Here is an 839,017-nt window from a genome sequence, read left to right on the forward strand (position 1 = left end):
CATAAAAATGCGATGGAGCTCTAAGTACTGATAAGATCAAGTGAGTTTGCCATACTTCTTGATAATGTCTTCCTCGGAGAACTTCTTGGTCTTCGTTCTAAGCATTTCTGCGATTTCTGCCTGGCTCATGCCCATTTGGTTTCCAATCGGTATCAAACAATTTGCCAGATGCATATAGTCCTTTCTAATTAGTGTGACAGTCATACCGATAAAATCAATGTTTTGAAAGATCAATGCGCGGCCTTCTGCATAGCGATCTTTAGCTTTGACGAATGCTCGAGGATGGTCCCGCCAGTGACGGCGTGGATTTAGATGATGAGAAGTGTGATAACCATCGTTGAAGCAGTGTCGATTAGACTAGGGAGCGCTGGTCAGCAAAGTGCGAAGCAGAAGTCGAGCTCGCGGTAAATTGCCTTGAAGTCGGCGTGATGCTTTCTGACGCATGCAGTGGGGAATCGTAAATGCTTACTGGTACGTCAATTAAGGTGATACTGGATCGAAAATCCGAGTCCGGCTCCTCCTCATCTACCAAAGCATGTTGTCCCCAGTTCCCGACCATCATACCAATGCGCATCTGTAATAGGGGAATCAAGAATACAAACATTGTGGCGCGGAGATTACACCGAGCCGCTAAGTAGATGAAAGCATAGGTTCCGAGCTCTGATATAGCGCATTTGATCGCGAGCGATCGTTTGCCCTTGCGGTGAAAGTACAGCGGCAGTTCAAACCAAATGAAGAACAAGAAGCGCCCAATATAGTACATGAGATGCAGCAAGTCATCACGTTGAAACCATATTGTTGAAGAAAGGTCGCCAGGACCGTTATTTTCGACATGGTGGTGTTTGACATGATGGTAATAGTAGGAATCCCAAGTGTGGCCCATAAGAGGCTCTAACAAATATGGCCACAACCTGTCCACAAAAGCTAGATTAGAGGCTAGAACGCCGTTGTTATGGATATGGTTATGTAACATTATTGTGAAAGCACCGCAGTAGTACGATGTCATTAACCAGTGGAATACACCGTGGGTCCAAGTAAAATGGAAGAACAGTCGGACAGCACTAGGCACCGACGTTGAGGTATAGAGCAAGATGTGTGTCAAGAAGACGACATCTGTGGGTGTGCGGACTACTCTTCTCGCCCAATCCACATATGGTTCAACGATATAACGCAGAACGGTAGGCAGGGTATCGCTTTGGTCCCAAGATGTAAAGACGGTAGGCTGAAAGCGTGCTGCCTTCGGATTGTTGACGTCATCTAATAGCTTGCTTGTAGACAAGTCGTCACGATCCCCGGATCGAGAGCTCAAGTTTTCCTTCTTGTCTATGTCGTACATGAGGTTCTTCCAGACAACGACATCTGAGTAAGTCAGAGACGGATCATGTGATCTTGGCATGCTGGTGAATGCTGATAAGGAATAAATGATCCTTGGGGAGGAAGAACGCTTCTATGCGGGGATGATTGATTCACTAGGAAGCTGTATAAGCAATCTACGTGTGTGATCAGAGGCGGATGCCAACTTGGGTTCGGGCTTACCGCGAATCAAATTGCACGTACGCTTTCAAGAGCGGAACAAGACCGTATATGGTAAAAGGAAATAAAGCGAATGCCAAGTAAAAATTTCTAAGACCAAACATAGCGACAACCCGTGGGTCCACAGGGATAACAGCAGATCACGCTTGCTCGTCAAAGCTTTCTAGTAATCGTTCGTTGTAGCTAGTAAGGAAGGGGGTGAAGGACCGCGTTGCCAACGCAGTGTGGGCAACGGTCTTCAAACCATTAATTTCTCAACGGTTTCCACTGTAATTTTGGCCTGTCACTTGTCAGGTTTGATTTCACAAGTCAGTAGATTTTTAGCTTGGAAACCGTTAGACTATAAATTTGGAGATCCAGCTAAGGCTAGAGCTAGGCCCAATTAAGCAGAGCGTCTTCCATTAATTGCACCTTCGACCCGCCAAGCAGGCTTGATTGCTTTATTATTTTATGCACCTTCGCTGGGCGTTATGCCTCCTTGTATGAAGCTCTTCAAACGTAAAAAATCACAGTTTGGCTAACAGTTTCACCCTTCACTTGGTTTCTACTTCACCAACCGTTGGTTTGCCTTCAGAATCGCGTCAAAGAGTCGCACTTCGCTTCAGACCCCTGTATCTGTCTTTGATACATCCACTCGGCGGTCTGCGGCCAAAAGACGTATCCTGGCATCTACAAGTCTGGAAGAATACGGAGCTAGACTGAGCTATTAGGTTCCGGGCATTAGTGGGTAGACCCGAAGATCCCGTCATAGACTCGTCTGCCAAGACAAATCCTGCACCCCTTTTTACCCTTTCCGCAGGGGAATTCCGAACCGGCTCAGCCACTGACTTCGTATCCTTTCCTAAATATATCAGTATCGGACAGGAAGCCTTTGCTGCGAATTTTGCCCTGAAGACTGTGGGTCCTGGTGACTCGCCTTTGCCTTCACGCCCCCCGATTTTTCTCACTGTCGACGCTGACCTCAAGGGTGCCGCGATCACTGCAAAAGCACGAGCCATAGCTTCCTACTGAGCCAACAGCAACCGAAATCATGGCTGTTCTTTACCCGCGCCAGAGCGGGCATTCATTCTCCACGATTCAAGAGCACTCGAAGTCTGGATGGTCATACTGCATGAGCAAAACGTATTGCAAGTATGGAACTCCTTTCCCAGCTTCAATGCATATATACTGAACTATTACAGATGGCCTGTGATTGCTGGCATAATCATAGCGGTCGTTTTCTTCTGCCTGAGTGTCTTCTGCTGCCTTCGCTGCTGCTGTGGTTGCTTCGGCGACCGACGGAGCAAGAAAAGCAAGCAAAGTTTCATGCCCGCCCCATATCAAGGATATCAGCCGGCTAATGCGCATGCTGCACCACCTCCATACGGTCAAGCACCAACACAATACGCACAATTCGACTCTCATGCTGGGGCTTACCGGGGGAACACTAAGACTACGGAAGATAGCCTCCCAGCCATGCCTTCCTGGGGCGACGCGCGGGAAACAAGAGTCGAGGATCACGAACATAAAAACGACATGGAGCTGGGAAATCTACAAAAACCCGCGACGGCGTCCATGGCCGACTTGTCCCAGTCTCAGCGCCCACAACACACGGCCGTCTCGGACCTGAGCCACGACACGCACACAGGGTACACAGGCCCCGACTTTGGCGCCGGTGCAGGCCGAGCGCAACCACCACCGCAACATCAGCAATACACAGGACCTGATTTCTCGGCGCCCTCACCAGGGGTCCCTCATACTCAGAACACGGGCTACTCGGCGTACGCACCCAGTGAGAGCACAAGGTATGAGCCTAGTCACATGAATGAGCCGCAAGAATTAGGGACAACGTATGATCACATCCCGATGAGCCCACACGGCGGAAACGGACCGCCAACTGCATTACAAGCCGGAAGAAAGGCTGGTGAGCCGTGGAGGGAGGTATGAGTCGGTTGGCCTAGAAGGGTTAGACGACGAGGTGCGTCGAAGAAACGTGTAAGATAGTAGAAAGTGGATTATGCCGTCATGTTCGGCATGCGAATAGCCTTTTGTACGTGAACCTGGGGAACCGTTGTGCGACCAAGGCACCGTCCTCTGGAGGATTTCAAATTGTTGGATAAAAAGTAATGAAACACTACGCTTTATATCACGCGGCATTTCACGGTGCTAAAAGTGAGAAAGCAAGTCAATTGCCCTCGAAAGAAATAGCGCTCAGAGCAGATGGTGGAGATTGAACACATTGAATACCTTAAACTCCAGCTCAGGGATCACACCGAATGCTATTCCGTAGACTGACTATTGGACTGTCAATTGTACTACAGAGAGTCATTATTGGACCTTTCCCTTTTCGACGATTGGCAGCGCTGGGTCACTGGGTGGGCTGATTGACCAATGAAACGCTTGGATCTCGGGCCAGGGCCGGGACCGAGCAACCCTATTTAGACGAATTCAGGTGCTGTATATACCTGCCAAGGATCACTCTGTTTTGCTGCCGCCGAGAACCTGCCAGCCAAGTATGAGTGACCCAACTCAAGGATTGCAGATCATCCTTGCGGCTGCCCAGCATGATATACAAGCACTCAGAGTCTTACTCCGCGATGGATCCGCCAATTTCCAGGATGCAGAGACGGGCTTTGCGCCCCTGCATGCGGCCATTGCAGCCTGTGAGGATAATGATTCTGTCCCGCGCGATACGAATGGAGCGAATGATATCCACATAAACGGTAACGCTCCCTCCAGCGAAGCGTTTCAGGGTGCGCGGCCGAAACAGCAGCTACTAAGACCGTCAGACTTTTATTGCAAAATGGTGCAATCTGGAATTTACTAGACAAGAATAATGAGACTCCAGGTTGCTTAGCATTGCGAGCTGGCTTTCAAGGACTGTATGAGGTCATGGTAGATGCTGGAGTCAGAGCAGAAATGCTGCTCAATCGAATGGACGAGTATGAGGCCCTTTCTGATAGCGATGACGAAGTTGGAGAAAGCGAGGCTCTTGGTGGCCAAACTCTTGGGCCAGATGAGCTAGAAAGCACACCTTCTGTCCAAGATAATTCCGTGCCTGAGGAGACTGATAGTCCAAATATTAATGATGTGACTTTGGAAACTAATGTTCGCAACGAAGATTATTTGCAAGCTTCCCTTCGTTTTCAGAATGGTCGCATTCTTGACGATTCGGGTAACGCTGTGATGATGGCGTGGGAGACTGACATTATGAAGAAAAGTGCAGATCTAATCTGTCCTGAGATAGGCCTTCGAGTGCTCAACATTGGTCACGGCCTCGGTATAACCGACGCTCTTTTCCAAGAGAAGTCACCATCTATTCACCACATCATCGAAGCCCATCCAGCAGTACTCGAACGCATGAGGAAAGACGGCTGGTATGATAAGTCTAATGTCACTGTACACGAAGGGCGCTGGCAGGACGTCATTCCGAAAATAGTTGAGCATGGTATGTTGTTTGACGCCGTCTATTTCGACACATTTGCCGAAGACTACAAGGCTTTTCGAGACTTTTTCAGCGACAACATGCTTGGACTGCTTGAAGACAAAGGGAAGTGGAGCTTCTTCCACGGACTGGGCGCTGACCGGCAAATCTGCTACGATGTTTATTCGAAAGTAGTCGAGATGGATCTGTTCGAAGCGGGATTTGACACCGACTGGGAGACATTGGGTGTTCCAGAATCGCAGGAGATTGAGTGGCAGGGAGTGAAAGGGAGGTACTGGGCATTAAAGGAGTACAAGTTACCCATTTGCTCATTTATCGCTTGAATCGAGCTGGGCTTGGCAACTGCCGATAGACTGGATCTTCCATGATTCACCAAAAGCGAGTATATCCACGCAAGTCCAGAGACAGACAATCTGAAAGATCTAGTAATGTGCGTTGGGAAGCAGCGGGCCAAAAAAGAGACGGTATGTGCACGACCGGAGCCTCTGCCTTGTCCCTTCTTCTTGACACTTACAGTTCTGTCTCCGGGGTCATTGATGCCCGTGCGGAGGTCGTCGGAATAATCGAGCGTCGGATCATCCAGTGCTCTGAAAATAGCATACCATTTTGCAACATGCGAGGGTTGGTTTGTTCAAGGTGGCCGTGCCGATTTCTACTAACTTCAGGAGCTTCAAGGGTCACCAATAGCGAGCATGACCCCGAAATCTGTCACACAAGCCAATCTCTATGGGTTGCAATGGCCTCTTATTCGATTTGACGCGATCGACTGACCGTTGGTCTTTCTGCGACTACTCCACATTCGGCAAGTGGGCACGCGACAGGAACGAGGGACTTGCACAAACACATTTGAGGTAAAAACGAGCCAGGTTTGTAGATAGGATGCACTGGAAAGTAGCTATCTAGATGTAAGGACTACCGTCGTTAAAGATTCCCCCTTGTTGTGATCAACATTTATGATGCATTTCAATCATCTCGAGTCTTTCTTCTGACGCTAACCGACAATCGGCTTTCGTGCATGGCGAAGCTTGTTCCACCAGCCAATCAAATGCCACGGGCGGTTTTTGACCTTGAAAAATCGCCTGCAGTCGTCTGCAGGTACCACGTCCACATCCCCCCTTACGTCGTCAATCAGATATGAGGTATTCCACTTCGCCTTTCCGATGATGGCCTAGTGTAATACTCCTCGACAATGGCTTCTCAAGATCGACCAGCCCGACCATCTACCTCGACACAACACCAGAGTACCTATGACGCCACAGCATCCGCACAGGGACGACCCACAGACACACTGATTGACTTACAAACAAACACCGAATCTGTCCTGTCTGTGCAAAGCAGTCAGCCCGGGGCAAAAAAGAGGAAAGGGCATCGCGCTGGCAAGAAAACAAGACGTAACCGAAGGCAATCTTTCCTACCTGCCACAGACGAGAATGAGGTAGCAAGGGCGGGCCAAGATCGTCCTGCAGAGCCACCGATGGAAGCTGCTAATAGACCGCCGCTCTACCGGCTAGCTCGTTCAGGGGGAAGAAATCTGAGTGAAACGAGCCTCGACAGCGAGGCGCTCCTCGATCACCGGTGGGTCTCACACACTGCTGTGAGTTTGATCCAGATGTTGGCAAATGCTGATACCTAGCCTTCATAGAGATCATCAACCAATGCGCCCTCGACGAGAGAGTCGGACCGGTCCCACTCCTTACTCACGAAGGTCCAATCATGATTCGATCCCACACTACAGACCTCCTCGCCGTGACTCTTATGAGCATCGTCGCCGTCGCCAGGTTACCAATCACGAAACAGAAAGCTCTGGTGACGACAGTGATGATGGCCCTGCGCCAACAGACCGAACACCATTGATGGGTGCAACGCATCCAAGCAATGGATCGCCAGCACAACCATCAAGTTATGGCGGTTTCGCACGACACAATAGAGGCCGCAGAGGCTCTGAGAACAGACATCATTCCGCAGCATCTTCTGTATCAAGCAAGCGAAAGGGGCTGAATAGTCGGCAGGCTTCATCGTCCATGTTGCATACAATCCACGACGTTAACAATCCGCCCTCAATGCCAAACAGTCCTAAGATCGGTCCAGATATTGGCTATGATGATGTAATTACAACAGATCCATACCATGCAAGACCTTCTGACGGCCGAAGAACGCTCGGTAACGATCAGGTTATCGATATTGATAACGATGCAGATGAACACAACTTTCCTCATTCTACTCCACCAACGCCGCCCCAGAATTTTGCGGATCAACGAAGGCATACTATAGCACTGCCGGCGGAAGAGGATGTATGCTTTCCGGTGGAAGGCATGTCCGCTCTTGGCGAAGAAGAATATTTGCATCAAGAAGAAGGTGCCAGAACGCCCCAACAGAGCCGAAGAAGGCGATATCGCCAGTGGCCAGACCTCTCAGTCTTTGAAGAGTGGAGTCGTGAAGAGAAAGAGCAGAGAAGCGAAGGTATAAGAACGAAGAAAATTAGTGAGCCAGTGCTCGTTGGTGGTAGATTGCGACCACAGCAGCGTGTCTGGCACAAAACCGAGGAAGATGCGCCCTATCGATTTACCTATTTTAACGAGGATTTCCCAAGTACAATCCACAGTCACACAGTATCCGAGTTGCTCCAGCCTGGTCAGGATTTCAAAGAGCTTTTCATACCCGACCCTCCTGAGTTGAGCGACGATGATTACTCTTCTGAAGAAGATTTTCGCAGCCAACAGGGAGCTTCTAGCGAGCGACCCTCAAGCCTGAACGGCCGCTCAAAAACTGGGACAAGACATTCTTCACTGATTGGGGACTTGAAACCTCAGTCTCCAGCACGTTCAGAAGAAGCACCTCCTGCCCAATCACGTGGACCTCCACCAATAGAGAAGCCAAAGCGGTACGGAGAGCGGCCTACCTTTTGGTTGGATGTACTTTCGCCTACAGATACCGAAATGCGAGTCATTTCAAAAGCCTTTGGAATCCACCCACTGACTGCAGAAGACATCATGATGCAAGAAGCCCGAGAGAAGGTCGAGCTTTTCCCAAAATATTATTTTGTGAATTACCGTACTTTTGAGCAGGACGTGAACAGTGACAATCATCTTGAGGCCGTCAATATGTATGTCGTCGTATTTCCTGAAGGCGTAATCAGCTTCCACTTCTCGATGACGCCTCATCCAGCCAACGTTCGCCGCAGAATCCGTCAATTGAAGGAATATCTTCAAGTGAGCTCGGATTGGATATCCTATGCCCTGGTTGATGATATCACCGACGTTTTCGTACCGCTCATTCAAAGCATCGAGGATGAAGTCGATGAAATTGATGACGCTATCCTGAAGCTACTTTATGACAAGAAGGATGATGTAGACAACGAGAAAGCTAAAGCACAGGAAGAGAGCGACAGAGAAGTTGGCAAAGGCGCGGGGTGACATGCTCCGCCGTGTTGGCGAAGCTCGCAAGAAGGTCATGATGCTGTACAGATTACTGGGTAATAAAGCCGATGTGATCAAAGGGTTTGCCAAGCGATGCAATGAGAGGTGGCAAATTGCTCCAAAAAGCGATATTGGCCTCTACTTGGGTGATATACAAGACCACATACTGACAATGACCGGCAATCTCAGCCATTACGAAACGTGAGCATGCTCGAGCATTGCTCCGAGTAAGAGCTGACTTTGGAATAGACTCCTTTCTCGAGCCCATTCAAATTTCTTGGCGCAGATGAACATACGTATGAATGAGCGACAAGAACAGACGGCTGATGTGCTAGGCAAGCTGACCGTGCTTGGAACGATTGTGCTGCCAATGAATATTGTCACGGGAATGTGGGGTATGAACGTTCTCGTACCTGGGCAGGATGTCGATAGTCTGACTTGGTTTTGGTCTAGTAAGTTGATACTTGCATCTCTAGGCGAAGATGTTACTGACGCACTGGACAGTCACCGCTGGCCTCTTTATTTTTGGGTTCTCATGTTTCTTCATCGCGAAGAAAGTATATGGGATAGTGTAAGCTGTAGCATAGAATTACTCAGAGTCCTGATCATCTATCCTAAAACCTATGGCGACGGTCTCGAAGAACGAGAAAAAACCAAAGATCATCACCGTCTAAAGCAGATAGACGAATTAATACAAGTCCGGATGTTTGCCTATTTGCCTGCGCACTAAGCTCAAAGTTGCAATATGTTAATATATGCCAAGCCCTTTCTTCGTCAATACTCGACATTCCCCTCCCACCTCAACCATTATATGTATCGGGTGACTAATTCCATTTCCTATCTTCTTATCGCAAGCTCCAAACAGGAGAATTCACCGAATTCTTAATATGCCCACTTCCTCCCCGCTAACCATAGCTACCAACTCGGTAACGCGCTTGCTCAAGGAGGAAGAATATTATCGCAAGGATCATGACGCGCAGCAGAGTCAGCTTGAAGAGCTTAAAAGGGGCCAGTCCAATGTAGATGTTGATGGGAATCAAGCTTTCATGTTGAAACAAAGGGTACGCTTTGCCTCTTTCATATATCATTTTAGGAATTGTCTCTGAACATCTCCGACGTTTTAAACATTCGGACTCCTTTTGTCAGACGCTAGTCTTAGTTCTGTCGGTAGTTGAAGCAACAGATCTAGGCTCACAGTACTAATAGAAGGGCAGGAAACCGCTTTCAAAGAGACGCAGAAGGTTCTGAAGAGGCAGCCAGAGAACATCAGAACTGCTAAGGAAAAGCTTGAACGAGCTCTAGTGAGTCTCGGCTCTAATTTTCTTATCTGTATCTGCTTGGAACTGTCATCGTAGCTCCTTGTCCCATCTTCATTGAGAGGTGTCTCAGAATTATTAAGTCGAGGCTTGGGCTGGGGCTAACATGAAATGACTAGGCAAACACGAACACATCGCATGCTAGTCAAGCTGAAGTGGAGAAGGCGAAGGAGGCTCTCTCCAAGGCCACTGCGGTACTTGTTAAGGGGGAGTACGACGATGAAGGCGATCAATGACTCGTCTCAAGTTCATGAACGAGGGGCTGCCCTTTGCGCAGATCGGCTATGAAGAATGAGCTATAAAGCTTCTCGATTTTTTCTTCAGGTATAATTGGTCTCTACTTGTTTGCGATCTGATGCTGGCAAATTAGAACGGTAGTTGTTCCTTGGTTGATAACTTCTCACCCTCTTCTGTAAGTTCACCTGATTTGAGAAGCAAGAATGAGTAATGTTTATTTCATTCAGCGATAGTCAAAATATTTTTTACGCTTCCCGAATTCGCTCTTTCCCCTCAATTCTGGCCTTCGTTGTCTAGTCCCCCTCAGTTTCGAAATGTTGGTTGTATTGAGACATATTCGTCCATTGCTCGATTGTCTCGGTGAATTCTCCAAGCTACTTTAGAGCTTGAATTTCGAATAGGTAGCATTTTTACAGAACAGAATCAAGTGAAGCTTTATAGCGGGGTTGCTGCTCTGATTTTCGGTGAAAAAGTGATAAGAAATATGACAGAACAGAAAGAGGACGATGGTTGGTTAGACAAGGGTATTAGTGATCTTGAACAAGCATGGAAGACGGAAAGTCAAAGTCAGACTTCCTACCCAAACAAAGCGAATTGGAGGACAGACATTCATCGAAGATCCGTCAGGGATGTGGGAGACCAAGGAGCAATTTGTAGAACAAGTTCCCAAGACCTACGGTGCATCGTGCATCTACCTTCTTCGACAACTACAACTGGAGGCGGTCATATTCCAAACCCTTGGCGATGAAATTTTCAGGTTTAAGCAGAGCTTGGTAGAAAACATTGAATGCTTGAAATCAGGCGAGATTCACCAAAGGCTGCGATCATCCAGACAAGATTATAAAAATGTCTTAAGGATCGTGAGGAACATGGTCCAATCCTATGCGCTATTTCTTGATGTAAGCTACTACTCGCCCAATGATTACTTTGACTCTCAAAATATGGATCGTATCAGCTGACTAGAGGCTGGGAATCATAGCGAGCCCTGCCCAAAGACTCAGCCCTGAGATTCGATCCCTCACTCTCGTGTCCTTACCGGAGCAGAGAATATGTGGATTCATCTGACGATAATGGATTGCAAGGCGAATCCGATGAACGATCGACCGGCCGCACACTATAGAAAGGTGTCGATTTTTGAAGGTCGTTACGGTAGACAGCCAGCTCTTGGTGGGATAGTATACTGGGCAGACAACTGTCGCTTTGGCGACGAGGTTTATTGTGGGAGATCTGAAAAGCGAAAGCCAATTGTTGGCTTAGGAGATCAGAGGTAACCGGGACGCCAGAAAGCCACTGTATTCGATGACTTGATTTTATGAAGTATCCATCCTTTCATGGTTCTCTCCGAGAGGTCCCTCTGCAGGTCCAGCCACCACTTCCTCAGGCTCGGCCGACAGCTCTCCATCTTCGCCCATTTCCTCGTCATCCTTTTCCTCCTCAGCCAATTTTACTTCCTCGTCATTCAAATTCTGTGGTTCTCTCATTGGCGAGCTGCCTCTTGCATCACCTTTCTCTACGGCAAGCCCAGCAGGATCGCCTGGATCGCCCGCCTTCTCCACCCCGAGCATAGGCGTCGCTCCGCCTGCGCTTTCAGGTGCAGGGGTACCGAAACTGCTGCCTTCCCTCTTGCGGTCTTCATCGCCTTCTTCTTGACCTTCCATGCCTTCTCTCCGTTCCACCTCTTCTTTCTCGTCTCTAATCAACCGCCGAAGCTGCTTACCCTCCTCAATGATCTTGCCGAATTGTTCTCTTCGCTCACCCCATGTTTGTGCATAGTCTTGGCTTTCTCTCTCTAGCTCAGCGATCTCCACATGCAGCTTTTCGATATTTTGTTGCTGTTCGTCTCTTGGCTTGAGCCTAGGGTTACTGATGATCTTTTCTGCAAGCTCGTCGTATTCCTGCCGTAAGGCTAGCTTTCTTTGTGCATCCTCAAGTTGGAGTCGGAGATCGGTGGTATTATCTCTGACTGATTGCGCCGTGTTCTCTATCTTCACCTTTTCAGAAGCATATCTCTCGCGCTCTTTGATGTTGCTTGTAATTAGGAATTGTATTCTCACAATGCTACTTTCGAAAGCGGCAAAGTCAAGCAGAACATCTTCACGCCACTGTCGTCGCTCTTCGAGTTGGCTTTGATTTTCTCTCTCAAGGGCAGCGGATTCATCCTCCGCTGGGAGGCTGTCAGGTGGGGGAGTTGGAGGTAAGGTCAGAGGACGGGAGATTAGAGCGTTCGGGCCTAGAAGGCGTTTCGTGATTCTTTTGAATGGCTTCTCTTCCACATTCAAGAGGCGTGACTTGTGTAAAGCGTCTATGAAGGTATGTAAGTGAGAGGAAAAGGCCAACTATGAATGCGTCTACCAACCTTCTTCCGTTTGATCAAGCAACGTATAAGAAGACATAGCTTGACGCGTAGCCCTCTTTTGAAGGACAGCTATCGGTTGGTAGCAGGTAACAATGCAGCTCTGAGCCCTCCGTCCTACATCACCACCGATCGACCGTAGAGACTAATCCGGGGGTAATCTGAAGAGCATCTATATTTAAGCTTTTGAGAATAATGCTTGACAGCTGCGGGAGGCGCATTTAGTTCCCGTCGATGACAGGAACCAAACTGAGGTACCACAAGGCGCCGGATTTTGGTAGATTCACCATATTTCTAAAGCATGAATTTAGCGAAACCCTGTTCACAACACCACCTTAGGTTTCGAATGACTCAGATGCACACACTACTTTCCATCTTCTAATCTCTAACACTCTTTGCCCTCGCAAATCTTCTACAAGTACAGATCAGGAACCACGATTGCGAGAGCTCCAGATGCCTGCACTATCCCTTCTACATTTGGCCCGAAATGCCTGTATCCGAAATATTCGTCTGATCTACGATGTCGGTGACGCTACCTATTCGACCGTGAGATCACTCCTCCGCCGTGTTGACAATCCAGAGCAACTTCATCAAATAGAATTGAACTCCCCTCAGATTTGCGGGCACGACGCCGAGATATGGAAGATGCTGATGGACCGAGACATTCCAAACTGGCAGATCAAGCAACAACAGCCTGACGATTCAGAAGGATGGTTTGAGCTGTACAGCAGACTGTACGATCAAAGCCGTAAAGATATTGAGAAAGAAGCGGAGGCGATGAAAACTACACTAGCCAACCTCAAGGCGAAACAGGCGCAGAATACTTCAAGAAAGGTTGAATTGATTGGTGTAAAACTCCCCAATGGTCTCAAACGCGAAGGGGATGTTATCAAAATGCCGCGTAGCTCGAAGGTCTTCGCGAAGGAACCGACGAAAAAGCCAAAATCGGCGCCCGCGGTAGCCAAGGGGTGGGAAGCTGGCGTATATGAGTCAGGAGAGGGTCTCCTCCCAGAGCCTCCAAAAAGGAGAAGACTACCTGCTGCCACTACTCAGTCGGCTCCCAAGAGTAAATTGACGCCATTCAAGAAAGAGGTCATGGCAAGGAAGCTGTTTCCCTCGAAAGAGAAATCTGGAAATTTCTCGACGGCTTACCCGAAGCCTAGTCACTCAAAGGTCCAAGCAGCCCCCAACTCGATGCTTCATGATTACCAACAGAAAGCTGCTGCACGGCCTGTTCCTCCATCAGCTTTGCCGACTGAGGTGGTGCAGCCAAAGAAACGCCGCAGGGACGATACGGGCCTACTCGACACGACTGACGAATTAGACATACGGGAGAAGCGACTCAAAGCCTTGCAAACGTCTTCAAATCATCTCCAGTATACCAAGGAAGATTCGCCGGCATCAAAAAGTTCCACGCCAGAAGGCAATCAATCCTCGGGGCCGTTGCCGAATATTGGACCAAGACCTCCCACACCTGTAGGACGTAAGTCACCCCCCAAATGCGGCCAAAGAAAAAGGCCGCGAATATCTTCATGCCCCCCAAAAAGAGGCCGCGGGTTTTGTGAGTGCAGAATATTATACGTTACAAGTGGGAACCCGCATAATGGGAAATGTATAGAGCGAGGTGTTTCGGATCAGCGAGCGAAGACTATTGACCCTCTAGTCTGAACTTACTGATATGGGAAGCGATGTCCATGATATGTATGCTAGAAGCCGCTGATTGTGAAGGGAGCACAGCCATAAACTTCAAAGTTAGTGAGGATCAACTGTGGAAGTACTGTTTGAATGAATGGCATCATAAACCCTTGTCTTATCACTTCGTAGATAGCTCCGTAGCTCTCTCATGTATTATTCATGCCATCGTTCTTGCTTGCGAACCTGTCCCTCCGTGAACGCCTCGAATGCAAAGCCCTCGCTAATGCTCATTTCGCCGCCCGGATATTGTCCCGTGAGTCGTGATAGGGATCTCGATGAAGTACTCAGCCCCTCACGATGAACCACCCCTCAGCGCCAGCACCAGATGGAGTGTGGCGCCCCCCTCAAGGTTGTACTCTGAAGCCGACTTGTCATCCGCCCTATACCACGGTCAACCCCCCATTCGAATATTGCGACCTAGAGTCCGCTGGACCCTTACATCTGTTTCCCTCCGAAAATCAACCGCTGCTGTACCGGTGGGATTCCCTCCTTTTCTTCCACACGTTCCTTGATCTTCTGGACCTGTAGATCAAACATAGTTTAGCTGCGGCCTTTGAGAGGGGAGGGTAGAGGCATCACAGCCACGAGGTTCGAATACGTACTTTGTAGTCTGGCTCGATGTCCAGCTCGATCTCTTTACCTGTGAGGGTACGGACTCTGCGTGGCCCTCAGCATGATTTCGGTGCAGGTCATGAATGGGTGGAAGCGTACTTGATATTCATGTTGGTAGTGATCTGGGCTGTGTTATGATTGGATTGCTAGCGATGAGCGTGCTCGAAATATGACTTGTCCCTACGGGATTTTCAAGATTTGTGTAAGAGGAAGTAGAAAATTGGGCGAAGATGTTTGACCGATGCAAGCTAAGGTAGAATAGGATTACAGGGCTGAAATGTCTTGGCGTGAACGATCTTTCGTCGCATCAGCTGACGAGTGACCTCAACCTCAGCACCAAAGAGTGTTCAAGGTGATAATGTAAGCTTCCCGTCCATTCACTGTGACTAGCATGAGTAAAGTATTTCTTTGGGGAGTGAAGTCGTCCTCGATGTTTCTAATAGAGAGTCAACCATTTTGCTGTCTACCTGATGAATAGACCGTAATTGAAGGAATAGGCCACATCAATGCAATTCATCTCATTAGTACTAGTAAGTTCGCAGAAGTGGCAACAGGTGGCCAAGTGGCGTATTTTCCTTTCCTTCATTTCAGGATGGACATGATTCACTTTGAAGAAGGTACGCAGCCAGTCAATGTCGGCTTTGGTAGGTGAACCGTGGGTCAAAGTGAAGTCTCAACACCTAGCAATCATTACTTGGGAGTCTGATGGCCTTTCTCCCGCTCTCTTTGTTGTGCTACTCCACTTCAGCCTTCACACTTCCCTCTAAGATGACATGCAGTTCAGAGATATTATGAGTGTTATGTCGCGTAGACTAGTGCAGGAAGGGAAGGAACTGCCATTGAGTGTTGTTCATCAAATGAAACTCACGGCTAGACTCCTGCCCCTCATTTCCCAAAATCAGGTGTTGCTGTTGTTGTTGTTGTCATGTGGTGATTTTTTATTGTGTTGACACTTCTCCCACCTCCTCACGCGAAGAAATTTTCTTCTTCCCTTTTTCCTTCCACCCTTTTCCATCTCAACTTTGAACACGCTTGTCACAGCACTTGAGTCTTATCCAAGTTTCTTCATCCTCAGTCTTTGAATTCCACTGGCTTCGATAGGCATCATTATAACATTTGGTTCTCCTCTTTGACCGCCATCTCTCACCATATTCCTGCTCATACTGAGACATTAACCGCTCTCTACTCAAGTCAGCTGCAGCACATCCTAGCAGACTGCTCAAAGATTCTCGAAGGCATCACTCTTAGATCTCCGAAAACATGGCGGAACTTCGCGTCCTTGGATACACAACCCTCATCGCAGGAGTCCAGCTTGTGCTCGAGTGGAAATTTGGTCCAGGAATCCCCGTACGCTTCTTTCGCAAATCCACATTTGAACGACCCGCGGTTACTTTCGAAATCCCAAATCCCATCGATGTGGCTTTGAAGGATGAAATCCACAGCTCCGTTGACGAACACGATAGCCTCATGTGCCTCATTTTCTTTGGTATCCTCGCTACCGTATTTTTGGTTGGCATCATGATCGTACGCCATTCCACATTTGACGATTGGCTTGACATAACAGTGGACCGCTACGAGGACGACAAGACGAAGCCACCAATGAGAAATGGATCTCGGAAATCCAGACAGGGTCTGGCCAGTTTGCAGCGACATATCTCTCGTCTGGAACAACAAGTGGCGGCGGACAAGGCGACCCAGCAGGCGAGCGACCACCTAATATTAAAGTTGATGAATGGACACCTGAAGGAGCTGCAGAGACTCAAAAGCGAGAAGACCCAATCGATCACTGACGCTGAAGATGCAAGGCTCGAACTCGAAACCAAGAGTCTTAACGATGCCAACTCCCTCAAAAGCGTGATCGAGGAGCTTGAGAACCAGGCTAAGCTTACAAGAGCGAATGTAGAAAGCCTTGAGAGTAAATCAAAGTCGTTTCAAGGGCTGCAGCAGCGTACTGAGAGTATCAAGAACGACAATCGCCGCCTCCAGACAGAGTTGGAAGGCCTCCAAAGTGAAGCACTAGCGTTTCAAGGGCTGCAGCAGCGCACTGACAGTATCGAGAACGACAATCGCCGCCTCCAGACAGAGTTGGAAAGCGTTCAGCAAGCCAAGGAAAACGTCGACAGAACGTCTCAAGGCCTGAAAGGCCAAGTTGATAGTCTCGAAGGCGAGAAGTCAGCCTTAGAAGAGGCCGTGCAAGGTCTGCAAGCCGCGAACGACCGGATTGTTCACCAAGGCGACGAGGATTTGAGTCAGAAGCAATTGCAGCTTGAAGAAAACGCGGCGGCAAAACTCAAAGCGGATCGAAAGACCATTCAAGAGTCCTATGACCAAATGACCAAAGAGGCACTTGACAAGGCCGATAAACAGATACGCGACACACGTACAAAGGCGGATCAAGAAGTTGAGGCGATGCAGCAGAAGGCGAATGTCGAATTAGGCCAGAAACTCAAGGAAGCAGACGAGAAGCACCAGGAGGAGGTGGAGACGCTCCAAGAGCAGGCGAGCCGTGATGTCGAAGAAACCCGAAGACAAGCTGTTGATGACAAGGAGCAGATGCTTCGTGATGTGCAAGCAGAAGAACGAGAGAGCAATCGTCTGGCTGCAGAAGCCACTGACCGCAAAGTGGCAAGTATGCGCTCACAATTTGAGCGCGAGGCTACAAATATTCGCCAAGAGGCAGCAGGACAAGCCGCCGACAACGAGCGCAAGGCTAGAGAAGCCGTAGCCAGGAAGGTCACGGACGTCAAGAAGGCGGCGAAGCAAATGGTCGAGGACGCTCAAATTGCAGCTAACGAGAGGGTTGAAGGGGTGGAGGAGGCTGCTTAGAGGAAGTTGGAGGAGGCAGAGAAGGCTATGAATGAGGGTGCTGGCGAGCTACGAGACGCTGCTGACAAGGCGATTGCGGAGGAGAGGGCCCAATGCGGTCGAGAACTCGAGGCAAAAGACCGGACCATGCAGACTCTGCAGGCTGCCAAAGCCTCTGCTGAAGCTACCGCACAGGAGACCATCAGTCAACTGCAAGACAGCCTGTCCCAGCTCGAGTCAAGTTTCAAGAACTGCGATTGGATGTTCTGCGCTGCCGAACTCTCGAAGTGCCACTATCTGATGACCTTGAATATGGACGGATCCATGCACTACGGATTCCCATCATGGGCTCAAATGCTGGAGGAAGCCAATACGGACGTCTCTGGCTACTATAGCCGCTTTAAGTCTGACCAAGCAAATCGAGAAACTGTTGAACAGGTCCGTCAGAATAACCTCGATCGTTTCCATATCGAGAGCTACTGTAACGAGTGGCTCGACAGTCGGGGCGTCAAACGACAGCCTGAGGATGATTCAGATGGGCTCAGATTCAACGAAGTGGGGCTTAAGTTGGCACCACTGGAGCCAGTGGCAGAGCACGACCCTATGAGAGGACACGGGCCCACGGGAGAAACCAGACCGATGGAGGAGCTAGACGAATTTGACAACAACCTCCTCGGACTTCTGCACAACGAGCTAGGGCTCACGGGTTAGAGCCAGCTTGAAATCGAAGAGAAGCCCGCCATCTCACCAAGTGCGGCAGCGACAAAAAGGCACGAATCATCTCCGACTTCACTTCTTCATACTATAGACGAGACGAGATTTCACTTCTTTCACGCATGCAGCATATCGAATTTTACCTTTTCAGCCAGTCGCACTGAATAATCTCGACGAAACCCTGCGTTGCAGACCCATCTTGGGGCTCCACTATAGACGAGTCAGATGGCCAGACGACGGCGAGAACCGCAGATCCTACCAGTACTACATCTCGAATGGCGAATATACCCGTGGAACAAAGCGCGCAGGCTGTCATGCTGCCGCCGCTTTGTATGAGCGGGTATATATCGACCAGAGAGGTGCTAGTGGTGGTGGGATTGGTGTGTTCGGCTCGGAGAACATAGCAGGGCGGAGGAGGTGGTCTTAGTGAAGCTGGGCGTTGTAGACCTGCAAAGGTCTCCACCTGGCATTAGCTAAGACTGCCGAATCTGCCCCGGGTGGGAAATGGACGATGCGGACGAGATACGGGGATGGCAGGAGTGTGGAGGACAGGGAAACCCGGCTTCTTTTCAAGTGTCTGTAGCTTTGCTAGGCAGAAACGTGCGAGTCTTCTGGTGAAGCTGAAAATACCAATCAAAATGCTTGTGAAGAGGAGTCAAAGAATCCAATGCGAATATGCAAATGCGTCTGTTCAAGCAATTCTTGCCAAATGAGATGCCTCGAATCAGTACTCTATGTCTTCGCCACATCTATTGTATTGACCGGAGCATGCTGCCATTGAACCCAAAAGCAAATCGAATCTTGATTTGTGGCTGGAAGAAGAATCGTGTAGCCAATGAGGTGTGTACTTACGGCTCTCCTTACCTGCTGTAAGGTCTAATCATCAATTCAAATGACTTCAAAGGGCATTGTAGAAACGACTTCACTGCTTGCTTTACAAGCCATTATGGGGGAAGGCGTAAGGAATAGTCGCTTTACTAGCTGTCAGCCCCTAGTCTCACCCCAAAATTGACAGCCACCGCTGCAAACAGCCCCACACAAAGCAGGCTTGGTCCCCACGGCTCATGATATCTTACTGCCCTCCGCTCTCTAATGCTCTTCACCCTCCAAAGATAAAGGACAACGCTGTAGAGCAGGCTGGCACAGGCAACGAGGGTAAAAGCTACGCTCGCTGCCGCAACGCTGCTACCACCTCCTGCTGCATCTCCAAAGTTCAGTAGTGTGGCGGCAATGGACCCCAAAATGATGCTAAATTCAAGCCATGACAAGAAGGTGCGCTCCGTGGCAAAGTACACTTTCGGCTCGACTCGGACAGGTACATGGATTTTTTCCCTGGCGGAGCTTTGAACCGACGAGCTTGCAGCGATGTAGCGAGAACAGATCCGAAACCCGTCGGCGCAGCTGCAGGCGGCAGTGGGGTGGGTTTCGGAGTAGGTGTAATGTAGTATAAAGCTGAGACGGTTTTCGATCCTGCAAGTGCGACGTGGCGTTTGAAGATCACCCAATAGTAATACAACGGCCGCGATTTCTTTGTGACCGAGAGATCGTCTGTGGAAGCGTCTTCATCTTCGCTGTCATAAAGAGGGTAATCGTCCGGATCTTGCAGTAGCGGCTGGGCCGCGATGCGTTCTTCAATATCAAGATCGTTTGCCGTAGGATCGGCCGATCGTGCCATGGCAAGCTCCTCCATAGCATCCCGGTCTTGGCGTAGACGTTCAAGATCCGCGTCACTATTTGCTGCGTCGTCTAGAGAGGTGGCCTTAGTACCCCGTGATTCGGGACCCTTGTTAGTGCCATCCTCGTCAGCGCCTTGATCATCAGCATCATCATCCGAATCGTCATCTATATCATCGCTCGTAGAATAGGTGGTAGATTGATTGGGTCTTTCAATGCCAAATCGGCGTGTAATGGGTTTTCTGATGTCGACGTCCATTTGTGGCATCCAGAATGGGATCAGGTGTATGCGAGTGGGGTTCAGAATCGCTGTCCCATGTATGAACTTGCTGAATTTGGGCACTGCTTCCACTAGGTGACTGCCTATTAATTCTCGGACCCATTCAGGCGGATCCTGTCCGGCCTGGGTTTGGAGCTTGACTTCCAGGACAGCATACGGAAACCGCTCGGCATCTTCGGCTGGCAATTGTGAGAAAGGAAAGTCAACGCCAATATCCATTCTCCGCCAATTCTTACCGGCCCGTTGCCGGCCGTCCAAATTGTCTTCTCGTACCATTGTCAATTCAGTATCCAACGAGATACGAACGCGCGCATCTCCCGGTAATTGAAAGGCTGTGCGATTGTAGAACGAGCGTGTGACTGGGACTAGCTGCCGGGAGATCACACGGTACTGGATTTCTCGTGCTAGCTGCTCCAGATCTGAGATCTCTTTCTCGCTTTTCTTTCCCTCCTTCCTCGCCTTTTCGAAAACAGTCTCTGCTCTCATTTTGCCACTCAAGAAAGCATTGACATTCTTGTCTTTCAAAGAGAAGCGTGCCTTCACCGATTTTTCGCCCGTCCAGTCCTCTCTGTGTGTCTTCCTCTCTACGAAGATAGTTTCCGTTTCCATCCCTCCGTACCACCGGAGTCGTATAGCTTCAGCACCTTCCGTCTTTTTCAACCTCCCGGTGTAGAGTTCCCAAGTATCGGTATTGTCATAATATATTGAAGATATGGCAGAATCCTTCGTCTCAAATTCCTTGCTTGCATTGAAAACGAGGACTGGCAAATGCTTCTAGAGGTCAACAACGTATCAACCTGACCGAGGGGGTTCCGAACCTTCAGAATGATCAATTTCAATTCAGTGATGTTATCTTGATGAACCCAATATTTCGTTGTCTGTCGAACAAAATTCTGTTGGCCCCCTCCAGCCGAACTATCACCCGTTATCGGACTGCCTCGGGTCCGCACAAGGTCATAGAGCCTTGACAACTTGACGACAAAGGCATCATAATTATCTTTGAAGAAGGGTTTGGCTTTCAGCCTGGCAGCAAATACTGGCTTGAGAATCCATTGGGTTTGCTTGTCATGCTTCTTAATGATCTTCTGGAACCCTGTGTAATTCAATTGGGTGAACTTGGCCAAATCATGTACATCGGCAATAATATCGCTCAAGTCCTCTTCTAACAGCAAGAAATCTTCCTCCTTGGGAATGTCTTCTACCTCCTCATCTCTCTCACTGGCGTCATTGAGTGGTCGTCGAGACCCTCCCTGGACCAATCTCGAAACGACTTCATTGACTTCCTTTTCACTAGCTTTGATTCTTCGCACAATCTCGCTTGCTTTAACGCGCTGGGAGGTGAAGACTTTGTCAAGCTCCCCTTCGAGCTGAGACACAAAGGCCTTCTCGTCCTCTTCGATCCATTCGCGGCGATGCGGGCGAGGATTCTCCGGGGTGGGATCTGTTTCGTATGCAGGTCTAAGGGCAGACTTGAGGTCATCGTAGGCGATGTAATAATATAGGTAGTCCTTGAGTAAAGAAGTCCGAAGTTGCTGGCCAAAGCTATTTGCACGGTCAATTCTGGTCGACTTCGTTGACAATGCGGGGACGGAGTTTACTGCATGGCTCCGCGGACCTATCATATCACGTTTGCATGGCAACGACGGAGAGAAGTCCGAAGATGGCCGCTACTTCTGCTTCACACGGTACAGACACTGCTTTTACTTTGTACGGGCCTGGATGAGAGCAGGAAGGCGCTGAGAGAGCTTGTGGGAGACGTCAATCGGCATCTGGGAAGCTTGGGGAGCTGTGGGGTCCGCATTGGCCAATCAGCCACGGCCCACGTGCCTGCCTTCCCCAGTCAGTCAGTCGGTGTTTTCAACTGCTCAAGCACCCAAAGGCATCCATTAAAAGCGCATTCTGTTCCTCTAGGCATCATACATTCATCAAGATCATCTATGTAGGTTTCGCGATACTAATATCTAGATTACTCACCGCCCATGCCGTTACGAATACAGCCAAAACGCCTCCAAATATGGTCGCTGGCTTTCGAAGTGCAGCCATCAACGTGTAGTCGTATGTGACGATCACGTCCTGATCGCGAGACTGATCAACAACATTGATCGCTGTGAGCTTGAGCGTAGTTCGTCCCAAAGTATCCATAAACGACTTGTGAGATGATGACTCAGACGATATCAATGGGATTGGGCATTCGTATTGAACGTTTCTACGAGAGCACTGTTAGCATGATGTCGCTGACGAGATAGGGGCACTATCTTACGTTGCACCTTCCGGAAGCACTACTTGGAATTCGACCTTGCCGTAAGAGACGCCTTCACTCATTTTTGGTCCTTCTAGGAATGGCACTCTGAGCACATAGGTGCTTCCTGTGTTCGTCTTTCGCACAAATCGATCGAGGTTGTTGTTCCAACCGACCCGAAAGCTGTAATTCCAACCCCCGAATAGAGGATAGCGCGGCTTGATCTCCAGGTTGGCTTCACGTGGAGTGCTCCGAAAGCGACTTGTGGAGACGTTACCGATATCATCCGTGAAATAGGCATCCGCACTACCGCCCAGGAGTGGGATTTTGAGCTCTTTCAACGCGCTATTTGGCATGGGATAATGCTGCGACACCGCCCATTGAACTCGCGAAAATTGAGCAGACAGAGGTGCACCCATATGAGTGAGCCAGTAACGTTCTTCTGCTGCGAGATTACCGCCCCAATGGCTAATTTCAATATCACGCTCAAGCAAAGTCGCATGAATTATCGGTTTGGTGAATTCATAGCGAACACTAGCTTCTTCTTCTGCCCCCGCAGGCTTGTCTTCAAATGGGCCGTAATTGAATGTTGTACCTTGTCGCTCGGGGTCTGACGTGAAGTCTGGGACGTCCGCGGAGGGAAACTTGATCTTCGTTTTCTGCTTGCTCGTGTGGTACGCCGAGGGCACAAAAAGCGAGAATTTGTGAAGAATATACTGTTTGTCCTGCTGGCCAATGGTAGCTGGTAATGGTGTGAAGTCGGAAATGACATTGTAGATGATTGAAAGGGTGAGCTGCGATGATGGAGTAAGAGGAGCAGGAAGGGTCACTCGGTAGAATTGGGTGGAGCTAATTCCCATGTCAGGAAATCATGCGCCCAATGCCTAAGATCTCTTGCAATCATTTACCTGTTAGGATCGTACTCCACAACCTCAGATTTGAAAGCCGGTTTCTCAGGATCTTTCTTGTCACGGACCTCCAAGCCTCCTATTTTCTGGATAGATTCGGCTCTGAATGGTAAGAAGTATGTGTCTTGAGGCTTGCTGTCCAAATTTTCTACTACGACATTGATGCTTTCCCTGGCATAGCCTTTCTCCAAATTGATGTTGCGCAACAGGTGCACATTCTTGAAGACTGGCGGAGGTTTGAAGGAATTGGGGAGAATTTGCCGGGACGTCAAGGTGGATTCATTGGTATCAGCTAATGAAAGTGTGCCCAATGAGCTCAGGTAGATGAAGAATACATTGAGCAGCTGCATTGTCTTCTGGTGTAAAGTTACGGGGGACAGAAGCTCATGCCAGGCTGTTCTGAAATCCGAATGCCAAGTATCATGACGTAGGGCCCAAAGAGGCTTAGATCTAGGGTCGCGCCGTTTTCGAGAAACGAGGCGCCGTAAAGGGGCTCTCAGCACTAGGCTGCGACTAGGATTTTGAAGAACATGAGTCCCTAGTCCCAACGTTGTCTCAGCTTTATTCTCACTTTGCCTTGACTATGGCTAGATTGCCGTTCGTCGCGTCATTGGCGAAGCAACGTTCAATTCTCAGCTGTGGATTACCCTCCATCAGATCTATCCACCAATTCGTTAAGGTCTCTGATGAGGTAACAAGCGCACTTAAGTCTGGACGGCCTGTAGTCGCGCTTGAAAGTGCTATCTATACTCATGGTACGCCACCTGAGCTCTTACTGATTATTTTGAGGTTGAGGTTGAGGTTTGATTGAGGTTTTCCATACCCCGACAACGCTGCCCTTGCTTGTCGCCTAGAATCCATCGTGCGAGGAAATGGTGGTGTACCCGCTACCATTGGCGTGCTGAATGGCACTGCTCGTGTTGGGCTTGGAGCTGATGAGCTTGACCGATTGACTGCGTCTGCTCGCTCTTCTGAGACTCGGAAGATATCCCGAAGAGACATCGGTTATATTTGCGGTCTGGTAAGTTAAGGTGTTTATTTTTTCTAGTTTCGATTTCATAAGACAATTTCTGATTCTATTATAACGAAGGGTTGTTATGGCAAGAGATTAAACGGCGGCACTACCATCTCGGGTACCATGATATTAGCACATCTAGTCGGTATCCAAGTTCTTGCTACTGGCGGTCTCGGCGGGGTTCATCGAGGTGCTGAGAGTAGTATGGATATCAGTGCAGACTTGACAGAGCTCGGACGTACCCCTTTGGCTGTCGTAAGCAGCGGATGTAAGAGTTTTCTAGACATCCCAAGAACTCTTGAGTATCTGGAGACTCAAGGAGCTAGTGTAATGACCTTTGCCGATGGACGTGAAGGGGCAGTAGATTTCCCAGCTTTTTGGTCTCGTGAGAGCGGCGTCAAAAGCCCTTTTACTATTAGGGATGAAGAAGAGGCTGCAGCAATCGCTTGTAGGTTCAGAAACCCTTCTTACATATGCTACGTCATCATATTGAGATTTCTACTGAACATACCCCAGTTGCTCAGAGAAATATTCCAATCGAAAGCGGCATCTTGTTTGCTAATCCAATTCCAAAGGAATCCTCTATTCCCAGAGATGAGATGGAATTAACTATCTCCCAGGCTTTAGCAGATGCTAAGGCAGCAGGATCATCAGGGAGTGAGAACACGCCTTTCGTACTCAACCGCATTCGGCAGATAACCGATGGACGTACTGTTGCTGCTAATCGCGCTTTAATCGAATCCAACGTAGCTTGTGGGACGAAGCTAGCAGTGGAAATCTCAAGGCTGGGGAGCGAGGAAAGAGGTCGTCGAACAGAGCCAAGTTCTGATCAGGACCTGCATAAGGAGGAGAGGTGAGAGAAAGACGATTTGGTCAATCAGAAATCGACTTGCTCATCGAAAATTAGCGAGTTGTCGCGCGGAAAAACTGTTAGAATTCCGAAGTCGAGTAGCCCAGCAGATCCACTACCAGTACTCTCCAGTCATTCCAAATCAGCCGAGCGCAAGGCCAGCTTGAGTGAAGTGGTAGTCGCAGGCAGTGTAGCCATCGATCTATCCTGCGACTACCTACCAAGGACCAGCCAAGATGAAATCTCTCGGCCGAATCTCCAGACTTCAAATCCTGCTTCTATCCAGCAGAGTGTGGGGGGCGTAGGGTCAAATGTGGCTAGTGCTTTGCAATATTTCGGCAAAGCCCCAAAGCTTTGTAGTATCGTTGGAAGCGATGCTGCTGGATCCATCGCCATTGATGAGCTCAGTCAACGCGGCCTACGTACGGACGGCTTGAGACTACTGAAGGAAGAGCGCACAGCACGTTATGTTGCGGTGAATGATTCCAGTAGGAGCCTCATGGTTGGGATGGCTGATATGAGAATTCTTGAGCAGCAAGAATCGCTCTATGCTGCAGGTCAACTTGAAATAGACTCACTCACACAGTGGATTGACTCTAAGCCTGATTGGCTCATTGTGGACAGCAATTGGGGTCCGACAACTATGCGTGCTTGGTTTCGGGCTGGTAGATTAAGACAAGCTCGGATTGCTGTCGAACCTGTTTCTGTCGCCAAAGCCAAAAGACTGTTTACGGAGCTTCCTCATCAAGCGCAAGCGTTAGATTTGCCTGTCTTTCCTAGCCATCTGATTGATATTGCAACGCCCAACGTTTTAGAGCTAGCTTCGCTCTTTGACGCTGCAAAGGAGACGGGACATTTCGACAGGGAAGACTGGTTCAATGTGATCAATTCGATTGATCTATCAAGTGCAGGCTCTCGGCAAAAATTTGAGAAGATGATGGGTGCGACTATAGTGGATCATGGTCTGCCACAACGAGCATTGCATCTTCTGCCCTTCATTCCTTGCATAATAACGACCCTTGGAAAAGATGGTGTACTGCTGACACAACTTCTTCCGCCTAACGATTCTCGACTGACTTCGGCTTCTGCCGCGCCATACATCTTATCCAGATCTATCGCTGGCAATTTAGTTGGTGGAGTGTACATGAGACTCTTCCCAGTACCTGAGCATATCTCTGCCAAGGCCATTGTGAGCGTCAATGGTGCCGGAGATACTTTCCTCGGCGTCCTCATAGCGGCATTGATACACTTACCTAGTCGCGGCGTAGAAGATGCCATTGATATCGCTCAGAAAGCCAGTGCCATGACCCTGAAAAGCAACAAAGCTGTCAGTCCAGAGCTCTCCGCTTTGGAACACTTGCTCTGAGACTTCCGGCTACGTCCTAAGGAAAAATTCTCAGTTGATCTATTAGCCCTACCAACCAACTACCTTTGAGCCCCTAACTTTTAACGAAACTCTTGCTGAGAATCTTCCTAGTGCCCGTGCCAGCTACCAGTTTCAGCCGCACATTTGGACTGCTGCCGGAGACGAGGCTCGCATCTTGCGGGCCGATGTGCACCAATACGCTTGCCTTTGCCACTATATGTGATCATGAAAAGCCTGACCAACCCAAGTACAGACAATAGATACTGGAGCAACTCCTTCATTCTCATCGATTGCTGCAATAGTTGGGAAAATCCAAGGCATCTTTGGCGTATGCCGGAAGGTTACATGCATTTCGTCAACCATACAATCGGTGACAAGGGTGTGAAGAATCAATATCATGTGCAAAACGAGTGGGTCACCAGGCAAGAGAAGTTTATGGTAGAAGCTTCAAAACTTTTGACAATCAACCCCCGTAAGGATAGGTATACAATTGACATATGGCTTTACAACCATAGTCAACATTGGGGCATCAATTACCTTCACTACAGACTCCACTACAGGTTAAGCGATAGTTGATCCTTAAGGGAAGAAAACTTCGGCGTTAAAGATTTATATCTCGTAGGATTCCCCATGCCATCTCGAGATCAGCTTCAATCGCAAATCCCTTTTCTCACTCTCCCTGAATCTTGCTAGATACGCAGTAACTTTGTCAAACACGTCTGGATCTGTGTCCGCGAAGCCAGGCATCGTATTCCGATACGATGAGGACTGAAAGGTGCAGTATCGGTGAGACGTATCATTACCGCCAGACATTTGAGTAGGCTACAGTAGGAGCTGGTCCCCCTGGTTGGTTAGGAAGCGACAAGAGTACACAATTTGGGCACAGGCTTTTGTGTGACATCAAAGAAGACTGCTGCCGCCTCACCGTACGCTTTTCGTTGCAAATATCAGTCAAGCTATCTGCCTACATCCTCCCTTTTCCAAGAGAGAGAGGGTTTTAGTTTATTTTTGTCTTCACTGAAGAGCGAAAGAGGAATCTTGAAAATGATAGCACAAATTTCACCTTTCAAGGATCTCAAAGGTGCTGCAAGCGCCTCCAACACACATTCAGAATATTGTGACATGAGAGATTGGCCTTCACGCAGTGGGACTTGAACCTTCGGACCACGAAAATATCACTGTTATTGATGGTATGATTCCAAAGTAAGGTCGCGAGGATTAGAGAAGAAGAATCTGATTGAGGTCTGAGTGTTGTCTTGAATGATCAAAGTACTCGTCATAATCAACCATACTTGGGGACGGCTATTGCATCCTAATAGCCATATATACAGAATTTTTGCTGCTATATGATGGGTCGTTTTATTCTAACCTAGTTAATCCGGTAACACTGCTATGTTCGTAAGACATCTAATGTCTGAGGTCTGCAAAAGGGTATCATGCACAATCGCCGCTTGAAACGCTCAAATTCAAGACAAATCAATCTTCCCTAATCCTCTAGCTTCTATTGCGTCCTGCACTTCGTTTTCCACATGCTTCAAAGCTACGCGCCAAGAAGAACTGTCTCTCCTAGTATCCTCGTCGATGACCCAACGAAGCCACCTAAGTAGATTGACGGCCTTTTCCATATCTCCTTCATCAATAATCACCCGTCTTAGATACTTGCTCAACGAAGCTACGTCCTCTTCGTACGGTGGTTCCTCCTTGAATTCTTCGTACCAAGCCATGACTGCATTTCTCAGATCCGCCAAACCCGTGAATTTCTTGGCTGTGAATGTTGGTTTGGGCGGTCGAGGTGGTAAGCTGAGTGTCCGCTGACCAGCCGGTAGGCCTTTTGGTAAGGGTGGTCTTTTCTTCCGCGCAGCAAGGTCAAGCCCAGCGTTCTTCTGCAATCGATCGCGGCGCGCTTGAGCCAGTACCTCGTGTCTCAATTCATCAGGCAGCTCAGCAAGGAAATCTGCAGAAATTTCATCAGGGACCACACCATGAGCGATACTCGCGGCGGCTGCTTTGAATTCGTTTAAAGGTTGGTTCGCTACGAAATTGGATTGGGTCAGCGTTGACGAAGACGCTGCTTGTGCTTTGAGTCCCCCACCACCCAAAGGTCGACCCCGTTTCTTGATCGGCGTGGTAAGCTTCTTGGGTAACTTGATTGCACGGTCTTTCCGAGGTGATTGGGGAAGAACGGATTGGTTACGTGTCTTCGAAGGGGACATAGCGTAATAAGCTAGCACCTCAGAGCGGACATCGGCCGGTAAAGCATCTAGTGTCTCCTTGTCAATCTGAGAGTGTGTCGGAACACTATCAGTCGCTAGAGCTGGCGTCGATGAGCACGGCCTTGGCATTCCAGAATCTTCGTGCTTTTGCCTGGTCATTTCTTGTTGAGGTTCTGGTGATGCATCTCCCTGTGTTTCTATCGTTCTCGCTTTACTGCTACTAGCTTTCTTGCTTTGCAATAGCTTTGATCGTATGTCGTCAGGGAGCTCTTTGAGAATCTCTGGGTCAATCCGAGATGGCAACACAAATTGTGTTCCTAGCGTATTCAATGGCAGACGAGGCTTTGAGCTTGAGGAAGAGACTTTAGGGAAGGCTGCAGCAGTATGTGGAGCAGCCGATCCTTTGGCTTTCTGGGGAGACTCAATTTCGTCGGCATTGAGGCTGTCGTCGGCGAAAGCAGGCTTTCGTGGGGTCAGCGTTTTGAATTGCAGCCGTTTTTGCGAGCTGTCAATGCCGCTGCCTGCGTTCGTGTGAATTGGCTCCAGCCTTTGCATTTGGATGCCGAGGCCTCGAAGCTCTCCAGGAGTGAAGCCATGACCTTTCAAGATAGAAAGCGCCTCACGGCCTATGACTGAATAGTCATTGGTCGGTACTCCTAATGCCAGGCTTTTGTTGAAAGTGTCGCACTTGCCATGCCCTAGATGCTTTGGAGGATCGAGAGGCGCATCTGCAGCACGCCGCATGATCTTCATTGTCAACTGGCGTCCCTTAACACCTTCATTCTGTAGCCTCTTCTGCAACTCTTCAGCCAAGCAATAGATAAATTCATCGACTTGTTCCTGTGTGACGAAACGTATGCCCCAGTTTACTTCGGCAGAAACAGACTTCCTGATCACCTGGTCGCCAACTTCAGCCCGATCGATGCCTCGGGAATAATCCCAAACCTTCTCTCCTGTTTTGGGGCCCAACACCGAGATCATACGTTCTTTGGACAATTGTCGGACGTCCTTAACGTATTTAACGCCAATTTCTTCTAGCCTACCTCCAATGCTGTAAGCAATGCCAGGAAGATCTTGCATTGTTAGATCCCCAAGAAAATCTAGAATATCTTCAGGCTTGATTTGGTATTGGCCTGCCGGCTTTGCTTTACGAAGTGCTACTTTAGCAAGGAGTATGTTCCCACCTATGCCAATTGAAACAGCGCATCCAGTCTTTTCTGTGATTTCGTCGCGTAGACCTTGGGCTATGCTATCTGCCGCAGCCTGCTCTCGCCAGATGCTCCCCTCGTGGATGCATCGGCCATCGTGCCCAGCAGCAGCGATGCACTGAACGCTCATATCAAGCAGGGCTTCGTCGACGCTGATGCTCTGGACCATGCCATCAGTGCTTATGATAGCTTCGTAAAATTTTCTGCTCGCGTCTTCATAAGCTTTGAAATCGTAGGGGAGCACTTTGAGCTCAGGACACATTTTTTGCGCATGCTTCATCCACATGCCATTTTTGATACCAAATTTGCGGGCAGGGTAATTACAGGATGCGATCTCAGCGCCAGAACCATTACCGTGGGCCACAACAACAGGTTCCCCTGTCAAGTGAGGGAATTTGCGAAGCGACACTGCGGCAAAAAAGCTATCAAAGTCTACATGGAGTATATAGCGGCGAGTGCCTGGTTTTCTCTGATCTTTGGCCTTTTGCGAGGCGGTCTTCTCCGATGCAAGTGCTTGTAGTTCTGATTTGAGAGTCGCTTTCCAAGTTGAGAGATGATGTAATCGAGATTCTTCATAATACTGCTTGAGGAAGCCAGGGTTGACCACTGTGGATTTCCACACTTTTGGATCAGCGAGTAGGAGAGCGTTATGCTCTTCTGCTGTCAAGTCCTCTAGCCTTTTAGATACTTTATCAACAGTGTGAACTCCAGAGGATTCTTGGTTTGCACCATCCTCGGGTTTTAAAGAGGTGGACCTCAAAACATCCGAGCTCGGTTCTGACAATAAACCAGTGGATTGTGGACTCTCGGGAAGGCTTTCGTCATTCCAAAAACTCGGACTCTTAGCTTTGACTTCATCTGCTGGATCCTTGGGTACTGTTGCCGGGCCTTGATCTTTCACATTGTCCTCAATCAAATCATGGGATACATCTAAAAATTCTGTCGAAGAGTATTTAATAGCTTGCAATGGCGCCGCATCTCTTATTTGGTCGTCAGAATCATTTTTGAGATACTTCTCATTTGCTTGTTCGCCAAAATCGGGTTCAAACCGTGAGTTTCTAGGGGACTCGGGCAGATTCGTGTTCAGTGCCTCGTTGACTTCTGCATTTATGTGTTCAGTTAGCGAAGAAGGATTGGAGTCATTTGATGTATTGCCATCTTCTGCAAGTCGCTCCGTCAGGGATGGTAGCGTTGTCTCAAGTGCGACCCCTTGATCATTTGAACTGACTTGATTCGCTATATCTTTGACCTGGCTTGTGTACCAACTGGTGTCTGTTTGATTTCTGTAACCTTCTACCTTCTTGTTCGCTTGGCTCACAACACTGCCGTGCTCGAATCCAAGGACTCGCTGCCCAACACCTTCATCAACCACCCTGTAGCCATTCCAAGATAGCAGCTTCCCAGCTTTCACGCTATCAACTACCCATGCTGGCTTGACTATGCGATACTTTGCAAACTCAACCTTCTTCTTGGGTGTGAGATTGCTTGCAATGATATGAGTGACCATAGTCTTGCCATCAAGGTATTGAATGAAACCGCCACCGTGACTGACAATGAGAGTATGCAAATCATTCAGAGAAGGCTGTGTGTAGCCATTCACATGAGCTACTACACCTTTGAAAATCGAGGGTTTATCGCGAGCTGACGATCGAAGCTCTGCATCGAGATTTTGAAGTTTGATCTTCTTTCTCCGGAAATAGTCGTTGAAGCCTCCGAATTTTGACGGCTCGTACTCTTCGCCTTGTTCGTCCTCAAATCTATGCTTTTCGATTCTTCGGCGAACCTCCGTAGACTTGGCTTCCAACCTTGAGCCCATTGTTGTGGCAAGCTATCCCATCTCTTAATCAAGTCATGCTATGTGTAAGAAAAGAGCGACGAGCCGCCTGGCCTCTAGAGATCGGCACATCACGACATAATTCTGAGCCGGACCATGCACCATGGTCCAATGATACTATACAACGCGTACAGTTGGTACTCTTGCTGCTACCAAAGAGCAGCAAAAGCCCTACGCTAAGCCTTAAAGAGATCATTCGCTCTAAGATAAGATAAGGGGATCACAATTCTGCAAAAGAAAAGTTTTCGTAGCTTCGAGCTTCTTCCGCACGCTGAATTGACACTCAGCCAATCTCTTCCACCGTCACAACTGCAAGTAAACTTCCTCGACAATGACGAACATGCTTCCTGTCGGCGTCTACGGACTCAAAGTCCCGGCAGGGGATGTATTGATTCCCGCAACAGCCAATCTTCCCGCAACAGTAAGAATCGACGCGAATGTCCTTTAGAGCCAACGCGAGACGTTATTGAACTCGAACTGACGGCTAACGATGGGAATAGTTCCGGATCACAATGGCGGCAATTGATCCAAGCGCAAAGCCGAAAACTATCAGAGGTGCCGGCAGTGACGCCTCTCATCGAACAACATTGAAGATGGCCTACGACATGTCCGCTCCACGAGACGATGAATCAGAAGCCTCCGATGACGAGGACGAATATATTCGAGCGTTACAAGACGGCGTCGAATCAGATGGTCTGAGTGATGAGGATGACGAAGACGAAGAAAGCTCGGACGATGAAGAGCAAAATGGAGGCCCGAGCGATCCTTCGAAATCAAAGAAAGCCCGCAAAGAGGCTGCAGCGCAAAGTCTCCTAAAGGCACTGAAGGAGCAGGACAGTGCCGATGAGAGCGATGGTGACATGGATGTGGATAATTTGCCCAAAGTTAACGGAGTGAATGGGAAATCTGAAGCTCATAAAGGTAAGGGCAAGGCCAAGGCCGAGATTAATGATATAATCGGAGGAGAAGATGAGGAAGACAGTGAAGACATCAACGAGTCTACAGATGGTATGCAAGAGGTTGTACTCTGCACGCTAGATACCCAGAAGGTAAGCTTATCCCATATCAATGCTTGCGGGTAGTCTTGATACTAAGTATCATTTTAGACCTATCAGCAACCAATCGACATCACGATTCCCGAAGGTCAGCCGACATACTTCTCAGTAACGGGTTCACACGCAGTCTACCTTACTGGAAACTATGTGGTTGATCCCGACGCGGGCAATTACCGTGACGGTGACAGCGATAGCGAGGGAGAATACGACCTTTCACCTGATGAGGACGAGCTGGAACTTGAAGGCGAAGATGAGAGCGACCAGTTGGACGACTTAGAAGATCCAAGAATTACTGAACTAGATTCGGAGGACGAAAATGAAGCACCTCAACTAGTCAAACAGGTTAACACCACCGACAAAACTGCTAAGAAAGGTAAAAATAAGCGACCAGTAGAGGAATCAGAAGAGGAGCCAAAGGCTGGGGCAAGCCTTGACGACATCATGGCGAAATCGCTCAAAGCCGAAGGGCCTAAGGTCAATGGTGAGCAAAAGCTCAGCAAGAAACAGCTCAAAAAGTTGAAAAACAATGCTGGCAAAGCGGTCGAAACCTTGACAGAAGGCAATGAGGCGAAGAACGACGATGAAACCGGCAAAGGGGACAAGAAAGTTCAATTTGCCGCGAATCTTGAACAAGCGCCAAATTCTTCACCTTCAACGGTCAAGCCCGATGTCAATGGCAATGCCAAGGCTCAAAAGAAGAAAGAAGGGGACAAGCAGAAAGCTAATTTGGGGGTGAAGATTGTCCAGGGGGTCAAAATTGACGACAGAAAACTTGGAGAGGGTTCTGCAGCAAAGAAAGGTGACAGACTTAGCATGCGTTATATTGGAAAATTGAGTGACGGCAAAGTATTCGATTGTGAGCAAGCTCTCAGCATATGCAAAACACTAGCTGATCGATTATCTCTAGCAAACACCAAGGGCTCTCCGTTCTCATTCAAGCTCGGCGCAAACCAGGTCATCAAAGGATGGGACATCGGTCTCATCGGGATGAGCATCAAGGGCGAACGCCGTCTTGTGATACCAGCCCAGCTTGCCTACGGAAGCAAAAGCCAAAAGGGAATTCCGGCCAATTCGGAGCTGACGTTTGACATCAAGCTCCTTTCTATTAATTGATCGGTCAGAAAATGACAGGGCATGAAGTCGGGTGCTTTTCCTTATGTGCTATATTTGTCCGGCGTATGATACCATTGCATCTTGAGCGACTTGGAGATATCCGACTTGTAGCATAGCAGGAATGACGGGTATTAAGGAAAAGTCGCGTACATTACTTGAAGGACATACCTTGCGTATTCATAGAAAAGGGTGCAGTAATTATATCCAGGTGAAGATTCCGAGTGATGATGAACTCAGATTGGTTTTCCTAAACGGAGACCTGCATAGGCATGAATAGCTGCGAGGTTGATATACCCATGCTTGGCTAGTATCAAAGAAATTGCAGACTCTGAAATTCATAGATCTGGCAATAAACACTTAATGACAAAGTCTCCAATGAAATCTCTCGCACCAGATGTCTTCTTGATAAGTGTTAAAACAACTTTGTCCGCAATCATATCTTTACAAGTGGTATCAACGGGGCTGACTAATCGAGAGCCACTTTACGCGAAAACGCGCTTCGACGCGTCCCCCAAGTTTGAATGAGACGGCCTCAAAATTCATCACTAACCACAGCCTGAACGTCGGAATTTCCGTTGCGACTCGTGAACATGTCGACCCCCAGGAATAGCAGATTGCAAAATGGCAACGGTGTTCCGTCTTCTTCACCTCTGTTCTTCCGTTCCTCGCCTGCGGGAGCTTCCGCAACAAATGGCAACGTCGGTGTCAGCTCGCCGTTGCAGCAGTCTACAGTAGGAGGAGCTACTCCAAGGCGAGCGCCCGCAGGAGGTAAGAGTCATCTCCAGCTTGTGAAATCTTCTAATGTTTTCCAACAGACTCGTCGCCGATCCACTATGCTTCCAGCTCGAGCCCTGGAAGGGCCCCCCAACAGAATGGGGACCGTCAACAAGATATCCCATCTAGCTCTAGCGGGCTCTTTGTGCGTTCGTCCCGCTCCGGAGCTCCAGGTGCATCCGCCGTAAACAATTCTCGACGTGGAGATATCCATTCGGAAGTCTTTGGCTCTACACCTAATCGACGGCGGCGCCTCTTTGTTGATGAACATGGCAATGCTGTGCAAGCCTCTGACCCTGCAACGTTCTCAAATCTTGACCCCAATACATCTGAAGCAGATGTCATTGGTGGATCATCCTCCCGCATCATCTGGGGAACCAATATTTCAATTCAAGATACTATGGGAACGTTCAAAGAATTCCTGCTTGGCTTCCAGAAGAAATACAGACTATGGGCTTCTGGCGCTACTGAGGAAGAGACTTCGGCACCAGAAATTGAGGGCGACCAAAGGGAATACGTCGAAATGCTACAGAACATGCGACAACTCGAATTGCAGAGTCTGAACTTGGACGTTCGTAATTTAAAAGCATATCCCTCAACAGTCAAGCTGTATCATCAGCTACAATCATACCCACATGAAGTGATACCTTTGATGGATCAGTGTGTGAAAGACCTTATTGTCGACCAGGCCGAGGACGAGATGAACCGGTTGAGAGCTGAACAAAGGACAAGTCGCCCTGATAGCTCGATGCCCGCAGCCCCAAGGTATAGTAGGTTCAGACTGACTGCAAGATCAAAGACTCACGTAAAGACAGCTCTGACGCCAACGCTCATACAGACCCAAGTATCCCTGATCTCGTCATGGAGGCGGAAACCAAGATCTACAAAGTCAAACCTTTTAATCTCGAGGAATCCGTAAACATGCGGAATCTCAATCCTAATGGTGAGCGGTCCGCCAAATGATACAGCATTGTACATGACTAAGCTTTCTCCAGATATGGATAAGATGGTAAGTATTAAGGGCTTGGTAATTAGAGCTACGCCTGTTATTCCTGATATGAAGACCGGTAAGTTAATATCTGAGTTTCGCCTTCTGTAGATACTGAACGTGACTTAGCTTTTTTCCGATGCCAGGTCTGTAATCATGCGGTCAACGTATCTTTAGACAGAGGTAAGATTGCAGAACCAACACGCTGCCCTCGACAAGCATGCCAGTCGCAGAACTCAATGCAAATTGTGCACAATCGTTGCGAGTTTGCAGACAAGCAGATAATCAAGCTACAAGAAACACCAGATAGCGTTCCAGACGGGCAGACACCTCACTCGGTATCTCTTTGTGCATATGAAGAGCTGGTTGATGTATGCAAAGCTGGCGACCGCATCGAAGTCACAGGAATCTTCCGTAGTAACCCGGTCCGTATCAATCCAAGGCAACGTACTATCAAGGCTCTCTTTAAGACCTATGTTGATGTTTTGCACATTCAAAAGGTGGATAAGAAAAGGCTAGGTATCGACGTTTCGACCGTTGAGCAAGAGATCTCAGAACAAGTTGCTGGAAGCGTGGAGGAAACCCGCAAGATCTCAGAGGAAGAGGAACAGAAGATCAGATCAACCGCAACACGCGGCGATGTTTATGAGCTACTCTCACGTTCGCTCGCACCCAGCGTGTATGAAATGGATGACGTGAAAAAAGGAATCCTTCTCCAGCTCTTCGGGGGAACGAACAAGTCCTTCGAAAAGGGCGGCAGTCCCAAATATCGTGGAGACATCAATGTGCTGCTCTGTGGCGATCCTTCAACGTCGAAATCTCAGCTCCTTCAGTACGTCCACAAAATTGCACCTCGTGGTGTATACACTAGTGGTAAAGGGTCTTCAGCAGTCGGTCTTACAGCGTATATCAGCCGCGATCCAGAAACTCGTCAAGTAGTACTTGAGTCTGGTGCGCTAGTGCTATCAGACGGTGGTGTATGCTGCATCGACGAGTTTGACAAGATGTCTGATTCAACAAGGTCTGTACTACACGAAGTCATGGAGCAGCAAACAGTTTCGGTAGCCAAAGCAGGCATCATTACGACCTTGAATGCTCGAACAAGCATACTGGCATCTGCAAATCCGATTGGCAGCAAATACAATCCGAACTTACCTGTTCCGCAGAACATAGACTTACCGCCAACCCTGCTTTCCCGCTTTGATCTTGTCTATCTCGTACTCGATCGCATAGATGAGCAGAACGACCGCCGCCTCGCAAGGCATCTGGTGGGTATGTACTTAGAAGATACCCCGGAGAATGCCAGTAATGAGGAGATTTTGGTAAGTTTCCATGTTGATCTGTCGGCTCACTTATGCTGAACAAATTTTTTCCAGCCTGTCGAGTTTCTCACTTCATACATATCGTACGCCCGTACGAAGTGCCAGCCGCGTCTTACCCAGGCGGCGTCCGAGGCTCTTGTGTCCGCGTACGTGCAAATGCGGAAACTAGGCGAAGATGTCCGTGCAGCCGAGCGTCGAATCACTGCCACTACACGCCAATTGGAATCAATGATTCGTCTTGCGGAAGCTCATGCCAAAATGCGACTTTCCGATGAAGTTACGGCCAATGATGTGCACGAAGCTGTGCGCTTGATCAAATCTGCGCTCAAACAAGCAGCGACAGACGCTCGCACTGGCCTGATTGACATGGGCCTACTCACTGAAGGTACAAGCGCTTCGGAGCGGAGACGAAAGACGGATCTCAAGAAAGCCATTACGGATTTGCTAGATGAGATGACAAGGTCGGGAGGCAGTGCGAGATACGCTGATGTCTATCGTCGCATCAGCGAGCAGGGCAGCGCAGCAGTCGAGGGTACTGAGTTTGCAGAGGCATTGAGGAGCCTGGAACAAGAAGGACAGGTGTTGACGGGAGGTGAAGGACCTCGCAAGAACATCCGCCGTGTCACAGGAGTTTCATAAAGCGATGTTGGCAGCGGAAAATTGCGGGCGTTTTGTGCTCGCGGGCGAGTTCGATATTATGAAGGGAAATAAGCTGTAAGATAATAGAACTAATGTGCATAGATGCCATCAACGAGAGTGCTGGCATGACAGTCAGAGCAAGTATTCGAGCACACCTCCAGCTACTCTGATATATTTCCGAGCGGTACTCGTCTACGCCATTTTCCCAAAAAGATTGCGCTCAAATCCTTGTCGTACTCCTTACTCTGAAAGCCAGCGGAGTACAGGCGCGATATTCGATTCAGCCCTGAGGCTAAGCCGAAATAGAGCAACGCGTAGCCAATCAAGATGACGCGTTGGGGGCTCTCCTTTCGCAGTGCAAGAGCTCGAGCTTGAATACTCGTGGAACTGTGGCCATCGGATCTGTGACCATGGCTACTCCTTTGAAACGCAAAGCCGCTGATGTAGCGACAAGTGCAACCAAGAAGCCAAAAGCCAATGCCTCCATTACGTCATTCTTCTCCTCGCCCTCTGCGCCTGCAAAACCGGCAGGGGCAGCAGCGATAACCTCACAGTCTTCGCCTCCTTCCTCTTCGCCTACGGCCCCTACTGATGACAAGACTCCAAGCTCGTCAGCTCCAAACACTATCACACCCTCTATCTTCAGTGCGTCGGGGGCAGCTGCTACTGAGCCAGCTGTAGCTGCACCTGCTCCAAAATTCGATAAGACGAAATGGGTGGAGAAGCTCACACAAGAGCAGAAAGATTTGCTGGCGCTGGAGATCGAATCTTTACATGAGAGCTGGCTTGCTCAATTGAAGGACGAGATCCTTAGTAAAGACTTCTTAGCGTTGAAAAGGTTCTTGAAAGCGGAGCATGAAGCCGGAAAGAAGATTTTTCCCCCTGCGCCAGATGTCTACTCCTGGTATCTTCACCACGCAATCTTGGGATGAAAGTCCGTTTAGCTGACGATGATGAAAGGTCGCGTCATACGCCTCTTAACACCGTCAAAGTCGTGATCCTTGGCCAAGATCCATATCACAACGACAATCAAGCTCACGGTCTCTGCTTCTCTGTTCGCCCGCCGACACGAGCCCCACCATCCTTGGCAAACATATATAAGCTCCTCAAGAAAGAGTACCCTGGTGATTTCAAACCCCCACCCAACAATGGCGGGCTCCTGACCCCCTGGGCTGATCGAGGCGTTTTGCTTCTGAATACGTGCCTGACCGTGCGTGCGCATGAAGCAAACAGTCATGCAAATCACGGGTGGGAGAAGTTCACACAGAAAGTGATTGACATTGTTGCGAAGCAGAGAACCAGAGGGGTTGTCTTTCTTGCTTGGGGCTCTCCAGCTCAGAAAAGGGTCACGAAAGTGGATAAGGTCAGGCACTGTATCTTGCACAGTGTACATCCAAGTCCATTGAGTGCTGCTAGAGGTTTTGTGAGTCCATACGCTTTTGCAGTGTTTTGCAATCCATTAACAAAGGTGATTAGTTTGATTGTGGGCACTTTCAGAAGACGAATGATTGGCTCAAGGGGAGGTATGGCGATGAGGGTGTCATTGACTGGGACTTAAATGTCACCCCCGAAAAAGCTGGAGTGTGATCTCCACAGCATCTCAAGTCGGACAAACCTGGCCAACTTCATTATGTGAATTCCCTTCTGATACAAATCTTTTGTCGACTGATAACAGACCTGGACATTTGCACCAAGAATGTGTCTTTGTCGTGTATTTCAAGATAGAATAGCCTTTTCCATGAGTTAATTGAGCGAGCGCGAATTCATTGTCAAGGTTAGCTTGATGTGATCCGTCGAATAGACAACCCAGCGCGATGCTTAAAATAGTCCGTACACGTTCGAAGATAAGAAAACGCAACGCAAAACGCAGAAACCTATCTGAAATATCGACCCGAATAAGATGGTTGTTGATTCCATGGTCTACAGCTGCAGCGCCCATGCCATCGCAGGCTACTCCTCTTGGTAGTCACGGTTTCTTCCTAATTTCCTTTCTTTACCAGTTCCTCAACCCCCTCCCTACCCTTTCTAACCGACTCGTCCGTCCACCTCTTCGCCCCCTCCACACTCTCTCTCCCTACTTTCATTGCCTCCTTTACCGCCCCTCTTATCCTCAAATGGTTCTCCTGTATGAATGGCACTCTTTCCTCGTACGTCCACATCCAGTCCCCTACATTTCTCATCGTGAGTGGCAGCACCACCCATGCAGCCCCTATACCCACCCCAAACGGCACCGTTGCCCTCAACAGTATGTTTCTATTTCTCGTGACAATTGATCCCGTCATAGCGGCGACCAAGACGTAAATAGCACCTGGAAGTATTCGTTCATTAGACTCTCGTGGCGGGGCCAGGGAAGCGATTGTTGAGGTGAAGGATTGTTCCTGTTTTAGGGCTGCGGACATGAAGGCATTGAAACGGTCTTCGGCCACGGCGACGTGCGCCAGGAGGAACAGGCGGGCTCGACGAATTTGGGAGGTCAGGCGGTCAGTGGGTGTTGGAGAGGTAGGTGCAGGGTTTTGGTGTTCTTGCCGGGGTGGGGGAGAAGGGTTGCGGATTTTGGAGAGGTCGTCATATATGGGTTTACGGTCACCCTAAGAAGAATTGTGAGCAACTGAGACAGTAAGCTTTAGCGATCTGGGAAATGTACTGTTTCCGATGGAGGTTCTTCGGCGTGGAGGGTGTGTCGCGGGAGGAGGAAGGCGGAGGCCGCTATGGCGGTGGTGGCAGCGGGGATTAGAGCGCGCTTTGTGACGTTAGTAGTCGCGTTCACTGATGAGGTGAGCTAGGAGACTGACTCGCCGGGCAAATATTCTGGCTGCCATGGCTCAATGGCTCCCTTGAAGCGAGGTCGAAGATCGGTCAAGTTTTTTGACGTTGTTCGCCGGTTTGCGTACCCTTGGTACCTTGCAGATGCGCTAGAATAGGGCTAGCATAGGGCTGATCAACTATTGCTATCTTTATCATTTTCTTCGTTTTCATCTCCCGAGGGTCCCGTACCTCTTCTCGAGGGCGAGATCTGCACCGTGACTGAATCAAATATAGCCACAAGAGCAGGCGTAAGCTGATCGTCTCATTGATACCCCAAGCAAGTGAAGAATTCCAGCTCTTGGATCTCTTGTTTGATATGGCCATACTTGATACATTACATCAGTACGCGCCTTCGCTGGCCAGCGTAGGTGTTTCCGAGTGCTGGTTGACCATTCCCACCGTATCCTTCATCGTCGGTGTCCTGTATTTGGAGAGCTGAACTGGCCAATCTTGAGCTACCATTGCAAGCTTATTCAGCCCTTCTGTTCTTTCGGTTGGCTGAAGCGTTGCGGAGCCTCAGTCTTCCTTTGCTTTGCATTATCGGCGTTTTGAAAGTTTTGCATTTTAGAGTTCTGCCAGCTGTAGATGAACTGCATATATCGATACCTTTTCCAATTGCCTGCCGAGACGTTCACCGAGACGGAATCACTCGTTTAAGAAGAGCGTGTTCGCGCAACGAGAAGAATCCCAAGGTTCACCCAACCGCCACAAACTTTGGTCTCCACTTCATTGTTTACTTCACGCCCTCGATTGCTACTACGGATATGCTTCATTGTTTATTTCGTGTCTCAGCGTACTCAATGATTGTCGTTGTAGACCATTGATCAGGCGTTTTCGTTGACGTTCCCAGCGTCTCCATTAATTCCGGTCCTCTTGTGAGCCGTTATGTCCCCACTCAGGCTTTCATATGTATACCTACTCTCACAAATTGTACTTGGGTTGCCTGTAATTGATGTAAGGAAGGAACTCTATGCCTTTGAACTAGGACAAGCTTAACGCCTTTTTAGCTCAATGGCCGAAGTGGTATACCACCAACAACACTAACCAGCCAGGTGATCGACAACGAGTACCCGCTTGATCGCGTGCTAGAAAGCAAAGCAGCGTCAGAAAATCCGCAGACGGCCAACACTGGAAGACATGTCGAAACCACACTTGATCTCACTAGCACCAAGGACACCTTTCAACATTTCGACCCAATTGAGGTCTTACCTAAAGTAGAGTCTGAACATCGTCAGAATCTGCACTCTGGACACCACGATAGGGTACCTCACGCGTCGAGCTCACAAGAACGACTCAGAGACCTAGCCGCCTCGGCAACACCTTCTCTAGAGTTGAGGAGACGGGGCACTCCAGAAGAGGAAGAAAGCAAAAACGGAGTGCCTGTGAAAGATATTGAGGCCGAAAAACAAAGGAAACGTCAGATAGAGAAGCAAGAGTACATTCAACGGGGGCTCGCTCACGTGCTTGAGACCTCGAAATGGCTTCAGGAGGTCAATTGAGCCAGATAGAACAAATATTATGACGGATAGAGTTGCAACGAGGTGGCCAGGGGGAGAAATAATCAAGTGATGCTAGTAGTGCTAAGCGACGCGAATGTCAAGCTTTCAATACTTCAATGACTGATGTCTCATTTCTGTATTCTTTTTTCTTTAAAATAAGAAATGTCTGTTTTACACAACAGGGACTGGCCGTATATTTCCAAACCTGGCATACATCTTATGTCCAACGCGGCAATCCACCTAGATGGCCCCGGCTGACGAACTCCATGCTCCTTTGCTTTTGCTTTGCTTGTCATTACACATATCCTCCGTCAAAATCAATAAACACCCAGTGGGTGCCTTAGTGTATGTCCTTCCTGTACGCCTCGCTTAAATGTTCCCTTGAGCACAACATTCCGAGCTTCTTCAAGCTATCATCTAGATCTCATCAGAATCTCCTCACCCACCCCCAAATTCAGCACCTTGGTCCCATCTTCCACCATAGCGCTCATAGCCTCTTGTTGCGAAAATTTTTGCGTCCTTACATTTTTCACTGAAATTCCCGTGTTGATCTTGTCTTCGTCGTGGGCGCTGACCCAGCATCTTGCCATTAAATTCCTGGCTATTTCCACCCCACCCGGCAAACCCGCCGCCACGTTGCCGCCCATCCACCAAGGATTATCAACTCGGTCAAAGGAGTGTAGGAGCAGCGTCAATGGAAGAGCGGCCTTCTGGATCAAGAACGAAGAGGCATAGGAGCGGATGAGGCTGTAGGAGACGCCATGAGGGCTGTAAATCACGGAGAGAGCCTTCTCCGTGGGAACTGAGCGGCGGGTTACCGAGTATAGAGAAGAGCTGGAAGAGAAGGAGCGTGAATGATTGGGAGCAGAGAAAGTGCTGTTCAGCTCTGAAGAGCCGACGGTGGAGCTAGTGTTGGAGGTGGAGCGATAGACTGGTGACTCTGGAGGAGTAATCGGAAGGGAGGTATATGGGTGTTGACATAGAGAAGCAGGATGCTGTGCAGGGGCAACTTTTGGAGTGAAGGGTCGTGAGGGCGTGTTTGTGGTGGAAGGAGGTCGATAGGTGATGCCAATGGCATTGTGGACTCCGGCAACATCCATTTTGGCTGGCATGAAGGATATCGTCGCTTCGCCAGAGGTGCCACCCGCCACGATGGGTGGAATGCAAAATCGGATGACTGAATCTGGATCTCTCTCCGAGTACGGGCGTAGACTATGTACCATGTCTGGATAGAAGAACCTCATGCCTCGAATCTTCTTAGCAGCAACCGGCTCTGCCAGGATAGTGGTGATTGGCGATTCCGGATCCAATTGGCGCAGAGTAGACTCGTGGCAGTGATCTGGCTTTGCTTGCGAGATGATGACCACATTGGGCTCCGGCAATTGTGAGAGGTGTTCGACGCATGAGGGGCTTGTATGTTGGGATAGCAGGAACCTTCGGTGCCACATGGAGCTGGGGCCAGAGAGCCATGGGTCGATAAGGATAGTGAAGGTCCCTGGTGTTTGGTAATATCCAGAAGCCGGAGGAGAAGGAGGCCTGGAACTGGTTGGTGAAAAAGTGAGAAGAAAGGTAGTGTCGCCGTTGAGATGCTTTACAGTTAAAGCCATGATGCGCTTGCAGAGGAGTAGCAGTCGAGATCAGCTAGCAGCGTCAAGACTCAAATGCGCTCCCGACAAAGCCATCAAGACAGGTTCTGTGGTCAAGCTGAGATAGAGAAAGAGAAAGGATGACCGGGGGAGGTAGTTGTGAGTTGTGCATGAGATGGTGCCAGGCCTGCAGTCTTTCGCAGGTCTTATTAGCCGCTCGATGAGCAAGAGACATGGGGAAGAAGGGGGACGGCCGGGGGGGGGCAGCAGCCGGAGGGCAAGAGCAGCCGGGGGCGTGACGACAACTGCAGGCTCTGCCTTCCCTGATTTGCTGCTTAGGGTCGATCTAGAGACGCGCCTAGGAGGGCCGTCTGTCAACCTTATGCAAATCAGGCACCTGAGCCACCAACCATCTCGACCCATTCCAAGCCATTTCAAGCCATTTCCAGCCGCATTTCACTCTCAGAGTCTCATATCCGCCGCTCTATATCAATAATCCACATCCATCGCCCACCGATACAGTAGCAGCCACATGGCAGCGCTAGAGCCACACAGCGAGCTCTTTCGGCCTTCCAAACGTCGCAAGTTCTATCGAAAAAGACTCGAGACCGTTGACGATAATGGAAAGGTCATCCAGTCTGCCACGGAAGAAGCATATCTCCCGTCACCTTCCCCTCCGGAAGACAGACGCCTACAAGACTTGCCTTCAGCCAACACCAGCCACGATGAGACCGTCTCCGTCGCCGAGGTTTTGCGCCTGCGTAAAGCGGCGCAGCGAAAGAAGGCCGGCGTCGAATTCACAAGCAGTACAGCTCTAAGTCGATACCCACCTCCGCCAAGTGATGCTATCATGATAAGGCCGGAAGACACAAGCCCAGCGAATCTTGATAGCATGGCTTCTCGCTTTGCTCCCCAGACAGGTCATGTCACTGAGGAGACCGACAAACATATGTACGATCTGCCGAACTCTTCGTCTTCCTTTCGTCGTATTTCGAGCTACTAACGTGATAAGGACGGCATATATAGACGCTGAATTAGCAAAACGAAGACAACAAAGCCAGCCGGCTACTGAATGTCCTCCCTTGTCCCCAAACGGCACACCCGTCTCACCCACACCAAACCCCCGCAATCCAGCCTCATCAGGCAAATTGCATGAAATTGACTTAGGACCCGACGCAAAAGCTCTGAACATCGCACGAACGCAGGCCGCTATATCAGGCTATCAACCTCCACCGCCACCGCCGAAGCCACCAAAACCTCGCATTGGCCGGAATGGGAAAACCTACATACCAAAACTTCGGCCACGTAATACACGGAATAGTGCCGACGTAGAGCGAGACCGAGTCGTAGAGGAATTGCTGCGCGAGAATAGGCTTGAAAGTGTCTACGACGAACCAGCAAGAGGCGACGGCCAGGCAGCCACTGCCACAGGGTCAGGTGACGGAGGTGAGAGCGATGGGGCTGCGGATGAACGTCTTGCTGAACAATTCCGACGGGAGTTCCTGGACGCAATGAGCCAAAGAAAAGAAAAAGCAAACAAAGTTCCAGCGCCGCCTGGCGCTGGTAAGCCAGGCGATGAGAAATCGAAAGGGCCCAAATTAGGTGGCAGCAGGAGTGAGAGAGCCAAGATGAGGGAGAGGGAGGAGGCTGCCATCAGAGCTGCGGCAGCGGCGAAAGGGAGAAGATGACGGTCGAGGTAGCTGAAGTACCTTTACTTATCAGGTTGGTGATTGGATAGTGGGGGCGAGCGACATCTGTAGGCTCGTGTCTCCTCGTGCGGTAGATTTACGACAACAGTCATTGGTCAGAGTGGACCAAAACTCTCCTTGACGTATGGATGTCCTTTAAGAAGAGCTATTTGCTGGCTGAAGCCTTGAACAGCACTATAACCCTTCACTTTGTAGGTAGATACTTAGAACTTATGGACGCTATATCGAACTTGAATAGATTTGGAGACCAGATGATGGGCGAGGCAGAGAGTCTACGGTCGAAAAGGGTGAGTTCTGCCTTAAATAAGCTTCTTAGGTTTCATATTTGGTGCGCCACTGTGGATTGGGAAAAGCATGAGCCACATTTGCGATTATTACTAGATAGCAGCTCGTCATTACTTTGTGGAAAAACATGTTGTTCATCTTGACTGAGAGATCTTTTCTACTACCGTTCCTGTCCAGCTAAATTCAGCGTCATCATCATGTCGCGCCACAAATTTGTCAAGGCTTTAAACTTGGATGACGAGCTCGACGAATATGATGGAGCGCTCGATGAAGATGTCCAGGATGAGTATTCTCCTGAAGATAAAGGTATTTGGTGAAGTCTCTGCCGCTGAGATGCCTTACTCACATGGTCCTGGTAGAACAATTACGTCGAGGTACTGTGCAAGTACGGCAAACTCTAGGATTGGAGTTTCCAGCCAGCGACCGCGAAATTGAAGATTCATTGTATTACTACTATTATGATGTATCGAAGACTGTGAACTATCTTCTGAGTGAGAACATGACTCCTTGTTTCTAGAGTCAAGTCTAACTTGAGAAGACCAGAAGACTGGCGCAGCTAACAGCAAGAAATCCAAGAGCAATAAAGAGAACAATAACCCAAATTCTACATCTGGTAAGCTCCCATTCTCGTTAGCTTCTCAAGTCTCTACTCTGCTTATGGATCGCACCTCTCGAGGTGAGCTTGTGTTCTTTTTGGAAAAAAAATCTCGGTGTTGAGTCTAATTGCTGTCACCCCACAGACCTTGGAATGGAGATTGCATCCAGCTATCCGGTTGTTCCAGTCTGTCGAGTACCATTTTCAGCCGCAGAATTCTTCCGTGATGCACCATGGCTTAACATACCTCTGGAAAGGCGAGGAGAGATTACTGTAGAGCCTTTGCTCCCTCCATGTCGCCTCCTAGGAGGATCATCGAAGGAGGGTAGCGCTCCTCCCAGATCCAAACTTGCAGCCCTTGCTGCGGCGCGCAAACGGGAAAATCGAAATCCTAAGTCGGATGGTCCAAAGCCAAGCTCTGTAATCATTCTGGAAAAGCTGAGCCGGTCGAAACGTTTGTCTGCTTCAGATGAGCTGGGGACTTCCGATCAGAGTGTAGACCCGGAAATCCAAGAGCTCGCACGGGAACCCAATATCAAACGATACCCTGTGCGATCAAGAAGAAAATCAACTACCCCACCCGCACAGGATGAATCGATCAAAGTCAAATCGGCCACAACAATCGATACTCAGGATCAATCAGTGAACGTTCCATCCAAGCTTGCGCCCAGTGCACCCCCCTCGATGTTTGGAACGGCTATGTTTGCCATTGATTCATCTTTCGAGCGATGGAACAAGGCGTCTGACGATCGTCCTAATCTTCATCTATGGCTGAGACTACCTACTAATCATGACGCATTTGCAGGCCCAAGCCCGGATGATGTTGTGCTTAAGGCTCAAAGTGCCTCCAAAGGTTCGAGATTAAGATAAGGGGGCCAATCCCAGAAGACTGACCCACGAGGATAGGGCCCAAGCAAAGCACCAAACAAATCAGTTATACCAAAGGTGCCACCAAAATTCCCGCGAAAGACGATCCTGGTGGTGTAACGACAGGCTTAAGCGACGTCAAAGTCGCAGAGGAAGTGCCTAAGATTAAACGAAAAAATATCGATGTAGTAGCCGAATACGCCAAATTGAAGCCCAAGAAAGCGGCAAACTTTGTTGTCATTGGTTTGTGCAGGCTGGTTTCTGACTTGTCTGTGTGCTAAGTTCTATAGGACACGTTGATGCTGGCAAAAGCACCCTGATGGGTCGGCTCCTTCATGATTTGAAGGCTGTTGATCAGAGGACTGTCGACAAATACAGAAGAGAAGCCGAAAAGATTGGAAAAGCATCATTCGCCCTCGCTTGGGTCATGGACCAAGGCAGTGAGGAGCGTGCGCGAGGAGTAACGATTGATATTGCCAATTTCAAATTTGAGACCGAGAAAACGAATTTCACCATCCTCGATGCGCCAGGTCACCGTGACTTTGTGCCAAATATGATTGCGGGAGCCAGCCAGGCAGACTTTGCTATCCTGGTCATCGACGCCAGCACGGGGAACTTTGAGTCAGGTCTTAGGGGGCAAACAAAGGAACACACCCTTCTTGTCCGGAGCATTGGCGTGCAGAGTGTCATTATTGCCGTCAACAAGCTAGACACTGTCGGCTGGTCAAGGGACCGCTTTAACGAGATTTCGCAACAGCTGACGGCTTTCCTGACTACCGCTGGTTTTCAATCAAGGAATCTTGCTTTTGTTCCGTGCTCAGGGTTGACAGGCGACAATATAATCAATAAAGCTAGCTGTGAAGCTGCATCCTGGTATGAAGGGAAGCCACTTATAGGGCTTCTAGAAGACTCGGAACCCAGTATTCGTGCCATTGAGAAACCATTTCGGCTTACTATTGATAATGTCTTCCGTGGAGGGGTACAAAATCCAGTCTCCGTATCCGGTCGCATCGACGCCGGTACGTTACAAATAGGCGATAGCCTACTGATCCATCCTGCATCGCAGACAGCGACCGTCAAACTCCTCGAAGTGGACAACGAGTCGGCGGAATGGGCAATAGCAGGACAGAATGCAAACATCCACCTAAGTGATATCGATGCCAACTACCTTAGACCAGGTGATCTGGTAAGCCTACCGTCAGCTCCTGTTCGGATCACCAAAGCCTTTACCGTGAAAATCCTTGCCTTTGAGCACATCATGCCAATGCCGTGCGAAATTCATAGAGGAAGGCTCTATGCGCCCGGAAGAGTCGTGAAACTTGAGGCCATATTGGACAAAGCCTCCGGTACGCCAGTCAAGGGCAAGAAGCCGAAGCTGGTTAAACCAGGCAGTGTAGCAAGAGTGAGCGTAGAGACGGACCAGGAGGTTCCTCTAGAGAGTGGTAACCGGGTCATTCTGAGAGCGGAAGGCGTAACTATTGGGGCAGGCTTAGTAGAATAGGCTGTTGACAACTGAGCGAGTGAGAGAAATACAATGATTTACGAGCTTTCACAACGGCCGGTAATTTCATTCGTGACTCTGCAACTTACTTCCATTTCGAAATCTGACACTCAGCTTGCGACTTCAACTCATTACGCTTGAGGTCAGTCTCATAAAATGTATGAGCAATGGCACCAAATTCTGCCCAACAGCCCCGAAATCGCCACTCGTATTCAAATTCAATTCACACCTGCCATTTCGCATGGTGTCACTCCTACATGAGCACAAACCGCGAAGCAAAATCCAACCATTCATACCCCATTTCCAAAATTAGCCGATCAACTTTATTTCCATTCCTCCTTCGCCCCTCCACTCCTGTTAGACCTCCTTACCCTCTCCGACCATGTATGTCACCATTGTGCCTCAACGCCTCGTTAAAGCACTTGCATGCAGGCGTTGCCGCTTCCCACGTCGCTGACAACATCCCGGCTCCCGGGATAACGTGGGAAGAAACATGAGAAGTCCGCTGCGGCGCGTGCTTTACTCTCAACTAGCGTCCCCTGCGGCGGGCTGGCGTCGGATAATCTGTAGCGTCGAGGTGTGATCATGTTCAATAATGGTCGAGGGTCTTTGAACAGTGGCTTTAGAAGCAAATGAGGATTGAAGATGAATGGCTTTAGAGATCACAAAATAATTTCCAGGTGTTTGAATGTACGAAAAGCCAGGGTGAGGTAAAAGGGAAGAACCGGCGATGCAATGAAATTGGGTTAAGGCAATGGAGGTCCCCGCCAAGGCGGGTCTGCGTAGGAATCGCATGTCAAAGAACAGGAGAGAAATTCAAAGTAATCGCTTCCGGGCAACGATAAACTCTGATGACAGTGCATTTCGACATGATAGGTTGGACTGGTTGGGGATAACTTGATTGTCAATTTACCATGCATCAAAGCTCTATCAAAGCCTCCTCCTTCGGTGCTTGCAATGGCTGATGTTGGGGAGCTGCCGGGAAATTATCCTGTGAATAATTTGTGTAACTATACCCTGGCACTGACGACGGAGGGGCACCCTGAGGCTGCTGGTAAAGGTCTTGTTGCGGGGCTGGCTGGTGCGTCTGCTGCTGGGGAATTTGAATAGGTTGGTTCGATTGTGTTTGGTAAGGTTGCTGCTGATGCTGTTGATATGACAAAGGCGGCGGCTCGTGGTAAGACTCTGGTGGAGAAACATCTGGGTTCGAAAGGGTTGCATTGTAAGAGATAGCTGGGTCTTGAGTAGGTGTTTGGGGAGGCGCTTGATTCGGGTAAGACTGATACGGCTGGACCGGTGGGTTGGGAGTGGAATAGTAGGTGGGATCCCCATTCTGGATTGGTATTGATGGATATCCTACCATGCTTGACGTTCGCTGAGGTATTTGGGAATGATAGTTCGGCTGCTGCTGTATGGAAGGGACGCCTTGGTTCGAGGTGGCACTCGACGGAGGGGGCTCCCGCTGCATGTGTGGCGATCGTGATTGGGAGGAGTATTGGGAAGGGTGGTGATGAGATGGGTTATTTTCTGCCGGAGGAGGTCCGTTCAGATTGTAATAGCTTTCGGCACCAGGCGGTCCACTTGGTGGCTCAGAAGGTATTTGGGGATAGATGTTGGACGATTGGGGAGCATGGAAATTCTGATAGCCGCCTATATTGTGCTGACCGTACGTGTGGGAGAGACGCTCTTCCAGCATGCGATCATAATAACGAACAACAGTAGCTAGCTTCCCGTGTAACTCGAGTAAGGTATCTATTGAAATTAGTTCAATCATCTTTGAATTTAATGCTACGGCTTACCGTGTTTACTCATCGTCTCTCCATACGATCTGGCAAGTTTAGGCCTCAGAGCGCCTATGCTGTCATAGAGCTCTTGAATTTGCGGCTCCCTGAGGATTGTTCCAGGTGGCTGATGTTGCAACCGATCAACAAGGGTCGAAAACAGACTGATATTTTCTGCCTCCGTAGGGGTAAGCTCATACTTGTTGTCAGGTCTGGCCACTTCGGAGGTCGTTGTCGCTGCTCTACTTGAGGCTTGCTCCTTCAGACTTTTAGCATGTCGTTTCTTTTGTTCTTCCATTTCCTTAATAGAAGCGGCTATAGCAGCTTTTAAGTCTGGATCATCTTCTTCCTCACGCTCAGGGGTTACTTTTCTTGTTTCATTAAGTGTGGACTTGGGCTTCTGTGCTCTTAGCTCGGATTGAGAAACGTAGCCAGCCCCTTGTTGGCCTTTGACTTCCTCAAGGCTCATCTGGAGAGCGCGTTTCAAGTCGTCGTCAAAACCCTCGTCGACTCTTGCATCTCGTGGTTGCATGGAACTACGTTGCCTGACTATGCTGGCATTTCCTTTGGCGAGCGATCTCTCAGGTAAAGGTCCGCTATTCGCCTTGTCGGTCAATCGAGCATAACAACCATCATCCACTCGTACCGGCTGCATTATACCCAAATGTGGTAGAGGTATCGATTTTGAGGAGCATTGAGCATCAAAGACACTGCCACAATTCCGACAGTGATGCTTTCGATTGGTAAAGCTGAACGGCGTTCGGCATCTCATGCACACGTCCGAATCGATCCATTCTGGCGGCTGCACGTCTGGTCAGATTTGCTCTGACCAAAAGATCTTGGGTTACTCACTGCACTGCTGTCAAGCATACTTCTGGAGACGTCGGTTTTCGGAGGAAACCTGAAACCTTCTCGTTGCAAAGTCCTGAAGGTTTCGCCTATGTAAGAGGCGTCAAGGCGGCCTTCTGTACCACTAGCCCAGGCCTGTATGAGTTCCAGTATCTTGTTTTTGACGTCCTCATTGGGTGCAGAAGAGCCATGCGCCTGCAGTAGAGATGTGAGATTGTCCATAAACTCTCTCGATGCAATCTCGATGAGGAAATGAGATCCACCATTTTTGACACATGTGTCTGTAAGCTATTACACATCTCAGCAAAGAACGCGCTTCATTGTATGAAAGACTCGTACCCCCAGCGTAGCTAATTGCACATTAGGATTCTTGTGGCCTATTCTCCGTTTCAAAGATCGCATTGCTTCTTTGGGTTGCACGCTTTTTGAGCGTATGATGTCTGATACTTCCAAGTTGAGAGCGATATCCTCCAAGCTCGAAGAGGTCGCTTTCTCAATTTGTTCGTCGAGCGCCGAATTGGATGCGAACCAGCCGGCCATGGTGCCAGTAAATGTTGCGTAGATGATATCTAGCCTGCTACCACCTCTTGAGGTCTGGTTGCTGCTGGTTGATGTTAGACACGCATGATAAGAAAATGACGAGACACTGAGCGCGGCATGGAATACGTGTTAACAGGCACTGTTCAGGCTACTGTCACCAGTAGACTCAATAAGGTACCTGCAGCAGAGCCTCAATCTTGTGGCACTCCGAGCGTTTGACTCACTCTTGGCGATGACGAATTACAGCGGCTTAGGATACCCTTCCTGGCTTTCGCGTTGTTTGCCCCCTTCTCGTGCGTGGGTTTGTGCAGATGCCTGAGAAACACTTAATGAGGACCTCTACACATAGTGGAAGGTCATAAGCTTAAGCACTTGCTCATGTAGGCAGAATACCTTCATTACTCTCGGATTTAGCAACCCGCACAAAGAGATTACCGAAAGCGCCAGGCATCGAGTAATGAAGTATGCGCCGACAAGCAGCTACATGTCTTTGTAGCAGCATGGAGGCTTGCAGGTCGGATTTCCATGTCTTCTGATGCCGTCAGGACTCCTTATATCTTTGAGAAGATGACGCGCAGCGAGATGCACGGCCCTCAACGTGTCTCACCAAACGATGGTGTACGTCCGTCAAATCGCCAGAATGCAAATCACCCGAATGGAAGCCCCACTCGACGTGGGAATTTCCATGGAGGACACGGTCATTTCATGCATATAAAAGATTTGCAAAGTCTTGCTCAAGAATCGCATCAGCGATATGAAGCACACCTGACAGTAAGGAGCCTTGCAATCCTCTCACACGTCTTGGTACACAATAGCTTACACTACCTATTCAAAAGGCCCGAAAGCTACTTGACGCTGCCGAGGGTGCACTCAAGAAAGTCGACACCGACGTCAGCTTCAAACGACCAGATAGAGCGTATGTCGAATGGCTGGTTGGCTCAGAAATAATACTACACATCATACCGAAGCATTTGGAAAGACATGCTGCTATTGACTCAGATAAAGATAGGGCAGGCTTCAGTCGACGATACTCGGATCTGAGAAAAGTAGGTCATATCCTTCCGCCCAGACTTACGATCATCACATCTCAGGCAATCTCCGAAAACAACGTATTGACACAAAGCTAATCTAAGTCCACTAGCGAGTCGACTCTCAATGTGATATGATCACGGAGATCTATAACAAGATTGTGGAGGACAATGTTCAGAGTGGTGTACAGCCTCAAGATACTATAAATTCAGGCAATGTGAACTCTCAAAGAAGGGGGATCAATGAAAGGCCGGATCAAAGTCCCAGACCGCTTTCGATGCCTGAGTCTCCAGTGGCAAACGGAAGTCGAAACGACGAGCTTTTCCTTCAGGAGTCAAGAAGGCTGATATCTGCTTCGACCAAGCGGTCTCCTTCACCCCGAAGTAAGCCAATAGTAAAACCGAAGCCTCAGAATCTCCGCATCCACACCAGTCAAGTAGCTGACGCCATGCGTCCGGGTTTCAGAAATGGCGACGACATTGCCGAGAGGTTTTCTCAGCTTCGTGTTCAGCGCCCAAGCGCTTTAGACACGGTGCCTCATGGCGGGTACAAAAGAGATTCGGTTGGTGCATCCTCGTCCTCTCCAGAATCGACACCGCCTACCTCTGACACGTCGGCTCGCTCTAATGCAACGATATCCTCTGATGGGGGTGTGCCTACATTCTCAATGAAGCCATTAGGACCTCGCTCAATGCCTACAGCTTCTATGACCCCGGCGATCCCACCCAAGATACCTCTGAGTCCCCTTCACAATGAACAATTCCAACCATTACCGCAGCCGCCAAAACCCGCCTACGACCCTTCCAAGACCGCTATGCTTTCTAATAATACGACAAAGCCTTCTCTGAACCGTAAAGCTAGCATTATCGGAATAGAGGAAAGAAATTCACGATCTCCTCAACGCCATTCGGGACATCAGACGTTAGCCAATGGCATCGTTTTACCTGCTAGGTCTAGTAGCATGCAACCGCCTCAAACAACAATCTCGGCAACGGAATTGTACAAGCAATTCCAGAAATCTAATGTTCTTGTAATAGACGTCAGGACTCGTGAAGTCTTTGACTCCGGTCATATTTTCGCAAAGAATATCATATGCGTCGAGCCTGTGGGTATGACACATGGCATGTCTGCCGAGGAATTGGAAGAAAGATTAGTCAACTCGCCAAGCGCAGAATTGACTTTGTTTGGCAAGAGACATGAGTTTGACCTGGTAGTTTACTATGACCAGCGGACTAGTACAGATGCATTTCTGGTAGGTCCTCCAAGTCGGACTGAGGCAACCCATCTCCGAACGCTTCACGACACTTTGTTCGAGTTCGATGATTACAAGCCCCTCAGAAAACGGCCCCTGGTGCTTTCAGGCGGCCTAGACGCTTGGGTTGACTTATTGGGATCCCATTCTTTAGAGACATCCCGGACAACTGCAATCACACAGTCGAAAAGCCTTCAAAGTTCGTCGAGGAAACCAGCCAGACCAATTGGACGGGTACCGCCAGCTAGTGCCAATTCAAGCCTTGAAGTGCGAAGACGTAGACTGAAGGAACAGAAAACTCTCAACGCAGACGAAGAGCGTCGATGGCTCGAAAAGGCGCAAAACGAGGAAGTTAATCCTGCAGACTATCAAGCGGATCAAAGCGACAGCGAGATAGATCAACAGGGCGAAGAACCTCCTTCCCCATTTGTACATTCGTACGAGGACTTTTTGAGAAGGTTCCCTGAGCCAGCTTCGGCGCACCCACACTCGTATCCACCGCCACCACCACCTATTATTCAAGCGCGTTCACAAGATTCCCTCGAGTCATTACCAAGCGTACCTTCACGCCCAGCTCCTGCTATACCACGTCCGAGCTACAGTGGTGTCTCGAACAGAGAATCAACTTTATACTCGCCCATATCTCGACAAACATCGGCTACTCAGCAGCCTTTGTATACGTCCAGATCCGTATCACACTATCGAAAACTACCTCGCACTGGTCTCGTCAATTTTGGTGTCACGTGTTACATGAACGCAACCATACAATGTCTTCTGGCCACAATCCCATTATCTCAGTTCTTTCTCTCGGATCGTTGGAGGGATCTCACAGTAAAGAACTGGAAAGGCTCAAATGGTATCCTGCCGAGTCATTTTGCAAATCTGATACGCAGTCTCTGGAAAGACGAAGATCGAGCAATTCGTCCCGGCTCTCTTCGCAATTTCTGTGGTCGGTTGAAGGACGATTGGGGTATTGATCGGCAACAAGACGCAAAGGAGTTTTTTGATTTCCTTGTAGACTGCCTGCACGAAGACTTGAACCAAAGATTTAATCGGACTCCACTGGATACTCTATCGGAACAACAAGAACGGATACGTGAAAGCTTGCCATTTCGCAAGGCGGCTAAGATGGAGTGGGAACGGTATGCCCATCGCGAGTATTCCTATATTGCAGACTTATTCGCCGGTCAACATGCCTCCAGGATACGCTGTACCACGTGTAACAGTACCTCGACGACTTTCGAGGCCTTTTACAGTATTTCCGTCGAAATACCACGAAGTAGCCTACGGCGCGGTTCATTATCACTCCACGATTGCCTGAAATCATACTGTCAAGAGGAGAAATTATCCGGCGATGAGGTTTGGAAGTGTCCTCATTGCAAGAAGGAAAGAGAGGCCACGAAGAAGATCACCATCACACGAGCTCCGCAGTTCCTCGTGGTGCATTTCAAGCGCTTTGAGATGCGGAAAGGAGACGCCAAGAAAGTCCACACGCCAATCGATTTCCCCTTGCACGGCCTGGATCTGGGGAACTACATGGCTCGTGACGACGCCTCCGTTCGAAATCAGCCAAATGAGTCTATGGACATAGCAATGACACCTCCATACATATACGACTGCTACGCCGTCATGCGACATATTGGTAATACCCTGAGCGGTGGCCACTACATTTCTATGGTACGAGATGCGGCAAGAAGCTGCTGGCGAAAGTTTGACGACGAGAAAGTCAGTGATTTTGATCCGAGTAAGCTGAAGGGAGATAGGATTTTGCAAAGTGCGGAAGCCTACCTGGTATTTTACGGACGGGCAGCAGCTCGATGATGGAGTTTCGGACCGCAACGACTTTGTTTACGCTCCTGTCTGCATGGTGGCTGATGGCGCCCCTGTGTCACTAAGTATTTCTATTCGATGTGTACAGTAGGTATAGAAAGCGAGCGAGCTATGTAAGGCGTTGCATTGCACTGGAGCTTGGGTAGTCTCGGGAAGGAGCATGGATTAGGCCACACAACGATACCATGCAGCGTTACGAGAAATAGAACCATCTTGCGAACAAAAGCATCTGAAGCATTTGGGCTTCTCAAAAGACGTTTATGCTCAAATAGCGGGTTTTGTCTTGACTTCGATTCGCTACCGCCTATTCCCACCAATCTCCCTTCCAGCCCTATAGCTTCCCACCTTCTCCCACTCCACCTTCTGCCTTGTGACTGGCAGCTGCCTCCTCAATCTCTTGAAACCCCCCTCGTTTAAGTCCGCAAACCCCCGGTTCAGATCCTCATGATACTCTCTCTCCACCTTTGCAATCTCCCTGACTACGTCGCCAGCTGCTCTGGCGGAACCACCAATTCGTAGCTCTGGCACCTTCTTCGTTGTTGTCAATCGTACATTTCCATCTTCATAGTAGTGCACGTCGACCTGTATCGTACCTGTGAGGGTTGCGTTGGATGGGGAGTAAGTGTAGACGCAGCGCAACCGACCATTCCAGAAGTTTTGTGGAGAGTATTTATTTGCAGCAAGAAGGAGGATTATAGAAGTGTCGGAGTCGACGGGAAGGACAGTGGCAGTGGAGGTGGGGTAGTATTCGGAGGCGTGGGTGGTGAAGGAATTATAGAGGGAGGATCTGAAATGTAGACCGTCAGCATGGGTACGAGAAAACATGAGTATGTAGAGGCGGAGATACATTAGGTTAAGATGTTGGGACTCAGAAGAGTAGGATTGGACGTCAGTCACTTTCTGTCAAACAAGTCAGGCCCAGCATGGTGCTCAGACGGAGGAAAAGTTAGCACCTGCGTTACGTGATCGAAGGCCCAAGAGGACCGCTTTTCAATATCGAAATATCGGCCATTGTCTAAATGATTGTGCTGACTGATGATGACCTGATATCACTCGATGTCAGTACGCATCCCACCAATGTACACCAGTCATAGAAAACGTTGTCGCACGTTCTGACTGCTTGAAGGTAGCTTGACGCTGGTCAATTGATCTTCGTTGTATTTCTGGAAGGCAGGCCGAGCCTTTTCGAGGATTGCAGGGTCGCTCGGGGTCAGAGCCTCGATATCTGTGCTGTAGAGGTCAATTGAAAGCCTTGATACATAAGCAATCCGACAGAAGGCGGACCATTGATTACATCTGCAAGCTGTCCCTCGACGTTAGCAAGAGGTGGGGGCATCTCTGGTTGGGTTGGTACCTCTCCGGGCGGGGCACCTTCGATGAAGGAGGAGATCGCAGCTATGGTGTCATCGGAGCTCATGTTCTCTGTCTAAGAAAATTCTCCACGGGTCAAGCTTGTGCGGGAGATTCGTACTTTGTGATAGGATTGGAGGAACGATGTCTGAAGCGGAGCTAGGTGAGTCCTCCGCCTCGCCCCCTTTTGCCCCAAGATCTCCAGAGAGTACGCGGGGAAGCCTTCTCTCGGGGGTCAAAGCTCGCCAAATCTGTTGTTACGGGGCTAATGAAGCAGCTCTTCAATATTATTTGGACTAACACGTCTTGTAACTCATTCCCTCAACCTGAACAGTATTTCAGTGTAGAGTATCCACAAAATGGTGCATGCTGGGTATCTACGTCGAGTCAAAATATTCCCAGTATATCAAAAATACACCACAACACCGTTCTAAAATAACCGTCCAGTACCAGTGCCTTATTCTAAAACCATGTTCATCAACCCGTCGTTGGTATCATTCATGCCCTGTATCCCAACCCTTTTCCCGGTGCTGGCATTACTCCCTGCGCTACCTGTCACGTTGAGGCGGTCATCCCTTTTTGGAGTGCCCCACCAGCCTGGAGACTGCGGGAGCACAGGGCTGTTCTGCACGCTCATGCTTGGGGACACCGCCCGGCGTTTGAAGCATATTGGATCCAGATCATCATCACGCATTCGTTTGTTGCCTTTCTTGGGAATCTCAAACGTGGTTGTATGGAAAGCTTGTGTACCCGAAGATATCGACTCATGAGAGACCGTCTTGTGAATGCCATTCTGGTGAATTTGCATCGACGAGGCGGTCTGGCTAGCCTCCATATTCACGTCATCGCTGATACCTGAGGAATTAGCTCTTGGGACGTGTGGAGGCGGAGGAGTTCGCATCCTCTCATCATAGTTGTTCCAATAAGAGGACTGTCGAGCTGCTTGAGCTGAGAAAGCACTGGAAGAGTTCCTCCGCCCTGAGTCCTCGCTACTCGTTGACAGATCTCCAGGCAGACCTTCGATATGGTCAGACGGGCCTGCAGTAACAGGTCCAAGGCTTGGAGAAGATGCACTAGTCGTGGGCTGGGAAGGGTGAATGTTGTTGGTATCGCTATCAGCGTCATTCTCACGGACTTGTCGTATGACTTCGGCTTCCCGTCGAAGGTCAACGTCGATGGGTGCTCCTTCCTCTTGTAAGGCCGCTTTTATGCGCGCGAAACCTTTGCTTTTAGGCTGCGAATCCATTAGCATGCTTTCACAACAAACACTTTCAGATACGTACTAGAAGATTGCCTCTCCGGCTTACCGCCCTCCGAACGACCTGTTTTCGCTCTTCTAGGCTAGGATTCACAATTGTAGGAATTGAACCCTCTTCGCCTCCATTGAAAAGCCCTTGACCTTCATCACCACTTTGTTCTGCGTCAGATAATCGCATTTCATTTGTACCAAGACTCAGAGATTGTCTCCTTGAATCAATTTCCTTCCTCGCAGGTTCATCCAACAAGTAGTTTCCGCCAACGCCCAGATTGGTCTCGATACTTCTCAAAAGCGGTGGAGAGGGTGGGATGGGTGACTGCATGTTGCTCTGTCCACTAGCACTGCTTGAGCTACCGCGGACCCTACTTCTGCGAGATTTAAGGCGGGCTCGCTGGTAGCTCAAAAGATGCTGTGGGGCTGGAGTGTATGCTCCGATACAGTCACCGCTAGCGCTCGGAGTTGCCACTCCAAAGGGATTCACCAAGCTCAGGCCATTGTTGGGGTTCATGTGAATGGTGTCATCGTCTTCACCAAGGTCCATCATCTCATCTGAAGAGCTACTTCCAGAGTCATTGTCCATGATCGCAGAACTTCCCAAAGAGCTAGACAGCCCTGCTCTGTCAGCGCTCTGGAAATTTGACCATAGCGAGCCAGGCATATTTCTCGGCGAGTCTGGAACACTGGCTGCCTCAGGCGGACTACAAAAGCCTTTTCGTCCTGGTATGTTCAACCCTCGTCGACCTCCGACCGATGGCGAGCATTCAGGTGACGGCTGCTCTGCGAGGGTGGAGTGATGTAAGTTCGTCGCTGCCCTCGAGAAATCCAATCCTCTTGAGCGACGGGGGAGGACAGATGTTGGGGAGGGATATGCGGAGGCGGAGTCTGGCTTTGGCGAAACAGGGACGCGCTTCGATAAGTTTGCTGTGCTGGTGCTGCTGAAGTCTCTTGGCGGCATCTGCAGACTCAGCGTACGTGAGCCGAAATCTGCTCTCTTAGGAGTGATCGGGTGCGTAGAAATATCACTGTCATCTTTGGAGCTTTTCCGATCGTCTAGCAATGCTGGGGATGGAGATAGCGTAGACTTGATACCCTGCGAAGACCATGGTCTCTGTCTGATAGGTGAAGTCGGGCGTGGTTCGTCGATGCTGGGCAGGAGCCGGTCGAAACTTTCACGATGGGCGCCTTCCTGTTGCTTTTCAAAGGTCATCTGGCTCAACAGCTGATCGGGCAGCAGCGACCCATGCCCGTCGGTCGCCATTGCGAGCGGGCACTGTTTAGTCTTTATGCTTCGGGATTATGCATGATCCTCAGAGCATGATATTAAAGTCCAGGCCGCTTCTAATAAAGAGGCGCATCTTCTGTTTCTGTCTCTGGTTCGCATAACTTGCATAAGCATGACGATGAGCATGTATCTCTGACCATTGCCGCCGCTGCGCTTAGCCACAGCTTCCGGGCGCGTTCAAGGCGCTCACAGGGGCTAGACGTGCCCCCGCCCCTCTCACGCCAAGAAGCGTGCGAGAACTACCTACTCTAGTTCTAGTGCTAGGGCACCGAGACATCTGGTCTGGCCCCACCCCTCGACTGTTGCTCTGTGCATCAACCTAAGTGATAGCGACAAGACCCTGAATGTGCCTTTGGTCCTGTGCAGTGTGCTTTGTGTTTTCTACTATTGCTTTTAACGCACATCAGAGGATTGAGTCGATGCCGAACTTTGAGCCTCATCTGTCACTCTCTCTATCCCCCGCAACTGATCACTTATCCTCTACCTGGTGACAAACATGCAAAATGACGATGGTACACAAAGCTTAACTGACGTACTGTCGCACACTAGTGAGGTTTTGGCCGGGTCGCAAAAGTGTGCTCTCATACCCAATCGTTCACACCTCAGGCATGCAGAAACTAGCTTGCACGGTGACTTACCTGGAGACGGTTTGGGTCTTACTCAGACGGTCAAACATCTCTTGAAAGATATCACCCCGGCCTTGAGCGCTGCTAGCTTGTCTCCAAATTACTATGGTTTCGTCACTGGTGGCACGACTCCGGCAGCTCATGCCGCCGACATCTTAGTATCTTTATATGATCAAAATCCACTCGTGCATCTGCCTGACCAGACCATTGCAACCACAGTTGAAAATCACGCGTTGAGCTTATTGATGCAACTGCTCCGTTTTGATCGCTCCCAATGGAGCGGTGTGTTTTCCACTGGGGCTACCGCCAGTAATGTGCTTGGTCTGGCGTTGGCCCGAGAATATACAGTCAATGAAGCAATCAAACGCCGCGGTGGCTCCGAGAATGTGGCAAGCATCGGCCTCTTGCAGGCGTGCGACGCAGCTGGAATTGAGTCGATCGATGTTTACTCGACAATGCCTCATTCGTCGTTGCTCAAAGCAGCAAGTATCGTTGGAATTGGACGATCCCACGTTCATGATGTCTCTCAAGGTGAAGAAGATCTTCACTTCGACATGGGTAAATTGGCAGACTGTTTGTCTCGCAAGGGCCAGAAGGCCGCCTCCATAATTGTCATATCTGCTGGTGAGGTAAATTCTGGTCTGTTCGCCACCAAGGATTTCGAGGACGTGCAGTCAATCCGAGATTTGTGTGACAAACACAACGCATGGCTGCATGTAGATGGAGGTAGAGTCCCGGTCCCCGAGAACTTTTCACCAAATCATACTAATCAAAGTGGCTAGCTTTTGGCATCTTCGCGAGGATACTCCCTAGGAATGCAGCCACCGAGTATGTCATACAAGGAGCCGAAGGCCTTGAGCTAGCAGACTCTATTGCGGGTGACGGACACAAAATGCTGAATGTCCCTTACGACTGTGGCTTCTTTCTCACTCGTCACGCAAGTCTTTCTCAAGAGGTGTTCCAAAACTCCAATGCTTCTTATCTGACAGCCGGCGGTCACGGCATCGTATCGCCTCTGAACATAAGTATTGAAAATTCCCGTAGATTTAGAGGCCTTCCAGTGTATACCAATCTAGTAGCGTACGGTCTCCATGGGTACAGGGACATGCTTTGGAGGCAGATGAGCCTTGCTCGAGAGATAGCAAAATACCTTTTCCATCATGATGCGTTTCAGCTCCTGCCTGACTGTCTGTACCGCTCTGACGACGACATCGAACGAAATGTATTCATGATAGTTCTTTTCAGAGCGAAGGACGAAGTATTAAACAAAGAACTTCCAACTCGGATTAATCAGACTTCGAGATTATACGTCTCGGGAACCAGATGGAACTCGGAAGATGCATGCCGGTTTGCAGTGGCTAATTGGCAAGTCAAACCAAAAGAGGATTCGGAACTGGTGCAGGATGTGCTCGATAACATTGTCAACGACTGGACTACCCTTCATTAATAAGATTACTCCGACAATCAAATCCCGTATGGAACATTTCAATGCAACATCACCGTCGTTTGCCAATACCAACTCCGTCCTTTGAACGATCTGCCAGGCTTACGACTTTCTCGATTCCTGCCTCTTCCTGCCTTTCTTCCTCTGTAGTGATTTCCTCACGGCAATCCCACCACTTCGTTTCTGCATCTTCAAATGCAATCTTTCGTAGTTCCTTGATAGACTGCTCAGATGCACGCCCTTGATCACGTTGGTGATCAATAAGTATCTGTTGCCACGTGCCGGAAGTACGGGAGAAAAATTCACGCAAGCTCTCAAATGGACGCGGATGCGGCCGTTCGTCCTGCGGTCTTTCATCCATTGCCTCATCTTCTGTCACATCCGACTCCATTTCGACAGGATACTGAGGCTTAGAAAACTCGCTTTCTGGCAGTGGAACACCTTCCGCTTCATCACCCCCCATATTTTCGTCTTCTGAACTGGACTCTTCATCACTCTCGCTCTCACTCATCTCCTCATCACCTTGCCAATTCTCGAGATCCCGCCTATAGATTTCATGTACTCCATCGAGCTTGCCAAGATCGATAGAATACATCTCATCAAAGGTGTATTCACGATCTCCTTGCTCAAAGGTCCCACCAAGGATATACAGCACATCCCCCTGAATAGCGAGATGCGCATTGAAGCGCCTGTGGGGCATGACATCAAGCACAGGTTTCGCCGGCCGCGCTTCTTCTTTGTCCTCCTCCAGAACCTCAACTTGCATGGTGTCCGCTTCTTCTATCGTGCCTTTCTGCTCTAAAGCCACCAAATTTCGGAACAATTCATTTTCATCTGCCCTGCCCCTACCTCTTCGGGGACGATCTTCGACCGTTTTTTTTTTGGCTGGCTTTGCCCGGGAGCGTCTTAGGGACAACTGAAAGAATCGATTTCGTTCTACATTCCACGTATACAGTTGATCGAAGAATTGACTTTCGATGCCTTCCTCGCTGTCTTCAATATCAAAAACACCTCCAAACATAATCCCGCGACCTTTGTGGAAAGCTTGTGTAGCGCCTGCACGGGGTGGACTTGGTGGGTTCGCTGGCTTTTTGCGCCTTTCCTTTGGGGACCTTGATATCAGCATGGGATATCGTTTGACGCCGAAAGAAATGTCTACACAAAAGATGCTTATATACACAATGAGAATAATGGAAAATACATTAATAATTGAGAGAAGCAGTACTCACCCAGCGGACTTGAGGCTGAGCGGAGATCTCGTCGTTTGCCGGCTGCTTGATTCGCAAGAACCAAGTGTCTTCATGAATCATCGGCTTCAACGAAGACTTATTTGCTTGGGATGCGCCCTTGCCTTGCCTGGTCTGAACGTTTGATTTGACCCGAGAGTAGCCTCCATAGATGACCGCGCCATTTTCGTGGGGATGGAATGAAAATGAGGACCGTGCATCAGGCTTCTGCGATGCTACGGAAAGCGTGGGAGTATACCACACAAATTTTTGACAGTCATAGATCCATAAATCTTGTAAATACTTCGTTTGTTGTGAAGTGTCTTGAAAGCCGCCAAAGAGGATGATGTAATTCTGAACGACAATGAGTTGACGAGTCATATGTGCGAAAAGAAACAACCTTGAAGTATGTCATGCGATGTCCACTCCTAGCTGGAGGACTCTTTCCTTTCGTTTCCAGTTTTATCCCTCCCTTAAGTTAGTCATTTGTAGTCGTAGAATGCCGTCACATTGTGCATACATTCTCTAGTTGATGGGTCGAGGTGCCAGAAGTCATTGTAATGATAAAATGTGCCTTGTTTTGCAGACGAAAATTCTCCTACCATTTTTGCATCAGGAAGAGAGCCAGAAACTCAGCCTTGAGAGAAGTTACCGCCAAACAAGTAGATACCACCAGCGTTGCCTCCTCGACACCATGCATAACCGCTACGTGGAAGCGGAGAGTTTGGACTTGTTACACACCTCCATTCATCCTTCTCAACATGATATACAAACAGATCATTGTTAAAAGAAGCAAGGTTACCATTATAATACTCGCCGCCGAAAAGAAAAAGTTCTTTTGAATTAGCAGGTGAACCTAAGAGAGACGCTGAAGACCGAGGAGATGGTGGATCACAGAGCGCTTCAGTGACTTTCAGATATTGCGCTTGCTAGCATTATGGAGTGTTACTATCAGACGCGCTCTTTCCATCAAGATGAATACCTTCTTCGCATAGTCCTCAAGGACCCTTTCAAGATCGACATCTTCTGCATCGCTATCATCAACGCCTTTAGCCTTGCCCTTTTTCTCTTTCTGGGCAGACTTTTTGCTTTGCTTGGCAGCAACGCGGGCTTTTTGCTCCGCAGACTTCGATTTCTTCTGATTCTTGCCCATTTCGAACGAGCACGAGATTTACCAAACTTGAAGGCCAAATCATTGGAGGGACTAAGAAGTTGTCTCCAATACAGACCCCCTGCTAGGGGCCTTTTTAGTGTTGTTGATGTGAGTCCCCGCAGGGGGTCTGCATCGGAAAGTCAAGGATCCCGGTATTTTTGATTCTGAGAGCCCCTTAGCGTTGAAGATTCTTTGAACTTCAACCTTTAAAAAAAATTATTACTTTCTTTCTACAACTGGACAGCTACAACTCGGGGTGAGATCTTTTAATTTTCTATATAAATTACTTAAGGAAAAAAGATTTCTCTAAAAATTCAGAAAATTCTAATTGCAAAGCAAAATTTTTTTTTTCAATACAAATTTTTTGAATCAACGATAACTCTTGAAGCTTTCAATCTTTTTTAAATCTTAAAAAACTCGGCGCGAGATCATAATATGTTATATCCCAAACATATATATATATATATTTATATGTGAAAGTGGTTGGGAACCAACTTCAAACGAAACCGATGGGACACGAAGCTGAAAATCTTAAAAACACGACTTTCCGGAGCAGGCGTGCTGAGAGAAAAGGCCGCGCAGCGATCTAAGCCTTTTCTGGCCCTAGCTTGCTAGGCTAGCACGCCTTAGGAGGCAACTAAGAAGGTCAGCTCTGGTGATCCCGGGCGCCTCATGTGACTGCGCTTTCAACCATATGGTTCGCCGTACCTTTCGACTACATTCAGGCGCGTCTTAGCGCGTGTGACTGCCTTCAATTGCCCCGACGAGGTAGGTCGAAAACAGAGGTAAATTCGTTATGATCGCTAGCTTCAAGGCAGACATTATGGGCTTCTATGTCGACGAATAACCTCCGCGCACATCTTGGCTGGCTGATTAAGAGTAGCCCCAAATTTCCAGATAGTCATCCTATTCCGGAGATTGCGCCTTCAAGCTCTGATCCTGTCTCATTCGTGGAGCCTTCAGATGCAATTCTTTCGACAAATCGACGTCAAAGCGAACAGCATCATCCAGGAATTTTGACGACTCGAAAGAACGATGGATCGGCAGCTACTTCGGAATTCCTACGGCCCTCTGTTCCCGCCAGTGTCTTGAGAACACAAGGGGCGACTACAATGGCTAGACTGCAAGCCAGCTCAAGCACAAAGAAAAGGACTCATTTGTTAAGCGAGAAAGTCCCACTATCACTACAGTCTACAGCTACAGCTACGGCTATTCAAAATCCACCTAATTCCTTTAGAGACCAATACGGGGCACCTTCTTATAAAAGCTCTGAAGGTATTCATGCCACTCCCCGCACCTCAGCGTGCACAGACTAAAGGCCCTAGGAAACCCGTCGAGTGAACTCTCATCGGCTCATCGCAACGAGACTGCTGCATCTCGGTCGCATGGTCGTTACCAGAGCGTTGGCGATCATACAGAGGCTGCATTCAATATCCGAACCGGGGATTGTACTTCGTCTCCCAGCACTCTCGAGGGGTTTGGAGATAAGAGAACCTTGTGGAGAGAAGATAGTGCGTACCGAAAGGAGCCTATGCAATTGAAGGGTCGAAAGAGAAAGAGCGACGAGCTTGAGCTAGACGAGTTGCAAGCAGACTTCCCATCCAGAATCTCGCAAAGTAGCTTTACAGCCATTGATAATTTTCCCGATGGTGAAACTCCGTCCAAGCAAAAGCAATCTCCCTCAAAGGTGGAGGCTCAACGTTCTGGCAAGAAAGCTAGCATGCATCGGGATCTAAGCAACTCAACTTCGCACGGGGGACTTGCCGACGATGAATTAAGCACGCCGAGTGGGACTATAAAAGGGCTAGGACCAATCCAGTCACGATCTCCTAGCTACTCTAAAATCTACTCTCCAACCAGATTCAAGCAGCGTGTATCACAAACTCAAGGCGGAAACAAACCACAAACCCCTCAAACTAACAAAGGCGCTGTTGCAGACTCCGAGGAAGATGAAGATGAGCAGATTTCTGGCGATGTTACACATCCACTTCTTATGGAGCACCGTTCTAGCGCATCTCCAAAGAAGGAGAAGGATTCACTTAGCTTCAAACTTGACGATAAGCCCATAAAGCATGAAGAAATGAGCTTCGCAACCCAGAAAACCTCGGAGCAGCTACCCACTATGCCGCAGCATTCCCAAATCGCAAGATCAAATAGCGATGCTTCTCCTTTTCAACGCGACTCTCCAACCAAACTCATAACTGGATCAAGGCGATCGCAACCACCAATGTCTTCACCAGCCTTTGCTTCAGTCGAGTCAAATACAGACAGAGCTGCTGTGACTTCATTTCTGAATTGTCCGCCGAGCCGGTATCAGCAATACCTCGATAGTCTCCATCGTAGCAGACGAGCTGCGGCCGAGCAAGTCTATGAAATGAATCTGGCCCGTAAACCACATGATCCTGCACTGCAGGATAAGCCCACTTTCTTCACTGTGAAGATAGACGCAATGGAGCGGTTATTAGCTCTTCGTGAAGAGCACCATCAAGTGTCAAAAGAAAGGGAGGAGGTCAAGTCGCGTATTGTTGGTATGATCGAGCGCGATTACCCCAGGCAGATGTACGAACACTACATAGTTGATCAAGAAAGCCGGCGGGACAGAATAATGGGCATCGAAGCGGAGATATCTCATTGCCTTATTCAGGCAGAAATTCCGTTATTGGAGAGAGAGGTCCCGGGCAGTGTTGTTTCGAGAAGCTCAATTACTCAATCGGATCGTGATCTGCCTAGGACTCTTATCCAGTCAACACCCGCTCCAAGGCATCAGATGCCGCCACCGACGTCCGGGAGCCGACAATTGCATAAAGGTGGAGGCATCGCCTCTCAATACGTACAGCAGACGCAAACCGTCCATGGCCTTCAGCCGCATTCTCCGTCCAAGCGCACCATTGATACAAACCAAGGATTCAACTCCTTGCAAACTTATGTAGCCTCTCCGCCAGCAAAGGATGTACATGCTTATTTTTCTCCATCAAAAGCTAAGACTCGGCGCCAGGATCTAGACGAAGAATCAAGAATTCACCAGCCACGGCTGGATTCGACCAACCGCTCCTTATTTCGCTCGCCCGGTCATCCCACTACAACTCACACTTTTGATGGGGAAACTGACCATAATGTATTTGCGAAGAATATGGCTAGCCCCTACGGGACTGATAATGATGAAGGATTTGGGTTAGAAGATGATGATTTTGGACACGAAGACGATGTCGACATGCTAGAGGTTGCCGAAAAAATAGAGAATCAACAGGGACAGCCTATAATTCGCAGTGCCACCACGCATCGGAACGTCTTTGCTGAAACCAGCGGAAACATTATGCGCACAGATCCAACCAAAGCCAACAGTGCATTTACCCCTATGCCACCAGAGTTGTCACTCATGCAACATCGATGGTCAAAAGATGTCAAAGCCGCCATGAAAGATAGATTTCATCTACGCGGCTTCAGACCCAATCAACTTCAAGCGATCAATGCCACTCTAGCAGGCAAGGATGCCTTTGTGCTTATGCCCACAGGAGGGGGAAATCGCTTTGCTACCAGCTACCGTCAATCATTACTTCAGGACGGACTCAGGGTGTCACTGTTGTGATATCTCCATTGCTCAGTCTAATGCAGGATCAGGTCGAGCACCTCCAAAGGCTCAAAATCCAGGCTCTTCTCTTGAACAGTGAGGTTTCTGGCGCGCATCGCAAGCTCATACTCGATAGTCTCAGAGAAAGCAACCCCCAGAAGTTTTGTCAACTACTATACGTTACTCCAGAAATGATCAACAAAAGTGACGTCCTCCTCAGGGCCTTACGCGATTTGCATTCACGTCGAAAGCTCGCGAGGATCGTCATTGATGAAGCACATTGCGTGAGCCAGTGGGGACACGATTTTCGTCCAGATTACAAAGCGCTAGGGGGCATACGCCGCCAGTTTGAGGGTATTCCGCTCATTGCATTGACTGCTACAGCCACGGAGAATGTAAAAATTGATGTCATGCACAACCTTGGCATTGATAATTGTGAGATTTTCACGCAGAGTTTTAATCGCCCAAACTTGTCTTATCAGGTGCGCACCAAAACAAAAGCCAAGGAGGTGCTCAAGGATATTGCATCGACAATCAATGAACTGTTCCAAGGACAATCAGGAATCATATATTGCTTATCGAGAAAGGCTTGTGAAGACTTGGCAGCCAAATTGAAGACCGAATTCAACATCAAAGCTCATCACTACCACGCTGGAATGGAGCCTGAAGAAAAGAAGCAAATCCAAAGGCAGTGGCAAAATGGTCAGTATCACGTCATTGTTGCCACAATTGCTTTTGGCATGGGAATCGACAAGCCTGATGTCCGCTACGTCATACATCACACTATACCGAAGAGTCTTGAGGGCTATTATCAAGAGACAGGTCGGGCCGGGCGTGATGGCAAGAAATCGAAGTGCATCCTTTATTACGGATACCAAGACACAGGTGCTCTTAAACGTTTTATCGATGCCGGAGAAGGTAGCTACGAACAAAAAGATCGACAGCACCAGATGCTTAGAAAAGTTGTTCAGTTCTGTGAGAATCGCGCTGACTGCAGGCGCGTGCAAGTTCTGAATTATTTCAATGAAGCTTTCAGAAGAGAGGATTGTGATGGTTCTTGTGATAACTGCACGTCAACTAGTACCTTTGAGACTCAGGACATGAGTCAATATGCATCAGCTGCCATCAAGCTGATTGAGGGTATACAAGAGGATAATGTGACACTTCTTCATTGCGTAGACGTTTTACGAGGAGCGAAGAACAAGAAGATCTCCGAGCTAGGCCACGATCGCTCTCCACATTACGGCTTTGGCTCCAGCCTTGATAGAGGGAACGTTGAACGCCTGTTTTATCGGCTACTTAGCGAGGACGCTATATGTGAACACAACAAACTTAATAGGTCTGGATTCGCCAATCAGTACGTTCGACTCGGCAAAAATGCCCGAGAATTCCGCACAGGGCGAAGGATGCTGAAAATTCAAGTGCGTTTGTCTCCAAAAGGCAAGACGGGCGCAGCCAAAACGACAAAGAAGAAACATGTCTCTGATGTAGCTGCCATCAGCCCTGCGTACCCAACGTCCACCAACATCTCGTCTCCAGCCGAAAGACGAGGAGCAAAGCATCATCGTACATCCCTACAGCTTGGGCAACAAGGTCATGGTTATATCAAGGACGACTTCATCGCGAGCAGTTCTGATTACATTTCGGATGAGGATGACTCAGACTCGGAAGGGTTTGCGCCGATCCGTGTTGCAGGTACTTCACGGAGATCCACAACTAGAAAGACAGGCCCTCCAATAATTCACGATGAACTTGCAAATCTCAACGAATTGCATCAGATGATCATAGAGGGATTCGTCCAGCAGGCTAAGGAAAAGTCTGATGAGATCTACATAGCTAGAAGTCTCCGCGATCACCCTTTCACAGACTCGAGTTTTCGACGAATGGCAATCGACTTCCCTCAAGACAAAGACGAGATGTCAAAGATTCCAGGAATAGACCCTACCAAAGTGGAGCGATTTGGGAAACATTTCCTACCTCTTGTGCGCAAGACGCACGTGCTCTACGAAGAGATGATGCAGCAACGAGAGGACCGTCCTCAAGACCCGAATCATGAGAACGTGATTGACATAAGCAGCGACGAAGATGGCGGGCATGGGGACCCTGACACAGACTTTCAAAATGTTGCACATCATGCCACTGATTCACCAGAAGGCGAGCGGAGTGCCTATTTTGAGGTAGGTGCGGACGTGGCGGCGTTCAATGCCAGGTTCTCTCAAATGCAAAAGCAGCAACCTCCGGCTCCACGCTCAAAACCTCCGACTGTCAGCGGCAACCGAGGTGGATTTTCGAAACAACAGCGTGGCAAATTTGGCGGTGGTCGGGGTGGGTACGTAAAAAGGAGCCGTAAAAGTTCAAAGGCTGAAGGTAAGGGGAAAGGCATTGCCAAAAGGACATCGAGCAGCAACAGAACCAGTGGGGAAAGCTTCAAGACAGCGCGTTCGAATGCAACATCTGGCATAGGAATGATGCCGATATGAATTTAACGAATGAGTGTGCTATAATCCGCGTTTTATTCGGGGCTTTGAAAACAGTCAAACGAAGACTGCGGCTTGCACTTGATATTGATAAAGTCAAAAAAAAGGTTGCTGCTAGCCGATACTTCCATTCCCGTCGGCGAATACCTTCGTCTTACACCCATACGGCTCAAGTAGGAGAGTCACCTTACTGCGGTCGTGTTGGTAAGCCTGCGCATCTCAGTTGCAGTATAGGAGCTGCAGGTCGCTCAGCTTCCCTCCGTTGGAATGCTCTGCAGGAAACGATCGCATCGGAGATGAGAGCAGTGACGTTGTTGTTCGTGAAGCACCGAATGTGAGGTCTCTATGACAAGCCGCCATAAGACTTGTTGAGAGAAAGGGCAAGTCGAGGAACGACCTGGCGAGATGGCAGATTGCATGATGCTTCCCTTGTTGCTTTGTCGTTCCAGATGACGAGAAGCGCCTGCTAGCGCGCAAGTCCTCCTTCGCTCTTTCGCTCTTTCCCTTCGTGTGGAGAGCCTATCTTTTCCACCTTCCGATCAAACGTGCACTTTGACTGCCAAACCCAACGATCATGTAGCATTGACGTGCCCAAGCCTTGAATCACCACCTTCGTGGTGATGCCGTTCACTTATATCCGAAATGACAGCAGCGCTGGCGGACCAGGTCCTGTTTCTACTTACTCCAATGGTGATATCATCCCACAGAGAGCCACGTATGCGTCTCCAGCTCTGGCTTCCAGGTCTCGATCAATCAATGGGACGGTGAGGAACAATACTGAGACCGGGGATTTTGGCCAACTTCCTCCTTTCCCAATGTCCAAGCCTCTTTCGAGCTTTAAAGGTGAGTTGGATGGCCGCTCTTCAATCACTGTTGAATCCAGCCAAGCCGACAACAAGCTGACACCTAGCGGAGAGAACGGTCAGAGTATTCATGCTTCCAGCCAAGACGCGAAAAGCTTGAGCAACCCCCATACGCAGCTTGTCAACTCGCGCATCAGACGTGAGCCACAGGAACCCCCTGAACATCATTCTATTGAGGACTTTCAGGCGTGGTCAGTTAGTCACAGCTCTCCGAAGAGTCACGCTTCAGGCCACCGTCATCCAAGCCAAATCACAAGCTATCAGACTCGACTTATCGACCCTACTGGCAGGCCTCGATCACCCTTTGCTTATCCTACAAGACTTAGGCGACCTGGCTATCGACCTTCATCACCCGCTCTGAGCGAAGTCTATCAGCATGGCTATGGCTCCAGATCCAGCTCTCGCCCCAATAGCCCCGCTTCCACACGTTCGATGCATCATGTCCCGCTGGCTTGGAAGCAACACCCTAATCACTCCGATCCAATGCTCAAGCACTACGCTTCTGTTCGCCCGACAAGGGACTTCGAGCAACACGGTCTTGCGCTGTCTTCAAGCCAAGCTTCTGGCTCTTATTCCAATCAAAATGGCCAAAGCCTTGTAGCCACAACGATATTGCAAAGCCAGCGGTCATTGTCGAATCTGCGACACCAGGCAGAGTCCCCACCAGCTTCTCCCGGCTTCTATGACTACAGCGAAGACTTTGAAGGGCCCAAACAGCCGGAGTCTATCAATCAAAGTGTTTCAAATTGGAAGAATACTTCTATTCTAAGCAATGGAGCACACACCCGTATTGAACCCCACCCCTCAGACTCGGTCAAATCGGTCGTTGACAACTCGTATCGTACTCCCGAGCAAGTCAAAGCAGGCTTTCAGGAATTTCTGGCTCCCCTAGAGAAACCGGGCGTACTTACAATGAGATTGAGTGCTCCAGAACGGAAGAACGGATCGACTGCGCACGAAAATGAACTGTACGCGAGGCTTGAATCACATGAATCTAGTGGTGTGACAACAAGTCTGATTGACGACAAGCAATCCTCTCTTTTAGGGACGAGGTCTTATCAGGACGTAGAAGTGTCAGCAAGGAATGATCAGACTGAGGATTTAGAACGAAGGGAATTTATTGCTGGGTCGGCAAAGGACCGCCCTTCTTCAGCTGCATCGAAGTGTACCAGTGAGCCGAACGGACATGCGAATGCCTCGAATGAAACACTCTCAGAGCGGTTCGGTACCCCTCTCACGAGCAAGCCCAAAGTGACGGCGTACGACACGCGCGTCGAAGGAGGGATAATATCAACGGATGAATCCTCCACATTGCCTCATGGCTATTCAGGCTCAGAGCATACTGAGATCATATCTCCAACGCCCGAACGTTCTATCAACTCGCCTAGCACTCTTCATCGTTTCAGCAGAATCCTGGGGCTTCAGGACAGTAATAATGCCAGCAAGGATGGAGACGGGTGGGAGATTTCGCCAATGGAGGGCCGAACCCGGGCTGAAGTGCAAAGGCACGTCAGTCATGCCGACAACACAAATATTCAACTGTCCACCTTAACTGACATCGACTGGGACGAGACAGATGAGCTCTCCCCAAGTCTGATGCGAACCTTTGGGCCTCGAGCTGAAGACTCACCGCAATCTAAGAATAATAGGACAAATACTAGAGAAAATCCTCAAAATAGGAATGACAATACTCACGACCGCATTCAGCCCATTCATTCCAACGAACCGGTCGATTCCAGTGAAGGAGAATTTCAGCCAGTGTCTGAGGCTGAAAGGGGCCAGAAAACTGCCTGTTTCGCTCCAGCGAAAGGGCGCCTGGAGCTTCCAGGCCTTACGACTGAACTTTCAGCGCCACACTCACATGTAAATACCTATTTGCCGTCAATGCTGCACCATCATGACCAAATCGCAGCCAGCAAGAGTTCTCTCTGCACACAACATTACACTGTCTCAATTGATCCAAGCCGAGCTGCGACAGAGCCTGCCCATGACATATTTGTGACGGGGCCCTTGTTTACTTCAATTACTCACCCCCGGCCCATAGTCGAAGCAAATAAAGTCGACGCTCCATTGGTAAATGCGGAAAAGAGGCCACAAGACAGAGAGTCACTAGCATCGTCGCACGGATCACGTCCTTGGAATCGAGATTCGACCTACCCATGGATGGACCAAACTTTGAATCTGGATATGACGCTACCAGACAAGTCAAAGAGGACGCCTTCTCCATCTGCGAGATTTCCTTTGTTCAAGCTACGAATTCAACGAGCATCCACCTCCACCAATGGAACAGGTCGGTTGACCAAACGCCGAGTCTCTTCAGATGATACCGCTTCAAGCAAGCGAACCTCTGGTCACTTTCTCCCTCAAAACTCAATCTGCAGACCAAAAGCGAAGTCAAAATTCTCGATAGGTCCGAGTCAAGAAAACAGCAGTCATGACATCAGCCATCAAGCGCTTCAAAGTCGCTTTGTTGAGTCTTTTGATTCTCCACCCCAAGTTCTGACTGAGATACCGCACCCTAACATCACCCTTCTTTCACCCTCATCAGGCCAGGAGGCCCAAAGTTTCTTCTCGGATGATAGCTCCCAAGCTGTGCAGAGAGGGAGTCTCAGAAAACGAATCTCACACTTCAGATCGCGACATTCGCAGACCAACTTAGCACACGCAGGTGGCAGAAGCCCAATCGCAAGAAGACAAAGCCAAGACACGGTAGGCGCAAATTCTCAAACCTCCCGCCTCAAGAATGTAGGTGCGATGGTATTTCGAAAAGCACGCTTTTGGTGGCACCGAAGCGGAAAGAAAGTGTTTGGTCTGAGTAGCAAGGCTCGTGATAGCCAGTGTGAAATAGGAGAAAGCAAGCAGACTTGAATAGGAGCACTCCGGACAAAGTTTACACGCCTGCTTTGCAACTCGTCAAGTAGTAATGTTTAAATGCTGCTGGCTCAGGCTAAGAAGAAGAACGAAACATGGCTAAAATCATCTCGCCTGCAGAGGAAAACTCCAATGAAAGGCCTGTAATGAACGACATAGCTAGTCTTGCTGCGAGGGACGAAGAGCGTTGCATTGCATAGATCTGTATGAAGTGGAACGAGGTCGCTACGAGCATCTTTTGCTGTCTGACTAATTTTGTAAAAGTAGAATATTAGCTTCACAAATACCCTCATAGAACAGAATATGACAAGGGTGCTGTTAGAGTATTGGATTAGCTGCAATAAAGATAAGTCTCAGTATTGGCCTAAATCCGGTGGAAGGGATACTTTCATTCGTCTGAAAGCTCTCGTACATATTCCCAGCTCAAGTCCACATCTTGGCACTTTGCGCTGATATGTAGCATTCCTCAGATTGCCATGTGAGTGAAAGATGGCTATTTGACTTGGATATCCCTAATATGAGTATCTTACCATTCGATGGATGAAACGACCAGCCTTCGTATCATACCAACGTGCTCCTGTTGCCTTGAAACACTCGAAGCGCAATTAGCAGCTTCAAGCGTTAAGTTGGATTGTTGAAGTCTAGTTTGGCCGCTTGCAATATCTGGTTTGGACCGCAGCAACAACAAGGCACGCCTGTTAGTGAGGATGTTAGATGATGTGATTTATACAATCCTGCATTATCACATCAAGAGTTACAGCCTCCCAAGATGGTCTTTCTTTGGGTGAAACCTTCTTGCGCCCTCTCGAGCTGGTCTTATCTGAGCTGTCTCCTTCAGCGGAAAGCACCTGTTCCATTCATTGTAGAATCCGTTCATTGGTAGCTGATCAATCTTCGTGCACGTAAACGACATAGACAATATGATGTTGACGATGGTCTTGGCTCGTGGATGTCTCTTCTGCAGCTAGGCAGGTTATTTGGCACTGTAGTCGTGATCCTAGTCTCTGAGGGACCCCACATGGGTTTAGAAAACCTGCGAAGATTGTCAGCGATGTCAAGTGGCAAAATACTCGGAAAAATGCTTACTGCGCCACCAATAATAAACACCCTTTCCTCCTCACGTCGCATATACTGAACAACTTTGTTTGCACTGTGCGTGAGCGCGTTACGACTCGCGCTCGGACCAGCAGCGCAGTAGAGTTCAAATGTAGGTGTAACCCAAGCTAGGGAAATCGAGCTTCGGCTGATACAGTGCTGGACTTTGAGGTGCGAGTTCTTTGCGTGGACGTTGGCGTGGAGGGTGTGGTAGAGAGACAGGAGCCTGCCGATATGTCAGTAGAGCGACCGAAAGAAGAATGAGGTTTTTGCGTCGGGGGCCTTTACTTGCGTCGAGCGAATAAGGTGGTGTATTCTGGCTCGTAGGAAGGCATGAAGTACTGGACATTGCTTCGTGATTTGTAGAGAAAATGACGGACTACCGTGCCGGGAACGATATCAGTCGAAGTTGGCCTGCCCGCTCGGACTGCTGATCTGATACTCTCCATACTGCCAGACTTTTCGAGGTCCTGGTGAAGTGTTAATATTGATGTTCTTGGACTAAGCTCTGTTCGAGCTCTTACCTGAACCACGAGATTTCGCATGTTCTGTAGATCATAGAAGCTCTCTTTGTTTGCACTGATCAGAAGCACAGCGATCGTATCTTTGATGTCGGAGACTTCCTCGACGTTCTTGATCTCTTCATTGTCTCCTTGTGAAGCGCTGACAAAGCTGACATACATGTATAAGTAGCCGTTCTTATTGAAGGCAGGAAGACATAAGGGAATCCAATTCTCCCCCCCTCCGGCCTTGATACCATCTGCCTCGAACAGCATGTTGAAAATGAGCTGCAGATCGCTTGGGTGTAGGGAATGCTTTCTCGGGCGAGCCACGCTGACCAGCCTACCTCCAGCAACGATAAGACCGTAGAGGAGTGATTCACATTTGTGGCGAAGAAGTGCGTCATTGATGGCCTGTCGTTGCAACTTCTTCAATGTGAGACACTCTAACGCAGATAGCAATGCCGGTGGTGATCCACGGGTGAAACTGTCTGCAAGCGAAGAAAGGAGAACCTCCGTGCCTTTCAAAGGCCGACGAAGATCAGTCGACGGACGATTTACGAAGAGGTGATTCAAGGTTGGCAAGGTTAAAGTTGAAAGGACTTGCATGTACAAAGCATCCAGCTGAGCGCGCAACTGAACATCATTCTCACCTAGCTTACTGATGGCTACAAGATATAGCGATCCCTGTGAAGAAATGACGAATCGCGACCCAGCAGCGGAAAACCCGGTCAACTTGTTTTGAGAATCTTCATAAAATGAAATGATAGTGTGAATAACACCGATAGATGTGGAAATCAATTGATCGTCGCCATGGCGGCTGTAGATCGGTTTGCCAGCGGATGAGAGAATTAGGAAGTGTTTTCGTTTTGATTTCCATTGCCTCAATCGCTCCTCTGAAGATTTTCAGCAACGTCAGTGATTTTCGTTCATGCCTTAAACTACCTTCATTCTCGCTGTCATCTTCACCATGTTGTATGTCATCGAATTCTTGATAGAAATCGACATCGATATCGCCTTCTCCGAGACCAGACGGATCCAGGGTATCCTTCTCTCCACCAAAAAGCTTCCACGCTGGTTGCTCTTGAGCAGTACCAAGAACATCCCCTAGCAAACTCTCATTGTCCCCACTTCTTCCTGATGTGGGCGCTAGACTTTTAATGCTCGCCGTGTCACCGCTTTCGCTGCCACCAAAACGTTTGAAGCCTTTAATGCTCCCAAAAGTCTGAGGGGGTTTCAAAGGAGGTTTAGGCTCTGCCGTGGCGGCGAAGGCATCGTGAGACCCATCGTGGTAGGCTTGAGTTTGAATGTCAGTGTGTGAGACAGCAGTAGTGGCGGTGGACTGAAGCTGAGTCGCCGGGTTATGCACGTTGCCCAGGTTGGTAGAGCTGGTCTTAACCGCTTGAAGAAGAGATAGATTCGTCGGCCGTGGGGGCAAGGGCGGTCTCGTATGGTCTTTGTGACGTGATTGCTGTGTACTTGTCAAAGCTGGAACGATCTGCTTTGCTCTCGCAGGCAGTACTCCTTCAGCTGAATCGCCAACGCCAATGGGCAAGATGTTCTCCGCATCCTCACGCTCCGAATGTTGCTCCAATCCTACATCTGGAATTGGAGAAGGTTCATGCTTCTGAGAAGACCAGTCGCTGGGCATATCAGACAACACGACGAACTGTTCACCCACTGAATGAATCTTGCTTCATGCTTAGGGAAGCTGGGTGGCGGAGGTTGCGGAGCTTCGGGGCACCAGCGGGGACGCGGGAGAAAGCTGTCCGGGTGAGCCGGCCCCGGAACGACCTTTGAAAGGTCACCCGCATCAAGGTGCCTTGTTCATAGAAATATGATAACCTGGCAGAATCCACAACCTCCGCCTCAATCACGGTGTTTGGCATTTTCTTTCATCGGCAATGTTCTGCGTTCCCAGCCAACTTCATGGAAAGACTAGCTTCAAGAAAGGCCTGTAACAGGCGTTCAAAATGGTCGGAGATGGACCGTTGTCTTCCCGTCCAGACTCTCCCGTAGTCACAGACGAAAGTCAAGCGCCTCCTCCAGCGAGAAGTTTGTCTACAACATCGTACTAACGTCGAGACAGAGTCTGGCAAGCGCGTCGACAAGAATTTCCGTCGCTACACGTCAGCAGTCGAGAGGGCACTATCGCTCTTCGACACCACGCTTCAGGAATGGGCTGACTATATTGCCTTCCTCGGACGCTTGCTGAAGGTCAGAGGTCTGCTCTAACTGCTTTCCGTTGCTGAATTGCCCACAGGCATTGCAAACAGTGCCACAAGGAACGCACGAGATTCCATTCAGTCCAATTGTATCCAAGAGGCTTTCCCAATGTCTCAATCCTACGCTACCGAGCGTGCATCAGAAGGCTCTGGAAGTCTATGCAGTTGCCTTCACAATCCTAGGCGTATGATTGCAACCAGTCTTCTAGGACGTAAGCTAAGATGTTCGAGGCAGAAAAACGGTCTTTCCCGCGAGCTTTCTCTCTATCTGCCTGGTTTATCGCCCTTGCTTTCCTTTGCTTCTTCACTTGTCAGACCTCATCTTCTATCTTTATTCGAGACGTACATAATACCGCTTGATGATGCAACCCTTCGACCTGCCCTCAGAGCAATCATCCTGGCATTGCTCCCAGGCCTAGAAGAAGATTCCAGTGACGATTTTGAAAGGACTCATCAGCTGCTCGATAGACTCAGAAATGTCTTCTCCAAGTCCAGCGTAGGAGATGGAGAGGTCATTGACACTCATGGCGACCGCTACTTTTGGCAAAGCCTTTTCCTCGTGTCCATCACAAGTGCTAACAGAAGGCCTGGCGTCCTTGCTTTCTTGATTCGTAACCTACCAAGACTCAACGCTATAAGCCACGGATACGGCAGCATGCCAGCATCGGAAAACGATGACCGTGGGAACCACACCACACAACTTGCGCCCCACATCGAGGCTGTTACTTCACCGGAGCCAGGCTTACTCATACGATGCTTCTGCGCAGGCCTTCAAGATGACCATCACTTAACACAAAGAGGCTTTCTCGACCTCCTGACTACTCACTTGCCGCTGAATGCGGAAGTGCTACATCAGAGGGTGAGTCCTCGCGACGTCGAGATACTGATTGGGGCGGCGGCCTCAGTCGTGATACGCAGAGAGATGAGCCTGAACAGAAGACTTTGGGTATGGTTACTTGGACAGTCTGCTTCGTCTGAAACAGATCAACAGGACGCTCCTGGAGCTCGTCGCTTGCCCACTGAGGCGCAAGCACGTCTGCCTTCGCCAGTCGTCTACTTTGAAAATTTTGGCCTTCGACCGCTAGTCAATTTCCTCCTACATGCAATGACAGACGCTTCGCAAACACCGACAGTCAAAGCAAGACCTTTGCGCATCTGTCTATCTCTAATGGACCGGTGGGAAATTGGGGGCCTTGTGGTTCCAATGATATTTCGGCCTGCCATGGAAGACGTCTATAGCTTTAAATTGACCGCTCCTTCACCCGAGGCTTTCTCAGAGGTTCTCCGTAGTGCTAATGTGTTTTTTGATGCTATCCAGAGCCGATTGATATGGCGAGAGATGATTGCCTTGCTTCTCGAAGCTCTAGACCAGCCTAGACACAGAGACGTCTTAGAGCAAAACGAAGAAGCTGAAAAGCTTCTGCAGCTATTCTGGTTTGTGATCACAACGTTCAACATACGTGAAGAAGAAATGTTAACGGACCATCTACCTAACGCTCTTGCTATCCTTATCGTCTCTTTGAGCCTTTCTACCATTCAGACTGCAACATCAGCACATCTCCGCGGTGAGCATAGGTATCAGCTAATCTTGAAGATCTGTACCTATCTCATCGATATTGTTCCTGACCATACCTTCATATCGCGAAAGTTGGGGCAAGAGCGACGTGAGCCAACACAGGCAGTGACTGATACCGATGAAGACATAATTCAAAGAATTCGTAGCTCCTATGGAAACCCGAACGAAGGCAAAAGCCACAGTGAGCGATCCTTCCAAGCAAAAGAAATGGGAGATATACTGGTCCTACGTCTGACCAACTTAATCTTGATGTTCCTCGATGAACCAAAGGTCTTGTCACAACTAAGTGCTGGATTGTCACTTTTGACGAAATTCATGTCCAAAACAATGACTGCTGAAAATATTGATACGGAATCAATGCTCTCAAATCTCGTCATGACAACCAACAGTCAGCTGGTACCCAGTGCAACGAATTCATTGGTATTTTCCCAAACATTAGGTCGGATTGCAGTGCTAGAATTCATCTGCTCAGCAATGGACAGCAGAATTTGGCAGTCCCATCCTCTTGTTCGAGAGATGCTTGTGAAGAATATCCGGTCATTATGGCCGTTTGTAAGCCCTTTGTACCCGAAACATAATGTTGAAGCGGTGAGAGGCCTTTGGAGACTGCATCGTATCTGTTTGAATTATCAATTGGCTGAAGCTGCCATCACGAGTCTACTTCATGAAGAGCCTGATGGTACTGTGGGTCGGAACGTCACCATGGAAGGTGCTCGCTGTTTCGCCATTATCTGGACGCATAGCGTGACCTCAAGTCGTCAAATACCTTCACAACGACCGGACCCTAAGAAACGGAGTTCTCTTTCAGAATCCCGTTTGGAAACATATATGCAGGAGCCCGAAGTGTTGGCGCGACCGTTGTTCATCCTGCTTGACAAGCTGAGGGAGCCTCATACAGAAGTTGCTAGATTTGTTCGCACTTGGTTGAAATCAATGCCAAACATATCACCGTAGGTCTACCGGCTTGCCTGATGACGCTCTGCTGAGTTTTGACATAGATTGTTAGATCTAATCATTGCACGCTTGAACAACTCCCTGTGTGTTCTAAGCCCAGAACTAGCATCTGCGGACAATTCAATGTTCCAAAATTACGCTCATCAGGCAAAAGTCACAACCTATTACGTACGACTCATCGCCAGTATTATAGACTTGGAATCACAGAACGTCCCATCAGCGCTCTCTACGCCCATCCCATTTATAGACGCTATGAGGCCCCATCTCCTATTACAAATGACTTCTCTGCTGAAGGAATCGCACACTGAAGGAAATGTTGACCAGCTTCCAGCAAAGGAATATATAGCCCAAGTCTGTGCAGCGACCTTGAGAAACTGTGTTTCCGAGCGGCAGGAAGGTAACGAAGATGTACTAATTCTTCAACAGGATTGCTCAATGTTACTACAACTTCTCCTTCCTTACGTTGCGGCAAATTCTGCAATCCTTGGGCATATTCAGAATGTACTTGTTGAAATTCTTTCCTGGGCTGTCGATCAATCTCAAGTGCAGCTACAGTACACATTGATTGAGAACCTTGTCTTGAGCTTACAGAGAAGACTTGAAGACCCGGAGGCCCTGATTGCCTCATCTAGAAGATCTCAGTCCAAGGAACGTCAACGAAGTACCCTACATCTTCAGATGCCCTCGAAGCCTCAAGAGACCACTATGTCGCTCTCAAATGACTCCCATTCCGACTCGCCGTTAATGGATTGCTTGATGCTTGGTCTCCGCTCGCGGAAAAGTCAAGCAACACTTGAGCAATGGCTCCGCCTGCTGGAAACATGTCTCGCAGTATACGGCTCTAACACCCTTCAAATCTTGCTGCCTTTGGTCGGCTGCATCACCTCTAGTATTGAGTCACTTTTCCAAGAGATGGCTGCTCATGTTCAACACTCAAAGTCGGAGCAGCCGTTGAACAGTGATCCGCTTCAATCGCTCAACTTACGGTTGAACGCCCTGGAGCTCGTGCTATCGAAAGGGCATGACCTGGCGTTGAAGGAGGAGATCAAGTCCCCTTCTTTCAAATCGCCCGAGCAAAATCAGGGTTTCTTTGGCACAATGGTTTCAGGTGTTCTGGGTGGCGAAGCTTATATGACAAGATCAGCTACTGCAAATAATTACCTGACTGTGCTACTTTGTTTTCGGGATGCTATAAAAGGGTCTTTCCGGATTTGGTCTTGGGAAGACGAAGAAAATAAATCCTCATCCAAAGACACCATATCTTCAGCGACATTCAATTACATGTCTGTAAGGTTACGTAATAGGACTAGGAGGGTGCTCGAACACCTTTTTTCAGCAGAAACTTTGGAATCTGTTGAGATGTTGATTGAAATCTGGAAGGAGAAGCCAACAAGAGGAGGTAAGGTCCTGGATCTCCTGCATACCCTAGAGGCATCCCGACCCAAACACACAATGCCTGCCATCTTCAACGCACTCTATAGCAGGACAAACTCTTCAGTCCTAGATCCTGCACGAAAGTCTACCCTAACATCCGATCTCTCGGACATTCAGCTTGCTACTTTCTTAGTTGTATATACTGAGTCAATGGACGATGACGCTCTGGATGAGGTATGGACGGATTGTATGACTTTTTCTAAAGACGTACTGGGCAATCCAATGCCGCAGCGGCAAATATTACCGCTTTTACTGGAATTCATTGCTGTATTGGGCGGGAAGATAAATAATACCAACTTCGGCGAGCAGCGGCGCATGGGCAAAGATATTGGGGTGCGTATCTATTCTCATGGCCATGATCTATCACTAACATGATTCTCCAGGACTTATTCGTACGAATGCTTGCTGCGATATTTACGACCAAGCCGCTTTCACTCTCCGTAGACGAGACTAACACGATTGCAGCCGGGTCTAAGAGACAAGGCGGTAGAGATAGCAATGAAAGTCGACATATCTCTTTCAGTAATGATACCGTCAATATTCTTGGCGCTGTACTACCAGGAATGACCAAATTATTAATCGATACGGATCGCATTGGTGCGGTGGCGTCAACGATATCGCTGCAAATTCTTATACCAGCCTTTCACTGGAAGACATTTCCGCAGAATATCACCTCTCGTATTCTCGGCATCATGCAAACCGTGTCTCGCATTCCAGAAGTCTCAAAGACATGGAGGAAAGATGTAGCTGAAGCTTTCAATGAGCCAAAATTTTTCTCTCCGTCGACGCTTCACCTCGTTGAATCAGGTTGGATGCCGATCTTGCGCCAGTGGACGCTACTAGATCGAGAGCGAATGACAGACTTACTCTCTCGTCTGACGCCGCCAACGTCAGCTGGAATTATGTTCGGCGTCGGTGCTTCATCGGCAAGATTGGAGGCCGACAGAAAAGCGCAGGTCAATCTGCGCCGAGTCACATTGTTGGTTCTTGCAGCTGATACCGATGCTTTCGTTCCAAATATGAAAATGATGGAAGACAAATTGACGGAATTACTCAACGCGACAGCAGCATCGTCGCCCTCCTCGGTGACTCGGGCAGAAATTTATATGGCTCTCAGAGCAATCATCCTGAGAATATCAACCGTGCATCTAGCTTCCTTCTGGCCGACGATCAATTCGGAACTCAAAGATGCACTCGGAGCAATAGGTCACATCATGAGTCGTGAAACTTACAATATCACCAGCATCTTGCAGGCTGCTAAATTGCTCGACACCCTTCTCATCCTGGCGCCGGACGACTTCCAATTACGCGAATGGCTCTATATCACTGATAGTATCGATGCTGTGTACCGCCCCGCCGACTGGAAACCTGTAGCTTTGGTCGACGAGCTGGCGGAAGTATTGGGCAATGAGGCGAGTGCAGTTCATAGTGCTAGAATCCATTTTGCGGGAGACAGACCGAAAGGCCTTCGTAAGCCTCTACTCAAATGGGAAGATTCGCAGTCCATCCCACGAGAAAAGCTTCTGGACCGGATTCTCAAGCCCTTTCTACGGCAGCTGAGCATCAATGCCTTCGAGGCTACATATGAGATGGAAGTTCCGGATAGGAAAGCATGTTGCGACGAATTGTTGAGGGACTTGTTTGATGATACCACGCTCGTATGATACTGTGTGATCCGCAACTATAAGCCAAGAAGCTGTGAACTGCAAGCTCCTTGATGCAGCCTTTACTCTTGGTCTTGCGACCCCCTTTGGACACTCTTCAGATCCTTGTAGGGTGCAATGTTCTCGAAGCTCAAGATACAAAATAATTCGGGTAGAAATAGCGAGAGCAGATTGTCACACACAGGCAATAACATTGAGCTATTATTACGGTCCTTGAAGCAAGAATTTGAAATATCTGGGCTGATCTGGCTAGCTAACACAATTCTATCAGGTGCGTGCTGCAACATGCACGACAACATAATCTAGCGTGGAACATGCCATGACAGCAGAATAACCCATGGCTGAGATACAACGAAGGCGCTGTTCGTCGACGACGGCTTGGGTTCATGGTAGCTAATGGATTTTTTGCGAAATCTTTGCAGATCTGTTCTCGAAGAAGTGCCGCTGACCCTTGAAGTCTGCATTTGCTGCTCTCCGTTCTTCACGGCTTCTTTTTGCGATCCATCGCATCCAATTTCTCTTCAAGCCCTGAAAGGTACGTATGTATTCTCTGCACAGCTGCTTGCAATGCCTAATGCCGTTCAGTCAGCTTCTGCTCCTCAGGAGTTGTCGTTGGGAGATCAAGCCGGCGCCATAAAAGTGGCGATCAATCATCCTATTCCTTGTCTAGAACGCTTTTTCGAGAAGCTCGTCTATCTTCTATACATGCATCATCTCTAGATATGCTCGCTTCCTGCATTATGTTGTTGTACATTCTTCAGCCATCCCTCATTATTGACTCTTCACATTACACGTTTAAATCGCCACACGTTCGTATAATGAAACGTCAGGATCACTGACATAAATGTCCTCCGTGAGTAGCTCGTTCGAGACCCGATATTCCTCCATCACGTAGTAGAAAGTGCCGGCGCCAGACAGAACGGATCCTAGCAGAAAGCCAAAGAGTCTGCAAGATTATCAGCAGATTCTTTCAGTACATCCTGAAATATACGCGGAGAGGAAAGGACTGACCCTCCCCTGAACGCGCCCACGGGTTTCCTGACAGGTGCAGGAGCTACGACTGCTTCCTGGAATCGCGATGCGCTTGATGTAAAGGTGCGCGAATTGATCGGTCGAAGGGCTAACGGCAGCCGGCGGATTGTGTGAGAAGCTGATACTGCGCGAGAGGCCATTTTTCAAGTAAAGGACCTTGAGGTGGAGACAATTTCGGGCGACACTGGAGATTCTTGCGCAGGACTGGTGGCGGACGCAATTTGGCAGACAAGCTCGGAAAGGAGAGATGTCACGTGACCGTGAATCGAGCTGCCTCGGACTTATCGGACGGTACGTTTTTCCCTTTGCATCATCGGTCTCGTCTGCCATCCGATTCGATCAACTCCCAGCGTCCTCGCCGTCTTGCAGTTCGATCAGTGCATGCCTGGCTCTGTCTCCGAGCCTGTAGAGGTAAACGATCAAGTAAAAGATCCTGATCAGGATGGAGTCGCGGGATACGTTTGGTGGCAAGGCAAAGACAAAGCAATGCGTCAGAGTGCAGATACAGGTGAAGCGGTGACAAGGGGATTCGAGATGGAGACAGACATTTCTGCCAGCCAGAAAATGCTCTCAGCAGTCTCTGGCAGTCTCCTCACATCCCTCCTAGGTAAGAAGGTGAAGATGAGATTTTGGCACCCTGAACTAACTCTCAACTATCAGTCACCCCCCTCGATGTTGTTCGCGTACGCCTTCAGTCCCAATTTCCTACTTCTAAACCCGATTTGACACCTTCCGCTCAACTCAACAAGTTACCCTCATTTTCAAAACTACCGCCAAATCTTGGGGTTACAGCTTGCTGCCGCGAAGTCTTCTGGGTGAACAATACCTCGTCATTCTGTCTCGCCAATGCGTCTCCCTCCGTGACATACACTGCAGTCAACCCCGCTATATCGACATCTTCTGCCGTTGCTGCTGACTGCGCCGTCGATGAGGCGCGGCAAAAGACATACTCTTCTACACTCGACGGCCTTAGGAAGATCGCCCGCAATGAGGGACTTACATCGCTTTGGCGCGGATTGTCACCCACGCTTGTAATGGCGATTCCTGCCAATGTCATCTATTTCACTGGCTATGACGCCCTTCGATTCAACAAATCGTCTCCAATTCGGAAGTACGTTTCTAATAATTACGCCCCATTTGTTGCTGGTTCAGTCGCTCGTGTTGCCGCTGCAGCTACCATTTCTCCGATAGAGATGTTTAGAACACGAATGCAAGCTGCCTCGGCGGGTAATGGAACAGGCGTTTTCATGGAAACTCTCTCAGGGCTTAAGAAACTAGTGCAGACCCAAGGGGTGACGAGTCTCTGGCGAGGCCTGACACTGACGATGTGGCGAGATGTACCCTTTAGTGGTGTCTATTGGTGGGGATATGAATTCGTACGCGAGGCCTTGATAGACTTAAGGGACCCGCATGAACGATTTCGGAATAGACCAAGGGATCATGCACACGCATCTACTTTTGTGGACAGTTTTGTTGCGGGGGCGACCTCTGGAGCAGTAGCTTCAGTTATCACCACACCTTTCGACGTTGGGAAGACGAGACAGCAGGTCCTCGAAACCTCTGAAACCCAAGCGCGATCTGCTTCTGGCGGAGCCGCGCTCAAAGGCTTGAGACCGGAAGAACGCTCCATGCCTCGGTTCTTGCTTCACATCTGGAATGAGGAAGGCATGCGCGGTCTCTTTAAAGGGTGGGCAGCCAGGACGCTGAAAGTCGCACCGGCATGTGCTATAATGATCTCCAGCTATGAGATTGGCAAGAAGATGGCAAGAAGCATGAACGAGCGAGGAGAAATGGACGAATCGGTCGGCTGATCAGGCATCTAATATGATATTCCGATTCAATGGTCTCACTAATAAAATCTTGCCCAAAATGGAGCATGAGCTTGAACTTATCAAAATTCTCTTGCTGTGGCATGCAGGACCACGACTAATCAAGCGGCACGCCGATGGCAAAGCTGACGGCTTCGACCACGGTTCTTCTGCTCGAGTAGCCTCGTTCATGCAGAAGGTCGTGGACGTCAAATCCGTTCACAAGTGACCGTTACCACAACAGGCATTGATGCAGCATGTGTATCATACGGTGCAAGGTCGGGATTTCAGGCACGGTTTCTGAATGATTCCACTTATAATCATCTGTACATACTCAATATCCTCCGAAGTAAACACTACTCAAACGGAAGGGGTAACTTCAATACTCTGTATATATTGATTTCTCGAATGAGGCAGTCACAAATAATGACTACTCTGAAATGCAAAATTGCCAAATATCTTAACAGCTTTTTGTTCTTGAAAGAAAGAGGCTGTTGGTCACCTTCTACTAAAAGCTTTCTAAGTCTAGCCCAGCGTTTTTCTCGGAATAGCTAATTTCAAGATTCGAGAAAAGAAGGGTTGGATATTTACAGGAGAAAACTGTGGGATTCCATTGTGACTGATATGAAATGCTTTGATGCTTTATGATCGCTCACAAGAGAACCGCTCGCTTACCTCGCTATCTATGCTTCCGAGAAGTATATAACATACAAATCATAAGATTACACGCGTAGCTCATGCATTCATCTGCCATCTTGTCCTTTTCCTAACCTACCATTAACGCCTTCGCTGCTTGCGCCTCGAGAAAACAACAATGAGGATAAAATATGTCCGATCCGTGTGGTCTATCAGATCAGTTTGACACGTCAAGGCAGATGATCCTGTTCAGTAGTGCTTGCTTCCCAACGAGCTGACTCGCCCATGCCCAGACATTCTCACTGCTGCGGTACTGTCTCGGCCACCACTCTCACAAGCAAATTGAGAGGGTGGATACGTAGGGATTGGAAGCATGCTCAGACGCTTTCTGCCAGCCATTGAGGTACTCGGCCTTGAATAGGTAGAAGGGCTCTCTTGATCGACCGAGCCATGACTAAAACTCTTCTTGGACGAGTGCGAACTCGAGGGAGGGGTCTTGTGCGTGGTTGGAGTCGCAGACACTGATGTATGGCGCGGTCCAGCATAGCTATGAGCCCCTGCTGAGTGCCGGGGCCGGTGAGAGAGAGAGGCAGGGCTAGCGGAGGAGAATGGTGAGGATTGACCTAACGGGCTAGGCAAAGGTATGCCTGATGGAGAGTGCGGCGAGTTGAAAGTCTTCGAGCCTTTCCGGTGAAGTGGTGGAGTCGCAAAGGGATAAGGCCGGGGTTTTGTCGAAAACTCGGCGTGGTCGACTCTTGAAGATGAATTCCAACGGGGCTTATTGTCTGTCCGTATGTTCGGCCGTACTGGTCGGTTGCCAGGTGTTGGAGTTACGGAGAATTTGGCAGGCGCCGGGGAAGCGGTACGAGAGACGTCGTTGGTGAAAGATCGAGAGACTGGGTTCTTACGCGGGAGGTTTGTAGCGGGCGCAGATCCAGGCGTGCTGAAATAACGTCGAGAGCCATTAGGACGAATGCCCTGACCCAGTGCCGTACTACTTCGACGGCTCGAATTATTTAGCGTTGGCGAAGCATCTGCCTTTAAGCAAACTGAAGGGCCCATTACTACAGAAGATGCTGGTGACGAGCCAGGGGTATCGGCGATGCTTTCTGTAGCAGATCGATCGATCGACACAATACTCGAAATGGAATCTCGAAGCTGTTGGTTCTTATTCATGTTGAGATCTTCTAAGGCCGAGTCCAAGTTTTTCATTTCCTTTTCGATCTCCTGCCACCTAGTCTTTGACTCTGTATGGACCCTTAGAATCTCTCCGTTGACTGTCTGACGATCTGTAACGCCCTTGTCAATGATGGTCAGGACTTTCTTAATCGCTGGCCCGTAGTGACTCTTCTTTGCCTCATAGGCTTCTACCTTCTTAGCCAGTAAAGGGGGTTGCCATGCTGCATTCCAACATCAACAGCATCTTGTAATTTGCCCATACTTCTTTCTACAGACTCGCAGAGTTTCTGCGCCTGTCGCCCAGCGTTCCTGAAGACCAGGACCCAACGGTCTTCACCAAGTTCCCGGCGCAGTCCTTGCGCATCATTCTCCAAGACTGACCATTTTCTCTCAAGACTTCTCTTCTGAGAATCGAGCTCTTGACAAGCACTTGGCAGGCACTTCTCGGCTCGGAGCCGAAAGCTTGACAGTGTCATTGGCAAGAAGTCTAGAGACGCTCTGAGAGGCTGCATTTTCGCGAAAAGTGATAGCAGTCTAGAATCATCTTGGGGAATCCCGGAACTGGGAGAGAGCGGTGAGCCTGTGTCATTCGCTGGCGAAAGGTCAACTCTTGTAGCAAGAGGCTTGCCGGCTTTCAAGGGTGTCTCTTCGACAATTGTATCCAACTCTTGCATGTCAACGCCACCACTCGTATCCAAACCTGTTTCGACTGCCCTATGCCGTGCCTCTTCCATCTCGAATACCAGCCTTGACAAGCTTTCCAACTCAAGGCCAATGTCGCCCAAGACATTGTTCCACAGCTCCTCCCATTCCATAGCCAACTCTACCTGAGATTTGATTTCCTTCAGTGATCTTTTCACACCCTCCCATTCCCGAAGTATATCTTCCATCTGATCCACTTGTTCTTTGAGCTGTTCAGGTGAAACCTTGGAAACATCCTCTCGTTCTTGTAGTTCCTCAATAGCGGTCACATACACCCTGATCAATCCTTCAAATCGGCTGATTGCTTCGTCTACGTCGCTCAAGCCTTCTCGACCGCCAGCTGCCGCCCATTCAACATCATCTTCAGCATCTAGACCATTCAAAACCTCTGACGCTTTCTGTAACCATCTCTTAATTTGCTCTGCAGCATTATTGAGCGTAGTTGCAGCAGCAACGGCGGTGGGGATTGCTGATATGCCGGGGCCGAGAGAGGAAGGATCAGGGAGAGCGAGAGAAGTAAGCTGCGAGAGTTGGCTTGACAGAGAAATGCGCGACAATGAGTAGACGGACCCGGCCCGTGAGGATTTCAGAGAGTGCAGGGAATTGATGTAAGATTCAGCATCCAGGGGAGATGGTAAGGCCTTGCCTTTCGAAGGAGACGTCATCGTATCGTCATCGTCGCTCTCAGAGCTGCTGGACAAGACAGGTGTGCCTCCACGTTCGTACCGAAATGCTTGAGGAGGAAAATACGACCCGCCAGCACCGTTTGTTCCTTGGGATGCTATCGAGGCTGGCATGTTGGCTGCTCATACGACCGGCCCAGATTTTAAGAATCAAGGGGCAAATTCTTTGATCGACATCGACTGGAGATTGTCTATATGACTATATGACAAACTCCAGTACTGTGGTAGCCAAAGGTTCTGCTTTGCTGGCCGTTGGTGCCCGATGTGTGACGAACGCGGTAAAAACTACTACGCGTCGAAACTTTGTGTCTGAGGGCGGAGGCTCATGAGGTTGCGCAGGGGTATAAAGCTCTCTGCTGCATGCACGGGAAATGTGCAAGGAGACAGAGAAGGCCGATCTGCAAAACGTAGAGAAGAGCTGGTGGAAATTGAGATGCACATTTAATGTTGCACAGAGGGGCGGGCAAGGATTCGCCGAGGCGTGCAAAGGCTAGCCAACAAATTTCCGTCCTCAGGAGTCAGGAGTTAGGGGATTTGAATTACATTTTCTGCATGAAGCACCTGCAAGAATACATTTATATTTGAAAAAGATATAGTTGTCGTCTTGTTGTTGCTGTTGCTATAAACGCTGCTATACGTCGAAATGCCATCAAAGCTGGGTATCAAATGCGCTGCAATCATGGGCGAGCAAAACCTCGCCAGCCATCTTGACACTCCTACCGTGCTTGAAAGTTACCATAACACATTCGTGCAATCGTCAAACATTAATTTTGCCGTCTCAAAAACTAATGGTTTGTGGAGAAGGCGTGTGGAAGCGATGGCCTGTTGTCAGGCTCCTGCCATTCTCGAGTCAGCTCTTCCCTCACCGCTTGACTCCATTGAAGGATTGCGATATCAAAATCGGAATAGGCCTCGATCTTGCCATTCACAACGCCGGAGACATTGACCCTTAGCTTTGTCTCCCACCGGAGTTCAGCTGCTTTGATCCAATACCGGAGATTTTCAGCACAGCGATACGGTTTAGCAAGATCTGTGTGAAATTGTTTGATTTCACCGAATTGCCTTTTCGATTTCTTGAGCAAGGTATTGTGAAGATGTACGAGGGAAAGTCCTGTCCGTAGAGCCTCAGTAAAAGCTGTAGGCTGAGGATTAGACGGGTCGATTTCTGTCCATTCTGGCAACTCATCCATTTCGACGAAGGAGCTAAGAAACGCTCGTTCCCTTTCGCGTGAACGTCCTCCCCAAGTGTTCTCTAGCCAGGTCCAGCCTGCACGCTGTTTCGCCTCTTGTGTTTCCAGATTCCGCTCCTGTTCAAGGAAGTCCTCAATCCCCATCACCCAATCGGAGATGACCTTTGCCTCATCGCTGCGCATCCCGCCGGCAAAATTACGGCTGGCCATTCTCTTTAGCACGTCCATAACACTCAGAAGCTCGTTTCGTATCTGTCTTTCTGACTTGATATTGTACAAACGCATAGGATTCTCGTGTGAAGTGTAATAAATCTTCGCTGCATGGATCGCCAACGTGACAAGATCAAGTATGTTCAAGCCTTGGATCTCATGCCAACCTGAGGATTCGCCGCTCAGAATCGGGGTTTGTAGATTGCTTTCGTGCTCTAAATCTACCACTTGCCCAATCTGCTCGCTCGCCTCTGCCAGGGCTTGCTGCAAGGCCTTCTTCGCGTCCGCAAGGGCTGAAACAAGGTCGTTGCGCAAGGATTCAGGGTCCGGTGGGGGCGGAATGTAGGGTGTACGGTGGCTGTATGTACTGACGGTTGGTGGAAGCATCACTGGCTCCTCAGTCTGTTCGATGCCTTTTGCAATCGGATCTGTCCAATCTCCCATGTCCGAACTGCCATCAGAATAAGTGCGTACTTGTGGAGTGACATCGCGCCAGGAAGCGCCTGAGCCAGGCTTGCCCCTCTCATCTTTGGCTAGCTGACCCCCCTTTCCATCTAAGAGCCCAGTTCTGGCAAAGTAATACTGCAGATGAGCGATGCTCCCGAGACTCAGCACACTTTCCCTGTTGCTAGCAGAAGGAGCAAATGTAACGCCCTGAGGTCGTACATAGCCTCTTTTCCGTAAAGCAGCAGATGCTGAGGAAGATCTCGAAGTGACGGACGGCTGTGAGATGGTGGAGGCAGATGAAGAGAAATCCGAGCATGAATTAGCGGAGAAAGACCGGCTCAGCGGCGGGCAAGCGAAAAGAGCAGGCGTAGGGGAGATTGATGGCGACGGAGAGGATTCACGAGTCAAGGGCGGAGTGCCCGAACTGCTTCCTTCGGTGATTGAAGCGGAGGATGTTGGTGGGCTCAGGGCGAGCCTGGGCGGATAACCTTTGCGACGAGCATCAGTATCCATGATGCATATGACTCCAGTGACTCCATCAAATGAAGAAGACCGGAGTGGTATTATTGACTATGGCAGTGTCTAGATGTGGAAATCGCAATCTTCCTGGTCCCATCCGCCTGCGCGCCTGTTTGATTTCACGCGTTCGGGCCGGGGGCAAAGGCAGTGCTTGGCATCGCGCGGTCACTTCCAAAGTTCCAATTATTCAGACAAATGACTGTGCTCGGTCATGGAACACCAGGTTGCTTGATAGAGATGATATTTCTGCTGAGCTACCGACGCTACTCACTCATCGGATTTGGAAATCCTTTTCATCTTCCTTCCAGCTAATTTCTTTTTTCTCAACCTTTACTACGTGACTTGCTCTAGGACCGCTATTGAGCTCTTTGAGATATCCTTGAAGGGCGTCTTGTGTTCCTTGCGCTTCCCCAATCACCTGAACAGCGCTTGTCAGAGTGCATTCGACCTGTGGTAGTGAGCTCGCACCTTCTCGTCTGGAGTGTTTTGCACCCAGCCGGTGACTAGGAGGTTCGTGGCCTTGCGCTGCGCAAACGAGCTGGGCAGGTTCAGCATATTGCGCACTCAATCGACGGATGACAAACCGAAAGTTGACACCTGAAGCAAGTGTTCACTAAGTTTGGAACACTTTGGCGTCAAGTGATTCAAGACGTACCCTGGACTGTGCCATGCACTTTGAACGACAGCTGGACGGAAATGATGAGTATTCCTGATCAAGTCATAGAAGACGCTCCCAATCTTACGCGTTGTTGAGACATGACAGCTGCAGAAGTATGTAACGAGAGCTTTTGATGTCTGAAATCGCTGTTTTTTTGTTAGTATAGCGGCTGGAAAAGCCTGTTATCTCCATGTCATTAAAGTCTTTAGGACTCCGATGACGTAAATCGTACGGGCTCGGCTGTTGCTGTCATTCCTAGAGCATCCGCGCTTGTTGAACGCACGTCTTGCCAGACGAACGTCTCCCTAAAGAGCAAAAGGTCAAGGTAGGTAGGCCTCAGGTGAAATTGATATAAACGCCAGAAGAAGTGTAAAGGCAGTTCCCAAACATTGATGCCTTGGAATCTAGAGCTAAATCTACATTTATCGTAATTCATAAATCTCATCTTCGTCTTCATCATCCTCTAGACCAAGATCTTCTTTGGGCAGGTCAAGAATCTGCTGATTTAGCTGATCACTGACTGCCTGCAAGTCTAGGCCCAGATCTGGGCCTCTCCCAGATGCAGCAGCACTGCTCAGACAAGGTCCGTGTTCATGACCAAAGTGGCTCGGCCAGAGTGGATAATTAGGCAGCTCCATATAGCCTGCACCCAGCCCGGAAGGGCAGACCTTGCTCTCGCTTTTGCTAGCTTTCTTGGCTACCTTTCCCATGCTCACATAGTAATTGCACAATGACTTCGCCATATTGTACTCGAATGAAAAGCAGTCACCGATTTCTTGGCAGGTCATACAACATTCAGTTTTCGAGTCTGATCTCAAAGATCGCTTTTCGAATCGCCGTTTGTCGACGAAGCTCCGGTAATTCTTGAAGCTGGAAGGTCGGCATACCGGTGGAAGAGAGCTAACGTCTTCAATTCTTGCATTTGATTCTGTTCTAGGTAGCGCTGGTATCTGTATGATCGCATTAGATTCCCAGGCTACTACCATTTAATGATTGGACAAGCGCACCGTCGGATCCGTCGGTCGCCCCAAAGATAACGAGAGCGTCGAAACTTTCCGGGAGAGCCTCTGTAGGCATCCAGATTCTCCGCAATCTGGCTTGACTTTGAGTGCGGCAATGTTCAGAGCGAGCAGCGCCACGATCATGGACCAAGGGGTAAGTCGATGCATGTTGAAGGTTTTGATGAGATCGGGCTTCTTTGATGCCAAGTCAGCACTGAGTTCCCTCCGTTACTCGACACGACCTCAAGACGAGGCAAGGAGGGAGAAATCGGTCGCTAGACCACGGACAAGTGCGCTCAATGTATTTATCAAATTTGGGAACGGGTGTAGTTCTCCTCTCATGAAAGAAACATGCAACTGCACAGGTGCAGGACTCTGACTGCAATTGACTGACCCACAGTCCTATTCACCTCAGAAGTTGAGCTATCTGTCTGAGTGTTCCGTTGTATTTTTAGATTGATCACTATCCAGTCCTGCTGATACTGCGAAAGGTAGAATGAAAGCACGAAAGAGAAAGGATGAGCAAGGTAGCGAGCAGGTCACACGGGGTTGTACGCTGAAGAATTGTGCTTGGGCAGATCTTCTTGCAAATGTGGCATTCAGCGGTGGCAGACATTCGAACAAAAGAAAAGGCCTGTTTCAACGAATCGGTCGTACATCAAACAGCCCACAACGATAGGCATAGAAGCGCACGGCTCGATGGTCCTACAGCATTGGGCAATGCGTAAGACATCATGACGCACAAGCCGTACAAGCCGTACAACTTCGAATCCGCTTCCTATGGATAGAGGCGCTTGATATTATTAGCAGAAAGAAAGAGGGGGCTCGGAGTGATTCGAGGTCGTTGTGTCTTAAAATTGCACCGAAGCGAACAACCGCGCCAAAATCCTTCGCCTCCGCCTCTTTGGTGTCTAGACTGTCTCATTTGGATTGCACTCCTGCCGACTCGCGACCCACGGTTGGGCGGTTTTGTTGCTGGAGAATAACAGTACTCTGTTCACATCCATAACGGCGAGACCGACCTGCATCCGAGGCAATTCGTCCTTCAAGATATCTTGTCTCACCTCTCAGCAAGAAGCATCCCCGCCCTGCACCATGTTCCCTCATGTACCCACAGCTGTCTCGCGAAACTCTCGCAAGCCATCGCCTTATCCTACCGCACCATTGTACCTCCTGAAGATTACCCAGCTGGTTTCCGCCTTTATCGTCGGCGCTGTGCTCTGCTTCTTCGTTGATCATCTTCGCGATGAAGGTTACAAGGTCCCTTGGACATTCTTACTCGTGAGGCTACTCTCAAGCTCTCCTCTATTCCGCCTTATGATAGGAGCGTCGATTGCTAACCCGTTTTGCTCACAAAGCTCCTCACAACCTCTCTCCTAGCCGTAACTCACTTCATCTTCACCCTCTACATCCACCTGACCCGCACGCTCAATCCAGCCTCTCACCTAATCTCCAATGCCATCCTGACAGTTTGCTGGCTCGTCAGCTTGGCCCTCTTGACCTGGAATCTATCCTGGACGTTGGGACACCGCTGCGGTCCCATCAATTGGGGCAACAATGCTGGCATCATGGTGTGCAGACTGTACAAAGCCCTGACGGCCTTCGCTGTCACTGGCTCTGCAGCGACGATTGGAGCTTTAGGGCTTGATTTAAAAATCAAACGGGAAGGGAAGGATAGGGGCGTGTATGATCAAATGCCTGGAGATGTGAAGGCGCCGGCGGTCCTGGTCAATGAGATGGGGACAGATGGCTTTGAGCCACAGCAAGCTCGGTACATTGGTGAAGGGCACGAGCGAAGAAGCCACGAAGGGGCTCAAGCCTATAAAGTCCAAAAGCCAATCGAGGCTAAGCAATTTGGGTACGAAGCTCCAAGCGAACAGACGAGTTATGGAGGAGGATATATCTAATGTCGACGATGTAATATAACCTTTATCACGTAATGATTGGGTAGCGCGACGCAAAAATGTGAAAATACTCGAGACGTAACATTGGGTATCTTCATGCAATACAAAAGAGCAGCCATCAGCACTTGATGACTCGGTATCCCCGTTAGGTGCAGTAAGAGCAGCTATAGGTAACGATCATTATTAAGCCTCATCTCCCACTGCGCCCCTCAAGAGCCTGAGAACTTTTTCTCACTGAGGGCACGCCTGACATAGCCTCTTGCACAAGGTCGGCAACGGGCACTTTGCCTACCCGTTGCAGCTTCGTAGCAATCTCCTTATTTTCGGGGGATCCCTCGAGTACGAATCTCAGGCACATGATGGCATGCTCTCTGATGTACGGGTTGTTACCATCATAACTACAGCAAGCGAGCACCATCTCTACACCTCCGTATTGTCGCACTTGCCTTTGTACAGTAGGCGACTTCCAGACCAGAGATGATAGCACAAGGATGACTAGCTTCTTGAGGTTACGCCATTCGAAATCGCTGGGATCTGCAGACTCGATAGACTCTTGCTCTGATAGATCTGATTGAGGAGGAAGGGAAGGATAGCCGTCATTTGAAGTAGCAGGTAGCGTGCCGCCGTTTACGTTCACATCAAATGGACGCTCAACTGCGACAGGTGTTTGCGTACTCGACGTCGATGTTGCTTGAGGTCCCGCGAGTCGTTGTGCTTCTTGCTGCAGCGCCGCAAATTGCGCTTCCGCGAGAGTTTGGGGCATCAAATTCGCATTGATAGGTGGCTTGGGAATGCTTACTTCAAGCTCTCGGAGCAGGGTAATCAGCTCCGATGTAATTTCCCAGTTCACAAGAAGATCCTTCCATTCCTCGCTCTCGGTCAGCACAGCAAAGAATTCGAGAAATTGGTAGACACCTTCGTAGACGCGTTCCATATCCCACAAATTTAGAGGGAAATCTTCTGGGAGCGCCGTACCTGCCTTGATCTGGCCTTGTAGGTAAATCAGAGCACATGTCTCTGGGATGATAGATGACCGGAAGATCGTGAAGATGTATCGAACGATGTAAATGTCTACGCGCCTCGAAGCGTTGGCATGAGGGTTAGAAAGAGCAATCTCCTTTCGATCTTTGCCTTTGGTCTTGACACTCTTCGCTTTTTCGAGCGTCTCGTCTTGCTTTCCTCGGAAAATTTGGGTCAAAAGCTTGATAACCATGGACTGCGCTGGCGAGACGATGTCCTTGACTTCTGAGAATGTTTGGTATGCGTAAGGCATGAGACCATTGTCGAGTATTGCCTCCATGATTTGCATCATCAACTTAAAGTAGATTTCGCCTTCCTGCAGATCCCACGCGGCAATGAAAATGAGTAGCTCCCTTAAAAGATTTCGACCAGCTTCTCCGGCCAAAAGTATATTGCACCTCATAGCTTGCATATCTCGACCATGTAATACACTACCCAAACCTGGACATATGCCAATTTGTATGATCATTGGCAAGGCTTCTATCTCGTGCGGCCCAAGAACCAGAGGAATATCTGTTAGAAGTCCACGTTGCTGGTCACCTGGTTCATGCTCTCTATAATCCTCTTCTTCTTCTTCTTCACTCAGAGCAATACTTTCGCCGTTGGTTTGGCCATTGCTAGTCTCTGGTAAGGTGGATGGAGGTTCTACATCTTCCGATTCTAATGGTTGATCGGCTAGTCGAGCCATGAGCTGGTCTTTCGCAGCCTGGAGGGTGACTGCTGCTGATTGAGGGGTTCTAAGTGCTCCAAACTCGTCACCTCGCTCGGTTTTGACGGCACCGAATAGCAATTCTTGCTCTGAATCTCCGTCGAGAGTACTGAAATTTTCGTCTGACGGGCTGCCGCTACCCAGACTTATATTTGCTCTCTTCACGTTCGGTTTAGCTCGACGTCCATCAGAGGATACCTCCTCCATTAGAGTACCGACATCTTTCTTTGGCTTCGAAGACGACAACCGCTTTGATTTTGGAGAACCATCCTTTGAAACATCTACCGCGTCCGGCGGCTTCCTACTCCTAAGGTCATCAACATATTCAGCTTTGTCGTCATGGACCAAGCTTTCAGGGCCTTCGGACTCATGCCTTTCCCGCCCCATGCCAGGTGGAAGTGTGTAGTGACTTGCGACCTTCGAATTGGCGAAGAGATCAAGCCATAAAAGTAACTTGCGCTGCTCATTTTTCATGATGAAATTATGTAGAAATTGTAGGCAAGTAATGAGAAGCTTCTTGTACGCGCCGATGACATTCGCCCATGGTTGTTCAGTCCGGCTGGGGGTCTCCCCATCGTAGCCTCTTGCTGTTACTCTAACACATAGGTCGATCAGCTTCAACACTTGCTGGTCCAAAAGACTTTCCCCGGCCAGATTCTGTGCTCTTTGTGTGGTCGCCAAACAATTTCTGGCAATCAGCAATAAATCATTCATACGTTCTAGATCTTTCATCAAGGTATCATAGTATAGTGTCATGAGCGCTGACGAAGTTGTGACGCCGCTGGCAGAGTTCGCGTCGGATGGAATAGATTGCACTTCCAAAGCCGGTATTCCTAGATAAAAGACTTGGTTGATGTCTATCCATTGCTGTGGACTTGCACCGATAGCTTGCCGAACGGCAGCACTCTCTAGTGTTCTGCGGAGCCACTTCTTACTACTCTTCAAGCAGGAGTCAAAGGTGCTATTTCGAAGGGATTTACGGCTTCGATAAAGCGACTGGGTCACTGCGCAGACAAATTCGACTCCAATTTCTTCAGTCAGACGGCCATCTTTTTCTGATTGAGTCATGGTAACCGTTTATGCACTTGTGTAAGCTGTAGCATTTCAATCCCCCACCGCTGGCGATTTCAGCAACTTATTTTACGGTAGCCTTTTCAGACTTCCCGAAAAAAACAAGGGACCCCCTTTTTCTCCTCGAAGGTTTACCCACGGTGTTGTATTCTCTATTTCTGGGAAGACTAGGCTCATCAATGGATTGCAGTCGATTAAGTACCTCTACAATAGCTGCTACAGAGTGTTCGATCTGTCAACCAAGACGAGCCGTCTACACCCATCCAAGTCTTCTTCCTACCCAGCCCGAACCACCCAGGATCATGGAAATGCCCGTAAAGACAATCAATGGCCCAAATCCCGATCCATAGCCAAGTGCTGCTTCCCCAGACCATGGCCGCCCGGCGACAAGAGCTTCACTTAAGGGCCCAGATATCACGCTGCCAACCCCCCTTCCCGCAGCCAATAGGCCAAAGACCACCCCAAGCTCTGCCTTTTCATCTTGTTTTCTGATTTCCTGCGTTATGCCTGACCAAGTAGAGGAGTAACCGCCTCCAAATAGACCATAGATCAGGCTAAAGATGCAGAGCAATGGCAGGGATCCAGAGAAACCCCAGAATAGAAATACGGATGCTGTTGCTCCTACGGTGGCTATGAGGATGACCGACGTAACGTGAAAGTGGTCAGTCAAGCTGCCAACTGGTGAGAAATTCGGAGTCAGCAATGATAATTGGGAACGACTGTTTCTGATCAACTTACTGATGATAGTGCCAAAGACGGAGGTGGTGTTGAATAGAGCGACTGTCAGTGCACCGTCGACGGATGACAAACCAATAGTACGGGCGTAGGTAGGCAGGTATATGTTAGGCATGAAGAACCCCATCCTGCACCGGGAGATTTAGTGTTCACGTGCGAAAGGGTAAGAACCTCAAAAGACGAACCCTTGCAAGATGTTCCCTATCTCTAGGACCCAGAAACTGGAGCTCTTGAGGAAAGCAAAGCTGACTCGTCGAGGGTATGTGGAACGGGAAACCGGAATTCTCGCCTTTACGAAGAATAGTAGAGGACCAGCCATGACGAGAAGTACCAGAGCCCACGCTCTCAACATCGTAGCAAAGCCATATTTACTCAATCCCCAATTCATTAAGAATGGTATCACGACCTACGACGATATTAGTGTATTTGTATTCATCTTAAGTCTTTAAGGACTTTATTTCACCCCCGAGACACCTGTCCCAGCCCTACCCAAAAATTGTGTGTCAGCATCGCGTACTACAGTGAATGTATGCTCACGTCAATATAGTGATCTCTGAGCACATAAATACTCCATCATGAGCGCTGGGATTTTTTTAAAACGCTTTAGAAGACGTACCACATCACTCCAAATGCGAAACCTTTGCGATGTACAAACCATTCATCCAGGTATAGGATAGTGGGGCTAATTATATTTGTGAGCGTAGTCATTGCTAAGGTGGCAGAACCAGTACAAGTATACAAGGCCACCAGCTGTTCCAAAAACGATACCTTGTGTGACAATAAGATGCCACACCTTAGTAGCGAAAGATGAGGCAACAAGGCCAACAATCATTAATCCAAGACCTACAAATTGCAGGTATCGGCGGTGTGCTGGGAAGCGTTGCAGGAAAGCCCCAACGAATGGAGCTCCTAAATACATGATGCCCTATCGGGGCACTTTCAGAGTGGATTCAGTAGGAATGTTGGATATTCGAATCACCATTGCTGATGTCCCAATAAGGGTAATACCGGAAGGCGCCTCAGAGAAGGGCTCATGGCTTGCATAATATTCCTGAAAAATACCAAAAGCGAATGGGAACCCTTGATCCGTGAGCAGCCTGCGTATCACATGATTCAGGGAATGCTTCTTTGGCTGCGTACCCCATATGAGAGCCTCAATCATGAAACTTCCGGCGAGAAAGAGCCAGGCCTTTCGCCCACCGTCAGGTCGCGGTAGGTTTGATTGATCAGGATGGCGCTCTTCTATCCTCGAAGCACGGCTATACAAGCTATTCTGCCTGCTTTCCTGGTAACCAGAGCTTTGAGCGTGTCTGTAGTCTGTCAGCACGACATCTTCTGAGGACGCCATGGCTATGACTATTAATTCGGTATTTCTGTTGAATGGAGAGAAATATATAGTGCGTCGATGAAAAGTGCTTCCGCCTCTTTCCGTTGGTTGCCGCGCTCTGCTGAGTCAAGAGAGCCTAGATGACAACTGTTTCCTTTACAAAAGACATCTCTCTCAGGTTATTTTGAGAGTATCGTATATATTCTTAAGCATATGGGAAGACTCTGTTGCCTTCAAGAAGGTTTGTTTCATGGTCCAGTCTAGGCATTTGGCACGGTGTCAACAAGATTCTTCCAAAATCCCAGATCGTAAAGATTTTCTAGTTCGGAGACATTCTGTACTCTTTCCCATCCCTTCGGAACGCCATCTGGCTTGACGCTGTTGGTAGGAAAGCATCTTCTGAAATTGAATGTTGTCCATGCTGGCCAACCCTCTTGTGACGACACTCCAATCGCCTTGCGATTAAGTTGTTCACGATCCTTCGCTTTTTTAAATACCAAACCATCTGAGATATCGTCCCTCCAGTCTGCCCATTTAGAGCTTTCATTCGTGGTCATTCCTGCCCAAATAAGATACACGTGATAAAGGAGCATTCCCCACGCCAAAGGACTGGTCAAAAGAGCTAATAATCCAATGGCTCCGATACGATAATCTTTGGCAATATTCCAGGACCAAGAATTGAATGCTTCCGTCCAGCTTAGTCCATCGCTCCAGTATCCAGGTGCACTTGCGAGGGGCAGGGTTTGAAGGTATGCACCTTGCAACCCGCCAATAAGTATGCGATATGCCAGGAAAGATCCATAGATAAGCATCGTTCCTAGACTCGCCAAAAGACCCAAGAAATAGACATAGTTGTTTCTGCCCAGGCAATTCATCACCCAAACGCAATGGTGATCGTGTTTGGCAACGCACGCATTGCAAATACGGCAATGTTTGCTTCGCGCGGGCTTCAAAAATAGACAAGATGAGCAGGTTTGATTTGGCTGAAACAAGGTGTGGTCATAAGGGTAACGCCTCATCTCGCGTCTGTGGTTCGAGACTGTTATCACCGAAGCTAAGGATTTTACTGACTTGTATGTGAATACGTATGGCAAAATTGTGGCAAAAGCTATCAACGGACGATGAAAGCTTTCCATCCTCTCAAATGCTACAGGTACAAAACAGACATGTGACGTGAACATGACAGCAAGGAAGAAAAACTACGCCAAATAAGCACGGAGACTGATAAAGGATGCCAAAGAAAACTTCTTACCAGTATCAGAGGATGATTCTCATTGTTCAGATAAAGACCGACCCGACTCAAAGTCGATCTTACGCTGCCTCCAGTGACACTAATATCCAAAGAGATGAACGCATTTGGCAGCGTGATGGTCTGGAATCGGTGAAAAAGGGCAATAGGTGTTTTGCTATGTCCAGAACATTAGCAGTCTCTCTTTATGACAGAAAGCAAAGTCACCGAAAGATTGGAAGACGGCCAAACAAAGCGACGGATACAGTAAAGGACAGAAGCAGCACGGCGGTCAGGATGCCGCTGAATGTGCCCATTGCTAGGCGCGAGAGGCGGACTTCAAAATATCAACATCCAGCTTGAATCAGTCCGCAACAGTTCCGGAAGAATAGAGATACTTGTCCATTCAGTTCGCATCGGCATTCGATAAAATGGATCAAACAAGTGAAAGGACGTATACTCCGCCCGCCAAGGCCGATTTGATTTGATGCGGAACCACGTGATTCTTATGCTTAGCGCGTCCTCGACTGTCTTCACGTTGGTCGAATCTCATTTCAACGGTGAGAAAAGAACCACATGGCTCAGGTCGTCTACACAGCTGCGAATGGAACGTCGGACCTACACGGATCTCTATTCGAAGGTATTAAATTTTGGCTTTCTCAGAAAGTACCGCAACGCAGCCGCTTCATCGAGGAAATTCAAGTTCGTCAAAACTTTCTCTTGCCGTTTTCTTTGCTGAATTCAGGAAGTCCAATGGAGGCTCGGTAGTGCCACTCGAGAAACAGGCAGATGTTAAAATCGTAGATCACGCGCGAAAGGAACAAATACCGGGAACGTAAGCCAGAAGCCTTCTTCGTTCTTACTACATCATTGCTTAATCTGCTCCAATAGCCATTCTTACACTTTCATTGAGACCTCGATACGCAAAGGTACCCTAGAAGACCTCGCTGACCATGCGGTCGGATCTCGTCCAGGGACAGTACGAAGCGTAGGCTCTGTGGTGCAGCCAGCTAAAGCTACACGTCGCAAGTTTACTGCTGCTGAGGATCTCATCTTGTGGGACTGGGTGAACACAAATCCTCAAAAGGGAGGGGGCACAGAAGGTAACGAGATCTACAAGCAACTCGAGAGAAAAGTAAGGCAAGGAGGTCTTGCTAGGCATGCCACGCTGAACATGGCTAGTACCCTCAGCACACCTTTCAGTCATGGAGAGACCGCTACATTAAAAAAATAAAGGGTCAACCAAGACCAAGCGCAATCCATCAAAATGGACCCCCCACCCCACCATCAGAGCCATACAATGTGAATGAACGTCGTCAAGATCGAGCAGAGGAGGCCGAGATTATCAAAGAGCAAGGAGGCCGATTTTCTGAAGAAGATGTACGCACCTTGAATGCAGTTGGCAATGATATCGAAAACATTCGCGCCGACCGAAAGAATGAGGCATGGGTCGCCTGGGTCCAAGAGATCGACGTAAGTCTCTGTCCTCTCTCTACCCATAGGACTTGACTTAGACTCTTGACAAAGCCGGAAAGCCGACACTCCGCCCGGGAGTGGCAAGACTTCTGGGAACGTCACGTACGACCTCGATTCCTCGCTAATTTTTCCAAGAAACGACCTCCATCAAAGGACCGAACCAGCAATGACACGAGACCCCCTGAGATCTTTTCTCCACGAGCCTCAGATCCTCACATTGATTTAGAAGTCACCAGTCCAGCCAGAGAAGAGACTATGATCGCTGAAAATCGTAAGAAGAAGCAACGAGCGCCAAATGTGGAGCCAGCATCGCGCCTTCCATCAAGCTTAAAACGACTATCGCCACCTAGTGACACTCGCGACACATCGGAACCGGCAGATGTCGTCAGTCTCAGTATCACTCATGACAAGTCTCCCAAAAATCCACAAGAGCTACCTTCTGTTTTATCCGCACATCTAGCCCGACCATCCAAACGTAAACGCACTGAGGCACCAAGCAGGCGTCGCGAAATACCTTCTACGCCAGATGGGAGTCCTTCACACAGACATACAGATCGTCATTCTCCTCTGTTTTTCGGGAGTGACGAAGATTTCGATATGATGAGCGGAGCTAAGCCCGAGACAGGTAATGTGTTGCTTCAAAGTGGCGCAAATGTAGGATACGAACATATCCTTAAGGGAGATATGTCGGACTCCTTTTCAGAGCGCAATCAGACCCGCCAAGATACCCAAGCATTCTCCAGAGAGCCGACGCCTTTCATCGACTTTGAAGTCCCTCCGCCTGATGAGGGTTGGGATAACGAGGAACCGCTCGAAGTGCGCATCAAGAATGAACACGAGATGGAAGAGGCGCAGGCCTACCGTTCTCAGACACCAGACACGCATGGACTTCTCAATGGCCTGACTCAGTTACCCGACTTTGCCGTTCCAGATCCTGACGGAGGATGGCATTCTTTAGCTGACACTCAGAGTCAAGATTTGCCGGGCACAGTGGACAAAGCAGAAAGTATAGCCTCCTCAGGTGAACTAAATGCACAGGTAGATGAGTGGATCGAATCTTTTGTTGCGAAAGGATTCACGATAGACGAAGTTGAAGCGGTCCTTAAAAGCACGAGCCTTGACAGCAGGCTTGCAGAGGACGTACTAGGTTATGTTCTGAAGGGCAAGAAGAAGGGCAATGGAGAGGATCCTTTCCAAGTTCCGGACGATTGGAGAGGCGTTTGGACGGACAAGGATGATGACGACCTTTATGCGACTGATGCGAGAATAATAGGAAAGCTGCATGAAAAGCATGGACAGGAGTCTTTGAAGGCGAGGTGGGAATTCCTCGACTACTCTAATGCTTCATGATCGCCCGGGGCAGCCTGGAGGCTCGAAAGTCATGCACGTTTCCAAACGTATTTTCCCTGACGTGATTATGATTTTCCGATCTTTTGGTCTTTGTGTCCAATAACAGTAATTTTCAGTACTGCAATCTTTGTCCCTTTTGTAAACCTTCCCTGCATGCAGCCTGCTCAGCACACTGTCTTGGTCATAAGATTAGACAATGTGTTCCAATTTCTCTTGACTAGCTGGAAGTCATCAAGTTCCTTGCTTCATTGCCCTCCGTGGACACAAGTAAAAATGTCTGCCTACATCAAAACCCCTCTCGCAAAGCATCTGCCTTCTCTTGCCGTCCAACAACACCCAATCTACCTTCCACCAGGCGCCTCCATGAACCCTCTCGCTCAGCCAAATGGAATCCCAGCAGTCGCAGCGATCCTTCGTCAGGAGCCGGCTTTTACTCAGCATCTTCGAGCACTCAGGTGCTTTTACGCTATGCTCCGCACACCGGTCACACTTGCTGCTCTGCTTTCCGTTGTCGCTTTTGTGGTGATTGCGGTCTTGACTATGGCAATGAAATTCAGACTGCTAGAGGATGAGAGTCAGAAGGATGATCCGATTGTTTTTGACGATGTCGAGAAGAGGGGGAACCATGCGAACGAAGGTCAGAAGGAAGGAGATCGAGCGGTATTGGGTCAATTGAAAGGAGTGGTGACAGGTTTGAGGATAATGGGTATGGGGGAGGATATCGTTGACGTTGAATTGGGCCATGAGAAGGCCTGGAGAGAGGCCTACAGGCAACATGGGAATGAATGGACATGATGAGTGTCTACCTCGGGAAAAGGTCTTTCTTGTTGAGGAAACGAACAAGGAGGCGAGAATATTGTGGCAAAATGGTTTTTGCCCTGCCATGAAATCAAAGCTAAATAGACTTACTTAGTCAATATATGATGATGATGGAAGCATTCAGGCCCTTTTTCGAGAAATCACTTAACGCAGTCCAATTTTGCAATACCAAACAAAGTTGCTTACGATGAAATTACAAAGAGTGCACATGTTTCGAAGTATTCTGTATTAGATGCATGACATGCATGTGTGCCTTTGAAGTCGAAAGACAAATCAGAATCATAAGCAATTCATGTAAACCTAAGCATAGCCTTTGTTGTCTGCAAAAGGATCATCGTCATCTTCTGCAAGCCCATCACTTTCGCTATCGGCCTGTTCCTCTCGGCTTCCTTTACTGCTCTGCACCTTACCAATAGGGGCTTTTCCAGCTTTGTTGTCAAGAATTAGGCCCGCAAAATCCCGATCAATATTCCGCTGTTCTGTTTCTGTCGACTTAGGAGGCGCACTTTCTTCGCCACCAGACCATTCGACGCCTTCACTATCACTGTCATTTTCGACGCTCTTGTCCAGAATTTCAAATGCCATCAGTGCTTCAATAAGAGCATCGTTTGCATTGATGAGGCTTCCAAGCCACTGATCACTTTCAATGTGTTGAATGTAGCGCAGGATTTGCCGACGAAGTTGTTTGCAGACCTCGAATTTTGCGACCGCTTCTTTGTCTTCACTAACACGCTTGTGCTCTCTATCAATGAGCTTCAATGCATTCATCAAGTTTGTGCTAGCAATGGACGATGACGCAATTGCCTGCAGGATTTGCGGCTTTTCCTTTTCAAGATCAAAACCCTTGCGTTTTGTCTTTTTCAGATACTTGTCAGATTTGGATTTTTTGGCTGAAGTAGAGGTCGGGAAAAAGCTACTGGACGGATTTACGCTGGAGGAAGAAGCAAATGTATTCCGGGTTGGTGAGCCTTTATTCTGCGTCCGATTATCGTCCTCATCTTCTGCATTGCTGAAAGGATCATCATTCGGACTCGGTTCAGTCTCTCTCAGAACTTTAGACTGCTGCTGGGTCATGGCTTTCTTTCGTTTGGGCAGCTGCTTTTGTAAAGCCACAATTCGCTCCATGCCTGGAGTCGAACTGTAAGTTACGGCCCACTGGCGGAAAAGTATCTGGCATTTCTGTTTGACCTCAGGGTCGGAGAGAGGAGTCTGTTGCACACACACGTAAACGTTCAAGTAGAGGCTCATCCGCAAATGCACGTTGAAACCTTGGTCCAGCGTTTTCGATCAAACTATCGAGAATGGTCAAGGCTCGCAATTGCTGGTGAACAGTCCCGTACTTCCTTCGGAGGAACCCTTAGTGAAACCTAAGGTAGATGCAGTGTCAACTGAATACTTACAATTTCTTTCGAACAGCTCGAGCGGCCTCAGTTGGGCCGACAGTCTGTATGCGGATAACCTCTATAAGATCCGGGATACCACTCATATCATCAGCTTCATACTGTTCGCTAGTCAGGCGAGTTATTTGCACGGTGATTGCAGTGTATGGTTTGCTCTTCAGGAGTGACGTTCACTTGTCAGCACGATCGGCGCCAATGAAGAAAAACAAGCCATTAATAAGAGCATGGCTGGTAAGACGCGCACACTGAACGAGGGCTAGAAGATCTTCCTTCGTGAGATCAGGTCATAAAACGTCCAAACAATAGACGCAGCAGAGTCTGAGCCGAATGTACGACAATTGCTTCAAGTCGAAGCAAACATTAGGCAATGAAATAGCGGTGCAAGGAACATACCGAAGCAGAAAACATGTTGCGTGATGAGTGGTCGTCGATTATTAAACCACCTTTCCAGATAGCGCTTTGGATTGCGTATGTTTCAAGCTTTGAAGATTCTAAGATGCAGGCGTATCAACAATGGTCATAGTCATCTCGATATGATTCCAAGATAAGCCTGAAGGACTAAGAGGACCCGTGAGGTAGGTTGAAAGGAACGGGCCGACAGAACCCCGCAAAATTGCATGCAGGCTTCTAGCGCCAGCCCCATTGCTTCCATCTACGAGTATAGTCTCCAGGTGATGAGGTAAAATGTGGACCGATCCGCACAAACTGTTCGCCGTGGAGAGATGATGAACGGCCCTTTAGACCCTGAGTGCGAGTCGTATCGTAAGTCAGGGTGCTGTGGCTGACGGCTTCTTAGACATCGACCAACAACGTCAACTATCTTCTCCGGATGGCATGTCATCACACCGGCTTCGCCAAAACCCGTTGAGGTCTACACCACGAAAGAACACCGAGCAAACGTCAAGGTAGGAAGTACGACTTCACCATCTCGTAAGCAGGCTCGAAAGACCCATAAGACTGTTTCAACGCGCGATGTTTCTCATGAGATGCCGAGGAGAAAACCACGAAGCAAAGTTCGGAATAGCAAAGTTGAGAATCGGAATAACCCCCTAACGGCAATGCTCTGGAACCTGAAGCAAGCTTTCTGAAACTCCCATCCGAAAGATCAGTCGTTAAGAACTCGTCATCTTTCAAGTCTGACTTTGATCACCCTGATCTTGCGCCTACAAGATCGGACAATCAAGGCATAAGCTTGGCTCCTATAGCTCGTTGCGGCTCAGATTTTGCTGTCCGTGATCTCGAGTCACCTCAGTCCGCTCAACATTCTAAGTATACCAATTTTACTACTGGGTCTTCACCTGGGGACCACGACGGAAAGAGTTTTGCTCAGCTTGATCGTCTTCATGGAGTGCTTCCCAGCTCGAGCACGAGTAGTCCAGTTGATCTTGCACTTGATGAAGACTTCGGGTTTGCGCTGAGTATCTTCGCTGGACAAGTCGAGAATGACGCAACTGATCCATGTGCACTGCCGCACTCTTTATCTGACGACTGGTTTGATGATGAGATGGTCGAGGTAGCCCTTGTAGATCCAACTGAAGAAGCTTCACGTGAGCGAGAGGACGCAGGGGTAGTCAAGCCAAAGAGTCTTCAAAGGAAGGCTGACCAGCATGGAGCATTGACTCCACATGTTGACAAAAATTTGATGCCTTTGACACCCATCTCGGCAAACAAGTCCATCAATCGGCGGTCGACAGCAGTCTCAGGAGGCCAAGAAAATGAATTCTCTGATCCAGAGCTAGACGCTTCTATGGCCGACCTTGTTCCTTTCCTGGCTCATCAAATCACAACGCCCGTGTCGACCCCTCAGCGAACCTCCTCGCCTAAGCTGGATTTGGCTGGAATGAAAATCGTTGCTCAGCAAAAAGGTCCTGAGAATCAACTGGTCAAGTCTCCAAATTCGGTTCCTGTCGCTGAAATATATGGAATCCAGTTCAATGCAGCAAACGAGCCTCTATCCTTTACTCGCCCTCCGTTCCCCAAACGTCTTTCTGATCGTTCATCAATCCCCGGCTTTTCAAATTGCACTGTCTTAAGAGTGTGCTTCCGTATTGGTGAAGCTCTCAATGCCGCGTCAGCCGCCTTTCGTTCAGGCATTGATGCCATTATCGAGCTTTACGCTCGTGTTGTCACATCGTCGAGAAAACAATTCAAACAAAACTTTTTATTTGCTGATATTTTCACTGATAAGCCTCCATATCTCAACGGAGCTTACACAATCTGGAAGGACGTCGAGCTGTGGGACAACGATGCCTCTAGTTTCCTCGGTCCAGACGGTGAAGGGAGACTTTGTCGGGTCCTCGGTCGAATAAAAAGAGAGAAAGGTACAGAATCTGTGCTGAGCGTGCTGAACATATGGCCGTGCTCGTGGGAAGATATCGGAGTTGCTAAAAAGATTGTGTGCTGTTGATGTCAACCAATTCACAAGCTTGTGGGTCTGAAAGCTTTGCCTATCAGGGCGGAATTTTATTCGATGTTTGGAGCAATTGCAGGATCAAGTGCTGAGACTGCTATGCAGATGAGTATGTAAGGTCAGAAGAATTTCTGGCTATTCAGCTTAAGCCTACAGCTGACTGGGCCTACCCAATGTTCAATTCACTATTTAAAATTACCAACCTGCCCTGAGAAGGTTGGTACAGTCCTTTGCTTGCTCGGCCCCATGCAAATGTAAACAGTAGAGTACAATCTGAAGAGAAACGCTGAACTAAGATGTCCACGTGATCATCTGCGAACAAACCCTTGTTGAGCTCAGATATGCTCCTTACTTTCCGGCCACTGTTTGACGCATTCGCCAGGCCGGGCGGATCCATTTCAGCCTCTCAGGTCATGGCTCCAGTCCTCAGAATCGTTGAACATATTTTGCGATCAACCTTACGCAGCTTCTTTATCCTCTCCAGCAGTCTCGGTGGTATCGGTAGAAAATACAAGATGCTTCTCATAGAATTGTAGCATCTGCGAGGCGATAGGGGTTAGCTTGTTAGCCGTAGCAAGTCAGTAAAATGGATTTGATCACGTACGCGCTGCGGGCAGGCTTTGTAAATGATTGGTAGCTTCGCTCTGCTCCTGTATAATCGACCATCGTCATTTTTTTCATTCCATATGAGGTAGCCCCAAAGTTCACCGTCGGCTGCCTCCCGAATCACTGTATCAACACTCTGGACTAGAGCGTCCCAGCTTCCTTCCTTGGCTGTCGGTGGTTTCCAATCGTCTTCACCAACTTCTGTGAAGCCAATTAGACCACCATGGTCGACGTCCTGCTCGAGAGCACCGTTAGACTTACGGCCGCCTTTACTTGTTCGAGGCTTCTTGGCGGAATTTCCTGTCGCCTTAGTTGAGGCATTCGATTGGCGCCCACGCTTTTTCGTCTGTTTTGGTGCATCAGGATCTGGTCTGCCACCTGCTGCATGCCAGTATTCTTTCAAGATTTCTTTTGCGCCCCTAGTCAAAGCTCAGCCACACACAGCTCGCAAATGGAACCAGAGCTCACTGGAGATTTTCTTCCGTTTCCCAGGTGCGATCAGCTTTTTTCGCATACCCTTTCCATTTGATCTGGTATCGCAATTGGCCCTAGGGGAATGTCAACAAGATCTGAGTGACTGCAGGCGCAACGGTACCGACGTCTTCAAAATCTGAACGGTGATCGTGAATTGCCTCCACAATGAACCTTTCAGCGCTGAAGTCAGCTCACATGCCAGAGTAGTCATCTGTTGGCTACGCGACAAGAGCTCACGTTTGTTCGTCTTCCTCTTCGTCATCCTCCTCTTGGTTCTCATCAGCCATATTGGTGTCAGAAGGGTCTGCCTTTGTATCTTTGACCTCGTCGCCAGCCGCAGACTCAGCATCGTTTTCGACGGGTATTGCGGCTTTGCACCGTCAAGTGAGCATTTGACCCTTGAGCGGACGCGAACCTTTGTAAAGTGAGCACTTACGAGGCATAATGAAATTGTATTTTGACGGGAAGCGCAGAAGACGCTGAAATCGAAAGTTCAAACTATGATAACGCGTAGGAGTGCGGTAATGTCGAGGCTTGTGTAAATAGGGAGATTGAACCTGGGCGTCTTTGCGATTCAATTGAGGGTTTGAGTTGGAGAGAGCTGGACAGGCTTGGCAGAGACAGTCGCGTAAGGTAAGGTAGGTAGGAAATGAACGCTAGTGCTGCCTTAGCGCGATGCCTGAGAGGCTTTACACGTCTGCCGAGTTTAATATGTGATATATTGAAAGTGAGCTGCAGGTGAAATCTCTACACAGAACTATTGACGAATCCAACGCCAAGACTCCTCTGCAAACGAACAGTAGGATTCAGGCTGCGACTATATATCCCACAAGATTTGTAAGGGTGTGGGAGCAGTGCATTTCTCAAGATGGCCATGCGTGAGTTTGAGAGAGGCTAGAAATATGTTCTACGCAACTGACTTGAAGAAGAATTGGACATGTCGAACGGTTCGTGTTCTGGTGGCCATCAAGCTTCGCTCTTAGCATAGAGGTTAACAAGAATTTAGCCCAAGTGATGAAAGATGATCAGGGCCGTCCCTTCATCGTGGTACGGGAGTATGTCCAGATGTTCTCGTGCAGGGCACAACTAGCATTTGCTGATATTGACGACCTCCCAGTCAGCAAAAGAAGAAAAGACAGCATGGAAATGAGGCCGTGAGATCTCACATCGTCGCTGCAAGGACGGTCGCAAATATTGTCAAGACGTCACTTGTATGCCATGCCAGGTCAGCAAGTTAGAATGGAGAGGCTGACGAGCTGTCAGGGACCACGAGGCTTGGATAAAATTCTCATCTCGCCTGATGGAGATATTACGGTCACGAATGATGGAGCCACAATACTGTCACAGGTAATCCATGCATTGACAACATGTTGAAGGCCTGTTTTGACAGTGACAACCGCAGATGGAGATAACGAACCATGTTGCTAAGCTATTAGTTGAGCTGTCAAAGTCGCAAGACGATGAGATAGGCGATGGGACTACGGGTGTGGTAGTGCTGGCCGGTGCTTTGCTGGAACAGGCCGCAGATTTAATGGACAAGGGTATACATCCAATACGGATAGCTGATGGATATGACCAAGCCTGTGAAGTAGCAGTGGCAGAATTGGACCGAATAAGTGACGAAGTCAAATTTTCAAGAGACGACCCTTCAAATCTTTTTGAAGTCGCTAAGACGAGCCTAGGGAGCAAAATGTCAGTGGACTGTTGCAAGCCCGATGTTGAACGAGCCGGACGCTGATATGCCTAGAGTATCGAAAGCACACGACCAATTTGCTCAGATTGCCGTTGATGCTGTCCTATCAGTCGCTGACCTCACGAGGAAAGACGTCGACTTTGAGCTTATCAAGGTCGATAGTAAAGTCGGAGGCTCCCTCGAAGACACATTCTTAGTTCAAGGTGTGGTGGTTGATAAGGACTTCTCGCACCCGCAAATGCCGGATGAGGTACGAGATGCAAAGCTTGCCATTCTGACATGCGCCTTCGAGCCCCCAAAGCCAAAAACAAAACACAAGCTTGATATCACTACAGTGGAAGAATTCAAAAAGCTGCAAAACTACGAAAAGGAGAAATTTACGGAAATGATCAAGCAGATCAAAGATACAGGGGCTAATTTAGTTATTTGTCAATGGGGCTTTGACGACGAAGCCAACCATCTATTACTTCAAAACAAGCTTCCCGCAGTGAGATGGGTAGGTGGGCCTGAGATCGAGCTTATCGCGATCGCAACGAACGGTAGAATAGTACCTAGATTCGAAGATCTGAAAGCTTCGAAATTAGGAACGGCAGGTGTTGTGAGAGAGATGACGTTCGGCACTACACGAGAGAAGATGCTAATCATTGAGGAATGCGCCAACACGCGAGCTGTGACTGTCTTCGTACGCGGCAGCAACAAGATGATTATCGATGAAGCAAAACGCTCCCTTCACGACGCTCTTTGCGTCGTGCGGAATTTAGTTCGTGATAATCGCGTCGTCTACGGCGGGGGGCGGCGGAGATTGCATGTTCCCTGGCAGTCGAAAACGCTGCCGTCAAGTCGCCTGGCCTCGAGCAATATGCCATGCGTTCGTTCGCTGATGCGCTCGACGCAGTGCCCATGGCGCTTGCAGAGAACTCAGGATTAAGTCCGATCGAGACATTAGCGGAAGTCAAGAGCAAGCAGGTCAAAGAAGGCAAGTCAAGGTTAGGTGTGGACTGTATGGGAACGGGGAGTAATGGTACGTTCATATCACTATGACTGAACGAAATTAGTGAATTGTGCTGATGTTCGAGATTACACAGACATGCGAGAAAACTTTGTGATCGATCCATTGATTGGCAAGAGGCAGCAATTGCTACTGGCGACCCAGCTTTGCCGGATGGTACTAAAGATAAACAATGTGATCATTGCTGGCAGTGATGAACAAGAGTTTTGATCCAATTGGGTGATGTATGAGATAGTGACTTGTATGACTTCATATAGACTCAAGAATTATATCCAGGCATACCTTTCGGCTTCACTGAGACGGTCAACTTTACGTCTTTAATTGAGAAACATGATTAGCCCGTTGATACCATTTCATCTTGACCCTACACGCGATAAAGGCGTTGGAAAAGCGTTGGCGCTTGACAAATGTAACTGTGGGACGTAAGCAGATATACTCTCGCGAGCATCGAACCATGCGGGCCTCCGCTAAGATCCGTCACGAATTTTGAGCAGTTCACGTAACAAGAATAGAGGATATCAAAGGGGATCAGTATCAGCGCGCTTCGGGGGATCGCATGGGGCTTTTTCATGTCCAACACCATACTTGCACTATCCACTCGCTAACGATTTCAAAGAAGTTCACAGGTAGGAAAGAGCGTACTAGAGCACAGCAAGTACCACTGCACTTCCTCCAGCAGACTGTCTGGAGAATGCTTGAACCACCGAAGTCAACGAATCCAATGATTGATGCTTATACCCTCGGACGCTGGTGCTGGATTTGACCCCAGCTGGTGGCAGAGCGATGCATATCGCACACTCCCAACCGCAAAACGACCCCGGCGCTGGACACAAATCGAGAAGGTAGCAAGTGGCGAAGGTCAACATATTTCACGTGGTTCTCTTGCCCTTCCGCAATTGCAGTTGCAATTGATCGTCCTGACAGCAAACACGAGCAAAGTCAGAAGTTGGCAAGACACCGTAGACGCTGGCCTACCCTGTTCGTCCTTGAACAATGACAATCACCAGACTCTTGTCTTCAAATGACTATGACAGAAAACGGCCTTTTAGACGCAGACGGAGCTCGCCAGCCGCCGTCAATCAAACACGTGCGCAAGGATAAGAGTACCAAGCTGGCAACCTGTCACGTTTCCACGTGCGACAACTCCAACTAAGGAGCTAGAGGAAGCAGCACGATTGACTTTGCCCCGGAGTGGTCAAGATTTGATGATGGGATAAGATTTCATCCCACCCTCCTTCGGCGCAAAACCCAAGCAGCTGTCCCAGGGGCAGATCAACTGACCATTTTGATTTCCGGCGCCCGACAAGGGCTTTGTTTCAATAATCATATCTACGTATCACTTGATTAAATGTGTGAACGTGGGAGGCCACTGTCACCGTTGAAAGACCTCTCTCAGAGCTTTAAACATATTTGTGGCGGACAAGAGCCCCTACCTAGTAACCCCCCCCCACGCTGCCTCGCGACGGGGATGCTTTTGGGTGGGGGTCCAGCTGCACATGCAGGTCACATCACATCTGGCATATCTTGGATTCTTGGGAGATCGAAGATTGGATGTGGCCGTTCAGGAGTCCCTGCATGCCGGAGCCCCTGACAGAGCGCATTCACCGTGTGACATTTGTGACAGCATATCTCCGTATTCCTACCGCCTTCAGGAGCCTCAAAGCTCAACTCTTTTCCAAAACAGTACAAGTGCATATTTCAATTAAAAGGATTTCATTTAAGCATGGCTTTGCGAATGTTGTTCAGCTGATACTACTCTGTGGCTCGACGCTGTTTCAAATTCTTGCGTCGCTAAAAAGATTCCCTACGAACTATTTGGAGAATTAGCAACCACAAGCAAAGACTTTTCTCGGTCATCGAAATTCAGGCAGAAGATCGTTCGTAGTCATTCTTTTAGATTGAGGGGACCATGCCGTTCCGTGTCACATATGTGTGGCTAGGCGTACTAAATATGATTGCCAGAGGACCGACCCGTACAGTGAACGGTCCCGGTAAAGGAGCAACCGGCAGACTGCTTGGGACTACATGGAAGGGGCGCGAGCCTGCTAATCCTAAGGCGATGCCCCAGTGCAGATCTAGAGTTATACTACTCGCCAGTGTCTTCCCGACCGGAAGACACTTCCCCTAGCCCGAGATCCTCTGCTTACTTGAGAGCTGGTGTGAGCTCACGTGGGCTTCTAGAAGGGCATAGTGCCAGATGATCTAAGCGAAGGATCGCTGACAGGCGGTGAGCCGACATGGAAGCCGCAGGTCGGTATCTGGGGAAGGAGATGTAGCGTAACAGAGTGTTGCCTCCTGGAAACAGTGCCAGCTGCGCCATGTGCACCTCCCATTTGCCATACATCATAGTAACAGCAGCAGCGAAGGGCGCGGGCCTCAGTTTACCCCAGGAATGATGGCTACTCCCCAGGGATGAAACATGCACCCGACAGAGCGGTAGAGCTTGAAATTAGGTGGTGAAAGCCACGAGGGTGACATACTTTATTGTGGGGCAAAGCTGAGCACCCATGCAGATCATTCTTGGGAAGACAGGGAGTGACTCTAGGACATGCGAGATTTTTATTCGCGTCGAGCTTGAGCTCTTTTGTCGAGAGAGCGATCGAGCCTCAGGCTGAGGAGTCAATCCCCCTTTATCACTTGATGGTCGCGTGCACCATAAATTGCCAGCAAAGCGGAATACAGCATGTGACTGACTGCGCCAAAGTTGTTTGCCTCCTCAATGTCCGGGCTGTGAAAAGACAAAGCACGGTGAAATATTAGGGTCATATTAATCCTGTCCAAGCCCAGTCCCCGTGTTTTGTTGGTCACATGGCGAGCCCCTGCGCTGGCAGTGATTCAAGCGCCTAAGGATAGATGCGACAATCCAGTCAGCAGGCTTTTCACCACAGCACAGATTTGACCAAGCTTCGGTGGTCGTATTTGTGACTCCGCAAGATAGTTCCGAAGGAGTAGTCGTGACTCGTGTGCCCAACCATACCCAGCGCCTCTCTTTCTCCACATCCGTGCGGTGTTAAGATTTGGCGTGTGAAACCGTCTGTGACTTCTCGCCCAGATGGCAGTCGCTCTCGGCAACCCGAATACCCATTTAACATAGTTCTCAGTGTCTCTCTGTAGTATCACTCTCTCCCATGAGGGCCATGACGGTTTCTCCGAATCTAACGATCTTCTAGGGGAGAATCCGGATGGCCCAGCAGCGTGGGGAGGAGAGTGGGGGTTAGGCATCGATTGTATCGGTTTTAGCCATATCAATTATTTTGTTCGTCGCCTTCCCCTTGAGGTAGCGCAGTGGGATGGGGCGACTCGAAGGAATATCCTGGATTGATTACCTGCGTTCGTAATTATTATTGAAGCGAAAGAGGAAGGGCTGGGCTGCTGCGGCAAACGCTCGAGAGATGAGATGGTCTCCAGTGGTCGGACCAAAGGTACTACTGCTACTCTGACGAAATGAATTCAGACCTGTCGCTCGATCTGCCGAGGAGGGATCCCTGTCATCCTTAAATCGGTCGGCTGAGGTTTCCGGAGGCCGTAGAGACTTCGAGCCAGAGAGAGTAAGGTGGCCAAGACCCCAGAGCGATGGTGGCAGACTGGTAGTAGTAGCACCTATCGCATTTCGGGACGAAGGGTCCTGTAGATAGACTTAGGGGAGTCGTTAGGCCATCCCAAGCCCTTCGCCTCGCCGAAGGTGTCCCTTCCTGCCTGTTCCCCGTGAAAGCTTATTTGGCTCGTCAAACTGGGCCCTTGCTGCCCTGCTTTTGCCTGATCCAATTGCCCGCGATTCGAAGGGCGTGTGTCATGGAATCCGGAAAGGCCTGAGAGATCAGAGAGCAACAACATCTTCGCGTAGAGGCTTTTAAATCCTCTACAAAATCCTGGGAAGTCCTGCCGTTTTTCACCGATTTTCGGAATCGCCTTCACACCTTTCGCTCGTAAATCTCCCAAAACATCATTCATCAGCAGCCAATTCTGGATCCTCCAGTCGCTGAACGCTTCCTCTACTCAACCGATCATTGCATGCGACCGACTTTGCGCCAATACACTTGCGAGATCATATCAGCACATTGCTTGGATACCAGCAGACCTGTAGGGCACCGCCTTGCATAGAAGTCGCCGGGCTTTGTCAACCGCTCGGTACCCTGCTCGTCCAATACATCGAGATCCGTTCTAAGAACGAAAGTTAGACAGGACTTTGAGTCTACGTACTACTACTGCAAGTCAGTTGTCAGCGTAGTAACCCGAATCTACTCTTCCCTGTCCTCGCGCCACGCTCCGGCTCCACACCGTCCATTTCAAGCAGAACAAAAGCACAATCGTCCCACAATCTTCACCTCATCATCCCGCGCAAACACTTCCTCCCCTCCACCTCATCCTGGTAATCATCATCATCATCATCCTCTTAACAGCACTTCTACTGCCGATACTCCGACATATCCCCACTACGCTCACACGGGTATTACTCAGTGTGGCCACTACGAACATGATTAATAACCGCACCACATTCGAATAGCACAAGTCTCGAGTCAAACTATTCCAGAAGGCACAACCTCACTTGTCGTTCTCCTCGATCAATTCCTGCCGACTAATCCCTCTACTTCAACTGAACAAAACGCTTCAACAACCACGGGGGTCTTGCTATCTTCTCACTCCGTCTAAGGACGCCCTGGCGGTCTCCATGATGCCGTCAAAACTAGAAGTACCGATCTGTTCGGTGAACACCACTAAGATAAGACATATGAGTACCAGCGCAGAGAATTTACACGGCATATGGAGTGGTGAATGTTCCATTTCCTTTGTCGTCGAAGAGTTCTGACCCTTTTTAGTCTTTTCCAAGTGCGCAGACTCGCTGGAAGACGGAAAGCGATTAGAGAACTTAAGCTGGCGGATATTGACACGGGAAACTCTCTGCTGTGGCTCACTGCCGCAGACTACGTCTCGGTGCACGACCTCAAGTCCCCCAAAGAAAGACCTACCTCGCCTCTCTGCCAGTGTCGATTCCCTTGCATCTATCGACTCTGATGCAAGTAGCATACAGGAGCATTTCCTACCAAAAGTAGATTCTACGCCCCTCAACATTCAACAAGTCTCCTCGCAACCTTGCACAACCTCATCAGCCAACCGGTGTAAGGGCAACCACATCACTCCCGTGCGCTTTGAAAGGATGCTGGAGTCGATACAGGAGAGTCAACAAAAACCAGAGCTTTCCGCAGAAGTTGTCAGTGCTGTCCGGTCGAGTCGGCCTCTCCCCAGTAATGCACCAGTCTCCGAGTCTCCACCCGCTCACGCTCCTCTCCGCTCTTCCGAATCTTCTTCATCAACCGTTCCTCTTAGCAGCCTAGAGAGTGACCGGAGTACCACGCAGACATTGGGCTCAGAGACTAGCGTTGAGATTTCAGAATCCCATGTGATTCGAGGTTTTGCTCCAAATCAAATTTCATCCTCTTACCGCTCCAAAACGAATCTTGCACCATCACCTGTCCCCGTGAAAACGACAGCTCACCCTCTGAAGACCACGCAGCCCAATTTCATGCTCGGTGGGTCTTCAGACGACGCTGAAAGCTCATTCGAAGATCGTATGCCATCACATTCGAAACAAAGCTCCCTCACGATTGGTCTCAAAAAGCCAATGGCGGCGAAGAAACAGCTTTCTTTCAAGGATGAACTAGCAAAAAGGACTTCCTACGAGGACGAGAAGGTCTTTGTTTCTGACGATGAGGATTCAAGTGCCATTGATTCTGACTCAGACTCTGAGGATGATGACGGAGAATGGGAAGATGACGGATCAGAAGACGCAGACACCACCATTGACGATAGACCTACGTTTCAGCGTGTCGACTCCAAACCCGATCTTGTTTCTCGCCGGTCTCTACTGACAACTCAACTAAACGAGGGAGACCGTCAAGCAGACTTTGCTGCACAAGCACAAGCACAGTCTCTTAACGCTTTGCGAAAAACCAAGACTCAGACGTGCTTGGACCCACGGGAAAATAGCGATATATTGCAAATGCCACAATCAAAACGAGCTAAACCAATTTCGATGACTTCGCAACATGCGCAGTCAACACCGATCGCCTTGTCTCCTAGGTCTACTCGTAGAAACATGCTTGCTACAGAGATGACCGAGTCCTTAAGAAAGGCTGTCTTGTTTGAACGCCAACAGAAGAAGGCTACTGCTAACGCTGTGCTGCAACGAAGACATACAACCCAAGACCTGACCCATATGAGAAACTATCCAGAGGGAGAAGAAGGTGGAATGGCCAATCACTCATGGAACGACGACTACTCGACAGGAGGGTTCAGCGATTACCACCAAACTGGTTGGTAGTCAAAAGTCTATGCCCATGCGTCCTCACTTACTCGACGGCGCACCTCGCCGGACGAAACTAAATCACACCACAAGTTCACTACAATGCTTTTTTTGATCATGCGCTTCAGCGACTTCTGCTTATTTTATTTACGGCCTAATCTCAACATAGCGGGGGGACGCTTTACGCAGCATCAGGTGCCCGGACGGTATTGCATGCCAAAAAATTTGCTCGATCATTTTACATCACGGCGAGATTCACACGATACCACTACAGCTATGTGCTCACGCACACGCATGAAAATGCTTTATTATTTCGGAGTTTAATATGCATTATGGACAGATACCAAAAGAGAGAGCTGTCTCTGCTACAATGGGATGGCACATGAAGGGGGCTGTACTATAACAGGAAATTCATTTCGAGAAAAGTTGTGACGTGGCTGGCGGCACCTGGCTGGAACATCATGCTGCGTCGGGCCGTGCACGATACTTGCCAAACGGCAAGGATGTCAAGACATGGAGCACAGGTGTGAAGGCCGGAGGGTAGAGAAGCACAGCATGGACGCAGCTGTGTGAGGCAGCCTCGATAATGCAAAGTCATAATATCACCAAAAATTCTATAAGATATCCCAAATGAGTGCAATTCCCCCGATGCATGTCTCGCATTTCGTTCATTCTGACCTTCGTCTGTTCGCATCGAGCAAGCTACGCATGATTAGGTGCGTGCATAGTGCAGCTGCATTATCAATACATAGCCGAATGTTAGGATCCACTCATTTCTCCGAAGGGCTCCGCCGTCGCGCGTGAAGAGAGAAAAGACCCACGATATGTTCTTGGCTCCTGTATTTCCCAAAAGTCCATATCAGTGATCATAAGCGTAAGCTTTCTGAATATCTTTTCCTCATGCCATTGTCGTCGTCTTTCGAATGTGGTCCCAGCTAGCGATTATGTGAGAGCCGAGAAGCTCTCTAGCCCAACGGTCCGTAGCAGACAGCTCATCCCACGTCAGGGGCCGGTACGTACCTTTCACACTAGAAATCCTTTCCCTCTTCACCGCCTTTCTTACGATATAAATCAGGCAACCAGTATTCGCATCCCTCACGATCAAGTCCCGCCTGCCCCCTGTCTCTCGTTATTATTATCACTCATTCCAGACAAGCAATTGGGTGGGGGGAGAAGGGAATCAACTTTGGCTCTAGCTGACGCAAGACATCGGCCATACCGCTCGTACGAATGGTAAGTGGCGATCCCCACGTTTTGGGCCGTGGGTGTGACGACCCACCCCAACCACTGGATTCAGATATCATCCCATGCAGTGACAGCAAATCAAGGCTGCTGGTGCAGCAAGCGCCGTCATTATTTTCGAGCCATCACACCCTCCAACTTCTTTGGTAGGTTGTTTTGCGGCAAGGGTTGACTTGCGTGCTGCAGCCTTGGATGGGAAGGTACGGGGTGACCTCCCCAAATTGCTACTGCTGCTGCTGCTCGTGATCGAGACTGTGGTGCAAGAGATCGAGCCTAATGCACGCCTGGGAAAGCCACCAGAATGATGGGAAAACTTTATTTCGATCCTTGGGGTGGGACTGGAGATGGCGTGGGATACCAAGTGTAATAAGAATAATACTACTGGGCGTTGCTAGAGTAACTCGACGGTACAGCTGGAGGTCGTGGCGCTGCGGGCTCCGGTGTCCGGGGGCGGCTGTTAGGGAGGCCCGGGCGGGCTGACTCAATGTTTGTTTCGACCAACATAAAATGGCTTTGAACATTACTGACTCGTTGCTCACTACTTACAATTATTCGTGGTACTTTCTTATTATTGCGATGAACGACGCGGCCTACCATGGACCGCGCGCCACCATCCCGCTGATGCTCGCAGATTCTCATCCTTGCCCACCGCTACCCTACAATCTTCGTCCCAGATGCTCGCGGGGCCTCATCTCGGAGAGTATATGCCTATGATCCGTCTGCTCCTCATCTCCTTTCCTTTTGTAAAACGGCACCACGTGTACGCTATGGAGATTTGCAGAGGCAAAGTCAACTAGATCTTAGTGGATATAGAAGACCACCACCCGCTGCCAGAGGGTAACGGACGGCACGACCGTATCCTAGCTTCATGGAAAATGCACTATTGGTGTTTGATTCGCCTGTCTATACATGCTATATTGCTAGTCTGCTCGCATCTTTTGACCTCGTTGGACTTATTGTATCTCACCTCTCACCTACTTTGTGGATGTCAGCCACGGGAGAAGTCGGGGAGATATGTTTTGTATCTGGAGCCGCTTGTTGTCCTCTGGACTTGACGCATTCTTTTACCTCTACGAGGACTATGCCTCGAGGGTAGGCTAATCATGTACATCGTCCCGTTGAGCATCATCCCGTTTTCACACGTCGTGTTCTTCAAAATCGCAGGGCCCTAAAGCGTGACCCAACCTCCTTCTGGAATGTTGGTGAGGCTGACATTGGGTCGGCATGTGAAAGCTCCTATGGTAAGCCTAAAGCTCTAGAGTCTTCGTGCTTTATCGAGTAGCTTCTTTAGTATCTATTTGCTATGAAAGATATTTCTTAAATTCCACAGCACCTCTAAAGCCCCTAGGGTGTTACAAACACTGTTCCTTTGCCCGTTGTTGATCACACTGTGGGAGGGAAATCAAAATGAAGCATTCGAAGTTCTTCACGACATAATTTTGTACATTGTATTTCTCATCGCAGCACTCAAATCAACCTTATCGAAATCAGAAACCAGTCTCGCAGCGGACAAAGTGTGAATTCGAACCAGCGTACAGGATGTTTCCTGACATTGGTGTTCAGACGCCCACGAAGAAACAAGTCATGACCTAGCCGGATAGTATTCCACACATATTGGTCGAGCTTCTTCAAGTGGCCTTCCAAAAAGCACGAAAATGTACTAGGGCTGATATCCGCTGCTGATGATACGCTTCAAGTGCTCAAGATCATGCATGTGGGCGGAATCGCAGATGCAGGTGATTTAAACTCGTTTGTGTTTCATTCATCCTGAGTACCATATCGTGAATGTGTTCATTAGAAACATGCGAGCATCGAGGATGCTAGTCTCATTCACGTTTCCTCGTCTCAGGGGGTCTCCAGTAGATCTCTTTGCACCTATTGCCACATTCTGCAACAAGCAATACTGATCAATGCTTGCGTGTCTGCAAAGATCTCTGCAGTAACTTAGATTTGACATTGCCCATCGTGGTCATTGGCACAGGTCCAGCGATATCAATCTCGTTTCTGTATAATCTCTGCAAGATTCTGGTTTCTAAAAGCCAAGAAAACACACCTTAGGCTGTTGCTCCTCCTCATTCAGGAGGATCAGAAGCTTTGTGGGCACCACATACACCGGAACGCCCAAAGTCGCCAGCGTTGACGTAGTCACTTTCCTTACATGTTTCCTTCTGACATCGCCAGTGATTAGCGATTAAAGAGACGTCTAGAACGTGAGAGCATGCTACGCAGAGAGCTGAACCAGCAGCATTTCCCATGGAACATATTGGAGAACAAACTTGTTCGGACTGTGTTTCTGACGGCTCAATCACTGATAGAGGCTGGTCCCGGGTTGAAGAAGCCGTAGCTATTGTCGATTGGTCATGAGGGTCCGATCCTCTGACTGCCGCTATCGGCTTGACAACATTTGTGTGCGAAGGATCACTGCTTTCAGCGCCATTTAACCCTTGCAATTCATCTCGTTCTTGCTTTACCGCTTCGTCATCTTCATCCTCGGTGCCACATACTCTAATCATATCGCGGCCTTCTTGATCTTGGATCCTCTGTCCTTTGTGATCTTTTAAGACGCTCTCAACATCACTGTTTTCCGAATCGTCTTCAGTGTCGCTTGATAGCTTTGACTGATCCTTCTTCAAGTCCTCTTTTGGCTTTGCATCGTCTAATGTGTCCTCCTCTTGTTGCCCAAACCGTGCTAGTGCAGCTGCCACACGTAATTCTCGCCCTCGTGAGCTGTTGGCCACTTTAGGCTTTGCCTTGACGCTCTGGCCCTTCTCTAGCTTCACTCTCGTCTCTTGATCTCCTCCCAGTGTTTGACCTGCGACGCCAAACTTCTTAGCGACCCTCCTTTGCTGCCGCTCCGCGAAGGGTTCGGGCTTCTTGTCCGTAGCCGCCGGTCCTCGCTTTCTCTTCCTCCTTCTCGAACTACGATAGGCTCCGCCGCACAAATTCTCGGGCAGCAAGTCCTCTTCAGCCCTTCGTCCTGTGTCATATCTGCCGCTGAGTAGAGTCTGTCCTCGTCCCCAGAGACCATCTCCTGTATAATTCTTTTGCCACAACCCTCTGAGCTCGGCTGCGTAGTCATTCCTTACTTTCCAGAATGCCCTTGAATGATTCATCTGCGCGCAGTGAGCGAGCTCATGCATCATTATCATTTGTACCGTCTTGAAGCTAAGCCACTGGCCTGTTCGGTATGATTTGAGAACGAGTTGTATGATTTCACCAGCATTAAAATTTCGGCCAATGAATTCAGTGTTGGCTTCATGTTCTTCGAGTGTCATAATAGACAGATGATTTGACTTCATGATGGGATGACATATTGCGGCGATTCGCTCGAGGAAGTCTCTCGCGAAATCTGCATCGGAACCAGCCAAAGGCTTGATGAAGACGATTTGAGACGAAGGCTGGAGGTGCCTCGAATTGAGTCGTTCAATGCCGATAGGCATTTTTTGCGACTTATCGGGTCGAATGCACGATTCTAGGTTCTATGGAAGTAATTGTAGGGAAGCGAAATCTGACTAAAACGCGCAAACACGTGACCTTCCTACTTGGGCAGGCCTGAACAATTAAATCGTATGTTCATGTCTATTTTCATATATCATAGCCGTAGCTTTTAACCCGGCTCCAGACATAGGCCCGGTCATTCTTCAACCCAAATTCAGCCCAATCATCCGTCAGCTTATTGTATGACCAATATCCAAGCCAAACGAGTTTATTATTCTTCGTCGCGCCAGCAGCCTTTCGAGAGCTTTTCATTTGCAACATCATCTTGTACGTATATTTGGGCTCAGGTCGGTCTACGTCTGCGCCCTCTGTCTCGATATGGACGGTGCCCTCCTCATGTAAGTTCGGATCAGAAGCATACGCATCTCCGCTCAGTTTCCAACGTCCAAGCAAAGCATTGTTCATGACCGCCGTCGGTAGACTATTTGCATGGCCTGAGTGAACATTCTCTTTAGTGAGATAATGAACAACATCCCCGGGCTCTGTTGTTGTGAGAAGCGAAATGCATGAGCCATCTTTGAAGAACCGCAGGTACCGGTAGTAGGTGACAATGAGGACTGGTGAATTCCAAGTCGCTTGTGATGCAGTCGCTCCACCTGGTCTAATGTAATTGACCGTACTGATATAGCAGCCATTGAATCGAATTCTGGGCCTTTTCTGAAACATTGATTTGTAGCTTGGATAGGTGGACGACAAGGGAAATTGTACTGATGGACGTTCAATTGTCAATCGCAGAAGCTGAGCATCCAGTTCTTCGAAAGAAGCAGGCAGCGACTGGCCGGTAATAGTGAGTGCCCAGGCGTAATGCATTGCCGCGAAGCCATACGCACGATCATGACACACCTCTCGCCAAATTTGATCCTCTGCAGCCACCAGAAACGCAAGGCGCCTACACACTTGAGCAAGCCGAGCAAAAGAAGCTGGGTCGGAATTCGCCGTATGAGTGAGGAGATTGACCCAGAGTTCTGAGGGTAAGAAAGATATCGGGCAAGGTGGAGCAGGAGAACCCTCAATCAGTGGCTCTTCGCCGTTGATGTAAGAGTACTGAAAGGATGCAATGAGATCAGACGTAGAAATCTTAGAAGAACCATCTAGGTAATGGTGAGCATTGTTGGGAACGGTGCTAGATGCATTAGATGGTTTCGCGGTGGTAGCTTTTGACGTAGACTGTGGGAAATGCTTGCTCTTGTAGAGACTGTCAACACCTGCGTCAAGTCGGTAGGCTTTATGATAGTGCTTCAGACTGTCACCCAAGCTGCCTTCTCCCTCTCTTTGTACGGCCTTCTCGTAATGCTCCAAAGCCGAGGAAGGCTGTCGGCTGTTGTTAGGTCGGGAACCGCCTTCTATATGTAGTCGCCTCTGATCATCTAAGTCTTCTAGATCGTGGTAGGAAGAATCTTTGTGGTCTTCAAAAGCACTCTTATGCTCCTCATTATACGATGGCAGGTGCGGCGACGGGGCTCGATCTGGACGATGATGTGCACTCGCGGCTTGGGGTCTGTGTGTGGATATTGTCTTCTTTCGGGATCTGACCTCCTCCTGCCATTGTTGGCGAAATTTTGTCAACTCCTCTGATGCATCATGCGCCATCATGTACCGGCTGAAAAAGATCTTGAAGTCTTGTATAAAACTTTCATAGCGTCATCAAAGCCTCGGGAGCATCTTCTTGTTTAGCGCGTATTCCTTCCAACCTCAATTCCCTGACTGGCTCCGACGACTTGGACTTCACTCGCAGCGTCTTTAATCGCTCACACGGAACAGCCAAAACATGGCTTCGATTCTACCAAGTCTTCACCGTGCAGCTCCTCGACTGACCAGACGATTGTTCGATTGTAATCACTCATGGACTGTTACTAAACATTGTTCAGCTCTACCTAAGCAAACCCCTCAATGGCAGCTACAAGCTCGCAGAGCCTTCAAAACGGTTCCAGCTCGGCCTGCTATTGCTATTAGCAATGTTTCCACAGTTTCCTCAAAGACGCCCTCCCAGTCATCATCGTTTGCAAGGTCCTTTAAGGCCTACCGAGTGAAATTTCTCAAGGCCTTCTTCCCTCGACTAACACGCAAACCTGTTGGCTACTGGCTCCTGTTTAGTGCTGCCAACGTTTTCGGTATAGTGGTGTTTGGTGGCCTGACTCGCCTCACGGAGTCAGGGTAAGTTCCAGCTCCTCTGCAGAGAGTCCACGGTTACTAATAACGAACAGACTCAGCATCACAGAATGGAAACCTGTCACTGGAGCACTTCCGCCATCCGGAGAAAGCGAGTGGGAAGCTGAGTTTCAAAAGTACCAATCCTCACCAGAATTCAAGCTTCTGAATCCAAACATGACGATGGACGAATTTAAAAAGATCTACTATATGGAGTGGACACACCGCCTATGGGGTCGCTTCGTTGGTGTGACTTTCGTAGTCCCTGCGGTTTTATTCATAGTCGCTGGCAAAGTCTCCAAACCAATGGCTGGTAGAATACTTGGGATTGCTGGACTCATCGGCCTCCAGGGCTTTCTAGGGTGGTGGATGGTGAGTTCAGGGCTGAAAGATCATCTCTTTGCACCTGGAAGTCATCCACGTGTAAGCCAATATCGATTGGTAGCGCATCTTGGAACAGCTTTCTTGTGCTATTCAGCTATGTTCTGGAATGGGCTACAGATTCTACGGGAACAAAAGCTTGCGAGTAATATCGAGGCTGCACGAGGTACTTTAGAGCGGCTGAAGAACCCCCGGCTGCGTGTCTTTCAGCGTTCAATCGCAATGCTAGCTGGCTTGGTCTTTATCACAGCTATGTCTGGTGGCTTTGTGGCCGGACTTGATGCTGGGCTAATTTACAACGATTTTCCATGGATGGGGCAGGGCTGGATTCCACCGTTGGATGAACTACTCTCAGATTTCTATTCACAAAAAGCTGACGGCCGTGATCTTTGGTGGCGTAATGCATTGGAAAACCCTTCTCTCGCCCAATTAGATCACAGGGTACTGGCGACAACGACATTCACCGCCGTGATTGCCCTATTTACCTACTCAAGATTCTCGCCTACTATTGTCAAGCTACTGCCAAACGCGAGCAAGCGGGCCGTACATGGTGTTCTTGGGTTTGCATGCTTGCAAGTCGCTCTCGGCATCAGTACCCTTTTATACTTAGTGCCGTTGCCGTTAGCATCAGCGCATCAAGCAGGGAGCTTAGCATTACTCTCTTATGTCCTGCTTCTAGGTAGTAGGACATGGCTTCCCAACAAAAGGTTCTTGCAATTGCTTCAAAAGCGAAAAATAAGCCCGGGATCGGTGGCAAATCAGCGAGGTGGTATCAATAGCCTTCACGCAAATAGGCATGTCACAGCGAAGAACTGAGTGAAACTAAAATCAATTCACTTCTGGAACTTGCCTTCGCTCCCGACTCTAGTAATTTGCGCACGATTATGAGGAGTTGCGAGTTCCATCACCATTTGGTGATGGCCCAAAGCGTGGCATGGTCGAAAAAATCCAATGACACTCTTCATCTTCCAACCTCTTTGCATTTCGCTCGCCTTTGGTCTTCCTTCCATCGCATCTAATTTGGCACAGAACATTGTCAGTGCGTTGACTGGTTGCGATCATGGGTCGCAAACCTGGAAAACGTGAGCTAGATTCAAATCGTGACGAAGAGAAGTCCACACAGCGCCCGGTGCATAGTTCATCTGGCTCTAGATCAGATGCCCACAATATCAACGGGCAAGGACGTAGCGGTATAGCGCCCCCGGTTCCTAGTCCTGGTAAGCATCTGACCTACCGTGCTATCTTATTATGACTGCTGATTGAACCTAGACCTTGCCTCTCATGATAGTGGCAAATTGTTTGATACGGAAGCTAGCCTTGATGTCGTTGGACGTGGTGTAAAACACCTGGTCCAAACAGTCCAAGCCCTTCGACAATTAGGAGTCGAAAATCTAGATCTTCCACTACCTAAGGTAGTCGTTGTCGGCAATCAAAGTACTGGCAAAAGTAGCTTGATTGAATCAATGTCAGAAATAAAGGTGATGAGGGAAAGTGGCACTTGCACACGTTGTCCACTAGAAATTAACCTCTCAGAGCAAAATTCGTGGAAGTGTACTGTGTCATTATCTAAGAAATATCTCTACTTGGGAGATCGCCATGGTAAAGGTTTTCCGAAGTCTCAAGGAGCAACCAAAGATCGGCCACTAGGCCCTTGGGTTGCTCAAGACCTGGAAAACATTCACTTTGCCACCATCAGGTCGAAAGATCACGTACACGGAGTATTATACCGGGCACAACTTGCAAATCTAAATCCTGGAAAGGATCATGCCGACTATATGCCTGAAAACGCTCTACCTCCTCACGCATTCCAGGTGAAATTCTCGCCCAATGTGATTCGCCTTAATATTGCAGGCCCAGGTCTCCCAAACCTATCTTTCTACGATCTCCCAGGCATAATCAACGTGTCAGATGTACCAGAAGAAAGCTATCTGGTCGATCTCGTAAGAAATCTGGTCAAAGAATATATCCAGTCTACGGAAAGTTTGGTACTTCTTGCCTTACCTATCACCGATGATCCTGCAAATTCCAGCGCAGCAAGACTTATTCGGGAATCAAAAGCAGAAGCAAGGACCATTGGATGCATTACGAAACCTGACCTTCTACAGCTACAAGAATCGTTTGAGCAGTGGTCTCAAATTTTAGAAGGCAGAAAATTCCGTTTGGGCTTTGGTTATTTCGTAATTAAGAACAATCCCGATACTAATATCAGCCATGCCCAGGCTAGACACGAGGAAGAAGACTTCTTCGATAAAAATGAGCCATGGGCAGGATCTCTTCAAGCCTATAGCAAACGTTTTGGCACACCAGCTTTATTGACAAATCTAGCCCAATTGTTGACCTTTCAGATCCAGAAAAGGTTAGTGAGATGCCTTCTTGCCAAACTTGAGTCGAGCTAATGCAAGGAAAGCTTGCCACGCTTTCGGATTCAAGTCAGAGAGAAGGTCGAAGATATTGAGAACAAATTACGAGAGCTACCACAGGCGATGGGCGGTAATGTCTCCGCCATAGTCATGGGTGAGCTCATGAAATTTGAAAAGCTTCTACATAATCATCTCGATGGCGGAAGTAAAAAGTTTCCATTTCCTCAGCAGTGGAACGAATATGCGATAGGTTTTAGGAAAGCCTTGGAAAGCACGCGGCCATTACTGAAGTTTTCCGAAGGACAGAGATCCATTGCTAAACAAGCACCAGAAACTCCCAATGGATCATCCCAACGTGAGTCCAAGGCAACGCCATCTTCAACAAACAGTACCAAGACGATCTCAATTTGCATCGATTCAGATGATGACGTTCCGCAAAATCCCAATACTCGAAAGCGAGTACACACGCCAGATGAATTTGCACCGACCAAATCACCGAGAATCGACCTAGCCGGCAGTGCGAATTTGGATTCAGTGGCTATCACTGGGAAATGCTTTACACTGGCTGAGGTTAGGTCTATAATCTCATATGCATACAGCGGCATTCCTGGCGAGATCCATCCCCACGCCACGGAAGACATGGTGCGGCAGAGTATTTCGCATTGGCAGCACCCTCTCGAAGCCTTTCTGTTCAACACAAGTCAACTCTGTCAAAATATGGTCTTCGGTAGGGTATCAGAAGCTTTCGGTCAACATCAAGACACAGACTATTACCGTTTGATCCTTAGTACTTTTGACAAATTTTTCAGACAAGCTTGCAAAGACCAGGAAGAATTAGCCATGAGAATGCTTAAGTGGGAATCTGCTAAGCCGATGACGTTAAATGAAGAAGCTATGCAAACCGCGTACGAAAAGGCGTCAAGCAACCTCTTCTCCTTTCGACTCCAACAGCGGGCCAAGCACCATGTTAGCGAACAAGAGGCTAAAACGGGGAAGCATACCTCAGGCTCAGCCTTCTGGGACAAAGTTGCGAAAGTTAACGAAAGTACGCTCGAACCGGAAAAATATAGCCGAGAAATTCAGGCCATGAGCGTACGTTTTCTCGGAACAAATTAGTTCTCACTGACAATTTACCTAGCGAGTTAAAGCCTATTATGAATGTGGTCTCAATTCATTTGCGGACCATATGTGCGCCAGTATATATGGGGAATTATTCGAAAAGTGCCGCTCGGAACTATGTGCGCTCTTGAAGGAGGAACTGGGTATCACTCATGTCGACGGTAAGTGATTGTACAGCAACTCAGTCTAAGTTAGTCAACTAATGTGACCGTCTACGTATAGCAAATGACAAGCTTGCGCCGCTTTTGGCTGCGAATCCCGAGGTGGAAAAATATCGGGCGCAGCTATTGAAAGAACAGCGCACATTAATGCAGGCTCAGCAACGCCTCGAAGAACTTGCTTGATACCTGGTTGGAACGCTAATTGGGCGGCGGACTGAACAGGGGGTCTGGGCGAAGCATCGTGAGGACTTCGTGTTGTGGAAAGGGCCTTTTTTAGTGAAATGTGTTTACGTTGTCATGGTATTGAGGGAGGAAACGGCCATCAAATACTCAGTGGACGTTGTCGTCCCTCAGCGCACGTGATCGAAACTGTCAAGCTAGTTTTAATTTACGCGAAAGCCTTCCGCGTTTCTTACAACCTACCAAGGGAACGATTCAAATACTCAGCACGTCATTGAATGACTTATTGAGGAAACTTTTCTAATAGCGTCATTGTGCACAAAGGAATCCTCCGCTCGTATGGCAGAAACTAATGCACCGAGTGATGCTCTTGCAAATCTGCAACTAGACGAGGTCACTGGTGAGAGAGTCAGGTAAGAAGTATCGCCGTGCGGGAAACCGCGCCGAGTAAACCACCTAATTATTTGGGTCAGCAAATCTGATCTTAAAAGGCGCCAGAAGCAACGGATAGCAGACGAGAAGAAAGCAGGAAAGGCAGCCAACGCCCCACTTGCATCACAAAAGAAGAAAGTGGTGGAAGAAATGGAGTTGACTCCGAATGTGAGCTCGAGGACCGCCCTTCTGTCGATACTGACATTAAATGATCATAGCAATACCACGAAATCAGAAGTCGTGAAATACGTCAGCGTCAACTTGACGGCTTTAACCCATATCCTCATAAATTTGAAGTCTTGACTGATTTAAGGGATTTTGTCAAGGACTATGCAGACCTTGGGACTGGGGAATCCAGACCAGAGATTGAGATCCGATTGGGAGGTCGCATATTCGTCAAGAGAGCCTCAGGATCTAAATTAGTATTCTACGATATTAAGGATGAGGGTGTCAAGATCCAAGTGCTTTGCCAACTACAGAAAATGGGAGACGATGCAGACGCCTTCGAAAAGATACATGAGCATATTCGCCGAGGAGATATCGTCGGTATCGTTGGATATCCAGGACGATCGACCCCTAAGACGCGACCAGAGGGGGAGCTATCCATATTTGCAACCAAGCTATTACTCCTCACTCCTTGTCTGCACCAAATCCCGTCAGAGCATTACGGATATAAAGATCCCGAGCAACGGTTTCGAAATCGATTTCTTGATTGGAGCATGAATGACTCAAGCAGAGACGTCGCCCATAAGCGAGATTTATTGATACGCTATATTCGTCAGTTTTTCTGGAATCTTGATTTTCACGAGGTGGAAACTCCTATCCTCAGCGCCCTGGCAGGCGGTGCAACTGCTAAACCTTTTACCACTTACCACAATGAGCTGAAACGTGATCTGTACATGCGTGTTGCGCCAGAGCTTTACCTCAAGAAGATGATCGGCGGCGGCTTCAACCGAGTCTTCGAAATAGGGAAACAATTCAGGAATGAAGGCATTGATCCTACTCATAATCCAGAATTTACGACCTGCGAGTTTTATTGGGCTTACAAAGACTACGAGGATATCATGGGCGTTACGGAAGATCTCGTTTCTGGTATAGCCAAAAGACTAACAGGCGGATATGTTACCAAATACAACACGTTAGATGGCAAAGAGTATGAGGTAAATTGGGAAAAACCGTGGAAACGCATCGACATCATACCAACGTTGGAGGAGAAGTGCGGAGAAAGATTCCCACCAGGCGATCAATTCCATACTCGAGAGAGCGGTCGGTTCCTTGAACGCATGCTAAAGAAGATGGGTGTCGATTGTGCACCACCGCTGACAAATCCACGCATGTTCGATGCATTAATAGGTGAATTTCTTGAGTCGGATTGTGTGCAGCCAACGTTCTTAATGAACCATCCGCAGGTCATGTCTCCATTGGCTAAAGCACATCGTAGCAGGCCAGGGCTTTGCGAGCGATTTGAGGCTTTCGTATGCACCAAAGAAATCGCTAATGCATATACGGAATTGAATGACCCGTTCGATCAACGTCTGCGCTTCGAAGAACAGGCTGCTCAGAAGGCTCAAGGAGATGATGAGGCACAGCTAATTGACGAGAATTTCTGCACTATGCTAGAATACGGTATGCCCCCAACGGGGGGTGGGGAATGGGCATCGATCGTCTTGTAATGTTCATGACCAATCACAACACCATCAAAGAAGTGATACTGTTCCCTTTCATGAAGGAAGAGACCAATCAAGGAAAGGAGAAGATCCCTGTCGCAGAGGAGCTCGGTGTCGCCGCGATGCCCGCTGAAGATGTACCGGTGAGTTGATTGAGGCAAAATCCGGTCCGTCAACGCTTATGCGCACGCCAAATGCGTTGGCAAATATCTGCATGGCAGATTTTTACGGAGAGAACAAAGTGTATGGCCATCCTCAACTCAATGTACTTATCCATTCAAGATTTTCTATGGTGTTGGTTGCTAAGAAAACAAAAGGAAGTGAATCATTAGGACTATGCATGATCAAATCAGGCTGATGGATAGAATTCCTTTCTTCACAGAGTCAGCACTGGCTATACGCTCCGTATGAAGTACGTACAAGCTATCGATGTGTTGTCACCCTTGAGTTGTGCGCTTTCGGCTGGAGATGCGTGGCGAATCAACTGGGTCTTTACATATATCGCCTCTCTCATTTGCAGCAGCTCTTTCTCAGACGCAATATCTTGCATCTTAGCTATGTTTGCGAATATATTCTGCCTCAGATCTTGGGAGGCATGAAAAGGCTTCTTGTTGTTCAATCGTCTCTTCATATCGTCCCTTCTCTTGTGGCACTCGAAACACGAACATTGTGATCCTCTACAGCTTATCTGTCATATCACTGTCTAAACGTCACTGCTATGCAAGGCAATTGCGACCATCTATGGAAGCCGCAAACGGTTCACACCGCCAAGTGTGATTCGTGCAATGCTCATAACGACTCTACAATCTGGCGGTGCAGTGCTTGCCTAGAGCATATCTGTGAGAGATGCTGTAAGAAGACTCATTTCGCCCCCCTCGCCCCTGGTAAACTCGGTACAAATTCTCCAGGATCTCATAACCCGTCTCGTCCACGACGTTCAAGCTTGAATTTAACGAGGCAGGCTTCAGCTGCTGAGCAAGATGATCAAACCCTGCTCAACAGGAATGAACGTCTTCAAGTGAATGCCTATAGGCCTCTGCCTAGTGAAGCAGAACTTGGTAGTGCAGCGAAGGCGTTACTCGCACTATCAGTGGATCCCACGGGTTCTCCGAAGAGCATGGTTGACCTTGGCTTTCAGTATCTTGATGCACGAACATACCCAGCAATGCCAAAAGAACACCAGCAGCAGTGTCCTTGCCTTTTGCCTTCCGCTGCATCAACACGGTCACATAATTCAGTCTCACCTCACAATGATGCACTACGTCCGCCTCCTTACGAAGCTGATTTACTTGGGCCACATCGCTTTGCAAGCCGTAATTATCTGCAACCCCCGTCGTTCATGAACAGGCCACACACTCCCATCTCCACATCGACGGAAACATGCTTAAGTCAAGGATCTAAAATGGGCATGCTGCATGTAGACCCTAGCGAGCTCATTCGGAAAGCTAATGCCGCATGTGCCATTCCCTGTTACTCATCTAGCTTCCAGCCAAATGGATATGATTGCCGTGGACAAAGTCAAATCCCAGAGCTACCCACTGATTTCAATGATCAACAAAATAACGGCTTCGGATAAAAATATGAAAAAGTCAAGGAGTAGGATCAGGTAAACGATATGATGAATACGGAGCATTGACGCTCTGATGAGGTATTTTGATGATTTCGATTTGGACGTGAACAGCCGACATGGCTGTTTAGAGGCGTGCATACATGATAGGGGTATTTGCAAATTAGAAAGGCTTGCAAACGTGTGATTTGTTCAGAAGCGAATGAAACAGGATATGTAAAGATGAGATTGTTGTACATGCTAGCAAGTGAAGGTATCACTTGGGGAGAATCGGACAATAGACGGGTCAGGTACGCAGAGTCGCCAACTACACGTCGGGATCATCTTAAGCCGATTTTGAATTATGATGGAAACATCTGCCCAATGCTATCGCTTGCTCGCTTGCTGACATACTTCATTTCATGCATACATGTCGTCGTACTCTCCATCTTCCTCTTCCACCTGTGGGGGTGGAGTCGGCGGCTTCTTCGCTTTCACTAAATTCTTTCGGTCTAATGGACAGGTGGCATGGAGCTTCAGCCACGGCGCTATGCATTCTAGATCGAACAAATGCTTGGAATTACACGGCAGGCGGACCACGAGTGGGTATTGATCTGAGCCGGATATCAGTAAAGCTCTCAGGAGAAATCGATGAGCACAACAGCTCAAGCTTACCTTCGACGAAAGGGTTACTGCAAATCGGACAGTCCATGTCCTTCTTCAGCCTTTTGTTTGGCACTCTCTCCAACTCTACGCACCCTCCTCATCAGCAGTATGCTCCTTCTCCCCTCAAACTTGGTCTCCTGATCGGCGGACTCACCATCGATGAAGTCTTGCCCCACACCCTCCACCTCCTTCGGTGGTCTCTCGCTCTCACTCAAGAGCATCTCTATCATGCCGTCCAGGACACCCTCTCCGCTGCCCGACTGCCGCATCTGGCCAAACCCCTCGGCTAACAGCCTGTAAGCGGCGCTGATGTCTGAGGGCATTGGTGTGGCGTGTGCATTTTGAGTGTTGGATGTGTCGGTATGGGAGCTGACGTGGGAGAAGAAGGTGGAGAAGTCTGGTCGGCGTGGAGGGTGTGCGCTGCGATCGTTTGATGGAATGGTGTTGGAAGTTGAGGGGGCCACGGAGTGCTCGACTGCAGTGGTCAATCTACAAGTGAGCCGAGAAGCAGGCGGTCACTTACTGTCATAGGAAGACATGCTGTGCCGAGATCGCTCAGATTGAGCTAGTTGAGAGCAAAATGGATGCCATCGCGAGTCAAGGTGCCTTGAGATTTTGATACTACAGCCTCGAAAGGCAACATCAGGCGCGTCATCTCTCTTAGCGGCCTTCTAAGCCGCTTCGAAGCGGATCACTGCTTAAAGTGCATAAGCTTCCGGGGACGCCCTTCGCCCTGACGTCCCCTAGAGCCAATTATAGCACCCCGGCTCCTTCTCGAGCGGAAACGGTTCCTACTGCTACTCTGAAAATGCCTCGTCATATGGCTGCCATGCAGAGTGGAAAAGGTGCTCGCAACTTCCACGTCTGCAGCATCTTGCTCCTGCATTTGATCAACTAGATTCAGAGACCGTATTCACAGAGTGGCTTTGCAACAGCCTCGTCTACTAATAATATCCTCCGTCTGCTGATCTCAAGTGTCTCCAATTCTGCCCTGTCTCTCCTCCCTCTATCCTGCGTTCCCTCACTTTCGCCATATAACCATCCTCCAATTCTTCAAGCGTTTGCTTTTGATTCAATATGTTCCAAAGTGAAGATATCCTCCCTAAACAACTCTACTATATCCACAAAAATTGTCCCTGCCACCGCTGGTTGCACCCTTCCAAACACCAACCAATCAGCTGGGACGATACTAAGGCACTGTATACTTCGAAGTCATCACTCTCAAACCAAACCAAACCGACCTCCTCTCTTGCTTCCACTTCAACCAGCTCACAGGCCCTCGAGAAACAATCTTCTCGGTCATAAGACAGCGCAGTAATGACCGGAGGGTACGGCTCCGCAGGTGGAATGGGCGGTTGGTCCGGCCCAGGAGCAAAGTCTTCCGTCAGGAATGCAGCAGAGGAGCAGCAGTACAAGGACCTCAAGCGCCGATTGGAAGCCGAGGAGCAGGAGAAGAAAGACTTGGAAAATGCACGTAGGGTTAGCGTGGGACAGAAACCGAGTACGTATTGCTGTTCGCGCGTTTCCTTTGAGCTTTCACTGATTGGATCCTAGTCAAAGAATCCGTGTGGGTAAAGGTGAAGAAGTTCTTGAAGCGGACAATGATGTAGCGTTGAGTGTTTGCAACCCCACACTTCTTTCGAACCTCATTTTCTCGCAAAGTCCCTATAGTTGTGAGAGTGGTTTGTTGAATTCAGTCATTTCCAGAGTCTCTTTGAACGGAGAAGCTCCTTAGGCAAACACACAGGACAAAGTACTAATTGGCTTCATATATATATTATTGTAAGTAAATGAAGGTGTTTTGGTATTTCCGTGACAGCGAGGCGATAATGATACAATTTGGCAAACGAATAGCGTTGCTCGATGTTAAGCAAGTAAAATTTCCGTGTTTCTTGAGTATATCAGGAAAGAATGCAGTAAAAGCGCGACTCACGATAGGTGGACCACCTATCACCATGATCAGGTGATTACTTAGTGTTTGGACTCCAATTCGAGGTCTAATCCGCTTGTTTTAACGGAACGGAGCAAAAAGAATGCCTCGGGCAAAATACACAAGTTGTCCTCTTTGCTACGCAACGATCACAACAGACAGTAAACCTGCAAATCGCTCAACAGTGCATACTACCCGTGGTCAATGATCGTGTCCTACAATGTTGTGGACGTCAACTTCAGAGCTGGTGCAGAAAGTAAAAAGCTCATGTGGACGTCCACCAATGTGTTATTGCGCTATGCCTATCCATGTGACTTTATGAGCGTTTTTGTGATCAGGCGACTGAAGCATACATCAGCGAATGCACTTAAGATCCAGGCTTTCCCGCGGCACCCCTCTTGTGGTAATGGTGGAGAGTTGGCCCAACTCGGTCTTGGGTCGCTAGAAGCGGAAGATGCTACGGCGGCCCACTTCTCCAATTTGGCCACATTAGAGCTCTCCTGAGCTTCCACATAATTTGAATCTTCACACTTTGCATTGTGCCACAGCCTAATTGCCAGTATCAAATAAGACGAGTAAAGAAGTCGATATGGCCACGCTGAACGTCCCTTCGAGAGCAAAGCCTAATGGAGTCAATTCTACTACAGCTTCAACAAAAGCAGTAATTCTCGTGAGCGCTACAAATCAAATATTTTTGGTTGAACCTAAAGCTGACCACATGGAAGGTAGGAGGACCATCGAGAGGAACTCGTTTCAGACCACTATCCCTCGATGTTCCAAAGGTCAGACAGCCATAACTCTTGTCTGAATGCGCAACTCAATTTCTCGCATAGCCTCTGTTCGATGTCGCTGGTCACCCTATACTATGGCACTGCCTTCAAGCCGTCGCCAAAGTTCCAGGCATTCGTGATGTTGTTCTAGTCGGCTATTATGAAGAGCAGATTTTCCGTGATTTTATCAAAGAGAGTGCCCGAGAACTGCCCAAGATTCGGCTACAGTACTTAAGAGAATATCAAGCGCTTGGCACAGCAGGAGGCCTTTACCATTTCAGAGACGCTATTCTTAAAGGCAATCCAGATCGGTTCTTCGTTTTGAACGCTGACGTTTGCTGCTCTTTTCCTTTGGAACAGATGCTGAAGATTTTCGATGATAAGACGGCCGAGGCGGTCATTCTTGGTACGAGAGTGAGCAACGAGGCAGCTACAAACTTCGGGTGCATTGTCTCAGACCCGGAGAGCAAGCGTGTGCTTCACTACGTCGAGAAGCCAGAGTCACACATCTCGAATCTCATCAATTGCGGTGTCTATCTTTTTGCAACCGAGACAATTTTCCCTTCTATCAAAACCGCCATTCAACGCCGCTCCGAGCGACCTCGTCTTGTCTCTTATCCTTCATCGGAGAACATCGAAGCATCATTCTTTTCCGAACGTCTTGAGGAAGGCGAGAAGAACGAGGTTTTGCGTTTGGAACAAGATATCTTGTCAGATCTCGCCGATAGCAATCAGTTTTACGTTCTCGAGACGAAAGATTTCTGGCGCCAGATCAAAACTGCTGGCTCTGCTGTACCTGCAAACGCCCTGTACCTGCAAAAGGCATTCCAGTCGCAATCAAAGGAGCTCGCGGCCCCCTCTGCTACGATCCTCCCACCGGTATATATCCACCCTTCAGCTGAAGTCGACCCAACGGCCAAGCTTGGTCCTAACGTTTCCATTGGGCCTCGAGCAGTCGTTGGTCCTGGCGTCCGTATCAAGGAATCGATAGTACTCGAAGACGCTGAGATCAAGCATGATGCGTGTGTACTGTATTCGATCATAGGATGGAATAGCCGTGTAGGTGCGTGGGCAAGAGTCGAGGGCACTCCTACCCCAGTGGGAAGCCATTCGACAACTGTCGTCAAAGGCGGGCTCAAGGTTCAAAGCATTACCATTCTCGGAAAGGACTGCGGAGTCGGAGATGAAGTACGAGTACAGAACTGTGTGTGCTTGCCCAACAAGGAGCTGAAACGGGTGAGTTTTCATGTCACATTCAATCGAGAAAGTTCAATGACTAATGCTTGCACAGGATGTTGCGAACGAGGTGATTATGTAGTTCACCATAGCCGAATGCCCCATCATCTCTGCTCTAATTCGAGATTTGATTTGAGCCTGAAGACTGGCGTTGAAAGTCTAAGATCGCAAAATAGAAGTGAGAAGCGAGTCACAGGAGATAGATTAGATGGAAGTACTTCAAAAGATATTAGGCAGAAGGCATGACGACTAATTCGATCCATAGTACCAGCATGACCCTCTCATACAATCTTCCACTGCAGGCTTAATGTAGATTCAGGCATGCAGCAGAGCATCGCTTTAGGCCTCGGCTCGTCGCTACCCTTGATTCTTATACAGCTCTAGCCTGAACCTTCTAGTTCTAGGCTTGGTGCCCCTGGATGAGCTTGTCAAAGCGTTACTCCCCGCTTCTTGCCTAACCTCTTCAGACAGCTACAGACTGGTACGATAGATATTCCCGCATGGCCGCATGGGCAATGGAGCAGTCCCCAATGGTGATCCAAGGCCACCCTCCATGTGACTTTCGGCCCCTCCCCGCCCCCTTGGCTTCCAGAAGCATCGATCAGGCTGAGAATTCTGCTTGTTTCCCTCGGGCTTTTTGGAGGACATTTGGACCTAATGTATCTTGCCATATCCGATGAACAATTCCCTCCTTGTTGAAACTGATCACCTGAACGGAGCAGTCGTAAAGCAACTTTGACATAATCCAGCCGCCATTCCCTCAAGTACCTTTACATCTTCTTGTGATGGCGTCGATTAGCTGCATGGATCACTTCACTAGTAAGTGTCTCAGCAGCAGGCTGGGTTACTACTGTTACAAGGCTGACCAATGGCCCTCCTCCAACTTTGGGCGCCGTGGTCTGGACTTCCCTTGGAAGTGACCTAGGCATGCAGTGCCGGATGGTACACTGCTAACTCGGAATACACCTTGCCGTTTCCTTCGTACCGTTTGCCAACTTGTCCCTTTATTAGTTTGATACACGCCCACAAGGCCACACAAGCTGCCTCCTGTATTTCATTAAGCTCTTCCATCAAGCTCTTCCATCGTACCTCGCAGTAGAATAGCTACCACTTTCCGTTCTTGAATCCTGCTATTCTCAGTTCTTGTTCCAACTAGTGTGCTCGCTGTGAGTCAAATCTACGGAGTCCTCAGTGACGATAGCTCAATTGGGCTCTTCCCAATCCATTTTGCGACGATGGACCCTTTCTCAGTCCTAGTCGCGGTAGGGACTACATTGAAAGTCGTGAAAGAAGTATGGCAGTACACACAGTGGATGCGGCGAGTCTATGAAACCTACAAGGCAGGTGATAGGGTTCTGCAGTCTATCGCGCTCGAATGTACTATCTATGGGGAGTCGATAAAGACGATTGGGCTGTGGCTCAAAAAGAATCAGAACACAAAGGGTCTTATCAGACAGATGCGCACAACCCACAACGCGATCACCCTTGTGCAGGTCTCTATGGCAAACATACTTCTAGACCTGAAGAAATTTCAAGACAGAGGAGAGAAGGCACCTTTCAAGGAGGGCAAGGTTTCAAAGCAAAATATCATAATGCTTCAGCAATTCCTGGCTAAAAAGGTGAAGTTGCAATGGTTTCAGGAGACTATGAACATACACTTAGTTGAATTGAGGGCTCATGCCGCCACACTTCATCTTACTTTGGGAGTCATTGAATTGTGAGTACTCCAATCACAAAGCCCTTTCCACTATCCATCTCTAATCTCAAGACCAGGACCGGGCGTCAGAATACTTCAGACCAGGGAAAGCTTCCGACAAGTTTAGAAGACAAGACTGAAAGACTAGAAAAGAGACTCAAGCTACGTCAATTCATTACCAAGGCTCTGGAAATCAGGCGCGCCGAAGTTTCAGAATTGGCCAAAAGGGATGATTGCGAGCATGCATCTGTTGATCCATCGCAAGACTCCTCATGGAAACCGCCACAAAAACTTACTTTCTATGATATTGTTCAACTAGCACGCCAACAAGCGTTGGCGGAAAAGACACGAAGGGCTAACGAGGACCTCATAGATTTCTCGGACGTGCCTCAGCCGTTGCAGAGTCAAGCGCCTTCGGCCAACAAGGAGTATGATCAAGACTTACTCGAGATTACAGAATCTATGACGCCCAAGGAGACCAGTCCATTGACGATACCCTTCAGCGAATTGGAGGCCGTGGAAGTAGGCAGGATTGCTAATACTGTAAACGCCCACCCTGCGACTACGGGATTGGATACATATACGTCTCAAGAGCAACCGCTTGTAGACTTAACAGGGCCTGTTGAGCTTCCATCTTTTCCACTTGATAGTCCTTCAAACGAGGCAGCCAGTGAATATCCGGCTTCAGCAGCATACTTGCAGGATACGCAGCAGCCAAGGGAGACGCTGAACATGCCAAAAGGTGATGTCGAGGCAGGATCAACGGCGCTGGAGCTTATCCCTTTAGATACTCTAGCGACTAGCACCACAGGGATGCGAGAGACCGAAGGTCTTCTGGTTTCCCTACCGCTAGTCGACCTGTTGAATGCTCCCGATCATCAATTCGACAAATCGACCAGTGATCATGTTGACGACGAGAGCGCAAGCTTGTCTGCCATTAGCACTGCAGCGCCTAGCATATTCAGTCATTCGTCATCGTTGACGAGCGCAACTGGCTCATCTTTGCCAAAAATTACAGAAGAAGATGTGCAGGCACGAAACTCCATAATACAGAAAGACTCGAAACCCCCCTTTCAAGGTCAGACATATCTGATTTACAGCAAGGAATAAAGGTATTGGATTCAACTTTAACCTCTATTTGTGAGAGCCCGGAGTGTGAAGTCGATGCCGGGCCACACGGTAGCTCACTTCTGACCACTACTAGAGCGCCGCATACGGACAAAGTACCAACATCAGAAGCTCAAAAAGCTCAATATGAGGATAATCTCTCTCTATGTCCTCCATTGCTAGCCCAGGTTCCCGAATTTGATGAGCCAGATGGACAAGGATGTCCCTGGATCGTTCAAGCAGCGCGCGACGGAAATTATAAGATGGTTCATAAATTGATCGTCAGCGGTGCAGATCTCAAATCATGCCACAGGTCTACAGGGCGGCACGCTCTCTCAGAAGCGTCCTTAGAGGGTCACGAGGCGGTTGTGGGCTTACTCATCGATGAAGGGTGTCCGCTGGAGCATCTAGATGCTGATGGAAATACCGCATTGCATCACGCCTGCCGGAGAGGACGGCTATCAATTGCAAAGAGCTTGTTAGGCAAAGGCGCCTTGATTGATGCCACAGGCCCACAAGGACAAACGGCTCTACATCTGGCTATGCAGGCTCCTCATCAAAATGTAGTAATGCTATTGACTCAACAGAAGGCAAATGTGAATGCTCGTGACGCCTCCTTTCAAACGCCCCTGCACATTGGCGCTGTTCAGGGTAACACAGCGATGTGCCAACATCTAATGAACGAAGGCGCTCAAATTGATAGTCGGGAGGCACAGTCCAAAACCCCATTGCAGCTTGCTTGTGCAGTTGGTCATTACGAGACGGTCCATACGATGCTCGCTCTGTCAAAGCTCAATTCAGCTAACATGACCTTTCTGACTGCTTTCTTCGCAGCCGTTGAAAATGGGCACGTGAGGATTGCCGAATCGTTCTTTTCGTATGATCTGAAATTGCCAGATTTGCGGAAAGATCTTCATAAACCTGCGACCTTAGCTGCGAAGAGCGGTTGTCTTGCCATGGTTGAGCTCATGATTCAGGAGGATTGCGTCCTTGGTTCTAAGGACGAAAATGGATGGAACGCTCTTCATTTTGCATCGCACTATGGGCACTATCAGGTTATTGAGCTGCTCATAGCGAAAAAAGTGTCTGCAAATGCTGTGACATCGAGAAAGGAGACTCCCTTACTGTTTGCAGTCAAAGGCGGCCACTTCGCTGTCGCCGAGAGGCTTCTCCGAAGCGCCGAAGATAGCCTTCAAGTGAGTGTGGAGGATGAACGAGGCCAATCTCCTGTCCATCATGCAGCCCGCACTGGCTCGGTTCAGATCCTCAATCTACTGATCTCGAATGGCGCCAAGCTTAGCTCGGAAAATTCATTTGGCTGGCAGCCGTTACATATTGCAGCTGCATATGGCCATCTGACGATAGTGGAAAGGCTCTTACAGCAAGGTGCTAAAGTTGAAGAGAAGTTAGGATCGACTTCATTCAAGAAGGATCAGACACACAAGATTGTCGAAGAAGGATACTGGGCAGAGGCAAGATGGCCGTACACAGGCAGCCGTCCATTGCATCTAGCATGTGAGTTCGGGCACGCTGAAGTTGCCACGCATATTATCAGCAAGGGCGCGAAGATGGAGGCGACATGTAGTGAAGGTTGGCAGCCTCTTCATCATGCGGCTTACTTTGGCTCGTCTACTTTGGTAGAACTGCTTCTGGGAGGCGGAGCCAATCCGCACGCATTAACTGATGAGGGCAAGACACCGGAGGGGCTCCAATTTTGTACCACTGGTGTATCAATACCTAATAAGGAGAAAGACCGCATAAGAACTCTGTTGAGGGAGGCCATGGACAGGGTCCGAAAGCAGAAGAATTTCAAAGTACCTTTGAAGAGAGGCAGCACTGTCGAGGACAAGAGCAACCTGATCAGAGCAGCTATGTTTTCTATGAACGTTGTATTGAGGCCACAATCGAATCGATCCATGAGCGCTACTCAGGTTGCAGATCCACCTAAAGTACGTTCAGAATTTGCGGAGAGCTTACACCGGCCCGAACTTCGACATCTTCCGCAGACTTCGCCGCTGCCTTTAGCGGGCTCAAAATTGGCAAAAACCTCGTCTGAGACGCCCCGGACTACTGATACCTTTGTGGCTCAAGATCAGAATACAGCTCTGGTGCTTCACAGCACCGATGACCTAATGTCGCCATCAAATATCAAATATGCAACAAGTTCCATGCCATCACCAGAGAATGAGTTTCAAGAGTCCACAAAAGTAGCACCCAAGCTAAAGCGTAGGACGACTTTCGGTCTAGCCAAGGTGAGGCCTGGCATGGATATTGGGAAGCTCGGACTAGGTAGCATGAAACCAGCGTTCGAAATTGGAAAGCAGACACTAGACTTTGGGAAACAGACTCGAGAGATTGGAAACAAGACAATCGAGATCAGCAAACAAGGGCTAGAGAAGAGTAAGCAGGGGTTAGAGGCTATTCCAGCACGCGAGATGGGAAAGCAAGGACTCGAAATGAGCAAGCTAGGTTATCAAAAAGCGAAGAAGTTTGCCCGGAAAGGGAGGATGGGGACAGGCAAGATGGGTTTGGGTAAGAATAAGGCTGTTGATGGTCAGGACTCCAGCGAGACCGTGGTAGAGGGCAATAGTAGTAACAACAAGGGTGCTGAGGAGATTGACGAGAAGAAGCTGGACAGTGATGATGATGACGAAGCTGACGGCCGTAGTGTATTCTCCCTAGGAGAGTTCGGCGAGTATGGCAACAAAGACTTTTGAAGGAAAAATATGAGGTCGAGGCTAACTAATTTATTCTTAATGCTTGGTCGGATGGTCGAGGAATGTCAACAGAGAAGTCTTGGAGTCTCAATCTTCGTTCAATCATCCCATGGCTTACTGTTGTTTTTTGCTAGCTGCAAAGGCTTTGATGTCTATATACCTACTGTGAACTGGCCAGATCGCCTACATCACTCTAATCAAAAGACCTCAGAAGTCACGTCTGAACGGATATTGATAGAATGACTGTTCTATTGTTGTTGCAGAGTAAAGCGGACGTTATTTCCTGAAGGGAAGGTTTCTTGTAGTGTGTAAAGTAAAGGAAATGCAAGCTATACGATTTCTGATCTTAATGGAAAAGCGAGCAGAGTTTGACAGCGAATTCTGAATGCCTCTTTGAACAAGATTCATTGACGTAATCTTGGGTCACAGAATTCGATATTCCTTAACTTCCAAGCCGCTGGCTTATTTCGTTGCTGGTGCTGCATCCAAATACCCGCCCTGAACCTCGATGAGCTAAGCCACTCTAGCATGGGACATAAGTCCTTATACCTCGAAGACGTATCTGATATTTCAACATACCTGTTCAGTCACAAGCACTTGACCTCTCCCTTCCCTCCTTTCGCTAAGCCCAGATTGAGCCTAGACCATTGAACCGCTAGTTCATAACATAGCGTTAGGAAGACCCCTCGAGGATTTGGAGAAGCTCTAGGCAAGAGTGTATTGGGGTTGATATCCTCCCACAACATTTGTGCTCATCCCCATGCTCGTTATAGTACGTATTGATTGACTGTTGCCTTGGGCACAATTTTTGCACCTCAAGCATAGAATTTCAGGCATCTCCCGTCGTCATGAGCACCTTTACATTCAAGCCCGCAGACTCGAGCGCCACACCTTATGCATTTAATCGTGCCCCAATATCCGCATATTTCACAAAAATGTCTCTGGGGCTTGGAGTGGTCTGGTAGAACAGCGCAAGCAGCACCGTGGGATAACGGAGGGGCGTTCACGAGTGCTTCCATCTCTTCAGCAGACGGGGCTTCGGGCACGTATGATTTCAGTAGTGGCTCATTGGCGAGAGGGTCTCTGGGAGGTGACGCTTGAGCTGATGCAGACATTTCTGCTTTGGCTGTGGTAGAGGTACGACGGGGGGCGGAAGCTGCAGAGGATAACGTGTTCTGTGCATGTTGGGAAATGGTTGCCTCTTCATCAGCCAGATGATTCGCGAAAGTCTTCTGGGATGTCAGGATACGTCGCACATTGGTTGTCATTTTCCTAGAAGATCCTTCAGACGACGTTAACAGGACGAGCGTTCTCCATCTGGCGACAGATTCGCACCTCGCGCTGTGACGTCCTTTGGTACGGGAATCTGGACGTCCTTATGGCCATCTTTGTCCAATTCGGCGAGATGCTTGAGGGCTGCACTCTGCTGTCTTGCAGTGGTATCACCACCTCCAAGCCCTGAGGCTCTGGCGGTGCGCTTCCTGCCTGAGACTGGTTGGGCGGCGAGCGGTGCCTGTCCGCGCGTGTCCGGAACCAAGGCATAGCCAGCTTTTGCAACACTGGTCGAGGCCGTCGGTAGCACGTCAATACGAGGCATGTCCAGCCGTCGACCAGGATTGAGGAGACGGGCTGGACAGGCACCGTCTACTTATTAAGTTGCTTGCATGCAACTACTGGCAGCTACAGTCGCCTATTCGAGTCGCATCTATCGCACGAGCTGAATAAGCAGGCGCTACTTCTAGGTGGTCTGTTGCGGTCTAGACTTCCCTTCGGATACTCTATGCACACGCATTAAAGTCCACATGCTCCCCTTCTCCAATGTGACTTCGATATCAAAGGGTGTGAGATCGTTGCAGTTGCATGCCAGAACACAGTCACAATTTGCCCGCCTTTCCATCTCTGACCCGCACGTGACAGGGCATTGTTTGTACTCCGTAAATTCCCGAAGGCTCTGCAACTCCGACGAAGCCAGCGGCTGAATCAGGCATTTGCATTGGCTGCTTGCGATACGATTGCTTACTACTCTTTCAACGTACCTAGAGCTCATCCGTTCATTGTCTTTATTTCCCGTTCCTGACACCTGACTCCGAAGATTCCTCGGGCATCGTAAATCTTGAGATCATATATCTCACGGGGCAAACAATAGCCCTTCTTCAGCAGACCGAGCAGCCACCTGCAAGAAACAATCGTGTTTCACACTCCCACATCATTCTTATTACTCTTCAACATGTCTGCGAGGATTGGAAGATCAGCTCTTTCCAATCCTACCGTTATCTCCAAAGCCACCTTCATACTCACCGCTAATGCATCAATATATTCGGCTTTCGTCCGACCGTCTGCTTGCTCGTGCCTGAAACAACGGAACTATGCTTCGAACAGGCGAACCTTCAGCTCTTCATCGCGAAGATCCCTCAAAGAATTCTTTCCTGCTCCTGACGGTGTCCACATCAAGAAAACGCTTCCAGCATGGCATCATCCAGTGTCCGTATGAGACTTCAGCGTTCAGTATGGCGAACTGACGACTTTTCAGGTATACAGAAGAGCAGATGAAACAAATCCAAGTTGCTCATCGCGAGACAAAGACTTGGAAGGACTGGATAGCGGTCGGTGCGGTGCGGCTGCTTCGGTTCGGCGCAGACACCGCAATGGGCTACAGTCACCCGACCGAAGAAGCCAAACAGAAAGGTAGCTGGCTTGGGCTCCAGAAACTCAAAAGCTGGGTCGGGCCATCGCCAATGACGGAGCGAAAGTGGCTGGTTCGCTGCCTTTTCCTTGAGAGCGTTGCCGGTGTACCAGGTATGGTGGCTGGAAGCGTGCGGCATCTGCATAGTCTGAGGAGGCTCAATCGAGATAATGGCTGGTATGCTGCTTTGGATGCAATTATGCAACTGAAAAGACGCTTTGGCTGATGGTTGCGCAGGATCGAGACCCTTCTTGAAGAGGCCTACAACGAACGGATGCACCTATTGACTTTTATGAAGATGGCTGAGCCTGGTTGGTTCATGAAGACCATGATCATTGGAGCTCAAGGCGTCTTCTACAACGGCTTTTTCTTGTCGTATCTTATCGCTCCCACAATCTGCCACCGCTTCGTCGGCTATCTTGAAGAAGAGGCAGTCTTGACCTATACGCGGATGATCAACGAGCTGGAAGCTGGCAAGCTGCCTAAGTGGGAGAGAATGCAGGCACCTGATATTGCCATCAGCTATTATAATATGCCAGAAGGAGCGAGGAATATCAAGGACATGCTCTATTATATTCGAGCAGATGAAGCCAAGCATCGCGAAGTGTAAGTTTTGTTGGAATGGCGATCATGTGAATGGCGCAACTGAACGATGAGTAGCAATCACACGTTGAGCAATCTCGAGCAAAAGAAAGACCCGAATCCATTCGTGAGCGATTATGGTGATAGCGCAACTCCTCACCCATCAAAAGGAATTGAATCGATCAAGCAGACTGGTTGGGAACGAGAAGATGTTGTCTAAAGGTTGGAAAGGGGGCCTGGTGGATGATTGAATTGTTTCCAAGCGACAGGTGTTGGGGGTTCTCTTCTCTTTAGAAAAACGTAGGGGACGCGGACGGAAGAATAGACAGACACTCAATGCAGTGAAATGACCATTCGCATGACATGAATAACACAAGTCCGCCCTCTCATCATTCCCCTTTCATGCTCCTCCTTTTCTTACCTGCAAGGAGTGTCGGGTGGTGGATGGAACAGAAGATGAACTGAACCCTCGGCTGGTCAACCCCACCATGTTTTGTGGACGGCTTGAAAGCTAATCGAGCTGCTCAACATCACTTTGTAAGCTCATCGGTGCTCTCAAATGTTCTCTCGAAGCCCACTCCTACCTACATAGTCTGTAATATATACTCAATTGTCGCATTCCAGCTGTTCTGCACATTCAATTAGCCTTTGCACCTCAATTCTCCCGTTCCTGACGTTCAAGCCACGGCTGCGGGGGACTTCGGAGCGTTGATGCAAGAAGGCGATGCCGCCAAAGTCTTCCTTTACCGGCTCATTCTCAGCAGTTGACGGTACCAACGAGATCGTTTGCCCGCTCAAAACGCTCGATGGATCCAACTGTCGCAAAAGATGCAGCGGCGTACGTTCCACCTCGACTCCTGATTATGCCAGCCGCTCATCATCAATGCACAGGACAAGAGATTCCGCTCTATGCAGGAGCACATACGGCGAGCCCATCCAGAGCATTACATCCCGAAGCTTCCTGCAACAGAGGAGAGCTTTCAGCAGATGATCAACACCCCCTTCAGAGCGACCTCAAGCCGCACCCTCAGCTGCTGTTCAACCCTTTGCGCCTACTTGTAAGTCAAATTACGGATGCAGGAGAGCCACAGCTGACCGTTTAGCTTATGGGCACGAGAGAGACAGCTATGCTTACGACCAGAGCTCGATCAATCCTCCGAGAGCATTTGACGACCCTTATCCTGCCGCCGCGACAGCTGCAGTAGCTTTGGCACAGCTCAGCCACAACAATCGACCAGATTCGGACTGGGATTCAGAGGTGGTGTGTACTTGTCACTGTGTACATATCCTGTGATAGCCGTATGAGGGCTGATAAAATCTAAACAGGATTATGCCTCCGAGACCGAAGTACGACGCAGGATGTATCCCTCTGTTGAGCTTCCACCCCTTCAAAATCAGATAGGCCCTCAGCGCCCACATCCATTTCATGAGCCGAGGCCAAGAGAGCTACTTCCTTCCATGATGGACCACTCGCCTCCGGAACGCTCGTCTACGTTGCCCCCTATGCAGCGACGAGAATCATTCCAACGGCGCGAGCGCGTCAACCGACCACGCAAATCCTCAATCACACAGAACAGTCGCAAACCCAAGCATGAGAAGGCGAAGTCAAAAGACTTCGGTAGGAGGCTGAGTATCGAAGGCAGGAAAGCTTTCTCAGCGGAGCCACCTACATTAGTCGCAGCAGCAGCAAAGAAGCAGAGATGGGACGAGCTCGTGGAAGCTGCGGCGTCGGCCACAGAAGCCGACTCGGATCGTGACATCACCCCCGTAAGCAAGATACCGGGGCGTATCATTCTGAAGACCTACACTGACAATGCCGGACAGATGCCCCAGTCTCCCTCCTCCGTGAAGCGGGCCTCTCTACCTCCACTACACCCTCCATTCACCAACAATCAGTCATTCGCCAACAACCAATCATACAAATCCTCTCCGCTCACACGCACACTGACGCCTCCCCAGAATCACTCGCTCTCAGGGCCGCCTCCATTTGCTACTATAGTCGAGACTGGCCTATCTCTCGATCAGAATCGGGGCATGCACAGCGCCCACACATCTTCCGCTTCCGGTCGTAATTTCCACATTCCCTCATCCGGTCTATCCTCCTCCGATACTACATCACCCATCTACTATGACTCCCAGCGAGTCACCTCCGACAGCCAATCCTCGAACAACGGGTCCACGCAGGTCCAGATATTTTGCGCGAATTGCAGGCGGCTGAGTGTATTGAAAGACAGCTATGCGTGTACCGAATGTATTAGCGGGTTCTGTACCGATTGCCTTTACTACCTGAGCAGTGATCCGAGGAGCGTAGAGCTTCAGCGCGGTGGAGCTGGTATGGTGAGAGGGAGACCTTGTCCCAGGTGTGGGATGATGGGTGGAAGATACAAGCCGTTCCAGCTGGATATTCGATGACCACGGGCCTTGGAGGGATCTCCATGCAATGAGTAAATTTTTGATGGCATTTGCGATGTGTATCACTTGCCGCATTTGGCCTTGGCGTGAGCGTTGATTTTGACAGCATAGACTAGCTTGTTTGGATATAAAAAAGTTGCTCAGCATTTGGGTTGGAAAACTTCTGAGGTGGTAGGAATTGACAGATGCATCATGCTGGTCATGTGAGGGTATGTGATGATACGATGAAGATGAGAGACGAATGTAGCATGGAGCCGAGAAAAGTAACGTCTAAATGGTATATATACGTTTTCAGTTAGGCATTGGGTATTAAGTTATGAGTCGATGCAAACGCTAAGTTGCTGCCGTTCACACTCGTTTGTCTTGCTGGTTCAGTAATTGAAGTCCTCGTAAATCGTCGTCTTATCTTTCAGCCATGCAAGCAGCAATTTTTTGAGAGCCGGACCGGTACAGAAGTACCAAGTATTTCCAAGCCCCTTCTCACCCCTGACATCTTCTTCCAAGATACGTCTCTCAATGACCTCCGCACCAGCCTTTTTGACTGCCTCTATTGCTGCGGGGGCTTTTCGGTGAGATTGGGCTTCATCGAGACCAGAGACGTAGACTTTTGTCGTTGAGGCCGACAAAGGATACTGTTTCATCATATCAACAACGAGCCCCAGATCCCTAACATTCACGCTCCAAAGTAGCCTCAAGCGGCTTAGGTCTAACGACCCAAGCTGTGCAAGGAGTGGCGTGATACCAATGCCACCAGCGACGAAAGGTACTACCTCATTAGGATTAGGCTGTTCAACAGAGAATGTCCCGCCAAAGCCTCTAAGGGGTAGCTCCACCCCGGCTTTTGTATTGACCTTGAAAAGATAGTTCGTAACGGTTCCAACGTTACGAACGGTGAGTTCGAGCTCATCATGTCTGAGATTACCATCCTTCCCATTGCCTGGAGGAGATGATACCGTGAAGGTGCGGAGGTAGTCATCATTCAGGCTTCTTGGATCTTCATCATTCATGTGAGCGTAGCCGCCGCTCACTTCGTCCTCGAATGCCAATGCGATGTATTGTCCTGCTTTCCAAGTACCTGCGGTTTCTGGATCGGTGATGCTGAAACGGAAGCGAGCAATAGTGTGGGTCAGCATCGTACGAGATAGGAGACGTGCGTAGGCAGCTGCATTGTCGCTTTTGGCCTGGGCATCAACTTGGTTGCGCTCTGAAGGAAGATAGCGTACTGGTGGATTGTATGGCGAGCGTTCTCCCAAGATGCCGCGGAAGGCTAGACCTTGCTTGACGTAACGAGCTGACTTGACAAGGAGCTGAACGGCAAGGTTGGAACGTGGGAGAGTAGCTGCGGCTGAGTCGCCGATGAGGATTTTGGTGGTGCAAGTGATGTATAGAATGTCGCCTGTGTCGAAATCGGGTATTGCAAAACCTGCTCGTGGATCCAAATAGAGATTACCGAGTGTTTGGTAGAAGCGATTGCCAGAGAACTCAGGGTAGACGAGAATGACTCCTTCTGCGTCGTTCTTTTCAACTCGCATGAAGCCAGGCGATCCGCCACGATGATTGGCGGACATTCCTTTTGAATGATACGAGGTGATGAAGAATAGGTCGGCCTTAGCCAGCAGATCTAGTGAGACTTGAGTCAGGGGTAAAGTGTCAGCTTCAAGGACTGGTTTCGGCATAGTAAGTACAATTTCCTTTTCATTGAGGTATTTTGGGCAATTGCCTAGGTAGCATCAGGTTATTGTCTCTCGATTCGGTATGGAGCATCATACCCAGACTACCCGTAATAGCCAAAGCCAGCTGTATCTCGGCTATTTCCTTTGCGGTCTTGTTTCCTGAGGCATCCGAGCCTCCTATGGCAGTTCCGATCATTTGGCCTTGAAGTTTGACGCGGTCTCGTGTCGCAAGATGAATCCCCAGCGCGGCGAAGTCTTTCCCTTGCACTTGATCACTTGCTGCCCCCTCGAATTTGTCCTTGCCAAACAGAGCATCAACAACTGGGTCGTATTTCACGTCTGCGAGAGCTTTGACGCCAACGATAGATTGCCCGAGCGATCTTGCAAAGCCTTGTTTACCAGCCAGCACGGTAGTCCATAATTGGCCTTGATCATCTAGAGCGCCAATTGCAAGTAGAGATGAGCCATGCAACAATCGTTGCGAATGAGGACTGAGGCCATGACTAGTCGGATTGTACTGAAACGGAACGTGCAGCTTCTTTTGCATCAGAGCTTCACCACCGTGCCATCCGCCATCCATGCTGGAAAAAGAGAAGGGATCCAAAGGTGAACTCTCAGATAACGCGCCGCTTTCTTTTATGAGAAGACAGAGGAAAAGCAGTAGGACAGTTTGCAGGACGGCATTTAATTCTTGTTGACTAACCATGTGAAGGTGTTGCACATTGGTCTAAATCGACATCCCACATTCGGAGGATGACAAAGACCGCTTAGGACACGCCACATGGTACCGAAGAGCGAGGTGATTGATCTAGCACTTCTCTGCCTGCTGACTGAAGCTTCGGATGGCCCATTCAATGACTAGAGCCTTACCAGTGTGCACAAATGTACCCTTTGACATATATCTCTGGAGGCCAATGTCGAGGGCATCACCAGGTGCCTACGATATGCCGTCATGCCAAGCCCTGGTTCAAGCCGACGCAAGCCGCCCGACTCCTCCTTATAGAGCAATCAACAATAAATAGCATCCGTCCCCTTGCAATTGTTTCTGTTGCAGCAGGATGTATCAGGTACGCCTGAGATGCCAGCGCGTATTGCTTTGAAAGCCACGAGCAAAGTCTCCTTGCATCCGTCTCTCAAGAAACTCTTGCCATGTTTCCACTCTACCGCTGCTTCCGCGGGGCGCCTGAACGTACCCATAGATTATTCAACGCATCCATTGCTTAACCACAGCAATTCATCTCTGCTTGCTAATCCTGCGTACCCTTCTTCTTCTCCATCGACTCGCCAGAATCTATATCAGGCTATTAATGGCGCTCTTCGACATACGCTCCAGACGGATGAACTCTCCCTCATTTTTGGTGAAGATGTCCATTTCGGTGGTGTCTTCCGATGCACGATGGGTTTGGCGACAGATTTTGGATCAGAAAGAGTTTTCAATACACCTTTGACCGAGCAGGGTATCGTCGGCTTTGCCATTGGTGCTGCCGCACAAGGGATGACGGCCATAGCGGAGATTCAATTCGCAGATTATGTCCATCCTGCATTCGACCAGCTAGTCAATGAAGCCGCCAAGTGGCGATATAGAGAGGGAAAACCGGTGGTAATGTAGGAGGTCTAGTCGTGAGAATGCCGTGCGGCGTTGTCGGACATGGCGCATTGTATGTCACGAACCAGGTACAAGCAACGAACCATGTTACTGATGAAGTATAGGTATCACTCTCAGTCCCCTGAAGCAGTCTTCACTCATATCCCTGGCCTTCGTATAGTAATGCCACGGTCACCAGCTCAGGCGAAGGGCTTACTATTGGCCTCAATTGGGTGTAAAGACCCGGTGATCTTCATGGAGCCCAAAGTCTTGTACCGTGCAGCTGTGGAGCAGGTACCAAATATTGCATATGAGCTTCCGCTCTCCAAGGCCGACATAGTGAAAGAGGGCAAGGATGTGACTATTATCTCTTACGGGCATCCAATGTACCTCTGTTCCTCTGCGATCGATGCTGCCGAGAAGGAGCTGGGCATCAGTGCTGAACTTCTGGACTTACGAACTGTGTATCCGTGGGATAGAGATGCTGTTTTGCAAAGTGTCAGAAAGACAGGGCGCGCTATCGTCGTGCATGAGTCCATGATCAACGCCGGTGTTGGAGCAGAAGTTGCAGCTACCATCCAGGAGGGCGCTTTCTTAAGCTTGGAAGCACCCGTGCAGCGAGTAGGAGGCTGGGCGACCCATATGGGTTTGACTTTTGAGAAGTTCAACGTACCAGACATAACACGTGAGCAAGCCTTGCATGATTGGTGATCACGCACGCTGAAACGCTTAGGTATCTATGATGCCATTAAGCGAGTGACTGAATATTAGCGACCAACTATGTCCTGGTGGGATTCTCCGCAGGGGAACATGATCTCCATCCAATACGAGGTAAAGCTGCTCACTCGAGCGCCTGACATGCGGGATCGATGCAAGAAGTGTCTTGCCATTGCAGACTGGAAGGGTCTCTCCAGAAAAAGAAGCGCCTCAACGGGTGCTCCTTACTGTGCGACCCCGTCGTCCAGCATCTCTGTTCAGTCGGGTGCAGCAAGTGATGACCCTACTTACATCTACACGAGGCTACTCAAGAAAGTGCCAGCAGTGAGTAGGTCACAATTGACATCCAAGATAGAGGACACATGGCAATGATAGAAAGGGATAGTCCCACAATGATTGAAAGAACAGCCTTCCACAAGCTATTGCACCCCTTCAACATCCATGATACCGTCGAATGCTGCGAACATGCCTCGCAACTTACATCTTAGCTTGGATGAAAGAGTGTATTATTATTAGGACTCTCTTATGAAAGTTCTAGAACAAAGGATCGGCAATTATGCAAGGGGCACAAGAGATTGCCAAGGCGCTAAGGAAGCGCCTTCCGTCCAAGCCGCCCTCCCCTTTTCCGCCGCTGACTACTGTGACCAGTCGGTTGGTTGAGATGGTGCCTACCCTCTGGTGCTCCTTTGTCCCTCATTCACCTGAAACGTTCTTCTTTCAAAGAAGGACACCACCTTCTCTTGCGCTTGCACCCTCACTTTTGCGTAGTCACTCTCTCAACTGCTTCGTTGCACATTGCTCCTCGCATTCAATCACCTACTTCATCCGATTGCACCAACATTCCTTCAACGCCGATTCGAGCATCATTCTTTATCGATCTTGCGGCTGGACACGCAATCAATCCATCAACCGGAGCCTTCATCCCACTCCAAGACCACAAGCAAGCGCCGTAAGGGAATTGTCCTTGATAATATTGACAAGATCATTCCGAAGCGACCGGGATCGTTCCAATGGCAACAATTGCAGGAGCGTCGGACGTCGGACTATGAGAATAATAATTACACACTCTTTGGCACAGCATTCAACAAGTCACTCATTCGCATCACTTGGGCACACGTAGATACTGTCGCTCAGAAGACTTGGCTGGCCAAGTCCAGTGTCGTTGTTCGAGCAACAAATAACAAGATAATCTCTCTCGACCGAGAGCCCGAGTATGGGTTGTTTTGGAGATCGAGAAAAGTTTGGCAGTGCTACAAATGAGCAGAGGTGGGATTTCATTGTATGTATTGCCCCTCTTGCTGCCAGGCTCACCGCTAATACCCCTACAGAATCTCTCGGATTTCAAATCTACCTCCTGCTGGTCCGGATTCTCGTACGGCGTGGTCTACTTCTTCCTCATCATAAGCTTTGGCGTATACATTGTCGATCTCTACACCGCCTCCAACCTTCTCTTCTTCAATAGATGGTCTAGCCAAGTCCAGCCTAAGATACCTTTTGAGATATCAAAATGGGTGTTCGCTGGATGCATCTTCCTATCCTGGATTCTCTTGATATACCGATGGTGGAGGGCTATACGGGCAATAAAGAGTGGACTCATCACGGCCAGCTACTTGGATCCACTTGCTGTTCGCATTGAGAGTATACGACCGGGGAAAGCACGAGGCTGGCGCCGATTCCTAGTTTTCACCGCCTTGACCAAAGGTCGCAAAGGCTCCGAGTATGTGGCGTTGTTCACGTACTATAACTTCGAGGCTTGGCTGCGGGTGGTATTCGCCGAAGGTCCTCGCCAAGTGATCAATGCTATCACCCTCTACTCCGTATTGAAAGCAGACCTCATTCCCGAAGGCAAACACGCCGCCACCAAAGGTCAATCACCAGTCGGCCAATTCTTCGATAACATCAGGATATTGGCAAATCAAAGCACCCAGCAAGCCACAATTCTCTTTGGTATGCTCTACGTGCTGATCATCTGGCTGTTTACAGCCGTCAGTCTTTTCATAGCCTTTGTGATGTACATCACCTTTCTATGGCATCATATTCCAAGCGCGGACGGTAGTCTGTCCAATTTTTGCCAGAGGAAAATTGAAAAACGCCTGAATCAGATAGTCAGAGCAAAAATGGACAAGGCAATCGCAAAGGAGCATTTGGATCGTGTTAAAAAGGTCGCTACCGGTGGAACCGGAGCAAGCGTTGGTTTGCCCACAGTGCCGCCAATGGACTATAAGCGTCAGCCAACAATCCCGAACCTTGAATCGGACACAGCAGGGCTACCGGCACCCCCGTCACGACAAACAACGTCGAATTTAGGCTCTCGGCCTGCTTCGCCGTTTGGAGCTCGTCCTGCGTCCCCGTTTGTGGACCGACCTGCATCTCCTCAACCGAGTACCCTAGGAAGTATATCGCAAAGAGCGCCTACAATACCGGATGTATCCCGCGGCAGCTCTCGACCAGGGTTTCCCTCAAGAAATGCGACCCAGTCCTCTTTCAATTCCCTTGCAAGCCATGGCTCTGATGCGCCACTCTTGGGCTCTGCAGCTGAGATGGGTCATGCACCGCCAAATCGTCACTCGCCGCCTGGTGGGCCACCAAGTATACGATCGAATCAATCATTCAATAACAACAGGGGTCCACTCCAACCGCGGAGAGGTCCCACACCTAGACTGAACACCGGGATGAGTGGACGCTCGGTGACCCCGAGTGCCCCTTCCTCCGCTGGGGCTTCTTTCATGTCTCGCGATCCATCAACAGCTTCCCCTGGCCCAAACCAGCGTCCGCCCGGTCACACGAATTTCAGTCGTAGACCAACTCAGGAATTTGAAATGCAGCCACCCACGCCATCTGACGGCAAACCTTCTTCTGGATACGTAGCTTTCAACCCCTTACAACGGCCCTCTCAATCCAATACTCCCAATCAACCTCACCGCCCGCCTCCAGCAGATTACTTCGGTGCTCAGCATGTTCCTCGCAGAGTGGGCACTGCACCCGTACAGCCACCAAGTGCGGGGTATGATGATTCAATTTACGACGCGTATGGCGCACAAAACTCACCACCCTTCAGACCAGCTACTGCAGGACCAGGACCGACTCCAGGTGGTGGAAACAATGGATGGCATGGCCCCGGCGGTCGAGGGGCCTACAACCCTCCTAGATTTTGAATGTGGGCTAGTCCCTCACAAAAGCTACGAATTTAGATATGCGTCATATTGCATAGGTAGATTGGATGATACCGTCAAAAAAGGGCACCGACGAAGTGATGATACTAGCATAGAAGGGCTGGAACAGGGTCTTCCAGATGTATATATATTGAAAATGAAAGCCCTTTACCAAGCCTACAAGGCCATGCAGCCAGGTCCCATTTGGTCACATGGAATTAGGAAGTGGAAGGTAATATCAGTGAGGCATTCTTCGGACTACGCTGACCTCCTCGAATTCCCACTTGGAGCTCGGTTGTGACGGCTCGGAAATAGGGAGAGGCACCAGGTATCGTCGAATGGCCGAATGCGGAAATAGACGTTTTGCGTCCGGTGAACCTTAAATCCTCTCAGAGCTGCCGAGGGTGCGTCATGAGCTAAACAGACACCTAGCAAAGTGATTAGCAAGCATGGGAGTCTCCTGCACTTGTACTTCCTCTTGTTCTCATGATTTATCGTATTGTGGCGCATCACCCGTACCGTTCGTGACTTTCGCCTTATTCAACCGAGTATTTCCAGACATAAAGGCGCGATTGCAATTTCAATTGTCTTTATAATTTTCCTATAAATTTCCTACGGTTTTGGAATGATGCAGCGCACTAAATTCACCTACTGATCCCTATGCTTGCTCATCTGTTGCTTGAAAAATATAAAGAAAGGTAGCCCATCTAGAGACTATAGAATGGCAGCTCCACCGGATACGCCCCCCTTATTGAAGGGCGACGAGAAGTCCTCGGATGCTGAGACCCCACGGCACGAGGCAGAAAGCAATCAGCTACCTCTGCAACCTGACAATCAAGGGCTTGATTTGAAACCGACCTCAACCCGAAGGTCTCGCCTGCCTGCGCCCATGCTGGAGCAAACAAAGTCTTATGCAGACGGACATGGTTTTTTTTGTCATGTACATAGTAAAGATCTAGAGGCACAGAGAAAGACCAACAAGGACGATAGTGCAAGTTCGAAAGATGGGGAGGCTACCGGAGACGAGAAGTCTAGCTTTGAGGTTCGGTGGGATGGTCCAATGGATCCTAATTATCCGAAAAATATGAGCAGGACCAGGAAGTGGGTTGTGGTGTATATTGTCAGTGCGGCCAGCACGTGTGTGTGAGTCGAGTTCTTTCTTCTTTTTGGTCAATTGCTTCTTTTTGCTTCGATTGGTTGAGTAAAGCAAGGAAGGGAGAGAGAAGAAGAGATTGAACGCTGAACAACTTTCCTTTTGTTGAAAGGCGCACTTGACTGTTGGTTTTGTTAGGGTTATGAAATCTCATTGGTGTTTAACTGGGACGACTTCGTGATCGAAACAGAGAATGGTGATTTGCTGATGAGCCCGGTAGGACATGCACATCTTCTATGTATACCTTGACCTATGCGCAAATAACAGAACAATTCCATGTGAGTACCGTAGTTGCAACTCTGGGTTTAAGTACTTTCGTCATGGGGTTGGGTGTGGGGCCTATGGTGAGCCAATAGTCTGTGCCATAGTCTGAAGAAGGGTTAATGCTGACGGTCATTGGAGGTCATCGCGCCACTCTCTGAAGTACGCTGCCCAACTTCATCTCCCTGCCGCCTGAAAGTCGCTGACATTCGGCGCATCAAGTTTTATGGCAGACGACCCATCTATGTCGTTTCTTTCGTATTTTTCCTCATTTGGCTCGTGCCCTGTGCTGTGGCCAAAAATATTGCAACAATGTTGGTTGCTCGTTTCTTCGATGGAATAGCTGGGTCAGCGTTCTTGAGTGTGGCGGGTAAGCGAACGAATTATTCTTCTTTCATGACCTTGCATGCTGAATTGCTCCGATAGGTGGTAGTGTGGGCGATGTAAGTAAACCCAACGTTGCTCCGAGCTTAGCCTAATTTCCTACCTAGATGTTCCCGCGTGACGAACTGCAAGCACCTATGATGATTTTCACAGCCTCTCCGTTCGTTGGCCCTCGTGAGTCTATCTCTGAGGTAGTCCTACTTCAGACGTAAGTGCTGATAGTGTCATTCGTCTAGCTGTTGGGCCCCTTGTAGCAGGCTTCATCAACCAATTCACGAGATGGTTCGTCAATTTGGCTCTTGGCTGACCCTCTTAACGGCTTCGCAGCCGGCTGACAATTTCAGGGAGTGGACTTTCTATGTCTTAATCATCTGGTCTGCAATCATGCTGGCTCTGATCGTCTCCTTCGTTCCTGAAACATATCCCCCTGTACTCCTTCGCGAGAAAGCAATCCAATTGCGAAAGGCCAGTGGAGATGAGAGATGGAAAGCACCAATTGAAGTGATGGAGAGGTCGATCACACAGACTGTGATCACCTCTTGCTATCGACCGTTCTTACTCTTGGTTTTCGAGCCAATGTGTTTGAATCTCTGTCTGTTTTCTGCCATATTACTGGGCGTTCTCTACCTGTTCTTCGGTGCATTCGAAGTGGTGTTCAAGGAGAACCACAATTTTGAGCTGTGGCAAATTGGATTGACGTTCACTGGATTGCTATTTGGGCAGCTGATTGCCATCGGCACAGATCCGCTTTGGCACAGGAATTACATAAGGCTAATGAAGAATCGAGAGAAGAACGGCGGAGAACCTGGAGGCTCAGAGCCCGAGTACCGACTGCCGCCTGCCATACTCGGAGGGGTTATCGTTCCGATTGGGCTATTCTGGTTCGCATGGACCACTTACAGTTCTGTGCATGTGAGTATACATCTCAACCCTCTCGCGAGCTTTACTGCTACATGATGTTTTCGAGTCATGCCAGATGCAATCTTGCGTTGCGGATGCAAATGCCTGGGATCTCCCGGCACTGCATTCCCATGATCCGATGCTGCAGAGTTTCGCGGTATGCTGACTTGAATGCCTTTTAGTGGATAGGTATGTCGATGGCCACCCCGTAGCTATGTAGCCACGACGACCCACAAGGTGAAACTAACATGCAGCGCAAGTGCCCATTGTTGGCAGCGCCGTGTTCGCCATTGGGTGAGTGCCGTTTGCTGAAGCCGCTGTAGTCGAGACTAAATGGGGCGGAAATAGAATGCTTTTGGTCTTCTCCGGGATTTTCACCTTCTTGGTGGACGCGTACCCGCTCTACGCAGCCAGCGCCCTGGCAGCGAACAGCTTTGCTCGTTCAAGTTTCGCGGCGGCTTTTCCCCTCTTCGGGGTTCAAAGTAGGCTTAGCACGTCTTACCTTGTGTCTTCCACGCCATGACTGATGCGTCGCTTGGTAGTGTACCACAAACTCGGTTTTCAGTGGGCAACGACATTACTAGCCTTCTTGACGGTCGGCATGGCCCCTTTCCCGTAAGTCTAGATGATGGTTTGATGCAAGCTATTTGGCAGCATGCTGAAGGCCAGCACAGATACCTGTTTTTTAAATTTGGACATCGGATACGAGGCACGAGCAAGTTTGCAGCAGGCTGAGGGGAGAGAGGGAGGATACGGCAGCCGGGTTGGGCATAGGCTTGCATTAGAGAGAAAGCCTCAGGCTGAGTCAAAGTCAATTGAACAACGCCCGTTTCAAAGATGATTTGGAATTTGGACTGAATGTCTTGAATGTTTAGGCGAAGTGGCGGGTGTCAGCACGCTGGGCATGTGCAGGCAAACAAAGGCAGGAAATGAGGAGGCATGCAAACGATGCAAACATGCCGAGTCAACCATGGTTGCAGTTTCGCAGCGGTGGTAGTCAGTAGTCAGTAGTCGGTAGTCATCAGCCCCACAGGCATTCGAGGGAGCCAACGTGGGATTCGGAGAATTAAGAGGACTAGAGGCAGACCCAGGCAGATACTGGATGACTGGACCCATCCATCTGCCATCTGCGCGTCATTATTTTAGGTTACCGTTGGTCACACGCTAGACGCTAGCCCACACTAGCGGTTTATTACTCCCCCTTGGACTTAGCTGCCGATCTACTTAGAGCCAAAGCAGCAACAAGCAACGAAGCAACAAGGTCTGCGCCTATGACCGCTGCATCATTGGAATTGTAGTGTGCGCGTGCCTGTACCGGTGTGCCACCCCTCCCCCTCCATCCTATCCAGTCTGAAGAAGCAGACCCAACATCAGCTATCGAAACAGAGGGAAAACCCGCTATCAAAGGATTCACTCCTCCTCCCCCCCCCCCCTCCGCACAGACACCGATATACCCAAATCATTACCATGCCATGTGTTTCGAGTGGAACGTGACATCACCAATCTCCACCAGATTTGGACAAAGAGCACACTCGCGAGTCGGGCGCACATCCATTCACTCTCTTGCATCGTAGCCAATAACACCGTCAGCGAGGCCATTTCCATGCTACTATCCGTCCCCACACCCCCTAAAACTGGACAGCAACCAATTGTTGCATTGCAGTCCGTGCCGCCTGCAGTCTGGAGCAGCAGTCATCGCTCCACTGCCAGGGCCTGAGTTGCTATCCGTTGTCGAACCGCTGTTGAGCGGATGCAGCAACGGCGCTCAGCAATCCAAAGAGAAACTACAGTTCATTCGTCTTCGTCCCCCCAGATCCTCCCTCAAGGGGGCTCGCATTGTTGTCAAAGCACACCAGAGTAATCGCATGCTTTCACCCTCGTCAACCGACCTCTGAAGGGCTGTGGCGTCCCTGCGAACGTTGCTGCATGTGGTCACGCTGAGATCCCTGCTCGAAGCCATTGGTCAGTGCCGACGCAGGGCCAGACCGTGAAGCCTCCCCGTATCGTCATTATCTGCGACCCAGGCTTCACTGGCCTGGTTTGCCGAAATTGCATATAAGATGGCATCAGATCATGAAGATGATCTTTCCTCGAGGCTCCAGTCGGATTCATCTGCCGACGAAACCGACTCTCAAGATTCCGACTCCATGGCCCGCCTCACCGATGCTGGTGGCGTGCGCCGTAAATCCAACAATGGATCAGGCAAGAAAGCCTCAGGAGAACCCCACCGAGAGAAGCGAAAGAAGGCGAAGCGTGCCTGTAGGCCATGCCAGGTGGCTCATCTCACCTGCGGTAAGCCCTGACCTAGGAACCCCCAACAGGCTCCAAACTCTACTACAGCTACTGACTACGACTTCTTGCAGGCGATGAGCGCCCATGTTCGAGATGTGTGAAGCGTGGTTGCTCTCATTTGTGCAAAGACGGCGTGCGAAAGAAAGCAAAGTACTTAGCAGACACACCAGCTGAAGCTCTAACACAGGATCTTGGCACACGAGGCCGTCCCCCAGTGAGCAATCCTCAAAACTTCATTGCCCGTTCTACCATGTCCGATCTGCCCGGAGGTATCTCAAGGCCCCCTTATGGTGGGCATCCATATGGTCTCTACCCCTCGACTGGCCAAAGCTCCCAACCCATCACTCCGCTGAGCGCATCGGCCCCATCTTATGGGAATCCTCCTGGAGTGATGGCCCCGAATTACAGTCTTGGTTCAGGCCCACAGTCTTTGCCCTTGCAAGGCTACAATGGAACTCTGCAGCAGAATCCCGCTGCTGGCTCCGAATCCCTTTCTGGAGAGTTTAATGGAGACATGTTTGCCCCTTTTGATTCCAATTACCTGGATAATCTAAACTTTGAGAATCGATTCGCAGCCGCGGAATTTGGAATGCTCGGTACCATGAGCTCAGGTATCGTGAATAGTCCACCAAGTGAGGGCACCGGGCATTTCCACTCTGGTCTTGGAACGTTCACCCCGAATACTGCTTTTAGTTCGTCCGCCCAAAGTCCGATAGATTCCCAGACACACTATGCCCAGACTCAGGGTGCCTCTCACTCCAAGGTCAAATATGAATCAGGAGTATCAAAGCCCATGTTGCAGAGCCAAGATACCCAGGATAAGGTCATCAAAATGGAGGCACCAGCAGCGCTCGCCATTGGTTCCTCTGCCTATCCAAGTCCAAGCTCCGGCTCCAGTCCGCAAGGTACGACAGGCGGGCGCGAGGATACTTCAATAGCTAAGGACACCTTTACTAACATTAACAAACAGCTTCAGTACCAGGCTCGCCAAGAGCCACCATCTCGCCAACAACAACCGCCCACCTCTGCAGCCTCAATCTCAACGACTACACCTACTCCAACCGATCAGACAAAGCCAATACGCCGCCACCGCAATCCCTCGGAAGTGTACAGCAACGTGACTCAACCTTACTCGTACACAGCCGGCTTTCACAGTCTGACAGCTCTTATCCAAAGCCGATTCTCCCCTCGCAAGACATCACATATTGCAAAGGCGCTTGCTGCAATCCGCCCTTCTTTCATTTCGTGCACGATGAGGCTCAACCGGGACGACCTGATCTTCATGGAGAAATGCCTCCAGCGTACTCTGTGGGGCCTTGAAGAAGTCATTAGCTCCACGGGTACCCCCACTATCATTTGTCGCCGTACCGGAGAGGTTGTCGCTGCAGGCAAAGAATTCAGTATCCTTACCGGGTGGAGCAAGGATGTACTGCTTGGTAAATCACCTAACTTGAATATCAATAAGGGCGGTGAGATTTCTGGTTTGCCTGGCACAGGCGCTTCATCACGAGGTGGGCAAGAGACGCCTCGCGCGACCGAGCAAAGATCGGACGTCTCTATCAACATCGTAAATCTTTTGGACGACGAGAGCGCTTGCGATTTCTTTGATGACTACGCCCACTTAGCTTTTGGAGATTCTCGAGGGGCCGTCACGACACCCTGTAAGCTGCTTAAATACAAGACAGCAGAAAATATAAATCTGGAAGGGCGGTTTGACGACTTTGGAACAACAAAAAATCGGGGAGAGCGACCTAACGTAGCTGGAGCTACAGGGGATACTGGGATGCCATCGAGGGGTAAAGACGACAGAACGGTCTCTTGCATGCTTTGCTGGACTGTCAAACGGGATGTCTTCGACATCCCTATGTTATTCGTGATGAACGTGAGGACTATTGTGCAATGACCAAATTGAGGATTCGCTGATTCAAAATTTAGGTCCTACCATGCATATAACGGATCACGGTCCCTTGGATCCATTGGCATACTCGTAGTGAGGCGCATCTTCAAGCTCTTGAGTTCCCTAAAGACGACAGCATCGCTTTTGTTGAATGTACCACACGTCAGTCTATGGCGTTTGCACTTCCTCAAATGCCCAACAACGTGTCTCGCTTGTTTCTTTTAGTAATGTTGCCGAGTTCATGACCATGACTCCTTTGATCTTTGTGACTTGTAATACCTTAGATCCAGTCCCCTTACACGCTCTAAATCAAACACTGTCGAACATGCTCTGCTAGAAGACTAGCACCCCAAAATATCTACTTCTTTTGACGAGAGCAGATCTACACCAAACATCTTCACTGTCCCGTTGCCATTGATGCCAGAAATCTAGCGACCAACACGTTTTCAGGATATTTCCTATCGATAGGATTTCGACCTACGAAGCCACATTCTACTCTTACCTTGAGCCATCTTCCCCCGCCCCCCCCTGTGGCTAAAGCTGAAAGCTCAAGATCAGGACCTCATCCCCTGGATTCATAAGGCTTTGCGTCACGGGCCTTCCAACCCCACTCAGGTTGCAATGTCTTGCTCATGCTCTGCGCCGGTGAATTCCAGCAGGTAGCGATCTTCTTTCTGACTACTATAGGCGCCTCTCTCAAGACTGTTTCGTGCTACTTCAATGTCGAACTGGATGTCTTCAATAAGACTTTGCTTGCTTACATAGTCGTACTCTGGTCGAATGAAGCCTAGAATTTCTAGATTCATTCTGGCGCCGTAGAAATTGTTCTTGAAATCGTGTAGAATATGTACCTCCTAGAGCTCTAGACTCAGCGGCCTCATCCTAGATCTGAAGAATGCTCGATGGCATGGCAACAGCAGGCCTGCACGGACCATGGGTGAAGTACGCACCACACTTCGGACTTTGTTCTTGTAGAACGGGTTCCATCCAATACTCATCACCATAGCAAAGACTGCGCCTTTCGCTTGTTGGACCCCATTGGTACCTACCTCACTAGAGGTCAAAGCATTGCCATCCTTGTCAACTGACACACCGCACCAGCCGTAGTAGACACCACTTTCGACGTCTGTATGGCCACCCACGGTCAGTCCGGCGATGGGGATATTAGCGGTCGGTATCCCTAATTCAGAGCTGCCGCGCCCAAAGCCCCTGACGATCGGCCCGGAGAGCCGGATGGGGAAGGGTGGAACGGGACCGGTGGCTGGACCAGCGAGCGGCGAACGCGGACGATCTGACGGTGGTCGCATTTCTGGATCAGTGGAGTGTTCAAAAGTCGACTTTTTCTCAAATAGAGTCTGGAGAAAAGAGAAAGGACGCTGTGGTGAGTCAAAATCTGGCTGGAGGCTTAAGCTAAGAGCGTTATGTCATAACCCGCCGAGGGTCGGTTAGTCTGAACGTGGCCATGCCAAATAGAATTTAAGCGCGAGGTTTTAGGGGCATGTGCCCTGAGAGCTCCCTATAGCCAGGTTATCCTAGGCCTCTACCCCCCTATCTTGCCCCTACAAATTTAGCGCGGCCACATTCAGACTAACCGACCCTCGCGCGGACAGGCTGGGAAGATAAGGTGCGGCGAGGCCCGAGTCCGACCGGTCTCCACTGTCAAAGCCGCCTAAAGGGCAACCTAAACGCCTCCGAACTTTTTGAAGAATAATGACCGAGGTTGCCTTGCTTGCCCGATTGTCTCCTGTTCATAATGCCCGAGCGTACTCCCAAGCGACTCGACGGCAATGAAAACTTCAAGAGCGCCGATACTTTTCAAGCCATTGACTCATCACCAAATGCCCGGAAACGCAAACGAGAGAGAATCGAGACTCAACATCGTCCACTTTCCTCCCCACCCCAAACGAATGCGCAACAGCGGGATGGCATACCCATACAGAAGCCCATCTCCAATTTGACCCCTTGGATCACTCCTCGAGCTCCTGAACAGTCTAACATCTATTCTGCAAGCGCAAAAATATCGTTTCAATCGAAAAACGGCGAAAGCAATGGCAACGCTCGCCAGCCGCCTTCCGCAAAATCTGACAACATTGCCAATGGCAAGCCTTGCGGCAACCTCAAAGCTCGTGCAGATGCTCTCCGGCCTCAACGAAGAGCCTTGCCTATATGGTCGCATGAGTTAGCAATACAGCGCGCTCTGCGCCAGAAAGACATACTTATCCTTGTGGGCGAAACTGGCAGCGGTAAGAGCACACAGGTACCTCAGATGCTCCTGCAGGAGAGATGGTTCCAGGCCAAAAGGACGAGTAAAGGTGACAAAGTGGGAGGCTGTATAGCGATAACGGAGCCCCGTCGTGTAGCGGCCACAAATCTTGCAAGACGGGTGGCGGAGGAAATGGGAACTACCGTTGGAGGGTCGAGGGGCAAGGTAGGATATGCTGTCCGCTTTGATAGCGCTACTGGACCGGAGACCATGATCAAATTCTTGACCGAGGGAATGTTGCTACAGGAGATGATGAGGGATCCGCATCTGAAACAGTATTCGGCTGTACTGGTTGATGAGGTGCACGAGAGGGGGACAAACGTGGATCTCGTGTTAGGGTTTTTGAAAAGAATGACTGTCGAAAAGGAGGGGTTGAGGGAAAGGGGAGGCATGGGACTCAAAGTATGCGTCATGAGCGCTACGGCGGAGGTGGAGAAATTGGCAGAGTTCTTTACGCCAGAAGAGAAAACGAATGTTCGTAACGGAAACCTCCTGGTAAACGGACCGCATTCTACAAATGGAGTCCACGTCACGGATGATGAGGCTTCCGAGTCTGAGTGGTCTGGTTTCTCTGATGTTGAGGATCCTACAGCGAGCAAGCAACCTCAACAGGTCAACGGGGTAGACAAAACCGAGCCCCAATCACAGCTATTCGAAAGTTCTACTGCACATCCCTCAAATGTCAAGATCTGCTACATCGAAGGGCGGCAGTACCCTATCAGCATTAACTACGCATCAGAAGCCGTCAACGACATCTCAGACGCCGCCCTCCGTACCATCTTCCAGATCCACCACTCCGAGCCAATGCCAGGCGACATCCTCGTCTTTCTCACAGGCCAAGAAGTCGTCGAATCCCTGGAAAATCTCATCAACTCTTACGCCCCTTCACTCTCCAAAGACGTCCCCAAAATAACCGTCTTACCGCTCTTCGCCGCCCTTCCCCCAGCAGCCCAACAGCTTGTCTTTCAGCCTGCCCCAAAAAATCACCGAAAAGTCGTCCTTTCAACCAACATCGCCGAAACCTCCGTGACCGTTTCGGGAGTCCGTTTCGTTATTGACTGCGGTAAAGCGAAGCTCAAATCTTTCCAGCAATCTATTGGTCTAGATTCTCTCCTCGTAAAACCCATCTCAAAATCGGCCGCCATCCAGCGCAAAGGCCGCGCTGGCCGTGAAGGTCCAGGGAAATGCTACCGTCTCTACACTGAAGACACATATTTATCCCTCGACCAGAACACCACCCCCGAGATCCTCCGCAGCGACCTCAGCCACGCCATCCTCACCATGAAAGCCCGCGGCGTGGAGGACATCACCACCTTCCCCCTCCTCTCCCCTCCTCCACGCAAAAGCCTCGAGAAAGCCCTCCTCCTCCTGCTTGAACTCGACGCTCTCTCCCCCTCCGGCTCCATCACCAGCATAGGGCACAAGATGGCGCGTCTCCCCCTCTCGGCACCCTTATCCCGCGCTCTCCTCGCCGCAGTAGATCCTGCATACGATTGCCTCGAGGAGACGATCGACATCATCGCCGCGCTGTCGGTGGAGAACCTCTTCCTCCAGCCTACCTCGGACGAAAAGCGCGAAGCCGCTGAGTCTGCGCGCGCGGAACTAGTGCGGAGGGAAGGCGATCATTTGACGCTGTTGGCGACGGTGCGGGCGTATGCGGGGGAGGAAAGCGATCGCAAGCGCTGGTGTGAAGGGCGGTGGATCAGTCATAGGGCTATGAAGAGTGTGATGGATGTGAGGAAGCAGTTGCGCGCTCTCCATCATTTTCCTAATGGGGATAGTGTTAGAGGGTTGATGGATAGCAAGGGTAGATGGGCCAATGAGGCAATGATCAGAGGCGGAGTGAGCGCAGAGAAAGCGGAGAGGATCCTCAAGGCTTTCTTGATGGGGTTCAAGATGAATACCGCCCGCTTGATGCCCGATGGGCGGTACAGGACCATGTCGCAGGGAAATTCGGATGTTGGGATCCATCCGAGCTCGACACTCTTTGGGAGACGGGTGGAGTGTATTATGTATAACGAGTTCGTGTTCACGAACAAAGCATATGCGAGAGGGGTCAGCGCCGTGCAGATGGATTGGGTCGGGGAGGTATTTAGTGCTCAGGGGCATGAAGAGGAGGAAAGAGGTGGTGATGGTGGTGGATGAGCGTATTATGCTCCTTGAATTTTATGATACCCTAAGACCGCAAAGCGATCTCTATAGCCATGGTAAGGCTATTGATGAATCTTACTTGCCCTTGTCCTTTTTATTAGCACATTCCACGCTCATAAAGCCTCTCTTAAGAAGCTAGATTGAAGCCATCCCTTGAGAGGCGATCAATCCTCGTCCCCCAACAACGGCTCGCTCTCTCCCCCGTCCTTTCGCTTCCTACGTCGCCTCTTCTTTTTGCTTCCCTTGCCATCTTGCCTTTGATTTTCCTTTTGATCAGGCTGTGCGCCATTTGCCACAGATGCGCCTCCGTTTCCTTCCGGGTCGTCGCTGCTACTTGTGAGCTCTAGTACTGTCTTCTTGATGCCACCTGTGTCTACAATGTTCTCTGTGATGCTTCCAGAGCGAGCAATACCTTTATTCGACTTCACAGACTTGCCCACAGAGTGCATGGATCCGAGCGTTGATTGTGACTGGGTCCTCGAATGATGCTTAGAGCGATTTCGTGACTTGCTTAGCTCTTCTTCGTTGTGAGTAGATAATCTGCCATTTCTCGAAACTGGAGGGCTCAGTGGCGATGAGGACGGTATGCTGCCGTAGCCAGCTTGGACAGTCAAGACGCCATCACTGGCGTCTTTGCCCGCGCTGCTTACTAGGCCTGCGCCAATACCGCTTTGAGCAGCAAACGAGCTTTTGCGAGTTTCAGTGTTGTCAATAGACTTGCGGTGGCTATCACTACCTAGACCTGTACCTGGTTTGACTTTGACCGTATTATACCTTGTGGTTCGTGGCCGGCTTGCAGGGTTGGAGGGGCCAAGATGCTTCAGATGCTCTCGTAGATCTGGTTTGTTGGGCTTTTTCTGAGTGGACTCTCGGTCGGAGGTGTTCATCATACTCGATGACCTACGTAAATTCATCTTCGCCTGCGAGACTGCTGAGTCTGGATGTGCACTATTCGGCTTGCTAACGGGACCGTCGGTCGTCGTGATCCTTCGCATTGTCGAGCGTGGATCTTTCGACTCATTGTCAGTCCCTGTCGTGTCCTCTTTCCCGTCCGCAATGCTATCTGTGGTTTGATCGATGAACTCGCCCTTTGGTACGCGTGATTTTGGCGCAGGTGCAAGCCGCCTAATTGCTTTGTGAACATCAATGAAGACATCAGACTCATCGATGATTTCTTCGCCAATCAACTCCTCAATGACATCCTCAAGTGTCACGACCCCCAAAGCACCGTGATCGTCCCCGGGAAATTCGGACACCAGCACCATGTGAGACTTGCCCTCTTGGAAGAAATTTACGATATCGAGACAGCTGGTTTCCGCCCTCGTTTCCGGCAGGGTTGCCAGTGCGAAGTCGCTTACTCGTTTACAGTCTTCTGGGTCATATGTAATGAACATCTTTACCAAGAGCATTCCAACGAAGTTCTCCTCATCGTTAGGAGCATGAATAGGAATTCGAGAATATCCAGCGCTTAGTATGAGTTCCATGGTCTTTTCGTCCAGTACAGTATCTGATGACATGGTGAAGACATCATCCATTGGGGTCATGATATTTCCGACAGGTTTCGCTTTCAGGTCTAGGACTGCACTTATGATAGTCACTTCATCTTCAACCAATTGTTCACCCGAATCTCCCAAGCTCTTATGTAGTGTGACTAGAGTTTTGAGCCCAGCCTTTCGATAGGTAGTCCCGTGGTCTTCTCCAAGAAGCCTGTCCAAGAGCTTCGCAGTTGGCCACGCGACGGGGGCCAAAATGTACATAAGAACGAGCACCAATGGCGACATCCAAGCTCCTATAGGTAGGCCGTAACGTACACAAACTGACTGAGGAATGACTTCTCCGAATATGACTGTGCAAGTGGTGAGCCTTTCTGCAAACGTCGCGCCATTAAGTCCTACGTACCAATCAGGACTGTACTGCCCAAAACGGCGGGCCATCCGCCTCCTAGTGAGCGGTCCAGCACAATGGGCAAGGTCTCATTCGTGATGACGTTTCCGAGTAGTAATGTGACGAGCACCCAGTGTTTCCCCCTCTTCAAGAGCTTGAGAACGCCGGCAGCATTCTTCTTCTCGGAGGCATTCCCTGAAGTTCTGATGACCTGCAAGTATATTTCATCCTGTTGCCCGATTAGCCAGCGAGCGCTCACATATTTGAGCGTTCCACATACTTGTCCCATCAAAGCAATGGTCAGGCCCGCAAAGACTCCGCCCAGTAGCACCAAAGCTATAGCTACTGCCAGGTATATCCATAACGCTGCACTTTCCGCTGGCAGAGGTTGCTCTTCTGTACTGTGAACATTGAAGGCGGAGAAATGAAGGGGCGAAGCGCGGAGGAGAGGGATTTGTGCAACCAGAAGCAGTATCAGCTTGACGCAGGAGGAATAGATAGGTGATGGAGTTCTCCACGCCGGAGCAGGAGCGTTATGTTGCATGGCGGAGGAGCTGCTCAAGCTCTCAGGGAGACAGCTATGTCATTCTTCCACCGATTGAGATTCTAGAACAAGCGATCAGGCTCAAGAACATGTGGTGGAGTACGCAATTGATGAGAAGAGGACGCTTAGTAACATGCAGTCAGCACTCAGCTGTATGTATTTCTGCGGGCGAAGATGTCCGCTAGGAGAGGGTACGAGGGTAGTTGTTAGCGGTTTAGCTGTAGGTTTTATTGCAGGACCCTAAATTCTTTAGCGTGTCCACGCCTGCCAAAGTCCATCACGAGTGGTGGTTGCATAACAAGCCGCACTAGAGACATTAATTAGTATCAAACAAAGGGGTAAAATATATATATGCCACTCCCCCACCTCTCTGTTGCTCTCCTATAATGTTTGTTCGATAATTTCAATGGGTTATGGCAAGCATGCTGTTAGAAATGCAATTACGAAGCTTGGAAACGGGGTTTCTCCCGCAAATCAACAATCTACTGTCCGTGACATATCCTCAATTGATAAATTGTGTTCTTTAGCCAAAACTCATAATCGACTAGCACTGTCTATGAATCCAGCTGGCGATTTGACAAGTTCGATGCCCATTCCCATTCAAACTCCAGTCCCGAAATAACCCACACAAGCCTTTGCACCACTCAAACTCTAGGCATATTTCACAGCATTCTCTCCCGGACCCGTCGCACTGACAGGGCTCACGGGGCTAGCCACAGTGCTGAGTCTATCCGTGGGAATGTCGGTGCGGATTGACGGCGACGTGGTGAGAGTCCGTTCGTATGCCGGTGGCTGATCGCGTTCATGCTCGAGAGGATCCCTATGGTATTGCAACTGAATATTTCTTGTCGCCGCTCTCTGAATCTGTTTTTGTCTCCGATAGCGGTGGCACATTATACACGCTCTGACGAAGAGTGTAAAGTGCATGATCAGTACCAACGCTAAAAAGACATTGGCACCAATCTCTTGTCGGCCGAGCGTATATATCAGCGGTTGACATGGCTGGCTCCAGAAGTTGTCCTCTTCGCAAAGGACGAACCCGTCAATGCCAGGAATGTACACTGGTTGCCACCACCAAAACCATCCATCCCCAACGGAGAAGATAATGGCGGGGACAGCAAGAGCCCAAACAAAAAGGTCTGCCGTGACTGTCCAACCGGGGTGAATAAGGTGTCCTTGGCGAACAAATATGGTGAATGCGAGGAGGAAGATGTTATAGAGAAAGGCGATCAAGAGCTATGATATATCTGTTAGCAAAGGGTTCGGATCCTTATGCGTCATGATATTCCTTGAGAGCGTGAGTGAACTTACAGGGCAGATGGGCAGTCCATCAGGCCAGTCATTGCCTCCGTACGTAGCTCTTGACCTGGCTACTGTCGCAGCAAATATTACAAAACTGATGAAGGCAAACAGGGTGGCGACTCCTCGAACGGCGAACTCGATGCCCCACCGCCGATCGCCTTCCCTCAGGTTTCGCCGAGTCTCGATTGGAATGAATGAGGGCGACATGATGCCAGAAGATAAACAAGAAGTAGCTATCTACAAAGAGGGAGATGAGCAGTCCAGGTGTCGTCAATCATGAGCTCAAGGTTGTTCTTCATGACGCAGATCCGTGAGGCTTTGCGAAAAGTTGGCCTAAAGCTTACGTAGCCTCGGCCCGGATAAAAATAAGCGGATGCCATACCTTAGGCCGGATTCTAGGCTTCAAGCCCATGCTGCTGGATTTCGCCGATGCTCCTGTCTTCTAGACTGAGTCATGACATGCAGTGGAACACTTCAAGGTTGATGTCTGAGTCGGTCGCAGCGTGTGGCTGAGGCCGTCCTTGTATTTTTGTATTTGCTTCACGAGCGAGGTGCGCCCCCCAAATGTCTTAGCCTCGTTAGGTGCTATGTAGGTAGCGGGCACTAAGCACAAGCTTTGCCCCTCATGCAGCTCGAACGCTGGGGGTGCAGTCAGTATCAAGTACCTTAGGTATTGCATATTGCGGATTGCCAAAGGGTTCTTCGTTACTCATTGGCATATCTTGACAGACGGGTCGAGCAATCTAGCTGAGCTGGCTTCCTCGAAGCATCTCAGAATCTCTCCGCTCGTCAAAAGTCGTCTCACTACTGTTATGGCGGCCCCAACAACACCCGAGCCAAGGTACAAGCTCATCTTCACCGTCCCTCACTCCTCGCTAGAAACCTGCAAGTCTGCCGTATTCGCCAAGGGTATGCATTGGATCTTCTTCTGTTTGCTCTGTGTGCGCGAGCTCTAAATGGCGCTTACGTAGCAGGTGCTGGCTCATATCCGGGGGGAACTATTCCCTGTGTTCCTTCGAAGTGCGTGGTCAAGCGCAATTCATGCCTAGCTCGGGCGCAAACCCAAATATTGGCAAATCCGGACAGCTCGAAAAGGTCGAGGAAACGCGGGTCGAAACTTTGTGTGTAGGAAGGCAGGTCATGATGAGTGCCGTTGAGGCCTTGAAAAAGTGGGTGTGTCCGGTCGTAATAGTGTTGGCTTGCTAACGCAAAACTGAAGGGCACATCCATATGAGGAGCCAGCATATGAAGTATATAGATTAGAAGATGTGTAAGACTATTCCGAGAAGTCCCCTTTCAATTCTCACCCTCGTGCATGGATTTTTCCCTTGCTTCATCAAGCGGAGAGCTTCCACAATCAGTCTGCATGATTCACATTGACTCGGACTCAGAACTTGCACAACAACAGAGGCGATGTCTGGAACAAATGAAAAACCAGCCATTTCCTTGTGAAGGTGATCGTGTCTTGTGCTTCAAAGCATATTGAGGCAGCTAGTCTACATGAATCGTGAATCGCAGTAGCCTTGGTCCACTTCGGCAAAGTTGCACTTAGCCACTGAGAAACTTCCAAATCTTTTGCCAGGAAGTATACGTCTCTCAAGGGAGATACGATAGGATCATTTAAGATTTCTATTCCCGGCTTTATCTCGATGGCACGACTTGACTTCTTGACATTGGGGAGCTATTGAGAGAAAGCTGTGAACTCTTTACGTTATAAGAAGCTTAAGGATCACGTCATTTCACCCGGCGATATTGCGGGAGCTGATTGTGCTTGGAGAGGTTTCCGAATTTCAGTGCATCGGTTCTGTCAGCTTTTACCTAACTCTATGAAAACTCGTCGAAAGATCTCTCTGCTGTTGAACAGATTGGTTACACGTAATCGCTCGTTGTCGAGATGGGCAGAGTCACTTGTCTGACCGCATGGAAGATGAGCAGCTGAGGCATTGAATTCCTGTTCAAGAAATCGAATAGCTGGTATCGATCCACCTTCACGGATGTATAAAGGTCGTTGATTCGCAGGCGGAGGGCCACGATGTCTGCACTCAAAAGATTTAATGTCTGGCTTCCCAGTGAGAGAAGAGGGTTTTGTAGAGCCAGACAAGATTGTTGAAGTCAATGGTGGTGATTTGGATCCTCTGTGCACCAATGCTCTGGATGGGTCAGACTTGCTCGTTTTTGATCTCAAAGGCGTCTTTGTGCGCTCTTGATCGCTCAAGAGGGGCTTCCAAACTTCCATTACCGCTTTCTCCAGGACCTTAAAGATGTGATTACTGGGATCACCGAGCCATGGTTCTGCCGCGTGCTCAATTTCAAGTGACATTTTGTTTGAGGTTTTTAGAGTAGTAAAGCTTTTGTCAAGATATTTACTAAGCGCATCGATCACGTCCTTAGTGGTTTGGTTAGGGACTAAACGTATAGAGATATCTGCCCGAGCCGTGTGTGGAATGATAGTGGAGCTTGCAGGGCCTGACTGTTGGACGCGGTGTACCGTGAGAGATGGCTCTCGCCATCTTGCTTTGAACATCTCCTTCATACTATCTGGATCGCCAAGGCCAGCATTACGCTGCAACAAGTTCTTAATAATGAATCGATATAGTTCATCTTCTTCCTTCCTGATTGGCGGGATGTCATCGTAGAATCCCGGGATGTTGACCTTTCCATCGTGATCAGTCAGACCCGCGAGCACTGCAACGAGGTCTTTCATCGCTTCATCTAGAATATAACTGCCATCCACACCACTATGCAGATTCTCTCGGTCGCTTCTGATGGTCAAGATTGCACGCACAACCCCCCGTAACCCATATGTTAGACAGGGAATGTCGTCAGTCAACCAGTAGCTATTCGCAAGCAGTATCCAATTGATTTTGCCAATGAGAGATTTGTGCTTTCTGATGGCTTTGGCAAAACCGAAGGAACCCGATTCCTCCTCACCTTCAATCAAGAACACGATGTCAATGTTTAGCGATTTAGCCCTGATGACGTCGGCTACAGCATATACGGCAGCCAGCACCGGGCCTTTGTTGTCAGAAGCACCACGTCCATAGAGATATCCGTCGGCTTTTCGCAGAGCAAACGGATCAGATGACCAGCCATGCGTATCGCTATCAGCAGACACCACATCATAATGCCCGTAGAATAGTATTGCTTTCCGCTTACCTACATTCGTCTGGTCATGGCTAAAGCGCGCGAAGACAATGGGGTTTCGTTGCTCTTCTGTACTGAGCAAGTCAGTCTCTGCGCCGAAGCGCTTAAAAACATCCCTTAAGAATCGTGCTCCGCGTCTGCATTCATTTGCGTAGGGGACACGTGAAGATATGGTCGGATAAGAGATCAGCTTCGCAAGGTCGTTGATAAGTTCCTCTACAATAGGTCAATCTCTCTTCACACGTCATAACAAGGTTGACTGACCGTTGTCTGCGATGTCTGCCTTCTTAGGGCGATCGAAGCAGTTACTGACGTCCCAAATAGCGATAATACCGTCGTTACCGCCAGACACGTATAGCTCTCGATTCCTCAAGGATGTGACCGCAGATGTGAGGATGAGTCGCTCATGCCCTTGCCACTCACTGACTTTTGTGTGATGCTGATTGAATATCTAGGAATAGGTCAGATCATCCTCGTCGAATAAATCCGGGAATATCCACCTTCACCCCACCCTTCGAGCTTCCAGAAAATATCAGGTCATGCCCTACAGAAAGCGTCAGAATATCATCAGAGCAGGCCTTGATATGTCTAAGTCGCTGGCAAGTCTCAAGGTCCCAAACGTCGATGTCACCCTCAAGCTTGCCGCTGTACAGGAAATTGCTACAAATTGCAAGAGCAAGAACGGACGCATCACCATTCTCTAAACATTCCAAAGGCTGTATGGTGCCGTCTTTTGAAGCATCTAGAGCCCAGAGTTTGATAGAGCCGTCTCCTCCGCCTGATATCAACACCTCGCCTTGGTAACGTGGCGTTTTCAGGTCTTGAGCGAGCAGCATACAGTAGACATAGCCAAAATGGGCGTAATGGACAATGTGATTTCGCTCTATCTCTAATTCCCTGCCACCGAGAGCACGAGGCTCCTCTGGCGATGAAGGCCTTGGTGTAGAGGTGCCACCAGGGCCTTTCGAATCAAAAAAGCGGTGATTACGGTACGAAGGGTGTGATTTTGGGTCTGGGGGAGGTCGGGAATCCCTTTCTGACAGGTCGTACCATTGGATGGCCGTATTTTGAGCGCCTAAGTAGACGGTTTGCAGATTGGAAGAATAGGCAACGCAGAACACATCGCCAACATCGTAGCTAGAGTAAATCGAATAGACGCGCTGAAGATTCGAAGCGTCCCATACGTTCAGGATGGCGTCGCCGGCGCTGGAGAAAAGCAATCGTCCATTGCCTGAGAGAGAAAGGCACAAAACACTTTGCTTGTGCGCACGTATTCTTGCAATGTGCTGGTAAGTGTCTAAAGACCAGACTATGATTTCTCCATCCTGCGTGCCGGCAAAGATCCTTGACTCTGCTACCACGAGGGTCAAAATGGAAGCCTGTGCTTTAAGTCGGTGAAGCAAGGGTGGCTCTGGCGAATTCATCTGCGCCCATTAATCGCTACACTATCCTACGTCTTTGAAGCCATCTTCGTTTCCTAGACTGATGGCACTGTTGCAAAGAGGCTTCTCGCCTTCAACCGTCGATTATTTTTGCTGTGAGGCTGTGCGTTCTCTCCCAAGGTCAGGTGAGCTAGAGCTTCTCAGCTGGCATTGGCCTTCAGTCCCTTCTGAATTCGCGCCGGTCACCGCCGAGAGCCCGCGCCAGCAAGCTAGCCCAGCTGCTAGACCTAATTGAGCACACCAGCCACGCGCCACAATCCCTTTTTTGATACCCAAACTTATTATTACCACCGGCCGGCCCAACGATGACGGCAAAGTCTGTGTGATTCGTGTGATGATTGCTAGACATTCGTCTTGCTGGCCTGTGCCCAATCTGAAGGCGACGGAACTAAAGATCGGGCGTCTAGGCCGAGACCACACACAATAAGTACCCCTTCCTGGCCTTTATTTCGCTGCTCAAAACCAACCTGCGTCTTTCCTGCATCATCTTGGCTTTACCGCAGACTGCATCCTCTACATCTGATTGTCTGCCCGATTGTCAAGATTTACTTCGTGCTGTTTGGGTTCTAGATCCTTCACTCTCCACGCCCCTCCTTCGAGATCCTCGTGACTGTTCCGGGGGATCGTAATTGAAGCTTGCTTTTCCCCACCTCCAAACAGGAGAATCCTTTTTCTTCACTCATTATTTCTCCGCATACCAAAGGCAGAGGGTGAAACAGGCTCTACACCCGCACGTTCAAGACGAGATATGGCCGCACAAATGGTTCAGCTTGTTACTGTGGTGGATAAATCAGGGAAGGCGGTAAATTCCGTGAGTGAGGACTTTGGTGATTCGTGAGGCGCTTGCTAACGACTCCCCAGAGTAAGCACATGGTCAATGTGTGGAAAGAAGCGAAAGCAGCCTACAAGGAACGAAAGGCAGAAGTAGTTGCTACACGATATGGCCTTCCCAGCCCAAAATCACCTCGCTCAATTCACACCTTGCAGCAAGAAGAGCACATGTCTCGAACCTCATCAAGCAAACACTCGAGATCCCACCATCGCTCGCGGCATCACTCTCATGAGGACCGTCGACGCTCTTCCCACACAGCAAAAACCGCGCCTTCCTCCCCAACCTCACATGCATCCTCACGGAGGCGGTCTCTCGAAGAACAACGACAGTCGGCACCCACAATGCCTAGCATCCAAAGGAGCTTCACCGATCATGGTGGCGGTCTACAGCTTGCACGTGCTCCTCCACGAATGCCCCCTCGATCATACACAACACCATCTTCGCCTACCATAGACATGGATCTAGCATACGGCGAGTTGCCGGGGCCCGTGCTTTCCACTAGGAACGCAGACGAACAAGAGATGCAGGGCCTTGTGAGCACTGTGAGACGACTGCTCGAGGAGGCCGACTGCTTGCATCATTCGGCGACTAAGACGATCGGAATGTTGCAGAAGAACCCAGATGCCATGGCTGCAGTAGCTCTTGCCTTGGCTGAGATCAGCAACATTGCCACAAAGATGGCACCAACGACTCTAGCAAATATAAGCCGCAGTGCTCCTTCGGTTTTCGGCTTGCTGGCTAGTCCACAGTTCCTCATCGCTGGAGGGGTAGCTGTTGGGCTCACCGTCGTAGCGTTCGGAGGTTACAAAATTATCAAGAAGCTGAAAGCGCAGCAAGCCATTGAAGCTCCCGGTGTGGATGAAATGATAGACATTGGTAAAGATATGGGGAGCATAGAGACTTGGAGAAGAGGCATTGCGGACGAGCAGGCAGCAAGTCTTGCCACTAGTGTGGATGGCGAATATATCACGGCCCAAGCCGCTGCGCTGGCAAAGCTAAGCCTCGAAGACCCAAAGAATTCGACTCCAGCATCTAATAAAGACAAAAAGACACACGGCAGCAGTAAGTCCCGAGGTGAGAGACCGTCGAGGTCAGCTTCCAGAGCGAACTCAAAGACCAGTCTATCAACAACAAAATCAAAAAGTACCAGCTTGACAACAGGTTCTAAAGATGCAAATGAGAAAAAGGCGAAGAAGCCTAGTCCGTTGAGGTTGATGTTTCACTGATGAATGTATGGAGATGATTAATGAGGTTCATGCGTGATGTCTAGCAATAGTATACCTTGGGTCTCATGGTTCGAGAATTTGAGCGTATGATTGTAATTCAATTGAACATCTTTAGCCCACTAAAGACGTCTTATCGCTATGCACCCTAGCCATTCTTTGGCCTTTCCAAAATTTGCGCCATTTCATGCAGGCGTTCCGAAACCTGAGTGGGGCATATTTATAACAAATTAAGCAATCATAGCGCCTTCTGAAGATGAACCCTGAGGTGGCGGAGGTGCAGGTAACTAGAAGTCAAGGAATGATTAGCTTTCGCGTGCAAGTTTTGTACGTAGAGACGCCTTGTCCCAGAAGAACTCACATCTAATTTTGACTGCCCTGCCATCATCCTCTGCATACCTATCCCTACGCCCTCTATCACAGCTAGTAGACAAGCACACCCTATAGCCTGATTTCTCATCGATTTCAAGCCTCCACGTACAGCCAGTGCCCCTCCGGTGAAGAATCCTGCTATTACTGCAAAATTGTCAGCCTCAATATACATCACAAATTTTCTTGTCTTCGTAGTAATTCTCCTTCTTCATCGTATAAAAAGAATCAAACTCCAATCATCCAGACAAAGCCAGCGGAAAAACGTACTAGCCTGAGTAATTTTCAAGTTAGCTCTATTTGCAGGAGAGGGGGTTTTGGAGAACGTACATTATAGGGATCCTCTTTCTTCCTGACTCCTTTGACCGCGCAGTCAAAACTACTGAACAACCCCCCCACACTCCAAAGTTGCCTCCTAGCACCGGCGCTCTTGCTTTGATCGCCGTTATCGACCCTATTCTTCGTTCGCCTATGGGAGAATTCCGGAAGCCTTTCACTCCATGCCAAACGGCACCGCCAATTCCGCCCATGCAAAAGGCGCCGCCAAAATCGGACAGAGTTACCCAGGGGCAGGGGTCGCGGGAGTGATCCATGGTGGCGGTATTGGAAGAGGGTAAGAGTGAAAGATGGTAATGACAGTGGGAAGGAGGTTCAGGAATAGAGAAAGCGGGGGAGGAAGTGTAGCTGTGCCAGCGTCAGACAGAAGGAAATAGTGACAATAATGATTCAAGAAAGCCGCGAAGGGGCGTGGTGTAACTGTGACCAGTTGATCTGGGATATGGAATTCTGGATGGCAATGCCCATGACGACGCTAAAGATTTTTGGAGTTCGGCCGAAGTTTCCCCAGGCGGTTAGCGTATTTGAATCTATATGTTTATAAAAATTGTGCTCTCCGCGTTTCTGTCTCTAGCTCGAACAGGCTCGAATAATGATCATTTTGCTTTTATAACTTCTGCTTCTTAGCTCTGCCACGACCTCCAAATCCCCATCTAATCTGGTTTGCGGCTTGGATTGAAACACCTAGCTCGTCTGCGAACTGCCAAACCAGCCCAGGGTTCTTCTGAAACATCCTTCCACAAATTGCCACATCGAGTCCTTCTTCCAGTAATTGATTTGCCTGCTTGCCATTTGTGATAGTGCCAACCGTACCCACTGCTAGCTTGTCCCCCAACTTTTCCTTGACCGCTTTTGCGAACGGGGCCTGATAGCCAGGCCCAGATTTGACTTTCTGCTTAGGATGCAAGCCTCCAGAACTGACATCAAGCAGATCTACACCTAATGGGACGAGGTCGCCAGCCAACCTGACTGTGTCTTCGAGCTTCCAGCTGTCAGTATCTGGCTCACCCTCCAGCCAGTCTGTCGCAGAGATACGAAGAAACAGGGGCATGTCCTCCGGTATGTTCGTGCGCGCAAGCTCGACCACTTCTCTAGTCAGGCGAGTCCGGTTCTCAAAACTACCCCCGTACTCGTCTGTCCGTTGATTGCTTGCCGGAGAGACGAATTCATGTAGCAGATATCCGTGAGCATTGTGGATTTCAATGACATCGAATCCACAAGCAACCGCGCGCTTGACTCCTGCGACCCAGGCTTTCTTGAAGTCTTCGATATCGGTCTTCGTCATTTCCTTTGGGTGAGGAAGTTGGTCATTGTAGGGAATAGCAGACGGACCCCACACGTTGTCAGGCCACCCGCCGACCTCCTTCGGCGCAGTCTCGCCAGCGCTGAGCCATGGTGCAACGGTGCTTGCTTTTCGGCCAGCATGTCCAAGCTGAATGCCAATATTCTGACCCTGGCTATGGGCAAACTCAACGATTCGCTTCAACGGCTCCATTTGCGAATCGAGCCAGAGCCCACTGTCTTCGGGCGTGATGCGGCCTTCTGGAGTGACAGAAGTAGCTTCGACCATGGACAGCCCTGGACCACGTGAAATGATGCCACCAAGATGCGCGAAATGCCACGCGGTGTGATGACCGTTCTCCGCTGAATATTGGCATAATGGGGAGAGCTAGCAATCAGAATTAGTCGGCAACAACACGAGTCTTGAGCCTGCTTTCTTCACCAAAATGCGGTTTTGCAACGTTACGCCCCTCAGTTTTAAGGGTTGAAATAACCTTGGTGGATGAGATCCATCTGGTTGTGGATCCGAAGCTGTTCCACTCGGTGGTAATTGGGCGGGCGTATAATAACTGATGCCCTCTGCAGCTCTGTTCTCAAGGGGCTCCCTTGAGGTATCTTGGTGTTGTGCCTCATGCACGTTGTGATGGGTTGCCATTCTTGCGGAGTGCACGAAGGTGAAGTTCAACGACAGTGATTGTGGGAGTAGGGAGATATCTAATCTAGCAATGCAGTACGCCTGAGCGTGGTCCTACCTTATATCCACAAGCGATGTCGTGATTGTCTTGATTGGTAATGAGCATTGCTTTTTTTCGGCTTGCTAAGCCTTTCGTCATCTTTACCTCAACACATGAAGACTGAAGACTTGATTTGAGCGGGAAGACTTGGATCGACCCAAACGAGCTGATAGGGTATTAGCAGCAGTCACTGCCGTAGGTCGGGAAATAAGAAACTCCAATGCCAAGCCTGTTCCTGCCTGAGCATTCCACTTGGCAGATGAGTAAGCGAGGGGCTAGTCGTTACAGAAGTCACGCCCAACAGTGGCACCTCTTGCGGAGAATTGCCGCTCATGCGCCCCGGAATCCCGTCCCAATGTCAGCAGGATCTCTCTGCCTGCTAAAGGGACGTGGAGGTTGTTTTAGGGGAATGTGATTCTCCTGGTGAATTTAAGCATCTCTCCATGCTCCTCATCTTTGCCACCTACCTTCAATGAAATTCCCAGGCATGTCGTCCGGCGTAGAGTCAGATGAGTTTCCCCCCTCGTCACATGCCCATGCCCACAGCTCCCTTACCGACGAGCAAGCATCGACACATGCCCGCACCCAGGACCGATTACCTCACTTGCAGTTTCCTACTTGGACTTTCCCCTCCTCGCGCTCTCCAAGCTTAGCTGATCCGCCCCGCTCCGCCACCGCGACTATCTTCTCACCACAACCCCGAAATCAGTCCTCAAATTCAGATCCAGAGCTGGTAGTGCCGAGTCATGCGCATGACCGTTCTCATTCTACCTCGCACGCCGGACTTTTCAATAACCCTAATCGATCCATCTTTTCCTCTGGCCCACCAACATCTTCAATATCATCCAACACTGCCCAGGCGTCCATGAGCTCCCCCCCTCCTCCTCAGCCTCCCCATCCGCTATCAGCTTTGAACAATGCATCCGGCATACCAAGCAAGCGGTCGGTCCATTATCAGAACAGTATACCGCCTTCACATCGGAAAAGTCGCATATCTAGGGCTGAGAAAGACATTGATGACCCTTCCGTCACACACGAACGAGCCCCTTCTGCCGATGGTAGAGGGATCAGTACGCCGACGGCACTAACTCGACTTTTTTCCGGACCGGAGGCGCCTCCAATTGTTTCTAGAAATGCATCTTACATTCGGACGCACAGTGGGACAGCGTACACACGAGCATCATCGAATACTGCACCACTACCCAATCATCTATACAACCAAGGGCTTCTCGGCGGAAAGCACTCTGACATTACCGTACACGCGTTTGGCACTTCCTACGCACTACATCGCCTTTTGCTCGACCGAGCACCGTTCTTCGCTTCTGCTTTATCAGAGCCATGGTTTGAAGCATCGTCGAAGGAGATGACCCTCCATCCAGAAGAAATTGACTCGAACATTACGCAACAAGCGTTTGAGCTGGCCCTCAAACGAATATACGGAAGCCATGCTACTTCCGAGGAAGATAAAGAAGCCATCGGGCTTTTTGCTACAGGCTGCTGGCTAGAGATGCCGGATCTCATTGACGCGAGCGTGGCCTCCATATTGCGCCAGATGTCGACCGCTAAATTAGGCTCACTGATCAAATTAGTCACAGGTAATTACTACGGCAAGCATGGTGACCGGATCCTGGGATCTGCCAAGGCCATGCTCTGCCGTGAGGGCTGGGAGATGCCTCTGAGATATTGGGACGATGTATCCGGGGAGATTGCGCGGGAAATTATTGGTGGTGACGGATTCTTCATTCCCGGAGAATGGGAACGATTTGTTATCGCAAAGAAAGTGCTCGACCGCAAACTTAAAATCCAGGCAATGGACGCAGGTCTTTTTGAGCCGAATGGTAGACCGCAAAGAGTACCTCCAGACGCGATGGCCTTCCATGCTATTCGATTCGACTCCGTGTATCGCAAGACGTCATTTAGTGGACGCGTCCCTGAGGCGTATGATCAATGGTTGACGCTCTACACAACTCCAGATATTGCCCCATTACTTATTCTATTGGATGAAGGCATCCATTATGTCCATCTTAGTTTTGAACAGCTGCAGAAAATCCGAGAGCAGCGCGATATACTAGGCCTGCCGCTCATGTCTGACAAAGTGATCAATGACGCTCTTTGGATGCAAATGGAGCTTCGACAAAAAGTGGTCAATGCTCCAGAGCTAGATCTCGAGATTGGTCTGAGCCGTGCGGCGGAGGAGTCTGTTGATGAAGTGATGGCCGATGAATCCAATACCAGGAATGGATCACACAACAAGGGCAAGCAGCGTGACACGAGTAACGATGGAGATGACGACGACGACGTCGACATGGAATCAGGCAGTTGGGACGGCAATGGTAAACCTCGCAAATTTTGGATACCCAACATAGATTCGACGTCTATCATGGGAGGGAGTCTGGATACTGCGCTTTACGCAACACCAAGCACAAACAGGCCTTACGTATCTCGGCTATCTGCATCTATCGATCCAGTTGACGTACAATGGGCATCTGATTTCACAGCTTCTGCGAATGAGCGACCTACTGTCGCTGACAGGAGCGAGCAAAACCCACAAATTACTTACACCCACTATCCACCGTTCAGATTTGCTGCTGAGTTTCCGAACCCTCGAAATCTCAAAGAGAAGAAACGCGTCTATTCTCGCACCGTCTGGTACGCTGGCTCACTCTGGAATGTCTACATTCAAAAGGTTGAGACAACCAAGAACACGCAATTGGGTGTATATCTCCATCGTGCCAAGGAAAAGGAGGCCCATGAAGACCACCATCGCGGAAGTGTAGACGAGCGCATCGGACAGGTTGAGATGTTGATGCGGCGGAATCGCCATCGCCGCAATTCAGAGGAAGATATTAGCAACTCGAGCGCAGACCCTGATGCTACGCTCGTTCCTCCAGAACAAACTTCACGGTCGACGACTCTAAGCAATCTTCTCCGTGGGCATCCGTCGGGAACTAGCAGCGAGCCCTCGTCTCTCACCAAATCTTCACAAACGCCGACTACGCCAGGGACACACACCTTCTCCCAGCATCCGTTGCAAGGCACGAATTCGGACAGCGACCTTGACGATCCCGCCTTCCATAACCGAGAGTCTGTAAAGACTCAGAACTCGGTACCGACCATCCCTGCTTATGTTGATGGAAGACCGACCATCAAGACTTATTTCAAGATTTACAGCCCCAGCAAAGGTGGAAGAATGCTGAGCGTCTACGAGAGCGCCCCTGACCTATTCAACTTTAGCCAGAGCTGGGGATGGAAGAGTAGCACTATGGTCCTGGACGATGGGCTATGTGGCTTCGACGGAGTGGGAGAAGGCGCTCCTGCTGCAACTGGTAGCAGGAGTAAGGAAGGGCGTTTGAGATTCATGGTCGTGATTGGTCAGTCTTTTCTACTCAGGTTGCCTGCACAAAGCTAATGTCACCGATCTAGGCAATGTCTGAATATAAGAGTTGAACGTGGCTGTGAAACCAGCAGAATTAGCTGTCGAAACTGTAATCAGTACGCCATCGCTTTTTCTCACTACTTGCATCAGGCTCCTCACAAGCATCATGACTTAATGTATGTTAGAGTAGAGAAACAGCCAGTGACAAAGTACAAGCATTGCCGATAGGGACAGAATGCTAGTCATGACTCTAGATAGTTGCTCACCGCATTTTGAGCCCAGTCAAAAATGACATAGAAGCTTGATCCTTCCCTTTCGTCTCTAGCTCACCAGCGATCCACTGTCCATCTAGACCTCGTTCTAACATTCTCGTCTAACATACCTGGCGAAGATAGAGCCCGTCACCGCGGATGGGAGGCCGCTTTCGATCATCCTTTCGTACAGCATATCTGCCTAGGTTCAAGGTGACCGAAAGCTGACAATCGTATCAATTTCAACTTCCCATTCCTCAGCCATGCTCATTTAGCATCAGATCTCCTAGTCCCCTCACATACGCCCTCTATCGCCCCTTCAAATCCTCCATAATCATTTCGTCCCTCTGTCTTTTCTGACCAGAGCACGCCACTACAACCTACGAAGCCACAAGCATTTGATATTATTGTCACAAGATCGGCCCTCGTGAGAGGTTTCCATTTTAGTGATGCTTTTCAGGACTTAGGTCGCGATGTCCATCACCGTCCCACCATCCTCATCCGCAAGCCCCTTCTGAGTTTCCGACTTCTTTTGAGCCGAACCTACATCCTTCATCTCGACTTCGCTCTCTTGCAGCTGTTGCGCAAGTGCTCTCTGTTTTGCATAGCCTGATTTCTTGTCCAGCTTCCTCGCCTTCTTTTTGGTTATCGGCGCAGGCGTCAGGGTTTTACTGATTCTTTGCCCATGTCTTTGCCTACTCTTCGCTTTTGCAGCAGCTTTATGCTGACGTTTGACCTTAGATGGCTTGTTAGGATTGGTGTGTGAGGGCATCGTAAAATAGTGGGTTGGAAGCAATGGAAGTGGTCGAGGGGTTTATGTGGGTGGAATTGGAACCTTTAGACGTTTGCCAAGAGATCAATCTTAATTTGCGACTCGCGACTATCTTTCCTATGCATGACCCTTCTGTACTTGAGGCAGGTTAATTTGGTACTTTGCTCGGCCATGTCTGTGTCCGTCAAATGCCTTCAGCAAAATTGCTAGACAATACCACGATATCACAAACAGAGAGCAAAATACCCCTAGAACCTCAACCACCAACAACAAAGACACAATCGGAAGATTCCAAAGATGCACTCCGTACAACTCCGCGGCAGCTTGCGTCGCCTCCCTCTTCACCCATTCTTCCAACAGTGCTTCCTAAAGTCACGGAGGAAGACTTAAGGAATGGTGCAAAGCTTGATTTCGTGTCACAATTTCGCCTGGAAGAAGCCATCAATGACCAAGCAGACGGCAATGACAGTGAACCAGATGTTGAAACCAACTTCAAAGCTCCATCCAACGAGAGGTTCAGTAACGGACACAAGCCGTTGTCCAGGAACGAGGCGGAGAATGACAACTCGGAGAAGGACGAGGTCTTGAAGCTTTCAGCCGAACAGATATATGAGCTTACCTCCTCACCGAAATCATTACCATTACAAGCGCCGCTTGAGCGAGCGCATCATCATGAGGAGCCAAGGGGCCATCCTCGCGAAACGAGAGCAAAGACGATAGGGTCTTGGACGAACGGGGGATACGAGGATGTGGGCTACCAAGAAGGAGACCCTATCCTTTCACAAGCCCAAACCACCAAATTCGAAGAATCAAGCACAGAGGTCCTCGACAATTCTACTTCGAGCCCGCCACAAGCTACTGGCAAATTGGGAAGACCTTTCTCAGGTGTACGCACGCTCTCAACGCCGCTCTTGCGAGGACGAGGTTCCAGCTCGAAGACCACGGAATCTACTAAGCCATTGGGTAGACAGAACAAAGGTGCCCCTCCAGCCCTGAAATTTGAGGGCTTGAGCACTACAGGCAAGTTCTCCTCTGTGGATGGAGCAGAACCTTCGCCTATGCCCCAGTCCATTCCCGTGCCTCCTCTGTCCTTACCTACCTACCTTCAGCTAGAGTTATCATCTGACCATCCATCTCCCCTCTACATCCATCGATCTGCCACCAGTGATTTTCCATACGAATCTTCCCGTGTCAAAATTGAACGTCTAAAGAATTTCATGCTGCTGCCACCTCAATTAGAGCAAGTGCTATGGTTTGGAGCGTTGGCATGCATGGATGCCTGGCTGTATTCTTTCACGATACTCCCTCTCAGATTCATCAAGGCACTCACCCTTCTCATTCACTCCGGATGCAGGAATATATTACACGAGGGTAGGGAAATCTTATCTTACATATACGTGGGCTCCGGCAGGATGTTAGCCAGACACCGTGCAGGGAGCCATGGCGTATCTCCTGCGGTGGCGCGGACTCCTGCAACGGCTGTCGATGAGCGTACACCAACAAGACCGACGGCAGAACGTCCCGAAAGGCGACTGCTCGGATCATCACAGCCGAAATCTCGGAAGTCTCATGTGAGGCATCATCGGACAAAATCCGTGCCGTCGACTTTACAGCCAGATCACAAGGCTGATATACTTAAAGGGCTTCTCATTCTGCTTAGCACAACTATCTTGATGTGTTTCGATGCTAGCAGGATGTATCATGGCATTCGAGGACAAGCAGCCATTAAACTTTATGTAATTTACAACGTACTCGAAGTTTGCGACCGCCTTTTCTCTGCCCTAGGCCAGGATGTACTCGAGAGTCTATTCTCGAGAGAGACACTTGAGCGAAAAGCTGATGGGCGAAGCAAGGTGCTTCGACCTTTTTGGCTATTCATTCTCGCACTCGTGTACAACCTTGTTCACTCGACCTCTCTTTTCTACCAAGTCATTACGTTGAATGTTGCAGTCAACTCCTATTCGAATGCCTTGCTCACATTGTTGATGTCGAATCAATTTGTTGAGATCAAATCAACGGTTTTCAAGAAGTTTGAGAAAGAGAATCTGTTCCAATTGACGTGTGCTGACGTAGTCGAGCGATTTCAACTTTGGCTGATGCTCATGATCATCGCTTCACGTAACATCGTCGAGACAGGAGGCTTGAGTCTAGCGTTCTCTGGCGGGAGCTCTACTGGCGACGCAAAGGCCACTTCGGGCTCTTCAATCCTGCCGAGCGCATTCACCCTACTGCCATCATGGAGTGGTCAGGTCCTAGCCCCCTTTTTCCTGGTCCTCGGCTCGGAAATGCTAGTTGATTGGATTAAGCACTCCTACATAGCCAAATTCAACAACACGAAGCCGGCGGTCTACGGCCGCTTTCTTGACGTTCTTGCAAAGGATTACTACTCAAATGCATTTACTGATCCAAACCTGACTCGACGGTTAGGCTTACCCGTCATACCGTTGGCATGTCTGTTCATTAGAGCGTCGGTACAGACTTATCATATGCTGCTTGCAACATACGCACCACCGCCGATCCCGTCAACAGCCACATCTCTCTCAATAGATTCGGCAACGACGTCGCCAGCCACAACTGCAGCCTTAGCTCACATTGACAATATTTTCAGACACGCGCTGTACCACTCTACTTCTTCCCATACCTCGCCCTGGCCATATTATCTGTTAGACTCTCTACTACCCTATCTGGTGCCTCTGACCACGTTGTTGCTTATGTTTATATTTCTACTATCCATTAAAGTGATGCTAGGCATGGCGCTACTTTCATTTGCCCGGTCAAGGTATCGATCCATGAAGGAGCGAGAAGGGGCAGGCACACATGCAGAAGGCAGAAGAGTGGGCGGATGGGGAGTCGTCGAGGTTGATGAAGACAAAAGGCGGTGGATTTACGCTGACGATCCAGAAGGGGCCACAAGGCTGCGAGAGCGAGAGGTACGGGACAGTGAGAGGATGAAGAGTGTTGAACATGATGATTTCGGGGGAGTTTCGAGATACAATATGGTTGCAAAGAGAATATGGTAGACACTTTCATAGCATAGCATAGCGTTATGGGTAGGGAACACGTTCTTTGGATCTTTCACTCGAGCAGTCTTGCGCCTGGGAGCTACGTATAATCTGCCTTGTGGTTTCCTAGCAGAAGAGACGGGATTGTTATTGCTCCGTGTTCTGATATTAAGGTACCTCGGCACAATTTTCGCGCTTCTCCCCTATATTATTTTAATGCTGGTCTAGCCCAGATTCTCCAGCAGGCTTCGACATTGGACATTACTTCATGACACAGTGAGCCTGGGGTTTCCTTTCGTCTCGACGTCCAAGGCATACAGGACTGATATCTTGAGGCCTGACTGGTCACAGTAAAACATCATGGACTTTGATTTTCCTTGGAGGTCTGTTACCCTCGCCCCTGTAGCAGGGTCTGCTGTTCTTGTGAGAGCAATTCCCACACTCAGTGTACATCAGTCATATATTCAGACATTCTTTGTCTTGTTTCTTGCTTCATTTTTGTCTTCTGCTCTCTACAAGGTGATATTGTATCCAATTTTCTTATCACCTTTCAGACACTTACCATCGCCGCCGGTGAGTATCAGACTTGAAACCCACCTCCGATCAAAATTACTCAGAGGACTTTAGGGTAATTCATTGATCAACGGCCAGTTCAAACGAATAGTAGCCGAGCCAACGGGTGTTCCCCAACAAGATTGGATTAACACAGTTCCCAATGATGGCTTTATTTACTATAGAAGCCTACTGAACATGGAAAGGCTCATGCCAACCACTCCACAAGTCCTCGCGGAGATCTTATCGTACAAGAGCTACGACTTTGCCAAACCTTCGACATTGAGAGCTGGCCTTGGGCGAATCCTAGGCGTTGGCCTTGTTCTTGCGGAAGGTGATGAGCATAGAATGCAACGCAAGAACCTAATGCCTGCTTTTGCGTTTCGTCATGTAAAAGACTGCTATCCCATTTTCTGGGATAAGTCTTGCAAATTAGTGGCCAGATTGATGACAGAAGAAGTGGGCTCGCAGACCAAAGAATCGCTGGAATCGGGACCAGTAAAGGTCGAGATTGCTAACTGGATTTCCCGCGCAACTCTGGACATAATAGGCACCGCCGGCTTTGGGAAGGATTTCAACGCACTGGACGATCCAGAAAACGAGTTAAATGCTACCTACCGGAAGGTGCTGCAACCGACCCGAGCAGGACAAATGCTTGCATTCATGGGCATGGTACTCCCGTCCTGGTTGATTCGTTCACTTCCTGTTGCCACAAATAACAATATCGCACAAGCTGCAGAATACATCAAGAAGGTTGCTCGTCAGCTTATTGGTGACAAAAAGGAGAAGATTCGCCTTGAAGGCAAACGTACAGAGACCGATATTCTCTCGGTAGCGCTCGAGTCAGGCGGTTTCACGGATGAAGAGCTTGTAAACCAGCTGATGACCTTTCTTGTGGCCGGTCATGAGACTACCGCCACCGCAATGACGTGGGGCCTCTATCTCCTCTGCCAGAATCCGAGCATTCAAACTAGGTTACGGGAGGAAATCCGAGCAACGATACCATCAATTGAGGCAGGGGAGAAAATGACACCTCAGACCCTGGAGTCCTGCAGTTATCTTCACGCATGCTGTAATGAGATCCTTCGTCTTTACGCCCCACTTCCTCTCACAGTGCGTGAAGCAGTACGAGACACCACAATAATGGGTCAACCTATTGCCAAAGGCACAAAGGTTTTCACTTGCGTTTGGGCCATTAATACTTCCACCAAACTTTGGGGGCCTGATGCTGCATCGTTCAATCCTGATAGGTGGATGGGCGCAGGAAGAGCAGGAAATGGCGGCGCAGACAGCAACTACTCGTACATGACGTTCTTACACGGTCCTAGAAGCTGTATTGGGCAAGCTTTTGCCAAAGCTGAGTTCGCGTGCCTTTTAGCTGCATTGGTTGGTAGATTCGAGTTCGAGCTTGTGGATAAGGAGATGGAGATTAGGATCAAGGGAGGTATCACCGCAAGACCACGAGATGGCTTGACTGTGAATATGAAACCGATTGATGGGTGGTGATCACATCTATGACCAAGTCTCGAAGATGCATATATATATATATTATATACCCCGAACTTAGGATCTAAAATTGCCTTTCCAGGACAGGAAAGGGAGCAAGTAGGCGCAGCAAGGGAGCACGGGGGAGCATAAAGGGAACACGGGGGAGCATCGAGGGAGTATGGGGGAGCACCGGGGGAGCACCAGGAGTATCAAGGCGTACTCAGGGCTTTTCTAGATGAATCATATTTGTAACCTTTTTAGGAAAGGCTTGAAATAGATTCTTTAGTATTTTACCTTTAAAAAATGCTGAATTAGCTTAGTTAATATTCTTAATATAATAAACAAGTTATAAAAATTATCTATATATATCTATAATATTTATACTTTATCTGAAAACGAGATTCTTATTATGCGGATTTATCGGAAATATGATTCATCTAGAAAAGCCCTGAGTAGCAAGGGAGCAAAAGTGGGCGCAGTGTAGGGGAGCCTAAATTGGCTACCTAGAACTCGGTTATAGCTACTCAAAATACCAAATTTAAATGAAAGTCTTCATTCTAGCCGGTCACAATACTATAAGTTAACTTCGCTTTGCCTTAGCCGTTATTAAGGAGAACCTGCGCCTGTTCCCGGTAACGTCCGCTATACGCAATAGCGAACCAGGCTTCTCCCTGAGCCACAACGGTCACTCTTATCCCACCGACGGCTATACGGTATGGTATTTATACCAGTCGATGTATCAGGAGCCCTCCTTCTGGCCGTACCAGCTAGATGCGTTTGTGCCCGGACGCTAGCTGGCCGCCGAAGAGGACCGTTAGAAGCATGCTATTCCTTTACTACCGAAAGGCATATGGCGGCCCTTCGAATGGGGCCTACACAGTTGCATCGGCCAGGAGCTGGCCCTACTTGAGCTGAAAGCTGTCATGGTTATGACTTTGCGGAGGTTCAGTATTGCAGCTTGCTACGATACGCCCGATAAGGACCAGTTTCCGGCTCAAGGGCGTAAACGATCACGTACGGTCGATGGAGAAAGGGCTTACCAAATGCTGAGGGGCACAACCCGTCCCGCCGACGGCTTTTCGTTCAAAGTGACGTTGGCGACGAGATGGCTGGGAATAGAGTCATGTATATGTTGTCCTTTCCAAGTAATCTTAGTCGAACTGCAATTTATAACTGAAAATTTCAATGGGAAATCACTCAAGTAAAAACTTTGTTCCTGTGTTTTCTTTGAAGCGAGTATAGAGGGAGCAGGAAGAAGCATCAAGAGAGCATCGAGGGGCAACAAGGGAGGGGAAGGGGCCGCGATGAGAGGAGGGAAGGTTCACCGCGAGAGATCATTGGGTGGAGGATTCTTTAGCCCTCAGCCTCATGCAACTCTTTTAGCCAAGATAAGTCAACCGACACGAAGTAAACTGGATTCATGGATTCCTCCTGACACCGTTCGCTCAGTACGGCGATCGAAATAATAATACTTGCTTCTTTGCACGATGCGCCTTATCGAGCGGAAAGGCGACGGCAGCTACTGCCTGATCCATGATATGTACAGCAACATTCCTCCGTATGCCATACTCTCTCATACTTGGATGAACGACGGCGAGGAGGTGAGCTTCAGAGATCTGTCACATGAGCCTGATACCGCTAGGAATAAGGATGGCTACAAGAAAATTCGGTTCTGCGGAGAACAGGCCGCAAAGGACGGGCTGCACTTTTTCTGGGTTGACACCTGTTGTATCGACAAATCAAGTAGTACCGAGCTCACAGAGGCCATTAACTCTATGTTTCAGTGGTATAACGAGGCGGCCAAATGCTACGTTTATTTATCGGATCTTCCATTTTCGGGATGGGAATTAACATTTCCTACATGTAAATGGTTCACGCGAGGCTGGACGCTCCAAGAGCTTATTGCACCGGCATCAGTTGAGTTCTTCTCTTCGGAGGGCCAACTGTTGGGTGACAAAAGATCCTTGGAGTCGGAAATTCATGCAATCACAATGATTGATGTCAGTGCCATTCAGGGAGAGCCTTTATCAAAGTTCAGCGTTGAGGAGCGAATGTCATGGGCTGCGGAGCGGAACACTAAGCGCAAAGAGGACAAGGCATATTGTCTACTGGGTATCTTTGGTGTTCATATGCCACTCATCTATGGTGAAGGAGACCATGCTTTTGATCGGCTTAATGAGGCGATAAGAAAGCGTTCCGAGGGACTTCACGATGGATTGGAAAAACCCTCTGTCGGCAGTCCTAAGGTTCAAATCCGTCTGCGCTCCAAGAGGATATGGCTACCATTGTTCACGGTGATAGTCATCCTGGGAACTGTCCTTGGAGGCCGATTTGGATCGAGACACAGAAGTAGAAGCCCTTCGGACTCATCGGCTACATCTCGGCGTAATATTGCCGCCCTTTCTTGGGCTTGGGGCCCTGTCAACAACACGCGCGTTTATTTCCAAGACAACACAGGACAAATAATTGAGGCTGCAAGTTCCGCTCTCGATACTGCATGGGATCTCCGTAAGATTGGCGTCAGTGCGAAGAATCATACTCCTCTCGCGGCAGCAGTTTCACGCCCGGATTTCCCTTTAGTAAGTAATGTCTTTTCAAATTCAAATGATCGTCCCCCTTACATCCCATCAGGAGATCAGTGTACTCTATCTCGACGACAATAACATTGTACACGACTTTGGCTACAGCTTTTCGACGAATGAATGGGGTTCGGGATCTCTGTCAAATGCAAGATATACCGCAATGCCGAATTCGAGCTTGACGGCAATATATAACCAATGCCGGTTGTGTGCTAATACCACGATCGTTGCTTTTCAAGCCGAGAACGGTTTTGTCCAGATCGGCAATCTTACATCTGAAGGCTGGAGTTTAACACAATTAGGTCTCTCCCTTGATGCAGAAGTCGGAACAGGACTTGCTTTACAACCATTCTACCACGAAAACACAGAAGATCAAATAAACCTCTACTATCAGAAGGCGAATCTCTCTCTGAGCTTGGCAAGCTGGAAACCAGCCCTTCTAAACAATGGAGGTGTGTTCCATTATCTCCACCAAATCATCTACTAATTCTTAAGAATCAGTTGACAGTTGGTCCTTGACCGAACAGCTTTACAGTACTATCCCTTCTGGCTCACCTATTGCGGCTGCCTCCTCTTACTCCAACGTTTCTACCGGCTTTGAATCCTGGATCGAAGTGTTGTGCCTTTCTAGCCAGGGAGTTCAAGCCAATACGTGGGTGGGAGTGCAGGATAATTGGTTGCAAACAATGTTACCCTTAGTGATGGGAAATTCGTCGGTTAACCCGAAGAGCTATGGAGACGTAGCCGTCACCGCCACTGGAAACGCATTTGGCGTCATTATGCAGGATGGGCAAGCAGATATGATTGAGAATTGGTTGGTTAACGATAACTTGTTGGACTGGAAATATATTGGGATGGTGAACATAAGTTATGCGTGGGGATGAGGGTGTCATGGCCTGGGCTACCCGCCAGCTCCCTTCTTTCTCCAATCCTTCTCCTGGAAAGCACGATGCTTACAAGATCTGAATTACTGACGGGCCTCTGGTCTGGAATGTCCACAAAAGCTCTCAAACAATAAATGCAGCGACCAGAATCGGCAGCAGAAGATCCGGGGCCACACCAGGGCTCCTACATATCCAGATGATAAATATCGACAGAAGGCAAGCGAGACGACCCCAGCAGGATCGTGCATTAACAGCAACAAAGATGCTAGCAACAATCAGCCTTTCCGACCGATTTTTCTTCATCACCTATCTATAGACCAGACTGATGTCCCGAGCGAGATGACTCCAGTGGTATTATGGACTAACACCGACATGGATACTAGTGGCGATCAAGACGTCTGTGGCGATCAAGGCGCTGATGGCGATCGAGATATTGATGACAATCAAAACGCCCGTGAAGACCAAGCTTCTCAGCCAATTTCTATCGATCGGTCGTCCGTAGACGAGGTTGATATACCCATACCGATCGATGACCAATATGAAGACGTTGATGGTGGAGCTCCTTCTGGATCCGAATATGAGGCAGAAGGGGACCAGACTTCCGGCCTAGCTCGGTCTCACGGGAAAACTGTCGTTGTGCTTAGGTGTGGAACTGTGAAGCTTATCGCACCATCGCGCCATATGCTCTTAAGCTTCCGGCTTAGTATCAGGATGGCACAGCAGATCTTAGGGTTAAGTAAGGAACTGACGATTCATTTCTCCCTCGAGGAGATCGACCTCCGTGTTGATGACCATGTGGTCTATAGGAAACCAATTGAACGGCTGCTAGCGTCAGTAAGAGGAGCGGAATGGCTGGTCCAGATTGTGCATGAACTAGAAGCCCTTCAAGGAAAGCCTGCCCCAGAGGATGACTCAGAATGGAAATCCCCAGGAGACCAGCTTACACTATTACCGTATCATAGCCGTCTTGGGACTGGCTGGAAGAATGGTGAACTTCAGAGGAGGCTTCGCCTTGGCAGCACCTTTCCATGCACGGAGATGAAGAATAAGAGTAAAATGGGCAGGACTTGCTTTCGAAACGTGCAAGTACTTATACCAGGAGGAGTTGACTTCAAAACTGTCTTTATCCAGTGCGACTTGGCCCCGAACGGTTCACTCCATCCCCACGCATGCGCCACCGAGTTTCGTGAGGACGATCCTGCGAAACGTCTTGGCATCAAGCTAAAGTTCAACTTCAAGGTAAGCAATGAAGAGAAGGAACTTTGGGTAACTCTCGGAGGCGAATGTAACACGAAGAAGCTGAACTCACTAGTTGACTTTTTGGAGGGCAAGGATGAGGACTGGACAGAACGGCAACCTCGGCGATTCCTTGACAGGAATAAATTCCGAGGGAGGATGAAAATATCTTATACATCTTAAGGCGTTTATACGACAGCCTCTCCTCGCCAGCGCTGGTTTGACCTAATATTATCTCTGTCGTCTCCAACACTCGGCAAATCTGCTCATTAGTCATCGAACGTTTAGAACTCGGGAACCCCTTTGCCCCCCCTATCCCCTTTCCCCATACAAACCCACGATGTACATCAGAGATACTACGTCGTAGAATAGCGTGGTGAGACAGATCTTGTGGATGAAACAGGATGAATAAAGTTTTCCCAATATCTATATCAATCCTAGACTTAGATTGCTTGAAGATGAGGTGTGAGGGCAAGATGGAGGGCGATAATCCATCTTCTACATTACATTCTTGAGGCCTCGGCAGCATGAATACTATCTATTTTGTCTCACTCCTTAACTCGAAGACTTTCGGTACTCCTATCGTTCAAGATACATATTGCGGCGGCGCGCAATTGCCCTTGCATTTAAGCTTCCTTAGTGATGATGTTGGATACGGGCACAGCCATAGTAAGTGATTATAGAAATTGACGCTATATCGCATTCGCACACTACATCACCACAATGCATACACTCGCACCGACTTGACCGACTTTGAACCTCCTCCGTGGCGGTTGTTATGTTGTGATGTCCAACATATATTTGAGCCGCGCTCTCCCGCATTCAGCAACAGGTGTCAGCAATAAAGGAACGGATATATTAGGTTGAATTTACCAGAGTCATTTGCAGATCCAATTGCCACGTCAGCAGCGCTGTCGAGATAGAATTGTGCATAAGTTACATATAATCTTAAACTGTGATGCTACCCATGATCTCACAATCGGCCTTAATCCATACCCTGAACCCAAAAAACAGCGCCAAATGCCACGGCGCAACCTCGGATGCCCTCGGGATGCCTAGATGGAAAGATCCGATGGAGTGTATAACCCTATTCATGAATATCAGAAAGAGTAATATAGAGTTTCTAATACACGTGTGTAAGAAGGTGCGGGTTTAGCTCAGTTGGGAGAGCGTCGTAAGTGCTCACATAATTCTGTCAAGTGAGAGAATCCGTTCCTAACAATGTCATAAAGAGACTGAAGTTATCCAAAGCTTATCTGAAGGTCGTGTGTTCGATCCACATAAGCCGCAAAATATTTTTATTTTTTTTTTGGGGTATTGTATCCATTTTATCCCCACACCCAAGAAGATTCCAGAACAATAGTAGGGGATACTGATGGCGCTTTGTAAGGATCCATAAGGGTCATCACCAAGGGCTGTAAAGAGAGCCCCCAGGTGTCACCTAAAGGGGGCGTGCACACCGGGGGCGGAGATTGCACGGAGGGGTAGCGCCCCGCTTTCATGGCTAAGGGCAAAGGGGAGGTTGGGCGGTGCTTGCTGAAGGGGAAACCCTCGATTATATACGCCCGTCCTAGTTGCTTGTAGCCACGTCACTGCGAATCACCCTTACAATCGAGGTAAGACGTGCTCGAGACTTTGAGGAACGCTTTGAGACAATGAGTGAGAGCTTCTAGAACCCCACCCAATGATTCCTAGCGATGGGCCCTCGTCAACAAGCATTTCATTGGTACAAGACGAAGCCAAGAGTCGACGATGCTGTAGAAGTCTAGGCAGCAGCCGACTAAGTTAGGCAACACTTGTTGAATAAACAACAAGAGCAGCAGCCAAATCAGGCTCTTGTCGAGCCAGAACTTTTGAACAGTGCTCCCCCGGTGCTCCCTCGATGCTCCCTTGTGCTCGCTCAGTGCTCCCTCCAAAGCGGCCTTGCTCCCTTTCCCATCTTAGAGGGGCAATTCGAGATCCTAAGTTTGGGGTGTATATAATATATATATATAATAGTGTCCAGTGGTGTTCACAACTAGGGATCGAGGGGGTGCCGTCTTCAGCGGCAGGTATCCCTTAAGATTCCTGTCCTCCTGGGCCTTTGAAGCGGCTCCTCCCCTAGAGCTCCCTGGGTATGAATATGTATTTTGCACATGCCACGCTTCACTCATGGACAAACCAATCACACGTCCATGTCTCATCATTCATGGCGGAGCTGGTAATATCACTCGTGAGAACTTTTCCCAAAAGTCATGGGCAGCATACAAGTCCAACTTAATTCGCATCTACCGATCTACCAATGAATTGCTTCAGAACGGTGCGACGGCGCTGGACGCCGCTACACATGCCGTGACTCTCTTTGAGGATTGTGAGCTTTTCAATTGTGGGAAGGGCGCTGTAAGTGATTGAGGATTAGATTTGAGAGATGATCACAAGAAAGGTGTTGACGGCGAATGTCAGGTGTTCACCACGGATGGGACAAATGAAATGGAGGCATCGGTGGGTTCAAACCATTTCTTCGAATATGGAAATATATTCTGTACTTGTTTCTGGTCCAATGTTTTGCTTTGTATTTTTCCCACATCTCAATAAGAATATTCAACGAATAAATGTCTCTCATCGATGTAGCGATGCAGCGATGCTCTTCCTTGCTCACCAATGGACTTTCGTGTAGGCGTGATAACTTCTGATAATGTGTGCTTCTAAGGTCATGGTGACTCGCGGGTATGATAAGCGTGCCGCTGCGGTAGTGCTCCTGAAGCACGTCAAGAACCCTATCAAGCTGGCTCGTGAGATGCTCGTGCGTGAGCAAACGGGCCGGGACGAGCAAAATCCATCACTCGGTGCCCATAATCATGTGTGCCTGGGTGGAGAAACAGCTGAGGATCTAGCCTCCAAATGGGGACTCGAATTGAGAGACAAAGACTACTTCTGGACCAAAAAGCGCTGGGACGAGCACCGGAGAGGTCTCGGTAAGAATACAGATTCACGATGCACTAGGAACGACACGTCTTCTATGCGCCGCATTGGATCTGAGGGATGGAACGGCAAGGAATACCTTTCGCAAGGTACTACGGGCTGTGTGGCACTTGACAAGTACGGCACCATGTGCGTTGCAACAAGTACAGGAGGCTTGACGAACAAGCTTCCCTTCCGGATAGGCGATACGCCCACCGTCGGCGCTGGATTTTGGGCAGAAGAATGGAATGAAGCGCCCCTCCCACTGAGTCCGAAGCCTTCTGCGACGACCATTCCTCCTTTCGTTTCGAGTCTGATGGACGGCATCACGAAGTCATTTGACGCATGCTTTGGGCATTTCCATGGCTACGAGCCCCTACCAGCGAATGAAGTACAGCCCTTAGACTGCAAATCAGCCATCACTTCAACACAGAGCGAGGGTCATTCTGTAGCAATATCAGGCACCGGAAACGGTGACTCCTTCCTCCGCCTCAGTGCAGCACGCACAGCTGGCGCTATCGTCCGCTTCTCATATCCAGCGCTTCCAGCACGAACTTTAAAAAGCGCAGTTAACCAAGTTGTAGGACCAGGTGGTGAGTTGCAGATGTCAGCGGGAGACAGGTGGGGTAAGACGGGCGAAGGTGAAGGGGGCATGATTGGTATTGAATTGAGAGATGGAAAAGGGGAAGTGTGCTGGGACTTCAACTGTGGGGGCATGTTCAGATGCTATGGAGATGGGAAGGGAGGTGTGAGGGTGGGCGTTTTTAGAGACGAAGAGGAGGTTCGATGGTAGGAGACTGGGTATGCCGCTTTTAGATGAAGATGAAGTGTCTCCTTGCACTCATTCCCGCTGCGAAGACGGTCAGGAAAGGATGATATGATAAAGTCATTTCTCGATTTTCAATGGTTTGATTATTTTTCCATTGCTTCAACGTGCCCTGCATCATGTCTTCTTGAAATTTACCTTAAGAGATATGGAGGAGACAGTCACCGTCGGTTTGCCTGTAATTGAAAGATACATCTATAAACCTGTCTTCCAGAGCCTGACAATACAATTGGTCTAGTGGCCTCCAAGGATCATTCAGATATTTATTGTCCCTGAATAGCACAACGACCTTACCACTTTGTTAGACAATTTAGGGAGATCTGTACGGATTCAAATTACAGAAAGTATGTTTCGAGAGTGTTTGCAAAGGCACATTCTCAAAAAGATGAACAAGCAATAAAACCCATGAGAAGAAGGCTCCTCTTTAGCATTCCCAAAAAGTCAATGGGCAAAAATGCTGACGGGATGTAGTTGATCAACTTGCCCATCAGTCCTAAGCGTGAACGATCAGGGGTAGTAGTTGAAAATTGAAATCTGAGGATTTCAAGTCCCTACCTGTGGTACCATTACATCACAACTATCACAGACGGATTTTCTTTAGTCAAACTCTCCATACTTCACATTCAGAAACAAACCTGGCAACAAGAAAGAACCAGCATCCTTGTCTCGCAGTGACCAATACATCATTCCCACCCCATAAATACGCCCCAATTCGCAAGAAGGGGCACATCCATTTATAGCGCCAGGTCCATCTACGCAGTCGTGTGTCGTCGCACTATCTGGCCCTTCAATGAAGTCTCTCCTGGTTTCACATGATGCTGCAACATATGATTTCCGTTGGAGCTGATTTCTTGCTCCTTACAAGTTTGGGTTTCTTGCTCCTTGTAAGGTTGCTTCTCTGATGGAATACCAAATCGTAACCACCCGTCGACCCTCCATTTGCGATACCAACCTGCACTCCTTCCTTTACGCCCTTAACCATTCGTATCTTGTCTCCGTCGTAGTCGTCGCCTTTATCGCATTTGGGACATGTTTTCGGTTCTGCGCGAGTAGACCGAAGGCCCCGGGAGTTACGCATCCGATTATCGTAGAATGACGGGCAATTGTTGAAGCCACGACCCTCTGCACAGGACTTTTCTATAGTCGTCCAGGAGTGATCGCATGTGGGTGAGGTGTGAAAGGCTGTCTTGCACATGTTGAAGCTCTTTTGATGGGTGATATGTGGATAGACTTGTCCTGCGATGATGTAGAGTAGTTGAAATGCCTGTAAGAGAAGACATGATGTCGTATATCACTGTGTGAGATATACTCGGGCAGATGTCGTACACGTCAAGTCATGTAGTTCAGTTTCAAGGGATGTTGCAGACTGCGGTGCTCTTCGCAGCGGGAGCCTTGTACTACAGCACTTTGAATGTGGGTAGTGAGACTTAACTGGCTATCATGTCTCTTCACTCTCCAGGTCATGATTCTGAATGGCTTGCATAAGTTCGTAGAGCTGACCTAGTTGCTGGTCTTCTCTCCCGTTAGTAAAGGTTTGTACCTGGAGTGTTCTACAGCTGTACCACTCATTTTGTCTATCTTGCTCTTGTCCAATCTCTCTCCCTTCCACGCATCCCCTTCTATCTTCTGAGCGTACATTTGCCATTCTGTCAGGAACCCAATCTAATACCAATCAATTGAGTCGAAGGCCGAGGCTGGGGACGAGTTGAGCGTACGATGTGCATAGGATTTTCAACATTCCTATGGGATCTGTATTCACTTTTAACGTACTCGTCACCCAAGACACGCATTTCTTTAGGGAGAAATTTTCGATGCGTGCGGAGCAATCTTCGGTACAGAGGGATTGGAGGCAACAATGCCAATGGTGCTGGTCGCAACCCTGAAGTAGAGCCTGCGGCAGTAGGAGTCGCGAAAAGACGAAGACTTGGTCTCATTGCGTTAAGACTAGGAAACGAGCTTCGTGCATCATATTGATCTGTCTTGGAGACCGTCAGGTTGCGGCAAGAAGAGCAGTGCCAAGAAATGCAAAAAATCTGATCAAGGGACCTTGACTTAGAACGACAAGCAGCTGCTCTGGTTCCACTTATGCTGCTTTTCGAGCTCTGAATAATACTGATGCTGCCTACTCCTTTAACATCTCATATAGATACAGATACAATTTATGAGCCCGCCGAGGATTCTTTCTTGCTGTTAGATACACTTTCCTCTCCTTCGGAAATCGAGTTCTTGACACAAAGGTTTGGAGACTTAGGCACCAGTCAGTCATGGTCACCACCGTTAGTACTTGAGGTTGGTACAGGATCTGGCGTCGTCATAGCTTTCCTCAATGCTCACGCAAGCACCATTTTGGGAACACCGCAAATCTTAACACTGGGAACGGATGTAAATCCATTAGCTTGTAGAGCTGCTAGAGAAACCGTTGAACGGGCTTCTTCATGTTCAGATCAAGCAACAAGAGACTCGGAGCCTGCACCCTGTGCTAGCTTTTTGTCCATAATCCGTGCGGACCTCGCGACTTCAATTCGGTCCGGTGTGGTTGATGTTCTCGTATTTAATCCACCATATGTGCCTTCCCAAGGGGTGCCTCAAATTCACACGTTGGACTCAGAGATTGATAATGGACTGAAACCTGACTTCTTACCTCTATCTTATGAGGGTGGAGTAGATGGCATGGAAGTCACACAGAGATTCTTAGATGAAATTCCACGAATCTTGAATGAAGTGAGAGGTGTGGCGTATGTGTTACTTTGTAAGCAAAACAAGCCTGATGAAATGATGAATTGTATAAGAAAATGGGGAGATTCGTGGACTGTGAAAGTAGTGAGTGTATCAGGAAAGAAAGGGGGATGGGAAAAACTTCGAATTGTCAGAATAAACCGTGGGTTAGTGTAATGTGAAGAAAGGCTTGACAGTCATTCCTCATCAGTTCGGAATTTCAAAACCGCACCTGCCTGTACACCTAAGAGACAGGCTAGATATATATCGGCGATCTATCGAGTCGGTACGGCTTCTGGAGATGGTGATAGGGCATCCTCGGATAGGGTCAATTATCGTATTCCCTGCTCCATCTCATTCGACTTCGCCATGATTGGTCTAGAAAACTTTTTGCCAACTCAGTGTGATACTCCACGCTCTCCCGCGAAAGCGATCAGAAGCCTCTCCCTCCACCTCTCCCCCGGCCCCTTCCTCCTCCTCCTCCTCCTCCCCTGCCCCTTCCTCGCATTGGCCCTCGGCCCCCCGACCTCTATCCTGCTCTTTCCGAGCTTTGTTCTTCGGTTTAGGCGCATCATCTATCAGTAGAGTATCTAGAGGTAGGCTGTCCGGAAGTATGTAATATCGGATGGTCGAGCCGCGGATGTTTATGGTATCCAAAGCTATAGGATCGCGGCCTTTCGGTGTCATCTTGACGGCGCGGAGGTTGGTATTCATTTGAGGAGAGACAGCCGTGATAGTTCCATGAAGAATCGTGCCTGAAGATATGTCAATGGGGTCTTTGGAGCCTAGGAAGTATCGTACCATTTTTCAATTCGATGGTGACGGTCTCATTCGCGCATTTCATCAGAAATCTACACAGGCCAGAGGTCAGCGTTGTCGCAACCTCGCAACCTTGGGATTGAGGTTCAGCCGAAGGAACCTCTGATTGAAAAGGTTTTGCTTACCTGACGAGCTTCATTTTGACGGCCACCAACTTTCTGCAGTATGAGGAACACCAAGGTGGATAAGGTCGTAGAACCTGTGAGCTAGGTAAGGCTGTATCCAAATGTCAGATTGCCTAGCTGTATTTTACTCGGCCCGCTAGCGTCGCTCTTCGTCACTTCCAACGTTCAGGCTCCTCCCAGTATGTTAACTCTAAGTACTTTAAACGCGGAAAGATACAGGATCGGCCAAAATCGACAGCACTCTCTTTGAACTGACTAGCAATGTCAAGGCGAGCTGCACCAAATCCTGCGCAGGAGCGCGCCGCACAGAATCAGCAGACAATCAAAACTTTATTGAAACTTGAAGGAAACAAAAGTTGTGCAGATTGCAAGAGAAACAAACACCCAAGATGGGCGAGCTGGAATTTAGGGGTCTTTGTCTGCATTCGATGCTCAGGAATTCATCGTGGGATGGGTACACATATCAGTCGAGTCAAATCAGTCGATCTAGATGCATGGACGGATGAGCAGCTGCAGAGTGTGTTGAAGTGGGGAAATGCAAGGGCTAACAAGTACTGGGAAGCCAAACTAGCCACTGGTCATGTGCCGTCGGAGGCAAAGATCGAAAACTTCATCAGGACAAAGTACGAGTCGAAGCGTTGGGTTATGGATGGGCCAATGCCAGATCCGGCATCCTTGGACGTCGATGGTGATGATGATGTGCCACTCAATGTTGTTCAAGAAAAAGCAAAACTAGATAGAGCTTCGTCTCAAAGGGCAGCCTCGACCTCTAGTCAGCCTGTTCAACCACCAGCGAAACCCACACCACAGATTGATCTATTTGGTGATGTCCCAGCTCCGCCTGCAAGACCTAGCACAACAGATACTCCTAGCGTTCGGCCTCCGCCACCTAAACAATCTGCTCCACCTAAACCGACAAAAGCTTCAGATTCACTTCTGGGACTTGACTTTTATGGAGGACCGACCACCACTTCTCCAGGTAGGCCGTCAAGCTCAACAGCCATTCCCACAAGCTCAAATGTGCCATCAAGACCGGACCTGAAGCAGTCTATACTGTCCCTGTATTCGTCTGCTCCTAAACCGCAACCAGCTGCACAGCATAGCAAACAGGGTTCCTTCGGAGGAATGAATTCACCCCCAGGCCAGCCGAAGTCAAGTCTTAGTGATTTAGACGACGCATTTGCCGGTCTTGGAGTATCGTCTGCAACCTCTCAACCATCCAAACCTGTGCAGCCAGCGAAATCGGATCCCTTCGCAGCTTTCGCGAATCCCACAAATCAAAGATCTAGCTTCACAGCTCCACAAGTTACGTCCCCATTAAGTGGAGGAGGTTTCTTTGATGCTGGTCCTAAACCGGCTCCGAAGCCTGCAGCAAGCTCAAAGCCAACCCCCAAACCTCAGGCTAGCTTAACACCGATGGAGTCCAACGACTTCGGCGATTTTAGCTTTGCGTCCAGCCCACCCGCAGCTCCGTCGAAGCCACCTCCACCAAGTGCTTCGGTCGATCTTTTTGACATGTCTGACCCTATCACACCTGCTGCACCTCCGAAAGCGTCACAACCCGCCCGCCCTGTTGAAAACTCGCCTTTCAATCTGTCGGCCTCAGCCACAACATTGAAACCTGCAGCCAAAGCCGCACCCGCCCCAACAACGCAAAGTAGCAGCTCAGCGAACTTTGGAGCTCTCTCGGACGCTGATGCGTGGGGTGCTAATGACGCATGGGCCACTCCAAGTGGACCATCGGTAGAGTCATCCAAGCCAAAGCCGACACATGCACCTATACCTGCACCAAAAGCGCCTGCCATTGCTATGACAAACAACTTTTCTGCATGGGGTGGAACAGAGCCCATCACGAATCAGTCTTCACAAGGTCCCGGCTTTGGAGCATCCTCGCAGGCTCCGTCCAAAGTCACTCCTGACGAAGACTTTGGTGGCTGGAGCACTTCAGCACCAGTCCGCCCTGCACCTTCAAATCCTCCCACACAGTCAAAGCCAGCAGGAGGTTTTGGTGGAGATGATCTTTACTCCAATGTTTGGGGCTAGTTAGGAACACATCACCGGTTGACTCTTAGCCTATGAGCGAGTTGTTTGTTTATTCGTGCAGATGTAGCTAGATCATGCTATCACGAAGACAGAAGGACCATGTCAGTCATGGACTGATACACGCAAGCAGTCTGTGGTGCTGTATTCACTGCTCAAGCAAATTTTGCCTCCGAGGTGCTCTTAGCTAGGTCTTTAGTGAGTCACCCTATCAATATCATCTGCGTTATTGCCATCCCGGTGGCACTTGCAAGCTTCGCCCTCTATCTCCACGGTGAACCATTTAGCTGCATGATGTCAAAATGTATTCCTTTTCCGGCCTTTTTCGCCTTTGTTGGACGCCGAATCACATGATTGAGATGTACGGACGTCTTGCTGGTCTTGCACCCGGCATGCAAATAGTCTGAGTTCTTCTTTACCGTATATGCATGTCGAAGCCTCCAGAGCTCCCCACAGCGTGAAGCTCCCGTGAGAGCAAACAAAATGAGCGCAAGCAGTTCACGAAGCTCGTGAGCCAAAAGCCAAGTGAAGAATCCACCAGAGCACCACAACCACAGCTACAATTATGCCAGCCAATTTGAAGATAGCAACCTTGTTTCCACTTTGTGCCATGCGGCCGAGGCGTTGGGCGGAGCCTTTGATGCTACCGGACATGGAGGAGAAAACTTCCGACTATGGGTCGCACGTGTAAGCCTTGCAATAGGTCTTGGATACTGGGCAACATACACTACTATCGATGACATCCTGACTTCGTGCATTGTCGTAGATGTTGATTGTCACGCCTCGTAGCGCGGAGACTTTGGAGGAGAGTTCGTCTAGGCGCGAGTTGTTCTGCCTGTGGCCTTGATTAGTATGTTCTAGAATCCCTTTGCTACGCCAGATATGGTTGAACGAACGATTCTCTGTCATATGCACTAGACATATTGCGCAAAAGTTGTGAAGGCAAGCTCACTGGCGATTGTGTCTGCTTCCTTTCGCGGCGTTGGACAGGGTTGTGTTCTAGCGTGACGCTTGCGGCTTGTATCATACAAGTATTTTATTGACGAGGCTTTGAAAGATTCCGTGCAGTTACTCTCTTTCCACTTTCATACATCCGCTGCTTCGGCCGGTTTATTCTGACATTTTAGTTGCGCAGGACTTGAATTTTCTACGAACAACTTCACAATACTCTCAGACCGACCATCTGAAAGCCAAAAGAACTACTCCTTGCTAAATCCGTCGGAGCCTTGAGTGACTCCTGTCTTATTCAAGCCTTGAGACCCACCCTGGGCTAGTGTCACGCGAATATTTCCATGTTCGCCCACGATCTGGTATCCACCGGCACCGCTTTGCTTCTCGATACATTCAAGTATTACCATCCTGGCTCGACGGCGGATGACTGACCAGAGAGACGAGTCTGATCTGCTCCCTACTGCTAGTGAAATTTGAGCTTCACAGTCTCCCACCTCCTTTATTATGGGTAATTTGAATCTAGGATTTGGAATAGTCCGGCTGAAGTGAGGGTAGATATATCGTTGAGTCTGAGAATCGTATTTGATATCGGATGAGATATCGTCTGGGAGCTCATCGATCGCTGCAACGCAATCATTTGCATTCAGTTCACCATAGATTGGATCGCATTCCCCAGCTTCCAATCCATCGTTGATCGATTGGAGGGAACTGTTGGACGTTAAGGGGAAGTATGTGATGGCAGATGCAATAGAGCAAAACGAAAGGAATAGGCTGAATCTAGGGTTCATTTGCAAGCATTGCTAAATCACTGTGACAGTGGAATTCTCCCAACGGTGCCTGAACGCATGGCATATATGGATATCTCTTAGCTTTTGATCTTAGACATGTTAAGGATGTGCGGCAAGGCGGATAGATGCATTTGTTGTATTTCTCCCGCCCATCGATCTGAGACAGCAGAGGATAGATACGGTCTGTGCGGGTTTTCCAGCAGGTTCTGCAAGAGGCGAGGATTAGAACAGATTCTTTCGCTAACGGCATGGTTGTGGGAGAAATATCTCTGCAAGAGGCACAAATAGGTATACTGTTCATTCGCTAACGGTGGATTTACATGATGACTATAAAGTACAGGTCCTCCTTCTCTTCGAAGGCCTCTCATGATCCGACCAAACATCCTCAACGTCCGTACCAAATTCTTTCCGCTTTTCCTCACTGACTTTGGCCAACTGGTCAATTTCCCGCCGGTATTGATCATCATCGACAAGGCTCGTACTGTCGCAGATATGGACAGTCCGGCATCCCCAATCATCGACCATTGGTTCATCGTCGGCCTCATCTGATTCGTCAACCGACTCTATCCATGCCAAAATGCGGAAACCGCTGGCATCACTCAATGGGATGAAGTCATCCACCGGGTCTATCTCCTCCTTTGCGGTGATATCGTAGATATCATCGTCCTCGTAACCCAGGAATACGTTGAAGTGCCCAACGGCTTTCCCTGCCAGAAGGTACGCTTGTTGAGCGTCAGCTAAGTCTCTTGTCAGCCTGCGGTCTAAGGTCAGCATACGAAGATCGAAATTTGTTTGCGTTTCGTCTGTCTCCCCGTTCGCGACGTCCTGCTCCCATTGATCAGATTCTTCTTGATGCTGCCATTCTTTGCTGTCGAAGGCGTTCTGGCAGTCAAAGTACGCCTCTTGCATATTTTCGAAATTCGCTTGGGCAGCATTCTGCACCTTCTCCTCATCGGTGAGTGCAGGTTCCTTTGTGTCTATGTCTGACATTCGGTCCGCAATTAGGCTGCCATCTCCGTTCTCGCTCCCTTCATCAGACCTTTCGCTCGAATCATTCACTGGTGGTAGGGACTTCTTGAGTATGTCTGCCTCATCAAGTGCGTCTCCAATTGCCCGGAGAACCTGTCTCTGTATGAATTTGATATTGCCTTCCACGTCGCTTTTTTCAAGTTTCAGATCCTCTTGCTTTTCTTTGAGGTCGCTTAGCATGTTCTGCAACATCTGAGACTCCTCTTTGGCCAATGCATCATCTCCTTCGTCGTCTTCATGGAATGGCTTTGCTTTTCTGACCATATTTTCCAATTTATGCACTTTCTCATCCATCTTGCGTAATTTTCCGTCGTACCTCTCCAGTTCCGAGGATTTCTGTGCGATTTTGCTACAATTTTCGACCAATCTCTCGGTGATGAGAAGACCGAACCGGGTACGAGCTTGGTCATCCATTGTCACCACAATCTTAGGATCTTCTCTAGGAATGCTAGGTGGTGCCATGTCGACCACATTGGGAAGCGCTTGCTCTTCTTGCTTGTGTAAGAGTGGTACATTGACGAGTGACTGTGATGCAGTAGGTGACAACTCCAGGTCGTTCATGGTTCCACAATCTACGGCCACGCGGTGTTGATGCATGAGGTCGATGTTATCGCCGTAGAGCGAAACGCCGTCTGACGCACCACTTTGCAAATGCTCCTGCGACGCAAAAATCGATAGTCTGCGTCGGATGTTGATTGCGGTTTCGAAACCCTTCCAGAAGAATTGTATGAGCGTATTCTCCATCTTGATGTGTTCAAAGATTTTCCTCAAGCCTTGATGCAATTGTGATACGAGTCCTGATATGCTAGTATCAAGCCTTTCAACACGTGCAAAAGTTCTGGCGACTTTGTATTATACTTGGAGCGGTCGTCTTCTTTGTACTGCCACGAAATTACTCCTATGCTTGATTACCGTCCCTTTGCTTGTGGACAAAGCTAGCACAACAAAGAAGATTGATAATCTGAAAGCAAAGCATCTCCTTATTAAGCCAAGAGCAACAAGTGCATTGTCCGTTGGCATTGAGTTGTCTCATCACTGTATCTCTTTAAGCTCAAAGAATCATTAATCTTGTCTACCAACAATGAATATTCATGGATCACCGCATATTGAAACAAAGCTATAAATCTAAGTCCCCGTACAGCTTCAGCATGACAGTTTCTCTTCTTAAATCAGAATTAAAGCGTTCCACATTGTCGACGTACCGATATAATGACAAAGGCTATGGCACCTCCTCCGGTCCCGACTAGGGCACCACCTCCCGCTCCAGTCAGATCTGGCGTGATCGACCTCACCTTGCCCTGGCGACAGCAGGCTGGCCCACGAAACCAACATCCTCAAGGTCGTTTTCCTGCGAAAATGTCTCGAGCAGCCACGAACGCGCCGTGTGGCCTCGATCTCAATAAGTTCTCGCCAATGAGTAAGAGTAAATGCTTCGTTGGTAAGATTTTCCGAGCGCCGGTCCATACAGAATTTCATGACAATGCTGGCCACAACAGACCGGCAGACGTTGAAAAGACAGTACAGACCAAGCATGGATTGGTAATGACCAAACTCCGGTAGGTGTATACTTACGCTACAGTATTCTTAGAAATTGTTTGCTAATTGTATATGATTGGTAGTTGGATGATTGTGGTCGTCAAACACGAGCAGCATTATACCGCGATACCGTTATACACCCATAATGGCACTGGTCTTAGCAACAAGTCCGAGCGAGCCAAACGCGAATATGTCTCCATCCGCGACGATCGTCTCCCAGACTTCGAGGGTCTCTCCAAGCATGGTGTCCTGACGGCCCAGATGAGGAACGAAGCAAAAGACTTAAGTCGTCTCTCTGTTGCGCACCTGACTGCCGGAGTATCAAGGACTTACGGCACATACGTTGAGCAAGTAGGTCAGCTCGATTCGGAATCCACTGGACAACTTATGAGCCTTCATAGGCAAATGATGATTGGCTGAAAGCGGATTACCAGTAAGTGTCCGGTCTTTTGGCAAAGCTGAATAGGAAACAGACCACGAGTTCCACAAGCTACAGTAACATACGCTTTTGATATTTCATACTCAGCCCTCGGGTCAGCATATTGAATACCTTGCTGGCAAGGGCGCTCATTACGACTTTTTTACAGGAAGCTTCAAGCGAGACGTCTAGATCTACTATCTACCAATTCTTACATTAGTGCATGAAATGAAGTATGACCACTAGATACTTCAGTCAATCAACCAAATGATTACAAAATATGTCATTGTCAGTTGCTAACAATGTCAAGCAACTGTCTATCGACCCTAACATCAAATCAAACCGTGATTTCTTATTTCACTTCTCTGCTCTTTCGTACTGTCTCAATCTCACCACTTGTTAAGTATTTACCGCTTGTTTCGTATTTATACACGGCCTATGTTTTATACGCTTTTCTCATTTGCCAATTCTCGCCTGTATTGGATATTTCCAGCAAGATTCACACTGTCTAAGAAACAAGCTATCCTTCTCGCTCTTCTCTTTGGCTATTACACTTGGCAAAGAAAGAGAAACTTCAAAATAGTGTGACATTTAATTTACAAGTTCCTAGTCTTTTTGACTATGAGCTACAGGTCCTCCGCCGCTTAAGAGGCCTCTCCGGCGTAGCCCACACGTCTTCAGCGGCAAATTCGAAGTCTCTCCGCTTGAGCTCTCCCATTCTTGCCCATTGATCGATCTTTCGCCGGAGCCTCGGTTCATCGTCAACAACGCTCAAGCTATCCGAAACTTGAACCGTTTTGCTTTCCCAGTCATCCACATAAATCATTTCTTCAGCCTCGACCACTTCAGGCTCGAAAATCGACTCGATCCAGGCTGAGATGCTATTGCTCTTGGCTGCACTGAGTGGTATGATGACCAGGTCTTTTTCTTCGACGTCGGCAATGTCCTCGCCATAACCGTAATCAGACTCCTGTTCAAGCTCAAAAAGAACACCAGCCTGTACAGCTTGCTCCTCCGCAATGAAGAAATTGGATTCGGCATCGATGAGACCTCGAGTTAAGTCCTGATTGGCGATGAGGACGTTTTGATCAAAAACCGTCTGCGACTCGGCCGGCTCTCCCGCTTCGACCGCTGCTTCGTACTCCACTCGATTTTGCTCGTGGCTGTCTTCCTTGAAATTGAAACTGTACTGGGCACAAATGTAAGCATCTTTGAAATGGATGTAACCCTCACGGGCTGCATCTCGAGCTGCGTCTTGGGCCCTTTGCTCCTCGCTGACTTGAGGCTGGGATGGTTCTTCGATGGCTTCTCTGCATGAATCATCGCCGCTTTCAGCTTCTTTCGCGTCCTCGTCGTCCGTGAGCTCGGAGGTAGCGTCGGTCTGTCGGCATCCTTGTTTTTTCAGTAGCTCTGCTTCGATCAGTGCGTTTTCGACCAATTCAATGATCCAGTTCTTCTCGAAATCCATGCTCCTTTGCAAAGATTCGATGCTTGTCTCGCAATCTCTGATCTTCTCGTCAAGGTCACCAAGTTGGCTTTCGTGGTTTACAGTTTCTTCGTTACGAGCTTCTTCATCTGCAATTCCCCCTGTTCTCTCAGCCTTTTGCCTCAGCCTATTCTTGGCTTTTTCGATCTTGCGAAAGTCTAGTTTTATCTTCTGGGCTTTCGTATCTCTTCCAGAAATATTATTGTATGATTCAATGATGTCTTCGTTGATGACCAACCCGTAACGATGATTACCTTGCTTATCTTGTGTAGCAACAACGACAGGATCGCTCCTCGCGAGAGTGGGCTCTGGGGGTGAAAGCATCAAGTCTCCGTTGAGACCATCGTCCCGTGACTCTTGGGCACTGTACTTATCTGCCTTTTCTGGTTTTCGATAGTCGTCAGTCATCATGGGTACGTTGACTGAAGTCAACTCTAAGTCAACCTGTGTCCCACAATCCATTGTCGAGCGTTCTTCGACCATGAGACCAATCCTGTTTTCGTCGACAGAATCGCAATTCTTCATCAAGACCAGATTTATTAGGGTACTAATAATGTTGATCGCCCTTTCAATGCTCCCTCTAAAGAATCCTTGTACTGTATCTTCCATACTTCTCTTCTTGGATGATTTCGTCGTTACGAATGTGATGTGCTGTGAAGTCGGTGCTGACTGCGACGTTCTTCGCTCCGTAAGACAGTGTAATAAGGGTTCTTTTTCTACTTTCAAGATCTGGAGTGTTGTTTGTTCTTTCTTTTGACAGCTCCAGAGATTACTTTGTTGACTTTGATAAACAATCAGAACGTAGCGTTTACGCACAAAGGCACTTGGCTGGCAGTTTTAGGATTGAGTGCTTTTGCTGACAATACCTTGAGCATCGACAGAGAAGGACGAAACAAATACATTGTTTCGCGAAATGCTTTCATTGTATTCTATTCGAGACTTAGTCAAATAGTATCACTCAGTATCGCAATTATCATTCGTGCTTCTAGCAAAGGAGGCTTCTTTGAGTACGTATGACACCACTCGAATAGATATCCACCCTTCCAGGATCAGAGCCCATTGATTTCAATCGAGTCCATCTACGACAAAAGCAGAGTTCATGTCTTATGCCCAGGTGGCATTGCCTCGTCCCGTCAGATCAGGTGTGATCAACATGGGGCCACCACCACCACCACCACGTTATGTTTCTCCCGCTGGCCAACCCAGCAATAGTCATGTAACACGCCAGGTCAGAACCGGGACACCAACGCAGCAAAATAACCATCTCCCCAAAGGGATAGGCAGTAGTCCTGCCCCTGCGAATTACTCTCGAGCAAATCAAAGGTCTGTTTACAGACAACAAAACAATCGCCAACCACAAGGATGCCATGGTCAAAGCCAATATGGGCAGTCTCAGCATGGTCAATACCAAAAGATACAAGGACTTAACGCACAGACCTGCGTTCCAATGAAAAAGAATGATTGCAGGGTAGGCAAGATCTTCGCAGCTGCAATGCATGAACAAGACGTCAATGATGTGGCGGGACGCACGATTGATCCCATGCACTCAACTCTCACGAATTGTGGCAGCGTACATTCGAAAGTTCGGTAAGTGGGTCTATCTTTTTGCATTGCCCTCACCCTAGCGATGTTATGCTGACTGTAGCTCCACAGAATGATGATTGTCGTTGCCATTTTCGAAGGCCACTATATGTCTGTGCCCCTATATACACACAAAGGGCAGGGTCTGGATAACAAAAGCGGCCAGGCTAGGAGGGAGTACATATCCATCCGCGATCTTCGTACCCAAGGAGATTTCCAGGAGCTAACGACCAACGGAGTCTTGAGAGCCGAAATGAAGGCATCATCGAGAGAATTGGATCGCTTGACAATAGTGCATCTGACAGCTCCAGTACGGCGATCATATGGTCTATTCGTCGAAGAAGTTGGGCATCTCGATACGAAATCCGCGAAGCTCTTGCGACAATTGTATAAGGATGCAAATTAGCTCACCAAGTGAGTGTCCATCAGGTCTAAGCTGCTAAAATTTGCTGCAGGCAGTACTAAATTCTCGGAGTTGGCGACATAAGAATCTTTGTCGCGACACCCTTGCCAAGTACGATCAACCACACTTGTTTAGAGATTCCTTTGTAAGTCCTGAACTTACAAATTTCTGACAATCTCCCGGAGTGATAACCAGATACCACACCTGGCATATTGAAATATCTATCAGTTCCAAATGTCCATACCCTTCTTGCGAGTAAATTAGACCAGAATATCACAGCGCAAGAAAGAGCGGGGAGAATAAGTGATAAAGAGTAAGGAGGGGAGCACAAGGCAAAGCCAATTAGGGAAATGAAAGAGGCATTACTTATTCCGCACACCGCATAAGTCGAACATCTTATCTAGCTCCACGTGATAGATGGCGATGCCAAAATAACCGAGCATCGATTCAGACGCTTCTTGCTGAAAAGAAGCACGAAACTGACACTGCAGGTATAACAGCTTCTTAAAGGAGTAAGAGGAATCAAGGATCAAGAGTAAAATTGACAAAACTTCTCCACTTTCACCTGAAAAATAGGCTGCTTTTGTAAGGCAGACTGGGAACAAATGTAGATGATCTTTTGCCTTCAAGAGGACTCAAAAGGCTGAGAGAAAACCAGCATTTACCACGGAAAGAAGCTGTCTGTTCAGTTGAGAGACCATCATTAGACGAATGATTGGCTTGGAGCGTTGGTGACAAGTCTCGCCTTGACGGTTGAAATGAGTCTCATAGTATTCTCTTTGCCTCCCCTTTTTGCTAAATAATGTTCTCACTGAAAAGGCACACTTCCCACGGTCATCTCATAAATCAGCATCAGTACCCTCGTGAGGTTCAAAGCTAAGTAACCTCTCAGACGGATCTGATTGATCTTCCGGCACATTGGTCGGTACGAGTGTTAAAGTCGAGGTCTTACGGAGCAGAGGCAGCTCATCAATTGGGCGCGCCTTGGTATTGTCTCGCACTCTAGATGGCCTCCTGTTGAATATTTTCGACTTCACATCCTTCAGGTTGTCTTTCAGGTTGGTCAACATTTTGAAAGGGTTAATAATGGACTTCTTGGAAAGATGTCGATGCTGTTTTGGCTGCTTCGGAAGCTGTGTTGGTTGGTTGGTACATCAGACCAGCAGATTTAGGTTCTCCTGCTTTTTATCATACTCAATGCAATGAAGGGACAAAATCATTGTGTTTGTTCCAGACGAACAATGGGCTCTGGTTTCATTGTTGCCCAAGATTACCATCATTCTCTCCCTCACAAGACCTCTGCTTGCCCTATTTACAAATATCTTTGGGTCTTGGTGAGCTTGCCTCATGCACGCACCGAGATGTTCAAAGAGATGATGTCTTACATTATATCGAAATCGAGTGAAGCTCTAAAGACTTTGCTTCTAGTCCCTGTATCCACGGAACGCCACGCTAGAGCTTTACCAAAGTAAATTTCTGTAAGCAAATCCAAGCGTGCATTCTGAGTCTCTAATCCAACTCGCGCACCTTCACCCTATCCTTTCCAAAAACGTCTTTCACAACTTCATTGATCTCGCGCCGCTTCCTTGCTTTGGCTCGATACGCTTGTAGCTCATCGTTGCCTGCCGCATTAGCGCCTGTGGAGGCTTCTCCATCAGGCTCTAAAAAATGTTGCCGTGACGAATCTCCATATTGTTGGTTTGACGTCCGACTTCGATACCTACTGTGTTGCAATGGGCTCAAGTGACTCTTACGCGCCGATGCAGGTGTCGATAATCGGGAGGTTCCGTGTCTGCTAGAATTGAGATTCTCGTCATTCAGCCCCTCTGGGATTGTAGGTGGAGGTAGGTGCAGTCCTTCCATTTGAGATGAGAGGACATCGATCTCATCATGTCTCTTGTTGATCATGTTTGTCATCTTGCGTATCGTATTCTCTACAGCTTCAACTGTGGGCTGCCTCAAAGGTTGCTTCCCATTCGCTCGAGTACCATTGGCTTGGCTTGCCACTTTTGTGCGTATCAAGACGAGTCCCTGTTCTGCGTCACTCACTTGTTTCTGTAGATGCGTGAATGCTCGTCGGATGTCTCTTAACTGTGTCTGCTGGTCCAGATTCAATGGGGCTTCTGATGCCGCCTCAACATTGGGCAAAGAGTCTCTGCGTTGCTTGATGGTACGTGCGACGTGTTTTGACTGACAACGCAAGTCAGAGATGTCTCCTTGTAATCCGCGGATGTTGCTGATTTTTTCAGGAACGTTCTGTAATCGGCTTTCTTCAAGTTGAGCTTCGAATTCGCCCTCCAGCTCATTAAGTCCTTCTACATCTACAATACACCAATCGTCAAGGGAGTCTAAATCGTCACGAGTGCAGTGGCTTTGCTTTGATGTCTGTTCATGGCCCATAGTGAACGATTTCAGCGCTCTCGCATTGAAACCGAGCGTGTGAATCATTGAGTTGATGTCGCGAAAGACCTTCTCAATCTGGCCGGCGAGGCCGGGCTTATCAATGTTTCCCACATAGTCCTGATGCGTGAGGAAATCGTCCAAATTTCTAGAAGGCGTTGGTTCCGTTTGTAATAGATACTCGTTGGCTTCAGCTTCATCGTCATCCAGATCCTGATGCTCTGCCTGGTATTTCTTTGCCTGAGCCATCTTAATCCGCTCTTGTTCTTTTTGGCGAGCTTCGTTGGTTGATTGGTGGGGTGCTTTTGGAGTCGCAGGCTGAGCCGACGACCGAAACCGGCTGTTTGGTCGCCTCATAGGGCCAGGAGCGCTTACAGACCTGGCATTGTCCGGTCGTAAGCTATCTGCGATGTTGGAGGGACGTATTGGACTAGGTGACCGTGGACCCTCTTGCGCTTTCGTCGAAGGAGGAAAAAGGGGTTGAGCATGCCTGCCCACTTCCCCAAATAAAGGAACTGATTCGGGCAGGGGCTGCCTCATCGCAGTGGAGAATAGGTTTTCTGTGTTCTCTGTAGAGCTTTTCTCATGTGCAAATCCAAAGGAGCCGGCCTCTGTAAGTTTTGAGCTCTCTTTCGAGCTTGAAGGGCTGAACTCCTGAGCAACATCAATACCACTGCCTTCATCATCAAGCGGCTCGTCCGTTTCTTCCTCTTCAGAATCGTGAACTTGCCCTTCTTCTCCGTCCTCCTCGTCATCAGTAGGCAGCGCCTTCGTGGCAGGTTCTACATTGTGAAGCTTGGACTTCGAAGGGATGAAATCCGGAGGTAAAGGCACGTCGTCTGAAGATTTCGAGGAATTGGAGGAATCTCCTGGCGCATAAGTAGTCTTGCTCGTAGACTCGGGGGGCAGTGGACTTTCAGCTGATCCCGAACGAGAACGAGCAGGGGTCTCAGGTCTCTTATTTTCTGAAGACTCACCATCTCCACTTAGGTCGCCAAAACCCTCTGGAGGTTGCGCCTCTTCCTCATTAAGCGGAGATATGTCATCTTCGTCCGATTGAGGCTCTTCCTTGATCTTTGGGGATGTATCGATGGTCGGCCGTGTACGATCAGGAGGTTGTGGAGTCTCTTCCCTTGAATTGCTCGCCTGAGCATCACGACTTGCCATAAAACCAGCAGGCTTACTATCCTGAACTGCAGCGGGGGTAATTTTACTTTGAGATTGGGTGCCGAAAAGCCCTCCAATTTTAGGTGGCTCGGTTTTCGGAAAATTGAACTTTGGCGCTGCAGGTACAGGTGCAGGTGCAGATGCAGATTTATGTTCCTCGCTTTGATCCTTCTGGCTTGTATTCAATACGACAGGGGCATCTTCACTCTCGTCCATATCTGCGTCCTTAGACTGAGCAGGTGCTGTATTTCCAAGCATGTTACCAAAGCCACTGCCAAATAGCGATTTTGTTGAGTCTCCAGCCGGCTCCGCCTCACCGCCCGTTTTATCGTCAGCTTTGAAAGTTGAACCAAGGGAAAATGTCCCTTCGCCGAAAGTGCTTTTTTGCTCTGGGTTTCCAAAGCCACTACGAATCCCGCCACCTGCATCAAATGCACTCGCTGAAGGTTGCTTCCCAAATAAACTGGGAGCGTCTCCTGAGGGCTGGGCAGTTCCAAACCCAGAAGAGCTTTTAGCAAATGATGCGAAGCCTCCAGCTGTGGAAGCCGATGAGTTTCCTCCAGTGATTACCCCAAAAGGCGATGCTTGTGAGCCCAGGTTTGAGCCCGTAGGTGCTCCAGGACCAGATGGTGCTCCCCAAGGAGAAGCACGATTGCCTAGGCCACCTGTCATGCCAAAACCAGAACCCTGAACTGTGGTGCTCGACGGCGTTCCGGGTCCAAACCCGGTTTGACCAAATGCTGGCGCAGAGGTTTGACTGCCTAGGGTTGTTGATGGCCCTCCCCATGGTGATGATTTCTGTCCCAATCCAGATGTTGCACCAAAGCCACCACTAGTTTGTTGAGCAGAGCCAAGCAAATTAGATTTGGGACTTGCTTGAGCGGCGAAGGAATTGGAAGGTGTTGAGGGTTTACCAAAAGCGCTTGCACCAAATGTGGGAGCTCCACTTGAAGCGGCCTGGCCAAAAGGAGTCGCTTGTCCTTGGGGTTGCAGCTGTTGAGGATTCGTCTTGCTGACCGCGACGAGGCCAGAATAAGTCGTGCCCTGCCGAATTGACTCTGTGTACACAAGCCACCAGGTAGCGAGAACTCCCTCATTATTCAAGACCATCACAGCTGGCAACGGGCCTGGCGACTCCTCATACTCTTCTTTGGGTAGAGGCCGTTTTACCCTTTCTGTGCTCGACAAGTCAAAAGCCAATCCGATTGGTGAAGAGTCCTTGAAATTTTCGGTCATTGGCAGCTGCGCTCTTCTTGAGTCATCCGCCATTGACGTAGTCGTAAAAACATTGATGACCTTCTCAACAGCCACATCACGGGTCAAAGGATTCGTTGTTCTTGTCACCAAACCAATGTCTGTGGAGGAGCTAGAAGCTACAATTATGGCATCGGTCAAGCTTGGATCAAAATTCCTCAGGCGAGATGTAAATTGACATGACGGAGTTCGGTCTAAGCCAAATGGAGGGCACATGTCGGGAAGCTTCTGATACATAATGGCTTTCTCCGGTTGTTTTAGTCGAGTGATGATGTGGTAGGTTGTCTCAGGAATCATGCCAATGTCTGACGAAGCCGGTGTATGCGCTGTTAAGAAAATGTCGTTTTCAAGCCAACTAATCATTGATACTGTTACAGGTGAGCACGAGGATGTTATAATTGTACTGTCCGCTTAGCTTACCGTATTGCTCGCTTGGTAGACTTGGAGGAGCAGGGAATTCTGCTTTAGCATCGCCTTCTGGTGTCAACTGAATACATGCACCATTGGCCAGGCCCGCTACTAGCTGCTTCCCTTTGTTACTCCAAGATACACAACTCACGGCATCTTTCAAGACCTGCCCTTGCGCTCTACTATGAAATTGTCTTGACTTTAGATTTGCCATCATAAGTTGTCCATTGGTATCAACGACGGCAAAGAATTCTGCCTTTTCCGCCGTCGGATTGGCTAGTAAGGCTCGTACAGACACTCCGTTTGTTGATAACCCAAAAGCAGGTTGTGTACTTCCCTGCATTAGCGATTGCACTTGGTAGACAGCTAATCCGCCTCCACTCTCTGCCGATAAAACCATGAATTCCTCATCTGCAGAAAATGCCACTTGCGATACCCTCATGCCCAGGTTAAGCGTGAGTTGAGGAGTGAAGGGTTTCGTATTACCTCCATCTGGACTGCTGTAGGCTTGTCTGACAGCCTCGGTGCTGGCAACGATGACAGAGCTTGGTCCTGCCGCTGCTAAAAGTCCTTTCGTAGAAGATATAGCTAATAGTGAAGCGTATGGAGGGGGGGAGCGTCTGAAGGCCACGGTGAAGGAAGAAGTCGTAACTTTGTCTCCCCGGTGATCGTCTGAAATCCGATACCCTAGGTAGATGTCATTAGTGAAAGGTATCTTGCAAGGCTTTCGGACTTTACTTCTGTCGATATTTCCTCGAGCTCAGGGCCATGTTGGATTGGCGCACTGCTGGTAGTCGGAGCAGAGGCGCCGAACGGCGACGGACTACCGAAGGAGAAGGCCATCTGACTGGAAATCAGGCTGGGAGCCGCACGTCTACGCCTGCACTAGAGATCTGTCCTGGAAGCACTCCGTATCTGAAATTCCACACCTAGAGACATTGATCAAAGCGAAGGGAGCCCGAAATTTTCCCAAGCCGATTTTGTCGTGAAAGTCGCCTTATCAGAGTTTGTTGACTGACAACACATTCAGGCGCCTAATCTCCCCTCAAGTTCCTTTTGCAGTGTTCAAATTAGATTATTATGTATTGGAGTTTCGAAGTGTTGGCGCGTCAAGAGGTCCTCTAGACAAAGGGCGGAATCGACCCGAAGCGCGTCAAGCTCCAAGAGAGCAGGCTGCTTCAACATCGTCAGCTTCAAGTTCATCGAATCAGTCACCGACCCACCTCTTATAGACATATGCGAAACATCTTCGTTGCTCAAGCTTACATTTCCGTGACCAGAACTGATTCATAGCCGTTTCTCATCTGGCTGATTGTCTCTTCACATCCCGAAACCTAACAATGCCGGGCTTCGATTTCTCAAATCACAACCGAAATATAGCATTACATGCCAAAGGAATACCGCTTCCAAAGGCTACAAGCACAGGTACAACAATTGTCGGATGCAAATATGATGGAGGCGTGGTTATTGCAGCGGATACGAGGGCTACCTCAGGCCCGATCGTAGCGGACAAGGTCTGGGATTCTAGGTGTTCCCCTCGTCGCTCTCATTGCTGATACTTCCCTAGAACTGCGAGAAATTACATTACATTGCTCCGCAAATATGGTGTGCAGGCGCCGGAACTGCAGCGGACACCGAGTTCACCACCGCCATTATCTCCTCAAACCTTGAGCTTCATTCTCTCTCTACTGGCCGGAAACCCAGAGTCGCCACTGTTATGACGATGCTCAAGCAGCACCTATTTCGATATCAAGGCCACATCGGAGCATACCTCGTGGTCGCTGGTGTTGACCCTACAGGAGCTCATCTGTTTACAGTCCATGCCCATGGTAGTACGGACAAGTTACCCTACGTTACTATGGGAAGTGGGTCCCTCGCGGCTATGGCAGTATTTGAGACGCAATGGAAACAGAGCATGACGAGAGAGGAGGCCGTGAAGTTGGCATCGAACGCAATTCAAGCCGGTATCTTTAATGACTTGGGATCAGGCTCTAATGTGGATGTTTGTGTGATCACAAAGGAGAAGACGACGATGATGAGAAACTATATCACTCCGAATCAAAGGGACAAGAAGGAAAAGAGCTACAAGTTCGCGCGAGGTACGACCGCTGTTTTAGCGGAGAGGATCATAACGAAAGAGGAGATCAGTAAATACGCTACAATACAGGAACTCTCGTCGGATGACGACGTCGTGGTGGTCGAGAAGATGGATGTGGATCAATAGAATTAAATAGGAATGAGCGAGCCCGGTATTTGCAAAACCTAACTTTGTATTAACAAATAGCTCTCATGCGAGCAGTGCTGCGATTCTTGATATTTTGGTTCAACAGGCGACGTCTCTCAAATGTGGGCTCGTCGATGAATTTAAGAGCTTCCGATGGCTCTCGTGCCTGACTCTGCGCTTTGTGATAAGACCGTGCCATTCGAATACTGTTCGATCGATCTCATCTGCGACGTCTATGCCTTCAACTCTACTGACAATAGCGAGCACCCACCTCAGTTTCACGATGCTCACACAATTGTTGCGAAAAAGCTGTGACATGATTCCTGCATGTAGCAAAGCTCTAGCCATTTGCGTGCTGGTTGTTCCAAGGCCTTCCCGCGTGAAGCGGACGTAGCAGATATAGACCATTCTGAAGGCGATTCGGTGCGTGCACGGGTCCATATAAGCCAGCGAAGTTGCAATCCGGTCGTAGAGGTCTGCACGGGCTCTTCGCCATTCATCTTCATTGCCATGAAAAGCTGCCAATTGGGATTTTGCATCCCGATGATTTAGATATGACCAAATAGAATGAGGATGTTGGAAGTCATCGAGCAGGAGATGATCAGCCAATGCAGGGCACGTCTCCAGTAGTGTGCGTGAATCGGATTTGAAGATCCGTCTGGCATAATATAGTGATGCGGGAAGGTGCTCCAGCACGCTTTGAATGATCGCTTGTACGGGCAGGTCAACTTGATGGGCTTTCGCATGCCTTACCAGAGTCACAATTCCGTCAGAGCGCTGCATTGCCTGCAACAAATTGAACAACTTTGATACTAAATCGTACTTGCAGATTTGGGTGAATCTCAGTTCCCTCAGTAGGATGCATTGCCAATGGTTGGTATGACCTTTGCCAAATCGATCACCAAAGTGTCTTAGGCGACGTCTGGGTAATCGCCACAAACAACGGGCTACGAAAGTTGAGAAAGACTCATTTTGAAAGTGCTGCACATAAGCCGCAATATCACTGGTAGCCTGAGTAGCCATCGAGCAAGTAATCCGGAAACTGTGACCTGGTACATCTATCTGCAAAAACAGATCATGTCTTACAAGGAAAGCCCACCACTTTTTCAGCATCTCAGACGGGTTTTCCATTTCATGATGGCAAGCAAGTTTCGCGATCAGCCTTTTGCTCATAACATTGATTGCTGCATGTTTCGCCGCAGGATGCAGAAAGCCTAGGATGCGCTGGAACTCGGTCTCATGCTCTTTTAGACACCGATTGTTCAACGTTGAGGTCTCCTTTAAGACAGGCTCAGTTGCTGGGCATCCCAATATGGTTGTAGGAAGAGCTTCAAACCATCTCAAGACGAAAGATCGGACCCTCAACCCTAATTCACCGGAAATGGGACCTTCTAGATGTCCGAGAAGCTTGCATCCCGAGGAGATCGACGAAAGCGTGACAGGCGCTTGATTGATGGATTCCAGCAGATGGGACACTATTTCGTTATCAAGCTCGGCAATAGAAAAGATACGACAGCTATCGATGCCTTCAATGATCGCTTCTGCTAGTCCAAGCCCGAAGGTTTGAAATACCCGCTCGTTGCGGAGGATGGACGAAAGTCGAATTAAGATCCGAACCTCGACATTGGAAAAGATTCCCAGAGAAAATTGCGTTCTTATCCAGGTAAACAGATGCTCGATTGACGCCTTGCTTTTATCATCCCGAACTTTCGGGAGCCACCATCTGAAGAGGAGGAAACTAAAAGTGTTCGCTGTTGGATCGTTCAACGTCCGATCTTCTAAGAAAGAGAGAAGCTCATTCAAGGGACGTTCAACCTCTACCAAGTGTTTAAAGATCTTGCCACTGCATTGTCGGAGGGTTGTACCAACAGGGCATTCTAGCCCGCGGATCGACTCGAGGTCCTTGCAACTTTTTACCAATTCGAGCAGTCGAACTTCTGCATCGGACTGCGCCTTGTCATATGATGTTTCAAGGTCATCTAGTTGCGATTGGGGAGTTTTGAATGAAGCTTTGACTATTCGCTCAAGCCACCGAAGTAGCGTCCACGAGTCTAAAGGAAGTCAACTGCATTGCCCATTTCAAACAGATATGTTTAGAGATGTATACCTTTTCGAAAGTTCAAACTTGAGTGCCCCTTATCCTGCCATGGGTTGCCAACCTTTTCGAGCAATCCCCACCGAGGAAGAAGCAACGGATTGAGGCTCCCTGGAAGATCAAAGGAGGCAGCATAATTGACACGCCTTCGTCCACATCTTTTCCTTGCCTCCAAAGGCCCCGGTGTGGAGCTAGCATTGCGCTTGCATTGCTTACACCTTATGAGTTGGCCAATTGCGCTGTGGAGAGGTGCTCCTCCGATCCAAATGTAGTCGTATGGAGTTGCTATTTGCCCGCCGAGACAGCGAGCTCTTGACTTCGATAGCATACAATAACGAATCAGCCCTCATCGCGCCCGTCTACTCGAGTTTCGCAACACATCCACCGCAATGATCATTACTGTAGAGCGCGAATTGCTGAAGGTAGGCTTGGAGTTTTTGACTCTAAGATAGATCCCTACCATTCTCGATTTAACAGTACAAAATTTACACAAGCGTGATGAGACATGCGCTGTAGTTCATGGCCAAGGGGTTTCTGGAGGGCCGAGGGAGGCGTTCCCACATCTGAGATGCACCAAAATGACGAGAGTTATTCTTACATCCTAACATCTAATATTGATGCCTTGCCGCTTCTCGCTTTCTCGGAGCTCAAACATGACCTGCGCTCCTGTGAATAATGCGCAGCAAGCTCCCGCTAGAAATACAAGACCTGATAACGACCAATCAGTATTATCGCTCGAGCAATCCATGACAAGGACGATATAGCTTACCAGAATATGATCCAACAATGCCCTGGACCAAACCTTGTAAACCATCAAGTCCTACAGCAAAACCAACGAGATTGGCGGACATCATCATTAGGATGTTTCCAACAGCACCAATGCCGCATATCACGCGATAAGCTTCCTTGCGTTTCTGCCATTTCGATTTCGGAAACAAAAATGCGGCCGATACCTCTGGTAGAATGAACAAGGTGATGAGCCAGCCCCATACTAGGAGTCGCAATTGAATGTCATGCCACATAGCGACGAAGCTGAAGGTGGTAAATATACTGAACATTGATCGGAGAGTCCCCCATATGCCGGGCCCGGCTCTGCTGCTGCTCCCTCCCATAGGAATGTAAATGTAACGAATAATCCAACGATTGAAGCTTCTATGCCATCCACGCCAGAAGGCTAGAGCAGAATAATTATCTGACATGCATCGGACCACATTTTCCGGTGGATCAACTCCATCTAACAAAGCCCACAATCGAAACATCCGCCACGGTAGCAATAGCTTGAGCCAAATGTGATGTAAGTTGAAAAATCCGAGCATGCTAAGTTGAAAGGGTGTATAAACTTCCCATGCAGGTTGCGCCTTGGAGATGGCGACGACGTAGATGAAATGAATCATGACCTCCATCGTCAAGAGCGCCAAAAGGAAACGAATGCCATATGTTACAATTCTTTGAGCTGAGATGCTTGAGACTATGTGTCTCTGTTGCGAAATGAAGTCGTTGAAGGTCAGGATAGGCCCAGCGAGATAAAGTGGAGCATAGAGCGTGTATGCGAAGTAGTTTTTGAATGAAAAATCCTGTGCTTTGGCTGGTAAATCGACGCGGTCTCGCTCTGAGAGGTTGGCAGGATCAAGTTGTTTCTTCTTGTGACAATCAGCATCTGACCTTAAAGCGTGAGGAAGGACATCGTTCACCTCAATTGGGCTAACAGGACCCGACGTATGGTTTGCCCAGTGATGGTCGAGATTGAAGCTTATGAGCCGCAACACCGTGAAATTAAAGTGGATGTCCCATCTCGGCAACAAACCCCCGTAGCTATCAAGCTGCGAGCCCCAGCTGATGGCGCTCTTCTCACCTTCAGAACTCGACGGTAGAAACGATTTGATGATTGTGGCGTAAGAATAGCCGTGTGCGAGCTCGTTCGCAAACAATATTGCAATATTAAACGCCCACGTAGCAAAGGGAACAAGATCTCGTCTCAGCCTGGTTGCCAACAAGTAGTTGATGGACAAAATCGCTAGAATCTTTGGAGCAGAAGCCCCATGCAAGGCGATCAGGAAGATGATGTTGAAGGCTACATCAAAAGTGGTTCGCCTGCTTAGTCTTACATCTGCCTCTAGATCTGCTCTGCGCAGGGATGAGCTGCTTCCACCGGGCATAATCTTGTATTGAGCCCCCGATGAGCCATTGGGCAACGGATATGCTTGATCAAAGGCCCATCGTAGGAGTGGCTGTACTACCATGAGGACAAACAAGTAGGGCACATTGCCTCTGAATCCTGCGTATTGTGCGTCCGAGTCGTCGACTTTCCGGCCTAAGATCCAACCCGAGGAAAGTAGATGTTCGAACTTGCTATAATTTGGGTTCCAAGCTACATATCAATGTTCAGTATGATTGAGTAGAGAGGGACTCGGAGAGGCAATTACATTGTGAGACATCGTAGGCCGTGTAGAACATCCATGGCACCAGAATCAAGAATACAGCGCCATGGTATAAGAACTCAGGCGTTTTCCACTTCGGTGCTGCCGCACCGTTGTGCTGGCTCCGCTCATCTCGATGCAGCTCCTTGCGGGAAGGTTTGGCAGGATCTACTCGAGTGGGCGGGGTCTTCGCCGAGGTTGTGAGCCTTGTGTCAAGAGCGTCGAGAGAGTAAAGCTGCCCAACAAATTGCAGCAGCGACATGTCATGCTGTTTACGTAGAACAGTAGAAATAACGAATTGAACATCGCGTGAGATTCACACTGTCCTTTCACTTTCCGCCGCACGCTTGCGACGGCCCGCTGCAGGGGACACCCGCCGTGGGTATTGAGACGCGGACCTCGAATATGCACCTTGATCTTTAATGGCACTCCAATCAGCATGGGTAGACAGACATACTCAATAAAGTAGGGCCGCACCACAGCTCCTTCGCTTCGGAGTACGCCATCAAGCCAACATGGCCACCGGTCAGAGCACCGCCAAAGCTCCAGATGCCAACGAATATGGAGGAGGTGGGCCGCTATAGTCTATCAACTTCGTGCAAAATGCGGTGCCCCTGACAAAAGATAGATGAGATCTCCGCACTCGTAATAGACCCTGGATACTCCACCGTACGCGCTGGATTTGCTGGCGAAGATACTCCTAAATCCGTCGTTCCCTCCTACTATGGCACCATACCTTCAGAGAACGAGCCCGAAAACCAAAGAAAGCTGTACGGAGACAATGCCATACATACGCCCTTTCCGCGGCTGGCAATCAGCAATGTCATGTCCAAAGATAGCTTGGTAGAGGATTGGGACACTGCCGCAAGCTTGTGGGAATATGCCATTACTTCTAAACTTACAAGCACGAAGCAAGGTAGGCTGGCAGTCAATGGACTCAATGATACAGACAATCAAGATCTCAACATGGAGATTGCGGAAGATGGGGAGAAGCCCGTAGGAGAAAATGCGCTGCTCATGACAGAACCAGGCTGGAATGTAGGAAAAGATCGAGAAAAGGGAATTGAAATCGCGATGGAGAATTGGGGTGTGCCTGCCTTCTGGCTTGCTCGAAGCGGTGTGTTGGCAGCGTATGTGGCCCGCAAATTCCTAGAATCGCTCCACAAACTTAACAAATTTGGCAAATCAGGTTCGCATCTGGCAAACCTTCCGCTCTCGTGGTCGACATTGGTGCCGCCAACATCTCCGTCTCCCCCGTCCACGACGGCATGATCCTCCGAAAAGGCGTCGTCCGCTCGCCTCTCGCCGGCAACTTCATATCAAACCAAGCGCGTCTCCTCTTCTCGACCTCTCAACCTCAAGTCCCTCTTACACCACACTACCTAATATCCTCCAAGACCGCTGTAGACGCGGGCGCCCAATCACAAGCTACCTACCGCACTTTCCCCTCAGGCACAGAGCCAGACGCATCATTCCGCGCCTTGCAAGAAGAACGCGTATTAAAAGAGTTTAAGGAGAGCGTGGTATCGGTATGGACGGGCCAGTCGAGATTATCAGGGCACGGACCAAACGGGGTGACGAACCTGGATGCCGCGAAATCGCATCAAGGGAAACCATTCGAGATGCCAGATGGCTGGAACCAGATGTTTGCTGCGCCAGACCGGTATCGTTGCGTTGAGGGAGTATTTGATGCGAAGATGGCACTCACGGATGCTGCGAATCCTCCGCCGCAGCAGAATCAAACTATCATTGAAGCGATAAAGCAGAGTTTGAACAACGTTGACACAGACGTTAAGCCGACGTTGCTGAATCATATCGTTGTCACAGGTGGGAGTAGCCTGATACATGGATTCAACGATAGGCTGGTGCAAGAAATTACTGCTGTGTTTCCGTCAACGAGGGTAAGGGTTTCTAGCCCTGGAAATTTAGCGGAAAGGAAGTTTGGAAGTTGGATTGGAGGGAGTATCTTGGCGAGCTTGGGCACTTTTCATCAGATGTGGATCAGTCGGAAGGAGTATGAGGAATTTGGAGCGGGGATTGTGGAGAAGAGGTGTAAATGATTGTAAGTCGTAGGTCTGCGAAAAGTCTGCTACTATGATGTTGAGTATTCAAAAGATGCCAGAAGGAGTGTTCATTGAATCCTCTATCTCATAAAGGGCGTATTGTCACCCGATAGATACACAAGTGAACTGAAAGACCATGTACTGGCCATTCCCCAACAGCTGGAACTGCAGGAAGTGCAGGCCGCTGTAGGATTCATTTTACATTATACAAGTTATGTCGCAAGAATGGTCATTTGGGAAGCATGCCTCCCAAATCCAACTCCAAACATGTGGCAGCCATATATTTGATTGACATCCCAGATTCAGTTCCGGACGAAGTTTCTCCGAGATATCCAGACGCCATCTTTGCCAACTCCCATGAAGCCGCCGTCTCTGTCTTTCTCTCTACTGTCTTCAGTCTTTCCGTTAGTAAGCCCTAAGTTATTAAGGCCTTCTGCAGTGGTATCCTTGCCCCAGTTGATTCTTTTCTTCGATGACCTTTCCTTTGGCTCTTTAGTGCTCTTTGCATGGCCACTAAACATCTTTTTCCAGCCAAGACCTTTCCGTTGGGTGCCCATTGATCCGTTCATTCTACCGCTAGCCAGATCATTAGTGCTAGCCGACCATGGACCCATGCGTGGTCCACTAGGACCAGGAGGAGGCGGACTACTAGTATTGCCACGGTTCGAAAAGTGCTGGGTGAAAAAATTGCTGGTGCTGGTATTTGCCGGTGGGCCAGTGTCGGCGCGAGCGGCAGAATGGGGTGGCGAGGGTGGTGGCGTGCTTTGGAGAAAATCAATGAGTGCAGAGGAAGAAGCTGGATTGAGATAGAAGGGCATTTGGGTTGGGTGAGAGACTTTAGGTTGCCCGCTTGAATCCGCTGACTGAACAGGCGGCGGGGGAGGTGGACCATCAGGAGGACGAGACCGGGCAGAGCTGGGTGATTGCACCCGAGGAATAGGTGATGGAGAGAATCGTGCCGGCGGAGAGTTAGCGTGCAACGGGCCAGTAGATATTGGTTGAGGAGTTGCGCCTTGTTCGGTTGTTGATGAGATCGTAGAAGGGCCAGGAGACGGGGCCATTGTCGTGGCAAAATTGGGGTCATTCAAACGGTGCGCAGGATGAATACCGAGCTCGGCTTCTGGTGGTACATTGTTGTTTCGAGGCATCAAATTAATCGCGGAAGCATTAAGAGTAGGTTGATCCGACGTTGGATGTATAGTTCCCGGTTCTGGTGATTGAGTCCCTGTTGGCATTATTGTAAAATGTGTGGGCGTGTACACAAGTGAACTCGATCGTTTGGGAGTTTTTAGAGTGTCCTTGTTACGTTCCGACAGACCAGGCTTGGAAGAAGCGAGGTCTACTTGACTGTAGTAATGTCGCAGAGGCAAATCTTGCGAACTCCTCGATCCAGGAGATGCTAGTCCGGCGCGCGCAGCAAAGCGAGCGTGCCTTTCTTCTTGTAATAGGGGGTGAACTGGATTGGAATCACCTTCAATATTGATAGGGATGTCCTCGGATGCCGTGATTGGAAACGTGGTGGTTACGGGCGGCTTTGGTGTCTCGTCACTCTGAATTGGTGGGTTCGGCTTCTTCTCCAGGTCAATAGCAGCGAAAGAACTCTGTAATGGCGACATCTTCGGCTGTGCAGGTATCAGCGAGAAGGCTCCGTATGAGCCCTGACTTGGCGCAGGTCTTCCATCTTGTACATGTTGAGGGCTCTCCTCCTGACCTAGCTGTTGATAATCGATTTCATCTGGCGTAGGGCTGTCTGTATATGTTGATACACTCAAAGGTGTTTGTATTCGGCGAGACGATAGCCTGCGAAGAAGGGGGAAGTGGTTTGATCCTTTGATTTAGGAGACTCCGAAGCTTTTTGTACGTATTTGTGTGATTGTTCGGATTTTTCAGCATGATCAAGTATGTTGTTGTTTTCCGCATTGCTTAAACTGCTTTTCTTCACAGAGGGTTTCCTACCGAGTATTGAGCGAGTTCGCTCTGTTATTGAAGTTCTGCGTGATGGGGAATGATCCGACAGTGAAGATTTGCTTGCATTTGTCATACTCGCCATAATCTGGGCAGGAGTCTGGAATTGGGGTAATGCCGTTTCCGCACTCTCTTCACTTATTGGTTCAGGGCTTCTGATGCCCCGATGTCTCGGCTCTGGGCTAATCACCGGTCTGTAAGGCTCCAGGCTTTGTTTTGCTCTTTCAGAATCAGGACTCCTGAGCCCAGTTGGTCGTGGCTCCGGGCTTCTCACAGATCTATATTGCTCAGGGCTCTTGGGCTTTTGAGGTTCCGGACTCCTCAATGTTCTGTGATGCTCTGACCGCTTGTTGCTTTGTATCTCGAACCCTTTTGCGTTTCTCACGTTCTCGGGCGCTTCATGAATCCGATCAACATTCAAGCCTGCAGGCTGGACAATACCTAACCCCATGTCAGACGCTCGCGATGGTTTATGCTGTTCTTTTGATGCTTGAATTCTTTCGTTATTTGGGCTCTTGGGGGATCTGCCGAGGTTTGGTGATCTTGGAGACAGCCCTGTAGCAGGGTGTCTCGGTGATAACGCTGACTGAACGGTTCTCGGAGACACTCCACTATCCCTGCGTGAGACTGACAGAGTGTTCTGACCTGATGATTGGTGAACTTGTGGCGAGGCCGTTGCTGATCGTGAGCCAGATGACCTGGGCTGTCTATGAGAAGATGGGGCTCGAGAAGAAGGATCGGGAAAGGTTGGCAAGGGCTTATTAGGAGATCGAGGTGGGGTCGGGGAGTTTTGCGGACTGTCCGCGCGGGTATCAACTGCATATCGGCCGGTCGCTGATCTAGATGGTAACTACGAGGTGTTAGAGCAACAGCGTCTTTTGATTCTGAAGCAGACAATACCAGGTTTTTCCGGCTTGCAGCACCAGCTCGTCTCTGCATCTCGGCGACAATGCCGCCTAGCTGTATGAGGGCCTTACGAAGATGACCGCCTTTTGACTGAAGCGTCAAGAATGCTCTTGTCCATCCTTCAGTGTTGCCGATCATGGCAAGGTATACCGAATCATGCTCCTCTGTTCTGTCTTCCCATACCTTATCAATTCTCGTCATATATTTTGCAAGCTCCCTTGTAGCATCCAGGCCCTTCTGAACATCTTTGAGGGCATCGTTCATGGCTGCGGATGTTCGATCAATGATATGCTCGATTTTCTCATTGCCCTCGACGATCGCAGTGCGGAAAGCCCGATCAACCAGCATTTGATCAAAGACTTCACCATGCTCGAGCGGTAGCTTGAGGTAACGAATGCGCTCGTTGATATCGCCCTGAGCAAGATCGAAATCTTCAGTGGTCCGTTCGAGAAAGCCGTCTATCTCGTCGACATGGGTCTGCAGAATCTTCAGCACCTCCTCGTCTGACTTGGCGAGGCCTTGCTGCAGAAGGTGCATGCCAAATGATATCTGCGCCACAAGCTTCCACAGGGGGTGAAATCGCTCTCCTGGCTTCTGCTTCCATCGTCCTGCCACGGTGCGCTCATAGTGCTCCTGCTCTAACAGCAACTTGCGTCGTGTTGCGGAGTCGGCCTTGGAAACGCGCTCCGGAAGCTCGTCCTGATCATCCCCATTCATTGTCTCGGACATGGACTCCTCAAAAGCGCCCTGCATGGTGGGGACGGGATGCACGGGCGGGGCATTGTCGAACTCGCTCTCGGAAGTGGTTTCGACGGTCTCCATGTCTTCCTCTGCCATGGCGAGAGGAACGCTGTAGGCACTCTCCCTCACTGTTGATAAAACCATCTTGGCTCAAGCTTCACCCCTTCCCTCTCTCCTTCGCTCGGTAATGTCCTGTTTCAGCCACGGCTGCAGGCGAGGGCGGAGACACCCTTCCTCGTAAAGCAGTCCAATTGTCTCTGGAGTCCGCAAAGCTCTTGTACTACTCTCTTTTGGAGGGGCCCGGAGCTTTTCATTCCCTATCGAAATTGCAGCGGCAAAAGTGGGACCAAGCGAACGGATGCGGAAGACATCGCGGATGGAGCTTTCTTTCTGCTATGCGACGAGGCGAGACAAGCTGTGCGCGGATCAGCAGTGAATACGCAATTGACGCCCGAAACGCCGTACAGTGGGGAATTGGGGATGAAGGATGCGAATAACGACGTCCAAGGTAGAGGTTTGTCCGACCGACGTTCACTTCACTAGACAAATGTAAAACACTTGAGGAGCTTCTTCTTGATACACTTTGGCCATTGGCAGGGGCCAACCTGTGCCGCACTTTAAGTCACATAAATCTCCCTTTTCTTCTAGATGTCAATCCGGCAGGCTAATCCGAAAGCTTAATGCGTGTTGCAGAAGCCTCATTAAACCCTTGAAATCTAAGAGATTTCGCGGTGGAGCTGTTTGGGGTGGAGGCCTTCTTCCACCGTCCATCCTCGAGGGCTCGTCCACCTGCCATCCACGCGCACGGTGCCACCCCGTGGCATTAGCGGCAAGTGCCTAATCTAGCTTAGCGTCTCTCATCGGCTTTAGAAACCTTATTTGCGGACCACGTAATCACTAATCATCACCCTTTTCCTTTTTGCCCTCATACCTCGTTCACGTTTTTTGCTTCATTCAGTGTGAAAGCGAGCCTATTTTTAGATTCTTGATATACTCGTATAGGAGATTGTAGTTGGGAAAGTAAGTTGAGGAATGTGCAGAGGCGACGTAAGCAAAGCGCGCAAGGCTCAACAAGAGGCTGATATCCAACACCTGCCTATCAAAAAATCGCTCAACTTGCCAATTCTGATTGAATGATAAACACTCCTGCATGATATGAGCAAATAGATCACCGAGATCAACAGCAGACATGGTTGCTGCGGAACTTCGACCGATTGGCATAGATCTGTTGTACCCTACACCGTCAACGCAACAACTCCAAGAGGCTTTCAAAGGAAGGTCATTACGAGATCTTCCTAGTCCCGCGGCAGTCATAGACAGGGCTATCCTCGAGGTGAACTGCTACCAAATGCTTGAAAATTGTCAGGCTCTCGATATTAGTCTCCGCCCCCATACCAAAACCCACAAGGTAATGCTTCTGCCCACCCCTTTTTATTCCCCTTCAATGAACAGAGTGCGAAAGATATTCAGTGTCATTCTCCTCATAGATTTTAGTCTTTTGTTTTCCATTCTAGGTCGAGGAAATGCTTGATAGCCTGTCCGGCATCGTACAATTCGTGAATGTTTGACATCGTACTACAACCTCTCATATGCGTTCGTACGTGATGGGGCTGATTTCGCCTCGCAAAGACGACTGAGATCTCGAAGCTTCAGGTTGGGGAGACTACAAAAGACGTCAAGTTTGTCGTGTCCACTATCGCCGAAATTGAGGGATTGCGTGAAACTTTGCTGAATAAAAAATTACAAGGCAAACAGATAAATGTGCGTATTGTTGACTGTGCCAATTTACCTCACCTGAGACCTCGTCTTGACAGATCCTTTATGGACTTCCGTTACCACCTTCTGCATGTACCCGTCTAGCTTCTTTGGCAAAGGAACTCGGCCCTCAGACCATTTCGGTGTTAATTGATCATGTAGATCAGTTGAATGAGTCTGAACGGTTCTTGCAATTGAGTGGACAGCCGCTCCAGGTCTTTTTGAAGATCGATACAGGATATCATCGTGCTGGCCTTGATAGCAACTCACAGGGCTTCAGCAACCTGTTAACTTACGTATCGAGCCTTCAAAAGAGTGGATCTGTCAATCTTGTTGGGCTCTATAGCCATGCAGGCCACAGCTATGGCAGCAACTCGAACAACGAAGCGCTCGAGTTCCTGCTTACAGAGCTTGAAGAACTCAAAAAAGCAGCCCACAAAGCGATCACAATACTGAATGAAGCATTTTTTCCAAAGCTGACACTTTCTGTTGGTGCTACACCTACGGCGTCATCTATCAAGGCCCTTCTTGAGGACGTTCCTTCTTCACGATCGGACTCGGTCTCCAAACTTCAGCGTCTAGTTTCGCGCATCAATCAAGATTTCACCTTAGAACTTCACGCTGGCGTGTATCCCATCTTGGACATGCAACAATTAGCTACGCAAGCCATGCCACTCACAACCTCAGACGTGGCTCTAACCATCCTCACAGAGGTAAACAGCCTCTACCCTCACCGCTCGCCGCCAGAAGCACTCATCGCAGCCGGCTCCCTCGCGCTGGGTAGAGAACCTTGCAAATCCTACCCAGGCTTCGGCATCGTGAGTGATTGGGGATTTCCTCCTTCCGTGACCACTCAAGGAAAGCGCAAAGAAATGCGTTCTGGCTGGCAAGTCGGCAGGATTAGCCAAGAACACGGAATCCTGACTCGAGACCCTGAAGCATTTGAGCTCGAAGACGGGTGGCCCCTGGACTTGGAGGTGGGGCAGAAGGTACGGATTTGGCCGAACCACGCGTGCATTGCTGGCGCGATGTTTGGATTTTACTTGGTCGTAGACAGTAGGTTGGAAGGGAGAGAGGACGAAGTTATTGATGTCTGGGTCAGATGGAGAGGATGGTAAAGCCAATTGATGCGAAGAATCGTCAGTAAGGATTAAGTGGTCCACCATCATCCGGGTGATCAATTGCTCATCGACACGTTTTGTATAATCTAAAACTGTCTATTGCAGCAATGGGTCCCTGAAGTGTTTCTGGTTGTTCGCCCTCTTGTTCACACCCCACTGATACTGCTTTTCCGCCCTCTGTGCCCTCCTGGCGTCTTTCTTCTCCACCGCTTGAATGTCTTGCTTCTTCGCATCAGAGACGCCGATTAGACCCTGACCTCCATTGGCACGCGAGATGAGCTGGCGGCCTCTGTTACCATTTTCACCATTTCTTGCATCATGCCCTCCATTTGTCATCGCAACGTCTTCTTGCTCTTCATCCACTGCGGCATCCAATAACTTCTGTTGCTCGTGTAGTTGACCAGGAGATGGACGGTCTCGTAGATTTTGTCGGAAGTATTTGGCAAGAGAGCGGTGACCAGCAACTTTACCGGACGGAAGGTGGAGTTCGTCGTCCAGGACTAATATTGGATGTGACGCTCCGGTCCCATTTCTCGCATGGTTCTCTTTCGGCTCTTGTTTATCGTCGACCTCTAACTTGTCGTCCGCGTCTTCAGATCCGACATCGCTTTCGTCTTCCCAGTCGCCTTCACCGCCCTTTCCATCGCTGTTTTGATCATTACCATCCATCTCAATGTCTTCATCATCAGAATAAGTGCTCGTAAAGTCGTAGAATTGTCCGATTTGAATCATGTCCTCCTCTTCCTCAAATGCAATTTTGCAATGACCTGCATCTCTCATGTGAGCTTGCATAGCTTCCGCAGAATGCCTGATCTTGTGACAATATAAGCATTCATGCGGCTCTGCATGAATCTGTGTCCAAAGCCAGCGCAAGAGACCCTCTAAATCCACAAGGTAATCTCGCTCTGGAACAAAAAGGCCGTGCACCTTGAACATGTGCAATACATTCTGTTGTATGTCCGCCGCTCTTAGGTTGCAGAAGAGGCACTCATCGAGGTGGATATCATTTGTGGTTGTGGCCATGTCCACTTTCGCTTCCTCGGTATCAACCCCGCTCTTTTCCGGGGAGAGTGGATGTTCGGTCCTGTCTTCTAAGGCCGAGTGACGAGGACGAGTAGGCCGCCGACTCACTGGGGAGGAAAGCCCGTCCGTAATCCTAGTATCTTTAAGCGAATCCACCACTTTTGAAAATTCTTCTTCCGCCTCAGGACCTATACGAGGACTTCGAGGAGCTACCGGTCTGGTGACTGCATCAGGAGTATTATTGATCGGCTCACCCAGAGAGAAAGTTGAAGTCGCAACTGATCCATCTTCTGTAGTAGAATCGTCCTTGCTGAGGGCTGTGACTCTTGAACGATGTCTTTGGCCTCTGAGATGATTCTGGTACGCATTCTCGCTATAGTAGATCTTCTGACAAGCAGAGCATGGCTTCTCAAAGGAGGCTTTGGCAGCAACTGCAGTCGATGATGCTTGTGCTGTGAGAACCTTTTCTTGAAAGATTTCTGCTGAGATTGGAGGTAGCGAAGCAACGCGGCGTTTGAGATTATACCGGCTACCAACATTAGTATCTCGAACATTGCGTCTAGATATGATGTATCTTACTGCCAATCTGTTCTCATGTGGCTTCTCTGGAGATCGCCATTCCGAAATGCAACCTGGCACGAGTTGCACGTAAACGGATGCGTATTCACTTTGTCTGTGGGTGCTGCTTGACTGGAAACATTAAGCATCGCACGAGGTGCCGCAATGGATGTCATAGTGAGTCACGTTACGAATAGTCGGCACTCGAAGGTGGTCTTGGAAGGAATAGGAGATTGGATTGTCAGTAGGTGTTAGAGAGAAGGTAGCACTGGGTATCGCAAGCTCTGAATCGTGACGAACGATGACGTAAGCGCTGGTACGGGGTCCCTTCAGTAAACAGTCGCCTCCGGAGTATCAGCGGTCATCATTACCACAAGCTTTTGTGCAATGTAGCACATTTATTCTCCTACTTCTATCTGGCTTATTATGGCGTAGCCGACGGTAGAAGTCATCCATCAAAGAGGAAGACCGCGAGATTTGTTCACAGTCTGTTGGTAGACATGAAGCCCCCAGCTAGCAATACTAGCAATGTCGCAGTGCCCAAAGATACGAACCATGTAGATACAGGGCAAGGAAAAACTTGGTCAGATCCAAGCTCAGTTAAACGTCATGGCTTTCAGACATCGTTCAATGCGTAAGCACAACTGGTTTTGTAGATTTCATAAGTTTCACTCATTTTACGGTCAAGATATTTCGATCAAGTCCTCAATGGCTGTAACAATGCTGCTTGCACAACTCCAACATGTGCAACTTTTAGAAAAAGGATATCAAGAGTCCCGTTTCGCCCCTACACGGTCTTAAGTGCCCGTGCAATTGCTGCCCATCTGCTATCTGTAGACAATCGTACAAGGAAGCTTTGCCCATATATCCAGAAATCTCAAAGTCGATCAGATTTGAGTCCAGCCTTTGCGAACGACCTTCAACCAGTGACCGATGAGGCTGTGGGAGATGGAGAAAAGCTGGCTGATGAGACCAAGGCTCGATCAAATGACCATTCTAGCCAACTACAAACACGCGAGGAGGGTCAATTGCTCCGAATCTCAGGCTCATGCGATAACCAATTAGGATCTCCAACAAGCAGTATCCCACAGAAAGGGATCGCTACACTACAAGTCTCATCTAAAGGCAAGGATCCGGGGTCTCTGGTTCAAAGCATGTTTGATGCCACGCCTTGGGACTTTGAGAGAGACAGCCATAAGAATGAAAAGGCTCCAGCAGTTGCTGATCAAGTATCTTTGAGCTCGTTGACCTACGGAAGACGCTCAAACTCAATGGACTACAAAAGACTCGGACGCACCGACTACTTCCTTTCTCATACGTGTGGGCCTGGCGAGAACGAGGTACATTCTCTTGATGTCGGCCACTTTCTGTGCGGTAAAATTCGCTCATGCGATGAGATTCTCAGACGTTTTGTTGTCGAATTTGGGCGAGCGAAGACTGCTTGTGTGAAATACAGCTCTATCAATTTTCTACTGATAGTCAAGTACCTTTCCAGATCTCGATGCGTTGTCTCTCATCCTCAGTCGGTTTTCTCATGTCTCTGGGTGAACGCAAAGTCGCTGTACGTAACAAATCCTACGTTTTCCTCAGCGCAGGCTGCAGCTCGAAGATTTCAACCCATTCCCAACAGCTCGATTTCACCGTTAGAGCAACGGGAAGAGCTTTCCGAGGTCGAAATTGCTCATATCGCCAAGGTGATCCTGGCAACACTTGTTGCTTCCGTTAGGATACCGTCGCTGGAAGCTTGGGTCGCTGTGCAGAAGTTGCGAAAGTCTGGTCACATTGCGCTCCCAGCACCGTCTGGTGATCCTCCAATACCTGCGGAAGTCATATCACTCACGCTTGAAATGCTTGATGCTTTTGATAATGATTTGGCACATGCGCTGATTGTGCGGCTGTGTACGGCAGTAGCTTGTCGATATCACGTCGAAAACCTTCACAGACAGATTGAATTGGGGGAGACAGGCAGAAAAGCCCCCGCACGCAAGCTCGCTAGACCTACTCGTGCGTAGTATTGTTGATTCTGAAGCTATCATAATGGAAAGGCCGGAAAGCTACGCTTGTAAAGTGTTCAACGAAGAAGACTACCCGAAGATTACCGAAGACTGGACAACGGCTACGTGTCTCGAACTTGTGATCGAGTGGCTTCGGGGTGTCATACTGCGAGAATGGAATGGGAAGGCAGAGATTCAAAAATGCTCCGCTGTTGGAGGCGTGCTAGAGCTTATGTCTTCTATCTGTGGGTTTCTCCTCATTGTCAGTCTTCAGTCATTTGACTTCTCTTCATCATCGACAGCCAGAGATTTTACCCCCTATCATTCTTGAATGCGGACATTACCTCCTTGATGTTGACAAAAGCTGGTCATTGGCTTCTCTTCCAGGCTCAAAGCTGACTTTTCATTGTAGACAATTACTATGGCGGACGCTGCGTCACTTGCGAGAGCTTTGAGACTCCATATGTGGCAGAGACATTAGATATACTTCTGATGCCTGGCACATGGATGGAATTCGGCGGCGACAATAACCTCATTCACCTTTTGAATTACCCTTTCCTGTTCCGCCCTTCTACCCTGGTCTCGTTCTTTAGAGCCATCAATCATGCAGCCATGGCGAAAGCATACCATGAAGCCAAAATCAACGCTAAACTTGTGGAGTCTTTGGGTTTCTCTTCTCGTGAGACTGGCCAGGGAAATTTGAAATCAGATGATCGCGTCCGTAGACTTACCGAGGAAAATTTATTTTTGACAATTCGACGCGACAACATCCTCACAGATGCTTTTGATCAGCTCTGGCGCAGGCAGCAACAGGAGCTAACGCGGCCTCTCAAAGTTATCCTAGGCGAAGATGAGGGCGAGGAGGGCGAAGATCATGGTGGCATACAGCAGGAGTTTCTACGACTGGCCACTGCAGAATTTATGGATCCCAAGTACGGCACTTTCACCACGGACTCAGTCACTGGGATGGCGTGGTTTCAACCCAGCTCTCTTGAGCCCTTGTACAAATTTGAACTCTTCGGATTGCTTACTTCCTTAGCAATCTACAACGGCTTAACTCTGCCCTTCAACCTTCCAATTGCTTTCTACATGAAACTTCTCAACCACCCACCAAGTCACCTGGAGGACATTGAAGATGGCTGGCCTGAGCTAGCCAAGGGCTTGAAGGCACTGAAAGACTGGTCCGATGGCGATGTCGAGGACACCTTCTGTCGCGCTTACCAATTCAGCGTCGACGTCTTCGGCACAGCCCAAAGCGTTGATATGATGCCTCCATCAAAATCTTCTCCGACCACATCCCGCTCCTCGTCGCCCGGCATCCCTATGGTTACAAACGCCAACCGGCACCAGTACATCCAGGACTACATCTACCACCTCACGACCACAAGTATAGAGCCGCAATACGAAGCCTTTGCCAAGGGTTTCAAAGCCATCATCAACCCTAAATCTTTAGATCTCTTCACAGTAACCGCACTACAGACACTCATTCAAGGCGTACCCAAAATTAATACGCACGACCTCGAAGCCGTAACAAAGTACGAAGGCGGATACTTCGCAGAGCACTACATCATCAAGCATTTCTGGTCCATTGTCCATGGTTGGGCTTCTGGCCAAGGCTCGGAAGGACCTTTCTCCCAGAATAAAGAAGAAGCGATGGAGATAGGACAGGCAAGGGTGCAACAGTTGCTGGAGTTCGTGACTGCGAGTGATCGATTGCCTGTAGGTGGAGAGGCGAGGGTGGCATTTGTGGTGCAGAAGAATGGGGTGGGCGATGAGAGACTGCCGACGAGCTTGACGTGTTTTGGGAGGCTGCTGCTCCCGGAGTATACGTCGAGGTGGAAGACGGAGAAGATGTTGGAACGGGCAGTGGAGAACGCGAGGGGATTTGGACAGCCGTAAGTATGTGGCTTTTGGATGGTACCTTCGAAAGGTGTCTTTTTATTCTTGTACATAATGTTACATAAGCTTCACTCCCTGGATGAGCGCCCACTTCAGGTAGGTCTTCTACTATGAAGCTAAGCTCGATTTCTTCGTCTTCTAGCCTCGTCCTTTCGAAGCAGCTCGGTCGGTTCTACCAGTCAGTTATCATTCATTATTTCTCATGGTATCATTTTAGTGCGTGGTTTTTGGCTGCGTGGCCTGTGAAGACTGATACCTTGTGAACTGCCCGTGGACGAGCATTCATTGCTAACTGTGCACCAGCCCAGCCCACATTCATGATGGTAAGTGGGCAAAATGGGTGTGTCCAGACGAGTCGCGATCTCAACGCTTAATTCTGTAAGCACCACCACCAAAATCTAGTCTCCCCTCCCTTACCTCCTCCTCGAGGAACGCCTTGAGCTCCTCATTTCCAAATGGGAACCCTCCAGGAAGCGCCATGTCCAGCATCGTAATGATTTGCTGCAGCGGCATCGCACCCCCATTCGTAAGCATGCCAACCACATACTGCGCATACACCCCCATCTTTTCCCTTGCCACCTCGTGTTCGCTCAGGACGGCAGGTGCTACAGCCGCAGTCACCGTCTCCGCCGCTATAGCTATGGCGGCAGAAGTGGTACCCTCTTGCGCGGCGGCTTCGTTGGCAAGCGTTTCAAGAACGGCGTAGCTACGCAGAGGATTGGGAGGCGTTGGAAGGGATTTGAGGACGAGTTTGCCGACCCAGAAGGTCAGCGCGTTTAAGACGAGGTTTTCCGGCATTGATAATTTCTCAATAAGGTCAGCAACGCTGCGGATGATTGGTGTGGAGGTATCATCGGCATCAGTCGGCTGAAAGGCGTAGATTACACTTGCTTGCCAGGTTTGGACTTCTTCTGTGACGGTGCGGTCTTCTAAATCGAGGGTCACAGTAACTTGGCCAAGAACATTCAGCCAGGTCAGTTTGCGCGACGTCTTGAACTTTTCGAAGCCTTTGGCGTATTCCTCCTGCAATTCTTCGATCTCAGGTGGAATGTTGAAAGAGTCAGAATGAAGCGATGGCCAGTACAGATGTGAAAGTACTCTTGTGTGGAGAGGCGAGAGCTGTGAAGGGGCTTGGTGGGAACGCAATCCGGTGAATCTTCCGGAGGAATCAAGAAGTGAGTGTTTCTGAATGGCAGCATCCAGGCGAATTGAATCTACAATGTCTCGGACCATAACCTCACAAGCTTGAAGCGCTGCTTCGCCGTATCTATTCTTCAAGAGTTGGAGCACCCGAAATTCGGACTCGAAACCTTGCTCACGTTTCAATAAATTCTCACCAAGAATGTTTTGAAATTCCTTGATAAAAATGTCCTTTGACTCAAAAAGACTGATGAGAGAGGCAATGACATCGGAATGCTTAGGCTTCTTGTATTCTGGTCCGGTATCAGTAGGGTCCGGCATCCATTCCATATCGTCAAAATCGAGGTCAGCATTCGCTTCATCCGGTCTTGCATGGCTGTCATGCTTGGACATTTCAAACGCAAGCTCAATCAAGGCCCCGTCCACGTTGGTACCCTGAGTGGAGTCTGTGAGTAAGCCACTCACCACAATGCGCACAGTATCGTCTCGTTCCCGCAGATATCTTCGAATGGGTCTGGCGATCCGATCGAGAAGGATGCCCCTAGGATCGAGCAAGGTGAAGACTCGTATAGTTGAAATGTAGACCCGTAGGATATCGCTGGTCGCCGAGCTTGGTTGCAATAATTTACTACTGATAGCATTGGAGAAAGTCGTTGTGAGGTATGCTCTGGAGTCCGAATCCTTGACGTAGACCTTGAGATCTTGAATAATACCTTGCATCTTGCTGTCCCATTCCAGGACCACATCATACAGCTCGTCGGCCCTCAGGGCTCCTAATCGTCTACTTGCCATGTCCTGCCATTTCTGGACATCGACGTGAACATCTTGCTCTTGTCTGGAGCGGTCGATTGAAGGAGCCTCGTGCATAGCCTCCAGAATCTGAACAATGAAGAGCGTGAAATCGCTTGCGACCCAATGCCGCAAACGCTGTTCACTATGAGATGGCGAATCCCATCGCCGCGAAAGGCTTGTCCTCACGTGGCTATCAAGAATTTCAATCATGACTTCACCAAGAACTCGTTGCGCTTGGTGCCCGCCAAGTCCTACTCCTTGCAATGCTTTGACCCAGGTGAGCGTTTTCTGCTTTTCCTTCAATGTCAAATCCTGGTCGTAGGATCTCTGTTGTGTATATCTAGGGGCATAGCGAGCCCTGTCAACAACGAGAACGACTGATGCTTGATGCAAAAGAAACTGCTTCAGACATGCTTCAACTTGTTCCTTTGGTAAACATTGCACAAAAAGGCCGTGTAGATCCTTCTCTAGCCTTTGCACGTGAAAAGCAGTCAGGAACTTCTCCATATATCTCTTGACAGGGTAAAGATAGATCGCTTGGCATAGATAAAGGCCTTTTCCCACGTCCAATAGTCCCTCCACCATAGTTTCCGTTTTACGACCCTTTATTTTCTCGTCTAACATTGAGCCAAGTAGCGGCCGCATGACACGGATGAAATGGCTAACGACCTGAACTTCGAAGAACCATCGCACCAGATCCTCATCTTTCCGTAATTTCTTACCCTTGTCTAGCAAATACTCCACGGCCCTTCTCGTCTCCGTGTCTGGAACGTTGGCCCACCATTTCTTTTTCAGCGATTCTTCACCCTCTGAAGTGCAGACGTCAATAGGTTCATCCGTAAGAGACAGAGACAAAGTGGCAACATGCCAAGCGCGATCCCATTTGATCTGTTCAGCCACACCGGGACCTGGGTGATCATGAGATGAGGAGGGACGCTGTGGAAGGACTTCCCCAAAAGTGCTGGAAGATGGCAGGAGCGGAGTGTTGGTCGGTGTTGGTATAGGGACTTCAGATGGCGGAGGAAAAACAGAAGCGAAGATATGGGCCGTGGCAGCAGCTGCCATAGCACAGTGAATGCTCGTTACATGGTGCTAGGCAACGCGAAAGCACGAGGGTGGAAGGCTTTCAGAGAAGCTTTCATCCGCAGTGATCAGAGTCACAGTGGGCAATGATGCTTCCAAAGCCCCAATAGCTGCACTTTGAAGAGGATTAGTCTCTCAATGGATGGATAACACATCGAACGGCGTGATGGACTCACGTGACTAGGTGTCATCTTGGCGTTCAAGATTTCGACGCGTGTCCCTGATCGAGTCTGTTATTTACATCTAACTATTCCCACTTCTAACCTGGCTATACGAGTCTCTTCTCCCTATCGAGTCTGAACATAAGCGACCTGGGCTGTGAAAGATCCATTTCGTATACGAATTGCGACAAGTTTATGATTGGCGTGCTCTCTAAAAAGTGAATTGCGGTCTCACCAGTCTAGTGTCAGATGGCTCGATTAGGCTACAGCCACGGGGTTCATTTGACACTCATCACTATCCATGGTGTCCTTATGATGTTCAATCTCTGCCACTCTAATCTGTTGCGTTGATTTGCCTCCCCTCAAACCCTTTCTACCAAAGGCTAGGGTGCTTCCTCGCCATGCCGTTCTTTCCCCTACGTCCTCTAGAGCCTTCAGTGCTCGAAGAGAGGTCTTTCAAATGTGTCACTAGCGCTGGTCTGTCCGCAGCTCTTGATGTGATGATTCTCGGTTCTATTGAACAAGGCAATCGCATTGTTTCTATTCTGTATGATCATAATGTTTTGACGTTTGAAAACGACGACCTTCAAAAGGTAGCCATGCATTTCGCGTGGGATACCTCACAGCAGTGGCCAACATTCATATTGAAGCGTGACCCCAATAAACCTGCTTTTGTCCGAAGCCGATCCCCACACTTTGGAAAAAGCGATGAATCTCTTCGGGAGATGGAAAAGTGGTCCCGTCAACAGTGGGCCGAAGATTTGAGGAAGAAGTATCCTAGTTTCGACGATCAGGACCTCCAGGATGCGTTCTCAAGGTACGATGAGCAAGCCAAGGGTGGCAAAAAGCTAGGCTCTGCCGGTATCATAATTGAGATGGCCTTTGTTCTCAGCCAAAACAGCAACGCCGAAGAGCTTCTGAAGGAAATCATCCCCTTAATATTCGGTTCTCGCAACCAGCGAGACTATACCACAAATCAAAGACAAAGCTTCGCTGGCAACAAAAAGGTGTGGCAATTGCTTAGTGCTGGCTTCGTAAAAGGCCACCTCAATATCTCGGACAATGTGATCTTGAATCACGTCGAGTCAACGCTCTATACACTGACGCAACGTTTCGAGAAGGGCCCCGAACGACCATTCAGAAACCAAAGTATCAGAGAACTCATAGACCTGCTCGACGTGACCTGGCTCCAAATCAAGCCGCATGAGCGTGAACAGTCGGCCCTTGTCAACTGCGATGACTCTCCAATTCCGAACAGTTTTACTCACCGAGGCTTGAGTGCCCAAAAAATTCGACAGATGGAGGAACGATTAGGCACAGAGCTACCAAGGGACTTTAAAGAATTCCTGGCCGTTACCAATGGCTTCTATACGGGTGACCCGCAGCTCGACATCGACATCTTCAAACCCGCAGACATCATGGCATGGCAAGAACCCGGCTGGCCAGAGACAGTAGAGCTTCTGCCTTACGACGAGCTACCCTCGAACATGATGAACCTTTTCAAGTGGCCGAAGCTGCCTCGAGGCTTACAGACCGGAAGTGGTACCGATGAAGGCTACCAATTGTTGATTGAACCGAACCTAGTGAAATCCGCTGTTGAAGAATTTGACACTCAGTATGCAGCGGCGGACGAGGGCACCAAAAGAGTGCTTGAAAGGGTCGTCGCTGACTTGTACGGAAGCATTGAGGAGCTGAGGCAGATGGAGTGGATGATGCTTGTCACTTTTCATTGGAACCCAGTGTCAATTGTCTTTGGGTAAGGAACCAGAAAGTCGTTTCGAATGGTGCGATGAGCTAATGTGAGGACTTACCAGATCGTTCAGAGCGTATTTGGAGTATTGCATACAAGAAGCTCGAACACGTTTCGCGAGACTGAGGGAGAATACGGTTGACCCGGGTAGCGAGTAGAGGATGTAATCAGGCAATGAACTTCACGAGCGGGCAGTAAGGGGCGCAATGATGGTGAGTGAAATTGTCTTGAGGCAGGATAACGTGTAGAAACGCGCCAAATATGGTTGGATAGGCTCTTGATGTCAATGCCTAACGCCTTGATTTCCAGAGCCCCTTCATTCCACATAGGAACATCAAACAAGGAAGATAGAAAGACCTTGTCACGCAGAGACGAAGACTTTTGACCTGATGAACAATTGTTGTATAGCAAACAATATTCGCCTCCACCACAGACCATTCAGGAAGCCAATCTTCTTGAGAGCAGAGATGAAGTCAAGATTGACGATAGTACGAATTTTCAAGCAATGTGCAGGCACAGTCATATATGCGCCTCCGCACGAGGGCTTCAAATGGTTCATTGCAATGAATCACCAGGTATTTATAGGTTTATTCCTTACCTTTCTTCGTCCCATCATCAACACACTCGCGTTTTGCTCAACGGGCTTTGCCATCTCTTCCTCCCCGTATATACTGCTTCCTATTCTCCTCAAGCCTTGATCTAGCTCCTCAGCCTCCTCCAGCCTTCCCATATTAATATAAATGGCACTCAGCTGCCCCATAGCTCGTTTAGTCTGCGGATGATGCTGTCCCAATACCTTTTTCATCTCCTCAATCAAGCCTCTTAGCTCACGCTCTGCAGGCTCTAACTCCCCTAAATGCCGTTTTGTACGCGCGAGTTCTAACCTTGATGAGAGACAATCTGGGTGCATTGCCGGTAGTTTGCGACCCTGAATCGCCATCAATTCGAGTAGGGTCGTGCGCCCCTGAGCCCACTTCCCTTGGCCATTGTAGGCGCGCACAAGGTTGTACTTCGTCATTAGCATACCGATATGCTCTGCGCCAAGGGTCAAGGTTACAATATCAAGGATGTCCGTTAGGAGATGTTCGGCTTCCTTCGAGCGCCCCTGTTCGGTGTAGATCTTTGCTAGGTCGTTGACTGCCCAGAGGGTGTAGGCATGATGAGATCCAAGGATGCGACTGCGCTCATGTAAGACACGATTCAGCAGGTCTTCTGCTTTGTCAAGCTGACGGAGGTGGTAACATGCGACGCCGAGTTCTGCAAAAGCGGACAAGGTATCAGGGTGGCTCTCGCCTAGCATACGGCGACGCTGAGCAAGGACAAACTCAAGTTTCTTCGCGGCTTCCTCTGGACTGCCTTGGTGTATGTGATTGCGGGCAAGATTGAAGACGGCAGTCAGCGTGTCGGGATGACCCTCACCTAATTCAGTGGTCATGGCAATCGTTGCTCTTTCACTCCAGCGCAGTGCCTCGCTCGTTTTCCCAGCAAGCCATAATGTCTTCGCCATATTGTCAATCACTTTGAGTGCACGGGGATCTTGGGTACCATAGGCTTGAGCGCCATTCTCGGCAATCTTACCGTAAAGTAGGATTGCTTCGGGGATGTTGAACAAGTTCCAGCATCCATCAGCAAGCTGAGCCATCACGTCCAGAGTATCCGCATGGGCAAGACCTAGTTGCTCTTCCCTTGCTTTCACAACCCGTCTTTGCAAGCCTTCAGCCTTATGCCATTCACCATTCTCCGCATAGACGTCACTGAACTTCATTGCCTTCGCCAGAGTTTGAGTATCTTGGTATTTCACGAACGTCGCTGCTCGGTGCTGTTGAGAGAGGCATGCGTCGATGTGGGGAATGAGTCCTCTCCTGTACTCCCGGCTAGACTTATTTGCAACGATAGCAAGAGACTCTGAAAGAACATTGACGGCAATGTCAGACCACAATTGCTGCTCTTCACTATCAAAGCGCTCTCTAGACCAAAGGTGGACCATCGGATGCATCGTGTAAGATTTCCCCCCTGCATCTAGGTAGACAAGCGAATGACTCTCCAGAAGACTCAAAGCGCGGCGAAACCTGAGTTCCTCCCCATTTGTCGCTCTGGGAAGAAAGGATGTCTGGTAGAATTGTTTTTCGGCTCTCAGTACCATAGCCCACGATTACCATTGCTGTCTGAACAAGAGACGCAATGATGTCCCGAAAATGGCTGAGTGCGCTCTGTGGGTGATGATTTACTCCTGACGAAGTACGTACTGATCTTTTCATGTTCACCCAAGCGTTGAAGAACAAGTCTCTAGGTATTCGTTCAAAGTGCAAGAAGGCCATTGTATAAAGTATTTCCAAAGCATCGGTAGCCACCTTAGTCCCGGTTTTCTGTATTCTCTGCACTGACACTTCCCAGGTTGTATAAATAGTGTGCTTGTATTGGTCAGTGCCCTGCACTAGATGATCTTTCAACATCTCCGCTTTGTGCATATCATACAATTCGAGATATTCCTCAAGAGTGCAGATATTTTGGCGGATTGATGCACCCGCTTGCGTGAGGGCGAGTGGCAGATAACCAAGTTTTCGCGCGATGTTCCGTGCAATTCCACATTGATTCACGGACACTGCACTGTTGAGACCTGCAGCACGTAGGAGTAGCTTTGCAGAATCCTCTGCGCCCATTTGTCGAAACTCGTGTGAGCCGACTGTAGCATGAGTTTTGCACGCTTTGAGTCGACTGGTCACGAGGATATGTCCTGTTGGGCCGTCAGGAAAGTATTTTGCATAATCCGTGTCAGGATCATCAGCATTGTCGAGGACCAAGAGCCACGGAAGGGAGAGTCCTGTCAGCCAATAGAGTCCGGCTTGGTGAGTGTCTCCAAGACCTCCGAGTTTGCCAATTTGGGAAAGATCCCGTTCTGCGTTTTCGATTCGGCTGGCATCTAGCCAGAAAATGGCCCAGAATCTGTGTTTGTTTAGTCTAAGACAGAAAAGTCAGGGTGGAACAGTTGACCGCACCTTTGCCGATGATCATGGACAAATTTAAGGCAGAATTGGGTCTTGCCAGATCCACCAAGCCCATACAGAACGAATATTCTTCGCTTCCTTCCGGATAGTGGACTCGGTGGACTAAGGAAGCTCTGCTGTAGCTCTCTCGTAACGGACTCCCAACCTGTATAAAACACACTAACATTGTGTGGTACGTAGTAGTATTTGTTCTCCATCTTCGAATGCCGTTGGTGCTTGGGGCTATTGATATAGGTATACGGCTTATTAGCTTCGTGCACGTCGAAGCCAACAAGCTCTGTTGCTTCAATCGACCGTTGGGTTTCCAAGAATTTTCTTGCGACCTGCCATCTCCGCTTCACAATAACATGACATTCAAGTCCATATCGTTTTAAAGCCGCCATGACTGTTGTAAAACCCGGACTAGTATCACTACTGAACTTGCACATCGTAAAGTGTGAAGCTTCAATGCCACAACGTTCCGTGCGGTCCCACACGGGAGCAGCAGACTCTTGTGATACGACATATGCCTTGATCTGATCAAGTAGACTTGGTTGACTCTCCCAGAAGAAATATATATGGTATTGTTTGACTATTGGCGCGAACTCGTCCGTGGTGTTCTGCAGGATCTCGTCAAATCTTGCAATACTGGCCGACAAATGAGATTGGCGAGTAGAGGAGGCTGGAAGTCTTCCTGCCATCCATTGCCAAGCTTGTGTGTTATATCCATAATGAGGCGTCCCGAAGAACAAGATAGCATAGGTAGATAGGTATATCGAATATAGATGTTCCACCTTCTGCGAGACCCGTGTCGCAGAGTATGCCAGCGCTTTCTTCACAATAATTCCTCCAAGGTCATGGCAGACGAAGATCAGTGGTCGTTCTGCTGTATTGTCAAGACTGCGAAATCCTTCCAAGTCTGCTACGAGGGAATGCGACGTCTGTAAGATATTGTTGGCTGGATCATCGCCGAGAAGTGTCGAAAGATTGGCGACATAGCTATAATTTAGAACTCGGCGCACAGGCACACCATCAGGTAGAATATCTTTCAGCCAGGATTTACGAGATGGTTCGACTTCCCAACACGCCTCGGAGACCTCATGTAGTCCATGGACTGCAACTACACTAAGTGAAGGTTAGAAAGTCGAGGCCGCTGGTAAAGGCATAGAAAGTTGACGTGTGCCATAGTGACATGGCAATTATGGACCAATATGACTTACTCTACGGCCTTGTGCAAATCATCGTCGGCGCTTGGGGATTCAAATAGGACTCGAAGCGGCATAAAGACACCAAAGGACGCAGGGACAGGGGATGAAGGTCTACCGTCCACATGGCACCAAAGTCATGAAGGTATACCATTCTCTCGACTGACAGAAAGGTGGGATGCGCTTCTAAACTCGATCCTGCAAACGCGCTAATGACATCTGCAGAGAAGTCCAAAAGGCGGTTAATCAACGGTTTTCTATGGTCCGGACTGCCAATCGGGTCGGTAGGTCTCGGGCTACTTCACGATTGCTTGAAAGGACTCGAGGCCGCTCGAAACCTCAATGAGCCCCGACCATTCTTTAGTGGTAGATGTAAGTCTGCTGGATGGTGTTTCAAGCTTTGAGGAACGATGGGGAGACCATGTAACCCATTATTGAACTCGAAAGAAGGGTGCTTGACGGAACGCGCCAAAGATCGATTTCGGGCGGATGTGCTTCCCCTTGAGGCTATGCTGGTAGTCACAGCGCTAAGGTGATTTGATTGGGGGCGAGCATCCCTGAATGGCTGCAATTCTCCCGGTGGTGATGGTGGCATGGTGCTATGCAGGGGTTGCGTGGTTTCCCCCTCAGTGCAGCCCTTCAGGTCGGGCACACTCCCGACAGCAAGCGAGCCTTTTGGCATTGACTCGTGAAGTGTATTCACTCTCTGAACCGTATGAAGCCTCCTTCACATATGGTGTCAAAAGGTCGCTAAGGATATGTTCTATCATGTCTGCAAAGATTACCTGGGTGGAAATCCCTGGTGGCATCTTATATTATATGTTTTCTTCACTTGGCTTCTGTGGCGAGGGTTGAGAAAATTCACAATCACTCGAGTTCGTTGCACCCCCTAACTTCTGACTTCTTGAATGCGACACAATAACAGTAACCGGTTTTCCGCCTTTAGAACCGTATCGGCTGATCTTTATTTCATATCAGAAAGAAAGCCTGTTCGCTCGAGAACATGGTTGTTTACCGGCGCCTCGTTTGAGAAATTGGTGGCCGCTTGGGATCGATCGTTTGCTTCAGATATTCCAGGCTGACGCAGATCATCGACTTATGGACCTTTTCGAATTTCATTTCCGGGATGTAGGGACTACACTGGAGCAGAAATTCCTTGGGACACCCGCCCTCGGTACGATTGAGCCACGAAATATCGAAGCCATGCTATCATCCCAATTTTCTGGTAAGTATTCTCTGGCGTAGAAAGACGGGAGTCATCGTGAGTTGCAGCTGAAATGTGGAGGCAACCAGACTTCGGATTTGGGCTTCGCAAGAAGATTATGCTGCCATTCCTGGGAGAGGGCGTCTTCACTCAAGACGGGCCAGCGTGGAAGCATTCAAGAGAGCTTCTTCGCCCACAATTCACTCGACAGCAGTACCAAAATCTAGACGTTTTCGAAGAGCATGTTCAACATCTGATGGCCCACTTCCCTCATGATGGAGTAAACATTGTTGATATTCAGCCACTCCTTTTTAGGTATACGCTGGACACGACAACGTCTTTCCTCTTTGGACAGTCTATCTATAGTCTGAAAGACGACAAGTCTGCCGATGGACTGAGGTTCGCTACAAATTTTGACACAGCTCAAGATCTTGTCGTGAAGAGGTTTAGACTGCTTGATTTATACTGGCTTGTGGGAGGCCGTAAGTTTTTCAAGGCTTGTGATGAGGTGCACGACTTTGTAGATGAAATCATACATGAGCGGCAGGCTGGAATTGATCTCGAACAAGCTCAAGAAGGGAGGGAGAATTACTTGTTCTTCGATGCTGTTGCTGAGGACGTGAAGAGGTCGGAAGACCTCCGAGGCCAACTACTCAACATACTGTTAGCGGGGCGAGATACGACGTCGTGCTTGATCTCGTGGACATTGTATGTCCCATGCCTAATGGACAAAACCCGACTGATGTGCCCAGTTATAATCTCGCTCGTCATCCTAAAGTCCTAGCTCAGGTCCGCGAGGAAATCAATTCGACTGTTGGTGAGAATATCAAGTTGAAGCGGGAAGATTTCGGAAAGATGACTTATTTGTCGAATGTTCTGAAAGAGAGTAAGTCAACCCCGATCAAGGGAGGATCTGGCGTCTTCCAGAAGGCTGATTGTTGTATCAATGCAGCGCTTCGACTTTACCCCCGGTGCCGGTAAATACACGAACAGCTTATGAGACCACAATGCTTCCCACAGGCGGTGGGCCTGACGGTAAGTCACCCGTGTTAGTGAAAAAGGGAGAGAACGTTGCATACTGCGTATATGCCATGCACAGAAGACAGGATCTTTATGGCGAAGACTCGCATGAATTCAGACCAGAACGCTGGACGAGAAAAGACCTACCTTTGCAGAACGATCGTATAAATGCTTCTTGGGGATATCTACCTTTCAACGGGGGACCACGAATATGTCTTGGCCGTGAGTAGACCCAAAATTGTTCAATCCAGGGGTTTGCTAATCATTCATGAAGAGGAATTCGGCCTGACAATCGCCTCCTTCACAATAGTACGTATCTTACAAACGTTCCCACACATCGAAGCTGGCGCATTCGAGCGTTCTCAGATCCGAAAATGGCTTGGCTGGTCATCGCATGACATCGACGGCAAGCAGCGAACAGCGACAGATCGGCAGAAAATGACACTGGTCATGTCGTGCGCAGACGGCTGCCCACTTCGTTTCAGTCGTACTTGAGTTGCTTTTTGCATCAGAAGACTCAATCCCAAGGCCAATGAGAGGTCGACTCACATGTTGCGCGAATTGCCCGAATAACCTCCAGGGCCAGAATTCAACGGTTTAAGACCTGTTAGCCTACCAACTCCAGAGCCTCCTGCTCTCTCAACACTTTGAGCATCTCATTTGCCCGAGATGCTCGTTTTTGTATAAGAGAGGGAGCTGCTCGGCTATACCTGAGCAGAGCTGACACAGTAGTACGGTACGCTGTTGAGGAAGAATCCTCAAATTTACACATTTCCGAGTGGTTGGCAGCGATACCACATCTCTCTACTCCATCCAGGATGGGAGCCGCCGACCCCTCGTAAACCACCTACAGAGGTCAGTTTGAGCGCCTCAGCTTAAACTTCACTGGCCTACATAGTCATGAGTGTGTGGTAGATTAGTCTTCTCTTGCTCCCAGAAGAAAAATATGTGAAAGCGTTTCATCAAAGGTGTAAATTGGTCAGTGATATTTTGAAGTGTTTCCGAACCTTCTCTGAGAGCCTCTAGGAGCTGGGGCGTGGTATCCCAGACCTTCTTGGGCATGGCAGCGCTGAGTAGACGTTGGCCGATGCTCGCCATTTTTGCGACATTGCTGCCATGATGTGGGGTGCCGAAGAACAGAATCCCATACGTGGAGACATAGATTGAGTATAGATGCTCTATACTTTTTGAAGTTCGACTGGCGGAATATGCTAATGCCTTCAGGGCGACTCAGCATTGAATTGCACGATGTGATTGCGAGAGGAGGACGTCTGTAATTACCCTTTTCACAATGATGCCTCCGAGTGAGTGACAGATGAATATAATAGGTCTCTCAGTAGCGTCTTCCATCTGATGCAGACATTAATATGAGATGGAAGCTGAGCGTTTTGACTTGATACCTCACGGTCTGCCTGTAATTGAGCCACCAGAGTATGGGCGTGGTGCAAAATACGGTCCGCTGAAGTATTTCCGAAAAGCGCTGTGACGTCCGCGTTATACCCCCATGTGAGGACTCTCGCCCGTGGAAGCTTCTCGGGCAACATTCTAGGGTCACTCAGCCAGCAGCATTTCTTTTCGTGCCTTTTGGTCGTCCACGTATTCAGAGCATTGCCATAAAGGCCATGCACTGCAACGATATCCACGACTGGATCGGAACCAGCATACAATTGGGTTAGGCCGTAATTATCCGTCATTGTGATAATTCTTACCTGCTGTCGAGAAAATATAGAAGGAAAAAGAGTAAATCAGAATGCAGGTACCGAGGAAATGGGGTTAAATCATCAATGTCGCGTGAAGGCACAGCCTCACCTGCACGCTGAATTGGTTCGTAGGTGCCAGTTGAAACCGTACTCCAAGCGCTGGCTTTATTGAGCCTCCAAATGCCATTACTGCCAATAGGCAAGTATGTAAGTGTATTGAGTGTATTGAGCCGGTTGCCCAACAATCTAACTACACCACAAGGCACAAAGTTGGATGCATTTGCCAGGAACATTGCTTTCATACCATGGACACGTGGATTACCCATGACATCCGCATCAAAATACGTATTTCAGCGATGAGGTTGGCCGTCCGACGGCGCACCCTTCGCATCCCGCAAAACGATCGGGCGATATTTATGAGCATGACTGCGTAGACATTGTCCCGACTTCTACGCCCCTTCCGTTCAAGCCCTTCCATTTACACCTTGCCAAGACTTGATGAGGCTCCGAGGAGAAAGCTCTCTGGAGGAGTGAAACAGATGCTCGGACCTTTTAAAGGCGGGACTTTGAATCATAAAAGACTCTCAACTACTTCGTCAACACGAACTGCTATATACCGTACTTTTACATCCAATACATCAGACGCATAGTGCTGCCGTCCCCAAATATCAAAGGAAAATTCATCAACGACCACCAATCTGTCCCTTGGGAATTGGCTTGATCCAACTCAGCGCCAAATTAATCCCAATCGTCATGACCCCAATGATCCAGAAAACCTTCGCATAATCCTTCCCATTAAATCTGAAGATGATCGCGAAAATGATGCCACCCAGGTTTCCTGATGCGCCCGTGCATCCAGATACGATGCCGTTAGCATGAGGATGCACGTGAGGCACAAGCGAGAAGTTGGCCCCGTTGCCCGCCTCAAGGAAGACAGCCATGGCGCCGACAAGACCGAACATCGTAGTCTTGGTGTGGGGATCCAATGCACCGATGGCAATTAGGAATGCGCCAGTCACGACACCGAGGACATGGATCCAGGCCTTCTTGCCCCAGACGCTGGTGTTTTTGTAGATGATGTCGCTGATCATTCCGCCGAGAGGTCTCGTGACAACGTTCAAGAGGCCGAACATCGCTGCCCATCGCCCAGAGCCAGTCTGGCCAAGCTTTTTGAAGTTCTTAACGTAGTAGGCGCCTAAGATAGAATTGATGGCCAGTTCGGCGCCGAAGGAGCAGAAGTAGCATCCGCCTTGGACGAGTGTCTGGGCAGAGAAGATGACAGGTAGGGTTTCTTTGAAGGTTGGCTTGCGGACGATCTCGCCACGGGCGATGTCGAGCATTTCTTGCTGGCCGATGTTCGCTTCGTGGTCGAAGGCGGTGCTGTTTTTGCCCGTAGCCTCGAAGCCAATCTTCTTCTCGTCGTTACTACCGGGTGATTCGCTCCCGCTCAAGTGTTGTTGCTTGTCAGTGAGGCCTTGGGGCACATCGACAACTTCGCCTGTGACACCGTGGCTGGTGAGATTCTGTTGCGCGGCGAGGTGGCGTTCGCTCCATTTCCCAGTTGGGGTATCAGGACAGCAGATCAGCATAGTGATAGCGACGGCCGTGATAACGATGAAGGGCACGACGAAAGCGACACGCCAGGCCTTGTGAGGCGTGAGGCCTTGGTCATGAACAAGAGAGTCGAAAATCGCTGGCATCAGGAAATAGGTTACACCACCGCCGGCGTTACCAAACCCGCCAGTCAAGGCATTTGCTGTGCCAACGACGTTCTTGTCGAAGAAGCCCGTCGACCAGACTTGACAGGGGACAAAGCTGCCACCAAGAATACCAATGAAGAAGCGAAGTGCAAGGAGACCTTTTACTGAGTTCACTGTGCCAGATAGAGCAGTGGGGATAGCGCCAATAAGCAAGCATCCTGCAAAGGTGTATCGAGGGCCAAAGCGATCACAAGACGGCCCTGCAACAAGACGGACGAGGAGACTACGTGACAGTTAGTCACGAAATCAGACTTTGAGCGATGGATCTCACGTGGCTGTAAGTGCAATGATGTTCGAATTAGAGATATCAGTCTGCGTTAACTTCAAGTCCTTCGCGATTGTGATCGAAAGCTTTCAAGAAGTTAGGCTATTTCAGACGAAAACAAGGCTGCATCGCATACCAATGGCGGAAACGCATACCTACGTGCAATTAGCCTCGTCTGATTACCTGCATACATATTCGTAGGAACTCACCAAGACCAGAAAGCAACGAAGAAGCCGAACCACGAGAAGAAGAATACTCGTCCATAAAGATTGATGGGGTTAAGTCCTGGGATTGAACGTGCTTTGTGATTGACTGGGTTGATCTCTGGCGCCTTCCAGAGGATAGCTGGGCTCAACATTTTGGCGGTTGACGTCAGCTGTCTGGTGTGGCTTTCTTCAAGTATCCTAAAAAGGCTGGAATATTGTCCTAATGTCGACCTTCCAATATATACGCACGTCGAACAGACTCGAGCGAGAACAAGGAAAAAGTTGTATAACAGGGTGGACGTGTCGACTGATATATCTGATACCTTGACGCCTCAATGTTTGGCGAGTAAGATTGAATGCCCTTTCTCCGAATCGATGAGCCAAAGTGGGATTCGTCCACTAGAAACGATCCTCGGATGTTGAGATGTCCGCGGATTAGGAAAGAATCGTGGGCGATCGCTACGGCTGAGTAACTCAAATTGGAGGTCTATACTACGGTGGGCAGCCTGTCCTTGGCCCGATAAGGATATTTCGAGATTCCTCGCCAGGTGTTGCGAGTTTCAAGGTGACCCGAAAGGGCTATACCTGTCTGACAGATTCAGTGTCGCCGTTGACAGCGCTTGTCCACGTCCTTGCGCGGAGATGAGATCTCAAAGGCCTCGATGCAGATTCGATGAAGCACGTACTTGTTCCAGGCCAGACCTAAGACATACATAAGTCAGAGCATGGAGATGTGGAGACAGCGGATGCGACAGCTAGCTGCAGGCAGAGAAATGTCGATGGGACCAATGATGACGGGCAGTAGCCTTATCAATGGGGGCGATTCCCGTCTGGCTTTCCCAAGCCAGGTCGCAGGATGGTGAACAGACAGCGAGGCCAGCGATGGCAATCTGCCGTCTAATTCGTCGAGCTCTTATCACCGCCCTCCTTTTCAGGTGTGAGCTTGCATGGGTTTCCTTATCAGTATCCAAGCCGGTCGATACCGTCTTGGCTTTCCTCAGATGCTCTTAAAGTCTGGTTGCCCTTCTCCGTGGAAGCGGTCACACGTCCTTCTGGCACTCGTCAACATAATCTACGGAAGAAGGTGTGATGTTGCTAGCTGCAGGTCCAGACTTTACCTCGTGCCATGACTTTATTAGTTCTCGGCTCCCGCTTAAGGGCCGACTTCCACTGACGCGCCCGCGGGTCGATCTCCACGACTGTCGAGACACAAGATTTAAATATTGACTGTGGCGCATGCCATTCTAATGCCATTCCAAATCCTGTGAACAGTCTGCTCCGACATTTCCATGGAGTCGCATGGCTTTCCCCATGTCGCTCAAATGCAAAACATGTGATACCCGTCCTCCAGGTCCAAGGTTAGAATCGCAAACCCCACGCCAAGCAGCTCGCTTATCTAACCAGTCACGTATGCCACCTGTCACTTGTCGGATGAAAGCAGGTATGTTCCGTACGTGGAAGAATTGAAGAGTCCGGACGGCGCTGCAGATGTCTATTTCAGGCAACATGAAGACTAGAAGAAGAATCGCTACGTTCAATCATAAGTGAGATCACAGATCTTCACGTGTCTATCCGCCCAAATCTATCAAAATACCACGCTTCGTTGCTTCGTCAATCTTGAAGAGCTATCCTCCTTTTTGCCCAGATGCCAGAACGAACTCTTCTTCTGGGGTCGAGGTTGCGCTTGAGCTTGAGGTGCATGACCCCCGCCAGAAAAAAGTGTGCTTGAGCTAGGTCCTCCAAAACCTGACGGCTGCAGGTACGGGCCCACGCTCTGCTGCTGTTGCGGTCGTATGTTATTTGCGAGATATGGCGCTGGTGCTGCACTGTGTGGTCTCTGAACTGGTGCGGGTGGATACGATGTGACCGCCTGCCCTTGATGCCGTGGCGGTTTAGTTGACGGAAGCTGCTGCGAGCTTGGTCGCCCTCCTTTGCCGTACACCTTCTTCAATCGCTCCGTTTCACGGTCGATCACCTTCTGCTTCTCGCGCCTCTGATGCTCCTCTTCCTGCACCATCCTCTGTACTCGTCTTGTTTCTGCTTCCTCGCGACGTCGCCTCTCACGCTCTTCATGCGCCACTTGCTTCTTGAGTCGTGCCTCCTCCATATCCAAATCCCATTGTGTACGTGGGTCAGTGGGTGGTAGACGAGGATCAGAAGACGAATGTCGAGGCGGCTGAGTAGGTGGAGGGTGTGAAGCATGGCGATGTTTACGGTGCGCTTTATTCGGGGCATTTGAGGGGATGAAAGGCGCAGCTGTGGCTGCAGAATCCGAGATATTGAACGCTTCACTTACGTTGGAGTTGAAGACTTCCCGAATGACGATCGCCCCGAGGAGTAACACAACTTCAAGGCCTTTAGGGTCTTCCGTCTCGACTCGCGAAAGATTTGGTTCGTAGAGAGTAATTTCTTTGAAATGTTTGAAAAGCGCCACAGTAATGTCGGGCTCCTTATGTTTCTTCTTGCTGCCATCTGGATTGGTCGACTTCCCTGAGAGGGTGCATATGTAGTCTTTTGACAGTTTGCCATCCTTCTTCCATTTGAAACCCAGCATTGGTGTGTTCTCCGAGGCTGTAGGGTCACTCTGAACACGATCGATGGCGGAAGACGACGGTTGGCGGAAACTCTGCACGGGCATCTCAAATCCCCAATAAGGAGCTGTGTTCCATGTGCCAGCGATCCATTTCATCTTGATCTGCTGATCTGGATTGTACAGCTGTAAGATAACCTCGGTAGGTAGTATAGGCTGGGGTGCCGGAGGAACTCCACTATTCAATCTCGTCTCTTCTTTATTCGGCTGAGTCCATTGGGGTACGAGTAATACCTCTCCAAAAAGGATGTCTGCATTGTAGCTGTCGTAGAGGGCGATTGCATAGCGATTCTTTGAGCCAGGTAGGGCAGGGTCCGGGTGACGTAGAGAATAGGCAGGGGCAGCGTCAGAACCGTGATGTGATAGATGCACGGAGGCGTGGTGTTTTATGCTGTCTGCAGAGGCGCGGAGATAGAATGCTTTGGACGGTCAGTTTTTAGTCAAGGAATCTCAATCACGGTCGCATACTGGGAAGATTTTCGTCGAGCATGGTTCTTCAACGGTGTGCAAGAGGTGGTCCTAAAGAGTTCGTAGGTGATAGAGTCCTGAAAAGCTCACATAGAATGAAAAGCCGACTTAAAGGAGAAGAAGAAGACATATGAAGTTTATAGAGGTTATTGTGAGCTTGACATATGGTGACGAGGCTTGGGGCTGTGACAGTTCGGTCTCATGTTGTGACTGGGTGACTTCGCACGCGAAGAAGGCGAAGATCCATGAGGGATCCATGATCCGCCTTGCATTAGCCTCTCGGGCCGTGGCTATTTTTAGTCCCTTACAGATGTTTAGCGCGCTTGGCACGCTCTCCTTTCCTTCAGTGTTCACCAACCACTGCAACCAGCAAGGCCACCGTATTACCCTACACCGCCTACAGACAGGCATCGATGTGAGAACTCTTCACATTTCGCGAACGCCAAACACTGATGCTATGTGTGTGCCTAAGCTTTGGAAACAAAATATGTGAGAGAATCTGCGCTGCGGTATGGCCGCATTCGACTTTCCACCTACTATCCTGGGGCATCCAAAAACGAACCACAAGATGTCATGCCATACCGTACCGTTAGATCTATGTTTTGTCTCCGCCCTAGAAACGGACAAAGGAACTCCATTGTTGCGATTTGGATTAATTTAGGGTTGCGACCGTGGAATGGACTGATAAAGACCCATACCAAAGTTCAATTCCTCGTTTTGCCGCCGTTGTTGTTCCTGCGATCGCTGACCAGGGACGGAGACATTTACCGGCACCTCGAGTCCTGGTGCAGTAGAGTTACTTCCAGTCCACTGCGGAGGCGACTGAGACTGATGAACTTGTTGTGGTGCTTCGTACTGCTGCTGATACATTTGCTGTTGTTGCTGAGGGGTAAAGCTAGTATTCCAGTGCAGTGAGCCTTGCTGGTTTTCGACAGGATTTGTGCTATGCTGGTCCCAAGGTATCGCAGATTGCTGCTGACGCGGTAGGAATTGCGCCGTAGGCTGCGACGTCTGCGTCCACGAACCGGTCCAATCTTGTACATTTAAGGCTGGGGAATGGAAGGCAGCGGCGTTCCCGCTGTAACCGATTCCAAACGGGTCTAATTGAATTGCCCCAGGGTTGGCTTGGTCGACGCCACTTGGACAAGGCATTGACTGAAGAAGATGGGACCAAGTCTCGTATGAGACGTCAAGCTCGCCCGAATATTGCTCCGGTGGGTAATAATTGTTTAGAACACCCTGAGAACTCATCAGTAGCTGCTTGACTCGACACTTCGCCAGGAAATAAGGTTATTACGTACCCAGTCAACATCGACCAATTGCTTCGCAGGTGCAGTAGGGGGTGACTTCGTCACAGATGTTTCGGGCGTGGAAGGGGCTTTATTACTGCCTGGTGATAAGGTTCCAGGGTTTGAAGGCGATTCTCTGAAGCTGCTACTAGCTTTTGAGGATGTCTGGTTTTTAGTCGACTTCCCCCGACCTGGCTTTCTCCCTAGGTTTTGTGCCCCTTTAGAAATGTCTTCGTCGACTAAGGTCGACTCTGTACTGGCACTGGAGTTCCTTGCATCCCGGTGGATTTCTTTATCAGACAATTTGAGTGCTTCGCGTAAATTCTTCTCTAAGTTTGCGGGCGCACGAAGGTGCCGTTTTCCAGTATAGACCTCCATCTTCCACCAGGCTTGCGTAATTATCCAGCGAGCCTTAGCTATTGGTGGCAACTGCGGGGGCTCAAAAACATAGTCAAGGCCTCGCCAAATTCGCGCCGACTCTTTTCGCCTTGGGTTCATAATGATTTCAGTTGACATTAGCATAGCGTAGTGATGCTGTTGCAGTGCACCTGCATACCACCGCCAGAGCGCATAGTCGGCAAAAGTCTCAACCTCGATTACTCTATCCATGGTCTTAATGCCGTTTTCTATCAGCACGGATAACAGACGATCTGTCAACCAGTCAGCTCATAGTGCTAAAGATATTGGCTCATCCTACCTGGCATCTGCAGTTTCGGGTGCATATGGTAAGGATGAAGCACCATAGCGTACGTTCGCAAGGTCTGAAGATCTAGCACGCGAAGACCGTACCTTTGTAGAGGATCGTTCGGTTTACTCGGTGTAAGCTTGAGTGACCACTCGAGCCGAAAAGACTCTATGCTGTTAATGATAGGCGTGATCGAGATCTCTCGTGCCATGAGCTTGCGTCGGTTGATCCAAATGCTCCGGATGAATTCGTTACACCTGTATCGAATAAGTGGCACTGTCATTTCGGTCCATTTGTTCTCAGCTGCCTCTTTGTGGCCTTCCTTGGCAAGTTCGGCATCATCGACATTACTTGGAAGTTTGGTCGTGTAATCCTCTGCTCGGATGATTGGGCGAGGACCATGTGCTTCTGTTACCCGAATGTCAAGAATGCATAAATTGTACCATATCAGGCGTCTGATATGAATTTCAATGGGATTGTATCCACGTTGTTCACCATCGACATGATATCCATTGCATTCAGCCACACGTATGGCCGTTGCTACTAGGGAGGAGTGGATCCTAGAGACCTCTCCGCGGCATAATACTATCTTCATTTCACTTAGCAAGATCATTTCGGAAGGAGCAAGGAGGGGAAATGTGCGTATCGTAGCGGAGACTTCAGCTGCTGCAGCCGTCGGGATGGTACTGTTCGATACAAGATGATGTAGTAACGTACCAAATAGGCTACAAAAGCCTGAACCGTCTCCACCTTGGCCGTCTGGAGAACCTGAGCTTGAGTCAATGCAATCTCTGTACCAGCCTTCAATTTTTGCATCCAAAGGTGTTGATCTTCTCCGAATTCCTTGTCAATAGTGCCGGGCGGCATCGCAACCATACCTGAAAACAAAATCGAAAATACTATTGCTTGCAAAGACTTCGTCGGCCGAGTTTTGTTACTCAGGTTCTTGGCAAATGTCTGCCAACGCGACTCAAACGATTGTCGGTGCAGTATCCTAGCGATAGGATGGACCCCTTTCCAGTATTGTTGTAGTATTCTTGTTGATATTGTGAATGGTGGCAGGAAGTCCATAAGTTCCTGGTCTTTACCGAGGGAGATTGTATCTAAGTCGGGAGCGAGGTATGAAGAGGTTGGCTTCATGAATGATCCTGTTGGCGTGGCGAGGCCAGTCTGGAACATTTCAGGTGGCGTTGGCCAAACAGCTTGTTCCTCTGCCCATTCACGCTGATGGCTTGCTGCTTGTAACAGCATTTTGAGCTATAATAATTCAGTAAACTTCTCTCGCAGACAGCAAGAGAACCAATCACCTCGTGTGCCATTCCTGGGCGGTACTGGCCACCTATGCGGTCCGTCATGTGTACTTTGCCAATCTGAAAGCCAAGGTCGGTCACTTCTGTCTCATCGGCATCATCATCATACGATGCCGATTCCGTGACAAGTGGTGAGACCTCAAGACCCTCATAGTCTGAACCATCATCACCATCTTTGGCATCCCCAAGGCATTGGCTATATAGCCGGCTGACTTTTTCTTTGATCTCTGGAGGCAAAGACGAGACCTTCCGACTTGTGCCATTAATAAGAGCATTGTTCGGCGGGTCTAAATATATACATGTGCGCCCGTCTCCACATCGAGAGCAGATGGGCTTGGTGCGATCACAACCCGCCTTTCGCTCTCGACAGTCAAAGCAAGCGGTGATAATGCGGTTACGCTTTTGCTTTGCCCGTTTTGAAGGAGCTTTATTCTCCATACTGACCACAATCTCCTATTCAAGTTTCAAAATTCAAAAACGGCAACAGGCAGTATCGTACTAGGTTTACAAAATCGGTAGCGTGAGTGCATGCAGAATGCCTCTTCGGCTTAATGGCAACGACTAGGAGCGAGGTTGTAGGATATCAGTGTCGTTTATAGTGCTATATGATCGAGAGGTTGGTCTTGGTCATAGCATCGAGGTCGCTTAGGGAAGACCAAGCTCAGTCGCGTTCAAGGTTACGTATAGTCGCCGCCATAGCCGTCGTTGATGTGACAGTCTTGTGGTTGAAATCGAACTTGCCTGCGCAATCTGCTCCAAAAGCCGGTAGACTCATCAGATTCAGCAGGGTTTCTACCCCACACTACATGATGTTCGTGTCTATGCACAATCTGTATGTCGACATTAATTGGAACGAGTATTGTTGCTCTCCACGGACCTCCCAAGCTAGTTGGCGGGCACCGTTGCAGCAGCGCGAGCACCCATTCAAATGCCGTTGCGGAAGCATCCAGATGGTGACTAGTTAGGGCCCGGGGTGTTGCTAGCCCAAGAAGCTTCTGCACTCACACGGCAGCCGAAGCTTTGGGTGCCGTTTAGTGCTTCCGGCTCAGGATCCGGGCATGTACCAGGTATTGACGGAACGTTGCAAGCTGGATCGACGGTGGGGCAGCGACATACGAAATACCGGCAGCATGCACAGCAGTAGTCTACCCCGACCTTCGGTTAGACTGGCCCCTTTCGACATTGTTCTCACGATGCAGGCTCAGGCTCAGGCTCAAACCAAAAACCAAGCATGGTGAATGACAGATGTCTGGCCCGAGTGTCCTATACCCGCCCCACTGCCGGACTATCATTGACGTCTGTCTTGAATCACATTGACGTGCATTGAGCTCCGGCATACAGATCAGTCCCAACAATTGCATGGAAGCATGGCACCCGCAACCGAAATCGCGACGTGGTCCCTCAAAGCCGGCACAGACATCGACGACCCCTCCTCCAACTCAGGCAAAGTGTGGGCTTCCACTCTCGACACAGTCTCCTCTCAACCAGGCTACCAGCGCGCCTACTATGGCCGCACCCTCGAAAACCCCAGTATTTTTCAATTTCTCGTCGATTGGGATTCATACGACCATCATCAAGACTTCGTCAAATCGTCCATCTACGGCCCCTTCGTGAAACACCTCATGACGATCGTCAACGGCGGATTCACTATGCGCCACGCCAATTTCGAGCCGCATCCGCCGAGCAAGGTGGTGGGAAAGACAAACGCGCCGGTGACAGAGGTATTGACGGCGTATGTGGAGGCGAAGGATGAGGGGTATGCGGCGAACGTGACGAAGTTTGGGCACAAATTGCAAGACGAACGAGTGCAAGGGTTCAAGGGATTCTCGAGCGGGTGGGTGATGGAGAATGTAGAGCATGAGAAGTTTGGGGAAGGAAAGAAAGGCCATGCGTATGTGGCCGTCTTCGGGTACGAGACCATGGAGGATCATGCGCGTGTTAGGGATAGTCAGTTCTTCAAGGACAACATTGGTCTTATCCGAGAGGGTGCCGCGGGACTTCAGATGCATCATGTTTGCTTCGACGAAAAGTAGCGAGGTGAATGAATGAATGAAAAGAGAGATATCAGCATTCTACGGGGTTGCTAGGCACCATAGCACGCAGTACTCATAGAAATACTATACGACTCATTGCGAGAACGAACGCCACGTCTCCAAAAAGCCAATGCCGTCTTTCCTTTTCTCTATGCACCAACGCGTACGCCAACCACTAATGCCGATCAACTTCAGCTACCCTTTGCCGTACCCTCACATGCAGGCGCCCATTCATCATGAACATGATACCTTTTACAGGCTGCCTGCCTGTCTCTCCAAGGTGGCCGTTCGCTCTTCGCCTTCTCCCTCTTCAGCTTCACAATCACCTCCCTCATGAACTTCTCGTCCCACTGATCTTGATGCTCTGCAATAAGCTTATCCGTCTTCTTCCACACGAATAGATCTCCTATCAGCTCTCTCAGTCCGCCACCACCATGTGTACCAACATGACCTCCACAACCTTCGGCCGCTTGATCGTTTTCGCTGCCTTCGCCAGTCTTCGAGCTATGCCATCTGACGATTGTAGAGGAGCCACTTGAAGAAAGGCAGCCACTCTCGTCGTCCCAGACAACACGGGTATCATCAGGTGTGGGACAGGAATTCGTCCGGTCCGCAACGGTGGCCAATTCATCTATGATTCTGTTTTTGAGAGCGGTTACTTGTAGTTGATCTGCCAAGGAATAGAGTCTGATGAGTTTGAAGTAGGCTGGATGCGGGCCTGTCAAGTCTTCGTGGTCTAAAGTGCGGGTGTACAGCCATTGGATGAAGTATTCAAAATCTTGCGGCAGGATTGTGGGAAGCGATAATTTATTGAAATCAGTCTTATTCTTACCAATGGAAATGCTAGATCTATTAGTGAGAGGTGTGGGCGAGTCACGGAAAGCGTAAGTTGGGTTGTATGCGGCTGCGAAGAAGGGTGACGCTGTGAGCAGGATCTCGAGGTGGATAGGAAAAGCGTGCCCTTCAGAGCCGGCCGTGATGGTAATTGGTGTGCGGAACAAATATCTAAGCATTTTGTTCAACAGACTGCACTAGCTCTCTGATCCTCAAACGACTTACCTTATTGGTGTTGCTGGAGTTGGGAAATTGACGGTTGGTGATATAGGAATTGAAGACGGTACTGCAACTATCTGCTTGGGAGCCGATACTTGTCTTTTATTGTTTAGTTTGGTAATAGTCATGCCAGACATAATTGAAGCTGATTTGTTTCTTGCGCTCGGTCGTCTTTCGACCCTAACGTTGTTCTTAACCGCCAACATGAGGAAAGAGCGACCGAGGAACCCTTGCGGAAGCTGCTATGTGGAGCATATTGCACAATCGAAAGTCTCGTGCAGAAACCATAATTATTAGAGCATTTGAATTGGTGCAAAGACTTGATGAGAAAGGCTGCATTGAATACCCTTTCAAGGCGTCAGGCCGCAAACGTGATACTGGGCATTGGCATGAAAAGTGCAAACGATCAAGAGTGAAAGGGATTGTAGCGCACAGGCTCAGACGAGAGCTTTACGACTTCTATGGTCACGTTTGCGGCCATTCAAGGGCGAGACCAACCGGACTGGGAAGACAAAGCACCCGATTGCGATTAGATGAAAAGAAGATGGCTTCAAAGCCACTGAGGGGGAAGTTGGCCGTCGTGAGAATGTAAGACGAGCTGCGTGCAGGCTCGTAGAAAATGAAAAGGGCTTTTGTAGCGCAAGCAGCGCTGGCTTACTAAATCGCATTCCTTAAGTCATTCGCCTACAACTCCCGTTGATGACTGATGAACGCTAGATGCGATGTTTCTCACTTTCTGTTTAATAAGTCAGCAAGGATTCAGCCTTATACTGTGAAAGGCAGCACGCACCTAGCCTCGAGTAGAGCATGTAGAGGGCCATAGAATTACACTCCGAAGTGCCGGTGATAGTAACGAGACGTTCATTACTATTGTCTTGAGGTTCATTGATCTTTATCACGCTGCCACTCAGCTGCCTGATTTCATTGATCTTTGCTCCTCCCTTTCCAATGATGGCTCCCACCATGTCGTTGGGAATGAAAATCTGCTGGGTTAGTGGCTGGCCAGGAACCACGCCTTGCATAGGTTGATTTGGGGGACCGGCGTGCGTATGAGTGGGTTGATGAGGGTTGACTTGCGGCTGGTGAGGTCCAGCTCCCTGGTAGCCTCCCGGCTGAGGGGAGCTGCCGAAATGCACAGGTGCTTGGCCTTGCTGCTGGGGTGGTTGGCCATGCAGATACGGCACACCGTATGGATTCGCTGGAGTTCGTTGGGCTTGGTTGTTGTGCCGACGATAGTTGTCCGGATGTCCGTATTGGCCTCCTGCAGGTTGTGGTACATACGGCACCACCTGCATGCCACCTGGTACCACCCCAGCCGGACCTCCACTTCTCGTAGCGTAAGCTGACGCTGCTGGACCTCCAAAGCGTTCAGTCAATTGCTCCACCAGCGTCTGCCCGACATAATACGTAGCAATGTGTACAGCATCAGCCACTCCAAGGACTACAAGTGATCTTTCCGTTGAAAGGGGAAGGCATGAATCTGAAGCGTTGAGGCGAGCACCAGACGCTTCTTGTATTTCGCGGATACGAACGCCTGACTTGCCGATGATGGACCCTATCAGGATATGGGGCACAAGGAGGCGCAGAGGGTAAGTTTTGGATTGTGAAGTGGATGGAGACTCTAACGGCTCATTGTTCAATGTGCGGATGATCAAGCCGAACGCCTTTAACTTATCAGTCGGTGAATTTGGAAAGGCAGCAGCCAACTTACTTTTGCAGCGCAGTCCACCGGACCACTAACGGTCAAGACTCTCTCAACGGCGCCACGAGAGTAGTCGCTAACGGTACACTTGGCGCCGGAGTGTCGGCGGACAAGGGAAACATTCTCGCCACCTTTTCCTATTACGGTAGCTGCTTCTGCACTGGAGATGACGGCGCGCATATGCAACCAGCCAGTCTCATCTTGGTGGCCATGTTGCATTGGTCCCTGAGAGGTTGCTCGATCGTACTGACCGCTTGTGGACTGAATGGGCTGAATATCTTGAAGGGTCGCGGCTGAAGGTGTCGCATTTCCAGTCTCGACCAAAGTAGTATCTCCTTGGCTCATTAGGCTGCCATTTTGTAGCGACGCGGCCTCATTTTCGCTCTTTACTGATTCGGCTGTGGGGAGACTATTCTCTCCTTGAGAAGTGTCTGGTGGAGCACTACTGTCTTCCCCGTCTGCTTCCTCCTGCTTGAGAGGTTTATCAAGCGCTGGGCGCTTGGCGTCGGGCTGGTCAGTGGGTCCTGAAGGGGAAGATTCGTCGTCCAAGGGGCGTTTTGTATTGGCAGCAGGGGTAGTCAGCGTGGGCGATGCAGACATGATTGTAAGGGTATTGAACAATAATGGTGATGCGGTCGAACTGCAGGAACTGTAATTGGTTCTTTGGCTGAAATTTTTAAATTGTTCTTATGTACACCAGGAGATTTGTAGGAGAGTGCGCTGGTGTAAAAGACGGTGAAAGTAGTGCTTTGAATGCTGGTGTAGATGCTGATGAAAATGGTGCTGGGGGTAGCGAAGGATTTTGTAGAACTTGGAATGAGGTCGTGAGGGGGGAGTGTAGAGGACGTGGTGAACGCTGTGCTGATTCGAGGATATAGGATGGTATCACGTAGCCTTTCAAAAAGGCTAGAGTGAAATGTGAAGTGAGGTGAGAGGTGCGGACGAGGTGAGCGATGCGAGTGAGGGGGGGTTAGAAGGCTCAAGACGTCGAGTGGTACGAAAGAAAACGCTGATTTACGGCCGGGGAAGAAGAGGAGCTGAGGGAACGCCTGGGACTTGCAAACCTGTTACCAGTGCCTCGTAGTCCTACTTAGAACCTCTCTGTCGTCGATTCGTGAACCTGGTTGGTGATGTTAGAAAGCGTAAGAGGGAGCAAATGAAGCAAATCTGTAATATGTGCAACTCACGGCACTAAGGGCATGGGGCTTGATCTAGGCTCGTTTCAGTCTAGCCCCATTGACACGTTCAATCATCCGTTGGAACGCGAAATGAACGGACATAAATTTCCGCCTGGAGGTCTCCTCTGTCACTCCTTTGGCCATGAGAAGGATTCCAAGGTGAATGGCTAGACTTCTGTAGGCCGTGGGACATTGTCAACCTTTGGGATGGCGTCCCAACTCACCATCAACAAGGTTCAGGAGTATGCTAGTCATCTGGCCAAGGAAGATGTGGAGAACAGGCTGGCTGGGGACGAGCTGGACGATTATGCCAGCCGCCTTAATCGATCACTCAATTCCCTTCAATATCAAGTAAAGCAACATGAATCCATTCTCGAAAAAGTAAATTGAGATCGCCTATATAAGTAGGTAATCATAACTAACGCCGCCGTTGGTCAGCTGCGTGAACAGATATCAGTCCCGTCAATAGAGGAATCTTCAGAGAATTTCAAAGCCCATCTCCAGCAGGTACAGAAGGCTACAGCATCTTATAAATCTCTGATAGCTAGTGAGCCGACTTTACCATCACCAGAATCTCCTCTTCCGGCGTTATTGGCTATTCGAAGAACATTGAATCTGATAGAGCAGACGAAGAGGACGATCAAGGACATGCAAGAGAAATTACTGAGCGCTCAAGCTGAACTTCGCAATGAGGACCAAACTTTTCGTGATGCCCAGTATCTGAGACAAGCACTTGAAGACCGCGTTGCGAAACTTCGCACCGAAGAAACAGCTCAAGGATCGCAAAGTGTAAATGAGATCGCGGCAGGGCTTGTACTTGAGCAACAACTGCGAAGGCGGCGGTATGCGAAGGAGCTTCGTAATCTAGTCCGAGCATTCAATATTTTTGTTGCTGAGGATCTCTCCGTCATGTTAGCAGCGGAAGATCTGGGAGGACCTGTCGTCGGTGATGCGCTTGATCTTAATGAGGAAGCGTTGAAGTCTGGATTTACGCAACAAGGAAAGCCAAAGAAAACTTCTGCAGACGATGATAAGGCTGAAATGAGAAGGCTAGAACGGAATGAGCAAATTTGGGGGACAGGATCACAATCAGAGGCCGAAGCAGCGGAGAGAGAATTCCGTGATTTGGTGGAAAACCTGCTGAATGCTGCAGCCCAAGCAGAAGCGTCAAGTCCTTATATCGTTTTGAAAAAAGAGAACGCTGCCGTGAGATATCTAGTACGCGTCAAAGTTGCGCAATTCCACCCAGAAGATGCTAAGAAGCTCCGACTTTTGGAATTTGGTGCAGACTAGACGACATCACGATTCTGATCACGAATGCACTCAAACTTTGGTATTGCCATGATGTCTATTAGAAGTTCGTTGCCGAGGTCCCAGCTACATCAATCAAGAACGTCATCGCGCAAATCGAACAGTCGTCTTATGAGCTCGTCAGTCTTATTTCCAAGGGCGTCGTGGTACAGAACGTTGGTGATGAACGTCTTGCAATTCTTGATTCTCGTCGCAGTAGCTCTCGCAAGATCATAGTCTACGTACATATCTTCGACATAAATCGCACTGTAGACGGGAACTTCATTCATGGCGAGTTGTTCTTCATCATACAAGTCGGGCCAGTCGTTTACGGCAGCAATGATATTTGCCACGTCAAGAAATGCTGAAAGCTCAGCGAAGTCTGAAAACATGCCGCGAAAGATCTATGTCCCGACGTCAGCTTGGGGGCTGTGAGTAAGGAAGATTTCCCGACCATTTCTCCGGTGAATAGAATTGGCTGGGGTCCTTCGGTGGAGGTGTTAAGAAAGTCCGGAAATGAGCTCATGACACGCTCTGCGCTCCAGTTCGTTGCTCCGCTACAGCACTCTCAGTCGTCTTGCTGCAATCTTGAAGCTGGCCCGCTTACCGTCTTGCATATATTGCTTCGTGCATCACTGCATATAGGGGAGCGTCATCGAATGGTTGCAAATGTTCAAGGGCCGAAAGGGTTTGGCGTGTGAGAAAACCAAACTGTGTGAGGTCGCTGGTCATCCTGGTAATCAACTCTGGAAAGTCAGTTCTCTTGACCCAAAAAGAGACAAGAAGGGACACCGATACCGTGGACGGTATCAAGATATCCTACAATATGCATCAGCAGAAAGATTTCTACTTCAATTCCGATGCCATACCATGAAAGCCGAAAAGACTTCCTAATTGACGCAGTCGTGAAACCGAGAGTCTCCCTCCGGTTGGGAGTCTAATCGGTTCTTTCTGTAAATGGCGGACAATATCCTTGACCCGCTTTATGTCCTCCGGATATTTACTGTAAAAAGCTTTGTTTCTCTCGATCACCTTCCCTGAGTATGTGAGCTCCTCAGTGCATACAGTTGCTAAATCCTTGTTAAAAGATTGCGGGACTCACTGAAGAGCTGATCGTACACTTTGTCAGGTCCTGAAACTAGCGGTGGTAACCCTCCTGTCAGGAAAACTGGATTGATGTTTGTAAGAAGCTTGCATTCATCTTGACTCAGACCTACCCTCTTGCAGTCCTTCCGGACTGGCAACTCTTAGCTGTGTGCGGGTACCTCAGTTAAGCCCTTATTTCCAACTCACAATTGAGAAAGGTAGTTGACGGAACAAAAGCCTCCAAAACTTTGACCTAGAAGTGTCCATTTACGTCTCTCAGTAGGATAGTCTTTCGTCAAGGCCTTTCGCACTGCCTCGCAATCCTTGACTATGCCAATTCGTCAGGCCCTAAAGACATCAGGGTGCATTGTAGTCGCAAACAAACCAATGTTATCCGCCCGAAAATGCTTGAGTAATGCAGCCTGACTATGTGCATTCCCTTCAACCGCGAGTGTTCGCGCAGTGATCGTGCTACTCATGCCAGTGCCTTTTGAAACATTAGACTTCGCCCTCATTCTAGAAGGCCGAAGCAGATATTTACCTCGCTGATCTAGCAGCAGTATCTTTCCAATTTTCAGTCGTGAAGAGAAAAGACGACTGGAGCATAGAGACCTTATAGCCCTTATCCAGCACTAAGTTCACCCAACTGGTGCTCGAAGGACTTCTACACGGAAAGCCTGGTCCGCCTAGAGCGTCTAAGCATGGATCGTCTTAGAAAAGTCATAGCTATCGATACCTTGCAAATATAAGACTGGTCGAAGTCTGTCTTAGATTTCGAAGAAATGGGGGAGGATGTTGAATTTACACCAAGGTAGATACACAGTCTCACGGGTACTATCTTTCAAGTCCTTGCTAGGATCCACTGGTTTCTGATATCTCTCTACGATGCGTCCAAAGATGCTCAATCTACTGCCGCTGGGTGAGTCGTACTTTTTAGGAACTTCAAAGAACGTCTCTGAGACATTGAGCTTTCCTGAACTTGATTAGTCTCCTCGCGGTTGATTGTGATCTTGAGATATTCTTCGACCTGGATACTGATGAGTTCTCGATCCCAATATCTTAGCAGGTGCTATATCTGCCATTTTGTCGTCCTTTTTTGCTCGATAATCATGGGTCGAGACTTCGTGCTAAAATCAAGTTATGGTGTGATGTTTGTAAGAAGGCCTACACACTCAGGGCTTTTCTAGACGAATCATATTTCCGATAAATCCGCACATCAAGAATCTTTTTTTCAGATAAAGTACAACTATTGAATATGTGTGGAGTGATCTTAAGTTTTCAGAACTTATTCATTATATTAAGAATATAAAATAAATTTCAAACTTATTCAGCATTTTTGAATGGTAAAAATACTGAAGAATCTATTTCAAGCCTTTCCTAAAAAGATTAGAAATATGGCCAAAACAGTCTGGAGTTTACGTAGTCGTGATGAAAGGTGCCCAATTGCGCTTTAAACAGGAAGTCCATGACGAGATTTCATTTGTGCTTGCCTTAGGCCCTGGTGGGCCTGTGGCTTTGAACCTTCACAACGTACCACCCAATTATGCATCCAATAAATCAGCGTGGGACTTGTGATTCAATAATCAGAGAGAGATATGGATGATGCGCCGTTGGCGCTTGAGGTACGCTTTGAAAGCTTTGGAAAGATAACTCTATTGACCGTTTGGGTATTTAGAGAGAATTTTGTCCCCCAATCGATTCGTCGTTGTTCTACGCTCTGTCGTCAGATTATGATTTGACAGATCAAGCATCGCTCGAGGAATTTCGAAATGTCCTTGATTCCGTAAAACAAAGCACAGGTGCTGATAACACAGCTGACTTCGACCCTTCTGGAACGAGCCATGTCGACGACGATCCACTATCGCAGAGTTCGTCTGAGAGAGCAGGATCTCGTCCTAACGATGCCACGTCTTCTTCCGCAGACACAGAAGATACCGAACTTAGTGGCGCCTTGTCGGCTTTCGGAGCTTTGCATCTGAACAATGAAAACGGGGTCGAGGGCCCTCCGTCAGAGCATCAACTCGGATGGACTGCATTGCCCTTCGAGGCGAAAGCAGACATATTGAAAGAGATGTTTCCGGTTGTCAAATCTGTTGATATAAGCTACATCCTAAAGCGGTCTGGAGATAGATATGATCGTACGGTGGAAGAATTACTCAATCGAGCTTTTCTAGAGGATGATACCAACGAACTGGGTGAGAAGTCAATTAAAAGAAGTATCGAAGGATTCTCGGAGCCTACTTTCTACAAGACGAGAAAAAGGAGAGGCAAGAAGGCAAGTCCCCATGATTGGGAGAGCTCGACTTTGGTTCCTCAGGACAATAGATCTAGCATCATCACTCCTGCTCCCTTGAGTCAATGGGATCGCGCTAGGGAGGATGTCCAATTCATTACTGCACGCACACATCTTCCTCAAACGGTCATTGCTTCAACCTACCATAAGCATGCAGTGTCGCTTGCTTCAACGATAGCTGCAATTTGCCGTTCCGAACGACACGAGAACCCCTACGTTAAGGAGGCTACACCTCCTCTGCTAGAGACGCAAGCTGCCGAGCTTACTGCTGATTTCCCTACCCTTGACCCCCACCAATCACATGCCCTTGTAAGACTTACGTACCCATCTACAGCATCTGCTCATGAACTCGCGCGTGCACTAGTGACAAAGCCGTACGCCGTGTCTGAAGCTATCATCACACCGCACTACCAAGCTCCTGACCTTTCTTCAGATTCGATGCTGGAATCGCTGTCTGCTGCCCGAAGGGCTATCCCTGTGGAAACGGCCGAAAGGCTCGATATAATTCGTCATCAAGCGTACCATCAAGCATCAGCCGCCCACCGGGTCTCAAAGTCCAAACCACTAATGGGTGGCGCGGCTGCGTACTACAGCTCCGTTGCACGGGACGCGTCTGATGCATTACGTCAGCGTGAAAGCGCTCAGGCTGAAGCAACGGTAGTAGGTCAATCGCGATCAGGAGAAGTCGATTTGCACGGTGTGCAGGTACGCGATGCACAGGCTATTGCAAGTCGCAAAGCCGAGCAATGGTGGGAAAGCTCGGGCAGGGAGTGGGCGCGAGAGGGTAAAGCCCGGAACGGTGGCCTTAGGATCATCACCGGCAGAGGACAGCATAGTCAAGGTGGCAAAGGAAGGCTTGGGCCAGCTGTTGGAGCGATGCTAGTGAGGGAGGGGTGGAAGGTCGAGGTTGGGGAGGGCGTCATCGATGTGGTAGGCAAAGTGAGAAGGTAAATTTGGACATTTCACAGGATATCTTTTGGGCTATGAGTGATATGTTGGGTAACGACGTCGAATACTCCTGGATAGAATAGGCCTACGTATAGTTGACACAATTCTCATAAAATCTCATTTTATACTACTCGGCAATCAGAATACATACTTATGCCTAGTTGCAACTGCATACCAGATCGCGTTCGAAAGCCACAAAGGATGCTTCTCATCCAAATCCTTACCTTAGTAGACCGCATATCCACCCTGCGTTCATCATTAGCCAGTATCAATGTCCATATTTGACACAGACTTACATCAGCATAAACGTGAGCCCCAGTAACAAATCTACTCGCATCACTAGAAAAGAAAACCGCCAATCCATTCAACTCATCTGGGGTTCCAATCCTCCCCATTGGCGTCGCCTGCTCCCAATGCGTCCTCTGCGCCTGCAGTAACGGATCTTCATTCAACTGCGTATCCATGTACCCAGGCGCAATGGTATTGACCCTGATCCCATGCGGCGCCCACTCGCCCGCGAGTGATTTTGCGAGCTGTGTTACGGCGGCTTTAGACGCATTGTAGGCGCATTGTTGCTGAGGATGCAGGACACGTGAGCCAGCTATACTGGAGAGGAAGATAATACTGCCACCATTGCCAGAGGCTATCATTTGCTGGCCACAGGCCTGGGAAACGATGAAGCTGCCAGTGAGATTGATGTCGAGGAGACGGCGGAATGCGGACGGAGGATAGGTCTCGGCTTTGATATTTGAGCTGGGAGGTTTGTGTGGTCAGAAATGCTGGGACAGCCATCTTGAATATGGCACGAGCTCACTCGACAATGCCTGCTGAATTGACCACGATATCTATAGAGCCGGAGTCTTTTGATATCTGGCTGACGGTTTCCTTGATGGCATCTGCGTCGGTAACATCGGCGGCGTAGAATCGTACTGGTATACCGGTGCTATCCTGTAGTTCTGCGGCAGATGCTTGTCCGAGTTCTTGCTTGAGATCTACGAGCGCGATCTCTTTCGTGCCGGCTTCAGCAAGTGCCTGAGCCATATTCCATCCAAGACCTCGAGCTCCTCTAGACAGCAGATTAAGTTAGGGAATGTAAAACCGTCAATCTTGCGCTCCTCAAATGGGAAAAGATCCAAGATTCTTCGGAGCACAAGTAGCTGCAATAAGGAAAGCCAGTCACAGTATATCAAAATCACTTAAAGACAGCACCAAAGGCATATTAGACTATCCGAACTTGCCGTTGACTCACCCAGTGATCAAAGCAACTTTTCCTTGAAGTAAAAAGGTCTTTATTGTGGGCGTCAAATGCTCGGCGAGGTTTGCGTTGAAAGGCTGCGAGCTTCGTAATCCTGACTTGTTCGCGTTGAGAGTGGTCTGTGAGAAGGTCCTCGTACGAGCGACAATCGACTTGGCCGTGAAAGACTTCATATTCACACGATTCCATGGCGAAGAACATTGAACAATACAATTGTTGAGGGGTTCTCTGCTCCTTGGGCCCCAAGTAGATAAGTTCTTGAACATGACTCGGATGTTATCAAAGAAGATTGAATAAGCAGGAAAACAATGTCTAGAAACGAACGACGAGATGGGAACCGGTACGGGCTTGTTCATCGCTTAAAAGTGAAGATTACGTGCTCGACTTTTGTTCGACGATGCCATAGTATTTGGCTACGAGGGGCCTCAAGGCAATCACCTACAGTTTTGTGGCATGTTCCTTTGCTGTTCATGTGCATCAGGACAGCGATGGTGGGCGGTACAATGGGTTCTGACATGCTAGCACAGGAAAGAGCTCATCATTCCCAATCTAGTAATATGATAACCCCTAAGAGACGCTCAATTTCAAGAAGAAATGTCGAATCTATTCTACGTTTACGGCGTGGGTATCAGTAATTACAGAGACTTAGCGTACGCGCGCCGTTGCCATATCTGATGCCCATGCATTGAAGCACTTGTTTATTTTCAATCGGAGCAGGCGTTACCAGACTATTGCCCAATGCGCAGGAGCGTGGGGGAAGAAGCGCCAAGCCCTCTTGATGCGACTAGGTAAGTTTAGAGTTCAAGTAGTGTCAGTGCCAAGAGATATCATTTTGTCGAAATGAGTAAATTGTTCCGCGTCCTCAAGGTATTCCGGCCTTGACGATCCTGACGATTGAGTGCTTCTGCTGACACCAGAGCACTTTCTTTAATCTTTCTTTTTGTTTTGTACCGTCTGGCTTGGCCATCAGTCGCTTCAGTATGTCTGAAACGAAGCAGCTCACCTTCTCTGAGGTCTCAGAACACAGCTCCAAAAAAGTATGTACAATCCGCAACTTTCGATCGCACAGAAGCTAATTGGCTTGTCTGGCTCATAGGACATCTACCTGATAGTCCATGATAAAGTCTATGATGCCACATCATTCGTCGACGAGCATCCGTATGTTGCAAGCCATTCATTCTCGGCGCCATAACCGTCGAGCGCCTTGCGATTCGCCACTTGCTGCCGAGCAAGTTTTTAGAACGCAGAACCTCGGCTGACAAACGGGAATTAGCGGTGGCGAAGAAGTTCTCTTAGATGTCGGCGGCCAAGAGGCTACGGAGGCGTTCGAAGACGTAGGGCATAGTGACGAGGCAAGGGAAATCCTTGAGGGGCTGAAGGTGGGCGATTTAAAGAGAGTGGTACGTTTGATATCTGCGCCATGACCTTTGCCTCCAATGCCCAGAATCTGTTGTTTCAATATATCAATGCCCATCTTTGGCATTTAACCTAGAAGCATGGCTAAGAGTATACTAGGCTGGTGACCCCGAACCCAAAGCGCATGCTCCTCCACCATCTACAGCCAGCACAGGTGCAACGTCAGACTCGACTGGTTTGGGCATCGGTCTTTATGCAATTGTGTTGGTCGGTGGCCTGGCAGCATTTGGGGCATACAAGTATCTCCAGGCCAATTCGCAAAGCAGCAAGTAGAAAGAGTGCTTATCAAGTTTTCAAGGAACTTTGATGTTTGCCTTGCGAGAGGTATTTCGCATCGATCTCATTCAAGAATATCAACAGCCGCCAGCGCTTATCCTTTACTGCAAATTGTATTAGAACACAAATTTGGGTCAGAGCCGTTGGTCGATCGCGTATCCATTAACTATTTCTTTAAACCCCCATTCGCCATCTGCTTATCTCTCATCTTTACCGTCAAAAAATCTTCGTATCATTGTTGTGCTTTATTCTCAGAAAAATGGCAGTCTGGCTACCGTCTCTTTCATTGCGTCAATGAGACTTGGCCAGGGGTCGCTCCAATGACAGCACGGCAATAAATCAGCAGATCTGCCGAGGTCTTTCCCCGCAAAAAGAACATCCCAATGCGCGTCAGCATGCACCTGTGATTCTGGCGTCATGCAATGGCGCACGATACATTAATCAAGACAGGCACAACTACTGTGGTACCGTAGCTTGACCATTTTCCGCCTCCACAATGGGTCTCGGCGTACGATTGGCACCCACTGCGGCAAGCCGAGCGCTCAATCTTCTAAGAACACTCCACGCTCATCCTCCAGCATGTCCATGCCACACGAATGTTAGCTGTGCTCACCCAGCGCCGTCCGCTCTCAGACATGCCAGAAGGACACTTGCCACGCCCGTGGACAGCCCGCAAACTCCTGATTATGCCTTCGAAATGGCGGCTTCTAGCATCCGCTTCGGACCCGGTTGCACCAAGGAGGTGGGCATGGACTTCAAGAACATGGGTTCGAACAGGGTTTGCGTGGTCACAGATCAGAATGTGGCAAAACTAGACGCAATGAAGCAAGTAGAACAAGCTTTGGGAAGCGAGGGTGTGGAATATACCGTGTATCAGAGGACAATGGTCGAGCCAAAGGATTACTCGTGAGGCCGGACCAACCTTTCGTGCTATGGATTCACTGACCCGCAGCAAGTATTCGTGAAGCAATCGACTTCTCTAAAGCATACGCTCCGGACGCCTTCCTCGCCGTAGGTGGAGGCAGCGTAATCGACACTGCCAAACTCATGAACCTGTACACCAATTACCCATCCGCCTCCTTTCTCGACTTCGTCAACGCACCTCTAGGCCTCGGCAAACCAATCGACAAGAAGCTCTCCCCTCTCATCGCCGTCCCGACCACCGCCGGCACCGGCTCCGAAACCACTGGCACCGCCATCTTCGACCTCGTCTCCAAGAAAGCAAAAACCGGCATCGCGCACCGAGCCCTCAAGCCCACCCTCGGTATCTGCGACCCCTACAACACGCGAACTATGCCGTCCGCTGTGCACGCCTCTTCAGGTCTTGACGTCCTCTGCCACGCGCTAGAATCATGGACCGCGATCCCCTACCAGCAGCGCGTACCGCGTCCTCCGAATCCCATAAATCGCCCCGCGTATCAGGGTGCGAATCCTATATCCGACATCTTCTCCCTTCAGGCTTTGAAGCAGACAATCAAGTACCTCCCGCGTGCAGCGAAGGATCCGGATGACTTCGAGGCGCAGTCGGAAATGCTCCTTGCTGCCACCTTGGCGGGCGTAGGTTTTGGAAATGCAGGCGTGCATTTGTGCCATGGGATGTCGTACCCGATTTCCTCGCAGAATCCGGCTAAGTATAAACACTATGGCTACCAGTCTTCTGATCCTATTATTCCGCATGGTGTTTCTGTCGCAGTGACCGCGCCTGCTGTCTTCAAGTTCACGGCGCCCTCGAATCCAGAGCGCCATCTTGTCGCAGCAGAGGCATTTGGAGTGGACACTACGAGTGTGAAGAGGGGAAGTGAGGGTGAGGTATTAGCGGAGGCGTTGGCGAGGTTTCTGAGCGAGTTGGGTGATCAGCCCAGGGGGCTAAAGGGACTCGGATTTCAGGGAAAGGATGTAGAAGAGCTTGTGGAGGGAACGATCCCGCAGAAACGGGTTTTGATGTTGGCGCCGGGGTTGAGTCTGGACGTGGAACGGGAGCGGGAGCAGTTGGGAGACTTGTTTGAGGATGCGATGGATTACTAGGGCATTACCGAACGGGGTGAAGTATATATGAGTGAGATCTGTATGGTAGTCTTTTGTACATAGAGTCTGAAGTGACAAAGGCGGGGCTGTAGTCTATACATATGTTCTTGGAATTACTTGCACCTGTCGCCCATGGCTGGCTATGTTCAAAACATCCTTCTTGGATGCATAGACGGCAGCCTTAACAATTCTTCGAACGGCATGTAGCAGCTAGGCCTCTGTTGAGATTCTTGTAGATGTGTGATACAGAGGTGTATCGAATTCTAAGTAGAAGAATGCATTCATGGAGATTAGATGACATATCAGCACTTGGGAATGGTCAGCTTCAAATTTCAGCAATGATTAAGATTTTTCTCTACACCAATATATATGTCGAGCAGATGTCTGATACTTTACTTTCTGGATAGCTTTGAACTGTTCCAAGCCCAACCTCTACCTACAATGACGCACGTAATGATACGTGTGTCATTAGCAATCCAATTTGGCAAACGGTGCAAGTTATGGAAGACACCATTATCAACGCACTAGTAGCCTCCAGTGCGATCCACAGCATCAAGAATGATATCTCGAGCATGCTCGACGCCATCCCTGCCGCCCACAATCTCTATTGCATTACCATCACTATTCTGCCTTGGCACCGTAATCTTACATCCTGTTTGCGCCCTAATATCATTGATCTTGCTTCCACCTTTGCCTATGACATATCGGTAAAGGCTTGGATCTGGAAGCACTAAGTAGCCAGTGACTTGCGACTCGCGCGCCGCCGCAGCTTCGAGTGCCCTGTCGAGTGCAGAAGAAGCGGCCGCAATATTCTCTGGTGTGCCTTTCAAATTCCACGGGATGGAGCCTTCTTCAGAGGAGACTGTTTCACCGTTTACTATATTGAACGAGTGGGTACTCATGGAATTGGGATCGTCAGTAATCAGTGGCATGGAGGATCCAGAGTTTTGAGCAACCGAAGTAGATGTGGGTTTTGCAGGTGGTCTTTGATTCCCATGGTCGACTGTGACGTGAAGATCATTTCGGAGATGTCGAAAGAATCGACCGTTATCTGCAATTGAATGATGGTGCTTTCTTGGTATCTGAATGGTCTCCCCGGGTTGATCTTCAGTCAAGCTCAAAATGTGAGCCTTCGCCTTCTCTATGTCAGCGGCCTGGCCGCTGATCTTAATATTCGATCGGGCAGCGGATTCTTCCGTGGTCTTAGGTATGTAAAGCTCAACTTTGAATTGAGATTCGAGACGCCTTCTGGTCTCCCCGCCAGGACCGATGAGCAAACGATGTTTCTGCGGTGGGATGACCACGTTCTCAACCATCTGCCCCTCCTTTTGCGTGGCGAAGTCTTGCATTGCTGCAATTATCTTGTCAACCAACGCTGAATCACCTTCTACCTGAACGGCATCCGTATCAGAGTCTTGCCTTGGAAACCTAACGGTTCTAGCCAAGTCGCGACGATCATCAGAGCCTCCAGCAGCCACAACAATATTGCGGATGTTTGAGCCTCCGCTGCCGATGAGAGCCCTATGATGTTTGCGATCGATGTTTATGGATCGAGACACTGTACTATCAAAGATTCTGGATTTTTGCTCTAAGATCTTCCTGGCCTCCTCAACTTGCTTTTTCGTGCCTTTGAGCTGAATTTCGACGCGTCCACCAGCGTCACCACTCTCTTTGCTTGGCACGTCCACCTGGGCGCCGGATGCCAATCGAAGAGCCTCCATTTCTTGTCCGCCTTGTCCAATGAGAGAAGGCAATTGTTTCTGAGCCACACGTACAGATGACGCGTGCGAATTGTCCATTGTCCATTGCAACAGGCTCAAAAGCTCGTCTCGTGCTGCATCAGCACCCTTACTGGGTCCTTTGACAATCACCTCATCGGGTCCTTGGTTAGGTCTTCGATTTCGTGAAGGGCTAATCTCGCTTGCACCATCTGCAAGTGATTTGGCGTCTTCAGAGGCGGAAACTGCTCGAGGAAATTGAACTCGGACGTTATGTCGATCTTGGAGCCGATTGACCTGGCTGCCTTTTGCCCCTATGATATCTCGATGATATCTAGACGGTATCTTAAGAACGTGACTGCGTTCGTCTTCCAATTGCTTAGCTTGCGATATTATTCGGGCTTTCAGTTGTTCAGCTTTCATTTTTGGGCCGATGATCTCAACTCTACCCTCCTTTGTTTGGATGTTGACGTCGAACTCTTCTCGGAGCTTGTTGACGTTTTCGCCTCTCCTGCCAATGAGATGGCTCATATGCTTCTGCGGGTAATCGAAGCTTGTGATATGGCCGCGCTCAAGATCGTCTTGTTTTTCGGCCTCAACAAATGCCAGTACTTTGGCAGCGAAATCATCAGCAGCAGGTCTTGGACCACGCAAAGTAGCATGATGATCGGTTGTTGAAGATAGAGGACTGTCCGGCACTGTCGCTGCGCCTTGATCAATTTTCCCGGAGACCCCAAAACTTACTTGAACAGGGACCCGATCCTGGGGTAAGCTTTCCTGTTCTCGTTGAACGAACTTGCGAATTTTTTCGTGATATCTACACATGTTAGCCAGTTTCCAAACCGAGATTTTTCGATCCTTACTTCAGAGGTGCTGCAACATTAGTTGCATGAATCTTCTGTTGATCACTGATCAAATCAAGAATGTGCTGTTGAGCTTGCTCCAAGTTTTGTTCAAACTCTGCCACTTCCTGTGGCAAAGGTACCGATCGTGGAAAGGCATCAGCTTCAACAAAAGATGCCTGTTGCCCTTCATAAACAAGAATTAGATGGTCCGAAGACGCAGAGGCTCTAGACGGTAGTATCTGTACTCCGTAGTCATCTTTTAGTTTTCTGGCAGTCTGTTGATGTACGTGTTGATGGAAGAACGGATCTAATTGGACGTGACGTATCCGAGCTGGTGGATGTGCTGATATCAATCCGAGAATGTCTTGTCTTGCTCGGATGCCATTCTTGCCATCCTTGACATAGACCTCCCACTCGGCGGATTCTCGATCATTATTTGGTAGCACAATTCGCGCGTTGTACCGTCGCTCTAATTGCTCAATGATCTTCCGCTGTTGAAGATATTGTGTAACAGCATGAGCATGGGCGTGTGCACCCATTGGAGCATTTGCGTGTTGACGAGCTACATCGACGCGAGACAATGACATAGCACTAGCTATCTCCATGATTTTATCCAAGCCAGAAACCAGCCTATTCTGTGGGCCAGTGATGGTAAGGATATCAGAGTCAGCAGTAACAGGGGGCAGGATGATGGCACATCCTGTCTCGTTCAGGAAGTCGTGATGGGAATCCTCATTCTCGAGAAGGATTTGACGCTGACCTCGGTCGAGCTGCAGTTGAGAAAGACATATCTGTCGTTGGAGCTCTTCCACTTGGCGTTCGATTTCAGATCGCGCTTGTAGGGCGGCAAGACGCTCGCCAGAGATTCTGATATGATGGGTTGAACATGGGGTAAATTGAGGTGGCATGCCAGTCGGCGAGACCTCTGGAGGTGGTCCATCTGTCCAGGTAATGTATTGAGGCACTTCAACTTGTACCTGTCTCCCATCTTCCAGCGCACGGATGCGACAGTTATGTGGTCCTGCGATAAAGGGGTAGTACTCTGCTGGAATATGTTTTAGGCGGAGATTCACGGTCGAAGTGCGCTCATTGATTATATTCTCAACCTCCCGCCGAGCCATTTCCGCAGCAACAGCATCGCCTTCAATGGTCACGTCTATGGTTTGACTGTCGTCATCTTCATAAACAACAGCATGGCGTTCTTCAGTCTTTGGGACTTGCACTTTGGCACCAGTGCTTTTCTCGAGCTTTTGGATCATAGCTCCCTGTCGCCCAATAACATGGGAGCGCACGCTCAGAGGTATCGGGATCTTCACCGTTTGTGTCGAGCCAACCTCCTTTGCCACATCCTTCAATGCTTGACGGGTTGCATCAACAGGCCCGGTCCCTTCGAAAACAACGCCTCCATTGAACCCAGGCTTGACCTCCACTTTGGCTTTGGATCTTCTGTTAATGTCTTGTACCACTCCTTGGTAGGACTTTTTCTTGAGCTTGTTAGGCGGTACAAGCTGATGGCGGGCGAATTGAATGCTTTCAGTATGCTTCCCGGGTATGTGTATTTGCTGGGGTACGCCATTGAAAGTTGGCTTTGTGGAAGCGTGCAAGGATGCAGGAGTACGAGCATCCGAAACCGGCGTCGATGCACGGGATGAATTCATACTTGGCGCATGGAGGCCCCCATTGACCCCATTTGGTCTGTTCTGGAGTGAAGACGGCTTTTTGGCGCCCCACGCAGTTGTGGGCTTGCCTGGAGTAGGAGCTTTGGGACCACTGCCAAGGGCCGGGAAGAGCTCTTCTGACTGAGTGTTCAAGCCGCTTGGAGCAGCGGATCTCGAGGAAACAGGTCGAGAGTTTTCGTCGGACTTTTGCTTGCCTGCTTCTTCATTTGAAAAGCCATTGGCGGCCACGTCAGGTGCAGGGACATGATCTTTTGGAGCATCAGTCGAAGGAGGGGGTGCTCTAAGTCGTCCTCATCCGGAACATCTTCGATTGTGGGGTGATGGGCAGCTTCAGCTTCGTGCTTCAGCCGCAGCTTTTCTGCAGCAGTCAAGCTGCTAGAGCCTGGATCAAGGTCCCCATTCATCTCCTTGTTCGTTGTTGAAATCAGAGACTAGGTGAAAGTCCCAATGGTGTTAAGCTATTTGCGTGTGTGGAAAGCTGGAGCTTACTGGTTTTAGCGTTTGGACTGTCGTCGTCTGACGTTGACTGAGGCTCCGTAAATAGAGCGTAGACGGGTCAGTGCGGATTCTCGAGTCGATTAATACAGCTCAAAGCTGGCAATGCCTGGACTCAACGCTGGGGGTAGCTTCTACGCCGAAATGTATTTAGACGTCACACTCAGCTAGGGCGCCTTGAGTACCTAAGAGATATTCAGTGGCCAAGAGAATGATGGTAGTTGAGAAGCATCGCCATCAACAGAGACATGAGGCCTTTCGTCGAACCTCAGCTGAGGCTTGGGTTCTTCGGGCAAGGTTGGAAAAGCGCACAGTGGACAGAAAGGAAGAATGGTTCGGAGTAAAAAGTTCTTCTCCGAGCAGCCACATTTTAGCACTAGGGTCTTAGGGGCAGGATTAAATCTAGTTCTAGTTCTAGCCTGAGTTCTGTTGATTCTAGTCGATGTAAGAACGAAATCTATTTTCAATTTTCATACATTGACGTTCTGTCCTTGTAGCCCACTCGTGGGTATGACCATGTTCAGCCAAGTCTACGCAGCTGAGTATGCAGGTTCACTGAGGGCGTTCCAGGCTGTTCGTGTGAGTTCATGCGAGTGCGATCTCAAGCCTCAACCTAGGAGTGGAACACTGCCCAACAGGAGGAGGTCAATGTCGCCGCTGCTTCTGAAGCGGATGCTTGGAAGTATCCAATTCCCTTCAGCAAATTCATTACTGACACCAAGCACTGGGGATGAATAGACTGATTTCCACCCGATATGTCCTGTCAAGCTTAGACCCGCAGCATGAGATGGAGCTAAAGGTTGATGAAGAGCCTTCAGCATCCGGTCCAACTACAGAATCGAGTAGTGGCAATAGACAGCTCGAGTCACACGGTAGATGCATATGTCTCGGTGTCGCAAGACGCACAATGCATGCTGCCCACTCTGCGCAGGGGTTTGCCATGTGTTTGTTTCATCTGGCTCGTGATCCGGTCGGGAGAAGGCAGGGTTTGCAAATCTGGGGTACATTCCTGACACTCTATGTAGAGCACAGATGTATGACTAGGGATATTGCCGACGGTGACTATACTTTGAGGGGGAAAGATCAGTGTACAAGCACGCGCAGAACCGGCTGGGTGGGAGATCTACGCTCTCTCCCAGGAGCCTCGCCGCCAGACTTATTTCTCACGTACGGAATACCCGCTAGCTGCCTATGATTAATTTGACCGTTGGCATCTGCATCATTTGTTTATTTCTCCTCGATTCGTTCCGTCCCAGCACTGCCAGCCAGCCAGCCAGCCAGCCAGTCGTGGATCTCCTATCGTAGGCAGAACCCCGACCATTGACGCGCTAGCCCAGAGCCAATCGCAGTATCTTTAAACGGTGGGCTAGCGCCCGCATTTTGTTCCAGAGCTAGGGCATCATGGACGACACAAGGAATGGCATGAAAGCGAAGCGTCTGACCAAAGAACCTCCCGCCAGCGTCCATTCACTGAGTCACCAGAACCACTCAGCTATGCACCGACAGCCGTCCCAGTCGCCGGCCAGTAGTCACACCAGCCACGATTGTCAGAGGACCCCCACCTCCTCAAGTTCCTCGCTCGAGCGCTCTGTCAAAGACCAGTCCCATTCTCACGCGCCACGGCCCCACCAATACACTCGGAGGTCGTTCGAGGAGACGGTGCCGGATGAATTGAATCCACACCCTGGAACGCTGTCGTCGTTGGACTCCACCAAAGCCTCAGGATATCAGAACTCATTGCGACGGCCGGGCCCGCCTCCCTTATCACACACCGCGCCTTATTCTAAGACAATGACCCCATCCTTGAGACAATCCGCCAGCTTTTCGAGTAATGATAGACCATTTGAAAGAGCGCGATCGGGCTCGGGAAGTGCTTATTCCCCCAACTCAAAGAGGTACTCGGACGATTCGAGCGGCGGCAAGAGTCCTGCACCATGGAAGAAGAAGAGTGGTATATCATCCTTCATTGGTAGTGTCTTAGGATCACCGCGCTCGAATAGTGTCAAGATCTCAGCCCCGGAGAACCCAGTTCATGTTACCCATGTCGGATTCGATAATCAGACCGGCCAATTCACCGTAAGTTTGCACGCTTCATCAATTGATCTGGAGCCTTTTGCGCTTCTGCCACCTGCGGGAACAAGTTTCCTTGATTTCGTTCGTTTTCTCCCGAAGACCAAGCTGCTAAGACCACATTTGAGCCTCTGAAATGCTGACTTCCAGCAGGGACTCCCTAAAGAATGGCAAAAAATGCTATCGGAGAGCGGCATCTCCAAAAGCGAGCAAGAGCAGAACCCTCAAACCATTGTCGATATCATGGGCTTCTACAAAGATACCGCGGGAGGAGGTACCGAAGATCAAATATGGCACAAGTTCGATCATGCTAGGGCAGATCCGAATGCGTCTGGATTGAGTCTTATAACGCCTACGACTTCCAATTCTCTCCAGACGCCTCACACGCATTTATCGACTATCACCAGTCCTCCCGCCAGTCCTCGATTCCCTACCAACACAGAAGGAAGCTTCGAAAACCCACGAGCTGCCCCTCCAATCCCAAGAAGTGTGCCCGCCACCCCCCAACCACGTTCACCAGCCAGGCAACACCAGCCAATCATCCTGGTCTGGTACCTGGACGGCCAGCTCCCAAACCCCCAGCGGTGCAAAATCTGACCCCAGCGCGACCGCCACCCCAAAAACCGACAGTTGCGAAACAAGTTGGACCTAGCTCCGCTGCACCCCCACAAGAGTTAGCAGTTCGCAGTCGTCCCCCTCCGAATGAGCTTGAAGAAGAAGATTCTGAACTAGGTCTACAGCGACAGCCTTCAAAGCCACAAGCCAACGGCCTCACCAGGCAAACATCTCGGCAAGCGCAAAATGCCCCGACAACCCCAAAACAAGGCCCCCCACCACAGCAAGAGCATACGTCTCCATCACGACAGGTTTCACAGAAGCAGCACGTGGAGCGTAATCCTAGCACGCGTCAGCCCCAACAGCAACCTCCTCAAACATCTCTTGAATCAGCTCAAAAAGCTTTCACCCCATCACAGGATCCTCAGGATGTACCCAACCCAACCCAACAAGCAAGAAATGGCCCGACACCCCGGCCGAGGCGAAATCGGAACGCGAGTAATATCGATATTGTTTCTCGTTTAACAGCTATCTGCGCACCCGGCGATCCTTTGCGAAAGTACAAGAATCTGAACAAGATCGGTCAAGGCGCATCGGGAGGAGTCTTTACGGCGTACGAGATCAATACGGGTAAGTGCGTGGCTATCAAGCAAATGAATCTGGAACAGCAGCCGAAGAAGGACCTTATCATCAATGAGATACTCGTGATGAAGGACAGTAAGCATAAGAATATCGTCAACTTCATGGACAGTTATCTTCGGACGGGAGAGCTCTGGGTCATCATGGAATACATGGAAGGAGGAAGTCTCACAGATGTCGTAACCTTTAATCTCATGACAGAGGGTCAGATAGCAGCAGTCTGTCGAGAGGTCAGTGGACAGACGAGGTCAAGTTCTGAGACGCCTAAGACTGATTGACGTGTAGACTCTTAATGGCCTGCAACACTTGCATTCTAAAGGTGTGATTCATCGAGACATCAAATCCGACAATATTCTGCTAGCCCAAGATGGTAATATCAAGCTGAGTATGAGACACATTCCACATTGACGAATGAGTAACTGATCTTCCGTGATAGCTGATTTTGGTTTCTGTGCTCAAATCAACGAGTCTCATAACAAGAGAACTACAATGGTTGGAACACCATACTGGATGGCGCCTGAAGTCGTGACGCGCAAAGAATATGGACGGAAAGTTGATATATGGAGTTTGGGGATCATGGCCATTGAAATGATTGAAGGAGAGCCTCCTTATCTGACCGAGTCTCCACTTCGAGCGCTCTACCTGATTGCCACCAACGGCACGCCCCAAATCAAGGACGAGCATAACCTCACACCAATGTTCAAGGACTTTTTGAACTTTGCGCTCAAGGTGGACCCTGAGAAGAGAGCTTCTGCCCATGATTTGTTGAGGGTGGGTTACTGAGGTACAGGCATGACGGACTCCCAGCTGACGATTTCATAGCATCAATTCATCCAAACGGCAGAGCCGTTGATCAACTTAGCGCCACTTGTTCGATCCGCTCGCCATAGTCGAGCCGCCGAGAGAAAGGATAAGGGTTCATAGAGCGGGGAAGACTTCGTGCTAGTAGAGCCAAGGGAAACTGAAGCGGCCTACGACCTGCCAAAAGTCGATAAGCTGCTGATGATATTTGCAGGATTTCATGACTACGAAGCAGCTATCAAACATTATCTTGGACGATCTACCTGACATCTCGCAGAATCAACGTAGCCTAGTTCTCGAATGGCCTTACAATTGCGTCTCAACCAAAACAATCGGAATGATATATTTACTCACAGTGCTCAAGTAGAACATTGAATGGGTTGAATTATGTGAAAGCAGCCACTTACAAGGAAGACACTTTATTTCTCTTTGACATGTCTCGGTCTATGCAATAGAGGAAGCCTGAGCAGCCTCTTGAGCTCACTAGAAAATCTTGAAGCAGTCTAGCGAACAATATCATGTCTCGATATCGATACACATTCTATGGAACTCTCTTTAATTAAATGGATTTTATCAAATGTCGAGGCTTTTCAGACAAAAAAGTGGTTGGCACGATATCAATGTGTTACAAAACTCATGGTGCGCCTTGCAAGCCTTAAAAGCAAGGCTGCATTGGGGGCTGTTTTCCATTTTCGTCACTTAGCACAGCCACACGCCACACTTAGCGCCCATGTGCGCCTCATGCACGACGAATCCTCACTCAGTATACACATCCTTCTGTAACTATCCTTCCCAATCTTTGCTCTGCCCTTCATTTTTGCACAGACGATTTGATCGCGAATATGTTCCGAGCTCAGCAAAACGCTTTTGATGATGCCGTTGGTGAGTAAACGCTTCGACATCTCCTCATCTAGGCAGCTACTAACTGCCAGGACAGCCAAGGCAACAGACGAGAATTTGACGTCCGAGAATTGGGAATTCATACTCGTAGGGAGGCCGCGAAGCACTAAGTTACGTGTTTGAAGGCTGAACATTTTAGGATGTCTGCGACAAAGTTGGGTCTGAGAGTACAGGGTAAAAGCCTACAGCTGGACTAGGAACTCTGACAACCCTTGCTAAGCACTTGTCTGTAGAGCGAAAGATGCGGTTGCTGCCATGATCAGACGTCTGGCACATAGGAATGCCAACGTACAGCTTTATACGCTCGAGGTAAAGCTGCATGCGTGACTTGGGTGAGTGGAGGCTGATTGAATCACGAAGCTTGCAAATGCCCTATCCCAGAATTGCGATCGGCGAATGCATCAAGAATTAGCGTCTCGAAGCTTTACGGATGCGTTACTCAGGCTAGCAAATGATCGAGTAAGTCGAGCAAGCCGAGCAGCGTGACATGAGCGAAGGCTCCATACTGACTGGCTCAGAATACACACCAACAAGTCAAAACTAAGATATTAGAGCGCATGGGCGAATGGTCTGAGATGTTTTCCAAGGACCCGGATCTTGGGATCATGGATCAGGCATACAACAGACTCAAAAGTCAAAGTGTGACCGATGACAATCTTTTCTGGTCTAGGCTGATGTATGCTAGATCCCAATCTACATCCGCCGTCGAAGCCTACAAAGCGCCAGATTACAGACGTAGATAGACAGAAAGAGGAAGAGGAACTACAGATGGCACTAGCTCTTTCAGTCAAAGAAAAGCCCGTACCCGCACAGAATCACGGCAAGAAAGCCAGTCCAGCGCCGCAATCGCAAGCCGGTCCTTCAAAGCAATCGGCGCCTCCCCAGCCAGCTCCACAAGGCACGACCGCAGCCACCGTATCTCGAGTCCGAGCTCTTTACGACTTTGTACCTTCTGAGCCCGGTGAATTGCAGTTCCGGAAAGGAGATACAATAGCAGTACTGGAGAGCGTCTACAAGGACTGGTGGAAAGGCTCTCTAAGAGGTCAAACCGGAATCTTTCCCCTCAACTACGTGGAGAAATTGGCAGACCCGACCCAAGATGAGCTGCAACGGGAAGCACAAATGGAAGCAGAAGTGTTCGGAGAGATCAAGAACGTAGAAAAGCTCCTCACACTGTTGAGTACGAGTAGCTCAGAGTTGAATGTGAGAGACAACGAGGAGATCACTGAGCTCTATCATTCAACGCTCGCTATTCGGCCAAAGCTCATCGAGCTCATTGGGAAGTATTCGCAGAAGAAAGGTAAGTTCAATGGTAAAGGATGGACCGCTCTGAACTGAGAACTTCCAGACGACTTCACTCAACTGAACGAGAAATTTATCAAGGCGCGGCGAGACTATGAGTCTCTTTTGGAAGCATCGATGTCACAACCGGCGCAACAACCCTACGGTCGCCAAAGTCAGCCGCAATATGGCTATCCAGGGGGTTATCCTCCCCAAGGTGCGCCGCCTCAATCAGGTCCAGGTCGATTCTATACTCCAGGTCCAGATGCGCATGATTCGCGCCCTCAGCAATCTCAACAGCCGCCGAAAACCGGGCCACAGCCCTTCGTCTATGGAAACCAGCAAGCCCCAAGTCAGCAACAACCGAACCAATATCACCCCTCAGATCCCCGGCAACGCATGGGTTCCGGCAGTTCCCAGCATCCACCAAACGATCCCTATGTACAACATCGTCCACAGTCAACTTACGAAAACCCACAAGAACTTTCCACGTCTCAATACGCCAGTCCAACTGACAACCGTCAGAACGCGTACCCGCCCCACATTCAACAGCAACAAGCGCAACAACCTTCAAACGATTATTCACCATCAATCTATTCCCCAGATGAGGCACCACATCAGCAACAACAGCCTCCACAAGTACAGCAGCAGTTCAACGCAGCGCAGCCGCCATATCCACCCAGCTCTGCACCTAACCAACCATCACAACGACCGCAGTACCCACCTTACGAACAGGGGCCACCATCTCAACGGCCACCGCAAGCTCCATCGCCTAATTCGGGAGGTCAGACTGCATACCCTGTATTAAATAGCGGACCACCGGCTGGGGTAGGCTATCAGCCATACCATGCTCCACCGTCTCTACAGCCAGGACATGCAGCAGCTGGGGGGGAGAGCCAAATGATTATTACAGGTAAATATGAGTATACGTAGGAGCGGCATCCCAGGCGCACATGATCTCTTTACTCGAAGGAAGGAAGCATGATTGCTTAAGGGTGTATGTACATTGATATCGATCGTAAATCTCAAACGCGATTGGACAAGTGAGTTGCATGCGATCAAAGTCGCTTTTATCATCTATCATTACACCAACATCTCATCTCTCATCCCTCATCGCCCCAGACGCTCACCACACCGTCACCTCATCACATAAAAACCCAAACCCACCCTCTCTACTGCGCCGCCTCCTTCTCCTCCGGCGCAAACCTCAAGCTCACCGAATTAACACAGTGCCGCTCATTCGTCGGCGTCGGATACCCCTCCCCTTTAAACACATGCCCCAAATGCCCCCCACAATTCGCACACACAATCTCCGTCCGTTCCATCCCAAAAGTACGATCGACGTTCCTCTTCACAGCGCCCGGAATACTATCGAAATACGCAGGCCATCCACACCCGCTCTTGAATTTGTGCGTGGCGCGGTAGAGGGGCGCGCCGCACGCGCGACAGGTATATGCCCCTTCTTTGGGCATGTGTTTGTCGTACTCGCCTGTGCCGGGGGCTTCCGTGCCTTTCTCTCTGATGACGCGGAATTGTTCGGGGTTAAGGACTGCTTGCCATTCGTCCTTGGATTTCTGGACGGGGAAGGGTTCGGTGTTGGACATTGTTTCTGAGCTGGAGGAGAAGAATGCGCCGAGGCCGAAGGGGAGCGTGGGCATAGACCGGAGGGGTAGGCTGTTAGGTATTTTGCTAGGGTTCAGATGGGCGAAGGGGCGTGGTGGAGTTGTGAGGAATGGGCGCGTTAGGTTTGTGAGTGTCAGACTGCGGAGGATTGTTGGGAGAGATGGAGGGCGCATGGAAGAGGGTTTATACGCTTTGTGTTATAGGAGGTGAGGACGTATGATTTGGAATTGATATTGATGGTCAGCGCAAACGACATTCCGAGATGACGCCATAGAGAAGTGGCGGTGCATTTCGGGCATTTAATAGTTCCGTGATTAGACGAACATTCTAGCGCTCTTGATGAGGCATCACCGGAATAGGGCTTTCTGTTCTGGAAAGATACTCTGTTTTGGAACATCTTGTATTCTTGCAGTTCCAAATACTCATTCAATCCAGATGTCAGGTCAACGCTAGCAACGAAGAAATATTGTTCGCTGCGTGTGGTAATGTACATGCTCCCTCGCCAGAGCGCCAGTCAAACGAATGATCGCTCTGCTGTATCCAGGTAGCAAACATTCTCTCTCCTGCGGCTTGCTCTTTCTCTACTGTCTTGATGTATTCGTATATGTCCAGTCTCAAATCCCAGGTCTTTGCGCCCCGCGCGTGCTCAATTCGAAAATCCCCTGAAGATTTCTCTCTGGAAGCATCGCACTTATCCTCTTGCGCACTTGTTGCCCGCAAAAACTGTTTCCTGGGGATAAAGCACGTGTGTAGCTTCATTGATACCCGGAATACCGAACGCTGCCGCTGTTGACGTCCGGCTACGGGACTGTTCAAAGACCTTTCAGTGAAAGGCGAATGTTGGTACAAATCGCTAAATTGGTGAGGCATGTCATTATTCACCACATATCGTCATCACTTCGATCAGGTTCATCAAACTGACTTTGCTGATAGGCATAGGGTGACGTCTGTTGATAGTCATGTTGCTGCCCGTGCTGTTGGCCATGCCGCTGGTTGCGCCTTTGGTGGTTACCATGATTGTTGTTATCAAACGATCGGGCTGAATGCTGGCTGGCTCTAGATTGCGGCCGATGTCCGTGATCTTGCTCAGGCTCGTCATATTCATAGTCCATATCCATGAAATTGTCCTGCTGTGAGTTCTTCGCCTGAGACGCGTGTGCTTGTTGCTCTGGTGCTCGTTGCTGCTCCTGATCTTCTTTGCGCTGCTGCTGCTGTTCTACTTTAGTATTGTTTCTTGCCAGATATTACAACATCATCATATACCTCTTGGTATTTTTGGTACTGCAAGAATTCCTCAGGCTGATCTTTCTTCTGCTGAGCAGCCTGTTGCCTTTGGACCACTGACTGCGGAATGTTGGCTTGAGGATGCATTTGCTGTACCTTGGCGAGATATGAGTACCTAGACTTGCGTAAGCTCAATCCCATATTCACAACATTTTCTTCATACATAAAGTTACTCAGCAAAACCTGCGAGTGCAGCGCTCGTCGAGGATTTGCGAGCTTGATATGAGCCATCCGGTAAATCGCCCTTTCTTCCAGGATTGAGAACCGAGTCCAATTATAGTCAATATCAGGTGTGAGAATCCTTGCTGGGGGTTCGGGGGACAGGTTCCTCGAATAATACTTCTTACCAGCGGAATCTCGGTCAGCTTTCTTCTTGCCTCCGCCCAGTAAGCTGGAGAAGAAGCCAGTTTCTTTCTCCTTTTTCGCATCACCACCCGAAGATTTGCGACTACTCTCCTTCTTTCGTTCCTCTTCAAGCTTCAGATCACCTCGATCGAGGACAAGGCTCTCTCTGCCTCTGTTGCTGTCCATGGTAGTTTGCAGAACATCCAGTCTTGTGTTGTCGTAGGATTTGTCGGATTGCTTGCCCAATCTTGACTTTGCCTTCTTAGTCTCGTCTTCCTTCTTCTTTTCTTTCTCTTTCTCCTCGTTCCCAAGTAGAGCGCCCCAGCTCCAACTGGACTTTCTTCCGCCCTCAGAGTCCTTCTCTTTCTTATCCTTGAGTTTCTTACCATCGGCTTTTTTATCCTCTGTCAACGTTGGTATGAATGATAAGCTATCTGTTCGCGTGTTATTCCCCGGTAACGGTGAAGGATGCTGCGTCATGTCATTCAAAGACTGGCCAGGTTTGATGCTTTGGTTGGTCCGCGATTGGGCGCTCCGATCATGAGGTCGATGGGTACTCGGTGGAGCAGAAGGCGGAGCAGACGGTGGCATAGACTGGGGAGGTACGTGAGATGATGATCGCTGTGGAGGCTGGTAGTTTTGTGCATCGGAAGGTGGGGGTGTTTCTACAATCGAGGGCACAGGACTCTGCTTGCCGAGTGGAACGCCAATTCGGCCATTTGATGCTATTTGGGAAACGAAATGCCGCGGCTGTGGACTTTGACGACTAGAGTGTTGGAGATCTGAGGGACGTTGATCATGGCTTTCTGAGCCTCGACGGGCAGGACGCTCTTCAGATGGCTGACCTGGGTGATCTCTTAAGGGCATTTGTGCGCGGCGATTCATCCTATTCGGCCTCGAGAAGTTCTCTGCGGCTGGCGTAGTGCCCGGTGCAGGTTCTGTCTGTACTCGTGACAAATTGAATGCTTCATCTGACGGGAGCTGAGGTGATGACGATGGGGATTGGTCCCCATCAATCTCTCCTCCTCCAGCTAATTGGGCTGCTCGCTTTGAGAACGGTGCTCTCTCTCCTCTTCGAAGACTACCCCCGCGTCGATAGGTCGTCCTTGTCGAGCGTTTTAGAGAATTGTTGCTCGGTGGTATCTGGGGTAGGATAGGCATGTCGTCTCCCGGTAAGACCTCCCCGCTAGCACTCTCGGACCCCGCCTCCAGACTCAGTCTTTGTATGATTGTCTCCGGCTCATTAACGAGCCTTTCGAGATCTTGCAAATTAGTGATTCCACCACTAAGAAGTTCGCCACTACTTTGCGACCTCCGCTTCTCAAGCCTCTCCGCGCCATCTTGATAGCCTTCTGCACCTCGGCCATTCGTGTTGTCAATCTGTTTTGACAACATTGATCTTCTCCTTCTCAAACTTGCACTCGATGTGTCACGCTCTACCCCGTCCGCAGCGAGCGCTCCTTGTTTTTCTTCCGACCTGCGTCTCAAGGATTTGACCTTTTTGTCTAAGAATGTCTTGAATTCCATTGGTGCCAGCTCAGGGTGTACACTTGCAGGAACCCAATAAAGCCTCGCAGTGTCGTCTGGATCTGTACTATCCGGCGGCGCAGAAGGTATTCCAAAGTTCGAATTGAAGGAGGGCAGGTCAGGGTCGCGGGAGGCGTTCACGTCCATGGACATACGCCGTAATGCGGATAGATTGTTCAGCTCCTGCGCTATTGCATTGGGGCTCGATTCATAGTCAATGTCGTTCAAGGGAAAATGGGAGCTGGCTGTCTCGGACGTCGAGGGCTGCCTTCGGAGAGAAGGCCGGGGAGACAGCTGCCCCGAGCTTCCCTCTACATCTCCTGCAGTAGCTTTGTTTGCCATGTTCATATTGTTCTGTCCATTAATGGCAGGATGTATTCTGTCACCTGACACCGTCCTTCCTAGAGCTTGCCGTTGGCTGGACGATCGTGGAGGAGGGGAGTTTGAATTGGAAGTCTGCCGCTGAGGCGAAAGCGGAGATGTATTTGCCGGGGCAGTCGAAGTAGATACAAAACTCAAGGGTCGAGCTTCTCTTTTGCTATAGTCATGATCGCCATACATATCACCAATGGCTTCGGTTACATGATGGTTGTCGTCACTGATGGAAATTTGAGGCACGTGGCCTCTCTTGGAGACTGGTTGATGGCGGCCATAGTACGGTCTGGAAGACGTCTGCAAGGGCGAATCGAAGCGTTAGCTTGACAAGCTCAATGTGGAAATCTGGTCATGTAAGGAGGTTTGGCAATTCTGAACATAGCTTTGACGTCTTTGTTGTGCGAGTCCGTTTCGCACAGAGTTGTACCGGCTTTTCCTGCGCCGCTCTCACATTCACAGGAGAATTTGGAAGCCGAGGGGCTCTTACCTGCATGATCCCAACGTCTGGTTGTGTAGCCAACGCTGGCGGAGAAGCCGCGGTGGTTTTAAGGCAGCATGGATGATAAGGCGAGGCGTCGGCATGTGAACACAAACGTCATGTCGTTCGCGCAGCACTCAGAGGCAATGAGTCGAGCTCCAATCCACAGTCAAGGCCGTTCTATGCAGGTCGATATGTATCATGCTTGACCTTGAAACCCCCCTCAAAGCCCTATGGTCGAAGGCGCCCGCTACTCTTAGCGTCCATAATTGGCGCTAAAGATGGTGAATGAAGATTTCCCCCCGGCCTGCGGTCTCACCCTCTCACCGTCTCAAATACATCATCCTGAAGTGAAGTGATTGGAACCTCTCATGCATGATACCGACATATTCATTCACCATGGAAAGACTCGGGCAAAAGGCTCTTGGGGGGTTGTTTCGATCGGGTGGGACAATGTTCTACGGGCACAAGGTACTGAGGTGAGCTTTGGTCACACGCCAAGGAAATCTCAAAGGTTGTGTATGTTCGTCCCATCGTCATATTCATATTCCTCGTTGATCGAGCACCTACGATGATTCAGACAGTAGTCTCGAATGTACGACCAACGGTGACACGCATTCAATCGCCTGGCGACTTGAGCGCAAAGTTCTGGATAAGCTATTGATTGCAGCGTGAGTCAAAGTACGAGTCCAACGGTTCAAGAGGGGCTTACCTCGATCCAATACCCATCTGGGTCTTTGCAAAAAGCGAGAAAATTGATATTACCGTCACTCAACCGCTTCTGCCAAATAACCCCCTTTTGCTCCAGCCGTTCGCACGCAGCACCTAGATTATCGACCATGATGCCAATGTGACCATAGCCTTTGGGATCTTCGTTACCGCTGTGGTAAGTGAAATCTTCGTCCTTCTCGGTTCCATAATTCCATGTCAGCTCTAGAATTCCTTCCTGGCCGGCTAATGGATTGGCTCCCGCTGGAGCTTTCTCTAATCCACTGATCCGGTCCTCATAAGCGAGGAAGTAAAGATTGAAGCTCGTCGCCGAGTTCTCGATTGTTCGGTGCAATTTCATGCCGAAGACCTCTTGATAGAACTTCAACGACGTTTCCGGATCCTTTACGCGGATCTTCATTTTGGTTTCTATGTCAGCATTGCTTGCCAACAAAGAGGTAGTGCGAATGGTCAAAGCTAGTAGTAATGACTGTATTGAAAGAGGATTACACTGTATATTTGGGGTTGGACAGCGGAAAGCGCAAGCTACGTACCATGGTGTGATTGAATCGGTAGGTGCTGGTGTCTGTTTGCTTCTCATTTTCGGTCTTTTCCACTGCATTGATCCCAATCAATTCCACCCAATACCCGTCTGGATCTAAAGCAAAGGCTGGCCAATGTCACAGGTCAGCCTATAAGTCCTGCTATTTTGACTTTGATAGTTGAGGGAATACGCAAGATGTCTTTCAAAGATCAAAGAGTTGGATTCTAGAGCCTGACAAAAAGACCGAAAAGAATCAATCTACCTATGCTTTTCATCCTGCCATCAGTCAACTTCTTCTGGAATTTGTACCCAGCGTCCTCGATTCTTTGGCATGCCTGGAGAGGCAATCAGCCAGATTTACTACGCCAATGACGACAACCAATTCATACCGCCTGCAGGTGATCACAAGAGATGCAGACATGGCCAAAGCCTTTACCGGGGTCCGAGTTGCCGTTGTTGATCTTGTAATCATCATCCTCCTTTGCTCCATAATAATACTGAAGCTCAAGGATGCCTTGGCGATCTGTTTGTTGCTTGCCATACGAGAGACTTTGGGGAGAGTCAAACCCCAAGAAATAGCAATCGAACCCTTGTTTAGCAGGGTCTTCAAGCTTTGCAAGCTGTTTCATGCCGAGAAACTCATAGTACTTGATCGAGCGCTCGGGATCTTTCACGCGCAGCGCAGTGTGGTTGAGAATGTACTTTTGCGGATCAGTCGCCATCTTTGCGGTTGCAAGCTATGATAGGTGTGTGATAAATTCGATATAGCAGGGATATATCAATACATCGCATCATTCAAATCCGGGCTTTCAAATTACCTCTATACCCAGTCCCTGCGTCATCATCATGACGGCCGAGGCGAGCGCGCTGTTCAAAGCTAGGGAGAGCTAAACTTAAAAAAAGCTTGGCCCCTTGTGGCAAGCTCACTGGTCAACTTCCTTGTCTCTCGAATCTGCCAGTATATTGCACGGATACTTCAGTGATTTGCCATTGTCCCGGCTTCTCGCCGCCTATTCATGTCGTCTCTTCCCATATGACCTAATACTACGAGCTCCGGCTGATGCTGCTTTTGTCCTGAAGCCTATAATATCTAGAATATATGACTACTCTTGACGACCGCTTCAAAACATCATGAAGCTCGTAGACGCCCGGGCAGTTCGAGACGTCCTAGTCGACAACATAGACGAGCACGTTTCGCAGTTCATGTAAGTCACTCCATTGCCCATCCTTTTTCTCCTTCCTTTTCGCTTTCCATTTGCCTCTATTTTCTCTAATCCTTTTCTGGGCCTTTCTACTATCCCTTTTCCAAAGCTTATTCAACCTGCAAAATCCAAGCGTATTCACCACACATGGCACCCTGCTCTCTCACCCCCCTTCAGTCTTGAAGCGCGACCTCATCAAGTTCGCACCCTTCGCGGGAACAGTATGGCGAAATCACAATGCGCAGATCGCCACCACAGGTACGACAAGTATAGAGAGTGGAGGTATGAGGGAGATGAGGACTCTCGGTCTTAGACTAGACTCTGATAGTAAGGCGCTTGTGGAGTTGACGGTAGAAATGGAGGGTTGGGTAGCTGTTGTTAGAAGTGTAGTGGGGAAACTGTTGGTCGCTGCGAGGCTAGAGAGCAGTAAATTTGAGGATGTTGCGGCACTCCTTGATAGCGATGTCGATGGGGATTTGAAAGGGACAGAATCTGGGGATGACGAATCTGTGCAGAGTGGTGAGGACCAATCTAGTGATGTTGCTGATGCGAGGTCACAAGACAGGTCGCTTGTGAATGGAGAGGAGGAAAGTGAGAAAGAGGAAACCGGCAGGAGACCCAGCAAGATGAGGATCTTGGAGTTAAAAGCCGAGGGAATGGCTGAGTTTTTAGCGGGAGAGTATCCAGCAAAGCTGTCATATGATTTTTATTAAGCAAAAATCGTGATACCACGATAACAACAGCTACGAGCATCTATGTTGAGGTTAAACTGGGGACGAGTCCATCTAGAATTCTTTGCGCATTGCAGACGACTATTCCCAGACTCCACGCTAAACAATAATCTCAATGCGAAGGAGACTACCTGTCCAGTCTCCTCCAGACACCAAGGGCAGCGGCAACAACAGTCGCCATGGCTCCGCCTGCGATCCACCAGCTCGTCCAGTCCCCATCATCACTATCACCGTCTTTTGCGGCAGGTAGTGCGCTAGCAGGCCAGAGCGCTGCTTCAGCTATGTTGACGAACAATTCGCCAATGCTGCTCCACATAACGCTAACATGCAAGGGCTTTCCCAAGCCCAAAGAGGTAGTGTAATCATCAGGCTGTACATCACCGCTCTGCATACAGCGATCCATATCAGCCTTCAAGGCTACATACAAGCTAGGCATATCCTCTAGATGAGGGTGTTGTGATCGCAGTGACGGAATATAGGAGAATGAATCTAGGTCGGAAGAATCATAGACGTAGACCACGAGGTCGGCGGTCGAGAGTTTGTTGGAATTCTCGAGGATGGCTGGTTCGAGCTCACCGAGCTCAGAAAGGATCAGCGTGCACTGCTTCCCACCTGGAAGCTCGACTGTATTGACGGCTGTACGTTGCTTGATACTTGGGTGGTAGGTCGGAGAGAATGGCCGGGATAGGAAGGCATCGAGAAGTGACGACTTGCCTGCCCCTGGAGAACCAACCAAGTAAGCAAACAGAACGCTTCGTTCCGTCTTTGGTGGTCGCTTCCGAGAGCGTACAGTCCGTTTTCGAGGTTTGGTGATCGTGAGAGCAGATTTGGTGTTCTGGTTTGGGGGATCAAACCCTAAGAACGCAAGATAGTTTAGGGTAGTCTTAGGTGAAAAGAACGTTGTCATGCTCCATTGTGCCAGCCATCCCTGGAGTGTGATATAATGAGCCTCATTCCGCACGGTTGAGGATGGAAATGAAGCACTGTCGTCAGACCATGAAGTGGGCAAGCCGGGTGTGGGAAAGAGAAGTGAGTCTAGTTCCGAAGGAGACAGTCCGCCGTCGTTGTCTTTGTCATGAAGCAGAAACAAATCAACAAAGAAGCGGTAACCAGCAGGAGACAGTTCAACAGAAGCATTTGGTGGTACATCAAATTTAGGTGAAAAGTAGCGAGGTTCGAGAGATAGGCTGTTGCTGTAGTGGAACGTGCGTAGGATAAGCCAGATGGTCTCGTGCCGGCCCTTCTGAGCAAATATCTTGTTCAATGCGACGAATGCCTCGCTAGTGATACCTTTCTGGCTCGCAGTGCTTTGCGTAGCATCAGAGACAGTATTCTTGATATTCTCAAGATCGGAAGGTGAAAGAGGCTTGCCGAAGCACTTGTTCTGGAATTGCTGGATTTCATCGTCGGAAAGGTAGCCATCCTGATCGTGATCGCAAAGATGGAAGATTCTCTTGAGAGCAGAGATACAAGCAGGTTTCAGACTTGATTCTTTCGCATCGTAAAGTGGGGCTATTGGATCCGTCACCGCCTTCTGGCAGAGGAAGAAGGCTTCATTGATGTTATGATGTTCCCTCGCGCTCGTACGTATGCATGAATCAATCTCTTTAAACTCTGACATGACTGGGAGCATTTCATCTTCAATCACCTGCTCTGTGCTGACGTTTGTGGACAGGTCGGACTTATTGGCACAGAGGACAACTGGGACATTGACGCCGAGAGATCGAAAGTGCGGAAGCCAGAACAAGGCAATCCGCTCATAGCTATAGTGATCTGCATATACCAGGAAAATGACACTTGATTTCCGGATTTCCTTATTGAGGTTGTTGCGCTCTTGCGGTAGAGCAGAGGTATCTATAATTGTGGTTGAGACATCTTCTGGTGTTGAGATGCTGGGAGGAACTGTGATAGGAGGGAGGGTTGGTTGTATCTTGTGTGCGACGAATGTATCTTTGACAAGGCTGGTGATCAGACTAGACTTGCCAGTGCCTTCGTCACCGCAGAGACAAATGCGCACTACCTTTGCGTCAGCTCCTGAGCTTGCCGACGTTGCACCGCAGAAAAGTGCCGCTGTCACTCACCGATAGACATGACCGTGATGCATATCTAGCCCACTGCCTTTGCAATGAAGAAAGGAACAGGAGTTTGCGCTAAAAGAATGAGATAGTACACGGGATCGTTAATTGATATGGCTGTACAAAAAGGGAAAGGGACCAACCGAAATTGATTTTAGGCTTCAAGCCACCCGTAGCTCGCCACGTGCGCGCCGGGATGTCAAAATCTTATCCCTGCCCGTCCTCAGTCAGAAGTCAGAAGTCAGAATTGACGTACTTTGCGGCGCCTGTTACGTCAGCAAACAAATAGGTGCCTGAAAATCAAGGCCGTTCACTACTACTCGATCGCCGACATGCTTCTTCTCTCACGCATTTATTGATCAACGAGCGAGAATTGTCGGCCACCATCTAATCTGCAGCCAAGTCATCTTGCATCGGAAGCGATCGAGCGGCCCGCAACCCGCATCCTGCACGTTGAGCACGAGGGGCAGCCCCATCAAACATGTTGTAGGCTTGGCTCACCATTCCCGTAGAGCAAGCCACGATGCTTAACCCTAACAGTGTTCTTCCACCGCCAACACGGTACCCAATTTCCTCGCCCGCGAGTACCACCAATGCCTCCTCGACGAATTCGAACAACACAAGCCACCAAAATATGGCGACGCCTAGCATTGAGATGACCAATTCGCTCTCCCATCCCGATGGCCCTGAGTATCAATTGTCTGTCGGCGAGGGTGAGGAAGGATAATTGACTTTTTGGACGTTGAAAGTTGCTAAGCCGTGGAAGGCGTCTACACGCTGCAGGATAGCCTGCACCTTGCTACTCCCCCACCTCATCCTCAAGAAGCGCCAGCCACAAGCTCAAATCCACTGGCCACAACACCAGGCCCACCGCGCGCTGGTGTCAAGATCTCAGTGTGTGTAATCAACCCCAGACGAACGCCGCCGCCTTTCTACAGGGCCGGCACGGCGGGAAGTACGGTGTCAACGCTGGGGACCTACAGCCTGAAAGAACATGAGAAAGAGTCAAGAAGCTCAAATGAAAGTAACAGTGATGGAAAGCCCCCACACAAGGCGACTAACAATCGTGCCTCCGTATACGTAGAGGAAGGGAACCAGCTCCTCACACCTGCCCTTGGCAAGGAGGGTCTAAAACGTAAGAAGCCAAAAACAAATCTCGTGAAGAGCAACTCGCAATTCATATCCAGAGTCATACCCCACGACCAATTACAAAAGCGACTACAGGAACACAGTCCGGAAGGCCTCTTTCTGTTCGCAAATATCGATCGCGCTTACCAATGGCTCGATTTATCTTCACCCACTCCAGCCCGCGCACAACCATTAATGAAAATCCTCTTCGCGAAAGCCAACATTCTTTGCCATGACATTAACCATTTCACTAAGACTACCAACCATATAGATGTAGTCATGGGAGCCAACACTGGCGATATTGTCTGGTTTGAGGCATACTCCCAGAAATACGTCCGGATCAACAAAGGCAACATAATTAGCAGCTCACCGATAACTGAAATTCGATGGTTACCAGGCTCCGAAAATCTTTTTCTTGCTTCTCACATGGACGGTACACTCATCGTTTACGATAAAGAACGCGAAGACGCAGCATTCACGCCAGAAACACCGAACGGTCTCTCCACTCCTGAAAATGGCGTGCTTCATACTTCCGCCAATGGCGATTTGAATTCCAATCCACCCCTTCACATCAACAAATCCATAACATCCAAAAATCAAAAGTCAAACCCAGTAGCCTCATGGCGGCTATTTCACTACCGCATTACAGCCTTCGCTTTCTCTCCCAACCCTTCCAGCTGCCCTTATCTCGCTGTCGTCTCGGAAGATGGCTCATTACGAATAATCAATTACCTCAAAGAAACACTAACGGATCTTTACCCTTCTTATTATGGCGCCTTTACCTGCGTCTGCTGGTCACCAGACGGCAAGTACGTCCTCACGGGTGGGCAAGACGATCTTGTAACGCTCTGGTCCCTGCACGAGCGCCGGATTGTCGCCAGATGTCAAGGCCACCGTAGCTGGGTTACAGCTGTAGCTTTCGATCCCTGGCGAAGTTGCGACGGGCGAAATTACCGGTTCGGCAGCGTGGGGGAGGATAGGCGGCTTTTATTGTGGGATTTCAATGTAGGCATGCTGAGGAGGCCAAAGGGGGGCAAGAGTGGTGCGCAACGGAATGCGGCCAATCGCGGGAGTGTATCGAGTTACCCTGCTCCTGGACGGGCTAGTCAGGCGACGAGTCGGCTTCGTAGTGATTCTTCGCTGCTAGTCGACGGGGAGGGCCTAGATGGGGAGGGAGGCTGTATTGAGCATGAAGTTGAGAGTCGGACTGTTACTGCTGAGCTGCCACCTGTGATGGTAAGTGAATATGATGAAGGCTGCTGAGAAGCTGGAAGGTACTAATGAATTATAGTCGAAAGTCGTAGACGAAGATCGCATGAGCTGGCTGGGCTTTGAAGAGGAGTTCATTATCACAGCTTGTGCAGATGGCCATATAAGAGCATGGACGCGGCCATCTGATGTTGTAAACTCAAGTCAGGTCGCGCTGTCATGAAGAAGATAACAATGCCCAGCATTCAAATTTAGCAGACATGTCTGTACTTGATAATCTTGCTTCTCTGAACAAATGGGAGGCAATGTCGATTTATGTCTTGGCCTCCTCCAACGACGCTGTGTGCTAGAGTCAGGAATACAGCCGGAGACCCGCCATCAGTCCACAGTCGTTTTTAAACACCGCACAGACTTTCTGGCCACACAACTCATCCTTCAGGGATAGCTGCCATTGACCGCCACCTGCCAATGACCGGATTGTTCCAGTGAGGATTTCGCCTGCAAGGTGCGTAATAACATTCTGTAGCGAACTTTGTGCTTGTACCAACCACCTGCGTAGCTTATCCGGTGAGACGAGGCTGAAGATTGGTCTGAGCGCTCACCTAAGCTCCTCCACTTTCTAGATATGAATAGCTGCCTGATACAAGCGCAAGAAAATGCAATACCTCAGGCTTAGTCCCGAACCTTCTGCCCTGTACGCGTTCTGAGAGAAGTCTTATTACGCGCACACGTTATAGGGTCTCAGGCATTCGGAGAATAAAGCAACCAAACAAGACGTAATTCCATGTCTTGTGTCCAGCACTCCTTTCTGCAAAACACTGAATTTGCGACCTCGTCTGCCGAGAGGAGATTTTGCAGCATCGGCCCCAGGCCTCTGTACGCGCATGTGTTTCAACAGGTGCATCTTCCATCAAGAAATTCCATTCAGACCTCAGCCTGCACGACAGTGCTTCATTCCTCGGTAGCTCTGGGCCCTTTCTTTCTCAGTACAAAAGGACATCATGGGTACCGACAATCACTTTCTTCGAATGCAAAGGCTGTCTGTGAACCAGAAGTACTTTTCCTTCCAATCGAGCCCGAAGATTCTCACTAGGCCAGCCTCACCTTGTCCACCACTTTCCTCCCCAACCCATTCTTCCACGATTGTTTCGCTATAGCCGGTCTCTCTTCCCTACCAGAGCTAGGCTTTCAGATCAAAGAAACACCATGTGGAATCAGACTTCAAGTAACACCATCACCTCCGCAAAGCCTGGGACCTACTAATAAAGGTGCCAGAATTTGGTAACGTAGTAGACAGTGTCAGTAGTCCGAACGACTGGTCGTCGCCGGACGTTGTCGATACGATACTCAACATCCTTGCAATCGCATAGGCAGCTGCCGCTCCGACGATAGGGCAATGATGCTTGAGATCGCTTCTTTGATCGGAATAGAACAGGAAGGAAGATATATGAGAATAAGGCTGGAGCCGCGTGGAGCCGCGGATGATCTCAAGAGGCGAGGGTAAGCATCACTCTTGAAGAATCGGTGTAGGTAGATATGTTAGGTGGCAGCGAAGGAAAACACAGGGTAAAGAAGTAATGATTTACACAGTGCCAGCTCTAATTCCTTCACAGCACAAGAAACAAATGGAAATGAAATCAATTCAGGGTCTCTTTCCCCATTAATGAAGGTGAAATGTCTGAAAAGGATGTGATAACGGGTACCCCTATGTTCAAGTTTCTTGGGATTTTCGGAACTTTTTTTTTCGCGTTTTCCGCGCCATCTCTTTTTTTTCAACTCATAATAACTTTATCAAAAAAGCTTCAAAACTTATAATTTAAATATCATCTGAAAGCGCCTTACTTTAGCTTCTATCAGGTTCTTTAATTGTCAATTTTGTATCATTATTGATAAAGTTATAGAGGGATCTATTATTAATGCTGGCGCGTGGAACGCGTCAAAAATTTGTATGTAAAAGACAAATCTACTGATAACTTTACAGTCAATGCTTCAAACCGGATGATTTTTGGATCATTGAAAAGCGCTTAAAACCAGCTTTTATTTGATGTCTTGTTGTTGATTCTTGGATAGAAAATGACTATGTTATTTCCTTCGCAGTCTTTTTGAACGAAGGGAATATGATCAGTCAAATATCTTAACTAAAAAAGCTTCAAATTGAACAAGTAAAGCTTCGTTTGAAAGCGCTTGTAGTCAGCTTTCTTTTGAGATCGCGTTTGGTAATTTTGAAGCTTTATTTATCAAGTTATAAGGTGATTTATCTTTGAGCTTTTAGTGGTTTGTGCCCTCCGGAAAAGTTCCGAAAATCCCAAGAAACTTGAACATAGGGGTAACCTAACGGATAGGACCCCTAAAAGCTATACCCATGACTTGCAATGTACAGCCTTCAAGCTTGCGGGCTTCTCGTTCAGCTCTACAATCTCCATGTCTTACCGCATAAATCTTGGTGTGGCTTCAGCCTAGGATGTAGTGACCACCATGATGAGGAGGCGAGGGGAGCGAAGGCGCGGGACTGTCCGAGCCTGAACTGCGACAGACACGAGGGAGTGGTCGAGAAAGGGTGACGGTCTGACTTACACCATAATAGCAAACCAGTAACCCTAGCATGCGACTAAGGAGACATTCGAAAGTAAGACTAGTTTAGCCGGCGTAAGGCTCGTAGGGCGGCCCCCGCCTTAAGACTTGCCCCCTCCCTAGTCCCTAATAAGCACACAGGCAGAGCTAGACCAGGATAAAGTGTACCCTGGCAGGCCCGGCATTGAAGGGTAGCCAACAGTGTTAGCCTTTGGAGCTTCTCTTGTGCATTAGTCGTAAACGTCAGTCAGTTGTGGCTGTATAAAGCTAGTTTCGACGCCCGCTTTGATCTGACTGGCCAGATTATCAAACTAAGGAGTGGTGGCACTACAGCGAAAAGTAGCTGATCGCTGCCGGGTCTCTTTGCGGATCTAATCATGCGGCCTCTGAGATGTCGAAGATGGACTTTCCGTTACTTACAAAAGGCAGAAACTTCCCCATGCTTGCACATGCCTGTAACACCCCTCACGATTTCCACTATCATCTCTTCAACCAAAGTCCAAATTACCTCATTTAAGCCTAAAACTTCTTGACACCGCATTACGATCTCCGAAATCACACCTTCGTTGCGTTCCGTTCTCATACTACCAAAAATTCAGAAATGCTTCCCACCAGCTCAGGTGCCTGCCCCATCTTCTCACATCACTGACGCAAGCTTATCATGACTAAGCCTGTCCGACCCACGCCATGTTCCCATGTCATGCACCAAGCCCGTCCACAACACAATGGTCGTCACACGACATGTTCAGTATCATTGTCGACCTGCTTGCAGTGTTTGTCGCCCTCGTAGCTTTGGTAGAGAGCGGCTTCTATCATAGGCGGCTGCTACGTCGCTAGAGTATACCAGAAAGATTAATGAATCATGACAGGACGGTACCTCTTTTCTTCTTACTTTTCTTCACTTTGAGATGAGAGAGGATTGAAGTGGTGTTGACTGCGAAGACGAAAGACTTTATCATGTACACATAAAGCTATCTTGCAGAAGAATGCAGGGCGTGAATGTGTATCTGATGATTGAAGTGGAAATGCAAAGAATGCCCCTGAACTTCAAGAACCATGACGAATAGCGGTCTTCACTCTCTTTCACTGGACACAGAGCCTGGATATAGGTATCGCCAACTGCAAGATGTTAATCACGAAAAGGACAAGTCTGTCGCAGATATGAAAATTGGGAATATCAGGAAGGCAGCAAAATCTGTATTGAAGGGTGAGAAATGCCTGAACTCTTTTCTGCTAGCTAGCTTAAAAGCTTGGTTGAGATGGTCGGTCGTGACTGCAAGTACTCAAAATTTTAATTTCAACAATTGGTAAAAAACTCCAGAACAAACACACGTCTTTTCCGCGTCCGTCTCCTAGACTTCTATGATGAGAGATAGTTCTAATAGAGGTCTGCAATGAACGAGATGACGTAGCAGGAAGATGAAATTCGAAGGAGTAACCCGATCTATAAACGCGATGAGAAGAGATGACATGCGCACTCTTGGGATTTTGGATTATCGACCGGAAAAGTGATTGAAAGTCGCAAGAATGACCCAAGCCTTGCGATTTCTGAAAATAAGCTTGGTTTGAGACGTGAATTTGCATGCGGACAGGGCGATTGCACTGAAGCGACTCTTGACACTAGCAACATTAAATATCTACGTCGTAAATCATGACTCGCTGGAAAGCAGTTTGAGATTTCGTAGACTTGTCAAAAATAGAACGATGAGCAAAGGGACTCACATTAGCCTTTACGCGAGTTCCCCATCAGGCTTTTGGCCTTGGTCTTGCGTGAAACGCTTCCTGGACAGTGAAATACCTTCAATATTGACCAGGTGCCCTTTCCACACCAGAATTCGGAACACTGCCAGGTGTGGTCGTCCCAGAGGTTTGCAGATTTGTCAACTTCCCGGGTCCTGCACTACCAGGCTGCACGCCAGCCCCAGGAGTGATCGGAGATGCCTGGTACCCAGTCTGCTGCTGATTTGTCTTCAGTGGCGGTGGCTGCTGCTGCGCGCTAACGTTCCGACTTTCCACAGGGCTGGAAAGCGTCGACGAGCTTGGCGTGTAACTACCAGAAGCTGATGCTTCGATCACAGAATACCATTTTTTGGCATCGGCGGCGCTGTGGGCTTTGAACGAGAGCTCATGAGCCATCGACATTGCTGAGCCGACTTTCCCTTTCGAAACATCCTTACCTTTGACACTGAACTTGTTGTCATTGAGGCCTCCAAGGGTGCAGTCTGGGAGATAAAGAGACAACTCGGGTGTAGGATCTTTGCGGAGATCATCGTCCGAGGCAAACTGGTGGAAGAATTTCGATGGTGACAATACGTAGTAGCCAGTATCATATCCTTTGAGAGCAACACGAGATTTACGTTCCAAAGTACCAGCAATAAGAGGTTGAGTTGACTGATGGTCTTGATTTGGAAATGAGATGCTCGATATATCACGTGGAGGTGCTAAATATGACATCAGTCGTCTCAATTCCACATACAGGATGTGACTCACCCGAGGGATCAATGAGGACATTGTTGTTACGGTTGATGAAGCCTTGCCACTCGAAGTCTGGGGGAATTCTCTGAGCTGTGGATATGATGTCCGAATACATGGCCTTCTGCCTCTCCAGATCTCCGCCGGCATATTGCAGGAAGGAGTTAAGTGCTTGCTGGAATGTCGCGATGATATGTGCTTCAAATGCACCGAAACTATCTTGTACCGCAATCAAGTCATGCCTGTTGTTGTTCTCATTCAACACTTGCTGGTGCAATCGGTGTCTGACACCACGCTTAAGAATGTAGGGATCGTTAGCCGCCTCTATCTTTCCGCCGGATGATGAGAAGGCGGCAGTATGTTGGCCCAGGAGCTCGATATGTTTCTGAGTGGTATTTCTGGTCTTGTCCACTTCTTTGCTTCCTTTTGCAGCTCCCTTGTTCAACTCTTTCGTCTTGTTCTTGATTTCAACATGAAGCCTCTCCAAGATTGGTAGCACAGAACCCTTTAGATTCTTCGCTGTCTCCAAATGTGCATTCGATATACCTTGGGTATTGCTTCGAATATTTTCGAACAATCCAGCTACTCCACCAAGCTTCTGGTCGAAATGATGCCCTTCCTTAAGTGGATCAGACACGCTTTTCAAGACTTTCTCTATCTCCTTCGCGTGGGCATGTTCGGCTTTCTCATGTGCTGTAATGTAGGCTTCTAAATAGCCGCAAGCGTGTTTGTACGCTCGGAGACGCTCAAGAAGCAGAGATGTGGTGTCACTGGGATCGGTCTCGGGGACGGCTTCATCGTCAGATACGGAGCCGCCAGTGGTTCGATAAGGGAGCGATTGTGTAGGACTGCGAGCAGTCGTCATGGTCTGATGATGGTAGCAGTGTCTTTTAAGACCGTCTGTCAAAAGTGCTGATTGCACAACGGGAAGAGTAATATAGGAGGGAGAAGGTTATGATCTAGGACGTTACAGGGAACTTAATGGGGGGCATGGGGTTGCTAATAATTGAGGATCTTGAAGCTCAGAAGAAGGTCGCCATGACGTCAATGAGCATTTGCAAGGCTTTTTGCCAAGGAGCACAGAAACCAATTAATAAATGTCCCCCTCGCCCCACAGCACGAGGGGCAGATAGAATTTGTTACCTGTAGACTGAACGTTATACTCTCATTGAAACTATTTACACTACTGACAGAAGTCACCATTGTATGAGTATGCTGCCATGAAGAATCGTGGTACCGCCCTCCCTCACCCCTTTTTGAAAAGAGAAATCAAGAAGGCTACCGCATCTAACCCTGCAACCAGTACAATTTGCCCGGAATTCAATCATGTTCGAGCGTTTCATGTCTTTGCAAGCGATACTCCATCAGCAATCGAGGCATGTGAAATGATTAAATGCTAATGCGGCTTGCTAAATTTCGATCATTCTCTGGGAGAGGTCTGCTGCCCGTCGTCATTGCCAGAAGTCGTTGATTGCGTTGCCGCATCATACGACGGAGGCCCCCGTTTAGAGGAGAGATTGGATGCAGATTGCGCAGCAGTCTCGTAACCTGGAACTTTGGACATATTTTCTATGTCGTAATGGCCATGCTGCTGCTTGGGCTCTTGCCCTTGTGTCGATGTATCAGGCTGGATCACGCCAGGCGTACCTTGCTCGTTCCTCGCACTGTCTTCTATTTGGCTGCTTGACGCAGCTGTATGGTCGATTTCTCCGCGGTCATGTGAGTCACCGAGCCTAGATGGAAGTACGTCCGAGCTTCCACTCCCTGCTTGCAAGGTTGTCATTGCGAGGTCCGGTCTCCTGGCAGGCGCGTTGGCTCCCTCTCGGGGCGCCAAGTAGCGTTCTGCGTCAATACCTTCATAGATCTCGTCCCAAGTATGGTTTTCGTATGGAGGGAGGAACGTGCCTCCCGTGCTTCTGGCTACAAGAGCGATTTCGGCCGAGGTAGCGGTCACTGCGTTGTCTTGGTTGAATGGTAAATCGGGAGATATGAAGATGAAAATGGGCATGCCAGCCTCAAGAGTAGAGACTGGGACGTGCGGATGCTCGAGATGGATCTTGATTTCTAGCTTATGTCTGACTCTAAGGTCGGGATGCTCATAGTCTTGGAGACAGGTTTGCAAACTTCGCGGCAAAGATAGTGGCACTGAGAAGGTATAGATCTCGCATTCGTAACCGTCCGATTCTGCCACCACGTCGTCTAGGGGGCGCGTTTCTTTGACGATTTTGACTCGATGTTCAGATCTACACTTGTTGATTTGAACAAGGGTAATTGCTACAGCTGGAATCTTCAATTCTGCCAGATTGGTCGTTAACAAAAAGTCGACTTTGACTGTTGAACCAAAAAGTACAGCCCTTGGAGAGATTTGGATCTCCGCTTCCAATTTTTCAGGCCAAGTCTTGCTTATGAACTAATAGTATTGTGTCAGTCTAAGGGCGCAAGAGGGATAACAGGGGCATACTGAAGGAACATGAAGCCTGTCATCCGTCTCGTTTGGTATTCTTATAACTCGAACGTATGTATTCGTCTCCTTTTTGGATTGTGTTGACTGCCTTTTGAGTGTAGCCTTCAAGTGATGTATGACCCAAGTTGAGCGCAAACCCTCAAGGCTCTCTGCCGTATTGCCAGGCACCTCCCAGCGGAAAGGAAGCTCATGATCGCCAGCCTGCAATTTTTCTTGGCCCTTCAAGGAAATGACGTTTCGAAAGAGAATTTCAGGAGAGCGATAATGAACATTAGCGGCGCGTGATGAGATCCAACTGTTTCTCTTTAGCCAAATTCATGGCCATGTGAATCTTTTGTAGCCTACCCTATTTTCCTCTGAATTGTATAACGGATGTAAATCTCCCGCATGGGAAGACTTTGTGACAGGGAAAGGAAGACTATGCCACTTAATGAGGCACTAGCGGCCTCATCTCGACGACCTCTCAGGACTACGAATCTTTGGTCGAGTCGAATCTCGAAGAGAGAAACGGCGTTAGCGATACCGACAGGGCCAATGTCGACACCGATCTTGTCGAAAAGGGTCGTAGCCATCTTAAAATTGTGTAGATTTAGACAAGCATAAAGTGAAAGCAATCCCAAAGCGGGCAAGCATGGTAAGGTTTTCAAGATTTATACGCAAACAACAGGAGAAACAAAGAGCAGACTCTGAATACAGAGGCAGGGGAGGCGCTCATTTGGGGCTAAAGTAGAAAGGAGTCTATAGCAACGCCAAAGATGGCAAGAGGGAACAAGATTGATGACTCTCGCGTCATCCGCTTGCTTTTCAACCTGGAAGGACCAACCTTCTGTAGACTTAGATTCGGCCGCCATTTTACATGAGCAGCGAGATTTCGAGTCTAACGTGATTGAGTGACTTCCATCAGCAGCGCTCTGAATTGTTGCGTCAAGAATACTGGCAGGTGTGATGGAGCCAGAAGGTGCATCGTATCACTTCCGGTTTAACCACGCTAATTTGTGCCTCGTATTCTATTGATCGGCTTGTTTTGATGTCACAATGAGCAGAAGGGGCCCATGAGGACTGATGACAGGATAGAGTAGCCGAGTTTTAATAGCTCGACGACATCATTCAACACCCAACTTCACTTCCGTCTTCACGCTTCCATCCCCACCGGCACTTGTCTGCTTCTCCTCACTGACGCTCTTGCTAACATCATCGACCTCCAAGCCCGCTTTATCTTCTCCTGACCTAGGCCGTACGACTTTGATGGAACATCCACTATCCTTGTTGTAGACACGCAGGCCCACTATGCAGCAAGCATTCCAAGGATCGTTCTCGATCTCAGGATCTTCGTCATTCGTAGCATCGGCCGTGCCAGCTGCACTTTGGTCCGTGGCAGGTACATCCTCATCGAGGTCGAGGACACTGTCGATGCTGCTCTCAAATGAAGCGTCACTATCGTAGAGGTAGTCGTCCTTGTCATCTGCTTCTGCCACATCCGGTTGGTCTTCCTTAGCTTGCTCTTGGGGCGCGTCAGTGTCGACAGTCTGGTTTGTTTTGGACTGCCCTTGCGCGGCTTCCGTGTCGTCATTCGAATCCCTGTCATTGACCTGAGATGTGCCTTCGGGTGGTGTTGTCTCTGGCGACTGTTGCTTTACGGCTTCTTTGTCTGCTTTACCACTCTCTTCTTTTCCCTCTTTTGGTCGCTCGACGACTACCATTTCATTGCCATTTTTATCATTCCCCTCAATCTCCTTCTCAGATTTCACTTTTCCTGGATCCTCTCCTGAATCTTTAAGCTTTGCTTTCCCCTCCTTCTCGAGGCGATAATCTTTCCGTTTCTGGTCTCGGCGCTTCTTCCTCGCCCTTTCTCTTTTCTCGGTTTCCCAATCTTTCCTTTGCTTAGCACTCACTTCCGCGCGCTGCTTGATCCTACGCGCCTCTTGTTTCTTGACGTCTAGCGCTGCACGGTTCTGTTTTTCTTCTTCGGTCTCCTTTATGTCTCCTTTAGCAAAAGCCAAGTCGTACGAGAGGCCAATCTGTATCAATTTGTTGGGTCGAATCTTGCAATTGTCCCTCACAATACTCGCTGGAGTCGTGAGTGCAGAATTGCGTTTTGCAGTGATCTTCATGAGTACTGAGTACGTTCCAGGTTCTAAAACCAGGTCGGTGCTCACAGAACGGCCCATGAAATAATTGCTGTAGCTGCGGACAATGTAGTCCTCTTCGCCGTCTTTGTCCAAGCGATAATGAAGCTTGAAGTCGTATTGACCTTCCAAGCCTCTCCAGTAGCGATTGTCAAGTTGCGACAAGACAATGACAATGGGGCTCGTCTTCGTCAAAGTGATCATGAATTTGGTATCATTATAGTCGGCAGACCACGGCACGTCAACAGAAGTCCATTGTTGTGCAATGGACCAACTTTGATCAAAGAGTCTCGTGCGTTCAAACACACTGTATTTCTCAATCAAGTCCGCAAAGGAGATCCAAAACATGCCATCATCACCAAATTTGTGATCAAGCAGCTCCAACCATTCAGAATTCCATTGCTCCGACCCGTCTGACCAGGCCCCGCGCCACTCGTCAGTACCCCATGGATTGCGAATCTTTAGTAATCTTTGACCTTTTATCTCCACAGCTTCCATTATTGAGTAAGCATGCTGTCGAACGATACCCAACCTGGCGCCATCTTTATCCCCGGAGTCGCTCCCAAGCCATTTATCAAACGTGCCAGTGAAGCAGCTGAAGAGGAATTCGTCGTTGACTTTGCTAATCTCATTATTCCAGAAGTATTCTTTGTCGAGAATGTCAGGCGTAAAAATCTCTGTGGTCACACCGCCGGTCAAATCTTCTACAGCTTCTCCTGCAAAGCCCCCCTCAATAGCGCTGTAGTCCCCGTGTGCCTTCGCGTAGGCTTTCTCCATCAAGGGGAGCCAAGTTTCATTCTCCTCTCTGCACTGCGCGAAAAAAAGGCTTTTTGAGCCCCGTTGAAATGATTTTCGATAGCTGTTCTCGGCTTCATGAGCTTGGAAACGATGAACATCCTCGAAGTATTGCTTCTCATTGGAATGGCTTTCCCACCAGTCCGGAGCGGTCAGATAGAGCTTGTCGTCGACCACTGTATGGCACCATTCGCCATCTCTGTGGAATACAAATCCGTAGACACCCACCACTTCATCTCGAGCAACACAGACTCTGTCAATTAAGGTTGTCTTGTTGCTTATGGCAGTCAGGGCTGACAAGAACCAGCAATCGCCTGTGTTGCCTTGTCTCACATCGCTCGCAGTAGCACCCTCGATGAAGAATTCCGGCTTTTCAAAGATGTCCTATCCACGTCAGCGCAATTCACTCACTCGCCATAAAGTGGGTCGAAGAATCGGAACACAGCCACACCAAACTCCAAAACCTTTGCTCATAGGGCAGCTATATGGAGGTTAAACCTAAAGCGAGCCTCGTAAGGCAATTATGGAAGAAATAGTAGCCCTTTTATCCCGCACCAGAGATATAGTGTGATGTGTTCCGATTTACCAACCCTCATGAGCTGCCCTTTTCAATTACTTACCGGGACGCGTTTGACCGCTTTAGGGTACCGTCTTTCTGCAATATAACCAAGCCCGTCGAGGCAATTCCGTGTGTAAGGCCATGCCTTTAGGTCGTACTCAATATCGAAGTGCTGATCTCTATACTTCTTGTTGACGCGCCGACATTCTCTAGCAATCCTCTCCACAGCGCGCTTGCATTCGTTTGCCGCGTCATCGTACGACTTGACAGCGCCCTTGCCCTGGACTGAGCCTTTTCGGGTCTTGGTTGCTTTTTTCTTGGCGAAAATGTCGGACGGGAGCACACTATGTACCGTACCAGGGTATTTTGTGCTGAATTTTGTCCAGAATTTGTCAATGGTGGCTTGTGGAGATTCTTTCACTATCGAAGTGGAGTTTGAGGTGTCTTGGAAGGGGGCTTCAGCATTCTCATATTTTCGATAGCCAGTCTGTCTACCACTGCCACTGCCACTTTCGCTGCCGCTCATTCTGGAGCAAGACCAAAAAGCAGACTCAAAACCAACAATCTTAAATACTAATACAGAATAAAGCGAAAAGAAGCATTAGGGCTATGGGCCCGTTCTGCAGACTCGCAAACGCAGTGCAGGAGGAAGGATGGGTCTCCTGAGGAAAGAGGGAGGGCAGCATTTTAAATGTTGGTACTTACAACCAGTCACTTCGGTAGCACACGAAGCAGCTCCGCACCTGCACTGGTGCCTGTAGCGCCGGCACTGCCCTGTCTCAGGGGGTTGGTGCCGCTTGTAGACTGCACAAGACTGCTTAGTTCAGCCTTAGGAGTCATGTTTCTTGGGGGCCATATGCAGGTCATCCGTCAAGGTGGTCAGACCAAAGTTGCTGAAGCGCGACTTCAGGCTCCAAGGGTTGTGGTACGACATGGATTTTGGCTGAGCTGGCTCCCGCGAGATTATTACATATCAACGGAGCCATCGATGTTGGCTGACCTCGACCTTCAACGCCTCTGGTGCTGTGCACGAGAGACGATCATATCGTCCGAGGTGGCAACCATTTTTGGGTAAGGCTGGCTAGCGCGGGAAGAGGCGGGGCGCCTTAAAAGCCCACATACAGATCTAATTGCTCGGGAGCGAATCGTCTGGTGATCTGATTATGGATCACAACCTCTCGAAATTGTAGGTATTACTGAAATGGAAGAGCAACAAGCAAGCTTCTGAGTCAGACCGGTGCTCGGACTTTTCCCACATTCTTTCCTTTGACCCACCAAACTACTATCCAGGCAAGCTCGCAGCACTAGCCAACGCCAGCATCCAAAGATACATCATCACAAACACACGTAACCATGCATCCTGTATATGCCCAATTGTTTAGGAATGTCGCTCATTGTTTTCCTGCTGTTTGCAAACACACCAAGCTCTAGTTCACCAACGCCGTTATAGATAGCAATTCAGATAAAGCCGGCCTTCGTCATCTCAGTGGTAGCCATTGACCTTCTGCCTCCCCGAATATGCAGCGCTACCAAGCTCAAAATATGGGTGCATGCACGCTTGTTTGGCCGAGATCCTTCCCGCCGGATCATAGACCAGCATGGCGTCAAGCAGATCGAGGCCATTATCATCTAGACCTGCCACGAGCGCTTTTGTCATATCACGGGTCCATTTTGGAAAACTTGTTTTATAGTCCGGAAAAGATGTGACACCAGGCCAAGCGTTTTCATCAGGAGTTCCCAAGATCCTACAGAACATTAGCCTAGGAAGAGGCAGCAATAGCCGACGATGACACACCTGAAGATTTTAAAAATCTCATCAATTTCAGAATCCCCGGGAAACAGAGGCTTCCTGGTGCACATCTCTGCAAAGATGCAACCGATTGACCACATATCAACACCCGTAGAGTATTGTCGACCACCCAGCAGGATCTCTGGCGATCTATACCATAATGTGACAACCTGTGACAATGGTCAGTGAGGAATGAGATTCATATCGCGAGCGTCTAACTTCATGGGTATACGTTCGCAGAGGAACTCCAAACGCCCTTGCCAACCCGAAGTCGGCAAGTTTGAGATTGCCATCTCGATCAATGAGCAGGTTCTGCGGCTTGAGATCCCTGTGCAAGATTCTATGACTATGACAGTACCGCACACCCTCAACAAGCTGGCTCATGAACTTTTTAACCATGGCTTCACCTAAGCCTAAGCGGCCCATATCCATACTTGTCCCTTGTAAGGGCTTGCCTCTTCCTCCATCGCTGACTGGGAGCGCTTCCATATACTTCTTCAAATCGAGATCTAGGAATTCGAATACGAGATAGAGTTTGTGGCCATCGGCGTGAACGATGTTGAACAGTTTGACGATATTTGGGTCGTTCATCTCTTTCAGAAGAGAAATCTCTCGTATGGCAGTGCTTGGGACTCCTTCATCTTCAGCCTCAAGTCGGATCTTCTTTAAAGCAACAATGCGAGAAGGGTGTGTCAGGTCGCGGGCTTTGTATACCACTCCATAGGTTCCTAGATTAGATATTAGCGCGACATGTGATCCTTGGGCTTGGTCTGCCTGACCCTCGCCAATTTTCTCCAGCTTCTGGTAGTTCTCCATATTGTTGCTTTAGTTGAGTTGCTAGATCAATGCTCTTGACCTTCAATGGCAGACCAGCGCTGCATCAAACCCCAAGTAAGTCACGGTAGATAATTGAAGGGTGTTGGGGTTCCGCGTTCAGAGTTTTGAAAGTCTCATGGCGAGCAATGGCTATCAATTGTTAGTAGTTACGCCTGCAATTTTGCTGTGTTGAGTATCATCAATCCCATTGCGACAACGATGAAAAGGCTTGGTCGTTGGACTGTAAACACAGATTCCAGTGAACACGCTAGAAGAGATGACCCAGGGACCGGACGGTTTTAGAAATACGTAGGTTTTAGAGTCTGCAGGACTGAGAGTACGCGACTCTTTAGGTATGAACACTAGCAAAGATTTCTAGCTTAAGACTCATACTTTTAGGGGCAGAATACAGCGCACGCTATATCCTGGCTGCATATATTTGAAACCGTCCGGTCCCTGGTTTTGTCCGGTCCCTGGGTCATCTCTTCTAATGGCGTCAGCGCCACGGCGCCTAAGAATTAGGGACTCGCCGCCCCCACCGCGCAGGTTCCACTTTTCAAAACACGCAATTTGTATTCTTTGTGCATTATGGCGACAATTAACATGCTCGATAGCCGAGAGCTCCCACCCGAGAGGGTCAAGAAGCTCTTCAAACAATATCGAAAGAGTCATCACTGGAGTGAGACGGGCGCTTCTGCTAATCTCATTGATACGCACAGTCTTCCGACTTCCGGAATCAATGCAACCGTGAGTCTTGAGAGTGTAATCTCAAGCGAAATCATTGCTGCTGCGTGTAAGGATCTCATTGCACCTCTACATTCGAATGGTGGTAAACCCGTCAATTGTGAGGGTGCTCGCGTTTTTGCTGTAGAGGGGCTACCAGGTAAGTCTGATATGATCACTAACGTCCTCTTTCTGACGTCCTAGGCTTGCGTATCGTACCGAATATGGTTCCCAAGCAAGCACAAGCATGTTTGCTCTCAAATTTGTTACATGACTGTCTTGCAAGCCCACGCCATAAAACCAATGTCCATTTGACCCATAGTCTACCGTATCATTCTGATCATCATTCACAGAAGAAGGAATATCCAAACCACGTGCGTTACTGCTCGTTCTTCAGTCTCTCGCAGGGTGCATCAGAGCTTTTCTATCCTTTTGACCAAGACAATCATAGAGCCTTCAATACTTCACAGTTTTTGAATTCTAAATTACGATGGATGACCCTTGGAGGTCAGTATGATTGGACAGAGAAGCGATACCCACCGGAGGATCCACCTCCTTTTCCAAAGGAAATTGATCTTTTCATCAAGACTCTATTCCCAAATGTGCGGCCAGAAGCTGCCATAATGAACATATACAATCCGGGTGACTCTCTTAGCATGCATCGAGATGTAAGTGAACAGTGTGACAACGCGTTGGTAAGCATTAGTCTTGGCTGTGACGCCCTCTTTATAGCAGCTTTACAACCAGACTCGGAATCAGAACCAAAGCACAAGGTCTTCCGCCTGCATTCTGGAGATGCCATATATCTAGATGGGCCGTCACGATTTGCATGGCATGGAGTCCCTAAAGTCATCCCAAAGACCTGTCCGGACTGGCTCCATGATTGGCCAGCCGAAAGCACTCTTAGGACGGACGACTACTCTGGTTGGCGTGGCTGGATGGCTGGTAAAAGGATCAATCTCAGTGTGCGGCAAATGCATGTCGAAGTACCATCAAACGAGAAGAAAGCTTGACTAGCTTGCTCATCACTGGACTGAATTTCAGGGCTTTTACGAGTTGTACTCGATGGCCGCCTTGTTCCTACGCTTTGAGGACATCTTCACCTACCAAAGGTTGATCGATCGGAACATGGCCACGCCAAGTCCAGTATCAAGGCCACTGTTAGAGAGGCAGACCCTAGAAAAATACCCTACAAGCCGGATTTTTAAGGTCGTAGCTGCCCCCCTTTCACCCCTATGAATTTCGTGTAGCCATGTTTGCTTCACTTCTTTCTTGACGAGGCAGCTGGAAAGCGTTAGCTTGCGGCTAACTGGCGAATCGGCGCTAAGATATGTAACCCCTCGTCTCCTTCGGCTGAAGAATCTTTCATCAATACATTCCTTTTCTGCGAAGGAGAGTGCAGAGAAAAAACGGCTCAAGCTGCTTCTCTCCATAACGAAGGACATCGGGTAGAATGACTGCTCGCGAAACTCCTTGGCAAGATATTGCCGAGGCTAAACGTAAGGCTATCAGTGACTCAATACCAAAAGAATGGCGACTAGCCAGTGTCCCCTCGATAGAAGAACAACGAGATGTAACCGAGTCATCTGTAAAAACACATCTGTCTCGGCGCGAGATCCAGATTACTGAGACGGATGCTTCAGGCATTGTCCAGAAGACAACGAACGGTGAATGGAAGGTTGTGGAAGTAACGAAAGCATTCTGCCATCGTGCAGCTCTTGCTCAGCAGCTTGTGAGTCCCATCTAGCCAGCGGGGAACGTCTTTTTGGCTCCAACTAAGAGCGCAAGGTGAATTGCTTGCATGAGATGTTCTTTGATGCGGCTGTATCAGACGCTACGCGATTAGATGAATACTATGCCAGTAATAAAAAACCAATCGGGCCGCTGCATGGATTGCCAATCAGTTTAAAGGATCAATTTCACGTCAAAGGTGTTGAGACCTCCATGGCTTACGTAGGGTGGATTGGCACCTTTGAGGGAAAAAAGGGCACGGGACAAGAAAAGCTCTTCGAAAGTGAGTTGGTCAAAGAGCTCCGGGCTCTAGGTGCAGTGCTCTACTGCAAAACAAGCGTACCCCAATCCCTCATGTTTGGCGAGACTGTCAACAATATCATTGGCACCACTACCAATCCTAAGAACCGAGAATTATCAAGCGGAGGCAGCTCGGGTGGCGAGGGCGCACTCATGGGCTTATACGGCTCCCCGTTAGGTTTTGGTACAGATATTGGCGGCAGCATCAGGATTCCAGCAAGCTTCAACGGCCTGTATGGTATCAGGCCTTCGTTTGGTCGCTTGCCGTATGATGGCATGGCCAACAGCATAGATGGACAAACGAGTGTACTTTCAGTCAATGGCCCGATATCCCACTCCCCTGTATCACTGAAATTAGCCTTCAAGGCATTGTTGAGCCAACAGCCCTGGTTGCGAGACCCACTCTGCTTGGAGCTGCCTTGGCGTGATGAACAAGCGGCGAAAGTTTCCGAACAATTCGCTTTTGGCGTCTTGAAGTTCGATGGCACAGTGACACCACATCCACCTGTGCGTAGGGCGATAGACACGGTAGTCAAGGCTCTCGAACAGCAAGGACACCAAATCTTTGAATGGCGCCCCCCAGCCCACTCACGAGGTACTTCTCTCTGCGTAAGTCTTTGAACTGTGCGGAAAGAGCAGGCCACTCACAAGCAGACAGGGCAAAGCATACGTCTATGATGGAGGTCATGATATCCACAAGAATCTTAGGCTTTCTGGCGAGCCAGCTCTGCCTCAGATTGTAGGGTCTTACGGCAAGGATGAACCCAACAAGCAAGCCGACGCTACTGCAATCGCAGCGAACAACGTCGCAAAACGCTCATTCCAAAAGGAGTACCTTGACTACTGGAACAGCACATCCACACAAAGTGGGACAGGTCAGCCTGCGGATGCCTTCATTATGCCAATCGCGCCATTTGCGGCGGCAAGACATGGCCGATATAGATACTACGGATACACAACAATCATCAATACGTTGGACTACACCGCATGTGCAATACCAGTCACAAATATCGACAAGAATATCGATCGTATCGACGAGAACTTTCAGCCACTGAGCGATCTTGACAAGCAAGTTCATGAAGACTATGATCCCGAGATTTACGATGGCGCTCATGTGGGCGTCCAGCTTGTTGGCCGAAGATTCCAAGAAGAGAAGGTGCTGGCTTTAACGGAATTGATTGGCAATGCTTTGAAGACGTCCGAAGATGGTGAGCAAGCGAAGCTCTAGTCAAGACTGACGTGAATGAACGTAAGACAATGGGTTGGAACGAAACCTAGCGTATGAGACGAAGCGTGACTGAAGTGGCGCATGGTTGTGGCTTCATACGTCCACATACACAATTAAAGGCTATGGCATGATTTACGAAAGCACAATCAAATCATATGAATTTCACTTGAAGCTTTAATGAAAGTGCGGTATAAACAGCCATCTAACACGAGAGATTCCTGCTGAGTTCTGACAAATGCAGATGAGCATCTGTAAATGATAGGGTCAACAGTCCGTAGTTGATTCCTCATTTTTGAATTTCGAATGCGACGCGCAACAAAGCGGCTGCGCCATTATTTTGCTTTGACAGAAATTTCCGCGTAAAAAGCACGCAGCATCCCCACTACACTTTTAATTCTATTCAAAGAACCACATTCAAGATACGGGAACAAGATTTTACGAACCATCTACTACCTTCTGCTTCTCAGAATGCCTCACGCTACGGCAACATTCAATGGCAAAGTGATCGCCGAAACCGATTCGTACGAATTTGTTGAGGGAAATGTTTACGTAGGCTTGGGTCCGATATGTTCGATTGTAGTATCGCTCACCACGTGAAGTTCCCACCAGAGACAGTGGACAAATCTGTACTGAGCGATTCCTCGCTTACGACGATTTGTGTAAGTACCTTCCCCAGTCCCGAACACCCTTGAGATCATGTGTCTAAGCACAGAGTGCCCTTTTATGAACCAGATTGCTGTCGAGGGGGCCATGCTGATTTCTGATTCACTGTAGCCGTGGAAAGGAAGCGGGAGTTACTACAACATCAACGTCGACGGTAAGCTGAGGCGCTGCCCACTCCCTATGAGCCTGTCTGATGCCTTTCTCCAGGGACCGAAGCTAAGGATGCTGCATGGTACTATCCCCATCCCGCCACGGACCGGGCCAAAGGCTTGAAAGACTACGTTGCTTTCTGTGGGTGAAGACTATCGGAGTAGCTGCTGAGAAAGCTGACGCCTAGCAGACAAGACCAAAGTCGACATCAAACGTACCTGAGGCGCCTGAAATTGAGCGCCGAGGATGGTCGTTCCCAATGTCGATGGAAGGGAAGGTGACCATCGAGCATGCAAGGACTGTCGGAGCGATCTCCCGTTCAAAAGATGTTCGAACTAGACAGAGTATTGGCTTCTCTTCGCATATCACCCATACTCTCTCCCACTTCACTTGCTCTGTCTTCGTCATTTCGATCACTCGATCAGTACGGAAGCTTCTGCCCTGCCCGTATTTTCTCATCCCAGTCGTAGTCGTAGTCAATTACTATCGGCTTCTCCTGCGGCAAAAGCCTCCAGACCCAATGACCAATCGCACTTGATATAAGTCCTAACGTGTATGCCCAAGGCAAGGTAATTTGCCATGTATCCTTCAACTTTGTACCCTTGGCACCATCCATCAAGGGCACAAGGACACCAAGAATGGCGAGCCCCGCCAGTACACGATCTCGGTATTGGTCTCGCGCGTGCAAGCGGTAGAACACCAAGCTGGTCGAGGCGAACACGAGGATGGAGATGCAGAAGACGATTGCTGAGGGATGTATGATGCTTTGTGTGTACCAAGGGACTTCGTAGATATTGGTGTTGGGGTCCTTGAAGAATCGTTCATGCAACAGGTAATTGAGCTCGCCCAGAAGGTTCATGCTATTAGATCCATGTGGATCGAAGATTGCGATGATTGTAGTGCTGCATATCAGCGCCACGGCCAGCGCGGCATCCGTCATTGCGGTAGGCAGAGGTTTACAGGCCATAGTTTTCCTCGACGAAGTCCAGACGACGTATGGTAGATTCTACCAAGTAGTGGATTACTCAGCGCAGTTTTAAATAAGTCATATTATTAACCTTTTTGGGAAACGGCTGATATAGAATAAGTATTTCCACTATGAAAATATACCTAATTAATTTTAAAATATATCTGATTTATGTTCTTAATATATCAAATAGATTTTAAGAATTTGAATTTATTGTATTCGATCGTTATAACTTAGTTTTAAAAAAAGGGTCCAAACCTGCGGATTTATCGGAAATATGCGTTATCTTAAAGTGCCCTGAGTACCAGCCCTCAAACTCTTGCATAAGCCTAAAGGCCCCCAAAACCCTAAGCATCTCTCTGCTTGCGTCCAGCTCCTTTCCTTCATCTGAGGTTCACGGCGTCCGAAGACAGTCAAATATGAACAGACCTGTTGATATGGGTATTATCTCTGATAGGATCAAGCGGAGGCCGTGTCGTTGAAATGCTGTATTGAAGGCAGCTTTTCCCATGGACGTTCATTCAAGAACAGACCACTGAATCTGCTACCTACCAAGGATGTCACAGTGTTTGTGATTATTAGATTGGCTTTCATAATGAAGTAATAGCTAGATTTCCTGCGTACGGAGCTACTCATGTTTGCTCATGTCTTTCTGGGATTATCTCTTTATTGTGTCATTCGACAGCTTCACCGTGGTGATTCCAGGGAAGTCACTTTCTGGATTACAATGACAAAAAGGGTTTGGAATTAACTCGCTGCTGAATACGACAAATTGAGTTGTTCACAAAAACGTCGCATCAAATGCCCAGCATAAGTATAGGACGGCATACAAGGCAATCTCCATGACGAGTCATCACTCTAGAATAGCCCCCAAGCTCTTCACGTGTGTCCTCAAGTTGTCCCAATGATTGTAGGATAGATCCACTTCTGTTGATCTACCTATATTGTTTCATCTAACTTTATGATTGGCAAAGTCATCGTGTTTTGTTAGGATAACGAAGGAGTCGATGTTGTTAGATCTGAACAGTGCAGATATTAGAATGGCGAGACTTATCAGGTAACTATTTCTTCAGGTACAATATAACCCTACAGACTAATCAAAAATAGCACGAAACAAGCATCATTCATAGGTCCGGTCACTTGTGGATAGCTTCATTGTGTAAGATGCAGGCCGAGTGGGAAGTTCAATCATTGTTGTTGAAATTTGAATCAAGGGAAAATTTAAATCGAAGAAATCACAAGATCTTCCAGAAAAGTTGGTCAAAAGCAATGTCGATCAAATATCTGACTTGATACTTTGAATCCTTAGACAAAGTCCACTGACCACAAGTCGTTGAAAGAAGAATCATGAAGTAGCTGGAGCTTTAGGAAGAAGTCGACCGACTTGAGAGAATGTAAGAGCAGTATGGAAGTCTCAGTCGTAAGTCAGGAAGACCATGTGAGTCGATTGGCGAGCCTAGAACCTCTTCCACCCGAATGGCGTGGCGCAGCTTTTGTTTGATGATTCTACAACGACGCAGACTGCTTTGCCATTGGCACGCTGGTCGCGATGAAGCAAATCTGCAATGCAGTAGAGTCGGAGCTCCGCAATTGCGTGAGCACAACGAACGATTTCATTGACAACCGCAAGTCATGAAAACTCCTTTGCATGTTCAAAGGGATTTCTGCTACATTAGCATTATTGATTGAAATATCTCGAAGATATTTACCAAGTTGCTACGCTGCTTGAAGCACACCAGGACGTGAGAATCTGCGTTGCCTACTAGGACCAAGACTACTTGGGCGAAGTTGGATCTATGGTAAAACTCACGGTCTCGCAATTTGCGTTTCAGACATGCTTCAAAGTCGTTAGACATGGGAACTGTTGTGTGGCAGTGGTTGCAACATAGCTAGAGAATTGTAAGGTAGGCTGGGTTGAGGCTGGATGACACAGTATTGGCACAGAAGGTAGCCTTACGGGACCTCATCATCCTTTAAGGCATACAGGAATTGTCATACGAATGGCGTTGGCCTTTGTAATTATAGCAAAGCGCAGCGATGGGCAGGACCCCCAAGCCCCCTTTTTCTGTTACGTGTGCGAGAATAAGACCCTAGGCCCAAAGTAGTTAGCGGACTTTCACACAGGAGCCCAAGCACCAGCAATTCACAACCGCCAACAAGTCAAATCGCGGCCTTGCAAGCGCCAGCTCCTCAAAGCGCGAAGCAATCTGTTGATGAGACCTGGCGAAATACACCTACTTCGCACATGGTATGCTAGCTCTTGGGTTTCCTGACCAGATGACATCCACGCAATGGCCGATAGCTCTCAAAGTGCGGTGACACCAGGGTCGAGCAACGGCAAGTCACCCGCCATCAAGGATAGGGACTGCCCATTCTGTGGCCAACGATTCACATCTTCCTCTCTGGGTCGCCATCTGGACCTCTATATCAAAGAGCGCAATCCAAAACCTCCTGATGGCAAACATGATCTCGACGCGATCAGGAGCATAAGAGGGAACATCACTCGCCGACAGCCGCGCCATCCGGCTCGGCGGAATGGCTCTACACCTTTGAGCTCAAGAGACATACAATCACATCCATCGAACTCGCCAAGTCTGCAAAATCATCACTTAGGGTTGAATGACACAGACGGCGACGCCTATCAAACTTACATCAACAGAGCGAATTGGCAGTCGACCGGTGTAATCAATGATTTACCACCAACTCAACGTAGTGGCCCCCATTCTTACTCGACGAGACACTCTGGTCACGCAAAGGAGGAGATGCTCCGGAAGCAGGATTATCTGGAATCGCGTGATCAAGCCCAGGCAACTGAGCTTGCCTTGCAAGAGTTGCTGGAAAGTTTAAAGGCGGCAAGGTGGGTGCCTTTTTTAGCACCCTACTGAATGTAGGCCCTTTGAGCTGACAATTCATCACTTAGACGTCGCGCGCATCCTTCAACGCCCTTCGACTTCAACTTCTTTGAGCTCAATTTACCACAAATGTACCTTCGTTGTTTGGCACCCCCGCAAAGCTTCTTGACTGCACCGTCGCAAAGGCCACACGATCTGACGTGGACTACCACAGCACCTGAGGCAGATCAATATGAACAGATGAGGGCTTGGCTGTCCTCAAAGCTGACCGATTGGCAGCGAATTCGTTCACATACAGATTTCGGCAGCTCGTTTACCCAGGATATCGCAATTGGGAATGCGCAACATATGACTGAAGTCGAACGGGTCAAGCAAGCGGAGCCGTCATATTACAAACATCTAGAGACATCCTTCAACGAGTGGTCAAAGCTATCAGATGTCGAGAGGCGAGATGCATGGCAGTATGAGTGTGCTCGAGCATTTGCTAGGGAGCAAGAGAGACACCAAGCGAGTATCAGGAAGCTTGATTTGCAGGAACAGGAGATACAATTACTCAAAGCTCGACTCGATCGTTCCTCTCAAGAAGACGGGGAGTCGCAGAGGTGCCTTTATCCTCTAACAATTACACGATTGTCGAAGGAGACTGTCAATTATCTCCCTGCATCATTAGATCTGGAATTCAGAGATCATATAGCTAGGTGGCGAGAAAAGCTTCGAATCGCGAGGAGCATACAGCAGCCGCTGCCCCCTGTAGAGAGCAGTACTCCTACGATCTCTAAATTTGACACTAACGGTCATTACGCAACGCCTTTCGCGGAGCGACGTGATGGATGGCAGAACAGAAACGGATCGATGGCAGGCAACGATGTCGACGGTTCGGAACTTGCTGATGCTCCCGGCGAAGTTGACACTGATACGATTGATGGTTCGCATCTGCATGGTTCGCAAGACCTACACACGCTTGGCCTGCAAGGACGCAGCCAAGAATCTTCAAATGGTGCGACTGATGATACTGACGGTCATGGACATGGGCTAGGAAATTGATTGCTTTGCAGCGGACTGTTGCTAAGGAGGTGGATTCATGCAATTCAAGCGGGAGTTCTGCTAAGGATCGACGCAGTGTGCTAGAGTTCTGGGTCGGGTCTTATTGTTTCGATACCCCAAAAGTTCTCTATAGAATTGCTCTATTGAAGAGCTCGCTCTTTATGTCGGCGTCTTGGTTCTTCATGCCACGCTAAATTTTGGCATATGCTAGAGAATAAATACAGATGGATATATGATCTTTAAATGATATTCTCATATCTCATAACGTCGTTGCGAATGTCCAAACCATCCCCAGCCTTCTATTCTTAGCCATCTCTTGCTCCGATCAAGTGTATCACCTGATCCTTTCCGCGGAGGGTTCCCGGTGTGATCGCAGATCTAAGCACCTATCAAGCTTTGAAAATCATCTCATCTCATCGACATGCGCTCAATCATCGTCGTCCACCACTGTCCGTTTCCTGAATATGCTGACCCGATTCTGTACAGCGTATATGGCGTATCCGACGAGGGCGAGGACGAGAAAGAGGACGATAATGATGACAGCAATCACGATGTTACGCTTCATGACTTAGGCTGCCGTGGGAGAGGCCTGGCTTCACTGCCCAAGCGAGTGGAAGACAAGAGCTCTGTCACCTTCAGACGAATTGAAGGAGGAGGCTGAAGGTAGAGATTGAGAGAGAGCACGAATTGAGCGTCTTGGAGATCAGCCGTATGGAGAGAGGGTCGTTCTGAAAATCCCTTTCGTTGCGACGCGGGTGAGGTTGATATCGTCGCTGGGGTAGGATTGTTTGCAGGGGTGAAGTGAACAAGCAAGCTATCAAACGATGGCTGCTTTCTAGGGTTGCAATCGCGAAGTTCGTATGTGTATATATTTATATGGAAGGCGTAAAAGGTTTGGCTGGCCTGAAGGAGAAGGCAACGTACAGCGCACCATCTTTGTAGCGGTCCTGAGATTGGACAATTCGTCCCAGCCTTTACCAGCCTGCACGGAAAGTGAGGATGGCCGGTCAACCAGCCACACTAAGCTAATCGGGTATAGTTAATTTAGCAAAGAAGAGGACTGGCACTTTCCAAAATTTCCAGTAAAAAAAAGTTTATAAACAAAAATAGAGAACTTGTAATCAAAGTCAAGGTGGCCGAGTGGTTATGGCGTGTGGTTTGTGTTTTCCGTTGAGATTGTCGAGTCTCCTTATTAACCAGTCCCCCAGACTCAAGCGAAAAGCTTCTTCTTGGAAGCCTTACCAAGTTGATTTCTCATATCGAAAGATGCAAGGGTTCGAATCCCTTCCTTGACAGAATACCGAAGGTTCATCCACCTTGCGTGGGTAAAACCGAAGGTTCATCCACCTATTTTTGGTTTTCAAAGGTTCATCCACCTTGCACGGGTGAAACCGAAGGTTCATCTACTTTTTTTTGCATAAATGCTTTTTACTTATGCACAAGCTATTCTTTTATGCGATACAGCCTACCTTTACAGTAGTATATAGCTAAGTTTGAAAGTACCGAACAGAAGGGCTGTTCACCTTGGTTATTGCGTCTGAAGGTCCATCCAGTCTGTATTGCAGGAGGCTTCGTTCCAGGGAGTCTTGGAGAGATTAGCGCCCCTGAAGCTTTCTTTGATGTCGCAATATTCCGCGCATACTTTTCGCAATTCTCGTCAAATAAAAAACAAAGGGTTCCAAATTCTTTGCGTCAATATGTTGATTGTAGCCTCGTCATGTTGTGACCACTTCAAATTGTCCATGCCGGCTAAACATCCTCGCAGACTGTCAAATACTTCTAGCTCTGTAGAGCTTCACTAACATACAAACACCAACACATTATTGAACAGATTCATTGGCGTTTCTACAAGATTTCGCCTTCGTCTTCCTCTGCCCCAACATCTCGCGCTCTAGACCTTTCCGACATCTCTAACACATCGGACAAAATTCTTTCACCCTCCTGGCGCCCCTCTGGTCTCACCTTGTATCCATCACCCCCAGTCAATAAAAATTCGGTCTCTGCTTTAAAACGGCGAGCTATCAGGCGCTGCTCGATGGACATCGGATTTTTCCTTGGTGTAAGGCATGGCAAACGACCGTTATCTTTCAGTAATCGAAGGACTTCGTTGAGCATTGCGTATGGGCCATCTCGAGGTGTCATGTCGTGTTTGCTAAGTCTCAAGATGAATAAGTTATGTGAATCTGTTGACGCCACCTTACCTGAGGAAGTCGAAACGGAATTCTGGAACCAAATTTTGCGCCTGGCCCCAGACCTCTTTCACCGTCACGAAGTGGATGAACTTGGTCATAATTCCCTGATCCGCTTTGAGATCGAGCTCGTTGTTTCGCACACGCTCCATAAACCTCTCTACGACGCTACCTACCCTCAAAACATCCTCTATCGCCTTGAGATTGTATTGTCCCTGATCGAGAAGTGATTCATCGAAAGCTCCTTGATCGATTTCCATGGGAGACAGATCGGCCGTCTCGCACGCTAGAACCGGTTGAAAACGACTGAGAACGTTTTTGTCTCGTCAGTTTGTGATAGTATTGAAGGCCTGTAGACCTAAGGAAAGAGCTTCGTGTTCGTGGTCTGTCCTTCCCGAACAGATTGTGACTGGGTTGCGGAAGTCGACTATTTATGCCAGAATATGTTGAAGATTTCTCTGAGGATCAGGCAAAATTCCTTAACAGCAATCGCAGACGAACGGGACACTGCATTGCGCATGATTTCCAATTCTTTCTTTGGATTTGCATCCACTGTTTGAGGAAACAGCACTACAAAAATGGCAATCGACTCTACAACAAAGTTGCTACATCCTTTCGGCTAGAGGAACAAAGTCACTATGCATCTTTGATGATCCGAAAGTAGAGAAGATTCGTTTGGACCAATGCAAAGATGGGACTCCCAAGTCTGGCTTTCTTTGTTGAGCAAACCACAGTCCACGGCCAAGTTATTCAATCATTTGCATTGTTCCATGAAAGATAATAGTACAAGACCAACAGGAGTATGAGAGATCTGGTGCCCTACCCCTGCTGGGCACCGCGACGTGTATATTGAAGTCTTAACAGAGTGCCGACCGACACTTAGGCAGACTCGATAAGCGATAAGGACAAATGACACGAGCGTATGCAGGCAATGTAGCCTGGCTCCGCGAGTATCAAAAGTTGCAAAATCATTGAGGCCTGATAGCACCCTATTGTCTTGCCCAGGATGTAAGCTTGAGATAGAGCCGCGGGCTTCCTTGTTGCCATGCCTTACCCTTCTATCCGGCGTGCTCTTGAAAGTCTTCATTCGGACGATCTACATTGCCGTATTTGACCGAAAGTGCTCTCTGCATGTTTTTGACGCGTTCACGCTGCAGGGCGAAGGTCAGTACTGGGCTCAAGCTTCCACCTAGGATCTTACCTGTTTCTGCACCTCTGATGACTGTTCCAGTCTCCCTTCGGAGTCTAAACTTTCGGTGCTGCGATTGAGTCCCGTCTGGTGTCCCGATGGCCTCTCGCCGCCACCGTGCAGCGCTTGTGGGCCAGACCCTTGACTGTGGATGTGCATATCAGGGAAAGGAGCCTGCGTAGGAAGCAAGCCTTGCAGGGCACTGACAGCGTCTTGTAATGACGTGAGCTGTCTTATCGTGTTGTTTGCGAACGCTTGAGAATTGTTCTGGATAGAAAACAATCGAGTCGCTTGATCATTTCCCATCCGGCGTAGGTCCTGCAAGTCCCCGCTCACAGACTTCTTATTGCCAGTATAACGTACGGCAAGCTCTCTTAGGTTGCCTCTCAACTTGACTATGTCAGCTTGCTGGGTTAAGAGAACCTGATTAGCCTTCCTTGTTTCACTCGCTTGAGATGCTAGTTGAGATTGAAGGTCTTGAAGCTGGAAATTCGTCGGGACCAAACCTTCGGACATCCCTACCGTCGTAGGACTGTCGGCCACAATTGAGGCTTTCTCCCGCATCTCCGAGAGTGTCCAATTGACCATCTCGCCATTGGAAGGCTCTGATTCTCGAGCGGTTTCGAGCTGTTGGACTCGAGTATCCAGTTCCTCGAAATCGATTCTCGAAGCTCCCTCATGCCTTAAGGTGAACAAATCGGCCTTGGTAAGAGGCTCCGGAATGACTTCGAGCTTTTGGAATCGACGAATCATATACTCAAAATTCTCGTCTGCGAATTTTCGACAATTTTCGAATTCCTGTGGAAGGTGCCTGAACTTGGAGATGTGATCCTCCAGCTGCTTCACATACTTCGACTTCCCAATACTAGCGTTCTCACACTTCGAGTCGAGGGTGGCGGCTTGCATTTTGACTTCTGCTAACTGCGTAGTTAATCGGCTCAAAGATTGCTTGGTTTCTTCCTGGAATTCCCGATATTCACGCATGTCCGTCCTCTTCTCAGCTTTGACTCCCTCGTCTGCAAGCTTTAATCGACGGTCGGGTTCTACATCAAAAGACTTCCCATCTCTTTCCGCCTGGTACGTGAAATACCCCTCACTACTTTCAACCTCGGATTTCAACTTGCTCAGCTCCTGTGAAGTGGTAGTCTGTTCTTGCCCCAGACTATGGAGTCTCAACTTTATCTCTGTCAGGTCTGCTGTCCCGTTCTTTTCCACCTTAGACTTGATCTCACTCAGGTCCTTCACTGTGGCAGTTTGCTTTTCAGCCAGATCATGCACTTCCAACTTTAGCGCTGTCAAGTCTGCGCTCAGCTCTGGTACCGGAACTGCTCCCATACGATGTCCGGGGTCTTGATAGGTCTTTTCAGAGGGTGTGAGCCCGCCGCCGATCGATTCTGTTTTTAGGATTATGCCCCGCTCTACAAGATCTTGTTTTCTTCTGGCTTGTTTGACCACGACTCGGAGTTTGTCGAGGGGGGTTTGCGGGTCCGACTTTGTTCTTTGTATTGAAGTGGACTTGGGTTGCGATTCCGAGACTTGAGGGGCTGTATGAGATGGCTTGATACCTTTGGTCTGAGAGCCTGCCTGACGTGACTCTGAGGACTTTTTGTTGGCTTCTTGCACGCTTCGCTCCCCAGCTTCCAGGGGACCTGATGACGAAGGCGCCGGGTCCGGGGTATGATTTCCGATTGAAGCGCCAGCTTCAGGACGGATCTGAGCTTCGGGCTTTTTCGCCATGACGGCAGGGTCTTGCTCGCGATGGCCGTTGAACTTGCACGTTACAAAACCTGGTGTCGGGAACTTATTGCACGGTGTTCCGTCTGATTTGAGTGCGGTACATCTGCCTGTTGAGGGGGGGGCATCAGTAAGCTTGAGTCCTTGAGCTTCATGAGTGTCGCCAACGGCGAAAGAAACATCTAATCTTCAGCCTTTGAAACATTCTTCTAAATCTCTGATTTTCTCTCCAAGACCGAACTCCTTACTAGTCACTCGCACGCGTCTCTTTCATGTTCAGCTGAATGGAACTTCAACGAAGCTTACCTTCACGCTGAGCCTGATGATCAGGATCGCGGCATGCACCACGCCCTTTGACCCTCTCTTGACATCGGGCACCGTCCTTTAGCTCTACAAGGCACCGACGGCCACCTCCTGCCCCTGATGACTGGTCAGCAGAGAAAAGGCGTCTCGTGGTTCGCTCACCTTCTTCAAAATCGCCACCTGGGTTTTTCAGATCTGGGTAGGAGACTTTACCGCTTTTGCGATCGTCAGCTATGGGCGTTCCTAGCATGATGCCGGTGATGAGGGCGCAGAGCCGTCGATGACGCAATCAGGTAATGGGTCAGTCACAGTGGAAAACGATGAAGATCAACTGAACTTGAAGCCTTTATTTACGGTGTCAAGGTGTGTGCCCGGAGCGATCTAGGATCCGTCAAGCCAAGGCATAGAATGTGACGAGAGAGAATGTCACAGGCTTGGCTACGTGCGGAAGATAGGTAGACGTGTTTGTTGAGTCATGCGGAATTTCTCTCAGCTCAGTTGAGGGTGTGAAGGAATGCGATGCCCTGTCACATCGGCCCTGAGTTCTCACCGTCTTTTGGATGCTGCTTTCCCCCCAAGCGATCGTTCATGGCCAGACACTGGGAGAATTGGAGGGGGCAGGTGGAGATTTGTTGTTTGCTTCACGGGAAGTCGCCTCTTCTACCAGGATCCGGGAGATTATTCGGTTGATGTCTCATACTGCATCTAATAGAAGGCAGCCCGGCCGTACGAATCTGGGAGAAGCAGCCAAATGTGGAGAAAGTCTGACCAAGTCTCCCTATGCTGCACACTTTGGGGAAGAAAGTTCGTCTTGCGGTGGGGATCAGGAAATTCTGCATCAATCTCCAGAAGCGTCCACACGAGCAAGCGGCGGTCTCTACGCCCGCAGCCGTGTTTACCGGTCATGGGTGGCTTGCGTATTTGGATGCCTAAGAAGACTTTCTTTGCTCCTGGCGTCAGCATCGAAAGACTGGACGCCCGGCTGACATCTTCACTTTCGTTCACACATGGTCCGTTAGACCCTCATTCCGGTATGTCGGCGGCGCAGCTCCCACAGCTCACGGTGACTCATCAGATGCCTGACCGTTCACGATCACTGGCTGACTTCATCGATGGCGATGACGATCTCCCCGAGGACTGGAATACTGATAGAAGAGGCGTGTTAGACACACTAGACGTGCCAGACCTAGAGAAGCGACTCAAAGAAATCTATAACGTCAACTTTCCGAGTGCCAGAGTTCAACGAAGCTATTCCGCCCCTCCCCTAGGCTCCAACGAGCTTGCATTCGCGAGCGAGCTGCCGAATGATCGTCTTTCCTTCCCTGGTCTTTTACCCTCCGACAACGAGACTGGTGGGAGCAATGACAGTAAAACGGCTGGCAGCGATAGCTCCCAAAGGCACATACCTCGCAAAATGTCAGCATGGCTCGGTCAGATCACTCCGCGGCGGATCTACAACCAATTAACAGGACCACAAGCACCTCCGCCTAGACAAGGGATTATGTCACGCGCTGCTGGAACACAGGTTGCTCGCCCTCTTGGAGAATTCCTGCGCGAGGGGTCTGTGGAGATTGTAGACTTCGTGGGAACAGTCGGAAAAATATCATCTGTGATCTTAGCTTGTGCCTGGTTCCTCATAAGGCATCCATTACAGCTGTTTGTCGCCGTCTGGGCTGTCACTCAAGGCACCGCATTATTGTACACTTTCCTGTATTACACAGTCATGGATAATTTCTGCGTGCTTAAGCTTCCGCTGGTCAGAAACTACGTATGTAAAAATTGGGACTTGGAACAAGAGAATTATTCCACCACATCAGTCGCGCCACAGGAGCTCTCTAATCCGTTCGAGACTATCCTCACCAGCAAGGAATCTACAATGACCTATGAAATGCCTCTCTTCTTGCGGCGCTGGGGATCGACGATGGCGGTATACCGTGCGAGTCTGCCGGAGTCACAACTCCCTCAGAGTTATGTTGACGCATTCAACGCATCGTTCACGCAGTATATCGAGATAAACGAAAAGACTGTCAAGCAGACGCAGGGTTTCGCTGACTCTATTCTGTATATCATACCCGAGCATGTTCGCGCGACCAAGGAGCTTGTGCCCCAACTCGACGGCACAGGGATCACTTCAACGGCAGTTTCCACCCACCAAAACGGCCCTCTCGCTCGATTCATGGCTCTCGCACGTTCAACCTATTTGGTCTACCTTCCCGGAGGGCTCGAGCCTTTTCAACAAATTTACTCCCCCAGGATGCCATTACCCTCATGAAAGATCATGTCGAGAAGGTGTCGAAGGCAATTATCAAGCTCTCCGACATGATCACATCCCTACAGACCTCGCTTGGAGCACTCGGAGTAATCTCCGAGCGAATCGAAACTTTGGGCTCTGAAGTTGCTCAATCCGACAAAAGACTGAACCAGCAGCTTCGCGGAAAACCATGGAAGTGGATTGGCTACCAGCTCAGCGGGGATGTCCTGAGCGGCTGGGAGATCGATGAACGTGGACGCTGGATGGAACCGAAGCGGAAGATTTTTAGAGACAGCATGAGGTGGTTAAGAGACGCGCAGTCAGAGCTCGATACAGCCTTGATTGCTTGCAATAACCTCAAGACCCGCTTGACCGAAGAATCGGCTCGCTCTCGTCGTGGCGGGTCTGTTCCGGAATGGTTGAAGAAGCAGGCTCTGATCTTGACGGAGGGAGTCGACGACCTCGAGACCAAGCTGAAAAATTTCCACACAGAGCAAATGAGATTCACAGACGAGCTGTTCAAAGCAAGCACGATAAGATAAGGAGTGTTTCCCACAGCCACCTGACGTGAGTGGACGATTCTGTGGTTCATCTAAGACTTCTCGTCTACTTCTACCAACATGCTGAGGTTCCTCCGGGACTCCCGTCCAGCAAGGACTTTGCCCATTTCACACGGTTTGAGCATGAACTTACAAGGCTACTCCGTGGGTTCTGTGTGGAGCTGTTCTGTCTTGTGTTTGTTCCTTGTAACGCAGTGGAGTTGGAAATCACAATGTCACCTTGAACGATGTCAGACTTAATTGCACAGGAACTAATACATATCTCTTCATAATTATTATGTCGAGTAACACATCTAGTGCTCTCCGACACTTTATCCCAAGCATAGATAAATCTCTTCACTTGATTCACACTAACTTGTCCGAAGTGTTTCATCTTACTTACTCCAATCATCGTCTATTCTTCGCATAGACACTATAGCGACCATGGTGTTCTCGGTTTCGAGCTTGCCGAGGCTTTTATCCTACGTGTTGATCCATCGATGTGTTCGCAGAGAGTGCACCAAATTCAGATTTCATTCTGCTCTTCAGCTCTGAGTCTTGACCGTGATGACCGGCCTGCGGCGGGCTGATTCGCTTTCTTAGAATATCGACGATCTTGCATGCCCCCAGTCCTTGATACCATTATTGGAAAAGTGACCGTGATCAACCCTTGTGGCTGGACAAGGTGCAGCATATGTCGTGATTTGCTCCTTTCAGGCCTTTTCAGCCTTTCAGGTCAGTCTCATCTGTTTCCTCGCTGCTCAGATGGCGTGGGCCATCTCTCCAAAAAGGTCTGGACCAGCTCTCCTGCGCTTCCCCGAACGTGTCTCAGGTATGATAAAGAAGGCCACCAGGCTAAGCCGCCAGAACTACATCTTCCTACCAGACGACGGAGCAATCAGTACCCACCCACACCTCTGTCATAGCATTTCTTAGGACGTACAGCATTGTCTGGATCCCTCAAGCCTAATGAACAAAGCAAAATGTCTTGCCAGCGGCCCCTGATGATTGCAATCGAGACCTGGGGTTTCGTCGGAGAACGTTCCAGCCCGTTCTCCCCATCAGCATAAATTCGATGGATCCCCGCTCCTCAGCGGTAGTCCATTATTCCCTGACGCATCTTCCTCGTCTTTCAAGCACAAGCTTCCGCTCACGCACTTCCTTCGAACTCGAAACATAAGCCCTGACCCATTCTTCATACATTTCCAATAAAGATCTGCCCTCGATTTCCGGCCATGTCAATGTCAAACATGTCTTCCCATCCTATCACCGCTCAGAACGTATATCTCCTCCCAACCCCTTCCAACACCCCCTCGCACCATCGTGTTCCCCCGCCGCACCTACGGTGCCGCGCCTTAACGCAAGATTCGAGGACCAAAAAGCACACCGGTGAACAGTGCAAGCGGTGGAAGGTCTTTGACAGTGATACACCCCAAGCTCAAAAGACCCAAGAGGAACTACTAGCCGACGAACTCTGCAAACAACATGCGAAGACGAAAGAGAGATTCATGGTGAGAAGGACATGCCTCTTCGCAGTCATTTGCCATCATTAATTCATAGTCAGGATGCCGTCACCCGACAATTGCAGCGGGAGCGAGTCTCCGCCGCTGAGAAACCAGCCCAACCTCATCACGCAGCTGGCAGTGCCTCGCAACCCTCTCGGACGAGAGTCCCCAATCTGGCAACATCTGCGGCAACGTCTTTCTTCCAGCCGGCCCCTAAGCTTGGACTGACGGCTCAGACTTCCCTTCTCGCTGCAGCTACGACTGCAACCAAGGCGGAGAAAGATGCAGACATGGAGGTAAGCATCTTTCAGTGTAAATCGATGGCGAAGTCTTGACACTCTATAGAGCCTTCGAAAAGAGATAGACAAGCTGTCCCAGATGGTGCGCGGACCTTCCGCTCAAGCTGGAACGGCTTCTGCAGGGCCGTCGAGAAAGGGGAAAGAGCGTAGTTCTTCTGCTTCAATGGGCGAGTTTGGCAGGCAAAGCTCCTGGGGCGGCGTCGCAACAAGGGGCGATTTGGGATTTGTCAAAGGTGAAACCACCGACGACGACGACGTTGACGACGACGTTGACGACGACGTTGACGGCGACGAGGATGGCGATGAGGATCTCATCGCAAATATCTAAGTATGCAGCAGGACGACAAGATGGTATATTCATAGATTGACTACTACTCAATGCAAGAGTTTTAGTGGTGTTATTCTGCGGGAAGAGTGCCCTCCTGAGGTCCCTGGAAGTCATGCGTATTATTCATCATAGTCATATAAGCCTGAGACTGCTTAGTCTACTTCTGGAAGTTTCAGCCCTACCAGAAAATCATTTCTGAATCATTCACAGACACCTGGCTTTGATGATCCAACCTCTATCTCGTCATACTGCAAATGGATTAGCCGATGTGTCCAGGTATGACGAAAATTATCTTGAATGGCCTCTCGGAGCAGACTGCTTGACTGATCCTGCGGAGAGATGCAGCTCACCGGTGGAGGTCGTCCAACATCCGTGGAGCGGTGTCCTCCACGTCTCGACGCGTCATCTTCCATGAACCGCCTTAGCAACACAAGCTATTGGAAGAGTTGGTGTTATTGGAAGAGCTGCTTCGGCCAACGGCAGACAGCTCGTCCAGGCGCACCTTGACACCGCCTGTCATGCCCAGGTGGAGCCAAACGAGCCCGTTCTGGTTTCATTGAAGTGTCGACCTCCTGCAGCGAGCCGTGGAGTCATACTTTGAACATCTGCATGGCGACGGGCAAGCTGCAGGATAAAGCACAGGGTTTTCACCGTCGCTGATTCTCGCTCCATGGCGGTCAGAGCAACCCAGGATTTTTGTTGTTTCTCTGTTCCCCCTGTGGGATTGAAGTGCATCAAACGCCGGATCGAGAGAAAGAAGAACATCCTGTGCCCACATTGTATCCAATACTCCCGCTTCATTCTACGCTCCTCTGTCCCGGTCATGGCTTTCCCTGCCAAGTCTGAGGTCGGACAAAGCATGGGCTTAAAGACCGATGGCGGGGACGATATTCTCAGAAACACCCGCGACATGGAAACACACGTACGTTTTGCAAGTCATCGCTGAGGGGAAGCTTACACTCGTATAGACAGGAGCTCGCCTGTGTAAATACCTCGCTCAGTTCAAAGCCCTTGCGGCAAACGCCATTGACAACCTTCATGCTGCTGTTCAAACCATCAAAGCATATGAGAACCAGTTCTCACCTCCGCAAACCCCCTCTTTAAAGCCTCCACATGAACCGGTCCGCCATCGACAGCATATCGCCGATCAGTTGATGCACCTCGAGTGGTATCTTTCAGACACAATCAAAGAGTTCCGAGATGAATTTGACGATGAAGTGGGGGCACAAGAGGAAGATAGCGATGGGAACGGCAGTAACGATAAGGATAGGGACGCTAGCGACAGCGACCATCAGGCGAGCGATGAGGACGACGGCAATGCTGAGGACAGCGAAGAGCAGGCTGGCAACTCCGAGGACAGCAATAAGCAGAACAGCAATAGGGATGATACAAAGAACAGCGTTCGTGATAATGCACAACCTGCATTGAAGCACGCTGCAATTCCTTTGAAAGATGTCTATGGAGACGGCGAGCGTACATATTCGATCCCGATCTCCGGTAAGAGGGAGGTATCAACGATGCTAAGGACAGACCAGGTCAATGACTGCCAGGCACCCTAGCCCAGATGCAGCGGTACATGACCCCGCAATTCAGAGGGTCCTGGTTTGGAGAAGCCTTAGAGGGTCATGTCAAAAGACTTCGTGGCGAGAAGTGTACTCTTTCGGACGGCAAAGGCTTACTTGCGTATCCTCGCCCTTATCATATGATTAGGCTTAACCTCCTTAGTGTTCGTTTCTGCAAAGAAGGAGCAGTCTGACTTGCACTCTCACCCCCGATAAAGCCATTCTCGTTCGTGGCACAAGATTACCTTTTGCCTTTCTCCAATCAGAACCCCCCGCCGCGGGACCTCCTTGTTGCTATAAGCAGATTGGAAGAATCCAGCACAATTCACTCTGTCCGCCGTTTCTTTCTACCACCTTCTTTTTCGCTCTTTGCGCGTCGATTGCGCTTGCAACGAGTTATCGGACCGTGGATATTATCATCTGAGTCCGACGCTGCAAGGGTGTGGTTATCTGAATCCGGCGCTACAAAGTCGTGCGCTAAAGATGAGTCCGTAGTGCTGACCGATCTATCAAGCAGCGGCTCTGTTAGAGAGTGCTCAAGTCCAAGCATTGTTAAATACCGGTCAAGCGTCCTAAGGCTACTTACCTGTAGCTGAAGAAGCTTCCAGAGTCACATGCCGCCTCCTCCGAGGTGGCGTTGGCGGAGGTGTTTGTGTCCGTCACTGTCATCTTGGTTGACTGCTTAAACCGGACGATACCCGATTTCGACGCTACGGGTTGACTTTGTGTTTTCAGTGGAGGCAGGTCTCTAATCGCGGGAGCGAGTCCACCACCAGACCCCATCTTCGCCGCTGGTGTAACTCGGGTCTGTATCGAGGATTCTCTAAAACAGACACCGGAGTCAGCATCCCGTCGCGTGCGTCACGACAGCACCTAAGACCCTACGATGAGTTACTGCTGTCTTCTGCATCCATCGGAAGGTCCTCCAGTTTTGATCTCCTCTTCTTATCTTTTAAGTTCCTATACTCCACACATAAGTCTGGTGAATCTAGGTCTTTGTAGACTTGTACCGTCTCTTTCGTTCCTTCTTCCTTATCTGCTTCAGGTCACCTAGAATGTTTTGTTGGGTTCTAGGACCATATTAGCGGCAAGGCCTGATCGGTCGCATGTTACCTATCCTACCTTTCACCCGCAGCAGTAGGCCCCTCTTTATCACCATATTTTTCTCCGTCTTCCTCATAGCGAATCGACAAGAAAGCTCCGCCCAAGCTTTGATCTGCTCTCAACATATATTTGCTCCCCTGAGCGACTCTGAGAAAGCTGTCTTTCATGTTGAACTGTGAGTTATTATGAGATTCTGGCCGTGTATCCCCGCGTTCGGTCTTACCGATTGTATGCAACGGTGACTCTATAGGTCGAATTCACAAGGCCCGCGCAACTCTTTCAAGGCTTGAATGGAGGTTACTCCAGCACATTGGTCATCACGGAATACTTGAAGGATAAAAGCTACCCCCGGCTGTGGACGGTTATATAGGCGAAGCATTGTGTTTAGACCCTTCTCACGTCCAGCTTGCGGACGAACACACCGTGTCACATTCGGCATCGATGCTCAACATCTATCAGAGTATGATTGTGTGAGGGTAGAGTGACTCCTCTCACCTTCTGTTCCCTCCCGACAGATCTAATGGCCAACGTCCGGCGATCCTCAAGATACGGCGCTCTTCAAAGGGAAGATATGCCAAGAATCTCTGGATGGTGATATCGCGATGCCAGCCGATCAAAGGCTGAATGCTTCTAGTAGGTGCTTTCGGCAAGCGATCTAGGCTTCGGAAGCAAAGATCGGTGTGTATTCAAAACACGCCACACGCAATCCCCAGCCGCATCTCAGGTGTTGGGCTTCCAGTGGTAAGCTCGTCACATCCGTGTTCTTTGTTTGCGTGTCAAACAAACTGACTCACCTTAGGTCTTTGAGACATCGGTGCAGGCAACCAACGTTTCTCAAAGCGCAAATATCCTCTTTCTTGCCTCAAGCAATCATTCCAAGGCAATCTTCGTTCGTCGAATGCAAAGACCCTGCAAAATGCTCCATCGTAATTTGATTCCTGGAAAGCGACCGCTATCAGTCCGTCCGTCGCACGTCAATGCCGCAGGATCCTACCTGATTGACTTTGGAGCAGAAGAAGACGACATCATGAGCGAGGAAAGCATCCGGATGCGGTTTTTTGGTTATAGGCTGAGGGTAATGAGATCTTCATTGATGGAGGCGCGCATCACACAATTTGCGACTCAGCATGCTCACGTCGTTCCTGGCTGTGAATACGCTCGCAATGATCTAGCACTGTACTTGGGACCCCTCCCGTTCCCACCCATCGCCAATGACCGCCTACTCCATCTCATCAAGAACAATCGACGTGCCAAGGTCCTCATCCTGATGGATACAAAAAGCGTTGAGGCGTACTTGGCAAGTAGAGACGGGCATGTGTACTATGAGTTCCACATGACAGCTGAACAAACCTCTTCTTGTCAAATTCTACTCATCGGCTCCTCACAGGATCCGGATTTCATCGCTTTCATTCCCAAACACCTCATATGGCCCAGGCGAGCGAGAAAAGACTGTGTCTTTCAAAGCCTTCGAATTGATGTGAAGGACAGATTTGAACCGGTTCCGGCGTTCCCACCAGAAATGGAACCGTTCCTTATTCCTATGACAAGCCTACAAGTAGCTATAGCCAACATGGAGGCACACATAGAGGACCCGGGCAAGAAATGGTGAGCTTATGACCCCCGAAAAACTTTTGTATAATAATGCTCATTCACCAAGGATGCTGCCTCACTCCGGGGTCGAACTAAAGTGGCCCAAACCACCTCCGAGACACTCTGTTAAAGAAATCCAACCTGAAGCGGAAGCACATCGGAAAGCGATGGACGATATGGTTCTGCCCATACACGAAGCCTTCACGAAGGCGGGCACGGTGCTCAAGGCGGCACTACCTGGTTTGTATCCAATCGCGGGTGACCTCAAGTTGATCGACGATCGTGCCGGCAGAGCGGAAGCGATCCTTGTCGAGCTGAAAGATTCCCACTGCGACATGGAGGATGATTCACATCAGTCTCATGTTAGTCTCAGGCATAAGTCATGGGCTCTCTTCAACCCCAACTCTCTGATATTCACGTTTCGAGCGCCTTGGCACTGCATCATCACCCAAATCTCGGGCTCCGACGGGAAATCACTATGCATCCCTCGCAAGAGAATTCCACCCTGGTGGTGGAACAATCACACGAGCAAGTGGCTCTCATGGGACATTGATAGGTCACTGTTCAACCAATTGACAATCGACATCAACCGGCCAGACGACCTGGTGCAAACAATGGAATCACTGTATTCCTCGAATGAATTTGAATGGCGTGACATACCCATGGCCCCGCTTCCCCTGCCTGATTACAAGGTATCCGATCCTCAGCAAAAGTCTTACAAAGGGCACGTCGAGACAGATGTGTGGGAGTCGTTGATGCGCGAGCTCTTGATGGAGATGTGTCGCAACGCGTAAGTCATGAGGCTAATTGTCCAGTGCTACATGCTCATTGATATCCAGACGATTTGGGCTTGTGATCGATCTAGGGAGGAGGAATTCCATGTGCAGGTACTATTTCACACATTGGACGTGGTCACCCTCTGATATTTCACATTACGATGAGAGCAGAGAATCTCCTCGAGAAGCCCGTCACTTTTGTGGCCAGACGCCTGCACTACGCTTGAAGTTCCTTCGCCTGCGATGGAACGCTAACGCTCAGCCGACCAATGTTGGTAGAGGTAAGATGTTTGGGTCTATGCATGAATTTCCGTCAATGGTGGTATGCGACGACCTCTCATGGTGCGACTCCCACCCGGAGCATGGCCGATTCATCGTCCCTTCCTCGGAATTCCATCAGAAGAACCCCCAGGATGAGCCGATCAGGCTAGGGGCTGAAGGGTCTGGATCCTTCAACCAATACTACGCGGATGCCAGTGAAGTGGTCGGGAAATTACGCCAGAGGCTTGACGATTCACAGAACTCCAAACAAGCTACGGAATACTGCTGCTCTCTAGGAGAGGCGAGGAGTCATGGGCTTGACGGACTCCTCGCTGCACCTCCCCCTCCAGGGCGCGAGATGCTTGAATCTACAAATTGGCTCTCACCCGCAACTCCCGCGCTTACCTGTCTCTGTGGATCCAATTTTCATTTCAATCCTCATCGATATTCCGAGTCTACTCTACCCTGCAAAATACAGAAAATGGAGTCCTGGTAGCAGTAAAGGATCATGATTCAAGATGACGTGGCAGTTTCTCTGGAATCCTGTCCGGTGTACTTTGAAGGGTTGCCTTGATGTCCTCTAATTCAGTCCTCAGTGAGTCTTTCCAATGACGTCCTTCATTACTTGCAGCTTCATTTCGTTGTCTGCATCTCTCCTGGCTTGCTCATACTTTTTCTTTTGCTTACACCTGTCCGCTTTTTACCCACATTTCCCCCCTTTTCGCTTCTACCTTTCACCTTAGCGCCCCTGTCTTTCCCCTTTATGCCTGCATTTCTCCCTTGCCCGTCTTCTTGAGCATTGGAGATTGCCTCACTTATATCGGCAAAGAACGCAAGTCCTTCGTGATGTCCCTCGTGAAACATGCGCTTCAAGTAGAGGACAGCTTCAGCGGCGCATGGCTTTTGTAGGTTCGTTATCTGGATACTTCCCTCTGCCTCCGCAATCTCTGCAAATCTGTCGTTCCACCCAACATAAACCCTCGGCGTTACAACAAGCATGGCGTAACGACCAGATATTGCCAGCTTTTGATACCCGACCTTAACGTGAGCCTGTGTTGATGTCAGATTGACCTTGAACCAAAGTAGGTAGACACCTACCATTTCAACAGCATTGTATTCCAATGCTATAGGCATTACGATGTTATCACGTCGAAGTCGACTGCCAGTGCCAAGCGCATTCAGATAGTTAAGGCGATCTGTTCGAACATTAGAATCCACTCTTCTTCGATCTGGAGACCAGTCACCCCATACCGATTGGCGGTGTGCAAAGCCATTGTTCAGTCTCTGCCGTACTCCAATTTTCGTGTCGATAAATCAAATCTGGGAGACCTGGTTTAGGATGAGGTCTAGGAATCCAGAACACCTATACCGCCGTCAGCTTGGTCTGCCTCGTACGATTTCCTCCAAAATCATAGACCTTGCCAGCTTTCATTTGGCTGCACACTTCGGTCAACGCCATGGAGACACACTGAGCAGAAGTGAGACCAATTTTTTTATGGTGCCCATAGTCGACGGTCAAATTCGGGCGAAGAAGGAGACGGCCCTCGTCGTCCTCGCCCAGGAAAATGCGTTCGTCGTTTGGGTGAGTATCGATGGATGGTATGTATACGCCCATGATCCTGGCTTGCATGCCCAGAGAACAAGACTGAATAGCTATGGAGTATGGTGAGACGAGGGACGAGAAAGAGGCTTTGCTCATGCCCTTCAGCTGGTGTACATCGATCAACGGGTGTAACACGTATTATTCAGTGTTGTATCCAGTTGTGTCACATTCAAGTCAAGGTGTGAGCCCTTCAGAAAGCAGGCTGCATAATTCAAGGGGAGCAGCGGGCTTCTGTGGGTCAAGAAGGTTTCACGGCGCAAGTCACTATCATGCGTATGCAATCTACTGCGATTTTGAGATGTTGACACAAGCCGCCGTCCAGGGTGTGACACTGGGATGCACATCCTCAAGCAAGTCCACAAGGCGTCAGGTTCTGGATATCCTTCCGGTCCCGGACCTGAGCGCCTTATCTATTGATTTGATGTTGGTCTTGAACAGATCGTGCATATGGCACGACGGAACACAACCACGGAATAGCGTTCAGCTGTTATCACGGTGTGAACTTGGGTGACTGGCTTCTCGCGTTGATCAGATACGGCCTAGAGGAGTCCTCTGTCTCGGGTCAGGACAAAGAGCTCGGCAATCCCAACTCTGTTGGGGGCATTTGAACAGCATGCAGATTCTGCCTTCTTTCATCATCCCGTTGCCTTCCCTCGACGGGCGATGTAGAGCATGAGCTCGAAGTTACTGCCTAACCACATGGAGGTACGTGAGGGAACATGCACACAATTTTGCGAGGACGTTGCCTAACCCAGTCCTAGTTTCCGCAAAGCTTGCAGCCAACAGCCCAAGCTTGCCTTACCGACGTCCCGCTGCTGTTTCTCGTACCGACCTCCAAAGATGCTGCAAAAATGGTCACTCTGCCCGCGAATCGAAGCTTGCTGAGTCGGCCTCCAGACCAGACGGGATGCCATGGCTTATACTCGATACGTTTGACGCTTGCTGATATGATGGCCCGCCGGGTTGTGGCTTGTGGGTCGTCACGTTGTGCCCTCATCCGTTGCCCCAAGATGAAGGGAGTCTGTCACCTGCACCTCAATTTCCGCCTTGAGATGCAGACGAGCATACTCTTACTCACGGACACCTCTTCCGAAGGCACTTTTGTGAAAAGTGCTGATAGCTCCCGCATCCGTCGTCTCAAGCGCGCAACATGGCCACTTTTGCAGTCCAGTCAAGTCTCCCTTGGCAGAAAGCATTCTTTGAAGTTTAACCTAGTAGTGCCGGATTTCACGAGAACGGTTTTCTTCCCTGTTCTTCACGAGAAATACCTCAGGTCTGTTGGATCGTCGCCCGCAAACCTGAACGGACACGCCCTTGTAGTAGCCCGAAAACCCTCCATTGTCGATGACAGATACATCAAACTACACGCGGTCGGGAAAGGGCGGTTTGAGACGGTGAATACTTGTTTAAGACTTGCAGATGGTGTGCTGCTTGCGTTGAAAACAATGGCACGTCATGCGGGGTCGGTCGTTCTCAGCGATCCACACAATGCTCTCGTTACGGCAAGAGAGACGATGATCTTGAGCCGGATCAAGCACGTAAGTCATGATGGTCTCAATGGGCTTCAAATCGATGACACTGACGTCTGATCAAGCCGAACGTGGTGAACCTAGTGGATCATTTCGAGACGCAGGCTGCAAGCTATATCTGTACGGATTTCGTGCCGGCCGGAAGTCTGACGACCCTCCTTTCTGATCCAGCGCCGAGCGCAAACCGCTTGCACATCGCCCGGACGTTCCTAAGGCAGACGTTGCGGGTAGTCAGTCATCTTCATCAGCGCAACATTTGTCATGGCCGAATTGCAGCTGAAAGCGTTCTGATCCAGTCAAAACAGCCTTTCAATTTCAAAATGTGCAACTTTGGTCAAGCAAGACAGCTTGAAGCACCAGAACCTGCTGGTTCGGGCACATTTTTTGGCGATCAGGGCAGCGAGACGTCATCTCGTGAGCGGGATATTCATGGCGTGGCGATGCTTGCCATGCGTCTGCTTGGCGTAATGCCAAACGACGATAACGACGATCTCGAGATGGCGAGGCAGCTAGCGCTGACTCCACAGATCCAGTCCCAGCCGTATGGGCGATTGTTGCAGGCCATGACCCAAAGTCACATCAAGTCAACGACGCATGCGCGGGATTGCTTGAAGGATTCCTGGCTGCTGGATGTCTCGAGCACGAAACGCCGCCTCTCCGCGGTAGAAGCGGTTGAAGTTCGCCCGGCAAAGCGTGCGAAAACCCAAGCAGCAGATACCATCTCTGCAAACGACAGCGTCCATGGTGGCTCTATAGCCCCCAGAGTCATTCGGCCAAGTCATTTCACCCGTGAGGAACTCGGTCTCTCCTCGCAGTTTCAAAGGCTCACAATTCACCCCGCCGAGCGCGCCATGATCCGCACAGGAAGAACTGTCCCTAGAGCCGAGGAGGCTTGCTCACATTTGCTCCTCGGATCTTGCCCCGGTGGTGCATAATAACCCTACACTGGTCACAATCACGTCTATGCATAAAGTCCTCAGTATCCAGTCCTGACTGAGCGGAGGTGTCGTTCAAGAACGACAGGTCTTCAGAGCTACCCAAATGATTCAACATTTCAATCCCCCCTATACTCAATATTGCCACCGATATATAGAGAATGGAAGGTTTAAAATCGAAGCGCTTACGATTTAATAAAGGACAAATATGTAGACGGCGCTCTCACGGGGCCAAGCATTTCAAAGTGTTTTGCACGCAGTTAAGTCCGGGCGAAGGTCGGGGTTTAGAAGGGCTCACCCCCAGTTCGGATCTACCCCCAGTTCGGATTTCTTAGCGTATTGCTCAGCTTCGCAGCGCAGTTTTGGGGGAAATCCGAACTGGGGTAAGTGGGGAATTACTACCCACCACGTTGGAGGAAAGGGTTGCTTGGAAGACGCTACGTATATGGCAAGTGCTGGGGTGTGCTGAACGTGAACTGCGGACAGAGTTCCACGGTGTTCAGCATCTTTCCGTTGTTACGAGGAGTAATTGATAAGATCCCCTTCCAAAAGCCCGAATAGGGGATCTACGTAACTCTGGTACAAGGACTCCACCGCCTCTTCTGGGTAGCAGGCCGTGTGGTTCATGACTTTAGGGTTGAATAAGCACAATAAAGGGAACAACCATCGTCATCATCATCATCCTCATCATCTCTTCGAAATGCGGCTGGGTGATGTCCACGTGAGAATACAACAGCCAGCGGGACTCACTCGTTGGCTGTGGCCGTTCCTGCATCTCCGGCGCTTCCTTGTGTCGAGACACGAGCTGACAGTCGTGTATTACTTAGCTGGCTCCAGGATGTTTGAGGACGCACGTTCCACCATACTTCCAGCGCCTCTTTTTCCTCCGTCGACAAGTTGGCTCGCCCATGTAACAAGAGGCTGACGCGGTACATCTCGGATTCCGCAAAGACTTCCTTCTCATCGCGGTAAAGGGGATGATCGTCGAACCCTAGTCGCCTCAGCTCTTGTTCGACGCCGGCAAGACGTCTATGGTCCACTCGTTTGAGAATCTCTATCTTAGGGGAGTTGCCTTTCATTGGTTGGCCGTGTTCACGGAGCTCAGGTATCACAAGCTTGATGAGGTCAAAATCCCGTGGATCCAAGAGGAGCTTCACGAAAGCATCTAAAGACTTTGCTGTCGGCCGAGAGACATCGCTTGAATCGAGAGCGTTCCAATAGAGTCTGCTTAGATTCTGCAACCTAGCAGCTCTATGACAAGAAGGTTCTTCGTCCAGCAATGTAGCAAAGCTATGCGCAAAGTCCATGATCAGAGGTGGATGTCGTCTGTAATTAAAAGTGAGCTTGTGACCAGATCTTGAATAGAGTCAACACCTGAATCAAGGCAGCAGCTCTCGTGAACGGGAATGGTGTCACGACACGTCACTCTGCAGGTGGTGTGTTCAGCCAAGCAAGCGGGTACCCGCGGTCACTTCTCTATTTGCTCCTCAACGTGTTGCTCGGCCTGTTGAACGAAGAAGTCTGCAAGCTTAGTGCTCTCAGTCGTTGCAGCTCGGATCCGAGCGTCAGTCAATCATGGACACATCTTCAGGCGATGGCGATGGTCCACAGCATCGAGGGACCGCTGTTACCGCAACCAGCAACGCCCACGCACAGGTTGCCGGCAGTGAAATTTTAGAGAAGACAACACTCCGAAGTTTGATTTCCATAGACCAACTCTACCGTGAGAACGGCCCGCTCTCACAACTCAACCATGAACTCTATGACAAAGTACCAAACAGCAATCTGAGACACCTTCAGAAGAATGAGATCCTGACTTTGATGCTCAACGAAGTAGCTGTCCTCAAGGGACGTGGCTTTTTCCAACATCTTCGTAATCGGGAAAGCTGGCTCAAAAAACCACCTGTGACCATCTGCCCAGAAAGCCGAGCTTCGACCGCACCAGGGTAAGCTAAGCCCTTTGTTCTCTTCAACCCGAAGGTACGCAGACCGTGCTCACCGAAGAGAATGAGTAGTGCCGATTTTCCCAGCATTGTCTACATGGATATAGAGTGGACATCAGAAGCTCAGAGCAGATTCCATGGTCGATCAGTCCGTTCTAAATACCTGGATTCGGACGCCTTGATAAACACCCCAAATGATTCAACGCCGATGTACGCATTGCAATGTGTTGAACATGCTACTTTTCCCATCTATGTTCCGTCGACACCAAACATCGTCGTGATCCTTACGCCAGAAGATTACTATCTCGCAACTTCTTCTGACCTGGAGAAGTCATTCGGCGCTTGGCCACGCCAGAAACGCAAACCGAGAGGACCAGATCCTGAGAAGAGGCTGGCTTCGATCTCGAAACTCTGGACGGGAACGGAGGAGCAACAAGCTGCTATTAAGGCTGAGAGGGCGATGGTCGAAGTCACAATCACTGAAGATATCTACAAGACTGTTGTTGAATGGTGTGCAACAGGAGTCATTCACCCGACATTCGATGCGTATCACATGTTGAAGTCCGTTCCTAGGCCTACTCAACCTTCAGCAGGTATTGCGCTTGGCGTGCCCTTTCAAACAAATGCTCCATTGATTGGAACTGGCGTTGAAAAATCTGACCCACCAAGTAGAAGGGGTGGCAAAAAACGAAGTGCTTCAGCGGCGGAGTAATGGCGCATGCCAAGTGAGTTTGGCGAGCATTTGACCCATCAGCTGTCAGTAATAGAGACTTTGGTAGTACCGAGCAGCCTAAGTGCGCGCTGATGAGGCTTGGCCTCTATTCCTGCGGATCCTAGCATCCAAATTCAGTGGTCAGGGAGGAGCGGTAAGGATGAGATTAGCCACGGCAGCGTCTGCTTCTGCCCGCTCCGACCAATGCACTCTGCCGAGAGAGCTGTCGAAAACGATCGACTGCAAGGTACAGATTTTGATCTCACTCAAATCACTGGAAATCTGCGAATACGGTTGGTCGATATGCCTTCGAAGAATGATTTGGACAGACTTATTATCCAAAACCATGGTAGTCTCTACGAAGGGGACGTTTTCTCCCTCCTTCGGAGCTCTTCGCATGTTATTCGCTCCTTTGAATTTGCTTTGGCTGACGGAGCGCTGAGTTGCGCTGATACTTTTCACCCAGATACCAGCTTTGCCGATAGGTTTTGGCGGACCGATCAAGCTTGCCTCGCAGGGCAGAAGCTTGTCCTGATCCTTTTCGACATCAAGGCCAGGACCTCACAGATGGCAGGGTTTCAACAGTATCTCACGAGGTCACGACAACAAAAGTACGTTGCATTTTACATTGGCGTGTGTACGGCGGATACACGTTTTGTCGAACTGGTGCCCAATCTTCAACAGAGCAGTGAGATCGCCGATGACATCCGTTCTGACCCCAATCTTTTCGGCAAGGCTACTGGGGAGGATGACTGGTCCACTGAAGGCGATTCTGATGACGCCTCGGACTCTGACATCGCGCGATCAGGCCCGCCCCTGTCCGTGAACACGTCGAGGCGCTCAAAGCTGCGTCCTTCAGCTTACTGGCTTGATCCGAGCAATTCGCCCTACCGGATGCCGGTCTCGCTCCTACACGAAGCGGTCAACCGCGTCCTCCACACTTGCCTTACAGGAGATGAATATGTCAATCCGTGGACAATGGTCGCTTTCCCTCACTGGAAGCCTGCAACAGTGGACAAAACGGATATGTTGAAGCCTATCGAGTCAAGTGACCACTTCTCGGCATACGAAGCAGTCATGGAGATTTACAGGGCAATTGAGAGCAGCTCATCAGAATTGCCTCTCAAGGTAGACTTCATGGGGTTACAGCCCCGTGTCGCCGACTTCAAGATTGTTGTTAAGCAGTCCTCCAATGCTCCAGCTTCGTCTTCGCCAGAGATTTACCTCGATGGATATTCACGTCAATACTTTGTCCAGCACAAGCTTGACGCACGTGATCGTCCACTCAATGCGCCATTGGAGAGGGTCGCAATCGCACGAGGGATTGAAGAAGAGTGCCGATGGTACTTCGCAAATTTTGACCGGTCAGTCTCTTCTGCTAGACTTACATCCTACCATGCTGATTGCAAGTGGTCAGCTTCGATTTTCTCTTCTACCAGTTCAACCTCACGGCACGTCCTGATCCGCGTCCTCATCGGGTGTGCTACTTCCTTCCGGAATGTGTCATCCCTGATGACTTCTATACCACCCTGGAGAAAGAAGTCTCTTTCGACATACCAAAATTTCAGGCCTACCGTATAGTGATGGATAACGAAGGGCATTGGGCGTCTCGAATTCTGCAAGTGATCCTGCAAAACCAGGAGCCGCGACAAGTGTCACCTCGGCCGACACGTATCATCGAAGCGACAGCGTCCAGTAACCTGGAACATTGTGAAGAGCTTCAGCCAATACTGCAAACAAGGAACACATTATCCTCCGGACGTGGACGGTATGCCAGCGTGATGACACAGCAGCACAATCAGTTTTTCTGGGAGATTTTGATGCAATGTGCCATGGAGTGAGTTTTCCTACGCGTGACGTGTAAGCTTTGTTAACCTGACCCAGACGGAGAGGCCTTATATTTGCTCTCAGTTCCGATCACCCCATGGGAGATTTTGGGTTCTGCGACTACACTTGGACAGATATCGAATGTCTAAAATTGCGCAAGTCTAGTACGACGCCCCGAACGATTCATGAGCTACCAGCCGAGACTTGCACTGTGCCACTCTACTACTTTGTGAACTCCGTCGAATGCGATTTCCGGGGCCCAGTTGTTACAGCGCCGCAGTTTCGTCGCCTGAATTCGTGTGCCAACAGTCGTTTTGTATTGTGGAACCTTTATGGTCTGGATGGCCAGAACCAATCCAGCCCTTTGAGCATAATCCCATCGGACGATTTACACCCAACCCTCGAACAGAGGGATCGCTTCTCAGAGAATCTAAAGGTGAAGAAGAAGGAGAAGCATGTGAAGCGATCCCCACAAGTTTCACACCTCCTAAACAGCGGACTTTTGGCAGCCGATTACAATATCGGGAAGAGGGGGCCTCTAATCTATAGTGAGTCTGCTTGGCATAAACTCTGGCAATTCTTTATCGACGCTGCATCGACGCAGGAAGAATTCAAGCATCCTGCGGGGTACAGGAGGGACATAGGACGCTATAGATGTTCGCTTCAAGACATTCATACAAGACTAATTCAAGAGCACAAGTAGGAATCAAGTTCTTAATGCTCAACTTATATACCTCTATTGAACATCTAAATCGTTTTTTTATAACATATATTACGTTAAAAAAGAGTAACCTAAATTAAGCATTAGCTCTAAACTAGTTTCATAATATCCCGCCTTTTATTGTCTCACATTTTGACTCAAGTTACAAGGTGGATGAACCTTTAGTACTCGTGACACTTTCCTTTTTGGCACTTATCACTCATACCAGTATCAATTGATTGGTGGAAGTTCGAAATCATGATGAAGTATCCTTCAATGGGCCAGATTGACTTAAAGGCCGTTCTCCAGAATACCGGAGCAGGATTGAAAGTGCGCATGTAGTCTCGGGCGCGGTTGCCGCCTTCGACGGCTAACCGGCCCCCGTGTAAGACTCCCCAGCCTCCCCACCACCTTAAAATCTGCATACGCTGTCTTGCTGTCTAGTGCTGCCAAGACCTGCCACCTGCTGAACCTCCTTTGCGAATTGGAACCCCCGGGGCGTGTTTGCTTCGTATTTAAGTACCAGTCCCTCATTTACAAGTGATGTGCCTAAGGTTATGATGTGTTGTACGGACGTGTAACGTGTGAACGAAGATATATGACTGGCTCAGGGGTCGCGTCACGGAAAGGACCCCTCTTGGCCAAGTCTCACATGCAAGAGTGAATTATGACCCCATTTCGACCTTCTTACCAACTATGACTTTCGAAATATGAGCCTTCCCATACCCACATCATTCTCTCATATACCCCCCTCCGTTCAATGAATACCTGCGATTGTATACTGCGTTACGCGCATCTATAAAATGTCTGCCCCATGCGCCTGCCCCGGTGGGTATGGCTCGACGGCGAAGGATGGATCATTGCATATCCTTGATCTTCCCTTGGATATGCTGAAGGCGATCCTCAGAGAGGTGAGTGACTCCCAACGGTTAGATCTACCTGGCTTCGCTAAACGATGCTACACAGATGAGAGACACTGATCTTACTTCACTTGCGCTTGTCAACTCGACCATGCACAGCCTCGTGACACCAGTACTGTATAGACGTTTTGACATCATATGGCCGGACGATGATGCCCCTTCCGATCCCAAATTGGGCGTTGATGCGCTGACATTCGGACTCTCAACGCTTGCAATGAGGGATGACTTGTACCACAAGGCTAAGTCTGACACGCCGCCTGAGTCTGTCAGATGTGGTGCATGCGGTCATGTCAATCATGCAAGCGCAGAAATCCTGACACCATTTGTCAAATCGCGTAGAGGGAACTCGTACTCTCATTTCGTGAAAACGTTCTCGTTGAGCAATGGGCCTGAGGAAATGATCAGGGACTACGTTATCACTAATGAACGTGGGAAGTTGCTGGGTACCCTGGTTGCAATTTGCATAGCTCGCATGCCGAATCTTGAGGAGTTCATCTGGGACCTGCCAAGTGGGATTGTAAGAGATATCTGGATCTCATTGTCATCATTAGGTGACGAACAGCCTTCGATGCTCGGCAAGATTCATGTACGCTTCCATAACAACAGCAAAGCGTACAAGGAGGCTGGTCTTGTTCGATCAAGCAGCTCGACAGCTGCACCTCCAGCTACATCAGGTCCACACCCGTCGTCAGGCTCGGCTTCACAGACTAGCGCAAAAGATAAGTACCTTGTATACTCCAACAATTACGTGGAGTCTCCAAATTTCTCAATCCTTCCGCCTCTGCGGTCAATCAGTGCTATCGCAATCGACGAGCTCACCAATCTCCACGAACTAGGTGTTTTGATCGCAAAGTCTGTTGACAAGCTCCGAGAACTTGCTGTAGGGATGGCACTCAGCCTATGTACATCAGGGATGCCTGATGCTCAGATAAATGATCTTCTGGCTAATAAGGGCGAAGTTGGCACACTGGATGTTTTGTTTCGTGCTCTCCTCCGAATTGGCCTAGACGACGGAGTAGCTCGCATTTCTGGGGAAAATCAGCGCGATACCGAAACAGCCGAGTTAATGCAAGAGCCAACGAGCTTTGAGGATGTCGTTGGCATCGAAGCTCCTATGAACTCTCCAATACAGCAGGCTCAAACGACTGAGAATGCTCTTTCTGACACCATCGACATGGAAAGTATCGACCCGGTACTAGCACCATCGAAGCCTCCCATCCCTGAGGAGGAGAAAACCTCTCTTCATAGTGGAAAGGAACTCTATGCACAGGAGAAAGACTCAGACATTACGACTGCTTTGCCAAAAACGACTGAGGACCTACAAAAACAAGGACTGAGGATTCCGACGCGATTGATCCAAAAATTGAAGCTAGAGGTCCTGGCGCTCGAGTGGCATTGCATTCAACCGAGAATACTCACGGACGCGATCGACTGGACCATGCTCACAAGCCTGACACTTCTCAAATGCATAGACACACCGAGTCTATGGCGCCATCTCGCCTCCGAATACGCCCCCCTTCAGTCACCTAAGTCCTTCATAGACTCACTTCCTGCCAACTCATTCGACAAGAAAAGTCGCGACTTCCCACGACTCAGACGAATGCCATCCTCGCCACGCGTAGTCGAACAATCCAAGCCCACCTACCGCCTCAGACTCAAACGTATCCACACTGATTCTGTCTCCACCGAGCTAATCATCTTCCTCCAGAAAACCCTCGTCCCCCACAGCCTAGAATGGCTCTTACTCCGCAACGACTCTGCCGTTGTATCCACAGTCACCATGAATCAAATCTACAACGGGGTATTGAAACGACACCGGCGCTCCCTCACAAAAGTTCTTCTGAACAGCTACGACGGTCTCACGCGAAGCTCGCACAAGAAATGGATGCTCCAACGCGACCATCTAGCGCACATGTTTGCCGTGCCCCCCACCAACAACAACAACAAGTCGAAATTCCCCCGCATCCGTGAACTCTCCTTCTCCCTTGACTACAAAGACTGGCACTTCTTCCTGCAACAGCTACTCAACATACCGACTCTTCGCTCCCTGCACCTTCCGCACATCATTAGCCATGTCTGGGGCGCCGCGTTCAGCGCGAGAGAAGTCGCGAAGTGCGTGGTCGATATTGTGAATTTGAGGAAGGAGTGCGAACTAGCGTATTTGGCGATCTATGACAAGTGCTTTGAGGTTGTAGAAGCGCCTGTGAAAGCGCGAAGCTGGAGGAAGAAGGGCCAGGGCGGTGGTGATGTAAATGGGGGAGGGGCTCAGGAAAGCAGTAGTGAGGATTATACGCCTGGGCCGAGTGACGAGGATAATGATGAAGCTGACGACGATGATGATGACGGTAGTGAAGACGGTGGAATTGATCCTGAGGAGGAAGCTCTGGATCGGGCAGTAGGTGTCTATGATAAGGATTCCTCCGATGAAGAGGAGGAAGCGTTGATGGCGTCGGGAAACAGGCCGCCGCAGGTGAAGTTAAGATTGAGGGAGATACTGTTCTTTGATAAGATCGAGATTTTTAATGCGAGGAAGGGGGGCTTATGAGACTTTGATTTGCTGATGTGGAATGTGCGACGAGGATAATTTGCGAAAAATGGCACCGTCGGCGGCTTGGGAGTGCTCGAGACATGGAATATGAATTACGTGAACTGTTAGATGAAATTACAGTAAGGGGCGATACTCATGAGATATCACATTTACTGTTATGTGTTGCTACCAATGCCGCTCAGCTCTCTTTCCTCAAGGAGCATTTGCTTTACTTCACAAGCTTATTCAGTTGCAGCGACGATCTTGCCAACGAACCCATCCAAAGCTGCGACAGCGCCACCACCACCACTATTTACATCGCTCGATCCATCTCTCGATGGCGCATTAAGCATACTGATACCACCAGCAGGTGTCACGAGAACCTTGGTGCCTAACTCGACCCATTCTCGACTGTTTGTGAAGCGAAAGGTTATCTCGATCTCTTCCAGCATGGGCATCGCATTCCCCTCACCGGAGCTTGCAAAATCATTCTTCAGGTCGTAATTCTCGTCGAACGCGAATATGTCTGGATTTGCGCTCGCAGTGCTCGCTCGTTCGGGTATCCTAACCTCAACTATCTTGGCCGGCGTGCGAATGCTGGCGGTGACGAGGGTCACCGTACTGCCAGGGTTAACGTAGATACTTGGGTCCGCGAACACGGCTGTGATGCAAGAGTATGCCGGAGGAGTTTGCGCGAGTGTCAAAGGCTTGCATAGCACCATGCCTCGTCGGATGCACGGTTCACCATTGAGATACAGCGGGTTTGCTGTCGAGATCGCCACAGTGCCAACTTGTCCGGCTTTTAGCCCTCGGGCAGGAAGACGGAGGTATCGAAGGCTTGCAACTTGTACCGTCTGCCAGAGGTGGCTAGTGCCTCTACGACTTGCTACTTGTTGTTCGCCACCGTTCTCAACGTCTACCACGGCTAGACTTTGAGTGCTGGGATAGGCTGTGAAATTTTGTGGTAGGGATTTGCTTAGTCCAGGATATGACTTTGTTCGGTAAGCCAAAGGTAAGTCCGAAACAACAAGCGTCGATTCCGATGAGAACGGGCCTAAAAGTAGGTTGTCGCCTGTTTGAAGGACACCATGGCGCAGATAGCCGCTGAGAATGAAGCACGGGCGAGAGCTTGAGCTGATGGCTGCATAATCCTGGAACGTTTCGTGCACTGCGAAGATTTCATCGACATGAAAGACTGTAGTAGACCCTTTCCCGTCGTGCTGTTCCTCTGAAGCAGAGCTAAGGGGATCAGGAGACTCTGGGTTGAAGACAGGCAGCTGCCGTAAGAGGGAATGGACTTGACCTATGCCGATCCCAGTCACAGCACTTGTGAGTACGATGGGCACGAGTGAAGATGATTGATCAGGCAGAATTGACCCCATCACGCTTTGCACTGCCTCGTGGTCCGCTCTCAGGATGCTTCGTGACTCCACGATCCCTGAATATGAACTAGTAACAGGGATGACTGTAGGCTTCCGTCCTGATGCCTTGATTGTTGACAAGACTTTCGCAACGGTTTGTCTAAGCCCGATCTTAGATGCAAGATCTAGCTTTGTAATCACCACAACAAGCGGCAGATCAAGCTTGAGACAGAGGTCGAGGTGAGCTTTCGACAGGTCGATCCCTTGACCTGCAGGTCCGAGCACATCCCCGGACGTCGCAGTTGCACCGATCCTTCCAGAGCTATCCTCGTCGTCATCCGCAGCAACACAGCAAAGTGTCCAATGCGGCGCCCAAGATATAAGCCCCCTAGCTGTTGTCCTCCGAAACTTGGGGTGTCCTGCAGAGTCAGTGATGAATACTAGCCGATCCAGATTACTCGAATGGTGAATATCCGTCCACGAAGAGACATTGTCAGATGCATAGTTGACCACGTTGTTTGCCGTGCCGCTCGCTTGAAGGATCTGTTGATAACCAATCAACTCTTGCGCAAGCGAACTAGTTACACCAGAAACAATTTCGTGGCGATGCCTTAGGAGGCTGAGCCTACTTTTCCCACGGCCGTTGTCGAATGTCGAGGTCGAAAGGGTGCCCAACAAAGACGATTTTCCAGAGGTAGTGCTTCCAATTAAGGAAACGCGCAACTGCTCGGGCTCAAGCGAGGAGTTTGTAAGCGCAAACCTATGGGTCTCGGTTGGGGGTGTTGTTCCACTATTCCTGGTGCAATTTGGATCCTCTCGAGATTCCACTGATCTCAAAAATGGCGCTACGAGTACTTCTGCGACCCAAAGCTTTCCTTGGTGTATTTTGGTGGTGCCATTTACTAGCTCTGAGGTCTCTTCTGCCCACTGGCATTCGCCAACTACCACCATTCGCAGAAGACGGAGATTGCACCCGAGGCTGAAAGCCATGGCTCGTAAGACGAGTAAGCTTTCCTCCAGCTCGTCTATTGCTAGTCCAACAAGGGTCCCGTCATCGCTAACGCCTATCTCGTAAAGGGCGCCCACGCTTTCTTCCAAGCCAGCGAGGAGTTCTCTAGGACCTTGTAGAGCTGAAAGCTCAATGTCGGCTTCTGGAAGAACAGGCAGTACGAGGTCAGACTTGCTTGAAGTATGATGCGGTGAAGACTGCTGCAGCCTCCACAAGAGCTGAGTCGTAAGATGCTGGAGTCTGTTTTGCCGCGACTGAGTACTGGGAGCAAGAGCTTGAGAGGACGTCCCAGATGGAATCCTCGTGCTATTTGAAGGCGTTTGCGAACGAGATTTGGATAGGTGCGAGCCTGGAACCTTTTGCACGGTCGACGTCGACGAGAAATTCCGCCGTGGGCGCAGCAATAGATGTAACTTGTATTCTGTAGGACCTTCTTGAGGTTCTGCCTCGAGTTTTGAATTTCCATAATCTGCCAATGCCTCGGGCTGTGGAACATCGCTTCCTGCCAGCCTCTTGAAGGTTGTCGTTTCCAGAGGTATCGATATGTTCTTCGAAGACGAAACGGCCCATGGTGAAGCTACTTGAGCCGGTCCCGTTCCATAAGTGAAAATGGAGGCCATCTTTGGCAATTGATCTTTCAATATTTTGCCTTTATTTCTGAATCTATCTCAATGACTTTGCTTTGATGTCCACATCTCCTTTACGCAATCGTTCTCCGCCGCCGCACTCCTTCTAAATGCCGTGTTCGTAAAGATCTGGTATTTGTGTGAGAGTGATGAACGCGGAACAGCTGAGCCAAAGGTCGAAGCATCTTCGCGAGACTCGTGTAGCCTTGGTCGATGCAGCAGGGTCAAAAAACGCAGCAGATATGCTACTTAGCTGATGAAATAGTCAGACACCATTTTGAATTGCAACTTATGTTTATTCTAATTCAGTGCTGCTGTTCGTGATCCAGGATTGTATTTTTTGTCAACTTGTATTCGTTGGAACAACGTTGAGCTTTGTAGACCCGGGATAATCTTGACGGTTGGAGTCAGGACGTTTGGATCGGAGATGCGCGAGTAACTCGTAGCCTGAGGAAGATCAACGCGCATTTGGCATCACGTTACTGTAGTCTTGAGTCCTACCGGTACAAGAATTAGCCAATGAAAGGTCACTGCTTCAAGCGCGCGTCTTTCGCGTCTAAGGCTTATTAAAGCATCATCGATGAAATGTTGTGCTGTAAACCTTAGACCGCAGACCGAGCAAGCACCGCCTCTACTTGACGTGAATCAGGGCAGGTTACCCTCAGCAAGCGAGGAGGATCTCCGACATGTTTCATGAGACTTGCGATGGAAGTCCAACGCAGGCAAGATGCACCTGAAACAGTGGCGAAGCTGGCCAACGATCGACCACCAGATGAGGTGAGATTGGGGCTTGGGCTGCGCAATACTTGCCAAAATAACTCAGTGGAGCCCTGACTGCAGCTAGGGATAAGGGGTGCTAACATTACTGCTAGTCTATTGAAAGCCGGGTATTGTGATTTGTGAGTGGGCTCATCTATGGACGCCAAGCGATCTCAATTACAGTATGTCCAATTCCGGACGCTCTATGCTCGCTTTTCCCATGCTTTCCGAAATGCCCGATGTGTCGCTGGCGTAGACCAAAATCTCATGTCAAAAGAATGTCAGATGCTGAAAATGATGTCGCTGCCGTCGCTATGCTATCGTAATGCCCACGTATCCCTCCATGCAAGAAACTGTTACACTGGTCTCTAAGCGTCGCGTCTATTACTTTTGCATTTATCGTGTGCCATGTGGCCGTCACGAGCGGTCTTTCGAGTGAACTCAGCACCACATCTGGGGCAGAGTGATTTGGTGGAGCTACCGGACTTTTCTCGTTGATGCCGAAGTAGATTGCTGAAAGTTGAGAAGGTTCGACCGTTGCACCCGTGGTCCCAGCATTGAGGTTTCTTTGGCTGCTCAATAATGACTGGATCTTGATTGGGTGGGCTACGGCCCCCGCGAGGATGGTCATAACCAGGCCCTCCTGGATGGGAGCCCACCGTCGGAGGATACAAAGTTTCACTGTGTCAATAATCAGCTAGCGTTTTGTTTGCAGGTGAGGGTAGACTGACGGATAAGATGCCGCTGTGTAATTGGGATAGTAAGTGCTGCTTCAAGGTTGTCAACAATTGTACAAAATCTATGAGTCAGCGTGTCATTTACCTGGTCGTTGGGTAAGTACTGCCACTCATAGTCGCGGTACTGGATTGATATGGCGAGCGACCTGCAAAAGTGTTAATCGACCCGCTCAAATCGTGTACCTGGCTCGACCCTGAGTCTTCTGGTACACTCGGCAGCATCACCCTACGCATTCTGGCCTTGTGATCCCTTCGGCCATGAGCAATGCGACGGCGACGCTGCCGAGCAACCTCCCTCCCAGCTTCATCGAATTCCTCCTCAAAGGTCGAGCTGGGCAGTATGCTGCTAGGGAGCATATGGCTAGGGGGGCCAGACATACTGCGAGAGGGAGGGAGCTCAGAGCCGGGATGGGGGTAGCCTGCTCTGTTGAGCGAGAGACTGAGCATTGAAGAGAAGTTTCACTTACTTGAGTAGGATGTTGCTGGTACCCCTTGATACGGCTGATAATAGCTGGTACTAAGGCCTATGAGTACGGATTGAAAGTTCGAAAGTGAGATCCTCACCTCATATTGTAACTTTGGGGATCAAAAGCGTCGTCACCGGGTAGGTTGAGCTGGTCGAAGGTGGTGTCAAAGTGATAATCTTGCAAAGCAGGTTGGGCAGATGGAGTTTGCACGTAGTCAGGTGCGTGTCGGTTTGTTGGCGGTTGCAACTGTGAGTGGGATTCGTCGTAAGGAAGCAAGACGGGATCTGCTCCTCCTATATGAAAGTCCTCTAGACTTGCTTGAGTTGTCGAGAGGGTTTGCTCGGCACGTGTCTGACGATCAGCCGATGTCCTATGTCCGTGTGAGTGTCCACGATGAGGACGTCTCGATGACATGGTGCGTAAAAACGAAAAACAGTACGATGCATGAACAGGAAGATTCTTACTAGTCTGTTCAATATAACCAATCTTCGAGGTCCGAATGGTTAGTGTATATATGTAATTCAGAAGCTTTCAGGAAAATGACGCCGCTGTCGATGGGATTTCCGCAGACTTTAGACTCATAGAGATGCTCCTCCTTCCGTACTGGGCACGAGTGCCTATATAATTGAAGGAAGAGACAAGCCCAGTGGCTCATTTAGAGAACTCGAGCCAGCCCTACTTGGACCTGAAGTTCGTAGGATCCAAATCCCTGCCCGAAGGATGCGCTAGTGGGTGCTACTCAAAAACCAACACGGAAACGCAACCGGTGCACTACTCACACCGGCTGCTGCCTCTAGCCAATGCTTTCAAGCGTGTGTTTCTTTGCCGCTCTCCTGCGGCTGAGCTTGGATAGTGACTCAATAGGAAGACGATGGCTGAATATCTGGAATAGACCAGTTGCTCTCATGGAGCTCGCTTTAAAGACGGCACCTGTCATACGCTTTCCCCGAGCACGCGAACAGATCTTGAAACATGTGAATTGCAATAAGACGCGAATGTAATTGCGGGGCGTGTAAGACGTGCCGACTTGTCCGCTCGACGAGCGCAGTAGAGTAAGGTTTTATTGCGTCGGTCAGCCATCAGAGCGACGACGTGTCTGTGTCAGTTCGGCGGCGTGATGCAAGTCATTGTGCGTCTCTTGGAGATCCATCTACCGCAGCTTGGTGTACGCAGCTGGGGATGTTTCACGAAGCAAGGCTGTTCCACTAGGGGCAAGCGAAAGCCTGGGCGTGCCATGATTGGCCTCCGAACACTGGTAGCTTTCATAACTCTGGACGCTGACCAGGCACTTCGCCCTGCAGTCCTCGTCGGTACGGGCAAGGAGGAACGGAGATAGCACGGTGTTCGTCTAAGGGCCCGATCGACTATCGTACAGGTGAAGGCAGAAGGACAGGCTAAGAATCCTTCCACGCGGGGCTAGGCTGAAGCGTTAGAGCGTTAGAGCGACTAAAAGCAGGCGGTAGGAGAATTATGGCCAGTGAGACGGCCTGACGCATGCGAGTAAGAAGGGTTGGAGCGTTCGACGGTTTGCTCGAAGCTCTGCGATTGCAAGGTGTATAACGGACGTAAGAGCGATTGGCTGATTTAAGCTTCGGAGACGCTTTTCAGGTTCCTCGCCAGGGCTGCAGGACATCGAGGCGCCCTTCTAATCGCTTTGGAGAAGAGTGATCGACAAGCTTCGAGTCGGAGGGTGCTAGTGTCAGCGCCGAGATGTGTCGATCTGTCACGACTCGCGCGGGCGTCAAGAGCAATAATGTAGCGAGGTGGCCTATAGACTGAGTGGGGTGGGGGGAAATGACTGAGATGGGTTTGCATTGCGAGAGTCAAGTGAGATGCTAGGAGTTACCTCAGGAGTGTGGGGCGGAGCTTGCGATAAAAATGGCATGGCGCGTTTTCAATCAGCAAAATACAACATTACCACGAAGGCTTAGTGTTTCATCGCTGGTCCCTACCAAGCAGATCGAGCGGACAAGCGAACACATGGCAGGGCATTACCACGACCCTCCACAGCACCGGCGTGGACAGCCATGTGGTTGGTATAGGGACGAATCGAGACTGGGTTGAAACAGCAGGAGGGGAGGATCTGGTGCTCTAGTAAGAGTAAGAGGGTGAGACTGTAAGAACGATATTGATCCTCGAGCTAGAGTACTCGATGTGCTAAAGGTGCTAAAGGTGCTAACGGCTTTGCTTGGCCTGCTGTCGATGTCCGATGTGGGCAAGGGCATGACTATCAAGCGGGTGAGCATCTGGCCGTCGAAGGCAGTAAGATTGCGACTTAACAGCCCTATAAGCAGCGTATGCAGCTACGGTCTCTCGCTACGATAGAGGCTGCATTAGTTGTGATTAGTCCCTGTGATCTGCCCCGCTCCGGGCGCTTAACGCAACTCTACTTCCATTCCCTCGACTGCTCTTAACGTGTTCTAGAGGGAGGGGACTCATGGGGAACGACAGCGACAGCGGGTACCCCTGCAATCCCTCCATCTTTGTTGAGCCAACTCCGCGTGCTCGCATCGAGCAACATCGGCGTGACTGCGGATCCCTGCACCCCTCGTGCGTAAGATAAGATTGTATGCCACTGGAAATGCAAATAACCAAGCATACGTGAGCTCCTCAGTCTTCGTTCCGCACCTCTCATCGAGGAGGCTGGCTACCCGACCCGAGCACCCTTGCCCGGAGCTGCGTACGTCCGTAAGGGGATTGAACAACATCAGACAACGGACATTGGACACCAGGGGAGAGCTTCAGAATAATTGCTATTGATGCTCAGCTTTATTATTATGCATCCAGTGCTGCAAACACAGAGATGAAAGTAAAAACCGGGGCTGGAAGGGTGCTGCGTGATTGCAGTGAGGGTTTGGCCAATCCTCTCGGGGACAGCCACGCCACGAATCCTCCCTGCATCCTTCCTGAATCCTTCGCGCAACAGGGCAGGCTGGAGCTGACTATTTTTGAAACGGCTGAGAGTTCAAGAGCATTTCAAATCGCTAACAGAGCCTCGCGGTGCCATGGCTGTGGCGGAATCCATCGCTTCATTGCTCGAGCCGCTCCTGACAGAGGTGGTGCCAAGCATCATCACCCTTTAAATCATCATCTCATCGTAGATTTGATCGTCACAATTGCGCGAGACGGACACTTTTTGTCATGAACCATGTTTCGTCTAGATCGCTCTGACCCGAGACCCGCTCGAAAGGTGTATAGCTTGCCATGCGTCGGACAAAGGGCCACCGCATAATGCGGCAACCAGAACCAATGTCAGCTTGCGTAGATGGTGGGTAGCATCGAGTATCAGCAGCGGCCTCGACAGCGATCAGAGAGCTGTGCCGTTCACCGTTATATCCTGGTTGATAAGTGAGTGTCTGCCTGGACCAGGTGATCCTCCCATCTAAATTCGGACGTATTTCGACAAATCAGGGGGATTTAGAGCCCGAGTCATTAGCTTCACGTATGCTTCCAATAAGATTGCGCTCAATCATTTTTCGTCTCGTTTCTTCCTCCTCGCTGTTGATGTCTTTGAACACATGATCCATAGCCTCCAGGCTTCTTCCAGATGTCTCCGGAACAAATAGGAAAGTCCAGACCAAAGATAGTAAGCAGAAGACAGCGAAGAAAGTAAACTGTTTCACATTAGCAAGGCTTGGACATGGACAAGGTCTGACCACATACTGCACCGTATCCCGTATTTTGAACAAGAGGCGGTGTAATTAGCCCGATGATAAAATTATTCAGCCAATTTGAGCAAGTTGACAAAGCCACCCCTTTCGCGCGAAGGCTGGATGGGAAGATCTCAGCGGGCATGGCCCACGGGACAGGGCCCCAGGATGCTCCAAAACTTAGCATGTAGAATAGCAAGAGAGCTACTGATGCCCAGCCCTCAGGTCGATGACTTGGCCAATCCTTGGAAAATTTACCCACCAGAACTGCGATGATCAAATGCGAGACTGCCATAAAGAAGCTGCCCCACAGGAGGAGGGGTCGTCTCCCGAACCGGTCCATAGTCCAAAGACTCGAGGTCACCCCAACAAGCTGAGTAATGTTTAGCACTCCGGACATGATGAGCTGCATGGAGTAGTTCAGTCCCATCGTTCCGAAAAGACTTGGACTAACAAAAATTGACAAAGTCAGCTTCAATATCGATGGAGAGCAACCAAAAAATACTGATCAAATCACCTATAGTATATCAATGCATTGATCCCTGAACAATTTTATGAGTTAGCTGTATCTTCGAAGACAAAAGGTCTCGAATGTGCACCAACCAACAAATTGTTGAAAGAACATCAACATTACACCAACATGTGTTCTTCGCCAACAACCTCTTCTGAAGCAATCGACCCAAGAAGCAAATTCGAGCTTTACACGGCTTGCAAGACTGCCGTCCTGCAGCTTCGGGTGGCGAATAGCGCTGGTTTCCTGATGAAATGTCACCTCTGAACGTATATCATACCACTCGTGCATGACCCTTGAATCTGTCGCCGGCAGCGTACGTAGTCTAGCAAGAGCAGACAATGCTTTATCATTTCGGCCTTTCGACACCAGCCAGCGAGGTGAGAAGGGCAGAAAGTTGATGCAGACACCCAAGAACAACCCAGGAATAATTTGAAGGAGAAATGGCAGTCGCCACGCCCACTCCGTCGAGATGTAACGTGTACCATAAGTGATCCAGAAGCTAACAACGATCCCAGATACGATGGAAAGCTCTTCAAGGACCAGCAGCGCTCCACGAATTTCAGGCGGCGATATCTCCGAGATATACAATGGTGCCACCATACTCAGCATTCCTATGCCAATCCCCCCAATAAATCGGCCCACGATCAACATCGCATAATCAACAGCAGCGGTCTGGAGGACAGAGCCTACAGTAAATATGCATACAGCAACAGTAATGGAATATTTTCGGGAGATCTTGTCCGCAATCCATCCTTGATTCAGGGCGCCAAGCAACGCACCCAGCTCAATCATGGCGGTAAGGAACCCTTTCCAGAATCCTCCAGCTCCACCATTGACGCGTGGGAATCGACTCAGAAATTGATCCTCCGTCAGCACAACAGACACTACGCCTTGATCATATCCGAAAAGCAAGCCCCCCATCGCCGCCAGACCTGCACATAGTGCGACGTAGGGATTGACGGTTATTCCACGAAGACCGGCAGGGCCATACGCGTCGCGCTGCTCGGAGACTGCTTCAGCATGGTGAATGAAAATACCCTCGGTGTCATTCTCGTGAGCATATGAATCTTGACTGGGCTGTTTTAATATATTCGAGGCGCTTGTTTCATCAGTGGATGCCATCATGGAATACAATTGCTTGATCCGCCGCGCTCCAAGATCAGGCAAACAGGATCCAAGACTGTAAGATGCAATCCAGGTTCATTGTCGGTTTATATATTTGAATAAGCATGACGAGAATGCGGAAAATTTGGAGTAAGTCACGAGGTCCGTGGCTAGCGAATTCTCCAACGACTGGGGACCATTTCCCCACTTGCCCTTTTCGTCCCATGCGTCATTGGCGGCACAACCGACCGCAATGTGAATGCGGAGTTGTTGCACGGCGAAGACAGCTATGACTATTGTAGAGCCTTGAGTATAGCATGTGTGTGCAATTCGGATGAGACCAGCCACAAAATCAATATCGACCCACGAGGCTGGTCAGATGGAAAAGGACACTATGGCTAAGATTGGCTTAGTGCCAGATACGCCTACAAATGACGTCTAGCCAACCGTCAGGAACAGGTCGACGCATCTGCTGAGACAGTAAACAACGCCAGGCTTCCACGTCGTGGTCTGTCCACGTGTTCCGAGCACCAGCAGCTCTATCTTGCTTGTTACTCAACTTTTCATCCTCTCTTCCACGTCTACAACACAAACACCGACTAGCAAACAGCTATCTCAACCCATCCCGACCCAACCTCCGTAAAGCGCACAAACCCTTCTACCTCCAGCACACTTGCTCAAGGATATCCCTTTTCCAACCAATATAATCTACCTTCCTCAACGATTCACATCCTACAACCAGAACATCAAAATACCGAAGAATGGATTTCCTCACCAACCTCTTCACCAGCATCTTCACCCCAGGCCCCACACCCTCCCTTGTCCGAGCAACCAATATAGCCTTCTTCTCACTGCAGATCGTACTCTCCCTTCTCCTTGCCGCCACCTACAGTATCCACTTCGTCATCCTCTCTTTCCTCTGCGCCGGACTCTGGTGGGGCGTGAACTGGTTCGTGCGTGAGCTCGAAGAGGCGAATGCGAAGGAGCGAGAGAAAGAAAAGGAGAGAAGCGCGAAGGAAGGGGCGAAAGGAGGAAGTAGTGGTGGGGGCGGGGGAAGTGAGGGGGACGATGAGGAAGATGATGGGGGCAGTGGGACCGAGACAGAGGATATGAAGGCCGGAGCAGGGGAGGAGGAGACGGCAGGGCCAGTCGTAGGGGGAGGGAATTTTGCGGGGGTCGAAGGGGGAGATGTGAAGAAAATGTTGAAGCCAGAGGCTGCGGAGTTGAGGAGACGAAAGCAGAGTTTTGGGGAGGGAAGCTCGCAGGGCGAGTTGAGTACGGATAGTGAATGGGATAAAGTGGAGGAGGCGGGGGAAATCAAACGCTGAGGAGCTGGTATGGGTAACGGAGAGGATATGGGCCAATGACGATGGAAATGATGATGTATGGACATTACATTGTATTGACTCATGAGCGGATATCAAGGGAGGATTCAACGCTTCCTCAACATCTCACCAAGCCAATGACCAGCCCTGATCACGTCTTGTTTGTCCCAGAGTCCTAAGTCTTCCTTTTCTTCAACCGTTGTCTCTGGCTCGATTGCTTGGTCGTTGAGTTGTGGGAACGAATTCTTTGCCCGAATGTTACTACTTCGCATGTAGTTCGCTAGCTCCTGCGCTTGATGTTTGAGGACCCAGTCCTTGCCCGTTGTAAGCCTAATCGATGGCAAGGCAAGAGATGAGCCTTGGGGCGGATGAGCTCTTCTGTATGTCCTCTTTCTCTCGATGACATGGGTTGCTTCTGCCTGTGATTCGGCAGCTGCTGAATTCTTCGACGCCAATGGCGGAGGGGCGCGAGAATGCATCTGTTGCTGATGAGGCAGATCGAAGCACGGCGTGCGGAAGAAGAGCAAGGGACTTGCGAACGGGTCGAAAAAGTGTTCCAGTCTTTGAAAGATGTCGCTTCTGCAGGCCATTAACGAGTCAAGTGTCGCCATTCTCCGCTCGAGCGGATCGGTCGCCTTAGGCCGCCCAGTCTTCGCCAGCTTGGCGGCCTGATTGTCGTCGATCTTCAGGGTGCCATCCACGGGCAGAACATCCGTCCAATCTAATACAGGGTTCTCTACCATCGCAGCCCGAATGTGAGATCTGGCGGTGTTGCATTCTGTGAGTGCCAGCATGGTAGCTAGGCTTCCACCAATGAACCCGCCACATACTCCAACCGAACGAAGGGGTGGGGTCCCTAATGAGCTGCCTTCTTTCTGCAAATGAAGTGCTATCCAATCGAAGAGAGCAAGGGTCTCGCAAGAACCGTCAGCTAGTCGATCTGTTGAGTAGGGGGAAGCGAACCCACTACGTGTATCGGCGTCGGATATGGCTGGTCTTGCGAGACATGGTATGCTGGCTGAACGACGGTAGCATTCGCGCTCATGCATAGTCCATGAAGGCGATCGTGGCGCTGTGGGATCAGCAGTCCGTGGCCTAAGTCTAGTATGATCGGACCATCTTTCTCAAGCTTTGGAGGATAGGCGACCCTGTCAGCATAGGATTAGCAAAGCTCCTGAATGATTGAAGAGTATATTCAAATTACTTGGCATCGATCGGGCTACCCAGGCCCTTCTTCACCTTCACGTCAATGACATTGCTAGGGCATGTAACCACGGGTTGAACAGAATATCGTCGTCGCCAGGCGGGGCAACTAGATCGAGGAAGGTGTAAATGTGCATGACGGGAGTGATATATATTCGTTAATGCCGTCCGCCATGGTCTTGGCATCTAATGACATAAGGTAGGTAGGACATTAGACAGGAACGAAAGGATTCATGTGAAGCAATTTAAGGAACCTCTCGGCTAAACTCATGTCTTGGCCGTGGGCCGACCCGCAGATTGCGCAAGATTAGGTGGGGCGAGGGGGCCAATCGTGGAGGATTCTTGAAGCTCGTGATATGTCAGGAAAACGTTTGCGGCGCTCGCCTCTTGCCATCCATTCCTTGACCAACTTTCTTGATCCTTCAGCTTGCTCTTTTAGTGTATCATTAAGCCTAATAATCCTACGAGATACCCGCGACCTCAATACAGTAAGGAAGAATGCCCAATCCCACAAGGCTCAGAGTCTGAATATTCGTAGTGGCTCCCATAGTAACCGTCGTTCGCCATGCACAAGGGTTTGTGTTGCGCACAACTGCCTATAGTCTTATGCCTAGCTGATCAGATTAGCATTCACAATCTAAGCGTAGCAAACCATTCTATACCTGACCCAGACCTAACGCCATTTGGCGAAGAACAATGTCGGCAACTTGCTCAGTCCTTTCCTGATCATGACAGCATTGATCTCATAGTCTGCTCGCCACTCCGCCGAACAATATATACGGCCCTTCTCGGCTTCAAACAAGATATAGATCGTTGTGGGAAGGTCATTGCGCTACCGGAAGCTCAGGAGACTGCTAATGTACCATGTGATACGGGCAGCGATCTTTCAGCATTAAGAAAAGAGATGGCTGATAAGCCGGTGGACTTAAGTCTGGTGATGGAAGGCTGGAATTCGAAAACTGATCGTTGGTCACCGACAGCTACCGCAATAGAGAAGAGAGCAAGGGAGGCTAGGCAGTGGCTCAAGGCACGACCTGAGAAGCAGATCGTTTTAGTGACGCATGGTGGCTTTGTACATTTCTTCACTGAGGACTGGACGGGTTATAAGCTGTCTATGGGTGAGGCAATATGTACTTGCGATGGGTTTCGCTAAATTCCATCAGGCACTGGTTGGGCCAATGTCGAACATCGCTCCTACCAGTTCATTGATGATGAGAGTGACAATGCTTCTGTGACAGAGACGCCTCTTTCCAAGAAGCGAAGTCGTAGCCATGAGACTCCACTGACCGAGACGGAGCAGATAAAGCTTAAACAGAGCGCCGAAGCAAGTCTGAGGGCTGGCGAGTCACATCTTGTGCAAGCGAAGGTATGAGGATCAGCAGACCAAATCGCAGTGGGGCCTCCACCATGTTGGATATGAGGAGGGCGGACATGATTGGATCAATAAGTTCCAGTCCCAGCCCGAACGTAAGTGGTGCTGGTAGCGGCGTCCTCTCCTGGTTCGATGTTTTGGTATAGAGGGGAGTGGAATAGACATGGAATCATGAGCTATAGACCAAGAGAGAAAAGGCTGGCTTCGACGAGCCTGTAATTCGAATCATGCTTATCTCTATCACAATGCGTCGCGTGATCGAAAGCTTTGACCATGGGGTTGCGCTTGACGTAGTTGGCGTCCCCGCGCTGCCAGTAAATCTGGGGAAAGGCTATGATCGTCTCAAGGGCTTTCGAAACAGCCAATGCCAAGCATATGTCTTATCAGAGCTTACTAGCTTAGGATGACTGCCTTTGACAGAAGCATGCCCTTTTCCTAAGCGTGACATGCACTGTTGAACGTCACGGCCGACCGATCCAAAGAAACATGTGCATATAATTATTGGCCAAAGTCGTCTATTTTCTCGAGTTAGAAGATTCCGAATCGCAGCTCATCTTCTCAAGAAAGGCTGATCAATACCGGCTTTCCACATTCGAACGCTCACATATACCAAAGTGAAAGTCATATCTATCACAATGGCTGAACTCGAACAACATACCACGCCTAAGACCGAGGTGATTGTTGAGCGTTACGTCAGTAATGGCAGAGGCGGTGCAGGAAACATGCGTAAGCGAAGCTGATATCAGATGACCTACTATTTGTTCATTTATTCGTGCTTTCAGGAAAACCGTCTCAAGTGAAAGTAATCAAAGAATCCACCGATGAGCAGGGCCAGAGGCGCCGCTCCAGCAGTATATGGACCGCTAGCTCAGGCGGCAGTCGACGTTCATCAATTGCAGATGCCTTCAGCAACGTGTTTCGGAAAAGCTCTTCGGCAGGTGTTGATGAGACCATCCGAGAATAGTTTAGGACGAACTCGGTGTGAGAGGCTGTCCTGACAAGGACCTCTTAGTTGACGTGGTTACCGTCGCTAATATCAGTCCTTTGGTAGGACAACGGGTTGGAATTGTACATAGATTGCAGTCTGTATGGCTGAAGAGTCGATGTTCGGGATGGAGCAATTTTGTATTCGTGTATAGTAGAGTGAAGGGGCCGTAAAAGAATCTTGTGGTTAATTGAAACGCAGACCAAGTCTCCAACTCTGTGGAATTCCAAAGCAACGAGTCTGTCGTGCAATTTTGTTCATTCAGGAAAGATACTTGGGGAAAGATACGAATACGCAGCAAACAATGGCAGATTATCAGCGAGGGTGACCAAGATCACCCCTTTCTTCTTAGCCAGCAAAGCGAGTCTTTCGCACAGAGCTGTTCATGCCTCAATCATAGTTGACTTCTAGCAACACAGTCATATGAAGACCATGACACAAGATCATTGCTAAGCTCCGCCGCGATGACAATGTTGAAAGTGGTGAAGCAGAAAGTAGGAAGTTGCACTTGATGGACACGGGAGGGCTCGGGCTGCGTCATTGCCTCTTCTTGGCGGAGAAGCTGACGGTCCACGCGAGCATCATGGCTGAGTAAACCTACTCCTACAGATATCTTTTAAAGAGCCTCTCGAATAATAGATCCCTTTGCCTCAATCATACACTCGGATACCCTACCTTTACATCATGCCCTTCGGCATCAACAACCCGTTTCCCACCTCTCTCCACAGCGAGTGCAAGAAGGCTGGCAAGGTAGAATGGATCATCCTTCAGCATTGCCAATCGCTCATCTTCTTTCCAGATTCTCGCCTCCTTCGTTGACCCAAGACAAGCGTTTGGCCCAGACAAGATCATACCGCCACAGATATTAGCCAATGCCAAGGTATCGCAACCCTTTCGTTCAGGCGCATTGCCAAACAGCTCACGCGCGTGCAACAGGGTCTCGCAATTATCACAGTCCTCAAAGCCGGCTTCCTTGGCTCAGGTCGTTTTGGTTCCGGCCTCGTCGTTGCGCGCTTGTCCGATGGCTCATGGTCGGCTCCATCGGCGATAATGACTGGCGGCGCCGGTTTCGGCGGACAGATCGGCTTCGAATTGACTGACTTTGTGTTCATCCTGAACGATATGGCCGCAGTGCGAACATTCTCCCAGAAAGGCTCTCTCACTCTAGGCGGTAACGTGTCGATAGCGGCAGGGCCGGTGGGACGAAACGCGGAAGCTGCAGGTGCAGCAAGTCTAAAGGGTGTCGCGGCCGTCTTTTCTTACAGCAAGACAAAAGGGCTTTTCGCCGGGGTGAGCTTGGAAGGAAGTGGTATCTTCGAGCGCCGAGACGCAAACGAGAAGCTATACAACAGCAGAATCACAGCCCGCCAACTCCTTGAAGGCGGTGTTCGTCCTCCACCCGCAGCTGATCCATTGATGCGGGTCCTTAATTCAAGAGTCTTCGCAGGCGTAGCTTCCTCGAGTAATGAGATATACAATGATGTTCCGATATATGATTCGTCTCACGACGATGTTGTGTGGGAAGGACGAAAGGGTAACGGCTACAATGAGGGCATTCGAACAGATCGTACCGGCTCGTCTACTGGGGGCGGTGCAGGTGACTACGAATATCACGATGCACCGCGCCGTGCGAACACATGGGCAGACGATGTCTATGATAGACAGCCTGCAGCACTAGACTCGAGATCGAGAACGAATACAGTCAGCAGCTTCAATAGCTCTCCGAAGCCCAATAGACCGACAGCGCCAAAACCGAATTTCAAACCGAAGCCAGCAGCAGGGTCGATAGGAAAAGATCAAGCCGTTGCATTGTATACCTTTGACGCTGACCAACCTGGCGATCTCGGTTTCAAAAAGGGGGAAATCATCACTATTACCAAAAGGACTGAGAATGCAAGCGATTGGTGGACAGGCAAAGTTGGGGAGCGATCTGGCGTATTCCCTAGGTAAGTCCGAACGGAAACCTTTTGAAATGATACATAAGCTGACCTGATTTAGCAACTATGTTGAAGCTGTCTAGCTTCAAGGCCGCATTGATGAGCCCAACAGCATCTGTCTTAAGCATGGCTGATCTGATATTCGATTCTGAGTATTTCAAGAAGCGTGGGAGTCTGGGTTTTAGGGTTGCATTTGCTGAATATATCTCCAAGCGTTCATGGACAGTGTTACGTTGAGGACAGTCCCCATTGGATGACCTGATTTTCACTGTGAAGCGCTGTACCATTCAATAGAATTTTGCCGGTTTGATTTTGCTCGTTCCTAAGTAAATACTTCTATTCTGCTCTCCCTTCTTGACATTGCCTATGGTTTGACTGCTGCCAAGGACTGCGGCATACACGGCTGCCTCCTGGGATTGGGTTTGACTCATTTGATGTAGCACTTAGCCCAAGATGGGTAAAACAAGGCATGCCGCTATGTACGCTCGGTTTGAAGGGATTACGGCGTGGCGCTGGTGCCAATTCAACGGGTGTCGTTGAGCTATGTCATTTAGATATGGAGTATTATGCATAAGCTATCTACAAAGCCATGCAGGCGTAACATCTCTGATTCTATTTGCCTCCTTTGTCGTTTCTATTATCCGAGCCACATGGATAGATCCTCCGGAACTGGTAGAGTTGGTGGTATCATCCTACCCGTCATCCAGCCACCCCACGCTATGCTTGAAACCTCAAATGAACTGGCGTCGTCATTCTGGTCGTACCGTCCCTTGCTGGAAATTATGACAAGTGGAAGGCCCCCTGACCTTCCGTTATGGCAGTAAGCAGCCTCTTCCGAAGAACGTCGAGGTTGGTGTAGTCCGGTAATTTCACATAATTTGCACACGTCATCACGGATAACAAGAAGTCATCGGATGTGTACGGTGCTTCACTGGGCTTGCACACCACAGTGAACATGGGATTCAAGCTCTTAAACCCTAAACATAAGTCAGACTCAACTCCAGCTATATTTATGGACAAGACCTACCTCCAATAGGAAGCTTTGGGCTTCCAGTGACAAATTGTAGGAAATCTCGCCGTTGTTGAGGTGAGAGTTCGCTCATCACCTGAAGTAGGTTGCGGACACTCTTGCTGTCCATATTGTATCCATGATCTGCCTTAATAGAGTCACAGAGGGCTATCGCACTAGCGTTAGCAAGACAAAAGGTCGTGATAGGAAGCGGCACTCACTTTCGATGCTCCAATCTTCCTCAATCCTGCCAAACAACATTACAAGCTCTGATGGTGTGAAAGCCTTCAATGCCGAATAGGAAAAGACCTCAGAGAAGCCGGACCGGAACTGCTCGATCTGACGCTGTACACCGATACCAAGCGTCATGTCAACCACTTTTTCTATGTACATAGCAACATTGTCAATAGTGACAGGTGTGCTAGAGCCGTTTTCAACAAGATCTATGTTGGGATACCCTGGTAAAGTGAAATCAAGGCTAAGATCTTCTATAGAAGCATCATTGATGGTGACTCTGTGACTCTCTCGGTTTTTTTGAGTTGCCGTCAATCGAGGGTTGCTGTCGATCTGCTTCTTGGTATTGACATATTGCTTCAAGAGCCAAAGCGAATTCGCAAGGTGGCTGTCGACGTGCTTTACTGCACCCAGCGACAATGGTACTGTGTCTGATTGACCTCCTACGCGGAACAGTATTGGATTAAGTGAGACGTCAATAATTCTTGAGTCGAGCATTGATCGCGCAACAAACTTGCCCAGCATCTTAAAGTAGTAAAGCATCTTCTTACCACTTTCACTCTGAGCAGTTGAATCCGTCATAGGAGCTGGAAACATGCCGTTGTTCGAGAATGCATACTCTTCTTGCTCGTTGACGTCACTCGTCCTCCACAGCTTAGTCTTCTTCTTCGAGAATTCCTTAGAGACAGTAGAATAAAATTCGAGGGTCGGCCCAAGGCCAGTTCCAACCTCGTCAAAATACTCAATTTCCAAGATGCTTGAAGAGCCACCGTACATTTCCATGACCTTGCAAGCGGATTCAAGGATGCGAGATCGTTGGATGCGAACCTTTTGCCGTTGTAATTTTCCCATGAAGGGCCTGTCATCGCGGTGTCGGTCGCGTCGAGATTCTTCAGTCGACTGATTTTGCCATCTAGCCATGGATCGTGAGTATCCGAACGAAGTTGATTGTAAGAATAAATGTCTCGTCTCAAAAGGGAATAGGAACGGGTATAGACAAGCTAGATCTTCGCTCCAGCTTGGAAGACAGCTACTTGCAACGATCAGTGGCTCCTCAAGTTGGCGATTCAATTTAGCAGTAAGCTTCGTGTTGACAAATTGTGAAAGTGCTTCCGCTTTGATTAGTCCTTCCTCAACGTTTTCATCTAGAACATCTTCTAGGTTGGCATTCATTTCATGAAAAATGTTCAAGAGTCGTAAAATCTTAGAGGTCTGCGGGTGTTCATGAAGCGATAACGGCAGCGATGAATTCGCGTCTCCTTTGACTAGAGTTGAAGATGACCGTGACAAAGAAGCTTCCGCGGGTGGAGGACCCTGTACTTTCTTGAACTTGACCGTGTGGACGGCAGACCAGATGTTGCGAGAAGAAGTAGAGTTTGGTTGCAGGTCATCGTAATGGACAGCCCTATATATGGTCATGTCATGAGGCACAGGCCTTCCATCTATGCTAAATTCAATATGCCAATCTTGTGGTGTTGATTGAATTGCGGCTGCATATGACATGGCTCTACGTGCCGCCGAGAGACTGATATTGGGGCTAAGATCGCGAGCAAATGATACTGGGGTCCGGTGGGGTGGTGCAGGATGCGGCGTTGATGGGTTGTGGGATGGCGTGGCTACTCTGGTGCCATCGTCCTTCCTAGCGGTCACCTTTCCCGTAGACGCAACTTCCATGTTGATTGCTGTGGGTTCCGGGCCCTGTTCAGCGTCCATGCTCTCTTCAAGATCATCGACTATTGCATCCAGAGCACTACTATTTTCTGGGTCCTCCTCGTCCTCCGTGAGCTGATGCTCATCAGCGCACTCAAGAGGCGTTTGAACTCGCTCAGGTGGAGGCAATGGGTTTTCAAAGGTTTCCGGGGCACTGACTGGTTTTTTCCGAGATGAACGCCGTGCGGGGTTGGTCTTGCTAGTTTCTGACGCTGGTTCGGAAGCGTGATCTCCTTTCTTCGACTTTGCGCTCTTGCGAGTACTCCGATTTACAGATGGACCGTCGGCAGGCGAAGATTGCGCTGACGGGTCGCTGGGCTCTTCTAAGCGATTGGTGAACCTCGGGTGAGGCGCAGGATAACCTGCAGCAGCAGCAACAGCTGCAAGGGCGTTCGAGACGCCTTCTCGGTGCCGTGAGCTTCTCGGACGCTCGGCAAGACTGATACGAGGTCGAAGGTAGTCATCCAAAGATTTGAAAGTCGCAATTGCATGTACTGATATTGTGAGGCTGCTGTAAGACCGGGAAACTTCCGCTTCGTCGTCACCTGCAAGCCTCAATCTCAATTGCTTTGATAGCATAGAGTACGGGCTACTGCGATTGTTGTCAAAAGCGTTCTGATGTATTGTGATCACTTCGAAATGTTCTGCCCGGCTTAAGAGATCTTGGAGTTTATGGATGAAGACAGAGAATGGTGAGGCGGTCGATGGCGCTTTGGACGAACGGGACGGTGCAACCATGAAGGTCTGCACAAAATCGTACCTCGCTCTGATTCGAATTTGATCTGTGATCTACAGTGAGTTGTGAGTCGTTGATAGACTTGAAAGATGGTACTTACCTTCAGGGTTACCGAAGATATCTAGCAGCGTGTCCACGACATCAGATTGGAGAAGCTCTGCACTCGTCACAGTACTGAGTGCGTCCCCTTGAAAGCTCTCAGAAAGCTGCTTAAAAAGTTTAGGACCATCTCCGTGACCATCAACCAGATAATGACGTGAGATCGATTTCGCAAGAGATTGGAGCTGCTTAAGAATCTTGGCTGCTCTCTCTTTCATGGTCTTGGCTTTCGAAGACTCATGGACCTCAAGAAACTTTCGAGCAGACAAAACATTAAGATCATATTCGGAAGCCGACGGAGCAAAGTAATCCTGCTCTGACGAGGAATCGGAGGGCGAGGGTGAAACGTCATCTGGAATTTCCCTCGCCTCGTCTTCATCATCATCCTGGTCATCATCTTCATCCACCTCGATTGGCAGATCAGTATCGCGGTTGTTACGCAGCTCATCAGTCTCTGTGCCACCATTATCACGGCTAACCGTCTCTGTCTCAGCGAGAGGTTCTTTCTTGACCTCCTTCGTGTCACGTCCATTGATGGCGTTGGGCATTTTGAGCTCTGGCATAGCAATTTCTTCACTAGCAAGCTTCGATATCTCTGCCATGACACCCTCACGATAGAATTGGTACCCATAGACCATGAGCAAACGGTTCAGAAGTACGTCCGCCGCCTTTAGCGCAGCACCAACTAAAGAGGGATGGTCTTTCTGAGAAAGTATTGATGCCAAAAAAGATGCGTAAGGCACGATACGCAGAGCCTCTTCCAAAATGCTGACATCCAGGTTCGAAAGCATTTTAAGGTGGGCAACCAAGACTTTCTGGCGTACTCCAAGGTTAACGGTGCTTGAGAATGCGTCTGTGAGTGTGGGAAACATTATAATGGCAAAGCGTTTGAGTTCTTCCTTACAGCGATCTAGCTGCTTCAACCGGTCCTGGTTCTCTTTGTTCTTTACAGTAGAGCCTGAATATGGTATGATATCATCATCAAGGAGGAAAGCATCTGGTAGTGTATCACTGAATGACAGACTCTCCAGCTGAACGGGTGGAAGAAGTTCACAGATGACATTCAAAGTCTCTGTGATCTGTTCTCGTGGGCGGTGAATCAATGCTTGCATGATGAAGACGCTGTCAATTTCTGAAGCCGCGTTGTCAAGACTATTAGGTGGTGAGACTCCGGTCAGGATTTGATACAAGGTTTCGACGATGCCCATCTTCAAAAGTTCAGCGGAGCGGTTAGGACTAGCGCGAGCTGTGATCGACAGCACACGGAGAAATTGCGTATGAATGTTGGGACCTATTAAATTCGTCGTTCCTGGCTGAAGAAGACGCCGGACAGCCTTCAGGAGATCCACGCTGACAAGACTTTCGAGCTTTTCATTCTCATACTTGAAACTCTCGACAATCCTTGATACGCATATTGAGCCTTGCTCAACCACTTTCTGATCGCTATTGGAGAGGACATTAAGCAGAGTTGGCATAACATCACTGATGACCGAGAACGTGTCTTGAGGGATATTTTTGCAACAGTTGGCGGCAGTGGTAACAGCTGTTCGCTGTGTACTTGTTGCAAAAAAATCGAGGAAATTCAGACAAGCACTGAGTCCACCTTCACGGACAATCGAAGAAGGAAATTCTATCGAGATCTTCTCCAGCGTACTCAGAGCTTGTTCTGCCAGATCGATGAAATCGATCTCGAGAAGCTTAGCGCATAAGATTGGCACAGCACCACTGTATACTACGACAGCCGTCGAGGCTGGTAGTGCTTCCATCATGTTGGCTATGCACCGACAAGCTAGAAGCATCATCTCGGGATTCTCTTCTCCAAAATCACTTGGTTGCATCAGTGAAATGAGTTCCTTCGCGAATTGATCTGGCGAGAAGTGACCAGATAGACTGTCTTCGTTAGAAATCAAGAGCAGCTCGGAAAGCTCTTGTAATGCGATGAGTTGCACCGAAGGATCACTTTTCTGCCTCAGATTTTCAAGTATATTTCGTAGTTTCTGCGATACACCTGAAACGTAGCCACTCAATTGCCGCAAGGTTTCGGACATGCTCACATGGGGCCGTCCAGGACCTAGAAGACTTGACCGAAATGGGTCCGGTAGACCGTCGTCATCCTCCTCTTCATGAGGCTGGTGATGTGCAGACATATCTTCCTCACTCGTAGACTCGGCTTTGACGGGTTCAGGCGGGGCTTTCGACGGTTGCTTAGGCGTTTCGAGATTTTCCTTCAACGTTGTATCTTCCATTTTTCTTGTAGATGTCTTCTTTGAACGTTTGCCGGATGAGCTGCTAGGCTGACCAGCATTCTCGGAATCTACTTGAATGTGAGCTCTTGTCATCGTAGCATCGCGTGAGGGCAGACCATTGATGGTCTTCTTGCTCCGACTGGGCTTTCGTTTCGACGTTTCCGGCACGTTTGGTGGAGACTTCTCATTTTGAATATCACCAGGAGAGGATGACCTATATCTTTGTGAGATAATGTATTCATGAATTCTCGTGAAAAGCGTCTTACCCGGGTTTGGCCATCGAAGTTGGATTTTTCACCCCCGGGCACGAGACTTCGGCGCACCCTGAGCTGGTGCTATCCCGCTTGATACTCTTTGCTTCTTTGCTGAACGGCTTGGGGGTGAGAAGAGGTTTCCAGTGAAGGAGACTGGCTGTCGAGAGCTTCGTCAAGATCAGGAGGTGCTTTTCGCTTCCGAGACTTTTGCTGGGATGTTTGTGGAAGATTTTCGACGTGATGGCTTGTATCTGGAGACGACGGATCTACTGCAAGCCTAGTTGCAGAGCGAGTCACCCTGGGAGACATGAGAATCTGATCACGCAATAGCTGTGAATAGCGATGTTTTGTGGAGGTTGAGTCCCATGCGCCGCTTTGGAACAGGTGCTTTGCTTGACGGAGGTGCCGCTGGACGACGAGCTCAGACTTGCACAGACAAGGGGATGAAATCAATGAAGAGAATGGAGAGGCAAACCTCGAGAGTTCAGGATGGGATGGAGTGTTGCGAAGTTGCGTGTCGGCCTTTGAGGAAGGAGCCAAGGCCATGCGTTGTACCCTCCATTAAGCGTCGACTGACCGATTCAAGCGCCCCAGAGTGTCATTTTCCCGCGTTGTGGCGAACAAAGTCTGTCATTTAAGGGTGTAGGGATATTCGTGAAAATGATGGAATTAAGTCATGCCATAGATTGCGTGAAACAGATAGAACTACTGATTGTAGGTGGTTGAAGGATGCCGCAACCGCAAGCCTTCTGGACCAGCGTTGCCAAGCAAAGCCTCTGACGAGGGCGGTAGACGGCAAATCTTTTTTCCTTAGCGTGATGTGTAGATAATACGGAGTTGTTATTAGAACCACTAAAGGGTACATCGTCAATTGCAGGCAAACTTTCCATCTACATTTGCTATCTTTCGGGCTTATCGCCGTCAAACCATCGCTATTCACTAAGAACATCACATTCCAGTCTCAGGCTGCAGCATTGTTACTCCTTCCGTTGGTCCACTAAAGTGGCTTTTTGCTAGTGAATCCATAGAAGCCTACAGGCAGAAGCGCGGCTGACTCACCTCAGTCGTCGTGTCTGCGCAGCTCTACTGACACCTCTCTTCGCTTCCTTTGAATCTCTGTACAGGGTTGGTCTTTCTCTTTCTGGCAAAATCTGTAATACCAACCAGGCTTGGTCCCGGCGTGGTAATCGTGTCCCTTGTATCCACATCTTCCGTGGTGTTGCGCAAGCAACGGGAGCGACAACACAGTAGTCTGCGTTGTCCGCTTGTTGGCTTGGGTTCTGTAGAGTCCTCGATCATGACTGCTGTGGAGATCTCCAGGCCAAACGGCGATTCCTCCGAACATGCGGCAGATTTATTGAATCCTAGTGAAGTATGTGACACCATGTCTTCGAATCTCGAGACGTACAACTTTCCCCATCTCAAGTTGAAGCCAGCTCTATTCGACTCTACCAAAACCCCTTTGGTCCTAGTTGCCTGTGGTTCATTTAGCCCACCAACATTTCTCCATTTAAGAATGTTCGAGATTGCCGCCGACTACGTTCGTGACAATACCAACTTCGAAGTCATAGGAGGCTATATGTCTCCAGTCAATTCCAATTACAAAAAAGATGGCCTCGAGAATGCGGATGCCAGAATAAAAATGTGTAACCTTGCCACCAGGGGTTCGGACTGGGTGTCTGTGGATAACTGGGAAGCGCTTGCTCCTTCATATGTGCCAACTGCACGGGTACTAGATCACTTTGACGATGAGATGAAAAGGCTCGGCGGGGTGAAGATCGAAGATGGCCAAACAAAGCCCGTACGTGTCGCTCTCCTAGCCGGAGCAGACTTGATCTCGACTTTTGCCACGCCCGGAGTATGGTCTAAGGAAGATCTCGAACACATTCTAGGTGAATGTCACTCAATTCTACCCAGTAGCTTAAAACTGATTTTCATTGAAGGGAGATATGGCTGCTTCATTCTTGAACGTATGGGCGTAAACATAGATGAAAGCCTTGAGAATCTGGACAGATGGATATCAAATATTTGGTTCATCAACCAACCTATAACCAACGACGTAAACAGATTCATGTATTAGGCTCTCAAAGACTAGGCTGACCGCTGTTAGGTTTCGAGCACCAAAATACGTCTTTTCCTGAGAAACAACATGAGCATTCGATGTAAGGCCTAATGTTTTCAGATGTGGCTCGGGTATGGGCCTTTGGCTGATCTAGCACTAGACCTAATACCCACCTCGGTCATCAATTTTATCTACGAGAATGAATTATACAACGTCAAATATCCAGGCCACGAACGGAGTCCGTCTGGCTCCAAAAGACCTTCAACACAGGCTCAACCCAATGGCAAAATCCCTGGGTGAGGTGCCAACTGGATAAAATGCAGGCTACTGCTGGACTGGACATTGAGATGAGGTACGATAGTGTTGTTTTAGATTCTTGTATAAGTTCTTCCTCGCGACTTCTCTTTCTTTATGAGGAGGGATCGGGTCGGTTCTACGTTGTCGTCATGCATTAACCATCCTAGACTCTTTTCTGTTTCGGATCGTCCAACAACACGCCAACATGACTATATCCACCTTTGAAAAGGAAAACGCTCGCGACCATTTTTATAGCCGCATTTTCTAAGGTACGCTGCGCCCTCCAGCCGTCTCGTCTCCACACGAAGCTCCGTCCAAGCATCTAGGCGGATAAACACTGCCAAAGTGAGACTAGCAAAAAGTCTGCGCTATTTGCGTCATTGCTACACAAGCTTAACAAGACATCCGTGAGCCGTGTGTCAATCTGCAAGGTAAAATTTGATACACGTGCGCAGCCCCTCTGCTATAGCTATATCAACTCCCTCTCGTTCCCTCTCCTGCCCATCGCCTCTCATCCTACGGTCTGAAAACATCCAACATTCTCAAAATGCTGCCCACCATTTCCTTATCTATCTTCATAATCACCATCCCCATAGTCTCCCTGACACTCTCCACGCCCCTGCTCCAAAGCGAGCCCTACGAGTCAAAACGCCTCACCTGCTACGACAAAGCGCCGTCACTTCATCCCAACCCACTTACACCCAAGGACTGCGATGCTGCAATATCTAAATTCTCTGTCTCAACCCTCGTCGATTACATCCGCTTAATCAGTCATCCTGTCGTCCAGCCAAACGAGGTGCAAAGCCCCTATACCACATTTGCCGGAGATTGTCTTTTCACGCTCTCATTGATGCCGGGGGTACCAGAGGTGCAGAAGCTACCAAAGACGATTGTGGAGTTTGGCGCTTTCGCTACTATTGGGGATTGCATTGGGAAGGAAGACAAGGATGGGGGCCAATTTCTTGTAGAAGTTGGGGGCGCTGGAGACGTTGGGAAGGCTTTTGTGAGTTTGACACATGTGAGTGCGTCTGAGGGGCAAGGGAACCAGACAGTGGTATCAAGTGAAAGTGTGGCTAGTTTCTAGCGAGGAGTTCCATATTCGCAGAAGTCTTTGTTGATCTGAATGCAGTCGCACTGTGTGATATGAGGCTCGTTAAACAGATTTTGTTTTTGGTGCTTGCATTCTCTGTACTATTTTTGAGTTCCCAAGGAAAATGGGCATTAGGCCGAACAGTGCCCCAGAGTGAATGCTCGTATAGAATCCACTGATATTGTTGTTGAAACGCTTCAATGCAGGCTGAAATCTCTCGTTCAGACCATGTGATGACTTTTCTTCATCAAACATAGTCTAGACCGACTAAGGAGTTGGGTCACAACCATTTACAAATCACATAGCGCGCAGACTCGGGCCATCCAAGCTATAACTCAAGATGTGATCGCCTCCCGAGACAAGCCTTCATTACAAATGCGTGAGGCTAATAAGAGACAGCCGTTCTCATAGCTAGCCCTTGGATTCGAAAGGTCCAAACGCAAAGGCATGATTGAGAAGCTAGCACATTAGTAACAGCTCGGTGTTGAAAGACCCCACAGTCCAAACAAGCCTCAACAGCCCGTCGATTTATCACAGATAAAGTGATGATGGAGCTAGATGTATGCAATTTTGCTGTCTTCTAACGACAGAAGGGGGAGTCACTTCACTTTGACGCTCTTTTCCTATGGTAGCGAGCATCACCTGTCAATGCACGCGTTCGACGCTGAAACTTCCTTAATACTAATTTTGGCATGGCGACATAATTTGCAGCGCTAGGGATTTCTCTTCAGTCATCGAGCTCCAATCAGAGAGACAGATAAAGAGTGAAACGAGCTTCTAACATTACAGAGAGCAGTCGCCACTGACATAGAGAATTTTCAAATGCCGTGAAAGTCGACAGAAATCAAAAATGGGAATAAAGACATGTACATTTACGCTACGAAAAGGCCGTTGCTTCATTCAAAGCAGAAACACAGACTGGGAAAAGTGCTGAGTGAAGGACATATCAAGCTGCCTGCGCTCCAGCCAAACATCATGATTCCCCAGAAATCCTTGGTATGGTAATCAAGAGATACCAGCTAGCGGGTAGCCACGGGAACTGTAGTGACTCGCACTCCTTTTTCAGCTTCACCTAAGTCACTTCTGCCCACCATCTCGTACCCTTGAGAGCCAGCTCCATATACATTGTAGCCAGGCATGGGTGGAGGTAAAGCCTTCTTCTTGGTCTTTTTAGAACGGCATCCTTGTACACTGACAATGATCAAAGTAATACACCAGATAAGCCTACAAGCACCACGGTATTAAGGGTCAGCGAGAGCTCAATATATCTCACCAAGAATCAGATTAACAAAGAATTGACATACCAAGAGGCTGCCGCACAAGCAGTGATAACCTTCGTCAGCACACAAACTTCGACGGCTTTCTTAAGCACGCCCGAGCGTGAAATGATGTCTGCGGCATAACATATCAACTCGATCTCAACCGCAAACAGAGCCAGAGCAATAGCTGCAACGAGCCAGAATACAACCGTGAAGACCTCGAAGAGTAGGACTGTTCCTCGTGGGGCGAACTTTGCCTCTTTGACCTTCGAGAAGATCATCAGGTAGAGCAGTATGAGTACCGTCCAAGAGCCTGCAAACATTCCAATGTATATCCTTTTCGGGGTGGCGAGGATGTGATCATTAATTAGTTGTGGTAGGGGAGGTTTGAGATCAGTAAAGTTTTGCTCGACCTGAGTGGCTACTTCGCGAGCTTGAGAAAATTTGTAGACGACTGTGAGTGCTGCCTGTTAGTTCTGATAGGTCTAAACAACACGAAGTAGAAGAGGAAGCGAAGGGTTTTCATACTATCGCCTGTGCCAGCTAGAACGACAAGGCTAAAGAACAGCGCGCAGGTGCGGAGAATGGGGAGGATGGGACAATGGCAGCCCATTGCGAAGACTTCAAGGGGTGAAATTAACGGCTACAATTGACAGGTGATGGAAAAGATCGAGCCTTCTTCTCTGTAATACTTTTCTTTTTCAAGCGTGAATGATTGAAGAATCCGAAGCATTGATGAAATGCACCAAGACAGAAGAAAGGGCTAGCTTTTGTATAATTTCGAAGGATAGATTTCTCTATCCTCATTGGCACGAGTAGTAGACTGGCATTGTGACAGCAAAGCAAGTATTATTACGCGCCCAAATCTATTCTCTCTCCTTCGCCTGCATACTAGGGTGACTGAAACCTCAGATATCAACTAAAGGCTGCAGATAAGGGAGTCTCTATTACTGTGTAGCTCAAAAGAATCACGGCCGATTGGACAAAATTGCAAACAAAACGGCATGTTGTCAGTATCACAAAAGCAGGGAAGGCGGCGCAGCTTTGATAGCCTTGTGGTGTATTTGCTACACCAGAGTCTGGATCGTCTTAGCTTGTTTGAAGCTTGAACGGCTGCGTTAGGCTGAGCAAGAGGTTACTTTGCAATTGGGTCACGCGTGAGGCTAAATGATCCGACTCCATGCCGCAGCCGCCGATTTCGAGACGCGAGGCTGAAGGATTTCCTTTTTGCAGGGAAGTGTGCCAGATTTCGTAGGGTAACATTCTTCAGATTCACGGTCACTGTTTCAATTGACTTTGACCTTCAAACACCTTGTCCAGAAGAGGGTTTCCATATCTGTAGATTCTGTTACAAGAGTCAAATTGCTGGAGAGAGTCGTTTCGTCGCGACCGCGTCCTTGACACAGTTTCCGTGGCAACAAAATCCGTTTGATTATACTACATTGGATGAGACGATCACTCTTTTAGTCAGTTCCTCACAATTCAGACGTCTAGATAGATCTAACCACGGTATCACTTCTTTTAGAAAAGTAAGAAAAGTAATGATTGCAGGCTGTTTTGCAAGACTGCGAAACTAAAATGGCTACCGCAGAGCCCGCTATGGAAGTATTCAAGCCAATTGATCAGCCAACCCTGTCAGCAGGGGGAGCAATGTGGTAGGAGAATACTATCCTCTGGATCGACTAGCGAATTCATGTGGCCCGCGATTTGCAATGCATTTATTATGGGGGCGTTAGAACCCTGAGCTGGGCATGATCCTCGGCGAAAGAAGGTCTGGCATCGCTATCAGTCGCTTACAGAAGCTATCGTCTGATCTTAATGCTATGCCATAGCGAGAAACAAGAATAAGGATCGTTGACCAAAGAAGAAAAGCTTCTGTCCGGAACCCACCCTTAAAATTCGCAGTGCCAAGCCTTTCCGAGGACTGGCTCGTGGACCTGCTAAACACATATGATAACCGTGCTCGTACTACACACACACTTCACAATGGACGAATTCGCTCAAACACGAGCTCCGGATGATTTGTTTTTCGACGACGATTATACTCCTCTTCCAGCTCCCACCCCACAGATCTACGAAACCGAGCAAACCCCACCCTTGGAACTACAAAACAACCGTTCAGCCTCTCCAAGCAAAGAATCAGAGGTTCAACCTCCCGACCAGCCACCTGCCCCAGTTTTAACCAACTCCCCAACCCCAACATCCCCACCCACCGCACGATCCACCAATGTCATCGCCCAATCACCAACAGCGCCCCGTATCGCCCCAGTCCGTGGCGACCGCCATCTAACCGGCGGCCTCGTCAAGCCCAAACTCACAGAAGAAGAACTATCTAGCAAGCTCGCGGCCGCCAAACTCAACAGCGCCAAGCGCGCAGAAGCCCATCGTTTAGCCGAGGCAGACGAAGCGGACTTTCATGCTCGAGAAGCCAAGGTGCAGGTTCGACGGCAAGAAGAGGGGAAGGCCAGACGGGTGATGGATATGGAGAGGGAGCGGAATAGGATCAGGAAGTTAGGAGCTCAGGGGGAAGAGAATGGGATGAAGGGAAGGAGGAGGTGAAACCCGAGCCTGCAAGAGGATTTAGGAGAGGGTACAATGGGAGCGTGGGGATCAGAGGAGACAGAGGTGGGAGAAGAGGCAGAGGAGGGAGGGAGAATGATTTGTTCCAGGACAAGCCTGAGGAAGAAGGGTACGGGCAGAGGAACGGATATGGGGCCAGGGGCAGAGGGAGGGGAAGGGGAAGAGGTGGTGGCTTCCAGCCGAAGATTCAGGAACGAGAGCAGCGCGCTCCGGATCCTGTGAACGACTTTCCTGCTTTGCCGTCTACTTCTAAACCGAAGGACAGCAAGAATGTGCCGCCGGACAAGATGGCCAAGAGCGACATACAGAGTTGGGCGGACCAAGTGACTGAGGCGCAAGAGAAATAATACCCACGATATCATTGTAGTAATATAATCAATCCTCTCATTGGACATGAGATCGCTCCCGAGCGCCTCGCTAAAGCTCAAGAATTCCTGAACAGAAATCATCACCATCTTCCCCTACCTCTGAAACCACCACCACCACCACCACCACCACCACCACCTCTACCATAACCTCCCCTGAAGCCACCTCTACCTCCATACCCCCCACCCTGTCTATCACCCCAGCCCTCATCCCTTCCCCCTCCCCTCATATCCTGCGACTCATCCCTCACAGGTGGCGGTCGCCCCTTCATATCCTTCTGCAACACATCATACGTCTTCCTCATCTGCGCATAGCCCAAATGCATCTTCCCATAAAAGTGATCCGCCAACCTCCTATCATTATCTAGCCTACTCAGATACGCGCCGCAGACATCACAGACCTGCAATTTCTGATGGCCGGAGGGACCGCTGGTGTCACTCAAAGATTTCAATTCGCGCTCCTTCTCCTCTTTTGCGGCTTTCGCGACGCGGATCTTATGGTGCTCAGTTACGGCGAGGGAGATGGAGGAGGATTCGCCGAGGGTGGCGACTTCGAGAAGGCCGGTATTGATGGATTGGGTGAGGTCAGAGATTTGTTTGAGCTAGCAGAGTTGGTCGTTAGCTCACCAAAGCGCTCGAGAGAAAATTTGCTTTTGTACGTGCCAGCTCATTCGTCTGCCGAATCTCATCGGGCGTCTTTTCCAGTCGCCTTTGTGCGGCATCTATCCTCCTGTTGCATTCGTCGATGTATTTCTGCATATCTCTCATGTAATCGTATTCGAAGCCCAGCTTTGCTCGCTCTGATGGCTCTTTCTCCTCATACTCGGACTTCAGCTGTTCGCTGTGCACTTTCGGGCAGGGACCGATGTCTTGCTTGGTGTTTGTGAAGAGATCGTGTGGACAGGTGCCGGCGAGGTAGGAACGACAGACTTTTGAGTCCGACAGAGAAAGTTGAGCATGTTGGGCTGAGGCTCCAGAGCCCATAAGCTGCTCTGCATAAAAAGGATGTTAGCACTCGCGTCGTGATCAGGGTAGAGAGGGTTTTCGAGGACTGACCGAGTAGCCGTCTCTGTTCTGCCGCCATGTTTGGCAACTATGGATTGGTTTGTTTGGAAGACGAACCGACCAGTCATCTGTTATCGCAACAAAAGTATCGCAATTTGGGCATGCTTCCGAATTGGCACTAGACTTAGGGTTCAAGGCACACACTACAAGACTCCAACCCCTGACTTGCAGAGTTATTGCGCACACTATCAGTCACAATAGGGGCTGGTGGGGGATATATTTTTCCTAGCACCCAATGAATGCGATTTTCAGATGTCTTGGTCTATTAAACTAGACATTGCTTACTTTGATTAATATGAACGAATGTATATACTTATGAACAGAATCTTTTCATGTACATTGAGAAATACTGCTTTTATGATTAGGTGGTGCACCTGCTCAGTAGACTACCAAACTGAGGACTGGGCTTTGAACATCGAGTGCCAGCTTGCCATCATAGTAGATCACTTGGCTCCAAACCGTCGAAGGGATTCCCAATCATCTGTGCGTCTGAATGATAGGGGAACTTATTGATGTATACCTCGCCAATGAAGGTCTGGGTATCAGGTGCTGTTTGCGATAGATCGAGTGCGCATGTTGGCTGCTTAGCGCCGAACGTTAGAGCGTCGGTGACAGAGCCGTTGATAACGTTAATGCGCGTCTGATGGATGGTTCCACGCGATGGGTCGCTGAGGAGATAGTTTTGAGGGGCCACAATGAAGGATGAATGAGCGGACTGTAGAGTGTCAGCAATTAGTGATACAGTACTAGTCAGGTCGGCTCTATGCAATGGCTTACAGTGAAGACTGTGTTAGGTATGTCGGAAGTATCGGGTATGTGGTGCATGCCCAGGTTGAAGTACCTGCCAATCGAGTAAAATTAGTCTTGATTCTACAACTTGCTTCAGAGCCTCAAGTAGAAGAACACTACTTACACAACAATATCCTCTTGATCTAGTGAATCCCCATCAAAGAACTTGGCGAAGTCGACCAAAGGTACAGTCGGATCTCGACCATTGTACGGATGCGCACTCTGAGGCTCATTATCTTTGCGCTGAACAGCGTAGAGGTGATGGTCAGCCCAATTGACCGAGGGGCCTAGAGTGGTCGAGTTCTGAATGACTAGATAATTGTTGTTTCCAGTGCCTAGAAAGATTAGCTAAGCTGACAGGCACGCAATGCTTTATTTACCTCGCATGATCTTGTAGCCGCGGTATTCACCATACTGGTTGGGCTGGTCCTTATTGACAATAGAGTAGAATACGGCGTTATTAGCGTCCCAATTCAACTTTCCATCGTTTTCCGACGTGATGAATGACCTATCAAGTTTCATCGTGTTCCTAGCTTTGCCGTTGGACCAAGGATATCTGAGGTTGGTGTTAGTGCAAAATCGGACGGGTTCAGCATCGGAGGACTTACGTCTCAGTAGCAGGTACTAATGCAGTTCTCATGAGACTGTTTTTGGTCCCAGCAACATCCAAGTCTAATTTGTAGTTCAGAACATGCTCATGCATGGATCCTGCCAAATGATCGTGGATGTGAAAGCCGTCCGAGGCTGGGAAGTTCGTCGTATAAAAAGAAGATTGAATATACCCGGATGCACGAACGGTGATGTGAATTGAGCCGTCGAGATAGAACTCATAATCAAACAAATAATCGTAATTACCAACAGTGGCAGCATGGCGTATGATGAAAGCAATGTTTTTGGTGACAGACACATAGGTTGGCGTGGTGTGACGTTGAACAGGATATGCAGTATCGAATTCGAACATGCATATGCTATTGGGATGAGTGTGAGAAGTCTCTCCCGAGTGATATGACGTGTTGAGAAAGGAGGCGTATGCTGGACAGTCGAAACCACTGACTAGTTGGAATGAAGATTGGCCGAAGCCATACTGACTGTCAAGATACGCGTTGTACGCCTGGAAGGGGTCGGATGCGGAGGCATAGTGTGCCAAAGCTTCTTGGAGTCCGAGTTCATAGATAATTCTCTCACCTTTATATCGGACATCGTGCAGTTGCACACCCAAGTCTTTGTTTGATGAAAGATAGAAGCTGAAGTCCACTTTCACGCTTATTAGACTCATCGTCATTCACATTGTCACGGGAGGATGCAACTTACTCCACTCTACGTACTTTTCCTGTACATCCACAGAAAAACGTGGGCCATCGGGCTGCACAGGCACTGGAGGACTGAGCTCATCATGGGGAAAAGGATCGTTGTTGTAATCTGTACATGCCCAATCGCCATCCACATTTGGGCCTACATTCACGAAGCCTGTGGAGTTGATTGCCGAACGGAAGGCCAATTCAGATTCATAAAAGATTCCGTTATAGTACCAAGCCACAACAGACCATCCAGCAGGGTCACGGCCGGTAATGTCTGCTTTGAACTGCAGTCCAGTTGGTAGCAGTTCTTCGTCGATACATGCGCCAGTATGCAGCGGGTAGAATTGGTTCCACTGAAAAATCTTGTCGTCCTCGTGAATCAGAGGGGTATTGCCAGAGACCGTCAGAGTATCATCTGGCGCTCCTGTAGCTGTCTGTTTGATGTGATTAGCGCAGTCAAGGCACAGGAGAATATACTCACCCCGTTGATGAGTAGCTTTGTGATATCAGCAACTCCGCCAGTGACTCCATAGACGAAGGGTAGCAAGGCCTCAAAGTCCAGATCGTAGAGACGTTGGTAGCCCCGGCCTTTGTTGTATATGTAGTTCAGCTCGGTCAAGCTAGTTGACCCATTGGTGACGGGTAAAGGCCCAACTTGGTACTCCTGGATGTAGCTGAGACATACCCGGATTAGCTTGGTGATTGTGAGCTGTGCGTCTCGGTAGATGACTTACGGCTCAGGGGTTGCGCCAAATCGGATGACAGCGCGAACGTATTGTTTTGGTGCCGCAGAGCCTGAATCCAGGTAGGACAGAGCATCCGATTTGTTTGGTTGCAACAGCTCCACTTGCTGTATCTTGTTGTCCCAACTATTCCAGTTTTAGAGTCATACTCGCTGATGTAGCTTGTTAGGAGCATTACCTTGTCGCGGTCGCAGCTGCTGTCAAGTTGAGGCTTGGTTGAGCATGGAGGAAGGTTATCACCGATGCCGCATCATCATCGCTTAAGCTTGCAAAGATGTTTGAACTTGGCGCTTTCACGGTCAATTGGCCACTGGCTCCACATCCAGTCGCACTGGATGCTTGACGCTGAGCAAGAGATGCTCTCCTTCGGTTTCGATATGTCTTGCTGCCCCCGGGTAGGCCAGTAGGGAAATGTCCATGCTTGACGACTTTGTTACTGCTTCCGCCTGGAGCTCGACGACTTAGCCTTGCAAAGGACAGGTCAAACGCGGCCAGGAGGACGAGCAAGTAAGTGAACAACATGACTCCTTGGACTTGGACGCGTTGGAGAATGAAGCTCCGAGTCGGAGGGACGCGCCATGCTCTTATGCATTGTGCAGTCCAGTCAAATCAAAGTTGCAGCTACCTGCATTGCAGCTACCTGGGTCGCAGTCCCCACCATCATCTCATAGCACAACAGGGGTAAGATTGCTCGTCAGGTCTAGCCATGCGTGCGTAGCATGGGATCAGCGGGGAAATAGACGACATTTGGTGCACCGTCCAGCTGGATCGCTGTGCTGTCTCTCGCTAGCGCCGTTGTCGCCGTTGTGTGGATTCGAAACTAATGATGAGGTGGGACGAGAAGGGCATAGACGGATCCCATTCCGGTCTAAAATACGTAAAGCTGCATATCATCATTGGAGCATCTTGGAAGATGCGTTCCGATCTCGCATACTTTGGGCCTGAATTCAAGCTCGAAGCGGTTAGCCTCAATGCGCTCCCCGCAGATGGCATTCATGGAATCCGATTTAGCTGCAGCCCCGGACCGGTAACGGTTGCGCTCTGGCCTGACAACTGGAGAGGGAACTTCTGCTTGTGTTTGTAGACATCCCGTTTATTCGCCCGCTTCTCAGCCACGGCGTGTAAATTGGCGATTCATTAGACTTTTTGCGCAACTTCCCTGACCAAGCTTTCGAGCTTGGCGATGCGTGGCCGAATTGTGTGGATGTAATCCTGGACCTATGCAGGCGACGTGCATAAGAGCAGCTTCTTTGATATTGCGCCACCTCACTTCCTGAACCGGCTCTCGCGAAAGTGAGATCTTCTGCTGGTCGCGGTCCAATTTGCCAGGTCCAAAGGCAGAATCTAGATTGCCGGAGCCTGCAGGTGCCGCCACAAGCCTCCACATTGGTCTTTGATGACTCGATGTGTGTGTATGAAGCCTCCAATGAGGATTATGGAAGGCCATGGAAAAGCCTCTAGCCAGGCGCGCTTGCCGTGTGTGGCTTTCAATCGGGGAGAGTTTTCCTGCCACATCAGGTCACAACAGGAAACGCTCATCGGGTTCAGTCAGAATATTCGTTGTGGTTGCAATAATCAAGCTTGCAATTGTGGAGTACAGACTTTCCCGGTGAGCGCTCCAATGGGTGCTGCTCTACAGCCAATGCTCGGATAATATCTCCCCGAACGTTGCAATGTCAGCTTGCTTTACCCCCACATAGTCTCAGGAGCGTGCTGCTGCACGTCGAGATTACACCTCAATGCGAGATTATTGTCTTGCCTTGCAATGATGGATTTGCTTGAGGATTTGTTTCGCCAGGCAGGGAGAGAGGGAGAGTAGCCTGTTCATTTAAGGTGCTGTCCGAAGCGTTAGCCAGGCCCGTGGTCAAGCCTGCCCCGCATTTTAGATCGTATCTAAGTGAAGTGACACAAACATTGACAGCTTTTCCCGCCTTTACCGGCTACCCCAGACCGAAGCCTAATCCACTCTAGCCTTTACGCCGCCTTACCCATCGCCCGTTCTCGCCCCTTTTCCCGTCCTCGAATACGGCCGAGGGGGGCCCCCAAAGATGCTAACAATTTGGGAATTCCGTGTCGTTTGTGGAAATCCTTCATGAATCAGTCTTTGCAGCAGACCATTGGTGAGATCGTCTTCGGGTGTGGCGGGCCATGGAATCCTCATAGATAAATCCCGAAAACATTTCGTCCATAGCAACCGACTGACCGCCAAAACTTCATTCTACGCGCTAAAGCAAGCCCATGTATACAGCGGTGGGTATGCGGGCTGACAAGAATGACCCTTCTTTCTGCTCCGTGGATCGCTTGTATGAGACTAGGAAACCTATTTCCCAACGCCAAAACTTTTCCAGTCTTAGGGCCGCCGATAGTGACGTTGCGTTGGCTCTGGGGTGGAACAGCAGTTGGCAAATCTCCTTGTTCCTCCCACACTTCAAGGTTGGGTCAATTGATCATTTAAGCGAACTCGATGCGTCATTTGACGAGTGGCTTGAAGCTTGCACGCCAAATGTGGCAGAGAAATATTCAGCCGACAAATGATCTATCGAGGTCACACGAATCTTCACTGTATCACCTCCGAGAAGCAAAACCATGCTCTCGGTGCACTGAAGGATTGTACGTCGGCCCGAGGCGCGCTGCGAATACGGGAGATTTGGGCTTCATGCACAAACCCTCAGTAATGTCCATGTGGGCATCTGCATGAGCTTAGGCTTGTCTACTCATCAGAGGCTGGACAGGTGAATCTAGCCCTTTCTGCGCGTAAGGCGAGATATTCCTTGGTGCTCGAGCGTTCAGGGGCGCCAAGCTCCGTTGGCTCGCTTCAACAATGGAAGAGCCTCGTAAACTTTCATTATTGTCATGGATATGAAGGTAGCAATGCTTAATTTTTGACAAGCAACGCTACCTGCAATGATCCGCCCCTGCAATTATCATGGCAATATTTACTAGGGCAAGGAAAGCCCTTCACCATTTTCCAGTGCCATGAGACCACGGACGCCTCACGCTTTACCCTCTGGCCTTTGGGGTTCAATTGACCTGGATGTACCTATGAAGTTCTCCTTAGCTTGGCGAAGAGACTCCAATATACCGCCTACGATAAGACTGCCCTCGGAAAATTGAAAAGGGTGCCAGATAAACACATTTGGAGTTATATGGCATCCACGGCCAGATCAAACGGCAAATGTGGTTTTCCATCTCGCCACGATGACCATTCTGCAGAGTTTTATCGCTTTTTGAATTCCATTCACCGTTGTACTAACAGGCTCAGGCTGGGGGTGCCGGTATGCTTATGACGCGTTTCCTTAATCATGGAGCCATTCCCACTCGACGCAGGGTACGCTATTAGCGAGTATGTGGCCGTCAAGTGCAATGCAATCATGTTGGAGGCGACACCAATTCTGTAGTGCCTTGTTATCTGCCAATTGCGGCTGAGCTCCATGCTACTCCAAGATATCTGCTTCTGTTGAAGAAACCCTTTCCAGGAGGTAACGACGGCCCACAATGCGGCCTCTTCCCTGCACAATGCTCTTATAAAGTTCCATGTCTTATTTTTTTCCTCATGCAAATTCCGGTTTCTGAAGTGATCTTGCCCGTTGCGCTTTATCACGAATTAGATTCTTTTGGGCTGCGGCAACTCAGATTGCCGGCATTTGCGGGCTTTCCTCAAGCCTTTACTCGGCTTGATACTCATCGCCTTTGGCCTGTTCTCTAACGGCAGCGTCATTCTCCCAGCTTAAACGATAAGGCTTCCGAACCCCTCAGTGATTCCCCAGCATCCCATGTCCCGATATCTGTGTACTAGGTACTCCTCGGCTTTCCCGAAAAGTATTCATGCTACATCCCGCTATTACTGGCGGGAAATGGTTGACTATTGTCCGCTGAAAACGACAGCGCCTACTACTCAAGCTGTCTTTAAATGAATGGTTAAACACGGCTAAGTCCTGGTGACGGCTTCACCGGCTTCAACCGGTCATTTAAAAACAGCTTGAGTATTGCGGACCGAGAAGATCATAAAAGTCACGATCCTTGAGGATCATCATGCCTGCCCTCGGATCGATAATGTTGCACGTCGTTAGGTGCAATACCAGCCACGGAGACAGGCTTACACAGCTTAATTCTTCAAAGGGGCCTCATGTCAATTGTTGGCATCTCTCGATTCACCAATGTTCAGAGTCATTCCTTCTGCTCTATAGATGACAGAAGTCTTAGATCTCCAACATTTGAATGCACTAGGCAACGGTCACAAAACAAGCTGGTGATAACCCGGAGACGCGTGGATACAGGAGCCGTCTTCAAGCACTTGAAGACCTCCTAATCTTCATAAAAGTGAACGAAGACGTCCATTCCACACATCTGCTTACGGAATGGCGTTCAAAGCCATTCAAGAAGGTCTTCTTCAGAGTGAACTACTCATTTCGAGTTCGAAAGTACAGCTAAGCGCCAGTTCACCGGTTACGGCATTTGACCCATGTATTCCAGCCTTGGGAGAAATCGCTCAGGCTCTTTGGTAGAACAATCAAAAAGCGAGAACTTCTGGGAAAGAGGTGCCGAGTGCTTGGTAGGGTTGAGGCCTACCGTTGCAACCTAGTTCTAGCTGTTGGTAACTATCAGCCCCTGAAACTTTGCATCTGTGCGTTCATTCGCTCACAGCCTTACGAAAGATCTTGAAGGAATCGCACCTGACTCGTCGAGCTCCCCAAATGTTGCCATGAACGAGACCTCTGGAGCGTAGCTCTATATTCCTGTCTTCAGGCTTGCATATGCTATATCTGCACCAAATGCTACTTGTTCGCCCCGCGCATGTCGATCTTCTTCGCTGCCAAGCTTCATTTCGGTTCCACAAGCACAGCAAGATCCTACCAACCTGTCAAATTTGGATCTGATACGTCCGGTCCTGCACGCCAAGTCAATGCGGCCGCTATGTTCACCATTAACTGGGATCCTGTTGCAAGTATAAGCGGCACACTCTCAACGAACAGTAGACTATCGACATTCTCAGACAATCGATTGGTTCAGTGACAAGGCGAATCAAGTGTACGTAAGGCTGCGAAATGAAAGGTGACCTGCCCAGACGCTTCTGGCCCCCCTAGATGAATGATATTGAGAGATATCTCTCCTGCTGATACATCGTCTTCCTCATACCTCTTCAAAACCTGTCTTTGAAGTGCGTGCACTGTCCTGTCCTATCCTTCTTTCTGCCAAACATCAAGGCAAAACCTCCAAGTGTCTCTTGCTTTCATTCATCGTAAGAATAATATCTATCACTCGTTGTCTCAGCCAAGATGCGTCTTCTCATTGTCTCCGCACTCGCCAGCGTGACTTTAGCGGGTAGTAAACACCTCCTCGAGGCACGGCAACAAATCTACTCCCTTGAGAATTCCGGTTCAACCGACAGTTGCCCAGTCGCAAACCAATGTGGCACCTCCATCTGTCTGTTTCAGGGACAGATCTGCTGTCCTGGTGGTAGTGAGTCATCCTCAACCCCCTAAGAACGCATGACTTGAATTGCAAAGCATGTAAGTTGAAGATGATGAGCTGACCTTGACTTTTGCAGCTTATGTTTGTTATTCCGGCGACAAGTGCCTTGGAATCGGTAACAAATGTTGCCACGGCGTAAGCTCAAGCTTTCCTCAATCCCAACAATCTCCGCTTGGAAAGCCTATTGCTTTCCTCCTCTCCAACTTAGCACGACATGCTGACTTCCCGAAAGGCCGAAGATTATGCCACCTGCGCCAAACGCTACAACATACAGCTCCCAACCAACTATTCTCCCCCGGGCTCGTCTAGCTCTGCGCCTGCTGCTGCTCCAGCCAGCTCTCAAGCGCCAGCCAGCTCCGCTGCATCTCCAGCTCCGTCATCTTCAACACCGCCGCCCTCGACCTCGATCCCCATAGCTACGCCGTCCTATCTTATTGGTAATGCGACCATTTCTGCTCCTACTGCCACTGGCGTGACACCAACCGTGGCGCCGTTTACGGGAGGCTCTGAACGTCTATACGTTGTTGGGAAATGGGTGTTTGGACTTGTGGGAGCTGTTGGCTTGATTGTGTAAATAGGAGCTGTGAAAAAGAGGATATTATGCTCTTGAGCGGTAATAATGAAGGTCGGCTACATGTATATTCGGATCGCTATTTTGGGTAAGGTGTCAATCGTTGGTAGATGACTTGTATTAGGCTCTAGGAGAGGGCACTATGTAAGATAAAGTCTTTCATTCAAGGAAATGCTCATGTCGTCTACGTGAGCTTATCCCACGTCTCCGACAAATGGTTTGAGCTGGTGCATAGACTATGCTCTATACTCGCAGAGATGACTTTATATCTCAAACCTCTAGTGAATTTCCTCTACTTGGGAAGAAGCTTTGAAACATGCTTCTCCAAGAGAGGTTCGCAATGAGCAAAACTCATGCTATTAGAGACATCTAAATGAAGTTGATATGTCAAGTGATGTAATTCACAATGCCGTGATGCTAAAAAGAGATCGAAGATCAAAAGAGAACATATATGAGAAAAGATAGCTTCCCTGAGAAGGTCATTTCAGCAACTTCAAATCATAGGTGGAGTCAATCAAGAGTCTATTGAATTGTTCAGGATAGCACACTGTACGCGCGGAGAGGACATAATCGTTCTCATTCGAGAAAAGGGTTCCCCGGTGGCGGGAGAGGGGGCGGCCGCGTGACCGCACAAAGTAACTTTGATCATGACTGCGCAACATCAATCCCGCTTTCTTCGAATTTCGGCGGGCTTTTGACCAGCCAAGTATGGCCGGCGATTGTCTGCTAACAACCTCTGTAATCGACATGACGGTATGATCCTACGGTTCTTATTTTGCCTGTTCCTGTCGTTATCATGTCCTTGCATAGCGGATACAGACTACGAGGAGCGTCTTGATATAACTCCCCTCAGGACCTCACTCCTCCATGCGTCGTTCCAATTCTGGAGCAATGCTTCATTAGCGTCGTACGAGCAGCAAAATTTCAGATATATACCGCGTTCCCTCGGACAAATCTTGCAGCATTCAAAGATACATGAGCTGCACCTGAGGTTTAGCTCCGGTAGATGGGACGACGACAGCTGGGGCACAAGGCCTCACGATGGTCAGAAAGAAGGGGGAACAGGCGTTGAGCTTTGGGCATGGGTAGAAGCAAGCTCAGAGGCAGAGTAAAGATCACTTGACATTCACTCGAGATCGCGACTGATTTGGAGCAGGTCATTCGCAAGATGGACAACCTTGAATAATGCCCTTTCAGGCTTATTCTGTGCCTCATTGAACTTCATCGACTCTACGCGTACAACGCGACCGCGCATGACCTTCGAGCCTGCTGGGTATCACGTCGATAAGCACCCAGAGAATCTCTATCTCTTACACGGCTCGCTTCCTCGCGAAGTTGTCTGTACGGAAAATCTGACCCCTTTTTTGAAATTGTTGCCCTGTAAAGGTAATGCCGGAATCGCCAGCCTCCTGGATGGCCACAAGCTCTTTGACGCTTCGTGGCAAAGTATGGCCATTGATTTTCGATCGTTATGCCTTGTGCCAGACACAGATTGCACGGTTGAGATGGAACAGACTGTGGACATGGTCCTAGACACTGAGCGGTCGAAACGTCCAAAGGACAACCCGATTCCACGACCCGTCCCGAATGAGGGTCTTTTGTGTAACGCGTCCAAAATCTATGTACAAGATGATGCATGTTTTCCGTCAGACGTCAAGCGTGGACAATCGTGGACAGTCGCTGAGATATTCGGGCGCCCAATCCAAGGCGCCTGTTTGGCGGACGATGCGGCTGGCTTTCCGCGAGAATCTGTCTGTCTTCATGTTCCCGATGAGCGCGAAGTTATGGCACCTCCCAGCGCCAGGCTAGTCAACAAAACTAGTGAGAGATGCTGGGCAGTCGACCCATCAGAGCCATTTGAGATGGTTCTTTCTCATCTTGGCCCACAGACGTTCAATCCACACCATCCACCACCGCTCTATGCATCTCGTCAAATTGTTGGTCATGGCCAGGAGCGCGGAGGCATCCAGACACTACTCACGAATCCCAGCACAGGGTCTGCCATCGAATTTGTCTACTTCGAAAGCTTACCATGGTTCATGAAGCCGTATTTGCACACACTAGAAGCACGAGTCTCTACATCATCACAACCTGATGCCACAATTATCAAAGAGACTGTATATAGGCCTGCACTTGACCGTGAGCGAGGGACTCAACTCGAGTTGGTCATTTCAGTCCCCGCCAACTCGACTGTCGTCTTGACCTACGACTTTGACAAAGCCATTCTCCGCTATACGGAGTATCCTCCTGATGCAAATAGGGGCTTTGATGTAGCTCCCGCCATCATTCGCCTCCTTCCTTCGTCCGACTACAACATAGCGCCATCCTATGTCCGAACAACAAGTCTTCTCTTACCACTGCCAACACCAGACTTCAGTATGCCCTACAATGTCATTATCCTGACGAGTACTGTAATGGCATTGGCTTTCGGGAGTATTTTCAATCTGCTCGTGCGGCGTTTCGTCGGCGCGGATGAGATCGAGGGCTATGATACGGACTCATGGAAGGCCAAGCTGAAAGGGAGGATGGCTCTCTTACATAACAGATTTAACGGGAATGGAAGCGAGAAGAAGAAGCAATGAATGTACGTAACACCAAAATTTGATCTGTGAAGGAAGGCATACTGTGCAAAGTCTCTCGCTTGGCCTATGTCGAGATGTATTAATTACTCCTCGCCCAAGCCACAATCAGGCGCAATATTGAGGTCCGATGTCGAAATTGCCTTGCTTGACCGTCGTGGCCGCCGACAATTGCAAATTTGGCTTTAAGTAAAGGTTTTTTTACCCTGAAATATGTACGGTGGCTGTCGAAACAAGCTCAGACTAAAGCATCTCTTACACTGACCCTCAATTGGACTACGTCTCTATAACTAGCATGTGTTGGAGAAGAAGCATAGAATGACCACAGCCGACTAATCAGCCCAAATGTGTCATAGCATTTGACGAGGGCAAATGAGCAGACGAATGCCGAGCGCACAATTTAGGTAAGCAATCGGACACCTTTGCAAAGCTGAGGACCGTCATCGTTCTCCTCACCGACGCTGACGCGTCACACTGCATCACATCTTGACCCTGAAGCCTCGGAAAGTCGGCAGACTCGCAGAGAATACAAAAGCTCAAATCTTAGCCAAACATTCCGACCAGCTGCTTGTAGATCAATAGACATCGAGATGATGGTGGAGAAGCTATGCCAATCCTTACTGAATGGTATGTGGGATGACAATGATTTCAATTTTGCAAAGAGCGGGGTTGAGCAACTACTGAATGTTGATATCCGGTATGCGAGTTTGTTGCGACATCGTTAGCGTGCGACATGATTGAAGCATATCCAACGAGACACCCTTCCAAGATGATATCCATCTAGAACCACTGACTTCCACGCTGTCAAAGTAAGGCCCGAGAATGTGGACGAATGAAGAAATGCTTATTACGGAAAAAGGGTTGCTTGCGGTTGTCGGAAGCGCTTTCAAGCGCCAAAGAACGTGGGCAACCAGGCTATTCGGATGGCGATTTAGTCATACAAACTCTGTGTTCTTCCGATAGATTCGAGACATCGCACGCGAGAGAATGAACACGTTGAACAGCCACTAGTGTGCAACTCAAAGCGCTTGCGAAAGGCCATCATGGACCGTATGGGATTCACAAGCACCTGATCGCCAGCGCATAGGGCTTAATAGATTATGCAGGTCTAAAGAGGTCGTGCTTTGCTCCAACTAGTCAGTATACAGAATTATTCGAATGATCTAATCAAAAGGAAAGTCTATGCGACAACTAGAAACCGTCATTGGGACAGACATCTGCTATTCAGACGAAGTAGAATGCACCTCCAGTTCCCCGCCAACTTCTTCCAATCCCTGTTCTCAAGATCTTTCTGCCACCCTTTGAGCGGTCACGGGACCACCAAATGACAAGTCTACTATCGTTGCCAAAAGACATTTCAGTCATGACGTGTGAAACAACGATCAAGAAATTTGCCGACGACAAGAGTATGTCGCGCAGCACTGGACGAGCAGAGACAGAATGTAGTTGTGGCGCAACCTGTCTGGATGAGAAACTGAAACTGCTCGAGACGTCGGTCGACTGTGGTCATTTCAGACACTGCAGGTTTTTGATACTCCGTCCCACCCCCCAAATGAAAGTTGGTCATTATTGGACTAGAGATGAAGAGAAAAGGGATTGTGGACAGAATACAACATCAAGCGAAACAGCTAGCCCAATTGCACAGCCATTTAGACGGCACCGAAAGGGACTGTACGGCAGTAGGTCTTAGTTCCTGAAAGAAAGTCCACTCTCAATGCACGCGGGAATCCAAGTCAACGGCGTTACGTGAACCACATTACCTGCTGGCACTGGGAGGACAGTGAAAGAAATCTCTGTTAGGGGAAAGACAGCGTGGGGAGGCTCTCTGGGCCTGGGAGCAGATATGTACAATGACAGTAGTATGACGCCTGCGTCATTTTCTTGCTCTCCAGGCTGTGCCCCCAAGCTAGTCTACTGGCTTGGACTGGCATGGACTGGCAGCGGCGCACCTCTGGTCGCGTCGAAGTGAGCAGGTCAGTTTCAGGGCCAATGGGCGTCGCGCATGTAGTGCGACCAAGTGCGACTCAGGCGACTTTCGGAATCTAGGAGCCAAGACCAACGTTTTACACCGGCTGCTGCCTCTCTCTATCAAGCTTGGTAGGGCCATTGTGGTTCCCTCTTCCCTTGCAGCCGCAGATCATTCATTATTGCGAGTCTTTCCTCGCGCAGATCTAGATGCAGCTTCGGAGAATAAAGCATCGAAAACTGTGTAGGGCGACAGCTTTCCGCTGTATGATGCCTTGGATGTCCATCACTCGTCGGATGTCTAATATGGGCCCGCTGCCAGCTCCATTTCTCTATGAGTGAGTTGAAGAGTGCCAAGGCGAGATCGCGACCGAGAACTGAGCTGGAGAGATGAGCCAACCAGAGCTGCTTATTGCTTGCTGATGGGTGTTGTATGAGACCGGGGACCCTGAGAAAGGTTCTGTCTAGTACGTTGTTTGTGGCTGGTGCTTCTCCGTCTTCACATGGCATAAAAGAAGTTGCCAGAGGTGCAGTTCCCTGCTGTCTACCCAACGTCTTGAGGCGTGATACTCAATATTATTATTCACCTAATCATACTTTGGATCGCCCCGGCCAAAAGGCAGAGGCCGCGTGCGGTGCATATTCAGCCACCGCTCCTCTTACGCACATACGAGAGTACCCAGACCGGCGGTCAACTCCTGCCCTCCCACGGCTCCGGCGGCCTGGCTTCTATATCAAATTGCGTACCTCATCATCACCTACGGCACTATCAGCACCTTCCTTTCTCTTCCACGGCGCCCGTGACAACCTACGACAAATGCGATAATCACGAGAGCATAAGAATAGGGCCGCCGCCCTCGCTTGCTGCTCCGCCTTTTCCCCTCCCACCCCACCAGAGTCTTGAGGGATCCCACAATCCTTCGAGCTCGCAACATCATATAGAAAATGCTCATCAACGGAGAGAAATATGCTTGCGAGGCTTGCGTGCGGGGTCATCGGGTCAGCAGCTGCCAACATTCTGGTATGAAACCCCAAATCCCTAAGCCGCTTGTCTGCTATGGAAGAACTCTGGACTGACATGTTGCTCGTATCAGATCGCCCTTTGCAACACATCAACAAGAAAGGCAGGCCGGTGAGCCAGTGCCCGCACTGTAGAGGATTGAGAAAGAGCCGAGCGACCCATGCTGCTTGCGAATGCGGCTCCAAACCACACAAAAAAGAAGATCATGCAGAGGAACGAAGCGAGTCCGACCAATCTGACACCGCTGAACAGCCCTCCTGCTGCTGCAGCCACGGCATGAAATGCACCTGTGCACTGAAGAAAGAGCCTCTAGATCCGGTGCCTGAATTCGACGACCCTAGAGTCGCTCCCATGAGGACCCTCAGCAACAAAAAACCAAGACTAGCCAAAGCTGGATCGGAGACTTCACTGACCATTTTTACAAATGGCCATCACAAGCCCACTCACAGACACAATGACTCTGCGCACAAGCTTGGCATGCCTTACAAGGTGCCCATACCTCACAGTGTACCAGGAGGAGCAAGTGCGAGGCGATCCACTGATAGCCTGCCTTTGTATAAAGGAAGAGACTTTTCTTCGCGCGTGGACATCCCAGCAATCGCTCCGAATCTGAGGTCGTCAAGGTCAGAGCATGGATCTCCACTGCCGCGGAGCACAGATCAATTAGCCCCACTTGACTTCAACTTCTCTCTCATGGGCAATGCACCACAATACAGCGATGCCTTTCAGTCATCCTTCTACACACCTTCGGAGGACTTCTCGAGCTACCCATCAGGTCTTAATGTTTCCCCGCCAGCCGATTGGTCGGCTATAGATCTACCACTCGACGAATTTTCCGCCTCCTATCAGCAATCTCAACCTCAGCAAGGCCCGTACGGATTCGAGCCGCCTAATGCTGCAACCAATTCTTCTGGACAGGTTTCTGAAGTTAGCGACTACCTATCATCGGCGCCTTCTAGACCAGCGCTATCTAACGCTAACTCCGATGAAAGTCAAATACCACGGCTGTCACCACCGGGCTACCTTAGCACAGCTCAAAGGCCGCAATCAAGACCCACTCTCTCCACAGCCAGTTCTGACTCCAGTAACATCAGTCAGCTGTCCCAACCAAATTACTTAGCCTCCCCACAACCAACGCCATCAAGGCCGGATCTCACCACCGCCTATTCCAACGATAGCAACGTTAATCGGCTGGCATCCCCACCTTATCTCGGTGCTAGGCAGCAAGTATCGCCCCGGCTAGATATGGGTACAGCATGTTCGGACGACAGCAGCATCAAAAGCCTGCCACCTCCATCTTACGTTGCTGCGCATCAAGCAATGTCCCCCAACCCGGATCTGACTACTACGAGGACTGATGACCATAAGGTAGACTTGTCACCTACATCATATCCGAGTGCTTCTCATTCGTTCCCAACAAAGTCGGAAATCGCTATGACTAAGTCGAATGAAGGACTGAAGAAAGAGCCCTCACTCTCACCCCACACTAGCGCTCCTCAGAATCTTCCCTCTCTTGCCATTGACAGCTCATTCAGATACCCGGTGGAGCTGCCCAGGCCAGCTTCTAAGCAAGCAGACTCCTCACCGGAATTATCTTTTCGACCTACAACAGCATCGCCAACAGAGGTACAGGAAGCTAGTCCGGGAAGACAACTTGGCTCGGAAGCATTCGAAAGGCACGGTCTTTCAGTACACCAAGCTCAAAGGATGGCGCATCCAGATGCCAATATCCAAAATTTCCATGGTCAAGAGGCACTAAGTACATCCTCGGGGGAGCATTCGATTTGGGCCACCACTGCCAGCCCGAGCGAGACATCATTCGTGTCACAGCAAGAAGTCGAAGGCAACTCGTGGCAGCCTTGACGCACGATACAGATCATCAACCGCTACGAATAATGATAATGATGGAATCAACCGAAGAGAAATGTTGTATGAAGAGAAATGTCTATTGGCGTTGCATCTTGTATAAATGTCTCGCATGTATAGATCAGCGATTTTGATAGATTCTTGACGGTAGGGATATATTGTACAATAACTTGTATTCGTTGTACTATACTAAATAGAATAAGGGGTATCTCAATCGACAAATGCACAAAGTACCTTGTCTTTTTCCTGTCGTTGGCAATAACGAATGAATAGTGCTCTGCGATCCTGACATCTCATCAATTGAAGCAAGGGTGTTTCCAGTATCCACCTTCTGCCCACTGCAATTCCCACTCCCTTCATTTCCAGGTTGACTCGGTCGTCGAGTCCATTACTGCGTCCTCCACTTTCATTACCCACCCACCCGACCACCCAGCTACTTCGTCTTCCTACCGGTAATGCTGCTTTTCTGATTCTGCTGATACTTCTGCCATCCCAACACCCCCACAACAATGACGCCAATAATCACAATGTTGCCCACCACGAACCCCACAAGGCCGCTCATCAAATCAAAGATACTGCTGATCAGGTTTTGAGCCACGTTGAAAATGGTGGAGAAGATGTCTTGGATGAGCGAAAAGAAGGTCTGGAAGACCGAGAGGATCGTGTTGAAGAGAGCTCGAAAGATGTCGGCGATGGAGGAGATGAGGGAGGAGATACTGTCAGTGAGACCCATGGTGGCTGAAGTATGAGCTGATATAGACCGAAGGTAGATGAGAGGAGCTGCGAGAAGGTATCCCTACGTGCTTGAAGGTGTTGGAGAAGATGACACGGTATGGGGGATAAAACGTAAAGAAGGCGCGACTTGAACTGTTGATTTTTCTGAAAACGGCAGGAAAGCAAGGAAATTCCACAAGAGCGGGCGGGAGGTATGACGTTGCGGGGAGCTGCTGGCAGCTTGGACCCTCCAAGACCCTGTCGCGATTCCTGCTAGTCTGTTTCCGGCTTTAGCGTCTTATCATTCCATCCTTGCGCGTTTTTTCCACGCATGGATTGGACAGCCTCAACGAGCAGACCAATACGTATCTGATAATTTGTAGCGGAGCTCTGCATTCAGACTTATGCAATGGCGCCCTCAAATAGAATGAGGCCTCCAGTCGCAACACAGCGTCGGTCGCATGCTCCAGCGACGCTCCCACCATATGAACACCCAACGCATGCTCTTAATAAAGAGTCTCAGCGCGAGCTTCATAATCTACCCAACAATCACAAGCTCCAGCCTCTAAAAGAGAGATTAAAAAAGGCAAACGAGCTTTTGACAGAAGCAGCAGGGGAAATCAACGACCGGCTGCACGCTAAGGTAGAGCAACATGAAAAAGCACAGAAGAAACGCGAACAGCAAAGCTCGCAAGCGAGTGGCGATTTCAGTGACGAGGCTCTGGAGAACATGCGAGAAAACACGGTCAAAATGACGAAAATTCTAGAGGAGAACGTTCGTGCAGTGATTGATTCAAAAGCGGGGGTCGAACACATTGAGCGCGTTTTGCAAGAGTTAGACACTAATGCAACTGCCAACCGTGGCATGCTTGCTCCGACTCAAAGCACCCTTGGTGCAAGCCAATTTCGAGGGCCCAAACGGAGACGCATAAATGACGAAGAAGAAGATGAAGATGACGCCGCAGCGACCCCTATTGCGATCGTGAGCGCTGTCGAGACATTGAAGCATAAGATCGCGGAGCACGGAGGATATTACGAGGATAAATCCATGTCAGACCGCTACGCTTCTCATAACGACTACATAGGCTTTAAGCAAGTCGTGCATGATTCTCAGTACCCGGGTGATACTGCTCCACCGTTGCCACATGCTTCAACTTGGTTTGGTTCGCAGGGCCCTGGAACGCAGATGTCCAGTGGACCCGCTGGAATCCAGGCGAATGATCCGAATGAGGACTTTATGGTCGAGTCTGAACGAGTCACGATGAAATGTCCGATTACCTTAACGATAATGAAGGATCCCGTAAAAAGCAAGAAATGCGTTCATAATTTTGAGAGAGACGCAATTTTAGAGATGATCCAAATGATTGGGCGAGAACCAAGAGAAAGGGGTGCACCTCGAAAAGTGGCGAGGTGCCCTGTCTGTGAAGTGGTGAGTTAGATTGAGCAAGCAATCCCATTAATCAATGCTAACGTGCACAATATAGCCCCTCACTGCTGATGATCTCGAGCCGAATCAGGTTTTGCTTCGCAAGATCAAGCGAATACAAGCGGCTGAACAACGGCGTCATGAGGAGTCAGATGATGAAAATGACGTTCGAAGGCCACCAACACAACAACCAGAGGTCACAAGTTCACCAGCTCATCCCACAAAGCAAGCCGTCAAACGAGAAAGGATGAGCCAAGCGACGAGGCGAGATGCAAGTATGGTGCCAAGTACTCAGATCAATCAGATTGAATAAGAGAGGTTTCGAGGAAATTTTAATCACTTATCTTAGATGGCTTTTCCTATCAAGAGACATGATGAGCTGATGTATAAGGGAACGATGAGATTGGGACAGCGAAAGGATCAACGAGATGGCCGACTTTGCGGCCACGATAGCATTTGCAACACCTTACCCAGTCCCAGCACCAATGCTTTACAAAATTCATAACTCGCGAAGTATTCGTCCAGTCGATGGCTCATTTAGTGATCAAATTCAGCCAGTCAGCAATGAGCAGCGTGATCATCCTAGTTCACAAATCAGCAAGCTCCACCAAAACGTCCAGGGCATACTCACGCGTGAGGAGCAATCCTAACATAATACGTCCCAAACCCCCGGTAAAACCTCAACAACCCCTCCTCCTTCGCCACCGTCCCAAAACAATGACCCATCCCCTTATACGGCAACGACCCATCCGGCGCCCTCGTCTGCTTCTGCAACCTCGTCTTTACGAAATCAAATGGCAACGAAAAGAAACTCGCAAAGAACCCCGCCAGCGCACTGGCCGCCAACGTTTGCGTCCTCAACCCCCAATCCGTCCTCGTCTTCAACTGACTCTTCGCCTCACTAAAAAACGCCAGCTGTCCGAAATTCAGCGCCATGGCTCTCACGACCGTGGGGCTCGCTCCTTTCCATAATGCGTACACGCCTTCACTCCTACTTATCCTCCGCAGGGCATCGATCACACTCGTGTAGTTCGCCCGCGCCTCCTTCGCTTTCAGCCCATCGCTTTGCATCCGGATGAGTGCCAAATCCGCCGGGTTGCCTATCAACGCCGCCAGACCGCCCGCGCTTAAACCTGCCGTCGCTCGTCCCGCAAACCCGATCTTCTCCCCCTTCTGCTCCGCGCGCGTTGTCAGGGCACCCATAAACGTGTCGAAAAATCCCAGCCTGGCGGTCGTGTATACGGCTTGCCGCAACAAACCCGCGCTCAGACCGGTGTATAAATCCATGAACTTCCCGGCGGCGATGATCTCGCGAGTCACGCTAATTGGTGTTGCCCGTGGCCCGGCGGATTTGCCCCCTTCTCCGGCGAGTTGTAGCCGCACCTTTACCATGTCGATGGGCTGGATACATGTGGTTGCTGCCATGCCGGCAAGACCACCATTGAGGAAGGGGAGAGCGACGCGAGTGTAGGGATGGTGGAGGAAGGAGGAGACGGCGGGAGAGGTCTCGGACGCGGGCTGGGTGAGGGCTGTGGTTGCTGTTTTGGCTGTTTCGGCGGCTTTGGATGTTGAAGATGAGGAGGAGGTCATGGTTGTGGTGGGCGGGGACCCGTAGGTTGTTTTCCGGGATGTTGGGATTGGGGCTTGAGTGAGAGGACGCAGAGGATGCGGCGGATGAGTATTTAGCGGCACTTTGGAGCGAGGCAGCAAGCTGGCTAGCTGCTCCGCGCTGTCATTCCAGATAATGAGGATGAGGTGGTTGGTGGTTGAGGGTTCGGCAAGCTGACCCAGCTGTGTGGTGAGAGTTTTTATATGCCCGAAAGTCAATTGAGGCTCTGATATCAAGGCTTGAGAGCTTGTATAGACTGTCAGTTTTGCGTGAGGATTGAAGCTGTCCCTCCCAGCAGGAACAGTGTAAGCCAAGCGAGGCAGCCTTCTGGTTGCCTCGCCTGACCCATAATTGCCCGGTCTTGCGCTTGTGGGACGTTGTTGGTTCCTGGCTGCTGCGGGGTGAGAGCGGGGTTCTCGTAGGGCTGAGGAGGCTCCTATCAACGACGAGACGAAAACCAAGCATAGAATCATTTTGATGGAAGCTAGGTAATGCTTGTGATTGAACGTTTGGTCAAGTGTGATCTTTGGGCAGAATACATGTGTTCGAGCGAATCGAAGCTCAATTTTGCCAAACTTTCCTGGCTTTCATTCGGCAATATCGTCTTTCCAATTGGAGAATCTATGAAACGACAATCTACCAACCTCGACCCTCTGCTTCTGTAGTCGACCTATTGAGAGATCATTCTCCATTGCATCGTTTCACTGTCTCTTTTGGAGCGATCTTGATTGCTCACAGAATACGATGCTACGACCGATATGTGGTCTCAGTAATCTATCGTCAGTTCAGAACCGTCTCCATACACTTCTAGCCTATGAAGATGCTGGCATTTTTCACAAAACTGGACCGAAATAATCGTGCGTCCTATTTTGGTCTAAGCGAGGATTCAGATCCTCACGGAAAGGAGTGCTTTAGATTATGCCTGCGATTATTGACTTGAGACAGGATGCGAATGATCCGGGCACAGGCATCTTTAGGCACGACGTCCGCTCGCTGAATGCTATTAGTTCGTGTGGCGTGTCCATGACCAAAAGTTTGACCCGTGAGCCCACATGGCTTCTATTATCATTGCCATGGCATCATGCGTGAGGAACTTGATATTTTTCAATCTTCTGCAGAGAGGACTCTCATTGTACTGGATCTTTGTCTGCTGTTCGTTTGAGGACCTATTTTCGAGTCTAAATCTTTGCAAGTCCACACCGATCTTGAGGATGGAATCACAGAGTCTGCTACCAAGGATCATGGATTGCCCCTCACTGCTCGAAGGTAAAATTGTAAAGACTTTCGGAGGGCTTCGAATGGATGTTATTTGGATGACCTGATCGGAGACCCTTGAGATTTGCAACATTTCAATCTGTCGATATTGCAGCCTTTGTATCTCGCTTTTTCTGCCTTCGCTTCAGCTTCTTCTCCCGATTCTTGTTCATCCTTTTCAATTTTTCTGCTTCCTCTTCCTCTATCTTTTGCCTCTGCTCGGCCATCTTGCGTTTGCTGATCTCGGCAATCCTGGTTCGTGCTGCTATGCGACTCTTCTTGCCCTTTCTTGTCCTCTTCGTGCGATCTCCAGCTGGATCACCTCCGTTAGTACTTCGTAATGCTGGTCGAATTGAGGATGTCACATGTGACACACGCCATGGGAGCTCAGAGCCTTTCTGGGCGGCTTAGCAATCGATAAACGTGATCAATATTCAAGAGAACGTACCCACTTGATGGCAAGACCTGCGAGTATGCCTTCTCCTGAGATTGTAGCATCTCTGTATTGGGACTCTTGATCTTCGCTGGCCTGCTGAATAAAGTAGTACGATTTGGGTCTCCGTGCGACAACGAAACCTCCGTCACCGCGCACCGGCGTCGGTGATCTCAACGCAATTTTTCGCGGACTGTCATGTCTACTTGCGTCTGCCGCCCCATACTTCGTATCTTTCGAGAATAGACGAAACTCAAAAGTATCGCTCTCCTCGTGCGTGTCATCTTTTGGCTCCAACGTTGGGGCCTCGCTATGCTGCAGAGGGCCGTAGTGCTCGACTAGTTCGTCAAGATAGAGCGCCTCCCTTTGGGTCGTAGAATCGCCTGATGATGGCGCTGACTCAAGATCTGCCCGACAGACACTGGTCAAGGTTAATAATCAAAGCTAACAAAGCTGGCTCTTCGCCTTCACCTCTGACCTCGATACCACTCCATCAGGACCGCCACGCACCAAGCCTCAGGAACAAGACTGCAGTTGCTGACATTTCGGAAAACAAGAACTTGAAGGACACAAGATAAATCAAATTCTTAAGGCATTGCTGCTGGTGTGTTGCTCAAGACACAATGAGCTAGGTGCGCACATGAACGGCTTGAGATAATGCCAAGCTCTCAGTCAGCTGGCTGAGGACGGAATCCCATTCGACGCCATCCGAGTCGGCCATCCTCTGTCGGATTTGAAGGCAAGCACTGATTCGAACTACACATCAGCATCTGAGATCGCGGAACAGACCTTCTGGCTCTACAACAACAATGGCAGCAAAGTGTCATCGAGATGCTACTCCGTTGATCTAATCTACGTTTCGAGGCAGCCTCAACCTGTTCCGCGCATAACGTCGGCATTCATGAGCGACGTCAGATCACTGTAGCGTGTGAAGGAACTCGGGAAGGCAGTATATCGTGATTGGTCAGGCCATGAAGAAATAAAGAAAGGCCGAAATAAAGCGCTGGGCGCCACCAAAAAGAGGATCTACACCTATATTTGACCGGTGCTGCCCACAACCACTCGTGACCCCTGGTGGCGGCTCATGACATCGATCCATCTCGTGACTGTCGGGCACTCAGCTACAACCAGATGTGCCCTTGTCGCAAAAGGCAATTGCGATTATTGCATAGTGGTCACAAAAAGACCAGACCCATTATTATTCCCCAGGAGATAGTTATCCAAGCACCGCAACAAAGACTCTCCGCGGCCCTTTCTACAAAGCTTATATAGACATGCTCAAGGGCTCTAGGCTTCCTCAGATGCCCCAGATCCGCCCCTAGGGGAAGGTTTAAGGGCGTCTTATCGCTGGAAATGCGGGGATAGCGTGCCCGCTTAGTCGCCTCGGTCGTGCCCTAGCGCAAAGATATTCGGGGCAAATACTGCAACCGCACAACGGCAAAAGCTACATACACCTTACTTGGCTACTTCCGCTCACCCCTCTCTGTTCTCTTTTTGCCCCTCGCACCCCTACGATGCTACTCCACCCCCTTCCCTGTGTCAATTTGCTTTGACACTCTGCGGACTGGCAAATGAGCGAGTGGGTCGGCAGTCATGCATGTCCACGAGAGTGCACATGATGTCGTCTCGGAAGCCAATGAGGCCGCGTCATTACGCCCTTACATAACATTCCACATCCGTGTCAGTCAAATCAGACGACATGCACATTCAACGCTAGAAATCAGGTGCAGCTGGCCGAGCTCATTCTGGAGCTTTGCCCCAGCAATACGAAAAGGTATTTGAAGCTCGTCCCTCCCCCTCCTCTGTTCAACGGTTTGCGTCGGTGTCCATCTGTCCCACCCTTTCCCATCTTTCCCTCCACGGACTACCTTTCTCCCTCTGCTTTAGGTTTTCACATCTACTTCTGCTGTTCACTGAAGCTTCTTCTCCTCGAGCTTTTACACTACACACTATTAACAGCTGACAACAAATACCGCCAATATGCCTGGGGGAGGACTGGTAGCCACGGCCGATGCAGGGCGCATCGAGGCCCCCGTCACCTTCAAGGCCTACATGATGTGTGCCTTCGCCGCCTTTGGTGGTATCTTCTTTGGGTTTGACTCCGGTTACATCAACGGTGTCTTGGGAATGGAATACTTCATTCATCTCTACGAAGGCCTCGACAAGAATGCTCCACAGTTTCAAAAGGACGCGAAACCTGGCCCGGATGGCTTTACACTTCCGTCATGGAAGAAGTCGCTCATCGTCTCTATTCTATCCGCTGGAACCTTCTTCGGAGCTATCATCGCCGGTGACCTTGCAGATTTCACTGGGCGTCGTACGACCATCATCATGGGCTGCATCGTCTTCATTATCGGGGTCATTCTTCAAACAGCTTCCACGGGGTTGGGCCTTATGGTTGCCGGCCGCCTCATTGCAGGATTTGGTGTTGGTTTTGTCTCCGCCATCATCATCCTCTATATGTCTGAGATCTCCCCCAAGAAAGTCCGAGGGGCGATTGTCTCTGGGTACCAGTTCTGTATTACCTTGGGTCTCTTACTTGCCTCCTGTGTCGATTACGGTACACAGAATCGTAACGACACAGGTTCATACCGCATTCCGATTGCCATCCAAATGCTCTGGGCTATCATCCTTGGTACTGGTCTTTTTCTGCTTCCTGAATCACCCCGGTATTTCGTGAAACGCGGCAAACTTGATCGTGCAGCTCAAGTACTCAGTCGTCTCCGCGGCCAGCCTCGTGACTCAGAGCTCATTCAGACTGAACTTGCTGAGATTGTAGCAAACCATGAATATGAGCTTTCAGTCGTGCCGCAAGGAAGTTATTTCGCCAGTTGGGCAAATTGCTTCAAGGGCTCTCTTTTCGACCAGAAGAGCAACCTTCGCCGAACAATCCTGGGTACTTCGCTACAAATGATGCAGCAATGGACAGGTATCAACTTCATCTTCTACTTTGGTACCACGTTCTTTCAAGATCTGGGCACGATCAGCAACCCTTTTCTTATCGGTCTTATTACCACTCTTGTGAACGTCTGCTCTACGCCGATCTCGTTCTGGACCATTGAGCGCTTTGGTCGCCGTCCATTACTCATCTATGGGGCATTGGGAATGTGGGTTTGCGAATTTATTGTCGCAATTGCAGGGACCGTTGACGGAAGCAACCACAACACTGTCCGTGCCGAAATCGCTTTCATCTGCATCTACATCTTCTTCTTTGCGTCTACATGGGGTCCCGGTGCCTGGGTTGTCATTGGCGAGATCTTCCCTTTGCCCATTCGCTCCCGTGGCGTTGGACTGTCAACAGCATCCAATTGGCTATGGAATTGCGTAAGTCAATTGCCCTTTCTTCCGTATCGCCGTCGAAGACCATGCTGACTAGCTGCCAGATCATCGCCGTTATCACTCCTTATATGGTCGGCACCGACCAAGGCAACCTCGGCCCCAAAGTCTTCTTCGTTTGGGGCGCCCTCTGCGTTGGCTGCTGGATCTATGCCTATTTCCTCATTCCTGAGACCAAGGGTCTCTCCCTCGAGCAAGTCGACCGTATGTTGGAAGAGACGTCACCACGGAACTCGGCTAAGTGGGTGCCACACACTACCTTTGCTTCGGAAATGGGCCTTACAGACAAAGGCACATTGGCCCCTGAAATCGTGGAGGATGTTGAGAGGAAGGGATCAGTGGTATGAGAGAACAACGCTATGGAAAGAGCTATGTGTTTTGTGGAACATGCGACAAAGATACGAGGAATGAATATGTGAAGTGATATTGGCCTGTGCTTGACTGTATCAATGTATATGTAATGTTCAGTCAGAATCATGATACCCTCAATATCTCTGTCCGTGTTCAATGCGTCAAAGACTTTGCCTGGCTTGCCTCGCTGTCATTGCCACGACCTCTCATTCTACAGCGAGTGAACTCCATGTATTCGTAGCGGTAATGGCAACGGCTCCTTCCGCCTCTTCCACAGAAGCCCCACTCGCCCCACAAAGTCAAGCTTCTAGAACGCTGACTCGTAAGCCTCGCAATTCCAACAACCATGTTAGTCCCGGAATCCAACGCTTTGTCAACACTACTGAAAGCCTATTTGACCTCTTCAAGGTTCTGAATGCAGCAAAATCTCCGGAACTAGAGAGACTATCTGGTGATTTCATACGACAAGGATGCAACGTTGATGTCATGGTCATATGGCAGACGCAAGGGACAAGATGGATGTAATGTAGACGCGATCCGAATAAATGTGGAAAGTCGAGGCGATTGTCGTTACAATGTACGAGGGATGGACGAGCAGATAGGATGATCATCCCTTGCAGATATATTCATCAGGGCGTCATCTGTTCGAAGGAGTGATTGGAGATTTGTCGTAGCAGACCCAAGTCGCTGCAGCTGACTACCTTCCAGCATAAGCAGCCTGCCTTACCTTATGCTCTCATCCTTGGCTCTTCAATTTCTTTCGTCAACACGCAATGACTCACTATTGAGGGCAAAGAAATTTGACTCCATTGACTTGAAAGCGTGGCATGAGCGCCGGAATGGCGGGCCCACCAGGCCGAGTACTTAAGGCGGCCACTGTATGAGCGGAAACGGAGCGTAACCCTTTGCGCCTATCTTATATTCAAGCGTGTAGGATGAAGCTGGCGCGGAAGTTTAGGAATGCGGAATTCCGAGTTGAATCCGAGAAGAGTCCTAACTTGCGCAACGCCCAGGAACGACAGGGACGAGTGGAACGAATGGAACCCAAAATGCCGAGAAAGGTGAGATTCTTGGCGCGGATGCAATCTCTCCGGGCTCCGTATGGTGGTGCGTGCATAAATCTTCACCGTTTATGCACGAGTCATTCCCTGCAGTTGCGCTCGCAACCAGATTGTTTCCTTACTTTTTTGCTTGCGTACGGATTCTTTATAAAACCTTTGTTCTTTTGGTTTCTCGCACACGGGGGGTACATCATTGACCCTATCTCTGTGGGCTTTCAATGGATACGGCGGGGCCGCCAGGCCAATTTGGAGCAACTGCTCAGGCTGGAGCTGTGGTGCATGACGTTTTTGGGAAAGCAGGCGAATTGTTGCCCAATAAAAGCGAAGATGGTATCAAAGCTCATGATGAGAGTGGGCAGGAGAAGCTCGGCTTCAAATCTAATCCAGGCGCCCCCACTCCACCACAGGATACCGACACTTCCTCCTCGTCCGACCTCGACAAAGCCATCTCGGATCCCAAGGTCCAACAGCTCGCTCGGCAAGTCACAGCGCACTCTGTAAAGACCAAAGATGGGCAGAACTACCCCAACCCATTCACGGAGGGTGAAGACCTTGATCCACAGCTTGACCCGTCGAACCCGCAGTTTCGACCTGAATCATGGGTCAGGACTCTTATCGGAATACAATCAAGAGACCCCGAGCTCTACCCACAGCGAGTCGCCGGCATTTCGTACCAAAACCTCAACGTGCATGGTTTTGGAAGCTTGGCAGATTACCAGAAGACGTTTGGAAATTACCCCCTCAGTATCACCTCGCTATGGGGCAAGCTGACGGGGAGAGGTCAGAGGAAGATCCAGATACTGCGGGACTTTGACGGTCTGGTGCGAAGCGGCGAAATGCTCGTGGTCCTCGGACGACCAGGCTCCGGCTGCACGACACTTCTGAAAACCATCTCTGGGAGAACGCATGGCTTCTTCATTGATGAAGCGTCGGAGATAAATTACCAAGGAATACCGAAAGAGACAATGCACAAAGATTTTCGCGGAGAATGCATGTACCAAGCAGAAATCGATGTCCATTTTCCGCAATTGACTGTCGGCCAAACGCTGAAATTTGCAGCCGAGGCAAAGGCTCCACGAAATAGGCTGCCAGGTGTGACCAGAGACATGTATGCTGAACATATGACGAAAGTCATCATGGCTGTCTTTGGCATCTCTCATACCTTCAATACAAAGGTTGGAAATGAGTATATTCGAGGAGTCAGCGGAGGTGAAAGGAAACGAGTCAGTATAGCGGAGGCCGCGCTCGGCGCTAGCCCACTGCAATGCTGGGACAATAGTACCAGAGGTTTGGACAGTGCTACAGCTTTGGAATTTGTCAAAACGCTTCGTATATCAACATCATTGTCGAGGGCTACAGCTGCTGTAGCCATCTATCAAGCGTCACAGGGTATTTACGATATCTTTGACAAGGTAGTGGTGCTGTATGAAGGGCGGCAGATATACTTCGGTCCTACCGAATCTGCAAAATTGTTCTTCGTCGATATGGGCTTCTACTGCACCGATCGTGCAACTACCGGGGATTTCCTCACCTCACTCACCAATCCTGCGGAACGTGTCGTCAGAGAAGGCTTCGAACACCTTGTACCTCGGACGCCTGATGAATTTGCGCAGAGATGGCAGCAATCACCGGACAGAGCTCAGCTTCTTGAAGACATAGCGCAATTCAACAAGGAATTTCCTGTGGGTGGGCAGGAGCTTGCTCAATTCCAAAAGTCAAGGAAAGCGACAATGGCGAAAGGCCAACGAGCGAAGTCCCCTTATACGCTCTCTATCCCAATGCAGGTCAAGCTTTGTCTATATCGAGGCTTCCAACGCCTGCAAGGTGATGCGTCAATCACATTGACCAGTGTCATTGGAAACAGTGTTATGGCTATCATCATTGGCAGCGTCTTCTACAACCTGCCACATGATACTGGCAGCTTTTACTACCGCGGCGCTCTCCTGTTCTTTGCAGTCTTACTCAATGCTTTTGCTAGTTTTCTTGAGGTGAGTGACCCATCTCCATTAAAGTAGCGCTATAAACAGGTCTCGAGAGTCGGTGAGTCTGAAGGTGGCGCCCTAAAACTTGAAAGGCGGCAAATGGGGCAGCCTGGGGTGACTAGAAAACAGCCTTATAGGGCCTGCTTCGGGGGACTTAAGACCAAAAGCAGCCCCTAAAAGATTGCCCTTAGAATTGTTGCGGCGCCACCTTCAGACTAACCAACCCTCGTCTGGTAATCTGAGCATCTTGCTGACCTCGTCTAGATTCTCACGCTGTACGCGCAGCGGCCAATTGTCGAAAAGCAGGCACAGTATGCATTCTATCACCCCTTCTCGGAAGCAATAGCTTCAATGCTATGCGACCTTCCAAGCAAATTTTTCATGTCTATCTCCTTCAATGTAACGCTATATTTCTTGTCCCATCTACGACGAACACCGGGGGCCTTCTTCACATTCTACCTGTTCTCCCTTGTCACTACGTTGACCATGTCTATGTTGTTCCGCTTCATTGGAGCTTGTTCAAAGACCTTAGCACAAGCTATGGCGCCGGCTGCAGTATCAATATTGGCTCTCATTATTTACACTGGGTTTGCTATTCCTGTAAGAGGTATGTACTACTCTCTCTCGAGCACCCTAGGTAACTCATTGACGTTATTGATAGATATGCATCCCTGGTTCCGATGGATCGGCTATATAGATCCCGTGGCGTACGCCTTCGAAAGTCTTATGATCAACGAGTTTCAAGGCGAAAAATACAAATGCGTTGGTTTCGTTCCGGCTTACCCAGGTTTACAGCCTGACCAGCATGTATGCAATACAATTGGATCTATACCAGGTCAAGATTATGTAGATGGCACTCGTTATATCAACGAGGCATTCAGCTACTACGACAAACACAAGTGGCGTAATCTTGGCGTCCTCATCGCAATGATGATAGGTCTTTGTGCTGCTTACCTCATTGCGGCCGAGCTAGTCGCAGCCCAGAGGTCGAAAGGTGAAGTCCTCGTCTTCCCACGTGGCAAGATACCAGGCTTCGCAAAGAAAAAGAGCAGCAGTGACGAAGAAGAAAAGGTGGACGATCGTCCTACGGCAGATGGGGCTGTGATCGAGAAGACGGTCACGGCTGGGGACGTACCTCCGAGCATTCAAAAGCAGACAGCTATTTTTCATTGGCAAGCAGTAAATTACGATATTAAGATCAAAGGCGAAGGCAGACGTATCCTTAACGATGTTGATGGATGGGTCAAACCGGGAACTTTGACTGCCTTAATGGGAGCTACGGGTGCCGGCAAGACCAGCTTGTTAGACACACTTGCTAGTCGTGTCACGATGGGCGTTGTGACTGGTCAGATGTTGGTCAACGGCCGTCAAAGAGACAGCGGCTTTCAACGCAAGACTGGCTATGTTCAACAGCAAGATCTACATTTAGCGACTTCAACTGTTAGAGAAGCCCTCAACTTCAGCGCGTTACTTAGACAGCCAAAGACTACACCAAAGAAAGAAAAGCTCGAATATGTCGAAGAAGTCATCAAAGTCTTGGAGATGGAGAGCTACGCAGATGCGGTTGTGGGTGTTCTTGGAGAAGGCTTGAACGTTGAGCAAAGGAAGCGGCTCACCATTGGAGTGGAGCTTGCTGCAAGACCTGCTTTGCTGCTCTTCTTAGATGAACCAACCTCCGGTCTAGACAGTCAGACGGCTTGGTCAATCGTTGCACTGCTCAGAAAGCTTGCCAACAATGGTCAGGCTATTCTGTGTACTATCCATCAACCCTCGGCCGTACTCTTCCAAGAATTCGACCGCCTACTCTTTCTTGTATATGGTGGTAAAACTGTCTACTTCGGAGATATTGGCCACAACTCCAGGACGCTGACATCCTACTTCGAACACAATGGGGCAAGAACATGTGGCGTGGAAGAGAATCCTGCCGAGTGGATGCTGGACATAGTTGGTGCCGCGCCCGGCTCCCAGAATACCACCGACTGGGGGCAAGTTTGGCGAGAGTCTCCAGAGAAGCAACAGGTCCGGGCAACTCTGGCTAATATGAAAAGAGACCTCTCGAAGCTGCCAGCTGAAGACGACCCCGCTTCGCTTCGGGAATTCGCTGAATCTTTTACCACTCAACTTTTGGCCGTCCAGAATCGGGTCTTCCAGCAATATTGGAGAACTCCTTACTATCTTTACTCAAAATTGCTGCTATGTCTCGCCACCGCTATATTCATTGGTTTCTCGTTCTGGGACTCAGCCGTATCGATACAAGGCCTTCAGAACCAGCTTTTCAGCATTTTCATGCTGATGACCATGTTTGGGAATTTGGTCCAGCAAATTTTGCCACACTTTGTAACTCAGAGAGCCCTTTACGAAAGCCGCGAACGACCGTCCAAGACATACGGTTGGAAGGTCTTCATGCTCTCTCAAATCTTCGTCGAGATTCCTTGGAACACTCTTATGTCCGTTTTGATCTTTGTGTGCTTCTACTACCCAATCGGAATGTATCGCAACGCACAACCAACCCATGCCCTCAACCAGCGCTCCACTCTCTTTTGGCTCTTTATCTGGCAGTTTCTCCTCTTCACTTCTACCTTCACCGACATGATCATTGCTGGCATCGAACTCGCCGAAACAGCCGGCAACATCGGACAACTCCTCTTTTCCCTCACCCTGATCTTCTGTGGTGTCCTCGCTGGTCCTGTTCAACTCCCAGGCTTCTGGATCTTTATGTACCGCGTCTCGCCCTTCACTTACTTGATTGACGGCATGCTCTCTACTGGACTTGCAAATACGCAGGTGAAGTGCTCCTCCATCGAGTACATCAATTTCAATCCCACTGCTGGCAAGACGTGTTCAGAATATATGGCCGATTACATCTCCGCTGCAGGCGGCTATCTCACTAACCCCAACGCTACGACCCAGTGCAATTTTTGTACTGCAAGCGACACAAACACGTACCTTAGTGCACTCTCCTCTTCCTATTCGAATAGATGGAGAAACTTTGGCATAATGTGGGCCTTTATCATCTTCAACACCGCTGCGGCGCTCTTTCTCTACTGGCTCGCTCGCGTACCTCGAAAACAAAAGGTTTCCGAAGAAGCATTGCCAGATCCAGAAACCCTCAGCCGCTCGCAAACGAAGTCAGATGGGTTGATGAGCAAGGTGCAGAGCAAAGTCAGCTACACGAGCTTGACAAAGGAACAGAGTAAGAGTACTCTGGGAAGGAGGGGCACGGCAGCAACAGAAGACGAAAAGAGCATTCCGCCAGTACCGCCTGTTGCATCGGAGAAATTGGGAAAAGGCAGCTACGAAGAGAGAAAAGGATCATCGGAAGGTCTAAGCCCGAGCAGTAGCGGAGGCGAGAAGGATCTTGAGAAGGCTGCTGTCATGGACGTAGCGCAGGAGAAGAAGTCACCGACAATTGCGGAGAAGGAAAGGGACATAAGATTAGAGCCCACCAATAATATGAGCAATACAGCAAGAGATTTCGAAAAGGTAGACTCTGTGGATGCGAAAGACATGGCCGAAGGTCAAGTGACACCCAAAGCGACACCAAGAGTGGCACCAATCACTATCCCGAGTGCTCATGGAGATGAAGGGTCAAGCGTGGCCGACTCGCAAGTGAGCCCTATCAGCGCGGTGACTGCTAGCGAGGGGAGGAGAGATGGCAGTGAGAGCGAGAGCGGCGGGGAGAAGGTCTGGAATACGGATTTGGTTAATCGGTCGCATATTCCGGGAGAGCTGAAGGAGTGAAGGTATTTTGCATATTTGGCCTGAAGAAACGTTCATTATAGACGTTTAGGCTCGAGGGTGTAAATGTGTTTACATTCCCACCATCAGTCCGTGCCTTTGAGTGTGGGTTTGTCAGCATTGACGAAAGGAGTGAACAGGATGTCTTAGAACAGTCTCATCATTCACAACCTGGGCCCTCCGATCTTTCGCAGCCTATGAATTTTCAATCATAAATATATACAATTTTAATATGAACAAACAACTATACGGCATCTAGTTCTATTGGTTTGCTTTTGTCGTCCTTCGGCTTTGTATATCCAAATGCATCAAGGCTGGAAGACTTATTTGCTTTATCCATGCAGACCGTCCAAAATTCGTCACTGCGTAGAACCGAGGGGCTCAATACACCTCCAGCACATACCTCAGCTGCTCCTTCAGTCTATCGATCTCCTTCCTCGGATCGATTTTCTTGCCAACGTCTCTCGCGTCTTTCGCAATCGCTTCCTGCAACACATTCGTCACATCGGGTACTGGCCACGTCGGACCACCTGTCGCAAAATCATCAGCCGAATCCTCAAAAAGGGTACAGCATGACTAGACGAGAGCAGATTTGGAAACTTACATAGATAAAAAGCCCCCTCCTTCTTAATGTAAGCATCAATGATCTCCCTCTGCGTCTCCCTCATCCGGTCCTGAATATATATCTTCTGCGGCTGATCCCGCGAGAACGCCCGTCCCAACAACGTAATGATCCCAGCATCCTGATACGCCTCCCACTCCTCCCCATAACAATACTCCTCTCTCTGGTGTCTACTCCCCATATACAACAGCACCTCCCCAACCTCCTTGCCCTGTTCCCGTTCCCACGCTCTATGCTGCACGAAGGCTCGAAAGGGCGCAAGTCCTGTGCCCAAGCCTGCCATGATAATGGGCGTCGTGCTCTTCGGGGGTAATTTCATGACGGAAGGTTTTACAGAGACGGTGACGGGGGCGCCGATGGGGAGTTTGGCGAGGTGGCGGGTGGCTTGGCCGAAGCGGTCGCGACCTTTGCTGTCCACCCAGTCGACCACGACGATCATGAGTGCGACGGAGTGAGGGGTTACTTTCTGGCACGAGGCGATGGAGTATTCACGGCGTTTCATTGGGGAGACAATGCGAACAATGTCGTGGAAGGAGGGGTGGGCGGAGGGGAATTCGAGGAGGATGTCGGCGTAGGTCATGGTGTCGACTTCGGCTCTTCGTTTGAATTCTCCGGCACCCTCAGGACCGCCAAGGGTGAGGAGTTGTTTTGCTTCCTGGGGGTCGGTGGCGAATTCGGCGAGGGCTTCATAGAAGCGTTTTGGGGGCCGGCCGAAAATGTCGATGTTTTGGATTAGGGATTGGTAGACTGTGCGATTTTCGAGGACGGAGGGGTTCTCTCGAGAGGGCACTTCGACAATCTCGGAGGGATTGAGGTTGTAAAAGGTGATGAAGTCTGCGACTTCGGTGCGGTCGTTTTCAGCGTGGATGCCGAGGGCTTCGCCAATGTCGTACGTGAGACCAGAGGTGCCAAGGTCAAATTCTATGTGGAAGATGTTGCGGTTGTAAGTAAGGGGTGTGAGTCGTCGGTTCTCTTTGACGTTGACGGTGTATGTTTTGGTTGAAAGGTCGGGACGTAGACTGGGGCGGGTGTGATAAGCTTCCTTGAAAGCGAGGCCCAAAGCTGGTATTTTCCAATCTTTGAGGTAGGATCGAGGTTCCTTTTCAATTTTATCGAATGCCGTGAAGCTGTTGGGCAGGATATCCGATAATGGCGTCGGAGAAGATTCATCGACATCGACTTCAGCCCAAGACTTAGGTATCTCGATTGATCGCAGTGCTTTGTCGAGTTCATCTGCTAATATCTCGAGTAGCTCGATTGATCCGTTGACCGCTGCAAGTTTTTGCAAAGCAGTCTTCTCTAAGGTCGGCAGCGCGACACGCATAAAGCAGGCCTGCACAAGGTAGGTCTCGAGTGCAGAGTCATCCGCAATTGACTCAATCGCGTTCGGGTCGAGTATAAAGAGTTGAACCTGTTTGGCACAGAGTGATCTTCGCAATGATACGGGCAGCTTCGCCTCCAAGTCATCGTCCTTGACGTCTGGGAGCTTTAAAATTAACTTTGCGCCGATGTTGAGGGCTTTCGAGATATCAACCTGATTCAATAAGGATAGCTCGCCAACAAATGCTACGTCGGCTGTATTGATAGCGTATGGGGCCTCTATCGCCTTCTTCGACCTCCTTACATCCGATCTGAAGACCCCACCCTGGATCAGGTTGTCATACTTGGTGCTCATAGTGACATTGTTCTGCGAGTCCACTGCAAGTGCCTGGCCAATAGCGGCAGGCGCACTTGCAGCGTTAGACGTATCGAAATCCCAGAAGGTAAATTGCTGCACGTTTTTGGTGTCCAGCAGCTCGAGAGAGCCAGGCGAATTGGCGTCAGTGAGAGGCTTTCTGGAAAGCTGCTGTAGAGCAGCTGCAATGGAGCCAGGTGTCCAGAGCTTGTCTCTTGGGTACTTTAGGTCAATCACGGCAGGTGCTTGTGCCGGTCTGTCAGAAAATGATACAGCGCCCATCACATCATTGTACAGATCAGAATGGACAGCAGTGTCTTCCACTGTGAGCTGATCGTGTACTTGACCAAGTACTCCTATGGTCCTTGGAATCTCTGGAAATGCAGCCCAGAATTCATCTTCCATAAACGGTCGGTAAATCCTCACGCTCACGACTCCGAACTTTGCGCCATCACTCTCCAGCGATTCTGCGACTTGAGAGGCTAAAGATGATTCAACTGTCCCAAAGACAACAAGGACTGCATCTGGAGAGCTATGCCCTCTGTACTCAAAGGGAGCATATTGAGTGCCTAACTCTTCATTCAAGGCCTTCAAGACACGCATGAATTTAGTTTCAAGGCTAGTATTTTTCCTGGTAGGTGCAGAGGTTGCCTGTTGGACTGCTCTAACGGTCCTGTCCAATCCTACTTGATCAAGCGCGTCGACAACTCTGGTAGTCTCCCGCGCCACGCTCACCCCGTCATATATGTGGATCATCGGTACATATTGGGCAAACATCGTCGCAAGTAGGGACATGTGCTGTGTTTCATATGTAGAGAAACTCGAGATTAACCCAAGCCCAAGCGTCTCAACTAGCGACAATGCAGAGGTGTAATCTGTGACCAACCGTGACGAGGCGCCTGCATAGTCGATGGCAGCAACATGAGCGACAAATGGACTGGAGAGCGTGTAGAGCAATGATAATTCGTCCAAAGCGCTTTGGAGGTACTGAAGTGTGGAGGTCGTCGCAATGACTGACTGGGGCCTGTGCCGTTTCTCGAGGTCGAAATCTTTAGAAAAGACATAGCCTAGGGCTACTGATGCCGCACCCTGCCTAGTTTGTAAAGTGTGGACTCGAGGAGTATCTCCATATGCATTCTTTGCCCCTTCCCGATACCAGCTTGTTGCCGACAAATCCAGGTCGAATGTTTCCGGTGAATACGTCCATAGTCGATCAGACAGCGTATAGGCTACCTGCTGCACAAGCGTTTGCGCTGTTACGTATGTAGGACCGCCAATACAGGGCAAAGGAGTGTACTGGCCGAAGGGTAGGCTGGTTGAGTGCAGCTTGAAATCTTTCAGTGGCTTCTCCGGTCCCGCTCGAATGGGCTCTGGTTCTGCAGGGCCATTGGATTCTGCTGCTTGGAAACGCATATTTGTCGAGTGAATAGAGTACAAGAGGTCACTACACCTCGATTCAGACCACAGCACACACACGACCCTGCTGGGTCCTTATTCATTAAGAGGCAAAATTTGCAAGAAAGTGGTACTATTCTGTTTTAGCTGCATGTTGGCTTAGCAAATCAATATTGCGTGCTCGATAAGATAAGGAAAGTCTAGATCTGAGTTCCGACGTCATTGAACTTAATCTTTACAGGGATCTCGCATGAGAAAATGCACGCGTACACCACTCGATCCTATAGATCAGATCTCAAATCATCACTTCTGCTGCTTATTATTCAGCAGACTGATCTTTCAATATGACCCACTCTCTCTCCTCCGTCGCTCTCGCAGGCTCTACTGGCCTCGTCGGCTCTCAAGTCCTCAGCACCCTGCTGTCCTTGCCTTCTGCCCCCACGGTACACGCCCTCACGCGCCGCGAACTCCCTCACAGCTTCACATCCTCCTCCCTCCAGCCAATTCTTGAAAAAGAAAGCGCATCATGGCCTCAAAGACTATCTTCGCTATCTCCTCCTCCAACCGCTTATATCACAGCCCTTGGAACCACTCGCGCGGCCGCGGGCTCTGTCGCCGCTCAGCGAAGTATTGATCTTGACCTAAATCTTTCTCTTGCGAAAGCGGCCAAAGAATCAGGTGTGAATACTTTTGTGCTCCTATCTTCTGCGGGAACGAGCAGTAAAAGCTACCTCGCCTACAGCAAGATGAAGGGAGAGCTAGAGGATGCAGTCAAAGAGCTAGGGTTCGCACATTGTGTTATTGTACGACCAGGATTGCTTGTGGGGCAAAGAGAGGATACGAGGGTAGCGGAAGCGGTGCTGAGGTCGTTGGCAAATGGGATGGGAAAGCTCACAGGGGGATGGGGCAAGGATTTCTGGGCGCAGGATGCCGATGTAATCGCGAGGGCGATTGTTAGGGCGGCTGAGAAGTGCGTGGACGGGCAACAGGCGGAAGGTGTTTGGGTAGTCGAGCAAAAGGATGTCGTGAGGTTGGGACGGACGGAGTGGGACGAAGGAGGGAAGTGACATGAGCGCCGTGGTGCTGATCGCTGATCAAGTCAATTAAGGGCGAACAAGCAGTCCCCAATCATTTGGGATATTAATAACATGTATCATTCGTCATGTAAATATCGTGGACCTAGATTTCGAGCGTAATTACTCGCCGTCAAGTTCCTCCCGCGGCTCGCTAGCAATCCAGATGCGCTTTAGCAGTGCCGAAATATCGCCGCCTTCAGGGTTGCGCTCTTCGCTTGACTTTCTGAAGCTTTTCGGTCGACTTCCTTGGTTACTCTTGCCAACGTCGAACTTGATTCGACCACGTTGCGCGCCTTCAAGACTTGAGGCTCCTACTGGAGAAGGACCTACTTTGGCGGTCTCCGCAGAGCTGCCCGTGTTGGAGGATTCTTTGCCTTTTGTAGCCCGTCCTCTTTTCTCTTTACCCTTCTCAAGCTGCCATCGCCTATGCGTTCTTTCTGGTATATGAACGGTAACAACATCACCGTAATACCTCCTTGCATTCTGAACGTCTTTTTGAGCGGCCATATATTGTCGCTTTAGCCTTTTTTCCATATCTCCCGGATCCATGGAAATCGTTGCGCCAGCAGTTCCTAGCAGACTACCCTGATTGGCCAATAGGGGATGTGATGACACAGGAGGGTCTCGCGAGACGGCTTCACGATCCAAATTCAATTTGAGCTGGGTGTAGGACTTTCCAGCAGTTGGATTTGCACCGCGAGCGGATTCGAATGGGGAGGGGACGTAAAATGGTTTCTTCTCGTTCTTGACTTGAGCCTTGGCCCCTATCTTCGCTGGCTTCTCAGGTGAGACGCTCTCGCCATTTAGACGAGGGTGGGTCAGATTTGCAGCTGATCTGACGCGCCGAGCATCCGCCTTTCCTGCTATATGTGTAGAACTTCGTGGTGAATCAGATTGTTGCGAGCGCTCTAGGGTCGCCAGATTTTGCTGCAGCTGGGATACCGAGCTTGGCGTCCCACTTCCTGAGTTGGAATTCGTGCCCGGAAGGAATCTTGATATGCCGTCGGCGGGCATTGATGGCTCGTTGAGAGTAGAGCCTTGGCTATTGCTAACATTTGAAGACCCGATATGCTGAGGCGTTATATTAGCTGATATGTTCGATGCTTGTGCGGAGATATTATGTGACGTATTGCGATTGAGCAGTCTGTTTGTGACAGCTTGGGCATCAGGTGGGTGAGAGAATGAATGGCTTTCCACTCCGGGCGGCTGTCTAGTCGCTTCACTGTGATGAGCAAGTCCATTGAGGGGTGGTGACTCAGGCGGAGAAGCAGGCAATTGCGGCGACCGCCGTTCTGGAGGCTCATCAGGCGTGGGGAGTTCTTTAGGTGCTGGACTCATGGGTGTCTTTGGCCTTGAGTGCGTTCGAGTGGTTGCCGGTGACTGCGAGCTACTATCCTCCGTCCACTCGTCATCCTGCCCATCATCACCCACTTCAAATTGAGCAGAGCCTCGGATTGATGCATCGTTCGTGCCTCTTTTCAAGAGGTCTTGTTTGATTTGCGCCTTCTCTGACTTCGGCTGGTTACCAGCCTTAGTGGTCAACCCGTTGCGCGCGAGGTTCGGATGCGATATGTTCTTTTTGACGTTTCCTCGTGAGCCAGGTCTATTCAGACTAATTGATGAGCTATTTCGCTTATTCGACAGCTGAGTCGGACTCGCAGGTGGTGAATGCGACGCTGAGCGATTATGATTCTTGGTTTGTGGCGCGTCCTGAGTGACATTTTCAAGGCCTAATTTAGATAGCTTGTTGAGACCTTTGCCGTAAGAAGGCACTCTGCCGTGGCCGTGTCGCGCATGACCGACCGCATGTGTCTTGTGTAACCTGGTGGATGATCCCTTGTGTGTGTTGGTGAGGTTCCCTGATCCGGGTGATCCCTTGGAAAGCGATTGCGACGAGGAGGGTCGTTCATTCAATTGCGGGCGCCTCGCAGGCGATCTAGCTGTATCTTGTGTAGGCATGTTGGGGTTTCGATGTCAGAGGGAATAGCTTCGGATCGTCTTATGCCTTGATGCGGTGAACGCCGGGGTACGACTAAAGAGGCAGGATCCAGGGCTATTGCTGCGATCAAGTACAAACACTCCGTGCCAGGTATATTGGAGTCATTTCATAAGTATCGCGCCTTAGCCTTTGGAGAGCTGAAGATGTGTCGTAGCCTCTTTGCCCCTGGCTGAGATCGCTGTGCAATCCCACCGCGCTTTCACCAAAGGAGCGGAAATTGGCCAATCGGCTAGTTCCCATTACCCAAACTCTAAATCTGGCTAGCGTTAGGTCCGCTTTCTCGCGGCAAACCTTTTATGAGTCGAAAACCCTCCACAATTGAATCATTCCGGATCTAAACACCAATATCGAGAAGGATTCAAGGCTTTTATCTGTCATAATGAGTCCAGTCACTCTCCATCTCCGCTCTGAAACCAAGCCGTTGGAGCACAGAAGTGCTTTGACTCCTACCGTCACTCGAAAACTGCTCGAAGCAGGATTTAGTGTGAATGTCGAGAGAAGTCCAGAGCGTATCTTTGCCGACAGCGAATTTGAGAGTGTAGGCGCGACGCTTATTGACGAAGGCTCATGGCCTTCCGCCCCTGCTGATCACATGATCATTGGGCTCAAAGAGCTCGAAGACAAGGAACCTTTCCCACTGCGCCACACTCATATCCAGTTCGCTCATTGTTAGTCGTCACTTTGAATGATTGTTACGAGGTAAATGCGCTTATGACAATATCTCTGGTAGGCTATAAAGGTCAAGGTGGTTGGCAAGATGTTCTTGGTCGTTTTCCGCGCGGCGGAGGCCAACTGTCAGTATAATGCAAACGGTCTTTCTTCTTTTTGAAGCGCTGACTTTGATAATGCTGAAAGCTACGATCTTGAGTTCTTGGAAGAGGTGTATCAGGAACGAAGAGCATGTCTTGTTTGCATTGAATGATCTGGCCGTTTCTGACCCCCCAATCTAGGTCAGGGTTGCAGCCTTTGGTTTTCATGCGGGCTATGCAGTAGGTGACATCGAGATCTAAATGTAAATGGTAAGACTGAATTCTGTTGAGGGATCTGCCCTAGCATTGATGGACTGGGCGTGGCAACTGAATGAAAAAAGACCCCTGGAAGGCAAGACTCATTATGCTTACAAGCAAGACCTTGACCAAGAAGTCAAAAGTGAAGTGCAGAAGGGCTTGCAGAAGACAGGAGGTAGGTACCCACAAGTCTTGATCATAGGTGCCTTAGGACGGTGTGGAAAGGGCGCCTTGGAATGCTGCCGAGTGGTTGGCATCCCAGAAGACAACTTATTGAAGTGGGATTTGCAAGAGACGATGGCTAAATCAGGTACGTCCTTCTGCCAGAATAAGCGTTAGGCGTAAAGGACAACACTGTTTTAAGCTTAAGACTCGACGCAGAGACATCGCTCACAGAAACATATCGCAGGGCCATATGAGGAAATACGCAAAGCTGATATCTTCATTGTGAGTGCTTTGCTTCGCTTCTTACGATCAAAGTCCTGGCCACGATGGGTTTAAAAAGATGGTTTTCCTTCTCGGATTCAAATGCTGATGGAGCGGCCCATCTAGAATTGCATCTACCTCGACAAGGCATCAGCTCCCAAGTTTGTAACCGTAGACTCGCTCAAGAGCGGCAAAAGGAATCTCAGCGTTGTCTGTGACGTCTCGTGTGACACAACTAACCCAAACAACCCTATTCCCTTTGCCAACGAGCCTACTTATTTCAACAAGCCTACAATCTCACTTCCTGGCTTCTCAAATCCGCCACTCAGTTATGTAGGTTATATCGTTAGAGCCCCCGGTTGGAAAGTACTAACCTCTGCTTCGTTAGATCACAATTGATCACCTGCCAAGTCTTTTACCGAGAGAAGCTTCAGAAGCATTCAGTGAAGCACTATTACCGTCTTTGCTCAAGCTACCCGAGAGAGATACGGCACCGGTATGGGTAGATGCGAGAAAGTTGTTCGACGAAAAAGCCAACGAGCTGCCGGAATCGTTGCGGCGAAGAGAGACATCGGCAGTGAATGGCGACGCCAAAACCTAACAGATCGTTCTCGACGAATCTTAAAAGCGTTTTTCTTTTTTGGGATCAGTCGCAATTTGGCGTCAAAGGAGTTCAGAACACTTGTCCAGCGTCGCGCCAGCCACTTTTCCTAGTAGGCTCTTTGCAGGCCTTTCTAATTTCATAATGAGCCTCTTCCGTTGCCAATGACAAAATCCAGGTCAGCCAACACTCCTGACGAAGCTTTCCATCTGGACGGGCGTTTGAATGTTTTGACGTTGAATGCCACCGATGATATCATCGATACTTGCACATGACAGGATTTGCACCAGAACAAGTTCCACAGCTTTCATATGAGCCATGTGCGAAAAAAGGCGTGACAGCAAGTTCTTACGAATGAGAATGCGATTTCCAGACCTCCTCGATAATAAGTCCAGTCTCACTTTGGATGCTTGACAGTCCTTTTCTTCTTCGAACTTGATGGCTTTGAAGCCTCCTCTTCCTCATTTCCCAATGACTCTTCAAGCGGTTGCTTCATTCGCTCGCTGAAAATGACAGTAGCAGCTTGCTCAATTTCTAGAGCTGTCACGATTGTTTCACCGTCCTTCAGCTTCGTCCTCAGGTCACTAACTTTTCCAAGCAACGACTTGTATTCCTTCATCGTATATCCAATTTTACGGTCCCAGCCCTTGACGCCAGCGTCTTCGAAGTGGATCCAACGAAACATCTCATCGCTGAAAAATGGGATGTTCTCATGATCGAAGCACGAGAGCAAGAGCGACGCAGTTGCAGGTCCAACACCTTTTAATTTTGCTATACTTTCCAAGGGCTTGATTGGGTCAGAAGGGTTCGCGGTGTAGGCTGAGAAGGCGTCTTTAGTGATGGCGCGAATGACCTCGTCACTATTGGAAGCAAGTAGCTTTGGAAGGCTTGGACGGAATTTGCCATGCTTTCTAGGAGAGGACGGGTTGCGGTCAGTTTGCCATTTACCAACGTCTCAATTGGAGCCAAAACGGTGTTCAATGATGTAAAAGACTAGGAACAATACATACAGCTTCCAATTGAGCAATTTCGTCGCCTCTTCCTTCTCCAAGAAAGCGCCCCCAGAACTTTGGCGCTGATGGAGAATTCCAGGAAGCTCTTTGACGCGAAAATTGTCTAGCTCCTGTAGGTTTGAGGGGACAATTCGCTCATAGTTATTGACTTTTGCTATCAATTGATCATAAGTCACGCGTTCAGGCAAGATCGGCAACTTCATGCTACTGAGACAGAGCTTGCGGTACGTTGAATCGTGCAAGTTAACATCTTGATAAGACTAGAAGAACTAATTGCCCCGCCCGAGTATTGATTGGTCTGAACATAGGACAGGCATGCGTCCTTAAAGAAGCCCCTAAAGCTACGGCACTAGAATTTGCGCGGCGCCATGACTGACGCAATACTGCTCTAGCGGGCGGAACGGACAAACACGCATTAAATATCTGGACTCGCTTACGAAATTCTTCCTTCAGCGGTTTTGGGATAAATGTTCAATGCGTCGTTATGCTGATTGAGGGGGCAATGATAGCCCGGATATGGTGCAGGCACCATGTTTAAAATTAGTTTACAAATAGATTTCCACTTTCATCGTTTTGCTTCTTGTTATTGTACAGGTCTTGATAAACAATGGACAGGCACAAGAGCGACGTTATCAGTATTGCAGCACAGGTCAAAGGTTTTTACAACCGAGGAGAAAGTTTTCGTATAAATCATGGATCGACTAATAGTACTCGCCAATCAGTACTTAGCCGCAGTAAGACTGTGGACATCAGCCATTTGAGATATATCCTGGAGGTCAACCAAAAGTCACAAACTGTCATAGTCGAGCCAAACGTGCCCATGGATCGTTTGGTAGACACGACATTGAAATATGGTCTCATCCCTCCTGTTGTCATGGAATTCCCCGGAATCACTGTTGGTGGTGGCTACGCCGGTACATCCGGTGAGAGTAGCTCGTTCAAACATGGCTTCTTTGATCACACAGTCAATTACGTGGAGATTGTGCTCGCAAATGGTGAAATAGTCATGGCATCCAACACCGAGAGACCAGATTTATTTCACGGCGCAGCCGGAGCCTGTGGAACTTTAGGGGTCACCACTTTACTTGAGCTCCAACTCATAGAAGCAAAACCGTACGTTGAGACGACTTATTTTCCAGTAGCGAGTATGGCGGCGGCCGTAGAAAAGTTTCAAGAAGTAATTGGAGCCAACGGATCGTACGACTACACTGATGGGATCATGTATTCAAAAAATCAAGGCGTCATTGTCACGGGTCGCCTCTCGAATGACAAGGGAGATGGCTACGTTCGGACCTTTACCAATGCGGCAGATCCTTGGTTCTACATGCATGCCAAAGCCATCTGCAAGAGCGAGAAGCCCAACACAGAGTACATACCCTTGGCAGATTATTGCTTTCGATACGATCGCGGAGGCTTCTGGGTTGGACGCTCGGCATTTCATTACTTCTATACGCCATTCAACAGGCTCACGAGATGGTATCTCGACAAATTCGTCCGCACTAGAATGATGTACACGGCATTGCATGCGAGCGGTCACTCCAAGCAATATGTCGTGCAGGATCTGGCGCTACCTCTTTCTAACGCGTCAGAGTTTGTAGATTTCGCCGATACTGAATTCGGAATCTATCCACTCTGGCTCTGTCCGTTGCAGCAAAGCCCAAAATCCATTTTCCATCCGCATACATCTGAGATTAATACACCAATGCTCAATGTGGGTCTTTGGGGTTACGGACCTCGGAACTATGATGACTTTGTAAAAGTCAACCGCAGGCTTGAGAACAAGCTCGTAGGATTGGACGGCATGAAATGGCTATACGCCCACACATACTACTCAGAAGCGGAATTTTGGAATATTTACGATCGTGCTTCCTACGATTCTCTTCGTGAGAAATATAATGCTAGGTCTTTACCAAGCATCTATGATAAAGTGAAAGTAGATGTTGAAGCCGAGCATGAGGCATTGAAGTCTTCGTGGCCTCTGTGGCTCCTCTCCTTCTGGCCAATCAGTGGACTCTGGGGCTTGTGTATGGCAATAGCAAGCCAACAGTATCTTTTGGCGGACAAAAGCAGGTGGACTTCAATCGAAGAAAAACCCGAAAAGAGTCAAAGTTATTCCCGGTGAGGTAGACCTTGACAACGGCGACACATTTCTACAACTTCTCATCTCTTCGGGAGAGACTGTAGAGCCACTTTGTTTATCGAGATTCCCACGTTCCGTTACTGTATGCCATTGCTTGCGCCTATTCCTAGTTTTTGGAAAATATGTGCGGCCTACGAAGAGACATACGTCCATCAATAGAGGACATTTATTTCATATCCTAAGTATATACACCATTACTTTGTTGTCAATATTTGAATTCTGTTGAGGTATCAGTCTGCAGCCTGTGCTAATACTCAACCAGACGCATCGGCGACTGGATCCGGGACTACATTTATCGCCTCAATTTACTCGGGAAAAGGTTTTAATTCTCCTTAGGTAACATGTTTGTACACAAATGCATTGTCTTTTGAATCGTGTCTACCACGCGGGAGACTAGATGATTGACATATTTTGATCGGGTTTGGCTAAGGATAAGTATCGTTTTTGCTAGACAAACCCGTTGTCCAGATACTTCGTGATATCCTTTGAGATATGTAGCGTTGCGAAAGTTTGTACGTCGCAGCTCTTAATTTCGCCTAATCTACTATTATTGCCACAAAATCTGACACTTCAGAGTCAGGTGTTACAACGTCTTTTGGTAGTGATGACACATATGAAGGTCACTCCACGCGTAGAATGATGGAGCTCTACAGTATAGCACTTTTCACTCATCTGAATTAGATGGATCGGCAAGAAAACCACGAGGATGCAATTCACATCCGTCCTGAGCATCATGAACAAGCAGCCTATCTAATCTACTTTGCACATGTTTGGGGCGACCTTACAACCTTAGCTGAGCGATATGAATCTTATTTCCGTTTCTCTGAAGTTCAGAGCAAGCTGACCATGAATGTAAAAGCATGGATTGAGGCTGTAGCCAAGGATGACTCTTTCGTTCCGCGTATCAAGCAGATATTTCCCAGATATGCCTGGTTCGGATTACCAATACCTCCTTTCAATCCAGTTGGGGTCGTTGGCGTTGAGTTGGACAAAAGATACTGGCCGGCAGAGCCCCGTGCATTCATCGTGCATTTTACAAACCGCTACGTACCAATCGAAGAGATCAAGCGACGCTTCCACGATCATTGGCAAGGACCACATGACCGACCGTCCTCACTGATAGAAGAGGAATCCAACGAGATCGAAACCGACGAACAGCAAATAACGTCGTTGTCAGAACTTGCTCGATCACTTCGCAGGAATTGGTATACCGATCCTGCGGAAGAAGACTGGGTCAAGATGAGGGAAGTAGCAAGGTTTCGAAGGGCAACGGCAGGCTTCAAAGTCGATAAGCCATGGTATCCAGGTCTCCCTGATCTGGAAATCATTGAGGTCAACACTGGACCAACGTACGTCTACATTATAGAGTCGAGTCCATGCAGGCGAAAGCAACGTTTGCTTTTGCCTGGAATCCGAAAGCTAACATTTCGACTCAGGCAATCGCAGCCTCGTATGAAGACACAAGCTACGAAGAAGCAATGCGGAACATCTTCCAAGCACGCACCCGTTCATGTTTCTCAACGAATGGGGTCTCTCCCGACACCAGCAGGCAGAGCTCGGTTCCTTGCACCTGCACCTCCACAATTGACGTCCGTCCGAACGAGCCTACCCCAAGTCCGACCTCATGGACACTCTAACAATCCTGCTCACCGTCCCGCAAGTCCCTTCAGCAATTCAGGACTTGCAAAACCACAGTCCCTACTTCCACCGAGGCCTAGAAGTTCTCTCCCTGACATGAGAGTCATGTCAGTAATGCCTTCTACTAACATACAATCAAGAGATCAATACTATGTTTTGAGTGCCGAGCTTAACAACCAGCTCAATGCACCACATATCTCCTATACCAACGATCTGCACTATTATCATCGGGTTCATCAGCCGTTGCCACAGCCAGATCGACCTCGCTCCTCGCCACACATTCAGCTGCAAAGCACACCGTGGTATCCTCCACCAAACCTGCCACCTCCTGTGGCTTCCCTACCGGCGTTCCAATCAAAGCTCAGACAATCAGAAGTACCACCGCACTCACCAGTGCATCTCAATCCTTCACAGCTGAAAACACCAGCCCCTTCATCCTCAGCCAGCATTTACCAGGCCATTTCTCCACCCTCTGAACAATCACCACCACCTCCCCAAGTGCCATCATCGCCATCATCTATTCCACCACATTTACCCGTTCAAGCTCCTCAGCTCCCCCAACCCGCAACACCGACCCCCACCCCCACCTCACCCTCACCACAACTCTCAACGCCTCGGCCCTACAAACCAGCCATAAACCCCAGCCCCGGTACCTTGGCGGCAGCAAAATCCCTCCTCTTCCTCTCCCACCCCTCTCAGCCCCCCTACCCAGTCAAACCCCGAAAACCCCGAATCCCCCGAACGTCCCGAATGTCTACGACTCCTTCGCCACAATCTCCGAACCCTCCCCTCAAGGCCTCCAACTCCCTCAACCCCCTCCCCCCGCCAATGTCTACGACTCATTCGCCACAATCTCCGAGCACTCAGTCTGGGACGAGGATAGCGATCCAGAAGGCGACGAAGAGCTCAATGAGAATGTAAAAGGGAGAGGAAAGGGGCAGGAGGAAGGCAGACGTAGCGCCAGTCCGCAGAAGTCTTCATCTTTTTCGAATGTGCGTGAGTTCAGGGATCGGCGATGACAAAAAGGGGAGGTGGGGTGGGGATGAGATTGAAAGGCGATGTAGGGGTGCTTAACAGGTATATTAGTCAGTGCATGCTTTGCGTGCGAAAGATATGCATGAAAAATGCGTTGAATAGGACAGGAACGGGGAGGATGGATGGTTAGTGGTAATGGGTGGTGGTATTGTACATTAGTCAGTGCTTGCTTCTCCTGCGAAGGAAATGATATCCCGAGACCCCCACCAGCCCCCTCGCTACTGCTCAGTCCTCAAGTCGCTTCCTCTCTAGTCATGCTGCCTCCATCCATCGAGCAAGCGTTTCGCTAATTAGTGTCAAGCGTACAAGATACAGTTCCCCCTTCAGCTTCAGGTCAGCGACGTTCCGTTATCCATCCATCTATATTTGATGCCAACCTATCACTCTTCATCCTAGACGGACCCTTCCCTCAATCAATTCTAGAGCAAACCTGCTCAATGAAAAACTGAGTTTAGGCGCCTCCACCACCTCCGCCTCCTCCACCACCACCACTACCGCCCCCATCACCACCATGTCCTCCCCCGTGTCCCGCACCACCATGTCCATGCCCATCATGAAACCCTCCACCACTATACCCCCCCGCATCCAGGGGTCCGCTAATCGTTGCACTCATGCCCTCTGTCCCGCTTGCGCCAGTACCACCAGTACCAACTCCGCCCGCAGCTCCTGCAGACGGTGCTGTGGTCGTCCCGCTTGGTGCAGAAGGAGCCGTCGCAGTCGCCGGGACTGCAGCAGGTGCTGTTTTCGGGTCTAGGGAGGCAGGTGGGGCGCTGGTTTTAGGTTGTTCGATCGGGGCGGAAGTGGTGGGTGGTGACATCTTGGAGGGGAAGTCTTGCGCTGTGGCTGCTGCAGCTGGGGGGGGGGAGCTGTGCCGGGTCCTGGGCCACCGGCCGGGGGTGGGGGAGGTCCTCTTGAAGGGTGGTTAGTATAGTTGAAAGGGGAAAGGGGGGATAGTGTTTGCTTGTGCAAGAAAGGGATGCGGGAAATTGCTTGAGGACACTGGAAGAGGATAACGGCATTTTATGAAGTTTGTTTGGTATGACAGGGTCTCTTACCAGTCTGGGGAGGTGCATTGGTCACTCCGGCGGCGGCAGCGGGGGTAGCTGCAGCTGCTGATGTTGTGGCAGTAGGGGTAGACGAGGTAGGTGTGGTGGAAGCTTCGGGGTGTTGCTGCTGTTGTTTTTTCTGCTTGCGCCGGGCCCAGAGACCTTTGAGACCTTTCTTGACCTGGGCGACCGCGTCGGGGGCTGTGATGAGCAGTCAGCTTGTGAGAGCTCGGACCAGAGGTCGAGGACGACGTACGGACGCCTGGCATTTTTGCTAGCGGATGCTTGGGAAAGAGCTTGATGTACGGAAAGGGAGAGCTGGTAATGTTGTTCAAAGCATGGTGGAGGATGGAGAGCTCCGGCAGAGCTCTTTATAGTGTCACGACGGCATCAAAAGAGGAAGTCGCGATTGACGAGGTGGTGAAGGTGGACATGACATTCTGGATGTGATTGGTGGTTCTGGAGCTTGCAGCAATTTAAGTTTGATGGAGGTGGCTGAGCTCTTGAGCACTAAGAAGCTTGAGAAAATAACAACAATTCAAATGATCGACGCTCAAGTCATCAAGCCATCAACTACTATCTACTACTACACCACTCACCACTCACACGCTGGAACCCCACAGCTACGCTCCACACTACGCATCCACGCAACAGGCCCAACCAGCAAGAGAAGCCAGAGAAGTCAGAGAAGTCGACTCTAGCTGTCTGCTACTCCTGCATGCCGCATCTATTTATATCTCCTCGTCCTAGTGTCAATCGTCCATGTCACTTGGCCACTTGACCGCTTTCTCTCTGGCCTGCCTCTAGCTGGTGTAGTTTCAGAGCCATGCAGTCTGGCTATGTTTCAAATGCATGCCATCATTGGCCACGACGCCTCCATCAATTCCATCAGTTCCATCAATCCACAGACCCGTGAATCACATCATGTCGCCACCCGTCCGCACCGACCTGTTTTAGACGCAGACGCTTTGAAGGCAGTGTATCCGAGAGGGTGGCCTTAGTGCAACTTGCACCATGCTCCCTCTGTTCGATTGTTGTTGTTATCCACCGTCGTAAGGCCGGACTCATGGGCTGTGCCCCTCTGCTCTGCATCAACAATCCACTTGCCAGCATCTCCCATCTGCAGTCAGCACGATGACAACTCGTTCCACGGCATCTCTGGCTCCGTTTCCAGCTGGTGCTTCCACGCAAGTACTCGTGAAGGAAAAAGGGAATGGCGGTATCATCGTGGATCGGCTTTGCGTCTTTCACGGCAATCTATGCTGCGCCTGGAATGCAATGGGTCCGCCTCTGCAGCGGTGTACATCGTGCTTGACACCATTCGTTAGCATCGTCTGTTCAATAGGTCATGTTCTAAACATGGTCTGTCAAGTGTCCCCCTGGGTGAAGCGGAGAATAGTTCGCCTATGTCCACCCACTACCGCTTGCCCGCGCTGTGTTGATTGAAAGTTACTCTCTCTCTCTCTCTCCTACACTTGTTATGGCATTGAAGTCCGCATGACGCCTTTGCCTGCTGAAAGATTTCACGGATGAAAGCCTCATTGGCGATGACTGAGCATTCCCGAAACATGCGGGCAATCTGATTATGCCCATTCCTATCCTGGGAGATAGTGTTTTACGGCTGCAGTGGCGCCTATCCGCTGATCACGCTGTGCCGGTAAATATAGCATAGACGAGTGCGGTTTGTTGACCTTACTTGTTCAACTTGCAGCTGTGCCATACGGCGTAGAATGACCAAGACTGGACAATGTCGACGTCGAAATGCTGAGAAACTTGCATCATCTGATTTTCGTGGTCTGTCTCCTCGCCCTTGACTGCTGTACGGCTTTTTCAGTGTTCGAGCGAGTTCCAGGAGACGCATTGTGCGTATTAAGTCCTTTCCTGCTGGTGACTAACACTGACTTGAAGTATTGCAGAGACAATCAAAGGGCATTCCCGGTCCTAGGTACAGACCTGCGACTCGTTTACGACTCGCCAAGTCCATACCGCCCTGTCCAAGGCTTCCCAAGCCCCTTCCATGTCTTTCTGTGTTTACGAAGCTTCCACGCTCAACTTCTTGCCCACGCACCTCAGACAGATTCATTTCCAGAGCGTGAACAGTTCGACGCGCAAGGGGCCCATCTTGATCTTTACGATAGATACGCATTGATCAAACAACCCAGTACATTGACCTACCGAACTGGTGCAAGTGTGATAGCTGCAGCCACTGAAGGTTACTCAAAACTGAGATTGAACAATCCTCAGAGATTCAGAGTCGTCTCAGTTGATGATGGGGAAATTGACATAGTCGCTTTCGGCAACATACTTCAGGGATTCAATGAGACAGAATTCTTGGCCTCGGTGGAAGATCCTACAACTCTGACCAGTACTTCTCGGCGGAAATAGCCAATCTGCTTTCATACTTTCGAGATTGAAATGCACCGAAAAGCGCTTTCATTCCTCTTAGCTTCTCCACTGGGCACGATCTGGAACGAAGAGTCACTCTCCCTACATGAATCTGAGGCAATCGCCTACATACATGGACGCGCTAGTGCAAAGAGAAGAACCAGAAAGCTTCGCCTGCCCCAAATTCAAAACGTATCAGCGAAACACCCGCTCACCATATCTGTCTCTAGATAGTGCTGCGCCCTCGTCACAGGCCCACGGTTCAGTAGCGCCCTTCAGATCTTACCACTGCCACTGTTGATAATCAATCCTTTGAGAGCTGAAGTCCAAACCAAATGAACAGGCTTTACGACCATCGCCCTGCCCTTTGGAACCGGTGACAAAAGGCCAAAATGAATCCAAATCAGCGTTTGCCCGCTGCAAGCCCACAACGAGCACACAAATCCGTACACATAACACCTTTTTATTCAGCCTCAATAGGATTCTCGAAGATGATGATCTTGCAAAGCCTCACAATCGTTACTTTGCATTTGCAATAGGCCGTTGTAACAGAGGAGGAAGGTAGCTATCACCCCGCTCAACAGCAGGGCAATCTGATCTTGGTTGTTTCCTTCAGATGATGATCTTTTCGAGCCTCGAGATCCTTGTCGATGATCTCGCAAGGTCTTACAGTTCTTGTCACGCGATAGCGACTACCCCATTCTACAGCATAGCAAATGTTAAACATGGCTATTTTCCCTCACAGATAGTCTCGCAAGCCTTGACATCCCTCACCCCTTTACAACATCCCCTATACAAACCTCACATCCACCATCTCGCTCCTCCCATCATGCCATCAAAACTTCTTTCTTACAGAATCAAGCCTTCCCATGCCATACCCACCACCCCAAGGTCCGCACCACCCACCCACCCATTCATCACTTCATCGCAAAATCTTCCCCTTTACTCCCCATCCCCCTTACCACCTGTCTCATCCATCATCCATCATCCCCAATCCCAATCAAGCGATTTCACAAGTCTCTCGTTGGGATGAGCAGGGTCCAGTAAGGGTCCAAGACCAGACCCTGATGATCCGTTCACTTGTGTGGGGTTAGGCCGCCATAACCGGCTGATGTGTCGGATGAGGACCTTTGTACAATTTCAGTGAGAGATATGGGTGGAGAGTGCGATGAGGGATGGGGTTGCTGTGCGACGCGATGCTGGAAACTGTGCCTATCCCCTAAGGTCTCTACACACGATCCGGTCTCATGCGACGTAGCGACACATCAACTGAAGTAACGATAGTTTTCAGTCATTTGCTTTGCTTTGTTTCAATAATATGATTCGATTCAATTCAAGTGTATCCATAATGCCATAATGCCCTTTCCCTCCCCTCCCCACCTCAACTCTTCAAACAGCTAATGATTATCCACAATGACACAAAAATCCTGACTCGTCGTATGCTTGCTACCTCTAGCTCTTCAGCCAGCTTTGGGGAGATTTCTTCCGTTGACGCCGATGGTCGAAACAGTTCGTCTTCGTACACTGATGATCATGACGATGAGCGATCGCAAATCTTCGAGGTCCTTGCTATTCCAACCTCTTTCTTCCCCTCCTTCTCATAGATGTAGTACACGCAAGTAGCCGAGCTAGTAAGCTCATAGCAATTCCCAGCTACCTGTCACTCGCTCCTCAGTCTTACTCCTCACCTAAAGCTACCCTCCATCTGGTTCAGCGCCCTCCAATAACCTGACGAGCGCCCTCTTTCCCCAGCACCCCCTTCTCCATCGGCTTCGGACTCCTATCCCTTCCCTTCTTCCCCCTCAAAAATCCCAGCATCCCACTGCTCTTCCCTCCCTTCCCAGAATTCCCACTCGCACTATCCCCCACATCCTCATTATTCTTGTTCGCGAGCTGCGACCAGCTCCCCGTCTCGTCGAGTACGACTTGTACTCCGCCGGACTTGCTCGCCGAGCGAGATCCGCCTCCTCTGCCGCCCCGGCCACCGCTTGTGGGATAGGTGGACGATGACGGGTCAGAAGTCGGCGCCGTGACGGCTTGGCCGACGGTGTTGGGCATGGGGGGTGGCGAGCCGATTTGATGTTCGTGCGCAGGATAGAACTCGGAGTGTGCGGATGGGGGGTTCTGATGGACGCCGGAGGTTGTGGTGAGAGGTGGGGAATTGGTGTTCGAGTCGTTGGATTGGGGCCTGTTGAGGGGCACAGGAGAGATGGCGTCGGCGGATTCGCTCGTGGTGCGTTTGTCGAGTATGTCGAGTGCGGAGTTGCCGGTTAGGGATGCGTCGGTGAAGCCTTTGTAGTCTCTGTGGACAATTGTTAGTTGCATTGTCGAAGGAAACTTAGAGAGGGAGAAGGCGCACTTCACTGTAGTGTAGTCGAATGGTTCGAATAGCGTTTCGATCATACGGTGGAGTTCCTCGATACGAATTTCTTTCTCGGAAGCATCTTCTTTCAATTGGACCCTTGGTTTCTGTCTTCTGGCTCGGGCTTCTAAAGGTGCCTCTTCTAGTAGCAGCTCTTCTAGGTCATATGTAGCATCGAAATTGGTCTTCTCACTAGATGGTACGAATACGGGAGGTATCTGCTTATTTTGAAGCTGGTCAAAATCTAGTCGTCGGAAGAAGGCATGGTCGGTGTATGTATCGAAACCAGTGGCGCCTATCCGTTTTCGCTTGTCTTTCTCAAGCAGTGATGTAATGGCGTGGAGGCAGGGCATAGAAACCGGAGGCTGAGTGACAGGGTAATTCGGAGAGGCCCTGATGATTTCCTTCTCAAGCTTCTCATGGCCGTGTGAAGTGAAGGGACGCTGTTGAATGTTAGCAATTGGATGAAGGTGAAATGGTGAATTTGCCCTGCCTTGTTGTAGATACATTCGTAGAAGGTGACGCCTAAGGACCACCAGTCTACCTCCGTCAAATACCCCCCACCTCCGTAGACTTCAGGAGCCAAGTAGGCTAGGGTCCCAGACTTGCTATGCAGAGGTTTATCGGGCTTGTATTCAGATGCAACATTCTGTTCTCGTTAGTCATTGCTTCTCTTTCCATGTTGCGAAAAGGCTTACAAAATCTGCTAGGTGGACGTGACCATCCCCATCTAACAGGACATTATCTGGCTTTAGATCCCTATGCACAACCCCTTGCGAATGTATGTATCGTAATGCGCAGCCCAGCTCCGCCATCCAGAAGCGCACCGCGTCTTCCGTAAAGGTCTTTCGTGAGATATGAAATCGTAAATCGCCGCCATTCATTAAGTCCACAACAATGTACCTGTCATTCAATCACGCGTCAGATTATCGACTTATACCAAGATTCAGAACTAGAGGGGGTCGGAGGATTGAGCGTACAGGTACTCGATATCTTGAAAGCTGTAACGTAGATTACAGAGAAAGGCATGATTGAGGTGCTCGAGCATTCTTCGTTCTCGAATGATATTCCGGACACTTTCTGATCGGACGACTACCCCAACCATCAGCAAGCTCGATAGGTATATTCGCCACCAAGGATCACTTTGGCGTACCTTCATCTTTGCGTATGTACTTTAGGGCAAAGGTCAAGCCAGTATCTTTCCTCTCGACGATGCGCACCTTGCCGAAGGCGCCCTTTCCCACCACTCGTAGTAGTCGGAAATGATTGAGGTTGACTGTTGCAGGATATCATCATCAGTTTTCATGGCAGCTGCAAGGGGTTTGGGGAAGCAGAATAGCCAGGTTGTTGGCGGAGGCGGTGAGTCATGCGGGTTGTAGGGCTTGCAGGAGAGCGGAGCGGAAGCAGAGGAGGATGTTGGACGTACCTTCGTCGGTGAAGACCACGGGCTTGCCATTGCTGTTGCCCATTGGAGGCTTCAAGAGGCGGCAGCGGTGGTCGCGAGCCTCATGGATTAAAGGGGAGGAGGTGGGGTGACTCTGATGTTTGCTCGCAGTGATCGACCGTCATCCAAGATAGTGCACGGGTGCTAACGCTGCTCCCGTATACATCATTACATGGGACGCACAGGCATCGATTGGTATGGGAGAAGGGAGGTAGTAGTGAAATAGAGATGTCGCAGAGATAGAGATAGAGTGAGGAAACGGATCAGAGTCAATCTTGCCTGGGCCGTTGGTGGTAGTGAAGACCGGTGAAAGCTAATTGAGGAGGGACGGGCTACAATCATAATAATAATAGCAGGATAATGAAAATAACACACCGCCATCGCTCGTAGCTAAAGACCGTTGCGCTTGTCCCGAACGTCATTGGCGTGGAAGTCAACGAGTGACCCAGACAGCAGTGAGCATCAAAGATGGAATAAGGTCAATTAAAAATTGAATCGTCATTCTACGCACCATCACCCAAGGCAATCTGCAATGGAACGCACGAGGCAAAGGATAATTCTACGCCATGCTACATCGGTATCCCTGCTTGACGTCTTTGACCTGGTGCTGACCTGAAGAGCCCGATCATTGGACAAGGTGGTGATGGTCTTGGCGGCAAGCCGAAGGGAGACTGGCAAGAAGGCTGAAAAAGAGTGGGAAGAAGGGGTAAGAAGGTACAAGAAGGGATACATAGAACTAGGGGGGACGGTCGCCAAAATGTATTAGCTGAGGCCACTGGCCAGAGACGAGCCGTGCGAGCCATGCAGGTCATGCCGCTCCCTACATTTAATAATATGTACGACCCAGCGCATGGCAACAACAGGCCAAGTTCTGATTCAGAATTGATTAGCCGTCATTCAATCATTTGGGCGATCCCCTATCTTCCTTGTTGCCATGTGGCTTTTGCACGTGTACCGGACAGCGCTAAATCCTTAGTGGGGGAACCCTGAAAGATTCTATTTACTAAGGTATACATTCATACAATACCTAGTCCCTTCATGCAGCTATCGTTACATCTTCATATTTATAAGGAGAACACCTTGCCATTCAGGGTTCTCTTCTGCTGCAACAATGCATATTCTCATGGAGTGTTTCAGTACTTCATTACTCGTAGATCGTCGCGTCAACCGGTTAGGCCCCTCTACCGCTTACTTATGTACATGAGGGACCCTTCTCCAACACCCGAGCCATATTCCGTTGCAACCTCATCGGGATGCGAGAGACTGTTCTCCCTTCGCACTGTCCCAATCCTCTGTGCCATGTCGGGAGAACGCCGTCCGTCGCTAAACGCCATGCTAGTGCGACATTCCTTCTTACAAAAGTGGGTCTCAAAAAGAGGGAAAATGAAGAAGCAGAAAGGTGAGAATGTGAGAGGTAGAAGATCGGACCCAGTCCGAGGGTGTAAGTTCATGACGCTAATCCGCTTCTCATCATATCGTCGATAAAGTATACGGCTCATGTGGGTATCGTTCGCAATGGCTGTCGTGTGTTCAAGTCGTGCCTTCACCTTCTAAACATTGCTGGACCTCTCCAGACGTCCCAGCATTACTCGGTTGAGATTTGGCACCTACCGCTTCGTCCTGCAGGCCGCCCAGCCTCTCTCGCTCGAGATCTGATGCACTCTCTTCAGGCTGGACAGGGGCAGACCCCGCTGTCTTCGAGCTCACAACCGGCGCATTTGGTGATGGCGCTGTATTGGCAGCGAACACATCTCGTTGCTTGCCGCAGAACCAGCCACCTTTCTCCCACTGGCCGGCTTGGTATAGGCAACTGTGTCGCTTTTGGCTGTCTACAATGCCGTCGAGCAAGTCGCTGAGGCGCTTGAAATCGATCGGCTTCAATATCCACCCATCGAAACCGGCATCCATGTACGTCTGTCGTTCCTTCTCTACCAACGAAGCCGAGACGGTGAATATTGGGGTTCGGCCATTCATAGCAGCACGTGCAGAGAGGAGGCTGTAAGGTTGTGTTTTCTCGAATGAGCGAATCATCTTTGTAGATGTCATACCGTCTACAATTGGCATCTAGTAGAATGTCAGCTTGTCTTCTAAAATGCTGGGTTTTTGTCCATATTGACCTGCATGTCCATCAGAACAATATCGAAGAATGCTCGCTGTTCGCCAAAAGAGCTAGAACATTCTTCTCCATTGATGGTAAGATGCACGGTATGACCCAACTTTTCTAGCCTTTTCTTGATGATCTTGCTGTTGATGGGATCATCTTCGGCAACAAGTATCTGCAATTTCGAGGCATCTAATATTTTTGCCCCTTGTTCTTGCTGGTCTGGCAAATCAAACAGTAAACGGGAAGCGGCACGCTTGTTGCGACTTTGTGGCGGGTGCTCTGAAGTTGGTGCTCCAGTGCTGCTTTCCCCAGGCATTCGAATGGGCTTGATGGGTGTTTTGGAGTCTGCAACAGGGAGCGTACCTGGAGCTTCCGGCGGCGCTTGCGCTTGTTTGATTGTGAGACTCGCACCTGGTCGCCGGTGGCGTGAAGGAGACCCCGAATTTTGACTCATTGTGGGATGAGCATTGTCAAGTTCATTGCCTGAGCTTGGTGCCATGGCGGGTTCTTGAATGGCTTCGATAAGTCGATCGACGTCACTCTTTACGCTCGATACACTTGTTGTGCTGTGGGTGCTTCGTACGCTGTCTACGCTATTTCGGTGGACCATCTCAGTAGGTCTCTCGTGAGTTGACTTTTGGGCGCTTTTGTTCACAAGCATGACCTCACCAATTTCAACTGGTGGTGTCGTTGGCTGATCGGCAGGCGGCCCTATTCCTTGATCTTGAGTATCTTTTAAGGCCCTACTCTTCTCCTCCTCAACTGGTAAGTCGAAGCCGAGTTGGATGGTAAAGCGCGACCCGACACCCTCTTCTGACTTGAGCCTCAATTGCCCGTTCATATTTCGTACAATCCTGGCCACTACGGCCAATCCTAGCCCCAGAGTCCGCTTAGGAGCCTCCTTATTCTCGAGCGTCTTAGTACTTGGGGCTAATTTCTCTTGCAATCCCTCATCGTCTTCCGTTTGAACTTGCTCAAGTTCTCGAAATAGGGAGTCGAGTCTTGAGGTCGACATACCGCACCCGGTATCCTGAACTACGACATCCACCTCCACGCGGTTATCCGCCTTGTTAACGAGCCACATTTCGACCCTAATGGATCCTTTCGTTGTATATTGTACCGCATTAGCAATGACATTCGATAATGCTTGCCTGACTCGCCTTTGGTCTCCCACGACATGTCGCGGCACATGAGCATTCTCAAAGACCTCATAATCTATTCCTTTGCGCTTGGCGTCACCAGTGAAGGACTCAGCCGCTTCTCTTACCGTAGCAGGGAAATCAAATATCTCGTCCTTGATAAGCTCGTTTCCCTCTTCCGTCTGCGTGAGGTCTAGAAGGTCATTGATGACATATATTAGAGATTTGGAAGCGGAATACGACCGAGATAGATTTTCGCGAGTGTCCTGATCAAGGGCACCCTCCATTGCAATCTCCAGGTAATTTATGATTGCATTTAAAGGCGTCCGGACTTCGTGTGCGGAATTAGCCAGTAGAAGGCGTGTAAGGTTACTGTTCTGTAAAGCGGCCTCCTTTTGCCTCCAGACCTCGATAAATTTTCCATACACTAGACATAGGACGGCCGCAGTCTCAATTTCTTCCTCTCTCCAATCTTTGCATTTACCAACGACTGTTTCAGACCATGTCCTGAAGCTTTTACGAGGTTCAAGATAGCCTTCTGTGCCTTCTTTCACAAATTTTTCGTACGGGTTGCCTGCCCACTTCACCTCTCGAAGTTGACCCTTCCGAAAAAAGACTATAAAGTCATTGCCACCAGCGGAAAGGGGCACAAGCAGTATGCCTGCAATGAAGGAGAAGCCTGGCGGGTATCTAAGGTCGGGAAAGTCGAACCTAATGTCGGTTGAGCTGGTAACGGAATTAACCTTTCTCAGCCGTAGATACTCAAGCATTGCCAAAGCTTCCTGTGTATGTTCAAGCTTTCCAAGTATCTTGGTTTCATCACGGATGGACAACAGGCCGCAATCAGCATCGAAGAGGTTGAGGAGGTCATCAGAAGAAGCAATAATGTAACCAGAAGGGTTGCTCTGAGTTGGCATAGTGTTGATGAGCTTGCGAGCTTGTAATCTAGAGGCGTACGAAAGGCGTTCGATGTTTTGAGATGCAGAATCACCGACTAGTCGGCACATCTTGCGTATGGGAAAACTTACACGAGTTCCCTTCGAGCCATAAGAGTGGCATGAAATCAAGCCCCAGAGTTCGCCGAAGGCGTTGATCGAAACAGACATCGAACTACGTACCGCCATGTTGGCTAAGTACTTGATATGAATGGGTGACATAGCCCTAAGATAAGAATACGTGAGATCCAGAGGGGTCTCAAGGTCCTCGATCGTTCGACACACTAGGCGAGCGGTCTGTTGATCTCTGTCATAGAGCAAGCGGACTTTGTTGATTTTATATAAATCTCGAGCTTGCTTTGGAATGTCGGATGCCGGAAAGTTGAGACCTTTGTAAAGATCTTTGGTTGCTCTTTGATCAACGAGTTCAGTGACAACTCTGCCATTCCAAGAAGAATCAAACTGGTAGACCATGACCCGATGAAATCCCGTCAATTCTTTTATGACACCCACCAAAACTTTCAAGAAAACCTCGAGTGATGGCGCAGTGGAGAGCTGTTCTTGAACTTGAGACATGATATTGAAAACTTCCATCGCTGCAGCTTCCCCTTACGTTTACGGGCACTGCGTAGGACTCTTAATGGTCTGCTCGCGTTTATTGTACTTTCGGCTAATTCAGCAGGCGATGGATTGCTGCTGAGAGTATCCTCTGGCGGGGTTGGTGTCTCTTGACCTACTGGCGTAAGGGGATATAATGGATCGTCTTCTAGCTCAAACTCGCATATAATCAGATCCTTATTCACCCCATTTAAGTGTATAGCACACCAAAGCTTGTGGTTCTTTCTCGATGGAGCACGTATAGCAAGGGTAAATACTTCCGGGCCATTTGTCGCAGGATCCATATCTTCCTCTCTTATAAAATCAATGTGATCTAGTAGATTATCGGCTTGCTCCTCCGACAGGATGTCGCAGAAATTTTCCAATTCGAACAGTTGCTTTGGAGTGAAGCCAATGATACGTTTAGAGTTCTCACTGACAATTCTCACTATTAGCTTGCCATCATCTTCTTCTTGTAGGGCAATCAACAGTCCAAATCCCTGTATTGCTCCTGGTATATGGATTGGTTCATCTTCGCATCTCTGCATCGTTTCACCACCTCGGCCAGTGATTACAGCATGCCCTTCTTCTGTCACAACATGCTGAAACCGTGCAGTTATAAGCCCGCCAACTTCATCACCAGTACTTTTAAGAGAGCCAGCTGTACTCTCTTTGTCTCTACTAGCTGCCAGATTGTTGTAAGGATCATTTGCTTCCTCGGCAGTAGGTGTAAGCATGTGTCTGAGCCCATCCGGCAGAGACTCTGAGGCTTCCCTATTCGAGGATCGCCTGCTCTGAGTCGTATTGCTAAGGTCGGGCCGTGATTTAACGTCGCGCCTCGGTAACGAGGATGATCTAATTGACACCGCATCTGGCGTTGAGCTCATAGATGCAGTGCGGCTTTTGGAAAAAGCTCTTGGCATAAAATGTTGGTCGGGCCCTGCACTTGAAGGTGCACTCATTCCTGGGTACTCTTCTCTTGCCGTTGGATCATATTTGGCGGTAGGAGTTGAGTTGGGGTCCACCGAGACCACAGATCTGACTGGGAAAACTCGATCTTCGGTTTGTGGGCTCAATGGTCCTAAGGTAGGATCTGGTTCTTGTGAAGCTGAAGAGTCATTGTTTTGCAAATCATCAACAGTAGATGCACATGAAGGTCGTTGAGATGCAGATCCCCGTAATTGCTGACTAGCAGAAGAGGATTCAAATCGAATGCGTTCATGTGGCGAACGAGATGCACCGGGCGATCGGCTTCTTGAGGAAGGACTCGACATCCTCTCGGCTGGCTTCGACCACACTTTGACAACTTCAGTCGCTGGCTAGGCTTCGCAAGGATTCTGATGCCCCAAGATTCAAGGAAGAAGGGAGATGTTGGTTACCCCGAGGACCAGAGCTCACTGTCTGGGAGTCTATGCTCAGGCTCACATCCTCGTTTACATATGCACAGAAGTGCGGCGACAGCAAACTGTCGCCCGTAGCGACAAGTCACTGTCTTTGCAGCTCGAGAAAAGTAGCTTGCTATCCGTATGTTGATATCATTACCCGCGAAACTTGAAGTTTCGCACAGAATTATGAATCTGTGGCGGTGCATTCTTGTGCCTTGTATTAGGGCGCACAAAGCTGCATTAAAATTAGCTTTGAAACTAGGGCGGTTGCCATCAACATTGGTAGCTTCCCTCTGCGGGTTCCCCCAATAACATCACAAACAAACGGCACAATTGACCGGTATCACGCTCATTTGAGGGCCATTGTAGCTGTGCTGAGGCTTTGCGAGTCGGTCTTATCATCATGATATCCTTACTGCGCTCTATTCGTCTTTGACTTGCGTCGTCACGGTCGCGTTTGGCGCCGCAAACAGACTGCCCCGCCCTCGACGCACTCGGCGTGCAAGACCTATATGATTACTTATGGCAACATTAGCTATTTCTCCAGCTCCGCACAAGTTTGAGATCATGACTGCTCGGCGAATTCCACTTGGCGAGGTCCCAAATGCTGCAAATTCACCGGCAAGACAGGTCATTTCGTTCAAGCGCCCACGAGACCATATAGAGGCTCAGGAGAAGTTTGCCCAGGACCTTCAGCCAAAAGCAAAGAGACAAGCCTTGGATCTCACACAGGCGAAGCTCCGAGGGTCTCCAACAAAAGCTGTTTACATGAGAGAGGACAGTCACTCAGCCAAGCAACCTGTAATTAAGCAGCATACAGCATTCGAGAAGCGATTGCTCGCGGCTAAGGATGCTGGGACAAGCGAAAGAATACAAAGAACGTCAAAGCCTCCACAAGAAAGCCTGGAGGGTGTTAGAAGATGGCAGCATCATTACAAGAAAGCCTTTCCACAATTTGTGTTCTACTTCGAAAGCGTGCCGGAAGATGTTCGCTTAAAGTATTCTAAGACTGTTCGCAATCTTGGTTCTGTATGTTGCCTGGTACTGTAGGATTGCCTACCTTGCTGACCTGAGTGCAGAGGGAGGAGAAGTTCTTCTCTAAAGAGGTCACCCACGTTATAACCACTCGATCTCTGCCTACTTCGCTAGACGGAAAGATTAATTCTGAAATCTTACAGCCACAAAATTCTTCTAACCCACTAGAACCTCGAACCATCAACCCCTCTGTACTCGATAGACTCAATCATTTTCAGAACAGTGCCAAACAGACAAAAAGTAAATTCAACTTTGAAGCTGGACCCAGAAGTGTCAACTCTGGCAATCTGGGGGACACAGAGCAGAAGCGGCCTCTCGCAAGCCATGTAGACGTCCTTTCGAGAGCACAGAACTTGAAGATGAAGATATGGCATCTAGAAAAACTTCAACGGATCATGAACACAATATATGAGGTGCCCGATGAGGTTCAGCAATATACCGCGCAACAAGTACAGCGCAAGAGCAACAATACTATGGCGAGAGTAGATGGAGACGCTGATCTAAACCGTATGCTTCGTCAGGAGCGACTGCACGGACCATCAGATCATGACACTACATCCAGAATACACGAGATTGTTCCGTTCAAGGGCCCTTATCTCTACGTACGTGATATCGATGAGAGGACTAGACCCATCTTGGTAAAAGAATGGCCCAAACCTACAAGCCGACACGACAGTGGTGAATGGCCCCAGTTCCGGGCTGTCAGCTATGGAAAATGTCCATTCGTTGAAGAAGTAGGTAAAGAAGAGATCGATATGGCCAGACAAGAGCGCCGTGCGCAACGACAAAGATCTAAATCGCATTCTCGGCAGCAATCTCGCGCTCCAACACCGCAGCTCATTTACGAGGACGAAGACGATGAAGAGGACGACCGGTTGACTGTGCAAGGAGACGATTCATGTGGTCCACCTCTTCGGGAGATACGAAACTCAGCTTCAGTTACGTCTAGTCGACTAGAGAGGCAAGTAGTGCCTCCGCTAGCGCCGCCGCCTCCGAGGTTGCCTCCTCAAATCAAGAGTCCTTTCAAAGAGCAGCAAAGCAAGGAACGAAATCCTTGTTCTCAGATGTCTGCTGCGGAACCCGCTGCATCAGGCCTTCAGCCTTCTAACATCACATCGGCAATACGATCACAGGTAATGTCTTCCACCGCCGCAGCTCCTTTTGTGAAGACTGGAACCAACAAAGAGGTCCATGGTCTGAAACGGAAGGTACTTGAAAAGAACGCCGGGCCAGCCCTTAGTACAATTCACCAAAGGCAGCCTGGTATTGACTATTGTGCTACTGGTCGCGCTGAAGTTCAAATATCGCGGGCTCGTCTGAATCGAGTGAAACCCTCTGAACCACTTGCGGAGATCTTCGAGGAAACCACTCCGCCAGAGGAAGAAGATGTTTGGCTGGCTCAAGATGTACAGCTTAAGGCCAAGAAATCCGTGGAGCCCGCCGAAAAGCCCAAGAAGGATATGAAACCCGGCTACTGTGAAAATTGTAAAGAGAAGTATAATGACTTTGACGAGGTAACGCTGAAACTCGCTTTGTCTATGTGAACTCTACTAACTCTAAATACAGCATATCGCTGATCGAAAGCACCGCAAATTCGCTCTGACTTCCGACAACTTCAAGGACCTCGACCGCTTCCTCGCCAAACTTGTTCGCCCGCTCAAAGCCGTTGAGATAGATGGCTTTTGATTATGATGCATCATCGTCGCTCGTGTTTCGAGGAACCACTCTTCATATCTTACGTCTGCATCTTTTAGGAAAGCATGCCTCGTTAGTTTTGTCCCTCTCGCGTGCGCATTGATTGGCGAATATACCCTTCTGCGTCACTCCTTCACGGCATAGCTCAGCATTAGCATCAGCATCAGCATCAGCATCCGCATAGCGAGCATGTGTACATATGTCAGCATGTATGAAGTGGGGATCTTGGAATGGTAGACATGCTAAGATGGAAGGTAAATTTAGGCGAAGTAATGAATTGTACTCCTGAACGCTTTCAATCTCCAATTCAAAACCTTTCAGCTTGACAGTGCCAAAGACGCCGTGCTATATGAATGCGCTATGTCCAACGATGATTATTTACCAAGCCCAGGAATATTAACATGTCAATAGTTCTCGCTCAAGCCGTCGAAACTAGGGACACCGCTTGAGCAATTGAATTTTCGATCCGAAGTCTTCTTCGGCAGTATTCCTGCTGCCATGCCTACAACATCACAAGTTAGCACACAATTTCTTGTTGAGCACCTAAAAGATAGGTGAATCAAAGAGAAACTCACTAGCCCTATAATCCCACTGCGTCGCCCCTTCTGTCCTCCAAGTCCAATAAAACCACCCCCACCCCTTCTCAAAACTACTCATCTGCCCCTCCGCATTCATCAACAACCAATCCTTATACCCATCCTCATAATCCTCCGGCTTCGCGTTTGCTTTCGCACAACTACAGCCCTGACCCCCGGGACAACTCGGCTTTAGCACCGCCGCGCTCTTCTCCGTCCCCTGCAACGTTCCCTCCCATCTCGTCCCCGCGCCCACATTGTTCAGATACGGTGCACAGTCCGTATCAGCCTGACTCCACTCGCCGCAGAGTGTGGGGCCGAATCCTGTGGAAGTGTCGAGAGAGGTGCTCATCTGACCCGTCCAGCCTTTACAGGCATAGTTGATTTTGTCGACGTGGGAGAGACTGATCTGGTGGGCGTCGAAGATGACGTATTCGTGAGCGTCGAGAACGAGGCCCTGGATACCTTGCAGCTGGCCTTGCCATTTGTCGAGACCGAGGAAGCCGTCGCCAAAGGCTATGAGGGCATCGGTCATCCCTGATTTCCGCACTATCGCGGCGGCTTTGGTGGTCCAGTCATTCACGGTGGAGGGGGAGAGTTCGGTCATCTTGGGCTCGTTCGCGAGCCCGTAGATAGTGATAATGTTTTTGTAGCGCGGCTGCGCGAAGAAGGTGGAGAGTTGGGTATGGATGTCAAGGGAGCGCTGAGCGTTCAGGGACCCATCGGTACCGTTCAGCCATCCGATGCTACCTTGTTTGCCGCTGTGGTTCCAGCCGTTTTGACTCCCGGGAAGGCCGTGGAAATCCAGATTCACGCGGAGGCCGCATTGACGTGCATATTCGATGCCGCGGAGGAGGTAACGCCACGAGATTTTGGGCACGTAGGGGTCGCCTGGATAGGTGGTTATTGCCCAGTAAGAGTAGGGAATACGGACGTGGTCGAAGCCTGCTGTCTGGATGTCTTTGAAATCTTGTTGTGTGATGAACTTGGCGTAATGCTTTTCTAGTGTCTGGGCTGCGCTCTGAGGTCCGAGTTGTTTTGTCAGAGTCCATTCGTCCAAGACAGCTTGGTTTGATTTGTATGAGTTGAAGAGGCTAGGTGTAATGAATGGCTCGATTGCGAGCCAGCCTCCAACGTTGATGCCTCTGATTGGCATCTTTCCATAATCCCATTTCTTGTCTAAAGATGGTACATTATCATTCGCCTGGGTCGAATCGTCCCATTCAGAGTTTAACCCCATGACGTGTAGGTCTCCAACGGTCTCCTTCGTGTATGTGACGTTGAAATCTGAAGTATCATACCAGATAAAAGGGTCGAGAATCGTATTTTTAGCTTCGACTGGTATGTCATTTTCGTTGACATTCTTGAGATTGTCGTTACTTGGGTCTCCGCTATCGTTGCTTGAACCTGTAGCATTACCTCCAGAGCTGCTCTTTTTGCTGACAACAATCCCGACAGGTATGAATATGACCAACAGAAGTACAATAACGGCTACAACTATCCAGAACTTTTTGCCAAATCGTTTCTTTCCTTGTCTCTCGTCTGCACTGACATAGCCTCCTCTCGGTCTCCTGTGGACTCCTCCCTCTTCAGCGAGCGGACCGCTGATCCGTCTCCGGTCTTCATGTCCGTGAGATTTTTTTCGTCGCTTCGCTTTCTCTTTCTCAACTCGCCCAGTGGCAATTTTTTGTTTTGTGGTGCGCCTTTCTGAGTGTGCCTTGTCTATCTTGGGTATGTTCTTCACCTTGTTACCATCGTGTTTCTCATTCAAGTTGTTCAATTGAGCTAGTGCATCCGCCGAGAGTAGAGCCGATCCACTGTTCGTTGACTCGTAGCTTTCATGCTTCTCCGACACCACCTCTCGTCTCGATCTTCCATCGTGACTTCTCCGCCTTCTGCGTCGTTCTGGGCTTCCAGACCTCTGTTGTGAAGTTCTTTCCTTCTTTGGCGTTCTTTCAGGACTTTGGGTTCTTCCCTTAGGAGTACGCGAATGAGATTTCTCCGGTGTGCCCCTCTCCTTCCTGTACTCCCTCTCGGTGGTCTGCCGTGTTCGCGTTCTTGGTGGGCGCGCAGGATCGTGGTTTCGACGGTTGGAAGGCGAAGGCATGTGACAGTATCGCTAGGTTAATCGTCTCTCAAGGCGAGCCGAGCATTGAACATGTCTTTGTCATACTTTGGGTCTATACATGACGTTTCTATATCCAATATCGCCCTTATTGATGCGCTAGCATTACGATTGGCTGGATTGTTTGTTTAATTGGGTTGCGGAGCAACGTCAAGCACTACGGTGTCCAAGTGTACTTCTTCTGCACAAACAAGGGGAGGGAATCCTCAAATGACGTCTCTCAAGGGTCTGAGGTCACGACAACGGTTTATGCGCAAGATCAATTGTAAGCGTATTGTGTGATCTAACGGCTAGACGTGTCTTTTTGTTGCAGTTCAGGTGTGTCCTTGAACCGTTGCCTCAATCTACGCAGCGTAGGGCCTCCACAAATCTGCCAGTAATATCACATTACCAAACATGTCCTTCTTAAGCCCACGGGCACAAGCATCACGAAGCTACCGCTTTCATTTCCGCTCAAAGCTGCCAGCCTCAAGTCTATCTAGACATTTCGCTCTTCTACCTGTCCAAACCCGTCCCTTTTCCCGTTCTCACCCTTTCACCTATCCTCGTAAAGACTCTCAAGACAAAGATAGCATAAATACCGAATCCTCAGAATACAGCAAATCCGGCACCGATGACGCAGCCTCCGGACGCAACACAGGAGCAGGTGATACAGCATTCGACCCGGACGTCACCGATCCGCAAGCTGAGTATCGGAATGAGGGTGGCAACGTAAGCGACAGTGACGCGAGACAGGTGCTTTGACATTTTATTATCAACTGAATGCTTGAAGGAGGGAAGCCTTTTGGGAAGCCATGCTGACTGTGACTTCGCGTATTAGGATTCGCAGAACCCGCTCAATGTGAGCCCCGCAAACCCAGATGTCAGTGCGCCGAGAGATGAGCAAGAAGGCGGGGCGGAGGCGTCTAGTGGGAGCTTGGGGAGCGGGGAGAGAGCAAGAAGTAGTGGAGGTGGCAGCCCCTCGAAAGGGAAATCCGTTTCCTGATCGCGAAGATGGCAGGCGTTCAGAGGTGAGAATAGCAGCCTTCAAATTGAGCACATGATTCTTCGGATTGCATTGCGTGCGTGCCATGTTGAGGATAGCACTATCTCGAAGCAATGTCTGATTTTGACCTATTCTTAATACCTGAGCTTACCATGTGACAATGAGAACGACAATGATACCTCGAGTGTGGAGCACCCGGGAGGCGTAAGAAACAATGTAAAGGATCATGATAGTGTGCACAATTCCTTAAGCCTTGAAATGCCCATAAACAGTGAAGATACAACAATGTAGAATTGCTCCTCCGCAAAAATTATCCCAATCATGCATCACGAATGCAACCCCCAAGAACCAAAGGCAGTATCTTCATCTCCTGACTCTGACGACAAACCAGACAGAGTCTCCGAAATCCTTCCTGTGACCAATTACAAATCCCAGATACTTAGTCCCGTGCATTGTTCACCATATAGTGCGCCTTTTGTCATGAAGCCGTATTCCCCCACTCCTTATGTTCTAAACGACTGTTCCTTGCTGCTGCGCCTGCTGTTGCTGCTCCTGCAACTTTTGCATCAACATTCCTTGAAGCATAGGGAAATTGGTGCGGCTGGCAGGAACACTCTCCAGCAGTTGCCTCACGATCCCCAGCTCGAATAGACCGGCATTCGGTGCCTCTTGGAGCAGTTCGGCGATGGCAGGCGCAGCCACAAGCTCACCAAGGGCCATCCGAGCTGCTTCCATGCCCCGAGGATCATAGGATGGAGACTGTTGTGGTGGTACATAGGCGCCTTGACCCTGGGACGGACTGCCTGCCACAGTCGAGTATGGAGGTGGAGGTGGTTGGTATGGTAAGTTGACTGGAGGGGTGTGTTGAACCCCTGGGTGTCCGCCAATCGGCCCAGGTGGATGCCCTGTGGCGGTGACGGGGCTTTGAAGGGTGGTGACTTCCGGAGCACGGGGCGTTTGCTGTGCTGCTGATGGCGAGTTGTTCATCCTGATGACGAAACTGAGAAGTAGCATGCGCTCAGAGGATGGGAACTCGATTTTGCAGTCATCCAACAACTCGAGGAACTCGGGTTTCTTTTCTGTGCCGGCCTCCAAAGGAACAACATAAGTGTCCTTTACATTCGACACTGGATTTTTGGAGATTACTCCGTACCTCTGGCGCTCGGTGAAATATTTGAAAAGCTTTTCGAATTGAGCTTGATCTTCTGCGGCGTCATTGGAGGTCACAGAGACTACCGTCAATTCGGCGGAATTACTGAATCGCAAGCCGCACAAGTATTCGTCCGCTTTCGCAGTGTGTATACGACCTTCGATGGTCATGGTAGGTGGTAACAATTGAGACCACGGGATTGAACTACTGAGGTTCGCCCCAGCCGCGTGATTGCCTCTTCCTGAGAATGTTGCAATGTTAGGCATCCCCATTCTGCCTAGCCATATTGGTGCGTTGGGATCTGTGCTGTAGTCCACCGGCGAGTAAGGTTCTTCATCCTCTGGCTCCTCATCTTTTAGAAGACGATCAATTTCAGCATCAGGTTGCTGCTTCGTCGGCGGCGCCACAGACTCGGATGGTTTGGAAGAGCGTCGTGCACGTTGTTCAGGATCTGGACCTTTGACGCCTGACCAAACGTCTTGAATGTTAAATGTTGCCGATGATTTTAGATCGGCAGCAGCTGGTTGAGGTTGTTCCTGGGTGTCGATTTTCAAGGGCGGTTTGGCTTCAACTTCTGGCTCACCAACGTGCTCAGGAAGTTCCACTGGCTCTGGGCTCACAGCAGTTGGCGGCTCTGGACTTGGGTTTTTCACATTTGTATCTATATCAGAAGGGCGCTTCCTGATGGGCGCACTGAAGGCTGTGTCTGATGCATCAGCCATATGGGTATCATTATCGACTAGTTCCTCGCCCTTATGGGTCCTTCGAATCCTTGGGCCTTCTTCTTGAATAAGCATATGTTGCTTTTCAGCTTCCTTCACCATCTCCGCTTTCTTCTCCTGCAACTCTTTACTAGCCATATCTTCCCGCGACAATTTCGACAGATCATTGGGTGAGAGCTCTCCTCGGAGGATTTGATCCCGTAATGTCGGGTTTGCCTTGACGTTGTGATTCAATGCCCGGAATTTGTCGGCATAAGCGTCGCTAGGCTTGATAGCAGTCCCAAAAAGATTTAGGAACATAGCATATTCAACACTTAGCGCTAGTTTGAGCGCGTATTCGCGCTCACTTTGGCCTTTGGCAAGACTGAAAGTTTTGTCTTTCTGAGCCTGTTTCACTGACCCATCGAAAAGCTTTTGCAGAGCGTTTGCAACGCGCTGTCGCTCGGCGCTTTTCAATTCGTCTATTCTTTCGACAAGGTTTGCTTGATATTCGCCTGCTATAGACTCACGCTTTGATTCCGCTCGATTACTTGACTTTCGTCGCTCCGGCGCAGGAGCAACGGGTTTAGTCTCTTTTGGAGGACTTGAAGCTTTGCGTATCTTGTTGGCAGGCTCCTGTATCTGTTTAGCATTCCTGTAAGATGATGGGTTTGGGATGACTTACCGATTGACTTGGACTCCGAGAGTTCAAAGTTGCCTCATTCGGAAGCTTTCGTTTATTATTCGTTAGGTGCGGTGACGGAGGATCAGCATCCTGGATAGGAGCTGGTACGTCGGCTTCAGTCATAATACTGTCTTCGTGATCTACTGCGCCATTGGTCTTGAGCTCTTCCTTTTTGGCCATGCTTGGCCGGCCTGGCCGCTTCCCCTTTTACCCTTCTTCCGGGCCAGCCGCTCCTCTTCTTCTATCTCTCGTGCTCTTGCACGCTCTTCCCATGGCTTCTCGCCTCGTTCGATTTTTGCTAGAAGAGACTTGTGATCTTGAGGTCGGCATTGCTCGCAATAGTATTGGTCTGGAAGCTCGTCATCCTTGCTAGAGACTTCCATGCACTCATTGTGCTGCCATGCTTCGCAATTTTCACAGCATATCATTGTACGCTCGTCGTCTTCGTCTTCAGTGGTAGCGCCGCATACACATCGTATAATGGCGTCCTCTTCTTCTTCCTCTGGTTCTGGCTCATGCTTCTTCTTGCCCCTGCCACCAGATTTTTTCGGGACAGAAGGCTTTGCTTCATCAAATCCGCGATGCTGGCCTTTCGTAGCTCGGCCCGAGCGTCGTGTGGAATCTATGAACTTGGTCAGCATTATCGAAGAGATGCTCATGAAACTGAAGGCATTCATGGCATCAGGGTGTTTGGCATACTCACCTGCCATGCTATAGATACTTTAGAGAGTCTACAACAAAAGAGGAAGAGGCAAGATTAAGTAGATCATATATTATGATCTACTCGAAGGTCGTAGATGATTCTAAGTAAAACTCAAGGCCAGATGGTCCACGCCCCTCACAGAAATGCGCAAACGGCAAACGTCCCAAAAGCCTTATCAAGTCTGTGCAACCCCGGAGCTCAAGCTCTCTATCATTGCTGGGCTAAATTGAGCAATCGTCCCTCTTTGGGTTGTATTTCCAAGATGGCGCAGGAAATGTCTTGATGATCGGGTAGGCGCTGGGAGTGCGTCGCAGTGAATCTGAGTAAAATCTGGTCCTGGATTGATCACGTATACATGAGTTGGTCGCCTAGCTGTGGTTGAAAGGGAAACATCTGGTGCAAGTGGGCGCGATTGAGCAATGGTCTTGCGCAGTGGAAAGAGTTCAGAAGCGGTGGTCTGTCACTAGCGCCAATTTAATTTGGCTGGAGGGCTTGGCTATGATAGTACCAATATCATTCTGGATTCATCTGCAAACATCTAGAAACAGTTTTTTGAAGGACAAATCCAATGTGATAAGTCTTCGAAATAGACAATCACACGTTACTCTCTGCGAAAATCTCTTAATAGAGCCTGAAATTGCACATCTGTCGAGCTTGTAACTGCTTTGCCAAGACCAGGTTATGCAGACCTACCTGTATTCTTTGCTTCCCCTCAGCGGTCACCTCTCTACTGTAAATTCTGCGCTTTTTTGAGGTCTCAGCTATTAAATGTACCATAGAGATGACAGACGTGAGGTCCTTACTCCGTAGTGAGCGTGCGTCGCGCCGGATAGACCATCCCAATGCTTCCTACTCGGCGACCGGCACTCTTGAGTGCAACGTCTGTCATATTCCTATTAAGTCTGATAGCGATGTGTGGAACAAGCACCTGAAGTCTACTCAGCATGTCATGCGAGCTGAAAGGCTACGCGTCAGCCAAAACTTCCCTCCTCAAAGGCCTGACTCTACAAATCAAGCACATATCACGAGCCTTACCACAACGAAGAAACGGAAAGCAATCGACGAGGACGACGAGGACACTCGAAAACGAACAAGACCAGTAGTTCGCCTTTCAAGAGGCTTATTTGCCGACCAAGTCGAAGCGAAAAGTCAAAACACACATCCAACCACAAATGAACAGTCACTGCCTGCAAAGCCTCTGCCCCAAAACCCTCCAACCACAGAAATACCTCCCGCCCAACTACAGGATCCAGTAGATGAAGCAGAATGGGCCGCCTTCGAACGCGAGGTCGCGACCCCGCCACCATCAATGCTCGCTCCTAACGCACCCTCCGCCTTGACGACAGACGCAACAATCACCGCAGCACCTATATCAGCCGCCGAATTGGCTGCACAGCAGAAAGAGGAGGAGAGGACGACGGGTAAAGAGAGACGAGAGGCGGAGATCGAGGCAGAGAAAGAAGATGCAGCGAGGGCATTGGAGGACGAGTTTGATGAGATGGAGGGGTTAGAGGAGAGGGTCAGAAGGTTGAGGGAGAAGAGGGAGGAATTGAGGCGGAGGAGGGGTAGTGAGATTAAGAAGGAGAAGAAGGAAGAGATGTCGGAAAGGGTTGGTATTGGTGGAGAAGAAGCCGAGGAGGAAAGCAGTGAGGAGGACTTTGATGGATGGGGGTTTGGGAGGTGATGGTTCTCTTGGACGTTGTGTTTCACTTGAAAGCGTTTTAAGCGAGTTGGCGTCCCAAGGACTGACATCTGCCTTCAGGTATATCATTGAGATGGTCAAATTCTATGATATGACTTTCACTTCTCAAGCTCTTGGGCCTGCTTATGGCCTAACAAACCTTGCTTGCCGACTCTCATGGCTCGCTCGAGCTGTTGCTCCTCCTCCCTTAAAATACCCCGTCCATAATGCAAAGCCCCCACCTGCTTTCTTTTCTCTTCTTGTGCGCGCTTTTGGCGCTCTGCCAGTGCGAGCTCTCTTCGCTCACGATTCGATTTCTCCTTTGCTGCTGCTACAACTTGTTCAGGTGAAGCTTCAGCTGAATCGGGTACTGGTGGTAAAGAGGAAATATGAGCCTTCATCAAAGGATCTCGGACTGACGCTCGAAGTGAGACAAATCGAATATCGGTCAGCAGCGCTGTGGGGAGATTTTCGATTCTTGTCGACATGTTGAGAACATGTATTGGTTGCGACTTGAGCAGTTGCACGAAGTCAGACTTCAGATTATTTTCTGGCAGCTTCAGACCTTTCGAAAACAAGACTTAGCAACAACATCAAAATCGTCCATGGACGGCCTTACGATTGACATATTCACGATACCACTTTTCCCGATCCTTGTCTGACAGCTTGCTATTTCTCATGACGGGCTCTTTCTGATACTTCCTCCGAAATTCTGGCCAATATAGCTTTGGGGTGGCACGTGCCTCCAGAAAGGCGAAGTACGGGATTTTGGGGTCTTTAGTTTCTTCTTTTTCACGTTGCTCTTTGATCAGTTGCATTCGATGCTTACTCCATTTACCCCAAACTTCTTTCCGAGATCGCATGCTCGGTAGAACAGTGTAGCGATCATCCTCAATGATTTGGCCAGCTTCGATGAGCGCATCCCAGGTAGTGAAAGGGTTGATCCGATGATCATCGAGCATATCTGTGAAGAGGGCGTTTGAGTCTTCTTCAGTCAATGGAAGCCCTTCAGCACCCTCCTCCAAACCACTACCATCGTGGTCCCCGTACTCGCCAGGCTCGAGACCATACTCATTCCCCATCGCGGCTAATTGGTAAGCTATATCATCCTCGTCGAACTCGAGAGCTCTTTCCGGCTCTTCGTGGTCGTGATTCAAGTTTTGCTTCGCAGTTTCCTGTTCGTCATCTGTGACTTCTACTTCCTCATACTCTTCATCAGAAGCCAATTCGTTTTCGGCATTATCTTTACCCGCTGGTCCGGACTGCAGGACCATAGCTGAAGCCCCGGGTACAGAGGTGGAGTCGCTTTCTGGAACAGCGAATTCGGCAGGGTCATCTTCAGTTGAGGCTTCATGTTCAATTTTCTGTCGCTTTTCTCGTTCTTGACGGTCATGCTCAACGACACCCTTCAGCACATCCGGAGGAAACTTCCAAAAGCTCTCATTCTCGATAGTGTTGTGTACGAAACGGCGCCCGATCTTTGTCTTCACGAGCAACCATGGTTCACAACCAGGTATGATATGGCTGGTTTTGGGTCTGTCTCGGCCTTGCGATCGCTGCCCGTGGTTTTGCATATTATTACTATGTCCAGACCTCTGGAAGTGATTACTTTTGGCCTGGCCATCGCTATTGCTATTGCTTTGCTGCCAAGCTGTTTTGTCGCTTCCGGTGAAAGCATCTATTTCAGGCTGGGCATTTGTAGCGGTTTTAGCATCCGAGATCACTTGCGCCTGAGGGCGGACATAAGTCGACTCCCTAGTAGAAGGATTGAAGTAGAATGCGTGGCCTAATCGCAACCGATCAGTACGACAACTGATTCGAAGGGTGAGCTGAAATTCGCATCAGGTTGTGGGTGAGAGCTCACCTGTTGGAGCTTTATGCTCCGTCCAGCCATCAGGCAAAGGCAGAGCTTGTTGCGCAAAGGCTGGCTTATATGTAGACTTAAGCATAATTGACAAGTTGAAAAATCATTGATGGTTGCTTCATGAGGTGCTGAGGCTTGAGACTGTGCTAGGTCAAAAGAAGCCAATGTCTTGGCATACGCGTGAAACAATTTGCCTGGAGCTCTTGCAATGAATCGCTGCATATTTCGAGGCGTACAAAGTTTTATTCAGCTATCTAAGCCTGAAGATGTCAAGCCGCTATGATTCAAGGGTAAACAAGACACCTTGAAAATTCATCATGAAGTAGCCGCTGAATGTGCATCTAGACAACAATCTTCTCGCCGGAAGGACGACTTTATCAAGTAGAATATGCCCTCGAAGCTATCAACAATGCCGGGACAGCCATCGGGATACTTGCGACGGATGGCATAGTGTTGGCAGCCGAGCGGAAAGTCACAAGCAAGCTCTTAGAGCAAGATACTTCAGCTGAAAAGCTGTACATACTGAATGAGTACGATATTTCACCGGACTACTGTGGTCGCTGCTAAATGCCCGTTAAGTAATATGATCTGTGCCGTCGCTGGCATGACCTCTGATGCGAACATCCTCATCAATTACGCCCGGCAAGCGGCGCAACGATATCTCCTGACATACAACGAAGACATACCGTGTGAGCAGCTCGTCAGAAGGCTGTGTGACCTCAAACAAGGCTACACGCAGCATGGAGGTCTCCGGCCATTCGGTGTATCCTTCGTCTACGCCGGCTGGGACCCCCTGCATCAATTTCAACTGTATCAAAGCAACCCAAGTGGGAATTACGGTGGTTGGAAGGCCACAAGCGTGGGAGCCAACAATGCAAGTGCCCAGACGCTTTTAAAGCAAGATTACAAGGATGAGTGCAACTTGAAAGAGGCTTGCGAGCTCGCAGTCAAAGTACTCAGCAAGACAATGGACTCAACAAAATTGAGCAGTGAGAAAAGTAGGTCACAACGCAGACGGAGAAGCTCTCCATCCAACGCTAATTGCATATAGTTGAATTTGCGACAGTTGGGAAGACAAAATCAGGCAAGGTGTATCACCATTTATGGGCGGCAGACGAGATTGATGCTTTGCTGAAAGAGCACGGAATTGGAAAGCAGGAGGAAGCAGACGACGGATAATCGGCCGGTGGTAGAATGAATGTTTGTACCATAAGGTATTCATGCTGAGCTAGCTAGCTCTTGCGTTCCACGAATATCAAGCAAGGCGTTTCATGAACTTAGAGGCACGCTAGCGGGTGTTTCAGGCTAAATATCGTTAGCTCCGGTCCTTAGTTTCTCCAGGATGTTCTGACGTCTGTCAATCCGCGTCGACCTCACTCCATCAATTGCGGCCCCTCGTTCGATATATCTACACACCAGGACGTGTACAAGTCAGCGCGTGTGCATGCGTAGGACTGCCCGGTAGTGCTGCAAGGCGACAACGCTGTACATGTGCCTCTGTTCAGCCTTGTCGAGCTCAGACCTCACGGGCCTCCGGATGGTCACATTCCAGGGCGGCTAATCCTGTCTCAGCTGCAAGGAAGTGTATAAGCTCCGGCAAATGAGGACATATCAATTCTTCTAGGAATAGTGGCTGCAATAATGACAGTCTGTACTCAGCTATGGAGGTACTAACCCAGTTCAGCCGTCATAACAATCGTTCATTAATTCCCTGACTATCATTGGCTCGACGACCACTCGGACCGGTAACTCAGCTGGATCTTCTATCTAGTCTGTCTGAGCTTCGCCCTGCGTTCATTGGTCAAATCCAAGAGCTCATGCTCGAGCTGATGAATCATATCCTCCGATTTCTCAATTGAAGCTCTGAATTTTCCGCCTTCTTTCCTCCAGCGGTTAATGCGCCCCTCTTCTGCGGCACGACGGCGTTGCTTGGTGTCAATCTTGTCGCAGATGCGGCACTTCTGGCCGAGGTTTGAAGTTGTCATGACAAGCTTTATGCCACAGGTTTCACCCATCCGGTACTCCTGCGTGCAGTGTTGCCTGAAGTGGCCCCACTTGTAGTCGCCGCACGCGAATCGGTATTGGTCGTAAAAGCACATCTTGTCTTATGGTTCTGTTTTACAATCAGCTTGCTGACTCTTGCGATTTGCGGAAGGTGACTCCAGCGAACCTTAGGTTTAGGCTTGTCAAACACGGGAGCGGATATATGCTTTGTTGTTTGTTTCTCTGTGAGGTTATCATGTTAAAATCTTCCTAAAAGAAAGATGGAGACCAACGGACTTCCTTGCGACTCAGATCTTTGACACTGATATCGTTTCTGAGGACCTATGCTGCGTGCGTTGTTTGGTTGAGAGAGTTTCGATTAACAGTTATTCTGAGGATGGAGTAACTTGTGTCTTCAAGGGGTTTCAAGCGCCCTATTTATGTCTCGAGATATTGGTGATTGATCTTGCTCTTTGATCGCTTGGAATGAATTGCTACCACCATGAAAACGACAAGTACCAATCGGAAGACCGGCCGGTTCTTCATTTGATATTGACGGAGTTGAAATCCACTCTCATCACCAATCATTGCCGATCGAATGTTGATCAAGTCCTCGTATCTGCAAGTCAAATCAGGTGCACGGTTGATACAGCGCTCTAGCGTGTTGTCAACATTGTCAAAGGGCACATGACTGAGAGATTTTGACCCACCGAAGGTTCATCATGGCTCGAAGTACGACGACGAACTGAGCTAGGAAATGGCGGATCATACGGTGTCCAGTGAGGGAGCTTTCACTTATCGCGATCCAGGGCTTCGCCACCACTCAATTGACGTTTCCTGCATCTCGATGACCCCTAGATCACATAGACCTCACCTACATGGAGCTATCTCTTGGACTACACGTCACTTGAGGAATTTTTTCTGCCGACACTGACAAATGGGACATTCTGTTGACACATCCTCAATAATTGACTGGAGGATACGCTTCGTTGCTGGTTCCGGATCGACCACGCCGACAACGGTGTGTGATCAAGTGATCGAAAGTGGAGCCCGATATGAAATGCCCACGGTCTAGCTGGCGTTGTCTACCGAATATGGTCGATTTCCCGCGAATCCTCCAAGCCAACGATTCTTACGCTCTCCAATCGGGACCAGACAACCATGGTATACTCGCCGATTATCCAGTCAAATTCAACTTGGTGGGGTGATCTCTCTCCGGACTTTCATTCCGTGTCCCTTGCAAGCCATTACTGAGCGGTAGGATATCGCCGATCATCATCAAGACAGTTGTGGCAAGGATACTACCGTGTCAGCTCGGCCGCTTCCACGCAGCTCTTGCAGAACCAATTCAATACGCGGATCATCGTCACCAGATTTGCTTCATGGATCACTTCCATGTCATGCTACCATGTAAACAATAGCCTGATCAGGCACGCCTCTGTCGAACGATTGGTCTTGGAGGCGTCCTCAATCACGTCGCGGGTGGCCGGCTCCAGAGCTCGTACTCATTGATGGTAAGCTTAGCCGGCAGCCGGACTCGAAAGGCTTGCCATTCTACCCTACCAACATTTTCCCACGGCATTGAAGAAAGGTATTCTTATTGTGCATTTCGTCCGAGAGGTAGCCAATGAGATCCCTCTCTGTTCCGAGCAACAACGGACGAAGCGAGAAGGCAAGCCGTTGCCTGATCTTAGGGCCTCAGCCTACCTCCAGCGTGTATGGCTTTGTTGACATCAAACCTCGCACGCCTTCACGTCCACAAAACGCGAAATTTAGGTTCCGTCTCCCGCCAACGTTCCTCCATGAATGGCGCTTCTAGATGATCAGCATGCAAGCAGAACCGGCAGAATTCGTCCTCCTTCCGAAACGTCAATATGGTAGGTTTCCGCGTACTCGAATACTACAGAAAAACCATCAGGTGGGATGGCAGGTCAGAGAAAGTCAGCTCATATCTTCACACGACGTCAAAATACCCTCATGCACACTACTGGACGGCGCGCCAATTCCCGGCCACAACCAGCAGGTCGGGTCGCCGTCTTCCACGTGTTTCAAAAGTCCTGCGGGAGATGAGTGTCGGCACTGGACAAATGAAAGCGCTGGAGTGGGGTCTGCCATCACAGGATCTATGCGCTGTCGAGACTATGACCCAGCCAGATGCAGCGATAGGTCAGCTTCGTTCATGCATGGTGCGCTTGTCTACAACCAATGACAAGCAAGTGCTGGCTACTAGCTGCATGGTTCCTGCAAGCTATGCCAAGCTCGAAGGTGCAGCGGACTAGGCTTGCACAATTTGTCACGGAGAGTATCATCGTGTAATCTTGGCTGATGCGGTAGTTGATATTATTCGGGCACAGCGTGGCTGCTGAAAATCATATCGAAGACGTCAAATTCATGGCTATGAAACCTTGATCGAATCTGCTCCTGTGTTTTATCCAACAGTTACATGCACGATAACGACTAGTGCAAAACCCCTGTGTTGATGTTACAAAACGTGAACGTTGAATATCAAGTACAGCATGACAGACACAAGCATACAAGAAGCTGAAGTCACGGTCCGATAAGGCAACGCGGTACGAGAATATGCGGCCATAGGTAGCTTATGATTACGCTCGAAACTGTTGAGTATATCTGGTATTGTAGAAACACTCGCAGCTATCGGGAATCGTGTCGGCCTCATTTCATTTCACTGGCCTTCATACCCTTGTACATGACATCATGCTACACATTACAAGTTTCTCGATACTTGCTCTTACTTCTCATGGCAAACAATGAGACGATCCCTTCCAAGCTCTCCCTTGATCAATGCCAAACTCCTTATAATATTCAGACGTACCGCTGAACAGAGATTGGTCCAGCACGAGACTTTAGAGAGTTCGACGACGGAAAGCATTTTAAGATCCTAGAATAGTGCTCGCTGTGAGTGAGGTAGATTGACCGAACGGAGGAGTTTAAAGACATGCTTGAGAAGCACTATGATTCAAGTCTGGTGCTGTATTCCTCGGATGCTCAAGGCCGTAATGTCTCATGAGATACTCATTGCTGATGAAGCTCGACTGCCCTTGGCTTTCCAAGCCAATCGTTTCGTCACATCCTTTCTTCCAAGCGTTCGTATGCTTGTGACGCACAGAATCTATCAAATTGTCTTCTTTGAAGGGGCCGAGCTCCTGAGCATATGTTGACAAGCCGTGATGGTCATGATATTACGTCACGTGGATTTTGCTTGCACTTGGTAATTCTGTGTGGTTACCCCAATACTGCTCCAAGTGCTTCGCTGTCAATCTTATCAAGTGTGACGGAAAGAGGTGTCTTCCCCTTCCTCCGAATCGTCTTGAACTCTAATTCTTCTTGTGAGGATGGTTCTGCGTCGCTGGCTACTCCGACCTTGCTTCGATTTGCTTCACCACTCGTATGGGGCCCAACAGATTTGTCACTTCTGATCTCGTAGTGTCGTTTCTTGATAAAGGCAATTACTTTAGCGTCTGATAAATGGGCCGGATTGACGCCGTAGTCCATGACAATTTCTCTCGCTTGTTCCAGTGTCACTCCCCTATCGTTCTCCTGCGGAGCTACGTTGAACACATCGATGACTTGGCTATGATCCCCTCGTCAGCAGCTAAGACACGCGCTAGGACAATGCTCTTGTAGACCTACTCAGACATTCTATGACAAATGCCCTCCATCTCCTCACGTTCTCTTCTCAAAGCTTCCGCATCTGGTTGCTGCTGGATCACCCTCTGATTGTGTGTGCCATTGGTACCGTATTGGGATCGGTAAGGATCATCGTAGAGTAAACGAGATGTCTCAGAGCTCTGAAATGGCGTGAGCTCAATTGGTATGTCAAGGGGGAATTCCACATACCTGGCTCCCTCGGAACCGCACGCCGAGGCACTCGAGGCAATTCAGGCAATGGTTCATAGAGATATGTGACAAAGAGCGCAGTGCCTCCCGGCCCCGTCACTCCTCAGAACGGGGTATGAAGGTTTGGGAAAGTTGAAAGGTGAAGTCCGTCGTAGGGCTGAAAATCTTGGCGTTTTCCGAGAGGCTTCCAGTTTTGGGGATTCTCCTTCATCTCGAAACCCCTTGGACAGCATTTACAAAGAAACCCAGCAGGATTGATTGCATGATCCTCGTTTATGTAGTGCTAGGTAAGAAGGTAGTATCTTCAGTGCAATCCTTGCGTATGTCCTGCTTTTGAGAGCTCTTGAAATAGCTTCTTTCTTGCCCAGACGCGTGTCTCGCATGACTCTTGGAATGTATCTAGCAGATCTAGACGGGCTTTCCTAGCCCCCTGACTAGGAGAAGCTCTCGTAACTTACTGCAAGGGTTTCAAGCTCATTTCGTCCTTAAGAATTCGATGTCCAAAATGTTCAGCCTATCTTGTTCGTTATCTCGCCTCGCGTTATTGCCTCTGCAGTACTTTGGGAATTGCTCTTCGCCAGTCGTTTGTCCCTTTGATCAATCGTTCCGGAGACATTGACGATGCGTCTGCCCTCTTGGGATAGCACGATCGCGTTATCACTTCTTATAAGTTGTGCGGCTAGTTGGAGCATCCCTTTTCCAAATTTCTTCCATCATAATGATGAAACAGAAAGATTGGAGGCAGTTGAGAAAAGACAAGCAGAGGCTGAAGTTGGCCTCATTTTCAACCAGAAAGATCTGATATGTGTCCGCGACTGGTTATATAACTCCTTCCACAATTACCTGGATGATGCAGAGGAGCTATGCCGTAAAGTCATAAGCATACCTGTCGATACGGCGACCAGATACATACCTGCGAGAACGTTAGTCTTGATACTCATTATCCAGACCCAGACCCGAAGCTGATACCCAATAGCACGACTGTCTTTACTACCACCGTCTTCGAAACAGTTCCAGGCTCAACTGTGACAGAATATGGCAGTACTATAACTACCACAGTGACAACAGTCCCTCAGGCGCGTGTGAGAGTCAAACGACAATCGGCTTCCTTGAACCCTGTAGCTTCGTTAGCAGTCCAGTGCGAGCTCTCGCCCAATAATCAGACTGTCTTCTCCACAGTCAGCAGTGCTTGTTCGTGCGCTCGCTATACTGATAGCACTACTATAGACGTCACGTTGACGGAGGTGAAAAGCTTGACACCACTTACAACCACAATGACTAACAAGTAATAATAGACAAGGACGTTGACAGCAGATGATTATGTGCCATCAACTGTTCCCGTCACCATCACTACTACTGGTGTGAAAACAATTACAGCAATCCTTAATCCTGGCACCCCAACATTACCACCCGACACGAGGAATGGAGGTGGCCCTCAATCTATCACGACAACGACTACAACAGTTGCGGTGACTCTAATTCCTTCAGTCTCTCCTTCCGCAAGCACCAAATCGGGTTTTTTCAATAGTACATTGCCCATTGGTACTGGTGGTACTGGGACAGGCTTTGGAAGTGGTACATCCCTAACCGTGCCTGGGACAGGAACATCTGTTACTGGCACCGGAGTAAGCACAACTCCATCAGGAACCAACCCATTGACTACACCTACTGGTAGTGCGAGTGGTGGTGGGAGCTTTTCCGGCAGTCCTGGTATTCCCACAAACCCTCGAGGTGGCCCAGGAGTCTCCCCTTCTGGATCTGCCCCTTATTCTGGCAATTCGAGCATACTTCCAGGGACGAGCACCGCGGGCACCGCATCCTCCGGGAGTGGCACGAGCATTCCTTCTATTTCGACGAACTCTACGCTTAGTACTAGGACAGGCACTACTCCTATAAGTACTGGAACTAGCAGCTCACTTACCAGCAATAGTAGTAGTAGCCTCGGCAGCTTCACTGGTAGACCTGGCAATCCTACAAACCCACCGCGCGGTGGAGAAGGTGTTTCACCATCGGGGACTCCACCATACTCAGCAAACTCAACTTCTGCATCAGGAACAGGGACAGGAACAGGAACTGGTGTCTCACCGTCGGTGACCCCGCCATACTCAGCGAATTCAACATCTGCAACAGGAACAGGTACGACTACTACTTTGGCCAGCACAAGCACTCCTCCCTTTTCAGCAAACTCGACGACTACTTCATCAGGCCCAACAGCCTCGCCGTCTCGTCCCGTCGCTGATTGTCCATTCAACAATGGCACAACATACTTCGCGCAGTGCCAAGAATATTTGATTCAATGCTACATAAGCTACGGTGGTCCCACCTTCCAGGGTTTGATCGAAGACTCTCTTTATGAGTGCATCTCCGACTGCGCTAAGGTAAATGTTGGGTTCTCTGAGGATCGCTGCTATGGCATTACCTACCGACCTTTCAACGAGAATCAAAATTGTTTCTTCAGAAGATTGGAAGGCGTTCAATCACCTTACGAAGATGACGTCGCTGTTAGCGCAGTTTTGATAAATAACGATACTTGCAGCAGCAACAGATCATCAAGCGTTCCCCCGCTTCCACAGGGATAGCTACTCTCTCTGTCAACAATACTAATCCTTCTTTGCCCGCTCCGCCCCCTCTGACATTCAACCCTGGTACGAGGGTTCAACCGTCTGATGTGCCCACGGCATATTATAGCATCTCCCCTCCTTGTGTTACCACCACCTTCACAGTCACCGTAAGTCTTACTGTTGGTGTCAGTCATCAGACATGCACAGATAAGCTGACCTCTTGCAATTAGGATCGAGCTGGCGCTACATCAGTGATTACAACCACTGTCACAGTTGCAGCTGCCACTGCCTGAGCCACCAATGATGACAAATCACATACTCTCGGTACAGCGACATAGTCATGTGCTGTGTAGGTATGACCACAGTAAGAATTTACGCGTAATGGGAAATATCATGTAGGAATGTTGTACGGAAATTTCGTTATCTCTTGTGCTCCTTCTTTGGCCACGCGCCTCGTATCACTAGATTTTGTAGAAGTATCGTTAGAAGTATTCTTTGGCCAATACAGTGTTGGGAATTCAGTTCTTACTCACTGTTGTTTCAAGTACGGAGCAGGTTGGCTTCCGGGCTTCGTGGCGTCTCTACCTCAGAAATGCACGTGCTTTTCAGATCATCCAGCTTGTATCATGTGAGGTATCAAGTTCTCTTCGAACCATCTCCCTCGAGCTGTGTTTCTGTGCTCTCAGTGCAGAAGGCCATTTGTTGTCAAAGGCTGACCAAACAAATGTACGTAGAGGGCAAAGAACAGACGTTTCGGAAAGGGCTCTGAAACGGTGTAAAGGTCATCGCATTGAAAGATATGTTGAAACACCGACGCCTACCTGTGACAAGCCAAAGCTTGAAGAAATGCAGCTGGTTGAAAACACATAGGTAGTACCGAACTTGCAAAAGTGAAACCCTCAATCTTGCTAATGGTGGTCAGGTCGTGCGCATAAAAGCATTCCCTCTCTCTCATTGAACTTCGATCATCACAGACGTCAAAGATTCTAGAGATTGACACCTAAATTCTCACAATCCTTGAGGACCCAACTTCTAACCCAAACCCACCTCGCATTTCTCCCTCTTGTCATAAGCTTAAGCGGATTACTAACAAGATGCCGGAAAGCGTAATTCACCAAGAAGCTGTGGAAGAAGCTGCTGCGCAAGAAGTGCACAGCAGAAGTGACGAGATAATCGAAGCAGTAGTCAAAAATGGTGGAAATTTTCATGAAAAGCCAGGCCGTGCCAGAAACCCGACAGTCGAAAGTAGCTCGAATCGTCTCGAGGACATCGTCGAAGCCGCCAAGATTTCAAATCACGAAGCCGCTTCGACGGAACAATTCCCTCAAGAGATACTGGGAAACGACATTGAAAAATCAGAAAGGATTGACCACGGTGTATGGACAGGCCTAGAACAAAATTGCGGTATCACAGGACAAGTAGCAGAGGGCCGCACGACTCAGTACCACGACCTTACATTAGACACTGCAAACAACCCAGACCCACATCAGCCTCTCCACATAGTAATACGGAACAACAAAGGCTGTACACGGGCTGAAAATCCAGAAGCCTTCGCCGAAAGCGATGAAAGATTCAAAAAGGACCTGAGAAAAAAGGTAGAAGAGGGAGTGTACACATGGTCTTATGCAGACGCTATCATAAGACATATGAAGGAGACCAATTTCAATATGATCTTTTGCTTCACAGCCTTTGATGGAATCAAAGCGACTTACGTATTTTCTGCCGGATCCATTTGATGGCTTCTTCGATCTGAGGACTGGAGAAACCTGGACGTGTGCAAGGGTGGTCTATGACGCAAAGAAGGTGGTTGCGTGTTGGCCTTGGATTTAAGATGGGGCAGTGGGATGAGAGGGTTTGGGAGACGCTACCTGACATCCCATGAATCTGAACTCTCCCTGGATTTGGTCAATCCTTGCTCAAATTCTGGTTTTGTCTGATTTGTTTCTCTGGCTATTGCTGATGGCTTGCGGAACATAATGTGAGTCTGTAGATGCGGAAGTAAAGTTAACGCTCAAAATGACCCAACATCTTATCGAAGTGCTCGCTCTCAAGATCTCGGTTTTCACAATGTTCACGAGTGCGTAAACGAGAAGATGATCATATTACGCGTCTCGAATAGAAGCCAGTCAGGACTTGTGGAAATGTGGCCACATGCATAGGGCGAGAAATACCTGGTGATACCTTCCGGTACTAGGTTCGGAATGACGGACTCTCGGGCGGTAGCATGCACCGGAATTAAGGTATCGACAGCCCGGGGTTTAGCAGGTGGGAGGCTGCTGCCCTTCAACATTCGAAAAATTGCGACTGTCAGCTTTGACATTCTTTGGTTTTGCACTTATGATAGTCAAATTAATGGATGAGCACTCTAGCACCCGCGGGCCTTCGGTTCCAATCTTGAATGTCTTGAATGTCTTGAATGGAAGGTGTCAAAAGGTCCTATGGTCGGCACAACAACACTGGAAGGAGACTTACATGCCTGCTATCTCCAAAGGCACCTCATACGCATCGCTACCCTGCTTATATTGGACAACCGCACTGCCCAAGCCTCCAAGCCCAGGCCTAGCACCGACAACTCATTGAAGGATCGTCGGCTATGGCGCGCCGATGCCGATCCAGCTGCGGCTTGCACTAGCACAAGGACCAGAGCGCTCTAGCGATGTTGCCTATCTTCAGGCGTTTCCAGCCTTGTGGATCGATCAGTGTTCATTACAAGCTATGGGATTGTGAACACCGAATCCTGCTTTCATGATTGTCTAAAATAATCGGCAGGCGAATCCTCTCGCCACGATCCGCCAAAAGGCTCTAATGATGCAGCATGACGTGAATGACCATGGCTTGACAGAGTTACATAGGCCAGCCGGTGGCGAGAAGCAAGTAGCGGAGTAAGCTTGCCCAATTCTCAACTCCAAGTCTATATATGATGTGAAACTCGGCAAAGGGCAGAATATTCAGCTAAAGGCCGCTTCTCAGTATCGTTTTCGTCCATGGGCTGAATGGCCATCCTCAGCATACGTGGTCTTGCAAAGCAGTAGATATTGATGCAGCCGTCGACAAAATGTCTGATATCGACGGCCAAAGTAGTCGCGATAGTATTGACCCCGCGCATCGACAGCGAAACTCTCTTGGCCTTGGGTTCGGCAAGCCGCCGCCGCCGCAAAAAGTGTTCTGGCCGAGAGACTTACTACCAAAAGCTGTCCCTAAGGCAAGGATCCTGACATGGGGCTACGATGTGTCTCTCAAGCACTTGTTGTCCGCAGGCACTGAAGGGTCCATCTTTCACCATGCCGGTCAACTGTTATCAGATCTTGCTCTTCTGAGAAATACCCGTTCAGAGAAGACCATTCCTATCATCTTCATTGCTCATAGCCTTGGAGGGATCGTAGTAAAGGATGCATTGAGTCGATCCAAAAATGACACAACTTGGAATGGTGAGATATTACCCAGTACCCAGGCCATTATGTTCTTCGGTACGCCACACCATGGTTCTAGAACTGCGTCAATGGGTACGGTTGCATTTCAAGTGGCGAGATTGTTTTATGCGGATCCTAATATGAAGATTCTTCGTGCCTTGGAGGAGAATTCGGATGTTTTAGACCGCATCTCAAGCAGTTTTGAGCACGTGCTAGCATCTAGGCCGATAAAGATCCACTCATTCCGAGAAGGTCTGAAGACAAGAGGTCTCATGATCGTTGATGAGGCTTCTGCCTCCATCGGCTACTTAAACGAAACGAAAGCTGTCATTCAGGCTGATCATAGGGACATGGCGAGGTTCCACTCCTCTCAGGAGCAAGCTTTTCAAAAAGTCATCTCAATCCTGAATCGGTGGATAGAGGAGCCTGCTCAAATCAGAAGGAAGCCTGTCCCTGCACAACCCGTTGAAGAAAGCCCGTTGGACTTCATGAGCCAGCTGGCCCGTGATACGCCTCTCAAGAACGACTTCGACGAATGCATACGTTCATTAAACTTCGTAGACGCCCGACGGCGTTATTTAGACGTCAAGCCTGCCTACAAGAACACGTACAACTGGCTGTTTGATCAAGATATTGGCTTTAAGTCGTGGCTCACGGGCGAAGATGGCCGGCCAATACACTGGATATTCGGCAAGCCGGGGTCTGGCAAGTCGACATTGATGAAATTTGCAATGACACAGACCCGTACCAAAGATCTGCTACTTGAATATGACAGTAATGCTTGGATCATCACCGGGTACTTCTTTTACGATCGCGGGACAGCTGACCAAAAATCTGTCAGAGGGTTCCTCCAAGAGATCTTGTACCAAATGTTGAAGAAGCGGCCAGAACTTTTCCTCATCATTCGCCAAATCTTTTTGGATGCAGAGACATCCAACGGCTTCAGGAGCAACTCTGCATGGGATCAAGCGCGTATTCAGGAGGCACTATCATTGATTAGCCGGCAGTCGGAGTCTCCTTTAAACATATGTCTCTTTGTGGATGCCCTTAATGAGCATAATGGAGACCATATGGACTTGCTGTCATGTTTGATGAGTCTTGGGGAAGAAGAACACAACACTAACTTCCGTCTTCGACTATGCGTGGCTGGACGTCCAGAGAATGTCTTCATGGACGCCTTCCGTGGATACTCTAGCTTTGCCATTCACGATTACACCACGTCTGACATTCACCACTACGCCGAGGATAGGATTCGTGAATCTAATACAACCCAACTGACTGTGCGGAGCAAGCAGAGACTCAATGAAATAGTTGCAGAAATTGCCAAAAAGGCCGATGGGGTTTTTCTATGGGTTCGCTTGGTTGTGGATGAGCTTGTGGAGGGTCTTCGAGACGGTCTGACTCTTAAAGAATTGAATGACCTGCTTTCTGAGATTCCTGAGCAGCTGGAAGACCTCTATACAAGAGCAATTCGCCGCATACAGGTCGATAAATCGGCAGCTTCAAGAGGAAAAGGCTATGAGACTTATGTCTTGTATCAAATTGCTATACATGCCACAACTCCGTTCGAATCATACACACTTCTAGCAGCTGCAATCTATCTTTCAACTGGAGACGACCCTCATCGTGAATTGAGCGAGGCTACTTGGGACCAACTCAATCGTCGCATCAATAGCAGGACCGCTGGATTACTGGCGCCTGGACGCTTCAAAGTTGAATTTATACACCAAACAACCAAAGAGTTTCTCTGCAGTAAAAAGGGCGAGACATTGATGGAGGAGCATCTGGGTGGTAGACGACCTGAGAAAGGCCCTAGTCTAATTCTAAAGTATTTCAAGAGTTATGTTGGATCTGGACGCCGCGAGTCGACCCTGCCACCTTCTCGGGCTATGAAACATATCATAAACTACGCCTGGTCTGTTGAGGAGAATGAAGGTATTGCCAGTGACGACTTTTTGGGATCAGCTTCGTCAACACTGCCGGAAGTAGAAAGATCTAGAGTCCTACAAGGCTTAGTGGATGAATGTAGCCTTGACTTACCGGATGGTTTGATGTATAAGTACGGCCAAAATCAGAAGAAACAGCTGCTCTTGTTCTACGCTGTATGTGAACTACCATTATCTGTAGCACGCTGCCTCTCTAGAGACAGCGATGTACTTGCAGATGACGAATTCAAGAGCGATATTGAGAAATTTTTTTGGATAAAAAGCGACGTCGTCGGTGACAATGCAGATGTTCCAGTCTTTTATGAGCGTTACTCGAGGACATATCAGACCTTGAGAGCTGCTGGCCTCCTGGCGCAGTTTTCAGGAGTAGATTTACCCGGGACTTATACTGCGACAACCCGGCGAAAATTCTATAAAGGCTATTTTAAAGATTGGAACTCGACAAGAACAAGTTAAATGACAGATAAGGGCATAATCTCTATTTCTGTCTGAAGTCTAAAGAAATGAATGAATCTTGTAATTGCAGCTTCGAATGTTGTGCGACGTTGACCGGTGGTCATTGCGAGAATTTAGATAGAAGACCACCTCGAAAAATGGACAGCAAGCTTTTTTTGGTCTAGCAGAATGTTTCAACCACGGAAGACAGTGTTCGAACGACTCACAGAACTCCAATTGCAAGATCAATTCGGAGGATCTATTCACCATCGTTATCAATGCAGCATACTGATCGGGAAAAGCGCCCAGTTTCCCTCCTCCACTCCGCGCTGGATGATTCTGGACGCTCATCAAAAGGGGAAGGTCAGGAGAGGGCAAGAATGGGAGAGACTAAGGCGAGGAAAAGGCAAGCTCAAATGGGGGTAAGTTTAAAAGAAGATGAGCTTAGGAAAAGGCAGGCCTAGACAAGGTATCCCTAGAAAAGACAAGCCTAGAAAAGGCAAGCTTTGAAGAAGGCGGACTTCAGAGAAGGCAGACTTTAGAGAAGGCAGACTTCAAAGATGGCAGACTTCAGAGAAGACAACAATAAGAGGCGGCAAGCTTAAAAGAAGGCAAGGCTAAAAATAGCAAGCTCAATAGAAGGCAAGCTCAAGTTTAAATATCGAATTGCCCTATACTGATTCCAGCCATGTGCAGTCCAAAGCGACACAGCACCAAAAGGCTGATCATTTTGATCGTGAATGCTGCCCCTCTTATTGAAAAATATTCGACGAGGCCGAGGGAAGGCTCCTGTCGACAAAGTCAACTGGTGGAGCCTTTTAGTTGAAGCCAACCACGCAGGTGTCGCAACTACGCTCGTTGGCTGGCAGAGTGATGAGCCACTTCATTGGATAGGGCATCCCAAGATTGTCGCAATATAGCCCACTGTTTCATTCACTCTCTTGGATATTTCCTTCACATGAACAAGTTCATTTTCTAGAAAGAGTCGCGTAGAGGGTATGCTCTCTCATGAGAAGGCTCACAGCAGCGCCAACAACGCTGATACCTAGCGTTGTCAAGAAGACGCCTCTCACACTGTCCATGTAGGCCTGCTGAACGTCCCCTTTCCAACCTTCAGGTAGATGTTTAATAACCTCCAAATTGTCCTTGAGCCTTCTGATTACGTCCGCGGCCCCTTGTCTGTCCCCAATCGCAGTCTGCAGATTACGGCTGACAAGGTTTTGAAAGACAGCAGACGCGATTGTAATACCGATAGCGCTGCCTGTACTTCGAAATGCGTACGAAGCGGAAGTGACAACAGCCTGGTGCTCATGTGCAACAGCAGATATGAACGCGATGAGTGTGACTGTGAGCATTCCTGCGTACCCAATACCCGTCATCCCTAGCGCTACTATAGTCACCCATAATGGTGTATCCAAATTGAAGCTTGCGACGAGGACATTTGCAACGATGAAAATAAGCATTATTGCCGCTGTTAAGTAATAGTATCGGCCTGTCCAGCGCATTATCAAGCCCGTACTTATCGATCCGACAGCTGCACCCAGAGATTGTGGCACCAGGCGTATACCGGCTTGAGTTGTTGAAAGACCTTTAATCTGAAAGTAGATCGGTGCAAAGTAGAGAACTGAGAAAATTGACATAGTCAAGAACCAGTTCGTGAAGCAAGCCGCGAGCACTGTCCGATTGGCAACTACCTTAATTGGTATGATAGGTTCCAAGGCGTGTGTATTCTCGACATAGATAAACGCAAAGAGTGATACTGCCGATAATGGTAGGGTTGTATATATGAGTGGGTGGTTCCACGGAACAATAGTTCCACCAGAGTTGAGGCCAATCAATAACAACACCAACGTAGTAATCAGGCCAAACGCACCAAGAAAGTCAATCCGCTTCCACGCAGACCTCTCAGATTGCTTCACAGGGATGTTTACAAAGCAAGTGACCAGAATGCAAGAAAGCACAGTAAAGGGGACAAGGATGAGGAAGGCCTTCCTCCATCCCCACACGTCGTTGATCCAGCCACCTAAGACGGCACCTAGGCCAGCTCCTAATCCGAAGCAAACATTACCGACACCTTGCCAAACGCCTCGCCTTCGCAGCGGTACGAGATCAGAGCCCACAAACGTCGAGATGGCAGTGAGACCGCCACCTCCACATCCAGCAACGACTCTCCCGAAAATCATAACCCACTCTCTCTGCGCCAGCCCACAGATCAAATTGCCTGCTGCAAACGTAACGTTTGAGAAGATCAAGCCCCACTTTCTGGACACAATGTCCGTCAGTCGGCCAGAGAGCGGTTGCAAGGCTGCATTTGCGATAAAGTAGGATGATGCAAGCCAAGATACCAATGACAGCGAATCAAACGATGCGGATATGGGTGCTGTCAGAGTAGCGATGATGGTGGAGTCCATTGCTGCGAGGAAGGAACCGAGCCATGTGCCGCAGAGGACTAAGACGAGTTCTGATGTCGTGGGCTCTTTGATCAGAGGTTCAGCCTCGTCGCTGTTTGAGTGGTCTGCGTTGCTATGTGCTTCTTCGTCATTCCGGGGTTTACGATCGCCCAGGAGTGGATCTCTTTCCGTGGAATTCTGGACCCGGTTGGTGATGTTATCTGCCATGCCTCAAATGTCGGGAAATTTTCATATAAGAAAAGCAAAGAAGGCAACAGCTAGAGCACGCTCATCAATTATGCTGGTCTTAAGGCTGTCCACAAGGGTAGCGAACGTCAGCCCTCCGCATTGAGCGGGGAAGATCCGGCACCCCTAAGATATTCCAGTTGAGAGGTTGCTCAGCCATGGAAGTCAAGATGGAGACGACAATATATATAAACGAGTTAGATTTTCGAATGTGCAGGTGGGGTATTGTCATCTTCCGCAATCGGCTGTTGAATTTCGCTCAGATTTTGAGTTTCGGTCTCAAAATGGCTAGCGCAGCCGAACATATCCATATCCAGAACTCGAAGGAATTCGAGAATATCGAAGTCATATAATACATTGCACGACAAGAATGCTCACAATGTAGGCGATACACGAATGGAGCACCGCTCTCAAGTCTGCGACCAAGTTCCAGCTACGTATTCTCCTCCATACCATACCTGTGCATGCCACTGCGTCACCGTCTCCGCCCACCGTTCTCCACGCAAGAACTGTCATACTACCTACATACAAAGACCTCTCAACTTCAATCTTCCCACCGGATTAGCGCCTGGAAATCAATGTTTGATTTCCGTCCTCATCCTAGCACGACGCCTTGTTGAAGCCGAGTGCCAATTCATGGCAGCCTTTGCTCATCTCGATTTGAATCTCATGGATCTTCAAATGTGTCCGCTCGCGTCGCAGCTTCTACCAGGCCTGTTCTGTCGGCGCAGTCTGTAAGGAGACAAGACATATGTCCAGCTTTCAACCAGGGCTCCTGCTGGCTCTGCCTGTCTCCCTGAGCGGCATCCTTTCCGACTCATCACTCCAACCCCTCTCTGTGCTGACACTGGCTTCCTCATCTCTGAGTTTAGGCTTCCCGAAAGCCAACTCTGCCCGGCTTGGATGTGGCGTATCGCATTTCGATGACTTGAGCGATGGGTAGTATCTTGTGTACGAGAAGTAGGCAACTAGGATGCCTAGCAATGAGCCCACAGAAACATCGTAAACATCATGACGATAGTCTTCCAAGCGAGAGATAGCGATCAACGCTGCACCAACAAGAGGTGCTAATGCAACAAGCACTCGGGCGAGATCAGTATGTGGGCGGAATACGTGCATCTGGCCTGCAAGAAACCTTTCCAGTACGTTAGTGAACGAATTGACTGGTAGAATTCCAAGAACCTTACATTGCTAGAAACCCGAGACCGCTGAATGCTAGGCTACTATGGCCACTCGGGAAGCTTCTCCAGCCATCATGCAGCACGTGGTGATCAGTCTCCGTGCATACGGAGATTGTGACCAGCTGATTCTTCGGCGTATCCTCTTTTGGTTTGCATCGCGCAATGAGATCTGGTCGCGGTCGCCCGACGGAATTCTTGACAACGTCTGTAAGGAATGACGTGAGGACCACGCTGATAGCCAAGCCAAGAATGGTGACATGTGCCTTGTGAAGCGGTGGGCGAGAGATAGCAGCCCATAGGGCTACAACGACGAGTGGCAAGAGGACTGAGTAGGCAAGATTGTAGACTAAGGCAATCGTTTAGCTATGTTCCTTCGAAAGACACGGCACTGTGTCCTACTCACAGACGGATACCCGCTCAACTTTCGCATGTGGATATTGAATTGAGAGGTTGTCAAGAGAAAACATGCGATGAAACGGTTCGATCATAGCAACAATCTGCCTCCCATAGTCAGTAATTATTTTGGTTCACAGGGAATTAGATGGCGCACAAGGAAGTAGGCAATTAGGAGAAGACAGAAGCCCAGGTAGTCTGCAGCGTACGATCGCTAGTCCCCGTTAGCTGAGAACCAGAAAAAAGTACTGGCATAGGACATACCTGTAGAAAGCGAGACACAGACCCAAGAAGGCCACCATTGTCACTTGGTGACGATTTTCGAATCGAACTTGAGCGGCGGTGTGTCATTGTCTGTGATTGCGATAGATCATCTTCTGGATCTCCTCTCCTGGATTCACTAGAAGGGATCAGAGAGGCAATGTGGCCTCCAAAACTCATCCGGGCGGTGAAACCAATGTTCGTAAAGCACTGAGGCACGTCATTCCAACGCGGTGGGTCACCCGCGCGTCAACCTGCGCCAAAGCGTACCTACAGCCATTCATTTTTTTCATCAGCGAACATCCTCAAGCATTCATCAATGGCAAAATGGCAGAGGACGGCCAGCAAGTCGGTGTCAGCTCCGCCTTCCCTGCTCCTCCCCCATTCTATAAGTCGTTCACAGCCGAGAACATCTCTCAATTGCAGGATCACCTCGAGTCTACGGGCGCTGCTCCATTGACAGCTTTCGATCCTACCGATCCTGAGAAGAATATAATACCAGACAATTCCTCAGTCCCCTCAGAGCTGCAAAACCTGATCCCTCCATCAATACCAGCCAATGGCGCATATCGGTCTTTTGGAACCGTGCACTCGACCAAGCCTCCCCCTCCATCCGAACTTCCAGCTCCGCCAAGTCAAGCCCAACTACTCAAGACCATTCATCAAATCCTGCTCAAGTTCCTGCATATAACTCACATTCTCTCGATTGACCCTTCGATGAAATTCTACGGCGCGGCGTGGGATCAATTGGAGACACTATTCAGGGAATTGCATGAGGGAATCAACGCGTGGAGGCCACATCAGGCACGAGAAACATTGATACGAATGATGGAAGATCAGATCAAAAAATTGGACGCGGAGAACCAGATGGTCAGGGATGCAGTTAACGAGGCGAACGCCGTGGTCGAAGGTATTGGGCATGCAAGTAAGGATGCAAGATCGCTCAAAGGAGGCGAAGTTGAGAGACAGCAAAAGGCGAACCAAGAGAGTGAGAAGAGGAAGAGAAAAGACAAAGTGCTCTGGGAGACCATAGAAAGGGAGGTTGGCAAGATTTGAGAGGGAAGGAACATCTGTATTGACCTATCGAATCTACTAAAGAGCCCGATGAAGGCTAAGAACCGACTACTCGAAAATGAGCTAAGCTACTACGACGCCATACCAAAGTCAGGGCGCTGTAAGGCGAGGAGCGAGGAGGGCCTGGACGTCTTAGTGCGTAGAGACTTGAGGTGCAACATAGCCACAGATCTTACTCCAGTTCATACCGCCGTTGGACGTGGTCGTGCAGATGGCTGGCTCTCTAGAAGCGTTGAGAGTGGGCTGAGCGTATATATTATCAATTGCGTAAGTCGTATAAATTGTGAAATTCTGACGCTCAAAAGCTGATCGAATAGTCGCGCTTTTATTGCACCCTGTATAGAAGTCATACGTCGTTGTATGACTTTCGGAGAGCTCGTGGCTGGGCAGGCCTTCAATCTGTTCACATTGTTTCTGACCTCATCATCCGCTACAATGAAAGGGCAATGGCATTCGTCTAGCGACATCAATGCAATAATCACTCAGAGTATTTTGTTCCTACTAAGTAAGACCCGCCTTTGCACTGAAAAGTTATCACTCGAATCATTCATACCCGTCAATCCTCCCATTGTCGGGTAGAAGTCAGGGTAAGAATCTAAATCTCGCCATTGGCGAGTTGGTAGCCCGGTCAAGCTGGCAATCCGAACAGTATTTCGCTTTCCAAGCGGTCCTAACGAGGCCTTATTAAGCTTGCAGCAGTCATTGTTAATGCTCTTTCTCAGAGTTTTTAATTGTAAGAATTTCTTATAGAAATTGAACGTGCCTTCATTCACATTTTATCCTAAAAGAGAGCCTAATTCTTACCCCCCGCGATTGAATTAAAATTCAGCAAAGGTTTACGCAACGTTTTTCCGCCTTCTCTATTATTCTGCCTAAACGGTAGCAACCCTTTGCAACTTACTTTTCTTAATCTGGGGGTTTGAAGAGCCTATCCCAGCGTTGTACTCCGTCAATGCAATTTCATATGGATTATTATTCTGCCGCTCCACAATATCTCCTTTTCGCAATTGGGTCACTTTCGCCCAAAGAACCTTGCCAAGACCGCCAACTCCAAGAATAAATGGGATCAATTGACCCAAACTGGAGAGTGAGTTCAACCCAGTGACGTTATTCCAGACGAGTGTCATTTCAACCTGAACAATTAGGACTGCGATGAAAAGTAATTGGACCGCGGCTTCAAGTATCCAGATTGTTGCTGCCTTCGTGTTTGTTTGGTGTGCATGCTGCAAGTCTGAAGCGATCCTTAGATATCGCCAGTCGGGAATGCTGTCTAGCTTACTACATTGGTTCTCGATCTCGCTGTCAAGCTTATACATGTTGTTCACCGTTCTTGGCCAGCGCAGAGCTGTATTCTGGCCTAGCCTGTGAGAGTGTGTTGCTATGACGCACCGCCTGTAATAAGTCTTCCTGTCGAAATTGGCTAAGAAATATCGTCGTAGGCATTGGAGATACGGGGTTGTATCCGTACAGTCCGCTTGTCGTGGTACCTTCTGGATTTTAAACTTGCTGAAAAGGCCGCTAGTTTGAACTTTTGATGAAGACGTATAGATTGAGAATACTGAGCTGAGGTAGTCACTTGCTTTCTCCACTTCTGCTAAGTCTCCTTTCAGTCTGAGTTCGGTGTCTTCTGCTATATCGATTCTGCTCTCGAACTTTCTGTCTTTTCTCAAAGCTCGAGTGGCCTCGATGAATCTCGACTTCGCTTTCCTTGTCTTGGCATTGAAGAGAAGTACTCTGAGATCTTGGGATATCCATATGGGAGCAGTCCAGAGTGCTGCGAAGAGACTCTGAGCTTTCATCACAATTCTTGCCCAGCCATACAGGTTGACTCGCCAGCCATACCAGACGTAAGTCCCAACGCCATTTTTTGCTGAACCGTTGCAAGGTGTGGCCTTCATGATGTCGATGGCTTTCCACCAGAAGAAGGCGTTGAACACTGCGCCGAAAATCATGATCACGATCCGAATGATCAGTCTCTCAGAGCTCATTTGGGCATATTTCTTCCCGCTCCTCCCCGCTTCAATGATTCCAACCAACGCCACTCCAAGACCAACTTGCAGCAACAAGAAAGCCTCAATGACCTCCGTGTGCGCCGCATTAACAAAGTACGTAAATCCAGCGCAGATCAATGCTAGTAAAAACAGGTTATTGACAGCTCGTAGACCAGCTACAGGCCCATGGTCAAAATAGTTGGCAAACCAAACTGCGAGAACCTGTGTATAGTAGCCCACGCGGATGCCAACCCCGAAGACATCAGCAGATCCCTGGAAAGTGCAGGGCATGGCCCGTCAGCACAGGACTATGAAGTTTATATCATGACCTTAGCGTCAATAGCCCAGTGGCTATATGGTGTGCAATATATCAAGACACACGACCGCGTACCAAGAGTCTTGAGCACTAGTCGCAGGAAGACGACATAAAGACAAAGTTTAAGTAAAGATGTCAAGCAAAGACGAACAGCATGGTTATTATTGAACCCCATAAGACCAAAGGATCAGGGCTTCAGGCAACGAGTAAAGAGGTACTAGGCGGACCTGTAGCCGCCATGAGACGTTTGAGCTAATGCAAGACCGGAACGTCTGTCCATCCTTCATTCCCATAGCCTTACCCTCAATAAGAAACGTCACCCTCTACTGCAATCGTTAAGTCTCCACTCGAAGTCTTGAAACCATAGCGGAAGAATGGCATAGCAAAATGCCTACAGGCCCGATAACAGACCGCTCGCCTGGGCTGGCGCTTGGAGAGCAATGAGCCTCTATTTCGATGGCGTCTGATAGCAGCCATTGAAGCCTCTGGGAAGCTTGCGGACAGCATGCGATGCCAAGTTGATGTCCAATCTGTCACTCAAAAGCTTCAAAATGAAGTCAACTTTTCTCTTGGACATATCGATTAGCGCTCACATCCCTGCCCCCTCGGCTGGCTAACTTTAGCTCAACTGTTAGAACAAGGGCGAAGAACCGGATCCTGCTCCCGAAAGCCTGTTTTTCAAACCTCGCCGTCGTCTGGGCGTGCCGCTTACCCCCTCATCTCCTTTTGCTTCCTGCGCTCCTTTGGTGTTGTCTCTGTATAATTGTCGATATTCTGTCCGTTGTTGTATATATCTGTATCTGTAAGTAGAACTCCGCCTAGTCCCTGGCTCGTTCAAGAGAATCTAGTCAAGTCATTCCGTTCTCAAGCTCAATTGGCATCGTATTGAACATTGTCCGCGCAGATTTGCTCGTCGCTTGCCTTACGATTCTCCATATATATACTCAAGATCTTACCTGAAGACTTCATAAATCTCTGCGATGGCTCCCGGCAGCTTATCCCTACCCACGAACGCGACCCAGCCGTCCATCGCAAGCACAGACAGCACACCTTCGGTGCTCAAGCCCAAGAAGCCACAGACTGGCTGCTGCTCTACAGACGAGTGCACATGCTGCCTCATACCTTGCTCTGTGATGTAAACATGGCATTGGGGTGATGAGCTTGACCTATATATATATACATACGAACATGAGGTTACTTGGAAATATACATACTGTTCGGGTGCTGTTCAGAAATGGAAATTTGGGAGAAAATCTGTATTTAGCGATGATTTGAGCTGACGTGTGATGTGGTGGAAGTTGAAAGAGCAGTTGAGAAGCGAATTCAGTATGATCTTGTCCCATCAATCATCTCGTCTGTGAAAAATTTCATCTACAAATGCTCCGTGTGCATGTACGTTGACAAGCCTTTGTTCTTTGCCAGCGCCCTGATCAATATTGTCCCAGCCGTCCCAAGCCAGCAAAGCCTCATCCTTCACCATACCTTGGCGACGGTCGAAGCATGCTACCCCATTCAAGTTCGCAATTCTACCCTTCCTTGCTTTCAACCGAAATGCTTGGCAAGAGGTAAAAAGTTGCGTCAGTTGCTTTCAGAATGTCATAAAACGGCATTTGGGTGGAAATTTGTATTGGAGGGTGGTAAAGCTGTGCACGAAGCCTTGTACCAAAAGCATGACGTGATTGCAATTCGTATAATATGTGTTCTTACGACTTTGATTGAAAGAACGACTATCACATCGCGAATTGGTAACTCAAGCCCCCAAACATTTTGAAAAAGATCGCTCAAACGAAGGGGTTTCATAGCCAAACCACCTGAACAAGAACACCGGGGTATAAAGGGATATCACCGCAGATAACAACAACCAGTAAGGACCAACTCCCTCGAAATTCAAAATGTCGATCATTACTCCATCATTTCCTCTCACCAACAATCTTCTCTAGCTCCGCCGCAATCACCGCCCGCATCTCTTCCTGCTTCTTCCAATCCTCCTCCTTCCGCTCGCTCTCGGCATCAATATCCTTCTTCAGTGCTTCCAAATCAGCCTTGTCAGTGCCATACTGCCGTTTTAGCGTCATCATATACTTCTTTAAGTCTGCATGCAGCTGTGTATTATCTGGCGGCGGCGGCTGGCTCTGTCGTTGCTCAGCCAGTTGCTTCCTTAGCTCATCAATCTCGGTTTGAGCAGTAGCATGCCCCTTCTTCGCAGTGTCATGGTCTTTGCGCAGCTGATCCACTGTCCCGTCGTGCGTCGTTGCAGACTGATTGGCTTCGACATGCTTCTGCTCCAGGTCGCTGACTTTGTCTCGAAGAAGGGAGATTTCGAATCTGGCTTTGTCGCGCTCTTTCCGGAGATCGGCCAGAGCGCTCTGGTGGGAGTCTGTCTTCGTACTGGTCGCGACCGCGTGCTTTTCTTGGACGTCTTTCAACTTGGTTTCGAACCAAGTCCGCTCAGTCTCGGCTTTATCAAGCTGTTCGGTCATGTCTAGGACTTTCATATCGTGTTCCTTTACCAGCTTGTGTCTCTGACCGGCGTACTCATTCTCGGCAGCTCCGAGCCGTTTGCTAAAGGAGCTAATTTCTTGCTTTGCGGCATCAAGCTCCTGAGATAGAGTCTTCGAGTTCTGCTGAAGTTTCGCTTTCTCCTTGGCGGCGTTCATGTGCTGCTCCTGCACTTGTTTCAGCTCCTGCTGATGCTGGGAAATAATTTCAGCGGAAGTATTACCCTGATTTTCCTGCAGATCTCTCAATTGGTCCTTGAGCAAATCAAGTTCCTTCACCGTGGCATCTTGCTTTGCTTTATGCTCTTCCTGTTCTCGTTGTTTGCCATCAAGAGCGCGGCGCAGCACCTGTGCGTTCTTCACCAAATCTTGCTTCTCCATGTCAGCAAGCTTCTGGTTGGACTCGCCTTTCGCCTTCTGCGCCAAGGCCTCATCTCGAGCCTTGCGTAAGCTATCACGTTCTTGCTCGAATTCCGAGGAAAGATTCTTTAGAGCCATTTGCTGCTCGCCTTCTGAGCGTTCCAGCTGTTCCTTCAGCGGCGAAAGTTGAGCAAGTGCGACCTCATGCTCATTTCGAAGGTGTGTTAGCTCATGTTCATGCTTGCTGATCGTGTCCTGCAGCCTTTGCTGATGTGTTGCAATGGTCTTGTCGCTAGCCTCACCTTGCTGCGCTGCCAGATCTTTCGTGGCTTTCTGTAGTCGCTCTGTTTCCGCGTTGGATGACTCGTGTTCTCGACGGAGCCCCTCCAGCACTGTGCTATGCTCTAAAGTAATCTCTTTGATCGTTCGCTCGTGCTTCGCAGTGTGCTCGTCAATTTGACGATCATGGCTTCCGGTCAAATTCTTCATATCATTCTCATGGCCATTCTTGGCCTCCTCGAAAGCAGCGCGCAGCATTTCTAATTGATCCGTAAGGGCGTTCTTGTCATCGCGCAAATTCGCGGCTTCCTTCTCAAGTTTTGAGGACACAGCCTCGAGTTCTTGCTTGTGCTTTTCGGCAAGTTCCTTAGAAGCGGAGCTCCGTTCTGTCTCCACCGTTTCTACGTCCGCCCGCAAAGAGTCCAACTCCTGTTTGTGCTTTTCGAGAAGCTTAGCATCAATGGATTTCTTGTCCATCTCTGCTTTTTCGACAGCTGCTTTCAACGCGTGGAGTTGCTCATTATACTCCTTAGCTGCTTCAACATCAGCAGAGTTCCGATCAGTTTCAGCCTTCTTTGAAGCTTCCATTAAGAACTTCGCTTCCTGAACTTTGGCTTCAAGCTGACCATGAATACTATTGATTTCATTCTTGTGGCTCGCCGTTATGTCTGAAAAAGTTTGTTCATGAGTCGCTTTCATGTTAGCTATTTCTTGCTTCAGTTTCGAGAGCACTTCGTTGTCCTGATGCTCAAATTTCTCCTTCAGAGCTGTCATTTCATCTGCGTGTTGTCTGGCCAAGCTCTGTTGTTCATCCTCACGTCTAATCAGAGCAGTTTTCAATTCCTGATGTTGAATTGAAGTTTTCTCGCTCTCGTCCTTGTGCTGAGAATATGTTCTCTCAAGCTCGTCTTTGTGGCGAAGTTGTTTGTCCAATATCTCCTGCTGTAACTTGGAGACGTGCTCGTGCAATTCCCGTTGTTCACTTTGAACATTCTCTAATTGTTGCTTGTGCTGGGCACTGGCCTTTTTCAATTGATTCGCATGCATTAAGTCTGCCTCTTCAAGCTCGCGCTGATGCGATTTTTTCGATTCCTTCATTTCATCTTCGTGACGTTCAGCAGCTTTTGTTGTTGACTCATCATCTTTGCTAGACAATTGTTCTATTTCATTTTTGTGTTTAGCCACAAGGTCTTCTCGCTCTGTGTCGCGCGCTGCTCTTTCTTCAGCTAGCTTGTGTTCGTGGTCCGCAGATCTTGTCTCCATCTCCATGTCGTACTTCGAGACGGTCTCGTTTAGGTGCTGCTTGTGCTTCGTTTCGACCTCCGATATTTCTTCAACATGTCTCCTCCGTATCTCCTTTGCCCGATCTTCATTCCTTGCAATCATATCCCGAAGCTCTTGCTGATGTCTTGAGGCAGAATCTGAGAATGTTCGTTCGCGCTTCTGAGTGGCTTCAGCGATCTCATGCTCTTTTGCTTCCTTTTCAGCCTCGAATTTCCTCTCAAGAGCAGCAGCCGATTGTTGAAGATTTTGTATCTCTAGGTCTTTCTCTTCTTTGGCAGCTTTAGCATCGCTAAGTTCTGATATCTGGGTCTGCTGCGTCTCTTCGAGAGTCCGTCTCAAGTCCTTTATAATTTCATCTTTCGATTCAAAAAGCTCTTTTTCGTTCTCGGCGTTGCTCATTTGGATCCGTTCGAGCTCCTCGATCTTTTGTTGCAGCTTTCGGATCTCTTCGTCCTTCAACGGCGCTACTTCAATCGGAGTAGCGCCTTCAACGTCTTTCGGCGCTTCATCCTGCAAAGGTGATTTGACGCCATCTTCTATAGATTTCTCGTCATCGAGTGGAGCCTCGGCTTCGTCAATGCCCTTTTTTCCCGAAGTAATAGTATCTTCTTTTTTGTCATTTCCAGCGGCTTTCGACTTCGTAGTCCCACCGTCTCTCAGCCTTGGCTCTGGTTTTGTAGGTCCTGACTTTGACCCGGTCCGCGAATGTGTTGCAAGTCGTGGTGCTGCTCCGATGGTGGACGTCCTCCTCGCACTTGACGATGTCGCTGCAGTAGCAGATATCGGTGGACGTCTGCTAGGAGCAGTACTTGAGGCAGCTGCTGCTTTCGCGCGTTCGCGAGCTGAAGTAGCTGGAGGGCTTCGAGTGGAAGTAGAAGGCTTGGACCCGGATGGAGGGCTCCGTATTGACGAGGATGGCTTTGACGAAGTTGGGGGGCTACGTGTCAATGTTGAAGGCTTCTTTGGCGGTGGTACAGTCGTCTTGGTAGCTAGTCTTGACGATGTTGCCGTACGTGACTTCTCAGGAGACTTGGGTCCATCTGCAGAACGAGGCTTGGATGCGGGCGTCGTCGCCCGCTCGACTGGGTCCTCCGGCGGTGGCATAACGATGTCGCAGGAAGCTCACAGGACTGTAGACTCAGTATGGCAGCAATATTCCACGAACCTGACAAGTCATGAAGCTCTGGAGCATGCTCCGATTCAGGGAACCTTGAAGCTTCACTTTCGGAGAATATTCCGCCTTGACATGCTGACTCATCAATTAAAATGAGACGATTGACCAGTCATGACAAAGTGCTCTAGCTAGAGACAATCAACATAAGGTGCAAAAACTATGAGTATAGAACTACTCGAGACAGCAAATCATTTCTTGTGTCATTAATCTATCATAAGACAGAGATTGAGATCATATCAAAAGCACTATTTTCCCACCAGCTCGATCTGCCTCCATAGTCCTATGAGCCTCAACGATCTGCTCAAGCCCAAAGGTCTTGCCAATCTTAATGGCAAGCTCACCATTCTTGACCTGCTTGATCATCTCCGTCAGCGGCGTATTGATGAAGTCTTTCTGACCACCGTCGTAGGATGACAAGTACTTTTCAGTGCCCAGAGCAGCCATAGGCATGAACTCCTTGAGAGACCAGGAATTGCCAACAATCCCAGTCATGCAACAAATGCCACCAGTATTGAGACAAGAGAGTGAGTCCAGAAGGGAGGTTGTGCCGATGAGCTCAAGTACTTTATCTGCACCCTCAGGCCAGATCTTCAGGAGACCATCCTTGACCGTGCCATTGTCGATTACCACATGGTCACAGCCGCTGCTCTTTAGTAACTGTTCACGCGCTGCGGATCTCGTTGTTCCCATGACCGTCGCTCCATGTTTCTTTGCAATAGCAGCGGCGGCTAGACCTACACTTGTTGTCCCTCCTCGAACTAGCAATTTGTCCCCTTTCTTCAATTTCAGAGTCCGCGTCAAGCTTCCATATGCCGTCTGCAGCATTTCCGGCAACGCACCCAGGACATCCCATCCGAGTCCCTCGGTGTTGTCGATAGCGACGACATTCTCAACGGGCACACACGTATACTCCGCATAGCCGCCGTCGAATACCCTACCAAGTCCTCCCATGGCCGTTGCTACAACTTGCCCTTTGGAGAACTTTCCATCGGGGCAGGCCTCCACTAGCCCTGTTGCTTCGATTCCCATGATGCGAGGGAACGGGACTGCAGGCCCCGAGTCTCCGCGTCTAGTGAAGAGCTCGGAGCGATTCAGCCCGCAAGCCTTGACTTTGATTAGCACCTGTCCGGGGCTCGGAGTCGGAATTGGCCGATCCTCGAGCTTGAGCACCTCAGGAGGTCCAGGCGTGTGAATGACGGCTGCACGCATAGTTGACATGTTTATGGTAGTCGATCTACACCGGGAGACGTAAGGCCTGTGTCGATGAAGCGATGCTCCTGAAACCTTGTTCGGGGCAGTATTGATGCAAATGCAACGATCTTTCAAAGTGTGCGTCGAGCGGAAGTTGATCATACAAATGCGAAATGCAATAAGTCACCGGGAGAGGTCCTTCTATAAGGTAGTAACAGAAGGTAGCCTTGTCTATGCCAAGACGAACTTTGTTGACAAGCCTCGACACTGTCTGTAACTTGGTTTCTCGGTCAAATCTTTCAGGGGCGAAAGGAAGCCTTTATGTTGACCAGCTCTATGAATGGGAAAGCCCCGCCGTACGAGGCTGCTTAGCCAAGCATTACCAAGCTGCCCTTGAATTGGACGCCTGACGCCGATAATGCCGAGAAGTGGAGAGACCTAAACCATTGCGGGTTACAGCCAACTTTGGCTGCTGTAGTACCAATGATTTGAGAGGCGCTTCAATTGATTGAGCGCTGAAAGTATTTGGGCTGAAGTCCTAGTTGCAGATCGGCGACCTAAAAGCTGGCGGCCTCATTATACTCTTTCTCGTATGTGGATGGTGTACTTTATATTGCAGCGCTAGCGTCAGATTCTCTCCCAAAGATGTCCCTTCTTATGTTGGCGCAAATGAGGGAGAGAGGCTCGTGAAAATTACTGATTCAATCCCGATATATCAAACAGTCGGAGGACCGCAAAGACCCACCATCTTTACTATTCTATACTGGTCACAAACCTCGGAACTCCTCCAAAATCCTCTTCTAGTGCTTGTATCAGTGCAGACCTGAAGTGGATAGCTCGGGTTTTGATATGTTCCACAAGCTTGTTCTGCAGGAGAGGCGTATTTAGGATTTCTAGATAGCGCTCGTTTGCTTCCGTCTATGTCAGCATCATTAGGATTTCGTCGGAAAGAAAGCGCTGCTTACCAGGCAGGTCGCGCGTCTGCTCATTGTTCAGTAACTGGTCGATGAGTTCGTCGTCCTCTTCGTCCGTCCACCGGGAGTCGCGGTTCTGGACTACCGGCTCTCGCGTTTGCGTCTGCGGTGGATTGCCGGGAAATAACGTACGTTTTAGGCCAGCCTGACGTTGAACCACCTTCTCTTCCTTTCTCAGACCCTGCTGGAGCTCCAGAAGTTGGTTATGGACCGCATCTTCACGCCTTCGTCTCGTAGCGTCCGGAACTTCCGAATTTTGTGGATCAGGTATTTGTGTCGCATACAGCTCCGCATTCTGCCTCCTTCGCTCTGAGATTTGTTCTTTCTTTAGAGCGGTTCTGAAAACACTGTTGAGTTTTTTCAGGTAAGGAAAGAATCTCTGTTTCACATTTCGAATGATAGGTCCTCCCCCAGAAGGTTTGACATTCCAACTAATTGCTTTTCCGCAAAAGTCAATAATGAATTGTTGGATGCGCACAATTTCTTCCAGCCCTTGGAGGTCATAAGCTTCCCTTTGGGCAGGTTCTAGCACCCGACGTCTCATGGTCCGCTTAAGTAATATTAAGCAATCAGGGACAACCTTGACATAGATATCACGAACTATATCGGCTATCTTGCCCTCTGGCAATTCGTTACTAGAAGCCCATTCCTCAAGTTTCCCCAATCTCTCGTTGAATTGGCGCTCAACGTCTGCTCTGTCCCCTGTCTCGGACCCGTCTCGATACAGATTCCGCAACCTTCTTATTTGATTGAGTAGAGATCTTCCACTTTTGGTCCACGTTGTGTCATCGGCCTGCCGCTCCACTTGGTCCCTTATAGAGCCAACAATATCATCTAGCCACAGCCTTCCTTGACCTAGGAACATCTTGCTATTTTCCTTTTCTCGTCGCTTGGCTTGACTCTGAGCGAACGAAGTCGTTGCTCCGGCCTGCTCTTCAGTGACTTGTGTCTCTTCAACTTCGATATCCCCATCATCTTCCGCTTCCTTCTCAGCTTGAATACCATCATTCACTTCGACAATCTGACGGGGATCTTTGGTGATATTTGTGTCATCCTGATTTGGTTGTTGCGGTGTACTCTGCGCCTCGTTCGCTGAATGATATTGTTCAGCATCAGATCCTTGCTCTTCATCCATTTCTCCTTCTCTACTTCTCCGAAGCCTTTTTTCACCCTTCAATTGCTCGCTTGTGCGTGGAGACTTTTTCTTGCTGCCTTTTGGTCGACCTTGGCGAGGAGACTTGGTGCTCCTTGTCACGGAAGTGTTTGGCTGTACATTTGGCTTAGGCTGCTGGAAGCTTGTAGGTACCTCATCATCTAGATCGTCGCCGAATGGGCCTTTCGCGAATGCTTGCTTCGCTCTAGGGCCAAGTTTTCTTTGCTTGCGACTGATATTATTTTTGGCCGCCCGTGAAGCTGCCATTACGCCCTCCTGATCAGATTCAGGGATCTCATCGTACGTTGTGGCTTCTTTCGATTTGCTGAGCTGCTTTTGTGTGTTGGCCTGACCAATATCCTTTGACCGACCCAGCGAATCATCCTTAGGGGTCTGCGGCTGCCCGTATAATTCGAGTTCTTGGGACTGCTGCCTTTCTCTGTTTTCTGGTCGCGGCCTCTTTGAGGGCGCAGAGTCAATGGCTGAGCTCCCCATTTTGCGTTTCGCAGGTTTTGGGCTCAGAGCGATCCTGTTCAACATAGCCACGGTGGGCCCTACCTCTTCTGCCATCTTGTTCAAGCTCGATGAAGAGGCAAGAGCTTTGCGGCTAACGCTGCCTAGGGAACCCAGCCCTAAACCTAACCCTCAACCTTAAGAGGGCAATTGTCAATATCTTGAACTTCCATGGAGCGTTCACTATTTTTGCATTTCAGAAATCTCATATTTCCTTTCTTGACATTTTGTCACACCATTCTTGACCAGGCTGTCTGCAATGCACTCACTTAAGTTGGACCAAAGCTAGGTTATCTCTCCTGCAGCCAGGTTGATTCAGGCTCCACTCCTCGGCGGCAAGGGCTTGCCACCTAAAATCCTCCTACATCAGCAGCACACTCCAGCGTCTTCAACACCTCTCAAAGTAAGAAATACATACACATCATCACCAAATGAGCACTGCATTTCGATAGAGTCGAAACACCAGCTCGGGCCCTTGCGCCCCCACCGCACACGACCATGCTCCCTCGAGTGACCCTCAGCTTGTCACACCTACTGCTCCTCGCCCTCCCAACCCTCGTTCCTACAGCTCTCGCAACCTCTTTTACGCTCTCATCCCCTTCTATATCCGCAAACCTCACCACCAAGCACGAAGGAGGCCGATGCGCCCTCCGCAGCCAATGCGGCAAGAAATCCTTGTTCGGCAGCGAACTGCCTTGTCCTGACAACGAGCACTCTGGCCCTCTCTCCTCCCCCGTTCGCGAGAAACTCGTCAAAATCTGTGGGCCAAGCTGGTCAGCGGGTGATGTCTGCTGCGATGAAGCGCAGATTGACGTCTTGACGACAAATTTGAAGCGGGCAGAGAGTCTTGTGGGAACGTGTCCGGCGTGCAAAACGAATTTCTTTGATTTGTTCTGCACATTTACGTGTTCCGGGGATCAGAGCTTATTCGTTAACGTGACGGGGACGGAGAGGCTGGGGAGCGGGAAGGATGTTGTCACGCAGGTTGATAATTTGTGGGAGGAGAAATATAAGAAAGGGTTCTACGATAGTTGTAAGGATGTCAAGTTTGGGGCTACGGGGGGAAAGGCGATGGATTTTATTGGGGGTGGAGCCAAGGAATATCCTGCTTTTTTGGCCTTTTTGGGGGATGAGAAGTTCTTGGGGAGTCCATTCCAGATTGATTTTCCGAATGTGACGGATGGTAGAGAGAAAGGGAGGTGGGAGGGGATGGAGCCTGTGGGAAAAGAGGCAATTAAATGCAATAGTAGCGATGAAGCGCTCAGGTGCGCGTGCGTGGATTGTCCTGCTACCTGCCCCGAGTTAGAGCCGGTGAGGGAGACGAAGTATTGTCATGTGGGCGCCCTGCCGTGTCTGTCGTTCGCAGTGATACTGGTGTATTGTGTTCTGCTGGCGCTGTTGGTGACGGCAATCACGGGGCATGTGGCGTATGAGAAGCATGCGAAGAGGAAGAGTGAGGGGCTGCAGCTGCTCCAGGATGCGGCATTGAGTGATGATGAGGATGAGGGGGATATTGTCTACAATGCTGGTATGATGGATCGGCCAACGAAGCAGTATAAGCTGAATGCGATCTTTGATACGATGTTCAATGAGATCGGCAGGAAATGTGCGACGTACCCACTGATCACCATCGGCGTCAGCGTGCTGGTCGTTGCGGTGCTTAGTATTGGATGGATCAGCTTTGAGGTCGAAACCAACCCGGTGCGGTTGTGGGTGAGTCCAGACTCGGCTGCTGCTAAGGAAAAGCAGTTCTTCGACGATAACTTTGGGCCGTTCTATCGAGCTGAGCAGGCTTTCTTAGTCAACGATACGCAAGCTGGAGGATCTGGGCCCGTCCTGAGCTATGATACATTGGCTTGGTGGTTCGATGTGGAGAGTCGTGTTCAAAGGATGCTGTCGCCTGAGCGGCACGCCACGCTGAGTGATGTGTGCTTCAATCCAACTGGTGAAGCCTGCGTCATTCAGTCCCTGACAGGATATTTTGGTAGTGATTTGGCGAATGTTGAGCCTGAAGGGTGGAAGAAGCAATTATCACACTGCACTGAGTCACCTGGAAGCCAAGACTGTCTACCTCCCTTCCAGCAGCCATTGAGTAAGGACATCGTACTTGGTGGTATTCAAAACGGCGATGTTCTCTCCGCTGAGAGCCTCATCGCAACGTGGGTTGTTAATAATTTCGAAGAAGGCTCAAACAAGGAACAACGTGCTATCGACTGGGAAATTGGCTTCAAGGATATCATGCAGAATGCTCAAAGAGAGGCATCCGAGCGAGGGTTACGGCTGTCCTTTACTACAGAGATGAGTCTGGAGAGTGAGCTGAACAAGTCAACAAATACGGATGCAAAGATAGTTGTGATCAGCTACATCATCATGTTCCTCTACGCTTCACTTGCTCTAGGATCAACCACACTGTCGTTCAAGTCGATCATGCAGAACCCTGCAAGCGCTATGGTACAATCAAAGTTCACATTGGGCATAATTGGCATCATCATCGTACTGATGTCTGTGTCAGCTTCTGTTGGCCTTTTCTCGGCTTGCAAATACAAAGTCACCTTGATCATCGCAGAAGTCATCCCATTCCTGGTCCTGGCAGTCGGCGTGGACAACATATTCCTCATCGTGAATGAATTCGAGAGAGTCAACGTCAGCCACCCAGATGATGACATCGAGACAAGAATGGCTAAAGCTCTGGGCCGAATGGGTCCTAGTATCTTGCTATCTGCAACGACGGAAACGATCGCATTCGCCTTGGGGGCATCTGTGGGCATGCCTGCAGTCAAGAATTTTGCTGTCTATGCCGCAGGAGCTGTTCTGATCAATGCTATATTGCAAGTCACCATGTTCGTAGCAGTCCTCTCTCTTGATCAACGAAGGGTAGAGGACGGACGGGCCGATTGCTTTCCATTTATACAAGTCAAAAGTGCGAAAGCAGGCTTCAGTCAGACAGCGGGCTCCTATGGATATGATGAAGAAGGACCTCTCCAGCGCTTCATCCATAAGATCTATGCACCAGCTATTCTTGGTAAGAAGGTAAAATATGCTATCTTAGTTGGCTTTTTAGGCCTGTTCACCGCAGGCCTCTCCTTGATCCCAGAGGTCGCTCTCGGTCTGGACCAACGCATAGCCTTCCCTCGAGACTCGTACTTGATCGATTACTTCAACGACCTAGACGCCTACTTCAACACCGGCCCGCCAGTCTATTTTGTCGAGCGCAATCTCCCTGTTACAGTACGGCAGCACCAGACAGCAATCTGCGCCCGCTACACAGCCTGTGATTCTTATTCCCTTAGCAATGTCCTAGAACAAGAGTCAAAGCGCTCCAACGTCTCCTACATAACTGGTTCCACCGCCAGCTGGATAGACGACTTCTTCACCTGGCTCAATCCCGCCAACGAAGCCTGTTGCGTCGAAAATGGCCGCCCATGCTTCGCCGATCATGATCCACCCTGGAGTATCGATCTGAAAGGCATGCCTCAGGGTGACGAATTCGTACACTACCTTACTAAATGGCTGGCATCGCCAACGAATGAAGAGTGCCCCTTCGGCGGCGAAGCGCCGTACAGTAACGCGGTCGTCATTAAACCGAACATGTCCTCCTTCAATGCAGTCTCAGCCTCTCACTTCCGCACCTCCCACACCCCCTCTCCTCCCAGTCCGACTACATAAGCTCCTATACCTCCGCCCGCCGCATCGCTTCCCAGATCTCTCTCAACGAATCTATGGACGTCTTCCCTTACAGCAAACACTACATCTTCTTCGACCAATATACGACCATAATCTCCCTCACAGGAACCCTCCTCGGGTCAGGCCTCGCCATAATTCTCGTCCTCGCTACCATCATTCTAGGCTCCCTCACCACCGCTATCGTCCTCACCCTCACCGTCGGCATGATCCTCGTCGACATCCTCGCTTTCATGTCCCTCGCCTCCGTCTCTTTAAACGCTATCTCTCTCGTCAACCTCGTCATTTCCCTCGGTATCGCAGTGGAGTTCTGCGCGCATATCGCACGTGCATTTACGTTTCCGAGCACAACGATCATGGAAAAAGCACCGAGCGGGCTGCGAGGGAAGGAGTTGCGGGCTTGGGCGGCACTGACGAATGTGGGAGGCGGAGTGTTCAGTGGGATTACGGTGACGAAGTTTCTTGGGGTGATGGTGTTGGCATTTACGAGGAGTAAGATCTTTGAGGTTTATTATTTTAGGATTTGGGTCGCGCTGGTGAGTTGGCTCCCTTTCCGGCCCCCTTTTCCCCTAGCTTGAGGTTGTCTTCCTTGGATATGATGCTGATTGTGGGTGCACCAAAGGTTGTTCTAGCGGCTCTACATGCGCTGGTATGGTTGCCGGCAGCGTTGAGCTTCGTAGGTGGAGGTGGGTATCTGGATCCAGAGAGCGATGGGAGCTTGGAGGAAGATCTGGCGAGTCGGAGGTATAGGGCGTTGTTGCCGGATGAGGATTATGATTCCGAGGACTATTGAGGAGGGTGCAGTCTTTGACCTGGGAGTTGTACTGCATAGCGTTGGGTAAGGTAGATACCAATTTCATATCTTTCGCTATAGCGATGGAACGATTCGCGGGGAAGTTGCGTGCTTTTACATTGTTTACCGTCTTCCCTGCTTTGCATTTGTGGGAGTAGTCAGTGGTGGGGGATTTGCTGCCGATTGTCATGGAGTTGTCATGATGATGTGGTGGACTGGCGTATTGTTGTCTGGCATGAGGAAGTCATCCTCAACCTGACGAGCATGACGATTTGGATTCACCACATCGGACCATAGCGGTTGGATGTGAAACCTGAGCATGAGAAATGGGGAGAATGCCATAACGAAAGTGTCTTTCAAAGGGAAACGCCAGAATACGCAAGGCAGGCTACGCCGCAGACTGCTGCAGGCTATGGATTGATCAGCCTCCTGGTGCGTCTAGCTTTTGTGATTGCTGCAGGGTGCAAAATGGTTGGATATCCTCCTCAAGCTAGGGAGATCGAGGGGATGTTGTGCGTGGTTTCTGGAGGTGGTTCTAGCATCACGCTAGAACGGCGCTAGTAACCAGGCTGCGTGAGGCTCTCAGTAGAATTGGACGCCATGCACGCCAAGGCATGGCATTCTCTTGACCATGCAAGACTTTGCAAATCTCACGAAGCTCATAGGTAGGGGCGAGAGTCCGAGCATGGTCAGTCATTGGCCCAAAGGGCTTACAAGGTTATCAGGCCTCCTTGGCTTTACTTCAAACATCGGCTGTCGCTATGAATCAACCCACGTTCCTTGCAACAAGGATGCTGAAGAACCTCTATATATTCCTAGCAAAGAGTGAAGCAAGGAAGTGTAGAACTTGCGGTACGTGGCACCTGATGTGTTACAGAATGAGTCCAGACATTGGAACGGTGGACGGTCTCGGTGCTGCATTTGAATCGGTTGAGCGGCATACGGCACGAGTTTTACGACGAGGCTGAGACATGCAAAGCCGATAAGATATTCTTCGGAAACTTTTCTATATTTGATATTTGACGTGAAGGTTGGTCTCGCAAGGTGCTATAATTTGCGTTTCCCCTTATTCGCCCCGGCCTTCGACGGTGAGAGTATCTACGCTAGAAGCAGCTAGCTTTCGTCCCCGGCAAACCAGTTGGCTCTCCGCCTCTGCCGCTGGCCTGAGCGTTTCGACCCGCCGCCACAGCGTCATCTTCCCCAGATTTGGCGGCGAGGTGGGAAAGTGCTCGTCTGCCTCGCTGGATCTTTCGAGGCTGCAAACGGAGGCTGACCGAGGATGTTTGAACGTGCGTGACGAGAATGCTAATGCGATGATGTCCTCAGATCGATTGGTACCCTGCAAGGAACAGACGATAAAGCCACCAGAATCACGAGCCTCGCAGACCCCAAAGACCTCAAAGCGCGGCCCAGAAAGCGTTCATCAGGGGACTTCATCGAACAGAAGGACCGATACCAATGTTGTACATGTCATCTATATCATCTGACATTCTTCAATTGTACGGAAATAATAAAGGACCATATGGGCTGGAAAAACCCGCAAACGATTTGACTCCTGACAGTGCAAGATGGACCAATGGGCAGACAGCGCCCAAGCTGGGGTCTCAGCATTGTGGTGCGGAGTCACGGGCCTAACGCGTGGCAATCCGTTTGTCCCATACAATTCCCCGCATTCTCGCCGCTTTCTAGAACGTCAGCTCCAATGTCACAGTCAGCGCTTAGCCTCGGTTGATTATGACAAAAAGCGAGAAGAAGATGGCCACAATGGGGGATCATAGCGGGTCCATATCCATAGCGAATATGCGTAGATACAGAGGATGGCACTTCAGCCTGCCGATGGTGTTCTGGGGGCAGCCAATCTGATGCACGTTGCACAAATCAGCCAAGTCTGTCTGTCTCTGGCTCGCGTTAAATGGATCCTACGGCAAAGCGCAAATCTCTCGCTTTCCCACCGATACATCGAAGGGAATGGCAGCTTGCATACTTGGCATGTTGATCTCCGCATGCAGCGGACGGATAAGCGCTTCTCATACGCCGAGCCCTTCAGGCCGAGCACCAAACATGCATTTCCACCGCTAGAAATGCACGCAATGTTTAGATTGCGAGATATGCTGTTGGTTGTCGTAGTGACCCGATCCCTCAACCCCAACCAAACACTGCTCCCCTAACGGCGACAACTTGGGAGAGAAGGTTTTGTAGGCTTCCTAGGGCACAGCGGGCGGACAGCCTGGCCAACAAATCCGTAAGCAGTTTGATTGCATAGGATTCTGGGTGATGACGATCTCGTCTTGAAAGAGGTGCCTTGGCGAAACGGTACATCGTGACCCTGCACCTTCTCTGCCTGCAACCGTACAATCAAATCTTACCCACCAGCCCGCATATGGACTGGGCGCATGGCGTGGACCGACTGACCTGCACTTGCAGGGGGCAACAGCGCGAGGGTTGATTCTAATGGGAACTAAGGATGGGAGGCTTTCTGCCTCCGCATAGGCTGTCTCACAACTGTACCGTGCTAGTGCTCACGTACCTTGTCGATGCGTTCCCTAATAGAGCTCCTCTACCGACGGCCGTCACGCTGTGGTGGTGGTGCTGCGAATGAAATATTTATTTGCTTCGCCCCCCCCTCCCTTCTCCACAAATTCCTCTACCCCACCCCTTCATTTAAAAGCTCCCTTCCCACCTCTGTTATACATGGTGGAAGGCCCCATACTTGTGCCCCCCATAGTCTTTTAATTGACAGGTGATCCGACCCCGCTGCTGGGAAATTGAGCCGCGCCGGCGACTTTTTCACTATGACCGACGCCAAGATTCAAAACGAGAAGGCTGAGCTCGCTCAAGTCGAAGCGTATGCCTACGTATTCACAAGCTCTTGGGCAATGTAGCTGACGTATCTACAGCGATGGCTACGAAGATGCAGAGAGGAGGGGCTCACGCCAGCAGTCCGTCAGTCTGAATCGTAATGTCACCGCCAGGTATGCAAAAGTGTCTTTCAATCCATGGCTTGGAAAAGTCTGACGCGCAATTACAGAATTCAAAATCCTCTGGCAGGTATCCCTCGAGAAACTCTATTCTACAATGTGGAGCAATTCGCCCAAGAGGCAAACATGACGGATATGATTCCGCTACTTAAGAAAGGCGCCCTGGTCGCTCAAGACCCTCCCTCATTCGAGACCATCGATGACTTGGACGAAGTCGAACGCGATGCTCTTCGTAATGAGGTCCTCCACAAGTGGCGTCAGCCTGGTGCCCTATACTTCACAGTCATCCTCTGCTCCATTGGCGCCGCTGTACAAGGATGGGACCAGACTGGCTCGAATGGTGCCAACCTGTCATGGCCTCTCGATTTCGGGGTCCCCGATGCCAAACCGAAAACTAATCTGAAACCGGGCGTCAATTATGACACGATGGACTATGATAAGAATTCGTGGATTGTGGGTGTGGTTAACTCCGGACCATATATTGGCTCTGCATTCATGTAAGCAGAACCTCGCTTCGAGATGAGACAGCACCTACTGACCAATTGCAGCGGATGCTGGTGCTCCGACCCCCTTAACAATTATATTGGTCGTCGCGGCACCATCTTCTTCTCTGCTGTCTTCTGTTTCTTGACCGTGATCGGCTCAGCCGTCTCGCAAAACTGGCCTCAGCTATTCATCACCCGCCTCTTGTTAGGGATCGGTATGGGCGCCAAAGCCAGCACTGTCCCGATATACGCTGCCGAAAATTGCCCTGCTGCAATTCGTGGAGGCCTAGTCATGTCATGGCAAATGTGGACTGCTTTCGGTATCTTCCTGGGTTTCTGCGCCAATCTGGCTGTCTACGACGTAGTTCCCATTGGATGGCGTCTACAGCTCGGGTCCGCCTGTCTTCCAGCCCTCCCTCTGCTTATTGGCGTGTATTTCTGCCCAGAATCGCCAAGATGGTATATCAAAAAGGGACGATACTCAAACGCTTTTCGATCACTTTGCCGACTGCGAAACACGCCTCTACAAGCTGCTCGTGATCTTTACTACATCCACGCTCAAATTCAAGAGGAGGCAGATATCATTGGTCGAAGCAACTATTTCACACGCTTTTTCGAACTTTTCACAATACCACGTGTACGCCGGGCGACATTGGCCTCTTTTGTCGTCATGTTGGCTCAGCAAATGTGCGGTATCAACATCATTGCCTTCTATTCCTCTACTGTCTTCCGCGAAGCTGGTGCTGGTAACTTGGAAGCTCTCCTCGCCTCTTTCGGTTTCGGTCTTGTAAATTTCGTTTTTGCATGGCCAGCTGTTTGGTGAGTGCTGATTTCCCCCTCTTGAAAATCCTAGGAGCCTTAGCAGCTTGGTGATAACCTTATCCGCGACACATTCCATATCAAATGCCGCTCTTTCGTTCGAAGCCATGCTAATTCGGACGCAATAGGACAATTGACACCTGGGGACGCCGAAACCTGCTCTTATTTACATTCCCGCAGATGGCGTGGACATTATTAGCAGCAGGCTTATGCTTCATCATTCCCGAACAGAGCAACGCACATCTTGGGTTGATCGCCTTCTTCATCTTCCTCTTCGCCGCCTTTTACTCGCCCGGTGAGGGTCCAGTACCCTTTACCTACTCCGCCGAAGTCTTCCCCCTCTCTCACCGGGAAGTCGGCATGTCCTGGGCTGTCGCAACCTGCCTATTCTGGGCAGCTGTCCTCTCCATCTCCTTCCCGCGAATCCTACGCGCCTTCCACCCCGTGGGTGCTTTCGTCTTTTACTCGGCGCTTAATGTCACGGCGTTCGTGATGATTCTGTTCCTCGTCCCGGAGACGAAGCAACGGACCTTGGAAGAATTGGATTACGTATTTGCGGTGCCCACGAGAAAGCACGCTGGATACCATCTCACAAAATCGGTTCCCTTCTTCATCAAGCGCTACGTGTTCTTCAACAAGAGCGCGAAGTTGGAACCTCTCTACACTTTCGACGGTGCGGTTGCGGAGGATCAACATATTGCTGTGAGGAAGGCGTCTGTCGCAGGCTAGGTTTTCTTAAGAGTGGAATTACATGGCTTCCTGCCTCGTCGTAAGGCCTTTGCAGGGGGTGGAAAGATACCAAATGATGAGTAGACGTCACGGGATGGAAGGAAAACGAGACATCGCATACAGAGATACCTATTTTGCAGGAAATGGCTTTTTTGAACGGCTATTGTAGCAGAATAGCACCTCTAGATATACCAAATATTGAAACATAAACTTCCAGCCTCATGTTTCTATGCTGCCATCATTACTAGAACCTATGAGATGCCTCAAGCACCAAACAAACACCAAACATTCGATTTCACCTTCGTTTTTACCCCAGCAAGGATGCTACCATTACTGTGCGCCAGCTGATGCCAGTGGAAACTCAAACTCAAAACATGTCAGCCCTACGTAGGCTTTTGACTACTGTCGCGCCAACGGCGTGACTTCATCCTTTCTCATCAGCATCAGCCTGAGCAATACCTATTCGGGAAATACGATGCTAATGCGGCTTACTCTATTTCTTCACCGCCCTCACCGACATGAGAGCCCGCCATGAGTAGGCTTAATCTCGCAGGACGATTGGACCGCTTGAGCCTCAGCTCGTCAGACGCTCAGGTTAAGGCCCCAGATCTACAGCAGGCTTGATCATAGGAAAATGGGCTGAATCTTCAGCTCGCAACCGCATTCCCTTTGTGGAGAAATTGGAAGATTGAGGTAGTAGTCAGGATATTAGTGTCACTTCTCAAAGTGGATCTTCAAACATTGTGGGTCGTGATGCGGGATCTGGCGTACTTCAGCTGGTTGTTTGTGGGGGGGTTGTTCTTTTGAGTGGCGAGGCAGGGTGGTTATATTGTGTCCTGGTCTGGGCTTGGACGTCAAGTATTCTTCCCGCTGCTGGGGGGTAGTGTCAGCTGTCAGGCGTTCGGGACGGAGAAGGTTCGGTAAGCCATAATCCACCACCATCTCAGGACGGGATTCTTGACCACGTCTGCTGAGTGCGGTATCTCAACGTAATAGGCGGGTATGCCAAGGTCTGGGGGTAACGTTGAGGGTAGGTTGATTGCCCGTTGTTTGTTTTTCTAAATCGTTGGGAGGGGGGGGAAGGTGAAATGCTGCGTGTGGGATCTGTTGCCTGTAGGTCATGAGCTGTGGAAGGGAGGTAGGGGCCTTGCTGCTTGTGTATGATCTTTCCCTTGCTGATGCGAAAAGATTGGCAGAAATTTGAGCGAGAGGACGCTGTTGCAGATGGTGAGGGACGTGAGTTGTTCTTGGGTGATAATAGTCTTGGTTTTGCTTTAATTGTTGTGCTGCTTGCGGTCACTCTTTCTTCTATTTCATGAGCCAAATTGCTTATGAGGTGTTGACTTGATCGTCACAGCTAAATGCTTTAAGTGACATTGATCTTGTCCCCTCCCTTGAATCATGTATCTCTTCCTCTTTCATCTCTCCTGGCTTCGTTGATATAGGAATCATATGGACTTCGTTGGTCATTCGGCGTGGCCTTCAAGTGCATGGTCTCCTAAGTAAAAGTATGTTCTGTTCTCTTTTGTTGAGTACTGTGGTCGTGGTGCTTTGCTTACTATTCGGGAGAGCACTTCGTCAGACGATCTGTACACAGTTGATTGTTGACTCGTTTATTTCCATGAAAATCTCCTGATGTTCTTGTTACGTTCTTTGTTCGCCTCCCACAGCCTCTCCACAGGTTAAGCACTGAGGGCTTGAGAGCTAAATTTTGCTAGCACATGTACATCGATCTCAGGTGCTCATAAAGTCTTGGCTATGTGCAGGCAATTGAAGGCCGCTCGTGCCATATTACTCTTGACGGCTCATCTTCCATGCTCTTGTGTAGCTCATTGAGTCAAAGACTTCTTCCACTCTTGCTGCATCTTGAGTGACAGGATCCAATCAACACTTGCATTCGGCACCGTCATAGGCTCAAGCAACTTTCAAAGTCGACACGGCGTCTTTGATCTTTGTCTTGAGAATCTGTCGTTGCCGACGGCCTTGGAGTTGGATTCCAACAGCTGGAGCGGACGAAGTATCGGCACTCCTTGAACGAGAAATGCGTAGGCATGACACAGCAAGAAAAGATCAACTTCAGACATCGCAGATTCACTATGTCTTGCCATAAGCTCTCCGACCTAGTTTGACACTCCTCCTGCCATGAAGCCCAACTACGGCCAGAATCCAGGGTCCTGGACCTTGATCCAGGCTAACCTAATGCAGCCCCTAAGACGCTCTGTTGGGAGGAAGCCTGGCCAATGGGAGCATGACCAGTCCGCAAAACCCTGCCCTCGCTGCCCTTGCTGCGGAACAGGCCAGGGAGCTCTCGTCTGGAGATCAAGGCCAGTACCTGCATATTGAAGAATGAGTCGACGCCTTGTGGTCTATCCACCATCAATTTCAAGTCTCTGGGCACCATCGACTCCATATGTTATGCTAGTGGTTCCATTTCAAAGTATAGGGATCAGGGATTGTTCATCTTCTGATCCGTATCTGTTTCTAAACTTAAAATTCTGTTGGGATGGTGTGGGGACTAGTAGGTGCGGTTTGCCAGGGCGTGGCATAAATTTGTGTCGTCTGCACTTCGCTCTTCTTCCCTTCCTCAATATTTCAAGCTCTTGTTTGCTCTGTAACATCACTACTTCCTCAATCAGGCTCTGATCTATCTTGACCTTCTCAGATTTATGTCTTTCGCCTTTCCTTGGATGAAATGTCGAGCTGTATTTGTTCGTCTGCTCAGTTTCATCGACGCAAGTGTGGTACGACATCTCATGTGGTTCTACCAAGTAGAAGATCCTGGGATTGTGAGGGAGGCGCTGGGGATTGCAGAAATCGCCGTATCTGCGGAGTGGATGGATCTTGACAACGTGGCTTCTCTTATTGTGTGGCTCTCGTAAATATGATTATCTCTCTTCAATTCCATGGCTGACTAGCTTTTTAGCACAGGAATCTTGTGGCTATACGTATATCTACTTTTTGTGCACGTGGCACATCAAGAAGGTCGACTCAATTGTCGGTAAATCTTGATCTTCTGTTAGCAAAGCCTTCTTATATTGACGACGGGACAGGTCTTACGTCCGTTCGCTTACGTGCGCGACCGTCCTATCACTTAGACCATTGTATGCTTCAATATACTCTGGGGCACCACCGGCTCGAATGAAATTCTCTAAAATAGTCCCGCTCCTTTTTGCTTTATCTCTTCAGATCACCGTCCAATTCGCCTCGCCCGTTTTAAAGCATGTCGAAAATTCTAGGGCTTCGCGACCGCCGTCCCCGTGTAACGCTGTGACGCAAGGCCTTGAAGCTCTCCCTCGAGCCAGCAGCTTTGTTGTTGCTGTAGGAGGCGAAGCAGGTAGGGAAGGAGGAGGCGCTTAGTAGCTTTGTCGACAGTGAACACGTGGTGTCGTAACGCAGGTTTTGAACGTGAGAAAGTTCAAGCACTTCATTCATTACACGAAGAGGGTACTACATCGAGTTTAGGTCATAGATTATATTGTCTTATATTCCCGACCCCTTGCATACTATCTAAGCATGACGTTGCACTTCCAAACAACAAAACATCTTTGTCTATTGTATTTACCAAGGCTGGCAACAAATCTACCAGCGACATTTGGTCTCAATCTATGTATGGTATGCCTTCAAAGAAGGAGAATGATGGAAACGACTTCCCTGGCCTCGTCAGTACTGTGCAATTCATCATGGCGGAAGCTAACAGATCTCGACATTCTCCAGTATTCATTCTTCATATAGCTCTGGAAAATCTGTCCAAGAGAGATGAAATACAAGGTGTGCATAGGCATTCTATTGTGCCCATTCAGACGCCAAACGAAAGCGTTCAAAGCAGTCCGTCGTCAAGGACAAACAGACTTCCAAGCATCTTGGCTAACATCGGAGAACGACACTATCAGGTGCTGGAATGTCTCGACTTTCTCCACCCCTGTATGAACAGGTGTTGGGACTGGAGCTCCGGAAGATTCATAAGTAAGGGAACAGACTCAAGCATTTTCTTTTCCGCTACATCTGGGCATGACATTCCCATATGTGGATTTTATAGAGCATCATCTACAGAGCTTCGGGGAGACTGGGTAATTGTGTTTCCAGGTGAGCCAGCATTCCGCTGTTGAGATAATGGCGACTTGTCGGAAAACTCCCCGACTGTCGCGATGATTGCGATCATGATGGAATTTGAGAATACTGCAGAAGACTTGTATAGGTAGATTATTTGTACGGAGACATGACCGACTATGACCTCCTTGAAAGGGACAGCCAGGACTAATGCCATCCTACTTTTCGATTAAGGAAATACTGACAATTGTGACTGTCGGCAAAACCTCGACTGTGCAAAAGAGGAGCGACTAATAGGAAAGCCTTTGATGACACTACGAGGAATAGGTCCCAGTTGGGTCCCATCCAACGAAATCCCTGCATTCACGAAAATTGTAAGCGTGGCAACGAGCGATGGCTTGAACTCCAGGAAGGGAACGTCATCTTGAGATGCTAATTGATAGGAAAATAAACATTCTGTAGTTTTCATCTCTCCCAATTGGGACAATGACCAGGTGAAAAAGAATGCTTCTCTGTTAAACGTGACGTATGATATTGAGTTGAGTCATAAACTATCGAGAAGTCCTAACTTGTGAAATCCCATCATTCTTCCCCACACAGCTTTCGCAGAATCTCCGCACCGGTGTACTGTGACGTCCCAACTTCCGCGATCAACTTGCGAACTATCCTCTCGTCATGGTCTCGTAACAACAAAACCCTTTCTTCTGTACTCAGACTACGTACACCGACCTCGAGATTGTTGAAAGGAGCCGTGATTTCTGCCCTTTCGAAATCGACGAACATCACTCGGTTCAATTCCTCGCTCCAAAGGATGTTCCGTCGATAGACAGTATCAAGAGACACATTGTACTGCTTGAGATCATTATTTCGAAATTGCCCTACGTCTTCAGCGTACTCTGCTTCGTTCTCTATGCTCACGCCCTTTCCGACATATGACAGCAAAGTAATACAACGAAATGATGATTCATCATAAGTATGGGGCCTTTCATCCGGCGTACTGATGAGCCCAAGCGTAACGGGAATTCGCACCCCTTGCAGAAACCGAAGGCGTCTGTAGATTCTGAATTCTTGAGCCATCAACGGTGTCTCCTCTGCGTTCGCTTTTGCTATCAATACATAATTGAAGAGAGGCAGAGTGATGCGGAACATTGTGTTCTTAGCACAGGCTGTGAGTTTACCGGGCTTCTCGCCTAGCTTCAAGGGTGTCCAAATCTTGTCAGGATGTGCTCGAAGCACGGCCTGGAGTATACTCCTGAAGGTGTGTCTGCATAAGGGATGATTCTCGTTCCTTAAGTCCCAACGATGACTTTTAACATTAGGAAAGTCTGGGTCCAACTTTGTCCCGCTTTTGAGACCTAGTAGGCATTTTTGGGTGCACCAGGCCGGTGAATGGTTTTCGTCTTCGGCATCAATGTCGCATAAGGATGAAACTCGCCCTTATGCGTGTCGTCGTCAGCAGTGATCGTTTTCTCTTTACTTGCTCTCTATCTTTAACATTTCCCTCTCTATCGTATGTGGGGTCAAGAAGTTTTAATTCTTGTGGCCAGTTGACAGACGCAATTGGGAATTTAGACTCACAAGATGAAGAATTTTCCGAGCCATTTCCCTCAAGCTGATCAGTGTAGTCATTTATGACTTCTTCTTCGAGTTGTTCTGAGTGCTGTGGGTCTTCTGACTTTGGGTCTTTGCCCTCACTCGAGCAGAGCTTGCTAATCAGCAGCTGGATTAGACGACATTGGGGACAGGGTCCGGGTTTGTTGTTAATACTTATGGATGCAATATCAAGAATAGTCTTTGACTCAACGGAAAGGCTCATGTTTAGACCCAGGCAGTGATGTGAAAAAACCAAAAAAAAAACGAGTTTTGTCGTAGGAGGGTGCTCGGCAACACTTCTGCTCTTTCCTGCCTCTGCTCCTTCCGAAATCTCAACGGCGCAACTGCTTGCTAAGTCAAATTGCTCATAAACGGCAAGCACTGATCTGATGCAATGCTCGCCTCACTAATCATCGGATCATTGATATCCAGTGTAGCAGTGCCTACTGCTTGGTTTTACCGTAGAGGCCACCCTTCCTTCTCCGCTCTTCTAATGCAGCTTTGTACGGCGGATTGATAGGTGGCTGAACAGGATCAAGGCTGACGTGATCTTTAGGGAGAGAGTAGGTAGCATCAGCGTCCCAGGCAGAAAGATCTCCACAGGCGACGAATGGAGCGATCCATCTGTGGTCTTCCGTTTCATCTTCGCTGACTTCGAAATCCACCTCACCCACTGCACCTTTTTCTTCCTTTGAGCTGCTTGCGGCTTTTTGCGGCTTCTTCAAATTGTTGAATGGCAAATTGTTCTGACCGCCGATGCCTAGAGGTAGCAATTCCTCTACATTAAAACCTTTGGGCATATTGAATCCTTCACAAATGACGAAAGCTTCTAGACTGCTCGCCCGGGAACTCCTTGGCTTAGCACAAGTCACCTTTTCAAAGAAGCAACGCATCTGGGCATAGATGAAATCCACATCTTTGCCCCTGAAGATCTTCGAGATGAATTTGCCACCGGGCTTCAATATCCGAAGAGCAAGATTTAGAGCAGAAAATAGCAGCTGAGCCTGGATAAAGATGTCAAGATCATGCATGCCCGTGACATCAGGAGCGCCATCACTAATGACGAGATCAACTAGAGGCTTTGTCTCAGTCTCTCCCTCCTTGATAGTGTCTGATTTCAAGGCCTCAAGAATCCGCGGAATCGTATCCTGATGTGTTATATCAGCAATCAAAGTTTGAACTCCTTCCAAGGACGCAATTGGCTGCAAGTCAACTGCTACAATCTTGACGTTATTCCGCGGCCTTCGATCCCCCATGTCTACTTCCTCGTTGGGATCCAGCCCGTCGTCCAAGCCCTCTAAGCCGTGGTACACCGCCTTCCTCTCACGCTTCATTCTTGCTGTCCATGCCCTGCGCCCAAGACATTCACCTCGGACAAGTACTCGAGACAGGACTTGGCTCCAGCTGCCGGGAGCTGCGCAGAGGTCAACCACACGCGTCACATCCGATCCGAAGAGGTCAAAGTGCTCATCCAGATGCAAAAGTTTGAATGCAGATCGGGCACGCCATGATTGCTCCTTTGCGAGACGATAGTATGCGTCGCGCTTGTCTTTGGAAGACTTTCCCATGATTTTTATGTTCGCGCACAATTGAACCAGTAGTCCCACAGTCAGCAGAAAGGTTCGAGCGGTCGCCCCCAAATTCACCGAGACCTGATTTTCGGCCTAAAAGGGTTTAGCCCAAAGCAGCCTCTATAATGCGCGACTGATATGAGAAATATGCAGGTTTTGCCCTCCCCCCACCCACCACCCCCGGCCCCCACCAATGCTTTCAAATGGACCAAATGATTAGAGAAAAAATTGTTAGCCGTTTCCCTTAAACGGAGGTATATCTGTGGCGCTCAATTTTGTAAATTAGAAGTCGTTTTCGGTATCTCAAGTCTTCAAATCAAGGAAGATTTCTGCGAGCGATTCATGATTGTGCAGAATGTCGATAGATCAACCACATGTTGAGGATCCCAAGGGCAAAAAGAGGAAGAGACAGCCTGCTAGTAGTCGCGACAATGCATCCGTAACAAAGTCATTTGAAAGTCTGAAATGGCGTGAAGTACCTTTCCCAGAGACCTTCGAGGATGCAGAAGGCTTTTTCGGATTGGAGGAAGTATCTGACGTCGATATAACGAAGGACGAGCAATTGGGGCAGATCAAGTACCAATTAGTTTCCAAAGCAACAAAACAGCCCAACATCAAAGCAATATCTGACTCAATTGAGTCTCGTGCAAGGCGACGGTCTCCGTCAGTCAAGACGAAGGATGACGAGGAGGAATGGTCTGGTTTTGCCGATTCCAAATCCACGGAATCTGAACCATCTAAGGTGATTCGAAAGCGGAAGGGGGATTTGTCTTTGCAAAGCTTAAAGGAGTCGAAGCAAAGCCGCTTCGAGCTCCTTAGCGAACTTACCGAAAATGATACGGATGTGGCAGATTGGGAACCATTGGGCCTTTCTGAATACACAAAGTCATCAGTTGCACGCATGCGGTTTTCTAAACCAACGCCGATCCAGAAAGCTGTCATACCGGAGATCATTAAGGGCTTCGACGTGATCGGCAAAGCTCCCACGGGATCTGGGAAAACTCTGGCCTTTGGCATCCCAATGTTTGAGCATCTGATGCGGCACAAGATATTTCAGAATGACCGTCTGCAAAAAGACGACGCTCATGAGTATTATTCAACGAGTCTCATTGTTTCACCTACCCGGGAGTTGGCTCATCAGCTCTCTGATCACTTGAATGATCTTTGCTCAGACAAAGATGTGTCGATTGTCACCATTACCGGCGGCTTGTCAGCCCATAAGCAGAAAAGACTTCTAAGGCGCTCAGACATAATCATTGGCACACCTGGGAGACTATGGGAACTTATGAGTGAAGGAAATGAATTACGGCAGAAGCTTTCGAAAATTAAATTCTTGGTCCTTGACGAAGCTGATAGATTACTCAGCGAAGGCAACTTCAAAGAACTCGAGGAGATCATCCATGCATTGGATGTCAAAATTAGTAGCAACGAAAGCCTTGAGATCAAGAAGTCGCGGCAAACCCTTGTATTTTCTGCAACGCTCCAGAAGGATTTGCAACGGAAACTCACAAGCAAAAGCAAGAATACCGGGAGCGAGCTGATGGGAAAGCAAGATTCAATGGAATACTTGCTCAAAAAGCTCAATTTTAAGGATGCCAAACCCAAGTTCATCGATGTAAGCCCCAAATCTGCGATGGCCGAGAATCTCACCGAGTCAATCCTTGAGTGTGCAGCACTGGAAAAGGATCTCTATCTATACTCACTTCTCCTGCACCATCCAAAGACTCGTACGCTCGTCTTCGTCAATTCTATCTCCGCTGTGCGTCGCCTAGTACCTCTTCTTCAAAACCTAAATGTACAGGCTCAAGCACTTCATTCACAGATGCCACAAAAGGCTCGCTTGAGGTCGATTGAACGTTTCTCTTCGCCCTCATCTCCGTCTTCTATACTCATCGCTACAGATGTCGCTGCACGGGGTTTGGACATTCCTTCGGTTCAGCTAATCGTACATTACCACGTTCCCCGTGCAGCTGATGCCTACGTTCACCGATCAGGCCGAACAGCACGTGCCGAAAAAAGCGGATCTAGTATCTTACTTTGCGCGCCTGAAGAGGTGCAAGGCGTTCGGCGACTGATTGCGAAGATACATGTCCAAAGCCATCAAAAGAAACATTCCATCAATACACAGGAACTGGACGGACGAATACTTGATAGACTCAAGCATCGCGTTTCCCTCAGCAAGAAAGTGACGGATGCGTCGTTAGCGAAAGAAAAGCACGGTCAGGAGGACAATTGGCTGAAGAATGCCGCTGAAGAATTAGGCGTTGAGTATGATAGTGAGGAATTTGGCGACATGAAGGGGACGAGGAAAGGGAGAGGACAAGGGAGAAGGCAGAAAGAAAAGCAGGCAAGGGAGCTCAGTAAAGATGAGCTTGCAAGTCTGAAGGCGCAGCTTAGGGAGGAGCTTAAACATCGCGTGAATGTTGGTGTCAGTGAGAGATACCTCACTGCTGGTGGTGGGGCTATCGATGTGGATAGCTTGTTGAAAGGAGAAGTATCAAGCCCATTTTTGGGCAAGACAGTGGACTCCTGACCTAATGAGGCAACTGGGAAGCATGATTGAATAAAATTTCACAGTATCGAGAGCTTGAGCTTGATTCAAAGATCTTCCTGTAAAAGTCGAACAGAATCAAGCAAATCCGCTAACGTTACTGAGACTGATTGCACCAGTTCCCACTCTTATCTTCGCTAATGATCCTTCTTCTCATCCATCTCCAACCCCTCCCTCCCATCTTCAAAACCACTGACATCATACTCCCCAGGATACTCATCAATCAGCCTCCCCAACTCCTTGATCTGCCCCCTCGCCTCCTCCGTAACCTCCTCATAAACATCCGTAAAAAGTTCCCTAAGCCTCGGTTTCTTCAGCATCTCCGCCTCCGCAAAAGCCTTTAACACATCCTTCCTTATCCGACTCCTCGTCTCCCTCTCTTGCTCCTCATCCCACATCCCCTGCCGTTCCATCCACTTCCTCAACCTCGTAATCGGATTATCCCTACGCTTCCAATCCTCCACTTCCACCCGCGCGCGATACGCGAACGAGTCATCGCTGGTGCTGTGGTGGCTGACGCGATAGCTCATCGCTTCAATGAGCACGGGTTTTCCGCCGTCTTCGAGAGCCATCTGCCGGGCTTTCTTGGTGACTTCGCGCACGGCGAAGATGTCGTTGCCGTCGACGCGGATGGTGTCAATGCCGTAGCCGACGCCCCGGCTGGCGATACCGTCGCCGCGGTATTGCTCTAGTGTTGTGGTGGAGATTGCGAAGCCGTTGTTGCGGCAGAGGAAGATGATGGGGCAGGAGCGCGTGGCCGCGATGTTGAGAGCCGCGTGGAAGTCGCCTTCAGAGGCGGCGCCTTCGCCGAAGTAGGCAGCTACGATACGGCCTTCATTGGCGTTGGTCCTTCGGGATGACATGTTGGAGAGCTTTAGGGCGTAAGCGGCTCCGGTCGCCTGGGGGAGCTGGGTGGCTAGCGGGGAGGATATGGTGTGCTACACTTGTCAGCTTCGGTCAATGCAGTATTCAGGAATGTTTGCCGCTGCTCGATGTAACGTACTATGTTCAATTTGCTGCTGCCATAATGGACAGGCATATTCCTTCCTTTACCGACATCCTTGCAATTTGCAAAGAGTTGGTTCATGAAATCCGAGAGCGTAAAACCTCTTTGCTGAAATACACCTGCTTCTCGATATTGGGCGAATATCACGTCTTCTGGGGTAAGCGCAGAGGCTGAGCCCACCGCGATACCCTCCTCGCCAGCTGAGACCTGCAAATCCTCATCAACGTCTGCTATGGGCAGATACTTTGAAGGTGAGATCTGACCATGTAGAAACTGAGACGGCCCTGCCGCTGTGCATCATACATGATGAGATCCATTATACTGACTATACTGGCCAAGTCGACGCCTCAGCTATTGCGGTTCCTGCTCTCGATGTTTTTTTCACGCCATACCTGTCAACATATCCTTGTACCACTTTAGGACTTCCTCTTTCCTAACATCTGGCGGCGTCCGCATTCCATCGACAACTGCACCGTCGCTATCCATCACGCGATAGGTAGGCATTGCCGGCCGATCTGAGGGTCGTTCGAAGCGGAGGTTGCTTGTGAACTTGGAGCTGACTGCGCCAGGGAAGTGAAGACTGGTATATCAGCGCACATCAGAGTTGACTTGGGGCTATAGATATTCACTGGTCTGCGCCATGCGGCTGAGAGAGCGAAGAGCTCCATCTTACTCTGCTCCATGACAACCGTACTGGCTGTATAATCAGTCGCGGGATGCGTCTAGTACAATGAAGAAGCATTTGGCGAGCGTTTGAGCATTATTTTGATACAAAACGACTTCTCCGAGATGCACACAAGGTAGAAACGATGCAACCTCCCAATAAACGCATCTTGTACCCTCACCCAAGTCTCTACTGCCTTAAATGGAATGAGGAGTAGAATGCGATTTTCGGCTAGCAGCGGCATTGGAATGCGGCCCCTTGCACGGGAGCTAGAAGAGATGACCCAGGGACCGGACAAAACCAGGGACCGGACGGTTCTAGAAATACGTAGGTATCAGGGTCTGCAGGACTGAGAGTACGCGACTCCTTAGGCATGAACACTAGCAAAGATTTTTAGCTTAAGACTCATACTTCTAGGGGCAGAATATAGCGCACGCTATATCCTGGCTGCATATATTTGAAACCGTCCGGTCCCTGGTTTTGTCCGGGAGTACAGGTGACCAAGTCACCTAAAACCAAAACTAAGCCTAATTCATCTTAGAAATACTTTTTATTCACTAATTATAAAAATAGCAAAAGGCGCCTCTAATGTTTTAAAACTTGTAATAATTTTAAATCGTTTAATAAACGTTTTAAAATATTTTATTAAATTTATATAATAATATTGATATTATATAAATTTTTTTAATATTTTAAAATTTTTTTTTATATTTTTAATTTTTAATTATTATATTAATAATAATAATAATACTTTAATAATATAATGGCTGTAGGCCTAGCTTAGCGTAGGTATTCGCTTAGAGCGGGCACTAAGCCTAATTAGGCTTAGCATATATATTTATCTATACTTTTGTCTAATTTTTAAATAAACTTCTACTTATAGTTAGAATTCTATTAATCTTTTAAACTACTATTCTAAAACCCTAATATAATTCTAACTATTACTTATATAAAGGACCTAATACTTTTACTTATAATAATAATAATAGAGATGCTATTTAAACGCAATAGAAATATATAAAAAACTATATTGCAATATTTTTTAAATATTATATAACTTAATAAAGCTATTAGTATCTATATACTTAAAATACTTAGGTATAATAACTTATAAACTAGATAAAAAGGAAAATATATAAAAAACTATTAAAAAAACTATAAATATTATATACCCTATAATCTGTAATTTTAGCAACGCCCTACTTTTAAGTAGCTACTTTCTTTATACTCTACTTAATACTAGTAAAACTTTTAGGCAATTCTTTAAGGATAATTCTAATATAAAAAGTAAATATAACTTTAACTATATTATTGTAAAAAACAAAGCTTTATAAAAGCTAATTATAGCTATATACTAATTTGAAATATAAAAAGTAAATATTATAGAAAATAAAGAAGATTATAATAAAACCTAAGGAATTACTAATTAAGTTAAAAGTATATTAATAATATTATTAAAATATAAAATTATAAAGAAAACTTGCTTTACTCTTAACCTAGAATAAGGCGACGCTATCTATTTAAGCAAAATAAGTAAAGATATTATAACCTATATATATAATATAGTAAAGTTAGTAAAAAATATTAAAGACAAGCCTATTATATAATATAATGTTATTACTAATATAATTTCTATAATATATAATTTTAAATATAAAAACCAACTATTAATATTTAATAAGTTAAATATAAAGTTAGCTTTAATATAAAAAAAGGAAAAGAGCTAGAAGCTAGAAGCTTTAGTATCCTAAGTAAATAAAATACTTTATAATAATAAAAAAGTTATAATTATAGTTAATACTTAAAAGGAAGAAGTTAATTAATAGCTAAAAATAGCGTTTTAAAACTTTACTAAGGTCTAAGCTGCTTGTAAGCTATATTATAATAATATAAATAATATATTATATTAAGTTAAAGCTTTAGGAAAGGAAGTACAATGCTTTTAAGCTAATGTAAAGAAAGTTATATTTATATTTAATAAAAACTATAATTTAAAGCTTAATAAGGAAGGCAACCTTATACCCTAATAAATAACTTATAAAATAAATATATATCTATATACTAAAAATATATCTACTTTAAGTAATAATAAATATTATTCTAACTTAAGTAAGTTTAAAGGAATAAACAATTATAAATAATATAAAGCCTAGCAATTATAATACCTTTCTAAACTTTCCTATAATATAGTACTATACCCTTTTAAATACTATAAGATTAACTTTATTTATAATTACTATAAAGAACTAGCATTTAGTATTATTAAGTCTTATATATTTACTAGTATAGTAAGCTTTTATTTTACTATTAATAAAGTATAGTAAAACTTAAATAATATATTTAGAGAAACTAATAAAGTAATTAAGGCTAACGCCCTACTATATAACTCTAAATTTTTTATAGGTTTAAATAGAAATAAAGATAAGACTTTTAATAAATTTTGTATTTGCTTTATTATTACTATTATCCCCCTAGAGTTTAATAACCTCCTTAAGGTCTAAAACTTAAAATAGACTATTATAAAAAAGCTTTACTATAAGCTAATAGATAGTATAATAATTAATAACTATTATAAATATATAGAATAGTATAGGTACTATAATATTGAAATATATTAAGCTAACAACAATTTAGATAATAAGTCTAGTAGAAAAAGCTTATTTTACCCTATATCTAAAAATATTAATACTTTGAAGTTTAGTATAACTTTAAATATAAATATATATTACTCTTAACTTATAATTTAATAACTAAATAAAGAAAAGCGCTACTAGAAGTATAGAAAAGTAGGATATACTATTAGAAATAAAAATATATTATATAAGAAAGATAAATAGCTTACTAATAAAGAGGTAGCTATATAACTAAAATTAGTTAAAATTATTAAACTTAATATAAATTATAAAAAATTATTAAACTAAATACTTCTAAGAAAAAATATTTTTAAAAGCTAAAGTAAATATAAGGGAGAATTAAGGAGTTAGAATAATAAGTAGAGTTATAGAATAAGTTAGCTATTATTAGACTTTCTTTTAGCTATATTAATTTTAATTAATCTTTATAGTATAGTTAATAGTTTGACTTTAAGGGGAACTTTTTATAAAAATAGGTAGTACTCTAATTAAATACCTAACTAATACTAAAGTATTTGCTCTAGGTTTTATAAACTTTATATTAGTTAAAAAATATAAGTTAAATGTTATGTTTTTAGCAAAGCTTTATAGGCTTAAGTTAGTTAATAATAAGCTAGTACTAAATATTACTTATATAGCCTATATAATATTTTAATTAAAAAATTACTTAGATAAAGTATAGTATATAATAATAACTTTAAAGAGCTTTAATATAATCTTAAATATATTATAGCTAGAGCTATATAACCTAGATATTAAATTCTCTATTTAATATCTAATATTTAATTCTAATTATTATATATTATATTATTTAAAATACTATAAACTAGTAATAATACTAAGTATAAAATATATTTAAAATATAATAAGTATTACCTAATATAATATTATTAAAATTTTAGCTAACACTTTTATTAAAATATTTATAAACTTTAAGAATAAAGTTATAGCTATATAGCTTAAGTACTTTAAATAATTAGATATTAATAAGAAAATATATACTATATTTACTACTAATATAGCAGCTATTACTGCTAAAAACTATAAAAAGTTTTTTAATAAAATTAAAAAAATCCTTTTAATTAAAGAAGAATTATAAAATAGGATTCTAGTTAAATATTATAACTAATTAGAAGTTTAGAATTTAAAAAAAGTTAATAAGTTATTTCTATAGTAATTAATAGATTATTATATTAACTTAAAAGAAAAAGTAGCATCTCCCTCTAAAAAAATATATAATATATCTTATAAGTAAGCACTAGTTATAAAGAAATATATAGATAATATATTAAAAAAGGGCTATATCTGCCTAAGTACTTCTCTATATACTATATTAGTATTAATTATAAAAAAAACCTAATAGTAGCTTATATATATATATTAACTATTAAGTATTAAATGTCTTAATAATAAAAAATCGGAACGCTCTACTATTAATTAGGGAGACTTTTATAAAACTATATTAAGTAAAAGTCTTTATAAAGTTTAATATTATTATTATATTTAATAAGATTTAAGTTAAAGAAAGCTATAAAGAAAAGACTACTTTCCTTATAAGATATAGTCTTTATAAATATAATATTATACTATTTAGCTTATATAATACTCTAGGTATATTCTAAGCTCTAATTAATAATATTCTTCGAAAATACTTTAATAGGTTTTATATAATATACTTAGACAATATCTTAATCTATAGTAATAATAGATAAGAATATATTAAGTATATTAAAACAATTTTTATAAAGCTATATACTGCTTATTTATTTTTAGATATAGATAAATATAAATTTTATATAATAGAAGTTAAGTATTTAAGCTTAATTATTATAACTAAAAGACTATATATAAATTCTAAAAAATAGAAATAATCCTAAGATAGAAAACTCTAAGATATATAAAAGATATATAAGCGTTTTTAGGTTTTATAAATTTCTACTATTGCTTTATATTTAGCTACTCTAAGGTTGGAACGCCTTTAATAGTCTTAATAAAGTTATTATAATAGAAAGATTTCAAGTATTTATAGTCTTTAGATAAGTTAGAATAAAAAACTTTTAAAGACTTAAAACGTACTTTTATTATAGTACCTATCCTTATATACTTTGACCTTAATAAAGAGTTATAGCTTAAAATAAATACTTCCAACTATATAGTAGTAGTAGTTTTATTATAAAAAAATAATATTAAAGTCTTATAACTAGTTATATTCTTATTAAAAAAGATAACTCTATAAAAGTATAACTATAAAATTTATAATAAAAAACTTTTAGCTATTATAAAAGTATTTAAAAAGTAGTATCCGGAGTTAGCTAGTATACTAATTAAGGATTTTATTAATATAATTATTAATTATAAAAATTTAGAATACTTTATAATAATAAAGTAACTAAATTATAGATAGGTATAATAGGCTAAGTTTTTTTCCAAATTCAACTTTTAAATTACTTATAAATTAAGTAAGCAAAGTATAAAGCCTAATAGCCTAATATATTACCTTAGTAATATATTAATAAATAATATTAATAAAAGGTATTAGTATTAAAACTAAATTATTATTAAATATAAATAAGTAGACCCTAGGCTAAAAGTCAACTTAGTATACCTTTTATTAAATAAATTAAAAAAAATAATTATAGATCTAGCTATACTAATATACTATTTAAGCGAAAAAGAATTAAAAAAAGATAAAAAGTTATTAAAAGATTTGCAACCTAATAAGTCTAAACTAATTATAGGTAATAAAGAATTAGAAAAAGAATTATTGCTTAAAGCTAAGGGTAAAGCGCCTAGTAAAGAGTTTTAAAAAGAATTACTAGGTAAAGAACCTATTTTATTTAAAGAGGAATTAATATATAAGATTTATAATATATATATATTAAATAAAGTAGTTTAAGTAATTATATATATAAAATAAACTAACGCTTATTAAATACCTTTAAATCTAAAAAAGACTAAGTTATTAAAACTTAAATTAAAATTTTATAAAATTAAAGACTATTTACTATATATTAATAGTCGACTTTTCTTAATAAATAATAAAAAGCACTTTTGTATTTACGTTATAAAATAAGCTTATAACTTACTAATAAGAAGTTATTTTAGCAGAGTATTAATATATAATTATATAAATAAAAAATACTATTAGCCTAGAATAATAAATACTATTGCAAGGTTTATAAGAAGCTATTATATATATAATAGGTTTAAAAGTTATTATAAAGGAAAACAAAGCCTATTTAAGCTATTGCCTATACTTGAACGCTATTAAATAAATATATTTATTAATTTTATTATTTTACTCCTAATATATATGTAACGGTCGTTTGCCTATACAAGGGCTATACAACAACTAGCTTAGGTCGTATACAAGCTAGGTTAGCTTAGCAGGTAGTAATAAGCTACAGACGCAAGAGAAGGTAAGCTCTGAACAGCGAGCCTGAACACTACAATAGTAATGCGATTTATACGTAGAGCTCCGTTAGGGTATTCAGTAATGAATGTATTAACAACTAAGGAGCAAACTATCTATTGCGAAAAGAGTATCATTATATATCCAAAGGTGCTCGCACTGTACGGGCTGCTTGCAGTTGGCAGAACTGCGAGCACTGCGTTCGCTGCGAGCGCTGCAAGCGATGCGTAGTTAGTTGCCTAACCGAGCCAGTAACGAGTATTCGTGCGCTGTAAGTCCTACGGGGCGTAATACTACCCCCCTATAGCACTCTCTAACCTTATAACCTAGGCCGCTCCCACCTTTCCGTATCGCAAGATGCCTTCCTCTTCTTACTAACGTCGTTTTCGCTTATATCAAGTAATACAACGCAAAGGCCAGATCATGCCTTTCCCTTGCTCATCTTGTTCCTGTAATGACTCGAAGACCTGTAAAGTGTTGGAGGGGCAGGATTCTTGTAGTAAATGTATTCGCGCTAGTCGTCCCGGGAAGTGCGATGTTTTTATCTCAGAGTTTGTCTGTAAGTAAGAGCCTTGTTCTGGAAACTTCCCGTACTAACTAAACCCTTCTAGGGAAAAAACTTCAAAATAAAAAGAAGGAAATTCGTTCTCAGATTGACCTTGCTTCCAAGGAGTATAATTTTGAGTATGAAGAAGCCGCCTGCCGTCATCATAAAATGCTTGCTCTTTTGTCTAAGCAGAAACGGCTTTCCGAAATATACTGTTCTTTCGACAAAAGAGAAAATGATTATGTCAAGCAAGAGGTTAACGTTATAAAGAAGCTCGAAGAGCTAGATCGTTCTGATGTTATGACAACTGATACCTCTGTTGTCGGTAATTCGTCCAGTATTCAATTCCTAGTAATGTCTTCTGAGGAGATCGATCGAGTAATCGCTGATTTCGATTTCAACGACCCTTTCCTCCTGTCCGAGGCTGCATAAATCGGGGCCTAATACCTTCCAGAGGGCCTATCTAAAGGTTCTGGTCAGGATAATCGCCGACCGCGTCGGGTTGATTATTCATTTCTTCGGTGTCTGATTGTGAGTATTCCCAGTTGATAAAACCTCCCGCAACGTCGAAGTGGTTTTTCTCAAGTGCTTGCCTCTTACTCTCTGTTTCCTTGAACTGTTCGAAGTTGCTTTGGGCCAACTTACCCAGTTTTGCTTCTACTTGTTCCTGGAGTTCGCTAACGTCTTTCTTCTTTAGTGTTTTTTCGTTGGAAGAGGATTCTTCCTCCTCTACCATTTCGTCCTAGGACGAGGAGCTAGGCGTCGAGTCCCATAAATTATCCTCTTTATCTATTAGGTACGGCGATAGTCGCTGTTAGGCACTTTCTGCTGAGTTAGGGATTGATTCTTCGTCCGTATTATTGACTAAGTCTTCTTCAGAGTATATCGAATAATCGCCTTCCTTCGAACGCAGTATATAGTATTTCCAGACTTCCTTCGTTCTAGAAATATCCCTTCTATAGGATTTTGCTATTAATTCCTGTATTGTTTCGAATTGTTTCCATATCGTAGTTGCTGTTATGTCTATGTTTTTCTTAAATGCTATATCGACCTCTAGGATGTCGTTCCATGTATAATTAGCGTCTTCTAGTCCTTGCTAGTTCGTTATTATAAGGTTTTTATATGCTAAGAGATATATTGTCTAGTCTTCCAACAATATATTTCTTTCGAGTTTTGCTTTCTCTATTTCGAGCAAAGCTCCTATATCCCAGTTCCATTTTTCGCCTAGAACAATGTAACTTTGGTTACTGTCGATAATTTGGAATAATGTTGTTCCTATCAATCTATATTTACTTTCGACGTCGACATTTTGTACTAAATTATCCTTGCAGATGCTTTTTATAGCTTCGAGGTATCCTCTGATTCCGTCGAACATTCTTTTTAACATTTTATTTCCTTGTTCCCTGTTGATCAAGGCTATTGTCCATTTTTCTCCAATTTTCATTTCTATAGCTGCTGTTACGGGCTTCTTAGTGAAGAACAGTAAACACTGAATTCTTAGTCGTTTAATCGTTCTTTTTCTTGGTTTGGGTGTCCTTGGGTACTATCCTAACCCATTCTTTCCTGATTAATGTACTCTGCAGCTATCCTCCGTGCAAGCTGTCTATAAAAGTTTATAGTAATTGTTCCCTGTAGCTGGCATGATTTCCTTAGTCACTTCGATCTATTGTTCCGTTACCTCAGCGGCCTCCTTTGGGCAATTTCGTCTAATGTATCCGGCTTTGCTACAAGTGTAACAAGTCTTGATTCTCGATCCTTTCTCTGAAACATCTATTTCCATTAGATCTCCTATAGACTGTCGTCCTTTCGTTACGGGCCTTTTTCGCTGTACTTGTCTATCGAAGTACCTTTCTTATTGTCTGTTATTAATCCGAACCGCGACTTCAATTATTAATTCCAATGAATCTAGTCTATCTGCTGTTACTATAGCGTCCTTGACCCTATTGTACAAACCTTGATAGAAATGGGCTGCCAAAGCCGAGTCGTCCTATTCTATTTTATAAGCTAACGTTCTGAATGCTACCGCGTAAACTAATGCTGATGTTCTTTGCCTTAGGTTTTGCAGCTTCCTCTTAGTTGCTTTATCTTCGTCTACTTCCCTGAAAGCCGTTTTAATATATATTATAAAGTTACCTAGGTTGTAGAATATTTGTCTTGTTTCGCTTTCTTAGTTATTGTCCACGTTTATAAGGTAGTCCTTTAGACAGGGCATTACCTAGTCAAGGGCTGTACCCGCAAAGTATAATATAGCAAATATTACCTTAGCGGTTTCGTTAGGAAACTTAGATACATGCATCCTTACGTAAAGTTGCACTGTAACTATCTATCGTTTCAAGGTACCTTAGTCCCCTTTGAAGTGTTCTGGGGTAGCGTACTTAATAGAGTCCCCTAGTCCCAAATTCAATGCTAAGGACGGCGTAGGGGTCCTAGGCGTCGAGACGGATCCTATATTGTTTATAAGTTATTAAAGTGTAACGGTTGTTTGCCTATGCAAAAGCCGTGCAACGACTAGCTTAGGTCGTATATAAGCTAGGTTAGCTTAGCAGGTAGTAACGAGCTACAGACGTAAGAGAAAGTAAGCTCTGAACAGCGAGCCTGAATACTGCGATAGTAATACGATTTATACGTAGAGCTCTATTAGGGTATTCAGTAATAAATATATTAATAACTAAAGAGCAAACTATCTATCGCGAAAGGAGTATTATTATATATCCAAAGGTACTTGCACTATGCGGGCTGCTCGCAGTTAGCAGAACTGCAAGCACTGCGTTCGCTGCAAGCGCTGCAAGCAATACGTAGTTGGTTGCCTAACTGAGCCAGTAACGAGTGTTTGTGCGCTGTAAGTCCTGCGGGGCGTAACAATATATTTATTATAGATATTCTTTTAAATATATTATAATAGTTATAAACTAGCTATCTAAGAAATATAAGTTTATTTTTTTAATTTAATTAAAGGCAAAGCTATTATATAAGCGTTTATTAAATAGGTTTAGTATAAGGAAGGTTATTTATTAAGCGTCTTATCTAATAAAGAAATATAATTTATATTATATTTCTAGAAGTATTTATATAAGAGGATTAATATATAACTAAAGTTATTATTAGTATTTTATTTTAAAATAAATAAGTAAACTAAAAATATAAATATAGATTTAAAGTAATACTTAAAAGCTTATATTAGTTATAACTAGGATAACTAAATAGACTTTCTAGCTATTACTAAGTTTAAAGCTAACTTAGATATTAATTATTTAATAAAACTATTACTATTCTTAGCTATTAAAGGTTACTTACTTTATTTAAGCTTAAAAGCCCTAAAAAAAATATTTAATAATATATTATACTTATAAAGAAATAAGGTTAAAGCAGCAGACTAGCTAGTATATAAGCTAGATAAAATATATAAATACTTATAAAAAGAGCTAAAATAGGCTTAAGCAATATAAGAAAAATATACTAATTATTACTACTAACTATACCTAAAGTTTAAAGTTAATAATAAAATAATACTAAATACCTAGAATATTAAAACAATAAAGCTATTGCTATTATTAGACTATAAGAACTTAAGTTTATTTAAAATTATCTAAGTTATTAATAATATAATATATAAACTAGAGCTTTTATAATTAATAGAAAACGTCTTTTTAGTGTTCTATTTATAATTACTTTACTTAGATTATTATAATCCTATACTTAGTTAAGTTATATTACTTTTATTATTAGTTTTTATAGGCAAAGGGTTTAAAGATAATAAAGCGCTAGAAGTAGTTAACTTCTATATTAATTAGTATATAAATAACCTTATTACTAAAAGAAGAAACTATTTATAATACTATATTCGCTACTATAAATATTTAAAGTAGAATATAAACCTAGAGTAGTAGGTATAAATAAATACTATTAACTATTTATAGCTTATAGCCGACTTTTATTATAAATATCTAGAAAAAGCTAAACTATATAAGTTATTTAAAGCTTTAAATAATTAAAGCCCTATACTTACTAGGTTATTAGCTAACTATAATAGCTATAGGTTCTAATTTATAAACTATACTATTAAATTTACCCGCTTAAGGAAGTATTTTATATACTATAGTTAATATACTAGATTATAGGCAATAATAATAGTTTAATAAAGCTTACTTTTAAAAGGGGGTTATATAATAGCTATAGGCCTAGCTTAGTATAAGTATTTGCTTAGAGTAGGCGCTAAGCTTAATTAGGCTTAGCGTATATACTTATCTATATTTTTATCTAATTCTTAGATAAACTTCTACTTATAGTTAGAATTTTATTAATTTTCTAAACTACTATTTTAAGACCCTAATAAATAATAATAATAATAATAATAATAATAATAATAATAATAATAATAATAATAATAATAATAATAATAATAATAATAATAATAATAATATAAAAAAAAAATTTAATAATAAAAAATATTTAAAAAATTAATTTTAATATATAATTTAACTTTATTTATTAAATAATTTAAATATATATAATATTTTATTATTATTTTATCTTTTAATTATAAAATTAATAAAATTATTAAATGAAGATTAAAAATTAAAATAATATTAAATATTTCTATATTTAAAATATTTTATTAATATTTTCTTAAAAATATTTTAAAAGTATTATATAATTATTTATAATATTAAAAATTATATTTTAATTTAATAACTTATATTTTATAATAAAAATAGAAATAATTAAGTTAATTAAAATTAAACTTTTAATTTTTTAAAAGTTTAAACTATTTTTTAAAAAATAAATATATTAATTTTAAAAATTATATTTTATCTTTTTTAATAAAAATTAAAAAAATAAATTTAAAATTTATATTTTAAAGTTATATATAAACTATATATTTATTTATATATATATTATTTTTAATTAATAAAATATTAATTTTTAAATTTCTTAAAAATATTTTTAAAAATATTTTTAAAAGATTTTAAAAAGGTTTTTAAGAAGTAATTTATATAATACTTAGATTAATTTAAAAAAAAATTAAAAACGTTTTTAAAAGGTTTCATTAGCTTTGGTTTTAAATAATAGTGGAAAAATATTAAGGTTATTTAGGTGACCTGGTCACCTGTACTCCCGTTTTGTCCGGTCCCTGGGTCATCTCTTCTACCGGGCGGGATTACGGCCGCTAACAGCTCCATGCCTCTAGCCTATTCTGTATATCAATCAACATTTTGGTTCAAAAGAAATTCTGCTCGCATTACTGTTCAAAGCAATGAATTCTTCTCCCCTTCGTCAGGGGCTCTTCTTCTCATTTCGAAAAACTACATCTAATAAACAACCCTACCGCTGCCTCTCTTGCACTCTCCGCCTCGCCCAATCCCACTCCCCTACTCAACCTTCCCCTTCCCCATCTCAAGATGCCACCCCACAATCAGCCAACACACACTTCGGTTTCCGCACGCTCCCCTCCTCCGAAAAGCCCTCCGCTGTAAACTCCGTCTTCACCTCCGTCGCCACATCCTACGACACCATGAACGACCTCATGTCCCTCGGCATCCACCGCCTCTGGAAAGACTACTTCGTGCGATCGCTAAACCACGGCTCAACCCCCAACACCAACCCCGACCCCAATACCCAACACCGACCCCAAAACATCCTCGACGTCGCAGGCGGGACGGGTGATATAGCGCTCCGCCTCCTCTCGCACATGGAGAAAATAAACGCAGATACCTCCTCCACCGTCACGATCACGGATATAAACCCCGCTATGCTAGATGAAGGGCGGAAACGGCTTGCTTCCTCCCCTTACGCCTCTTCCACCACCTCGGCCTCCTCCCCAGCCTCGAGCTCAGTCTCGGATTCTTCTCCGCGAGTGAAGTTCCTGGAAGCAGATGCCCAATACCTCCCCACCATCCCTTCGAACTCGCTGGATCTCTACACCGTTGCCTTCGGTATCCGGAATTTCACCAACATTCCGCTTGCGCTACAAACAGCTCATCGTGTCCTCAAGCCCGGGGGCGTGTTCGCGTGTCTGGAATTCACGCCGAGGCTGCAGAATCCGGTATTGAACGGGTTGTACAAGCGGTGGAGTTTCGGGGGGATACCGTTGATAGGGCAGCTGGTGGCAGGGGATAGAGACAGTTATCAGTATTTGGTGGAGAGTATTGAGCGATTTCCGGAGCAGAGGGTATTTGAGGGGATGATTAGGGAAGCGGGATTCTTGACGCCGGGAGGGGTGGGTGAAGGGGAGGGAGTGGAGGGAGATGAAAAGGGGTGGATTGATTTGACGGGTGGGGTTGCGGCTATTCATAGGGGTGTGAAGCCGGTGATGTGAGCAAGGATTGTATATGTTTCCAGCGAAGCTATGGCAATAAACAGCTAGATATACCCATTTAACAGTAAGGCGATGGTCCAAGATACCAAGATAAAATAGCAAATATGTTGCGATACGTTGAACATGTCCTCCTATCAGCAATTTCCAAGCTATTGTCGTGTGCGACGAACCTCAAATTGCATTGAGGGAGTCTCAAATGCTAGACCCTAGTGCTGTCCTTCGCCAAGTGCGCTCGACATCCTTGAGCAGACTGAGGAAATTGTCATCCTCGAGACACTCACAGATCATATTGTCCATGATTCTCAGCCGTTCTTCATCCGGCTGAGCCGCATAATGGGCAAGTCGCTCTCTGTCTCGCTCTTGATCTGTCATCGTAGGTTGCAGGGCCGGTAGATCATGATGTTTCCGAATCCAGTGCTCAAGACGATCCAGACACTCGTCAGACTGGATGTGGGACAGCATTGGATTTTTAGGTACCGCAGGTTGAGAGTTGCCGGTGTTGCTAGGCTGGACGTTACCCGTAGTCTCGGCCGATGGGGGTTCAATGGGCAACGTCTGAGTCTGTATAGACCGTTGAGCGAATGGCGGCAAGGGTCCAACATTCATTGAAGCCCCAGCCTGTCCCACTGTTACAGAGTCAGGCGCCTTGTCTAGGTCTGCCTGAACTGCCTGTGAATTTTTGTTTACCGGAGCTTCAGAAGATTTGATGGCGGTATCTGCTGAGGTTTTTGCGATTATTTGAGTGAGAGGCGCCGGTGTTGGAGTCTTAGGATCTTGATTGGTGGTTCCAGCAACACGTCGTCTTTTCGGAGGGTTCTTGAGAGGTGTAGGAGCGAGGATATCAGAGCGATCAAGGCTTGATGAGTGATCCTCCGCATGAGTTGAGGGGTCTGTCGCCCTTGTGTTTGGGTATTTGCGTTGGAAGGCTAACCCTGTCTCAACGGTGCGTAAGGGGTCACTTGAAAGTGGCGGAACAATTACGCTTGCCTTGTTAGGTTTTGGAGTTGGCTTAGGGGCAATTGAAGTATCTGGTTTCGAAACTGCACCTTCCAGGACAGATTGCGCAGCCTTAGATTTTCTCGGTCTGCTCTGCCGTGGCTTGGTGGCCGTTTTGGTACGGTTCGACTGGGAAGAAGCTTGTTGAGGTGCAGTCCGTTCCCCAAGTGGCTTCTCAATCCCTTGTGCAGACGATGGCTTCGATTTTGGCTCTGGAAAAGGTAATGTGCGGGGTGGTGGCATGATGTCCTTCATGGTATAGCTATCATGAGTCAGTCTTTCATCATGCGGTTCTGGAGCGCTGAAAGGTCGTCCTTGAGATGGATTGGCATGAGTGGATTGGTACGCAGTATGCTCAAAGGGCAATACTTGGGCGCCTGCTTGAGAAACGCTCGTGCCTTGTTGAATTGAGCGCCCAGTATCCTGAAAAGGCATAAGCGCTGGATGCCAGCTATTGACCTGACTCGTATCACGATTTGGATACGAGTCCATCGAAGCTTGGTGGTACCCAAAGGAGGCCATTCCCTGGGAGCTTCCCTGACTTCCATATTGTGACAAGCTCGGCTCGTTGGCAAAAGTTTGAATTGGCTGGGCCGACGAGGGTGCCCATGATGGATCTAAGTAAGGTGGTTGGCGAGCGGGCTGTAGAGTACGTTGAGCGTTCTGTGAATATCCGGATTGAAATACGTGAGGAGGGAACGATGAAGCTTGGGCTCCGCCGTACCGATTTGTGGAGCTCTCGATGCTAGGCGTAGAGTATAAAGTAGAGTTGTGGTTCAGCACAGGCAAAGATTGCGTCGAGGTTGGTCGGGCCTCATTATCTTTGATAATGATCGGTATAGCGAAGGACTGTAGAGTTTCAATGCAGAAATTAAAGCCGCTGACTGTATGAAAAATGAATTGCAGCTTCCTGATCTGTACAATTTCAATAAATAGGTTGCCACTTAAGGGAGGCTCGAAATACCTTCCGATCCAAGGTTTGATAGCGCATTGCAACAGCATTAAGTGAAGCTCTGGCAACAGCAACCATATGTCGATCCATCTCAGTCAAAATCCGGCCTTGAGCGCGAATATTGTCCGATCGCACTTGTCTACTCAACATTTCAAATTCAAATTTCTCCTGTGGCACGTCAGCACCCGCTAAATGACTTGACTTCAGCAGAGCAGAAGCGGCTACTCACAAGAAGGTCCCCTCTGTGATCGACCTTGAGCAAATGCAGTTCCGCCATTTGTTCATTGACGTCCATTCGTCGAAAGGTATCAAACACTGTGAAAAGGTCACCGTGTCCAGAGTCATCATGATTTCCTGCAACGTGAATCCAGCGCATTGGCGAAGAGTGAGTGGCGACTGTGCAGTGAGAGAATTTCGCTAAAGGCAAAGTGATTGGGCCATTGCGAAAGCTCGAAGAATTCGACGCAAAAGAAGGTATCATGATGGTCGACCGAGAACGGGATGCAGCAGGGCAAACATGCAAGAAAGGACAGCTCTCACGTCAGCAGGGGAGTTCAAGAAGCTAAAGGAGCTTGAGACATGGAAATGTGACGACAGAAATTGAATGATAAGTGACCTCCGAAAGTAGAAGTAGTGCCAAGCCGAGGTCTTTCATTTCATCCATTTAGGCCAGATCACAATCCAATCAACAGATTAGCTTGCTTCTCATATTGAGCACGTACTGTGGGTATATTTTTGAGCCTACTCTCTTATCTTTTCCCTCCCTATGCGCCTAATCATACATTGATCATCGCTGTCAATCCTGGGTTTCCCAAGCGCCTTGCCGAAAAATCACTTCGAAGCTTCCTTGACATACCTCTGCTAGAATATCATGCGATCTGAAAACATGGACCAAGCAGTCGAAGTTTAACGAAACCTCATGACCCCATGCCTCTCTCAACCCAGGCCATGACGTCCGATGCATACCCTGACAGAGGTCGGTTATGCGAAATAACATACATCAATCTCTCGGTGATGGGGCCGAACATGCCTTCAAGTGACTGTCGCCTGAGAGCATCGTGATCGACATTTTCAATGAGTAGCATCGCCTTGGGTATGTTACGCGCCAAATTCCGTAAAATCAGAATACTGGTAAGCGGTAGGCCAGCAGCATTTCCGACTTCATCGATTGCTGTGTTCTGGTAAGCTAGCTGTTTGAAAGCTGCCTCTCTCCCGTGTGCTGGGTCAACATTCGGCCGCACATCCCCCTCGAGCATCTTGACAGGGATGATTTGTGCTGAAGGAATCCGATTGTGTTTCTGCCTGTACGCAGATCTCGTGGTCACGTCAGGTAGATGAGTCTTCAGATGCTGACCAAGCTGGTAAGCTGTAGGCGCGATACCTCGCCGCTCAAAGTGATGGCAGTCGGCCCAATCGCAGTCGTGACGGGTATCACTATCCTCCGCAAAGGTCCAGGTACCGTCGTCCTTTTTGTTGATACCCAGATGGACTCGGGCAATATGCTCAAGCATATGCTTTGGCTTCAGCTGAAACTCACTGCATGGCTTCGAGCCTGGGCTCCTCCACAAGCAGCGAGAGTAGACTCGACCTTTAGAGTCAATTGGCGCGTGTCGTGGCCGGATTCCTTTGATAATAAATTTCTGTATTGGGCCAGTGAGAACTTGCGCATTCGCAGATTGAAATACGTTGCTGACGTTCTTGATAAAGTCTGCTGCTTGTAACAGCGCGTTCTGGGTAGCGTGTTCAAGGAAGCGCGTCTGATACGCCTGCCACAAAGCGATCTGGGTAATGTTTGCTTGAGCATCCTCCTCAAATACTGCTTTCAGCCAAAGCTTGGATCGTTCTGGTTCCTCGTGGCGTAGAAATTGATCCATGAGTTCTCGAGGAGGTGTGGGAATATCTTCTGCCGGTTCAATGGCGACAGCTTTGCTGACTATCGACTTATGAACGGTTGAAGTAGCCCGAATCTGTAGAAGACGCGCTAGCTGAGATGTGAGAGTGGTAAGGGGGAGATCGTTGCAATTATTGAACATGAACAGCACGTTCTTTGGCTGGGCAGTGAACTGGTAAATGAAATCTAAGCACGCCCCGGTGAATTCCTCATCCTCAAGAACGACCCATTCAAGGAGCTTCTGGATGACAGGGACAGGTACCCGAGAAAGCCTGTTGGCGTCTTCAAGGTTCATGGAAATGCGGCAAAGAGCTCTCAATGCTAAGATAATGGCACCGCGGTCCGAGCCTTCATCGACAACAGAGAGGAGCGATCGATATAAAGGATCTTCTTCACTCATACGCCAATATCGCACGACCTGCTCAGCAACTTCCAACACGTAGTATTTCATCTCGATAGTTGAAGGTGAGGGTGGAAGGTTGAGCGCAATTGAGAGGAAGTCTCTTAGCTGCACCATTTCAGAAAGATAGTGAGCGTTATCCTCGAGCATGCCTAGGTTACGAAGTGTGAGACCAGCTTCGAGAAGCTTATTGATCTTGTGCGCCACTTCGCCTGACTGCAATTCATCAGGTGCGTCGATACGCCGTAGCCTTTGTATTCTCTGGAGTATGTCTGGTGTGCCATCGATACCATCCAGAACCTCAACATCGTCATCATCTTGCGTGTATGAGATTCGCCATTCAACGTCATAGAACAGGGAACTGATCGTGAGAAGCCGTTCCAAAAGACCCTCTGCAAGACCAGGGAATGAATCAAAGCGGTACTTGTCACCTCTTTCGTGCGATATCTTGACCATATGATGTAGCGCATAGTCTTGCTCTTCTGGCACCGGGCAGCGTAGGCTGTTTAGTATTCGCACGTAAATATTTGGACCCTCAAAACCTGCACCTGGCTTCATGATCGGGGTTGTTTGGCTAAGCCCAAAGGTCGCCAATTTTGCATCTCGGATTCTTTTGATCTGCGCTTGAAATAAAGGGTAGTTGTTGGCTGGAGTCATGACGGGACGTAGAGTCAACGGCATCTGTGGTCGCGGCTCGTAATTTGCAATGGAGAAGGCTGAGCTAGCGGGATTGGAGGTCGCGGAGTATTGATATGTATTCTGGGCGGGAAAGAGATTACTTGGTTGGGGAGATTGTTGGTTGACAGAGGTTGACCGGTTCTGCCTCGAGGAAGTAACGTCTGGTTGGAAAAGCACCCTCTGAGGTGGCTGTTGACGGAGACCTAGGGCAAAGGTGAGCAGATACCAAATCGGTGTCTTGTTGGCATACCTCTACTTGACCGCCCTCCCCCGCTTCCAGGATCGTCAATATCCATCTTTTCTTCTCTTGGGGTATCCTGTTCCTCATTCTCCGAGTCGCTCCCTCCGTTCATCATGCCTGATTTCTGAGGTGGCTGGAAACTCTCCACCGTGCGGTGCAGTAGATCCCCTCCTTTGGCGGTAGTGTTTTCAAGGATTTCTTTTGGAGGCGGCTCTTGACCATGCAAATATTTAATTTCGTACGCGCTGGTTCAATTTAGCAATGCCATCTCAATCACGGGATTCACTCACGCAAGGTTCTTGTAATAGGTCGTTTTCAGCGCAAAAGCGTAGGCGGCAGCATTTGCAGAACCGAAGCCAAAGTCATGAGCAAGCTTCCTCCATGCGAGCTTCTCCGCGCTGACCGCATCGTATCCACCCTTGCCCGTGATAATTTGGTACAATTTGTATAGGTCGATGGTTTTTCCGGCTACCCTTGTATTAAAGTCGATACTGAGCCTAAATAGAGTTTTAGCCTTTTTCCTGACTAGGTGAATGCTCATCTTCCTGTCACACCCTCTCTGTTGCCCGAACTCGCCCAAGGTGCTTTCAAATTCAACCCGCCCTCCATCCTCTTGCGATAGATCTGGAGCCATGCTGGCCTTTGCTGTTTTCGAATACTCGTACTCAGCTGGATTCTCAAGCTGGAAGTCATGCAGGCGATCAAAAGTCCGAAGCTGCTATACCAGACTCATCGTGAGCGCAGCATCATATCGAAAGACAGTATGAGAATCAAACAATTTCGATACGCGACACTCAAAGAATTCAACCAACGCAGTCGACGGGCGGCGAGCGGACCCTTTCCGCCACACCCGTCTGCCACAATTCATCAGCTCGACTTGCCTCGAGGAGATTCACACCATAAGCATCTTACATCTAAGGAAGGCACTCGAACCCCTTTACGGACTTCACCGATCAAAAACAATTCATCATGCAGGGATACAGTAAGACCATGCCATCCGGTCCCCAAGTATCAAAACAATCATTAATTTCTTCCAGACATGGGACGGTACGTCCCTCCAGAGCTCGAAGGAGTCGTCTCCTTCAACGCCGCCTCCAACAAACGCGTCGGCATTCGCCCCGACGGCACCCAGACAGTTCGTTTCGAGCTCCCCTACAGTATCTGGTGCACCACCTGTCCAAAACCCACCATAATCGGGCAAGGCGTCCGCTTCAATGCCGAGAAGAAGAAAGTCGGCAACTATTTCTCAACACCAATCTTCTCCTTCCGCTTCAAACACATTCAATGCGGGGGCCCGATCGAGATACGAACTGATCCGAAGAACACGGCGTATGTAGTTACGGAAGGGGCAAAGAAGAGGGATACGGGCGAGGATAGGCTAAGGGAAGGGGAGGTGATCATTGCGGATGGGAAGACGGAGGAAGAGAAGAAGAGATTGGAAGGAGATGCATTTGCCAGGCTGGAGGAAGGCAATCAGGATAAGGCGGTCGCAAAGACGGAGAAGGCGAGGATTGAGCAGCTGTATAGGAATAACGAGAGGGACTGGGATGATCCAGGGGAGGCGAACAGGAGACTACGAAAGGCATTCAGGGTAGGAAGGAAGGTAAGGCAAGGAAGGGCGGAAGCCACGGAGGCACTACAAGAGCGGATGGGAATCGGGATCGACTTGCTAGAAGAGACGGAAGAGGACAAGAGAAGGGCAGGGCACGTAGAATTTGGTGATGTCGAAGGGAAAGTTGCGCTGGCGAGAGCAGCCACGAGACCTATGTTCAGTACTAATAAGCAGGGCAAATCCGGCTCGAAGAAAGCAAAATCGATGAAGGGAGCTAAAGCTGTAAAAGCTCGAAAGGAAGATCTTCGCAAAGAACTTGCGGATAATACACGAGCGGTCCTTGACCCATTTCTAGGCGACCACCTGAAAGGAGGCAGACCCGATCCGCCGCCATTATTACGAAAGCGAAAACAAGAAGAAACCTTCCCGGCAAATGAGGCATCAGCTCTCGAGACCGCTGCAGAAGAGCCTAACGTACAATCTGAGCCAAGAGACAAGCCCACGACCGCTTTGCCGCTTGTCGACTATGACTCAGACTGAAAACATTTGGTGGGAGTGATCCTTTGAAACGTAAGCGCTGTCACTCTCCATGATGCTCCTGCCGTATGATCGATCTCTGGGAATGTGACGAGCTAATCGTGACAATTTGTCTTTCCTACAAAGCCCACTGCGTTTCACCATGCGTCTACTCGTATAGATGCATGTATCATCATCAATGCTCCGCACAACGTGGCTCAACCTGGCAACTGTATTCAACGTGCTGTACCAGCTGCCTTGAAATCGACATAGTATATTACGTTCACAGCTGGCCAGTGGTCACGTGAAGCAGGAGGCTCTCTCACTTGTTGGTACGTTTTGAATATTCTAGTAAGCAAGCGCAAGCGGGTTTCTCTAAGGCACTAGATGGTTTTATCATTTTAATTCAATAGAAATCATAATCTTCGAAGTACAAAGCTTGAGCTTGATGTGCTGACCGTGTGCCTGGTTTGTTATATACCATCGCCCCTTCATTACAGAGGATGTTCTTCAGCTCATGTAATGTCTTGCAATTGGTAAACAGGGGCGTATAAAAATTTCTGTTCTCCCAATGCCAAACTTCTTTCGTTAGTCTCTTCTGCTTGCTCATGAATGACCGATAGAATCCATAATATCACGCAAATAATGCATGTTTCCATAAAAATGTTCTTCACCCTCGTTCAATAAAGTTCTCGTTGAACAATGTCTCCTGTAAATTAGATTTTCTCGTTGTAAAATTCGGGCTCTTTGGGCGTTTCCATCGTTCTTCCTGCTGTTCGAAAGATTGGGGGTTGTTGCAATGCTGGTTTTATCAGGAACAAGAGTTTATACAATGTGGATCACTCTCAGGTCTATGCGATGTGTACTGTACCATTGGCATTTGGTTCCATAAGTACATTGTTGCCCTTTTCGACAATGATGACCCAACCAGCAGCTGCGTTTCAGACATTTTGATCCTCTAGAGCATGGTGCTTGGCGTAGCAAACATCTCAGAGCGATTAATTCTTCGCCTTCCAGAAGGGCACCATGAAGGTAGTGGCATGAATCATACGGACAATTACCAAGAATATGGAACCTTGCGCAAAAGCGCCGTGACTCTGGCGATTTCTTGATATTTTCGTAGGCTCGTGGTGAACAATAAGGTAGGGTTTCATCAACACGCTTGCCGTCGACATTGAGGAGTATTGACAAGGCTCGATCATCCTTCCATTCCCCGGCTACGGCGTCCGGTTCGTTCTCAACCGACGATGAAGCTCTTACATACTCCCTCCAACCATCAACTGAAGCTTCACTACTGCTGGGAGCATTCTGATCGTATCTACCAGACGAGAAGGATGGGGAAGTGGATTGACCAAGCCGGTGGTGTGGTTCAATTTGTTCGAGATCTGCGTCGGAAGCCCTCTCATTATCGCTACTATCCTCATATATGAAGAGCGAGCGTAATTCGATCACCTGAAAAGGCCTCGTTTGATGTGGCGAAAGGACTGTTGAAGATCCCGCGCTTATTAGGGTAATCGAAGGCATTATTGGGTCCCTCGCACAAGAAGCTATTAGGCCGGCAAAGCTTTGGTCATGTACACATCCTAGAAGAGCTGATTTACAGTGGCGATTACGTGCGTGTAGCGTGAAGATATCTATCAAAGAAGTCAGCATTTGTTGACCAACATGAAGTTTCGAGCTTACCAATAATCTTCTTCCTTGGGACTTGTCCACCAGTATCTATGATATCAAAGCCTGGGTAGGGCTCATTGAAACCGTAGACGAAGTCGCGCACTGTCTCTATTGCTGTTTTTGTACTCCTGCACACCTGTTGGAGGTTGACGTAAATGCGAACTATCAAAGTCCAGTCCTTTCCTTCATTTGATGATTGGCAGAGGTATTCCATGAGCTCGCCTTTAAGTTTTTCAGCAGTGTGTAAGCCTCCTCGTCTCCCAACAAGTATTCTTGGTAGGAAATTGTATCCGGATCCGTCAATTAAGACGAAGGCAAACGGATTTCGGGATATCTGTTGCTGGACTTCCCACAAGCGTCGCTCCGCTACTTGAGCTCGCTCTTGATAACTGCCTTGTGTGGGAGTTGGGCTTATATTATCTGTAGCCGAAAGCTTTCCATCTGCTCTTGCATTGTCTGTGTTGAGACGGGTGTTCTCCAGGCGTAGCTCACGATTATTTTTTTGGAGCTTGCTGTTCTGTAGCTCTAATCGCTCCATCCCATCCAGTATGCTCTGTTTGTTGATTAGCTAATTGGTCTCCATACTGATAGTCTCAGCTTACAAAGAACTCGTTGTCTCTGTCAGTGTCATACTGATGGAAACGCTCGAGCGTTTGTGTCAGAGCTGAATTTAGAGCAGAAGCCTTGGGGTGTTCACTTGTACCCTCGATCGTAGGCTTCATCTCAGGCTGAGATTTGGGTGGCTGAGTGGAGGCTCTCTGTGTGTTCTTTGTGGTCACTTCAAGTTCTGATGCAAGCCCAGCATTTCTTTCGGAACCGCCGTTGGTCAAAGCGACTGTTGAAATGTTGGAAGCCGCTGCGGACTTGGGGGCCATTTGCGTGGCATCAATGGTTGAGGCAAACACTTTTGGCTTATTTCGGTCTCCAAATCGAGCAATGTACGTCGGCTCAGAGGCACTGGTTGTTGGTGTCAAGGCGTCAGAGGAAGAAAGCCCCGTATTGGTACTGAACTCAGGAAGATTGTCATTTAGATTTTGAATTGAGTCAATACTCATAAGATTAGGGAGGACGTCACAATTGGAGCCCTTGGGAACTTGGTGTTCGTCTTGAGCCGGACGGATGCGTATTTGAGTCACAGGCGAGGTAATTGACGTTGATTCGGCCTTGAGCTTCGCCTCAATCACAAGAGGATGACCAAATACTCTCTCTTCCAGGGACATCGTGGATGGACGGGATACTGTAGTTTCAGCAGCAAGTCTAGTAGTGGTGCGAGAGGGAGATCTCTCCTTTGCTGGAGGCCCTAGATCATTGCCTGCAAAGGCCGTCATGAGGTCGTCCATAATTCCAGTGTGGCTTCATGTGTTGAACTGAATCGACGCAATGGCAGTAGCATGACAAGACAGAGCAGTCTGTGGAAGACCGAGGCCAATGACACTGACAAGTTGTAGCTGCAACAATCCTCACTTGCTGTTACTACAGGAATTGGTGGGGTCGGTAGTTACCATGTCAACACAGATTGGAAAGAGCGGTCAGTGGCAAATTTGAGACAATTAGGAGGGTGCCAAGACTACAGCATCGCCGCTTCACAAGTTGATGATGAGATCCCCGCCAATGTTGCGCCAGACCTCACACGCTGTCCAACGAATAGTCGACAATGGAGAGAGAATTAGCATTTGCAGTAAGAAGCAAAGCTGAAACCTTTCCTGCAGATTAGACTTCGCTTTTGTTTCGTTCATCCTTCTCCATTACCAAGCCGCAACGACGAATGGACAGCTTCGAATGCTTTCCTCGCAGATGCGATATGTATTGGCAGCATACCTGTGACCGTATCGGTGAGGCCTCTCATTCTCGCCAGAGTCGCCAATTTGTGATACATCTCGAGCACCCCTAACAATAGAGTTTCATCGTCTGGCTTCATCAGAGAGACTGCTAGAAGCATGACGCCTTCTACATCACTGACACCCGCTCGCTTTATAATGTACCCAGAGCTTAGTGGTAGACAGTACGATGTTGGGAGGCAATGGTCAGCGCTGCCTGCTCCAACAATACATCTCCATGCCTCATCTCTGGCGTCAACAAGCCTTGTGTCTGGATCATTATCAAAGGCTGTTTGGCCGCTCGGCGTGGCAGCGGTGGTAACATCTGGCGAATTTGCAGCAGCATTGGGTGTAGATACTGGAGTGAGAGGTTGATCCATGGTGTTAGATTCCTCTGGTGCGGCCATGGGAACAGAACATTGAAGATCGGGCTCGGCATCGACAGTCATGAAATAAAATCGGTATTTTGACCTGCCGAGATTTGAAATGACAGCTTCCCATACTAAATAGATATCAGTTGGTATTCTGGGCACCAAGAAGAAAACGAACTTACATTCCAGCTCATCGACATAGAAATGCTTCTCTTTCGCAATGAATATTTGCCATGGGCGGTTTCGGGGATCCAGCATCTCCAGTGTTGTTTCAAGTATCTCATCAACTGTGTCAATAAATGCTTGCCATACGTCACTAAACTCTTCCCCGAGCCAGTGTGCGGCTGTCCATTGCAAGTTGCCGGTATTGTCAGACCATGAAACAGTGAGCCAAGGTTCAGCGGGCTTCCAGGCATAAGCTATGTGCAAGCAATCATCCTCGTATAGCTTAGCAACGCTGCTATCAGATGAAAGCTGAAGATCAATCTGTGCTGGCATCTCCTGTGATAATGCGAATGCAGATGCTGGCATGTACGGAGGCTTGGAGTATGGAGCATCCTTCGGCGGGCCGCATCGGTCGTAGACCTCGAAAGCCAGTCTTCTATATTCACCGAGCGGTGGTGTCACAACAAATCTAGTATCAAATATAAAGCCCAGCGGAACGAATTGTATCACCAAGTCCGGTGGATCCTGAGTACTCTTTGCAGCCAGTACCGATCGATAGCCTTCCAATAGCTCCATTGCACCAGCGCACAGGTCGGTTGGTGCAGCAAAGTCGGATTTTTGATTGAGTATATAGACTATCAGCGTATCATTTCTCGCGAATGTTTCAGCTAGCTTCGCCCCAAAAGTGCTGTAATCCTGCGGTGGGAGGGCTGTGTCTTGGCCATGTTCAGCTCCAACAAGTCTATGTCTACCCAAATTGCAACCTTGGTATGCATCTCTCATCATCCGCATGAACCTTGTAATAGGACGATCAAGGTATGTCTGTTGATCAGACGAGAAGCAGAATGCTACGACGTCCTTCTGGCCGTGTAGAGGCTCAAGACTCAGTTCTTCCCAGAAAGGTAGTGCGGACGGCAACATGTCCATCTTCATACCCATACGCCTGATGGTCATGTCTGGATATGGAAGTGGCTGAAGCTGAAGATCTTGTCTAGCGGCAGGGCGAAGGTCAGCCTTTGATTTCTTGATGCCGATGAAGTCTCGTAGATCAAGACATCGACTGGTAGGAAACCAGAACTCGACAATCCTGGTTACAGCACTATACCGAGCACCCAGTTGAGCAGCACCTACTGGCGGAGGTTTTTGAAATAACGAATTGTCCGACACACTCTTTGAACGAGAAGTTGTTAGAGCCTGGTCAGTCATAATTTGCGCATGTTGGATGAATGCTTGACTTGCCGCAGTAATTGGCGTTGGATGCGTTTCCTGTACGAAAGGGTCTTTTAGTGAAGAGTGCAAATTGAGAACATGGCGGAAGAGGTCTGGTGTTGGAAATTTAGAATTCCGTTTCAATCGATAGCCTTTCTGAGTCGGCTCCGGAGAGGGTGTCGTATTTTGAAGCTTGGATGACTTTTCTAAAATGCTCGAATCGTACATGTCATCGTCACTGTCGCTTTCAAAATCACTCGACGATGATGTCGTGACCTCATCTGCGTTCATCAGCCTACCAATTTAAGCCTAATATGACTACTCACGCTCGGCATACCTTGGTCATAGGTGTCCTCAGTGTCGGAAGCGCTACCGTCTTGGAGACCAATCTTTGGAATATCGGAATGCATTTGGTGTTTACTATCTCTTTGTTTTGAGCTCCGTTCATGAATTGCTGCAAAATCGAAACGCCCTCCTACGGAATATTTTTGGTCAAGTTTCTCTTCGTGAGGTGGTTCAGCGTGCTGAAAATCCTCTTGCCATATGGATTGCGGTTTTTGTGGGACGTTAGGCTTCGTCTCGGCGCTGGCCGTCTGCTGATTTTCACAAGACGACAGACTCGTCTCCCGCCTCTTGGTAGCGAGACCTGTGATGGAAGAGACTGAACTTGAAGGATCATTTACCAAGAAGTGATGCCGATCATAGTCCCAATCTTGAGTGTCTGTTTCAGCCTCATGCAGGATTTCCACGTCCTGTATGGCAATATTTTCCGATTCTTTGGGGGTCCCCTGATCACCTTGTGTTATTTCGAAAACCTCTTGCTTGACATCTTCTCGGAAGTCGGCCAAGGTCGCACTTGTATTCTCCTCACCTGGCTCGTTGAAAAACTCAAGATCCTCCTCAGTCAGACCCATGTCGTGATCTCCAAACATTTCATGGTCATCCGCACCATGATACCCATAGTGAGGATCTCTAAATGCCTGATGCCCATCTTGAACAGTAGGCTCCGTAATCTCGTCTTGAGCAGGAGTGTTGTTGGCTTGAGATTGTATTCCATCTGGTGGAGTAGGATAGAACCCGCTGGCGTCCTGCAAATTCGCTCTTGGATCAAGCGGAGAGAGAGCGTTTACTACGTCGCGATCTATTGCTTCTTTGTTAGCATTCATCCTTTGAGCCGCAACCTCCGCCCTCTTCCTGTCTACCAAAACCTTTTCGCGTTCATGGCGGGCATTGTACCAGGACTCTGCCCGTGCGATTGGGTCCATGATTTGATTGTCGCTTGGCTTATTCGAGCACTTGAGATCCAGGCAGAAGCAACAATCAGCTGGCCAGAAGATTTCAACCTTGTCATAATCATTCTCGGTCTTGAGGTCGGAATTAGATTGACGTCTAGCCAGAGTATCTTGTAGCTCAATTGTGAGCCAACTCGTGTCTTGCGTTTGCAACAAACCAAAAGTATCCAGATATTTACGCAATGATTTCGTACGCTTTAAATATTTGGGCGATCTGCGTTGATATCTGTCCTTAGCCTCAATTGAGCGAACAAGGCCCCAAAGACCCAAAGGGGTCATGAGCACTGGCAAATTGATAAACAGACTATGATTGTCTAATTTCAGGAGCTCTGATATCTTATGAAGCTTAGGGACCCGCGCGGCGACTACACGCAACAGAAGGCTCCCTAGAGCAGTCCATTCTGACTTCACAGTCAAAACCTCTGTCGTGTTAGGGGGATGGAGCGCGCTGAAGCCAAGAGATTGTTCATTGAGACAGGTGTTGTTATTGAAGAGTAGCCAGCCGGGCTGTTGAGCCAACGTGAAGGCAATAGATCGCCTTGTAGCTTCAATAAATCTGATGTATATTGCGGAAAGTGCTGGGGTTTCAGCATCATCATCAGCTTTAGCGATTGGTTCATCTGACTGAACGGTACCATTATGATCAAAAGAATCGTCATTTATTGAATAAGGGTCAAACGCCGGACTGTGAAGGGATGAAGCCTCGGAATCAACTAGAGGATTCAAATTACCCAACTCAGACGCCTTAATACAACCATGAGATGCCACTGAAAACACGTCAGATTGAGGTCGAAATTTGTCGAGGACCTGGATTAGCTTACATGTCAATCCAAGATTATGCGCCAATTTCAAAATCTTTTCATCCTCATTGGACGAGAATGCAAATACCCAAAGACCGCAATGTTCGACATCGATGATCGAATGCCAGCGAAAGATACGGAATTGGCATTCCGCCTGCAACAAGATCAATTGCTCGTCGCTCTCGTCCCAGTCACTCTCATTGCTTGCGAGGTTGAAGAGTTTCCACACCACTTCGAAAATACCCGACTAGCACGGATTTAGGCCTCAGTGTGGGGATATGCTCCAGAGAACTCACTATCTCATGACAATTGGTGCTCAAGTCGTTGGGAAAATCCATCCCCATAAACGCGCATTAGCACGTCCCGGTACCAGAATGTGAGCTGCGGTACGAGTTCTTGCGGTGTTTGGGCCACATTGGAGTCGCATTCTGGCGCATTGGTGAGGCAGGAGCGTCACTGCGCTATTCATCGATTTGATGGAGCTATACAGAGCCAAGACCGTAACGAAGAGAAGTGAGTCGAGGTTCTGATAAGACGGAATGGCCGGGGAATTGAAGTGGCAGATCGAGACGATCAGATTGAGCGACGGGACTCGGCGCCACAACCGCAGACTTCCGTGCGCTAAAGATGTCAGTCATGAAAATGAAAATGCGTTCACACACTTGTGCATTGCTCTCATACTGGCCGTTCTTGCCATGAAAATTAGCAACCATTCTGCCATCCCAGTGTATACCATTTCAGGCTCATCTACCGCTCGACCACTCCCAGAATGGCTCGCTCGCAAACGAAAGCGAAGCCTCAAGAACGATCCAGAATATGCGAATCGCGTCGAACTGTTGCAGGATTTCGAATTCGAGGAGGCAAGTCACTGTATACGCGTTAGCGATGACGGTCAATGGGTGATGAGTACTGGTTCGTTCGATGTACTAGTCCAGCAAGTATTACCATGCGCTAATGTATTGAAGGCACATACAAGCCTCAAATTCATACCCATCATCTGCCTCATCTTTCATTGTCTTTTGCCCGCCACACTTCGTCTCTTAACACAACATTCACTATCTTATCATCAGACTATACCAAGTCATTACATTTACAAGCCGATAGATTGCTAGAGTTTCATACGCCCCTCGGTTGCCATTACAATACTAGGCTACCTCGGTATGGTCGAGATCTCATCTATAACAGACTGTCTGCAGAGGCTCTCATACCCGCTGTCGGTGTGAATGAGAATGGACTCGGGGAGGTCTTCAGGCTTAGCCTGGAAGCTGGTAGATTCATGAGGGCGTACGAAGTTGATGTTAGTGGTGACGATACGAGAGTAGGAGGGCATGGCGCGTTACAAGGAGGAGTCAACGTTGGTAGTGTCAATACCGGGGCAATAGCCGAAGGGAGCCACAGTCTCTTGGCCTTCGGTACATCTTTAGGAACAGTAGAGTTTTGGGATCCGCGATCAAGAGGTCGTGTGGGAGTCTTGCAAAGCCCCAAGTATGTGGATGCCATTGATGGCAGACAAGAAGTCACTGCCCTCGAATTCGATAAATCAGGTCTAGGATTGGCAACGGGATCTTCTACAGGGTTGATACATCTTTATGACTTACGATCTCCGCACCCTGTCCTAAAGAAGGATCAAGGCTATGGCTACCCAGTCCAGAACATTATATATCTTTCGTCATCGCACTCCACTAGATCACAGGTCGCAGAACCCAAGATTCTCTCAGCTGATAAGAGGATCATCAAAATCTGGGATGCCCAGGATGGATCTCCATGGACTTCTGTTGAGCCTGCCGTCGATATGCATCATGTGGCTTGGTGCAGGGACTCAGGAATGTTGCTAACAGCAAACGAGGGGCGACAGCAGCATGCATTCTTCATTCCACAGCTTGGACCAGCTCCTAAATGGTGCTCTTTCCTTGACAATCTTGTGGAGGAAATGGCCGAAGATCCCAATGATGCCAACGCTTTTCAAAGTCAAAAGGCGGGCGAGGTATATGACAACTACAAGTTTCTTACCGTGCAGCAATTAGAGTCTTTAAATCTGTCTCATCTAGTTGGCACTACTAGTCTCTTACGGCCATATATGCATGGTTATTTCGTCGCGCAGAGACTCTATGAGGAGGCAAAATTGATCGCTGATCCATTCGTGTGGGAGGAACAACGAAGCAAGCGAGTGAAGGAGAAGATCGATGCCGAACGAGAGAGCAGAATACGTGGGAACAAGAAGATTGCCGCTAAAGTCAACAAGCGGCTAGCAGAAAAATTGATGGACCGAGAAGAGAGGAGGGAGCGGAATTTGGCCAAGAAAGTGCTTCTGAATGGCGGGGATGAACCACAACCGGGCAGTGAAAATGTAGAGACAAAAGAGGACAAGCCAGCGAAACCAGACAATCTCCTCGCTGATCCTCGCTTCGCCAAGCTGTTCCAGGACGAGGCTTTTGCGATTGATGAGCGGTCGAGGGAGTTCCAAATGCTGAATCCGAGCACAAAACCCCTTTCGCCAGAGCGTACTACCCAAGATGAGCGCAAACTGACAGCTGTGGAAGAGGAAGCCATTGATGACTTACGCGAATCAGATTCTGAAGAAGGAAGTTCAGAGTCAGAAGCTCCAAAATCAAAGAGTAAACCCAAGGAGCGCATATCGTCCGCTTCGTATAGGAAGTCTGGTCATCTCCCTCAACAGACGACGATGCAAGTTAGCTCGTCGAAGCAATCTGCAAGATCCCTTCAGGACCTTTCGTTCGGGTCACGAGCTGCGCAGGCCAAAGAAAGTAGATCCGATACACATAGTGCTGCTATCGTTGGCGAGAAGGAAATCACGTTCGCACCCGAGAGAAAGAAAAAGAAGCAAGTCGTGCAGTACGAGAAGCCGAACCAGAAAAGAAATCCAGACAGAAGGAGTGCGAGTGGGAACGTGTTCAGGAACATGTAATGAATCATGCCATTACGCTAGATAGAGAGATACCCCAAATGAAAAGCTGCGTATTCCTTTAGACTCATGTTATCCTCGGGGTATTTCGTACGTGTTTACTATTTAGGCATGGTCAGCTCGAATAGTAGCCTTAGGCATCCCTCTCTTCTTAGCACCTCTTATCATTCTCCATACTTCATCGAGCTATCACAATATGGCTGACTCCCCAGTCCCATCGCCATCTCAGTCGCCACCAATCCCAGACTCGCCAACCGCCTCACAGCAGCTGCAGCTCCCGCTCTCCGCCTCGCTAGTTTTGACAAACCTCCCCCAAGACGCTCACGCGGCCCTCGCACAAGCTAGTGAGAACCCGCTTGGTGTGCCTACTAAAGGTAATTGGCTTCTTTTCTCCCTCATCACTATGTCCAGCATGTGAGGATTAAATTCATTTTCATTTTTTTTGTGGGAAAACCGTTGCAAAAAGCGCTGTCTACCCAATTCCGGGGAAACAAAGATCACATTCTAACCCTACGTAGTTACAATACGTTTCACACCCATAGGCTCAGCCCCACAGCTCCGGCAGAAAGTCTTCAAGGTCTCGTCGTCAAATAGATTCGAGACCGTTGTGGCCTTTCTCACCAAAAAGCTTGCCGCCACCACGGCCGCCGCTGTTAGTCAAGGGGAGAAAGAAGGGGGTGGGGGAGGTAGTAGGGAGGTGCCGCATGTGTTTTGTTATGTCAACTCGGTCTTTGCGCCGGCGTTGGACGAAGGAGTTGGGGGGTTGTGGAAGGTGAGTCTAATTTGTTTGGCTGTGAATTTGGATCAAGGGTTTGAGGGGCAGAAGCGAGTGAGGGATTCCTTCGCTGACCAGCATTGTTGAAATAGTGCTTCAAGACTGACGATCAACTAATCATTGCGTATTCGACCGCTCCCGCTTTTGGATGATGCGTTGCTGCAAGTAAACAATGCGCAGATCGAGACGGTAAACCAACGGCATCAAGAAATCGACATTACAGGTAGTCAATGGTGACGAGTCCATTGTGTAAGTATCTGACCTATCCTAGCTCACGAAATCCTCATCATACGATACATTTCAGGCATAACCTCATTCCGAAATAGTATTTAAAGCGCTAGAACACCACCAAATGCCTTACAATATCCGCCAATGGGTATTCTACGACAGCGAATCGTCAACAGATTTAGACCGACTCGATTTGAATTGCTTGCTGAAATTGGGATAGCTCATCAGCAGGCATCGGATAGGTATGCTGCGGTTCTGGATACGACCGATTTTTCACTTCCTCTATTGGATATGTAAGATGGTATTATGACGGGAATGGACAACATGCACATACCTTTATATGCTTGCATAGCCTTCATGCTCTCACCCCAAACATCCCCATACTTCTTGACAAATTTCGGCAAGAATCTTCCGGGCGGAAAGTTACCCGACATATCTACCTGCACAAGCACTTGACCAGAGCACCCATTGCCAGCGCCAATCCCGATCGTTGGGATCTGCAGCTTCTTGGTCACTAGACTAGCGACCTCTGCCGGTACAGCTTCGAGGACGACTGCAAAGGCGCCGGCTTCTTGAACAGCAATAGCATCTTCGAGGACCTTCAGGGCGCCAAGCGTAGTCTTACCCTGCACCCTGAAGCCACCGAGCGAGTTCTGGCGTTGGGGAGTGAGTCCGACATGGCCAAGGACAGGAATGCCAGCACTGGCGATACGTTGGATAGCAGCCGCCATTTCGGTACCGCCTTCGAGTTTGACACCTTGTACCCGACCTTCTTTGATGACGCGTATGGCAGACTCAAGCGCCTGCGACGGTGATACTTCGTACGAACCCATTGGGAGATCACCGATCTACGTTGAAGTCAGCATCCAATTTGGGTGTATAAGTCAGATTTGTGACACACTGTGAACGCCGACTTGGTGGCTCGTGATACGCTCCGGCAATGCAATATCATCTCATCCAACAAAACCTCACTTGTATCTTCCATGCCCAAAGCCACCATGGCCAGACTATCTCCGACAAGCACCATGTCCATGCCTGCGTGATCGGCGACATGACCACTGGGGAAGTCATGGGCTGTGATCATGGTGATTGGTTCATTCTTCTTATACAAGGAGCGGAGTGACTCGAGAGTGATTTTTTTCCGTTGAATGGTGGGTGGAGAGCCTAATGGCGAGTGCGAGCTATGTCTCTGCTGAATTTGGGATATTGCGACCGGGTGGCACGCGACAATTGGCACTTTTCCAGGTGTGGACATTCGTGATAATGCTACTCGGGAAGGTATGCGGTATGCCATGGTTTGGTCTCGACTGTCGGCGGATGAAACTATGATGGATAGATGGCCTGAGTCGATGACTCTCGATGGATGAAGAGGACAGACTCATGGCGGCGTTGTGGCGGTGAGAAATGCGCTTCTTCTCCTTTGGTCAGCAATGTGAGGGTATCTACATTGTAGAATTGGGTCCGTTGAGCAGGAGTAAGGGTAGTTTGCCGGTACCCCGAGTGTTTATTGCGCAGTCTTTCCTGTGCTTTGGGATCGGCGATGCCATGACACTTTGGATCATCTTTGATATCGTGAGGGTTGGGAAGGCCTGGGAAAGGTCGTCACGTCGTCGCACATGTCTGGATAGACGTTGAAAATGACGCAGGATGGCCATTCCCAAATTAGAAACCGCCTCGGCTTTGGGCTTAAGCCCGCTGCAGTGGGGGCATGACTTCTAGGCCACCTCATTTCCTACCCCTCTGACACCATCAGCGCTTTCACTGTCCCGTGAACAAGTGGACATTTGCCATCCCTACCTCCTGGCTACCTACTGCTTGTCGAAGTCAGACAAACACTGCTCAAAGCAAAACGACACGCGTCTGACTCCTCGAAACAAAGCCGATTTCGCCCGCTTGTGTCACAATCAGTGTGAACCCTTGGGATATCGAACATTCGATAGCTTGAACTACACACTTGTATCATCATAGATTTGAACAAACTCCAGACTTGGTGACAAAAGATTTGCCTCTACTCTGTTAGAGGCAAGATGAGCAGTCCAAAGAGGCGGATCGAGACGGATGTACGTACTCTGGCTCAAAAGAGTATTGCACCAGAAAGACTGAAGGCTGACGTGGTCTTATTTCGTAATTCACAGGTCATGAAGATGTTGATGAGCGACTATGAAGTGACTTTAGTCAATGACAATATGCAAGAATTCTATGTACGATTCAAGGGCCCAACAGAAACCCCTTTCGAAGGAGGCAACTGGAAGATACATGTCGAACTACCCGATCAATACCCATTTAAGAGCCCAAGTATAGGCTTCGTCAACCGCATCTTCCACCCGAATATCGATGAGATGTGAGTCGAATCAAGATGGTCAAGAGCTTGGCTAATTGAAGGAGATCTGGGTCAGTCTGCTTAGACGTCATCAATCAGACTTGGTCGCCAATGTTTGATATGATCAACATTTTTGAAGTGTTCCTCCCACAACTACTGCGATACCCCAACCCCACGGACCCTCTGAATGGCGAAGCTGCGGCGCTGCTGATGCGAGATCCTAAGACCTACGAACTCAAGGTCAAAGGTTTGTCAAACCACCATTTCAAAGCCCGGCTTTGCTGACTCAGAGGTAGATTACGTCGCGAAGCATGCAACAAAAGAAGCAGCAGATGAAGTGGGCGAAGATGATGGGGATGACGACGAGATGAGCTCGGTGGGTAGCTTCGATGATGAAGAGGATGATCCGGTAGGTCAGATGGATATATGAGACCAGGGTTGTCGGCCGTCATATTGACTTGCACAAATTGATTGTCATGCATTGTTTGCCGCGGATGAGGCATTTAAGCGGAGTATGGAGATGATTAATGTATTGAACGGACCATGAGATAGCATGCAATTGGATGATGCATGCACTTGAAAGTGCTATTGGCTTGACACCTCTACTCGCTTCTGAGATCATACGTATTCTCCCTGCTGTGGCATGGGGTGGAAAGGTTGATTGCGAGCGATTGCCTCAAGTAGATGACTGATATTAGGTTTGATATCAGGTCGAACCATCAAAACGTAATAGTCTTTACTGTAAGTTCTCCAACGATGATCCGTGGTCGCAGACACCTAAAGACTCATTGTATGACGGACATACTAGGGTCTTAAGTCCGATCGGCGGGTAGCTGAGAAGGTTGCTCCGGCAGGCGGCAATGTTTACTGAGCTACCGCACCATAATATTTCGGCAATTTTGATGGTACGTACCTGCGTCATCAGGCGTCGTCGCTGACGGACTCTCATCTGTTCAATACTTTCTCCGTAGGCATGCTTCAATAAGTCAGATCGAGTTCGCAGTGCTAATTAAGAGATGGATCACAGTGGGGAAAGATCCTTTGGTGGCCGTATCCTTGCGCCTCAACGAAACACGCTTTCTGATCCTCATGGACCAAAGCGGATAGTCGACCTCACAGAGACACCAAACTTTCCCAAGCGCGGAGACCATTCATTTCACTCTTCTCTTGGATCTGAGAGCGATCATCTTTCGAGACTTGGCAATTCGAGCTCCCTGTTCTCTATTCCTAGCCCTGAGGCTCCAGGCTGCGCTCACATAAGGAGTCCAAACCCCACGAGCTTCCCAATCGATGCAGAAAGAGGAAGATTAAGTAGACATTCTGTTCGACAGGCCAATGATTCAAGAGGCACCCTAGCAAATCCCGTCACTATACATTCTTCGCCACCAACGACCATGGTAGTGGAAAGGGAGCCCCCAAAGGCTTCACCAGAAAAAGCTGCGCCGACAGCCACATTCAGAAAGCCTTTTGAGCCAGAATTTGGAAAGCCGAGTCCTCTACAAAGTCGCTCGAATCCGAATCCCAATATCTTCAATGTCCCCAGACCAAACAAGCCGCGACCGGAACATCACTTGGATAAGCAACCCAAATCTATCCCATTCGTGCCTCCCAATGGTACAGCACTAAATCTGAGTCGTCCTTTGCCAACGAAAGAAAATCACGCTGTTGGCATAGCACGTCCGTCAAATCCTCCAATTTATCCTTCATACGCTCAGCCGCCACCGCGACCAATATTTCATGCCCCGAACTCTGTGCATCCATACTATGTCCCTCAGCCGCATTATGTGCCGGAGCAGCATCTAGCTAATTTTTCGAATCCACGTCCTGGTCAATTCAATGATCCGTTGTTGTGGAAGGATAACTTCGAAGATGATGGTCCTCTGGCCTACATCAGCTCGGAAAAGGCAAATGATGACATCAAAGCGCTTTTGGAAGGAAACATCGAGGATGAAGAGGAGAAGCCAAGAAGTAGGAGGAGCCGAAAAAGGAGGCTGTCGATGGTGCCATTGACCATATAGCTGACAAGCTCGACAAATTGAAGGTGGAACCGGAGAAGGACAGTAAGCAACAGCCAGAGGAAGATGAAAACGACGAAGAAGAAGAAGTCGATGATGGCTCGGTTGAAGGTCTCGAAGTGAAATTGCTGCCTCACCAGGTCCATGGCACGGATTGGATGCGCGCGAGAGAGGTGGGTGGCAAGAAGACCACAAGAGGCGTCAGACCAAAAGGTGGAATCCTTGCCGATGATATGGGACTTGGCAAAACAATACAGTCACTTGCTTTGATCCTAACCAACAGTCGGCCACCAGTAACGTCTGCAATGTCGGCAACAGACAAGAAAGCGCTGCCTGCTGTAGTGGGCAAGGGTACTTTGGTGGTAGCCCCACTTGCATTGATCAAGCAGTGGGAGAGTGAAATTAAAGATAAAGTCTCAGAAAGCCACAAGCTTCGTGTGCTGGTTCATCATGGGCCTCAACGCACCAAAAGATTTGAAGATCTGAAAAAGTACGATATTGTCATAACCACTTACCAAATTCTGGTTTCTGAACACGGGAGCTCTTCGGAAAGAGAAGATGGGCCTAAATATGGCTGCTTTGGCTTGCATTGGTACAGAGTAATTCTTGATGAAGCTCATACTATCAAGAATAGAAATGCAAAGGCAACGCAGGCAGCTTGTGCTCTCCGTTCGGAGTATCGGTGGTGCTTGACTGGTACACCGATGCAAAACAATCTAGATGAGTTGCAAAGTCTTGTCAAATTTCTAAGAATCAAACCTTTCAACGAGCTTTCCGTATGGCGAGATCAAATTACTCGGCCAATGAGCCAAGGTAAAGGCGCACTTGCCATCCGACGTTTGCAATCTTTTCTCAAAGCCTTCATGAAGCGCCGCACGAAAGACGTCCTGAAGAAAGAAGGCGCCTTGAATCCGGGGGAAAGGTGGACCCAAATGGGAAAAGTAATGGTTTCAAGATCACCAAACGTGATGTGCAGAGTCTCGTCGTAGATTTCACCCCTGAAGAAAGGACTTTCTACGAACAGCTTGAGAAACTGACGGACAAGAGTCTCGACCGCATGATGAACGATCATAAACTGAACTATGCCAGCGCCTTGGTCTTGCTGCTAAGGCTTCGGCAGGCCTGTAACCACTCTGACCTCGTTGGTGGGAGTATGGCAAAAGATAAGGATGCCTTGACGACTGGCAAAGTCACGGGCAGCCAGATCTCTACCAAACTAAAGAAGGAAGATGATCTAGATGACATGGCTGATCTTTTCGGGGGCTTGAGTGTGCAGACAAAGCAATGCGACGTTTGTATGATCGATCTCAGCGAAGAAGAGATATCTAGCAGCATGAAGCGATGCGCTGGGTGTGAGGATCTTGTAAAGCATGGTGCTGTGAATAACAAGAAATCGAAGGACCGAAAGAGCCACAATCGTACGGGACATGGCGACTCCAAAAAGGTGACGAAGCCTAGAAATAGGAACAAAAAAATCGTTGCGGACAGTTCTGACGACGAAGGAGAAGGTGAATGGATCGTTTCCAAGGATCGGTCTAGCCTTGACCTTGGAAAGGCTGGGGGTTCTGACGATGAGAATGCTGAGGGAGGTGGTGAATGGTTAGACTCCTCCAATTGCGATACGGAAGGGGACTCGGACATCAAAACATCAGGCTCGCAACAGCAACCCATCAACGTCGACTCCTCAATCGCAGGATCAGACACAGCTTCATATACAGAATCGAGCTCACCGTCAAATACGAACTCTACCGCGGAATCTGACGGATCCGAGGGTGAGGAGAACGAAAGTGACGAAGCTGAATCATTCGCCGTCGAATCACCCATGGCCTCAGCTAAGATTAGCCACCTTATCCCCATCCTCAACCGCGAGGCGCCATCCCACAAAATCATCGTCTTCTCGGTCTTCACCTCCATGCTCGACCTAATCGAGCCGCACTTACAAACCTCGAAACTCAAATACACCCGCTACGACGGCAGCATGCGCAACGACCTCCGCGAAGCCTCTCTCGAACGTCTCCGCAACGAAAAGTCCTGCCGCATCCTCCTCTGCTCCCTCAAATGCGGCTCCCTCGGCCTCAATCTAACAGCAGCCAGCCGCGTGATCATCCTCGAACCCTTCTGGAACCCGTTCGTCGAAGAGCAAGCCATCGACCGCGTCCATCGGCTCAATCAGACGAAAGACGTGGTCGTCTACAAATTAACGGTCAAGGCAACGGTAGAGGAGAGGATCTTGGAATTGCAGGAGAAGAAACGGGCGCTTGCTAATGCTGCCATTGAGGGTAAGGATAAGGCGGGTAAGTTGAGTATGGAGGATATGTTGAAATTGTTTAAGAGGGACGCCGAGCACGATCCTGGTCATGCCGGTGATGTCGAGTTGGGGAGTAAGCCGAGTGTATTGCATAAGAAGGAGCATGAAAGTAGCCAGAGGAGGGCTTCACCGCCTGTAGCTGAGAGACCGAAGGGTAGGCTGAAAGAGGATCCTGTCTATGGTAGGCGGTGGTAATTAACGTCCTTTTCTGTAATTTCAGCGACGAGTTTGCGATGAGTAGCGAGCGAATCTGGACGTACCGTGAATGTATAAAGGGAGATAGAGATTCGGATTTGACCTGTTTGTTCACCAAATAAAAGCTCATCACTACTAGGTGGGTATCTTCATGGAAGTTCAATGTCTTCATCATTATGCTCAGCCGTGATTAACCCCCCTCTCCAGATACTCACGGCGGTTTAGCCCAAGGCGCTCTAGTCGTCGGCGGCGGCATATCAGCAGCACCACTGTCCCTGCCTTTCTCCCCATTCGGATCTCTCAGCTTCCTCTCCCCCGCAGGATACATAGTTGGCATATCCCCCATCCTCGCCAAATTCACCGTCCCTGCGCCCCCGGCCCACGGCGCTCTCGTCCCCTCCCCTGCTCGCGGAGCAGGCATGTCTTTCACACCCGTCCCAACCCCCTTTCCCCACGGCGCTTTCGTCCCCCCTTGCACCCCGACCCCAACAGCAGCGTCGCGCCCCCCGGCACCACTCGACGGCTGGCTCGCCAAATGCACACTCCCCGCCTCCACCGCCCCCGGCGCCTCCGGATCCCTCTCCCAGCTAAACAAGCTCCCGAACGGGAAATGCTGCACGACCGGAAACTTGCCCAGAACTTCCTTGTCATACATCTTCAGCATTCCCTTGTTGATCTTCCCCCACCCGCCTCTCACACCGGAGATGTCGTATAGCATGGGTGAGTGTTCCCAGAACGGGCCCTTTTTCACTTCGTGGATGAAGGCGATGGCGGAGAAGTACATGTTTGTTTCTTTGTACTTTTCGACGAGGGCGGGTTTGGTGATGGAGGAGGGGTCGGGGGCGGATGGTAGGGAGCCTTCTGTGGGTGTTGGGGCTGGGATTGGCGTGGTCTGGTCTGTGGGGGAGATAGAGGGGATGGGGGGGCCAAGTTGCGCGGAGCCGAAGATGTAGGGGAGGAAGGAGTGGTCGTCTAGGCCCCATACGCCATGGGAGCCGGCGGGTTCGAGGGTGTAGGTTGTGATGAGGCGGCGGATTAGTTGGAGGTATGGTTGGATTACTCGGAGGACTATGGCACGGCTTTGGTCTGCGATTGTTGAGGGTGAGAGTTGGGTGGGGGATGATTGGGTGGAGGGGAAGAAGCCTCCGAGTTTCCAGATGCAGGCCAGGAAGGCCAGGAAGCTTAGTTCGTGTCCGGAGCCGTAATCGAGGCGCTGTGCGTTGCCGAAGCTGGAGAGAAAGTAGGCTTTCAGTTCGTCGTGGGCGGCGGACGGGATGTTGGGGAGGTGCAGGGTGAAGAGTGATGATGTACGGTCTGTGATTATTTGATGCCATCTGCGAAAAGCGACATTTCCGAAGCGACGGGGACCAGGCTCTAGTGGTGCTTCTTCGATCGTTTTATCAAGGAAGAGAACCAAATTATTGAGACTTGTGACGATTTCTGAGGATTCTATCTGCCCAGAGCCAGTTTGCCAGGCTTGTATCTTGGATGGCGCTTCTGAGCTCTCTTGTGTACGAGATGGAAACAAAGCTCTGTTGAGCTGCAGTACGAAGGTCATAATATCACGGTATGCTTTTGACTGAAGAAAATATGCAACATCTTGCCCTTCATTAATCTTTTTGCTCGGCGGGACAAAGGCAATTGTAGAAACATCGGTCAGTATGGAAAGAGACGGTGTGGTAATTTCTTGCGATGAGGGAGACATTCTACAGTCTTGCTCTTATTCTTGTTTAGATGGGCTGATGCATTTGTCCAGCTCAAACGATTCCCAAAGGACTCTGCATCAAGCTTATTGATTAATGGTTCTTCGCCTGTAGAGTAGACGTCAGCGCAGGCATACCCGGAGGTGAGCCAGTGGGCCCCGGGACTAGCGTTGGAATACGTTGCTGTGGCTTGTACGACGACTATACGCTTTGTATAGGAAATGGGTCGAGCACAAGATACGGCGGTTGGTGATGGGTATCGCAATTGGCAACTACACGCACTATCTTTTATGTCGAGCTATCTAAAATACAATGGGAATCAAGAGAATTTCCTTGAATGACGCTCCCTGACACAAACCGCTCGAGAAGCACGCAACTCTTCACAATCCTAACTTCACGTCCTGCTTCCCCGGTAAATCTACTTCTGTAATCTAGAAAATGCCCTGGTGAAAAAATGTTAAGACAGTGACCCTAGAAGCTGAGAAAGATCTCAACTGCGCCGGTACTAGATTGTAGTTGACGCCGTTATAGTGGAAATAGTCTCATGGCTTCTCGCCAGAAGTAGCCGGAGCAGTGGTTGCGGCCGCTGGAGCCTTGTTCTCTTGTTGTGCAGGAGCACTGGCTGAAGATTCTTCCCCTGCTTTGCTCCCTCCACGACCTCCACGACCACCTCGTCCACCACGCTCGTTCCCACGCCCACGCCCACGTCCTTGATATCCTCCCCGTCCCCGGCCTTCGCTGTCACTGGCTCCGCTTTGATATCCAGGTCGTGGTCCTGTGTTGGACATTTGACGATTGCTTGCTTGCCATGTGCCCGCACCCTGATTGCCTGCGTTGTCCCGACTTTTATTGTTGGGGCGCTCTTCAAACCACCTAGCCCTGATGGAACTCTTGGTGCCATGCTTCATACTACCCTTCTGGCGCTTCAATGCTTGCTCAGCATCTTCATGTGTAGCGAAGTGGATCACATGGTTTTGTTTGCTTCCTATCGTTTCCATTCGGACAATCTTGGCTTTGTCTTCGTCGGCAAAGTTGTCCTTTGCTGCTTGTTCGCCCTCGACAGTCGGTAGGAATAGGCGGGTATTCGGTTTTTTGTCGGCAGCTTGCGACGCGCCGTTATCGGCTGGAGGAGCGCCTTTGTCTGTAGCACCATTGCGACCCTCTGCTTGGGCCGGCGCTTTACTCTGTTGTGTTTGAGCTGGCTTGGGCGAGCTCGCCGCTGCGCTAGGCGTGGTCGGCTGAGGAGTCGCAGGCTTGACAGCATTTTGTTGCGGTACGTTGTTAACAGGCGCTGGCGCAGGTCGTGATTGGTTCTGAGGTGCTCTGTTCTGCTGCTGTACTTGAGGTGGTGGTTGAGGGGCAGTCGGACGAGACTGTGGAGGTTGCTGTGCTCGTGACTGCTGCCCGGGTTGGCCCCCTTGGTTGAAGTGTTGGGGCTGCGAAGGGGCTGTAGGGACACGGTTGTTTGGTTGGGGGGCCGTGCTTTGAATAGGAGCGTTCGTAGCTTGTGGGGGTATCTGGACACCAGGTACTGCTTTAGGTGCAGTGCTTCGATGCGCAAAGTTGAACCCTTGAGCTCTCATTTCTGTACCAATCCTGCCATCTTGAATTTCAAGCACCAGATAACCGAATGCAGCATCAGCAAGGTTGAAATTCCACATGTTCTTAAATGCGCTCTCGTCAACAGCGCCTACACCACCAGGCCCTGGAGCTGGACCTCCACCAAATGGATTCCCACCATTGGCGACACTGGGCATCTTGTGCACAATCTCCAGCGCATTATTGAGCAAAGTTTGCTGAGCGTCGTTTTGTGAAACCGCAGGTTCGACTTCCGTCCTCACGGTGTCCCAGACATCATTGAAAGATGCCTTTGAGGCTGCGAGTTTACCACGATAGTGGTCTAGCGTCGGGTTGACGCTGAACTCATTATAAGAGCTGCCATAACGGAAGTGAAGGCCGGCCGATATCGAGAAATCTGCTTTCAGAGTAACCGATAGCTGATTCAGTAGACCTTCTCGCGCGGGTGAGGCGTGGGTGACGAAGACGCGAGTTTCTGTAGGATCATAGACACGGTTTGCTGTGTCGACCAGCTCACCCATTTGAAGCAACGTTGTCCACATGGTACCCTGGCCTCCTGCTATTGTCGTCCGTCCCTCGCCATTATCGAAGAGCTTATGCATAACCACTGCACCTCCTAGACCCAGAAGTCTTAGCTTGACACCTCCCAGTTCCAGCAATCTTGAATTTGCTTCATCGATGATGTGTAGATTGTCGACCTTATATTCGCCCGAGCGAAATTTTTCAAGGACCCGTACGTCTTCACAAGCTCCCCATACTGTGTAGACTGGCACATTAAGCTTCAATTGTTTGTTGATGAACAGTCCTAATTCTGAGAGCTGAAGTTCGTGAGGGGAGAATCGGTTCTTGACATCAAATTGTGTGGGCTGGGAAGTCTGTATGATGCGCTTTTGGTTTTCGGACAAAAGAGGAGAGTATTGGGCTACATGTTTTAGGGTTCTATTGCATTGGTCAGCAGGGACCCTTCACCGTAGGAACAGCATTTATACTTGTCCGCGATTCTCTTCAAAGATTCCTCGTCGTAGAAACCGAAATCACCGGTGTGTATAATGAAGTCCGCATTGGCTTGCGCAGCTAACTCATTCAAGGACTTTAAATTTCCTAACATAGAACGCTCGTCAGGATATCCCCAATGAAACAGGTAGATGACGCAGGCTTACCTCGAACATCTGCTACGCATAATACACGTTTGCCCCCGCTCTGATAGACCTGATTGCTGTTGGGCAAATATGTCGAGGGAGTGGCGCCGGGAGCGATGTTCGAAGAATTCGTAGCACCATTGGGCATATGGCTTTGGTTGTAGGGGTAAGGACGAGGCTTCATCGTCGGTAAGTATGAATTCTGATAAGAGACTCGAAATGCCTCTGGTGGAGGGGAAAAGAAATGGGGGTGGGAGTGTGCACGTACAGAAGCCATGGGAATAATCTTGAGCAGGTGTAATTAAAAGGTCTATCCGGCGCGTTTCTGTCACACTGACGCCACAACAATCTAACACGATAGAGTCTGGAGTGGAAGAGGAGGTGTAGAATGTAAGAATGGAAGAGAGAGAAGTGGTGTATTGTCAAGTGTCGAAGTCGTCGAAAAAGCAAGAACGAGCGAGAGAGCCTCCTAAAAATTTAGAGTTTCCCGCTCTACGGCTCTTGGCATTTGGATTGACACGCGTCCTACACGAAAGGCTGATGGTCATCTGTCGGCGTGCTTGGAGGCAAGAAGGAGAGCCATCTGTTTTATCACATGTTTTGTTATATAAGTAAGAGCCGTGGTGACATGACTCTATTGATGAAAGCAGCCTCTAAAATTTTGAGATAAAAATAAGTCTATGAGCACCATTGTACAAAATCCAAAACCACGACCGCAATGTGTGCTCTATTCCCCCGCAATGCGTCTACAATGCGTCGAAACACTGTACATTACATCCAGTATCAATGTTCTCAATGCTTGCAAGACGTGGATCGCCACTCCAGACACCGAATACCTCCTAGTTGGGTATCTCTCGAAATTTATGCCCGCCCGATGACGCCTTGCTCAAATGCAATGAAATGTGATTAAAACAATGACTACCAGCTTCTGATCGCTATTGGCAGATCAGACTGCAAAAGCCACCGTGTGGTGTGAAAAGTCTCAAACGTCGTATCGATATCCTGTGCTATCATTCATGAGTGTCTTCGGTACACCGCTGGTATCAAAAAACGGTATGGAATTCCCACGTCCTATGATGGGACCAAAACTAGGAGGTTATTTTGCATGAATTTTGCGGATTTGAGGAGTCGAGCCTATGTGGTGTATCTGATGTAGGTGGTCATGGAGGAGGAGAGGTGAGAAAATGGTTTGCATAAGCCGTACTTGGACTATGTGGCGAGGGCGATCTCGGGTCTGTATACTGTCTTTCGGGGTCATCGTCAAAATATTCATCAAGATGGCCAAGCAGCATCTTGTAGACATTGCCATCCGATGCAGTAGTGTCAATAATATCTCTACCGTGGGGGTGGAAAACGTCAGTTCATGGGGGCTGAAAGGCTAAAGAATCACGCTTTCGCAGACATTTAATCGTACTTACAAGTTTGAACCGAGCCCTGAATCGAGCATTTGGAGCCGACCTTGCTCTCTTTCATCGTCCCCAAAGCGTACAAACTGTATTCCTATCTGCGAGTTCGTAAATTCGTGTTTTTCGAGCTTAGAAATTAGGGCTCGAATGCTTGCGGTGAGGTCGCACTTTGGTCGCCACACACCATCCGTTAATATGATGAAGCTGAGTTTCCGAGGGCCCTGCTTTGGACGAGACGGATCCCAAAAAGCTTTGAAGCGATGCTTTTCCGGTAGCTTCCTCTGATAATCTAAGATAATGTCACTAAAGCGACTCTTGAAATCTGGCACTCCGCTAAATGCCTTCTGGTCGAATACAGCCAGAACCTCCGCATTTGTTCTCGGCCTTGACTTCTCCAGCGATGTTGAATAGTAGACTTCGATGCGATTTGGATCGAACCAAGCAGCGATGTAGGACAGCAACTCCAGTACCCTTCTGACCTTATCCCTATATTGCGCCATTGACTCGCAATTGTCAATTAAGAAAACCTGCCGTTCTCGTCAGTGGAGCCGTCATGCTGTGCAGAGGTTACATACATGGTCTCTTCCTCTCAGGATTCCCAAGAGGACCTCGTTCAAAGAATCTGTGTTCTGAGAATTCTCACGTCTTAGCTTCCAGTCAAGGCCTTGCTCTAGCGTCAATTGAGCGAAGGGGTCATGGCTATGGAATTTAGAGATTTTGTGGTCCAACTCAGGCGTTGCCCGACTCAATACTGATTGGATACTAGAACGTGCATGCCCGCCTGCTCCACCAAGGGGTATCTGGCCGTTGCTCATAAAAGGTCCGTATGGCGTCGCTCTCTGACTGCTTGTGTCCAACATTCCATCGATCCTGCCTCGATCCCGAGAAGTAATCTCATCTTGAGGCCTGCTCAGCAGTCCGGAAGCTGATGAAATGTCAAGTGTTGGTACATTATCTCTGTGAGGTCTTGTTAGGGTCCTGACCTTGTCGTCTGGCTGATGTACATGGTTTGGTTGCTCAAAATGCACGTCCCGGGAACTTATTTTACGCTGCGATGAGCTCCCTTCATTGGCTCCAATCATACGTTCAACGGCTCCTATACCCTGTGAGGGATGTCGAGAGTGTGCTTCCGTAAGCTTCTGGTCTTCGTGTATGGATCCTGATGGCGAAGGCGAAGCCGACCAATTAGGACTTGATAATCGTTCTTCGTGTTCGCCTCTATACGAGTCTGTCCGACTAGTCTTCTTCAGCTTCTCCATCGCTATTTTTGCTTTGGCGATTATTTTGGTTGATCGAAAGAGTACTTGTTTTGAGTTGAGTCGCCCTTGTGGCTCTTGGAGCATATTATCTACCAACATGTTTAGGACTGACTTTGTCACAAAATCTCTTGGGCGCAGGTCAGCTATCGCGTCTTTATGGCGTTTGCCGACTACTTTGAGGACCTCTCTCTCCCGGTAGAAGCAATCGCTGTCTGGAATTCCATATTGAATACTGATCTCTTCCTGACGTTTCTGACGATACTCGGCTACCATATCTGAACCATTAGCAACCCAAGTCGCCACAACACTATAGATACAGCCAAGCGACCAAAGATCAATGGTTTGTTCCACTGCGCTGGGCCGCACTGTCATGTTGAGTGTAGCACATTCGGGAGCCCCTTGGAACGATGTGTAAGCGAACGAACATTAATCACGCCCGATGGCGTTCTGATCTTACCATAAGTGTGGGTCCCGGATCTTGCTGGATCTGTCCGGCCATATATCTCTGGAGAGTGCTTGCGGAAATGGCTCACTCCCAGATCTGCTATTTTAAACACAAATCGATACCTCGATCCATGACCGGAGCTGAAGAGTAGAATGTTCGACGGCTTGAGATCCTGATGCCAGCTGTCGAACCAGTCAGCAAGGTCGAGGTAGAGTGCTCGATGGAGCTAGGTCGTACCCAAGCATGATATAAGGAAGGTCAGCAGTCGCAGACTGCGTATTATGTATGGCATCAAGTCCGTACGCAACATCAAGTAAGCTATCCCAAAAGACCAGAATGTCCTCAGCGGTGGATGGTGGAGTCGTTGTAATAAGATCTTCAAGCGTCCCCTTATCTGCATATTCAAGAATCACATTGTAGGTGCCTAAATGCTCCCAGTGACCATAGAAATGCACGATATTCCTCGGAGGCCTATTTCCTATCCTTAACCTCTTGAAAGCTTGGCACTCGTTCTTGTAATAGCTCTTTGCAGCTTTGGTTCTGTATGTCTTGATCACAAATATGTTGGATCTCTCGTGCTGTACGGTAGCATCATAGGTTAGCCCTAAAGTTGTGCGTAAAGGAGAGGCATGAGTGTACTTCTGTGGCACTACTACGCTGTCCACCAAGCTTATTATATTCGTCCTCTACCTCGATTTTTTGTACAATAGCACTGCCGCCCTCCCACATCTTTCCATGCTTTTTGAATGGCAACACACGCTTGTCATTGAATTCTCTGCCATCACCGAGCTGTTCTAGGTATTGGGGACAAAAAAGCCATTGTTGTTCTTGGAAAGCCTTGAACAGTGTGTCATCCGTCGATTTCGGCCAGTAGGGAGGCTTTATAAGAAAAGGCAGGTTTTGATCGCAAAGACCTTCATGGCGCAGGAAGTGGTCGATGTGTCGAGCTCCTCTAGTGCAGAGCAGGATGCTAAAGATTCGCAGATGTTTGCACGTGCTTGCGTCAACACGCGGTAGATCCCCCTCGTCTCTGTCGTAGTAAACGCCTCTGAGAAGATCGCGTGTACGATGGCGCTGGCTGAGGTATTCTTTCAGCCTCTTGAAAGATATGTAGGAGCAGTTGACGTCATCTAGGATATCTCGATGGCCAGAATAACGATTCTCTGGATCTTGTACCCAATCGAGGAAATCTTGGATAGCCTCGTCGTCATCGTGTTGGTCGCCCTCCATAGCTTTTGTGAGTGAGCTGCATGGTTGTGAATGCAAACCAGTGGCAGGCCATCGTTGAGAGTTTACATGTAAAATGGACACGGAGAGTAGCTGCGTGAAGAGGGGCGCAGGCTCGCTCGAGTACAGCCGTTGAGTCTGCCCCACGGCTTCGGTGAGCTTAGTAATATCAACAATCGAGAGTTGCAATAGGACGAAAAGATGCTGATCGCAGCCACTAATGCACAAATTTGCGCCTGCTTCATACCCTTTCTCGTCTAGCGTTTTGCCTTACAATTTGTTCCGAATGGGAGCGGGCTTAGATTTCTCGCTACACGTCTAGTCACACGTGCATTTTCACCGGTGCTCCGCATTGTCCAATATCGCTAGAGTCAAGCGGTGGCGGGGACCTCTGCATCTTCCTAATGCTTACACTGGAGACTGCTGTCTTCTAAGACTGCTTCTTATTGGTCTGACACCCCGAAATGTCCGGCGTATGTTATTCACCTTCTTGCTAGTGCCTGTTTTCCAGGATTGAATCCACTGTCTCCAACCATTCGACTGCGATAGAGCTCGCTCGTTGCGAATCGCCCACTGATAAAATGCATAAGAGAGTGCGAGGGTTACCACGACAAGAGGTAGAGTTATGGCCAGAAAAGTGGTTAAAGCCTGGAGCTGAAAAATACGTTTTGAGTTGTGCTCCTTTGTTTGCTCGAATCGTATAATATCCGTGCTCATAAGAGTCTGATACAAGGTCAGTGAAAGATCATATTACGAGCATCCAAATTCATTTAATGAAATAACTCACAGATATAAATGTCCCGGGCAAGAAGAATAGGGTGATCAAAGTAATGATTCTCATAGAGATCGTTTCTAATTTTGTCTTTTTGGCAATTTCGTTCATATCAAGGGTCATAGCACTCATGTCATTGGTCATTTTCTCCATGTTTTGCGCCGATCGCTTTGCCTGCCACGTCATGAGTTGGCCTTGAAAAGCCAACTTTTGATTTGCTTCCATATTTTGGACGTCGAAGATACCATGAGTCTGTAGTCGTTAGTCAACACTCTACCTATCTTCTTTTAAAATACTTACTAAGCTTTTTCTTGAAGCCAAGAGCCGCATCAATGTTTCCGTTCTCAAGGCTTGAGTCTGCAAATCAGTCTTTGTTATATGGAGTTTCTGGCAAAATCGCTTCATTGCTGTGTGGCAAGAATCAACAAGTTCTTCAGGAAAATTCTGGTCCTCGTTAGAAGGTTCGTAGAAATTCGAAATCGCTTCAACAATGCCAATGTTGAGCTTAAGTATTAGTGACACATCGTTAATACTTTCTTCGATATGCTGAATTTCTTGCAGATCATCAAAAGTGATAAACTTTTCCGCTTCTCGTGGCTGGACATGATCATTTTTATCTGGCAGAGCCTTGTCAGGAGGCCAAAAGACATTCCGCGAGCCTTCCTCTAGCTTCCAATTATTTGGCAGAGGTCGATCACAGGAATCATAAGGATCTTGACCTAGCTTTACCGAAGAAGGTGAAGCCGGGTACGACCGTTTGCCAGGCTCTAGAGGAACAGTGGTTCGATCAGTTGTTTGGGTGTTTCTTCTCGAGAACATTTGGAACGACTCTTCGTCTAGAGTAGGGCTCGACGGAGTATCCACATGCTTGGACAGTGTCTGACGTGTGTTTCTTTGGCACTTGTCCTCCAGGAAGTTGATGTACCATCGCCAGTTTGCTGAAGCCCATTCACAGATTATCAGAAGAGTTGCTAAGCTTGACCGGAGACTGCTCTCTACAGTGTGGACACTCTTTATCTCCGGAAGACCTCGCAGACCTGTTGCGGACGATATCCTCCTTTTGAGAATTGGATCGGCTTCTATCAGAATCCATAGCATCCGGCCGTTTACAATGTCAAAAGAATGATGCAAAGCACATTGTCGATGTGCCCAAGGCCAGTCCTCCTGGTATTTAGATTTTTCGACTGATTTGAGACCGAAGCACATCTGAAGACACTGGCCAGATCTGCCGAGACTTGGTGCAAGGTCAATTGTCTTTGATCCATTCGCATGATGAACGTGGAAAGCAGTAAAAAAGAAGTCTTGAGCATATTCCCGCCGTCCGAACGAATGAACGAAGTTTAGAAACACTGGGTTAATTTGATGATAAGAGAGCGCAAGGGTAAGCATCAATCGCGTGATCTTCAATCTCTCTCGTGAATGTGTAGCCCGGATGAACCTATACCCCCATCTTAAGTTCTGATTTTCGAAAGAAAAAGGTACGATCTTACATGAACCGACACCTCGGGTCCTGAACGGGACGCTCGCGCGTGAGGCCCAATTGTTCGCGCATTTCAAATGCGTCGGTCACCGTTTCTGGCCAAAAGGCTATCCATGTAAGGGAACAAGAACTTCAGACGACTTTGAATGGGGGGTTCGTACCATTACCTGCCTCAGCAAATTCGAGGAAATCTACGGATGCCTTTTTTTCTGGGTGAAACAGACGTGGTGCTTGTGAATTCAGACGATCATAGAATTCATCTAGAATGAATTCGTACGTGTCAGAACGAATGAGATTCTTCGGGTAGTCCAGAGCGTCATTGCAGGACTGTATCACGGGGCCAAAACTCAAAATTGGATCCATGGATTCAGACAGCGTCGCGCGCAAGTCGAGGGTCAAGGAATTCAATGGTCTTCAACTCATACATCGATTTCAAAAGTCCCCATTGAAGGCGAACTTCTCACTTCATATAGAAGTCAGAGGTAAGCCTTATCGGGCACTGGGAGTGGGGCAGGTGCGCTAGCTCTGCGCCTTCTTTCGTCATTGAGATGCATCGAATTATTTCAATCGCCAAGACAATTGACATTGACACTAGCTACATAGCCTTCAAGATAGCCTTCGGGCAGCTTCAGCATGTACCGAGCTATTCGTCATCACTATCCAGGCGCTCGTTCATTAAGGAATCACGCTCAGCCTATTGGATCGTCAGGCACTCCACTTCAAAGCATGGCAAGGCCTAGGGATGGAAGGTGGCTCACCTTCGTCAGACTTCTGGGTACAAAGAAGACGAAATTATCATTTTTGTGCTTCAAATGGTCAGCAGGGCACTGCCTGCCATTGGGTAGCCTGACACTTACTTCAACATTGAAGCTTAAATTTCCAAACCGCCTTCTTAGATAATTCTTCACGATCTCTCTGGTGAGGTGATATCGAGGTACTGAATCTTCTACTCGCGGCATTGTATGAGCAGTAATCGGAGAGGCTGTCCAAAGCCTTGGCCGCAGTCGTTACGGAAATTGGGCAAAGACAAAGGGCTATGTGAAGACAATGGTTCTATGAACAGTAATTGCAAAGGGTTCAGTCCTTGGTCGGGATTGCCATGGCGAAAAGCAGCGCCTTCTTAAGGACTGAGGGGATGACAGCCTCGTCCAGTTATCTTGAAGATTTTGAGCCGCATTGTAGATGAGGGGCTCGGAAGCGACCACCCACGCGGGGGCACAACATCGTCTAGCCAGCAGATCGTCGATCAAACATGATTCGTCCAATAGCTCGCAATGTCGATCATCTCGTTCTTCACTTGCTGCAGGTTCGGCGACGTGCATAATCTGAACATCAGACAGAGGATCGGCTAAAATCTTGGCTGACCATGCGCATTGATGACAGCATGATGCTGCATCAATTACCATTTGTACTCAAGAGGATCAAAGGTAGGAAGAAGTGACGTTGGGCTTCACCCAGCGTTCATTAAATGTCTGAAGGTTGCGGAAGCGGGAACGGTCGAGCATCAAAAGTTTAAGGGATCGATTGACCCCTCTTACCCCTCGAGCCCCATACAAATCATACTCGACACTCTGACTGTCAGGAGAGACTATCGCTTCCGAAACGCGCATACCTACAAGAAGTATCGGGGGTAATACACCAATAGAGGCGTATGAAATGAGGAATCTCCTTCCGCAGCGGTAGATGCATTGCAGACTCATCATTCTGCTCAAACAGGGGGCACATCGTGCTGAGGCTGAGAATACTGGATATTGGTGGTAGAGAAGTACAGTACACAGCTTCATGATGCAAGCGTCCAGTTTCGCCATGGATTGCGGAACATCGTATTCTCACTGACCGATCAGCTCTGCCACAACCAAGCGCCCAGACAGAAGTCCTTACATAAAGAATTATATCTCAAGAACATGAACAGCCCTTCCAAGGCATCCCCGATTGAATCCGAAGAACCATCAAGGCGACGGTCCATATTCCAATGAATTACTCAGCCTATCACCCCACCGCCTCAAACATTACTCATTGCATGATCACCAGTCATAGCCAGGCCTAGCCTTCTCCGAGATCATAAACCCTTCGCAAGATACATACAAAAATGTCCCCATAAGGCTAACACAAATCGCCCTATTATCTGGACTGCGCCCTCGATCCAGAAGGCTCAGCACCGCCCTGCATCCACGATCAATTAGAGTTAATCCTTAGATGAATCATCCGACCGTCAATTGGAGATGATCATGCGAGTCATCATCTGTAAGGCGATATGCAATGACTGGCACGGACTCCGAACATTGACTCAGCACACTTTCGCACCATTCACTCTTAACGCAATACGTTCACTCTTGATGCAATACTCAGAAGTATTTCGTGCCCCTTTTTCGTTCACAAAAGGTGCGGACTCCGCCTTGGACTCTACGGAAAGTGTGAGATGTGACAATATTTGTCTAGAGCATGAGGGGATCAACGCGAGAGGAAAACACAGCTAGAAGGTAGCAAGAAAACTACTTGTTTTAGGTGAGTCAGCTGAAGAGCATACTCTTGAAGCAGTAATCAGAGCTAATCTGAAATGAAATAAAACTTCACAAGCTTTGTCTCTATCTAGATACCTGATATGTCTTCGCTTATCTTCCAGCTTTGTGACTTTGTGGGTCATTTGCGTGCTTTCCTACTCGCCGTGTGACTTTGGACGGGTGCCATTCCAAATGTTTGTTGATCTCTATCCTCAACCTCAAATTAGACATTAAAGGTCTACAAGTTTTTTGAGTGGTGTTGCCACTGTTGCTGCCATCTTTTGACTCACACCAATGGCAGGCAGCCCAGATGAACAATGTCATAAGGTAAGTGGTAGACTATCTATAGTTGGGTCCTCCTTCTGCAGCATTCATGAATTGAAAGATCTCTGTGCTCATGAGTGTCTATAACCACTATAATTTAGCCTAAAAAAGCAACATGCGGGGACGAGTGTCTAGAAAAGCTGTAGAAGAATTCTTTCTTCTGAAATGATATTGGTAGTATTTTGTCAGCTGGGACAGGACATTCAGATTCATTGTGATGACTAGGCTCGCGTCATTGGCTTTCTCGCAGGCATAATGACGCTCTTGCAGATCTTCAAGTAGAGTTCTTTTTGGCCATACTCGTCGCAATGTGGACCTTCCTTATTTGGTGGGTTGAAGGTACATTTTTTTCTCTTTTACCAGCTTTCTCTGCTGGCGCGCCGCTCTAGTCATTATCGCGACGGGTTGCAATAATTTCAGCCGTTTCGCTGACAGTGCTTAAGCCTTGCGCGGTTTGGGTACGTACAAAAGCGCGAGACTTTTGACAGCATCGACTTCACAGACCTGTCAGTCTGACTTCTTGGTAATAAGCCAAACGCGTGGCCGCCCTTTTTCGGACTCGTTGACAGCAGATCTACCTCATTCGAAATTGCTCTTCTGTATATCTCCTGAAAAATGTCGTCAAGAATGTTGATGTACCAGCGCTAGTCTTCTGCAGACCAGTCTCCAAGGATCAGGTGCATATGAAGAGAAGCCGCAAATGCGCTGGCCATAGTCCCAAGCTTCTTAGACAGGGCAGCCCTTGCTTGCTTGTTATTCTAGTGGTTCTTTCTTGAATTCTTAGGTTTCCTCTGATCATCGCCCAATTTGAGCGAGTCTTCTCTGCATCGAAGGTATGGTGCACCACACAATGCCTTATTGACTATGAGCATTGACTCTGAGAGAGTGACCATTCTACCACCTTGAGGTTGTAGCAAAGCTGATATCCTCGCCCAGACCAGCCCAATTGGTCTATGCAAAGTCATGGAGAAGAGCCTTGTCCTAAAGTGAACTTCTCTATTATGACTTTCATATCCTAAAAATTCTCGTGAGCTTCGAGTCTCGCTGCCTGAGCAAGTCCAGAAGTCTAGTCTTATGAGACAAAGCCCAGCTGAATGACATTGCTTACCTTTTGAACCCTGGCCATAGACTAGACATGCTACATCCTCTCTTTTCTCAATCCGACAGAGCCTGTGATCGCGTTCTCTCAACTTTGCAAGCTGAGCTTCGCGAAGATAGCCTGGGACATATTCCACGCCAGCGATTAATGGGAGACTCTTGGCTGATGTACAACCGGCTTACACTTAGCAGCCATTGACGGACGCATGATATGGACTTAGCTCGAATCTCAACAAGGACAGAAGAGGATAAAGAGAGGGCAGAATTGTTCATCATACTGTAAGAATTTCGTGAAGCAGAGTTGGCCCCCATACACGATGAACCCTTTTCCAGTCCGGGGTTCACTTAACCTACTACTCAGGACTTTTCTAGATGAATCATATTTCTGACCTTTTTAGGAAAGGCTTGAAATAGATTCTTCAGTATTTCAACCCTCAAGTAATGCTCATTTACTCTGGAAATTTATCCATCCTATATTCATAATATAACGAATAAGTTATAAAAATCTAAGATTATTCTAATGTATAATATGAAAACAAAAATTCTTGATATGCGGATTTATCGGAAATATGATTCATCTAGAAAAGTCCTGAGTACTGGGCAAGTTTGGCCCGCACCCCCTGAAAGATTGCGCCCCGGGCCATCAGGCGCAGCTCTTAACTCGTATTCTTTACACATCCCTCGACAATCAATCAAATGGAGATTGAGAGCAGACTCTTATAGTGTGGGTTTTAATATAATAGATTGATTGTCTAGCAAGCTGTCTAAGAACATGATTGTGGAAGAAGAGCCATGCCAAGCCGGGTAGGGCTGAGCTAGGCCCGATTAGGTGATCAGACTGATCTGAGCTCCTGGAGGCCATGCTAACAGAAATGAAGGAATATAACGTCACCCTCGTGACTCCGCTTAGCATTTCTACCTTGTACCTAGAATGTTTATGAGCGTGGATCTTCCAAGTCCAGGTTTCTTCGTGCTCATTCTGCTCATGGATTCAAAGACTTACTTCGGTCAGTCTCTTGGGCAGAAGGAATTTATGACATCGCCTTTGTTCTGCCTGACGAGAGTGATCAGCAATTAGAATGTGGTAATTGAAATATACACCCGAATCTGTGGCTCATAATTCGCGCAATCCGTGAATTTGTGTCGCAAAAACTGTGCGAGCCAATCTCTATTTTGAGTCTCCGATTTCTTCTATGTTCCATCCGAGAGGGTTTGGTGCCGAAGGAGGCATCGGAAGAACTTCGTTGCAGAGACGAATCTTGAAAAAAGCCCGTCGGAAATCATAAACACCTTCAACACTGATCAGGTCGACGTGCTACCGCTTGAGAGTCATGATGTAAGCACTCAGCCTTGAGACGCAAAGATACGTATGGCCATGAGAGCATACAAGGCCACTTCCACAAGGGCCAGTGGGGTTTTATGTGCAGGGAGCAGAGCCGCACGGCAGGAACATTGGTAGGTCTCAACAACCACCGGCGCAAGATGACTTGGTCTTTCTTTCCGTGATCTGCACGCTCACAATAGACCAGTCGAAAAGGTTATAATGGCTGGTTCCAATGGGATGCGCAATTGATTGCGATTCGGTCGTCAGCCAATGAGGGGGGACTCTACGTACTTGTGACTCAGCCACCTATGGGAGTCTGGGGGCGCACAGGCTTGCTGCGGGGCAGACATGCCTGGTCGGTGTCCGCTGCCTCATCCTCAGATAATCTCATTGTTCACAATCACTCCTTAAATCAGTGACTGTCCAGTTCCTCCCCACAACACAGTAATACATTCACGGCCTGCCATGAACGTGCCGCAGGGGGACCACCTTGAACCAATCCAAGCCTTCCTACGCTGGGAGCTTTCTCCAGAGACCATCCGCCATGGAACCACTGGCCAAAAGAATGATGAGACTCGACCATATATTACAGTCACCGCCTTAGAGGCATACTTTGCAACTCCTGACAGCATCAAGAGTGTTTTAGCTGCGTTGTTCACGGAAGGCAACCCACCTAATGCATACGATGTATGGTCCCGTTACCGACGTGTCCTGGCAATCCTTTTGTCAAGCTCGAATGGACGTATGATCGGACAATTCGTCGGCCACCCAAGACTTCAAGATCGTGGCCTACCGTTCGAGTCGGAGCCCCCCAATTTCCCCAAAACGAGCAAAGGCAATACTATTTGGTCATCCTTCTACAGGCAACAATGGAAATTTTGTCCCTACGACCTCCACTTCAACATGACAGATACATTGGTCGACGATTATATTCTTCCTTTCCAGGTTGAGGAGGCTCTCGGTCGGGGAGGCAGCGCACGTATATGGAGAATAACGGTCGACGAACAGTGTAACAAGCTACGGAAAGCAGAGCTTCACCAAAATGCAAGTGCAACACATAAAGACAACTCGCCTGGAAACATTACTAACCTTCGCTCAGGCTGACAATCCTCAGCAAGCACCTACTTTTGCTTTGAAGACATACCGAGGACGTGAGGCTGGAGAGTACTACACTGCAGAGCAAAGAGCCTTCGAAAGTGTCAACAGAGGGAAACAGCCGCCACAAAATATCATTGGCTATCATGGGTCATTCAGACGCAAAAACACATACAACCTAATACTCGAATATGCCAATAAAGGAAACCTTGAAGACTTCATGCGTCAAAACCCACCGCCATCTACGGGTCAAGAGATCATTCTGCTTTGGGAACGACTTTTTGAATTATATCTAGGGTTGGTGGTGATTCATCATCCCGAACCAGGTCTGGACCAAGTCCATGGGTACGTTGGATTTCTGTGCCTTTCATTTTTCTTGAGAGACTCATTAGAATAGATACCATCAGGATATTAATCCAAAGAATATCCTAGTCAAAAGTCAAGGAGGTTCGACTATCTACGACTGCAAATTTGTTCTTGCCGACCTTGGGCTCAGCCATTTCAAAGCAGTGGACCCTGCTGAGCCTGATGCTACAGATTGGGACAATTTCGGAACACATGCATACGGTACGCCCTCGCCTGAGGGGACTCCGATGTATTCGTACGCTTACAGTATGGTTTAGGGGCGCCAGAAACCTTTCGACTTCGTGGGCTCAAGTTATCGAACCTCAACGTCAAAAGGCAGGTCGACATTTGGTCTATGGCTTGCGTTTTCAGCGAAATAACAACGTGGATAGGAAGTGGCTGGACGATGGTCGAAGAGTACCGATCTCGAAGACAACGGGAAATCAAACGGAAGTGGAATGATCTCGAAGATGGTGACATGTTCCACGACGGAGAAAAGCTATTGAACGCTGTTCGCGACAGCCACTCAAACTTTATACAATTCCGCCGGGAGAGTGATTTCATAACGCAGAGAGTCCTCCACGAAGTAATTGTTGATTGCTTCGATAAAACTCCTGCGCACCGCTCGGAAGCACAAGCTTTGTGGGGGAGGGCACAGCGCATTCTGGAGGAAGCCAGACTTAATTTAAAGAACTGGCATGGCTCGCACGCGCAAGATCCTCCAAGCATTACACGCTTGCAAGTATTGAAGAAGCTACCTGAACTTGAGTCTCCGCCTTTCCGCGAACTACCGCCAACACACGAAGTCCTCGACCATGAAGCTCCGCAGACGGCGCCTCCCGAAGATCTTAGTAAAAACACCGGGCAGCGAGCTCCTCAGGATAGGCACAGGACCCCGCCCAACCCTCCCAGAATGTCTCTTGCGACCGTCATTGAGTGGCGAAAAAAACGTAAGTTAAACATCAAGGACGCGGAGTTACCGGATGCATACCTTCTTGAGGACTTGAGAAACCGAGATCACGTAAGTTTCTTGATTTTCATAATGTCTTGTGTATTGACTGGATCAGGCTTTTCTCATCGACAACTCTGCCTCCATGTTTGAACACAAAAGAGAAGCAAAAAAGCTGCTTACCGCGATCTCGTACTTGGTGAAGAACTATGACCCTGATGGTGTAGACCTCATGTTCACACAAACCTCAGGAGGTTTAAGGTCAGAAAAAGGTACTACAAAGCTCTTTGAGATGCTCGAGGATACGCAATTCATGGGTATTACTGATATGCAATTAAAACTGGGTAATATTCTGAATGCATACAAAAGCAAGATCACCGGTCAACAGAATTCTATGCTAGCGAGGAGAAAAATCCTTGGATCGCAAAAGGTGGCTCGACCTTTGAGCTTGTACATCTTTACGGATGGTGTCTGGCTGCCAGGCTCTGACGCCGAAGAACCAGTCAGATCTATGGTGGCGACGTTGAAGGAGCATGGACTAATGCAGAAACAAGTCGGCATTCAATTCATTAGATTCGGACACCACGTCGAAGCAATACGCATGCTCAATCACTTAGATAGCGATCTTGATCTTGGGATGTAAGTTATTCCTCCAATGTTCTACATGGATTTAGGGTATAGCGATTTGCAGTTGACATTGTACCAGCCATTTGGTCGACACCGAACCCTCCGATGGCAACATCTGGAAGATGCTGCTTGGCTCGATCGACATCTGGTTCGGCTACGATCAGCTCCCGGTTGATAAAAGCAGAGAAGTTTTCTTACAGCAGACTGAGCTGACCAACACCACTGTGCCAAATGAACCATACCTTACTCAATTTCATCAGCATTCCCCAGAACCGGACATTCCAACCCACGTCCGTAATTACATCAAGGTAGGCCAAGGACAGCAGGCGCTATGGCGAGCGGAGGGGGTAGTGGATGCAAGGACGAAGACGCTGGGCGAAGAGCATCCCGACACCCTCCGCTCGACTACACTATCGTATCCTAAAACAAATCTTGGCTATCCCTTGCAACCTCCAATGACCTTGTCGGACGCTTTAGAGTCTCGCGACATCCGTGCTGTTCAACACTTATTAATGATAGACTTCGAAACTGCAGCAACTTCAGAATTTACTTGGCTACACGAGCTCAACGAAGCAGGATACACTGTGCGCGAGATTGCAGAGCTACTCTTGGAGGACATTAACGACTCTCCATGGATTCATTTCACTCCCCAAGAGCATACGAAATTCCCTGTTCGGATCAAATTTCATCTTCCTAATTGCGCACACCAGATAAGCCTCAATACAAAGCAGCCATCAATTCTGCAGTCGGAAAAATCGCTCTCGTTTTCTCCTCCCCTTCATAGTGATGTACGTAGACTAGTGGAAGAGCTTTGTGGCGTTGGAGGCGTGGCGCCCTCTTCGAAAGACGTGCGTACTTGGCATGGTAACGTAACCTTTGAGGAGCAGTCCTCTGTTTCAGTAATCACATATGCTGCTGATTCAGCTGTCACTCAGCAGTCACGCACGGATTTATTGGGCACGATATCGACCGTACTCACCAATTTTCTGAATGCAGCAGCTGCTGTTCAACACGCTGGTCTATGTTGCGACTCCTTCACATTTCTTTTGCGCAAGCAAAGTGATCTGGAATTACATCGCGTTGATTTCCACCACGCGCTAACGATGTCATCCAATGTCAACGTTGTAATACAAAACGATAGCACAGGCGTTGCGGTGCAAGAATGTGTAGAGCAGGCAGAATACATCCTAAGAGCACTCGGAACGCCGATTCCTAATTTGATACCTAATGCTGACCTTCATTATTGCGCTTTAGCTGCCCAATTTTTATGCTCCGCCTTTTTGTCCTACATCCAGGCCCATATTGGATCAATCGATCCATTTTTTCTAGACGAACCTCAGCGGAAGATGATTCTCCTTGGAAGTCAGCGTGTACCTGGAGCTTTCGCCATTAAGGCTGAGCTTGTTGAGCTTACATGTCTTGCAGAGATGATCCAGCAGCCGGTTCTTGCATTTTCTTTGGTACCGACAAATTGGGAAAGGGGCCTAGAGAGTGCAACTTCTCGACATGATGTCCTGACCAACATAGCGAATTGTTTGGATACATGGGGTCCAGGATACTGCATCTATGATAACGCACATCCTAGCAATATATACGCTGTCGCTCTAGGTAGTGGATTCGTCTCTTTGGTTGATAGCAAAACCTCACGCTTCCACTGGGCGAAAGGGCAACTATCGGAAAGTGCAGCGTCGGCCGCTTTCGATATAAAAACAATGATGAGGATAGGTATAGGTCTCAGTATCAATAAGAATTGCTGCATAGATGAAGCTGTGTACAGAAAAAGCTCATTTTCTGCCTTGGAGCCACTAGGCACTCATGGACATTTTTGGGAGATTCAAGAAAGAGAAGCTGGTTTGCATGGTGGGCAGTACCTTATTGGCACCTACAGTCAAACTTGGGGAAAGATCCCCGGGACCACACTCAAGCAACAAACCCTTCGACAGGCTAATTTTCGCTTGATTCCCTTCCTCGAGCAAAGCTGGGGGCTGCAAGTCAGCTTTTGCACAAGCGTCGCTCGCCGAGTGTCTCTCCGGGAGCTCGTCACCGACCTTCTCCCTTATTTTGTCAATCCACTCGAGCAGGAAAGTTGGCAAGAGCTTGTGAATCGCCATGACATCTTTCACGCCTTTATACACGGAAACCTTGTCAACTGGCTCCGCAACCTTTCGGACGTACTTCAACTCTACGTGCTCACCCTTGTCCGCACTATCCTCGAGCAGCTCCAGCACACTGGCCTTGATCGTGATAGAACCACATTAGTAATCGCCTGGCCGCAGGAAGGCGATATCGGAAGGGGTCTCAAAATCCCTTGCAAAGCCGAGACCCATTGGGCACAGGTTATAGCTGATGCGGAAGACTGTGCGACGTTTGCATACGTAACCTCGAGGTGTCTTGAAACGAATCACATCAAGTGTCAAGGGAATCTGCGGGCGTGGCGGAATACAAGTAAGATGCTGGTCACAGAGATGAGCCCGAGTGGACTTGAGGGACAACCTCTTGCTGCCACCAACGCTACCATCACTACTACTTCCGCTCTTCCAGTAGAAACAACAACGGCTGGGCCGACGACTCAGTGGAAGCTAGAAGACCAAAAAGTATATTACATCAAGAAACTCGACTCACTACTGCGAGTCAAAGTCGAAAGACCGAATTCGGCAAGTAGCGACGTGACGCACTTGGTGGTGTCGGTAAGTGGTATTCCGCAAGGACTATGGAAGCGGTGGCTATTGAGAGAGGAGGAGAGAAGGAGTCGTCGTATCAGAGAGAGACAGGCAATAGGGGATTACGCGGAGATTGTTGTTGTTAGGACGGGTCTAATCGAGGCGCAACGGCGATGAAGCAAAAAGAGGAAATGCGTCGAGGGAAGAAGTACAGCTAAAGCAGAAGTCAGTGACGTGCAGAGAGAATATGTTCGGCAGCGCCGACGTCGTCATACAATATATAAAAATTCAAGGTGGAGGACAATATCTTACAGCAGGCGTCATACAAGGACAATCAAAAGCTGTGCAGATGTTATTGGGGTATGGAACCGATGTCAATTCTCATGGTGAAGAATCTGTCAACGCACTGCACGCGGCGTCATTGAGAGCTCAGGATCAAATAGTGCAGAATCAAATTTCTTCTCTCAATCCCCCCAAAACGCTGGTCTTGCGAACCACAGGCTTTTTAAATGGAACGAAAATTGTTACCACGTGATCTCGGTGGACAGGACTGTGGTGTATCTTCGATTGCTTCAAAGTCGATGCTATGCATATGTGACGATTTCAAGTATCGTAGATAGAGGGAGGGGAGGGGAGGAAGGGGAAGTCATTTGCAACGCCTCTTAAAGCTAATATTGCATGATTTTCTTAGGTGAATTCTGTGGCATCAGGAGACGGAAGTGGTACGGTGAGTCGGTAGACGCAAGGTTCGGCTGGAATGTGTAATCGGATCTGTCATGAACGGATAAGTGGACGTGCATGCAATCCTCTAGGGATTTACTTGAAACCCCTGCGTGTAGAGTCGTCATCGCTGCGTGTAATATACTCCCTCAACTTTTGTGGAAATGAGGTTTAAAATAAATCGAACCAACATTTGAGCGAGTAAATTGTATATATCCAGACATATAAGCCTGGCACAGTTCTACATATGACATCTATTAGGCTTTCAACGTTGAAACAAGAAAGCACCAAAGGTATCTATAAGCTTTTGAAGTAGAATGGAATCCAAGCAGGGCTACCCCGGAGGAGAGCTGCGGTGTTGGGTACTGTACGTCCCAATATAGATATCGTGGGCGACTGTCATCATGCCCAGCAATATCCAAAACGCCGGCCCAGGGTATCTAAGATCGTTGTCAAAGTCATGACCGCCGTCGCGTCGTCGGATTGAGATATATTAGGAAGTGGGTATATGGGCTGAGAATATCTATTAAGAAGGTTTTGTTTTGAGTCATGTTCGTTGGTTTGGGGGACCAAATCGTCACCATGGTGGGGGAGGGTGATGGGTAAAGGCTGAGGGCGGCGGGGGTGAATTGTTGATGTGAGCGACAACGGCGTTCTCCTCGACTCCGACCTTGTCGTTGTCGAACCAGTCGTTGATAGCACCAAGTAGCATCTTCCAGACATTGCCGGTCGCCGGCGTGGTGTCAATAATGTCGCTACAAATAGTCAGCAAGATCTCTAGTATGAATGAGATCGTCTCAAGATGCATCAAGGCGCATGCAGCAAAGCATGGTGAGGCAGTAGGTGATGCACATTGGGAGGTCAACATACAGTTTCAAATTCAATCCTTGGTCCAAATGTCGAAGTCGCGCGGTACCTATTGGATCATTTCCAAATTGGATAAATTGGATCCCGATTTGTTTGTCCCTCAGCTTGTGCTGTTCAAGATGATCTACCATGTCTTGAATTTCAAGTACTAGGTCGGTATCGGGCTGCCAAACGCCGTCGGTGAGGACGTAAAGACTCAGTTTTCGCGGACCCCTGGAAGGTGTAGCATTCCAATGTGTGACCTTGTCAAGCAACTGTCGCTGCCCAAACTTGGTCTTGTAATGCCCCAGTATTGACGCCAAGCGATGCCTTATCTCAGGATTCTCTCGTACGCTCGGGTGATCATCAAGTGCATCAAGTATTTGTTTCTTGTTCTTCACCTTGAATCTTTTCGGTGTGATGGCGCTGAAATATAGATCCACCCCATCTGGATCCTTGTGCTCGACCATGTAAAAGAGCAGTTCAACGACTTCTCGGACTTGTGCGCTGTGTTCAGCCATTGACTTCCCAATATCGATGAAGAATGCCTGGGATCTCACGTCAGCGTAGGTACACAGGCTCTTGTCATTCAACAACACGCACGTGATCGCGATTATCCAACACTTTCAAACTTTCTAATAACTTTTCATTTGGAAACTTGACATTTTGGCCCCGCTCTCGACTTCTCTTGATATGTAGACCGTCTTTAACAAGCATTTCTGGATATGGCTTGCGTTCACTCGGTTGACCATTCTGAAGAGCCATAGTATCGGAAGTGTGTGTTTGCATTGACTTTTCGTGTGGTTGTGTGTGTATGTGGCTTTGATTGTGGATGCCGATCTGGGGTGCATAGTCCGAGGGGTCGTCCTGAACGTATTGATGGATGGATTCGCCAGTTGAGAAGACATCATCGTGCTCGGTACCAGGACTCTCTCCCGACGAGATTGTTGGATTAGACGACTCTTGGTTTCCAAAGACAGTAGCATGGGGATTCATGCGATGCTTATTGTTGTGGTCATTCAATGATGAAAAGTGAATAAGCGACGCTGCCTGATTTGTGGCCTGGGGGTGAGAGTCAGCGCGTCTCTGCTGACGAAACGGTAATGGTTGGTCTGGTGACCCGAAATTTGGTGGTGTGTGAAATGAATGAGTGCTTGAAAAGCCCGAGGAGACGTCCGACGGCGACGAATAGCTGCTTTTATACGGGTGTTGAACTTCGTTGGAGTGCAGCTTCATGGGCGATTGATTAATACCAGATGGTCTTGAGCCAGTCGGGTTAGATTTGCTGCGAGAGCTTGCACCAGATTCTGACAGCTGGTGGCTCCGATGGCTCGTTGAAGGTGTCTCAGGTCTTCCATGGAACTGGTTCGACTGCGTACGGCTGGCCTCGATTTGCCGCTTCGATTCATCAACAATTCTTCTGGACTTTCTATAAAGCAACATTGATGCAGGTCTGTCAAGATCCGATATAAACAACATCTCCTCAACTAATTTTACTATCTCCTCAATAGTGTTGTCATTGACCATGCGATTTTCGATTATGTCGTCGTGCATCTGCCTCACTGCGTATAGGACTTCGTCGTGGGAGTGGAAAATGTCTTCTTTGACGCCCGTCTTGAGCAGAACCTCCTCTGAGCGTTTTCTGCGGTAGTCCAACAATGCATGCCATCCATGACATACCCAAGTTGCTGTTTCACTTAACACGCAGCCCCATGACCAGATGTCAACGCTTTGTCGGACAGTGAGGCGGCACATCCGAAGCTTGTCGTTCTCTCTGTGTGTTTCCGGAGCTCCTGTGCGATGATCAGTTTCAGTAAGCTGTTTCTCTGGTAGGACGAACCGTATGCTGTTGTTCCATAAGTGTCTTTGTCTGTGGCATTCCATGGAGACGAAGCATCATCAGTGAAATGAGCAAGTCCAAGATCAGCGAGTTTGAAATCGCAATCATAATCTGATCCGCCTTTCCGACTCTTGACGAGTATATTGCTTGGATTAACGTCTTGATGCCACCTAGATACTACATTAAACCCAGTAAATTCTTCATGTTTCCTTTGCGACTCACCCCAGGGGTATTCTGACGCCTGTTTCCTTATCTATTTCCTCTCGGTATCCATGGACGACGGAAATTCCATGGCCCACATCGAGGAAGTTGTGCCAGAACATAATTCTATCTTTCATTCTCGATGGACGCCTAGTCTTCTGCATATACTCATCAAGATTTCCACGGTCCGCGTATTCGAGAAAGATATTGAAGACCCCTTCACGTGCGAACCCGCCGTAGAATGCAATAATGTTTACATAGGGCTTGTTGCCATGCCGCAGGCGACGGAAGGCATTGCATTCGTTGTCGTAATACTTGGAGGCATCCCTTGTTCGATATGTCTTTAGGACGTAGGTATTGTAGGGGCCATTTTCCGAGACCTTTGATATAGTGAGCCTTTTGTTCAAAGCAAAGCATCATCACTCGACTCACAATGTCCTGACCAGCGCCTGTCACTAAAGTGTCGAGCTCCTTGTCTACGGAGATCTTGTACGTGATTGAGCTCCCACTCTCTTCCAGCTGCTGCTTAGAAGATATTGGGAGGATGAGGGAGGTTGGGAGCCGTTCGTCCATATCGAAGTAGAAAGCGACAGGGCAGAAGCCCCATTGGGCGCGGGAGAAAAGGCCTCATAGGTCGCATGAGCTTGAGTATGAATATGGAAAGCCGTGTGGCTTATCGTGGAAGGGTAGGTTGTAATCTTTAAGGGTATCGTGTCTAACGAAATGCCTGATCATGTGCCCGAAGCCAATACACAGTAGGATTGCAAAAGGTCGCAAGTATAGTCTCCAAATGTTCTCCGCTGAGGGCCGAGGGCCGTTTGATTCTTTGATGACTGCTTTTAGCAACGACTCGACTTTCTGCGCCGTAAGCCAATCTTCGAGTGTCTTTCGCGTTACGTATTTGCTGTCATCGCTGTCCTTCTCCACATCATTGTCGGAGCCAACGCATCCTTGCCGCCATAGAGGCGAGCTCCTGTTTTTAAAATTCTCTAAAAACTCCTGGATGACTGGCTCGTCGTCGGCTTGTGAGTCAATCATCCTCGAGGCTGAAGCGACTCAAATGTGCTGATCGACCAGGCGCACATCCACAGGGGTTGAGGACAGAGCAGCCCCTCTCCCTGCATCAGAACAGACACGGGCTTGATGGGAGAAACATTTTGGAGCGAGTAATAAAGAAACGATTTTTTGAGGACAATGCCATTGTACTCCAGCTGCGCCCTTGCAACCCCGCAGCGATCTGCGTCATTAGCTAGCCTTATAGGCATCATCCAGTGCTTCTTTGCTTAACATTGGTCGCATGTGGGACGCTAAAGCCCACCGAGATGACCAGCGATAGCAGGTGAACTTCGCCACAGTCTCGACCTTCTGAGGCTAGTGCTCTGGGGCAGCTTTCCATTCTCCATGGTCTTGTATAGGGAGGCGGTGCATATTTAAAGGCACCTTTGTCGCAAAATCGATCTGGGTCGCACGGTCTTCGAGGTCCAGCGCAATGCAATGCGACGGACCACTTGGTGGGACTCAGTGGCACTCAATGGGCTTTTCGTGACTCACCTAACCATAAAAATCGGTCTGCGAAAAAAGAAGGCAAACAGGCGTACTGGACAGACCGAGCACCATCCATTTGCATTGCTTCAATCCGTTCGCCAGTGGGGTATCTCTGCAGGTTACCGAGCGTAGCACGCGATAGCCAACGATCGTCAATGCCCACCCTCCACCAATTCCGAGTCGTTGCGGCTCAACTTATTCGACCTCTGCAACCAATAAGAGCTTTGAAGAAACCCTCCCCCCTCGCAGCGCGTGTACAGCCTCCTCATCTTAAAACGGCTCGTCTCTGTGGATCCGTATCCTTCATCTAGTTCCTTTGACACCTGACTAACCTTACACGTTTTACGCGCGAGATTATCCAGTCAGCCTAGCGATACGAATCTTGCGCCCAACTTTTCAGCCACGATGTCAGCCTTGGGAGGGGATTGGGTGTATGACCAGATTCCTCACTACCGACTGAATGTGGGAATCATCGATAATTACTTGGCTACCATTTGGCCAGGCTATGAGTTTTACATTGAAGTACGTCCTTTGGCTGACTTCCTGGCGTACAGTACTATTCTGACCTGGGGGTCCGTAGCTGGTGGGCAAAGCGTACCAATTCTGGGTACCGAGAAAGCTCTCACGGGTAAGAATGAACACCCCTGACGCCCCTGACCCACCAGGGCAACGTAACTTGCCGTACCTCCTTGTTTCCCGTGCCGTTGAAGCCTAACCTATACCAAAATAGGGTGAAAAGGATCGACTGCTGGACCTGCGTTATCCTGATCATTGATGATGAAGCAAGCAATACAAGTTGAAGACGAAGGCCTCCAATGGCTTCGATACAAGTTTTGTTGAGCAAAAAGCTTGGTGACGGTCATGCGTGTAATGTCAGAGGGTTTTATACAGGACGAAATCTGCCTTGTCGAGCATCATGCGGGGCGCGTGGCGCTGAGACTCATTTTCTCAGCCTTGGCAATGCGAGGGATGATCACAAAGCGGGGGCTATGACCTGACGAGAATATCGATCAATTTACGATGCCTTATCTTTCTTCGTACTTCGCATATGAGTTGATGAATGAATGAGTTTACCACCCATCCTTTCTGCAAATTTGACGTTGCCGCCAAGGTTTGACCCGGCCCACTGAACCTTCGGTGAGAGAAATGAATGACGTGCTGGCACTTTGCGGCAATGCCTCGACATATCCTCTCAATTTAGATCTTTGTGATCACTCCAAATACTCACTAGAGACGTACAGCTCACGACTGCAAGAGAATGAGGAGCGCTTGTTCTGTGCTGAAGGAAAGGCCGCTCTTGATCTATGGGATTTTCCACGCGGCGCGAGGGGTGAGTAATAGAGAGCAGAAGGAGTTCAGCAATAGTCTTTGCGTCGGATTTGACATCGTACCAGGTTTCGAGCCTACTACCGTGGGGAGCCTTCGGGAATTGAAGTCATACTTAGGCATTGATCCCATTCTCAACAGATGGGATCCGCATAGCAGATTTTTGTTCGTATAATCTACGAGTTTGTACAATGATATTGACCAATAGCTGACATTGACCAGATTCATACAAGCTGCGGGACACTCGCGAGAATGTCTCAAAACAACTCGAAACATGTTACTGCTAGCGTTGACTTATTTGCAAGTTATGCCAGAATTTCTGGAATTGGTCTTCTTATTTGGGAAACAAACAACAGCAGAGGATCTTTATTTTAGCGACTTCCGCCACAGTAGTCGCGTGACGGCTCTCGACCGTGGAATGCAAGTACCTGAGCGCCTTTGGTCTGGCTACGACCTACAGATGTGCTATAGTCTTAAGTCCGTCGAATCTTCTAGCTCGCAGCCAGATTGGCCGTGGTCAATACGAAATTGCATTTTATTCCACTCCTTCGATTTGGAACAGATTAGGTCAACATGGATCGTGATCAAGGGCAATCAGGATGTAAAGCAAAGAATACAAGCAGCTACTAGAGATTGCCCAAAACGATTCGCGGCTTTTGAGACCATCGACCGTGCATTCGCCCAAACACTTTCAATACACCTTTTGCTCTGCGAGTGGTCCGCCGAAAATTGGCGGTGGTACATCAAATTCCTGGAGAAAAAGCTCGAAGCGCTTACGGAGGCCACAATGTTTATTAATGCAGATGTACCCATCAGCCCCATGAGGGGTACTGAAGTCCTGATGAAGCTTCCACGAACAGATACGCAAAAAAGCCAAATTACTCAAAGAAGTCGAATGCTGTCCTTTCCTCGAAGTCTACATTCACGAGCTCCAACCAACGACAACATCCAGTTAGATTCCATCAAAGAAAACACCTCAAACCGTATGTACACGAACAGTGCCGGTATCCAGCAACCTAGACCTCCTGGGCGAAGGTCAACAGCTCCCCAAGATCCAAAGACCACAACGAGGAGTTTCGACGTCTGGGGCCAGCAAAGATTTTTTTTCAGGGATCTTCAAGACACACAGAAGCTTGAGGAGAGCGCCAACGAAGTCGTTCTCGTTCTTAATCTTAACGTCAATGTAATGTCACAGTTGAAGAAGTATTACGAATCAGTCTTCGAATCTCATGAAATGCTTGACCAGTTGAGGACGAAATGCAAAGAAGATGTTTCAAAATTTGACCGTGAGCTAGAGCGAATTGTGAACTCTTTATATCTCCAGATATTACGAGTTGAAGCCTTGCAACGTCTTCTCAAAGATCGGAAGACTCTGGTAAGCCCTAATGAAATAGACAAGATGCACCCAACCTCAGCTAACAAAGTGAAGCTGTACGGACTCCTAGAGTTCGAGAACACTCGAGCCAACGAATTTCTGGCATGGCAATCTCGAGACTCAAATAAGAATATGGAACTCATGACAAAGGACATGGGCATTCTTGCCCGAAAAACGAAAACCGAAACCGTTTCGATGAAAATCATCACTCTCGTCACGCTATTCTTTCTACCTGGGACTTTCATCTCAGTATGTCGTTTTCTTTTACATTATTTAGTAAGCTACTGGCCCAAAATATTTCCCCTGAAGAGGCGACAAGGTTTCGTCCTCCTAGCAGACAGATATCCCTGATTTAGCTGATCACGCGAGTGCACATCAGAAACACACTGACGTTTTTGAACATAGACTTTAATGAGCACAGATATAGTACGCTGGCAGGCTGGGAAGCGGGACTTCCAGAAAGGAGCTTTGCGATTGTACTTGTACATTAGCTTGCCTTTTACGTTTGCCGTTTTCGCGACTTGGCTTGGGTTTCAATTACTGGAGAAAAGAAGAGAAAAGAAGAAAGACCAATTAATTCGTAATCAAATATCAGCGGCTTAGAAACACGGATGAGGTTTTACGAAGTCCTTTGATTTCATACCTCATCTAGGGGTCTTTCTTAGTTCGGAAAGCGGATCAATTCTCTACAATCCTTTGAAGGAACGGTTTTGGGCTACAGAACTAAAAGAATGACACCTCGGCTTTTCATATGTTTACATTGCACAAGAGAATAAATAGCGTCACCGCACACTAATAATCCAAACAATTACACGAAGAATACATCTCTCAAGGGATCAGAGCACTCATCTCATTGACCAAGGTCATGATTCTCAATTTTAAGACTCCAGGTCCTCCTGACACATGAAAGATCGATCGTATAACCCGAGGCCGACGGCATACACGTCTACGAACGTTCACTTACACATCACTTCCCCTCCTCCCCTTTTCCCCTTCCCCCTCCCAACAGAACTCCTTCTCACGAACGTTATTCATCGGCAACGGCCTCGCTCGAACCTGCTTCCTTAAAAATTCACGACTCTCCCGTAAACGCTCAAGACCCTCGGGCGTCATGGCATAATCCTTTTCAGCGTCCTCCTGGCCTTGGCCTTGCGCAGACTCATCTGTTCTTCTGACCCTATCTTTATTGGGGTCGTACGATAAGGTCTCGGCTACCTTTTCCTGTGATTGTCATGGTTCACCTTGAGATTTGGGAGACTCGACTTTGGGATTTCTAGCGTAGTGTCTGGCAGAGAGATCTTTCGAAGCCTATTCGCGGTTTTGGGGGGTCATTTCGTTCATTTTTTTTGGTGGGCATCTGAGGTGCTGTAGGATTGGGAGATACTGAGGTTGCAGTATTCGAAGGATAGTCGAGGAAAAGAGATGACTTCGGTTTTTTTTAAAATGGAATGGACGATGGGATTAGTCATGGGAGTGTCGATTACGATGACAATGAGAGCGAATATGACAAGAGTGAATTTCAAATAATTAGTGCCTTTTCACACTTGAGCAATATTCGGCGCGCAACCTCGAAATCGCCCCTTGGTCTTGCAGAAAGTGGAAAATAGCTGAAGCATTCGCTCAAGATAACACTGACTTCAATAGAACACCAGAACGCACGGAGCACGTGGTTTAGATTGTCAGAGTATAACCTCTACCTTCTACCACTCTCTTTCACGATCTTCTCCAACTCTTGATCTATAATATCGTAGTCACAAAATGAACTTTGTCAGGTGGGTTCAAACGAACGAAATGCAGAAATACCGCTACCCCAAAAACATCTGATGTCATAAAGAAGCCCCTATCTTTCAGCATCGTGGTCCATCATCTCGCCTTCATCTTCGTCATCATCAAGACCAACAAGGTCAATAGATCTACAAAGCACTTGTAAACGATTCAACTCCATCCTCTGCTCCCTCCTCTGCTCCCTCCTCTGCTCCTCCACCTGCTCCTGAAATTGCTCCAAGCGGTAGTGTAGCTCGTCAACCTCGTCCATCAAAGAATTACAATTGACTTGTACTTGATGCTGCAATTCTTGAAGCGTCACTGCTTCTTCACCTTCTCGTTCTTGTGCTGTGCCCTGCGCCCTGTCTGCGCTCTCCGACTTCCCTGCGTCTTCCACGATCTGAGCTCGACCCTCTGGGCTCGTATGTCTTGTCACCATTTCTGCTGCCTTGGAAGAAAATGCTGGTAGACTCGTTGTCGTCGAGGCAGATACAGAGCCTACTTGGTTTGAGTTACTGGCTTGAGACTCCTCCGCGTGTTTATCCTGCTTAGGTACTGGGGTCGATGGGGAAATTGTGTCAGGTCGCTTTTCGAAATCCCGCTCGGTGAGATAAGAGCCTTCGTCGAAGGCACTGGCGAGCGGGATATTGGAGACTCTTGACTTGGATTGGGAGTTCTTGGGTGCCATTTGGAATTCTACTGCAATAACTTTGTGCTAGTCTTTTGACATATGCACTGTCCGAGATGTCGAGGGTCATCTTTTATGTCCAAAGTTCAAGGCCATTCAGAAGGCAAGATGGCCTTTAATGGCCTATTGGAGCTGATTTGGAAGGCAGGTTGCCCCGAAACCACGTGGGTCTGAAGTATCTCAAGGCAGTATGGTCGGTGTACAGTAGAGCCGCACGTCGCATCTTGAGCTCGAACCAGATGCAGTAGTTACCGAAGCGTTTGTCACGCCTTAATTCTGGCTGCCTTATGCTCGACATCCCATCGAGCAGCATTTAGCCTACACGTTGATTCCAAGCCAAAGGTAGCCTTTCAGATTACATCGCCTCTTTTGCCGTTATGGTAAGTGTGACTCCGTCTTCGTTAGTCAAGAGTGAGCAACGAGTCTAGTCATCCATTTTAGAGGACTCCATGAACGAAACGACTCTCAAGAAAGTCCGCTCTTGCACTCTGAAAGATGACGAATGATTATTCCTGTTCCGCATGCTGCCCGCGAGCCCTTTCCATCGAATTCCTCAAGAAAATGAAACCTTCACTCTAGAATCATTCTTCAGCCATCACGGCAGCAGACAAGCAAACGCAAACAAAACCTCAATGATCTGGCGAGAGCCTTCCTTTTCCTGATACTTCTGCAACTTGCCATTTCTTTGATCTCTCTTCCATATATCTTGACAACTAACATCGTCGAAATACCTTACTCACACATTCTTGAAAGACTAAACGCCAATCTGCGAGTATTCGGTCACCAGTGATGAAGAACGCAGTATCAAATAAGTACAGAAGAGAAAACTCTAAAATAGCACAGAGTCTCTGTGGGCTGCAGGCGACAAGGCCATGCTTTTATCATACACGAAAAAGCTACTCAAAGCTAATGCCACGAAAAGATAAGAAGTCAAAGTGGAAATGCATAGGCTAATGATCTGCTTCAGCACTTGAAGCTCATTAAGCATGCATACCCCCTTTCCGGCCCACCTCACGACTTCTCTTCAAAAATTCATTCTCTCGCCTCAAACCCCGACCAATCTCCTGTTTTTCTTAATCAAAGCATTCAACCTTTTCTCAATCCCCTCCGTCTCACGCTTACTAGCCACGAATCTCGCCTCCGCCTCCTCCACACTCATGACCACCCCGGTCCCCAACCCCGACCCCAACCCCACCCCAGCATTCACAGCCGCAATCTTGTCCCTCAACTCTCTCGCCGGCTCATAATACCCCCCACCCCCCATCCCACCGACATTTCCGACACCCCCTTCACCAACATCCTCAGCGCTCGCAAACCGATTCACGAGCTCCCTCTCTACGCCCCCTTCCCCGTCCCCAGCATCTCCATCATCGTCTCCATCGCCCTCCTCACGTTGTGGCGGGCCAGGGTTGAAAGTACTGACCCGCCTCACGGGCACTAATCCTTCGACCTCCGCCTTCCAACCTGGTACGCCGATTCGATTCACTAACTCCACCATTCTCTTCGCCTGGGTGACGTTCAAGCCCCCGATGGGCCGGCGGTCGGGGAGGACGACTGTGCATCTGTTGCCCCCACTTCCGACTCCCCCAGCCCCAATCCTTGCCCCAGCTCCAGTCCCAGTAGATCTCTCATTCCCGCCTCTCTCACTACTCGAGTTGAAGGTGCTGGAAGGAGGCTCGACCAGTACAGCACATCCATTATCAAGACTCTTAGCCTGCGCTTCCGAAAGAACTGGTGAAGCGGTGGTGACGAGGTCAGCGGAGTGCTCGAATCGAGTAGTCGCACCTGGCACGGGCTTGAAGAGGATGTCTGCTACGGACGGGTCGAGGACGCCGGTGGAGGTGAGGTGGGAGAAGAGGGCTGCGGGGGTCATGGTTGCTGCTTTCCGTGATGGCTCATCTAATGGTTGAGAGTTGATCTTGGTCGACGTCGATGGTGGCTCTTCGGCTTTCTTAAATTCCGCAGCTTGCGAGATTTGGGAAGCTTGCGATTTCGATGCTTTGTCTTTCTGGCTGGCGGAGGATGTAGCGTCTGCCTTTTGTTCCTTTGAAACTGGCTCGGTTGACCTTTCGGGTGAGGGAGCCCGTGAGGGGGCTGGGGTTGAGTCGGCTGTGGGTGTCTGTTTTGCTTTTTTGGCCTTTTTCTTTCTGCCGACGATGGGCTCTTGGACGACCTCGGGCTCCTCTAATTTTAAAGGCTGTTGCTCTGGTTTCGGAGCAATAGTATCTGGTTGCTTCGCTCGGGCTTGTCTTTCCTTCTTCTGTTGAGCTTTTGAGATTTGTCTGACTGGGGCAGACCCGACTCGGGAAGGTGGTGGTGAATTTGCGCGAGACACAGATGTCGATGTCAATGAGGCATTGTCCGATGGAGTAGCTGGCGGTTGCGCCGAAATGGCACTGGACCTCGAGGACTCCGCGTTGCTGGGAGAATTTTGGCCTACTTTCATTGTCGTTCCAACTCGAAGAGTCTTGGGCCCTTTAGTGGGAGGTATCGGCGACGCATTAGTTTGCTGTGAGGCCACCGTTGTTGGAGTTGTTGGTTGAGCTGGACTCGAAGTAGTTGTCCCTGTCAATTTGGGAGAATTCGATACGTCAGCAGTCGGTCCAGCATCCTTTCTTGCGGCCTCTTGAGCGGCTCCAACGTCAATGTTGCTAGGTTTCTGTCGTTTAAGATTTGAATCCTCTTCGGCCGCTGCTTTGGTCGCATGGGATGCGGTAGTCTTTTCACTCACTGCTCTCGAACTCAGTGCAGGTACACTTTGAGGCTCTTCTTGTGCCTCCGTCAGAGATCTAGTCGTCGCTTTGGCAGCGACAGCGTCATCTTCAAATTTCTTATCTGGCAAAGAAGCGCCTTTAGTGACTGGCTGGGGTACCTTCTTTGGTACTGCAGGCTTCACACCAGATGCTACAGTCTTGGCGATCAAGCCCTTCTTTGGTGTTGCCACTGGAGCCGTTGCCACCTCTGGAGCTTTCTGCGGAGTAGGTAGAGATGGGAAATCTTGGGTCGATGCAACTCCGGGAGCGGCCGGGGTAGGTGCCTGCAAGATCTTTTGTGGAAGTTTAGCCGGCTGTAATTGTATGGGACCGTCATCGATAGCATTTCGGACGAGATTGTCGACTTTGGCGGCGGCACCAGGGAAACGAGGTGCCTGGGGAGGTTCTAAAGCAGACGAAGAGTCAGCACAGTAATGGTTTAGTAAAGACAGCAGCACATGAATTCTGATGTGCTAGTCAAAGTATGAAAAGACGTCGGCGAAGCTTTGAAGATCGAAAAGCCTTGGTGGATATAGTAATGTTCCATTTGAGGAAGCTTATTGGTCAAGGAAGTAGAAATTGTTTACAATTATCGATCTCGCCATGGCATACGCGAAGTAGTCTATATACTAGGTAAATGTAAGAAGATGTACTGATATTGACCCGCCAGAACATGTCCAGCAGGCTTGGGGTGATTACATACAGGAGAAGAAGCCATGACGAGTACAAAGATGACGTAAGGAGCAAAAGGCTTTTCTCAGCCTCAAGGTGATGACATGAATAGAGGATTGGTCTTCGTGAAGGCGTTGTATAAGTGTGTGTAGATGTATTGCAGATAACCGTCCCCTGCCATATCGTAAGGCTTTCAAAACGCCGTATTGACCCTTTATTTGTGATTCCGGTTCTCCGTGCTTGCTGAAATCCTCTCAATGCAGACCAAGCTCTTTTCGTAAACAAAACATCAAGAATGATAGTTGTAACATCATCACAGTCATTACCATCGATGGGTATACCCTCCATACATGACGCCGTTGTTATTGAAACCAGATTGATTGTGGGTATTGAAATGCACCTGCCCTGCTCCATTTGGGCGCATACCCGCCTGCAAAATGCTCGGATCTGAAAGATCAACTATCCCACCTCCTCCAGAGGAGGAAGTGTTAGCGTGTCTATGATGTTTCTTTCCCTTCTTTTTCTGCTTCTGGAGACTTGAATCCTGAAAGCTCTGATGTCCCCCAACCTGGGATCCATAAAGCGAATTCAAGAAATTTGAGGCAGGGGCATCAGAATTCATGTGCTGCTGTGCATAAGGAAATTTGAACTCACGCTTTCCAAACTCGGGCCCTTGCCCACTATTACCACGATCTCGCGCTCGTAAGAATTGTTGCATCGACTCATCGCCAATATTTTTGTTCCCGGTGTTGCTACTGAATGCGGCGCTACCACCCATAGCGCTCGCGAAACCATGTCCCTGGCCGAACATTCCTCCTCCACTGATAGGAGGTGTTCCGCTCGATTTGAGACCAGGAGGTGGACCTTGAACTCCACTGTAGAAGTTCGGTGTACTAGATTGCTGTTGAAACGGTTGGCCTTGATACTGTTTGCCATGACCTGCGGAGAGTACTCCAGCCTGCTGAGCTGAGAGCTGAGGATTTGCTGCGGGCTTTACGGCGCCCGGAGCAAGGCTTGATTCATTTAAGAAGGTATAACGGGAGGTTTGCCGAGCGTGTCCTTGACCCGAACCAAAGGCGTTGGGGGCTTGCAGCTGGTTTTGGAACGGGTTCGAGGTTTGGTGTTGATGCATAGAGCTGTTTTGCCCGTAGCTCTGTTGAAAAGAAGCCTGGCTCACCGGAGTTTGCCGTGAGCTACCGACTCTCTGCAACTGAGAAATTTGTTCTCTTTGCTGTGGTGTAAGGGTGCGTGGTAGATTTCCAACATTGCCAACCTGACCGGTAGACCCGCCGAACGGATAGACAGAAGACGATCCAAGGGGAGACTGTATTGTATTGCGATTTGAGCCCCCAAACCGGACACTCGCGTCAGGAGTCTCCTCTTGAGTATCGGGCTCTCCACCAAGTTGAAGGCTTCCACTACCCAGATTTTCGTCGTCTTCCGCGGTTGATATTGCTCCCATCACGTTGCGTTCTTCTTCTTGCTTCATTCGCTCTTGCTCCAATTCCTTCTTCATTCGATATCTCTTGATACAAACGTCGAAAGAAAATAGTGGTGGTATAGCCTTGATGAGTTCTAGCTCTTCTTGAGAGTACTGCGACTCGTCGAAAGCCAACTCCAAATCCTTGTGTTGACGAAGTCTGTTCAACAGCCACACCTCTAAGCCTGGTGAAGGAGGGGTTGGAGGCCTCCCACACGGCAATGCTTCTTCGACCGGAGTAGCCTGCTGCTGTTCAGGTTGCGGCGGTACCGCCTCGGATTCAGGCTCGGGCTCTTGCTCTGAGGCTTGAGCGGAGTGTTGAATGACGGGATTTGATGCAGAAACACTAGGGCTTGGAGTGGAGAAGCTAGGTGGCTTACTAGCCCTTGAAGTTTCCTGATGCGCGTTCTTTGCAGCCCAATTGGCAGTGGAGGGTAACGCAGGCCCGTCGTTGTTAATTTTTGCTTGTAAATCTTCTCGAACGGCTTGAGCTGGGCCAGACTGAAGGGTAGCTGAAATGCTAGGTATGTGCTGCTGCGAAGGCTGTGACTGGGAGGAAACTTGGTTTGGTCGAGATGGCGACGCTGTGGTCGTTCTCTGGGTAGACATAGCATTCATCGAAGCAGTGGCATTCATCGAGGACAAGTCTTGACGACTGAAGCTATCGGAATCCTGTCCTTCCTCGTGCAGGAACGTGCAATTTCGATTGCTGCAGGTTTCGCCTCTTAAATATGCCGAACAATACTTCGTGGTGCCATATTGTGCCCTAGAATTCGATCAGTTTCGGATCAATAGAAATTGATGCAAAACCCACCTTAGAGCTCGGTCAAGATTCTTTGAGCCATCTACAGCAGCTATGCACTTGGCAGCATCCTCTCTCCGCTCGAAAGTCACATAGATGCCTATTGATTTGTCGTGCTCGGCTCCAATGCGGGGCTTGCTAACAACAATCTTGTGGATTCTACCATATTGCCCAAAATACTGCTCGCCCCTGAGTGTTCTCAAGAATTCATCTTCGCTGCTCTGCTGCGTGAGACCAATGACGTATACGAGATTTTTCTGCACAACTCGTATGCCTGCAAGGTGTTTTCGATTGTTCGATTCGACCTGTTTCTGTTCGCTTTCCTTTTTCCGTGCAAGCGCTTTCTTTCTAGCCTGCAGCTGGATATCTGCTTTCTGCTCTTCTTGGCTGACCACTTTCCATTCGATGCTTTGGTCGTCATACGGTCTGCGACACGCTGGGCACAAGCCATTCATATTATTCTTGATATTGTTGTAGCAGAATTGGCAGACCTAATAGAAAACAATGAGCATTGTCTCACACGATTATTGTTCTGTCAATTGGAATTTAGGTGATGATTGCATTCATACCTGGTAGCCACATGGACATGGCTTGAAGTTCTTGTCCGAAAGGTCGAACTCTTCGACGCAGAGGGGGCTTCGATGGTCAGTCCATCGATAACAAAGCGTGTATCATTCGTAATGGAGCGCCAGACTCACCATGATTCGTCGGCATCGTCTGTGAATGCATCTTGTTGAACTCGCGACATTGTAAGGGAGGGGAAGAGTAGGTGATCCTCGAGGGCGGGGGTGAGGTCACGTTCTGCAGCTGAGATGCTAGCATGAAAGGAAAATGCAGAATTAGTTAAACGCGATACGAGCGAAGATCAAACGCCCCGATGAATATGAGTGAAGTGTATTGCGAGTGTTGTGTAGAAGGAATGAGGACGGCTTGACGGGCAGGAGGTCGCCTTCAGATTGAAAATGACGGGTCTAGAGACGAATTGGGTATAGCGTCTTCCCTTAATCTCTCATTGGCTGGAGGGCTGGTTCGAGACCATGAAGTCATTTCGAGCACGATCTCTCTCACTCCTCAAGATACGGCATGGCATTGCGAACAGGAGCAGGAGCAGCTGGGCGCGCTGTTAGATGCAGCTTCGGTGCATCGAGCCGTGTGAGCGCAACCAGACAATTGAGCTGTACTGCAAGACGAAGGAAAGATGTTGTTTCCCAGGAAGACGCTCCTAACATGCGACATGCCCCACGACCGCGTGAGTTCTTCAATGATATATCGTGCTCCCAGTGACTCGCTTGGACTAATACTGCGCGTAGCTGGTGGGAAGCTCTATGCTCCCGTCGTCAATCCAACCGATAAATACCAAGAGAAGGCCGCCAACCTCCACACCTACGGCCAATATCTACTGTCATGCATGCCAAAATATATTCAACAATTTTCCATTTGGAAAGATGAACTCACAATCTACATCCCTCCCGCTGGCGTGATTCCTGTCATCTCATTTCTCAAATACCATACCGCTGCGGAATACACAATGGTCGCAGATATAACAGCGGTTGATTTCCCTACTAAAGACAACCGGTTTGAGATCGTATACCATCTCCTTAGTGTCCGGCACAATTCAAGAATAAGAGTGAAAACATATGCGGATGAGGCGACGCCGGTACCAAGTATTACGAGTCTATACGATGGAGCAAATTGGTATGAGCGCGAAGTGTATGACCTGTTCGGTGTTTTTTTCGAAGGACATCCAGATTTGAGAAGGATCATGACCGACTATGGATTTGACGGTCATCCTCTAAGGAAGGACTTTCCATTGACAGGCTATACTGAAATACGATATGACGAAGAGAAGAAGAGAATAGTAGTGGAGCCTTTAGAGCTCACGCAGGCATTCAGAAACTTCGAGGGTGGAACTGCCGGTAAGTCACAGCTGTTGTGTCGCTCATAATCTGGCTGATGTTGTCTGTAGCTTGGGAACAGGTTGGTCCCGGAAAGGATAGAAAGCCTGACGAATTTCAATTACCTACGCCAAAACCGGAGGAAAAGAAAGAAGAGGCGAAGAAATAGATCAACTTTTGAATGTCGTCGTAACTATGTACATAGCAATCATACCAGAAAAGCTTCTACGACGCTTAATGATCCTTTTTGCCTTCTTCTTGCTGCCCGAATATCGTCTCATCGCGTGTCCAGATCAAGACCACGAGCAGGCCCATAGGTCCTGCTATGGCGAGGGCCGCAACACCCAGAGCCAACGATGTCCAGCCGATTCTCAATCTCGATAAGGTGACGCCCCACAGCACCACTGCAACACTACCAATGATGTAATCATACTGCAGGAGCTGGAAAAAGCCGCTTCCAATTGAGTCTACCTTCACTGCTGGAGTGATAGCTTTCGGTATGAACACTCTTCGAAAATTCCAGACCCCCTGATATTTGGCTGAAAACAAGTCTGGAAAGACTTCCGAAATGCCTACGGACTGAAAGGTCGACAAGAGGCTATAAGCTGCGTGGGCAAGCAGAGCTCCGTACATAAACCGCATTGCGCGCACTGAACCACGTACAATTTTTCCGTTCCGCGAATTCTTCTCATCACGCTTCAGCAACAATGAGGGTACTTGCTGTGCAATGCCAACCCAGAGAGGGAAGAATTGCCATACTGCGATCAAGATCTGCTTCGTGTCAAAACTGATGACGGTCGGGGCAGCTAAAGCCATAAGAAACGAAGGCGCTACTAAGCCAATCGCGAGGGAGGTGTAGATTGTCAGGATGTCCGATGCATCCAGCATGAAGTCTTCCGGATTTGTCGATGTGACAGTAGGTGATGTGAAAAGGTGGAGAAGCAACATGATTGGGACAACGCAGGCCATGGCGAACATCTGCATCAGCATGCCCCACACCGCGGTGCTGCAGTCCCGTCAATGATCTGGACCTTCCAAAAGCAGGAGACTTGTCAGCAGGGCAAGTCGAAACAACATACTACGAAATCAATCGTCCCCTGTTGGCTTTCCGCAAGCCTTCCACCATGATCACTCCCCAAGCCGGGAAGATTTGCGCGCCAAAGTAAAATGCGAACAAGCTCGCATCAGGCCTGGAACCATCGACTTGTTCCCAGAAAATAACGGTGAGAATGCCTAATTGGTCGTCAATGTAGGGGATACCCGTGTAGACTGTACGGACGGGCTCGGAAGTGCCTGGCAGGAGACGTGGGCCAACATCGCGGATCTGGACCATGCGGTCGACAGTACCATTGTGAGCGATGAGATAGTGCGTTAGGTAGTAGCCCAGAACAGATAGGAGTGGTAGAATGACTTTTGATGCTGTGAGGAGGGAGACGGGTGGAGAAGTGGAAGGCATTCTGAGAAAGCAGGGAAAGAATACGAGAGGAAGAATGCGAGCAAAAGCAGACTAGGAAGCGATAGCGGGGACGATGTGAAGTCTCTGTGAGCAATTGGGCATATCAACAAAGAAGATCTAGGGGTTCCAAGGACATGAGCGACGTTGAAGGTGGAAGGTGGATGTTTCGACCTTGTTTCGTTTCATGCGCTGCCAGATTGGGATCATTTTTAGGTTCGTGACAATGCCGCTATGGCCGAGAGAGGAAAAGCGCCATGTCTGCCCGGTTTTCGGTCCTGAAGATCCCGCGGCCTGCGTTGTACTCTCGTACTCCTCCCCCAAAATACTCTTCGCAATAACTCAATAATCCATTTGGATGTCGGTCAAGATGCTCTTCCACGAGCGAGTGGGATCGGATGTCACACTCTGGCTGACTGGAATCGTCCGACTGTATTACCATCATGTGCCCCACCCCTCTAGTACCATATGATGTCAGTGTAATGGTGCTGGTATGCAGACTTTGTACGCAGCTTTCTGCAAAGTCCGGCGGCCAAGGCCAGATAAAGCTTATCGAGCACCGAGCTGGCCCAGATCTCCCAGATCGCGGACGGTGGCACAAATCTGACATTGATGTGCTGTATGATGAGTGGCTATAAATGGATTACTTCAGCCGTACCTGTCTCTTTGGGGCGGAGAACGACTGCTGGCACTGCCCTCGTGGCCTAAGCATTGCGGGCCGGCATTGATTTGGCCACCCTGCCTTATCACTGTTATCACCACCGACATCTGCTTCCACAAGTTCCACGACCGAATCCGTCACCAGTATGCAAATGTCGAGCATCATGCAAATGTCGAGCATCATGCAAATGTCGAGCATCATGCAAATGTCGACCATCATGCATTGTTCAGGGTTGTACAGGCTATGCCCTACGGTGGGTCGATTTGCTGCTAAGAGCCTATCTGGCTGTACAGTTCGTGGCCCAGAATTGTGGAGCCGATATCAGCAATTGGCTGTAGATCATCCGATACGAGATATCACTTGCAGTGTACAGGCTGCAGGCTGCAGCCAGAGAGCAGACATCTCCATTGGGATGAAGGCGCAATCGGATGATTGTACTCCGTCGATCCCTATTGCACAACCAGGTGAGAATCTTGCTGCCTTTAAATCTTCCTACCCCTGTGCTATCCGTCTATCACTTTTGCCAAATCCCATTCTCTGCTTTCATGTAAAGCGATAATCATCTTTCCAACACATACTGTCACTCCCTTGGGTCAGTTTCCTTTTCTTCGCCATGAAGAGCTTCGCTACCCTCTTCGCTCTGGTCCTCTCCATCCTTCAGATCTGCTGCACCGTGACTGCTGGTACCGGAACATCGTATCCGACTGGCACTGGCACAGCCGTGAGCTCGTATCCTACAGCCACTGGGCTTCTTCGCAGATACAATGAGCCTCTTAATCCTCTACTCAAACGTCATTATCCAATAGCCCCCAGAGCAATAAGCTATCCTACAGCAACTGGTACCGTTACAAGCTCATATCCTACTGCGACAGGGCTCTCAAAAAGATTCAATGGGCCTCTTGATCCCCTCATCAAGCGTCACTATCCATTAGAACCCAGAGGAACAAGCTACCCGACAGGTACTGGGACTGCGTATCCTACAGCCACCGGGATATACAAGAGAGGCCTCAACGCTCTCCTCAAACGTACCGGGACTGTCTATCCTACAGGAACCGGGACCGCGGTCAGCTCCTATCCCACCGGTACTGGGATCTATCGCAGAAACAACAGACCACTTCTCAAAGGAAGAAGCTTTCCGACCGGCACCGGCACCGGCACCGGCACTGCTTCATACCCGACAGCAACCGGAGTCTATCGCAGATACAACATGCCTATGCTCAGAGCCCGTCAGTAGAGTCTGGAAAACATATAATCCTTTTGGATCCTCGTCTTCTTCATACACGATTAGACCTGGGGTGGATCGGCGATGGAGACAGAAAATGAAGGATCACAAAACATAATCTTGCAAGGAGAGGCACACACAACACCTACACGAGGCACGAGTGATTCACGGCAGACGTTTATTGACGGCATTTCTTCCTGACTCCTAAGTCAGATGACCAATTCCATTCGATAGAACAATTAGAATTCTATATTGTGGCCTCTTGCCCATGCCGCTCCTTAGGTTAACGATCCAAGTATCTGTATGCAGATATTTACCTAGCATGAATATTACAAGCCCAACTGTAACTTACCCCCACAAGCCCCAACCCTGTCAGAAATACCCCTGATCTAGCAAGGTACCCACGTGTGCCAAGACATCCAAAATATACCCGAGACCCTCCCCCCCAATCCGCCCCCCGGACTTCTGCGAAGAGTCCCCCCGCCCCCTAAGTTGCCAAGCCCTCCGAGCCAATCTTGTCAGCCCTCTTTGAGACTAGCTTAGCGTCTCCTTCCGCAAGTATGTCTGATGCCATCTCTACTTACTAAAGTCCTTCCTTCTTCAAAGAGGACGTATGGCGGGGGACAAGGGGAGCTGCATAGATGGAATGGGGAGAATGATACCTTGAGATGAAGACTAGCTGACAGTATGGGCGGTCCGGGTGCAGCGTGAGTACTCTCCATGAAACTATATCTACAAGGGATAGGATAGGGGGGGGGGGGTGGGGTGATATCATTTTCCGGCGGAAATGTGTTGAGCAGACTATGTCACAGAGAAGCTCGATGAATGAGAGAGTGCTGCTCCATCGGGAATATTGCACGGTTGAATATGCGAGTCATATAACGATGGTCAAGTAACAGGTAATGACTGCATTGTAGGAGGCAAAAGCTATCTAACTATTCGCTCCTCTTACAGGTCCTCCTGATTCGACTCGGTGTCACGTATCTATGTTGGAGTATCACGTTTGCCACTATCACAACAGGTGTCATTTAGACCACGAGACTAACATATGAATGACTTCCACTCAAGCCAAGTTCTCCTGATGCGGCAATAGCCCCGTCGTCGCTTTTCGTTCTTCCAGCGCAGCCTAGTCCGAACGTATGTCAAGGACGGGAGCAAGCAACGTTTGGAACAGCTAGGAGTCGACGACACGACTGCGGTCAGCTTCGAATTGCTCGGCTCAGGAGGAGTTGCAAATATGCTTACCCAAGCTTCGAGATCGTTCTCGTTTCCTCTTAGCTCTCGGTACTTGGCATCCAATTATTCTGGAATTCAAGTTAGCAGCGGGTTGCTGAGAGTCCAACAGTTTTGCTACTCACGTGCGGTGACGTATAGGATTCCCTTGAGGTCGTCATCCTCCTTCAAGCCGTCCAGGAAGCTTTTCGAATTCTGGTCGCTGCCAATCTGACTGAGTTGGAATACCACGGCTTCGTAAGAAGTCAGCATCTAAATTGACGACTGGAGCATGTGGGTAGTGCGGTAATTTTACCCCTTGGAGGAAGGCCTTTTCTCAACAAGTGTTCTTTGCATTCGAGAATCTCATGCTTCAGCGTGTCCATTTTCTCTGAAGATCCTTCTGCGCCTTCTGGGACACCGTCGGTAATGATCGAGATGACAATAGGTCTTTCCATGTCGGCTTTGTACACTAGCGGGTCAAGAATCCGCTTTCGCAGATTCGTCCCAACTTCAGTCTTTCCTTTGGCTTTGATATGGGACATGATGTCTTCAACTTGTCCTAATCGAAGGTTGTCGGAACCAGACGACTCCTTATTTATGAATCGCAGGTGAACGCCGAAGCCATCTGGTACCACCTGGGTACAGATCGAGGCAATTCTCCGAACCAGGCGCTGCTGGTTGACCAGGCGGTTCTCTTTCTGGTTCTCATCCTTAGAGCTCATTGAGCCGCTGTCATCTGCCCCTTCGTTAGCTTTACACTCCTAAGGGATTCCCATAGAGTTTTGGGATTGATACCGCAATATATGACAGGCTGATAGAGTGCAAATTTCACCAAATTCTCAGCGTTGGTCGACTGGCCGAGGACAGAATTGTCGTCGTTCTGCAGGTCGACAGCCTTAGAGGCGAGTGTCTCAAGTATAGGGCTGTCACCTGCTGGGAAGAATTTGTCAAGCTTATGTCTGTCGACGAAATCGTTTATGCCCTTTTTGAAGTCTTCCTTAGTCTTAGGCTCTAGGACTTCCTACAGTAGCGGTAAGAATTGATAGCTTGGCAGAGATCGAGATGGATAATATCAAACATGCAACGAAAGACGACTTTTTCTCATCGACTTACCGCCGCAATCTTCTTTGCCATCGGGCTATCTTTGTTGCCGCTAATTTTGAACTTTGTGAAGATTTTGTTGGCTATCCCAGTGAGAGCGGCGCTGTTGGCCCAAGCTAGGATGAATTGAATAAGCGAAACGACGACAACGACAACTGCTGCACGAAGTTTGGTCCTATCCTCGTTGGACTTCATGGCGTCGTCGATTGTGGGATCGCCTATTCCGGCGGCCAGCTTGGTGGCCGCATCCGTCGTGCCATTAGCATCGACCAGAAGCTGAATCACCTCGGGGTCCTTGAGCTGCTTCAGTTCGTTCACAAGAGGAGTTGAGCCACCTTGAAGATTCGCATGAGAGTACTTGGCGTCTGCCTTGTGCTTCAGCAAGACATCAACGATCTCAGCCCTGCTATCACCCCGTCCCCGAGCTGTCACGGTCCACAAGGGTGTGCGATGCTGAGTTGAAAGTGCGTCGACGTTGGCATTATTGTCTAGTAGGAGCCTCACGGCGCCAGATTGTCCATTGCGCGCCGCTATGGCAAGTGCAGTGAAGCCAATGGTTCCATTGCCATTCTCTGTGCTAGGAGCATCGATCTTGCATGTCCTCAAGTGGACGTCCAACGTTGCCTGCGTTAGGACACCAGCCGCGGCATCGCCGTGCAGAGTCATCTTTGAAGATACTCTCAGGATTTCACAGCAAGGCCTTGAAAATGAAGTATCAACTCGTTCTGCGAGGACGCCTGTCAAGGCTCTGGGACGAACAGACTTGACTCATCACATTGGTGAGGTGGAGGGAGGGGGGCCGTCTGCATCTACCGACGGACCCCACCACACTGTCAGTGCACACGAAGCAAGCTCGGTGAGCTTACATCCACATCCGTCCAACCTACCCCTCAATACTGTTCGCTCAGCTTCGGTCACACCTTGGCTACCCTCCATCTATAAAAGTCTCGGTTGCAGATCATCTCTGGTTGGGCCATGGGGGTCTCCTGATTTGAAATAACGTCATGTTAGCGCCTGACAGGCGGCCCTGACCGTTCCGGTCGGCTCCCGAGCTGTCAATCAACGGAGATAAGTGACAGGGTCTCTGCGCTGCTGTCAAGTTTAACCGCGTCAGATCAGGCTGAGGTTGACTCATAGCCTGATTGGTTTAGTGAAGCATCCACTCAGAGTGACTTGTCGCTCTGACTCCCCACTTACGCGCGGCATCCTTGAATTTCTGAGTCCCTTTCTGATGATCTTGTTCGAGATTCAGCAGGCCAGCCGACATCGCTTAGTAGAAATTGAGCTCAAATGTCGGAGAGAGCTAGTATTAACACTTCTCCAGACGCTGTACAGGCTTGATACCCTTCCAGACTCGAACTCTCAATCCGGCCCTGAAACCATGAGTGTCCAAGACCTTGCCCGCTCTCTCACCGCGGCCGGGTGGGCTAGACTTCCGGATCAGGAGGAAGAAAAATTCTATCTGGTCCATGTGAGGGATGGTAATATGATCGAGAAGCTATGGGTAGGCGACAACGCCAAGAATGAGGTTGTGATTGCTTCAGATGCTAGAGATAGCACCACGGCCTCCTACCTAATCTACGCTGGACAAGATCTTGTAAGTCCATCCTCTTTCTCGCGGCGAACTTCTTGTATTTGGGCTGACAGCATGTGAGGCCGAAAATCAGCGTCTCGTTGTCTTCATTGACCAGACGAACATGGTCCAGTGCTATGCCTACAATGAGGACATTGAAGAGTGGGAGCAAACCGGACTCGGCAGGAAGTGGAACATCGTCACCAGCCCACATAGCAAGCTGAGTGCTAGTTTCGGTCCCAATGGCACAATCGTAGTTTCCTATCAGGACCCAGCTGGCCGCCTGGCAGGCGTCATGAGCGCAGCCGAGGACAAGTGGGAGGCATTCAGTCCTCCTGAGGCCGACCCTCTTGCGGGAACCCCCCTATGCCTTGAAAATATCGACGACAAGATGCACCTCTTCTATGTTGGAAAGAATAGCAACCTTCGCTACCTACTTTTTGATCCTGCAATTGGCAAATGGCAAGGTGAGGTCGCCCTAATCACAATGGCTGCAATGTACTTTTGTTACTGGCAGCTCTTGCTAACTCAGGGGCAACCCTTGGCCTGTGCTAGACAACGTGCTCCAAACTGCCAAATTTGACACTCCTATCGACAATTTTAGCGTTGTCAAGAACCCTGAGAAGGACTCTTTCCAGAGCTATTTCCTTACGGGTGGTTCCATGTGGAACGTTGACGGGGACAAAGGAAAGACACACCTTGGTAAAGTAGAGAGCAACGGCAAATTGATCCCCTCGGATAAGGCGCAGGCTGGCTGGAGGGTTTGGTGGTCTGGAGCTCGTTACGTAGAAGTCACCGGCAGCAGGCTCCGCATTTGGTATTGAGCTAGAAGCGGAAGACATGGGCATTCCATACTTTGAAAATAAAGTATACTTCGCGTCATGCGGTCGGCCTAGATAGGGAAACAATGCCGGTATATACGCAACGTTATTAGTGTTTCTTATCACGATAGTATCGAACTACTGAGCGTTAGGAAGAAGGAGTTGACTGAGGTGCAGGCTCCCTCTGCCAATACTGTGCCCACTTCATTTCGCGCAATTCTATAGAACTGAGCAGGTATCTTGTCCTAATCCAGACTAAGTAGCCCAACGTTGGAAGACATTGCACTGCTACCGTCCCCCAACCAAGATGGCCCGTGCGTTTATAGTGACTAAGATGTTGATTTGATCTGTGCCATGCTTTCTACCCTCCCAACTTCTGTCTCTACATTTCATTACTCTCAAAGTTTTAAGATATATCAGGCTAGGATCTTTATATAAGAGCTTCACGTATTAACTCGAACCCTTAGCATGTTTAATCCGGAGATCCCTGACGTCCCTTCACATTTATTCCACCAATCTCATCAGAACAGAGAAACCCTCAAGACGGACCGCTACAGGATAGACCTGACAACATCTGCAGGAAGATGGGAAAATTGGGTAGTCAAGCTAGAGTTCAATAAGCTGGGAGGTGAGCAGGTTACCATTCCACCAGTTCGCACAAAATTGACCTGAGCGATCGGCGTAACCCCATTACAGAAGGCAAGCATGGCAACGGCTTCTACATCAACATCCCCAACAGCAAACACGACGTTATCCTCACCGCAGGCCACAATCTCGTCGACGCGCCAAACCATTTCTGCACCCAAATCCGCATAATCACACCCCTCGCCGAGATCCCCGTATCGAATAACAATCTGCGCGTTTGCGAGCGGTACAAAGTCGAGCCTAACGAGAACAACGCCATCTACGATTACGGCGTCATCCTCCTCGACCGAGACCGTAAGGCTCCACGGCGAGGATTTGGATTTAATCTCATGCTTGGGCTTGCGGCGTCAAGGGAGGGCAGAAAGGAGGGCGATGTGCTACAAAATCGGGCGCTATCTGTCAGTGGATACAAACCGCAGGACTCGCCGCAGAACTCAAAGCCTACGAACCTGCCGCGGCGTGCGGAAGGAAGCTGCGTCAAGGCGAATTCGTACCAGCTGATGTACTCGGCGAAGACTGAGGAGGGGATGAGCGGGGGGCCGGTATGGCTTGGGTTTCGGGGCGTCGAGACCGTGGTGGCGGTTCAGTAAGTCATCCAGTCTTTTCCCACTTTCCTGTTCTCCTCCTTCATAGAACCCTTTTCCTCGACCTTCTTCCAATCGTTCGTACTCTGTTAGGCTCATCAAGAACTCCATCTTGACACTTTAAATCTTAACAGCAATTACGGCGCCGAAGACAGTGGCGAAGGGAACCGCGGCTCCCGCTTGAATCTCGACCTTCTAACCACCATCTTCGGTTTTGATGACCTCAAGCTCGGGTGGACCAACGTCTCACTCCAGTACCTTGGCTCACCCGCTTACTCCATGCACCTGCACCTATATTCCCCCTCGTCAACAGCACCCGGCAAGATCGCTCCGGAGGGCCGCGTCCGAGTAGGTAAGCCAGGGAGATTGGAAACCTGGTTCGACGTCCTCCCCGTGTCAGCGCCGCCCGACGAAAAAGACTCAGAGGGTTGTTACGCCTTCCGCCTTCACGACGTAGAGCCTGCGCGCTGGTTGGGATGGGATGCGAATGGGAGGAAGGTGACGCTTGTGAGTCGGTTTGATGCGAGGTGCGAGGTTAAGCTTCTACATGTGGTTATTCAGCCGGGGAAACCGTTTGCTATTCGAGCGCAGCTGAAGGCGAATGAGTGGGTGGAGGTAAGGATGGGCATGGCGCTCCTGGACGAGAATGATTTGGAGGCACTGGAGGCGGATCCGGAGAGCTATGAGGATACGTCGGAGATTTTGTTTGAACCTATATCTAAGGAAAAGGTAGGATTGTGGTTTTTCCGTCTTCTTTAATATGGGATATATTCTGACAATGCTTGGCAGCTTTTTTTGCTGAAATCGAAGACCTGATCTCAACATTTTGAACGTTTTGTATGAAACTCCGCGCTGTTCACGGCAGATGATAGGTAACATTTGATCGTGGAATGTCGAAATATAACAGATTCTTCGAAATTCAGAAAGTATCGGTGCTACTTTTGGAGTATACTTCTGTTCCACGTAGGCTAACATGAAAGTATTGGTGACCACAATTAATGAGTGTGTATCGTAGCTTATCGTGCCCCACTCAGGGTTAAAGTATGTGATACGACATGCATAGGGTACAGAAACTAAGCAACGAAACAGCTTCTAATATATACAGTCGCCAATTGTGAGCCAACAAATCCGGCACACGACTGCGGAGGGTAACGTCTATCCCTTTGTTGCGAGAACCCCTCTGCAACGAGAGTGACTCAGCGCTGAACCAACTTCTTTCTCTTGGCGTGCGTAGAAGTTACCATGTCCTAACAAGATATGGCGAGATCACTCATACTACGCTTCATCCTAGTGCACGCAGACGACGCTCGAGCGAAGCGAAGGATCAGGACTAACCTTATATTACCCCATCCGAAGAGAAAGCCGTTTTTAAGTCTCTGCTACATATGTCTGACCTTGGACAGCCTGTGCGAATTAAGTATATTTCACTAGCGTACGGTGTTACGCGCGAATGATCCATGACGGACAGACCACTCAAGCTTCCAGGCAAGAAGTGGGCTCAGCGCACCCGTAGTAGCTAGTTCAGAGTTGAGGGTACCCGTGGCGCGGATGATATGAAATTGTTCAAATATAAGGCCACAAAATCGTCAAACATCCCTTCCATCATATTATAGATAGATTAGCTACAATAGATAGTCAGCAACACATGACTGCTACCGTGACGTTTCTCGCCACGTTAGTGCCCTTCTCCGGTCAGTCGTGTGTCCATGTGCCACTACCAGTAACACTAATGGCAATGCCAATAGACAGCCCAGCAACTGTTCAGCAGGAAATTGTTAGATCCTAATCATTGACATGTAGGAAGAATTGGGCACTTACCTCCTACAAACTACAAGAGATCCGTTAGTATAAGTCAAATAGCACAAAGTCAGGATAAACTCACGTTAGCGTAATCGGCGCCATTTTTGTATGTGGTCACCACCATCAGGCCCACCGGTTCTGAAACTCCATTCAGCAGAACGTCTACGTCGCCGCTAAGATTGGGATTCCCAGCAGGAGCGTTGTTATAATGAAGCCGGCCGGCCTCGTAAAAGCTGACTGTATAGCGAATACGTAAGACCTACGCCCCGACTACTACCGCGCAGAGAATCGATATACGTACAGCTTCCACCAACACCCCAGGTGTGGCCGTTCATGATGTACTTGGTTTTGCCAATATCAGCAGTGATTTCGATGGAGACGTAGAAGATTATGGTCCAGGTGCTCATGTGGGCATAGTTTTTGTATGCGTAGGCCTCTAAAGAAAAGAATTAGTACCATCAGAAGCAAAATGACTTGGAAATAAAAGTGCGTACTATTGATGTGGGGACGACCACTGATAAAATACTCGACGTCTTCAGGCACTTTCAGGCCGTGCGTGTGGGATTCAACCTGGTTGACCTGAAGCTCAGGTGTCTCAAGCTTGCGGACGTGTTCTTCAAAGCTCTTGGAGCCGCCTAGACGTTCAACTCCGCGCAACAGGTCAGTCATGGTCACCTTACGACCGCCCTCAAGTTCTTTAGGACCGTTGAGCAATTCGGACAAGTCAACGGTCAGTCTACAATAACGTCAGAATCACCGCAAGCGCGATTTGCCGCACACCTACTGATCGTCTTCGGGAATGTAGTCCGTAAGCTGTTTCTTTAGTGCATCGCCGTAGCTAGCTGAGTCCTTCTCGTAGCCTTCGGAACCGCCTAGACTCTCAAGGAGGCGGACGACTGGGATATATCTGTACAAAATGAGGATGAACAATACACAAGGCTGTAAGGTCTCACCGGGCGAGAGTGTGCTGAGGGAGGGACATATTGGTAGACAATACAGTTCGCACTGTGAAACGACGCTACTCGAGGGTAGATGAAATTCCTGTTGTACTTTTGACGAATTGTCAGGATCGAGCTCACCTTGGTCAGGGAAGTACTTATATTTACTTCAAGCAAATGGATGATGCGATCGTCACACCTCTTTGACCAATCGGTATAATTGAACAAATGGCCTCATGCAATTGACTAAACGCCTGTCTTAGTGATCAATTAGGCATGATTAATCAGTAAGGCTCCCTGTGGTGGATAAGCATTCTCTTTGATTTCGAGATAATGCCGCTTTTATATGCCCCTTTCAGTAGATTGTACTTCGCAAGGGTTTTCAGTTTGAAAAATCTGAAAAATGTTGAAATAATCCGTAGTCTGTCGACATTCGATAATAGTTTCGACTTCAACATCAAGGCTAGCCCTCAATTTGTCCTTTCAGCCTCTTATTGATGAGATTAGCTTTCAAGCATATACTGTGTGTTGACAGCAGACCCTTCTTAGAGACTGAATTAGTAAGGCTACCCAGATCTTTCCCTGCTCTACTAAAAGCAGCATAAGATTGCTGGAGAAGATGGCTTAATGAGCAGTTGGCTTGGTGGTAGACGAGGCTGACCAATTGGGCATTATATCGGGCATTTGGCCAATTACACCAACTGCTCAAAGAAGTGTGACAGCAATCTCGCCATCTCATGCAAAGATCATATGATGATGGGCATCGAGTCTGACACGTCCACGTCAGCCGCAGTAACTTATATCTTGTTTCTCCACCTCAACGCTTCACCGCTCACCAATTCCAAAACCACCCACTTTTCAGGCTCAGCCTTTCCGTTCTGGCTGCAATTTAAAGGCATTCTACGAACCGGCAGACTCTCACAGCACAGGTGGGTACGCATAGTGTTCAGAACTTTGTGTACTTACCTCACAGATGGCTTCGACCCAAACCGAACTCCTTGCTGTCGTCCGGAAGACGCTCCGGCGTGGAGATGATGATCTGACCGACACTGAACTCGAGTCTTTCATCACATTTATTCAATGCGACAAGAACGGCAATGCTATCTTAGACAGCCTTGTTGAGGCGGAGAAGCTTTTCGCCAACAAAGAGCCCGGGGATTTGGACCGCGAATTCAAGAACAAAACGCCTGCTGTGGCATGGATCTCTTCGCTCTGGACGTATGGTCGTTTCGAACTAATAGCCAGTGAAATCCGCAAACACTTTACGTCTAATGTGCGGATCCATCCACAAGATGTCCCTACAGAAGAAGCGAGGTACTTCCTTCCAGCTAGAGTATTCATAGTGAAGGGCTATCCCTCATTAACTCTGTGTACACAGTGGAACTCTATATTACAACAACCTCCAGGACTTGGAAGGGCGATGCGATGTGGTTGCGAGTGGATCAGTATGTACCTCTTCATCCTTATGATTGCACGTATCTTGACTAAATGGACCTCAAGAACGGGAAACTGGTTGCTCGCTTCTATCGCCCAGGGAGTAAGACTCGACAGCTCCTCATCGCCGTTTTCGTTGGTGAAGTTGACGAGACTGTTCTTGGAGTGAAAGTGCTTGAGGCCGAAGGTGAAGGAACTTGGGAAAATACGAGGGACAAAACCCATATTTCCGGTCCAAACTAAACATGCTTGACAATTTGAAGATTACCACCACACCTGGATAGAATACTAGCGTCTCCGCGCAGCCGGATTGCCCCAGTCCATTTCCATAGCTCTACTCAATCAATTACATTACTATATATTGCAATGTCCACCAATCGCTAGCTACTACAACACAATTTCAACTTGGATGAGCAAGCAACATTCGCCCCCAGAGCTCCAGAGCAGTTGAGGACCATTGTGCAACTAACCTCTCCCTGTAGACTAGGAAACGAATTCGATGCCGGCTACCTACCGAGATAAACATCAAGACTAGCGTAACCCAGACAAGACCTTTACCTACGAATAATATTTGTGCAGAGATCGGAATCTAAACTCCCTAGGCATTTTTACAACTACCGGAAGAAAGCCGACGACGGGATCGGGTCATCATTGTTGGACGAGCTATGAGCCTAGATCGTTACCACCACGTATACATTTCGAGCAATTTCGACGCTAAGACACATTCGCTTACTAGGTAAACAATAGCCAGATGGTTCTTCACGCTGCTGCCAATCTGGAGCCGAATTAACATATATTCCAAGCATCCATGCAATCCACACGGCCACAAATAAGAACAAATCGCGGATGATGAGATGGGACGTGCAGAGTCATTTCGTATTAGCTAGAATTGTAGTCTCGATTCCGCTGGGGTTAACCAGACGGCGTGAGAACCCCTACATGAGTTTGCATGCAACAGCGCACATAGGGTTGATCATAACTTCCTAGCATCAGAGGGAGATTCTGAGGTTAGACAAAGCGGTTTTCCTGAAAATTTGGAGCGGAAAAAGCTCAACTTCGGCGCTGTAAGAAGGGAAGTCTATTATGCCACGAAAGGAGGCAGTGTGCATCAATGAGCAAAATCCCACAGAGCTGTCAATGTCAATCAGCAGTATGTATCGATGGTACGGCAACGCAGAAGCTCGCTTTGTGTACTTGAATGATTTCCCTGGCGACAAAGTTCGCATCCGAACTCAGAGCAAATGGCTCACTCGCGGCTGGACAATTCAGGAATTGGTGATAGAGACTGAAAATTCCAAGAAAACACGGAAAGCTTGTGGGCCGAATTGTCAGAGATGACAAAGATCAGCTGAGACTACTGGACATGAAAAGACCTTGTCAAGAATACAAAATCCCAGAAACGAAGAGGCTGAGCGAGCCTATATTGAGCCTCAATCATTTGCTACCGATCTGTGGCAGGGGTGAGAGAAAGACGCAGATTATTCCCTGAACGCTCATGCCATCTCGTGCTCGATGTTATTCGTCCTATCAATCCAGACTGCCTTGACATATTCTCCATCATACCCTCTATCATTTCCAGATCTCAACAACACTATCAAACAATACCACCCAACACCACACTAAAACCGCTTCGACATAAACGCAGCAACAAAAGTGAAAACTCTATTAACCGCATTATCAAACGTCGGCCTCACCCCCCTCAAGCGTCGGCATACTCGCACAATTCCCCAAATCCGGAGAATCAGAAACACGACTAAACCCCTCAATCTGGCCGAAATCACCCATCTTCCTCTTCTTGCTCAGCCCCGTCATCGCCGCCTCATCCGTCCTCAAAGTATTAGGTTGGTTATCATGACACTGATCGACCCACGACTGCCACGCATCTGCGGCCCATTTCTGGAACTGGGCCTGCATGCCCGGTTGGCGGCCGAAGAAGTCTTGGAGGGCTTTCCCCACCCTTTTGGCGGTCTCTTTGTACGCTTTTTCGATTTTTTCGAGGTATTCGCATAAAGCGTCGATGTGGGCGGCGTCGAATTTGGAATAGTCGAATTTTTTGCCGCTGACGATGGTGCCTTTGGCGCGGTTGAGGTTCATGTCGACGCCGAAGAGGTTGACGGGGTTGTTGAGGATGTTTTTGAGTTGTTCTTTGAGGGCGTCGCATTCGAGGCAGTCTTTGAGCATGTCTTCTGGGTTTCTGGAGACTAAGTTCTTGTTGTTTCTGATCCAGTCTTGGATTGCGGAGTCTGCGAAGAAAAGTTTGATTTGCTGCAGCTCGAGGAGGTGGTCTACTTCGGCATCTCTTCCTACTTCGTCGTTTGATTCTTGGAGAATGATAAGGCCTCCCTGAAGGGCAACGAAGATCCATTGAGAAATGCATTTGGCGTAGGCCATGCGGTATCCAACAGCCTCGAGAGGACGTTTGTTGCTGCCACGAGGCTCCAGGTCACGTTTGCCGGCGGCCAGCTCGTCTACTTCGGGTAAGTCGTTGATGAGAACAGCAGTTTCATCTCCAGACTGCGCGGCGCGAACGGATCGAAGAGCTGCAAAAAGATCTGCGCTCATTTGAGGTGTGGTGTCGCTGAACTCTGGGTTTGCCGGGCATTGACCAGGCGGTGGAGTTGGACAAACTTCACCAGGGCAAACCTCCTACACTTAATAAGTCTTTGAATTTTTTCTGGGCAATTGGATGCGTCTATACCTCGCCGTTCCAGCTAATGAACTGAACATCACGGTTCGCAAGCCGTGCGTCTTCGAAGGGAGCAGCCAAGCTACGGCTTTCCGCAAGAAGGAAGATGAATAGTATGTGCATTGTTGAGATGGTATCTCCAGCGCAGTCCTTTGATCAATTTACTGCTGAAGAAATCTAGCGGGCCTAATGGTGCATAATCACGACTTCAATCGACTACAAAGGAATGATACAAAATTTGAGGGCGTGCAATCTTTCTGAATGACTGCATGACATTGTCGAGGATTTTTCTGGCTCTTTATATCTGCAGTCAATCGCTGTTCGGGACCAAGAATCCTGACGTTCTTGAAGTAGACTAGAGCACCAGTGGGCGAAACTCGACATGACGTACGAAGCTACCGATATCATCAGCACCATCCTCCTTCTCCTGATCTGGTGTTTTGCTACCTATGTTTGACACGAGTTGGCTGTGGCGTAGCGTGTTTCCATATGAAACGCATTTGAGCTGTACGTTCGTGTCGATGCTCTACCGATCCCGTTCTCCGGCTGACATCCTTGAGTGAGGCGCAGCCGTCTTCGCCAACATTAACTTGACATTCGTTTGAAGACTGTGACGGTAGTTGTGAAGCCCATAGCTTGTTGTCAAGTACCATGTCTCCAGCCAGCCGGTGATTCTTCGAAGAAGAGAGCGTTGGTCCACTTGAAACTCATACCAGCCCTTCTAAACTCATCCTCAAGATCTCTCACACCCGTACTCGCCTCATTCCGTTTCATTTGCCTTTCTAGTATATGAAACCAAAATATGATAACTTTCAATTGCGACCCAGGGCTCAGTGACTTGTCCGTGATGAGCTGACGGAGCTTTCGCTGCCGCAGCGCGAATTGCTGCGACGAGAATTGAGGCACTCGCATCCACTGCGGAGACTGAAGCTGCAATGTCTCTAATTGGGTAGGAAGGACTTCGAAAAGCCGGCAATGAAGAAGAAAGGGGTCTTCAGGTATGACCAAAGTTCTCAGAGAGACGAAGGAGCTGAAAGTCCACTGGCGCATGTATACAAGTTTGCTACTAAAATTGTTACTTTGTCTTAGTGGCTGTATGAGGGCAAGATACCGCAGGGTATGGCGATTGGGATCCAAAACGCTTGATTCGATGAATTCCTGTTCCAGACGCAGAGAATCTAGATTGACTGATTCTTCAATGGTACGCCGCGTCATGGGTACACTACCCACGAAAGCGATGCTCTTAAGTTTTGGTAGTGCGCCACTCTGGCGCAGTTGCTGCTCAAGATTCTCCCAGCCAGAACAGCGTCCAATGGCGCTTAAATGCAGATTCCGAATATTGGGAAATGAAAGAACAGCTCGATCACCGGGTGGGCATTCATCATCTCGATCCCTCATCAGACGGATGGCCACAGAGCGAATGTTCATGTCTGGTGGGACGCAGAGCCTTAAGTTTGCCAAATCGAAGCTCACCGCGTTCATTTGCGGAAAACAGGAGAAGAAGGCGGCCATGTCAAACTTGTCCGCCACCCCTCGAGCTTTGTCGATGGATATGTTGACTTTGCTTGCAATGATAGCCTGTTTCGGTGTCAAGGCGCCCGCAAAGTCTTCATCATACGTCAAAGATCTGGCTTTGTCGCCGGTATCCATCATCTCATCATAGCTTTTCGGCGAGAAGACAGAGAACGCAGCAAGCCTATCAAGGTCCAAATGTACTACTGTCCATAGCCGACGCTGAACTAAGCGGTTGAAGCGTCGACAAACCAATGCCAGCTTTTTCAATTCCGAGCCGGACCTTATGTTCACAAGGATTGCGTCCAATATCTCGTCAGGTATGCTGACGAAAGCTCCTGCTAGTCCTAGCATAGCTGAAATAGGTCGCTTTCGTATTGAGCGGTGATCCGTCCTGAAATACAATATTTCATGTATATTCGTTGACTCATCTAGCGTTGAATAGCCCACTCAGCATGTCAATCGGAGCCTAGTGAGATAATCTAAAGAAGGGAAAACATTTCAAAGGGCAGCCTTAAGACAAGGCAGCAATCAAGCTGCACGCCAATGACGTCATCCAAGGCGCTCATTGTTAGAAGACGGACCCTGCATGAGGCTGACAATAGGGCTGCGTCGCGGCACGGGTACGAGGCTTGGGCCTTACCTTCGCATCCCCACTAGGCAGCTTAAAGGCTTTGACGTATCAGACCAGGCATCTCGAGGTGCATAGGGAAGCTTCTTGTTGCTTGGACATTAGGAGAGAGGGTATGAGCTACTGTGTTTCGGCGTTGTCATACTAATGATTTGGTAGGAGAGGAGAAGGTGATTATTGCGCCGAATGCTGGACTGGGTATAGGAGGCAAGAGAGGGTGGAAAGTCAAGACCGCCTAGACGATTAGAGTCAGTATGGCAATAAGGATATTAGCTCATGTGGTTTCCAGGGTTTTTTTGTTCTTTTTCATACTACCTTCCATCATCTGTTGTCTACACGCCAGAGCCCGAAGAACTCCTGCCGAGATCAAATGTTCTATAAGCCTTAGCCTAGGATTTCCTGTCGAATCTTGTGAATTACTGTAGGATGCTTTGACCCGATTCTCGGAGGAAATCTTCTCTCATAAGTGTGTAGAAGAACAGGATAGACTCCACTAGGTTGCTTATTGGCAGCCACAGTCCCTTTATGACTATTCTCATAACAGAATTGAGCTTCTGTTCCGGCTCTTCTTATTCTTCCCGTTCTTCGTGCTCCCGTTGAACTAGAATTTAGCTCAATCTCGAAGTCTTCTCTTGTACAGGGCCACTCGGACGTCTTCTTCACTAGTGACACTTATCGATTTGTTCTCCTCAAGGCAAGCTGATGCGAGCTCAGACTCACTCAACGGAGCTTTCGAGCCTGAGACGTTCTTGTCTGCATTGCACCTCTGGCTCGTCTCGTAGCTGCTTGGATCTATAATCAAAAAGGTCTTTGATTGGCTCGAGCTTCTAAATCAGCAGAAATTCCTCAATCATACGTGGCCAATCTGGCTCGTCCATAAAGGCGCCATCCATCATTCCATCGACATAGCACTCCCCAATTAGGCGATAAGCCCCTCGACCATCAGGTCTGATCACGAAAGGCGTTCGCCCTCCCATGAAGAGACAGATGATATCTCCTTCCTTCACTGCTATTGGAAACATCCCTATGCGTCCCCCAGTTGTGGTGCAGAAGACGCGTCCTCCAGTCCACGAACTCATCGCAAACTCAAAGAGGCTGCCTTGCGTTGCCATGGTCTCTGTCTGCGTCCGGGTATATTTCGATGCAGCTGATGCGTTGGCGTAGACACGTGTGGTATATGCAGCCTTACTGAACTCATGATATACTTCGTAGCTTGCTCGATAATCGCTGCCAGGTATCTCGCCTGTGGGAGTCATGTTGCAGATTAATGTGCGCCAAAATACATCTGAAGTCCCTTGACCTTCATTATAAAAATGACCCATCTCATTGAACATGCGTTCGCATTTTTCGAGCCAGAGAAGACCTTCATGATTATTCTGCCAGTACTGATCGAGATCTATGTTATGGTCTCCACCCAGAACAAGGCTTCCTCCATAAGGGAAACACTGACCCTACACTGCAACATGATCCCAGGGAATACCAGATATAACTAGCTCGTGGGCTTTATCGCCCACCCGGCAGCTTGTCTTTGAACTACGTGTAGATCTGAAGTGAGGATCGCAAAGTGCGAAAGAATTTGCATAAAGAGACACATTTGTCCAATTAGGGACCCATGACGGCGAATCAGGCTGATCAAGACACAAACCGTGGTCTACGAAGCTTAAGATATTGAGAGACTTTTCCTCTATTAAATATGCGACGGCCACAATTCGGAACAGAGTATCAGCAGGGGTCGCGTAGTCAGGTGGCTCGATACTGTATTTCGCAAGAGAATCCACAATGCCGAACAAGGAGTACACCTTATCTCTTGGATCTGTTGCCTGTAGTTTCCGTGTCAAAATAAGCAAGTTCATCATTTCCCACTCCTCATTGTTCTTTATCGCGGTCTCGATGTGTCCGATTACCTGTGTCATCATGAAAGCTTGACAAGCGGCAAATTGAATGAGCATTGACCGCAAATGAGACGATGTAAGGTCACCTATCAGCTTGCTAAACTCTGGCCAAGGAAGCGAAGATCCCCCACAGAGAATCGTAGCTCTTTTAGCCATAATCATTTCTTGTACAACCCAAACTCTCTCGAACCACTCCCTACTTAGTAGCGCAGCAAGAGCAGCCCATGCTGCGCTGCCAAACACAGGCAGCTCGGTGGGATCTCCCTTTGACCTCCACACATCTGTCAATAAGTTGGCCTTGCTATTGTGGCGCTGGAAATAGTTCCTCAGACGCGATACTGTTTCGAAAGCGAGTACATCCGTCGCCGTTTCTTCCCCAAGCCATATAATGACTTCTTGCGCCTTAGCATATATTTCACTCATATACGATACCTGGCGCCCCTTTTCTTGGACATCGACTTGGTTAATACATATTGCATCCACCCAAAGTACGCAGCACTCCGATTGCAAACGAAGCCGTCTCAACGCTGCAAGAAGGTTCTCTGTAACAACGAACCTGCGCTCACATAAACTGATCGCGGGGCTCTCCTCCTGAGTATCAATGATCGTCGGCGTCTTCCACGTATATGATAAAGCTTCAAAATAAAGTTCTGTATCCAGAGACGCATGGAAAATGTCGCAAGTGATTGTATTGTCAGGTGGAGCCTCTGATGCTGGGTGAAGCTTGAGTAGGCGTATGTGACGATGATGAGACAAAGGCTGATAAGTGTAACTCTGCGCCATTTCTGTCGAAAGGCCTGGGGGCAATATGGGTCTCTAGAGCTCGTCTCAGATCATATCACTATTTCATGCGATCAAGTTTCGCCTGCGCATGCAATCCCTACAGGAATTCTCCCCACCAATGCTCTCATCTCCTTTAATGGAATTTCTGTCAGCTCCTAAGACGCTGCCACATAGGTTGAGCTGTATTTTCGTCTTATGTGTATCGTCTTTCTGGCTTCACATGGTATGACCAGCAATATGAATAAACTTGACATGATACCATCTTATCTTAATTTGAAAGACCTTGGTATCTTTTGAGGACGGAGCTTCTAAATGTTATCAAAATCATAATAGCACGAAAGGTAGTGGGTCGAGGGGGTCGAGGGTTGGTGTGTTTGAACATTGCCGCGCTAAATTATAGGCGCTAATTAGGGGTAGGGCAGCCTTATGCAGCCCGCCTGTAGGCAGCTTTTCCGGGCAGCCACCCCCTAAAACGCCCCCTAAAATTTGGATTTGGCGCGGCAATGTTCAAACACACCAACCCTCGGGTGGGCATTTCCAAAACGCCAAGCTTTTGCCAAAAAAAAAGGGTGCCGGAAACTCTGTGCTGCCAAGACATTAATATTATATCCGCACAATCCACTTAAGGCCGACATGTTTTCGTGCATGCTCAAACATCATAGAAGAACAGCTCGTGCCCAGCTCTGACGTCGCTCGCCATGCCTAAAAGAAAACGTGATGGCTTTCAGTCGCAGGAAAGACATAACGCTCGACGCAAATCCCTGCCAGAACGGCAGCGATACGTACGAGACATCCTCGACAATGGAAAGACCTCGTTATTTCGAGCCCTCAAAGTTGCACGGGGCTTTGAGCGGCAGAAGCTGGGCCGGCGACAGAAAACTGCCAGCCAGGAGAAGAAGGACGCAGAGGTGACGCGTATAGTAGAAGAAGTTTCTGTGCTGAAGGTTATGGACTTCGCTTTCCTCCGCGGCAAACGACTTACATTGGGCAGAGTCTAGATCTAGAAAAAGTTGCTGAAATGCATTTATATAAGACGTGTCTCAAGACTAAATCCATCGGAAGCTCAGAAAGTCTACCTTCATACGTGGGGGAAATGGTCAAGACAGCTAAGCAGGCTCAGTCTACGGCGATGGCAAATGTCCAAGCACGCCTGTTCAACTCGATGCCTGTAAAGACGGCAATGCTAGACGTCATGCAGAGTGTGAGGCATGCTTTGGGTGCAATTGAGACAGATGAAGGCCCTAGGGTAGCAGAAAAGGATCATGACTCGGTCAACGGAGGAACTAGGGAACGTGGCACAAATGAAGGACGGAGAACAGAAATGGACCTTGAAGGTGCGGATGATATGATCATAGAGAATAATGTCATCTCAAAAATCCGCTCGCAGTCCGATGGTAGCGAAAGCTTGGACGACACGCTGCGAGCGTACGATCAACGTCTTGCCGATTCGGATGACGAAATAATACGCTCAACAGATGAGGAAAAAAGTGTGAGTGCAGAGTGGCTCGGCTTCGAAGATGATGTCTCGTTAGACAGCAAGTTGAGAAGTGACACTGTGGGACTTGGACAAGGTTCTATTAGCTTGAAACGGAAGAAAAGCGCAGCTGTACCTCCAGCAAAGCCCTCCACTACAATATTCCTACCGACGCTCTCGATGGGTGGCTACTGGTCGGGCAGTGAATCTGCGTCTGATCTCGATGGGACTGCCAATATTCCCAAAGTGCGTAAAAACAAGCGCGGTCAGCGGGAGCGACGCGCGATCAACGAGAAGAAGTATGGGCAGGGTGCAAATCATTTGAAGAAGGCGGCGGCGCAGAGTCGCGACACTGGCTGGGACGCTCGTAAAGGTGCGACAGCAAGTGATGATCGAAAGATAAGCAAAGATCGTTTCGGACGTGACCTCAGGAAAGGTGCGAAGACCAACGGGTTTCGGAAGGCTCGCACCAATCCTCAACGCAGCGGAGCAAACGAAGAGCCCCTGAAGGCTCGAGCAAAGACGAACAGTGATAAAAGCATACATCCTTCATGGGAAGCGGCAAAGAAGGCGAAAGAAGAGAAGAAGACGTTGCCTTTTCAGGGCAAGAAGATAACCTTCGATTGATATACGAAATCAGATCTCGTAACGATGTTGTGATGATGGAACCAACATCACCGCCGGGGACCTACCTAAAAGTCAATCGCCGCGTCAGCTCCACTCCAACCTTCTAAGGCGCCATCATTACGCAAATGAAGAATGAAGAGCAGCCACCAGCCAATCCTTCACACCATGTGCCAAGCTGTTTGATCTCTACCTTATATCCTCTAGATGGATCTGGCCAATATACGTCAGCCACACTCAATCCCGGGTCTTATCGAGCGGGCTACAAATGCGGCGATTGGCTCATTTTGAATGAAGCTTTTGCGGCAAGTGACCTAAGGCCATGAGCAGATCTTTAAATGACGACATTCCAAAGTTGTTGCTACACGAGCTGATATTCTTGGAGGATACAAGTAGGCTTTCATTTCAGTATTAGCTTCCAGGAAAGGTTTATATCTTCCATCACTAACAATTTGTCTTGTGGTGGCGATTGTGATGCTCACCTACGGAATATAGCAGACAGAGTTTAGGGGCCAAACCCAGCGATGCACCAAGCTTTAGCGCCACGTGCCCGCCCCGAAAAGCCGCTATCACCTGCCTACCTAAGCTGCTCGAAGGTTGCATCCCCGCCACCGCCCACCTCACACCTTTAAGGCGGGGTTCGCCCCCCGTTATAGCTCTTGGTCTGCGTTTTTGCGACAAGATAAAGCACTGTCGCCCGCATAAACTCTGCAATATCGAGGCGTTTCCTTACTTTCGAGATGGGTTTCTTCTCAAGTCCGACAAAAATCGTCGATGATTCGCCAGAACGAAACGAGTCTGTCGTTCATGGCAGCCCTCTTGAGAACCACGAGAAGAGCCGCTGGGAACGAAGCTGGCCTACAATCGCTTGCGGCGCCGGACTGTTTTCTGATGGCTATCTGAATGGGTAATAGATAATACCTTTCGCATTGAAGCCCGATTGACTGACCTGATCGCAGTGTCATTGGCCAAGTCAATACCATCCTCAAATCCCTCTACAAGGACCAATACAGCCATTCCTCTGCTCAATCAAATGTCAATGCAATCGCCTTTGCTGGTACCGTTGTTGGTCAACTGTTCTTCGGGTACACAAGCGATCACTACTCGCGGAAATGGAGTCTTATGGCTTCGACGGTCGTATTGTTCATCTTCGCAGCTCTCAGCGCAGGAGCGTACGGAGGGGGGTCGATCAACGGCATGCTACAGGCGCTGACTGCGTGGCGCTTCTTGTTGGGTATTGGCATTGGGTCAGTACACCAGGACTTGGGCAATCTTGAAAGCGCACGCTGAATAGGAGCCACAGAGGCGAATACCCGGCAGGCAGTGTCGCCTGTGCTGAGAGCACAGGCGAGCTCAAAGAGGGCCATCGAAATCGCTGGTTTATCATGTTTACAAACGTGCAGATCGACATTGGGTTCGTTATGTCGTCTTTTGTGCCGATGATCGTCGTCCTCGCTACAACCGAGAATCATTTACGAGCTGCGTGGCGCATATGCCTCGGGCTGGGTGTCATCCCACCTTTGAGCCTGCTTTATCTACGACTCAAGCTCAATGAACCAGAAGAGTTTAATCGCGAGTCTATGAAGAATACGCGCACCCCCTGGCTGCTAGTCTTGAAGTATGCCCCACGAATCTCCTCTCGATTTGGCGATGACCTTCGATTTTGCGGACTACAATACTGACGGCCTATAGGTTCTATTGGTTCCGTCTGGCCGTTGTGTCTCTAATCTGGTTCATCTACGACTTCTCTGCCTACAGTTTCAGCATCTACTCCTCTGCCTGGATCGACGTGATTCTCGGCGATGACACAACGATCTGGAAATCTTTCGGCTGGAACACCATCGTCTACGTCTTTTACTTGCCTGGTGCTATTGCAGGCGCTTTCATCAGCGACTGGATGGGGCCTAAAATGGCTCTCGGCACTTTTGTCGCTGCGCAAGGAATTGTAGGCTTCATTATGGCCGGCTGCTACGCCGAGCTTAAAACTTCCGCTCACATCGCCGGTTTCGTCGTCGTCTACGGCGTCTTCTTGTCCCTTGGCGAAGCTGGACCTGGCGACAATATCGGTCTTGTAGCGTCAAAGACATCAGCGACGGCGATTCGAGGACAATACTATGCTATTGCTGCTGCGAGTGGCAAGATTGGCGCTTTCGTGGGCACCTACCTCTTCCCCATCATTCAATCCAATGCGCCTGGCGGTGAAGATAGTGTGAGAGGAGGTCAAGATCCGTTCTTTGTCTCAAGCAGCCTGTGCATCTTTAGTGCTTTCCTAGCTTTCTTCCTCTTGCCAAATATTGGCCAAGATACGATCACATCAGAGGATTTGAAATTCAGAGCCTATTTGGAACAACATGGTTGGGATACGAGTCAGATGGGGAGTAAAGAATATCAGGGCCGCAGCTCGAGTTCAGTCGATCAGACGATGGGGCAGAAGGCCGTTGAGGCTGAAGAAACGGTATGAAGGGCTTGGTACATAGCTTGGATTTAATATAATTGCATCGCTATATAACCTGTACAAACTATTAGGACGAGCTTGGAAATTCTCAAATAAGCTATTGTGACCTTGACTGCATAATCTCACGCAAATTAGCAGGGTAGACCTGAAAGCAACGGCCTATCTGAATAATGCTTACAATGCCCCACAAAAAAGGAGCTGGCCCAATCAGGCTTAGCCTCTCAGCAATTCTACTCAATCCCCTGTTCCCTCGACCATCTTTCCCCCACGACTCCATGACCAACATGCTCTAACCCTCCTTTGCCGCCGTATCACCAGCACCCAACTCTCTCGTCTCCATTGTACCCCCAATCATCCTCTCCACCCTCTCGACCTACCCTGCCCACCTCACCTCACCCAATCCCGCCCATTCTCCTCCACCAAAATGTCCCTCCCCACCATCCCCCCTGGCCCCGTCCCCCTCGCAATAATAGGCGGCACAGGCCTCTCCTCACTGCCCTCCCCGCCCTTCACACCTGTCGCTAAAATCCCGCTTTCTGCCCTCGAGACACCATGGGGCATACCCTCTTCCCCCATCACGATCTTGAAATATTCTTCCCCTACCACTACCTCCGATCAGTCCTTGGAAGGGAAGGGGGAGGGTGAGGGGGCGCTGCTAGTCGCATTTCTGGCAAGGCATGGCGAACATCACAATCTCACGCCCACGGAGATTCCACAGAGGGCGAACGTGGCGGCGCTCAAGAAATTGGGGGTTAAGGCCGCGATTGGATGGAGTGCTGTGGGCAGTTTGAGGGAGGAAGTCAGGCCGAGGGATTTTTTGGTGTTAGGGGGAGTAGTGGATTGGACTAAGGGCGTGAGTTGATGGTTTCTTTTCTGTTGGGTTTTTCGTGTTTTGGGGGAGAAGGGGAGGGAGAGGGAAGAAGTCGTTCCGGGTAAAATGGCCATTTTGGCAAGCCCGATGATTGGGACAACAGGTGATGATGGGTGAAGGACGACGAAACGGAGGATTTGAGGTGAAAGAGAATGAGCAGCAGGCGAAGAGCATTACAGGGAAAGCAGTGGCGGTTACGAGGACGAGATCAAGCGCAGCTCTTTACTCAGGAGAGACGGATGCTGATTAACAATATAGTTCAGGCCCTCGACATTCTTTGAGAATGGCATTGTTGGACACGTCTCTATGGCTGATCCATTCGACAAACCGCTAAGTAAGATCATAACTAAGGCTATTAGTGCGCCAAGGGTGCTTGAGGGCAATGAGGGCGATGCTATTAGAGTGCACGGGGACGCTACAACTATTTGTATAGGTGCGGTCGCGCCTCTATCCGACAAGGTCCTGGCATACCTGGATATTGAGACTGACTTTGCGAGCTGCAGAAGGACCTCAATTCTCTACTCGCGCCGAATCCATCCTCTACAGAAATCTCCCAACCCACCCTCCAATCTCATGTATTGGTATGACCTCGGTCCCAGAGTGCAAGCTATACCGAGAAGCCGAGATCGCATACGCGCTGGTATGCATGTCGACAGACTACGACTCATGGCATGAGACGAATGAAGGCGTCAGCGTTGAGATGGTCATGGGACATATGGCTGCTAATTCGCAGAATGCGAAGAGAGCTATTGCTGCGATAGTGGAAGAGTTGGGGAAAGGAGAGGTCGATATTTTTGAAGAGGACAGATTGAAGAGGCAAAGTAGAGGAGGCATCATGGGCCTGGAACGCCAGAAAGAAGGGAAGGGAGCAGAGGCTGTAGAGCGGCTGACGTGGTTGTTTGGTGATGAATGGGTCAGAGGGAAGTGAATGGAGGCACTGAAATGCTTTCACACCGCAACACACTTCGATCCGAAGGCGCTTCGTATTCACGGTGATATTTCATGCACGAAGTACCGCTGAGGCTCCTTATGATGGGTACTGACCGCCACTTTTGTTCTTGAGGTGTATTATCCCCACAAAGTATGTGCCCCACTATTCCCAGCCTTCTCAAATCGCACTGAACTTCTCTTCTCACAGCAGGTGAACTTTTGCCCGATACTACCCATTTAGCAAATTGAATGCTACCGTAAGATACTCCAATGCGCTGCGCGTCGGCAACACGGCTGACCTTATTCACAAGACACTTGCCACGACAACATTAGTCACACATCGCGCTTGTTTGCCTCTTCAACACTCTCAACAAAGGAAGCTGCCGCCACGTGTTGGATAAGCTTATCTTGACCGTCTTACAACTGCATCTCCTCTCCACGACTGCTCCTCCAAACCCATCAACCTTTTCATGATTCATCATCTCCGGCTTGCTTTCATCAAAATGAAGCTACGTAGTGGAGACGATTATGGACAGACTGTTGCTCAACGAAAACAAGCCAAGTATGTGGTTCCCATAGCCGGTAACGAAGTTGATGGTGAGCAGCTCGCTGATGACTGGTGCAGGGAGGTGCATAACGCTACCACGCTCCTGCTACGTCTCCCACCGGAAATACGGGTCCTTATTTACAAGGCTTTCTTTGGTCGAAGGATGCTGCATATCGATAGGGAGCACAAGAAGGGTCACAGTGACCTAGCTTGTGTACATAATCAAACCGGCCCTGTTCGACAACTTTTTTGCTTCTCTCACTTCAGGCATCCAAGGGAGACGTACGCAGAATTCACGAAAGCAGAGAATAACCGCCACCACAATGAACACACTGTTACTCGAGTAGCTCATGCGCACGATAAATGCCATGAGAATCTCCGGCTTCCCAAATCGAAGCGAGTTAGTGATGAAAAGCTTAGCTGTGCTCTGCTCCAAACCTGCAGGCAAATTTATCTCGAAGCACGACTCATTCCCTACAATGCACACGTCTTCTCTTTCCGCTCCTGTCATGTTCTGAATACACTTCTCGACCCTGAAATAGACGCCAAAGCCGGCTTAAAGCCATTCTACCTGGAACAAATCCGCGCAATCCATCTTGACATTCCAATTCACCATCCCTACGACGCCACCCGTTGGGTGACCTCTCTCAACCTTTTACCGACAAAACTCCCCAAATTGAGAGACCTCTACATCGATATTCACGAAATCTACTGCGCCTGCTGGATAGGAAGCGATGAAGGTGTCGAGGGCGCGTACATGAAAGAAATCACGGCATTCACCGCCGCTGCAGCAGAGCTGCGTAAATGTCCGCTCCTCCAAAACGTCTACGTCGTCATTGACGACGTGGACTTCATGAAACCGGCCCTTGGTTTCAACTGGTTTGACTACGATGATGACGAAAATGACGATGCGAGAGATTTTCGATCAACTTTGCAACAGAAAAGGGAGGCGGCAGAATTCTTACGGCGAAAGATATTGGGACTGGAACAGTGTACAGTGGATGAAACCGAAAGCACAGCTAGAAAGGCCATCGGGACTTTCAGAGTGGTTGGGGCGGCATGACCGTCGTGTGGCAGGATACGATCAATCATGGGATGCCAAGTGCGGTGGCTTGCATTTCTTTGCTTTGAAGAACCAATGTGGACGTATGTATCATAGTTGCACGGCCTCTGCTCATGTATTTTAATTAGCATTAATATTCCATAGATTGCTCAGCTACCAAACAGGATTGCGTATGAGATTCATCTCGGCGTTGGTGCATCACTCTGGACCCTGCAATGCAACCTCCCTCCACGCTTTACTACTCGAAGACAGCATCTCCATGTCATCTCATTGCAGCCTAAATAATGATTTTCACAGTGCTGAACACGTGAGTGCGCGTGGTTAAGGCGTCCCACCTCAGATCGCGTCCCAGGCAGCAGGTCGCGCTACAGTTCTCGACTGCATGTTTACAGATGCTCAATCCTTGAAAGTATCATGAAATCACGCATTAGCGATACAGTGTGGCCTGCCATTGACGATCAATTGGCGAGATGCTCCATATTTGACTCACATAGATAGGCATCAATTGGACTTCGGCCTCCTGATTGTTCAAGTCGTCGCAAATCACCAACCATGATTTTGAACATAAAAGACCATTGGTCTCGCCTCTCCAGACATGATTACTTACGATTCTTTGAGATTCATAGTTCGCATTTGATAAAGTCGGCTTTTCTCTCACGTCTGGACTACTCTAATACGTCATGGCTACATCTTCTGCTGTCCTCTCGAAGACGTTGCAGTCACTAACCACCACCAAAGTCAAAGAGCTTCGCAAGCAGAAGGAAGCTTTCGAAGACAAGAAATCCGAAGTCATCAGACAAGTTGATAGCTCGCCACAGCAACGTACGAAGGTCAAGCTGCTCCTCAAGGCATTGGTCGAAGGCGATGCAGGCAATCTCTTGAAATTTCAAGTCGGCGATGATCCTTCATTTGAACGAGTGCGACGCTTTCTCGACCAGTCTGAATACGATTCCCTTGTGGACAATCAACTGCTAGGCGAGTATGAGGCTGATCTTCGCCAGAAGCTGGGCCAGCAGACAACGAAATTTGAATTCGCGGATCTCTACTCGAGACTTCTCACCGAATGGCTGACCGCCGGTGCTGGTTCATCTGGTCCTGCAAATGACATGACACCTGATGATAGCTCATCCATGGATGGCTCCTTTGCCATGGTAGAGAAGGACAGACTTCAGCAACTTCGCGATAAGTTTGCCGAAGTCGTCTTCACGCCTCTGACCACTGATGATTCCAAAATCACTGAGTACCTCGAAGACGTCTTTGGCGATGACGATACTGTCAAGCCTCTTGCGGCTTTGAGGGCACGCGTTCAGGAGTTCGGCAGAACGCTCGCTAACAGACCGAATCCATTCGATCAATATTCGCTTAAGTGGGCGATCAAGGGCCTTCTGAAGGAGGAACTTCTGAGTGAAGAGAAGCGAATGATTCTAGAAGAGTTTCACAACAATCCGACCGTGCTGACTGAGATATCTGATGTTCTGAATATGAGGTTCAGGAACCTAGCCCACTGGTCGTGGGATGCTGACGACGGCATGGTCATCCAGGCACGGCCGCAGCTGAATGGTAAGTGGAGAGTGATGATGGATGAAGACATTCTCCAGGCGCTACTATTGCACTACGTTGCTGTCGCCTGGTGTGTCGAAATCAAGGATGCGTTTAGAGACTTTGTTCGCAGCCCAAATGTGTGGAAGCATATCACTCCACCAATGTCGCGCGAGGATCAGCAACGTATGCATTATTTCACCAACAGGAAGCCCCCGAGTTATGCAGGACTTGCAGCGCAAAGGCAGAATAATTACGATAGTACTTTCTTCTTGACGCATCTGCCAAATTCTGTGGAAGAAGGTTGCCGGGGATATGAGGAGGACAATCCCTACGAAGAGGGAATCGGTATTTCGCCCGTCGAACTGAAGCAGATGCTTCTGCGTCAACTAGCCACGGAAGCAATCATTCAACAAGCTCTACATGGCGAAGCGGCATTGATTCAGACGGATTTGAAGTGGTATGCCACTAGTCTCGGACACAGTACAATTTTCGCTGTCTGGAAGTTCTTTGGGCTTTCAGACTTTTGGATGGACTTCTTTCGCAAATTCTTGGAACCACCAATCCAGATGTCAGAGGATCCTGAGAACCCAGAGCCCGTACGTGTTCGCAAGAGAGGAGTGCAGATGTCCACTGCTTTCGAGCAACTGTTCGGCGAGATTGTTCTATTTCCACTGGACATCGCCGTCAACAGAAAAGCTGACGGCTTGCTGCTGTACCGCATCCATGATGACATCTGGCTATGCGGACAGCCTGTCAGCATCGGGAAAGCATGGGAAGTGATGAACGACTTCTGCACTCTCATGGGTCTGGAATTCAACATGAGCAAGACTGGAGCAGCATACCTGCACAACGACACATCACCGAAGCAAATCAACCTCCCCAAAGGCGACATCCGCGTAGGCTTCCTCCGTCTCGAGCCCGAGATCAAGCAATGGGTCATCGACAAGCACCAAGTAAGCATGCACGCCGCCCAACTAAAAAAACAGCTCGACAACTGCACCAGCATCTTCTCCTGGGTGCAAACCTGGAACAGTTGCATCGGCCGCTTCTTCAACCGCACCTTCGGCGCGCCCGCAAACTGCTTCGGCCGCCCCCACGTCAACAGCATCCTCCAAACCCACAAAGACATCCACCACTCCATCTTCGGCGACCGCAAAGTCACTGACCACCTGCGCGATCTCGTGGCCGCTAAGTTCGGCGTCACAGACTTACCTGACGCGTTCTTCTTCTTCCCCGAAGAGTTGGGCGGGTTGGGTCTGCGCAACCCCTTCATCGATCTGCTCGTCAGTCGCGAGCAACTTTATGAGAATCCCTGGGATCGCATGGAGATGTGTTTCGCGGAGCAGCACGTCGAGTATGAGCGCGCTGCCGCCCTTTTTGCAGCGCTTACGCCCCATGAGAGGAAGACGCGCGCTCGTCACACCTATGGCGGCGAACCCATATCCCAGTTCTGCACGTTTGAGGAATACGTGAAGAATCAGGAGCAAGTTTCCACTCCGCTGGTCACGGCCTACACGAGTCTTATGGAGGTGCCGAGTAAGAGCGACATTTGCGCTTCGGACGAGGTGCGCGCGGAATTGAGCTCGTTGGTGGCCAAGTTTCCGAATTTGAAGTGGTGGGATTTGGATTCGGAGCGGAAATGGATTCTGCAGCTGTATTCCGAGAGTGTCTTGAGGACTTTTGGGGGGTTGGAGATGGTGGATAAGGCGTTGTTGCCGTTGGGGGTCATGACGCTTTTGAGGGGGAAGAAGGTTAGTTGGCAGGCTGTGTTGTGAGAGATAGATAGGGGTGGAGGTTGATATTTTGTTTAGATTAAATGGAGATGCTTCTTGCTACCTCACCATCGATGACAGAAAGGCGGGCCTGGCGCAGAGAGTGGTGTTTCTTGTCCGAATTGTCGCATTTCTTTCGCCAATCGGCCTGGTTGGTCTGTTGTCTTGTGTTCCTCACAAACTCTACATCGACCGCTCAATCTTGAGACGACTACTACCTCACAATGATTCCGATGAAGCTGACATAGGCCATCTTGCTCTTTATCCTAGTGATCATGCAAACTCGTTTGTGGTTCAATTGAGATCGTTAATTCTATGCTTGATTTTGGCGTGAATGAAGAAGTCATAGGGGCCAATACTCGCCATATCGAACCTCTTGGCACATCAGATTCGGCATTGCACGTGTCTATTCATTCAATTCTCTGAACTGTTGAGACCGTGTATGCGTATGCATTTTGTGTTTAAGGTATTTGGGGAATCGGCAGCCGCTAGCTCAGTTAGGCCTAAAGTCATCTATTTCGGGAATAGTTGATCGGCGTCGTAATTTCTTTGCTCCGTTAAGATATAATTTGCAGACTCTTTGCTTTTGACTTTCAACTCTTCACAATATATATAATAACTATCTAGCTCTTATATAAAGTAATTTACTTTAACTATTCCTAGAGGAGATCTAAAAAAACATTTATTAGATCTAACTACTTAATAACTATAATAGTAATTATTATTAGTATAGCTGCATTTTAACTAGCTTATTATAAGTATTTAAATAGTACCTATTTTAGGGCCTAGCCTATTATAGTTGCTTTTTACTAGCTTAATAAATAGAAATTATTATAGGATAGCTAGCTAACTATTATAAAAATAATAACTATAATAATAATAATAGCTAATAGCAATAAACCTATAAAGCTTAAACTAGCTTAATAGATTATTAATATTATATAAAAATATCTAAAAAATAAAGCTTTAAAAAGCTTATAAATATACTAAAAAACTATAGAAAAGATTATTACTTTTACTAGTTAAATAGCTAATACCTATAATATATTTAATATACTTAGCAATATCGAATCTTTATTATAGTTTTTAATTATTAAAGCTTTTTTTTAGTAAAAAGCATAGTATATTAAAATTATTAAATATATTAATAAACTATAAGCTATAAAAATATAAGCTATAACTGCTATTATAGCTATTATACTGCTTATTCTTTTTTTACTTATATATATAACTATTATAGCTAAATTCCCTTCTAATATAAATATAACGGCTATAGCTTCCTTTAAAGAATGCTATTAAAAGTAAGAAATTATAATTAATATAAAAAACTCTATAGACTAATTAGTATATTTTGCTTATAAAAAGCCTAGTTATATATATAGATAAAAGTATATTAAGCGCTTAGAAAAAAAAACTAGTATTAATATTTATATAGAAGAATACTTATTAAAAGATAAGCTAAAGTATATATTTAGCTTAGCTATAATCTAAATATTAATATTAATTAATTTTAAGCTAGTTAAGCTACTTTTTAGTAGTAATATATACTTAATAATATATATTACTAAAAATAGTAAAATTATAAAAAAGAATATAAAGTAGCTAAAAACCTTTATATCTAAAGGTAAAGCTATAGTTGCAATCTTTATATATAATATAATTATTAATAGAATCTATATTAAAAGTATAAATATAATTAACTTTATAATTATAATTAAAAAGCTATAGTACTAGAATATAGCTATTTTAGGAAAATAATAAATTTAAAGAATTTATTAGCTTTAGAAGCTTTAAAAGCTATAGATATATATACCTTTAATATTCGAATTTACGTCCCCTATAAACTATAATATAGTAATTAATACTTATAATATATTTTAAGACAATTAAAGCTATAGGATATATTAATATATTAGCTAATATATAATAAACTAATATTATAAATACTATAAATATAATATAAAGCTACTTTATATAGGAATTTAATTAAATATAATATATACTTAGGAGATTATTTTTTAAAAGATTATTTTTACTTAAAAGATACTTCTAAGTTTAAATATATATAGTATAGAAGACTATATAAGTTTTAGTCTAATAATTATAAATAATAAAAAAAAAAGATAAAATATATTAAATAAAAAGTTACTATTATAGAAAAGTTTTAATTAAAGCTTATATTAGCTAAGTTAATTAGTTTAGGGCTTTTATCTACTTCTATATTTACTTTTAATAAATTAACTTTAAAAAAAGCTATAAAAAAAAGTAACTATAGCTTTTAAATTAAAAACTAATAATTAGCTAAATATAGTAAAGAAAAATAAAGTAAAAAAACTACTAACTAAATAGAAACTAATTAGTAGGCTTACTATTAACTTTACTTATAAAAAACTTAAAACTAATAAAGAAAATAAAATTAATAATAAAAAAAAAAGCTTAAACTTATCTTCTAATAGCTTAGAACTATAGCAATTAAGCTATACTCTAAAAAAGCCTTAGCTTTTTACTAGAAAGCAGATCTATAAAAACTTAGCTATATAAAAATAAGTTATATTTAATATTTATTAATATTATAATATAATATAAAGAAAAATAAAACTAAAGTTATAGCTAAAATACTTAGGAATAAATAAGTATTAGCCTACTATATTATTTATATATTAGAGCTTTAAAGTAATTTATTTTAAATAATTACTTATTATTTATAAAAATAAAAATACTATCTTTTCTAGCCTATAAATAAAGTTCTAAATAAAATAAGCTAAAAGCTAGCCTAAGTCTATATATATATAAGTAAAAATATTAACCTTAACTTTATATAAATTATTAACTATTTTAATATATTTTAGATATTAATTTTAAAATTTTTAAATAAAAAAAGGAGGATTATATTACTATTTATAATATTTATTTAGCCCTATTATATATAGCTAAAAAAGTAATAACTAATAATAATACTTTAATACTAATTAAAAAAAAACTATCTCTTTATAATAATTGCTAATAGCTTATTATAAAAAACTTTAACGCCTAGCACTTAAACTAGTTTAAAAAGCTAACTATAATTAAAAGACAAGTTTAATACCTTTAGGAAATTATAATAGTATATAACCTTTAGCTAGTTATATTGCCTAGAATAGTAATAAAACTTTTAAATAATTTTAATTTAAAAAAATCTATAATTAATTTAGCTTAAGGTATTTAAGATATAGTATAATATATTCTATATTGCAAGTCCTTAGAATAGCTTGCTTTTAGCTCTAATTATAATCTAATTAGGATAGTTTTTAAATATAAAACTTTATTAATAATAGTCCCTAACTACTAGAATTTTAAAGAGATAAATATAGAAAAATTCTTAAACTACTTAATAAATACTATTTAGAACTAAAAAACTTTTAGAATATAAGCTAATCTAGATACTATTGCTAAATATTTAATTAAGTTTATTACTTAAGCTTTAGAAGCTTTTATTTTAAAGATTAAATAATTTATAAAGATAAAACTAAGCTAGAATAAAGAATATATAAAAGCTATTAATAACTAAAAGAAAGCTAAGTATAAATATATAATTATATATAATTCTAAAGACTAAGTAGTAAAAAAGATAGCTAATAGCTAAAGAAAGAAAATTATTTAAAAAGCTTAAGCTAATAATTATAGATAGAAAGTCTTTAAAGCTATTAATATAAATCAACTATTTACTTTAAATAAATAACTAAAAATATAAGGAGCTTTTTGCTTTACTTTTCTTCTATAGATTAGGAGCTAAGATAGAACTTTATAAACAAATAATATAAAGAAAACTAAAGCTTTCTAAGCCTTTTTCTTTCTAAAACTACTACTAATAAATCTTTCTAATATATACTATAGCTTAGAATACTTTCTATAACTGCTTTCTTTTCTAGATATTATAAAATAAAAAGTTATTAAAGCTATTAAAAAGTCTAAAGCTAATAATGCCTTTAGGCTAAATATAATTATTAACTAAGTTTTAAAAATAGCTTTCCTAGTAATTAGTAGCTTTTTTATTAATATATTTAATATAAGTTTTAAGCTATAATATTAGCTAGCAATACTAAAAAAAGCTATAGTAATAGTAATTTAAAAACCTATAAAGAAAAACTACTTAGATTTAAAATCTTATAAGCTAATTTCTTTATTAAAAATATTAAGTAAAATAATAGAATATATCTTAGCTAAAAGAATCTTAGCTATAATAGAAATTAATTATTTATTCCTAGTTATTTATTATAAAGGAAAGAAAGCTATTTTCTATAAATATATTATTTATTTATTTATAAAATAAATATATATAGCTTAGAAAAGTAAAGACAAATTAATAGTAAGTTTAATACTTTTAAATATATTTAAAGTATTTAATAATATTAATTATAAATAATTTCTTTAAAATATTTATAAGTTTAAATTTAATTTTAACTTAGTAAGCTAATTATAAAGCTTTTTAATAAGTTAATCTAGCTAAATTAAAATTATAGAAAAGCTTATACCTTTTTTTAATATAGAGACTAGAATTTTTTAAAAATTATTATTATTATTAATCTTTTAGCTATTCTATAATTATAAGATTCTTAGGGTAGCTAAAAGTAAAAGCTTATTAATAAGATATATTAATAATATTTACGTTTTTATAGTTAGAAAGAATATTAAAAAAACTTATTAAAAACTAGCTAATATTTATACTAAACTCAAAATATAGGTAGATAAATATAAAGCTATTTTTATATTTTAAAAGTATAACTTAATTTATATTTTTTTAGCAACTAAAATAAGTAAAGGAAAAGGAATAAAAAAGGCTAATAAAGCTAGAACTCTAAAGAGGAGTATATATTTAGGAGGTCTACTTTTCTAAAAGTATTTGCTACTTAAATATTTAGTTTAACTTAATATTAAATAAATAATCTTACTTAGAAATCGCTTTAAAGAAGGCTAAAGCTTATAAGGAAACTTTAAAAAGTCTAGCTTAAACTACTTAAGGAATTACTTTACTAGAAATAATAAAGCTATTCTAAGCTACTGTTTTTCTAAAGCTACTTTATAGCTATTTAATATAGGTATTACTCTAATATAGGTAGGGCTATAAGGGCTATTATTAAAAAATTATTTAAAGACTTAGAGCTTTTTAAGGGAAGCTATTATAGCAGCTATAAAAGCTTTCTAATATACTGCTAGTACTATACTAAATATAGAAATAAGTATTAAACTTATAAATTTATAATTAATAAAAATAATCTATTATACTATAGATAGAATCCGCTATTTACTAGTTTATTAAAAGATTTTCTAAATATATAAAAAAGCTAATACTAAAAGCTAAAGGAATTAGAATAGTCCCCTATATAAGATTAAAAATATTTTTAATAACTAAACTAAAAACGAAAACATACTAATTAAAAGAAATATTCCTTTTATAGTCTATTTTTAATAGGTCTTATTAATAATAAATATAGCTAAAAACAATAATTTAGGGATTATAGCCTATAATAAGATTCTAAAAAAAGCAAAAAAAAAGCTAGAAAAGTAAGCTATTTACTACTTTAATAGCAATAATATTAACAAAAAAATTAGGGCAGTAACAGCCCTAATTAATCTAATATACTATTAAAAGCTTATTATCTATAATTCTTATTTAGGCTTAAACTTTATTAATATTATTTTTATAGCTAAAATAGTTAGGATTACTTAATTGCTAGTTTTTATACTATTGAATACTTTTAGGCAATAAATAATACTATTTATTAGTAATTAAAAAACTTTTTAAATACTTTAAAATCCTAAGAATAAATCTAGCTAGTATTATATATAAGATATAATAAAATTCTTTAATTAGCTTAAAAATATAGGAGCTATAATTAAGCTTTATTAGATATTAAGCTATAAAAAAATTTATAGAAATAAGCTAGTTAATAACCTAGCTAAGAAAACTATAAGCTAAATAAGCAATAATAAGCTATTTAAAATTACTGCTCCTTAATACCTATTGATTTATAAGCTTAAATTAGCTGCAAATTAGAAGATAAAAGATATAGTTTTAAAGATATAGAAAAATAATTAGAAGTATTTACTAATAAGCTATAATCTTTATAAGCTAGTAAAGAAACTTTTTAAAAAAAACGTTCTTAAGTATATAAATAAGTTATAAATTATTATATTAATTATAATTAGAACTAGGATAAAGGCTATTAAGCTTTATAGCTATTTATATTTAAAGAAACTAGCTAACTTAGCTATATATAACTATAAGTAAAACTAAAAAATAGTTAAGTATTTAATATTTAATTATTTATTATATATTAATTTAAAAAAGGAATACTAAAGCTAGAATACTTTAGCTATAAATATTAATAACTAGCTAAAAGATATTTAAAAAGTTATAATAATTATATAGTTTTTATTTTAAACTAAAACCTTTAAGCACCTAAGAAAGGTAGAGCTATAAACAAAAGCTAACCTTATATTATAGAAAGTTTTAAAGCTAAAAATAACTTTCTAAACTGGTATAAATATAGTTAGCAGCAAAAAATAAGTACCTACAGCTTATAATAATATATATTATAAGAAAAAAAAAAGTATAAAGGCTTGTTTTGTATTAGTTTTTAGGGGGTAATAATTATTAAGGCTATTAATAGTTTTAGTAATCTAGGTCTACAGTATTTAGTTAGATTTTTAATTTTTAATATCTATTCTTTTAATTTTGATTTTAATCGTTTAAAGAGTTAGTAAGTATCTATTTTATTGATGTAAAGTAGCTCGTCTGCGTAGATAGCACCCGGCATAGCCTATAAGGCTGAAACGGCGTAGGATTTAAAAAAAAAAAAAAAAAAAGACTTTCGACTCTTCGACGATTTACAACCCACGGGTATCTGACCCTGCCATGTGGCCTCCCTTGCAATGATGTTGAGGGTCCTGCCTGTCGTAACCGAGACGAGGACCCCTTGAGCTATGACATTCTCTTCATACCCAGAAACCCTAAATCAACATGCTCTCGATTTCAGTCAATCCATGGTAGTCGGCCGTATCAGACCTTTCCTTCTACCCCACGACTTGTTCAACTATGCTCTACTAATCGTATACTTAATTTTTGCGAAAAGCTTACCACGATGGTCAAAACCCGCCCTCTTCGCCCTCATCATCGCCGTTTCGGTTTCTGCAATGCAGCACGCTCGCTCATTGGGACTCGCGCGAGGCGTGCTCATTGGTATTGCTAGTGCCTGGTGTGTGCTTGTTTCTTTCAATTTTATGTTCGTGCACACTCCGGGGAAGGAATTCAAAAGACTTGTTATTTGTGAAGGTGGTGGAGCGGTGGAATGGCAAGGAATGCCTGATCCGCTTCTCGACAGGCTCTTCTGGACGCTGGACCTTTTGGGAAGTCTGAGGGGCTTACATTGGGCTTTCGACGGGAACGATGGGAAGGCTAAGCAACTGGGGGTCGTTAAGTATGATCCCTCGCTGAGGAGAAACTTGTGCAAAATGTTCCTCGTGTGGTTAGCTGTGGATGTATTGAAGGAGATCGTTGTTCAGGATCCGTATTTCTGGGGTGATATCGACTCGGCCCCTCCGGGATATTTGGAGCATCTTCTGCCATTTGAGGCCTTGGTGCGTTTGTACAGGTCAGCGATTGCTTTCGCTGTCATCTATGTTGCTATTACATTGATCTCAACGAGTGGAGAGCTTCTATTCCTCAATATCCTTGGGCCAAGAGTGGCGGGGACTTGGGGACATGCCTGGGCGTGGCAACCGCAGTATGGCGCGCTGAGCTCAATCTTCGAACGTGGCCTGCTGGGTTTTTGGGGAACCTGGTGGCATCAGATGTTTCGTTTCCAATTGGTCTCGCCGGCAAACGGTGTGCTACGTTTGCTTTCGCTCCAGAGGCCAAGGTTTTCAGTTATGGTACTTCGATTGGTGGTACCCTTTTTGATTAGTGGCGCCGTCCACGCAAGCGGAAGCCACACTCTATGGGGAGACACGAGACCAATTTGTTCCTTTCTATTCTTCGCTTTGCAGCCCCTTGGTATCGCCATTGAAATTTTACTAGACTGGATTGTGAGCCGTTGTAGGGTAGCTGTGAAACCACATTACCGGGTGCGAGGGTTTCTAAGGGCCCTCTTTTCAGCTATTTGGTTGATGGGGAGCTTCCCATTGCTCGCTGACGAGTTTGCACGCGGTGGTTTATGGCTTTCAGAGCCGTTTCCGATCAGCTTCCTCCATATTTTGGGGTTTCAAAGCCGATCAAAGTCTTTCTGGCTTTGGTCTGATTGTGGATTTCATTGGCATGTTGGAGAGTCTTTGAGATCTGGACTTGCAATGTGATACTTGAGCTCCTTGGAGAAGGCGACTTGACCCTACTACAACATTGGCGCCCGCTTCAATGGACTACTGCTAGGCCTGAATTGGATCTTTAGTTGCCAGACTGACAGTCTAGTAGTCAGTTCACCACTCACTATCAAGGAAACCAGTTTATACGCTCAAATTGCTAGCGGCCCACCAAATTGGTGTCATCACGGCAGTACTATTACGAAGTAGTTTGGGAGACCTCATACTTTGAGTAATTGCTAGTTGCAAGAGCGATTTATGGTGCATTGACTACCGAGGTGACAGAAATAGCTGTATGAGCCCCTATTCCTGCTACTCTACCACAGACTCAACAGAGTCAGCATTGTCTTTGACAGATCCACGGGCTACTTGATAAGCTTCCCACCGCTCTCTCTCTTCTTCAGCAAGTTTTTGGTGTCTCCGACTCACCAACATCTCTCCGTCTCCACGGACTCTAGCTGCTTCTTCCCGCCTGCCGCAGCTGTCCAACCAATGCTCAAAATGTAACATATAACGAATCACAACAGTGTCTTCCCATCCAAATTCACCAGCGGCAATGTAAATTGCGCGACGGAAGTTCTCCTCGGCCAGGATTTCCCGTGACCAACTGGCTTGAGCAGTAGCTAAAGTAAAGTATCCCTCCGCAAGGTACCACGGGTGTGTTTTCCGCCTAGTCTCTTCTATTGATATGACTTTTTGAGCAACCTCGAATGCTTCCTTGAACTCGCCAGTAAGAATGTGAAACCTTGCGAGTTTCAGACAAATATTGAGTGTTCGCAAATCTGTAGCTCCAAAAATATTTCCGACATCACTGAGAAGTGAAGCAAGTCGTTTCGTCGCCCCCGCCCTATCATTCTTAAGGCAATAGAATAGTCGCTGATATTCAAAGTGCAGAGTTTCCCAGCTCCAGCGGCCTGCACGTTGAATGAAGCAGTCAATCTCGACTTCTTGAGCCACGCGAAGAGTCTGGGTTATTTCGGACTTGTTCAATTGCGTCAAACTAAGAAAGATTCTTCGGAAAGGATGGCTCGGATCCAGCTTTATTTTGCACATGGCTGCCAGTTGCTTCAGAAGTAAAAGAATAAAGGTGGAGTAGTGTTCAGAGCGCCAGATGTCCACGAATAAGCAGAATAAGTTACCCGCGCCAGAGCAATATCCAAGTATCGACGTGCACTACCAAGATCATTGCGATCCAGAAATTGAAGGGCTCGATTACAGTCCCCGTGGAAGTCATAGCTAATCTTCCAGGATCCCTTAGTGCTCCCGCATTCACCACTGTCTGTCAAATACCAAGTGCCTGCGTCGAACGAGCCGTGAATATAATCTTTTAGCAACCTCCCAATACGCTCAGCAAGCTGTATTAAGACTGGAGCAACGATTGGAGTATCTACTGGCGTCTGGCAAACCAGTCCCGGCGGCGTGGGGTCTTGGAGCCTCAGTATCTTATCGTCAGAAAGAGCCCGCATGGATCTTCGAAATCGCGCAATTTTTTCTCGAGATACGTGCGAGCCACGAAGAGTGAATACTGGTGTCTTGCCTGCACGCTCCAACTGCGCTTGTATGCGAATGATAGCTCTCATTTCGTGGCTTTTAATGTTCTTGTCGAGGTTCCATTTGCGCCGTCGGTCTTTGAGCATCTTCGTGCTGCAAGATCGTGAATATCGTCGATTTGGAGGAGAAGTAGAGGAACGACCCACCTTACTTTCAAGCCGTGATCGTGCTTCATCGTCTTTCGAACCTCTTCCAGAGTGTTTTTGGCATAGAGTTCGGCGATTGTCGGTTTCAAACGTTCCCAGTCCTTCTCGGTGGGCTCTGCACACCATTCACCTTGCTTTGCTGATGCGGACGAAGGGTCTTCCACGTGGTTCCCATTCGAGCACCGGAGCGCATGATCGAAACTTAGCTCAGGGTCGTTGAGATTGGGCTGTGGGAGGAGACCTTGGTCTATCGCCATCTGCTCATGTCGTTCGCCCATGACTGGATCAAAGTTTTCCATTTGCTCTAGACTAACTTCTGTAGTCCTGCTTTACGCTGCTGACGTACCTTGCACGAACTCGAGGAGCGTCTTTCTACACTGGTTTACAGGCAAAAACGCGTTATAACAATATACAGAGTACGCAGTGGAACTGTCGTAGAGTTGAGTACAGGAATTTGATGATCGAATGACTTTCAGCCCTCAAGGGGCATCCGAGCCAGCTTTAACACCATACCTTCTGACGCACATCTCAGCCTTACCAGTGCTCATCAAACAGCGCCCTCAGCCACGGCTGAGATCTCTGCACCCGATAGGCTGAGGCCGAGCTACAGAAGGTACCTCGCACATTGGGACGGGGGTGTCTGCTGTGAGGTCTACGCCACTTTTCCTCGGTCTGGGGCGCCCTTTCTCATCAGCCAATCGATCAGGATGACGAATCAATAGGCTTGTCATAGTATACATTAGTGCCTGAACAGAAGTCCCCTCGCATGAGGCCTATCCCCGATGAAACCTAGACTTCTTGGCATGCATATGGCCGTGATGGGTCGATGGGAAGGTACTCAGTCTCCTATTCCCGCCCTTGTCAATGACAAGACCTGATTCGAGCTTAGTCTTGGTTCAATTGTGGGTGTGCTTGTCGGCTCGTCCTACCGAGTCTCGAAAGCGAGATTACCTAGGCTAGCCTTGATGAAAATCATCGGGCGGTATGACCTTGTGCCTGACAAAAAGTCCCAGACATGGGAAGAAGCATAAGGCCGCTGTGCTTGAAGGGTTGCAACGAAATCTAGAACATAGCACTATTCCGAAAGTAGTATGTTGATTTCGACATCAATCGCACGGGTTGACGCCTCACCATTTGAACAGAAAGTCTCGTGCATATGAAATCCTGTTTACTTTTTCTACTTCTCTTGCGAAAGGTACCGTACATTGACTCAGCAGCAAACTTGCCCGTCAGTCTTGGTAGGCATCTCACCGCCGTGCGTGGGGCGACATGCTGGCCACCACTCGTCCATCCGTTACGCGAATCCCAAAGACCAGATGGACACTTGCCGACCAATATGACATGGTTGGAGACTGAAGTCGCCAAGGCTACGTAGAATCACAAGAGGTTCCAATCTCAGGCCCGAACAAAAAGTACCCGTGGCGTCTTGGTGGGCTCAGCAGGGACTTCAATTTTCACACTCGACAAAGGGTCCCTCACATTCAACCACAGAATTTAAAGGCTGGCTCTCTAATTCGATCAATTGGAGGATCCCCATGTCTCAGCCGCGATCTCATGATGATGGCTCATGCCAAAAGTCTACTTGAGCAGAATCCGTGTGCTGTACAAGCGAATGGAAAATTTCAAAAGGTATCGGGCATACTTGTCTCATTGGACTAACCTGTGGTACGATGGTGCGATCAGTATCCACATCTGACGATTACTGGATGTGAAACCACATGAGTGTCTCCCGCGGTAATAAAAAGTCCCCCAGCATAAGGATCTCTGCTTGACCACCCTGATCCTACTTCGTGGCTTAACGTCTGTTGAAGATGGCTATAAAGCCCACGTTCTTCTCCCACAAAGAGATCATACCACCTCGCAACATCGTCATCAGTCTCAAAATCCAAAATCAATCACAGCAAGATGAGTGCTCTTAGAGACCGTACTCACTCACGTAACGGAAGCACCAAAGAGTCCCAGGCCGGCAATGCGTCCCTCACGTCGACCTATCAGGCATGGACTATGAGTGATTATGACTCCTACCACCAAGAGTCCATTACTTGTCACAAGACCGACCTTATAACTTTAGAGAAGCCTTTCGACAACGACCCCAATATGGGTCCACCATACCCACAAGAAATCCCCTCCTTTGCAGAACTGCTGGATATCGAGACACACATCAATCCTGCAGAACATGGCCAACATCAAGGCCAGACTCACAACAAGGGTCGCAAGCAGAAGCCAGACTGCAGTAACCACGAGGCCAGAGACACGCCAAAGCGTCAAACGAAAGCTAGGAAGCAGAAGGGCAATGATCAAAACCAGCCTGAATCAGCCAATACAACCGCTCATTATATCGCTGATACTGGATGTCATCAAACCGGAACTTCTCAGCAACGCAATAAGAGTGCCATCACTCACATCTCGGCTGATTGGTATATTGATGGCTCCAATGAGTTGCAGGTTGGGCGAGACAAGACTATGATAGAAGAGTCATTCAACACCAGTGAAAATACTGCTGATTTCACGCTGTACTAGACGGAAAGCAACACGTTCAATAAAACATGTCTGCTTCTTTCCTAATACCTAAACGTTTCCACGTCTTTTGCCTGCTATGCTACTGCCCCAAACCCTGAATAAGAGATCGAGAGATCGCCACCCATCAAAGCCTACACACTGCCCCCTCAAAACTAAGACCGCTTTGCCATCACCATCCCTACAAATTTCCCTTCCTCCAGGCTCTTTCCCTGCCCCCCCCCCCCCCCCTTCCCCCCCCCTCGGACCTCCATCAATGCCTACCGTATGCCACTTGAGGCAAAATTTGATCGAGTACATCAACGCATTGTCTTAAATTTTGAAAGCTGTCTCCTAGAGATAGCCCTTCAGAAGCCCGTGCTCGACGATCAAGCTGAGTATTGGATCATATATGTCCCAGTCTCAGTCAATAACACATGGGTGCAAGCGAAGAGGAGGCTGATTTTGTGACCGAATGAGGCGTAGACTTACCTCAATCCCGACAGTCCTTCAACTTCGGAAATACTCTTCTCTATCCTAGAAGTACCGGAGAAGCGTGCTCAAATGCGGCTGGTTTCAAGAACGTTTCCAAACGGGACTCAGTGATACCCCTGAGTACGATCCTATTTTTAGATCTTGGATCGAATACTTCTGGTCACAACGCTGACTTCATACAGCTTCGGCACGGATCGCAACCGCATCAACAGTCAAGTAACCGATGAGGCTCTAGCCTCGCGTATCGAAACAGGTCCATTCCCCCATTGAAGGTTCGGGTCGGGTATTACTGTTGGAGTCTTACCCCGAAACAACCAGTCAAACATACCATTGTTGCGAATGAAACGTACCTATTGTGCCTCAACATTGCACTAGGTCTGTCCAGAGTATCAAGCATTACCTGGACTTACCTTCATAAAGCAATATCAAGTGTTCAAAATCGATCACTTGGGTGTGCAGTTTATTTTGGGGTGAACGTGCCGCTGTTATTCAGGGCAAGCGATGCATTAGTCGACCGCAGGTTGGCAATGACGGAGAGAGCGGACGTGTTCACTATCTCCTCAAGCTGTTTCAATGACTTACGGAATCACCATCTCCGCTTTCGTTTGAGGAGAGTAGACCTGTCCAGGTTTCGGCATTTGGTAGGGATTAGTTTTACACTCCGACGCCTCCTCAGACCTCCCGGGGCTGGGTCGAGGTTGGGGGTAATGTATACCATTAGCAGCAATCTCAATAGATCAGAGGGCATTTCCATATCATAGGTAGATGTTCATTTGGGAGCTCGAATGGACAAGTAATTGGTAAAAATACTTGAAAAGCACGGTAGTGCGGATATCTTTGTTTTCATGCTCTGTCCAAATTGGCTTTTTGATGTACAATCTCGCCGTTGTCAATGTACAGTGTTTCATCACATCAGCTCATTAATCAGCTGCTACTTCGCAATCTCGCGTGAGCAAGTCGTGCATCTCGTTATCTCCGGGCCTACCACTGGTCAATATCATGTGCATTACCTTTGATAAGAATCTAACTTACCAGCTTTTATCACCTCCGCAGTGGCCTTGTCCTCATATTTCTTGAAATTCTCAACAAACAGCAATCCCAACTTTGTAACCTCATCTTTGAACTCCGTATGACCATGCCAAGACCTCGCTGGGTTCAGCAATTCGTCAGGTACGCCTCTGCATTTCTTTGGGACGGGCAAGTTGAATGTTTCGTAGGTCTCAAAGTCGGCTTTTGCGAGTTCACCGGAGTGGATTGAGTCTAGGATTGCACGTGTATATTTGAGGCTGCAGGATCATTAGTATCAAGGCCATGGGTGGATGACATTGGAATTCTTACGGGCACCGTTTGCCACCCGTGGTAGCACCAGCACCGACCCATCCAGTATTCAAGAGCCAGGCATTGGCATTGTGATGCGCGATCTTTTCTGCTAGCATCTCTGCATACCGCATGGGATGTAGCGCCAAGAAGGGTTGGGCAAAGCAAGACGAGAAGGTGGCTTGTGGCTCCGTCACACCATCCTCTGTGCCAGCCATCTTTGACGTATAACCTGAGATGAAGTGGAACATGACTTGTTCTCTAGTCAGTTTCGATATCGGTGGTAGTACGCCTCGAGCATCACAAGTAAGGAGGATGATGTTTGTGGGGTGTCTATCTGTCAAGCACGGGATCTTGGTATTCTCAATGTATTCTATCGGATATGCACAACGAGTGTTTTCCGTCAATGTCGAGTCGTCGTAGTCCACGGCTCTTGTAACAGGGTCAAACACGACGTTCTCTAGAATGGAACCAAAGCGGATAGCATGGAAGATATCGGGCTCCTTCTCTTCCGAGAGATTGATGCATTTGGCGTAGCAACCGCCCTCAATATTGAAGACGCCTGTATCGCTCCAGCAATGTTCGTCATCGCCAATCAGCGCACGGTTGTGGTCTGCTGAGAGGGTCGTCTTGCCTGTGCCAGAGAGCCCGAAGAATACTGTCACATCACCATCCTTGCCCTGGTTTGCCGAGGAATGCAGAGTCAACACATTATGCTTGACCGGCATTTCGTAGAATAGGACAGTGAAGATGCCCTTTTTCATTTCTCCAGCATATTCAGTACCTAGAATGACCATCTCCTTTTCTTGGAAATTGATGGCAACGGATGTAGAAGAGCTCATTCCACTGGTATAACGATTGGCGGGGAACGAGCCCGCATTGTAAACTACATAATCTGGATGGAAATGCTCAAGTTCCTTCCTCGATGGTCGAATGAGCATGTTTCGCATGAACAAGGCATGATAGGCTCTGGCGCAGATGATCCGTACACTGATTCGATACCGCTCATCCCAGCCAGCAAAGCCATCGATGACGTAGATACGATTCCGCGTATTCAGATAGTCGACCGCTCGTTCTCGATTGATTTTCCAGACCTGCGATGAAAAAATGTTAGCAATGTGGCTGCAGGCACGTGAGGTTCAGATAAGGGATAAGGCAAGTGGGGCGGACTGCGGACCGAGGGGGTGACTGCCGAGGCAAACAACCGTCGCCCCGCGACCTCATCCCTTATCACAGAGCGTTGCGCCCGAAAGCCTGCACATGATTCAGATCGTGAAGAAAGGGCGTCGTACCTGAGGTGACATTGGCTTGTTGACCGGCCCCCACCATACATCCTTCTCCGAGCTTTCTTCTTTGACGATTCGCTTGTCAAGAGGCGAGCGGCCTGTTTTAGATCCTGAATACGCAGTCAATGCTCCTGAGGCCGTGATTGCAGAACCAGTCTCGTAGACGAGTGCATCTTCGTATAGAGATGCTACTGAGGGATTGGCGATCTGGCTTTGATCAGAAAAGTCATCAAGGGCAGTTCAAGGCTACTCGTACGATGGCAACGCGATCGTAATCAATATGGGCCTTTTCATGGAGTTCCTCTTCTATTTCCGTATGCTCTCGCTCTTGCTGCGGTCTGTCAATTGAGTATCAGCAGAGATCATCCAGTTCGTCAACATGGGCTCTGACTCACTCAACACCAGTCGGATGCAAGTTGGTGCGATTGACGCTGGCTGGGTTGATCATCCTGAGCGAAGTTGAGTGAAAGTTGTTGCCGAGTTGTTTCTGTTGCTGCTGGTGTGCAAAGTCGGAGGAGAGTGGAGATGGGGAAGTGATTCCATTGACGAGTTCTCGAGAAGGCATACTGCTTGCTTTTGAATTGTTTCGTGGTCTCTACGTTAGCGTCCCTGCCTGCAGAGTCGGGTCATATCGGAGGCGCCGAGTGGACGAATGGAAGAGGTTGAAATGATGGACGAGGGCAGTGCGATCCAATGAAGGATCAGGCCAAGCTTTGATTCGCAAGGTGGGGCAGAAACAGACTCACGTGGCCAGACCCAAGTATCGATGAACTAGGCAGAAGGGTGAGGCTGTACACAACCAAGGTAGCGTAGGCAAAATGATGTTGAACTGTGGATATTCTTTAGCTTAAGTCTTTGTTCTGCATAACTGACGTATGCAGCTTGTGCCAGCCGGAGAGTCCAGACCAACGCTAGGACCCCGCCTTTCGCTTGTACGGGTTAGGTAACCTTCAGCTCCTCTATTGGCTTCCAGTGATTGCGGTGCCTGTGGAGTAACTAGAAGAGGGATAGAGATGTACGGAGGAAAAGGACTGGTTCAGCTTGGTCCTCGTCCCTGTGTTCAATAATCACGCCTGGCTGTTCACCATGTGATCAATGTCGCCAATCACATCCTTGAAAAGCACCGGCAAGAGGACACTTGCGTCTCCCTCAAAGAACCAGTCTCCATGCCACAGACCTTCTGACGTGTCCTTGTCCATGTTGATGACAGCTACCCGTGCACCCTTCTCCCTCGCTTCGTCTATGTATCCCGCCGCTGGGTAGACAGCCGCGCTCGTACCGATGACGATCATCAAGTCTATTTTGGAGCTGAATTCGATGTAGTCGTCGATCTCTCGAATGACCTTGCGAGGAAGCATTTCAGTGAACCAGACCACCCCTGGTCGGAGAAGGCCCGTGCCGCATTTTGGGCATTGTGGTAAATCTTGGGTAGGAATATCCGCTATCTTTACCGTCTCGTCAGAGATATCGAGCTCTTTCTGGTTCAAGGCGTCTGTCAATGAGTCTGTCGCGGCCGCCCCGGACGTGGCTGTGGCGGCGGGTGTGGGCTCGGGGCCAGCTTTGGGGATTGCAAGAGCAGGAACGATAGGGTCGATGAAATTGTCCGTTTCTTTGTAATCGCAACTCGTACATTTGACGTCGAAGAGTGATCCGTGGACATACTTGATCTGTTCCGCCTTATGTCCAGCGCGTGGGCTCAGTCCTAGTATTGTATAAGCGCACAATTGAGATGTTTGGCAAAATTCAGCCTACCGTCAACGTTTTGGGTCAACGTGAGGAATTCGTTCTTGTGCCTCGCCAGCTCAGCAAGAGCATAATGTGCAGCATTGGGTTTTGCTTCCAACGCCATATGCCTCCTGTAGCTGTAAAAGTGCCATACAAGGCTAGGGTTCAAGGAGAATGCGTCAGGCGTAGCAAGGCGTGTCGCATCGTGCTTTCGCCATAAACCACCTGCTCCTCGAAACGTAGGCAGACCTGAGGCTGCCGAGAGTCCAGCGCCACATAATGCAAGGATACGGGTCGAAGCCTTGAGGTGTTTAGAGAAGGACTCGAGGTCGGCTTGATTGATTGTAGGCGCAGTACTAGCCATCCTTGCGAGGAAATGGACTTTGAACTGCTGAATTCGTAGACTCCTTGAGATGCTTATTGCAGAGATGCTCATGCCCTAAAAGCAACATCGTAATTGTATTGCTCTACCAGGCAGCAAAGTGTCACTGCCTGCACCAGCCTGTGATGTCACAGGGAGGACCGCGCCTGGCCGAGGATTTCCTCTGCTGGCGTCGCTCCGGCGATCAATCTCTTAACAAGCATGCAGCGATGTGCCAACACATTCACAAGATGTATGGCATATCGTCAGTCAGCTGTGCGCCTTTGTAGGTCGAGTCAATCAAGGCGTCAGTTTTTTTTCCAGCGCCGTACATACAGTTCCGTTCCCGCTGCAGAGCTTCAATTTGGACAGCCCGTACACGAGACGCACCCACATTTGCTGAAGCCAGGAGAATGTAGGTCTATCTATCCATTGGTGCGGATCAGGAATCTTCGATTGAAACGATCACAGTGACGCCTGGCATTACCGCTCTCGAATATGCTCAGCGCAGGTCAAAATTAGCAAGTGAACTCCCAAATGGAGCAATTGCAATCCTTGAAGCTACAGACGTCAAGTGGAAAAGTCATGATGTCTTCTACGACTTTCATCAGAACTCGAACTTCTTCTACCTGACGGGTGCGCGCAGAGATAAGGGAAAATGAACATAGGCTGAAGATGAACAGGCTTCAATGAGCCCGATGCATTGGCAGTGATTGGTAGGCCTTTGAATATCCAAGATCAGGACACGATTGATCGTTGTTAGGGAAAGACGCAACAGGCAAAGACCACACATTCTATCTCTATGTGCGGGAAAAGGATGCAAAAGCGGAGCAATGGGAAGGTGTTCGCTCCGGGACGCAGGCAGCCGTCGACATATTCAACGCCGATGAGGTACTTCCACAAAATGGTCAATTGCTTTCGAAAATACCTAACTTCTTTAGACTGGTGATATCACTAGTCTCTCAACACACTTGAAATCCATACTCAGCTCAGCCTCAAAAGTCTACACCGATATCCCTACAACAAAAAAGCCCGACTCCTCCTTCCTCTCCCGCTTCATCTCCCCTTCCACAGCCTCAACACCCTTCGCTTCTCTCCTCGGCACCACCAAAACCTCACCTCTGAACCCTCTCCTCAACAATCTCCGCGCCATCAAGTCCCCCGCCGAATTATCTCTCCTCCGTACCGTTGGCCAACGCTCCGGCCGCGCCCTCACCTCCGCCATCGCCCAGTCCTGGCCCTCGGAATCATCCCTCCACAACCACCTCTCCTACCAATTCCGCGCCAGCGGCTGCGACAAGGACGCCTACATCCCCGTCGTAGCCGGCGGCAGAAACGCAAGCATAATCCACTATACCTCGAACAACGCCCTCCTCAAGTGCGATGACATGGTGCTCGTAGATGCGGGGGGACAATATGGGGGCTATGTAGCCGATATCACGCGAACGTGGCCTGTGTCTGGAAAGTTCACCACGGCGCAGAAAGATCTATACAATGCCGTTCTCGCCGTGCAGAGACATTGCGTGTCCCTCTGCCGCGCCAACGCCGGAACATCTCTGGACGATCTGCACAAGATCGCTGAGTCCCTCCTCCAGCAAAATCTGTCTGATATAGGCTTCGAGCGCGATTATACGGGCAAGATTAGGAATTTCATTCGATTATTCCCGCACCATGTGGGACATTATGTGGGGTTGGACGTGCATGATACGCCTGGGCTGAGTAGGAAGAAGAGGCTGGAGGAGGGTATGTGCGTTACTGTGGAGCCGGGGGTGTATGTGCCTGATGAGGAGGAGTTTCCGCCGCAGTTTAGGGGGATGGGGGTCAGGGTTGAGGATTCGGTGGGAGTTGGGGAGGAGGGGCCTGTGGTTTTTAGTACCGAGGCTGTGAAGGAGGTTGAGGATATTGAGGCGCTTAGGAGATGAGGATGGGTTGGTGAAGGGAGATGAAGAATCGATTTGGCTAGCCAAGAGAGGGGGAAAATGGGACAGAAAGAGGGTGACGAGGCGAGGTCAGAAAGTAGGCAGGTCGCACATACTATTCAATGCTAGACTCTAAAAATCCCATATCAAGAATGGTGTATTTCGCTAATGCACTGTTCTATGCATGCAACCTTCAGCACATATCTTCCCGGCTTCAATCCTGGACTTGTGGAATTGCGAAAGGGGTTTGGTGATTCTTCCACAGCATTCCGACAGTCGTTCAACGGTAGATTGGGAGAATGCTGCATGAGGGATAGCGGCCTGCAACACGATATGTAAGGCCAGGCGAGGGGGGTAAAAAGTTCTCAATCTTGCGAAAGCGGGTCAGTGCATGAGTGATGTGTCTTGGACTGGCCAGTTGTTCGAATGGTGGACTTTGAAAATGATGGATTTGGAAAGGCGGCTTTTGGGTATGCATGCAAGGGGTCTGGGGAGGAACGTGGAGCAGGATTATGGATGTGCGATGCCGGGCGGAGAGCAGCATAGATTTGCAGAAATACAGGGTCACAGGGTGTGGTGCCGAGGGGGGAGATGCATTGCAAGTGATGATGCGTCGATGATAGACCTGCAGAAAGATGCATGAGGTATAGCGGGACTTTCCAATGGGAGCAATGAGCATATATATGCATTCGTGGGTATCATCGCTAATCTATCGCCGTTGAGCAAATCCTAGGGCATGCGCCAACATTGCCATGACGGCCCCCGTCCTGGAAAGCCATGAAATGCATAGAAGCCCATGAGCCTGCCAAAATCGTCATGTGTGCTGTTGTAAAGCCAGTAAGATGCATGAGCTGTGAGATGCAAGAGCTGATCATTAATATGATGCCAAAGATGTTGGTGTGTAGCAAATACTGCAAAATAAGTGTTCGTAATGTCGTGTTGCCAAAATTGTTTGCTGGGTTCCCAGAGTCTAGAGTACGCCTCTACTGTGATGTTCTCAATGTTGAGGAATGCTGAGGTTTGCGTGTGAAAGTAAGAGAGAGATGATTGAGGAAGCTTGGGGGTCATTTGAAGCCGAATCGTGATCTTGCCCCAACATAACGTGAGTCAAAGAATACTTCGGATGAACGCCTCCGTACGTATATGTAGTAGCCCGCTACACAGGCCCCGAGTAGGAGACCGAAGGCAAAGGTCACTTTTGCAAATACGTCGTCGAAGTCAGCTAGCTTTGACATTGCTTGAAGTCGATGATCACCTGAGGAAATCATGATGGCAAGGTATGTAGTAAGAAGGGCAACCCCTAGAGCATGTCAGACAAGCAGTTGAATGTTATGTGTTTCATCTCACCAAGTAATATTAAGAGATAGAAAGTCAGTCTCGAATTGTACTGCCATCCGATGGCCACTGCTGTTACGATAATCGACAAGAGCACGACACAACCGAAGAAGTAGGTCCAATTGAGAATGGTACTGAAGACCTTCGCGAAAGCAGCCATAGACTGGATCTTGGATGAGGTCTCCGAGACAGTTGCTTGCAGGTGCATCGCACTTGAGGCGACGTCCGTAAGAAAGCCCTGGGCCACTTGCATGTCGACCTCCATCTGCTGTGAGAGCTTCTCTTGAGTCTCACCTTGACGCTGCTGTGCAACCCCAATTGCCTCAGCCTTCGACTCAAGTCTTGAGAAGGAGTGACCCAGGTTGTCCATCCGCTGCTCGAAATTGTTCTGTCGCTCGTATATCCGGCTGATGAGCTCATTCGATGCATCTAGTCGGACTCCCATATCGTTAAGCGAACGGATCAAAGAAGCCAGGTCTCCCTGCTGCATGCCCTTCAGGGAAGCTTGCAATTCTGTCGCAACTCTTCGGCTAGTTTCCCACTGCTTTGTCTGCACGTGGGCAAGCTCGGAGCTTCCTTCGACAACTTTCTGGAAGACTTTGCCAACATTGTGCTCAAGATTAGTAGTTGATGAGCTAGCGCTTTTGATATTCTGTTGCGTATTGGCAAGAATACTACAGCGTAGAGTTCTGGAACTTACCTTGGTCAAGGCGGCTAAATGTGACTCCAGAGTACCTGAGTATGATCGTACTTTACGGAGCGAGCTGTCGAGGGCAGAACTGAAGCTAGTGGTCATCGTTGCGATCAAAGTCTGAGTTTGAGCCGTAGATTCTTTTATTTCACGCAACAATTGGTTGTTGAAGGCCTCCCTTGCACTGTCGAAATCGCTTTGAAGCTTTTGTAAGCCTTGTTGAACAACCTGCGCTGCTTCTTGCAGAGCTTGATTAGCATTCGATTGCGTCTTTACCATTTCTTGGTGAAGCTTGATCGTATCGTCTGATGACTATTAGTGACAGCATTGATCAGGCTTGCTGCTTACCCTTTTCAATGTCAATGCGTGTTGCTCGACAAAGCGTCACTGCATTCTGTTTGCTGTTACTATAGCTAGTCCATGACTGCGGCCTTGACTCTAAAGCCTTCAAACATTCGCTGATCTTGGACTTGCGTATCCATTTGAGGTGCTCGGTCGACTTCATGCCTGGCGTCACTGCTAGCCCTTTGCATGACTGGGGTACTGATGAGCCCGCATCAGAGAGCTCACAGATTGCGAGCTGGGTGGCATAGACTGATTTCAGATCTTCTAGATCGTTTTCGGCGTCTTGATTCGAGGCCTCGATTGCTTGACATGAATAGAGCAATGTGGAAGTTGCGTACCGAATGCATGTTGGCGATGATTGCATGGAAGCAAGTACATGGATGGCCTCTTTGTATACCTCATTGCTGTCAATAGAGTCTGGCCGCAGAAGAGCCTGTAAATCGGAGGTATTTATTGATTCAGGATTCGGGGCTGCACAGATCAGCCCTTGCTTAATCACTTGGTGACAATAGCTTATTCCATGACCAGACTTAGCTTACCTCTCGATCTCGATAGTATTCCGAAAGCAGCAGTGTCAGAAAGTGTATTAAGGATCACGTAGACATATACAAGCCAACATATTCCTAATGACGGAGGAGCCATGCTAAGTTTCCTTAGTGGGCTTAATGGTTGTAGAATGAAAGAGTGCGACAAAGCAGGAAGATTCGAATGAGTAAAGACAACAAGCTAATGAACAGAATGGAATAGCGAATGACGAAACAACACTTTTCACTTGTCAATGGTCTGTATTTACTTTCCGTTCTCGCTCAGAATCCTTCGTCACGCACATCGACGCATGGACCAGCCAGCTGTTGTACTCAAGACAAAGGAACACCTTCAAAAGCTTCACTGTTAGCTCGCGTGATCGGCAATAGCTTCATACACCACCAAAAGGCGACTTGGTGTTTGTCAAAGGCGCATCGACGTCGTGCAATTTGAGGTTCGGCAAAGATCGCGAGCCCGCCACCAAATCACATGCGCCAAGCCTCGAGACAGCTTAGTCATCACGTTTTGGACTTCGACTTCTCAATCTTGATCAAGCGATTTCAGTGGAGAAACAGCATTCACCATGATACTACGATCACGAAGCGCATTGCGCAGCTTCGAGCAGGCTCAAGCAGCTACTTCACTGCTACCAGACTTCCTCGTACCTGCCTTAGCGACTCCAAAGGGTCACCGCCCCTTTTCAAGCACTTGTCCATTCAGCTCTCGAGTCGGTGGTGAGCCGTTGTCACTGCCAGAAGAAGTGAATCTTCGGATCATACAGCCACCAGCTACTACGAAGATCCTGACTAGACGTGCTGCGCCGATGACGATGGTGGAAATAGAAGGCCCATTAGGTAAAAGGCCTCCTGCTACGCTACAAGAAAATACACGATTGACAGTCATCAGGCAAAGCGTCCCATCCATTGAAACCCTATATGACCTTGAACATTGACGAGGCAAAACGAAGAGCTTTATTGAAGATCGCGGATCGTACTGAGCGAAAGCAGAGGGAGATGTGGGGTTTGTGGACCCAGCCTGTTCGTTGGTCACTCCAGTTGATTGGTCTAGGCACAACACGATCATATATCCAAAACTACATCTTGGGCGTCTCAGAAGGTCATGCTGCTGTCTTGCGCCTTGTGGGCGTTGGCTACCGTGCGACGATGGAATCGGTTGAATCCTCAGCCGTCACGATCAAGCCTGAATACCCGGGTCAACAATTCGTCTCGCTGAAGGTCGGCTTCAACCATCCTATTGAGCTGCCAGTACCTTTAGGAATGAAAGCTACTGTGCCACAGCCTACAAGGATATTGCTTGAGGGGTGCGATAAAGAAGTGGTCAATGAGTTTGCGGCTAAGATTAGGAGGTGGAGAGTGCCGGAACCGTATAAGGGCAAAGGCATATTTGTTAATGGGGAGACCATAAAGCTGAAGGCTAAGAAGATCAAATAGATATGGGCTAGGTTCACCGAGACTCTAGGAACCTCATGTCCATACCGACTTTGCTGATATATATGCTGATGATGCTGGTCCGAGATCAGCGCTCTAACAACAGTGCAGAGTACGCTGAACCATCGCCATGGTCCGAATGCCCTCCAGTTCTTGCCTATGCCTTATTCAATCGCAGTCAGAGTACTCCCTCTCTTGCTCCCTCACCTCTGAAATTGAACAGCAGAAATGATTCAAGATCCACCTAACCAGCCATTCCCATTCCCGCCGCGACTGTCCCACGCGCAATTTATGAGTCCTCTGGCTCGTCGGTCAAATCTATCATAACGATTGGGTCGATATGCGCAGCTTTGCTTAAAGTGGCTGCCAAATCCTGCACCCGTGTGCCTTTGAACGCAACACCATGACAGAGCTCTCCACTGCGAATGATGAGATTCTCCGAAAAGCGACAAAGTCTCCTTAGCCGCTCATCAAGTACTTTGACTGAAAATTTGAAGTCTGGTAGGAATGACATCATCCTGATGCTTTCCACAAATACTGATTGAAAACCAAACGAAATTGTCTTCAGTTTTTTACAGTCGTTGAGAAGGTGCATTACAGAATACAGATGGTGCTCCCCTCGACTGCTCGAGTTGAGGATAACCACGAGATGCTCCACTACAGTTTTGACGGGAAAGGCACCGTAGAAACCATCGATAGCGCATCTTCCGCGCAGAAAATCACCTAATTCACCTGCTTGGACTTTGAAAGAAAACCTCTTGAAGAATATTGATCGGAATTCAAACGCAATGTCTGCAGTGGATGCCTTTTTAGCGAGTAGAGCATGTTGGCCGGTGGTTCGTAAAGGTACGCCTGCGTGTTTCGCGGGCCCAACAATGATTGACGATGGTGGTTTTCCGGAGCTTGGAAGGATCAATTCGTAGATCATCACACGTATCTCTAGAGGAAGATCTGTGAAATTTGCCGGGGGCATCAAGAAGACGGGGATATCACGTCTTCAAGCCTACTGCAAAATTGTCAATCACGAAACAATGTGAGACGTAGAATAGGCGCGCTGACCATAGACTCAGAATCTCTCTAGCCACCTTGATGGAATTGAAAAGCTGTTTCGAATCAATTGGAGTCTATGTTTGATATTTGAATTTGCGTATTGTATGGTAGGATCATGCTAGCGGTGGATGATAGAGTCTAAATATGATCATGGGGGAATGATGATAAGTAGGAAATAAGCGTATCATTCACTTTGAATCAACCACACCATTCACTTCAGGCTCTCTCCATATAAGACTATTCAATTGACATTTCGAGCTTACAAGAGGAATAGGGATTAGCAATGTATGATTGGTGAACGATTGATCACCCCACAATATTCGAACCTGCTTTCTGACAATCCAATCCAATCGCTGCGGATCTTGCTTCGAAGCCACATAAGCCGACTCATGATGAGGATGGCCATCCAGTCAACAAGCTGATCGAGCCGAAGCAAGCACCCATATCGGTTCACATTCTAGCGCTTACAACAGCTCTGACCTCTCTGAGCTTGAAAATCCTTCGTTGGGTATCGGAACTCGAGTCTTCTCGGTCGGAAATAAACCGAGTGACGACTTGGAGCGGCTCTAAAAAATGAGTCCTGGGACTCAAGTATTGGAACATCATACCTTTCCACCTTCCCACTTACGGAGCCATTTTCAAAGTACCGAATGTGTGTCATAAGGTAGTCCGTGATTCCCCGCCTCAATTTGGAGATGTTCAACAAATGTCTGACGTCAAAAGCATCGAAAATAGACGGAATGTTTCAAAAAACATCGGTGTCTATTCTTAAGGCTCTTCGGATTATTTGAATTAGAATAATTCGCTAGTGTATTACAGCAGAGGGTGGAACAATGACTATATAGGACGAACATTTTCAAAATCATCATTACAAAGAAAGATCAGATACTCTTCCCCACTGGCTTCAAATCAAGACAAGCTCATGCAAGCGTCAGACTTCCTTGCGAGTAATGTCGCTCCTGCCCTTTTCTCAATTGCAAAAATTATGTTCTGAAAACTGGGAGCGTAGTTTCAAGGAAAGGGAGGTTCGCAATCCTATTGAGATCAAATTTGTAAGGCAAAACCTTGTGACTTCAGGCGAAAAGCTGGGAACCCTAGACCCTGTCGAGGCTGCCGAGAATTCCAAGTTTTATCAACAGTCCACTCCGGACGTTGTTGTCTGTATTGTTGTGACCAAGGGTGTATGGAGTTTGTGTGGAGGACGGTAGTTTGTCGAAGGATTGGCCAAACACTGGACAAAGGTACTGACCTAAATCAACTATAGGAGGATTGACAAATAGCAAGTCTTTTAGATTATAAGAATGATTCGCTGCTCCTAAGCTTTTCGATTCTAATAAGTATCCATATAAATAAAAATATATATTAAGCACCCCTAAAGATTGGAGGCTGGACCGCTTGGAAGCTCCCCGGAGATTGGCCACGTAAAGCCGTTGTCTTGGCATGCGTCAGACATCAGAGCCGCATCCATTTTGACAACACCCAATGATGTGATTCTCCTAATACGCGTCACGCAACCAAAGCATGCTCCAACTTGGGTCTCTGTAGTCTCACGAATGTAGCTTTCACGGATATCGAGATAGGCGTTGGAAGTCTATGTTCCAGGCATGATGACTTCCGTGTTCGCTCTAAGCCTCGAGGGCCGCTCTCCAGGAACCCGTACACGATCATACACCTGCGATTCTGACCTATCAGTCATACTTTCTGGGTGAGTAGGCAGTCGACATGGAAAGCGACTGGCAAGCTGTAAGTCTCCGCGCTTTCCAAATCGGCTACCTGCAGCTGTTCCGCATTCTCGTGATACTTCAGTAGAAGTCTCCCCCATCAAGTCCGGAATCGAGATAAAGTCCACATCTATGGCGATTCAGTCGAATTCTTTATTCGGATGGTGCAATGGTGTCACAAGACGGATGAGTCATTCAGCTGATTGCTAGAGCATTTCTTGCACAGGTTTCATAGCTTTAACTTGATTTGAGGGGACTAACTATCTGCTACCAGTTGCAAAGCCTCCAGCTACCATCATCTGACGTCAATGGCTTTGGGCCTTCGCCGAATATTGGCACCATTGCATTCGACTCCGAAGAGGAGCTTCTCTGGGTTGGGGATTGTCATGGCAGAATCACCTCGTTCGCAGGCCTACAACTGGAACGATACACATCTATTGGAGCCCACGCAGAAGATGAGGGTCCTGTGCTGCAATTTCTCTTCAACGAGAGGGGTGTTGTATCTCTCGCCTCCCGAAGTGTTCACTTCATGATACGTCGAGGTCTTACGCAATGGAACGTGGAGCATGAATTGATGACTCAACTAAGCTGCATGGTCTTCGTTGATAAAGGTGCTTCACTGCTGGTTGCTGGAGGTCAACGAGTCATGCTGAAAATTGACACTTCAAAGGGTGAATTCATTGAGGATATTGTAACAAGTGCAGAGTACACTATGATGAAGTCTGGCCGCTACATATGCGCAGCAACTACCACAGGCTCCGTGGACTTTCTCGACCCAAAGAGTCTTGAAGTGATCAAATCTTGGTCAGCACATACGGCAAGTACAAGTGACATAGCTTTATCAGGCAACTCGCTTGTGACGTGTGGTCGTGCTCATAGGCCGCATGGCCCCGCGATGCTTGAAAGCCTGGCTAAAGTGTACGATCTGAAGTCGATGCAACAAATAGCTCCGATACCCTTTCCGACTGGCGCAGCTTACGTTCAGATCCATCCGAAAATGTCGACTACAAGCGTACTTGGAGCGCCAAACGGTCAGCTTCAAGTCATAGACCTTAACAACCACAACATGTCAAACATAGTCATGCTTGGATGTTCCATCACTCACTTCATCATGTCCCCATCAGGCAACATCTGGGCTTTGGCCGACGAGAACAACGTGTTACATCTATGGGGCTCTCCTAGTAAACCTTTCAGTTTCAATGATATTGTCCAGCTTCCCGAGTATGCTGATGAACCAGAGCCTGTTCAGCAGTTGAGCTTGGATGATGACATGTAAGTTCCTACGGTAGCAGTAAGGCATTAAGGGCTTGCTGACATCTCCTAGACCGCTAAACACCATTGGGATGCCGTTCTACCGAGACAGATTAGCATCGGCATGGGGAGGCGAGCAGCCATGGGAAGTCGGCTGTCTGCCTCAGACTATTGATCCTGAGATCGAGAAGTATATGCGTGCCGCAACCTTCGGCCAAATTGCACCTAATCACAAGACCGGTTGGCGGAACCAGGCCCACAAGCAAAGACTGAGCGATGCGATGGCCCCAGCTTTCCTAGGGCCAAAGCTCCTGAGTGAGAAGGCAAAAGAGATTGAAAATAGCCATGGTGATGAGGCAGCATTGACTCAAGCAGCAGAAACACTCGCTGATCTATCATTCTCGGGTGCAACGCGAACCGACGTCCCCTGGTATTACATGAATGTCAAGATAAAGTACGGCAGATATGGAGTAGCAGACTTTGACTTCAGAGCATACAACAGTACCGTATTCTCAGGGCTCGAAACAGATATCTCCAATTTCTATCTCAATCCGCTTCTTCAACTATTTAAATATGTTCCTATTGTTCGAAACCAAGCCTTACACCATGTTTCAGGGCGTTGTTTAGATGAGAATTGTCTATTCTGCGAACTGGGCTTTCTGTTTGACATGCTTGAGAAGGCGACTGGTGAAGTCTGTCAAGCCACGAATTTCCTCAAAGCCTTCAGCAATAGTCCTTCCGCTGCGAGCAAGGCAATCTTAGATGAGCACCAACCACAACCAAATCTGGCGCAGCGGCTATCTCATGCGAACAGCTTTTTACTCAATAAGTTTTCGCAGGACTCTCGAAAATGGGATCATCCAGACTTTGCGCTAGATAGGATGCTGACCATAAATGCGCAAGCTACCATGACTTGCTTGAACTGTAGGAATGAGACATACGCACGCGTTCCGTCTATGATGCTCGATTTGGCATACCCAGAAACGCTCTTGGCCAACAGGGGTCGCCTACTGCACCCTCGTTTCTCAGATGTGATCAGAATGAGCTTCGCAGCCTCAGACCACAAAAGAGGGTTCTGCAAAAGCTGTCGACGTCATCCAGAGCAGAGCCATCGACGCACTGTCATAGGATTGCCCACTGTATTAGTCATGGACTCCTGCCTAGAACGGCACGCAAAGGGTAGACAGCTTTGGACAAACCCTGGTTGGCTTCCAGACGAAATTGGTGTAATCATTGGACCTGGCGGAGATGTGATCTGCCACGAAGGAGAAAGCCTGAAACAATTGCGAAATCATTCTCATGTCATACTGTACGAGCTAGTAGGCTTTACTGCCGACATCAACAGCACACAGGGACAGAAATCGCATCTCGTGTCTTTCATTGACGTGGCTATATCTGAGTCTCATCCTGTAGATGGGGCTGACAGCCCTGATTGGCATCTTTTCAATGACTTTCTTGTGAAGAGCGTCGAGAAACAAGAAGCGCTAGACTTTGCGCCACCCTGGAAGACGCCTATTGTATTGGCCTACCAAATGAAAGTCTATCGCCACGGCATAGACAACTCATGGACGACCAACCCCGATATCAGCTGCCTTTACAACCAAGGCTCTCTCGCCCACGAATCAGTCATCGGCTTCGCCCTCCAACCTAACATCGAAATCCCCCAACCCGGCTTCCACCTCGGCATCGACGCCGAGTTCGTCTCCCTCGAACGTGAACAAATCCTCATCAACATAGACGGCAGTACCGAAATCATCCGACCCGTCAGACAAGGCACAGGCCGCATTTCCGCCCTGCGCGGCAGTGGCCCCAAAGAAGGCGTCCCCTTCATAGACGACTACATCAAAATCAACGAACCCATCGTCGACCACCTAACGCAGTATTCCGGCCTCTCAGCCGGCGATCTCGACCCACACCACTCCACGCACGCTCTCCAAACCCTCAAAGTTGCTTACAAAAAGCTCTGGCTCCTCCTCAACCTAGGCTGCACTTTCGTCGGCCACGGCCTCGCCTCAGACTTCCGCACCATAAACATCCACATTCCGAAATCCCAGATCGTGGACACGGTCTCCCTCTTCCGGCCCCCGAACGAGAAACGCCGCCTCAGCCTGCGTTTCCTAGCTTGGTACTTCCTCAACGAAGAGATCCAGACCGGCAATCACGATTCCATCGTCGACGCGCACACCGCCCTGCGCTTGTGGCGCAAATACCAGGAGTTCGAAGAACAAGGGGTTCTGGATCAGAAACTCATGGAGATTTATCGCGATGGGCCTAATACGGCGTTTAAACCTCCGGCGGAGTTTGAGGCTTCAGGGGGAAGTTGGGGAGTCGTGGTGGTGCGGGTGGGAGGAGGAGGGCAAGGGAACAGACGGGGGAGAGTAGCTTGTTGGGAGGGAGGATGACGCCGGAGACGAGGCCCGCGAGTGCGGTCAGTAGTGCGGTGGGGACGCCCCAGCCGCAGGGGGTGAGGAGGAAGGAGGAAGGGTATTTTGGGAGTCCGTTGAAGTAGGATGCATGGATGGGTTTGAAAATGGAGGGGGGAAAGGGCTTTGAGGTTATGAATGGTTATGAATCTCTTTACTTTCTTTCCGAGCGTGGTTAGTGTAGTGGACGGTCCTTGTAAACAGACGGGGAGCGACCATCTGCTATCAAAAGTGAGATATGAGATCATTCTGCCGCGTAGTCCCTGTTGTTGTTGTTGTTGCGTATGATTTAAATGATTTTTGTCTATTGGATTTATATGTCAAAGCTACCTTACTTCCAAAACGGACCCTGCAGGTTGATGGCTGGCTCACAAGCCATGAGGATGATGTGCGACAATCCTCACAACTTCCCCTGCTTATGCATTCCTTCCATTTCCCCCAGGATAATCATTTAGGCGGTGTCAGTGATAAGTTTCGTGATCTTGCCAATCGCAATCGTTTGACCCTACCAACAGATTAGCTCTCCATCCAACTCCACTCATATCGCACACGAAAGAAAGCAAGCTCACCTGATCTCTCAACGTAAACCGTCCCATCTGCGCATAATCCTCATACCGCTCCACACAGATCTTCCCCGCCCCAGACGTCACCTCCAACCTCGCGATAATATTCATCCCCTGCTTCCCGAACGGCGGCGGCTTCTTACTCTTCCTCCCTGTGCCCTTCTCCAGCTTATGCAGCAATGCCGCAAACGTCACCTCCTCGATCGCAGAATGCACATGCAACACGCAATTGAAGCCAGCGCTAAGAATACTCTTGAGCTCCAGCAGGGCGATCTGGGCCTCGAAAGCGTTGACGCAGTGGACAGGGCGTTTGGGTGCGCAGAGCACGAAGCCGGGGAGGATATCTTCTTCTTCGACGCCGCGGACGCGGAGGCGAACTTGATCGCCGCAGGTCGCGGCGGGGATTTCGTCTTCGGTTTCGCCGTACAGCGCTGAGATGGAGATTTCTTCGCGGTTGGGCATCATGAGGTATTTGCTGTCTTTTTTGAGCTGGCCGGCTTCGATCTTGCCTTCGATCATGGTGCCTAGGTCGCGATACTTGCCGTTGATCGGCATCATGAATGGAGCTTGCACTTTTCGCTCTAGCGACTTGAGATTGTCGAGGTACTCGAGGAGGGAGGGGCCGTCCCACCATGGAGCAGTCTTTTTGGGGATGCGGTCTTTGATGCCAATGGTGGATTGGGCAGAGATGGGCATGAAGGTGAGGTCGCCTTTGGAAAAACCGACTTGTCGGTTCAGGAAAGTAGTTAGCTTCTCGGTACACTCTTTGTATCGATCTTGGCTCCATTCGACCGTGGGATCGTCCATCTTGTTGACAACGATCAGGAGTTTGTTGACGCCCTGGGTTTTTGCCAGAATAGCATGCTCTCGTGTTTGCCCACCTCTTTCAAACCCTGTTTCGTACTCGCCCTTTCTCGCTGAGATCACTAGAATTCCCACGTCCGCTTGAGAAGCCCCCAACAACATGTTTGGGACGTAATTCTTGTGCCCAGGTGCATCCAAAATTGAGTATCGTCGCTTATCCGTCTCAAAAAACCCTTTACCAACTTCTATCGTCTTTCCTTTCGATCTCTCCTCTTTATTCAAGTCCATTACCCACGAGAGGTACCACGACTCTTTTCCAGCATCTTTTGCGTCTCGCTTATATTTGTCCATCGTTCGCTCGTCCACCATTCCAGTAGCTTGCAGTATGCTCCCGCCCAAAGTACTCTTGCCAGCATCAACATGGCCAATGAAGATGACATTTACGTGCTCCTTGCCATATACTTCCTCCAGCATCTCCTCATCAACAGCAGCAGCTTGCTCCTTGGCAACAGCGTCCGCTTCTCTCCTGGCGTCTTTAGATTCTTTACTATCTTTTACTTCTTTTGCTTCTGCAGCTGACGGGCTTGATCGGCCTGAAGAAGGTGAAGGAGAAGTCTTGCCATCGCTTGTAGTCCCTTGTTTTTGGGTCTTATCCAGGGCTTTAGCTGCGGTTGTCTTCGCTCCCTCTTCAGCAGTCGCATCTGGTTTTGATGCAGGCACCGCAGGAGTCGGTACACCTATGGACAACACTTTAGTTTTCGGTGCGGTTGTTGCTTCCTCTTTGCCGATTGAGAGGCTTTTGACTGGTGGTGGGCCGGACTGGGCAGATTGCGAGGGTGGGGCAGCAGCAGCAGCTGATGCATTGTCGTTGGTTGGCCTTTTTGCTATTATTGGCGTTCTTTGTGGTACACTTTGCTGGGGTAATTGCCCTTGCTGGGAGTAGCTTTGGTTGTACTGACCAAGGCTCTGTTGGCCATATTGTTTGTATTGCCCGCCATATAGCTGTGATTGCTGATCGTATGCTTGATTGTATTGCTGTGAAGGATTGTACCCGCCATATTGTTGGTATGGCTGGCCTGGCTGGAAGGAAGAGGCGCCAGGTTGAAACGTGTGAGCATTTGCAGAGAAGCCGGGTGGTCCTCTGGGTTGCCCATTTATGTTGAGGTTTTGTTGGGCTTGATGCGCAAGACCTTCATCCTGAGCGGAGGGGTCGTCCTCCCAAGAGTCGAGTCCCGACATAATAGCAAACCAGGCGCGTGGGCGCTGCAGGAACGATGCGTCTGCCGCCGCAAAAGATCGAAGTGGGGTGCGGCTGAGGATTCACCACCCTGCAATGAATCTACAGACAACAACAAGCGGCGAATGAGGTGGCTTTTATATTTGCCAGAGACCTTTGAGAGAACGAGACACACCGGTTGTAAGGTCGAAAATGAATCATGTGAAATATAGATCTACACAACGAAGTCGAACGTCAATTTGCCCTTGGCGAACGCTCTAGACTTCTTATCGATAAGAGGTCACGTGCATTCGTTTTTAGTCATACGGATGGCTACACACGACCGCGTCTCCTTTCAGAAATATACACTCCTTTCATCAAAGACTCCAATATCATAGTGGTATGTAGACAGGCCGTCGGCTCACATCTGTATTATCATGGATATCTTTCTGGGGAAAGTCACCCAGCAGGCGATGAATTACGCTATTCGATCTGGAATTACTATCACTGCTAGCTACGCAATTAGTCAGACGTCGCGACTTCTAAAGGTCAAGCGTTCCGAAATACGTGCTGTAGCTCGTGACTTGCTGAAACCCCCGGTAGACTGCCGTAGGAACTGAGAGAGATGAACTGTTGGAATTGCAGGAGCGCCTCGAAAGCAAGATCAAGGTAGGTACATAGGGCTCTTTCAAGACTTTCCGTTTCTGCCTCCAGATGGTCTGGCTGGATTGCAATTCGTATTTCGTTTGCGTTGGGGCGATTAACAAGCTATTATCCATGTACAACGTTAGCCTGACTTGGGCTCAGATAATATCCCCAGCTATCGATATGATCGAACTCATGTAGGCTTATTCACGGCCAATTCAGGCTATTCTCTCTAATAATCAGCACAGCTCAGCTCGTGGCAACACCTCCCTTGAGTCTGCTGTGAGCTTGACCAAAACTATTCGTTTAGAGATACAATCTTTGGGTCAAAGACTTGCAACTGCTGCCGGCATTGAGGAGCAACATCATAAGCGAGGATCTAAGCTAGACGACCGAGCTCGGCATGAAAGAGAGTTGAAGCAGATAGCCCAGGCCATTAAAAAGCTACTGACTCGGATCGAAGACGCTGTCCCGTTGATCAATCTAGCAATTACCGCCTCCGGGGCAAATCTGTCGTCCAGCCTGCCGTCAACGATCTCACCATCAAGACTTTTACAAGCTAGCACCTTCGTAACAGCTGGTGATTCTCAATATGGCTCGTCTCGTTCAAAATCTGTCCAAGTTGGACCTACTTTCACATTGTCAGTGTATATGCTCTTCCAAGGGCATTTCAGGCCACAAACAGAAGAGGATGTCAGGCAGACCACGTGGAAGGAAGTTATTCATAAAGCTGATGTGCGGTTAATGCGCGTTCCTATCGATGCACTGCATCAGTTGCCCAGCTCAGGTGATGTACAGCCAGACTTGGACGGCGAAGTGACACTAGACGAGTATGCTTATCAGATCGTGATTGTAGAAGATCTTGAAGATGATAGAGTTCATACATTCGAGGAAGATGATGTGCAGCCTGAGCCTTATGCAGACATACCACTTGCCGGACTACGAGAAGTTATGCCAATACATGAGATTTCACGAATATTCTATGCGGACACGGGCAAAATACTGAACATTGGTTCAGAAGGAGAGACCAACAGCCCAATTCTGCTACTTAAACGTGATATCAATGCAATCCCACCAAGACGTAGGACTGATGAGTACGATGACTATGGCCAAATGGATGGTGATCTGGATACTGTGCCGACTAGACAAGGCCGTAGAGACGCGAGAAATGAGGATTTCAGCCACCAGGCCCTGGTAGTTCCAGAAAACCCGATTGCTTCAATGAGTCCAGGAGCTGACAAAAGAGCCACCCTGCCCCGCAATAAATGGCAATTACCACAGGATCTTGACCCCGAGTGGGTCGCTTTTGAAGTCTACACAGAAGCAGATGACTCGGATACAGAGATAGAGGCCGAGTCCGAGCCCCTACACCGCTCTTCACAAAAACACCTGCCTGCCAACCCTTCTGTCACGTCAAGGCTTTCGCAGCTGAGCATGAATAGCCCCAGCAGCCAAACGACATCAGCTCTGTCTACACCCAAATCCCAGACACAAAATCACCAGCCGAGATTACCTCCCATTAGGACATCACTGTCACTACTGGAAATGCTCCTTCGCCTTCTGTCGTTGCAGCAATTCCAGCAATCGCCTCATCTGTCAATACCCGACGAACTTCTGACATTCTTTCTGTCCGAAGCTGCATCTACAGGTGCTGCATCAAATGACGTGCAAGAACGAAGGCGTCTTCGGGAGGAGGCTCGAAGGCATGTTGGCTTTGACCCATACGATGAAAGTCCTGTGAAACGACGAGGAGAGGAGTACCAGTACCGTGGTGGCGAACAGAATAACTGGGATGACGAAGGCCAGAGCTTCTCAGAAAGTGGAACCTCAAGGCCATCGAGATATGATGACGAGGGTTATGGAACATCCGAATGGCGAGAGGTTACCGACAGGCGTCAGGGCTCGGTGTCTAGGAGTATGACGCCGCAGACACCGTCATTGTTGAAAAGTCGCTCGTATGGTGGAACCCCACAGACCCCATCACAATATTCTAGAGAGCGACCGCAGCCGGTGAAACGATACAGTGAACGGTTGCGAAACGTATCTAGCAAGATCTCGAGCCCACTGAGCAGGTCTGACGCTGGTAATACTGATGAAGGCTTAGGCACGAGTCCAAATACTCCGGCAGTCCCACCACGGTAAGAATGTTATGAGGTCCCATGTGCTTTGATATGTTGAGCGAGGCGTTCTTGGGCTTGAAGAAGCACGGAGAATGGCAAGATACCCAATCTAGATTTTAGATAGCTTTCTGCTTGCAGCGACAAAAAGTCTACCATCACGTCCCATCACCAACCCCCAGCCCGATCTTCCTACCCACCTTCTCCGCAAGCTCCATAAAAGCCCTCCCCCTCGGACTGTCTAACTCACTCACAACCGTCGGCGCCCCTCTATCAGCATCTTCACAAATCCTCGCATCAAGCGGCACATCCCCAATAACCTCGACCCCCAACCTCGCACACGCCTCCTCCACCTTCCCCCTCCGTCCAAAAACATGCGTCTCCTTCCCACACCCCTCGCACACAAACGTACTCATATTCTGCACCATCCCCAGCACTTTCACCCCCACCTTCCCAAACATCTCCACCCCCTTCACCGCATCCTTCAACGCCACGTCCTGCGGCGTACTCACCACCACCGCCCCCGCAAGCTCCACTTGCTGCGTAATCGTCAACTGCGTATCCCCCGTCCCCGGCGGCAGATCTAGCACCAGCACATCCAACCCGCTCCACTCCACTTCATGCAATAACTGCTGCAGAGCCTTCATGACCATCAAGCCCCTCCATACCACCGGCCCGTCCCCCATTAGATACCCCATCGACATGGACTTCACGCCATAGTTCGATAGCGGCACCAACCTCTTTCCGTCTGCCGTCAATCTTGGCTCGCCGGAGAGGTTTAGCAGGGTCGGGATTGAGGGGCCGAAGATGTCGGTGTCGAGGATCCCGGAGCGGTGCCCCTGGCGCGCGAATGCGAGGGCTAGGTTCGTCGCGATCGTGGATTTGCCTACGCCGCCTTTGGCAGAGGAGACGGCTATTACGTTTTTCACGGAGGGGATGGGACGGCGGGTGGGTAGGCCGCGTTGGGCGCGGGGGATGGAGGGGGGTGGGTTGCGGGAGGCGCGTGGGAGACCCTGGTGGGGTGGTTAGTGGGGAAGATGGAGGGAGTGGGGGAGCTGGGTACCAGTGGATTCTCATGCTGGAGCGCGCGGAATGTGGAGAGCAGCCGCTTGCTCATGCTCTGGGTAGGCACTTGACATGACTGAGGCTATACAGAGGTAATTTGATATTTCTGATGACGTAATGGGCACGTATGGTAAATTACGACTAGCGTAAGAACCCAGCTTTTTCTTACCGCTATCCTCGCTTCGCCTCTTCAGCTGAGCCTTCAGCTTTTGTAATGTGATTGACGACCCATCATTCATTGCAGGTCTTCTTTGTAGTTTATATACTTAGCATAGCAGTCTGCTCAAGTGGGCTTCCATAGTCGTGATGCGTTCGATTCACGCTAAGACTGTCATCGTATCCATCTACCTGCGTCGACTGGTATCTTCGCTCAGAAAGACTCAAATCTTTGGAGATGGGTTTTGTGCAATCCTTGAAGCGTCCATATATATTTTACAATCACATGCATTGACTATCGTACATTGTAGGGTTAAGAGATCTGCAATGATTCCACTGCATCATGTAGACTGAACTCGCCGGTCGCTATGACAATGCCTAACCACATTATCTTGAAATTGACCACACGAAATTCACGATTTTTGATCGCCAGTGAATATTCTTCTTCTATGATCGCACTGATTGTCTTGAGAATTGTGAGCTGAGTCAGAGCTCTTTTATCGGCGTCTTCGAATTTCAGCGTGCTCTGCAACAAAAGGTCAAGATTCCTCCCGTCGTCATCCCATACAAAGCTTTGGAAGCGGGCCTGCTCCAAGGTCAGGGTGTATTGCGCGGCAGCAATGAGGCCCGTCATGAGTCGCCATTCCTCGATACGAAAAGGTGGCTTTTGAACGGCGAATCTCCACTTTCGTGCATCTTCTGAGAGGGTTATATTTCCAGGATAGCTTCGCTTTGCCGTTTCCATCTGGATTGCTGATGTGTCTGACGCTTCAGTGTCATTGACGACAAAGGTGGGGCTAGTGGGCGTCGTGGCAGCACTCCTGATCTCAAGCGTACCCACTGGGACTGAATCGTCATGATACAAGATTGCCTTACATTCCGCAAAAAGATTCTGTTCCCCCATCTGGTACACTATCAAATAAAGGAAAGTGGATATTTCGGCTACGGTGAGAGGGAACGAGTAAGAGGAGGATGCCACAATCTGGATTTTATGTCTCAAAGGAAAGCTCCAGATCAGAGGTTGCGTGACCTGCTTTCCTTGTATAAATTCCATTGCCGCGGCAAATTCGAGGAAGACCGATTTTCTTCTCAACAGGCTTCGCCTAGCGTGATCAAACTCAACAGTGATCGAGTAGCCACCATCAGCGGAGATGTTGCCACCAGAGCTTGCGTTTGTTAAGAATGGCGGGGGTCTACCACATTGTCACTTTAGAGACCGCCACTACTATGGCTGAAGTCAACGTACATATCATCGTCAACGTTGGGGATATCTACTTTGCGAACACCGGCATCCGAGCGATTTGACATGGCAGCAGTCGCCAGAAGCTGCCAAAGCCCTAAAACTATCACGGTACGTGAAATTTTGATCATCACAGCATCTTGAACTTTGTCCCGTTCTTCGGATCGGAGAATGTGTACACTTATAAACATATGGTGTGGCTAATAAGGGTGGAGGGAAACTTAAACCATGTCTTGCGCATAGCGATCATACTGCTGCTTGTGTCGGATATGCCTTCGTACATAATGTCTTTCCGAAGAAATCCTGTGTCTAACGAGAAGAGAAGCAGCGGAATGACTTGGCTCTTCCTGATTTGAAAGAGCCAGCCGACACGCATAGACGGCAAGTCTTCGGCACGAAAGTCTCACAGTCTTTTTCACGTCTGACTCGTCGGAAATGCGAGACTTTTGATATCTCGACCTGATATTGGGTACGAAGACATCGTAATGTCGATCCGAGGCACCCTTATCTCATTGTCATAGATTTTTATGCACATTTGAGCCTTCTCTGCTCAATTCACTTCATTTTACAGACTCTTGTTGATACGCCCGCTTTTTGATGGAGCTGTGAGAATAAGGTGCTTCACAGACACTTCATGTAGCATACTGAGTATCTAAAATAGACGACCATATTGTGTACGGCCTGACGCGACTAGATTATCTTGAACGAAGTAGATCTTTTAGGAGGGAATTCCCTGAGTCTGTACATTAATGAGAGAAAGTCAATTGGGGGCCTCCGTGGAATTTTACAAAAGACCGAGATTCTGAGTGAGATTAATAAGTCGGAAGTCTTCCGCCGCTTACCACGATGTTACATGTCGTGAGAACGATGCAGGTGACGCAGGTGTGGTGTGGTCCCTCGGGCGCCAGTCGAATTGTACGGAGCCAATATATTACGGCGAGCTGAAAAATTTAGCGCGGTATTTAATACTGCTGCCTCGACGGGAGCTGAGCTTCCTGCTTTCCATAAGCTACTGGTCAGCCACAGCCTCGTTGACAATGTAGTCTTACATATATAGTTTCTATGATGCTTGTTCCATTCTCTTGCAATTCTGTCCCATTACAAGATGCGACATGGCGGAACCTTTGAGCACGCTTGCCAGCCTGATTGCCATTGCCCAGATCAGTGGCAAGATCGTTTCATTATGCTATGAATATCGCTCTACCACGAAAAAAGCTACTGAGCAGCAGGTTCACCTCACAAATGAAGTCAAGAACTTACGAGATGCGCTTGAAAGCCTGGTAAGCCTGGCTGAAGTGGACGGTCATGGGCAGACAAGCTTGCCGGCTGTTGATGCACTGAGTCGAAAGAATGGCACTTTGGATCAATGTAAAGTCGAATTGGACGGCCTTGAAGCAAAATTGGCGCCTTCTAGTGGATGGAGAGCAATTAGCAAGGCCTTGAAATGGCCTCTCAGCGAGCCAGAAGTCGTCAAGAGCCTCACGCAACTCAACAGATTCAAGACTACAATGCTGCTGGCGCTAGCTGCAGATCAGACGTACGTAGAACATCTTTTGTAGCTTAGATCTGACATATACACAGTTCTGCAACGATGAAACTTCGAAGCTTGAACCAAGATATCAAAGCTGATACAACGCGATTGACTCAACAGATGGAAACTTTGGAGTCCACATACCAACATGAGGACTTCATGACCTGGCTTGCGCCTCCAGATTCTTCCCATATTTATGAACATGCAAGGCAGAAAGTGCAAGAAGGGACCGGTGAGTGGTTATTGAAGAGCCACCAATTCTGTGAATGGAAATTGAACGCAGGCTCATGTCTTTGGATCCATGGGATTGGTAAGTAGAGACGCGGTCTGGTGCCATATCGTTAACTCATGTTTTAGCTGGGTCAGGCAAAAGCGTCTTGAGGTAGGTCGACTGATCTCCCCTACGGAAGCCGCTGATTGCATCTCAGCTCACACATCATTGAGCATCTCTATGCCTCATGCGACCGGCCAGACAGAGTGTTTACAGTCTACTTTCACTTTGACATAGGCAATCAACTACAGAGATCCGCAGAAAGCTTTCTTAAAGCCATTATTGCTCAACTAGCATCCAGGTCTTTCCGAGCTCGAAAGATCCTCTCTGAATTCCACTTGGATAATTCTCACGGTCGATATCTCCGACTTGAGAGGAAAAGTCAGGGGCCGACATTGAGTGATCTGATCAAGATATTGACAGTCGTTCTTGATCACGTTGAACGACTTTTCGTTGTGCTCGATGCTCTAGATGAAGGCGAAAACATTGATCAGCTTCTCGAAACCATCCTAAAATTTCGCAAAATCAAACGTGAGAGCGTCAATCTCATCCTAACAAGTCGCGAGGACAGGTCTATTGCCGATGCGATGCTAGCTATGGATGCTGTTAACATCGACCTATATTGTCCAATGGTAGATTCAGATATCTCAATCTACATTGAGCAGACTTTAGAGCACGATCGGCGGTTAAAGCGATGGAATCAAAACCTAAAAGCGGATATACAGCATGCATTAGACTGTGGAGCCCATGGAATGTAAGTTATCATTGTGATTTATTCGCAAGCTCCGAGTTTGACGACTGAAGTTTGCTAGGTTTCGTTGGGTTGACTGCCAGCTTGAAGTACTACGTAAATGTATGAAGCCTCAGGCCGTACAGAAGACCTTGCGTTCTCTACCCAAAACACTGAGTGAGACCTATGATAATATCCTGGCGAATCTACCCGAAGAATATGTAGAGGACACCAAAAAGCTCCTACAATTCCTGGCATTCTCCAAGCGTCCGCTCCGGCTTACGGAGCTGGCGGAGACTTTGGCCGTGGATCTTGCTGGCGAGCCCATGTACGATCCTGGTAACCGCTTGCTGGACGTTCGAGACACGCTGGAGATCTGCTCAGGATTTGTTACCGTTGTGAATAAAGCGGCCGCAATTGAACATCAAGAAGTCAGGCTGTCACACGCCACCGTCAAAGAATATCTTACCAGCAAACCCGTAAACGAGGTACACTCTATGATAGTGTTTACTCAGGATGAAGCCGACCGTCTAATACATTCCACCTGCTTAGCATACTTAGGGAGCTTCAGTACCCCCAAGCCTTTCCCGATGACGGCGAGAAAATAGATAGGTATCCCCTCGCACATTATGCCGCGCAATGTTGGTTCCAGCATTCTCAAATTTCACAATCTGAGGGAAGTTCTCTACAGCTCCTCATGCAGCTCTTTGACTCAAAGGCGAATAGTTGCTTCTCAAATTGGCAGCAGCTCCACAACATAGATCAGCCTTGGAAGCACTCGTATAGTCGATATGGATATGGAGAAAGTAAAGTTTCTGCGCTTTATTGTGCGTCAGTACTCGGTATGGAAAACATGGTGCTCCATTTGCTGTCTCAGGGTCATGACCCGAATGAAAAGTGCGGCGTTTTGGGGGGTGCACTACAAGCCGCAGTATACAAAGGCCATCTTCGCGTAGTGCGTACATTGATTGAACATGGTAGCGACCCAAACAGTTCGGGTGGGAAGTTTCGTTGTCCTTTGATAACTGCTTGTGTCCAAGGCAACTGCGATATGGTGTCACTTCTAGTTGGCAGTGGAGCAAGGATCTCAAACGCCACGTGGTCGCAAGGCAATGCTCTGAACTGCACCGCAGACTACGGGCATGAATCTGTGATTCGTCTTTTGCTCGATTTAGGGGCAGACGTCAATGCCTGTGTCGGTAAAAGCAGGGCCACCGCACTATCTACGGCAGCATATCAAGGTCATGAGGCAATTTGCAGACTGCTCGTGGCGCGGGGCGCAAACGTTGACAAGAGAGGTGGCCAGAACGCCCTCAGAGTGGCAGTTGAAAGTGGATACCCTAACATTGTGCGATTCTTGTTGGGGAAAAAATCGAAGCTCAGTGAGGAGGTGCTTGAGTCCGTCAAGCTCCACGATTGGTTCAAAGCTATGGAGAGCGCAAGTAACGATTCCGAAAGCCTCAGCGCAAATATTGACAAATTGTTTCGGTCAGCGGTGCTTCAGGGATCTTTTGATGTTGTTGAACAGTCCCTTCGTTCGGGCGTGAATGTCAACAGTTACAACAGAATTGACTACTCGCCATTGGCATTAGCTGCTGACAAAGGCCATGAGTCAATCATAAAGTTACTGTTGCAGAATGGAGCAGACATCAATGCGGAAGGTGAGTGCTGGGGAACTGCTCTCCACATTGCTGCGCGCAGGGGACACACATCTATCGTTCGATTGCTTTTGACACAAGATCCGCCTGCAAAAGTCAATGCTCAGGGGATTGTCCGCGGCAATATTATAAATTGCAAAGGTACTGTCCTTCAGAATGGTATTAGATCTGCGAAGCCTGAAATCGTGGAGTCTTTGATACAGGCAGGCGCGGATATAAATGCTCATATCGAGGGGGTAGGCACTCCAACTATAATAGCATCATCGCTAGGAGATCTCGATATGGTGCGACTATTACTCAAAAACGGCGCCGACATCAAGCCCGATGATCCAGAGCTTGGGACGGCTCTGCATGCCGCTGTTGCTTCGGGCAATCCTGCAGTGGTGCAAGAATTGCTCAAAAATGGGATCGATCCCAACGCGCTGGCCGGTGACTCGGTGACCGCCCTTGAAACAGCTGCAAGTGATGGCCACTCTGAAATCGTTAGTCTCTTACTTCAACATGGAGCAGAAATAGAAGTGCACCGCAAAGCACGTCATGAAGGAGGCAAAGAAAGCAAAGGTGCATTGGGCGCTGCCGCTTTCAATGGTTGGGAGAGTGTTTTTATTCAAATTCTGGATGCTGGTGCATTGGTTGACCATACCAACGTTTATATCCCGTTGACCGCTCTTCAATACGCTGCACAAGCTCAGCAGACGAAAATCATATCGGCGGCAATCGCTCGCAATATTGACATAGATGCAAAAGACTATTTGCTTCTTACTACATCTGGCTTAAGTAAGAATGAAAACCAAATGGCGAACCTAGAATATCTTTTAAGTCTGGGTGCAGATCCAAACTATATCGATCCGAATACCTTGGATTTTCCCTTGATGGTGGCAGCGAGGACCAGGCAGACCATTGTTATAGACTTTCTCCTGTCCCACGGTGCTGATGTGAATCTCTCCAATCGCGATGGCTGGACGGCTCTCATCGACGCAACTAAAAATCATCAAAACACTTCCACGCGCTGCCTGATTGAGGAGCATCACGCTGATTTAAAGAAGACACTGATCAATGGAAGCACGGCTTTTCACCTTGCTGCGCAAAGCAATTTCTACGAGGGCATTACCTTACTCCTGGAACATGGCGAGGACATTAACCAAACAAATGACGACGGGAATACTGCACTCCACATTGCCATCGATCATGATGGGCTTGCTGCAGTCAAGGTACTACTGGAGCACAATGCAGCCGTGAACATCCCCGAGAAACACTCCGGTATGACGGCCGTAGACCTGGCTGAATTCAATAATGCACCTGATAGTAAGAAGCAAGGGTATCTAGCGGCCCCAATCGCAGAGATGTTACGCGAGCATGTTGCCGGGCCAGATGAACGGGAGATGCAGGTGGTTGACGTAGATCGATCCTGTCTATGACCATGTCGACTCCTAAACTCGTTGCATCAGAGAGGGCGTACATATTCTCCAATGGTAGTAAGACAGCCAGACATCCAAGCCTGCTATATGGATGGTACGTTCGCCGACAGAGCCACCGCCCACATCTAGGACTCGCGTCGACGAATCTCACCAATCGTTTGGAGAACAACGAGCCGCAAAGTTCAGCAAAGTCCGGCGTGCAATCTATCACCCTCTCAAACGAGATCTGCCTCCTTACGCTCCGCCTCGCCACCACCAGCACCACCAGCACTATCACAGCTACCCCTCCTCCATCACCTTTTTCATCCTCACCTCGTCCGACTACATCTTCTCATTCCCCTTAGCCCGCTCCCTTTCCCGCTCCCTTTCCCTCCCCCTTCCCTTCCCCTATCCCCTCCTCTACGGAGTTGCGGATCTTCAGAGCACCCCCCACCCCCCACCACCCATCATCATACTCTCTAGCGCCAAGTTCCCACATCCTGACTCGTTGCTCCGGAGTCTTTTCTTTCGTTATGGTTACTTCGCGGTTGTGGTGGCGGTGGCGGGTTAAATGCTGTGAGGGCTTCGTCGATGATTGGGGAGGGGGGGCGGAGGATGTGTTGGTGAGAATGGGAGATGGTGGGATTGGATGGGATGGAGTGGTTAGTGCGTTGATGACACTTAAAAGGGCTTCGCGGGGGTTTGATTGGGGGGAGGGAAGAGGGGGAGAGGAAAGGGGGGGTCTATTGTTATATGTACTCTGATGGATTGGGAAATCGGAAAGTGGGAGAACTTAGGACAATTGAGATAGAGCAGGTATATTTGGAGTTCCGCGGGTGCGAAGTGAGAAAGAAACATCAGAGGCCAAAAAATCAAAGCCAACTCCCAGACTTCACCGCGTATATACAATATTATTATGATTCTGTACAGTTTTCTCGTCAATCATCAATCTAGCCCTCACCAAAGTAAGGATAAGGTCCAAAATCCGGCGTTCCCCCAAGACTGCCGAAGATATCACCAACGTAATTCGTCGCCTTAACACCGCCCTTGAACGTCTTCTCCCATCCTTTAACAATGCCTTCCACAACCGGAACACCCGCAATGGCCAAATTGGCCACACTAGGCCCAAACCCACCACTATTCCCATAAAAGAAATTTTGATAAGTGCTCACGCCCGGCGGCGGGCGATCGAAGTTGGCAGCCGTGCGCATAGCGATGATGCGGTCGAAACAGACGAGGCCGGCCTTGGCGGCTCGAAGGAGGGAGGACATGATGGCGGTGTCTTCTTGGGCAGTGGCGCAGTAGAGGGCGCTGCCGTTCGTGATGACGGAGGCGTATTTGCCGAATTGGGTGCCGAGGATGTTGCCGTTGTAGAAAACGTCGGAGGTGGCGCCGTCGCAGGGGATGACGGAGGGGGGCTTGTTGCCGGGGGATTTGTATTGTTGGCGGAACTTCTTGGCGGTGTCGGTGTCGTTTAGGGCGCCGGTTTTGGCGAAGGTGATGGCCTGAGTTGATGTTAGTGTGTATGGCCTATGGGAAAAGGGAGAGGGAACGGGGATGGGAAAGGGGGAATGCTGACCTTTGATCTTAGTGCATCATTGACTTCGAATACTTCGGTGCCGTAGATGAAGGATGGGTATTCGAGAGGTTCCTTGGCGCCATAGGGAATGTAACCTGTGGAGAAATTGTTGCCGATCTCGCGGATGTCGAATTCGTATTGCAGGGCGACTTGGATTTCGAAGCGCGCGAAGGTCACGGAGCCGGTGGACCCGACATTCGGGTCGATTCCGGCAATGCCGGCAATGAGGAAGTAGGTTTTCTTAAGATCGAAAAGACCGCTATATACGAGGGCTGCGGAGGTTCCTGCTGCGTTAATCTCTACAAGGTGTCGTCAGAATGAGTCTAAATAGTGTTGAGGAAAAGCAAACCTCCTTCACCCGTAGTCACCTGACAGATCTCTCCATTCGCTGTGCAATGTGCATCGGGGAATCTTGGTGAGATGCCGGGGACGGTGATATTCTGAGCAAGCAGATTGAATTCTTTGGCCGCGTAGAATGAGCCAGCTTCGGGTGAAAACTGGAAGGGGTGCGTTGTGAGTTTTAATTTTGCTGCGATTGCAAAGGAAGACATTTACCGCGTTGAGGATGAACACCTTCGGGGCGATCTTGTTGTTTCGAGCCTCAACAGGATCCGAAGACTGATCACGCCTCTGCAATATTGCGGAAGACGTGACACAGCTTGTCAAGGCCTGGAGAGCGAGGATTGCGTGTGTGAAGCTACGTAAAGGCGCCATGGTGTATGTGTAATTTGAACGTGAAGGGAAAATACAATTGAAACAATGACCAATTCACTTCGATGCAGGGGACACAGCTCTTCATATACCAGCTTTTGGTACCTGCGCGAAATCTCCACTAATGGAAAAGCTGAGCAGGAACCAAGCTCTGAAGCTGTGACGGTCCATAGAAGCTTGATGTTCTGCATACAGGGTCATACATGGCGCCTCGAGGGTGCCTGCAGCTCCACCGCCATCTGGTAAAAGATTTGCATCTTAGCATAAAAGTGAAGCCACATTCTTCTAATGCAGAGTTCTTTGAGAGTCAGGTCCTGTTGCAGTGGTGGCTCGCTCCGGTCAGCTAGCCCTAACTGCTAGGTCGGACACTAAAGAGGCTTTAGTGTTTCCCGAGCATCGCCGAATCTATTAAGGCCAAAAAGCGGCCGCACGCTATGACGCAGTGGCCGTTGCAATGGCTTTTGCATTCTGTACATGAATGGGCAACAGGTAAGAGAGCGTCAAGCTTTGGTAAGTGATGTAGAGCAATACGGAGACTCGTGTACCCGCGTTCGTACGCTGCAGAGAGTGAAAGCACTCCTCACCACGCGGAAGCTACAGGCCAGGCCTTATGAACACTAGATCTAGAATCAGATCTAGACGCACGGCCAGATCCCGTCTTGCCAGAAATCTCAAGTATTAATTCCCCGATTCATCTTTTGAAATCAGGTTGATTGCATCCGCGCGAACGCTCTAACCTTATTTGTAGAAGCCGATCGACGAATGCGGTAATATCTCTCGGCTAAGCCGAATCGTGGCTGATTCTCTGTACTACCATTCGTGCACGTGTCTGTGTCCGACGGCGATCGCAGCTGAATTCTAGACAGCAATCCGGAAGACGGGAATTTCCAGTCATTTTTCATGCTCATGAAGCTCTCGCTCTGACGTCAATGCAGCTTTCTCGCTCGTTGGCTACCCCATATTGCGAACTTAAATCTCGCTGCGGGTTGACCATGTCAGCTGCGGAACCATCCTACGGTCAGCCAATACAAACTGCGGACTAATACCTTTCTGCTTCTGACTCTGAAATCTGGAAACGGCTGTCTCTTCCACTCCGTAACCAGTGACCAACAACCTTTGTCTCAATTCAATGCATCGCGGTTACCAGAGCATAAGTAAGGCTCCCAGCTTTGGAATCCATATTATGATGCGCGTTCCATATTGTACTAGTTGGACTGCCTGCTTCTGTCGATGCTGCTAGCATTTCTTAAGCCCAGACTAGAAGACTTGTTGAGAACTTCTGCAAAAGTTGCTCTAGGTCAACCTCTGAGAGGAAGAGGGAAAAGATTTTACGGAGTCTGAGCATTGACCTCAGAGTCCGGGGGGTTCCACTTGCGCTGAAGTGCTCTGGGTAGAGCGACAGCATTCATCTCCCAAAACAGTTCAAACATCGCAATGAAGGTGATACAATTTCCCCTAAGCTTGACGAGTACTTCAGGTCAAAGCATTTAGTAGAGCAATATTTTGTCCCAGTGATAGCCTTTCGTTTTGGGAATTTCGCCATTCATCATACCATAGAAATATGCTTGGCCCACCACTGTGTACTGAGGAAGCTTCTGAGCTGCTGCTCCTTCGCCCTCAGTTGGTAATTCACCGGTCGCGGCGGCTTTTCGTGGACGTAAAATTATTGGTACCTTGACGCCTTTGATCAATGCCAAAACATCTTCTGGCTCTGTGGGTTGAGGTACTAGTCCCACAAATCCTGTTCTGGTTACACTTGCGCGTAGCTGAAAGCAAAAGCGACGTGCTGCTCGATCGAAGAGCGCTGCCTTCTCGGCTTCAGCCTCCATGCACATTCTCGTCAAGACAAATAACTGGTCCCTGGTTGTGGTGAGGTTAGCCTCCGCTCGAGTGGCTATGATACCTTGTTGGACCTTCCCGATGCGGTTTTCTCTCTCGTCCATGGTGCTTACGTAGCAGAATTTTAGATTCTCCCACCAACAGTGGAAGTTCTCGTAGTACTCATCTGGAGCTTTGCGTTGTGTGCCAAGCTCACGATCACAAACCATTGTCCTCCAGAGGACCTCGAGATGTTCATCCGGCGAATAACGAGGAGATTGCTCAATCCAGGTAGAAACATCAGTGACATATCGGAACAAGATAGGATACTGCGCCCATTCGGCTTCAGCGTCCTTGCCTGTCTGCAATGGTGATAAATCTGACTCTCCAGAATCCGACTGCGTGGTGTCTATCTTTTCGCTTGGCACGGATCTGGGCTTTTGGTCCGGGGAGGATTCGTGATTACGCAACAGTGGCAATTGCGATTCAGATCTTTCGTGTCCGTTTTCTGTTCTTCCATGCAACATTGGCGGTGGTTCATTATATCTTCTGACGTCTCCAAGAACACCAATCGTATCAACGACGCAAGCTTCAACAAACAGAGCCTCAGAATTATCTGCTAGCGAGATGCAAACATCTGTGCCGGATGCGTCAAAGTGTTCTCCAAAGTCAATAGTGCTTGCTTCGGACGCGATTTGATCATGTGGGCCATCTTCTACTGACCAGTCAGGTACCCAGGAAGGAAGCTCTAGTCTCTCATATTCAGTAGCGGAAGCATTACATATGACTTTCGGTCCATGTCCTGCCATTATTAAAGCTTGTGCCACACGCTTGTACGTCATTGTACAAGTCTCGGAGTAGTCCGGTTGAATGGACAAAGCCTCCTGATCAGCGCATAGATTGAGTAGAGCAAATACTTTGTCTTGAGGATTTGTGGATTTAGCCTTCTTCGACCTCTCTAGTATGTCAATTAAAGGCCAGCGTCCTTTTTTCAACTTTTCATTTTCATCAGCCAATCCACACAAGCCGAGCTCTAGCATAAGAAAAACCAGTCGAAAATTGCAAGTTGCAGGGTCTATGTTCGGATCGCAATTTGCACGCCAACGACTATGAAATGGCAAACGCCGTGCAAACCCAATTCCAAGGGTCGAGAAAAGGGCTGTACCGTTGATTTGCCATAGCCCACAGATGACATCTAGTTGTTTTGCCGCAAGCGCTTCTTGCATAATCCAGGCCCGCCCAAACCAGGATCGGCTGAGAAACTTTTCAAGCTTACTCCAGAATGCATCATTAGAAGGAGGCAGCCCAAGAGAAGTGTATTCGTCTTCAGTCCATGGCATAATGTCCCTGTTTTCGTCGACAGGGAGTTTGCTCTTTTGCTCAAAATGAACGTCTTGGATGACTTGCAACGCTTGTGGGATATCTTCGCTGCCGTCTGCCTCATGACCCAGGTAAGCGACGACAGTGGTCGCGTTGGAGAATATCTGATACATTAAGCCGACCTGCTGTCTACGTTCCTCAAAATCATCTTGATTAATGCATAAGAAATCGACCCAAATGAGTCGGTCCTTGTCTTTTAATTGCAAGCATCTCAAGGCCATGTCTAAGTTCTCACTGATGGTGATCAGGTAGAAAGTATCGAGCCAAAGTAGCTTCCGTGTATGAATTTTTTCCCACACATATGATAAGCAATCGTAAGAGACATCTTCATCAATGTCGTGCTCTGAGATTGTTGCATGCAAGTATCTTGACTTAGGAATACCAAGAACTTCAGACGTAGGGTGCTTGTACGATTTAGGAAAAAGCTTCAAAAGCCGAAATCTGGTCTTCTCTAGCTTCATGTAGGGATAGCTAGCTGTGACATGGAGTACACTACCCTCACGTATACAATATGGCTTTGTACCAGGTGGTCCTTGGCAATGATGTTTAATCTGCTTATGTTGTGCTTCTGAAGAAGCCGCCATGACCAGGAAATGGCTCGATGTAGCTACATCTGACGTGAACCTTTTTTCAGAATCTCTGTTAATAGTGGAAGAAGATGAATGATGGCCTGATCCTCATTTTATTTCTCTACTGGCAACACAAGGCTGAAAGGCTGACGCTTCCGTCGGCTGTGCAAACCCCGTTTCGCGGGGTAAAGCCCTCATGATTAGCGTTCATATATATACTTCATCTCCTAGAAGCTCTCTCTGTGAAGACGTTTTGCATGAGGCGAAGCTTCATAATAATGCATTTTGTTGAACCTTCGGTCAACAAACAGCCAGCAGCCAGCAAGAGTGGAGTTCTATCCAGCGGGCTAAATCATTCTTTGAGCCAGAATTATATTATACGCAGATGTGATTCAAGATGCGGCGCATCAGAGATCCTTCTACCGCCAGACTCAAGGAGCAGTCTTAGTTTTGACACATGACACTGTTTGGCCTACTGGACTGGGGGCACTTTCGAGCTAGGCAAAACATGAAATCGCAAGCTCCTCCAATTCAAAGACACAATCACATTCCCACTGTCCAATTTCAACTATAAAATTCACTCACCTTAGGCCCACCAAATCTGGACTACCGGTAGCAAAAGTTATCGTCATGGGCTCCGACCCCCAATACTCCCTTTACCCCAACCTCTCCCTAGCCCAAGACATCTTCGTCCTCACCAACCGCTCCGCCTCCGCTCCCTCTAAGAAAACGTCCCTCCAAAACCTCCAAAATGCCATCACCGAACACAAAATGGCCCCCTTATACCGCTACCTCGCGCATCCAGCCGAAGGCGTTCTCAACGCCTCCGGCGAATCAACGTCCTCGGGACGAAAACCTCCACCGCCCAAAAACGCAGCTACAATTCTCCTAAAACGGAGACGGGGGAGCGGCACGTTCGATTACCCTTGGGACGAGGCATTCTACGAAAAGCTGAAGAAGGAAAACGAAGAGGAGCTGGAGGCTATTCAGAAGGAGGAGGAAGAGGCGGTCGAGAAGGCCGGGGACTCTGAGGTTCTGGCTGCGAAGGGGAAGAGAGCGGAGTTCTTCGCGCGCGTGGGGGACAAAGAGAAAGCTATCGCTGCCTACGAGAAACAGTTCGAAGAGACGGGCCCCTTGGGCACGAAAATCGATCTCGTACTTGCGATGGTGAGGCTGCATATGTTCTTCAACGACCGGCTGGGCGTGAAAAAGAATGTGGACCGCGCGAAAACACTGGTTGAAAGTGGAGGTGACTGGGACCGCAGGAATCGATTGAAGGCTTACCAGGGACTGTATCTACTGGATATAAGGAGCTACAATCTTGCGGCCCCATTGCTGCTGGATAGTCTGAGCACGTTCACGAGTTATGAGCTCTGCTCTTACTCGAGTCTTGTCGTCTACTCAGTGCTCACAGGAAGTATTAGTCTGAAGAGGTTGGATTTCAAGAGCAAGGTTGTGGATGCGCCGGAGATCAGGGCTATTCTTGGGGATGGGGAGGAGAAGTTAAGTGCATTATCTGGAGCCGCGAGTTCGGGGCCTGGGGCAGGGGATGAGGAGATGGAGGATGTGGTACAGAAGTCAGCGACGCCGGGAACAGGGGCGGCGGTCAACTTGACGACGCTGGGGAGTTCTACAGCGCCTCAGGAGGCGGAGAAGCAGGTGGATTTCACGCCCTTGGCTGGGCTGGTGAGGAGCTTGTATGTGGGAAATTATCAGGTTTTCTTCCAGGCGCTGGCGGCGGTGGAGGAGAACTTTGTGAGTCAGGATCGGTATCTTTATGAGCATCGGAATTGGTTTGTGAGGGAGATGAGGTTAAGGGCGTATCAGCAATTGTTGCAGAGCTACAGGGTTGTGGGGCTGCAAAGTATGGCCAGGGAGTTTGGCGTCTCGGTTGACTTCCTTGATCGGTACGTTTTTCAATTCTTACATCCATGTACGCTCTTCTTCCCGCGACTGACTTCACCTTATTCAGTGACCTGGCCAAATTCATCGCCGCAGACCGCATCCCATGCACGATTGATCGGGTCAATGGTATTATTGAAACCAATAGACCGGATGACAAGAACAAGCAATATGCAGATGTGGTCAAACATGGAGATGCACTTATCACGAAGCTACAGAAATATGGGCAAGCTGTCAGACTCAGGGGGAGTGAGAGGGGTTGAGACTTGGTAGGAGGAGCATGGGCGGGTGTGGTCGTCATAGAGCAGCGAGCATAGAGCAACAGAATCCTAAATTCTTTCATAATAATGACACCGGTCAACATTCTTCCGGTTCCTGCATCTGACAACAGTTTTACAGGTGGAAATAGCGTTCGCGGTGTGACAGGTGGGGGTGGAGAGGGGCGGGGCCTACCGAATTCCTTACGGATTTCAACAGTCACACGATTCCATCTGCTCACCTACAGACCGGCGACATTCACCCACGTCAACCATTGCGATGCTCCGCCAATTGCAACCCGTAACACATCCGATATCGTGACCTCTCCCTAAACAGGGTACCTACGGGAAGAATTCTCCTGCCCGCCCACCCAATTGCCTTAGGCCGATCCCGCTAGGGCAATACGGCAGCCTCGACCGCAATGGCCTCGCCAGTCTCTGCGTCATATATCAACAGCGCCTCCCTCCTATCTACACGCCTTCACAACTCCTGCCTTGCTCTCTCACAGACCATCCACCGTCACCAGTCCTCTACAACCACCAACCACCGACTTTCCCGCCCCCTTCAACCCAGAAAACACCCACAATCACCCTCCTCCCGCACAATGTCCACCACCCACCCCCGCAAAGCCCTCAACATCAACAACATCAACCAAAACATCCGCAGCGCCCAATACGCCGTACGAGGCGAACTAGCCGTCCGCTCAGAAACCTACCGTGCCCAGCTACGAAAAAGGGAAGCGCCACCCACCCCTCCCTCCTCAGATCACGGCACGCCCACATCCACCTCCACCCCGTCCAGCGACCACAAGCCCCAAGAAGCTTCCCTCCCCTTCGACACCGTCATCTCCGCCAACATCGGCAACCCGCAACAACTAGACCAAAAACCCTTGACTTTCATCCGCCAAGTCTGCTCGCTCGTCGAGAATCCCGCTTTGCTCGACAATCCCGACATTCTACAGCTCTACTTTCGCTATCCGACCGATGTGATCGCGCGCGCGCGGCATCTCCTCTCTGAATGCAAGTCCGTGGGCGCGTACTCAGCGTCTCAAGGTGTGCCCGCCATCCGCAAGAGCGTCGCTGCATTCATCGAGCGCAGAGACGGGTATCCTGCGAACGAGGGAGATGTCTTTTTGTGCGCTGGCGCCAGCTCGGGCGTTAATACTATGATGAATGTGATGTGTAAGGATGGGAAGAGTGGCGTGTTGGTGCCGATACCGCAGTATCCGCTCTACACGGCTACGCTGTCTGTGCTGGGGGCGAAGTGTGTGCCGTATTTTCTGGACGAGGGGACGGGGTGGGGGACAGATTTACAAGGGATAAAAGAGAGTTATGAGAATGCGATTAAAGAGGGCACGGAGGTCAGGGCGTTGGTGGTGATTAATCCGGGGAATCCGACGGGTGCATGTCTCGGGGAGAAAGATGTAAGAGGGGTCATCGAGTTTGCGGCGGAGAAAGGGGTGGTTGTTGTGGCGGACGAGGTCTATCAGACCAATGTCTTCGTGGGCGAGTTCACGAGTTTCAAGAAGATGCTGAGGCAGATGCAGGCGGAGGAGGGCGGGAAGGAGAAGTACGGAGATGTGGAGCTCGTCAGTTTGAACAGTGTGAGTAAGGGCATGATTGGCGAGTGTGGCCATCGCGGCGGGTATTTTGAGCTCACCGGCTTCGACCCCGAGGTCGTGGCGCAGATCTACAAGTTCGTCAGTATTGGGCTTTGTGCGCCTGTTGTGGGCCAGTGTGTGCTGGATTGCGTGGTCAATCCGCCGAAAGAGGGGGAGCCTAGCTATCAAACGTATTTTGAGGAGTATGAGGGGATCAAGCGCGGGTTGAAGGAACGGGCGACGGCGTTGTATGAGGTGTTTAAGAAAATGGAGGGGGTAGAGTTGAAGGAGCCGCAGGTATGTTCTTCTTCTCCTGTGCTTTGACTGGCGTGCTGATGGATGAGTAGGGCTCTATGTATCTCTTTCCCACCATCCAGCTCCCCGCCGCGGCTGTCTCCGCTGCACAGAAAGAAGGGAGGAAGCCGGATGAGTTCTACTGCTCGCGCCTCCTTGATGCTACGGGAATTTGTCTTGTGCCTGGCTCTGGGTTCGGGCAGAAGGAGGGGACGCTGCATATTAGGACTACATTCCTGGCGCCGGGCACGGATTGGACGGGCAGGATTGAGAAGTTTCATCGAGGCTTTATGGAGGAATTCAAAGGCTAGTCGGGAGTAGACTTTATCAGAAGCTAGGATGTGGGAGACAGCAGAGGAGTATCATGGTTCATTTGATGGAGATTGAAGGTAAAAGAATTGGTCTTGTATATGGAAGTGGGATCGTCACTCTGTTTAGATTGTACATAGCAAGGATAGATCTCCTCTCGGTGGCTTACGGAGCGAGTCAGAGTCTGCTCTGTCTTTGAATGAAAAAGAACCCCAATACAGACGGCCGTCGGTATCGTTTGTGGTTCCAAAACGTGTCGTGAAAAGCCAATGATGTATTTTTTGTGGAGACCTGTAATGCCAGAACATATTGCTTAGCAAGTGACCCAATTTCGTAGTTTGATGCAAACCATGACCCAATTTTATATTCTGACGAATTCTTTCTACAACCGCGATGCGATAGCCAAGTGCGACCTCGTGTGTATACCTAAGAAGGTTCAACAGTCGTTAGCCCCTATCGCAAGTCCAGGTTCTCGCCTGCCTCATTAATGTGATGTTGATCTCTCCCGCCACGATCCGACCATTCAATACTCATCCTCTCCAGCACCAGTCTCATATTTATGCTTGCTCCGAGTCGGATCCTTCCTCATCTCTTTCCCAGAGCCGGTGAAGCCAACTATTTCGAATCATTAGCACTTATTTCTCAATCGGCAGAAGAAGAGCTGACGTACCTCTAGCATTCACTCCTTCCCCAGTCCTGAACATACTATCCTTCTTACCCGTACCTTTCCCTGCCTTTCCTTTCATCGCAAACTCCTGCCACTTACTCTTACCTGCCTCCAACTCCTTGTTCGCCTTCACCTTCCTCGGGATCTTTGCCGGCCTTGTCGGTCCATCAGACACCTTGCTAGGCTCTTTCTTTGCCTGCGACGCTAGATTGGGATCAATCGACGCAGCAGCTGATATGACTCCCGAAGAAGGATTTGAAGGCGCTGGCGCAGGCGTTGGTTCAGCTTTTCGCTTTTGTGGGTTGCTGCTCGCTAGAGGCTTGATTTCATGTGCTGAGAGAGTCTCAGTGGTGGAGTAACTTTTGAAGGTGACGATGTAAACAGGCTTTGCGGACGAGCCAGTGATAGATGTGATGCGTGCTGGATAGAAGGACTTGTCGCCTGATCTCCATTTCGCAAGCACATTGTCGTTAACGGATAGCGTCTGTGGTGCTTCTTCTACGGTGGGAGATTGTGGAGTTGCCGGCGGTCGATATCCTGCTTGGTATGCGGGGTGCTTCTCCTTTGACCATTTTTCGGTGGATCCTGGTTGTTGGAATGACGATTTGGAAACTGGAGGTGCTGCTGAAGCAGGCTTTAGCTCTGCGATCGCGCTTTCGGTAAGGGTTATGACTTCTTCAAGCTCTTGTTTGAGATTCTGGAGTTCGCTGTTTTCGGGTTCCACGAGGAGACCTGATTGGACTGTTTCGAGCTAGACGGAGGTGGAGACGGGTGAGCATGGTGAAATCATGAGGTGGGGGAGAACATACTTGTAGCTTGTATTCCTTTGCCTCTGCCTCTAGCGAGGCTACCTCATTGCTCATTTTTGTGGTTCAAAGTTCGAAGGGGCTAGTGATAAAGACGTGCTTAAGGAAGCAGGGATATATCCCAACATAGACTCCAAGCTGCTGATACTGGGGCTGATTATGCTTGAGTTGGTACCACCTATTTTTATGCTCGCAGTCATCGAGGCACATGGTTGGGGGTGGAAGTTGCCGCCAACGGCCGTCAGTAAGCGGCGGGGAAATGTTCATCCGAGCTCCTGCTGATATCATGGGGTATCAGGGGTATATCAAGCCCCAGACGTCTTGGTACCATTGAGCTGCCGGCGACATTTCTAGCGTCTCAGACGTCAGTAACTTCATGCTTGACAATGACTCTACTTCCATCTCCCTATCGCTGCTGTGACCATTGTGAGATCGCTCGAATCCGCCCAAATGACTTCATTCGAATATTATGTAACTAGCCTGGCACTCTAGGCAATTATAGACTCTAGTACCCCCAAGCTTACAAATGCAACGCTCACCCACCACGACGCAACAATCCCTTGGTGTTCTAAACCATATCAGCGAAAGACCAAGGGCTAGATTCTCCCATCAGCTCCGTTGCAGAGGACACGCGGCATCATTGTGAATCAGAATACCTTATGACAGGAAGTACCAACGAGAGAGCAGACGTCATCGTTCCGATATCGTTTCTGTTGTCTTGCGATATCTATCTCCTTCCTCGTCCTTCTAAATCCATATCTCCCCTGGGCGCCGCTACCCTAGCCCGGTCGAGTCTGGGGCCATACGTCGCAGGTGCACACCGACAGTCCAGGTACGGGATCTTTCTCAATTGGCGTCACTCGTACCTCCACCCTGCGCTAAGCCCCACCTCCATCATCTGTCGCCAAAAACTCATCGGTTGAACCTTGTCAACATCCCTTCTTCACCCATCTTCCATCCCTTCAGTGATCTTGAGCCTCTGATTACCATTGTTCTGTTATCAGATCTTCTGTCATTGTACCCGGCACTTTCGTGCTAGTACCCGTGAGGTACAAGGCATTGACACTGGCCTAGGATCCTAGGCTTATTCAGGTTCCACGAGGGACTGTCGTGACCCGTGGAACAACAGTCGTCATCGGTCGAATCAATCAATTTACATCTCCATTCACCCACAGCTGACCATACTATGAACCATACCTCTACCTCCAACAGTCCTGACCTTTCCCTCTCTGCCGATCAGGCCACCCTTCTCCGTACTGCACTTTCCTCAAATCCACGTGGCTCACCCAAGAGTGCTCAAATCAATCAAACAAGTCTCAATAACCAGACGTACAATCAAAAGGGTGGCAGCACGATGGCCAACGGCTCTGCCCTATATCCTTCCCCACCCGAGGACAATGGTACATCTTACCAGGCATCTGGACTTACGGACAGCCCTCTATTCGATGATCTTGACGATGGGAACTTTGAGTGGGATGGTAACGCCGACCAGCTCTTCGGCGACTTACAAGACAATGACTTCAATGATGATGGGGAACTTCACGATAAGCGAAAAGCCTCCATAGACTCAGAGGACGAGGAACAAGGTTCCAATAAGAAGCAAGAGGGTGATTCAAAGACACCCAAGAAGCCCGGTCGAAAGCCGCTTACGGCTGAACCAACAACGGTAAGCTGATCTTGCAAGTCAATCACAATGCGCTGCTGATTGTTCCGCTCTAGAAGCGCAAAGCGCAAAACCGAGCCGCGCAACGAGCATTCCGCGAACGCAAAGAGCGTCATCTAAAAGATCTCGAGACAAAGGTTGAAGATCTAGAAAAAGCTTCTGAAGCTACAAATCACGAAAATGGACGATTACGTGGCCAGGTGGATAAGCTTAATGTGGAGCTGACAGAATACCGCAAAAGGCTGTCACTCAACAGTACAGGCGTTAGCCAGTCTCCACCAGCGCCACCGAAACGTAACTCCAGTCAGAATAATGACTTCACGTTTGCATTTCCCAAGTTTGGAGATTTACCTGGAGCCAGTTTCCTCAACAATGGCTCTCTGGCCAGGACAAGTTCCGCTTCACAGACACAAATGCCAGCCACTGCCGCTAGTGTGCGTAAAGCATCGTCAACATCAGCCAATAGCTACTCACCTTCAAGCATAAATGGAGCTTATCCTACTACGAACTATACCTCGCCACAAAATAGTATCCCATCTCCACCGAACAATACCGTTCCGACTCCAACGACGAGTTTCACCAACTTCACTGAAAACAGCCTTGACGATCTCACAGGCCTGTTTAGTCCTTCAGTACTAGGAACAGCAAGCAGCACGAGCTCGACAGACTATTTATCGTTCAACGGTGGTGGTGCTAATAACGGCATCGCTGCTAGACCAGGTACTTTTGGGAGCAATCACGCAGTCAATCAGCCTCCAAAACTGCCACGCCAGCCATCTGCCTCTGCCACCAACTCTCCAGCTTCATCAATGTCGCATGTTGGGTTTGATTCTTCTGTCGGGACAACACCAGAAGCAACTGTGGACTCCCCAGACAATAAGGATTACAGCAATGTTGACAAAACAGCTGGCAATTTGAATACCATTAGTGAGGAAAATTCTTTACAAAATTTAGGTAAGAAGAAGCTTTGCAATTCGCTAGCTACTGCCTGTGGCAATTCTCCCAACCCAATCCCACCGATGATGTCTGGTTCTAACGCGGCTTCAGCGCCTTTGACTGGGCAGCAGTCATATGCTTCCGAAATCAACGGGATTGATTGGTTTGCTCAGCAGAACGGTGGACAGTTTGATCCAGTCCTGTACGGTGACTACCGTGATCCTCAGGACAACATACTCAATAGTATTGGAGATGACTTCTTCAATGATGCATTCCCGGCGCAGGACTTTGCTTCACCATACAACACGGGGGATGCGCTGGCATCAGAACCCAAAAGAGATCTCATGAAGGAAATTGAGGTCAAGCAGAGTGGCACTGAAGATGAGGTTGCGCCAAGGGAACAGAACAAAGAGTACGTGGGCTACGATACTCTTTGGTCAGTATCCAAGTTGCAGAATCGTAAAACCTTTGCTAAAGCCTACTCAGGGATCGCGTCAAGCTTTCTGAGAAGTTTACATCCGGTGAAGCGGAGATGGATCATCTGTGCACTGAACTCAAATCGAAGGCTAAGTGCTCCGGCAAGGGTGCTGTGATCGAAAAGAAGGATGTTGACAGCATTCTGGGTCCGGCCAAGAAGCAGAATGACATGTTCGGTGGTTTTGCATGAGATCTCAAGGCTGAAGAAGGATGAAGACTTGATGCCCAGCGATTGGGCTTCGGGGTTGTCGAAGCTTTCGAAGCTATATGAGGCTGTTGCGGCATGCTAAAACTTGCAGGTGGAAAAGGCGCAGAATCAGAGGGTATTATGGGACAATTATGATACCACAGGAAACGGACCTCCGTCTGGTCGTGGGATTGAAAATGATGCATGAGTAAAGATATCATGAAAGCTGGAGACGTTCCTTAGCTGTGGATAGCGCTTTTGTAGCTCGTTTGTAATAAGAGTGCGTTTGCGGCGCATGCCATCATTGACAGTCCCTAGACACCGCAGTGGCTATCAGTTCTGCTTTTCTTTGCGTGTAATCCTATGCTTCATCTGATGCAGAGAGTGTATGCGAATCCCCATACAGTTCTTTACACATTCGTGACTATGACGTCGCCCCACACAGGGCCCACTCGCGCGTGTCCCACCAGAAAAAATTGCCTCGCTAAATTTCCTAACAATCACAACAAATCCACCTCCTCGAGGCCACGCACTACCCATATTCCCACAAGCAATACACAAACCCTCTCATCATGACATCTATCGACCCCCAAAAATTCCTCTCCATCTTCTCCGAGATCCTCGCCCCGGACACCTCCCGCGTAAAATCCGCAACCGCCCTCCTCAAATCAGACTTCTATCCCAACCCCGCCTCCCTCACCACCCTCCTCGAGCTCCTCCTCACTTCCTCCCAGCCTTCCCCCCTCCGTCAGCTCGCTGCCTCCCAGTCCCGCGCCCTCATCTCGAAACACTGGCGTGGTCTCCCCGCCAACGAAAAGGCCTCGTATCGAGAACGGCTACTGGCTGCTGCCGTGGGAGAGGAGGATCGTAAGATCAGAAATGGCATTGCGAGGACGGTGACGAGTGTTGCGAAATTGGATCTTGAGGATGGGGAGTGGGCTGCTTTTGGGGAGGAATGTATGAGGGCTGCCATGGCGGGGGAGGCGGCGCAGAGGGAGGTCGGCACTTATTTGTTGTTCACGGGGCTGGAGGCGCTGGGGGAGGAGCTGGCGGGTGGGGACCGGAAGGGCCAGTTGTTGAGGGTCTTTGGCCGCACGATTGCGGATCAGGAGAGTACGGAGGTTAGGATGAATACCCTGCTGGGGCTGAGTAGGCTGGCGATGCTGTTGGATAGTGAGGAGAAGGGGGATAGGAAGGCGTTGGAGGCGATGCAGGAGGCTGTGCCGCAGATGGTGGGCGTATTGAAGGGCGTTATTGATGAAGGGGATGAGGCCAGGGTTACGCAGGGGTTTGAGGTCTTTCAGACGCTGCTGGGGTGTGACTCTCAAGTGCTGAATAGGCATTTTGGGGACTTGGTGCAGTTTATGTGTGGGATTGCGGGCGGGAAGGAGGTGGAGGAGGATACGAGGACGCAGGCTATTAGCTTTCTGATGCAGTGTATGCGGTATAGAAAGCTGAAGATGCAGAGCCTGAAGGTTGGGGAGCAAATTACGCTTATGTGCTTGGAGATTGCGACGGAGATTCCAAGGGAGGCGGTCGAGTTGGATGAGGAGGACGTGACGACACCGAGGAGCGCGCTGGCGTTGTTGGATGAGATGGCGGAGTGTCTGCCGCCCAGTCAGGTTGTGGTGCCGTTGTTGCATGCGCTGGGGCCGTATGTGAACAGTCCGGATCCGGACAGGAGGCAAGGGGGGATTATGGCATTGGGTATGGTGGTGGAGGGCGCACCGGATTTTATCGCTACGCAACTGCATCAAATATTTCCGCTCGTGTTGAGGTTGCTTGAAGATGAGGATATCAAAGTGAGAAGGGCAGCGCTCGATGGGGTGATGAGAATTGCGGAGGAGTTGCCAGAGGAACTGGGCAAGGAGCATGAGAAGCTCATGCCGAGCTTAGTCAAGCATATGGAGGTTGCGATGAAGAGCTTGAAGGGGATGGATGACAAGATCAATCTTGGAATCATCAGTGCGACCTGCAACAGTGTCGAAACTGTGGTCGACGGCCTTGACAAGAAGGATATGAAACAGTACCTCCCCCAACTCATGCCACGGCTTAGCAGGCTATTCACTCATCCGGATCTGAGGATAAAGAGCGGGGCCATTGGGGCGGTCGGATCGATAGCCGTAACTGCTAAGGAGGACTTTCTGCCATACTTCGAAGATACCATGGACTCCATGCAGGAATATGTTGAGATGAAATCTAGTCCCGAGGAGCTCGACCTACGCGCTAGGACAATCGACGCAATGGGCAGCATTGCGCGAGCAGTAGGCTCAAAAGCCTTCCAGCGATATGTGCGACCATTAATGCAGGCGACAGATGAGGGTCTGCACCTCGAGCATCCAAAGCTCAAAGAGACGAGCTTCATGTTCTGGGCGACGATGGCGAAAGTTTACGAGGAGGATTTCAAGCCTTTCATGCCGGGGGTCGTCAAAGCGCTCTTTGAATGCTTGGAGACCGAGGAGTCAGACCTTGAGGTCGATTTCGGGGATGATGCCAAAGATCTAGCGGGCAAAGAGGTCACGATTGGTGGTAAAAAGATCAAGGTTGCTGCGCTTGCTGAAGACGACTTCGTCTCAGCGGATGAGATTGAGGATCTAGATGACTTGATTGCAGACACGAGTGACGATGACTGGGATGACGACGACATTGATGTTGTATCTGCCGTTGCGCAAGAGAAAGAGATAGCGGTCGAAGTAATGGGTGATATCCTGACGCATGCTACAAAAGACTACCTACCTTACTTGGAGAAGACAGTTGAGACGATACTACCACTGACTGAACACTCATACGAAGGAGTGCAGAAAGCCTCCCTTTCGACCTTATTCAGGGCATATGCGGCCGTTTGGGACCTTCAACCTGAAGAAATCCGAAAATGGACAGCTGGCATACCAGTTGAGCAGGAGCCATCTGCACAGGTCAAGAAGCTAGGAGAGATCGTCATGACTGCCATGCTAGTCCTGTGGAAGGATGAGGTCGATAGGTATGTGGCTCTCTCGTCTTTAATTTTCATCAGGCTTCACGAAGTTCGTGCAATCCTTGTTTGAATGATGATACGCATATCGCGATACCCAGCTCACTCAGATGCATTAATTTGCAGTTGCTGAGAAAGCGAATCTGCTTCTGACTTTCCAATTTGTTCTTCTGTTCTTACCACGCATTTGCTGTCAGCATCATATACTGACTTCTTGCAGAGCCACAATCACAGATATCAATCGCAACCTAGCACAAACCCTCAAAGCCTCTGGACCTTCTCTAATTTCGGAGCCAAAAGTCCTTAAGGAAGTGACCGAAATCCTCATTGCCATTCTCACCAAAGAGCACCCTTGCCAGAAAGACTTCATGGGTACCGAAGCCGAAGATTTCGGCATGTTAGACGAAAACTCCGAGTATGACTGGCTCACCATTGACACCGCCATGGACGCCGTCGCAGGCGTGGCTCAAGCTCTCGGCACAAGTTTCAGCCAACTGTGGAAGATGTTCGAGAAGCCAGTCCTGAAGTACGCGTCCAGCTCAGAGCCCATCGAGCGTGCAACCGCTGTTGGCGTCATCTCTGAATGCACGCGAGCGATGAGCGATGATGTCTCCCCGTATACAGAGAAGCTATTACCGCTACTAATGAAACGGTTGACAGATGAGGATCCAGATACGAAATCGAACGCTGCTTTTGCAGTGGGCGTGCTGGTGGAAGCTAGTAGTGAGGAAGGACGGATACTGAAGCAATTTCCTACAATATTCTCGAAGCTGGAGCCCCTCTTGCAAATGGACGAGGCTAGGTGCAAAGACAATGCTGCGGGATGCGTCAGTCGAATGATCATGAAGCATCCGGGCCAAGTGCCCATTCCTCAGGTCGTGCAGGCGCTGTTGGAGATTCTCCCTTTGAGGGAGGATTACGATGAGAATGAGCCAGTTTACGATATGATTGTCGGCCTGTGTAAGTGCAATTCTGGCTTCACAATGAATGTTTGGGCTGCTAACACTGTTCACTCCGCAGACTCAAAAGGCGAACGAACAATCGTGGGCCTCACGCCACAGCTGCTACCAATTTTAGCAGAGGTCCTCGCGCCAGAACCAGAGAACCAGCTGAAAGACGAGACGAGAGAGAAGATCGTCCAGCTCGTCAAGTTTGTGGCAGGCAAGCACCCTGGTGAGGTGAGGAAGTATGAGGGGCTGGCAGCACTTGTTTAATTGGCCGTAAATGACCTGGACGACGGAACAAAGGGTGAATTTGAAGGATCATGAGGTCTATGCGGTGTTTGTACGATGATTATACGTCCTTTTCATTGTCTATAGATTTCTTTGTATCACACTTTAGACCTGGAAAGTGGGCTGGGGAGGGGAGGGGAGGGTAGGTAGGTAGGACAAATTGATACCCATGGGACCTTCATCGTAAGTGGCTTCAACCGCACATTGGGAATTGCATGAGCCATCTTCGGCAGTCCAGTAGAGAATCACGTTGTATCTTGGTATTGCGCCCGTCGGCGGCGAATGACTTGGCCGTGTCTGTATTTCATGAAATAGGCTTCTTTGCTTCAGAAGGCAGAAGGATGGGAGCAGTATGCAACGCAAAATTTCAGTATCTCAGATTCCTAAGCATCATTGCTTCCAGGAATGTCTTAAGCTCTTATATATCACGATAATTAAGTAACTAAGAACGCTCAATGGTTACTACCTCAACCATTGATCCTCCGAGAACGCCGCTTACTGAGCTATCTTCCAAGAAAGAGCCATACAGAAGAATGGCTCCCACCAAGAAAAGTCATTGACGAGATTAGCCTGAATAGTACCTCAATTGTTTATCGGAGTCATTTTCTCGTTTGTAAATCGTTCCAAACATTTCTGGTCTGCTCGGGAGCCCCTCACAAGAGTACTTGTATTCTTCGGGAACTGTGCGGCGGAAGTAGACGCGAGTTCACGTCTCTACTATTTTGTGAAACAAGTCCAATCTTGGAGGCCAGAGAAGTTCGGTTGGATGAGAATGATCTATAGTGCTAGCGATGTCCCACTTTGTCCTGCGATTATTCAATTTTTGGAAGACCGTGGAAGTAAGGCGATGGAACCCTGAATAATTAAAGGGCTGACTATACATGAGTCATAGACTGAGCCCCAGCCCTGCTGTCTGCAATCATTGCTGTCTAGAACAGATGGGTATATCACGACTCACATTACAGAACTCAAAAGCAACGGAGAACTTACTAAAGCACTTCGGCTTTCATTGCTCGCCGCCGCTCGAAAGCCTCCACAACATCTTTCCTAGCACTAGTGATCTGTTCCTCCCGAACTAGCAATCTCCCTTCATTCCTTTTAGCGGCCAGTACGTGTTTCAATGTTTTGAAATTGATAGTACGATTAATGCTCTTGGAAATACCGTCACCAGTATATCCTAGGATACCCATCGTACCTATCGCCAGATCAGTGTGAACCTTAATAAATCATACTGAGGGGCTCGCTGGATAGGGACTCACCACTGACAGGCTCAACAATAAAGCCAGAAAACCCCTTTCCGAACCCCTTGGCGAAACCAAGCGCGCCTTCATTTCGTGCGCCGATGTAAGGTTTATAGAAGAGACCGCCTAGGCCGTCGTAGAAACCGTAGGCTAATATCTAGGGCTCACCGTTCAGCTGGGATTCTATTCGTGGGTACTTGACGATCAATAAATACGAACCTTGCCAGCAACCGCCACACCGCTCTGCCAGCCCGTGATCTCTCCATGGTCTTTCACGCTTTGTCCCCACAGTTTTGGCGCGTTGCGAAATCCTTCGGCGAGGGCGAGAGGGATGTCGACGACACCACCTTTGAAAGCGCCGACGGCGAGGTGATCTATGTTTCTTGCCGACGCGAGGGCTGCCTGACCGTGTAGTTTTAATTGGCTTTTATCTGCGGATCCAGGCTTGTTGTTGTCGAGGTACACTTTTACTGGGTCGGCGACGATGCCGACGAAGGAGCTTGTGAGGTCCGTGGCTACTCGCATTCCGGAGGAGCCGGCGCTCGTGAAGGGGTCCCAGCGTTTGTTTGTTATAAGGATTGGGGTTGGTCCGTAGCTGTGGCATTGTTAGTGAAATTCCTGAATGTAGGGTGGGGCAAGTGTACTGCTTCAGATGCTTTCGCTTGAACTTCACGTCTTTGGATAGGCAGAGGTTCTCGACTGCTAAATTCGAAATCCTGATTGGGCGTTTGCAATTCGTGTAGATCCAATTTGCGGACTGCCCTGGCACAAGTTCACAGCCCAGACGATCACGCGGTAGCTGGCGAAGGAAAGACGCGACGGCTTGTCTGACTCCGCTTTCGTCACGCATTTTATAAGCAATCTCGCTGGCTACATTGACGGTCTCCTCAGACTCGCAGAACGTTATGGCCTCCGCAAGGTTATGGCTGTTTAGCGCTTTATGTGGGATTGGTTGCGGGCCAGCTTTTGCATTTGCAATCATCTGCCCCCAGAATGGTTGGTCTCCAAAGAAAGGTACGATGACCGTCGGCCGAGCATTGAGGAGTCCGCAAGCAGTTGTTCCGGCACCTCCGTGATGGACTACCGCGGACACCTTTTGAAACAGCCACTCGTGAGGGCAGTCGTCAAGGTAGAAGATATCTTTTCTGGCCGAAGAGTCGCCAATGTTGCTCCAGCCACGGGATATGATGGCACGAACTCCGCTCATTTCCACAGCTTCCAGAATGATACTGGTGAGACTCGCAGGATCATCGATGACGATACTGCCAAACCCTATGTATATAGGAGGCGGTCCAGAAGAGAGGAAGGCCGCAAGCTCTGGTGGAGGTGTATACGCGGGTGTCTCGCGAAAGAAGAAACCACAAACATCTACTACGCGTCAGCCTTGAAATTCATTACCATCGATAAGACCATGACCTACCAATATGACTGGGCCAGTCTTTCGGTCTTGGCACCAAAGCAGTCGACCAGCAATATGTATGAGAAATCCTCAAAGTGGAGGCCAAGAACGGCCCTTCGGATGTGGGCACAGGTTCCAAGTCTATGGATTTTCGAAATTTGTTAACGACACCACCAATGCTACAAGGACATCAGCACGGCCCCTATCAGCATCATCGCCTACGCACCCCTGCCAAGTCATCCATTCGACCATAGCGTCGGAAAGATAATTAGCCAATCGCGGCTCTTGACCCGCACTCTTGATGTTTGCCAGCGGATGGGGAAATGCTCGTGTGCTCGTCCAAGGCATTGTGAACATGAGGTGCACAGGAATGCTCAACGCTTGTGCACAATGGATGTGTGCGAAGCTGACAGGATTCGCAATGATAGCCTGCGCGACAAATGGGCGATAAGTCTTCGGATCAGGCTCGACACAGGATTTCCAACACCCATCAAGCATTTCTGCCATCATGGCTCGCTTGCGTTGGATCTCACCTTCGCGCAAGGTCTTCATGCCGGGTATCAATCCTGGATTCTTGACCATGTACTAGTCGATTGTCAGCATTCCTTCAAATTGCCCGTGATAATCTGTGCGTACAGCCATCAATTGGGTCGGGTCTCCTCCTATGGGAAAAAATTCGAGTTTTGCTTGATGTACAAATTGCTCAAAGACGCCGTGGGTAGCTAGCCGAACTCTGTGGCCATGCTTTCGAAGCTCACAGCCTAAGGCGACAAAGGGCTGTACATCTCCACGACTGCCGACGACTTGAATCACAATGTTGAGTGGAAGGTCCCATTGAATTACGGCAGGGTCGGATCCAGTATCTTCGACGACAGATATGGGGTCTTCTTCGACGGGTGCGGGTATGAGTCGCCCAAAGGCTTCGGCGAACTTCGAGCTAAGGTCGACGTTGACGCGTCCATCTGCCAAGTCAAGATCAGCAGTCGGATCCTTGGCTTACAAAGACAGCTGGAAGAAGGTCGATCGTACCGTTCACATCTGGCGTCTCCCCCATGACGGAGGACCATGTTTCTGAATATGGCGGCGGTGGTGGCTCAGCATCCACGATTGCATCAAGCCCAGACAGTTCTGGGACAATCGCAGGATCTGACTGGGAGCCAACCGCTTTCCTTTTCTGCATGGCTCTAAGGCTCTTCTTGCTCTTCTAGTTCACGAAAAGCCAGGTTGAAGGCCTGATCCTGTGCTGGGTAGGCAGCAGTGATATGCCCAGTAATCGCTTCTCGAATGGCGACTGCACTCTAGGAATAATGTGAAACAGCTGTTGAAGGTTCCGCAGTAGCCAAACGCAACATTTCGTTCATAGGGAAGGCAAGTCTGATAAGTCATGTCGATTATCATATATGCGAATGAACTTGAGGAGCTGAACATGCAAAAGACGAGAGCCCGTGTAACTTCACGACCTAGCCAATCAAGAACTTGGCTTTGGAGTCGGCCAGCGGCAGGAACTGGTAGACTAACGGGCAAATTGGCATAGATCTAGACCTATGCGAGCTTAGTGCTTAGGTTTCTAGAATTGATAGGGTTAGGCCATTACTTCTCTGTTCACCTTCCTGCATGGCGTTCGCAATTGACGTTGCCGTGTCAGTCAATATCTACTGATGCTGTGCATCGCTAGCTTGTGAGTGGATCAACTTCGAAAGTAGAAATTCATGGAAAAACGCTGCACATGCCTAGCGTGAACGATGTCATTCGAAGCTGATGAAAGGAAATATCTAAGCGGGTTCGGATAGCACGGTCTGCAAACGCTGTGCAAATGATTAATTTTGAAGAAAGTCGTCATCGAGTATTGACATACCTGAATCCAGTGATTTGCGCGCTCTGTAGTGTCGAATGCTTGCTCGGCGATCTCTCTTTTCTCGGTCTGCTGGTGACGAATGTTCTGTAACGCAGCGATTAGCCATTCCTAGTTTCTGCGTGTCAATTTAAGTGCTTGAGATAGTGCTGTACCTGTTCCAAGGTTCCCTTCACCATGTATCGAGTTGTGGTGACTGTTTTTGTCTGTCCGATGCGGTAGACTCGATCAAGAGCCTGGTCTTCTAGCCTTTGGGACAAAAGAGTTAGTCGACAAATGTATATCTCATATCAAAAATCGAGGTACTTCATCGGAGTCTCCAAGGCCGCATATCTACTACCCCCAAAGATTGCAATGACATAATCATCAGGCATCTGCTATGCGGGAAAGACTCACATGGGGTTCCATTGCGGTTCCATGAGGAAAACATTGTTTGCGGAAGTCAGATTGAGACTGAGATGCACAGTCAGCAAAAGTCTGCCTAGGTCAAGGTGGGGTAGTATCAACCCATTGGCGCCGCATCGAAGTGATATGAGCAGTGCACGCGTATCTTGGTCGGTTCGTAAAGATTCGAGGGCTTTGAAGCGTTGCTTTGCTGGCACAGTGCCATCTATTCGAACATAGGAAATTGCGATCTCGTCAAAGGCTTGGCCAACAAGGTCCAATGTCGATGTCCAGAAAGAGAATATGACGCTGCAATTCCTGTCAGCTTTGCATGAGCTTACTTGTATTGCCAGACCTTTTGTCGTTGGCGGGCAGCTCAAGCATGTCTTCTTTCAAGGCTCGCACTTTGACGGGAAGAGAGTCTTCGGTTGAGTTTGCAAAGTGTTCCGAATGTCCATCTATTTGTACTAAAGATGACTGACAGCCGGGTTGATGCTGACAAGATAGTATTCCTGAGTTTTCTTTATCTCTCGTTGCTTGGTGACAGTCAGCGCACAGTATCAATCCACATGAGAACATCTTTGGTTCTTGCTTGTCCGAATCCATCGTACAACTTGCGCTGCAGTCAAGATCTGCAGACAAGTCATCTTTACATGACGAGCATATTGCTTCTCCAGTCGACATAAAATTGTCGAAGAGTTCTTGCAACATTTCTTTTTCCGACTTCGAGCCTCCAGAAATGAAACTTCCCGTGCGACAGTGAGTCCCTAGATTACAGACTTGACGGAGCGTGTTTATTCTAGTAAGAGCATTAATGTACCTTTTAGGATTTGGTGAGACGCTTTCTTCCCTCAAACAGCTAACGACTCGAGCTTTCGCTTGGTCGTATACGATAGCCTCTTCTTCGTTAAAACCAACTTCATGAATTCTGTCCGTGCGTTCAGGTAGATCGACTGCTTTTCTTGAGCGACGAAGACAGATTGATCCGAGCAAGTGTCTAATATCTGAGTGTGGTTGACTTGATTTTAGCATTCTGGCGAGCGATTTGGCGTCTTGATCCGGAAGGATTTTGAGGAAACAAAGCTGGCTTGCAAGATCCTCCCATCGATTTTGGATCGGAGTCCCTGTCATTATCCAACGAGAACCTGCTTTCAAAGAGTAAACCGACTTAGCACGTAAGGTCGTGCCCACCCGTATTTCATGGCCTGGCATAAGATCAGTGAGCTGCATCAGATATCTCGGTGATTTATGCTTTCACCTTCATCCAACACAATACGATGCCACTGTGTCTTGAATAGAGGGCTCGGTCTGCTCGTACCTCCTGCCCATTCCGCAGCTACGACATTGTAGGTCGTGAGTACGATGTTCAGCTGTGGGAACCTGTCTGCTTTACTATATCGATTCGGGCCATGATACACAATCCAGCTGAGTGTATTCGGCTCAATATGTCTAGAAAGCTCAGATGACCATTCTTCTATAAGTGCGGATGGTACAACAACAAGCGTCACCTTGCGAGCCGATGCCGCATGCGCCTCTTTACACCAATCTGCAGCCATTAAGGAGATCATACTGAGGCTTTTGCCAAGGCCCATCGGATCAGCGAGGATTCCACCTACTGGCTCTGCGGTATAGCTATGAGCCGATTGTCCTTGCTCTGGTTTCTCGTAGCTATATTCCGCTTGAGTATTTGTGCTTTCTTTCGGTGGGCCCAGGGGTAGCCACTCACTTTGTGGCATCATTGAATGTACCTAGGAATGAAGGCTGGGATTTGATACTACCATGATTGTTGACTCCGCCTTTCTCGAGCCTCTGCATAAAATGAAGAGCTTGTTTTTGATGGCTTCGTGGCGTCAGTAACTATGAACGTTGCATTAGAATGACTTCCAGACTCGCCTATACATATTCGTTCGAATGGGTCTCGGAACTGTTGCCTCACTAAGGAGTTCGCATGATTCTAGGAGGGAAGACGGATCTCTACCAGCTTCAAGTGTCGTGATGTGGCCACTGCGGTCACTATGGCATATTTCGAGTGTTTTGGGGGCGTTTGGATCCTTCCCGCAGAGGCTCTGTGGATTTCGGTACCGTACATTTCTATCGCAGCCAACTGGAGCTTGGAGCCACTCAGAAAGTCGTAAGAGACAATCCCCAAGTTCGTCAAAAATCGATATTGAACCGTAGAGTATCACTGAGAGGCAAATCTCACTGCTGCACCCGAGCTCTCTCTTCCGTTTACGCCGTTGTCTTTCAAGAACTTGAGGCGCACTGGTAGTCAAGTAGGCCTGCAAATCAACCGACCATTTCATTTTGATCAATTCAAAAAGTTGTGAGTATCGGGCACTGACTTTGCCAATCACAGTCTTCTGACGTTCTACGCTATTTGTGGACTCGGTCAAGTCAGGGCAATGAGTCAGTGACACCGGAAAGCGGCGTAATGAGATTGTCGTTGTCGTAAGCTGTACGTGAGTCACGGGGATGTTCTCCAGCTGCAAAGTCTTCGTCATTCACATGCATAAGGTTCAAGACGCAGGTGCTTACCATGCCGAAGCAGATCTCGGAATTCGCGCTTGGAGATCGAGGACCATGGTCATCATTGATCAGTATGGGGTCATACTGCTCTCCCATAGCGACAGTCGCCTTTAGGGACGATTACGACGATGAGGAGAAACTGCGAGACACAAGTGGTATAGATCAGAAGCTCTTTCCCAACCGTCCATTTGCTTGAATCTTTTTCATGCCGTTCACGAGCGCGAAATGAGATGCGTAAAGCCAAAGAACGAGCTTACACAGCCAATATCTGCCAGGAGTGCTGGTATCTTCATCGATCTTCATCGATTATTAGAAAGTGCAGATAATATCTGAGGTTCCGCGACTCCCTATATAAGCCTCTACTGATAGGGTAAGAATCTTCACTGCGTAACGCTCTGAGCCGGGATGATGTTTCTGTCCTCGACGCCTTTTTCATCAGACGCGAATATCGGCCCGGGAGCTCCCCAAAGCTCTCTCTACCTTATCGATTGGGGACCCGGGCATTGGCGCCTATTTCCCGCCCAGAAGCATAAGCCTCTACCTTACTAATTGGAAAATTGGGTTCTGAACAGGTTTATTTCAACTTTCAATCGCGTTCCCAGGCCGAAAGTCTTGGTACATTGTTTCATAAGAGTCTCTTCGTGGCACGCGGATCGCTTCCGATAACTTGTGGAGATCTCCGCTTGTGGGTTGATAATGAAGTCTTGAGTCCGAAGCAAGGAGACCAATAATTGCCCATACAAGTCGAGTCATGATTTGGCGTTACTTTGATTATTGAATTGAATGTTGACTTACAAGATCTACAGGTCAGAAAGACTTTTCATGGGGCTGGATTCGCGAACATGTCGTGCGATAGGCTACGCACAGCCTCTGTAGGGCCCAAGCCCTAGTGGAGGCTGAGTGCATGAGTGGCTTAGGATGTAGGCGATGCGTATCGCTTCATCTTGGGGAAGTACATGTCATACATGAGTAAACAGAGGTTTTCTGATTTCAAACCGATTTTTGACTACCGAGGAGACTATCACACCAGAGCGTTTGGTTTGATCACTGATGAAGAGATTGAGTGTTCGAGTAAAGTTGAGACCTCATGGCTCAACAGATGCACCTTCCGGCATCTTTTGAGCTCGCATTCAGAAGGTTGAAGGATCAGATCGATGAAGATGATGCACGCACCTTTCACTCAACGACGATGAAAGATGTCTGGGATGCGGCCAAGCACATTGAGCGTCAGCTCGAACAACGAAGGTCTTTGAGAGGATTCAACCGGATTCGGCCCTTCCTTACTGGGATTGAGCAGTACTCAAATGTAGTAGCAGTTCTTTGCAACCAGACACCATATCTTCCCTTTCTGTGGGCGCCGATAAAATTGTTTCTGCAGGTAGCACTTGGGTATATATCAGCGCTCGAAAGTCTGATTGACGCTTATGCCATGATTGGAGATGCTATGCCTCGCTTTGATAGATTGTCTGCAGCGTTGAGAGATGAGCCCGCATTCCAGCACGTGATTGGGCTTTTCTACGCCGACATTCTGGAATTCCATCGACGAGCATACAAGTTCTTCCGTAGACGTGCTTGGACCATGGTCTTCGGTTCGCTTTGGAAGACGTTCAATTTCAGATTTTTGGGAATCCTTGAAAATCTTCGAAAACATCGAAATCTCATTGATTCCGAAGCCAATGCGATCAACATTGCTGAAAGCAGAGCTTTCAGGACTTCGCAACTTGATATAATATCATCTTGGCGCGCTCAGCGCGCAGATGAGATTGACAAAGAGGAGAGGAATCGATTAAATACGCACATACGAGAAACGATGGCTTGGCTTGGGGCCACAGAGATACCTGAAGACGTGTTAACAAGAATTGGTAAAGGTACATGCGAGGCTCATTGGGCTCTCCATGACCCAAAGATTTTACAGTGGATCGGATCGAGCAGAGGTTGCCCTTTTCTCTGGATCAATGGAAAACCAGGACTTGGTAAGCAGCACACATACCTAGGACTTCCACTAGAGAGTCGCACCAGCTTTTTAAAGTGTCCTCAACCTTCAGAAATCTCTACATGACCATGATTGACATATTTATAGGCAAAAGCGTATTATGTGCCAAAGTCATTGAGAACATTCAGGCTAAGGCAGGTATGACGGTCGCTTTCTACTTCTGCCACCACAACCCACCTCCCAATGCAATTACGGAAGTCTTGGGAAGCATCAGTACTCAACTATTGGCCGCAAACACCAACCTGGCACCCTTTGTGTTGGAGACATTTGCAAGCAATGGCTTAAAGCCATCAAGGAAAGCACTGAAAGAGATTATTAGCACATTGTTAGATTCTCTTGAGTCAGTTCGTCTTATTGTTGATGGCGTTGATGAATGGCCTCAAGACGAGGCAGCGGAAGTCATTGACGAATTATTGAGTTTGAAAACTACCACTCGATTCAAAATACTCATCGCAAGTAGGAGACTCTCTATGATATCAGCCAAGCTGGGCGTCAAAGAGGCGATGCGCTTAGAAGACCACGCCGATGATGTGAACGCGTCGATCTCGGCGTTCGTTGGCTCGAGCCTGGGTCAACTACGTGAGAGATTTAATGGTAGTCTTGTTGATGAGCTACAGCGGCAAATCCTGGACAAAGCCAATCTCATGTTTCTTTGGGTGAAATTGATCTTGTTTACCGTTGAAAGCCTGCACTTCGATCAGGATCTACAGGATATAGTGGAGCATTTCCCTGAAGGATTAGAGGCAATGTAAATCTCGAGTCACACTTGGTACCCCTTAGCAGAGTTGATAATACTCCAGATATGAAAGAATAATCACACGAATTTGTGGCATCGGCAGAAACCCTCAGCAAAAAGTTGCGACTCGCATCCTTCAGTGGCTTCTAGTTGCTCGCCGTCCGTTGAGAAGGGCGGAATTAGAAAGTGGGATCGCGCTTGACGAGCACAGACCATCCTTGTCATCATCTTCCAAAGCTCGTGGCGATGTTCTGAGCTTGTGTCAGCCTCTGATTGAGGTCGAAGACGACCGTTCTGGCCTTGTGAGCTTCGTTCATTTTACAGTTCTAGAGTATGTCTCTCTAGTCTCCCAAACAAGACAACCCGTTCGCTGACTGGCATACTAGATACTTAAGAGCCTTTCCCTCACAATCTCCCTTGCAGCCGATTCACGCTGAGATATCCATATCTGTTTCATGTGTCTTGTCGTTGATTTCGAGCTTTGAGCTTGTGGATCCTCGATTACCGGACAAAGACATACGAGCAAACGTCCTCAACGGATTTCATGAGCTTCACCTCTATGCTAATGACTATTTCCTTGTGCATCTGATGGGAATAGCTCATGGTCTATGTCAAAACAGTGCTCATGCACAAGGGCATTCTACTCTCGCGCGTTTTACTGACGACCTCTGTCGCATACACCTGCAGATGCAAAGGGCGTGCACAGACTGCTCAGAAGTAAATGATTACGAAGGGTTGGCTTTGAACCACAGCTCATTAGTCTCACTTAATCTATCCGCGACCTCAATCTACCTTCTCCAGGCTTTGGCAAATTATCGCGAGGCTGTCTCAAAGAATCATTCATCCGCCAATGTCGCTGACGTGGAGGATCCTACGCTATTTTCCAGAATGCGAGAGCATTATCAACGCTATGTAGAGGATCTGATGAGTACACATGGTCTATCGGATTCAGCACTACAAAAATTTCAAGTGCGCCATCGCACGGGCTCCTTCCTTTGTAGATATCAAGGCTGCCAACGTTCGAAACAGGGGTTTGATTCTGTACAGCTTCGGCAGCAGCACGAAGAAAGCCACAATCCACGGTTTCGGTGCACAGAATCAGAGTGCGGCTTGAGTGGATGGGTCTTCAAGACACGAGCGCAGCTCAAGGCGCATTCTAAACGATACCATACGCATGAAGACTTACTGGCACTGACTTCAATTATCCAACCAGAGATCGAGGATACTATCAGATTAGGATGGAACTTGGCAGGCTTAGCTATAGAGGATATCGACCCAAGTCATAAACAGATAGGAATGAGCGACGGCCTCACGTGGAAAGCTGTGCATAATCCTACGGTTCCTCGATCACTAGCAATCTCGCTTGAATCAAGTCCAATATTTTCGAAACCTGGTGAAGAAGTGACCTCAATATGTTTTAATCCAGTTGGCACCCTGCTTGCCGTTGCGACCACTGACAGACTTGCTGTTCTCAATACCATGAATGGATCGCTAAAGCATTTTGTCCAATATAAGCATAAGGATTCAAGCTTGACAGACTGTGTGAGGGCTGTGTGTTTCGTGTCGTACTCTGATAGACTACCGACTGGGGGAGACAGTAGTTCAATTGAGGTAACAAGTGCTTCTTAACTCGTTTGAAGAGATACTGAGATTATTATAGCAGTGGGATTCAAATGGAGTACCCTTTTGGAATTGTCCGACCAATTCAAAGGACACAAGAGGCGCGTACAGGCTCTGCAATGGTATGCTGCTGATGATATAGTGGCTAGCGCAAGCAATGACTGGACAGTTCGCATCTGGACTAAGAGCATGAGATATGTGAAGCATATACTGGTCGCAGATGGACCATTAGTCTCTGTTGCTTTCGCTCCCGACGGTCAACATGTCATTGCTGGGGGAAGTGAATGCGGCATCTACGTGTGGGGTGTTGAAAATGGGATATTGTCCGCAAAAATTGCAACTGCTGAAGACATCAAGATTTCAGGGCTTTGGCGTATCCCACAACGTGTCATCAATAAAGTATCATTCAGCATCACAGGGAAAGAGATTCTTGCCGCGTGTTCGGACGGGACGGTCGAGGTTTGGAATTGTTCCCCCAAAGGAAGTAATTTCTCTGAAAAAAGTAAGCTGACTTTCAGAGGACACAAGGTATGTCATTGAGAATCTACACTTTCACCCGAAAAATCATAACACCATTCAAAAATAAACAGGATTCAGTTACTTCTGTCGTTCCATTACACGAAGAGCTAGTACTAAGTGGTTCAATTGACGGCACAACCCAGCTTTGGAAAGCACGGACCGGCAAAGTTATTACGCTCGTACAATGTGAGACAGAGAGAGGTAAGCTATAGTCTTCGCTCACCCTGGGCACGCTCAGCCGTGGCTCTAAAAAATGACACCACTCATGTGACTGACCTGCTGCACTCAAACAGTTACCGATGTTGCGGCTAGTAGCGACGGTGGACACTTTGCTTCTGGGCACGAAGATGGCAGTGTCCACATTTGGAGGTAGGGCTATCCATATGATCGAAAGCTCTTGATGCTACTCATTCGATGGAACTCTACCAAATACTGACTATTGATAATTCGTTAGATTGGAACCCTATAAACCCTCAGCATTCTTAAACCAATCTGCTTTCCAATATGACCTAGCCCCACTCGACCCGATGGGAATAGAAACCTTCCCACCAACCCCATCCATATCGCCCATCTTGGCACCAATGAAGAAGAGAAGACTTGATAAACATCAAGCTTATTCGCAAGGACCAAAGTGATCAGAACGAGATTAGCTCACGGTGGGATTATGACACCGAAAAGCAATGCAACAGCAAAAAGAGAATTAGAGCATCGTTCTTCACCTAGCTGTGCGCTACTATGAAGTGTTCATGTTCTGTGCATATACAATATACAATCAACTTCATTCCCAGCCGGCACACAGATTGGAGTTTTGGTACTTGTACAGATAGCCAAAAGGTTCAACCATTATAGTGCATAAAATTTGCGGCGAATTTCTTATTGACGTAATCATTCTACCATAAATCACAAACTATATCGAGAGTTTTGGTAGTGTTTTGCTTCGAATGTTATATAATGCCAAGGAAAGTGGGACAAGGCACATCATTTCTACCTTCTACCGCCATCAATATGCTGCTTCACATAGGTTCTCGGCTGCAAGTAATCATCTCCATTGCTATCACGCCGGCTTTGTAGCTGGGAAATCGAAAATGAAAAAAATTGACCGGTCAGGTCAAAGGGAATCGAGCTCTTCCTCCACGTTTTTGTACAGGGTATAAGAAGTAAGTCGAAGTTGGTCTATCGACTATCATCCGCTGGTAGCTTGCGCAAATGTTTCAACTCTGCTTTGAAAAGCAGCGGTAAGCCTTTTCAAAAGTGTGCCAATTGTAGACCTTTCTACGTGTAGTGTTGATGAGGTACGTGAAACCTTTGATCATTATGTTGCTGTGGGTCGAAGTCTTGACATTCGGCTTCCTAGAATTATCGACAACAAAAGGCATTTGATAGCAGCATGTCTTCGCGTACTAGATTTTTACTCCTGATTGTCCTTGATCGACTCAATAAGCGATTGATCGTCGCCTAATTCGCCTTTATATCCCGCCCATTTAGCAGAGCTCAAAATCTGATGAGGTAAGAAAGTCGAGGCAGCATGCCTCCTTCTGTCTTTGTATTCATCAGCTTTCTTTCAGCAGAGTACAATCATTTCCGACCGGCCCTGTTGCATTGCTTCGCCCTTCATGATTCCATGAACATAGCATTCTCCAAGAACTTGATAGCGCGTGGTTTTACCAAGACAGTCAGTAGCACATTCATCCATGGCTCGAACAACAAAGGGGACATCCGATCCATGAAATAAAACAATCTCGTCTCCCGCCCGAGCAGAGCCTGGTATCCAACCAAAATGTCCAGAGTCTGTAACACAGAAGCTTTTCATACCAACAAGACCATCGATCAAGCGCTCTACTTCTGATATTGCCTCTGCTTCCTCTTTTTAGAGATATCGATACCATTCTGTCCAGTCGTCGAGAAGCAGGAGGGATTGAGTGTTCTGTACAAATGATTGCACCCGAGCTATGAAAGCCGGAGTCGGCTCTATTCCTTCCATTGTTCTATTGCAGATCAGAGTACGTAAAAAATTGTCATAGGCTCCCGACGAGATCTCCGACAGTCCATCTGTGTTTCCCAACGCTAAGACATAATATTGATTTATTCGTTGGGCCTTTTGTAGTATGAGAGGCCCGGCAAAATCTATGTTTCCATCTTCGGCGGTGAGTGTGGGTGGGGTGAGGTTCTGAAAGAGACTGAAACGATTGACTTTGTCAACGAAATTTCCTTTCAACACCAGGTTGTTGTCGGCGGAGGAGGCCCAAATTTCTGGTTTAGTGTTTCTCGTTGCACGGTAGTAATGTTTGTTCCGTGTGTATGAGCCTCCTTCCCCTTTGAAGCTCCAATTGGGGACCCAACTTGGAGTCTGAATGGGATGGTTTTGCGGCACGGTACACACGCTTGATAAGATCCTCAGGCTGCCAACCGAAAAGAGAAAATATAGACTTATATTTTGATAGATCTGTGTAACACTCATCGAATTGTCGACCTGCAGTCCTGGAACAGACCCATCGTGGATAAGCCCCAAGATACCGAATAATTTGTCCTTTGGGTTTGTAGCATTGAATGGTCGTGTGAGAATTAGTGCTCCGAGTAATTCATGCTCGCTTTCAGTCAAGATATGCCTTTTAATGTGGTTCATGCAGACCAGTGATTCTGGGCCTTGAATTGGCCCTTCAAATTGAAGAAGCCCTCCCAGGTGATAATGTAAGAGAGTGTCTGCGGCCAAGTAAAACTCATCAAGCAAAAACGTTTGATCACCGACAATGAACAGACCCTTCGAAGCATTTGCGGCCTCCTGAATCACCCACACTCGTTCAAACCAAGGCCGACGAAGGATTCCGGCAAAGGCATTCCACAAGGGGCGCTCAATCATCGTGAAATAATCACGGGCCTCTTGAAGTGTAGGAGGCGTCTCTTGATCGCGCATCCTGTAGGTGGTCATATGATCTATCAAAGCTCTTGCTCGCTCAGTATCCTCATGATCATTTGGACCTAGCCAAATTAACACCATCTGAGCTTGGGAATATATACTTCCCATAAGTTTGACTTGCTGATCGCGTTCGCCAAGATTCTGCTGGTCAATGCAGACAGCATCCGCCCAAACCAGCTGGGAATTCCCAGGAAGCCTTATGGTCTCAAGAAACATGTAGAGATTTACTGTAATGCAGATTTCTCTTCCATCACAATAAATTATTCGCTTGTCCTTGGCGTCTCCCCAAACATAAGAAAGGGCCTCGTAGTAAGGGCAATCGGATAGGGGGTCTCGATAAGGGAACATTGGATCGGATCAGAATGCCGCCCGGACGACAATTTCAGAAGACGGATATTTTTGGGCTATTTGGTCAAATCGTCAATTTCTCCCCAGGATGCGGTAGAAAATACGTACATCGCCTACTGGTTCATACACATACGGTGCCATGATTCTGTCAAACCTGTCTCATTGCAAGGATTCGGTGGCAGATTAACATAAAATCGAGTATAATCAGTGGACAGACATGAGATCCCTGGGAAAATCGAAAGACTGATTGTTTTCGTACGCTTAGCTGAAGACAAAAGTGGTGGATCCTGAGGGTGCCTTTTGAATGTCTCCTATAGTCAAGCTTTTTTCCGATCTCCTACTCACATAGGTGAGATGACTCTCAGAGTCCTACATATGATGAACTATGCGAAGTAGCTTTCAGGCGTAGCTGATGTTTTCGAGTTGCCAAAATATCGTAGCCTCGTGAAATATCGGAGCGGAAAAACTATTTTACCGAGAGCTTGATGTTGGAGGGTATTCTACCCATCTTCACCCCAGGACGAGCGCAACCACCATGCCCACACCCGCCCTAGCAACCACAAAGCGCAAATTCCACAAACTCCTTGACTCTATCTCCTCCGCCGCGTCCTCCCCGCTCCCCTCCTCCACCACTACCACCACAAACACAACAAACAACTCCACCACCACCCTACCCTCCCAACCCTCCAAACGCGCCCGTCTCGACTTCACCCGTCCTCGCTCCTCTTACATCCCTCCAAGCCAGCGCACCATCATATCGCGCTCGTCGCCGACGCGTCCATCCTCTGTTATTGTTCTACCACCAACTGCGCCTCGGGTCAACGGAGTCGGTGAAAAGTTCGAAAGGGAAGGAAAGGAGGGGAAGGAGGGGAGGGGAAAACCAAACTTCGCGCCCTGGGATCGCGAGCAGTTCCTGCAGCGATTGAAAACGTTCAGGTTCGTGGACAAATGGGCGGCGAAACCTGAGGGGGTTGGGGAGGTGGAGTGGGCGAAGCGGGGGTGGAGTTGTGTGGGGAGGGAGAGGGTGAGGTGTTTAGGGGGTTGTGAGGGGGAGGTTGTTGTTAGTCTTGAGGGGGCGGTGAGGGGTGGGCGAGAAGAGGGGGATGTAGGTGAGGGGAAGGGGGAGGATGGGGAGGATGAAGGAAGGGAGGGGGAGGAAGATGAGGAGACGTGGAGAGAAGACGCGCAGAAAGTGCTTGTTGAGAAATATGCGGAGATGATGGCTACAGCGCACGAAGGAAGTTGTCTCTGGAGGCGACGCGGGTGCGATGATACGATCCACAGGTTACCGGTCATCAACCCCACCATTGCGCTCGAGGGGCTGCGGACGAGGTATCAGTCGCTGATCAAGATGGCGGCCGAGTTGCCAGAGATGATGTCTACGCCGGACAGCCTTGATCTGGCTAAGCTGGGGGAGTGGTGCAGACCAGCCGTACTCCCATCATCCAATACTAACGCTACGGCGGTGGACGGTGCAGCTGCAGAAGCGGAGCAAGTCAATACATCAGCGCTCACGCTCGCTTTGTGTGGATGGCAGGCAGAGGAAGACGGCCACATCTCCGGCCTGGCGACATGTACGGCTTGTTTCCGCCGGCTTGGACTGTGGCTGTTCAAAGGTCCCGCTGACGGCGGGGGCGGGGAGGGTGATGTGGGGAGAGAAGCAAGCATGGCACGCCTTGATGTGGTTGATGAGCACAGAGATTACTGTCCTTGGGTCAATGCTATCTCGCAGAATGGAGGAGGGAGGAGGACATCGTTGGATTCGTTGGCCGGGTGGGAGATACTTGTCAGAGCGGTGAGGAATTCGGCGAAGAGGTGGAGGGAGGAGGCGAGTGAGCGAGAAAGTGAACGAGGGGAGGCTAGAGCAGGGGTGAATGGGGTGGGTAGGGAGGAGAGTGGGGATGTTGATGGCGCGAGCGTGATGAGTCAGGGTGTGAGTGTCGAGGAGGAGAAGAAGAGGGATGAGGAGAGATGGGCTAGGTTGAAGAGGCTGAAGCAGGTCTTTAACGTGAAGGGTATGAAGAAGCGGGGCGCGGAGCAGAGCGTCGTGAGAAGTGCTGGATAGGAATCTTGATTTGACTTGGAGTTGATCTAAGCGTGGAGCTTGTTGGGTTTGGATTGGATATGGTATGCATTTTGAGCGAAGCCATGTTGTTGAAATTGTCCATGTCTCTGAAACAGCTCTCTTTATGATATAATTCTTAATGCACATTCGTGGTGCCAATTTCCTATATGATGCTAGTACCAACTTCGTCATCACCGTATAGACATTATGTATTCAAAAGAGGCCAGATGTCATCCGTATACCCTCTGTTTAACCACGTGCAGATCCTTCGGCACGCTTTCATACTTTTCTGAGGCCAACCTCCGCTTTTACTCCTTACTCAAAAGTTCCCTCGTAACCGCTGTATCCAAGTTAGACAGCGATGCCCACGGGGCAATCTCCAATACGCCTCTGGCTCTCGCTTCTCACAACCTCACTTCGCACCCAGATCCCATCTGGCCTCCTGACCTGCTCATGCACGATGTCGTGCAGCGGAATGGCCTCAACTTTTGTATCAACACCCATCCTCGGACACCCTGTCCTATTTTCAATCTCGTCGCCCATGCTCCTCCTACCGTCGAATAGTCCGTTGACACCAACGCCAATCAAGGCATCTTGCATCCCCAACTTAGTCCCTGAGTGTACAGAATCTTCCTCCGGGATCTCGAATTTTCTGGAAAGACGTCTCCACCCTGGAACAGCTGGGCTTTCTGGTTCTGAAAGATAGGTGTTTGTGTGCCTGTTCGAGCGAGCGCGGACCGCTTTGGGGTTGAATATAGGTCGTAACACTGGGAGGCAGGCGCAGAGGACGGAGAGTGAGGACTCGATCACCGACCAGTAGATCGCTGAGGTGTTGTAGTCTGAGCCTCGTCAGCATTGTGCACGTCCTGTCATATGGAGTCTGTTGACTAAACCAAATGCTGGGGTCGCAGGTCACTTACAAACATAGTCATACGGATGCAGCTGAAGTGCATGTCCGACACTGAAAAAGATGGCCAAGCGAGTCCAGGATATTGCAATGATCCTAGCTTTGCCATCAGCAATTCGTTGACAACAAGCAAAGGACATGGCGCGTACGTAGCTCCAAGTAAGAACATTCCTGCTACAGCAATTTTCTGTTTGTTAGGCAATTGAAGGTGCCAAAGGATTGGAAGAGGGAGTATCCAAACGAAACAATCTGTGATAGCATCCGTGACTGTGTAGGCGTAGTAAAGCGAGATGCTATCCACACAGTAAGGTTTGTATTCCCACTCGAAGCGTGTCCAAAAGATTGATATTGGTATGCACTGGAGGAGTAGTGCGAAAAAGAATGCGACCGTCCAAGATGCAAGAAGAGCTGTGAAGCCGTAAACCGTGAAACGAAACCATTGCCTTGCGCTGAATATGCGTCCAAAAAGGACCACGACACTAAGCTTTGAGAGGCCCACGGCGGTGACTGAGCAGATTTGGATGGCCACCCTGCACTATTGAAGCGTGTCAGTCAGAAACTTCCGTCCATGATTCTCTTCGCACCTTTTCGTAGATGATCAGTCCATGATCGTGATGGAAATTGCCGTTAGCATCTTTGACTTGACGATGATGCCTGTCAAGCTCGCTCACACACGCGCCAACTGTGCTTATTAGTGAATGTTGCAAGCCAGACGATAAATGAAAGTACTAATCAGGAGGCATATCGCGCTTGCAAAGGCAGAAAGCTTCGAGCTGTCAGTCAATCGTATAGCTCGATCTCTGTTCTGTCGACTTACAGCTGCAGGTATGACCAGGAAATCATCCGGTGCGCAGCGGGCGCGGATTAAGTGACGAGCATAGAAGCGCAGTGAAGCCCCTACGATCGGGATTGTAGCAAATACTGCACCAAGCGCAATGACCAATGCCTTTGTCGTGCCCTCAATCATTTTGTCGATGACCTTTGGATGAGATGATTGAACGAGAAAAGAAGACACCAGAGCATTTTTTGAGGGATGGGGGGGCTGGTATCCCATCAGGTGTTAAGATGAGGGATGGAGCTCTAGCCCGGCAACACCTCCCTCATTAGAGGTAGCCGTGGGTGCGATCGGATGGGAACACGATGATAAGGAATCCAATCACTTTCCGACATTTGGGTGAAGGGTGGTGTAATTCCCCGCTTTTGCCTCTTTCATTAGGAATTTTCACGTAAGCCAAGAGAGTGAATCAACACGTTCGCGTGATAGGTTGGCTTGGCACGGTTCTTGGTGTAATTACACTTCCCGGGAAATATCAAGATAGCCACAACAGGTCGCTGCGAGCGCTCTTGTGTCTGACGTCTTCTTCCAAAACTGCAGCAAGGAATATGCTGACACGAAGGGTCGTGTCCGAAGCAGAAGCCCGACATCTGCGGTAGGAGCCATAGGTCTTTGCAAGAGACGAGATTGCAAAAAAGTGTGAAATACAACATTCTGATTGACTTCTGAATGTCATCTTACACACAGGCCAAGAAGCAACTTATGGATGCCATATTCCTCGAATTCGTATGTAACACGATTTGACTGTAAAGTAGCAGCGCCTCATTTCAAGAATGACAAGGATTGTGAAGATCTTGTAGCAATGGTCCGCGCATCGCTGCCAGGAAAGGCTAGCTAATGGGTGTGGTCACACTTGAAAGAGTGAATTTTATCGGCTGCACTTAACTTGCATCTTCAGCTGCTATCTCGCCATCGCCGCAAGCGGCAGCAAGCAGTGTCGAATGATCATTTTTCTGGGGATGCCATTGTTCTCCAAGTTCCGTAGATTTCAGACGCATAGACCTACTAATAAATGGCCCGGCAAAGTTCAAAGATTCAAGATACGAAATTTACCTCTACTGATGCCTCGTCACATGGAGGGACAGATTTCCCTATCATGCCATAGAATGTAGCCCAATCTTAGTGCTTCAATTGACCTCGCAGGAGATTAGAAAGTGAAGTAAAACTCAGCTCAAAAACGGTCTTGCCACTTCTATTTGCCGGATTTATTGCCATGAAATTCGAGCTTGTCGTGAGATTGTCAAGCTTCTAGGTGTGGAATCGTCGACGACTGGGGATTTCAGGCCATAGAGACAAACACAACTAGGCAAAGTCAGAATTGTGACTCCTGCCCGGAAAGTAATGGCGCCGTGAAGCAATGGTGTGATAGAGGCAAGTGGTCATTAGACCCAGCCCTAAAGGATGACAAGTTAAGGTTGCCGTTGTAGGCGCTTCGTCCCTGGGCGGAAGATCCCGGGCCCTTTGAATATCACGTGGCCTTGGTAGGTCGTTCTTACATGTCCGTCCTACTCTTCCCAACATCATGAACGACTTGCAGCGAGATCGAACAGTCCACAATCAAAACATCTATTAAGTATATCGCTGTACCCTTACCTCTCCATCAATCGCCTCAAGTAACAACAACAATGTCCTCTCCCCGCCCCCCGAAACGTCCTCGTTCCCCGTCTCCTACCACATCTCAACCACCCCTCAAACGTCCACTCAGAGACATCAAGAACGAAACTCCTGTATCCCACCCTCGCAAGCGCCCCGGAGCTTCCTCTCGTGTTCCTCAGTCCCAAGCAAACCAGATCCAGGCCCGCCAAGCAGCGCGAGAAGCCGAAGCCAATTCCTTCGCCAAAACCGCCCGAGGCAATGAAGAGGTCGTTCGTCAGCATTACAATGCTGTTCCACAGAGAGGCAGAGAATGGAGAAAGACAGAGAGCACGATCAAAGGATTGCGGAGCTTCAACAATTGGGTAAAGAGCACGATCATACACAAATTCGCGCCTCGTGAAGAAGACGATGATGGCCGTGATCATGGGAGAGAAGCTCCCTTGAATGTTCTTGATGTGGGGTGTGGAAAAGGTGGGGACCTGGGGAAATGGGCTCAGTCGCCTCAGCCGGTTGGATGTTATGTTGGCGTCGATCCAGCGGAGGTTTCAATCGAGCAGGCAAGAGAACGGTATGCACAGATGCGAGGTGGAGGTGGAGGGAGAGGTGGGAGAGGAGGCAGAGGGGGCTATCACGGTGGGGACAGGAAGAGAACGTTTGATGCTTTCTTCATCGTTGATGACGCTTTTACAAATTCTCTGGGCGATCTACCTATCATCCAGCAAATTGGGTTTGGGCCAGGCTCGCGATGGGGACCTTCAGGCGGATTCGACGTGGTGAGCATGATGTTCTGCATGCATTACGCGTTTGAGAATGAGGCGAAGGCGAGGGGTATGCTCGCAAACGTGGCTAGTTCGCTGAAGAAGGGAGGAAGATTTGTTGGGGTCATACCGAACAGTGATGAGTTGAAGAAGGGGGTCGTGGATTGGTACAAGAAGCAGAGCGATAAAAAACAGTCTGGCGAAACACAGGAGAGAAACGAGAAGAAAGAGCCTGCAGTGAACGGCCATCACACTACCAAAGAACCACCAGACGATCCTACAGTGGCCTCACAAGCACTCAACAACATCACAGAGCCCGCCCCCGACATGCCCCCACCGGACTCCTTAGCCCCAAACGGCACCGATCCTTCGAGCTCTCAACCTCTCCCTTCCACCGAAGATCCCCCTCCCCAACCCACTTCCACAAAAGAGGTACCACCCGAGCAACCATCAACAGACGACTCCAACCTCACTCCCTCTCCAACGCCCGAATGGTCCAACCCCCTCTACCGCGTCCACTTCTCCAATTTTCCGCCTTCCGACGGGCTCTTCCGGGGCACCTACGGGTGGAAATACAGCTTCTTCCTCGCAGAGGCGGTTGACACGGTGCCAGAATACGTCGTGCCCTGGGAAGCCTTCCGCCACATCGCCGAAGACTACAACCTCGAACTACAATGGAGGAGGGGCTTCCATCAGATCTGGGAGGATGAGAGCCACAGTCGGGTCTTTGGGCCGCTGAGCGAACGGATGGGGGTGAGGGGCAAAGATGGGGGGAGTTGTTGCTGAGCGAGGAGGAGTGGGAGGCTGTGGGGTTTTATCAGGGGTTTTGCTTTTATAAGGTCTGAGGGGTTGGAGGAGGGAGGGTGGTGGTGGGCAGGTCGGCGGCTGCGAAATCCGTTCAGTGAGATAGGACAAGTATGCCTCTATCCAAGCGAGCCGCATACTTGCAACAATGTTATATCTATTCCACATTGTTGTCCTTCCTACTTGCAAGTGTCAATCCTCCATCAAAGCCTCGTTCCATCCATCCATCCATCAATTCTACGCCCCTCCCGCATCCTTCAGCACCAACATTCCCCTCCCTAACCCTCCCATCCATCAACTTCCAACCCAAGTTTCACAAAACAACACCCACAGCCCTCTAACGCTGCTAAAACACACACGAGCAGACGTGTTGCGTTTTAAAAGAAAGATTGATTCTTTATCGCTTAGTTTGCGATAGGCAAGGGGAGGGAAGGGGGAGAGAGGAGAGAGCGGGTGCTACGCCATGGAGGAGAGGATCGCAGCGTTTTAGATCACTTATCTTCGATTAGTGAAATACGATTCGTGATGATTTCGTAATCGTTGTGAGTACGGGAGAAGAGAAGATGGAGGGAGGGAGTAAGTTGGGGCTGGGCTTTAAAGAGCGTTTCGCGCGACTGCAGGTATTCCATTGTTTGAACCATCATCATGAGCTGTTGGGGTCTGCGATGTTGGCCTTCTGTGGAAAAAATGAAGATTCTGGAGCAGAGGTGTATGAATCCGATGATATATCATGTCTCGCGAATACGGAGACTATTTTGATGAGAACATTTCTTGCCCTTTAGAGCCACGCTTTGTAGCTCATGTGACAGCCATGCTGTATTCTAGATCTTAGAGGGTGACGACCAGCTTACTGGCAGAGACACCCTTCTTCAAAACATCCAGCGCCTCTTGCACGAACTCGAGGCCATGACCAACAACCCTCGGTTCCGGCGCCGCCACGAATTTCCCTTGCGCCAGCGCCTCGGGCAGGAAATCCTCAAAGACGACTTTACTCACCTCCGTGTCCCTGATATTCGTAGACTGGACGAATTCCACCTTCACACCCTCTGGCAAAATCTCAGGCTTGGGCAGAGAAGCCGTTGCCAGGAATTTATTGCCTTTAGATCTCTCGAGAATGGTCAGACAGGGTTCGGTGCCGCCGGGAGCGGCGTTGAGAGCGCCAGCGATCATCTTGTCCTTGAGAGTGGCAACGATGTCGTCGACGACGCTAGAGCTGTGATAGTCGAAGACCTGACTTGCGCCAAGCCTTTCGACCAGGTCGAAGTTGGATGGGGAAGCGGTGACAAAGACCTCATAGCCTGCCGCGACGGCTAATTGAATGGCGTTGCAGCCTACACTACTCGCGCCACCCCAGATAAGCAAAGCCTGACCCGTTGGTTCGGCATGGGCAGATGGATATTGCAGTGCCAACCTATCCTTCTGGAAAAGGCCAGAAGCGGCCGTCGTCAACCCCAGGGGAAAGATAGCTGCTTCTTCAAACTTCATAGACTCTGGGATAGGGGAGGTCATGTGTTCCGCGACTATCGAATACGCCTGAAAAGCGCCCTCTGAGGCTCTGTTCGTGACGGTGCCGAGGCAAATGGCGAGCACGCGGTCACCGACTTTGAAGCGCGTGACTGCACTGCCGACTTCGGTCACGGTGCCTGCGACGTCCTCACCGAAGATGAAGGGGTAGCTGATGTAGGCGAATGCGTCCAGCCCGGCCGTCTGGAGGACGTGGTCGGCGGGGTTGACGGCGATTGCGTGATTGGCGATCACGAGTTCGGAGGCATGGGGGGAGGTGTAGGGAGCTGGTTGGATGACAAGAGGTGTGGCGAGGGCGTTCTGCCAGGCTGCTCTGTTTTGGGGCATGCCTGATTGGTTTTCTTAAAGGTAAGATCGTGGTGGCGAGAAAGCGAGGAGGAAGATGAGGCTGAAAGGGCAGTGAAGGAGGGGGAAGATAGTTCAAGGAGTAGCTGTTTAGTAGAACGTCGCGTATAGGGATTATATAAGGCTTGTTATTACTTGCATATACGACTTACATCTGCACATCAAACCTGGCGGTGAAGCCTGCTGAGATAATAGTCTTTATGTCCGACGTTCGGGGTTAAGCATAGTGCATCTACCTGCTGAATAGAGAAATCTTGACGAATACGATCGGTGACGAGACGAGGCCTCTGGTGATTCAAGGCGTCGTTAGATTTATCACCGAGAAATATACCCTTTAGTGTTGTGGTAGCCGCCTGCCACGTGCAGTGACTGCGGAGCGCGGCTGCTGGCGAGCGATTGTACCCTGTTGCTGCCTTGATGTTCCAGCATCGCGGGACTGTTTAAGAGGGCGGAAGGTATCCCCTCGTAGTGTCAACGTATTCCATTATCATCGATGCAACAACCCGTTGTGACAATTCTGAAAGGGGTCTGTGCTACCCTTCAGCCTGCTGTCACTTGCAAGCTGGGAGTAAGCGTGGCATGATGTCAGCAATCGGTCGGATTGGCCAAGGTAGAGCCTTGCAATGCAAACAGTCACAGGTCACGATACACCCTCATAAGAAGATCGTACAGGGAGGCCACGGTGGCCATGGCTAGAATGACTCTTCGAAGAGGCAGAGTTGCACGAGATAGACTGTCGGTCGTCCATCCTAAAGAGCGAGTCCAAATGCACTAAGCTCACCTGGCTCTAGCGTACTTACTGACGCTAGCTTATCTCCGTCCGAGGCTTGGCATCGTCGGCGACGACGGTGCACAAGCTTGAAGGTCTACAGTCCTTTCGCTACGTCACGGCAAATCAAATCAGCAATTGTTCCTTCCCGCGAAAGAAGCGAATACTACCAACGATATATGCTTGAGCATCTGCTCTCTCACGGTCAATTACCGAACGACCAATAGAGACCCATGTCGGCAAAGCCACTTCGCTGCTGCGCCTAGCAGTTAGCCTGACGCGATGGATGTCTACCCCACCCTCAATGGCTCACTGCCTCCACATAATCAGTCACGATTCCCTCATCAGGATAAGCCTCATGCAGGACGAACTTCGCGACTGTGGAACCATCCTGAGGCAGAGTCATAATCGCGGCGTTTTCATTTCCCCCCGTCGCGTGCTTTGGGGGGGCTGCAGGTCAGTACCAGAGCCCACGGTAAGCAGTTCGAACTCCTGGCCGCAGCACTCGCGTAAAATGACCCCCATCCCTTGTGTCTACCGGGATGTTTTCAGTCTTACTGCTGGGTTTGAGTGCAAAGCCACACTAGAAGAGGAGCCGTTTATGTCACCTGGCAACTAGCCACAAAGTGCGGCACCGCCAGGCAGCAATTGACGAGTGAAAGGCCTTCTCGGATGGGTTTAGTAGCAGGACGGGTATGCAGCCCCAGTCGGCAATGGTGTGCATCGTGGACACTAAAAGGTCAAGCCGTCTCAATTGATGCCTATGAGTCGACGCTAGGCAGCTCTCGATCAACAGGCATCAGGCTTGCAAGTGAACAATCCTCAACTGCGCATTCTACTTAACTCCATCATTCCTCAATTGCTTCCTTCTCTCCTTAACATTCAAGAATCTGTTACAACTGCGACTGGTCTCTGACTGCCTCAATCCTTTACACTTGGCGCTTCAGGTGACTTCGCCATCAAACATTCTTGAAACATTCCCTCAACGATCAAGCCTCACCACCCAAACCAACAACACTGAGACATACCCAAAATACCAACCCCATTGCTGGCGCGAGATCAAACACTACATCAGATAAAAGCAAATACAGCCTCGAACACTTTTCCATATAAATCCTCATCATCTTCCACAGTGTCTCCATACAAGACTACCAAATATTATACAATCCCAACATCCCCGCCGGCAACATACGAGTACATACCAGCATCGCCCAAGTACTCCGTTGCCGAGATCAAACCTGCATTGAAATCCCCCAGCTCTCCCACAATGCCTGGCAGACGAACCAGTTCAAGGCAAGTGGGCTTCGCGCCGGTGGAGGCGACTTACTCCCGCCTTCCACGCGACGATGAAGCCTACGTGATGAAAGCCTTTGCCAAACATTCCGCCCATTGCACCCAATGCTCTGACCCATACAAAACCCATCTCAAAGGCGGCAGCCTATGCGCCAAAGGGACTCGTCGCGCCCAGGACGTCGCCGACTATGTGATCAACAAAGCTGGCCTCGCCTTCTCTGTGGTCGACCTCGAGCAGAAACATAAGCGAATCCAGGTCGAGATCCCAGCCGACTGCAGCGCCGTGCGAGACTTACTGAAAGCTATGGAGCGTGGTCTGCGCCTCCAGTCTTCGAAGCCAATCGAGAGCTACGATAAGCATTATTACGTCCCATCACGGCGGCAGCACAAGGAGAACGACTTAGAGCACGAGCTCGAATCATCACACTCATCTAGCCCGCGGCGACATCACGACGATGACTATGAGCCAATTGCGCCGAAATCCAAGGGAAAGGCCCCAGCTCGTTCTCAAAGCACACGACACCACCAGCGCCCACAGTCGACTCACATCCCCAGCAACCACCACCGGCAGCCGAATTACTACACCATTGCGCCGCAGGGTGTGGCTCCTGTGCCTGCCTATTCTTATGCGCAGCCTAGTTATGGCTATTGGTACTGAATGAATGACACAATCTCTTTAATGCAATATGAAGCAATGATCAATGACTCAAAACGCACGTGAGGCAGCAGCACGAGAGGACTCGGCGCCTATCCACGACAAAGTAATTGTCATGCCACGCACAAGACGATGAGGAATGAGCACGGCCCTGAAACACGGACGAAGCTTTCGATCTTGGCGTGACATAGGGGGGGAGAGGGAGGGATAGGGATGCTTTTCGGCCCTTTCATACAACACTTCTTGCTGTTATGCCGTTTCAGATTTCTGTTTTGGACTGGACGAGCAGGTCGCGGAAGATGGGTGGTGGATGGTTGGCTAATGGATTGGACTTGGCCCTCGTTGGGGGGAGGAAGAAGGGTATCTATTTATGAATCCTGAAGAAGTGTGAAGGGGAAGACGATGAAGCTGAAGAAATGGATAGAGTGGGGTCGGAGATGGTATTCGCTTGCTTTGTTTGCACATGCACGCTCATCCATAGCTTTCCCCACCATATCGAAAAATGAAACTCTTTTCACACAACCCTTTCCCCAATCCGTGTTTGTGCTTCTTGCAGCTTTCCTCTCCCTTGCTTCAAGTCCCCCTCCTGCCACGCACACGCACACCCACGCACGCACACACACAAAACATACAACTTAACCAACCTCTCGCCCACCCCTTTTCCCTTTCCCCTTCTCCCTCGTCCAAACGAAACTGTAGGAATCCTCCCTATTATTCCACGCCAGAATACAGCCTGAAGATCTCTCCCCTCCCCTCCCGTAACCGCCGGGCCTCAACCGGGCCGCATGAACAATCCACGCACTCCCTCCCAACCAACGATCAGGATCTAGTGGAGACGCGAAGGATGCGAAACCGTGTCGTAGAATATCGTAGACACGTGTCTGTCCGTGCAATCCCGCTGATGGAAAGGAGGCTTTGGGAAGGGGATGGGTAAGGCTGAGTGCGCGGGCAGAATCCTCAAGTTCGTTGGGCACCGGCTCAGATGGAGGGGTGGGGGGCTATGCTTTACCTCCGAGCAACCCCATAATGCTGCAGGTACCTACTTCGATGGTAGATGGGCGGGATTTGATGGGAAGGGGATAGTGGCTACTCGGTAATTTGCTTGGCTGAGAAGCCCTGGGGGGTGGGTGCGGTATGTGACACCCAATTCAACGTAAGAAGGGGGGAAAATATGGATAGGGGATAGTGCGGTAAGATGTAGGCAGATGCGAGGATGCCCGTGTTTGGACCCTGGTTCGATGGGAGAAAGGGGAATTGATGGAAATGGATTAGTGCGCGCAGCAGCGAGGGGTGAGGGGGAGGGGGAGGGGGAAGGGGGAAGGAAAGAAAACGATTGGTTCTGTGCGATCTGACACTTGCTTCGACGGAAAGAAAGGGTAATTGATGAGATAGGACTAGAGGGGATTAGATGCCGTGGCAGATATGGACAGTGTTTGGATGGGAGAGGGAGGGAATTGATGGATGGGGTTAGCGTAGATTTGGGAGGAAATGATGTGATTCAAGAGATTGTGCTGGCTATGAAGGAAAGTACTTTCCACGTTAAGCATGGTTGCGATGTCAAAAATTTTCCAGCGCCTGACGGTGTTCTCCAAAATCGTCGTCCATCGTATAGAATCCGCTATAGCATTGCTACCGGCTCATGATGTAGGCCCGCTGCAAGAGGGACAGCACTGACTCCGAGATTGCCCAAAGATTGGCTCGCCCAGGTCGTGGCATTAGATTCGTGGGGGCTTCCATATCTTGCGGTACCGTGTTTCCCAGCTTTGTATGACAAGAATCCTCCGATTTGGAATTTGAGAACGTTTTTTGAGTCTGCTGAATCTGTCGACAACGGAGTAATTCATCGACTGATTCCTGAGACTAATTAAGTTTCAAGAGCTCCTCCGTTGCAACATTAGTAAACACCGAACCAGTTTCCTTGAGCTCTGGCGGGCTGATGCAATATTGTGTCATCATTCATGACCTTCGTGGGCCTCAACACGTGAGAGTGGTTCCAACGAAGAATCTTTGCTTTTCTCGAGAGATGTGGTTTCCGGATCTTTGCACCACCGCGCAAAGTTCTTATATTCGTCGAGGACATGGCGATAAAACTCAATGATCGGATCTATCAATGTCTTCTTCAAGACTCCGGATTGATTGGCCTTAGACTCTTCATGTGAATGTTCCGACTGGTTAGGGCGCAACTCTTGGGATGTGGAGTACGTGGTTTGATTCTTTCCTTCAAATTCCTCTGCGTCTGTTGAGGGCGAGTCCACGGTTGATTGAGTGCCACTCCCCAGTTTGGAATAAGTACTCTCCTTTTCAAGCTGTTGGATGACCAGATCACGCTTTGATAGTAGAGCTACCAACATTGCCTGTCCAACGATCACCCAAGGTGCCCACTGCCCAACAGCACTCATGGAGTCAGCATCCGGTATGGTTGTCCATCGAGCCACTTCGAATGTGATAATGTGTGCTACCAAAAGTAGAGGGCATACTATCACCGTCAAGACCGCGAGGAGATAGGTTCCTCCGGCCAGTATTACAGCATCCCATTCAAGAATCATCAAGAGCCATTTGTTTGGAGAAAGATTGACATTTGAAGAAGACTTTCGGGCGAGAGTGAGATATATGTAGTCTCTGATCTCGCGTGGGGATCGACGATTAGATAGCGCAGCGATGATGCCTTGAAAAACGACAATTGGAAGTACGATAAGGGAGCTTTGATGCATCCAAACTTCTATCCTGACCGGTGTCCGCATCTTTGGTCTTGTATTCTTGTTGGGAATTTGGCTCTCATCCATCCAAAGATGACATTGTGAATTCGATAGAAGCTGCAAGTCCTTTTCTTCACGAAATATCGATGGAGCGTGGATTTGATCGCAAGGGTTACTGCATCCATACTCATTGATGAAAGCATCATCTATCGCGCTATATTTGCCATCTTTCTGCGCACTTGGGCTCTTGGAGCATGTCACCTGGCTCATGTTAGGCCTGAACACGTCTGTTTCCTTTGTTTCCTTATTTTGTCCCCAGACAGTATGATGCCACACGCAAAAATATCCAATGAGTACAAGGAAAGACCAGTAAATAACTATTGTGTGTCCGGCGGTATCATTATCAGATTCGTCATCTTTACTGGTTTGATCCTTTGAACTTTTGAACCTTTCACCAAGCTTTCTAAGCGTGTCGCTCCACGTGATCAGTGGAACCGCAATGAGACAAGCAGAACCCAGGATTGTTAGTAGCGCGGAGGTATCATTTTCGAAAAACGGCGCCGGACCTCTCCATACCAAGAGACACGCATGTACAGCTGCAGCTCCTGAGTAAGTGAGTGCAGTAGCCAAAGAGCCTGCGACAAGCCAGGGATGATGTCTCGAGAAGAATGAGAAGACCAAAGTACAGTAGTAAAGTAAGCGATTCAAAAATGAGTAGTTGCCCTTGTTTGTTTAGCCCTCATTATCACACCAGGTCAATTAGCACCTACGCTTGTTGGATAGACACAGATGGCATCATAAGTGCCATTGCTCAAGGATATGAGCGAAGGATTCGTTGTTTCGTAATCGTCTTCATCGTCCTGAGCGAGTACTTTAATCACTATAATACTGAACATACATGTCAATATGCAGATTGTTGGTAAATATGGTGTCATTTTTGAGATTTCTGAGTAAATTTTTTGTGTGGGTAGAGGCAATTACTCATGAACACTTGTGATTGCAATGAAGCACGAAAAGAATTGAGACGTCTTATCGGTGTTCATATCGCCATGTTTCACAGCCTCGCCACTCAATGTACGTTGCCGGCAATCGTCCATGTCAATTATCGTCGACAGCCACATGATAACTCACCAGCCTGTCAACATGCGAGTACGCTGATACTCGGAGATTTATGCATGCTGTGCATGAACCTGCACAGCACTAGAGATGTCTGGCATGCGCAGGAAGTTGGAAGCCCAAATAGCTAACGTCTTAAGCCAGGTTCCAAGGATATGTCAATGCACAAGCCTTCCATCACTCCTCGCCGCCTCTTGTTATTTGCCCCGCACTAGCCAAGTGTCTTTACGGCTGTGCCTAGAAGTTTGCCTTGCTGCAATATCGATATGCTGAGCCAGCGACTATCTTTAGAAGGATGAGCCACGGTACGAGTTAGGCTTGCAGCATCATTAGGCTTTAAGAAAAGCGACCGGCATCGTATTTCGTTAGAAACACGTAGTAGGCTTTTGAGAATGCAAATCAATCGACTTGACTTAGCAGTAGCTACCCGACCCTGCACCAGCAGCAGCAATGTGCACGAGAAATTGACTGATTCGAATGATTCCTGCACACCAATGCGAGAGATAGCTTTATTGACACCATCGAATGCTGCAGAATAGACTTCACTGAAACTTTAGAGCAAACGAGTCAAAGTAATGGACCATTTCAAGCTTTGCGGACGAGGCATCGAGCGATTTGAAGTGGTCTTCGTCAGCTGCAGCTTAGCCACCTTGTCCAGGATAGAAGCTGAGATTCAAAGAAAACAAGGTGCATTGATAGCTCTCCTTGACAGCAGACCTTGATGCTCGTTCTTGCCGTTCGATACCCTCTCGACGGCGATGGATATAGGAGATGGAGTGGTGTTTAGGGACGAGAGCGGTGAAAACTCCCCTAGACCATCTCCGGCAGCGGGCCGCCCAAGCCAAGAGATGATTGAGTTTCCGCCGCAACACTCGAGGAATTGCGAGTCTTTAGTCTTGCTGATGCAGTTCACAGACAAATACAGCTTCATACTCAACATCTCCACCTCCATCAGACCCGACAACGTCTCCAGCTACTAGTTCTCCTCGTATTTACACACCAAGAAACGATCCAATATCGATCGCTGCACTTACCAGCTGCACATGCAAAGCTAGCCCCACTTTTCTACAACGCATATACCCCGCTGGCCCATCATGGATGTAGCCTACGATCACGTTCAAGAGAAGAATTTCCCAGAAGATGCTAAGAAGAGTGATAAAGGCGAGAAGACCACAGATCCCGACCATCCTGATGAGGCCACCGTGCCCAAGCCAACATTGAATTCCGAGTTCCAAGAAGCCTACAAATCCATATCAAGCACGCCCTGGGGAGCAAAGCTCGGTGGCTTCTTCAGCGATGTCAGGAAGCAGAGCTCTACATTCTACGAAGAAGCACGACAAGAAGCCACCGCCGTCTCAGGAGAAGCAGTGAAAGGCTTCCAAGACCTCCGCTCCACACTAGCCGTCCGGGCACGTAGCCTCAGTGGGGCCGACAACACCCTCAACGCTACTAAGAGTGCCCCCAAAGAAGGAGAGCAAGATCAAGGAACTGCCGAGAGCACAGGCGCAGAAGACGGCGATACCCCAAAAGACACAACCGAAGAAGGCCTTAATTGGCAACGTTTCCGCTCTGAAGCAGCCAAACGGCTCAAAGACCTTGAAAAAGCCGAAGAAGCAGCCGACGCCGCCATCTTTCGCTTTGGCAAAAACCTCGGCTCCTTCCTCAAAGACGCCGTCACTATCTCTGCCCCCTCAGACGAAGACTCTGGCAAATCCAAAGTTCTCTTCGAGAGTAAAGGTGCGGATGGGAAGAGAGTCATTCACTCCACGCGCCTCGAGGCACAGTTACACGCGATTCATTCCTCAGCAGAGAAGTTCCTCGCAGATCCAGAGGAGGTGAATGATGGGGAGTGGGCGAAGTGGAAAGAGGAATTTAGCGTAGAAAAGAAAACCAATGAGATTGCGAGGGACTTGGAGAGGTATCAGGAGCTGAAGGTCACGCACTCGAAGATTGTGCCGGAAAAGGTCGAGTACGCGGACTTTTGGCGGCGGTATTACTTTCTGAGGATGTTGTTGGAGAGGGAGGAGCTGCGGAGGAGGGAGGTGTTAAAAGGTACTCCAACCCACTCGACCTTGCCCATCACCCATCTACATTATTCCCATCGCTAACACCCCTACAGGCGCCACCCTCCCCACCTCCGAAGAACCCTCCTGGGACGACGACTCCGACTCCGACTCTTCACCTACCCCCCAACAACCTTCACAGCTCCCGTCTACCCCTCCCACTACGTCTACAGACCCCAACGCCTCCTCAGAGACCCCACAACAACCCGCTCGCAACGCCTCTCCCGCCTCCCTAAAGACAATCCATCCGGCACCAGACTCAGATTCCCATCTAAAGCCTTCAGAGCCAAGACGGTCACAGGATGAGAAATCCCAGGCGGACTCAGACGCGAGCTATGATCTTGTCAGCGGGGCTACCAGTCGCACGCCCGGGAGTCCGCGGGAGAAGAGGGAGGATGAGGAAGAGGATTGGGAGTGAGTGTGAGGTCGATCGACGCTTGTACTGTAAATGGCGAGGATAGAAACGACAAAGGTGTTTAGGAAAGGCGTTGATGGGAACGGAATGTTTGCGAGTACGGGTTATGTGTGCATTAGATATAGTGATACTACCCAGACCAGAGAGATTGAATGGATGGAGAAGGCACTATTCACACATGTCTAGCCGCCTTTACTACTCATACTTTGCTACTTCCCCAGTAAAGACGCAAAGAAACGTCATCTACCCCTTACCTGGCACCAACTACCATTTCATCCCATCCCAATCAATCCCACAACCCCACTCTAGTCCTCTCTAGCCGTCTCGAACCTCTCGAGACCAGGCCTTTCCACTGCTTCGGCTGTTTTATGTAATACACCACTCGCGTCCTCGACCGTCATCCTCCTCCCCCCCACCGCCTCCGCGATGGGAGTCGTCTCGCCTGAGCCCTCCCCATCCCCATCTCCCACCTCTCCCGCACCTTCCTGCTCTACAGCTGGTCGTGAAGGTGGAGACGGAGCAGGAGCGGGGGCGGGGCCTTGGTGTAAGACGCCGCTGGAGTCTTCGAGAGTCATACGTCTGGGTGGTGCTTGCTCATTCATAACTGGAGAAGAGGTGGGGGGTGAGGAGGAAATGTGAGATGGGGCAGGCTGAGAGGGTGCTTGCTGTGGTGGGGATGGGGGTGCAGCGCCATGATGCAGCACGCCGGTTGCGTCTTCGAGGGTCATTCTCCTATCCTCTGCGGCAGCGGCAGCGGGAGAGTTGTCGATATCTACGCCCTTTGCTTGACTTGGGTCGTTCTCTACTGGTGTGGACGTTGCGGCTGGGGGAGGAGCCGGTGGTGGTGCAGGACCTTTGTGCAACACACCTCCTGCGTCCTCCATGGTCATCCTTCGGTCTTCTACACCAGCGCCAAGAGGCATGTTTTCGCCTAATTGTTTTCCCTTTTCATCGCCTTTTGGCGTTCCGACAGGTGCTTGGCTCATCAGCGTCAGAGTGCTTGCGTTGCGCCCGTCGTCAAGGAGCTGGGTGCCTAGCTTGAAGGGAAAGGCTTTACCTCCTGCTGAAGGACGGGGTTGGTCTGCGGCATTGACTACGGGCTCTGTGGAAGTCGTGGTGATGGTTGGGACATCATTGGTCTCTTGCTGTTTCTGGCGTAATTCCTTAAGCCCCATTTTCTCATCAACGTCATCTTGGGCTGTGTAAGTGACTGTCCTCCTGCGTGACTTAGAACGCGAAGTTGATGGCCTAGTAGGGTTCGTATTACTTGTCTTGTCTTCGGACACTGCTGCCTTCTCCACCTCTTTGTCAGCTTTCTCTTCCCGCTCGATTGTGTTCTCGTCGTGTGAGCTGCCCCAGCGTGACCATAGGCTCATGCCCCAACTTCGTTTGTTCTTCTGCTCCGCCACTTGCATTTTCAGACCCCTGCGACCTGCCAATGCTGAAGGCGGGGGTACATCGTCCTCGTCAAAAGTTTGAAAGCCCTCTGCCATCTCCTTGGCGCGTTGCTTCTGTACCTTTCGTTTCTCGCGAGCGTACTTCCCGTCCCACTTGGCTTTCGCCTTGAGCCATTTGCGTACTGGACCTGACTTGATCACGCAGATGTCATTGGCGGGTACGTTCAGAGCAGGAAGTGAAGATGCTGGGTCTAGCGGGAAAATATTGCCGTGTCTATCTACTCGTTGACGGATCATATGATTCTTGAAGGGTGGGAGTTGGTCGCCTGCCTTGCCGACTTGATCACTTGCTAATGTGCCACCTTGGGCTACCCCATTTTTCATAGTCGTTTTGGTTTGGGATGGCTTTTTTAGGCTGTCTTCGCCGTCAGTATCTGAGCCTGATGAGATGATTGACATGTCATCATCGTCTTGAATGTCGATCTCGGTCTTTTGTGCTTTCGCGAGAGACCATGCGCCAAATTGAGCGATCGACCGATACATGAATTTAGCAGGTCGCGTGAAGCTCAGAGTTGGGCCAACGTGGCATAAGTCATCCCATACTTGAAGCTGTACGTCAGTGGGTCGGTACTTCTCCAAAATTTCTTTAGCGTTAGGTACATCTTCAAGAAATGCGTCACCAGGTGGATATTTTACTGGATTAGCAGCTTTATGAGCAAGGTAGATCTGCTCATCGCGCAGGATCTCACCTCCACCAACCATTATCAATAGTGGTGGAAGGCCACCCAGAGATGTCTCAATGACAGGCGAAACCAGCGGGTACGACAATAGCTGATTAGTAGTATACATTTGTATTTGGTCTTTGATAGTGACTAGCTTGTCGTCAAGTATTAAGGATAGATCGTGACCTTGGCCTGGTCGATTTTGGCCAGGCTGGTCAGAAGCAGCACCTGTACTGGCATTTTGGTTCCCAATCGATTTCGAATCAATGCGACCAACGGAAAAGCCTTTAACCGCTTCATCTTCGGCAATCTTCCTCTCCTGCTGAGTTGACTTTCGTGGAAGACCTTCATCGACCTTTTCTCTGACGGCATTCATCGCTATCTGTTGTATATCGTCTGTATTAGGAGGTGGCCAAGATGCCGACGGCTTTTGCATGAAGCCATGAGCTGGTATGTAATCTAGTGAGGCGTCGCCAGCAACGCTCGGAAACGAATGGGTCAAGTCGACCCAAGGCGAAATTAGAATCGCACCTGCGGGCAAAGGGAGCCCCTGGTCACGTAGTATTACCAGTATACTGCGGGAGTCAGAAATCTCTCCGCCATTCAATGGAGGCAAACCTACCTGACAATCATGCCTGCCCCGGCAGAGTCGCCAGCCAAGATTACTTCAGTAGGTGACTGTATTGTCAAAATATATAAATAAGCCGCCAAGCAGTCAAAGAGACCACAGGGAAACGGGAATTGCGGTGCCAATCTGTAACGAGCTAATGTTTATCAACAATGAACAGTGTCAATCTGGAGATGGTGCTCACTAGAACATGTCAGTGATGCCTCTGAAAGCTCTGAGGGAGATATTCCCACCGTGCGAATACACGAGCCTCCAACTTGCGTGCGTGTCGCTGTAATTGATATCTGTGCTCGTCCACGCTGCCAAAAAAATATGCGCCACCGTGCACATAAAGCATGACCCTATTTCCTTTTGTGCCGGAATGTTTTCTTTTCGCGTGGTCTCTACGCATCTCTATCCACTCTGCCTCAAGCCTGCCTGTTCTCCATTGCCACCAATTCTCTCCACCGATCTTATCAATGCCATGGTTACCGAGGTGTGAACGCAGGGTATCTGCGGCTTTGGTGACGACATCCTCCGATATTACGACACGATCCACCTTCACCCACCGAGGAGATGGCACCCACTGAGATGTGAAACCCTGTAGCTCTTCAACGGTATGGTGGGAGGCATAGGATAGAAACTGGCGTATGAGCTGTAGACCTTCGTGGTAGGAGATGTGGGCTGTGGGCTTTTGATGTAACGATTTCCTTTTGAGGTACTTTGATCGTCAGCGGATTCTTTGCCACAGCTATACCGACTCACATGTGAGAAGTATGTGTCAATTACTGTAGGGGTGACAGCGGCGCTGACTGAAATCGTGCTGAGTACCATCGCTACTTTGAAGTTGCACAAGATTAAGGATAGAAATACAAGGTATCAAATCAATGGGTTAAATGGGCAGTAGAGTACAAGACTGAGCTGATCAAAACAGCGGCGATTTGAGATCATAGCCCAATTGTTGGGGGTTCATCAGGCTTCGTCGCCTAATGAAGACGTGTTGTCGAAATTCATACTGGCACAAGAAAGTGCGATAGATATAATTCCAAATATATGAGAGCCGGGGGAATGGTCAATGAGCAATGGTGAGAATGAATTTCCGTCGTCATTTTGAGGTCATTCGGCTGCTTCCGCACTTGCGGCGCCAAGCAGTGGAGAAATGGAATTGTTGCAACTTACGGAGTATCGCAAAGCCACTTTCGCTTCACCATTATTTCGATGTCAACAAGTAATGCTGGGCAAGGGCCACAAGGGATTCTAAATAGTGGAGGTGTGGCTCTGCCCCCCTCAGCCGGTATCATTGCAGTGCTTCTAAACTCTCGACGGGGGCTGACTTTCTTCAGAGAGGATACAGGCAAAGTTTGACCTCGCTATTTCCCTCGTGCTATATGCGTGGACGTCTCTGAGTATTGCTGTACAAAACTCATGGGGTGGTCCTGACTCTGCAGAGAAACGTGATTGGCTGGCTGGTCAGGTCTCGGAGCTCATGGCGGAGACGCCTGATGCTGACGTCGAGTACTTGGAGGAATTCCTCGCTAGGGCGGTCAATGATAATTTTGACGTTCATTTCGACGATGGATCAACAACGGAAGTAGCATCAAGAATTAGAGGTTTGAGGAAGATGACGTTAGAAGGGGACTTCAAATTGGTGGACGACATGTATGCCAAATGGCAAGAAAAGCAGGCAACAGGTGGAGAAAAGAAAATATTGGCGAAGCAAGTGGAGGGCAATGAAGACGAAGACACAGATTGGGACAGTGAAGACATGGAAGATGAAGATGACGCGAACATGGAGGATGCGCCACAACTCGTCAAAACCCCTAAGGAAAGAATCATGCCGAAGGTCGACGAGGAAGGCTTCACAGAAATTATAGGGAAGAAGAGAAGGTGATAGGCTATACTGCGTAATGGAAGTTACAGCACAAGACGTACGGTGCTACTGGAAGCCTGCTTCGGGACACCGGGCAGTAGCAAATTGCAAACACGAACAAGTCACAGCCAGCACGCTACCTGCTGCGCGTAATACGCGTGACAGGCTCCCTCATGTACGCATTGGAGGAGTAGACGAATTTGGAAATGTCATTCTAAGCTTTTGAAAGAGGAGAGCTGGCTATTGAGGACCATTGAAAATCGATGGAAAAGAAGAGCACATGTTAAACCTTGTCGCATTCAGACATTTGAGTATGACAATGATATCTTGTACAATCACATCGACTGGCTTGAAGCTATTATCAGAGTACATGTCAACGTACACCCATTGATATTCGTTATCAAATACTCTTGCATTACGGCCGCCTCAAGCAAATCTTCATGGTGACAGGTTCTTCCGACCCGTTCACTAGGATAAATGAAGCTCCCTCTCCGTAGAATCCGAATATAGCACGAGGATTGCTATCTGTAATCGCGAACATCATGAATGACTCCAAATCGAAGTATTTGACGTAGAGATACTTCCCTACGACCTTCAACGATGGCATCGGATCTCTGCAGCAGGCCTAGCCGAGATTTGACGCTAGCCTCGAAAGGCTGCTCACTACCTTCCAACCCCATGCCCCTTCCACCTCCTTCATCCATCAGTGCAGCCACCCATCTATCGCGCATTGACGTGCACCTTCCTATTCGAGCTTCCTATTACGAATATGGCACAAGAAAACAAATATCCGTCGCCTGAGCCAGCATCTTCAAGTCACCCTTACCCAAACAACCAGCATTCACTTGCTCAGGATGGGGAGCAGCAAACGCAACCCGCACCTACAGCAATGATGTCAGAATCGCGCGGCGATGAGACCCATGTTCCACCGGGCTTTTACGCAGTCGCACAGTATACAGTACCGCAAGCACCGAGTACTCCACAGGCGCTCGCCCAGCAGACTCTAGATGCGAATGGCACCTCGACCGACAAGAAGAATAAAAAGGTATCTAGAGCATGCGACGAATGCAGGAGAAAGAAAGTAAGGAAACTCGAAAAGAAAGTTGTTGCCATAACTCACATTATAGGTCCGCTGTGATGCCGAGTCAGACCAGCCAGGTACACAGTGCAGTAACTGCAAGCGTACGAACATGACGTGCCAATTCAGCCGTCAGCCACAGAAGAGAGGTCCAAGCAAAGGGTAATAAAGTGTCCAACATTCTTCAATACCCATGCTGACCTGCTACAAGCTATATCAAGGAACTAGCAGAACGCGTGAATAGACTCGAAACTGGCACGCCAGGCCAACCTGATACACCATATGGTGCTGTCAATCATGGATTTCCAAATCCGGAGCCACAGGCATACTCTCCACATCTAGACTTTTCAACGCCTGTTCAGCGCAAACGAACGCATTCGATGGCCGAAGGGACATCACGATACTCCGAAGGCCCTGAACAGTTACATACATATGCGAGAGGGTATGGCCCGCCCCCCTCCGGTGATGTCTGCGCCGGTCCATGATCTGCCGCAACCCTCTGGTCCTGGTCCTTCGACATCGACTGGGTCCTACGTAGACCCAGCAATCTTAGGCGGGTATGTTTTGCTATATCTGTGATTTAAGTCTTCAATGCTAATACCAGGTAGCTATTTCACACACATTCACAGCAGTCTACCAATACTTCCCGAAAATGGTGCTGAGCTGACGTCAACATTGAATGCCACTTCGCCAGAGTTGCGCTCAGCATTTGCAGCGGCTTTGACGACTGCTGTGAGAGGAACATCAACCCTAGTGGGTGATCTTGAAATCAAAGGCGCTGCAGACCTCTATCTCGCACTACCAGAAAAAGGCCACGGCTCTTCCACAGCTTCTTATAGCCTCATTCGCCTTCAGACGCTGATCTTCCTTGCCATCGCTGAAGAATATGCTGGCCCTGGTCCTAGTCGCACCGGTAAATGGCTTGGCGCAGCTGTAACTCTCGCCAAATCTTTACCAATTCGCAGACGAAAACAGCAAGAGATGACTAGTAGATCCGAGCTCGGCAATCTTCTCCGAAGATCCTGGTTCAGTCTAGTCGTCCTCGACCGTTGGCATGCCGCCGCGATCTGCGGGTCACCCAACATTCCTGATGCCGATGTGCAACTTGAGCAGTCTGACCATACTCTTCTCGGAAGCTCTTCGTACCATGTTCTCCGTCAGTACTCCTTCCAGATTAGCATTGTCATTACTAATGTTGGCCGCAGGCATATCTTTAGCCCTCGGTCACCTATCTGACGCCTTCCTCGACGCGCCTTATTCCCCGACGCCAAAGAATGTCCCCCTTTGGCTCAAACCAGTAATGCGTGGTGAAGTCGCCCGCCTCGATGAATCCATCAGCCCGCTTTTCGAATCTTTACCACTCATCCATCTAGCTCACCTCCATCTGCGTATGCTTAGCGATAAGGCTGTCGAGTCGATGTCTGCTTCGGGCGAGCAAGCATCCATTGAAGCCGCTATTGCCGCCATAACCCTTCTTAGTGGCAAAGCACTGTCCCAAGTCTCGCCTTCGCCTCTTGAGCATCACATCCTGGCTTTAGCAACTGCTGTATTGGCGCATGCGCTGCCGTCACATGGCAAGCCCGTTAAAGACACGCTAGCGGATTTGCGGTCGTGGTGCGAGAATGGCCAGGCACATGTGGCGCCTGGTTGGAGAGAGATGATCGTAGGTGCCATCAACCATGTACTGGCGAAAGGTGGGTTGCCGGCTAGAGAACAAGGGGCAGGAGGAAGAGATGGTCTCCTAGGCCTAGCGGATGCGGCGGTGCCAGGTAATGGGAGCGGAACAAAGGGAGAGTGGTCGGTGGTCATGGAGGGAGGGTACTCAAGCCTGTTTGAGTAGGGGTGTGGTGGCGCGAGTGCCCTTCCCTTGAGCTGATTGACGAGTATTTTCGGGTATGTGTACAATATATTTTGTATTTTCTTTCGCTATGTGTAACGCACTCTTTCTCTTCAAAGAGATGAAGGGGGAGTTCAGAGACGACAAGGGTAGGCATTCTTAATGTGTTACATAAATGCGAAACGTCACAATTCGTACGCACGCGTTTTCCTTCTGACTGAAAAGTACCTGCACCATGAACTCGTTCGGCCCTTTTTTCTCATAGGATTTTTTCATTGCTGTCACGAATAACTCCACTTTATATTCGCAAGAGGCATATATACGAATGCGCTAGTCGTATTGACGACACTGAGCCTATACGGTTAGGTAACTACACGCCGGCTCCAATTCAGCATAATCCCACTTCCTCTTCCTGCTTCCGTGCAGCCCGCTCTCCTTCCCCTCCTTTTATTTCCCCTCTTGTCATCTCTTCGCTTCCTCCCGCCTTTCCCCTTTTCCCAGGCTCTGTTTGTCCCAGTTCTCCTCCCTCCTCATCCTCCGCCTATGCGCCACCAATATACACTCGTTCCGCTCCGCCCACCATATCGGATGCCAGATCGGATACACGACTTTTGGCTTGGGAGGAGGGTAAAGGATGTCGAGGAGGATGCCTAGTAAAAGGAGGAAGGCGATTATGAGGGCGAAGATGTAGGGGGGTATGTCGGTGGGAGTTGAGGGGGAGGGGCGGGGGAGGGTGGTGTTGGTCGGGGAGGTGGGGGAGGTGGGGGAGGGGGAGGTGTTGGGAAAGGAGACGTTGGGGTGCAGGTGTGGGTGGTGTTTGCAGTTCGCGAAGGCGCCTTCGGGGGGGTAGGGGATTGTGGGACCGCGGGTTAGGGGGAGGAGGATCGCAGTTAGCAAGGTCCAGATTGGGGAGTTTTCTCGGGCCATTGCTGGTGGGGATGTGGAGAGTGGAGAGGGTTGTGGTTGGTGAGGCAGATGGGAGAAGTTGGGAGAGGGGGAAGTTGGGGGTGATGAGAGTGGTAGGGGTCCAGTAGGTAGCGGTGAGGGTTGGTGTGACTTGTGGATGCTGTGAAAGAGGTTGCTACTGGCGATCAGCCGTGGAAGAGGGCGATGAGCCAGGCGATTAGAATGATGAGGAGACCGCAGACGAGGTCGTTCATGGGTTTTGGTGTGGGCGAATGTGGTTGTGAAATGTGGGACTTTTGAGGGAGAAGGGTGTGAAAATCTTTTAGTATTTTTCAAAGAGACAAATCCTGGATTGTGGAGGCTTGTGTGTGCCATACTCCACATGCGTTTGGTGCGTAGTTAAGCGAAGGATGGAGAAGAAAGATTGAGTTCTTGTGTTGCTGGTGGCACTTTTGAAAAGCTTGAGACATCTTTTTGGTGTCGTGGCTTCGCTTACGGGATGTTTTGGTTGAAAAGCAAGACGTAAGAGTCACCGTACATTCTTGAATGATTTCCTTGACAATGGAATGAGATCTTGAGGGAAAATGCAATATCGTACTGTATCAGAGCAGGGTATCAAGGCAGGCAATACTCATCCATGCAACATCAACGAACAAAAGACTTGAAAATGACTGTATTACCCGCCGCAACGAGATATAAAGAAGTATATGAATTCCCCCATGCCCACCGAATCTATAAGCCATTCCTCCGTCACTCCATGGCCCTCCTCAGCTCAGACCAGCCCAGACCATGCTCATTTGTCGATACCGGCCTCGTGCTCATTCGGATCTTTGATTGGTATTCCATTCTTGCAGTTGCATGCTGCATCACAGATATACTTTTCGCCAAAAAAGCCTTTGACATTTTTGCAAATGCCCATCCGAGTATCTGTCCCCCACTGGCAATAGAGTTTGTTGTTGTTCTTGTATGTCATACAACAATTGAGGCATTCTACCCTGTCCCACACGTACCGCTTGTCCAAGGTGTTGTCGGTGTCCTGAGCCAGATAAAGAGCCTCCGAGGTGTTGCGAGGGGCCGAGAATAGGTTCCAAGCAGGCATTGCTGCCGTGAGGACAAGGAGCTGGAGGAAAAGGAGGCTGTTGCTGAGGAGCTGCATGTTGAGAAGAGGCGGGCGTGTAGGATGTAGTTGTTGTGAGTAGAGGTTGATAGTGAATGATAAGGCTATATATAAGCGTTAGAAGTGAACGATATACTTTAAAGTGGTTGCTAATTATATACCTATACTTAGAGGAGACTATTGAGGATACTGAAGAAGGAAGAGAGGACCGGAGAATTCATTGTATTTATAGACAACAGGTAGTATACTTTCTTACCTAAGCTCGCAAGTGGATCTCTAGTTTTCTTTGTGCTATTGAAAGGTGGAGCTTTGAGAAAAGCTAATATATAAGTCTGACTTTCGAAGGCGTAAAAAGACGCTGCAAATGTCTCAAAACAACGAGTAATAAAGCCATCTAACCAGTTGTATATACGCCATAGCCTGAAATCGGATGCCACAACGGAGTCTCGGAGATTTAGGGGCTTTAAACAAAGCTTCTCACGCACTTAGAGGTACATTCAGTGCTGCAAATCATAATAAACAAGACTCAAAAGGATATCACAACGAGTTGTTGCCGGCCAAGTCGACGCCACAGCTCGCTTCTGGTGCCACCATAAAAATTAAGAGGCTTGAGGGGTTCCTAATGGGTTCCGCTATTCATTTGAGGGTTGATGTAAAGATTGCCAATTTGGGACAGGCCCCACAGAATCCGAAAAGATCTAAAGGATATCCCGAGTCCCACCATCCTCTCTTTTTGGCTTTCAATTTGACGATCTAAAGCATCACCATTGCAATAGTGCCCAAATTTGCGTCAAAGCATTGCCGATTTCTTGGAAAAGTGCCTACAAAGGCCTGGAAAAAGGCATAATCAAGTCAAATTTTCCCGGACTTACCTCGGAACTGTGCAATATAAATATGAACACACGAAAGTTACAGATGCTCTTGTCTGTTTTCCGTTGTGCTTGTGAGGGTCTGAATGCTTGACATCGAGGGTTCGACGAGATGCACTATCTAGTGATTCGTCTGATATGTGATTGGTCCAAACGATTCGAGGATCTAACCTGATTGGGAACCGAGGTTCTGCGGTTGAGTCCCGCGCGTCAGTCCCCTCTCATCCGATAACAGTATGAAGGGGCTTGATGCACATCTTTAACAGACAATCTGATTCATTTGGGACTGTGCGCCATCAATCATGGTCACCGACGCTCTAATCTATCACCCAACAATCTCTCACTACCTCCGCTATGTCGCGACAACAAGTCCGTCCCTCTTTTCCCCCTCTCTTCGCTTTTCCAATTTCCGACTACGAATTCACAGCTAACATATCACCTCAACAGTCGGTCGCGACAAATTCCTCCGCACTCTGCAATATTTCTCCCGCTTCTACGCCTGGTACCTCCTACGCACCAACAAGCCTCAGCGATTGATCGCGCCCTTCGAAGCCATGAAGAAGCAATTCGGTATCACAAGGAAAGCAATGCGGTTGGGGAAGAATATCGAGCACTTCAAATTGGCTGCAACGGCTATGGATACAAAGGGCATGGATCCTGTGCTGAGGTATTGTGCCGTGGGGAGGCAGCTAGGGTATGCGGCTTATTTGAGCTTGGATGCTCTGACATATGTGCGTGACATGCTAGATGGGTTTGGAGCTCTTCGGTGAGGGCTTCAGGTGCTGATTGAGATCATAGTTGGACGCTACGGGCATCAGGCCAATGGAAAGCGCAAAGAGATTGCAAAGAGAGGCGTACAAGGCATGGTTCGCGGGCCTGATGTTCAATACCATCGCCGGATTCTATACGCTATGGCGGTTGAAAGAACGGGAGAGCAAGATTGACAAGAATGAAGGAGAGGGCGTGGTGGAGGGAAAGAAGATTGTCAAGTGCGCTTACTTGGGCCTTTTGGTCTGAGAGTTCTCGAATGCTGACGCTTTACAGGGAGCGCAACGTCACCAACTTGCAGCTCATCTCGGATCTATGTGATCTGACCATACCGAGTGCTGCTGTGGGCTATGTCAACTTCGATGATGGCTTCGTGGGTCTCGCAGGGACGGTGAGTAGTTTGATCGGGGTGTGGTCGGCTTGGAAGAAGACTGCTTGATCGGATTGGGGAATCTTGCACCATTTCCTGAAATTTAATGGGTAATGCATTAATGCGTTACGATTGCGGCGAACTATGGGAGTCTTTGGGTTCTTGTTGCACGTGGTGGTCATCTGAGACCTTTCGATGTCTGAGCAGCACTAGCGCGAGTTATTACTTGTCGTTTTGATGCATTTTGAGAAGCTACGTGCTCTGCTGGGATGGTTGTGTGTGCCGTATGCAGTCTTCTGGATGGGTTATGAGGCTGTCACCACATCGCGCTTACCACAAACGGCCTTGCCCTAATCATCATTGAAGACGGTAAGGCTATTTCAAAACCAACCTCCTTCCATCTCTCGTGAGCCTGCATTATCCATTCTTCATCAGCATATTTCCTCTTTCCCGCAATGTCAACCTCATTTTACTTCTGGACCGAACGTTGACTGGTCGCGTGCTCGCCTGTGATCATCGCGAGGGCACGACAACCACCCAGCGCCATTGTTACCTGCGGTGGATTCAAGTGTTGCATCTATGACTTCTAATATGGAGAGCAGTAAGACCAATCGTAAATCGCCAGTTCATGATGAAAGCGTCGATCCAAGTCCAGTCAAGGATGCTGATTTTGTATTGTCTGATGGTGACGGAGATGTCCTTGTGGACAGCATTACGAGTCCAAACGTTGCAGGTAATGTTGAATGCCCACCAAGCAACACCTTGTAGCTTCCTATTCTGACCATTGATAGGACTTGTATCTCCGGCAATGGAGCGGGACAAGACAAAAGTCTCGGTACCTGCACTTACGAGAGCAGGATCGACACCACCAAAGGAGTCGAACACAATTCAGCGCCCGCCTAAGACATCAAATTTTATCAAACGCCCAGAGACAAGTCATAGTGATATAGCTAGTGGTTTCACCTTCGCGCAAGCTGGGAAGCCTCAAATGAACTTCTCTTTCGCGCCAAAGCAACAAGTCAATCCTGAACGAACTCGAGATGCCACTACACCATTAGCACAACAACAACCAGATATTCGTAAAGCCGTATCGCCTGCAGAGAACCAGACTAGTCATCAACAAGGTTAGTGTAGAACGTTGTGCTCAGTCTGTCCTGATCTTTGATAGGTCAAACGTACATTCCATTCCCAACTCTATTTGACGGGTCCAAACTAGATCTCAATGTATCAAATCGATCGTCTCCTGTCGTGGAAGAAGGAGTCCGACCAATGCAATCACAAAATAACACATCCACCCCACCGGCTCCTTCACCTCAGCATCCACAACTTGAAACCGGCGACACTACAACTTCTGCTGACACTACGCTGGTCGAGCTTGACAATGACCGCTTTGCTCAGAGTCAGCGGTCAGCCCAAAATCACCCTGCCGGAACTCCCAGTCGCCATGCCTCAAGGCAGCCATCACGTGGCCCTGCCATCGTGGCTAAGCGCCCGAAGAGCCAGAAGACTGCCGAAAGGGTTATGGCTGACTACCTTGAGAAGCAAAGACAAATGCAAGCCCAGAACGAGATGAGCTTCCAGCAAAGTCTTCAAGACGCATTCGATGCACTAAATCAGAAAGAGCAAGAAGTCATGGTGCTCGATGGTCATCTGACAACAATCTCTAAAGCTTATCAAGAGCTTCAAGCAAAGATGACCAAGAAAGAGTCTGAGCTGAATGAGGTCGAGCAGACGAAAAAGCAATGGAGAAAGAAGCTTAAGAATCTGACCGATTTTGTTCAAGGCTTATGCAACGATCACAATGCTCTTCGTAATAAAGAGCAAGAAATGGCAAAACAGCGCCATGATCTCAATTCAGAAGAGCGATCCATTCGAGGTTCTCTGATTGAAATCCAAGACAAACAGACGATCAATGCAGAGAAGTCTCAAAGTCTTGTGTCAGGATATCGTACGGAAATCAAGTCTCTTCATGACACAATCGGCAGCCTACAGCATCGAATTCAAGATAGAATGTCTCAGCCTCCAATTCAGCACGCTGACTTCTCCAAACTCGAGTCAGCCCTTGCTCAGATCACCACTGACAACCAAGACTGGAGGCAGGGATACTTCGATAGCAACAATCAGGTAACATTAAGTGACTTAAACACAACACATATCATTGACGTGAGATAGTTGAGCGAGAAGATAGATTCCCTAATTGACAAACCAGATGCGGTGCCTGTTCCTGTACAGTACGTCGCCGACCCTGAGCTCAAACCAATACTCGACGAATGCTTAGCAGTAGTACGGCAGATGCTTGATCGCGACCATGTACAGCCAAGTGACGTCAAAAATCTTGAGCTGGCGATGCAGACATACAACATGAGGTAAGTAGTCGAGGTCCATTGAAGTCATTTATATGCAATACCGAGCTTTCTATTCTGCTGATCATAACATACTGACTCCATTTATAGCGTAAAAGACTCCGTACAGCTGTTCGAGAAGAAGTCCGAAGAGAATACTACTTGTGCTCAAAAGCTAGCTCTCTCTGTCCAGAATCAGCTCGAGGAGCTTTCTCGAAGTTCCCCTAATGCCAAGCTACTACAAGACCAAATAATCGAACATCGCGAGACCAAAGCTTGCATTAACGAACAGCTGAATGGAACAAGGCTTCAGCTGACTGAGGCTCGATGTGAACTTTCTCACCTTCGTGCACATGAGCAAGGCCAGATGCAAAAAATCCATTCACTTCAGACTGAGGTTGTCAAAGCACGAGAGCAACAACGGACGCCACCTGTCATCATGCTTCGCTTACATGATCTTGAGTTGGAGAAGAGAGACCTTTCAAATTCGAAGATTGAAATGGAGAAGCAGACGCAGGTGCTCTCCAAAGAATGTCATCAGAAAGAGGCCGAGCTTAACAAAGTCTTGAGCCAACTCGCAAGCATTCAAGTTCAGCTTGAGGAGTCGCAAGCTGCACAAAATATGCTTCAGGCTGAGCGATCTGACCTACAAAGCCAGTTGACAGCCCAGAAATCCGTGGATGAGCTGAGGATGACGAACTTCAACGACGCCCTGCTTGCCCGCCAGCAACAAGAATTTGACGACGAGAAGCAGATCCTTGAAAGTGAGCTTCAGAAGGCTGGGAGCATGATCCAAGAATTGCAGCAACAGCGGGCAGCACTCCCGGCTCGAGTGGATGGCTTGGAGGAGAAGGTTATGGAGCAGGTGCAGAGACTTGAAAAGGAAAAGCAGGATGAGGTAAGCATCCAATTTTCGAATGATTACAAAGCTTATCGACCTTCAAAGATGTGCAAAACGAGCGAGCTACAACAGAAGGTCATGGCTTTACAAGTCGACCTGGATGAGAAAGAAAAGCAGCGGCAGTTGGCTGATGCATCATTCCGCCGTATGAGTGCCAACGTGGAGGATGTGAATTTGAGACACTCCGAGCTCCAAGCAAAAGTCAATCGAACTAGCCAGGAACTAGAATTCAAGAGTCGCAAGCTCGATGGCCTCAAAAGGCGGCTTGCTGAGGAGAAAGGTCCGGTAGAGAACTCGCCAGCGAAGTCCCAGTACTTCAATGGTTTACCATCGAGAGTGCTTGAAGACTCTCAACCGCGCGAGTTGGGTGACCTCATCGAGGCCCATGAATCGTTTAGCGATCCTCCTTTGCTCTCAGATGAGGATTTCTCGATGCTGTTCCCCAAAGATCAGGTATTCAATGATTTCACAGTGGAGCGAACAGACACATCGACTTCGAGCACAAGGGTGATATCTCGAGAAAGTGACACGCCACAACCTAGATCTAGAACTCGCGGCCGTATCATTGCGGAGGATTCACAAGAATCTCAACCACAGCGCAAGGAAGTGGCAGCAAACCAATCTAGACACCTAGCACCAAGCTCTCCTGCTAGGCTCAATGCAGGATCTCAGATCCCACGTGCTGCTTCTTCTCAACGATCTGGAGCTACGAGTCAGACCAAACGTTCCGCATCCATCGCGGAGTTCGGCGCTGGCAACATAGTTCCACCCAAGAAGCAGCGACAAGATTCTCAGCTTTCCGACTTGGGACCTATGATCGACTCGCAATCCCCAGATCATCTGCTTGGGGGCCGCGGCCGTAAGGTCTCGACTTCTCGCAAGTCACAGTCTCAGCCTAAGGCTCGGAAAGGTAGGTCTAAGAATAAGAGTGGAGTCCAGAACAGAGGCTGATGTTGCGTGTAGAACAACAGATGAGTGTTCGCTTCAAGCAAGAGCGATCGAAAGGACGTTGTTGATTGCTGGCTGTATCATACAGGATTGGCGTTGAAATATGATGTACTGAAGGATTCTTGCTTTTACAAAGCTGCTGCGATGCTGCAGACTGACAATTTGGGGAATTGCACATGTACACGCGAATAGACTTCTAGTTGCTTTTTGCTTGTCAGATATACAACAAAGGATGGATTGGCAGCGCAAGGTAGGAGATAGCTTGTTGTACTAGATATATGAAGGTTCTTTTGAGGGTATTGAGGTAGCTTTGCTAAAGAAAGCTGATGTTGGTAGATAGCGTTTCAAGTAGTTGCCATTCTTCTTTAGACAACCTCCAATCAGATGACACCTCGTTATTGCCAATCCAGTTATTGCGTGCATCCACTGTACCCTTTACGTCTTCAATCCCTGCACCCGTCAATCTCATCAAGCGCAGCTCATCGCTGCTTCTACTATTCCCTCCTTAAGTCTGCGCTTGGCTCCGCTTGCAGCTGTATACTCTTCTCCTCCGCGTCGTTCGTCTGCCTGAGGTCTTCCGTCCGGCAGTTGAGAGATATTTTGCGCTTTGGAAGAGCATATAGTAGGAATGTCCGCTGATGCCGCATTGAAGTTGCAGCGCTTGCGCGTCGCGACTAAAGTGATCGCGCTTCCCTCTTGTGTCTGGTTTCGTGGGAAAGATGCCGGGAGTGTGGTGGGAGCGTGGTGGGGTTTGGCTGGGGTTTGGCTGTGAGAGCGTTGGAGTGGTTGGAGTGATTGGCTGCGAGGGTATTGCTGGTCTGAGGAGGTTGTGGGAGGAGAGGAGAGAGGAGTAGGAGGGGGGTTGAGGTTGTTGTGAGGTTGTGGTCGGGAGAGTTGGTGCTGGTATGTTTGTTGATAGGGTGAGGTCGGGTGGATATAGAGAAGGCCGGATGCGGTGGTAGTAGGAGCGAGAAGGGCCTTGTAGGTCGTGAGAGAGGTGGACGTTGGATGATGGTCGCTGGTAGATGGTCGATCGTGCACCTCTTGATTGGGGAGGATATGGCGTGGAGGAGGAGGAGGAGGAGGAGGAGGGAGGAGGGAAGTTGGCGTTCATTTCCCACCCTTCCGCTTCTTCTCGAGGAACAGGACTTGTTTGCGGACTACCACCCTCACCCTGTTAGTATCGATTGCACCACGTACGCCGGTCCGTCTGCTGCGAAGCCGAATACACCTCCCGATGCTTTTCAGAAATAGTTGTAACAACTCTTGCGTCTCTGATAGCGAAGACTCTCCACCCCATTTCTTAGGCTTGCAGGATTTCACGTGGAGGTAGGGGAGGTGGGACGTTCAACGTACCGACTGGATCATATTTCATCATACTCAAAGGTCGGCTCGTACGCGGGCGCCGCATCGTGCGGTAGAAGCCTGTCAAGGCCATTGAGAGGAGGCGGACGGATATGGTGCGTGATTTGGCTTTCCGTGGATGTTAGCTTGGGTGCGAGAGGAGCAAGACTGGGAGAAAACGTACGCTTCTTTGCCATTGTGAAGAGACCGAGAAGGGTTGGGCGGCAAAGATGTTGAATTGTTTCGAAAAGAATGAGAAAGTGGCTGACCTTGGACCTGGAGGTCGAGAGCTCGGGAGAGCTGTTATTCCGCTCCGGCTTGGCATGCCTCTCCTTGAAAATTCATTGAGGTTTCTTTATAATTTACCTCCCCTCTTCCATAAGGGAAGACTTCGTTCGTTAGTTGAACGTATGGATAGATTTGTTAGCAAGTGCAGCTTGATGAGTCCGAGTCTGCCAAGGCTCCTTAGTTGCGAGGTAGTGGTGAGCTTCTAATATCGCCTTGAGACCTCGCCGAACTCGACGTTTGAACCTTTCCCATCAAGAAATGCAAAATCACTCTTGAAGCCAGTCTCATGAGCTTTGGACTCTGGCCGTAAATTTTTGTTGCTATGCTCACGGCATGGTCACGCAAAAAACCATCGCTTTGTGACCTAACACGATCAAGCCGACGGAATTTCCTGTCAAAGAAATCAGTTGTTCAATTGCTCTGTCTTAAGCTCACTTTCCACGATCAATTTTTTCCTCCCTACAAGTTAAGAATCGCAAGTGTTTGACTATGTAAGCGCTCCCGCCATCGACGTGGCTGGCTTTGGATCAAGAGCGACTCCCATTTTCGCCATTCAAGTCTAACTCAAATCGAGCATCATTACTGTTCTCGATAATCATAGGGGTTGCAACTTTCCGTCGTATCTTCAGCAAAATTCATACATTTCATGATACGATGTCATGGGAGGTGGCAGGCATTCTTGAAGGCAGCAACATAAGGCCTCTCACTGATATGTCATAGCGGCCTCGCCACTTGATAGATTCAGTTGTATCTCATTCACATCAAGTTCCGGGCTGGCCTCTGATACAGTCATGTGATGATTTCATCATCTATAAGAGTTGCGAGAAAACGTATCTGGCGATTCTACGAGGGAAATCCGGCCAATAAGGTCGAGTTTGAGACTGGAGCGCAGGCAATAATTGCTGGTAATGTGAATAGTACAGAGATTGCACAAGCAACTTTGGTGCCTTTTAAGAAGGGAATTGTGCAAAAGATTATTCTAATGACGACGGTGGGGAGGTACGCAACTCCTCTTAACGTTAATGAAATTGAAATTGTTAAAGGTCAGGTACTTGAAATCGACTTGGCTGGAACGGTTTGAGACATCCTTACCACCATAGCCCGCACTAAGCGATAGCTGGAACATTTCCCAACAGCCAACATCTTCATTTTAAGCAAATTAAATACCTTCAGAACCCTGGAAGGTTTTCTCCCGCAACAGTGTTTCTTTTATCTTTGCTCGACTGTGGAGAATGGCGTTCGCACGCGCGAACGGATATGGTCTTCTTGGCAGCTTCAAGGCAATATAATACCTGAAGGCGTTGTAAAATTAGCGGAAATCTAAAGACGTTGCGACTCAGCTCCTGCAACTTGCTGGAACCCAAATCCAGACTCAAACATGGTGGTAGCATTCACCAAACGCCCAACTACAGCAACATCAAGGTCCTACTACAGCTCCATCAACACGGTAATCCTTCATCACCGCCAACATGATCTTTGCCTACGTCAGTGCCATGTTGATAGCCCAGTGTACCTTGATCCTCGTATCATCAACGCCAATAGCACAGAATGATCCCATTCTTGACCTTCACCTGGACATGTCCGATTCCGAAATTCTGGACTTATCTTCCAGCGCCACAGACAGCTTCGATTGCGCCACAAATATCACCACATACCCATATGTCACCACTAGCACGCACAAAGACTACCCCGACTACCCCGTCCCAATAAGCTACTCCCGTATGACGCTCAAATTTCCCTCGCCCCCATCCCACTCCGTCATCAATAAATCCGAAGTCACCTACCTTATCATCATCCTCCTCACCGAGCTTCGCAAGTTCACAACAAAAAGAAAAGAATCACCAATCCCAGTGCGAGGCTTTTATATACCTGGGAAGTGCCATTCCATCCGGGTTGATCCTGCGGATGGCAAGCTGGTTCCGAATTTTACGTACAATCAGTTGGAGACGGCGGCATTTGGGTATCAGGGGTGGCTGGATTAGAGGAGGGAGGAATCCCTTACCAGAGCGGAGGTGCAGATTTGGGAGGAGGATTTGGAGACTTTGATGCCGGAAATGACGTTTTATGGGACCATTGTGTCGAGTTATTTCCTGGTGCGGGGGAAGGGTGTGTAGGTTGGGCGGGTTAGACAATGGATCTAGGAGAGAATACTCAAACTTTGGAGGGCTGTGGTTTTGAGAATGATCTGTACTCATTTGGGACTGAGACGAGCAAATACTGCCATCGTATGACCCTGACCAGAAGGTCTACAGGATTCCAGGCAGTATGGTTCTCCTACGCTTAGAATGATCTCTCAGCGAGATTCGAATCAGGCATATCGTAATGTAGTGTAACGCTACCATGGCTTCGCCTCAGCCATTGGATTGACCTACGAATGAACCAGAACATCATCACTGCTACCCATTAAATCAGAATTGAGTAATGCCAAGACTCGGCAGCCGTGCCTGCAGAAAATGTGACCCAATGACGTACATTCAAATCCTCTTCATTTACACCATCAAAGAGACCAACTGCCCAAGCCCCTTCCCCAACATACCCATAGCTTCACGTTCCCCCAAAAAGTCTGTCTCACTTCACTTCTAATCCTGGCATCTATCACCATCACCACCCCCATACTATCTTCATTTCTCCCCCGCCTCAGACTTCTCACCCACCACCTCCGTCCCTTCTCCTCTCCCATCCCCACCCCCACCCCCACCCCCATTCTCCCTTATCCCCCTCTTCCATCTTCCCTCCCTCAATCCAGTATGACTCCCCACCCCCACCCGCCACCCCAATACTCCCGCGAACTCAACATTGCCCTCCTGGCCGTAACCCGCGCCGCGCTCCTCACCCACCGCGTCTTCCCCTCCACCCAGAAATCCACGCAGGCGAAATCCGACGCTTCGCCCGTCACCATCGGCGATTATGGCGCCCAGGCGCTCATTATCGCTGCGCTACGACATAATTTTCCCGAGGATGAGATCGTGGCTGAGGAGGAGGCGGAGGGTTTGAGGGGAAACGATGGGGCGGGGCTGAGGGGGCAGGTTTGGGAGTTGGTGAGGAGTACGAAGCTGAGTGATGGGGATGGGGAAGGGGGAGGGGGAGGGGGAGGAGGGGAAAGGGAGCTCGGCGGCGCAGTGGCAGGGCAGGAGGAAATGATGGATTTAATTGATGCGGGGGGCAGTCAGGGCGGAGGAAAGGGGAGGGTGTGGGCGATTGATCCGATCGATGGAACGAAGGGCTTTTTGAGGGGCGGGCAGTATGCGGTTTGTCTTGCGCTGATGGTGGATGGGGATATCAAGGTGGGGGTTTTGGGGTGTCCGAATCTGGTGGTTGATGATTCGGCGCCGTTGAGTGCGGATGTCGGGGGTGGGCAAGGTGGAGGGGGAGGGGAACGCGGGGTGCTGTTTTCTGCGGTTAAAGGGCAAGGGGCCGAGAGTCGGCCTTTGTTTCCCCAAAAAGTGGTGTGGGGAAGGATGGGCTTGCGGAGGGTAAAGTTATCAGGATGAAGGATCTGAAGGATATCAAAGACGCCACGTTCTGCGAGAGTGTGGAAAGTGGCCATTCGAATCACGGTGATCAGAAGACGATTGCGGATGCCTTGGGCATTACGAGGGAGAGTGTCAGGATGGATAGTCAGGCTAAGTATGGCAGTATTGCACGCGGCGCGGGGGATTTGTACCTCAGGCTGCCTGTGAATAAGGATTATCAGGAGAAGATCTGGGATCATGCGGCGGGGGATTTGATTGTCAGGGAGGCTGGCGGCGTGGTCAGTGATGTGGATGGGAGGCCGTTGGACTTTTCGCTGGGGAGGACGTTGAGGGGGAATAAGGGGGTTGTGGCGGCGCCGAGGGAGGTTCATGGAAGGGTATTGAAGGCTGTCAGGGAGGTGTTAGGGGGAAAATGATGTGTGGATGTTGGTATCTTGAGGGTCCGACAGTGTTGAAAGTTCGACGACTGCTATTCATCTTCCTAAGAACGTGATGAGATGGCAATTGCGCAAAGAGGCAATCACTGAAATGATTGAAGCTGGAGATTGAAAGTGTGGTCAACTTGGCAACCTATGCAGCAAGTAAGAACCTAGAGCAGGTCATTCCCTGACCCAATTGACTCGCTGGAATGATGGGAAAGAATCATCAATTTGATGTGCTATGACTGGGTTTGGACAGCCACGTCCAGCGTGCGTATTCAGCACAACAACATACGCCCACGGCAACGACGACGACGACGACAACAACAATCAGGCAAGAAATGACATGCACACTGACGTATCCACATTCAAATATAATTGTCAGATGAGATGCACGAACTCTGGTCTTGGCTCTCAAAGGTTGCATGGAAGATCTCGGTGACCGACGTAACCCTGCTTTCATCATTGCCCTGCACCACCACATGCACACCTTACCTTCTCTTTCTCATTTTTACATACAAGCCTCACAGATTTGGTGAGCAACAGTATGCCGCTCGATTGCCCTGCTTGCGCAGTGCATCTATTGTCACTCTTTCCCCACCACCTCTTTCACTTTCACGTTCTACTTTCTAAACCCCTCCATACGGCTACGTGCTTCCAACATCATCTATCTCCTATCCCAATCGTTATGAGAACACACGCTCAGTGACCCTCAGACACAACCGTTTCGGCTCTTACGCAAGATATAGCCTCTGATCCGTCCATGTCCAATCGCCTTTCTCACAGACGAGCTGTAGTTTAAATGTGAAGAGGAGTTTCGACAGTATCGTCCAAGCTTCAACTTTGAATTACCCCAATTGTTCCCCGCACATATCAGAAAATTTTCCCCAGTGACAAGATGGAGAGAGAAAGTGTGATGGCTGGAAACGGCGGTAGGGGAAGAAGGTAGGTTCAAGAAGGGGCAACTGATTTATGGACTGCGTCCGAGCCGAGAACGGGTGAAATCCATCCCTATCATCGCGCTTGAAGATGGCGCTGGAACAAAGGTCGGAGTCGGGCTCTGACCGGAAGTTGTCGCAGTTGACGAAGTGATGGGTTGGTTGCATTGGTACTGTCTTAGTTGTCTTTTTACCGCAAAGATGAGATTGTTAGTGCGATGATGATTGTGGGAGGAGTCTTCATGGGCTGACTCGCCCGTTATGTCGAGGGTCGTCCCCGAAAGGTTCAGCCATGTCGACGGCGCCGTCTGGGGATTTTGCGAAGATCTGTCAGAATGCGGTTGAGAGCTGGCTGGAGTGCGAGTTTTTTGATGGAGGACTGCTCGCGTAGAAAAGGGGGGTGTGGGGCAGGAGAGAAAGCTGTCGAGAATTGTGCATCGAAATCGGGTATGCATCTCGCCTTCGGTTGTGAAGAGTGTTGCTGCGCCAAATGGTGGTGGGTTTTGACTGAAAGGATTTTTGGGTAGTTGAGGCTTTCTCTCATAGATGTCCCTTCACCCGCTCGTCGTGTTCACGATCAGCTCATCTGGGGTAATTCGTACGATCGAGCCATGTTTGGCGTGGAGCGCTGACTGGTATTCGGGCTGTTTCCCTCTGACTTGCGAACGCACGAGTGGTATACAGGAGATTGCGGACAACATGGGACCTGGGAAATTTAATATTGGATGGAACTACAGACTGTAGATTGCTGTTGCGATGTAGTACTGATTTTTGCCCTTCAGTTGATGCTTAATGTTGCATGCATCATGGGTGAGAACTTATTCACCAGGACAAATTCGACTGTTGCAAATCGCAATAGATGGAAAAAGACGATATACGCGTCACTCACGAAAGCCGGAATACTCGTCAGGATGGCCCTTCTTCGGTCTCTTTATCGTTTGTTCTTGGTTGAATGATCTGTATACACTGGCCTCCAGCTACCAGGCAGGGTTTGCCAGATTGACCTCAAAATAGTAACAAATTATCATGTCTCTATTGGAACTTAAGCAGCAACCGAGTAAGGGTAGGGCAAGCTGAAGTAGTAGCGAAGGATCGATTCAGCTCTAGGTATTGAGGCGTAGGCTTAGAGCACAGGCAACCAAATGCTACCGGCAGCTATTCATGACGAGTGGGCTCCCTCGCAACTCGCTCACAGGTGGGTCCTCCTGCTCATCTAATATGTTTAAGGATCTTTTCAGAAGGATGAAAGCCCTCGTCTCAAGGATGGCAAGAGGCCTGCATATCTAGCGCTGACACCATGCAGTCATCCTCAATCATCTTGGCATCCACGACATTCTCGGGAACCGACATCATGGCCTTCCCCCTACAGCAACGGCACTAGTGGATCAGCCATACACTTGCTGTATGACTGCCAAATGATACGTTCACGGAATTTTTAGTATCCGTCGAACCCTGCAATGGCTTCAATGTGGTCCACTCGTCGGTTTCCCATAGTACCGACCATGACGTTCTCGCCAGGCCCCCCCGTCTTCTCCATGCCAGAATATCAAGTTCCTTCGCACTTTCTCGCTTTCTTCACTAACGTTTCACTAGAAATTAATGCCTTCTTATTTTGATATCTCCACGCCAAGGCGTAGGCCACGAGTAGCCTCAATCGTTCATTTTTCACCAGAGGCAGACTGCCAATATTGGCACGAAATTCCTTGACTTATCAGATTATCTCGTACAGGCTACCATGGCGTCGCCCGCTAGTACCCCACGGCCACCCACCGACAGTCCTCCGTATACGCCCAAAATAGCAGTCTTGGGAGGTTACCCCACCGTCGAAGAAGATGTCCCAATCAGCGCGGTCTTCATGCTCCTCTTCCTCCTCGCCGCCGTCGGGCACATGACGATCTTCATACGGAACAAGAAGCGAGGCCACAAATTCCTGATCTCAGGAGCCATGTTTGGCTTCTGCATGGCCCGAAATCTCGCCTGCATTCTACGGATCGTGTGGGCCGCAGAACCAAGTAATGTCTCCGTTGTCATTGCCGCGCAGCTGTTCGCTTCCCTCGGAGACATCTTCGGCTATGTGATCAACCTCATCTTCACACAGAGAATCCTGAGAGCTGCCATCCCGTATTTCGGATGGCGCAGAGTACCTAGTTTTGCATTCATTTTCGTTTATGGACTCTTGTTCCTCAGCGCTTCTCTGCTCGTTGGCTTCACCGTAGGAGCGTATTATACACTGGACAAGGAATTCCTCAAAGCCTCACGCGATATTTCGATTTATGGCAGTACGGTTTTTGCCACGACGTCCGTTCTCCCGTTGTTTATTCTCCCAGCCATATTAGCTGTGCGCACACGAGCCCATGAAGAGAATTTCGGTCATGGCAGTCTTCTCTCAAAGGTGGTCATTGTGCTCTTCGGCACGATGACCATGGCGTGTGGGCAATGGTATCGCACGGGCACCACCTACGCGAATCCGCACCCCAGAGCGCATCCTGCGCTTTATCAGGCTAAGGGGGCGTTCTATGTCTTCTATTTCACAATGGATGTCGTCGTGATATGGAGTTATCTTTTACTCCGCATGGACAGAAGGTTTTGGGTGCCTAATGGAAGCAGTGGGCCGGGCGACTATTCGAAAGGATGGGAGGATGATCGTGTTCGTTTGAGTTTGGTGGGTAGGGATGGCGAGGATGCGATATATAAGATCAGGCCTATGGAATCTCATACTAGCTTGACGCTCACGGGTGATTCGGTGGATGAGCTGCAGCTGCCGCCGATGCTGCATCAGAAAATCTCGTTCGAGTCTTTGCATATCGACTTTGCGACGTGGAGCACGGAGGAGAAACGCCGCTCGAGGAGATGGGAAGCGCAAGAGAAGCGCCTGTCTAGGAGGTCGGTACGGGATTGAGGATGTTCTCGCGGGTGTTGCAACTCTGACGAAGAAGACTGGCGGGAAAGGTCAACTTATGCTTGAATCGTTCACATCAATCGAGTCCTGTCATTTAGCGGGAATCTCTAATTGCCATACGCCTTACGAAATAATGTTTCAACTCCCACCATTATAAGATCATTATTCGCGAGCTTTTGCAATCAAGGTCTCACCTTCCCACTTTCGGCCCCCTTTCTTTCTTGTGGAAGTACCATCTCATCACGCACTCGTGCCTCCTCTCAATCGCATATGAAATCAGCGAAATACTTGGAGATAGATAGACAGAGAGCCTGCCAGCGCCCATATGCTGATTCTCCCCATCAACTGCTTTCCGCCGCAACTCTCATGCCCCAAAATCGAAGCACTCGCACTCCCGGAAACAGCACATTGCGGATCGTGGCGGTACGCTTGCGTACCATTGCTCTGCTCCATTCGGTCCGCAGATATTGCGTTTGTATTCTCCTTATTTTCTGCTAGTGAGGTTTTTTGTAGAGACGGCAACGAGGACGAGTAGTAGGAAGGAGGGAGAGGGGGAAAGGCGTTTATAGCACTGCTGAGTAGTGTTGGTGTGGTGCCTTGATAGGCTGTACTTTCGACGGAGAGGGTTTGCGAAAGGGACAAGGGGTAGGCGTATTGGTAGGTTGTGGAGCCGACCACGAGGGTTCTGGATGCTTGTGATGGTAGAATGTTGGGATAGGAGATGGGTTGGTTGGGTAATAGGCTGGGTTGATTGTTGATTGTGGCTTCGTTGCTTCGTACTCGGTCAAGTACGTCGTTCGATTCTTGTGCTTTTGGATCTTGAGGTCTGATAGCTGGACTTTGTTGCCGAGTGATATCCACGTTTTGTTCGTTTGTATGGTCAGTGGGAATGGATGAGTCCCGAAACCGTGGTTTGTCGTGTTTTGCTGCATCTTTTCCGCCGTTTTGGGCATTTACCGTGTTTTCTGGAGGTGTTGGAAAGACGCCAATGGGCGTGTATACGAGCCCATCTGTCACTAATGGGGCGCCATTTTGTGGTGACTCACCGCTTTCACTGTCATCAGTAGGTTCATTTTCCTTGGGGTTTTCAGGGTTTCCTTCTGTAAGGCCTCTTGACGCAGCATCTTGCGGGGGCCGACTTTCGTTGTTCGTATAGGCGGCAGGATACGTTGGATTTACTTTTGGAGAGGGACTGGACCCTGGGCTGCGGTCAGAACCCGTCTGTCATTTGGCTCTTCGCCGTGGCCTTTGGAAATGGTCCCTGGTCCTTGCAATGGCGAGCCAGCCTCGTTTCGAACACTACTATTTTTGTCATGGGATGGGTCTGTGTTTGACCCTTTGCTGTTCTGAGTAATCTTCTCGTCGTTTGGTGGGCTTAGCGAATCTTTGGGATGTCTCAGGACTCGACCAGCATCTTGAGACTCCTCAAGAGATGCTGGATTTAGGACTAAGGGAGTCGATTCGTATGAGCTCGGATCGACTACATTGGGATCATCAGATACATAGGGATCACCAGATGTGGGAGCCAGAGCGTTCGCCTGGAGGAGTCTCTTCGGAGGATCCGAGATAATGAGAAAAGTACAATTTGCAAGAGAAGGATCAAGCAACCTTTTCAACCGATCCTCGTAGCCGACAACACCTGGCTTATAAACGTTGACATAAACTTTAGAAATATCAATTCCACCATACACATTTCTGACCGCCTGTGAAAGTGGGTGGCCTCCCACTGTAGCTGGCGGACAGGGAACATCGTTAAATCTGTAGGGTAGTGTCTCTGACAAAATGTAGACAGTTGATAGCTCATCTTTGTCATAAGCAACAGTCAATGATGTGTATTTGGGACCTGTTTTGCCACATTTGTCTCTTGCTTGTACCACGTCGAAAGCTAAGTAGATAGATGACAAGTCAAGGGAAATTGTGAGGCTCATCGACCCCTCTTGCTTTTTCGACTCACTAGTTGATGACACATGAATGGCGAAATTATCTACTTCACGATTTAGTAAGGTCGGGCCAGATGTTGTGGCTGGATACGCGGCGTTGCTTGCAGTCCGATAACTTGATGTGATGGTCGGGTCACTGGCTTTTGGAGCAGCTCTAGTAATAACAGAGGCAGTAGGGAAGCCTATGCCATCCTCATGAAAAGTGGTAGGGGCTGTATCTAGATAATTGCTACACCATTTGTCCGAGGGACCGTCTTCGAAGAACAATGCATGTACGCTCGTTGGCTGAATGGTGCAGGCTTCACAACAGCTTTCGTAATTGAAGTGATACATCGGTGTCATGGTGTGGTTTATCACTCTGGACATAGAGAGCTCTATACGTCTTGAGTGGGAGATGCTGCTAATTAAACTAGCTGGGCAATCCGGATCTACGTCTTCTTCAACCAGCTCTTCCGAGAGCACTCCAGTCCCATGAGGTGTCGAGATTGAGTCAAAGCCTCCTTTCGTTCGATTATGCCACAAGAAGCCGGTGACGGTTGTAGAAGGAACGACCTTGGAAAAGGCCATAGCGTGTACAAGAAGTGCCTGTACAAGAATACAAAGTTGTGGAAGTCGCTGATGGCTATCTGTACAAACAAGACGATTGTGAAGGACCATGGTGACTGAGTTTACAGAACGAAGTATAGGGTAACAAAGACCAAAATGTTTGCAGATGATGGGCGACAAATTTCTCCTGACTGAAGTTCAATGCTTTCTATTTATAGAGACTTGCATATGAAAATCCGTGCAGAGAAGGCGCAGCTTCTATCGCAGCCGTCCTTCATACGCGACGCAAAGGTAGCTTTGTGAAGGAGTACTTGGCAAATCACACATAGAAGTAGCGAAGCCCAAGAATGAGGGGATAACAACAAGTTCCCAAGCTGTTCCGGTCATATTAGTCTAGGCACCAGCTGATGCCGGCACTGAGCGAATTCTTCGCCACTGGGTGTTATTGCATAAGAAGTTTCAACTTAGTTGTATAGAATCATATTGACGATTGGGTTGGAGGCCTGGGCATATAGTGAACATGATTATCGTTATTTATGCATGCCTCGTTCTAGTGTATGGCCACGATAGATGTTTTCAAATCTAGATGCTTGGATGTCTCAAACACATTTACCCCTACGTGCAGGTTCCTTGGGAATTAGCGTATTGAGGACAAATTAGCATCATTGGCGTAAGAAGAGCGGGTTGATACGGGAGAGCGCGGCAGAGAGGGCGTTGGAGGATGTTAGGTAGGAGGGGAGAGGGCGGGGGCAGCAGAATATACCGGCGTTGGGATTGAGAGGTTCAATTGCGGGGTGGGGGGTAGTGGGTGCCGGTTGCAAGCGTGGAGATGGGAGGGCGAGGGGAAGGGGTAAGATGGTGGTAGTGGTGAGAAGGTGGAAATGGGTTGAGAGTAACATTGCGGTTCGGGTTGGTGCAATGAACGTGAGATGAAGCAGGGAGTAGCTGTCAGTGTTGATGATAAGGTCGGTGAGGTGCTTGTATGTGTCGGAGGATCGAAACAATAGACAAGCAGACAGATTATTCAGATGATGTAAATCAATCCTAGATTGCTAGATCAGGACTGGAGTTGTAGTAGTATGAGCCAGTCAAGTATCACGTTACTCGGTGCCTGTCTATCGAGAACTGTGGAATGTCTTAGATCAGCCACATAGGAAATCTTGATTCTTTCATAGCAATCGCGAACTGAAGCGACACAGCTCGACTGCCACAAGCGTCCGAAATTCGGATTTTCGTAATTTGTGATGCCTGTGACTTGCTCACGACACTTCAGCTCCCTGCAAGATCTCTTCTTCTCCCTCGTACTCAATCACATCATACGGATTATGCAGCAACAAAACACAATCCGCAATGACATGGAGATCATCCTTCTCAACATGAAAGCTCCACTCTTGCATCCCGTATTTCTCAATCTAACTCCCAGTCAGTAGCCTCCCTCTGATACCCTCGAGCGATGACAAGAAGAACAATAAAGAAAAAAACACGCATCTTGGTCAACTCTTTCCTTACCCCCAAGATCCACCTTTCGCCCTCGCCCATCAAATCCAGACCTCAAAATGAATGAGACAAAAGAAGGGTGGGGTCAGACTCACAGCATCCCCCAGCTCCCCAATCACAGCCAAAACCTCCTCAAAGCTCCACCCAATCATCATCCCGCCATGCTGACCACACCTCAGAAAGACCTATTCTTTTCTTCAGCCTCCATTTCCTTCTTCCCAATTTTCCCCCTATCCCGCACTCCAATAGCCTCCTTCACCGCTGGGTATGCACTCACATCAGTAAACTTCCTAAACACCTGAAAGCCATCTGGGTTCCTCAGAGGGTGCGCGCGCAGGTAGGTGATCTCTTGCCTCATTAATTGCACGGCTTGTTGCGACACTTCGAGGGAAGTGGAGGGGGCACCGGGGGTCGTGAAGATGAGCGTGCCGTAGGTGTATGGTGGACGGGAGGGGAGGGGCGAGATGGGGATGGGAAGGGTGAGCGGGGCGGGGGGCCAGGCTGGGGGATGAGGTGGTGGATTGGTGAGAGGGAGAGTCAAGGGTGTGAGGGGTGTTGTGGTGGGGAGGGCGCTGGGAAGGGGGTTTGAGAAGGTGGAGGGAAGGAAGGGGAAGGTGATGATGAAGGCGTGGGGTTTCATTGTGTGAACGGGGAGGTATTGTGGGGACGAGGAGGTAGGTGGCGAAATGAGAGAAGGATGTCTTGCCAGTAGATGAAAGTTTATGCCTGCATATGAGAAAGTGGATCTGTTTTGGGGGACTGAACCTGAGTGGTCGCCCGACCGGTCCACCAGACTGTGAGACTCTGTGCTATTTTTGACCAAAATATTCGAGGTGGGCTTCATACAGATGGTAGTCTGTCCGAAGTACCATTGTGAGAGAATCAGAGGTGTTGTGACGATGTGATCAGATCGAAACATCTTTTTAGAGATAAGGGCTTTAGTTGTCGTCTCTCAAGCCCTCTTCAGTCTTCCCTTAAGCAACTTATGTGTTCCTCAAAGCTGCCTTTGGGCCGTCACCTCGCGACCCAAACGCGGATAATGTAAGACAATCCGGAGACCTTGATTGCGGAAACAAGACAATTTCGCGCTTCATTGGCCCGTAAAGCGCTGCTGGACCTTAGGCGCTTCAGTGACTCCGGAGAATATGGTGATCCAGATCTGTACATGTGATGAGTAAGCCTCTCTTCTGTTGACCCATCGTGTGGACTTTCTTTTAGCCATTCACATTCTAGGTCGTCGGTGAAGATTCTCCACATCCGCTAACCTCTTCCAATGATATCACATAGGGTATCCACTCACCGGAATATCCACAGGTTGAATGCGATAGAGTCAGAATCGCCGAGCACGGCGACGACTTTTCCCATAATGAAACTCACAATCATCTTACTCCTACACATCATCGCCTTCAGCGCCCAACTTACCCTCCCATCTCCATCAACAACCAATCTCACAGACCGCCGAGTTACCTGCATCAAGAAAGCCACCGCACTCATTCCTATTCCTCCCGTACCCTCCTCTTGCGAAAACCTCGCCTACCGCATTGGCCTCCTGCATGGCGCCAAAATCCAGCAAGTCTTCGCTTCAGCCACTAAAGCTCCTGTACATCCACTCCCCTTCCCGGTACCCTACTGCTGGACAAATATCCTCTGCCAAATCACCCTCGATTTCCACGCGCCACAAAATGCCGACATCTCGAGCTTAGCAGAAATCGCTATCCAGACCCATTTGGTCACCGTGGCTTGTTTCGACGATGCGCTGGAGGGCCTCAATTCAGCGGGGTTGGCGGAAGTGGGGCGGTTTGGAGTATTGCTCGCGACTGTCAGTACTCCAAAAGAGGTACCGGGGACGGAGTGTATATATTTAAGTGAGCATGCGGAAGAGGGGAAAGGAGGTGGTGGGAATGGCAATGAAACGTTGATAGTCAATTGATCAAAAAGTTGTAGATATGGAAAATTATGCAGAAGTTGGACGAAGGGATGGATCTTATGCATACTGATGATTCCACTCTAATTGCCGACTCTTATTGGTCAGTCTCACTGGAAGATAGACCCTTCGAAGGCTGTCGTTTCCAACGGAGAGCGTGGGAATAGAGTAGCTAGAGATTAAAGACTACCACTCCATTTCATAAAGGCCAAGAAGTCACATGGCTTTTCCGCTGGAATAGCTCTATTTAATGTATATATCTGCAGAATATGGTGAGCTCATGATGGCCCTAAATCCATGCTCATGATGGTACTCTACGAATATAGTAGGAAGTAGACAGCAACATCTTGTGCCTCGAATGATGTACATTAATTCGGAGATAAGAGGACAAAAGGGGTCCAATCGCCGGCTTGGCTGACAGTGCCAAGAGCGGGGTCTTGGCATTGTATATTGGGCTTTCTGTTTTCACTGTCAACTTCATCCGTGTTCCATACGATGATCATCCTTTAGGTCGGTACATCTGGTGCTCTCTTGATACCATGGCACACAGTATCACAAATGACTACCCCAAGAACAACATGTCTTGCATCTTCCGAGACAAGAACTAGTCCAGAAATCCCATGGCTAATGACTGGGGGTCTCAAACCCTGTACGAAATCTTCCCAAGGCCACTCATTTAACAGCGATATGAACATGCTTGAACCACATCCCACGCTCCATACAGATCTTCGAGGCTGTTTCTCTAATCTCAAAGGTATTTCTCTCCCCACATTATTGCCGCATAGTCTCGGCTATGGGGAAGACTCCCACGCTGACTTGTCTCAAGTCAAAACCTGCGTGTCTGGCCATCCAGTCATTCCTCGAAAACCCATGTATTCTACATTGGCAGATCGACATTTCGAGTACCCCATATTGAAACGCTACATCCGATTTAGCTGCAGGACACTTGTCGAGCCGAACCCACATGGGCATCTCCAGCTTCTGCATGACGTCTCATGTCATTCCTGAAAACTTTCCTATCTCGAAAAAATGGGATTCACACGCTGAAAATGAGAGAGATCTCTTATCCCGCATTCGCGTGAAGGAACCGGAGTAGTACCTGCTCAACGCGACATGATTCCCGAGACTGTGACCTTGCAGATGATACCGCGCGGACGGGCTGCAAGATTTATCACGCTCTTCAGAGACGCCAATTATGTCAACGATTGCTCAGAGTGCTCACATCTCATCTCATGATACCGGTCATGCTTGGGAGACACGGGCACCAGTTGAAGAAGCTCAGACTGAGTTAGCATGCCGTGTCTTTTCAGGATTAGCACGTGCTTTCGTGCTCAACCAGGTACCAAATATTAGCGCATTCAGAGACATCTGATAAGCGCATAGCTTCCGACTCTTAACCCTACTTTTGGGTCTTCAGAACATGCGCACTCCACTCAGCCTCTTCGACAGGCGCTTGTGCGTGCATCAATCTGGAATGCCAGCCAATGAAATGCCCATAATTGGGCAAGTGACTCAGCTTCTACACATTTCCACCAACGCACACCCGAGCTTTGGCGAAAGACAAGCTCCTAATTCTGAAGTGGGTAGAGTGAGCTGGGTCCACCTCAGGTCCGGTTCTTTCTGCTTGCTGTTATTTACCTCCTCTCGTGTCAGCTCGACAATTTGGTGAATGTCACAGAGACTGAGGTTATACTCGCACAGCAGCATGGCATCGCGATTTCTCTCTCTTATCTCAATACTCTGCTCGCTGTCTTCCTACAGCTTCGCAAAGCCACTGCAGCAAGCCGAGCAAACCGAAGACCTGGCGATTACGAACACAACTGGACAGTCGCTAAATGATGCGTTTTGTGGTCCTGCACCAGAAGATGACCCCGATGTGATATCTCTAAATTCCACCGAAATTATTGTTGAGGTAAGCCAGCCGCTCGAATTCAAGCTGACTCAATATCCAAGACCAATGAGAGCTTACATGACCTGTCATCTAGACGGCAGGGTGGTATTCACCACGCCGCAAGGCAGCCTGTTTGGATGTCTTTCTTCTTCTCCATGTCGGACACGCAGGCCATTGTCAAGGAACACTCGACAAGGACAGCAACGTTCCGTTAGTCTGCGACATTGACTACGGGATACCCTTCAGCGGTGAATTGGACATTTATATCATCAACAAGTCTCAGCTCTACGTCCATCTTAATGGTAAAGCCTTCTTCAAAAGCTACAATACCTGGTGCTATATCGTGGATTTGCCGCACAACACGGAAGCTGCATCCGCGAAGAGGCAGATCGTCGATCAAGGGAATTCCACTGCTGAGGCAGAAGATCCCGGAAATTTTGCGTGCCACCAAAATCCACCACCGGGTTGGAAACCGCCGACGATTCCATCCACAGCTTTACCAGTGGGAACCTCTTGAGGGTTAGACCAAGATATTTGAACCAACCGTCAATAGAGTATTCTGTTCGTTCTCATTGTTGCATAGCCGTTGGCGAATGGGCATGGCGCTTGGGGTAGAAACAGAAGATCAACGATTGGCTGCAGACTCATATCTTCATCCTTTGATATACTTTCGCATTCCTGTGGATAGGCCTTGATAGAGGGTTTGATCTAGCATTCTTCTGCTCCCTGCTACTTTTCTCTCGATCCCACTTCAACCAACGTTCATCAAGCGTCTCTGAACCATAAGACTCAAATTCACAGCTTTCACGAACAAGTTTCTGCCACGCGATATCATGTCCCTGCTTTTCAACGAAGAAAATTGATCCCGAAAGCTTGCGACGCCTCAAAATGACCAGCCAAGGTGGAATAGGTGTTTCTGATACATCCAAGCCTGGGCTCTTTACTTTGCGAATTGAATACATCACGAACAGCAAGCCCGTCTACGACGAGCACAAGACACTTCCAGCAGCATCTTACAATGTACTCCTTCCTCCCAATATAATCACATGATTCCACCACTTTGAACACCAACCCCCCCAATTCTCCCCTTCCCCCAATAAAACCAAAGATCAAACCATCTCTCACCCGTGTCTTAAACTTACCAACCCCCTTTGAAGCACCTTCTCGTTCACAAGTCTCACGCACACCAAAACCCTCCACAAACAGAAACATCCAAGAAACAGTGCCCCCCCCGGCCAACCCTCCGCACACGCGTCAATGCTTCCATGTTTCCTAATCAGCCCATCTCAACCCAATCACGACATCCTCATTAATGCAGATGATATGTGACGCATATACCTACATGACTTGAGATATCCAACACTCTCGAAACATTTTCCTCCTCTCCTAGACTCATCACCCACCAGGGAACGTAGAATGCTGTTACCCCACCCCCGCCCTGGCATAGCATGAATTCTGCAAGTAAGCCCATCCAACCTACTCATCGTACCCTGGCATTCTTCACCTTTCCGCTTATCTGTTTATATTGTATTGCACTTATTGTTGTAACATCCTGACCTAGCCCGGCCCAGCCTAGCATATAGTGTAATCAGTACCACGTCTGGTTCCATTTTTGCTGCGACGCGGTAGGGAGGTACCTGATGTCGGGGGGTGAGGGTCGGGGGTTGAGGGTTGGGGAATGGGGAGAATGACTTATATGACAGAGAAATAGCTGAGATTGCAATGGGATTCGAGTGTTACTTTGAATAAGGGGTACGTTGTGTGGAGTTGGTTGTATTTATATGTTAGTAATTATGGGTGGTGCCAGCAGCTCCTTTGCCCGACGTTGCTATGAACAATCTTAATCTCTGAGATCCTATCTATCAATATTGTCCGTGTCCACAGTGCTAAATACAGCACTGTCCCCCATCGACTCTCAAATCCTGTTAACACCAACTCGTTAGCCCTTAATCCTCTAATTACCCCACTCGACCCATCTGCACCCAATCAAGAGAACTCAAAAGAAAATTCTAACTCACCAATCCAGTCACATACCCCCCGCGCCACTACAAAGCAGCACCAACGGCCCCGCCAACTCCTCCGGACTCCCCATCCTCCCCATCGGACACCGTTCCCTCCACACCGCCCTCGCCTCCTCCAACCCTTCCCCCTCATTTAACACGGTATCCATATACCCCGGACTCAGACTATTGACCCTGATGCCATGCACGGCCCACTCGGCCGCTAGACTGCGCTTCAAGCTCACCAGCGCCGCCTTACTCGCATTATACGCGGCCTGCGGCTGCGGGAAATTCGTCTTCTGCGCGCTGATGGAGGCGATGAAGACGATCGAGCCGCCGGTCTTCTGGGCGATCATGGTTTTTGCGGCGGCTTGTGCGCAGAGGAAAGAGCCCGTCGTGTTGATGTCGAGAGTACGCCGCCATTCCGAAGCTGACATTTGTGTTGCGTGCGTGCAGCCGACTACGCCCGCGAAGGTGCATAGGATGTCGATGCTGCCGAGCTCGGAGGCTACGCTTTGCGTGCTGGTGTTGACGGCGTTTTCGTCCGTTACGTCGACGGTGCGCCTTATGATTCTAGCTTCGGGGAAGTCTTGCGAAAGTGAGGATATCTGGGAGATGGCGGTGTCGGAGAAGGAAAGGTCTAGGAGGGCGAGGCCTGTGAGGCCGTGCTCGAGGAGGGCGCGGGCAGAGGTGAGGGCTAGGGTGCCGCCGCCGCCGGTGACTGTGGGAAGATGGAGATGTGAGCGGGTTGGTCGTGAGCGGGGGAGGTGGGGACTAGGATCCAGTACGAACATTTGGCCGCTTCACGTACAGATTGCGTTGCCTTCCACAGAGAACCTGTTGAGTGCCCTGCCTTCCGCGTTGAGGTAGTGGGGCATTGGAGGGGGAGGACCGGTCATGGAGGCGCTGGTGCCGGTGGAGAAGGTCATGTGTGGGATGGCGCGAGAGGTGAGGGAGCTGCGGGCGTCGGGGATGCTGTTGGCTTCGGCCATGGCGAAGGTCATGGATAGATGAAGGTTGAGCTGTGTTCTCAATTGACCGCACGCCGTGAAGGGATGTAGTTGGAGACTGGTGGAGTTCTTGTGCTCATGCTAGTAGTGCTAGGGCTCTGACCAGCGCTAGTGGAGGCCTTAGGAGACCTGGAACTCTAGGGGCTATTAGGGAGGGTTTACTACCGAGAAGCTACGCATACAAGCTGTAGAACACCTGCTGGTGCGAAAAGAAGGCCAAACACATCCGGTCCTCCAGAAGGATATCATATCAATGGCATCTGCCAGATTCTCTTCGATCTCTCTATCGGTCATTCTGCGGTTGACGAATATGGCGAGCAGGGCAACGAGAACGAAGGCACGGTAACAAGCCAATCGGGAGACCTCTCTTCTATGCTTGGACAGGATAGATCAGGATACGATGAGAAGATAATGTTCCAATGATTTTCACTTGTACCCACACGCTCCGTAATGATCCTATCTTATTCCCCGAGATGATCATGCACTAGCGGCAATATCTTTACTCGACTGCCTTTGTTTCAAAGATCGGATGGTAATTTTGAAAAAAATTGCCTTACAGATTCCGCCGCTTACACTTCTCACTTCAAGCTCATCTTCCTGAGCAACAGGGAGCAGGACAGATGTATTTCTTGCAAGGTAATTGCTAGACTCGATGACGTACTCTATCCTCTACTTGAGGTTAGACTCTGCGGATGTTTGCTTGTTGTCTTTGTAATCCGGATGTCGCGCAGAAGTGAGACATAAATGGAAGCTGTGGTCTGCTTTCCGAGAAGCTCATCCTCTGACGTGTCAAGCCTGTGTCAACTTGCCACAAATGACGGGAATCCTGGAGAAGAGCCAGATCGTGCCAATTGTTACGGAAATTTTACCATCGGACATTGACCGCGAGGCAGCAAAACTTGGTGACAAGTCCCAAAGGCTCACTGCCGTCCAGCCATCTGCGAGGTTCGAGGCGGACACAGTGAGCACAGCTTTGCATGTCCTAGATGCTGAGCGAGACGCCGTTGCAAACCTGAGCCACATCTATCGTTTCGAAGAGTCTGCGCGCAAAGGCCTCGCTGACGCGATCAATGCCGTTGCCAAGTTACCTGGCGACGGTGGAAGATTGATAGTGACAGGAGTCGGGAAGAGAGGGAAAATTGCCGAAAAATGCGTTGCCACCATGAACAGCTTGGGCGTTCGAAGCAGCTTTTTGCATCCAGTCGAGGCAATGCATGGAGATCTTGGAATGATTGGGCCGCAGGACATAGTCTTGATCATCACCTATTCCGGGCGGACCCCTGAGCTTGTATCAATGTTGCCTCATATTCCTCAACACCTTCTGCGCATCGTCATATCCGGCTATCTTGACTCGAAAGACTGCCCTCTCCGTCAAGCTCCCAGTGCTGGCGAATGTATTTTCTTGCCCGCGCCGATACCGGTCTCTGAGACCCAGTCCTTCGGCATCGCAGCTCCAACTATTTCGACCACGGTGGCCCTTGTTTTGACAGATGCACTGGCACTGGCAACTTCCAGGATCTTACATATGGACCCACAAGCGGCGTTCCGCAAGAATCATCCCGGCGGTGCGATCGGTAAAGGGAGCTGATGTACGTAGAAATTGTCTCCAGATCAGAGGGCGTAGTATCATTTAATGAAGCCATATTTCCCCATCGTATGCAAGGCGAGGACCTCCAAGCGTCCTTTCCTTCCACTCTGAGGTCCAACCAATACTGCCGTGGACTGGTCTCAGCAGTATCCGCCACTGCGGCAGCGTGGGGCAGCACGGCGGGATGCTCACGAGGTGTGAGGTGATATGGCGAGAAAGAAGGTGAGACCCGATAAGCGGAGCAGGGCGATAAGGAACGGCCACTAATGCAAATGCGGCTAAGCGGCGCGTTGATCTACAGATTTCCCCAGACCTCTAGACCTAGACCTCCCCCAAAGAATGCTCCATCAGCTGCATCCACAGGTCACAAGCAGCTGCAAGTCCGCTGCATATATCATCCCTGCCATTCCTTTGCTGCACGGTACCGCCTTCAAGAGCCCCTCAGACCTGCATCGACAGCGATATCGTTTGCCCAGATTCTCCCGTCCTGAAAGCCTAGCTTAAGCTTCCGTACCTTGACTCTAGGGCTCAATTGATGACTCTTATGCACAACTGTGGAACTCACACCGCGATCGGTCTTCGCACAATGGAGGTCTGAGCAGCCAGGTTTCCCAACATCGTCGAATCAAAATTTAAGCAGTTGCTCATCGCAGCTTGCAGCCTGACCTGCCTAGCGCTAGCTTGGTGTCGATTCCCCCAACACCACCAAGGCATCAGCGTGACCCCGCACCACCCACCTCAAGGCGTGACCGAGAACCGTCCTGTGTCTACATCCGTCAACATGGAGCCCTGTCACTAGACAATCTGAAAGAGTCATAAAGGCGGTCACCGGCTTCGACGTTGCCAATTGAATTCTTGGGGGAAGGGGGATGAACCCCGAAGTAGCTACGACAATGTGACCGCTTGATCATCTATAGACCTTTTCGAGCCCTACACATCATCACTATTCTTCTTTAGCTGTCAACATGCATCAACATCCTCGTCGAGCTCCCACTACCTCCTCACCCGCAAATTCGCCTTCGACTAATCCCACACGGACAAACAATCCCAGAGAACGCGATAAGCCTTCACCAAGAGTGGGATCATATAGAGATGTCTTTATCGAGCAACCCTATGGCCCACGAGAGAGCGACGACAGCTTGCTCCAAGCGCCGGAGCTTTCTGATGCTGAGAAGGCTGAGATTAACAAGGGCAAGCTGAATCAAATTGTCCAAGTTCGTACTCCAGACGATCGAAGAGATCATTGCTGACATACATGTAGATGTTTTTCGCCAGGGTAGCGTTGGTAGTACTCCATGCGCGAGTTGCGCTAGCTCCTGCCTTCAACAGAGACAATCAACTTCGCAATCCAACCAACTGGGTAAGCCATAATCTATGATTTCTTTGAGCGCTTGGCTCCTGCTGTCGGCATGGGCTGACGAATTATCGTAGTTTGCTCTTCAACTTCCCGAGACAGACTCTTTACGTGACTATGTCCGTACCTGGAGAACATGTGACGCAGTGGACGCGCGCCCTCCACCGATGATCATCGAAACCTTTCTAAATGTGCAAGATTCTACAAGCAGTCAAAGCCTAGTCTTCATAGATGATAATGGAAAGAGATGGGATGTGGAAGAAGCTCTTGAGGCGTCGTCAAGCTCTGCTGGAGGCCTTGATGAAGCCGCCAGACCAGAGGTTATACTCGAGCGTTGGGTTATACAAATAGGAGGGCCAGCACCGGGAAAATCACCTGAGGAATATCCCCTGGCAAGACTCTACAAGAGCTGTGTTCTCATGTTCAGGTCGCTCTTCACACTTACAAAGGTCATTCCAGCGTGGAGGATCAGCAAAAAACTACTAGCATCACGAACATCTACAAACACGCCCAAACTGAGGTTTCGCATTTCTCAGGATCTAAGCTTGGGCCAGCGATCTCAACGAGACACTCTGACAATCCCTCTGTGCCCCAATCAAAGAGACTTGATCGACCAGTTTGCCTTTGATCCCATCCATACGCCCGCAGGCCCTCTCTCCGTTCATGTCACATATCGTACGTCCTGCGACTTCGCCTTTGCAGATTCGGAAGCTCTTCTGAGTTCCCGATTCATGGGGATGGACGAACCTTTTCAGACTCGCCCCGTAGCTCGCAGGCAAGAGTCAGCACCAACACGTAGACAGTATATGGGTTCCGAAGACACATACGATCGGCGAAAACAGAATCGACCGTCATTAGCAGATCAAGGACAAGCCTACGGGAGTATGTCAACATTTCATCAGACGGGCCCCCGGCTGGTACGAGCCCACTTTCAGCGCTCCGAGCCGCGCGTATTGCTGGGAGTGAGTCCCCCGAAGACTCTGCCCTTAGAAAAGAGAGACCCAGCACCCGATCGAGTCAAGGTTCAAGATCGTCCCTTCGATCAGATGCTGCACCTAGAGCTGATAGACGACCATCAGTCTCTTTCACGCCATTCAAGACACCGTCCCTATCTGCCTCGCCATCGCAAGCTGAGCCTGTTTTAGGGTCCTTGCCTCGAGGGTCATCAGTAGGAAAATCTTCCCCGTTGGCTGTTTTGGCCGAAGCACGTCATCCCTCTGGCCCGATTCCACAGCGAGGCTCACCAAAGGCAACTGAGCACTCGAGGACGCCCTCGCAAAATTCACCTAAACCCCCTGCTCCTCAAAGGTTCAGCAGCAGCTTTGGCCATCGGAAAGCCAAGCTCTCTACTGGAGGGAGTAAGACTGAGGACGATGCAAGCAGTGGGAAAGCAAGTGCCTCATCTTCTGCAGCAGCCCAGCCAGGCTCTGGCGTTTTGGCCGAGGGAGGTAATAGCTCTGGATCGCTCCAGACAGATGACGACAACATCTCAGATTTCTTGAAGATGCTAGATCAGAAGAAAGATCTCCGAAGTTTTCGACCAAATCAGCAGCACGCGCCATCCGAAGCTTCCTCTCGCAGAACTGTCGCGGCTCTTTCGAAATTCCAGCGCATGCGGGACGCGAACGCAGCTCTGTCGGAGTCAATGTCCTCATCTCTCATGCTACACCGATCATCCAGCTCTTCAAGCCGCCAGCTCGCCAGCGTACCTCCCATGATCGCTGGTACGTCTATATCAACTTCGTCTTCGCCTGGCAAACCGATTTCACCCCATACACCACATACTCCAGCGATCCCATCTCGGCTCAGTGCGCAATACCCTACCTCTTCTACCTCAGAACAAACCCACGAAATGACTGCTCCGGAGCAGGAAGAACCCCAAGAACCAGAAGAGCCAGCACCCCGAGGAGCAATTAATATCCCTTCATCTCCCCGTATCCGCCAGCCAAGTTACAGGCGTTCGAGCTCAGCAAGGCAAGGGCATAGAAATTTGCCTCTGGATGACGAAGACGAGATCTTTCCATTTGCCATGCGAAGCGCGAGCCTTGGCTTCGACGATCGACCTCCGCCAAGCCGCAGCGCTCTCGTCGGGCTACAGTGTGATGTCAATAAAGACGAATGTGCCGTAGGCAATCCAAGTGTGGACAACCGGCCAACTTTTGGTCCTCCTCTCAGTCTTCCGGAGCATGAGAGTCCGTCAATGGAGCGTCAGCGCTCTTCTGACGGCCAAGAAAGCAGTGGTCCCTATTCGCGACGAGGCTACCCGTATAGGCCGCAAGTAGGCCGCGGCAGGGGAGACATTGGGCCCCAGGAGTCGTCTTCAAGCCTAATGGAACGAGGGAGTCACAGTGGGAGCTCCGACCAGCGAGGAGGACGATACAGCTTCTCTCGACCGACAAGCGCAGTCGAGGACGAAGAGACACTTCCTTTTGCATTTGAGTCCGGAGAGCAATCTCGCCGGAGCCGAGAAAACTTACGGGGCGGCTTGCACAGCGGCGGAGACTCAGCAGGCTCGAGCAGGAGAGGGAGCCGCAGGGGTGGGAACTAAAGTGTGTCTAACCCCCCCAAAAGTATAGTTACATGTCATGTTTGCTGCCGGTTCAGTGCAGCTCGCATAGCGCTCGGCGCAGGGAGATTTTTCTATCTTCATTTACACGAATCGGACAATGTTTTGGTATATATATTTGCTTGGCTCGTGACGCATCTAAGGCAAAAAGGGAAGAGGGAAATAGATTGGATTGGGAGGGAACGGCGTTGGTTGGGGGTTGAGGGAAAGGAATGTTCGCGCCGTGGAGGAGGTGTCTGATCATATAGATTGTATTAAGGACAACGATGTCCAGACGAATCAAATAACCGTCTTCCCCTGAATTGTGCGAGTCTAAAAGCAGGCTGAGGTACTCTCTGAACGCGTGAATAGACGTCTTCTGCCCAGGCCTTTTCAGAGACCGGAGCCACAAATCGATGCGGACTCTCCTGCATTCAGACCGTAAGCACCTGGTATATTCATGACGTTTGATTGGTTGACCCCTGTATGCACGATACGGCGACGCCATAGCTTGCCGATCCCTACTGCGAGTCATCGCGAACTCCCAAGACCCCTCCTCCTACAGTCCCAAGTACCTGCACAGTCGACTCATCGTTCTTCTTATTCTCTCCTCCCCATCCTTTTCTTATTCTTTGTGATATAGCCATCTTCCTCTCCTCCTGACAACATTCTTACCCACCCCAGAACAGAAAGCGCGACCCACTCGATCAGAGTCCCAAGAGCCGCATTCCTCCGACGTGGCCTGGAAACACCTACCTGTCGACACCTATATTCGCGACCAAGCGCACCTTGCAGAAGCCTACGTACTAGGCAGCAAGCTTCTCGTCCTCTTCTGTTCCTCACCTTCCGTCCTCCTCCCAGTGCCTTTAAATAAGCCGTGATCCTCGGAGATTACAGCGAGGCGCGTCCTTTGGAGCAGCCGGGGCAAAACCAAGTGCTCCGTCACGTATCTTATGAGCTATCTTCTGTGGAAGCACTTTCTCGAAAATGATGTCGATCGATTCAAACATACACTGGCGAGAGCCACCTTCAACGCCAATACCCAGAGTAAAGGAAAGAGCGGACACTCTGGTCTCTCCACCAGCCCAGGCGCCACTCTATCTACCTCACCCACGGTGACCAAGAGTAGGAAGCCAAGTGGGCCACAATCAAAGGGTGCCCAGAGCTTGAAGCCTCCACAGCATGGAGAATCAATTACACTGAGCAGGGCAGACATCAATTGGAAAGATACCTATGGATGTACACTCCTACACTATATTGCGTCATCCTCTGTCGCCGGTGCTTCTCAATTTGCAGTAGCCCTGCTCCAACTCCCGTTGTTGGATCTCTACATCCAAGACGAGGAGAGCGGATGGACAGCCCTCCATCGTGCTCTTTATCACGGCAACGCTACAATCGCAGCCGCACTGCTGAGCCGAGATATTCAAGATGCCATGCAGCACACATCTGTCGGCTTTGCTCATACAAGTGGAGGGCTCATCAAGATCAAAGACCATGAAGGTCATAGCCCATTTGACGTGTATGGCACAACCATAGGAAACCGCAATATACACACTTTCAATCATGCACAGACAATAGGAGCAGGCTATTCTGATGACGAAGAGAATGATATGGCCCAAGGCGTCAGCGGAGATCCTGAAGACTCCCAAGTTCCGCGATTGCAACCACAGACGCAAGTCAATGGTGATGAAATGTTTGCCTTCGGAAGCAACAAAAATTTGACCCTTGGCCTCGGCGACGAGGACGATCGTCAATTTCCAGAGCGAGTCTACCTGAACCGACCAGATCGGCTAATGTACTCCTTCTATGAAGGTTTCAAGTCTTCATCAATGAATAGACCAAGAAGCACTTCCGACGAGAAGCGGTCCAGACCTTTCGGAATCTTCGAACTCCCAGCGGCTGTTCGCTATCGGCCATTGACCGTTCAAGACGTTCAATTATCCAAGCTGTCCTCAACAATCCTGACAAATGATCCACAGGCGAATCTGTACATGTGCGGCTTTGGGTCTGGGGGTCGGCTCGGTACAGGTGACGAATCGACACGTTTCAGCTATGTCAATATTCAAGGAGGAGGACTTGGAGCAAAGAGGGTTATACACATCGCTCTCGGCCAGAACCATACTATTGCCATCACTAATGAAGGCGAAACATACACATGGGGAAATAATGCTTTTGGTCAACTGGGATACGCGCCTAATGCCAACGCAGCTGGTGCGAAAGACGAAGATCCCGTCCAACTTCTTCCACGCCAGGTCTTTGGACCACTGAAGCGTGAAGTAGTAATCGGTGCGGCTGCCTCACGAATTCATAGCGCCGTGATCACATCTACATCTCTCTACACGTTTGGCAAGAACGAAGGGCAAATGGGCTTGGTTGATTCTGATGCACGCTCTCTCATCTCACAAAATACCCCTCGGAAGGTCGGTGCTTCTCTCTTTACATCGTCAATCAAGTCAGTCTCAGCCATAGACAAAGCAACTATCTGCCTGTTGGAAAGCCATGAAGTTCTAGTCTTTGCCAACTATGGCTATACGAAAATTGTTTTTCCAGTCGAAAACACAAAGTTTTTGCAAGACTTAGGACGTGGTAACGATAGGTTCACGGAGACTAGACCGGTCCTCAGAGGCAATCAAGTTTGCAAAATTACCTCAGGAGGTGACACTATATGTGCTATGACAGCCTTGGGCGACGTATTCACAATGCAAGTCAGCCAAAACACTGATACGTCGACAGCGTCTTCTTCGACTACCAATCCGTCAAAAATCAGGGGGCTCTGTCGCCGCCCCAGCAAGTCTGGGCTCTTCGGAAATCCCATATGGCTGTCAGAGACGTCGATGTTGGTCAAGATGGGTCTATCATCATTTGCACGGAAGCTGGATCGGTATGGAGACGCGTCAAACGAGCTACGATCAAAGACGCAACTATATCCAAAGCATCTGACTACAAAGCCAAGGACTACAAATTCTCTCGTGTACCAGGATTAACACGTATTGCCGCTGTGCGAAGCAATACCTTCGGCGCTTACGCTGCTATGCGTCGAGACTGTGACGTTCTGCAAACGCAAATCGATGTAGACGCCGTTTCTTTGTGGAAGGATCTATATCCTCTATTACCATTTCATGGATTTGGAGCTGAGGACTCTGATACAGAGGATCCAAGACCTCGATTCTGGGTCTCGAGTCAGCCTGATGATGTTGCAACAATTCGTCAAGCCGTCTTACGGACCCGGACGCTGGAGACCGATATCGCCGAGTTCCTGGTAGATCGGACAACACGAGACCACGATTTCGACTTACAAGTCGGCAGTACTATTTGCGACGCTCGCATCCCTGTCCACACTTTCATGTTCGCAGGTCGAAGCCACATCTTGAACAAAGCTCTGACTGTCTTCCAAAAAGAGTACTTCTACTCCGTTCAAGATGTTTTCAACATTGAGTACGATAGTGAGGGAAAGCCAATCATCCTCTTCCAGGGCATTGATTTCATCACATTGATCAACCTTGTACTGTACGTGTACACCGACTCGGTAGTCAGCGTATGGCAATTTCGGCGCCCGCCAGACATGGCCCTCCGCTACCGGCAGGTTCGCGTAGAGCTGATGAAAGTTGCGTCCGCCTTGGAAATGCGCAGATTGGAGCATGCTGTAAGGTTGATGACCGAACCACCAAAGACACTGCGTGAAGACTTCGACCATGCTATCACCTTCCCAGCCTTTTTCGAAAATGGTGACATAAAGGTCGAGCTTGACGGAGCTACACAAATGGTACACGGAGCCCTTGTCTGTCGACGCTGCCCGTTCTTCGAAGGTTTATTCCAAGGCCGTGCAGCCGGCCGCTGGCTCTCCTCGCGGCGTGATGACGACCAAGATGCGCCAGAACCAATTCAGGTCGATCTAACGCATGTCAGCCCTGACGTCTTCAAGTATGTCTTGAGACACATTTATGCAGACACAGATGAGACAATGTTCGAAGATGTTATAACAGCGGATCTCGACGCTTATTTAGATCTGATTATTGAAGTCATGTCAGTTGCAAATGAATTGATGCTAGATCGGCTTACACAGAGCTGTCAAAAGCTGCTCGGCAAACATGGTACGTTGTAGAAAGTTGAAGACTGCTGGTCTCCAAGCTAATCGACTGGATAGTCAATACGAGGAACATTTGTTCTCTTCTGAACGCTGTGGCTCCATGCTCAGTGACTGGATTCAAAGATGCTGCGCTCGAATACATCTGCTTGAATCTTGAAGGCATGCTCGAGAATCAGTAAGTCCTTCGGTAACCTTGACGAAAAGCTCTACTAATGTGTTCGTAGTCTTCTCGAAGAACTCGAAGCCGACATCATGTTAGAACTTGACGAGACTGTCCAGCAGAATCAACTCAACTGCATGCCTTTCGCCAAAAGCGGAAAAGCAGAGGCTGACATAGTAGAACAATACCCTAGACTTCTCGAACGTTTTGAGCGTAGCAAGCAGGTGAAAATCGACCGAGTACGCCTGCAAGCCAAATTGAGAGATGAAAATAAAGGCACTGGCACTCTCAAAGGGCGTAAAGACCTACCTGAAGATTTTGAGCAGAATGCCCCTTCGCGCAAGTCCCCGAAAATTATGCCCAAGGAAGTCTCGAAGAGCCCAAAATTTGCACCTCAACCGTCTACACATGACTTGATGTTTGACATGGATGGTCTTGATGACCAGCAAGAGAAGCGATCATCATCAGCAGGACCCAGATCTGATTCGTATCTACATCGTCCAAGCCAGCTTAACAATACAGAGTTCGACGCATTACCTACCTCCCTTGAATCAGACCTAGCGGCTTCCACAAGCCCATACTCCCATAATGACTTGATAAGATCACCAGGTATTGATCTTGATCATTTTCAAGATCATTCAATTGCTCTAGACAACAGCCGACCTTGGGCAGCACCAGGCTTCTCGGCATCAAAGCTCAACATGAAAGAAATCATGGCTCAAGCCTCAAGTCTTGGAACGTCTTCTATTTCCACTGCACTTGCTACGCGGGAGAAACAGCCGCAGTCCCCTCAAACGCCTAGAAAGTCAAGCGTGCCGCAGAAGGTGTCCCAAAAAGAACGTAAAAGACAACAGCAAGAGCAACTTGCACAAGCGTCGTCACCGCCAGTTCAGGTAGCGACTCCGGCCCCTAAGGCCAAGCCTGACTCGCAAGCAAAGCCAATTTCACCGTGGCAGAGAGCATCCTCAGGCTCAAGAATATCTTTGAAAGACATCCTTGGCGAGGAAACGAAGTCGCCATCACCTAAAGACAAGGTCCCACACCCTAGCTCTCCATCCATGACACTCCGTCAGACCGTGGCTGGCAAACCACCTTCTCGCCACCCTTTTAGCGACTCTTCCCAGACTCCTGCAGCGCCTGCACAACGAAGTGTCTCTTCACCCACCAGCACCGCACCCGTTCAAGCTCACCAAAGCCCGCTATCACCACCTCGCTCGCTTTCAACGTATACACCGCCCGTTCCCACACAGCCTCAGATCCATTCTATCCGCCATTCGACTCCGGCCTCAGCGGCAGAACCTTCCCTTCAACTTTCCATGTCTGACATTCTTTCCCAGCAACAGACGGAGAAGGATGTCATCAGGGACGCAGTGGCAAAGCGGTCACTGCAGGAAATTCAGGAGGAGCAGGCGTTCCAAGAGTGGTGGGATGCTGAGAGTAGGAAGGTGCAGCTTGAGGAACAGGGTAGTAAGAACGGTGCAGGCAAGGCGGGTGGAAGGGGAAGGGTTAGGAGGGCTAGAGGGAGAGGAGGTGCGGGTGCTGCTAAAGGGGGGGCGTGGTGACGTCCAATGGAGGAGTGGGTCAGAGAGCAGAAAGAAAGGGCGAAAAGGGCGAAGCAAGCAGGAGGGGCGGAGAGATAGAAAGGAAGGAGAAAGCTGTGCGGGGCGAGGGTGAAAGGGTGCGGAGGTGAAGACTGTCACGTAGGGGTGGTGATGGCAGTGTATATATGACTATATGTTGGATGATTAATGGGGAAGTGTATATACAAACATGTGTAGGCATACTACGTTAGCAGGGACGACCGCTATGGTCTGTAATCAATCAGCTCTTAATACTACTAGAAGCAGCCTATATAGTATATATATCGCCTGTTTCTGCACTTAACATCTTCAGTAGAGTATGATGATCATTGGCGACCAATGTCCAGGGAGCACTTGTCCCTAGAGGCCCCTTGGAGAGGACGATAGGTAGCCCCGAATATGAATTCCAGGGGAGACTTATAGGGAGCATACCCCGGGCATTTACACTCTTGGCACCTCTCATTGGAATGGTCGAGACCCTTGAGGGGCAAGGGGAGGGGCGTGCGCCATTTGCTTAGTCATCGGCGTTACTGCCCCGCCATCAAGCCATCTTGGCCATCAACACACAAACTCGTTTAAATCCCGGATCCCCGCCATCCAGTTCACTCAATTACTCCGAGTAACTTCCGGCCATTCCTTTCAACCTTCCACAACAAACACTACTCTCTCTCTTCTGTATTTTATCGCCACACACGATATTCTTATTCCAGACCCTAAGAGTTGTACGAGAAGATGGGCGTGAAAGACGTGCTCAAGAGACCTGTGGGCGTTATCGTGGGGGAAGATATCATCACTGTCAGTATACTCCCCTCTCTCACTCTTTCCTCTTGGGGTATTGGGGATGCATTGCATGCAGCTAGCTAACACTGCTGTACCTCAGCTCTTCAAATATGCCCAAGAACACAGCTTCGCCATCCCCGCCATCAACGTCGCCTCCTCCTCCGCCGTCGTCGCCGCCCTCGAAGCCGCCCAGAAGAAATCCTCGCCGGTGATCCTCCAGCTCTCGCAAGGTGGCGCCGCGTACTTCACCGGCAAAGGCGTGTCGAATGCAAAGCAGGCGTCCTCCATAGCTGGTGCGGTTGCCGCTGCGCACTATATCAGGGGGATTGCGCCCAGTTATGATATTCCGGTCGTGCTGCATACGGATCATTGCTCGCGGCCGCTTCTGGAGTGGTTGGATGGTATGTTGGATGCGGATGAGAAATATTTTAAGGAGCAGGGCGAGCCGCTGTTTAGTAGCCATATGATTGATTTGTCGGCTGAGGAGGTCGAGGTACGTCGCGCTCGCTTTTCTTTGTCTTTTATACCTATTGTGTCTTGGAGCTGCGGTGCAATGGTATTACAGAAATAAGGCATACAGCCCCCTGCCTCCCTCCTCATCCACCACTCAACCCATCTACATACGCTCCATCACCTAACTAACATCCCCACCCCTCAGTTCAACCTCCAAACCACAGCAAAATACCTCAAGCGCGCCGCGCCGATGAAACAATGGCTGGAGATGGAAATCGGCATCACCGGCGGGGAAGAAGACGGCGTCAACAACGAAAGCGTCGACAACTCCGCCCTCTACACGCAACCCGAGACCGTGCTCGAGATCTACAACCTCCTGTCGCCCATCTCCCCCTACTTCTCCATCGCGGCTGGCTTCGGCAACGTCCACGGCGTCTACAAACCGGGAAACGTCGTCCTGCACCCCGAACTGCTCGCGCACCACCAGAAAGCCGTCGCGGACAGCATCGGCGGCAAGGATAAGAAACCGCTTGCTTTGGTTTTCCATGGCGGCAGTGGCAGCACGAAAGAGGAGTATACCCAGGCGATCAGCTATGGCGTTGTGAAGGTTAATGTGGACACGGATATGCAGTATGCGTTCCTCACCGGCGTGAGGGATTTCGTGAGGGGGAAGAAGGATTATTTGAATGGCCCCGTCGGCAATCCCGAGGGCGAGGATAAGCCGAATAAGAAGTTTTTTGATCCCAGGGTTTGGTTGCGCGCGGGTGAGGTTACTATGGCTAAGAGGGTCGAGGAGGCTATTGCTGATTTTGGTTGTGCGGGGACTTTGTGAGTGAGGGGGATAAGGGGGGGGGAAGGGTGTGGAGGGTTGGAAATGGAGGATTGTTTGTTTTGCCCGGCTGGTTGGCTGGTTGGTTGATGCATGAGGGATGGGGATGGGGATGTATATGAATGAGCCAGTTCTCTCTCTCCCCCCAATTTTTGTACTCCCGCAGGAATAGGATAGGGTAGGTAGGATAGCTAGAGCGATCTGCTCTCCCCCTTCCTTACTTCAGCTCACCGGATATACTTATGGAGAATCTTTCAATTCTTCTAACCGCGTCTTTTCCACTGGCACTGATCTAGCTTCATACTTCTTGAATTTTCGATTTATCCTTCTTCTTCTTCTTGCTTCGATGTAGATGAACACGACTGATGGAATGGAAAGGATTTTGTCCTTCAGAATGTGTGGGTATAATGATGTGAGTAGATGCATGGGGGAAAGTTAGGGGGGCAAATAAAGACAATATCTGTCTGTCATTTATCCTACTACTCTACCCTACGTGTCTTGTCCACCTTCCTCGGGAAAGCTAGAGACCTCACAATCGCAGACATGCAACTCGCCATCCCGTTTCCTTCCTTTCGCTATGCCCCCCTTTACCCCGGCCTACTTGCTTAACTCCCTCGTGGAAAATGCATGTATCTCGTTTATACCGACGGTTGGGTGTGTATGTGTAGATGGCGGTGTAGGGGTTATGGTAGGGCGTGGGTAGGGGTGGGTTAGGGGTGCGGTGGTGGGGTGTCATACGTACTCCGCCGTCACACTATCGTATCTCACCCCTTTGTATACGAGCGCGTACTTGGTGTGGGCGGAATAGTACGTCATTTCGATTTCGTAGTAGACGACGTAGTACATCTGCCACCGACCATATCAGCGCCACTCCTCAAACCGAAAGATGAAAGGGGGAGTGGGGAAGAAAGGGGGAGGGTAGAAATCAACACACCTTCCCATCCTTGCCCGCCCTCTGCATCAGTTCCCCCACAGGAATACAGCTCAAATCCGCCCTCAGGCGTGCCAACTGTCTCACGTCCGCCCCGTCCTTATACACCGGCGCCCCCTTGCCCTCCAAATCCTCAAACATCATGATGTCCTGCGCGACCGTCTGTCGCGGCCCCTCACTCACTTTCCACACCTTATGATACTTGCGCGTGAAGCTCTGGTCCTCCGTGACTTCACTGCCCTTGGTGATAAACCAGCTCATATCGAACACCTTGAGCTCGCCATCGTAGTCGTCCCACCACGCCGTGGTCCGCGAGTGCCCGCGCCCAGACGGGTCGTATTTACTCATGATTTCCGTCCCGTAGTGCTTGCGTGCTACGCGTGCGGCGACTTTCACGCGCTCTGTCGACGGGGAGAGTGCCGCGAGGCCTTTCATTAGGGCACCGCGCACGACGGCGGTCCAGCCGTTCGGGGGTTGCATTACTTCGATTGAGGGCCCGAGGGTGGAGCGGAGGGTTTCGCGTAGGTAGGGCGATTGGCCGAAGCCGCCGACTAGGAGGACGGCTTTTACTGAGAGGGAAGCGGCTTTTGTGGCGGCGATTTGGCCATTCACGAGGGCGAGCACTTCGGAGACGACGGGGTCGAAGATGGTGTTTTTGACGACGGTGCCCGGGAGTTTGAATTTCCCGCGCCGGACAGAGTTGGCGGGGTCGTCGGCTAGGCCGGGGACTGTGGAGTTTTAGTGGAGGAAGGGAGAGGGAGGACGAGGGTTATGGAAGGGGAAGGAAAGGAGGGACAGGGAGGAGGTACCTGGTATAATGAACTCTTCGTTGACGTCGCCGCGGAAGGCTTTCTTTGTGACTAGGTCAAAACGTTTCATTGCGTCTTCGACGACCTCTTCATCCCATTCCTCGTTCAGGGATAGCTTGTCGACGAGATATTTTTGAAAGATACGGTTGAGGAAGGTGCTGCCGCAGAGTCTACCAGAGCCAGTGGCTGCTTCCTGGACCTTCAAGATGGGCTTCAAAGCTGTGACTGTGTAGGAGATGAGATCTACTGTTCCACCCCCAGCGTCACAAAGAACAAAAGTGTCGCCCTCTTTGATGCTGTGAGGGTCCATGGCGTGGAGGGCATAGATAGCTGCAGCCTCTGGCTCGGAAATGATCTGCAGGTCCTTGCCCATACCAGCTTCGAAGGCACAAAAGCGAGTCTTGGCTTGGGCGTTGTCGGACCAGACAGCTGGGACGGTGATGATGTACTCCAGTGGCGTAGACTTGATGATAGAAGCAGGCAGCTTGTGTTGTAGCAACTTCTCCGTGTGGGTACGAAGAGCAGAGAGATAGTCTGTGCAAAGTTTCTCTGCTGAGGCGTCATAGTCTGGGGGAAGGGCATGTTGATCCGGATATTGCTGAGCGAGATCACTGACCCCACGTGACTGAGATGGATCGAGGTCGAGTTTGAACCATTGATGGCGTGGACCGAAGTCATCGACTTGGAAGCCCCACTTGCAGGAGTTGCCATCGTAGCGGAGTTCACTGACTTCGTCAGTGGGAAAGCCATTGGCATTTGCGGGGACTTACGTTGGCACTTTATCGCTGCTTACACCTTCCAAGCCACCGCTTGATGGGTCTGGCCATTGTTGGATGATTGTTTGGACATCCGACTGTATTTCATCAATTGTTGTCAGGCTGCATTGGATAGCTGAAGAGACTTACTCGACGCGTCTGTGCCCATGCGACGCCGCTGAATGTAGTACCGAAATCTACAGCGATGAGGATCTTGCGGTCGGATGCAACATCATCACCCAGCTGGAGGCCTGATAGATCTGTTGCTACCTCTTCCATGATAGCTTACAGTGGGAAGGGAAGTTGTTTAGACGGCTGTACAGAGAGAAGGAACGGAATTGAAAGATTCTCTTGAGCGTGAAGAGATGATGAAAGAGGAAGAATGGGGAATATCAGGCATGCAAGTGTTGGTATGACTGCAGCCTTGTGGTGATATGGCCAGGTCTAGCCTAGATCGACCATGGTATTGGATGCAATGCGGTGTCAAGCTCCCCAGGCAACGACCACCGCAGATAACCGACTATAGGCACAGGACAAGCGGTGACACGTTGCTTTCACGTCTATCAGCAAACCTCTCGGTGTTCAGTGTGGCTGTTCAAGTAGACTTCCGACTGTTGGTTGTTCGTGTACTCTATAATATTAGTATGTAGCTTGTCATAAGGCAGAAGTATCCCATTTACAGTTCAAGTAGTGAGGGGCAATTGTCCTGCCCCGCTATGCCCTAAGAGTCACTGACGCTTTGGGCGCAAGAGCGCGTCTTAAGCGTGCTCTAGGGGCGGGTCCAAGCGGCCTTATTGGCGGGTGAACTGCAGCTCCAGTGCCAAGCCCCCAGGCAGACCGCCAGCCAGATTGCGCGTTCCGACCTTTCCTTTTCCACAGGCATTGTTGCCTTTCAATTGGCAGCACGAGAACACCAGACAGCAGGCTGAGGCTGTGTGCAGCTAAGTCTGCCATAGTGCGGGGGTCACCTACTTCTGCATCGAAAGCTGGAAGTCCAAGCGTTGTGCCTTCGTCCTTCATGGAGAGATCGAGTCTGGAGGACGGCGTGGGATATGCGAAATTCAAGATGGACGAAGCACGCGAAATGAAAGAAGTGCAAATGAGGCCATTGAGGAGAAGCTCGCAGGTACTCACGAAACCAGCCCCAATTCATGCCGAAAATTTGTCAAAATCTCTACCAACGAGGAGAAGGTCTCTGGATGGGTCGCCAAACAACAGGCAATCGAGTAGTCGCGACGTAGAAGTGTCAAGGCAACGGATAGATGCAATGACTGTAGAGGAGAGAATAGACGACTATCATGATCTCAAAGAGAAATACAGCGAGCTGAAGCGGGAGTACAAGCTCGCAAACCGCGATGTCCGAGAGCAATCACTCGAGCTTCGAGACATCAAGCGCCAGAATGCTTCGCTCATGGAGGCATACAGTGCCATCCAGAAGGAGCTCCAGGCTGTTTCCTCCGGCAAAGGCAAGCTCACCAACACAGAACGTTCCAAGTACATGGAGCACTTCCAGATGCTGGAGGAGCAAGCCGCCTACTTCCAGCAAGAATATCGGAAACGCGATGCCCACCTATCCTACCTGACCAAACAAACCAGAGATGCCAACGGCGAGAAAGAAGCCGCCGAAGAAGAATCTCGCAAGCTGCAACGCAAGATCCGCGATCTCAGCGCCAGCTTGACAGAATGCCGAGATGATCTGCTCCGCCTACAGCCGCCACCACAAGCCAGCGACAGCGAGGTAGCAGAAATGTACTCGAATCTCGTAGGCCAGATCTCCGGCTGGGTAGATGAGAAGACCGAAGATCCGGAGAAACTGGAAGCTTGGTTCGACAACCTCAAGACTCCCAGCGAGATACCGCAAGATTTCCGGAATGATCTTCCTCAGCGACTGTACAAGATCGCAAAGCAGCATCCCGAGTGTCTGCCATCACTGATGCAACATCTCATCCACTCCAAGATCCTAGTGGAGATCCTCAGCCCCAAAGTCTTCGTCTACGGTCTCGATGAGAACAACACCCTTCTCTTACAAGGTATTGAGGAAGGCATGTCAGAGCTGGAACCGAAACGAGGTGAGAATCTCACTCCATCTCCCCTCAGTCCACTATCCTCTACATCCCATTCCCGCGCCCCTATTTCCTCCGCTCCTCGTCCAACCGAAATATCATCTCACTACTTCCCTCCCCTCCCCTCCCCTCCCTCGCCCACATAGATCCCACTGACCCCAAAACAGACGCCCTTACACTCCGACGCCACCGCTCCGAAACCCTCCGTGGCCTAATAAAAATGTCCGCCTTCGCCACAGAACAAACCCACCAATCCCACCTCCTCGCTACCACCCTCTCCACCGCGCTCTCTACAATCCTCTCCCCCACCCACCCCATCGACCCCTCCGACCTCCACGCCCGCCTCCTCGCCCCCACCGTCAAACTCTCAAACACCCTCCGCACCTCAACAACAGACTACAACCTCTTCTCCCACGCCTTCGCCCGCTCCCCCAACGCCGCCTACTCCGTCCACCGCAACGAAATCCAGCACTACGGCATGGTCGACAACGCGACTTCCAAACCCATAAAAATGGACAGTAATTTGAGCGTGAGAGAGGATGGGAGGATTGGTGAGGAGTTGTTTGTGGTTAGTCCCGGGATGGTGAGGGGAGGGGCGGGGGGAAGGGAAACTCCGCAGGTTTTGGTCAAGCCGGTGTTGTTGGTTAGCCTGGATGAGCCCATGGGGAGGAAATCGAGGGTTCCGAAGGGTTTGGGGGGGTGGACTAGTTCGTGGTTTGGAGGTGGAGGGGGGGGGGAGGGGGGAGTGGTGGTGGAGGAGGTGGAGGAGGAGGAGGGGGTAAGGAAGATGAGAGGGATAGAGAGAGGGAGAGGGACAGGGACAGGGACAGGGGTGAGAAGTCAGAAGGTGCGGAGAGAGGAGAGAGAGGTTAGACTGAGAGATCCTCAGGAGATAGTAGCTCTGGAGTCATGCTAGCCGGGGGGTTATTTCTCTGATGGTCAGTTTTGGAGGAGTAGGGCAAGGAGTAAGGGGGGCAATTGGTAAGGCTTCTAGAGATGCATGAATGGATGATGGATGCTGGCATGACATACTCCCGCCTGCTATGAATTTACGCTTGGGTATACTAAGTGCGACTGGTAGGTGTACTGTACTGTATTGTAGGAAATGACATCCCCATCTCATGCCCATCTTATCCTATCCTAGCATATTTTGCGTCAAACACTTCTGTTTTCGCGCGCGATACAGCGCGGGAGCACCAGTCACCATTGCTTTGAGCTTTGATCCTCTACTTACAGACAGACGTGCTTGAATAACCAACCAACTATTTGAGTTTTCATGTCCATCAGGTGGAGAAATCCCCCCACCCCCCTCTCCTTTGATCTTGAGCTCTCCTACATCGAACCCCCGTTATTCAAGAACATCAACACTCAATACTCCTCCTCCACAACCTCCATCTCCCCCTCTAAATCCTCGACCTCCTCTTCTTCGTCATCTGGGTCCTGCGAGAGGAGCGAGCCCTTCTCACTTTGCTCTTCTCCACTCTCTTCGTCGGCGTCATCGATATCGTCTCCATCGTGATTGCTGGGCTTGTGAGTGCTGGTGCTTGTCAATAGGGTGGGGTGGATGGGGTGGATGGGAGGCGCAGAGGGGATTGGTGAGGGGGGTTGGGTGAGGGGTTGGGCAGGGGAATGGGTGATTTGTATGGCGTCAGTGTCGTCGGTGTCGCTGTCTTTGGGTGCGAGGAAACCGCCGCCGCCATCGTCGAGCGGGAGGGGTTCGGCGAAGAGATCTTCTTCATGGGGTGGACTGGGGGTTGGGGTGGGGGTAGGGGTGTCGTGGCGGGAGGCTGAGGGTTGAGGGTCTGGGAGGAGGGGAGGGCCGAAGATTACTGGGATCGTGGGTGGGGGTCGGGTGTTTGGTATCAAGCTGATGTTGTTACTGGTGGGGGTGTTCGCGGACTTGTTGTGGGAGGTATGGGTTGGGTTAGCGGTAGGTTCAGCAACAGGTCCAGCATCGGCGTCTGGCATGAACCCGCCTTCCTCCACTACCATCCCCTCGTCCTCGTCCCTCTCCTCATCAGTCTGGTCCCCCTCGCCCTCGATTGCGTACCCCGATATCCTCTCCCTGATCCTACATCCCACCAATAAACGCTTCCACATCGCCAACGCCTCCGCACTCTTCTTCTCCTGCTCAAGCAACGCCCGCTCGTCCTCTAGCACGGTAATGACATCTTTGACAGCATCGACGCACTCAGCGGCCACCACCGCCCCCAGAATGTTTGCGGTCCCATGCCGTCCCTTGAATGTGAAACCCACCACCGCTTCCGCGAAATCGATGCCTAGGAGCTTGGCTACGCGGACGGTGGAGGCGTGTTGGATGTGCGCCCCGCCCGCGGGGATCATGCTGGCGACGTAGATGTCGAGATTACCATACGCATTCTTGTGTACTTTGCCATTAATTACCGGGGCGGGAGTGTACAAGGTGGTCTGGTGGTGGGCATAGAGTGGCGTCCCTGCCGCCACTTCCTCGTCATCGTCTTCTAAGTTGGAGACCTCGCGTCGTTTACGGGAAACCACGCGCTTGAGTGGCTGCTCACCAGTTTTGATACATCGGCCCTGCCGATACCACTTGTCTGCGCTCTGCACGTGAAGGACGTCGCGGCGCCGGTAGATGGGTTCGAGAGCGTCTCGGCCTGCGGCTCCACTTTGCCAACTTCGCGCTTCGGGTGAATCACTTCGTGGCGACGTAGATGGCGCTCTAGGGCGTAGTATGGGTGGGTTTTGAAGTCTTGCACGTTGCGTGGCATGGGTTCTGCGGCTTCTTTGGCAATTAGTTCGGCGTCTTCGACGAGGTCGCGGTCGAGTCGTTGCTTTCGTCTAAACAGCTTCATCACCCGTTTCCACCACTTTTCTCCGTCCTTGGTCGATTCGACGCGGTCAAGGCGGGTTTTGGCATTGTAGGCTTTTACGTAGCGACGGGTTACGTCGCGAGCTGAGCCGTCGTCTTCGAAGGCGATTGCGTAGGTTAGGTTGTTCTCTCTCTCGCCGATTGGAGGTTCCAGTTTTGAGGGTTTGGCAATCGTGCGTGTTACGAGTGGGTCGATGGGAATCCATTTCTGGACGGCGGTGTTGAAGGCTTCGACCCAGAAGACTGGGTATTTGGATTCGCGGATGGGCTTTTTGGGAGTACCTTATGGTCTTAGCTTTTCACACTATCTAGTGACTTGCGTGGCTACCTACTTTTCGTTGGTACTTTCATTCGAGCTTTCACACTCCCATCTTCAGTATCAGGTGAGCTGCCTCGGACGCTAGCCGTGTCAGGCATGATTGTAGCGTATTGTCGCTGAGGTGTTTGTTTCTTTTCAACGGCTCGAAACTGTAATGGCTGCAGGGAGCAAACAAGTCTAGCATCTATGCCCGTGGCTCGCAACAACGCACAGAACAACTGAGCACCAAGGTCGCGAGATCCCTCCACCGCCTTGGCTGCATCGTCAAAATCTGCTTTTTCCATCGGGAGGCCAATATCGTCAGGTATATGTAGCTGTCAGCTCAACGGTATCAGCACATATCTTGATACCACTGGCAAAAGGACTGTAGCCTACATTCGGCAATGCATCGGGGTCAGACCAAGAAGGTCTGGCCAAGCCTCTCGCTGTGATCCTGAACCGGCCTCGGAATGCTTCACTGGCTTGCTCAAGCCCGTCCATGAAAGATCTCGATCGCTGGAATTGAGTCGCTGTAGTGTCATCATTTAGATAGGAAAGAGCCTTCCGTGGAAGAATCTGAAGAAGTACACTCTGATCAGTATCAGCATTTTTCAGTGCAATGCAATCTTAGCGATTACTTGCGTGGACGTCGTCATCATTACACCAATGGTTGCGAAGGTGCAGGTGAGCGAATAAACTGCATAGATACATCTTGTGAATCTCAAGCCGTAATTTCTTTTCAGTCGCGCCAACTGTCTTTCGTTTCGGCCTTTCAGGTCTCCCACTAGCCTCAAGTGTCAAGTTGAGAGCTTGAGGTCCGTCTTTCTCTGGCAGCGCTTGATTCTTCTCCTCATCATCGACCTCCTCCCAATTAGTGTCGCTGTCTGCCGAGTCTTCGGATTCACTTCGGACGAATGTTTGTCGCGCCAAGTCTACATCTTCAAATTGGTCTTCCAAGTCAGAATCGTTCGATTCTTGAGGCTTGATATCCTCTATCTTTGTCTCGTCATTCACAACTGTGTTATTCACGGTAGCAACAACTCGACCGGCGACACGCCGTTTTTTGACGGAACGGCCATCTTGATCACTACGGGTTGGTGATACAGAAGCTTCGGCAAGCATTTCCCGGTATACATTTGGGACTTCTGATGACGCGGCGAGCCGACCAGCCTGCCGTCCTCTGCGACGAACCATCTCGTCTGTCGATGGACTTCACATCGTGGTCACGAACCTATGTTAGGTGACCGCCGAATTGGTGTGCATATATCCGTTTTGTCACTCAACATGACTCATTTAAAAGCCGCAAAGTCACCGTACCAGGAGCAAAGCAAAATGGCAAGACTTAAGCAAGTGCGATGCAATGCGATCAAGAATTAGCTGGTGAAAGTTGGGATGAAGCAATTTAGAGTCATGAAAGGGCAGCGAGGTCGAGATGACGTCTGCCAAGACTTGACGCGTCTCGCGTTCTTCAGTCTTCAACAACTTGTGTCATTCCTACGGAAAGGATTGCAATTAAGAGATGCCTGATCGCGGGAGTAGTGGCCGTAAGCCACGAAAAGCCCTGAACACTACGCCTGATTCCCGACAAATCACCTTCCTCACCCAGAAGCAAATAATACGACCGTCTTGCCTGTCATGGTCTGCTCCAAGCAAGAGGCAACAAACGATTACTCAAATGAACCCTTTCCATGCCATCTACCATCCCGAAAGCGTACAAGAAGATATGGAATACGACCATGACGGCAATGAGCCCTACGAAGAGCCTGCAAGAAGATCTAAGCGGCGGAAGATCAGTCCGGAGGAAACGCCAGTACGGAGGGTCACAAGAAGTGCGCAGAAAAAAGCTGCTGCGTCAGCACCTGCCAGAAAGGACTCGAAAGACACCATGAATGTCAAAAAAGAAGCTATAGAACCGACAGCTGTGCCTTGTACGAAAGAGATGCCGCCACCAATCACCACGCCAAAACGCCGCAAAAAGACCATCATACCATCGTCCCAATCGTCAGTTGGTACGCCTTTATCTACACGGAGTCAAAAGACTGCGAGAAACACTTCAAGATCTCCGCTGAAAGATATATCTAACAACATCATGATTATGCAATCACCAATCTCAGCCAAAGCATGGACGCACAAGAAAGGTGGGGAAATACCAGACAGTCTGGAAAATGAGTATGGAGATAGCCCGTTGAAGAGGATCGAAAGGACTATTTCAAATCATGACGTTGAAGATATGAAGCATACGGATATTGCGCCCGATAGTATACAACTTGTGCAGTGCTCTAACGAAGATAGAGTTGAAGACTTTAGACCACGCAAACATCCGGCCTCACCGTCAAAGACCTCAAGTTATCTCGCGTTCGATCAAGCATCAGAAGATAAGTCTACTCTACTTATGATCGCGGATAGCTTCAGCCAAGGTGAAGAGAAGGACATCTTCCCGACAGAGGGTCAACGGGCCTCTCACCAAAGTCTAGACGACTTTCGACGCTCCATGCAGGCTCCTATGCCTCTAGGCGTCCTAACAGAGACACAATATGAGAATGACTGGCATACTTACAAACCGCAGCTTGGCTCAACGCAACCAGCTGCATCCTCCCTGCATACTGCCTCCTCAAATCCATCTAGCGAGCACAACGGAAGGTCGCCAATTCAGGCTATAAAATCCCCATTCGGGTCCGACCATCTTTCTTGTCCTGAGCCGGAGCCTAAAATATTGGTACCCTCGTCGCAGGCAACCACCGTTGCAGGGACGCAACCTTACCTCAAGAATTCTTTGCAAAACATACCGTCATCCCAACCCTCGGTGCCACCACCCATGTCTTCACCTGCAGCTAATCGTCCTTATGCAGAAGACGTTCAGCGCCAGTACGAATGGAATGCCGAGGATCGAGTGACAGACAGCCAGCTCCTCCCCGAAAGTTTGATGAACGACAGCCTCATTGGACCACCTGAAGATTGGAAGACTATGATAGAGGATAGCTTAAGTGATGCAGACACAGAGAGCGATAACATAATTTAGCACCGTCAGTAAAGCCGGGCCGGGGGCACGAGTACTCTTGGGGGAATTCCACCACAACAAATCTTCCTTTTGGTACTTCATGAACCTTCGTCATGAGCAGTAACATCTCGATGGCACCTCACCGTGCACAATAACCTTACTGCTAAAGGCGGGTTCCTTGTGCGTCGCCCCGTTTGCAGCACACTAATGCACGCTACATGCCGTTCGATGATATCAAAATCATATTGGCGCGCCTGTACGCAATTTGGTCACTTTTTGCTTCTGGGATTTCTCCACTTACGTTTGGTCGTCTAGCTTCGAAAGCTTATGAAGGGGTGAAAGAGGAGAATTTACAAGAAGAGGCGTCCCATATGCAAGCAGCAGCTAATCAGCAATCATTCCACCGCTGCATCAACTGAGCGCTTCTTCTGAAACATGCCTCACATTGTCATGGAATTCCCCTTTCAGAACATTCTGCTGCATGACAGCGCTCGCATGCCTTCACAGATGGTACAGTAGGCGTGTTAGCCTACCGTCGATCGCGGGACAGTACCCTTCATGCCTTATGGCACACACCTCCCACGTCACACATCCATGTCCATACTGGCACTGATTTCGCAACGGCCTGGGCTTTTGGGCGGGGAAGATTAGAGAAGCATGCTGTCTCACCATCATTGGTCACTTACCGAGCTAGCTGGCATCATTGACGTGCAGACAGATCACTGAACCGCTGTTCGGGTGTCTCCCACCAGCCATGATGGCTACGGAATTCCTCATTGAGACGGTGGCGGGAAGTTTCATGGTACCACAAGGCAGGAGAAGCTGCCGGGGATGAAGCAATTGTGCGCTAAGCGAAGCATATCGTGATGGCGTCCCAGCTTGAGCCTGAACTGTTTTTGCCAGTATCCAAGAAGTATCTGGCCCTCTCTTGGTATATCCACATCTTCCTGCTTGATGCCGTCGACCTGCACCACTCGTAGCCTTTAACGAGGGCGCAATGCGGAAAGATGAGCTTAAGAAAGGCGCCAACGATGGCAGTCTCCTCTCAAGCTCAGTCGATTTCTGCATCTTAATCGGTGCTTCCTGCGTTGCCTGGGTCCTCTGCCTCGAACTCACATACCTCGTCTTCTACACCTTCCGACGATGGTCAGGTCTCTACTTCTACTCCATCCTCATCAGCGCCTGGGGCTGCGTCCTCCACGCCATCGGCTGGACGCTGAAATACCTGACAACAACCCCCAACGTTCTCTTCCTCATCATCGTTGAAATCGGTACGACTCCTAACCACTCCACTACCCAGCACCCCAAGCCCAAGCCCAAGCCCACCAAGCTAACCTTCACCTTCCCTTCACAGGCTGGGTCTCAATGGTAACCGGCCAATCCATAGTCCTCTACTCGCGCCTGCACCTCATAACCCGCCGCCCGATCCTCCTCCGCTCCATCCTCGCCCTCATCATCACAAACGGCCTCTGCATGCACATCCCCACCATCGCCCTCACAATCGGCACCAACTCCCCCCGCCCCACTCCCACCAACCGAACCCCTACAAACCCCGCCTCGCAATCATGGAACGCATCCAACTCCCCCTCTTCACCCTGCAAGAAGCCCTCATCTCCACCATCTACATCATCTGCACGCTGCGCCTGCTGCGCTCGACGTCCCACACGAAAACCCGCGCCGTTATGCGCCTGCTCGTTACGGCCAATGTCGCTTGTGTCGCTATGGACGCCGTCTTGGTCGCGCTCGAGTATCGCAATGATTATGTCGCTGAGACGAGTGTTAAGGCGCTTATCTATGCGGTTAAGTTGAAGTTGGAGTTTGCTGTGCTCAATCAGTTGATGAATCTGGCGCATAGGGGCTTTACGGAGGGGGGAGGGTTGGTGGGCCGTATGGGGGAGGGGGTGAGGGGAGGAGTGGTGGAGGGTACGGGGGTGTGATTGGGGGGAAGGGGAAAAAGGGGGAGAGGGGATCGGTTGCCCCCCGTCAGGGATGTCGTGGAAGAAATCGATATTGAGAGGTATAAGACTAGTAATTTGACGGGGTAGCCTAGGGGACGGCTGTTTGGACGGCCGAGTGTGGAGGGTGTGGAGGGGTTGGAGGAGGTGGAGCGGGTTGGGTCGGGTGGGAATGTGGTGCCGGAGCAGGCGAGGTGGAATAAGACCTTGCCGGATTTGCCGCAGAGACTGGTGGCGAGGGAGGAACGGTTGCCGAGGGTTAGTGAGGAGATGAGGGCGGAAGGGGGGTGGTGGGGTTTAGAAGATTTGGGTGAGGGGAGTGTGGGGAGGGAGGTGGATGTCGAGGTATATATTGAAGTGATGAATATATGAAGCTGATTTCCCAAGTCCTTCCTCGTACTGACAACGCAAGTCGATGGATGTTCCCGTTCGTTTGTATCTAGAGACGGTGAACGACGTCACAGCTCTTTCTACCCTATCACCCAAACAGCCTCAAACCACCCTCTCCTTCCTGTTCCTCCTCGGCACTATCCACATCCATCTCGTCCCCATCTCCCTCCTCCTCAGCCATCATATCGACCCGTGCTTTCTGCCCCAACAACCCCGCAAACAACTCCCTCCTCTGCCGCTCCCCCCATACCCCCAGATCCTCCGGCGCCATGAAATTCAACAGCTTCTCGTGCACATTATACCGCATCTTCCGCCCCTTACTCGCTTTGGTGTCCACTGTTTTCTTCGCCCTCAAGTCCCGCTGACTCGGTATCTTGATCGTACCACTAGCACCAGTACCGGTGTGCGTGTTGCTCTGCTCGCCCATGCGCTGATCCACGAGCTCGCGGAGGAGGAGGGTGTAGAAATCTGCGTCGTCGTAGATGGCGGTGCGCTCTTCCTCTTGTTCGTCTACACGCCGACTCCGACCTTTTTCGGCTTGTCGGGCAGCTTGTACGGGCGCACAACTCCGCGCGACTCTTGTGCGTGCGATGTGGCGGTCTAGATTCGAGCCGGAGAGTTGTTGGTCTAGCATGCTCATGAGTGGTTGTTGGGTGGGTGCTTGGGAGAACTTGCTGCCACGAGAGATGGTGGGTATCGGGGCGGTTTTCTCGGACCATTTTGCCAATGTGGCGCGCCGGAGGGGGGTGGAGTGTTTTTCGTGGTCTTGCATTGAGGACCAGAGGGCTGATGAGGATGTGGTAGTCGTTGCGCTGAGAGGGCGCTTTTTGGAGGTTGAGGAGGAGGGGTGGAGGGAGGAACGGAGGGTGTTGAGAGAGGTCCAGAGGTGAATGGCTGCGGTTTCTGCGGCTTCAATAGCGGCTGTGTGATCGGGGGGTATTTCTTGGTCAGAGGAAGGTGGAGGCAGGGAGTTGGTAGATATGAGAGCTTTTTGGAGCTTGATGCGCATGTTCAGGAGCGAATTGAAGGTCTGTCGCTGGCGTTTCAAAGCACGGCCTTTGTTGACATCGGATTGAGCTGCTTTTGCTAGGCTGGAGGCAACGACTGTCTGCTCTTGGGCCATCATTTTGCGGATCGCAGCGCGGTCGGAGGACGGGGAGGAAGGAGGGGAGGTTCCTGCGCTTTCATCGTCGCCAGTATTCATGTCATCTTCCTCGCTTTCGGACTCAAAGTCGATGTCATTCATTTCTTCCTCTGCGTCCACGTCTGATCCGCTGTCAGGCTCTTCGTTGATCTGAGACCTGCCATTCCTATTGGCCTGAGCGGCATTGCCAGGAGCGTCGAGGCCATTGTAAGAGGCTTCGTCTCCCGAAAGCTCATCTCCATCACCGGTCCCCGAATCTTCAGAAGCATCGCTTGCATCACCAAGACCGAAGTCGTCCCTGCCCACACTCACACCTGTGTACTTTGGGCCGAGATCGATTTTCTCCGATTTGCGCAGGGCGCTCTGCCTGTCCCCTTTCAGCTGTGATAAAATATTAGGTTTCGTATGATGTACTCTTGCTTCTCATAATGTGCTCTTGCATTGTCTCCATCACTACCGTCATCGCTCTCTGCTGAAAACGTTACGGCCGGGTCATGCTCTTCTGGATCAAAGTCTGCGAAAGTGTGAGCGTGGCTTGATTGAGAGAAGTCAGAGAGTAAGATGAACCTCTAGGCGCAGGATCCTCTAGATCTGCAAGCTCTTCCGCCCAAGTCTTAGGCTTTCGCACCTTGGAGGCAGGCATTGCGCGATATCAAGATGCTGGAAAAAACTTTCTGGTGGAAGGGCGGAAAGATCCCGCTCGTTTTTTGTCGCCGCTTTAAAACAATCATGTCAGTCCAATGCTCATGAATATTTTCTTCCTCGCAAACCAAGACCACCCTTTGGCTAGCAAAGCAAAAGCTAAAAACATCACGCGCTGTACAGATATCACAGTTGCAGGGCGCTACAGCGCTCATCTAGGAACAAAACTTGATTCACTCATTTTTCCAGCCCAGCGGGGAAGTCGATATCCTGGGTTCGTCGTAGCATGGTGTGAATGCCACCATGCTCAGACCGTTCCATCAATTCTTCACTGCAGAGCTAATCTACAACATCCACGATAGCCTCGTCATACTCCTGCAGGGTTTCCTTTAATAAAGGTGCATGGTGAAGTGCTGAATGCCAGGAGTCAGATGATCCTCAACCTCCGTGTCAAGAACCAACGACGACACAGAGGACAACGCCATCATGTTGCCACCCTGTTGCAATAAGTGAATGGCCTGATGAAGTGAGCCTGACACGTGAATATTCTTTCTATTCAACGGTACATTTTTTCCATGTCTCACACTTGCTTTGTCGAACACATTCATGTGAGACGTGTCGAAAACCTTTCACCATTTAAGCACTCTTCGTCATGGCTCCTCACCGAAACCCTTTATAAAGACTGAGCAATACGTTATAGCCATTACGAATGTAATGATACCTTTGGCCGCCATGTAGGGGTCCCTAGTTGTGAGCAGCATAACGGTTGCCACAACCAGTGTTCCTTGCTCTTATATAAATATATATACTGAGTCTCCTGACCAGCCTTCTTGAGAAGGCTTATACGCGCCCGTGCACCAATCCGACTCTGGTCCTCCGCGTTTGGCGATTCCCAACGTGACGATTATTATGCCCATCACCCATGTTCCGCAAGCCCGCACTGCAAACTATGGCAGTGACAACACAGCATTGATGCTCTGCACAGGATCAACAGACCTCGTGATCAACCGCATCGTAAAGTTAGCTGTCGAAAATGCCGAGGACCAAAAAGCCTTAGAAATTCAGAATGCTACCTTGACAGAGACAACAGACGTCTCTGAAGCAAACCCATCCTCCAACACGCCGTCAAAACAGCCTATGTCCGCAACGCAAAAATGGATCACGTTTTCAAGCGTAACTCCCCAACTCGAGAGAGATGAGGCTATCAAGGAACAAGCGGAATACGTGAAACGGAAAGCGGAACAGGAACAGCGAGGCGATCCACCTAAAAGTCTAAGGGAAGATGTGTTCATCACAACGTACAAGCTTCGACGTGACGATGACAGCTTTAGTGGTCGAAAGCGCCAAAATCCGCCGAACGAAGCTCCTCAAACCCAAAGATCCAATGCTCCAGGACAGACCAAAATTACCAGCCCCAGTACCACCGGCCCCGATCGCTTCTGCAAGCCTCAACGCAACACACGCACCCGGTCCAATCCTCGAGAGATGTAGCAAAGACCTGCTATGCGACGTGGCGGACTGCAAACACGCTCACCACACCAGACACTCACGAGACAAATTCCGTTTCAGGCGCCACGGCTGGTGCTCATACGGGCCTAAGTGCTATAGCAATGACTGCAAGATGTGGAAATTCAAGCCGCAGATGAATTGCGTCGAGATGACTCACATTTCAAGGTGGGCTGAGTATGTAAGGCTGGGGAGAAGTGTATTTGTGTGCTTTCGACGCTGTTACAGAAGTCTATACACATGTGTTAGGGTCTGCGTCTCCTTTGATGATCTGGCGGTCCTGTTTACTGAACGTGTCTAATCATCTTAGTCGACCTATACATGTCGTATTACGTGAATTCAAAGCTCAAATTATACATGTGACGGGAGTATTCTTCGTGTGCAAATTAACTTATCCTTTGAAAGGACCCCCTTTAGTAGCCAGAGCAAGCTGCTGTCAGACACAATGGTTGAGCACATTCCTTGAGCATTACACATAGGTGTCCCACCACGAGTGAAGCGCTCCGTGGCAAATCACAATGGCCCTGCGTGAGTCAGGCACCGCATGTGTGAATGTTCGCTTTTCAAGACTTTACGTCAAGAATGTCTATGTGTTCCAGGCCATGTCGCCTGAGGCTAGCTGCTTGACAGTGAAATATCTGCACACGTTCAATTCACGCTGTTTCACGCACCAACACGTTGAGTTCTGCGTGACCCTTGAGACAAGTGGCGGCTTTGATAAGACACCCATATTCACCTTAGAGTGTGAACCCTGCCCAGGTATAGAAGCTGCCCTCCTCTCCTCTCTATTTCTTCTTTCTTACAATATCCGTAGACATCTGTCCTCCATCTTCCATCTTCATACAGTATCAGTAACTTGCCTGTCAAGATCTCTAAATATATATATAATTCAGGCTCATGGCTCGTCTGGCTTTTGACTTGCTAGAAGTATAGGCTTCTCGTGATGTGCTCGCCGTACACGGCTCGTCGAAGGAAGGTCCAGATGACGGTCCACCTGTTCTGCTAGGATCAATACAAAGCAGAAAATGCCCGCGGCAGATATTGCATCGGTTCATGGATTTCTGGTCAATGAACCCTCTCAGGACCTTTCTGGTCGTGGCCATCGCGCTCGGAGACTTGTCAGATTCTTTCAACCGAAGCCTCCCCCACTGGGCCTCGACATGGAGACACCCATGAAGAGACAGCTGCAAGTCTTGACTATTTCCAAGTCACGATTTCTCAATCAAACAGATTGGATGATCGTGAGGAGACTGTGTCTCGTGCAGAAATTTCCTCGCCATCACTACGGCACCAGGCACCTCGATCACCAAGTCAGAGGACCCTTGGTCGAGAGAGACCCAGAGCCTTTCCAAGAAAACCAAAAGGTCGAACGTGGGGGATGCAAACGTTTTGCGACAAGCCGTTGTTCCAATGGCTACTGATTCTAGCCATAGTCTTGTGGTGTTCTCCGTTTATCATCATGTTCATATACTGGTGTATGATGCGAGGCTGTACGGTCCATATGCTGCGGCCATATCTTGCCTCGATTTGCAATTTAAGGGTCTCCATGGCACTTCAGACATGCATCTTTGAGGCTGAGCATCTACGACACCGACCAGGTCTCAAGTCGCCGGCCAGGAGGCAAAAATAAGCCGGAAAGAAAGTGTGAGAGCAGAATGGAGTCGCTAGCCATGCTGAATGGGCCGAGCGTGGGGTCGAGGTGCCGGCATGTACGCTCATTGGGCATCACGTTGTGGTGTCGTGTTCATCCTCGAGTAATGACTCAGCTGCCCAGAAAACTTCTAATGATGAGATCGACGGAGTAAAACGATTCCGTCAGCTGATGGGCCCAAAGCAAAACAAGCCAGACGTCTACGTGGTCCTTGTGGAGAGCCCCCGGTCTCCCAACCAGGAAGCACCTTTAGAGCCTCCGCCATCAACAAGACAGGCGAGGACGTTCTGGACGAAAGAGATACATCGGTGCTTACTATGTATCAACAAACAGCGGCACTGCATCGTCACGAGAAACTCTAAAAAGTGCGTACACTGTTCCAAGGATGACATACAATGTCACGTCAGACGATTTCCTCGTACGTCAACATTTTACCATCACGGCAAATCTCGATTTGTTCTTCTCGCGCGGATCTTGATAGCACGAGTGTTGATGAGCAGTCTAATTTTCTGGGACGAAAGCACTTCAAGCATTCATACGGATACGTGTCCAAGTGTCGACACAAAGAGCACACTTGATAGAACGGCTATGAACACATCGGCACAGACACGTGTCCATATCGACGGCTCCCTGTCAACTCATCAGCCATCTACCATGTCCAACCGCATCTCCGTCCTGCGAGAGGGAGGATGCAATGAAGAGTACGGATCCAGAGAGTCGGGATGTGGCCGCAGGCTGACAACACCACCCGCCTCGCTGACCTCCTCCGCACCAGCCTCCTCCTCCCGGCCCAACTAGAAGTGAAACGACCCGTGGTCAAGGGGCTTCCTTAACTAGAGGCCAATTTGGAGACGCGATTATCTATAAGTATCCGTTGGAAAGGCGGTTTGGGTGCAAAAAGGGCTGCAAGAGGCGGATCAGAAGCCCGATGCCTTTGGTCGTGCAGAAAAACCTTTGTATCGGGTTTCGCATTTCACGCCAACCAGCAGCGACGATTCTGCAATTTGGCCATACTTGCGAACAAAACGTCTCTGGGATGACATCTGTGCCGTCTCGCGTCAAGTATAAGGCTCATCGATATTGCATCGCCTCAAAGGGGCTCGAACTATATAAATATAATCACTGGGCGATCACCCAGTATGGCCACTCTCAAGTCTACATCAACTATCAACGTATGGATCAACTAACAAGGTCGAAGATGTCAGAATATCTTTTGAAGTTCATAAAATCCTTCAGCGCAGACAGTATCATAGGTTACCATCAACCGATCAACAAAGTCAGGACTGTGGAAGAGACCTGATTCAACAGATATACGACATGTGTACTAAGCCAAGTATGGGACATGCTTCGACCATCATGTACAGCTAACTTTCATGAATAAGCTGTACAGAGTTATGACAAACAAAGGTTTCTACATCTTCAATGGATTAAGTCTTCTGACTCGCAGAGCTGAGGACACTTTCAAGCTGTCTGTCCATGATGGACTATTACTTCGACGACGCGGAGTCTAGCGCCATCGTAATGAAGAAGACGGAGGAAAACCGGACCCTGCTGACGTTGAGCATTCAATCGGACTTCAGCAATCATGAATGACAGTTCTTTTACGGTCTCAGCAAACAATTTGCAGAAAGTGTCATTGCTCGGGTCTTCTCACGCTCGATGTTGGGGTAGCTTTACTGATGACAACGCCACCCTCTAAATATATATAAATTACGGTCGACCTGCGCTGTCTTACTGGTCACAGGGCCCTGGAGACCCATGTCTGCAAAGTACGGAAGCGAGCATGCCTCACGTTGGCTTAGAAAGACCGATCCAATACCAAGCTTAGGGGAAAGCCGCCAAAGACCCCGGGTCGATGGCCCTAGGCTCTCACTAGAGACCAAGGCCACTTCGTCAGCATCAGCGACGTGTATCGCATTGAAATTGATGAGTGAAATACATACACTTCGACGTAAGCACGGATCAGGCGCTTGATGTTCAGCAGACTTGTGGGTCAGGCTACCGGAGCAGATTGGCCGAAGCAAGGAAGGCGGAAAAGGAGAATAGTCAAGGGAAATGGAGCCGAGTGGTGAAACGGAGCCGTATGCGGGCTTATATCCTTTGCAGCTCCCAAATAAAGGAAACAGTGTTCATGGACGATGCTCTCTGCAAGACTAAAGACGTGATTGATAGACCAACGGAGACACGGACCGGGGTCGCAACATGAGAACAGGCATCACGAGCCCCGTAGCCTTGTTCCGGAATCGTGCTTGAGAAAATTGCTTTTAGCGATTCACCGTCGATCGACCAATTCTGGCCTCTGATTCGACCATCTCAAACGCTCTTCACAATAAGATAAAAGTCTCTGATTTGAGGCCGACGAAAGCGAGTTACGGCACCAAATCCTATGGTGATCTATAACTCCCAATCTCTTCTCATATCGGTCCTGACCAAGGCCATAAAAATCTCGCATATCTCTTACACATATTGCTGAGAGAGCTGGAAACACGACATCTCACAGGCGTTCCAGTCGCTGTTGGCGAGGGAAGACAACTGGTGGCAGAGAAAGGCTGGATGTGGTCTCTGGTCTGACGGCTTGAACAACAGCCGATCAATGTGCTGTGGCGGCTACTAGTGCAGCGGCGACCAAGTGAGAACAGCGGTGGCTGTTTCTATTACGAGTACAGTCCCTCTGACAATATGCCCAATCCTTCCGGCCCCATGCCGACAACAACGATCCCCGCATCCTGGGTCTCCACATTTGCTCAAAACGAAATGAGCGCACGCCCTGACCGCCAACGGTAGCCATCTCTACCAGACATTCATGATGGGTCCTATTGGTCCGCCTGACTTATAAATACCTTCTTGATTGGTGGCGTTGTCTTTCAATTCTCACCTGCTATTCCTTCCATTACAATAGCCACGTCGGCCCACATTAGGGGTTTTCTCCTGTGTCGGTCTTGTCCACACGAACTTCTCCCTAAAAGACGAATCATAGGGGGGTTCTGGAGAAAAGATAGAAGGGCACTTGGCAAGGCCAGACAAGAGATTGATCGGCTCAAGTTCGAAACTCTTTCAGAGACTTTCGAATCCTCCTATAAACAACCAAGTTACCCCAATTGGAGACGATGTTAATCGATTCCACGAAATTGACACTCAGCTTACCGATGGGAGATCGTTCCAGAACGAGGAAAGTGGGTTCAAGTCTATGCAGAAGACACGGGCCTCGTTTTGGTAGTATTGAACCTTGACAAGCTTGGAGTGATTCCGCGACGCTGCTTCAGCTACCGATATAACCGATTTGGGCACTTCAATTGTCTATCAAGCGCCGGCTGCATCATACAACGCCAGGCAAATGTGATCAATCGGAAAGAGCGTAAGCCCGAAGCGATGAGAGTCAACGCGAATTTGAACGCAGATATCGATGGAGGTGAAGCGACAGCGAGCAGGCATGCTTTCAAAGAGGACGTACAGTAATCAGACAACAGAGCTAATCCTTATGGAGGACAATACAACGGCCTGATCTATGAACTGGACCTGTCCCAATTGACCCAAAAACCCCGCATTATCGCTGCTAGAAGGCGGTTCGCGAAGAACGCGGTCGAGTGCAAGTGCAACGAGAAGAGAATTCTGTATAACTCGAAAGGCTTTGTCTGCGAATGGAATGACGTGGGATTGGCGACGCGATATCGGTCTCAGTATATAGGAATGTGGCTGCGTTGCCCCATTATTGCATCCCTTTTTGGATTTCCAGCTTGCAGAAACGATTGAAAACGCAACAACTTCTCACCGATCAGTCAATCTTTCGAATATGCAGGATCTGGCTGTGTCATATTGGAGAGGCTACAGAAAGCCCATACCCACCATTCACTAAAAAGTCTAGACGCCAAGGACAATGCGAACGTACGAACTGGCACCTCAAACTTCTTGCCGAGAATATCATCTTCCTCAGGTCTCGACTTGAGAACTATCTAAATATATATAAACCACAAACAATAGCCGCTGTCTCAACACAGAGCTCGGCCACGCTCTCAGCATACTTCCGACCTGATCATCTCGCGCCATTCCTAGTCAAGATGCAACGCTGTCCGTCCTATTCGTGGAGAAGATGAAGATGAAGATGAAGGAGCGTTGAAGGCGCCACTCGGGGCATTGGCAGAGTCAGCGACTTGGAGTGAAGGAGGGCAGCGAGCGCCGTTGAGAAATCAGCCAAAACAAGGTTTTAGCTGTTTCGTTGATTGAATGGGAAAAGCCCAAGAAGCGGCCGAGGGGACGTTGACGACGCTCTTGTTCATAGTCTGGAACATCTCAGCATGGGCTTCCCTCCCCAGAGAAGAGCTGTACTCAGTGCCCCTTGATGGCTATTCCTTGTGAATATGGGAGATTGGCAGCGTGATTCGACTACATCTAGGAAATGAGGGTGTTGACTCACTGCAGTGTATCTTATTACCCCTAGGGGCGTTTCGAAGATCTCAGTCCGCTCCCTGCGCTCTTGGCTTCGCGATCATGGGGTGGGGAGAGAGGGGTATGAGCGGCCCGGAACTGGTCAGAAGACCACAGCAACTGGGTCTTAGAAGCGGGTGGGGGGCATTGATTATCATCGGGATCAAGCCAGCTTATGTCCCTTGGCGGGCGATGATGAGGGAAGCGCTTGAAGAGTACGCGTTTGTCACATGGCTGGAGAGGTTTTCGTATATCTTGAAGCAGACTGGAAAGTATGGTGGATCTTTGTGGGTTAGAGGAAGGGTTTGAGCGCAGAGTGTGGTTGGTATGCAGAGAAGTTGTGTTGGCTTTCCTCGATGTTTCTTACTGTTCCGTGATAACTCTGGAAGGAGAGAGGGGAAGGGGAGGGAGAGGGGGGGGGAGATGTTCAGACTCTACTGATGAGAGTGGAAATATGGCTGCAGGTGACGGGTGAGATGCAGTGCGCCGCTATATGAACCGCCAGACAGGGCTCTGACGAGCACGTGTGTCTTTCGTGTATAAGGAAAGTCGCTCTTTTGAAGGTAAAGTCATTCGGATGTCACTGTCTCGGGCGCGGGTGATAAGTACATTTGCTAGTCCATACGATTAGGGGAAAGAAGAAACCTTGTGAACGTATGTTCGAGCTGAGATTTTCTGCGATCAGTTTATAAGTGATTTCGTTGACTCGACCCTAACTCTGCATTTTCACCAACGTAAAAACCCATTGGCACAAAAGGATCATTCGTCTAGGCCGGAGAAGACTGTCTTTCCAGAAGAGGGATGGCTTTAGGATTGACGCGTTAGCTGTAATGGTGTACCAGTCCATCCACAATTTCCCAAGGACTTGTATCTCTGTCGGAGAACCAAAGACACATAAGCTCAGGCGAGCGAAGTCCTGTTATATTTTGCACACCGGAACGTCCCCATATACACGCGACAATTGGTGAGGAGAAGTAGTCATGAATGAAGATGGGTTATGTATTTCATGTGCAGAAGACCACAAATCCCACACCCTGACTCTTAATCCACCACACTCCTCCTCACCCCCTGACTCGGCGTCATAACTATCTCATCCAGACTCTGCCTTCCCCGGCCCCCTTATGCGATAGTTGTCAGGTGAAGGTAGTGAATTCGCGCTATATCATGTCCATCCCGATCCTCTACAGCTAGGTTGCCGAGAGTATGAATGCTTGCTTGTCAAGTAGACATCTGTGTTGTTGAGATCCTCTGAGCCCGGTACGACGGTCATGCTGAAATGGTCTTTCTATTGAGGGTTGCTTAGATTGGGTTGTGTTGATGACAAGGCGGCGGGTGATGCGAGTGGTGCAAAGAACGAAGTGGCGTGTTGCTGTGCAGCTCAACATTTCATTGAATCAAGAAACTTGACGTCGTGGCCACGAGGTCATACGCTGTATTGGTTGAAGTTTAGCTCACGGCGCCTATGGAAATTGTCTTGCTCGCTGTAGGAAGCAGATTGATACGAGACAATCGACGGACGTCTGAGAGACCGCGGGCGAGCAGCTTTAGACAGGAGAAGTGGAATCGTAAAGTTCTGCTATTGGCTAAAGAGATCCTTTTCACTAGTCTCAATTTCCCTCAAAGTCATTCGACGATTTTGGTGTACTTAAGTTGCTGTGGGAACCTGCCACAGACTTGCACCCACCTATTAGTTCCATAGGGTCGACCTAGTCTGCTTCTGGAGATTGGATCCACATTTGGCAGGTCGATTGCTCTTTTGAGATGTCGTGTTCAGTATTCATCCATCGTAACCCTTGGTCGATGGGATACTTCGTCACTTCTACACCCAAAAGATAATACAGACCAGAGCCCACTACTGCGATTCTGAGAACTTAGGTATCCCCAACACTTCTAAGGACATCAATTCTATCCGAGAGCCCAAGATGAGTCGTTGCGGCTGTGTGACACTTGAAATTTTCTTACCTACTTCTCTTCAGCTCGCCGAGATTCGCTTGTTGTAAAGTGGCCATTAGGATTTTCAGATTTTGAACGTTTAGGGCACTGATCATACAGAACCTGGATGCTCGTCTATTGCTCAATTTAGACCGAACTTACTCCATCCATTCCCCCTAAGCGTATCCATACTATGTGGTGAGAGTAGGTATGAGCGCTAAAGACTTTGAGGTAGACAATCCGCATAGCCTCCATTGAGAACATTTTGAAGGGCATTCTTGACCTCTTGTCTCCTTAGCTCTTGATTATCTCGCTGAGTCAACATCGTAGGGGCAGCAAGTGCAGGTGTAGTGACGCTCTCATCATACAGCATATCACCTGCTCCGAGGGTCTGTTTCTGGCGCCGAGGATACCTGATGACGAGGAAGGCCTTTTCCATGTAGATTCCTTTCTGGTTTTTCTCAGAGTATTCAAGCAAGCCGCGCATAGCATTGCACGCATCATAGTAAGACATGGGGAGATAAGACTCTGGATTGCCATTGTCCAGCTCAAGGAAGAAGCCATGGCTGTCCCATTTATTCTTCGGCGGAAATCGGGATGTCAGATTGTCGTATGCACAGATTTCACCTGCAGCAAGCACCACCCGGCTCCGAGCGTACACGGGATCTAACGTTCTCGCGTCCAAGAGGTTGATGAACCCGAGCGCCAGGTTGGAATTCTTGATGAAATAGGGGCTTCAGGCCTGTCAGCAATATGCGTATCAACGAAGACCTCATCTTACTCGACATCAATATTGAGTCCTCTAAGTAAGGTACTAGAGCAATTTTGAATGGCAAGGGCGTAACTTTGAACCATGAGACCGATGAGTGCTATAAAAGGCAATGGCCAAACGGATTGCATGATGAGAATGGTGCGAACTCTTTGACCTCCAGTCAAGACTCCACAAGAGAAGGGATGCAGGAAGGATAGAGGACAAAGAGGTATTTCCAAGCCCCAACAAGGTCGATCGGCGAAACAACATTGTCTCAAACATTTGCCTGGCGATAGCCGCAGGCTCTCCTCTGCTTTGAGTGGACTGAAACCAAACGACCATTAAAAGGCTGTGACCCTCCCCACAGTAAGCCGTCAATATCTCTAGCCCTGTCATGCGCGGTATATCAAAGGCTAAAGGCACCCACGTCGAGCTTCGTCCTGCTCGATGCCGCGAGTGAGACTAATGAAGCTGGGTTCAAAAGGCCCTCTTCTTCATCACAGACGAAGAAGACTGCTGGCAAAGCAGCTTGAAGGAGTCTCCAAAGCTAAGCCTGTATGAAGCAAGGTCGGAAAGCCTCCCGCCGCCGAGACAATCGACGATGAGAAGGGCCTGGACGCGTCCAAACGCGTCAAATGTGACTCATCGCCAAACCACGTGATCGTCGATCATCCCTTTCCCCCTATTCTTCAACGTAGCCTCATTTCATTCAATTGTAATTGTTTTTCCTCTTTCTTCTACCCCACTGATCCTCAATCCTCATATCTCTTGAAGATGTCACTGAACCACATCGGCATCAGCGTGCCCCACGCAAACTTCAACGAGACAGTAGATTTCTACAAAAAAGCGCTCGCACCCCTCGGCTTCACCAAGATCTACAACCCAAACGAGAAAGTCGTGGGGCTTGGCAATCCTATCCCTTGCCTCTGGATTGCGGTGGAGAATGAGAAGGCGGCGCCGACGGGGTATGCGCATATTGCTTTGTATACGAGATGTGCGTGTCGCCCCCACCCCCTCTAACACTGTTTGTTTGGGCAAGTCTAACGATGATAGGAGAAACAGGGAGGTCCAAAGTTCACGAATTTTTTGACGCTGCGATCAAGGCGGGCGGGAAGGGGAATGGTGCCCCGGGCCTCAGGCCGCAGTATATGCCGACTTATTATGCGGCTTATGTGATTGATCCGGTTGGTAATAATCTGGAGGTCTTGACTTGTAATCCTTGTAGTCAGACCTTTTTTCTTCGTGTGGTGGGGACGGGAGTTGCGGTGGCGGTTGCGGTGGGGGGGTGGTTGTGGCAGAGCGGGAAGCTGGGATTGTGAGGGGTGCGTTTTGATTCTTCTTCTGGAGAGGTATGGACTTCTATCCTCTTCATATTAAGAGATGAACAGGTGTTGATGTCGAATTTCTGGCGATTGTTGAGCCTGAAACTGTGAGCGGCCTGTCGCGAGGTGTCTGAAGGTGTCTTGTGTTATTCAGAGTATAGTGCTTCGATTGCTTGTCTAGTATCTGCCTGTTGTTTATGGCTTTTCCTGACAGTCGCATATTTCGTAACTGAGACCATTGATGCGTGTTGTAATGCCTTTGCGGTGATGGCCGTCACCACCTGCTGCTTCGGCGGCAAACATTTGAATCAGAGATAGTCTATGGTGTTTCTATCGCGAAAGAGACTGCAAAGCGTAAGACTAGGACAGGCTCTGTCGAAAGTTGAGTCTAAGATGTGCCATCAAAGAATATGACTCATGAGGTAAGAGATGGTGTGTGAATGTATGTCGGCATGCGCTCAACGCGCGACCACCAGTCCAGCGCGCGGTGGGTATATGTATATAAATTATAATAAGTTGCCACTCTATCTCAGTTGGTGATGTGGTGTAATGGCAGCGTAAGAATTGCCAAAGTCCCACATTACATTATTCATGACTCATTCCTCTAGACATTTCGTTGTGGAACCTTCAAGGCCTACAATGCCCGAAACAATCTCGGTTCGATTCCGGGCATCGCCATCATATTTCACTTTTTGCGCTTCTTTTGTTGCGTACCGATCCCAGATATCAAAGAGTCTTTCTAATCTAAGAGTCGCAGGCAAACAATATCAATTCGAGTGAGGGGCCTCGCCTCATGACGTCATAGAGTACTTAAATACGCAGGTATGATCAAATGTACTGCGAGTGCTGCCTGTGATGTACACCTAAGTGCACCCCTATCGCTTGTTGCCAAGATCTGAAGTTTTACTGCTGTCATCCTTCCACAACGATCGGTAAGCTCTGGTTCGAATTGGCTCTTGGCCTCTAGTCTAGTCGGGGGTCTGGCAGGCAATTCTCGACCGAGAATCATGAGCCACTGCATCGATGGATGACGTCAGGATTGCCAAGAAGACCAAAATCTGGTGCGAGGACGTCCCCCGAGGCTCGCGCGAGTTGGGGGGATCTTAGGTGCTTCTTAGGTGCTTCTTGGGTGCTACGGTCGTAGCGAGATAAGCAGGGCGCATGGCACTAGAACTAGATGGGGAAGGCCACACCAATGGTATTAGTGGGTGACCTACTGCGTTGCTGACAAATTCCAGATCCGTAGTTCTAATTAGACAACATACTCGACTCACTGTCAAGATTTCCAATTTCTGAGTAAACGGAAACTAGTGATAGCATCAATCGACAGAACTGAGGTAAGTAGCATAAGCCTGAATAATCTCCTCGGCGGCCATGACGTTCGACAATGTTTCCCCGATTGAGATCATATATAAAAATGCCTCCTTGCTCTCCTCACATTTCATCTCATACATAGCAGCCATACCCTCGATCTTAGCACGATTCTCACTCAGACAACATGGCTCGTTTGACGCTCATAGCTACCTCGGCCGTCTTGTTGATATTGACCGCTGTTCACGCGCAGTGGCAACCAAACGTCGCGGTCGAAAATCGCACTCTTGACGAGATATACCAGGCGGCACAAGCTGAGAAATGTAGCCAACTCCGAGTCGCAGCAGGAGGAGATGGTATAAGATCTTTACCTTCAGGTGATCGCACAAGTGCTAACTAAGGTACGACAGCCAAAGGCTACTGGTCCGGCACTATCGAAGGCTTCCAAAAAAGATTCCCTTTGATCGATCTGAATCTGACCACCGACTTCTCTAAATACCATGATTCACGCATCGACCGTGCTTTTTACGCCGGTAACGAGGACATCGACATTGCCGCCCTTCAGACGCTTCAAGATTTCCCGCGCTGGAAGGCACAGAATCGTCTCATGTTCTACAAGCCGCAGAATTTCTCGGACCTTGTGAATGGCGAGAAAGACTTCGATGGCGCCTGGCTCCCCGTGTACTTATGTAGGCACACTGTGTTAAATTTCTCTCTTTTCCAACGCTGACTCATGACATAGTTGGTTTTGGACAATTCTTCTACGACAGCAACAAAATCAAGGAGTCAGAGATACCCGACAATTACCTGGACCTACTGGACCCCAAATGGAAGGGAAAGTTGATCTCAACCTATCCTAACGATGACGATGCAATTGCTTACCTGTTCTCCCTCCAAATTGCCAAGTATGGCTTTGAATGGTTCGAGCGCCTAGCTCAGCAGGATGTCCAATGGGTGCGCGGCAGCGCTACTCCTTTCATCCTGCTATCCCAGGGAGCCGACAACACTTCGTCCGAGCGCGCTATAACTTTCAGCACCACTCACCTTGACGGCTTCAACCCCGCGGTCAAGTCCACGATTCCGTCGAAAGAGGAATATTTCTCCTGGTTCCAAACCATGGCCATCTTCCGCTCAACCAAATGCCCCGAATCCTCAAAACTCTTCGTCTCGTGGATTTTGAGCGATGAATGGCAGGCGCCCTTGTCGAAGACGATTACCACACCTCTCAACCACTTGAACGCACTATCAGGCAATGAGATCTATACCAACAACAAAACCCAGACACAGGGATTCCGATATTTTGAGAATGATCGTGCTGTGGTGGAATGGTGGAAGACACAATATGAAACGACTCTAGGCCCTGCTGTGGGAATTGACCCGAATCTCATCTATTGATCATTCGCTAGCAAAACGTTGAGAGTAGTGCACCATGCTTTGAGCTAGTAGAATCAAAAGTTTCCGACCTTAGCTATCATAGGCACTACCGGCAGATAGCCACAGGTATAGGCCGGGAAGGCCTTGATTTCAAAAATGGGGAACGAAGCTATCTAATTTCAATCTTCTAATTAGCATAGCTATTAGGCAGCACTCCCCTCTACGACAGGTCCACATGCTCAGCTTTAGCAATCCTGGCAGTATACTCACCGCCCTAGTGCATTCATTGCCTCAACCCTAAGAAAAAGATAGTCGTTTTTCCCATCTATCTATCCCCATCCCCTCCCGATCCCCAGAATTCTCTAAATACCCCGAACATATGCAGCTTGAACGGCATCTTGTCGACGTTGTGCGGTTACTCATTTTCGTATCATGATTCCTCTTAAGGATTTAAAACCTATTGGACTTGTACCTTGCCTCACGTGTCTGCGCGGCGTGGAATTCTTATGAGAGCGCCGCGATAGGAATAAATTCACGACATAATGAATATGATAACGGTCGTTATCCCAGATATTTATCCTAGAAGCGCTGAGTAGAGCCTTTCGAGATACACCTAAATAATGTGATATCATTCCTACATCCTCCTAAGGTATTCAGTACTCTCTCACCTGGCTGCGGGCGTCGTTGCAAGGGATGCCAAAATCGTGTTAGTATTTTAACGTGGTTTCTTTCTTGTCACAACCGCCTTGGCTCTCCTTGCACGATTCGCAACAAAGTTAGCAGTCTCAAAGAGTATAGGGACAGACGACGGGTTTGCCATCATGGCCCTAGTAAGTAATGTCAAGAATTCCCAAACCTCAGTTCTGAAACGGCAAAGCTATCCTACCCTGCTTCTGGTCTATCTGTATCAGTGCTTGATGCAAGTGGACTTGGTTTGCACCTTGAGAATCTCGACGTCGCACAAAGAAAGCGATTTGCAAAGGTAGAGATCATGTCATACGTCTGGGACGAAACGAGCACGATACCGATCAAATTACCCACGAATAAGTTGACTTGTTGTGTCATAGTGAAGAAAGGCTTACGAAGACCAAATCATAGATTTCTCAGATATTACTCGAGTTGAGCAATGAAAAGCAAGACATCTCACGTGTGTCTAGGGATGCGAGAGTGGAACATTTCGTTTCAGCATATATATGGTTAAGACATGGATTCGCTGGAGCCCAGAGTCCCAACTACCGCACTTCGATCCGCCTTTGTCCAATTGGCGCTTAGAGTCCGCAGCTGAAGACCAAGCATGATGGATACGGGTTGCCCAATACTGTCGCGCCATACTCAGCGCAATGACTGTGATCTTATAACAGTGTTCTGATCGTGTTGTGCTTTGCGTCATTTTCTGCGTTTGTGGCGATATATGTTTCGTTCTCTAGGACGTACTTCTCTTCTGTATCGACATCTTGCCTGCTTGTTGGAAAGCAACGAGCGACGATCAGCACACTTGCTAAATAGTCCAACCACCTCATCACGATGCACTCCTTATATCTCAAGCTGATGTTTTGCCATCTCCTCTTATGTCCTTTCATTCAAACTCAATCATCTCTTGGGGCAGACCCGGTAGCCGACACTTTAATGATTACTGGGCTTGGCTACTACAACAAACGTCTCAGGGCAGGCTTTGACATCCACGACGATGAGTCGACTGTAAAAGTCGGAAAGTGCGATTTTTCGAAGTTAAAAGGTGGCAACGCGACGATTCCTTCGATAGGAGTCTTTGTACCTTGTAAGCCTGCGACGTACCAGACCAAATTTGCGTGGTGGGACACGGCTTATCATTTCACACTCTTGGTGACCCATACGTAAGTCGCATTCTTGAGATGGCGTTCTGTTTCCCCTTCTTCAAATCCTAACTACGAACCAAAATCGTTCCTTGACCTGTGTGATGCCTTTGAGGACGGCAACTAACGCTAATGTGCTATCACTTAGTATTGACCGTCCACCTAACGGAACTTTAATTAAAGCCTCTACATTCACTTTCAATTATAACACCCCTGACTCTGGTACAGTGAACATTGATTCTTTGCGATGGAAAGCAGAATATAGCATCGCGCCGGAAGGCTGGAAGGGAGATCTATATAAGCCGCTTTCATGAGACGTTGGCACCACTTTGAGAGACTAGGTCATACTTTGCAAGATGTAAACCATGCTTTTGGCATTGTATCAATACCATGCGAAGTCCGACCAGGCCGGATGCAGCCTGTATGCGTGATTTGATTCACGAAAATAATAACCACTTTTGCTTAGTTAGTGATTACTGCCGAGTGTGTGCTCATTCGCTTGTTGTATTTCATCTCAGACCTACGTCTTAACCAGGACGATATCGGGTTTTGACATCATGCGGACGCCCGATTTGACGGACCTATGTGTGTCCCTTCGCTATCAAACTATCCCATGTTACTTGCCAAAGACGACATCATGTCCAAGACTTTCCGTTGTGTCAAGTGTCCTTCTCTTTAATGATGGGGTTCCTGGTCTTATGATCCAAATCAACAGAGATCTAGAGCAAATAACAGGGCTTACTATTTGCTCTCGGTAGTCTCAGTGCCACATAACCTGACGACTGGTATTGTTTCGCTTGTGTCTGGAAAGTATCGTACTCTGTAGAGCTTAGCCTGGGCTTTCATTTCGTCGTTGCTAAGGTCGTGTAAGTCTCTGAAAATGCGGCCGCGCTGTACGCCATCGATAGTATCGACCACGATGCGGAGAATATCTACCTCCCGCCACGTGGCATAGCTTATTGTCTGGCGACATAAAAGTATTAGACTCAGGGTTATTACTGCCGCGAAGAGAATGCTAAGAATTCCACCGAGGAGAATCAGGGGCACGTATGTCATTCGATATCGCAGTACTTTTTGGGTGGCGGTAACTTGAAGATAAGTCTTGACATTTACTGTTGCTTCTGCATTTTTGATCTCGTAAAGAATGCGCTCTATCTCTCCAGCGACGTAGAGGAAGTTCATTGCGTATGTCTGATAGTCTATGACCTTTTTTGTACCGCACTGTCCGTCTGAAAGCAGAGGCACAGGACAACGCACTGCGCTTGAAAGAAGTGCAGGTGCCCAGCCGGGCATATTAGTTGTCGGTGTTTGGAAGTTCAGTACCTTCTGCCAATCTTCGACCATAGTGGACGTCATCTCCTGATCGTCCGACCAGGTACTTTCCTTAATCTCCCACGAAAGATCAGCCTTGCGTGTGAGGTTGTGTAGACCGGTCTGTCGGGTCATATTGCATATGATTCCCCAGGCTGACATAGTTGCTTTCGTTCCATTGAATCCAAAAGCTGTCATGTTGTAGGACTTATAGATAACATCACCATAAGGAGATGGCATGGCATCTAGGGTCATTTTCGAGTCGACGAACCTTCCGAGGTAGACTTGCAGAGCTTGAGCTTGATTCGTCAAGAAACCAGCAAAGGCAAATTTAGTAGTGTTCACATTTGTATACACATCCATTCTGCCCGGATATTCAGCCCGAAATACGGTATCATTGCTCTTCTCATTCTCTAGCTTCATATCGATGGCGACATTGTACGTTCCTGCTGTATTGATCGTAACATTATCCGGAGGACGGGCTTGACATTCTGTTCCCAATCGGTACCCAGGTACATTAGTCAGGCTGATGAACTCGGGCGGTAGTGCGTTTCTCGAGGCTTGCGTTGCGTTGATTCCAACGTACTTACCATCATCTAGCTTCTTCAGTGCGTTCTCAAATGCAACCTTGGTTAGCACTTCACTGATTTGCGGCAGAAAGTCCGATTGTTGTCGTTGCGTGTAGTTGTAATCGTTTTCCACATAGGTAGTAAAATTCGTATTGTCAAACGAGTAGCTTGGAATTGAATCCAACTTCGAGACGCGTGCAAAATCATTCATCTGACAGACTTTGACCGTAGAAGTCCCAGCATGTGTGGGAAAAGCTTCGTAGGCGATGACATTTTGCAATGCGGAAAATGCTGCAGCTGATACCAAGACGAGAAGGGCCAGCAAAAAACTCTTAGGATTTTCTTTATTGAGCAGTCTGAACAGGACCCTTGGGTTATAGGTGCCAGATTCCACCTTACCAGCCTCGACCAGACTCCCTAACGGAACGCTATTCTTTGTTTCTTCATTGTTCACTGTGACTCGAGCCGCCGAAAACCAGTAGAAATCAAGACAGAAAACCAGGCTCGGTGCAAAGATAGCAGTTGACATCACGTCTATTGCTTTCGCTTGGGTTTGGGTGAGGCTTCCACCGATGATAATAGAAGACAGGCCAATTTTCTCTCCTCGCCGTAGGTCGAGGGGGATCCAGATCGCGAGACTTAGAACTGGTAAGACTAGTAATGCGAGAGCAACAGGAAGGCCACAGGATGGGCGCAGTAGACCGAGGAGAGTCTTTCCAATGATGCGTGGATACGATGAGAACCTCCTATCCGGGTCAGGAATCGGATCTTCTTTCTCCGCATTTGGAGCAGAGGATCGGACGGTCTCATTGATTGCATGAGGTTGGTTCTGGGCAGCTGAGTCATCTCCGTTGGGGGAGGTATTTTCATGAGACATCTCGTCCTTGTTAGAAGTTCGACTGTATCGTTGTGGAAATGCATGCGATACCGACTCCAATTAACTTTGCAAAAATCTTATTTTGCATCGCATGTCCCACATGTTCTGTGTCATGAAATGAAGATTGCGGGCTCTGGCGCGTTAGGTAGCAGTACCTCTGCTGCATAACCCTGCCCTGTGGCTGGGTGCATTTGACTGGCAGGGACGGACCCCTGCAGGCTGATCGGAGCCCAAACGCATGCTATGTACCTATGAATAGGGCGGAAAAAAGCATTTTCAAGAAAGCCTTGTGATGCGACGGACATGTAAGTTGCAATGTCGTCGACCCTTTATGGCAAATGCGCCGTCCGCCTCCGCCTCAATATGCATAGCACTTTCGATTCAACCTGATGCACAAGCACAAACACAGAAAAGTGAGGCAATGACAGGTTAAGCGTGGCTGCGCTCCGCTGAAGCATCGAGAGTCCATGCCACATGAATCAACAGCTGAGAGTAATGTCTCCTCCTCATTTGTTGGCTTCCAGCTGACGTGCATAATTCATACTTATCGGGGCTTTGCTCGTTGAAATCACTCATGATTCAACACAGCCCAGATAACGATACCAATGGTCTCGAGAATCTGCATTTGTCACACCTCTTAGACCAGTTGGTGCAATTGACCAAATCGACATTGAGGCTGTGGTCAGCTTCAAAGCAAGTGTAGTATATTGACGGTAAAACCCTTTAAAGACTAATAAGGTAAGACTGCCCAGAACTACGGAATACCCCTGCTCGACCAAGAGCAGCAATAGATTGGTCGACAAGATCGCTTAATGATCAATTAGCTGAGCGGATCATCAAGCTGACTGATTGGTCATTAAATCGGGCATTTGGTCAAGTACATCAATTGTTCAAAGAGGTGTGACAGCCGTGTCATGGACAATTCATGACAAAGCCTGCCCTGACAGGCTTGTTCAGAACAAGTTCTGTGCATTGTTCTTACCGTGGCATATCAAAAGTCGCTGGGCTCTTGAGCAGACCCACGGGAGACCGGGAGACGAAGCTGGTTTGCGCGTATTGCTGCTACACGTCCTGCTGAGCCTCCACAATATGCACGTCGCAAATAAGATTCACATCATTCCCAACCTCATGCTCTGACGAATCAAGGATTGAACCTCAAGATCGTTTGATGGGTCCATGAGGAGTAGGGTAGACTCGATCAAGGAAGCCTCAATGTAGCTTGATTCTTCTCTAGCGACATCCAGTATCCTGATGGTCCCTGATGCTTGTTGTAAGAGGAAACCCGGATCCGCCGATCAAGCGTTCGACAACACCGTGATAGCCTGACACCAGAACTCCATCACTAGAAGCGTCGACTTCTACTTTGATATGTCTCTCGCTGAGATACAGCTCCTAGCATATTTTGCGAAGCGTGCATGAAGCTCACGTCAGCTTCCACGATCACGTTTCTCGGGGATAAAGTACGGCAGCACCAGCAGGGGCGTGCCTCTAAGCGCTCCAATATGACAGGTCCGCCCACACATATTTTGCGAGCCCTGCATTAGCCTGCATATAGGTTTTAGCAGCAGTGAGAGAGCCTTGCAGTCAACTGCGAGTTTAGTGGGTCGAGCTCGCAACAGCTCGCAACAGCCCGTGGTCTGCGTCATGTTTGCATTTCTCATAGTAGAGAACCACGGAGATACTGGATGCCGCGAACACCGTTTACAAGCGGTCGCATGGATCAAGTCGTCTGATCGCCTTGGTGGAAGTGCGTGAATTTTGGCAGAGCATGTTAAGAAGGGCTGCGAGCCCGGTCTTCCGGTGAGTCGTAGTCACTGGAAGACAGGCACACAAGATCTCCTCACAAGCATACTATTGTAAATTTTCAGCTGGATATCCACCTTTACGTTCCCCTATAGCACGACATCAGCCAGTATGGATCGTATCGGAAGATGGAACGTGGTGCATCAGTACCAAAAGCGCTCTCTACTTATCGCCATCAACTGCCTAGGTAGCTTGGCAATCTTCTTCTTTGGCTACGATCAAGGCATGATGGGTAGCGTCATGGTTTCGATCGACTTTGCCGTTCACAAAATGAAATATGGCCATGTTGAGCCCGGGACGACCCAAGTCGTAGTAGACAATAGTCTACTTCAAGGTGGCATTGTGAGTCCTCGTCGGATGACGAAATCTAATGACAACTAAGATCGTCGCAGAACTCGGCGTACTACCTCGGCTGTCTAGTGGGCAGCTTGTGGGGCGGATGGATTGCTGAGAAGATCGGTCGAATCAAGGTCATCGGGATCGGTGCGATTTGGGGAGTCTTCGGTGCTTGTCTACAGTGCTCAGCTATGAATGCTGACTGGATGATCTGTGGTACGTGCCGGTGTATGAATGTTTGAAAGGCATTGAGTTCGTTGCTGACATGATTTACAAGCTCGTGTCGCCAATGGAATCGGCACTGGAATGCTGAACGTCATCGTCCCCGTCTGGTCTACTGAAACTGCTCCGCACACTTCTCGCGGAATGTTCGTTTCCATTGAATTCTTCTTGAATATCTTTGGAGTCGTTGTTGCATACTGGCTTGGATTGTGAGTGGATACAAAAGCCATAAGAGGTCCAGGTTCATACTCATTGATAATGCAGTGGATGCTCGTACGTTGGCGGCGGGTACAGCGAGTTCGTGTGGCGTTTCCCCGTCGCATTCCAAATCATACCTCTGTTGTTCCTGGCTGCCATTGTTTGGTTCTTCCCCGAGTCACCTCGTTGGCTGGTGAAGGTGGGACGCGAAGACGAAGCGCGCTACATTCTTCTTAGGCTCCGAGGTGAGGATGAAGCCGAACTCGCAGAAGCAGAATTCCAGGATATCCGCAATATTGCAGAACTAGAGCGGAAGTCCGGCAAGACCAATAGCTATTTTCATATGCTTTGGGACGTCATGCCGAAGGCTGTGGGCGGTGGGTCTTCTGGCTCTCTTCACCTCGGCAGGCGTGTTCAATTGGTTATCTGGCTTCAGATACTACAAGAATGGATTGGCATTGCAGGGGTCACCATCTGTAAGTCTTGATGAAACCAGCTCCATCCCAATGCTGATGATCGCGTGAATAGATGCAAACGATATTTTCCGACAGGCAGGTTATTCTGGCCAGAAGGCGCGCTGGCTGGCTGGCGTCAACGACATCACTTACATGGTACGGCACTAGAACAACGTCATCCTACCGGGAATGATTGCTAATGTGTCAGTTTTCAACCCTTTTTGCCGTCTTCACTCTGGACAAGCTCGGTCGGCGGACCTCGCTCTACCTTGGAGCGATCGTAATGGGCATTTCCATGTTTCTTTCGGGTGGTCTCTCAGCAGCCGCAAGCACCCATCCGAAGGGAAGTTCCGAGGCTTCTCAGTTTGGAGCCGCTGCTGCGTCCTTCACCTTCACCTTCATCTTCAGTATTGGTTTTGGCGCCACGTGGCTCACAATTCCCTGGCTCTACCCTGCCGAGATTTTCCCCCTGCAAGTCCGAGCCAAGGGCAACGCATGGGGTGTCGTAGGTTGGTCCATTGGAAACGGATGGACGGTTCTCCTACTGCCTATAATCTTCGCAAACCTCGCCGAAAAGACTTTCTACATCTTCGGCGCTGTCAATTTCTTCACGCTTCCCGTTGTATGGGCGTTCTATCCCGAGTCTAACCAGCGTACACTCGAGGAAATGGACCTTCTCTTTGCGTCTAACAGCTGGTTCAATTGGGAGGCGGAGAAGACCTACGCTATGCTGCGCGAGCAGAATCCCGAGCTGGTACAAGCAGCGCAGAGAGGCAACAGTGTCGTGGACCCGGAGACCGGTATGAAATTGAGGGGAAGTAGAGGCGCCAGTCTCGTACCTCAGGACTCGACGCAGATCGAAAAGTCCGCCTCAGAGAAGTGATGTATGTGTAACATTGCCGTGTCCGCCACTCAGACGACATTTTTGAATGGAATTGTGCCGGTGTTGGTTAGATTGGGTGATCTGTCGTTTCTGTCGGCCTCGAGTCGAACATTCGGACATACGTAGACCTTGCTTGTACTTCTTTACGATGGCCTGCGACGTTTTCACAAGCACCAAGGCTACGTTGTGTTTACCAATGATGATGTAGGCTTGCCTGAGCATATTCAATACTTGCCGTTCTGCTAGATTATGTCGATAGTGCAAAGCCTGGAAGCATCCATGGAGCGGGCTTCAGCCGAATCCATGTTCACTAAGCCAACAGAAGACGCGAGTAAGGTCTTCTGTTCTATCTCAAAGAGTTCCAGCATTCCTGTTCGACGGTATTGATGATGATGATCAGCGTCTTTCTCCAGTAGAAGGCCAACTAAGTCACAGTTGCGTTCCTCCAAGCCTTGCACTCTACTCATTATTGGCATGTAATAGAAAGTCCTCCGAATGGGGGGCGATGAGCGCGTATGCGGAACATTATCTAAACTCGCGTTGCTCCATTCGTGCGTTAAGGAGATGGCGTCCTGAAAGATAGCCTTCCATTTGCGATTAGCGGCGTCGCCGTCCGCACGCGGGAAGTACATGAGCTCGACGGACCATAGCGTGCACCGGACATTGAGATGGCCACCAGTGACAGGGCCAAAAGCATCATCACAGAGGAACGTCCTTGCCTCGAGTATATTGACGTAAGCGTGCAGCTGATCTGATCTGGCTCGTCTTTGTCTATAGTCCCAGTATGGGCCGTCGACAGAGATCCAAGACCATGACGGCGCGATGTACTGAGCTGACTGGGGACTGTTCATTTTGGTTGGGTATTCTGATTTTACCCAGAGCAATTCAATCAGCAGCTCAGGTCTCGACAAACCAGCAACAAAGTTTTCTTCGGGCCAATTCATTACTTTGAAAACCATGCGAGCAATGCCAGAAAATGCGGCAAGTCTATCAGAGGCGACTGTCAGACTCTTCTTGGAAAATTCTTGTCTGATCCGTAACCACAGGATTTTCGGATTGTCACTCTCTTTGAGTAGCCTGATTAAGTTCTTTGTTGGTACTCCGTAAAGTTCGGAGTCTACACCCTCAGGATACACCTCAGAAGCAGCCAAACAATGACATTGCCACCGAACTTGATCTTTTGAAAAATGTATTGTTCGTTTTGACAGTAGCCATTCTTGGAATGCCCATCCTCGATCACCCAAAGGCTTCATGGCTTTTTCAGCTGCCCAGCCACGAGTTTTCATCACCATCTTTTTGCTTGGGAAACAGGTCCACGTTGCTTCAATACGGCACGGCCACACTGATAAAGGGGTTCTCGAATAATACAGGCCTCCATCGGAATTGATAGAGTTTGTTGCTGAAATGGTAAGAGTCGAATTTGCATAGATGTCTCCCATTATCGAGGCTTCATGAAACCATTCCTGCGTTGAGTTCTGTAGAATGCACAGAGCATCAATCCATAAATAACGAATCCCGAGATTACGAGTCATTATCACCGCATGTTGAAATGTGTTGGGAAGGGCATTCAAGTGAAAGCCGGCTTGGAAGAGAGAAAGGCTGTTGGTTGTCAATGTAGTCTTGCAATCACCACCCCAGCAGTGGCTCAAGGTCGCGTACACCGTGTGGGGTGGGAGCTCTTCGCAGGTAATCAATTTGATGAAATCCGGGGGCAAAGTGGAGGAAAGATCTAGTAGTCTGAGCGGCAGGATGTCCCTCGTGGCAGCGAGAGTTTGAACGTCGAAACATTCATAGTGAGATGTTACACACTCCCTCATCCACTGTGCAATCTGCCAAAGGGTGGCGTTAGCGCAGTTGAAGGAAGAAGTTGAACGCTTGATATTGGTATAGTCGTCCTCCTCATGGTCAAGATCAAGCACTGCAATTCGGGACCAAGAAAGATGATTCCTATTCGAAGTCCAGTTATCACACTCCAAATCAGACTCTGCAGGCGGGATACGCATCCAGGCATATATTTGCGCCTTGTAGTAGGTTCCGAATGATTGGATCAGTATCCCTATCTGCCGGGATGACGAAACAAATGCCTCATCAATATCTTTGTGCATTTGTTCCAGGTGTAGCGAGTCGATCTGGCCAAAAATCAGGTTACAAAGGTGGCATCCTGCGTTCGCTGAAGACTCCAGCGCATGTATATCCAGGTGATGGTGGTAATGGCGATCATCCTCCAGTTCTTGATAAAGAATATTGTCTTTCCATTGTGCTTCATGATCGAAGAGCTTGGTACAAGACTCACATAATCTATCGAACTCGATAGCTTCGTCGTGCTCCATATCAAGAACAGGGCGTGGAACGAGTGTTCTCAACCAGGATCTCTAAGATTGCTGTACCCTACCAGGACCAAGTTTTGCGTCTACTCATCCCTAACCCACGCGAAGGATGGTGAGTAGCCGAAAGGTATGGTCCTATGGGTCGACAAAAGCCCGTATTGCTCGTGTGTGATGCGGGTCATCCCTCTTCATGCGCATTCAAAGTTTTCAAATGCACAACCGTTGTTTTGGAACGCTGGAACAGGGCCGCTTTCAAGACGTATCGATACTTCGCCGTAGTGGCGAGCGTATGCTTGATGAGGGGGTATGTACACAAAGTGTTAAAAGGGAAAAGAAGAACCAACACAAGCCAGATAAAAGCGCGGCCGCTAATTCCGAGAGCCAGGCACGGAATGTGGAATACTCGACCTTTAATACATTTGGGGATCCTCGCGTGGTCGCCAGTCGGCTATCCAGATTCACTGTATCTTTTGATCTTCCCGTGTCGATACTCTCAAACAGAATCCTGAAGTCTTGCCTGCAAAGCGTTCAGAAAAGTATTTAATTGGTTGACTACCCGAAAGGCCAACTAAGCGCAGCCGCGAGGGTCGTCCAGCCTCCAGAATCCAGGTTTCTCTCATTCCCAGAAGGTGCGCCATGTGTTTGTTGATACACTACCGTCGAAGCAGGGCCATAGAATTGCTGGCAAACAGTTGACATACCAGGCAGTGATACAGCTCGCTCCCTTCTACGTTCGCGAAGGCGGTACAAAGAGTCATGGCTGGAAGAATGATCGCCTCCGCACAGAATCCTGGGTGTTCATAGGCAGCCTGACTTGAGCTGAATCAAAGCTTGGAACGGAAGCTTCGGCTGAGCTTAAGAATAAGGATACCCTCCCCTTCACCCTATATGAGCTCGGAGCCTACGAGGCGGCGTCCACCCTACATAAGTGAACCTTGCGAATGGGCAGAAAGAGCATGGTAAAGAGCATGGTAAAGAGTATGCTCATCCTTCTGAGATGAAAGGTCCTCCTCTTTTCAACCCATACAAACCTTGTCGCTACGAGGGTACTGCGACATCGCAAAGTGACAGCCTAAATCCGGAGAGACGGTGTTCAGAAAGATCCAACGAGAGCCCTTCTCGCCGCTAGTCTCCAAAGCTCAAAGCCTACGCTACAGTGATGCGATGGGACAGGGCGGACCTCAGGCATTACATGAAAGCTCGTACAAGGGGCAATGACCCAAATACCAGCAGGCACAACCTTGGCACGAACTTCTCGTAGCCCGAATGCCTTCATAGACGAAGTCTTGAAGACTTTTGCGAAGAGGAGTATACAATGAAAAACAGCTGGTAGATGGGGAAGACCTTCTGAAGAGAGTTGGCAACGCGTTTGGTGATAAGGCGCTGGAGCGTCGCAATGAAAGCAAGAGGCGAAAGATGAGGGTGCGAAGCCACAAGACGTGCTTGCTGCTGCATGGATTGAACCGAGGAGCAAGTCTTCTTTTGGTAGGCCAAGATCAATCTCGGATGATCTTTGGGAGAATACTATACCAGATGAAGAGAAACCAAAAGGACCGCAGCCGCAAACCCGTCTACGTGGCTACAAGGGAGGCTCAAATCGCGTCCCAATATGGAGTAATTTCGTCCAACCCTCCGAGTGCCTTTGGCCTAGGAAAAGGCGTCCACTGGCAGTCAGAGTCTGGCGCTCTCAAGGGGCATAGTTGCAAGAGCCTGAAGGAGCTTGCAGGACAGTATTATAATATCTTGACTGATGACATGACAGCGCCTCTTGCGATGGCTGCAAGCTGCGGACAAGTGCACCTTCCGCCGAGATTCAGGCGAGAGAGTGACGTGCTCTGCGTTTTTTTCTGGGAGTCTGACGACTTCTTTTGGAATCAATTTCGGAAGTGCCAGTGCCTAAGACTTTCCGCCCTTAAGGATCAATAAATGTTGCGCTCCGCGTAAACGACAGCGTTATCAGTTCACACAATATTGGTACCTCCGAGTTCTCTTATACTTTCGTACAGAAAAGCATCTCTCTCGAGTCGTGACTAATTACGATGATCGTGTCCCTCGCGTCAGCAAAGCCATAGCTCACCTCCCGTTTGAACTGCCCCGTGAGCTCGAGACCTAGGTTAGTTCATAGAGGAACAGTCTGCGCATCGCAAACATGCATGCAATCTGGACTGTTGCAAGGAGTTCTCGACCAAAAAATCGCTTCCAAGACTCCAGCCCAGGGACATCTCGCCCATTTCCAGCGTGAATAGCCCGCCGTAAAACAGCTTTTCTCTCACATTCCGGGACTCTCCCTTGATTGGCCGAAAGAGGTGATACTGTGTGGCTCAACCAGCTCATCGGTGGCTTCACGGAACGCCTACCGCGCTGTTTTCCATGCAGCTAAAAGATGAGTCACAGTTTGCATGCCGACGAAATTCGTATAGCTTTAAATTGAAGTGCTCTGGCTCCTCCAATTTTCATCAGGATCTTGTCACAACTGCCTGTCATGGCTTCCACAAGATTGACCGCTCTTGATCTATTAATGCCCCCAGCCTACACTCGCCTACTGCTAACATTTGGAAGGAAAGGCGAGGATGAAGTGTCCTCAATTGATACCATACTCAGGGAAGGGCTCTCTCGCCTAGTGGAGACAGTACCTGTGCTCAAAGGTGAAGTATTCACCACAGGCCAACGTGCTGGCGAAGTCGCTGTGCAGCCGCGCACTGATATCAAGAACCCGCCTCTGTTCCAGGTTAGAGACTACACCTTGAAAGATGGGAAGCCCATGAAATCCTATTTGGAGCTGTATGCACGCGATATGCCAATGACTGAGCTTGATGGGGAAGATCTGGCACCATTGCCAACCTTCCTCAGCAACCCTGCGCCTGTTTTTGCCGCCCAAGCCAACTTCATAGCTGGCGGCCTGATACTTTGTGCATGTTTCCATCATTCTGTCTTTGATGGTCCTGGTGCTGGTGTGATCTTGAAAGTATGGAGTGAATGCTGTAACTTTCTGCAAAACCCAGCCGATGGGCCGAAGCTTTTATCTCCCGTAGCGACAGACCGCAATGTCCTATTAGAGAGCGGCAAGCCAAGCACGAGTCTTGACATATTGGCAGGATATGAGATTACTACTCCTTCAAAGGATAGCACGACGGAAGAGCAGAGTGCACCCACTGTGGCGGTAACCGAGATGACAACAGCAACCTTTACGATACAAAACGAGACATTGCAAAGATTGAAGGTCGACGTGAATACCTACCTATCGCAGCGAGGCAAGAATGAATGGGTATCAACCAACGACATACTTTGCGCCGGGCTATGGCGCGCTATCACAAAAGCACGACTCGAGTCCCCAGACGCACACTTCGGTACCACTTCTCGCGTAGGAATGGCTGTCAATGGCCGGTCAAGGATGCAACCACCTCTATCGGACGAGTACGTGGGTAATGTGAACATCTACACTGCTACTGAAATAGACATGCCCCCACTCTTTTCAGATGCCACCGAGTCGCTGGCCGAAATCGCAGTCGCAATACGTCGCTCCGTTCTCTCTGTGAACGATGAATACATCCGTCATCTAATCCACAAAGTCAACCAGCTGCCTGACCTTAGTCTCATCACCCCTTCCTTCAAAGTGTGGGGCAATGATCTGGCAATCACTACTTGGAGGGAGATGGGTATCTGTGACCTGGATTGGGGTAGTGGTATTTGTGGTGGGAAAGTGGACTTCGTGAGGATTCCATCGGCGCGCTTTCATGGCTTATGCGTTGTGCTGCCTCGGACGTCTCACAAGCCCGACGCCGTAGAAGTCTTGATGGGCTTGAAGACCGAAAGTATGGAGCGACTTAAAGGTGATGCGTCGTTCAAGAACTTTGCCTCTTTCCAAAGCGAACGGGGCAGTCTCAAGGCTGGCGAAGGAAGCACATTTCATCGTTAGTAGGCCAAGTCAACTGATGAAATATCAGAACACAACTCGAGTAGCAAGCATATGTCGTCGACGTGGGCAACCATTAGCTCAGCAGGTTACTCAGAGTAAAGCACCCTGGTGCTGCGTGCAACTAGCTATTGAGTGCTATCAAAGAGTTTTGCTATGAAGTATGTGACCTCGGTACAGGAACGTCGGTCTTCATGGTCTTAGGGAAGTAATCGTATGTTTCACTGTGCGCAACAGGAACGTACCCCTGGCGGGTAAATCTCCCGAACCCGATGTGTTTTATATCACGCTGGTGAGACGACACCAAAACCAGCTGATCTAGCATCATCGGCGAAATCTGCTACAATGTCACGCACTACTCCCCTATGAACATGCGGCTGCTATGTACGTCAGGCGGTTTGTGGCTTCGCGTGGGGAACTTCTCATATCGCTTCCTGTCAACATTGCAAAACAACCATATCCCGTCCCGTGTCACACCCTCATTACCGAAAAAGGCTATGAGACCCCCCACGAGGCTCAAATACGCAACGATACCCCAAGACATTCCGGTAACATCTGACACTCCGCTGTCTACTCGTGCAGCAGACTGAGTCAGATCCTCGCTATTCCACATCTCCACCCAACCTGACCATACCATGTTTCTCCGCTCCCTCATCCCCACACTCCTCCTCCTCTTCACACCCCACGTAGCCGCCCTCTCAATCCTCTTGCCCCTCTGGGCCTGGCCCGACGCCTCCTGGCAAAACGTCTACACCGCAATCAGCTCCTCGCCTTCAACAACCTGGCACATCGTGATCAACCCCAACTCGGGCCCTGGCACCACCGGCAGCGCGCCATCCGCGCAAGTCTACACCGACGGCGTCGCAAAACTCAACACCTACGCCAACGCCCTCACTTACGGGTACGTCAAGACAGGCAAAGCCGGCCGCGCGCAAGCGGACGTCCACGCCGAAGTCGACACCTACGCATCATGGGCGACGCACGTGCCCGAGAACATCAGCATAGCGGGCATCTTCTTCGACGAGGTGAGTAGTATGTGGGACGCGCAGGCCGATGCTTCAAAAATCCAGTACTATACCGATGTCGCGAATTATGCGAGACAGAAGCCCGGGTTGGCGGGGCATGTGGCTTTCAACCCTGGCACCTTGGGGCCCGAGCAGTTATTCGATGTCGCGGACTTCATGGTGGAGTTTGAGAATGCGGTCGGTGAGTGGCATGGCGCGGATACTATTGCGACGTTCCCGCAGGCGCGGTTGGGGAAGTCCGCCGTGTGGGTTTATAATTCTGCGCCCGAGACGGATGTGGCGGGCGCGGTGGCGGTCATGCAGGGGAAGGGCCTCGGCGCTGTTTACTTTGACTATGGGTATTGTGATGGTGGGGGAAGCCGACCGGGTGTTATAAGACATTCGATGCGGGCAATTTGAAGACGTTGACGGATGCTGTTGGTGGGGGGCAGGGGCAGGGGCAGGGGGGTGCGGCGGCGTCGCCGGGGACGGCAGGGACGGCGGGGAATGTGACGCAGTGCGCGGCGGTCATGGAGTAAGAAGGGTGTGGGATACTATGGCGGTGCGAGGTGCGGAGCCTGACAGGTACAGGTTTCGCTACAGGGCTGGTGGTTCCTTGAAACCTTTGACCAAGTAATAATGTATAATGGAGGGCCATGATCTGGGTCAATGACAGTGGTTTCTGACAGTCTCATTAAGTAGTTATGATCGGATTGTTCTTTACGTTAGGAAGTGTTGACCACAGAGCTCAATAATAACCTTTAAAGATTCTAAGAGAAGGAGGCAAAAGTGCGATACCCCTCAATGAAAAGGGACGTCTGGTCAGCCTCTTTCCCCCTTACCTTCAATGCTTGACTGTGCTTCCGAAAGCGCCTTCTGGATGAGCGGCTCCAGCTTTGATGCCATCGCGCCCTGCAGCATCACTGATGTCGCACTGTGCAGTATGATCCACGCAGTAGTACGTCGCGATTTCCGAGGCAATTCTTGACCGACGCCAAAGTCCTGATGAAGGGGATCAGGTGATTCTAGCTATGACTTAGGGCGGCATATCAAGGCACTTGCGAGAGAGATCCTCATGGGAAACCTGTAAATGCTTAATGTCAAGCTGGGCGATGGCGGTGAGCATTTTCCGGAAACAAGGCCATGAAGACTCTAAGAACGCCGTCGAGGCCTAGGAGACGCCCCCCGACGACCAGCTTTAGGCGGACTTTCTTGGCACTCCAGCCCCGGAGCGCACCCATAAATTCAGGTGTGGAATGAACAGCTGGGGCGACCACAATACTTTCCACCGTCACGACCACAACAGAACAATCATCAAATCAGCATCCGTCTCATTGCTCGCATGCGCAACGTGAAGACTGGACGAGAGATGAAGTCGTGCAGCAATTGGGGTCAAAAATAGCATCAGGCGCTACCCCGGCCAAGGCACGACCAGCTAACAACAACAGCCAATCAACCGACTGCACTACCACTGCACTGCGGCAACAGTGAAGAATGCCAGGTCTTGCAAGCCTGCCATATCTTCAGAGCTCAAATCAAGCTTGATGTCCTGTGACCTGGTGTCACCTCAAGCTTCCACTGTCCTTCATGTCTCTTCTTTGTTTTGGACAGGCTGAAACACCAAGCCATTGTGCTTCTTTGTACAAGAACCGTTCGTCTCTCTTCTCATTGTACTCTTGAACATCCAATTTCTCTCGGCGAGCATTGTTATTTTCCTGCAATCTTTCTTTTCACCTCATTTTCATATACATCGTCTGCTGGCCAGACTTAATCCTAATCAAACCTTCGTTAGGCATAACTCTTCAGACTCGCCATTATGCTCGCCGCCTACCGCGCCGCCCTTCCAGCGGCAGCTCTATTCTGCAGTACCGTAGCATTCATCCTGGCGATGTGCTGCTTGCTCGCCGGCACGAACCCCAGCACGCTCCCAAACATGCAGCTCTACACCCTCAACACATCCCGTATTAGCGAAACCTTCCAAAAAGACTTAGGCCTCCCTCCCCCAGACCCATCCTTCAACTTCAGCACCATGCTCCCGCGAGACATCGGCGACGACATCACCAACGCAGGCAAGAAAGTCGAGGATAAAGGCGACAATCTCGCCTCCAACGCCGCGGACGCCATCAAAGACCCCTCCGCAGCCATCAAGAATCTCAAAGCCAACATCACCGACACGGTCAACGACGGCAAGAAAGCAATCGAAGACGCAGGCACAAAGCTGAAGGACGGACTAAAGAACGCGACCGCCGAAATCGTCAGCACCTTCATCAACGAAACCATTTCCACCCTGAACATCGAAGACTTCTACCTCGCGCACCTGATGACGTACTGCTCCGGTCGCTACACCAAGACCAGCAGCCAAAACATCACCTTCTGCTCCAACCACAAGCCCAACCACAAATACAACGTCTCCACCAGCACCACCACCGCCAACTCCAGCCACACCGCCGACGACCCTTTCGCCTTCATCACCAACCTCCATTTCCCCGACCCCGTCGATTTCGCTATGAAAGCTATAACCCTCCTCTCCAAGATCATCGCCGCGCTGTACATCGTGGCCTTGATCCTCGTCTTCCTCTCTTTGCTGACTTCCGCCCTCACCATCCCGCCCACCTCCAAAAGTAACATGCTGCGCTACGCCACGCTCGCGAGCGCGCTCGGCGCCTTCCTGAGTCTACTGCTCGGCACGATATTGGTGCATTTCTTGTGCAAGAAGCTGTGCGGCTTCTTTGAGGCGCATAAGGGATTGGGGGTGCAGGCGAGAAGGGGGAGAATTGGATGGGGTGTAGTATTGCGGGCACGGTGTTTATGGGGATCGTGGTGCTGTGCGCGCTGCTGGATGTGGCGGTTGGGAGGGTCGTGGGGAAGGGGAGCGATAAGTTGACGGGGATGGTGGAGAAGAGGCTGCCGTTTGGGTTGGGGAGGAAGGGGGGAAAGGGGGGAAGGAGTTTGCGATGGAGGAGAGAAGGTGATGGGGCGGTGGTGGGCGGTGAGGTGGTCCATTGAAGTTTGGGATAGTGCAAGATATTTCTCTTTTACCTGAGGTAATCTCGCTCGCAGCACTCGAGAAAGGTTTCTGCCCAGCGCCAGACTCCAAAAATGAATGCTCATGCAAGAATTCCTCGTCAGGTCGTTCTCCATGTTTCTCTTCTCGTCTTCCCGATCATCGACAGTCTCTCTTGCATCAGCATGTTCCATCAGTAGGCACGTCTTTCGCGAGAGCCAGCGACTCCTCATTTGTTTCATCAGGTCAGTAGGCGCCGGGCATTTGACGTTTCAATCATGCTTTGTATTCTGTAGACTCGCTGATGAGCGAAGGAGTCAGGATCAGCTATGACCTCGGCATGACATCACCACGATATAACACCCTTCTCTCACCAATCCACTTTCCATAGCGAGACCTACTGTTCTTCCCCGGATTTGCACTATTAGCAACCACTGTTAATGTCGACGACAACCCAGTCCCCCTCAAAAGCCGTAGCTTAATCAACAATCCCAATCAGCAAAGCCCCTCATTTCAAACCAAACAACAACGATGGCATCTCCAAACCGCGCACTCCTCCTCATATTCTTCTACCGCAAAGAAGGCATGTCCTTCGAAGACTTCGACGCGTACTGGCGAGACGAGCACTCCAAAAACGCGCTATCCATCCCAATCTTTAAGAGGAATATCTTGAGATATGAACAAGTATGCCCTTCCCTCCCCTCCGCCGCTTCCCATCCTCCACGCAAAGACAAGTCCCAACACTCCAGATCCACGTAAACCCCCAAGCCCGCTCCCAGTACATCACAGATGGCAAATCCGTCTCCGACTACGACGGTATCGTGGTGCTGGAAGCGGAGAGCGAGGAGAAAATCAAAGAGTTGTTTGAGGATCCTGAGTATTTAGCGCGTCTGGTGCCAGATGAGGAGCGGTTCACGGAGAAGAAGACTTTTACTATGATGCCGGGGTGGGTGTGTACGGTTTTGGATCGCGAAAGGGGGATTGCTGTGTGATTATGGGAGAGAGAAGGTCGCGCGGTAAGAATGATGAGGCATATGGACACGACGCATAAGGACGCGATCCATGTGGACGCGACGGTCCGGCATCTCTGTTGTTCCGACACCCGGCATTTCTAGGAGATAATCGGCAGTCATTTTTTATCATCTTTACTATCTCTGCACACGACATGGTAGGAAATGTTTTGGGCTTGAGAAGTCTATCTCCACGCATTGTTGAAATCTCAAGAGCGAGGGACCTGCTTGTCAGATGTGTTGTGTCCACCCAAATGGCCTGGGGAATGACGTGCTGAAGTGCAGCTTGGAGGACAACCCCTCGCACGAACTAGATGAACGATTGTAGTGCTGAACAGCCCACATTTGGTCAAGGCTTGTTATTTGGATCATATCCACTGATTGTTGCATTGCTGACATGGTGCACACATGTTGTCTATAGGTTGGGATCTCCTCTCGTAACAGCGCAATGTCGATGGCCTTGGAAGACTCTCTGCAACAATATATCAGGCTCCTGTCGCTCAAGATTGCCTCTACCAACAGTGGAGTGAGTACGGACCCTGCTAGTACAACAACAAACATATGGCACAGTCAACGGAGTCTCCGACCCACGCCGCAATCTCCTCCTTTTCACGATATAAGTCACGTGCTTGCCAAATTTAGCCCCAAACTGTGTTTGATGTTTGGTTTGTAGTTCCCCAGGTCTCGGCACACTAGCTTAGCCTCAGGACGATCATTATCATCAAAGACTACTACTGGGTTCACCAACCGCAGCTCATCGAACTCTTCCTCACTTTCATTATTACCGAGACTCAAGAGTGACAATTAGCTTTTTATCGCAAGTCGTCTTCCTTTCAAGAGACGTGATTCTGGCTTTCTCCCCAGGACATGAAGAACCGCAGGAAAGCTGAAACAAAGGATAAGCTAGGCTAGTCCTAATCATCGATAGGTCTATCCGCCCCCGGATATGCTAGTATGTTGGTGTTGGGCGCGGAGCCTCCCTCTATCCGTGATATCCTTACTAACGTCATCTAATTACAACAAAATCATCGGGCCGGATTGCTGCCCCTCTCTGTCCACAGTAGAGACCCTCGAGGCATGACCTTGAGGACGTAACGGCGCAAATTTTGTAATTCGTTTACTTGGTCTTAACAAGTCTGGTCGACAATGAAAATTCGGGATCAGCTTTCCAGAAGATCCTGTGGGATAGCCACTTCCATCGACGTCATACGGTACTACCTGCCTGTCTCCCCGATGCGAAACAAACGACGCGATCTTTAGGTTAGGCGTGTGGCGACCCATCTCTTCTTGCTCCTCTAGGGCCACGATGGGCAGACCATGACTGCTCGCTGGTAAAAGACTATTTGAAACCTTATCAGGAGCCTTCATCAGCCTCAAAGACCTCCACGTCATTGTTGCAAGCAGAATATCATCTGAAATTGGATGCCAAGTCTGGATCATCGGGTATCCTTGAAACACCAGTCGAGCTTCATAAAGATGCATGTTCTCTGTGCTCCTCATTGGCTCAATCGCAAGAGTTCTCCAGGTCCTTAAGCAAATCAATCACCCTGTCATAACATCCCCGCCGTTGGCAAGCTTGGCGAAGGTTGGCTTTCCAACATAATAGCCTGGAGATTGAGGCTTACTTCCCCACAATCATGTAGTGCATCAAAATTACCATAGGCAACCATTTCTGAACGAGTCATGACCGTTGCGAAATGAGGTGACGTACCCTTGCCCGTTCCAACTCAAAGCATGCCATCATGCAGGAGGCTTATGACATTACTGATTCTACAGTTGGGCTGCCCTGTTGATTCGTCCGTTGCTTGCAATGTTCAATCTGTTGTTGATATGTTTGACGCCAATGTCTAACCATTCTCTCGCGTCAAGGTCCTAGTCTTGCGATATTCTCTCTTGCAACAAGAACGATATCTCGTGATCAAATTTGGCTTGGCAACGACCAACATGTTGGCATATGCATATAAAAGGCCTCAATCTCCTTGTCATATCTTTATCCCTTCTTGATCGTATCTGCTCAGTGAAGCCTAGGGCCTATTCTTCGTTTTATCTACCAAGCGCTTCCGTGCATCTTGGTATCGCTCGAGCGTGCCCATCCATGAATGTTTGCATGATTACAGATTCTGGAAAATGAGGATGCGTTCAAGAATGTATTCTTTGCTCCTATGTGGGGTATACGGTACGAGGCCTTACTCCACTCGCCATTTCCGTACTAAGATTTCCAGCGTGCCGAGCGCTTGCGGTTCCAGCTCCATTTCCAGAGCCGGCAGACTCGCCAAATATCACAGTTTTACTAAAGGCCGTCGAGCAAGTCGCGGCGATTAAAGCAGCCGAGGACATGGTCGGAGTCATCTGTGGGCAGCCTAGCGGCAATCAAGTGGGTGCAGATACGCGCAACGCAGACTCGTGGAACCAATATGACATGGTCGATTGGATGATTGAAGCGTATGGTCCCCATCTCCAGACATTGGACTGTGCTAACGGAAGAAGTACGAAAGCTGTTGAAGACAACGACTGGCACTATGACGCGGCGAAGACTCAGCCTGTCGGAGACTATCAATCACTCATCTTGCACTTGATGGGCAATGACGGTGGAGAAAAGTGCGACGAGATCTCCGACCCCGGATGCTCTGGGACTGGTCTTGACTATAATCTCTGCAAAGAACATCCGAAAGCTCATTTCGCTTGGTTCGCAATGACACACTTTGCACGATTCCTGGGCAAACTGCAGAGTACCTTCACCACTAGCACAGTCGCTGCTGGTCTCCAGACCAGCGACCTGGTTTCTCAATTCTATGTGGCGCGTGAAGACCTCTCGGATCTGGTTTTCCCTATCTCGTTCCTCAGTGGGATTGCGGCTGCTATATCTGCAGCTTATCCACCAGCAGCTGTTGTTGCAGGTGCAGGATCAATCATCAATGGAGCTCTCACGGAAGCAGGCCTTACAAGACCAGAGTAAGTCGCCAACACATCCAAACATATCCAAATAACACTGACCAAAACCAGCCCTATTAAGCAATGGGGTGAAGTGCAATCTGCCGTGGGCCAGGCATTCACGCAGATCTCAGACGCACTGGACACTTATTTCAAAGATACCTTCCACACCCTTCCATCGGCGCACAACTCTGGACAACAAGGCCGTAGCTACGTCGATGACCCTTCCCTCATAGTCTCCCAACTTTCTCACGGCGTCTTTGCCACAAACGTCGAAGTCGGCACCATCAACCCAGGCGTCTACGGTGCGCTCGCCGCCTCCGCCATCAACGCCCTCTGGGCCCAAGACCAAGTCTTTGTGATAAAAATCACCGACAAAGCCTACGGTAAAGGCGCTGGTGCAGCCTGCAAAGCGTTCCCGGACCAAACCGCCTGCATCAATGGAGTCGCGTACATCTTCGCGCGCTTCCAAGTCACGGTCGTGAACGGCGACCAACCGGACGACTACAGCCGCTTCGAAAGGCGGTCCTGGTTTGTGTTCGGCATCGGCCCGACCGGAACCGCAGGCGACGGGACGAAGAACGCGAATCATCTCAAAGACTACGGACTGGAGCTGCCGGACATTGCGCTCGCGGTGGAGAAGACGTGGGATGAACACGGCTTCCCGTTCACGGACCAGAATGGCGCCACCATCCAGCATCTGACGACCTACCCCACCGATGTGGCGGCTAAAGATATCATGTTCTTCAATCTGCCGGTTTGCGATTTCGATTTCACTATGGGTGCCGGGAAGCATCTTGCTGATGCCACGGAGAGGGATGTCGATGATACGGTCATCGATCCCATTGTCTTCTGGGGTCTGTGCACGTGTTATCAGCAGCATGGATGGCCGGATTCTTACACGATTCCGGGAACGGAGCCGCAATTGCCGAGGGACCCTGAGGATTGTAGAAATAGTGGATGGGTGGACGATTGAAAAAGTGCGCATGTCTCTCTTCGTTGAAAGTTGATTGGGGTGGTAGAAATAGATGGTACATTCAGCTTTTTCCCCTACACATTATCGATCGACCGTCGTCAGCCTTGAGTGTTAATTGACGACTGAAGAACAATTTTCTGTTGCAAAATCGAACTTACATTAAGACCATTTAAAGTATTCTTAGCGTGAAGAACATGGAAAAGTCCCAAGCCCTTTTCTCCACTTTCCGTTCCGCGAGAGTGTTTCCAATCGCTCAATGCCACATCGTACTTCAGCATGCTCATTCTTGATACGCAAGGTGGCCAGAAAAACTAAATGACAGAATTTTAAAGGCTGCCTGCATGTGACGTTTATTCAGTGCGAGTAGCGAAACTTGACCGAAGGGAAGATGGTGGAATTGCTATCACTTACTTCATAGCTGTCGAGGCTGGGAGCCAGTACCTTTCGCGACACAAAGCCGGCGAGCCAGAGCACTAGGTGGTCACGCTGGCCATGAATTTGGCACCTCTCTCCCCTTCCATGTCGACGGCGCTGTAACATTATCTCTCTACATATATATGCTGTCTGTCATATCAGCCCATTGCTACATGACTATGTGCTGATATGGGTTAAATATCCTCGAGGCGCCAGGCCTGGCATGTACGCAATTTGAGTACCGGGTCTGAACGGTTCGGATCTTGAGACATATTTTTTCTAGATCCTCAGCTGTACTTGAAATTTCCTTTTACTTGGCATTGAATCGTTCAATATTGGCTTCTCGCTTGTCCAGAGTGGCACGGGTCTGGGCATGTACGCCACGAAACATGAAGCAAGCTTGGCGGGACGGCACGTTATGATAAGCACGTTGGTTTCTTCAGGCCAAGTATTGTACTGTCATCGGCCGTACGCAGTGGAGTAGATACAGGCATGCAACGTTCCAGGAGATCTATTGTCGAGCGCACTGAGAGAAGGCGTGTGCTCCTGCCGCTGAATGCCATTAATATCTCTTGGCACCATACTCTTCACTTGGTGGTTTAGTGGCTGTAAGCCGCAGTACCAAGGGCTTAAATTAAGATGTTCTATCTGGCCTTGCTGTCACTGTGGCTTATATCATGCAATCTTCACTCTTAGCGAAGGCTGCCATCTGATGAATCTACCCGCATTGTGCCACATGACAAAGAGCGAGTTGATGGATCACTCGAAATAGCGCCAATGCGGACCCCTGAGGCTGCGCCTAGATTTCAGTCTCACTTTCATCGTGGAAGACATAGGCTACTCGAGTATTTGCAGACAAGGGAAGTTACAATTACAACACATTCCTTCGATCCTACGCCTTCTTACGGCCTTGCTCGGTTCCTTGAATAATCTAGTACTATGATGGTAATGAAACAGACACGCTGCTAAGATTATACGTGCGTGCGAATCGGTACTGAGCAATCTCGCCAAAGTGCTGGGCATGTTGGCACATCAGTGCTCCGCCATTGAATCCATCGAGCTATCTCTTGAAAGATGATTAGAGAGTTTTCATGAGTCTTTATAAGCTGCAATGATTATCCTCTACTCTGTCCATGATCAAGGCCACTTTCAAAGACATAGATTTATCATTCTCCAATATCATTAGCAACCAAATACCGTGTAATCAAGCATAAGTTGTGCTATACATCTCTCAAACATGAAAACGATCCATGCAACGGCTCTTCTTGCATTACTGACAGGTAGCTGGATTACATACGGCGAAGCATCGCCTACCATCTTGATCCCTCGCCAGCGCGCAGATATCGCAAAGAGCATCGCCGAGGCCATCCAGGCAGCAACTGGCGGTGATGATCCCGACGTCAGAGCATGGGTAATCCTCTTCACCCTTCAACGCATATAGCCCGCTGACACTCTCACGTTACAGGAATTTGACAAGTTACCCGACCTCTGCGCCGTACAGATGAGCACACACGCTAGCGGCGGCTGCAAAATGTCCGTTGAATGCACCGATGGAAAAAAGGAATACAACAATTTCCAAGTCTGCGAGATCGGCAAGCAGCAGAAGTGGCATGACGACAGAATTGGTGACTTCTCCGTTGAGTACACGAAAGCGGGCGGGATCAACAGCGATACCGACGGCCTAACCGCGCCGGTTCTTCGTTTCAAGGGCATTGGAAATTGGCAAGATATCGACGTCAACAGCCTCGGTCAGAAGGACTGTGATCCAAACCTCCACTGCGATGACAGCGGAGACGTTTGCAAGGAAGAAGACGATCACGAGACCAAGACGTGGACTTGTGGAATACCGAAGCTGGGCAAAGCCAGCAACGTGGGTGACGTCCCCTTAGGCAACGATTTCAAAGTCGGGAAAGATGGATACGCGCACGGCACGTGTTGGATGCACATCGTGCAGCATCAGAAGCCCGATCCGAGTAAAGACAATTATTCGTGTGAGGTGTGGGTCAAAGATGCTAATTCGCATGATATTGGGTGGAGGTATCCCGCGGTTGAGATGGATAAGCCGTTGTGGGTGACGAGTCCGCTGCCGCATACGATTTATCTGAGGACTGGCGCGGTCGATGATGATCCGATTACTGTTACGTATGGGAAGGAGAAATGGAGTACGGATAATGGCGATAAGTGTAAGATGGGAGCTTATGATGGGGGAAAGAGGGAGGGTGATTGTTCGTTCTCGTGCCCTTAGCGGAAATCTTCGCGGAGCCACTGTACTTAGGTTACGATATCATTGTTCTAGGAAGAAGCATGAATGCGCCCTCTATGTTTAAAAAAATCTCAGATCTAAGAGATTGTATATTCAAGTCGGCGGACATAGTATACATCTTTGTTCAATTCTTGACTAGAAGGAATTTCGGCTTAGTGACATGGTCGGATGTGGAAGCCATCGGCTTGTCCGCAAAGTACATTTTCTCTATTGCAGGGGCACGATATTGGGCCGACGACATTATTTATTATTCGACTTGTGCGACTGCCATATGCTATACATTAAGATAATTCGAACACGTACCATTTTCTGCGAACTATGAGCAACTTCAAGTGTCGAAATGAACGCTAAGTGAGAATCAGTCAGTTTTGTGACTTTATGTGCTAAATTTAGGTGCATTTTTATGGAGTCACATATTTGAAATCTCGCCATTCTTCACCCTTGACTATATAACCGGTGACTCAATACTCTCTAGGCATGTCACAAATAATAGTTTTGCCTACTTGGCAATAGCGGATCGCATACAGCAGAGCAATTATAGGTATCGGCGGGGACTATTACGCGCAAACAAGACAGCACTAGCCCTTGGTTTTAGCCAAACACCTATTCTTGGAATATTCACACATAAAGCGCCAGACAATGCCGTCTTCCGACCCTAACCACAGTGGCCACATTGAGTCAAATAAGATAATGTTCCTATTACGCTACGCTAACACGATCTTACACATAGCCAAAAGCTCATGTTAAGGCTTATGCAGGCTATGAAAGCACCCTCAACACTCAAATATTCCATCAAGTTCCCAGACGACCATACCGAGAGAAACAACCAGCAAATATGAAGGAACTCGCGATTATCATCCTACTCTTCTACCTCGATAGGGCTCTTTCAGCTGCTGTATTTCCAGTCTCTGCGCCTCCAGCTACTGCAATTATCCCGTAGGCCATCTTACTGATATATCTTACCTGACCATCATAAATCTGATATTCTATGCAGCCACCAAGACTCGCTCGGTCTCCCCTTCGATCCTGCCGAGACACCCGACATCATCATCGAGCCATGGACTGAAAAAGGAACTACCTCAATCCCCGGTGGCCTACTAATCTACACGTGGACCTCATTCATCTCCTCGCAATGGGCGGATACCAGATCTCAAAGCATCACTGAAGAAGTCAAATACCACGAGGATATTCTCTTCCCCGTCCATCACTGCGAAATGTCCCTCTCCCCCTCTCCCGACAAACGCGAAGATTTCACTGGCCACACGGCCGGCTGGGCAGTCTTAACTGCAATGGACGACATCATAGCAAACGAGCCCGCGGACGATCCGGCTGTCCCCGCAAAGCCCAATTGGAACGTCCCTACATACAAAATCTTCTCCGACCAACACATCATCGGTGCGTTCGAGACAGACCTTCTTCAAGCCCAAGCCGCAGTATTCGATCCCAACGCGCCTGGCGGCGAGAACGCTGACCCGATCCATGTTGGCCCGACTTACACCGGCCAGCTCATGAGCCAGAAGGTAATTCTAGAACTCATTACTTCCCTCCTCTCCTCCCTCTACAAATTCGACGCCCGTCAAGCCGTCAGCCGCTCCTTCCGCACCGGGCAAGAACTCTTGGGCAACGATCCCGATACCGGCGGCACCATTATCCTCAAGCTGGGGAATCTCGGGACTGAGCAGAACACAGTTACGTGGTTGGATATTATTAGTGGGATTCGGTTGAGTTTGATTGGGCCGATTATGGAGGGGGAGGGGAAGTGGCAGAGCACGACGTCTATCTTTACCGTGCGGACAACGCTTTTGGAGTTTGGAAGACTGGCCTGGTGTTTGCAGAGTCAGAGTCCGGGAGGCAGGTGTCCGGGGTTGGATGATCAGGCGCAGGCGGCGCCTAGCGTCTCGTCGGTTGCAGTGTCGTAGGCTGTATGAATACCTATGCGATGTTGTGACGCGAATACGTATGGCAGATTGCTATGTTGCAACGAGGGTTTTGTAGTTGGCCAGCTTGCTATTGCATTCCGAGTACTTGAGAATGTGGAAAGCTTTAAGGGGGTGACTTGACCATTTTGACTACACTTGATGTCCGTGCAACCTAAAGCTCATCATACGAGATGCGAACAGGCTTCAGCTGTCTCCGCGGACATCATAAATCACAACCGTTGTTTCATATCCTTGGGGGTCTTGGAGTATTACGGTGATCATGAAAGACTCCAACGTCCGACGTATGCATACGACTCGAAATCTGCTACTATGATAGTACGCGAAATACTATTGCCCTCGTTAGGTGAAAAGGCGAGTTGGCTAGCAACTTACCGACTAGTTCATCTGTGCACTAGGTGGGATTTCCAAGATAAAAGGTGGCTTCATTCATTGAATCTACTAGTATCTATGAGTATGCGCTGAACTACAGTCAACGCAGTCGGTGTCCTGAAACCCTAGTATCCGTCCATTTGTGTGCTACAATCCTCCTGTGCAGAATTTATGGAATTCGCTAAGCGAATGCCCTTCCTAGCTAAAATAAGGAAACGCAATCAGTCAAAATCGGTGAATCTCATGAGTCATCATAATGCCTCATCTCGCCTTCGGTATGTTTGATGGCATGGTCGGCACACAGTTGCGACTCGATTTCTGCATGACGATGTACCTATCTGAGTTGTCTGGCGAATATGGGAGCTCGTGGCAAATTTGAATGCCACCATTGAAAAAGCGGGGGTTCTCCCTTGGTGCTCGGAGAATTGTGATCCATGTGGTATTTTAGCATGCTGTACCTCGTGACGCGAGCTGCGGCATTTTCGTCGGCCAACAAGGTTGAAAATTAACCATCCTACACCTATGGACGTAGAGAGCGGGCTGATCTAGACAGAAATCTGAGCCCTTCGAAGGAGTCCTCGACTTTTCTTGACGTAGTCTTGTTAAAAGGGAAAAGTTCGCAGCCTTTGTGCACTTTGGATGAGATTCATCGGTTCTTTGCAAATCTCGCTCTTTGTTTTAATCGGCATAAGGCATGTAGTTGTGTGAAGCTACCTCTGAGCCAAGGGCAGACATCGATTGCGTCGATTTTGTTGGAGAGAAATATGTCGAATGAAATTGATCTGGCATATTGCCCAATTTCCTAGCGTGTGGTCCCCAGATTTGCAGCAGATCCCACTGCTTGCGCCCTCTACTTTATTTGATCGCGACTGCCTAACTAAGGCTAGTCATTGAAGCGCATGGTGACCAATAGCCAATTCTTCACAACGTTTCATTCTCTTACGCGACGCCCGCGGGATGACACCCGAAGTGCGACCTTCAGATGACTGATGTTTCTATTTTGGCTTCCCGCCGTTTCGAGCTGTGAACAGCGAAGTATTGCTCTCAGAGACATGACAAAATGGCAGTGGTCCTAAAAAGGCTTCCAACGGGCCATCGACGAGCCGTCCTGTCGAGTGGGGATCCTGAAGTCACCAGCAGCTACCTTTGAACGTCCAGGGAACAATTAAAGCGAGAATCAGCCATTCGCAAATCAATATTATATTCTCCGAGTCGGCATGAGCTCACCATGCGCTACGGTAGCGTTCAAAATCTTCGCCGTTTTCTGCATCATCGCTATCCAGGGCCCACTCGTCCACGCACTAGGTTCAGTATACGGCTACCCAATAAATTACTGCGGCAACAAAACCGACCAAGTCATAGAGTCATTCGAAGAAGCGCTCTACTTCGTCGAAAGCAATGTTCTCGAGGATGTCAAGAAAGTCCGCTCCAAGACGCAACCACGCGACGCCTTCCTTACATACTTCAAAGGCATACGCCTCAAGGTGCCTGTAGCAAAACTATTCTCAGACATGGTCGACGTCCAACGACCTGAGCAACAAAACCTGGAAACAAACAAATTCAGGATTTATTGTCTTACAGAGGATGCTCCGGATCCTGTGCTCGTGTATGCGTATCAGGAGGCGTGCACCGTATATGAGGACACGGAGGCTGCCTACTCCTCAGACATACCGAACGATCAAGGCGGAAATGTCTTGCTCTGTCCAGCTTTTTTCGATCTGCCACTGTTTCCGAGACCGCACAACGAATGCCCGAGAATTCGAAACAATACTATGGAGAACAATGCTAACCTATCTCTGAATCGGCTGGGGGCGGTTGTACACGAGCTAGCTCATGCTCATGGCGCTGTGGACGAGTCAACTGATGTAGAGGTATATTACGATCAGGACGCGGCAGATCTCTTTCCTAGTGACCAGTTGAGAAATGCTCAGAATTATGCGCTCTATGCTGCTTGTACGTGATTTGCATCGATATCTCAACTTTGGCATCGTTGTCATAAGCTGTTTGTTGACTGATGTGTAGCACTCCACGCCCAATGTCAGGATTTTCCCCAACCGGAGGGAACGGCTGCGACGCAGAGGAAGTTGCTTGAGTCTGGTGTCGCAGATTACGATATTCAGTCCGTGGTGGAGCAGAATCCAAACGCGGTCCATGGCTCGATTGATGTCTTTAGTATGTCAAAGATCCTGCCTGTAGGTGTGTCAGACTTGCCCATTGAACCAAGTAATGGAGGATAGGGTCATAGTTGACTGCCTGATCATGGCTAGTGAATAGTCTTGACTACTAATGGAGTACATGTCCTACATGTTTTTTGCACCACATAATTACTCTGACACGCTGCCAACTAGCTACTTTGTAAGCCTCATATCAAACGACTTGGTATACAAGCAACTTTATCCAAAAGTTCAACTACCACCCTGCCCTTCATCAAACTCGTACTTAGGGCTATCTCCATTCTCCCAGTAATTTATTTATTACGAAAATGATCGACTTCGCACTTCTTGCAGTCTCCTAAGCCTTTTATAAGCGACTCGCTACATCTAGGGACTCTTTGACTCTAAACGCTCGTTGCCTCTTACACTATACAGTCACTCATAATTGAGTCGATGACAATACTCTCCTATTTATACAACACTTCGAACAACTTCAAATATTCAACGTCCTTTGTGGGGCACGACTTCATCCTTGCGGCGTTCTAGGTGCTACAAGAGGCTCCCTAATCTGCCTCGGCGTTGAGTTGGCTTAGGTTATGTAGTTTGCTCAGCTAAATATGACTGCAGATTCTCGGAGTCATAAAAGAAGGTGCTCCTAAAGACTTTCTAATTGAACATGACAATATGTATGTGAGCGTCGACTTCGGGAAGTAAGTTGTATCGTGGACGAGATCACTTATATCCTACCAATGTAATGACCTCACACGACCGTTTGAGGACGGCTCAATTCTTGACTCGACGTCAAAGTAGGCAATTAGCGCCTTCACATTGTCTCCTTTCTTCCTGGACTCGGCAACAATATCAGGATCGTCGACTTGGGTTCTTAGTCTGACTTTAAGTGCACATTGACGCTGCTTCTTCGCGTATGTGGAACGATGTTGCACCAAACCAAGCGGCAATCTCTCGTGATCTACAATGACAATACCGTTTGATCTTGCGACAGTCGCCAACTTGTGGCTACGGGTAAGGCCATTTCTTAGCTCCCATCACAGTCTCTAGCATATGTAAGTTGGCGTGAAAGTCTATCATCGTTGCACAGTCACGCATGACCCGTCTTGTGCACCAGACTGCGTGCTCTAGCCGTTCGAACAGTCTCTAAATGAGCACTCGGGAAAACCTTTTCAAGCATATCGATGTCGACGTGCGATGAGTCCGGTGTTACTCTCAATCTCTTTTTTTAAAGCATGTAAAAGTCATTGAGATTGATCACTTTATTAGTCACATGAGTCTGATTGCCCAAAAGGGCAGCTTCCATCAGGCATACTTTGCGGGCAAGCTTCATAACAGCGATGATATATTGGTAGCCGGGACACGCATCCAGTCTCCAAGGTACCATCAGTATTGACCTGAATGATGTCGCTACCTCCCGCCTTCCCAGAAGCTGTACAGTTGTAGGATCCGTCAAACAGGGTTTCTAGGTTGGCCCAGCCATAAGCATTGATTCTTTGCACCGCAGTCGTTGGAGTGACCCCGTGACCAGGACTGTCACCTTGCTTATAGTACAGAACGTAGAGTCGACCCGTCACTGTACTCCGAAAAGTGCCACTATTCAGCGATCCATCGGGTTTTCCCCATCCAGCAGCCCCTCCTGGCCACTGCCCATCCCATTTTCCGGCTGCCCACGCTGATTCATTGACTATTTTTCCTGGAATACCTAACCACGAGTTTGCTTTCATCGCTTCGGATGTGATATATGTCTTGAGCATGTAATCGAGCCCTTGCGTGGTTTCTGGCAGAGACATGTCATTAGATCCCGACCAATTACCAGAGATAGCAAAAGCATTGAATGTAGGAATGTCATTCATGATAGATTCTAAGGCGTTGTTGAACTGTGTTTGAAGTGATGTGGCAAGGTTGCCGAGATCGGCAGACAGGTCTCCAATTTGATTTATTTGCGATTCGGGAGTGCCAGTTGGAAGAAGATTCTTGACAAGTCCGGGAGTCTGGGAAAGACTGACTATGAAACTTTGAGCGATCAACTTTTCCGCCAGCCCCAGAGCTTCTTTAGCGACTGCAGCGCCTATACTAGGTGCCTGATATGCGTCAGCGATCAGGTGCTAGGTCAAAAGCTTGCTCGCTCGTAAATGGTGCAGCCTGAATTTCCACTCACACCAAGAAAAGCTAGCCCTAACGACAGGGTTGACAGTATGTTGAAGATATCAACACCCGCCTTCTTCAGTGGATCGAAGTACTGAACAAGCTGAGAAATGACTAGGCCAGTGTGCCCTGCCGCCGAGTCGATTGCTGGCAGGCAATTAGCGGATGCAATGACGTGGAGGGCCTCGTTATTTCATTTCTACCCACCACTCCAGTACGTCGAAAAGAAATTGTTAATGTCGTAAATATTCTTTGCGACATAGCGCACCTGATGATAAATACTTGGATCTAGGCCCGCACTTAATTTGCCGTCATCATGACACTTCTGATCATTGATAACATCGCAACCCTGCGTCGAATCTCCTCTCGCGAGGCGGAGGAAGCATCTTGACCACGCTTCGTCTGGCTCACAACAAGCTGAGCCGTCCATTCCAGGGCTTTCGCTGCCGTCGCATTTGGGGGGTGCCCATTTCAAGATGTAGTCCGACACTCCAAGAACAGCCCAGCATGACTCTGAGTACGTCGCAGCACTATCGGTGCAGGCTGAGATCTGTCTGGTGTCCAGTGGACTGGCCCAACAGCAGCGCGCAGCCAGAGATAATAGTATAGCAAGGCGAATTGCAACTCCCATCTTAAGCAGAAGTGCCCACCCCATGAAGTCAGACATTCCACCAAATGGCCTTGCAGGATCTAATAAGTATTTACATGATTTAGAAATAAACCCCGCGGGGTTGATCCCACGTGGAAGGAACGGGACGAAGATGGTGCTACTAGATGCTAGAAATGACACACAGATACGTAATACTTGGTAGGCAGAGCTAATCATAGTCATATATTATGGCGGCACTAAAGTATCTCGTCGATCCTATATCGCATGGATAAGATTCCTGATGTTGGTGTGTGATCCAAGGCGCGAAGTGCCTCCTCAAAATCAAGATTGTCAACTATCGCTACATTACCTCCATCCAATTGTGACTTTGAAGGTACGTCACCAACATCAAAGAAGAAGCTTGTTTAGTTGCGGAGTTCGGATTGGAGATACGGCCCGTTCATGGGAAATTCGATCATAGGAGTGATTGAGGCGCTTCACAAAACCTGTACATGAAACTCAACAGCCGCAGAATCAGCACGGGTCGCTAGCGGTTTCAGTCTCCGACTGGCCAATCTCAGCAAGTAACGAATTCCCAAGCAAGCCTAAGTCCCTTGTAAGAGAATAGCAACTGGCGTCTCATCATTCGCGGTGTCATCAGAGATGGCTTGTTGCTACGTGTACGAAACAAACATTGCCCGGAGTACCCGCGCCACTACGACCAAAGTTTTGAGAAGCTCCCATATGCAAAGCATGGGATTCTGAATTGTCGATCATAAGAAAGAGAGTGTCTTCCAACAACGGAAGACCCTTAATAGCTTGCTGGACTGCGTAGTTGGAAGACGGAGTCAGACGTGGCCTTTGGCAGATAACGGCAACGAGTGCCCTGTAGCACGAGGGCATCTACTTCGCAACGCAGATTGATGAGGGAGCTGACGACAACTACGAAGCGTATGACACTTTATAGGACAAGGAAACCGAAGGCGGCAACGGCTCACAACCTATCTCGAGCGCTGGTCAAGTGATGCATGAGAATGCGGCTGATTTGCTCGGCCATTTCAAGTCGAGCGCCAGATTACTGTTTAAAGGAGGTGTGGATAGGTTGCTCACTGCTCGGCCAAATTGTGTATAACGCCCTTTTATTATGTGCACAGGTCTGCAGCTCAGCATGGACTCATGCAGAATACCCAATCACGGCGGAAGAAGTTTGTACACAGTGCTTGATGAATGGTGGAAGTACAAACTCTGCAATCATGAGAGATGCAAAAAGAAGGAAATTGGGGTACGTTGCACATTCTTCCCTTGCATACCTCAAAACCCTGAGACTTATCCCCTTGCATGCATCTCCGAATCCACCAATTCAATTCCACAACATCCAATCAGTCCCTATCGATCAGCGAGCACTTCTACTCCCACTTCAACCTCCCCAATCCCGCCGCGATTCCCCTCCCACTAAGTTTTGCTCTTTGCCATTCCAGCGTGGCCTATCGAGCTCACAAACAACAGACTATGCAACGGGTATCCTGCTGCCTAAGCCAAAGCATCCAATTACGCAAATCAGGTTGAGATTGTCAAGGAAAGCGCGCACAAAGAGATCTCCTGTAGGTTCTTGAAAAGTCTGCGATGGGAATGGATTAGTGGTCATGTCGTGTGTTGAGTATATTGCACACTTGCAGAATTCAGACTGTCTTAACGTTTTTATGTAGCGATGGCTCATAATGGAGATCGATGAATGTCTCGCCATGTGAGAGAAACATGTGAGTGAAAACGCGTAAAATGGTTGCCGCAGCAACAATATCGTCACCTCTCTTAAAGCCGATCTCTCGGGTTTAAGAATCCGTGCTCGCTGACATACGCAGCCAATATCAATCCTCAGTCTTCCCAATTCTTCAATTACTTTCCTGCCCTTCGCTTCTCTTGCTTCATTCTTTCATTGTAATCCTCCAGACCATTCCAATACAATAAGAACCTCTCACGCCTCCCCAACACAACGCGCCCCTCTAGCCTTGCAACCCGCTCCGTCACTCCCTGCCGCGCTCTCAACCCCGCCGCTTGCTGCTTTCTGAACGCCCACTCGGTCCTCCCTTCACTTGCCCTATACTTCCTCTGAATCATTCGCTGTCCAGCGTTCACACCAAAACATCTGCCCAGATACCATGTCGGGATGAATCCCGCGCTCACGACGACGCCTATGTTGACGAGGAATGTGGCGGGAACCGAGGGAACCAGGGAAACCAGTCGTAGTCTGGGTTTGTATTGAACTTGCAAAGGGCAGAGCTCATGAATGAATAAGCCGTAGATCAGAACCGCTCCGAAGGTATAGTCGTTCTCTTTCCTGATCGCGCGGGTAAGAATGTCGTGATCTGAGGCTGTTAGGTCCGATAGGTGGTCGGTGGCTTCTACTGGAGCGGTGGTATCAACGATTTGGTCGACCCAGTCGACTGAATTGATTGGCATATTGTATTGATGCGTACGAGGTGATTTGCAGAAGCGTGAGAGAGTAAGATTGGCAGCATGTTGTCAAAAATGTCCTTATGTAAGGAGCCCAAAAAAGAAATCAGTCAAATCACGAATGACATCATTTCCTCCAGCGCATGAGAATAGGTTATACAGAAGCTATCTACGGTACAAAGGCCTGCGAACCAGATTCTCATTGCAGAGTGCGGGCTCGACTTGTCAATCATTATCTTGCGACAAATATTTTTCGGGTCTCAATCTCCCTCCTTTGGAACAAGGTGAGAAAGATGTCTCCAACGATACGATTCTTATTGAAAAGAAGAGTGAAGCATGAGTAGAATAGCTAAGTCGAAGCTTTCGATGCTCTACCTGGCGGAGAGCATCCCGAGCGAAGATGTCTTACAGCAGGTTGCGATGTCACGGTTATCGGAGCCTTTTCGTGAGGCCAACGAGCGCGGTGCAAAGTAAGGATGTGCTCAATCCTTGGATAAAAGGCTTACCGCAGGTCAGAACACACGATTTCAGGTAAGTAGACCTTGCGAGGAAAAAGAACATCAGGCTATATGAACATCAATGGTGGTACGTATAGAGCCCGCTAATCAGTATGTTGTGCCTTTGGTCGTCATAGTGCTATTCCAATTTTCACAATGTGAGACTTCCTCTTAGATGTTTGCGTTCAGACACAGGCTTTGATTGAATCTGGAACAGCGTCTTACATTTCTCTAGAAGCCTATGCCAGTTACAAAAATAAATCGCCGGGTCGCATGTACGTGGCAAGCGCTAGCAGATTTCTCAGCGCATCTTCACCCATCGCATTCAAATCAGCATACTCTAGGACTTTCGAACTTGATACTTGAGATCAGCTTTCGTACAACGAAGACTATTTGTACCGGTATTAGCCTGTAAACAGTATCGCAATCACATATCCTAAATCCGCATGTCCTACAAGCCCGATCCCCGGTCCCAACAACTCTCTACGCACCAGTCCACTCAATGACAATGCACTACTGTGCTCTCACCGCCCTATTCCTCGCCGTCGCATTTCTTCCCTCCCCAATCTTTGCCGAAGATCCCTCCGACCCCCCGCAAGCCCAGGCGCAACCAATGACTACACCATCACAGATTCCACCGACATCCTCACCGTCCACTGGGCATACAAAAAAATCGACACAGTAAACCTCGCCGGGAAAACAGCAGCCGACTTCGCATCCTTTGTCTATAGCCACTCACCAGAATATCAATACGACAGCCACAGCAGCTCATGGACAGATTACTGCACCCTCAAAAAGCACGACAGGCCCGGCTGCGTACACTTGCACATTGTGCCAACGAAACCAAACACGGACCTCAACGAGGATCTCTTGCTATATGTGATTCAGGAGATTCGGCATATGGTATGGCGGGATATTTGGACACTGGAGGCCTGGTTTACTTTTGGGCCGAAAGATGGCGCCCCGCTGGGTCAAGGGTTTGTTACGCAGAGAGAGCCGAGCGGGGCGGAGACTGTCTTTGGCTCGACGACGCCGGAGTACGTGGGTCCGATAATTCCGGCAGGGATTAATGGTAGAAAGAGGTGGTCAGTGAAGTAGATTGTGGAAGGATAGAGCAATCGTCTGCCACCTGGACCCAAAACGAGATCCGACTCGTTGCTCTCAACGTCATAATTCAAGCCTCCTTCCTTGAGACTTGCTGTTGGTGGTTCCTCCCTCGAGCTCTGTAAGTGTAGCGCGTAATAGCGGTCTGCATCAGCCTTACGTTTACTCTCCGACTCAAATTACATCAAAGCCTCATGAGAATTAAGGCTGAGTCAGTCGAAGCCTGCGCACAGCTCTCTCTGTGGCAAGTTGACTTCAATTAAACCATAGTCGCAACTCTTCTATCCACGAGGATCAAAATAAACCATGCTAAGGCGGCTATCTAAGGCTCACGTTTCATCGCTTCGGGTTGCGCAAGGCTGCCTCGCCTGCAGCTCAGCGTGTCGCGTCAATTCTTGCCTCCCAGCCGTGTATCCAAAACACTCCATGAGCATCATCCTGAGGCTTTGCAAATGTTTAAAATTTGAAGCATACAAGCGACGTATTGTCCTATGATAATTGCTAAGCCTTCCTAATATAGTGGAAAAGTGTGCCTCACCCTCTTATTCGAGACGTTGGTATGAAAGACAAATCACGAAGTGCAGCTCAGGGCACTTTCTCTCGTACTCTGCATATAAAGGCTACACTTGCACCGTATAAATCCAAACAATCTCGTCACAGCTTTTCTCATCCACAGAGACATCAATAAATCCAGAGCATCTTAGATCCCTTCCACCAACACAAAGCCTACCCAACGCCCACCATGTCCACCCTCCTCCCCCTCTTCCTCATCCTAACCACCACCCTCCTCCCCAGCACCCTCGCCCAAGGCGCCAACGCTAACGAAGCCCCCGCCGTCGCAGGCACAACAACATCCTACACCCTCTACAACCACCCTGACACCCTCACCGTAACCTGGGGCAACAAACCCATAGACCCCTACGCCCTCTACGGAAAAACAGCCTACGACTTCCAACTCGCCATCCCCCATCTCGCCGCACACGAAACCTACAACGCCTCCGAGCAAGGCTGGACTGACTACTGCTCCGCCGCTCTCCCTCCGACCACTGGGTGTGTGCAACTACACATCGTGCCTGCCGATGAAAATGGGGGGCTGAAGGGGAAAATTGATCCGGGGTTGTTGACTGATGTGACTACCAAGTTGAGGACGCTGAGTTACGAGAGCCCGTTTATTTGGACGTTGGAGGCGACGTTTGAGTTTGGGCCCGGCGGAAAGGGGGTTGGGGTGGGGTTTGTGGCGAATAAGACGGAGAGTGCGGGGAGTGCTGTGCATGGAGGGAATAATGCAGGTACTGGAGGGAGTGGAGAGGGACTGCTAGGGTTGGTGGGTGGTCTAAATGGGAAGACGCCGCCGGCCGCGGGGGAGAGATTTGCGAGGGCGTTTGTGGGGTGAGGATTTTGAGGGCTAAGGGTGTGCGTTGTATGATTGAAAGGGAATTGTATGCAGTTGAGATTGTTTATAGATTAGGTTAAGGCTGGAACTCCCACAGACAGTTTGATCGCTCAATGTTTGATGCTTTCGATTGTTTTAACCTTTCTTAATTGCCTTTAGCTATTCGACACTTCTAGTAAGTTATGTCTACGGTGGTCTTGAGTGAGGGTCAAAGCCTTAGATAGTTCACCTCCAATCAAGATGTCTTTGAATTTAGTAAGCTACAAGGTATAAGAGCTACCATTGTCAATGCCCACTTCATTAACGCCTTCGATAAATAATAGGACTTTTTTGCCCTATTTAGAGTAATCTTCGCATCTGAACACGCGAGTTCAAAACCCTTGAATTGGGATATCAAGGCTATATAGGGTTTTCAAGCTTCCCACAGGTCTTAAACTAAGGGTATTAATGGGTAGGATACCCTAAAACGGCTGAAACCCATAGGCGACCCACTATGTATTAACTCAATATTAATAGGATTAGGGTTAGGAGACTCTATTAGTATATTTATTACTTATACCTAGCTTATATTATAAGATTTAACTTAACTTCCATTAAGATAGTTTATTATATTCCCTTGCAATTTTTTATAGTTAGTTCTATATAATTCTTATTTATAATTATTATATTTTCTTTTTCTATAAACTTTAACTTATTAAAACTATACTTTTTTATATATTTTTAAATAATCTTCGCTAAGTATTTAGTTTTTTTAATTATACTAGTTATAAATTATTATAATCTAGATTACGTCCCTTCTAATCACACGGAAATAGCAGTGTTCAAGGCTTAGCAAGTATCGCAAACTACTCTTATATAAAGGTAAATATATATAGACTAGAGGGTTAATATATAGTAATATTTATTAGGTATATAAGTAGGGTTTCTACCTAAAATAAAGCTAGTTCTTTATCTTAGTTCTCTTTGTCTTTCCTACGCTTTAGGAGCTAGTTTTTACCCTTAAATAAACTCTTAATATTAGAATTAAAATTATTACAATTACTATAATATTTAAGTAATAATATTATAAAATTAAACTTTACTAAAGGCTAAACAATAATTAGTTCTTACTTTTAACTTTAGTTGCTACTATATAGCTAAATAAAGAAATAGTTATAAATAATTTCTATATATTTAAAAAAAGTAATAAAAAAAGATTATAGCTATATTTAAAAAAATAGTAACTAAATAATAAACTTAAATAAAAGTAGATAAAGTTCTTAAGCTTAATAAATACTTAATATATTAACTAATAAAGAAACTAAATAAGTAAAATAGTTAAATAAAAAGATAACCTATAAAAGGTAAAAAGCTAGTATTATTTATAAATAAGTATATAAAATATTTAAACTAAATAAGAAGAAGTTAAAAATATTCTTTATTAAAGTATAATCTAAAAGGAATTAAAGGAACTTAATATTTAGAGTATTAATACTTTTAAAAAATAAAATAATTTTATTAAAAATATAGGATATAATATTAAGCTTTATACTAAGTATAAATCTTTTTAAAAAGTATTTATATTAGTTAATCCTCTATAAGGAAATATAGTAGGTACAAGCCTTAATAAGCAATATATATAATATAGTTAGTTAATAATAGATTAATTATAAACTATCTAAGGATTATAGTAGAAGTAGGGCCTTATACTAAGCTAGGTAGGGCTAAGCTAAGCCTATTTAGGATATCCCTATTTTGCTCTTATTATAATCTATAATAGTATACTACTAAAAACAATAAAAAATAACGTCCTTATTATATATATAGCCTCATTATTATCTATTTATATCCTAGCTCTTAAAAGAAACTATTTTAGCTTAATTTTATTAAAATTTAGTCGAGTTTTAGCCTTATTATACTAGGGAAAGCTTATTTTATTAGAGGAAAAGCTTATTTTATTAAAGGCTGCAGCGATAGCAAGGTTAAGCCAATTAGGCTAAGGATTACGTCGGAGGGGAGTCTAAATACATAGAAGGAGCGATAGTAAGCGGAAGCTAATTAGTTGAAAGGAGTATTGAAAATCGGAGGTTATTTGAAATTAAATTTAAAATTTAGAGATATAAGATTACAAAATAACTATATAGCTAAAAAACCGTAACTTAAATCGTCTAGAACTAACTTAAAAGCTGTTAATAAGCTTTAAGCTGCATAAACTATAGATAGGAATAAAAATAGGAATAGGAATAGCCTATTTCTCAAGCTATTTTATATAGGTTTTAGCCTTGGAAGCCTTTTTTAAACAGGGAGCCTATTTCTGTTTTCTCTTTATATTATATTTAAGCTCTTTAATTGGTTAGTTCTTTGTTAGCTTGTCTTTTTAAGCCGTAATTAAAGGAGTTAAAGGAGGAGTTAAAGGAGGCTTATTTATAAACTATTTTTTAAGGTCATTCTATATAAGGGTAGGTAAAACAATTGGCTATAGGGGCTTAATTGTTTTGAGAGGAGCGTAGCGTATATAGAGGTTAGAAATTGTAAAGTATAATATTGGTTTAAAAGCTAAATATATAGGAGCTTAATTTTAATAGGCTAGAGAAGGTATAGCTAGAAGCGATAATATAATAGAAGCTAATTTAGTTAGTATAGTAGCTGCTATTTCTATATATATTAGTTTTAATAATATAGCTAAAGAAGTAGTTATAAAATAAACTTTAATAAATAAATAGTTTAGGTCTATCTTTTTATAGTAAATAGCTAGGTCCTATAACAAATTATATTAATATAAACTATATAATAAACAGATAGCGCTATCGTTACATATAATGTCAGTATTATTAGTATATATATATATCTAAATAAAGCCTACTTTTGCTATATTAGCTACTATAATTAAACTATTTTAGGGCTAAAGATTAAAGGTCTTAAGACGAGCTTAATATAAGATAAGTTTATAAGTAATAGAAGAAAATATAGTAGCATAACAATGTCTAGCTAAAAAATTGTCAAAGATTTTAATAATAATATTTTAAAGATTTTTAATAATAGCTTTTAATAGTTATTACTAGCTAAGTATTAGGGCTATAAATATAGATTTTCAATGTTTAGATAAATATAACAACATTTAATCTTTTAGTATTGCTACTATTTATAAGGAAACGCAGTAGGTACAAGCCTTAATAAGCAATATATATAATATAGTTAGTTAATAATAGATTAATTATAAACTATCTAAAGATTCTAATAGAAGTAGGGCCTTATACTAAGCCGGGTAGGGCTGAGCTAAGCCTAATTAGGACATCCCTATCCTACTCTCATTATAATCTGGAATATCCTCTCTTTAAAAAGTATAAAAAAGCAATATTTAATATTATAGAAATTATTAAATAGTTAGAAAAAATTTAAAAAAAGCTAGAAAAAGTAAAATAAGAAATTAATAATTTATAAACTTTTATTTAAAATAAAGGAAGTCTTCTAAAACTTAAGTTAAATCCTTAATATAGAACTATATTTAAGTAAAAATTAAAATATAAAGTAATAGTAGCTAAAGTTATACTAAGCTATTATAGAAAAATTGCTAATTTTAAATATTTTATAGTAATATTAGATAACAAAGTTATTTATTAATTATAAAAAAGCTTATTACTAAATAAGCTTATTTATAATATAGATAATTACCTTAATATAAATAATTAGATTAAATATATTAAGAGTTAGTTAAGCAGTAATATACTTAATTATACTATTATTCTTTTAAATAATAAATATAATAGTTTTACTTCTTTTATTATATAAATAAAACTATTTAAGTATTTTAATAATTTATATTATAACTATAACTATATTAACATTATAAAATAAAAGTATACTACTTTTAAATTAAATACTTATCTTTTCTAAACCTTCTATATAGAATTTAAATAAATAGTATAAAAAATAAAAAAAATACTAAATTAGTAAAAAAATAATTTAAAAAAGTATTTATTACTATAACTTATAAATATATTAATTATTAATTATTTAAATTTACTTAAAGAAATAGCAATCTTTTTTTAAAAAATAGATAATAAAATATATAAGTATAATAAATACTTTTTAGTTAAGACTTATACTTTATTATTATAAAAACTTATATTTTATAATTGCCCTTCTAGACTAGTAGTTAATTTTTTAAAGCTATTTATTAAAAGAGAATTATATATTATTCTTATAAAGTAGAATCCTTTTTAAGTAATTTAAGCTAAGAAGGATAAAGATGCTAGAAACTATTTTCTTTATTATAAGCCTAGTTATACTGCTAAAAAATA

The 839,017-nt window shown here is 48.8% G+C and overlaps 278 protein-coding genes and 1 non-coding gene across 279 annotated transcripts; 149 read left to right on the plus strand and 130 right to left on the minus strand.

Annotated features, from left to right (window-relative positions):
* Positions 1-352: 352 nt before the first annotated feature.
* KY384_002553 (uncharacterized protein) lies at positions 353-1,396 on the minus strand (the record flags this gene model as incomplete). The annotated part of the gene is made up of 1 exon (XM_044811076.1): positions 353-1,396. One exon carries the CDS (start codon positions 1,394-1,396, stop codon positions 353-355), a length of 1,044 nt encoding a protein of 347 aa, XP_044671959.1.
* A 1,442-nt stretch (positions 1,397-2,838) lies between these two features.
* KY384_002554 (uncharacterized protein) lies at positions 2,839-3,459 on the plus strand (the record flags this gene model as incomplete). Its single annotated transcript, XM_044811077.1, has 1 exon — positions 2,839-3,459. The coding sequence occupies one exon, from the start codon at positions 2,839-2,841 to the stop codon at positions 3,457-3,459; it is 621 nt and encodes a 206-aa protein (XP_044671960.1).
* Positions 3,460-4,027: 568 nt separating this feature from the next.
* On the plus strand, positions 4,028-5,280 carry KY384_002555 (uncharacterized protein; the record flags this gene model as incomplete). The annotated part of the gene is made up of 2 exons (XM_044811078.1): positions 4,028-4,265; positions 4,340-5,280. 2 exons carry the CDS (start codon positions 4,028-4,030, stop codon positions 5,278-5,280), a joined length of 1,179 nt encoding a protein of 392 aa, XP_044671961.1.
* An 866-nt stretch (positions 5,281-6,146) lies between these two features.
* On the plus strand, positions 6,147-8,370 carry KY384_002556 (uncharacterized protein; the record flags this gene model as incomplete). The annotated part of the gene is made up of 2 exons (XM_044811079.1): positions 6,147-6,532; positions 6,600-8,370. The coding sequence occupies 2 exons, from the start codon at positions 6,147-6,149 to the stop codon at positions 8,368-8,370; spliced, it is 2,157 nt and encodes a 718-aa protein (XP_044671962.1).
* Positions 8,371-9,260: 890 nt separating this feature from the next.
* KY384_002557 (uncharacterized protein) lies at positions 9,261-9,925 on the plus strand (the record flags this gene model as incomplete). The annotated part of the gene is made up of 4 exons (XM_044811080.1): positions 9,261-9,434; positions 9,467-9,514; positions 9,588-9,674; positions 9,809-9,925. 4 exons carry the CDS (start codon positions 9,261-9,263, stop codon positions 9,923-9,925), a joined length of 426 nt encoding a protein of 141 aa, XP_044671963.1.
* Positions 9,926-11,236: 1,311 nt separating this feature from the next.
* Positions 11,237-12,319, minus strand: KY384_002558 (uncharacterized protein; the record flags this gene model as incomplete). The annotated part of the gene is made up of 2 exons (XM_044811081.1): positions 11,237-12,228; positions 12,283-12,319. 2 exons carry the CDS (start codon positions 12,317-12,319, stop codon positions 11,237-11,239), a joined length of 1,029 nt encoding a protein of 342 aa, XP_044671964.1.
* A 413-nt stretch (positions 12,320-12,732) lies between these two features.
* KY384_002559 (uncharacterized protein) lies at positions 12,733-14,068 on the plus strand (the record flags this gene model as incomplete). The annotated part of the gene is made up of 2 exons (XM_044811082.1): positions 12,733-13,762; positions 14,040-14,068. The coding sequence occupies 2 exons, from the start codon at positions 12,733-12,735 to the stop codon at positions 14,066-14,068; spliced, it is 1,059 nt and encodes a 352-aa protein (XP_044671965.1).
* Positions 14,069-15,846: 1,778 nt separating this feature from the next.
* KY384_002560 (uncharacterized protein) lies at positions 15,847-17,412 on the plus strand (the record flags this gene model as incomplete). Its single annotated transcript, XM_044811083.1, has 1 exon — positions 15,847-17,412. One exon carries the CDS (start codon positions 15,847-15,849, stop codon positions 17,410-17,412), a length of 1,566 nt encoding a protein of 521 aa, XP_044671966.1.
* Positions 17,413-17,439: 27 nt separating this feature from the next.
* On the plus strand, positions 17,440-18,102 carry KY384_002561 (uncharacterized protein; the record flags this gene model as incomplete). The annotated part of the gene is made up of 1 exon (XM_044811084.1): positions 17,440-18,102. The coding sequence occupies one exon, from the start codon at positions 17,440-17,442 to the stop codon at positions 18,100-18,102; it is 663 nt and encodes a 220-aa protein (XP_044671967.1).
* A 1,216-nt stretch (positions 18,103-19,318) lies between these two features.
* Positions 19,319-21,681, minus strand: VTC4 (vacuolar transporter chaperone; the record flags this gene model as incomplete). Its single annotated transcript, XM_044811085.1, has 2 exons — positions 19,319-20,830; positions 20,878-21,681. 2 exons carry the CDS (start codon positions 21,679-21,681, stop codon positions 19,319-19,321), a joined length of 2,316 nt encoding a protein of 771 aa, XP_044671968.1.
* A 313-nt stretch (positions 21,682-21,994) lies between these two features.
* On the minus strand, positions 21,995-23,556 carry KY384_002563 (uncharacterized protein; the record flags this gene model as incomplete). Its single annotated transcript, XM_044811086.1, has 3 exons — positions 21,995-22,265; positions 22,320-23,147; positions 23,207-23,556. 3 exons carry the CDS (start codon positions 23,554-23,556, stop codon positions 21,995-21,997), a joined length of 1,449 nt encoding a protein of 482 aa, XP_044671969.1.
* A 1,138-nt stretch (positions 23,557-24,694) lies between these two features.
* Positions 24,695-26,437, plus strand: KY384_002564 (uncharacterized protein; the record flags this gene model as incomplete). Its single annotated transcript, XM_044811087.1, has 2 exons — positions 24,695-25,074; positions 25,129-26,437. 2 exons carry the CDS (start codon positions 24,695-24,697, stop codon positions 26,435-26,437), a joined length of 1,689 nt encoding a protein of 562 aa, XP_044671970.1.
* Positions 26,438-27,903: 1,466 nt separating this feature from the next.
* On the minus strand, positions 27,904-31,674 carry KY384_002565 (uncharacterized protein; the record flags this gene model as incomplete). Its single annotated transcript, XM_044811088.1, has 1 exon — positions 27,904-31,674. The coding sequence occupies one exon, from the start codon at positions 31,672-31,674 to the stop codon at positions 27,904-27,906; it is 3,771 nt and encodes a 1,256-aa protein (XP_044671971.1).
* Positions 31,675-32,023: 349 nt separating this feature from the next.
* KY384_002566 (uncharacterized protein) lies at positions 32,024-33,860 on the plus strand (the record flags this gene model as incomplete). Its single annotated transcript, XM_044811089.1, has 3 exons — positions 32,024-32,113; positions 32,193-32,741; positions 32,799-33,860. The coding sequence occupies 3 exons, from the start codon at positions 32,024-32,026 to the stop codon at positions 33,858-33,860; spliced, it is 1,701 nt and encodes a 566-aa protein (XP_044671972.1).
* A 590-nt stretch (positions 33,861-34,450) lies between these two features.
* KY384_002567 (uncharacterized protein) lies at positions 34,451-37,583 on the plus strand (the record flags this gene model as incomplete). Its single annotated transcript, XM_044811090.1, has 6 exons — positions 34,451-34,628; positions 34,676-35,399; positions 35,450-35,577; positions 35,630-35,643; positions 35,769-36,944; positions 36,999-37,583. The coding sequence occupies 6 exons, from the start codon at positions 34,451-34,453 to the stop codon at positions 37,581-37,583; spliced, it is 2,805 nt and encodes a 934-aa protein (XP_044671973.1).
* Positions 37,584-37,993: 410 nt separating this feature from the next.
* Positions 37,994-39,170, plus strand: KY384_002568 (uncharacterized protein; the record flags this gene model as incomplete). Its single annotated transcript, XM_044811091.1, has 3 exons — positions 37,994-38,487; positions 38,544-39,006; positions 39,060-39,170. 3 exons carry the CDS (start codon positions 37,994-37,996, stop codon positions 39,168-39,170), a joined length of 1,068 nt encoding a protein of 355 aa, XP_044671974.1.
* A 2,103-nt stretch (positions 39,171-41,273) lies between these two features.
* On the plus strand, positions 41,274-41,887 carry KY384_002569 (uncharacterized protein; the record flags this gene model as incomplete). Its single annotated transcript, XM_044811092.1, has 2 exons — positions 41,274-41,342; positions 41,396-41,887. 2 exons carry the CDS (start codon positions 41,274-41,276, stop codon positions 41,885-41,887), a joined length of 561 nt encoding a protein of 186 aa, XP_044671975.1.
* Positions 41,888-42,300: 413 nt separating this feature from the next.
* Positions 42,301-43,494, minus strand: KY384_002570 (uncharacterized protein; the record flags this gene model as incomplete). The annotated part of the gene is made up of 1 exon (XM_044811093.1): positions 42,301-43,494. The coding sequence occupies one exon, from the start codon at positions 43,492-43,494 to the stop codon at positions 42,301-42,303; it is 1,194 nt and encodes a 397-aa protein (XP_044671976.1).
* Positions 43,495-44,005: 511 nt separating this feature from the next.
* KY384_002571 (uncharacterized protein) lies at positions 44,006-45,161 on the plus strand (the record flags this gene model as incomplete). Its single annotated transcript, XM_044811094.1, has 2 exons — positions 44,006-44,424; positions 44,486-45,161. The coding sequence occupies 2 exons, from the start codon at positions 44,006-44,008 to the stop codon at positions 45,159-45,161; spliced, it is 1,095 nt and encodes a 364-aa protein (XP_044671977.1).
* A 503-nt stretch (positions 45,162-45,664) lies between these two features.
* Positions 45,665-48,430, plus strand: KY384_002572 (uncharacterized protein; the record flags this gene model as incomplete). Its single annotated transcript, XM_044811095.1, has 5 exons — positions 45,665-45,773; positions 45,827-45,958; positions 46,208-46,915; positions 46,969-47,172; positions 47,220-48,430. The coding sequence occupies 5 exons, from the start codon at positions 45,665-45,667 to the stop codon at positions 48,428-48,430; spliced, it is 2,364 nt and encodes a 787-aa protein (XP_044671978.1).
* Positions 48,431-49,349: 919 nt separating this feature from the next.
* KY384_002573 (uncharacterized protein) lies at positions 49,350-51,600 on the minus strand (the record flags this gene model as incomplete). The annotated part of the gene is made up of 4 exons (XM_044811096.1): positions 49,350-50,182; positions 50,230-51,013; positions 51,064-51,348; positions 51,400-51,600. The coding sequence occupies 4 exons, from the start codon at positions 51,598-51,600 to the stop codon at positions 49,350-49,352; spliced, it is 2,103 nt and encodes a 700-aa protein (XP_044671979.1).
* A 567-nt stretch (positions 51,601-52,167) lies between these two features.
* On the plus strand, positions 52,168-55,702 carry KY384_002574 (uncharacterized protein; the record flags this gene model as incomplete). Its single annotated transcript, XM_044811097.1, has 3 exons — positions 52,168-52,371; positions 52,437-52,646; positions 52,742-55,702. 3 exons carry the CDS (start codon positions 52,168-52,170, stop codon positions 55,700-55,702), a joined length of 3,375 nt encoding a protein of 1,124 aa, XP_044671980.1.
* A 306-nt stretch (positions 55,703-56,008) lies between these two features.
* On the minus strand, positions 56,009-57,128 carry KY384_002575 (uncharacterized protein; the record flags this gene model as incomplete). Its single annotated transcript, XM_044811098.1, has 5 exons — positions 56,009-56,498; positions 56,559-56,611; positions 56,665-56,754; positions 56,821-56,936; positions 56,996-57,128. 5 exons carry the CDS (start codon positions 57,126-57,128, stop codon positions 56,009-56,011), a joined length of 882 nt encoding a protein of 293 aa, XP_044671981.1.
* A 390-nt stretch (positions 57,129-57,518) lies between these two features.
* KY384_002576 (uncharacterized protein) lies at positions 57,519-59,577 on the minus strand (the record flags this gene model as incomplete). Its single annotated transcript, XM_044811099.1, has 2 exons — positions 57,519-58,295; positions 58,369-59,577. The coding sequence occupies 2 exons, from the start codon at positions 59,575-59,577 to the stop codon at positions 57,519-57,521; spliced, it is 1,986 nt and encodes a 661-aa protein (XP_044671982.1).
* A 520-nt stretch (positions 59,578-60,097) lies between these two features.
* KY384_002577 (uncharacterized protein) lies at positions 60,098-61,674 on the plus strand (the record flags this gene model as incomplete). The annotated part of the gene is made up of 2 exons (XM_044811100.1): positions 60,098-60,953; positions 61,010-61,674. The coding sequence occupies 2 exons, from the start codon at positions 60,098-60,100 to the stop codon at positions 61,672-61,674; spliced, it is 1,521 nt and encodes a 506-aa protein (XP_044671983.1).
* Positions 61,675-61,723: 49 nt separating this feature from the next.
* Positions 61,724-64,050, minus strand: KY384_002578 (uncharacterized protein; the record flags this gene model as incomplete). Its single annotated transcript, XM_044811101.1, has 4 exons — positions 61,724-62,783; positions 62,833-62,840; positions 62,901-63,251; positions 63,880-64,050. The coding sequence occupies 4 exons, from the start codon at positions 64,048-64,050 to the stop codon at positions 61,724-61,726; spliced, it is 1,590 nt and encodes a 529-aa protein (XP_044671984.1).
* Positions 64,051-74,853: 10,803 nt separating this feature from the next.
* On the minus strand, positions 74,854-77,075 carry KY384_002579 (uncharacterized protein; the record flags this gene model as incomplete). The annotated part of the gene is made up of 5 exons (XM_044811102.1): positions 74,854-74,862; positions 74,916-75,150; positions 75,213-75,394; positions 75,449-76,320; positions 76,370-77,075. 5 exons carry the CDS (start codon positions 77,073-77,075, stop codon positions 74,854-74,856), a joined length of 2,004 nt encoding a protein of 667 aa, XP_044671985.1.
* A 322-nt stretch (positions 77,076-77,397) lies between these two features.
* Positions 77,398-83,277, plus strand: KY384_002580 (uncharacterized protein; the record flags this gene model as incomplete). Its single annotated transcript, XM_044811103.1, has 6 exons — positions 77,398-77,425; positions 77,514-77,641; positions 77,688-77,834; positions 77,885-80,175; positions 80,224-81,946; positions 81,997-83,277. The coding sequence occupies 6 exons, from the start codon at positions 77,398-77,400 to the stop codon at positions 83,275-83,277; spliced, it is 5,598 nt and encodes a 1,865-aa protein (XP_044671986.1).
* A 795-nt stretch (positions 83,278-84,072) lies between these two features.
* KY384_002581 (uncharacterized protein) lies at positions 84,073-84,449 on the minus strand (the record flags this gene model as incomplete). The annotated part of the gene is made up of 2 exons (XM_044811104.1): positions 84,073-84,223; positions 84,289-84,449. 2 exons carry the CDS (start codon positions 84,447-84,449, stop codon positions 84,073-84,075), a joined length of 312 nt encoding a protein of 103 aa, XP_044671987.1.
* A 241-nt stretch (positions 84,450-84,690) lies between these two features.
* KY384_002582 (uncharacterized protein) lies at positions 84,691-86,120 on the plus strand (the record flags this gene model as incomplete). The annotated part of the gene is made up of 2 exons (XM_044811105.1): positions 84,691-84,916; positions 84,970-86,120. The coding sequence occupies 2 exons, from the start codon at positions 84,691-84,693 to the stop codon at positions 86,118-86,120; spliced, it is 1,377 nt and encodes a 458-aa protein (XP_044671988.1).
* A 1,087-nt stretch (positions 86,121-87,207) lies between these two features.
* On the minus strand, positions 87,208-89,431 carry KY384_002583 (uncharacterized protein; the record flags this gene model as incomplete). The annotated part of the gene is made up of 3 exons (XM_044811106.1): positions 87,208-87,274; positions 87,382-88,127; positions 88,166-89,431. The coding sequence occupies 3 exons, from the start codon at positions 89,429-89,431 to the stop codon at positions 87,208-87,210; spliced, it is 2,079 nt and encodes a 692-aa protein (XP_044671989.1).
* Positions 89,432-90,102: 671 nt separating this feature from the next.
* Positions 90,103-91,677, minus strand: KY384_002584 (uncharacterized protein; the record flags this gene model as incomplete). The annotated part of the gene is made up of 1 exon (XM_044811107.1): positions 90,103-91,677. One exon carries the CDS (start codon positions 91,675-91,677, stop codon positions 90,103-90,105), a length of 1,575 nt encoding a protein of 524 aa, XP_044671990.1.
* Positions 91,678-91,954: 277 nt separating this feature from the next.
* KY384_002585 (uncharacterized protein) lies at positions 91,955-92,238 on the minus strand (the record flags this gene model as incomplete). The annotated part of the gene is made up of 2 exons (XM_044811108.1): positions 91,955-92,101; positions 92,152-92,238. The coding sequence occupies 2 exons, from the start codon at positions 92,236-92,238 to the stop codon at positions 91,955-91,957; spliced, it is 234 nt and encodes a 77-aa protein (XP_044671991.1).
* A 525-nt stretch (positions 92,239-92,763) lies between these two features.
* Positions 92,764-93,327, minus strand: KY384_002586 (uncharacterized protein; the record flags this gene model as incomplete). The annotated part of the gene is made up of 1 exon (XM_044811109.1): positions 92,764-93,327. The coding sequence occupies one exon, from the start codon at positions 93,325-93,327 to the stop codon at positions 92,764-92,766; it is 564 nt and encodes a 187-aa protein (XP_044671992.1).
* A 1,110-nt stretch (positions 93,328-94,437) lies between these two features.
* KY384_002587 (uncharacterized protein) lies at positions 94,438-95,249 on the plus strand (the record flags this gene model as incomplete). Its single annotated transcript, XM_044811110.1, has 2 exons — positions 94,438-94,594; positions 94,723-95,249. The coding sequence occupies 2 exons, from the start codon at positions 94,438-94,440 to the stop codon at positions 95,247-95,249; spliced, it is 684 nt and encodes a 227-aa protein (XP_044671993.1).
* A 187-nt stretch (positions 95,250-95,436) lies between these two features.
* Positions 95,437-99,100, minus strand: KY384_002588 (uncharacterized protein; the record flags this gene model as incomplete). Its single annotated transcript, XM_044811111.1, has 4 exons — positions 95,437-98,030; positions 98,338-98,724; positions 98,785-98,909; positions 98,967-99,100. 4 exons carry the CDS (start codon positions 99,098-99,100, stop codon positions 95,437-95,439), a joined length of 3,240 nt encoding a protein of 1,079 aa, XP_044671994.1.
* A 2,812-nt stretch (positions 99,101-101,912) lies between these two features.
* On the plus strand, positions 101,913-104,162 carry KY384_002589 (uncharacterized protein; the record flags this gene model as incomplete). Its single annotated transcript, XM_044811112.1, has 5 exons — positions 101,913-102,038; positions 102,086-102,171; positions 102,228-102,471; positions 102,519-102,809; positions 102,864-104,162. 5 exons carry the CDS (start codon positions 101,913-101,915, stop codon positions 104,160-104,162), a joined length of 2,046 nt encoding a protein of 681 aa, XP_044671995.1.
* Positions 104,163-104,435: 273 nt separating this feature from the next.
* On the plus strand, positions 104,436-104,957 carry KY384_002590 (uncharacterized protein; the record flags this gene model as incomplete). Its single annotated transcript, XM_044811113.1, has 1 exon — positions 104,436-104,957. One exon carries the CDS (start codon positions 104,436-104,438, stop codon positions 104,955-104,957), a length of 522 nt encoding a protein of 173 aa, XP_044671996.1.
* Positions 104,958-105,281: 324 nt separating this feature from the next.
* On the minus strand, positions 105,282-106,229 carry KY384_002591 (uncharacterized protein; the record flags this gene model as incomplete). Its single annotated transcript, XM_044811114.1, has 1 exon — positions 105,282-106,229. One exon carries the CDS (start codon positions 106,227-106,229, stop codon positions 105,282-105,284), a length of 948 nt encoding a protein of 315 aa, XP_044671997.1.
* Positions 106,230-106,787: 558 nt separating this feature from the next.
* On the plus strand, positions 106,788-108,788 carry KY384_002592 (uncharacterized protein; the record flags this gene model as incomplete). The annotated part of the gene is made up of 3 exons (XM_044811115.1): positions 106,788-106,849; positions 107,178-107,311; positions 107,458-108,788. 3 exons carry the CDS (start codon positions 106,788-106,790, stop codon positions 108,786-108,788), a joined length of 1,527 nt encoding a protein of 508 aa, XP_044671998.1.
* Positions 108,789-109,249: 461 nt separating this feature from the next.
* Positions 109,250-110,314, minus strand: KY384_002593 (uncharacterized protein; the record flags this gene model as incomplete). The annotated part of the gene is made up of 4 exons (XM_044811116.1): positions 109,250-109,351; positions 109,396-109,816; positions 110,109-110,241; positions 110,308-110,314. The coding sequence occupies 4 exons, from the start codon at positions 110,312-110,314 to the stop codon at positions 109,250-109,252; spliced, it is 663 nt and encodes a 220-aa protein (XP_044671999.1).
* A 571-nt stretch (positions 110,315-110,885) lies between these two features.
* On the plus strand, positions 110,886-112,783 carry CCT5 (T-complex protein 1 subunit epsilon; the record flags this gene model as incomplete). The annotated part of the gene is made up of 7 exons (XM_044811117.1): positions 110,886-110,926; positions 110,989-111,082; positions 111,135-111,218; positions 111,274-111,563; positions 111,619-112,324; positions 112,366-112,585; positions 112,650-112,783. 7 exons carry the CDS (start codon positions 110,886-110,888, stop codon positions 112,781-112,783), a joined length of 1,569 nt encoding a protein of 522 aa, XP_044672000.1.
* Positions 112,784-117,728: 4,945 nt separating this feature from the next.
* Positions 117,729-118,892, plus strand: KY384_002595 (uncharacterized protein; the record flags this gene model as incomplete). Its single annotated transcript, XM_044811118.1, has 1 exon — positions 117,729-118,892. One exon carries the CDS (start codon positions 117,729-117,731, stop codon positions 118,890-118,892), a length of 1,164 nt encoding a protein of 387 aa, XP_044672001.1.
* A 3,296-nt stretch (positions 118,893-122,188) lies between these two features.
* Positions 122,189-123,556, minus strand: KY384_002596 (uncharacterized protein; the record flags this gene model as incomplete). The annotated part of the gene is made up of 1 exon (XM_044811119.1): positions 122,189-123,556. One exon carries the CDS (start codon positions 123,554-123,556, stop codon positions 122,189-122,191), a length of 1,368 nt encoding a protein of 455 aa, XP_044672002.1.
* Positions 123,557-123,701: 145 nt separating this feature from the next.
* KY384_002597 (uncharacterized protein) lies at positions 123,702-125,204 on the minus strand (the record flags this gene model as incomplete). The annotated part of the gene is made up of 1 exon (XM_044811120.1): positions 123,702-125,204. One exon carries the CDS (start codon positions 125,202-125,204, stop codon positions 123,702-123,704), a length of 1,503 nt encoding a protein of 500 aa, XP_044672003.1.
* Positions 125,205-125,382: 178 nt separating this feature from the next.
* On the plus strand, positions 125,383-126,959 carry KY384_002598 (uncharacterized protein; the record flags this gene model as incomplete). The annotated part of the gene is made up of 3 exons (XM_044811121.1): positions 125,383-125,446; positions 125,483-125,768; positions 125,819-126,959. 3 exons carry the CDS (start codon positions 125,383-125,385, stop codon positions 126,957-126,959), a joined length of 1,491 nt encoding a protein of 496 aa, XP_044672004.1.
* A 244-nt stretch (positions 126,960-127,203) lies between these two features.
* Positions 127,204-129,966, plus strand: KY384_002599 (uncharacterized protein; the record flags this gene model as incomplete). Its single annotated transcript, XM_044811122.1, has 5 exons — positions 127,204-127,360; positions 127,413-128,499; positions 128,551-129,595; positions 129,642-129,783; positions 129,845-129,966. The coding sequence occupies 5 exons, from the start codon at positions 127,204-127,206 to the stop codon at positions 129,964-129,966; spliced, it is 2,553 nt and encodes an 850-aa protein (XP_044672005.1).
* A 336-nt stretch (positions 129,967-130,302) lies between these two features.
* On the plus strand, positions 130,303-132,068 carry CLA4 (Protein kinase; the record flags this gene model as incomplete). The annotated part of the gene is made up of 3 exons (XM_044811123.1): positions 130,303-130,376; positions 130,437-130,563; positions 130,614-132,068. The coding sequence occupies 3 exons, from the start codon at positions 130,303-130,305 to the stop codon at positions 132,066-132,068; spliced, it is 1,656 nt and encodes a 551-aa protein (XP_044672006.1).
* A 1,960-nt stretch (positions 132,069-134,028) lies between these two features.
* On the minus strand, positions 134,029-134,597 carry KY384_002601 (uncharacterized protein; the record flags this gene model as incomplete). The annotated part of the gene is made up of 3 exons (XM_044811124.1): positions 134,029-134,222; positions 134,284-134,358; positions 134,429-134,597. The coding sequence occupies 3 exons, from the start codon at positions 134,595-134,597 to the stop codon at positions 134,029-134,031; spliced, it is 438 nt and encodes a 145-aa protein (XP_044672007.1).
* Positions 134,598-135,591: 994 nt separating this feature from the next.
* Positions 135,592-143,730, plus strand: KY384_002602 (uncharacterized protein; the record flags this gene model as incomplete). The annotated part of the gene is made up of 8 exons (XM_044811125.1): positions 135,592-135,775; positions 136,765-136,874; positions 136,930-136,986; positions 137,038-138,210; positions 138,266-138,288; positions 139,367-139,927; positions 139,984-140,984; positions 141,113-143,730. The coding sequence occupies 8 exons, from the start codon at positions 135,592-135,594 to the stop codon at positions 143,728-143,730; spliced, it is 5,727 nt and encodes a 1,908-aa protein (XP_044672008.1).
* An 815-nt stretch (positions 143,731-144,545) lies between these two features.
* KY384_002603 (uncharacterized protein) lies at positions 144,546-145,327 on the minus strand (the record flags this gene model as incomplete). The annotated part of the gene is made up of 2 exons (XM_044811126.1): positions 144,546-145,002; positions 145,056-145,327. 2 exons carry the CDS (start codon positions 145,325-145,327, stop codon positions 144,546-144,548), a joined length of 729 nt encoding a protein of 242 aa, XP_044672009.1.
* Positions 145,328-146,096: 769 nt separating this feature from the next.
* On the plus strand, positions 146,097-147,215 carry AOX1 (Alternative oxidase, mitochondrial precursor; the record flags this gene model as incomplete). Its single annotated transcript, XM_044811127.1, has 4 exons — positions 146,097-146,215; positions 146,261-146,590; positions 146,651-147,019; positions 147,074-147,215. 4 exons carry the CDS (start codon positions 146,097-146,099, stop codon positions 147,213-147,215), a joined length of 960 nt encoding a protein of 319 aa, XP_044672010.1.
* A 1,241-nt stretch (positions 147,216-148,456) lies between these two features.
* On the plus strand, positions 148,457-149,407 carry KY384_002605 (uncharacterized protein; the record flags this gene model as incomplete). Its single annotated transcript, XM_044811128.1, has 1 exon — positions 148,457-149,407. One exon carries the CDS (start codon positions 148,457-148,459, stop codon positions 149,405-149,407), a length of 951 nt encoding a protein of 316 aa, XP_044672011.1.
* Positions 149,408-149,778: 371 nt separating this feature from the next.
* KY384_002606 (uncharacterized protein) lies at positions 149,779-151,660 on the minus strand (the record flags this gene model as incomplete). Its single annotated transcript, XM_044811129.1, has 2 exons — positions 149,779-151,127; positions 151,177-151,660. The coding sequence occupies 2 exons, from the start codon at positions 151,658-151,660 to the stop codon at positions 149,779-149,781; spliced, it is 1,833 nt and encodes a 610-aa protein (XP_044672012.1).
* Positions 151,661-152,476: 816 nt separating this feature from the next.
* Positions 152,477-153,376, plus strand: KY384_002607 (uncharacterized protein; the record flags this gene model as incomplete). The annotated part of the gene is made up of 2 exons (XM_044811130.1): positions 152,477-152,685; positions 152,791-153,376. The coding sequence occupies 2 exons, from the start codon at positions 152,477-152,479 to the stop codon at positions 153,374-153,376; spliced, it is 795 nt and encodes a 264-aa protein (XP_044672013.1).
* A 1,219-nt stretch (positions 153,377-154,595) lies between these two features.
* On the plus strand, positions 154,596-156,537 carry KY384_002608 (uncharacterized protein; the record flags this gene model as incomplete). The annotated part of the gene is made up of 3 exons (XM_044811131.1): positions 154,596-154,661; positions 154,711-155,719; positions 155,774-156,537. The coding sequence occupies 3 exons, from the start codon at positions 154,596-154,598 to the stop codon at positions 156,535-156,537; spliced, it is 1,839 nt and encodes a 612-aa protein (XP_044672014.1).
* Positions 156,538-157,255: 718 nt separating this feature from the next.
* KY384_002609 (uncharacterized protein) lies at positions 157,256-159,289 on the plus strand (the record flags this gene model as incomplete). Its single annotated transcript, XM_044811132.1, has 3 exons — positions 157,256-157,673; positions 158,375-158,391; positions 158,660-159,289. 3 exons carry the CDS (start codon positions 157,256-157,258, stop codon positions 159,287-159,289), a joined length of 1,065 nt encoding a protein of 354 aa, XP_044672015.1.
* Positions 159,290-161,292: 2,003 nt separating this feature from the next.
* On the plus strand, positions 161,293-163,427 carry KY384_002610 (uncharacterized protein; the record flags this gene model as incomplete). Its single annotated transcript, XM_044811133.1, has 2 exons — positions 161,293-161,524; positions 161,653-163,427. 2 exons carry the CDS (start codon positions 161,293-161,295, stop codon positions 163,425-163,427), a joined length of 2,007 nt encoding a protein of 668 aa, XP_044672016.1.
* Positions 163,428-164,032: 605 nt separating this feature from the next.
* KY384_002611 (uncharacterized protein) lies at positions 164,033-164,728 on the minus strand (the record flags this gene model as incomplete). The annotated part of the gene is made up of 2 exons (XM_044811134.1): positions 164,033-164,272; positions 164,354-164,728. 2 exons carry the CDS (start codon positions 164,726-164,728, stop codon positions 164,033-164,035), a joined length of 615 nt encoding a protein of 204 aa, XP_044672017.1.
* Positions 164,729-165,174: 446 nt separating this feature from the next.
* KY384_002612 (uncharacterized protein) lies at positions 165,175-167,829 on the plus strand (the record flags this gene model as incomplete). The annotated part of the gene is made up of 1 exon (XM_044811135.1): positions 165,175-167,829. One exon carries the CDS (start codon positions 165,175-165,177, stop codon positions 167,827-167,829), a length of 2,655 nt encoding a protein of 884 aa, XP_044672018.1.
* A 170-nt stretch (positions 167,830-167,999) lies between these two features.
* Positions 168,000-170,263, minus strand: KY384_002613 (uncharacterized protein; the record flags this gene model as incomplete). The annotated part of the gene is made up of 2 exons (XM_044811136.1): positions 168,000-169,681; positions 169,735-170,263. 2 exons carry the CDS (start codon positions 170,261-170,263, stop codon positions 168,000-168,002), a joined length of 2,211 nt encoding a protein of 736 aa, XP_044672019.1.
* A 3,109-nt stretch (positions 170,264-173,372) lies between these two features.
* KY384_002614 (uncharacterized protein) lies at positions 173,373-176,133 on the minus strand (the record flags this gene model as incomplete). The annotated part of the gene is made up of 3 exons (XM_044811137.1): positions 173,373-174,925; positions 174,974-175,160; positions 175,210-176,133. The coding sequence occupies 3 exons, from the start codon at positions 176,131-176,133 to the stop codon at positions 173,373-173,375; spliced, it is 2,664 nt and encodes an 887-aa protein (XP_044672020.1).
* Positions 176,134-176,899: 766 nt separating this feature from the next.
* On the plus strand, positions 176,900-178,209 carry KY384_002615 (uncharacterized protein; the record flags this gene model as incomplete). The annotated part of the gene is made up of 2 exons (XM_044811138.1): positions 176,900-176,962; positions 177,013-178,209. 2 exons carry the CDS (start codon positions 176,900-176,902, stop codon positions 178,207-178,209), a joined length of 1,260 nt encoding a protein of 419 aa, XP_044672021.1.
* A 1,309-nt stretch (positions 178,210-179,518) lies between these two features.
* On the minus strand, positions 179,519-180,847 carry KY384_002616 (uncharacterized protein; the record flags this gene model as incomplete). The annotated part of the gene is made up of 2 exons (XM_044811139.1): positions 179,519-180,580; positions 180,659-180,847. The coding sequence occupies 2 exons, from the start codon at positions 180,845-180,847 to the stop codon at positions 179,519-179,521; spliced, it is 1,251 nt and encodes a 416-aa protein (XP_044672022.1).
* A 566-nt stretch (positions 180,848-181,413) lies between these two features.
* Positions 181,414-184,477, plus strand: KY384_002617 (uncharacterized protein; the record flags this gene model as incomplete). Its single annotated transcript, XM_044811140.1, has 2 exons — positions 181,414-184,297; positions 184,395-184,477. 2 exons carry the CDS (start codon positions 181,414-181,416, stop codon positions 184,475-184,477), a joined length of 2,967 nt encoding a protein of 988 aa, XP_044672023.1.
* Positions 184,478-185,016: 539 nt separating this feature from the next.
* On the minus strand, positions 185,017-185,325 carry KY384_002618 (uncharacterized protein; the record flags this gene model as incomplete). The annotated part of the gene is made up of 1 exon (XM_044811141.1): positions 185,017-185,325. One exon carries the CDS (start codon positions 185,323-185,325, stop codon positions 185,017-185,019), a length of 309 nt encoding a protein of 102 aa, XP_044672024.1.
* Positions 185,326-185,513: 188 nt separating this feature from the next.
* Positions 185,514-190,385, plus strand: KY384_002619 (uncharacterized protein; the record flags this gene model as incomplete). The annotated part of the gene is made up of 2 exons (XM_044811142.1): positions 185,514-188,324; positions 188,955-190,385. The coding sequence occupies 2 exons, from the start codon at positions 185,514-185,516 to the stop codon at positions 190,383-190,385; spliced, it is 4,242 nt and encodes a 1,413-aa protein (XP_044672025.1).
* A 1,469-nt stretch (positions 190,386-191,854) lies between these two features.
* Positions 191,855-195,249, plus strand: KY384_002620 (uncharacterized protein; the record flags this gene model as incomplete). Its single annotated transcript, XM_044811143.1, has 4 exons — positions 191,855-192,946; positions 192,999-193,398; positions 193,448-193,760; positions 193,971-195,249. 4 exons carry the CDS (start codon positions 191,855-191,857, stop codon positions 195,247-195,249), a joined length of 3,084 nt encoding a protein of 1,027 aa, XP_044672026.1.
* Positions 195,250-196,212: 963 nt separating this feature from the next.
* On the plus strand, positions 196,213-196,356 carry KY384_002621. The gene has a single exon. It is a non-coding gene; the product is annotated as a tRNA-Val (tRNA).
* Positions 196,357-197,740: 1,384 nt separating this feature from the next.
* KY384_002622 (uncharacterized protein) lies at positions 197,741-198,799 on the plus strand (the record flags this gene model as incomplete). The annotated part of the gene is made up of 1 exon (XM_044811144.1): positions 197,741-198,799. The coding sequence occupies one exon, from the start codon at positions 197,741-197,743 to the stop codon at positions 198,797-198,799; it is 1,059 nt and encodes a 352-aa protein (XP_044672027.1).
* A 3,126-nt stretch (positions 198,800-201,925) lies between these two features.
* On the minus strand, positions 201,926-202,505 carry SMD1 (mRNA splicing protein smd1; the record flags this gene model as incomplete). The annotated part of the gene is given in 3 exon segments (XM_044811145.1): positions 201,926-202,332; positions 202,349-202,398; positions 202,492-202,505. 3 exon segments carry the CDS (start codon positions 202,503-202,505, stop codon positions 201,926-201,928), a joined length of 471 nt encoding a protein of 156 aa, XP_044672028.1.
* Positions 202,506-202,941: 436 nt separating this feature from the next.
* On the plus strand, positions 202,942-204,534 carry KY384_002624 (uncharacterized protein; the record flags this gene model as incomplete). The annotated part of the gene is made up of 1 exon (XM_044811146.1): positions 202,942-204,534. The coding sequence occupies one exon, from the start codon at positions 202,942-202,944 to the stop codon at positions 204,532-204,534; it is 1,593 nt and encodes a 530-aa protein (XP_044672029.1).
* A 495-nt stretch (positions 204,535-205,029) lies between these two features.
* KY384_002625 (uncharacterized protein) lies at positions 205,030-205,453 on the minus strand (the record flags this gene model as incomplete). The annotated part of the gene is made up of 3 exons (XM_044811147.1): positions 205,030-205,203; positions 205,258-205,366; positions 205,428-205,453. 3 exons carry the CDS (start codon positions 205,451-205,453, stop codon positions 205,030-205,032), a joined length of 309 nt encoding a protein of 102 aa, XP_044672030.1.
* A 1,144-nt stretch (positions 205,454-206,597) lies between these two features.
* On the minus strand, positions 206,598-208,043 carry KY384_002626 (uncharacterized protein; the record flags this gene model as incomplete). Its single annotated transcript, XM_044811148.1, has 1 exon — positions 206,598-208,043. The coding sequence occupies one exon, from the start codon at positions 208,041-208,043 to the stop codon at positions 206,598-206,600; it is 1,446 nt and encodes a 481-aa protein (XP_044672031.1).
* A 612-nt stretch (positions 208,044-208,655) lies between these two features.
* KY384_002627 (uncharacterized protein) lies at positions 208,656-209,272 on the plus strand (the record flags this gene model as incomplete). Its single annotated transcript, XM_044811149.1, has 3 exons — positions 208,656-208,855; positions 208,919-209,186; positions 209,237-209,272. 3 exons carry the CDS (start codon positions 208,656-208,658, stop codon positions 209,270-209,272), a joined length of 504 nt encoding a protein of 167 aa, XP_044672032.1.
* Positions 209,273-209,872: 600 nt separating this feature from the next.
* Positions 209,873-211,348, minus strand: KY384_002628 (uncharacterized protein; the record flags this gene model as incomplete). Its single annotated transcript, XM_044811150.1, has 1 exon — positions 209,873-211,348. The coding sequence occupies one exon, from the start codon at positions 211,346-211,348 to the stop codon at positions 209,873-209,875; it is 1,476 nt and encodes a 491-aa protein (XP_044672033.1).
* A 2,884-nt stretch (positions 211,349-214,232) lies between these two features.
* Positions 214,233-217,841, minus strand: KY384_002629 (uncharacterized protein; the record flags this gene model as incomplete). Its single annotated transcript, XM_044811151.1, has 1 exon — positions 214,233-217,841. One exon carries the CDS (start codon positions 217,839-217,841, stop codon positions 214,233-214,235), a length of 3,609 nt encoding a protein of 1,202 aa, XP_044672034.1.
* A 58-nt stretch (positions 217,842-217,899) lies between these two features.
* On the minus strand, positions 217,900-218,722 carry KY384_002630 (uncharacterized protein; the record flags this gene model as incomplete). Its single annotated transcript, XM_044811152.1, has 2 exons — positions 217,900-218,479; positions 218,691-218,722. 2 exons carry the CDS (start codon positions 218,720-218,722, stop codon positions 217,900-217,902), a joined length of 612 nt encoding a protein of 203 aa, XP_044672035.1.
* A 570-nt stretch (positions 218,723-219,292) lies between these two features.
* On the plus strand, positions 219,293-220,176 carry PUP1 (proteasome core particle subunit beta 2; the record flags this gene model as incomplete). The annotated part of the gene is made up of 2 exons (XM_044811153.1): positions 219,293-219,466; positions 219,520-220,176. The coding sequence occupies 2 exons, from the start codon at positions 219,293-219,295 to the stop codon at positions 220,174-220,176; spliced, it is 831 nt and encodes a 276-aa protein (XP_044672036.1).
* A 99-nt stretch (positions 220,177-220,275) lies between these two features.
* On the minus strand, positions 220,276-224,950 carry KY384_002632 (uncharacterized protein; the record flags this gene model as incomplete). The annotated part of the gene is made up of 3 exons (XM_044811154.1): positions 220,276-222,227; positions 223,041-224,639; positions 224,695-224,950. 3 exons carry the CDS (start codon positions 224,948-224,950, stop codon positions 220,276-220,278), a joined length of 3,807 nt encoding a protein of 1,268 aa, XP_044672037.1.
* A 253-nt stretch (positions 224,951-225,203) lies between these two features.
* Positions 225,204-226,748, plus strand: ARP4 (NuA4 histone acetyltransferase subunit; the record flags this gene model as incomplete). The annotated part of the gene is made up of 3 exons (XM_044811155.1): positions 225,204-225,258; positions 225,317-225,818; positions 225,878-226,748. 3 exons carry the CDS (start codon positions 225,204-225,206, stop codon positions 226,746-226,748), a joined length of 1,428 nt encoding a protein of 475 aa, XP_044672038.1.
* A 305-nt stretch (positions 226,749-227,053) lies between these two features.
* On the minus strand, positions 227,054-228,367 carry KY384_002634 (uncharacterized protein; the record flags this gene model as incomplete). The annotated part of the gene is made up of 1 exon (XM_044811156.1): positions 227,054-228,367. One exon carries the CDS (start codon positions 228,365-228,367, stop codon positions 227,054-227,056), a length of 1,314 nt encoding a protein of 437 aa, XP_044672039.1.
* Positions 228,368-228,519: 152 nt separating this feature from the next.
* Positions 228,520-230,459, minus strand: KY384_002635 (uncharacterized protein; the record flags this gene model as incomplete). The annotated part of the gene is made up of 2 exons (XM_044811157.1): positions 228,520-229,566; positions 229,617-230,459. The coding sequence occupies 2 exons, from the start codon at positions 230,457-230,459 to the stop codon at positions 228,520-228,522; spliced, it is 1,890 nt and encodes a 629-aa protein (XP_044672040.1).
* Positions 230,460-231,552: 1,093 nt separating this feature from the next.
* KY384_002636 (uncharacterized protein) lies at positions 231,553-233,236 on the plus strand (the record flags this gene model as incomplete). Its single annotated transcript, XM_044811158.1, has 3 exons — positions 231,553-231,771; positions 232,011-232,124; positions 232,178-233,236. 3 exons carry the CDS (start codon positions 231,553-231,555, stop codon positions 233,234-233,236), a joined length of 1,392 nt encoding a protein of 463 aa, XP_044672041.1.
* Positions 233,237-233,335: 99 nt separating this feature from the next.
* On the minus strand, positions 233,336-234,858 carry KY384_002637 (uncharacterized protein; the record flags this gene model as incomplete). The annotated part of the gene is made up of 2 exons (XM_044811159.1): positions 233,336-234,791; positions 234,842-234,858. 2 exons carry the CDS (start codon positions 234,856-234,858, stop codon positions 233,336-233,338), a joined length of 1,473 nt encoding a protein of 490 aa, XP_044672042.1.
* A 682-nt stretch (positions 234,859-235,540) lies between these two features.
* On the plus strand, positions 235,541-236,832 carry KY384_002638 (uncharacterized protein; the record flags this gene model as incomplete). The annotated part of the gene is made up of 2 exons (XM_044811160.1): positions 235,541-235,614; positions 235,671-236,832. 2 exons carry the CDS (start codon positions 235,541-235,543, stop codon positions 236,830-236,832), a joined length of 1,236 nt encoding a protein of 411 aa, XP_044672043.1.
* A 25-nt stretch (positions 236,833-236,857) lies between these two features.
* On the plus strand, positions 236,858-238,713 carry KY384_002639 (uncharacterized protein; the record flags this gene model as incomplete). The annotated part of the gene is made up of 2 exons (XM_044811161.1): positions 236,858-237,059; positions 237,227-238,713. The coding sequence occupies 2 exons, from the start codon at positions 236,858-236,860 to the stop codon at positions 238,711-238,713; spliced, it is 1,689 nt and encodes a 562-aa protein (XP_044672044.1).
* A 363-nt stretch (positions 238,714-239,076) lies between these two features.
* On the minus strand, positions 239,077-241,710 carry KY384_002640 (uncharacterized protein; the record flags this gene model as incomplete). Its single annotated transcript, XM_044811162.1, has 1 exon — positions 239,077-241,710. The coding sequence occupies one exon, from the start codon at positions 241,708-241,710 to the stop codon at positions 239,077-239,079; it is 2,634 nt and encodes an 877-aa protein (XP_044672045.1).
* Positions 241,711-242,290: 580 nt separating this feature from the next.
* KY384_002641 (uncharacterized protein) lies at positions 242,291-243,649 on the plus strand (the record flags this gene model as incomplete). The annotated part of the gene is made up of 1 exon (XM_044811163.1): positions 242,291-243,649. One exon carries the CDS (start codon positions 242,291-242,293, stop codon positions 243,647-243,649), a length of 1,359 nt encoding a protein of 452 aa, XP_044672046.1.
* Positions 243,650-244,207: 558 nt separating this feature from the next.
* KY384_002642 (uncharacterized protein) lies at positions 244,208-247,905 on the minus strand (the record flags this gene model as incomplete). The annotated part of the gene is made up of 4 exons (XM_044811164.1): positions 244,208-245,749; positions 245,886-246,582; positions 246,636-247,748; positions 247,844-247,905. The coding sequence occupies 4 exons, from the start codon at positions 247,903-247,905 to the stop codon at positions 244,208-244,210; spliced, it is 3,414 nt and encodes a 1,137-aa protein (XP_044672047.1).
* Positions 247,906-248,926: 1,021 nt separating this feature from the next.
* On the plus strand, positions 248,927-250,282 carry KY384_002643 (uncharacterized protein; the record flags this gene model as incomplete). Its single annotated transcript, XM_044811165.1, has 4 exons — positions 248,927-249,053; positions 249,122-249,740; positions 249,785-249,918; positions 250,026-250,282. 4 exons carry the CDS (start codon positions 248,927-248,929, stop codon positions 250,280-250,282), a joined length of 1,137 nt encoding a protein of 378 aa, XP_044672048.1.
* A 2,153-nt stretch (positions 250,283-252,435) lies between these two features.
* KY384_002644 (uncharacterized protein) lies at positions 252,436-260,763 on the minus strand (the record flags this gene model as incomplete). The annotated part of the gene is made up of 10 exons (XM_044811166.1): positions 252,436-253,735; positions 253,987-254,153; positions 254,569-254,614; positions 254,670-254,685; positions 255,643-256,992; positions 257,740-258,280; positions 258,343-258,980; positions 259,028-259,604; positions 259,733-260,272; positions 260,323-260,763. The coding sequence occupies 10 exons, from the start codon at positions 260,761-260,763 to the stop codon at positions 252,436-252,438; spliced, it is 5,616 nt and encodes a 1,871-aa protein (XP_044672049.1).
* Positions 260,764-261,692: 929 nt separating this feature from the next.
* On the plus strand, positions 261,693-262,358 carry KY384_002645 (uncharacterized protein; the record flags this gene model as incomplete). Its single annotated transcript, XM_044811167.1, has 1 exon — positions 261,693-262,358. The coding sequence occupies one exon, from the start codon at positions 261,693-261,695 to the stop codon at positions 262,356-262,358; it is 666 nt and encodes a 221-aa protein (XP_044672050.1).
* A 191-nt stretch (positions 262,359-262,549) lies between these two features.
* KY384_002646 (uncharacterized protein) lies at positions 262,550-263,548 on the minus strand (the record flags this gene model as incomplete). The annotated part of the gene is made up of 2 exons (XM_044811168.1): positions 262,550-263,363; positions 263,418-263,548. The coding sequence occupies 2 exons, from the start codon at positions 263,546-263,548 to the stop codon at positions 262,550-262,552; spliced, it is 945 nt and encodes a 314-aa protein (XP_044672051.1).
* Positions 263,549-264,095: 547 nt separating this feature from the next.
* Positions 264,096-265,713, minus strand: KY384_002647 (uncharacterized protein; the record flags this gene model as incomplete). The annotated part of the gene is made up of 3 exons (XM_044811169.1): positions 264,096-264,124; positions 264,202-265,075; positions 265,123-265,713. 3 exons carry the CDS (start codon positions 265,711-265,713, stop codon positions 264,096-264,098), a joined length of 1,494 nt encoding a protein of 497 aa, XP_044672052.1.
* A 785-nt stretch (positions 265,714-266,498) lies between these two features.
* KY384_002648 (uncharacterized protein) lies at positions 266,499-267,584 on the plus strand (the record flags this gene model as incomplete). Its single annotated transcript, XM_044811170.1, has 2 exons — positions 266,499-266,672; positions 266,700-267,584. 2 exons carry the CDS (start codon positions 266,499-266,501, stop codon positions 267,582-267,584), a joined length of 1,059 nt encoding a protein of 352 aa, XP_044672053.1.
* An 89-nt stretch (positions 267,585-267,673) lies between these two features.
* KY384_002649 (uncharacterized protein) lies at positions 267,674-268,107 on the minus strand (the record flags this gene model as incomplete). The annotated part of the gene is made up of 2 exons (XM_044811171.1): positions 267,674-267,985; positions 268,036-268,107. 2 exons carry the CDS (start codon positions 268,105-268,107, stop codon positions 267,674-267,676), a joined length of 384 nt encoding a protein of 127 aa, XP_044672054.1.
* A 1,457-nt stretch (positions 268,108-269,564) lies between these two features.
* KY384_002650 (uncharacterized protein) lies at positions 269,565-271,911 on the plus strand (the record flags this gene model as incomplete). Its single annotated transcript, XM_044811172.1, has 2 exons — positions 269,565-269,586; positions 270,410-271,911. 2 exons carry the CDS (start codon positions 269,565-269,567, stop codon positions 271,909-271,911), a joined length of 1,524 nt encoding a protein of 507 aa, XP_044672055.1.
* A 222-nt stretch (positions 271,912-272,133) lies between these two features.
* KY384_002651 (uncharacterized protein) lies at positions 272,134-273,336 on the minus strand (the record flags this gene model as incomplete). Its single annotated transcript, XM_044811173.1, has 4 exons — positions 272,134-272,154; positions 272,205-272,661; positions 272,723-272,974; positions 273,158-273,336. 4 exons carry the CDS (start codon positions 273,334-273,336, stop codon positions 272,134-272,136), a joined length of 909 nt encoding a protein of 302 aa, XP_044672056.1.
* An 807-nt stretch (positions 273,337-274,143) lies between these two features.
* Positions 274,144-274,852, plus strand: KY384_002652 (uncharacterized protein; the record flags this gene model as incomplete). The annotated part of the gene is made up of 4 exons (XM_044811174.1): positions 274,144-274,200; positions 274,260-274,321; positions 274,437-274,563; positions 274,679-274,852. The coding sequence occupies 4 exons, from the start codon at positions 274,144-274,146 to the stop codon at positions 274,850-274,852; spliced, it is 420 nt and encodes a 139-aa protein (XP_044672057.1).
* Positions 274,853-275,552: 700 nt separating this feature from the next.
* KY384_002653 (uncharacterized protein) lies at positions 275,553-276,880 on the plus strand (the record flags this gene model as incomplete). Its single annotated transcript, XM_044811175.1, has 2 exons — positions 275,553-275,761; positions 275,812-276,880. The coding sequence occupies 2 exons, from the start codon at positions 275,553-275,555 to the stop codon at positions 276,878-276,880; spliced, it is 1,278 nt and encodes a 425-aa protein (XP_044672058.1).
* A 524-nt stretch (positions 276,881-277,404) lies between these two features.
* On the minus strand, positions 277,405-281,526 carry KY384_002654 (uncharacterized protein; the record flags this gene model as incomplete). The annotated part of the gene is given in 3 exon segments (XM_044811176.1): positions 277,405-279,415; positions 279,462-281,273; positions 281,285-281,526. 3 exon segments carry the CDS (start codon positions 281,524-281,526, stop codon positions 277,405-277,407), a joined length of 4,065 nt encoding a protein of 1,354 aa, XP_044672059.1.
* A 1,585-nt stretch (positions 281,527-283,111) lies between these two features.
* KY384_002655 (uncharacterized protein) lies at positions 283,112-285,805 on the plus strand (the record flags this gene model as incomplete). The annotated part of the gene is made up of 6 exons (XM_044811177.1): positions 283,112-283,693; positions 283,841-284,174; positions 284,222-285,111; positions 285,167-285,266; positions 285,318-285,652; positions 285,704-285,805. The coding sequence occupies 6 exons, from the start codon at positions 283,112-283,114 to the stop codon at positions 285,803-285,805; spliced, it is 2,343 nt and encodes a 780-aa protein (XP_044672060.1).
* A 1,455-nt stretch (positions 285,806-287,260) lies between these two features.
* KY384_002656 (uncharacterized protein) lies at positions 287,261-288,796 on the plus strand (the record flags this gene model as incomplete). Its single annotated transcript, XM_044811178.1, has 2 exons — positions 287,261-287,882; positions 287,931-288,796. 2 exons carry the CDS (start codon positions 287,261-287,263, stop codon positions 288,794-288,796), a joined length of 1,488 nt encoding a protein of 495 aa, XP_044672061.1.
* A 239-nt stretch (positions 288,797-289,035) lies between these two features.
* Positions 289,036-289,659, minus strand: KY384_002657 (uncharacterized protein; the record flags this gene model as incomplete). The annotated part of the gene is made up of 1 exon (XM_044811179.1): positions 289,036-289,659. The coding sequence occupies one exon, from the start codon at positions 289,657-289,659 to the stop codon at positions 289,036-289,038; it is 624 nt and encodes a 207-aa protein (XP_044672062.1).
* Positions 289,660-290,364: 705 nt separating this feature from the next.
* On the minus strand, positions 290,365-295,469 carry KY384_002658 (uncharacterized protein; the record flags this gene model as incomplete). The annotated part of the gene is made up of 6 exons (XM_044811180.1): positions 290,365-290,697; positions 290,750-293,314; positions 294,208-294,693; positions 294,758-294,873; positions 295,010-295,082; positions 295,137-295,469. 6 exons carry the CDS (start codon positions 295,467-295,469, stop codon positions 290,365-290,367), a joined length of 3,906 nt encoding a protein of 1,301 aa, XP_044672063.1.
* Positions 295,470-295,878: 409 nt separating this feature from the next.
* On the plus strand, positions 295,879-296,662 carry KY384_002659 (uncharacterized protein; the record flags this gene model as incomplete). Its single annotated transcript, XM_044811181.1, has 2 exons — positions 295,879-295,952; positions 296,059-296,662. The coding sequence occupies 2 exons, from the start codon at positions 295,879-295,881 to the stop codon at positions 296,660-296,662; spliced, it is 678 nt and encodes a 225-aa protein (XP_044672064.1).
* Positions 296,663-296,807: 145 nt separating this feature from the next.
* Positions 296,808-298,771, minus strand: GEM1 (ERMES complex Ca(2+)-binding regulatory GTPase gem1; the record flags this gene model as incomplete). Its single annotated transcript, XM_044811182.1, has 2 exons — positions 296,808-298,714; positions 298,762-298,771. The coding sequence occupies 2 exons, from the start codon at positions 298,769-298,771 to the stop codon at positions 296,808-296,810; spliced, it is 1,917 nt and encodes a 638-aa protein (XP_044672065.1).
* A 618-nt stretch (positions 298,772-299,389) lies between these two features.
* KY384_002661 (uncharacterized protein) lies at positions 299,390-301,315 on the plus strand (the record flags this gene model as incomplete). The annotated part of the gene is made up of 3 exons (XM_044811183.1): positions 299,390-299,468; positions 299,513-301,119; positions 301,175-301,315. 3 exons carry the CDS (start codon positions 299,390-299,392, stop codon positions 301,313-301,315), a joined length of 1,827 nt encoding a protein of 608 aa, XP_044672066.1.
* Positions 301,316-305,463: 4,148 nt separating this feature from the next.
* Positions 305,464-307,000, minus strand: KY384_002662 (uncharacterized protein; the record flags this gene model as incomplete). The annotated part of the gene is made up of 2 exons (XM_044811184.1): positions 305,464-306,104; positions 306,154-307,000. 2 exons carry the CDS (start codon positions 306,998-307,000, stop codon positions 305,464-305,466), a joined length of 1,488 nt encoding a protein of 495 aa, XP_044672067.1.
* A 555-nt stretch (positions 307,001-307,555) lies between these two features.
* Positions 307,556-309,171, minus strand: KY384_002663 (uncharacterized protein; the record flags this gene model as incomplete). The annotated part of the gene is made up of 3 exons (XM_044811185.1): positions 307,556-308,545; positions 308,597-308,894; positions 308,945-309,171. 3 exons carry the CDS (start codon positions 309,169-309,171, stop codon positions 307,556-307,558), a joined length of 1,515 nt encoding a protein of 504 aa, XP_044672068.1.
* Positions 309,172-309,702: 531 nt separating this feature from the next.
* Positions 309,703-312,605, minus strand: KY384_002664 (uncharacterized protein; the record flags this gene model as incomplete). Its single annotated transcript, XM_044811186.1, has 2 exons — positions 309,703-311,904; positions 312,141-312,605. 2 exons carry the CDS (start codon positions 312,603-312,605, stop codon positions 309,703-309,705), a joined length of 2,667 nt encoding a protein of 888 aa, XP_044672069.1.
* Positions 312,606-313,562: 957 nt separating this feature from the next.
* CDC2 (Cell division control protein 2) lies at positions 313,563-314,684 on the minus strand (the record flags this gene model as incomplete). Its single annotated transcript, XM_044811187.1, has 4 exons — positions 313,563-313,824; positions 313,875-314,038; positions 314,088-314,596; positions 314,648-314,684. 4 exons carry the CDS (start codon positions 314,682-314,684, stop codon positions 313,563-313,565), a joined length of 972 nt encoding a protein of 323 aa, XP_044672070.1.
* A 588-nt stretch (positions 314,685-315,272) lies between these two features.
* On the plus strand, positions 315,273-316,420 carry KY384_002666 (uncharacterized protein; the record flags this gene model as incomplete). The annotated part of the gene is made up of 2 exons (XM_044811188.1): positions 315,273-315,567; positions 315,825-316,420. The coding sequence occupies 2 exons, from the start codon at positions 315,273-315,275 to the stop codon at positions 316,418-316,420; spliced, it is 891 nt and encodes a 296-aa protein (XP_044672071.1).
* A 440-nt stretch (positions 316,421-316,860) lies between these two features.
* On the plus strand, positions 316,861-318,666 carry KY384_002667 (uncharacterized protein; the record flags this gene model as incomplete). The annotated part of the gene is made up of 3 exons (XM_044811189.1): positions 316,861-317,139; positions 317,196-318,047; positions 318,097-318,666. 3 exons carry the CDS (start codon positions 316,861-316,863, stop codon positions 318,664-318,666), a joined length of 1,701 nt encoding a protein of 566 aa, XP_044672072.1.
* A 468-nt stretch (positions 318,667-319,134) lies between these two features.
* Positions 319,135-319,628, plus strand: KY384_002668 (uncharacterized protein; the record flags this gene model as incomplete). The annotated part of the gene is made up of 3 exons (XM_044811190.1): positions 319,135-319,215; positions 319,247-319,325; positions 319,537-319,628. The coding sequence occupies 3 exons, from the start codon at positions 319,135-319,137 to the stop codon at positions 319,626-319,628; spliced, it is 252 nt and encodes an 83-aa protein (XP_044672073.1).
* Positions 319,629-322,737: 3,109 nt separating this feature from the next.
* KY384_002669 (uncharacterized protein) lies at positions 322,738-324,342 on the plus strand (the record flags this gene model as incomplete). The annotated part of the gene is made up of 2 exons (XM_044811191.1): positions 322,738-323,303; positions 323,367-324,342. The coding sequence occupies 2 exons, from the start codon at positions 322,738-322,740 to the stop codon at positions 324,340-324,342; spliced, it is 1,542 nt and encodes a 513-aa protein (XP_044672074.1).
* A 1,845-nt stretch (positions 324,343-326,187) lies between these two features.
* Positions 326,188-326,791, minus strand: KY384_002670 (uncharacterized protein; the record flags this gene model as incomplete). Its single annotated transcript, XM_044811192.1, has 2 exons — positions 326,188-326,500; positions 326,544-326,791. The coding sequence occupies 2 exons, from the start codon at positions 326,789-326,791 to the stop codon at positions 326,188-326,190; spliced, it is 561 nt and encodes a 186-aa protein (XP_044672075.1).
* A 798-nt stretch (positions 326,792-327,589) lies between these two features.
* Positions 327,590-330,007, minus strand: KY384_002671 (uncharacterized protein; the record flags this gene model as incomplete). Its single annotated transcript, XM_044811193.1, has 3 exons — positions 327,590-327,682; positions 327,733-329,564; positions 329,761-330,007. The coding sequence occupies 3 exons, from the start codon at positions 330,005-330,007 to the stop codon at positions 327,590-327,592; spliced, it is 2,172 nt and encodes a 723-aa protein (XP_044672076.1).
* Positions 330,008-330,661: 654 nt separating this feature from the next.
* On the plus strand, positions 330,662-332,550 carry KY384_002672 (uncharacterized protein; the record flags this gene model as incomplete). The annotated part of the gene is made up of 2 exons (XM_044811194.1): positions 330,662-331,960; positions 332,011-332,550. The coding sequence occupies 2 exons, from the start codon at positions 330,662-330,664 to the stop codon at positions 332,548-332,550; spliced, it is 1,839 nt and encodes a 612-aa protein (XP_044672077.1).
* Positions 332,551-333,797: 1,247 nt separating this feature from the next.
* KY384_002673 (uncharacterized protein) lies at positions 333,798-334,679 on the plus strand (the record flags this gene model as incomplete). The annotated part of the gene is made up of 3 exons (XM_044811195.1): positions 333,798-334,058; positions 334,112-334,348; positions 334,398-334,679. 3 exons carry the CDS (start codon positions 333,798-333,800, stop codon positions 334,677-334,679), a joined length of 780 nt encoding a protein of 259 aa, XP_044672078.1.
* An 823-nt stretch (positions 334,680-335,502) lies between these two features.
* Positions 335,503-336,238, plus strand: KY384_002674 (uncharacterized protein; the record flags this gene model as incomplete). The annotated part of the gene is made up of 2 exons (XM_044811196.1): positions 335,503-335,601; positions 335,648-336,238. 2 exons carry the CDS (start codon positions 335,503-335,505, stop codon positions 336,236-336,238), a joined length of 690 nt encoding a protein of 229 aa, XP_044672079.1.
* A 2,023-nt stretch (positions 336,239-338,261) lies between these two features.
* On the plus strand, positions 338,262-339,938 carry KY384_002675 (uncharacterized protein; the record flags this gene model as incomplete). The annotated part of the gene is made up of 3 exons (XM_044811197.1): positions 338,262-338,950; positions 339,003-339,725; positions 339,920-339,938. 3 exons carry the CDS (start codon positions 338,262-338,264, stop codon positions 339,936-339,938), a joined length of 1,431 nt encoding a protein of 476 aa, XP_044672080.1.
* A 667-nt stretch (positions 339,939-340,605) lies between these two features.
* On the minus strand, positions 340,606-341,587 carry KY384_002676 (uncharacterized protein; the record flags this gene model as incomplete). Its single annotated transcript, XM_044811198.1, has 2 exons — positions 340,606-341,256; positions 341,342-341,587. 2 exons carry the CDS (start codon positions 341,585-341,587, stop codon positions 340,606-340,608), a joined length of 897 nt encoding a protein of 298 aa, XP_044672081.1.
* Positions 341,588-342,585: 998 nt separating this feature from the next.
* On the plus strand, positions 342,586-344,039 carry KY384_002677 (uncharacterized protein; the record flags this gene model as incomplete). Its single annotated transcript, XM_044811199.1, has 2 exons — positions 342,586-343,113; positions 343,170-344,039. 2 exons carry the CDS (start codon positions 342,586-342,588, stop codon positions 344,037-344,039), a joined length of 1,398 nt encoding a protein of 465 aa, XP_044672082.1.
* A 746-nt stretch (positions 344,040-344,785) lies between these two features.
* KY384_002678 (uncharacterized protein) lies at positions 344,786-345,346 on the minus strand (the record flags this gene model as incomplete). Its single annotated transcript, XM_044811200.1, has 1 exon — positions 344,786-345,346. The coding sequence occupies one exon, from the start codon at positions 345,344-345,346 to the stop codon at positions 344,786-344,788; it is 561 nt and encodes a 186-aa protein (XP_044672083.1).
* Positions 345,347-345,614: 268 nt separating this feature from the next.
* Positions 345,615-346,694, plus strand: KY384_002679 (uncharacterized protein; the record flags this gene model as incomplete). The annotated part of the gene is made up of 2 exons (XM_044811201.1): positions 345,615-345,985; positions 346,070-346,694. The coding sequence occupies 2 exons, from the start codon at positions 345,615-345,617 to the stop codon at positions 346,692-346,694; spliced, it is 996 nt and encodes a 331-aa protein (XP_044672084.1).
* Positions 346,695-346,898: 204 nt separating this feature from the next.
* On the plus strand, positions 346,899-349,224 carry KY384_002680 (uncharacterized protein; the record flags this gene model as incomplete). The annotated part of the gene is made up of 3 exons (XM_044811202.1): positions 346,899-348,058; positions 348,112-348,531; positions 348,579-349,224. The coding sequence occupies 3 exons, from the start codon at positions 346,899-346,901 to the stop codon at positions 349,222-349,224; spliced, it is 2,226 nt and encodes a 741-aa protein (XP_044672085.1).
* Positions 349,225-350,024: 800 nt separating this feature from the next.
* Positions 350,025-352,686, plus strand: KY384_002681 (uncharacterized protein; the record flags this gene model as incomplete). Its single annotated transcript, XM_044811203.1, has 2 exons — positions 350,025-350,132; positions 350,155-352,686. 2 exons carry the CDS (start codon positions 350,025-350,027, stop codon positions 352,684-352,686), a joined length of 2,640 nt encoding a protein of 879 aa, XP_044672086.1.
* Positions 352,687-352,910: 224 nt separating this feature from the next.
* On the minus strand, positions 352,911-356,132 carry KY384_002682 (uncharacterized protein; the record flags this gene model as incomplete). Its single annotated transcript, XM_044811204.1, has 2 exons — positions 352,911-355,705; positions 356,048-356,132. The coding sequence occupies 2 exons, from the start codon at positions 356,130-356,132 to the stop codon at positions 352,911-352,913; spliced, it is 2,880 nt and encodes a 959-aa protein (XP_044672087.1).
* Positions 356,133-356,791: 659 nt separating this feature from the next.
* KY384_002683 (uncharacterized protein) lies at positions 356,792-358,041 on the minus strand (the record flags this gene model as incomplete). The annotated part of the gene is made up of 4 exons (XM_044811205.1): positions 356,792-357,104; positions 357,155-357,167; positions 357,265-357,599; positions 357,725-358,041. The coding sequence occupies 4 exons, from the start codon at positions 358,039-358,041 to the stop codon at positions 356,792-356,794; spliced, it is 978 nt and encodes a 325-aa protein (XP_044672088.1).
* A 2,993-nt stretch (positions 358,042-361,034) lies between these two features.
* On the minus strand, positions 361,035-362,913 carry KY384_002684 (uncharacterized protein; the record flags this gene model as incomplete). Its single annotated transcript, XM_044811206.1, has 4 exons — positions 361,035-361,241; positions 361,291-361,481; positions 361,536-361,683; positions 362,050-362,913. The coding sequence occupies 4 exons, from the start codon at positions 362,911-362,913 to the stop codon at positions 361,035-361,037; spliced, it is 1,410 nt and encodes a 469-aa protein (XP_044672089.1).
* Positions 362,914-363,656: 743 nt separating this feature from the next.
* Positions 363,657-364,223, plus strand: KY384_002685 (uncharacterized protein; the record flags this gene model as incomplete). Its single annotated transcript, XM_044811207.1, has 1 exon — positions 363,657-364,223. One exon carries the CDS (start codon positions 363,657-363,659, stop codon positions 364,221-364,223), a length of 567 nt encoding a protein of 188 aa, XP_044672090.1.
* Positions 364,224-364,327: 104 nt separating this feature from the next.
* KY384_002686 (uncharacterized protein) lies at positions 364,328-365,014 on the minus strand (the record flags this gene model as incomplete). The annotated part of the gene is made up of 1 exon (XM_044811208.1): positions 364,328-365,014. One exon carries the CDS (start codon positions 365,012-365,014, stop codon positions 364,328-364,330), a length of 687 nt encoding a protein of 228 aa, XP_044672091.1.
* A 974-nt stretch (positions 365,015-365,988) lies between these two features.
* On the plus strand, positions 365,989-366,795 carry KY384_002687 (uncharacterized protein; the record flags this gene model as incomplete). The annotated part of the gene is made up of 2 exons (XM_044811209.1): positions 365,989-366,541; positions 366,587-366,795. 2 exons carry the CDS (start codon positions 365,989-365,991, stop codon positions 366,793-366,795), a joined length of 762 nt encoding a protein of 253 aa, XP_044672092.1.
* Positions 366,796-368,464: 1,669 nt separating this feature from the next.
* KY384_002688 (uncharacterized protein) lies at positions 368,465-369,730 on the plus strand (the record flags this gene model as incomplete). The annotated part of the gene is made up of 2 exons (XM_044811210.1): positions 368,465-368,530; positions 368,699-369,730. The coding sequence occupies 2 exons, from the start codon at positions 368,465-368,467 to the stop codon at positions 369,728-369,730; spliced, it is 1,098 nt and encodes a 365-aa protein (XP_044672093.1).
* A 767-nt stretch (positions 369,731-370,497) lies between these two features.
* Positions 370,498-376,031, minus strand: KY384_002689 (uncharacterized protein; the record flags this gene model as incomplete). The annotated part of the gene is made up of 5 exons (XM_044811211.1): positions 370,498-370,694; positions 370,745-370,894; positions 370,948-373,452; positions 373,507-375,965; positions 376,018-376,031. 5 exons carry the CDS (start codon positions 376,029-376,031, stop codon positions 370,498-370,500), a joined length of 5,325 nt encoding a protein of 1,774 aa, XP_044672094.1.
* A 1,271-nt stretch (positions 376,032-377,302) lies between these two features.
* KY384_002690 (uncharacterized protein) lies at positions 377,303-378,367 on the plus strand (the record flags this gene model as incomplete). The annotated part of the gene is made up of 2 exons (XM_044811212.1): positions 377,303-377,863; positions 378,188-378,367. 2 exons carry the CDS (start codon positions 377,303-377,305, stop codon positions 378,365-378,367), a joined length of 741 nt encoding a protein of 246 aa, XP_044672095.1.
* Positions 378,368-378,911: 544 nt separating this feature from the next.
* KY384_002691 (uncharacterized protein) lies at positions 378,912-379,448 on the plus strand (the record flags this gene model as incomplete). The annotated part of the gene is made up of 1 exon (XM_044811213.1): positions 378,912-379,448. One exon carries the CDS (start codon positions 378,912-378,914, stop codon positions 379,446-379,448), a length of 537 nt encoding a protein of 178 aa, XP_044672096.1.
* A 1,025-nt stretch (positions 379,449-380,473) lies between these two features.
* On the minus strand, positions 380,474-381,326 carry KY384_002692 (uncharacterized protein; the record flags this gene model as incomplete). The annotated part of the gene is made up of 3 exons (XM_044811214.1): positions 380,474-380,678; positions 380,759-381,026; positions 381,242-381,326. 3 exons carry the CDS (start codon positions 381,324-381,326, stop codon positions 380,474-380,476), a joined length of 558 nt encoding a protein of 185 aa, XP_044672097.1.
* A 1,373-nt stretch (positions 381,327-382,699) lies between these two features.
* On the plus strand, positions 382,700-383,272 carry KY384_002693 (uncharacterized protein; the record flags this gene model as incomplete). Its single annotated transcript, XM_044811215.1, has 1 exon — positions 382,700-383,272. The coding sequence occupies one exon, from the start codon at positions 382,700-382,702 to the stop codon at positions 383,270-383,272; it is 573 nt and encodes a 190-aa protein (XP_044672098.1).
* A 469-nt stretch (positions 383,273-383,741) lies between these two features.
* On the minus strand, positions 383,742-384,742 carry KY384_002694 (uncharacterized protein; the record flags this gene model as incomplete). Its single annotated transcript, XM_044811216.1, has 3 exons — positions 383,742-384,260; positions 384,286-384,650; positions 384,715-384,742. The coding sequence occupies 3 exons, from the start codon at positions 384,740-384,742 to the stop codon at positions 383,742-383,744; spliced, it is 912 nt and encodes a 303-aa protein (XP_044672099.1).
* A 414-nt stretch (positions 384,743-385,156) lies between these two features.
* KY384_002695 (uncharacterized protein) lies at positions 385,157-388,075 on the minus strand (the record flags this gene model as incomplete). Its single annotated transcript, XM_044811217.1, has 9 exons — positions 385,157-385,438; positions 385,501-385,564; positions 385,637-385,847; positions 385,893-386,068; positions 386,121-386,766; positions 386,824-387,244; positions 387,292-387,484; positions 387,545-387,679; positions 387,732-388,075. The coding sequence occupies 9 exons, from the start codon at positions 388,073-388,075 to the stop codon at positions 385,157-385,159; spliced, it is 2,472 nt and encodes an 823-aa protein (XP_044672100.1).
* A 6,276-nt stretch (positions 388,076-394,351) lies between these two features.
* On the plus strand, positions 394,352-396,178 carry KY384_002696 (uncharacterized protein; the record flags this gene model as incomplete). Its single annotated transcript, XM_044811218.1, has 3 exons — positions 394,352-394,362; positions 394,594-394,704; positions 394,753-396,178. 3 exons carry the CDS (start codon positions 394,352-394,354, stop codon positions 396,176-396,178), a joined length of 1,548 nt encoding a protein of 515 aa, XP_044672101.1.
* A 3,019-nt stretch (positions 396,179-399,197) lies between these two features.
* Positions 399,198-401,172, plus strand: KY384_002697 (uncharacterized protein; the record flags this gene model as incomplete). Its single annotated transcript, XM_044811219.1, has 3 exons — positions 399,198-400,842; positions 400,914-401,090; positions 401,153-401,172. The coding sequence occupies 3 exons, from the start codon at positions 399,198-399,200 to the stop codon at positions 401,170-401,172; spliced, it is 1,842 nt and encodes a 613-aa protein (XP_044672102.1).
* A 460-nt stretch (positions 401,173-401,632) lies between these two features.
* Positions 401,633-403,480, plus strand: KY384_002698 (uncharacterized protein; the record flags this gene model as incomplete). The annotated part of the gene is made up of 3 exons (XM_044811220.1): positions 401,633-401,745; positions 402,168-403,170; positions 403,226-403,480. 3 exons carry the CDS (start codon positions 401,633-401,635, stop codon positions 403,478-403,480), a joined length of 1,371 nt encoding a protein of 456 aa, XP_044672103.1.
* A 314-nt stretch (positions 403,481-403,794) lies between these two features.
* Positions 403,795-404,757, minus strand: MIC33 (putative mitochondrial 2-oxoglutarate/malate carrier protein; the record flags this gene model as incomplete). Its single annotated transcript, XM_044811221.1, has 1 exon — positions 403,795-404,757. The coding sequence occupies one exon, from the start codon at positions 404,755-404,757 to the stop codon at positions 403,795-403,797; it is 963 nt and encodes a 320-aa protein (XP_044672104.1).
* A 1,368-nt stretch (positions 404,758-406,125) lies between these two features.
* Positions 406,126-407,007, minus strand: KY384_002700 (uncharacterized protein; the record flags this gene model as incomplete). The annotated part of the gene is made up of 3 exons (XM_044811222.1): positions 406,126-406,428; positions 406,479-406,870; positions 406,974-407,007. 3 exons carry the CDS (start codon positions 407,005-407,007, stop codon positions 406,126-406,128), a joined length of 729 nt encoding a protein of 242 aa, XP_044672105.1.
* A 1,436-nt stretch (positions 407,008-408,443) lies between these two features.
* Positions 408,444-410,675, plus strand: KY384_002701 (uncharacterized protein; the record flags this gene model as incomplete). The annotated part of the gene is made up of 3 exons (XM_044811223.1): positions 408,444-409,787; positions 409,847-410,140; positions 410,559-410,675. The coding sequence occupies 3 exons, from the start codon at positions 408,444-408,446 to the stop codon at positions 410,673-410,675; spliced, it is 1,755 nt and encodes a 584-aa protein (XP_044672106.1).
* Positions 410,676-411,429: 754 nt separating this feature from the next.
* Positions 411,430-416,934, plus strand: KY384_002702 (uncharacterized protein; the record flags this gene model as incomplete). Its single annotated transcript, XM_044811224.1, has 3 exons — positions 411,430-413,199; positions 413,458-413,800; positions 413,855-416,934. The coding sequence occupies 3 exons, from the start codon at positions 411,430-411,432 to the stop codon at positions 416,932-416,934; spliced, it is 5,193 nt and encodes a 1,730-aa protein (XP_044672107.1).
* Positions 416,935-417,312: 378 nt separating this feature from the next.
* KY384_002703 (uncharacterized protein) lies at positions 417,313-420,641 on the minus strand (the record flags this gene model as incomplete). The annotated part of the gene is made up of 2 exons (XM_044811225.1): positions 417,313-417,461; positions 417,536-420,641. The coding sequence occupies 2 exons, from the start codon at positions 420,639-420,641 to the stop codon at positions 417,313-417,315; spliced, it is 3,255 nt and encodes a 1,084-aa protein (XP_044672108.1).
* Positions 420,642-420,967: 326 nt separating this feature from the next.
* Positions 420,968-421,690, plus strand: KY384_002704 (uncharacterized protein; the record flags this gene model as incomplete). Its single annotated transcript, XM_044811226.1, has 1 exon — positions 420,968-421,690. The coding sequence occupies one exon, from the start codon at positions 420,968-420,970 to the stop codon at positions 421,688-421,690; it is 723 nt and encodes a 240-aa protein (XP_044672109.1).
* Positions 421,691-421,819: 129 nt separating this feature from the next.
* Positions 421,820-423,658, minus strand: KY384_002705 (uncharacterized protein; the record flags this gene model as incomplete). The annotated part of the gene is made up of 1 exon (XM_044811227.1): positions 421,820-423,658. The coding sequence occupies one exon, from the start codon at positions 423,656-423,658 to the stop codon at positions 421,820-421,822; it is 1,839 nt and encodes a 612-aa protein (XP_044672110.1).
* A 419-nt stretch (positions 423,659-424,077) lies between these two features.
* On the plus strand, positions 424,078-425,732 carry KY384_002706 (uncharacterized protein; the record flags this gene model as incomplete). Its single annotated transcript, XM_044811228.1, has 8 exons — positions 424,078-424,366; positions 424,429-424,492; positions 424,554-424,578; positions 424,649-424,687; positions 424,739-425,015; positions 425,115-425,152; positions 425,258-425,464; positions 425,520-425,732. 8 exons carry the CDS (start codon positions 424,078-424,080, stop codon positions 425,730-425,732), a joined length of 1,152 nt encoding a protein of 383 aa, XP_044672111.1.
* A 397-nt stretch (positions 425,733-426,129) lies between these two features.
* Positions 426,130-426,948, minus strand: KY384_002707 (uncharacterized protein; the record flags this gene model as incomplete). Its single annotated transcript, XM_044811229.1, has 2 exons — positions 426,130-426,609; positions 426,727-426,948. The coding sequence occupies 2 exons, from the start codon at positions 426,946-426,948 to the stop codon at positions 426,130-426,132; spliced, it is 702 nt and encodes a 233-aa protein (XP_044672112.1).
* A 404-nt stretch (positions 426,949-427,352) lies between these two features.
* KY384_002708 (uncharacterized protein) lies at positions 427,353-431,444 on the plus strand (the record flags this gene model as incomplete). The annotated part of the gene is made up of 4 exons (XM_044811230.1): positions 427,353-428,678; positions 429,567-430,234; positions 430,322-430,898; positions 431,391-431,444. The coding sequence occupies 4 exons, from the start codon at positions 427,353-427,355 to the stop codon at positions 431,442-431,444; spliced, it is 2,625 nt and encodes an 874-aa protein (XP_044672113.1).
* A 501-nt stretch (positions 431,445-431,945) lies between these two features.
* On the minus strand, positions 431,946-432,375 carry KY384_002709 (uncharacterized protein; the record flags this gene model as incomplete). Its single annotated transcript, XM_044811231.1, has 2 exons — positions 431,946-432,127; positions 432,168-432,375. 2 exons carry the CDS (start codon positions 432,373-432,375, stop codon positions 431,946-431,948), a joined length of 390 nt encoding a protein of 129 aa, XP_044672114.1.
* A 4,324-nt stretch (positions 432,376-436,699) lies between these two features.
* Positions 436,700-438,820, minus strand: KY384_002710 (uncharacterized protein; the record flags this gene model as incomplete). Its single annotated transcript, XM_044811232.1, has 5 exons — positions 436,700-437,794; positions 438,050-438,254; positions 438,332-438,443; positions 438,505-438,627; positions 438,778-438,820. 5 exons carry the CDS (start codon positions 438,818-438,820, stop codon positions 436,700-436,702), a joined length of 1,578 nt encoding a protein of 525 aa, XP_044672115.1.
* Positions 438,821-439,976: 1,156 nt separating this feature from the next.
* Positions 439,977-444,844, minus strand: KY384_002711 (uncharacterized protein; the record flags this gene model as incomplete). The annotated part of the gene is made up of 4 exons (XM_044811233.1): positions 439,977-440,314; positions 440,343-440,859; positions 440,913-443,539; positions 443,587-444,844. 4 exons carry the CDS (start codon positions 444,842-444,844, stop codon positions 439,977-439,979), a joined length of 4,740 nt encoding a protein of 1,579 aa, XP_044672116.1.
* Positions 444,845-445,522: 678 nt separating this feature from the next.
* Positions 445,523-447,676, plus strand: KY384_002712 (uncharacterized protein; the record flags this gene model as incomplete). Its single annotated transcript, XM_044811234.1, has 3 exons — positions 445,523-445,984; positions 446,035-447,504; positions 447,557-447,676. The coding sequence occupies 3 exons, from the start codon at positions 445,523-445,525 to the stop codon at positions 447,674-447,676; spliced, it is 2,052 nt and encodes a 683-aa protein (XP_044672117.1).
* A 552-nt stretch (positions 447,677-448,228) lies between these two features.
* KY384_002713 (uncharacterized protein) lies at positions 448,229-450,367 on the minus strand (the record flags this gene model as incomplete). Its single annotated transcript, XM_044811235.1, has 1 exon — positions 448,229-450,367. One exon carries the CDS (start codon positions 450,365-450,367, stop codon positions 448,229-448,231), a length of 2,139 nt encoding a protein of 712 aa, XP_044672118.1.
* A 414-nt stretch (positions 450,368-450,781) lies between these two features.
* KY384_002714 (uncharacterized protein) lies at positions 450,782-451,370 on the plus strand (the record flags this gene model as incomplete). Its single annotated transcript, XM_044811236.1, has 2 exons — positions 450,782-451,120; positions 451,206-451,370. The coding sequence occupies 2 exons, from the start codon at positions 450,782-450,784 to the stop codon at positions 451,368-451,370; spliced, it is 504 nt and encodes a 167-aa protein (XP_044672119.1).
* A 510-nt stretch (positions 451,371-451,880) lies between these two features.
* On the minus strand, positions 451,881-454,547 carry KY384_002715 (uncharacterized protein; the record flags this gene model as incomplete). The annotated part of the gene is made up of 3 exons (XM_044811237.1): positions 451,881-453,857; positions 453,907-454,097; positions 454,118-454,547. The coding sequence occupies 3 exons, from the start codon at positions 454,545-454,547 to the stop codon at positions 451,881-451,883; spliced, it is 2,598 nt and encodes an 865-aa protein (XP_044672120.1).
* Positions 454,548-455,390: 843 nt separating this feature from the next.
* KY384_002716 (uncharacterized protein) lies at positions 455,391-456,293 on the plus strand (the record flags this gene model as incomplete). Its single annotated transcript, XM_044811238.1, has 1 exon — positions 455,391-456,293. The coding sequence occupies one exon, from the start codon at positions 455,391-455,393 to the stop codon at positions 456,291-456,293; it is 903 nt and encodes a 300-aa protein (XP_044672121.1).
* Positions 456,294-456,409: 116 nt separating this feature from the next.
* Positions 456,410-458,239, minus strand: KY384_002717 (uncharacterized protein; the record flags this gene model as incomplete). Its single annotated transcript, XM_044811239.1, has 3 exons — positions 456,410-456,855; positions 456,910-458,076; positions 458,155-458,239. The coding sequence occupies 3 exons, from the start codon at positions 458,237-458,239 to the stop codon at positions 456,410-456,412; spliced, it is 1,698 nt and encodes a 565-aa protein (XP_044672122.1).
* Positions 458,240-458,420: 181 nt separating this feature from the next.
* KY384_002718 (uncharacterized protein) lies at positions 458,421-459,333 on the plus strand (the record flags this gene model as incomplete). Its single annotated transcript, XM_044811240.1, has 4 exons — positions 458,421-458,444; positions 458,500-458,684; positions 458,734-459,152; positions 459,206-459,333. 4 exons carry the CDS (start codon positions 458,421-458,423, stop codon positions 459,331-459,333), a joined length of 756 nt encoding a protein of 251 aa, XP_044672123.1.
* A 4,047-nt stretch (positions 459,334-463,380) lies between these two features.
* Positions 463,381-464,052, minus strand: KY384_002719 (uncharacterized protein; the record flags this gene model as incomplete). The annotated part of the gene is made up of 3 exons (XM_044811241.1): positions 463,381-463,729; positions 463,789-463,946; positions 463,996-464,052. 3 exons carry the CDS (start codon positions 464,050-464,052, stop codon positions 463,381-463,383), a joined length of 564 nt encoding a protein of 187 aa, XP_044672124.1.
* Positions 464,053-467,650: 3,598 nt separating this feature from the next.
* Positions 467,651-472,368, plus strand: KY384_002720 (uncharacterized protein; the record flags this gene model as incomplete). Its single annotated transcript, XM_044811242.1, has 3 exons — positions 467,651-468,268; positions 469,326-469,438; positions 469,527-472,368. The coding sequence occupies 3 exons, from the start codon at positions 467,651-467,653 to the stop codon at positions 472,366-472,368; spliced, it is 3,573 nt and encodes a 1,190-aa protein (XP_044672125.1).
* Positions 472,369-473,315: 947 nt separating this feature from the next.
* KY384_002721 (uncharacterized protein) lies at positions 473,316-474,965 on the minus strand (the record flags this gene model as incomplete). The annotated part of the gene is made up of 1 exon (XM_044811243.1): positions 473,316-474,965. The coding sequence occupies one exon, from the start codon at positions 474,963-474,965 to the stop codon at positions 473,316-473,318; it is 1,650 nt and encodes a 549-aa protein (XP_044672126.1).
* A 2,180-nt stretch (positions 474,966-477,145) lies between these two features.
* On the plus strand, positions 477,146-477,874 carry KY384_002722 (uncharacterized protein; the record flags this gene model as incomplete). The annotated part of the gene is made up of 1 exon (XM_044811244.1): positions 477,146-477,874. The coding sequence occupies one exon, from the start codon at positions 477,146-477,148 to the stop codon at positions 477,872-477,874; it is 729 nt and encodes a 242-aa protein (XP_044672127.1).
* Positions 477,875-478,764: 890 nt separating this feature from the next.
* Positions 478,765-480,174, minus strand: KY384_002723 (uncharacterized protein; the record flags this gene model as incomplete). The annotated part of the gene is made up of 1 exon (XM_044811245.1): positions 478,765-480,174. The coding sequence occupies one exon, from the start codon at positions 480,172-480,174 to the stop codon at positions 478,765-478,767; it is 1,410 nt and encodes a 469-aa protein (XP_044672128.1).
* Positions 480,175-482,109: 1,935 nt separating this feature from the next.
* KY384_002724 (uncharacterized protein) lies at positions 482,110-485,724 on the minus strand (the record flags this gene model as incomplete). The annotated part of the gene is made up of 1 exon (XM_044811246.1): positions 482,110-485,724. One exon carries the CDS (start codon positions 485,722-485,724, stop codon positions 482,110-482,112), a length of 3,615 nt encoding a protein of 1,204 aa, XP_044672129.1.
* A 153-nt stretch (positions 485,725-485,877) lies between these two features.
* KY384_002725 (uncharacterized protein) lies at positions 485,878-487,012 on the minus strand (the record flags this gene model as incomplete). Its single annotated transcript, XM_044811247.1, has 2 exons — positions 485,878-485,922; positions 486,041-487,012. 2 exons carry the CDS (start codon positions 487,010-487,012, stop codon positions 485,878-485,880), a joined length of 1,017 nt encoding a protein of 338 aa, XP_044672130.1.
* An 891-nt stretch (positions 487,013-487,903) lies between these two features.
* Positions 487,904-489,682, minus strand: KY384_002726 (uncharacterized protein; the record flags this gene model as incomplete). The annotated part of the gene is made up of 1 exon (XM_044811248.1): positions 487,904-489,682. One exon carries the CDS (start codon positions 489,680-489,682, stop codon positions 487,904-487,906), a length of 1,779 nt encoding a protein of 592 aa, XP_044672131.1.
* Positions 489,683-490,123: 441 nt separating this feature from the next.
* KY384_002727 (uncharacterized protein) lies at positions 490,124-493,291 on the plus strand (the record flags this gene model as incomplete). Its single annotated transcript, XM_044811249.1, has 1 exon — positions 490,124-493,291. The coding sequence occupies one exon, from the start codon at positions 490,124-490,126 to the stop codon at positions 493,289-493,291; it is 3,168 nt and encodes a 1,055-aa protein (XP_044672132.1).
* A 3,600-nt stretch (positions 493,292-496,891) lies between these two features.
* Positions 496,892-499,110, plus strand: KY384_002728 (uncharacterized protein; the record flags this gene model as incomplete). The annotated part of the gene is made up of 5 exons (XM_044811250.1): positions 496,892-496,944; positions 496,997-497,071; positions 497,128-497,574; positions 497,626-498,381; positions 498,510-499,110. 5 exons carry the CDS (start codon positions 496,892-496,894, stop codon positions 499,108-499,110), a joined length of 1,932 nt encoding a protein of 643 aa, XP_044672133.1.
* Positions 499,111-503,739: 4,629 nt separating this feature from the next.
* Positions 503,740-504,973, minus strand: KY384_002729 (uncharacterized protein; the record flags this gene model as incomplete). The annotated part of the gene is made up of 2 exons (XM_044811251.1): positions 503,740-504,593; positions 504,736-504,973. 2 exons carry the CDS (start codon positions 504,971-504,973, stop codon positions 503,740-503,742), a joined length of 1,092 nt encoding a protein of 363 aa, XP_044672134.1.
* A 220-nt stretch (positions 504,974-505,193) lies between these two features.
* On the minus strand, positions 505,194-506,318 carry KY384_002730 (uncharacterized protein; the record flags this gene model as incomplete). The annotated part of the gene is made up of 1 exon (XM_044811252.1): positions 505,194-506,318. The coding sequence occupies one exon, from the start codon at positions 506,316-506,318 to the stop codon at positions 505,194-505,196; it is 1,125 nt and encodes a 374-aa protein (XP_044672135.1).
* Positions 506,319-506,676: 358 nt separating this feature from the next.
* On the plus strand, positions 506,677-508,854 carry KY384_002731 (uncharacterized protein; the record flags this gene model as incomplete). The annotated part of the gene is made up of 1 exon (XM_044811253.1): positions 506,677-508,854. One exon carries the CDS (start codon positions 506,677-506,679, stop codon positions 508,852-508,854), a length of 2,178 nt encoding a protein of 725 aa, XP_044672136.1.
* Positions 508,855-509,009: 155 nt separating this feature from the next.
* KY384_002732 (uncharacterized protein) lies at positions 509,010-510,364 on the minus strand (the record flags this gene model as incomplete). Its single annotated transcript, XM_044811254.1, has 3 exons — positions 509,010-509,810; positions 509,876-510,162; positions 510,271-510,364. 3 exons carry the CDS (start codon positions 510,362-510,364, stop codon positions 509,010-509,012), a joined length of 1,182 nt encoding a protein of 393 aa, XP_044672137.1.
* Positions 510,365-517,122: 6,758 nt separating this feature from the next.
* KY384_002733 (uncharacterized protein) lies at positions 517,123-517,566 on the plus strand (the record flags this gene model as incomplete). Its single annotated transcript, XM_044811255.1, has 2 exons — positions 517,123-517,150; positions 517,199-517,566. 2 exons carry the CDS (start codon positions 517,123-517,125, stop codon positions 517,564-517,566), a joined length of 396 nt encoding a protein of 131 aa, XP_044672138.1.
* A 31-nt stretch (positions 517,567-517,597) lies between these two features.
* On the minus strand, positions 517,598-517,870 carry KY384_002734 (uncharacterized protein; the record flags this gene model as incomplete). Its single annotated transcript, XM_044811256.1, has 2 exons — positions 517,598-517,737; positions 517,780-517,870. 2 exons carry the CDS (start codon positions 517,868-517,870, stop codon positions 517,598-517,600), a joined length of 231 nt encoding a protein of 76 aa, XP_044672139.1.
* Positions 517,871-523,642: 5,772 nt separating this feature from the next.
* Positions 523,643-525,879, minus strand: KY384_002735 (uncharacterized protein; the record flags this gene model as incomplete). The annotated part of the gene is made up of 3 exons (XM_044811257.1): positions 523,643-525,361; positions 525,411-525,566; positions 525,628-525,879. The coding sequence occupies 3 exons, from the start codon at positions 525,877-525,879 to the stop codon at positions 523,643-523,645; spliced, it is 2,127 nt and encodes a 708-aa protein (XP_044672140.1).
* A 436-nt stretch (positions 525,880-526,315) lies between these two features.
* On the minus strand, positions 526,316-529,242 carry KY384_002736 (uncharacterized protein; the record flags this gene model as incomplete). The annotated part of the gene is made up of 3 exons (XM_044811258.1): positions 526,316-528,570; positions 528,618-528,853; positions 528,899-529,242. 3 exons carry the CDS (start codon positions 529,240-529,242, stop codon positions 526,316-526,318), a joined length of 2,835 nt encoding a protein of 944 aa, XP_044672141.1.
* Positions 529,243-529,647: 405 nt separating this feature from the next.
* Positions 529,648-530,700, plus strand: KY384_002737 (uncharacterized protein; the record flags this gene model as incomplete). The annotated part of the gene is made up of 1 exon (XM_044811259.1): positions 529,648-530,700. The coding sequence occupies one exon, from the start codon at positions 529,648-529,650 to the stop codon at positions 530,698-530,700; it is 1,053 nt and encodes a 350-aa protein (XP_044672142.1).
* An 827-nt stretch (positions 530,701-531,527) lies between these two features.
* Positions 531,528-533,687, minus strand: KY384_002738 (uncharacterized protein; the record flags this gene model as incomplete). The annotated part of the gene is made up of 4 exons (XM_044811260.1): positions 531,528-531,610; positions 531,738-532,310; positions 532,360-532,900; positions 532,950-533,687. 4 exons carry the CDS (start codon positions 533,685-533,687, stop codon positions 531,528-531,530), a joined length of 1,935 nt encoding a protein of 644 aa, XP_044672143.1.
* Positions 533,688-534,079: 392 nt separating this feature from the next.
* Positions 534,080-538,339, minus strand: KY384_002739 (uncharacterized protein; the record flags this gene model as incomplete). Its single annotated transcript, XM_044811261.1, has 4 exons — positions 534,080-536,190; positions 536,247-537,968; positions 538,023-538,248; positions 538,298-538,339. The coding sequence occupies 4 exons, from the start codon at positions 538,337-538,339 to the stop codon at positions 534,080-534,082; spliced, it is 4,101 nt and encodes a 1,366-aa protein (XP_044672144.1).
* Positions 538,340-538,540: 201 nt separating this feature from the next.
* Positions 538,541-540,927, plus strand: KY384_002740 (uncharacterized protein; the record flags this gene model as incomplete). The annotated part of the gene is made up of 2 exons (XM_044811262.1): positions 538,541-538,913; positions 538,967-540,927. The coding sequence occupies 2 exons, from the start codon at positions 538,541-538,543 to the stop codon at positions 540,925-540,927; spliced, it is 2,334 nt and encodes a 777-aa protein (XP_044672145.1).
* A 193-nt stretch (positions 540,928-541,120) lies between these two features.
* On the plus strand, positions 541,121-542,025 carry KY384_002741 (uncharacterized protein; the record flags this gene model as incomplete). The annotated part of the gene is made up of 4 exons (XM_044811263.1): positions 541,121-541,298; positions 541,443-541,696; positions 541,923-541,948; positions 542,004-542,025. 4 exons carry the CDS (start codon positions 541,121-541,123, stop codon positions 542,023-542,025), a joined length of 480 nt encoding a protein of 159 aa, XP_044672146.1.
* An 80-nt stretch (positions 542,026-542,105) lies between these two features.
* Positions 542,106-543,221, minus strand: KY384_002742 (uncharacterized protein; the record flags this gene model as incomplete). Its single annotated transcript, XM_044811264.1, has 3 exons — positions 542,106-542,209; positions 542,262-542,775; positions 542,829-543,221. The coding sequence occupies 3 exons, from the start codon at positions 543,219-543,221 to the stop codon at positions 542,106-542,108; spliced, it is 1,011 nt and encodes a 336-aa protein (XP_044672147.1).
* A 733-nt stretch (positions 543,222-543,954) lies between these two features.
* UBC8 (Ubiquitin-conjugating enzyme E2 8) lies at positions 543,955-544,677 on the plus strand (the record flags this gene model as incomplete). Its single annotated transcript, XM_044811265.1, has 3 exons — positions 543,955-544,268; positions 544,313-544,494; positions 544,544-544,677. 3 exons carry the CDS (start codon positions 543,955-543,957, stop codon positions 544,675-544,677), a joined length of 630 nt encoding a protein of 209 aa, XP_044672148.1.
* Positions 544,678-545,641: 964 nt separating this feature from the next.
* Positions 545,642-548,765, plus strand: KY384_002744 (uncharacterized protein; the record flags this gene model as incomplete). The annotated part of the gene is made up of 3 exons (XM_044811266.1): positions 545,642-546,215; positions 546,266-547,099; positions 547,132-548,765. 3 exons carry the CDS (start codon positions 545,642-545,644, stop codon positions 548,763-548,765), a joined length of 3,042 nt encoding a protein of 1,013 aa, XP_044672149.1.
* Positions 548,766-548,976: 211 nt separating this feature from the next.
* Positions 548,977-550,470, minus strand: KY384_002745 (uncharacterized protein; the record flags this gene model as incomplete). Its single annotated transcript, XM_044811267.1, has 1 exon — positions 548,977-550,470. The coding sequence occupies one exon, from the start codon at positions 550,468-550,470 to the stop codon at positions 548,977-548,979; it is 1,494 nt and encodes a 497-aa protein (XP_044672150.1).
* Positions 550,471-551,010: 540 nt separating this feature from the next.
* On the minus strand, positions 551,011-554,477 carry KY384_002746 (uncharacterized protein; the record flags this gene model as incomplete). The annotated part of the gene is made up of 3 exons (XM_044811268.1): positions 551,011-552,985; positions 553,036-553,147; positions 554,390-554,477. 3 exons carry the CDS (start codon positions 554,475-554,477, stop codon positions 551,011-551,013), a joined length of 2,175 nt encoding a protein of 724 aa, XP_044672151.1.
* Positions 554,478-554,599: 122 nt separating this feature from the next.
* Positions 554,600-560,137, minus strand: KY384_002747 (uncharacterized protein; the record flags this gene model as incomplete). Its single annotated transcript, XM_044811269.1, has 9 exons — positions 554,600-555,094; positions 555,167-556,215; positions 556,308-556,477; positions 556,533-556,873; positions 556,935-557,681; positions 558,310-558,546; positions 558,595-559,732; positions 559,785-559,869; positions 559,936-560,137. 9 exons carry the CDS (start codon positions 560,135-560,137, stop codon positions 554,600-554,602), a joined length of 4,464 nt encoding a protein of 1,487 aa, XP_044672152.1.
* A 200-nt stretch (positions 560,138-560,337) lies between these two features.
* KY384_002748 (uncharacterized protein) lies at positions 560,338-560,733 on the minus strand (the record flags this gene model as incomplete). Its single annotated transcript, XM_044811270.1, has 2 exons — positions 560,338-560,400; positions 560,533-560,733. 2 exons carry the CDS (start codon positions 560,731-560,733, stop codon positions 560,338-560,340), a joined length of 264 nt encoding a protein of 87 aa, XP_044672153.1.
* Positions 560,734-565,486: 4,753 nt separating this feature from the next.
* On the plus strand, positions 565,487-570,874 carry KY384_002749 (uncharacterized protein; the record flags this gene model as incomplete). Its single annotated transcript, XM_044811271.1, has 6 exons — positions 565,487-566,000; positions 566,071-566,461; positions 566,514-566,683; positions 566,740-567,482; positions 567,529-568,049; positions 568,117-570,874. 6 exons carry the CDS (start codon positions 565,487-565,489, stop codon positions 570,872-570,874), a joined length of 5,097 nt encoding a protein of 1,698 aa, XP_044672154.1.
* Positions 570,875-571,994: 1,120 nt separating this feature from the next.
* KY384_002750 (uncharacterized protein) lies at positions 571,995-575,342 on the minus strand (the record flags this gene model as incomplete). Its single annotated transcript, XM_044811272.1, has 7 exons — positions 571,995-572,172; positions 572,288-572,811; positions 572,867-574,056; positions 574,104-574,273; positions 574,326-574,684; positions 574,737-574,930; positions 575,057-575,342. The coding sequence occupies 7 exons, from the start codon at positions 575,340-575,342 to the stop codon at positions 571,995-571,997; spliced, it is 2,901 nt and encodes a 966-aa protein (XP_044672155.1).
* A 2,140-nt stretch (positions 575,343-577,482) lies between these two features.
* KY384_002751 (uncharacterized protein) lies at positions 577,483-578,977 on the plus strand (the record flags this gene model as incomplete). Its single annotated transcript, XM_044811273.1, has 2 exons — positions 577,483-578,799; positions 578,972-578,977. The coding sequence occupies 2 exons, from the start codon at positions 577,483-577,485 to the stop codon at positions 578,975-578,977; spliced, it is 1,323 nt and encodes a 440-aa protein (XP_044672156.1).
* A 1,413-nt stretch (positions 578,978-580,390) lies between these two features.
* Positions 580,391-581,002, minus strand: KY384_002752 (uncharacterized protein; the record flags this gene model as incomplete). Its single annotated transcript, XM_044811274.1, has 1 exon — positions 580,391-581,002. The coding sequence occupies one exon, from the start codon at positions 581,000-581,002 to the stop codon at positions 580,391-580,393; it is 612 nt and encodes a 203-aa protein (XP_044672157.1).
* Positions 581,003-582,047: 1,045 nt separating this feature from the next.
* On the minus strand, positions 582,048-587,457 carry KY384_002753 (uncharacterized protein; the record flags this gene model as incomplete). Its single annotated transcript, XM_044811275.1, has 5 exons — positions 582,048-584,161; positions 584,896-586,673; positions 586,722-587,200; positions 587,279-587,345; positions 587,408-587,457. The coding sequence occupies 5 exons, from the start codon at positions 587,455-587,457 to the stop codon at positions 582,048-582,050; spliced, it is 4,488 nt and encodes a 1,495-aa protein (XP_044672158.1).
* A 479-nt stretch (positions 587,458-587,936) lies between these two features.
* NUO31 (NADH-ubiquinone oxidoreductase 30.4 kDa subunit, mitochondrial) lies at positions 587,937-588,773 on the plus strand (the record flags this gene model as incomplete). Its single annotated transcript, XM_044811276.1, has 3 exons — positions 587,937-587,958; positions 588,020-588,625; positions 588,676-588,773. The coding sequence occupies 3 exons, from the start codon at positions 587,937-587,939 to the stop codon at positions 588,771-588,773; spliced, it is 726 nt and encodes a 241-aa protein (XP_044672159.1).
* Positions 588,774-588,838: 65 nt separating this feature from the next.
* Positions 588,839-590,060, minus strand: KY384_002755 (uncharacterized protein; the record flags this gene model as incomplete). Its single annotated transcript, XM_044811277.1, has 2 exons — positions 588,839-589,610; positions 589,684-590,060. The coding sequence occupies 2 exons, from the start codon at positions 590,058-590,060 to the stop codon at positions 588,839-588,841; spliced, it is 1,149 nt and encodes a 382-aa protein (XP_044672160.1).
* A 1,271-nt stretch (positions 590,061-591,331) lies between these two features.
* On the plus strand, positions 591,332-591,952 carry KY384_002756 (uncharacterized protein; the record flags this gene model as incomplete). The annotated part of the gene is made up of 1 exon (XM_044811278.1): positions 591,332-591,952. The coding sequence occupies one exon, from the start codon at positions 591,332-591,334 to the stop codon at positions 591,950-591,952; it is 621 nt and encodes a 206-aa protein (XP_044672161.1).
* Positions 591,953-593,290: 1,338 nt separating this feature from the next.
* KY384_002757 (uncharacterized protein) lies at positions 593,291-594,922 on the minus strand (the record flags this gene model as incomplete). The annotated part of the gene is made up of 4 exons (XM_044811279.1): positions 593,291-593,406; positions 593,469-593,891; positions 593,951-594,176; positions 594,269-594,922. 4 exons carry the CDS (start codon positions 594,920-594,922, stop codon positions 593,291-593,293), a joined length of 1,419 nt encoding a protein of 472 aa, XP_044672162.1.
* Positions 594,923-595,637: 715 nt separating this feature from the next.
* Positions 595,638-596,729, plus strand: KY384_002758 (uncharacterized protein; the record flags this gene model as incomplete). The annotated part of the gene is made up of 4 exons (XM_044811280.1): positions 595,638-595,853; positions 595,963-596,296; positions 596,385-596,590; positions 596,619-596,729. The coding sequence occupies 4 exons, from the start codon at positions 595,638-595,640 to the stop codon at positions 596,727-596,729; spliced, it is 867 nt and encodes a 288-aa protein (XP_044672163.1).
* Positions 596,730-597,118: 389 nt separating this feature from the next.
* KY384_002759 (uncharacterized protein) lies at positions 597,119-598,638 on the plus strand (the record flags this gene model as incomplete). Its single annotated transcript, XM_044811281.1, has 3 exons — positions 597,119-597,278; positions 597,347-597,881; positions 598,014-598,638. The coding sequence occupies 3 exons, from the start codon at positions 597,119-597,121 to the stop codon at positions 598,636-598,638; spliced, it is 1,320 nt and encodes a 439-aa protein (XP_044672164.1).
* Positions 598,639-599,661: 1,023 nt separating this feature from the next.
* KY384_002760 (uncharacterized protein) lies at positions 599,662-600,661 on the minus strand (the record flags this gene model as incomplete). Its single annotated transcript, XM_044811282.1, has 6 exons — positions 599,662-599,700; positions 599,762-599,916; positions 599,981-600,115; positions 600,174-600,415; positions 600,464-600,586; positions 600,633-600,661. The coding sequence occupies 6 exons, from the start codon at positions 600,659-600,661 to the stop codon at positions 599,662-599,664; spliced, it is 723 nt and encodes a 240-aa protein (XP_044672165.1).
* A 929-nt stretch (positions 600,662-601,590) lies between these two features.
* KY384_002761 (uncharacterized protein) lies at positions 601,591-602,294 on the plus strand (the record flags this gene model as incomplete). The annotated part of the gene is made up of 3 exons (XM_044811283.1): positions 601,591-601,931; positions 601,996-602,062; positions 602,118-602,294. 3 exons carry the CDS (start codon positions 601,591-601,593, stop codon positions 602,292-602,294), a joined length of 585 nt encoding a protein of 194 aa, XP_044672166.1.
* A 1,434-nt stretch (positions 602,295-603,728) lies between these two features.
* Positions 603,729-604,613, minus strand: KY384_002762 (uncharacterized protein; the record flags this gene model as incomplete). Its single annotated transcript, XM_044811284.1, has 1 exon — positions 603,729-604,613. One exon carries the CDS (start codon positions 604,611-604,613, stop codon positions 603,729-603,731), a length of 885 nt encoding a protein of 294 aa, XP_044672167.1.
* A 766-nt stretch (positions 604,614-605,379) lies between these two features.
* On the minus strand, positions 605,380-606,603 carry KY384_002763 (uncharacterized protein; the record flags this gene model as incomplete). The annotated part of the gene is made up of 1 exon (XM_044811285.1): positions 605,380-606,603. One exon carries the CDS (start codon positions 606,601-606,603, stop codon positions 605,380-605,382), a length of 1,224 nt encoding a protein of 407 aa, XP_044672168.1.
* A 3,650-nt stretch (positions 606,604-610,253) lies between these two features.
* On the plus strand, positions 610,254-611,656 carry KY384_002764 (uncharacterized protein; the record flags this gene model as incomplete). The annotated part of the gene is made up of 2 exons (XM_044811286.1): positions 610,254-610,499; positions 610,547-611,656. The coding sequence occupies 2 exons, from the start codon at positions 610,254-610,256 to the stop codon at positions 611,654-611,656; spliced, it is 1,356 nt and encodes a 451-aa protein (XP_044672169.1).
* A 737-nt stretch (positions 611,657-612,393) lies between these two features.
* On the plus strand, positions 612,394-614,114 carry KY384_002765 (uncharacterized protein; the record flags this gene model as incomplete). Its single annotated transcript, XM_044811287.1, has 4 exons — positions 612,394-612,560; positions 612,613-612,900; positions 612,957-613,271; positions 613,346-614,114. 4 exons carry the CDS (start codon positions 612,394-612,396, stop codon positions 614,112-614,114), a joined length of 1,539 nt encoding a protein of 512 aa, XP_044672170.1.
* A 418-nt stretch (positions 614,115-614,532) lies between these two features.
* On the plus strand, positions 614,533-615,907 carry KY384_002766 (uncharacterized protein; the record flags this gene model as incomplete). Its single annotated transcript, XM_044811288.1, is given in 3 exon segments — positions 614,533-614,961; positions 615,238-615,619; positions 615,636-615,907. 3 exon segments carry the CDS (start codon positions 614,533-614,535, stop codon positions 615,905-615,907), a joined length of 1,083 nt encoding a protein of 360 aa, XP_044672171.1.
* A 505-nt stretch (positions 615,908-616,412) lies between these two features.
* On the plus strand, positions 616,413-617,519 carry KY384_002767 (uncharacterized protein; the record flags this gene model as incomplete). Its single annotated transcript, XM_044811289.1, has 1 exon — positions 616,413-617,519. One exon carries the CDS (start codon positions 616,413-616,415, stop codon positions 617,517-617,519), a length of 1,107 nt encoding a protein of 368 aa, XP_044672172.1.
* A 680-nt stretch (positions 617,520-618,199) lies between these two features.
* KY384_002768 (uncharacterized protein) lies at positions 618,200-620,836 on the plus strand (the record flags this gene model as incomplete). The annotated part of the gene is made up of 1 exon (XM_044811290.1): positions 618,200-620,836. One exon carries the CDS (start codon positions 618,200-618,202, stop codon positions 620,834-620,836), a length of 2,637 nt encoding a protein of 878 aa, XP_044672173.1.
* Positions 620,837-629,479: 8,643 nt separating this feature from the next.
* On the minus strand, positions 629,480-631,142 carry KY384_002769 (uncharacterized protein; the record flags this gene model as incomplete). Its single annotated transcript, XM_044811291.1, has 3 exons — positions 629,480-630,133; positions 630,307-630,811; positions 630,865-631,142. The coding sequence occupies 3 exons, from the start codon at positions 631,140-631,142 to the stop codon at positions 629,480-629,482; spliced, it is 1,437 nt and encodes a 478-aa protein (XP_044672174.1).
* A 1,627-nt stretch (positions 631,143-632,769) lies between these two features.
* Positions 632,770-633,384, plus strand: KY384_002770 (uncharacterized protein; the record flags this gene model as incomplete). Its single annotated transcript, XM_044811292.1, has 1 exon — positions 632,770-633,384. One exon carries the CDS (start codon positions 632,770-632,772, stop codon positions 633,382-633,384), a length of 615 nt encoding a protein of 204 aa, XP_044672175.1.
* Positions 633,385-634,861: 1,477 nt separating this feature from the next.
* Positions 634,862-636,113, minus strand: KY384_002771 (uncharacterized protein; the record flags this gene model as incomplete). The annotated part of the gene is made up of 2 exons (XM_044811293.1): positions 634,862-635,141; positions 635,194-636,113. 2 exons carry the CDS (start codon positions 636,111-636,113, stop codon positions 634,862-634,864), a joined length of 1,200 nt encoding a protein of 399 aa, XP_044672176.1.
* A 1,412-nt stretch (positions 636,114-637,525) lies between these two features.
* Positions 637,526-638,547, minus strand: KY384_002772 (uncharacterized protein; the record flags this gene model as incomplete). The annotated part of the gene is made up of 2 exons (XM_044811294.1): positions 637,526-638,160; positions 638,211-638,547. 2 exons carry the CDS (start codon positions 638,545-638,547, stop codon positions 637,526-637,528), a joined length of 972 nt encoding a protein of 323 aa, XP_044672177.1.
* A 248-nt stretch (positions 638,548-638,795) lies between these two features.
* Positions 638,796-640,466, plus strand: KY384_002773 (uncharacterized protein; the record flags this gene model as incomplete). The annotated part of the gene is made up of 4 exons (XM_044811295.1): positions 638,796-638,820; positions 639,016-639,180; positions 639,308-639,435; positions 639,486-640,466. The coding sequence occupies 4 exons, from the start codon at positions 638,796-638,798 to the stop codon at positions 640,464-640,466; spliced, it is 1,299 nt and encodes a 432-aa protein (XP_044672178.1).
* A 1,297-nt stretch (positions 640,467-641,763) lies between these two features.
* Positions 641,764-643,198, minus strand: KY384_002774 (uncharacterized protein; the record flags this gene model as incomplete). The annotated part of the gene is made up of 3 exons (XM_044811296.1): positions 641,764-642,450; positions 642,499-642,794; positions 642,838-643,198. The coding sequence occupies 3 exons, from the start codon at positions 643,196-643,198 to the stop codon at positions 641,764-641,766; spliced, it is 1,344 nt and encodes a 447-aa protein (XP_044672179.1).
* A 744-nt stretch (positions 643,199-643,942) lies between these two features.
* Positions 643,943-644,810, plus strand: KY384_002775 (uncharacterized protein; the record flags this gene model as incomplete). The annotated part of the gene is made up of 2 exons (XM_044811297.1): positions 643,943-644,213; positions 644,266-644,810. The coding sequence occupies 2 exons, from the start codon at positions 643,943-643,945 to the stop codon at positions 644,808-644,810; spliced, it is 816 nt and encodes a 271-aa protein (XP_044672180.1).
* Positions 644,811-645,096: 286 nt separating this feature from the next.
* On the minus strand, positions 645,097-645,780 carry KY384_002776 (uncharacterized protein; the record flags this gene model as incomplete). Its single annotated transcript, XM_044811298.1, has 2 exons — positions 645,097-645,325; positions 645,413-645,780. 2 exons carry the CDS (start codon positions 645,778-645,780, stop codon positions 645,097-645,099), a joined length of 597 nt encoding a protein of 198 aa, XP_044672181.1.
* Positions 645,781-648,107: 2,327 nt separating this feature from the next.
* KY384_002777 (uncharacterized protein) lies at positions 648,108-651,231 on the plus strand (the record flags this gene model as incomplete). The annotated part of the gene is made up of 2 exons (XM_044811299.1): positions 648,108-648,850; positions 648,942-651,231. The coding sequence occupies 2 exons, from the start codon at positions 648,108-648,110 to the stop codon at positions 651,229-651,231; spliced, it is 3,033 nt and encodes a 1,010-aa protein (XP_044672182.1).
* A 472-nt stretch (positions 651,232-651,703) lies between these two features.
* Positions 651,704-653,858, minus strand: SUP35 (translation termination factor GTPase eRF3; the record flags this gene model as incomplete). The annotated part of the gene is made up of 2 exons (XM_044811300.1): positions 651,704-651,757; positions 651,822-653,858. 2 exons carry the CDS (start codon positions 653,856-653,858, stop codon positions 651,704-651,706), a joined length of 2,091 nt encoding a protein of 696 aa, XP_044672183.1.
* Positions 653,859-654,612: 754 nt separating this feature from the next.
* Positions 654,613-656,622, plus strand: KY384_002779 (uncharacterized protein; the record flags this gene model as incomplete). Its single annotated transcript, XM_044811301.1, has 2 exons — positions 654,613-654,677; positions 654,729-656,622. The coding sequence occupies 2 exons, from the start codon at positions 654,613-654,615 to the stop codon at positions 656,620-656,622; spliced, it is 1,959 nt and encodes a 652-aa protein (XP_044672184.1).
* A 1,048-nt stretch (positions 656,623-657,670) lies between these two features.
* Positions 657,671-658,722, minus strand: KY384_002780 (uncharacterized protein; the record flags this gene model as incomplete). Its single annotated transcript, XM_044811302.1, has 2 exons — positions 657,671-657,911; positions 658,205-658,722. The coding sequence occupies 2 exons, from the start codon at positions 658,720-658,722 to the stop codon at positions 657,671-657,673; spliced, it is 759 nt and encodes a 252-aa protein (XP_044672185.1).
* A 1,927-nt stretch (positions 658,723-660,649) lies between these two features.
* On the plus strand, positions 660,650-664,666 carry KY384_002781 (uncharacterized protein; the record flags this gene model as incomplete). The annotated part of the gene is made up of 5 exons (XM_044811303.1): positions 660,650-660,821; positions 660,947-660,971; positions 661,162-661,614; positions 661,673-662,069; positions 662,468-664,666. The coding sequence occupies 5 exons, from the start codon at positions 660,650-660,652 to the stop codon at positions 664,664-664,666; spliced, it is 3,246 nt and encodes a 1,081-aa protein (XP_044672186.1).
* Positions 664,667-665,595: 929 nt separating this feature from the next.
* KY384_002782 (uncharacterized protein) lies at positions 665,596-666,938 on the minus strand (the record flags this gene model as incomplete). The annotated part of the gene is made up of 4 exons (XM_044811304.1): positions 665,596-666,150; positions 666,225-666,523; positions 666,574-666,721; positions 666,780-666,938. 4 exons carry the CDS (start codon positions 666,936-666,938, stop codon positions 665,596-665,598), a joined length of 1,161 nt encoding a protein of 386 aa, XP_044672187.1.
* A 1,484-nt stretch (positions 666,939-668,422) lies between these two features.
* Positions 668,423-670,717, minus strand: KY384_002783 (uncharacterized protein; the record flags this gene model as incomplete). Its single annotated transcript, XM_044811305.1, has 1 exon — positions 668,423-670,717. The coding sequence occupies one exon, from the start codon at positions 670,715-670,717 to the stop codon at positions 668,423-668,425; it is 2,295 nt and encodes a 764-aa protein (XP_044672188.1).
* A 615-nt stretch (positions 670,718-671,332) lies between these two features.
* KY384_002784 (uncharacterized protein) lies at positions 671,333-672,867 on the plus strand (the record flags this gene model as incomplete). The annotated part of the gene is made up of 2 exons (XM_044811306.1): positions 671,333-672,609; positions 672,675-672,867. 2 exons carry the CDS (start codon positions 671,333-671,335, stop codon positions 672,865-672,867), a joined length of 1,470 nt encoding a protein of 489 aa, XP_044672189.1.
* A 599-nt stretch (positions 672,868-673,466) lies between these two features.
* Positions 673,467-675,067, plus strand: KY384_002785 (uncharacterized protein; the record flags this gene model as incomplete). Its single annotated transcript, XM_044811307.1, has 2 exons — positions 673,467-674,759; positions 674,810-675,067. The coding sequence occupies 2 exons, from the start codon at positions 673,467-673,469 to the stop codon at positions 675,065-675,067; spliced, it is 1,551 nt and encodes a 516-aa protein (XP_044672190.1).
* A 521-nt stretch (positions 675,068-675,588) lies between these two features.
* Positions 675,589-676,595, minus strand: KY384_002786 (uncharacterized protein; the record flags this gene model as incomplete). Its single annotated transcript, XM_044811308.1, has 3 exons — positions 675,589-675,680; positions 675,736-676,483; positions 676,542-676,595. The coding sequence occupies 3 exons, from the start codon at positions 676,593-676,595 to the stop codon at positions 675,589-675,591; spliced, it is 894 nt and encodes a 297-aa protein (XP_044672191.1).
* A 1,297-nt stretch (positions 676,596-677,892) lies between these two features.
* Positions 677,893-679,804, plus strand: KY384_002787 (uncharacterized protein; the record flags this gene model as incomplete). The annotated part of the gene is made up of 3 exons (XM_044811309.1): positions 677,893-678,204; positions 678,258-679,577; positions 679,709-679,804. 3 exons carry the CDS (start codon positions 677,893-677,895, stop codon positions 679,802-679,804), a joined length of 1,728 nt encoding a protein of 575 aa, XP_044672192.1.
* Positions 679,805-680,373: 569 nt separating this feature from the next.
* KY384_002788 (uncharacterized protein) lies at positions 680,374-683,986 on the plus strand (the record flags this gene model as incomplete). The annotated part of the gene is made up of 2 exons (XM_044811310.1): positions 680,374-682,781; positions 682,993-683,986. The coding sequence occupies 2 exons, from the start codon at positions 680,374-680,376 to the stop codon at positions 683,984-683,986; spliced, it is 3,402 nt and encodes a 1,133-aa protein (XP_044672193.1).
* Positions 683,987-685,449: 1,463 nt separating this feature from the next.
* On the minus strand, positions 685,450-686,452 carry KY384_002789 (uncharacterized protein; the record flags this gene model as incomplete). The annotated part of the gene is made up of 2 exons (XM_044811311.1): positions 685,450-685,840; positions 685,890-686,452. 2 exons carry the CDS (start codon positions 686,450-686,452, stop codon positions 685,450-685,452), a joined length of 954 nt encoding a protein of 317 aa, XP_044672194.1.
* Positions 686,453-688,621: 2,169 nt separating this feature from the next.
* On the minus strand, positions 688,622-689,591 carry KY384_002790 (uncharacterized protein; the record flags this gene model as incomplete). Its single annotated transcript, XM_044811312.1, has 3 exons — positions 688,622-688,745; positions 688,893-689,189; positions 689,236-689,591. 3 exons carry the CDS (start codon positions 689,589-689,591, stop codon positions 688,622-688,624), a joined length of 777 nt encoding a protein of 258 aa, XP_044672195.1.
* Positions 689,592-692,493: 2,902 nt separating this feature from the next.
* KY384_002791 (uncharacterized protein) lies at positions 692,494-694,151 on the plus strand (the record flags this gene model as incomplete). The annotated part of the gene is made up of 2 exons (XM_044811313.1): positions 692,494-693,274; positions 693,487-694,151. 2 exons carry the CDS (start codon positions 692,494-692,496, stop codon positions 694,149-694,151), a joined length of 1,446 nt encoding a protein of 481 aa, XP_044672196.1.
* An 872-nt stretch (positions 694,152-695,023) lies between these two features.
* Positions 695,024-696,647, plus strand: KY384_002792 (uncharacterized protein; the record flags this gene model as incomplete). Its single annotated transcript, XM_044811314.1, has 4 exons — positions 695,024-695,732; positions 695,796-696,283; positions 696,346-696,475; positions 696,568-696,647. 4 exons carry the CDS (start codon positions 695,024-695,026, stop codon positions 696,645-696,647), a joined length of 1,407 nt encoding a protein of 468 aa, XP_044672197.1.
* A 1,494-nt stretch (positions 696,648-698,141) lies between these two features.
* On the minus strand, positions 698,142-699,404 carry KY384_002793 (uncharacterized protein; the record flags this gene model as incomplete). Its single annotated transcript, XM_044811315.1, has 1 exon — positions 698,142-699,404. The coding sequence occupies one exon, from the start codon at positions 699,402-699,404 to the stop codon at positions 698,142-698,144; it is 1,263 nt and encodes a 420-aa protein (XP_044672198.1).
* Positions 699,405-700,071: 667 nt separating this feature from the next.
* Positions 700,072-701,601, plus strand: KY384_002794 (uncharacterized protein; the record flags this gene model as incomplete). Its single annotated transcript, XM_044811316.1, has 2 exons — positions 700,072-700,799; positions 700,821-701,601. The coding sequence occupies 2 exons, from the start codon at positions 700,072-700,074 to the stop codon at positions 701,599-701,601; spliced, it is 1,509 nt and encodes a 502-aa protein (XP_044672199.1).
* Positions 701,602-704,968: 3,367 nt separating this feature from the next.
* On the plus strand, positions 704,969-706,483 carry KY384_002795 (uncharacterized protein; the record flags this gene model as incomplete). Its single annotated transcript, XM_044811317.1, has 2 exons — positions 704,969-705,507; positions 705,790-706,483. The coding sequence occupies 2 exons, from the start codon at positions 704,969-704,971 to the stop codon at positions 706,481-706,483; spliced, it is 1,233 nt and encodes a 410-aa protein (XP_044672200.1).
* An 846-nt stretch (positions 706,484-707,329) lies between these two features.
* KY384_002796 (uncharacterized protein) lies at positions 707,330-708,352 on the minus strand (the record flags this gene model as incomplete). Its single annotated transcript, XM_044811318.1, has 1 exon — positions 707,330-708,352. The coding sequence occupies one exon, from the start codon at positions 708,350-708,352 to the stop codon at positions 707,330-707,332; it is 1,023 nt and encodes a 340-aa protein (XP_044672201.1).
* A 2,054-nt stretch (positions 708,353-710,406) lies between these two features.
* KY384_002797 (uncharacterized protein) lies at positions 710,407-711,090 on the plus strand (the record flags this gene model as incomplete). The annotated part of the gene is made up of 1 exon (XM_044811319.1): positions 710,407-711,090. One exon carries the CDS (start codon positions 710,407-710,409, stop codon positions 711,088-711,090), a length of 684 nt encoding a protein of 227 aa, XP_044672202.1.
* Positions 711,091-713,039: 1,949 nt separating this feature from the next.
* Positions 713,040-714,718, minus strand: KY384_002798 (uncharacterized protein; the record flags this gene model as incomplete). The annotated part of the gene is made up of 2 exons (XM_044811320.1): positions 713,040-714,349; positions 714,550-714,718. 2 exons carry the CDS (start codon positions 714,716-714,718, stop codon positions 713,040-713,042), a joined length of 1,479 nt encoding a protein of 492 aa, XP_044672203.1.
* A 1,275-nt stretch (positions 714,719-715,993) lies between these two features.
* Positions 715,994-717,380, plus strand: KY384_002799 (uncharacterized protein; the record flags this gene model as incomplete). The annotated part of the gene is made up of 2 exons (XM_044811321.1): positions 715,994-716,951; positions 717,019-717,380. The coding sequence occupies 2 exons, from the start codon at positions 715,994-715,996 to the stop codon at positions 717,378-717,380; spliced, it is 1,320 nt and encodes a 439-aa protein (XP_044672204.1).
* A 302-nt stretch (positions 717,381-717,682) lies between these two features.
* KY384_002800 (uncharacterized protein) lies at positions 717,683-719,872 on the minus strand (the record flags this gene model as incomplete). The annotated part of the gene is given in 2 exon segments (XM_044811322.1): positions 717,683-718,939; positions 718,958-719,872. The coding sequence occupies 2 exon segments, from the start codon at positions 719,870-719,872 to the stop codon at positions 717,683-717,685; spliced, it is 2,172 nt and encodes a 723-aa protein (XP_044672205.1).
* Positions 719,873-721,589: 1,717 nt separating this feature from the next.
* On the plus strand, positions 721,590-722,230 carry KY384_002801 (uncharacterized protein; the record flags this gene model as incomplete). Its single annotated transcript, XM_044811323.1, has 2 exons — positions 721,590-721,990; positions 722,203-722,230. The coding sequence occupies 2 exons, from the start codon at positions 721,590-721,592 to the stop codon at positions 722,228-722,230; spliced, it is 429 nt and encodes a 142-aa protein (XP_044672206.1).
* Positions 722,231-722,742: 512 nt separating this feature from the next.
* On the plus strand, positions 722,743-724,891 carry KY384_002802 (uncharacterized protein; the record flags this gene model as incomplete). Its single annotated transcript, XM_044811324.1, has 4 exons — positions 722,743-723,107; positions 723,263-723,493; positions 723,660-724,207; positions 724,350-724,891. The coding sequence occupies 4 exons, from the start codon at positions 722,743-722,745 to the stop codon at positions 724,889-724,891; spliced, it is 1,686 nt and encodes a 561-aa protein (XP_044672207.1).
* Positions 724,892-726,587: 1,696 nt separating this feature from the next.
* Positions 726,588-726,950, minus strand: KY384_002803 (uncharacterized protein; the record flags this gene model as incomplete). The annotated part of the gene is made up of 2 exons (XM_044811325.1): positions 726,588-726,755; positions 726,801-726,950. 2 exons carry the CDS (start codon positions 726,948-726,950, stop codon positions 726,588-726,590), a joined length of 318 nt encoding a protein of 105 aa, XP_044672208.1.
* A 1,384-nt stretch (positions 726,951-728,334) lies between these two features.
* Positions 728,335-728,987, plus strand: KY384_002804 (uncharacterized protein; the record flags this gene model as incomplete). The annotated part of the gene is made up of 3 exons (XM_044811326.1): positions 728,335-728,511; positions 728,579-728,769; positions 728,825-728,987. 3 exons carry the CDS (start codon positions 728,335-728,337, stop codon positions 728,985-728,987), a joined length of 531 nt encoding a protein of 176 aa, XP_044672209.1.
* A 739-nt stretch (positions 728,988-729,726) lies between these two features.
* Positions 729,727-733,112, plus strand: KY384_002805 (uncharacterized protein; the record flags this gene model as incomplete). The annotated part of the gene is made up of 4 exons (XM_044811327.1): positions 729,727-730,042; positions 730,087-731,081; positions 731,103-731,284; positions 731,372-733,112. 4 exons carry the CDS (start codon positions 729,727-729,729, stop codon positions 733,110-733,112), a joined length of 3,234 nt encoding a protein of 1,077 aa, XP_044672210.1.
* Positions 733,113-741,306: 8,194 nt separating this feature from the next.
* Positions 741,307-742,451, plus strand: KY384_002806 (uncharacterized protein; the record flags this gene model as incomplete). Its single annotated transcript, XM_044811328.1, has 2 exons — positions 741,307-742,306; positions 742,330-742,451. 2 exons carry the CDS (start codon positions 741,307-741,309, stop codon positions 742,449-742,451), a joined length of 1,122 nt encoding a protein of 373 aa, XP_044672211.1.
* A 295-nt stretch (positions 742,452-742,746) lies between these two features.
* Positions 742,747-744,752, minus strand: KY384_002807 (uncharacterized protein; the record flags this gene model as incomplete). The annotated part of the gene is made up of 2 exons (XM_044811329.1): positions 742,747-743,608; positions 743,650-744,752. 2 exons carry the CDS (start codon positions 744,750-744,752, stop codon positions 742,747-742,749), a joined length of 1,965 nt encoding a protein of 654 aa, XP_044672212.1.
* Positions 744,753-747,819: 3,067 nt separating this feature from the next.
* On the plus strand, positions 747,820-748,383 carry KY384_002808 (uncharacterized protein; the record flags this gene model as incomplete). Its single annotated transcript, XM_044811330.1, has 1 exon — positions 747,820-748,383. One exon carries the CDS (start codon positions 747,820-747,822, stop codon positions 748,381-748,383), a length of 564 nt encoding a protein of 187 aa, XP_044672213.1.
* A 3,930-nt stretch (positions 748,384-752,313) lies between these two features.
* Positions 752,314-752,705, minus strand: KY384_002809 (uncharacterized protein; the record flags this gene model as incomplete). The annotated part of the gene is made up of 2 exons (XM_044811331.1): positions 752,314-752,410; positions 752,443-752,705. The coding sequence occupies 2 exons, from the start codon at positions 752,703-752,705 to the stop codon at positions 752,314-752,316; spliced, it is 360 nt and encodes a 119-aa protein (XP_044672214.1).
* Positions 752,706-754,092: 1,387 nt separating this feature from the next.
* Positions 754,093-754,866, plus strand: KY384_002810 (uncharacterized protein; the record flags this gene model as incomplete). Its single annotated transcript, XM_044811332.1, has 1 exon — positions 754,093-754,866. The coding sequence occupies one exon, from the start codon at positions 754,093-754,095 to the stop codon at positions 754,864-754,866; it is 774 nt and encodes a 257-aa protein (XP_044672215.1).
* A 5,332-nt stretch (positions 754,867-760,198) lies between these two features.
* Positions 760,199-764,574, plus strand: KY384_002811 (uncharacterized protein; the record flags this gene model as incomplete). The annotated part of the gene is made up of 3 exons (XM_044811333.1): positions 760,199-761,470; positions 761,533-762,856; positions 763,088-764,574. The coding sequence occupies 3 exons, from the start codon at positions 760,199-760,201 to the stop codon at positions 764,572-764,574; spliced, it is 4,083 nt and encodes a 1,360-aa protein (XP_044672216.1).
* Positions 764,575-765,442: 868 nt separating this feature from the next.
* FBA1 (Fructose-bisphosphate aldolase 1) lies at positions 765,443-766,657 on the plus strand (the record flags this gene model as incomplete). Its single annotated transcript, XM_044811334.1, has 2 exons — positions 765,443-765,865; positions 766,031-766,657. The coding sequence occupies 2 exons, from the start codon at positions 765,443-765,445 to the stop codon at positions 766,655-766,657; spliced, it is 1,050 nt and encodes a 349-aa protein (XP_044672217.1).
* Positions 766,658-767,579: 922 nt separating this feature from the next.
* On the minus strand, positions 767,580-769,428 carry KY384_002813 (uncharacterized protein; the record flags this gene model as incomplete). Its single annotated transcript, XM_044811335.1, has 4 exons — positions 767,580-768,313; positions 768,395-769,119; positions 769,165-769,285; positions 769,341-769,428. The coding sequence occupies 4 exons, from the start codon at positions 769,426-769,428 to the stop codon at positions 767,580-767,582; spliced, it is 1,668 nt and encodes a 555-aa protein (XP_044672218.1).
* A 739-nt stretch (positions 769,429-770,167) lies between these two features.
* On the plus strand, positions 770,168-772,128 carry KY384_002814 (uncharacterized protein; the record flags this gene model as incomplete). The annotated part of the gene is made up of 2 exons (XM_044811336.1): positions 770,168-771,218; positions 771,380-772,128. The coding sequence occupies 2 exons, from the start codon at positions 770,168-770,170 to the stop codon at positions 772,126-772,128; spliced, it is 1,800 nt and encodes a 599-aa protein (XP_044672219.1).
* A 2,857-nt stretch (positions 772,129-774,985) lies between these two features.
* KY384_002815 (uncharacterized protein) lies at positions 774,986-775,552 on the minus strand (the record flags this gene model as incomplete). The annotated part of the gene is made up of 1 exon (XM_044811337.1): positions 774,986-775,552. One exon carries the CDS (start codon positions 775,550-775,552, stop codon positions 774,986-774,988), a length of 567 nt encoding a protein of 188 aa, XP_044672220.1.
* Positions 775,553-776,033: 481 nt separating this feature from the next.
* Positions 776,034-777,377, plus strand: KY384_002816 (uncharacterized protein; the record flags this gene model as incomplete). The annotated part of the gene is made up of 2 exons (XM_044811338.1): positions 776,034-776,805; positions 776,944-777,377. 2 exons carry the CDS (start codon positions 776,034-776,036, stop codon positions 777,375-777,377), a joined length of 1,206 nt encoding a protein of 401 aa, XP_044672221.1.
* A 2,412-nt stretch (positions 777,378-779,789) lies between these two features.
* On the minus strand, positions 779,790-781,488 carry KY384_002817 (uncharacterized protein; the record flags this gene model as incomplete). The annotated part of the gene is made up of 3 exons (XM_044811339.1): positions 779,790-781,212; positions 781,260-781,359; positions 781,413-781,488. 3 exons carry the CDS (start codon positions 781,486-781,488, stop codon positions 779,790-779,792), a joined length of 1,599 nt encoding a protein of 532 aa, XP_044672222.1.
* A 908-nt stretch (positions 781,489-782,396) lies between these two features.
* KY384_002818 (uncharacterized protein) lies at positions 782,397-782,978 on the plus strand (the record flags this gene model as incomplete). Its single annotated transcript, XM_044811340.1, has 1 exon — positions 782,397-782,978. The coding sequence occupies one exon, from the start codon at positions 782,397-782,399 to the stop codon at positions 782,976-782,978; it is 582 nt and encodes a 193-aa protein (XP_044672223.1).
* A 7,959-nt stretch (positions 782,979-790,937) lies between these two features.
* KY384_002819 (uncharacterized protein) lies at positions 790,938-791,512 on the minus strand (the record flags this gene model as incomplete). Its single annotated transcript, XM_044811341.1, has 2 exons — positions 790,938-791,002; positions 791,224-791,512. 2 exons carry the CDS (start codon positions 791,510-791,512, stop codon positions 790,938-790,940), a joined length of 354 nt encoding a protein of 117 aa, XP_044672224.1.
* Positions 791,513-794,569: 3,057 nt separating this feature from the next.
* On the plus strand, positions 794,570-795,777 carry KY384_002820 (uncharacterized protein; the record flags this gene model as incomplete). The annotated part of the gene is made up of 3 exons (XM_044811342.1): positions 794,570-794,738; positions 794,793-795,071; positions 795,125-795,777. 3 exons carry the CDS (start codon positions 794,570-794,572, stop codon positions 795,775-795,777), a joined length of 1,101 nt encoding a protein of 366 aa, XP_044672225.1.
* A 2,552-nt stretch (positions 795,778-798,329) lies between these two features.
* Positions 798,330-800,345, minus strand: KY384_002821 (uncharacterized protein; the record flags this gene model as incomplete). Its single annotated transcript, XM_044811343.1, has 1 exon — positions 798,330-800,345. One exon carries the CDS (start codon positions 800,343-800,345, stop codon positions 798,330-798,332), a length of 2,016 nt encoding a protein of 671 aa, XP_044672226.1.
* A 1,914-nt stretch (positions 800,346-802,259) lies between these two features.
* Positions 802,260-804,242, plus strand: KY384_002822 (uncharacterized protein; the record flags this gene model as incomplete). Its single annotated transcript, XM_044811344.1, has 4 exons — positions 802,260-802,490; positions 803,083-803,380; positions 803,460-803,515; positions 803,568-804,242. The coding sequence occupies 4 exons, from the start codon at positions 802,260-802,262 to the stop codon at positions 804,240-804,242; spliced, it is 1,260 nt and encodes a 419-aa protein (XP_044672227.1).
* A 242-nt stretch (positions 804,243-804,484) lies between these two features.
* Positions 804,485-805,774, minus strand: KY384_002823 (uncharacterized protein; the record flags this gene model as incomplete). Its single annotated transcript, XM_044811345.1, has 2 exons — positions 804,485-804,988; positions 805,118-805,774. 2 exons carry the CDS (start codon positions 805,772-805,774, stop codon positions 804,485-804,487), a joined length of 1,161 nt encoding a protein of 386 aa, XP_044672228.1.
* A 3,277-nt stretch (positions 805,775-809,051) lies between these two features.
* Positions 809,052-812,025, plus strand: KY384_002824 (uncharacterized protein; the record flags this gene model as incomplete). The annotated part of the gene is made up of 3 exons (XM_044811346.1): positions 809,052-810,480; positions 811,173-811,828; positions 811,867-812,025. 3 exons carry the CDS (start codon positions 809,052-809,054, stop codon positions 812,023-812,025), a joined length of 2,244 nt encoding a protein of 747 aa, XP_044672229.1.
* A 1,394-nt stretch (positions 812,026-813,419) lies between these two features.
* On the plus strand, positions 813,420-814,275 carry KY384_002825 (uncharacterized protein; the record flags this gene model as incomplete). Its single annotated transcript, XM_044811347.1, is given in 2 exon segments — positions 813,420-814,204; positions 814,221-814,275. 2 exon segments carry the CDS (start codon positions 813,420-813,422, stop codon positions 814,273-814,275), a joined length of 840 nt encoding a protein of 279 aa, XP_044672230.1.
* A 746-nt stretch (positions 814,276-815,021) lies between these two features.
* KY384_002826 (uncharacterized protein) lies at positions 815,022-815,482 on the plus strand (the record flags this gene model as incomplete). The annotated part of the gene is made up of 2 exons (XM_044811348.1): positions 815,022-815,174; positions 815,240-815,482. The coding sequence occupies 2 exons, from the start codon at positions 815,022-815,024 to the stop codon at positions 815,480-815,482; spliced, it is 396 nt and encodes a 131-aa protein (XP_044672231.1).
* A 2,353-nt stretch (positions 815,483-817,835) lies between these two features.
* KY384_002827 (uncharacterized protein) lies at positions 817,836-819,407 on the plus strand (the record flags this gene model as incomplete). Its single annotated transcript, XM_044811349.1, has 2 exons — positions 817,836-818,452; positions 818,504-819,407. The coding sequence occupies 2 exons, from the start codon at positions 817,836-817,838 to the stop codon at positions 819,405-819,407; spliced, it is 1,521 nt and encodes a 506-aa protein (XP_044672232.1).
* Positions 819,408-821,058: 1,651 nt separating this feature from the next.
* KY384_002828 (uncharacterized protein) lies at positions 821,059-824,003 on the plus strand (the record flags this gene model as incomplete). Its single annotated transcript, XM_044811350.1, has 6 exons — positions 821,059-821,232; positions 821,263-822,004; positions 822,097-822,280; positions 822,494-822,540; positions 822,843-823,020; positions 823,079-824,003. The coding sequence occupies 6 exons, from the start codon at positions 821,059-821,061 to the stop codon at positions 824,001-824,003; spliced, it is 2,250 nt and encodes a 749-aa protein (XP_044672233.1).
* A 1,450-nt stretch (positions 824,004-825,453) lies between these two features.
* KY384_002829 (uncharacterized protein) lies at positions 825,454-826,354 on the plus strand (the record flags this gene model as incomplete). The annotated part of the gene is made up of 2 exons (XM_044811351.1): positions 825,454-825,522; positions 825,575-826,354. 2 exons carry the CDS (start codon positions 825,454-825,456, stop codon positions 826,352-826,354), a joined length of 849 nt encoding a protein of 282 aa, XP_044672234.1.
* Positions 826,355-827,645: 1,291 nt separating this feature from the next.
* On the minus strand, positions 827,646-828,411 carry KY384_002830 (uncharacterized protein; the record flags this gene model as incomplete). The annotated part of the gene is made up of 2 exons (XM_044811352.1): positions 827,646-827,767; positions 827,940-828,411. The coding sequence occupies 2 exons, from the start codon at positions 828,409-828,411 to the stop codon at positions 827,646-827,648; spliced, it is 594 nt and encodes a 197-aa protein (XP_044672235.1).
* A 5,675-nt stretch (positions 828,412-834,086) lies between these two features.
* KY384_002831 (uncharacterized protein) lies at positions 834,087-834,541 on the plus strand (the record flags this gene model as incomplete). The annotated part of the gene is made up of 2 exons (XM_044811353.1): positions 834,087-834,473; positions 834,500-834,541. 2 exons carry the CDS (start codon positions 834,087-834,089, stop codon positions 834,539-834,541), a joined length of 429 nt encoding a protein of 142 aa, XP_044672236.1.
* Between the last annotated feature and the right edge of the window lie 4,476 nt (positions 834,542-839,017).

Source organism: Bacidia gigantensis (genome assembly GCF_019456465.1).
Source record: "Bacidia gigantensis strain McMullin 20006 chromosome Unknown contig_156, whole genome shotgun sequence".
NCBI classification, from domain to species: Eukaryota; Fungi; Ascomycota; class Lecanoromycetes; order Lecanorales; family Ramalinaceae; genus Bacidia; species Bacidia gigantensis.